The sequence below is a fragment of the Nyctibius grandis genome, chromosome 7, assembly GCF_013368605.1.
Source record: "Nyctibius grandis isolate bNycGra1 chromosome 7, bNycGra1.pri, whole genome shotgun sequence".
Taxonomy (NCBI): Eukaryota; Metazoa; Chordata; class Aves; order Nyctibiiformes; family Nyctibiidae; genus Nyctibius; species Nyctibius grandis.
The window spans coordinates 43,484,165-44,531,219 of record NC_090664.1 but is presented as its reverse complement, the minus strand read 5'-3'; the positions used below and the strand labels follow the sequence as shown (position 1 = coordinate 44,531,219).

Sequence of the window (1,047,055 nt, the reverse complement as noted above, 5' to 3'; positions counted from 1 at the left end):
TTTTTTGATAAACTGCTAGCAATGCAAGAAAAATACACATTCAGTTGGCTTACATATAGAAACAGAAATGGCACACCCTTAAAAAGGCAAATATTGAACAATATTGTAAAAAGTAAAAGCTTTGTAAATTGTTTTTTTTTTCCCAAATGTATATTGGGTATTGTAGGACTGTTAGTATTTAGTTATGTTTCCTTTCCTAAACTACTTTAAGGTGGAAGTAAGACTGAGTGACTGTATGAGTAGTCTAAGAGCAAATTACTGATCCTTTTATTCTTATATTTCACCACTGTCTATCACAGGAACCTCTGAAAATTGAGAGATTGCCAGCTGAAAGGTTTAAGAAGGCTCATGTAGCTTAATGTGAATATTATGTGTAGTAGATGAGGGCAGGGCTGTGGATGTAGTCTGTCTAGACTTCAGTAAGGCATTCGACACTGTCTCCCACAGCATCTTCCTAGACAAACTGGCTGCCTGGGGTTTGGATGGGTGGACTCATCAATGGGTTAAAAACTAGCTGGATGACCGAGCCCAGAGAGTGGTGGTGAATGGGGCAAAGTCCAACTGGCGGCCGGTCGCTAGCGGTGTTCCCCAGGGCTCAGTTCTGGGGCCGGTGCTGTTCTATATCTTTATAGATGACCTAGACGTAGGGGTTGAGTGCACCCTCAGCAAATTTGCAGATGACACCAAGCTGGGTGGGAGTGTCGATCTGCTGGAGGGTAGGAAGGCCCTACAGAGGGATCTGGACAGGTTAGATAGATGGGCCGAGACCAATGGCATGAGGTTCAACAAGAACAAGTGCCGGGTCTTACACTTTGGCCCCATGCAGCGCTACAGGCTGGGGGAAGAGTGGTTAGAAAGTGGCCTGGCGGAAAGACACCTGGGGGTGCTGATCGACAGCCGGCTAAACATGAGCCAGCAGTGTGCCCAGGTGGCCAAGAAGGCCAATGGCATCCTGGTCTCTATTAGGAATAGTGTAGCCAGCCAGTCTAGGGAAGTGATCGTCCCTCTGTACTCGGCACTGGTGAGGCCGCACCTTGAATACTGTGTCCAGTTCTGGGCCCCACACTTCAAGAAAGATGTTGAGGTGTTGGAGCGAGTCCAGAGGAGGGCGACCAAGCTGGTGAAGGGTCTGGAGGGTCTGACCTACGAGGAACGGCTGAGGGAGCTGGGGTTGTTTAGCCTGGAGAAGTGGAGGCTTGGATTTGACCTTATTGCAGTCTACAACTACCTGAAGGGAGGTTGTAGTGAAGTGGGAGTCGGCCTCTTCTCCCGGGCAACTAGCGATAGGACAAGAGGGCACAGCCTCAAGCTTCGCCAGGGGAGGTTCAGGTTGGACATTAGGAAGCATTTCTTCTCAGAAAGGGTCATTAGACATTGGAACGGGCTGCCCAGGGAGATGGTGGAGTCACCATCTCTGGATGTGTTTAAGAAAAGACTGGACATGGTACTTAGTGCCATGGTCTAGTTGACATGGTGGTGTCAGGGCAATGGTTGGACTCGATGATCCCAGAGGTCTCTTCCAACCTGGTTGATTCTGTGATTCTGTGATCCTGTACCACAGGAATGTGCACACCACAAGCTGTTTGCTGTTGTACGATTGTGCTTTGCAAAAGATTTATCCCGTAAAGCAAGGCAAGCCAATGCAATAATGTGGCAGGCAGGCACTAATGCAGATATTGAGAAACTACCTCACCCAAAGGTGAATGACATCAACCATTCAGATAATGCAGTAAAAGACAAACGCATATAAAGATCTCATATTCATTGAAAAATACGCAATGAAAATAAGAAAAAAATAGTAAGAAGAATTTGCATTTGGTTAACAGCCTGGCTGTAGACTAGATTTTCTAGCATGTGTAGGTTGTTTTCAATGACGAAGCAGATTTTTTTGTTGTTGGTGGTAGATGGTTGTAAATGACAGTGAAGAGCAAGAACAAAGAATAAAAAATGAAAAGCAAAAGCAACTGAATAAATGGAGCTCACTAGCTGCAAAGTAGAGGTGTCTGGGAGCTATAAAGAGAAGGAAGAGATAGAAGTGAAAAATAATTAAATGGAACAGTATTCAATGTAACAGGAGATTATCAGGCTATTCACAGTGCAGTTTATGTGACAGAGCTTTTGTATTTCTTCCATGTCAAGAGCTGTTAGTTCTTAATCTACCAGTAACACACGTAAAGGCTAAAGCGACATGTTTTTCCTGAAGAGGAAATCTCTTTTATCAAATGCTAGCTCAATTAACCTATCTCCTTGATGATGCTATTTTGCCAGCTGGCTTATTTATGAACTGTTTTTTTCTCATTCTATTAATCTACCACTTTTGCACATTACAGGAGGTTTCAGTCGCCATTAAGGATGAAGAATGTGTTTTACTGAACTATTTAAGAGACAAAAATATATATTTATAAAATAATTTCTCAAAAAAACACAAGGAAACTGTCAGTGGAATGATGTCTACTTTAATTTGGAAAATGCTGTTTTAGAAATGGGCACTAGGTGTTTCCTATTTATCATATTTCAGTGAAGACGTATATTACTTGCTCTTTTTTCTTTTTTTTTTTTCCTGGAAACAACAGCTCTGCAAATTCAACCTTGTCTCAGAGCTAAGTTGTATTGTCTAAGATTGATCATCACTAAGGGTTGTGCAGTCACCGAGTTCAAATGTTTTTCTTCCATCTGTGTGTATTTATTTATACGTACCCCTCCCCGCCGCCCCAAGATGTCAAAGAGCAGTATGCTGGAGCTGACATTTTTTAGTATAGTGGTAGAACCACTCAAGATTTATGTGACTATTTTCTCCAAAACGTTGCGCCTAGCAAACAAAAGAAGCAGACTTCTTCTCTCACAGTATCTGTTGAGCAATACTTTTTCATTGTGTTACAAGCATCTCCTTGCGAGGATTATTTTAATACGATTTTACTATGGTGCACATGATCTTTTATCAACAATAGTCATACTGCTAAAAAAGGGGGTTGAATCACTATCTGAAGGCAATTACACATTTCTGAATTAAAGGGGAAGGAGAGGAGTTTAGAATAATATTGGCCTGGTCGTAGTGTTTTGTTTGGTTCACTGCTGATAGTGTAAACAAATGTATTTCTTAATCATGAATGGGTAGAGGTAAAATTTACTCTGGAACTTGCTGACTTTCCTTCCATTGCGTATGGTGCCCTCACGTGGCTCCTGCATTTTCCTAATGCAGCTGACAGAGATGATAGATCATGTTTTAACAGTTCTGTGTACTCAGATCTGTTACTGCACTTTCGTAACACATACATAATATCTTTGGGATTTTATGCATATAAGCTAAAGCATGAAAACTACAAACAATAGCTTATTTACTATACTAAACTTCAGGGGTAGTTTTATATTCAAAATAAAACCCTGAAAGGAAAATCCCAATACTCAATTCAAACCCAGCCAGGTAATGACTCAGCCAGGACTCCTCCATTTTCACCAAGTCAGAAAAAAAGTCACAGAAGATCTTCATTAGAAGCTCTTTTATTCTTTTTCCAAGTTTGCTTAGATTAGCAATGTGATAAACAGGAACACTGAAACCTCTTAAATGCCAGATTACTTGTTTGTTAGTAAATTGTTACATCTAATTCCACCCAGCCTGTAACAAGTAAATACCTGAGCTGTCTGCATTTGGTACACTCACTGCACAGGAAGGACATACAGTGTCATTATGGATCAAATGAGAGCTCTGAAAGTTTTACTATTTTGATACCTCACATATAAAGCTATTTTATATCTGAGAAGTCCTCTAAGTAGAATAATTTATATTCAGAGTTACTGCGTTATAAAAGTTTTGCAACTCATTGGTCTTAAAATACAAGTTCTAAATACACAATTTTACGTGTCAATGTTACAAAACAATTTTTTTAGCAATAATTTTTTTGGCAAAAGAAATAGGAAAGAAAAATTATCTGGGGTAGCTCATACATACAGATAATTTAATTGCTTAGCTATAATGACAAGAAAACAAGTTGGTGCCCCTTTTTAATAATGAAGGAAAAAATTATATTTGTGAATTTTTTTCCAAGCAATCTCAGGTCCTGGGGAAGGACAGAACAAATCTGGGAGTTGAACTAAGCAGCTGATGGCTAACTGATAAATGTTGTTTGGGAGAGCTCAGCTCCTGTTTATTTTCCTGTTTCATGAACAAAAAGATGTAGATTTTGTTAGTCTTCATGTAGGTTGTGCAAGTTCAAACGCTTAAACTGCTGTTTTTTCTATATTCAGCAGTGCCGTCTAGTGGACGTGATGGCAGTGAGCATCCATTGCTTATAAAGAATTAAAGGTGCTTAAGCAGATAAAATAATCATACATTTAAAACTCTTCATAAACTTAAAAAAATGAAAGCTACAAGCATAATACTTTATCACTGTGGATTTTTATAATCACAAAAGTTACGCTCAATTTTGTACATCACCACATGAAAGACAAACAGCCACAATAAAAGTCTAGATTACAAATAGCTGTAATGAAATAAAGGTTCATTCCTGCTTTCATTTATCTTATTTTTAGAAAAAAATATTATTTTAAAATTATTTTAATATTATCTGCACCAAAAATGCAGACTAACTTGTTTAATGAGAATTTAATATAACGTGAATATAACATGAATAATCCAGTATAAACCTTGTGCACAAACTAAAGTATGTGGTTGCAAGGCAAGGAGAGACAGGTAACTTGCTCAGAATATAGCAAATATTCTCTTTTTCTACATGAAAAAGACTAAAAGATCTGTTACTGTAAAAATGGGATTTGAAATCAGAGGCAAAAAGAGCAGATAGTAACATGGGAGGCATCTGCAAATGAAATGGTGGTGGTGAGGAATGTGGACTATTTACTGCCAGTTCAGATTGCAGTCTGTAAAACAGCTTTTAAATAAAGCAGCAGGTCACATCGTGGCGTATTTCATATAGTGTTTGTATTATCATGGGCCTGTGGGATTCCTAATTTTGGACCACAATAATAGTGTGTTAGATGTAGCATAAACATAAGGAAAACAGACAGCTCCTGCCAAAAGAATTTATTATATAAGAGAAAACAAGTTAATACAAACAGGCAAACGGAAGTATCAGGTTAGAGAAAACAAATGCATATAAACACCAGGGGGATTTCAGGAAATACTGCAAAACTGGTTAGAATGGTGAACAGACTTGATAGCAGGTGTAATCATAGAAACATTAAATTTGTATACATGGTGTAGCAAAGTTTTAAGGTGGCATATGCATGTACTACAAATCAACCTGTGTAGCTTACTACTGTAATCAAGAATTGATAAAGAATTAATAGGAATTCACTGAGAAGAAGTTGACTTGTCCATAGAACCATCCTACAAAAACTTTGAGAGTTTCTGTGTTACCCATCTGTGACTCCACTAGCTACAACTGCCAAAAGATAACACTGAGCCCAGGTTAAGCAGGACTCAAGTAGGTCTGGACCTTTGCTGTCATCAAGAAATGTGGCAAGACATGACTGAACACTCCATTAATTGATAAAGCTTTGTCAAATGGCAACTTTCTTAGCTGGTATTCTTGGGCATGTCTGCCCAGCAGGCTTGATTCACCTGATCAACATCTGGAGCAGCCCCACTGCAGAGTTAACACTGAATTAAACTCACTGATGCATAAATCATGTATCCACTCATGCGAAGCACTGGCGCAGACACACAAGTTTTAGTCTTGTTCTGAGCGGATACATTAAAATTGTTTCTTAATGGACTGTAGGAGAAGCTCTGTTCTTTTGGATATGCAGGCTGCCCTGTGGGAGTGACGGGATGGCTTTCGCAGCACACGCAGCAGAGCTCACAGCAGGCTCATCTCAGACTCCTGCAATAGCCCACTGTGTATTTTCAGGTGGTAATTCTCTGGCTAGTCTTGACAAAGAAACTTGATGGAAAAGGTATCCAGATTTTACAAAGTTTTGGGATTTAGAAATTTTTATTTCCTAAATACACTTAAATCTGAGAACAATTTTTAAATATCTTACATGACAAACAATAACGAATGTTCATGCTCTTCTTCCTAATTGTGTTTCCCTAATCATGGCTCCCCAGCTGCAGTCTTCCAGAAAAGAGTTTGCGGAAGAAGTAAGGACTTGGTACCTAACATAAAGTTTGTGGAAACTGTGAATATTCATCATCTCAGAAAATCAGCACATGATTCTCCCATGCTGAACACCCAAAATTATTAGATTTTAAAATACCTTCCTTCCTGTATCTATGTTTCCAGTTTGCAGCAGTTAACTCGGGACAATACTTCCTCATATGACAGAAATTTAGAAAACACATGCTGTATAAAGTTTGGGTAGTGTACAGATGAAGATGCTTTTCATTAACTGCCATCTAACTTGTGGTATCTAATATGATCCTGTACAATTAATACATTTGCACAGCATGATTAAATAGCATAATTTAATTGTGCCAGCATATATCTTAACTTCCAATACTTCAATTTTACAAGCTTGTTGCTAATGCTACCACTAGAAAGGAACCATCAGTCCTACAAAAAGGAGGGACTGCCACAGATACAATGTAGCACTTGCAGAAAATAACAAGCAATTAAAAGCTGAAAGTTACAACCCCCCAGCAAACAGAAGAGAGTTAAACCAGCAAAATAGAAAAAGAGGTAGGTTAAGGTTGAATATAGAGAAAGATGAAATGGTGTTTAAAATGTCTAGAATGAGTTAATAGAACTAATTTTAAAAATCGGAGAAAATTATTAAGGCTTAATGAAAAGGTTGTAAGCACTGGAAATGAAATGGGCAAGGGCTTGGTTTGAAAACAGGAAAAGGAATTATTTTTATTTCAGTTTTGAGTAATTTGAACAATGGAGAGCGTTCCGAAATAAATCTGTTTTCCAGAAAACTATGTCTCTGTAGATATTTATACTGTATGCTCTAAATGGATCCTTTTTTTTTAGTTTTAACAAAACATAAATATTGAGGCAGAGACATTTCTGGAGAGTCTCCTTCACAAGCATAGCTTTTATGTAACACCTTTCACATCAACATGCTTTTAATTTTTCAGTGAAATGCTTGCAGAAGCATGTGTATCCTTCACATTCCATTTACCCTAGTAAATTTTTCTATGACACTTAGGCACTTCTAGAAAATCTGCCCCCAATACTTTTTAAATTTGAAATTTAAATTTTCAAAGATGAAACAGAAGATTCTGTTCCGTTTTGGCAGGAACAAAGTTGGATCAGCTACATCTAGCAGCAGGTACTAGAGGGTCCTAAATTCTGGCCAGTATTAAGAAATACATTCACAGCAGCAACCTGTCATATTGAAGGTTGATACTACACGTTTTAATTTTGGACAATTTTTTTTTACAGCTGTCCATGTGAAGACCACTGCCAAACTGAGAGCCTTAAATATTTGTATTTTTTAAAACACAGGGTCAATTAGATGTGATACTTTTTGAATATACATAGAATTAAGGTATTTTGGAGTATCATAATTATGTAAACCTGATATCTACACACAGTTTTACAAAGATACAGAAATATGCACTATGACAATCTCTTATTCAATGTACGCTACAGAGTTAGCACTCTTTTGTCTTTAGAACTTGATTGTCCATTTTCTAATGAAGTGCCTCTTTATGCAAGACATATTTAAGCTTGCTTCTGCAGAAATGAGGAACTGAACATGACTTTTAATAAAAAAGCAGCCTAAGCAATATTTTTTTCACAACCAATGATAAAAAAGACATTTCAAAATTCAAAGTCAGTGCTTTTATATATGCACATGTAGAAATATATCTCTGGCTATCATCCAGGCCTGCAGAAGTTTGTTCTGGAAGCTATGAAGAGAACTGTAAAGTAATTTTGAGTCACTTTTCAGAACACAACCTCACTGTACCAGCTGTGTATTTCCAGTGTTGCTATTTTCATTTGGAAAGGAAAAAAGGAGTATTTAAATAGCATGTAAAGGAGGATACAGGTATGAAAACTCTCTTGCATAATAAGAGCAGCTGTGTGGCATTTCCATAATTAAACAAACAAACAAACATGTGGGCTGAAATCAAACACAGGTTTCCCTCTGGCAGGAAACATACTCCAAATAACAGAAAAAAGAAATTAGAGTTATAAATGTGTTCTATTTTGAGTGATACAGCAATTATATTAGTAATTACTGTACTGAGCTTGGTACTTTTTCTGAGTGACAGTTAATTTTCTTACTATACTTCTATCCCTCACATACCTGAACTTCCTAAGAGAAAAGAAAAACAAATTGAAATAGCTAAATTTATAGTGAGCTATTTTCAAGATTTTCTGAACATGGATACCTTTTACAAAGGACACAAAAAGCAAGTAATTAAAAAGTATTTTATATAACAGTACACATGCACATAAGGGAAAAATCATAAGGAGATTATATAATAGCCTAAGGAGATTCTACTTATTTCTTTGTAATCTAGGAATTGTCTGTTAAAGGATCTCTTTAGAACAGTCTTTACCTACAGAAGGGATACAGTTAATAGAAGGCAAATACTGTCCGAATATGTAAGAATGGATGCGTTCAGAAGCATTAGAAGACGAAAAACAGATTTCCAGAGGGAAGATGCAAGGAACTGCCACAAGAAAATTCAAGTGTGGGTTTCTGTAGTGCTGCATGTGAAACTAACAGATAGTGCATTTTGAGAAGGGGAGGAGAAACAGGCTTCAGGAATCAAATGTCTTTCTCCTGCTCCTAGGAATTACAATAGGTATCACTCTGCCAAACAGCTTGCAGAGCCATGGTAAATCTATAAAAAAGTTACACTTTTGCACCTAACTTTTTATGGTTTTACATTTTTTCTGATGTACTTCAGAACCAGTCTCTCAGTCCCATAGCCTTTCTTCCTTGAAAACTGGAGACAGCTTTAGGACATAGCTGTTTCAGTCTCTGGGACAAGCCTCAGGAAACGCCCACATTCTCCTGCAAAACGGAAGGAAGCAGACTTTAGTTACTGCGAGTAAGAAATGAAAAGAGAGGGAGTTGTGAGTGCACTCTGAGCCACAAATTGCCGTTTAGTCCTGACTCTGCAGTGCAAGTCTGAAAGGCGCCTGCACAATCAGATACAGGCCATCTCTGGCATGAAAAATACGTGTGTTCAGAATACGTTAATACTTTGCTTTGTCTCCACATTGATTTTACTTGGTTATTTCGAGCTAAAAACTTTTCGTTGCCGTTTTCCTCCAAGGAGCTCCAGCAGACGATAAAGTCAGCGGCGGCCGCCTGGCCGAGGCAGCAGAAGCAGGCGGGCGGCCAGGGCCGGAGCTGGGTCCCGCTACCGGGACGGGGCCTTTTCCAATCTCGAGCAGGTGCTGGCAGTTGTTTATTCGTGGTCGGAAGTCCCTGCCGGGAGTCAGGGGCAGGCGGCCGCCCGCGCCCTCCACGCTGGGACAGAATCTCCTCACACGAACCCCTGGGAACCAAGACACTCCGCGCCCGGGAGAGGGATCCCACACAAGGCTTAGCGCCTGCGGAGCCGCATAGGGGGTGGAGGGGCGGCCTATGCGGCTGCGCCCTGCCGCTTCGCTGCCCCCCACGACTCCATTTCGGGCCGCACAGTGCCCGGGCCGCACAGTGCCCCGGCCTCGCCGCTCCAAGCGGGACGGCAGCGCGCATGCGCGGAACGGGATCCGTCACTAATGGAGGAGCAACGCGTGCGCGGGGGCCCAACGGGACATGCGCCATGCGGCCCCGGGCCGCCCCGCTGCGGGGAATTGCGGCCGCCCGTGCTTGCCGTAGAGTGGGCTGTACCAAGCCCCTTTCCTCAGGCGGGGGGGGGGTGGGGTCGGAAAGTGACGGTGCGCCGGGACCCGTCGGCCCCCACCCATCCTGACGCCGGTGGGTAGAGTCCGGAGGCGGCAGCGCTCGGCGCGGCGGGTGAGGAAGCGGCGCGGCGGCGGCGCGGAGGGTGCGGGGCTGCGCCGCACCCCGTCCTCGGCAGTGGCGGCGCCGGTGGAGGGGCGGGGCGCGAGGGGCGAGCGGCTTTGGTAATGGCAGCGCTGTGAGGACGAAGCGGGGCAGGGACCGCGGCCGCAGGGTAGAGAGCGAGGGAGGCCGGCGGGTGGGCGTCGCTAACTCGGGCCCCTTGCCGCCAGGTAACGCCCCTCGCTCGGCCCGGCCAGGAGCGCCGCCGGGCTGAGGGGAGGGAACCCCGCACTCGAGGGGGAGGCGGCGGTCCCCGTCCCCGCGCGCTGTAGGCGGCCGGGTGCGTGTGGGGGCGCCGAGGCTCTGCCTCCCCGCCCAGGCGGGAGCGCCTCCCGGCCCCTGCCCGCCGCCCCGCGAGGTTGGGCCCGCCCCGACCACCCGTCCCTCGGCGGTGTGTGTGCGGTAGCGCCCTCCCCCCGCGGGGCGCCGCCGGCGGGGCGCGGGCCGGGTCCTGCCCCGGCGCCTGCTCTTGCCCGGCGGGGCGGGCGTGGTGCGGGTCCCCCGGCGGGGCTGGTCACCTCCGCGCTGCGGCCTCAGCCCGTTTCGCTTTTGTTTTGGTGAGGGCAGGCGAGGAGCGCCCGTCCCCTGCCGGCGGCCTGCCGGAGGGGCCGTGGGGAGCGGGGTCCCCCCGCCGCTGCCGGGCGAGGGCGCGGGGGGTGGCGGCAGGCCACGCTGTGCCCGTGTTTGACGCGGGTACGCCTGCCCTCGGCTGTCCACCCACCACTAGCTTGTAATATTATTTCTTGGGGTAGTTGAATAGGTTGGAAATTTGGGGAATGTTTTGATGCTGGCCAAAACCCCTACAATTATTTATGTCAACAAATACATTCACTATGACAGTGGAATGTTTTAAAGAATGAGGAGATGAAAGCAACATCCTTTCGTTATCCTCGTGTGTAAATAAGTTTCGACAATATCTGTTTACCTTAGGGCTTGTCAAACAGGTATGGTTTCCCACCCCATGAATAGTATAAACCCTAGGGTAGGTATTCTGCTCTACTGTGATTTTTACCGTGGAGATTACTTGCATCAGTAGAAGACATTTAATACTCTAAGCTGGTGAGCTTGCGCATTGCAGACGCTGAAACACAGCAAATCCCCAAAACCCCCAGCGTCTTACAGAAAAAGTTATGCTGTATTTGTTAATATGTCTATAAAACAAGTTTAAATTCATATTGATGTGAAAGCTGTAAGAGAATGCTAAATAAGTCAGCTCTATCTTAAACTATTTAACTCCAGAATACCTTTGTGAGTATGTGGATGCATGGTGCTTTACATATTATTAGGTTTTGGTGATACTAAACACAGTATTACTGATTCTGTGTGATGTATTGTGGGGAGGACTTTTTCTTCACCCTTTCTTCCTCTCCTCAGTTTTGCTTATCTGTGTAGGAATGGGGCTTTTATCTCGGAGGTACCAAGTGTGTTTCAGAGAGAGCAACCTATAACATAAGACTCAACTAAGTATAACTTCATTACCACAAGAACTTCTTAGGATTCTTAACATTTTGTGGTCCGTGATTATTTTTTATTGGGGTCAGCTGAAAATACTCTGGTGTTTTCCTTAAGAATAATATTAGAACTGTTCCCCCTTTCCTCCCTCTCCTGGAAGTGAGCTCTACTGTTGTTTACTTCTACTGAGGTTCATGTTTCTTTGAAACATACATCGGTTTGTGTTTTTCAACTTACTTTCTTTGATGGATATCTATTTGTTTTGTCAGTTCTCACTGATTTTCTGTGTAGTAGGCTGCTATTGACATACAGGGATTGAAGATTTTTTCCATTTCCAAAAGTGGTAATAACCATGTTGCAAATACAAAAACTTAAATGTTTCTACTGAAAATATTTATGCACCACTTACTGAGCTTTAGTTTTTCTTTAAAGAAGCTTCCTGTTCATAACACCTAGGATAATACCACTTCCTCGATATTACTTAGTTTCTACTCAGTTTCTTTATGAAATCAAAACAAATGTGGGTTGGGTAATACATTGATTACATTTGAAAAGGAAACTGTTGTGTTGCAGGTAGAGGAGAACAACCCTCTGCGGTTCCTGAATTCACAGCAGTTAAGGAGCTTGGTTTGTTAGTCAGGGTGGTGGTTTGCTTGCATGCAGTGTAAAAGTTGCATCTGATTTGTTTTTCTCTTAAATTGGCAAGCTATATATCCTGGAGTTTGAGAGACCTAATCTGCCTGAGAAAAATTCAGAGCCATTAGCGGTTAAGGCAGTAATCTGGTTGCTAAATAGTTTTTTAGCGTGACAGTTGATTCTTTGCCTTATAGAGGCACCTTTTGTGCTAAAAGTCTGTTTGTCACTAGCTTTCTTTTTTCCTATCTGACCTTGAAAATTTGGGAAGACAAGTTAAGTCACTTGTCCATCTATTTAAAATGGAAGTAGAAGTATTCTTTCCACTTTTTGTTTTAGTCTTACAATGCAGTGTTTCTGAGCAGGAACTAGACTTGCTTTGTGCATGAAATGTCACACATCAGGTCCTTTCTAGATTAGGTGCGTAGGACAGAGACAAATAAAAGAAAGAAGAGGCCTTCACAGTTCTGTCTCTTTTTTTTTAAATTACCTTACTTTTTTCATAGTTTTATTTCAGTAATTTAATGTTTATATTTCGATAAATCTCTTTCAGTATTTTTGATTTGAAATTACTAACACAGCTTCTGTATTTTCAAGCCATGTCGTATTTGAAAGAATTCACTATTTGTTGTGCTGCACAGTGCAATAAGCTACACAAGCTCTGCGTAATGCTCTCTGTTTAAATATGTTTTCTTTTTGTCATCCTGATCAAAGCTCTTAGGTTTTGTGGCTTTTTAAATATAACACCAAAAATGTCTCATGAAAGCTTGAGGTGAACATAGGCTACAAACTGAGAGTAGTAATTTCATATACTCTAGTAATATGTTCAGTGTGTTCCTGCCCAAAATTTTCTCAGATATAACTTGATAAAAGTGAACAAACAAAAATTTACAGGAAAGTTGTTTTCTTCATATGGCACTGTGAAATGGGCAGCTTGGTAAGGTGATGAACTTCATGAGGCACGAGGCTTTTAGATAAATTGGTGTTATGTTATAGGCTACTCATGCAACATTAATGTTCCATCATGTTAAAAATAAGGGCTTGTGCGCTTGATTTTGGAGGGTGGGGAAGCAGGGGTGGGTGTTCTTCATATTTCTGTATCATGGTGGTACACCAACATATAAAGTTTAAATTGAAAAATTCAAAGGAAATGTATTTTTTTTAAATGATTGTGCAATGTTCTCTGACATGTTTAATTCTTCTACAGATTAACACTAAAGCCCCACAATGTCTTTGAAACCACGAGTAGTTGACTTTGATGAAACATGGAACAAACTTCTAACAACAATTAAAGCTGTTGTTATGTTGGATTATGTTGAAAGAGCAACGTGGAATGATCGCTTCTCGTATCCTTTAAGTAAAAATATGACTTAATGTGTTTGTATGATGTGTTTAGCATGGAGTGGGCCTGCATTATGTAACAATTCCAGTGGTCTTGATCAGAAGCTTGTTGTAAGTTTGTATCTGTTATTAAGCCTGTGGGTCAGTGGATATGTTGAAAGGGATGGGAAATTCTGCATATTTGGGAAATATTCCATGTAAAAATCATCATGGTAATAAAAAATAAACCAGTCTGGGTTTTACTCACTTGTAGTAGCTCTGATACTTAGCTTATGCTATAGCTGTTCACAGAAGTACATTCATTGAATTTCCCCTATTCTGATAATGAGTTTTTCTTGTATGCTTAGGTGTGTGTGTAGCAGGGGAAACACCTAAGACAGAGAATGCATATCTTTAAATTTGGGGGTGTGGGGAGTGGTGAGGTGGTTCTAATTAAAGAGGTGTCACTCTTCTTTGCACTTCTAAGTGTACTGATGACTATTATATTAGATATTTCTATAGCAAGGGTTTATAAAAAAGCCTTCTTCCTTTCCCTCCACTGATATTGCCTCTCTCTTCCTGGCAGTTAAGCTATGTTTAAAAACAAGTAGTCTTTCTAGCTGTGCTCGTATGGTCTTGCTGTTGAAGTCACAGCTGTACATATATTGTTGTAGTGAAAGGTTTGCATTTTACATGTAAAATGGACTTGTAATTTTTTACAAGATTTAAGTTTTAGTAAAATTCTTCTTTTAAAAGAAGTGTAACTATTCAAACCAGTTATATTATGCCCTGTGTCTAGGCATTCATTAGCCATTACAGTGTGGTGAATAATTAGAGAATTTTAGGAGGCTTTTCAGGTGTTCTGCAGCAATTTGACTGAGTTTGGTTTAATTATAGGGAGGAAAAATGGTTTAGACTTATTTATTGATTTGTTAATTTTTCTGGGTGAAAAAAGAAGCTCCTGAGAAGATTCTTATACGTAGATTTTTACAACGTAAGTTTATTCTGCGTGCAGGAGCTGGACTCTAAAGTCTTGTATCTTTCTGAACATGTTACCATTTCTCAGAATTACTGTCCCACCTGCTTGTGTTTTGAGTGTGTGCATGTGTATAAATACATAAAAGAAAAATCTAGTTCCTATTAGTCCATGTGGAGCCTTGTTCTATGGTGCAATAATCTTTAAGGAGCTCTTTCATTTTAAAACTTTGTAATTAATTTCTGGGGGCATGACTCTTCACTTTGTCTTGGAGTCAAGTTCAAGTTACTCCAAAATTTGCAGACTTTTTGAATTAATTAATTGTGCACTTATGTGCTGACAAGTTGTGCTATAATCATTCTTTCTAAGCAGTTTTTGAGAATTGCTTATTTCAGTATTCAACAAGTGGTTAACTTCTGTAGCTTAAAGCTCTAAATATTTAAACAAGGGCATCTAAAATAGTTTTAAATCTAAAATAATAATTGAATGAAATGTTGCATTGATTCCTCTTGTCACACTGTTTCGCTTAGAACTTCTTATGTGGAGGCCTTGTGCACAAGTCTGCTGTTGATCCTCTTTTGGGATTTACTGCAGTTGATGGAATATCAGAAAGGGAATGCATATGAGTAGCAGACTCAGGAAGCAGTCTTGGAAGAATCATTTGGCATGTAATTCTTAAGACTTTACTTATTATCATCTCTTAATTATGTTCCTTGGAAAGTGGCACTATTAGTGCCTAATTAGGCTCAGGCAAGAGCCTTTTGGCTTATTCACTATGGCTGAATGGCCTGAGGAGCTTGTGTGACTTGTAACTTCTAGTTTAAATGTTGATTGTTTAGTATTTCTGCTACCTTTAACCAAACTCTCTATTTTAATACAAACTGCTCACTGAGTATTCAACTTGGTGAAACTGGTAGTTCTATACAGCTGGTGTGAAAGCATTTTCCAGGTTTTAAATATATAAAGAAAACTAAAGTATTAATGATATATTTTAGGAAGATGTGGCATTTAAAAAATGCATCTTCTTGTTCTTTGTTAGCTTTTTATTCTTTGTGAAATTCGAGTCATTGTTTCTAAATATCTACAGGGATTTTAAAGGAAATGTCATATTAACTCTGTTTTTCTTGCTGCTTAATAAGCACAATAAAAAGGTGACAAATGATTTGAACTGTGTTAATGAAATCCATACGGGTTATTTCATTGATTTTAGTACCACCTGATCTTTGTAGTCGATAGTCAAAACAATGATGTGGAAACATAAGATACAGCAAAGAATCATGATTTCAATCTGCAGCAGTGTATTCTAAGAAGTGTTTGCTTTCTCTTCTGCTGCTTGAGACAGCTGAGATCAAATGGTGTATGCAGACTAATAGTATTTTATGGGTGAGGGGCTTGTACTGTGCGTATTTCACTTTAGAAGTAATTTTTGCCTCACTACTTCACCAGAACTTGTTCGTCTTGAATATAGTGTGTTCTTTGTAACTCTAATGGTAATTTTATTGTTAAACATAGCTTATTTTTAAATATAGCTTATATCTCAAACTTGAAATACTAGAATGGCAATGAGGTGGGAACCACAACTGTATAAGAGTTAAAATCTCCCAGAAAAGATCACTTGAAAGACCATATGTCACTTTATTTAAACTGTGAGTCATCTTGAGCCACCTTTGACCTCTAGATTTTCTTTCAGGTTCTCTGCAGAAAGAAATATTTCTGGAGTTCCTTTAGTGTCTGGTAAATGAGTGACAGTTAGTTCTCTCTATTTGAGATATTATTTACAATAATTTGGTTGTTATGAATGCTTTGTATAACTTTTAAGACTTTGCTTCTATCTATTCGGTAGGCTAGGGAGTGCTCTTTAAATTGAGAGGCTGATCAAGCTTGATTAGAGAGTGGTAGTTCATCTGTACTTTGGTAACTACCTTTTAGCAGTAGAACTTTTTTTGCACGGGTAGATCAGGATCTTCCTGTTGTTGTCTTGAGTTTTCTACCAACCAAATAAATAGGATGAATAGTACCCAGGAAGGAAGGTAGTCGTACTGCAAACAGAATTACTTTAAAAGTGTGCAACGTGGTCACCTATTTGTTTCCATTTTTCTGCGTGTTTGTTCTCCCTCCTCTAATCCCCCATTTTACAAGGATCCTATAGTGAACTAGAAACTCATAATCATGTGTCTGTAACATAAGAACCGACCTGAAGAGAAGGAAGAGTAAATAAAGTTAATATGATCATAATTATATAATAATGTATATATTAGGAATAGTGTAGCCAGCCGGTCTAGGGAAGTGATAGTCCCTCTGTACTCGGCACTAGTGAGGCCGCACCTTGAGTACTGTGTCCAGTTCTGGGCCCCGCACTTCAAGAAAGATGTTGAGGTGTTGGAGCGAGTCCAGAGGAGGGCGACCAAGCTGGTGAAGGGTCTGGAGGGTCTGACCTACAAGGAACGGCTGAAGGAGCTGGGGTTGTTTAGCCTGGAGAAGAGGAGGCTCAGAGGTGACCTTATTGCAGTCTACAACTACCTGAAGGTTGTAGTGAAGTGGGAGTTGGCCTCTTCTCCCGGGCAACTAGCGATAGGACAAGAGGACACAGCCTCAAGCTTCACCAGGGGAGGTTCAGGTTGGACATTAGGAAGAATTTCTTTTCAGAAAGGGTTATTAGACATTGGAATGGGCTGCCCAGGAGGGAGGTGGTGGAGTCACCATCTCTGGATGTGTTTAAGAAAAGACTGGACATGGCACTTAGTGCCATGGTCTAGTTGACATGGTGGTGTCAGGGCAATGGTTGGACTCGATGATCCCAGAGGACTCTTCCAACCTGGTTGATTCTGTGTGATTCTGTGTATGATTCTTTCTGACTGTGAGTCCTCAAGTCCTATGAGTTTTGATACTGTTACAGAGGAAGACCAACAATCACAGAAATTTTCCAAAAGCTCTACTTCGGTCTTCTAGAGAAGATCTATGCAAAACCTTCTGTTAATATATGGTCTTAACTAGATTCTTTTTTAACCCTCAGGACAATATTTCTGAGCTTTTATGGCCTTGGATACAGTATTTTCTTGTTGATGTGGGGTTTTTTTTCCTTAGTGTGGAATTGCTTCAGTTTCCCATTGCTGGGTTCCTTTCCCGTTCCCCTCAAATAGCAAATACTGGAGCACTTAAATTGCACGAGGCTTTTGATGTTCTCAACACAGTGAAGGCCCCTAAGCAGCAGTCTGGCATCAGCTTCCTTTGACCTTTCTCACCATGCAAATCTATGTGCTGAACTGGAAGCAGAGATGACTTTTGCCATTAAAGATAAATTATTAAATAGTAAAGGCTTCTTCCTAGTCTTCTAAGGGACAGCAGCACAGAAAAAAATGTGCTTTAAGTTTATGGAGTAAAATACCAGTGATGATTAATGATTCATCTCCCCCCAAAGGTGATGGTGTTTTGTTTTGTTTTGTTTTTTTTTTTGTTGAGAGTCGCAACATTTTGAACACTACAGTTAAATTTAGATTCTGGACTGAAAACTGTAGTTAGATGAATAAGCTAGTACAAATTGAGCGAGTGTGAACTTTCTGTAGCAAAGCTACTCTCTAATGTGTTTTTGAGGCTCCATAACTCCTTTTTGTAGAAATCCAGAGAAACTTAGCAAGTAGAATGTGGTGTTGATTTTTATCATTTGGCTGATACAGGCAAACATGTGAGGTGCCTGTGGAAGTTCTTCTGTGATTAAGCTGTTTGATTTCAGCAGGCACACAAACTGAGTGTCATATGTCAAGGAAGAATACTAGATTCAGCTTTCTTCATTTGCAAGAAAATTTGACTGTTCTCTAGAATAAGGTAAAGACGTATTTGGAAGATGTGCATTTTCACAAAGGAGTACAGATACTATTTTTGTTCTTAAATAGGTTTATTACAACTAAGAAACTTGTTTACAACAGTAATGGTCATCTGGACTCCTAACTGAAGCCTAGGGCACAGAGGCTAGATAAATTCAGAGAGATTTGTTTGCTGCTTTCGTCACATAAGCTGCCGTTATATTTTCTTGTGCTGTTGTGGTGAAGGCTGCATGTTTGCTCTAACTTCAAAGTAAGTCATTCTCGTAGCAGAGATCCATAACAGTTCTGGTGATTCATATGGTGTAGTTGTATATCTAAATAGGAAAGTCATGTCCCCTTTGCTTGTGAGTAGCTTACAAAGATTTCTGATTCTGGAGTTTACTTTCTCTCTGCATAGTGAAGAGGCTTGTGATCTGTATGATACTGAGGATGCGTTCGACTGCAGACTGTCCTTAGACTGACAAAATTCATTTGAAGGGGGGAATGTGTAAAAACCAATTGTTCTTTACAATCCGTTTAAGAAAACCTTTCATTCTTCACTGCTAATTTAATAGTTTGTTTTGATATATTACTGTTCATAACTGTAAGGTGGTGTAATGTAATGCTAGCTACTGTTACAAAGCAGTGAATATTGCCTGTTTTCTTGGGGTTTCCATTTAATGCTTCTTGCCATTCTGAGGAGAATTCTGATAAAGATGATCTATATGAATGAAACAGCTGTACTTGAGATTAGACTCTGATTAGGCACTCCGAGATTCCAGTTGCCAAATAAAGTCTTTTTCCTTTTAGTTATCTTACATCAGTGTCTTCTCTGTTTTGAGTACTGCTTCTATGTAAAAAATGAAACATGCTTTTAGGAAAACCTGTGTGATCAAAGGTTGATGCTGTTCTGTAGACTAAGCAGGTGACTTGTCAACTGTCCTTATGTCTTCTACCACGTTTTAGACAGGCATGTGCTTTTTTTTAGGTAGACTAGAGGAAAGCAGACCTCTTGTCTTCTCTTAATTAAAGAGCTTACCTTAAAAAGTAATCTATACTAAATCATTATTTCTAGCATGGCTAGTTTTATAAAATGCCTAGACTTAGCAGATAAGCTTGACGTTAAGTAAATTTTTGCAGAACTAGCTTATTTCCCCACAGTTGTTCACCTGAAGCTTGACTTAATCCTTGCTTGACTTTTCTGAAAGTAAAGTTCTTAATCATAAATTCTTTTCCTGACAAAGTATCAAGTGACTTTCTTTAAACTTGATACAAACCTTACAAACCAAAAGTGTAGCTCTGCAAGATACTTCCGGGACAAAACCACCTTAAGGGGTTTAACTCTTTGCTCCTGCCCATTTAAGTGAGCAAGTTATAACTGTTATAACTGGCTGTGATCTGAACAGGATTACTGAAATTGTAATTATGGTTACAAATAAAAGTTTTTGAATCTACACCACCATTGTGATGACTTAATTTCCAAAGTACCACAAAATTTTTTTACCTCTGGAGTTTGGGGGGAATATGCAGGGGCAGTAAATTGTTTTGGACTTGGAGGAGGAGAACTTGAAGTCAGCTTCATGTTTGCTCTGCTCCATACCTGGCTAATCACATTCTTAACCTATTTAGTGCTTCTTTCCATTATCTGAAGAGTCTCAATTTCACATTGGCTGCAGATACAGAGGAAGAGTTTTGGATGAAAGCTGATTTTGCACTTTGAGATAATCATGTATTATTCATAGATGGCAAATAAGGAGTAGAAGCCATGTCAATGGGGGGCTACCAGAAGTTCCAGGATCTTAACTCTAACATTCCCTCACCTTCCACTGCTTAAAATTTATTATTGACGCTGAAAACTTAAGTTCTTCACAAATCAGGACATGCACTAATTTCAGAATATGATCCATTTTATCTTCTGTACTTGAGTGTAAAAAAAACCCCCCAAAAAACAAAGAAAAAAACCCAACAAAACCAAAAAACTAAAATGCATGTGTGTGAGGAAAAAAGGGTTCTGTAAATCTTAAATTTTGTTGATAAGCTTTCATGCTTTAAGCAGATACAAACCTTGACTCTGAGTCCAGAGACATTTATGCTTTGTGTGTGGCCTATCCTGAACCTCTTGGAGAGAGACTTTATACTGAGACTAAAATTTTTTTGGAAAATCATGTACGCCATTTGCACAAGGTAACCTATAGAGTTACTGATGTAGGTATTGTTTGTCCTTTTTTTACTTTAAGGAGGGCTTTTGTTTGTTTTGTGTGTATGAAGGTATGCAGATTTTGAGACTGAATCACAGATGACAGAGTTCCAGAGACAGAATATTTCTATCTGATATATGCAACACATTTATCACACAACACAATGTAAACAAATATCTGTCTATATGCAATATGAAAGAAAGAACTTTCTTTTTAAGCCAAGAATTATAATTTATATAAAATATTCGTTGTTGGCTTAAAAAGTAAGCTCGCTCTTTTCTGTTGAATGCTTGTAAGGAAACAAGTTACAGAAACGTCTTCATTTTCCAAATGTGCTGTAGTTTGTCCTTAGCCTTCTGTTACAGCATAAAAGTGTCTACTCTAGTGTTTTGGAAACTGATTGTATATACTAAAGAAAACTTCAGAAATATGTAGGAAATAAAGTAACAATAATGCTTGGGGGGGTGGAAGTAATGACAAATTATGTATTATGACAAATAACAATACCTGTATACCTATATAGCTGTGAATTAGCTTCTGTCTCATCAGCTAAGACACCTAATTTCAACAGAATCATGGTTCATCATTTTGAATATATAGGATAGATGAACTATGTCTACTTGTATTTCAGGAAAAAGAGAAGTAGATTTAAATAAGATGTCTACGTGTCTTTGGTATCTGTAAAGGGAATGAAGAATTGCAAATTCTGGGTAGTACTGCTAAATAGCTTGATGCTATTTTTTGAGCTTAGGTACCTGTGTATTTGACAAGATAGGCTGGTTATCTTAATGGGTAGTTCTACTGGTTGCAGAGAGGATACCTCTGACGCTTTTGTAGACTAAGTCAGTTCACTGAACTGGCAGATAACTTGGCCAGAAAAGTTCTTCCTCATTCATTTAGTGAGCTGAATGAGCTCACTTAAGTTAATCAGGCAGGTGCCAGCACAGTAGAAGCTGTGGGAAGTAGCAGAAAGCATGCATCTGGTTTTTAAATTGGCTATCTACCATTTGTCTTTGAAATAATGTTGGAAAACCTTTGCAAAATTCGTACTGCAGAGGAAAGCACGCTCAATTCTGTTTTGTCTACTAGCTTTCCTCTTTTACATTACTTTTGCATGGGCTTCTTTGCTGCTTGAGCCACAGTTCAAAATTACATGCTGTAGAGAGAATTATAGTTGAATTCCTGCGATCTCATCCTCCTTCACAAATCATGCTGATTTGGTTAAATTGTTGAACTTATTCCTTTGAAGTATGAATATATTTTGAGAAGTTCAGTACATCAGCAACTTCACAGATGATAATTCACTTAAATTCTGAAAGATTTGAGCCTAGATTTACAGAACTTAATATGTGTTTAAGTTTACACTTATCTGCGCTTTGTTAAACTTGTTTTATTCCAGGATTCTTGGTAAATATAAGGGCTTCTCTAACCAGTAAGGCATACTGATTTTGAGCAGTTATAGTTAGGTAACTCCTTCAGTATGCATGTGGCTGCATGAATTTAAAATTGATCTGTGTCAGTGAGGGAATAGTTATGCGAGTTATCCCACCAGTATTATGTGAGAATATGAACCATGCTTACTCAAGCAAGTTCTTCTCTAAAAATGAGTAGAAAATAATACATTAGAGAGATTGTTCTTTTTAAATGCAAAATAAAACAACTTCAGGTATTGTAGCTGGCTTACTAAAACTTCGTAGTATGAAGATTTATTAGTTTTCTGGTCATTGCAACAATATTATTGTTAGACCAGTTAAAGCTTAGGTGTGGTCTTAATTTTGAATCTATGATTGTTATTCCAAAATGATAACCCTGTTGTAAATTTCTATGTATGTATGCTATGTTCATACTAATTTTGGCAGCGTGTGTGTGTGTGTCTTCCTTCACAGAGAGTTCTGGAAGCTGAAGAACAAGTACTGGTTATGTATCACAGATACTGGGAGGAGTATAGCAAAGGGGCAGACTATATGGACTGTTTATACAGGTAAGCTTTGCAAATGAATAGTTAAACTTTTGAAACGATTACAGTGATCTGCAGCTTAAGTCTAAGAATGTTGCTTAAAGAGAGCAATAGCTGAATATGCCCCAGGTCAGTTTTGGAGAGAATATAGTTATGGTAGCAGAACATGAGAAGAAAGGAATAATGCTCCAACAGGTTTTTCTGTGCAATGTCTCTTGCCACTGAAGTAATTATCTAAGATTATTCCAACTATTTGTTCATTACTAATATATCCTACCTCTGTTGTTTCTGGTGTTGCAGTGCCAAATATGTTGGTGCTAATCAGCCCTGCAGTGAAGTAGCTCATAATCCTAGGTGTTCTACAAGAATAGCATTGTAATGAAGTGTCTGGTTGAACCAGCATGGTTTGTTTCGAAGCTTAGCCATGTACCTTGGCAAAAAAACAGCTCTCCCTTCTAGAAGAGCTTTTCACACAAGGTTATGTGCTCTTTGGGTCCTTTCTTTTCAGGTGAATTTTTGAACTGTAGGGATTGGAGAGGAAGTGAAAATTTCTCCTTGTTTCTTTTCTGAGAACTTAAGAAACTAGTAGACTGTATACAGGCAATAAATTTTACAGGTTTTTTCAGTAGATTACAGCCAAGTCTACAAATAAAAATGCAACTAACCCCTGTTGTTTTTGTACTTTTACTGTTTCCTGAATTGCAATTGCGTTTCGTTGCTACTAGTGATAGCTTAAGCATATAAAACTCACCAATTCATGAGTTGCTAGGTTTATAACTATATTGAGATGGCTTTGGATTTACTAGGTTTTGGATTTTAATTCCATTCTGACTGTAGGTTGAACATTCTAGTGTCCATTATGCATGCAATACCCAGCAGATAGATATAATTATGAGGCACTATTAATATTATACTTCTTTGATGGTGTGATGTGAGGATTTACAAAGCATTTCAAGACCTTTACTATTACGTTAGGAGATGTATGTGTGATCTTGTAGAATCTATTAAATTATTGGTAGCAGACTGGGAACAAATGTGATGGAGTCCATGCTGAGCTTGCAAACTTTAGTTCCAGAATGTGTCACTGACTTAACTGGAGAGTTGATACGGGGTGGGGGAGGGCGGGAAATCCTATTTGTATATATGAATCTCACCGATTCTGCTTTGTGTAACAGTTTTTGTGAGTGCTTGAGTGCTTCTGGTCCTAAACCAACAAATTAAAATACTTCTCCAGCAGTGTGAACCTTATTTTTTTTGTTTTATTTTTAAACAGGCTAGGGTATTTTTTTCCAGACAGTTGTTATGCACAGGAACCAACCTGTACATATTTATATACGCTCAGTAGGGCAGTATTCGTATATCAATGAAGCCAAGTTCTTAAACTCCGAAGTTATTTATTTTATGCCACCTCTGCCCATTCTAACTCTTCTTCCTGCTTTGCATATGGTGTTTTGGCTCAGAAAATGTACTTGTTAGGTGTTCTGTTGGAAATAATTTTACCTCAAAGTTATATCTTCTTTTTTTTTCTCTGAGTTTTGTCATATACTATCTTTCAAAAGTCTCTAAAGGGTTTGACTTTGTGAAAGTATGATTTTTCTCTTCAATAATAAAACATATATTGTAATGGGAACTAAAAGACCCTCACACATTAAGGCAAGAAAGAATTCTGTGCTTCATTAGTAGAGTCATAATGACTGTCATGCATTGGCAGCACTTCATTAAGTGTTATGTAACTTTTTTGGGTTTTTTGGGAGAACTTTTTGGGTGAAAGTAGTTCTGAAGACCATAAGAAAAGTTGGAGTTCTGTTCTTACTTGCGCGCCTGCTCTCCAAAAAGTACCATAAATTAGTTGACTTTGTTGTATCCCAGTATCTAATTTGTATACTTCTTCCAGCAATGAAAACTAATTAATCTTTACAGCTAGTAATCTTAATGTTATTATTAAATAGATTCCTTTAAAATTTAAACAGGCTTACATCTCTGCTTCTTAATCCTTCTACCCAGATAGGTAATATTTGAAATACTGAAATGTGACACTTCACTTTTGAGCAAAATTTATAAAATGCAAGACCGATCATGTGACTTCAGTCAAATGTTTTCTTTCTTTGGTGTTGGTTTTGTTTTTTTTTTTTCCACCCAACCCTCTGGGTGCATTTTGCTAGGAAAACAAATTTGGATTCCGTTTGAAAACTAAAATCCCATACATGTGATACATGCTGGACTAAACCAAGGTGATAAAACTAATGGAATAAGGAACACTTGATGTTGAATAAACTTCTTCAGTTGTTGTTTTCGTTAGTTCTGATGATAAACATAATAGATAAAAACTATGCTGGACATTAGGGCTTATCAGTGTCTTGGTGCTGTAAGTGTTTTCATAGGTAATCATACTTGTAAAAAAATCTGTTTTGTGTGCCTTTATTTGAAGTAACTGGACAGTTTTCTTATCCAGCAAATTAAATTAATTTAATTTTTTTTAAAAAAACAGCTGAAGTTTTAAAATCTATTCATAATGAAATCCTGAAAACTAAACACACCTAGTGCAGCTTTTGCTTTGTTCCATTTTGTCTTTTTTTTAAAATACTTGTAATAATACCAGCATATTAATGTATAGTAATTTTTAGTTCTTTAGTCTAATCTTAGTTCTCTTTCTTTTTGTGCTTTCATGTGAAACATCTTCCCTCCCTTTCAGGACTAAACTTCAGCCAGTTTTGTCATGATAGGAGTAATTTGTATTCTGATTCTAAACATAAGATCACAGTAACCTGTAACACAATTCAAACTGATATTAGTTCTAGTCTCCTCATTTTTTAAGTGTTAAGAAGCTGCTGCTCTTAATCTTGCTTACTAATTTTGTAACTTAATAAATATTGGAAAGATTTAAACAAACAAGTTCCATCAACATTTGAAACCTAACACTAATGATATTTTTCCGTTGAAATTTCTTCCACTAGAAAATCTGCCTTCATTTTAGGCTGTAGCATTTGGTAGCCCTGGGAGGTTTACTTCCACATCAGATATTTATTATTGGTGTCATTGTTTTGTTACAGCTGATGGATTCATAAAATTTTAGTATCTGCAGCACTTTGTCTTAATGAAATGGCTTTCATTTATTAGTTAATCTTCTAATTGTGGTAGATGACTTTAACCCTATTTTACAGATCTGTAAACCAGTGACTGTTTCCTCTGTGCTTAAAAGTGAATCAGAACAGATACTGGGTTATGAAAATTTCCAGTGCTGAGCTCTTGTATGTGTACACTACTAGACACATTAAAGCATTCTCCTTATATAAAGTACAGTGCTTCTGCTGCTTTTAGTATATAGCTCTTTTGGGGTCACCATTGCATGTTTTCATTGAAACATTAAAAAAAAAAAAGTACATGTGAATGAACCTCTGAAGGTCATCCGTTTCAACTTTACGCTCAGAGTAGGGCAAGCTTCAAAGTTAAACCAGATTGCTTAAGGTTTTGTTGAGTCAAATTCTGAGCTCCTTCAAGGACAGAGATTTTGCTGCCTTTGTGAGCGGCCGGTTTTAGTGCTTGATTACTCTCATTCTAAAAAATTTTCCTATTTGTATGTTTGGAATTTGTCATGCTGCAGCTTGTGTCCATTGCTTGTCTTTTCTCTGTGCTCCTCTGAGAAGAGTTTGTCTTCAGCTTATGTATGTGTCATGCTCTTCACCCTGGCTATTTCAGTGAGCTTTTGCTGGAGACTTTTCCATTTGTCCAGATCTCTTGTATTTGGGTACTCAAAACTGGTCATAATATTCCAGGTACGTCCTCACAAGTGCTGAGGAAACAATCACCTCCCTCAATTTGCTGGTACACTCTTGCTGATGCAGCCAGGGAGGTGGCCGGTTCACTGTCAGCTCTGCAAGACAAAACTGCTAACTTAGTGTCGACCCATGAGGAACACTGTTCATAACTGGTCCCTGGATAGGTTTAGCACTGCTGACCATATGAATGTACATGGAAATTATTGAAAACATTAATAAAATTGGTGATTCCTATTATACAGAGACATACCCATTTATAACTTTGTCATGTGGTTGTGCATGCATTCTGTAGCTTGCAAAGCAATTTCATTGTGCAAGTGGTAGGCTGAAGAAAATCTTAAAAAACAAACTCAATGCTTCTGAAAATTATATTAGTTAGTCCGAGCTAATTAGTTACCTTTTTTTTTTTAAATTGCCTCCTATACATCAGAAGAGTCAATGATATTGCCACATAGGGTCTTCATCCATTTCTCTGTGAGCGCTTGCAGTGGCCTGTGAAAATCATTAGCAGGGTTCTCTCAGTGCAAATTTCTGAAAGCAATTTCCTCAGCACTTGGTCAGGTTTATTCCTGTATATTGTTCTGCTAGACTTGCGTGCTGTTTTGGGGATCAGTATAGGAGTTTGACGGGGGAGGGAAGGAGAAAAAGAGTGGCTACTTGAAAGTTTCTTCATCATCTTTGGAGAGCTTTCAGAGGAGGAAAAAATCTGAATAGAGGGCCTCTACCCTTTTTCCTTAAAAAAGTATGGTACTTCTAGAAATATATATAATTACATGTGTTGTTTTGTGGTGTCATGTCATGGATGGATAAAGACTTAAAGGAGGTAAATTCTTTTGGCTTTATCATGGAGAATATAAGAAAATAACTGGGAGCTGACTTGAGACAGGTATGCTCGTAGGTTTATTACGTTCAAGCTAAGTTTCACAATGTCTGTTTTGCCAATGCTAATATTTGTTTCTTATCCAGGAGTACGTAATTCAAACTACTAAAGCCACATAAAACATTGAAAGAAAAAATAGACATCTAATCCTTCTGAGAAGGCTTTGCAAAGTCTGTCCTTCCGAGGACACTGTGGGCTATTGAGATGTGGAAACATTGCTTTGGGAATGTGGTCACTGTGTCTAGAATAATAGTCTGTGGTTAGAGTGTTGTCCTTGGTTGATCTGAAAGTACCAAATACATGAAAGTTACCAGGTAACCTGTCCCAATAATTAGCTACCCTTCTAATTGTGAAATTATTTTTTGTAGTGGTTTCTTTTTGCTAAATTGCTTGTAAAAGAGCTTATCCTTTTATTTTGCTGAATTATCAAGTCCTTTAGATCTGAAAAAATTTACCCACAAAAATATTCATGTACCAGACATTGTTAATTTAGATGGAATGCTGTCTTTCAGTATTCCACTGTAAAGTAGGTATTTGTTTTGAATGAATTTTATAACACTCTTCTAAATTCCAAACTTTTTAACTTTGTTCTGGAGTGGAAGCCTGGTGAGTGTGTTTTGAGGTTTGGGTACCAAAAGATATATTGCTTTGCTAATACCATGAAAGGAAACAAACCTCAATTTTCTCATCTTGTTTGCTATTTCCCCATCAGAAAGTAAAGCATAAGCCTGCACAGGTGCGCTTTGAAGTAATTGGGCCTGAGCTGTGTGATCAGATATTTCAAATTTTCACTTGAAAGTTTTATCTCAATAGTAGCAAGAGTTTGTGGGTAATTTCTGGTGTTATCAATTCATGCCCAATCCTTGTCTCCACAGTAAGTTACAGATTAATCTTATGGATTGTCTTCTAAAAATAAGAAATACAGATAAAGTATTTGAAGTAGTTATTCACTTTGGTTTATCACTTCAGTGGAGAAATTGATTTGAGATTATACTGTTTGCACATCCTTCGCAGTTATTTGCTTGTGCTTGGTTCTGGAAGCTGATGGTAAAAGTAGGGGAAGGGGAGAGGAAATGTGGGCAGTTTTGTTTTTGAGGCAGAGTGTGGTGATGCTCTTCCCATGAGTGGTTCTGCCTGCCTGCTTCTTGCCACCCCCTTTTTGCTTGAATGAGGTAGGTCTTTGCAGGGGTACCTGATCTAGGTTAAACTTGTTAATTTACTTAATTTACATTAGTTTTAAGATGGATCAGTTGCCTGATCTGGATTTGGAGGAGGCATGTACTGCTGGAAGAGAGAGGGTGTGAATGAGGAGAGCATAGGGCTTTTCTTTTTAGCAAGCTTAAGAGGGAAAAGCAGAATGGCAGCTGCTGCCTTTGTTCACGTGGCGGGGGGAAATATCAACGAGGAGCATGCTTGCTTGAGGCTTGTGTTCCAGCTATTCTGGATGTCCACACGAGTTTTATATGAAATGGTGGGTCTGTAGCCTTCGACATAGACTTGCATTTACATTTTATGATGGTTATTGATGGTAGCAGAGCGGTTTCCAGTACTCTGTAAGACTGTGGAGTCTGAAAGTAGGTCAGGCCACTGTATTCCAGATTGTCACTGCTGCACTATCACAAATCTTCCTTCTTTGGACTCTGTCCTAAATTCTTTCAAGTTCACAGGTTTCTATAGTGTGTTTCTCCTTTTCTTCTTAGCTTGTCATTTTGCCTTCCTGCCCAGGGTGTTCAGACATCACTAGTCTGGTGCAGCCTCCAAACCCTTAATCTCTTAAAGCACTTCAGTAACCTAGCTCTCTTCAGCATGTGAAACTGGGCATCTCAAAACTGCTAGTTGGATCGGAATGTAAAAAAAAAAAAAATTCTCAGTTGCCTCATTTAAGCACTAACATAACAAATATTATAAGTGTAATCATGAAAAATATTAGAAATTTTTTCCCAGTTATATGGGAAAGAGAAGGAGAAAGATTCAGTTTAAAAATGTTACAGTATTTCATTTAAGGGAATACTGAGAACTAAGAGGGACATTTATCAGGTCTTACACAGAAATGATTTTCTGTTCTTTATAAATAAACTATGCATACAATAGTAAGTACTACATACCAAATAAAAAAAAATCATTTATAACATTTCTTCTTTATAACTGTCACTTAAAATAATTTCTACAAATTCTTATCTTTAGAATTTGTAATACAGCTGTTTACTAGTTATCATGACCTGAGTGAGGGATCATAACTGACAAAAATTAGCCCTGTAAAAATTGACACTATTTTTGTGTTTGTCTTGAGAGAAATGCAAAATAATAAACAGTACAGGTAGAAGAAAATACATTTTACTTAAAAATATCTACTACTCAGGAACATTTTTCTCTCATTAAAAATAAATGAACTACTATCACTCTAATACTAGTCAACTGCTCAGAATTTAGCAGTTATTTTGTGTGTACATGTATGAGTAATAAAGCAGTGTATGTTGAAAAGTTAGATTCTTAAACAAGTATGTTGCACACCAAGAAAATGCTGACAGTGATATATCAGGCTACTGTTTGATATCTCAATTACTAACGCTACTGTTTTAATATGATGTAAGGTCTTTTAAATTGAAGTAATTTGTATTTTAAGAATTTCCTACAGATAGCAATGGCATTGGTTAAAAGAGCTCATCTTTTGTGATGTGGAAGACATTCCACAATTCCAAACATTTAAAAAAAAAAAAGCTTAACTTTTGCCTGTTTTGATTAAAATATCTTTATTTCTATAGGTACCTCAACACACAGTTTATTAAGAAGAACAAATTGACTGAAGCTGATCTTCAGTATGGTTACGGAGGGGTGGATATGAATGAACCATTGATGGAAATAGGAGAGGTAGGTATCTCTGGAAGTGGGAGTGGATGTAAACTGTATGCAGAAGCACCACAAGTTCAGCTTTTTCCTCTTAAATTTTGACTTTTCTGTATCACAGAACTTGAATAGTTAAATACAGTAGAAGATGTAAGCACTGAATCCTTTGCAAAATGAGATTACAGTTTTGATGTAGAAAAATATAGTGACCTGGGGCAGGGGAGGGGGAAAGCAAATACGAAAACTATTGGAGAACTTCAGTTTAAAATGTCGTAATAGGTACCATTTTGCAAAAAAAACTTTGGCTTATTAAGTGACTCTGCTATCTAGAAAATATTTTGAAGCAGTAGTACTTTTGTTTTCGGAAACCCTTGAAATATTACTTCTAGGCTTCTATTTCTTAATGTCACAAAGTGTAGCAGCTTTTTTTGAGCTTAGTCTTCTGTATATCTTATTTTCATAATGCACCCTGGTTTGTACTTCTATTGTAGCAACTTGGATAGAGATTTTGAAAGAAAAAGTACACTATTTGTACACAAAAGTATCATGTAGGGAGGGCTTATCTTTAAAAAAAAAAGTAATGTGGGGTAAGCACAAGGGTGTTGACACACTAATGTAAGTTGGAGAGGCTGAGAGTATTTTTTAAATACCTATAAAATGAAAAAAATTGTCAGCAGTAGGACTACGTTCTGAGATACCACTGTGCACTTCAGCTGTGCAGAAGTGAAGTATACATAATTTCTGTCCCTTCATGGCTGAAATATAAGAAAGTAAAATGAAAAGACAATTTTACAGTAAAAAAAACAAGTCTTTCAGATTTTCAAAACAGTGTTTCAGTATGTCTTTAAGAAGATTTTGAAAACACCTTTTCAATCTGAATCAGAACAAACCCACAATCCTGAATACAGTTGAGTAGAAACATTTGTTTTGAATGCTTGTCTGTGTGTTTGCTTTGTGTCTATAAGTGTACACACTGCTAGCTGGAGAATTAATTTTGTTCTATCATTGTCTGTAGTGGTGTATTGTTTTTTTTCCTTTCCTCTCTACATTTGCCTTTTTCTGGAAAAGGGAAGTGAACGCTGCTTCTCTCTTGGTTTGGAAAGCTAGAGAAAACACGCTTTTTTTTCTCTTAATGTCAGAACTTGACCTGTAAGTGATTACTGTTCTGGCTCTTTGATTTCATTGTATTAAGTAGGAGACCTCTGCTGACTTTAGTTAAGAGTAAGAAGAGATTGTGATGCAAGAAGAAGCATCTTCTGTGCTTCTGACCCAGCTACCCAGCTGATGAAGATGGCACTGCCAGTTGAATTGAAAACCTCTGACAGGTTGGGGGTGGGCTGAAAAGAACAGCAGAAACATAATATACTTTAAGTCAAGGCAACTCAGGAAAAGAAGTTCTTGTCTTGTCTACCTGTGCTGTCTCCAAGGCTTGCTAATCAGTGGCATCTGTAAAGGCCTATCAGAGCTTGGAAGTGCACGTTGCTGCACTGTTTGTGGTATCTTGAAAATGGCATAAATGTTACTCCTTATTTCCCCAGACTGAGATTTAGCCATTTGTTCCCATGATTGTCAGAGGTAGTCCTTAGCTCTGTGTGAATGACTCTTAGTTCATCTGCTTTAGGGGCTTGGAATAGGTCTGGGCTTGTTCTTGGGGCTGGGTGATGCTGATGTATTAGTGAATTCTCTCCCCATTTCAGTGTGCTACTCCATTCTGAGGTATCACCCAAAGGATGGTAGTGGCAATTTTGGTCCATAGCTTTCTACCTTAGGATATGTTTACCAAAGGAGGACAAACAGCAGCTTTTTTGAGTATTCTGTTTTCCTCATGTATATGGAATCATAAGCAGGGTGGAAGGACAATGGTGCACACTTATCTTCAGGCTTCCCAGCAGTTGTTCCTAGGATGGTATATCCCTAGCTCATCATTTGGGCAGGTTATGGGGATGGTCAAGATTCTTAAACTGTAGCTGGCAGCCCTTGGTTTTTGATGAAGATGTTCAGATGATGATGTGTGCAATTCTACTAATGAGTTTTTCATGATCTCACTCCTCAAGACTCCTTCCATTTCTCTTTACCAAATACTGTCTTTGTAATCTGTAGTAGTACGAGTTAAGTTTTGGATCTTGAGCCAGTAAAGTTAATCTCCGTTCATTACTGGTGTAGGATTAGTTTTATGGCAGTTACTCCTTTTCCCTGAAAAGGACTGGAGACTTGAGTTCTGCACTCAAGTAGTTTAATGCATTGAATTGCAGCACTGTTTTTGGTGCATTCATTGCCTCAGAAATAAAAGTAGTTCACATTTCTTGACCTATAAGGCACTCACCACGTTCATCAAGTCTTTGTTTTGAAAGCATTTTCTCTTTCATTATGGTTCCTGTTTAGGATTCTATCTTTTATGCTTTGGGTTGCACTATGGGCTTTGACAAAAGTCTTTATTTCAGTTGTTCATCGCTTTAGAATGGAAGGAATTATCATTTATCCCTTTTTAGGTGACTGAGATGATCTGTACTTTATCTACACAAGAGCAAACTTGCTTTTTTTATATGTAGTTCTCTTCAGTCTCAGCATGAAGTTACAGAAATAATGCCCAGTATTTGTAGAAGCAGAATGGTACTCTCTATATACTGAAGTTTCTGTCCCAGCATGACTCCTGTGTGCTAATGAAACTTTGGGAGCTTTTCAGTAATCTTAAACGAGTACGTGCTTGCTTAGTTCTTCTGGGGTGTGTAACAGTAGGTACATACAAGAGACTGGAGGTGCGTATATGATGTGCATGGGCATGGCTTCAAACAGTTTATCATCCCAATAAGCGTTCCAGACATTCAGTAATTGTTGTACTAGGAAAAATACAGGATGAGATCAGCTGATGAAAGTTGTCTGCCAGTGCTTGCATGAGATTTTTTTTTTCCTGTGCGTACATTATGAATGCATAGTGAAGGAACTGCTTTTCTGAGTTGAGCTCCTGTCACCAATTTCAGACTTCTGAGTTTTCAATGACTCTGTGGGAGCAGTGAGCCAGCAAGTAGTTTAAGATGTGCCTTCTGGTTTTTTGCCTCATCATGGGGCAACAAATTCTGGAAAATGGAGGAAACTGCCACGTTCTGTATTGTCAGAGAAGTAAGATCAGTCCCTCTCTTCACAGAGAAAAATGTCTCTTGAACTAATACATGAAGTTGCTGGATTGACCTGTCTGTAGTTTACTTGACAAGAAAATTGCAGCAGGCAACTTGAAGCTGTTTCAGATTGGTAGATCATATGTGAGAGGGAGCATGCTAGAGGCTGCATTTCAGAGACCACATTGCAGAATAGAGTTACCTGAGGTCATCCCCTACACCTCATAGTCACAAAACATGTCAGTCTTCTTTTTTTTTTTTTTTTTTTTTCCCCCTCTTCCGGAAGTAACTTCTTGCAGCATTGTCTGCTGGATGAGTCCCTGATGTCTTAGGGAAACTGTTTTCCTCTAACTGTTCTACTACTACTCTCTACAAGGCAAGACAGTGAAAATCAGTGCTAAGACAACTTTGATTTCAAAACATTATCTTTTGATTTATAAGCAAACCTTTACCTCTTCTTTGAACCTGCTTATGATGCAGCTGTGTCCGCTTTACCTCCCAGACCTCTGCACCCTGTATTACAGCATAGGTGCTGGATAGCTATGACAGACAGAGCAGCTTCATTTGTCTGCTCTTTAAAAGAAAGATCTATTTCATGAAGTGGATCAGATCGGATACCTAGTCAACAGCTAGATGCCTACTTTTGGTTAAGACATACCTGGTAAATATTTTAATTTTCACAGCTAAGGACCTGTTAGTTGTGTCAAAGCTTTCTTAGCAGCAGTATTCCCTCTTTCCTCGCTGTTTTTGGGCATTTCATTTTTTCCCCAGTCTAGTACTCACTGGTAGGTGTTTTTAGAGGTCTCAAATTCCACCCTATATGAGGGATCACATTATCCCCTTTGGGCTTTAAATCTGTTTTTGACTTACATGTAAGATCTCCTTTGAACGATTGCAGTTGTGTTTTTAAAAATGGTGTGTTTTGGGAGCAAATACTTCACCCACAAGAGTTTGAGATATTTGAGTCCATTTGACTGATCCCTATAATGATGTATCAGGAATAGGGTGACCTATCCCTAATATGTAGATTATTTGAATTCCATTTAAGTCAAATATTAGCTTGCCAGTGACTTTGCTTAAGCTGTATGCTTCATAGTTTGGAGATGTTCTCTGTGTGTTGGGAATAAGGGTTCTGTATCTTTGACTCTGACAAATTGGCCAAGAGACATTCCCTTTTGTCAGCTGAGGCTTATTTTGTTATAATTTTTAAAAATACTAGTGTCTGTACACATTCAAACACTTCGGGTAGAAAGGCATGTTACTTACCTGTTACTGGGCAGGTGGGGTTTTTTATACGTACACTTAAAACTTGCCCTCGTAACCAATTTGCGTATGGTCCTTGTATGCATTTGAGAATCCTTGATAGAGCGGAACCAAGGAATAAATCAGTCCCACTAGAAGTGTGGGAAGCATGCATTCAGACACTGCCTGACTAGAAATTTGATATCTAACACTGCTCATGTACAGATCTGTGTGATCTTCATCCAAATGCAGTCAGATGTTCTAGAAGAAAAATGATAAAATAATATATTAATATATTGACAGTTAGGGGAAGGGACAGGTAGAAGAATTTTAAAAGGAGAAAGAAGAGGGTATCTAACAATTTTTAAAATCCTGAATGGGGAATTGCATCATCTTTGGTTTTGTTTCAGGGTTTTTTTTTTAATTTTTTATTGATGTAAACTTGTATTGTGTCCTGACAGCTAGCTCTTGATATGTGGAGAAAATTAATGATTGAGCCACTGCAGGCCATCCTTATTCGGATGCTCCTCCGAGAAATAAAAAAGTGAGTGCTTGATTATTTTTTGCTTTTACACAATGTGGGGGTATTGCACTTTTTTACTTTGAGAAGTCTGGGGATTTGACCAATTTCTTTTATGTTTTTTTTTGACGCTGGCTTCTTATCTGATGATGATGTTCTATCAGCTTTTCTCATTGTAGCTGCGTACTTGTGGTTTGTGTGTGTAGAAAAAGACTCTGAAAAGAAAATAGTTAATTCACTGTAACCCAAAGGCAGTCATCTTTTCCATTTCAGAAACCCTTCTTATCAATGGGATTGGGGAGTAGTTAGGATAATTCTACAGGTCCCATGGGATGCCCTTTGCCTTTTTCTCCACCTGATACTGACTGTTTATGGCTTCTGTGCTGTCAGTGAACATAAGGATCAGGACTTATGCAAGGATTTGCCAAAGCCAGAAAAGCTAGGTTGCTTTGCATGGGACCCAAAACAATCCTTGCTTATCTGCCAGGAATACTAAGCTTCTGGGTTTCTATTGTTCAGATGAGTGACTTCACTTGACGTTCTTGGTGCTTCAGTTGAATGAAATGGAAATAATTATTTTTTTGCACTTAAAGGGAATTTATTATTTTATTTCTGAATGTCTGTTACTTTTAAACAAAGACCTTGGTAGTTACAGAACTTGGGCCTTTTAAAGTTTTGATTTAAAAACTTTATGCTGTTTAACTCCTAAAGGATCTTTTTATTTATTAATAAGCAAATTGTGAAATATACTGCAGACCTTGCATGTAGTTGTAAGTTCCATCGGTTTCTACGGTTTTACTACTGTTTAGGATAGCTCTGGAGTTCCCTAATGACTGGGGGTTTTTTTAAGTGATTGTGATGCCTGACTTGGTGACCAGGCTAGTGTAGGTGAACTGAAAGATTGAGGTAATTTGATTGAGGTGCCTTGGACATGCGCTTGGTCAGCCAAAAAGCTGTATTTATAAGGTATTAAAAACTGATTTTAATATTACAATTTTATTTTTCCTTCCTGAATTAAATTTTTGATGACTAAGTAACTGACATGGTGTCCCTCTCAGATGGTATTTCTGAAGCCAGGAAGTATTTATCTGATTTCAATTGTTGAACCATGCTTCCTTTGTAACCAGTGCTAATACTGCTTTATCCATATGTTTACTATAACAATTTATTTTTACTAAATGAAGATTCCCTAAATCATGGTGAAGAAAATTCTGCTTTGTTACATTAAGCACAGTGACACTGAAGACTCGTGTTAGTCAGTCTGTATATTTCATTGGTGGGTGGGAGGGGAAATTTGTGTTAAAATCTTTTTCAACAGACATCTGATGCCTCTTAAAAGTAATGGTATATATTTGCCTTGAGGCTGACTGCAGACCTCACAAGGGTATTTAGGTCAAGACTGTCACTGCCTGCATGGGGCATTAGATCTTGAGACTGTATCAAGTTGACATTATTTGTTATTAAACCATTTGGAAAGTTTTAAATAAAACTTGAGTCATTGTCTCTAATGGTTGGGTCTGTATTTTTTTTCCCCTCTGTTGTTAAGGATTCTTCTATGTGATCTCAAAGAAGTTAATTCAACTCTGTTTCTCAAACTATACATCTAACAGTTATTTAGTTTGTTCTAGTCACTTTGTGATCTGCCTATCATATAATGAACTATATAAGAGAGAACTTCTTATTGCTCTTCTTCCTGGTATCATGAAATGTAGGGCATGCTCTGGGTGTTCTGAGGATGTGACTACAGGCTTGTTGCTGTTCTTTGCTATCATTCCAGTGGTCAATAGTTTGTAAGAGGCAATTTTAGAGACTTTGCTGCAAGCAGCTGTTAAATGTCTTTTAGTATTGAGTTCAGCAATTCAGGGATTAAACAATGTCTTTGAAGAAACGGATATCAATAAGTTACTTCTGTCAGAGGTACAAGAATATGCATGGGACATTTATTACCTAAAAAATTTAATAAAATGACTAATACACGTATATACTTAGAAATCTCTCTATTAGATGCCTTCTTAAGTGTGTGCATGGTTCAATTTATTAAAATATTTTACCAAAAAATTAAAATTTGAATAGATAGGACAGTTGAACGTCTTATAACCAGAAGATATTGCATAGTATACAACACTATGCAGAGTTGATAACCAATATTGTAGTCAACTGGTTGCACATAAAAGTATGTTTATTACTGAACTGGAAAAGGTAAGGGGAGCAGAGCCACAAGTTTTGCTTTCAGGTTTCATTTTATCATTTTATGTATTTAACTGGAACTTTAAAAAAGCTTCTGAATAAAATCTTGAGCACATCTACTTTTTAGAAGCTATACACTTGTGCAATACACTGTACATTAACAATAAACTTTTTTTGGCATGTGAAAAATAAAGAAATACAAGTAGTGACTTGTGGTTCAGCTGAACAGGATGACTAAACTGATCTAAGATTTTGATGCCAAAAAGGAGCAGGCTGTGCTCTGCTACCTTTCTCTTGCTGAATTTGGTGCTCATCTAGCCCCTTAGTGAACCAACTCAACCGCTAACGTGACAGAAAACCATCTTGGCTAATATTTCTCCAGATTGGCATGATGAGTCAGTTCACCAAAGAATTAGATGAGTGCCAAAGCAAAGCAAGAGAGATAGAGAGGCCTGTGACTGAGCAAAAGGGAGTGGGATTAGCCCCCCTGAACAGCAGAGAATTGTTAAATCACTTAAGCCTGTCTTGTCTGACTGCACTCCTCTTAATATAGAGTTCTGAATAACACACTTTCTTCCCCCTCCCTCTAGCCCAAGCTCTTCTCCTACAAGGCAAGCTGAATATCAACTTACGCATTTTTGTTTCAACACAACAGGAAGCCGACAAGATCTCAATTGTGGAGAAAATTCATCTATGAAATTCTTAAACAGAAATAATTTGGAAATTATTCAGGTGCTATCTCAAATGACAGTGTGATTAGTACAGACTAACCAGGAGAGGCTTCTCTACTAAAGATAACTAACACTTCCTAACTAACTGAACCTATTCCTGTCTAAGCTGATACATTATTTATACCATTTGTTTGAAAGGAAAGCTATTGGAAGTTAATAACTTTTTTAAAAGTGTTCGAAACAGGCTCTTCTAGTTCACCATGAATTCTGTAGTTAATTGGTCTGGATAGGCCATTGGTCTGACACAGCAGCGCACTTATTTTGAATGGTGGAATCTTCTTTTAATGAATACAGCATTTATTATTGTACCTTAAACTTTAAATATATTCTATGTAGTACACTGTTCGATACATGTTAAACTTCCACTGTTAAGCTTTAGTCTTAAGATAGGAACAAGATGGAGTTAATATAAAACAGCACAACATCCTTGAGTTTGTGTTTTGTAGTTTTCTCAATTTCTTTTGAAAAAAGATTGTGTTTTAGCGCTTCACACCTTTTTGTCCAGATTCCCCACCAAACATCATTGTATCCCTCTGCCCTCCCAAGGTGTCCTGTGACATCCCTGCTTGAAACTCTGTGGCAGCTGCACTGTATCTGTATGCATCCATATTGCTTGCTGACTACTGCTGAGAAGGAAAATATAAACTTAACAGACTTCCACCTTGGTGGGGTCACCGATTTCTCTCATTTTAGTTTGGTAGATACTCTTATTACTACAACTTTCATGAAAATCACCCTTGAAACTTCTGTAACTTCTGAAACTTGTTGTCAAGTTTTGTTGAAACTATCCATTTGCATTACAGATTCTTGGGAGCAGAGTGCCATTGGTGTAAATAAAAACCTGAAGATACTGCCAAAGTGAAATGAATGATAGTTTTGTGACATATGCTGTTTATCTTGGAAATAGTGTAGCTTTTCAGATAGGTTCATAACACAGTTCTGTCAATAAATTTCGTGATAACTTTGCTGTAAATGTGTAATACCCACTGAGGAAACCTATGTTAAGCTACTAAAAATTCTGTGAGTGTTGGGGAAAAAATGGGGAGTGTGGGCATCTGTTTAAAAAAAGAAAAAGTTTACATGATCCTGGCAGTTGTTCCAACTTGTCATTTGATTGGCAACCACACCCTCAGTACCTCTGTCTTCAGAAGTGGATTTAAATTGTTTCTCTTTATTGTGTACTACCAGCTACCCGAAAGGCAGGCAAGGCCAGTTCCACGTTATGTTCCTTTTCGTTTGTTGCCTTCCTGCCGTCCGGCCTCTGCTTCAAAAGCCTGTCTCCTCCCTTGCAGCTCTCCCATGGAGCATCTGCCTCCTGTACTTTTACAGCTTTTTCCTAATGCTACATTGACCTTTGAATCCCCTGGGCCTGACCTTTGCTGCCCCCTCTCGTCCGGCGTCTGTGTGGCCTGAGGCCTGTGAAGTAGCTGTGAACCGAGCAGAAGGGAGCTGGGTCTTCATCTGTAATTACAATAATGCTCATTGTGTTTGTGTCATCAGTATCTTTCCAGGTCCAGAACCCCGTGTGCTAGAGGCGGACTGGCCTGTCTCGTGACAGAGCCCTGCTTTGTAATATGCTTTACTTTTGGTTATGTAGCTTCCTGCACTCCATGACATGGTGCTATGTTCACAGGCTGCATGATCCTGCAGCTTACCGTGGTCCTGGGCCCCTCCAGGGTGGAGCTGGGTCCAGGCCCTGGTCTGGTATTACACTGCTTCCCTTCTGTGACATGCTGCTGCCTCTGCCACCATATAACCAGGCCCAGTAGAGGGATGTTTGCAAAAGTGCAGGGTGTAATCACATGTACCCAAACCCGGCTTTATTCTGTTGGTTCAGCTACTACAACCAGAGGAAACCTTCCTGTCCCCCAAGGGAAAAAAAAAAAATCAGACCATCCCTGCTAGAGCAGTTACCCATTAGGTCAGCTTGTTTGTAACGGGTGACCAAGCTGCGTAAACCATACAGTGACTACTTGTAATCTGTGAGAGTTAGTTCTTTCCCCCCATCATGAGCTTGAGTTTTCAGATCTTGGGACACAGTAATATTTAAAAGCAATTACACATAAGTAACAGTGTTCTGAACACGTGCGTATGGTCTGGTGTATATAAGATGACTGCTGGCGTGGCTGTCCTGGTAAACCTCCCTAGCTCATGGGCATCCTCTGGAGTCTTTATCAATTCTAAACCAAAATTAGTGAAATGAGAAAAATTATTTCTCCCCCATTCTACCCCAGCCTGGATGGGTATATGGTGATATCTGGGTTTGAAGTATTTTTGCTGACTTTACTTTTTCTTTATTTTCTTTTTAATTTTTTTTAAATCATTCATGTAAATGACTCTCCTATACCAACATAAGTTTCTAACAGAGAACTCATTTTGTCTTTTCAGTGCAGTCTAGGTAAAGTAAAAGTTCTTATTCTGTATACATGTATATATGTGTACATATGTATTTAAAAAAGGAAAAACTTTGAAATTACAACTGCTGATGCTTAAGTGTGACTATGCTTTTATAAATCATATTTTAGTCCTATTTAATACCTTAGGAGTTAAGGAATATTTTACTTCTTTGTAAAGTGTATGTGAAAGGTGGTCTTTTTTAGAACAGTTTGTGTTTCAAGAAAGTTTGCTGCTCTGAGTGTGGGTCTGTTATTTCCAATCTTTGCAAAGGAGTGAATACTAATATTTTTAGCTTGCAAAACACTTGTTTTAATTACCTTTTTTTTTAACTGAATGGGGCAAAAGGTGATATTTTCTTCATTTGAACTCGCTCGTTTGAAGCTAAGAACTTGACTGGAAAACGTAAAGTTTTCCTTTTCCAATGTATGATTAAAAATTGTGACGATGCGCCAAGTATGTTATTTGTTCCACTTGATGTCTATGTGTTGAATAATGGATATTCAGAAAAGGAAATAACATGCCTCTTGGTGGGACATTGGCAAAAACGATTTTTTTTTTGGCAGGGCCAGGAGTGTGAAGATAATCTATTTGATACAGACTACAGATGCAAGATGGAACTTATTGTAACTGTTAAAGTACTTGCTTTAGAGTACGTAATTTGGAATACTTATATCCTTAGCAAACGCTTGGAAATTTCATGACCTGCAAATGCTTTTCAATAGTTTATGAATTATCATCTCAACAATTTAAATATATAGGAAAGAAAGACGAGTGCATTTTTATTTTAAGATGAATCTTCTTCAGTTTTGCTAATCTAAACAGAGGGATTTACTGGAAAATGTTTTCATCCAATATTATTTCATTCGACTATCAGATGAGTTACACTAGATACCTACGTTCTCATGAGTGTTTGCTTTGCCTATTTCAGTGATCGCTGTGGAGAAGACCCAAACCAGAAAGTAATCCATGGGGTTATTAACTCCTTTGTTCATGTTGAACAGTATAAGAAAAAATTCCCCCTAAAGGTAGATACACATTTCTGATTTATGTTTTTAAGTTTGAACGTTAATCTAGTGCCTGTATTGTTTGTCCTTTAAAAAAAATTCTCTGTTTTAGTTTTATCAGGAAATTTTTGAGTGTCCTTTTCTGAATGAAACAGGGGAGTATTATAAACAAGAAGCTTCAAATTTATTGCAAGAGTCAAATTGCTCACAATACATGGAGAAGGTAAGAGATTGTTCTGTACACATGCAATACTAAAATCTAGTATTACCAATTTACTGATAATAGTAATATGTTTTCCTGTACAGTTCCCATAGTTGTTCTTTGTTGTATGCTTTCATGCAGCTTAAACTATGTTTTTTGCTGGCATGGTTAATCTGAATATAAATTACAAATGTTGCCTATGGAGGGACTGTCAGCTTCAAAATATTTCACCAAAACATGTATCAGGTTGATCAGTATTGCTTCCTCACTTCCTTCTTTTCCTTCTGTTTGTAGTAGCATAAGAGGAGAGTTTTAGCAATATGATGATTAGAGAAGACTATATGGTAGAGTTGTTACAGAGCCTTGTTAAAAATTGCATTTTCTGAGGTGGATTTTCTTTTGTTTTGCTTCATGGTGTATGTAGTCAGGTTGTGGTTACATTACTTGTAATTCTTATATCTTGCTTGAGAAAGCAAAGATTAATACAAGACTAGGAGTCAGTCCTCGGTGCTATGCTGTCCACACTAACAAGAGAGAAGAGTTGAGGAGAAGGCTGTGAGATTGCTTTTAACCATAAGGAGCATAAGCTAATGGTTGCACACCTGAGGTGAAATTAAGGGACAGGCTAGGACTTCAATTAAACCAAAAGAAATGCAGATTCATTTTGTCTATCATGAGCAGTCTGCAGCTGCACTACTTTCCCGAGGCTCCCCTCATATTCACTGAATGTAAATACTTTTATGTCAGTATTAATATGACTTATTTTATGATAATGCCTATTTCTTTCATTGAAGTTTTAAAGAGACTTTTTATTAATAGCTCAGGTGTACACCTATACCTTTTGAGCAAATGTTTACAGAATCACAGAATCACAGAATCACAGAATGTCAGGGATTGGAAGGGACCTCGAAAGATCATCTAGTCCAATCCCCCTGCCGGGGCAGGATTGCCTAGACCATATCACACAGGAACGCATCCAGGCGGGTTTTGAATGTCTCCAGAGAAGGAGACTCCACAACCTCTCTGGGCAGCCTGTTCCAGTGTTCAGTCACCCTTACAGTAAAGAAGTTTTTCCTCAAATTTAAGTGGAACCTCCTGTGTTCCAGCTTGCACCCATTGCCCCTTGTCCTATCAAGGGATGTCACTGAGAAGAGCCTGGCTCCATCCTCATGACACTTGCCCTTTACATATTTATAAACATTAATGAGGTCACCCCTCAGTCTCCTCTTCTCTAAGCTAAAGAGACCCAGCTCCCTCAGCCTCTCCTCATAAGGGAGATGTTCCACTCCCTTAATCATCTTCGTGGCTCTGCGCTGGACTCTCTCTAGCAGTTCCCTGTCCTTCTTGAACTGAGGGGCCCAGAACTGGACACAATACTCCAGATGCGGCCTCACCAGGGCAGAGTAGAGGGGGAGGAGAACCTCTCTCGACCTGCTGACCACACCCCTTCTAATACACCCCAGGATGCCATTGGCCTTCTTGGCCACAAGGGCACACTGCTGGCTCATGGTCATCCTGTTGTCCACTAGGACCCCCAGGTCCCTTTCCCCTACGCTGGTCTCCAACAGCTCTGTCCCCAACTTGTACTGGTACATGGGGTTGTTCTTGCCCAGATGCAGGACTCTACACTTGCCCTTGTTATATTTCATTAAATTTCTCCCCGCCCAACTCTCCAGCCTGTCCAGGTCTCTCTGAATGGCTGCGCAGCCTTCCGTTGTGTCAGCCACTCCTCCCAGTTTTGTGTCATCAGCGAACTTGCTGACAGCGCACTCTAATCCCTCATCCAAGTCATTAATGAATATATTGAATAGAACTGGTCCCAGAACCGACCCTTGCGGAACTCCGCTAGACACAGACCTCCAACTGGACTCTGTCCCATTGACCACCACTCTCTGGCTTCTTTCCTTCAGCCAGTTCACAATCCACCTCACTACCCGATCATCCAGACCACACTTCCCCAGTTTAGCTGCGAGGATGCTGTGGGAGACCGTGTCAAACGCTTTACTGAAATCGAGATAGACCACATCCACAGCTTTACCATCATCTATCCACCGGGTTACATCCTCATAAAAGGCTATCAAGTTGGTTGAGCAAGACTTCCCGTTGGTGAAGCCATGCTGAGTGCCCCTAATGATCCCCCTATCCTTGATGTGCCTAGAGACAGCACCAAGAACAAGTTGCTCCATCACCTTTCCAGGGATGGAGGTGAGGCTGACTGGTCTATAGTTCCCCGGGTCCTCCTTCCTGCCCTTTTTGAAGACTGGAGTGACATTCGCTTTCCTCCAGTCCTCAGGCACCTCTCCTGTTGCCCATGACTTAGCAAAGATGATGGAGAGTGGCCTAGCAATGACTTCCGCCAGCTCCCTCAGCACCCGCGGGTGCATCCCATCAGGGCCCATGGATTTATGGACATCCAGGTTGCTTAATTGGTCCCTGACCCAGCCCTCATCAACCAAGACAGAGTCCTCCTCTATCTTGACTTCTTCTGAGGCCGCAGGGGTCCAGGGCTCCTCAGGACAGCCTCCAACAGTATAGACAGAGGCAAAGAAGGCATTCAGTAACTCCGCCTTCTTTTTATCCTCTGTCTCCAGGACCCCCACCTCATTCATCAGTGGGCCTACATTGCCTCTAGTGTTGGCTTTACCTGCAATGTATTTGAAGAAGCCCTTTCTGTTGTCCTTGACCTCTCTTGCAAGGTTTAATTCCAAGGAGGCCTTAGCTTTCCTACTTGCCTCCCTACATCCTCTGACAACAGACTTATATTCCTCCCAAGTGGCCAGCCCCACCTTCCATGATCTGTACACCCTCTTCTTCCACTTGAGTTTGCCCAGCAGTTCCCTGTTCAACCATGCAGGTCTCCTGGTACCTTTCCTTGACTTCCTACCTGTTGGGATGCTCTGATCTTGAGCTCGGAAGAAGCAGTCCTTGAACGCTAACCAACTATCTTGGGCCCCCTTACCTTCTAGTACCCTGTCCCATGGGATTTCCCCTAGCAATTTCTTGAAAAGGCCAAAGTTGGCCCTCCTGAAGTTCAGGGTTGTGATTCTGCTAGCTATTCTGTTCCTGCCCCATGAGATCCTGAACTCTACCATCTCATGGTCACTACAACCAAGGCTGCCCTCAACCTTCACCTCTTCAACCAGACCCTCCTTGTTAGTGAGGATAAGATCCAGCAAAGCTCCTCTCCTAGTTGGCTCATCCACCATTTGCATCAGAAAGTTATCATCAATGCACTGGAGGAACCTCCTGGACTGGGGATGGCTGGCTGAGTAGGCCTCCCAGCAAATATCAGGGTAGTTGAAATCCCCCAGGACAACCAGGCCCTGTAATTGCGAGACTGCTCTCAGCTGCCTGTAGAAGGCCTCATCACCCTCCTCATCCTGATCCAGTGGCCTGTAATAGACACCCACAACAGTATCACCCCTGCCAGCCTGCCCCTTAATTCGCACCCACAAACTCTCAACTCGCTCCTGATCTGCCTCTGGACAGAACTCAATACATTCTAGCTGCTCACTCACATAAAGGGCAACTCCACCACCTCTCCTTAGCGGCCTGTCTTTCCTGAACAGGACATAGCCATCCATGACCACATTCCAGTCATGCGAGGCGTCCCACCAAGTCTCTGTAATTGCCACTAGATCATAGTAGATCATTGTTTACATACAAGCAGATGGGCTTGGAACAGAAAAGTGATTCTTATAGTCATATGATTAGGTATTGTGGTAAAACTTTCTCAGAAGGAATAAGTGTGGTAGGAGAAATTGGGGAAGATTGGTCACAAAGTTGAAGAGAAGAAGCAATTTTGAGAAGAGAACTATTGAGTCCTATTAGACATCTAGTAGTGACTGAGCCCAGTCAGTACTCAGAGTAGAAGATTATATTAATTCAGTAATGGTCTGATTCAAAAGAGAAAATCTAATTTTTCAGCATCCCGGACAAGTTCTTCTTTAACTTTGTTACCTATTTGTAACATTCTACATGCCTACATTCTATATACATATACTGTTGTATATTCATGGTTCTATATTGGTTGTTAGTATTTCATCAGCTCTCAGTTTTAAAACTTGTCTGTAGGTTTTAGGTAGATTAAAAGATGAAGAAATGCGGTGTCGGAAATACTTGCATCCCAGCTCATATGGCAAAGTGATTCATGAATGCCAACAAAGAATGGTAGCTGATCACTTGCAGTTTCTACATGCAGAATGTCACAATATTATCAGACAAGAGAAAAGAAATGGTAAGTCTTAATGGTCACAAAAAGCATGAAGTGTTTTTTGTTTTATTCATTTAGCATTACAATTTACTATCTTTATTCAATGACCTTCTATGCGCTTAAGCATTTTCAACTAATATATGTTACTTATCTATAAAGCCCAATTAAACCCTGAATGACATTTTTCTTTTACCATCTAAGTCATTATCATTCTTCCAAATATATAGTCAAAACCTTCTTTTTACTATTAACAACCCTTTCGGCCAGTGCTCTTTCTCTTTCCTTGTCTTAGTCGGCTTAAAAACACACTGAAGTCCTCTGTCCTGTAGAACTGATCACATTTTATGCTTGTGTTTTCATTTGTAAACCAATGGCTCTGTCTTTACAGATTTCTTCATCATCATTTGACAGGTCAGGATTATAAAATATTTTGGCTTCTCTTCATAGCCACTTTTTATTGTCCTGAATCTTTTATGACCTCTCTTCCCAAATCCTTTTTACAGAAGCAGATGCTCTTATAGTTATATTCCCTGCCTGACTAAAAAAATTATGCTTCCTGATGACTACATGCCTCTTACCCTTGAAGGAATGCTTATTCTTGCATGGAAGATGGTATCTATTATGTGAAACAAATTATTTTTCACAGTCAAACTTAAATTATATCTAATAATAGGGTTCAGTTTGCAGAGAATTTTGCAAAATGGATCAGAGCTTGGATCCTTTTTTTGGGGGCGGGGGTGGAAATCATAAAAATAGCAGCTGCTTATTTGCAGCTTTTCTAACCTGAGAAAAATTTCAAGCCACCATTGGAGGAAAACAAAAAGTCAAGAAGATACCTAAACTGATTTTAGTCAGCTGTTGCTAAGGGAGATTTGGGGAGACCAAGGATTAAAATAAACTGGCACAATACTTTTCCACTCTAGCCCACCTCTCCTCTTGGAGTCTCTACTAAATAAGTGGTATTGAAAGAGTGAGGTAGTAACAATGGCAGTGCTCAGTGAATACTGGTATTAGCCCTACTGTTTCCTTTTTTTTCTTTTGTCGGTGATCCAGTGTATGTTAATTTTTTTTTTCAAAGCAGTTGGTCTTGTTTCAGTCTTTGAAAAGTTCTGTGTGAAGTTATGATACTAAATTAAGTGTTGATTTTTAGTGTTTCTAAGCATATTCTATAAAAATGTATCTCTGTTACAGACATGGCAAATATGTATACTCTACTTCGTGCTGTGTCAAGTGGTTTACCTCATATGATTCAGGAACTACAAAACCATATCCATGATGAGGGCCTTAGAGCAACCAGCAATCTTTCTCAGGAAAATGTGAGTTTCCTCAGGCAGCTGGAATTACCTATTTGATTAGCATTCCTGATGAAATGTTTACACTTTTCTTTTTAGTCTATTCTGATTTTTTAATTTTGTCTATATGAAATTGGTTTGGAACATTATGGATAAATTGTAACTTCTAATCAGCACGCTTAGCTGTGCGACACATAACTATCCTGAGAGTTGATTGTTGTGATCTAACCAGAAACAACTACAGCTAGATATTTCTCATTGTTGTTTGTTTAATGCTGTCATGGCAAGTAGGTCCTTTTGTTCCGTGTATGCTTTTTTTCCCTGAATTTCTCTTAAGTCAGTGGCATTTGCTGTTCTGGTGCATTAGGAACCAATGATTCCATTTAGTTTAATTGTATGTTATTTGTAAAGCCCTGACATCCTGTCCTGATTTCAGTGTGGTATTTTTCACTAATAGCTTTGTAGACTCATATTTTCATGTAATTTCTGAAAATACTGTAGCTTAATTATTTTACAGTAAAGTGTGTTAAACTTTTTTCAATTCATATATATTTAAATTACGCAATTCCATTTTGGTCCTCTAGCATTGCTCTTCAGAAACAAACAAACAAACTTTCATTTGCCACTATTTGTCCATGCATACATCTTGCTGTCTAGGCCTGTGCTCACTTAAGGATGGTGACTTCAGCCATCCAGTGTTTCTGTCTATAATAATACATAGATACGAACTATTGTAAATTCACTCTTCTTATTGACTGCACAGGAGTGCTTACTCTTCCGTAACTCTTGTGTGCATAATGAAAATGGCCTGAAGACTTTGGTAGTATAGTTTGCTTTCAAATTATTTGTAAGTTTACTGAGCTTATTCTTTCAAACTAATAGTGTCTACACAGGGAAATAAATGAATGCAGAGCCATGAGGGTGATGAAAATTCATAACGTTATGTAGATAAACTCAAAATGTGAAATAATTACGCCACTGTGTGGATAAAGTACTTTGTCACCAAAACATTTTTAGTGTGTGACCTGAGAATGCACTTGGGGAGCCGTGTGATGCAGCCAGTGCATTGCACACTCCTGCATTGTTGCCTGCCAGCTTGTCTGTGTAGGGACTCCTCTAATTCATATTAGTCATTTCTGTACAAAGTGTTATGCTGAAATATGGCACACTACATTTGATTGGGACCTGTCCTACACAGGAAAATTCAAAAGGTTTATCCAATTTTCTGTCTCTGAAGTCAGTGTGTAGAAGAAGCAGCAGTTTACTTATTTCAGTAGGTTTTATGACTTGATTGCTCTATTTACATGTTAGCATTAATGATTTTTGAAGGGGGTGATAAAGGATTTTAGGATATGATGGAAAAGATTAGACAGCATGAGAGCAATGTAGACTCAAATCTATGTTTCATAGCAGGACTGTAAATGTAGCCATAGTCGTCTTATTTCCAAAACATGCTCGAGCACAGTAGTATGAGTACAACATGCAGAATCAATCCTCTCAAAGACTTAATCACTATGATTTTAACTTTTATCAAAAACCATAATTAGGAAAAAATGTACAGCTAATGTAAATATGTTTGTGTGTAGATAATACTACTTTTCTCAGTAACTTGCTTTCTGTTTTTCTACCTTTTTCTAGATGCCAACTCAGTTTGTGGAGTCAGTTTTGGAAGTACATAGTAAATTTGTTCAACTCATCAACACTGTTTTGAATGGTGATCAACACTTTATGAGTGCCCTTGACAAGGTAACTTTTACTTATGAAGTAAAAAAAAGCATTGGAAAACAAAATGTGGGACCGTCTCTCAGGCTTACCAAAATTCTTCAGGGCTCAGGGCATCAACACATGTTCAAAGGTAGAGTTCTTATGCAGTTTTTCTCGTTCAGAAATGCAATGGAAAAAAAGGCAATCCAATGTTAGGGGAAAAGAGATGTACAAAGGGAACTACTTTAATACTTAGTTTTTTGTGAAAGACTGACCTCTCTTTTCATCATAAATCAAAACACAAAAATGGAGCTGACCCATTTAATTAAGTTTAAACACAGATAATAAACAGACAAATTGTGGGTTTTGGGGAGGTTTATGAACTCTTACATGCATTTGAACTTGAATTTGCTTGCTGCCATAATGTTTAAACTCTGAATGCTGATAGTATTACTTACATAAAAGCTTTGTTTAGATTTTTCAAGTTGGCTACAAAGAATATCTGGGAACTTACTTCCATCACTGTCACAATAGCTGACTTTTTCCAGGAGAGAACTGCACTTGAGGTTAAATCTGCCTGTTTAGGGAAAGAAGCTTGCTACTCTTTGTCTTTGAAATGCATAGCCATTAAGGTATTTAAGATAACAGTTCTAATTGTTATAAATTTTAATAATAATAATAATAGATTAGAACTAACTTTATCATTATTTTTATCACTGTTATTATTAAATTCTGCAAAACATGCCTGAGCTTTTGAGGGATTGAGTGGCTCCTCCTCAAAAAAGTAGTAGTTTTATCTAATCCATTTGTTAATTTCCCACTCTTTCCCATATATCCTTGTACCTTTTTCCTAGAGAGTGCACCTACTACTTTCCTGTCTATAATTTCCTGTCGTAGGATGCTTGCATACATTTCATTGCTCTTTTGTGCTGTTTACATGAATCGCAGTTTGTAGTTAGGGTCATAGTCTAAGCTTTGATAGTTTTCAGCCACGGTTAATCAGGAAAGACATAGTGATGAAAATACCAGTAATACTATCAATAGTAGTTACCCATCTGTATTTGTGATATTGAGAAAATAATTGTTCAGTATTTTAAAACAAACGCTTATTTCAGTACCCTAATACATTTCTGTCTCAATTGCAATTAATGTCATGTACCAGAAGGTGGAGTAATATGAGACTGACAACTTCATTTGCTGGTGCATAGGCAATGTACTTTTACCATCAATTCTTCACTTCAGTGATCTTTATTACAATAAATATTTAAGAGCTTAATCTGCTGTCAGTTTTTCATTGTGAATATCAAAACTGCTATTGGTGCCTCCAGTATTATTGCAAAAGAGTGTTTTAAGCTTCAAAGAGTTTCATATTTGTTGTCAAGTCATGCATTCCTTTTTCACAGGGATTCTAAGGGCCTGTTATCAAATATTAGAATGTCAAGGCATTGTACAAATGTTGCTTGTCAGTCCTTTATAATAATAACAATAATAATGTTTTCCTTCCATAGAAGGAACTATAATTCCTAGGAACTATGGCCATGCAATATTTTTTGTTCCGTATTAGTTTAAAATGTTAATTTAGATGTGATATGTCTAATCTTGATGATTCTGGTATTTGTTTACAATTTCCGATTCTAAACTGCTGTTATCTCCTTCCTTTTCTTTTCCTCATATTCAGGTTTTCTTCTTTTGTACTGCACTGCTTTGAATTTCCATTTTCAACAGTATTTTTTTTCTCCTCTTTAGTCTATCACAAAATGCACCAACCAAAAGATCTTTCCTTCCTTACTGTTGTGAGCACACCATGTATGTTTTTCATCTCAAGATACATGGTGTTGATGTAAGCTGCTGTTGATGTGCTGCTGCTCCAATCTGCCTTATCTGCAATTATTCCTCAGTTTCTTTCCATACTTACTTTTGGACTATACATATTGCTGTATACCAAAATCTTCATACGTTTTCACTTAAGTTTCTAATCAGAACTTAATTTGTTCTCCTGCTTTCTGCAATTAACTTCTGTTCCTCTTCCAATTTCCTTAAATCTCAACTTAAAAATGTTCAACACACAAGTTCTCACAGAGCAGTAATTCAAACCCTTTTATTCATTGTTTCTTTTTCGATCCCCTTTTGTGTAGTTCGGTTTTATAGAGTCTTGGATGGTCTTTGCCCTGAACATTTTTTTGATATCTTCAAATTTCAGAAAAAGTTTTAAGTTATTTACATTTTTTCTCTTTGCTCTATGTTCCTATGTAGGCTTTGACATCAGTAGTTAACTATAGGGAGCCCAAGTCCATCTGCAAAGCACCTGAGTTGGTAAGTGAAATATATTATTGTAGAAAGTAATAATACTTTTTTGTAACTGTCAAATGAGTTGGTATAGGGTCCATCACAAGAATATCCATTTCTCATGCGAAGTCAGCCTCAGGTATGTATTTCAGCAGTAATAAATAACTTAACCTGCACACACGTTTTGTGGGTGTGCAAAACTGGTGTAGTTGTAATTTTTGATATAGAATTTGTATTTTCTGTGGATGTGGTACGTATCGTTTTCCTATGAGTACAGTCCTTGTAATAGAAGACGAGACTACAGACTATGACTTCTTTCATGCTTTAACTTTTGTGTAGAAGTTTGGAATACCTTGGCATACATTTGTTCTCAAGCTTGACAAGTAGGTTTGGATTTGTTTTTTCTTTTTTTAACTTGAGCTGGCCAAGTACTGTGACAACTTGTTGAAGAAATCAGCAAAAGGAATGACAGAGAATGAAGTAGAAGACAAACTTACAAGTTTCATTACTGTTTTCAAATACATTGATGACAAAGATGTATTCCAAAAGGTAACTTTTGATGTTGAATAAATGCTAAAATGTTGCATTTAAAGTATACTTAAAAAATGTGGTTATGCTTTTAAAAATCCTCATATCTGATTTTTTTATGCAGTTCTATGCCAGAATGTTGGCAAAAAGATTAATTCATGGTTTGTCTATGTCTATGGATTCTGAAGAAGCCATGATTAATAAACTAAAGGTAATGTGATATTCTTCTAATGCAGAATAAACCACCATAGGAGTATGTAATGTTGAGGGGGAGCAGCAGAGGGTGCCAGAGATAACTTAGCAATCAGCAGAACCTGTTTCCAGTAGCTGAAAGGAAAAACTAACTTCTCTGTACTCTGTGGAAGATGTATGGCCAAGTATCACTTAGGCATTCAAGATTTTTACGAGGTTTTGGGTAGTTTTATTAAGTGTGTTCAAATAATCATATTTACATTATAAAAGTACCAAGGACTTTCTATTAAACTAGCTCTGTCTTTCAATTTTATAAAATAACATTGTTCATGTAAATCAACATGTACAAAGTGAAACTAAGATAAATGCGATCATTTTCTTTTATAATGTTTGTTTTCTGTTGTAACTAGTGTTCTCTGTAAATATTATAACAACACTTCTGCTGACCAGTTTTTCGTATTTTGGTAGTGAATGTGCATAATTTGTATAAGTAGTACTGTTTTCACTGTGAAACCTGTTACATATTTCTTCACAGCAAGCCTGTGGTTATGAATTTACCAGCAAGCTCCATCGGATGTATACAGACATGAGTGTTAGTGCTGATCTCAACAATAAATTCAACAACTTTATCAAAAACCAGGACACGATTATAGATTTGGGAATTAGTTTTCAGATATATGTTCTACAGGTACTAATGTATGTTTATTGCTATTGAGTTGTTTGTGTTTAATTTCTATGTTTTTATAACAAGTGAACAATTTTTCTAACTCTGAATACTTCTTGTGTGGAAACTGACACCTTGTGATCATTGTGGAATAATTTATTGTCCTAGTTTTTAATTTTAAAATTAACCTGCTAACACTAAACAATAGTGATGTAAAATGCCTTGTGTTCTTGAATTAATAAGTCAGTGGGGCATGTGTAATGAGTAGCGAGCAGTAAAGCTTCTGGTCTAAATTGAATGTCTTATGGCATAATATACATTATAGATCTGTTTATTAGTGTTATTTTTTTCTTAATGTGTATATTGGATGAAAATGTTAATAATTTTGTTTTTCCTGATACCTTTAGGCTGGTGCATGGCCTCTAACTCAGGCTCCTTCTTCTACATTTGCAATTCCTCAGGAACTGGAAAAAAGTGTACAGATGGTAGGTTAGTAGGAGGCTTCTTGTAAACATGTGGAAAATGTAAAATAACTGCAAATAAAAGATGATCCCTCTAACAGAGGAAAACGTGAGCTGCTTCATTTTGTTTGTAAATCATGGCTATCCTGTTTCCAGTCCATATGAAATTTTGACATACTGAATTTATGTATGTATTTGCATAGCTTTTCTTTATTTTTCACATCTCTCTTCTACACTTCATGATTGAGAGGGATACTAATAAATACAGTCAGATGAACTGGGTTGATTCTTAGCTTTAAAAACAATTCCTAATATTTAGATAAAAGAAGATTTTGTTTCTAATATTAAATCTGACCAGATTTAATAGCAGATTAAAATATAAATACAGCTTTCTTGTCCCGTATTTCATAGGAGCATTCAAAATCAAGCTTCATGCAAACTTCTTTAAAGCTAATTTTGCAAATTCTCAAAGCAGTAAAGGTTTTACTTAGGCCAAATATTCTCTTTTTATGTGATTATTTCCGCTTTGTAGAGGTGGAATATTTTATTATTTCTGCTTATATTATTGTGTTCTAAATGTTATCTGTACAATGTTTGTGTTAAAATACAGAATATGTGTGTTTTTAATGGTGAAGTACATTTTAGGCAATTAATATGCCCAAATACACTTTGCTAAAGTGTGTTTAATGGTGGAGTGCATTTTAGGCAATAAAACTTTCATGTTATTGGACATAACAGTTTTTTTAAGCAGTTTTTATACCTTAAATTGCTATCTGATCTAAATTATAATGGCAAATGTCTGTTTCTGCGGTGAAGGAGCTTTTTCATTTATTACTCTTAAGTATTAGAACTATTTATTCTGCTTTTATTTCAGCTATATTAAATGGCACTTGGTTTTAGCAATACAGTTGTTTCCAACCCATACTATGGGAGCCACAGAAGGTGACTGATGACATTTAGCCATTCTTTGTGGGCTTCAAATAGTATTGTCAGTTGTGCCTCAGTTTGAAAATTTTTACTGACTTGTGTATCAGAAGCAGCTCAGAGTCTGGGTTGCTTGCCTAACTTCACTGTTTTGCCAGTTCAAAGGAGCAAACTTGTTCACGTGTCACCTAGCTAGAATTAGTGCTCTAAATTATATTCATAATCCCCTGAGGGAACAGAACATGACCTTGGGGAGTCTTTGAAAAATTGACAATGTCTGTCTTTACTGTCAAATTTGATCATTCGACCCATGAAAAGAGAGTTCTCTCAGATTCTGGCCAGGATTTAGAAAGAAAAAAACCATTTTGCAGTTGCACCCCAAGGTATAGGAGTACCTCTGTTACTGGGCAAACTGTGTAGCAGCTTTTTCAGGCTCTGAGACTGCTGGAGTTTCCTGTAAATATATATTTATTTAAATAGTATACAAATACTGGTTGTCATACTGTTTAAGCTTGCGGGTGGAGAAAGACCTGATGCTTAAAGAGGTCAAAAGTCTCCCTTTTGGTGTTTTCCTTCGACGTTAATCAGAGTTGCCGGACCAAATCAGAGTCAGCCAAATTGATGTGTACACAGCGCTGGCTACATGAGGCGTAGGGAGGTTTGATCCCATTTTAAGGAAGGGTTCTTTGAATCTGCTTAAGTTTTTCTCATTACCAGAAAGTAGTTAGATCTTAAATTAGGATCAGTCTGCAAGCCACACTTTCTTGTTTCTTTCAGATAGGAAGTATGAGAGTAAAAGTTCTGAATTTTTTTCTCTTAAAAAAAAGAAAAAAAAAAAAACCAGCTTAAATACTAAAATTAAGGTTTAGCAGGAACTTGCCAATATATGCAGTCTGATTTGTTCCTTTTGGCTGTAGGGCTAATACATAGGATTAAGGTTAGATTTATATTTTAATTTTTCTGTTGGATTTTCAGCTAAATTTCAGTTATTTTCAGAGGACATCCAAGAGAATGCCATAGCTACTAAAGTGCTACTAAAAATCTGTATTTTTCTATTTCTCCTTACAAGCAAAATGATCAGACTCTTATTACATATGTTAAAGCAAAATCTTGGTTTTTACAAGCCTTGCCATAAACTTCCGCTTTAATCTTTGGAGAAATTCTTCTTTTCCTTCCTGTCAGAGTAACTTTTCTGTATCAGTTTAGCCCACAAAATAAGTAAGCTGGAAGCCATGTCCTCAAAAAGGATTTTTAAGCATTCTGGAATATCTTTAATTGTTCTTCAAAATTCAGTGCTTCCTTTTGTTTCCTAGGGCTTTTTCTTATTCTCTCTCCATTGCTTGCTAGTTTCCAGGAATGTCAGGATTGATGGATTATATTTAATGTAAGATGTTTTTGCTGCTTCTCTGTAAATTTGATTTTTCTTATCACAGTCTACAGGCCATTTATGCCCTTCCTTCTCTTATTCTCTGTTGGTGAAAATGACATTTAAATGTACATAAATAGAGCTTTGAAAGAATCTTCTAGGGATTGTGTTCCTAGAGTCTTCTGGAAAGTGGTCTCATTTACAGTAGCCAGAGTTGTGCACTACAGTGCCAGAATTCAAACTGCATAGCTAATTTTCACTTGCACAAAACAAAAAAACTTTGTTTCTTAAAGAAGAGAGGAATGTTAAAGTTGTTTTTAAGGCCTTTTCTTATTTAGAGGTATTTTTTTCATGTTCCTGTTCTGCTATATATTTGTGTGTCTTTGTATAATTTAAGGAAAAAATGCCTTTCAGAGTAATTCACAGAATCACAGAATCAACCAGGTTGGAAGAGACCTCAGGGATCATTGAGTCCAACCGTTGCCCTGACACCACCCTGTCAACTAGACCATGGCACTAAGTGCCATGTCCAGTCTTTTCTTAAACACATCCAGAGATGGTGACTCCACCACCTCCCTGGGCAGCCCATTCCAATGTCTAATAACCCTTTCTGTAAAGAAATTCTTCCTAAAGTCCAACCTCAACCTCCCCTGGCGAAGCTTGAGGCTGTGTCCTCTTGTCCTATCGCTAGCTGCCCGGGAGAAGAGGCCGACTCCCACTTCACTACAACCTCCCTTCAGGTAGTTGTAGACTGCAATAAGGTCACCTCGGAGCCTCCTCTTCTCCAGGCTAAACAACCCCAGCTCCCTCAGCCATTCCTCATCGGTCAGACCCTCCAGACCCTTCACCAGCTTGGTCGCCCTCCTCTGGACTCGCTCCAACACCTCAACATCTTTCTTGAAGTGCGGGGCCCAGAACTGGACGCAGTATTCAAGGTGCGGCCTCACCAGTGCCGAGTACAGAGGGACTATCACTTCCCTAGACCGTCTGGCTACACTGTTCCTAATAGAGGCCAGGATGCCATTGGCCTTCTTTCCGCCGGGCCGCTTTCTAACCACTCTTCCCCCAGCCTGTAGCGCTGCATGGGATTGTTGTGGCCGAAGTGTAAGACCCGGCACTTGTTCTTGTTGAACCTCATGCCATTGGTCTCGACCCATCTATCTAACCTGTCCAGATCCCTCTGTAGGGCCTTCCTACCCTCCAGCAGATCGACACTCCCACCCAGCTTGGTGTCATCTGCAAATTTGCTGAGGGTGCACTCAATCCCTATGTCTAGATCATCTATAAAGATATTGAACAGCACCGGCCCCAGAACTGAGCCCTGGGGAACACCGCTAGTGACTGGCTGCCAGTTGGACTTTGCCCCATTCACCACCACTCTCTGGGCTCAGCCATCCAGCCAGTTTTTAACCCATCGAAGAGTCCACCCATCCAAGCCCCGGGCAGCCAGTTTGTCTAGGAGGATGCTGTGGGAGACAGTGTCAAATGCCTTACTGAAGTCTAGATAGACTACATCTACAGCCCTGCCCTCATCTACTAAGCGGGTCACTTGGTCATAGAAGGAGACCAGGTTGGTCAAGCAGGACCTGCCTTTCATGAATCCATGTTGGCTGGCCCTGATGCCCCGATTGTCCTGCATGTGCCGTGTAATGGCACTCAGGATGATCTGTTCCATCACCTTGCCTGGCACCGAGGTCAGGCTGACAGGCCTATAGTTCCCTGGATTGTAGCACTTCTCATAATGACAAGAAATTAATGTAAAAATAAAAACAAAGGGGAGAAATTAACATTTCTACTAATGCTAGTTTTGCACACAAAATTTTTAAAATACTAATTTTGAGGGGATGCTTCAATTTTTGGGTGTCAGCACAACTTTGAAATGTTACTTCCTAAATCATAAATGTGTGTGTCTTTGAAAATAGGTTTTGGAAAGTTTCACCAGAAATTCAAGGATCTGTAGTCACTTCTTGATTCTGAGCTGTTTGCAAGCTGTGTAGTTGTGTTTAGCCTGAAACCCAAAAACTATGCCCACTTTCAAGCTTGCTCTTTTGGAATTCCCCCTAAAAATATGTTTGGGAATATAAGATGAGATTTGTCATGAAAGTCAATGTGTAGCTGACTGTGGGAAATACCTGTTAACTAAAAGTTTGTTTTTTGAAGGATGTTAAGAACGATTTGTTAAAAAACAAAATCAATAAAATGGATTTTCTGAATTGATTTTAAATAGGATATCAAAGCCATGGAATACAGAATGATTTCAGCAAGGTGAAAAAAAATACACTTGTTTTTGTATGGAATTGGAAGGAACAGAGTAATAAAACTTAACAAGATTGATTGCTAAAACCTCTTAGAAATTCTTTTAAATTCGGGAGACTTGGTACTTCTTTAGAACACTGTTTAACTACAGTATTTTATGCTTTGAGAGTACAAATGTGTCAACAATCTTTTTGATTTAGTCATCAAGTGATATGTTAATATGTTCAAGTAGTTCAGTAAAAGACTGATGTTCAGTCAGTACCCATCTTCTAAAGGAAAATATTGTCGTGAATTCATCTGCAGTGTTTGCATCCAATATGGTGAAAATAAAACCAATATTTCGTCATTGGAGTGGTAATGTGATAATAAACTATTGTAAGTAGTTGTATGTGTGACTAATTGAAGTTCATTTTGTTTTGCAGTTTGAATTATTTTACAGTCAGCATTTTAGTGGAAGGAAGCTTACTTGGTTACATTATCTTTGTACAGGTAAAAATACGTGCTTTGCTAAACTTGTGCTCTGTACAACTGACAATTATTTGTTAGAAGTCCTTTTCAAATGACAACAGACTTTGGAGTTGGAACATTATGTTGCATATAAAGTCAACTGACTTATTTTGTATTATAAATTCATTTAATATTTGCTGCTTAGTATTTCCAAAATTTGTTTTGTAAACTTGCATATATTATCTGTGATTTATTAAATCCAAGTAAAACTAGAGTTGTACATTCTTAACTACAAAACGGCACTGCAGAACTGCTGAGTTAATAACAATTGCCCCAGAATTGTTTCTGTAGTGTCACATGCCTCTTAGCTGAATATTAAATAATTTTAAGAATGCATATTATACTATTTTACTCAGATATGTAAGTATCTAAGTAAATACATATATATTTACTTACATTTGTATTTACTATATAGAAATATATGTTTAAAAACATCTTAGAAGAGATATATAAAATTGTAGCTTAGCTTAGTAAGTATCAGTCAATCATATTTTATTTCAAGTGCTTTCAGTATCAGTCTTTAATAACTGAGCACCATAACATATTACATAGAGGTGAAAACCAGACTAGCATACAACAATATAATGTAATGAAAATTTAGTTCTGATAATAGAAGGCTGCCGTTAACTCTCACTCACCTTCACACAGAAAATCTAAATCTGCTTTCAGGCAGATTTCTTCAGTGCTTTTTTTCTTTTCCTTTTTTTTTTTTTTTTTTAAATTCCAGGGGAATTTAAACAATATAAGAATATTGCGAAAAAAATTTTATGGACAAGCCTTTTGTTTTTACATCTTTTGGAACAACTTTCCTATAATCACTATTCTGTGATTCTGTGTAAGCTATTACTAATTGAAGTTTATGCATTGCAATGTGTTGAGGCTATTTGGAATTTCCTTTTTTTATTACTATAAATTATATTGCATTATTCAAATTCAACACTAGGTTTCCTTTTTTCTTGGAAACGCTATTGTTCTAGTATTCATAGTTAATGTGAGGGTTTTTTGTTGCAGACCACATTCTGTATGTGTAGATTCACAACATCAGTTTTCATCTTCCCATACCAAGTGTTAAATGCATACTTAGGTGTGAACTGAATGTCTGGAAATGTACGAGGAGCTCTAGTAGTTAGGCTTTGGATGACTTTTCAGCACATTCCATCAGTGTATAAAATACTATTTGTATTGTTACAGGCGAAGTAAAAATGAATTATTTGTGCAAACCTTACGTAGCCATGGTCACAACATACCAAATGTCAGTGTTGCTTGCCTTCAACAACAGTGAAACTGTCAGTTACAAGGAGCTTCAGGATAGTACACAAATGAATGAGAAGGAACTGACAAAAACCATCAAATCCTTACTTGATGTCAAAATGATCAACCATGACTCAGACAAGGTATGCAGTAATGATATTAATAAGTTTCATGTTTTCAGTCTTGTGATTCTAATATTTGTTGAGGGCTTTCTTTGATATAAAAGAGTCCACTCTTTGTTCCAACTCCTGTTGGAGTGGAATACTCTTTAAATGCACCACTTTCAAAGTTGTACTGAATCATGGGAAGGAGCCCGAGTAGTAAACCAAAGAGTCTTACAGAGATCCTAAAAAAAAAAAATTGTGGGATTAAGAGACTGAAAGTAAAAGCATCCATGTTCTTCCTTGTTGATAGATTACAGGAGGAGGAAGGAGGAAAGAGAGCAAGGAGGGCTTGTGTGAGAGGATTTTTGCAGCAATTTGCCAAACTCTGTCATTCCATGAGTTTCATGGTATTCCAGTAATATCTGAACCCTCTGGTTAAGGCAATGGTTGATACAGGTTTTATTTCTGACTCTGCCTCGTACTTTTACGTGAAACCATTTATCCTTTTTCCCATACAGCAAAGGGCGCAGATTTCTGTTGTGTAAGAAACACTACAGAAGTGCCTGTGCATACCATACAAACTTTAGTGTGTGCTTCCAGCTAGCCCAGAAAGCCCATTATTCAGACAGTATCAGGCATAAGAAACTGAGATAAGCTGTTCACTTCACTTACGAGAAGAAATCTAAAGCTGCTCTGATAGCTGCTCTTTTTTTTTAACCAGAAAAATATTAGAAAATGTAAAGTGAGATCACAAGTAAGATCTGATGCTTGGCTGAAGTATAAGACATGCTTCCAATATCTAGAAATGAGCTCAGGTTGGAACAGTGGCTGGGAAGATGTGTGTTAAACCATGGGTGAAATTTAACTCTGGGAGCTATTACAGAAAACAGTGAGATTTTTCATAATCTTAGAAAGTTGCCCATTATTTAAAGGATTTACACATATTTATGTCTGTTGTATAAGGTTTGCCCAGTTTCTTTAAGCATATGTCATTGAAGAGTGAACAATATAGCTTTCCAACCCTTTTACCTTTTAATGTTTACCACTGCATTTTCTGGTTCTTTAACTTCCAGGCTATTGCATTCAAACATCTCTGCTAATTCTGTTTTCTTTGCGTCCCATCCAGCAATGTGAAAGCAGATCTGTAGACAGTCTATCAGCTTACTTATTGAATAAGCTAGTGGCTTAAGGAGTGAAATTAAATACGCTAACTTCTCTTTACTAATATCTGAGCCACACAGAAAAGTACAGTGTATTAAATGTATTAAATTAAGTGTAGTTTGCTTTTGTTTGTTCGTTCTTTGGGGGGGGGAAGAAACTTTTGACAAGATCTTTATTGGTTCATTGGAATCATGCTTTTTGAGCTCATGCACAACACACAATTTATTTTGATTTGTACTCAACCATGTAAGCAAAATAATTCTAAAATTTAATGTTAGCTTATTTTTTTTAAAGGTGTTGATTTTTGCCCTTTCATGTTAAATTTTCTATACTATGCCTGGATATTTTAAAATATTATAATAAAGAATATTTGTTGCAGAATATAAAATTAGAATGAGTATTGTTTTGAGTATATATTTAGATAAATATTGCCTGTGTTTACTAAAGTATTTTCACTTGAGGCAACCATGGTTTGGCAAGATTCCAAAGTCTAAGAAGCCCAGTAACTTTATTCTTCTGGAAATTGGTAATAATTGTACAGACTCTTGCCTGGAAACTGCAAAGACTGGTCAGGTCATCCTGTTAGTTGAATGTAAAGGTGTTTGGACTGCAGGGAGTAGTTACCATTTATTGAAAGAAATGGACTTCTATGTGTGGAAAAGAATTGAGACTCTGACAGGAAAAAATTAGAAAAGTACGGATAGGTGTGGAACTGTAGAAGTTGCAGCTTAACTGTTTCTGCTATAACATAACAATGTTTAGATGTTTTCCCTTAAGTTCTGGAAGGCAACATTAATAATAGTTGTGAAAGCAACAGCTCGCTCTATTGAGGTTCTGCCATAAATAAATGCAAATCCTACTTTCTTTGCAGAGAGAAAATGAGTTTAAATGGAGAGTGTTTGCAACTGAGATAAGCTGTCGAAGTATTAAAACAGAAATTGCTTTAATCATATAGACTTGTTAATGATATTCATGTATGTCAGAGTTCTTTTAGAAAACACTATAGACTTGATTTTTAGGTTAGTTAAACTGTAGCTTAAAAAAATTGACCTGGTTCAAGTGGCATTTTAGAACTTCCAACTACAAATCTGCTGAAATTGTATGTATGCAAGCCCCTAACTGTGATTTTTTTCAATGTAAATTGTTCTAATTTTCTGATTCCATTTCTGATTTTTAAAAAAAGATTCTTTATTGTAGGAAGATGTAGAGGCAGAGTCTACATTTTCATTAAATATGAACTTCAGCAGTAAACGAACGAAATTTAAAATTACTACATCAATGCAGAAAGACACGCCACAGGCAAGTATTCTTTGGTGTTTTTAGCTTGAACAGCTTAGGAAGCTTATTTTTCCAAAAGCAAATTTATTGCATTAGTTTTGTGTAAGCGGATGTAAGAGTCCCTGTGTAAGATTTATATCACCATAAAGAAATTGTTTAAGTTTAAAGCTTAAGCACTGCAAATTTTTTTGTACTTAAATTATAGGAAAGAGGAGATGGAATAGGGAATAAGAAAGAAGAAAAATATAAACAAGAGCTATTCCTCTTGTACCAAATGGGATTGACTTTTAGCTTGTCTTACCTAATGAGACTTCTTTGGTGGTGGTGTTTGTAAAAGCATCTTATTCCAGGAACAGCAGAACCGATCAGCTCTGGTTTCCTATGGTTTTGTGTATTTCATCAACTAAAATTAACTCCAGTGTTGATGATCCCTGTTCACTCTGTATCTCCTAAAACATAGGATTTAGTACAAGAGACGTACGTGTTGCCAAACTCAGTACATGACATAAATTCTGCCTGCCTTTCTCCCTAGCAAAAACACTGGTTTGGATGTCTCTCCTCCCTTCCTGCTGACTTTCATGAAACCTGGTATTGATTTATGGAAGTACTTTGCCTGGAATTGAACTTCACCTAGATTTTTGTAGTAATTGACCACTTCTAATAAAATAAAAAGTATAGATTCAAGGTACTTTTATATGAAGCGTTTATTGATCTTACTATATTTTAAGCATTACTGTTCTTCCTTTATCACAGGAGATGGAGCAGACGAGAAGTGCTGTAGATGAAGACAGAAAAATGTATCTTCAAGCTGCTATAGTCCGTATCATGAAAGCACGTAAAGTGTTGCGACATAATGCGCTTATTCAGGAGGTAAGATAAAATTGTCATCTTAAGCATAATTTGATGAAAATCTTCAGGATAGTTGGGTAAAACATCTGACCACAAAACTCTCCCATGTCAAAACTAATACTTCAGTGAAATTAGTGAGAATTTCATTGGAGTTTACTTAGAACTGCAGTACTGGAGCACTAGATGTGATCCCTCCATCTTGTAAATGTGTGTTAGCAACAAAGCATTAAGTGCCTCTGTACTTACTCTTCCCTGTTGGCTGGTTCTATGCTGACAGATGTCATATCCTATAAGAATCATTGCCAGAGCTATAGGTTCAGTTGAAAACCTGAGTATGGATATTCTAGGTATGGAATTTCCACAGAATCACCTAGCCAATTTTGGGCTCTAATCATAGAGTTGGATTTTATTCTAATTCATGGCTTAAATTTTAAACTTGTCTGAGTATGTAGACATGCACATCTTAATCTCCCTTTTCCATTAAGTGGAACAGTTGTCTGGATTTTTTAGATTCTAGATTCATGATCTGTGAACTGTCACAGACTAGCTGGGAAGGAAGTGCAATTTCTTTTGGTTTTCTCCCACTTTCCCATCTGTGCTAGTTGCCTGCCTAATTGTATTTCTTATTCCAAACTAACCTTTGCTTCTACGAACCAGTTCCCAGTTTTAGTTTCCTTAGCCTTCAAAGGCATTCATTCTTTAGTATAATTCATTCTTGTGTTTCCTGACCCTTGTTGGATAGCCTCAGAGTGGACTGCTGGGAGAAGGAATAAAGATTCCTGCTTTATTTGTACCATTTTGAGCATGGAGGTAGAGAGGCATTCAGTCATTTAGAGATCTGCTATGTGCTTTCTGTCTTGTGGTGATGGAGGAAACAGTTTACTGCACCCACCACTTAATTTTTAGTTCCTAAAAAAAAAAAAAAAAAAAAAAAAAAAAAAAGCAGCTACAGAGAGCTTGTAAGCCCAGAACTTGCAATGTGAGACATCTTAAAGGTTTTGGATATTCAAATAGTGCTCATACACAAATAGTCTGAAAGCAAGCTTAATTTAAGAAATCTGATTTTGAATATCTAAAAGATGAGTCAGCGTAGGTCCTGATTATTCTCAAAATCTTTGGTTATTTGGTTTCCTGTTACTTAAATCATCCATGCAATTATGATGAAATCCTGTAAGAATTTACAGTTAAAACTAGAAAATGGAAGGCAAGCCCTGTTTCATCTTTGAAAATACTTTTTTCTCTCTACTCTCAAATTCTTAGAAAAAGTTTTTGAAGTGTACTTTGCTTGAGACCAATTTATAAGAGTGGAATAGATTACAAATTTTCATGTTTCAGAAATGAAAAATCCTTTCTGGTTGCTTCTCCCTTTGTTTAACTCAGAAGGCACTATCTGACATGCCTCTGCATTTTGCTTTTGCAGTACTCTTGCAGGATAGTACAGTCTAACATCAGGAGCTTTTTCACGTTTTGCAAGAAAGGTGGATATTTTGATTGCTACTCAGTTAAAAACTAAGTAGAGAATGAAGCTGGTGTTCCATTTATCTATCACCAGCCACATGCACCAGTATTGTTTTTTTAACTTAGCTTTTAACTAAATTTATGACACTTTTGAAAAATCATATCTTTAATCATTTAGTCTTTACTTCTCCATTTTGAATACTACTTATATCCTGGGTGGATTAGAGCATTTAAAATGGAAGGCTAAGCTAAATAATTGATATCTATGCTGCAGTGTAGTGTGGGGACCTGATGTAGCCTTAAACGAGCGATTGTGAAACCTCAAGCTATAAGGTGCTGCCTCAGCTAAACTGTTACAGTGACCTGAGCTAGATTCTTTAAAATGTTAAGTGTCTTTACAGTCTGTGATATAGATGTACTCTTAGGCACTTCAGAAATTATTGCCAGGTTTTAGAGCACATTGTGGGGAGACAGGTCTTTCTGTGCTTAATGCTTAAATACAAAGATGAAAATCTCAAGTTAGGTGGAAATTTTACCTAGTTATGTCTACATTGAGCTCAGTAACTTCTTTTGCTTTGTGTTGTATGAGTAAGGCCAAAGTGCCAGATGGTTCTGAGTTGAACATGCTCAGCTTTCTCGCTAGACTGACCTTTATTAAAAAATGAATAACCATCACTTCTATTAAACCTGTAGAGTATGCATAACTAACTTCTTGGCTGTCCAGCTTCCTTTTTTTTTCCCTGCTAACCTTGAAGTACGATTTGATTTACTGCCAAGAGTCTTTATTTCTTAAAACATTCATTTGTGATATTGTTACTATGGTGACATATATACTTAGTTCTTGTTACTTCTATTGTGATGTTTATTTACTTATTAAAAATATATTCACTTAAAATGTCTAGTCTGACTTCTTGATGAGTAAGAATGAATCTTTTCAAAAGAAGTGTGTTTGCTATGAATGGTTAATATTTTCTTACCTCATGAGTATTTTTTTTCTGAGATATAAGGGCAGGATTATACTGTTGTTAGAGATATGATTGAAAGACTCCTAGCCTTAATGTAGTTAGCTCTGATGCTAACAGACTACAGCACCACATATTTCATTTAGGGTGAGGTGTCCAATAGGCCTGTATATATCAGCATGTGGTCTTTGCTGAATTGTTGATTGTGTTAGATATACCCTGATAGTTTTACTTCTAGCTCCATGCTGCAGTCGCTTGCAGGATGAGGTAGCTTTTCCCTTAAAATGAGTAAGGTCAGCAGGAGTAGTGGAGGGGAAATGCAGTCATTCACAGAAAATTTTTTGTTCTGACCATCAAATATTTCTGTCCATCCTTTTTATTTGTATTAACTTTGATAAAACAAAACCAAAACACCCCTACCAGTACAAAATTCTGTCTTTTGTTCTCTCTGTCCTAAGTAAATACATTAAGTATTGATGGTGACAATCAGTTTGAGTATAGGGCTGAAGTGAGGTGAGATCTGAGCAGATTTATTAGCTTGTTAGCACCAAGTTTCTTTTCATTTGTACTGCTGTGGAACATACCAGACCCTTGGCTGTTAGCCCAACAAAACTCGTTCTTTTGAGCTTTTTGTTTGCTTTGCTGGGTGAGTTCTACCTGGTGAGTTCTGTTGGCTCACAGAGGGCTCCAGCAAGTTCTAGAACTGGGACAAAGCCAGCCATGAAAAGTTGTAAAGAAAACAGGAAATTCAGCTGAAATAAAAATCACTTGCTTTACAGAACAAATGAGAAGCTACAGGCAAAATATATTGTGACACTTAGTAGTAAGAGCTTTTGTATACCTCGCTTACCATTGCTAGGAAGTAGAGAGGAGAAGGTAATAGTAATTTTCTTTGCTACAGGTTGGCCACAAGAGTAAAATGTGAAAAATTTTCCGAGTTAATAGATACGCATATTCTGTTACTATACACCATTTCTTCCTCTTCTCTACAAGAGAATGGGCAAAACTGAGAACTATTAAGAGGCAGCTAAAGTTTTGCATGCAGCTGCAGTTTCTTCCACAAGGCATATATAGATTAGGGTTTACAATAAATAATTTTTTACTGTATGTATTACAAAGTTCCAGTATAGCCAGGTGGAACTCACCAAATCGTAGGGCTATCTTCAGTGACTGAAGAAAGAGAGGTTCATCTTCATTATCTCAAATTTTATAGGAAAGGATGTGAGTGGTAGGGGGACTCCATTTACAACTTCCAGGCAGCTGAGCAGTTCGAGCTCCTTCCAGGACCAGGTATACAGCGCTACATGGGCTGGAACTTAGAACACAACAAATCCACTCCTATCCTGGCAGCTGCAACAGCAATGAAGTAGTGTAACTTTACAAAATGATTACTACATGGACTGTGTCTTTTGTGATGAAAAGCGCCATCTAGGGCTTTTCAGCAAATTTCCTGAAAAATAAGTATTCTTTTTTTCTTGCAAATTTGATTGTCTAGTGCAGTAGAATCTCTGAGGATAGGTTGCATTTTTAATATATTTAAACTGTGCTATTAAAGAATGAATAGGGTCTTATAACATTATAGTCAGATTTTTTTTTGTGATTTGCTATGTACCTGTTTACATGTCTTCTGAACGTGTCTTTTTAATGCGATAAAGAAAACACAGGTTTCACAAATCTTTATTAAATGAAAATGTCTTCTCTATCTTTTTATGATAACAAAAGTGGTGATGGATGAGAAGAAAATTGTGATCAGCTTTAGAGGTAGTTTTGAAAAATACAATCAAGTGAAATTTAACCATTCAGAATTGTATAAACTATTATGAAAACTAAGATTAACACATTCTTCAGGCATTTAATTTCCAAGTAAGACTGGTGTAACTCGAACAGAATTTGGGAACCCATAAACGAAATATTCCAGAACAATGAAAGTACATAAACAGGAGTAAAAGGGACCTAGTCTAGGAAGAGAAGTCAGTTAGCAGAGCCAGTATGGAAAGGCACATTTGGTTTTACAAAATTTTCACTTTGCTTAAACTGTGATAATAATAAAGGAAGAAATGTGTTAATATTAGATTAATTTTTAACCTGAATATTTATTAGTACTGTGACAAATTAAGCAAGCAAGAGGACTGAGAAGATCTGGTTAATATGCAGGCAAACTAACCAATGAGCTGAGCAGTCAGTTTAAGTGTCCTGACACTAATGTATAGAGGTGCTTTGTTGACTGTCATAAATGAACTATTCCAGGTTTATTTAATCCTGTCTTTAAAAGAAAAATATACTGAATTTGCCTTAACGCCCTTAGCGAATATTTCTGTAGCATTTATAACTGCTGTAAATAAAAATAACACAAAAAATTTCTTTCTCTTGCAGGTAATTAGTCAATCAAGAGCTAGGTTTAACCCAAGTATCAGCATGATTAAGAAGTGTATTGAAGTTCTGATAGACAAACAGTACATAGAGCGAAGCCAAGCCTCTGCAGACGAATACAGTTATGTAGCATGATGTTGCTATCCTGCAGGTATGATGTAAGGAGATCATTGCTGTCACTGTTTGGTGTGCTCCTGTGGGAAGAGGCAGGCCTGTGCCTCCATAATTGGTCACTTGGCAGCCCCTGTTTTTCTGCTGTTTACAACATCACCAGTGCCATGTCATGAGCGTTAATGAAAATGCCTATAGATATTTCAAGCTCATGTCATTATGACATTTCTTAAAACTTTACTAAAAGAATGAGTGAAGTATTGCTGAAATGTGGAAAATTGGTTGGGTACCATGCTTTTTTTTTTTTTCCTCCCCTTTCACGTTTGCAGTTGATGTTTTTTAATGTATCTTAAGACAAAGTAAAAAAAAAAAAAACAACAAAACACCAAAAAAAACCCCAAACAACCTAAATATTGTAATATGACAGATAACCTAATAATTGTATCTACATTAAAATGTAAAATGACGAACATGATACTGCTGCTTGTCAAATAAAAAAATAAAGTTATATAATGTGTCTTGAATGATTGTAGAAATGGATATAGCATTAATGTCTGTAAATATTATTCAGACCTGGAAGAGTAAAAATAATGTTATGTGTTTGGGTTTTGGATAACCTCGGAAGTAAATCTGGCGTAAGAACTAATTTATATAAAACTGAATACCAGGTATGTTATGTTTGATGTGATTATAAAAAAAATATTTATGGTTAAGTGCACATCTTGTTTTCTTGAGATTAGGCTAAGTTACATTCTTAGTGCTTGAAGGCCTACTCTGGGTCTGTTAATCTCACACTGTAGGAATATGTTACAAGAGAAAATAAACAGATGTTTGAGGGGATTGAAGTAGTGTAGTTCACAAAGAGTAAGGAATGGTTTTCATGAACGTCAAAGATACAGTTCAGTGGCTTGTGAAACCACCCTGTTAATGGGAAAGAATATAGCAGACTGGTAACTGGAAAATGTTGTTTCACTAATGCATTGGGTAGAAGCAGTACATGGATAGGTACCTATGTTTGTTTCCACATGAGTACATACTGTCTTTTTCTTGTTTTCCCTCCTAACTCATGTGGTTGTATTTATCATATTTTGTTTTCCTCTGCCCCAATCAGATTTCTAGCTATTTGGGCAGGACAAGAAATCCATGAGCTATTTAATGTCCTGGTTGTTCATCAGGGATGGCATGCTGACTGTTCACTCTTACATAAGCAAAGTATAATTTTAAAAGGTACTAACTCCACCACTGGAATTAAGTGGAGTTTAAGAGCGTTAAGTGTGTGAACACACTGAATGTCTGCTGTGGAAAACAGCTTCCTCATGGCTACGCCTGCAATTATTGACAGGATAAATATTAAGTTAACTTTAAATGTTCTATTTTTGCCAAATTTTATTTGTGTGCATATAAAACATATATATGTAGATATATATAATTTGCAATATTTTGGGGGATTGTGTGATATTTCATCACCTACTAAAAGTCCATAGATCAACAATTAATTTTAAAGGAAAAAAACCTTTTAGGGGGAGCTTTTTCCTTCTTTTTTCTTTTTCTAGTTCTTTGCTATATGGAAGATTTCTCTCTGACTTTCACATTGTTGCTGTCTCTTATTTCTTAGGTGGCATCGCATTCATATCATCTGGAGGGTATAGCAAACTTTCTATATAGTTAACTAGGAAATGCATCAAGAAGTGGTAATAGGTTTTCCTTGTGTGGATTTTGCTGAGGATGAATAAAGGACAATAAATAATGAAGGGCATTAAACAGTTCTTCCATCTTTATGGTATTTTATCCCACTGCACTAAGATCTAGATTTTTAAAATTAAGAAGTGGGTTTTTTAACTGATTGTAATATGGTGCAGTAGTTTGTTTTCTAAAGTCGTAGTTCAGAGTTGTATGTGTGTGTTGGGAGACAGCACAGGTGCTTATACTGTCACTAAGTGTAGTAAACAGGAGACACATTAGCATAGATTTTGGCTGGGGTGACTTTTAATCTCTTTCAGTGTGAAACATTTCTGTGCTTTGTAAAAAGTAATTCATTACTTCTTATGACAAAAAATAGAACAGAGGGAATATTCTATGACACAACAGAAAAAATATTGCCTGAACATGGAATCATCAGATCCTTTCTCCAGAAAACAAACTAACAGTGACACCAAAACTTCTGGAAACAAATGTGTTTTATTTTGTAACTAGTGTATGAGTCAACAGATTTTAAGCTTGTTCATTCATAAAAGGGTTAATAAAAGCTTTATTTAAATACAGATTGCAGTAGCAAAATTTTAAGACTGAGTTTGAAAAAGCCTTAACAAATTTATTTTCAGAATCACTTCATAGACGAAGCAAAAACTTTACTGCTCTAGCCCAAACGTGTAAGGTTTTAGCATTACCTTATCTCTGAATTTTTGCATACCTAAAACATCAAAAGTAATTTTTGTTTTTTCGATAAGCATGTTGCTGAGTTGAGACATGTTTAGTGAGTTAAAAACATTCATATATTTCAGTGCAGTTGGCATCCCTAGACAATGTCTTTCATAATTATACACAAACTCAGTCTTTTCAGTGCCTCTTGGGAAATATGCCTATAGCTGGGAAACATTTTGAATTCTACTTTATAACTCACACCTTTTCCCTAAGGAAAAAAATAGTACAAAGATTCATCCCTCTGTAGCTGGGTTAGGTCACTGAAGTCATTGTTGGCACACAGTGATGCAGCTTACAGAGTAGTGCTACAACCTGGCAACTCAATACATCTGGCAAGTGTCATTTCAAAATACAAAGTGCTCGTGGCTCTTAACTAAAGAGGCAAATTATAAAAGGATAAGACATCCAAAAATGTGATGTATTTTTATTTTTTCACTAGAAGAAACTGATATAATTATAAAGATTTTTTTTTTAATTTGTTATAAGCCTTTTAACATGTATGACCTGCTGGTTTATTAGAAGCCATACAGCTGTGTCTGGAAACATAATGATTTCATTCATCTCATACGTTTCTAATATCAAAATGCATTTTACCTCTAGTACTGAGTGTTACTGATAATTCTTACCTAACTGAAAATGTAACTCTTACTGGCTAACTGGAATGTATTTCTATGATGTTTTGATTTGTCTTCAGATTGATTATCTTATTCTAGGAAAGAAAAATGCGTATCTGTATTTCAATGTGTTCATAAATACACTGTTGCTGGAGCTATGAAAGGTACTTAAATAACATGAGAAACCGTTTTCAAAGCGGAGAGTATCATTACTTTTTAAGAAACCTTTCAATGAGTATGTCACTTTTCCAAATAAGGAGCAGAGTACTCCAAATAAGGAGTAGAAATTGGTTAAAGGAGAATTACATTTTATAAGCTGGTATCTTTCAGCTATGCTTAGAAAGCCATTTCTTATCCTCAAAAAAGGTGATTTTAAAAGCAAGTCTTTCAACATAGTATTGATTCTTGAGCGGAATAAATTCTTTGTACCCTAGGGCCAAATATGTTGGGAGTGTCCACGCTTTACAAATATGGTATGTACCTAAAGTTAATTAATCTAAGGTATTACAATCTATGAAAACATATTCTGCAGAAGCAATTGTTCTTGCACTGAGAATTTTCTCTTATTACAAATCTGAAGTTACCCTGACTTGCTTACGGTAAGTTGTACTGCACTTCCTAGCTGATAACAAAACCGAGTTTTTGCAAGTTGTCAGGCAAAAGAGGAGGAAGAATCAAAACACTGGGTATAATAACCTTAAAACAATGCAGAACTTTGCTAAACACAAGTTTGTGTGTGTGTGGTTTTAAAGAGGGAGGGTGAGCAAGTATGATAGTAAAAGTAACCAGGTGCGTGTAGCTTGGATGTGCATTTCTTATTGTCTCCATTCTGTGGAATTCACAATTGCATCAACAAGGGAAGAAAATAACAGCCAGCAAAAGGAAAGAGGTAGATGAGGGTGCTTGCCAGTTGGCCTCCCTTTTAGAAGTACTGGAGTTGTATTTTTGTGTTCTTTATCTTTGAATCATTTAAACAGGTATATGTTAATGAACAAGTTTACTATTTAGTTCAGTATTGATGATTGCTTGTCACGCGTTTGAGGAAGAAGTGTGCTAGAGTATTCAAAGCAGCAATGCATTTGACATAGCCGTGTGTTGGTGCTGCTCCCATCAACTGTCCCAGGAGCATACAGCACAAGACTTGAAAGCTCCCATAGTCTCCCCAGTAAGTCCAGTCTTGCATATGCATCTGGAAGTAAAGGAGTCTTCTAAGCCTGAGAAGTAGTACGAAGCAAGTCAAAAGGTATTGTTAGTCACTTCTAAAACAGTTCTAGTAGTTTAGGGAATTACTTGCACCATTCATTTCTACACCCTCTTTATGAACCCTGTCACTGACAGCTATCTGGTGATTTAAGCAAAACTGAAATGCTCTCTGGTTGCTTTGGAGTAATGAACAGCTTGTGTTAGCACTGGTAATAAGTTCCTCCTGCTCAGCTGGGTAAAGTAATGGGTGTGTGCATTATTAGTCTGCTACAATATCAAGTGAAAACGTAAGCCACTGGTGCACTTGCTGTATATGAACCCTTTCTAGAGCTTCTGGACTAGTCAGAAACCTCCTCTGGTATTTTATACTGAGAAGGGTTACACTAACTGTGTGTGTCCTATTCCACTGAGATAAATAAAATCATATGCTGCTGTTTCTATAAATATTGCTCTCCTAATCTTCTTGGATGTAGTATTGTATACCAGGAACAGAAAATCATGTATTTCAGGGCTACAGAAAGTAAAGTAGGATGGATGAAACACTTCCCAATGTCTGTATTGGGCCAGGCATCAGTTCTTTCAGTCTGACTCTTATCCAACCAAACATTTGATCTATTAGTGTTTACAGGAGCAATGGATACATAAGAGGATTGTTAGGTGTGTTTTGCTCTAAAGAAGGCCTTGTTCTCAGCATAATCATAGAATGGTATATGCTGTAATTATCACCTTTTGGAAGCTGGTGGTTCTGATATGTGTCAAACTGTCCTTTTCCAGCAGCTGTGAACAGTAGCAGTGTAGTTGCCAACAGTTATCAAAGAGGAGTGGTTTGAGGACAGTTTTGAAACTTGGCAGGTCGCTGTTTCCTGTCTTTTAGTGTTGGTTGTATCATCTATAACTTACTAGGTATATGCAATAAAAAGTGTAACGCTTCTCAGGTAGTTTTTCACATTATGTTGAACAGTTTCAGTTCAGTTTCATAAGACATATCTGGGATGTTTTCTTAAAAACTCTGCACAGGGGTCCATTTTCCTTTCTCCTTTCCAGCCACCAGCTTAATAGCTGGCTTAATAGCATGGTTGTTAAAACTTGAGTTTGAGAGAATAAAAAAGTCTCTGAAACTCATGATATTATAGAATCATAGAATCGTTTTGGTTGGAAAGTACCTTTAAGATCATCAAGTCCAACCGTTAACCTATCACTACCAAGTCCACCACTAAACCATGTCCCTAAGCACCACATCTACTCGTCTTTTAAATACCTCCAGGGATGGTGACTCCACCACTTCCCTGGGCAGCCTGTTCCACTGCTTGATTACCCTTGTGGTGAAGAAATTTTTCCTGATATCAAATCTAAATCTCCCCTGGCACAACTTGAGATCATTTCCTCTCGTCCTATCACTTGTTACCTGGGAGAAGAGACTAACATCCTCCTCGCTACAACCTTTCAGATAGTTGTGGAGAGCGATAAGGTCTCCCCTCAGCCTCCTTTTCTCCAGACTAAGCACCCCCAGTTCCCTCAGCCACTCCTAAAACTTGTTCTCTAGACCCTTCACCAGCTTCGTTGCCCTTCTTTGGACTGTAACGTAGTCATCTGTGTGACTCTTATGTAGTCATCTGTATATTTGAAGCCAGTTCTGAGTGTTCTATGGGATTTGTTTTACACAATGCCAGGCATTTGGCTTCTTCAGAGTGGTGAGATACATGGAGTGAGGTGCTGCCTAGAACTGATCAAGAGAAAACTCTGGAAGGGTATGAACAGTCTACTGACTCTTATGCTTCAGAAGTTGATCTAGTGTGTCTGTGTGCACAGGATCTAGCACATCATGTGTTCTCTTCAGGGTTTTGTTCTGTTTTAAAGAAGGCATAAGCACTGATGCCAGTGGGCATTCAAGAAACAGGAGGCCTGGCTTTTTGATGAGTCTCTCTTGCATTCTTTCCTTGACCAGGAGAGTGCCCCAGTCTTAACCAGTAAGGCAAGCAAGGCCTATTACCTCTCTTGGATGTGTACAAACTTAAATTGGCTTGAAGGTGAATCAGTCAACAGGGATGAACTTTTACCTGCTTCCCAAGGTGCTTTGTGTATTTTTCATTGCAATATTCCAGGGACTAAAAAACAGTAATTGGGACAACGGATCTGTAACTTAGTTCTGAAGGTATTCCTGTGGGAGCTGGGGCTGTGGGTGTGGGTTCCAGTCAGTGGATTGGTACACTACGGATGAGCCATCTGCTTCTCAGTGCAGAAGGAAAGCAGCAGCGGCCAGAACTCTGTATGCAAACTTCATCCTCTGTGTTTGTTGTTGTCCATAATAGACTTAAATGATAGCTAGTAATCTAGTTACTGGTAATGAATGAGTGTGTGCACATTTAAGTTTAGGGGCTGTCTCACCATCTGGGGACTTGGAAAGACTTGGAAATTAGGCTTTCAGAATTACTGTTTTGGATTTGCACATATGTTCTCCCTGACTGCCATCTGAAGCCATGGAAGTGAGTCATGAGTCTCACCTGTAGCCTCGTCTCAGCGATTCCAGGTGAAATTCTCTCTTGCCTTCCCCCAAGTGGGTGTCTGCTGCCACATGTTTTAGTGTACTGGTAATGGTGTATCTAAGCCTTACTGTAGCCACAAATGGAAGGGAATAGATGTACACCCACAAAACACGCACTGCTGAAAATCTGAGTCATGGCTGTGAATCAGAGATGTGCCCGTTGCAGCTGGTGAAAGAGATTTGGGAAGATGTAACATTCCTGTTGAGAACAACAGGAGTCTCATTTTGGAAGCCTTCCATCTGTGTGAAAGTAGGCTCTAGCCTTAGGAAACCTCTATCCATTGAGAAGACCCCACAAATTAATACCTGACATCCATTTTTGAGTAAAGTAATGGAGAAATTACACTAGCTGCTCCTCAGCCCTCTTTCCTCAAGGCAGTAGCCTTGCCTATTTTGGATGTCCTCCCTCTTTTCAGAGTGCTGGGCATTTAATTTTTAACAATGTGTGTTTTAAAAGGCATGTATATAGTTTGACAGACAGGATGGAAGAGAAACGGAGCTTGTGTCACTGAGTGAGTCTGGTGTTAACTTAGTGGGAAGGGGCGACTGGGGATGTGTACTCAGGTCCTGAGCGACTGCTGGGCATTTAATTTTTAACAATGTGTGTTTTAAAAGGCATGTATATAGTTTGACAGACAGGATGGAAGAGAAACGGAGCTTGTGTCACTGAGTGAGTCTGGTGTTAACTTAGTGGGAAGGGGCGACTGGGGATGTGTACTCAGGTCCTGAGCGACAGCCTGGCAGCTGGGCAAAAGAACGGGGTTTTGCATGTTGACTGATAGACCCTCTTTATTCTTTCCCACACCCAGGCACAACCTTTGAAATGCAGAGTTGACAGGCAGAGCTGGAATATCTGCTCCTTCCCTTCCTGGTGCAGCTCCCGTGAGCATAAGGGCTACGTGTCCGGACAAGCCAGGCTTTGCCAACCGGCCCATAGGGAAAGGCAGTGCCATCGCCCCACTGGTAGGGGAGGAAGCGTTGGGGAGTGAGGCGGGAGGAAGGCGTGCTGCTGGAGGCAGCGTGCAGCAGCTCTGGGGATTCACCGTGGTGATCTGTGCGGACTTAGTTCTAATATAGGGACAAAGATCTTAAACTGTAGGTACAAAAATGCCAAGAAGTGTGGGATGAAGCTCTTAATAGTGTATTATCTGAGGTGGCTCAGGAAACTGTAGGTTATATGGGTCATATGCAATGGCAAAGGTGAAAATATGGCAGATAAAATAGCTGCTTTGCTTTTGCCTTCTTTTAGTTGGTTTATAAGTCCTTTTGTAAAATAAAATACAGCCTTTTGAAAAATACATATTCAAGAAGTTTATTTTAGAGGGGGTTTTGTGGGATGTTTAATTCATGCATCCTGCTGATACAGGCTCTGGGCTTTGCATCTTCCAGAATTTCCTTCCATGTTATCCAAAGTGACCATCGTGCTTTTCCACATCTGTAACAGTGGCTGGTTGGCTGAGCTCCAGACGCTGTAAAGTTGTTTCTCTTTGCAGGGGCTGTTTTTGCCCTTCTCATTGCATGGAGCTTTTCTTTCTTGCCATACCCTTTTGGGGTTTGTTACCTAGCTGTCTGTTTTGTGTGTGGCAATTACACATACTGCCTTAAACTCTTTTTTTTAAAAAAAAATTGCTGCTTATGAATGTACATCACAAGTTTCTACTTCAATGTCTGCTTTTGTAACAAGCAGTTTGGACTAGCCTTCCTTAGAATGTTTTTGTTATTGTCATACTCATGAGAGCTCTGGGATATTTAAATGAGGTTTTCTTCAGGCATTTGTCATTGGTCATTTCTGATAGAGGGCTGTTTTGAACATCAATTATAAAACTAAAAAAATCACATCAAATCCTGCCCATGCAGACTAGAGCTTTGGTACCGCTCCTACTGAGCACTGCAAACTGTCAGTGCCTCACATGCTAGAGAGGAATACTTTGAAACTTTCTGTTGTCCTTAGAAATCCTTCGGGGGTTATTTTGTTTATTTTTGTGTCTGTAAGATGTGGCCCCTTAAAATGCTTGTGAAAACTATCACGTAGCTACATACTAGCTAGAGTATGGGCAACATAAATGCAAACTCCTTTTCAGATCATCATCTGTAGTGATGGAGGAAGCAACTGTGACACAACAACTTCGTATGTATCCTCTGCTGAGGCTACAAAGAATTACAGCATTTATGTTCAATAACAACTGCTCTAAAATCACTATTTGTAGGAGAAGTTGCAGCATGGAAGGGAGAGATCCTTCCACTCTCTTGGTTTCACACAATGGGATTATTAATTTCTTCACTCTACAGAGTTGTTTGCTGATTGGGAAAATTTGGGGAGGATGGCAGAATGGTATCAAACCTGCCTGGGGCAGTTACTGTCAGCAGCCTGTTCTCATCTTTGCTGATGGTGCTGGTATAATGTGATTCCCCTGCTAGCTCTGCAGCAGCGTTACTCTCTTGATTTAATTGCAGCTGTGTGGAAAGGTGGGTGCTTTCCTTAGAATGTATTGTTATAGCAGAATCTCTGCTGTTACTAGAGACTTTCCAGGCCTAGTGACTGTGGGGAGAGCAGTGTGACAATACATTCTGCTAGAAAGGTCAAATATTGGGAAGACAAATATGAAGAGATTAAAATATATCGCTTCTCCTTTGTTAGTATGAAGGTATTTTGGGTGCATGAGCCTGTTCTTACAGCCGAGCCCCACTGCAGCCTTCTGCCAGCAGAGGTAGCTCCGGCAGCTGGCCTGGGCAGGAGGAGCCTTGCTCTGTGCTGGCTCTCTCCTCCCTGTCCTCACCAGGTCCTCTGTTCCTTGCTTCTGGCTGCTGGGATCCAGCTGGTCCCAAAGCCAGTTTCCCACAGCAGCAGCCATCTCTTCTTCTCAACAGTGTGTTTGGGGAGAGGAAATATCCTTCACTGTGGAGTCAGTATTTAGGAGATGCTTTAGCAAGGTGAGCTGTCTGTGGGGTCTGGCAAGGAGAACAGGGGAGCTTAGAGGACACAGGACAGAAACAGAAGGAAACTTGTGCACACATGCCTGGGAGCTGGGAAGAGGGTCCAGCTGGTGCTGTGCTCTTCTGATTTTGGGGGGGAGATTGACAGGACCCTGCTGGGATGCATTTCTGTGGAGACAGCTGCAACCTTTTAGCAAATTTAGGTGGGAGGGTAAAAAGGGGAAGATGTTTTGTATCCTTATTAAATGCCTTCTCTGAGCAAGGATACCATGGGTTGCAGAAAAATGTACCTTGCTTTTCTACTACAGTCCTCCTGGGTGGAGGCAACCACTGTTCTCTCAGGAACAGGAGCCTTGGGGAGCACTGCAGATTTTGAAAGGTATTGATCATTCTCTTGCCAAGACAAAGAGGGAGAGAGAAGGGCTGGGAAGCAGGATGGGTGTGAAGCTGTTACCGTAGAAGGGCTCTAGAAAGGCGGGGAAAGATACAGTTTGGGGATTTAAGGGTGTGTGACATAGAGGAACAGACAGATGCAGAGCTGGCAGTACAGAAATACTTGCTGTATTTTGATGTGTGGTGCCTCAATTTTGCCTGGGATGGGAGAAAATCCTAAGCTACAGTTCCTCAGATGGGCAGTTTGTGAGCACAGGTACAGGTAATAAATGAGAAACTTTGTGTTTGATTCCCCATAACTTACTGCTCTCCTAATATCCTCTCTCCTTGAGTTCCTGTCAGCTGCTTCCTCAACCCCAAACCTTCTCCCTTTGAGTTTTGAATGGAGCATCTGATGGTATGAGCTTTTAAAGCCTTGTTGAAAATAAAGGGCTTCTCAGTTGGGGATGGTGCATGTGAGTGAAATGTGGGATCTAAACTTGATTTGGGGATGAAGCTAGAAATAGTGAAAGCAATGAGAGTTCCAGGTGCAGATACCCACCTTTCTTTCCAAACCTTTTGAAATGGGTTAGTGGTGCTGTATGTGAGTCCCAAGTGGGCATGAGAGAATGAGAGAAGCCCCAAAGCAGAGGAACAGCCTGGGAATGGAGCCAGGGAATCTGTTCCTGTCTTACCATTGGAAACAGGCTACGATGAATTGTCATGGAGGGAGGAAAATGTGACAGTAGAAAACAGATATAATAAGTCCGGTCATCAGGAGGGTAGTGCTGCACTTCTTGATGCCTCCTTATTGTTTTGAGGTTTGTCTCTGAAATCTGTTTGCTTTTTCTTTAGTGTCTTTATGTGTTTGGGTTTTTTTCAAATTTTTGTGGCAGAAGCAAATATTAAGAAAGAATTTTTTTAGATGACTGGATCTAGTAATCTGGTTGGAATACTTAGGACAGCCTCATGGTGAGAAAATTTAAAGGTTTTAGCCGTTTACATTACAGAGTACTTGTTTTCATAGATTCATCTGCATTTTCAGCACACTAGCTGAAATAGTTTTCAGCATTTGGAATATCAGCATGGTAAAGCATATTTACCAATATCTATACAAAAATCAACTTAGCCACAAAGTTCCTCCTTGTGTGAAGGGGATTTTGAGTGTGGTTAGGCACGTGCCTCTTTGGTGGCATTGCGAGCCTTTTGCGTGTAGAGTTCAACTTTCAGGTAGGACATCAGCTATATATTTTGCAAACTTGTTTTGTTTTTGCTAAGGAGAGGAAATAGCCTTTAATGCTGTCTGATAATATCTGAGTTCATAGAACATCAATCCTTGAGATCTGAAGTAGAAAATGAGTTACAACTTTTGAAATTAAGTATGAAATCCATTTAGTCAAGATGCCCGTTTTTCAAACTCAATAAAAAATCCTATCTCTATTTCTTCAAAATACTAAAGAGCATAGTCCAGTTAGGGTAAAGTTCAGATATTGCTGAGAGGTTCTGGGGTGGCCTGTGGCCAGTTTTTTTAGGTAACAGCGATTATTGTCAGAACATTATTAATTATGGTTTTTGACTGTGGATTGCACTTTTCTTTAAACTTTACTTATTTGTACTTGGATTTTGTACTTTTCCACCATTATTGTGCATGAATGAGATGCAAAATCTGGAGTCTGTGTTCTGATTGAGTAAGGTCAAAAATGCACACATTCATTTGCTTTCCCTGAAAAGTAGTTTTTAAAAAGATATTCTATAAGGATGCTAACTTTCCAGTAAAATGCTCTCAGCATGATGCAGTAACCTTAGTAAGAAATACTTTATGCCTATTCTATGGAAGCTGCTGTACTGTGCTGCTGGGAATTTAAGATACATGAGTATGGAAGGAGAACCAAGAAGGGATCCTGGTTTGGTGGGCTGGTCACTCGTGTAGAAGGGCAGAGGCCTGGATGCCTGCTTTGCTTCCCAGGTGATGTCTTTTGCTCCACTTGAAAGTCCTTGAAGAAATCCAGGAATGTGTTGTGGAACAAAGCAATCTGGGTACAGACCCGTGGTGGTCAGTGCTGTGGAGACGTGTCTGGGAGGAGAAGCCAAGACTTGCCCCAGGTAGCCAAGAAATGGGAGTGTGCTTTCTGCCTGGCCTGGTGGGGTCTTGAACTCCTCTGTGCTTGGCAGCATGGCTTCAGCAACAGAAGGAGAGAGCTTGCTCCCAGATTAACCTTTTGCTAGGTGATAAGAGTGTGCCCCTAAGAGGCTGGTTTGAGTTACCTCAGGCTCAGTGTAGGGAACTGAGCCTGGGTCTTCTCCTTCCTGGGTGTATGTTCTAGCCACCAGGCTATTAAGTAAAAGGGGTAGGTCAGAAAGCTACTGGCTTCCTTTGGCTCTATTTTAAAAGGAAATATCTGCCATCAGTGCACTTCATAGGGTGCCTAATCTTGTGTGCTCTGAAAACACCCTTCAGACTGAGCCCCTCAGGGGGGACCTGAGCAGATTCTGGAGCCTGTTCTGGCTGCATTGCTGAGCTGTTCAGCCCTGCTGAGACTGGGGCAGTTCTGGACATGCACAGAGGTGAGACACCACCTATGTGAAACGTCTCAAAATCAAAAAAATAAGGTGCCTCTGTATGAGCTTTCAGGATCACAATTTTTGTCACTATTGGATTTAGTTTGATGATATGGCACAATATGTTCATTTTGAATAAACCTTGGCCTAATAAAGTCAATCCACATCTCTGTGAGAAGCAGAGATGTTTTTTTTTTCTTGATAACATGCAGCAAAGGTCTTGAACAAATTTTCATGGGCAACCCCAAGGTTGGATTAGTGCCTTCATTCAGTCGGAGTGTGCAAAATACAAACCCTAGACAGAGCTAAACTACAAAGCGGAGGAGGTTTTGACAATGCCAAACAGAGTGAAAACACTAAGGGAAAAATATCTGAAATCCTCTTATATGATTATCAAAACAGAAACACACACACACACACATCAAACCAGCAAAGTCTTAGACTGGGGTGGTGCAGGAAACTGGCAAGAGAACAGCCTGTTCTAGTTGGATGCTTTGTTTGATGTTAGTTGGAAGCTGTAAAAAAGCAAATATTTCAGGACTCCTTGTAGGTCTCTGTGCATGACCTGACCAGGATTGCACTGGCCACTTTCTCCTTCCCACAGCACCGCTGGTCCCAGCTACCTGGCAGCTCCTTGCCCTACCCCTCTCTAGTCACACCTTCTCTCTTTCCTCCCTTCAGATTCTTAAGAAACTTCATGCTAGTCTCTTCTTCCCAACCCTCTTCTGTGGAACTTCTCAGCCTTTCTACCCAAATACACTTCTTCATCTACAGTTGCACCCATGTTTGTGCTACGAATTTCCTTGAATCATCTTACTCTCTCGTGCATCTTGTTTGCTTGCACTGGCCTGTGCGTGCCTGCATTTAGCACTACTGAAAGACAATGGTGCGTCTTCGCTAGCGTCTAGTCTGTGCTAGCATTAATGCCAACTTTCAGAAACAGATTAAAAAAAAAACCTTAAGGAGTGCAACTTCACCTTCTGGCTTCTTTCTTTGTGGAGGCTTGGTTAAGTGAGAGGGGGCATGATTTCATGCCACTGAGCAGTCTGAGCAATCCAGGCTTTGAGCAAGAGTTAGGCCCAGAGCGAGTCACCTTGGACTCTCCTTGAACACTGCAAAAATGCAACAAAACAAGGACTTGGAAGTTGTAACAAACAGATAAGAGAAACAGGAAAAGGGGAGGGGGTGCTCATCGCTCTGTGTATCTAAATTTATAGACCAATCATATATGCTACTAGTACGCGTGGACAGCAAGGCTTTACCAATGGAAACGCGGGCTTTGGTGAGTGATCAGCGTGCTCTCTGCTTAGAGTCTATATATATCCTGTACGTGTAACCATTAAACGAAGAACTTCCATACTCATATTGAGATTGTGTCGTTACTCCGGAACCGTCGCCCAGCACCCGTGAGCCGCGCCTTCGACCTTCCCCTTTTCTTCATTTCTTCAGTAGTTATTCAATGGTACCTGCATCCCTTTTCAGCAAAAACAATAACAGTAATAACAGGAGGTCCCCCAGTAGGAGACCAGATTGCTGAAGTTATATGAAGCTGTCTGACAATATGTGGTGGGACAGCATAGCTTACATTTCAGGCTGATCCAATCAGTGTTAACCTCCTTTCCATTGCCATGTATGGAACCTTACAGGTGAGGAATGACTTTAATTATGGATAAATTGCATCTAGTTCAGGGGGCTGAGGCCAGTGATTATACTCAGAAGACGTAATGAAATAAACATGCATAAAATTGCATGAGAAAATGAAAACCTGTGTGAGAGGAGCTAAAGGGAAACTAGAATGAAGCTGAATGGCAGAATGAATACCCTTAGATTTGCCAGGCCAGGTTCATATGCATTCACTTTCACAAAAGGAAACACATAAGTAGATGAGAGAATTTGGCCTACAGGCATTAATCCAAAAACTTATTAGGCAAATCACAGAGATTTGGTAAGGAAAATCTACGAGATACTGCAATATGAATGACTGTGTTCTGCTGGGTACCTGCTAGTGTCTTGGAGCATAGTAGCAATTCCTGAGTGTCTTTACTTCTCAGGATATTTCCATCCACAGAAAGAAGCTGTGGTGGCTGCCCTGGCAGCTGGAGAAGGTGACAATGAGTGAGTATCAGCTGCCAGCATGCAAAAAAACCCAGAAAACGAGTGTGTTAGTTCTTGCTGTGGATGAAGACTCCATGATGGTACCTGAACTCATCCTGTGTATGGAGTTACTGGTAACATACCATTAACGTGAGCTGAAGTTCTCTCCCTGGCGTAGCTGTTGGTAGGATTTCCTGCCTGTGGTGCAGCCATGCCTGGGAAGGTTTTCTCCCTTGGTGCCCAGCATGGCTCTGCTGCGATGGCTGTCAGCTGCAGTAATGTAAGAGGTTGGCACCTGAGCCCAAAGCAACTTGATAGAAGAACTGTGGGGCTGTAGATCATCTCTTCCAGTGTGTGCTGGTTTCAAGGGATATGCTTTGATTTAAAAATATTTGAAGGATGAATATAAGCAAGAGGGGAGACAATCTAGGGGCATAAAAAAGCTACAATAAGGGATGGCTGGGTGAACCTAAAGGAATTTAAAGCTGAATATGAGGAAAACCTCCCTTACCATTATTTCTAACGAACTATGCAACAGCATCCCAACGTTTTGGGATACTTAAAATTAGAATATAACAATAAGAAATACAACTCAGACGGGCATTTGGCAAGTGCAGAGTTTGGTGAACTAGAAGACCTCTACCATTTCTGATTTGTTTTGATTGAGATGCTGGAGGCAAACATCCACAGAGCTCCGAGGCTCTTTTTTCTTTGTCCTTCACAGAAACGAAATACAAGATCAAAAAGAAATTAGATTATTTGTTTTAAATAAAATTACACTTGTTTGTTTCTCTCTAAATGAGCTGCAGAATGGTTGCAGTTGGTTTATAGCACTCAATGATTTTCTGAATATCTACTGAAAGCAAAGACCTTCTGGTTTAATGCTGTAGGTTTAGTTTTACTGAGTAGGCAGTTTATAATCATAAGCAGTTTTGCATTTAATAACAAACTTGGAAATGTGTAGGAATTGTTACAATTTGTATTGGTTGAATTAATGTATCCTTTTATCTGGATAAAATTTCCATTATTTTAACAGCATATATAATCATTTTTTGATGTTAAGAGATGTCTAACTTTAGAAGTCTACAGTGTAAAAGTTTGTGCCTGAGCTATTCATCTTCTGTTCTTATATAGTCAATAGCAAAAAGGAGGTACTCTGTGGTTTCTGAGCTATTCTGGCTTCTTTCAGAGAAGAAATACTCCAAAGATGATATTGACTCTGTTGACTGGATTTCTACCAACTGTGAGAGGAATTCTGAGTTATTTGGTTTTATCTAGATACCTAAATTTACATAGATGAATCCTGTGCTAGGAACTTGGCCATGACAAATGCTATGAGGGGGAACCAAGGCTGGGCCCAAATCTTGTCAGGAAAAAATCCTGCTATTTCTCTGTTCTGAATTCATAGATTCACAGAATGGTTTGGGTTGAAAGGGACCTTAAAAATCATCTAGTTCCAACCCCCGTGCCACAGGCAGGGACACCTTTCCACTACACCAGGTTGCTCTAAGCCCCATCCAACCTGGCCTTGAACACTGCCAGGGATGGGGCATCCACAGCTTCTCTGGGCAACCTGTTCCAGTGTCTCACCACCCTCACAGTAAAGAATTTCTTCCTAAGATCTAATCTAAATCTACCCCCTTTCAGTTTAAAACCGTTCCCCCTCGTCCTATTGCTATATTCCCTTGTAAAAAGTCCCTCTCCAGCTTTCCTGTAGGCCCTCTCAGGTACTGGAAGGCTGCTAGAAGCCTCAGAGCCTTCTCTAGGCTGAACAACCCCAACTCTCTCAGCCTGTTCTCATAGGGAAGGTGCTTCAGCCCCCTGATAGTTTTTGGGAATGTTTGAACAAGAACCAGGAGCAGCTGTGGGAAATCAGTTACTCAGGATGCTGTAAGAAGAGGGGGCTTATTGTGGTTGACTTCAGTCATGGAGGTTGGATGTCTAGGAAGAGGACGTGGAGCTGACAGACAGAACCTGTTCCTCATAGGCCTAAAGTTGGTAATACTTCATGCAGCTCAGACTGCTGGTGCCTCAATTACTGCAAGATAAAGCTCTACTCTTTGAGCTAATGGAATAATGCAATTAGGATGAGGCAGTGCTGATAAACTCTTATCCTTTAAAGGGCTGATTGTTAAAGAAAAAGCAACACCCGCCATGCCAGACGCAGTGTAGCCACACTTCGACAATCTGCTCGACCAAGCTTTGCTGTGGCAGTGGGCCACCATATCATACCTGCCTGCAGCTCAGGAGTGGGAAGGAGTTTTGCAGACAGAAATTAGGGAAGAGGTGGGAGCAGAGGACAACGTGGTAAAGGTCATAGCCGTGCCTGGTGCGGAAATGACAAGTAGGGGTTATGTTCGCTGCCTCTTTTCGTACAAAAGCTATGGGGCATAAAATGAAGCTAGCAGGAGCCAGGCTAAAAACAATAAATAATAAAATGATGTGGATTTTTATAGTATGGGTAATTGAGTGGTTAGACTCCTTGCCTAAAGGATGTTGTGACTGCTAAAAGTGTGTGTGGCTCAGGAGGAGACTGGGCAAGTTCATGGAAATCTGTTAAGGGCTGCTAATGCCAGAGAGGCCCTACCCAGCCCAAGACGTCCCTGAAAATGGCTGGAGACAGGAAGAATACTGGCAGAAGTACATGTTCTTGCACTGTTCTTATACTCTGATCTGGTCTAATGCTTAATGAGACAAGATACTGGGTTAGATGCACCTTAGTGCTGCCTTTTGCAACCATTTTAAGTGTTCTTTCACCTCCAGAAAACTATTTCATCTTCCTTAAGTCGGCAGCTTTTATTCCAGAACAACCTTGCATGTTCATCGTAGCATGGAACACTATTACAACATGACAGGAAAAGAAAACATGGTGTTTGTTTTGTTGACTTCACTCATATTTATTTTTAAAATGAGATATTCATCTCAGGGGAACAAAACTCATGGAAAAAAAAAACCTTATTCATGCCAAAGCACTTCTGGGAGATCTGTTTTTGTACTTCAGAAGATGCAAAAGTAAATTTAACTTGCTGAGGTCAGAATTTCTTCCTGCTTTCCAGAATAAGCTATAAAGAGCTGATTCTGTTTCTTTTAAAATTATTTAAAATTATCTCAGAAGACTTTTGGTGTTTAATAATTATGAGTTTGTCCTAAAAGCTGATGAGCAGCAACTCCAAGAGTGCACTGGCTTTGCTTATCATGCCTTGAGTTAAAGGCATATAATGTGCAAGACCTTCATTGTGGAAAGTGCAAAGAATAACAATGGGTATAATAATTTCAATAAATATTTTATTTATAGTTGTTACTTTAAGACGATAGAAAAATATTTGAACGTGTACATTTAAAGTTCTTCAATTTTCTGAGTGTATTTTTTTTAACCTTTGGGTGACGTCAGAGATGCCAGTAATCATGAAGAAGCGCAGGTAGCTGAACAACTGAAAGTAAACAAAGGTTCTTTGCTTTTATGATCAGCAGCTCTAGATACAGGGGCTGATGCAAATCTGCCATGGGTATAGGATCTAATTAGGAAAGTTGTTACCTAGAGGCACTTCTTACTTTTCTGTTCCCATCCAAAGGGAAGTTCACTTGTATGGTGCATTTTACTCTTATATGTTCTGATGAGAGGAACTGTACTTCTCTCTCCCTTTCATGTCAACCTGGATCAATGACCATGAGGCAGGTGAGAGCGAACCTGATGCCCAACTGACCAGCCTTGTATCTGCCAAAAGCAACATGAGCATCGACAGCCTTCAGCTTTCTGTCCTGCCTCTGGGACTTTTGCTGCTGTCTCCCATGAGGAAAAGAGAGTGGTGGAGCGTAGAGGTAGCCGTAGATTCATGGAAAGTGAGGGCTGATAGTATGGCTAGAGCACATTGCCCAGGCTGAAGGAAGACTGTCAAATCAGTATTGTTAATCTGCTTTCACTACAGAAAGAGCTGGGTGAAAGATCTGGTTTTAATATTTCTGTATATGCTGTGTAATTGTTATGATGCAACTACAATTTTATGATCCCAGGCAACTGTTCCAAAAACTGTTTCTGAATGTCCAGATTTAAACCCGTGTTATAGAGGTGTTGGGTACTTCCAGAAAGCACTGCAGTCCCTGGGATGTGGTTTTTTTTGGACATACAAATGCTCTAAAAAGTACAAAATTCACTGACAAGTGAGATGCTCAGAATCTCTGGTCAGGAATCTAAAAATTAGTGTACTCTCAGCAGTTTTGGCCTTCATCTTCCTCTGCTTCATGTACTTGCTGTGAAATGGGCTCATGGTATCAGCTCAACTCAGGGTTATTGCAAATAAAAGCACTTGGATGCTGTAGCAAAATTTTAATTAAAATTTTCATAAATAAATGACTAATATTGCACCTGGTGCAAAGGCTGGGTAGTACACTATAAGTAAGGTTTGGGACTATGCAGTGAATAGCTATTTAGTGAGTCAATAAGCATTCAATGCACCACGAATCCAGTGACAAAAGAACCATGTGGTTGTGCAATCTCAGCTCTACCCGCGTTTCTTTTTTTTGTGATGGTACAGCTACATTTTCTTTAGTCTGTCACCTGTACAGAATGAAGTTTGTATGGGCAATTGAAAAAGGCATGGCCTGCCTTTTCCGTGGGCATGTATACGCAGAGGGCTTTGGTCAGTGAAGCTTTTAGGGATTTTAAATACCTCTTTAACATGATCGATGGTGCTTGTACCATTGCAATGGTAATGCATTGCTTTTAGCAGCAAGGGGAGCTGTATAAATGCTTAGGCAGTGTAAGTATGATCCAAATCAGAAAGAAAGAAACCACATGAAACCAACCCAAACATCCTCGAAGAGTGCGATGAGCCTGTGTTCTTGGTGGCAGCAGGTCATAACATACCAATGATAAATGATACCTTGAGAAATTACCCACTATGTAAGAAAGGGATCAGAAGACTGTGTGTCTTAAACTGTTATGTTGTTACCTGCTAGCACTTCTCTGTGCTTACTCACACAGGTAATGTTATATTACTCAGTCTGGAAGTTGAGGAAGGAGAAGCAAAGACATCTGCAAAACCAAACTGCTGTTGTGGAGAGCAAACGTTTATTTCTCTTTCCTCTTGGAGAACAATTTCTGCCTGGTCAGAAGTAGACGCCCAGATTAGCAGTGAATGTGTAGGGTGATCTGATTAATCTTCAGAGTAAAACGCCTTCAGTGTGCGTGCAGAAAGCCAAGGTGAAAATTGAGGCTAGTTCCCCGCAATGCTGTGCTGGCGTGTGTCTCAGAACCAGCCTGTGCTGGCAGGACCCTGCTGTCGAGAACCAAGAGCCACTTCCGGTACTGCTTCTTCTCCAGTGTCCTTCCAGCAGCAATGTAAAACCCCCAGATGATGAGGGGTGAGAAGTTTATGCAGATTGTAAATCCAGGTCTGCATGTGTAAAGCTCCTATTTGTGTTATTTGCTCTTGCACAGTACTCAGTTTGTAAGTACTGAGCCAATTGTCTATAGATTCCTGAAATTAGCTTTTGAGAAGATCTGACTCGTATTTTTCTGTCAAAAATAGGCATGAGGCATAGTTTAAGCCAGCTGAGTATATTACTCCAAGGATTAGTTTTGAATTAATCCAAATTTTTGAAGAAGGAAAAAAATCACCCTTTTTTTTCAAACTGACCCTTCAGCAACAGCAATTTGAATCAATACACTAGAATGTTTCTATTAATCTTCATAATTTTTGGACTGCTATTTTTCCTGATTTTGAAGCAGCAGTCAATGAGACCTGTTGTCAATGCAATGTATACTATAGACCTCACTTCATACACTCTTCCTCTTTTTGAGGTACATGGGGAGGAGCATGGACCTGATACCCAGAGATTTAACAGATGCCATGATAGCCTTGTGAGACCTGCCTGTATCCTGCAGAGCTCTTACTTTCTCACAGACTTTGTTATTCCTCATACAATTACCTCAGACAAGTTGACATAACAAAAAGGGATTTAAGTCCAAGAAATGAGATTGCTCGGTCCACTGAACCCTCGCTTTAATTCCTCCTCACCACCCACCCCCTACTTTTGTGCCTCATTTTCTCATTTTGCTGCTCAGGCCAACAGGCTGAACTTCAAGCTCAAATGAAAACAAAAAAAAACCCAAACACCCCATGAGCTGAGCATTCCTAAAAAAAACCTCACAAATCTGCTTAAGCAGGCCCCTAAAATCTCAGCAGGATTATCACTGAGATGTCAGGTGTTTCCTTAGGCTGAAGTGATGCAACCTGGTCCAGGTATGTTGGGCTTTTCCAATCTGTATCTTGCAGTCGAGTGCATTTCTATCTGAAGTGCATCCTGCTCACTGACTGGTGAAGCACATCACTCACCAACACAACTTTGGCACCGGGAAGCATCTGGGACCAACACTTCAGAGCCAGTTTTGCTTAGCAGAGTCTGATATTTCATTCTTTGGGAAAGGTGGTGAGTGTTGTCTGACTTTGTACAAGGGAAAACAAGCTGAATTCAAAGGCAAACCAAGATGTTCTCTGTGTTTAAAAAACAAAACAATACAAAAACAACCCCCAAAAGCACTACAGTAAACAAACTAGAAAAATTTACAGCAGATAAGGCATAGTAGGGCAACCCTCATGTGGGAGATCAGACCTCTTTGATATAGTCAGACAAACAAACTGTAGGGTAGGGAGTGCAGGGTTAGTGATTACTCAAAAATATTTAGTATTTGAATTCTCTCTGCTAATGTCATTCTGCTTATGCATCACTGTGAAGCCTCAGAAGTCGTAAAATGATTTTATACCAAACACAAAAGGAAAGCAGAGGGTGCTGTAATTCACCTGCTCCCACTGTAGTCATGCTGCGGGAGATAATCTGGAATCCCTCAGCAGAGACCCTGAAGCTTGCAGTCCAACTGATGATCTTGATACCCTGCAAAGGATCATTTAAAATATTAAAATTTAAAGATTTGTGATTAATTTGAAGGCAAGCACAGTTGTCAGCTGGATCACTTATTTTCACATAATTTGTATCACATTGTCATTTTTTCCAGGTCTGCTGTGCTGCTGTGTGTGGGTAACCAAAAGCTGCCGTGCAGCAGTTGCTGTAGTGCAGGGTATGGCTTAAGGGAAGCTGTCGGGTTTGGAACCTGGACTGCTGGGGGGGACAGTCAGTAGCTCGAAGCTGTGCTTCGTAGCCGGCAGCTTCTCTTTAAACCCAAGGGCCGTGCAGTATTGCATACTTAGTGTTATCCGGCAGTAACAGACAAAACCCCAGGGAGGTGATGTTGCAGGCTGAGGCTGATTTATGCGCTTCAGGATCTTCCCAACCTGCTCTGAATGATCAACAGTGAAATAGTGAATAATTCTGATATACATTAGTGTTTTTAGGTTTCAGGATAAGTAGTAAACAAATATGCAGGTGCATGCCTCTTTTGCTCCAGATTATGTACAAATGTAGGAATATTTTTGATGGATATATACAAAGTTCATATTAAAAAAAACCATCCACAGCTGTGGTTTACGCTACAACCCATGGGCATATTGTGGAATCTCGTCCGTTGTTGGAATCTCTTCATGACGCAGTCCTACTCTGGTTTCCAACTGAGGTGCTGAAGTAACAGTCAATGTAAAAGCAGTCAGAAGGACCAGTTCCTGACTGCCTCATTGTCGTCTTTCTTTTCCCTGTGCTAATCATGGCTTTCACTAATCATCTTTTTATCAGTTACCCCCCAAGTTCTCCCTCTGGCTTCTCTTAATGTCTTACTACTGCTGAGATCCGAGAGTCAAAACTGAGCTGCTGTTGTTGTTATCACTACTGTCAAATCTGTTATGGGCATCTGCAAGCTAGGACTGATCTATAAGTCTTCTGTTCCTCTAGAAGGTGTACACCAATCACGCATTAATTAATTTTATGAATATTTACAAGTTTCCTCCTCTTCTTTGTGCCCAAACTACCAAAATCCTGAGCATCCTGTCTTAATTCTTATAACCTTCCTCCCCTCAAGATGGAGTTATGTATGACTGCTAAGCTAGTCTTACATCTGTTCAGCACCGAAATGCCTGCCTGCTCCCACCCTATTTCCTTCTCCTCCCTTGCCCCATTCTGCCGCCTGCCAGCCCCTGAGTTCAGCCTGGCAGAAAGCTCTCTGCTTCTTATTGCTGGATTAGTTTTCTGCCTTTTTAGTGACTTGAGTGTTCTGATGGTGGGGTCCAACAAGCACCGCAGCCAATGCAAAGCAAGAGGCAGCAGCAAGGAATAGGGATGTGAGAAACTGGATGAATATTTTCAACACTGAGGGTTATGAGCCCAGCTAGAACTCTGCCATTGAACTTTACCTTTAAGCCTCCATCAACTTAATGAAGCCCTTGCGCAGCCCTTACGGTGCATAGTTTCTACAGCTTGTTTCCTTGCCTGACACTTTGGGCATATTCCTTCTCGATGGTGTCTCCCTCATTTGAGCATATGAAGTTTAAGCTTCTTGTCTGAACCTAGAACGCCCTTCAGAGTTCTGCTCCTCTCTGTTATCTTCTCCTGTCTTAACCCATAACCTTCACTTTTCCAGTGATACTTTCATTTTCCACCCACTTGTGTTTTTTTTATTTTATTCAGATAGAGAGAAGTGTGTATTTATATATATATAAACACATTTGTTTCATATTTGCCTCTATATGCAAAGATCCCTCCCCTAGTTCATCAGCAAGATGAGAACTCTCTCCCCAGAATATGGGTCTTTGTATGGAAACAATGAGTAACAACAATGTAGGACAAATGAAAGAAGTTACTACTTGTGATTTATATGAGGAAGGAGAGTAATGTTTATTTGGTTTAAATACTCAGTGACTCTCCTCAAATCTCTTTTATCTTAAAATGTCAGCTTTGTGCAACAGGGACTAAGTGTCACATGTATTTGTAGGGCCCATTACACAGTAGGGACGTAATTATGATGATTGTACCCTAACAGAAATATTTCATAACAAGAAATGTAATTGAAGCAAGTCAAATAAAATAACATCTGTCTTCAGTGCTTGGAAGCAGAAAATAATTTTTTACAGGGTTTTTTGAAGTTCTGCGTTTCTGAAATGTTGTTTTGCATTTTCTTGGTTTTCATGACTAACCTAAGTAGCAGCAGCCTGTGCTGGCAGCAGCGGAGGCATTCCCATCAGACACGTTTTCAAAATAGAACTGCTACAGGAATTCCAGCTGTCACCCTACTCACGGCGTGGCCTTTGCTGGTGGTGCTCTGGAGGGTATCTTTAGTTTTCCATTTCAAGAGAGGTGGTGGTTGTCAAAGAAACCCCTAACCGATGTCTTTTTCCATTGCTTGTAATATAAAATACATTTTTTTCAGTGCGTATCACAGGTTGAAGCCACAAGTGGTTGTCGGGAAACTTAAGATGACCACAAAGAGTTTGAAAAGGAGCACTACAGGTACAGAAGGGAAGACGGGCAGCATTCAGAGAAATTCAGATTCGATCTGGCCTTCATGACATAGCACAGCAGCAGAAATATGGGCAGAAGATGAAGTCTGAAAACTTCCATTAGTAGAGCTCATCTCCAAGGCTGTTGGTACTTCTGGGAAGGGCCTATGTCATCTCAATAGGTTGGCTAAATTTCATGGCTGTCTTTCCTATATCTAAGTGTAATATAGCATACTCTATCTAGCAGTTGGGGTCTTTTGTATGGCTTTCAGCAGGTCATACATACCAGGAGTGTGTGTAGGGTAAAATATTTCAAAACATTGGCTTGTTTCCCTGAACAAGGTGGGAGTATGTTATTAGACCAACTGATGTAAAACATGGTCAAGTTTTCCAGTATGCAAGCATTTTAGCAAGTCTGATGCAGATATCACTGGAAGCCATTTCTCCCAGGCTGCTGATACATTTTTCCCAGCAGCAAAACAGAACTAGGACTGTTTCACCCTTCCAGAGCTACTCACTCCTCACCCCATCCCTGAATTCACTATTCCCTCAGAATGGGACTGTACTGTAAAACAAGTGAAGTTCTGCAGGTCATTTTGAAGTAACCAAACAAAAGAGAAAGTAATCTGTAATTATGTTAATTAATTAGCCCAGTTGTGGGAGATGTAATGTTAACCGAGAGATTTCAGGAGGACCAGAGGTGACAGATTGAGACAGAGAAAGCATTTGCAGAACAGGGTCAAGTCAGCAAGAGAACATGTTGACAGAATTGTAATGAGCATAAAACCAATGTCTCTACTTATTCTGTACTATTTAATACTAAATAGTATAATAATAATAATAATTAATCCTAAATATTTTGTAAATATTCCTTGAGGATTGGGATTGAGATGTGAGAGGGAATTATTGTTTTGCAATGTTAAATGATAACTGTGCTTTTTTATTAATAATTCTTGTGAGTTCACTCCAGTATGTGGTGGTTGGCAGGTTTCACCTTCAACTTTGATAGCTGAAGAATTAAGAACATTTCTTGTATTTCTTCTGCCAAGATCTGGCTGTATTCAGTGCTCCACTCTTCTTTTTTTTTTTTTTAACCTGACAAGTTTGAAAGACTGAGAAGTTGCGTGAAAGCTGTGAGATTGACTGCTAGAGAAAGACTTGTCAAGGATGACTTTCTTCCCTAATAGACTGTAATTCTTTTCCATGCGGATGCCAGTTTGAGGCAATATGTGACAAAGAGAAGTGTCTTGTTAATGGGAGTTTTCTTATTGTGTGTGATGTTTGCTAGAGAATAAGCCTAATTATTTGTTGCATTTCTCATGCTCTGACATGAAGGTAGCATTTGTGTCTCTCAGCTTTAGTGATATTTAAGCCAAAGTGCCAGTGTAAGAATACATTAAGGGTAGAAACCAAAGTTTATCATCATTTGTCTTCTTCAAGATCCATTGCTTCCTCCATTTCTACTCACTCCGAGTCAGCAGCTATCTAAAACGTGTCTAAGATTGAGAGCTTCACAGCTGTGCAAACTCTGCAGCAAACAACCATTTAAGGTGGCCAGAAAGGAAAGCTACTTCACGAATGGAGGCTTTTTTCAGATTTTAAAAAAGTCATATTTAAAATTCTTTTGACTCTGCGTCATAGCAAGAGCAGCTGTCACCACATCTGACTAGGAGCCTGAAGGATTAGAAGGAAAAAACTTTGTTCACTTCAGAAAGGAAAGTTGTTATAGCGGTTTTAAGCCATTGTGTCTAATGGTGGGAGCTCTGTCTAATTCCTCCTTATCCTCCCTTGAGCTTTATGTCATCCCCAGCTCTTGCCCTATGTACAAAATTTTCTGCCTTTATGGTTTTCTCACTTTTATGGAGATATATTTGTTTTTCTAAAATGCTGTCTCCCGGCACTTATTTACAAAGCTCTAACCCTGTCTGCCTTCAGAGCTTCATTAAAAATTACAACCCATCCCTGGCTGACCCTTCCCCTACCCTGCGCTGCTGTGTCTCTGCACTGTGAATGCCTCGGGGCGAGGATCCCTTCCACAGAGCAGGACCCGCTCATCTCAACCTGAGTGAGTCCAGGACAAAGAGAAACAATTTGCAGTAATAATCATAGTGCACAGAAAGTCACTGTGTTAAATATGTGGCATGTGTATCCTTTCAAAGGAGTTTTTAAATGTCATTAAGTAAAATGTATTCATACAGGATGCATATTGCTAGTAAAAGTGTGTCTTGCATCACAAAAGAAAGCCATAGCAGCTCAAGTAAATGGTTAAATCATTGTAGAGCAGTAAGAAATATGTGTATCATTATGAAAAACATATTAAAGCAAACTACCTGCCTAGATTCAATCCTTATGCCTTTTTAAGGCATGTAGGAAGAGTAGCAATGAAACTCCTTAGTTTTCAACTTCCAGAAAATAGCAAGTTAGAAAGAGAAAATACTAAGTACATACAAGATAAGGAATTACAGGCTCGAGAGGGAGAACGTCTGATTCTGCATCGCTGGGTGTGATGCTGTTGTCTTGGTTTGGTTCTTGTGAGTTAGCCATGATAATCTGTATTTCCTTCCACGTATTTTGCTAATAATGCTGATGGGTTTATACTGGGGATGAATTTCAGTGACTGCATAGGAAGAATGGTTCCTTGACATTTTCTTGTGAAGCTTTAGCAAAAATGTTTTTAAGTTGAAACTTGCAGCTCAGACACCACTGCTATTTCTGCTGCTGAAGTCAGATAGTGAAACTGGATTTATAAGAGTGGACCATATTCAAAAGTGAATCCGTTTTAATTGTTAAGCAAAATAAAATGCCAAACCTAAAGAATTCAGACACACACTACAAGTATGTAGTGATCTTAAGATTCAGAATTGTCTTTTACTGCTGTAGTAACAAGATATTAACATTAATAACATTGACAGTTAATAGTCTCGTTAATAGTAGCACAATATGTTAATGCTTAAAAATATTTATGGATTAAATCTTCCAATAGTTGACTAGCAATTTGGGCTCTGTACTTTTTTTCATCCTGTATTTAATAATACACATATATATTTAAAATCAGTACTTTCATGTTGTACCATGTTATTGACATTTTCTTTTGTCCGAGTTGTTGATTACTAAAGATGTGGACACGTAGTCAACTAGAGGTCGTAGATGTGTCTCACCTCATCAAATCTAACAGACCCTGTGGAACGACGCTGGTGAACACGCCAAAAGCAGGAAAACTGCTAACAGAGATTTAAGATGGACTCCCTGCCAATGCAAAGGCGTATTGTAGGCTCAGCAAGGTCTTCCAGGACAGAAACACTTAAATGCTTGATCTGCTCATCCGTCTCAGTGAACCGTTGTGCTCCACTTCACCTGTCCATGGTTGACTGAATTCACTGTAAAACGATGGCCAGAGCCAGCGAGCAGAGACCGGGGAGTCCAGAGGAGGCAGCGGCAGCGCCTGCCTCAACACGGACACGCAATGTAACTGTTCTTGCTCCACCAGGTCTTTCTGACACAGCTTATAGGATTACAGTCACTAGAGGCAGGGAAGCTCTTCTGATAGATCAACAAATGTCTACTTTTTTATTTCAATGGCAAGCCATAACAATGCTTTATTTAACAATCAAGACATAAGTATCGTGTAACAAACCAATCAGCAAGTATGCTTTAGCATCTCATCTACATCTACAGGGGCATTTAAAAGTTCTTTGGTTTTTTGTTTTTAACCTTTGAAGGAGGTCTTGTGCTGCTCTCCAAGCTGCAGCCGGGCCTGTCAAAACAGCAGGCAGCGGTCGAACTCGTGCTGGCAAGGCCTTGCAAGCGATTTTCTTGCTGTTGGCGTGTTCACCAGCATCGTTCCACAGGGTCTGTTTCTGGAATGCAAGAAGACGACGGTGCTTATTCACCACTGGAGAGTATATTCGTAACACAGACGAAGGGAGCAGCTGGTGCTTGCCTAGGTGCCTGTATAATTTATTGGTGAGGGAGCGGCAGTGAAAAGCAAGTTTCATGCAGAAGATGTGTTTCATAGAGTCCATATGTGTCTGCAACACTTCCTTTAGGAAAATATTTCTATCCACCTGCAGTCATAGAAAATTGTCTTAATGTCAAATTGCTATAGGTTTGCGTGTTGATTTTAACCAAATAGTGCATTGTTCTCCAGGATTAATAAAAAGGATTGTGCTGAGATATATAGGGATCAGTACCGAGTATTCTTGCGTGTAATGGTGACATGGGGCTGGCTTATCAGCAGCACTGAGAACCAGAGCTACCTCCACCCTCTCTTCAGCTATGTCTTTCAGAGAAGGTGTGTAGAACCTAACAGAGATGCTTTGTGTAGCTGGGGTCACCTGGAACTGGTGACCTTGGATCTGCATTAGTATTTTGTAACAGAAGTGATATCTTGGTAACAAAGCATGAGTTCTTTGCAATGAAAGCAAAGCATGGGAGTGATTATGCGTTTAATTATTTTATTTCAAGAAAAAGTGCTCTCTGGACATACCTACTCAGACTTTTTTGTAAACTGTAGTAAGCTGCCAATTGCATTTGAAGCATTTCCCGAGAGCCGGGCAGCTCCTTACAAAACAGTGAGGTTACACAGATATGTAAAAAAAAAAAAAAGACCAAACAAAATTTATGCTTACTGTCCCTGTGATTGATTTGATTCCGGTAACCACGTCCTGGGAGCAGAGTTTTGTGATTCTTACCGGTGGGTAATCCATACGTTCTCAGAGCAGCACTTTCATCCTGAACTGCAAGCATTGGTGAAGTAACTTTGAGGGATGTGCTGGTTTTGGCTGGGATAGAGTTAATTTTCTCCATAGTAGCTAGTATGGGGCTATGTTTTGGATTGGTGCTGGAAACAGTGTTGATAATGCAGATATGTTTTCGTGACTGCTGAGCAGCACTTACACAGAGTCAAGGCCTTTTCTGCTCCTCACACCACCCCACCAGCGAGGAGGCTGGGGGTGCACAAGTGGTTGGGAAGGGACACAGCTGGGACACCTGACCCCAACTGACCAAAGGGATAGCCCACACCATATGACATCATGCTCAGCATATAAAGCTGGGGGTAGAAGAAAGAAGGGGGGGACGTTCGGAGTAATGGCATTTGTCTTTCCAAGTAACTGTTAGGTGTGATGGAGCCCTGCTTTCCTGGGGATGGCTGAACACCTGCCTGCCCATGGGAAGTAGTGAATGAATTCCTTGTTTTGCTTTGTTGGTGGACTTGGCTTTTGCTTTACTTATTAAACCGTCTTTATCTCAACCCATGAGTTTTCTCACTTTTACTTTTCCAATTCTCTCCCCCATCCCACCAGGGGGGGAGTGAGCGAGCGGCTGCCTGGGGCTGAGCTGCTGGCTGGGGTTAAACCACGACAAGGGGGTGAAACCTAAAGCAGTGCACATACACTGTGTAATTTCTAATTACATATTTTAGCGTCTTTGGGGAATCTTCAAGCAGATTCATTCACAAATAATTAGGAAAGACAAAATACATTCCCTACCTGTGAAAGTTACTGGACTTGCTGTTTACAAATTTATCACTGTATAGCTACCAGTTATATCTAATGTAGTATATACACTCAATGGGCAGTGCCAAGATACTGTAGAAATGACTTAATGATTCTTCATGGTAAACAAACACCTGAAAAAAGAGATATTAGAGAAGGAAATATAGGTACTTTGGATTGGAGTTGAAATGAGATCAAGTTAATGGAAAGAAATAAAAGCTTAAATCATAAGACTACAAATTATTGCTCAATTGAGCTAACTGAAAGAATAAAATCTTAGAAGCGGAAATGTTTGTGTGTGTCACTGTTTTTTTTATATGATAAATGGAAATATGTCATCTGGCGGCGATGTGTAAGGGGTGAGGTGGATGGGGAGGGGGTTTCACCAGCAGACAAGCATGGACAGGAGACAAGGTCAGGCAGCTGCAGTAGCGGGGCATGGAAGAATAGCGCAGCACTCTGGGAATAATGCAAGTTTTTTGAAGGGTGGCTTTTACTCAAGGGTTGCTCATCTGGAAGAAGGGCCTATGGGATTAATTTCTCTGTGCTGCTGCTTTATGGGGGAAAAAAAAAACCCAAACCCAACAATCATTAACCACTAAGTTATTATGTATGTGAAACTGAGAAATCTGTCAGCTCTAGTGGAGTTCTCCAGACTTACACTAATGTTGCTGTGCTCACAGTCTGGCTGCATACCTGTCTAAACTTATGTGAATTAATCAAAAATTTTGTTCCAGATTGTATTTATTGGTGATGCTTTTACTGCTATATGGAATATTGTTTTTTATTTCCCAGTGGGGGAGGTCTGCCTAATTTATTTAGCAGCCTGTTCAGTGCATAGTCAACATTCAGGTTCTTAGTTTTTCCTTTTATTGGAAATGAAAGTAATATAAGCTACATATATTTGAGATACTGTTTTTTATTTATGGAATTAATAGCTAAAACTATATTCTCTGGAAGACACTAGGAATGAAACCACAGGAGGAGGTTCCTGTTCAGAGCCTCGGTACTCCTCCTCCCAGCCCTCTGGTCAATATGGACTTTTGTTGCCTTCTTTCTGTGCTAAGTTAAGAGCATTTATCTTGTTTCATTCTGGCTTTTCTGCTGCCTTTTTTGCTTTTCCCAGAACATCTCCACAAAGCCATAATCCTCATCTCCCTTCTACAGCGTTCCTCACCACCAGCTACATCGTTAAATTTCCACCCAGCGCAACACCGGCCTGAGGCAGCAGTTTTTCTCATTTTGTCTAGTTTGTTCCTAAAAGAAATTTGGCAATTTCTTATTTTTATCCTGAATGAAGACTGCTATACTGCCCATCCTCTGCTTCAGTAAGGTTTCTTTAAACTTTCACAGTATTAACAAAATATTGAGATTTTTTTTAAGGAGATCCTGAGAAACTTTTTGGTCAGTGATCATCAGGTACCTTGTGTATATATACATGCAACCCCAAACCCTCCCTAGCCGAGTCTCTCAGGCAATACCTTCCCCCGCCACACAGTCTCCTTTGCTCAAGGTGTTGGAGAGCCAGGTCCGGGCAAAGGGGAGCTGGGTGGCAGAAAGCAGCTTTGGCAAACCCCCCGTCAGTGGCTGGGTGCTCCGTCCCAGCCTTGGTTACGTGGGCTGACACAGCATCCACTGAAGCTATTTTTATTGCTTTTAAACAAGTAGTACTTGTGCTTGTTAGTCCACTCTGGATTCCTTCCAGTGTCAGCTGTTGCTACTGGTCATAAGTAGATGGGAATATCATAAAGACATAATCCTGCACGATTCAGAGGAGTGTTCCACTGGAAAAACAGCAAAAGATTGTTTGTCTTCACCCCTAAGGACTCCTCCATGCATTTGATCATGTGCCAGCAGCAGCTCTCTGTTGTGTGGCTGTGAAAGGAACGCATGATGTCTTGGTCCATTTTGGAAGTGTGCGGCTGCATAGCAAAAACAGGAGGCAAAACATCCGACTTTACAGGAAAAATAAGAAAAGTAATAAGAAAAAGGAGGAACACAGAAAACTGAGGGATGAAGGAATCTTTTTACTTGCACTGTTCCTCTTAGAAGTTCGTCAGAGTACGATTTACAGCAAACAGTGCAGTAAGACTGACAAATAATAGTGACAGAGGAAAAATTAAGTCTTACTGTATAAGACAGAGGGGGAAAAATAATCTTTTAGAAGGACTCAAGGTGAGATGGGGTATTAAAATTATGATGGAAATCCTTTCCTAATATTAAAAACTTGCAAAGGAAACGCTTTTTCAGAAAGCCTGTTTGCTGTCATGGAAAAGAGGCAGTAGAGAAGCCAATGATACATGAGAAAGAGCAAGAAAGAAAACCCAGCTGGTCAAAGAAACCACCCCACCAACTGTAACAAGAAATGTGTACACACAGCATCCTCCTTTAGAAACAAATCCCCCCAGAGGTAGAATTTGCCATTAGATTCAGAAGAGGTTTAGTTTCAGTCTGGTTTTAAAACTTCTATGTACAAGTTGTTTATGTTTGGCGAGGGTCTGTCAGAGGCTTTATATGTGCGCAATGTTATAAGAGATTAGGCAGAGTCAGCTCAGGAGACAGGAGCTGCTTCATTTCATGCTTTCATTTCTTTAGTTAGTGAGATAATTTCAGTATCTTTTTTTCATGCAATAGGCAGGCAGTTCCTCGCAATCATATCTGATCAGAGCAAATTTCATTTTTTGTGTTCCAAAGCAGACAAATGATGTTGAAAAAGTAAATCTTTCTAGTAAGTTTGCAGTAAGTCTCTAAGGTTTAAAGATCTCATTGAAATTTATTTATGTTAGGTTCACTGAACTTTAAGCCCTTCAGCTTTTTTCTGAAATGGCTCAGGAAAGCAGATGGGCAGAGGCTGGGATCTGCTCTAGCAAGGCTCCAGCCCCTCCACGTGCAGCCAGAGACATCCCTTAACCCCACCTTGCAGAGGGGACACTGAGAGAACATTGCGGGATCCTGGGGGAAAACTCTCCAGCGGAGGTGGCGTGAAGAGTAAGAGTGGCTCTGGGTGGGCAGGCAACAGCACACAGCTGCATCGCCTGCCACAAAGGCTTTTGAATAAAATCGGGGGAGGCAAGGGCAGCGGCTAGAGCCAGAGAGACTCGGGCTTCATGAGGAGATAATGGCTGTGGGGAGGAAGAGGAGTTGAGCAGCCAGGTGCCAACTGGAGCCACAGGGGCAAAGGAGGGGACACAGGGTGTCCCCCTTGCCCCAGGAGCTGAGCCCTGCTCTGAGACAGCAGTTCGGGTAAGGCCGAGCATTTGTCACAGCATCTGGTGGCAGTGAGGCTGTCATCACCTCGCTGCTGGGTGTTAGCTGACAGACAGCCTTGCTCCTACAAAGAAAATCAAGGGGGTTGGGAAGTTTGAGTTGTATTCCCACTTTACGGTAGTTCTTTTAATTACTGTGACCTGCAGTAAGCCACTGCATTTCTAGAAATGTGCCATCACCGACCAACACACGGTTATAAACTGGCCCAATTCCTGTATTTGTTTACCTCTATGAGATTGACCGTATTTTTTGAATGAGAGACATTCGTGATCTCTACAGGCTAAACTTTAGTGCTCTGAGACATAAACACAAACTTTGTCAAAGGACTGAATAAAAAACTAGCCAAGGATTTCACCTCCTGGGCCCTGAAGCAGAAGGTCACTGGGCTGATACTTGGTACGAGATGTCTATGCCCAGTGTTAGCTGTGAGGTTTGCATGTGTAAATAATACAGTAACTATGCCCCAGGGATCTTTTTTTTCTACGGTATTCCCGTGTTTTACGAACACCAATCCAGGCTCTTTGGTTGCTTTGATGGACTAAAGAAAATGAGCCCAACAACACAGTTAGGTGATGAAAATGACAGTGGATGGGCTAATTCAGAACAGCCTGAAGGTTTTACTCTGTGCTAGAAGGTCCTTTTTATCCTCAAGCACTGGGAGATCTGGAAACACAGAAATATGTAATATTACATCAGTCAGATAAATATTTAATGTGGTGCTGGAAGCTGGGAAGAAATACCATGTGGAGATTCACACTAAAAATACTCTCTCTTCTGTAGTCTTTCCCAAAAACATCTGCTGCTAGTTCTGGAGTTATGATAGTGAGCTGGATGGATATTGGTTCTTGACACAGTATGGCTGGTTTTATGTTCTTATACATATGTATTGGCTTAGCCTTGCTTGTTACAGCAGTATATTTCCAAATTGCTTATGAAGAAAAAAATGAGGAATGAGCAAAATGTGTGGACTGGAGGACAACAAGCGTCCAGTATAAAAGTGCTATTTAAACATTAACGGAAAGGATGTGTGCCACACAATAATGAATTAAACTGGGTAGTCAAAGGTACTTTTTGACCATGAAATACTATTTTATTCTTTATTGCATTTGAACCTAGTTGCTGATATGTGTTTTTATCTTGTAGCTTGGGCCATGCTCTGCTTTCAGGTTCCTGGTATGAACCTGGTAAACGAGTATTGGGATTGCAATGCAGATTTTGAGATGTTGCTGTTAGGAACAGAATTGGGCCCTGAGTTAGTTTTGAATTAGCCAGTTTAGAACTAATAACATCAGGAGGTTTTCAGTGAAGAAAACATACTAGATCACAGCCATGAATGAAATTCAGCTGATGAGAAAGATGCTCAGTTTAGTCATGAATTTTAAATACAGAAACATGAAAAACTGTCAGCATGTACATTTATCTGTGCTATTTATTTATGCCAGTTCCATACATTTTTATTATTTTATTAAAGAAAAAAATGCAAACTTCTGTTAAGGCTTGCTAATTATCATGATGACCACTTTTTCAGCATTTCCTGTGTACTGTTTATTTTCCCAGGCAAAAAAAAGTATAAAGAGGGCAGAATTTATCTGCAGCGATATCACTCAACACACACATTAAACCATTTCCTCTACTACAATATAGCTGATTTATTTTTCCACAAAGCTGATTCATTTGGTTCTGGAAAGCTCATCTCTGGGAAGGATGTCCTGTAGGAATTTGGCTCTTAGGGACTGTTGATCCTTTGCTACCTGCTGCTCCTGCCCCAGTGCAGGAGAGGGAGCAGAGCTACTCAGAGCTGTTCAGAGGAGACGCCCTCCCAGGACACTGCTCCTGAGCACCTTTTGGGTTTATAGCACTGTGAGCGGCTCCCGGAGCACAAAGGGAAAAGGCAATTCAGAAAATAACCTCAAGATTAGAGTGATATGAGTGATACTCACACCACCTTTCCAGCCTCCGACTTACACTCTCCGCTTTTGCTACGCCCAGCAAACTGGCCCACTGTTATGCTTTGGAAAAAGCGTTATTACAAGTTGAGGCAGGTTAGTTTAGGCAACACTCGCTTTAAGAAGTCACTGCCTTCAGACGCCCACGCACACACCTACTTCTTTGTCCGTCAATAATTATATGTACATTAAGTTATTCTGAATCCTAATTATGACATGAATTTGATAAATTTGAATGAAATTGTGTGTGGATATTATATTTGGAAATGTTTTGGTTTTTTTTTAAGTTTAAAAACAAACCTGAGAGAGGCTGATTTCACTGATAGATTATTTCTGCAGTTCTCTTTTTCAGACACCTGTTGTGTCTTCTTGTAACACACACGGGATAGGAGCTGTTTCCCCGGAGTCTGGAAGGCTCCCAGTGCAGTGGCACTGCTAATCTTGATCAGACCCTGTTGGCACTAATGTCTGCAGAGCAGGAGGTGGCCAAGGTAAGGACTGGGAAGAAAGCAAGGCACTTTATGAACCCTTCCTGTCTTGTGTGCCAGCCATGCCCATGAGACCCAGGGCCTCCCCATCACCTCTTCTCATTTCTTCTACCTCAATAGTCCCCCCAAATGAGAGATATTCCATGTACTGCAAACTTGTCACAATACTTTGATGGTTAGTCTCACACTGTGGAGAAGGTTATCCTGTTCTTACTGATAATGGAAGAATATTCTCTGTCTTCCCTTTAATTCACACTGAGAAGGAGGCATTTTTCAACCTAATAACTTAAATGAAAAGGCAGTGATCCTGGAGCTTACAGCACTTAAAATATAGCTCTGGCTCTGCCGGTGACTCACTCCTTGGCCCTAAATACCCCCCGGACTCCAGCTTCCTCCTCTGTCAAAAGGGGAGATGAATACTTACTTGTGTTTAACTGCGGTGATGATGCAAGACTTAATTAGCTATGTCTGCAGAGAGCTCTGAAAATGTGGAAATGTCACTGCTCTTGATCATCTTGAATAGCTGATGGCTTGGCTTGTCAATGTATTACTGTCGGGTCCCCTCTTCAGAAGTGAACGGGACACATGAAATCCCTGTGTTTGTTTTTCTGCCTTGGCTGGCCTCAGCGCACAGCTGAAGCTTGGTCAAGGCTTTAGATGTCTAAGTAGGTGGACAGAAACTCGGTGGTTTCAGAAGGGAGGATCACATCCCACCTGCTCCTGGTCACGGCAGTTCCAGGTTTCCTCTGGGGCCACATTAGAGAAGGTGCTACAAGCGGCTGCCTCCTTAGCCTCTGGTTACATCTGCCTGCTCTACAACTACATTTTCTCATCTTCTGTTTTGTTAACACGACAGCTCATTGGTGGAGGCTATTAAGAAATTATGGCTCCTCTGGCAGGGCTCCGCAGCAGCTGTACCAGCAGAGAGCTGCCTAAACTTATAAAAACAAATCAGAGAGGAATGTCATCAGAGAAGAAAATCTTCCGTGCCATTGGCCAGGATCTTTTGAAGTATGAGTTTTTCAAACCTTTGTTTTTGAAATTATGCTGCTCACACAATGTCTGTGGGTGTGGCTTGTTCTGAGCTCCCTCTTCCTTGGGCATGAGCAACCCTTGGGGAAAACCCTTGCTCAGGACCGGAGGGTTAGACAGGCTGTGGAAGGAGGAGGACTCACTTCCCTGAGTTTGTCCTGCCATGCTGCAGTCCAGTTTCATACACACAGGCTGTAAAATGGTTCTCGCTGAACTAATAGGCCCAAACATGGTCGGTTCTTCCTATAGATTTACAGGAAGGAAGGAGCTAGAAATCTGAGTTTTGGAGGCAGACGTAGACCTTGGCATTCCTTCATACCTCCATTATACAAGAGCATATGTACCATTGTTATTAGCTCGTATTTCACACAGCCTATACATTTCCCGTGCAGTATATATATGCAGTTCATACATTGCCCACAGCTTTAGTGTTGTTCATTAGCACAAGGTTAAAGTCAGGCTCATTTGCAGAACAAGTGGAGTAAGTCTGTGCAAGTTACAGAGGCTTTCAGTAGGTTTAAGTTTGTGGTCCATGGACCTCTGAGGTGCTATCACTAAGAAGCAGCAAGTAAAAAACAAGCCATTTATTGTCAATGGGCTTCAAATTTTTATGGAAGGGTCAAAAGATCCATTTATACTTTTTTAGGGGCCTGCATACTGAGAAGGATTGAAACCACTGAACAGAAGTTATCCTTAAGAAAGGTAAATGAACTGTGGGTATCACACTATCAAGCACAGATGGTCCACAAAGAGAAACGCCCAAGCAAGATGAAACAGTTACAACCTAAAATTAATCTTTCTGTAGTTAAGCTCATGTAATTTTGTGGTCATTGAATTACAGAACACAAAGAAATGAGGAAAATGCCTGGGGACAAAGCACAGTTTTGGTGATAAGCGATTTGGGACTAATAATAAAAAAAAAAAGGTTAGCATGCCCACCTAAATATAGGTTGAGAAAATTAAATTTATTGCCTGTTACATACATTTTGACAAAGTTAAAAGTGCATACACATAATTAGCTGTCTTGGAGGTTTTATTTAAGTGACAATAATGAGACCTGCTATTTTGTAGCTTTCCTTTTAAGTTGTGTCAGCATGTCTGTACTTGAAAAATGTTAACAGTTTAGTTGAAAAATCTTGCTACGATTGGCCAACTTTTTGTAGGTTGTAACCTGATACCCAGTTTGAACATCTAGATAAATATTAACCACACTCAGGTAGTAAATCAATATTGTTTTGGGTTTGTTTTTTTTTTTCACTCTGTGACTAGCCTGCCACAGGTAAGTCACTCGACCCTTCTTACCCATCTTTAAAATATACCTTCTCTCAACAGTTCACAAACTGAAAACTTTATATGGTGACCTGACAATTCCTCCAAGGCACAGTGCTACATGGCACGCATGAACATCCATCTCCCGGGTGCTGGGAAAGAGCAGAACAGTTTTTCTTTCACAGAACAAATCATCATTACTCAATTTTATTTTTACAAGACTGCAATACCGTTGCTGCTGCCTCTCTTCCCTCCTCCCCAGCAGGCTGCCATTTATCTTTACTTTGCTGAAAATTAACTTTCCATTTCTACCTTCCCTGTATCGCCTCGATACTCTGCGGCTGCCCCGGCTCCCTGCTCTGAGCTCACTCGCAGGCACTGGTTGTGGTGGGCGGTCGTATTATTTCAAGCTCCTCAAGCTGGAAAACTTTGCCAGAGTGAATCACTTTGCTTTCTTATTACTGCAGTTAGATGCAAGCTGAAACTTGCCATTCGCAAGGGAACTTTCATTTTGTTGCCCGCATTGTTTCTTTGCCCTTGGCTTCCAGAGCTGAGGTTTTTTTTTTTCTCTTCTGCCAGCTTTGCTTGGATCCAAAAATGGGCTGAGTGAAGTAGTTACTTGTCTTTTAAACTAACCTGAAATCTGCCTGAATTCAGGTTACTGCTTAGGATATTTACTCTTTGCACAGTTATCTATATTTTAAACTTGCTGGACTCTTCTGGTCGACATGAACAGTCAAGTTCAGTGCTGTGGGTTATTCCATGGTCTGATGAGAAACTGGTGATGAAATCAGGTGTGTCTGTGGTACAGTCCTGTTTATTTATAATCAAAGCCTTGTTTTCCATTAGTACAGGGTAGATCTTAAGCAGCAGCAGTTTCTCAGATCTAAATCCTATTTGAGGCTCACTCAAGCCTATTTGTGAGGCTTTTTCTCAGGGTCATACATTTTTATGTCCTTCTATCACTTGTTCTCTCAGCTTCATGAACTGCCCATCTCTCTGTTAGACACATCAGACATCACAAAATAATGCTAAGGAAACTAATCCTTTTATACAGGTCTCTGTTTTGGGTGGTGACATGCGTAACGGAAGATACTTGTCTCAAAGTGGAGTCGCAGCTCCTCTTCGTATTCAGCCCACTTGATTACAGATGTTAACATGGTCAGATGAGAAATCATTGCAGTGCCAGGGAGAGATGGGAGCAGGCAGGTAGGAGAGACAAGGGAAGACAAAAATCTGTGTTCACATTGCTTTTGACAGAAGAGTTTTGGCCAGAGAGACAGACATCAAGAGGAAGAAGAAAACTGGTCCTATCAGCCTCAGGGATCATTGTTGTTCTCTGGATTGCAGGAGAAAAGGGAGATACTTGACATAATAGATTGGGATTTTGGGTAGGGAGGCGTTCTGCGGTGTCTTCTCAAGGAGAGCTGTGCTTTACCAGGTCTCTTTCAGCATCAGGTGAGAATAAAAGAGAGAAAAGCTTCTATAAAATGATTGTTGAGAAAGTCTGCACTGGTGGAAGTTGGAAGCGTGGATGGGATTGGGCAGCTCCTGGAGCAAAGTTCTGGACTCCGGAGGAATGTCTGCCCCCAGGGAGGGCAGGACTGCCTGGATCTGTTAGTTACTCCTTGGTAGGCAGTGTAACCCTCAGAGCAGATAATCAAATATGAATATGAGCCTGACCATCATGACTTATGACACTGAGCCAAATTTTCCTGCAGTGTGAAGGCAGATCAGGCTCACAATAGATCCATTCCATTCCACTCTAGACACTAAAGCTCAGATGGAAATGCTGTGTTACTCTTCAAGCTGTCTTATAAGTCAAGGATATTGGACCGAAGGCTTTATCCTGGACACGCCTTTACTGAAAATGTTGACCAACCTTGTCTGCTATGACTGATGAAACCAGTAGCTCTGAAATGTCTTATATTTTCACATAAGAAAAGCTTTGACTGACAATCTCAAATAGAGCCAACGGCTGGGTGGTGGTGTTTGACCAGTGGAAGCCACAGAGCACAATAACAATATATTCTCCTTCTGCCCTTAAACAAAGCCCACAGAGTTCAACGGAATAAAAATATACTGCATTTCATGTATTTGTTTTAGGATTTTACTAGAACTGTTAAAATATTGCCAAGAAATAAATAGTGTTTTAAATAACTGTCATGTCTCTGGTTAGTAAGATAACACAATATGCATTTTTTTCTAAGCATTTCCAGAGTCCATAAATACTAAAAAATGTGTATGCATCTCTGAGGGATACAGCACAGGACTGTTCAGAGCTGTGTGTGTTTGTGCAGTGCTCTCCAATAACAAATTAATGGCTTCTCTGGTTTGATGCATAAGAAAGCTTGTTAATTTGCTTAGCTGTGGTACCAAAGATATATTGAATAATTTTGCATACATGGAAGAGCTGACTCCACAGCAGAATAGGCAGACACCGGCAAAATGACACTGTTAATCCTTCTGCCTATACAGTACCTGTTATGTAAGGAGAAAGCTTTGCCTAGTCATTAGTGCTGCAAAACAAGCGTGCTAACAACTACTAAATCAAAACTCTCTAGTCAAACCAGCAATGGTGTTTTACACTGAGTTAGCGTAGGTATAAAGCACTATACAAGTAAAATCTAGAGCAACATCTTCCATGTCTGATAAGTCTGGCACCTTTCACCGCCACTAAAATTACCTCCAGCCTCCCACGCACTAAGACAATAGTTCCACTAGTGCCAGTGGGAAAAGGTCTCCTGATGATGCTGACAACTGCAGCCGAGTTTATCCTTCAGTATTTACAGAGACAAGGGTCAAATACTGCCTGCTCCCACCTGTGCGGCCTCAGGGAAAGCCCTTGCTCAGCCCATGCATTTGGATATTCGGTTTCATGTCCCTTCTGTGGGCACTGTGATTGAAGGGGAGCTTTACTTTTCTTTAGTGGCTGAAGAAATCTGAGACCAAGGGGGACTGTGGCTTGCTGCAGGGATGGTTCTTTCTCAGCTCTGGTGATTAGTTGCAAGAAACATTTTGAGAGGAGAAAACTGCCAGAGGAGAAAAAGGCTGCATTAAAGGAGATGAACAGAAAGAGAAATCATGATAAGGATGGGAAGACAGAGAAGCAATATGAGTGAAAAGCTCCTTCAAGGGCTTTATGTACACCGCTCTCTCATCCCTCGGTTGGGCATGTGTTTGCCTTTGCATTAGGCCTGAAAAGATTTTTTTAGTAAGCAGCTGTGAATTATTGAAGATATCATGGATCAGTATATGCAAAGAGGAGACGCAAAAATAGAAAAAGAAGGGAATATCAATATCACATAAGCAATTCAGTAAATCTGAAAAAAATTCAAAGGGAATAGACGAAATTAAGATCTGATGAAACAGAGAAACATGCCACTAGAAAAGTTAGAAAAAGCCATCATATCCTAAAAGCTTGAGACACTAAAAAAGGCAAGGAAGTATATTCTTTGTAGAAGAATTAAGAAATACAAGAAGATGCTATGAATACAAAACTGTCCTGTAAAGATGGGCAGAATATATACAACTTTTCTATGACGAAATGCAGGAATCCACAGTTGCAGTCACCACAAGAGAACAAGTTCAGCTAATTGTTCTGTGCCAAACAGAGTGCCTGGAAATACAGAAGAAGAGTGAGATCTACACATGGTGGCTGTTTCTTGTGTGAAAAAACCTTAACTAGGTGCATCAGTAGAAAAGCCTGAACTAAAGTGGAGAGGATGAGATCAAACTGAAATTTCTCAGAAATAAATCACTCCCTGCACATAGCTTTCTGGGGAGGCTGTTTATTTACTAGGCTGCCAAAATGATACTGGCTGAGCAGTGGGCCTTGTGGTAGGCATACAATTCAAAGCAAATATTGGGAGGTTAAGTATGACATAAATGGCATAGAATCATAGAATAATTTAGGTTGGAAAGGACCTTTAAGATCATCGAGTCCAACCATAAACCTAACACTGCCAAGTCCCACTAAATCATGTCCCAAAGTGCTGCATATACTTATCATCTTTTAAATACCTCCAGGGATGGTGACTCCACCACTTCCTTGGGCAGCCTGTTCCAATGCTTGATAACCCTTTCCGTGAAGAAATTTTTCCTAATATCCAATCTAAACCGCCCCTGGCACAACTTGAGGCTCACACATAACGCAACTCATACATAACGTATGAGTAGTCACGTTGGCTATCTTACCCTTATGATTTTGTCCATGCACATATACAGGTACTCAAATTAACCAGTTTGCTGCAAATTTTAAAACTTACGTGACTGAGCTAAATGTATTCAGTTCATTTTTTTTTGTTTAAAAAAATATCAAATTATGCGGTCAATCTGTATCATAAACGTTTTGCCAATGTTTTGATACTTCCTAGGTGCTCCAAGCACAGGTAAGGATCTTAGTGTGTGAAAACATGCAGAGATAGTCCCTTCCTCGAATGAGTACACTGTAAGAACATTTAAGCCCCTGACAGAACATTGCTAATAGAAAAAAAGAAATTAAATTATCCAAATTCTTTGCTTACAATCATTCACTCAGAAAAAAATAGAGCAAACCTCAGAGAACAGACAAAGGCAGAGGTCAAGAATAGACCAACAAAATATGCTAAAAGTTCCTAATGTATGTAAACCAGGCTGAGATCTACAGATGGGAGGTGGTGAGAGTTTATTATTTCAGAAAATTTGGATAGATAGTTTTGGATAGATGACTCTCAAGCATTTTTAACAATTTCTCTTTCACCTGAACTGTGCAGTTGAAAGTTGTGTGGAAAGCTCCAGCCTGAACAGAGTCTGTGTAATGGCTCTCGGTATCACTGAAATGAGCAGGGCTGAATATCAAAGCTATTAATCTCAGAAGACAAAAACAGACAGCCCTCATAGATAGGAGGGTGACTCACAAAACAGGCAGCCCAAAGCTGTAACCAGCGACTGCTGTCTGTCCTGCTGCGGACAAGGACAACTCAACAACATGAAAAGAAGCTCTTGCTACAGTTTATGGGCCAGTATTTTGAAGTACTTTGGCCATTTCATGTTGCCTTTGGACACCATGATGTAAACTGCAGTGATTCAGAGTGTGTCATCTGGCCATTTGCGACATGAGGTCAGCAACCTCCAGGAGCGAGGTGGAGAAAACCCTTGAGCAGGGTAAACTGTTTCTTTCCAGCTTTGATGTACCCGTGTCCATCGCAGCTGCACTTCGCAACACTAAGAGCTGGAAAACATGGACTCCGTCCATGTCCCTGCTCGGTGGTTTTACACTTTAAAATCTGTTCCAGGTGGAAAAAGTATAGAGAAAGCAGCATTCAGTGCAGTCTCATTTCAAGCTGTGAGCTGGAGTAGGTATTGGATTCTGTAAGAAAAAAATCAGAAAACTTCAGCGGCGTATTGATAAATCTTGCAAGGATGAAAATGCATTGGCAAAACCATGTGCCAAATCAATCACCTCTATCTACTATGCTATCAGTTTAACAGGTTAGCAAGAAATTGTTTTCCCTTATAGAAAACAGTTGTTTGACCCTGGTAGATTTTAATTATCGAACTCTTGCAACAGCCTATCTGTAATTAAAGTCTTTGTCAGCTTCCCTAGATTTCAGGTGAGGTTGTGCATTTGTAGTTTCTGTGGTGTCGCTAAGACAGCCAATTTTTCATTCCTTGAAAGTGGTTATAATTTCTTCAGTTATAACACACACGCATACCAATATTCCATGTTCTATTTCTACTGTCTGTCTGTATTAAACAATATCCTGTACTAGTGATTCACTGCACTTAAAACTCATTAACTTGCAATATAATTTAAGTTCTGAATAACTTATTAGTAAGAAGTGGGGTTTTTTTGTTGTTTTCTTTTCCAAGAGAGAAGATAAACTGTAGAACATATTACTGAGACATATATAATGCACATTTACCTCCGTATGAGGGAATAGCTACTAAACCCAGGATAAACTGAAATCCTAGAACAGATGTCATGATGGATGTAACTGAAGTATCAGCTGGATTAATGTGGAGCCACAGTGTGAACTTCTGGCAAATTAGAAGGCTCCTGAGTTGGTAATTCCCTGGCAGCAGGAAGATCGGTAGGGCTAATCTTGTCTGTCTGATCTATCTGTTTTGGTTTGGCTGCATGAGTTAATCTGCTCTAAATTCTGCTCTCAAATGTGAAGACACAGCCCCTGCAGAAAGCAGCAGGACCTGTGCTCAGGTGTGGTCCTGAAGAAGACCATTCTGTAATTTTAATGTGGAAGAAATCCTGCTTTTAAAATACGCTGCTAAGCATTTCCTTGAGTCCTGGAATGTCAGTTGCTGAAGGGCCTGTGTAGAGGATGTCTGTCTTTTTGCTCAGAGAAACAAGATGAGACCTGAGTGAAGACTTTTTTTGGCACTGAGCAGTGGCTCTCAAGCTGCTCTGCTGCTGCTCTCCACAGAGACGCTCCTGCGGTGTGTTGTAGTCCGTGCATTAGTGTAGTCAACAACAGATTAAAAACCAAAAGGTGATCTTATCAAGTGATTTTGTTGCCACTGATTTCAGCTCTTCTTGCCTGTTGCACCTTGACAGACTTGATGTCCTACCTGTGCCAAGGCTAGTTGGTCAGCTTTGTATTGGAGAAGACAACTTGGTTTTGATTACGGAGTTTAAATCTTTGCAGACCAACTTAAGCTGTTTGGCTTGTTCTGTGAAGAATTAAAACATCCTTATGCTGTAAAACACTGCACTGAATTTTGGAAAACTTACTCATTTACTGTCATCATCTTTTCAGTCTTGAATAAAACAGATTACTGGCAGTATGTGACAGTCTGTCATGTATTTTAGCTCATGGGGATTCTCCTATTTCATTTGAGTCTTCCTTTTACTGATTTCAGCAGCTGCAAATACTTTTAAGGAAAACAAGAGGAAAAGAAGGCAATAAAAGGACATGAGATGAAAGGAGAAGTGGGATTGGGTAGGAAAAGAGAATAAAGTGGAGAAAGAGGAGGAGAAGAAAGATTTTGAGGTTCATAAAGGAACACAGGAGAAAGCAAAGAGTGAAACAGATCACATGTCACCTCTTTCTGATTATTTTTTCATATTTCACCTTCTCTAAGTAAGCCAAGAATGATCTTAAAAGCAGAGTCCGAATTTCAGCTGTCTGCTTTTGTCCCCTTCCTCTTTAAAGGGAGTTACAGATGCTCAGAAGTACTCATGTCTGGTCATAGCGCGTATCCGGAATTTTTTGGAAGTTGTCAGAGTAGTTTTGCAGTAGCAGTGAAGGTGACCGTGTGTATCCTGGTCACACTCCCTACAAGGATTCATGTAATTCATTCCCTGCTGGTCCTTCATGCTTTGACACTTGTCTACTGGCCTGTGCACTAGAAAAGGCGTTCTGCAGGTGCTATGGGACTTTGCTCGGGAGCAAATATTTATGCAGGAGCGACAGATAGATAGTGTGTGTTTTCAGCATGAGCAGCAGGTGTGCATTTAACTCCGTGTGTAACAGGGATAAACGTGTTCCAAGTGCATGTCTGTATTTATATCCCTCTAAATTTCTGTGCAAATTGGAAAGTCTCTGCTGCAATATCCTTACCCCATGCAGTCCTCCCTTTTACCATCGACACAGGAAGAAGCTGAGCAAAGGATATATTTCCCTTCATGCTCTACCAATATTTGCCTGCAATCATCAAAATAACTTGTTGTCGAAAGCCATGGCACTATCCCATTCCCTTTCAGACCAACAAGGATGAGAACAGGGTGAGAAATTAAACAGGGATCCCTAAAGAGGAACACCAGCTGAGAAATATATTCTTAATATGTTTATAAACCACACGAATCATTTGTATGGTGGAATATAAGTACTGTCATGTTTTGATAGGTCTTTTGACTGACACACCCCGTGGGTGTTCCTCTTCATGTCACAGGAAGGTATTTTTTCAGGAATGCTCATCAATAGATAAAACCTGATTGTGGAAAGTAATCTGGCAGAGCTTCTCTGCAGCAAGTGAGTTCCTCTGACAGCATCTGAACTAGTTCCAGGTCTGGCAAGTACTGGACAAATAGAGCCCAGTACTGTAGCTCTGTGTTGATACTGTTTATTCATTATTTGAGTAGGGTAGGTAAGGCCCTAGGGCCTGATACAAATCCCACAGAAGTCAGTGAAAAGGGTCCACAAGCCTTTTTAGTCTTTGGAATCCTGTATTCTGTGTTTAAGAGTTTGGAAATCTGTGCCAGGAGCTTCATCAATAACTGAAAGGCTGGAAGAAAAAGAGCAAATTTCTGGACAGGCAGAAGGAAGGAAAGGAGAACAAAAACATCCAATAAATTCTCAGCAGAGACAAAATGTCTCCAAGTACCTTTTGTAGATGAAGATTGAAAATATCAGTAACCTCTGATATTTTTAGGAAAGCAACAAGTTTCTAAAAGCCTTAAGACGAAATTAAAATGAACATCCTAGGGTCTTAAAATAATTAATTCTACAAGTAACCTGTAGTTCAGTCTTCTATAAATTAATCACATTCACCTTGATTTATTGTGGTGGTCATAAATCCCTTAAGTTCTACTATTTTTAACACTTTATTTTTACAGTTTTTAATGATAATTGCTGGTAATTGAAAAGTTGCTAAAAACTTAATTTTACTCATGATATGTTTATATGTTTGTGTTCAATATTATAGGGATAGGCAGCAATGACTCCTCTACTTAGATTATCTAGTATTTTCCGTGCTGGAAAATATTGTGATTATCTTTTGATTTGATAGTTGTTGGGAAACTCTGATGACTGAATGTCTGGAGCTGCCCTTTGAAATTGGTCAGGGATAAAATTCCAGATCTCTAAAAGTGCTTTTTCTTTGTCCTGTGAAATTCTGTTGGGATTTTCTGGTCTCAGCTGCTGACATTCACTATTCCCCTTCTTCCTTTTCCTTTCCTCTGGAAAGCTTGCTGAGACTGTAACTGATGGTGGACTTTGGGGATAACTGGGCTCATATTCCCAAAGCAAACGCATCGGTCACACTAGCGCGGCTGGAGTCTGCAGAACAGCTTCAGTGGAAGGGCATGAGAGAAGGTGGCAGATCATTCTCCTCCCAGCACAATCCCTGTGGTGGCTCTTGGTCACTGCCGGCTCAGAGCTGCAGACTCTCCATGGCCCTAAAGGCAAATAAAGAATGGCCAGCTCTAACGTCTGACTTAGATACATGTTTGCAGTAGGAGGATGTTCAGATCTTTACCTGTATTGTTATGTGAATATAATTCTATTTAGCCCTTAGCATAAATAGAGTATGTGGTAGGAGAGCCAGGGCTGGTAAAGCTAGTTGCTTGAATGTTTTCCTGACGACAGTTCATAGCTCTGGGTATAGGTCCGTAGCACCCTTAGCATCCACAAAAACTATTCAGATATCTCCCGGCAATGCCCCCTTCTGTGCTCTGGACACCCCCAGTATCTTCACTCCTTCTGTATAGGTCATGTTTTTCACTTCTTAGACCTTGAACGATCCTGCTTCCTTTCCTGTGGATTATCTCCAAGTGCCCACACCAAAAAGTGACTCAATATCCTAGCTCAGGCCTTCCCAGTTCTCAGCACCATGAAGCCATTACTTGATATTACTTAGAGAAAGCACTGCCATTTAAACAGTTTGATGAGGGCTGAAAAGCACTAGAGAATTATTAAGAAAACTATTAAAACCCCTTAAAGATAATTCTTTTAAAAAGTAGCGTAAGACCAAAATAGATACAGACAAAAAAGTAGTAAATTCACCTATACTCATTCTTTAACCCTAACCACATTTTCGCTACCTGAAGTTGCTTGAGGCACAGGTTGGAGCCCCTGGAAAGGTCAACAGTCTCGTGGCTTTTCCTCAAAATCATGGATTCTTCTTTGCTACAATTCCTTCATTCTATTATACCACAAAGTAAGTTCTTCTCTTCCCAGATTTTTTGCGTCTGCATCTCCTAAGTCTGACATTAACACCTGCGTGACTCTATAATTACTTTTTAATGATCTGAGGACTTTTCATTCCCCAAATCCCAGCCTCTTTTGAGAAGTCACAGAAAATATTTTTTTATCCAGCCTCATTTTTTTTCCAGGCCAGAGCTACCCACAATTACTTAATAAGCTTTAATGATGATTGCCTCATTCGTAAAACAGATGTTAGGAACTATTGCCTTGCTCCTTCGTGGAAGTACCATGAGTAAGTATGTAGGAAAACATCTCAAAAATATAATGGCAGAGAAGTCAACCCACTCCTTTAGTTAAAATGTTATCCATAGAAAGATCTCAAATAGTCATAGGCATGTTTGATTTGATAAGATTAGAGACTCAGAGTAAAATGTAAATTATTTAGAATTTTAAAAGTCAGGTTTTTAAAGGTACGAAAAACAAGTTAAGGCTTTATCTAATAACTGAGCAGGAGGAGAGGTACAGCAGGTTGGTTTCTTAAATCATCAAACCCTAGTAGTGTTTAGTATATTCCCTAAGTCATTTTTGCAAATGGCACTTTGAACTCACATCAGGTGCAAGAGTTTAATTTTTTTGTCTTCTTCATATAACTTAGCTACCCCATTTTTTTTAACTTTGACTTCTACATGATTTTGATAAATTTTTTTTAACTTTACTTCTTTGAGGAATAGCATTGCTCTTCAGTTTGACACCAGTCTTTCCACAGTTCTGAATTAACTCTACTTGGCTTAAGGAAACATCTATATTTAAGATTGCGTGAACTTCAAAGATACCATACATTGAATCAGTGTATTCTTGTCAGACCAGGGAATATCTGTGAACAGACTATTAAACCTGAACATATACAGAATTATTCCAGAAAAATTCTTCCATCTAGAGTATAAAGGCAGGATAAACTGTGATAGTGGAAATCAGCAATGCTTCACTGCCTGAATAGTTTTAACATTCAGATAAAATTGACTTTTGGTCATCTGCATTATGTTGCAAGATTTTCACTCCTTGCATGTTTGTAGTGTCTTTGCAGGGGATTTCAACCTGGTGGCCATTTTGAACAGAACTAGAATATTAATTATTAGTAATCGCAAACTCTGATTATCTCCATCTCATGCTCCATCTCCTACTTCTTTCTGCCAGACAGCTAATTGCCTCTTCATGGAAATCTTCCAACAATGTACCAGTTAACAAATGAATTGTCAGGTTCTATGGTGTATTAGCCCAGAAAAACTCAACATCCAGAACCATATATATGCCACCCATATTGCAACATGGTGTCCTCTCATTAAGTACATGGAAAGTAGTTGTAAGTTTTCTAAACTAGCAAGTCTTGCCAATTTTTCTCCTGATTAGTATAATCCTTTTCTCATAATCTCTTATAATAATGTTTTATACTTCATTTATCTTACATAATTAGATCTTGGACAATCTCACAGGCTTGTTACTTTTGTTTGGTAAAGCTCATTCTTCCTTCTAAAACAGCAACAAACACTGTACTCGGTAAATTGTATCCAAAATGTTTTCAGAATGATGTACGTGTAACTTGGGTGTGTGTATCTAGTGGGAAAGAAATTAAAATCTCGGAGGTCCTTGTTCCTGTTAGTACTATCACAATTCATGCACGAGTCTAAGTTTTGGCCTTAAATCACATCCCATGATAAACCTGTTTTCTTTGTACTTCACTACTGAAGTTTCCCATTTTACACATTTAATAGAAAAACTGTCAATATTTCTTTCTAAACTGTTTTATGTTTTTTTTTTCCAGTACACTGTTAGAACAGCTGGGAAAACTGCCAAGAAACTTGCTAAAGACAGTAAGAGCAGGAATTAAATCACAGAAAAACATGAAAAACCTGTAGCAGGGTCTGAACAGTGAAATAATTACTGTCAACCAGCAACTGTATCTAATAATACGTTTTATAGCAGTGTGGTAAAGTTCCTGATATGCAACATTGTGTTTCAGCAGAGAAATGCAAATGACAACTGAAGATAATGTTGAACATTACAAAGTCTATGCCACTGTAAAATTGCTTGTTAAAGACAGTCTTGGAAGAGTCTCTGTTGACCTCACATTTTTACAGCTGTTTCTGCAAGTTTCTCAGGTGATGTCTATTAAACCAAGGATTTATACCTCTTCCATCCTCTCAGTATGTTCCCAGCAGCTCTTATGATCACCTAGAAAGTACAGAAACAGCAGGTTAGTGGAAATTTTCAACATTTGCCAACAGTAAATTTGATGAGCTACACTCATAACAATGATGTGGAGTGTGCTCAGTTATCTCAGTTATGAGCTGTAAACTGTTTACCCCAGTTGTTTTTATTTCTGCCTTTCTAAACTCCTGCATGCTGCCTTTCTATTCCACCCAAGTGAATACTGGGGATATGATAAAATATTATAATATGTCAGGTATGCTTGTTTCCTGCTTTAAAAGAGATGCACTTTTTCTCATAGAATTCAGATCCTCACCTATATTATTACTTCAGATAACTCAGGCAGGTAATGGCAATAAAATTAATATCTAAGCTTAGAATTAGGTCAACTGGTGGACTCTTTCATCTTTGATCTTGTGAGTGTCCCAAAGCTTTCCAAAACTGTAATGAGTGGAAGAAAACTCTATGGATTTCAGTGAAATGAGACCAGACACTCATGGGGCCAAACTAATATAATCTGACCCCTCCATTTTCTTCACTGGAAACCGCTAACCAGGACGCAAAGGGTTAGGGATGCCATTCTCACCTGTGACCGAACTGGGCAATAATTTCACCTTTGATGTTTTAAGAATATCATTAATTCTGCTCCTTAAGTGTATACCTACTAAACCACAGATAGCTTTGCCATTTTTACCAGGTTTGATGTTCATAAAGTTACTAATACTATTGCTATGGGAACAGTTGCCGGGAAGAGAGCACCAGAGGAGACATGCTGAGGTGCCCTGTGTAGTGGTAGAAGGCTGTTGATGTTACTTGAATTTCGTGTCTCCAGTACCATGTATAAGTTCAGGAGAAAAAAAAAAAAGCTTTTCTTTTTTTTTCCCCTGCCTTCCTGTCCTCAAAACTCTGCCTTCACTCTGCTGTTAACTTGAATTGTTTCACCATTTCTACCCAAAAGAAATACGTTGTCAGGCCACACTGAATCTCTAGTGAACTGTGCAACTCCATTGTTCTCAGTGAAATCCATGAAAAAATGTCAGTGGTATCTGTGACACCCTTTGACTTCTGACGGCTTTGAGTAGAAGATTGCTCAGCAGTTCCATGGACGCTGATGCTACTGGTGATGCACCAGTTTTCGCTGTGTTGGTTCTGTTGCATTAACAGACACCCAAAGGACTACGAAGACCATCTGATTTAGTCTGTGTACGGTGGCCTTCCCCAAACATCAGGAGAAACCTTCTGTTTCCAACAGCACAAATTCTTTCTGGGTCAATGTCTTTCCCCGTACTCACGTACTTGAGGGAGGGCGGCAGCAGGCAGCGCCCCGAGAAGGAGCAGCGAACAGTGCCCGTCCGTCCCCCGAGTGCACCAACCGGGTGCGAGGGCCGAGGGTTTTGCGGGGCTCCTTGCGACGGGTCGGCCGCAGCTCCGCAGCCAGGGGCCCCGGCAGGGAAGAGCGAGGCGGAGGCCGCCGCACACCCCGGGGCTCGCTCCGGGGACCCAACCCCCCGCCCCGCTCCGTCCAAGCGCCGGGCGGGTCTTGCTGCCGCCGGGTGCCAAGCCCCGGCCGCCCGGCCCGCTCCCCGGCAGGGACCGTCGTCTCCCCCCCGCCCCGTGAGCGCAGCCCGGCGCCCCGCGGAGCCGGCCGGCTGCCCCCGCCCTGCTGCACCGCCCCGCGCCTCCGGAGAGGGGAGGCAGCGCCGCCACCGCCCCGCCCGCCGCCGCTGCGCGCCGGGGCAGGCGCCGAGCAGGTGGCCGCAGGCAGCGGGCAGCGCCGCGGCATGTGATGTGAGCGGCCCCCGGCTCGCCGCTCGGCCGCGCTCCCCCGGGAAGGCAGCACCGGCCCCTTTGCCTTGCGCTGCCCTCCCCTCGCCGGGCCGCCCGCGGAGGCAGGGCGCTCGCAGCGGCAGCCCGGCAGCGGCCGGGGTCTGAACGCCGCGCCCCGCCGGAGGGCGGCCGTGGCGGAGGGCGGAGAGGAGGAGGAGGAGGAGGAAGGCTGCGCGGGGCTGGAGGGACGCGGGAGTCCCCCGGCCGCGCAGGATGAAAGTCACCGTGTGCTTCGGGAGGACGCGGGTGGTCGTGCCCTGCGGGGACGGGAACATGAAAGTTTTCAGCTTGATCCAGCAGGCAGTGACCCGGTACAAGAAAGCGATCGCCAAGGTGAGGGGCGCGGGGAGCGGCGCCCGCGATCAATATGGCGCTTCCCGGAGCGGGGAGGGAAGCGAGGGGGAAAGTCCGGGCTGCCCCGCCGAGGCGGCGGGAGCGGGGCCGGGGCCGGGGGCGGCCGGCGGCAGCGCAGCCCTCCGGGGAGCGTGTGCCCGGCGCCGGCGAGGGGAGCAGGGAGGGCGGCGGAGCGGGGGGGGAGCGACCCCTCCGCGGCGGCCAGCGCGGCCACACCGCAACTCCCCGCGGCCGCGGGCGCTTGGCGGGCCTCGGCCCTTTGTTCGCTGGTGCCTGGCGGCGATGTGGCGGCCACGGGGTGTCGGGGCAGGGGACGCCCGAGCCTGGCAGGGAAAGGGGCGCGGGGGCCGGCGATGCCGGGTCTGCGCGGAGGTGAGCGGCGGGGCCGAGGCGCCGGGAGCCGGGCGGGAGTCGCCGCGGAGGGTTGGAAATCCAGCCCCAGGCTTCCCGGCCCTCCAGGCCCGGCGGGGAGGGCGGTGGGAGGGGAGCCCGCCGCAGGGGCGTCCGGCGGCGCCCCGCGGGCTGCCCGCCCCCCGCGCCGGTCGGGGGTCCGGGGGGGGCCCGCAGAGGTGCGGCCGCCCTCTGTGCCTCCGCACTTGTCCCGCTCCCCGGGGGCTGTGAGGGGAAGGCTCCGCGTGTGCGGGAGTCGTGTGCGGTGCCCCGGGGCGCAGGGAGCCCCGGCCCGCGGCGGGGCTGATCCCGGGTGCCGCCTGCGCCGGCCTCCCTCAGCCCCATGTTGAAATCCCTGGCTGCGGGTGTGCAGGCGGTTGCACACTTGGCTTTCCCTACATAGGCGACTTGTTGGGCTTTGTGTTTTTTCTTTCCTCTTTTTTTTTCCTGTACTTTCTTCTTGTTGCTGCAAACTTCTTTTTAATCAGCTGGTTTGTTGGGACAATGTGACCGTCGTTGGCTGAGAACTTGAGCAGAGCCCTTCCCCTTTGCTCTCCCTGATCCATCCTAGCAGTGAAGTGCGCTTTTTTCCCTTAGGCCTTCTGACATACTTTACACTTCTGAACCTGGAAGTTTTGTTTTGGCAAATGCTGGCTCTCGGGCTCTCTGAAACCTGCACTGGAAGGAATACTGTGAACAGTATATTGATTGGTTTGAAGTGATTCCCAAGAAAATTTTTAAATCAGTTTTCTCAGAATTCCAGTTGCTGGGGAGAGAAAAGTAACTGATGTTCCCATCACCTCCCCACTTGATTCCTGAAGAACATGGTTTTGGAGAGGACAAATGCATTGTCTCTGTATTTTTATTATTCCTCTCATAACACAGTTGTGATTCTGGCTGGAAAAAGAGTAAAATGATTCACTAGGATATGGCCGTGACTGCATGGCAGCCGTTACTTATATATGGCAGATAACGCATATGGGAATCTACCTGCACGTAGGAGACAGTGGCCGAAAGTACCTTTCTGGTTAAGGTAAACCAGTGGACTGTAAAGTGTGTCCCTTGTGGGAGCACTGAATGCTTCATCGGGCCATTCAGCTGAGAAGTGTTGGCAGAATTCATTTGTCAGTGTTACAATGTTGATAAAATTAATTCTTTTGAAGTATTGTGTTCCAAAACTGTGGCCCTGAGTAACTCGTGTGCCACTGAACTGAGTCCTGGTTTCCAGCTGTTAAATGGCATTAAGGGGTGGCAGTTGCATTCGGCAGTACAACGTTAAGCCTGGCAGTGGTTGCAGTAGTGAATGCAATAGTGAGCATGGGAGAAACATACGCCGGTCACAGGGAAAAGGTTACATGATTGCAAGTGGTGTGGGTTTGTTCAGGAAAGAAGTGGTCCACCTGCGGGAACATGACAAAATCGAAATGTAACTCTTCTTCAAATATGCCAACCTAGTTACTAAAAAGACAGTTTTCAGAGGAGCAGCCAGACTTTGACTGGCCCCTGGTCCCCAAAGCTCCCCATCCTGCGTTTAAATTGGTATGGTGGCTTTATTTATTAGTATTTAAATGGTGGTTATGCTAGATGCCGCTGGTGTGGACTTGAGGTAGCTGTAATTACTGAGATTGTTACTATTATATGTAAATACTGTGGTTGAAAACACAGTAGCAGAGTCCATAGGCTTTCTCTGAGTGTTTTACACAGTCACTGTCAAACCTGACTTTTAAATTCGCTGAAGATTTTCTGTGGTAATGTTTAGGTAGGAAGGAGGTCGTTCCTCAGTAAATGTATAGTGGTGTTTGCTGTGCTCGGCATAGAGTAACATAGTAATTTGTCAGAATTTCATAGATGACTGCCTTTTTATAGCAGTTAGGTGGTTTCTTTCTATGCTAGTGTAGCAAATGAGCAAATCTTCACTTCAGAAAGAGAGAAGAGAGGGGGAAAAGTAATTCCTTAGTTGAGCGGATGAAAGTATGTGTGCACATTGAACGTACAAGCTGGCAGCTGGTATCAAGCTGACACTGAGATTACTCCACCACCACTGTGCTGTTATGGAAAAAAGCGTATCTGGTGGAAAATTATTCAAAATATTTGAATTAAGTTTATGGCTTTCATACTTACAGGAAAACCAGCATTTCTCATCCTGCAAAAACATGTCTGCTGTATGTGGCAGTTCCTTCAGGAGAACTCCTTGAAGCCTCGGAGAACTGAGTTGTCAGCCCTTCTCAGATTACCTCTCGCTTTGTCATGGTTTCCAGGCTGTGATTAGCAATAAACTATCTGCAGGGCTAGCGCTTCTGACATACCTGTGCAATCGTGGTGAGGCAGCTTCAAAATTTGACCTTGGCTTGAATTTTTCTGACTTGGTATTATTTAGGTTGAATAGACATGGTGAGAATGGAAAAAATAGTTAAGGAAAATAATCCACATAATAGTAAGATTCTCTTCTCTGTAAAATTTTAAGACTTAAAAAGCATACGGATAACACACCTAGTTACTGCAGTTAGTTCTGGATGCAGCTGTCTTTGATTAGGATTCGTAAATCTCAAAAAATTCATTGTGATTTAACACTGCTGTCAATACTAAATCTTTAGGTGTGGAATATGTTAATAAAGTGACAAGAAGTGCTTGAAGGTTGGTCTGTGTAGAGTGTATAGGGAATCTTTCTGTTCCTTTGCTTTTATTTCAAAAGAAGCTTTGTGTCTGAAATGTGATCCATTTTTCTGCGAGTTGTGTATGTGGTGAATGAACAAGTGAATGATAAGAGATGTTTGGAAAGTCCACCTTGTCCACGGCAACTGGAGTCAGCAAAAATTGATCACGCTTCCCGAAACCTTGTTTGCATAGTGGCACACTAATGATGCTCGGTTTGTGTGGCCAGACTGGCGCAGCCTCTGACACGATTTCTGAGTGAGTGTTAAACAAGTACAGTTTGGGCAGGGGACAGCTGGCCTGAGAAATGGTAGGTGCGTTTTCAAACGCTACTGATCATGGGCTGTGCAGGTTTTGTGTTGATGTGGTTCTGCTCATGGCTTATTAGCAATTAATGAGATGATAAAAAAGTGCTGGTGAGAAGGTAAGAGGGATTTTGAGGGGAGGAAGTCAGCCACACCTGACTGGCTTAGTGTTAATGGCAAGAGATGATGGGCTGCTGCAAAAGGGAGCAGGCAGGCAGGCAGTTGAGATGAAACATGTTTATCAAATGGTTGACTATAACCCAGTCTTAAAATGTGGAAAACTTTCATAAAAATGATGTGTCAAGTAACCTTTTATCAAAAAGAATTGGTTGTGCATCCTGTACCTTTGGTTTGATCTGGTTGTAGCCAGAGACCTTTCTGAATTTTTTTTGGTGGCTTTTGGCTGTCACCATAATCTTTGTGTGCTTCAGGTTTTTTTGAGATATCGCAAGCATTTCACCTTTTAGCTTCTTTTTCTTGCAAATATAAATAAGCATGCATAGGCAATGGGTAGGTCTAATATTTTCTTAATTTTTAGCGTTACTATGTTGTCTTTGAGTGATGTAAATGAGCACGGCAAGCGAGAATATGAAATAGGAAATCATAGATTTACAAGAGTTGTTCAATCTCATGTTTAATCGCTACAGGGATTGTTTGGTCTCTATGATAGTTCAGTCTGATGTCCTGCATATCACAGGCTTGTAGAGATGTTCCTAGACCTTGTATATAACCCTGATTTTCTAGTTAAAATAAGTAAATTAATGATTTTCCTGCTGAATCAAAAAGAATTTAGGAGGACTCTTTTGAGACACCTTTCCCCTCCCCAAACGCTGTGTGAGATGAAGCGTTTGGGAGTTTGTGATGTTGTATGGAACAATGCTTGAATTGTTAATTTAAAAACTGCAGTATGTTAATATTTGTGAAAAGAAATTGTAATCTGTTCTTTGATAGCGTTTGAAGGCAGCTGCTGATAAGAGACCAGAACACAAGGAAAGCTGGCTGTGTGAGCAAAGGGAACAGGTGTCAAATGACCATATTCTCACTTAATTTGTGCATAGGAAGCTTAGGCCACCCAGAGTTTAAAGCTCCAGCGCTTTGGTAGGTCTGACATTCATTGGCAGGGAAGTGTGAGAGGGAAAGGTTGTAGTCTCAGTGAATGTGTGAAGCTTTTTTTTTTTTTTTTTCTTCCTCTTTTTTTATTTTTCCCAGTGCCGGCTAACTGGGATTTCTCAGATTATTTGCTTAAAAGTCAGCTCCCAGACAGCAGGTTGTCTTCCAGGTACACAACGGCGACTTTGGTACTTTTTATGTTCTGCAGAGCAAACAGTTTCACAGTTGCTTGTGAGTGTGTGACTGGGGCATCATTTATAGGTCCTAATACACAGGGGTGGGTCGGTATGAAAATCTGCTGATTTTACTTGGGTTTTGTATTGGTCTCAGCATTCTCCACTCAAGTCTGGCCGCTGGGTTTTGGGCACAGGCTTAGCTGGTTCCACCACAGTGCCCATGCAGAGACCCCTTCAGAATTGTAATGAAAACACTCATGGGTGATAGTGGCTAAATTTAGCATAAAAAAGATTTTAAATTTTTTTTTAGAATTAGATTTAATTTTGATATCTGTGTAAATCTTGAGCCTGTTTTAAGTAGAAAGAAGTCTTATAGACTGTTTTCAGAATGTGCAGGAACCTTCTCCACCCCAAAAAGGAACCATAAACCCAAAAAATCCCTCTCACCCCTGCTGCTTAGTTGACTGTTGGTTTACTTCTAGCTGACACCACCAGGATGAAGTCTCTGGGCTCTGTATTTAGTATGGGTTGGGTAGTATTTCAATGATTTACCTGAGGTCAGCCAGGAGAGCCCAGTTTCCGTGGGGCTGCTGGTGCTTTTCTGAAGCCAGCTCTTGACCTCTTTGCTGATGTTGAGCTCCCAACTGTGGCAGTGGCATTCTGCTGCAGCTTGAGTGCTATGAACAGCAGTGGAGAGCTGCTAATTTGAGAAAGAAAAGTACTGAAATGGGTCACGGTCGCTTCATGTTTAGAAAGCTGCTGCGTGATCCTGCAGGTTTTGGAGTTGATGCTGGAAACACAAGGCTACATCTTGCGTATAGCAACTTAATTCCCTCCACTCATTACAGAAAACTTCCTTTTAACCACTTCTCGCCAGCTCCCTCTGTGTTTTCAGCCGAATGAGTATTTTCCCATCATTGTCCTCACCTGTGAGCATGGGCGACTCTCACATATTGCACGAGAAGTTGCAGGGTGCAGGTAGGAAGGAACCTTTGGATTGAGTGTGTCAGTGGCCGCAGAGCTCCCTTGAACGGGGACTTCACTGTTCAGCAGTACGGTTCCCGAGGGGACCTGTGGCTCAGGAGGTGAGGAGCTGCACAAGCTGTACCGTACCCCGGGCAGGGCTTTGCCGTAGCTTCTCTCTGCCAGGACTTGCCTGTGTTCAGCCATCCATGGTACGAAGGAGGAGGCTTGCCTTCGGGACACCCGAGAGCCATGCTGGGGCTGTACCCCTGTTACCTGAGCAAGAAGGGTAAATGCTTTTTGAATTATTCAAAGCTAATACAGAGAAAGACTGAATTCTGTAACACTTATTAAGAGGGACATAAGAAGTGGACAACATGCAAGCCCTTCAACTTTGAAGGTGTTTTCAGTGAAGGGTATGTGTGGTACTGCCGTGGTTTGCTGATGCACGCAGTACCTATCTTTAGCTGGATGGGATACATCATTGCTTTCGGTTTGGCGTTCTGTGGTTTCTCTGTATTTCAACGTTACTTAACAGTGATCAAAGTGAAGCGTGTGTTTGTGGAAGAGTGGCTTGAGAGTGATTTCCCTTTGAGCAAAGGCAATGTTTGGCCACTGTGAGCAGTTCCTGTAGCTCTGAGGGGACGACTGCGGAGGAGCCTGTGAAAGCGCTCAGCGTGTCAGGAGAACAGGTCCTGGAGGCAATTTGGGGTTTAGGGAGTTGCCACCCTTCTCCTGGGTGATAGCCTTCCACCAGTGGAAAACCGTCTGATTCTCATAGCTTTCTACACTTTAACTTTGGTTATAACGGTCGCAGATGTTTTAGTTCTGTTATAAAAACACCACTGGAAGTAACACTTTCTCAGTTGTACCAAACTATGACATCTTTTGGTCGTGGCACATTTAATCTGGTAAAATAAGATGGAGTAAATGGGGGAGAAATGCTGGTGATGTTAGTTATACAGAATATGGTTCATGTAGCTTTAAAACAATTTCCTGGTTCTTCAAAGGAAAACAAACCTTTTCATCCAAATATAAATTGAATGGATAAAACATGCAACAATGCTGAACCAATGCTTATGTATATTGAAAATAAAGTGGAATTCTTCTAACATCAATCCAGAGTATAGCACAGATGTTCTCACTCAGAAATATTTTGTGACCAGCAAGAAAATAAAAAGTGGAGCAAAAAGTATTAAAAAATTCTGCAAGATAGTTTAGGACATCTGTGCTTCACCCCCCCCCCCCCCCCCCCTCCTTTTTAATATACATAATAGATTTTCCTTGTTTCTTTGAGGTCATTTTACTGTAATGCTCAGCAAGTCTGGTACTGGAAGACAGATAGAAAAAAAACACCCGAAAACCAAACTGCCTTTGAGCTAAGTTACGTAATCCAGTGGTGCTGTTTAAAAAAAATGAGAAAGAAAAAAAGAATACAGCAGCACAGATGTATGTAATGCTTGTCAAAATGACTAATGTTACTAGTGAAAGAGAAAAGAGTCAAATTCTAAATTGAGGAAAAAAATTTAAATTAACACTGAACGTCAGGGTCTTTTTGTTTTTGAAATAATCACATTAATTTTACTTGTTACAATACTTTAGCAATGTCAGATTTTTTCCTACTGGTAGCCTTAGTTGTTTTCTCAAATTGGTTCCAGATAGTTGTTAAATCAGAAGTAGTTTTAATAACTATTTTGTTGCAGTATTTGCTATTGTTCTTTTTTAATCAGGTAGCAGGTACATGACAGTAACTTATTTCCTACTTCAGTTTCTTATTGTAAAGGGATACACATTAATCACCTATTTAGTCCCAAACAAAAGGAGAAACGTATCCCTACTAAAAGCTCTTGGCATAGATTCCACACGCTACATCTCAGAGCTGCGATCTCCAGTGGAGGGGAAGAGCAATAAAGGCCAAGTGTGTTTCTGTGCGAGGGGGTGCGACTTTTGCTGCCCAGGAGCAGAGATGAGCATCCCGTGGAGGTGGGCCCTGGGATGCTGCCGTGTTCCTCCCAGGCACCACGCTCTGGTGCTGGAGCAGCTGGCTGGTGTTGCCTCCTGGATCGATGTGTCTCCAGCTCATCAGGACTTTTATGGTAAAAGAAACAGGGCTGTCAGAAGGGAAATGACCGTGTGGAGAAGCGTGGTCTTCTGTAGGGGAGGAAAAAAGGATGGGATGTCCTTGGAGACTGGCAAAAGGAAACACTTTTTGGGATAATGATAAATGGATGTAACTCCTAGTGCCTTTTCTTTCACATGAGAGGGAAACAGGAGTTTGCATGGAAGCAAGACAGTAACGGAGTAAATTAGGTACTGACAAATATAATGAGCTGAAGATGGGAAGAAACTGGTTAACTTGGTGCCCTGGAGGTAGGTCATCAGTTTAGGAAGAGGATGAAAAGTTGACCTCAGTGGTACAACAGCTGTCAGCCAAAAGGCTTTGTTTTTAAAAAGAAACCTGTGAAATTTATTGTAGGAAACTTCCCTTTTTGGGCAATAAGCTCAGTGAAAGCAGTGGATCTCTGATTTGGTAGGGAAAATAGACGCTATTTCGGAAAAGCGTTGTCACATTTTTGGATGTACTTTCCACATTCTCTCATGCTCAGCCTGCTGCTGATGCAGCGAAATTTTGAATCCTTTGCAGGAGGAGCGAGCTGGTACATCGTTAGCAGTTTTCTTTTTAAGTGGCCACATTTATAGGATTTTTGTTCCGGGTATGCATGTCTTTACAGACTCAGAATGGCAATTTAAAATGTTTTTGGTGTTCATGTTGTATTACTAATAGGAGGAAAAAAGTTACATGGGTATAAAATGTTTTAAATGGAGATAGGACTTTTGGGAGTGCCTGTATGTTTGCGTGCGCACACACTTAGGTGTTTTCATTTGTTTGAAGAACTGTAGCCACACTTACTAAATGAAAAAGTAGTTTCACCTTACCCCGTTTTTTTTGTATGTGCTTTCAAAGTTGTTGAGTTACTCTATCTTCCCCCTAGGCGAAGGCCACATAATGTTTTTTTCTTGTCTATTAAATGTCAGAAGCAATATCCTACTTGTGAGAAACTTGCAGAGATACACCTCTTTGTGCATATAATGAGAAGAACGACTTTGTTGCAAGTTCTCGGAGTCCTTCTGAACAGGAAGGAGCAGGAGCAGAATTTCATGAAATACAGAAAAATTACTTCTAGGGATGCTGGAGTGTCTGTGAGACCAAGTAGCCTGAAAGTTTTGTTGCAATAACAACTTAAATGACAGTTAAAAAAAAAAAAAAAAAAAAGAAGAAATTGGAAGCTTCAGAACCTTTAGCTTCTTTAATAAACCGCTAAGTGGAATAACGAGGCTTGATTTAATTTGGTCTCTCCAAGAACCTGTTGTACCAAACGTTATTTGCATTTTTTTAAGTGTGCATTTGTTTGTGCTGTCAGTTTTTTCCCCTCTGCCTTCCTGTGAAGACTGCTTGCCTGCAGCTGCAAGCATTAGGAAGGCGGCCAGCTACCAAGTACCAAAAGAAGAAGAATTTAGGCATCTGAGCTGTGGTGGCTGGGCTGTGGTGGCCAGGCTGTGGTGGCCAGCTCTTCCTGGTGAATGAGCCTCTGGCTCGGCACCACGTGCAAGAAGACGAAGAGGGAAAGGATTTTACCCCCCCCTTGAATTTGACTCCGTCTTTTGCCAGTACCAGGCTGCTGGAAGACTGCTACCCTGAAGTGTTAGGCTTTGCTGAAAGCTAAAAAATATTGTGCAATTGTAATAATTGAGCCAGTTGGAGAGTAGTGATCTCCATACATCTCACTTTCTCTACTAGATGGTTCTGCCTTTTATTATAGAGGGATGAGCACTGGGAAAGAGGGGTAATGCTGCTGCTTTCTGAGGGAGACAAGAGGGGCCTGGCCTGGCCATGGACATGGCTCTCCCGGGCTGAGCTGCTGCTTCCGCAGGGCTCCTGCGACGTGTGTGTGAGGGGGCTTGGTGCTCAGGCGGCAGCTTGGGCTTGGGTCAAGGTGAGGGTCTGTCTGAGTTAATAGTTTATTGCTCACGAAGATGCTGCTTCTGTTGCTGTGCTGTAGGTCCGAGACGGCTGGGGACAGGGTAAAGGAAAAGCCTGAGCACAAGAGACAACACGGCTGTCCTCACTCAGTCAAAGAGTCCTGTCTTCTGGGCATGGTACAAGTTCAGAGCATTGTTTACAAATCCTATATTGAACATTTTTTTTCTGGCATTAAGAATACTAATTTGAGAAGATAGGTTTCATGTTTTCTGCCCTCACTGAGTTTCCTTAGCAGCAGCTTTTATTGCTTTTTCTAGTTTTTCTTCAAATGAAAAATAGCACAAATAAATGTGGTCTGTAATAATTCTGGAAAACTTGAAGTCTGAACCAAAAAATTGCAAGAAAAAGCGGACTGGGTGAAATAACAGCTTTTAAATTTGGAATTGTCTGTTAGTGTAGGCTCTGGGTTGTAAAACAGCCAGTGAACATGGTTTTAAATGTCTGTGAGTGTATGCAAAATATTTGTATGTTTAAGTGCTGCTATTTGTTTAAAGAGAAAACATTCTATATTTTCTAGACATACATTACCTGGTCTAAAAAGAAAATGTTATGCTCTGTATGTAAAACAGCGTATTTAACTTGTGGTTATATTAGGCAATGGAGTAGTCTCACCCCGTGGCCAGCAGTCACTCAAGAACATAATGCTTTGGTAAACTAAAACCAGATGTTAATAGGCATGAAATGTTATTGTAATCAATGTCTTATAAATCTCTCCTTTATTAGTATAGTTGTTTGAAGTTAATTCCTGGTGACCCTTTTGTTGCTTTGACGTTGCCACAAAACAGCTATTGTTAGCTTGTAGCCCCCCTGCTAAATTGAAAGCCACAGATAATGAGTACTCAGTGTTGTATCTTTTGGGGTTTATAAAATATTTAGCTGAAAAGGCTCCTGGTCCTCACCCTGTCTCTGTGGAGGTAAGAAGTTTCCTTTGTTGGTGGAATTCCCTAACTGGGGAATGGGAGCTAGCTTGCACGAAAAGCTAATTTGTGCCTAGTTAAATATTCTTTTGATATATGAATATGAAGTAATTAGCTTGGATGTACTGCTGTTTACTTTTTAGGATTTGGAGAAGTCTAAACAAGCTGCTGAAGGGAACTGTATCATAAATCTACTTCTGAAATATTTTTTGAGGATTATATATTTCAGACTGAGATTAAATCTGCTTTTTGTGGTGTTATTTTTCTGGTGGCCATTGACTGGTGGGAGAAGTGCAGAGCTAAGTGGTTAAGGAAAGGTTTGGGCAGTGGTCTGGTGTCTTCCTGTGGGCTGTATGGGGTGATCAGGTAGACCCATGTGGGAATCTCCTTTCTAAAAATGCTCTCAAGGTGGCCGTGTAATTGCTTACGCATGGACGCTACTCTTCTGACTTAAAAAAAAATTGTAGTTCGATATTTACTGTAGCCATCTGCTGTATTTAAAATAGGAAATGGTCTGTTTTGTTCTAATTCATAATTCAGTACTTGCTTGGTCTCATAGTGGAATAAAATAAAAAAGGGATTTTTTTTTTGTTTGTTTTGTTTGAAAGTTGTTAAACTATTTTGAATCTGTAAATCATAATAGCTAATTTTGTAAAATGTATGTCCTGTTTTATGGGTGGTCTGTGTTTCCCTTTATTAGACCATGTATTATGTCTGTGATTACATAGTGTGTAAAGACTGCTCTAACTCTAGCTGCCTTCACAAGTTGCTTCTGAGTCACTGTGCCAGCATTTTGTTGCCTTCTGAAAGGCTTTTGTTTCCAAAGGTTGGTGGATGCCAAAGACATTGTGAATAGAGATCCATTTTAAGACACATTGAGTACACATTTCTTCTTGATCACTTTTGGAGATTAAAGTTGTGTGTGATACTAAATAAAAAAATAGTTTTTCTGTAATTAATTAATTTAATGTTTTAGAAGGATACCATTTTTCATCCTTCATGTCGCTTTTTCAAAAAAGTGTGGTGTTACTTTCCGAACTCAAGTGCAGAGTGTAATAATTCACTTTGTGTTTTGCGTTACTCTGCAGTGTAAAGCTGCAAGCTGAGACAGGGAGCAGAGATCTGAAATCAGGTTATAATAAACAGCCCTTTGCAGCCTGCCTTTCACCTGATGTGCCACTCGGAAAGCTGGCCGTAGGTGAAGACCACAGGGCTTCAGATGTGTAAACTGTGCCCTGATGCAATAAATAGGAGGGTCTGTTCTTTGCAGTTGCAAATTGTGCCTTTTTCAGCATCAACAGCAAATGGGAGTCAGCCCAGCGCGGCTCACCTGCCTGCTTGGCAGCGTGTGGGGAGCGGTAATATCAAACACTTGAGCTCAAAGATGCTGAGATTTATCTATTTTAACTTTCTAGCTCCCCTCTGCCTCCCTCTGAATAAGTAGGCCTACAAATCCAACATGGTGTGTAAAAACAAAGTTGTGAAGTCCTCCCCCCCTCCTCTTGCATCTTTCTATATAGTTTGTTCTTCAGACCAGATCGTCACCCCTGCTGCCAGCCTCCTTCAGAGAGCAGATTGCAGCCTTGCAGTTAAGTGCTCCTAACATCTGTTGGTGATACGCCAGCAGCAGGACAAGGCTTTTAGCTTCGATTGGCTCTGCTGTTTTGGGAATGTTGTTAAACTGAGAAGGGAGAAACAAAATATCAGAGTAATTTTTAAATAAATGTAAAGTAAATATGCAGAAGGGAAAAGAAATAAAATTTACCACTTCCATTTTTTTTAAAACATGGATTTTAATGCATGTTATGCTCAGTATAGGAGAACTCCACTAATTAAAACTAGATCTGTGTTTTATTACTTCTTAGGCCACTTTAATGGTGATGATGCTATTTAGCAAGCTCTTCGTATCACTTTTCAAGTCATTTTTATAGCTGTGTAGTAGCATAGGACCTGTCAGTTTGGGAAGCCTTTGGAAATCAGCTAATGATATCCCCTCGAAATTCAAATATTTAAAAGCATGGAGACTTTTCCTCTTTGTGTCTTTACTTACACTGTTGCCCTGGTCATTGCCGTGGACTTGAATTTCTAGAGCTGTATCCAGACTCGCCGCTGCTGAGCTGTGCTTGCTGTGTGCCATACAGGCACCAGCTCTGTTGCCTCAAGGTGAGCAGAGGCTCTGATTTGCAACGTGGTTGGACTGCCATGGCGTATTCCTCTCTAGTAGATTAATGTTTTTTATAGCTTGCTTTCATTATAGGATGACCTACTAAAAATTGCCTTCATTTTTAACATGGAGGTAAGATTATGCATACAGGTTGTACGAGTTGTTAGTAAAGACCAAATGTTTTGTGTCCCTGCACAGTTAAAAGATTCACTAACTCAACTGCAATTCAGAAATCAGAGTGTCTTCAGAGAAGTTTAATGTGACTTCAGTAACATATTGTAAAAAATTAATGAGAGATACTTTTTTTGTGACAACTGTTCCTTACTCTGCTTTAACGAATTTCCAAGTGCACAGGAACCTGGGGTATGGAAAGAGGTGTATGTAGAAATGAATAGGGGAGACTATAAATGCTGTGGTTAGGATGTAAGAAAATGGTTGCAGTGTCTTTTGATTCCTTTCAGAAGCGTTGTCTGAAGCCTGTGGTGAAGATACAGGAAATATCTAGTTAGTTTTCTTCACTGATGCTGTGATTTGAGAAGGGAAATGCATCTGTCAATGTCCTGCTTTTTCAGGTGTGAAACAGGGGCACAGAGTAGGAATAGGCTCCTTTTAATCCCTGCTCTCCCAACGCAGCCCCATGTTAACTGGGAAGCCCTGTAGGGTTATTCCAAATACAGATGATGGAGAACGGGAGCGCTCACCTGGAAGCAGCGTCTTGTATTCTTGGGGCTCCTTCTCTGCGAGGACCTCGTTAACTGCGTTTCACAACAGCACGATGTTAATTGCAGCAAGTGGGTACTTGCATAAAGTCCTTCTGTGGTTTTTTCTCTGCATCTTTGTTTTACCTTAGGAAAGAGAAATGTACTTTGCTGTACCCGTCATCTGTGCTGCAGCAAAGCTGTGATGCACCCATCAGTTATAACAGCATGCAACACCCAAACGGGGAGCAAGGGGATGGCTCTCCAGTGCCTTCTCCTCTTAATTTGGTAGTTTCCTTCTGTGCTTCACCACCCACTCCCCTCTAAAAACAAATCTGCAAACAAATGTCATAGCGTGAATTTGGCAAGTACATCATTGTCCCCATGGAGCACATGGAGTAGGGAGGCACGGGAGGTCACTGGCTGGTCCAGGACCACACAAGCAGTTCCGCACCGAGCTAGAAATAAAGTGCCAACCTGCTGACTCCTTAACCGCAAGGCTATCTTTCCCCTCTAGTAAGGATGTGGTAAAATATCGCCATATTTAAACCTTCTGCTCCCCTGTAGCTCAGCCTCTGTATGAAAAGACATGCCACGCTTCGCCAAGCTGAAAAGGGAATATTTTGCGGTAATTGGCTGTTGAAAAGAAAGTCTCTTCCTCTTATAAAAGTGTGGACCCCATCATGTTAAACTGCTTGATAATTTCTGTTTCTTACATAATTTTTTTCAGTTTACTCATACTGTGGTTGAAACTTTTATATAGTAATCTGTATTTGGCAGTAAGGATGTTGACTCCAATATTGTGTGCTTGTTTAAATGTTTATAACAGAATGAAAGCAGAGGAAATGCTTATGTTTGACTTTAGTATAGCTATCTAAAGTGATTTATGGACAGTGATTTTTTTTTTTTTTAAAGCTAAGTGATACACTGAAACCAGAAGGAGATCTATCAGTGATATATTTGGCTTAAATATGAGAAAATGAGAGAAGGGAGAATATTGATCCATGATAGTGGAATTTAAATCTGGTGGTTGGTGGGTTTTTTTTTCCCTCATTAAAGTGCTGTAATTTTCTTCTAGTACAGAAGTGTTGTAAGTAAGATGGTCATGGGCAAAAAATATCTGAGGTAGTCAGTAAGTGCTCTAATAGTGTTCAGCTGACGCTGGTAAGAAAGGGTTGTTTGCCTGCGTACATGTTCACTTTAGATTGATGGGGTTAATTGCCTTGGTCTCAACTTTGCTTGTAGACTACTGTGCTACCGATGCTGATTTAAAAGGAACTCAATCTACCAAAACTTTTTAATCCCTTCTGCATGCAGTGCTGAAGAAAGCATGTTTTCCCCTTGTAGATGTAAGCTTTTGTGATTATAATGTCATATTCAGGATCTCTATATTAGGGATAAGGAAACATGTAGAGCTGCAGTAGGGCTGCAGAGAGCAAACGGGAGTGCTTGCTGTAGTACATATTAAATAATAATAATAATAATACTAAGCCCTGAAAATTGGGATATTGCAAATTATAATTCCACCCTAACCCAGCTTTTTAAAATGACTAGTTTGAGTTTAGTGAGTGGTGATTTATTCTTTTGTGTTTTAAAAAACATGCTACAGCACAACTGCAGTTTATTAATACCGCTTTTGTTGAAGCCTTCAGGTTCTATTAACAGCTGTCATAGTCGTCGTGTTATCTCCAGCATTTTGCAGAAGTGCAGCTGGTGGACTATGCAAGTGGAAGCTTTTGCTAAATAATTTTAGATGACATTATAACCATTGTTCATCTTTTGCCTCTAGCCTTCATATTTTCAAGTGACTCGGTAAGCCTTTGACAAACACGTTGTTATTAGGCATGAGGACATACAATGCAAAGTAATTTCTTGAAACTGGGTAGCCTGAGAGATTTCAGTGAAACCTAGTAACAAATATCTCTAATGATTTACATGCATTATTTTGTGTCTCTTCCTTGTGACATATCCTTCTTATTCTAGACATCTCTCTTCATTAGAAAGCCCCTGAGAAAATAAAAGCTGCTTGCATTTAGATTTAAGCATCCCGAAGTTAACGGTACTGATGCTTTGCTTCCTTTGCTGCCTTTGGAAACAGCTATCTCTGGCCTCTTCAAGGACATCGCTGTTCCTGGCTTTTTCATTAAAATTAATTCTGTTCTATTGGTTTCTAACCTCTACTATTTTTTCTGGTGTGGTTTCAGATTCTTGCAATTGATTGTTGCACGACAATGTCCCCTTCCCTCGTATGCACTATATGCACATCAAAGGCTCTGCTTTAGAAGGTTTCCTGCTCCTCAGGCATTACTGAGCTACATAATGATGCTATGGAAAGAAATTGTTGAGATAGTACCACCTCAGTTGTGGTCATTGCCTCATCTACTGTGTCCTGCAGTAGAGGAAAGGAGGAGATGGTCTGCAAGTGCTTATAAATGGTGTATAAACTTCTCTTCCTTTACTCTGCCACATATATATATTAAAAATATATAAATATATATTTATATATGTATATTTTTAGGCTGTCTTTGGCTGTCTTTTAGGCTGTCTTTGAGCTTCTTTTTTGCTGTCTTAAACTCAGGCTATTCCGTATACCAGAACAGTAATCAAGGAATTCTGTACTGCCCTATTAATCTTGCATACTGATTACATGAGCTATTCCTTAAGGCATGCAATAACAAAACAAAAGGGGTGGCTGGTGTGCAGGAGTGATTACAGCAACGTGCTTTCTGCCCAGGCTCTGTCATGCTTTTACGTGCCACGCTGTTCTCATACGCCTGAACTCACTGTGTGAGGAGGATGCAGATGGACAAATTTTTCAGCTACCAGCAGTACTGTCATGGGAATCCTGCAAATGCTACTGAGTCAGGAGTTTTAACAAAAAGTTGAGTTTTATTGAAAGCAATTGTACTGCAGTGCACGGTGATGAATGAATATGTGGTGGTAGGACTCTGCCAGTTCAGATGTTGCTTCTTTTCTGTTTGCCCTGTAGTGTGTAAGTGGGATATGTTTCCAAATGGGACTGTTCTTATAATGATTTAAAAGGATATTTCTGTGTCTGTCTATCCCAGGATATATTTGTATTGAATTTGTACACCATTGAATAACTTTAAATTCATGTGTGTGTTTTTTGACAGCTAGTGAAACTCTTTTTCATGTAAGCACTTTTACTAATCTTAAGAGGATGTCTAGTCAGCATTTCACAGAATCACAGAATCACACAGAATCACAGAATGTTAGGGATTGGAAGGGACCTCGAAAGATCATCTAGTCCAATCCCCCTTGCCGGAGCAGGATTACCTAGACCATATCACACAGGAACGCGTCCAGGCGGGTTTTGAATGTCTCCAGAGAAGGAGACTCCACAACCTCTGTGGGCAGCCTGTTCCAGTGTTCGGTCACCTTCACCGTAAAGAAGTTTTTCCTCATATTTATGTGGAACCTTCTGTGTTCCAGCTTGCACCCATTGGCCCTTGTCCTGTCAAGGGATGTCACTGAGAAGAGCCTGGCTCCATCTTCATGACACTTGCCCTTTACATATTTATAAACATTAATGAGGTCACCCCTCAGTCTCCTCTTCTCTAAGCTAAAGAGACCCAGCTCCCTCAGCCTCTCCTCATAAGGGAGATGTTCCACCCCCTTAATCATCTTTGTGGCTCTGCGCTGGACTCTTTCAGCAGCAAGAGACAGAAAATGCATTGGATGAGCTCATTGCCAAACAAGCTGGATATAGAAATCAGTATTAGGGGAAAAAAACCCCAAATGGTCAATGTGAAGGAGGGGAAATAATTTAGTTAAAACATAAGTAGGTAATGGTCTGTATTATACAACTATATATTTTTCACTGAAGTACAAAGCCTATAAAATCAGATATGTTCACTGATTTACAGGTTGCTCAAACATGACTGTGATCTGAGTCAACTGAACTTCTTTCATAAGAGAAAGCTGCATATCCTGAGGATCAGAAACACTGAAGGACACTTCTTTGAATCTTATGTTTCCAGATGGAGAGGGAAATGTTCTCATTTTTTCTCCCTCTTTTTTTTTTTTCTGTCTTTTCTTTTCCTTTTTTTTTTTTACCCTGGAATTGATTGTAGCGGTAGAGCTAACAAGGGTAGACTGTCTGCTTTCACAAACCAAGCACACTTCCATACAATTGTGCTATTTGCTTGCTGCTTTATCAGTCCAGGGCAAGCTGTTCAATCTATTTTTTACAGCACCTCCTTTTTATTACACTTGCACAGAGCACGAGCTTGGTTGTTAACATTCAGTTGGACTGTGTACAAAAAAATAAATAGGAGTCATCCCAGCTCTGTCGGCCATTGAAATACCTTATCTGCTTTTCTGTTTTAAAAAGCCAATTTGCATTTTTCCCCATAGTTCATGTGCAAAGAATAAAAACTTTGCAAACATCCTTCAGTTCATGCTGTATGAACGAATTGAGAAAATAGTCTTCTACGTGTCTGGAATTTGATATTTACATATCAAATCTGAAAGGTAGAGCATCTGAAAGAGAAAACAAACCCACTTTAGAGTCTTGGGATGAGCATATGTGGGACCAGTCCCCTACAGGAGAATGATTGCTCTGTTGTGCCGTGTTATGTCACATTTGATTAGAAACTTGGTAGAAATCAGTAGAATTGTGTCTGGGCAGAGGGATCTGCCAGTCAAGCTGTCAAATTCTGGAACTAAACTCTTAACGGTACACATTTAGCATTATGTGATTTGCAGTTTCTTCAGGCAGCAGCCCTGCAGTTGGATTCACATCATGTCATGAAATCTGTGCAGTGCAACTCCCCACCATGAGCAGAGGTGGCCTTGATCCCAGGGGTGAACCTGTGCACTTCCCAGTTCCGAGCAAGGCTGGTGCTTTAGGTGTGGCTGAATCGCTGGAGCTTACTGGTGTGCAGGGAGAGCAGGCAACAGGGGTGGGAAGGAGAGACAGAAGGATGTATTTGTACTAAGCCTTTACATGGACTGTCTGTGTCTGTAAGCCTGCTGTTTGGAGGTGGTGAATGTCACTGATGTCACTTGCTTGGCCCACTCTCCAGTAATACCCGTGGAGGGAGGTGCTATGTGGGCGATTGTGACATCCAAGCCAGAGGGGACCTTATGCTTTGTTAGCCTGACTGTGCGTCATTACCCTTCCTGGAGTCCCTGTGCGGTGACATGCCTGAGTGAGCAACAGCCCCTTCTGGTTGCTGGTCAAAGAAGTTCTCTAGAGATGGCTGTGTGGTGGTTTGAAGGACCTCTACTGAAGTTGAAGCCAATGCATTTCTAGGTAAATGCCCTGGTGAGTGATTTTCTTGCTACTGAGAATGTGCAGTGTATTTCTAGTCTGTTCTCAGCCTTGTATTAGGTCTTATGTTGAAGACAGCATGGTGGGTCTTTGGTCTTCAGGAGTGGATTCTGTTTGAACTTTTTTGGTGGCCCTGGAGGTCGCCATGAATCAAAATTCTTCTGTGCCTGTGGATACCTGCAGGTTCTGTGATGAAGTTCATCCTTCCTCTTCTGGATAAATAGTTTAGACCAAGTATCATCAATATGGAAAATTGAAGAGAAAAGGGTAGCAGTAAGAGACTACATTTGATCTTGCAATGGGGCTTCTCTTCAGACGCAGTCTGACTATCTTTGTTTGGGCTCTGGATAATCACAGGATTGAATTTCATTGGATTTCAGTTACAGGAACAGAGTCCATAATTAAGGAGTAAAGTAAATAGTCCTGAGGGTCAGGTTACTGAAGTTTTGAGGAGTTACTGAAGTGACTCTGCTTAATTTTTGTTCAAAGGTTGAACTTATATGCACTTCTATTAGTTTTTTTTTTTTTAAATTGTCACTCTTGTACTTGCACACACATACAAAGGCCCTACTGAAGTAGAGTTTTGTTGCTGTCTTATCCAGGAAGAATTTGGGTTTTGTTCTCAAAAATCCCCAAAGTTTCTAGAATGTGTTTGGCGTGGCCAACTGAAACATGTATAATGCTTTCCTGTGATGGAGAGACTCCATAAGAGTGCTGTTCGTCTTCAGGGTGGAGGAGTGTGACTCATGGAAATGCTCAGTTATTCAGAAGTCTGGCTGCTCCACTGTAATAGGTTGGGTTGAGCATGCAGTTTGGTTTTGGGGTGGATTGATGCTACTGGCATCAGCTGCTGTGGATAGTCTGCTTCCCCTCATGGGTGAGGGTTGAGCTTTCAGCGTTCCTGCTGGTCCAGGTGATGTCATCCCTGTGAGGGGGCTGCTCTTCAGTTGCTGATGAATTGCATGAGTATAAGGATCCACAGGACAGCTACCTCCTTTCCAGAGAAAGAAATCTACAATGATGTAAACCTGTAATTTTCTTCTAAATTTTATTTTCTGCAGTTATCCTGAATCACTCTTCATGTCCATGAGCAATGCACATGCTTTCTGCAGTGTCTCTGCCTTTGCAGCTTTATGCCTACAAATGTTAAAACTCTTTGAGAGAAGCCCGTTCACTGGTGAATGGACTCAGCGATTCAGATAGCTGTTTGCAAGGGCAAGAGAAAAACCAGAAATCTGAGCATGATTTTGTGGTGTTTGGCAATCAGCTTTCACAGAAGAAATGAAGCTTTTTCAGCATTCACAAGCATTGGTGTCTCCAGGCTCTCACAAATGTGCAACACTTGCTGCTTTAGCAATATGTGCCTCTTGAGCAAGTGGGATGGGGAACGGAGCCAGCTGGCCCTGTGTTTGGGATGAGAGATCTAAGAAATCACAGGTCTTGTAACTCAACATGCTCAAGAGTCAGTGCAATGGTTACTTTAGCACATTTATCCATCACATATTTTAGATTTCAGATCACGAGCAGTGACTTGTTAAGATTTGCATTCGCATAGCCTTGTGTGTTATTGACAGTTGTCCTTCAGTACTGACAGTCTCGAGAAACACATACCGTATCACATTGCCTGGAAGCCACCTCAGATACACAAGTTGCCCTCACTCATTTGCTGCACAGAAGTGCTGTAGTAATTGTCATAGAATGAGCTTTGAGATATTTGACTGTAATCAAGTACTGGCATATCTCATGCTCTTTACTGGATATATATTCCCCCCCACCCCAATATATGATTTAGGTTAAAAATTGTCCATTTGCAGCAGTAAACATGGTTCTGAAGACTAAGCAAAATATTCATTTTAATACAGGATATCTTATGTTTCCTGGACAGAGTCTTGTTAGAGAACATCCAGACTCTTCCTGCTATTGCTATTTCACAAAACTGATATTCATCCCCCAAAAAGTCAGTATATTTTAATAACCTTAATAATAAAAAAACCCCAAACTTTACTATCTTGTGATGCTTAGTATCTCTTTTTATTTAATGAAATGATGCCAGACACCTAGTGAGCACTCCGAACTTATGTAATGCAAAATGTGAATCATTGTGAAAGAAACCAAACCCAGTATCATTGCTGAGGGGAAATGCGCTGCTGGTTAAAGGTGTATCTTTGCAATTGGAAGCCAACAATAAATGAAATAGCGAATCACCTAGCATGATAAATGAGTCAGGCAGCCAGCCCTGTTCAGGTGAGGGAGTGCGTGTGTGGACTCTGAGCACAACAGGGCTGTGTTGAAGCTGCAGGCATGTGATGAGAGAATATGCTGAACTTAATCACACCGAGGTGGGAGTGTGTACCAAGATGTCCGTGAGAAGGAGCAAAATGGTCACATTGCCTCCAACAGGGAGAGTAAAGATGTTGAATTTTTCATTGAAAAGGCTTGTACTTGTCAGGTTTTAGCCATAGGGAGTGTTTGCCACTAGTAGGTCTAACGTTGGAGTGTGTGAGAGCTGCTACACATCACTAGAGATGTGCACGCTGCCATCACCAAAATCCTTACCCTTGTTTTTGTTTCATATTCCATACTGAGAATTAAAACCCAGTTTGGAAGAGTTACCCAGGTTGGTCTGTGTAACTGTCAGCTTCTCTTGAGTCGTTTAAGATACTTTTGTAGCACAGTTTCTTACATTAAATGCTGTTGCTGTACACAGGGACTCTGCACAAAGCTCTAATTGCAGCTCTTTTTCTTATTGATGTTACAAATCGCTATCCTCATGCTGAGATACCTTATCTTCACCTCCCTCACCCCAGCTAAGTTTAATATATAGAGCAGGGTTCATATAACCTAACTGTTGATCTACAAGGTTGATCTCTACAGCTGGTCTGGGCACCACAGGCTCTGCTTAGAGGCGGTGCAGAGAAATACATCACTTTAAGATGTGATTAATCTTGTCTTGGAGTAGCCATGTGAAATAGCTCGGTGTTTATGGTTGGGAACTGGCTGCAGCATGCCTGCAATTACTAGGCACACACACTTCCAGTGCAGACTGTCCACGTTGCTCCAGTGGATCCCATCCGTTACATAAGTCCTCTTGTCACTGGTCCCCTTTTACACCAGCGTGTGGTCTTGCTGAGTGGCTGCTTGTTACGTGTAAAAGCAATGCATGGAAAAAAACCCAAGCTACCTCCCCAAAAACCTCTGCTGCTAGCTCATTGTGTGCACTTTTTCCTTACTTTGGATGAAAATGTTTGCGCCTTGTAGGATGGTGTGAGGGCCAGACGATGTCTGTATGAGATTGTACTTCTCCGCTCATTGCTGAAGTACAGATCTCTCTGTACTCTAGGGAGTACTCAACTCCATGGAGCTGAACCATGCTGAGAAAAGCTTCTTTGCGTCTGTTCTTGGGAGGAAGGATGAGTACTTCCCAGCTCCCCCCACTTTAGGCATTTACTCTTATTTCATCAATAATTTGACTTTTTTTTTTTTAAGGTCAGCTACTTATTAATCAAAATGTTTAGAAAAATCAAACATATATTTTTCTGAATAAGCTCAGATACACTTTCCAAACTCAACAGGTATTAGTTCAGGTTTACAAAAGGAGCACAATAACCTGTTCAAATCTATCATCTGATTTTTTTTCTATTTGCTACTTCCTAGTTGGATAAAACTTAACACTGACTGTTACAAATGATAGAGGAAATAATTTAAAATTACTTATTTCAACCAAATAATGCATTGAACTGAAACGTTTCAAGATCTGCATCCCTGCTCTTTCCACAACTTTGAAACCAGATAGCTAAGTGGTGACAGAATAGAGGCAAATGGGTTTTACACATGCCTTACTCTTACATATGAGATGTGATGAATAAATATTGAGGGCCCTGGAAAAAAAGTGGCAAGAGGAGTACCAGGGTTGTATAACCACTTCTGTGTAGTGAAAAGTGGTGTCAATCAGATACATAGGCATGTTGCAGCAGATCTAGAAGCTGTTTGAAAAGAAATCAGGGCAATTGTTCCTTCTAATGTAAACATTTTGTAACTCTAATTAAAAGGTATAAGAAGAAAACAGTTGTTCTTGCAAGTAGGGAGTTGTTATATAGTGTGTTGGGGGAAACAAACTGTATTGTTTTGCAATATATAATGTAATTTAAAAAATAAACTTGTTCTTAATGGAATGCCCTTATGGATGTAGTCGGTGTCAGTAACCCTAATCTGCAGACAACCTGTTACAAAGAGAAGCAGGTCTGTAAAGTTGCACGCTGTTACTTGCACTGTTTTGGAGTAAAGTTGAAGCTAATGGCTTGGCAGTATTGGTAAATTTGGTAGTAAAACTTTTTACTATAAGAGTTTAAGAAGGAAATCTTTCATTATATCTGTAATGTCTTGGCATGAATACTATTACACAGAGTCAAGTTGTCACCGTAGGTTGAATTCAAAAGTACTGGGAGGTAAAATATTCATTTGCAGTCTTGAAGTGTAATGTTCCAGGTTCAGGATGGAAGGCATCGGGAGTTTTGTACCACTGCTAGTGTTATCTTGAACTGAGATTTTGTGGATCCCTATTGTTATAATATTTTATTGCTTGACATTGCTCAGCAAAATACTGAGAATTGTTTCAGGGCTGCGAACCTATCCCTTTCCGAGTCTGCAGTTTACCCCCGAAACAAAATTTTAACTGCCAGAGCTGTATTGTGTTGAAGTTACTGAAGTTACAGAGTCTGGAAGATGAAAATAGATTTCTGTGGTTGCTTTGCAAGTCATGTCTTCATTTATGTAAGCAATGAAAAACCTACTGCAATTTGGTGCTCATTAACCTAGTGATCATAAAATCCTTTTAGAAAGCCTTTTTTTTTTTAAATTAAGAAAATCCCCACAAACCCCACCTTCTTTCTCAAGACTGGGTACTGGTATGCCTATCAGGGAACTTTCTCTTTGGTTCTGCACTGCTTCTCACCATAATCCTTCGTAATCCCCCCCTATGTATCGCTGGTTGTTGTTATTTTTTTTTTTTTTTTTTTTTTTTTCCAGGTGGGTCTTACCAGTGTTTTGTCCATACAGGATTTAGGTGTGTGTTTGTCTGTTGGTTAGCAGATGAAGCGTGTTCGCTGGGGTGGGCACTGAGCACTTGGGAACACAGCCGATATTTTAAAGCAATTCTGCTCCTCAGTGCAGACAGTCCCTGTGATCTTTACCTTTCTTCCTCAATTTCCATTTGGCTTTGTAATCCTACTCTGTCCTGGTGAACACTGATGTTTATAGTGGCAAGTACTGAAATTAATTTATAGTATTGTTACTATAGTTGGTGAATACATACATGAATTACTGAAGTTCATGTGTGGTGTTGTTACTGTGAAGCCAGAGGAGCTGCTTACATGATGCTGACAGCATGGGTTTTTGATTTCAGAGCTGTTTGTGTCCTTAAAAAAGATGTTTCATAGCTGCTAGATCTTGTTTCTGTGGATCCGTCAAATAAAAGTGCCGAAGTAAAGGTGACAGATCTGAATTTACAGCATTTTCCTCTGGGTAGTGTGAACAAGTACAAAGTACCATTAATGGCAATTACTGCAAAACAGTAAATCTGGATGTAGGGAGTCAGTGACCAAGTGCCAGAGAACCCGTTGGTATGGTTAAATGCCATTGAAGGGTGAAAGATGCTTTGCCATCTGCAGCGACCTGTGAAGCAGTCTGGATGGCGTGTTGGGTATTCAGGACGAAAACCAAGCACCTTGCCTGTGCACAAAACTTGCCTGGTCAGGCCTTGCTAGCGTGAAAGTTCACACCAGGTAAATCCTAAAATTCTGAGTTTAATACTTACTTCCCTGAAGTTTTTCTCAGATTATTCACTTCAGACATTTGCACAAATCTGCGGTTCTTGGAACTCTCGCTGTGCCAGCGTTGCCAGGCCAATACAAGTGGGCTTTGAATGTCTTGAAGTTAATAGTGGTTTGAAATGAAGCATTCAAATTAGCAACTCCCAGCCTTAAAACAGACTGCTCTAAAATCTTTTATGTTCTGCATGGTGGATGTTCAACATAGAATTTATTATGAATTATTTAGGATGTCTCTGCTCATTAGGTGCTGGTGTCAGAGTGAAAGGAATACTACTATCTAGCATTGTAAAAATATATACCAGTATCAATGCTGGCCAGAGGAAGGAATTCTTTCTTCCACGGAAAATTTATTAGGTGTATCTCTTTCAATTACACTGCATTCAGATGTTGCTTATTTTACTGTAAGTTAAAAGATTATGGGGGGAAAAAACGATGTGGGGAAACTAAAAAACTGTTAGGAGGAACTGCATACTTCATCAGGGACGTTGGTGTACATTTGCCTGCCATGATCGTATGCTTTGGCTTTTTCATTTCCACCATTTCCTCTTAATTTGGAGTGATTCTCTGCCCTCTAAGCCCTCTAGCCTGGGTTTTGAACTGTGGTTTAAGAACATGTATAAGAACTGCCATTACTTTGTAAAATGGAGTATACTTTAAGAACTGGTAGGTAGCTGGGGTGGGGGATCCTCCAACTTTTAGGGTTTTGGGTTTTTTTTTTTGGATGCCATCACTAGCGGTGATATCAATATCAGGTCCAGACTATGCATTTGTCATCCTAAGGGTGTTTTTCATCTTAAAATGTGAAATGTGTTGATTTTCGCCTGCATTGGGAGCCTATTGCAGGTCGAGATGCTGACTCTCATACAAGTAGCAGTGCTTCCTGCGGCGGGCGGCAAGGAAGGCACAGACTCTGAGATCGAGGATGCAAGGGCCTGAAGCCGAAAGGCCTAAGGCCTCTTATTGTTATGCTACTACCCTATTTAACTGCTACAATGCAGGAGCCAGACTAGGCAGTTCAAGATAACATCAACATTCACACGCTAAGCACTCATCACCCATCCTGGGAAGAGCCCACAGTGTCCTGGGCTCAAAACATCAACAACCATTCCTGTTTTCAGCTCTGTGTTCAGAACTGACCTTCAACACATGTTTACTTGTTACATGCCTCAAAGGGCCCTGTGAACTGGTCGCAGCTCCTTTATTTTAAAAGCAAGCAAAAACTATTCTCAGTGCAGTGTTCCCAAGCAAATCTTATGCTCCCTAAGTAAAGCACAGCTCTTTGCAGGCTGAGGGTCTTCCACAGCTTCCCTCCTCGGTACAAAGGCAATGGGGAGGGAGGCTGTGCATGGCTCTCCCCACGAGGCTTCAGGGACATTGCTTGAGGAGAGGACAGAGTCTTCTGCTGAGAATGTGTTGGAGCCAAAATGGAGAAGGGTTTTTTTTTGGGGTGAGGTGAGCAAGTGGTCGCTCTAGGAGAAGCTTAGGAAGATGTCAGCAGCAGCAGGAATGGAGAAGAACCTGACGAGCAAGTAGCATAGCTCCCAAATGGAGAAGGGTAGGATGATGTAGCCAGAGGCAGGCAATAATAAGGCCAAGAAGGATAATCATCCCTCCAGTAACGCCTGCGCTGAACAGGGAAGAAGGTTCAGTTATGGCCCTGGCAGCAACACTTTGAAGTGGACCAGAAACTCCTGTAGCCTTTGGACAAAATTTATGAGAAAAAAAAGTTGTGAAATTTTCTTTTATTTTTTTTTTTTCTTAAAAGTTCATTGGACAGGGCTGGGGGAGGGGAAGGGAGAGCAGTCTGCCTGCAAGGAGCAGGACCAAGGAAGTATTTGTGCTGTGTATGAAAAAAAGACAGCAACCAGGAAGGGAAATGTTTGAAAATTGCAAGTTTGTGTGTAATCATGGGAGAGCTGGAGGAAAGCAAAAATTGCCTGAGTGTACACCAGGGTGGCTTGGAGTTAAAGTCAACATACGGTCAATTTAATGTCCTCCTTGAGCTTGTGAAGGGGTTAACCATGCTGATGCTGCCATCACTGTGGATAACTCAAAAAAACACCCAACCCAGAAAGCCAACTCCCACTAAGACAGACTGTCATTCCCTGCAGCCAGCTTTTTGTTTCATTTGATTCATGTTCTAGTAGTTAGGGTATTAATAACACCAAATGCATGCAGGCAACATCTTTCCGTCTTTAAATACTTGCACACTTTTTCCCATTCCCCTGTTTAATAGGAATGCTTGATATTCACATTCCTCTTTCTAAACAAAGGGAAAACCAGGGCAGCAGGATGTTGGGACTCTTATTTCAAGTACTGTGCAACTACAGATCCCAGTGAAATCAATAGGAGGAATACGTAGAGGTTTTTCCAAGTCTGAGCTGTGAGTTATTAATCTATAATTATTTTAAGAAACGTTGGATCTGGAGTAAAAATTTCTGCGCTTTGGCCATCGTTGTCTTTTATCTCTCTGCAGCACAGAAGCTAGTTGGTCTTCCACCTCCCTCCCCCAATCATTTATGCTCGTGCCTACTCCTTTATAAATTATTGGCATGTTTTCTAGTTATTTCTTTGATGACAACAAAAAGAAGCTTGTATCTCATTTCAGTGGACAGTGATTTCCTTGGGCTGAGTATCTCATTGCTTTTGCATTGCTGCATTGTCGTGGCTTCCATGATCTGTGCTTCCTGCTTTGTAAATCTATTTTAAAAATAAAAGTAAAATCATTAAGGACAGAGACAAAATGTTTTGTTCTGCTACAGGCATTATGTTATCTGAATGATACAGCCAAGAACAGCAGGAGAAGGATTGGAGGTATCTGCTTGTAAGGAAGGAGCAGAAGGGTTAAAAATAGGACTGGTTTAAAGGATAATAAATAGGATGAATCACAGAATCACAGAATGTTAAGGATTGGAAGGGACCTCGAAAGATCATCTAGTCCAATCCCCCTGCCGGAGCAGGATTACCTAGACCATATCACACAGGAACGCGTCCAGGCAGGTTTTGAATGTCTCCAGAGAAGGAGACTCCACAACCTCTGTGGGCAGCCTGTTCCAGTGTTCGGTCACCCTCACCGTAAAGAAGTTTTTCCTCATATTTATGTGGAACGTCCTGTGTTCCAGCTTGCACCCATTGGCCCTTGTCCTGTCAAGGGATGTCACTGAGAAGAGCCTGACTCCATCCTCATGACACTTGCCCTTTACATATTTATAAACATTAATGAGGTCACCCCTCAGTCTCCTCTAAGCTAAAGAGACCCAGCTCCCTCAGCCTCTCCTCATAAGGGAGATGTTCCACTCCCTTAATCATCTTCGTGGCTCTGCGCTGGACTCTCTCTAGCAGTTCCCTGTCCTTCTTGAACTGAGGGGCCCAGAACTGGACACAGTATTCCAGATGCAGCCTCACCAGGGCAGAGTAGAGGGGGAGGAGAACCTCTCTTGACCTGCTAACCACACCCCTTCTAATACACCTCAGGATGCCACTGGCCTTCTTGGCCACAAGGGCACACTGCTGGCTCATGGTCATCCTGTTGTCCACTAGGACCCCCAGGTCCCTTTCCCCTACGCTGCTCTCCAACAGGTCTGCCCCCAACTTGTACTGGTACATGGGGTTGTTCTTGCCCAGATGCAGGACTCTACACTTGCCCTTGTTATATTTCATTAAGTTTCTCCCCGCCCAACGCTCCAGCCTGTCCAGGTCTCTCTGAATGGCTGCGCAGCCTTCCGTTGTGTCAGCCATTCCTCCCAGTTTTGTGTCATCAGTGAACTTGCTGACAGTGCACTCTATTCCCTCATCCAAGTCATTAATGAATATATTGGATAGAACTGGTCCCAGTACCGACCCTTGCGGGACTCCGCTAGACACAGGCCTCCAACTGGACTCTGTCCCATTGACCACCACTCTCTGGCTTCTTTCCTTCAGCCAGTTCACAATCCACCTCACTACCCGATCATCCAGACCACACTTCCTCATAATCGGTGAATATAATCAGTGAGGTAGAAGATGGGCATGTCTGCCTTGGGGAGGGGATGCCCTTACAATGATGATAGCAAACTGATTACAAGCCTTGATTTTGAGTGGTGGTGGTGCTTTTACTGAAGTTTAGTTAAGTCAGCACGCACCCTTGGTTTTGCTGTTGAGCTACTGTAGTAGGGAGGGATGGGCTGGAGCCTCAGTGTTAAGCAAGACAGGGAGAGTGAGGTAAAGGAGGAACAGAAAGACCTGAGCTAAGTGAATCTGCTCATCTTCAGTTGTCTTTGTGCTGCGTCAGGTTGTGGAAGTCCTGCTCTATTTGAGAGAGACACTGTTTTTCTTAATAGTGTAACCAAACTTCTACACAGACTCTAGAGCGGTAAGTGGTAGGGTACATACATATTGATATTTTTTATCTTTAACTGAGAGTTCTGAGCTCTGTCCTATATGAGCTGAACTCTGTCCCTGACTAAGGATATGTGGAGGAGGAGGATGAGACAGTGAGATGTGCGACTGCAGAAACCAGAGTCTTCTACTGGGGTTTGTTTATGCTGCTGCCTGCCAACCACAACAAATGACACCAAAATGGGTCATTGCTGGTCTGCAAATAGGTTCCGCTGTGGTGGAAAAATCTGCTGTTTTTCCTGGTGGGTTTGTACCCATCTCTGCAGCTGATGACTAGTAGTGTGTCTGCCCCTTTCAAAGGGAAGAAATAAGGTTTCCTTGTGTTGCCCCATTGAAATGCATACACAGTGTCTGGGAGGTGGAGGCTCTCCACATCCTGTCCTGGTACTATCATGCTTTGCTTTCCTCTCGATTGCTCAGGCATTTATTAACTTTATTTATTTATTTATTTATTTATTTATTATCAGAGGTATTTAAGTGTGAACAAGTCCATTAAGTTTCACTGTTACTTTTTTTTGGAGGCAGTCTCATTATTTATCTAGTCACCTGCAGGGTTTTCTGCTGTTGATGAAAAATTTCAAATTCAAGATCTTGCTAGCAAGGTATTTTGATATAATATCAATTGTTGTTCTAAAAGGGAAAAAGACTCTACTGGTGTGACTTTGTTCTTTTTCCAATGAAATTGGTAATTCTGTAGTAACCTCAGGCTAGGGGGAGATTGCTATTTCAGCCACTGAAAAACTTCAGGAGACACTTCGGAAAATAAACAAAAATTAGTAAATCCTTTCCACAGAGTTAATAAGGTTTGTTTTACCAAAAGTTTTATTGTGTGTCAAGATTTGTGTTAATTTCAGAAGCCCATTTAAATCCTGATGAGGCAGATAATGACATCATTAAAGTTACCTTTGCATGTGTTTCATTGCTTTGTTAGGGGTGCATTGGTTGAGAGGCCTGTGCCCGCCACCTTGTGCTTCCTACCATAGCACCGCTGGTTTCTGTTAACCGCCAGGCTTGCCCTAGTCCTGAAACAGGTGACAAAGGAAGCTTTAGTGACTGACAAAGAACTGTATTGCAAAGTAGATGCTTGTAGAGGTTCAAATTTACTGAGGAAAATCGGTTAAGTGGTGCATAGTCTTCTCTGGGGTCCTCTGCACCTGCAGTAGGTCTTTCCTTTGGCGGTGACCCTTCTGGCTTCACTGGGCACAGTGTGCTGGTCAGTCATGGTCCCTGCAGTGCCTTCCATTTTGCCCTATCCCTCCTGTCCCTGCTCCAGCATCCCAAGCTGGGCATACTGGTTGTTGGAAGGCTGTGTTTGCAGGTGCGTTTGATGTTTGTGGTGCTGGGAGCAGCTCCTCGCACGGCTGTGCTGCTGTGTCATGTGCAGCACTTAAGAGTATGCGTATTTGTGGCAGGTGGTATAGGTGCCCATTTGAAGTTTATAATGTGTTGTGAGCATCACTTGTGCTTTTTCACTGGTACTGTATCTGCTTAGTAAACATATCCATTTAGTTTACACTATTTGTAAGAATGCCTAATATTGGAAGCTTTTGTAAGCTTATGGAAGGCACAGGATTTCATGAAAAAATACTTTTTTTTTTTGTGATGTTTTACTTATACTGTAAAATTCTTCTCATTTGAGGTTATAAAAGTGAGAGTATTGCTCCAGATTTTCCAGTAGCAGTATTCCCATAAGATGCTGTAACAACAGAAGGCACTAAGCATCCTACCTGTTTCATTAGAACAGAGTTCTCTGGAGTTCTTAAGAGGCAATTCTTACTATATTTATACAGCATTATAGTAAATGTACTTTGAAATGAAAAGCAGGTATTCCCAAGTCTACTGCTCAAGTACTGTTCTTGCAGAGAAATTATGTTTTTCTCCTAAATCTTCTGATACTTCAGGATAGCTGTGAAGTTAAAATAATAATAACAGGTTAAAAAAAGCACAACAAAAGCAAAACCAAAAAACCCCAAGCGTGTATTTGCCTATACCGTCTTCCACTCCCTTAGCTCCCACTGTACTCATACTTTATTTTTCCCCTCTCAAATAAAGGAGGCATGTTCTTTCCAGAAAAGGTGAGGGAGACTTGCCCGTATTTTTTCTTCCAGGTTTTAAAAATATGAACATCTTTCAGTCTAAATCAATGAAAAAAAATACAATAATGAAAAAGCAAATTGTTTGCATGTACTTAAGTTTGCTAGCAAGTGAATAGTATGTTTTTAATGGAGGCAGGAATTTGCAGAAAATGGAAGAGACTGCAGAAGTACGTGGCTGTTGCAGAGTCCTTTTTACAACGTATCATAGAGGTTTCCTGGCACCAGTTCTGAACAGTCGGTCTGCATTTCAGAGCGAGCTTTCTTAAAGCTCTATGCTGGAGATGAATGATACACTGGCTAGCACAAATGTGCACTGAGAGACACCGGGAAGGGAAGCCTGAGCCCACTTAAGTGGAATGCACATCATTGATTCCTGCAAGAAGAATTGATTAATCATAAGCATTCAAAAAAAAACCAACCAACAACAAAAAAGCTGAGCTTGTTTAAAATACAAGCTAGTACAACCCAAACTGAGTCAGGATGCAGTACAAGGCCCATAAATGTAACTGTATGATATGTGGATGCACCAGACTTTTAATCAAAGGAATAATTTTATCCTAAAAAAGCACCTGTGGGGAACAGAAGGAAATTGGAAGAACAGAGGTAGCACTTTACTGTTGCCCATCTTTATATTTCCTTTACTCGTCCTTGCTGCTATACTTCAAGTACGTTGTAGATATAAGAAACAAAATGAGATACCCAGGCTGGTTATTTAAAAAATTTGTTTTTAAAAAAAAAAAAAAAAAAAAAAAAGTCTGCAGGAGTTTTTAAGACCAGACACCCATAACGCCAGAAGCCAAAGCACAGGCTGGGTGCTTGTGCATGTGTTTGTGTGGAGGGGAGCAGTGCGTTGGCCCCGCTGGGTTTCTTGTTCTTTTTGAGTGACCGGACTGCAATGAAATCTGTAAAATACTGCTGAAGGCAAAACCCAGTTTGCTATAAAAATATGATTTTCTTTGTCTTACCCAGTGAGCTCAGCTAACTGAGGAAGCTAGCTTACATTAATTTTGGGTTTTGTCATTTTTGTCGTGGTTTCATATTACATGGTGTAGCAGCTACATTCTTGGCTATGGAACAGCTTTCTACACTGTTCAGCAGTACCTGCATTTTAACGCAGCTCCAGCTAACCTTTATTATTTTGAAGACTCCAATAAATCAGGTATTTTTTTGGTAAGCATTTTCAAAATGTAATTAGCTTTAAAACTTGTGTACGCAGCAAAAGCCACATTAATAATACTGTAAGAGTTGGAGCAAAGCAGACAAAGTATTTTGTTTGCTTTGTCCACGTATTCACTTCCCATCATTGCGGAGTACTTGCTTAATTTCCTCTGAAATCTTAATTTGATGGAGCCTGTCATTTGACTGTTGATTTTTGCTGCTTTCTGACACCTTTATAAAAAAAATTCCCCTCCAGTGATGTGTGCTACAAACCCCTCTGTTTTTTGGGGGACAAATGCACTGCTTTCTAGAAGTGGCTATTTCTGATTTTGTTATATTTTATTTCAATATTTAAGATGTTGCCATATCAACAAAGCAAGTTACCAGAGCAGCTTAGTGTTCTCCTGCAAGATTTCTTGCAAAATATGTAGGGTGGTGTGGGTTTTTGTTTTTTTTTTTTTGCGTAAGGCGCATTTGCCAGATGATCAAGGCTTCATAAGAGCCAGACAGCATTTGAAGGACTGTGTGAAGTGACACAGATGCTGGAGCTCCTTGGGTACGTACGTGGCGAATGCCAAAAGGCTGCTGCATGTGTGAATGGCTTGGGCATGTGGCATTGGCAGGAGAGGGAACATTGGATCTCGGGTGGTTGGGGGATGCTTCGCCTGAAGTATCATTGAAATAAATGGGTGCACATGATTGCTGGATGAACTTCCCCAACCCACAGTAATGATATATAAGGAGCTGGTGTGGATGTGTATTCATGCTACAAGCCTCAACAGTGCATTTTATTGGGAATGACTCCTGTTGTTCTCTAATAAGCAGCAGGGATGCAGTGTGTCAAAATGGCTGCTCAGCAGCAATGTAGTATTTGGGCAGTATATTTCTGAGTATATGGAGTAGTGTTTGTGGCCTGCTTATCAATGGTCACCTGGTTTATGGTGGCTGCAGCATACAGGTTTTTTCCTCCCCCAGAGCAGGTAGTATGCATCCGTGATTTCTGCTGTAGTACCTTTCCTTTGGTGTACGTGGTGGTACTCCTTGCTTGGCAGAGGGCTTGCAAAACCGTGCATAACTTAAGACTTTTTTTTTTTTTTTTTAATAGGAGAGGGGAGGAAGTTAGGAAGGATCTTTGTTGCCCTTTACCACCTACAGTGAATTTGTCCGCTGAGCCTCCTGTACTTGCTTACTTGTATGTTCTGTGGTGGTTCTGTGGCAAACAGAGGAGGCCTCCCTCCGTGCTTTGTTTTCGTCACCCTCAGTCCCAGGATTCTGGCTCTGGTGAGAGGAATAGCAGTTACCTTCCAGCTTGTTTAATGGTGCTTGTATTGCTAGGGGCTGCCGGGTCACCAGCACCCCCAGGGGTAAGTTGCGTTGCCTGTGGGTCAGCGTTAGGCATATGGACAGCCACATCCCGTCCGGTGGATCTCTGGGTGTGATTTGAGCCTTGCTGATGCCGTGCTGTCCTGAGGGGAATGTGCTTCCCAGTCTGGCCTGGCCTGGCTGGCCTGGGCACCTCCACTTCCCCTCCATCCCCTCTGGCTTGGGGCAGCCCTGTCGCTGCTCCTGATCTCTGTGCTTATGGTCATCTGTGCCGCCCGCACCAGGAGGCCAGGCTTCTGTGGGTGATGAGGCATAAATAAATGAGAAGGATCTGGACAGGTTAGGTAGATGGGCTGAGACCAACGGCATGAGGTTCAACAAGAACAACTGCCGGGTCTTACACTTCAGCCACAATGACCCCATGCAGCGCTACAGGCTGGGGGAAGAATGGTTAGAAAGCGGCCCGGCGGAAAGAGACCTGGGGGTGCTGATTGACAGCCGGCTAAACATGAGTCAGCAGTGTGCCCAGGTGGCCAAGAAGGCCGATGGCATCCTGGCCTCTATTAAGAATAGTGTAGCCAGCCAGTCTAGGGAAGTGATCGTCCCTCTGTACTCGGCACTGGTGAGGCCGCACCTTGAATACTGTGTCCAGTTCTGGGCCCCGCACTTCAAGAAAGATGTTGAGGTGTTGGAGCGAGTCCAGAGGAGGGTGACCAAGCTGGTGAAGGGTCTGGAGGGTCTGACCGTATGAGGAATGGATGAGGGAGCTGAGGCTGTTTAGCCTGGAGAAGAGGAGGCTCAAAGGTGACCTTATTGCAGTCTACAACTACCTGAAGGGAGGTTGTAGTGAAGTGGAAGTCGGCCTCTTCTCCCAGGCAACTAGTGATAGGACAAGAGGACATAGCCTCAAGCTTTGCCAGGGGAGGTTCAGGTTGGACATTAGGAAGAATTTCTTCTCAGAAAGGGTCATTAGACATTGGAAGGGGCTGCCCAGGGAGGTGGTGGAGTCCACCATCTCTGGATGTGTTTAAGAAAAGACTGGACATGGCACTTAGTGCCATGGTCTAGTTGACATGGTGGTGTCCAATGGTTGGACTCGATGATCCCAGAGGTCTCTTCCAACCTGATTGATTCTGTGATTCAGTGACCCCAAGGATGTAAGCATTAGCATTTTGTTTTGAAGACTGCACAGGTAAATACTACGTTCTTAAGTGTGTCTTGGTTTTCCTGCTTTCAAAAGCAGCTGGAAGAAGTCTGTATCCTGAATTACAAAATAATTCTAGTCTAGATTTTATTTTTTTTGAAAACAAAACATTTTCCGGTATTAATTCAACCACAGTAATCAAAACACTTTTGTCAGCATAAACAGGAACAGAATAAGCAACAAAAATGTATATAAAGAAAAATGAATGGGTGGGTGGCTCAGACCTTTGTAGTGATGGTTTTCCAGGGGCAGGCAGTACTGTTGTGCTGGGGAACATCATATATGACCTCCAGTTGTTTCTGTCAGGCATGTTGTAGCTGACCAAAACTTCTGGTAATAATACTACACTGAAGTTCTCTAATTTATCCCTGCTCTCCCTGAAGTCATGTGTGATATGTCTGAGAGTTTCCTTTTAGTTGTCCTCTGATGTAAACCGAGTGTGCTCTCAATTGATGAAGGGAGGAGTCATAAAAACTAATGAACTGACTGTTATATAGACATCTTATGTATAATGACACCCTTTCATTACTTATTCATATGTGGCAACCGCCCTGTTTTCACAGCACAGTACCTGCTTTATAGCAAGATGACTATTTTCCTCTTTACTTATCCCATGGGTTAGGAATCAAATGTATTTCTGAACTTTGTTTATTTACTTTACTTCCTGAGTTCTTCTTGTGTACTTTTGCAAATGTTTTGTTAACATTGACCCATTGTAAAGACATAGTATGGAAGAACTTCACTAGAATAAAACATCACAGAATCACAGAATCACAGAATGTTAAGGATTGGAAGGGACCTCGAAAGATCATCTAGTCCAATCCCCCTGCCGGAGCAGGATTACCTAGACCATATCACACAGGAACGCGTCCAGGCAGGTTTTGAATGTCTCCAGAGAAGGAGACTCCACAACCTCTGTGGGCAGCCTGTTCCAGTGTTCGGTCACCCTCACCGTAAAGAAGTTTTTCCTCATATTTATGTGGAACGTCCTGTGTTCCAGCTTGCACCCATTGCCCCTTGTCCTGTCAAGGGATGTCACTGAGAAGAGCCTGACTCCATCCTCATGACACTTGCCGTTTACATATTTATAAACATTAATGAGGTCACCCCTCAGTCTCCTCTTCTCTAAGCTAAAGAGACCCAGCTCCCTCAGCCTCTCCTCATAAGGGAGATGTTCCACTCCCTTAATCATCTTCGTGGCTCTGCGCTGGACTCTCTCTAGCAGTTCCCTGTCCTTCTTGAACTGAGGGGCCCAGAACTGGACACAATATTCCAGATGCGGCCTCACCAGGGCAGAGTAGAGGGGGAGGAGAACCTCTCTTGACCTGCTAACCACACCCCTTCTAATACACCTCAGGATGCCACTGGCCTTCTTGGCCACAAGGGCACACTGCTGGCTCATGGTCATCCTGTTGTCCACTAGGACCCCCAGGTCCCTTTCCCCTACGCTGCTCTCCAACAGGTCTGCCCCCAACTTGTACTCATACATGGGGTTGTTCTTGCCCAAATGCAGGACTCTACACTTGCCCTTGTTATATTTCATTAAGTTTCTCCCCGCCCAACTCTCCAGCCTGTCCAGGTCTCTCTGAATGGCTGCGCAGCCTTCCGTTGTGTCAGCCATTCCTCCCAGTTTTGTGTCATCAGCGAACTTGCTGACAGTGCACTCTAATCCCTCATCCAAGTCATTAATGAATATATTGGATAGTACTGGTCCCAGTACCGACCCTTGCGGGACTCCACTAGACACAGGCCTCCAACTGGACTCTGTCCCATTGACCACCACTCTCTGGCTTCTTTCCTTCAGCCAGTTCACAATCCACCTCACTACCCGATCATCCAGACCACGCTTCCTCAGTTTAGCTGCGAGGATGCTGTGGGAGACCGTGTCAAACGCTTTACTGAAATCGAGATAGACCACATCCACTGCTTTACCATCATCTATCCACCGGGTAACATCCTCATAAAAGGCTATCAAGTTGGTTAAGCATGACTTCCCGTTGGTGAAGCCATGCTGAGTGCCCCTAATGATCCCCCTATCCTTGATGTGCCTAGAGACAGCACCAAGAACAAGTTGTTCCATCACCTTTTCGGGGATGGAGGTGAGGCTGACCGGTCTGTAGTTACCCGGGTCCTCCTTCTTGCCCTTTTTGAAGACTGGAGTGACATTCGCTTTCCTCCAGTCCTCAGGCACCTCTCCCGTTGCCCATGACTTAGCAAAGATGATGGAGAGTGGCCTAGCAATGACTTCCGCCAGCTCCCTCAGCACCCGCGGGTGCATCCCATCAGGGCCCATGGATTTATGGACGTCCAGGTTGCTTAATTGGTCCCTGACCCAGCCCTCATCAACCAAGACAGATTCCTCCTCTATCCTGACTTCTTCTGAGGCCTCAGGGGTCCGGGGCTCCTCAGGACAGCCTCCAGCAGTATAGACAGAGGCAAAGAAGGCATTCAGTAACTCTGCCTTCTTCTTATCCTCTCTCTCCAGGGCCCCCACCTCATTCATCAGTGGGCCTACATTGCCTCTAGTGTTGGTTTTACCTGCAATGTATTTGAAGAAGCCCTTTCTGTTGTCCTTGATCTCTCTTGCAAGGTTTAATTCCAAGGAGGCCTTAGCTTTCCTAGTTGCCTCCCTACATCCTCCGACAACAGACTTATATTCCTCCCAAGTGGCCAGCCCCTCCTTCCATGATCTGTACACCCTCTTCTTCCACTTGAGTTTGCCCAGCAGTTCCCTGTTTAACCATGCAGGTCTCCTGGTACCCTTCCTTGACTTTCTAGCTGCTGGGATGCTCTGATCTTGAGCTCGGAAGAAGCAGTCCTTGAATGCTAACCAACTATCTTGGGCCCCCTTACCTTCTAGTACCCTGTCCCATGGGATTTCCCCTAGCAATTGCTTGAAAAGGCCAAAGTTGGCCCTACTGAAGTCCAGGGTTGTAATTCTGCTAGCTATTCTGTTCCTGCCAAGGAACAAACTGCATAGAGGACCAAAACATGGTCCTCTATGCCAAGTTAAAATGCTTTCTGAGGGTGAGCAAGAAAAACAATGCACATGTGCTAGATACATGTCTTGGCAGAAGACAAGGGCTTTTTATAGTATATCTACCATCACTGCCTGAGCCTGGCAAAACATTCCTGTACTGTATGTATATGTCTTTTCAGGCAAATAGTAAAGAGAGTTTAATGTGGCGTTCAAGCACAGGCTGAATCTCTCTGGAGTTCGGGGCACTTTCTCCTGACTTCAGTGCCATTTGAGCCAGACCGATTACGTGGTTGCACATTTATCTTGGCCTTTCAGGGTAGTCTCTCTTGGATTTGGTCTGTAATCAAAAGAAAGTGTAAGAAGCAGAAGTTCTGAGTAACCTTTCCCTGATCCCCTTTTGCCTTTAGGATTTGAAACAGGGGAGACTTATGTAGACAGAAATATTCTAAAGCTAAATACAAGTTAATTGCACAAAACCCTAGGCTTATCTCCTCTGTGTCTGAGCCGCACTAAGACACAGTGAAAATTTGAGCTGTGAGTTGTAGTCAAAAGACAAACTATATTTTTCAGAGTTCAGCTGAAATGACGACGAGTTTTTCTTTTAAAGGGTGGAGATCTGTTAGTACTGACAAATTCTATTAGTGTTTTTTTCCGCTTCCTTTTTTTTGTTTTTTTTTTCTTTTTCCTGTGATACTTCTGTGCTCTGCTTAGAGCTGCTTCTGCACATCTTCAAAAGATGGCTGAGCATCACCCACTGAACTGCATCCTCTGCCCTCCCTCCTGCTAGCCCTGACTAACCTGTGATCTCATCCCTGTAATTTAGACTCTTAAGGCTTCTTGGCGTGGGACAAAACCCCTGAGTCTCTGAAGGGACTGCAATGGCACTGTTTTGTGTAATTTCCCCAAACTCTTTTGCTGCTGGTTAGAGTATACTAGTGTTTATTTCTGGTCTGAAGCTGTCTTTTATTTTCTTCTTTTGGCTTCAGAGGCAGCCAGGAGAGCAAAGGAAGAGAGGCAAGGGCGGGGGGGAGCCCTTTTCCCGTGCAATGCAAGCAGTGTAACAGGCACGAAAGCTGTACTTCAGCCTCATCATAGAAGTGGAAAGTGTTTCTCATTTCATTGAGCTTGCACCAAAATAGGCTGGATAGTTCCCCGGATCCTCCTTCTGGCCCTTCTTGTAGACAGGCATCACATTTGCTAACTTCCAGTCAACTGGCACCTCCCCGGTTAGCCAGGACTGCTGGTAAATGATGGAAAGTGGCGTGGTGAGCACTTCCGCCAGCTCCCTCAGTACCCTTGGGTGGATCCCATCCAACCCCACAGACTCGTGTGTGTCTATGTGGTGTAGCAGGTCACTATTTCCCCTGGGATTATGGGGGCTTCATTCTGCTTCCCATCCCTGTCTTCTGGCTCAGGGGGCTGGGTACCTGGAGAACAAGTGGTCTTACTACTAAAGACTGAGGCAAAGAAGGCATTAAGCACCTCAGCCTTTTCCTCTTCCTTTGTCACTGTGTTTCCCCCCGCATCCAATAAAGGATGGAGATTCTTCTTGGCCATCCTTTTGTTGCTAGTGGATTTATAGAAACATTTTTTATAGCCTTTTACAGCAGTGGCCAGATTAAGTTCTAGTTGGCTTTGGCCCTTCTGATTTTCTCCCTGCGTAGCCTCAGGACATCCGTGTAGTCCTCCTGAGTGGCCTGCCCCTTCTTCCAAAGCTCATAAACTCTCTTTTTTCCTGAGTTCCAGCCAAAGCTCTCTGTTCAGCCAGGCCGGTCTTCTTCCCTGCTGGCTCATCTTTCGGCACATGGGAATGGCCTGCTCCTGTGCCTTTAAGACTTTCTTCTTGAAGAGTGTCCAGCCCCCCTGGACCCCTTTGCCCTTCAGGACTGCCTCCCAAGGGACTCTCTCAACCAGGCTCCTAAACAGGCCAAAGTCTTCCCTCCGGAAGTCCAAGGTAGCAGTTCTGCTGACCCCCTTCCTTACTTCCCCAAGAATCAAAAGCTCTGTGATCGCTATGCCCAAGATGGCCTCCAAACATCACATCACCCACGAGTCCTTCTCTGCTCACAAACAAGAGGTCCAGAGGCGCGCCTTACCTAGTTGTCTCACTCACCAGCTGTGTCAGGAAGTTATCTCTCACACACTCCAGGAACCTCCTAGACTGTTTCCTCTCTGCTGTATTGTGTTTCCATCAGACATCTGGTAAGTTGAAGTCCCCCACAAGAACTAGTGATTGTGAGACTTCTCCCAGCTGCTTATAGAATATTTCGTTTGCCTCTTCATCCTGGTTGGGTGGTCTATAACAGATTCCCACCATGATATCTGCCTTGTTGGCCTTCCCCCTGATTCTTACCCTGTCATCACCATCCTCAAGCTCTAGACAATCAAAACACTCCCTAACACACAGGGCCACCCCACTGCCTCTCCTACCTTAACTATCCCTTCTGAAGAGTTTATAGCCATCCATTATCTCCTGGTTTCGTGGGGATAAAATTTATGGAATCAAGTTTCTGTTACATTTTGTTTCAGTTTGTGGCCAGCTGTGGTGTGGTGATCAAGGCCATTAGCAGTGAAAGCCAGGGCAGCTGACCCAGGCTGGCCCACAGGTATACTCTGTAACATTAATGTCAGGTTCACTATAAAAGGGAAAGCTTGCTGGGGAAGGGTGGGGGTCTTTTTGCTCTACTCTCTTCTCCCCTCCCTCTTTCTCCTTCTTAACAATTGCTACCCCTGGAGCGACTTGCCACCACTCTGTGGGCTAAGTATAATTTTTTGTGTTTTGTATTAGCGTTGATATTGGTTTTCTTATTTTATTAAATCTGTTTCAATTTCAACCCATGAGTCTCCCTGCTTTTCCCAGTTCCCTTTCTTGGTTGGAGAAGGGATGTTGGGTGATAGAACAACTGCTTATTGTTTGGCCCTGGGTGCAGGCTAGACGAAGACATGTTGCAACACTCCAGTTGTGCTAGTCATCCCACCATGTTTCCGTGATGGGTGTAGCAGGCAACTATGTCATAGTTTTCCTGCTGCACAATGGCTTCCAGCTCCTCCTGTTTGCTGCCCGTGCTGCGTGCATTGGTGTAGATGCACTTCAGGTGGGTTATTGATCACACCACCTTTTTGGGGGAGAAGCCCTAATTCCCATGTGACTATTCTGAGGCACTTCCATGGTTTCTAACACATCAATAACCCTTGTATCTTTGCTGCCACATGGATCTCCATCCCCTACCTCCACTGAGATGGCACACCGAAGGACCTCACTAGCACATCGTCCCTCAAACATTGGCATGCTGCCCCCAGGCTTATCTCTAGTGAGCCTGGTTTTATCCCTTTTCCCCTTAAAATCTAGTTTAAAGCTGTTTCAATGAGCCCTGCTAACTCCTGTGCAAAGCTGAGGGTGGAGGAGGAGGAGATCTCACTGAGCTTCGTCACTGCACCGCCACAGGCAGCATTGCCAGCACTGTGTGTGCTGCTGCTCAACTGCAGTTCAGCTGCCTGCGCTCCTCTGGAGCTGAGCTGGGGGTGCCCTGTGCACACCGCCTTAAGTCTGTTTCAGTTAAGCATTTTCATTAAGTACCTATAGCCTCACTTGTTTTTGATGAGCAGAAAAACGTGAGCTCAAAGTAAAGCTTTGCATCTAAATGTCTTTGGATTTTGAGGTGTGACAATCATAAGCAGAAGTAGTTGGGATTTTTTTAATCCTTTTCAATGATGATGGTGGTGTGAATCAAAATGCAGGCATCTTGTCAGTTGTGACCCAGGTCCAAATACTGCATCCTGAATATCTCTGTACAGAGTAATACATGCATAGTTAGTTATGGAACTATTTCTGATGTCTGTCAATGGTATATTAGTCTTAATTGTTTCAGTGTAACGTTAGTCTTTTGAATGCATGTGAGTATGAAATGATAAGCACAAATTTATTTGTTGTTGTTTGTTTGACGTTTGGAAGAGTAGCTATTTTGAAGATGTCTTTTTTTCTTGTGAACGTTGAAAGAGGTGTGTAGCTTATGAAAGGCCATGTGGTGGACTACTAAAAATTTCAAGCAAGTCTTTTTAAATTTCTTTGATATGTCTTTAAATCAGTCATCCAGGTAAGACTGATTTAAAATTCAAAGTATAAGAATTTTTATTTGATTTACTGTGTATGAGGATATAAATTATCACTTTAAAACATCAGCGTGCTAAAGTCTAATTGATTTGTTTCATTTTACGGTATATGGTATGTTCTGAATTAACAGCATAAACATGTCTGCTTTTACTCTTCTTTACAGACCAGTGCAGAGAACAGCTTGAATAGACTTAATATGTCCTATTGGATTGTGCAACAAGATTGTACTTCTCATAGGAAGCATGAAAAAATCCAGAGTTTGAGAGAATGTGTATTTCCCCCCCCCCCCACCCCCATCTTTATAATTTAGGAGAATGTTTGACTATCACAGTATTATGTTGGGTCTCATCTGATGTAGATACTCAGTCTGAAAAGAATGTTTTGTATAAGCTTGAGAGGTCTGAAGGTTTTGAGTCCAAGGCAGTTTAAAATTTTTTTTTTTTTTTTGCTAAAGCTAAGTAAATTTTGAAACAACCATGGTTTTAAATAATAGAACTAGATAGGGAACAAATTTTATGTTGTGTGAAAATAAGTAAGGGTTTATTTTTTTTTTTTTTGCAGCATTTCAATGAGAGGGGTAGCTTCCTAAAATGCATGAGGGCTGTTTCAGAGAGGGAGTCTCTGCAGGGCAGGATGCTCAGCGTGGAGGTGGGAGGGCAGGCAGCAAGGCCGGACTCTGCTGGGTGCTCCTGCACCTCTTTCAGCCCCGATGTCGAATGTTCAGTCACTGACACTGGTGTCTCTTCTAGAAAAATCTTCCTATCAAATGAAAGCTTTGCCAAAACTGACATTTTTACTTCGAGTTTGGTTTTCAAGAAGCGTGCATTTAAGAAAACTTTCTCCTAAGTGTGAGGATTCCTGGTATCTCTAAGCCGTCTAAAATATTTCTCTTCTTTCAAATGGCAAAGTTTTGCTTTATTACTAATCTTTGTGTTGTACTTTTTCTTTCTAGACAGAAAGGGAACTGCATTCCTAGCGTAGCAACCTGCAAGCTATGTAAAAGAACAGTGAAATGAAATCAGCCTTTTAGAAAATAGGAAGGGTAGAAGAGGTACGAGTCATCCAGCAAAGTAAAGTGTTATTAGGACTGAATTTTACTGTTCAGTGCAAAACCTCCTGATGAAATCCAGGCATGTGAACTTGGAACAGAAGTTTGGCCTGGCCGAGGGTGTTACTGTGAGTCAGTGTCTGATTCACAACTGCCGGGAGAGTGTAACCCTTCCTCCTGCATTACCGTGTGTGCTGTGTTTTTGTCCCCCCACCTACTCCATGGTCATGGGTTCTATTACATCTGCTCGTATAAACAGTCTGGTTTTTAAACTGAGGACTAAATTAACAGGTTTCTTACCTCTCCCTTTTGTTCAGCACTGATGCATAAAAATCCAGCAAAACTTTGTTTTCCTCCCCCCTTTCCCTTTAATTTTGAAGGGGTACGGGGCTGTGAATTGGAAACACTGCCTACTTGGGAGACAGCAAAGGCCCCCGGCCAGCTTTATCTGTAGTTTGCAGCTGGTAGATCTTGCTCTGTGTCTTACCAAAGTAAGAAAGTTTGTGACCTCTCCATATCTGAACAGCTTCGCTATATATAGACTAGGATCTTCGCTGGGAACTCTGGCAGCAGCCTGTCTGGGACAGCCATGGAGCAACTCCGTCCCCAGGTGATGATTTAGGTGTCGGGTGTAACTGACCTGTGTGTACGGTTGGCTTGTCCCAACCGCTGTACGCGATTGTGAGTTACTTGCCTGTAGGAAAAAGCGCGTAAAAACAGCTGTAAGACTTTCTGCTGAGTTGGAGAATGCTCCACTAGAAAGCAAGGCCCCCGTACCTGGAAAATGAAAATGCATATTCAGACTCTTGAAAATTATTTTCTTTCTCTTAATATTTTCAATTGTGTAAGCATACATGGTATTTTTTTTCCCCTAGTGAATCGAAATAGAGCATGACAGAAATCAGAGAATCTAAATTTCTTGTGGCAGATTTCTTCTTTAAGAACAATATTCTTTGCTTTAAAAAATAAGAACTGGAGAGTGGGTTTTATATATACAAGGTTGTTATTTTGATACTTCCAAGCTTCTGTCAGTCCAGGCATCTCGCTATTTAAAAAAGTGTGAGGAATTTTTTTTTAATATATTTTTATCCCAGTTATTGAAACTTTCATTGTATTTTTAACACTGCTGTTGCTATTAATGTAGAAGAGAAGAGACATAACAAATGCCTGTTGGTTGCTAGGGGAAAACTTGCAAAGTTATATTAATTAATTTGAAGTGTTTTGCAAAAATACATGGATGAAGGCTGTGGTTAGGTGAAATGGTTTAAAACTTTGATTAGCTTGATGCAGTACTGGCTGGGGAGCTGTTAGGGTGTGCTATCTAAAGCATATGCTGAGACAGCCAAAAACATGCCATATTTTAATCTATTTCTATTCAGAAAGCTCTTTTATTTTTGCTCTACCACGTGTTACAGAAAAACAAGCAGTTTTCTTTTCCTCTTCAGTGGAGCCTAAGACACCATCTTAATGTACGTAACAGCAGCATTGGTATGCACTGATCATTCATAGTTAGCAAGAGACCGTAGCACCTTCTTCTAGCTGCATTTTGGTAATGCACCAACTGGGCAGATCCCAGGTGAATAATACAAACAGGTTTTCTGAACAAAAATTTGTATAGTTTCTAAGAACCTGGGCTTTTTTTACAGCTCATTAGACAGGGTTTGCTGCTTGTTCTTCTTAGTCTCAAATATATTGTATTTGTTTTAAAGGAGTTAGTTACAGAAAATAAAAGTTGCAATACTTTAAAAAAATACTGCTTTTCTGTGAACATATGAGCTGCACATAAATGAATAATAAGGTTTTTTTTTCTAATTGTTTTTTTTTTAACCAATCCTATGTGAAACTTATTTTTTCCATTAGTTATGAAGAATTCTCAAATTGTGTATATATATGTATGCATATATATAATATAATTATGCTGTTCCATTGAAAACATTTTCAATTAAGTCAGTTTCTCAAAGCACATGAAGAACTGGAGGTTTCAAACTCAGGTTTGACCAAGTAGAGGATACTCTCTTAATTTGTCTAGCAGAAGAGAAGAAAGATAATTACTTGGGTTTTACAGGCCTTGAAGGTATAATTCTAGGTGGAATATTACGGTGCGTTTGAGTATATTTCTGACATTGTTACCCTGCATGCAATTGCAGCCGTTTCTCTGCATCTTCTACCAAGGCTGACTTTGCTACAAAGATGGAAATTTCTAATTTAGACCACATTACAAGTTATGACTGAGAACACCAAAGTGTCATATCATTCTTGTATTAATGAAAACTTGTAGAGATACAAATTGCGGTGCCCTGAGCTGGAAAAATCAAGCAGTTTTTACAAATTCCTATATGATATACTTACAGCTCAGTTGAGAAGACTTAAAGGTTTACCTTTTGTTCAAAATAGGGCTTGGCATTGCTTCACTGGTTTTAATGGTTATTTTTTGTTGCTTGCTTTTCTGGTCAAGAAGACTAGCTGGTTTTGCTTCTCTCTTAATCAAGTCTCCTGCTTTAATTTTGACGAGTGCAGACATGCTGTTAGAGATTTAAGCAATTTTGAAAGATGTGTAATGGGTTAGAGTTCAGTGTGCTGCTGTTAGCTGCTCCCTATCGCTGGAGGTGACAAGGGCGAAGATAACTAAGGGGGTAAAAGGAGGTTTTTAATGCTAACTCCCATCTTCCTGTGTTAGTGGATTCATTTTCAGGGCTTGGCAACCTTTGCTTATGTTGATGGGCACTAATACAGCTAGGTCTGTGAAGGTATCGCAGTGTCAAGTTGGAAGGAATACTGGTGTAGTAAATGGAAGGGGCACACTCTTAAATCAGTTTTTCCCAATAGTTGTCATCTATGTTTGCTTTAACAACTTGAAAATGCTCTCTGTTTCTGCTGCTGGACAGGTATGGAAGTGATGGTGAGCCAAAAGTAAATGTGGATGATGGAGGAGAAGAGTGGGTTTTGAGAAGCTGGAGGAAGAAGGAAGGTTGTGCTGCCCTGTACCTGGCAGCTGTGGGGTGCAGGTGATTTTTGGTATTTATGCCAAATTCTGGAACTGGAAATGAGATTGAGGGAGGAGTTTGAAAATGAGGAGAGTCACTGGTAAGGTGAGGGTTCAGGGCAAGGAGAGGAGTTAGCGCTTTCCTGTTATCGGCTTTCTTCACTACTAAAGAGTGTGGGAGTGGGATTCTGGTTTCTTCTGGTTAAACTGGGGCTAGCCTCAGGCTTACACCAGACCTGAGCTTAGTTATTGGTTTAGAAGAGAGGATTATTGCGCATTTGTGAGGAGGAACCGTAACTGATGACCTCTGAACAAAACATGGGTGCAAACTGAAATAGCAGGAGAAGTAAAACGCGGAGTTGGTAGCACTCAGCATCAGTTCTGTCTTTATTTTCCTGGTGAGATCTCCAGCCTGCTATGGTACTAATTGCATTTCATCTTAAACATGGTAATACCCTGCAGCATGGTCAGGCAGTAGGAGTACAGCCACGGTAAAGCTAAGGTTACCTTAGAGACAATTTTTTAAAAAAAGTCTTTATCTTTAGAAGTTATGAATCCATTTGGAAACAAAACAAATAATCCTTGAGATTACTACTTCTAGGAGTTTGGTTTTAAGGTATTTTCCTTCCTTCACCCTAATGGGGAGTGCTGCATTGCAGTTCCTGCTCTGGATTAGCAGTGATCAGCACCCTGAATTCAAAGAGATTGACAGATCTGTTTTATTTAACCTTATAAAATAATCATGATTATAATAGTTGAATTTATATAGTGATTGCTCTCAAAGTTTCAAATGCTAGGCGTCTTTAGAAATGAGTGACTACACATTTGAATCAGTACCACAAAAAGGTATTGGAATTACACTGCTTAAAAAGATTGGGCAGTTTGGGAAAGTAATAGCTAAATATTGTTGTTAAAAATTGTTCCCCAGAGATGAAAATAAGGCCTGTTTTGGTTAAATATCTTGAAAAATATTTAGCAGATAAATTAAGTCACTACTGTGATTATTTCCACATTGCTTTTGCAGATGTTAACTGGAAACCAATTTTGCTTGGTGTGTTGGACCCAGAGGCCCGTGCGTGTGTGTGCACAGGCGTATGTTAAACAGAGATACTGTTCCACCGGTGTCTGATCCTTAGGGGTGAGATGGTGGCGTGGTGGTGTGCGGGGGCCCTCCGGCCTCATGTCAGCATACTTAGTCAATGTAGAAAGCTTTTTGTATGGGCTGTAATGTGCACGTAGATGTGGAGAATGAAGGAAGGGAATATAGTTGTAGTCTTGGAAGCAGTTTTATTGGACACACTGGAAACTCCTGAAGCTTTCAGTCCCCCACTCACTATTAGCAGGATTTCCCTGCAACACACATCAGTAGAAATGCTCCACGTTTCTGTTCTGGGTCCAAGGACCCAGTGTTGGTCTGTAGGGGTTTTTCAGCATGTGTTAGTTTGTCACTCCTTTGTTTGTGCCATATACCAGCTTGATCCAACAGACATAGGTGATACATTGCGTCTCCTATAAACTAGACAGGGAGTTACTGTGTAGGCAGCAGGCGGTGCCCAAGAACCTGCTGCTCTTGTGTGCTGCTGTGCTGTGGCTCAGGGAGCGTGGGGGGTCTCCTCTGACATGCACCCTGCTTACAGCTACTGCACAGAGGCAGGGAGAGCTTGTGGGTGCCTCTGTGCATGGCTGACCAGGTGGCAGGGGAAAGTAAGGTTTCTGGGATGCTAAAAGTCTAAATGCTATCAGAAATGTAAGATATCATAGCTGACCTAAATCGAGATAAACTTTCCTGTGATTCACATAACTTGTGCATTCCTTCCACATGGTTCAGCAAAGCTGTTTATGTTGCAAAGTCCTCCTCCCCAAGCCTTGACTTTGAAGCTCCCGGAGGAATAATACAGTCATCAGAACAGACAGTGGCATTTCATATTTTTTATTAACCTCATAGTTTACGGGGTGTCGGAAATGTGAGGCACTGTATATAACAATGTTTTTGCAACTCTCCCTGTATATTAATCATTGTTTAGAGTTCACGTACTACAAGATTAATTGACTGTGCCCACTAGGAGCATATATCAAAATTGGTTGTTTCCATCTTCATGGCGCTTGATATTAATGGCCCCCAGATGGAAATCTTATTTCCAGTACATTTCTGAAATAAATTAAGCTCTTTATCTCATGTTGGATGTCGCTAGGGTAGACAACTGTATTTCTATTCTCCTAAATCTTCCCTTGAAACATTTTGCCAGGCTCACAATTTTTTGTGTTTAATCAGCACAGAACAGTCATACACATATCAGTCTACAACATGTATGTCTGTATGTAGAGACAGATACATGTGGATGGTTATTCCAGTAAAATCCATTACTCAAGTCTAAATCAAGTACTTAATTTGAAGAGCTATCATAATGGCTGAAAAAAGCAATGAACACTTAAATCCAAGCAATGCTGTAATGGTGGGTGGAGGTAAGAGATAAGCTCTTGGAAGAAACAGAAAGCACTTCTCTCTTTCATCAAATTCAGTCATGGTTCAGTTGTCGAGCTGCAATCCGAAGATGTTCTTCATTTCTTAAGCATCATTGTCCAAATTTTGATGCCACTGCATAGAAAATTGTGCACCATTATAGCCAGTGCATTTCTCTTACATATTCATGAGCTCGCGACTTGATTACTGTAATTCATCTGTCATCTGGAGTTAACACTAATAATTACAAATCGTAATCAATAAACTATTTTGTTGCATTGCAGTCTACAACTACCTGAAGGGAGGTTGTAGTGGTGTGGGAGTTGGCCTCTTCTCCCTGGCAACTAGCGATAGGACAAGAGGACACAGCCTCAAGCTTCGCCAGGGGAGGTTGAGGTTGGACATTAGGAAGAATTTCTTCTCAGAAAGGGTCATTAGACATTGGAATGGGCTGCCCAGGGAGGTGGTGGAGTCACCATCTCTGGATGTGTTTAAGAAAAGACTGGACATGGCACTTAGTGCCATGGTCTAGTCGACATGGTGGTGTCAGGGCAATGGTTGGACTCGATGATCCCAGAGGTCTCTTCCAACTTGATGGATTCTGTGATTCTGTGATTATTTGTTGTATTTAAATGCAGATATATGGAGTAATCTCTGTGTTACAGCAAAATACTCTGAAAAGGACACATTTTTCTTACCTTACTTGTGGATTTAGCACACTTGGCATTTGTGGCAGTGCTTGGATAGAGATCTAGGATTTTCCTACAGAGGAATAAATCCCATGTAAAAGTTTTATTTTGCAGTTTGGGCAGGACAGCATTATTCAGTGCTCACAGCATGGACATGAAGAATTTTAGAGATACAGTGTCTCTCCATTGAATATATTTTTCTCAAATAGCTTCTTGTTTTCCCCTAGAAAACAGACCTTAACTGTGCACAGCATAAACAAACAGTAGTCATGGTAAAAATGTGTTAATCTTTCACAGCCATATAGAAAGCTTTATCCTTCATTTATTAATTCTCAGAGTTGGTTGCCACATGCATCCTAGTGGCAGCATAAAAGAACTTTTCCTTTTTTTGTGTGTGCCTGACTTGATGCTAATAGCAGAGTCCAGGCATTGGCAGGGTGCTCAGGAGTCTGGAGCTGCCCTTTGGTGGTGGCACCTCCTGGTGGTTAGAGGGCTGTGTGCTGCGGGGAAATGTCACTGAAGTCATCAGTCTTGACAATGAGCAAGGTTTTCAACGCAGTATTTTTAGAGCAGGCCATCAGAAGCCATGTGAAATGTAGCCAGGACCCATACTCAGTCCTGCACCCAGGGAAGGAGGAGCCCCGTACAGTGACACAGGCTGGGGCTGGAGCTGTCCTGGGGCTGGGGGCAGCGAGTGGGCAGGAGCCAGCCCTGCACCCTGGCAGCAGGCAGCATCCTGTGCTGGGTCAGCAGGGCACGGCCAGGAGATGGAGGAAGGGATCATCCCCCTCTGCTCAGCGTGCGTTGGTCTGTGTCCAGTTCTGGGATGTCCTGAAGTCACTTCCAATCTGAATTATTCCATGATGTTAGGTTACCGGGGCATATGGAAGTGATGTGCTATTTAATAGATACTGGAAATCTGCAGCACGTAGGAAAGTTGATTTAAATTAATTAGTGCTATGATTTCTCATGGATTGGTGTAGATTGCTTCTAGGTAAAGTGGATGAGTTAAAAAAAAAAAAATCCAGACTTCCATGATCCATGGAGGTAACTCATTAATAGGAAGAACTTACATATTCTAAGACACAGTATTTTGTCTAGAAAATTTTAGGATAGGAAAACAGGAAAAGTACCTGTAGGCTACCTCAGGAGTACTTCTCAGACTACTTTCCTTACAAATTTAGGAAATCACCATTTCTTTCCAGAAGAGTGAAAGATTCATATATATTTTTGAAAGTTTATGCAAACTGCATAGTGGTTAACAGCCAAAGTAAATTTACGATTTTAATAGCAGCCTTTTGCTGTTTAAAGCAAGATCCAGTAGTTCCTTGATGCTTTTTTGTACACCAGTAGTAATGCAGCAGAACTCAATATGTAGTAGTGTTCCAATGGTTTACTGATCATATTATTTCAATTTAGTGGGTTTTAGGAGACATTTAATTGCTGAAGTGGACTAATAATTGGCTCATAGTTTTTTGGCTATCAAACTTATATGCTGAGGACTGAAATGGACAGTGTAATGTGATAAATTTTTAAGTAAACCACTGTTACTTTTGAAAGTGGACATGCAGGACACATGCAAAAGTTAACATTGCTTTCCCCTTTGGAAACACTGTTTCCAGCATTTCAGTGTCTCAGGAAGAGTGATATTGGTCAGATGTTCAGATTTTGCCTTGGATGGATTTCTGCTAAGTTAAAGCCCTTTTAGCGAGGCTGGGAAACTATTGGTGAATGTAAAAATGGAACACAACGCTTCAATGATCAGACGTGCGTGTTTTTCTCTTTTTCATGACTGGTTCGTATCTGGGATCAGCGTGTACCTCTTGGTAGAAGACATTGTATATGCATTTCTATGTTTGAAAAAACTGGATCCCTGACCAAGCCCTCTTCTAAAGGCACGATTTGTAACCTTCCTGGGTGTGTATCCCTATTTCTTGGTAATAAGAAATACCAAGAAATTAACTTTAGTGTGATACATCACCAGTCTAAAAAGCAGTTTTACAGGTTAGGAAACAAAAAGATGAAAGGCACGAGCTTATTTTCTACTATACAGCATTCAGCTGTTTTCTGTAGTCCTCTGTAGCCCTGTTTTTCTTGACTTCATGGGACACAGGGCAAGGTGAAGCAAACATGCTCTAGAATTGGTATGCGGGACTGCAGATGGAGTACGATCAGGAATGGAAAAGGTAACTGTCCCTTCAAGTGATCACCTGGTAACTTAAGAGGTGTTACAGGTATCAGTTGCTTTCTGAGGTCTACTGGGCTGTTTTCATTAATGTTATGTATTTTGCCAGCTTGTGCCCTTGGAGAGACAGTGAATGTACTTGCATTGTATCATTGCTGCCAACTGTCCGTGGTGCAGTATCAACATACCTGAGAGAGTGCAATGGTCTTTGAAGCCAATTTTCCCCTGTTGCTGCTGTCCTGTGTTACACAGCACATCTTTGTGCCTGAAATTCAAGCAGCCAGGCGACAGGAAGGAGATGCAATTCAAACACAGGGACTTGTTCTTGCCAGCTTGTCGGACTGTGGAACGTAACTGGGATCCAGCTGACATTGTGGGCGTTCGTGGCTTTCCTTTGGCACCTGGCTGCTTGTTTTGACGGTTACTGCTGCAGCACAGAGCTAGACAGGGAAATGAATGAATTCACTGGCAAATTTTCAGATATATTAGTTTTTTATTAACCATTATTTTCCTTTCAGCTTGTGTTAACATGCCCAAGTGCCACATGCTGCTGAACAGACAAGTCCGGTACACACCCCAGCATGATGATTTAGTTGGTTTTGATCTGTGTGTACTCTGTGCCACAAAGGCTTTTTCTGTTCTCAGAATACTTAAAACAGTGAAGATAGCCACACACATGGCCATGTAATCTTAAATTTCAGCTGGTTTTAAGCAGAAACTAAAAATATATACTTACTTTCCCTTTATCTCCTCACCTATAAATGAGAAGTTATATTGTCACACTTGGATCTGCTTGTGCACTTTCACTCGTCTTGGTGGCGAGTCCATTTTCCTTTGAGAATTACACAGAAATACCTGTGCACGACTGTCCAGTTGACAGTGTTTTTAAAAACTCATTTAAGGATCTATGTACTGAAAAAGATCTTAAAACAAAAAGCTATAAATTATATCTAAATTTAAATCATTTCAGTTTTAGAAAGATAATCTCTGATAGGCACAGAGAGCCTTGATGAGCTCAGCTTGGCAAAGCCAATCTATTTCCCCAGATACTGCTCGGTAGTAAGAAATACTCTTCCTATTTTGGCCTGAACAGATTAGAAAAGATCTGTGTGTGTAGGGGAAAAATCTGGTTTACTTGATTTCACGATGTGTTGGAAATTGTAGTGGCACCTACGGTTGGTCTGCACCCTGCTGAAAGCTGCAGTTGGGAAAGCTGAGTTGTTGCAGTCAAAGGTAAGAAGTACAGATGCGTCTGGGGGAGTGCCTGCTGTCCTCCCCCCATAGTGCTCTCTGGGGGGCCTTCAAGCCAAACGAAAGAAATCACCCCCCCACATCACACCCCCAGCTACGTAATTGTAGCCATGCAGATGAAGAATTCTTTTTGGTGCTTGGGAACATCCTCCTGGTGGGCAGGTGAAACTGAATCCCAGCAGTGGGCATACTTGGTAGACATGAAGCGTGGTAAGGCGGGCTGTTTAGGAGCCTTATTTTCAGCTTTGTCTTAAATGGATAGCTGCTTCTGACTACGGAGTTTGTGGCACTCTCTTCTTGTGCAGCATGGACAAAATATTTCACAGAATAATCTTATTTATTGTAACTTCTCACATTAAATATTTCTGTACATTTTTGGAAAGGGTACATTTACAAAAACCAAGACACCTATTTGAACTAAAGGATAAAAAATCTTCCTATGCCATTTAATAAGAACACACTGCAGTTTCCATTCCTAATTCTAGATATTGTTTTCCACATATGGTCCTTGTTTCCATTATGTGGGAACATAAAATGGTTAGCTACAGAATATTGAATGATGTTACTTAAACTAAGGGTTTTCTCAGTTTTTCCTTTGTGCTTTTTAGAAGTCATGTTGTATGGAATAAACAGAATGTGAATGGCTGCATTCTTACTGCCTTTGTAATGTGCTCTTGCTTCCACTCTCAGTGCTGGTGTTCACTTAGCAAATATTTATCTTCCATTATAGAGGACTTTGGAGCAGAAAATGTAGTGCTCATGAGTTTAAATTTTAAGTACCTTTATAATCATAGTCAAGTAGAATAGTTAAATGAGTGTTACACAGGAAACAGGAGATCTGACTTGCTGAGACTTGAGCTGAGTGATGCAATATTTAAATGAAGATATTATAAATCAGGTTTAGCATTACTTCTATCCTTGTATTCAATGAAGTGAACTTGCTAGTTCTTCTGCATGAACTAGTGACAAAGGCATCTATACACCTTTTACAAAATAATTGTGCATTGCTAATTTACACATTGGTGGAGCAGTGTTAGCTAATGAGTTTTCTATCAAAGCGTGTTTTTATATCTCTAAATGCATTGCAGATTTGGAGAGTGCAGTAGCCTTTTACACAATCATAACAGTGAGAGAATATAAATGTGGCTTTGTTTTGTTGACAAAATGTGAAAATCTAATTGCAATATACACATTCAGATTTTGAAATAACAGCAAAGTGTCCAACTTTGGGATGTTTTCTTAAACCTGAACAGCTCTGAAACAGGTTTCTTGAAAAGCTTCCAGGTAATTTTAAAAATTGTTTAGTATTTTTTTCATCTTTACAGAAACTGACTTTTGTGGACTTGATGTATTTTGCACGTTTCTTGTTCTATGACTAGAAGACATTTTCCTTTTCACTGGTGTAAGGACCCTTTTGCACATGCCCTGAGCAGACCGCCTCTCTGTGGGTTAGTGTTGGAGCCAGGCCCTCATTTGTGCAATCTCACTTGAAAGACCTGCACTGCCACCGGGAGAAGGTGACCCCAGAGGTGTTTTGGGTGTCCTGAAGGAGCAATTGGACCAGTTTATCCCCCAGATGAAGTTGTGTAAACCCCAGTAAACTCTGGTAATTGCTGTTTTCCACTTTATGATGCAGTAAATGGTCTAAGCCAAAACAGTATTTTTGTCTGCTTCAGAAAATGCTTGAAGACGGTATTACTGCTATTGCATAGGGAATTATGAGTATCTGTTCACTGGCTGCGATGGAGAAATGCAACTTGACCAAGCTGTGAATACAGGTACCCTTGTAATGTTGATGTAGTAGTGCTTGAATTCAAATCAGTATTAAGTTTGGTCCGATTTCTTTTGTATTTAGCAAACACTGCATACGAGCTGACTCTTGTACAACATGTGTTCGCTGTAGAGAGAACACAGAACAGGAATTTACGTGTGAAAATGTATGCAGTTTGGGTTTTTCCCTGTTGTTTGCTTGGTTAATACATAGAATTAGTTGTTAAAATTTCGAACCATAAATAACTGTGGATTTTCTTAACTAGTAAAATCACTAGCTTCAATGATTTTTGTTGTTGTTGTTGTTGTTTGGGTTTTTTGATTTTTTGTTTTTTAATATGGTGTAACTATTCTCTACAAAATGTGAATACTCCCCTTCCCCCTAGACCTCTCTTCCCTCCCAAGCCTCCCCCATCAAATTCTTGATTTATGTGAAACCTGTAATAGAGTAAAAGGGCCTCAAGAGAAGGACTGCTCTGTGAAGTTTGCAGAGGACTTTAATGAAAAGTTTCATTGTTATTTCATATTTACTTACCAAATCCTGCCAGAGTAAAGTCTTGCCAAACTAGTTTTATATATTTCTTGTCTGGTCTTGTCAATGTATTGTTTTCTATCAGGACCTTGTCTGACAGGAAAAGCGACCAGAGCAGTTCAGGCAATGGCACAACGAATAGGTGACGCAGGAAAAATGAAGTCTATCTAAAACTTCTTATGCAATATCAAGAAACTTTTAAAGGAACTAATTAGCAAAAGTGATGCAGCTTATATATCAAAGCTATTTTTAATGTAGATTGTACATACTTAAATAGCACAATAGTGCTTTAGAAGTGGGCGTTTCTACTATTGATTCTGTAATCGTGCGTGTTTTCTTGCATTTGCCTTGGAGGTGGAAAATACTTGTGGTGGGAAGGAAAAAAAATAAGGATACGGGAATATAGAAGTTGTAGTTTTAGTTTGGGTGTTGATGGATGTAGTCAAGTCACTGAGCCAGTATTGCAATTACCTGTTTTTAATGTTTCCATTTTTCAGTAAGAAGATTAAGTGATGCAAACAAAAATGGTGAAGTGTGTCACATATGAGGGATCAGATTCTCTTAAAGCCCAAACTAGTTATTCCATTTCTGATTTTGCAGTGAAGCCTGGCTTATGGTTCAATTCTGCTTTGGCTTTGAGATGGAGTAATTAGCAGAGAAAACCTGAACCAAGTCCTTTAGGAGTGCAAGATGCTTCCTATCTCGTCAGTTTGGTTGTGTCTTCAAAGCCTGGATCTTCCCACCTGTGTTTTGGTTTCTGGTGTAGATACAAGAGGCAGAGGAGATTTTTGTAATGCGCTGGAGAAAAAGGAAGGATCCTCTTCCCTTTTAGTTTGAGAGCAGAGTTTACAAAGGCACCTCTTCAGGGGACTTCCCTTTAGAAATTGTGTGTTAAGGAACTTAAAAGGATTTCTGGCTTTTTCCAGCCCTGTCTGTAAGTGTTAGTGGAGTATTCAAACTTAACAAAAAGTTTAGCCTAGTATTTGCATTACGTACCTTTTTACAGCGAAAATTTCTGTAATATGTAGCTATGTGTGCACCTCTGTATGCATGACATGAATAACATAGTAGTATTTTTATTTATTCCTGAATTTTTATTTTTAAAAAAAAAATGGATGCTTAATCATCTCCTATAATGTGCTACAACAGTAAGTGCAGTTTGGGGAAAAGCCATATACTAGGAAAATCAGTTAATTATATAATAAATACTTGCTTAGAAGAAATGTAAGGTAATGATATTTAATACTTAGAGAAGTTAGAGGAAAAATATCTGTAATTTAATTTCTGAAATGACTAGCCTAATGACTGTAAAATGTAATTCTGAAATCTGGTCATCTGATGATGATGATATACAGCAGTATTTAAGGTGCATGTACTTATCTAAACAATGAAGTAAGTTTCATGGTTATCAGATTTCTCATAAATCTTTGACCTATGCATTTGTATCACATGCAAATAAACCCAGTTCTAGGATATTAAAAACAAAATTAATATCCCTTGATGTTCTTTCATGCAGCATGCTGTCCAAGATTTCATGCAGCATGTCCTCTCAAGATTTAAAAACACGTATGGATTTAGAGGAATTCTGGTGGTCCCATTTCTTCTTCCATCCTTTAAGAAATCAAATTATTTGCAAGTTCTTTAAGGGTGGAGAGGGTTTTGTTTTGGTGGTGTTTTTTCGGGGGTTTCTTTTTGAGTTTGTTTGGGTGAGGTTTTTTTGTTTGGTTCAGGTTTGGTTTTGGGGTCTTTTTTTTTTTTTTTTTTTTGACTTCTATACACTGATACCTGAAAAGACTTGGATGCTAATTGCTATTTTTAGGAAGCCAGGCACTTTGCAAGATGTTGCAAGTTCGAAGGTCCTCAAATTAGTCACTTTCTGCAGTCGTGCCTGCTCAGTGAAAAGCAAAGAAGCTCTGTTACTGCTAGACACTTAACAACAGCCTGGGGCATTGGCAGTGTTGCGGGGGAATATTTGAGAAGCAGGAAAAGGTTATGTATCATGTTCAGGTTGTGTGTTTATAGTACAACTTTCCCCTGTTAGAAAACAAACCTTAAGTATAAGCACGCTGAATACTACACGGCACTCAGGTCATGTAACAATACATAGAAGACACTTTGTGGACGCAACCTTATTCTATCGGTTATGGTTTCCTTTTTTGTCAAAAGTAATAATGAAGACTATAAAGCCAGTCTTCCCAGTTACTGGTAGACACATGTATACCCACAAAACCACACACACATATATATGCATATATTTACTCATATATATGTGCATATATGTATGTGGGTGTATATGTATCTTCTTTTAATTAAAACGTGGAAAGTGTTCTTTGTATAAGATTTAGATATCCCATCTACCAACTCTACCAAAGCAGAGGTAGAAAGCTCTTTGTTATAATTTAAATATTGGTTTGTACCCTTTATAGCTGTCCTATGAAAACAACCCTACTTTACAGCTGTCCTGTAACGTTTTGTGCCCGTTGACTGCTGTCTGATAAACTTTATTTTGAGGATGATGTATTTTCCTTTTATATAGTGTATATATTTGGTAACATTGGGAATGCTGTTCCCCTGCGTGTCAGCAATGGGACTGTGGCTCATGCAGAGCTGATAGAAGTGGGAAGAGTATGTATCTAATCTAGGGTGATTTAAAAAAAGAACTTTGGCTTTACATCTCAGTTTACATTTATTTACAGGAATATGACCTAAATGGATCTTTTAATGTCGAGCATCTGTAGGACTGCAATGTTAACTATATGGTGGAATAACCTTTTTCTGTTCGCATGTGATATCTGATATTATTTTTTTCTCCTTTTATGCAGGATCCAAACTACTGGATACAAGTACATCGACTGGAGCATGGGGATGGTGGGATCTTAGATCTTGATGACATTCTTTGTGATGTAGCCGATGACAAAGACCGTGTAAGTACAAACAGCTACGAAAGCAGCTCAGCACGCGCTGTGTGCCATCATATCAGCGTTCTGTGTTGCCTGCACGTGTCCAAAAGTGGGAGTCAATACAAAGGTTTTAGGTTTTTTTATAGTTTGATTGACAGATGTGAGAAGTCTGTTACTTTACTGTTATGTTTTTCAAAAAGTACTGAAAGTACTGAAAGTATTGAAAGAATAGGTTTTACATCCTTTTTGGTTCTCTAAAAGTTCGAGTAAGAAAAGGAGGTTGCAAGAATAAGAAAAACTCATACAGTGAAACTAATGCAAAAAAAAGAATCTGCAAATTAAGATTTTAGCTTCATGTTATCAGTTGAATATGTGAAAATACATGCTGTTTTTAAATTGTGGAGGGTTGGTGGATTGTTTTTCGAAAATCTTTTTGGGAGGAATTGCTGGTTACACAGAACTTGAGAAAATAATTATACGCTGCTGAGTCTTGAGTCCTTTTAGTCTTTTTTTTTAAGTAGAGATTTAGATCGCAGTCAGCTAAGAGGTTTTTTGTTATTGGCTGTTTGTTTGAGGTTATAGATACTTGTGTCTTTGAATTACGTGTTCAAAAAGGGTAAGGTAAGAAACACTGTGGCAAACCGTAAAGTTGTATGTAAATATGCCACTTTTCTCTGCAAAGCCGCATGTGTTTGCTGAAGCTCTTGAGAGCGTCCGAGGCTGATACAGACTTCAGCTGGGAAATGTGTTTCAGGACCCTGCTCCCTTCACAGACAGGATCCTTAATTGCCTCTGTTGGAAGCAACAGGCAGTCTGAAGGCTCCTTGAAAACTGGCCAAATGATGACTCTTAGGCTAATTTTTCAGAAATAAATACTTTGCCTGCAGTTATTTCTTGTGACAAAATGTAATTGACATGGTTATTTCAATTGGGATTTTATAAAGAAAAATTATGTGAGGAGTCTTGGGACATTGAGACTCCTTGCTGTCTGAAATGTTGGGATTACTTAAGCTGTATAGAGTAACAGTGCTGAGTTTTCAGGAATTTCTTCCATAAAAATAGTGCCTAGCTAAGATTTCACGAAAGCTAATTAAAACCTCTAGTTAGTTATCTCATATTGAAGTGCTCAGTTGCATGATTGGTTTAGCTTTTGCTTACAGGCCTCAAGGAGGCTGGTGCAAATTGTCACTATATATGTATATATATGTACACACACACACACACATATATATGTGCACACACATGTATATGTGTATGTGTGTATATATATATATTTTTTTTAAACTTATTTGAATCATGCACTTCTTAGCTCCTCACATGCTCCTCCCTTCAGAAGAAGTTTGAATTCCGGTGACTTCAAGACCTCATTCTTTGGCTGTTACCTTGGCTTGCCGCCTTCAAGTGGGGTAATTCCTCACAGTGAAACTCTGTGGGTGTTTTTATATGTGTGACTAATAGATGAAAAACTCTGGCTGCAACTGAAACAGGCAAAGTCATTATTACAATATTGTTTTTGTGTATAGATGGACAAGATACCTAGTAATTAGTAGTGTTTATTTCTGCATTTGCCAAGCTCGTATCCTCTGATTCTGTGAATCTGGCACGTCTGTACTGATAGAACTTACCAGTCAAATTTGCTTTTTTTTAAAGGACCTTGTAGCAGTGATTAGGAAGGTGCAATGCAAACATGTACTGTGCCCTACTGCTTTATATCCTTGAATTAATCATTCTCACTTGACCTTCACATTTGATTCTTTTCAAACATTTCAGTCATTAGTCATTGTTTTTCAGTTTCCCGTCTTATATTTTACAGCTAACCTTCCTGGTTCCCTTTAGTTTTGAAATGTTGACTTTTCATTTGATGCTTCCTCCATAGCAAGTATATCAACTAGTTCTGTGTTAGTAGAACATGATAGAGGTCTCACTAATGCAAAGTTCTGAATATACATCCAGTTAGTGATATGCTTAAGTGTGTATATATATAAAAATATCTTGTTAAAACGTATTTAAACAGATGATGTCTAAACATTTAATTAAATTATTACGGAGGTCTGTAAGATTAGTTAGGCTCAAAATTAAACAGTAGCATATATCTTTTTTAAATTGAGACAAAAATATCTAGGATATTGCAAAACTGAACGCATTAATACCTTTTTGTTCATTTTCACAAGGAAGTTCTTTACATTCTTGAAGACAAGTCATTGTGCTATTCACTACCTATCATCTGTACTTTTGAAAATCAGTTTGCTCTTATCATGGTTCTTTAGATGTAAGGATCATTCCCACAGTGATAAATGTAATTTTTGTCTTTTTTATGTTGCTTTTATGCCATAAATATTTGTTCTGTGTCATATAAGCACAATACAGAATGCGAAGCAGCTAAGGACCAGCTTGTCCTCTTGATTAATTTATTGCTCTGTATAGTCAACTATATCAGTAAAATAAAACTCTTAAGTAATGTGAAGAATATATTTACTCCTATTCCACTGTCTCCATGGAGAAAATGTTCTATCCTATAACAAATACAAAGACCCTTAGAGACAGCAGCTGTTCTGAATGGAATATCTTTGTGATGGTGTCCTTCACATCAAAAACCAGCATGGTAGGCTGACTTTATTTAGCTTCTTCAGTCCCTATTTTGGTATTCTCTTGTCACTTACTAAAACAGAATGGATGAGTAAGGGTTAACCAGTTGCTCTGGAATAATTTGTGATGTTCAATGTTGTTTCCCCTTAAAAAAAAGGAGAAGAACATGAAACAAACTACATGGAAAAATTGATTTTGCTAAGCTGTTTGTTCCTTTCTGAAACAGCTTTTCTTAAGCCCTTTAACATAGTTCATTGAGAAAGTGTGTAATGCATTCTAACTTAGCTGGCATGCAACTTTGACATTCATGTTACACAATATCACTACACATGAAGTTGCTGATGAGAACTTGGTTAATGCAGTTAATGATAATAACAGTATTAAACCAAAATTAATAAATTCTCATTTGGATAATTTTTTTCTTGGAAAACTTTTTTGTGATTGATTGATTGAAGCGCAAATTTTGTCCAGGTTTTATTATGGAAAGATAGCTTTCAACAGAAATATATCGATGTTTTTTATATTTATCTGTCTCTCTGTATACATGAATACAAATGGATTGTCTTGTCTGTGTTGTTTTTGAAAAATATTTTGCTACAAGAAACAAGAATCCGTGTTCAACTAGTGGCATCCATTCCAGTCTGAAGTATGAGCATGTTTGGTACTGTTTGAGGAAACTCCTTGAAAAGCTTGGGCAGATGAATATCCAACATCTCTTTTCCAGAAATAATGGAGAAATAAGACCTTTTAACTTGCTTTTAGTCAACTGCATAACCTATTTTCATTATTTTAAACATATAGGTTTCTTGTGCATTTAGTGATTAGAACAATATTTTGAAGATAGGTTAACAAACTGATTTGTTTAGATTTCTGTTACTTGTAAAAGTAGCCCTTCATTTTAAGGCTCTCAGAAAACATATGTCGACTTGACAAGTTTCCAGCTTGATGATAACATTCTCGATGACCTCAGTTCAGTTCTTAGTAGGCAGACATTCTCAACAGCAAAAAAATCCCAACCAACTGAACAAAAAAAACCCCAATAGTCCTCAGCCATGATTTCTCCTGGCAGGCTGAAGCACATAGACACTTCAGTGATCCTCATACTTTGGGTGTAATATGAAAGTACTTATTCAGGGATCTCATAGGCCCTTGTTTATCCATGGAAAAAAATATTCAGGAAATTGTTGCGTAATCTCCCATTTTAGAAGTATATGTATGAACATAACTTGCTCCCAGTTGAATTCTCACTGAAATAGTCACTTGTGTTTTGCACAATTTAAAAAAAATATTTAATGTGCAATTTTATGTATTTTTTTTCCTGCATAGTAATGCTCAGGCTGTTCCTCAGTGAAAAGCTTTGGAGATCAAAATGTCTATATTTGGTGTAGCTACATTTCTGAAAAATTAGAGGCTTTCCTTCCCAAGAGAACAACAAGGATCTGCCATTAACACCCACTGGTTTTGGTGAGCAGTTGGGCAAATAGAGCTTGTTTGAAACAATGTAGGGTAGGAACCTCATGGCAATTATTCATAAATTCATTTGCCCGAATGTGTTAGGTGTTTGGTAGCTTTGGATTAGCAACCTGTAAAAGTGAAAGCATCGGCATCTTATAATTTCCTTCATCACTGTCCTAATAAATTCAACACACTAATTCTCAGAAATAAGCACTGTATTTTGGTGTATGCTTAGAGTTACAGGCTGGGTTTTATTCACTAAACTAAGGAACGGGCTTTCTTTGCTTGATTTACCTTTTTCAAATATTCAGTCAGGTCTTCACTCTGTATAATTCATACTTACACTCACTGAGTGCAGAGATAAAAACCAGAGGAATATGGTTTGGTATTGTCTGGAGTGAAGTTTCACGCTTTACCGCAGTGTTTGTGTGCGTGGTGTTATTATCCGGCCAAGGTGATGTTGGTGCTTACTGCTGGTTAGACGTACTTCGAACCTCCCAGAAAGATGCACAAAAAGTTGCTGTTTGGAGTGGAATACTGTTGTTGAGAATGGGATGGAGATTCATTTCATAGATCTGTGCTGAAATGGAGTTTGTAAACATTCATGATCTGAGAGTTAACTATGTTAAGTAATCCAATTGCTGCTGAAATGCAGTGAGATCAATTGCACTTCATTTGCATCCACTTTTAGAGACCTACAGAGACTCTTAATATTATTATGAATTTAATGCCTCCTTGCTTTAGAGAAAGTCTTTGAGCAGTTTCTTCACATAATATGAAGGCATATTATGAGCTTTTCCCAGCATAGTGGAAAGGAAATGAACTTTTGTTTTTTCTGTTAAACATATGGTCAATTCTAAATAATACTGTTGTTTTGTTTACTTCCTCTTGGAAAGCGCTGTTGAGTTAGAGAGGCATGTGATACACAAAATGTGGGTTTGGAAAGGATGACTGTATTTTGTTTGTAACAAATGTTAACTTGAAACCAACACAAAAATAAGTATTTTGAGCAAATGCACTGTCATGTTAAGGTTAAAGGCTAGCTAGGGACTGGAGAGCTGTGATTACAATATCTCACTGCTATTGATTTTTGTTCTGTCACTCTTATTTTTAGGGACAGTTGTGCAAGACCCCAGTTCTATAGTAAATTCTGAGTAGCCCAGTGACAACATGATGCTGATAGAAAGAATGAGATTTTGGTAACCTTGTGTCTGTTCATTCTCTCCAAAATGTTAAAGAGCTTTTGAACTTGAAGTTGCACAGACAAACTTGTGTTATCTTTAGATTTCCATCAGCACATAATCAGAATACTCAAAGGAGTGTTGTTTGTTCTAAATTTGGGTGTCTCTCTACCTCATTTAAGCAAACTTACAGCTGAATTTACATTTGAATTCTCTTTGACTCTGCAGCTTAAGAATTTAACCCTAAAACCATTAAAGGAGAAGAACAGCAACTTTTTGTTGTACTTCTAAAGTTTGTTTCTCTCATTAACAGATTAAAACCCTGGAGTGAATGAAGAACATCTAGGTTCAGTGCAGCAAATCTGACAGCAAAACTTAAAAATGCCAAAAAATTACTCAAAAATGTGATTTTTAGTATTTACAATACCATGACTGGTGTGCCCTTCTTCCTTTTTCCTCAAAACTTTTCCATCAAATTAAATTTCAGCTACTTCCATGTTTATCTCTGCCACAGTGTGCAGCTTTTTTCTTCTTATTCTGTGACTGCCTTCTGTGTATCCCAGGAAAACAGGATGACCTTGATACAATTTGTTGTTACTCATAAGTGACTTGGCAAAACACATTTTGAGCATAAGGCATTCTTTTCTTGTAACAGCTTAAAATAACTACTTGAGCCACTGAGCTTGGGAAAGTATTGATTCTGGGAAAGAAACCCTTCGTATAACAATTCCATGATTATTTTCTGTTAAAAAATTCAAAAACTTCATTTTAACAATGAGATCTTGATGTCATCTAGTATTCTGTGGTGTTTTTAATTTTAATTATATTTTTAGAGATTGACAATTTGATACTAACTGAAGTTCTGACTAATTGGTAAAACCAGAAAGTTTCTGTTTTAACCAGGTTCTCTTGCATTAACACTATTGACTCATTATTACTGGGATGGCCACATGAATTTTAGGTCTGTCTTGCTGATGGATTTAAAGTAAAAAATCAAAGCTTTTAAGGAGTCTTTATTCCCAGCTGCTATATAATGAAGACATATGTGGAAATAACATATTCCAAATATAAATATTATCTCCTATTAAAGAATGGAATTAAAATGCTTGTAGTATTTCTAATAAACTAAGTTTTAACTTCACAATGTTTATGGATGAGACTAAAATCCACGGAAGTGAAGAAATACAGGGCATAATATATTAATATTGAAACACGTGCATTTTCCAATCACTAAGAGATATTAGATGTAACTAAATGTTGTCTCCCATCTGTAGCTCTTAGTTTTTCATCTCTTTCAGCACTGTTCTCCAAATTATTAATCTCATCATCATTTACTTTTTCTAGCTCTCTGAAGACAGCATTTTCGTTCATGATTGTTGTTTATTTTGGGATAAATTGCAATATCCCAATTCCTTTCCTGTGTTACTGAAGTAGTTGTATCAATGCACTAAGAATTCCCAGGTAGGAGAGGAGTGACGTTTGTAAATTTGTAAATTAGTTTCCATGGAGATCTGAAGAGCTGCAGGTAAATCTGACTTCTGAAATTTGAATAATTTGGTAAACACTGTTCTCTTGGGAATAGCAGGCCCATGCATGAATATGATATACTGGAGAAGACCACGACAGTGTTGTGAAGAAAGTCATGCCTCACAAACCTTCCCATATTCTCAGCAGAAAGACAGACCTGAGCAACAATGACTGGGTTAGTACAGTCAAAAACCCCACAAACTTACCATGGGATAAGGGGAAGGATCTTATGGATACGCAACTGATTGGAAGACTGAAAATAGAGCATGTGTTGTTCATATATTTGCAGTTGTTCTGAAAAAAGGGAAGAGGGATTTGAATACTGGAATGACAAATTCCATTGTTGTGTGTGAAACTGAACGTTGATGGTAAATGCTGGTTATGAAGGGTTGCAGAAGCATCCTGTGATACAGAGGGAGTAGACAATAACATGGGGGATGGAATATTTTGGCAAATGTGATGTGCTTTCAGAGAAGAGACTCTTTTAATTGAATGCACAAAATAATGAGTTCTGGGCTAGCTATTACATTTGGGAAAATGTTTTTGATTTTGTAATAGACCTCTGGAAACACTTTACACTGCAAGGTACAGCTCTGTGAGACATAATAACCCCTTCTACGACGGGGTTACAGCGCTGATGGATAGGGGAGGAGCAACTGATGTCATCTGCCTGAACTTGTGCAAAGCATTTGACACTGTCCCGCATGACATCCTTGTCTCTAAATTGGTGAGACACGGACTTGATGGATGGACCACTCGGTGGATAAGGAATTGGCTGGATGGTCGCACTCAAAGAGTTACGTCCAACGGCTTGATGTCCAAGTGGACACTAGTGACGAGTGGCGTCCCTCAGGGGTTGGCGTTGGGGCCAGTCCTGTTTAACATCTTTGTCGGTGACATGGACACTGGGATCGAGTGCGCCCTCAGCAAGTCTGCCGACGCCACCAAGCTGTGTGGTGCGGTCGACATGCTGGAGGGAAGGGATGCCATCCAGAGGGACCTTGACAGGCTTGAGAGCTGGGCCTGTGCGAAACGCATGAAGTTCAACAAGGCCAAGTGCAAGGTCCTGCCTGTGGGTCGGGGCAATCCCAAGCACAAATACAGGGTGGGAGGAGAATGGATTGAGAGCAGCCCTGAGGAGAAGGACTTGGGGGTGATGGTTGAGGAGAAGCTCAGCATGAGCCGGCAATGTGTGCTTGCAGCCCAGAAGGCCAACCGTATCCTGTGCTGCATCAAAAGCAGCGTGGCCAGCAGGTCAAGGGAGGTGATTCTGCCCCTCTACTCTGCTCTCGTGAGACCCCACCTGGAGTACTGCATCCAGCTCTGGGGTCCCCAACATAAGAAGGACATGGAGCTGTTGGAATGAGTCCAGAGGAGGGCCACGAAGATGATGAGAGGGCTGGATCACCTCTCCCATGAAGACAGGCTGAGAGAGTTGGGGCTGTTCAGCCTGGAGAAGAGAAGGCTCCGGGGAGACCTCATAGCAGCCTTCCAGTACCTGAGGGGAGCCTACAGGAAAGCAGGAGAGGGGCTTTTTACAAGGGCATGCAGTGATACGACAAGGGGTAATGGTTTTAAACTGAAAGAGGGTAGATTTAGATTAGATATTAGGAAGGAATTCTTTACTGTGAAGGTAGTGAGACCCTGGAACAGGTTGCCCAGAGAAATTGGGGATGCCCCCTCTGTGGCAGTGTTCAAGGCCAGATTGGATGAGGCTTTGAGCAACCTGGTCTAGTGGAAAGGTGTCCCTGCCCATGGCAGGGGTTTGGAACTAGATGATCTTTAAGGTCCCTTCCAACTGAAACCATTCTATGATTCTATGATAATAAGATCTAAGAAGGCTTCCAGCAGCTTGCCCTTGTGTCTGCCTCTCCCCCATGTTATCATCCCCATCCTGCTGCTTACCTTGTGCAGGCTGCAGCACTCTTTGGACCCTGTCTCTTGGCAGATTTATTCACTAAAATGGCAGAAGACTACTCCTTGCAAAAAAAAAAATCCTGAATATTTTTCTGCAATTTCATGAGCATTGTCAGTTCACCAAAGGATCTGGGAAGCTGAGGAGGAAGGGCAGAGGACTTCATTGCTGGAAGTGGTTGGGGTGTGAAGGAAGAAGTGAGAGGAGGGAGAGTGGGAAGATGAGCAGGCTGAGACCTTACCTTTTAGTTCAGCAAGGCTGCCGGTGGCCATGGAGCTGCCAGAGTGGTCCCTGTGGTAAAACAAGGGGTAGAGAAGGGAGTGGGTGATGGGATCTTGCTGCTGTACGTGCTGGTGGTGAGCCCTCTGCTTCCTCCAGCCACAAACCAAGCAACCAAAAAAGATTTTGTAGAAATAGCACAAGCACAGAACAATGCCAACATTGATTCCAGGTATAGATTAAAGGCTTCTCTACCAGCAGTCTCTAAATGTACCAGGACTCTCAGCCTTGAAAAGAGGATGGAAGAAGCAAACTGTAGATGACTGTAAAATCAGAGGTGACACTGAGGAATCATTCTTTTTCTTTTTCAGTGCAACATCTGGGGGCATCAAATGAAACTGAAGTTTCTTTAGCAAAGCAAATACTACCTTTTGTTTTCAAATTTGATGTTTTGAGTGCTGGGGATTCTTCTATTTAGGGCAACTGTGAATTAATACAATCCAGACCTTTTTATGTATCCTTAAAGATTATAAGGGTCTCTGTCCTGTTCCTTTTTCTTTGTAATTTACTTTCTCTCATTCAGAAATCCTTTCATTATCTCTGCTCATTCTTGTTACATTTCTTGCACCTGTTTTAGGTCTAATGTGTTTTTTATTGCAGTGAAATGATCAGAATTGTACCTGGTATTTGATACAAAATCAGATGCATTATAGTGGATTTTTAAAGTTTATTTGTGCCTTTGTCAGTCTTAATTGCTAATATTTATTTTAGTGCAAATAAGCATGATTGGAGTATGTAATAAGAATAGCTATGTACAAAAGGCTTTCACACATTCCTTGACCTTAATTTTTTATGATATATCAGAATACTTGTGATTTTTATCAAATGGTACAGATGCTTCAAGAAGTTTCGAAGGACATATTTTTTTCTTGAGATGTTGTGATTTAAAAGCATGCATAATGCTGAATTATCTGCTTATTTTTACTCTTCAAAAAGATGATGCTTGTAAATCATGAGAACTGGCAATTTAAGTAGGGTCTCAATTTGTGAGAAGGAGTCTCTAAACTTTGATGAAAACCACGGAGTGTTGAAATGATGATAGTCTCACAGTGTCTAATATTAGTAACACTGAAGGTCAATATGTGGCTATGGGTGATGACTGCTACAGTATTATAAACCCATAAAAATATATAATAAAGGATTTTTTCTATGTCCTGTAATAATTACAAATTTACTACTTAGATGTAGTTGTAGATAATATGAAGCAGTGCTTTATAATTCTTCACAGTGTAAATCTCCGCAGAAATCTTCAGTGAATTTAGAATTAGGCCATTATAGCTAATAAATTCATGATATTCTGATAGCTTTTCATTAATTTTAGCAATATCACTTTGTCCTAGAGGTATATTATTCATCCTACAACAAAGGAAGAAATTGCAGAAAAGGTTGGTTATGGGAATTCATTAACACTACCCTCTTACTCCTTGATATCGGCAGGTCTTAAAAGAAATACTGTTCCAGCTTCACAGATATTTCCTAACAGAGGTGATGAGACTCATACACTAGAGGACTGACCCATATTACAGCTTAATTATAGTAATGGATAATCCTGCAAGTATAAATTATTCACGGTTGTTTTGTACGCGAAGTAGTGCCATGAATAAATTAAGGAAAAGTTTCTGGAAATGACCCTGGACAATGGGATATGCTTGTCAAAAGATAGTTTTCCTCTTTGTCTTTTAACCCAGATTTAAATCTGACAGCGTTAGGTTTGCAGGCACATTCCCATATGCACAGCTTTGTGCTTTGGGTATGTTTTGCTTAATGGAAATCAATAGCAGCAAGTCCTGGGGCTCTACACCCTTGTAGTGTTCCTTGACTAATACGTTATGCAAGGGGAACATTCCTACCTAAACACAGTCCTGGTACAGAAGTTGCAATCTCAGCTGTCTGATAAGATTCCCACACTGTCACTAGGATGAGAGTTCATTAGTGTTATGCTCTTATCCATTGATACCAACAGGTCTTAAGAGAGTGCTGTAACTTCATAGTTATTTCCCAGGAAGGATGGTAAGATTCATACATAGGCTTGGACTTTATTTTCCAGCTGGCTTAGTAGATAAAGTACCTCATAAGTTTGTAGTGTGAATAGTCTTTCTGACAAAGAGAGAAAAGGGAATATTTGAATTAGGTTAAAACAAGGCCCCTAATGAATGAGGCAGCTACGTCATGCTAAAGGTTCCTTCAGCAAGTGCCTTGCATCCAAAAGGAAGAAAATAATACTGTCTTTTTTGGGCAGCTTTCACCAGTCTGACTTTTCAGATACCTTCCCAGCAGTAGCTCAGAAAGGAAGGAGTTAAGAAGATGCTTTGAACCCGAAGTCTTCTGCTTCATCCCCACACCCTGTTGGTGTACTTCCACACCCTCTTGGTGTGCAGGGAGCTACCTTCCGTTCACCTTTAGCGTGCTCAGCAGGATAGTCACTACATTTTTCAGATTAGCATCACTGCTGAAGCCTGTTTGAGTTTATACAGCAAGGAGTTCTGCCTGCTCCTCGGTGACATACAACATTGCAGGACCATTGGCTTTTTTCATTTGTACAACCTGTTGGAAGAACTGAAATTGTTCTTAGATGGGCTCCGTTCCTTGTGGGTTGCTCTGCTTCCTATAGGATTGAAGACTCTTCTCTGGAAGCTTGCTGGAAGCTTGATGGTACTGAGTTTCTATTTTCTTGGGACACCGTTTGCTTGAAGGTAACCATACTTTGGTGGATGAAATGGCAGACACGCCTAAGAGGAAAATTACAAAGAAGTCGTCGTCTTTTTCATATGATCGCCGGAGAGATTCAGTGAAAGTTAGGAGACAGTCCAAGTCTCTTAGCTTTAAGTCAGCTACACTGGGTGCTCAAAAAAGGCAGACACAGAAAAAGCAGGTTTGTATTTGGATATTTCTCAAAAAAATATCCTTTCTTCCTAAATTCTTAAAGAGATTGTAAAACTTGCTGTGTTAATACGAAGCAGAAAACAATTTGCTGATTTGCAATCTGTATGTGAGTACGTATGTGTATACATACAAGCTTGTGTGCAGGTAAAGCTGGATGTTTTTGCTATAGTATCTCTTAAGAGCTAGTTAAACTTGTGGTGTTAATTTTATTGCAAGAAAAGTCTCCATCTTTGCTGCTTTTAAGACGTGATTTCTGATTTCTGTTTTGTCTCAGGGAGTTGCTCCTATAGTATAATATGTACTGTGAGCTTTTGGTAGTGTGTTGTCTGTTGTGCTGAAAAACATGACGGCTACTGAAACTTTTGAAATTACTATCCAGATTACAACTATTTCACTGTTCTTCGTTATTTTTTTTTTCCCATGTTGAAATGTACCAGACTGAGAGCTTTAGGGAGTGAAATATTTTACTTATTCCAGAACAGGTAATGCAAGTGAGCAGCAGCACCTGTTCTGGTGGGACCAGTTCTTAGGGTTAGAGGGCAGCTTAATGCCTTGGCAGTGCTGCGCTGCCATTGTGAAAGGCTTTCATACACAGGTCTTTATCTTTTGTAGTTGAGATCTAATTAAATGAAATTTCTCCAAAGAGAAGATGTAGTGTGCGCTGTAGTAAAAGGAATAAAAACAAATGAGTCAGTTCATGAAATGTCTTTGTATACTGATCTCCAATTTAATCTAATACGAAAGGAGCACAGGATCACTATCAGCCATCTCTCGCTCTGCATTTGTGTGCACAGGGTGCCTTTTTGAAGGGTTTAAAGGACCTTTCCAGCAAATTTTTAATTAGCTGTGTAGAACATAAAGTATTTTAATACTTTGCAAATAATGTTTCCACAAATACTTTAAAATAGACTAGGTTTTCATTAGTAGTATAAGTGAATTTCTCACAAGCAAGTAGTTTTCAGGCCCTGACCACCACATCTGCCTCTAAATTTTGAGGGCAATATATCCGTTCAGATTTAAGAGAATTTAAATTGTTATGTCCAGTGTAAACTTTGGTATTAACTTAAAAACACAATGAATTTTATGTGTGTGGGTTCGTATTTGTTTTTATTGCTATTTATATTGTTCTTGAAAGCTTAAAATGTCTATTTAAATAGCAAAATGTTGACTAGTAGAGTATTAGGGTATTCCAGCTTTAGTGTGCTGCTTCAGTGTTATAGTCATAGCTGAAGCCCCTTTGTTTGAATTGAAGTTCCAGAAGCTTTAAATGAGGAAATATTTTTGGAAATCAGGAACACCTTCAAAAGGGCATGAAGCTCTGACTGTTTTTTCCCCTCTGTCATCAGATGTAATTTGAGAAGTAAAAATCATAAATCTAAATTTAGAGAAGTAAAAATAATAAATTAAATTTTACAGAGATGTAAAATAACAAATGACAGCTGTGAGCATTCGTGTTTGTTGGATCTTTTGGGGAAATGGAAAGGCTACTCAAATTAATTTAATAATTTCATTTGTAGGTGCAAATCAGTGAGTACCCCAGTATTTTAGTTTTCCCAGACCTTAAGGTTCTTGAGGCTTCTCATCTTTTGGATAGCTGCCATGGTTACTGTGTGACCTCTAGTGGTTAACAAAAATATGCTCAAATACCAAATTCAAGCTGATGCTTGAAATAGTCCCGAATGTGTATTCTTATTGGTTTAATTATTTAGTCCTCTAAATTCTATTTTAATTGAAAAGAAAAAAAAATCAGCTGCTTCAACTTAATCTTTTATGATGCCACTTCCAGAAAAATTGTTTTGCTAAAATCGTTATTCACATGGATGTGTGTCTGAATTGCAGTACTCAGATGCAGAATTATAGGAGTAGTTTTAAGAAACTTTTACTACTTTGGCTTGGTTACAATATGTTAGTGGGTGAAACAGCTGAAATGAAGCACTCTAGACAAAGCCCTGTTTTGATCAACATGTATTGGATAGATCTGAAGACGGGCTTTTCTGCCTCAAGAATGTACTTTTTTCCTCTCTAAATGCTCCAGTTAGCTGTAAAAAAAAGTTAATTTTTCCTACAAGCTTGGACTTGTTTCAATCTTTAGATCATTATAAGTAAATGAGACAAAACCATCCGTACCTCCTCCCTGCTCCCGCCAACCCTGCAACAGCAACTACTGCTATGCGTGTTGGCAATGCTATTGAACACAAACCATGACTGCTTTTGTTACTGTCGAACTTTTAAATTGCTGAAGAAAATTATAGGTTTGAATTTATCAGAATCTGATCAGTTTTTAACTGCCAGACCTAAACTCTGCTGAATACAGTGTAACTTCTGTGATTACGCAGGCTCTTTCCAGGCCTGAGTTATCAAGTGAGCAGTAGTTCAGTTACTGCAGCAGGAGAAATGTTACTTAAAAATTCCTTTTTTTGTTGCTTGAGTCTCTTTCTTCTTTTTTTCTCCCCTCATTTTTTTAAAACATTTTTTTAATGGATGTTTGACATCTGAGAATATTTAAAACTGTGCTTTGGTCTTTGCTCTTTTAGGAGACAATAGTAGACTTTGCTGCTCACAATATATGTGGTTTTACTTGGGGAGTTCCCTGGAGGAAAAAGACTCTGCCTCTACTTATAGGCAGGCAAACCAAAATTAGCTTTCTAAATGTTTTGGTAGATTGAGATCAATCAAAGTCTGTTAAAATCATAATACTCTACAAAATCCTTGCTTCCTTGACCTTTATATCGCTGACCTCAGTTTTTTTTTTTTTGCAGAGTTTGATGTCTTTTTTTCCTTTTTTTCGTGGTAAAATTTCCATTTTGATTTTTTTTTTTAATAAAACATTAAGATTTTTAAATCACTGGTAAAATGAGAATCTGAGAACATTTTAAAAAGGTGTTTATCACAGTTTCTGAGTTACAATGATATGTCTGTATTTAAGGGAAATTGTTGCACTTCTCTTGCTTTTCTGTTTTTTTTTTTTTTTAGCTTAGCTAATTTATTAGAAATTGAAAATCATAAAGTGTTTAAACCCAACAATTTCAAATATGCCTTCTAATGTAAAAATGAACCTCTTCTAAGATAATCTTCCCACTACTACAGATCACTTTTTTTTTTTATTCTGTTGGTTTCCCTAGACCTATCTGTTCTGAGGTAGAAAATCTGATGATGATTACTTTCACTGGCTGCTGATATTGTTGTATTAGTTGATCTGGATGGAAAACCACATTATAGAAATATGTAGGCTGTAACTTCTCAGGTGTACGAGTATTATGCAACATAATGTATGAAAAGGTTGGTAGTTTTAGGAGAAGTTGCCTCTTTTCATGTTTTGAATGAAGAACAAATATAGTTACATGAAGTAAAACCTATAAATAAGTTTTAAGAAAATTTGAGATGAAGATCCTTATGTGCAAGGGAAAATAAAAAAGAGACCCCGTGCTATTTTTAGCTGTTTTGTGAGAGCCTCTCAAGTCCTATTTCTCTCTGTCATCACCAGCTGACTGATTACCATGACATGAGCTGGGGCCTTAGTGGATTAATTAAGATCTGAAACTGTTTTCCCAATAACTACTTATGTTTTGGATACAAAGTTTTGGAACTTGGCAGGATTTCAGCCTTATACAAGAGTATAAAGAGCTTGCATAGACTGCAGATTCATGGTTTGTTCCTATATATTCCTATTTTTTTTTTTCAATGGAGTGCTATAGAATTGAGCTGAATAACTTTTTTTTTTCCTTTTCTTTTCTTTTGAACTCTCTAATTCTGGAACCGTGTGGGATGCACTGTCTGCTATCCCAGACGCAGAACAATATGTACAAAGAGGGTGTTGTTAGAAAACCTCCAAATCCCTGTGTTTAAATATGACTCGGTTAATAGGAGTGCTCCAGATCCCTTATTAGGAGCATCTGAGAGCAGACAAAGGCCTAAGAGATACACTTTTTGCTTTCTTATTAGAAGGAAACATTGGATAGAAAAACGGTACTGGGAAGGCTGAGGATGTGAGGGAAGGGGGCTGCTCAGAGAGAGCAATGGTTTGACACATTAAAATCTGTGGTAAGGAACATATATGTGTCAGGTGCAGTGCTACTGGTGTGTGACAGGTCTGGTGAGCAAAACCCATAGCACCAACGCCAGCAAAGCAAATTATTTGTAATCTATCAAGATACCTAAGCAGTAAAGAAAAATTAGGGATGAGAGGAATCTCAACTAATTTTCAAACATTATTTGAAAACCATGGTCTATGATTGCTTTTCGTCTATTGATTTTTCTTCCTATCTTTTGCAAGAGCTTGTTTTGAAGTCCCTTGGGAATCTTGAATGTCTTCTCTGGGGAGAAGGAAGTCAGCTTTAAGTGTAAGCCCTCAGGATTTGTTGTGAAAATCTGATCCTGTTTCTTTTAAAATGAAACCAGACAAGCATGTAAAGAGTAAAAGCATGTGATGTGGGTAACGGAGCACTGGGAGATAAAGAGTGTGTAGGTTCCTCTGGCAGTTGGGTGTTAGAAGAAACTTGGCCTATCAAAACTCATTCACCCTGGAGCACGGCCAGCCGTTAACCGTAGTGGTTAGCTATTATTATTAAAACTGTGATCATAGCAGGGTGAGGTGGGTCGTAGCTGGTGAAGTAGGCCGACCTTGAGTTAAACGCAAAGTAAAATCAGAGCAGAGTGGTGTGATAGTGAGAGACTTGAGTTCCTGCTTTCCTTTTCTTACTGAGGCTTGTTTGTGGAGATTGTGGGAGATGTGTGCATTAGAGTGCTTCCTACAGTAGTGTGAATCATCATGCCTTGGTGGCATTCGCTGCGATGGTGTTGGTTAATGCCCTCCTCTGTGCTGATTTCCAGCGCGCTGAGAGAGAAGTCGCCCTCTCCCAGAGGCAGCAGGTTCCTTCCCTTGGCGCCTTGTCCTGGTGGTTAATATGTCATTATGTACAGTCATACCATCTCAGGAAATGTTTTGTTGTGATGTTGAAATAACAGCACGTTGCCAGGAGCTTTTCAAATTTAATTGGTGATTTCTTTAATGCAAGCAAAATATTAGGCTTTATTTTGACAATTTTACAAGTTCATCTGATCTGAATTGAGCTGTTATTTTTAATTCTGCCTAAGTAATTGTTGTTATAGCTCATGTAAGAGTTAACACAATGAACCACACTTTTGGATTCCTAAAGGTGTGGCTTCATGATGGATTTTAGCTGATCTAAGGCCGTGGTGCTGTGAAAGGGGGTGGCCTTGTGCTTGCCCTGGCCATGGCTGTGCTTCCCACCTCTCCCTGGTGCCGGCACTAGGAGTTGTTTGTTGCGCCAAGTGGGGTCAGCATGCTGATCAGCCTGAAAACTGACCCTGCCAAAAAAAAAGGACAGTGGTCATGGAAGAAGGGGTAGAGACAAAGGTCTCTGCTGCAAGGAGCAGTCTGGAGGCCGGGAGCGGCTTCTCTGTCGACAGAGCTGTGGATGTTATGGCAGAGCATGAGTCTCCCTTGGCAAGGCTGGGTGGGAATGGCCTTCAGGGCTCCAACCCTGCCAGCGCAGGGAGCGAAGTGGCAGATTGGGCGTCTGATTTGGCAGTGCACAATGGCACCCGATGCAGAGCGTGAAGGAGGTGCAAAGGAAGGCAGGTCCTCGATCTTGCTTGTGCACACAAAGGGCTGGTGGTGACCCACAAAAGACTGGGTTAAGCTTGGCCAAATGCAGTGTGCTGAGCTGATAGGTTCTGTGTGTATTCACCAGACTTCTCACAGCTGGAAATATCCGCTCTGCCTTGGTTGATGCTTTTGGTCTGCTGTCGAAATGTAGGCATGCACCTAGGAGAGCGAGAAATGAGAGAGGCACAGAACTGCAGAATGATTGAGGCTGGAAAAGGGACCTCTGGAGTCACCTAGTCTAATTCTCTGCTCCAAACACGGCCAGTTTGCCCAGGATCTGTCCAGCCTGGATCTGAGCATCTCCAGGGATGGAGATTGCACAGGTGCCTCACTGGGCACCTGTTTCAGTGTTTGCTGCCAGAGTGAAAAAGTGTTTCCAAAGCCAAATCCGAATTCCCGGTGTTGTAACTAGGGTCAATGTTGCTTCTCCTCCCACTACCAGTCACCTCCCAGAAGATCCCAGCTCTGTTTTCTCTCTACCCTCCCACTAGGCTATAAAAGACAACAACAAGCTTCTCTTTTAGCCTCGTCTTGAAACCGAACAAGCCCAGCTCTCTTGGTGTCTCCTCGAATGTCCTGTGGTCTAGCCTCCACCACGCGGGTGGCCGTCGCTGGCCATGCCAGCTACGCTCATGCTGTCCCAACCCGGTCTGCAGGCAGCTGCCTTCACCATGAGGGCACACTCCTGACTCGCCTTCCGAGTGCTGTCCAGGAGGGATCTGCCTGTCCTTTTCTGCAAACCCGCTCAGCACCCAGCTGGCACCCAGCCAGTCCTGCTGCACACTGATTGGTCATGCAAAATTCTTGGTGGCATTCCGTGATTATCAAGGAAGCAGCATGCTTTTTTTAATAAAATCCCTGCCTGACTTCTACTGTCTTTTGTATATATTTTTCTTGCTGCTTATTTGCTATTTGTGCAGGATTATATCCCCAAAATGAGGGTGATGCATTTCAAGAGACGCTGTTATCAGCTGCAATAAAGCCTTTCTAAGTTTAGCCATTCTGTTCCAATTAAGGCAGAAAAAACACAACAAATACAAAGTAGGTGGGGGAAAAAGAAAGAAAAAAAAAAAAAGGAATGATTAAAGTAATGATTTCTGGACATACTGGTAACACTCCATTTCAAAATGCTGTGATATTCTCAGCACTTTAGCAGAAACCAAAAACTACTGTTTTAGTACCCTTCAGTACTTGAAAGTACCTTTTAAGTGCTCTGCCACTGTTTTTGTGGAATGCTGACACTTCTGTGGCTTAAAACTTACATTATTTTGTGCTATATAAGCAATATTTTGACATGTATTTTGAAGAGTTACTGTAGATCTGAGTGCATGGTCTTTGCTTTCATTTTAATACTGTTAGCAAAAGTCATGATTTAATGTTACAGAATTTGCTGATTGAAAATGATTTTACCTCTTTTCCAACTAACGAGTTTGTCACCTTTGTAGTAGCAACAAAGTTTTGTCCCCTGTTATTCTGTGTGAGAGTGAGTGAACATTTTGCTTTACAGGAGGTTGATTTTAATGTTTCTTGACAAAAAGGATGGAAAATTAATTTTAGTTATCTAAAAATATGTCCCCTGGCTCAAAGTATAGTTCTCAGATAGAAAGCAAGCAATGATTTGCTTTCTCAGCAATTTCTGTCACTTGAAGCGTGACTTGATCATGGAGGTAATAGCACATGGGGAAAATCCAGTGGGAACTGTCTGATTTCATATGTGTTTCAGTTCAAGCACTTACGTTGATTTGTGGACTGTAATTTTCACTGACAGTATTAGCAGCCTTCAGAAGAACAGCCTCTGACAGATGACATCCATCTAACCAGCTGCTGCCTAATCTGACTTCAGGCTGCTGATTGCATTATCTGACTCATTTGAAATACAGTAAATATTAATGACTGTTCATCTGTTATTTAAAATACATAGAAAGTAGAGAGACAGAGATGGTCACATTTCACGCTTCCGCTGTAACTCGCTTCTTGTCATCTGTTGTGATAGTATCAACTTTCCTGACTGACAGCTTTTCTTCTTAGGTAGTTTCTTTGGGAAAACTCAATGTTGTTTTCATTTTCTTTTTTTCTCCCACAGCCTTTATTACTCTAGTTTTCAGTATGGTCAGAAAGTGTGAGATGTCTCATGTGGTGAAAGTTTAAAACTGAAAAATCAAGATCTTACTTTCATTGTCAATCTTATGAAAATTACCTTTCCAATGGATTAGGTGTAAGCAAGAAATTATTAATAAAGTTAAGAAAATAACAAAAATAGTATATTACAGATTTATATTCAAGCAGAGCCAGAACTTCTTGTAGGAATATGATGGTTTCAAAAACCTTTCATTGAGCAGTTTCTGAAGCAGAGGACAGAATTTATGACCAAAAGTTGGAAAGAAGTTAAAGAAGTGCAGAACAGGATGGTGGTTATGGTTCTTCCTAATGATCAGAAAAAAATTTGCACAGGGGTTTGAACTTATGTCTGCCATATGCCATATGTATTAAAATAGATGGTTAGAAAGCTTACTATAAACTTAAAAACTCTTCACTTATTTCTGTGTTGATCATCTTTAAGATGAGTTACGGAAAGTTGTCATAGTACAGTTTTCTACTTCATCTGTTAACGCTTAAAAAAAGCCCACAAAACAAAATCCCCACAAAACCAAAGAAACGCCACACAATTGTTTCCTGTTTCCTGAAAAGAAAACCCAAGAAAACTGAGGTAGCAGTGACTCTGCCATTTATTTGGCTTTCATTGCTTTCATTCTGGTTTTATTGAGAGCAAGATCAAACATGAAATGTCATAACTTTGTGCTTGTGAGAACTTCAGTGTCCCACAGTCTGTCACTCTTGAAGTCAATTTGTTCATTAAGGACTGTTCTCATTTTTAAAACATTGTGAACTTAAAACATTCCTATTAAACTTTTCTACAGTCCTTGCTTTACTGAATAACCTTCTCTTCCTCTAGTAGTACTTTGGCATGTTAAGGAAGACTACATTGATTTCTTAGTTTTGAATATTAAGTCATTCTTGTTGCACATTTTTCATCAAAAATAGCTGTCATAAATCTGTCAACTGTCAGAAATAGAAGTCAGCTTTGAAAACTTTTAAATATTGCAATGCATTTTCATTAAAACAAGCTGTCAGCAGAGAACATACTTCTTTTCTTGACACCGTCATACTGCATTGATGAATGACTCCGGGCAGCGGTGTTTCACTTTATGGCATCAGTCGAGTACAATCCCAGCGTTGCGGAGGCAGGACTGAGCCATCCGTCTCTTCCCTATGAGCCTGCTGTACCTGTTGGCGTGGTGGGCAGGCGATGGAGCCCTGACACTGGCACTTGCTCGTGGACATGGATAGATTTGCTTTGGAGGAAACAGTTGCAGAGTGTCAGTGTAGTAGTTCCTTGTCTTCTTAGAATGACGATGATTTCCTGAATCATTAAAAATGTTGATGCTTGCTGTTATAAAGCAATTCACTGAGCTATTTAGTACTGTGCATGTAAAAATATGTTCACTTACTGAACTATAATGAATTAATTTTTCTTCCTTCTTCCACACTCTGTCAGAAGTCAGGTAGGCTGAACATAGACACTTACTCTGATGCAGATGAATTAAATATCTTGAGCATTGACTTTGACTTAATGTCTTGGAGTCAGATGACCTTTTAGTATATAGATACCTGAACAGCTACATTTGAATTACAGAACAGGGAATTAAACTTTTTTTTTTCCTTCCCTGTCATACATCTTAAAAGAATACTAGCTAACATCTACTAATTAGTAAAACCTCAAGACTTTAGTCTTTCCAGATGGTGGAAGATTTACTGTGAGGGTGGTGAGACACTGGCAGAAGTTGCCCAGAGAAGCTGTGGATGCCCCCTCCCTGGCAGTGTTCAAGGCCATGTTGGATGGGGCTTTGAGCAACCTGGTCTAGTGGAAAGGTGTCCTTGCCCATGGCAGGGGTGTTGGAACTAGATGATCTTTAAGGTCCCTTCCAACCCAAACCATTCTATGATTCTATGATTCTATGAAGTGGTGGTGTAGTAAGCAAATAAACTCTACTGTAAACTATTTCATACTTTGAGTATGTAGCTATCCATGTTGTTTAAATAGCTTGCAAGTTGAAGGTTTGTGACTGTAGGTCTTCAGGGTATTTCTGTCTAGCCCTTTGCCTCTTGGTTCTCTGGTCTTCATTCAGATACTCAGTCTTTTGAGTGGCCATTAAATGCAAAAGAGTGGGGGGTATTTGCTAATAATTTAAAGGATTATTCTGTAAAGATGTTATGGAGCCAGTGTATGATGCTTAGTGGTGCAAAGATCAGGATGACTATCTTGATGTACCTGTTCATCCCTTTCCCCACGCCTTTTCTTTTTATGGCTGATAGAAAGCAACTATATTTTAATCTGCCAAAATAAAAAAAATAGGCTGTTATGTGTACGCTCACTTTACTTTTATCAGGAGGAAAGGTGCTTGACTAGCCCCTCTGAAGGTTTATATTTATCTTATGGAAAGGACAATGCTTTCTTCAGATTTCTGTAGGACCTCTAAGATACCGTATGGATATTGAATCCAGGTTAAATAAATATTTGGAACTGCTCTTACCTGTTCTTAATAGTTTCCTAATGTAATGACCTGGTGATATGGAGCCCAGATAGGCTACTTTTAAATCACTCCTGAAGTTGATAGATACGTATGGATGTACTCGGTGAATTTATGTGTTGGTAACTTTGCAGAGATTAACACATTTATCTTTTGCTGCTTTTTAGTAAATACTTCATTATTCTCATATCCTGAAATTGAAAACCTGTTGCAGATTTGGACCCAGCTTGTCTTAACACTCGTCCTGTTTAGATCAGTGTTTGAGTTGGACTCATAAAATGTAGCAGCTGTATCTCATGCTTTGATCAACCAAAAAAAAACCCCTTTAGATTTATGGCTTTTGTTTCAAGCTTCTCTGTTATAGTCCTAAAATTGTACCTTAGGAATCATAATCTGAAGAAAAAAATGTTCCTTTTAAAAAATACTAATATCAATTTCTAAAATGGAGCTTGAATTTTAAAGTAATTTTTTCTTTCAGTTTGGTTTCAAGTTTCTTTCTGTCACTACTTATTTTCTTAATTCTACTGCTAGGAAAGCTGGTTTTACAGAGAGACTGAAGTGAAAAGGCATATGGCTTTTTATTGCTGTTGCGGGAATTGTTCTTGGAGCCATGACAAAATTAGTAAGGGGGGAAAAAAAAATCAATAGGGTTTTTTTGTTGGTTTTACCTTCTGCTTCATTATGTGTTTAGTTCAGTAGATAAATCAACAGCAACATCTGTAACACAGTGAATTAATTTAACGGAAGAAGTTTGGGAGCAGTAAATTAGTGACATAGCAACAAGCTTCAGTGTAAGCAGAGTTAAGGCAGTACCTTTCAAAATATTTTTTTTTTTAATAAAACCTTTTAAGATGATAGATGATTAAAGAAATTAAGAAATAATTTCTAGGTTTTTAAAAAAAGAGAATTCCAGTATAGGATATAAGCATAATTTACAGAAATCCCCGTGATCTAACTGCAGTGAGCTGTAGATACTTTACAAGTCCAAACATAATTTTTATTCAGTTTGGAAGGTAAATCTCATCTATGTAGAAGCAGTTATATTTAATTATGATATTCTGTTTAGCAGAAATAGACACTGTGTGGAAGAAAACGAGTAAATGAAACCTCAGATTTTTTCAAAGAGCAGCAGACCAGTGTTCAACGGGAGAGTACGTGCATATAGTAGCCTGGTTTGTTCAACATACAGGAGCCTGGCTTGTTCAATAAATCCCTTTTTGAAAAAGAAAGGAGAGCAATTTTCAGAGTGAAGCATGAGTCAGGAGTATTCGAAGGAGACAGGACAGACAGATTTTTCTCCTGGAAGTCAGTGGAACAGCCAGAGGACCTCTGGGGAAAAGTGGTGTTTCACCCCTTCTGGGGCTGGCTGTGTTTTGACGCTGTCGCAAGCATCCTGTGTGACTGTGGGCAAGTCTGTTTTGGTGAGATTGTTGGTATGACACACATCGGTAATGAGGAGAAGGAATGTGGTACAGCCAGATCCGATTTTGTTATACGACTGTGTGTAAGCAGGAGCGGGGTCTGAGTTGGCAGGGAACAAACATGAAGGAAGGCTTTCCAGTTGATTGGCCCTCTTATGTGCTGATGTTTTTATGAATCTGATCTTGTGGGGAGGGGTTGACATATTTTCTATCTCATAAGATAAGATGTGTTTGTTAATATAAGCAATATTTCACAAATCTGTTGGGGTTCCTCTGGTGGGATTAGGATGATCCATTTGATATTGCTTGCTTGGATTTCTGAGAGGTGTTTGACAAGGTCTGTCTCTAAAAGCTCTAAAGAAGACTTAACAGCCATGGTAAAGAGAGAATGTTTGTCTGTGGATAAAGAAAAAAAATTCAAAAGTAGGAAATAGAGGGGAAAGGTAAATACCAAGATTTTATTGTCAACAGTAGAAGGTCACCAGCAGATTTTTTCCGAGATGACTGCTTGAGACTTGTGCTCTTAAACAGAACTATAAATGAGCTATAGAGGGAAGCAGGAGAGAGCAAAACTGAGGGATGATCCTAAGCTGTTTAGAGTGGTAGAGACTGGGTCTGCCACGGTCTTTCATGTTTGATCCTCAGAAGATTGAGTGATGTGCCTTACAATGATAGATGAAACTGAGTTCAGTTAAATGTTGAGAGTTTGTAGGGTTTTTTCTCCCCTTTCCAATTTTATGTATGAATTAATAAGCTTTGGGATAGCCATTACAGCTAAGGACTGAAATCTTGTGCTTACAGTTGATAGCTTAACAAAAATATCTCTGTGCTCAGTAGCATAGGATGGTATCGCTTTTTTTTTTTTAACATCACAGGTTGATGTTTCGTAATGCTGACTTCTTTGTGTAGATTTTCTGTAGAAAAAAATATTTCATTTGCTAATGGTACATCAGATACATTTAACTTCCTGTATCAGCATCAATAGATGAATATGTAGATTATATGTTTTATCTTTAAAAATGTAAATTTTACTTTCTACGTTTCTAAGATTGTGCTACTGAACTGGCTATAAATAGGGATTTTAAATGCTAGAGTAAAGATATTACTTGTTTGTGGATTTACAGTATAGGACAATATTCATCATACTTTTATTGACTAATTTATATACTACTTTTTAATTTATATCAATATTTGCAATGGTGTGAATTTTTTCATAACAATTAAAATATTTTTTCTAATTGTATTGCAATCATAATTGTTATTGATAAGATGGAGAGATGTTCCTACTGTTTAGTGATGTAGCAGCATGGAAATGTATTCACTGAGTGTAAGTATGAGCACTTGTTTGTATTCTGTCTATAACCTGATAGGTCGAGTACTTCTTTACCTAGGGTATTTATAGTGAGGACTAAATGAATAATAGAAGAGGACTACAGTAATTCAATTTTATTTTCTTAAAACCTAAAAAGATCTGAAATAGGCTAGGGAATGTTATTGGAGTGACTGCACTGGCGATCCAATGCGAAGTACCTCCCTGTTCTTACTGTCCATTCTGAGCCCAGCGTTTGTAATATGCCTCATTTGTAGTAGTCAAAACAATTCTTAATATTAATAATTACAAAAATTCTCTTAAAACCTTTTCAGATAGCCTGTTTTGCCTTGTCCAGGCACTCGCAAATGGACGGTAACACGTCAGTCTGAGATGTCCCTCCCTGAAGACCAGCTGTAGCTAGCGTGAGGCTCCTCTCCCTGCGCTCTGGTGACAGGTTTTGGCTGTGAATCACCCCAGAGGAGCAGCCACAATTCGGCCTCCCTGACACCTGCTTTGGTGGAACCACTCTCCGGTGGTTGACCACCGAGGGAGCGTACGCAGATTAGCTAGCGGAGCTAAAGTTAGCTTCTGCAAAAGCCTCTGCAGCTGTTTCCAGATGCTGTTGAAGATCCAATTTAAAGAAGTGTCTTGGGTGTCTAAATGCCTAAATCCCTTGACTTTGACAGAGTCCAGACATCTTACCCAGTGCTGCAAACGTGTTTCTCAGAAATGATTAAATTGTAAGAGCATGCTTGTTATCTGTGTGGCTGGTTCCCTCACACCGCTTCCTGGTAGTGAGCCTGGCCTCAGCGTGCTGTCCCGGATGCTCCTCTTGCCTTTGTCCCTGTTGGCAAAGGAGCCTGAGAAGCCCATGCAAAGCGGGGGGTGGAATAAAACAGTTTTCATTAACAGCATGCAATTAAGTGGGGGGTGATGCAGGTCCTGGATTAGGGCTCCTGTCGCTCTGGGCCTTTTCTGTTGGCTCTCCAGTCAGGTTGCCTGTGTTTTGTTTTGCTTGAGTTCAGGCCAAAATAAAATAGTACCCAGCTGCCCTCGTTGGTATTTAATCTCCTTTGGTGCTTCAATGTGTACGTGTTCCAGGATCGGATTCCTCCGGTTTGTCTTGTCAAATAAACGTCAGCGTTTAACGAGGTTAGCTGGGTAAGAGCATTAGCTGAATTACCTGCTTCTCCGTGTTAACAGTACGGCAGTTCGCATGGGCAGTGCCGAAGCTGTCGCAGGAACCACTCAATTCAACTGGGAAAATGATATTTTCCATTGAGTGGGTACAGCTATGTTGGAACTTGAGGGTGTTGAACTGCTTAGGTTAAATATTTCACTAAATCTACTGAACTTATTTAAATAAAAATTGTTGGAATGAATCATTGCTTCAGATGTTTTTAACAGCAACTGAAATGGGTACATGAAAAAAGTAAAGTGAAGAATACAGCAAATTTACAAATTCTGAAAGGGATGCCAGTTTATGTTACTCTTTGCCCTTTAAAGTTTTAATGATGGCATATTTTTATGTGGAGTTAATGAGCCCTGAAAAGAAATCAGAATTAAAATTTAAGGTCATACTTATTTTTATTTTTGCTTTCAATAAACATTGGGAACTAATATAGTTTTTAATTCCATTTCTATGTTTTTGAAGAAGATGGTGCAAAGTTAAGTGGCATAGGGATTTATCTCAAAATAGGCACTTATAGTGTATTTTTTTTTCTCTTTTTATGTTTCAGTATTTGCCCTTTTCAGGGAAGATACATAGCTGTGGTTTCTTACGCTTTGGTAAATTTTATACTGTAGGAATCTGATGTGGAGTTCACTGCATACCATGCATTAAATGCTTTTGTGCAGATAGTTTGCTTTTCAGCATAAAACATTAAGTGCTTTGAGATCTGTTACCGAAAGATTCTGTGCGGGCACAAAATACTGATAAGACAGTAAGATTTGATTTGTTATGGCGCTGATTATTACACATTACAGTAGCACTTAGCAAAATCTCCCTCGTTCCCATTTGTTTCAAAAGAAATCTCTTGTTGATAAAAATAGCTTTTATTTGAAGTACAGAGTTTTACACAGTTCTTAGCACTGGTTTTGTGGTAAATATTAACTGATAAGTCATAATTTGATCTTTTATGTTTAGTGCATTCATTCATTTGAGGAATGTTAGCTAAAACTGGGATCCTGCCATTGCAGGGGCATGCCTGCTCTAACAGTGCAAGCCCGAGGAACAGATCCTGGCTGCTTGTTTATGTCTGTATACACACACAGGAGAATGTTGCATCTTATTTGAGTAGAGAGCGCTTCAGTTCTGCTAGTGTTTGTGAGAGGTTCCTTGTACAAAATTCACCTGCAACTGTATGTTGGTTGAGTTAGGAACTATACCTGTGATGTTAACATGCCAACTTTTTTTGTTAGTATTGCAAAAGACAATGTAATTTTTGCAAGATCTTGGGCATTATTTTCTGATGCTTTGGGGTTTAATCAACAGGTAACACGTACAAATTGTATGAAAATTAGGGTGGTTTATATTTTTAGACAAGCCTAAAAGTTCTTTGTAAAAGCCCCTTTTCCGCAGCATATGTACTTCGGCTAGGCGAGCGTAAGCTCAGCGCTCTCACAACTGTTCTGTGGTAGCTGGTTTGAAACCTGAGCATGTGGAGGCTGCCCGGGAGCCGCCGTCCGTGCGGTGGAGAGCTGCCCCGGCCCTCTCAGACTTCTGCGGCCCAGAGTTGTTCATAATGGATATTCTCTTTCTGTTCTCAGCATGTGTGTGACTAATGGGAGAAACTATTTGAGAATGAACTACGGACAGGTACAGGTCATCATAGCCAGGTGCTTAATTATTGTCATTACGAAGCATTTGGAAATTCCTGGTGTGCAGTTTTAGAAACATAACAGTAACTGAATCCCTTTGGATTTTGATGGATTTGTCCATTGTATTAAGGATGATTAAAATGATTAGATGCACAGTGGTGATGCATTAATTTTCTGAAGATCTTTATCAAGAAGAGGTAATAATTATAGTCTAGTTGATATGTTATACACATCATACTCCTTTTAGCTGATTTTTTTTTTTCTGCAACTGTGCCAGTTTTTAATCAACATACTTGAAAACAACTATGAAAACTTGTGCATCTATAATTATATCCTCAGTAGCAATATTGTTACACTTTCAAAAAGATATTTATCATGCAAAAAGGGCCTAGAATTAGGGTCAGTTATAATCATCCTCCATAAAATACTGGGGTTACATGTGAAGCACGTGGCGTTCCTTTTTATCGGGGAAAAAAGAAGCAGCCGAGATGAAAATAAACTTTTCTGGGTGGACTCAGGGCTTTTTTTATGAAATGAATTGGAGTGAACGAGGTGCTTTCCACAGAGGTACAACCAGAATAACCCACTCGTTGCTCTCTATGAATGCATTGAGCACAGAAAACATTCATTTTTCCATCTCATTTTTAAAAACACGTCCTTCCTTGCGGCAGCTTATTTGCCGTTCTGTTCTCTTTCATGTTTCAGAGTACTCTGTAAGAACATGGAGACACTAGCTACCTCTTGTGTTCAGTCTCTTTAATTACACTTATGAGCTTTTCCTGATTCCCACCACCCTCTCCCCCAAAGGCTGATTGTTAGATTTCAAATAATTTTCTGAAAGATTAAAATTGGTAGCAGCAGAGTGTTGCTATTATGCAGAAAGACAGATGAAATAATATTTCTACCTGTGTGTCTTTTAGTGAGATATATAATTTTTTTGAAACACTCTAGTTATGGAAGAGCTGGTCTTTATTTTGCGTTGATGAAAATTAGTAAATGTTAAGGAAATAAAAGATCTGAATTCACTAACTTTTTTTTTTACTTTCTATTAAAATGTTGCAAAATCTGTAACGTATTTAGAGATACATATGTTACCATAAATTAAGATGGATAAAATAACCGTAGGTGCAGTTTTATGGCATGAATTTTTTAATGTTTGTTCAATAGATAATAAAAAGTGTATTGCAAATGCAAACAGATGACTGTGACTGTTGGATCTTTTTTTCCCAGGCATTTTGGAAATCTATCTGTTATATTTAAACTATGTTTAGGGAGAATCTGACCTGCTAATTTGTAATACTAGCGTATCTGTTTTGTCTTAAAGGATTTAAATATGATTGACTTCTGTAGAAGGAACACATATTATAATGGTACAAGCTTTTACAACGTATTATAGTATAATTTAAGCTATTGAAATCAGATTGTTACTTGGAAATGCAAAGTTCTATTCTCTGTTTAGGAAGATGCTGTTACAGGGTGGGGCTCTTCCACCTTCTTGATTTGTGGACTCCTAGACATTTTCCAGTGGAGACTCGGTACTCTCTATTAATTGCTGAATTGCTCCTCCACTAATTCCAACCATTGGAGATGTATCACATGTATGAATCTGTTTTGAATCTGAAACTAAGAAGAAAAGCATTAGAATTTTTATAATTTTTTGGGGGCAAAGACTACTAATTCTGAATGATTTGGGGTGATAACAGTATCACTGCAAAGGTAATTCCGTAGCGTGTTTATCTCATTAATCAGCCAGTTTAAAAAGAAAAAATACTGATTTATTCCTAAATTAGTTGACTGCAGAACAGCAAGGTACAGGAGCATGACTGGCATCAAGTGCAAATTCGTTGCTTGGATTCTAACATTGTACTTGGTGCAAACGAGAAAAGCTGCAGACTTGTAAAAGTTTAAAATTAAGTATCTGTGAGTATGGTGGTGTGACATAGTACTTCCCTGCAACTATACAGTAACAAATCACAGAAAGAGGGAAACGTTCTGACGTTTGTGTAAGTGATGTGTTTGGGGATTTCTGTTCAGCTTTTGTTCATGCACATGTGCATAAACATGAAGATAGGCTCTCTGTAACTCAGCTGTTTTCAGTGGATATCTAATATCAGCTGTAAGTGGGAATGCAAAATATTAACTGTGCAGGAAATGCCACAAATATAGGGACTTTTGAGTGCTTGACTTCAGACTCCTCCATAACATTTCAATATTTTTGAACACAGTAGTTCTTGTTTGTATATGAGATGGACTTCTTAGATGATAAAAGCTGTCCTTATCAATCATTTGATTCCCCTTTTATCCTGGAATTTCTTTTTGCTCTTGGATGCTTTTGCTTTCTTGTTATTGACAGGTAGCTGAAGATTTTTCATTCGCTTAGTAGTTTAGTTGAGCCCTGAAATGTTTTTTTATCTACCATGTAGCAGAAATGTAGTGCAAAGTATTTCTGATGCATCTTCTTTTTCTGTACATTTTAAAATATCAGAGATGCTTGTAGAGAGACACAAGGAATAGTTTGTTTTCTATTTCAATAAGTTGTGTTCCATTAAGCACAATATTTACTTTTGAGGGATCTCCCTTCTAAAGCTGTATTTCTTAAAGCATTTTATGGATTTCACAGATTTGTACCATCATGCAGACTTGTATATATTTCACATCACCGTGGAATATGCTTTTTAAGCATTATTATTTTTCTACATATAAATACACTCCTCTTCCTTATGTTAGTGAACCCAGATGCCATTCTTAGGGAGTTTTGATTTTCAAATATATGCATTTTCAAATTTTTATTCACAGTGAATGGTTTACACTCAGACATGGTTAGGTGTTTGTTTAAATATACTATGCTGCAGCCTTAGTGGTTTTCTTCATTTAAGAAATTCACTCAGGTTTTATTTTGCTATATTAAGTGTCTTGGTCTGAAATTAAGTGAGTGAAGTGGGTGGCTGCTGCGTGCACGTGGCTCTGGTATGGAGGCTCCTGGCCAAGCCTTGGAGACAGCATTTATGCTTCTATGAATCTAGCTGTCCCCAGCAAATGCTGCTCATCTCAAAGCAATATCTTTCCCTGGAAGACAGTGCTTTTACTGCTGGCCAAGTAGGTAAAGTCACTTTGAGGGGGGAAAATGCATTTCACCCTTGTTTTATATATTTAGGAAGCTACTTTTCTTGCTTCCCCCACTTTAAACTGTTTCATCTAATTCAGGATATTTCAAGTTATTATTCTAGACAGTCACTTAAATAAAAATGAACAATTTAAAATACATCATTAAAAAGTATGTTGTGCCCAAAATGGAGTCAATGATGTGTCCCACAGGACCAGAAAATGAACCTTACAATATTATGGACAATTTAAAATGAGCAAATTTAATTATGGCAGGAGCATGCAATTACTGAATGAGGTATGAGACATAGGAAATGTTCCCATCTAAATAATGACCAGAATGTGCTTGTTCTAATAATATTCCATAACACATTTAGGGCCCTAGGATTACAACAGTTTCAGGTTATTAGAAGACAATGATAATAGTGTGTTTTATTACCAAATTACTACCATACTCTCTGAGGTATGAAGTGATATTAATGGCCATTCTCAATAAGGAACAACGTTTTGCAACATCAGTAGCATTTAACCATATTAAAATATGTTGTGCTGTGCAGTAAAGCCCTGGGGTACAGAGATGAAAACTAAAGAGTTTAATTTTGAAATGCAATTGGGAAATTATTTGGACATTCAAAAAAGCATTAGGGTAAAAAAACATTAATGAATTACGTTTTTAAACTATTTGCAATAAATGAAAAGATGCATGTATATTACCTGGTTGTAATTTTAGTTTATAAAAATGTTAAAATCAGTGCATGACCTACATTGTTTAGTATGCTATATAAAACTGCAGTTTTCTAAGTGTCTGTTAAATCTAGAAATGAACCAATAAAAGAGAAAATTAGTACATATATGTAAATGAATGCTGGCTGGAATGCATATTAAAAATATTTTTCAGAATGGAGGCATCTTTATAGAATAGGTGACAAGATAACATTCACTTACTCTAGTCATGTATTCTTTTAATGAGGAGCTCTGTGTTCATACAATTTACCAACAGCCATTCTTTACAGATTTGTCTCCCTCTTTTACTGTAAATATTGCAATATTTGTTTTGCCAAGGTCAGATGCTCAGACTTGGTGGCATTATTGTCATTGATCTAATCAACTGTAACTCTCATACCATCTGGTTAAGTTATTATGTTAATTCCAAGTAAATAAGCTAATTCCAGTCACTCAGAACTGCCAAAGACAGGAAATTTTATGATGTCAAAATACGCCTCTGAAGCTAAATAAACCCTCTGTACATATTGTATGTTATAGAATGTTGTAAAAATCTAAAGATGCATTTTCCTGTGGGAGTATCACTTCTATTCGTTCAAAACAAGTCTTAGTTTTATTTAGAGCCATAAAAATATGGAAATCTTATTGTGGTTTTATAGTCACTGTAAAATACCATAAAATATTTGTAAGTTACCATCTTGCTGTTGAGTCAGCAATTGAAGAATTGCATATGATATACATACTAATTGTATATGATATCATTTTATATTATACAAGTATTGTTAATGGGCGCAATAGGATACATTAAGGATTGGTTTGCAGCCACAACCATGTATTTAATGTCAGATGTGGAAGTATCAGAATTGCAAAGCTTGCCACAGGTCTGTACAGAAATAATGGGAGGAACTTGCGATCTGTTGACTTAGAGCCTTAGTTCTCCTTAAAGATATGAAATTTAAATCTATCCTTTAATTCTGTGCTAGATCATGGGAGCTTCAGTTCTGCTCTCCCTTAACGTTCAAAGATCCTGATTTGAGTGCTGGAAAGTCAAGAGGTTACCTTTTAAAAATCCTTGGGATTTGTTTAAAGTGAATGTTGGTCATGAGAGTATCATTCTTGTGATACTGCATGAGAACATGTCTTCGAAAATTGAAGCATTTGGGGTTTAAGCAAAAACCTGTGTTATGAAACTGTGGATTAAAATCACAAGAGTTGGGTGAAATTTTAAAGACTGAAAAAACTGAAATTTTAGTTAGGACTCCAGCGAGACCCGGTTCAGCTCTGATTTGATGTGTATCCTTTTTTTTTTTTTGCCGTAATTTTTGAAATGTGTTGGTCTGTGGCTCTTCTGCAACTTGGGACTACTCTGGCCATCGCTCTATTGCTTATCTCAAAATTATTCTAGTATTTAAGATTAAAATAAAAAGTTTCATTCTAGTCATAAAAAGAAACTTTGTTAGACTATACCAGATAATAAAGTCCAGAGTCACATGAGTCCTCATGGCTTAGAGCTGTAGGGCACAGAAGAGGTGGTGGCTGGTAGCTTTGATATTTTAGCGTGGCCTTGGGAGCTGTTGTGTCTAAATAAACGGAGTGATTTGAAAGTCTCCCTGGGAAGGATTAGTGTTTGGTGGCACAATATGCAAATTCCTTGCTTGGTAACATGGTGTGTAATGCAATTTGAGAGGGAGTTTTAACTAGTCCGCTTTTATGCATATAAACTTAAAAGCAATAGAGAGACTTAAATATTAAGCTATTTCTGTTCTCATGGTTTAATATGGTGTATTTGACTGGATATTGTTTAAATAAAATCAAGGTGGCATATGGAGGTGCACATTTGGATGAAATAGCTCTTGTAAGCACCAGTAAAAACTTGTTACTGGTAAACATTGATAAATCCAAAATATGTGTAGTTTTCTGGTGGCAGAAACTAGCAAGTGAGCTCTTCCTTCCCATTCTATACTTAGAAGTGCAGTGTCCTGCCATGCCATACACAGGGAGGAGGTGTGTGCCGTCTTCTTGCCAGCTGAGGGGCCGTGCTCAGCCGGGAACACTCCCCAGTGGGGGTGTTCTGGTTTTTGATGTCCTATAATGGCACAAGGACATTTCTGAGCTGTGATGATTGTGGAGTGTAGAGTACTGTTTGTTTTGTAAACTAGCAACTGATGGCAAAATAGTCAATGCATGCTATGTTTTTCTTCATTAGTGGAAGGAAATGGCTTATAAGATTGGTATCAAGTTTGGTTTATCATTTTGTAGTGATTTGTCAAATAAGAGTATTAATTGTCATTTAGGAATGCTCTGTGAATGCACAGGCAGTTATGTATACATATGTATTTGTGTATATGTATTTATATATCCATGTTTATATAGACATTTGTAATGTATTCACTAGGACAGATCCGCTCTGTGTTTCTGTGCATTCTAGCGTTACTTAAACTCTCTTGCTCTGTTGTGTCTTCAAACTCTTGCATTTTCCAAGGGTCTAAATCCATCAGTGGTTCAGGTGCAGATTTCTAAAGGAGAATATTGTCAATTTGAAAATCACATTTAAATTTAAAAGATTGTAAGTGTGTAAATAATGAAAAGCATTAAAAATTATTTAAGCTAGAAGACTATTTTTAATGCATTTAGTTTGGCTGGCTTTGAATAAAATGCATCATGTCTCTATGTGCACATTCTTCTCCATATTGTGTAAAAAAGAGGTGTAGTAACAAAGCCACTGTTTATTGAAAACAAAACAGTTGAACCGTATCTCATCTGTGTGAGGCAGGGATGAAGGTAGTTGATCGAGTCTAGACCTTTCTAAGGGTTTTTATGATGATCCCCCTCTTTAAGAGGGAGCCGCAGTAACTTCACAGGAGAGACTTTTTTTTTAACTTCATGCAAAGAGGAACCACTTTTTCTGTATTCCTGTATCGGCTGAGTGCACTGAGTGCCCTCCTGTGTTCTTTCCGGGTCCTGGAGAAAATGCTCTAGGATATTGCGGATTTGGCCAGAGAGTCCCAGCTATTTACTTTCTAACAGGAAACGAAAGATGAGGGACTTAAATCTGTGTAGAAAAAAGGAGCCTGCCAGGAGGAGAAGATGGTTGCTGTGTCTAGTGACAGGAAGAAAATGGGAGCTATAGAGGGAAAAGGGGCTGAAGTGTTATTACTCCTTCCCAACCTCAGAAACAGAGACCAGAAGCAATTTGAAGAGTTCTTAATTTTTTTGGACTTGTTCTTTTTATCCCTTGCCCCCGGACAGACAGAGCTGTGGCTTGGAGTTGTGGCTGGGCTTTCTCCCACATAACAGACAGTGTGGGAGACTGTGTAGGGAGAAGGTGGGAGAGGTAACCCACTTCCCACAGTCACTGCCGTGCACTGCGGAGCCCTGGCTGATGCCAGGACACACAGGGCAGCTCTCTGCTCAAGGTCACAGCTGGAGAGAAGCAGCGGTCCAGTGTTGGTGAGGCTGGTCTGGAAAACTAATACCTATCTAGAAAAAGGATTTTGAGAAATGGAAATATTTGCTATAGTCTTAAAAGCATGCCAGATAGAGATTTCTGAATTTTCTCATTTACAAAATCTAAGCATTCTTAGTTGTACTGCAGCCAGTGCTGCTCTCACCACAGTCGTTTTTTAGACCCTGGGAGCACAAGCAGCCCTGTTGTTGTTTAATTTACTGGAATAAGTGTAATTCTTTAGTGAATAGTTTAAATTACTAGGTGTAGCCAATAGCACTAAATAGCTCACAAAGTGACATATAAAGCTTTGGTCCAAAGCTTATCTGTTTGGTTTGGGTTATCAGAAGATTCCTCCTGGTATTCTGCATAAAATTTTATCTGTTTAATATCAAATAGAGCTCTGGGTTTTGTAGCTTAAACGGTGACATTCTTTTCGAAATTCTGCTTGTGCAGCTGATGTGCAAGTGCGGGGTCTGGCAACGTAGCCCCATTTTCAGGCTGTGTGGAAGATGCACTGACTGTTCAGCAGAGGTCACTGTCAGTTTGTGGTTGGGACATTTTAATGCTACTTATCAAAACGTAGTAATGAAAATATTAATATTATGACTAGGAAATTCTTGTGCCCGCATTAGCTTTGAAATGAAACACAATGAGTTTTAAGAAAGTTCTTTTTTTTTGTGGAAGTAGAAAGTGGAGGTGATTATAGGATTTCAAGGAAACTTGAATAGCCTTGTGAAATGTGGCATATACCCAGAATTTCATCATCTTTAGTATTACTTATCAAGTTTTATCCAAATGGTAACTTCTATAGAAGTACCTCCTCGTCCTTCCAAAATGTGTCACTCCTCCCTTCCCCCAAAAGCCAGGTATGTCAGTGCTCTTCCCTAGCACAAATGCTTACCCCTTCCCAGAGTCCACTTGTCCTGCACTTAAAGGCCACAAAATGAAGTCAAAAAGGAAGGTGACTTTCCTGTTTGTTTTGTTCCTTGCTAAAGGCAGCATTGAAATCTTTCTCCTTCATGATTCAGTGACTGGATTAGTTTCTAAATGTATCGCATTTGCTGTTCTAAAAGCAACGTTGATCCTCTGCAACTACTTTTTGGGTGAAACCAAAGCTATTCTTCCAGGGACAATTAAGAATCCACGTTGTGGACTACTTTCGTAGTAGTCATCTTGCAGAGCGGTGATGCACGCTCCTGGACGTGCAATATTGTGATCTCTCCAGTAAAGGGGACAGCTGCAAATGAACAGCACGCTGTTCTCCCCATCTATATTAGTCCTATCTGTTATTCTCATAACTGAATCTGATGCAACAGTTTCAGTTCTCTGGCGTTACTGTCTTATCCCAACTGTTTGCCCCCCCTGGATCCCTCATGGTGCTGCGTATATTTGCCACAAGCCATGTATTTTCTAACAAAGATGACATCTGTGAGCTCCAGCTATTTTCCAAACTCTGTACTTTTTGTCTTGTTCCCTTCATCATTGCAGTAAGCTGCTTAAGCTGCATGACAGCAAAATAACATTTTGCTGCTGTTTTCCCCCTGGACTGTGTACCTCTTACCCTGCCGTTGTGTTGGGGGGATCAGTAGCAGTCCTCATCATCTGCTGTTTGAGGATGGCTATTTTCAAAGAAACTAAACCAGCCATAGAGCTTCTGAGAAATGCTGGTTTAAAGCTTTTTGTTTTCCTGCTACCAATTACCAATTACAGCCATGAAAAATAGTCCTTTGGAGAAATCTCAAAAGTCACCCTTCTAAAGACAACTTCCGATTTTGATTAACCAGGAAGTTAATGAGGCTTTCCAGCCTTTTGGATTTTTCACTTGATCTTAGTTCTTCAAGGGCTTGTGTAATCTTATTACGGGAATAGTGCCAACAGATGTTTGCAATTTTGCATCCCCTGCAGATCTATCACTGCATGGGCATGGGAGACTCTGGAAGTTGATTAGTGGAAAAAAGCAGGTGGAGTTAGATCGTTGGTAGGTGTTGGGATGGAACAAGAAGGAGCTTCGATTTCATTCAGGAAAATATAGGAAGGAGGAGATTTAAGTAAGGGCATTGCATGGTGGAAATTACATTTGTGAAGTTTACACTAGGTGTCTTTTGTTAGACCAGCAAGTGGAGCCTTGTGCAAACATATATTCTCATTTTCTGCTGTCCCTTTGTCAGTTTGCAAATGGTTTTTGTGGTTGCACTGAGGTGAGACTGAGGTGAAGTAAACTGGAAATCCAGCATGGTGAACCTTGCAATAAATCATGCATATATTTGTTACTTTGGAAACGACCAATTTTGGCAGCTGCCAAACTGTATTGTTAATTACGTGCCTCTGTATGGTCCTGTGTCTTTTCAGTTGTATTCCAGTTCAGTTGTGATTCATGCTACCATGTTTTGAAAACCTGAAAACCTCCCCAGAGTGCAGTGGGGCTGGAAGGACACATAGTGGTCAATGGCATTTGTGTTTTCCTCCTCCATGCCATGGTGAAGTCATTTGAGTATGCCTCACTCCCAAAGAAGCATCTGGGACAAACGTGGGTGGTGAAGGGGTCGGTCTGCCCCACAGGACAAAGAATTGTGGCTCTGGCTTAGGCAAGGACTTGGGAATCCAGGCGCAACCTGCAGTTACAAGCAACCTGCTATGGATGGGGCCCTGATGGCAGGATGGGAGGTTGTAGCCAGCAAAGTTGGAGATGCAAGTCTCAAGCTCCCTCCCCTGTTGAAGGAAACAGGTACCGAAAGGCAGGTGTGTACAGCTATGATCAGAGCAGGAGTACTGATGCTTCAAAATACGGGTTTGGAAAACACACTGTCAGTGTGAAGTTGATCTTCTCTTTGTTCTTTTCTCTGCAGGATAATGAGGCCAAGTCAAATAAGCCAAAGTATAATAGAGTACTGGGTGAAAGATGTGTGTAAAATTTGTAGTCAGAATTCCAAATATATGCAGCAGACTGTAGTTTTTTTCCCTCCAATGTTTCTTCTCTGCAGCTGTAATTTCTATAAACTGTTATGTCCCATATGAATATTGCATGCTCCCTTCCAGTTGCATCTTCTGAAGATGAACTGTACTAATTAGGCTAACATTAAGATAGTAACTACACACAAGTCAGTAAGAGCAAATTTTTAATGCTAGACTGCACCTTATCACAAATTTCCCCTTTAATAGGATACAAAATATCCTTTCTGAGTTGTCAGCTTTAAATATTCATGATTGTTTCTGTAAAGATGAGGTGATTGAAGTAATGGGTTTATGGAGTCTGCATGGATAGAGTTTATGGACTTTTTGCGTTGATTACATACAAGGGTTTGCTATCCGTAACAGGTTAGTATGTCCACGAAGTGTCATTCTGTGGTGGGCCCATGCTGAAGTATTCTTTATTTCGTAATGTTTTGGGGGTTGCTGTGCAGATGCAGTTTGGGATTTCTGGCATAGGTATTTCTGAAGTAAGTAACTGCTGCTAAGCAGTTACAAACAGCTGATCTTCCTCCTAGTAAACTGACACAAATTGCAGGGCTTACGGCTTCTTTCTGTTAAAGAATTTGGTGCCTGTTGGATTGTCTTGTTGTCTTCAGAACTGAAAGATTTTGGTCTGGCTGTCATGATATTTTTTTTTTTTTAAAATCACTCCACCCTCCCCAAACACAAAGCAAATGTCGGTATCGCCTCCAAGAGTGGTTTTGTGCATGGTGGAGAAAAGTGTGCGTACATAATGGGCTGCCTTAGGGATCTTGAAAATGAAATGGCAAGTGCTTTTTCATTAAAGACCCATAGTTCTCTGTTCAAAACTTAAAATAAAAGGGCATAAGGATTGGAAACAGGCAGCAGCTCATCGTACAGTCTGAGCAATGCTCACCTGCCTGGCACAAGGGGCTCATGCAGAGATGCTCCTTTCAGCCTTTGTCAGCAAGTTGAACATTTTCAAATAGTACAACGGAAATTGTCAACTCATCCTCAACTTGGTGATACAACTTCTTGTATCAGTTTTCTGGTCTGATTCACGAATTTGGTAAACAAAAGAGAACCCCTCACTTGTGCTGTATTTATGGAAAGTGGCGATGGTGTTGGGTTTTTCCCAGTGAGGCTGATGAGAGATCATATTAGTTTAAACTCTTCATGCTAAGGTGTGGATGAGAATGTTGTGTCAGGAATATGATTTTAACACCTACTGTTGGGAAAATGAATTGAAAATGTTTAATACATGACACTGGTGGTAAACAGCATTCTGCTTGTTAGAACTAGCACCTATTGTGTGTCTATTAGATACATACAAGATATGAATGATTTTTATAGAAAACCAGCTTGTTACTATCTTATTGAAATAACAATCAAGAAAAACTTTGAAATTCAGCAATAGCTGTGTACTTCAAAACACAGTCCTATGATTATCCAAATAGGTGAATCCTCGTCCAAAGCTCTGGTCCTGCAGGGACCTCAACTGTGTTGCTTGCAGTCTTTTAACACCAGTAAGGCAGAGAGCAGCTTCAGAGTTTCTCAGACTTCGTCAAAATTCACGTCGTCGGCACGCTTCACAGGGAGATGTGCAGTGGCTTCCAGCTGCTCCTGTTCTCACTGGTACATGAAAAGCTGTTCCTAATCCCCCTCTTCACATCCTCTCTGTCTCCCTGTAGGGAGAAATTCATTATTATTGTTACATGTTTATTCTCACTTTGCTTAAAAATAGATTATGAAGGGTAAAAATGAAAACCAAAGAGAGAACCTGACAACCCCAAGTATTCAGTGTCCAGGTGCTGCCCAGGATTCAGCTGAATTGCAATTGGAAAAGGTGATGTAGCACCTTTCAAAGGAGGGAGACCTCCACGTGCTTGCTTCCTTGTTTCCCCCCTCTACCAAACTGAATGTTTCTTTCAAAATAGCACTTTTTGTGGCCTGTGATATGCAAAATATTGAAACGGTGATGAGTAGTGAAATAAATCTTTCATTTTATTTTTACTTTGATTAGTTGTTGACATTTTGTCTCTTTGTGACCCCCCACATTTTAATAGTTAGTATGCAAAAGGATAGGGTACATGAGATCTATGCAAACCTTCAGGTTTCTTCCCAGCAATAACCTTGCTTAAGGAGAAATATTGACCAGTTCTTAGTACAAGTAAAAGGGAGGCTCCTCTGGAGTCCTGCTCCTATACCTCGGGTCAGGTTGGTTTTGGTTCTTTGCAGATTATGTTCCATGCTGGTGATACCACTAAGTGCTTTCAACACTGTTTCAAATGTAGATACTGAACTGGTGAGCAAGTTAAGCTCCAAGCAATTGCATATACTGCTTTTATAATCAAGTATTGCTTTTGTTGCTGCTGGTTTGGAAGTGTGTCTTTGTGTATTTATATGTGTATACAAGGATTTTGGAGCAGTTTTCAAGCAATGCTTCAGCTTGTGTTTTGTAGACAATTACGATTTTTTCTGAAATAGTCTTCTAAAAGAAGTTTTGGACGTAGCAAGTAGTTAGCTAATTTGGACAGAACTGGGATTTTTTTTTTTTGTGCAAATTGGGTGTGTGAAAACTCGGCTTCTCAGCTCAGAGTGTCACTAATCCAATTTGTTGATTTAAAATATAAGATTGCTTGACTGCAAATTTAATCTGGGCAAGGTCACTGGGAAAATTTGTAGTCAGCTAAGCTGAGCAAAGGAGGAATGTCTTTGTGCAGAGCACAGGCTCTGTCTGCTGAAATTAATTTTCTCAGTGGAGAAGGCAGCAGTTTTATTTCTTTATTTCTCTTTTCTCACTTTCTCTTCTGAGGTTTGTTACATTACTGCATGTATCTTGAAGCTTTTAAAACCATCATAACAGAAAAGTGGAGAGTCTTCTAAAAACCTCATACTGTACAAGGAAAACTGGCTGATATTACTGAGTGATTAATGTGCAATTAAAATTAAGATAATAAATAGCTCAGTATCTAGGCTGGCTTGGGCCATGGTAGTATACTATGGCTGCGTTCTCTGAAAAAACAACAAAATCCTCTTTCAGAAAGAATCTTTCTCTGAGAAGGCTAGACAATTTATAAAAGTGTCTGTCACTCTACAAAATGTACATACTCTTGGTGTGTTTGGTAGTACTAAATGGATTTGCTTTTAAATGAACTAGCATATTTGCAGCCAACTTTATTTGTCCTCCTGCTGGCTTCTGTAATCAAACGTCTTAAGTATGACTGTATAGCATCATAAACTTTTTGACAGTAATGAGTTGATTACTGCATCTCCTCTGGCACCTAGGGTCTTGAAGCTGTCAGTTACATTACTGTTAGACCATCTACCCTAGGCTTGGTGGGACCCACGTCTGTGAACCTTCAGCAGAAAGTGGAGGTTCATGTTCCTCCTTTGATTCTGCTGAGACGCAGCAGGAGCCACATGTCCTATGGCATCTCCTCCAGGCTGGGAAACACATAAACCAGGAGTGATACAACATTTTGGAGGTGTTTACAAAAATAACTAAAGAGCATAATTCAACATAAGGACTGAATTAGTGGAGATGAGAGCTGAGCAGATGGCTTAATATTAAGATTTATGAGTCACCTGAGATGCTGAACATTAAATACATACATATTTCTACATATTCTTAGGGATCTGCAAGTTTTTCTTTCCTCTGGTACCCTTATTTGGTGCCATCTGGCCTTTTGTGATATGTATTTTTAGAGTAACCCGATCAGGTAATAAAGTATTTTTGTTATAGGTTTACAACTGGAGAGCTAATGAAAGGTCAGCTGATCACTGTAGAAGCTCCTTTCATTTGTGTTACTACTGCTCTTTAGGAAATTCCTACCTCTGTTAAACCCTTGGCTAGCAGAAGAAATCCTATAAGGACTTACCTGCTTCCATGCAGAGATAGCCGGCCTCAGTGCTGATCCTGGGTGTTTGAACTAACCTGGACATCAAGGATCAGATCTGCAAATCACACTCCAAAACTCATGACCTTCCTTCACTCCTAAATGCCAATTTAGCTTCCGAAGTGTCAGGCCATCCTTTTTTTTCAACTATAAGATTTATTAATAACTTTCTGCTTTATATTTATAGCTTCCATTTTTAGAAAACATTAAATTGAGTTTAACAGAATCTTAATTTATCAGAAAAATTATTAGTTTTCTGGATGTGGTTTTTTACTTCTTTTTTTTTTCCATGTCATGGCTTGTTTATTTTGAACAGGGTGTGGATATGTTTTCATTTCACTTGGCTGTGTGCCTTTCCCACCCAGCTACATGAACAAGAGGGAACATCTTTGGCGAAAATAATGGAGCAGCAAAATTCCGCCCTTGGGAAAAGGTTAGCTATTCTTTTAAGAATGTGAGAAAACCAGCAGGTTTTGCCTTAAGGTACCAGGATGAAAACTGATATCTTTGCACGGGATCTTTCATTAACACATGGAAGAACACAGAGAAGACATGGGAAGATGTACGGCAAAGCCCTACTACTTAGAGAGAATATCACCTTTTCTTTACTAGGGGTTTGGGACATTTTGTATCTTCCTTATGTATATTCACCTGGAGTTTTCTAGCTGATACTGAATGGTGTTTCTGTTTTTCTAAAAGTCACCTTTCCTTTTTACTACCTTTGTTCAGAAGCACTGACATCACTAATAAAATTATTTCAGTCTGGTATAGTTTAAATTGAAAAATTATTGATCATAGAATCATAGAATGTTAGGGGTTGGAAGGGACCTCTGGAGATCATCGAATCCAACCTCCCTGCCAGAGCAGGACCAAGCTAGGGCAGGTTACACAGGAACACATCCAGACGGGTCTTGAAAGTCTTCAGAGAAGGAGACTCCACAACCTCTCTGGGGAGCTTGTTCCAGTGCTCTGTAACCCTTACAGTAAAGTTCTTCCTCATGTTGAGGTTGAACTTTCTGTGCTCTAGCTTGCATTCATTACCCCTTGCCCTATTGCAGGGCACAAGTGAAAAGAGGTTGCCCCTTTCCTCTTGACACTTAGCCCTCATATATTTATACACATTAATCAGATCCCCTCTCAGTCTTCTCTTCTCCAGACTAAAAAGCCCCAGGTCTCTCAACCTTTCCTCATCAGGCAGGTGTTCCAGTCACTTAATCATCCTCATAGCCCTCCGTTGGACTCTCTCCAGTAGATCTCTGTCCCTCTTGAACTGGGGAGCCCAGAACTGAACGCAATACTCCAGGGGAGGTCTCACCAGGGTAGAGTAGAGGAGGAGGAGGACCTCCCTCGATCTGCTGGACACACTCTTCTTAATGCACCCCAGGATACCATTGGCCTTCTTGGCCACAAGGGCACATTGCTGTCCCATGGATAACTTGTTGTCCACCAGGACTCCAACGTCCTTCTCCATGGAGCTGCTCTCTAGCAGATCACCTCCTAACCTGTACTGGTGAATTTTATTACTCCTTCCCAGGTGCAGGACTCTGCACTTATCCTTGTTGAACCTCATTAGGTTCCTCTTTGCCCAGCTCTCCAGTCTGTCCAAATCGTGCTGAATGGCCGCTCAGCCTTCAAGTGTATCAGCCAAACCTCCCAGCTTCGTATCATCAGCAAACTTGCTGAGAAGACACTCTGTCCCTTCATCAAGGTCGTTGATGAAGATGTTGAACAGGACTGGACCCAGCACTGATCCTTGGGGGACTCCACTAGTTACAGATCTCCAGCTGGACTTGGCACCATTGATTACCACTCTTTGGGCTCTATTGTGTAGCCAGTTCTTAATCCATCTCACTGTCTGTTCTTCTACTTCATACTTCCTGAGTTTGCTCACGAGGATGTCATGGGAAACTGTGTCAAACGCCTTGCTAAGGTCAAGGTAGACTACATCCACTGGTCTCCCTGCATCTACCCATTCAGTCACGACATCATAGAATGCTATCAGGTTAGTCAAGCATGATTTCCCCTTGGTAAATCCATGCTGACTACTCCTGATAACCTTCTTCTCTTCCATGTGCTTAGAGATGACCTCCAGAATGAGCCGCTCCATCATTTTTCCAGGGATGGAGGTGAGGCTGAGTGGTCTGTAGTTTGCTGGATCTTTCTTCTTGCCTTTCTTGAAGACTGGAGTGACATTGGCTTTCCTGCAGTCCTCAGGCACCTCTCCTGTTTGCCACGATCTTGCGAAAATGATGGAGAAGGGTAGAGCAACAACATCAGCCAGTTCTCTCAACACTCTTGGGTGCATCTCATCGGGGCCCATGGACTTCTGTGTATTCAATTTCCGTAACTGATCACTCACCCAGTCTTCACTGACTAGTGGAGAGTCTTCCCTCCTCCAGGCTTCCTCTGCTACATCCAGGGTCTGAAGATCACAAGGGCTGGTCTTAGAATTAAAGACCAAAGCAAAGAAGGTATTCAGTACCTCTGCCTTCTCTGCATCCTTGGTTATCAGGGCTGCCGCCTCATTCAGCAGAGGGCCCACACTTTCCCTGTTCTTCCTTTTGCTACTGATATATTTGAAGAAGCCCTTTTTGTTCTCTTTTACTTCCTTTGCCAGTTTTAGTTCTGAGAGGGCTTTGGCCTTTCTTGTTGCCTTCCTACACGTCCTGACAACTTCCCTATAGTTCTCCCAAGTGACAAGACCCTTCTTCTACGAACTGTGAATTTCTTTCTTCCATGAGATTTCCTTCAGAAGCTCCTTACTCATCCATGCAGGTCTCATAGCACGTCTACCTGATTTTTTACTCAAGGTAACGCACCTATCTTGGGCTTGGAGGAAGTGGTATTTAAAAACTGACCAACTTTCTTGGGCTCCTTTGCCCTCCAGAGTCTTAGCCCATGGGATTTCTGCAAGTAGATCTTTGAAGAGTACAAAGTTGGCCCTGTGGAAGTCCAGCGTTGTAATCCTACTTATTGTCCTACTTCTTCCTTGTAAAATACTAAACTCCAGCACGTCGTGATCACTGTCACCAAGGCTGCTCCCAACCTTAATGTCCCCAACTAGTCCTTCTTTATTCGTTAATACAAGGTCCAGCAGTGCACCTCTTCTCGTTGGTTCCTCCACTACCTGCATTAAGAAGTTATCATCAATGCACTGCAAGAGCCTTTTTGACTGAACATGTCTAGCTGTGTGAGCTTCCCAACAAATATCAGGGTGATTAAAGTCACCCGTGAGTACCAAGGAGTGTGTTCTAGAGGCTACCTCCAGTTGTCTGTAGAAGGCCTCATCAACATCTTCTTCTTGGTTTGGTGGTCTATAGTCGACCCCCACAACTTTTTCACTCCCCCTTGCATGTCCCTTAATTCTTACCCACAAGCTTTCAACCTGTTCTACCTCCCACCCTGGACAGAACTCAATATATTTCAGTTGCTCTCACACATAAAGAGCAACACTACCGCCTCGCCTTGTTGGTCTGTCTTTCCTAAATAGTACATAGACATCCATGACAACATTCCAGTCATGGGAGCTGTCCCACCATGTTTCAGTGATCGCAACTATATCATAGTCATGCAATCTAAGGCGGATCTCCAGCTCCTCCTGTTTATTTCCCATACTTTGAGCATTGGCATATAAGCACTTTAGAGAGGGAGTTAAGCCACCAGCTTCACTTTTGCTATCTGACCATTCCTGACCACTTCCTTGGTTACTAACTTATTAGTGAGCCCTGTGTCATTATTGCCCCATGTACCACCATTATCCACCTCGAGTAGGACAGTAGTCTGAAGGCTCTCCTTAGGCTCATCTCCAGTGAGCCTAGTTTTATCCCCTTCCCCCCTCGAGCCTAGTTTAAAACCCTTTCAACGAGGCCAGAGGCCTGCACAGCTGCGTGTTTGTGCAGGAGCTTGGTCTGAGTTCCCACATTCTTCCTCATTGTGGCTCTTGGCTGTGTTGTGACCATGTTCTTCTGTCTGGCCGGGAGGGAACCAACCACTGTTTGCTGCTTCCCACACGCGCTGCTCACGTGTCCCTTCAGGCTGCTGTTCCTCCTCTCCCCTCACCCATGCTGGCCGATCTCTTAGAGCAATCCAACTCACCTTGTGCACTGGCAGAGACTCAGCGCCCTACCCAAGGAGCTGCAAACAGCAGCTCAGCTGTAACTGCCCAATGAGCTGCAAACGGCTGTGCCCCCCCACCTCCCCGGGGCACACACAATCACCATTTGCTCGCCCTGTGGGCAGTGACTAGTCACTCCTGGATCAGTACTGTATATATCTGAGGAGGTGTATAAACAACATGTATTGGAATAGCTTCTTATTTTCATATTTCAAGAATAAACAGAGGAAATAATTCAATTATGAAGGATCAGAGAAGCTTTAGTCTTGATCAGAGGGTGCAATGGTTTATGCCATTAACTAATTCTTGATGGTAGTCAGCACCAGATACCTGACTTGAATTTGCCACAGATCTGCTGTGGCAGCTGGAGGATCCCAAGGGATAACATGCGGCAGCTCCATAGAAGCTAAAATGTAGTTTGCAACGAGATGGGCAGCAGCAGGTTAGTAACATGGGGAGCAGCATAAGAGGAATATGAGCAGCAGTCACGCATGCTGCATTCTGGAGCAACATGGGTTTTTAGCAGTGTGGATCAAATTAATATTAAAGTTAGTGCTTCTGTTGAAAAGTTTCTATTTGGCTGCACTCTTTTACAAAAAGCGTGTAAGACAAGGAGGTCTTGTCTGTGGGTGTTTGCAGATCTTGAATTCAAGTTTGATGTGAAGAAAACTTTTTCTTTCTAAACATCCATTGTGAAATTTTTTAGTTTAGCAAACTGGGAGCAGTGGTAGTAGCAGTTGTATTAGTCCTAAGTGCCTGAGCGTGTGTGCTTTCTGTAAAGCTGCTTAACAGATAGTGCAGAGAACTGCTCTCACGCTGTCTCTGACAATATCACATACTTCTACTGTAATTTTTACATTGGTTTACAGTTTGTTGATTGGAGATTTTGTAGGCTGCGCTAGTGGGAAATCCCAGTAAGTGCAGAAATGGTAGCTTGACTGCTAGGAAAAAGAAACCTTTTGTATCATTACAGAGGTCAGTGAGCTTTGTGAAAAAGTATGAAGTGGCTGCTTTCTGGAGAGTGTATTTTTTGTAATATTTAAGATATACTGGCTGTGATACAGTCCCAGAAGAGTACAATATTCTGATGTTCTAATGTCACTGTTCATAGTCAAGCTCTGTCATTATCATTTATAGGGCGCAGTCAATGAGATCAGCACTTTACAGAAATGAAGTTCCTGGTCAGAGGAGTTTTCATTCTAATTATGTAATTAACATGAATTAATTTATTAACTTGCAGATGTATGAGGATTAGCAAATTGATAAAAAGCTCAAAAACGATTAAACTCTTCTATACTGTGGTTTCTTTTTTTGTATGCACAAACCTGGACTATTCCATCTAATGAAACAGTTGTTTCACTGCCAGAATTTATATTTACACACTGAGTTTCCTATGTGGATAAAACTGTTCTTCATGGTGGGATGCAAGTCGAAAAAGTTCTAAAAATGAAGCAAAGCTAAATGACACACTGTGACTGGATAAATTTATAAAAATGGAAGTTCAGGGAATGTACGTAATGTATAATGCATGTATTGGTAAAACATTTAACATCTGTTTTATATTACTGGCAGTGACACCACTACAGTAGTTTCTCAAGGAACTTGAAATTGCTAACACAGTTACACAGCTTTAAGTTACCAGGCTGCCTGGGACTTAATTCTGGCTTTATTGAACATCTGTGGAGTAATTGTTTTTTTTTTTGTGATTTTTAATTCTTTCACTATTTCCTTATAGTTGGGTTTTTTTTCCTTGCCTGGTGACAGTTGTAGTTAGCTGCCTAATTGCAGAGTCATTGCAAATCTTCCTTCTTCAGAGGCTTGCTAATAGCAGTCATTGATTAACGAGAAGCCCTGTTAAGGTGTAATTATATAAGCACTGAAATGTTTCTTTTCATTTCATGGTCAGTGGCTCTTGCTGACCCCACTGATTAGATCAGAAATGCAGAAAGGTCCTACTGGAAGTTCTGAGGTTCAGCTAAGGGCAGGAAAGAAGACACTTTTTTTATTGTCAGGCCATGTTAAAAAATAATACAGAATTTTATTGATGCATTTCACATCTAGGATATAGATTGTTCTTGGGGAAAATATTGCTCACAAAGGTAATTTGGAACATAGGCACAAAAGAATATAGATCATTCAATATTTATTCTCTGGTTTCAACAACAGGTATTCCTATTTATCTTTCATAATACACGATGTATACGTATAGATGTGTATATACACCTGAAAACTTCAGACTTTGGCAAAATTAGTCTTTCATTGTTTGTTTGCCTCCTTCACACAGTCTCATAAGTCTCTACCTGCATGTGTAAATAAGCCAGTGCTTGTGTAGAATGTTAATAATTACAAAATATGATTAAATTAATAATTAAGTAACAAAATTAAACACTCCTGATGAAGCAATGCTAGAATTAAAGCTCTATATGTACGTTTTTAATTTCCATATGGTAGTTTCTAAGTCTTTTTCCTCCTTGGGTGTAATTTCTTGTGGCTGTGAAATGCAAACTGGAAACCACGTTTGGCTTCAGCTGATTATTGAGAGTTTAGTTCTGTTGCCCAAAGCTCTGGTAATGTCATAATGCATAGAAGTAGGGTATTTCCCTCAGTCTCAGTTTGCATGCAGGTAAGCAGGAGATAATCCAAATATTTAACAAAATGTAACAAATAAGAGGAATGTTTTCAGTTATTGACTATGGGAGAACATGAGTGTTGGCTGGTGAAGACTTTTCTGCCCCTTTCTACTGAATTATGTTTCACTTGCTCCCTTCCAGCATCTTCCATCTTCTCTTGCTTTAGTCTTAGTTCTTTTATCTGTATAGTTCCAGTTCCTCGTTCTTCTTGCCCAGGACCTTTTATTACCCAGTCCTGGTCTCTGCCCTCCCTTCTTCTCCTTTGAAAAGATTTCTTTCTTTTATCTGCCTTGCTGTCATGAGCATCAATTAGAGCCATTATTAGTAGAAGTGTCTGCTGTGCTTGGCGTAAGAGGCAAATAAAATGAACATGCCCCTAACAAACTGATGATCCTTAGGGGAAAGTTTATAATCTAAATTAAACAAGGTACTAAAACTTGCTGTTCTCTATAAAGAATCAATTTCTATAGGTTCCTTCAGTGCAGGTGGTTTACGGCAGCTAGCTGATGATAGTATTTTTGCTTGTGTTCATTTAAACCAGAGGATTTATTCTGAAATATTTAACTGTTTCAAACTTGATTTTTCGAAAAAACATAAAAATCAAAAACCCTGCAAGATGAATGTGTTTGGTTTTCATTGCTTTTCTGAAGCCAAAGTCAAATGTGTTCAGGTTAGCTGGTTCCCGTGTTGCCATCCTGTCTAAACTTTCTTCCGGACTAGAAAAATGGTATCTGATAACCGCTGTGGAGACAAAACAGAAACATAAAGATCATATGTTGTGTAATCATCCTGATGACTCTGAGCAGTACTATGCTGCAGGTTTCACTAATCAAGATTAATTGTGGTCTAGGCTACGTGAACTGCCATGTAGAGTGGATTGTAATTAAATAAAAATATAATTATTTTAACATTGTGCCACTAATATGTATTTACAATAGGTAGTACTTTTGAAAAGACTCTTATTCCCTGCAGTGATTAGGAAGCTGAGTTATATTTTCTAACTGCACAGATGTTGTTAAAAGCTCGTATTTCAGGCCATAAAGACTTATTATGTTTGAGGTTGTACAGCAATAGAAAAATGGTTTGTGCATCTGTCTGTTGTGTGAGACATTAAAACTAAAAAAATCTGGAACAGTAGAGATTTAAGGAAAACCTAACTTGTGTGTATATGTCTTTTAAGTATGTGGTAGGTAATTTATAGTAGGGTATTGCTAACAAAAAGAAAATGCTTTGACAGGTCTTTACAACTCATAGGAAGAAAATATTTAATACAGTGCGTAATAAGAGGATCGCCCCTGTTTCAGCTTTCTCAGTGTGAGTTGACAGGTCATAACTTGACTTCTTTCACATGGTATCTTTGAATTTTTACCTAGAATGGATTGTACAAATGCTTCTCTTTGAGGCTTAATGAACCAAAAAGTTTTGCAGTATGTATACTTAAGTTGTTTTGTGTAGGGACCTATATTCCAGAATATTCTGTTGTGTATTCTGACAACTAGAAATGTAATAAACTTCAATATTTCTTCTTTTAATGAGGAAAAAGGAGTGCATACTTGGCAATCATACAAAATCATAAAAAACTTAAGCATGTGAGTGGAATTCTGCCCATGTGCAGAATGTTTTTTTGGGTGACTTTTCTCTCTGCTACTACTGTTTCTGACCCTTGACCATTGCTTTTATTAGATATTGCTTTGTTGGGTGTCTGCACTTCCCTCGGACATAACGGAGTATACCTCAGAAGATCTTTAAATATGCTGGTGGGGTGGGTGCTCCACTAGCGAGGGCTCTGCTGCCCCGCGGCTTCCTGCCAGGGCAGGATCTTACTTAAAGAAAGCAGTTTATTGACCTTGTGAGGGTTCGGCAGGAGCCATGCTGGGGTTGGGAGTGTATCAAACACTTGCAGGGAGATTGTATTGACGTTGGGGGGAAAAGCCGCGGTGTCATGAATAGAGCCATCTTGTGTGCTCGGCTGAGATTTTATCTGTGAGCACCAGATCCAGTGGGCTTTTTCTAAATGTGATTTTCTTTTAGAAGATGTGCTTGTTAAAACCGAAGGAAATTAAATTCAAATGTGCTCTCAGATAATATTGAGTCAAGCAAATAAATGTGTCCTGGTTTGGCCTAAACCAGACCGATTTTCCTTTCAGTGATTTTTACTTTCAGCTAAGTCTCCTCTAAATAACTGCACTTTCTGAAACTAACTGCGTGTTTTTGCAGACAGTGTCTGCTTCCAGGACTGATAACGCTCGAAGTTTGTAGTTATCGCTGAGGCACCGGTAGGGATGTTGTGCAGTAAGGCTCTTGCTGTACTTTTTTCTTAGAGAAACCAAGGTCACCGCTGAATTCCTCACTGCTTACAAGTGAAAAGCCGAAGGGGGGTCGCAGCTGCAGCGGGGAGCAGACAGGGCAGGTGACCCAAAATTGACCAACGAGGGTATTCCATCCCATACACGTCATTCTCGGTATAAAGCGGGGGGATCACGAGGGTCTCTCCCCTCTTGCTCGCTCTTGCTTTTTCTGCTATGGCTGGTGTCCAAGGAGGACTCCGACTGTTTTCCTGCTGCCCCCGATTCTGATCTGCATCCCTGAATCCAGCTCTCGACCGTCGCTAGGCCCAGCCTGGGCCTTCCCGGAGCCTGCCCTGCAGTGCTGGTGGTGACGTTGCCGACATCGGGGGAGCTCGATCTTGGTTTTGTATATATATTTGTATATATTTGATTATTCCAATATTATTATTATACTCTTTTTCATTATTATAGGTTTATTAAAACTGTTTTAACTTTCCAACCCGTAAGTCTCTCTCCCTTTTCCCTTTCCCTTTCCCTTTGGGTGGGGGGGGAGGGTTAACAGAGAGCGTCTGCTGCAGGTTTAATCGCCAGCCCAGCTTTAAACCGTGACAAAATGGATAAAAGCAAGGAAACTCTGACTAGCAGTGTCAGGGGTCTTCGCCCATCCATCACAGGCTGGCCTGGCTGCTGCAGGTGCGGTGCCTTTTGCGTGGCCTGCAGGATCAGGTCCTGCTCTGTTGTCTCCAGGCCTACGTTACTCGCCGTGCAAGCTTTAACTGAGTGACCCATGAGCAAAAACTTCTGGTTCTTCAGCTTGGAGGTAGCATTTTTGAGCTCGATTCTCAACAGTTCCTCCCAGTGCCGCCAGCCCAGTGGGCAGCACTCGAGTGTGGATGCAGGGTGACTCCCGAGCCCTCTGTAAACACCCTCTGTTTGCAGCATCCCACGGGCCACAATACATCGCCATTGCTCTGTCATTTGAGTCTAAGCAATGAAAATATATTTTCTTAATAAATTATCTCAGAAAATATTATTTTTTTTACAAAAGCATCATCATAATTAAAAACTACAAACCATATGGATTTTTTTTTAAACAATCGTATTAAGAAAGACCGTATATTTTTGTCTTTCTCAGGGCTAGAGACAGATAACAGAAACACACTTAAAATGGATCATTTTAATTTGTTTCATGCCCATATGACAAAGTAAGTAACATGCTGTGTGTCAGACAGTACTGTACCTGCCACGTGTCCCAGCTCTTCTCCTTGGGAGCGAGTAGCTTCACATGACCTCTGAAAGTGGTTGAAATGATCTTATTTTGTGGCTGACTGAAGGAGAACAGTTGCTATAAGTTGCTTGTGCTTCAAACGCTTCAGTGTCGGTAGCAGAGCTCTAACTAGGGGCAAATTTTTTTTTTTCCCCGTTCCTGAACTGCTGAGTGTTCTGAGGGAGGCTGAAGTACAAGATGGAAACAAAAAATCATCTCTGTGGTTAAAAACATCATTTGTTCAACCTACAACCACACAGTATCAGAAAAATTGTCTTTTCTAAGTAAATGTGCAATGAATATTATTTATCCAACCGTGGAAAATGAGGCACTGTTACTTTCCCGGCTAAATATAATTAAAACATATGTTGTTAAGCCTTAGCAGCTTTAGTTTCACCCAAATTAATGAGACTGTGAACTTTATAACCATAGTTTAGTATTATCTGACACTTAGGTCCTTCTATGGCTTCTCTTTCTTATGTAAAGGGGGATGGCTTTGGAGGATACCCCCAAATGATGGGCAGTTCATGTGCTCGTGTGTACTCCTGCCGTCTTCTTCTTTTTTAAAGAAGACTTCCACACTTTTCTGTATCCATAAAATAGGTGGTTTCCTACCTGTAGACACAGTTCAGTAAAGAACTTGGACAGGGAACAGTTACATTCATTTCATTGTGACTATTTAAACTGAAATTTAACCTTGAGTATTAAATGCTTTGCTGAGTCTGGGTTTGAGTGGGATGAGATGATTGCAATAGGAAATGGTTCCTTCTTGGCACTTTCCCAGGTACCACTTTAGAGGTGTTGCTAATGTTGTGTGTGGTTAGTTGTTGAGGATTGTGAAAAGGGAAGGAGTAAAGCCACCTTATCAGAAGATAAAACACTTTTTTTTTTCCATTTTCTCCTCACTAAAGAAGACCGGATAGTTGAGAGATGTGTCTCAAACTCTTCTTAGCTCTACCTTATGTAAATTTTGGATTGTCAGGAAGTTACGGTATTACCAGTCAAAATAATAATTTGACCAAGGACTCATTATATATTATTACTGAATTGTGGGGGGAAAGAAAAAAAAATAATTGTTTTCCAGCATCCTGTTACAACCTTTGAGTTACTGCTGTTTTTCATACATCTGTTTAACTTTTTGGCATTACAAATGTCTCTATTCCACTTCCTTTTTATAAAATTGGATGGAAAAGAACTTATCATTTCCTTACTCCTTATTTTTAAATATGTTTCATGAATTTTTTTTAAATTTTGCCTTGTATTTGAACTTACATTGTCTGTTTCCTTTGGGGCTTTTGAAACTCTAAGGAAATCCTTGTTATTGCAAGAAGAGCCTTAACTGAGCTATACAAATGTGTGTACAATGAAACCTCTTTTATATCATTCTGTTCCTACATATATTATATAGTTTCCCCTTCATCTTTAAATAGGTGATAATGGTGCCTATATGACATGTACATATATATTTTGTACATATATATACACACATAGACATCTGTGTTCTAGCTTACGCTACTGTCTCTTAAATTCTTACATGAACTGTCAGTCTTCTTGTTCCCTGGAAGCTGGTTTTCTTTTAATGCTGAAGTCTTTCGAGGAGGTACAGTAAAATGAGATTACAGTTAGATTTCCACTAAGTAATCTATATGGACTGACTATTGCTGAAGGCACTTTTATTTCCTGAACAAAAGAAATGTGACTTTTTCTGCTTGGGTTTATTACTTTAAAATTAATGTGACTAGTGTAAATCAGAAAGGCTTAGTATGCCAAATGCAGTGCAGCTATTTAATACTTAGATGAGACATACCGGAACAAATGGCAACAAGGCATTGTACAAAAGCAATCGTAATGCTGAAACCAAAAGTCTGTGTTGTCTGTTGATTAGGCTTTGATTTTTCTGACCAGAAGAGATATTCTGGGCTTCAGAGATGGTTATTATTTATTAAAAAGCTCATATGTGATCTGAAAGGGAGTCTCTATTTCAATCGTGACTTGATTTTTTACTGTCGCCGTCAGAGATGCTCTGCAACTTGCTATCAATTCTCTGATGTAGAAAATGGGCTAAGGACGTACGTGAAGAAACCTTGTAAATTCAAAGACGTAATCTGCAATAAGCACTTCAGCCTAATCCTAGAGGACTGAAAAAAAGAGGCCAAATCCACAACATTACATATTAGGAGAAAAAATTATGGTTTTCGTAATAAAAATGCTTTCTGGGAATTGTTCCCATTAAATTAAGCTTAAACAATTGAAGTTGGAGTTTCTGTAGAACAGGCTACCAAAGGGGATTGGAGGAGGTCGGGTTTTAACAACAGCTCTATTGTCCAGATGTTTTTTTAGGCTGGACACAACTGGCCAGTTTTAGCAGTCCAGGGCATCAGTTGTGGAGAGTGGATGCTGGAAGGGCTGGTTTAGGGCTGAAACACACTGACTCACGCTGCTTTTTCCTACCGAGCGGCTCTGAAAGAACAGATGTGCTGGAACAAGGGTAGGAAGGAAAGTGGGCTGGCAGTCTGGATATATGTTTGACTAGGGAAGGAAACTGGGTAATGGAGGAAGAAAAAAGACATGAAGGAAGGCAGCAGTGGAAGTAAACAATAATAAAATGTTAAAAGAAATGAATCTTGGCTTTCTCACAGGGCCATGAGGAAGAGCAGCAATAGAGTAATTTTACAAAAACTTTTGTTTGCCAAAGGTGTTATTTTTCTCTCCTCCCCTTTCTCTATTTAGAGTGATAACCTTATTCAAACTAGCCAATTTGGATGAAAATGATCGTTTTTGAATCTTTGGCTTACCTATTAGTTTTCCTGTAATGGAAAACAAACAGACAAACTCTCAGATTCCTGCTACTGCAGGTCTTTTAAGCCCTCTACAACTACAGAAAATGGTAGACTTTTTTCTTATCTGAATTGTTTATAAGGGGATGGCTCTTAGCCAAGGAGTCGGTGAACGAAGCAGTGAATCACAAAGACTTGTTTTTACTAGTAATCCTTTTATCAATACATTTTTGACAATGGTCTGGTTGAACAGGAATATATAGTTGCATCAAGCGCATTTTGGATACAGAGTTCTTGATCTGGAGAGGGCTTGGTATTCAGAAGGAATCTTGTAGCATACCTCGTCTGTTTCTTTTTTTTGAGTTGTGATCTGTAATGCTGGCACTTGACAAAGGCAAAAGAGATGCTTCCTTCCATGTTTAGTAGAGGTCTTTTTAAAAAAAAAGTCTTGTAGCAAAACCCTAGCACTTATTTGATTAAAATATAATTCACAGCTGACTAAACCATTTCAACCAGATCTCTCTCGGATTAGAAAATGCGAAGAAATGAAAGTCCAACTTTTCTCACCACCTTGTGATAGCAATTAGTCAAACTGGCTGTTAATTAACACAGTCAAACCTCACTTTATTGGTACTATTTACTCTACCCAGTTCCCCCATAAGCTTTCTTAAGTAGTCCTTCAGAGAAGGAATTTTAGAAGTAGGAAGACCAACTCAGCTGTAGTGCTGTTTTAAAGGGGAAGATGATTTCCATGATTATTCTCTCTCCTATTTGATTTTTATTTTCTAACAAGGTCTTTTACACTATATGCACTTATGCACTTTTGTTGAGAACAATTTACTTTTTCTTTAGAGAAGTGACAAGATTTAATCTCTAATTCCATTGAGGGGAGAAAAAGTTAATAGACATTTTACTGAAAACCCAGCACAACTAAAAATAATGGCAGTTTTAGGCAAACACAAAGCTGAACAAAGCCCGTTCTGTACTTCCATGTGAAGAAATCCTTCTGTGGGGAGAGAAAATGAACATAAAAATTTACTACTGATTTTGAAGAGATATTTATATACAGGTAATATAGACACAAGTTGGTCGTGTGAGAAATGATAAAAATCTTCTAGATATGGCTTTATTTTGTTTCTTTTTCTTCAGGAAAAATATTGACAGGTAATTTTGGGATAATACATAATTTATTGCTACAGAAAATTCAATTTTCTTTTTGAAGCAGAGAAGGAAGAAAGCATTTTTAATTTAAACAAAATATACTTTTTCCTTCTTAGCAATAGTCTTATCCATCAGCTTTACCACAATATCATGTTTTCTCTCTTTATATGCATTATGCATATACATTTATCTATATTTGCCTTAAATGAACTAGTTAGTAGTCTGTTTAGTTATAAAGATGGATCCTCCGTAATGTATTCTAATGTTCGGGCATCAGCCATCACTTGCATCATCGTTAGATGCTTTACTGAGGCTTATAGCAAATGATGGTTAGCTCTTTGGAGATGTCTTGTTCCTCTTCAGGTGGCTTTCTTCAGAGTTTATAGATCTTAGTGTTTTTTTAATCTTGTGATATAGGATCACTTATCTTATTATTTTTGCATGTTTAAATTTTTCCTCTTTCCTCCAAGTAAACTCCACTGGTTGTGACACCTGACTACTTATTGTGCTCTCTCTGTGCTGGTCATGTTACCATCCACTGTACAGCTTAGTGTATTTAAATACAACTTTTAGGGAAGGTCAAATGAAGATACTAGAGATCAGAAGATGTAGATATTGTTCTGATCTTTGCTTTATTGCCTTCTTTGTCAGTCAGTTACCATGACTGTCCCCAAGCCTGGGGTACTGATACCTCACTTCTTCTCTATTAAAATGCTACTTTTTCACCTTGTTGTAGCAGATGCCTGGCAGAAAGGTCTGACATTCTCTTCTGTGCAACCTTACTCTTGAATGGGGAACATTAACGGGAATAGTCACACTGTTTGACTTAATTGTTTTTATTCTTATATTGGGAGTATGAGTACATAGTAAAGGGAGAACACTGCCTAGGAGTGCTCTGAGTCACCTTGTCTGAAAGTTCATCTGACAGCAGAGGGAGCCTTGGTTCAGGCACCTGAATTAAACACGTACATTTCACTTATGCTGATACCAATTACAAGTGAATTTTTCGCTGGCACAGGTGTATTGGAACTGTTATGGAGTTACTGGCAATACCTTGTGTCGACCACCGAATATTGAGCCTGCTAGCTTGCAGACTTAATTACAAATCCATGGTTTACTTTTGCAATCTGTTGTGCTCAACAGTGCTGGGACTGGCGATAACTCTATCAGTTTTTACTTGGTCACTAACACGATACCAGCATTAAATTCTAAATGGCAGCTTCTGTGTTTGCTGTCAGTGCTATCTCTGATAAAACATTAATCATTTCAAGGTTCCATTCAAACCCATTGATAGAAATTGCGAAACGTAATTTAGCTTTGGGAATAGAATTAATGTTTTCTAATAGCTCTAAGCTTTTCTGTGATTTATTGGTTCCACTGCTTGAGGGTTTTTATAATCTAAATTGGTGATTACAGATGATACACAACATTGTGTATCGTAAATAGGAATTATGTGTCTGGTGAAAATGATAATGGGTTTTTGTACTTTGTATGTATATTAGTACATTCAGTAGTATATTAAAGGCTATTTTAGAATCATAAGATAATTTTGCCCACATATAGATCTTCCCAGTTCATTCAGTCAGTAAATCTGCTGCTATTTACCAGTTTTCATCTAATTTGATAAATATATATTGCATCAGAACAGTGTAAAATTAAAGGTACACCTGTGGAATCTCATTATCTTTAAGCTCTCCTTTACAGCATGCTTCCTATTTTTTGCTTGTTTTTGAGGAGGCAATTAAGACTATAATACTATGATTTCTGAGGGAATTTTAGTCCAATGATTGATTGATGATGAATGTATCTAACGGTTATGTCTGGGAGGATTATTTTTGCATAGCCAAGTCCACCCTTGGAAGATACCTTTGTAAACATGGAGAAGATAAAGCGAACATCTTTGTGGACAATGGAAGTTTTATATACTGTTGACATTTAACCCCAGCCAGCAGCTCAGCCCCACACAGCCGCTTGCTCACTCCCCCCCCGGTGGGATAGGGGAGAGAATCAGAAGAGTAAAAGTGAGAAAACTCGTGGGTTGAGATACAGGCAGTTTAATAGGTAAAGCAAAAGTCACATGCACAAGCAAAGCAAAACAAGGAATTCATTCACTACTTCCCATCGTCAGGCAGGTGTTCAGCCCCGGGAAAGCAGGGCTCCATCACGTGTAACGGTGACTTGGGAAGACAAACACCATCGCTCTGAATGTCCCTCCCTTCCTTCTTCTTCCCCCAGCTTTATGAGCATGATGTCGTATGGTGTGGGATATCCCTTTGGTCAGGTGGGGTCAGGTGTCCCAGCTGTGTCCCCTCCCAAGCCCTTATGCACCCCCAGCCTCCTCACTGGTAGGGTGGTGTGAGAAGCAGAAAAGGCCTTGACTTTGTGTAAGTGCTGCTCAGCAGTAATGAAAACATCCCTGTATTATCAACACTGTTTCCAGCACAAATCCAAAACATAGCCCCATACTAGCTACAACAGAGAAAATCAACTCCATCCCAGCCAAACCAGCACATATACTTTTCTTAAAGTTTTAGCATGTGCTGTTATTTTTCTTTCCTGACCCAAATTTCCGCCCTAGAGTGTAGATGAACAGTATTGGGCTGCTCTTTCTGTCATCAATGGATTGCTAGGCTTCAATGATCATTCTCAACAATGAGTGGTTTTGAAAGGCTCTTGCTGTCATAGAAATTTAAAATCTCTCATGATAAAACAAAATCATAGAATCATAGAATGGTTTGGGTTGGAAAGGACCTTCAACGATCATCTAGTCCAATGCCCCTGCTATGGACAGGAACAGCTTTCACTAGATCAGGTTGCTCAAAGCCTCATTGAACCCAGCTTTGAACACTTCCAATGATGGGGCATCCACAACTTCTGTTGCCCCAAAGATGAGGTATCCATAACTTCTCTGAAAGTAAGCGTGATTGCTTTGGGAAGTTTTCTGGAACAACTGGGTTGAAATTCTTCTGTAAATTCTTCCTCTAAACCTCCATTCATTTATTTAAATTTAAGTCTTAGGATGAACAACAGTTAAAATACCCGAGATATTGCTTGTTTTTCCTTTTGTTCTTCATAATGTGAAGATATGCAATAAAAGTAAGTGTCAAATTTAAGTAGAGTTAATGATATAGTTATTTTTGATAGAAACGAGTTATGCTGTGAAACAAGATATTTCTTATCAAACAGTGCAAATTGGTGTGTATTTCTTATTTATGGTGTATACATCTAATTATAGAGAAACTCACTTTAGACAAGGCTTTCATTGAAACAAGGAAGTCATTTATTACATTCCTCTTAGAATTTGTAAGGCACTCAGCTTTCATGGTGATGACCATTTATTATTATTTTTATTACATAAATACTTAGATAAAGAGAAATGGGTGCCAGCAGTGAATTGAATAAAATCTCCAATTGATCAATAACTCGATTTGGTTTAGAATTTCTTTAGAAAATATAGTGGTATTAATCAGGAGAGAACGCTTCAAGTATAAAATTTGATTTTCTTAGCGGAAAATCAGTTTGCTTTATCAAAATCTTAAGGTCTCTTTCCCCCTTTCTCTCCCCATCATACAATTCTTCTTTTGCAGTAAGGCTAAATCAGATTTGTCTGAAGCAGTAATTGGTGATTATCTCCTAACTGCAAGATATAGTTGAGCCTCTTTGGTTAATTCTATCTTGCTTGCCATCTATAGTGAGTCAGAGCAAGGCAAGGAAAAGAGAGGACTTGAAATGTGATTTCTAATGTCATTTTTCCTATGAGGTGTAATTATGTCCAAGAGCTCTGCAAATTGTGGAGAGATTGTCAATTGGACCTTGGCAAAGAGACGTGAAATGGTTGGGGTGGAGAATGACTTCCTGGCTCAGCGTAACTGCACGTTTCTGTGGCACAGCAGGAGGGATCCCAGGTTGTGTGCTTTTAGTGTGGAAAAGTAGAAAACCTTGTGGAAAAGTTTTTATTGTTTTGTAAGCTTTCTTGTGTGCTCTTGCATAACGTGTTCATTATTTGGACTAATGAAGTGTTACAAGATGAAATTTGCCTAATGGAAAAAATCCCTAATTTATTCTATATAGAAATTTAAAATGAGAAGTGAGGATTATTTGTGCTTATGCAATGTTTTACATTCTCTTAAAAGCCTGGGTTTTGCTTCACACTTGGGGAAGTGTTTATGTACACCAAAAACTTTCATTATTATTATTACCATCATCATCATCATTTTACTGAGTAGTCTAATGAAAGTTATCTCTCACTTCAAATCGTGACTTGCTTGTTTTATTCATGCTTCTTAACATCACTTTGTCAAAGATGACACAGTTTCTGTAGAAGTCTCTTCTGAGAGATGCTGAGAACCTTTCAAGTGACCTCTGTTGGAGCCAAGAGGATGATTTATAATTTTGTTAACAAAGTCTTCTTCTAGAGACAGCTTCATTAGATGTTTTATGGCAAAAGACATGTTTTAGAAGTCCAGTCACTAGTTTGTTCTTTCACTCTTATGTACCAGGAAACCTCACTGCACCCTTAGTGCCAGGTTCATGGCTCCTTGGCTGGAGTCACTATGACTGTCAGAGCAATCCCATGCAGTGTGGGAAGAGAACAGCAAAATGGTAATGAGATTGTGATTTCACAGTTTATGAATTCATTATGTATCGTCTACCTAGTCTGTATTGCTTTCAATTTTGGAGAGTAGATCAAGATGATAACTTACATATCAATCTCTAGGTAATGTTGCATAAAACTAACAACTGTAAAGGAATATTTCAATAAATTACTGATTTATGCCTTGTGTTCTTATATTTTTTACAGTATTTTGATTTACTCTTTAGTGATACTGTGGTGGAAGGAAGATTTTTTTAATGTGAATAAGTCTTTCATATATAATTTTGTTAATAAAAATATATATGTAAGCTTCTCCCAGAGCTTTCCCATTTTCAATTTGCCATACATTTGAAATGATGTTTTCATATTCTTACATCAGCAGAATGCTTTGTTGTCCTACATATTGGTGTACAAAATATACTGAAAATCTCTGCTACCTGGTAAAAATCTATTAGCTGTTCCAAAAAAGCAGCTTGACAGTATTAGGACTGTACCTCTTATGTTTGTATGGTACAGTAGACTGAATTTTCAGGCCATGGCAAATCTTGTGTATGTAAAATTCATTTTTAGCTACTTTGTTGGCGGTATTTAAATCCTTTCTCTTAAGATGTCAGTTGAGCAAAAGCAAAACCTCTAATAAAGCTGTAGCATAACATCTGTGATTTCCACAAGGCTTGTGCTTCATGTGTTTGGTGCATTGCCTACGAGTGCCTGGGATGCAGCCAGACTCAAAGACTCTAGGTCTGCAAGGTTAACAGACACATTCACATTATCAAGGTTATATTAAACAGAAAACGCTTAAGGGAGGTTGTGGGGAAAAAACCTGTATTTTTGCCTTGGAAAAATGTCAGAGACATTTATTAAAATAAAATCACAATTTAATTTGTTAATAATTGTTATTAACATTTTAAAACTAAATAACTTTATATTAATTTTTTTCCCCTGTTCTTGAGATCAGCCAATATATAGTTAAATGTGTGATATAATGGAGATCCTTACACCTCTAAGAACTTAAGCAATTTTTGCACATACAATTGTGCTCAGTACTTATATTACTAAGTTTACATTAGCCTTCACTAAAGTCATCATATAGTAACTACTGAATTATGGTCAAAACTTCACAAGTAAAACACCAATGCAAAATAGTTTTTAACAAGGATTTGCTGCTGGGGTTTTTTTGGCTGAGGAGCAGGTTATGCCAACAGTTACAAGAGGATTCATTAACTATTGTTGTCCATTCCTAAAATATGAAAGGTGTAACTGAACAAAGGATACAGGAACAGTGCATGCAAGATGGGTGCTTGCTTTAGCAGGTACTTTAATGTCATAATTGTCTGAATTATATTTGGGAACAAAGATGGTTAAAGCTAAATACATAGAGGTTAACATCTCAATCTATTCACACTTTCCCCTCATGGTGAAGATCTTGCTTTTAGCCACGTATTTGGTGGTGGCGAGTAACCGTCAGCTCGTTGCACAGGATGGTACAGCAGTGTGAGCACCGACCTGATGCGTGAGATTCTCTGACTAGTGCTTGCACCTAATGAGCTCTGGCCAACCCTGTGCACCACCGTGTTGTGGCATAGGAATGAAAAATGAGTCGGTGTGTATTCCTTAATTTTCATATTCTTCTCTTGTACTTCTTGCTTTCTATAGTTGGCATTAAGATTTCAGATTCCTTTTTTAGAAAGTGCTTTAATTACTGATGTTTTAGAATTTGTTCTCATTTTGTCTTGGACAAATTGCAGTAGTAGAGAGGAGGCTGTAACTTACGTACAGTTAAACACAGAGATTTTGTCCTTAAAAGACAAAATGTTAATAATCGATACATCTTGTTTAGACCAAGGCTATCATGATTTTTTCTGATTTCCAGTAAGCAGGAAACTGTCAAAGCTTGCTTTATTTTCTGGAAAAATATTCTCTTTCTCAGAAGACTTTTTTAGTGCCTAGGCAATATAATTAACATTCTTCTAAAGAATGGGGCTTTGTTTTGTTGAATTGTTAATTGAGTAGTTGTACTGAGAACCATACAACATATGGTAAAAAGAAGCATGGCTGCTTTTTGTTTTTTTCACTTACATATTTCTTAGGTACTAGACAAAATTCGGAGTGGATGAACAAGGAATAGGAGGCAAATTTCTGACCTGTTACTGTACCTTGTAGTTCCTGCAAGTCTGTCAAAATGAAATTTCTGAAAATGAGTAGCCATTATATAACTTCAAGCTAATTTTTGGGGTAGAATAGCAGTATGCTACTTTCAGCATTTCCATTTCCAATACTATTGTGTGATGTTGCATAATGCATCTGGCTGGTGAGGTCAAAGCAACTAATTTTCTGCTGATGGGGGTTATGGGTTGGCTATTCAGAAGTGATAACAGGATTAAAGTAAGTCATCTGGCCAAGAAGTATTGCCATCTCTAGTTGTGTGTTTGCAGATTTTGGGAATGGATATGTTCATGGATATTTTGTGCTGCAGAAGAGATGCATATGAAAAAAATAATTACTTGATTTGGTTGTTTGAAATCTATGTACTTATTTCTTACATAGTTACTGAAGATATGCTTAAATTTAATTGTTTGAATTTTAAGTTTAATGTGATACAAGTTTAAGTATTTTTGTAATTGTGATTTCTTTATGTTTCATTCAGAAATCAATCATGAGATGCCTTTTTTTTGGGGGCTAGTCATTAGTATTCACAGCTCTACCAGACTGCAGTTCAAACTCTTCACTTGTTGTCACAGAAGATGATGGAGCAAGGTTGCTTAGAAACACTTAGCCACACTCGCAATGGGAGATACCAATCTGTTCTGTGTATTCACCTGCACACGCAGGGGGGAAAATTGAGTTTCTCTACTGATTATGTTAATTCATTGCAAGTTTGTTTTAGCAGTAGTATGCTTAAACATACATAAACATGCATTTTCTTTCATTAGATATAGTGAGAAAATGGAGAGTAAAATATTGACTCTTTTTAAAATAGTGATTTCAGAGTATGAGAGGTCTAATTTGTGTGTATGCACTCCAAAATGAAAGTTTTACTGTTGTGGGCTGAGTTAATCAAGGAATTGTATTTTATGAACAAGTTGCATAAATTGGAGATTATTTCATGATCTATTTAAAATAATTTTTGTAAGTTCCTAGCTTTAGTCTTCAGTTCAAGAAAATACATCTGTTTGACTATGAACAGCAATTACATTTTTCCCTAATCTAGTGAAATTCTTGATCTTTTTAAGACTGGCCTAAAAATAATCCAAGTCACTCAAGTTATACAATTTTTGATCTTTTCAACTATGAGTGACTTGGCCTATTTTTAGTCCAGCTGTAATTGTACACTAATGTGCTGGAAAAGATAAATGTAGCTTTTTGTCACCCTAACTTCTAAGCACTCCAATTATTACACTTATTAAATATGCTGGAAATGCATATATTTCCTCCTGTGAGTCTGGAATAGACTTTAGTATCTTTTCAAGAGACCAAAATATTTCATATCACTGAGCTCCTACCACTCTCCGTAACACACAAGCTGTTGTATGGTGGGTCGTTGACATGTGACCCTGCTTTATCTTCCTGACTTTATGCTGAACTCATCCTCTTACATCCCAAAGAGCAAGAAAACAGGTCAAAAGTAAAAGCTGCACAACAAAGTGCTTCTGTAAAGCTATAAAATGCTTATGGCTAGTTTATACAATAAAACAAAAGAAAATAATTCCTATAACTTTAGCGGTGTCAGTCTAGTAACAGACCAATAAAATGGCAATTGTGAATAAGCAGGAAATAATTTAGTTCTCACTTTAGTTTTCACTATGATTTTAATAACAATCAGAATCAAGTAATATAATATATCAAAGCATATTACATGTTGCTAATGAGTGAATTATTCTGATGCATGTAGACTTGCATATTTTTAAACTGTATCCTTGTCTGAATTTGTTGCATGCTTAAAGTAATTGAATCTGGATATTCACATAAAAAACAGATATTGGGGGAAAAAAACCAAAACAAAACAACCCCCAAAACACAACAATAACTTAATATGGAATACATCCTTTGGAGTTGTTACTGGAAAATGTTTGGCAAAGCTTGTTTTTTTTATTTATTATGAACATAGCATAGAACTAAAGAGGAAATGGTATCTCTAGTACTTTAAGGTGCCACCATTGTCTTCTGTAGCTTCCATTTAGATTAGGTGTGGGTCACAAGAAGAAATGAAGATACTGGAACTGTGGTCCTTGTCTTTTTGCATTTCTGTTTTTTTCCCCTACATGGTACTCTCACAAACCCTTTCATATTTTTGTGTTGAACACTACTTCCGATTGTGAAACAGGGTTTGTTATAGTCTTCTTAGTTTGACTATACATTTATTTCCTAGTCTGTACAGTTGGTTTCCCTTCCCTTCTCTTGCCACCATCTGGTCCTTGTTGCAGCAGGTGGCTGTGTATTTTGAACACAGCTATGGACCAGGTGTGCTTAGTCTTCACAGCTGTCTCAATGGCCAAGATATGCCAACATTTGTATTCTGCAGATATCTGGGCAATTTTCAGTCCCTTAGTTTCTTATTAGGAAATAATATTTAGAAAAATATATGTTTATAATGCTATGAAGTCAAAACACTATCAAGTCAACCAGATAACTTGGAATGGCAAGGAGCCAACGCTTTCCTGAACGAAACAGCATGGAGAAGAGAGGCTGCAGGAAGGCCGGTAGGATGTAATCCTGTGATAAGAATAGATGAGCCTATTACAGTGGCAAAGTAAAACGTGCATTCTTAGTTATACCTTTATGGTGAAATTAAGGTATTTGTAGCAGGCAAGGGGTATATATGCTTGGTCAGTAAAAACAGCTCATCTATTGAGTTGTAATTCACTTGCCTGCAGTAGTAGTGTGAATGTGCCCATAGCTAATGTGGTTCTCTCTGTGGCTGGTGAGAAATGTTTGAGGGAAAATGTAAGATTTCTTTTTTTCGCTCTTTAATTTTGCAAATGTGCAAGTATCTTTGTGCTTAGCAGCACACGTTTCTTTACAACAGAGTTTTGATTAGTTCCCTGCTTATCAGTTCAGCTGACTCCTTGCTACTTGGTGGGCTACTTTGGATTCAGAGATGCAAAGTTTTTCAGTGTTTGTAGTGCTTTGACCCTCCCAGAGCAGGAGGGCAATTGCATTTTGGAAAAGAAATAAGAACTAAAAATAATAGTAATTATTTCTTAATAGTATTGCTTAATATCAAGTATTTGTTCCAAATTAAAATGGAGCTAAATTGCAAGTTACTGATGTTCTCTGCAGAAAGGAGACCTTAACCTGGCTGTTAAAAGGAAGGGTGTTTTATAGCTGTTAAGTATCTTGAGATAAATTCCTATGTCTTTTCCAGTAGAGAACTATTTTAAGTTGTTCGCATTGTGTATGAAAACAATCCAGGATTAAAACCATCCCTGTCACTAACACTAATAAAAAATCACTTAAAGTTGTGTTCTGAATGAGATCCCAGCAGAAAATACAAAACCTCCCACATGGATTAATAAGAGGAAGTCTCAAGGGAGAGTCTGTGCGTCAGGTAAGGCACCGACACAGGGAAGCAGAACCAAAACTATTCTCAAGAGTAAAACGAGAGGGAAGCAAGTTGAAAACTCTCTCATTTTCTTCTGAGTTTGTCTGTTTGTCTCTGTTTCTTTCTTCTGGTTCTGAGATGAATCCCACCATTTCCCTACAGCAAGAGCAAGAGCATTTTGTAAGCGTGGAGTGTGCTGCCCAAACCTGTGCCCGCTACCTTCAGGCTGCGATGCAGAGCATTGTCTTTTTGTGGTGTTTGCCATGAGCTGTTGGCATCATTTTAGAGTATTTGACACCGGATCATGAGATCCGGTATTGCAGGTTGATTGTTTGGATGGTAGGGGAAGGATGGGGTTGACATGCTGTATTGATGAAAATGGAGTTGGCTGTTACAGATTAGAGGTCCCTCTTGTTTATTTGCTAGCTAAGATGCAAGTAAAGTTGCAGAGTGACCCGTGAATAATGACTACTCTTCTCACCTCCCTTTACTCATCCTGATGACCTTTTGAATTCATATTTCATAGCTCTAGGGTTAAGTATCTTGCTCACCTCTTCTGACCTCCCTTACTGCTAGCCCTCAAAAAAAAATCCCTAAGATGTCCAACACTAGGTACAGAATTTAGTTCTTAGTGTGACAGTGGGTGATAATGGAGCTGCAGGAGCATTTTTAATATACTTGAACAAGATTTTGCTCTGCATTTGGTTTTCCTTGGTCTCAGTTTTTAAAAGTTAATACTTTGTGGACATATGTATGTAGCTTCTCATGACTAGAATGCTCACGTATAGTAAAGGCGTAATTTAATGCTAATGCTGACTTCTGGAGTGGTTTTAGTAAAGATAATTTGGGGGCTTTTTCTTGTACTAAAATCAGAATGTGGGAATTTTTAGAGTCATGATTTTTGTGAGTTCCTCTGGAAGGTGGATGGGAGGTGGTACATGGGGGAGGGTTCTGTGTCAGTGTGTTATAAACAAGAAGAAGGGTCCATTAGAGCTCAAGAAACACTTTGCAGTAGGAAATTTGTGTATAGAGACTATGTTTCTCTCTGCTGCAGAGCAGAAATCAAAGGAATCAGTATTTAAGGTGGAAAGATTTTAAGGTCTTAAAAAAATTTTGGAAAGTTTTAACAGATTTTAATGAATGTTTCCCATGCAGAGATTTTAAAACTAGAAGAATCATAGAATCATAGAATTGTTTTAGTTGGAAAGGACCTTTAAGAGAAAACATTATAATGTTTAAATCGAGGGTGCTTTATATTTTTAGGCGGAGATATTCACTGTCTTGAGCCCCCAAATCTTGTGTTTGTGCTAGAGAACCTCCCATTATCATGTGCACAGTAATACCATCTTTTTTCTTTTTCTCTAATGCATGAGTTAGTTCACAAATGGAGCTTGTTTTAAATGCGCTAATTTGGTGTCATTATCAGTCAATATACCAGTCTGAAGTAGCTTGTGTATCGGTGATATTTGGGAGCTTTTGCTCTAATGAAGGCTGTGGTCTATGCCTCTGTGTAAAACACGTACATTTTTTACTGCCAAAGAGAGTTATTTAATTCACTTTGTGTTTTGTGACATTTTTACACGTTGTGTTTGAGGAAAACCATTCTTTGTTTCTAAAACAATACGTTGTTCCTGTTTTTTTGCAATGTTATAGTGAATATATTTTTTTTTCTTATCCTACGGAGAGTGGTAAACCTCTGAAGTTTGCTGAAAAATTCCTTATGACATGGAAAAGGAATAGTAACTTGTACATTTCCCCCTTGTATACATTTTTCATTATAAGGAAGATTTATGATTGGTGATATGACCCTGTGAGTGGAGGCGCTTGCTGCAGAGCATGATTTCAGCACCTAAAGCAGTAGGAATGGTTGGAATGCATGTTTTGCATTTTGATTTCCATCCTGTAACATTGACCTTTAGTTTCTCTTCATTTTTGTCATGTTTGCCTTTCTTTGTACTTAATGGGTATCAGTGTTTCTTTTTCTTCATATTGATAACGGAGTTCAGTAACTTCTGTCTTTGTTCACTGGGAGAGTTAGATGCTTTAAACCTTGATTAAATGCCATGTTAGATGTTGAATTATTATTAATAAACCCACTGCTCTAAAATCATGCTTAAATCTTGGTGTATTCTCTGTGTTCCTCTGGTACCGTTGACTGTATTCGGTATGCATTTCTGGTGCTGCTTTGATTGCACAGAGTGAAATGGAAAACATTGTGAAAAGAGGGAATATTGATTTTTCTTCTACTTAAGCAACGGTTTTCCAAGTGACAGAGCTCAATTATATTATACTGGTTATAGGACTATTTAACATATGCCTTTTTAGTGAAGTGATTCTGTCCAGTAATGTCCTATATCTTAATTAAACCAATATTGTGAGGGAAGTTGGATAAAACATGTGTTTGAAAATGTAAATGTCAAGAATATTGTACCAAGGCTTATCTGTTAAATACTGCGAGGGTACGGCCTGGATGAGGCTGCTAGGAGTAGTAACAATTTTTCAGCCTTCTCTTCTTACTCTGTTGCTGTGTAATTAGGTCATGACGTTGTCCATTTGATAACTACTGGAAAGTGCAAATTAGAGTAAGTTGGAAGTGAATGTATGAACGTGGTATTTAAATATTTAATTACTGAGTTGGAGTAGGTGCTTCGCATGAGGTCAGCCTGTAGGCCTCTTGAAGAAGCGTTGTCAGAAAAATTCCACTTGATGTTAAGAAAAATGCTGAGAGAGAAGTGTCTTTTGAATGGCAAAGACAGCTCAGTCACTTAAAGGAATTAAATGCACTTTTTAAAATAGGTGAGAAGCTGGCAATGTGTAGTGCAGGCATGGTTTGCCTTTATGTAGAGTTTGTGCTCTGTATGTACTTACATTATATTTTGAGCTATCCTGACCTTGCGTTGTGTGGGCATATGGGTCTGTGCGTGTTTGCAGGGAATCACAGATTCACCCAAGCAGTAAGTAATGATACATTCATTGTCTGTTTGGGAAGCACTGTATAGATTTATTTATGTGGGTCGCAGTTTCTGTATTGATCTAAAATCATTGCAAATAAAAATAAAATTGAAATTAATGGTAATAGGATCTCATTAACCTTGTGTTTCTACATTGATTTATACATGTTAAAAGCTCCAACAGGCAGTTTGGGTCTTTTGCTTCCAGCTCTTCCTTTCCTTCCCTCATCCCTAGGTAGCCATCACTACTACCAGTGCAAGGTACTTTAAATGTACACACAGAGCGGAACTGTCACTGCTTTTAACTGTATCTACAATGCAGACATATGTCTCTATAGTGGGAAATATTTTCATAGTTTGCGAAGAATATTATTTTTCAGTTTGCATGTTTCTGCTTCCATTAAATAATGAAAATGGTTCTGAGTTTTAAAAACTGATTAGGGCAGTACTTCATGCTAAAGGTACCATAGGGGTGGTTTACAACTTCTTTCAGAAATATTTTCAAATTAGATAAGCATATAATGGTATGGTGTGCTATACTAGTATAGTGTGACAGTGCAATAGAAGTAGCGTACATCTTCCACAGCAGCAGAGTTTTGTATTCCACTTGTTTTTTCCTTCCTTAGCATAGACCATTTGAACAATTCTTAAATGTAGAATATGAAATATTTAAATTTCTTTGAAGTTAGCAGAAGAAAGCAACTTCTTTATAGTTGAGCAATCAAGATAAAAACATGACATGCTTTGTTTGAGGGATAAGTAAGTGGCTGTCCTGTTATCTCAGAGCTTCTGTGTTGTTTTGCAGGATGTGACCTTTTGGTTCTGCGAGCACGTGATAAGGGTACCTGTAGCAGTGATTCTTTCTTAAAATAATGCGTGGAGACTAGGGAGAAGAACAAAAACCAAAGGCTTCACCTTGCAAAGTTTGATGGTATTTACCTTCACGATAGCAGTACTTGATTGATGGTGTACGTGTGTGTGCCATGGCTGCCAAATGCTGATGCATTTCTCTTTCGGCTACTGCACAGGTTTGACACAGTTCAGACTTGTAAGGTTTTTATTCATCTGGATTGGTGAAAACTGTCAGCTGGGGGAAGCTTGTTGAGTGATCAGGTGGTCTGAGTGTAAACCTTCTGTTTTGGAAAAAGGTTAAAACAACAAACAAAAGCCACCCCACCTTACTACATGAAGTTATTTGAGATCTTTCAAGAAGTTCTGTTCTATTCTACATGAAAACAGAAGAGCGTTTCCAAGCAGGTTAAAAATAGGAACCAGCAGGACTGTCCTACCTCAGAAAGATTAATTAAGACCCCTGGAATTTTTGATCTCTTCATGATCTTTCTTGAGTTCCTTTTTTTTTTTTTTTTTTTTTGCCAACTTAAGGCTCCTAAAAATAAAGGCAGAAGATAATGTAGCTCTGTGAGATTATTGCTGTTTTATGATCATTATTCTAAGAAAATGCACCAAGATTTTTGCCCCTTCCTTATCCTAGGATATGAAGATATGTACTTTTTGTATTAAAAGTGTGATTAAGATCTATTTTAAGTATTTTTCTCTTACTTAATAAATGTAACTGAATGTCTTATAAACACAGTTTCAATTTTCACAAAAAGGAGAAGATATAACCCAATTTAATTTACAACCAAGATTTTTTTCTTTTTTCAACAGAGTACCATCAATACTGACATTATAAGAGCATATGCTTCCCGTATAGCTATATAAGCCACTGTGGATGGAGTAGGGTTGCTTATGCTCTAACAACTTTATGATTTATAACCTGCTTTGCTGTCTTCCAGTTAACGGAACATCTTCTCCTAAGAAAGATTTCCACTGATGTCTTGCTACTCCACATGCACTTTGCACTGAAGATGCAGGTCTGTGGAGGAAATATTTCTACATGGACATGTTACGTGAAAGAAGTGTACAAAAAGTAACCTTTTAGTCTGTGGACTGACATGGTGCTGTCCCATATGAAGCAGAGGCCCCAACTCTGTTGACCTTTTTGCATGTCAGGAGATACCTATGCTAGGTGTCCTATTGAACTTAGATGAATTTTCTGCACACATAGAATTGTACATGCCCACATACATTGGTAGTTTTTGCCTACTTTCTTGTGAGAGTAATACATTGTATGGCTGAGTCTTCTTCTCAAGAGGGAGTAATTTTCAAATTTTGAACTGGACGTTGGGTTCTGATAAGCCAATACTCCCACCAAAATTGAAATCTGAAAGATGTGTCTTCTGTAGCTTGCTGGCAGCAGTGGTGGTCTTTGTTATCTAAAAGCTCCTTTAACACTTATGCCTTGATAACTGAAGGCAAGAAATATTATTACCGCCTTACTTTGTTAATCTTTTCCAACAAAAACTTTCTGTTTTGTTGTAGTTGCCAATCTTGACTAGACCCTTCTTGCCCATATCCTGATGAGTTAATGTCATGAGGAGTCCAGCAATCACTGTTTCTGGGGGAAAAAGGGTGGTGTGTGGCCTGGAAGGTTATGGGGAGTGAGGCAAGGACACGGTGGGAAGGGTGTGGGTCCATATGTGTCCCTGTTGGTGTAGGAGGGGGAGAGGTTTTGGGCTGCATATGGAGAGCTGGAATGAGTCAGGAGAAACAGCAGAGAGTTGCTTGATATGTTTTTCTTGGATGTATTTCTTCTCATCTGCAATTTTTGTTTCTCCTGAACATTACTGAGGATACTGGACTTGCATTTCTGAAAATATTGCAGTGTTTGTTGGGCATTTAAATTACAGTAGTTTACTTTTAGTCTTAACATTAATGAAATTTTCTCCCTAAGGAGAATTTGGATAGTGAGAGTAAAGCACTAGTAAAGCTGAAACTCACATCTCTGTTGATATATGGGGATTAACATTCTGTCTGGAAAATTATAAAACCATAATCTATTATAAAGAGCTTGAGGGACGTGATTTAGACTTAGCTATTCAAGAAAATTCAGACTTATGGTAGAAACAGTGTTCAGCCATACTGTGTTCTGTATACAGTGTGACAATTAAAGTAAAAAATTGGTCTCGGTCCATGAGCTGTTGGGCAGTAGGCCCTAATGTTGGCGTTAGCTCCTATATATAAATATTCCTGTCTTGGCTGTACATGGACTTTAACTGGGACATGTTTGGTCATTGTTTAGTCATCACTCAAGTGTGGAAACAAGCGAGTTTGAACACAACATAGAACACTTGTTAGGGCGAACTAGAAATGTGCCAAAGCCTCGTGGCTGACAGTATCAGGAAGGCAGTTGTTTCAGCTGCCATTCACTGGTGATCTTGTTGAAAAATTATGTAGAGAGTGTTTCCAAATCAGTGTATGGTCTTCGGGAGATGCCAGTGATTGGGGAACTTGTACCCTTGCTTTTTGTCTGGTAGTCATTTTGTATTATATGACTGCATATTAGTAGAAATAGCGTTTTTTATTTTTCAGGCAGAGTGCTGGCATTTGGGATAACCATGTCCCACGGTCAGTCTTCATCTCTGTGGTACTGTTCTCAGTCAGACAAACGCCTGACTTACCTGTGTCTTACTTCTCTGTTTTATGAAACCTGGGTGATACCTTCTACCCACAAAAAATGCCACCAGGCTGAATCAGTCTGTTTGCAATGCACTGTTCAGGCTTATGGACTGAGAGTGTCCTGGGAGCGTGAAGTGTACAAACTGGCGCTGTGCTGCCAGCTCTTAATTATTTGTACCACATATTAACAGTATTTTACGTACAAAACCATCTTTGCATACATATGGCCAATAGAAGAGTTTGTTTCTGAAAAACAGCTTAGCCGTTACTGCTAGTTGCTGATTCTGACCTGGGAAGTCTTGTCCAGGCCCAAATTAGAGTTTCTTTAGGCTTGTTTGTGCCTGTGACATCATTTATGCAGGCTGTAGGCTTCACTATAATGCCAAGTATGAAACAGCATCTTGCTAAGAATTATTTTTGCACAGCTAATTATAACATTTGAAGTAAAAAAAATTTTGTATACATTTTCAGTGTACTCTTCTTCAAAGTTTAACATCTGTTAAATTTCATTTTATACACGTATCAGCCCTGGCAGTAAATACTTTCTTAAACTATATTAATGCAACTTCTGAAAAATTCTTTTTTTTTTTTCTTTTTCTTTTTTTTCTTTTCCCCTGTTCATATGATGTTTATATTTTGATGATGATGTCAGGCACTTTTTCATCTCTTTACAAACTTCTGCTGGATGGGAAATCTGAAGAACTGTTTGGAGACATGTTGTACTTTCTTCTGGTTAATATGACCCAAGAAACACTATTTATTCCTCACAGATCTTAAAAGAGGCCTTATAAATTATTTGTCAAATACCTCTCTGTTAACCTTCTTGAAAGGTTCACTTCTTGAAATTAGCAGTGAATAAAATATATTGTCTTGGAGATAATGACTCAAATTCCTCTGTACTTCTTTTGATGCACTTTGTAGGTATCCTATGAAATGGGAATTTTGCAGGCATTGCAAGCAGCTTGAAGATTGAAATGTTTGCACAGGATAAGAAATGTGAGGACCAAATTTCTGACATGCTGGGGCAAGTGGTGTTGGTGGTTTGTTTTTCAAACTGTGGTTTTAGGAATGTGAAAAGTGATGTCCCCACTGAATAAAATGTAGGACTGGAATCGAGGAATTCAAATTTCTGTTCTAGCTTTTACAGATTTCCTGAGTCACTTGCATAGGCTTTTAGTCTTAATAGCCTGTTACAGGCACTATCTTCCATCACAAAACATTGGGTTGCCTTGGAATGCTAGATAATATAATTTGGACATTTGTGTGGAGATGCAAACATACTATCCAATAATTTTATATTAAAGCTTATCTGTCCAAGAGAGTAGGTTGATGGAACAGATATCTTAGTGGCTTCTCAGTCTCTGCCTAGCTTTCTGTCAATAGCAATTCACATCTGTGTCTCATTAATACTGGGGTGAAGTTGCAGAGTTACACTAGTGTGACAGCAGTTACAATTATTGGGGAGCAAACATCACTGTATTTTAGATATTTTCATTTATAAGTTGAGTTGCAGTGGGTTCTGCCAGGGTTTGCGATGGTATGTTATTCTTTGAAAATCAGGAGAAGACTAGTAAATGGTTGTTTAAACAAAAAAAGCGATAATGCAAGCACAAATATCGAGTTGCAGGGCTTTTCTATACTAGCATTTTTTCTTGGTCTTTTAGAACATTTTTCCACTTTCCTTGATTTGCAGAGACCTTTGGAGTGTCCTAGTGAAAATGCAGACCTCTTGGCAGTGAATTTACACATGTCAACACTGCTTAATTTTCATAGTTCCTTTTTGCAGGCATGTTTAGGAGTGGTTCACAGACCACCAGGTGGTCCAGGGCTGGAGGTGAAAGCCCATTGCTTTAGACAGTTTTTCTCAAGTACTTGAGTGTTTCTGTAGAGAAAGGGGTATGTGAAAGGAGAAAATAGGGTGCTGTCTTAGTATGTTGTTATGAGATGATCAGCATACACATCTATGTCAAGTCCAAGGATTTTAAAAAGTGTTTGATCATTATAGTATTGAAAAGGTCATAATATAGCAGTGTGCAAACCTGTAGCAAATCTTGTGCTCATGCCAAAATGTATTGCTGCAGATTTCCAAATACTAGATTTATTATTAGAGAAGGTGGACTTAGAATGAACTCTGAAAGATGCCTTACGGGAGGAAGCCAAATACTTGAGGACTTTCAGAAGCACAGGAGGAAGCTAGTCTTCTGCCACACACACAAAGTTCAAAGTCCTGTTCTTGAAGATGTTATGTTCTTTTGACTGTATTATTTTGTACATTATTGACAGAGAGCCTAGAATGGAATTTATTGATAGAAAAAATATAAATTTCTTTCATAAATTCACTATAGCATTTTTCATGAATGCGCCAGTGTTTGACACTTGCAGAATTTGTTTTCCTTCAATTTTTGACTAAAAAAAGTAAATCTGGCAGTAGGATTGAGTATACCTAGTAACATGTTGGAAGCATGTCATCCACATCCTATTTTCTCCTTTTTGGTACCTTAAAATAAAAAATGATCATGCACAATTTACATGAAAGTGATATCAGAAATGGAGTAATTAAAGGCTTTTTATTCAATTTTTATTCCAGGAAAATGATTGGGGTCCAATAAATAGCCAGCAGGGAGAATTATAATGGAGGAGTGAGTAGAAGTATCACATTTAATTCTTTATGCGTAGCATATTCTAAACTATTTCTTTCTTGAGTGCCCCTGAGGTTGATGTTTGCTGACCTTAACTGGCTAGTAGGCAAAAACTCTGAGTGGTTAACAGGCTGTGGACCACATCGTATTTGGCTGTATTTGTCAGCTTCAGTTTTAACTTCTTAACCTATGCTCTGAAGATCTTTTGAAGGTCTCTTGAACTGTGCATTGCTACAAACTGTGTCTTGGGAAGCATAATGAGAATTACATGTTGTCATCTTGCATAGATTGAGGATAATTACATGCTACTTTCCTACAGATATGGAAGTTTTCTGGAGTCTTTCCATCTCCCTTGCACCCTATGGTGTATTTGTTGTTTGGCAATTGCGGATTTCAACCTTTGTTTTACAGCTCTCGGCATATTTTTTTTCTTTGTAGAGAAGCCATAGAACCATTGGTTTAATAAAAACATTTTCAATAATTATACACACCAATGCACTTCCTTTTATTGTGATACTAATGATACATAACCCCTACTGGATTTGTCAGTCCCAGTCAACCATAAATATAAACTGAGGAGCTGTGATTTTTAGCAGAACTTTTTGAAATATGAGCAAACTGAAAAATGACTGTTATTACAAATCATACTTCTCTGCAGAATTGGTATAAAACCCTACTTAAATCTAATATATAAAATCACATTGTGGATCATATGTGAACATTTCTAAATGGTATCCACGTCTGTTGTGTGTTTCTACTAGTGACATTTACTTCAGAAGTGCTTTTTTGTTGTTCATATGTGCACTTTTAGTTTCAGTAAGTGAGCAAGGTCAAATTACATTGCTGTTCTGGGAGTCATTTTTTTAAATCGTTTATCTGCATTTTTTGGTGGATGAGTAAGAAAATCTATTAAAGTATAGAATAACAGTTTAAAGTGAAGAGTGCAGTTCTTCTGTTAGGTGCCATAGGAAGCATATTCTTCCTGTAAAAGGCACCTGCTAGGTATGTTGAGAGACTGTACTCATTCCTTTGTCGAGCCATTTTCTGTCACAGCTATACTGTGTTGGTGCCATATAATGAGCAGCAATCCTGTACTTCTCCCTCTTATACTAAACCGAAATACAACATGAACATGATTGGTGTGGGGGTTTTATTGCTGCGTTATTCCTTTTAGATCTTGGTCCATTGGAAGCAGTCAAGCATTAACCAGGCAATGGGACATGACAAAATTGTTGGCTTCTCCCAAGGATTTGGACATTTTTAATCTTGCTTTGGAATTGCCATAGTTATATGTTTTCCATAAATATAGAACAACAGTCTTAACGTACTTGAGAGAAAAACCTTTTGTGTGGGTGACTGAAGTTATTGCTTATGTAAGGCCTCCAGACATTATCTTCTGGAGATCATGATTTGCACCAACATTGGAAGGTGTCTGGACCAGTAACCCCCCATCACGGTATGTTGAAGCCACCTGCCCACCTATTGCAATCTGTTCCTGCTGTTAGGTCGTGGGTTTGAAGACAACTAGGTTTCTCTTACTTGACTCTCCCCGGCATACTTCGCAGCACAGGGACTTGTTTGTGGTCCCGACAGTTTTGCGGATGTGCAGCCTGTTTGCTGCTGCTGTCATCACTGTAGGAAACTGAGATGAGGGAGCACTGGGTAATCCAGTAGTTGCAAGAGACATCGTAGTTGTTTTGTTGAGGAGGATGAACAGAATAGATACTCCCTGTGCTAATGCATCACTTCCTAAGGTCTAATGTTAATGCAGCTCATTAAAAATAAAATACACGTTTATGTTAGTGGAAGACTGATGAGGGATGGGGATGATGTGTCCAGAAGCCTGTCTTTTCTCAGAATGTTTGAATTGGCCTGTTAAGTATTTTACCTTCATCTATAAACTTTGTTTCTTTAAATTTTCATGAATTAAATACTCTCACACTATGGAGTGTATTTTCCTGGTTTCTTTGGTTTGTCAGGAAGCATTTGTGTCAACTCTTATGTTTCTCATAAGAGAAACATAAGATCAATTTACTTTTAGGGAAAATCGTTTGGGCCAGAGGTAAGCAAGTGGGAGAAAAGTTTAATTTGGTGAGCTTTGATGAATATTGTATTGCTGTTTATGGCCTGAAGCAAACATCATTCAACTTAATAAGTCTCATTCAAGTGTATCAAGTGGGATATGGTTCAGTTTCCGGTTTTGTTCTTTTAGAGATACACGAGTTCAATGTGTCAAATTACATCTAAATTTAGGGCAACACTCCTTGAATAAAAAGTATTTTTTTCCTTTGGACTTTCAAATGTTTCATGGTTATCTTGCATTTGTCCACTTTTCTTTTGCATTTTGTATAATATGCTGCTGTCACTCTGGATTACTTGTCAATTTTCTATTATTAAATCACTACGCTGAGATAAAAATCTATTCTTTAACTGAAAGATATTTCTATCTCTGATACTTGTTTTGTATTTTCATGCAGCCCATGTTTTAAGATGAAAGAATAGTTGCTTTTTACCATATTAAAAAAAGACCTAATAATACCAGAATAGGTTATGGGTGGTGGTGTTAGTAATTGGCAAATAACATTTCAACAGATACAAGAGTATCTGTGAATTGTGAAATAAAACACTTTCTTTTTAACAAAATCACTGGACATATTATTTCCAGGGAGAGGGAGCAATAAAAAGTGGATGGGGAAGGTGTATTAATAACTTATGAAAAGTCATCCTTCATAGAAAAACATTACTTTTATTCTGTATCACAATCAATACATCAGATTTGTGTTTGCAGACATTTTATTCTTGCCATTTTGTCCTGTGTTTATCTGACAGCTGAAATCCTTCATCTCGGAAGGATGGATGCATGCAGAAGGACCCTGTGACTACTCTGCATCTATGGGATTTCCATTTGACTTGCTTGCAGTGGAATACTGAAAGCTTTTTCGACATTTTTCTTGAAGTTCCTGACTCTGTTTATCTGTCATAAGACAGTTTTGCTTGTTTTCTTGCAGATCTGCAAAAGACAATTTGACTCGCTAGGGGATAGTATGCCTAGAAAAATCAGGGGATTTGAAGAAGTTCCTTGTTTTTTAGGTAATCTTACGCTTGTAAAAGGCAAAAAAACTTACCTGAGAAAGAAAATAGACTGAGTTAAAATTTCCAATTCAGTGGAAGATGGTGAAACAACAGGAGAAAAACTGTGTTCTTTGCTGTTAGCTGAAAGTTTTCATCAAAGTTGATTTTCTTTAGCCAAAGTAGATTAGTTGTTCATTTATACAGAAACTTAAAATAGCTGAATTTATTTTGAAATTTCCTCTTAAAAATGTGTGCAGGGGACTTCTCTAAACATATGGATATTCCTGGTTGTTTCTTACCTTTAAGAATAGGATGGATGCTTACCTGGAGTAGGATGGATGCTTAGATTCTCGTTAACTTTCTCTGTAAAGTGGAAACAGTAAAATAAAAACAAAAGCAAATTATTTTTCTAGAGCAAGTGTGTCACACAAAGAGCTATTCAGAAACTCCTGTTGAGCTTTAAGTGGACTCCTGTGTCAAATCTGAGCAATGAAGTGCTTGACTACAGATGAAGGTTCATCTGTTTTCTCCAGGTAAATGAAGCCATTTGTATGTTTTATTACTTTAGGATTAAAATATCAAATTGTTCTGTTTGGGGAGGGGCGGGGGGCAGATATTTCATGCTCAAAATTGAGAGATTCTAGGATATGAAATACACAAACGGTCTGTTTTCAGAATATTTTTTTGCTTATCTGAACAATTGCTACAAATTGAGCGGCCTTTGTGTAAATTGTAACCACCTTTTTATTTTTTATTTTGCCCTTCTCTGTCCCTTCTCTCTCATTTCAAAGTCTTTCCTATAATACAGAAACAAACTCACATACTGGCTTATGCATGTAATGCAAACTACTTTAACTTTTGCCATAAGGGTGTATGCAGCAAGTATTTCTTCAGTGTCACAGAAAACTGAAAAAAAAGCAGAATGGATGTTCTTGCTTTGGTTATCACTCCTGCCTGGTGTCACGGCTGCTACTGGCATTGACAAAATCTGCAGCAGGGTACATGTGGCTACTCGTGGGGTTGGAAAGAAGTAGATTGCAGGGACTAACACCACTCAGATCTCAACATGGAGGAAGAATACCAAGGAAATGTTGGGGCTTGGTGTAGTTGAAGACCTGTGCTCATTTGCCATACCTGGAAGATGAATAGTGACAAGGACAGTATTGAAACCCTTAAAGTTCACTGTCTGTCACATCCATGTCTCTCGTGCCGAGAGAGAGAGAGGAAAGAAATAGAATACTATGTTTTTTTCCAGGTTGGTACCTTAATGGGTAGGGAATGATTTGGGGGAATTGCAGGGCAGAAATAGGTTATTGTTAAGATGTCACCCTCATGTTGCTCCACCTGTACTGAAAAACTTGTCCTGCAGATGTAAGAAAATTATTCAGGCCTTCCTGTGCATCCCTATAGTGGTGTTTGCCTTAAACAGACACAGATTTCCATTGCTGCATGGCTTTCAGTGGGACTGTTGTTTTTATGGAGATTACTCTACACTTCCGGCAAAGCTAGGAGGATTATTTTACTACTGCACCTTCATTTTTTGAAGATTTCAAGGGTCCTTTTCAGTTCAAGTTTTCAAAACTGCTTTATATGTAGACTTTCATAGTCTAGTTTTGCATCTATTTGACCTTCTACACAACTATTTCCTGAAAGGATAAGTACGTAGTATTTAGCTTCTGGTTGAAGAAACTTGTCATTGTCTGTATTTTTTTTAAGGAAAATTTTCCTTAGCATTTCAGAAAGGAAGGAGTATGTAAGAGGCGTCCCTCGTCCTGGGAGCTGCAGAAATGAGTTGTTGCAAGGAGTGTATGATGCTATCAGTTCCTTGCTCTGAAATAGCTAGAAGTCTCTGGTGGGGTTCAGTGCTGGGTGACCACATGCTCTTGCTGCTCCTGCGGCCTCCGTGCACCCGTGGGAGCTGCATAGGCTGACACAGTCTGCGCTCCATGGAGATGCTAGTATCTTCAAATTGGTCTTGCAAATAGAGGTAGCCTGTAGGGAAATGCAGGGCGGTCTTCCTGCTGGTCTGCTAAAGGGCCACAGGCTTTTCAGAAATGTTAATGGCGTCATTCCTTGCAGAGCTTTCTGAAGCCTGAAGACCTTTTTGAAACCAAACCCTTTCTCATATTTCAGGTGAGGAACTTACTGGTGCTGATTCATTTACTTCACCATTAGACTGGGTGCATTGATCACCTCCCTGTCCTGAGGGCGTGAGTGGGAAGCTAGGGAGCACCTAGGTACAGGGACCTCGCCTCAGCTGGAGGTGCAGCTTGGTGGTGAGTGGGGGTCACCATCTGCACAGAGGCTTCTCTTTGATACAAACCAATGCCTGCTCTCATACCCTGATATTTTTAATTAGAACTACTTTTAAGTATAATATTCTTCTGGTGGGAGGGACAAAAGAGGGTATTTTATTAGGTTACGGCATAAAAGTGCCATCTATCATGCTGCTCCGCTAAGATAGAATTATGGAATTTTTAATTTTCCTGTGTCTGGCCTGTCTTCTAAAGCACAGTTTAGTTTTATAGACCCTTTTCTTGGTCACGTGGAGACTCTGGGTGGAATGAGCGTTCTTTGTAAACATAAAATAGATTTGAAACAAGTCAGTTTATTAATTGTACATTGGTATATGTGAGGTCACCCTGATTATAGTCTGAACCGGTAATAACCTTACTCGTCTTGCTTTTTTGCTTTTATCTGTAAGGTTTGGGGGAAAAAACATGAATTGTAACTGATTGTGAAAATAAGTTTTGCTGTCTTTGCATGCAGTTCTACCTTTGAATCCGTTCTCCTTCAGTGTATGCTTTCATGCAGTGGCACTGTTTGCAATTACCACTTTTTTTTGGGCTGGATGTTGCTTCTCCAGGTTCTTAAGCTGTCCCTCTCTCTTCGTCCAAGAAACCTGCAGTGGAGGAGGATAGCATAGCTCTGAGCATGCCAGTCCCATGCGAGAAGCATATGACTTCACCTGGGGGTATGAGGAGGTCTGGGAATAAATGTCTTCCTTATCCCCCCGCCGCCCCTAGTACTTTAGGACCCGAGGCTATGTTGTGGGACGATTTCTGAACAGTAGGAGAGGTAGGTGCATAATGTAGAAGCAAAACCATTGTGTCTTATTGTGAAATCTCTTTAACTGAATCTTTCAAAAATATTTTTAGGAATCCTTGAGTAACATTTATGTTTCCTAAAGAGCTAACTGCATTTTAAAAAATATTATGAATGTGTAATTTCTAGGTAGTATTGGGGAAATATTCTTAACATCATTACTGACGGGCTTTTGAGATCCAGTTTATGTTTCCTTAATTTGATTTGGATTTTCTTGACTTGGCTCATTAAAGTCCCTGAGAGAGATTTACATCAAAATTAATTATATCAATGGTTGAATTGCTTAAGTAACTTGGAGAACTCAGTTTCAAATGGGTTGTAAGATGCTGTTTAGATAGTATGCTTATGCTTCATAAAATGAGACGATATAAACCCTATAGATTCTCATCCAAGATGGCTTTCACAGAAGTAATGGGCTCTGACAAGGGCCATGGAAATTACTATTGTACATTTTCTTTGTAATTGTCTTTTTGTAAATTTAGTTACTGAGTATTGGAAATTGTAAAAAAACCTGTAAGTACTGTAATAAAAATTTAATAGTCACTCAATAGTTCTGTGGAAGGGGATAATTTTTATGAAAAGAAAAAAATCAAAACTTAATGGAACAAATAGTGGTATTTCACCTTACCATGAAAGAACTGTTCAGAAAAGCTAATTCAAGTTCTGCTTTTCCAGTAGACTTAAAAATGTGTATATATCAGAACTAATACAGTTAAGTGAGAATTTCAGTTTCCAAGACTGTGTTGTTGTGGTAGGAAAAGAAACAATTTCTTTTTTTTTTTTTTTTCCCCAATGCCTTTGGTTACTTTTAGAGGACATTTCTTGTACATTTTTCACTTACAATCACCATAAAGCCATAAATTTGTGGTTTGGGATTCTTATTCGATTCCTATCTCTCCCCCCTCCTTTTTGTGGCAATGTAGACCTATTAAAAGAACAATTCTAATATATATGATGAAGTACCTGATTTGAAAGTCATGATGCAATTACAATACCAGAACTTCTGGGTTTTATAGAAAGACTCCTAATCGTGTCATAGAAAGTGACCATGTAAACCTTATTTGCAAAGTACTTTGATATATCTAAAAGGTTTCAAAATCTTATTTAGTTCTTTTTTTTTTTTTTTTTTTTTCCAGAAAGGAGTATAAATATATAATATGATTTAACATAATGAAAACCAGAATCACTTAGAAAACAGAACATAACAGTGTTGTGCTCCTGCTGTTTTATTTTTACTCTAAACAGTTAAGGGCTTAAAAACTATTTATCACTTTGCAGATAAGGAGAAAATACTTGATGATCCTACCATTGCGTGACTGCAAAATTTACATCCTCACAGGAGGAGGTGCCTCCCTTCCTCCGAACGTTCCTTGAAGTGAGGAGGAACCCACCAAAGTTCAGAGCAGCTCTTTATTATTTTTGTCAGTGTTTCTACTGTTCACTGAGACTTTTCGGAAAGACCAAGACACTGTTCTTGGAGAGGGAGCGAAGTGAATGCGTTGCAAGTGACCTGCGTTCTGGAGGTGACCAGACCTCTGAAAGAAACCTGTGTAGTTTGTCTGTATTGTGAGAAAATGAGGTTGGGTATGAATTCTCTTGCGTTGTTACAGAACCAGAACTGACTATATTAAAACGCGAATATTGTGAACTTGTAAGAAGTTCCTTCAAATGACTGTTACACCTGGCTGACGATACCAGTTCTCATGCTGTCAGAAGCTGTTGTCCAGGATTCTTTCAGAGTTTCTGTAACCAGAAGGGCACCAATGCCGTTTTAAAAATTGCTTTATTGGTATAAATAAATAGTCTTTAAATTTGAAAATAAATAGAGCGAAGTCTTTAGAACTAAATAGGGCTCTTAAGTTTATTCCTGAAGTTATCACACATGCTGGATGTCCAGGCTCATTTGGAACATATTTTGAGGTTTGTATGGATCAGCTTAATACAGATTGTTGTGGAAAAAATAGAGGAAAAACTTGTTAGGTTTTGTTATTGGGAAGTTTTGCTTTGAAATGCACTGCTTGAAAAGAACAGCTCTGATCAGGTCTGAACAAATGGCACAAATAGCACAAAATCCAAGAGTCTGGATTTAGATAATTTTCAAAATATTTGTATAAAATATTTGTATTATAAATGTATATTTAGTTTTGGCTTAAAGAGTCCAAACACAAAGATAGTGTGCGTACAAAGATAGTGTGCGTGGCTTAGGATGTCCCTGAGCTGCAAGTCACAAGAGAATGGAGATAAGGAAGTATTTTTGCTCTGTTCTTTTGGCATCTGCTGTTGAAGGTTGTTAGAGGCACAATACTGGGATGGATGGATCCACTACAGCTGTGTCTGTTTTTTGTGGGGGGTGTTTTGTGTATTTGTTTGGTTTGGGGTTTTTTTAAATTTATTTAGTAAAGCCTGGTTTTCTAGAAACATTCGAGAATTGCTTTTCCACATGGATCTAAGTGTATCTTTAATGTACATAGAAGGTATCAGTGGACTTATCTGCTCAAATGTCAAAATGGCTTGCTGCTGAATGCTATTACATAGTTGATTTGTTTTAGTGCCATTTTTATGTGCATGCTCTCTAGGGATGTGATTTCATCATCAAGCAGTATTGGTCCCTCTGGATGACTTTAGAAAGCAAGGATGCTCAGAGAAACCCTTTGGAGACAACTGTAATTTTGGCAGCTACTGACTGTGCCAGGCGCTGCCTGGCACCAGTCCCTGGGAGCCGGTTACAGTGAGATTGGCCCCAGACCATACTGGATGCTCTCCACCTCTAAAGTTGTAAGAAGTACAATTTTTAGTGCTCTTCCTTCTCCCACTAGTGTTCTGGGAGGGATGAGATCTCATTGGTCTTCAATTTTGACCTTTTACCACCACCTGAGTGTGCAGGAAAAATATTCTGATTCTATATTTTCCAATTATTATGCGGAGTAGATTGTGCTAATTGTAGGTGAACCTGGTTAAAGGTTCAAATAATCTTTGTATATGAACATGTCAGCCGTGGTGGTGGTGGTTGTTGTTGGCTTTTTTTTAAACTGCTGCAGGAAAGAGATTTGAAAGGTGGCTGCTTTTGTTTAGTGCTTCTAGGTTTATCTGTCATATCACAAATCTTACTTGCTGTGAATTTACTGTGCACTGAAATGACATTACCTTGTTGATTTAATATGTATAATTTAAGATATAAAATTTAATCTTTTTCTAAGGAAAAAATAATTACTTACTCATTAATCAGTATTTTGATTAAAAAAATCATATCCTGCATCTCCTTAATGGAATAGTTAAGATATTTCAACACAGCAAAAAAACCCAACAACCCAAACCTAATTCAAGAAGCAAAAGAGAATAACCTAATTTTCCCACAAAAGCCCAGGAAAGTAGGGGAAATATTTTTTCTTGCCTTTCCCATTTCTAGCTTGTCTTCTGAACATCAGGCTAATAACTTCTTGCCATGTTCAGAATATTTCATTTGAGTTCTGACAGTAAAAATTGTTTTAATTTGGCTGTCAGGGGCCCTGTGAGATGGACAGATAATGTGTTCATTCTCTGTCCAGTGGGAAGAGAATACCTTAACTGTCTAAAATGATGTGAAAAGAATGAGAGCTAGTTAAGCTGATTTTAGGGAAAATAAAAGCAATGTATTATTTCCAGTGGTACCTTGCAAATTGTTGGTTAGATGGGCACTAGTAATTCCTTGGGGGCTATAGAAAACAAGCCAAACCAAACACAACCATGTCTTTTTGTGAACACAGACGTCTGCTTGTTCTGGAGCTGTCATCACTTGAGATGCTTCCCTGTTTCCTTTACTTTGAGACGTTTGAACCTTTCTCCATCCATGTTATAGGAGTATTAAACTGTAATGAAAAGTCTGCAGTGAAGTTAGCTTTAACAGGGAAATACACATTCTGGGACATCTGGTGTAGAAAAGCTGGCTGATTCAAGCCCAATGTGGCGTGCATCTGCGTAGGCATCCTGAGCCTGTTTAGCGTGCTGCAAACTCTGAGGAGCCTGACTTGGGGATGAGGAGTAATTCATCCTGAGAGTCCAGGAGTATCTGGCATATGTGTGGAGGCGTGCAGAGACTCGAGCAGTTATGTTTCAAGGGATGTGGCTACATCTCCGTCATGGGCGCAGCACTGTAGCAGTAAGGCAGACGTGTCCTTCTCAGCGCTCACTGGGTTGTGGCACGTGGGGGATGCAGTCTGTGTTTGTCTGCTCTTGATTTTTCTTTTGTTTTCTCATTGTCCAGTTCCAGAATGTCAGAATATGTTCCTGATTTCTTGCCTGATGGCAATGGCATGGGGAAAGTAATTGCTGCCCATATATGTTGCTTTGCTTCTTGTCACTCTCAGCTGCCTGAATTCTCCTCCTCAGTCACCTAATTAGCCTAATACTTTTGACTATAAGTCTTTAATGGAAAATAGCCTGTGCATGGGATTTCAAAGTGCTTGAAAAGATTCATATTTCACAAGAACAAAGTAGATGGATCATTAATAATGGATGGACAGATCTGGAATCCTAAACAGTCACCTGCTTTTGCAGTCCCTTATGTCTCCCAAAGGCCTGTGGTGGCAGCTCTGCCCTAGTTAAGATAAGAAGTTCTTTCCTGGCTGATTGTCAGAGCGTAACGGGGATACTGAGAGGGGGTATTCCCTGAGGAAGGCAGAGTTATACTTGGTTGCATTACTAGGTTTTGTCTAAAATGACCTGCAAATGAAAACTGGACTGTGCTCTTTGTAAATGGCTGGGAGGGGCAGTTTCAGCCAAGAGTAGCAGAGGGCTCCCTGGCTAAAAATCAAATAATCAATTTATTCTCTGCTTGGGGACAATTTCAGGGAGACTTATTATTTTCAGCTTTTGTCTAGACTGCATATCATTCCTGGGGGTTAGTATCTCTGCGGGTCACTCTAGGACCTGCAGGGGCTCAGGGGTTACGGTTACATATGTCATGTACATGGTTTTGGGGATTATGAGTACTTTTAACAGGAATTTTTTCTAGCTTGCTTTCAGTGTTTTAATTAAAATGATGCTGTAGCTTTTTACGTAGTCTTCTGTGTGACACCAATAAACACTTGACTGCCTGCGTGACTAATGCAGCTGGACACTTGTCAAGATAATCTGAGATCTTTTCATGTATACAAGAGTAAAGACGTCCAACCATCCAAATTTTTGTCTGTAGCCTGTTCCTTTCTTACTTGAGCACAGTCAACTCTCGTTAGGTTGCGGAACCAAAGATGTGAAAATGACCTATCGTGTTACTTTGATGCAGTTTGAACTACTGCTTCAAAATAAAAATTGGATCATAGAATGCATGGTGTTATGAGCACTTCATAACCTTTTGTTTCTTGCTTTCAGATTAGATTTAAAACATTAGCCTTGGTCCGGAAAGATACTGGTGGACGCTGTATTAACAGCTGTGTAGGTCTTGTAAATTACATTTTTGTAGCCTTTTAGTCAATTGTTCCTTGATTTAGGCCACGTGGTTAAGATGAACGCATGGCATGTAATGTTGCTATGGTTGTTCTTCTTTGAACATGTGTTCTGTAGATTTAATGTTACTTATATGTTGTAAATGATATTTGATGGCAGTTCTCATTTGTTAACATTTAATAGTTTAATAATTGGAAGTACAGCTCTTTAGTGGAATTTTACAGTGTTGTTTTTTTATCTGCTCCTCTCCATTTCTCAAATACCTCTGCAGTTGAGTAACACAGATGGGTATTTATGTTGCCTAATTTTAGGCATCTGATTCGTGCTAAGGTTAAGATGGTATCCCCATGTCTGTACAGCTAGTGGAAAAGAGCTACACCCTCCAGAGAGCCATTCAGCATGGAGCACGCTGAATTCCCCGCCGGTATGCAGAGACCGGCTTCTCAAAACAAGAATCTAAGACTGATGTCTGAAATTAAGCAATGCTTCTCCAGGAAAAAATAATACTGGAAGATGAAGTTCAGTCGAATTTTTTATGGTTTAATCTTAAGGTCAATTTGCAAAGTTAAGTCTGCTGCATGACAGGATCTTAATGGAACACGCTGAATGTGTAGAAGCCTGTGTTTGGTGCACAGGTTGTAGGAAGTATGTCTGGCTGCTGAATAGGTGCCAAGCAATTTAGTACTTGGTGCTCCTTGCTGGCTAGCTGTTCTGCTAACAGTTTTACAAAATCACAGACTTTGAAATATCAGAAAAACATGTTACAGAATATATGTGACATGCTACTACTTTAGGTTTAGCTGGCATCGATAACTGGGTTCTGGCAGGAGTGAATGATGTGTCTTGGTGAAGCAGTATAGCCCGAATATAGTCACAACTTATATCTTTAAAGCATATGAAACCTTTTAGTTTGTAACCACCAGTAATCGGTGCCTATTGCAGGTAAATGACTTAACACAGAAAGTACAATTTTACGCATAGTCTCCATTTTATTTTTTGATGAATCAGACCTTGACAAAGAGGTAGGAGCAGGAGCTTACAAAGGACCTCCATTTACCAACAGTAGCCTTGGTCATATGTCCTACAGGTAGCCCTCCTCTCTTTCTCCTCCTGCTGTGCCCCTGCCTGTGCTGTTCTTGACCATTTCTCCCTTCTTTGGCTTTGAAAGCAGCATGTGATGCTGGAATTGGCAAATAAATCGCTGCACAGTGGAAACGTGTGAATCTGCTGCCCTTCCTCTCTGCACGTGGAATTTTAATTGTTATTGAGGTTAGTTTGGAAAGACAGCTGTGTGGTTGGCAGCCTGGGCTGGGGGGACATGCAGCCCCTCTTCTCTCTGCCTGTTGGTTCCTCTTTACACACTGCTGCGTGCCTCTGCCAGGCTGAAGGAGCATTTGCTCTGGCATGTAGCGGGAACTGCAGTTTTTCGTGCATGATTTCTGAGGGAATTTAGTAAAATTCCAGTTTGGACTGAGCTTTGACACCCGTGGCCGCATGGTACCATTAGCTGGGGCAAGCGCCCGTGGGTGTCCTGGTACAAGCACAGCAGCAGGACAGGTTTCCATTTCTTGTTTGAATTTTTAGGCAGTCCCACAAGTGCACCTTTGAGGACTAATCTCCTTTTCTCCTGCATTAGTTATTCCGGAATGATGTATAAAATGGAACTATTACATATTTGAAACTTGGGGATTTATCATTTGGAGTTTTAAGGGACTTAGCATAGGATTTGAACCTCAAATACTCTTGACAAACTAGCAGCATTTGAAATTTTGATTTAGATCAGCTTAAGGACAAAATGCTTTATCAGTGATCTGTAAATTGCATTAGCTACAACTCAAAACACTGAAAAACTTCATTTTCAGCCGTTTGCCACTTCTTATAAGGAATTTCATCATATGATAGTGAGGCCATTGCCTGGTCCTCTGTTAACATCATACAGCAACAGGCCAGTGCTTTCAAAAGTGTGTGCCCAAAGTTAGGTCTAAACAAAGCGTATTTCAGTACCTTGTGGTGGTTTCTCTTTTAATGGAAGATGTTACAGCCATTGTGTGTGTCTGAAACTTGGGTCGCTTTTAATAAGCCTAGTCTTTACACCAGCCAAGTCAACAGTGTTTTACATTGTAGACAATAAGAATATGTAATGAAATATAAAAGTTGATTTCCTCAAATCATTTTAATATTTTCTGTTATGTAAACACTTAAAGCTGTGTATCTGAAGCTAGTTAGCACCACTGTTTTCCACAGAACGACGTATGGTATTTTACTAGTGCCCCAGTGTATACAAAAAGGTGAATTTCAGATTATTAAAGATGTCAGTGATGGATGGAAGAGGAAAAAATGGAGGAAAATTGCTGATCTTCTGTTATCTACCCTCCTCACTGACCGTGTGGTCTGTAACACTGGCATGTAGCTGGGGCAGTTGGCCAGCAGCGATCAGCAGTGGTGCTGCCCGTGCCCCACTGCCTGACTGTGCTGCCTGGAGAGGAGAGGCTGGTCCACACGCTGCGGATTGGTAAACTGGTGGTGCTGGAGTTTCCTGATGAGGAGGCTTCCCCTCCTTCCCTCTACTTCTGGCAGGCTGCTCTTTTGCTGTTATCCGTGCGCGTCTGCTCCGCCAGACGGGCGCACGTCCTGCACGTCGCCCCTCTCCCACCCTGTCACTGTGCGCTTTGCATTTTTACGTTATATCCCATTTTGCTCTGTGTTCTCCCCAGGACGTTCGAGGTTCCCATCTCAGGAATTCCTGCCAAGTTCTGATCCCAGCATCTGTTCCTGACATTATCCAGATGCTCTAATTTTGAGGTCTTTAAAGACGTGACTTTTCTGATCCCGTGCTTCTCTGAAACCCAAGTGACCTGAAGCACAGATACGATTGTGAAAGTGTTAATCCAATGATTAAACAGTAGTAAAGTCATTCTGGAAATGACACTTTTGACCACAAGAGTTTTTGTAGTTGCTGGTATGTGCTGAAGGTAAATTAATTCATTCTGCCCAGGATAAAGTTACTTTTGTGTAGCTGTGGCTAGATGGAGCTGTCAGAATGCGTAAGGCAGTTTGATTTATGTGCAAAGGCTACACGTGTTAGACTTTCCTGGTATGTGCTATTCATTTTACCTACTTACGGGGTTCAGCATTGATGCCCTTTTACTGTTTTAGCATAGATGATATAATATTTGGTAATTATTCTGGAAAGTGGAGAAATCATTTGGGATAAAACAATTAGGCACAGAGACTGTGAAATAAGGTTTGCTTTCAGTGAGGGGCAAGATTATCTTAACGCAAGGACATTTGAAAGAGTAATGAATGCATAAATGTTTCTGATTAAATGTGTATTTTTTTTTTTTTATTTATGTGGGCAGAGTTGTTTTAAAAAGTGAATGGTCCCCAGTGAGGCACGTAATTTAAAAGTGGTCTTGCACATCAGAAAAGGTGACTCCTAATGAAAAATATAAAAACTATTGTCTTTAGAAGCTGTGCTCTCTCTCTCATTTTCAGTCTTTGCTTTTTAATATTAATTACTAGGGTGTTTTAATTAAAAAAAGATCTTGGAGGTATTATCTGCTTCCTCTGTTTAGTCCTTTTAAATGTTAATCACTTTTGACAGCATAATTTACCCAGCTACCTGTGGTAGCCCTACTCAATACATCTGCTTTGTGTGGCATTAAACCACAAACTGCAGCCCAAAAAGGCTTTCCAAAAGTTCATACAATTGCGAAGATTAAGTCTGGCAGGAGAAATACAAAGAAAAAAGAATGAAATGAAGACATAATGTGACAGTGGGTCAAGATGGCTAGAGCTTCCCAAGAAATGGTTCTTACGCTAGAGGTAACCAGACCAAGTTCACTTCTGTTCCTGCTAGAAGACATTTAGAGAGGAGTTGACAGTAAGAGGCGAGAGTGGCGGTAGCCTTGGAGCCTATGGAGAGTTTCCATCAAGCAGGATTGTGAAGTGTGCATAGAAGAACACTTAAAAAGAGAGAAAAGAAAAAAAAAAATCTTAACCCACCCCCAAACTTTAAGAAAACCAAAGAACCTTAACCTCCCCAGTGGCCTTAATACTCTCCGTGGTATTAATAGAATCCCCTCTCGCCTTCCCACCCTCCATCCCCAACTGTTTTCCTCTTCCCTCCAGAGCTGGCCATGCTTGTCCCTTGCCAGGCAAAGCAAAGGAAGCATCCTCAACCTGCCTTCAGCTGTGGCTGTGGTTATGTTTTGCTGAAAATATTTTGAAGCTGGAAATATTTTAAAGCAAAATACTAACTTTTCTTTGTGCTGGGCCCTCAGAGAGTTTCATTCTTTTTATTTTTTAAGGGTGTTTGAAAGGGAATGTTGGGTTCTGAAAGATTTGGGTTTTTGTGAGTATAATAGCAAAAATTAAAGGGAACTATAAATGAATCAGAACACAATTACTTCAGTGAGCAGTACTCAAAAGGTTGTATTTGTTTGTAGGTTTAAAATAAATAATCTTTTGCTGCACGAGTCAGCTTGTTTTGTGTGAAGTTTCTGAATGGAGCCTTTGGTAATCAGATTCCACACACGCTTTAACCTTGTGCAAAATTTAATGAAAAATAGAGTTACTACTGAATGTACTGTTTTGCCAGCTCAACAAAAGATGTTAAGTTCTGCATATTTTTGCATAATAAAGATAAGTGTTGACAGAGTAATGATCCATTTGGTACAGATAAAATCATGAATGATTTTAATAACCTTACAACAATATTTGAATTCACTATGAAATATAATATAGACACTTCAAACAGAGACAGGCCTGCTGCCCTGGTGTGGAGTGCCAGCAACTTATGACCTTAATTTTTCTAGGAAAGAAAGGAGGAGAAACAAAGAGGCTAGATCAGCCCAGAGGAGATGGGGAGGAATCAGGGCATCTACAGGATGGAAGGGATTTGTTTGGAGGTTTTCAGTGCAGTACTTGTCCACAGGTTGAAGCTGATGGGTTTTGGCGATGCTTGTATCTCCTTCCCCAGGCTGGGTGACATTTAGATTATGTGTTGGAAAATACATTCATGAATATGGGGTGAGTCATGGTAAAATGTAAGAATGATAGTGTGTTCCTGAGTTTGGTAGCTGGAAATGATTGTGCATACAAATGTAATTTCTCTTTTGAGTGTTTCTTCTTTAAAAAGGTTTTTTTTGGATTCAGCTAGGTGATGTAGGTGCATCAGTCCCAGTTTCCACAGTGATTTAGGGAATTAATTTTCAAAATGGGTTCTGAAAATAAGGCTGGAGTCTTTGAAACTTTCACACTAAATGATTTAGGAGTATAATTCCATCAAAAGTCCCTATTTATGTTCCTGTCTCTTTGGTTATAATGCTCAAGTGCTGCATCCCTACGTAAAGAGAGAGCACTGTAAGGTGGTGGGGTCTTCTGCACCACCTAGTCTGGAATCATGGACTGAAGCAAATTATCATTAGAGTGATATCAGAGATCTCCTTTGCTATTCAGTCCTGCATTTCACAGAAACAAAAGCACTTGACTTCTGGTGAATGTGTTTTGAAGATGGATGTGATGATATTAACCAGCTAGTTTCCCTCTGAGGTCCTCCCTCCTTACTCTTCACTTCTTCCTGCTGCTTTTTTTTTTTCTGTTTTTGTATTTTTTCATAAGCATTTAGAGGTCAGATTTGAAAAATCACCAGGCAGCTTTTAACAGCAGAGTTTCAAAAATATCTTGGCACCTGATATCTAATGATTTTATGGGAAGAAAATAAGTAAGATGCCTTTCTCAAACCATATCTGCCAAATTATTGTTGAAAATGTGGGTCCAGACTGTTTTGAAAATGGTTTTGGCATTGGGAGCCTCAATGTTAGTGAAAGTCCCTGGGGCTCAGTTACTACGTCGTTTAACTTGGTATTTTGTGGGAAGTAAACACAGGCCCTGTGTCCTCCTACCAGATTACTGTGTATGGTAGATGATATCCATCTGGTTGTGGATGCACCAGGCTATTTTTCCTTCATACAGAGATGACTATAATCCTCTTGGTTGTAGAAAATCTCAAGGTATTTAGGAAGAACTCTGTAGTATGGCAGTTTTGGGATCCTCTCCCTTTCTAGACTGTCAGATGTTATCTAATGGGTGTCTTTTGCTTAAGACCAGAGCTCCTTATCTAGCATAGGTTCATGTAATAATTCTGATGAGTCAAGTCCCCAGTGCCTGGGGGTTGCCACAGGAGGGGATAACCTCCATGGATCTCCCGGTACGTGTCGCTTGCCATCAGCCCGGCGCTATTGGACCACTACCTTTTATTCTTTGTTTTATAAGGATAGTCCTAGCGGACTGTAAGGTAAGTTGCGTTGTTTTCACTATTGTTACATTTTAAAATAATATAAAGTGTTAGTCATGAGGGAACAATCAGTTGTTTGCATTTAAGATTTTTTTTGAGCCTTATTTAAAGAAGAGGAGGCATGAATTATTGCCTAATGTGCTGATTATTTTTGTCATTATACACAAAATGAAGGATAGTGTTATTTTTGTTTTAAAATGCCAGAGGTAAATGTGTGTCTCTGACGATTTTTAATATTGAATAATGAAGTTAGTTAAAAAAACATCTCTGTCTTGTTGTTTTTAAGACCTCTGAAAAGTTTCTTGGGGGGAAAAAAGAAAGTGTTATACAAAAGGCAAAAGGTACACAGAGTTTTACCTTTTGAACAGACCTTGATGTTGTTTTAAAATAAGCCTAATTTAACAGGTATTGTATTGCACACCGAAGATAATTTAGGCTAATGTCAAGGACAAGTGTTATCTATTCCTTTGTTGTAGTGAGGTATTGAAATAATGAGTGGAACAGAAGGGAATCAGAAAATGTTTGAAGTTTTTCATCTGTGTCTCTAGATGGGTATTTTTAATCACATTCTCCTGGCTTTTGCATGCAAATTACACTGAACAGCACACACTATATAAAATGAAGAGCTGTATTTTACAAAATCTATTTTCTTGGAGTTTAATAAGCTTGCAAAGATTGGCCTGTGCTTCAACTAACTAGGTACCTTTTTGTACTTCAGCTGAAATTAAAATCTTAGATTTTAAATGCTGGTGTTTTGATCCTGTAACAGAGGAATGGAAAGCGTGGTCTTTTTTGGAGGTTTCTGAAACCGTTTTTTTTCTTGGTACTCAAGGGCTGCAGCTCCCAACGACAGATGAGACAACTGTTAAGATTTAATACGTCTTTATTTCAGCAGTATATCTTACTGTGTGACACTAGGCCCTCTAATAACCCCCATGTCTGGATTACTTACTGCATAGCGTCACTGCTTAACTGCTGACCTCTGTGGCAGAAATAAAATACCAAATTCCCGTATGGTCCAGGCTGTTGACTTGGAAATCTGCTGACCTGCAGAGTCATCCCATACCTGCAAGCTCAGCTGCAAGGAGAACAATCAGGGTATCTTTTTGAGCCTTCTCCTCTTAGAAAAGGAAGCAGACTTGTAGTGCACTCTGACAATGTAAAATTGCTTCCAAAGTAATATTAACAACATTGTCCTCAGTGTGGTTCGCATATATTCATTTGTGCTGAGGGATCAAAAATGGAGGAGATGAAATTGGCTTATTCACATGCTCAGATGTGTCCCTGCTACTTTCCAAGCATAGCATTCTCTCTTCTGATACCATGCTTTTTTTACATAGCTCTTTAAAGCCGGGATAGATATATTTTTTCTTATTTCTTTTCAAACTGAGCTAAGGAGATACCGTGGTAAATCATATATTGTGGTAATTTTGCAGAGTATGTCCTTAGCCTTGAACAAGAGGGCTGTTTTTACAAAGGGATTTTGGAAGAAATCTTTTCAGTATAAATTGAGGATTTAAGGAAATAACAGGGTAGCATTATACTCTATATGCTTTCAAAGGAAGAATCAGTGAAGAAACAACCCATTACAAAAATCCCATGACAAAAAACCTATGATTGAAAAACTTTCTAATTTAGGACAGAGATATTTTCCCCAACTGTTGCCATAGCCCAAACGAGCATAGAATTAAGTATTTTGGTACCTGCTGCGTGGAGGGACTGTAGCAACTGAGGAAAGCAAACTTCTCTCTAAGTGTAATATCTTCATTTTTGCTGAGAAGCATCAAAAAAAAAAAAGATTGTTTAAAAGAAATGAGGATGTTATTCTCTGTTCTCACGCTCTCATTTTAGCAGTAGTTTTGTGTTTAGTTGCAAACTCTGGAATTTCTTACACTATAATCTTAATCAAACCACTTTTGCAGTGAGATGTGTCTGCAGCGTTTCTGGTTTTCGGATTTTGCACGGCTGCCCCCATCCTCCCAGAGCTCAGAGTGCAGCGATGGCACTGCCCACTCTTTCGCCAGGGCTTCACTTAACAGCTGCGGGTGCCGGTGCTGATTAATGCATTCAGTCATTAACTCCACTGGGAAGGCTGGGATCAGTAGCTACTTCATACTGCTTGTGGAGCCTTCCTTAGCATGGTTAAAGTTAATGGCAGAAATGCAGCATTCAGGAGCATGCATTAACGTAACAAACTGGACCTTCTACCTGTTCCTGGCCCTGGTGAGTATGCCCTAACAAAAAAAACACCCACCTACTGGCATCTGTGTCCTTCTCGTCATGTCTGTCACCTTCATGAAATGTAGACTGCTGCTACTTTGCTTTCTACCAGCAATGCCTTCTGGCCACGTAGGACAGGGTTGCTTGGTTGTCTGTCTGTAGGAGATGACAGATGTGGATTTTTTTTTGGCCATGGAAGTTAGCTGGTGATGAAGTCCAAGATCCAGCTCTGGTGTTGGACTTGCTGTGTCCATGCAGTAGGTTTGGCCAGGTGAGGAAGTCAGCAGGACTTCGTAGGATAATCAGTTTGTATGTTCTCTGTATGTACTTGTGTCTGTCAGTGCACATGTGTGGGCTGGTGGCTCGAGTCTTGTTCAGTACATTACGCAGAAGCAGTATGTCTGGTGTATTCAAGATCTGAGGTCATGAAAAAGCAAATCCAGCCAACCTGACAGGCAGCTCAGCAGCAGCTACCTCTAACAGCCCTGGTAATACTTTTAACACTGCTCAGTTATTGTCTTAGTTCTTGGTCTGACTTAACCCATGGAGGTCAAGCAGAGAACAATTCAGGCAGAATATAGACAAATTACATTCCAGGGTGCCATAGTCTGTTGCTCAGTCATAGAGGGGAAAAGGGAGAAAAAGTCTTTTAAATATATGTAATATTAAAATAATATGTTTTAAATTTTTAAAAATATTTAATAGTCTGGGAACTTACAGGGTAGTACCTAAAACTGCATTTAATTCCTACTGGGAGAAGATTAGATTGCAATTTGATATTGGTTCTAGAATTTCTCAGATCAAAGTGCTGTAGAAAATGAATAATCAAAAGCAATGTTTTAATAAAAAGCTTTTATATTTATTTCAGAATAGTTTCTTAGATTTAAAGAATCATGAAAGCAGAAGATTTTTAAACTATCTGTAAAATTAAAGCGTCCTTTGAATCAATAGATGAGTTCTGATCTTGCAAATATGGTTTAATGCAGTATGTTATGTTGAGCTTCGAAACTGAAGGGTGTTTACTTAGCAAATTTGAGAATGACTTTCAATGAGGCCTATGATGTATTTTCCAGCAGTGGTTGTTTTCTATCATGGGGTTTTGAGGGGGCAGATTATGTTCACCAAAGGCAAATGCGGAGTCCTGCATATGGGCTGGAATAACCCCACGCAGCAGTATGGGCTGAGGGCTCACTGCCTGGGTAGGAACAGACCTGGTGGACAACCCAATGACCGTGAGTCAGCAGTAAGCCCTTGTGATACAGACGACCGACTCCATCCTGGGCTGTATTGGCAAGCCCCTAGCCAGCAGGTTGAGAGAAGTGGCTATTTCTTTCTGCTTCTGGAGTATTTTGGCCTCATCAGTACAAGCAAGACATTACCATGATGGCTCAGCCAGAGGCCACCAGGGTGAGTTAGGGGGCTGGAGACCATCCCAGGGAAAGGGAGGCCTTCAGGGGTGCTATACGGCCGTGCGGTTGCCTAAGGCACAGCATTCTTCATGTAGCTGCTCTCTATCAGGTATGGAGAAGATGGAACCAGACTTTTCTCTGAGGTGCACAGGAGTAGTGCGAGGGATGACAGACACAAGTTGCAACAAGGGAAGTTTCGACTTGATATAGGAAAAAAAGGTTATTAAAACCAAGAGTGGTCAAACACTAGGAGAGACTGTCTAGAGAGGCTGTGGAATCTCCATCCTTGGGGTTATTCAAAACCTGACTAGATGTGGCCCCGAGCAACCTCATCTCGCTGACCCTGGTTTGAACAGGGACTTGACTAGATGATCTTCAGAGGTCCCTTCCAGATCAGGTTATTCTATGATTCTATATGAGCTTACACTTACGTACAATCCCCAGAAGATCTAATAAAGTGTTAATTTGTTAGTGGAATATGACCCTTGAAATCACAGAATCACAGCATCACGGAATGTTAGGAATGGAAGGGACCTCGAAAGATCATCTAGTCCAATCCCCCTGCCAGAGCAGGATTACCTAGATCATGTCACACAGGAACGCGTCCAGGCGGGTTTTGAATGTCTCCAGAGAAAGAGACTCCACAGCCTCTCTGGACCTCTGTACCTGTTCCAGTGTTCAGTTACCCTCACTGTAAAGAAGTTTTTCCTCATATTTATGTGGAACCTCCTGTGTTCCAGCTTGCACCCGTTGCCCCTTGTCCTGTCAATGGATGTCACTGAGAAGAGCCTGACTCCATCCTCATGACACTTGCCCTTTACATATTTATAAACATTAATGAGGTCACCCCTCAGTCTCCTCTTCTCTAAGCTAAAGAGACCCAGCTCCCTCAGCCTCTCCTCATAAGGGAGATGTTCCACTCCCTTAATCATCTTTGTGGCTCTGTGCTGGACTCTCTCTAGCAGTTCCCTGTCCTTCTTGAACCAAGGGGCCCAGAACTGGACACAGTATTCCAGATGCGGCCTCACCAGGGCAGAGTAGAGGGGGAGGAGAACCTCTCTTGACCTGCTAACCACACCCCTTCTAATACATCTCAGGATGCCATTGGCCTTCTTGGCCACAAGGGCACACTGCTGGCTCATGGTCATCCTGTTGTCCACTAGGACCCCCAGGTCCCTTTCCCCTACGCTGCTCTCCAACAGGTCTGCCCCCAACTTGTACTGGTACATGGGGTTGTTCTTGCCCAGATGCAGGACTCTACACTTGCCCTTGTTATGTTTCATTAAATTTCTCCCCACCCAACTCTCCAGCCTGTCCAGGTCTCTCTGAATGGCAGCACAGCCTTCTGGTGTGTCAGCCACTCCTCCCAGTTTTGTGTCATCAGCGAACTTGCTGACAGTGCACTCTATTCCCTCATCCAAGTCATTAATGAATATATTGAATAGTACTGGTCCCAGTACTGACCCCTGAGGGACTCCACTAGACACAGGCCTCCAACTAGACTCTGTCCCATTGACCACCACTCTCTGGCTTCTTTCCTTTGTCCTTCTTATTTATCCAAAAGCAATAATGCAGTAAAGTTATTACGAGAATATCAGTTGTTTGGCTCCCCTCTACCTATAGTACTTTGAAAAGTTGTTATGAAAAACTAGTTCTGGATTCATGACTGAAGATGATTAAATAGGACAGGTAAAGATTTTCTTGAAATTATAAAAGTTTGTTGTTTGTGTTACAGTTTGTCTAAAATTGAAAGTGCACTGGCCCTTCTTCTCCTTTTAAAAAAGCTGGGTGATCTGTAAGTCTGTTGAGGGGACACTCAGGTTGCACATACAGCACAGAATGCCTCTTAGATGCTGTTATTTTTGCTCATTGATATTTTTTCTTTATGACTGTGGGCACTAGTGCATTATTTGTGAAAATGTCCATCTTTTTCTGTATTTCCTTTTACTAGTTCATTGAAACAGTAGTTATATTTAAATGGGTTTTTAATGAGCCATGTAGAAAAGTGAATCTCAAGGAGTAATAAGTATTTGTGTCTGCCAGGGGGCTATTAAAGTCAGTTCAGTCATCAGAAAGCTAAAAAAATTGATTTCATATTTAGTTTCTTTCTATCTAAATAATAATTGGTTACTTCCTTGCTAATTATTTTCCTGAATTTATGTTTTTTTCCTCTGATACTCATCTGTTCATTCCCAAGCAACTTGTATTTCAGGATGTTTTGGAGTCTGAGGTGCCATTAGCTGAAATTTGATTCACTGCTGGGCTTTATTAAACAAGTACTCTTTAGTTTTGCATTGTAACAGGGACTGAATAACACACAGACTGCTTTGGGTACACATGGATTTTGCCAGCCCTGAAGAGCTGCTATAGAAATCTGCTCATATTCTCTTGCGCATATTCTTTGGTTGTGCTCACTGCAGAGGAAGTGTGTAGTCAGTTCTGTGGCTTCCTTGCAGGTTCACTGTACAGGCTTGCTTAAGACTGGTAAAGGTTTTTGCTGAGGAAAGGATGCCAGTGAACGTCGTGTTTAAATTTTCTGCCAGCCTCCTCTGTGTCTTCTTTCCAGATACTTGCTGCACACGTCTGAAAGTGTATGGCAGTGCTCTGAGAGCGACTGAAATCTATCACATCAGCAGATCAGGTGGCTGCCAGAAAGTGCGTGCAGACAGAGACCTATACATTGGGACTGCATGACGGGGCTGGGCTTAACCCTCTGGTATCAGGTTTTAAAGGAAATGCTTGAAGTAGCTATTTTAGGTGGAGATATATTGATAAGGCTAATTTATATTTTAGAATCTCATTTGGACCATCAAAATCTCTCTCTTCAAGGACCAAAGTCTTCTGTGAAAAAGTTATTTAGTGCAGTTATTAAGCATAAACTGAGAATCAGAATCCTTGCCAGCGTGGGCACCTCACCAGAGGCAGGTGTTCAGCTGCTCCTTCACTTGGAGCTGCCTCAGAAAGGTTATGCTCTGTGTTCTGCTGAAAGCAGAAAAATAATCACTTGTGTGAAAGGCAGTTTTGTACATGAATGGCCGGCCTGCAGGAGAAGATGTGCAGTATAAATGCCAGCAGACCATAGCAGCTGTGAAAGGGAAGACCACATCTGGAAGTCGTTGTATGGGCCAGGAGGGGAAGTGCAGGGTTCAGCCAGGGGAATCGAGACACTTCTGGTTGCTCAACAGATCAACTACGGGGTAATTGGTTACTGAACAGCAGAACAAATTGGGAATGTCCTTGTATGAAATTATCTGATGTGTGTCCTTATGGTGAGAAGAAACCAGGTATTTAAAATGGCTTCTAATCATTAAAAAAGAGAAGTTATTTCAGTTTCACTCTGTGTTAAAAAGAGTGGACAAGAAGTGCAGAGGACGTGAAAACCAGAGGATGAGAAGAGCAGAGGATGTGAAGACCAGAGGCTCACTTGCTGTCTTTCTAGCATGAGAATAGAGGTGTAATCCTAACTGATGTTAATCTGAAATCATTACTGGTGCCTACACATGAGGCAGTATCAGATTCATCAATAAATATTACAGAAGAATTAACAAATTTTGGACAGATACTTAGGAAAATGCAAAATTCAAGTGATCTTTTTGACAATTTTACTTGTCATAGCGGGGGATAAAATACAGCAAATGTTTCTAGCTTTATGAGTTTCTGTGAAGTGGGGGGTTTCTGGGTTTATGTTTTGTGCTGGAGAGAGATGACCTTATGGCACCATTTGATAGTGATGAATTATTTTATATGGTCTTAGTACTTAATGAAAATGTAAACAACTATTGCTGGTGAGAATAGTTTTTTTTAATCCAGTTAATTAACATTCAAGTACTAAATTAGTCTATTAATTAGACTGTATATGTGTTTACTAATTTTTAATTACCTTAGAATAGACAGAAATTGTAATAATTAACGTTGGAATGAACACTGCTGCTGCTCTGTCAATATTAAAATAAATCAGTCTTCTTGCTTTTTATGTATTTAAGTAAATATAACCTGGTTAATATGATATGTTGAGTCCCAGACAGAGCAATAGAGAAGCTCATCATGGTATGTCTTTCAGAATGAACTAAAGGTTGGAGCGTAATTAATTCTGTACCACATGGTGTTGTGGGAAGTCAGACAGATGTGCTGTAGAGGGCTGAACGCAGTGATCTGCTGGAATGCCTTCCTACTATCCCAAAGCCAAAGATGTCTCAGTAAAACTTTTTTTCGATATATCAGGCTGTAGAATCATTTCTTTGTAAGCCATTTGCTTGATGAAGCTAGTATATTTAGCAAAAAGAATTAAATTTTGTTGCTCCCTCTTCTTTTTCTGTTTGCTGTAGAAAGAGTCTTTATCAGTCAAAAGAGAAGAGCGCCAAGTTAGTAACTGGGTTTTAAACTGTACTTCTATATTTTTTTTTTTTCCTTCGGAGGATGATGGTAGCAATAAAAAAAACACCTCTTAAAATATGCCAAGGATCAGAAGTATGCTTTTTACCACTGGGATAATTGTTGAGTTTTACTGCGGTTCTTCGTATTTTTTAAAATATTGCTGTTGGTCAAACACTGAATGTTGTTGCTTTTTTTTAAAAAATAATGTCTTTTGTTGATAATTCATATAAGATTACTTATACTTTTTGCTCTGGAGTTTAAAAAGTAGGAGTATTTTAGTTTATGTATATTGACCTTTCGAAGGTTTACTCTAATTCTGTTGCTGAAATGGAATGAATCTTTCCAAAAGTTGTGATCTGAACAAAGATGCTGTCTTTATATTTGAAAGTGCTACTGAATATTTGAAACTTCGTTTTTCTTGAAAAACTAGTATATGCTTACACTGGGGACCAAATTCTTATCTTGTTCAAACTGATGATTCTTCCTGTGCCAGCTTACATTGGTGAAGAATGTGGATCTGTATTGAAACCTCCTTTCTGTTGCTTTTGCCATATTATAATTAGAAATGTAAACATACCAGTCTAAATTAAGCCTATCATTTATTAAATTTGTTTTGGGAAGACAAAGTGGTTTGTTGCTACTTGACTTTTTTTCCCATTTCCAGATTTTGAGTTCATTGATTGAAAAATGCAAATAGTGTGTCCTGTTACCGCTGGTGATTAAAACTGCTGTAACCTATTTTACCATACTTTCGCATCTTTGATGCATTCAAGTTCAGGTCCCATGGAATGGGGGGTGGATATAACTTATTATTATAACTACTACTATTACTGTTTATTAATTATTATTATTATTATTGACATGATATTTGGTCTTCGGCTGTGGGGTTGTCTTTTTTTTAAAAAACAGATTCAAACAAGCTTAATTGCTCCAATTTTCACTGTATTTTGGTGAAGATCTTTTAAAGAGCTAATATTGATCTAATATTGGACAGCTAAGCTATTTTCTTCTTTCTTCATGTGTTGTTACGGTTTGTTCAGCCCTTCTGCTGATCCCTTCTGCAAAGAATGGATGGTATCATGAGTTTCTCAGGTCACTGCAAGTGATGAGATCTTGAACTGAAGGACAGAGAACAGGAGGCACAGCTCATGTCAGGTATTGGAAGTAGTCATAGAGTGATATGGGAAAGGAATTCGTGGTTTCTTGCGTTTGAAAACCGACACTGGGCATGGTTATGGTAATTTCAATCATTTATTTCTTATTTAAAAAAAAAAAAAGTGTCAACATGGAAACAGTCTCCCTAACGTAAAGATGCTGTTTTTTTCCAGAAAAGACAGTCATCTTAGTTTTTTACTCTCTTTGTAAATCTGGTATTTAAAACCTAGCAAAACACCATAGGTTTACCACTGACTTTAAGGCTGATAAAAGCTGGTCTAGTAATCTGTGTTCCCACGCTTTTCCAAATTAAAAACATCTCTCTGGCCTTTAAACATGACCGGCATCTCACTGACAGGCCATTTTTTCCTTGCATAAAGCACTGTTTATTGCTGTGGATTCCTGCTGCAAAAGGATTCTTTGTAGGTCCCGTGACCTACTTGTGTGGCTTTCTTCTAAGTAGCCGTAAGGTGCCTCTTACAATGTTTTTTGTTTTGTTTCTTGTTCCTGCAAAGATGGCAGCCGAGGTGTGATTTTTGGGCCTCTGGAGGTACAGAAGTGTGTAATTCCTTTCCTTGAAGAATTTCCATTGTTTAACATGTGTTGGAGAAATCAGAAATGAATGCTTGATATCAGAATACAGTGGAAGACGTTTTGGCTGTCCTTGTTTCTCGTGAGCTCACCGTCATCCGCAGAGTGGCATACCAACCTCTGGAAATCAAGATCCAATGCTATCTGTTCACATTAAGTCTTCCAGTCCCAAAGACTTTGTAGCTCACTATGAGGAATGAATGTACCTTTGTAACGCTGTTTTACAGCGAACTTCCTAACCTGCGTAGCAGAGCTGCTGCAAACCTGGGTTGAATTACAAGCTGCTACTGTAGAGTAAAATGTAACGCTAATTAGATTAGGAGAAGACTAACGGGTTTTGTTTCTTCATGTTGTATGCAAAAATGTTACAACTTGGTATGCTTTTTTATGGAACTGAAGCCTTTTGAATGTTTGATGCTGTCAAAACGGCGAATACCTGCAAAAATTACATAAGATAAAAAGCTAAGCTTGAAATGAAAAACATTCGTTTTTAGATGTTCTGAAGTCATAAGTTGTAGACTGTCTGGAATAGGCAAAAAGTTGGAGGCAACTTATAGGACAACATATATATAGAGAGATTTATATCCACATATCTTTTTACATATATATAAAATATATATTGCAGCAGCATACATTGAGTAATATTTTTCAATCAGCCTCAAAGGAACAGAATGTCATTTGGGGATTTATCTTGATACAAAGGAGAAAAAGATTTGACTTTTCATGCCTAGAATTCTTAAATGCATCATGTTTTGTTCTTAATACCTTACATATCTTCACTTGTGGATTAATTAATTTTCAGTTGCTGGTGATTGGTAATTAGCTTGTTATGAAACAGATAGTAAAAGTGTTATGAGTAAAGTGTGTTTCTTTTGAGAAATATGCTCAAATTTATGTAAGCATTGGTATTTCACAATGTACTAGAAAGTTAAATTTCCAATATTATTAAGCTACTGATGTTTTAGGTGTTGTCACGTCTCTTTTGTTGCTCTCTTGTGTGTAGATTTCTCAAGCATAAAATAATGAATTGTATGTTCAAAACATGTTCTAGCTGTCTGCAGCTGCAGCCTGGTTTTCCTTCTGCTCCCTACCTTTCAAGTAGAGAGAGCATGGACTTTTCACTGGAGAGAGCATGGACTTTTTACCCATTACCAGTTCATCTTTCTGTTTTGTGAATGCCACAGCCTAAATTTGCATTAAGTTCAGAATTATTGGCAGAAGTTCTCTACTCTCTGGAATTTCAAAACTACTGGTTAGAAAAAGTTAATGCCTGAAAGTACTTTCAAAAGCGGAATTCCCAAATGGTTTCCACTTGGGCTTACAGTTGTGGTTTTCAATTTTTTTTACTGATGTTTGTGTAAGTTAAATTTGAGTAAAGGGACTAATATTAAAATCTGTAGGATGAGATGATGTCAAATTCACTTAAAAAAAAAAAAAAAGAAAAAAGAAAAGAGAAAATGACCTCTCTGATTCCTTTAGGTTATAACAAGCTTTAAGTGTTGTTCTAACAAAATAAACAATTTGCAGAGATCAGCGTAGGTTTAAGTTGATTTGCTCCATTTACCCTACCGATTGGAACAGAAGAATGTAATGCTTTCTTGGAAATGTCTTTCAAATATTACGTTATAGATTAATTTATAGGCTGCAGAATGCTGTTATCCATTAAACTTCTTTACCCATCTTGAAAATTAAGTTCTAAAATTAAATGTGTATAAGAGTTGGCCTTTTCGCTTTCAGTAGGTCACTGAAGATAAATTGGGGTAAATTATTTGTTTCAAATAAAAGCATTCATTTACAGTGGAAAAATAAGTCTCAGATTTACCAAAAAACACTGTGCCGTTCTTCCTATTTCCCTTGCAATGGTGAACACAGATTTAGTAAATCTTTATTGAATTACTGACTTGGATAAGTTTCAAATTGGGCTTGAGTTCTTAGGCTTGTCTTGGAGAAGTTGACTGCAAACAAATACAGAAGTATCTCCAAAAACTTGATCAAATAAATTTTGCAAGGGAAGCCCACAACTTAAATCGTATTAGTAGAGGATAGATTAATAGAGAATAGATTAATACATGATAACTTGTAGTGATCATAACACTTTAGTGTGGCTTCATATTTTGCCTGTAGCTTTCAATAAGAAATTAACATAATTTCTTATTGTATGTTTTTATTCCATAAAAATGTGGTTTTGCTCATGATTTGACTTTGTAGTAATGGTGCACACAGAGGTATCGAAACACAGGTGGTACATTCCAGTGCACAGGCATCGAATGGCACTCAGTTTTCTGTATTGCAGGGTAAGATGAAGTGGTTTGCCAGGGAAGGTGTGACCCTTCCTTTCCTGACCTGGTCCTGGTCACTCTGGGGCTCGCAGTGATGGGTTTCATGTCCAGTCAGAGCTGTTGACCCTTTGTACTGTCCAATTTATGTCTGCCTTTCCTTGGGCTGATGATGTTGTGATCTAGGCATTGATCTGAGTCTCTGCTGATAGACGTTTCTTGCTCTTTGGTGGGAAGAAATGATGAAATGCTGATCTACAATGGCACTTTGATGTTGCTGAAAGTTTTTTTTAACAGTAGATTAAATTGTCATTTGCAGCTCGTAGCTGTGTTTGATGAGCAAGATCCACACCATGGAGGTGATGGCACCAGCGCCAGCTCGACAGGCACACAGAGCCCGGAGATTTTTGGCAGTGAGCTTGGCTCCAACGCAGCGTCGGCCTTTCAGCCTTACCAAGCAACAAGTGAAATTGAAGTCACCCCTTCAGTTCTTCGTGCAAGTAAGTAAATGTTCTCAGTATCTCAATATGTTTCATCTTAATTTACGAGGATGCCAAATGCTGTTATCCATTCATGCTGCTGGGAATATGATTCATTATCTGTCCTATCGAAAGCTGATCAAAACTGAGAAACTGCGTAAATGCTGGTTGCATGCAAGTAAACAAACCTTTCTGTTTTAATAAATTATTTATAAACTGCTTTTAGGAGCAATAAACTCTTTCTGTGTTGCCAGTTTAAAATTGTCCTCACACTGAAAATGACAGCAAAGTTTCCAAATGCAGTTGCTGCAAGGTGTAATTTTCAGTTTGGCAGTTTTATTCAATTTAATGAAGAAAAGGGTAAAATGAAACTAAAGACAGGAGCGCTTTCTACTGAACCTGTCAATGTTGCTAGGTATGCTTGCCACCTTTCTGTAGAAACACCTGCTGATAGGTGCATTTACTGTGTTCCAAAAAACCACTTCTTTAAAAAACAGAAACCAAAGCCAGGAACATCCCTTTATTTTGTTTATTTCAAAATGGGGAAGATTTGTTGCAAAACCATGATGTGGGAATTATATATCACAGTTCTTGCTCAGGCAGGAACTTTGAATATTTCAGCTTATTAAGAAGAAAAATCACCAAAGGAATTTTACTGTGCAATTTTCATTGTTGTTATAAGTGTCATGCAAACAAGACAACGATGGATAAAGCATTGTGCCCCTCTTACTTGTAGTATCTATCATTTTGTTCACTGAACTTTTGAAGTAGTGACTTTGTTCCAGAAAATTCTTGGCAGAAGTCAGTATCAGTCAGTCCTTTGATATTCTACAGATACAGCGTTTTAAACAACTATTTGTAATTCCCAAGAAATTACTTTTCTGTAGGTGTTCTTTTCATAGATAAAATCTGTGTTTAAGTAATCAGGTAAAATGCAAATGGAAAAGTTACAACTCTCTGTTAAGTTTGAGGGGTTTTGTACCAGAGTGTTTTCTGTAAAACTGAGGGAAAATTTAACAATTAGCTTATATAGACTTGAATGTGTATGTTTTAAAGCTATAACTATGCTTCATTATAACCCAGAATTAAATTAGGGAAAGAATTAATGGCAGAATAAGGAAGTATCCTAGAATTCCAGGACCCTTCTGTTTTGCTGTCACTAGGGTATGCCACTGCTAAATGCATATCTCATTTCCATGCATAAGCCAAAAAGCTGTCCTCCTGGGTTCTCAGCTTGGGGGGGAATTAGAGCAGGCAGATACGTACACATTTTCTCTTTAGTGTGATTATCTGGTGTATTATACAGTACATTGATGTTAGTGCATCAAAATCATATAGCGCAGATAAAATTCAGTGATATATTGGACAGCTCACTTATCTTCGGTGTCATTCCGGAAAATACATGGAATACTTAGCTAGTTCACTGATTGCTAAAATGACCAAAAAGTGCTTTCAGACCCTACGATACAAAGGTCTATAGGAATGCAGAAGACTCTTAAAACTCTTGGTAAGAATTATAGCTCTTTTGACACTTTTTATTAAAGCATGCAAAAATAAAAAAAAAATAAAGCAAAAACAATTTGTCATATGTTATCACAAATCAGAGATATTCTCCTATCTAGCTAATTCCTTTTTTTTTGTATGTTGACAATTAGATATATTTTGTTTCTTAATGTTCCAAACCACAGGCTTAGAATCCCAGCCCAGCAACATTATCCCATATTAAACATACCTATTTCAAGAATTTCATTTAAATATACATTGAAAATGGAAATAATATCCCTATTGTATTTCCTTTATAACTTGTGATGTGAAGCATAGCATACAAATGGTATTCTCAGTATTTCAAATAATTATCTTCTTACTGTGTAAGTTCTATTCAGCAAATAAAAGCCATCCAGTTTTGTGGTAGACGCAGATCCTGATTATTACATGTTGACAAGGTCATATATCTATTAATTGGATTGGAGATGGGATACAAAATTGCTGTAATTATTGTAATTTTCTAGCTAATTGCAGGGTTGGCGGTGAATATTTTACATCTAACAAATGAAAAACAGTATTCCGTCTGAAATTGGTTTATAGCATTTTAGACATTTTGTTTTACATCTCTGGTGCTTTTTGCTCGCAAGCTGGGCTCTGGTTCTCAGCAGTTTGCTCACAGAAGCGTAGCTTTGTGCCGTTCTGCTACCGCTCACCTGCACCTGAGGGGTACGGAGTGGTCCCCCTTCGGAGGCAGCATCTCAGCGTGTTAGGCTGGGCCTTAACGGCCTGCTGAGATTTTCGCCGCTTTGTTCTGGTTGCCATGCTACCCCTTTTGTTTGTTTATAGATCACACCATTGCTCCTCTCCCAGCGAGGGAAAGGTTAGCTAGATCAGGTCCAGCTGGAAAAGTAATATTCATCTGGATTCCTTCTTTTCTCATGCACAAACACAGCCTGTACTTTGCACATGGGGGGGTGGTGTCAAATTGAATCTTTCCATCTAAATGTGGAAACAAAAATGAGGCTGGCCCATGCCCCCAGTGATGTTTTGCAATGTGAAAACACAATTCATCGATACAAGCAGTTGATTTATTTATGTTTCTTATCTAGCTCTTTCTCTTTTACTGCTTCTCTGTTACTCAAGTTAAACTTCCTCTTGTTGTATTTCATCAGATGAGCTGCGGGGTTTTTTTCTAAGCATACAGTAGACAAGACGTTGTTTTGTGCGTGCCTGCGTGCTTTCTGAGAAGAGGCTGGAAGCTCGCTGCAGAAGATTGTTAAAGCGGACTGATGTTTATTCCCTGCTGAAATATAAACTGGAGGCGCAGGTGAAAATTGCCAAACCTAATGAGCAATTTGGCAGATAAGACAGGATGTCAGGCAGTGACAGTTCAGCAGCGAGTGCACTGCCTGTGAACCAAGTTCTTTGTCTCACAGTGCTGTATTTAAATATTGTGGATAAAATCCCTTTCCAGCTACATGAGATATTGTGAAAAGGGTCATCTCTTTGTCTAATTTTTCTTTTATTTAGCTCTGTTAAATAACCAAGGGTGGTCTTAGTTCTTGGTCTTGGTGTGATTATATGTTACAAGTCTCTCTGAATGTTTCAGTTACAGTTAAAAAGCATTTTTAATATATATAGTATTGTTTGGAAAATATATTAAGAGAGATTTAGAGGACTGTTGATTTGTTGTTGTTGTGTTGGTTTTTGGTTTTTTTTTTTTTTTCCCTGGCTCAAAGTAGAGGAGAGCAAGGGGGCTGGGAGATCTTCTTTCTTTCTTTCTTTAGCTGTCTAATGGGATAGTATCAAGAAGATGGAGCCAGACTCTTCTCACATGGGCACGTAATTGCTGGAGGCAACAAAACACAAATTGAAACAAGGAGAATGCCAGTTAGATATTAGGAAAACAATTTTCACCTCAAGAACAAAACAGGCTGTTCAGAGAAGTTGTGGCAACTCCATCCTTGGAGATGGACAGAACTTGACTGAACATGGCCCTTGGCATCTTGATCTAGCTGGTCCTATTTTGTGTGAGGGGTTGGACCAAATAACCTCCAGAGATCGCATCCAGCCTCCAAAGTTACCGTGTAATTCTGTGACTTCAAATATAATTAATAAAATTAAAGCGTTTGCTTCTTGAAGCTGTTATTTGTAAAAACAAACGATGTTCGTATTTAGCAGACAGTTGTGCAAGCATATTGTGCATGTGCAGCTTCCCAGCATGGTTTAGTGTTGTACTAGTTTGTGCCAGTGTGGCACAGATCAGCTGACTGCGCCCTTGACAAGACTGCTGCTTTTATTCTCAGGATGTTTTTGGTAGGTGCATCAGTTCCTTAAAAAATGAGATATGGGGTAATTGTAAGGTTCTCCTAAAGGCTGGATGGTGAGCATCTCCCCAAAATGCTGGCCACAGGAGTCTAAGAAGTCAGTAAGAGCTAGCTGGAAATGGTGCACTCCAGTGAAGTATTTGCTGAAGGGATCTGTATCATATATTTTAGTAGGACTCTTGGCATCGGTTTCATATTCTGGTCGCAGAAGCAGACAATGGAAAAAGAAAAAAGGTCTAGATGAGAATATTATGAAGCAAGTGCACGGCTGGCTGTGAAGATGTACTAAAAGTGCAGAGGAGCAAAGAACTTGCTGCAGCTTCTCGACCTTGTTTACCCAGCAGCACGGCTGTTGCTGTAAGGTTCCCTCTGTACATGTGTGTTCTTACCCTTTGATAAGCACAAGTTTATTCCTCACAGGTAAGAGCGTGCATGCAGACTGTCACTGGGAAGTCATTGACATATTGAAGTTCATGACCTTGCTTGCCTTTGAATTTGTGGATCTCTGTGCTTTCTGAGTAGTTTTTAGTAGTTGACTGGCAAAACAGTAGGACATACTGAGTGTATGCTCTGAGGGCTTTCTTAGGTTAAGGACTGTTCAGTATTTTAATAAATCTTAACTGGAATATAGAGTATTGCATAAAAAACTAAGATGGAGTTTCAAGCACTTTGAATGTCAAGTTTTAAATTCAGCATTCACTTCATAAACTGTTTTGAAATCAGTTAAATGTGCACCGTCACTGCATCTAGAAAGAAAAAAGTAATTTGCAAGGCAATACTAGTGAACAGCTAAATAAACAGTACTGTGAGAAGGATCTGGATATTATAGGACATTATTATAGTGCATCTGGGCATTACACTCTTCCATCAAAGGATAAAAGGCAAATAATGTTGTGGGCTCACTGAAGTAGTTGGGAGCAGGGAGACTTAAGCTGGAGTGACCAGTTGTGGTGTCAGACTTGGAGAAATTGTAAACAAGTCGGAGAGCGCTGAAAGAGAGCAAAAAGAGTAAGATGCTTTGGAGACTATGACCAAACATTGGAAGTAGTAGTTTATTTACTTAAGAAAAGATAAAAACTGATAGGGTCCAAGTCTGCAAATGTATTATTTTTTTCTCGTTCTCCACGTCTACTAAGAGAAGGGCAGTTGGCATCTCCTGGGGAAAAGCCATTTTTGGTAACCTATAGGCCTAAAAAACATGTTTACACCTCATAGAAGAAGCAAGTCTTTGTGGGAATGGTTCCGAGGTGCGTTCTGTGGGCTGCTGAGCGCTGCCCTGCGCTGTGCTCTAAGATAGGAAGGCAACTGGCTGGTGGTGGCAGAGCTGGATTGTTCCTGGCGAAGCAATCAGGTTGCTTTGTGACCACGGGTGAGCTACTCCTTGCATCCATTGTAAATATGTGTGTGTCTTTTCTTAGCATCTCACAATTTGAGTGTTCAAAAAATCCAATACTAAGCAAACCAGTTGAAGGTGTGAGTGCCTAAATAAGTGTGTGAATTTCAAGTACTTTAAAATTGCTATTTTAAATATGGCGCTTCACTGATTTGATACAAGTATTTATCTAGAGTCCCAAATGCATATTCTGAGAATTAGTTAATATTTCATAGTGCCTTTGTTTAAAGGATTGGAGCACTGCATGTTAGTATGTTGGCAAAAAACTGCAGAGGTGAGTTCATATTTGTTCTGGTTTCAAAAATGATCATGGTTTCAGCAGTCTTTCCCACATGTGGACGTTAGAAACTTTTTCATTCTTGTTTGTATCTCTTGGACTCCTTAATCAGTTGCGAGTCAGCTTTATGTATGGAAATAAAGTCATTTTCAAGTGTCGAAGAGCTAAGGAAGCAAGAGATTAGAAGAGGGTGAAAGAGAAAGATGGGTTCATCAAAAAGCAGATATTTGGAACGTTATCAGATGGAGTTATCTTTAGGATTAAATAGCTGCTTACAAAATGTAGAGAAAGTCATCCACATATATAACGAAAGATTATGGTTTTACAGGCAATGCTTGCTAAAGTCAGTGGGAGTTTTTCCACTAGCTACACCGAGCTTTGGGTCAGGTCAGCTTTCCATGGTGAGTCTCCTTGGTCAGGAACCTTTATTGGTGACCAGCCGGTGTTCAGGTGCAGTTCCAGGAATGAATTCAAAAAGATTTCCTAACCATCATTCCCACCTTTACTTCCTTGTCAGGTTCTCAGATGTTTCCTTTACCGTGTTGGATAATATAAAAAGAACCTCGAACTGAGGCTTGCACCGAGCTGTTGGCAGCTGAATAAGGAAGATTTCTCATGCACTGGAGTTTGAGGAGAAGATTTAGCAAAGTCTGTTTCCTCACCTTCTGTTGCTCTCGCCATTCAGGAATTCTTATCGCATTTACCCCTGTAGCTTTATCAAGGATGTGATTGTTTCAAAGCCAGAGTTATTGAATCAAAAAACCAGTACCAGGTGCTGCTTTCTTCCATGAGGCTAAATTTGTTCTTTCTGCAGCACAGCTCTGACTTGAGTGATCTCTAGTTGGTGTTTTCTCCAAACATAGTGCTCTTCTGTTAATCTGGGATTCCTGAGCAGTTTAAAAACCATGTGTTTTTGATGAGGCCGTGACACATTTGTAAAAACAAATGGATTTTAAACTGCTTAAGTTTCTAAATTAACCTTTAATATCTTCAATCTTCTCAGTATACCATCAAGCATAATACTGTAGCTTCTAGTAGGATTAAAAAATCCCTGAAACCAATAAAGTAAAGAATTTTAGAACTTACTGGATTCTCTAGAGGAAACCTAAGTAATCACAGGGCATTTCAAGATGTCATTCCATATGGTGAGGGCTTCTATCTTTGAGTACCGAGTAATAAAAATATGGTATTGTATCTGATACCTGTTGGTATTTCGTACCATAGCTACAGAATGTAGTGCAAGAGAGATAATAAGGAAGGGTTAGGAAGACGTGAAGTGTTGAATTTGAATAGTTTAAGAAGTCAGGTTTGGTTATTAGTCTAAATTTGACATCTTAAATAGATTTAATGATCATTTGAACAAGAAGCTATTACGGAAATCACAGCTGTATTCTGAGACTGTATCGATATGCATGTGTGGTGGGTTGGTGTTACTGGGTTTTATCTTCCCCTTCATTAAATGAAAGGTAACTTTTTCCTTGAGGGAACTGTATTTTTATGTATACAAATATGTTATGCCATTTTATCCAATCAAACGTTACAGAGTAGCTGCAAAAGTCCGTTCTATTGTGGCATCATGGGTTTAATCCCATTGTGATAAAACTGTTTGTTTATTGAAAGTTTGTCATCACACATGTATCAATAAGTGTAATAACTCTTTCTATAGATGATTTCTTGATTACTCCTCTATTTCTTGTTATTTCATTGTAAGCAGACGAGAAGGAGGACAATGAAGATGAACATGAATCTGAAGTGAGTAGGGAATGCTTTGTCACAGTACAGGCAACCACCCTGTGAATTTTTTTTACTTTATGGAGGCATGTGTACATAATACACTTTTTTTATCCGACAGTTTCTAAAAACCTCATGCAGTATTTATAGGTTCTTATTCTGAAATGTGATAAACAGTATGCTTCAAGGCATCCTTAATATCCAGAACTACCAGTCTGTGAGAGTAACTGGTATTCTGGTTACATTTTGCTTTGCTTTGAGCCAACAGCGTTGGTCTCTGAGGGGGTGGACTACTGACATAAATTACTTGCAGACAATTTGCTAACAGGAGAGGATGCACATTTTGTCAAATGTACTTGATTATTCACTCGGTCCTAAGTGGGATGATCTTACGGGAAGGGTGTTGTGATGCTGGGGGCTCTGTGCCATGCTGTCTGCAAGGCCACACTGTGTTCAATGCAGCAGCTAGTGCATTCTGCCCCCCAACCCCCAACAAGCATGTGCCTATTTTTGACCACAAGCCCAAGGCTGTAAGATATTATACTTAAAGTATATCCTTAATTAGGCTGAACTTGTACTTCAGTGAGAGCATTGTTTCTTGCTTTTGTTCTTAATTCACAAGAGGTCTTCTTGCTCCCTTCTTTATTGCATTTGCAGCACGTGAACTCACATACTCTTTTTTCAGATGGGGATAGGTTTTGGAGATAGAGCATCTCTTTTGGTGATTACTGGGAAAAAGTTGCTTTAAATTCTGTGTCTTTTGACATGTTCTTTTGAGGGGGATGAAACAGGGACAGATGGCTGCTAGTTGTATAGGCTTGTTTTTTAGTTTGTTTTTTATTTACTCTCCTATGCGCTGAAAAGAACTGAAAGATGATACAGAAATAAAGAAGTGGATGAGAAATAACTTTCCATTAATTTATTGCCTTATTTCATACTTTTAAAAAGATAAAATTTGTTCTTTCTCCCACTCATCTCTTGTTGTAAATCTTAAATGAATTGTGTAAGATGAGCTCCATCTTCAGAAATGTTGTGGGTTCATGTTAGGGGCAGATTAAGCATTTAGGGTGAGAAGCAAGCACATATATTTAGAAGAACTTTTCTCCAGAGAGAAATAGCAGTGGATGCCGTGGAGGTGATGAGCCCTGTTTGAGCCCGTGATCCTGGTCTGAGCGGAGATGAGGCACGAGCCCACCGCCTACTCTCCTGCTGGCACAGCTCGGCTTGGCTCAGTGTGGCTCAGGATCCCTGACTGGTCTGCAGGCAAAGCCCCCTCATCTCCCCCTCTGTGACACTGTGGGGGCAGATGGGGTCCCCCTTTGCGTCACTGCGGCCACCTCGCTAAGGTTGCTTTTACCACCCAGGCTGATACCAGAGCTCAGCTGGTCGGGATTGGAGGTGGATGTGAACTCGGGCTGTGTTCCAGATCTGTGTTTCTTGCCTCTGTTATGGATTTAGGTAATTAATTCTGTCAACATTTTTGGATTTATAGAGACTGGAAGTGATTGTATATGTTGGAAGGGAGTTGGGGACCATCTGGGCTTACAAACAAAAGCAAAAAGTGTTACTTAGGTTAAGATAAAATATTTATGCTACTACTTACATACTTACAGTAAAGGGCTGTACAAAGGCAGCAATACCAAGCTATTGGGTCGGGGACTAGGCTTCTCAAAGGAAACTTTGATCAACCATTAAAACCTTATCCCGAGGGGCTAGATTTGATTCAGCTCCCTGTACAGCGCAGTTTGCAACTGAAAGTAAAAATTGGGACTCTTTTGACAATTGCTGGGCAACAGCTGATTCAAAGCGGGCACAGTGGATGAGGTTAATATCAACAGAATTCAGGTTCTGCATCTGAGCTAAATACTTGAGACAGCCTGGTTTCTCATTCCTGGAGAGGAGTGGACATCTTTAGGGTGAGTTCATCTGACCGGTCTTACAGCTTATTTCAGGATGAGATGGAGTACAACAATGTGTCCTTGTGGCCAAGAAGGCCAGTGGTGTCCTGGGGTGCATTGGGAAGAGTGTGGCCATCAGGTCAAGGGAGTGTCTCACAGAATCACAGAATCAACCAGGTTGGAAGAGACCTCAGGGATCATCGAGTCCAACCGTTGCCTTGACACCACCCTGTCAACTAGACCATGGCACTAAGTGCCATGTCCAGTCTTTTCTTAAACACATCCAGAGATGGTGACTCCACCACCTCCCTGGGCAGTCCATTCCAATGTCTAATAACCCTTTCAGAAAAGAAATTCTTCGTAATGTCCAACCTGAACCTCCCCTGGCGAAGCTTGGGGCTGTGTCCTCTTGTCCTATCGCTAGTTGCCCGGGAGAAGAGGCCAGCTCCCACTTCACTACAACCTCCCTTCAGGTAGTTGTAGACTGCAGTAGTCTCCTCCCCCTCTACACTGCCCTAGTGAGGCCACACATGGAGTAACTGTGTGCAGTTCTGGGCCCCCCAGTTCAAGACAAGGAACTACTGGAGAGAGTCCAGTGGAGGGTTACAAAGATGGCAAGAGGACTGGAGCATCTCTCCTACAAGGAGAGGCTGAGGGAGTTGGATCTGTTTAGCCCGAAGAAGAGAAGACTGAGGGGGGATCTTATCAATACTTACAAATTACTCCCGCCAGGGGAGGTTCAGGTTAGACATTAGGAAGCATTTCTTCTCAGAAAGGGTCATTAGACATCGGAACGGGCTGCCCAGGGAGGTGGTGGAGTCACCATCTCTGGATGTGTTTAAGAAAAGACTGGAAATGGCACTTAGTGCCATGGTCTAGTTGACATGGTGGTGTCAGGGCAATAGTTGGACTTGATGATCCTAGAGGTCTCTTCCAACCTGATTGATTCTGTGATTCTGTGAGTATGGCCTAGACTAGCTGCACTGGCTGATTTCCATTGGTGAGAGAGAAGCAGAGGTGAGCAGTTGTGAAACAGATGCCAGTGGATCCCATTCTGCCTGTGATTTACCTCACACTGTAAAAGTAAATTTCTATTTGAAAAATTTTTTTTTTTTTTTAATTAAGTAGGATATTGCCTTTGTTGCCTTAAAAATGGTCATTTGTATATTTGGAAGAAGTGGCCTTGGCCAATGGCTTCTCAATTTGACCCACAGAGCAATTTTGCATGGCCTCAGGAAGTTTCTACACAGCCATAATTATGCTTGGGAAGTATATTTGGGTCATAGACAGTATGTCATGAATGCAGATAGCCCCATGGTAGCTTTGTTCATAGTAAAATTGGGTTTGAGAAACTTCCATGAAATTGTATGGTTAAACCAACAGTGTCATCTGCCTTGGGTCTGACACTGGTATGTAGTCACTTTATGCAGTACTGCTCCCAAATGGGTAAACCTCTGCAAAGAGGCAGCTGTACTTTTTCTTGCCACGCGTTCTCAGACCTTGAAGCGTAACAGGTCATGCCACATGGCACTGAAAAAACAGCCTAAATCTGGGGGAACAAGCATGATGTGGAGTTAACGAGCACTGAAGGACTTGAGCTGTCTTTACTGCTCTTTGCAGTCGAGTGCCTCTGTACCCCATTCCCTCGCGCACCGTGCAGCGCCTGGGTGTTATGGCCATCCTGCCCTTACCACTCCTCAGGGTATCCCGGCTCCCTGTGGGCTTGGAAGAGGAAAGCTCTGTGTATACGTGCCCTGCCTCTGAATGAGGGACTGGGGAAAGGAGCCAGCCCTCTAATACAGGCAATTAAAGTAAATGCCTTGACAGGTTTTCAGAGAAAATAATGGTGGGCAACAACTACCAAGACTGTTTAAAATGAAATAACTAACTTTTGAAGCAATTCTAGCAGTTCATTTTTAGTGGATTATAAAAGAATAAAATTATGTTCATCAGTTTCTGATAAGTTAGGGAATGAAGAGACACACATGCCTTGTTAACCAGACCTATATGATATACAAATTAATGTTTCCATGATTTTTGGTAAGTCCTCTTTTGATCTCTCTGCTTTTGGGCTTTTTGGAATCAAAACCTCAGAAATATTTTCTGCATCTGAAGGCTTTCTCCACCAAATATAAAAAGGACATTAGCTTCTTCTATTCCAACTCATGTTAAGCTCTGATGTTTAAGACCATTATATGACAGAGGGATTTTAGGTCAAGCACTGCCTGACTTTCAGGATGATTTCCATCTGAAGGGTCTTGCATAGTGAAGTCTCTTCATGTTTTATTTAAAATTTTAGATGGGCTCTTGACTCATGGAAAAATAAATAAAAATGAAGGGCTTACTAGGAGTGCCACAGTGAAAAAATTATGGAACTGCTTTTTCAAATGAACTGCATGACATTTATCCGTGAGAAATATCCATTAAGTGAGTGAATAAAGTTACTGCTCTAGTTTGACACAGTAGGCAATATTTCTGTGAGTATTGTACATGCGGGTGATTTACCTCTACCTCTGTTTTAAGTTCACCTTTAAAGTAATAAAACATAAGTGGACCAAGTCTTCTTGTAATCCTGCTTTCTCATAGCCCTTTGCTATGTTGTTCAAAAGGTAACATTGCAGTGAAATAAGTATTTTCCCTTTGTCCACCCATAAGGGTAAGGAGAAATCTGTTTGCAGTTATTTCTGGTAGTGGCATAGTACGTCTAGTTTGTACTTCGGCAGTGATCAGGGGTGCCGCATGTGTAGCTGAAGGCTTGGGGAGAGGGTCTCTGCCAGACTGTCGGCTCCGTGGTGAGAAGGGTTGTCTCCGGGAGCTGGAGGAACAAAAGCAGCCATATGTAAGCTCTAAAGGAGGGGAAGAGGAGAAAACTGAACTGTTTAAAAACCTAACCCCCAAAAAGTGAAGGGTGAAAAAGCCTCAGTGAAACTGCAGCTGCAAATATGTATAGATGTTCATTACAGCTTGGTTTGCGTATTTCTTGTGTTAGCTGAAGAGTTTATCCTAAATTGTGTGTGTGTCTGTTGGCAGTTCATCTATGCAGTACTACGTTGTGGTGGCAGCAAATCCAGAAAGCCCATGGAAGTTGAGAATACCAAAAAAGTGCACGTGTGAACTGTGTCCTCGGTGGCTCCGGGAGCGAGCAGTCGCACTGCTGAGGGTGCAGGCAGCGGGTTTGCCGTAGGGGCAGCAGGGCGGCCATGCCCGGGAGCGTGCCCCAGGCTGCGGGAGGGGAGCGGTGCTCAGGGCAGCGGGCGCTATGCCGAGGCCGGACCCTGCAGTCTTCTCGTTGCGGCACGTGGCCGCCCAGGTACGTGCCCAGCAGGATGAGCTTGAGGAGGAGCACGGCGTGTGCATGTGCTAAACTCATTTGTGCTTTTGTATTAGAATTTCTTTGAAGTTCTCAATGGCTGTGAGTTGGGGGTAGTATTGTAATACTGATGTTTGTGCTGTTTACCTGGCGTGACTGCTGGTGTATAAGCAAGCTTCTAGGAGTCTTACTTCAACCTGCATTTTACTAGAATGATTTTGTGGATGGAATTCTTTGCATGGGATTACTATTACGGGCTGAACTGAATATTAAATTACTTCTCAAACCCTCAAGGCAGTACATCAACTTCAGATGTACAGAGCAATTTGTGCTGTGCTGTATGCGCCATGTACCGGCTTCAGTTTCTGAATTCTCCCAGGGCTAGGATTTTGCTCCATTCATTTTCATTTTTCTTTTACAAAGTTGGAACATTTTACTGAGGGTGAAAAATATTTTTAATGAAGTATTTTAATTTGTTCTCATGTTATGGGCTTGTATTTCCTACTCCCCTCATCCAGGTTTCACCAGATGTTTTAAATATTTTCTGAGTATGCATGTGCTTTCAAGGTTTTTCTGCAAATCCAACCGTGTTTAACAGGCACTGAGTCCTTGTGAATCAACGTTGTGTTTTTCTCTACTTCATGCCTCACAGATCTGGCAGATGTCTTGAGTTCTAGGACAAGAGATTTTCAGTGTTTTTCATATAAAAGCAGATAAGATCAGTACATGGTTAGAATTTCCTTGGAAAGGAATAGTTTCAGACCTCTGTGGGAGGAAGGCATTTCATTGACCACATGTTTTGTAGAATTTAGTAAGTTTAGTAAGTAGTTAAATCCAATAATGCATCTTATGCTGTATCAAAAGTGATGGCTTTTGTAAGGAAAGCTGTACTTGTGGTTTTTCTTCACTTTTCCTCCTTTTTTTTTTAAAAAAAAAAAACTTAAGAGAGTGGCATATGTAACATGTAAAGAAAATATGGTGTTTGCTTGATATTACCTTGGGAAAAGTTCTTGATCTTAAAGTCATAGTTTTAGCAAGATGGATGATAATTTTCACTCATGGATACATGTGCTTAATTCAGAGTTTAATTTTCACCTTGACCAGTCAAATTAAATGCATTTGTTTCATTTTGGCCATTAATATTTTCTTACTTTTTTCACTTGCACTGCAATGTAAATTGTTTGATCTGTTTCCTTACTTGATTTTTTTCCCTACTGTTTTTTTCTGTCTTTTACTTTAAGACACCTGAAGGGCTATTTTTAACAATGAAAAGTGAGGAAATGTCAAAGGTAGGGCTGCTGATTAAGGTTCTTTGTGTGCTCTGTGCTTTCTGTCTGTAGTTACCAAGCTGCAGAACATGAGATGCTCAGCATGTGTGATAGGGACGAGGCTTTAACTCGAGAGGAGATTAGCTGGTGACTTGATGCTCCTTCCTTCTGTTTCCATTTGCTGACTTCCAGACTGAGAACCCGGTGCAGCTGGGTTAACTTGATGCGTCATGGAAATTTTAGAAAGGAGACGATCACTTCATATCAGCCCGTGATTAGAAACAGAGGGAGAAAGGAAAAGAGAAGGCATGAAGAATTAAAGAACAAAGCAGCATGGATCAGAAAAGGGAAAAAGAAAAAAAAGGAGGAGCTAGTGGCAGGGCATGCTTACCTCCCTGGGGACAAATAAAAATACATAACTGTTTCCTTGATGTTACTTTGCCATATAAACAATTACTCTAGGAGCCATGTAAATGATGTATGATTATGAGAGAGAAGTGAGTAGGTTTCTGCTGCCCTCCCTCTCTCCCTTTCTTTCTCTTTGCTAAACTATCTGTAGAATCTGAGACCTGGTCCATGCCAGAATCAGCACAAAAAAAGTTAAAGACATGAAAAGGAAGGATAATCCCATGATTACACTTTTGTTATTTCTCAAGTGTTAATCACAAAATGAAAAATGGAATTGTGTGTAATCTTAGATTTGTATAAGTGCATGATGACATTTTCAATTACCTTTCATGAAGCACAAACTGTGGATGTCTCAGATGTAGAAGACATTCACTGAATTGCAGAGCTTTAAAAATGACAGTCCTGGGGCTTTGATGGATTCTCTGTCTCCTGAAGTCTTGAAATGACAGTCAATATTTTTCTGTATTTCCAACAGAAGTTAAAAGACTAAATGCAGACATTATTGCATGGTGTACCTGGACTTATGTAGGTGTTTGACAGGATGATCACAGGGTGTCTTCAGGATTTGAGTTATGAGGCTTGTTTGAAGTCTTGTAGTGCTGCAGGGTGTGTAGTGAATGATTCTTCGCATACTTGGACTTGTGCTTTTTTTATTTAGCATTCTTCTGTATTTGTTTTCTTAACATTTTATTTTTTGGTGCAGTTTTTCCAGCTGCACTCTTTCTCCCTGTTTACAGTGTCCATTCCAGATGATTCTGTAGTCTTCTCATCGCATCTGCCGTAGCCTATCTTTCTCTCTCACTATACTGCTGTAATACCCTTTTCTCCTTCAAACCCTTCAGCAACCTGGTTTCTCGTTCATCCATACCCTCTTTTGTTTGTAGGTGGAGAGTGTGGGATTTTGGTGTTTTTTTTTTAACCCACCTCTTGATTTTTAAGAAAATTCTGCATTAACGTTTTACACATTCTTGGTCCTTTAACAGAAACTGATCTGTTTTGGCTCAGCTGAAAAATAGACATCTTGAGCCCTGTTCTTCCAGAGTGTTGCTCCTCTTTACCATACTTCATGGCTAACTGCTGGCATAGCTGTACTACAAAAAAAACTCCTGAGACTGTATTTTGCAACAATGGCTTCAAGTGTGGGCTCACTTAATGAGTAGGAAAAAACAGCTTATATCTCTGGCTGTATTAGGGGCTTCCTGCTGTTGTGGCGTGACTGCTTATTGTTGAACCTTCAATGCAGAAGACAGTTTACCTTACAGATTTTTTTTTTTTTGAAAGCAGAGTAGGTTAAAGATGTAAGCCGCCACATAAATGCTGAGTATGATTACAAAATGCAAAAATGATGGTGATATAAAATTCTGTGAGGCAAGCTGTGCAAGAATGCCTGTGGGCCTAGGTTTTTATCCCGTTGCTTTTACAGCAAGAGACTAAAAATGCTTATGCAATATTAATTCAGGATATACAGCAAATTGGCATATGGAAACATTCAGTTTTCTTCATAATTGTTCTCCATTCACTTGGCCAATTATCAGTAATTTCAGGGAATTAGAGATGCTCCTCTTAGAAGTTTCTAGTGAACTCTTTAGAATTGTCAAACAATAACAAACCTGCCACTTACACAGCAATTTTCCCTCTCTCTGTCCTCACACTAATGTTAGATCACTGTTTGGAAAGGCTGGACAAGCAAACAGCCATGTAGTAAATCAGTAGGAAATTTTTTTCAGCCTCACGCTCCTGAGTGAATTTTGATCCAAGAATTTTTTGTGTGTGTTTTATTCATGCAAAGACATTTATCCTCCAGTTTAGGTCCAGGGAGTTTGTTTTTTCTTGGTAGCAAGATCTGCAAAAGTGTATTTTGTTGAAGAACTTAATACTATATTTTTGTCCAATAAGCTTGTATTTCTTTAGTCATCTCCAGGTGAGTCCCACAAGAATGTAATTCAAAGCATGTGATGTCCAGGTCTTCCCTTTTCCTGTGCTGTAAAGTGAAAAGGGAAACAAAATTGTTAAAACCCCTCAGGAATGGGGTTGTGAAGTGGCATTCACTGAAAAGGTGGCTTTCTGTCCTCTCTGGCTGCATCACAGGACTTCCTAAAGCACAGAGTGTGCACGGGGACAAGAGCTGCAAACCTTCTGTGGTCAGAAAGGGGTGTGGAGAGGGTCTGTTTGATGGCGATGTCCGCAGCAATGTGATTCAGTGACCCGGTGGGTTATGGTATATACCTACCTATAGGTTGTGGATGTGCTGAGCAGTAGCATATCTCTGCCTCTCCCTGTCTCCTGGCTTTAGTGGGCCAAAGAGACCCAATGTCCCAGTGATGTCCCTGTGCCAACCAGGAGTGAGGAGTGTGGACATCTGAACGAGTGCAGGCTTAGGTGATTTTGACTGCTGTTCCTCTCAATGTAGCTGCTTCCCAGCCCTGCTGAGGTGCTGCTGGTGAAGAGGAGCAGCAAAGCTCACAGAGGTGTACAACTGCTTTTCTCTCCAGCTGTGTGGAAACAGCAAAAATGACTACACTTGATCAGTGCTTTTAGTCCATTAGTCATATTTGAGATAACCCAATTGCTTCTGAGGAATGTGTGAGCAACCTTGCTTTACGCAAACGGTTTTGGTAATCTCAGAAAAAGCAAATATACCTGTTTAGTTTATTTTAATATGTCCTACATTAGAATTGCCATAATAATCACATAGAAAATACAATGATGCTTAGATTTCAAGAACCGATAAAACCTGGGGGAGGTGAGTGAGGGGTGCTTAATGGTGAGCGTGGAACGGGGAGCGGCTCAACCTGCCCTCCTGTCCAGCAGCAAAATGTTTTGCAAGACCTGCGTCCAGGAGTTGTTCCTCCACAAGTGGCCTTTCCTTTTACTGGCTTTTGCGTGATAAAGAACAGCCCCTCTCTCAGAAAAGTTCTGTTGTGGAGAGGAGGGGACATCCTCCGTTAGTAAGATTCAGGCTTGATTTCCCACATGTGCTCCGACTTGACTCCTTTTAAAATTTTTTGAGGAGGTCTGCGTTTTGCATATGTGTTGCCTGACCAATGGATGAGTTTTCTCTGCTCCTAAATTTGAACTTCGAGTCTAAGAGAAAGGGTGTTAAACGTCCTTTGTAAGTATTTTCAAATGCTTTAAAAAAGACATAAATCCAAGCCCATGTGAGACACAAAAGTGAACTATGTGATGAATGAATAACTTTTAAAACAGTTTTACAAATTCCAGAGAAGAAACACAAAGTAATGAATTTGTTCTCAGAAAGCTGTTTAGTTTCAGAAACATTTAGGAAATATTTTCAGTGTTTATGTGAATGGTATGGAAGATAATGTTTCAGTTTCTGTACAGACAAGATCCCAGCTGAAACTAGTGCGTGTGTGTATGAATACAAATTTACTTTTGTTCTGGGGTGACGTTAAAAAACATCTGCATGAGGGTTCGCTGTTTTAAATAGCTAGTTTATTTGTAGTGATGAGTAAGTATCTTAGATATTATTTAATGCGGTAGATATTTTGACATCTCATATGAAATATTAAATATACTAGCTCTCATGTAGTTGTTCAAATACTCTGCCTTCAGAGATTATATAAATGTAGGTAAATAAACAATACTAAGCTATTTTTCTGCTTTCCGATTTTACATGAAATTTAAGATAGCTTTTATTAAACAGTAAAGTAGTTTTTAGACAGAGGCACCATGTTTAATGTAAAAAAAGTTTAGTTTGGCAAAATATGTGTGACCAATTTCTTGGATTTAACGTTCAGATTTTGAACTAAGCACTTCAAAAAACAGAGGCGGTTTCCTACTAGAAGCACATTGACTGCTTGATGCACACTGCAGAGAAGGTGATCTGTGAGAGCCTGTGGATGTTCTACTCGCAGTCATTTGTACATCTTCCCTATGTTTATTCTGTGAATGTCCAGGTGCTGTGTACAAACCTCATAAGGATGCATGGATTGAAAAATCAATATGCTAGGGAAGTCTTAAAACCAGAAAGCTTTCTAAATTCTAACGTAAGATAAGAATGGTAATGCTAAGGCTTGTTCCCTAAAATCCATTGCTGTCAGGTGAGAAATAACTCCATCAGTACAGGAGATGGCTCTCTTCTCCTGTGGCTGTCTTTTAATGGTTATGCCAGATAACTTTCTTCCTTTTGGGGAATGGAAAATATCTGAATTGCATTTCACAGAGCCTCTGTGGAGAACTTAAGTTAAAAAATATTATTAGAGTGAATTTTATTTTTGGTTGTAGCAGAAGCATCTTACAGATATGCAGCTACAAGCTGGATAGGGGAAGCTCGTGGATGCAGAGGATTGGTCGCCATAGTGCTCTTACAGCTGTCCTTTACCTCCTGACTGTAGCATCGATGTGCAGCTTGGGCACTCATCTGGAAAGGTAGGTTCTCCCTTGCATCTCCATGTTGACAGTTGGATGGATAGTGACCCTTCCATGTTCCTGCTTTACTCCTTCATATATTTTCTCGTTGACTGAGGTTGTTAGCCTTGACACTGCAGCAGCTGTGTCTGGGTGCGTGTCACTCGGTGAAGTGAGTACTCTGTCCGTCAGCCCACATGAAGGCAGCTCTTGCCATGGCCTCACATGGATTAGAGGAACTGTAGTTCCTTTGTTTCCCCAGTTTCTCTTCTGTCCATTCTCTGTAGATGTTTTGCCACCTTGTTATCTTTCTGCAGGGAGGCCTTGGAGAGAGTGAGGTGTATGTAGTAGTAGCATGAGGCACTTAACTGCATTCAGGTGCCGAAGGAGACATTCAGTTGCCAGATCAGTTGTAACAGCCTTTTTTCTTCTGCTCTGTGGAAAATGCATTCTGTTGGAATGGCTTCGCAGACTACTCTTGTCCAACAGACTACTTGCAAAGCTTTTCCTGGGTATCCTGTCCTGGGCTATTGATTTTCCTTTGAAGCTGTTGGGATTCCTCTTGTTCAAGCAACAGCCTCCAATTATTCATGTTAGTGGAAGAGGACCAAGTAATATACACTGTTTGTCCTCTCCTTTTCTCATTTCAGTGTATCAATACATTTTGCACTGCAGAACAATAAATACCATATTAATCTCCTTTGAAGAATGAAACTGAATGAAAACTCCTTAATAGTATATATAAAATTGACAGTAATCATAATATCTTAAACAATATTAATAATTTTGTAAAATAAAATGTGTCCACCTCATGTTCCCTTTCTGCGTGCAGGTATTTCAAATTGTTGTAGCACATTCTAGGATGAGATAAGGAGGGAGGCTTGTGGTCTGGAGACAGCTTGGAAAAGTTAGCTGCTGGGAACCTGACAAATTCTGGCACGAAGTATATACCATAGTATTCCAATAAATATCTTCTGTTAGTTCTGCCTAAAGCTGTTTCTCCACTAAGAAAGATGATCTTCCATCTCTGGGCTAGAACCAATCACAAATTATAATGAAATTTGCAACTGCAAGCATGAAAAGTCATTGATCCAAAAATCCGTGAACTGTCTTTCATGTAGTGAGATTTCTTTTTGAACTTCAGCTGAGGTTCTTTCTATTTGCTTATTCTTGGTTTTGAACTTTTAAGGATAAATTTTGACTCTCTTCAGCCTTGGCAATGTGAAATAAAAAATGAAGTGAGAGGTATGTAATTAAACATGCAGTGTAACCACATGTTTCTGGAGTTGTAAAAGGGAAGAGAGGAAAAAAAAGGGGGGTGGGGAAGAGAAGAAGAAAAGAAGAAAAAAGAAAAGAAGAAAAATAGATGTTGCCAAAGTTTCTCCAAGGTGTAGAAAATTTTCTACATTTCCAGAAGAGAACAATTCAGGCTCCCTGTTGTTGTAAGGGACTTTGTAAAGTACATGTAAAGATAGACAGGAATGCTCAACTTTGCAGGTTTAAGCAGCAGCTAGGTCTCCTACTACTCATTAGGTGTGGTTTTCAAAAAGAAGGAAATATAGCTTACTATTATAATATGTTTCTAGTAAAGAAGAATTAAAGATGTCTGTTGATAGACAGAGAGAGAGCAGCAGATGGTCTGTTTTATTGTCCCACTGTGGGCATTGTCTGAACAGTTTAACTAACAACTTCCAATGTAGTCTAAATTGCCTTACTCCCTGTTTGGCTACTGGGAACACTGGAGCTTTCTGCAGAAAGTGATCTTTAACCTTGAGAGTCAATGAGAAGATTTCAGCATGTTGTACTGATAGCTGGAGCTTCTTATTCCCCACTCATGTAATTGGGAAGAGCTTGTTTGGATGCCATTAGGTTTGTGTAATTCCCAAACTTCGCAGCTTCCCAGACTGTTTTCCAACCTACCTTCAATGAAAGGTCAGTCACAGTGTCTCGTCTTTTTGGAGAGAGCCGCACCATCTGCCCTCCCATGTCGTGGGCATGGCAGCAGCCATGCATCGCCTGTGGGTGAGGAGGGTTGGTGGCATTTCATCTCGTCACTTAAACAGGCAGATACTTGATTTGTCTTTGGGGATTCAGCTTGATACTTGTAGCTGAATGACAGAAAATAGTATTATTGAGATCTTCATGCTCTGTGCTCTGCCTTTGAGCTGTATTAGTCCCTGCGTGCAGAAGAGCCTTCTGCTAAAAATTGTCCATCTGAGCACATGGGGTGGCATGACATGGCCTTTTCCTAGTTCTGCTTGAGATCTTTTACTCTTCTTGGTCATCATCAGCAGATATGAGCTCAGCAAAATGTTAACTCTCAGAGATTTGATAACATATTAAATGAGAGTGTTTCATGAATGTACCAACATGTTTCTAATAATCCTAGTAAATGTTTCTGTCATGGAAACAAGAACAAGTGCCATTAAAATTGCAGAAGCTGTTAGTCGTTTTTAATAGTTGTTCAGGACTATGTTCACTCTTATTATAGATGTTAGTTGTAATTTTTTTTTTTTGCAATGTCGGAAACTCAGTAACGTACAGGAGAGTCTGTTGCTTCCCACATGTTCTTTTTTTCTTAAAATTTTGTGCATATAGCTGTGAAGATGCATGCACAGATAACTTCTAAGCAAAAGAAACACCTTTAAATGATTGTAGCCAAGTTTTCTTGGTTGTCATAACTGTTATGCTTCAGTTAAAAATCTGTCTAAATAATTTCTGTAATAAGCTATGTGGATTTTGGGTAATGCAGGTTCAGGTGCTAATATCCCAAAATCGTTGCCTTCTCCAGCTTGGCAGTGGCCTGCGAGCTGAATGCGAGCAATCATTTTTATATATCAGAAAAACCCCATCTGGGTTTATGACGATTCCTGTACTTCTCCACAGTGGAGTGAAGCTGGAGCCGGCCATGCTCGCCCAGCCTGCAGGGAGGAGAGGCCAGGTGCCTAGTGCCTGCTCCACGGTGAGGAGGTTCTGCTCCACAGAAATGGGAGGTACACCAGATTAACAGCCAAACACTTTCAAAGATGGAGTACTCATCTGATGACTGGCAAAGAAACAGCTCTTCCTTCACTGTTTCAAACATAAATGAGGTAAACAACTGTCATACATAACTTGTTCACAGTTCACGTAATTAAGATACTGATAGCATCCCGCTGTTGTCCATTATTTACCATATGCTGTCTAAACACTGGACTATTCGGTGATGGTTCTGTTGTGGTGTCTTTACTAATCCAGAAGTTTGGTTGTTTTTTTCCCCCTCTGAACCCCAGTAGAAATGCCATAGGTTTCCATTTCATTGCTGTTTGCCCAGGAAGTGGCTGGTGGATAGAGTTTCCTTCACCAGGCAGGAACCGAAGAAGTGATGCTGGCAGGCAGCACAGGGGCTCCACAGCCCTCTGGGGCAGTGCAGCCCATTACCTTGTTGAAAAGGCAATTAGCACCGTAATTAATGAGCCAGTGGATGCAGCATTAGATTCTGATGGAGAGTAGGGAAAGAGAGAGACTCCTGTACCAACTTTGTAAGGACTTACCTGTAACAAGAAGTCCCTCGCTAATTGCAGCATACCTGCTGAATTGCAATTAAGTGGGTTTATCTCTTTGGTATCTGGATATGAACCACATAGGAATTCCCACCTCACATATGAGGTGATGTAGTGATGCACGAGGCTGTGTCGGCAACAGATGTTGATAGAGAGTTGATTCTAGTATAAGTCAGAAATGGATATAGACTGACAAGAACAAGTAGTTCAGAACAAGTAGTTCTGAACCCCTAAGATCTGGTACTGCAGAGTAATGACACTTCTGCCCTTCCTTTTTCCTCATATAAAGGCACAGTGGTGGCCTAGGGACCAGAAGGAGGTCACAACATTGGCAGGTTTTCTCCAGCTCAAATTCACTGATGAAAGAACCGTAACGTGTATTATACATGTTATATCATTCCCAGTTCTTCCCAACTGAGCTCTTCAAGTTACAATCTAAATCCTGTTGTTGCATCTATATTTCTTCCCTTCTGTCCATGAAAAAGTTGCAAACTTCTTCCTCTAAGTGAGCCTTTCTGACTCTACCCAAAGCATTTAGACCATAAATAATATACAGTTTTCACATCACTGCGTTATGTTCACTAACAGGAGCAATTTTACCATTTAGTTTTAAGGGATTTCTCAAAGTTGTGGTAAGAAAAATATCTGCCAACTTCTTCCCTCTGTCTCAGAGGGGTGAAGCCTTATCAACTCAAAGCAGCTAGAAGTTTGCTCCTCTCAGTGCAAACCCTTGCATGCACTGCAAAAGTACTCATGAATGCAGATACAAAATACAATGGCTTTGTTATAATATAACTAAATATCAGTCTTATTAGCAAGGCATGATCTTTGATGCAAGCAGAAAAATTCAGCAGTAGCAAAGTTGATGATGCTTCTACTGTCACACAAGTGTTTGAAGAATGAGCGAGATGCTATTTTGCAAAAAATTTGTAACATCTGGGGGACTAGAAGTGCATTTTTCCTAGATTTGTGGCAATAGTGATGTCCTGGTTTGGCCCAAACCAGGCCAATTAGTCTTAGAGAAACCAAGGTCACTGCTAAATTCCTCACTGCTTACGAGTGAAGAGCCAAAGGGGGGTCGCAGCTGCAGGGGGGAGCAGACAGGGCAGGTGACCCAAGATTGACCAACGAGGTATTCCATCCCACACACGTCATTCTCACTTTCCTATTTATCACTAACCCACTGCCTCCTGGAGGTGGGGCCCAGGAGGGAGGGGCCCTCCTGTCTCCCACTGATTGGTACCAGCTTTGCCAATTTTCCAGTTAAAAGCCTGCAGGTGTGATGGCAGGGAGAGCTATTGCATTTTGCCCTCTGCTCGTGCTGGGGGGAGCTACTGCATTTTCCCCTCTGCCTGTGCTGGGGGAGCAACTCTGCCTGAGGAGGATTTCCAAGCTCTCAGTCTTGGCTTTGTATATATTTGTATATATTTGATTATTTCTATTATTATTGTTATTATACTCTTTTTCATTATTATAGTTTATTAAAACTGTTTTAACTTTCCAACCCATAAGTCTCTCTCCCTTTTCCCTTTCCCTTTCCCTTAGGGGTGGGGGGAGAGGGTTAACAGAGAGCATCTGCCACCTGGTTAATAGCTAGCCCAGCTTTAAACCGTGACAAGTGAGAAAATAGGTAAAGAGGTAATCCAGCATTTTTTAAGGAAATCCGTGAAGAATGTGCCCAAAAAACTGAAACTACAGCTCATTAAAACATACTGAAACATAATTTTTTGACAGAGACGAGTAGAACATTTGTAAGATCTGACATTTTTGTCTTTTCTTTTGGCATGCAAAGATATTTGCATTTTAGAAAAAAGCCCAGAGAAAGGAGATGGAGAGGGTGTAGGCAATTAAATTTTAATTTCAGTTTTAAAGATCTTTCTCTAATTAGCTTTAAAAGTCAGTGTCTAAGTAAATTGAGTTTAAAGGTGCAATCATCTTTTTCCTCCTGGATCTGAATATTCAAAAGTAAGAAGAAAGAATATTAGAGAAATAGAAGGAAGATTGTTATTTTAAAGTCCTTTCAAGATAAGGATTTAACATTACGTCATTATTAAAATATAACTGTGGCAGGTTGATGTTTTCTTATTTTTGAATTTCAAAGTCATTGAGCAGTTATAGTTGGGAAAATGGAAAACTTAGTTTCTATTAAAAGAAATAGAAAATAATACTAAGAAGGTAGGTACTTTTCTTCTTTCTGTTTCTTTGTAATAAGACTTTTTTTGGTGACTTTATTGCGTTCTTTTCACTACCGTCCATTCTTCCAGAGATGTTCTTACTTTTCTATGAGTTGTTTTTGATCGTAGGCGTGTTAATATAGTCGTATATTTCTTAAAGGTATGCTAGCATGCAGTGGGGTTTTGTTTGTACATTTTACACAGCCAAGTGTATTTTTTCTTAAATTTATGTGATGGTTAGGGACATATGCACACCTGTCAGATTCTGCAGGCTGAGTGTAAGAGTCCCACGACCTGCCTCGTTCATCTGCCATCTGCTAGACCACGTCATGCATTTTTAGTGCCGTGGTATGGCCTCTGCCCCACTCCTGATGTGGCTGCCTGTCAGATCTCCAACTGTATGGGGCAGTGGTATAAGGAAAACAGAATAATTGTGATTTTTCATTATTTTAATGTGCAAATGCTTATAAATGTGCGATTTTAAAGCTAAAGAAATAAGAAAGCAGTGAACAGTATTTGATAACATTGAAAATATGTCTGTGAGGAAGTACATAAGCTGTTGTTTGAAGATGAATAGCTAGAAGAATAACTTAAAACAGTTGGGTTTGGTACATGAAGTGTATTTATAAATATCTGAATTGTGTGTGAAGTTTATTTTTTTCTTTGTAAGAGGAATGGCAGTCTTGTTATTTAACCAGGAGTTCTGAATGTAGAGAGGATTCATTTTAGAAGTTGACGCTTTTAAGCATAAACATATTGCAAGTAGGAGAAATGCTAATTATCTAAACTATATACTCTTAACCTTTCTTCTAATTCTGAAAGGCAGGAGCCATGAACACTAGATAGTTGGCATTTGTAGGTGAATGATGCACAATTGATATAATATTTGGAAATGTTTAGGGTATTTGACAGAAATTCAGTGTCTTGAAATTCGAGGTTAATGTGAGCATAAACACTTCAGTGTGGTTTGAAAATCAGCATAGAAATCTTAAAAGTTGGAGGCAATCTTAGCCTAGAGATTGTTGTCCAGTAGGGTGTCATGAGGATTCCTGTTAGTTTTGGTTTTATTTAACATCTTTAAATCTGGGAGAAGCAGTACTATCAATAGTATATTAATTAAATTTCCAGATGTTAATAAACTAGGAAAGGAGAATAATATGAATGGAGGAAAGATAAATAACCCAACAGAGATGTAGTACACATACTGGAAAAATACGATTTAATTCAGCCTGAATAAATAGAAGCTAATGTATAAGAATATTGATCTAAACCAAACATATACTTTAATTAACAAGACAAAGATGTTAAAGTGAGGCTGTACAAAAGTTTTAGGATTTCTGTGGTTGTTCTGTAATGATACCATGACAATAAAATACCCAAATGTGTTTATTGTTGACTATGTATTAGTGTCAAAGTTAAAAAAAAGACAGGGAGGATACTCCTTGTCAGACAGCACTGAGGGTATTTCATAAGAGAAATGCACTATACTGTGTGTCTTCTGAACAAGTTAAGAGCAGAATAATATTTACAAAAATGAACAGCAATAGAGAATTAAGAGAGGCAGAGGTGAAGTTATGTGCTGCGTGGCACTGTTTAGGGGAGAAATGCTATAGTTGTCTATGACACCTGAAAGGAAAGATAGTTTTGCAAGTAAAGGGGACAGAACTAATAACAGGAGGATAAACTTGGGGAAAATAATAAAAATTAAAAAAAAAAAAATTTCTGAAGTTTTTGACCAAGTCGAGTGTATTCACTTTGGGAAATGCTGCAAATTCTTTTTTTAAATAATCGTTACTTAAAAGTGGAATGGATTCTAGGGGAGAGAAAATTACTGCTCTGGGCCATCAAGAGAGATTTGGTGGTGTATATATATCTTCTTTCACTGCTGTCATGTCCAAAAGTATGTTTCTGAAAAGATCTGCAACTGGTGGTACCTTTGCAGTGCTCCTGTTTCACATCCCTCCCAGCAGCCATTTCCATATACCATGCCTGAGTTTGCATCTGCAGGACGGATGATGCAGTTGTCTGGGGAGTAGTTCTTCACCTCTTGGAATTGCTTATGTTTTTAATATTTTTCTTTTCTAATTCAAGATGCCTACATTTGAATTGTACTGTTTTGTTAATCTTGTAGAGAAGTGCTGGCTATGTTAGCTGTTGCTAGGGTTTAATGCAGTTTGTAGATAAGTTCACAATCAGCTGTTTTTTGTCTCCAACTGCTTTTCTTCTATCTGAAGAGAAAAAGCTTTGAAAACCTGCATTGTAGTCCAGTTTGCAACAGCCTCAGTTGTCTTTAGAAGTTACCATCATCTTGTCTCTAGAGGTTTGCAAGAATGAAAGTTGAACCAATTTGGGGATTTGAGTTTTTGAAGGTCATGTTTGACTCTCGCTGTGTCCAGCTGAGTGGAACGAGGAGCTGAACTGAACCTATTGGCATTGGAACTGGAGTTTGGGGAGCTGTGCTGGAGTGTGAAACTCAAGGCTAATCTAAATATTTTTAAAAGCTATTTCAGTTAAATATAGACAAAGTCTTAGCTTGTAGTTTCAAGTACTTTAAGCTGAAAGAATCAGTCCTGCTTTTGTAAGCCCCAGGATGACCCTGCTTCATCCTTCCTCTTGGCCTCCAGATGAGGATTTGAGTGGTACGATGAGCTGGATAGGCGATACAAGCAGTAAAACTGTTGAGTCTCTATCTCCCATCCCCAGACTGGTGTTTGGGCGCTGAGGCAGGCTCTCTGTATGGATTGTGTATACAACACAACTCAACAGACAGATATATATCTACAGGCTCACTTTCAGAAACTCCGAGCAACTTCCTTGTGGAAAACTACTCTTTCTCACAGAGTTTTTTGGTTTTACTGAATCATCATTTTCCCAGAGAAGATTCTTGAGTGTGGAAGGGCTGGAGGAAGTTCTGTTCAGGTCTACTGATCAGTCATGGGCCTGGTGGTCTGTGTGAGATGGCCAGAAACGACTGTAAGATATTTTTCATTTCTATGCCTTAAATTCACTGCACACCAAACTCTGCAAGCTGCAGTGCACTGACGAGCTGAAACATCAGTTGAAATCTTCAGAGTAAACTTGTCTTGGCTATGCTATATAAATATAGTGTGGTATTTTTCTAATCATGCCCTCCAAGCTGACATCTGAGAGGAAATTGGGATGGGAAGGTATATATTAGCTCTGTTCTGAGATCACCATCCTTTGTGCCGAATGCCTGCATGCAGGATGACATATTCAGCTTTATGGATGAAATTTGCCAGATCCTCCAATGCTTTTGCTCGTGAGCATATTTGAAAATCAGAGCGGGTGATGACCCTTTTAAAATAGAAATGGAATTGCTGGCAGGAAGGAAAGGTACAACTCTGTGTTCTTAACATTTAAAGATGGTTATAAAATGTATATTGGCTGTTTTTATAATTTAAAGTGAAACTGCTGTTGCTTTTAATAAAATGAGACTTCCAGTCAGAATTTCATGGTTATGAATGTGAGCATTTTGTTATCCAGCTTGGATTTATCCTACAAATAACCATTTTCTAGCAGAACTGTGGCTATATACATAACTTAATGGGATTCTCTGTCACACATAATTCTTTCTGAAGTTATAATATTGGACTCATTGCTGAATACTTCAAGTCCTTGAATGTGGCTCAAGAACTGAGTTAGTGGTAACTTTCATGATTTTTAATTTAATTTTTCCTTAATTCTTAGACTTTTAAAACTTCCTGTAATTCCTTATTAGATTTACTGTTTCAAGTGCTTATTTAAAAGGCACCTTAGCTGCAGAAGCAAATCAATATTTACAGTGCATTAGTGCCACAGAGAATTTGAAGCCTTGTGATTAGAGTTCATTGCTGTTTTATCCACTCTTCAAAGAAACCACAGACTTCAAACAGTATCAGCCATCATCCTGAAATCAGTGACATTGCATCGGTCCCATGCATACTTAATCTTGTGGTTTAATTATTAAGTTCCTTTCCTTTGATTTTCCTTTTAATATTTCAAAGTATATCCTCTTCAAATCTATAAATTCAGATAAACCAGAAGATTGTTACCAACAATATACTGGTAGAAAAATCTGTTCAATGTATTCTTTTTTGTTATTTTAATGGAGACTATCAAAAACAAGTTAGAGTGGTCTCTCGGAACGGAATTGGGAGGTAGGAATGCAGGAGATTATATTTACAACTTGTGGTTACTATAGTCTGAATAAGATTTAATTCTTGGATTAATACCTGGAGCGGTATTGACCGTTGCCAAGCAGCATACACTAGAACTAGCTCCATGTGCTTGTCCCATTCCAGCAATAAAAAAAAAAAATACCATATGTTTAAATTTCTAGTTTAACTGGGAAATACATAGATCCAACACACTTGAATTATTGTCTTTTATAATTCACTTTATTGTGAGGTTGGTTAGTAATACAAATCACTTTTCCTCATGTATGGAATAATTTTCATAAGGAGAGAATAGAATTGATCGCGTTGTATCTTTGTATTGACATAATACTTTTTGTTTTTTAAAGATTTGGAGAAGTGTTCAATAAGTGTCTGAAAATACCTCAATAACTAACATTACTAAATGAAGGGGGTCATATTAAATGTGGCTCGTCAACGAATAGATTTGTAGAGAAACTTCTCATGTTAATGTTTTCTCTGGAGCATATTAATACTTGGGAATTCCATTGCATAATTAACTTCCTGTATTGTGAAAAGTCTCCCCTGCGTACTGGGGTGCAAACTGTCAGGTTTTCGCTACAAAGCAAAAGGCAAGGCAGGGATAATTGCTCGCTTGCCTCCAGAAGTTCTGCCTTGAGTTCCAGTTTCTTCCTTTCTTTCTTTGTTGGCAATGCGACGTCTCTTCTTCCAGAAGTTCACCCAACTGAACTGTTGTTTTGTCAAGCAATTTGAAGAAAAAGTGTAAAAATACAAGAACATTTTGCTATCCCCATGCTTATATATAGATGTACGAGCATAAGGAGCAAGTGAACTCATGTTTGAACATTGTAATTCTCTGTTGTAGGGTGGGTAGCGAAGGCAAACAGGATGGTATGTGCGGGCTGCTGCTTGGAACAGATATAGATTGATATTTTTCTTAAGTGGCACTACATACTACAGAGCCACTCGCTTGCTCAGGCTAATCTAATAAATGAGAGTGTGTGTTCAGGGCTACGCCAGCGGCACAGGCACTGCTGTTAATGGGTCGCTTCATTCCGCGTTGTGGAGCCGTGGCTGGGCCTGCAGCTGTGCCACCTCTGTGGCAGAGATCGATCTCTCGGGGGTTGGCGGTGTTGCTTGTATTGTGTTTGCCGTCTGGGGGGAGAGGGGAGGCTGCACCTTCAGCTGCTTCATGCAGCTTGAAGCAGTTGAAGACAAGGCAATCAAAGAAAAGCCCTCTATTATGAGTTTATGAATATATACTCAGTAATCAAAATTGAAGTAGAGTTAATTCAGACCATAAATACTTTTCTGCATAATTAAAGTGATCTTTCCTGAAATATTATTCTAATTACTTCTAGTTCTGCTATACACACATATATGTGTATATACATATGTATGTGTATAAATATGTGTATACATTTTTATAAAAGAAAGCATTTTATTTGCTGGAAATTAACTCTTGTGAATACCTTTGTTATGAAAATGAAAAAAAAAAGACTTTTCAAAGGAAAGAGAAGTAGTATAATTGTGGGGAAAAAACATTATTTCTTTGTTATTCTTGTTTACCAGAACGAGCATGAAATAGAGTGACTGTTTTGGTGTTTGGTCGTGTAACACTTGTGCATATCTCAGCAGCACGAGCTCTAGTTGATAAAAAAAAAAAATCTCACACGTTGTCTTTGGGTGGCATGACTTACTGTATTTCTCATGTCTTCATAATGCCATGCAAAATAAGATTTTTTTATTTTAGTATTATTATACGTAGCATTAACATAAAGATATTGTAAAGCTTAAGGCCAGTCATTTAACAAACTCCTGTCACTGATTTTTTCCTGCTGGTATTGTGAGATATGGACCTTCAGCTTCCTCGGGAGCTGTTTCATCAGAGCATTAAAACATAGCACTGGTTTTCATTCTGAGCTGTGGCCCAGCGTGCCTTTCCCATTGACTCTGCTGCTTACGTGCCATAGCTTTCACCTTTTCCTTTGCCACTTTGCATTCAAGGTTCCCAATGCAGCAGTAAAGAGAAATACAACTGGTAAATCATATCCCCTCCCTTCTGATTCTGAGTGGGAGCGCGCTAAGAGGTCGCAAATTCGGGCGATGAAACTTCTGTTTGGGGAAGGAGGTGATAGATATGTGGATATTTGTTGTAGGATAATAAATGAAATTGGAAAAAATTAAGTTTTATTTCAAGAAAAACTAACTTTAATGTGCCATCAAAGTTTCCAGAACGGATTTGACCTCTACATATATATAAAAAAACCAACCTATCTCTTTCCAATCAGTCTACCTGCTTGCTTCATCATTTATTAGTAATGAAATATTTTTCTCCTGTCAGTCATGCCAGCTGGAAGGCTAAGGGAATCAGGGTAAATCAGCACAAATCTTGGTTCAGCTGTCAGGAGGAGGCAAAGGAAGAATGCAGAATAGAAAACAGTCACTTCCATAAGTTTTGAGAAAGAAATGGAGAGTATGTTTTAGAAGGTGAGGAAGCTGCCTTTCGCTGCAGAGAGGCTGGTGTGCGGCTTCTGGCAAGCGTGTTGTGCTGGCAGTGCCCATGCTGCAGCCGTGCCAGCGGGGTGGGGAACATGTCGTCCTAGTCTGTCCCTTACTTTGTCACCAGGCTGTTGAATTTAGGCCTTTGGCTACTTGCTCTTTAAAATACCTGTAAGTCACCTTAGCCTCTTCGTTGTTCAACCTTATGTTGTTTTTTTTTATTTTACACAACAACGGACAGATAGTAGCGATGATGTGTTCGTACTTGTAAAACCAACAAGCTGTGCTAGGTTCAAAGGGTTTGCTTTTGCCGTCGTTTTCTCCTCATGTGGCCAAGCAGCAAGGCTGTGATTTTGAGGAAACAGACCTTGTCCTTGGAGGAGCTATGCTGATGTCAATAACTCCTTACTCTGTGAAATCACATTTGGTCAAAACCAGTCATCCAGAACGTAGAAAAATATTTTTCCTATGTGAAAAACATTTTAAATCTAGTCAGTGTTTGTTTACTGTCTGTTTTATTCTTCAGATATGCCTCTTCATGTCCGACGTAGTAGTGACCCTGCACTGATTGGCCTCTCAACCTCTGTAAGTGACACAAATTTTTCTTCAGAAGAGCCTTCACGGAAAAACCCTACAAGGTGGTCCACAACAGCAGGCTTTCTCAAGCAGAACACCTCTGGCGTACCCACTGCTCATGAAAGAAAGGTATATTTCTTTCCCCCTCTTTATCCAATAGATGACAAGTGTGCGTGAATCTTGAATTGTTGTCACTTGCTCCTTGTTTAAACTTGTGTTTTCTGACCTTGTCCACCAAACCCGACCACTAGCAGAGGAGTGTTTGAGCCGCATGCGTGTCCTGCCCTTTGGAGGCTCTTGGTGATGCCCACAGCAGGGGCTCTAAAAACTTGATTTTCGCCATTAGCTGTAGTTGAAGCTCTGATTACTCATTACTCAGGAAAGCAGGGCCTAAAGGCTGTCACACGTTTTCTTTGAATGCAAATAGGCCGTGTCTATAATGATTTTTACTGATCTCCGCAGAAGTCCTGATGTCAATGGATAATCTGCATGCCCAGGGCTGGTCTGTTCTGTCTTTCTGACACAACCTTGCTCGTTTTTGCTTTTTGAGGCACTAGCCAAGTAATACAAAACACAAATTGCCAACGCTGTCTCTCCTTGATAACATTCTTAAAACTAAAACAGTGAAATGTAGAGTGAGTATTTTTTTCCTTCATTTTTTCAATATGATTTCAGCATCTCTACATGAATTGCATTATTAGCTAGAGAAGTCAGCAGGAAGCTCTCTTCTCAGTGCATTATTGAAAAAAAATTGGAAGAAATATTCGCTTTTGTACAGCCCCTGGCATTGCCCATAATTGTGATGGCAACTTGCAGACAAACTTAAAAGGAAAAGCATATATATATTTTCCAATAGAAATGAGTAATTTTTAAAGAATGTTGTACTTCCAGTTACCATTCTGACTGCACAGCACAAAATCCTGTTGGAAAATATGCAGCTTATTATAGTTATTCTATTTTTTCTTTATTATTATTATTATTATTGATTCTGTGTAGTATAAATGCAAACTAAGACTTTGCAGCCAGAACTCCCACACCCCAGATAAAGAAGTCTTTACATGCTGCTAATGAACTGAACTATCTTTGGTGGGCTTTTGGTTGTTTCAAAAGCATCTATAAAAGCACAGCGCCTACAGGCATTGAGGTCCACGTTCACAGAATCACAGAATGTTAGGGATTGGAAGGGACCTCGAAAGATCATCTAGTCCAATCCTCCTGCTGACGTTCTTACAGAGGTGTCAGTTTAACATGGTATCGTTAGGTCTCTGCTTGATCGGGATTTCAGGTAGGTAATGGTATATTTTCTGTCACTTGTACTGGTGTGGCACAGAAGTGCATGTTGTTTTGAAAAATATCTTTCATACTGTTCTGATTTGGACAAGAAAAATGATAATTAATCCATTGGAAGTGTTAACATTTTCTGTTAATTTTTCTGAAATCATAATGAGACTGCACTTCATTACTCTACAAGCATACGTATGGAGGGCCATACATAGCATAATCAGATTTCTTTGAGTGTCTGAAGTTAGCAGAAATTGGAGAGAATTGAACAGCAGATTATCTTTCACACTCATCTTCTTGCATCATTAGTTGTTCAGCATGTACTTACTCTTGATTTTCATGAAAATGTTTCATGTTTACTGGAGCATGGTGACCAAACTGGAAAGGAATGCGTGTGATTTCATGTAGTGATGGGAAGCAAAGCACAAGAGAACATTAAATCAAGATCAGAAAGAACTAATGTAGGTTACTTAGTACAATAGATACTGATAATTTCTTTTACCTTTTTTGCACACTCTGTACATCAGTCCTTTGAACAGAGCAGATCACTGAGTGCACTATTTTTAATAGATAAGATGCAGTGAACAACTGGAATTAAATAATTGCTTGTGCAACGTATGTTATGAATTAATCGCAAGTTCGTTTGTGCTAGACTGTTTTTTTCTGTTTTCAGCATCTTGATTTCTTCATGTAAACCCAGATTTTGTAGTGAATCTTGTTTCTCTTAGGAATGGGTATTAAGAATTCTCTTTTCCTTTCCCACTATTAGCAACAATTTCATTTGCAGTATTATTCTTAAAGGTGCTCTTTTGAAGTCTCTGTCACCAGTCACTTACCAAAGTACTAACACTGAATTTTTATAAATGTATTTTGGTTATTTGAACTATAACAAGTCCTCACTACTTTTCTTACGTTCGGTTGTTTTCTTCAGCTACTCAGATAACAAAAAGAGATGGCTGTGCTTTGTTCCAGACTGTTTTGTTGATTATAGATGACACAGACATTTCAAGCAAAGCACTGAGAACAATCTTAATTTTCTGCTCAGTGCATTGGGCTTGAGCGCCCATATATCTTTTGTGGGCGGTTGGCACTACGTAATGTTTTCACTGCAGTTCTCCCTCTTGACAGCACAAGAACATATGTTCTTGGGCTGAGATTTGCAGCACAGTTGTAGATTAGCAGCTTTGCCCCAGCAGTATCTTGCAGAAACAAGAAAAGGTTTCTGGGAGAGTTGCCAAAAGCTTCATCCACCTACTGACTCTAAGAAGTGACATTACTTTCAGCCCATCACCTCTAAAGAGAAATAATTGACAGGTAGTAACCCTGTCCAATTTTTGGAGGAATTAGCAGAGGGAAACTGCATGTACCTGGCAGAAGGGATTTGTTTCTCGGGGGCAAGTGAGAGAAGACTCCTTATTGGTGTTTGTTTCATTTTGGGTAAGAAGAGTTGAATGGCAGGAAAATGGGCAGATGCCCAAGCTGAGATGAAGTGAAGGGGTGGGAGTGCTGCCATGCGCCAAAGGCTGTGAGGAGCCAGGACATATGCCAGTAGTTCTGGGCAAACAGAAAGGGAAAAGGGCACTGCGGAATAGGAAAAATGTGGGATGTTTGAAGGATCTTCTTGGAGAAACTGTAGTGCAACCTGTAGTTATTAGGGTAGATGAAGCAGGACATCAGGCTCTCCTGGGTCCTTACGGAAAGAAAAGAATGACCAGAGAGGGACAGAGTTTGGTTTGGAGGGGCCTGAGTGGGTCCTGCGAAGATTTGAATGTGTGTTGAACTTGAGATGCATTTCTACTGCAGTAAGTAGGATGTTTTGGTATGAAACCCTTGCAATAAACTGAACATGCCCTCTCATCCATTTTTCATATCATTTCATTGTAAAGAAACATCATATTTATTATCAGGATATCACGATACACTCCGTGTTTACTTAGAATTGGAATCTCGATCATTTCTGGTTTCTCTGTTGTTCACTTGTAAGAGCAACTTGAAACCAGATGTTCTGTCTCCCAAAGTACTTATTTATTTGAAGAATAATCATTATTACTGATTATTTACAAGTTATTGTAGTGTTGGTAACTGTGCTCAGGTAATTCCTGGCCTCGTCCTTCTGTATCCTTCCCATGAGTGGTCTCAGCCAAGTGATTAGGTCTTCTCATCTGTGCAAGTATTCACAAAATTGGCTCATGATTATCAGCAGCTTTAGTAGGTAAATTCACTTCTCAGGATTTTTTTTAAACTGAATATTAAAATCACTTTCATATACTTTTTTGTGTGAGAGAGACATATCTGTACTACCTAGTGACTCATAGCTTGACTTTATCCTGTCTCTTGCTTCCTTGAGCCATTCTAATGAAACAAGAAGAAATCTCTTAGTAAAAATATCTTCTCAAAGGCCTGCAGTAATACCTGATTTGCAAGCTGTAATTTTATTTGAATTGTGTTGAACTGTACAGCTGAACAGATTGTATGCAGCTGAAGCATATCATGTGTGCTTTTTTCCACTGCAGTAAAATGGTTTTTGATATTGTTTTCTGAGTAACTGTTAATTTGAATCACATCTTTAATAATTCAGTATCAAAGCCTATTGGCTTAACTAGCTGCCCTTAATAGGTATGAGCTGCATTAATGAGAATATAAATGCAACAACCAGATATGTTGCATCTTATAATGACTGTGAATTAATTATCCCATATATTTTCAGTGTATTTTTTTAAATTAGCATCTCCATTTGTGGTGAGGAATTGCATATCATTGCAAATTAGTTATCTGCTTTGATCCTACTGCTCTGGAAGATGCAAGGCTTATCTAGTTAACCTGCCTTGCTTAATGCAGGGATATACCATGGCTAACTGGCTTATGAAACATTTCCCACTGTGACTTTTCTGAATTTGATTCATATATTTTTGCATCAGAGATAACAGCATTGGTACAGCAGAAAGAAGTGAAAATGTACAGTAAGAAGGAGAGCTCAAGAAAGAGCAATGAGACAGAGAAATGATTGTGCATGGGCTTCTGCGCACTCTTGCTCCTGGGTTCACCCACCTGGAGCAAAGCAAATGGCATGCAACGTGCTCTGTGGGGCGGATCAGCAACAGCAAACACATAGCTGAGTGTACTTGGCACATAATTTTTTCAAGCTTTTTTTTTTTTTTTTGCCTTTTCCATTTAGTCAACAGCTAAGATTTTTGCTTGTTTGTTTTTAAATGGGTTTGCTTATGTATGTATTTTGAGGTTGAAAATAGCCATGCCTTGTTGGAATAATTACTATTAGGATGTGCTTTCTTCCTACTTGGAAACCTAACCTGTTTGGGCTCTGTGAGCTGCAGAGAAAGAATTTGAAACCATATAGGAGTGATCTAAGTCTCATCTAGTGTCAAATCCCTTGCCTGTAACACATTGTGTTTCCCACATCTCTTCTTGCAGGTATTTTTGCTGTTCCTATGAGTTGAGGCTGATAAGTACAAATTTTCAGATTGTGGGATTGTAGGTTTTTTTTTTTATTTATGTGAAAATTGCAATGCTTTCTATTCCTCTTTGTAAACAGAATAAAAAAAAATATTTATCTAATGAAGTATGTCTAGATAGGAGAAAAGCATGCATGCATTGTATGAAAAGCTTCAACAATAATGGTATGTCAGTGTCGAAATCAGATTTAAAGTGAAAATTAGTTTCATTTAGCTTTGAGTCTTTTTAAACACAGCTTAGTGAAGTTTGCTTTCTCACTGTCACCTAAGACATGGTATTTCAATAGATTTTAACTATAATTCACAGGATTGAAGAGGCCTGTATTAGAACTGTGTGTGTTAGTGTCATTTTATAGCCAGGGAGTCTGAATTGCAGAGTGTAAATCGATTGACTAGGGAAGACTGTGGACTAAGAGACTGGGCATCATTCTGGGAACAAGAGACCGAAGTGCTGCTGATGGTTCTTGAGAACCTTTGTCTCTGGTTTGTACTCCTGCAGAAGGGAGGTAGCGTGTACCAGATGAACAATTTGGTAAAGCGCTGTAATACAACAGAATCAGCTAAGGAGAAATACAGGGTAAATGCAAAGGGCCTGGCATCTCTGTCATGATAGTTTTTATACCCCTGCATAACGAATGCAGCTTTCTGCTTTCAAAATAAAAATACAATGTTTTAAGCAAAAGTTCTGAAGGATTCGATAGCCATGGATATTTCTTCACCCAGGTTTATTTGAGCAGGGCTTTTCTCTTTTCAATGAGTCAGTAACATTTTTTTCTCATTTCAGATGTGATTCACGTAGACTGAGAGGATGGGAGAATGAGAGTGAGTTATCCACAGATGATGAAATAGGAGAGAGATTAATGAAAATTCAAAAAAGAAAAGTTACATGCATCAGTTTTCTTTCTTTGTGATAGTAACTCATTGCTGGCAGCTTGTCACATGATGATGAAACAGAGGAATTGTACCCAAACAGAGTGCGATATAAAATAAACATAGTATGTGTATTTTCGTCCTGGGTAGTATGTAAAATTCATGACTTTCACAGAATCATAGAACAGCTGAGGTTGGAAGGTACCTCTGGAGATCGTCTAGTCCAACTTTTCTGGTCAAAGCAGGCTCAACTAGAGCAGGTTACTCAAGTCTGTGTCCAGTCGGGTTTTGAGTATATACATCTCCAAGGATGGAGGCTGCACCACCTCTCTGGGCAACCTCTTTCAGAATTCAATCACCCTTATAGTAAGAAAGTTGTTTCTTATGTTTTAATAGAATAAGTTGTATTTCTTTATGTGCCCATTGCCTCTTGTGCTTTCACTGGATACCACGAAGAAGAGACTGCCTGTCTTTAGCAGAGCAGCTAGTGATATTGTAGTGCAATAAAAAATAAAATCTCTGTGAAAGAACTCAGAATTCCTGACTTTCAAAATGAAAAAAACAAATACAGTAATGAGAGACACAAAATGAAAAATCCTTGCCTAGTGCACAGAGAGGTACTAGCCAACGTGCATCACTTGATGCTGTGCAATTCTGTTTGCTGAGTACTGTGTACACGGGCAGGATTCAACTGTTTGCATCCAAAAGTCAGTCATGACCAGATGTGTTAAGAAGCAGAGAAAAAGCCAACAACAAAAACAACAAATCCACAGTGGAGGTGTGATTTTCTCCATCTGTTTTGTTGTTTTACCTCTTTTTGCTCTGAGTCATCCATTTGTGGAAGCCTATCTATCCAATTTCTTCTCTGTCCCCCAAAAGAGACAAATTATTAGTGCAAGATAGGGCTATCTGAGAGCTGTTGAGTTTTTTTTCCACTTCTGCTCTGAGGCTGAGCAAGTCTGTTGATCACTCTCAATCTCTGTTCTTCATCAGCAGTGTAGGAAGAATGTGTATTTTTCTCCCAGTGCTGTGCTACTCCATCTCTCTTTCTGTGTGATGGGTGAGCAATGTCTGGATGAGCAATGTGTGGTCCATAGGTGCGGTAACACGATGCTGCATCAGGAGCTGGGAGTGCCAAGGAGGGTCTGGATGAGTGAGCCTCTTGGGTCTTTTCACTTCAGTAAATGCGGTGTACAGCACCTCTCTCCGAGAGACAATGAAAGCTATACTGAAAACAGAAAGCTCTCAAGTACGTAGTATAGGATAATGTCAGTTGTAATGAATGGCTGATTTTTCCTCTGCCATTCGTCTAAGTGAATGTGTACTTTGCAAATACCCATATTTAAATGTTCATCTCTGTTTCTTTTTATTTTTTGCGTTCTTGCAGCTCTTGCTGGATTTGAGGGTGAAAAACTCTGGGCCTAAAAGAGTAGGTTGATAAAAGATTGAATGAGTTTTTAAAAAAAAGAAAAAAAAAAAAGAAAAGTTCAATGTTCAGGTTTAGTGATTTTATTTTTTTTCAAGTTTAGAAACACAGATATATTTTCATTGGCAATAGTTGGATCTGGGTTTTGACCTGCTTTTGTCTATTTAGTTGTAACCTACAACCATGCATTTACAGTATATACTTGTGGTTCAAGAGTTTCTGCAGATTCATATATTTGTCTGTCTTGTTTTCATATTATCAAGGTTGTGTATTGGTGCAAAACAGGTTTGGATTTTGGCTGAATGGGTAGCTAGCAAGAAAATAAGTTTAAAGTGCAGTCCAGGTTGCAGGCTGTGCTTCCCTACAGTGTTCTGACATGAGCCTGCATGGTTTAAACAGTGATTATTTCAGCCTTTTTTTCTCTATTTGTTGTATTTTTAAATGAACTTATGTCATCTTGCAATGAATACTAGTTGCTCAAGAAGACGAGGAAAGACAATCAGGCAAAGTAGGCTCAGAATAAAGTTCAGACCCATATGTGGAACTAATCTGTACAAAGGAGTAGTATGGCTGGGGAGGAGATGGTAAGCTTCAATTAGTGGGGAAATTCAGCTCCAGTAAATACAGGATTTCAAACCAGGAATGCCTAGTCACCTTCTGGGCTTATTTCTGTCATCGCTAAATTTGGGGCTGAAGCAGATGTCACTTGGCCTAGTTTTGTTTCGCAGCCCGACAGAAAGGGGATGGTCATTCTGTGTTCCCACACAGTTTTATTGTCTCTTTATAAATGAGCTCTTCAGCTCCTGTATACAGATGTCCAACTTAAGAACATTGCCTGCCGAGCACATGAAGTACAAGAAATCTGGACAAAAGCTAAACCCATAAGATAGAGAATGATGGGAGGCTGTTCAGTGTGAGAAAGGCCCATGAGGCTGCAAGGAATCGAAGGTGACGGTGCTGCTGTAAACTCAGATAAAAGAGAAACACGCTGCTACAAGCCACCCATCTGGTACCTATTTGGGCCTTTCCCCACGAGATTTCAGGATTTAGAGGGATTCTGGCCAAGGTCTGAAACGAATCTGCAGGTCGGGTGGGGTGATGGATGCTTTGCTGGGAGCCTTGCGGAGTCCCTGTACGTATTGTTAAATATGGAGGAGGGTGGTGGGGTCGGTAAGGGCTGGCAGAGGGGAGGAGCGGCTGGCTGGCAGTGTGCGAAGGCGCAGCTGCTTGCCACAGGTTTGGGGCATCGCCTTCATGCTTCTGATCTTAAATCACCGCTCTTCTCCATGCTTGTCAATGGAATGAAGAAAGAGAGGGGAAAAAAAGTTTAGTTAGTCTGAGAAGACAGAATGGCTACCTCATCCCCCAGCCTCCTTTCTTCGTTTCAGGACTGCAGGTGCAAGTTTCTAAACATACAAACAGCCAGTTGCACCATTTTAGAGGTGTGGCCACCTGAAAGCATCTCCCTGACACTTAAAAGGATACTGCTGGTGGTTTATAAGATATTCTTCATTTCAAGATCTAAATAGAAGATCCTTGTGAAGTTTCTTGTACCCCATTTTTTCCTGTTTCCCTTAGCTCCCCAAATATATTTAATATTATCATTCTATTTGTTAAATCCTATATTCAGAGCATACTTTTGAAATTAATTCATTATCAGATTTTTCCTCTCCTGCAATTTAATTTCTTGGCTCTCCCAAGGAATCAAATGAAGGGCTGTTGACATTTAAAATAAACAAACAACTTTGCAAATGTTGCTTCATCTAAATCCAAATTGGCATAAAGCATTGTATAAATTTGGGTACAAAAGCAAATATCTGGTGAAAATGGCAGGATTGTGCATAATTATATTATTGCATTTAAACAGGTAGCCATCCAGATTCATATATAGCTGGATATACATAGAAACTCTTTAGAAGCCTTTAAAGTGGCACAGAAAAAGACAATATTTCACTTTAAGTTAACTGGTTCATTTATTTTTCTTTAAAATGAAACTATGGAAAGCCATGTCTTTTTAGTTAAGAAGCTTACAGAAAGACAGAAATACAGAATATCAACTGCCGTATGTTATTGGGGTTGTTTTGCATTATCTCTTGTGAGGTTTTATTGTGAGATTAATAAGTAAAGAGTAAATGGAAGAAGCAGCTTCTTTCCTGTCCCTCAGTCTGCGAAATAACAATATACAGTGCATGGTAATTTATGGCTTTGCATGTGTACGTGCAGAGATCATGACATTTTTGATTTTTCTGTTGAAAACAAGATCAACAGAATGTTTTGGATAGGCAGTCTCAAGTTTTCTAATTTACTCTTAATTTAGCCCATATGCTTTGACATTAACTATTTACATATAACACCACAGGCACAGAAAACTGTCCATTCATCACGGCCCCTGGTTATTGCTTTTTTTTAAGGTCAGGCCTTACTTGCCAATCAAAGGATAACATGGAATATATGAATTGGAATTGGACAACTCTGGAAATTTCTGAGCGTGAGGTGATAGAACTTAAGCAGAACACTGGCTTTTCTATTGCCTTTTTCCTCGTTGACACCTAATGAGCTATTGTCAATACATAATACATTAATTCCATTCACGGAGCTGTTGAGAGGGTCATTTCTGAAGATGAGTCTCTGAAAACAACAGAATGACTACAGAGTGGTCATTCTTCTCATTTATTTTCATCAGAAATAGGACATGCAAGTTCTTTATTAGACTATTAGATTTGCATCTTCTGCATCCTAAGACAGTTTTTACTAGTTGCTGGAAAAGACCCACGTTCCAGGTCAGAGCTGAGAGGAGGCACAAAGCTGTGATAATTCTTTAATGTGGGAGTCCTCTTTTACTTTACTCCTTGGAGAATGGCCTAAGATCAAAGGTTCCTGATACTGGGTGACTGGAACCAGTTCCTTCTTACATGCGTTAGATGACTGGGCTGTATCTGGATTATTGTAGCTCCTGGGGTCATGTTCTTCAATACACCTCAAAACAAAGCAAGCTTTGAAACTAAGCTGTGGAATGATAAAATAAACCAAATCTACTGAGAGGAAAAGGAAGCTCACCCAAGCAGTAGTGTCAGATTCTTAAGAGATATGGATATTTATAAAGAGTGACTGCTACAATTATTTTCAAGGAAAACTGTTGAAATTTGGTAGAATTTGTTGTTAAAAACCTGCTGATGAATAGAGAGAACAGCTCCAAATCTGACCTCTGTGTAAGATAGTTTTTTCTTTTTAAGGGGAATTTCTGTTTGTTCAGTACTTCTATTGGGTTAATTAATTTCCCATATGTCATGTATTTTCCCTATAAAATAGACATTATTTGTGCAGCCGCCTTTTTTTCTTTTTGAGAATTGGGGATGCAGTTGTTCTCATTTATTTGTCTAAAGCTTAGTCAAAAAAACCCCGCAAAAAACTAATCAAACAAAAAACTCCAGGAATCTTTTTACTAGACCTTCAGTCAGCATGGAAATGGGTATATGTGTATATTACTGCATTTATAAGCAGATGTTTGCATCAGACAGGAGGGGTATTTGCATAAAATATATGAATGTTTTGTTAATTACAGCTTTTAGCATCCTGTCTGAGAGTGACACCAAACTGTTCAAGTTCTAACATGGGCGTACTAGAGCATAAAAAGAAAGAAGAGCAGCCTTTATAATGATTCAACAACAATAAATACACTTGTAGACATGACCTTGCCCAAAGTCTGTTGAATGAAATTATAACCTCAAAAGATTAAACGAAGTCTCATCTCTTAGCATGGAAAAATCCTATCTCAATCTGAGGCGATCACAAGGAATCGAATGCAAGCGAATGAGAAGCCTTTCTCAAAGTGCACAGTGTACAAGAAAAAAGAATGGATAGCAAAAAAAATTCCATGCCCAAAATGATTTCTCTTAGTGAAGATCCTAAACAAGAGGTGGGCAATTTGCTGTGGAAAAAATTAAAGTGAAAACTTAGTTTACATTTTTGGATCTCCTTCCAGGGAATTACGTTGAAGAGGTCTTCAATCTCTTTTACTCCTGTTGTATTGCTATCTAGTATTAAAAAAAACCACACCGAAATTTTCCACGCTTTATATTAGCCATACAGGAGATTGAAACAAAGGGAAAAACCCAACTCCTTCACTATTTGGAAAGTGGCCTAGTGGTAAATGAGGTAACAGACAGTGGAACTGTCACTGTACTGTGTGGAGGACATTCTTGTTGGGTTAGTGATGCTGGGAGTCTGTAGGGGTACAACTGCAGGTTAAAATCACGAATTTATGCACCGACAGTTGGTAATTGAAGTACACAGATCATGCTAATGCATTATTTCGTCTACAAGCTGCAGAGTCTTCGATGAGGAGCTTGTTATATATTGCAAATCATCTGAAATTAAAAGTATAGCAAGATTGCTTCATTTTTCCTGTTGCCTTTCACCCAACCCTGCAGCAAAGCCCTGCAGGGACACCACGCTGAACTAAATCTTAAGGTGTTAGATTATGTGTCCTCATTAAAAATACTGCAAAATGCTGTGAAGTGTAGTGGTAATATTGTGACTTGGCAGTTTTAGTGTTATATTGATCAATTTCTATTTCAAATATGATAAGGCTGACATGGCCCATGGTCCCCAAAGATGTTTGGGAAAGAAACTTTTTTTTGAAAAAAATTAGAGCATTTAATTGTAGCTGATGATGCGTGTCAGCCCCGGTCCCAGGAGGGCTTACAGCTGCAGCTCTCGAAGAAATAAGAATTCCCTGTGTGACCCTGATGGCTTCTGTACCATGAAATCTTTTTCTTTATGGTTTTGAAGTTAAAAGTGACATGTGCCTTTTCCAGTTGGATGTTGGGAGCATGTGTGCTATTGCTAGATCACACTGAATAGAAGTAAAGCTTTCTGGGTTAACATTTGCATATTTAAAAAAAGTAAAACCAATATATATCTATTTTAAACAGCAAACAACATTCCAGCTGGTTCAGTAAATCCTGATGTCTAAGCTGCAGCGATGTGTTTTTCACCTCCACCTTTATGGTTTATCACCACTGCTCTCTTTGAATTAGATCTGGCAGTAGCAGTAATGGAGATCCCTGCATAGATGGGCTTCCAGGTAGCCAGCAGCACCTTAGGGTTTTGCTGTGTAGCTGTCTGCGAGAAGGACCACAACCATCAGTGTTAAAAGTGCTGGTCTCTCTGCTCCTGGTCTAGCTTAGTGCTTGCCCCAGGGCTGTCACGTGTGGGGTACAGAGATAGCTGTTTGCCAAAAAGCAGTGACAAAGGAAGGAGTAGGGGACTTGTCTATGGCCGGTTGTTTTTCCCATGTTTCATTGCTAACAGCAACATGACTTTGTGTGTGATTGCAATATGGGTGAGGTATTATGCTCCACTCTGATAACAGTGCTATTTCGAGCCTCTGAGAAGCACTGATAACACAAGAAGTTACAGGGACCACATGTCTCTACCATTCCAGCTTTTACTTCTGCTGTCAGAAAAATTGCTGAATAACTTTGACGCCTTCTGTATAAAATGAACTGGTACGGGTCTTAGCAGGAGAAAGGCAGTCTTCTACAGAAATGGCTACAGCAAAAATATTTCAGTAGATGGCATGAATATACTCTTCTGGTCAGCACAGCCAGTATTAGGAGTAAACTTGCAGAATTCTTGACGTTAGAATAGATGCACCAAGCACAGGCCTAACTGAACTCTTTTAGCTTAGAAAATTTCACTTATATTACGTGCTGTGGCATTTAAGACTTTTTACAGTGTGAAGTTCCAATATAAGATCTAAGCAATAAGACTGTCCTGCATGATTCAGATAAGAGACTTCGCACTGGAGTGATTGAAGGACATCACGTCCCTTGATGAACTTTTCTTTCTTGCTTGCTCTTGCAAAAAACTCCTGTGCACGGGTAATGGATGCTGTGTGGAGAGAGATTTTTGCGTAGCATAGATAAAAATGTCTTTTTAAAAAGTTTATATTGAAGATTGTAAGCATGAATCAATAAAAAATGGAATTATCTATAAAGTACAGAAATACAGAAAACATCTCTTTACATAGGAAGAAATTTCTGTTCATTCAGACTAGGTGATGGTCTGTCAGATAGCGAGTTATTGTTAGATGACAATAGCTCATGTACCAACTGTATGGAGGTTTTTGTGGATAAAATGATCTTTCATTATTTCTTTGTCAGATTTTGATTTTGTTGTCATACCTTTCCACTGCTTTCAACAGGAGGAATTGTTGTTTTGGTGTATAGGAACTGTGCCACCTCTGTCACCAGAAGAAGAGAATTGGATAAGAGAAGCAACAGGAAAAAATCAATTCGTACACACCGTTCCCTGGCTTTTATGGCTCTACTAAGGGACAGTTGTACAAAGCAGTGACTGACTTCCACTGTCCCTTTCTAAGCAAGAGACAGAGCAAGTATCTAGTTTGCTGTGTGGTTAACCACAGTGGAAAACTGGATTTTTTTTAGTTGCTGAAAGACTCAAAATTCTTACTCGTTTGTGGCAGGGTAAACTAATTTATGATGGTGATTTGTTAGGCTGATTACTTGTGCAGACATATTTTTACAAGGTTTTCTTGTGCTGGTTGTATTCAAACTTTAATGTCTAGAAATGGAAGACTTATTTTATACTACAAAGTCTCTTTCAAGAAAAGAAACTGTCATTAAGAAAGCTTAAGTTTGGTATGTCTGGCAACAGACTGCTCTTGCACAGGAAGCTTTTCAAAACTGTGCCACGTATCACAGTTAGAGACACCTGAATTTCCTAGCAAAGCCTGTCAGACATTTACAAGAAATAAAGTTGTGAAGGATAATTGTAAGGGAATGATGCTACAGTCCATATTCTAGAATATTGGACTAATACTGCGCCTGGCCGAAGAAATATCAATACAGTAAATAGGGAAAGGAAATACTCATGCTGATGGAATGAATCACAGAATCACAGAATGTTAGGGATTGGAAGGGACCTCGAAAGATCATCTAGTCCAATCCCCCTGCCGGGGCAGGATTGCCTAGACCATATCACACAGGAACGTGTCCAGGCGGGTTTTGAATGTCTCCAGAGAAGGAGACTCCACAACCTCTCTGGGCAGCCTGTTCCAGTGTTCAGTCACCCTTACAGTAAAGAAGTTTTTCCTCAAATTTAAGTGGAACCTCCTGTGCTCCAGCTTGCACCCATTGCCCCTTGTCCTGTCAAGGGATGTCACTGAGAAGAGCCTGGCTCCATCCTCATGACACTTGCCCTTTACATATTTATAAACATTAATGAGGTCACCCCTCAGTCTCCTCTTCTCCAAGCTAAAGAGACCCAGCTCCCTCAGCCTCTCCTCATAAGGGAGATGTTCCACTCCCTTAATCATCTTCGTGGCTCTGCGCTGGACTCTCTCTAGCAGTTCCCTGTCCTCCTTGAACTGAGGGGCCCAGAACTGGACACAATACTCCAGATGCGGCCTCACCAGGGCAGAGTAGAGGGGGAGGAGAACCTCTCTCGACCTGCTGACCACACCCCTTCTAATCCACCCCAGGATGCCATTGGCCTTCTTGGCCACAAGGGCACACTGCTGGCTCATGGTCATCCTGTTGTCCACTAGGACCCCCAGGTCCCTTTCCCCTACGCTGGTCTCCAACAGGTCTGTCCCCAACTTGTACTGGTACATGGGGTTGTTCTTGCCCAGATGCAGGACTCTACACTTGCCCTTGTTATATTTCATTAAATTTCTCCCCGCCCAACTCTCCAGCCTGTCCAGGTCTCTCTGAATGGCTGCGCAGCCTTCCGGCGCATCAGCCACTCCTCCCAGTTTTGTGTCATCAGCGAACTTGCTGACAGCGCACTCTAATCCCTCATCCAAGTCATTAATGAATATATTGAATAGAACTGGTCCCAGAACCGACCCTTGCGGAACTCCGCTAGACACAGACCTCCAACTGGACTCTGTCCCGCTGACCACTACTCTCTGGCTTCTTTCCTTCAGCCAGTTCACAATCCACCTCACTACCCGATCATCCAGACCACACTTCCCCAGTTTAGCTGCGAGGATGCTGTGGGAGACCGTGTCAAACGCTTTACTGAAATCGAGATAGACCACATCCACAGCTTTACCATCATCTATCCACCGGGTAACATCCTCATAAAAGGCTATCAAGTTGGTTGAGCAAGACTTCCCGTTGGTGAAGCCATGCTGAGTGCCCCTAATGATCCCCCTATCCTTGATGTGCCTAGAGACAGCACCAAGAACAAGTTGCTCCATCACCTTTCCGGGGATGGAGGTGAGGCTGACCGGTCTATAGTTCCCCGGGTCCTCCTTCCTGCCCTTTTTGAAGACTGGAGTGACATTCGCTTTCCTCCAGTCCTCAGGCACCTCTCCCGTTGCCCATGACTTAGCAAAGATGATGGAGAGTGGCCTAGCAATGACTTCCGCCAGCTCCCTCAGCACCCGCGGGTGCATCCCATCAGGGCCCATGGATTTATGGATGTCCAGGTTGCTTAATTGGTCCCTGACCCAGCCCTCATCAACCAAGACAGATTCCTCCTCTATCCTGACTTCTTCTGAGGCCTCAGGGGTCCGGGGCTCCTCAGGACAGCCTCCAACAGTATAGACAGAGGCAAAGAAGGCATTCAGTAACTCCGCCTTCTTTTTATCCTCTGTCTCCAGGGCCCCCACCTCATTCATCAGTGGGCCTACATTGCCTCTAGTGTTGGCTTTACCTGCAATGTATTTGAAGAAGCCCTTTCTGTTGTCCTTGACCTCTCTTGCAAGGTTTAATTCCAAGGAGGCCTTAGCTTTCCTAGTTGCCTCCCTACATCCTCTGACAACAGACTTATATTCCTCCCAAGTGGCCAGCCCCTCCTTCCACGATCTGTACACCCTCTTCTTCCACTTGAGTTTGCCCAGCAGTTCCCTGTTCAACCATGCAGGTCTCCTGGTACCCTTCCTTCTCTTCCTACCTGTTGGGATGCTCTGATCTTGAGCTCGGAAGAAGCAGTCCTTGAATGCTAACCAACTATCTTGGGCCCCCTTACCTTCTAGTACCCTGTCCCATGGGATTTCCCCTAGCAATTGCTTGAAAAGGCCAAAGTTGGCCCTCCTGAAGTCCAAGGTTGTGATTCTGCTAACTATTCTGTTCCTGACACATGAGATCCTGAACTCTACCATCTCATGGTCGCTACAACCAAGGCTGCCCTCAACCTTCACCTCTTCAACCAGACCCTCCTTGTTAGTGAGGATCAGATCCAGCAGCGCTCCTCTCCTAGTTGGCTCATCCACCATTTGCATCAGAAAGTTATCATCAACGCACTAGAGGAACCTCCTGGACTGGGGATGGCTGGCTGAGTAGGCCTCCCAGCAAATATCAGGGTAGTTGAAATCCCCCACAACAACCAGGCCCTGTAATTGCGAGACTGCTCTCAGCTGCCTGTAGAAGGCCTCATCACCCTCCTCATCCTGATAATGAAGTATCGATTGAAGAAAGGGTCAAAAATCTGCTGTATGCTATAAATAATAAAAAAATAGTTTTTAGCTGTGAATGTGCACTGGTGTTTGTTTACTTTTTTAGAGATTTTTGAGATTCATAAAAGCGGTAGTATTGCTAAATATGTAGGACTACAATCCTATTTTATTTGCTAAGAATTGACTATAAGGAAAGTAGATACTCTCTCTAAATTATCTGATTTGGCATGAGGGTAGAAAAACATTGACTGGAAAAAATACTTTGCTCCTGAAGGAAGGATACTTACAGTGTATTTATGATCCTCTTTTGAAAAGCTAAGCAGAATTTCAGTTCCATATATTATATCAGTTGGAGGGAACTAACCTATCTAAGCTATCAGTAATTCATTGACTTTGGTCTAAGGGTATCTCGCATCATTAAGGATCTGCCTCTGTGTTTTTTTCTGGCTTTTAGTGATCAGAATGGGTAAGGACTAGTCATCTTTAGAAGCTGAAGAATTTGTACAGCTTGTGGGAAAGATGTGAAGACAAACTCATCAATTAAAAAGAAAAAAGCTTTTTTTTTAATCGGTCTCAATGGGATAAATGTATCTCCATCAGCACAATCTCTACCTGCTGCTATTTTACAAATGTGACTGTATTTGTGTACCTTCAGGCAAACCAAGCAAAGCATTATAATGTGGACTAAGAATTCAAGTTTTGAACTCTCTAGTATGTTATTCTGGTCTAAAGGACAGTACCTGGAGCAATGAGACAGCTTTGATTATAAAATTGATAACATACAGAGACCTGTGAAAATGACATAGTGGCCTTTGCTGTCACTGGATAGACTGTTGACAGAATCACAGAATGGTTGGGTTGGAAGGGACCTCTGGAGATCATCTAGTCCAACCCCATGCCAAAGCAGGTTCCCCTAGAGGACATTGCACAAGGTCGCATCCAGGCTTTTGCATAGTATGTTTGCTTTTCATGAGCATGAAACTAAGGAGCCTGATGCTCTGAAAGCCTTGCTCGGTGTGTACCTGGGAAGTTCGTGTACTAGAGGTTTGAGGTTGGAAAAGTAGTGAAGCATAAGTGGGTGCAGGAGCTACAAACCTAGTGAGGGCTTTGGTTGGGCTTCACTGGTGTTAAGGAAGGGGAGCTCTTGCAATTGAATGGCTGGGCAATTGCGTTGTCCTTGGGTCCAGTTGGACCTGTGTTCTCCTTTGTCAGTCTTCCTTTTGTACGCGTTTAATAACCAGCTGCATTGTTCATGTGCAAGGACTGGTTGTTTTTTATAAGACACTTTTTTGTTTCTTTTAAACTAGAAAGATGAAAACTACAGAAGCCTACCACGAGATACTAGTAGCTGGTCTAACCAGTTTCAGAGAGACAATGCTCGTTCATCGTTAAGTGCCAGTCATCCCATGGTGGACAAGTGGCTGGAGAGGCAAGAACAGGTAATATATATGTGTGTATATATATATTACTTTATCAATCTAATCTTTATGCTACTCCGAGCTATTCCGAAGAAGTATATTCTTATGTGATATTGGCTCTCTAAGCATGATAAAAGCACCAGCAGTATGCTGAGTAAATTTGTATGGGATTCCTTCTGCTTCCGAAAAACCTACATTAAGACTGAAATGGAGAGCTGCAAATTATTTAATTTTTGAGTCATAAACACATTTATATACTATGTGGAGTGTTGCTGTTCTTCACAACTGATACCAACGGGGTTCTTTTCATTAGAGAGTATTATTTTGGTAAACATTTTGCTGTTGAAAGCTAATAATATTACTACAGAATAACCAAATGTGGGTCAGTTCTGGCATTGCACTTTTAAATGCTTGTTATTCTTAACATTGTAAAATATATTAATTATAAATTTGAAAACTGTTATATTTATTTAGTGTACATTTATACTGCTTTTGATCTTGGTTTTTTTTGAGACACTAAATAATTCCAACTTGGGTTTTTTATTAATGAGCTGGTAGTCATAAAGGTTTAAAGGTCTTAAATTAAAATTACTTAGCAATCACTTTATGTATTTGTATGTGTCTGAAATTTTCCAAGAAGTGTCTTCAAATGTGTAATGAAAATGCATCTTTACTGTAGAGACTGGAAATATAACAGGAAGCCCATACATAGAATAGTGCAGATGTAGGATTATTACCTCATTTTTCTTCTTTGTACAATATGACATGAAAACATTGAGTTTTTGCATTAAACATAAATGTACAAATTTTGTATTTTACAGCAATAGGGCATAAAACCAGAATTTGCTTTATACAGAGGAGCTTCAAAATGAAATTTTCCCTTTGACGCAGTGCAAGCTTCTTACACTGTTCCTTGTGAATGGAGGGGAAGGTTTAGAGTCCAACATTGGGCTGGTGTCCTGGGTCTGGTCTCCTTCACCTACAAATCCCATACAGATATTTGCAGTCCAGCATTGCCAAATCCTAGGATATTCCAAACATTCTTTATTCAACCCTATTCTTGGTTAAAAAGGAGCTTAAATAATATCACAGAGTATAAAAACCTAGAAAAACCCAAATGTGAGCTATTACCTATTTTTGTATCTTGTAATTAGCTGCAGAATCTTTTAAAATTATATGTTTTATTAAAAAGTCACTGTCTTTGGTCCTTGTATATTTTCCTCTGCACATTTAATGATAGTGGTAGTTCTGTTATTATTTTCCTCTCAAAACATGAAGAGTTAGCGTGGATGAGTGTAGCTGCTGTCTCTGTATCTTCCTCTAATCGGTGCCCAGATTTGAAGGCATATCCTGTGACGGTTCTGCTTGTTTGATGTATTAGAGGCATATTTTCATGCGTCATTAGATTTTCTCCGTGGCAGTTAATGAAAACTGTTGTCTCAGCAAAAGAAGTTGGATTAGGAATCTTAATAGGGATCATCTTACAAAATGTTGGGTACATAAATATTTTAATATGTGATGTTTTATATTAAGTTTTGTGCTGATTTTGGTCTTTGAACAGCTTAACTAGTTCAATTTATTCACCAATTAGGTAAATAATTGGGCACTAGTGGTAGTCTGGAAGTGTATTTGTTATGTGAGTTAACTGGTTGAAGTCTGAAATTGCAAATATCATGTTTCTTCTGAGCAAGTTTTCTGCTTTTTGTTTTTGTTTGTTTGTGGTTGTGTTTTTTGGGGAAGAGAGAGGGGGTTTGTTTGTTAAATGTCTTAATGAATCTACATGTACCTGGAAGACCAGGATCCTTTTGTGATTTCATGTCAGCAGGATAATTAGTTGGGCTGAAACCTGTTTAACAGGGTGTGCACAGGAGAAGAAAGCCTGTAGTGAGAGTGGGATGCAGCACAGCTCTGCCGAGAGAAGGAGGGAAAGGCCTGGCAGGGGATGGAGTAGCTGCAGACAGAGATATTCTTCCATTCTTTTTTGGGGTTTTAAACTCAAATATATTTTTCAGTATCCTCTGTGGGCTTTTCTTTTCCACTGGTTAAGCCTTTCACTTCTGTGAAGAAGAAACTCGAGCGACGAGGTTGCCGTCTGTATAATCAATTAATTTAGCAACTTCCAGCCCTGTTCTGTGTACTGCACACAGCTGCGGAGGGGCTGGAGTGGGGCTGCACACCCTTGCCAGGGACGCACAGAACGAGTAGCAGACAGTGGGTCTGGCACCAAGGGGAAGGCAGGGACAGAGCCAAGAAACCTCGAGGGTAGAACCCATTACAGGTACCGGGGTAATAATAGTCCTGGTCTAACCTGCCTTTATGGCTCTTTAGAGGAGATAGTAGTAAACACTGGATTCATCTTGCAGACTCCAGAGGCTCGTTGTTGGAGGAAGGCTCTTCTGGCTTGGATTGAGTTACTTCTCTCAAAGCTTACCTCACCTCTTCCTTTTGAATATCAGTCGAAAAAATTTTTCAGGATGATCTTTGTCAGCTTCTAGAATACATGAACATTCACTGGAATTGCGCTTTGAGGAAGGAAGGTGTGATGTGCCAAAGAAGTGCAATTATTTTTCTGTGAACAGCACCTCATTTCCCATGAGCAGAACTATGGAGCAAACCGTGATTCTGCAGCATCACAGCCTGTTCGGCCGATGAAACTGACAGAGACCTTTTTTCTAGCAAATCATTATAAGCTGCTGTAGCAGGGACTAATAAGGGCACAGAATTAGATATGTTCAAGTAGTTGTAAGAGAAATAGTTCTGTAAACTTGTCTAGGTTTTAGCACCTAAAAATGAGGAATACATGAAGCCTGTTGAAATTCCTGGAAGTAATTGCTTTTGCTCCTATCTATTGTGCTTAACTAGGGCTCTGCTAAATTAGAGTGATACATCAGAGAAATGGAAAAGATTAATTCTGCTTTCGGAGTCCTTTAAGGTATTCTGGTTGTATATGCTGGTTAGTTATATCTACCTAAGGATTGTTCCCAGTTAGTTCCAGAGCCCTCTGATTGTCCACAGGGCAAATTATTTGTGTATTTCTGAGAAAGTTTTGATATTTCTCAAGCCCATGAAATAAGTTATGTGAAACTGTTTGTATCAAAGAATCATTTCAACACTGTAAAGCCAAAAATCCAAATACAGTTTCAGAATACAGTTAGAAAGTTAAGGATTGTATTTTTTACTCTTTCTATCAATTATTTCATTAATTCTCTCTTACAGATTGTCAAGTACTAGGAACAAAATTTGCAACTTTTACTTTAATTCTGAAATATCTTAATAAAATAAAAACTTGGTTTTTGTACCTTGCCCTTCACAGCACTTTCTTTTCCCTCCAGAGCAGCCAAACTTTGAGAAATAGTTGAAAAAATCTTATTTCCTCTGAGATTTAGTGCATATATATGGTTAATGTCACTTTTATTTGAGAAATTTTTTCCCCTCTGTTCACCTCAAGACTTGCTCAGGCCCTGATCAGATCTGGACTCATGCTGTTTTCATACCAGGAGACATGAAAAGGGAACGTATGAAAGAGTTTAAAACTGTTCACCAATTCCTTAAGTTTAAGTACAGAGAAAACTTCTCTTGGGTGGTCATTTCAGTTTCATTAGTCAGGTATTGAAACTGGCAGCAATCACGACACTTTGAACTGAAATAGTATATTCCTTGCCCTGCTGGAGAGGCCTGTTTTGCAGAAGGATTAAGAGGACCCAGCTGTGCTGTGCACTGGGGAAGGGGTGTGAGAGCAGCAGGAGAGGGAAATTCTAATGCTGACCTGCATAATTATGAAGCGGTTGATCAGAGTTGTGAATACAATGAGATTGGTTCTATTAAAATGATATGCAAATATATATACTATTGGATATAGATTTGTATTTGTCAGTGCATGAAAGCAAGGTAGGAGATGGAGTAAAATTTCATGGTTATTACTGAAGAACAGGTCTGATTCCTAAAGTCTCAGTAGCTTTTTAGTAACTAGGAAAAACTAGAGATAAAATCAAGTCAAATGTATTCTGAAATGGGAAGAGACGTTGGTTACTATTGCTGTCTTCTTGAGCAGAAATATGCTTTATGGAACACTTCCCCTAAGTTATTCTTGTTCATGACATCTGTCCATAATAATCTCATACAGTTTATCTGGTTCCTTTTTCAACGAGATCAGATGTGCAAGTAGCATATGGTCTTACATCTTCAGCTGTAGAATACCTGCCTTCAGCTTGTATTTTCAGCAAAATAAGGCCTGCTTTTAATATGATTAAATATACTCTCTTAAACCATTTGGATGCTATAAATAAGTGCATTTCAGCACTGTCAGTTGAAAAAAAAAATCAGAGCTTCAGAGGTAAGTTGGTGAATTTAAACCACTAATTTCCACTGGATTCTTACACTCCAGCTTACCTATGTTGTCAAATATTTCCTTTAACAACAAAAACCCTCCTTCTGTTTTATGCCTTAACATAAGAATAGAAGGCAGAAATGCAGCTCATTTATTTTGTTTAGTTCTGAATGTTTCATAGTGGTGTAGCTAATGTATATAAATATTTTTATTTTCAGGAGTGTACCTCTTTTGTGTTTCTCCTTGTCTGACAGGGGTATTTTGGCTTTTGTTTCTAGGTTTTGTTATGACTGTAAGTACAGTGGAAAGGTCTGCAACTTCTGTGTTTTGTGGCCTGGAGATGGGGAGGCTTGAGGGTTGGAGGCTCTTCTTATCTCAAACTCCTCACATGTAGAGGTTGAAACTGCAGTAAAAATTGTTGTCATTAGTAAGGAGTTGTGCTTTAAGGTTTGGAAAAAGGATTAGCTAGGCTTCAGTTGGAGGAATAATTATTAACTGGTTATCCATTACTCTGTACAGCGCCAAGATAGAGTCTCATTGCTTTTCTCCTTATCTGAGTACAGGCACTTTATAATTTGTCTCTTGTGATAACAACCTTTATGAACATAGAACCATGACAGCGTGTAAATTATAAAATACAAAGATGGTTTTAATATTTGTCATATTCCTTATAAAGAATTTCTGTCACAAAGATACAGATATGCATATGTTCGAAGCTCTAGGCCTAATGCACAGGCCTGTCTCTTTTTGAGGGGGTCTCCAGTGGATTTTCCTGTACGACAGGCAGAGAGTGTATGGGTGAAGCCAGGAAGCTATCCAGGGATGGTGAAACCAGGCAGGACTACTCTGAGGCTGACCATGGGAGGAAAAAAATGTTACCAGCGAGTGAATAAGACCATGGCTCATGCAGTTCGCTTGTTTCTGCAGGTAGAGCTATGGGATGCTGATGAGAAAGGCATGGCTTGGCACTTAGTATTAAATAATTGGCCATAGCTATGACTATGGGCAGGTAGAAGCAGTGACTAGTGCATTGGTAGAGGATTCACTTAAGGTTTCTGTTAGTCAAAGAGCTGATCAGAAGAACTCAAGATGCCCCTGGAAGAGTTCAAAGTCTCCCCAATCCCATATCCACTTGCAAAATCAGCTTTTTTACTACTTGAAATGGGGGTTCTTGGCCGTGTGATCACACTGGCTTCCGCTTGATGGGGTTGTCAACACCCTGAGTGCTACAGCTGTTTCTTCTTGCTTTTGTACTATGAAGAAGGTGAAAAGCTTGATTTGGCCCTGTCACGGTTTAAAGCTGGGCTGGCTATTAACCAGGTGGCAGATGCTCTCTGTTAACCCTCTCCCCCACCCCTAAGGGAAAGGGAAAGGGAAAAGGGAGAGAGACTTATGGGTTGGAAAGTTAAAACAGTTTTAATAAACTATAATAATGAAAAAGAGTATAATAACAATAATAATAGAAATAATCAAATATATACAAATATATACAAAGCCACGACTGAGAGCTTGGAAATCCTTCTCAGACAGAGTTGCTCCCCCCAGCACAGGCAGAGGGGAAAATGCAGTAGCTCCCCCCAGCACGGGCAGAGGGCAAAATGCATAGCTCTCTGCCATCACACCTGCAGGCTTTTAACTGGAAACTGGCAAAGCTGGTACCAATCAGTGGAGACAGGAGGGCCCCTCCTCCTGGGCCCCACCTCCAGGAGGCAGTGGGTTAGTGATAAATAGAAAAGTGAGAATGACATGTATGGGATGGAATACCTCGTTGGTCAATCTTGGGTCACCTGCCCTGTCTGCTCCTCCCTGCAGGTGCGAGCCCCCTTTGGCTCTTCACTCATAAGCAGTGAGGAATTTAGCAGTGACCTTGGTTTCTCTAAGACTAATTGGCCTGGTTTGGGCCAAACCAGGACAGGCCCAAGGATACTTTCTCTTAGCTGCTGCTGCTGCGGGTATTTAGGTATTGACTGCTGCCTTTATTTCTGTATATTGGCAAGATGTTAACTCCTTCAGCTCAGAAACTCAAATGCTCAAATAAAGTGTAAGATATAAAGTGCTGGCTTGACCCTCCACTCAGCAGGAAGAGGGACAGTTATGTCTCAGGAAGGGCAGTGGTTACATCTAGCTCAGAGCCAGCCAAATGCCCTGTCTGGCTCTCAGAAGTGCACCTTGACATCTTGGAGCCATTATTAAACACAGGTGTAATAATATTTTTCATTTTTCTTTTCTTTTTCTTTGACTAATCACACCTTTGGAATATTTTTTTATATATAATTTGGTCAAAATTATTAAATAATTTCTAATAGCCTTTGATTTCCCCAAAGAGTGTCGTGGTATTTGGTATCACTGATCTATATGTGACCACAATTAAGTGATTATTCTGTACACTGGTTTCAGTGCTCTCCCTGTGTTGCATTTATTATTATTATATTAGAAAAAATACTAGGTATAGTGAGATCCAAAATAAGAAACCTGTATTTAGGTGTTTATAATGTGAGTACCTACATAAAAACATCCAAACTCCTTTTAGGTAGTACTGGAGTCTAGGTCTTCATCGAGTTGAGGCATGCGTGCGGTCAGCTGGGTCCCTTCCAGGCTGGACCCTGCTGAGCTGCTTCCAGCAGTGGTGGGTGTTGAGGTTCCCAGTTCCCATAGACACATCTTCATCTGAGAGACTTGCTGGAGCTGGTTCTGTGTTACATGTCAGAATGCTTAAAAACGGGCATGGGAGGGTAAAACAAGCTCTTGCGATGGGCATGTAAGTTCTCTATTTCTGTATTTATGATTTCTGCTTTTTAAGGTTAAAATCTTTACCACGTTTTTCTGCAGTGAGAATCAGAATCAAAGGCCTTTTGTAGGTTTAAATGTGACTTTGAACTTAACTGGCTTCAGATGCAGATTTCTAAATCTAAACTTCATTTCCATAATTAAAAACCATTTGACTTTTAGGTTCTAACTTGATCTATTTCCGATTTTTATGTAGACTCTAATTCCTACACCCCAGAAGAGTTCTCGTGTCTTCTGAATTCAGAAGAATCTCTGTATTCTTCTGTATAAAGCTTTGATATGAATACACTAATATACATGTTTATTAAATATTCTCTAAATGTGTGTGTATAACCGCAGAAACAGAGAGCAGAAGCCTGAAAGAAAGGTTTATCTGTGTGCTGAATGCGTCAGTATGTACAGAGACAGAATCAGATTTCAGACGACAGTATGTATTAGTTTTAAGAAAATATTAACATGGAATTTAGAAGTCTCTACACTTTTATGCAAAATGGACATTTGTGGACATGACCTTAATTGTGTATTTTGGAAAGAGATTCTTCTTATTTGCTTTGGAGTCATGAACAAATTTGAAGTTGTTTTTCAGTGCTGAGGGTTTCAGTTTATATAAGGTAGGAGGTTGGAATAAACAGCTTTATTGCTTGAGGACAGCTGTAGTGGTGATGCTTTTATAAACAATGTTTCATGCTGGCATCTATCTTGTTCTCCTTTGAAAAATAATCTGTCATTTCATACAGTGTATTAAATAGGTGAGACAGTTCAGGGGATGCAGTCTACTTTCAGTTATATGCTGCTGTGTAGACATGAATTCAGTGGCAGAATGTAGCTCTACATGTGGAGAGGTGATTATAGTCCACAATTTAAAAAAAATACAGAAGTCAATTTTACAAAAGAACTCATGGGTTTTAAGTGTTATAGAAAAAATATGCTTCATGTTCAGATGTATAACCTCACACTCAAACACTCTCACTCTCATAGATATATGTACACATTCACATAAGTATGCAGATGGACTGGACTGAAATTTAGAGAATCGTAGAACAGCCCAGGTTCTGTCCAATCTCTGTCCAATCCCATCTTGAAAACCTCCAGTGCTGGAAACTCTACCACATCCCTGGGGAGGTTGTTTCTGTGACTAGTTGCTCTCACTGTAAAAAAAATTATTTCATATATCAAGATGTAACCCCTCCTGGTGGAACTTGTACCTGTAGCCCCTTGTCTTCTCCATGTGGCTCCTTGTAAAGAGACAGCCTCTGTCCTTTTTGTAGCCACTCTTTAAGTAATGGAATACTGTCCCTTCTGAGCCTTCTCTTCTCCAGGGAGAAAAGACCTAACTCATTCAGTTGTTCCTCACAGGACAGGTTTTCCAGCCCTTTGATCATCTTTGTGGCCCTCCTTTGGACCCTCTTCAGCCTGTCTGTGTCTTTCATGAATTGCGGGGACCAGAACTGGACATGGTACTTCAGGTGCAACCTGACAAGTGCTAGTATCTGCTAGAAGACCTACTGTGTTCTGCAGAACCTTTCTGAAGAGTGTTGGCATGCATGAAGGGTATTTTCAGACTTGCTAGTAGACATACACTGCTGTTTTCCTGCATTTTGGGACCAAACTATTTAAATAATCATGTTGTTACGGTAGTTAATGGTAATAAATCTATGGTACCAGAGGTAGAAGTAATATTCTCTTGAACTACATGGAGATGCTGTCAGAAGCTTTAAATAAATTATTGCTGTTAGTTTTCTGTCAATTTTCTAAATATTTTGCAAAACAGTGTTGTCTCTGGCTTTTTTGACTGCTCTTTGTCCATGGTAGCAGGTCAGATAAGGACATCTTAAAATCCCTTACTGGGCCTGGAAAAGTGTTTCATCTGAAGGATGTCTCAGGTCTTCCTTTTTTTCGTAAAGAACTTGTTTTCTTTCTTCATGCTGTGAAAGAGGTTTGTCTTCTCATATGTTTACTTTTTAGTCCAGGCATATATAATATATCCTGAAGAGTTGTTTATAATAGAAATGCTTTTGCTATTTTCATAATGTGCTTGTTGCTGCCACTGTGCCGTGTCCTCAAAAGCCCCGGCGGGAATGTGGTATGGGTTAGTACCGCGCAGCCCTGCTCGAGGCAGTGATGGCTGCGTAGGTCCTGCGGGCCCCATGCAGCCCTGCCTGCGTGGGTGAGAGCACGGGAAGCACGGGGGCAAGGCGGCCCCGTGACGGCAGAGCGAGCAATACTGAGCAGGAGCCGCAATTATGGCATGCCAAAGTAATGCAGAAGTGAAATACATTAGTAAAATTAAAATTTGTCCTCATTCCCTCGGTGGGTAATACAGTTAATGAAAATAGATCTGACCAAATTAAGATAATTTATTTCATTAGTTTACAGCACTGTAAAACTTTCCAGGGCAGTCCAGCCCTTCTGTATAAACCTGAAGGAGATGCAGTTCCACTATTCACTTCAAAGACCACAAGGGTTAAGAGTTTTAAATGTATTAAAGCAATTCTGTTAATTGTGTCTATAGAGGATTCTCTCTCGCCCTTGGTAAAGTATTCTTAATTTAAAATTCACATTATGCTTGTTCTTCATTCTAGCCTTTTAAGCAAAGCATAGATATATAAGTGATTACTTGTATCTTTGAGGCTTAAAAAGAAATTCTGCATTTTTGTTTCAGAAGGTGGTACTAGTAGTACATGGTATTGGTATTTTACCTGTTTTTCCTTCCCTTTTGTGTTGTTCTCATTTTCTCTGCTCTACCTTTCTCTTCTTCCTGCACACCTGCTTTGTGTTCTACAATACAGATTTCTACAGGACAGCAATCAATTCCTTGGAAAGAGAGAGATGACATCTCTGAATCCCAGCTCCCCACATCCCTTCTCTATTCTATTTTCTAGAGTCTTGATGATGTCTTTTTTTTATATTCTGTCTGAAAGACACCATGCAAAATCAGAAAGTTATCCCAAATACTGTTTTTTTCATTGTTCCTTTCAAATTATAAGAAAACCCAAGATGGAGAATTTGCTTGGTTTTGTTGCCAAGCCAAACTTCTATAATTCTGCATTAGAAGTCAGTCTGGCCTTAGCTTAAGCCTCACATTAACTTAATTTGCAGTTAACTTAATTTGCATTTTAGAATTTACTTGACTTGATATGGAAAAAGAAGTGCCCTTTTTTTTTTTAATAGTCTGGTTTTCTTCCTGGTACATTTTTTCTTCTAAATGGCTAATGTTACTTGTTTAAAAGAAATATTTATATTATTAATATGTAAGGGAAGTTGTAGTTCTTCCTACAGTAAAATAGAGAAACTTATCCAGACAGGAACATGGATGTGAGGGCTCCTCACTTTTCACTGTAATTTTTAGGCTCAGGTAAATCACTGCTGAGTCATGCGAGTCAGTTAATTCCAAACAGAACAGAAATAAAGCCAGGGTGGTTATGTTAGGCAAGGGGAAATGACAGATTTTATCTGACTGGGAGATTTATCTCATTTACTGAATAACAGCAGGATGATTTTTATACTTTTTTCTTTATATGAATTATTAATTATGAGAAAGATGCTTTCAGAAAAGGGCCGAGTTTGTCCTGTCTGTTGTGGAAGCGATTGTTAATTTATCTTCCATTGGTGGAAATAGGAAAGGCGCTTATTCTTTAAAATCCTGTGTGGACAGGTCACTTTAATGACATGGTTGCACTTTGCAAAGGGGAATGGGACTGTGTAACTTGGAGTTAATAATTGAGTTATGTGGAAGTAATTTGTCTGGGTTTTTGTTTTATTTTGGGTTTTAAATTTAATCTCGATTTTATTGCTTAAGTATGAGCATTTCATTATTGAATGTAGTGCTCTCTGGCTGTATTAAGTGGCTACTGTAATTTATAGGATACTTTGAGAAATGTCATGATTCTTCATGAAGTGACACAGCAAGATTTAGTGAGTGCAGCAACTGAGTGAATGGAATTACGTAATATGACCTAGTTGATGCTATATAACATAAGATTTAAATTTATTTCATCAGTATAAGTGGAAGAGAAAAGAAGATAATAGGCCAGCCTTGCCAATTCATTCACTGGCTGATTTGAAAATAAGTCCATTTGAAATTTATCTTGAAACTACTTGGAGTTGCATATGAAATGGTCAACTTTGATCATTTCCAGGGCTGGGGAGGGGGCGAGGAGGGAGAACAGGAATTCAGTTGCTTAGGAAATCAGGATGTACAAAAAAGTTATTTACTTTTGTATGCGTCACATGCAAGACAGAAGAAACAACAATCCCTCTCTTCTTTTTAAATTTATTTTATTTGAACTAATTTAATAAATAGTTAAAAAGTGTTTTCATAAGACCCAGCAACTAACTGCCAACTGCCTTGTGGTACTCATAAGGGCTTTTGCTGAATCCCTGTGCCAGAGAAAGAAAACTGATTTGTAACTGATGCAGTTACTCTGGTTGAGGTGAGTTCCCTGCTCAGGATACACAGAATTAAAACAAATAGAGCACAACTAGTGTTTCCATGAGGAAGCAATGGATTGGAAACATGTGAAGCACTAAAAATATTCATGAACCGAAGACTTTCTGTAATGTGCTGCTGTAAATATTTTACTTTTGATATAAATATTCCTTTCAAGTTTTGATCTCTTGTATGTGATATTTTAAGAATAAAAATTGTTGCCCAGATTCCATATTAAGGTATCACTCACTTTCATGCCAGCTGTATGTGATTACTTTAACTTCACTTGGATTGAAAATTTTTATGCTGCTTTTTCCAGCCCAGAAATGACTATTTATGAATTTGAGCAAAATCAGTTGGCTATTATTATTTTAGCATATTTGCCATTTAAGATATTGTTTGTTTTCACAGTTTAAAAATTAATATTAAGGGCAGCATACATACACAACTATTTCCAAAACAAAAAAAACCCCAAACAAAATATCCTTTAGACTGTAATTGCAAACATTTTTACAGACTGTGGAATAAACACCCGAGGAGTGAGGGTATCCAGTATGAACAAAACCTCTGGCTCTCTTCGTATTTCTTCAGAATATTAGGCAGGAAGCCAGTGTTCAATCACTTTGTATCAAAACTTAATTTCCTCTTCCTTTTGGATACACTCATTTGTCTTCAAAAATCTTTACTTTCCTAATGTGTAGGAATTCATGATTGCTTATAATTTCAACTCATTTAACCAAAGCACAGACTAAATTAAATGTCCCAAAAGAAAGCGGTCGTATCTGTGAGCTTCTCTATTTAAAATTATTGAAAGTTACATTGAGTATTCTATCATACCATTTTTATTTATCTTGATTTTCTAGGCAATAATTGTTACCACAAAGCACAGATTTCATAAAGCAAGCCTGTCAGTATTCTTGTAGTTACACTTTGTCACTATAAGTAGCTTTCTCTTCGTGAAGACTCTTTTAACTCATCCTCTCATCAAAACTGATGGATTTTGATGGTGATTTGAAGGTCGGTAAAACTGATCTTTGTGCAAAAGAAGTGTTTTATAATATACTTCAGTAGGATAGTGTGTATCGCAGCATTCTGGGTAGGTGAAATTAATGGGGCTCAAGGACTCTGCCATTTTCTCCCTAAATTAACAAATGTCAGTCGTACTAAAAAGCTGAAGATTAGGTAGGAGGCACTTCAGCTCCGTACTGGTGTGTCTGGGGACAGCAGAAAGTACTGGGATGTAGACTGGGAAACGTGTAGATAAAAACAAAAGAAGTTATTATGTCTGGATCTATGTGAAATTCTTATCTCATTGCAATGCAATTCCCTGATGATTTTTTTCATTTTACAGCTACATGTGCATGTAAATATAAAAAGAGGCACAGCTGAAGAGAAGTTGTGCCCTCTCATGCCGGGCCTCTGAGGGTTTGAGTGCGCTGGTGTCAGGCACGCCTGGACTTGTCTTACCCTAAAGCCAAACCTCAGAAACCTGGGGTGAATTCAGAGCAGCGTTTGCATCTGCAGCGTGCAGCTGGGACTGTGTTTCAAGATGGTGGGAGTCATTTTGAAACTGCCCCCCGGGCTGTTTCAGCAGGGCAAACAGTAGCTGCTGGAGCTCTGTGGGCTCGTGCTAGCTGGAAGCTGACGGGTGTCCTGGTGAGAAGCGATACTGTTCTGGGTCATCTGAATTTGGAGCCTCTACAGAAGGCAAAATTTATTTGATTCATGATAGCATCTTTCTGTTTATGAGTTAACATACAGCAGACTTTCCTGTTCATTTTTGTAGTTCAGCATTCTTACTGCTCATCCATCTATACATTAAATGAGGTACACGTTCATACTCATTTATATACTAGAAATACAAAACACTTCATTAACTGCCCTCTTTTAGGAGCAGTATTTTAAAGTGCTGTCATTGACGACACACACACACATATACAAATGTATCCATATATAACTTGTAAAACTTACTTTATGACAAATGTTTTTCTTGTAACTGTGTTTTTAAATACATTCATGTTGTGGGGTTCTCAGTCACCTTCCTGGTATTATGATGACCCTGATAACTTCAGTAACTGTTTTAGAGGAGAAAGTGCCTAGTGTAAACTTTTACATACTAAAAGAGGTAGTAAAGAAGTATCATTTTGTTGTCTTTGAATTTGACTTTGTTTTTTAGCCCAAAAATGCAGTAGCCTTTACAGTTCTGTATCTACAGCTAGCCTGAAATTATGATGATGGCACAAGATGCTGGGTTTGTTCAATCATGTGTAGCAGTATCAATTTAATTCATTTAACAATCAGGAAAATTAGTCTTAAGTAATGCGTTTTAAAAGTGTTACTAATAATTCTTCATTACAAATTCTGGTCTTAAGAAGGTCTTTCAGGAAAGGCTGAACTTTAAGCATATAGGCACTACACATCAGTTTCTCAATTTTCACATCTTGGATTATTTTTCTTCCCCTATTTTAATACCAATACTCTGAACTGGGATAGCTTTTAGGTAATTGTGGTGACTGAAATCAAGGAGACCCTAAATAAGATTGGAGGTCAGCAAAGCTATTAGCGTGACAAAGTTTAACACCACGGAATCTGGGAAGCACAGTCTCGCTTCCATCCGGAGAGAGAAGCTTGAATATTGTTTCCAGAAGGAATGTTTCAGAAATGCTCAAATAACCAGTTCATACTCAGTCCTGTAGTATTATAAATCTGTAAATGGATTCTGTAAGTCACCTCTCTTATCTCATTTCCACAGTTAAAATTTTTTTTTTTTTTTGCTGAAGACATTAATTTCACAGTGTTGGATAGTTTAATTTTCTTCCCTTCTATTTTAGTAGACTGGCAGTGCAGATATCACCGTGTCTGACATGCCAGTTTTTCTCTGTACAATACGGTGTATTTTGTGGCTCTAGTGCAGCAGTAGACTAGCCCAGAAATCACAATCTGGGATTATTGTCTTTGTGTATCCTCAAGGTGTAATATTTTAAAGTCGCTGCATCTGTTGGTACTTAAGAGCATGATTTTTACTTTTTATTTTTGCCAGTTTTTACCATCTGTGTGTCTGTTTTTTGGCTCCTTGTTTTAATTTTTCAGTTTAATTTCTCAGTTGCACTGGGATTTCTTTCTCTTTCTCACACATGCTCTTTTTGACTCATCCATGAAGTTACATTAAAACAAAAATTATTTATGGCAGTTGCATAGTAAAATTCTTGGCCTTCACAATTTGGATTTTTTAATGATATCTTTTTATCGAGTCTCTTCTAGTAAATGCACGTCATTTTGGGAAGTGAAATAGCTTTTATTACACTTTGTTTAAGTTTTAAAAAATTAGTTTGGATTGAAGCATTTTGGCGGGAAAAGCTAGCTTGGTCACATTAAACACATTCTAGTCTTTCATACTCATTTAGTTTTTAATGCCCAAGAGGGAATAATTTTCTTGAGAAATCTGTTTTATAATCATAAACAGACATAATTCAGTAATTTTCTCATGAAACATTGGCTGAAGTTTTGGCACTGATTACTTGAAACTCGCACAAGCAGGAACATTTCTGTTTAAATTCCAAGAAAAATATTAATGAAATATATTAAAATAGAAACAAAATATACATACAGTGTGTTACAGACTGTTTTCAATGAAAAGGATGTATCTTCATCAATTGAGTAAATGTCTCATGAATTCAGGCATGTTCTAGCATTTCAAGAATGTTCTGATAGTACTTGAGTCATTTTCTCTGCTTATCCCTGAGAAGTTTTTTACAAAAAATTACATTATATGAATAAATTTTTAATGTATGAGGGTAACTGTATAGCACATCTATCCAATATTTTGCTTCTGTATGTGTTTGTGAATATTGAAAACTCCACTGCTGCTCTGATCTTCTCGACATATGTATTTTGCTTATCACTTAAAATATGCGTTCCTTAAGGTCGAATTTAATGACTTTTTAAAAAGCAAGCTGGTTTATTTTTAGTCTCTTTCAACTATTTTGTAACTGAGGATTTTAAAGTTTATTTTTACCTTCTGGTGTACTTGCTTGCTCATAGTTGATTTTCAAACCAGAATATGGACCTGCTTCCTTTTTGATCTTTTTTTTTTTTTTTTTTTTTCTAGTTTCTAATGAATATTTTGCATTGTGCTGCACAAAACAATGAGTAAGAGTTACATTAAAACACCAGCACTAGCAGGTAAACACATGTTCCTTTTGGAATATGTGGCTCTCATAACCTATAGCACTCTCTGCGTGAGCTGCTTTGAATTATTTTTCTTAACAATGCTGTAGACTATCAAAAGACCAAAAGAAATGCTTTGTTCACTTGAGAAATCATTATTTGAAAGGAAGCATTGCTGTGAAATTCTGAGGAGCAGAATTAGTCATCTTCTCTCTATATATGCGTATAGTTTTTTCTAAATATGGTCTGTAACCATTTTTTACAATATTATGAAACAGGGAGAGTGTGGTGGTTTTTTACTGAGTGAATTGAGCTTTCATTCCCACTCGATTCCCGTTGTTTTTTGCTGAAGACTTTTGTTTTGGAGGAAAAGGAGTGTTAGTGCCTTGTTTTAGATTCTCAGTTGTCATTAAAAAAACTTAGTAGGGTTTTCCAGTTTTACTAACAGAGACTCAAACATACCCTATTTTAGTGGTAGTGGGAACAATTTAAACTCCATTTTTCAAAATATGAGTTCCAAAATTTTCCCTGGCTCTAAAGATTTTGTTACTGCCAGGTTTAACTTCCCGATTTCCTGACAAATATTCTGTTACTGTAAGTAAAGGGGAAAGCTGAGTGAGCAAACCAGTACACGTTCTCCAGTGTACTGTGAGATGTGCACTTCGTTACACCACTGTAATAAGAGCCATGGAGGAATGGAATTGATTTAGAGTTGATAATATGTGAAGAAGACACTGCTGATAATTTGTTTTCCTGTGACTTGAATCTTAAAAAGTTGTATGTTTTCAGTTGGGAGTATAAATTAAGAATAAAAAGTAGGATGCTTTCACTACTGTGGTTAGTTGTCTATAGGGCTACTTAGAAAGTGCCAGCGAAAGCGATTGCCTCTGCTGTCTTTTTTTCTTGCTTTCCACATGGAAAACAAGTTGGTCTCATATTCTCATGAGAAGGACCTGTAATAGCATGTGAGCAGAAGCATGCATGCATTGGTCTTTCCATAGTGTTGGTTTACTTTGGGCTGAGAGAATTCCAGCAGTAGTAAGAGAAGAGGATTCGAAGTGCAATGATGAGAGCAATCCATCCATTTCCAGGAGCATCCCCTCTGAACTGGAGCCTTGCTCCTACCTTGAATCTGAACTGACTGGGTAAGTCTAAGGATAACCCATATTTGAATGCCAGGCACTCAGTTGCGCTGTACTGTGTGTTTTAAAAGGCTTGTGGGAAGCTACATGTAAACTTTCATGTCAGATAGTTTCCCAGCTGGCTGGTACATTGAATTCATTGAGAATAGGAAGGGCTGGTTCAATTCATTTCCATCCCTTACATCACAGTCATTTTCTGCAGCGACGCATAAGGATTGATTACCATAGCAACAGTGTTTTAGCTTGTACTGCTGTGAATGTGGTTAATGATAATAGAATTATCTAGTCATTTTAAATCCTGTTATATTATTAGGTCATCTGAACCATCCTCTTGCTATGTATGGAGTTATTCCCTGTAGCCTATCTTGTAGTTCTTTGTCCATGCTGCTTTTACATGTGTTGAGCAGTGGGGATTCTGCTTCTTCCCTTGGGAAACTTTCACAATCTGATATATCACCCCATTAAGGATTGTCTTCTGATATTTAGCATCATTTCACCTCCTTTCTCCCAGCTACATGGATTTGTACCACATAGAAGTTCTGTTCTAATCTTCTTCCATATCAAGCATTTGCAATTAATCCTTCTACTTTACCTGCATCAGAATATAACAGCTCAGTATTTGTGCGTTTCAGGATTTTCTTACAGGGAAAAGCAGGTTTCTAAACCCATCATCTCTTCTCCTGCTTGACTACCTCATTTTGATAGGAAAGTGCCTAGTACTCAAATACTATTTAGATGACCTGAACTGCATAGACAAAAAGCTTCCAACTTTCCAGTGCTTAAACATGTTTGCTTCAGTATATGCACCACTAGCTTGCAGGTTCTTCTGTGTGCATGTGTGCCCTGCGCCATTTGATCTCTACGGTAGCGTGTGGTCTCTTAAAGCACAGGAGATGCTCCTCAACCCTTGCCACAAGTCAGCAGAAGTAACCTCTCTGTCTGCCCTTCTTGTATGACCAGTCTCAGTGTGGATGGACATAGCTACCTCTGCTATCCTCCACATACACAGGTTTCATGCTTTTATCCTCGCTTGTGATTTCTATGTTTCTAAATCCTTTCTACCTACATTGCTTTTCCACCATGAAGAAAAAGAATTTCCAGTCATGTCCAAAGAGACATACAGTGGAAATGCTCTGCTTCAGGCATTGCACAACCTGTGCTACATGTAGGTTGGCTAGACCAGGAATTCATTTAAAACAGGTAAAATAAAGTACTTTTCTATATAGTGAGGCCATGGGTTACCTGCAGATGTATTACGTCGTCATACTCTGTGTCTGCTTTCTCAAAAGTTGTTGTGGATTTGGTAAATAAGACACGAGAGTATTGTTGTCTTTCCAGTAATCTCTTGTTCTCACTGCTACTTATGCTTTTTGACTAATTTTCTTCATTAATATTTGATGTCGTACAGTTGCCCATTTCTTTTTTTTATTCATCTACAGTATAAGTAAGTACATACTACATTAATATTCATCCATACTACCCCAAGAGGGCAGAAGACTGGGAATTGCCATTTGAAATTACTTTCAGAGCTAAATTTGCTACAAAAATATTTGATGCTGCAGTAAAAAACAGGTATATTAAATCTACCTCAGTATTATCATCGACTAATTCTTTAATTTGTGGTGATTTTCGCTGGGTTTTTTTGAGAGGTGGTGCTACTTTTTCCAAGATTCTTCCCTTTGAGGCTTAGACTAGATTGCATTTCTGAGAATGCATTATCTTACATTTATTCAAGTTTCAATTTCCTCAGTCACCAGGCTTCTCAGTCCACCAGTGTGATATATATATATCTGGAAAGTCTCACAAAGCTCATTGATCATGTTTTAAAAGATTGTTTTAAACCTAAGTTGTATTTCACTGGCAACTTTCATCACTATATTTTTAACTTGCTCTTCCAGGCAATTAATTGTTTAGGTAACATTATCTTGCTGTCAGTCCCTTAGGAAAGTATTAGCTTTTCCGTTTTAGAGATTGTTTTAATGTTCTTTTTTTTTTCTGTTCATGTATACACTCTCGTTCTTTTTCTCTGTTCGTTACTGCCTTCAACCTGGTTATATGTAAGGAGAGAAAGGCAAGTACATTTCATTGATTTTAAGGATTCCTCTTGCCTACACGGTCTAGAATATATGTGTGCAAGATATTTCTTTAAGTTTTGTTATTTGTTTGTTTGTTTTTTTAATTAAATCAAACTGCAGAAAGGCTATAACTATTAATGTTAAGGAACTATTCTGAGCCTGTAAGTAGGTGAGGATAGACCACAAAAAAAAGAGTGGGGAACCTGCTGATTTTACTAAATGAAAACTCGCTCGTTTTAAACGCAACTGTCTGTTTCTCCCCATATTTTCTTCAAATCACATGTGCGAACACCATGAGCTTTATTAATTTCAATGAGAAATCCCAACTTTTGTCAAAGATTTTTCTTCTATTTTTTTTTTTTTAAACTGGCCTTGCCTTTATACTTAATTGTTTCTTAATTATAAGATACAGTGACCTTTATCTTATTTCAAAGGTTCACTCTCTAGTCTCTTCAAGATTTGATTTCTGTGATGACAAAGCAGATGATTTTCTCCTTTCCATACAGTCAGGAGTATTGGTAGGCCAATATTGTCCTTTCTCAGATTTGCTGACATTTGAGGAAGCACAAAACACACTCCAGTCCTAATGACATCAAACCTAACTTTCCAAGGATGAGAGAAAAGCCTGTTGGTGAATTACTTGAGTTCTCTAATACAGTGACTCTTACACTGTCCTCTGAAATAGCCAGAGCTGGCCATAACAAGATACTAGAATAGCCCAGCTGGTTAGTCTGAAACTCGATGTATATTCTGTGAAACTGGAAAGTGGAAGTGCCCAAAGATCCTGCCCAGGGATGCAGTGGAAGAAGTGCTCAGTGCAGTTTGATTTCTAAAGTTGCTTATTTCTGAAACCCCAGCATTTGCTTGTTCTTCAGGTTTCTTCAAGTTTTCCTTTCATAGTTTGAGGAAAAAGCTTTAGAATGGTAGGATAATAGTGCTTGCTTTCCCCTGGTTTCCTAAATGTAGTTTTTTTCCAGTTTCAGAAAATAGGTATGAAGAGTTAAAGCAAAATAAACATTTCTTCAAGGAGGCCTTAGACTGGACTAGCTTCATTGGCTGGCTTGTCTAGGATTTGAGTGTGGTTTATGGGAAATTGATAACAAGTTCCTGTACATTTGGAAACCTTCAACTCAGCTTTAGCTAGTTTATAACTGATGAAGTGGCAACTAAGAAAACCTTACGTCAAAATTGGAATGTTTAAAAGTGGTGTTTAACAGTGTCTTACCTCATTTTAGTTCTAATTGACACAAGTTTGTTCTGGTTCCTTATCAAATTTTCTTCCCAAAAATGCTATTGTTGACCTTAAAGGCACATGGAGGACAGGGAGGTGCTTCGAGACAGCCAGCACGGCTTCACCAAGGGCAAGTCCTGCCTGACCAACCTAATAGCCTTCTATGATGGAGTGACTACATCAGTGGACAAGGGAAGAGCTACGGATGTCATCTATCTGGACTTCTGTAAGGCCTTTGACGTGGTCCCCCACAACATCCTTCTCTCTAAATTGGAGAGATAAGGGTTTGATGGGTGGACTGTTTGGTGGATGAGGAATCAGTTGGATGGTTGCATTCAGAGGGTAGTGATCTACGGCTCAATGTCCAGATGGAGATCGGTGACAAGTGGTGTCCTTCAGGGGTATGTACTGGGACTAGTACTGTTTAATATCATCATCAATGATGTGGACAGTGGGATCGAGTGCACCCTCCGCAAATCTGCAGATGACACCAAGCTGAGTGGTGCGGTTGACGCCTGTTGGGATGGGATGCCATCCAGAGGGACCTGGACAAACTCGAGAAGTGGATCCGTTGGAATCTCATGAGGTTCAACAAGGCCAAGTGCAAGAGGGTAGATTTAGACTGGATATAAGGAAGACGTTTTTTACGATGAGGGTGGTGAAACACTGGAACAGGTTGCCCAAAGAGGTGGTGGATGCCCCATACCTGGAAACATTCAAGGTCAGGTTGGACAGGGATCTGAGCAACCTGATCTAGTTGAAGATGTCCCTGCCGACTGCAGGGGGGTTGGACTAGATGTCTTTTAAAGGTCCCTTCCAACCAAAACTGTTCTATGATTCTATGATTAAAAGAGTATTTATGTAGACATCTACGTATAAAGTACTATGACTTTTTGATGAAGAGAGGCACTTTGGCACATGCCTCTCTAATGTATATATGACTTCTATGCTTTCAGCTTTTTTTTTGGGTCAGATGGATGAAGAAGAATTCAACCACAAAACGTGTGGTTTTTTTTCTTTCTGTTTATGCATCTTAGCTTTTACTGAACTCAGGAAATAGCACTTAAAAGCATTGTTGTGCCTCTGTCTTAATTTTATCTCATCTAAGGAAGATGGTGGAATTTGAGTAATTTGTGTGAAGTTGTTTAGGTAACTATTTATGTCGTGACAAATGAAGTTCTGCTGTAGATTAGAAATTGGCAGAGAGAAAAACAAATTATAGAAAATAGGTCAGCAGTATTCAAGGGCAAGAGGGATTTATTCCTGGAAAGCATGCTCGTTTTGAAAGAGAGGGAGTGCTGAAATGGCAACTTTAGTGAACAAGACACAATTATTTAGATTAGTTGAAAATAGGTAGGGTTTTGAAAGGAGGCAATAGAAGAGGGATGAGGTTGGACATAGAGCAGTGCAAGTTACTGAATGTAGAAAAGAATGCTGGAGCTGTATGCGAAACTGCGGATGAACAGTATCCTTTCAAACAACAGTCTGAAGCCACAGTGTTAGAGACATTTTAAGTCATCTCTGCTGCTGAAAGAAGCAGTCTTGGCCATGCTTTGCTTCTTCCCTTGTGCCTCCCTAAGCTTTTATGAGACTGTTAATTAGACTGAACTGGACCAGCCTGGGAAACTTAAACAATTAAAATTGTTTTTATTAAACACTAATTTTAATTTAGATATTTTACATAATGGTACAAATGCTTGAATAAGCAGAAAGGCGAAGGTGGACAGAGGGGATCCAGTGATGAACATAACCATCTGGGGAGGGGAAAAGATGGGACTGCCTCTTTCAACAGACCGCATCTGTGGTTTGAGCTGGCCTTGAAGGATAATGAAACTCCAGGCTGAGATGTTATTATGGGCAACACAATGGAAATACAGTTGCTTGGAAATACTGCTCCTCCATTACATGTGCTGAATTCAGTCCCTACTGTTCTGACTTGGGGTGGAAAAAGAAGGGAAAGAATCAGTAAGTGAAATAAAGTCTCTATCTGAGAATAAGCTTTAAAAAATCAGTTATATTGAAAAGCTGGTACCTGTTCTGGTGCAATAAATGAGTTATTTTTTTAAATGCCTTCCTTTTGTGTAACTTGCAGTTAATTTGCAGAGTGCTTCTGGAACTGTGGTTCTAGCACTTGCGTGATGTCCTACACTTCATTCCTCAGTACATTTTAGACAGAATATCTTCTTTGATGTCCATGGATAGCTTAATGAGGTGGTGGTGATGATGCAGTTTGGCTGTTGATCATGTTTCATCACGTGTTGTGTCAGAGTCCTGCGTGACAGTGAGCGGTGTGCACGTGGTGGTGCGGGCTCGGGACCAAACTGCTCCAAGGGAATTGGTGCTTTCCCCGGCCTCTCTCCAGCCACCAACCTCCAGAGGCGATGGGCCTAGGGTGCTGTCTGCTGCCCTGAGTCTTAATGTTTTTGATGTTTTCAGGAATTTGCTTAGTGCTATTTTATTTTTAAAGTGTCATTTTAGATTCTGTCCTTTTTGGTTCACTTCAGGAATACACGTGCACATTTTACATTTTTCTGAAAGTAAGGCTTTGGCTATCTCGGAGAGATCACCTGAAACTGAAAGCATCTAAGGCTGGAGTTGAACCTCAAAAATATGGAAAGAAATCTTCTATGCCTCAGTGTCCTCAAATAAAGAAAGAATTTGGAGAATAACTTTTAATCTTCTTCCTGAGGGTGCAGTGAAACTAAAGCCGTTATTGTCCATGAAGTGCTTTTGCCATACTGTGCTGGAGGGCACTACAGAAGTACTGAGTACTATTTATTTTAAATTTGATTTAATACTTTTGATTAAAAAATTAATAAAATTGTCATAGACCAGATTGTAACCCTGTAGGCACTTGGAATAGAGGATTCGTAAATGAAGCATTTACTGAGAAGTTCAAAATTGTTTTTCATGTTGACTTCAGCAAAACAAATTGAGCAAAGTACAATGAAAAATAGAATAGCATTTTCTGTTATTAAAATGGTGAATTTGTTTGGTCCCTAAGGTGAAATCCATGTTGTGCAAAAGACCAAAAAGAAAATGCTACGGCATAGCAGGGAAACTCATTTGAAGCAATTTTAGTGGAGTTTCTCAGTGAAGGATGAGGTGAAAAGCAAAAAGTGGCACGCAACTGTGCAATTCGAAAAGAGAGAAGTAAAAGAGAAAACTGCAAAATGGTAAAATCTCATCACTCAAACTTTGCACAGGAGCAGAGAGAAGGCTTGAGTGCCTCGTGCCTCTGCAGAGAGGCCGGGTGCCCCACATCGCCATCCCGGTGCCAGGGCCCCCTTGAAGATCTTTGTCGCCTGGAACTTGGGGCCAGAACTTTACCTGGTTTTGCTCCTTTAAGGGAGAAAAAGCCGAAATGGGAAGAATTAACTTTAAGCTATGCAAGTTAGAGATCCCTTAGCTCGGGTTTGTTTGACCATCTACACAGTGTGTAACACAAAAGACCTTTAAAATGAATACATAGGTATTTTTTCCTTACAGCAGTAGGAATTTAAACAAAAAAGTCATAAATTGAAGCTATGTGTTAGCAAACCCTAGCAAATGAAAACCGAAGATAAATCACTGTCTAAATGAGAGGAAACCCATCTTTAAGCAAGATGATAAAATAGTGTAATTATGTTTTTCTAGTTCTTTAAGCAAAATTAACAAGGTGAATTTTAGTAACAAAACCCCCAAACCTTTGAAAGTTATGTTTCCTAAATGAGATTAAATTCAAAGTTAAAGAATACATGCTAACTTTAATCTTCCACCAACACAGGGACTTTTACATTATTGGAAAACAGATATTTTAATTAAATATTTAAAAAGCCAAGGCTTTAGTAAGCTTTCTGATGTCATCTCTAAACAGTCCTGGGCCATGCCGAGAAAAATATCTGAAATTGAATTTTGTTATTAAGATGCCTGTGCGAGTAAAATGATGTTTTGTGTGATGGAGAACAGAGTGCTATACTTTTAGCTTGCTTCTAAATTGACTGTTACATTCAGTACTCGAGGGGATCGAACTGTTCTGTACTTGGCTGAAAGTAGTGAAATCCTTTCGTGCTGATACAGATCTGCAAATCAAGCAACAAGGGACTATTTCAGATTAAAAAAGAAAAAGAAATGAATAAGGATAAAAGAGCTATGAGACCTGTTTGAAAATTGCCTAATGACAAATTCAAGTTGCTAAATAAGAAATGCTTTTTGTATCTTTAAAAAAAAAAAAATCCTCAGAAGGATGAAAATCAGAGTCTTTGAAAAGGTGAGAAGAATAATAATATATTCAGGAGCGTTACAGGGAAAACGTGAAGTGATTTATGCAGAATTTTCTCCTTTCCTTTGTCTCGATATCAAGGGGAAACTATGTGACTCATCTATAATATATCTCTGCAGAAGCCTTTCAGATCTCTAAACTTATAGGTGGAGGCATGTACGTTTGGTTTTCTGCAGGGGAAAAAAGTGTGTGTCCCAATTCCATGTATCCATTGTCATTTCTTCGGCTTTTAAAAATCACACAGGACTTAATGACTTCTTTTTTTTTAATGTCTATATACAGAATAAGCTAACTTGCCAGATTAAAGGAAAAAGTATTTAAAATTCAGTTGTTCTACATTATTTACAAGCAGGTGAACTCAGTGTGGTTCGACTTATAGGAGAACTAATGAATGTGCCTAACTTGACCTACTTTAGATTATTCAACGGAAAAAAGACGCTGTAGTTGTACCACTGCTGTGTAATTTGTTTTTACTTACTTTAAGAACAAAATAATGTCTTTGTTTTCGTGACCTTCTAAATATATATGTATATTTAGAAGCATATATATATATATATATATACACACACAAACACACATATAGCTCCTGGATGCCATAGTAATGCTCCATGTTAGAAGTATATTGTGGGTATTTTTTTCCTTCCATAAACATCACTTCTCCATATGAAATGAATGTTAGTTTTTTGTTCTTTGCTGGTCGTGAAATCCCAGATCCGTATAGCCTGGAATTGTGGAGTAGGAAGAATTCAAGGTCTTAAAGAAAACTAGACTTAATTTTGTAAAAATCACTTCAGTTGTGAAATAATTCAAGTAAAGCATCTTCTGCCAATGCAGGGGCAATTTTCTCTCTATATGTGGATATTACATGAGTTAACGAGGGATGGTGGTGGTACATATAGATGCATATGTATATATCATGTGTTAATATGATGAAAGAGAAAATAAATGGGATATGAAGTCATCCACTAGAAGTGTGTTTGTTACATGGCAAGTGCCACACTCATATTGGCTCGCCATGTGGGAATGTCTCCGTAATTGAGGTAATTCCTGCATTATTCAAGGGACATGATGAAAGAGCCTGCACAAAACCAGGCCTGGCCTTTGGGCTAAACTTTCCAGGGGAATTTGATTATACATTGACCTATAATTGTAGCCTTGTGTCAAATAAAGCTGATAACTATTTCCATTTAAAATATTTCCCATGACTCTGTCTTCAAAGTATGACTGTGAATCTGTGTTTAATATGAGCCCTCATATTTGTTCGACGCTGGCAGATTCTGGTGGTCTATATGTCAGTCTGTGAATCATATGACAAGAGTATAAAATTTCAGAGATTTGAACATGGAAATAGTGTGCAGATAAGCCTTATTTAAAACAAACAAAGAGCATAGACTTTTGCCTGTGAAACAGATATGTTTTGAATCCTGAGGAAAAGCAGAGAGCAGAATAAAAACAGTAACTAGGTAGTTGCACAAAATGAATCCTTTTTTTTTTTTTTTTAAGGCAACAATCTATTTGAGGTAATTTGATATGGTTGTACGTAGATGTATGAGATAAGTACTTCTCTTTGTAATACAATGGCCACCTCTATAATTTGTTATTGATCAGATCTTCAGAGAGCTCTTTAGATGCACTGATTAATACTGGAAGTGTGGCAATCCATGCTTTATATATTTCAAATATTTAGCACATTAGAAGTTAGTATTTTCTTGTTGCGTCTAATTTTTTGATTGACTTTCTCTCATCACATTGCTTTTGAAAAACTCATTTTAGTGGACTCCCGAACAGGCAGCACTGGGATTCTCTGTCCGGTCACACCAAACCTTTTCTGACTGTTCCCGTTGGCCGTGGTTGGTTTTGCTTATAGGTCGCTCTGTAAGTGAACTGTCTCACAAATTCATTATGTGATGAAATGTTTGGAGTTTTGTAATCCTTCAGATACTTTGCGTCTAATAAAATGTTTAAAAAATAGGTTATGGACTGCAAGTGTTACCAGGTGATAAGAAAAGGAAGAGATGAAGCTCATCTTGTATCTTTGAGCAAGAAGAGGCGTTTTGTGGTTCAGCATCCTAAGCTGCTGCTGAGACAATTAAGATCTATTTTAATATTACTGCTTTTCAAAGTGTCATATCCAAGTGTTTTATCTTTATTCGTCTTTGCAAACATGGAGTTTTATCCCCAACATATCAACAGAGAAATGCACTTTTAAGTGACTTTTGCCACTATTGTATAGCAAGTCAGTATAGGAATTAAGAAAGGACTGAATGTTGTCTTAATCTTAAGTCTTTCTTTGATATGAAAAATAGATCATTAAGGTGTTATCAGGTCCAATTTGGAAACAATTTACCCATTTTTCAATGAACAGAAATTTAGAGCACTGAATTATCATCATTATAATATTTCACAGAATCACAGAATCACAGGATGTTAGGGATTGGAAGGGACCTCGAAAGATCATCTAGTCCAATCCCCCTGCTGGAGCAGGATTGCCTAGACCATATCACACAGGAACGCGTCCAGGCGGGTTTTGAATGTCTCCAGAGAAGGAGACTCCACAACCTCTCTGGGCAGCCTGTTCCAGTGTTCGGTCACCCTCACCGTAAAGAAGTTTTTCCTCATATTTATGTGGAACCTCCTGTGTTCCAGCTTGCATCCATTGCCCCTTGTCCTGTCAAGGGATGTCACTGAGAAGAGCCTGGCTCCATCCTCATGACACTTGCCCTTTATATATTTATAAACATTAATGAGGTCACCCTTCAGTCTCCTCTTCTCTAAGCTAAAGAGACCCAGCTCCCTCAGCCTCTCCTCATAAGGGAGATGTTCCACCCCCTTAATCATCTTCGTGGCTCTGCGCTGGACTCTCTCTAGCAGTTCCCTGTTCTTCTTGAACTGAGGGGCCCAGAACTGGACACAGTATTCCAGATGCGGCCTCACCAGGGCAGAGTAGAGGGGGAGGAGAACCTCTCTTGACCTGCTAACCCCACCCCTTCTAATCCACCCCAGGATGCCATTGGCCTTCTTGGCCACAAGGGCACACTGCTGGCTCATGGTCATCCTGTTGTCCACTAGGACCCCCAGGTCCCTTTCCCCTACGCTGCTCTCCAACAGCAGTGTTGAGTGCCCCTCCACATGCTGAGTGCCCCTAATGATCCCCCTATCCTTGATGTGCCTAGAGACAGCACCAAGAACAAGTTGTTCCATCATCTTTCCGGGGATGGAGGTGAGGCTGACCGGTCTATAGTTACCCGGGTCCTCCTTCTTGCCCTTTTTGAAGACTGGAGTGACATTCGCTTTCCTCCAGTCCTCAGGCACCTCTCCCGTTGCCCACGACTTAGCAAAGATGATGGAGAGTGGCCTAGCAATGACTTCCGCCAGCTCCCTCAGCACCCGCGGGTGCATCCCATCAGGGCCCATGGATTTATGGATGTCCAGGTTGCTTAATTGGTCCCTGACCCAGCCCTCATCTACCAAGACAGATTCCTCCTCTATCCTGACTTCTTCTGAGGCCTCAGGGGTCCGGGGCTCCTCAGGACAGCCTCCAGCAGTATAGACAGAGGCAAAGAAGGCGTTCAGTAACTCCGCCTTCTTTTTATCCTCTGTCTCCAGGACCCCCACCTCATTCATCAGTGGGCCTACATTGCCTCTAGCGTTGGTTTTACCTGCAATGTATTTGAAGAAGCCCTTTCTGTTGTCCTTAAACATATTTTCTCATATGCTGTACGTATTATGGTGGTGCATATTATTTGTGGACTTAGAGCTGTTGCAAAATGGCTGATGATGAAATAGTTGTTGTGCTACAATGACACTTGAGTCTTCCTTAAAATGTGCCTTAAATATGATCTGGTGGGAACAGCTACATATTTTCTGTTATCCATTTGATATTTGCCATCTGTAGAAGAACCTTGATGTATGGATTTGTTATGGTAGCTATCAGTTTACAGCACACCTCCTCCTTCTGCCTGCCACCTTGGACTGTAAGTAGTCCCAGAGAAGTCACTGACATGGTCTGGAATAGGATGCCCTCAGCCTGGGGAAAAAAAATGTTGTAGTTTTCACGCAGACAGCAAATACAGTCTATGAAATATGATTACAATACACATTGTGAAATGCTTGAGAATCAGCATTGCTTTAGACATTACTGTGGTTTTCTTTCTCTATCAGATCCCATTTTATGTCATTTCCCTTGTATGGGTTTGCCGAGTTGCTTAAATAGTTGCAGGTTTTTTTCTGTGGGGTTTTTTTTTTTCTTTTCTCAATATTCTTTCTCTGCTGGTAGGCATAGACCATTTGGCCACATTAATTAACAAGCATGTTCGATCAACAGCAAAAAAACCCCTTTGAGTTTTAATGCAATTCATGCTGTTTGTCGGCAAGCTATCATTGTAAGGTCATGTCTGAGGTTTTCTTTACTGTGAAGAAGCAGAACCAGCAAAATGTCTCAAGTTAAATTCACTAGCAAGAAAAGCTTTTGTCTAACCTACTAAAACTCTTAAAAGGCTCTTGTACTTTTCAGTGCTGTCTCCAGTGCCTACTGTAAAAAAAAATTAACTGCAGCATCATCTAGTAAAAAGCTTTTTTTAGTGGAAGCTCTGTTAAATGACCAAGCAGGATTTGTGTTGTGCTCCTGCTGATAGCCTGGCTAGCTGTGTGACAGAGGTGTGTGCCACCAAAACATTACAGGATATATGTGTGTGATTTCAGTGACATATCACAGGTTGTTGAGCCCCTAAAGACTATGGACTTCAGTAAATCTCTAAACTAATACGTGTTACAAAATAATTGAGGTACTACAGGGCTTGTCCAGTTTTTATTAGTATTACAAGGCTATAAAAATATGTTTTAAGGAGAGTTATTAGTCATGAAAAAATGGTAGTCAAAACTGAATGCAGTGTCGTATAGGTTTGTCAAAGCAAGGTTGTATCAAATTATATTCATTGGCTGTCTGGCGTTCTGCTTTTTGGACAATAGGAAATCAAATACATCTCCCTTTAAATCTGTAAAAACATTTCCTTTCAAGGCGCTTCACAACAGAAATAGTGCTGTCATGAAGACAACCAGTTTGAAGGCTCAGCTTGATCAGTTTATTAAACGGGAAATAAGAAATGATTGCCTGTGATAGCAGGGGATGAATTTGATATTCATCAGAGACCTGGGAAATCCCTTCCATTCTGTGCTCCTCTGTGTCTGTGTGATATCTATTCACTGATCTGACTGAGCAAGGCAAATTTCATTTTAGAGTGGTGAAGCATATAGAAACTGTATGAATATTGCCACTTCCAATTGTGTGATAACTATCCTGCACAAGGATGTGAATAATATAGGGATAACTGAGATGTAAGGAGAATATTAACTCATATATATATATAAAATTTTTAAATTGTTTCTTGTGGTTTTTTTGTTTAGGTGGATGATGATTTAGTGTAGGGTTTCTCTCATGCCTCTTCCCCTGGGTTACTGATAACAGCAGTTCACCTAGTATAGGACTGATGTGGGTTACACAAAGGTCTTACCTAATTATTTGTGCCTGTATATGTTTGTGTTCAAGAGAGACAAACCCTTTCTTTTTTTTTTTATTCAATAACTTTTGTTTTTTTCCCCATGTGATCTTTGTAACTGCTGTTCAGATTTGATTGAATGGGCATTCTCTGGAGATTTGGCTGGTTAATCAAGAAGTGAGAACATTAGCACAAAAGCCTGATGCTGGTATGTTTGTGCTAGTTAAGACACAGGAAATAGGTCCCTTAGGAGCAGTTTCCTATCAAGTCTGATCATACAGAGAGAAAACCTACTTTATGTTGCAAGGACCAAACAAACCTTTATAAAACACGGCTGGCAAGAGGCTAATAGCAAATATGGTCTCTTCTTCCATAATAATTACAGAGAAGTGCAAGAGAATGAAAGGGAAAGATGCAGTGAAGGGCATATTTTAATAACAAAAGCATTATTTTTGTTGTGTCCCAGCTGAGGAAAAAAATACTGATGTGCCGTCTTACAGGAGCTTTTCTTTACTTGATGATGTGTCCTTCCCTATGTTAAAATCTAAAGTACCTCTTGGAAGTTATATACTGTTCCTTTCTGTTTGGTATTTACTCACTTATTATGCTAAAATTTAAAAAATTAAACGCTAGAAAACAAACAAGTGTGAATTCTCCTTCCAAAACATAGAGGCTGTTTATTGACAGGCTTTTATTTGCAGGGGGGTGTATGTCTGATATACTTATCATATTTTGCTCACACTGGTAGCTCTGCCTGTTTACCATGATGGTTGCAATTGCTTGCCCTTTCAAGACCCTGCTTTCTGTTGCTAGTGCTAGTAGAAATGCTGAAAGTGTTGTATAATGAGAACATCTACTCTGTGCAAAAATACGTTGCAGGCTAGTAAAAATACAAAACAGGTTTAATTAAGTTTTAAAAGATGATTCGTTTGTATAGCTCTTGCGTACCCGTGTCAGCTTGTCTTTCTGCTGAGGCTGGATCTCTTGTTCAGTTAACAACTTCACAGGTCAGAAAAAAATTTGGTTTGTGTACAACATGAACAGATTTACTACAATTTACAGCTAAATTTCCCAGACTTCCGCTTTTCACTGAATACATTACATCTCGGAGTAGCTGAGCGTGCTTTCCCGGGTGAGGGCACCGCGGTGCGGCTGAGCTGGCTGCGATGCTGGCTTGCGCCTGCTGCGGGATGGGGCCGGACGTGAATGCTGAGCACCGGTACCCTGGCTGACCTGGCCTTCTGTAATCTCCTTCCCAGCACTCAATAAGGTGGAGGATTAAGCTCTCTAAATTGAGCGTAAGTTAACAGCTAAGTCAGGGCTGGAAGGCACAGGTTTGGGAGAGGGGGCCTGTAATTGGTGTTGGACATGCAGGTGCAGGAGACACAAGAGGAATGGATATAACACTGCAGATTGCAGAAGTGAATGAGGAAAACGTGCAGAAGGGAGGTTCGTTGTGAAAACATAGCACAGCTCCATGCACACATGTATCGTGATAACTTTTACTTACAGCTTCCCTTTCTTTAATGTTAATTTGGATTTATTCAGTGCACAAGAAATTTGCTGTTTATGTAAGTGACCAGTCAGTTTTTTTCTCTTGTGTTGGTCAGTGTTGCCGACCTTGCCATGGAGTGATCAAGTCATTTGAAAGCAGAGTTACTCTCTTTCATACAGCTATTATCACTAAAATACCCAATCACTTTCTGGAAATTAATGAAATAATTATTATATCCCTCTGAATTGAAAAAAACCCAAACTACCAAAACACCTTTACTCCTGTTTTTTTCAGTTATTGGTAGAATGGAGATGTTGCTTTCAAATTTGAGAGATGGGATTAAATGTTCAGAGAAGACAGATTTATACAGAACTCTTACGTGCCTTCAGAGCCCTTTTCCCATTGTGTCGGGCTGAAGTAGATTGTCATCAGCACTTACTCGAACCAGGCACCTAGAAATAAAGACTGCACAAGTGAAATGTGTAGGAATTTAAGTGACTGAAGTAACTTTCTTCAGACTCTCTGGCTGCTATTGAGTTTTCTGCAGGTAATAGTCTAAAGAAGATAAGGGAACATGAAGAAGTTCTGCTTATGTTTTTGGGGAGTTGGTTACAAGTGTATCGAACAGCAGAGATGAGTGGGAAAGCGCTGCTTTGAAGATGAAGTAGTGACTGGTAGTAATTGTGGATTAATCAGAGGCAGGAGCTGATGTTTTGGTAATGAAAGATAAAATTTCGAGTAATATAGGGAAGGCATGGCAGGTTTTGAGCTTTGGAAATGAAACAAGGCAGTTTCCACTCAGAAATAATCTGAGAAAATGTAATTAAAGGGTCTGTTTGGGTTCATATATATTGAATAAGGTTCTGTTGGCAAGCGTAATGCTAACATTTCTTAAATCTGAGGATTTTGTAATCTTAAAAGGTGATGGGGAAATTTTCTTTAAAAATACAAAACAAATTGGCAACTTTTCATATGTATTTTATTAACACTGTGCAGGTGAACTGTGAAATGGACCTTTCTATATGCAGAGCTGCTAGCATTAATAGTCCATTTTGAGCAGCTAAGAGTTTTTGTGTTGTTAATTTTATTACAGAACTTCAGGCAATAATGAAAAAGAGTTGTTGGGTTTTTTGGTTTTGGGTTTGATTTTTTTTTAGAACAATGGCTTGACTTGCTTTGGCACCTACATAAACTTTTTTTTAAATAGTGATAATTTTGTACATATTCAGTTAAAAGTAAGAATGACTCTTTGAAATCCCTAATTCTCTTAAAGTAACTAAGAGAAATTTTAAGAACTTTGCTTTCTTTTTGATGCCATTATATTGTATTTAGGCTATAAGTAGCCTAAATACAGGACAGATGGCATATGTGCTTTATGGGCAGTTACAGCCGTGTCTGGTGGCACAGCGGGGTCCGGGGGAGAAGCCCCGGCTGAGTTGTCTCAGCAAAAGGGAATCGGGGGAATTTTACACTGAAAGCATCAGGGTATGTAGAAGTACACTGAAAGAGGTCCTTTAAATTTTCCTCTGTGCTGTGAAAATGAAATGATCTTTTAATTACTTCATTTCAATTTTGGAAAAAAAATGGCTCTACATTAAAAGCTCTATCTTTTGATATAGCAGGAATCTGTGTTTTTATAGAGAGAAAAGAAACCTTACAAGTTTGGGAGTATGCTCAAATCAGTTATTTCTGAGAAATGTCTGCAATAATATTCATCTGGCTTCTTGGAAACTTGCTTGGTCTTCTAAATGTCCTTTTCCTTGGTTTACCTCATGATAGCTCATCAGGTGGAATTTGGCTTTCACAAGAAAACTACTTTCCAAATAAAGAAATAATTGCTTGATGCAGAGATTTTCACAGTTAGTTACTTTTCTTAGTAAATCAGAATTTTAAGTCAAATCCCTCTGCAGGTGTCCAATTTTTCTCTCTGTTCACTTCAATGTAAATCAAAATCTGTGTTATTTTGAGAAGAAAAGAGAGCCTGATTACTGTAATATTAAAGATTTTTAAAAGGATACATCATACATCTGTTGATTATGGCAGTAGTGCTTTCGTTAGGGTTGTGATTCCTCCTCTAAGCACCTATTTACAGGCACATGCATGTTTTTGATACAGAGCTGTCTGCTGTCCGGGAAAAGCCAGACAGAGGCATGTGGGAGCTGCTGTTTCTTAATTGCTTGGATAACTGACAGTGAGTCTGGTTCCAAAACTTGCTGTGTTTATAATTCTCGGTACAAAAGGCACAAAAAGTAAATGCGATGGTGCCAGATAGCATCTATTTTACATAGCTTTTGGGTTGTAGTTTCTGATATGTTATATCCTAATATTAGAGGATAAGTTATAGGCAGGAGGCAGGAAAGTTGGCTGCTGCTCCTTCCCTTGGCAGAATAAACCTCTGGACCATCAGGTGGGACAAAAAGAAAGAAAGAAAGAGGGATGTGCAACAGGTGGAAAGGCTTAAGTGTGAGCTGACATTAAGAGGCTCTGGGAATGAGAGCAAAGATACTATCAGGGCTTGGGAAGTGGTGGACAGAAGGCTTTCCACAAGGATTTAGCTGGAGTTGTGCGTGGCGAGCTGTATCTCAGGGGGATGCTGAAAGTGGGTCTGTTGAGAGGGTGTCTGAAGGACCACTGCCAAGACTGAGTGGGGCAAGGGGAGTTTTGTTTGCAAACAGACATTTTAAGCTAGTCAAGGGAAACACTTACAGGGCTGAAGCATGGTAAAGTGTAGGACCAAAGTGGTACTAGATGAATGATGCTAATGTTGTACATACATAGATGTCTGCTAAAATGATACAGCATAAACCCAGACATTTTTTTGTTAGCAGAGTCATATCTACTGATAGGGAGAATATTATTTCAGTCTCTTCCTACATGCGTATATACTTACCGTAGATTTGCTTGAAAAGACCATACATGGAAAATTGCCAAAAATGTTGTGTTAACAAAGTAACATTCATTTGTGATGCCCTTTTAACATAGCTGAGATTCAAAACTGTGTTTCATCAGGAACTCTGATTTTAGACTTGCGGATAATAGCTTCAGTGCAATATAAATACTTACGTAGTTTGCTACAATCACCAGTGTCTCTAACTTCAAAACAAGAAACCCATGGCAACAGTGAGCTGCAAGATGCTGTATGAAACAAGGTGGAACGCTTCTTTTCAATGTGAAACAACAAATGTTCTGATTTTCCTATATATATACCTTTTTGCATGTAGCTTCAGAATTGTCATGGAGATTTGAATATTTATTTATTTTTAACCTTTATTCAGTGGTACATACAGAACTTCAGCTGAAATTAGTAAATATAGAAATGTAAACACTAGCTTATGTCATATTTATGAATTATATGGATTATCCTCTATATTGGGTTTATAAGCAACTTTTGCTATATGGAAAATATTTTATTTTGAGTTCTTGTTTACATTCATAATGCAGTTCTAGGCAGGTTCAAGACGCTGGTTAACCTTTGAAATGTGTTACTTGCCTAGTGCTTAACAGAGATAGATGACAAAGAAGGGCATATTAAAGCCTCTCAAAACACAGAATCATCAGTCTTCAAGGAGCTCAGCTTCATGCAGCACGCTGCTATCCGGGATGCACAAGGCATATCTACAGCCCGTGGAAGCTTGATGCATCCAGCCTCATGCTTTTGCAGATTCTCGGTGTAAATGTCAATTGGACGTTACCAACTGCCACTGCCTGCTTTTAACATCTCTTCAATAATTTAAATACATTGTCTGACTCTGCTGAACTCAACCTATCACTTATTATTTTACTGACTTGATGGCTCTAGCTCTAGAATCTAAATCTGTTTGATGCTTACTGTCACACTTTATAATATTTTCTGTTTGGTCACACGGGTAATTAAAAGTATAAGCTTCTAATGAGTAACATAGGTATAAGAATGATTTTAGATCTTCTTACTGGTAGTCATGGAATTACCTTGATCTAAATTTGGAAGTACAGCATTCACAACTTTGACATTAAAATTATACATTTGGTGAATAACGTAAGTACTTTTTGGAAGGTCAAATTAAAAATAAAATCAATTGGTTAGCATTAGAGCCTCACGTAACTCTTTGATGTCAGCCTTTTCTGGCATGCTATTAGTAAAGGCCTGTGATAAAATGTTTAAAGAGGTACTTTATGGAATTATACAAGCTGCATTTTTCTTGTACTGTTTTTAACTCTTTGCAAATGAGCCTGATTGAACTATTTTATTTGTTCAGTTGAGTCCCTAGTAACCTGCCCAGAGAGAGCTCGGAAGGAGTTTGCCCAAATGTGCCTGACCAGCAGCTGATTTTGTGCTTTTACTTGGGTACCTTTATAAAAAATGCTGGCTGTGGTAGCTTCTGTAACATTGCTTTTACAACTGTAGTAAAATTAAGATATAAAACCGACTAAACTATAAGTACCATTACAAAAATGCATAAAGTGACAAAAACCATTTTATAACACTTTCAGAGAGCAACAGAAAAGATTTTTGTAGATGTGGAAGCACACATTTCCACTGCGTATGTGGTTACCCCAACAACCTGAAAATGGTAAAATGGCATTATTAAAATGACATAACCTATTAAACTTAGGTTTAAATTATTTTTTTATTATTTTTGTAATATCTAGGATGAAGATCAGACAGAAGAGGACAACAGCAGAGTTGAGCCTGTTGGACATGCAGACACTGGTTTGGAGAATGCTACCAGTTTTTCCCTGGAGTAAGTTACTGGCAGAAAACATTGTTTTAATGATGAGTCTTGAGACTGAACATAGACTAGCAAAAAACTCAGAATAATATGAGTGATACTGCTCTTAAGAAAGTGGGGCAGTCTTTTTTAGGTCATGTGTCATTTTGGTTTTTAACAATTTACTTCATGGACCTTTTAAAAGCAGATTTTAAACAGTTTAAAAAGTCTGTGCTGAAGATGAACATTGGAAACTTGTCATTTGTAAGTGCTGATGCTACAGTAGAATTTCTGCCTCAAAGCAGATGCTTATTTAACGGAACTCTGAAAACTTGACAGAAGGAATAGGATCAGTGCTAGCACAAATAAACCAACAGGCAAGAATTTCAAAGAGGAAAAATCTTAATTCCTGTCACCAGTTCACAGTCTACGGGGGACACGTGCATGGAGGTCACATAAGTTGTGTGGTCAAAAACCTCATACTTTGTGAATGGATCAAAACTGATGTTGTTTAGGACTAGGAAGCTCCTCCTAATTTTTAAAAAAAAATTGGTAAAGGATATTTTATTTCATCATGAAATACAGCAAGCTTGACCTGTTGCATTTCATTGAAAAGAGCTGATCCATACCTCACTATGGAATTAATGAGAAAATATTGCCTCTACCCTTAAATTAAACCTTTTAAATTGATTAAACTTAAATTTTAAATAAAAATAAATTTTTATTTCTGAATTAAATTATGAATTAGGTGCAGAGGGTTTAAATGTTATGTAAAGATCATGGTGACATCTATTAGGCAATACATGCTGAGTTTTACTCCGTTCCATTTACAAAATCTGTTACATTGTAAATTCCAAATGCTGTTTGCTAAATACAGTTTGCAGAACTTCTGTCAAATTTAATGCTTCTTGGTGTTGCTTTTAAGTAACTTACTGACTTTTAGTCATATGTGGCTTCATTCTTTTCTGTTTTGATATCACACTTCTTTGTATGTTTGTTTGAAGTAGTTGGCCCAAACTTCTGAGAAAATCAGGAAGCAAAATTGAAACAATCTCTCTTAGGAAGGGATCATTTCCTTTTGTTTTCTGCTTTACAGAGTTTAACATTTGAATTTGGATGGATTTTTTTGAAGGAAAAGTATAAGAAAAATGAGTGCCTAGATCTTAAATGTGTATTTTGGGAAAAAAAGAAAGTTACTGACTCAAGCAGTAGAATAAGTTAAACAGTGTAGGCTGGATATGAAAACTCACTTTTTTTTTTTTTTTTTTTAATTTAAGCTGTGTTTCCATTTATGACAGTTCCAGGTGAATTACACTGATTTTCACTTGTTCTCTTCCTCAGCCCTCAATTTTCTTTTAAGCTAATAGGAAAGTAGGAAAAAAAAAAGTGATCATGGGAGCCATAGGCATACCAATAGCAAAAGATGCCTTTTAGAGTACCTTTTGGAGGTGGAAGGTGTTGCTTGATTCCTGTGAGCTGCTTTGCACACTAGTTAATAAAAACTTAGCCTTAATGTACAGTGAGAATGAAATTAAGTTAGCCTGTACAGAAACTGGGACAGGGAACATTACCAAATGCTGTAATGCTGTCAGTGTTAAAACTGGTCCAGGTCTGAAGAATAACACATTTTTGGCTAATGTCTCTCGGCTTTCCTGTTGTTGCAATACTTTCTTGAGGTAAACAGTGGCAACAGGAATAGAGACCTTCCATTTGTGTTGTTTAAATAAATAAGTTAAAAAAATCAGACACCAGTTGAGGCATGCAACAAATGTAAAGGCTACCTTAAAAATATATTAAAAAAATTAATAGGGAAGAAATGTAAACCAAACTGTAACACAGGAATTTTGCTGACTTCCTAACAATATGTGGTCTGCTTATTCTCAGACTCCAGATTAAGCACGGCAAGCTTTCATGATGGGCCACCATATGATCAAGAGCTTATTGAAGGAAGTAGAAAATCTTTTATTGCTATCATAGGGCATTGGTCTTGCTCTTTGCTCAATTTCTAGATTAAATTTGATTTGTACGCTTATGAGAAACAAGCTTCTCAAAGATCTGTGTATATATACGTAGTGCCAGGAAATATTGAAAAAGTATGTAATACTAGAGAGAGGCATAAGCCACAAATTTAGATTATGGCTTTTGTTCAAATCTCTCACTTCCAGATTTACTGAGAGGTTTGGCCTTCATGTATTATTTTCTCATTTGAGTATTTCTAACTCTTTATGGTTTATGGGCTATATTCCACCTTTCCAGATGTGGGAATGTTTCAAATGCATCACTAGATTTGGTCCAAATCTATTTTTTTTGGAATTTTTGCATGTGTCTTTCTGAACCTGTACTTTCCTCTTTCACTTTTTCCCTCCCTACAGCAAAAAAGTATAATTGAAAACTAGATGCATAGTTGCTTCAGGAGGATGTCTGGTTGGTTTTGAATGTTATCATTAAATATTACTTTGGAAACTGCCTAGTAAGGAGATATAGATACAGCAATCTTCCACTAAAAGAAAGGGAATTACAATGAAACAAATTAATGTGTTTCAAAACTAGAAGGATTTAACAAACTAAAAATTTAATAATTCTCGTTTGATTAAGGGGTAGTGTCACGGTTTAAAGCTGGGCTGGCGATTAAACCTGCAGCAGACGCTCTCTGTTAACCCTCCCCCCCCACCCAAAGGGAAAGGGAAAGGGAAAAGGGAGAGAGACTTACGGGTTGGAAAGTTAAAACAGTTTTAATAAACCTATAATAATGAAAAAGAGTATAATAATAATATTGGAATAATCAAATATATACAAATATATATACAAAACCAAGATCGAGCTCCCCCGATGTCGGCAACGTCACCACCGGCACTGCAGGGCAGGCTCCGGGAAGGCCCAGGCTGGGCCTAGCGACGGTCGAGAGCTGGATTCAGGGATGCAGATCAGAATCGGGGGCAGCAGGAAAACAGTCGGAGTCCTCCTTGGACACCAGCCATAGCAGAAAAAGCCAGAGCGAGCAAGAGAGGAGAGACCCTCGTGATCCCCCCGCTTTATACCGAGAATGACGTGTATGGGATGGAATACCCTCGTTGGTCAATTTTGGGTCACCTGCCCTGTCTGCTCCCCCCTGCAGCTGCGACCCCCCCTTCAGCTTTTCACTTGTAAGCAGTGAGGAATCCAGCGGTGACCTTGGTTTCTCTAAGAAAAAAGTACAGCAAGAGCCTTACTGCACAACATCCCTACCGGTGCCTCAGCGATAACTACAAACTTCGAGCGTTATCAGTCCTGGAAGCAGACACTGTCTGCAAAAACATGCAGTTAGTTTCAGAAAGTGCAGTTATTTAGAGGAGACTTAGCTGAAAGTAAAAATCACTGAAAGGAAAATCGGCCTGGTTTAGGCCAAACCAGGACAGGTAGTTATGTGAAAGCCAGTGTTAAGGCCTAGAGTGGGCTTTCTCTAAGATAAAAGAATAAAGCATGCTTAGTGCTATGATCAGCTTTTAGGCTTCTGAGGAAAAATTGTGTGTGGTATTTAAGCTATTTCTGCTCAATGGTCCAAACAGTTAACTTAAATTTAACTTTAGAATAAGGAAGAAGCAAAGTCATATGCATGTGATGATGATGATACCTATTTTAATGTAGGAAACTAAGTTTACAAAAAATATCGGTTTTTGTTTGTTTTATTAATTGAACTATCTTTGATGATTGATCTCCTTTCATGCCATCAGATTAATCTTCAGGTATGTAGCATTCAACAATGCTTTCATCACCATGGCTTGATTTCTGGAATGGTTTTGTTTTTCTGTATATGTTTGTGTGGGGTTTTCGGCTCCTTCACGGTACACGTTCATATTCCCTCATTCGTCATTGTCTCACAGTGATATGGTAAAGCTCGTCGAAGTCTCCAATGACGGCGGGCCTTTGGGAATCCATGTAGTGCCTTTCAGTGCCCGAGGCGGAAGGTAACGTATTGTGTAGGATTTTAATTGAGTTATAACTTGCTGTGTTTTATCTTAGTTAATTTTTGTATTGTGTGCCTTTGCCTTCTGTAGAATATTGTATGTTTTTCAAAAGGCAGTCTCACTGATTAAGAAAGGAAGAAATGCAAGTTTACTGACTCTATACTTGGAATGGAGTCTATAATGGAAAGGCTCTGCTTAAAAGGAGTTAGAACTGTGGGGTTTTAATACAGTTCTGTTGTAATCTCATGGGAAACTGAAGTATAAAGACATTTCCTTTTGGTCTCTTAAACATAATCTGCTGATTTAATTCAGGTAGATATTTATGCAACATTTCCTTGATGACTGTTTACAACCACAAGTTCCCAAATAACAGCAGGAGTCTAAGCCAGAGGCATCCTACGCCTGCGCTGGATAGGAGTGGAAGAGAAAACAATCATCACACTTTTGATATTTGGTGTTGTCCCATCTGTTGGGGTTAAAACGAAGTAGCAGAACCAGTTGAAACATTCTGGTTTTGGGGATCTGTTTTATTATATGACAGGCTGGAAATCCTGAAGTTGGATTGTTTATAAAAAAAAGTGTAAAGAAAGTCCTTTACATTAAAAAATACGATGTGGGGATTATATTAGTAAACAGAATGCATTATGTCTACTGCTTACTTTGCTAAAGTAGAGTTTTAGCATTTGGGGTCATTAGCATCATCTCAGAAAAATAGCTTAACTTTTGTAAGTAATTGGTGGTGGATTTGAAACTTTTAAGTATGTTGGAAAATGATAGCTCTTCAGGAATATATGCAGATTTTATTTTGGTGATGCATATTCTAAGTATACACTGTATTTTCCCTCTTTAAGGAAAAGGGTAACAAATACATATTTTAAAAAGTAATCTTTGACTACACGTGAAGGGATGTTATGTTCTGACATGTCTGTCGACCCAGCAGCTATTTCAGTTTAGTAATTAAGAGGAAAACTAACGTGCTATACATATATATATCTCAAATACTAATATCCTCTTTTCAGAAATGATAATTATATTTTTCCTTCTTTACCAAACACCTTCACAGGATTTTAAACACAGTATAAGCGCTTTATTTGCAGTTGTTACTTTAAACCAAATGCTTTCATAGCCATACTGACATATATGATGAGAAAATGTAATTTTTTTACATTTAAGGCTACTTGTATTAAGAACAAACTTCTGTAAAGTGGTAAATTCTTCTCTTCATAATCTGAAATTTAGTAAATTCAGTGTGGGCAGGGAAAGGGCATGAATGAATGGTACTTCAAACATAAGCTCAGAAGTAAATCCCATAAAGTTGGAAATGGTTGAGATGTTCACACAATTATCTGGGATTTAGACAGTGTGAAGGCCAAGAAAATGACCGGTTTAAGAATGTTGGCTGCCTACTAAGTACTTGTTTAATAAAATTGATGTGAGAAATGTATATTTTGGCATTTTGAATAAGAATTTTAACTTATAGTAGGATTCACTTCCAGGATGTTAATGTGGTTGTCAAGTCTGAGGTGAAGCTTAGACTGTTTATACATAATGAGAGCATATAAAATGAAAATGCTGTAAACACAGAAATAAAATATATCACTTTTTTTTAAGGGTGCTAGCTAGGTCAAGAGCTACGAAGGACTTTTAGCTCTTTTTTTTTTTGTCCTGAATTTGGGATTATATGATAAAGTTTCATTGCAGGAAAGCTAATTTTAAATATAGGTGTTTAGAATCAGGACATACTTGAAAATCAAATTCTGTTACAAGGGAAATAATCTTCATATTATAATTTATCTACTTTTTCTTCGTAATACTAGAACTCCCCTATTGAAAAATGGATGGTATGTGCAATTGCTGTTTGAGGTTTTTTGAGACCCCCAAAATAATCTGCTGGAGAAGAGAGATATTGGTCCATGTCTTGAAAGTATGGAGTGAGCAGTGTAGAGAGGACCGTGGATATTTTCAAAACATTTCTCCCATGCTCTCTGTATTGTAGTGGAAGAAAAGCAGAGTTCATTGCGTGGTATTGAACAGAGTTCATGGGCAACGGGAGAGGTGCCTGAGGACTGGAGGAAAGCGAATGTCACTCCAGTCTTCAAACAGGGCAAGAAGGAGGACCCGGGTAACTATAGACCGGTCAGCCTCACCTCCATCCCCGGAAAGGTGATGGAACAACTTGTTCTTGATGCTGTCTCTAGGCACATCAAGGATAGGGGGATCATTAGGGGCACTCAGCATGGCTTCACCAAGGGGAAGTCATGCTCAACCAACTTGATAGCCTTTTATGAGGATGTTACCCGGTGGATAGATGATGGTAAAGCTGTGGATGTGGTCTATCTCGATTTCAGTAAAGCGTTTGACACGGTCTCCCACAGCATCCTCGCAGCTAAACTGAGGAAGTGTGGTCTGGATGATCGGGTAGTGAGGTGGATTGTGAACTGGCTGAAGGAAAGAAGCCAGAGAGTGGTGGTCAATGGGACAGAGTCCAGTTGGAGGCCTGTATCTAGCGGAGTCCCTCAAGGGTCAGTACTGGGACCAGTACTATTCAATATATTCATTAATGACTTGGATGAGGGAATAGAGTGCACTGTCAGCAAGTTCGCTGATGACACAAAACTGGGAGGAGTGGCTGATGCGCCGGAAGGCTGCGCAGCCATTCAGAGAGACCTGTACAGGCTGGAGAGTTGGGCGGGGAGCAACTTAATGAAATATAACAAGGGCAAGTGTAGAGTCCTGCATCTGGGCAAGAACAACCCCATGTACCAGTACAAGTTGGGGGCAGAGCTGTTGGAGAGCAGCGTAGGGGAAAGGGACCTGGGGGTCCTAATGGACAGCAGGATGACCATGAGCCAGTAGTGTGCCCTTGTGGCCAAGAAGGCCAATGGCATCCTGGGGTGTATTAGAAGGGGTGTGGTTAGCAGGTCGAGAGAGGTTCTCCTCCCCCTCTACTCTGCCCTGGTGAGGCCGCATCTGGAGTATTGTGTCCAGTTCTGGGCCCCTCAGTTCAAGAAGGACAGGGAACTGCTAGAGAGAGTCCAGCGCAGAGCCACGAAGATGATTAAGGGAGTGGAACATCTCCCTTATGAGGAGAGGCTGAGGGAGCTGGGTCTCTTTAGCTTAGAGAAGAGGAGACTGAGGGGTGACCTCATTAATGTTTATAAATATGTAAAGGGCAAGTGTCATGAGGATGGAGCCAGGCTCTTCTCAGTGACATCCCTTGACAGGACAAGGGGCAATGGATGCAAGCTGGAACACAGGAGGTTCCACTTAAATTTGAGGAAAAACTTCTTTATGGTGAGGGTGACCGAACACTGGAACAGGCTGCCCAGAGAGGTTGTGGAGTCTCCTTCTCTGGAGACATTCAAAACCCGCCTGGACGCGTTCCTGTGTGATATGGTCTAGGCAATCCTGCTCCAGCAGGGGGATTGGACTAGATGATCTTTCGAGGTCCCTTCCAATCCCTAACATTCTGTGATTCTGTGATTCTGTGATTTATTTTAAGCACTTGTGTTGTACTGCTGCTCTACTGTCAGCTGTGCCCACTCTTCTGTGTGCTTTCAGTGAGAACAAAGACTTTTTCTCCAGCTGCCTGCAGTGTGGGCAGGGAAAAGAATGCACCCAACTTCAGTTTTGGAGCACTTGGCGGGGTGGGGGGGAGTGTTTTTTGGTTTACTTTCTTCTGGTTCCCCAGCTCTTTTGAGCAGATAAGATACACTTGGTTCTCCTTTTGCTAGATTCAGAGGGAGAGCAGATGCTTGGCAGGGATCCTCTTCTGCCTACTTGTTTCTCACTCTAGCATGTGTCTGCTCTTTGTTTCTTCTCTGGCTGCAAAGCTCCATGCTACAGTGAACTAACTTACTTGAGCAGGGGATCTGCTCAGTAGAAACCTAAATATACAAAACCAAACATAGGACTCAGTAAAGACTTTGAGGGCCATCCAGAAAGAAAAGATCTGATGTATCATATTGCTTGGTTCATTGGCCCACCGTTGTTTTATATTTGCTTGGTGTTCGATTCCAGTTATGCTGTGTTTTCAATTATTTGTCTTCCAGGTCCTTTCTTTTGCTTTTGAAAATGTTACTCAAGAGGCAATGGTTATTAAATCAATAATTTTAAAAAGTGAAAAAGTGTACAAATATACTAATACAATTCTCCCTTTTTTCCCCTATGCGATAAGCAGGGGCCTTCTCCTACCAGAAAATCCTCCGTCCCCTAAAGCAAACACCCCAAACCTCTAAAAATGATATGTCAGAACTATGTCCTTTATTTATATTGAGGAAATATTTGACTTTTTCACGGACTTTTGAGGGTTTGGCGTAAGAATCTGTCTTCAGTGTTTGCTTTTGATCTTGAACAAAATCTGTAAAGATCTCTGCCTCGTCTGTATAGATGCTACTAATTATTTCTGTTTCTAATAAAACTGAGACCTTTTTTTTTTTAATGAAAAAAAAAGAAAAATCTCTCCGTAATTCTCAGGGAAAAGTACTATTGATTCGTACAGACAGGGTCAAACTTTCTGCTATGGATATGTTTCCTTATTATCCTTCTGTTTTTACCTCTAGAGGTCTGACAGTACTTTATTGGCCTTTTTGATCATATACTTTGGGTTTGTTCACCTTATCAAAAGGGAGAAGGGATATACATGTTCATCACCTTATGGTTGTGACGTTTTTCAAGGTAAAAGTTTTGTTTGCCAAACTGCTTGCACATTTTTGCAGTGGTGTAGGTACACTGCTAAGCAGAATACGAGGCACGAAAATGAAAGCAGAAAGAAGGACAAAATAGAAAGTGAACAGGAAAGTGTTTAGATAAGAGTAGAGCAAAGGGGAAATGAATGAGAGGAAAGCCTAAAAGGAAAGAAAATTCTAAATCTGTGCAAAATTGCCTTTAGCACCAATCCCTCCTTCTTTATTAGATGCTCAGAGAGGAGAGCAAGCACTCAGTCCCTTAAGAACAGCATTTGAGCAGTCCTGGCTAATGGGGGATGTTATGTTGCTGCATAAATGGGGTTGCATCAAGTTCTCTGCAAGCTTAATAGTTATTTTAGCATAATTTACCATTATATGGCATCTTCTGCTTTTAAGATTCTTTGAAACCTTCTCAAACTCTGTACCCTGGCTGCTCTTCCGAAATCCTGCCATGTCCATCTTTGGAAGCAGATTCAACTGACGCAATGAATATATGAGATAGCATCAGGAATCTCTGTGAATAATGATATGGAAGTTATAGTCCCATAGTCCCAAGACTACTGTAAAGGCTACTTAGTAAAACAGAACAGAAAAGGATTTGGATATTAATCTGAAAACCTCATAAAGAACATCCATTAATAAGTATCAGACATGTTAGTTAGATGCAGAGCAGTATGTAGGGCTCTGCCAGCTGTTCTTCCTATTGAAGCACGCCACAAAATCCATGATAAACCATACATCTAAAACCTGGCAGCTAAAAATATTTAATCTATGTTTTTATGTTACATATCCTAAATGTCTTAAAAATATTAAGGAAGTCTCAGAAGAATGGGAAAAATAAGGAACTGAATGTTACTGCTTTTTCTCAGTTTAAAGGACAAATTTGACAGATTTTATTAAAGAAATGAAAAACCTCAAAGGAAGGTAGGCATTGATGTATACATAATCCCCATACTAGAAATTTGTTTATACGTTTTTCTGTTCTGTAGTTCTTTTATTTTTTTTGCTTTTAGTGGAAGTGCCCTTCATTTTCTAGAGTTTGTAAATCACTTCATATTTCACTGTAAAAGTTTAGTCTTTTACTCAAGATACAAAGAAAACTAGTGTAATATCTAATGACCATTGTCTGTACTGAGAGACCTTAATACTGCCTTCAAGGTGCCTCTCTAATGACCATATTCTGTTTGATCATCTAGGAGGTATGTGTTATCTGCTTCTTGATTTATTCCCCTCCTGCATTTCCAGGCTTTTAAGTCTCAAAGGTAGCCATGGTTTTCAAAAACATATGCGTTGGGAAAAGATTCCCTGTGGTGTGAAGTACCGTTCCCTCACTCTTTTAGCTGAATTCAAGGCTTTCTTTGTCTGATCTCAGCCTTTAAAAAGTTATATAAACTTAATTTGAAGTATTATTCAAGCTAAAATGCTGAGGAGTAGTTACCAAAGATTAGAAATTGGTTCCGGACTTCAGGCGTGAAAGCTGGTAAAGTTATTTTAACGCCTCCGCAGTGGTGCCATGACGTCAATGTTGTGCAAAGGAGTTTATGTCCAATTTAGCATTGATCAGCCACGATAATTTAACTTGAACAAACAAGCTGATTTGCCTGCTCTGACTTCCAAATCTCAGGAAATTTATACCATGTTTTATGTTCCTGTAGAACTCAGAGAACTTTCATTGTGTGAAACTGCTACACATCAGCTTTTCAATCAGTCATTATTTTTGCCCCTTAATCTAGTTTTTGCCATTTCATGTTAGTGACTTTACATAAACATCTAAATTGGTTATTTTCTGTTCTGTCTGATTTGATTATATTACAGTTAGCTTGGAGGTAATAGGTAAATAACTTCAGTGTGTACGTACAATGGGTGGTGATGGCCAAATCATATTCTAGATGCTCAATGTAATATTTTTATTACTCTCATAGTATTTACACTGTCAGTTTTTATTAAGACAAATTATCATCCTTTCCATACAGCTGGATGGCATGTGGGGAGTTCACAATTTGAAAGAACTGCCCAGAGAAACTCAGGCAATTTTAGATGTTGATAAAACATTTGCTGCTTATTTCTAGTTTTACCATTGGTTGTAATTTATACTGAGAACTGAAATGTTAACACATGTAGCTGAGTCTATTTTAATTGTATAATTAGAGTAATGAACCTTGTGGAAATACAGTGGTGCAAATGCTAATATAATCTAAGCTGTTTACATTCCCAGTTAGGTATTTAAAACAAAGATTGAGCTCTGTGCTTTGATACTGTTTACCTTCTGTCCCCATGTCAGCTAAGGTTAGTCTAAAACACTGCAGGTACCAAATTTCCGTTTGTAATTACTGATTCGACAGAGTTGTAGACTTGCAGAGTATTTTGCAGAGTTCGCACAATATTTAATCTCATTCTTGAAGAAGTTACTGTTTGAAATGTTTGTAATGAAAGATTTTATGTTAGAAAATGTGTGGACTTACTTTATCTGGACTAGATTAAGCAAATTCAAATGCACCCATGTATTTGTATGCTACATGGTTGTGTTTAAACAAATATATATACTGACTTTTGTATTTTTTGCTAGATTAGTTTATGTTTTTCTAATGTAGGAAACGTAATATTGAAATTGTAATGGAGCTACATCTCCACTTATCAGGATTAATGGTGGTGGCATACGGCAGGGAAAAAAAATCCAATTAGTTTTTAGGTTATTGCATATTTGCAATATCAGGTCTACTCTGTTTATCTCCAGTTGCTGCAACAACAAACATGAATTCCCATAATGCCTTTTTTTAGAGTCATATTCTTACATCTAACCATAATATGCTGAAGAAATACTGTAGGAAATTGACAGGCTTTTGTTACTAAAATTTTCAGGAACATACATTTTTTGCAAGTTCTGGGAGAGTTTACTCTGCCATACAGAACCGCGTTCAGGTTGCTGTTTCTGGAACTGTGTCAAAAGGGATCTTTTGCTCCATGCGTTTGTATACAAAATTAAATAAATTAAAAGGCACTGTGAGGACCCTGGTTTCAAATTTGACTCAGGCTGTTCATCCAGCCTTAAATCTGTTTTCAGTGACTTTAGCTTTATATGCCTTGGTTAACCTAGCTCTAACATTTGTTAAAAAGCAAAATCCTCGTGAGCACCATATGTTGTGTCTGAGATGAGCAATTTTGCATTAGTAGAACTTGTAGCCTTTGTTTAATGAGATTATTTGCAATTTTGACTGGTAGTTTATTTATGTGTTACATTATTTTACCATAGGTTAGGATCAGTAATATTTTTACTAGATTTGAGAGCTTAGGTGAAGTAAATATAAGAAATGACAAACCATGCATAAAGATGCATCTTGCATTAATAAGTTAATATAACTTCAGAATGTGAAACAGTAGAAAGCAGCATTTCAAGAATAATGCTATGCAAAAACCATTGATAGACCAATTACTTTGTAGTCACAAGTACGTGGAGACATTGGGATGAAATAATTTTGTATAGTGTACTATCATAGTATTAACTTGGAGTGTTGTACCTTGTGTAGAATGTTTTGACATACAGCATATTGATATTTTGATATTTGTTGTATTTAACCATATAAACAAAACACCTGTGGCAGTTAACTGTTTATGCTGTCGTGCAAACATTGCATGCACATCCAAATTCTGAATTGTCTTTGGGCATTACAGAGGAGCACACCTGCATCGAAGTGCTGTTGGACATTAAGTGAAGGAAAAGAAAGAGTAGACACAATCCTTTCCTCTCCTTCTCAAATATTTTGCTGGTTTTCTCTTAAATGTAGCATTCCCAATTTTATATTTGCTTGCTTATCTCTTCCCCATTTAGAGATATCCTCTTCAGTAACTTCACTTTGGGACACAAAGACAAATTCGACAACTCACAAGTAAAAAGTCACAAACTTGTTTTCTAACCATCAGTTTTATATGAATCAAAACTATAACTCTGAGAAAAATAATGTAGTGAAGGCATACAAGTATTTTTCCTTTTTATCATTAACATTCATAACTTATTTTAGTGCTTTCTGCAACTAACAAACAATCTATAAAACGTTTTTTTAATAATTATCAGTTTTAAAAATCTGAGGTGTTCAAAACTTATTTTAGTGAACAGAGGGAGAAAGGGATTGAATCACTATTTTTAAAATTTGTTTTGTTTTACTTCCTGTGACAACATACCTTCATAATTATCAGCAAATTTTAGTGCAATAAATGGAGCACAACGTGGTCATTAAGTTAGTGTGCGGCTGTTGTGGACTTTTAGAATTTTTTGTCATGCAAACTATTAGAGGATTGTGGGAAAGGCAAACAGAAACCCACCTAAAATAGCTAGATAATACAGGGTGTTTCACTACCTTGGTGATCAGAAAAAAAAAAGGAAGAATTGTTTTTGCTTTGAGAAAATTGGGTTTGCTTTTTTTTTTTTAATTTTCCTTTTTAATGGGAGGTGCTGGGTGGTTGGAAGGAATTTACAGAAGGTGGAACTTTCCAAACCTAAAGAATGTCAGAATGGGATGGGGAGGGATAGGACTAGATACACACTAGTACTGATTGTGTTTTTCAAGATTTTTTTTTCTTTTTTTCTGAAATGCATGTATTGTAGAGAAATGATACTTTAGCTTTATGGAATCTTTCTGGTCCTTGTGCTCACCAGTGTTATTGCAAAGAGACAGATTACTATTTGCAGCAGCTGAGCTAAAATCAAGCCCAGTCACAGTTAGCATCAATGACTGCACCCAGGTGGTCCCTCGGGAGCCAAATGAGGGTGGAGAAGGTTTGGCTTTGATGGACAGGTCAAAGGTGCAATACGTTGGGTGTTTGCAAAATACTGCATATCAGCTGGAAACAGAGTAGTATCACTTCAGTGTTAATGTCTGACTCAGACTTCATTTGATGATTTGTGTTGTCAAAATGCTTTATGTTGTTTTTCTCCTCACAGTCTGTTTACATGTATAGATCCTTTCAACATCATATCTTAATGTCTCTAGGTGGTTCCAAAATGGAAATGCTACTAGGATCATTTCTCTTACTCCTTCATCTGCGTTGTAGGAGAAAACGTATGACCGTTCTGTAAAATAGATGTCTTATTTGCATATGTTGATGATAAATTGGTAAATGAAGAATTAAAAGTGGAAGAAATAAAGTTAATTTTGCTTTTCTGACCCATTTGATGAAGTGCTCAAGTACATATGTAACTTTTGAGTGCATGAGGAGTCCTTTTAAGCATCATTGACTGCTCATTTACCTTGAGGTATGTGTGAACTGAAGTGCTGTGATCACTGAAAGTTTTGTGCTAAAAGACATATGTGGTCTTGCAATCCCTGCCACACAACCAAGTATTTTTCGCGCCATGCCTTGAAATGACTTTTGAAGACGTAATGCTGTTGACTTGGCTGATGTGAATTTGACCCACTGATACATCCTGTGGGATTTCAATGTAAAGCTGATCTTCTTTAAAAAAAATCAAATACAGTGTCGATGCAAGAATAATCCTGAAGATTGAATCCTTCTTCAAACCTAGAGTTCAGGTATAGAAACATCATTGACTTTTCACATTTTCCCACCATTACCTCAGAAATCCACTCTTCAGGATTCATTTCATAATTTCAGGTTGAATATTTGTTTACTTTTTCTGTCTAAGAATGTCCTTAAGATGACACTGTGCGTAAGCACTAGACAGAGGTGACCAACTCATTGCACAGAGGATATCAAATGGTAGTTGTCTTCAGTCATTACTGAACCAATAAATTTAATATACTGAATTAAAAATGGTATATAAGTTTTTGATTTCTTCTTTGCTGTTTAGTAAAAAAAGTTAAGGTTTAAAAATAAAAGCATTTAGTTCACGTGAAGTCCCTGAATCCTCTGTCCATCCCTTCATTATAGGCTGCTTATTATGTGAGGTAACCCCATGTTTCACTTGCACAGAAGCAGTAGTGATGGCTGTGGTATTCTTGGCTAATTCAGAAATTCAAATTTTAAGTTGAAGAACTTGTTCAGCTTCAGTTAACTAGCAGAAAAGATGCCAGCTCTCAGATGTGTGGTGTGGTGCTTCTTAGAGCTTTTACTGCTCAGAAATCTAGGCCTTTTGCAAGAATGGACGTGCTATCATCACACTGCCTGTTTGTTATTGCTTTTAAACGACATGCTTGATTCACCTAGGCTTTTTGTTTCATGGATAAGGTAATGCTTATAAATTATTTGAAACTGTAGTATCCTACTTAAAGGTAAAGGTGGTTTAAAATTTAGTTTCTATAGTGATTCTGAGAAAAATATTTAATCAGTAGGATTTTCTATGCTGCAAATTGTTTGAACAGTAATCATTTGTAATCTTAATGTTCCAGAACCCTGGGGCTGCTGGTAAAGCGATTGGAGAAGGGTGGAAAAGCTGAACAAGAAAACCTTTTCCGTGAGAATGATTGTATTGTCAGGATTAATGATGGAGACCTTCGGAATAGGAGATTTGAACAGTAAGTGTACTTACCACATGTTACATTGCATTATTTAATCTTTAACACTGCGCCTTGCAGTGACTTTGGGAAAGTAATTAAAAATTGCCTAAGCTTGCCTTTCTAATAAAGAAAAGATACACTATAAAGGGACATTAGTGGTTTTTAATTAGCCAAACTACAAAAAATTCGGGATAATTATTGTCATTAGACTGTATGCACTTCTCATTTGATTGCATTTGCACATTATGGGTTTTTTCTTCTTGCATTGATAAACTGTTTATCATGAAATTACCATATGACTTTTGCTCTTATACTTTCAATGCATCATGTTCAATATAAGTGGACAGCATGGAGACTTTATTTTTAACATTTTAAAAGTACTTGTGGTTTTGTATGTGTGAGAACTAAAGGTACTATATGCAGAATCTTCCTGGAGAAGTCTGAGAGATCATAAATATTTGCTCAGTGGATGCCTGGACTTGGTAGAATCCCAAAATAGTGAATCAGAAAGACTTTTAAAAGTAAAATCAGGTTGTAGGTCACACACAGATAATTGAAAGAGAAAGGAGAAAAGAGATATGCAGAAAATGAGTGATATCAAAGATCATAATATTGTTCTGAAAACCCTAACACGTTGAGGGCCAAAGGAATATAATTTATTCTGATTGTCCTATACTTAATATACATTTGAAATGTGTTTCTTATTTCTTTGACTCTAACCTGGATTGGAACACGACCCTGTACCTTATGGCTGAAAGCAGCTTGTCTCTACTTGTTCTATAGTTCTGAATCACAACTTGTTAAGTCTGTGAAGAGACTTGTTGACTTTGTGTACTTTGGATCATGAACTAGAGCCCAGTGTCTGTCTGTGCAGGATTAAGCACTTTTTTTCCTATTTCTTAATGTTATATTCTGAAAGACTACTAACTTACAAAAAGTAAAGTGTAAACTAGACTTTTTGCAAGACTGCATATACTCTCAGCAGATTCTGGAAATACATAGTCTTTGTATAAAGTGTAATTTCCATTCTAATAATTCTGGTGTCACTGTGGTTATTTTTATCACAATTATCACAGTTAACAAGGTTCAAAACAAAAGGACGCTGCAGTCCTGCCATAGAACTGTCTGCATTTCAAGACTGTCGTTAAAATTTTTTCTTTTCCGAATCCAGTATTTGGTATGTTAGTTGTTAAGCATATTTAGCCATTGTGTTGCCCTAAGGCGATAAACCTTAGCAAAAAGACCAAGTAGACTAGTGAACAGATTCAAGTTTTATGGTTTATGGTTGAGTGCAATGTGTCTGTCAGCTCATGTTGCTTAATTAACATTAGTAATTATGCTTATAATGTCTTGCAGTCTGCCAGTCCTAATTTGCTAATTTTCTGTTCGTTTTGAAACCTAGAGCACAGCATATGTTTCGCCAAGCCATGCGTACGCCGTTCATTTGGTTCCACGTGGTCCCTGCGGCAAATAAAGAGCAGTATGAACAATTGTCCCAAAGCGAGAAGAACACGTACTACTCCAGCCGGTTCAGCCCCGATTCCCCGTATGCTGACGGCAAAAGTATTAACAATTCTGGACTTCACACGTTACAAAGAATGTCTCGAGCGGGTAACCAGTCCGATCAGACAGACTCCTACTCGCAGCTACCTCATACTGTGAATTCATTAGGGAAACCACCCTCGGGCCTGGTACCATCACCTCAGAAAGTTCTCACCTCCACTGCAAACAGTGGGTATAGCACCAAAAGGATAGGGAAGAGGCTCAGTATACAGCTGAGAAAAGGTAAGGCACTAGCACTCTCCTTATATAGCATGAGGTGTGTGCGTAGCGTGTGTACTTATGTCCAGTGCCATTGTATTGGGCAGGACAGCTTGCAGTAGCATGGAGGATGTGATGGGTTGATTTTTGAAGCTAAGGGCGCTGAGTTGTCCCTGATAGCACACCAGGAGCCCAGCTGTGCATTCGGTGTGTGCAGCTTGTTTGTGAAAGGCCGTTTTGAAGAGTGCTTTAACATAGTTTTCTGTCTTCCAGCTAACAGAGAAGTGCAGTAAGTGCTACAAATTCTGTTGGCCAAGACACAGGGAGTGGTGAAGTATTTAATATAAAAAAATAAGCTAAAATGGCCCATATTCTCTACTTTACAGTTATCATGACTTTTCAAATGGAGTAAGTGTGGTTTTGCCGTTAGATTTTAAGAGTGTGTTGGATCCAGTTGGTAAACTGGACTTTCTAATTTCCAGCTAAAGCTTTTCTTTATCCCACCAGGATGTGAAAGTCTTTGTTGAAATGGTTGAGGTGTAATGTGATATTTCCTATCTTGGCCCTTATGCTAATATAATTTGAATGGGGGTGAGACACTATTTAAGGGCAGAGGAGAAAGCGGTGCGTGCTTATCTCAACATCTGTGTTATATGTGCACATGCAGATGCATTGGTACATCCGTGGAATTTTTATGATGTGTTAAATGTCCTAAGTGAAAAAATTTGGTATTTTTGTGTAGTTACCATCTAGATGCTTTTAAGATAGCTTAAAGTATAATAAAATGACATTTAGATGCAAGTATTTCTTAGCTCTTGGAAGATGATTTTTTTAAAGGATTATACATGCTGTAAGCTTTGTGGTATTGAAATGAGCATGTTTAAGGTTAGATATAATCTGATCTCTAGCAGCAAGAATAGGGTTTACATTACACAGCAAAAAGTTTACCCGTGTGACAATATTCTTTGTGAACTCAAAGTACGTTTCCCTTAGGATATTGTATGTGCTTAGTGTTAATAATTTTTAATAATTATTTTTTTTTATCAAGTTATTGAAGGCAGTGCATTGAATGGTAGAGATTTTACAGTTTCACGAGTACCAGGCTACTTGTCACATTATCATTATGCTTTCCTTTCTATGAACTTCACATGAACCACCACATTGCTTCTTTCTGGTTGCTGAGTTTTAAGCTCTACAAACTTGGATGACATAAGGCTGAGCTGACAGTTTGCTTCTGTTGTTGATGCTCCTTCAAGAAGATCTTTAGGCCATCAGCTCAGATCATCCTGCTTCGAAAAACTTGTTATTGACTGACTAAGGAATCACTGTGCTTACAGATATGCTCTCAGTCACTACAGTGATTTTTACCTATTTTTTGTGTCTGCGGAAGCCTGGAGAAGTATCACTTGGACATTACATAAAAAAATTCTTAGCAAGGAGTGGAAATATACATTTCATATAATTTAAAAACACCAACAAATGAATATAGAATATGGGAACGCAATATTTTTACGTGAAACAAATGTGGCGTTAGAGCTGCTCATACGAGAATATAATTTTGATGTGTTATGGGGTCTTTGACTGTGATGTGAGGTTACATTTTGGTCATCTTGCACTGGATACTGTTTCATAAATACTGTCCCCATTTCTATAATGTACTTTAGGCTTTCTGGCATCAATATATTAGATGGGTTTGGAGTGATGGAGATGCCTGCTACCTGTTGATAAGATCCTTTAACATCTAGTTGACACCAGAGAAGTGTGATGGGTCTTACACTAGTAAAAGCTTTGAAATCTGTATCTAGAATATATTTCAGAAGTTTAGAGGGGATATTTGTTCCTAACAGTTTGCTTATGTGAGAATACTACTTGTGAAGAAATGGCACCTAGCTCAGATTATAGCAGACAGAAGCTATTTAGTGTACTGTATATTACGCATGGTGCTAATTAAAAAAAAAATGTGCCTAAGGAAGGATACCTTTTTATTGTTGCTGTCTTTCATTTGTTAATATCCACTGTAGAAAGAGGCATGTCCTCCCATTTTGGCTGTCATTTGATCACACTGAGAACATACATGTGGAGCAACAAATGAAGCAAAACACTTAAGGATGCCCCCAAGTAGTTTGTTATAAATATGAGTGCAAGAGGGATGTTGATTGGCTTTGATTATTTCTGATGAAGGATGTTGTAATAATACAGGCTTTATAGATATTTAGCAAATGTGGTTTTTTTGTAGCTAACAGGCAGCAGTTATTTCACCAATTACCATCATTAAATTAAAAACTCCTTGTGGGGTGCATTAAGGCATACAAGTATGTAAGACTTCATCTTGAAATTCGCTTTTGATTTAGCCTGTGCATTCTGCTTCATGATGTAGTATATGAGAGTGGACCCTTTTTCAATACAGACAGACCTTCTTTATTACAGCTGTGTTTCTATATATTGCATGAGCTTTATTTTATAGAATGACATGGTAAGATAACCCTACAGTACATGCTTCTGTAATTATGATTTCTTAATATTTATTGCTGTTTTGGCATTTTAAAATAACCTGAACTTTCATAGGATTTAGCTGTTTAATAAAGTCAGAAGAGAAGGTCAGTCATATGTTTCAGTCAATGCAGATTGTTTGTTGGCTTTTCTAAATGAAAATGGATATCTGTTTATCTTTCCTTAAAGGTCAGAGCCTGAACTTTTAGCATATAGATGTAGGGGTTATTGCTGATATTCTAATGCCATTAAGGTTGTATAACAGTATAGCTTAATAGCTCACACAAATTAAAATAGTGCAAGATATGACGGTGAGCCTATATTTATATATATTTTGGTGTAAGCTGATACACGGTAAGTATAAATAAATAAAAATAGATCCTTACAGCTAATATATAGAGAAAATAAGACCGCTGATATAATACCCAGAGTGTTGGGACAAATTTTGACCTCATATACACCAGGACAATTCCAGAGTGTTTTTTTCTTTGACTGCAAGGGTTCGAGCCAATGCAATTGAGAGAAATTTAGTCCAGCACTTACAAATAATAAATAACCAATTATACAACAAATGATTCTAAGGCTTATTCTTTGAGCACTGAGTAACTCACAGCATTTAGCCTGATACTTGCTAAAGCATCCAAAAGACTGCTTTTCAGCTGGACATAGTATTACTCAGATTTCATATATACTTGTTTTGACACTGCTGTACTAAGACAAACCTGAAGTATTCAGTCTTTAAATTAGCTTCATTTTACTTGGTTGCCCTTAAATATAAAGCTTATTGCATCGGATTATTTCTATCTATAACTACATATTTTTCTGGCTAAATTAAGTATATAATTCTTGAGGTAAAATGTCAAAATTGAGCTCTTGTTTTTTAAGTTGGTCCTAGTTCCACCAAATATTTTGCTTTTTTTGTCTGAAGTATTCAGTGCATCAGGACTTCAGTCCACATCTCCCCACTTCCAGAGAGCGACTTAACTACCAGCCGTGGGAGTTGGGATCATCTCTTCCTTTTTGGCCCAAAGAATTTTTCTCTCTTGTAAAACAGTATAACTTCAAGACAAAGAAATGAGTGACACAACTGCAGGGTACGTTACAGCAGGAAAGCTGTAGGAATCACCAAGTCCATCACAGAAAGGGCATAGCAGCCATGTCTTAGGAGATGGTTGAGAGGCTGGAGGCACCTTTGTACAGTGCATCAGAGAAAAACGGTTAAATTGTAGAAGTGAGAAGAATTACGAGACTTGTTCCTTTTCAGAGTTTCTTGTTGGATTCCTGTTTGGCTTGCTGGCCCTTCTGTGGTTAATAATGCTCCATCTTACATACAGAGCTGAGCTTAAACACCGCAAGTCACACGAGGTCACTGGGCATTCAGTGTTCTGGCGCAGTGACACTCAGCCCTGCCGCACCCAAGTTCCTTTCTGCAAGAAGTCATTAGAGACACAAATAAGATGCCATGGATAGTTTGAGAGAAGATAATTTAAAATGGCATCATATTTGCTATAGAGTAAAGCACATATATAGATGATTACTTGTTTTACTGGGGTTTATATAGCAAAGCATACAAGACAGGACCCTGAACTTGTCTGTAAGATATCCTGCATCATGTATCTGTAGTGTACAGATTTACATGCATTTTTCATCATACTCCCCTGTTTTTCCACACAGTTTCTTGAGCCAGACTTTTGAACTGACATTTTAAATTTTTATTTAAAATTTCTTTTGAAGTGATATGTTCTCTTAGACTGATTTTAGACTTCCTGTTCAGATGCAGCAGGGGTGTTTGTCACTTTTGAAATGAAGCATGTAGATTTCTAAATTACTTAAGTGACCTTGAGAAATGAGATTCAAAAGTGAAGCAAATAATTTTGGGCATTATTAGCCACTGAAGACAAGTAAACTACATCGTTTCATCTTTCAATTTTTTAAAAACACTTCAGATAACTATTTATTAGCAGGTTGTAGCAAAAAAAGGGAAGAAAGTTTCTGTTAGGTTGATCAAAGATCTTCTTGAGAGGTCCGAGCTTTGCTTGGAGAAAAAATGTTGTTTCAACTACATAAAAATGGGCATGCAATTAATTTGTCTTGATTGTGCATGTGGCTGCAGAAATGTTATAGACAGCTGAGCAGTCAGCCTTTTGAGCAGTCATTTGCACATACAGTTACCCTGACTACACATGCACAAATTCTGAAAACGTGGGACTTAAAGTAGGAGCAGTAAAATAACTTTTCAAGAAGTATCTAAAATGGTCTTGGTTAGTTTAGTGAAGCCCCTGACAATAAGAAGAATATATTTGCTGTTCAGCTCTTGCACGAGGTCCAGTCCTTAATAAAAACTGCTTTCTAGCATAAAACAGTGGGATAATTATTTCAGCAATCACCCATCTGTACATGGTTCTCAAGAAAGAGTCTACTGCGAAAAAGCAAGAACTTGAAATGCTTGGAAGGAGAGTGTCTGCTCTGATTATTGTCAGAGAGTGTTTGGCCCTCCTGCTTAGTTTTATTGTAATGTTAATTCTCACCTTATTCTGGATCATTTTATAATCTAGTACTTCCATTAAGTGAAGGTGCTTTATTTTGTAATTTTTGTGACTTAGTGTCACAAACTGTTTATATGTGTAACCAACCTCCCTTATTGTTTTAGGAAAGGGAGAGTTTGTTCTTTGGCTTTTATGAAGAATCTACACTTTTCCTTACTAATCCTTTATTCCATCTGAGGACTGTTCACTACATGGATTTTCCATATTTAGGTTGTTCTGAAATGTTCTCTGCTTCTCTTGCATAAGTACCAACAAATGTGGTGCCCAGTTGCCTTCTTATCAAATGTTTTCCATTGTTTCAGCAGTGAGATTTTTTTTGTCTTTTAAATTTAGGGAGATCTGTACTGAAGTACCTGAGAACTCATCTGCATTTTCTTAAATTAGAGGAGAAAGAAGAGCATGATTTACTTCTAGCTCTGCTTGCAGTCCTGAGAGGGAAGATAACTGTAAGAGAAGTATCGTATGAAGTCGACAGTGTAGGTCCTTCAGGTGTTCATTATTGAGCCCCTGAACTAATGTCCTTTTGAGAGCGACATGAAGGTACTAGAAGCAGTGCAGAGGTGATGATTGCTTTTTGTCTCATGTTCTGGCAGTGTTTCTACCCAGCAGCACATTTTGCGGTTGAGAATTTAGACCTGCAGTTGGTGCTGGATGAGAAGCACACAATTTTTCGTGCAGAAGAGCCTTAGAAAGACAGAAATGTTATGCCAGACACACTCTTCCCACAGTCAAGAACATAATCCTAGCATTAGTGAGAAATGAAGCACTTCTTCCCTGGGAGATAACAGGAAACCTCGCCACCTCTAGAAGGATTTAATAATTTTTTTAGCATCCTGTCAGTTTATGATCAGGCTAATTCCAAATAAGATGATGATGTTCATTTTTAATATATATTTAATTAAATTACATGAAAGTCGTCCCCCCCGCCTTAATGCTGCTAGAACTTTTTTCCTCCAAAACAGCAACTGAAGCATCAAATCTGCCCCTCTTCTGTTTGTACAACATAATTCTTTTCCTACTGTAACCGCCCTTTTTATTCACCTAAAACTACTTTGTCTTAAGCTCAGAGCTGGCTGAGCTCTTGAGGGTTACACGGCCTTAGAAGGCGTGTTCAGCATCACATTCTAGAGAAAAGGGAAGCTCTAACTTGTCGAAAGAGCTGCTGTTTTATCAAAGAAGCCTAAGAATTTGAATTACACAAATTAGTGGGTAATTTTTAAATGTTATTATCACTCAGGGTAATTTGATCACTGTCAGAGATGACAGCTATAGAGGGAGGAAGACGTTTTCTATCCTCTCTTTAAAATCTATAGAGATTAAGTTGAATATAGCTCAAATAATCTAGACTTTGCAAAGTAAAGCTCCTTACTTTGGGTAGGATGACTCCTGTGTTTTCAAAAAGATGCAAATTCCTTCTGTTTTCTACTTGTGTTCTGATTCTGCCTGTATGTGTTTCCAGTTTCTCCCATATTATTATTATAAATCAATCAGAGAAGCCTACAGTATGTTTGCACAGTTCCCTCATTATTATATTTCAATTTTACACCCTCAGAACTGAAAACATTTTAGCAGCAGGAAGATATTAAGATCTTATATGCATTTCTGTCAACAGGAGAACTGAAATGTGTAGAGATAACTAAATAGTTATGTGTATAAAAGGAGAAAAAAGAAAAAAAATTTTCAAATCAATCCAGTCACAGAAGGCATATTTTTTTTTAGCCTTGGTCCAATGTATCCATTTATTTCCCAGTCTTGTGAACTTCTACTTTATATATAAGAAGCATAGGAGTTTATGAAGCTGTATTATACAGCTAAGGGCAACTATTGTGCATGAATAGTAAAATGAAGCAGAGAAAAAGGTAAAAGGAAAATGACACCCAAAAGCTGCCTCATGCAAAGCTGTCCAGAGCAGCATAGCAAAACATAGCGCAGTTGAGGCCCCTTCTTTCCACAGAAACAAGTAATTACAATTTTCTTCTGCTAATATCTGGGCTCAGTGTGGATTTGTGGCATTCTGCTGGCTTTGGTAAAGGCTTTCTGGAGATTTGACAGCAGAAAATGCCACAGTCCAAATTTATATCCTGTGTGCATTTGTAATGTGAACATTTCAACTTCTGTTTTTTTTCTGGGGGGGTTTAAAGTGGAGTGTGTGAACCAGACATCTGTAACGACGCCGTAATCAGGCTATGGGGATTAAGCTTATTAATAATGAAATATTGTCTTGGGTGTGCAGTCATGTTCTGATATTACTTTAGAAATTTTAGCAGACAAAACCTGTACTCAAAGGGCAGTATTCAACAGAGATCCTTAAAATAAGAAAAAGATAAATTCCACAAAAAGCTGAGATGTGACTTAAAAAAACTTTGTACTTATACAGATCATCTTCACATGTTTCAAGGAGCTAAAGAGCTCTATGAACGTTTGAAGCATCCTTAAGATTGTGAGGTCTCCAAAGTAAAATATGAATGTTGTGAGATCTAATTTTTTTTCATCTCTGTGTAATAGCACTGATAAATTTTATATCAGCCTGAAACTGGATGAAGACTTTCGAATTCAAATGTCAGTTTTTCAGCTATCTCGAATGCTGCAGAAGGAAGGGAGGTTGTCTCATGCTAGTTAGCCTGGAGGAATTGATCCAAATTTCCTGAACAATATGAGCTGCATGCACTTGCTGTGTATCCATGAGGACTTACATATGTTCAAGATGATGATTTTAAAAGGTTATGTCACCCTCAGTCCTGTCATCTGTGTCAGTTTACTTCTTAACATGGTTACCAACTTGATAATAAAATATATTGTACTAAATTTTAATCAAATGTAATTGTGCAGATTTTGGAAATCTGTATGTAGACTCCTGTTGACTATATTGGACTCCTGCTTCCTTTTCGCTTGTGAATATTAACCTGCTCAGTAAAAAAGTAGACTTATGAAATGAACACGGGGAACAGTAAGACAGAAATTAATTCAGGCTTTAACCTTGTGGTGGGTTGACCTTGGCTAGACACCAGGTACCCACCAGGCCTCTTCATCACTCACCCTCCTCAGCTAGACAGGGGAGAGAAAATATAACGAAAAGCTCACTGGTCAAGATAAGGACAGGGAGATCACTCACCAATTACCGTCATGGGTAAAACAGTTTCGACTCGGGGAAATTAATTTAATTTATCCAATCAAATCAGAGTAAGGTAATGAAAAACAAAACCAAATCTTAAAACACCTTTCCCCGCACCCGTCCCTTCTTCCTGGGCTCGTCTTTACTCCTGAATTCTCTACCTCCTTCCCCCGAGCGGCACAGGGGGACAGGGAATGGGGGTTGTGGTCGGTTCATCCCATGTTGTCTCTGCTGCTCCTTCCTCCTCACACTTCCTCCGCTCCAGCATGGGGTCCCACCCACGCGGAGAAAGTCCTCCACGAACTTCTCCAACGTGGGTCCTTCCCATGGGCTGCAGCTCTTCATGAACTGCTCCAGCGTAGGTCCTTTCCAGAGGGTGCAGTCCTTCAGGAACAGACTGCTCCAGCATGGGTCCCCCATGGGATCACAAGTCCTGCCAGCAAACATGCTCCAGTGTGGGCTTTTCTTCACGGGGTCACAGCCTCCTTCAGATGCATCCACCTGCACTGGCGTGGGGTTCTCCATGGGCTGCAGGTGGACAGCCTGCCTCACCATGGTCTTCGCTGAGGGCTGCAGGGGAACCTCTGCTCTGGTGCCTGGAGCACCATCTCCCCCTCCTTCTTCACTGACCTTGGTGTCTGCAGAGTTGTTTCTCTCACATGTTCTCACTCCTCTCCTCCAGCTGCTGTTGCGCAGCAGTTTTTTCGTGTTCTTAAATAAGTTATCCCAGACGCGCTACCACTGTTGCTGGTGGGCTTGGCCTTGGCCATCAGCAGGTCCATCTTGGAGCTGGCTGGTGTTGGCTCTATTGGACATGGGGGAAGCTTCTAGCAGCTTCTCACACAAGCCACCTTTATAGCACCCCTGCTACCAAAACCTTGCCACTCAAACGCAATACAAACCTCAAATGATTCTGTAGTTGTGTGTCTTTCACATAGGTTGTGTTTGGCTTCTCAGGGCTCATAGCTGAGGACTGTTGCATAAAAGTTCGACTTCTCTCTGTCCCTGTGATTTTATACAAAGGGGTGTGTTGTGCAGCTTTTAGGGACCCTACCTGATATTGCTGAGTCCTAACTGTAGGTTGCCTTTGTAGGTCAGATTAAATGTAGGTTGGGCATGTGTCCGCCTAGCTAGTGAACTTGAACTGTAGACATATTTTGACAACTTCTGAGATGTTTCAAATGGAAGTTGTAGATGCTGACACTCTGTCAGGGATGCTCCCCGCTGAATGGCTGTCTGCGTTTCATGCTAGATTAAGTGTCCTGGATAGACTTGTTGTGCAATGTTGGGGGGGGTGGGGGTGGGTTTCAACATAGAGTTTCAAAGGCTGTTGGTAAGACTGGACAGATTGCATCAGAGAGGATCACACATGAGCTTTCTGCGTAGTCAGAAAAGCTTCTGTTTGTCCTCTCGACTTGTGAATCCCAAAGCTGGTGGGGTCCTAAGGTACGCTTCCATAACCAGTTGTGGGCATAATTTCTCTGAAATAATGAGCAAATCTCATTTGCCATATTGACTGGGCCCCTTCTCTGGATTTCTCCAGGTCATCTTAAATGTCTCTGTTTTGCTTCAGTCAGTCTTAGCCAAGTGTAATCGGTCACCTGGATGCACAGCGGGACCTCAGAAGTGGCAGCCTGGCTCTGCTCCCTGCCTGCATGACAGAAGGTGGGGTGGAACCCAGCAAGAGCTGGGGTGAAGCCCCGGGGCAGAGGAGCTGTTGATGGAAAACAGCTTGAGGTCCCTTGGAGCAGAAGAAATGAGACCAATGAGCTCCGGTTCTGTCTGTCACCTGCCGGTGTCCATAAGCAAGCTGACAAAGCCCCGTGGCCAGCAGGGTCGGCCGACTGACTTTGCTGAAAGAGTTGCAGAAGAGAAAGCAAGGATCATTGACGAGATCCAGATTGACAAGGGGGAAGACAGTGATAGGGTCTCAGCTATGCTTTGTTCTGATTTCTTGTCACTCAGCTCATCTGAAATAGAAAGTTGGAAATATGGCAATGACTTGGAAATCATCAGAACAGCAAGTCGTGAGGAGGGCCTCCTGAGCCACCTGTGCCAAGGCTCAGTGCTGCAGCTATAGTGTTCCTATATATGCCTTTTTTTTTCTATTTTTTCCATGCAGTAATTCTTACATCTTATATATGTATTTTCCTGGATTATATCAGAGGTATACATAAATTCTGCTGGTTAAAAATAATATGTATTAGAAAATGTGCATTTTAACGAGTAATATTCTGCATTCTTTACGCAGGTACAGAAGGCTTGGGATTTAGCATTACTTCAAGAGATGTCCCAATTGGTGGCTCTGCTCCAATTTATGTGAAAAACATCCTTCCGAGAGGTGCAGCTATTCAAGATGGGAGACTAAAAGCTGGAGACCGATTAATTGAGGTGATGAAATGTTGTATGTTGTTTGTCTGTGTTTTGGTATGAGCCCATGCACTAGTTCATTTCCAAAGGCTCTTAGTAGTTTATGTTATAGGAAAATGTTTCCCTCTTCTTTTTTTTTCCTTTTTTTTTTCTTTCTATTTTTTTTTTTTTTTTTTTTTCCCAGGTAACAGACCAAGGGCTATGCATTTTCAGTATGTAACGGTTTTAAGAGCTGGACCCAGGCATACTATGAAAACATGAGTTTATGTGTCCTTATGTGAATATAGGGTCATAGTGTTGCATTGCTGTTTAGGAATAAGTTGAAGCAAAGCGATTGTTACCTAATAAGTGGCATTAAATCAGCATGGAGTGACAGACCAGAAATTATTGAAGATGTTGCCAAGTATGGAAGATAATACCCTGAAAAGGCTCGGTGAATTAACTGAAAGGAACAATATAAGAGGAGGGTAGTGCTACAGAGAATCAAGGCCACTTCCCTCCTGAAGGGAGGATGTCCTCAAGGGAATTAAATTTCTCTTAGATAGGCGCCCAGCAGAGATCTTCCTGCAAATCTAGCTGGAGTGATGTAAAATGTTACCACCCCCAGGTCTTCATTACCGTCCCTAAGCCAAATGACACTGGAGTTACAGCTGAGAGTGTAACTGCCTCTCAGTGCCCTAACTTTGCTTTACTGCAAAATTGGCAAAGTCAGCTTGAGTTGTTGCTGGAGGATAGCCCTCTGTAATTGCTGTAATTCAGTCACCAAGTAACCCAGGTGACTTGGGTCAAAGGGGACTGAGAAGCGTTTAAGACGACAGCTATGGCATCTCAACTGTGTGAGCTATGATCTCTTACGAGGGGAAGGAAAAAGATGGTTTGCTGATCTCGTCTGAGCACCCTTGTTTAACGGCATTAGTTACCCTTGCATTTCCACAATGTTTCTGTACAGGCAAGCCTGAGAATACGCTTTCTCTGGCTTCTTCCTTACTCAAGTTAGCTCATACAGTGGGACATTTGCCTGCATGTATTCCATACCTGTCTATCGTGGTAAGTAGCATGTGGAGGCCAAGGAGCTGGACTGCTGAACAAAGGCAAAATAAGGAGCAACTACCCCAAAGTTATTTGGGGGAAAAAATTATATTCTACTTTTGACACAATTTGTTGTGCAAGATGTATTTAGAAAACACGTATAACACCGAGGCATGTGGAAACAGGACCAGTTTTGGATCATACATTGATTTTGCCAAAGGATTTTTATGCAGAAATTCTTGTTAAAAATACTGGTAAATGGGATTAGTTGGCTTTAGAGTGTACTGGAGTATACTGTTGCTGCTGAAAAGGAGGGAAATATAGCTGTCTTGCTTGTTATTTGTATTCATATGCAAAGAACGCATGTTTAATTAGTTCTATTAAGTGGAAGCTGTACTGAGCCATTAAGTAGATTGCTTCAGTGAGGTTTTTTTAATACCGTCCCATATCATTCACATGACTTTTCAGTATGAATTTCTGTGGGTTTTCCTGTTTTGGAGTCTTATCAATTTCTAATATTTCCTTTGTCACAGGTAAATGGAGTTGATTTAACAGGCAAAACTCAAGAAGAAGTTGTGTCCTTGCTGCGAAGCACTAAGATGGGAGGGACCGTCAGCCTTCTGATTTTTCGACAAGAAGAAACATTCCATCCAAGGGAACTGGTGCGTAAAATAGAGAGCAACTAAGAGATTTAGATGAGTATGAGCAAATGATTTGATCTTGTCCCCTGCTAGTAAACATGCACGGCCAGCAATGAATATAAGAAAAAGAAAAAAAGCGATTTTGCTTTATTTAGAACATTTTACATGAATGTTTTTTATTCTCTTTGAGATCTGCTATTGGAATGAAATATTTGTTGATAATGTATAATTGAGAGTTTTATTTTGAGTGAAAATGTTTTATTATAGAAGAAGCTATTGGATGGACTTTATTTGGATGCATACAGACAAGTAGATTATTTCATATCTTTCATATGGACAAATCTATGTTTGAAAGCCTACCATTTGTCCCACTACCTGCTCACTAAAATATTTTAGAGCATATAATATTATGCCAAAACAGGATATGTAAATACCTTTCTATCAAAAAGTGGAATATATAAGAAATAGTAGCCTTTTTTGAAGATAAATGCAATCTCTGTGGAATGGAAACCCTGCAGTTATTAATTTAGCAGGGCAATTCAGAAAATGTTTCTGAGGAATTTACATGAAATGGAAATAAAATGATGTTTCATACTGTACCTGCTCCACTTGCATAGTGTATACAGATATTTCTCTGATAATTATTCAAGATAATTTCTGTTATGAAAAGGTAGACTGTGAATGTAACAGTCTTACTTTGTTCCATATTCGATTAAACTGCTGAAGTTATTTATTATTTGTATTATTGTAGCTATATATAACTCTAAAAATAACTTATTTGGCTGCATTATCATGAGAGGATAAACAAATATAAGTGACAAATATAAGTCTGATGAATTGATTGCTTAATTTTTCCTTTGGATTTGTGTTATTTTTAATACAAAGAGAATGATTTTTTGTTTGGCCATTTCAAGACATTTAACATTAGCCTTTTACTTTTCAATACTACAATTAAACCTAGGAAGTCAAAGTGGCAGGGACAGTGGCAAATGAACCACACTTTTACCTTAATATTCTTGGAATATGACTTCAGGTACTGAAGTGAAAGTTGTTGTAAAATGAAGAGAAATGAACAATTTGAAATCATATTATGCCCTACCTTATTACTGGAACTCTGAAAGCAATCTGTTTATAAGTTCCTATGATGTAATTTTCACAGTATTGCTATCATACATAAAGGTGGATGAAAATGCTTTTTAAGTTTTCTAAATAAACTTAGAAGTAAGAAAATGACTTAATTTTGTGTATATTGTTTCTATAGTAAAATGAGGAAGTTATAATGCATAATTTAACACGATATTTTGTTGAATTAATTGTAAACAAAGATATGATGTGAGATTTAGTATGATGTGAGATATGATACAGAGATTTAATAGTAATACTTGATGTAGTTTTAAAAATAACAGCAAATCAGCCCCATTAAATGAGTTCAACCTCAGTAGCCTCCCGGCTGCTGCTCAGGCGATACTCTCTCAGCTATTTTGGCAAACACCAGCACAGGGAAGCCAGGTCTCATCATATCTGTATCACGTAGTAGGCGTGCTCTGCACTGCGTAGCGGGAGATCTGATCTGAGCTGGTGTACGTTTCTGTACCTCCATTTGAACAAATGATATTGTGAGGATCTGACAGTACATGTGCGTGATGATCCTTTGTTGCATAAGGATGTGTTTATTTGCATTCTGACATGAAGAACTGTTAGGTGTGCTCTGCTGACAGCTGTCAAAGAGCAGGAGCAGAATTGCTGGGGAAGGTGTTGAGCTAAAACCCATCATAAGGGCTGTTCTTTCTTCTCTGGTAAGAAATAATCCTAAAAGAAAAAAAAAAGTCTTTTAAACCAGCTCCTCTCATTGACTTTTACTAGCTTTATGTACAAAAAAAAAAAAAAAAGAAAACTAATACTGAAGGAGGGAGGGGAATGATCTGAAATCATGTCAGTTCGTCTTTTTCACATGCGAACCTTCTTTGGCCATTTAGGAACAATTTGTCTTTGCATCCTTCCCCTATTTCTGTCATACTTTCTACACTTGTATGCTTAAAACATTAACTGAACGAGATACGTCTCAGAAACTGTATGAGGAGCACTCAGTATTAAAACCATTTTATATTTGTCAATGTTTGTACAGATAGTAATCCCAATAAAAGAGGTGTGTGGATTTTATGCTTTGGGTTATGGCTTGTTGAATGACTTTTGAAAAGTTAGTTATCCTTGGCTTTCTTTATAAGTAAAATGAAGATAATAAACTTTCAGGAGAATTGTGAAGTTTAATATCTTTGATGTAAGTTGCCATTATGGTCTGGAAGGGACCTACGAAAATGTGTAGTTGTATCTAAAACTTACGGGAACTTAAGCTGAGCCCATTTAGGTTAGTATGGGATTTTTGTAGCTTGTGTGGTCAGGTTAGGGGGTATGTGTGTGATGGAGAGCCAGTGCAGCAGATCACGGCAAAAGTGAGTAAAATGTGGAAGCAGGGAATAAAATCAAATTGGCAGGAGTTAACTTTTCTAACCAGTGCGTTCTGGAAGAACGTTTATGTTTCTCCAGAATACTGGGCATTTTATTGCTTCCAGAGTTGCCTAATGCCAGGTAATATATTAGGGCTTGTCCACATCAGTGTGAGAGGTAGATGGTCTCTTAAAAATCTTCCCTCCCTGCTCCCTTCCTATATGAAAGGGGTGAGGATTACTCTGGTTAAGAATAGTGCCTGTTCTACTGTGGTTACCTCCCATAACCAAACATAACTTGCTGTGAAGGATTTTCTTAGAGCCTGCTACTGACTATGTGAATCCACTGAAGGACTGACATGGATGATTTAGCTTTTGAGTGAAATTCTCAGTATCAGCAGAGGCTGGCTGGCAGAGTTAGTCTCCTGTACCCTACAAGTTAATGTGCCCATTGGTACATGTAGATCCTTTACATGGTCCTGGTAGTTGGCTTCTTCATTGTTTTTTGTCTTATTGGTTGTTGGCTGCAGGTTAAAGCTAACTGCATGTTTGTGTTACTACTTTGCTACTATGTTTTTGTGCTTAATCATTTGAACCTCCTGCAAAACAGCCCAAAGCAAAAACATCCGGTAAACCCTGGCATTTTATTTTGGCCCAGCTGAGTGGAAAGAAATAGCTGGTTAGCCCGAAAATGATCATCTATCCAGCAGCAAGGTGGCTCCTCGGTGCTCAGAGGTTTTTAATATGGGTGGACATGGGCTTGGAAGAGTAATAGTTCCTTACATGTGTTTCCAGAATTGGTTGGGGTATGCAGAAGGTTTTCCAATGATGTATGTTTGCCTTATGTGTCCTGAGACACAGGTGAGGAATGCAAGGTGCAGGGGGGTCCCATCTGTGGTGGACTGAAAGCACCCTCCTGTCCTGGGACATCCAGTGCTGGTTCATCCAAACATACTCAGAAAGGGAACCTCTTGTTAAAAAAAGAATGGATTTTTTAAAAAATAGGTACTTGTTTAAAATATTTGGAAGGGTTCATCTGGACTGCTGAGGTCATTCTTTGAAAACTTCAAAGCAGAAGGGAAAGACCAGGGAGAACATCCCTGAATGAGAACATTCCACCAGCCAGAAAATGGTGCAAGCAGCTGTGATCCTTCCTTGGCCAGATAGCCACCTCCCTTGTAGCTATATAAAGTCAGGTGCACTGGCCTGAGATTGCTGGAGCTTATTTTTGTTCACCTCTCATTTAGTGTTTGTTTAGACAAATTTGAATCAGGGAGCGTGACAAACACCCTTCATTTTTCCATTGCCATTTCACGTCAGAATTAGAGCTCTTTGTTTATCCTCCTGCTGATAGATAGTATATGTCGTATGTAGTCGTGTTCTTATTTATTTTTTTTACTTCCTTTAGAATGCAGAACAAAGCCAGTCACAAATTCCAAAGGAAACGGTAAGAGCTTTGTCTTTTCCATACTGGAAGACTCCCAAATGTTTTTAAATTGATATGGCACTTCTCCATCAAAGTTTCACAGATCCTCCTTTCACCCTATATACTGTAGATGGCTCTCTCTAGCTTTACATTTTAAATGCATTATTAAATGTAATTTCAAATACTGTTTGAATATTATATAAAATTCAGTTATTATATACATTCAAGTGCTATTTGAAATTACATCTTTTATACGCAACCAAAGGCCTAAAGTTTGAATGATAAGACTAGACTGTTAGTTTGGGTTACTTGTTGAAACTAATTGTTTAAATCAAGATTATATGACTGAAACCTGAGATACAAACTCAGAAATTAGGCAGTTTGAATTTAAGTCTCAGTTGTATCCCCATAGCAAACCACTGTTTGTTAGTTATTTTTAAGAATTTATAGGGAAGTCCTATCAAGTTTAACCCATTGAAGGCTGTAACAGGTTTGTGTGTGATATGTCAGTGAGGCTGTGTATTGAGGTTGTATACGGTTTATATACCTCATTTTAGTCAATGGAACAGAGTCAGTGTTAATACACGTTATACTAATATATATAAAAACTTTTTTGAAAATAAAAGGTTTATTTTATGAAATATTAACAGAGGATGTAACAATAATATATTACCCTAAAGGTATACTGTATCTTAGTTAAAACATACTTCAAGAAACTCCATTTGATTAGGTACCTATTTCAAAATTAAATAATGAATTAAGTTACGGAGAAATTAAGGGGATTCGTGCTGGGATTTGAAATTAGTTAGCTGCTGAAATACAGAAAAAGCTTGTCTAGGTGATTCAGAATGCCTTACCAGCAATGGTGAGATGGTGTCTGGGATAAAAAGAAAGTCAAGACTAGGTAAAGAGACATAAGAGCCATCTCAGTGAAATAGTCTAGGGTACTTTGGTTGATACTATTAATGTTTCAGGACAGCGGGACGTAACTGCTAAAATCGGCATTTGGGTTGAATGTAGCAATATTCACTTTTATCCCTCTGTCTTTTGATGTCCTTCTAGTCTGAAAGTCAACTGCATAAGGGCTCTGCAAAATCGTGGGCGTTAGCATTGTTTCAGACATGCCTCGCAATATCTTTTTAGTATATCTTATCAGTGCGTGTATGTTTTTATCTTCATAGTTTCTTACTACATACTGCTGATATGTAAAGAGATCAAAGATCAAAGCCCAGAAGGGTATTTCTCCGTGTAATTGAATACAATTGAAAATAACTTGTGGATGCAGCCTTATAAAAGTGTCCTGGCTTTAGGAGTTGAAATTCTGCCCCAAAAACTCGTCAAGATTAGACAGCTTGCCTAGAGGGTGTTTATATAAAGCGATTGCTCATGTGTTGCAAAGTTAAGGTTTTGTACTAAATTCCATGGTGAAATCTTTTCTCTACGATTTTTCTGATCAACTTCCTGACTTTATCCAAGAGAAGACCAAAAGAAAATAAGAATCTCTCCTTTGTTCTCTGTAGATGTGAGCTCAAAATTGCTTGTTAACCAGGGGATTATGCAAGAGGGACAGGGAGTGTATGAACAGCTAGGGATTTTTGAAAAAAAAAAACAACGGGAAAGCCCTAGCCAGCCTTAGAAATGAGGAAGTGAATTGGGAAACACGTGGAGACATACTTGGTTAGTGAGGGAATGAAGCCAGAAACTGGTCAATACAAAAATGGTTTTTTGTGTAATGTCTTGGGTTTCTCTTTCATTATGGGGTGGGATTTTTTTTGTTATTTATTTGAAGGCTCAAAGCAACAGTGATCAATAGTAGGAACAATAGGTCTCTTTAAATTTGCCTACTCCTGGGTGGGAACAAAAAATGGACTAAATGTGAAAGGTGTCGGTGGGTATTTATACTGCACAATGCTTTTGCCCTTGCCTCCCTTCTTCCAATGTACTTTGCTCTGGATAAGTGTGATACTCCAGTTCTACAGAACCAGTTTTCCTCAGCTGCACATTAATAATACAGCCACACACTTTTTTTTATATTATTATTTTTGAAAGTATTTTTCATTGCTTTCCTTTATTCTCCTTGGTTCTGCCTCAATCCCTATTTATTCCTCCTCTGTCTATTTTTCAGGTCTTTGAGATTTGTAATCTTGCAGTTTCTGTTTCTGTGCCTGCTCTGATCTTTGTGCTGTTAGTTGTGAGGTTTTAGTCACCAAGTGTCAAGGACTTGATAGTAGAAAGAAAAGCAAAAAAAAAACATCAAAAAAAAAGCATGATGAAAGCAGTGAAGCTATAGAAATGAGAGAGAGGTGAAATACAGCTGTGTTTAATTTAAAGACAAAATGGTTGTGGGGTTTTTATGTTGTTATTTCTTTGTGGGGAAATAGAAGAAAAATGCACCTTTGAAATTAAAAAAGAGAAAACCCTTGAAAATGGAAGGCCTGAAATAAAATTTATATGTAGACCCCAAAATATAAAGCGTAATTTATCAACACATTATTAACACTCAGGGGTTACATTCATGTAACTGTTACTTTGAAATGTTTTACGCTAATATTGTGGCACTTGGATGCAGAAGTTAGAGTCTTCACAGACGTAATAAAATAAAACCTTGAAAATTAGTTTTTTCTTAATTTGTTTGTGACCTGAAATCCTTGAGAGTGTTATTTCTTACTACCCATATAGGAAAGCATATGACTTCATATTTTGCACACCATAACAAAATACAGATTCTAATATTCTCATTCTTGAACTTCCATATGAGGAGTTTTGGTAACTTGCTAAACTCGCAGAATTTAAGCTTTGCTCTCCAGTTATCCATAAGAAATGCAAACTGCTAATGCAGCTTCAGGTTCTATCCAGTAACTGTGCCCTGGTGAAAACAGTACTGCCGTTTTTACCTCCTGTTTTGCTGACGAACGGAACAGGCGCTCTCTTTACTCCTGAAGCAAGAAAATCTCCTGCGTCTCGGTTGAAAGATTGTTTCACTCAGCCCCGAGTTTGTGCCATTTGTGTAGCTGATGACAACATGGAACAGATGCACCTATTTCTGAATATGGTGATTGTTTGGAATGTAAGAGATTGACCGTAATATGAAAACTAGTAATTTATCATTATTACATTTCTGTTTCTAAGCATAATTATCTTAATCTTGTTACAGAGCATTGAAATGAACTGTTAATTATGCATGTAAAACATCTGCCAATTAATTTTTCCTTATACTCTTTGAAAGTCAATAGTGTTTCAGTAATATTTTGCTTTTACAATTGTCATTTACTGTTTGTTTTCTGAATTCAGAACCAGCAAGTTAACTTTCACGTAAGCATAATGCTAGAAAAATAATAATTATCATATAAGTAGGTATTTTCTAGGGAGTGTTGTCTATGGGTAAAAAGAGATTCAAAGTTAGGATTCAGGATTTCATTTCATGATTGTTGCACTCAGCAGGATGGGAAAGCTTCAGTTTTCTGTTCTCATTTGTTTTTCTGTCAAATTGCTGTAAGTGAGCAGAACGTTAGGAATTGTAGTGAGTGCAGCATTCCTAATAGTGACATAACAAGAGCGGCTGGTGTGTTGGAACAATACATAAATGTTTAGCAGCCCTGATAGAAATTGCAAATGGGATTGCTTTTTATTTTCTTCTGAACTCGCACATCTGGTACTCCTGTTATTATCTAAATTTCGTTTTGATCACCGTGTTTTTTCAGAATCCAAGGATAATGTCATGGCTAAACCTGTCAGCATTTTTGGGTGCAACTGCTGTTCTTGCATAGACTTTTCTGTTTGATTCTGAGTAAATGAGCTAGCTACACTTTTTATGCAAGATTTCATCACCTGTGGGAATGGGATGATACCACAGTGGTCATTTTGTAAGAACTAATGCGTAATTATTTTTGTTCATGTTTTGTTTGCAACTCTTTGTGTTATGAATATGAGACAGATACTAGCAAATGCCTAGGAAGACATAATTTATATTGATTAATGGATGGAAAATTATCAGAGCTTAATCTTGGGGAAAAAAGCACTGTCAGTGTTGAGCTTTAAGATGGTGGTGTTTTGAGTGCGTGTTTGTTTTTTACTTTTGGTGAAAAGCTGTTTGTAGTACTTCAAGGTATGTAGTCACTGGGTACGTATCCGTAGCTGTTTTTCAAAAGCTGTAAGCCCCCACCACTTCATATTTAGCACTAACATACAACTTCAGCTTTTATAGCAGCTTTGTATCATTCAGTTGATGTAAGTCTTCCTTCCCACAGAACCTTCTTTGGAGAACGGTTTAGAGCTTCGTCAATTTCCATTGCTGGAATAGGTGATCCAAATGTCTAAAAGTTGAGCCAAGATCGTACAGTGACTAATATCAGCCTACACCAACAGCTGTGCTGATATCATTAGATACAGAATCATTTTATTGAAAGAGGAGAGGTTTGACTGATGATTAAGCTGATGCTGTTATTTCCTCCATGGTGTTTAGGAATACTGCAAATAACTGGTGCTGATTATTTTTATACCTTTTTATCTTCTAATAGTATGAGGCACAATGGTGATTACAATGTTTTAAAAGCCTTTTTTAGTGCTATTTTGAGTAGTTTCAGATTATATTTTTAATAAAGTTGTGACATAAGAAACAGATCACTGGCCATATGAAAGAAAGAGGTAGTGAATGTGTGATCTTCTGCAGGATATTGGTGTGTTTGCAGTCTTTTACTATAGGAGGTACTCTAGCATTGAATAGCATGTTCTGAGGCATTAATGAGTAGAGCTGAGACATTAATTCCTAGTGAATAATTAATACAACAGTTGAGTGACCGTGTTTATGAATGTTCTTTGAGTAGTCTGAATTTCCTGGAACGTTCAGTGATGATCCACATTAAGTTCTGTGTAACGCTGTGGTTGGGACTGACCCTCAGGCTTATAGTTTTGAGTCTGTCATCTGCATGTGATCTGCCTCGGCTGCACTGTGGTACACGCAAGCTGGCTCCATATGGCACTGCGGGGCAGTTTTAGCTGTTCTCTCAAAGCTTGCATTGATAACGCTTGCTGGACAATTGCCAGTTACATGGAAGGCAATGTACGTGTCTCTCCATTGAGGTTCTGTAACAGGGTTGCCTCAGTGCCACCGTTGCAGAGTCATCCTGAAGCTGCACTGGTGTGCGCATCATTGTTGATCATTATTATGCTGTTTCCTACATACTGACCTTATGTTATTTTGGATAACAAGAGTCAACTGTGTAAGGCATTTACAATCTAAACAACAGATATAGGGTGTGAGACTGAAAGGGGCCTCCAGGTCCTTTAGTTGGTTATCTGCTAGCACAGGCAATAGGGTCATCAGATTCTTTCAAACAGTTCTCCTAATTTGGGTGAGTGAAAAGTTCACATTCTTGCTTAAAATTCCTATTTAAACCTCTGAAAACTCACTGGTTGTGTGAAAAGCTTGTTTTACTGCACTATTGGCTTTAGACTTTCGGTGTTCATTCTTCCTTGCTATTAAATCCAGGGAAAACAGTGAGGTGAAGTGGTTTGCCACAGTTGCCTGAAAGTCTACAGCAGAAGTAGGGGTAAGAAACAGGTCAGTCCCAGTGTCCCATGTGGGCATTGCCTCACGTGGAACATGTTTCTTGCCATGGACTTCTACAAAGGCATTATTGCCCTTTCAACTTTGTTTTGCTGTCTGGCTTCCCCAGACACTGTCTATCTGTTTCTTTAGTCTTTCAGGTCTTGTACATCCAATAGGCCAGTGAGAGAAGTATAAGGATTTTGAGAGAGCCATGTCATTAGTGTGTGGGGCATTGAAGTTTTTCTTGAAGAAGGTATAGTGCAGAGAGCTGTAGCTTTATAGGCTTCTTTGGCAGAGCAGACACCTGCTGTTTATCTGATCCCTTGGTTTTCACTTCTTTAGGATAAGCATCTTGTAAAGAAATGGGGTTAGCATTACAATCACGTATTTGTTTCAGAACATACAGTAGGAGCACAAAGTTTGAGTAGGAACAACAGTTTGGAACAGGGTATGTTGGCCTGAATAAAGTACAGTCATTATGGTAACAGCAACAGACTAGGCCCTGTGGGAAGTTCCAAGATGCATAACCAACAAGATATTTTTAGCGGTCTGGTCGGTTGATTTGAAATGTAGAATCTTAACTGTTTAAACCAGTTTCTGTGACAGCCCAGATCAAAGTGTTAGCATTAGGGAGAATAATGTTAGCATAGACAAGCAATGGCCTTCTTATAGAGATAAATAACAAACATGTGAATGTACTTAAGCATAGGCTTTTGCAAAGCTTTGATTTTCATACTAAATGAAAATCATATGCTAGAATTTTTGCTCTTGGAAAACATTTAATTTTTTCCTAAACCATTTTTTAACCCATCAAAAACATTAAACTAAAGTCATTTTTGAATGTGGAACATGTTTTTTAATATTAAATTAAATCCTTAAAATGGACATAACTGAAAATGTAATGGGCCTGTTTTGTGGTATTTTCATGAGCTAGCATTTCTGTGTATAAATACGTACCAAAGTTAATCACATATAATATGAAAAAGCTTTTCCTTGATGGGATTAAAATTAAAGCAGACTACATTTCCCATAAAATCTCAGAATTCAGATGTAGTTTTTGATATTTAGCAGCTGCTGTTTGATTTGAACAAGAATGCGGTCTTTGCCAGATGTGATATATTAACTTAGCTAATGTGAATAATTAGTCTCAGTGTATATGTGCAAATAAGATTCATTAGTTTTTATGTAACATATGGGAGATATTAAAATACTTAAACTAGGAAGAGTTAGAAAAAGAAAGCATAAGAATTTTATTTAGTTGACTTAAGCCCTATATCATTGTATAACTAGGTAAGTAGACACTTTAGGCCCTTATAACCTGTAACGTGACACATGATTGATTAAAAAAAAAGATAAAAGGCTTTGTTGTATTTCAGGAGGAAACCAAGTTGGAGTGTGCATGTCACTATTTGATCAGTAGGCAGGCTTTTCTCTGCCAGAGGTCCAGTTTTAAATCGGATTGAGCTGCTGTAGTTATATTTATCTTTAATTCCTACCCACGGCAGGATGCATCAGCTCTCAGTTATTCCTCCTCAGGAGAGGCCTTTACTGAAGTTGGAGGTGTGTTCCAGGCCACCTACATTGCTCTGTTTTCAGTACCTCCAGCAGTAATACATCTACATTTTTATAAGTACTAAACATCACCCCCCACGAAACAGTTGTTGACCACGGATGCTGTTTTGCTTCCTTAGAGCTGCTTGATTTACGTGTTCTACATTTGTGTATGTGATGGCATATGATAAAAGTGAGAGTCATCATCTTTTGATGTATCTCAGTTTAGAAGGTAGTCTGATATGACAGCAATGTCACCCACATAACTTGAAGGACAGAACAATTTGAGTCATCTCTCATGTCAAGAAAGTTTTTACACAATAGCTAAGTGAAATCTGCTCTCTCGTGTGTATCCTGCATGCTTTAAAATAAGAACTCTGTTATAGTAATACTGAGACAAATTTTACTGGCTTTGCAATGTATAGGAGTTATGATTTCTTAGTATCACAGGTGCTTTGTGAGAAAGAATAATGAATTATATATTAAAATCTTCTAAAGATTGAACATATCCTGGAAAAGGGTGTGACATTAGGTTGGAATTCCCCATTGGAACCAAGTGACTAAACCTGGGATTTTGCAATTTCCAGTCCTTTTACAGCCTGCACTTCCTAGACCTGGTGAGCTCTTACGTCCGTGGGACTTCAAACTTACCTTTCAAGAATTTGAGATTTTCCATCTGGGCAAATTCAAAAGAGAGAAGACACATTTGTGAGGCAAAGGGTTGATAGGTTAACAAAATAATAATTAAACAGAGGCTACCAGGCTTTGGGCTGTAATGTTAGAAGGCTGGACACAAGAGGAGTTGGGGGCAGGTAAAGTGAGTAGTGTAGATGGGGTCATGGGAGGCATTAGGTAGGGTTTGTGCTACAGTTACATAATTTATCACATGAATTTCATCACTGTGGTATATATAAGGGTGTGTTTGTATAGGTACATGCGCATACAGGAGCCCTGTAAGTGTTTTCATATACATGTTTTCATAGACATAACGTGGGAAATATAGGTTACCCTTTAAGAGTGGGGATGTAGAGCTTTATTAATTGCTTCTGTGAAAGGAAACAGGAGCGCATTGCATTTTTACTGAGAGTCCCATGATTAAGTTCTTTCTTTTCTCTATACGTAGTCACAAAGTAACTTGCAGACAGGTTTCAGTGACTTAATAGCTGCTGAGAAGACAGCATGGCTAAGCTTGCAAGAGAATGAACTTCGCTGGAGAGAATGCAGCCAGATTTGTAGCTGCAGCGAGCCGCTTCGGAAACTTGTCCCAGCTTGATTGAAAATTGCTTCCCCCATTAGGTGGGAGGAGGTTTTTCTTTACTGTTAGGTTTCTTTTTTCACCCATCTCATGCTGCTTACTCACCGGCTGAACCCTGATGAGATTTTATACAGGGAAGAAGTCCCAAGCAAGAAATTTTTTCATAGTATGTAAAACATAAAAGGATAAGGAGGAGATGCTGTTACTAATATGATGAGATAAACTTATTGCACTCTTAGTGTCAAGGTCCATTTTACCATTGTTTATAAAATTAAATCGGGTTGTATGATCAGATCAGAAACCAATGTTATGTAGAAGAGAAAAATAATTTCCCCCTTCTTTATCTTATGGCTTTTTAAAATCGCTGTATATATCAAAGCACTGCTGTAAGATTGCTCTTGTCAGGAAGTTTATCTTTAAGTTTACAATATATTTATGTTGTATTTAAAAAGTGAAAAGCTTATCTCAAATGTCATTTAGCACAAATTGATGCTAAATATGAATTTGAAGCAAAAAAAAATTACCTACATATTTTATCACCAATCGAATTTTTATTACAAATTACATACTTGAGCAGCTTCATTCATCCAGCTGAAGCCATTTCAGATGACCTTTTCCTCAGCACACTCTGAACAGAATATTGTTCTGCTGTTAATTGTTTTGGACATAGCATGTGAAAAATCTTAAGGGAGTTGAATTTTGTTGTTCAGGGTTTACGGTACATAATTTTGCTTGCTTGTTTACTACTGGCCTGTCAAAGTCTATGAAGGAATAAATTTTTCCCACAGATCAACTAATCATGAAAATAGTGTTGAGGTGTTTGATTGATGTAGCGAAGCTGTTAATTTAGAGTGTATCAAGATCAAATGGAAGTTATTGCAATTAGGAAGTGATTGTGTTCTCAGTTTAAATTTTTAAATGCTGCATTTTAGATTTTTGTGCATTTTTATGTTGTCTCATGGATGTATAGGGAATTTCTGTGGTTTGTTACATTTAGATACTTAATGTTCAACACAACTTCAGCACAAATTTTACTTTTTAATAATAGCTGATTTTTAATTGATTGGGGAGAGTCACTGTACATGTAACGTTTCTGTACTCTAGAGGTCTTTAGGGAACAAAGGATTCAGCCAATCTGAGGTTTTGTTGGATTTCTTGTTTGTTTAGCTTTGTTTTTACAACTTTGATTCAAAATATTATGATATCAGGCTAAAATCTTCCTGCTTATTTCTCTGAGAATGGCTCCTCTATGACATGCTTAGAGGTTCCTGATCAGTATATAGTTCTGTTCCAAGGTTTGTAAGTATGAAGTTGTTTTCAGTATATCATATATAGTAAGACCTTCTTTGGTACCATGGTGTGGCACAAATATTAGAGTTGCTACTTTCGTATCCGGTCCTTGAACCTTAATGGTTCAGTTATTCTTGAAAGCCACATTTTTCTCCTAAGTATTCATAGAATCGTAGAAGGGTTTGGGTTGAAGGGACCTTAAAGATTCCAACCCCCCTGCCACAGGCAGGGACACCTTCCACTAGACCAGGTTGCTCAAAGCCCCATCCAGCCTGGCCTTGAACACTGCCAAGGAGGGGGCATCCACAATTTCTCTGGGCAGCCTGTTCCAGTGTCTCACCACCCTCACAGTAAAGAACTGCTTCCTAACATCTAATCTAAATCTACCCTCTTTCAGTTTAAAACCATTCCCCCTCATCCTATCACTAGACTCTCTGATAAAGGGTGCCTCCCCATCTTTCCTGTAGGCCCCCTTCAGGTACTGGAAGGCTGCTATGAGGTCTCCCCAGAGCCTTCTCTTCTCCATGCTGAAGAGCCCCAACTCTCTCAGCCTGTCTTCATAGGAGAGGTGCTCCAGCTCTCTCATCATCTTCATGGCCCTCCTCTGGACTCGCTCCAGCCAGTCAATGTCCTTCTTATGCTGGTGCCCCCAGAGCTGGACACAGTACTGCAGGTATCTGTCCTGCTGGCCCCACTTCTTTCGGTGCAGAAGATCAGAAAATGCAGACTCTTAGAAAAAATTGTGTTATATAAAAAATAAATGTTTGTTCTATCTGTCTCTTTTTAAAATCTACATTCAAGCATATGGTACTGATGGATGACACACAGATTCTAGAGGACAAAAGGCTTCTCATGTTCCTAAAATTGTGGACACAGGTATGGTGGTGAAACAAGCTGGCTTAGCTGAAGAAAGCTGTGAATACCCAATGAAGTCCCTAAAGCAATTTAGCCTTAGCCCAGTAATGGTAATTTTTTCTTAGGACGAGTTGAGACATTTTCTAATGGCTTCAATACTTCTGTTCCAGTGCTGAGACTGCTATTTCTCCTTTTTTTTCACATGCATGATCTACTCATTCATGTGCAGCTGCTAAGGAGAAGTTTGTTCCAGTTTTAGGCCTTAAGTATCACCTCCACACTCAGGTGTCTATAGCTCAATATTAGCATTAGATCTTTTCCTTATTTAAAACAGTAGAAAACAAGCAAGCAGAAGATTCACATTAAGAATAGTGGTGAACTGATAATGCAGCTCTTTGGTCTTGCTGAAGAGAAGTAGCGTAGAGGCCATTAGCCAAATCCTTGGGGGATACTTACTGAGATGCTCTCTCCAATTGACCCTTTGGCATATAGAAGTGCACCCGATGAAGTGAGGCTGCACAGGGAAGCAGTTTAGTTCTCTGCCCTGGAACAGAGATGGCTGTGGCTGAAGTTCTGGCCTATTTTTTAGAACATTAGAAAATACCGGGGGAGGGGAGGAATTGATTGTAAATTTATGGTAACTGTAGTAAAGAAAAATCCAGTAGGCTTATGTGCTTCCTTGAATTACCCATACATCCTACCTTGGCTTTATCTCCCTTTTGGCTTGCAAGCTTTTGTTCCTACTATTTATTAAGGAATATGAAAGTGATCAGTGTTACACAAACTAAAAGGGTAACGTGCATCTACCTCAGATTGTTTTATTCTGCAGCCACCTGACAAAAGATGCACCTCAAATGTATCCTGTAACTAGTGCTTTTGTGACCGAAACAGGAAAATTAGGGTTGCAATTTTCCCAAAATTTGGGAAATATATTTTTAGATCCAGTTTTTTTTTCCACGGACACAACGCACCTTTCCAATCCTGACAGCTAGCACAGATCATGCTGATTTGCATGGCCAAGAGATGTATTTGAATAATGGCATTCAACAAGTGAACCAGCTTAGCTGTGGCACTTGGATAGAGGGTGGTCTTTTTTTTTTTTTTAATTGATGAAGCATTATGCTTTGTTACAAACAAAAGATGGTTAGAGACAAGCAAATAGTGTCTAATGCAAGGGAAAGGGCTGGTGAACACATTAAGGTTCATGCTTTTAACCAAGTGGGAAAAGATAGCGTTCCTGTTTCACTTCCCTTGGCTGTTCTGGTTCTCTCAGCAGTCTCACTGCCTTCCCATTTGACATTTTTGCATTGGATTTCTAGGTCAATGGTGACACAACTAGCATGTTTGTGCCCAAACTGATCATCTCAGTCTGCTGTACTCCACATGGCTTTCACATCCATCTTTGCCCTAGTCTGTGTTTGGATTTCAGAAAAGCCTGTCAGCTTTGCATTTCCTCAGGTCTTAAGAAACAGGGACAGCTCAGCAGGCACATGTTAACTTCTCATGTGTTTTGTCCTGTCCAAACATCTGAGAGTAGGACAAAAATAGGAGGAGCGAGCTTTGTGAATAGATTGAGAGTGACGTGGGAAAGTTTGTATAAAATCAGTGTCAGTAAGGGAAGTGACGCATTTGCTAAGGTTATGAAAAAACTTGGCCAGATTAATTCTTCCAGAGAAGAACTTTCAACTGTTGGACATTACTGTGCACTTTCTGGTGCATGTTCTCTTACTTTTTCTCTTTGACATGGGTGAGAAAAAAACAGCACGGTTGGGTTCACGAGCATCTTTCTGGAGGCCAGACACTGGGCCCACAGCAGAGAATTGCCTCTAAAGGCATGACTTTTTTCTTTAATTGATAAGTGGTTATAAGCATTTCGTTATAACTAAAAGATGGTCAGAGACAAGTGGACAGTGTCTACTGCAAGGGACAGAGCTTGTCAACAGCTCGTCCCCCCCGTTCCTCCTTTCAGCAGCAGCCTCTTGTGTGTAAGCACTGCTCCTCAGGGCCTGACCATTTTCTTTCCTGGGTGCTGTGCCCATGCCTGCTGTCCCCACAAGTGCCACCACTGTCTGGGGACACCCCAGGGCCCCTGCTCCCAGCCTGCCATCACCCCGAGCTCAGCAGGAGGCGAAGTGACCGGCCAGTCTCCTGCGCATCCTCCTCCTCCGGCTTGCGGATGTGTGGAAGTGTGTCCCTGAGCAGCTCCTTGCCAGGGACACTGGCAGGCCTGTGACTATAATTCCTGGTGTTCAAAACGTGGGATTGTTCCAGCCAGGCTAAAACTCGGTGTGGAGGGCAGCAAAGAACCAAAGATGTGGGTAAGAGGATGGAGGTGAAGGGCAGAGCTGGGAAAGAGGAAAACAGGCACTCAGAGCTGGATTTGATGCTAAGCCTGGCAATAGCAGAGAGATGTGCCACTGCAGGTCTCAGCTGTGTAATTTTCTGTTTTTCCTAACACAACTAATTTTGAACAAAATGAGGTGAATGAGTAATTTCTGAATTTAATTTTCTTGCACTTAGTTTCTCCCCATGACTGCAAAGCTACCATAGATGATGATGATATTTTAAAAATTCTGTACGTTTGCAAGTAAGAAAATATTTCTAAAACAGCTCTCTTTTGGGTAATGAAATAGCAGCTTACGTGTGAGTTGGTATTAATGGCATATTCACTAATGACTCACGATTCAATTATTTTACTAGACAGAGAAGCACTTAGACACAAACATATTTCTGAATCGAGGCATCAGCTGGAGGTGATTGAAAATACACTGTTTGCGCAAGATTCTTCAAATAATTACTGTGGAAAATATTGTGGCATTGTAGTTAAACCAGGTTTTTTAATGCTAATAGCTGAGGGAAGGAGAATTCCAAAGAGAAATGCTCTTCTATAATCCCACGTTAATCTTCCTGACAGAAAGCAGAAGAAGAGGAGCTGTCCTCACACCTGATGGCACTAGGGAATTCCCTGACATTTGAAGTTCCGCTGAATGACTCTGGATCAGCTGGACTTGGTGTGAGCGTCAAAGGTAACCGGTCAAAAGAAAACCATGCCGATTTAGGAATCTTCGTCAAGTCCATTATTAACGGTGGAGCAGCATCCAAGGTGAGAGGGAACATCTGTGTACCTTTGTCTTCCTCAGTTTTCCATAATAAGGCTGTTTTGAAAACAACCACAGATTCCAGAAGAATGAGATTTCTCTGTAACTAGCTTTTTCCAATTACACCGTCAGAGTTAACATTTAGATTTCTACTCAGATCCACACGTTTGCATGGCCCAGGATTTAAACAGCCTTTACAGCTTCTCGGGAAGGATACGAGCAATCTCTGGTACCGTTCAAATAGTATGCTGTTTGTGCAAACAGGTTATGATAATAGCTGGCAGTTCAAATCTATAATTGGAATAGACATTTCCTACAATGGCTGCAATGGAAGCTGTTATACCAGTATTCATTTGGCCATAAACTATTAGGACTAAGCATAGTTGTTTGATTATTTTTCTTTTGTTTTTTCCCTCTCTTCAGCAAACTGAACTTCTTTTGTGTGTGTTTTATGTAACTAACTATAATCTTTCCTTTTCCAGGATGGGAGGCTTCGAGTCAACGATCAACTAATAGCGGTAAATGGAGAATCATTATTGGGCAAAACAAATCAAGATGCTATGGAAACTTTAAGGAGGTCCATGTCCACTGAAGGAAACAAACGGGGAATGATTCAGCTTATTGTGGCAAGGCGAATAAGTAAATGCAATGAGGTAATACACTTTTGTATCAGAACTGGGAGTTTTCACTTATAAGGTATTTGTGTTTTAGGAGATGTCATGTTTCCTCTGAGACCTGGCAAATAATATTTGAGAAGCTAAAGAAAGAGAGAATTACAAAATGATCTGAATTTCAGTGTTAGACATGTGAACCTTATTACCGATCAATAAAGTTTTTCTTTTGAGCATTTTCATCAATGAATAACAGGAAACACTGAATAAAACTATATTGATTTTGTAATTGGATCCCACTGTTTACATGATTTTTGTTCTTTGGAGTTTTTTATGTAGGTCTATTGAGTCTTTCATTTGTAGACTTAGTGTTAACTGACTTGCTGCTTTGTCACTTTCAGTTTTTTTAATTAAGAGTAGAGCTCTTAAATGTTATTATTATATTTTATCTAAGCAATTAAAAGTTCCAGGTAAAAATTCTGTAAAACTTAATGCAAATAATTCTGTTATTGTGGATTTTAAATATCTTGTGTCTTGGCCTTCATTGCAGGGAAGTATGACACACTGAATTCAGGGTGAAGTGGTGACTCCTTTTCTGATATTATTTGCAGTTTCTGTCTCCTCCACTGGAGTGTTAATGTGTTGATGTTTTGAAACATTTTCATGATTTCTAATAGTTTATCTTCTAGATTAATGAAAACAATGCCATATAGTAGAAATATGTGGGCATATGATGCTGAGAAGGACTGCAGATGCTGTGGAAAACTGAATTAGACCTCAAAATGATTTTGACAAATTGGAGAAATGCACTGAGTTAAATAGGGCACAGTTGAATGGAGGGTGAGGGAAGCATCTGTTCTTAAGACATCTAAAAGTCATTCTTTCATTCTTGTTAACACTGGTAAGATCTTATCAGAAATGTTATTTCTTGAGCGTCATGCTTCAAAAATGATGTGCACAAATTGGTTGAGTACTGCTGATCTAGCCTGGGGCGAAAGGGAATGGTTTATTTTTTAATGCATAAAATTGATCTTTAAAAAATTCCAGTTCACAGCATATTATAAAATCATGTTTGAAAAGACACTAGTCTCTCTAAAAGTATTAAGCTCCTCTTGATTAACTGCTTATACACAGTTTTAATACACATACACACGTTTATCGATACACACTGCTAGAAAGCCAGCTTGGGTGCACACAGCTTCTCACTTGGTGTTAAAGGAATCCTGATGTTTTTATATTTGGTGATGTCCTGTTCTAGCCATAATTCTGAACTTGGACTCCAGAGAGCACAGACTGTCCTTTGGAGACTGTTTATTATTCCTATGCAATTTCAGGTGTATTTTATATGTTACTACATGGAAAAGGTGAAATACTTTAGACTATTCCTGCGTTTGATATATATATATATATTTTTTTTTCCCAAAAAGGGTATGAAAGATGTTCACTCTTCTCTTAGTGGAAGTCGTCTAGAACAAACGCACCAAGGCAGTGTTTGTAAACATGATGGAGCAAATCCAGCAATGATGAGCCAAAGAGATTTTTCCATAAATCCAATAGATATTTTTGCCCACTCAAGTTAAGAATAGTTTGGTGCCCTACATCAGCTTAACATTCACTAATTATTTTGCAGGAAATCACATGGCAAAAATGGCACAGCTCAGTCTACAGTATATGTGCTCCAAGATTAAAGAACTAGTGTTAGAACCAAATTTAGATACACTAAAATGTATCTGTAGAGAGAGCAGGATGGGCCTACTTTACCCTTTTCTTTGTGGATTTTCCCAGCTCCTTAATAAGCTAGTGAGATGAGCTGTAATAATTTGGGAAAGTGATGATTTGCAATTATTGGTGTAGTGATCATCTTTGCAAAATAATTTTTGTAACTATTTTTTCTCAGGAATTCTTGCTTTTATCACATTCATCCAAAGGAAATAACGATGTCAATACTGTTTGCGTATTTTAATATGATGAAAGCACAACTTGCATGGACATAAAGCTATTTACCTACTGAGCTGGCAGGATTCAAGAAGCTGGTTTTCTGAAAGTCTTGCAATGTCCAGACTTCAATGAGATGAAAAGTGAAGAGAAATTTTTTTTTTCTTGGCATTTTGCAATTAAACCCCACTTCCTTGTTTAAGAATTGGATGGATTTAAACTTTAGTTATTATTAATCAGATGTAATATTGATAAGTTATGATAATATTATTTATGTATCATGTAGACATGGCACTTAGGGATACGGTTTAGTGTTGGACTTGTCAGTGTTAGATTTACGGTTGGACTCGATGAGCTTAAGGGTCTTTTCCAACCTAAATGTTGCTATGATTTTATGACTACCATATATGGGTATGGTATTCGGTCACCTTAGCCCCTAACTAATGGATATGTGGACTGAGACCCAGCTGGAGAGCAGCACAGCATGACTGAGCATCGCAGTGATGTTTACTTCCCCACGGAGCATCAGATATTGGCCATATCTGGCAGCCTCAGCTATGTAATGCTGCATTCAGGAACTTTGATTACTTAGACATGCTGGCACACAAGCTGTCCCCTTAGAATATTCCTGTAGCTGCCACCAGCCTAGTATACAGTCTCAGCAAAGATTTTTAGTATTAGAACAAAAAATAAATGACATCTGACTGGCAGCAAATTCAGGAGCTTACAGATTAGAAGTAAAAGCATCAGAAGGGCAGACCCTGTCTTGGTAAATCACCTCTTTTACCAGCATGTCCCTCAGAAATGGGGTTTTACTGTTTTTTCTTAAAGACAAAAAGAAATGTTTACCTTTTGAGAAAGTATTTCCCTGGTGTTTTCTATGCTTTTCTCTCTCTTTTAGTTCTCCAAAGGTGTCACCATAAAATAATAGCAGCAACAAAAAAGATCCTGTTCAACTGATTCTTTTCTGTGTTGATTCAACATTGTATGTGCCCACTTTATGGACAGAAATATGGCTTACACTCTTGTTAGCCTTGCAGAACTACAGTTAAGTGGAACGAGCTCGATTTTATTCCCTTTTATGCATTGCCAACAGCAGTGTTCATTCCACCCCACTCCAGTGGCATGGTCAGTCCTGCACCGTGGCGCGAGGTCAGGACTTTGTGCCCTGGGATTTCCCACCGTGCTGCAGAGTGGCCGCAAGTGTCAGGGAAGGGGAACCTGTACAAGGATGATAATGCCAGTGCAAAAAAGAATTATGCTCAATGTCTGGGTGATAAAAACATTTGCTCTCTGGCTGTTAAAAAACCAACAGCAAAAAGAACAAAAAAAACAAGCCTTTTTTTCCCTCCTCTGGCTTCAAGTCCAGTAATCATTTTGCATTTGCAAAATTCAACTGAGTTCTTTCGAGATAGATAGGCAACCCAGTCTGCTTTTTTCTTCAATAAAACTGAGTTTTAATTGGATTTTAAGAAAGTTAGTAGTATGAATACTGTTATTTTGTTTTTAATATTCATTTCCATAATCAGCCCTAAGAATTGCATGGGGGGAAGAATTCATTTGACAGAACGGTTCTACAGAGTGCCATTTCTCTGTGTTTCGATTCAGACCAGAAACTTCACGCGCATTTTGTATTTTGGTTGCTGTCTAGAAGAGAGGACGGCTCAACCCCTGGTGTCATGGATTTAGAGAGGCAGGGACAGTTTCCTCCGATCTGCTGCAGAGGATCTGTTTCTTTGTCAGAAAGCTTTCTTAGGCTTCAGAAGTCAAAGTCTACTCAACTGGAACATGAAACTGTTTCAAAACTTCATGAAGTGACCTCTGATGCTCCTTTTTCATGCCAGTATTATTCTCATACAGCTTCGCCAGTTCTCATGTTATAGACTAAGCCTCCGAAGCAATTATAGTAACAACAAAAGTGTACGTGAACACCGTTAGAGTATTATCTTGTCTTCAGAGAGGTAGTGAGGAGATCATTTACATCATCAGCTCTTGCATAACTGTAAACTCAAAAGAGACTACAAACTTCCCAGAAGGTGAAAAGCGTTTTTATGCAGTTGTGGTTTTACTGAACTGAAGAGTAGCCTGTAGAAAGAATTTTCATTGACTCACCAGGAGATAGAGTATAGTCCATCCAGGTTTTCAAGTGAATTATCTTGTAGTAAATATTGATATAAGCATGGAGTGAGTGGTAGTTATGAATGAACTCCAAGCCAAAACTGTGTATGGAAGTTTTTCTCCTGTTTGCCTTACATCTACAGAGAGTACAGTAACATAGTTAAATTTGTAAGCTGCACTGTTACAAACCTTGCAAAGCTTTGTTTAATATCTCAGCTGCTCCAAACAAAATCACACAGTGAATATTTGATGGATGCTGTTAGATTACTGTAACAAAAACATTTAGTTTAGGATTTGGATGTATCTAAGGTTCCCTCCTCCTCTTTAAACAAGTTAAATATGCTGTTCAAATCTATGTTTTCAACTTTCAGCCTTGCCCTCTGTGATCAGCATTGTGTATTGATTCTTCAACTTTCCTTTGTATGCACAGAAAGACTTTTAAGGTACATTTCCAAAGTTGTGCAGACAGTGGCAAAAATGGGAAGAATAACAGTAGTAGTGACTTGATATTCATGTACAGCCAACGTTTAACACCCCCGTTTAACACCCCCTGTTTTCAGTAGACATGGCCATCAGCTTTTTGGATCTTTAACTAAGGGTTGACATTTATTTAATTACCAAGGAGCCTAAGATTTACAGAGAAACACTTGAGCTCCTTGCACTGTGTTTTGTTAATTAGTGATATTATTACGATTAGCCTGTATGGGCAAACAGCTGTTGGCTGTTATGGCTGGACCATACACAGCACTTAGGCATGGCTGTCAGGCCGATCCGTGCAGCTGGGCGGGCAGTATGTGCTGATTCACAGGAAATAAAGGTAATTGTTGCTTTTGGAATCCTGCTCTTTTCAGTCCTGCAACCTGGACAGCTTAGAGGCACAGACTGCTCATCTGCACTCCGTTCATGTCACATGCAGGCGGCACTTGTCTGTCATTAAGAGAGAGGGCATCACCCTTTTACTCAAAATGAGAGGTTCCAAGGGGTTTTTTCTATCTCTGTTTTTTGACAGAATTAATGTCTTGCTAAACCTGCCTGAAAAAAAGGTTTGCAAATGATTTGCAGATCCGCAGATTTCTTTCTGCATGCCTGTTCATTTTTGCTCCAGTTACTGAGTTGAAAACGGAGCATAGCGTGAAGTGGAGAGAGTGTCATGAATCCAGACCATGTAAGGACCTCATCAGCTGTTTAAATAAATTGACTGGTAGACGTATCAGTGAGAGAGACTTTTCAAATGAGTGTTATAAGAGACATTATAACACATTATAAAAGAAAGCAAACAAGAAAACATCTATTTTTTTTTCTGGTAGGTGTGGAAGCGTAAAAGATTCAGCATCATTTTTTCCTGCATGCATTACCAAATTACCTACTTTGAAATAGATATGACAGGTTTGTTTTTTTAATTTTCTTGCTAGATTAGTTTTGTGACGACCTTCTGGAGTTCATTTAACTATCAAAAAGACTTTAGTATCTTCTCCAATCATGATGATTTCACTGTTCACTCCCTTCTCCAAGTCATTGATAAAGCTGCTCATCAGCCTAAGCTGTTCCCAGCCCTGATCCCCGGGGGGAACCTACAGCTGACTCTTCTCCACCCTGAAGACTGATCTTTGTTTCCAATCCTTTAGCCAGATTTCAATCCAGAAAGTGGAAACTTGGTGGCACAACTCCTTGGTGGCAGAACTCAAGAAGGAGGTGGAAAAGTTAAGGAGCACTAGAGCATCCCAGGAAGAGACTGGTGGGCGGTGCTGTTCCCTGCCTGCCCTGAGGAAAACAGGCCTAATGCTCCCCAGGAAGTGGAGGATCCTCTTCCTCCTCCACAAGGAGCAGGAGGAGACCTAGGTGATAGGGGGGAATGGAGGCAGGTCCCTGCTCGAGGTGGTAGGCGAAGCCCATCACGGCCTTCCTCCTCTCCCCACGTCCCCCTGCAGAACAGGTATGAGGCGCTGGAACCTGAGCGTCTTCCTGAGCGTCAGGAAGACACGAATCTAGGTGGAGGACCTTCTAAGGGACTACTTAAACAGAAGCAACCAACTAGGAGGGTTGCATCCAGCTCCAAAAAGGAGAAAAGAAAAGTAATTGTAGGCGACTCCCTGCTAAGGGGAATGGAGGGCCCCATATGCAGGCCAGACACAACTCACAGGGAAGTCTGCTGCCTCCCTGGGGCTCGGATAAGGGATGTAGCCAGGAGGCTTCCTGAACTGGTGGGGCCCTCTGACTACTACCCTCTATTAGTATTCCAGGGGGTAGGGATGAGATTGAAGGGAGAAGTCCCAGGGCAATCAAAACGGACTTCAGGGCCCTGGGGCGTTTGGTGAAGGGGGTAGGTGCACAGGTTATATTCTCTTCAATTCCTTCGGTGTTAGGTGAAAATAGGGAAAGGACTATGAAAATACAACAGATTAATATGTGGCTAAGAGACTGGTGCCATAGGTGGGATTGTGGGTTCTTTGACCACGGGGTGTCTTTCATGGCACCGGACCTGCTTATGCCAGATTGGGAACACCTGAGTCAGAAGGGGAAAAGGGTTATGGCCCAGAAGCTGGCAGGGCTGATCAAGAGGTCTTTAAACTAGGTTCGATGGGGGAGGGGGATAAGATCAGGGCAACCACAAATGAACCTAGGGGCGACAGACAGCCCTGCGTTGGGGGCAAGACCGTTAACACAGCTGAAGTGCATTTACACCAATGCACCCAGTATGGGCAACAAACAGGAAGAGCTGGAAGCCACTGTACAGCAGGAAGGTTATGATATGGTTGCCATCACAGAAACGTGGTGGGATGACTCTCATGACTGGAGTGCTGCTATGGATGGCTATAAGCTCTTTAAGAGGGACAGGCGAAGCAGGAGAGGCGGTGGGGTAGTGCTGTATGTTAGGGAGTGCTTTGACTGCGTGGAAATTGAGGAAGATGATGAGGATGACAAGCTTGAATGTCTATGGGTAAAGATCAGGGGGAAGGTTGGCAGGGTGGACATTATGGTGGGAGTTCCACCTGACTGGAGAAGTTCCAGCTGACTGGAAATTAGCAAATGTAACGCCCATCTACAAGAAGGGCCGGAAGGATGATCCAGGGAACTATAGGCCTGTCAGCCTGACCTTGGTGCCAGGCAAGGTGATGGAACAGATCATCCTGAGTGCCATTACACGGCACATGCAGGACAATCGGGGCATTGGGGCCAGCCAACATGGATTCATGAAAGGCAGGTCCTGCTTGACCAATTTGGTCTCCTTCTATGACAAAGTGACCTGCTTAGTAGATGAGGGCAGGGCTGTGGATGTAGTCTATCTTGACTTCAGTAAGGCATTTGACACTGTCTCCCACAGCATCCTCCTAGACAAACTGGCTGCCCGGGGCTTGGATGGGTGGACTCTTTGATGGGTTAAAAACTGGCTGGATGGCTGAGCCCAGAGAGTGGTGGTGAATGGGGCAAAGTCCAACTGGCGGCCAGTCACTAGCGGTGTTCCCCAGGGCTCAGTTCTGGGGCCGGTGCTGTTCAATATCTTTATAGATGATCTAAATGTAGGGATTGAGTGCACCCTCAGCAAATTTGCAGATGACCGCCAAGCTGGGTGGGAGTGTCGATCTGCTGGAGGATGGGAAGGCCCTACAGAGGGATCTGGACAGGTTAGATAGATGGGCCGAGACCAACAGCATGAGGTTCAACAAGAACAAGTGCCGGGTCTTACACTTGGGCCACAACAACCCCATGCAGTGCTACAGGCTGGGGGAGGAGTGGTTAGAAAGCAGCCTGGGGGAAAGAGACCTGGGGGTGCTGATCGAGAGCCGGCTAAACATGAGCCAGCAGTGTGCCCAGATGGCCAAGAAGGCCAATGGCATCCTGGCCTCTATTAGGAATAGTGTAGCCAGCCGGTCCAGGGAAGTGATCGTCCCTCTGTACTTGGCACTGGTGAGGCCGCACCTTGAGTACTGTGTCCAGTTCTGGGCCCCGCACTTCAAGAAAGATGTTGAGGTGTTGTAGCGAGTCCAGAGGAGGGTGACCAAGCTGGTGAAGGGTCTGGAGGGTCTGACCTATGAGGAACGGCTGAGGGAGCTGGGGTTGTTTAGCCTGGAGAAGAGGAGGCTCAGAGGTGACCTTATTGCAGTCTACAACTACCTGAAGGGAGGCTGTAGTGAAGTGGGAGTTGGCCTCTTCTCCCAGGCAACTAGCGATAGGACAAGAGGACATAGCCTCAAGCTTCGCCAGGGGAGGTTCAAGTTAGACATTAGGAAGAATTTCTTTACAGAAAGGGTCATTAGACATTGGAACAGGCTGCTCAGGGAGGTGGTGGAGTCACCATCTCTGGATGTGTTTAAAAAAGACTGGACATGACACTTAGTGCCATGGTCTAGTTGACATGGTGGTGTCAGGGCAATGGTTGGACTCGATGATCCCAGAGGTCTCTTCCAACTTGATTGATTCTGTGTGATTCTGTAACTTCGTCCAGTCCTATGAAAACTTATTTTCTTTAACGCCTTTGATATGAAGCCTCGGTAAAGGCTTTCTGAAAATGCAAATATGTGGCGTCCGATTCATTGCCTGAGAGCTCAGAGAGCTTACTGGCACCTCTGTGCAACTCCAGCATCCCAGTGAGGCAGGATTTCCCCAGGGCTGTCTGCCTTCCCCATGGACCCATGTCCATCATGCTCAGTGATCTTACTCTTTATTGTAGATGCCACCGTTTTATCCAGAAGGACATCAGACGCCTGGTCTGTAGTTCCCAAGATGCCCTCTAGATATATAGGCAACCACCAGCCCTCTGGCACCATGGCCATTTGTAACAGTATGTTGAACATTTTGGCTAGCAAGTATGCAGTTTCATGGTTGAGTTCTTTCAGGGCTTTTGGGAGAATGCCTTCCAACCTGGGTGACATTGTTAACTTCTCAACCTACACATTTAGTCTAACGCTCCTGGTGTATTTTCTTCTGGCTGACCTCACTCCTCTACTTATTTGCTGCAAAGAATGGGGTCAGGTGTGGAAATCTCCCTCAGTGTCTTCAACAGTAAAGACTGAAGCAAAGAAATCATTGAGCTTCCCTACTGCACACTTGTCCCTCAGTAACATTTCCACTCTTGCCATCAAGGGGTCCAACTGATTTGCTACCTTCCTATGTCTGATGTCCTTAGTGAACATTTTACCTTCAGTTTGAGCATCCTCTGGAGGGTGCTGCTAAATTCTTCCTTCTTTCTCTCAATTTACTTGGGCCATATTGGTGAAGGTTGTTTTAATTGTGGCACATTTTACCTAAGCTTCTAAACCAGGACTTGTTAGTAGTCTCCTTTTAGGCCTTTGGTGGTCTTTTTGGTGCATGATTTTCAGTGTACATATGTAAACTCCTAATAGTAAACATCCCAAGAAATATTTTTAAAAATTAGTTGTTGGGAAAGTATGTATGTGGTTTTCTACTTTGTATATCTTGTGTCTTCTGCTATGCCCTTCTGCCTGTCCGCCTTTATTTTGACTTACTTTTTTCTCCTTTATCTGTTTTCTATCATTGATATCAACTTACAAGCTCCATCTTGGCCCAGGTTCCTCCCCATACTCCATAACCTACCATCTAACCATGTTTTGCAAAGCTGTGTGGGCATTCCAAAAGCATTTTTTGTCTTCTGCTTGCCTTTTAACATCATTGTCAGAACAAGAATGCAGTATTTCTTAGAAACACTGTCCTAATTTTACAGTTACTAGTGCATGATTGTGCATATAAGTCAAACCAGACTCTTTTACTAGCTATTTACCTACATTTTCGGATCTTGCAAAGTCTGTCCCTAAAGCAGGATCTCAACTTGGGTGGTAACAGAAAATCATATTTAATGCTGGTAGTAGTATTGTTAAAGTATCTCTGTTGAAAAGGGAAGCTGAAGCATTTTGGACATCTTAGCCACAGTACACAGATAAGAAAGGAAAAAGAAAGCCTGGAAAAAATTCTGTGTGACAGAAAGAGCTTCAGTACCCTGGATGCAGTGTAATATATAGCACATTTGTATACTGGCTTCTTTAAAATCCATAATGTTTGCATGCCAGTATTTGGATAATTTACTTTCTGAAGAAAAAAGGGAGTCTGATTATTGTTTCTTTTAAAAAAAAAGTTTGTTTATGCTTTGCATATTTTGGCAATGTTCTTGTGCATAAACTTTTTTCATATTTATGTGCGTAACTTCAGATAGAATGGATGGTGGTGTTTAACTAAAAAGGACCACATTAGTTGTCCTTTTTATCATCCAGATAAGCAGCAGCTGGGCTAGTTAGTACAGACAGTGCTTTAGCAAACAGCTGGTTCTTATCTGAATGACAAAGGACCAGGGTAGAGACCTTATTTATTAAAATAAATAATTTTTATTTCAAGAGAATGGAGAGAAAATAAGCTACAAGCAATCTGTAGCATGTGACAGCTTATTGCATTTTTACGAATATGATCATTTATTATAGATCAGTGCTAGGACCCAAAGAGGGAACTCTCTCTTTTCAGACTGGAGAAGAGAAGGCTCAGGGGGATCTTACCAATCTTGGGGGGAATAAAGAAGACCAATCCAGACTCTTCTCAGGGCTGCCCAGTGCCAGGAGAAGGAGCAACAGGCACAAACTGAAATATAAGAAATTCCTGTAAACATAAGAAAAAAATTTTATTCTGAGAGGGTGATCAACCACCGGCACAGGTTGCCCAGGGAGGTTGTGGAGTCTCTGTCCTTGGAGTTATTCAAAACCCAACTGGACAAGGCACTGGGCAACCTGGTCTTGCTGACCTTGCTTTGAGCAAGAGTTGTACTAGATGATCTCCAGTGGTTCCGTCCAACCTCAAACCATCCGTGACCCTGAACTATCGTACCAAGAAGTGCTCCTGCTAGGGGCAGCTGTTGATAAGAAGTATAGGGGCCGGTTGCTGCCTAGATTGCTTTCCTTGCCAGGCCTTTAATGAAGGTCAGGAATTCGTACATCTTTGTTTGTATTACCTACTCTTTATCAGTTAATCAAATTAAATTATACTGAGGAGCACTGATATTGGCTAAGGGAAGGAACCAGAATGTGTAATTCAAGCTATTTATTAGAAATGCATCAGGAAGAAAAAGTCTTTATTTGAACTGCAATCTTGCTTTGGACTGTCAGTCTCTTCGTCTTGCCCACAGCACAGTTTCCAAATTCAGTGTGTTTTTTCTTACACAGACTTTCTGTTAACAGTGTAAGGAAAAGACATTTTTTTTGTGAAAGTCAGTTGTGTAATTCCTGTCTAATTTTTGCTATTATATAAACGGCGTTGTATCTTTTGTAAAATATTTGTGTAGTTGGCTGTTGATGCCTTTGTTTAAACCCATCTTTTGAGATGCTAATTAGAAATGGAAAAAGTTTTCCCCATGAAAATGATAAAATACGTGATTCACTTTACAAAACACAGCCATCTAAACACAGCGCTCTTGCTATTTCTTTTATTTACCCTCTACTTTACTGCTTTACCAGCAGTGAATTTCTGTGTATTTCTCTGATTCAGAGCTTTCTTCTTGTCAGTATCTTTCTGAAAAATCTCTTGAGACATTCCTACAAATGAGTTTGAAAGTTGATGGGTTGTCACATAGAGAAGGACTGTGCGAGACGGCTCACTAAATGCTGGACACTTGTTACATAAAGTCATCAATATAGCACTGGGAGAATAAATCCCAAAGCACTTTGATATTTTCACACCTTATTTAAGGGCAGTGAAATAAAGGTTAGTTTATCATTTAATGCCTGTATCATGCAAGTTTAAGCTCTCAAGCAGTCTGATGTTGCTGTGCTTTTTTTTGTTACAGTGTTTCAGAATTTAACATTTCTATTCTTTTTGAATTTGCCTGAGATTCCTTTATAACAGAGGCTACAAATATTGTTTAATTTACTTTTCAGTAAAGCTGTCAGTTGTAATCTGCAATTTAAAGAAAACAATAAAACAAATCCTCGTTTCACAATTTAAACCTTATTGAGTCTAATTCACTTGCACTGCAAGTTTATTATTCTCCTGCAGCTTGACGTGCCTCCAATTGTAATTGTGTTGACCCTCCGATGCAGTAAATCTCCCCAGTGCTTATCAAACTGGGAGAGATAAGTCTACAATTTGGAACTTCATTAAATGTCTCATTTATATTAAACAGATGATGGCTTTGAACAGAAATAATAATTTTAACAGGCTCTGCGACCTCCCAATCATGGTCTCCTCGACTTTGTAATGTGGCATTTTGCAAATCTCCACCCCTTCATGTACTGGGCATTACGCCAGCGCCCAAGTGTCAGAAGTCGTTAGTCCATTGGGCTGACTTCAAAGCCTCTGCTGTGGAGGCTGCAGCCACGTGCTTTGTAGCCCTTGAAGCAGATTTTAAAAAATCTTTCGTAGTGTACATTTCTTAGTCATCTGGGGATTGTGGGTAGAGTGTTTAATAATGGGCAGCTGTTTAAAGAAGAAAAAACAACCAACAAACATGTCGCTTGTTATTGTAATTCCTGAAACTGTGAACTACTCCTTTCAGGCTCATTTGGAGACCAGTCCTTGGAATAAGTGTTCCCAGTGGCTTCAAAGAGTTTGCAGCATGCGCAATGTCTTGCAGTATCTGGTCTCTGCTGTATTTCAAAACATACAAAATATATGCTGTTGGATTTGTGTAATACATTGCTCTTAAGTTTTGACAGTACACTTCAATATGAAGGGGTGTGTTGGTGAAAACAGCTAATGCTTTGATGTGTGAGTTCATATGATTACCCTGCAAAATGCATCTATTTTTTAATATTTGTTTCTTTTTTTAATAGAGCTGGATGCAGTTCGTGCTGTTTAGATGAATTGGTTTAATGGTCTTGGTGAAGCTCCTTTGGTAGCATTACCGAGTACCAGCAGGGTGCTAGAGCTCAGGTGAACTGAGATCTTTAGGGACAGGAATGGTGTGAGGGCTGGGTGATGGCGTGGGGAGTCTGTATCTCTGCGGTGAGTGGCAGGGTGCTGAAAATTTGGCATCCAAGCTGACAGCAAGTGCCTGGGTGCTTGTTCTCCTCTCTCCCAGGGGCTGCGCTGGCAGCAGCAGAGCTGCCCATGGCTAATGGGGCAGCTAAACCCAGCTGGACAATATCAAATAGTTTAGACAATATCAAATAGTTTTCTTTCTTTGCCTTGCGCAGGCACTGCTTTCTACTGAGCTCTGATTCTCTGGGGCTTAGTGAGGATTTTTTTTTCCTCTCTTTTTGAAAATTCTGAGGCGTATGCAGGAAACAAGGGGTGACCAGCTTCTGCTAACGAAGGCTGACCTGGGAAGTCACTCAGGGGAGCCTTCTGACGGAAGGCAGCTGGGGCAGGGAGGCAGCCATACATGCAGTCTTCTCCCCTGTGCATGTGGCAAAGCAGCCTGTCTCCATTGCTTCTTCCACCACCTACTTCATCTGCCTCTTAATGCCCCTGGGAAGTCTGCCTGGAGTCATGGGCTGAGGGGGCACCTCAGGTCTTGCCAGTTCTGTTTTTTGTGGCTCTGCCTGGACGCAGTGCCGGGGTCAGGGAAGCTTCCAGACTGAATGAAGCACTTGAGGGCTCTGTATCCTGCAGCCAGGAAAGGCAGAGCAAAGAACTCATCCTAAATAGGGAAAAAAAAAAAAGAAACATGTTAATGTGAAGCCCAACTTCTTTTTTTTCCTTTGTCTCCTAACTACAAAACGTTTGAGTGTTTATGTACTGGTTACTAATAAGTCTGGTGGGGTTTTCTTAGGGTTTCCATGATGATTGCATCTGAAAGCAAGTTGCACCACTTCAAAAAGGGCCAGCAGCCCAATTCCAAGTGGAGCTCCTGCTCCGTGCTCCTGACAGGAGCCTTGTTCTGACAGGCTGTCAGTGTGGGAACGATGGCCCAGCTGTCTGCCTGATAGTGCTGAAAAAAGCCAAAACTGTCTGTTTAAGAAATTATCTAACAAAGAGACACCAAAATGCAATGTTTTTTTCCACCAATTTTCTCCTGAAGGATTGGAAATTTGACAGGGCGCCATGGGAGGTGCAGTGTTAAGAGGCTTAGAAAGTTGGTCATTAAGCAGAGCTGTCATTGCAAATTATATTTTTCCAGGGTGAGAAGTTCTAGCTCATTGTGTGCCCAGACAGGTCTAGGCCTTAGGCAAGTTGTTACAGTTGCCCCATGCTGCTAAAAGGACCCTGGGTGCTAATTTTCCTCTCTCTGTGCAGTTGGAGTCACCTGGGAGCCCCTCTGGGCCCGAGCTGCCTATAGAGAGTCTGCTGGATGAGCGGGAACGGAGGATTTCCCACTCCCTCTACGGCGGGATCGAGGGTCTCAGTGAGTCGCCCACGAGGAACGCGGCGCTGAGTAGGATAATGGGTGAGTCAAATCAGCTTTGCTAATCAGGATATGTTTTTATTCCTCTCTCTGATGCATCAAAGGGTGATTCATTTATTATATATGTGGGAATTAGGGAACGTGGAGGTTGCACTTACCAACTTAAAACATGCCTTAAATTTTTTCCACGCAAGCTTTCTGGATAGTTAATGTGAGGAAAAAAGTCAATAAATGGAATTATAAAGTGAATTTTGTATCCCATGGCAGGTAATAGAACAAATAACAGGAGCATTTAACATGTTTTTTTCAGTGTCTGAACTGGGACAATAAATTACTGGTTGGTCTAGTCTCCGTGTTGCGTCTTCATTCCCGTAAAAGTCAGTGACTGATGGGAATTTATAATTAATTTCAGCATTTCTTCTCCTCTCTGTTTCAGTCATACTAAAGTACAAAAATAAATAAGGCAATCTTGCATCCATTTATGCTTATTAGGGCATTTCATTAATTTGTTTGAATTTTTGCTTTGCAGGACACCAATTTTAAAACCTCATAACTAATTTTAAGCATCCCTTGTGTAGATTCTGTGCCGTACCATCTATATGGCCCCAGTGGATAATGAGGTTATTAGCAGTTGCTCTGCAGCAATTCAGCTTCCGAGGTACAGAGCTAGGTAATAAAGACTTGCCTTGCCACCGGAGTGGTCGGATTTACTGACTAGGATGGGATTAGTTTGAAAGGATTTTCAAATTTAAACACAAAAAGCAGCTTGATGAAAATAGCACCTGACAGAAGACGCGACAATTGCTTGCTTGAGTTGCAAGTTTTAAACATGAGACATGGCCATTAAATCTGGGACTTTTTTTAGTGTGCTTGACAGTCACAGAATATATTAGAAGATGCTGCTATAAACTTGATATGAAGCAAAGTTGAACTTAGTTTTTAATTCCTCAAGATTCATTTTCAGCCTTAGAAAATGAGAGTCCACCACTTAGGCTTTTTCCAGTAACAGTTTGTATGTATATTTCACTCTGTTTTGGGGTTGTTAGGGTGGTTTTTTACTTTTTTGTATTTTTTGGTTTGCTTTTTCTTTGTGGTAGTAGAAAAACACTGTTGTTAAACTCTCTGAAAATCCACAGATTTACTATTTAAGATATTTCGTCAGTTAAGTATTTTGTCTTTTTTTTGTGCATTTGGGCAACAATAGTTAGAAATAAATCATAATCTGTTTTATTGCATTACATTTCGTGCAGCTCAGAAGAAAAATTATATTCCCAAGAATCAAGGAAGTATGAAACCTTTTCACTCGAAGTCATGTTCTCTTAAAGAGAACAATTTAGAAAAACTATTTATTTGTTGACAAATTTAAGGAGCGATAAAATAATTTGAAGTCTTTAGCACTACTCTCCCATAGAAGGGGCTAGTTCTTGTGGTGTCAAGGCTTTAGATAAAACATTTGCAAAGCACTACCTTCTGCTTTTTCCATCAGTATTGCAGAGGATTTACACATAGAGCTCATAGAAGCATTAACGAGTTATTGCTTAAACACCTTGTCCAGTGATGGGAGAAGAAACCCTGAGAGAGTCTGTGTGCATGTGTGTCAGCAATGCAGTTTATTTCCACATCAAAAGAACACAGGACTTGCCATGCCAAATCGAACTAGTGGTTGATCAGCCTGGTATCATCCCTTTAGCAGTAGCCAGTAACTGACGTTTCAACAAAAGAAAAAAAATTTTTCCAAAGCTCTTAAAATCTAGTACTTTTGGATACCTCTGCAATGTAGACACAGGGAAAAAAAATCCATCCTGCATTTTGTAAGTGTTTTATAACCTGAAGCTGATGTTTTGATTTCCTCTGAATAATTGTTTTTCTGTATTGTTTTCAGAAACCAGGTACTATGTAGAAAATTGGTTGGTTGTGACTTAAATCCATTGATTGCTTTAGTTGGAAGCACATGGAAAATCAAATTGTGCCTGAACCTCATAGTAAAGGTGACCTTTACTATGTTACTTTCAGCGTAACTGAAAAGTGGTCTTGCTGGGACTGGGTCATTCCTTCTGCGATCACGGCAGCTTCACAGAGCTGTCATGTTTAAACCCAGTTTTTAAGTAGCAGTCAGTTTTCTAATATGCTAAGTTTTCTGAATGAATCAGTACCACTAGGTTAAAACTGCAGTGTTTACAATGTTTTGTGATATTTTTGCATGCATGTTTTCTTGCAGTGCCATACAACGGAGGTATTATTACCTGTTGGGAGAGATAGGGTCTGTTGCTCGTTTCAGAGCAGCTAACGTTTGTAAGACTCAATCATTTATTACGCAGTTGAATTCCTGTCCTATTAGCATTGATAATGAGAAAAAACTCAGAACTTTTTTTATCTTCTTGAGAATGTAGATGTGATGTTACATGACTCTTGAGAGTTTTCCTCCCCTCTTGAAAATTGGCCTAAAAACGAGAATTAGTCCTAAGAACAACCTGGCTGAGGAAGACCAGAGGTCTGTACCCTCCTGTGCCGGTCCTGACCATGAAAAAAAGCCCAAAGGTGTGCTTTATGCAGGGCTGATTCCCTTGAGTGCTCTCCCCATATCGAGGAGCCCTCTGACTTACAGGCTCTCTGAATCACCTGATGTCCTTTTTTTTACCCCTCAATGGATTTAACTAAACTTTTAGTACTCTTGGCACCTTGTGGTGAGAAGGTCGCGATTTGATTTCATGTGTGAAGGAGTAGGTCTTTCTGCTTCTTTTGCTATTGGATAAAACTGATGGATTTTGAGTTTTCTTCCTTCTTAAGTTAGACTATTCAAAAGCGATAATCTCAAGGTCTGGAAAATGCCTGCTCTTTTCAGTCATTGCTTAAATTTGGAACAAAACCTTAAAGAGAGTTTTGTTTCTTTTCAGTACAGCTAATGTAATTTTCTGTGTTTAAGAAAAAAAGGTGTTTAAGACAATTTCCTTACTCTTTCAATCCATAACTGACAGCAAGAACTGGTTGTCAGAGCCTTGCTGTGAGAGTGGGAATGAAATACCAATTTTAGAACATGATTTAAATTACGTAAAATAATGTTTGCTTATTGCAAAAGGCTACATGAATCTTTTAATGTTTCTGACAATTCTTACGTTGATCTACTTTTCTAGATGATTATTGCTATTATAGGTTTCCGTACGCTTTTTCACTTGATAATATTTCACTGAAAATTTCTGATGGAAAGGAGATACCACTTTCTGTATTCAGGGAATGATATTTTTGTTTTGATGAGATGTTTTTTTATTTATACAAATTGAGTCTTCTCTTCTAAGAATTAGATGACTATAATAAACCCTTATGTTTAGTTATTTATTTTTAATATTTTCAGATTGCATGTTCTTAGTACATTCAAAATAACAACTGTGTTATGCTGGTTTGCTTGGCTCTATGATTAAAAATTCAAGCTTCTTCTGATACACCGTTCTTGTATATTATCCATTATGCTCCTGAGTTTTGCAATACGCAAATACATAGCTGCTGTCTGTATAAATTATTCTTATTCAACAAACAGCTTAGTACAAAGTCCTCTTTCATCTCTTTCTTCTAGTTGCTGATTTTTTTTTTATGAACGCGGTGGGTTTTATTGCTAACGGTGACTAAACAGAAGTTATTTATCAGGCGGTACACAGCAATAGCTTGCACTGAATCTGCTTTTCATCCTGAAAGATCCCCCAGAACTTCGTAAAATTAGATAGTTCCTACACAACAGGAAATACTTTGTTCTCTACATAAATAATTGCTATCTTAAGGATAGAATCAGGAGGAAGCACTACTGAAAAAAAATTTAGCTAGAGATGTAGAGTGTGTGTGTCAGTGAAATTAAAATAACCCTTTATAAGCAGAAAGCAGTTCCCCGGCCAGGAATCTCATCAGAACCTTGTGGTCTGCTACAATAATCTTGACAGATCTGAGCACTCTCTTGGGATCCAAAGTCTGGATATAGTGGAGACATTTTTGTCCTTAAATGTTCCCCACATATGCATTCCCAATCCCACCTCTATTTAGCTTGGGAAATTAGATGATGTGAGTATCTATGGGAAATTTTGCCAAAACTCAGTATATTGCTAGGGACAAATATGCTGTTAGTGAAAAATAAATAAATGAAGATATGGGGAAATTCTAATTTCTCATTGCACAATTCTCTGTATACATCCTGTAGGAAGTCTCATCACTATTAGTATCATCATCAACACTACTTTTTTTATTATTATTTCTCTTATTTATTACTCTATTTATTACTTCGGTTAATACTTCATTATTCATCACAGAGTAGCTGTTGCTGATTTCTTGGTCAGGCAGGTTAGGAATCACTTGCTATGTATGGGCAAGAAAGGCCCTCTACTTGCGGAAGAGACTTGAAGTGTACCGTTGGTCTGAATCTCATGATATCAAAATGCTTATGAGAGTCACTCATAAAGTCGTACTTGGTTTTGAACATATTGTAAGGGTGTTCAACAGATTTCTTAGACCTTCCTTTCAAGAGAAAGAAACAGCAAAAGCACAAGAACCAAACCAGAGACAGTACCATGAGAATGCAGTGTAGTATGGGAGCCAAGTCATTACAGCAAACAGATTAACCAAACTTCAGGGATTTTTAAGATTTAAAAGGACCTGGAGTAGTCGGGTTCTTCATGAGTAAGCCTGTTGTTCATTTTATGTACTGTGTATGCTCAGGGCTTTTTTGGAGCGCTTTATGTTGGTGGTGTAATTCAGGTCCAAACTATTTTCTGGTCTATTATAGGTCTATACTATTACAGGTTTGAGGTGTTGCTATTTGGCATATTTTTCCTTCTAAGCTGAAAGTCCTCATAGACCTGGAGACCAGCCTTTTGGTACTGGAGCTCTGAGACTTCTTTTTCAGCACAGACAGATGGGAACACTTCTTACCCCATGGTTTGGTATTATCCTCAGGCTACACTTGTTTAGATTGGTAACTTGTTCAGGAAATTTGAGCCTCATTGTCCTGAGATGAGACACTTGAAAGGGAGAATGTTTTCCCTTCCTTATTACACCATCCAAAATACTACATACTATTACAGATTACCTTGCTGAAGTTGAATTAATATATGCAAAACTGGACTTGAAGTGTGTTCAGAGTCTAAATTTTATAGCACTTTTCTAGCCCGAGGGAAAATTATTGTCTTGGAGAGGTTTGTAGACAGCTCGAGCAATGTCTTAGATTTGTAGATCAGTCAAATATACGGATGATTACTAGGTTTGAAGTTTCTTTGATGTTTCCTTGTAATGTTTCTCATAACACGTGCAGAGTTGCTTTCTCCAAGGGTATTTTCTGTCCACTTCAGCTGAGCTCTCTACAAAGGATGTATTGCGTCCCTCGTTGAGGTCTGTCTAACCATCTGCTGGAGGTGAAGCCTTTCACCTGCTTTTAGCTCCATCGGCAGTGAAAAGCATAGGCACGTCAGATGAGTTTTCTCCTTAATTCCAAAGCAACTATTAAAATGTCAGTCTTCACCCTTGTCAGATATAAAGAAGGGCAGTGAAAAGTTAAAAATGTTTCTGAATTACTGTAGCCTCTCAAATAGGAAGTTCAATCTGCCGAATGCCATAAGGTTATACCTTTTCACAATCAATTCTTTGGAGACGTTATTAACTACAGAGTTAACAGTCTTGTAGACATTATGTTTGGAAAGAAGTACATTACCAGGCTAAACATTAACCTGTCCATCAAAGAAGCTATTACTGGGCAAAGAATCAGCTGTTATGCAAACTGAACACATTCATTTCAGCTTGACAGTGATGAGACGTTCACTATGCAGCACCTTTTTCTTCCAGCCACTTCTTCAGCCTTCTTCAGTGGCTGAATAATTGCATGCAAAGGTAGAGATGGTAACTCAAACCTTTCCAGAAAAGAAGAAAAAATTATTTTCCCCTAATTCTACACAATTTTTCCATATCTGTAGGAAAAATAAAGTGTGAAAATATTTGATGTGTCCGTAGAAGCAGTTTATGTTATGGAAATATAAGGTTTGCTATATATTATTACTGCGGTGCATGATAGTTTTAGAATAATTTACAGTTTGCTGTCAGATTAACGGTTGATGAAGCTAGTGCTTTTCTTCTCACGAGATGTGACAATTTTACTAATTGTTTTAGTAAGATAATGCATTTCCAGGAATAAAATTCATGGAATGTCATGATCGCTCATTAGAAATGATGTTACATGTAGTGAGAGTTAGGACCAAACATTTTAGATGACTGATCTTTTTAAGTCGAGCGTCAATATGCAGGAGGAAAAAATATTTTTAAAGATATTCTCTCATATAAAAAATTATGTGAGCTGATATGAAAGAATCACACTTAATAATTAACCATTGCCTCAGATAACTAAATTATTTTCATCCAGATTTGCAAATCTTTATTTTCCTTAGAGGAAGTTTTATCTTAGTGTTTCTAGATACTGAAAAAACCTCTGTTTATTCCAAGTTAAAATTTTAAATGGTGGCAATTCTATATTTCTACTGCCATGTAAATAATATTATATAACCCCCATCTGCCCAACTCTGTATCTCATGCACGTACCATGAAAAACAGATTTATTCAGTTTACACCATAGTTACGTTACAAAGCATTGCAATGAAAATATTCCTTGTGATATTCTTTATAGCTTTTTGGTCTGTTTTGGTGGCATAGAGTTTTCTATAGGTTTAAAATTTGCTTCTGCTTTTTATACCGCAGTTTGAAAACTGTTACACAATCTTATGCATTGAAGTGATTACTGGAGAATATAATTATGTGTATATATTTATCCCTGTAAAAGCAGCAGTGGTAGTGGGTTTATAATATTTATATGCACATTAAAACTGTTATTTACTTGGAGACAGTGTTTTACTAGTTTGTAAGAATCCTCTAAGTATAATCTTTTAACTGCTACTCTCAGAAATTAACGCAATGAAGTCTGCTACTGAACAAAGAATAATGTTGCATCTTTATTATGTCTCTTTCATGTACGTGATGGCTCTAGCTTAAGCATTTTTACAACAGTGTTAAAACCCATTTGAATTTTTTGGTAATAGAATTAGGTATTTTTTTCCCCAAATTTTGCATGTGTGCCTCCAGATTTTTTTTAAAGGAGAGAATGAAAATTTGGAATTTTTTAGCTTTAGTCATGAGTTCTCATCACCTTTCACAATTCTTGCCTTTGCAGAGGCATTATTAAAGGGTTCCAAGTTCCCAATAGCAGTCAAACAAGTTTCAAATTTCATGAGGGCAAGATTGATCAGGAGAAGTGATGAGCTCTTTTAGTCCCCATTGAACTCGTTCTTCGTTTCTACCAAACGACTTGATGCAAGAGAAGATACTGTCCTCTGGGACAGGTGCTTTGCAGTGGTTCCCAGTGCCAGAACCTGAGACAATGGGCACAGACAGAAACACAGGATGTTCCTTCTCAACATCAGGAAACACTTTTTCACTGTGAGGGTGACTGAGCACTGGCACAGGGAGCCCAGGGATGTGGTGGAGTAGAAATTTCAAAAGCCATTTCGTCAGGGTCCTGGCCAACTGGCTGTAGGTGTCCCTTCTTGAGCAGGGGAGGTTGGACCAGATGAGAGGTCCCTTCCAATCTCAAGCTTTCTGTCATTCTGTGATCTTCTTCCAGTAGGCCGCAGATACAACAGGTGAATATTACTTTTCAAACCTCTGCATAGGAAGATGCATATAAAGTGAGACATAGTTAATTTTATTATCTGTGTTGTGTCACTCTTATCAGTAGCATTGCAGTTTGACGTGACATTTTATCAACTGTGATTATATATTATTCAAGGCACTCTCTGCCATTATTTAGTTTTTGTTTTTTTTCTCCTTTTTATTGTTCAGGTAAATATCAGCTGTCTCCAACAGTGAACATGCCTCAAGATGACACTGTCATTATTGAAGATGACAGGCTGTCGGTACTCCCTCCTCATCTCTCTGACCAGTCGTCATCCAGTTCCCACGATGATGTTGGGTTTGGCACTGTTGATGCTGGTGGATGGGCTAAGGCTGCAATTAATGAGTCGACAGACTGGTAAGAGCATGATTTAGTGAAAGGAAAAGAGAGATGACTGCAGTTACATCTTTAATTTCTGGCTACTGCTAATATTAATATTTTTTTTTCATCACATTTAGATTTCACTGTTTTCAAACTGGTGGTTGTCCCTGTTTCAGGAAGGAAGTCTGTACAGATAATTTGTTAGACTTTCTACTTCTGGTTGCAATTTTGTGCTCTGTCAAAAGCACGTTTGTGGAAATTTTACTAATTGTTATTAAGATCAAATCAGCATATAGCTGTGATAATTTGGTGATTTAGTATTAATTTAGTTGCCAGCTGAGCTAGCTTTTGGAAAAAAAACTTTGCAAAATATAAAGACTTGAGTTTATGAAAGATGAAAGAATAAATCCAATTGGAAATTTTAATTTATAAACCTCACTGTAAATATTTCTAAGTCTATAAAACAAAGATTTTATTTTTATATTCCAGTATATATCTAGGAGCCTTTCAATACTTCTGTATACTTTCTTGATTTTCCTAATAATGTACAGTAATTTTAAAATCTGCTTAGAGGTCAAGGCAGCTCTTTGTTTTGCCCTAGTGTTAATGCTTGTGCAACAAGAATTAGTTAAGATTTCTTTATTATGAGTGAAGAAATACCTTTCACATCATTATATGATTTGTAACTATCATGCAAAGTCAGTGTACTGTAATAGTTCTACATCTAAAAATATGGAAAGTAATAGTTCCACATTTAAAACTGTGGACAGTAACTTTATATGTCAACTCTATACTAAAATAATTTCTGTGAATCTTAGTTGACTCTCTAATTACTTTTATACATTTTAATGTAAGTGTCTTAATGAGAAATGCATTGAGTTCCACTATTGACTTGCTTAGGTTCCTGGCAAAGAAAAGCTGTTTATTGCTTAGCTAGTACAATTAATACAGATCTAAGATTTAATTTACAAGTCCTATAATTATCTATAGTAATGGCAAAATAAAAGCCCACCCCTGTACACTGCCACTTCTTGAAGCTAGATAATTACCACAAATGGTGTGAAATACATGAATTTTCTTATTTTTCTTGTCTCTTGAGCCTGTATGAATGTGTCAGCAATATCTTAATAAAACAGCAATAGTACCTGCCAGCTGATATGTACCTGTCAGCTTCTTCTTTGCTTGTATTAGTTTACTTCATCTTATGTCCAGAAACTGGATTCTGTATTTTAGGCACTGTTTTAATGATTGTATAAGAAGGTAATTTTTTTCATCCTCATTTGAGTTTTTTTTAATGTTGCAGCTCTTCTCTTGGACAAGTCATACCTGTAATTTGGGCCCTTGAAAAGTCCATCTGTCTTTTGTAAAAGCTTTTATTGCTGAGAATCTGAGACATTTAAATAGAATAGTACTCAAGGGTGCACATAATAGCTTATTGCTGAGGGAATTTTTTTAGCCAAATAAGAACAAAACCCTACAGCATGAAGTAAGAGCCCATTTGAAACCTGCAGATGCTTTTACATTTACTTCTGCAGCGTATCTTACTATTCATATACTTCTTCAAAAATGAAAGTAACAGTAAAGAAAATAGGGATTAGATATTGTGGAACTGATCATGCTCAAGACCTTTAAATGTGTGTCTTTATGAGAAATTGTAAAGGTCTTCAGATACAATTGCACTTGAAAGAGTAGATCCGTGCAGCACCTTACTATCTAATGTATTCTATTTGTAAAAAAGTAAATAGCAGTAGAATTAGGTTGTTGCATTAATTTCCTGCTGCTAATGGATGAAGGAAGACTTGTAAAACGAAGGTGCATTGTATGATTTGGCTGGAAGGCACAAAGGGTAAAACTAAGAATATGGATGAAGGGTTATCCAAACAAGAATGGCAGCTGTTCTGAATCATAGAAGAAAATGTAAGCTTTTCCAGTCTCACAATATCTCCCTAATCCTTGATGAAAATGTTATGAAAACAAAGGGGCAATAAGACAGGATTAATAAGTGGAATTTTAATAACATTGAGGGTCAGAAGACGGTTACATTCTTTTAAGGATCAGCTGTCATTCCAGAAATCTTATTTGTTAAGTATGCTAGAATATAGTAAATTGCATTTGGCAATCCTTAATGACTTGCACTAAATTCACCTTCTGTCTTTTATTACTGTAGTTGAAAAATATTAAAATGAGCCATTTTTAGGGTCATTAGTTCCTCCTCTGTGTTCATTGGCTTTTCCAGTGACGGATCTTCATGGGGGCTTTTGAATACTTTTAGGCAATGTACATGCATTCAAACTCCTGTGATCTGCTCTTTCCTTAATTACTAAAACACGCCTTTGGGTGTCTAATAATAGAAATAAACCAGGACATGAAAACTGATAGCTCTAGATAGGGCTCAGATATTTGTACTGCAAAAATGTATGAAATGTCATGATGTCAGAGAACAAGTAATTTTTGGTGCTAAGTAGCACCTTTATTATGAAGGATACTCTGCAAACATGGAATAATAATCCCCCTAAGTGTGTGTGGAAGGTAGGTGTGATAAGGGCAGATAAGGGAAGCAGAGCGAAAGCCCCTAAAGGTGGTGTCAGTGGAAACACTGGGATCCAGGCTCCAGAATTCCCAGTTGGCTGATGCCGTGTCCAGACACCACTGCTCTCTCCAGGACCTGTGGTGCCCTTTTTGAGTTTTATTTAACTTTGGAGTTTTAGTCTGTTCTTAGGACTTCAAGTTGAATATATACGTGCATGCTGTGTTTACATGAAAATGATATTCAGCTTTATTAGAAGCTTGATATATAGAGATCAAAGCAAGCTCATATGAAAAAAGGAGCATACAGCCAAAACAAATAGTTTTAGAAATTCATCCTTTTTGAATAAAGTGTCATAGGGTACATTTTGTTCAGCAAGATGAAGCCAGTCATCTTTAACTAACGTGAGCTGTGTTAACAGATGTTGCTAGAGAAAATTCTCACTTAGTAAAACCACATTTTTCTGGCCTTCAGAGACAGGGCTGACTAGCAGTGAGCCAGAAACTCCTGTGTGGCCTTGGGAAAGTCATTTATGATCTGATTATGAAAGGTGTTGAAACCCTGTAAGTTCAGTTGAGTCACTCGGAGGATGTTTTCAGACTTAGGTGGTTCTTATTCAGCTACGTGTTTCGCTGCTGTGAATGTTAGAAGTGTATATTGGCCTTGTCTGTTTTATCTTTCTATCATGTGGAGATAATTTTTTCCTTATTTTGTGGGAGTGAATGTGAGGACTAAATAGTTATTTTTGAGTTCGGGTTCTGATTCTTCAGAGCTTTTAAGCATATGCTTCAAAACGTTGCTAAATTGTGCAGACATCTCTGAAATAGTTGCAGTAATTAAATGTAAAACGTTGTGAGCCTGAGCCAGAAACGTTAAAGTCAAAAGGCACTTGACATTGACTTTATTCATAGAAGCTCTGATCCTGCTATCACTTAAGTATTATATGCTTGTCACATGCACATATCTTATTATTTGTAAATCTACCACTACTAGACCGAATTTCTTCTAGGCTGCCTGGTAATGCGGATAGTGATTTTCATCCTTTATAGTACTCCATGCCTTTGGATACTTTTTCTTACCTCTCATCACTGTTGTGCCTAATACCCAGGTGTTTCTTGATCAAAGATGCTTCTATAAATTACAGTACATGGGTACATAAACATGTTCACATTACGTAATTTCAAAGTGGAAGTCGGTTTCTGCAGTCATTGGCTCTTTGCCTGTTTCTCGCTAGGTATGAGATGTGTATTATACCTACCCCTTAAAATATAAAATAATTCTTTTGAAACCTATTAATGAATAGTAACAAGTATGTATACAATATTTTGAATGGCATTTAGTCTATTTAGATATCTCAGTGACAAAATATTTAGCTTTTTTATGTTGAAGTACAACAACAATCAAAGAGGGGATTTTGAGGGATCTTCTTCCTATTGGATAGATAATGGTGCAAAATAGTAATTTTTTCAGTATTTTGTGCTTTTGACTTCTTTTTTGTGCCAGCTGAAGTAGAAGTCCAAGTTCTTTGGGCTTACCTTCAGGCTCTTTTTAATACTCTCCCCTTTAGGGAGAGTGTTAAAGTAGGAAGACCTTTGTGTGAATTTCCTTTCATATTGTTTATTAGCAGTAAGCAATCTTGCTATTTTTTTGTTGTTTTTTTTGTTGTTTTTAACATGCCTTGTGGCCATTGTGACCCATTGAAAGCCTAGGGTTTAGCTTGCGCACCAAATTTTGCCTGCATTCCTGCAGTCATGCTTCTACCAACTGTTGACCAATATGAATAAATCTATCTTCAGCATGCTTCTCGTGAAGCGTGGTGAAATGCTGATCACTGCTTGCTGAAGACCTGACTCTCTCAGCTGATATCATGCGAGAAACCTGCAGAAGAGACCAAAACTGAGTCCAGTTACCTCCGGTTCCCATTGAGTGGTGGAACCATTGTGGCAAATGCTTCTCTGTAGGGAAGTAATGAGTAAAAATATGTTTGTCGTCATAGCCAGGTTAAAACCAAGAGATGCTGCGAGAAATTTGCAAGTGATTTCACATGTGGAGAGAAATGTTAATGCAAAGTCTTTAAATGAAGAAATTTATTAAAGGTCTGTGGACTTCAGACAGGACAGATTCTACTTATGGTTTACTGAAAACATTTTGTGATGAAGGAAAATCTGATAATTTGCTATTAACAGAATATATTTGTTACTCATGAAGAAAATGGAACTGTTTTATTCTCCCTCAAATTATTCCTGTGTTGGGGCTGTATATTCTGGTAGTATATGTATAGTACACCAAATATGTACTTCTTTCATTAAAACTCCTAAGTGAAATTCTTGATACTTTTTAACTGGAATTGCTCGATGAAGTAAAACAAATCCATCATGTGTGTAACTGACTACTTGCAGCGGTTTATTTAAAAATGTGTACTTTATTGCTGGTAGAAGTCACGTGCTAAATAAATGCTTTTCTCTGCAGAGTGAAAGGATGCGTGGTCTTGATAAATGTTCGCATGATTTTTTTCCCTTCCTACAGCACTCTTAGTCCAGATGTTGATCCAGTACTTGCCTTCCAGCGAGAGGGTTTTGGACGCCAGAGCATGTCAGAAAAGCGTACAAAGCAATTTTCAGATGCCAGTCAGTTGGAGTTTGTTAAAACACGAAAATCCAAAAGCATGGATCTAGGTAGTGAGTGATATTTTTTCAATTATTTTATTTGAACCTGATTTTCATGTTGTAAGTATATAGATTGTGTAATTCCAAACACATCGTTTACATGCAGTACTACTGCACATAATGTCTACTGGTGGGAAGTAAAGTATTCTTAATATGAATGGCCAAGTGGCCTGTGTATTGTTTGTACCACTTGTAAATGTCCATGCATTTAAATATCGTAGCTCTCTGGATATATGATTATATATAAACATAAAAGGTGCTTATTAAAATGGAGGTGAAAAGTGCGTTTACCAATCCACATGGAATAACTGCGTGAAACTGTACCACACTGTGGTTCTGGGTAGACAGAATTATTCTCAGTTCATGATTATAATGCAATTAGCCTTAAAGATCCTTCGTAGTCTCTCATTTTGTAGATGGATTTTGATTAAGATATTGAAGATGCAAGTATTTTTTTGAAGAGTTCATTCAGAATTTGAAAATAGGGCTAGTCTGACATCTGGTTGAGCCTCAAGTTTTAATATTGATATCAGAAGCAGCGGCTAAGACAGGCGCTCTACTATAACTGGTAAAACAATTGAGAATAAGTAATCACTAACAAGCCCATCTATTTTTCTGCCATTGAATTTAGATTCTGAAGTGCAGAATCTAGTAACCTTAAACAGTGCGTTTTGATTATTTAAACACACATAATTCCCTACTCAGAATAATAAAGTTTAATACGATTCGCTCCTTTACAATAATTGTGAATATCTTAACTACAATCCCTAATTCACCAAGTTCCTCAGGGGACAGTAAGGTTGGTGGCATTGACTTGTCTTGCCTAGTTGTGATGTGCTAACGTGTAAATAACATAATGTACGTGCCTGTGATGTGAACATGACTGACATTGCATGAAGGTTACTAGTTCGCTGCCATTTCTACCCAGAATGTTTGCTTACTGTTGCAGTTTATTTGCATGAAGTATGACATTGCCAAGGTTCCCTAACTTGAAAAAACAATATGCAAAACAGAAGGAATGTTGGATGCATGTGGGGCATGGGCACTAACTGGGCTAACCATTATACATTTACCTTTTAACAGTAGCTGACGAGACTAAGCTCAGTACAATGGATGACCAGAAAACAGGTAAGAATTGACAGTAAGGCTGTTGCTATAGAAACGTTGGTCAAAGCAGCTTACCACAATTACAGAACTGCCAGTCAAATTGCATGAAAACATGAATATTCCAGTACTTGCATGGCTGCTTTCTGTTGTTGTGAATAATCAAGTCGTACAGAAAAATAAAATTCTCTATGGAGATGAGTATCTAGGGGAGTATATTCAAACAGGTCATACGTGTGCCTGTAGGTAGACACCTGTTTCTACACTTTGAACTCATACATATTCACAGTTGTTTGGATTTTTTGTCCTTTCAAAAAAATCTTGGAAAATCTCCTCCTAGCATTAAACTCTAACGTACGAATAGATGATGTAGAAGAGTCAAATGTTTGGCTATTACAGTGCTAACACAGTGCTTGCAATTAATTATTTTAATTAGAAAACTGCTACCTTTGCCTTAAGTGGTCATCAGATACATGTTGTGAGTTGAGCTGAAGATTATTAGTGCAAGTTGATTTGCCTTTGGAGCTGAAACCTGACCATCGTAACAGAACAAAAGAATATGTAAACAGAATCTTTTCCACATACCATCGATTGTAACGTTTCACACAATGATAATAAGAAATAGCTTTCAAAGCATATTTTTTATTAGTTATTAAAATAATGCACCAGCTGCAATTATGAACCTTTATGATTTATTAATATAAATTAGCTTTTGACCTTTGGAATGCTATTTTAATTAGGCTAAATCCAGAGGACACCATAACACTACTTAGCTCTAATTAGGAACAATTCACCTTTTTAACCTGAAAATATTATTTATTTTAGCATGATTTGGGGAGTAGGGCATTCCATGCAGATTTTACAATTAATAATTCACAACTGCATCTCTGTTTAACCACACTTTACAACATGAGTAGGAATACTGAAAAGCTGTAAGTAATCAAGTGATAAAATTATAATTTTTATTAAAACAGCTAAAATTTCTAGCTCTTAAAATGTTTCAGAATATGGCCACAGACTTGCAGCTTTCCAAACTGAGAATGAGTACACAAAATTAAAATTAAAATGTATGCGTGTTTTGAAGGATTAAAGCCATCAGAGTGTGAATGTATGAATTGTGTTAATGGTTATAGTAAGAATCAGTGCTTAGGAACTGCTTTCACCCCTGAGCATTATTCACATAAAAAGAGTTACAGATCACACTCAAAATTATTGTAAATTATTTTTCATTTTCTTATTAGCCTGTCTGTTGGAATGGGATGTGATTAGACTGATGTAAAACCTGTGTGTAGTTTTTCTCTCTGTATAACACCTGGATTAAATTCAAAAAAAGACACAAGTCAGAAAACTTGGGTGAAAGAGCATGACCGTATCCATCTGGACTAAGCAGTTACATATTTTGTGCGCAGCAAACTTAGTGGCTGGAAAAAAGGAAAAACACCTTTTACTGTACTTTTATTTTATGTTGTGTGCTTTTAACCAGGTTTTGTATATAAACACTGGATTTCTCCCATTACCGAAGATGGATGTGGTTGCTAAACAAACCACTTACTGTAGTTTGGCTTAAAAATCATCTGGTTCTAAGAAAAAAATGCTTCAAATGTGTGGTGAACTATGTTTTAATGAACTCTAGAAGCCAGAAAACTTCAGAATGTATTTACTTTAGAAAAAATAAAAACAAACTCTGTTACAGTCAAAGTTGGTCTTAATAGTATTGGCTGAAAAGGAGAGTGTAGAACTCACCAGCCCTCGTTACAATAATAGATTTTTAATTATTTTTCTTTCTATAGTTCACTTGAAGTGCCTAATCCTTGCAGTGTTTACAGTTCATCCTAGAGGTTAGAAGTATATTCAGTAGCAATTGAGCATGGCTCATTTATTGAGTCCCAGGCATACTATAGTTCCAGCTGGTTATTTTTCCACATACATGTTGTGAAAATGAAAAAGAAAAAAAAAATCACAGAAAAATGTATTTAAATTGTTTCTTAATTTATTTTTACACAGTGCTTTTTAAATAAAATGTTTTATGAAATGGAACCAAAACTAAACTGTTTTTAATGCTGTTGCTTGCTTTATTCCTCCCCATCCTCCCCAGCCAAAATGTCACCCTTTTTTTTGTATGAATTGAGCTAGAATAGAAGAATTTATCAATTCTAATGGAGTAGAGTTAGTAAATAAATAGACTCACTGCTGATGTCTTTTAAGAAAGTGTTTAGACAGCAGACTTTGTACCTTTGCAAAGCTGTTTTAGTCAAATAGAGGAAAGTTTTTGACATAAACTGCTGGTAGCATTTAACCTCAGAGTTAATAAAAATAATGTTGCAGAAAGAAACAGAATTGTAATTTAAAATCATTTAAAAGAAATGGCTGATGAAAAATTTACTTTATTGCCTTTAAAAATAGTCACGGAAGGAAACACTGGAGGAAACCTCATATATCCTTTGACACCATGCTTTTTGCCTTTGCAAACCGCCCAAGCGGCTTTGTGGCAGTGTATAAACACTTCACATGAGAGAAGTGGAAGCACAATGAGTCGTTAAGCAGCGTCAGCACAAGGGAAAAACAAAGGGCTTGGAGCAGGGAACAGCATAGGCTTAATGTGATCTATGTGTATTAAGTGTTGCGTTGGATCTGTGTGTGCTGTGAAGTTATGTGGCGGGGGCTGTCTGAGCTGAGCCGATGCACACAACGCCGGCGCAGTCGTGCATGAGCAGAGGGTGGTTGCGTGGTCTGGAGTGTAAGGCTTGGCTGTTGTTCCCAAGGGCTGGCCACCTGGGGATGTAGGGAGCCGTGGTGCATGTGTGATGGGCAGGGTCTATGCTTGGTGGGTGATGTGAGCATCCTACAAAAGCCTTGAGAGGTGGATAGGGGTGCGTGGCATGTAGAGTAGAGCTGCAGGGCTGAGCATGTGAGCGGAGCTTGCAGGGAGGCTGTGCACGTGGTGGCAGTCATGGTAGGAGAACTGCTGTGCTACGGAGGGATAAATCTACCTCAAAGGATATTTGTTAAGAAAATTGTAAGAAAGGAAAATTTTGATAAACTTCAAATTTAAAAAACGATAAAAGAGTCCCTTTCATCCCTCAGTCATATAAAGATGCTTTGGGTAGATGTGTCTTTTTCTCTTCTTTTTTCTACTTTAAATTCTGGTGTCAAAGTAGAAGTAGAACTCGTTCTGAGCAGATAGCATTTCTGATGATTACCACCAGCGCTGTAAAGGCTGGAGGAAAATGCTGACATTTTTGTATTTAGAAAACAAGGTTTTGATGTGACTCATAAATTTTAAATAGAATCCATCTTAAAGGAAGTTTGCTGTTTCTCACTGGATTATGGGTAAACAACTCACTTTCTGGCTGGTGAATTCTAGTAATAAATTCTGAACTCAGTTTACAGGGAGGCTTAACTATATATTTTGAAAATATTAGACTTGCTATGAAGTGGCCATAGAAGATAGCGAAGGTATTAAAATATACATAGCTTTCTGAACACAGTGCTTAAATAGCTTGCGAAAGGACATTCCCCTCTTTCAAATTCTGCAACTTGTCCACGTTTGTGTTCGTGGCCACCCAAGTTCAATAAATATTCCTATCATTTCTGTAATCCATTATTGGCTTTACAATACTCAAGGAACATTAGGTCATATCCCATCTAGCTTTTCCTTCGGGAAAGTGCAACTTACATAAATACAGCTCTCACAGAGATCTGTCCTGGGTGGCAGGAAATGGAATTTTTTTAATGTCCTTTCTGAACATAAATGGGCACATAAATGCCTTCTTTATAATCACTGTTTACAAAAAGAGCCACTCAGTAATTAGGAAAAGATATATGAGCATTTCATTTAGCAGGTTGCAAAGCAGAATCTGGAATAAGGAAGTTTACAGTAAGTTGCCATGTAAGAGGATACCCTTTCCGTTTGTATATGAAATCGAATCTGTCAAACAGCTGTTTTATATATGATTGTCCCATTTCCTCTTTTTTTCCTTCAAAGTGTTGCATTCATTTTTCCTGTCTCATGGACTGTTTTTAACAAAATACAATCTCGAAAAGTAAAAAGCAAAATAAAATGTCATTTCTTGTGTCCTGCAGGCGTTAGGAGAGGAATAGCAGATTTTGGCGTATGGACAGTTTTATAGGGCGCTGTCTAAATTGAAGTTCTTTTACTTGGTAGAGAGAGTGCTCTGTAAAAATACTTGCCTTAGACTTCAGCTCATGTTCAGAAGTTGGGTGAACCTAAACTGCAGTTTGTTTGCACAGCTGGGAAGCCATCAAACCCCCCTTGTCCCAGCTGGTTGCTCTTGTTCACCCCAGCAGCTGCACTGTGCCCCCAACCGTCCCCATGACCCTCAGCCCTCCAACAAGTATGGGCTATGAGTAAGGGTGGCTTCTTCTAGGGGATGTGAGTTCACCAAGATAAAATTTCTCATGTGTTGGGGTGGGTTTATTTCAGGCCGAGGGTCCAAGCAGCAGGACTCCGGACCGCTGGGGGAACCAACCTGCAGGAGTTGTGTAGAGCTGTGAAAGAGGATTTTTGTTTTATTTCTATTTACAAGTTCATCTTATCAGTAGGGCAGCTGAAGGGGAATAGTTTTGACAGCTGCTGTTTGAATTTATTTGATCTGAGGGAATTCAGTTTAACTTAATTGCTCACACTTTTAATAGCTGAATGGAAAATGAAAGCGTTTACTGCCTTGCTCCATCTCATACCAAGTTAGCAAACAACATGGAGACGTCCCTGTTAGCAAACAACGTCCCTGACAAAGGGTTAAGAAAGAGTTGCCGGTTCAGACACAAATCTGTTTCACCAGTATTTGTGGGTGATTGAGTCTGATGAAGGAATGTTTTCTTCACTGTCTTTCTCTGATTCTTACAGCCATCCCCTGGATAAGACCTTATTGCAGTCTACAACTACCTGAAGGAAGGTTGTAGTGAAGTGGGAGTCGGCCTCTTCTCCCAGGCAACTAGTGATAGGGCAAGAGGACATAGCCTCAAGCTTCGCCAGGGGAGGTTCAGGTTGGACATTAGGAAGAATTTCTTCTCAAAAAGGTTTATTAGACATTGGAATGGGCTGCCCAGGGAGGTGGTGGAGTCACCATCTCTGGATGTGTTTAAAAAAAGACTGGACATGGCACTTAGTGCCATGGTCTAGTTGACATGGTGGTGTCAGGGCAATGGTTGGACTTGATGATCCCAGAGGTCTCTTCCAACCTGATTGATTCTGTGATTCTGTGAGACGACTTGCCATGCTGCTATTCTGCATCCCTTCTGTAGATCCAGCAACCCCATTCCTCCCCATCCAATACTGAATAGTGAAATAAACTGTTTTTAGTAGAGTAGTAGCAGTGTTCCCCAATGGAAGGTAACTTCACATATGTTTGTTAAAGAACGGTGACAGATACTGTCTCTCTTCACCCTCCTAATATCTACCAGAATAGGGATCAACTCCACAGCTTTGTATTATTCTAAGATAAATACTTTAAAAAGATAATTTTCCTTTATCGCATTATTCACACCAGGCCTTGCTTACAAATGTATTGTTCATTGCTTTGGTATTCCTGAGGTTTCACTTCTTGGCTCTGTCTCTCAGTGCTGGCCAGCTTTGAAATTTGTCTTTCTGTGCCTCTGTCAGATGAGGATAGTGACACCAACAGAGTAACAACCCACCACCTGGAACAGCCATGGTGCCACAACACTGTTTTGCTCCCTTTGTGTAGAGAAAAAGTGAGTTTCAATATCATAGGCGAGGGCTCTGGTCTCGTAACTTCAGGAAATGTAGCTATGATGGTGATGATGATGATGTCCCACCTCATCTTTCCCTCCAGCCACAAATGCTATGGAAAATCTGACCAAGACTATACTGCACTTTTCAATAAAATAACTTCAACTAGATGCAGTGATATTTTCCCCCTGAAAGATCTCTCCCAGTTTTAACAGTATGAGATCTAATTGTGCAATTGTCAGCTGATTTGCACTGTGAACGTGTGTATTTAAAAACAGAGGCTAGACATTTAGTCCACAAACCAGAGAAGAAAAGTCTGGATGGGGAAAGGCTTTTGCAGAACACTGTCTGGGGCTCTCATGGCACACCTCCAGACATGCTGCAGCGGTAAGAGCTGCCCTCAGCCCCAGCTGTAGTGCTGCCCAAACATCAACCTGGTGACTGCCAGGAATGCGTTTCTTTTTCCCGCTGGATAACTGGTATTGCCTGGCTAATTGTGTCCTTTCCACAGGTTATTTTTAAACAACTTCATAAAATCCCAGGAAGTCAACTGATATTTCTGAGAAGCATTTCATTATGAAATTGTTAGCAATTTGATGCAAATCTTTAAAACTCGATTAAAAGCAAACAGTGTGTTCCTTGAAGCCAGAAGTCAGGCTGCTTTGCAAGACTGTTACTCTAAACACAATAGGATTCATGCCCATAATCTACTCTCTGTTCATCAGTTGCTAGTACAGCTGAAATATTCTGCTCAAAACAAAAATAATTAATAGTTTTGTTTGATGCTGCTAGATATGTATCTCTGCTTTTTTATGAGCTATGTTTTTAAAGCCCCATGATTATTTTATCATTCAAGTTGTTAAAATAATAGTAATGGATGTTGGTCTCTCTTCACTGATTTGAAAAGCCAGGCATTGCTAACGTTGTCGGTTTCATTGACTGTGACTTGACGTACTCATTCATTTCTGAGACCAACAAATCTGCAGAGAATTCCCTACAGATTATTGAGAGATGATGTGAATAATGTTAAGTGTGTCCCCAAAGACTTTAAGGATGGATATGCATAATCAAGCATGCAGTTCTCAATACTAATTACCTTTTTTTTTCTCCCCTGAATCACTAAGGTTCCCCAACCAGAGATGTGGGGCCTTCGTTAGGTCTGAAGAAATCCAGCTCATTAGAAAGTCTGCAGACAGCTGTTGCTGAGGTGACTCTGAACGGTGATATTCCCTTCCACCGCCCGCGCCCACGAATTATCCGAGGTCGAGGCTGCAATGAAAGCTTCAGAGCTGCCATAGACAAATCGTATGATAAACCGGTAGCAGATGACGATGATGAAGGCATGGAAACTTGTAAGTAAACTATTGCCGTACACAAAGAATGCTAACAACGTAGGTTAATTCCTTTAGAAAGCGATTAAAAGGAGTAGAAGATAATTTTAGGATTTTAAAAGAATAGAACTAACTTCATCAATTTTTTTTCAGGCTTTTTCTCTTCATATGCATTAACAGACTGCAACACTCTGCAGCTTCCTTCCTTTCTAAAATGAGGAAATAAGATTATTAGGAATGTGTTTACCTAAATTACTATGAAAATTTTCTGTAAGACAGCTAATTAATTTACTGATGTAAATTAGAAAAAAATTATGCAGAAAGACCAAAAAAACGCTGAATTTGTGTTACAGAAATATGTTCATCTGACTTTGAAAGAGTACATTTGTAGTGTCTGGGGGAAAAAAAGAAGTCACTGTCCTTTAATTAGAGTGAATAAGGCTGGCAGCTCTAATAAAATATAAAGTTAATGATCAGCTATTACCCACCCTAATGGGCATTCATTTACATTTTCAGTTCTTTAACCCGAAGTATGACCCAACATGTGGAGAATGTCATTAACATAAAAGAATCACTTCAAAGCTAACCTTATCATTATTGAACTATGTAAGAATCGGCTGGTAAAATGACAACTTGTATTGAATGAAAATACTATGAATGGCAAATTACCTCAATCAGGGGTTGTATTAAAATCATTGAATTTTTAACCTTCATGTTGTATTACTTTCAACTTGTCACACACCAGCAGAATTTTTTTTTAATCAACCTGCAGCTAGTTAGAAGTTTATGAATGAAGATGATGGTGGGAAGGCTGAAGTAGTAAAATATTTAGCCTGAATGCTAACAGAAAAGACTTGAGATCTTTTTACTCTCTTCTATTTTTAAAATTTTTTAATTTCAGAAAATCTGTTTCATAAGCATCATTCCCTGATATTCTTTTATAAGCTACTTGTGTAATCATAGTTTTATTTTTTTAAAACTCTTTGCTTTTTTGAAAAACATCTGCCTGTTTCTAGAAGTGTTCTGAGACTGAAAGGGAGGTCATATTGCCAGTCACTTTTCTCAGAAGTAGTTACGGACAGAATTAATTCTGCTTCGCTTTTCCAGCACCTAGGAATTTCACGCAGCAGTGAGGCTGAATGCTGATCTGGTGCTGCTGGCTGTCAGTCTACTTCTGGCCAGTAGAAGAATAGGTGTGAGAAAAAGTGTAGTGATCCTGATCATTCTCCCAGAGTGCATGCCTATGGGCTTTTGGGACGTAAGACCATGTTTTTCTAAAAGGCCTTGTTCGGTGTGAGCCCACTGATAGTAATATCCTGTTTTGAGGCATCATTTATCCAAGGCTTATCCAGAAGTTACAGATGGTTTAACTTCATTTGGTCAAAAATACAGCAAAACCGCTGTCATGAAATGCTTTCTAGGTGAGTATAGGTTTATGAGATTACTGTAAGGGGTTTTGAGCTTGCTGATGCAATGCGTAGAGAGTAGCAAGGAAGTATTTGGTGGCCTTTGTATCCTTTGCATGAGAGTAGCAGAAATCAGCCAAAGTCTTCTGGCTGCAATCAAAATGCCATGGGGTGAGCGTTTGCCCTCATCTCTCTGTACGGATGAAGTCGTCTAGCACTGGTGGGCCAAGAGCCATCTCAGTGTCATGGGAGAGCAAGAATAAGGCTGTTCTCAAATCTCACGTGGTAAAGAAGGGCTGAGCAAAGCATGACCAAGCTATGTGCATAGAACTGCGTGTTCTGTTGAGTTGTGTTTTAATAGCTTCCATGTATTATAATAAAACATCCAAGAAGTATTCCAGAAATTTGCAGTACCAGGTTAATGGAAGCAGATGAATAGCAAAGCAAATATAGTAAGTTAGTTGGACAGGTTTCAGTCCCTGAGGTCTTCTTCTCACGGTAGCTGTGGGACCTTAAGAGCTGGCCCAGCCATGTGTTGCCTGGGAGCAGCACAAAATGCTAGGTCCTCAGATCTGTCTTTCTGAAAACGTGTATCTGTGTTAAAACTGAAAGCACTGCAGTCTGCTTCACTTTGTGTAAATTATATGTGGCCTCAGGTTCCAGAGAATTTACCAAATGGTGTCTTCGGCTGGACAAAGCCTGGGTACATACGAATATGTAGAAGTTAATTTAACAATCTGGTCCTAACGTAACTAATGCCTCACTGCTGCCATAATGACATTGCCTAAGTTTTTTTAAATTGCATTTAATTATTCCATAATTGTTTGAAATTAAAATGTGGCTTTGTCTCATTATAAACCCAGGCAAACATGTTGGTGGTCAGTTTGCTGATGCCCTTGAGGTTGGATCCATTTGTCTTACTTGAATTTTTTCCCCTTTCTACTCCAAGTGTTTCAGTGCTGAGAGTGCTTCTTTCTTCCAGACAGTCACCCTCTTTGGAGTAGCAAATAATAGCACTGCAATATATTATATAGAAGAATTCTTAACATGTCATCACCCCATATACAAAAGCTATAAAAATACAGGTAGCATATGTGGCAAAGGGGCTGACTCTTTTCTGAATGTACTTGCTGTCCTTGGAACAATGTGCTATTAAATTACTAAATGTAGGTTGAACATCAGATAGTAGTGACCAGTTCTGGGGTAACATTTTAAAGTATTTGAGAAGATGTGTGTGAGTTTTAATGGCTGTAAAGAAGTAACATTTGTGGAAAGGTGTGGGTGTTCAGCTTTTACAGATCAGTTTTCCAGCTTTTTTTTTTTCCCCTTAATACAGGAAATAGCTGACTGGAACCAACATGTTTATCTTTAGTGTCTTGAATGAGAACAAGGCATTTGGATTGGAAGAGATCAACAAAGCTTTCTAATCTTTTGCTGAATCTTAATTGCTAGAATCTAGGGCTGTATTAAATATCACAATAAGAGGCCTAGAAGCTTCGTGGCAAAATAGCTTCACATTAAGTAGCTTTGATTCCTCATGTGCATCTTTTCCATTTTATGGCCTAATTAGGAGAATAGCTTCATAATACCTGTTTGCGTAGTTCCCCACCATACAGTGTGGTTCATGAAATGAAACTAGTTTTCAGGTTTAATTGATGTTTAAAGTATACTCCAATTTAATTTTTTGGCTTCAGCATCCTGAATGGAGAGGCAGGAGGTTACCAGAAAGGAAGGAAATAACAGCACCAAACCAAATACATTCTGTGTTCTGCAGTAACATAGTGTCATTACTGCAACTTAACAAAAATTAGTAATTTCATTTGTGGGCTGGGCTTGAATTTTAATTGAACAGCATGTGCTTTTCTTCTAAACACTAGTAATTAGGTGTATGTCAATTGCAGAACGACTGTGCTGCATAAAAGTGAAACAAGTTTCTTTATGTTGAGTCCTTTTAAGAAAACTGGAAATCTATTTACTCCAGTAGAGACTCCAGCGCTTACTCCAGGAGAACAGGCATCCTAGTTCACAGGGCTCAGTCTAAGCTACGGAATTAATTGCAGCAAATTATGTATGATAGACAAATATTTATTGCAGCACAAGTGTGGAAAGGAGGCAATATTATCTCCATAGAATATGCAAAATAGATAATAAGAGGAAGCATTGTTATGACATGTTATTCAGCAACTCAGCATAGCACAGTACACTGAATACATATTTAGGATTAATTTAATATATTGTTATATGAATATGAACGAAAGGTCAAAATTTATTCATCTTTAAAGGTCTAGCAACGAAGTACCAAGTAAACATTTGACTTCAGAATTTGTCACAAATTTAATGCATTTTTTTCCTGATTATATTCGTTTGCAAGTACGAACTTTTAAATATCTAGTTGGTTTTAACTGGAACAGATTGTAGCTATAAATTAACATGCAAAAAATTAGCATCTCTATTCGAAAGTGGTTTTCCACTGCTCTTTTAATAATAACTAAATATCATCCCAGACATTGATTAAGAAACAGTGTGGCCAAAAAAAGTACAAGTACAGCTAGTGCAGAGCATGTATAGGAAAAGCCTATTAATTCTCTAAAATACAATTATATGAGTATTAAAACTGTGCCTACAGTTGAGAAGCTGTATCATCTGCTTAACTCATAGCGGTCATGAAGACAAGTTAACATGAAATGCTGAGACCTGCCCTTTTTTATTTTTCCTTTTTTTTTTTTTTTTCCTGGTGGTTTGTACTTCAGAGTACTAGTTGAGATTCAGAAATAGTTATTACTATTGAGATTTATCTGACATAGTATGTTTTTCTTGAAATATGTTTATGTGATCTTCCAGGGTTGGAGAATATTTATAGAAATCTTGTGATACTCAGTGAATAAGTACTAGATCTATTGGACAGGTCTGTGTATTGTAATATTAATGAATAAACAGTATTTTGCAGGCAAGTATCTGAGAGAGAGAAGAGATTATATCGCATGGCTTTCAGTCAATGATTTGTAGACTTTTCATGTTCCATGAATTACTTGTAAGGTGAATATGAATGATAGCTAAGGAAAGCAAGTTTATATTCTACAGTAGTCTGTGTATGAGAAATTTCTAAAGAATTAGACACTTCTATTAGCTGTAGAAGAGTCACTGAGGTCTAGAAACAGTAATATTAGTAGGAATAATAATAAGACATAGTAAACATATGCTAAACTAAAAAATGATTCTTTTTTCCTTCTATAAGCCATAGCCTTTTCCAAATCTTACTGAGTACAAAAAAAAAGTTTCTTTTCCATAAACTGTGTATATATAAAGCAAAACTATATTTTTCAACTTCTACTGCCAAAAGTTGTTTGGAACCTTTGTATTCTGTAGAGCTACAGGAGACAGCACAAAGTATACATCTGTGATCCTACTGCTGCTTTGTGCTGTCTGTTGGACAATTGGGAGATGGTGTAGCCCTACTTATAATGTGATGATATAAAATGTTAGAGCACCTGGAAGGTCACAGTTTAACCAGCCCTGCAGTGTAATTTTTGGACTTGACTTTAAGTTAAGTCAAAATGGTTGCAGGATTCTGACCCATGAGTTAGAATTGTTTTGTTTCTTTCTCACTGAGATACTGGGGGAGTCTTCAGCTTTTCAATGGATTGGTTTTTTTGGTCGTTTTTCTTTCAAATTTTCTGAAATACGTGTGCTCTGTTAAATCTAACCTTGGGTACACATCAGGATTCTCGGACTCTTGGTCTTGGATTAGAAACAGAGAAGGAAAATGTTATCTGCACTTAAAGGATTTTACTTGTTCCACTGGACGGAATCTCCCCACCCAAACGTCCCAGGGTGCCCCATCTCAAACAAGAATAAAACCAAGAATAAAAATCATGGTGCATGATGTGCTTTACACTGCTCCAGGAAATGAAGTAATGTGGCAAAACCATTATGTTACTTGCAGCAGAAGAAAAAGTCTGTTAAGGCTTCTATTGAGGGTTAACAGTCCTTAACAACTTTCCTATTTTTATGAGAGTATTACTAAGAATTTACTGACAGGGCATGCTGCACTGCTGTTATTTATTCTTGCAGGTATTTCTAAAGCTCTCCTCAACTGATTTAGTTACTGAAGCAAAATGGGCCAATTAGCATCACTTTGATAGCCCTCTTTATTAATCCATACATTATTCAGAGTACCCACAAAGCACAAATCAGGCTTTGCAGAGTGTTCTGCAAAGATTAATTCCTTGCTTTTAGGAGTTTAATAGTACAAATGAACATTCCAGGAAACCCCCACATGAGCAGATACTGATTTTGAAAAAAAAGATGAGCATTTTGTTGTTGTGCATATATCCTGCTTCAAAATATGTTATGCAATATACCAAAAAGCTTGTCCTTGTTGTTTGTTCTTATCCCACTGATGTTTCGTAATGTTCTTTCAGTGGAGGAAGACACAGAGGAGAGCTCAAGATCTGGTAGAGAATCTGTGTCCACAGCAAGTGACCAGCCATCCCACTCACTGGAGAGACAGATGAATGGAAGCCAAGATAAAGGCGACAGAAAAAAGGCTGGAAAGGAAAAGAAGAAAGATCGCGATAAAGAGAAGGATAAAATTAAGGCAAAGAAAGGAATGCTGAAAGGCTTAGGAGACATGTTCAGGTAGGTGCTTTGCAATCAAATGTAGAGAGAACTATAAAAAGAAGTTTCATCTTTTAGTTATTAATTTATATTGTGACTGTTGAGGGCATATTTTACTATACAAATACAGGATGTATATAGGCTGATCTCTCAATTTTTTGAGGCTATGAGTGGTGTCATGAAAGGGAAGCGGCTCAGAATGGAAGAGAAGGAGATGGCTGTCAGGCTAAAGGGGCTGCGAAGGAAAAAATGGTTTTAAACAACAAACTGCTTGGTTTTGGAAATAGTCTTTGGTGATGTCTAAGTAGCGTACATATTCTTTGACAGGTCAAACAATTTCGGGTTTTTTCTTTTTCTTAAACTGTGCTGTTCCTAGTACTGCACACAAAACTTGTGTTTTACTAAATGAGTGTTTTTCTTTCCTTTACTATTAAGACTGTTTGGTATCATGGAGGCATGATGTGCAAGAGATGAATCAGTTTGAGGCTGAAAAACAGCATGCTCCTCTCAAGGAAAACAGGATCTAAATAAGGTTGTGTGCTCTGAGAACCCACAGTCTGGAGAAAGGGTCAGTGAAAGGCCTGATTTTCACCAATCACTGAGTTTTTTTGAAAGGAGTCATCTCTCCAGCAGACATAAGTGATCTAAAAGGAGGAGACTGCTGAGGGACGCCCTGCTGTTCTGAGTAAATGGTGAAACATGACAAACACCTTTGATCACTTGTGGGAAGGGGTGAGAGCACAAGAAAAGCAGTCCTTCTTTTAGCTAGCTACAGTAAATAAATATATTTCCAAGAAAAAACAATATTAAGGCAGTGTTTGTTTAATTTTGGATATGCAGTGATTCATTATTTAATTTTGAAGTGAGATGCCAGTAGTATTTTAAAGATTTGTTAGCAATGATTCTGCTCTGAAAACATGTAAGTGGAGCTTCAGTTAACTTTCATCCTGTTACCTTCTTTATCCTGTAAAACATTAATTAAACTTAAGTTGTAACTGCGTAGGTTCTTGAGAGTTGTTCTGTATCTGTGAATTGTATTACAAAAGTAGTTAATAGAAAAACTAGTTAATTAGAAAGTATTAGTTAATTAGGTAAAAAAGTAGTTAGTTAGAATATATTAGTTAGAAAATGGGTTTAGAAAACACAAAATAATATCAGGTTGTCAGACAGCATATGCCACAGAACACCAAAAGAATCATAGGAGATAGTCCCCTATGTCAGGTAGGAGGAGAGGACTTCAGCCTGGTCCCCTGTGAGTCCCACGGGATGCCCTCATCTTCTGGGTCTTTGCCTGCCTAAATTCAAGTCTGGAGCAGAGAGTTGCACCCCACGCTGGGGGAGGGTGTAAGGTTAGAGGTGCAAAATGCCGACACTGGTTATATTCTGCAGTCTTTGTCATTTTTATGCAGCAGAAATTACAGGTAAAATTGGGGCAAATTATAGATAATAAATTCTATGAGCTTAAAGTAGCTTATTGGGTACTGTGAGTGTTCTCTCGTGAATTCAGTTAGAAAGTGTTTACAGTGTCTGGAAAGCTTGGGCAGCTCCTTGGTCCGCAGTTTCCTCCCGTGTAACATTCCTGGTACCCAGAGGACCTGTGAGATAGCTGCTTCATTTTGCAAGCTTTGGTGTGCAGGCAGAGGGCTGACTTGCAGAGAGTCCCATCCAAAGAGAGGAGCCTTCATGTTCCAGAGAGCCGGCTCGATGCGGGGCTCATTGGCTCCTCTCTGCCCTCCAGCCTTAGAGCCTCATGTCTGATGTTCCCATGTGGCTTTGAATGCTCTAGATGGAAATGAGTGTGAAAGTGAAAATTAATACCATTTTTAATCAGGTGCTCCCAGCTAAAGAGGAAGTAACCTTGTCTGTATGTTCGCTATAACTCTTCTGAAATCTTTCATCTGGAAACAACAGTAATTTGACTGATAGGAAGATCTGATGATAGCTTTGTTGTTTGCTCTTCATAACAGTCAACGTTTCCTTGAGTTATTTTTTTTCCTCACTACCATTTCTGAGTTATTTTTTCCATCACTACCGTTTCTGAGTGAACTTTACTTTTCAGTTTCCTCTTAATTAACGTGGGAGCAGTGCTATCCGGATGTGGTGGAATCCTCCTGGATCTGTAAATTAGCTTGCACTTTGTCAGCCCACCCAAGAGAGGTGCTCCTGGCAAGCAGAAAAATGCTGATTGAAGGAATTAAGCATTATGCCTCGTTTCCACTCGGTGCTTGATTTGCTTTGTTGACAGGCTTCTCAATAGTGTTTGAGAGATGGGCTTTATTATGTCTGCAAGATAAGCTACTACTTCTGCCTATAACATGCTTTGTTTTCCTGTTCATCTGACATATATCATAGATATCAAGTAATCACTGAAAAAGTTATGCAATAGAAAATAATGATGGCAGTATCATTTAAAATTCAAGCCATGATCAAAGCATAATTGGATGTTTTTGTTCTGTGCAACAGTGTGGTTTTTTTGTAGTTCTTTCTCTTTTCTCCTTTTTTACTTTTTTCTTCCTTTTCAGTGCTCTTATCTTAAAATAACCTTTCTTCATTAGGCTGTATGGGCAAGAACACTTGCGGGATGAAATTACTGTTAACTGACACTTTATTCCAATGTCTGTATTTAGCCAAGGGGCTTTTTATTGCATATATGCAAACTGGCAGCTCATATAGTGGAGTCTATGTGATGTATAAAAATAAGTCTCCTTGCCTTCAGTTAAAATCTTAGGATTTGCTACTGGGATCTTCATTAAACTATAGTGTGAGATGGAAACTCCCACTAGAGAATCCTAGGTTACATATATCCTTCAGCATCTAGTCATCATTTCCAAGAAATCCCTGGATGATTCAGATAGCAGGTTAAAATCATAAGTAAATCTTTCATGCACTTCTATTGTTTTACTGCTTGTATCAAACATAGTGAAGAGGATTGACGTAACCGTGAAGGAGAACTGTAAAATGCAGGGTGTAGCCTGCCTGGCTCTGACACACACAACTGCCGTTATTTCCAGGGGAACTTTGCTGACATTGGGCTGTAGACAGTCTGAAAGTTCACCCTTCTCACCATGAAATAAATCTGTCTGAGCATGTGTGTATTTCTTTTTTCAAGTTGACATTTCAGGGCAGAACAGAGTAATTTATTTAAATTTGTCATTTGGCTGAGAATTCTCTTTCTCTTCACAGACAAATATAGGGCAAAAGGTAACCTAGAGGAGTGTTGAAGAAAAATATTGGTCTGTTGGAGGAGGTGCAGGTGCTGCAGAGCTTTGCTTACATCTGAATATATTTGTTTTACCTGAATAGTTTCATCATTCCTGTCCTTCTTATCCCTTCAGGAGGTTCATGCGCCATGTCCTGTGGCTTTAATCCCATACCAGGGAGAGGTGGTGAAGTTCCTTCTTCTCCATTGCTGGCATTTAGGGGGTGCCTGGATGGCCACTGCCAGCTGAGTAAATAGTTTTTGGAAAGCTGATAAGAAGTTCTGCTGGTTTCTGTGTTTCACTACTAAGGCAGCTTCAATGAATGTATGTTTTGCCATCAGAAGATTATAAAAATCTGTATGCTTTTTCAAGTGCAGTCTAAAATGTGTTTACTCATTTCTGAGCCTGATTTTGTTTATTTTTAAGTAGAGACTTTGCTTCTTGATAAAAATCAACCTGACAAAAACAATCAGTTGATAAATAAGTCATTTTAGTGCTACCTTAAGAAAGAGGCTTCACAGTTTCAAACAGTGCATCTGTAATTAGTGCAGGTAGGGGTGCCTTAATTTGATGGGCTTCTATGTTGTGCAATTCTTTGATATTCATCTCCTGGGAGAGAAAATTGTATATGCCACCTTCTTTCCCCTCCTCCTGCCCCTGTCATGTACAGGGTATTTTCACTTATGGAAGTGGGTGCCCTCAGGATGTAAGATAGGGAGATTTGAGATTGTTCTTATTTGCAGGTATTGGGTGATGATGAAATGACACTCTGCTGTGGTGCAGCTGGTCATTTACAATCCCTGTAGTTCATTCATGCTTATTCCCGGTGTACAAGCTTGGATATAGTTTCTAGATGGGTGACTGGACTGGTGAACTAATAGGTGATAGGCAAATGAGGTGGTAGCTCCACATCTTTCTCCAGCTTCCTCAAGCCATATATAATTTTCCTCTATGGTCATCCCTGAACCATGGTTCTGTAATACAGTGGCATTACTGTTATTTTGCCGATTTTGGGGGGAATTTATCTTGTTTGCAAGGAAGTAGACAGCCACATTCTTACTGGGGAGTTTGTGTAGGAGAAATCTCATTGGAGAGCTTTGTGATAGAAAAATTATGCCCAGCAAGTGGTCAGTCTCAGGAAAGGATGTATCTGAGGAACAACATCTTTAGAAGAAACTAACTACCAAGATGTTGAGAATAAGGAGGGATAATAAGCAGCTTTGGGTTTCCAAAGGGACGAAAGAAATAGGGAGGCCAAGTTATCTAGTCATGTCTTACTGGAAAGATTGGAGGGACAGTCACTGCCTGATAATAAAAACCTGCTGAAACAAGTAGACATCGATATGATCAGGTAAAAATGGATTTGCACATACAAATGGTATGTCTGAGTTTACGTGGGGAACTACTGAGCAGAACAAAAGATAAGGGATGTACACATTGTGTCTTAACCTTGAGTTTAAGCAAGAAAATATCTCCATTGGTTTTGAAGGTTGCTTATGAAATGGTTGTAATGTAATTTGAAGCAACAGTGGATATGTATGCTATATGAAATAACTAAATTTTCTACTGTAGGAATTAATACCTCAGTCCCACTTAAACATAACTTTTCAATGGGGAACATAAGCACTGTGTGTTGAAGTTCACGGAACAAGACAGTATGCTTAAAAGTAATCGTGCATATGTGTTTTTAGTACTGGAGGTTGTGTATTTCAAGATCTGGCCTGTAATGTTGATGGAAATGTAAAGCCATAACGTATGGTAACTGATCCTTAATTCTTCTCTTAACTATGGTAGCAGACAGGTGGGTAAATCAGAGCACTGGATAGCCAATACAAAAGTAATATTCCCAGATTACCATTAAAATCTAATCCTAATTAGATTTAATTACATTTAAAATGATTACTGGGAGCTTTGCAGTGTTGTATCTTCCAGTTCTGAGAGAGGAAATAGATAATTTAGTTTTCAACCTTGTTTAGCTGAAATCAGATATACTGTTGTCTTTTTTTTTTTCCTACACACAGCTGCTTCCAAGGTGCACTGGACATGTCCAGATTCATAAACATATAATTTTAGCTTTGAATTACACATTTCAACCACATTAGCCATCTGAGACCTCTGACTGGGCATTTGGGAGAATAACCTGCGTGGATTACTGTTGCTTGTTACATGAGTTCCTTGTATTGCCTACCCTGGTTTTCATTTAAGTTCTCATCGTAATGTCTGTGAGGAGATGAAAAGCAAATCACAAGGGTTATACCATTGATTTAGTAATTACCTTCTTTCTCTTTAATTTAATAACAACTTTCAGACTTTTAGGCAGGCACATGACAAAAATGTATCTGAGTTGTGTAAAATACTGTTGAATTATACCTTAATCAACAGGACTGGCAAATACCTCAAATTTGATAAAATAAAATCTGTAGTCTGATTTTCATCATTCAGTAGCTTAAGAAGCAGCAATAATGGCATTTTCCTTGGAAGCATGACTAACAGGACTTCGTATTGGTGAATGACACTTACTGATGTATAGACTTAATAGAAAACATGGGAATGAGCTCCGAAAGTTGGAATTTTTTTTTTCTTTAGTGCTCTGCTCATGGCACAAAACACCATAAATCTTGAGCCTTAGAACACAGAGGAGGAGGTTATTGCTTGAACACCTGTTGGTTGTGTCATTTCAAACTTGGAAGCTCATTGTTCACACACTGAATCATGCCTGGGTTTGCTAATGAGAACGTTTTGCCGACAGCTTGCGGTGCTTGTGCTGAGACTTTCATCAGAAATGCTGAGCTGGGTCTTTGCTCAGGTAAATGGAATCGGGAGCCATTTGTGCTCTGGTTTTTGCCTGCTACTACCATGAGCCAGCTGGCATGACTATCAGTTCACATCTGCTTCCCCTCTTCTGCCACCAGCTAGAAAATGTGTGACCCATTACAATACTAGATGGAGGGTCTTCTTTTCAAGCTTCAGAGGAGGAGCACAGTCCTCGTCCTGGCTGCAAGTTGGATGCTGTTGATGGCACCTTCTTGTCCTGCGCTGTTCTGGGCTACTTTGTCCTGATCCGTTTTCAAAGTTTCATCCGGCCACTGGGACGCACAGAATCAGAAAAGCCTTTCAAATGAAGTCAGCCATGCAGCAAATTGTAGTCTTTGATACAGACAATTACCCAGGACTCTTATAAATGTCTTTCAAAGCATTTTCATATTCTTCACTTCCTTCTTTCCAATTAAAAGTAAATAAGGGACTGAAAGAGATAAGCACGACTGAAAATAGCTTTTCTTTTTTGGAAAGGCAAACCATGCTCCTTCCTTCCTCTACACACTTTTTCTCCTTCCTCTTTTCTTCTGCTTGGTGGAATCAGTTGCTTTGAGGAAATGTGTGTTTCATTGCCTGCAGCCCCAAAAACACCCGTTTTTGACTAAGATGTCATTGGGGGTAGGAGGCAGTAGAATGGCAAATTCGTGTTTCTGAACCAAACAACTTCACATAATCTGTCAGGGGTTTAAGGAACGTGGCTTCATTAAGTGGTTAGTAAACTCTGTGACTTTTAAACGAAACACAGAGAGCAGCGGTATGCGATTGTGCGAGGGAGATTTGAAGTGAGAGATTAACATAATCGTAGGTGGCTTCCTAGTTTGTCATTCTGACAGAAAGCAGGGCTTTGCTCTATGTATTCTTAACACTGGATTTTCGCAGAGTAAATCTTGAACTTGTAGTTCTGATGGGGGTATGTCGTATAGTGGTTTGTTTTTTTTTTTTTAATTTGACTAGAATCAGGGCTTTTGTTTCTAACATCTAGAAATAAGCATAAGGATGACCTGTTACTAGAGACGAGTTCATAGTGGCTGCTAACATATTCTCCCGGTATTCTTCCTTTGCTTGTCAGCGGGTTTAAATAGAGAACCTTTGACACCTACAGCACCATCTCTGCCTGCAAAGCAAGCAAGGGAGGCAGGCGGCGTGACAGCTGAGCCCTCCGCCATCCTGGCCTGCGTTCGGCGGCGCTTCCCTTCCAGGCCTGCCAGATGAATATAGAACACAAGTGTCAGGGATGACACCTACTTTATAATCTCTGCAAAGCAAGCCTTTTCAGAGAATTTGTTGACAGTTCAGAGATTCAAAGTCAATTTCAGTTTTAGCTCGTATGGAAATAGGATATTTTTCCTCCACCTGATGTGATAATTGAAGACTAACTAGGCAGTGTGCTATTCCCTAACAAAGTATGGTAAATAAATAGTCTTGAGATGTGAGGGATCTGTTAGATGAAAAGCTCTATTAATGACATTTGTTTCATTATCCATTGGAAATGTTCTTTGGAGATTTAATTTGCTACTGATAGCACCTGTACATTGGTATATATTACGGATGATGTAGATTATGTTCTTAAAGCAGAGTCTTCTCTGAAAATCCTTTTTAAAAACAGGAATAGGAATGTGGTCTTAGTTGAAAATTAATACAACTTAATATATTTTTATAGATGAAGATGACATAGGCTATTAAGTCATAGTTACTTGAGGTACTGAAGTTGGCAGCTGCAGGACAGCTGATCCTTTTCTAAAAGGCAAAGCTCCAACTTACTACTGCGTTTCACTTCTCGGGAGCAATGATCTGTGTTCGCAGAGCGTTGACATGCCGATGCCTCCTGTTAGGATTTCCGTGCGTTGTCCTGTTGTGCAGAGAAATAGTCATTAAAGACAGAGTTATAAAACACTTCAGTGAAAATGGCAAAATGGGTATCAACCAGTATGATTTCTAGAATAGACTATAATGAAATAGAAATAGTCTGTGAGCCCCTGCGTTTCCCTGAATGTAGGAAGAAAATAGTGGGTGTAAGGATCCAGAAGGCTTATTTAGGCTTTGAAGTTGTTGTTTAGGAAGAAAATAAGAGGAACAAAGATTTTGTAGAAAGAATAAGAAAGAAGGAAGTCTTAGAAACACAATGCCAGCAGGGTATGCAAGTAGTATTTCTCCCACTTTGAATCCATTGATGACTTCTTGTGGAGGGACAAAAAGATAGATAGCATTAGGAGGAACTGAGCAGATACTGAAAATACTGCACTCCTAGAGTGATTCAGGCAGGAAGAGATCTCTGCTTGGTTCGACTCCTACTTGCAGCAGCCCAGCTTCATTTCATCAGCTTGCTGAGTGTCACGCCCAGTTGAGTTTCAAATACCTTCAAGGAAAGAAACTCAACAGCCTCTGTTGGCAGCCTGTTCCAGTGCTTAACCACTCTCCTAGTGAAAAGTATTTGTCCTCAGTAAGAGGAGATAGGAACAAGATACATTGAATAATCACTGGTACAAAAAAATCTGAATCCATTCACATCTACTTATCCTTCTCATGAAGCAAAAACATGTGGAGGTACAAAAAGTTGGTAATCCAAAAAGTTTAAATTTTAAAGCAATTTTGTGATGTGTGATTACTCTCAGGGACTTACTGCCCCCACTGCTCCTTGAACACCAAGCATATAGGAAATAGTGTGGCTAAGCATGAATTTATCATGGTGAGCCACCCAGTGTGAGCTAAGTGATAAGGAAGAAGTTACCTGTAAAAAGGTTGCTTTTACTGTGCTTCCAAGCATCTTACTCTAAATTGTCTTGAACTGGCATCTAGTAGGATACCAAGCTTGACTGGCTGATATGATACTTAGTAGCATCTGACATGATCCACTGAGCAAGAAAAGGTGATTGTTTTCTTTGGAATTGAGGAAGAAGCAGTCTACAGAAATCTTCCTTTCTGCTATTTCATGCCACACCAGAAAATGTCACCTGGTTTTCAATTAAAACCATAAAATTTGTGTTGTATTAATGTTGATACTTTTCATTTTCATTTCAAAGTACAGATATCAAGTAAAACCTCAGGCATTTGTAGTTCAGCCAGTCACAAAGAAGGAAGTTTATATTACTTTTCGAGGGGAGAAAGTATTATTTTTAATGCCTTCCATGTTTGGTAGAATCTCTAGAGTTTAATGTAAGAACATAAGCATACAGTAGCACAGAGCTGAATGAACCCAGTAAGTCCCTGTACCCCAATATTTTGTCTCTGACAGTGGTCAGTAGTAGCTGCCAAGGGTGGGGGTACCAGAACAGGGTAACCGTATAGCAGTTCTTCCCAGATGTGTCTTCCAGGCTTTCAATGATCTGCAGCTCAAGGATTTCTTCAGATGGTGCCTTAGTGTTGAAGTGTGAAATAATGGTGTTTATATTCTGTTCTTAGAAATTTGTCCAGTTACTGACAATTTAATTTATATTTACCTAATTCCAAAATACTAACAAAATTTGTAGTATATCATATACAAAAATGTCTTTTAGAGGTTGTATAGAATGACTTTTTTATCAATGAGCTGCTTTTACATTACAAGTGCGAAGACCTGATTGCACTGCACTGCAGTCGATCTGACTCATTAGGTCAGTATTTTATGGCACTCAGGTAAGCATGTTTGCAAAGTAGCAGTAAACCTTTTTGATGTGCAATAACATTTCAGTAGTTAATGTAGTGTTCCACTGCATATTAACTTCCACTGCATCTGTGCAAACTTGCAATAAGGAGTACAAGAAAAGGCTGTAGATGTTTGTAAAACAGACCCTGCTGGGATGCATTCACTTCATGAACTAGTTTTACAGTGTTTGAGACAGCTGCTGATGCAATTAACAGTAAATTTTGAAATGTTTGCTTCTGCAGAAGATTAATTCATAGTTTCTACATATGTTAACACTTTTCTCAGGACTTTTTTCATGTCAGTCTTGTAGCTCCTAGTCCTAAAAGGAAAAAGAACATAGCATGCTTTTGTGAAACTACTTGGTGGTCTTAACTAATTTCCACAAATATGATAGCATACTACTGATATGGCTGTTTTAAAGGGTTTGTGTAATATGTTGAAAGCATGTTGGTAATGCTGTATTGGTAGAGAAATTCTCTGCTAGAAATAACTAGTTCAGTAGACACATTTAACTTCATAGACCTGGCTTTGTCAATGGAATCTGCAGAAAGTTAGTCCTTATGTTGTTGTTGCTTGCAATATAGAAATCTCCGGGAGTTTGGCAAGTTGCTTAAGCTTTCAAGGGGAACTGTTTTCTCATTTTAAAAATGGGATAGTACCTTGTCCATGCTAGTGTCTCCAAGGGCTTTGATGTCCTCTGGTGTTTCCTGTGTTGTAGAAATACAAAATATTTGTATGCTAGAAATGTGAGCTATCTGCGGCTTCCTGATGCCGCTGTTGACTTTAGTTTGAAAGTGGATGGATGACTGAAAGTGTATGTAGATTTACTTTTTTTCTGCTGTGCTGTTATAGGTAGTACTTAGTAAGAAAATGTCTAATCAGAAGCAAAGTTTATGGATTAGCTCTGAAGTTCTGAAAAAGAGGATTTAATAACAAAAATGCATCTAGAATCTTAGCTGTATCAGCATTTTTGAGTCCCACAATAATGGACGTAGTATATTTTTATACCGATTGCAAGTGCTTCTAGCTTATTCAACACCAGGTGTGCCAGCAGTATTTAGAATGTGAGCTGTATTGCTATTACACATTTCAACAGCAACATACCACAAATAAATCTCAAATATTTCACTGTGTTATTATAGATGCTATCTTTGTCTTTAACCGGTAGTGCTAAAATCCTGAAATTCAGAGCACAACATGCTGCCACAAGCAGGAGTTTCAGGTGTAGTGTTACAGTTAAAGTATTTCTTTTCTCTGATGTTGCTGAGCAGGTAATGATACCAACAGTATCATCATCTGTAACTGTTAGGAGTCCTGATATCATCTGTGGGGCTCCAAATACTTTGCTAATTCTGTTTGCCTTTTATAACTGTGAAAGTAAGAAAATTGCTTGTGTAAGATAAATAAAATGTGAAGACTCAGTGTCATTTTCATCAGTATTTTTTAAAAGATTTATTTTAGGCTATATATTCAGAAGAAATGTTAATGGCAATGATAATTGCTGTATACTGTGTGCAGCACCGAGCATGAGCAGAGCTGACCTCATTTGGAGAACTCTCAGGATCCAGATATCTTTGGTGTTAAGATTGGGTTTATTTTAAACATCATCTGTCTGGTTTTCTAAATAAAGATAGGCCTTGTCACTCACTCCTTATAGGGCCTGAGCATGTACGAATCAGTACAAAAATGCCAGGTTGTATGGGGCTGGTCCTGGTCTGAGATCTGAAGCTCAACATGAGCTGGCAATGTGCGCTTGCAGCCCAGAAGGGCAACCATAGCCTGGGCTGCATCAAAAGCAGCGTGGCCAGCAGGTCGAGGAAGGTGATTCTGCCCCTCTACTCCGCTCTTGTGAGACCCCACCTGCAGTACTGCGTCCAGCTCTGGGGGCCCCAACATAAGAAGGACATGGAGCTGTTGGAAAGAGTCCAGAGGAGGACCACGAAGATGATCAGAGGGCTGGAGCACCTCTCCTATGAAGACAGGCTGAGAGAGTTGGTGCTTTTCAGCCTGGAGAAGAGAAAGCTCCAGGGACACCTCATAGCAGTCTTCCAGTACCTGAAGGGGGCCTCCAGGAAAGCAGGAGAAGGGCTTTTTACAAGGGCAAGTAGTGACAGGACGAGGGGGAATGGTTTTAAACTGAAAGAGGGCAGATTTAGATTAGATATTAGGAAGAAATTGTTGATTTTGAGGATAGTGAGACACTGGAACAGGTTGCCCAAAGAAGTTGTGGCTGCCCCTTCCCTGGCAGTGTTTAAGGCCAGATTAGATGAGGCCTTGAGCAACCTGGTCTAGTGGAAAGTTGTTCCAACCCAAACCATTCTATGATTCTATGATCTTCTCTGCTAGGAGCTTATTCACACGGTGGCTGGAACAAAAAAAGCCTTGCCACCCCACACCTCTTCCCTTTAAGTACACCAGTGCGAGTCCTGGTTTGTACACTTTTTCAATCTGAAATAAATCTCTGCTCCCAGCTTGGCCCTGAAATAATCAGTGGTGTAAATCACAACTGATATAGTTATTTCAACTGGAGTTACCATGAAAACAGCTCAAGCTCTGAGCACTGGCAGCTGCAGGATGCAGGGCGTCTCCAGGGCCCCAGGTAGCTCTGGGCAAGCCCCTGCGCCAGCTGCTGTGGGAACGTGCTGCCAAACTGACTTCCCAGCCATGATCCACCTGAGTCTTGTTGCAGCCACTCCAGAGATGGTTTGTTCCGATGGTGCTGCTGCAGTGCAAAGTCTCGCTCTTCTTTTTGCACCCAGAAGATGCTGCGTATGTAAACTAAATTTTCATGCCGCAGGGCAGAATATCAGCTGATAGAACAGACAGAGGTGTGTGAAGCCAGCAGTGGCATGCTAATGTGTACTACCCAGAGGCTTGGCTCAGTCTGGGTCCTGTGCCTTAGCCCTGTCTTTGTTGCAAACTTTCAAAATAGTGTACTAAAAGTGTATAACAGTGTTATTTTTTGCCCTCTGTTTTTATGACAATGTAGATTCAAGGCTATTCAATGTAGCTTAATTTAGTCGTGTTCTAGAGCACCTTGTAAAAGTACCCTATTGGCATTATTTAATTTTATTTTTAATTAAAGCTTATTGTTTGTCCCCAACGAGACTTAGGTGGCACTGTGGAACCCAGAATGGGACAGAAGACCCTAAACTGTAACCTATGCCACCAGCACTCTGGTGCTGCAGCTCAGTGAGGGCAATTGCTGTCCAGTGTTGTAGGTGTCCTCTGAGAAGAGAATGGCAGCTGCACGCTTGTCTGGGTTTTAAGGATATTTCGGTTAGACTTGTCCCACAGGTCCTACAGTGTTGTCTGTTGTCCTCTGCTGGAAATCATCTGTGCTTTCCCTACCTCCACTAAGTGTAAATATGTGAATGAGGATAAAGATATAGAGACATCGCTTATTGCTTAATTTACCCTACAGAGGTTATTTTCTAGGAGATGTGTATCAACAAAGATTTTCAGTAATTGACAGAAAAAGTGCTGACTGACGTATTAACATTTCTAGGTAATGAGATCTGTAGGGAAGTTTTAATCTTTGGAAGGTTCCGGATGAACTGCCAGTAGCTTGATTAACTTTTTGTGTGTCTGTGTTAACCTTTGATGATTTTATACAGTGTAATTGCAAGGCTGCAAGACTAAGTTGTTGGAATAATGTTACTGCAATTTCCTGGTCTAACTGGCTGCTGTATTACATTTGTGTCCTCGTTTCTCTGCCTGTTGCACGTGCTTAGTGAGCATCTGCAGTGATTTTCATGTTGTAGCTCATGTTTACATGAGGCATGCCGTGCTCATATATATGCAAGTGAGCGTTTCAGTTGTAAAATGGAGTTATGAAGACTCTTTGTATTACTGAAGGTGGTGGGGTTTTTTTCCTTTTCTGCCACAGAAGTGTTGAAGCAAATTTCTCTGGCACCTTTTCTTTTTTCTTGGGTTTTTTTCCTTCTCTTGAGTGCCAGTAAAATGGGTGTGTTTTTATGTTTCATTAGCATTTCTTATAAGGTCTGCCTTTAGACCAGTACCCATTTTCTAAATTGTACTTCTGTAGGGTTGGAAAAAATCATGCTAACCAGATGTAGTATTTGTCTCTGGCCTGGCAAAGTGTTAGATTTAACAAAAGAACCTAATAGAAATGTTCAAATTGACCCTTCTCATCATTTGGACTTCTTGGAGCTCAATCAATCTCTCATTATTATCAGAGTTATTCACGCAGAGGCAGAAGTGCTAGTATTTCTCATAATCAGCCCTTGAGCCAGATGTAATTTGCCATTTTGAAGCATTGTATTTTGAAACAATAATGCATTAAAATGAACAGAGCAGGAATTAGAAGTATAGTTGTCAAGCGAATACATTGAAGAGTAGCCGTGGCTTAAACACTCTCTCCAGGTGCTCTTAGTGGACAGTGGTAGTTAGAGGCACACAATGTAATATTATTAATAACCTAAATTGGTCCACAATTTCTAAACTAATCTGTGGAGTGGGACAAATGCAACAACAGAAGTGTGCCCATCTCGCTGCGTGGTTGCAGGGCAGCAGTTGTCAGGAGGGGAGCATGGGGGTGAGGTTTTGTGACCTGCTCAGGACGGTGTGAGCAAGAGATGGTTGGCTGAACTTGGTACCCAGCATACTGGGAAGCAGTGTTTTACCCTGACTCAGAAAAGAAAAATTGCTTACGTTCTAGAAGAATAAATGCATTTTACTTTAGACTCAAAAATAGTCAGGCAGCTGTTAATAGTAGGCTGCTGTTGATGCTTAGAATTTGGGAGTTTTTTTATATCCCTTTGTATGGTATTATGTATTGCAAAGTAGAGGGTTGTATGTCTGCTTTTATGTATGTAGTCTGTGAAAGACGAGTTGACATACTGGAGGCCTTCACTCAAACTTTTTCAGGAGCCTGCTCTTTACTTTGTAACTTTATTTTTTTGCAATTTGTATTTACAGTTTTTCAGTTACTGTTTAACGTCTTACTGCCCAGTACTGAATTACCTAACAGGGCACTGCAGTCTTGATGGGCAAATTCTGTCTGAGAGCAGGGACAGAAGCATTTGTAAGTACATTAAATGACAGTAATGAAAGAATATGTTGCCCATTAGGATTACATTATCTATTAGAAGACTGAATTAGCTTGGCCGTGTCACATGTATGAGCTACTTTCTTCATTGACAAATAGCACACAGTGTATCAAATTTAATCTTGGGGCAAGTAACTTTGTGGTCAATAACCACTCTCTTTTTTTGAATACGTGCACAACATTAAAGAGTTTTTGCCACACAAGCAAACTTAAAAATGCTTAGACTGTTATGAAACTTCTATTAAAATGTCATGTACTGTTTCTGTGCTTGCTCCCATCACTGATGATTGCTAACATAGTTGTATCTAAGCAGAAGCTTTCTTTTTTTATTCCTGATTCCTTCAGGGATGCTGCAATCCGCAATTTAACAAGTTTTGGTGACCACCATGAAAATGAGTTATTTATGGTGACTTTTAGTACATTGCGGTATTGTTTACTGAGTTGATTCGGCCATATGACAGAAGATTCTCTTGTCTGTTTGCTGACTTGCTGCTGTCTTTCAAATATTATCATTGTAAAATTATCCCCACTTCCTTTGACCTTCTCAGCTTGTTTTTAAACTCCAGTAGTTTGGATTAGTTGTTAGGTTTTTTCCTTATTTCTTGTGATTAATTAATTAATTAATTTATTAGAGCCATCAATGATCTCAGCTAGCTTTAGGCAATCATGAAAGGCAATGCAAGAAGATTATCTTCTGTTCAGGAATTTGCAAACAGATGGTCTCACCATAAAAGAAATCTGTTTTTAAAAGTTTCATCATTTTATGCTGGAAGTAAATATTACAAATGCGTAAGTTGTGAAAAGAGAGCGACTTGGTGTGAATAATATTCTGCTTGTTGTGTCATGCCTTTCAGGAAATGTTATCAAAACTGTTTATGAAAATAATTGAATGAAACCTCATGACATGTCTCTTGGTTTGGCATCATGCTTACTTCTATGAAGCTGGGATACTGATTCACAAAGACAGGCAGCTTAAGCTCCAGTGGCTGGAAACAGTTACCAATCCTGTGTGTTGTTTCCACTTCTTTCCAGGAAGTTGTTGTGGGAATCACTGGTGATGTTGCAGGTGAAGTGTTGCAATTTATGTGCCATACTCGCTGTTGTCTTTGAGTAGCCTTAGTTTGGCAGGATGTACTAGAATCTCCACCTGAATGGTGCTGAAAAATGTTTTTTAGTGGTTGGAAAGTGAGGCAGAGGATGTTGGCAGAAAATGTGTGAATACATTATAGAAGACCTTCATGTGCTTTACAGTACTCATGCACAGGGTGGCAATTTCAGAGAGGGCTGATAATTTGGAGTGATAACCGCTTTAGTTCTACTGGTTTAAATTTCTGTGTTCGTGACTGAGCATGTGAGTTTCTCTATTGCTTGAAGGCAAACTTTATTGCTCTGAAAAGGAACAAGTGTTCCTCTCCAGAGGTATTCTCCATTTTCATGAGTTACCTGTGTCCTTTTGTAATTCCTCTTTCTTGGTTTGGGACACCAGAATTCTCCAGGGACCTTCGTGGCAGGGGTCTTCTGCTGAACATAGCCCAGAAGGATTGCTGCTTTATCAGTTTTAACATAGACAAGGAAACCCTTGGAAAATGAGAAGTTATAAACACCCATTTTAACTGTGCCCACAAGATCCTACATGAAGGTACCTTACTCCTGCTGCCCGTACATCAGTGCTCCTATGTTGTCTCAGGACTATGCTGCTGCTGAGTCAGTCCAGCAGTCGTTCCACTCCCTCCTGACAAGTAGAATTTGTTCTACTAATTTGATCAGATGTGATAACTGTCTATTTCTAGAAATCCATTGCAAATATGTAAATGTTTGCTCTTAGAAGCCTATTTTTGAAGATAGCACTTGCACAATTTTGCTTTGAAAGGAAGGCTTGTAAACCCTCAAGTCATCACTAAGCAGGGTGATTTTTTTGTATGTGCTACGTTGAATCCTTGTTTATGCTTATTACATTTTATTTTAGGAACAGCATGGTTTTGTGTGTCACAATAATCTTTTGCAATATAAATCTTATGATTTTGCTGATACAGCAGGGTGAAAAAGATTACAGAAATCATTGCAAAATCCTTTGAGTAGTGTTAAGTTGTGTGTGTGTGTGAACACTGTGTGCTACTATGGGGAAAAGAGCATGCCTTGATGACAGAAAGCACTGGTAGAATAGCTCAAGACACTTTGTTAATTTTTAGTGATGGTCTTTTTTCTATTAAGGAACATAATGCTACTGAACTTCTGCCTCAATCAATTTTTGTGTTTTTTCATTAATCAACTAATGTGTTTCTTCTATAGCTCTTTATTCTAATGAAATACGTGGATGATTTGGCAGATGACAATGATCTCATCAGTAACGCATCAGAGTAAAATCCATTTAGCAGATTATATGTATATTATTTTTTATATCGAGGTTGCTGATATATATTGTTTTATACTGAAACTACTTTTGAGATAAGTTGTAAATGTGGAATTTCTGTTGCTACCACCCATACATACTCCTTTCTTCATTTGTTCTGTCTATATATTTATTTATGCAAAATCATTTACATGTTATTTATGTCTAGATGTGTATTTTATATACATGTCACATATTTTATATATATGGCACCATGTTGTAGCTTGAGCTTCTTCTTTAAATGTTCTGCTACAGTCTTCTCTGTTGTGTCTCGCACTGTTTAGTTGCTCTGATGTGTTGTCTCAAAGCTACTGAAGGCACTTGCTAGTCAGTGCTTCTCTGTTGAGTGCAGTAGGCTTTGGATTAGGCCACCTTCTAGCTGGTGACAGTCATTCAAGCAAGTAAGCTTGAAAGTAAGCCAGCTAGGGACTGACAGAGAGATTTGGGTATACATTTTAGTTTGATTAGATTATCCCGAGTTCACGGGATTTCCTATTTGAGGGTCAAGCTTCGGGCATATAGGTCTGCGTTCTTGTCTTTTTATTAATAATAATGTGACAAAGTAGTATCACAGGGTCTGAGGATGGTCCTTTCCTGTGATGTGACTTGGCTGTTATATTCTAGAGATCATACTTTTAAAATATGGTCCTCTTACCTTTTTTTAATTTCTTCACTTATTGTGATTGCTGTTGTCTGCATTTGAGGATTAAGTCTGTGGATCTGTGAATATGACTTTGAGCATTTACAGTTATCTTGAAACTTTCTCTAACCCTTAATATAAAAGGAGAATTAAGAAGCTATAAATTAAGTAGAACCCTGGAGTATCTTGGCAATTAGAGTGAACAAGATTTCAGCTGCTGTCTTTCATCAGTTTCTCACACTCTTGGATAGACAGGGTATTTTTAATTTACAACATGTATTTCAATTAGTCATAGAAGTTTTTTCTCCAAGCTTTTGCTTATGCAGTTACAGAATAAAATTAAACTACTTTTTAGCTTTTATAACAGGGTTTAGGTGAGAGAGCTACTGAATAAACTAGCTGTTAAGTGAGGTAGTGTTCCTGTATTTGTAAATATTGTTACTATTGTAGAGATTATTCTATAAACATACAGGTACGTGTCCTCAAAGAAGTATTAAGCTACATGTGTGAACGAATATGTTTATGAACAAAATGGTAATTTTTTAAAAATTATTTGGGATTTAGAGGGAAATGTGCATTTTCCTTTTGCTCTTTATTTTCCACCATGAGTAATAACATTCTGTGCTCTGTTAAGAATTCAGACTGGGGAAGTGATGGCCACAGGTCAGCGTTGTGCTGCTATGGCTGCAGGTGCTCCACAGTATCTGGTATAGCTAAAGCTTTAGCATCAGAACTTTTTCGGTCATGAATATGTTAATTTTGTGAGGCAGTAGTGTACGCAATTTTGCTGCACATCATGGGGCAGCTTGTGCCTGTGTATTGGTATCTTGTGCACTGATTTAGGTAGGGCTTTTATAGCTCACAGTCAAATTGTTTGCACTGAACTTAGCAAATGACAGGAGCCTGGAATTAGATTCCCAGGACTGGTTGTACATCAGTGTCACGGGTGCTCCATTTCTGCAGTGTTTTGTTTTTAAATTCTGACAGTAGTTATTACCTTTGTTTTTAAAGGCTGTCCTCCTTTTCACTGATGCAAGGAGCACTGATGGTGCACAGACCCTGAGAGGTGGAGTTCTCATGTCTGCCTCAGAAGGGAAGTTGTCATTTCGTTTGCATTTGTAAGAACTGCAACAAGTATCCCAGCAGCCAGCCTCACAGCAATGAGAATGAGACCATCACAGGTTCAGACAAGTGCCTGAAAATCTCCAGGTGCTTCAGGCACTCGCCAGCCAGCTGTGTGCAGCAGAGAACAGCTCCTGCGGCTGAGAAGCGAGCAGCAAGGGCTGGGATCAAGTCGCTTGGCAGTACCCTCGAGGCCCTGTCCTTGCAGAAGTCTAGAGTCTCTCTGACACAGGACAAATGGATGGTGATTGCTATTTTGCAAGGAAGATGTCGTTAACAATTGCACTTTGGGAGTTTCCAGCCTTAGGTTGTTATCATTAAGTGAACAATCTCTTCAATGGGGGAAGTTATTATGCAGATGTGCCAGGACATTCAATGTATGCATTATGGAAGAAATAGTATTGGAAGCAGTAAGATTCAAAAGTTGCCATGGGTCATGTATGGGACATATGTCCTAATTCCATCTTCCCTTCTTTTTGAGTACCTGAGCAGTAAAGAAGTAAGCTTCACAATGATGCAAATGCTGGTGGGTTGGGGAAGGTGTCACACACATTAATGTTTGTAGGGCAAGTCAGGGACTGTACCACTGTCACATTTAAGAAGGTGAAACTTTTGCAAAGGTAAACCAGATCTTTTCCCTGGGCTGATGCATTCAAATTGGAGTGTTTTAAATACTGAGAGTAATTCTGGGGACCTGACCCAAGCTTTGCTTCTTTTGACTCATGGGCCACTGGAGAGCAGCAGGGAAGGGTTTTACTGCTGTCTGTGAAGATGGTGCAGGGTGGCTGTAGGATGTGCATATGGTATTTTAAAAGGATATTGCATAGGCTACTTGAATTTCAGTGGTCTCAGTACTCTTATTTTTATTTCTAAGTGTCCTATTTTACTTAATATTCATGAATCAGTGTAGGAAACATCTACCTGATGAAACTGGAAGGACTCATGGTGTTGAATAGCTTGACAGCAGTCTAGTCACCACGGTACATAGGGCTGTACAGTTGAGGGAGTGTTTAATAGCTCACTTTAATGGTGTGCGTTAGTATTGCTGTATGTTGCTCTTCTGTAGTTAAACTTGGCTAGAATGTGAATGTTAAATAATTTATAAATGCCTGTTATAAATTTGGTGGAGAGGATGCTGATTTGGACTGTGGGTTTCATTATGACTATAAATCGTACGTCACGGAGCAAACACTTTTAATAGAAATAAATAGCAAGTACACTTAGTTTTAGTGAGAGTAATCTTACCAAAACCTTTGAATGATGTTTGGAGTGGGGAATGTTGACTGCTTCTGCAGAAATGAAAGGTGGGGGGTATACCTCTGTGTGTATACATATTTATCCACATTGCAGTTCTTTTAAACACCTTTCTCAAGTGGTTGGTGGCACCTGGAAAATGTTTTTCCTTTGTTTGTCTGTTACTTCTGTTATTGTAGGCTGAAGCTTAACAGAGTTGCTGTTAGACTTGCAATGTTGGTGGAAAAGAGAAATCTTGAACTTGTAAATATTTTTGCACAGGGGTCTTGCTAAAAGTATGCAGACTTGTTCAGAGCCAGGCTCCTGTAGGGCTGTGTGTTTCCAAACTGTTCTGCAGCTCCTTGACTTATGGGTGTCATGGAGATACTATCTGTGCAGGTGATGCTGTTAAAAACACGAGGCCACAATCAGGGAGGGGGGGAGGACAACGTTGATTATTCCGGGTTGGAGTGTAGGGACAGTGCAGTTAACATTGCTGAACTTGTTACAGGCAGTGGTGATTATGGCAGATATATCACTCTGCGGCTGACAAAGTCCAGAGAACGCAACTTTGCAAGACCACCATGGTTCATACTCTGACAGGCTGTCCACTGCTGGGATGGTCACGGAGCTTGTCAGAGATGAGCACTGGAAAGTCTCCAGTCAGAGAGGGGACAATATGGCCACCCTTTGAAATGCCTGGGAAAGGACCAGAGATGTCTTCTGGAGACTTCATCAGGCCTCTCCCCGAGGGCAGAAGGGACGTTCATTCCCAGGTGATAGGAAGAAGACCCTGAAAGAGAAGAAAAGAAGGGTTGTTGTCACAGCTTGCTCATGAGTCAAAGGAAATGGAACCCTCCTGCTGCTCCAAGCACTGCCTGTGCAGTAAACCCAGCCCTGCCTCTGCTGAAGCGCAGCACGAGCATGGTTTGTTCTGGACTCGGGCGGTTGGATCTGGAAACTCAAACCATCAGTTTTTGCTAGGTTTGCGTTATATGTTAACGTTAGAAGTACTCTCCCCACAATCATGCAGCCTGAACAGACATTTACTAGATTGCTTACAAGGCTTGTTAGAAATTTCCTGTGTACTTTATTTTTTTTAATAAGGTATTGATTTCAATATATTTCTGTTCATACTCGCAATGAATTGATTTATGGTGGTAGAAATTCTGTTTTGCTGCCAAAACCTGATGGGTACTAACTAATTCAATTTTATCTTTTTTTTAAATTTTATTTTAACCACTAGTTCTTTTTCAAAAATAAACTGGCTGCTCTAGAATTTGGTTCCTTTGCTTTGCCTGACATTTTGAATGGGTCAAGAAAGGGCAGGAGACAGAAGCAAACGTGGGCATCCCAGAGGTGCTCTGCCACAGTGCCACATATGTTGTGTGTCTGCTCACAGCTCTGCATGTTCTGTCACTCAGACCCCTGCCACCCCTGGCACTCTCTGTGTATCAGGGTGAAATGGCTCAGTTCCACTGTTTTTCTACCAAAGCTCCTCTCTTGACTAGAGGATTTAGGGCTATTTTAAATTAACTGTTCTCTTTCGTCTGATGTACGACATCCAGAACTTGGTCTGAATCCCTTGTGTCATATGTGTAAATGTTTTGTATAATGGTTTTGACTACTCTCTAATAAAGAGGTGGATGTTTTAAAAGATACAGGCTGATGTTTCTAGTCAGTGAATTTAAGTATATCAGTTTTACATATAACATATTATAAAATCAGAAACTTTATATAGTATTTTATGTTTCTTAACCCTATCATGTCCTCTGGCTTTCCCTGTTCAGATGATTATTAATGAGCAATTTTAGTTTTCATATGCCTGAATTACTTTGGAAATGAGCAATCTGGGAACTGTGGAGAACAGCCATGCCCTTCAAAGCTTGTGTACACATTCCTACACTGTACTTTTGTGGTGGTGTTTTTTCTAAACTGCTGCCCTAAGAGCCAGAAACATGGTTACACAGTATAATAATATCTCTTGACTGAGTGGTCAGAAATTAATCTTTCTTCAGGATCACCATGTGGTACATCTTCAGCCCACACAATGGCTTTGTACTAGAATCAACGAGAACAAAAGGGAAAGTATTATCAATGCCTGTTGGACTCTAAATATTTTAAACAGCTTACATTGATGGATCAGAAGAAAGTTTTAAGAACTCTGTGTTTTATTCACTATTTGTGAGCATTTGGAGTGTCCTGTCCCGCCATTGCTGGACTTGGCACGTTTCAGTGCTTTCATTTCACTTTTGATGTGAACCTGAGTGTGAAGTGCCACAAGTGTCAGTCTGCTCTCATCTGAGCGCTTGATTTAAATAAAGTAAAATTCTTGCTGCTTTTGGTATGATAAATGATCCCACATTTAATAGGTATGTATTATAATAAGACATTGTTTAATAGATGTGTTATCCCTTCTGCCTTAAATAGAAGATTATCACCTAAACTTTAGATGTATTTAGGGGCTCTATTTAAGTGTTTCTTTAGTTCACTCTATACAAAAATCATTCCTTTCAGAATAGGTCTGAAATATCTAAGAAATACACACAATTTTGTCGTAATAAAACTGAATATCTCAGATGTCAGATTGTGCTCTCCCTCAAAGTCTAAAAGAAAACAGTGGAATGTGCAAATATGGAAGAAGCCTAAAATACTTGAAATGTAGCCGGTAGAGGGGAAGAGGAGACGTGAGGAGGGCAAACACTGGATTGACAGCATCCTGCTCTGTCTGGAACAGCCCAGACAGCTCCATCCCTCCGCTCACCCTCCTTGCAGTGGAACGTCCTTGGGGGAAAAGAGTCACGAGTAATAAAGTTTAAAAAAAACTTGGTGCTGAAAAATAATAAATTTCTATTTTTTGATGGCACCCACTGTGTGGTGAAACTACTCTTGTGGGGCGGGTGCGGGGGATGGTACTGTGCTCTGGGCAGTTGTCAGACATACAACGTGGTGTCTCTTGCAGTTCATACATGAAAGCCTTCACTTAATGTAAATTTGAGTTGCATTCTTTGGCAGTGATAATGTTGAGTCATTTCTAAAACATTGTTTGGCCGTGTATTTAAGAATAGTGACCCCAAAATCCTGGCAGAAAAAAAGGAATGTGGTCCTATTATTTTTGTTTTGTTTTGTTCTGTTCTTTAGTGAGGAATTCCATAAACTTTTAAGAGGAGTGAAATAAAACTATAATAAAAAACTCTATGCAAAAAAAAACCACACGAAAGCAGCCTGAAAATATTAAAAATGGAGATTCTCAGGTCTTTGCTCTTTCCCTTCCTGGTTTCCAAGCAGCCTTTCTTGGAGGATTCTGTCATAGGAAAAGGAAAATACAGTTTTGTTCATTTCACAAGTTAGATTCTTTTTTTGTGTGTTATTAACAGGTTTGGCAAACATCGCAAAGATGACAAGAGTGAGAAAACTGGTAAAATAAAAGTGCAGGAAGCTCTTACTTCAGAAGAGGAGAGAATACGAATGAAGCAAGAACAGGAGAGGTAGACTTCAGTATTTGCTTAAACATACACAGAGAGAGTTTGTTTTTTAAATTAAATAACTGAAGTTTAGTTTTCACTGGTGAAATTTCCCAAATGTTGATATGTTTATATACTTTAAGTAACAAGACAAAGCTGGACTTATTTTGGACATTAGTATCAACAGCTTCTTTGGCTGCGTTAAGCACCTTTTATAGACCCAGAGCTCCTTTCCTTATTGAGGAGACTGGAATAATAATATGAAATGTTTTCTCTATACTTTCTATAACTGATTTTATTGACATTTTCAAAAAACAAATATTTATATAGAATGAAGTATGTTTTGTATTTTTCTTCGAAGTCTTGCATATCTAGTTTTTTCATTGATATATTTAGAAAAAAACTAAAAATTATACTTATCAGTATACTTGTCACTGGAGTTCAGTCTATTTATGTGTCATGCAGCCTGTTTATGGGATGATATGTATATTAAACTGCTAATTGTAAAAATGAGTGGTGAGTACCTCTATTTTTCCTTGTCAGCTTCCCTTAACATCAAAAACCTGTATAATATATATGTCATATGCTTTTCTCAATATTTCAAATCTACTTTTCATCCTGTCTCTTGTAGCCCTAGGTATTTGGGGCTTACCTCTGGTGTCTGTTATATCAATTTAGTCAAAATCTTGGAAAGCTTAGGTTGTAAATTAACTAGTAGTTGGGGATGCATGTGGAGAGAAGACCTCTTTGAGTAGACAACACTTCAGTAAGGAGACAAACTTCAATGGGTTACAAAGTTTGAATGCTAAGTGGTAAATCGAATCAGATACATTTAGCAGTGAAAGTGAACTATGAATTGGAATGATTTATCTAAAAATTATGCTATAGCTCAGCCATAAATTGAGGATTGATGAAGGAACTATGGAGGGAAATTTTGTTGTCCTTGTACAGGAGGTATGACTAGTTAGTCCTAATGATCCCTTTGACCATCACCTCTATGCACCTTTGTCTTCTGCAGGTAAGGAAAGAAATTATAAATGATGGCTTCATCACTCTTAACAGCTCACTGGAATAGCAGAGCTGCAGTAACTCCTGTGTAGTCTCCTCAGTTAAAGCTAAAATAGTTTGCTTTCAGTTATTTTAGGGTTGAGTGATTTACTTTGCAGTTAAGGCAGGCTAGGAGTACACATTTATTAGTTACTGAAGATCAGCAGTAACTTGTTAAACTGCAGAAACTTTATCATTTCTGACCATCTGTTTGGATTACGTTATGGGAGATTTTTTACTCTTTAACAGATATACTAGCATAAATTGATGTAAAAATTTATTCATGTCTTTCTCCATCCATTCTGAAGTAGAGGGCTGCTGGAACACAGTGCTTGGTTGTTTTTTAGTTGTCTGATTGTTTTTTATTTTCTCTTCTTTAACAAAGGTGAAGCATGGTCATTAAATTTGTTTCTGTTTTTAAGAGTAATGTGCTTTCAGATTAAATGGTAAAGGGGAATACTGGAACTGAAGGAATTAAGTGACTTTGGATACGAGGGTGTTTGTGCATGGGCCCATGAGGGTCCTTTTATGCATGGGCAGACCAGCCACTTTGTGGATAAACTCATGCCAGGGATGCAGAGCCATTGAAAGCTGCCTCGTCACCCCAGCCAGCTCAGGGCTGGGGGAAGGTTAGCCACACGTGCACAGCGCTGATCCCTGGCTTAACACGCTCTGTTGGATCCAAACTTGCATGGAGGATTTCTATAGTAAATTTAGGTCCCCAGAAAATCAGCCATATGCATTTATTCAAAGAAGAAAGACTTGAGGTTTGAGTTAGTAACATTCCAAGACTTGAGGTCTGAGTTAGTAACATTCCCTCTCTCTTCATTCTCTCCCTCTCTCTGTCTCTCTCTGTCTCTCTCAGTAAGAATGGTGAGAGTATAGACTGTCCATGTGGTGATGTAAGAGAGGTTGCAATAGTCACGCTGGGTACCAAGGTAGAATTATGAAATTATTTGTATAGCCTCCAATGCATGGAGCAAATTCCTAATCCCTGTCCACCAAGTTATGCTAACCAATTTGAATCTTTACTGGAATCTCACTCCTCGTGTGTCTCAAAAACAATTTTATGTGTTCACTGAAACTGCAGAAAATGCATGTGCCAGAACTTCATAACAGCTTGATGTTATCGTAACATGGGTCCTCCTCCTCCCGTTACTCTCTTTCCCTAACTGTGTATTCGCTTTCCTTTGTGTTATGTCTATACGAGAATGCAAGTTCTTTGCGGTAGAGGCATGTACAACTAATAAAAGACAATAAAATAGCAACCAAATGTGTGAGGCGCTTCCTTATGTTTCTGAAAAATTCAAATGTTGATTTGGTCCATAAAGACTAAATATTTTTGCAGTTAGATTGCAGAGAGTTTCCTTTTGATCCTGTAAAATAATGATGTTAGATACATGCTATTAATGAAGTACTCTTGCAAATTAACTGAACAATCCCTCAAAATGCTTACTAGGAGACAGAGTGAAATATTACTGTCAGTGTTGGCTCATAATGGCTGCTATTTTAACTTTGTTTTCAGTGTTTTTTTTCCTCCTTGATATTTTAGCAGTACAATTCACTTGCTCTGTTTTACTTGGTATTTGATACTATATACCTCTATAATGATGCAATACTTTGGGGAGGTAGGTTGGATTTAATGAATTTACTATGTATGAGAGGCTAGGAGCAAAAAACCTTAGGGGGTCAGAGAACAAGTGAACGGTCCATTAAAAAATCAATCATGCCACAACTTTATAGAATTATTATGCCTTGACTCGATAATTTTAATAGTATTGTGCTTACAGTAGTATTTTCTTTAAAATCTTAAAAGTAGTGTTCATATTGATTATGAGACAAATAAGCGAATTAATGTTCTTCAATTTACCATGTTTGAAATGAATAAAATTACCTTTTATAAACATGTTATTAATAATAATTCCTTTTTAAGGAGCATATCTCTTAAGCTGTATATGGTGTGTGTTTACTGACAATCTTAAAGTAATTTTGAACAGAAAATGAAATTATCTAGTTGAAAATACAGGCAGCTTTCAATAAAATAGACTACTGGAACAATTAGGAGCAACATCTGAGGACACTCACCAATCTTACCAAAATTGCTGTAAAACACTTGCTATTTGTAAAATCTCCAAATGTTGGATTAATGGTTCATCCAAGGTCATAGGACATCACCCCCCATGTCACTATTCTTTAACACTGGTTTACTCCAAAAAAAGAAGTCTGCTTGCATTATCCTTAAGTACCTGCCATGCACCGATCTGAAAATCCAGATGGGTTCTGGTGTGCTGTTAGAAAAGGTGCTTCTCCCTGGCAGTGGCTCCAATCAAAACCTTAAGGCAAAACTAAGCAATAGGTTTGCTGAACTTGGCCTTGTGTCTCCTAAGAAAGAGACTATACTGCAGAGTCTTGAGGAAGTCGAATAAGACCTGAGTTCAATTTGCTCTGTTCCTGTGTCACAGCTGGTTTATGTATGTGCTAACTTGGAGCCCCTCTTTGCCATGCTGTCATCCTGTCCATCACTGGACTACTAAAACTGGGTACCACTGAGATGCTGCATTCACTCAGATAGACTGAAAAAACAGCATCGGACCCTTCTTGGTTTTGTTATAGAAGGTCCTCTATCAGTTTCAGAGTCTCCTGGTGCACCTGTGGTTGGCCCGTCTTCCTAAGAATGATGTCTTGGATTTTACAGATTGGAGATGCATGGGATCTCTTGAGCTTTCACAGACACTTCAAATTCCTATAGTTTCACACAGGCGTTTCTATATAGGATAGATTTAAAACTAGATTTTGAATCTTTTGTCAGTCACCAAGAGGAATTACTGTTACAACCCAGTTAGTTTTCATATGGATGGTCACCTTCAGCTATACTATTGGACCTAAGCCTTTGGAAGCTCACAGACCTTTCCACTTTAGAAACTCTCTACATCTGGGCTTCAAGGGCCTTCCAGGATAGGGTTTTCTCAGTACGTAGCCAATGTGTCCATCGGTGTCCTGAAACCTAATTGTCCTGAAACGTTTTCTGACTTCTTCAAGACCCTGTAGTATAGAAGGGTCTCCCCTTTCTTAGAAGATGTGGAGACAGAACTGTTCAGAAAACCTACTTCTTTTGTCTTCTGTTTTTTATTGGTGGCCCTTGCTGGAGAGAGACATCCCTCTAACAGCAGGTTCTGATACCTTAATCTGTCCCTCTTTTACCCTTGGATTTTTCCTTGGATTTCTTTTTTGTTGTTTTTGGTTTTTTTTTTCCCCTGCAGCTCTGTGTTCATTACAAAAGAAATCTTCAACAAATCCAAAACCTTTGTCTGTGTTCTGCCCTTCTTCAGCTTGGGTGCGTGCCGTTCTTGACACCTGCCTGGAAAGGCCATGCGTGCTGACCCTGTCTTCAGCCTTGGACTGACTTCCTCTAGCAAACCAAGTGCTCCCCAACCCAAAAAGCTTTACTCTTTGTACCCGGGTAGTAGATAACGGAGGAATGAAATAAACATACTTCTTTGCGAAGTTTTCAACAAATTCAGCTGTATCCAGCATAGTTCACAGCTAGATAATGCTTAAAAGATGGAAGTTGCAATTCTAATGTAATCTCATGATTCAGAGTATGTGATCCCAGCTATGGGCGAATAGTGCGTATGCTTTAATCTGCCTCTAGAGGCACTTCCTCCTCTTGACAGAAGAGAGAGGATATTTTCTCTGTTTGATTAATACACTGACTTACGAGCTTTACTAATGTTCTGTAAATCTCTGGGTTACCATAACAGTATTTTAATCTTAGTATTGTATTCTTCCTCAAATTCTACTGAAATGGATGCAAAATCAGGTGCTTAAACACCTGTGTTGTGGGGATCAGTGTTGAGGAGATAAGGAGAAACCTTTTGGAAGAGAATTAAAGAGCTGTGCTGGTAGAAATGCTATGGCAGAGGCTCCAGAAATGCTGGGAGGATGATGGAGCAGTCAGATGGGGGCTTTTGGAGCCAGGGGCTTCCTTTGCTCTGAAAAAGCAGCCGTACAATTCCAGTCTCTGCTATCTTGTTGGAGGAAGATTAACACACAGCAAAGCAATACCCCACTTTGTACGTGCATATGTATAGCTACCATCTGGAAAAGAAACCTGCTGCTTTGCTTGTTTCCCCTCTTTCTATTTTGGAAAACATAACCTTTTGTTCCTTTAGGCTACAAAGGGAATTAAATTTGCATAATTCCGCTGGTACTGTTATCCATGCCTGTGCAAATGTCACCAGTGCTGGCACCGGCCGTGCCGTGGGACCGGGAGGGGGAGCTCCCGACACGGCTGTGGCGCGGCCGCTGCGGGCTGCCGGGCTGCCCTGGGCCGCGCTCCCCGAAGGGGCCGTGGGGCCCGCATGATGCTCCGGGCTGGGAACCTCCCAGGGCTTTGTACGGCAGTGACTCTTAACGCCTTGCTATCAGCTGGGGGAAAACTTTACTCCTAATGGGGACTGGGAAGATGCTTTGCGTGGTTGGAGATAGGAGGCGATGCTGTTGTGGCTGCTGGAGTACGGGTAACTCCCAGAAAGAGTGGGAGAGGTGACCGAGGATCTTGGTCTTACAGAGATGCTGCCTGGGAGAGATGGATCAGGCATTTGTCTCTGTCTTGGCAGATCTGCTGCTACTTTTGGAGATCAGTCAATAGGCTGACAGCATTTTTTGCGTGAATGTAAACAAGGCTACGATTTCAGTGGGTGTTGTTCACGTGATGAGATATCCTAAATTTAGAATGAAACATTCTGTCTGTTCATTAGTAGTTAAAATAACACTGGTATTTTTTTTCCTGAAGGATTTGGTCATTCCATAAAATGTTTCCTGTATTATATGTTTCCTAAGGGTATAAGGGTCTTTATCTCCAACATATAATAAACTTCTCTTCATCTTTCTCTAGTACCATTAAAGCCACAAGCCCTTTGTTGTAAAAGTATACTAATGAATAGAAATGTTACAACAAGAACAGAAGTCTTGTGTTTTCCCTTCATCATGCATCATCCGTTTTAATTAGACGAAGGGGTGGTGAGTACTGTGACAAGAGTCTGGAATTAAAATCATTAATTGATGTCAAGCTGACGAGAGACTGCTAACATGAATTTACTGACAGCAGGAAAGAAATTAACCTTATTACTTTATTTAGTACATTGGGACTATTTATTATATTTTTCTATGCAAGTTCAGTGTGTTCCATTAATGATGATAGAGAAAGACAAATAATTAATAAAACCTACATAAAGTTTTATTACCTTCTATCAATGATGTTTACATGAAAACCACATCAATAACTTACACAAAACAAACCCACAACATCCTTCTAATCAATGTAACTCATCAAAACCATTATAGAAATATTTTTGATATTTTAAATGAGTATAACATGCTATGCTCTTTAGCCAAGTAGAATTGAGAAAGTGATCTGATTTAAAACCATGCCTTATTTTCTTAATGTCAGTGTTGCAAAAAGCGAAACATTTTTTCTCCAACAATGACATTGATTGGAATAACTGTCTGTTTTGATCATCATCGGAAGGTCAGCCTAACAAAGATGAGTTTTAATGTTAAGCATCTTTATTCTTTAGATGAAAGGGTAGAACAGTGTCTTACAAAATGACAGCAGCATCCTATAGATAATTTGTGACCGAAAGGTCATAATAAAAGAATAGAAGGGAGGTCATCCTGTAGTAAAGGCCATCTGGAACTGTTAAAAGTATCAGATGGAGTAGGGGGCTGAACAGCAGGACACTCTTGGTGTCTTTCCAGATTTCCCAGAGAGACCATAATATTTTTATTGGAAAAGCCCAACTTTTTTCCCCTTAAGCAAAATATTTTCATCAAGCAGTTTCATCTTACTTTTAGGAAAAAAAAGACAACATACTGTGATAAGGAGAGGATTTTTGTTTCTTACGTAGCCTAAGTGTTATTTGTGTCTTTAAAAGAACGCAAAGATTCGGCCTTAGTTTTGCTGCTGTTGTATTTTGATGCCACTTAACAGCTTTCACAAGAACTATTACCTCTAAATCCATTATTACCGCAAACATTCAGAATACAAATATTTTCTAAAGTGACTTGTGTAAAATCTTTTCTGATAAAACTTCCACTCCCTTTCCGTCCCATAAGAGAGAAGAGAAAAAATTCCTCTGTGAATCAGAAAATCAGGGCAATGTGTTTCTCATTCTCTCTTATTTTGAGATGGGGTCTGCTTGTCAAGGGCTATTCCAGTTTCACTGAGATTTGTAGCAGTGTTTTTGGCGGTGTTTTTTTACATAATGGATGAAGGTGCAGGATGTGAAAACAAATCAATGGCAGTAATTTTTGTAAGAGAAAATGAAGCATGAGAATATTGAGCTTCGGAAAAACATTTCAGACCAGTTCCACTTCATAAGAATACTGACTTCGGGAGATACGTAAATTGAAGCTTTTGTGAAATAATAGTTGCTGAGGTAGTTTTTTAAACAAAGCTCTTCACATTCTCTAGCTACATATTATAAGTATAGAGATTTTTAAGACATCAAGCAAAAAGGATATTTTCCTTATTATTCCTCTACAGTGATTCAAGACATTGTACTGGGCAAGGTCTCACCAAGTCCCTTGCAATACATTTAAAAATATAATTTACGTGGTCTTTATAATATTATGAGTTACAAATTTGGTTAAGGTGTCTTGTAGATCATGAGTTCAGCGCTCTCCTAGAAATTTCAGTTCTAAGTAAGAGCACTAATACGTTGTGTTTCACTTTAGAATGCCAAGAACTTCAGGATAAGGCAGCAGTGTGTCCTCTGATGTCCTGTGAACTATGCTGTTAGTGGTGGAGTTGCTGTAGCAAATACTTATTTGAGAATTAAAAAAGCTGTACCATAATTACTAACTTACTGAACTTATCGTTACTGAGTTGAACAGAACTGAAAACCCATCAGATTTTCCAGACTGCACTACAGTAGTCTAACAGTAGGATAAAGCACTAAACCCACTCTTTTTTTCTAATTCTTAGACACAGCAGCAAGTATTTGACTAACCAGAAAGACACCTGATGATACAATCACGACAGGCAGACAGGTCCCCCCTCCACACCACAGCTGGAATTTTTATTTTATAACCAGTTACTAGAACAAACCTTTTAATGGGTTACCTGGCTCAGTTTCTGGCCATGCTGCAGATTTATGCTCTCACTCAGGACTGTGACCCAGCAAGGTTTTGGAAGTGAATCCTGAGAGGTGTTGTGGGTGCTAATTTGTGGGTCCTGAGCAAAGATACTGGTTTATAAGCTATATTCTCTCTTGGTGGTTTTTTTTTTCTTTTCCTTTTCTTTCAACTTCAGTGTAAGAGATTCACATAATCCCTTGCTTTGGTGTGAGGTTTTTCACTGTATTTTTTTGTCACTTCAGACTGTTTCATTTTCCAACTTCAGGATTAGCCTACTTTATACATAGTACTTTAGAAACACAGTATAATGGCCCTGCAATAGAGCTAGAGGCAGAATTTTATACCCACTTTTGTTACTGGGCTTCAGCTAGAGGAGTGTAGATGCTGGATAGGCTCAGCTCAACCGACTGATGACAGTATTGTAGCTGGACCTCAAGTTACTGCCTGCAGTATCTGGGAATGACTGATCTGATGTATGGTATGATATACAGTACCATTTGATATGTGGTATGCCTGTGTCATTTGTTTCTTGCATATACGGAAACAGCTGCTCCTTAGACATCTAACTGCAGAATTCAGATGTTACCCACCAGTGCTGCTTTCTGGCATTGTTTGCCAGTTGGCGGGGGGAAAAAAAATTAGGAGAAGGAATGGTCCAAGAAAGCCTGCATGAGAGAGGAAACCAGTGCTCTTAAAGTGAGGAGAGGTGGAAGCAGGAGCTCTCCCAAGTCGTGTTTCAGCAATGGCTGAATCACGATCTTCTTCCTTTCTACTTCAGTCCAGCAAAAGAGCTACATAGGAGATTAGAGCTAAATTAATCTAATGATCAGGGGTCTGTTGTCATAGGTGTAAAAATCAGCTTTTCTGGCCAGTTTTGTAATGCAAAAGAAAAACTGAATTCCATTTTGCTTACAGACAGCAATGATGTTCTTTGACGCAACGTGGTTCCCAGCAGGACAACTGTCCCAGTTGCCCGTCTGGGTGATCCTCCACTGCTGGGGTCACTGACCCTTGGATCAGACATGAAAATAAGGAAAGAAAATTTCAGTCATGGCAGTGTTTCTTTTGGAAACGGGAGGACCTATACTGCCAATGTACCTGATATATTCACCTTTGGTTGAAACATATCATTTAAAAAAACACAGCAGACCTACCCTCCACCCTGAAATGCTGCAGACTGTTAACTGCAAAGTAGTCTAAAAGCTCCATTGAAATGTAAGTAAGGTGGTAATTTACAGATTTTTTTTTTTTTGTTTAAATCAAAATAAGCAAGGATTTTCACTTGTTTACTCCAAGATCCAAGAAGGCAAGTTTGAGATACTCTGCTGGGGAGACGTGTCTTCACTTTGGAAAGACAAAGGATGAATCAAGAAGGTCAGGGGATAAGGAAAGGTAGAGGTGAAATACATGAGACATTCCACCAGGTTCAAGGAAATTATTCTAATGTCTCCTTTAGTTTCATCATTGTCACTTGGTTTCAAATTGGTATTTGCACTTCACCTGCTTGTATGCATAATATTTACTTTCCTGCATTTTTTCATTTTTTTACATCTTCATTTGTATTTTGCTGCATACTTTAATAGCCTTCTTTAATATAACTCCTTATAGAAATGAGCATGTTGTTCTCTTGTTAATGTATTAGGGCACTTACAGTAATCACCTTATCACCTTTATCCTTTCCCCTTGTATTTTTTTTAACTACAACCCTCCTGGGTTGTAGCTCGTTAAAGGTTTTTGAAATTCTCTTGCATCTCTTATGCATGTGGGATTTGAGGAGGGGGGAACTTCAGAGAGACAGTAAGTACTATCACATATTCTAATTGGCAAATAGGCTGTGATTGTTGAAGGAGAAAGAAAATTAAGGCTGTCTGATTGTGTAGATGCATTTCTTTAATTTCGAGGTGGTTGGCAGCTTTTTTTTTCCTTTTTATATATAGTCCCTGTTCTGTTTCTCTGTTGTTCTAGAACCAATATGTAGGAAATATATGTGTGTAAAATTGTATGTAGCTGCAGAATTATAGATCTAGAAGAGAGATCATGTCACTTTTCCAAGGTAGGATCTCCTGGCTATTCCATTCCTGCAAGATGTTTGTTTCATCCCGGTTTTTTTTTTTTCAGTTTACAATGACATAGACTCTACAACTTCCCATGGCAATCTTTTCCGCCACCTTTTCTTTAGAACTTTCACCTGCCCATAGTATCTAGTCTCAGTTATTCTTGTTGCAGTTTAAATACCTAGTACTTGCATTACAGATGGAAAACATTATCCTTTTTCTCCTTATGTATCCAGAGACTGCTGTTATGTCTCCACTCTGTCTTTTTCTTTTCCCCAGTAGTTTGACATTGCTGACTCATGAGTATCTGTCATCCAGTAGAACTTCCAGATCCATTCCCAAAAAAGCAACTCACAGATTTTTCCCCTACTTTTAATTGGTATGCTTAATTCTTCTAACTATGTAAATTACCTTCCAGTTGCTGTTATTGAAGTTAATTCTAGTTTTGAAGTCTACTCTATTTTTCAAGAACATTTGAAATGTTAATCCTTTCCTCCAAAGTTCCTTCATTTGGGTTTTCTGCAGGTTCAATAGTGTCCTAAATAATAATGAAAAACCTGAGTAAATTCGAGAGAGATCCATGTAGAAAATGTCTCAATCCATCCATCTAGCGTGACTGTGAAGTGCTGAGATCTACTCTCTAGATACTCTGTAGGAATTGCCTAGTTCAACCTTTTGCATCCATCCCGTTGCTGTTTTTCTTAGCCTGGGACATACTGTTTGTCCTCTGTTCACAAGGCCATTTACTGGGTTGTAGAAGGAAAACAGACTGACATGACTACCTCTTTCCTTGATAAATCTATGGTGGATACCGCTCATCCCAGTATCTTCTCTTGTGCTTACCAGTAGTTTGTTTCAAAGGAGATTGAAGTTAAACTGATGAGTCTGTAATTCTCCTCCTCCAAGGGATGTTTGAGTTTTTCCAGTTTTTCAGTACTTCAGCTGTCCTCAACAGATTCTCCGGTTACTGAAAAGGGTCTGAGACTGGCTCAGACAGTTGTGTGTGTCAGATGTAGTTCAGCTAGCTTAACTAGCCTAACTAGCTTAACCAGGTTCTAGCTACTTCTTTTGCTGGTAGATCAGAAATCTTCTTGTTATTGGTGGCAGTATCAATTTGTGCTGGCCACCTGCTTGCAATCAACCATTTTAGTGAAGACAGATGCAAAGAAAAAAAAAAAAAACATTAAGCCTTAGGTCTCCTCAGCATCATCTGTCAATACTGTTCCCTCAGTACTGAGCAGGGGAGCAACCTTTTCTTTGCTCTTCCTTTTACTGCTAATGCAATTACACAATGATTTATTGTTATCTTTAAAGCTCCCTGCTACTTTTATTTCACATTATGCCTTGGCCTTTCTGATTTTGCCCCTGTGTGCTTGTGCTTATCCATAGGAAACTGACCACGTTTTGTATGTGTTTCTTCATGTGTCTGAGATCAGAGGACAGTCATATTTTAGCCAGCTGACCACACATGTATGTACACAGGAGATAAGGCAGAACTGTTAATTTTTTTCTTTTAATAACTTGAAAACATTGGTCTCCAGCCTTCCAATTTAAAAATTATATTTACATAGCAGTATTTGCTGACTTTTTTAAAAAAATATGCTAAAATTTTGAATTAAATGGGGGGCCAAATGAGGAAGAGGAGATGTCTGTCTTGTTTACAAGCTACCAGTGTTGCTGCCCATGATTATCCATTGCCCACAGTGATCCTTTAGAATGATTTTCCCAGGAAAGCAGATGGCTTTGCTGGATGGTTATAACTGTGATAACTGACTAGCTCTAATTATGATAAGAAAAGCTAAGTGTCATATGCCAGTTCAGAGGGAAATCACAATAATGCCTATAATCAAGGTACCCTCATTAGAAGAGTAGTTGTCAGAAAAATTCTGCTTGGATCCAGACAAAGGTCAAAGAAAAATACAAGAGAGGACAAACTCCCATATTGACTTGATTGCTAAAAATTAGAAAAAGGGCCATTAAAGCCCTGAAGGCGGTTGAGGAGAGGGGGAGGAGGAACAGCAAGACCTGGCTTAGTCGCTGGCGTGCTGTGCCTGCAAGGTATTTTTCACTAGCAAAGGAGGAGGGGACAAATCTGACAAGATTTGGCTACTGGCCAATGCACCTCCTGACCTCTTTATTAGAAACGATATCTGGCAAAAATTGGACTGAATGTGTTCATCCCATCTGACTAACTTAAACAAGCTGACTGGCTTTATAAACGTGTCGTCGTTTTCCTCTGTTTTCAATCCATCATCCCGACGCATGCCAGTCTGATGGCAGAAGAGCTGAGAACTGGCAGTGGTGAATGGCTTGTCATTTAGCTTCTGTCCTTACACGATGCTGTTTCTATCCTTAATAAACATTGTCAGCCGTCTCACATATGTGGAACTGCAAGCATTCAATACTGATTTTGTAAATGAGTGAGCCTCGGTGGAAAAGACAAGGTTGTGGATTATCACTTGGGCAATAGCTGAATCCTGGCAGCAACAGGAGGATTAATTGAATTGACCAAGCAATTGCACACCAGAAGCATCAGCCAACTTTGTTTCTGCTCTTAGGGGACGACATTGCTGCCATTGCAATGGCAAATGTAATGTACTAGCCATGAATATCCCTCCCATGCTGTGTTCATCAATTAAGATAAGTAGGTGATTTTTTGCTAGGATCTAATTCACTAATATGAAAAAATCCCACGATAGGGACTGAAGCTTCCAGGGGATTAGGAATATATTTATAATTTTACTCCAAGCACTACATGAAATTAGGGTCAATTTCTCTTTTGCCAACTTTGCTTATTTGCTTTTACTCACAACAGCTCTGCCAACACCACAGATTTGAGTTTTCCATTGCTGGAAAAAGTTAAAGTTTAGTTCAGACAGAACTGCCGTAAACATTTGGTTCAGAGTGGGATTTGGCTCACAAACTAATATGATCAATTTGGTATCTACATTTGAGCTACATGGCGAAATGCCCTTTGTGGTCAAGGGAGATGTACTCGACAGAGTAGGTACAGCCTGGAGAAGGGTTTTGCTTCACCTTAAAATGGCCACGTTTCTGCTGTCCAGCTGAAGTGCTCTCTAGCCCTTGTGGGCAGCAGCCTGATATGACTGAATCTTGACCAACTCTTCTGCAAGCCCAAAACATATGTCAACAGCTAAATTTAGGTGTCTAAAATGGTAGCTGCCTTCATCTGAAAACTGAATCCCACTCACGGGGTTTTTAAGAAGGGAACGATTTGGCTGCTGTTTGCTGGAGACAGCAGAGCATAAGCTTCTCCCTTACTTTTGTGACCACAATTTCACGTGCATAGGAATTGCTACACAATGGGTACGTCCATCATTACTGGATTAGCTTGCAATGAAAAGCTCTTCTAACAACTGCAGAAAGTTCTGCAACTAGCAATATTGCCATTTGAAGCACTTATCATTAGCTTTTGAATTGAATGGCACACAAATGCATGAGGATAGCTTATACTTTACTGAATGTTATAATTTGAGTCTCAAAAGCACGACAGTACGTTGTTGACATTTTCAGTATTAACACTTCAGCAAGAAGGGTTTAGAAACTTCTTGGGATAGCTTTTGTATTGTTAAAAGTTCAGTTTCATTTAAACACTGCAAAATTGATTAGCAGTTTTTGCAAAATTCTTTGGAGATGAAAAGAGTTATGTAAATACTAAGCATTGTTATTATTGTTAAACCCACACAAAATCTGCAGGAAGGCCATAAATCCTCAAAATTAGCTGATCTGAAATTTCAGACATATGCATTTTTATTGTGCCATGTCATGAAGGAATACAATTCGGTGAAGACAGCTTAATACACATTGTGAAACCAAAGCTGGTCAAACACTTCTCCAGATACTGGATTTCAATAGCGGGAGCATTGCTGATTAGGGCTGAAGTACAGAGCAAATTCCAGGTTCTCGTCTGTGCTGCACAGTGTGTTTACATAATCGTTTTAATCTTCCCCACAATAGTCTGCACTGGCATTTCCAGTTTCTATACTTAATGCAGTATATGCTTACAAATAATTTAGGCCATATCATGCATATTCACACATGTGCACAAGGAGGGGGGGTCAACATAAAGAATAATATCACATTAAATTCAGGTTCTTATGCAAAAATACATTCAGAGTTAAAAACTATTATAATTGCAAAAAGAATAGTGGAATATTCAGCTGATAGCTGCTATTCTTTTTAAGAATGTAGCTATATATTTTTCCCTGGTCATTTGGTTCCTCTGAGTTTGGAAACATAGTGTTTAAGTAGAGTATATCCTGAAGAAAGCAAAAACAAAGCTGTATTTTAAACAACATTCAAAAATGTGTTAAGTAATCAGAATACCTATACTTTTGTCATGTGAAAGTGATAGGATTTGCACAGTGTTTTAAACTTAAAGCACAAAAAATGATTAAAAAATCAGAACATTTTAGGTGTCAGTGTAGTCAGACACCTTACAGGTTTCACTTTAGGGTTTTCCTTTGTTAAATGTTACTGCAAGTGGGTACTGGGTACTTTGGTTATAATTAACAGGAAGATTTATAATGCATTTAGGCTGATTTTTAATACTACAAATGTGTATTAACAGACTGTATTAGCAATTGTAGGAAATATTCTAAAGATTTTCCTGGTGGATATGAACATAATTACTTGCATAACACTTCAACAATCAGTTCTCTCCCACTTGAACAGGAATAAGTATCCCTCATTGAACCATGCATGGGAAAATCTTGATGTTCTTGCTGCAAGTGGTGCTGCATCCAAACATATTAAATAGCTGATAAGCAGATACATGAGAAAAGTTGGTTAACGTGAAACAGAGGACACTCATGTCTGCACCTGTGGAGAGCGATGTGTTATTAATGGTCAAAAGTTAGATAAGTTCCCAGGCATGTCTCATCGTAGCAAGTGTGACACTGAGGCTAATATCACCAGTTATTGCCAGGTAATTCTGTTTTGCAAGCACTTCAGATAACAAAGTTTTCTTCTGAGCGAATTACTCAATGCCACATTATTGCTCTACTGCCAGATTTCATACACTGAAATTTTGGTTATCTAAAATACGTGGAATTTTTTTGCTCAAATTGGTGTCAGCCAGTGTTCCAGTATGTGATGATACATTGTCCGTTGAAATTAAAATTTAATCTACCAATAACTAACAAATTTCTGATTTCCATTGGTTTTCCCATTTAGAGGACAGATATCAATAGACAAATGCATTCCTCCACAGGGCAATTAATACAGGCTACAAATTGGAAGTGAAATCTGCAGCGAGAGAAAGCCACAACGGCAGGTCATTTTCAGGCCTGTTTTTCCTTCTGCATAGATACCTTCCAAGTGATTAAGGTTGTAACATTTCTGAACTGCAGTTTTGGAGTATAGGACAGTGTAAAAAATATATTTTTATTTTGAAAATAGGCATGTAGAAACTGTTTAAGTTTGAAATGGGTTTTGAATTTAAACCTGAGTCCTTCTTCACTGTAAATTAAACAAAAACCAAAAAACTATTCTGGTTTGATGTTGCTGACATTGTGGAGGATCATGCTGTCAGCTGAATACCGTTAGAGTTTTCTTTTCCATTTTCCCTATTATAATAAAAAATAATCAATAAAAAAATTAATTTTGTATTTGCAAAATTGCAAAATAAAAAAAATATATTGTTTAAGTCAAATTTTCTCAGATTTCTTCTATTTGCCTTTTTTTTTTTTTTTTTGGTATGGTGGTTTTTCTTTCCGCTGTGACTGAATATGAAGGAGAGTTGCGGTGTACAAGTCAGGAGTAGGGGACATGAAAAGTAGATTTAGGCTGAGGTATAACTCAGGGCATGTAAATGAGTCACTGAACCATCAATGTAGATCGCACTGGCTGTTGAAGGGAGTTCAACCGGTCAGTTGTATCCAATATCCTTGGTGAATACTTGTGAGATTTTGGGGGAAAATAGGTCTGCCTATCCATGCCATCCTCCTATTCCGTTCTTTTTTTACAATGATCTTTGTTAGCATAGAAAGAACAATTTGCTTGGGACTCAGTCTGATGAAGACACTTAAGTTTAGATGTTCATATACCAGCTCAGGGCTGGATTCACGTGCTTGAACACAGTCATCTTGGTCATTTGAGTTATCACAGTCTCTGAGATGTCAGCATGGGACTGGCAGATGTGACAAGGACCCACAGGAGTCCTTCTTGCCCATCACTGGAAGGTCCAGCAGCATGACCTGGGGACGTCAGGTGGCCATAGCTGCCTATGTTTGAGCAGCTGAATCAAGGATGGCTATGCCAGCTCCCAAGGAAGACCTAAACAGCAGCATCAAAAGTGTCTATAGAGTGACTCTTTTCACACTAGGACACACCAACTGGCATGGCGGCTGCATTACTCTGGAGTCTGCTGACGTATGGCTCCCTGGACTGTGACGGGAGCCTGCACACACAGCTGGCATGACCTCAGCTGCTGCGGGCGCCTAAGTTCCGATGTCGTTAACTGCAGCCTGGATCCGACCTTTGTGTATCCCCTTTTCTTTTTGCAAAGACTAATCTTGAATGGGGTTAATTTTTAAATTTCCAAAAATGTCAGTGTTACCTAAATTTAAGGCTTTTCTGTTTTCAAAAGAGGCAAGGTTTACTTTCAAAAGTAGCCTACTTTGAGTAGGCTGCTCTTGTTAAAAGTCAGTGAACAAGCTGTCTTTGGAAATGGCATGTAACAGGGGTGCTCAGAGCTGTAGTCTGAATGGACGGATGCTGTCACACTGTGTAGCCATGGCTGTATTACATGAAAAAGAAGCACATTTTACTAATGGAAGGGAGGAGACAGCTGAGTGCTTCATTTTGCAATGATGACAGAGCATTAAATTGGTCTGGTGAGACAGTGTTGGAGAGGAAGGTATTTTTTTCAGTTCGCTGTGCATGTGTGTGTGATACATGAAATTTTCTAAAATGCTGAAGAAGCTTTGAAGCCCAGATCAAATTTTAGTAATAGCTTTGTGTGCTTTTGAAAATATGTCCTGTGCTCCATTTGTGTTTGTCAGATTCCTAAATGTCATCTGTTTTTATCTGTTTAGCAACAGCTAAACAAGTACACCTAGATACAAAACCCCAGTGCAGCATCACCTTTAGTTTGTAACTTTAACATAAGGCACATGTTGTCAATTTCTGAGAAGAAACTGCCTACTTTTGAGAGGTGCCAGATTCAGTTTGTTTACATTTTAAACAAAACGGGCACATTTTAAATGATTCATACAAGAACCTACTTCTGCTGTTTACTGCATGCATGCATGCATGCATATATATCATAGAATCATGGAGTTGTTACAGTTGGAAAAGACCTTTAAGATCATCAAGTCCAACCCTAAACCTAACACTGCCAACTCCCATTAAACCATGTCCTTAAGTGCCATGTCTACATGTCTTTAAATACCTCCAGGAATGGTGACTCAACCGCTTACCTGCACAGCCTGTTCCAATGTTTGATAACCCTTTCAGTGAAGAAATTTTTCCTAATTTTTCCTAATATTCAGTGTAAATATGTGTGTGTTCTATTCTTACAAAGTTTTTAAATTCTGAAAGAAGTATGATTTTTGTGGTATTGGGCCAAGAAAGTACATTAAAATTCCTCTCTAAAAACAGGCATTAGAACCATTAAATCTGTTAGATTTTGATGGAGTACGGTATGATGTGAATGTTGTCAGACCATTCTCAGACAGGTCAGGGAATAGCACAGGCATCCTAAGATGCATAAAATGACAGGTAAACTCTGTTTACCAACAACTGTGGCTAGTCATTATTTAACTTAATAATGGAAGAAAAGACAGTGGATAATCAAAATTCTTCCTTAAAGACCAGTGTTGATTGTAGCATTGCTTCAATCTAGACTTCAATATCCAAGGTAAACCTGAGACTACATGACAAACTGAAACTGGAAACACTTCAGTGGTTTTCATTAAGATGGGCTGCCTAAAGTGTCTGCTAACTGCTGCTTTCAAATGATTGGGGGGGGGGGAAATTAGTTTCAGCTTTCTTTTAATTTTTCAGAATTCAAGCAAAAACTCGAGAATTTCGAGAGAAACAAGCTCGTGAACGTGACTATGCAGAGATACAGGATTTTAACCGGACGTTTGGCTGTGATGGGGACCCAATGTACGCTGGGATTGCTTCCTATGACTCTTCTTCAAACAGCGGCACGATAACGCTGAACACCCGACCACAGAGCCCGAGGGATGCGCAGACAGTGGAAGCCTTGTACGCCCAAGTGAAGAAACCACGGAATTCAAAGTCTTCACCTGTAGACAGGTAGGCACCAGGCATCAATAAATACACTCTTTCAAAATCCGCCCTTGTAATGCTGTTGTCATGGGAGATGATTGTACATCAATTGGAAGTCAGAACTGCATTTTTATTAATGGCTTTTTAAAAGCCTTTTTGTAGAAAACTGTTGAGCTCACACAAATCAAACTGTAACAGAAGGGGCCATGAAAGTTCTTTTCTCCAGTGCAACTGCTTTTCTTCACATTCTTTGGATGCTTTGGAATTTTGGAGTCACAGTTTAGTATCATTCAAATTAAATTCAAACTTATAATGTCATCTGGTTTATTTATCAGACTGTAACTGATGTTGTTGTGGAATACAACATTTCCAACCTATTCACAACAGTTACAAAATCTCTGGAAAGTTCTTGTTATTAAAGCAAAAGTGGGTTAAAGCTTACCTGGACTCTAGTCCTACTGTAGTCCTGAACTTCAGTCTAACAGGTGAGCTTTTTGATTAAATGTAGAACAAGAGAGTAAGCTCCAAGCTTGACTCATGAGTTTCTTTCTCTTCTAGGGCTGCAGCTTATGTTTTATACTCTTTCTGTGGTTACATTATCTGAACTGTGTCATGCTTAGGTTTATGCTGAAATTGGGCAAAATTCTGATTTCTGTTGAAGCAGTTTTGAGTTCATTTGAAAACTTGAATCTAAAACAGGCATGTAAACTAACATAAAGTAGAAATAACCAAAGGCAAAATTCACAGCTTTTTTGTACTTTAACAATGAAAATACATATGTTTTCTTGGCTTACATTTATGATCCTGTAGTTCTGCATTTTCTCAGCTTTACAAAAACTAACACAAAAATCCTAGTGCAGGAGGTATTGTTAACTCATTCAGAGGTTATTAGTTTAGCTTATAGTAAACACGTTCGTTATTTTGTTTTCTACCCTATTCTTTCCAGAAGAAAAAAACTGGACTTTGAGTTAAATCAGCAAAGCAGTGTCTTTGGTTACAGTGTTTGTGATCTGTACAGCTCTGCACGAGGCCTGGCGTTCATCTTGCATATTCTGTTCTAGGTGGTAACAGAGTTATTTGCATTCGGTCTTAAGGAAAGTAGCTGTCGTGCAAAGTTCAGCTAATTGTCTAAAACTCTTTTTTAAGTGAGGACTGAGATTGGTGTATTTAACCCTCTGCTACATCTGTTTTGAAAACTTCCTTTCAATAATATTGGTAAAAATATATCCTCTAACATGATAAATAAGGAGATTTCAGATGCGTTGTCAAATGCATAAATTTTTACTAAAATTCAGTAGCGCAGCTGCCTTTTTATTTTCTGAGTTGCGTTATTCTGCTGTATTGCACTGTGTAAAAGGTCTACTTTTCATATTAAATAAACAGAATTTATATATTGTGAATACGTACATTATTTCAGTGAAGGAAGCAAAATCATTTTAAAAGATGACAGTTTCATGTGTGCCCTTGACATTTGATACTCTGTAGCCTTATATTGACTGGCGCTGCTGTGCCCAGGTGCCTGACATTTCAGCAGTTTTGTGCCTTTAGAAATCAAGATAGCTTGGTTGGATACGGCTGCCACGTGGTGACTCTCACGCTGTTTTTGTTAGACCAAAGGCAGTGTTTCATGCCTGAGTTGAATGGCATCAATGTCACATCAACAAAAAAAAATGTTCTTTGATGCAAACCTGGCACGGTGAAATATAAGACCTGCATGACCTAGCTAACTCTGCGTGATTGCTGATAAAAGAGCCGGGAGAGAGTGAGTAAAACTGAAGATAACGGAGTACTGGGGGAATCTGATGTTAATCATAAGGGTAGGACTGAAGAGCTATGTGGGAGTTCTGCACGTTCAGGCTGCTCCTGGCACACAGAGGGCCCCGTCTCTCACAGCTGGGTCACGCTGTGACAAAAGGAAAGACCCCGCGCACACAATGGGCTTGAGCAGATGGAAAAAATGCAAGTCAGGGACTAGAACTGGGGCAAGAAGGGCCGCTCCCACTCCCGTGATAAAGGGAGGACACATTTGGCAAGATACACCTGGAAAGAAATAGGCAATTCAGATGGAAAAATATTGTTGTTTGCTATAAATGTGCTCTGAAGTCCCTTTTCGGGGGTCTGAGGCATGAAGATGTCTAGTATATGGGGGTTTCTTCCCTTTTTCCTCACACCTTTATTAGCAGCAAACTGCACAGCTGGTGAATCCCACCCGCCTCTGGGAGACCTTTTGGGGAACGTTGCAGCATCTTGTGCAATCTCAGGCTCAAATTTAACTCTCCCAGAAGTCAGGTCTGTACCTTGAGCCCACCACTCAGAGAGTGTGTCTCTTGCTTTGGGCACGGAGGAGATATAACAGCTGTGAGGGAGCAGCTTTCAGTCTTCCTTGAGGTGTGTGAAGGACGTCTGGGAGGTTGATCTCGTGTAATGTTCAGCAGGAGAGCCTGGATCGCAGGTGAGCTATCTTCCCAAGGTTGCTCTGTGTTTTACAGGCTTTATCTTAGATGTATTACGAAAGTATCATCTGAGCATCATTTTAAGAAATAGTTGTGGCTGTGTAGGCCTGAGGTGTTTTTTACTTGGGTTGTCTCCCCGTCTGTAGGATACCTGGCTCCTCACCCCATCTGCATTGCAACTTGTTTCTTGCTGTCCGTTTCCGGCAGTGAGACCTTCCCCCTTCACTTGGCACCTCCCTTGATGCCCCTTTTCACACCAAGCATCCAAGTGCCTCTTCATGAGGCTCTTCTCCGGGTAGCTCTCTTTTCTGCAGTCTGATTTATCCTAATAATGCAAGAACTTTGAGGAGAAATGGTGGGTTGCAGTTCTGCATCCTTAAAATACTGTTTATGTTAGCGTTCACCTGCGGTGAGCCTTATTTTCCCTGTGTTTTATCCCTTTGTCCTGCCATCCTTTCCTTTCTTCTGAACGTCTCGGAGGTTACCTAAATAAATGGAAACAGTCACTTTCAGCCTCTGTGGATGGGAAGGGAAATCACTCACAGCACGTTACCCTTGCGCTGAACTGACAGGAGCTGGTAATGGCCAGGCTGCCTCAAATCTCTAGCACGTTCACATTAAAAGCAGCATTGTTTATATGGGAAATGTTATTTCTATTTCAGTTTGGTGGTTAGTGCCAAACAAAATTTGACATTTAAGTGTGTCCAAAAGGTTATTTAAAAGTCTATTACAAAGAAGCCTATAACAAAATGTCCCATAATAGTTTGCATACCATTGCTGAACACTTATGACAGATTTTTCCTGAACTTGCAAGAGAATTACTGCTCCTGTGTGTGAGGCCTTGTCAGGGTTTGTTTTTCTTTAATATTCCTTCAACTTCTCTCTTATTTTCATCAACACATGCCACCAACTGATGTAAGTTTAACTGTGTCATAGCATATGAATGATAGCAAAGTGGAGGACAAGTATGTAAACTGCTCATCAGAATAATGGACAATTTTATTTTATTTTCTGCAAGTTTAAGGAAATTATGAGGACAACTATTCTAGTGCTTCACCAATTGATGGTACCATCAAGCTGTCAGGCAGAGGTCCCCTAAGTTATTGTATAACCTAACTTGAAACCAGTGTTAAAAACAGACCTGTTTCTTCATTCTCTTTCTTGGATGTATTTTATATTTGCATGTATCCAAAGCACTGCAGTTGCAGACAGGTAGTACAAACCAGTAAGAAGAACATGGTTATTCCTTAAATAGTTTGTCCATCCATTTCTTTAAATTAGAAAGTGGATTTTATAATGCCAAAATACAGCAAAGGAGAAAAAGATGTTAACTTAATCCTTGGAGACTCGCACACCAGTATGTGTGTGACATTGCTTTAGCCATCTTACAAACAATGGCAATTAAAAATAACCCTACAAATACTAAATTTTTCTCAAAAATATCCTTACAGGACTTGAAGCCATTTTAGAATTGCTTTAATGCAGATTTTGTAGGGTCGGAGTTAAATCATTGATCGATATTGGGAGGGTTTGGGTGGGTGCTGTTCGTTTGGTTTGATTGTTCAGTGATAGTTATTATCTGTTAAACAGGTAGTTGGAATATGGGAGGTTCTTTATTTTGGGCTTCTTATGTGATCCATGCATACTAGTAGGTCCTGTGAATCTTGAAATGTATTTTAAATTCCAGTTACATTAGTGATAGCAAACCTCTCCAGCAGCACTAAAAAAAGTTGAATTCTGTTCATGATCCTAGAGAATTGAAGCAGATTCTCTTTCTTAACAGAATAGGAGTTTGTTGCTCAGAAGAAATGAAGCTCTAGCAATAACTAACTAAATAAAATACGTTGAGGGTGATTGATGGTCAGTATAGCTGCATATACATCAGCTGCCCTTGCGACATTAGCTCCACCCTGTGTATTGATAGCTTACAGAGACAGGCTGCTAAGAAGTTTTTCACTTCTTTTAGGCATTAACGGAGCGAAATCAAGGTGGAATGTATAATCTGTGTTTATTTTACGGTTCAGGAAAGAAGTGTCTCGAGAACTGTGTTCTTGTGGATAAAGCTTTTAGCTTAGCTGAAAAATGTTTCTAGTATGTTTTGCATCATGCAGAAGAGAAGCTGCACTACTGATCAATAGTGTTTGTCACGTAGGTGACAATGATGCTCTACAATGGGGGTTTATAGCGATCACCTGACATCCATAGCTGAGCAGTATGTAGAAAGACAACTCGTAATGGACGTTTGCTGGCTGTCACTGTGTAATCATTCCACACCAAGAGTGCATTGTCCTGAAATATAATTGAAATAAAATGGGCACTGTGCTGCTGTAAATCTAAATAGCTTGAAAATACTAGGCTAGACTCCCACAGCTTGCTGAGGACATTTTAATGGAAACATAAATACCATAATCATATGCTTTTTGCATGCATTTTGCCGTTAAAAAGAAAAAATGTTCATTTTAGAAGGGAGACCTTTATGAACTGGTTTCTTTTCTATCAGAAGTGGAATCAAGTTATTACAAAGGAATATGTGGGAACTGAAAATAACCCCACTAGCTTTAACTGTCTTCTGTTCGCTGCGAAGAGGCAAGATGCTGTTTTTAAGGTTAGGCCACATAATTTGCTTGCTGCTTTTCCAGAAAGAAAGGTAGAACATTCTATTTAGATGTTAACTTTTATTCTCTCAGTAGTATCTTTGTGGTTAAATTGGCATGAGGGTAATGAATCCTGGGAACTGGAAAGAAACACTCTAATATAATATAGGAATGTGTTAAAAAGTGAAATACGCAGACTCTGCCTTTTTTGTGTATGAAAATAACTCTTAGCAATAGCGGAATGGGTCATGAAAACTATGAAATACTATATTGCCATGCCTGGGTAAATATTTGTTAAAAAAACAAGGCGCTTGTGCAGCTATATTAAACTTCTTTATTAGTATTGTCAGTCACAGGAGTGTTCTTAAGTCTGTGGGATCCTTTATGCATAGGAATCTGAGCTTACTGCCAGGCCCACCAGAGATGGAGATGGGAGTTATTACTCAGGGTGATGCATCCTTGTAAATGCTAGGATATTTCTTGTTTCTTAAATGAAGAAGTTTTTTTGATGGATCTGGAAGTTGGCTTGAAGAGCATTTTCATGAAGGGAAAGGCCACGGCACTGTAAACCATCTAACCAATGACATTTAAAACCTGCAGAGCTGAGCAGAAGGCTAACAACCTAGGCTGAGTAAGATTATGAGTAAGCTCTTCCCTCCTACCTCTGTTTACTTCTGTTTGCTGATGTGGAAGTGTTTGCCTACACTTGGATCCTTTGTTCTTCATTGTTTATCACCCTCGGCCGTGCCACCAGGGGAAGGTACCACTCCTGTGGGTAAATACACTGTAAATACTTGATTAGGTTGCAAGCATTTCAGAGCAGGGACCTGTTTGTTATTCAAGCTCTCTAAACAATCAGTAATGTTTCAGAAATGAATAGTAATAGGTTTTGAATACTTATCTTCCAGTGAGTGTCACCCTTTTGTGCCATAATGAAGCTTGATTCCTGTGAGAATCTGGCTTCTGGAAAGACTTTCCTGGCCTAGAAAATGGCACATATGCTATTATGGGATAATCAGACAGACTTTCCAAGACAACCCAGTGGAGAGCAGTGGGTTAATGAACTATTTGCAGTTCTCTAATGTGTAAAACTGAAAATAATACTTGGAAGTCATTGTGGTATTTTTCCTCCTCTATCTGTGATAACCCAGAGAAGGATTAGTTAGAGCCTCTGTGAGACTCTTCATGGGGTTTAATTTCACTTTAGCACTAACACATTGGGGTTTTTTGTTCCTCTACCCTTCATGCTATAAGCCAGTAATCCTTCCCCCCACGACTGCCTAAAAATTAGCTTGGTCTCTCATAGACCCACGTATTTGGAACCCAATAGACACTATTAGCATTGGCATTTTATTATCTTACTTTGGTTGTTTTCTTTTGTTCTTCCATCTTGATAGAATATAGGACAAGTTTTAATATAAATTCATGAGGATTTATGTAGGCTCCCTATTGTGAAACTATGCAATTGCACTCCCTGTTTGGGTTACCACTTTGGTGGAATAAATGGCAGACTTACAGTGAACTCTATTCAGGTCTCCCATTTTAATTACTTGAAAGTCCTGGTTTCTTTCTGAATAGATACCAAGCGCTGATACTGTTGTGAGAACCACGTCTTTCTCCGTTTACCACAGCCGCAGCCTCACTTAAACCCTGGTGGTTTTGCTTCCTCTCTCCTCCAGTCGGCTTGCCATGTAATCTGAAGTGTGACAGCTATTTGTTTGTTTTTACAAAAGCAGCCCGAGTTAGTACATCTACAAATGGTTGCAGTGGGAAAATGCACAGATAAGAGAGAGATGAACTTCCCGCTCCGGGTTACAAAACGAGGGGGTGAAGTGGGGCCCACGTGTACGTGCCCTTAGTGCCCCTGTTCTGAGCGATTGCTAACGAGCTCCCTTTGCTGGAAATTAAGAGTATCCATTTAGGTTTGTGATTTTCAGTTCTTTAAGTTCAATTCTTTTTCATTGGTATATTAGGGCGGTTTGCACGCACATGTAGATCAGTTGGGCGTTTTGTTGCTTGGACAGAAAAAGAGAACAATGTTTACATTTTTTCAGCTAGTAGAAGGCAACATTTAGTTAAAAAAAAAGAAGGAAAAAAGAAAAAAGAAAACTTCAATTATAAATTCTAGTATGAAACAAAACATGATGTGAAAACTAGAAAAGGCAATGAATGTCTCAGGCATCGAATGGTTATTGTATGGCCTGAGATTGCAGTCCAAAAAACCATCTGTGTGTGTAACATGCACATCTTTATTTCCCACTCATGCCATCAATACAATTTGGAGTTCTTCATCCTGAGAAAATTATGGGGAATATTTGAGTACACAAAGCTGAAAAAGCAAAGGCTGCCTCATTCATTAAATGAAGTGCTTTGATCCTACCAGTATAAACTGTTAAAATCTGTTCTTTGCTAGTCCTGCTAACCAAAATTTGGATTGCGAGCTGATGTTATGCAGCACTTGAACACCATAATTTAATCAGTTTAATTTGTTGTTGCTGTTGAATGTGGCCCTTTCTAAATAGAACACAAATTTATGATTCTTCTATCTTTTGTGTTCCTCCAGTCAACCCATCTGTTCCTCTTTGGTGAAGGATTCAGGTTTCTTCTCTCCAAGCATTTGAAGAGCTGGAGGTTTTGCATTTTAGAGTTGTCTGATTATAGAGAGGGGTTGACAGGCAGAGCTTGGAGGGAGTGCTGTATGTTCACTGAATCCTGTCTCTCCACTTGGTAAAACTAAATACACAATTTGAAGTTAGATCTTTAAATTAATGTAGGTTAATGGATGAAAAGTAAAATAAAAATTAATTTTTTACTTACGTTCTTCTAATGTTGGAGAGTTTTGGAGGGTTTTTTTGTTCTATTACTTTTTTTTATGAATGATATCTCCTTCACCAATGAGACAAACTATATTTAACTACATTGTTTATCCTTATGGCCAGTCTTGTTTGTTTATGTATGTGACTTAAAAAGCATCCTGCTTGTGGTTGAAGTAGTTTGTCACTGGCGGAAGTGATGGAATCTAATTGTGTGGAGGAATCCTCTGCAGTAAATTTTAGGAAGAAAAATAACATCACTACATATATGTTGCAGGGGGGGTGGTTAATTCCTTTTAACATCTTGTAAACTCATTGAATGAGTGCTTATGAAACACACTACATAGGCAACCCTGGAAATTGAGGAATTGGTGAAAGACTTCATTTTGTTCTTGGTTGGAAATTTGAAATTAAATGCTTTTCCACTCATCACTCAGAAAACAGTGTATATTACTGGAGCATTATACTTCGTAGCATACTGTTAAAGAATTGCTTTATGAGGTGTTTGAAATCTTGTTCCTTAAGGCTCAAACACTATCATGTGAGATATTAAAAGATTTCTTGCATGACCTATTTTATATGATTATGTATTTCTGAAAAATGTTGTTCTAACATCAGACTTATTTACTTGCCATGATGTTTTTTTCATTCCTTAAAATATGAGTGACATTTAAATAGCTTTTCAATCTGATGCATTCATAGAAGTATTTCTTACATGATGGATATATGAAATGTTATTACAGTAAATAGATCACATATTTGTAATGGATAGGTAATTTCATCTGCCCGGAGTTTAGGCAATGATATAACATATAAGACTTAATTTGTGAAAGAAAAAGCAAAGGAGCAGATTTTGCTTCATTTTGATTTTTGTGTATAGTTTTGTAACAATAGCGTGTGGCACGCCTGAGTTGCATCACATTCTATAATGAAACGTCTTCCGTGTGCAACAATTCAGTCTTGATTACAGCCTTCCCTCATTCCTAGGTTTCCCTTTAAAAGAAAGCACAGTACAAACTGAGATGAAAAGAGAACGCAGAATTACTACCACCAACGTTTAAACAAGCAATTGGAATCTGTACAACTTCAAGGGATATGAGAACTAATGTCCCTCACACTTCTCATTTCTACTTATCTTTGGGAAGGAAATTTATTTGCAGGAGACACTGCAGTACCCACAGGCCTCCTAGGCAGTAGGAGTAATTGTCCTAAAAGCGCTCTGACCTGACAAACAAAGGAGACAGAAAATAGTAACATTGGTCTTTATTTCCTGAGACATATTTCATGGCTCGTTAATAGTTGTAGTATGTATTACTGGGTATTGTATGCTGCAGAGGAAACAAGCAGAAGCTGCATGTCATTACTATGTAATTGTATTAGTAGATGTAGTGTAAAAAAAAACAAGAGGAAAAGGAAAAAGAAAGAGAAGGTTTAGCTATGTATTATTTTGTACATAATCTTAAACTGTACTGTGTCTGCTTGCTTAAGATAAACTCTATGCGTATTTGCTAAAATGTTGTCAAATAGAAACCCACCCGTTTCTAAGGATTGCTAAATGCCCATCAAGGAATGGAGGGATGCATTGAAGCTATTTTAATTAGCAAAGTGTGATTTAAAGGTTGCTAAAATCAAAAAGAGCTTATTCATTTTTCATCAATAATGATTTTCCTTAATATTTCATCAAAACCTGCTGATTTGGAGACCACCTTCTGGGCTTTGATTCATTATGACTGCAGACATAATTTAATTTTTCCCCCTTTCCTCATTTTGTGATATGCTCTTTCATCTCTGAGACATTGTTAAGATGTTTCTAACATTCACAGATTACTAATTGATCCAACTTTTTTAAAACTGTACTTAAGACAGAGGCTTCTTTTCTGTGGAAGCAATTTTCCACACATTTGCTTTTACTAATGATTTTTTCTGTCTTTGTATCTGATGAAGTATAAATTCTCAAATAGACATATTAAAAGTTGAGAACATGTGTGGTTTTATATATGACAAGTGAGGCAAAAATATTAGAGAGATGATAGAGGGAAGTTAAGAGAGTTGGTACAGTCAGTAAGATTGCACAGTCACTAAGTTAGTACTTTACAGTTCATCTGTAACTTGGAATTAAAACAGTGCAGTAAGTAATGTTTTTTTATCTAAATCTTTGGGGAATCATGAAGAAAAGCAATTATGGGAATTTATGCAAAGGCATTTTGTGAAAGGATTTACAATTAAAAGAAATTGCTCCTTTCACTTTAGTAAGGCTGTTTGTCTAAGTGTTGTCTACATTATCATACTACGGTAATTTCTAGTCCCAAAATGCATTTGTGTTACTATTTTAAATTGAGATTCATAACCTATTTCTTCTTGGAAGGTTTCCCTGTAGAGTAGTATCCAGGAAACTTTCCATTCAGGTACCGTGTTAAAACCACCAATGGTTGGTTGCTCAGCACCAGCCGAACGTAATGGGTTGAAGCAGTCCAAGTGCCATGGACTGTACCCTGCTCCTTTTCTGGAGGTGGCTGGAGAACAGTCACAAGCATTTTCCTTTGCTCGTCTCTCACTCGTGAAAAGCATGTCACACTTGGTGGATGCAGTCGATGCCCATTCTGTGCACGCACTGTGATTTAGGGCAGGACCATCTTTTTCTTTTCTTATTTGTAGTGATTTTACTCAATCCAGTCTAATTAGAATTTCAAAAATTGTCATCTAAGTCTTGCTTAGATGGTCAGAGCTAAATCGTTGTTTCTTCTCTTAAGCCACATTGAACAGGTCATGCAGATTGAATTCCATTAGCTTTCATTAGTTGCACTATTCTAATGTAGTTAAGATTGCTGCAGCTTAAGATGTCAGAATTTAACAGGAAAATAGGTAAAACTGAGACAGCATTCAGTGTTAGGAATATTCCTACTTTATTGGAGCTTATGTTTATGCTTTTTAATATTCCTTCTCAGATTCCTCCATCGTCTATGTAGCATGCCATATGTGAGTGTGTGCCCACATTCAGTAGAGCACATACACACGTGCAGAATAAGATGCAGACACATGAAAGTGTTTAGCTGTGGCAAAATTTTTATGTGTGTGTGTTTTTTTGTCTGTCTGTATATATACGTATAAAAAATCTTCTCTAAAAATTCCCCTGCTCCAGAGGAAGTGACCTCCAGAGCTCATCTAGTCCAACCTCCTGCTCAGAGCAGTTTTGATCTGGTCAGGTTGCTCAGGGCTGCAATTGTATCCTGAATATCTCTGAGGATGGAGATTTCATCCAGCTCCCTGGGTGCTTGTTTCAGTATCTGACCAGCTTCATGCTATCTAAAAACAAACAAACAAACAAACAAAAAAAAAAAAAAAGAAAAAAGTTTCTCATATCAGAATTTCCTGTGCTCTAGTTTGTGTCCATTTCCTCTCATCCTATTACTGTGCAACTCTGAGAAGTCTTGTGTGTGTTAAAAAAAATAATAAAATTAATCACTTTCTGTAAGATTTGGAACATGAAACAACAGAATCAAATTTTTCAGGCATCAAAAGAAAATTTTAAAATAATGCGTATTACCTTACAAAATAATACTTCATTGTTCAATGAACTTTTCCTAGAATGATTGTCAAAGCTGGATTTTCTTCTTAAGTCATCTATTGTATTTCCATTTTTCAGAGTTACGCTTAGATACACAGCTTGTTTCTCACAAATTATTTTGAATATATATGTTATCTTTTTCTCTACTACACTATTCAAAACTTGACGAAAAAGTTTGAGGACAAAGTATAACTCTTCATTCCTCTTGAAATACAGGAAACTGCCTGTTCTCCTTTATTTCACAGGTTTTGTATTGTGAGTACAACATTCAGCTCCACCAAAAATAACGCATCTGAAAGTACTTTTAAAAAATGACTCAAAGGTGTGTGTGCTGTTAGATTACATATGCTCCTTATATGTACTTAGCTCTTGCTTTTCAGTTGTCTCATTCTGCCAGTGCAGAATTGTGTTGTTCTCCTGCGTGGGCAGGATTGCTGCCTCATGGGACCTACTGCTGTGACAGCCTCTCTTCTTCTGCTAAAGGATGTTCAGTATTTCTCTTTTAACACTGAGGTCCTGCAGCTCATCTGCACAATTTTCTGGACAAAAAGAGATCATAACTCCTGGAGAAATTATACTGTGTTGGCAGGGAATTGTGAAACAAAGGCTTCCAAGCATTTCTCAAAGCCCTGCTCACCTACATTTGTTCATGAGCTAAAATTTGCAGATGGTGAAGGCTGTGGCATTGCAGGAACTGAGCCTCAGGAGACGCAGATGCCTCCTGCAGAGCTGAAGGGCTGCACTGGAGGAGAGGGAGAGAGGAAATGAAGGAACTCTCCTGCGGAGATCAGGAACGCTGCAGGACGGTGATCGGGGAGGGGAAGCTGCCTGCTGAGCTTGCTGTGGCGAAGGGGAGCCAGCTGTCCTCACCCTCAGAAAAAAAAAAAAAATCAACCACCCTCCTCATAAGCACAGGTGAGGCATAGGATGGTCTATGCACGATTGTCTTTCATCTAGGTACTGTCTTTGCAAGGATCCTAAAGAATTTCATAACCTTTAATGGGGACTTGTAGTCAATATAAAGACCGTTCCACTCCACGGCTGATCCCCTCACCGCTCCCTGCAGTGACAAGCAACCACCTGCGCAGTGAAACACCGCTGCTGTTTAATTGCATATAAATCAGGGCTGGGGAGTGGAGACAAGCCAGGCAAGTCTGGAAGGAGAATCTAAGTGAGAAAGGTAATTACCTGAGCTGGAACATGGCCAGGGCACCAAGGTTAACACCTGTACGCTTGTGAGAAGTGCCTGGTGATATTCTTCCAGAAACCGTTTTCTACTGAGTTATAGAAAAGACCTTGTTAGTCACTTGGTCTGGCTCCCTCCATACACAGAATTGATTCCTACTGTGGTTTGGTCCATCACTCGTGTAGTGCACATTCAGTCACTTTGAAATGGGGTTTGTCCACCAGCTTTATGTGGAGAGAGAGCCTACTCTTTTCCTTTAATAGCTTGGCTGAGAGGACAATTGCCTGGTATTTAACCTAGATTTTTATTTTATAACCTCCATATTCTCTTGAATGTACTAGTGTCTAGGGCAGAACGACATAGAGTGTCTGAAATTCCCAGTACCTATCTGAGGGTGTCCCTTGAGATCCTAAGGAAAGAGGAAAAAATTATTTTGATGTGTGTTTCTCAGTCACAAAACAGGGTAAATCAGCTGCTGCTGAGACCTCTGTTGTGGTGTTTAGACTGCTGCAAAGCCAAAAGCTAGTTAATATATCGCCACATCACACCACAGAAGAAACAAACCCTTACCATCTTCCTTTCCTTCTCTATTTGGAGACAAATGCAAAATCTCTCCTTTTGTGAGCTTAGCTTAATCATATTTTTCATATTTCGCCCTCTTAGTTCATTACTCCATCTTCAGTCAATTTATGTTCTCTGTGCAGAGCACAGGAGTACAATCTGAAGCAACTCAACAGTCACATCCTCCAGCATCCTGCCTGAGCTACTCAAACCTGCTCTTCACTGAGGAGATGTGGAGAGCAGAGCTGCATGCTCCCCCCAGTCACATAAGAACTCTGAAAAGTATTTTTCAATTTATTTCTCAGTAAGATATTTATCTCATCTTAAGATCCCCCATACTTTCGTCTGAAGATGTCTGGCTCTTGAATACCTATCTCTCTAGTAGTAGGAGAAATAAATTTGGTTTTGCTCATTCCTACATATGAAAAACATGAAAAAATGAGTGTTTTTCATTTGTAAGAAACCTACAGCATTTCACAAGGTTGTGCACAGTTTGTCCTAATTTCCTATTATGCCTGTCAGTATTAGCTGAGCAGCTCTTCAGAGGAGGTATGCAGGACATTGTGTCTATTTGCTCATGTCAGACCGAATGTGGACATCTAGAAGGAAAACTTTCTTTCCTACAGGCTGAGCTAAGTCTTGGTAGCTGCGGCCGCAATATTTGTATTCCTTACAGACAGGCACTGAAAAAGACTTCTGCACGTTCAGCAGTTGGTTACACAATCTATACACATTTAAGCTAGGCAGTTTAAGATCTGATTTTTATTTTTTGTTGCTATTACTTTCTACGGTTGATAGCATAGCGAACATTAATATTTCACTGGCATTTATTATAAAAGAGAATTATATTGTAATATTAGAGGGAGAGGTTGAAACTTGCATGTGATTTTAAACTTCACTGTGTACCCAGACTGACAAATTGTGCTAGCGTACAGGAAATAAAAGGAACTAAGAGAAGTTTAAAATCACATGAGCAGCGGAAGGCAATTTTATACAGTAAATAAATAAGATATTAGGAAGGATGACATGAGGGAAGCGGTTGATGTGAGAGGAACATGTCAAAATAAGAGGAAATGAAAGTTAGAAGCATCAGGCTGAGGACTAAAGAGTGAGAATGAGGTTGTGCGACTGAGGCAAAAAGAGCTCCCAGACTGGGACTTGGAGATGACAAAGAGTGAGGATGAAGGTAGTTATAGGGAGAAAAGAAAGGTAATTACATTTCAGCAGTCCCTAATCTATGTCAGAAAGCTCCTTGGCCATGATATAATTCACACACAATTCACCAGAATACAACAAATTACATTCAACTGTAATACTTTTTCCCCCCTGTATGAGCTTTCCTCCAGGATTCACCTGAGATTAGGCAGAGACATCTGAGTTTGTTCGTTCCCTCCCTGCCACTTCAGCAGTACTGCAGATAGATACAAAAACAAAGCCTTGACTGCTGTATCCCATCATCTAAATTCAGCTGCTCTTCCCTTTGGTATTACATCAGAACAATTTAAAGAGGCATGAAACAGCAGGAGCCACAATGTAGGTGTTTAGGTTTTCGCTGCTCGGTCACATTACTATCTTGCTGTATCTGCAAGGGCGTTGCAAACTTGATTAAAAAAATTAATGATGAGAAACAAAGGGATGAGCAAAGAGAACAAAAGAAAAAAGTGAAGAGAGCGTGGAAGAAGTTTATTGCATGCAAGTCATTCAGTTATCCCTTAGAGCCCAAATCCCTTGTCTAATTGCCTAAGTTGATCCTTCAGGACTGAACAGATTAAATGAAATAGCAGGGCTGGTGGAAAGCAGCCTATGGGAGGCATTTTGTGAACAGGCTTGCATGAACAGCAGAATAGAGTTTCTATTTGCTTTTGTTTGTCTGGGCCTTCTGTTATCAAAAGAGAAATGAAAAATATGAGGGCTTTTGTTGAGAAAATAGTCCCTTCGGCTCAGAGTTGAGGCACTGAGGGGTGCTGGAAAACCTATCCTGATGCTTTTTATGCTGTGCTAGTCTGTATGGTATATCTCTCTTTGGGATCATAAACTCTGACTTTACACTATATTAAGTTCATTTGAAAAACTGAGGGAAAAGAAAAACTTCTTTAAAATATCTCACTGCAAAATCACTAGACACTGGAGAATGTCAGGATTGAGCTGGCGTTAAAACGAGAGCAAGCTGCAGCCCACATCGTTGTCTCATAGCAATCACGTGTGCCAAACTCACAATGGAGGAAAGACAACTGTCAAGCTTAATGTATCTTAAAGGACTTCTGTTAAATACATTCCTCTGCACATGCACCAGATAAGGAAGAGTCCCATCTAATAGTCTAATATCTCATTCTGTCATGCAAAATATCTCCTGCAATTATCCCCTTCTAGATAACATCAAACCCCCCTGCCTCCAACATTTGCGGGGGGGAGAATATTAGGAAGGTAAAGAAAACAAGAATCTCCTGTAAAAGAGGGGAAAGCAGATGAAATCAATCTTCTTCCAGTCTTGTTTCCTGTTGGCCAAAACCTTCAGTTTTGCCCAGTACTCTGCCCTGTGAAAGAGGACTTTCAGGATGTAAACAAATCCTCAAGCAGTGATGCTATCTTACTTTTATTTATATAATGCCATAGAGTGTGGTGCAGCACTGTATAGAGTTCATAATAAGATCAGGTCGTCTCCCATAAAAGTGTTGCAGTTGTTATGTCAAATGTTAAGATGTAAGACAGCATTAGAAGGAAAAGAGGCTACAGAAATGTTAGGTAGTTCATTTGGACGTCCTCAGGTGACATCCAGCTAAGAAATTAATTTCCAGAGAGAAACCTGCAGCAGAATGGAAATATGTGAATTAGACAGAGCTTAGCAAGGAGGACAGAAAAAGAAATGCTTTCTAAGCAGTCCTAAACCTGACTTATACCTGCTTACGCCTTACCTACTTATACCTCAAATTTTGGTTAAGAGTAATAGTTTTAAAATTCCTATTCAGTTTTTACATCAAAACCTTTTCCAAGCCTGTTCTGTGGTGAACACTGAAATGATTCATGCAGTCAGACCTTTCTGACTGAATAATTGATACATTTTGACAGGCTGAATGTACAATGGATTACATTTGCTTCTCAATATATATATGATGATTAACGTAACTAGGTCTTATGTGTGCTCATCAAGGGGAGAAAATGCCCCAAAGAGAATATTATTTGATGGTTTGATGAACTGAACTTTGATACTGCACTTAGTCTGTTGATAGCATTAAGATAGTCATGATGGTTTATGGATCTAACTGTCAAATTATAAAATTTCACTGAGTTAGAGAGAAAACTTGGTGAAATGTAGAGAATTTAAAGAAATGCTATTGACATGTTTAGATCCAAAATTCCTCTTTCTAAATTCTAGTCTTAGCTCCTGAAGGATGAATGGATGTCTCTGAAATGCTCTGATTTAATGTGGTTCCATCAGATCTAAATCTGTCGGGATGTGTCCTAGCCAAAGCCACAAAGGCTCCACAAAAAATAATTCAAAGCTTTAAAAAGGAGCTTATTCTTGCCTAAATTAGAAAGCCAAGCTATCTATATAGACAAAGGAGAGAACTAATATCCTCAGGAGGGCAATTCAGAGCATCCAAGTGAGATAGCTTTAGGCAGAGTTGTAAATGCTCCCTACCCATACGTATTAATCCTGCCCTGAGGTCATTTAGTTACCAAGTTGATATGAACTCATTAAGTCTGAAGTCAACCAAGCTTCCTCTCTGTGCATGGTGCAAATGGAAGTCCATTCGTGAAGACTTGGCCATTCGTAGCTCTCTAGGGATTGTCTGTTTTGCTCTTATGATGTTGTATACCCTGATGTCATAGTGAATGAGCATCGCTTTTGCGTCTAGCTTTACAGTATCAGAATGAGGTGTGGAAATGGTGAGATTCTCGTAAAATGGAGGCACTGAGGAGGATGTTCACACACAGCATAGGTGTTAAGAGAGAGAAATCCATATATAGTGCATAGATAGGGATATCACAGGATCACAGAATCACAGAATCAACCAGGTTGGAAGAGACCTCTGGGATCATCGAGTCCAACCGTTGCCCTGACACCACCCTGTCAACTAGACCATGGCACTAAGTGCCATGTCCAGTCTTTTCTTAAACACATCCAGAGATGGTGACTCCACCACCTCCCTGGGCAGCCCATTCCAATGTCTAATGACCCTTTCTGTAAAGAAATTCTTCCTGATGGCTATTTAAATATCGCCACAGGGTAAATCAAAGCACTCTAGGAATAGGTCTTTCTCTAATGTCTGTGCAGGAAATCTGGTTTTCATAACACACGCACTGAAAAGTAGATGTGAATATCCTGTGAAAGGCAAATGCAATGCCTAAATGTGAATGTTCGGAGCAGCTTTGGATGTCCTAAAGCATGCAAACCCAGCCTCGAGCTCCAGTCAAGGAGGAGGTGGGGCTGTTGTAGGTCCTTTTCATATCTGCCATTCCTGTGGAAATAAGTCTTTGGGTAACTAAAATGACACTTAGATTTCCATGTATAGGCCTCTGAGTTGCTGATGCTCACCAAGTGACTTTTAGCTACAATTACAGTAGTCTGCAGTGGAAAGTTAAACCTGATTCGTCTACATGTAAGATCAGGATTAAAACCACTGTGCTTGCCTGTCCTTTCCTGTTGGTTAGATCATTCTCTGTCCTTATTCCTGTGCATAAGATGGCAAAGTATTACATCTGAATATGACAGTGTCTGGATGGCTACTGTGTACTCTCAAATACTCAAATGCACTTAAGTGTTACAGCATTTAAATATGTGTAAATGCTAGATGTTTGTATGTCAAACAAATACTATCTAAAAGATTTCATTTAGAGGAATTTAATCATCAGGTATTTGGACCTTTCATTTGCCTCTCTCTCTTCATTATTTGGAAAGGGAACTTAGATTCATAACTGCCCTCATAAGCTGATTTCTGGGGCAGGAATATATGCAAGAAGAAAAGCAGTGAAGATTCAGCTTGTTGAATCTGGCCAGTTTTAGGATGTTTCTGGGCTTGTATTCTTCTGGAGACTCAGGAATCATTAACTAAACACTACCTGTTTCACTGAATTCAAAGCTTATTTTTTCTTTTAAGGTGACTTAAATGCATAAATGTCTGTTATATCTTACCAGCTACTTCTTTTTGATGGCTATTTAAATATCACAGAGCCATAGATCCGATTACCAAATTGGTGATTAACTGGGGTTTGTTTTGTTTTGTTTTTAAGAGAGGTATTGTTTCCATATTGTACTATAAATGTTGATACGCTTCAGTGAAAATAATGGCTTAATTGTTGAGTAATGTCTATTTGTAGCTTCTGAGTAAACTCTGATGGGCAGTCTTTAGTTACTCAAACTTGAATTTGAAAAATGAAAAGTTGTTTACAGACATTTCCTCAGCAATTTCAGTTGCATGTGGTAGCCCTAATTTGTGGCTGAACCTCTGAATGGCTGCTAGAGAAGAATTTACCTTTCAAGGACAAAATAGCAATTGTATGCAGTCATCTACTTCTACATGTTCCATTAATACCATTTACTCAAGCAAGGTGAGAACCTGTTTTATAAAGTATTTTGAGAATCTGTAAGACCATAAGAATTTTTGCTTTATGTAGACAATATAGTGTATAATAGATTGGGGGAAGACATTGTTCAGAGAATAATTTGAAACAGCATATAAGAATTCTGATATCTCAGCAACTGTAATATTGCTAAACAACTCATGGCGTAATGTTGTCAATCCTTTAAAATGAAACAAGAGATTATTTTAAGATTTGTAATGGCATTTTATTCACTTGATTATTATAGTTGGCTCTATAAGTAACACATTTTAAATGTTTTATGTTAGCAATGCCAGCATAACAAAGGACTTAACATGCGCAAAATGCAAATAGACTTTGTTTTACTTCATATGCAATAATTATTAATGAAAAATTGGTTCATAAATGGTTTTCAAAAGGATACACATCTTTTCAAGAGCTGGTCTTTGCTACTATCAAACTCTGAGATCCACTCTGATATGATGTAATAGGTTTCTCAAAAGAAGTAAATAATCTGTTCTCTCTGTTAGTGGTGCATGGAGCAAAAATCTTAGATTTACAGTGGAAGTTAAAAAGGTATTTTTGTCTAGTGATAAGGAGGATGAAGCAGTGGAAACAGATTGCCTGTAGAGGTTATGGATTTCTCTAACATCAGAAATCTTTATGGTCAGGTGAGGCTGGCATAACCAGGTATAGCTGATTCTCCTCAGAAGACTTTCAGGTCCCTTCCAGCTCTACTCTTCAGCAAGGGAAAACCATTTGAATTCACTGAGCAATTTTGTGTTGACTGTTACATGGTATTGTATAGACTCCCTGATGAAAAGTTACTGATTTTACTTTTTTTTTTGCAAGCACATTATTATTTTTCTGCTAGTAATGTAGGATTAGGTGATTTTTTTAGGAATATTCATCCCAGTAAAATAATTTTTTTGTATCATGCTAACATATTTACATACTAAGTTTTGGAGAATGTTTTGCTAGGGCTAAGAGGAAAGGAAAAGAAAAGAAGAGCTATTAGAGGTGATAGCATTTATTGCAAGGACCCTTTGTGCTAAATAGTTCAAAATGGAGTAAATAATCTTGCCCTTAACGTAAACTCAATATGTTATAGGAAGTTGCAACTTCAGAGATAATGCTCTGAAAATTTGTAAAGAAGTAACCTTGCCAGAGAGGCAAATGTTTAGGTTTTTTATGTCTGAAAAATAAAAGCTGTAACTACTATGTTTAGACTGCTGTTAAAATAAATATTTTTTAAATAATTATATTGCTTTGAGTTCTTTAAGAAACAGCTCATTATTACTGCAGTGGTCTTCAGGGTGCTTTTAATCAGAAAATCATCTAAATTGGTAGACTGGTTGGCAGCTAATAGACTTCAAGCTCTGGATGAATTATTTTGTGCTCATACAAGTAATAGGCATATTAAGTCTGAGCATTTCATCATCAAATCTCTAATACAAATGAAATACATTGAATAGTGATTCTTAGCACTTGCAAAGTGCTTTACTGCTCTGAAGCATTGCATAGACAATTGTCATTGAAACTTTGTGAGGGCTAAGTTGTTATCTCTGCTTCAAGACAAAATATCAACCCAGCTGAAGGGGTCTGTAATGCAAATTGCATTGACTGGAAGTGTGTGTCAGAGAGGTTTCTTTATACGCTTATACTCTTCCCTGGATATTTGTTGTTGGTCACTCTTAGAAGACATGGAGCAGATGCACCTTTTCTGTGATCCAGTCCAACTGCTTTTGTTTCTTCTAAGGTAGAAAAACTAAGTCAGAACAAAAACAAAACAAAAAAAAAGCATAAATAAGAAGTCTATATTTTTGTGAACTTAATTGCATAAACAATTTACTGGCTTCTGGAGTCCACTTGCAGGCACTTTGCAAAGCAAATAAGAATCATCCAATTATCTGTAAACAAACACTGAGGAAGGCACCTGAGCTTTGCTTATAGAAAATCAAAATCTAATTAATACATTCAAAGGGATCTACAGTGTAATTTAACTCGTCCTAAAGGAAATGTCTAAGTAGGTCAACTAAGTATGTCCTAACAGTCATCTTTACGTTAATTGACTAAGATGAATAACACAGATATAGATCTCTTTATTTTATTAGGTGAATCCCCACTCTGGCTCCAGATCCTCATGAAGTTGCCATTCAAATCTGTGACAATATGCCCTTTACTGACAGTAGTGAAATACAGTGCCCTAAATCTGCATGTAGTTACCATGCAAGTACCCAAATTTTATTTTGGGGGGTGGTAGACGCCGTTTTTGTTTTACCATTTCCACCACTAATGAAGATAGGTGGTAGAAGATGAAGATGGGCTTTGGCGTTGGCTCTGAGGACTACCGCTTCCAGCAGCCATAGTAAAAGTTGCCACCACTGTCAAGCTGTCTACTATTTTTTAGCACCTCACCTACTGCTTAGTGTAGCACAGTTTAGGGCTGTGGAGGGGAATGGGAATTATGTAACTTGTATACTAAATTTTTCTGTCCAGATGTTGTTTGCCACAGTTTTCTGACTGCTCCATATTAAACTTCTCTAGCCTCATTTTCAACTGCTTTCACCCCTTGACTATGTACTATCCTACTTCAGAGAAATATTCTCAAGTCAAATATGCGAAAAGCAGGGCATTCAAAAATATAAACCACATTTGAGTCTTTTTTCCCCTAAATTGGCTGTCAGAATGTTTCATGGAGGCTATGCTGGGAACCCAGTGCTGTCCACCGCCCCACGTGCAAAGGGTAGCTTTGAGCTGGGTGTGTTGCTGTTCCTGTGTGTTGCTTTCAGATTGCACTGAAAGATCATATTGTCACGCACATATTTTGTAGGAGAGCATAATTGGTTTGTGCTGGTTTAGATTAAATTACATTCCATCAGTGCTCTAGATTTTATGATCACCAAAAGAAACATTCAATTCACCTGCCATTTAATCTCCCCTCTTCCTCCTCTCCTGTTCAAGACTGAGAACAAATGTTGAATAAAATTATTTTAAACCCACACATTTGAGACATATTAAACTTGATCTTTCTTGTCCTAGGATGTTTGAAGTTGTCTGCTTTGTCAATTATCAACACCCTGGCTTCTGCTGGACTTTGTTCACCACTCTTCTGTTTCATTATAGAAAAGTAAATTAGAATTGTGTGTTCAGCATGTATTTTCTCTCTTTTTATGCCATCTTTCTGAGAAATGTGAGCGTAATGTTTTTAAGTATTCAGATTTTTAATATTTAACCAAAAATTTGTCTTTAGAACGCAGTTACGAGATATATTTGCTTATGGAACTCCACAACGTCTCTTCAATAAAATACAGCTTATACCCTAATTACCTTCTCTCAATATCTATCTATTAGATTTCTCATATGTTTATTTACTGCTTAAGAATCATTTTAGCATTTGCTTTGTTTTTGTTTTTTAAATAATGGATCTAACAGCAGGCAATGTTATTTTTCTTTTTCCTTCATGAGCTTTGCGCATCCACCCACTTCCTTTTTGCCATGATGAATTTCCTTTGTAGTTGATTATAGTAATTTTCTGGTTTGACATCTCTCAGGCTCTGCCTACTAAATCAGTATCATCTTTCAGTGATTTTGTTGTTGTGGTGAACTTTTTTTCCCCATTTAAAGAATACTTTAGAATAAACCCAAGTGAAGATTTTTTATGATGTGTCAATTTACTTGTTCTTCATATGCCTGTTTCTCAGTCAAATCTAAATCAATTGTTGTCTAAAGGTTTCTCATTTTCTACTCTTATAAATTGCTATGGTCCAATTTTTGTTTCCCAGGTTGGCATTTATCTTTGTCGTGTAGCTGTCCAGATTTTGAAGTATACAAATACCATAGACCTCTGATGTTCCTTCATTAAATGTATTTGAGGTGTTGACCGGATTACGGAACTCATCAATTCCCTCTTAAGACACAAAATGCATCTCAAGTTCTGTGGAAGAGGGGAAAAAAAAAATCTTTGTTTGCTTACTCATCTGGGAAACTACAATCTGTTGCGAAAGCCACTTATCATGAGATTTGATTAGAAATCAGCAAAGACAGCTGCTGAAAAACATAGTGAGAAAAATTGTATCCTATTAGAGAAGAGTTCCTTTGACTTTGGAAAAGCAGAGGGACATCACCAAGAGAATATGAATATGCATTTCTTTTAATACGTAGATGGCCATGGATGTAGTTATTCTAGCTTGCAGTGTGTGTTGTTGTTGTTACAGTGTCACTCTCTCTCTCAAGACTTCTTTATGACCTGAGAGTCCTTTTTTCTTTAAATTTAATTTTAATTATTTGTCTTGCATCCATATGTGTAGGCTTTTAGTATATCAAATTTTGTAAAATGTACCCATGAATGCATGTGCCTTTAGCTGAGTGATCACCGGTTTGCTAGCATAAAGTCTTCCCAAGAGAAGGAAGGGGCAATTCTGTACTATTTTAAAAGTGTATAGTTAGTTGCTGCACTTCTGTATGTGTTTGTCCTTGCCATTCTGGCTAGCTTTGCCTTCTCAAAACAAACCCTCAACAGCAAAACATTAATTCAGAATTTCAGAAACTTTACTGAAAAAGCTCATTGTCCTATGACTGCAGCAATTTTGGAGGTTCCCTTGGTTTTGCAGTTTTTCCAACTTGCTGAAGGATTTTGTATACAGAGATATCAGTGTTGTTAAGAAAGTGAACCTGAGGATATCACCACTGATGTTAATATCTCTGTATAGAACCAGTTCCCATTCCCAGAGCTCTAATGCTCTTCTGTAAACAACTGAGCTGGTGTGGTGTTTCACAGCCACCAAAAAAGAGAAGCATTTTGTTGCCCTGCAAGCTTCCTCCATTTCTGATGGTCTGACCTTCTCCCAGTGCCAGCTCAGGAATCAGAGGGCCATTCACTGAACCAGATCTGCTCACTGACTGCACAGAAAACGATCTTTTCTACCCAGGTTAATTTTCTGCTGAGCTAGTGGCATCACTAGTCTCATGAAGAGCCTGGTAATTACCAGAGCTCGAGTTAGGTGAACATGTTGTTAGGTTGTGAGCATGGAAGTGGAATAGGGAAGAAGTGGCCATGGAAGGGGCATGACCAGGTAATTCTGAACACTTGGATTCCATCATCCTTTTTTGTGAACCGACAGCCTAGTGCGAATTCATGTCATGCTGTGCCTTTCCCACTTTTAACCTAGAAAGATATAAAGAGCTTCAAAGTCAGGAGTCAGACCTGTCTTCCTTCTGTCTTGTTTCCGTGATATCTGTATTTATTTTGTTATGTTAATAGCTGGCCATTAAGTAAAATACAGGGTAGTCCGTACTTAGGGCAACATTTTCCAATTTACATGCTTAAATTTGGTCTGCCATCCATTTTCTGTAATCCAGTAAGAGTTATTTTCAATGATATAATACCCATGATTTTGAAACATGTATTTGTACCCATGATTTTGAAACTTGTATTTGGGGTTTTCTGCACTGAATTAACCCATTTTGGTTTTGGTGCCTAAGAGGAGGTCTCAGCATTGGAAAAAGTTGACCATATGGTATGCAAATATTGCTAGACCAAGATTAATAGGCATGGGCATGTGTTTATCCTAGGAACCAACATCAGGTGTTTTTAGCATTTGTGAAAGTGGATGACCTGAAAAGAGAAAATGAAGATGGCATGAGAAGAAAAACTGTAATAACTAATCACAAATCTTCTTCCAATATTGCAAGTACCTGATACAATGTGACAGCAGTAAAATGAAAATACTAGGATCAGCTTTGACAGAATGACTAGAAGAGAGCTGTGAAAGGGATAAAGAGGTTATTGATACTCCAGACCAAGAAGGGCAGCCTGAGCAATGTCAGTTACCCCAATGGGAAACGATATAAAGGGAAGCTTTTGGGCTCCTGAACCTGAGTTGCTCAGGTAGAGCAGATGCTTTTAGTTCCTCAGTTGGCATCTGCTCAGAATTGGCAGTGTCCATGGTGTAGATGCACAATACCAATACTAAGTGGATGTAATTGACGTGTTTTTCTTCTTTTATTGTAATTGCTTGATGTCCTTTACTCTTCTGTTTGAAGTGACATTGTTTAGAGCAGAGCAGCAGTAGCTCAAATTCCATTTTTAATTTGAAAGCAATGGGATTAAGCTACCTGCCAAGAATTCAGTGGTCAGAGTCTCAACATTTACAACAGTTTATTTTACAGGATTAGACAGATTTCTTTTTCATCTCTAGTGGTTGAAACAATTAAGCACATTCCTTGCATTAACAGAAAAAACACTGACTGAAGAGAGTGTTTAAGTAACTCTCAGTCTCTTTCATGTTATCCTTTACTTTTGTAGTTAGGAGGTTATGATCCACTTTATAAAGAAACATTTTTTTCAAAAATTATAATAATTTCTTATAAAATTGTATTTCTATTCCAATTTGTGCTCTGCATTGCAATGTTGTTGGCAAAAACAAACATAAAATACATTTCTTGTATGGTAGTGAACAGAATGGTATATGGGACCCTGCAACACAGCCATGAATGCAATGCCAATGTATTTTGAGGATAAGACATAGTGTATCAGCTACAACTGTGAGTCAGGGGTTCTCTCACTCCAGATAGTAAGCTTGTCAAACAATATCAAGAGCTTTTGGAGAGGAAAAGATGCTGAGAAATGGAGCAGTATATGTATCACTTTGGGTCCCCACATCCTACCACTTGACCTTCCCTGTGTTCAGAGAATGCTCAGTGAGAGCTGAATTAGCCTTTTTTTTTAATGCCTTTGCCTAGACATCTCTACTGTTTGAACTTTGATTTAACATGCATATTGCAGAAGCACCATGTAGGTCAGGCCCCACTGTGCTGGGTGTAACTGTATAGCAAATAACTAATCTTGACTTTTTGCTGCCTATAGTTACAGTACAGATGTTGCCAATGGATGAGACAAACAGAAGCAAGAGTAGAGCCAGAATAAAAGAGATGGAAAAATATGAGATAGTTACATTTTTTAACAAAGTTCACTTTAACAGAAGATTGTAATATTGTACTTTGTACCGAAGTATGTGTGTATATAAATAGGGATTATACGTGTTTTGTAATTATGGGGTGTGATTATGTGATGCATTTTGTTCCTTACAAGGACATATTAGGCGTTAGATAATTATACAGCAATGATACAAAATCTGACATTAAAATTAGTGCTTTGAGATTTATACCTTTTTTTAAAAAAAGGCCTTAAAGTGTAAGGCTTTCAGGTATGCACAGTGTTTACTGACTTGTTAGGCATTAAGATGTTATTGTGCCCCTTCCTGAATCTGCTCATTTATAAACCTTAACCCTTTAAAACATTCTGTTCAGCTCGTTACTGTAACAAGCTGTGACACTTAAACAAAACAAAGATAAAATTCTCATATGAACAACGGATCACAAAAAATGTTTTCTTTCGTCCTCGCTTCTGACCATCTGTTTAAAAAAGTCAGAGGAAGCCAGTCTGTAATCTGTGGTTAAGATTTTAAAATCACATGCATTTTTTGTGACACATATGTGTGCAGTGCTGTAATAGTTTGTATTAGCCCTAAGGGTTGGGTGATTTGACCTTCACATCTGTCAGATATACCCAGTCCTCTCACCAAAAAAAAAAGGGGGCTTTTTTTCTGTTTGAATCTCACATATGTGCATATGATTTCACTTCCCTTAAAACTACCTTCCCCTTGTATATTATGTATTTTAACTGCTGTTTTTTTTAAACCATTCACATATATTTTAGTGTTATTTTCTGATGTGATAAAACTGTTACATATATTGTATATGCATATTCTTTTCTTTTTGACTAACTTTGGTCTGAGAAGTAGTATTTTCACGCTGATTCCTCAATGCCTTCAGCAGGTAGTCTTCAAACCTAGAGTGATGCTTTAACTGGTAGCTTCTAGATGGAGGTTGATCAGATCTCATGCAAAAATTTCTTATGAAAACCTGAAGCATGCAGCAAGGAGGAGAGAAAATTGTTGTTATACAAAACTAGGCTGCAATACATATATAAAAAAAAATGTGAGAGGCTTGTATTAGTTTCTGTGACAGATGAAGGTTGTCTCTGCAGAATTGTTCTCCATAGCATCATCACCAGGGTAACTTTAACCAACCTAACGTTAAATGCCTCAAATAACGGAATATCCATGCTCATCCTAGGAAAATTTTTCCATACTAAAACGCAGGTGAGCCTTCCGATTTTTTTCTGAAGTTGACTGTATCTGGCTTATTTTATAAGTCAGCGTAAATACCTGCAAAGCTGCACCAAGCCCAGCAGAGTTATTTGACCTCTGAACTGTACATTCTGTTCAGTTCAGCCTTTTACTATTTAGGGAGCATTGTTTTCAACTTACTTTATAGAGACAGAGGGAGAGGGAAAGATGTCCATAAATACACTAGGCATATTCCATGCAGTCTGAAGACAGTGTCTTGACCCTAGAGAACATTCACTTAAAATCTCTATTTTTAACTGTTCCTTTAGCCAATTCCTTTTCAAGAATACTTGGTTTCTCTGATTTAGGTGTTTGTATAAATTTTATTGATGGACTGCAGTGGCACAGAAATCATTGGGTAGTTGTTGGCTTTTTTATATACAATCATAGATAAAATAAGTACATTAAATCTTAGGACAAATCTAAGAAATTTCAAGAAGCGAATGCATTAAAAGAAATAAACTGATTCAATGGTGCTGTGATTTATATATCACCAGTGGGAGGTGGCATGTTTAATAGCATGTAGAAGCATAAGGCTTTTATTGTCAGTTGTAGTATTTGAAGTGTGTTTTTGCTTTCTAAATTTGCAATCCATAGCTATAGCAACAAATAAATATAGCAGTCACATTTACAAGACAGTTCTTGTGTTTTACATCTGCTATAAAAGGTATGTTTTAAAATAATTCTCAGAAGATAGATTATAGCAGTTTTACATTAGGGTTAGCTTCCTCATAGGTCCTGAGTGAGAAGGTGCAGCTTTTTCTGTTTACTGAAATGAAACACTAATTTTTCTAGACCTGGCGTTAATGCTATGAATTGCATTAGGAATTAGATTTTCAAAGTATACGTGTGATTGTATTTGAAAATACTCTGTTCTTTTTTTTATATCAATTACCTCAGAAATTCCATGGTTAACTACAGTTTGCCACAGTTATAAAGTAGGAGCTCCTATTTATTGGTCAAGTACTATTTTTATGTTTGAACAAAACACCTATTGTTTTGCTTTGCTTATCAACAAGCACTACTGTTTTCAGCTGAGGTTACATTTAATAATTAGGTTTTCTCAGGCCAAGAAGTCAACTATATCTTTAATGAGTTCAGTGACATCACTAGGGCTGCTTATGCTCCTCAGCAATAGTCTGCTTTGTGTGAGCAGATCACATTAGCTTTAAGAGCAGTAGCGCAGATGCCAAGGTCAGGGCATTGGGAAGTAAGAGATTTTTGAGTAAAATAAAGACCTAAAACTATCCAAGGCAAGGGAACAATGAACTGCTGTTTAGCAATATGGTAGCAGCTCTCTTAAGAAGTAATTTTTTTTTCATGTTTAAGTGTTTCTTAAGCGTTCACTCTCCCTGTGAACGTTGGGTGAGGAGCAAGGAGGATCCTGAAGGTCTGGGCTAGGAGTGGTAAAAAGGAAAAAATATGCTGATGCCATGGCAGTACTGTCCTTTCTGCCATTTTTTATGTTTGAGCACTCTAAACATGGTGGCATCTTTATCTATAAAGTGACTCTCATAATCAATTGGAAATTTGCAGGAGGAGAATTGAGGGGAGATTATTTTTTTTATTACCTGGTTGAGAAAACCTACTTTTTGCAGTTGATCTGTGATTTGACATTGATATACAGAAGTATAATACAAAAAGACTATTACTTTACCTCTACTCTAAAGGTGAAATTGGCAGATTCTCACCCATTCCTACCTCAGAATATTCCTTTAAATTGTGTACAGAGGAAGAATGGCACCTGCTTCTCGCCTTGAGTCAGAGAGAAGACTAGGAGAGGACAGAATTAGTACAAAGAAAATGGAAAGAAAGGCAGTGAAACAAGTCACTTATTGAAGAGAGTGAGAGCCAGTAATGGATGTTACAACAGGTAGAGAAGATGGGAGAAAATGCTGACGGAAATAGTTTGAACTGGAAATAGCCTTCAACTGAAACCATAGGGAGAAGTGGTGGAATAATACGCAGGCATTTGTATGAGATTTAAAAATTGCACATCCCATCAGGCTGAGTAACATTCATCCATGTGTTACGTACTGTTGGAAATGTTAAATTTTTTCACACCGTTTGCCAGCTTGCTCCCATAGATTCAAAATGCAGCCTCTACTGGTTGTGTTAGAACTAGCTGAGGAATAAACGTGCCCAATTACTGAAATATGTCAGACAAAAAAGATTCCATATGTAGAATGAGTGGAAGGGGAAGATTGCTTTTCCCTCAAGGGAACTGGCAACAATAACAGTATAAAGTTAACTGCATGCATGTGTTCCAAGTGATTTAAAACTTAAAACGTCATATCACATTTTTTATGTGATGATTTTATCTCATTGCCAGGGCAAGGTACCTTCTCTGCTGGGATGTAGGGCTATGAAAGCACTTAAACCCACAGCAAGACCTACCAGCTTGGAAGCTCCTTAATGACTAATACCTAAAAAACAAGGTGCCTAAAGTGAGGAGGACGCTTCGTGTTTAATTTAGGATTCCTTGGGTGCCCTGAGCTCTGCTTCTGTGCGTGACCAAAACCGAGCTAATCCAAGTAGCTTGACATTTCTCTGCCTACTCCCATCTGTGTGCATGGAGCGGAGCACAGCGAGCGTGTACTGACTCTGCTGGAGGCCTCGCACAATGTGTCATGGTGGCTGCTGAAACAAAGAGGAGCCAAACTCATCATCTAACACCAGAATGGGTACAGCAGCTTTTAGCAAATGAAAGGCAGGAATTCGCTTCTCACCTTTCTGCGCCACATTTCTCCCTTTGTCACAACTGTGCCACTGTAGAGCAAAAAATGCCCTGGGCCAGAGGAAAAGACTGTGACTCTTTTTCTGAAGGTTATAGCATCTTGCTGAAGATTCCTGTCTGTTTATGCCCTTGCCGTTCTTTTTTCTGTCCAGTGACTCTTTTAATGCATATTGTATAAACAGATCTCCAAATAATTTAAACTATATCTTTTATTACATAAGTCCTAATTCTACAAAGCAACGGGGCGGCAGAACTGAAATGATTTCTTCTGTCATGTAATGTCATACTCACTTTTTCAGATGCCTCTGCCTTGTATATTTAGAGAAACAGCTGCTTTCTAGGGAATGGGTTGGAAGGCTGAGGAGGAAAATGTTTTCCTCTAAGCAGGTTTATAGAAGCTACTTTGCTGTGATTGATTGTGAGAATCTAAGTGTCTGAACACCAAAACAAAGGCAGGAAGAAATAGGTGAGGGAAAAGGAAGACAAACAGATCTGAGAAAACAAATTGTTCAATAAATACAAGCCATAAGAGCTCCTTCATTCTGTATGCAGCTTGCTCAGTTTTCCATGAGAAAATCTTGCCACACTGCTTTCCAGTAGGAAATGGCAATATAGATTTTCATTCTGCAGAGAAAAGTAAGAGTGCTAGATCGAGTACGGTACAAATGCCGACAGGTGGCTGTCTTCTAGCTCAGAGCTTTGATTGTCCCAGTCACTGTCTTCAGCCACTGCTCCCGGGTTAGTGCCCTCTGTCCATCACAGAAGCTCATGCCTTCCCATGCAGAGTTTGCCATCAGTGCTTTCCACTCCTGCTGAGATGATGCTTTTCTTCTGTATGAAACATAAAATACAATCAGTACCTTAAATACTAAATAAAAGAAAACAAGCATCTTTGAGACCTTCTCCTCATGAAGAAGTCTCTCTTGATTAGCATTATTGACCCAAATATGGTTCAGGTAGTCACTTCAGTCATTCTCCATGAGCTCTTTGGGTGCTTTCCTGAAGCTTGCCATGCATGAAGGTTTTCCTGCTTGGCATCCCTTCCAGCCAGCCAGAGCTCTCTATGCTCTGTCGCTGACCTTGTTCCTCAGAGAAGCACCGCACACATCACATGCCATGGGATTAGGAAGGAGCTATTTCTGTGCTTTTAGCTCTTAATATAGTATCCCAAATACTCAATTTAGAACTGTAATGATCGGCTTACAGGACATCTTGTTGGTGCTGTTGTATTCACATAATATGTCAATGAGATAAATAAGGAGCTGGCCCAGGCCCAGCAGACAGTGCTGCTGTTTAATGAGAGCTCAGTGCTTCTCTGTAACTTCATATCTCTGTAATGAATGTGTTATCAGACTTTGATGTTAAATAGTGTAGTATTAGCACCATAGGCTTTCCTCAGGGCCTGCTCATGGCTCAGGCTGATGTTTTAACTCCAATCTAGGAATTCCACTGCTGGAGAAACAAACCTCTTACCGCTGTGACATATGTGCAGTAACTTTGTGCCAACCTAGCAGACCGTAAATGTGCAGCAGCTATGAAATCTGATGAAAACTGAAATGCATCAGTTTACTTGGTTTATTCTGTTTGGAGTATCAGGAGCTCAGATCTTGAAAACTTGGTGATGGATCATCCTATACTCTGCTGCTGAAAAGCAACATTAAGAAAATTGTTGTTTGCCAACTTTTCAGAAATACACTGTCAAATAAACCCATATCTTAGATAAGATAGACATTGCATTAAAAACCTCACAAAAATGTAAATTAATATTTGGCTTCCTTCTAGATAAAGTTAATTCCTTAAAGGTATATCTTTTCCCTCAGAAGCATTCACTATAGGTTTTTATTAGACCCCTTGATCATGGTTTTCCACATGTCCTCCCTTTATGTTTCCAACTGCCCAGATAGTGGGGTCTCTCTGGTGAATGATCTGGTGCTGAGTGTGATGGATAATCTCAGCAAACCTGTGAACTGTACAGGTTTGAGCTGGGAGAAGTTCAAATTTGTCCCGACTAGCTGTGTGTCATGACACTTTATGCCTGCATATAATGCACCAAATGCAGTTATGCGATGGAGGAGAATAACAAAGAAGTTTTGAAGGTTGCAAATGGGTTTTATGAGTGAGAAACATCCTTTTTGTTGCTTCCAAAGATGAAAGTGCTCAATTTTCACACACATGGAAAAAAAAAAAAGACTGTAAGATGTTTTAAATGTAAAAACTGCATAATGTGACTTCTTGTCATATCTGTGGTTCCCTTGTGGATGAAAATTTTAATCAGATGGTTTTGTACTTTAAAGATTTTTCATTTGATTTACAACTTGTAGGATTGGAATAGCAGTAAGCAATCAGGGAGAATGCCATGAAGAGGACAAAAGGAAGGTGAAACACAGCGTTAATAATTTAGTTTCAATAACCTTAAAAGGTTTACCAGTCACTTTTAACCTTGTATCAGAAAAGAGAAAAACACAAAAAGCAAGCTACTGCAGTGAATCATAAAAATGTTTCTTTTAATTTGTTACTCATTTATCTAAGTCCAGATAGAAAGCAACTGATGCATTTGTTAAACAAAAGGGTCAAAAAGACAACTACCCGTCAATTTGACTTAGTCCTTTTGGAAGGACTGCCTGCAGTTTCTTCTGGGTCAGTGAAGTCATGAAGTAATGGCAATTGTAGCTGTGAAAAAGTAGAAGTGTTATTAGTATTTCAGACTAGCCAAAGCAACATTTTAAGCATGCAATAGGGTTTTCAGAAGTGCTTAAGAAGGTTAGGCATCTAAATGTTATTGATCTCAGTGGGAATTAGATACCAACTCAAAGCTTCACATACTTTATAAAAAGTGGTAAGCACCTATGATGTTCAGGTTTCTTGCCTTCTGTCTTGCAGGGTCTGAATCTGTGTCTGGTCTCTTATAAGCCAGGGTAATACAAAAAGTGGCATCTTCAAGATGGTGGTGTGAGAGTTTTAAAAAAGGAGTCTAGTTTGGTTCTTGTTAGGAAGGATCAGGACGTCATATAAATTCATGTGGCGTTTGAATACATAGCTCCTAAACTGAATAGTTATGCTCCGGTATTCTGAACATGTACATTTAAATTTTGCTGCAAATGAGCTACATGTATTTCAAATTTTGGTACAATACTTTGAAATCATCTTTGTAACTCTCTGTCTTCATGGTATTAGGCAGTTCGTACAACACTGTTGAAACTGAAATTATTCCTAAGTAAAGGAAATAAATGCCTGAGATTAGAGGTAGGGAACCCAGACTTGAGGATCTGCTACGATCTAGTTTCATAGAAATGGTCTAACACTTAAATGTTCAGATACCTGGGCTGTGTCATGGATTATGAATTATTTTTGTATGCATGTACCAAATACAGCATAATGATAATATTGTGTCAATTATAAGGTTCTCCATATTTTTATACATCAAACCTTAAATGCCCATTTGTATATCTTCTGTGCAGCTCTTCGTTATACAGCCAGGTTTTAAAACCTTAGAACGTTAATTACTTCACTCAAAACTGCGAGATGTGCTCTCTTTTTAAGTAGGCTTGTTATCATTTGACACCAAGATTCTGTACTTGCTTTTGTTTTGCAATTTTGTGTTAGAGTTGAAAAGATTTTGAGCTCCCAGTATACTTTTTTTGTTACAGATCAGAGGGAGTAATCATTTATTTGCGTGGCAGAAATTACCAGTGACTTCACTTGTAGGTATAAAACAAATGCATGTGAAAACAGAGTCCCTCCTCCAAAGAGATTACTTCTTCATTTGTATTGAAAAGCATCATGTAAGTTCAGAAAAATAGTAAGGAGCACATGCATGATGATTATATCATTTTCACTGTTGCCCAACCTGATGATTGTAAAGAATCAGTTGTTTTTTTTTTTAAATATATGAGCTAGTAAAATGGATTATTGCCAGCTTGTGGCATTGTTGATTGGCTAATTACTGTTTACTGATATACCAGAATTGTTTCTGTGAGAAGTTGAATGAAAAGTGAGAGCAGAAAATTCACTGTTTAATCCAGAGAATGGACAGGTTGCCTTAAAATGAGGTTGAAATTACAGGCACTGAAACCTCCTCAAATGAAGATCTCTGTGAGGGGGTCACCAGGCTTCGAAATGTGTTCATGTTCTTAGCTGCTCTTTGGTATGAGTATTTTGCTGAGATAGGAAATATGCTTGTTCTAATAGTGGTTTATGAGGGATTAGAGTAAGGTCTTTCTGATTTGTTTGCATTTTAATGGGAATGTAATTTCTTAGTCTTACATCCATGTAAAACCCCCACCACTGTCAGATTTGTCGGGATATACATTAGTTTAAAAGGAATGGTAGTTAATTAGCATTTGGAATATACTACGTCTTTGAAAATATGGACTGGGGGTGGGATGTCTGAAACCAAAACAGACTGTCACACCATAAGTTTATATTTGAAGTGAACTAATTGAACTAAATTAGTGCTTTTTGTATTCATAGATAGTCTGTCTCCTCTGATTTTTATTATTTTTACTAAATTGCTCCTTATTAGAAATGGCTGCAGTTGAGTCCATGAATTGTTGACAAAATAATCTCTTCAGCTCTGCCTTTGATTATTCATGATATGCTGTTGATCTTTGAATAATGTTCTATAGTTTCAGCTTTTAGAGCAAAAGAGTAAAACTTTTATAAACAGAAAGAAGGGAAGTTTGAAGATATTTTAGGCCAGCTATGCAAACTCTTTCCATTTAAGTCTTTGTCCAAGAGAATTTTGTTCACAGTAAATGAACAAATAAGCCCATAGATATCAAGTTGAATTTTTTTAGATTTTACTCCAGGGATCATCTGTGGATACTTTTTTTGCAAGATTTCCTCATCTGAGGTATGCAGTGTGTTGTAAGACTTCCAGTAGTAAGCAACTTGCTTGTTAAGTAATACACAAGTATCTAAATTATAATTGTGTCTTTACTATTTCTTAATCTTAGCCTCAGTTGTATTGTTCCTGGAATCTTTGCTAAATTTATTTCCAAGGCACTAACGCATGGGAGCGGTCCCATGATTTCAAGCTGAAGGTTTGATGTGGGCTTTTGTAACATTTTATTTATAGAGTTCATTTATTGACTTTTCTGTAACGCTCAGCACTGTAGTGTGTCTGAACACCTTCCAGACACTAACGCATTGAGCATCTCAGCACTGCCGTGCAGTTAGGGAAGTTTTATTTTGTGGATGGGGAGTTGAAACACTTAAAAACTGGCCGGCACAAGCACACTGGCACTTTGTGGCCGACTTGAGGAAAGAACCTGCATCGTCTAATTCCCACTCCAGCACCTTGAGTGAAACACCATCTTTCCTCTCTAAACAAGTTTGCACTTGTTTTCCAGTAACAAATAGACTGTCAAAGTAGTTTAAAGGTCTGGCATGGTTGGAAGCCACCAACTGTGATTCCAAAGTTAACCAGGAGCTTAAATTTTCTCTTTCCTGGCAGTGGCCGCTGCCCCTTGAGTTGCATGGCACCATAAAACCCTCGGGATGCACCACGACTTCATTGTAGTTCAGGTGAAACTGAAAACACTGAACATTTTGGGACATGGAACAGGCAACAATGAACTGTGAATTTTTTGTATATATGTATATATGTATGTCTATATTTTTGCTGTGAAATCATCGATAACACTGTGACAGCCACATGGCTGGAGGGGGCTCACGGGACAATGTGGAGCCCAGCCCGTGTTGTGGCTGTGACAGGAGTGCTGCCGTCTGCCCAGGCACTTCTCTGAGGCTTCTCCATGGTCAGCTCTGACATTTGGGGCAAAGCTCTGCATTTCTGGGGATTTTTTCCTTCAAAAGGGAACATAAGTGTGCTGTCAATGCAGTAGGAAGATGAGAAAAATGTCATCAGTTTAATTTCTTCCCTCTTGCTTTCTGAAGGAGAGCCTATGTCAGGATTTCTTATTACCAGATCTTAATTTATTGTCAGAGATTGTATTATGCCAGCCAAGATACCGAAGTTACTTGCAAAGAAACATGTAATTGTTATGTGTGTAAAAAAAAAAAAAAAGAGGAAAAAAAGAGGAGGGAGCAGCGTAAGTGCCAAAAAAGAACTGTTTCTATGTGGGAATATCATCAGAGTGGAGGAGGGGATGTTGGGAAAAGTATTCTGATCTTCAAAGTTTATTTTAGTTTGGTACATCTGTACAAATGCAATTTACCTTTAAGAGTAATTGGCTGTAGTGTTAAGCTCCCTGTCCACCGTGAGGAAATCACTGTTATAGCTTTCATATGGGAAGGAATGCAGGAGTGCTTTGTTTACATAGCTACCATTTATAAAACATTTAAAGCAGCTATTCTGCTGAATAAACATTCAAGAGCCTGAAGGATAAGCATATCGCTTAAACTTCTTAAGACTAAACTTTCCCAACCATTTCCTGCCAGAGGGACCTAGCAGTAAAATTGCAAACTCTGTGCTCCGAGATGAGATAGGCAGAATTAGATTAAGCAGCTTACTGTTGACATGTCTATTGATCTGGGTTCAGCGCCGTTTCCTGTCTCTGCTAGCAGTTAGATTGCTGTATACAATAACACAGTGGCCTGGTTTATGTGAAATTGGGGGACTCCGAGCATCAATTACTGCAGGAAGGCAGTGGCACTGGGAGATAAGGTTAAGCCGCTCACAGTGTTTAAGGCTGCTGAAACCCAAGCAACATATTTGCTGTCTAAATTGCCGCTTATAAATTTCACAGCGTTCCGTTTATGTTGTTGATTTTTTTTCTCCCTCTCCAAAGAGAGATCATCCTGTATTATTCTCTGCAGGTAGCAGTTAGGTTCTCATTATAAACACGCATTGTTCGTTAGTCTTCTCTCCCAATCAGCCCTTTGTTAAAAGTTCCTAAGCATCACCTGGATATTTGAATAGAAAATAGTTAGACAGGAGGGAGAAAGGCATGAAATGTTATAGAAACTACCCATAACAAACTAACAAAATTTTCACGGTCGTATTGATTCTGGTACTGCATTAAAGGAATTCTTTCATTTTTTTTTCCTTGCTATCTGGGAGCACAGCACTGAGCAACAGCAGCAAAGAGGAAAGAAATCTGATCCCCTTGAATTTCTCATTTAGTCTTCTGTTTTCTTCATAAGCAGTTCTCTCTTATGCCATGTTACTTTTTTATCTTTCTCAGAGACTGTTAACAGAATCAGTTGAAAGCAAAATGATGCTTTTCACGTTTAAAGCAGCCTGGAGAGAATTGTTTCGGGGATCTGCTTCTGATGAACTCAGCCTCATTTTTTTTTTTTCCTCTGGAAGAGGGTCACGCTGAAGAGTTTTTCTCTAGGGGGTACCTTTTAAGCCACTTTACAGGTGGCTATCTCAGTTTTATGCCACACGCATTGCCGTTGTCTTAAATTCAACCTTCAAAAAGAAATTCAGTATTCCCATAGAAGTATTAGCAAAGTTGAGTCAGTTCTGGCATTGCAGTGGGAGATCTGTGCTGTGAAGCTGATGAAAGGAAATATTTTAATAGTGACATTTGAGTTCGTTTATCATGACATTTTAGGGACTTGGTGGTACATATTTTTATCTTTGAACAATCTCTCAGCAGTCTACTGCCGTTAAAGTGGGGGAGGGCACTCCTTCCACACAGAGCACAATGCTATAAAAGTCCAAAATGATACAGCAGCCGCCTGTGATGAACAGAAGTAGGAGTTCTAACTGGTATGCGACAAAAATGAAATTAAGTCTCCTTTTATTAATTTAATTTTTAAATAGCTTGACGTGCTGTAATTAACATTGCCCTATGCTAAAATTACAACAACATCTGAGTTTCTGTATATTGGCTCGTACCTTGGTGCTATAACTGAATATAGCTAGCAGAACATATTTCAAATATGTGGTAGCATTTCACCGGCATGGTTTTAAGTTTTATTTTAATGAGTTGCTGATTGATGTTATTGTTGGCTTTTGTATAAGGGGCACTAAAGTATTACCAGCGGGTGGGCACTAATAAATACTTTATGTTGCTTGAGATTTTAACTGTTAATACAGAACCTACTCCAATTATTGCAAGGATGCTGAACCCACGAAGTCCGATGTCACTGAGATTTATAATTCCATCCTCATCTAATGCTATTGTGCAGGTACATGTGTGATCTTTATGGGGAGTATCCACTTTCAGATGCTGCACTGCCTCATCACAATAGGATTCTGTCATTTAATGATTTAAATTACATCCTTTTATTTTGTTAACTCCTTTAATAAGTGTTTTAAACTGCCACCTTCTGCTCTTTCTTTCTTGCACCTTCTCCCTCCTGCAGAGTCTCCTTGCAGGCTTGCTAATTCTTCAGGGTTTTCCTGACACCTTTCTGTCCGTCAGTCTTGTACAGTTAATCAAGGGAACGAGTGAGCATGCAGGGGTTAGCCTGGAGCGGGATTAATTGGGTTTGTTTGACTTAATTGTGACCATTGTTATAGGGGAAACAAGCACATAGTGCAGGAGGCCTGTGCTGCTGATTGCTTGAGAGGCTCAGCTTGTGATACGACATACAATATGGTGTACAACTCCAGAGTGGCTTATAGTTGTTAGGAAACAGTTCTTACGTTTTTAGCCTACAAAGGCATGAAAGTAATAGCTTTAAAGTAGATATCACCCTGGGAAGAAAAATAAAGGTCAAATGAATAATACCTAAAGCAGTTTTGGACTGCTAAAATTGTATTAGAAGTGAATCAGTTGAAGCACATATATATTTAACTATGAGCACTCTCTAGCATATCTGTACATCCTCTGGCATAGCCGTATAGTAAGAAAGGACTACAAGAAAGTGATGGGGAGCTGCACAAATCAGTGTCTGAAGACATCAAAACCCCATGTGTCTTTAAGGACCAGCACAACTTTATCATAGAGTACCATTGATTGTAATTTGGCTCTTTTTCCACAAAAGTTCAGAAAAGTGTATACCATGTTTAAATGCTGAATTCACTGAAAGCAAACTCACGTTACATGCAGAATAGTTCCATTTTTTTTTTTACTTTGATTAAAAACCAAGCTAAGAATATGGAGATTCAGATGAAATAAATCTTTTTGTTGTTGACTTGTACATGCTTAAGTGACTACAGACCTTGCTCTAGCTCTGCAGTTGGGTCTCTTTGATGGTGTTGATATTATAAAATGAACTCTTACAAAGTAAAACATAAAATAAGACATATCCAACCATTAAAATCCAGCAAAAAGCCATATAAACCCCACACAAATTAGAAAAGAATAGAAATGGTTCTGCAGGTGCTGTCAGATGGGCTGTTAGCCAGTTGTGTATCAATAGAAAACTACCAGTTCAGCCTTATAGACCACAATTTTATGCCACGTTTTTTTACATAGTTCTAAGTTCGCTGGTGTCTGTGTAGGATCCAGAAGCCACAACATCTTCAGCTATATATGAAGTACCTGTACTAATGTGATAAATAGTTCACATACGCCGTGCAGTTAATGCACTTTCTCTTTTCTTATCAGAAGTATCGACACTGTTATAATATCAGGATAATAGTAAGAAAAAAAATCCCATGACATTATTATTTTCCATTATTTAACATTGTTTACCTAGCTCAGTATGAAGGGAATTAAATCTTTTTGAGGTTTTACAGATGACAAACTCCCAAATGGTATCAGGGCTCTCAGCATTCGAAGGAATGTATTGTAAAAAGGTAAACACTACTTTAGTAAATCACTGAATTTTATCAAATTCATTCAAAAATTAATTTATAATTTCCTAAATAATGACAGGAAACACCCCTAAAATTATTTACATTTTCTTCTTGTTGGTTTCGTGTGACCACAGCTTTAAATTGAAATAAAACCTTTGTCTTCCTCCTCAGTTAGGATATCTCCCATATGTTTTGATAGATCACTGTTTCATTGTATGTAAGATTTAAAATCCAGTGGCCATTTTCCCAGTCTTAAATAAACATTATATTTTATTTAATCTATTTTTTTTAAACCTATATTCAGGACATTCTGCAGCTTTTAAGCTGTATCAAAATAATTTTTAGCTATTTTTTTTTTGAGTTGTAACTAAATTGTTTCTCAAGAGGACAGTTTGCTGTTTTCAAAGTATTCTGACATACATGGAAGGATAGCACATATGACAGTCCTGTTCATGCTAACTTCGCACCTGGAGTAATTTACAATTTCACTTCTTCATTGATAAACCATTATCTGTACAGTTTTTATAACTACAGGGTTTTGTACTTTGCTGTGGAGGAGTAGCACTAAGTTCATTGCAAGCTATTTCCCTGATTTCTCCTTAATGCACCATGATCTTTCCCGGGATGGTGTTTCTTTGTAGCAAGGTGAAGAGGAAGAAAAATAAGAGTTTCCCCTTTCCAACTGATTGATCAATGTTTTGTTTTAAACGTAGTATTACCTTTTTAATGCAGTTATTAAAGACATAATTTCTGTATTCCTTTGTTCTACTGAATTCCCCAATACTCTGGAACATACCATAACTTCAGTCGAAAGCTTATAATGTAGAAATTACAAGTAGAATTAAGTGCAGTCTGTAATCATGACACTGTCCTTTCAAGTAATACTGTTGGTAATGTTCATTACAATACAGTAATAACAATTACAGTAATTGTTTATTAATTTGTTCTCCTAAGTGTATTTTAGCATTTTCATCTTTAAAGGATGACCTACAGGAGGAGGAGGAGTTTTTCAAACCATATACTAAGAATGAAAAAATCTTTTATTTATAGATAATTCATTTTATTCTTAAAAGTTAAATAAAATTCTATGAATAAAAATGAGATAAGCTGTAAGAAAACTTTTTGGTTCTTGTTTTTTCCTGAGGAAGACTTATTTTGGTAAAATGTTCTCAGGAAGATCTGCAAGCTGGATTGCACAAGCAGTTATAAAGTGAGACTCAATGAGGAAATAAAAGAGCTTTGCGTTTACTGATTCCTCACCCAAACCATATGTTTCAACATGCATGGGGTTTGTTTTGCTATTTCAGGGTGGAGAAGCAGTAAAAGTAAATGTTCACATATACACACACAGCAGACTCTAAATTCATCTCTTTCTGAACATAAATTTTCTGTCTTCCAAGTAGGAATGGAAGGTTCCCCGTGATGTGGCAGAAGCCACAGCGCATAAGGCACCATCATACGCTGGATAGACAGACGTTGTCAATAGGTCAGACTTCTCCATGCTCAATTGGAAAAGCTATTAAGCAGTGACTGCAGGGCAGCGTTTTTGCTTTTTCCATGTCTTGGCTTGTTTATGTTAAATCAGACTGCAGGAGGTCTGCTGCGTTCCTCTGGCAGTTATTGCAAGGCTTGCTGTGGCAAATTCTATTTATGATACTTTCTGTATCCTAGGTGCAGTGAATCTTGGCAGACAATCTGGAAAATTTCCCATCTTTGTACTTGCAGAATATAATATCTCAGTAATTGTGTGACTGTGGTGACTCACTGCGAAGGTCCTAAGTTCAACTACCACAGTAGCCAAAAGATCTAGATACACTTTAATTGCTGGCATGACATTTGAAGTATTTGCTTGGCCACTGGACGTAAAATATTAACTTGAATCTCCTGTTTTGGCTATAGTATATTCAAATTGAAGACAAAATTCAGGAGCGGCATTTCAGAGGTAGGATAATGGCTTCTGCCCAGCTTTTTTTTTTTTACCAATGCAATGCTCATGTCTGTTAAGAGGAGATAATCTTACATGTGTGTATTTTGCTACTGCAGCTATTCTCGCTGATGTGTGCACTGTCAATCATGCGATTATCCTACACAAATAACATATTGGTGATTACGGAGATCTAGGATTCCATTATGGTTCTGCACAAGTGTAAATATGTTCTCAAAAATCATTTATCTGTTCACTAAATGTCATTGTTTATTCCATCGTTAAGTCTCACTTTAAAACTGGTGACCAACTTTTCATTATGCAAAAGTATATCTTCCTTATAAAACCAGAGACCGTTACAGCTTTAGGGGAACCTATTTCATATTCCCTTATAGAATCTCATCTAAGAACAAATGCAGTTTATTTACAAAGTGAGTAAAACTAAGTGACAGTAAATGGTTGAGCTATGCTGAATAGCCTTCTTCTGGGGGTTTTAGTCTTCTGCTCCTTTTGTTTTTAAAAGCTGTGTTTCATGGTTAGGCAGGGGGAAATTAGTCTGCCTAGTTATAAAACAATCCAAGTTGGGACCTTAAGACCCTATAACCTAAGAGAGAATTAGGATTATATAGACGGCCATCAATAGGCCAGTGCTCGTATGACTGCTGGGTGAATAATAAGACTTCTGTGGGGTTTTTAGTGTCTTGGCTTTATGCTAGGCTTCTGATGTGGTTTGATAGATGTGTAGAGCTAGAGGATCCATGGGATAATTGGCACAACACCCCCAGATCTCTGGGAGGTTGCCCGGAGCATCTGCCCATAAGGCATGGCCCTCAAACTGAGAGCCTCAGCTCTGGCAATGCCATGGACTTATTTGCCACCTTGCCATTAGCTTCAATGCAATGACAGAGCACACAGGTCCGCTTGGTTGCTCTGTGGAGGTTGCAACAGCATGGACTAACTATTTCCTGGCACCTCTCTTTTTTTTGTGCCATATCGTGTTTCCAAATTCTCATGCAGTTTCACGTGTCTGTCATTGGCATGGAAGAGTTGACAGCTGCTACGTGATGGCAAGGCAAATGTATCCTTGCCTTCTTGCAGTCCTCCTACTTGTGACTCACATAGTTTTTCTAAAGGAGAGTAAAAGGACTTTAAGGACAAAGATTTTCTTTCGGCACTTTGGGAGGCTTTTTGTTTCTCATGATAAGAACCATCAGAATAGTACATTTTGCAGTAGGGGACATACCTGCTTTTTAAGGCCGATACCTATGGAGTACCATAATTAATGTGTGAGTCTGAAAGTGGTAAGAAGACAAAAGAAGTAAAAGAGAGCTCAGTCTTGTAGTATCCAGCTGCTGACACTGGTGACTTCAGTAACGAATGCCTGTCATGCCAGAAATGCGAACAGCATGTGGATGGGGTTTGTTTCCATTGTAAAGAGATAGCATACTTAATTAATTTCATGAGGCCTCTAGGCTGCTGTTGACAAAATGTGCTTACACCACAAAGTTAGGTTGCGGGTTAAGGCTAGGGTTAGGGAAGGTTTGAAGCACTGATCCCTAGACTCAAATTACTTTTAACGTTTTCTTTAATGATACAGATACAATAGTTTTGCTTAATTACACTTTGCTGTCTCAAGCAATCTTTCCCTTGAGTCACTGAAAGTTTTATTACTCCTTAATCTGATTATGAAAATTAATGGACTTGTACTCTTTTAATTTGCAAGAGTAAAATCTCCTTTTTTAAAATTTCAATGAGATTAAAAGTATACAGTAGAGGAGAATTGTGAGTTTGAAAGTCTAAAATCTTGCAGCGTGAGGTGTTATAATATAAAGAGAGTTAACCTATGAGCAGTCTCTGAGGAATGAGAAGCTGTTGGCCATCTTAATTCTGAGAATAGGTATAATTTAGTACCAGCTAATTCGAGATATAGCTGGTGGCCAGAAGGAGTGTGGCTGCATATGAAAATCATAGCTTTAAAAGACTAAGAAGATATGCTGAATGTAGGTGTGAAATTACCAAGATTTGAACACATTTTAACATCATCTAAGAAATAATCCACAGATAACTCAGGCCCTAACAACAGTAGCAGAAACACTTAAATTAGTACATGCATGTGCCACTATTTCTTCATTAACAAGTCCGTACTTCCCCCTCCTAACCTGCCAAGGATTAGGGCCTATAAAATTAGTAAAATATAAATTCAGAGAAGAGCCAGAGCATATCAGGATGGTGATTCACCTTGCTAGGAAATTAAATTATCTTAGGGAAAAAAAAAAGAAAAAATATATTTTGCATCTGTATACATCAAAAATATTGCTGGTTTGTTTTTTTTTTTTTAAACCTAGTAGGTGAAAAAAAGTGCCATTTCTGAGAAGTACCATTCAATACTTATGGAGATATTCAAAGCAACTTCCTAAGTAAAATAACAAACATTCAAGATTTTTTTTACTGAAATAATATTTTCATTTAAAGTCAAAATGATGGATTTCCTTGCTACCTTTTTTCAGCTTTTCCTGCAAATTGTATGCAAATGAATGCAAATAAGCAATCCTCACTACTAAGTTGCTTAGAAGTGTAAAAATGCATAAAATTAAGATGCTCAGAGCTGTGCATCTTAATTATATAGAGAATGTTTAAATTTAAATTAGATATTTCAGCTAAAAGTGTTATTGTTTCAGGTTATAAAATGTTTTTTGTGCGTTACAGAGAAAGTACATAGAAATTTTCTTATCTTCTGAAGACCTGCTAGTTTATGTGGGAGTTGGTCCTGTGTCAACCAACCTAAAAAGAAAAAAAAAAAAAAAGAAAAATCTAGGAAATAACTAAAAGGTCAGTGCTGCCATTTTGAACATCTTCCACCAACATGTGGACTAAGTTTCACCAGATTTTGTGACCTGTCGTCTGTCTGTCTGTCTGTCTATTCAATGCTTCTGCAGTGAATAAACCTGAAACCTAGTGGAAAAGAAACCATGAAAACCAGAACCATGGAAATTTTCTTTTTAGTTCAGACCTGCTGAAAACCTGGCACTACAGCCAGCAGACTCCCCACACGACTCTAATGGTGCTATACATCATGAGAAAGGAAAATTCTCTTTGATTTTCAATAAGATACGAGGCTTGAGTAATGCCTGTGGTGCCGTAGGGAATTAACGATCTCAATGCTATTTATAACCATGCAAACGAAATTGTAATTTTTTTGTAGAATTACCAGAGTTTTATTGTGCTGCTTAGAAAAATTCAGCAAGGAGGACTCATTAGCGTGTAAAACGGAGTTAATTTATACTGAGTATCCCCCGTCTTTGAATAAGTGGCTCTATGTAAATCATCTATTCTGATCATTAGTTTAGGCTGTTTGCATTTCCTTTGCTGCATGAGCTTAAGTAGGAAATACTAACTAAACTTCCTTGGCAAAAGTGCCCCCTCATGCCTCATACTTGATGGGGAAAACATTTGCTCTTCTTGCAGACCTCCCATGTAATTGAAGGGTGAGAGCTGTATTATGCGCTTGAAACACCTAGTGGTAATTGGGATTTAAAACAAATTTCCACAGCTCTAGAAACAGGAAACCAATGTATCTCTAGAAAGCCATTCGATGAGCACTTCTGAAATATTGGGAAAAGCGTACTGAATCTTTCAATGGTTGATTCCATCATGACTGATCTTACAGATTTTTGAAGTAATTGATGGTATTGCTTTAGTTCAGCCCGTTAGTGCAAATAATTATTAATCAATGTGCACTCAGCTCTTACTTTAGAAGATAATTTTAACACATGATTTATTCTGAACATTTTAATTGAGCTACCTTTACAAGGAGAAAATCAATTGGCTAGTGGTCTAAAGCACTTTAATTATCTGAAGAGCTATGTTCTTTCTTAGGCTTTTTTTTTCAGGCTTTTTTTCCATACATCATCCCATTGTGATAAAGGTCTTCTGCTGGGCACTACTTTGCTATCCTTGGAAATACACTAATTCTCTGTTTCAGGTTATATTGTCTTAGAAGCTTTCAGTTCAATACTGCAAACATACTAGGATTAAACCCCAACTTTGGAAATTAAATAATATGCAAAATTGAGAAAAATAGAGCTTTTTTCCACATGAGAAAACAGTTGGGGTGTTTTTTTTGAATGTGTCAGCACATTTATAATTTCTTTGGATGTTTGCTCATTCATAGCAAGCATAGCAGTGGAAAATTACAGTTAATTTGAAAGGATAACGTGATGCTAGAACTTAGACAGAGGTTTGAAACATTATAGGACAAAAGGTGAAATAATTAATTCATTTGCAGTGGATATTAAATTCCTGAAATATGCATTACTGTCTCATTATATTTATATTTACATGCTTTAATATGCCTGTAAATATTATTGTGAGTCTGAAGCGGCATTTGTGCAGTGTCCATGAACATGTCAATACAGCCTTTCAAAGTAATTTGCACTTGGGCTGAGGCATGAGGTTATGGAGCCATCTCTCATCATGAAAAATCATTAGAATAAAGAGTGTGATGTAATTTCACTCATGTTCCTTATATGTTTTGTTTCAACTACAGCAGTACAAACTCTTCTCTCAGATGCCCTTGATAGGCTTAACAGGGAAACATGAAAAGAATTCTGTGCCCAAATAGATCAAATGCCTGTGGATTCACACCAAAATAAGACTTCAGCCTGCAGAGAGTCCTGTGGCTACACTTTGGGATGTAGGGTGTGATGCTCTGGAAGTACATGGGTAAGAGTTTCTGTCTATAATTAACAAAAGGACCTCACGTTCTTGAAATGGCCTGGATTTAATGTTTGGCTTAATATACATTCTTTATTGATTTCTTGTATTTTTCCCAAATTAGACAGTGAATGTATAATCATAAACATGCGGGTTTCTATTTAATGAGATTATAGTCATTATTATTTCTGAGTTCTCATGGGTTTCCACAGTGCTACAAGAGATGAATCAGTTTTTCCTTTGGAATAGTATAGGAAATATTTATGAATTTTCATCTACATGAAGAGCTGTATATCTTCAAGGTAGGAAAATTCAGATTTTAGGACTGTATTTTACTGGAAGCATTCATTAAGAAGATTCCTTAGAGGATGTTAGTAATGTACTTGTAAGATTTTTAAAGAGTCAAATAATAAAGAGACAGCACTACAGTCTGAGGACCCAATTACAGAAACACTTGTACATATGTTTATTTTTAAGTCATTAAGTACTGTGCATATGGAAAACGTCATGTCCTTAATTTCTGAGCCTTGATCTTCAAATGTAAGTGTTGTAGAAACAGGGCTTTTGAACCTTATCCTATTAGGTGCCAAGTGCCTTATTTGCTGTCTGAGCTAGTGGGAGATCTGCCTGCTAGATAGCTTATAGCAGATAACTGTTATCCAGACAATTAGCAAGGAAGGAGTGGTTTTGCTTTAGGGTGTAAAAAATACATTTTACTTGATGTTAATTCCTACAGCTGACTAAAAGACTGGCTCTGAATGACCTCCCAGAGGATGTCTTGGAAGGAAGTGTTATGGTGGTGTGTGTTTTCCTGCTAGGAGGCTGTGACTGATGACCATACTTTAAGTTCTGTTTTAGATGAGAGAGATAGAAGCAATAACAATGTGAATATTAGAATAAATCTTTGTTCATTTCAAGTGGGTGATTAAGGTTTGTTAGTGGCTTGATTCGTGATCAAGGTTCCTATAGGAGCAAGAGAGGGGTCAGTCTTTACGTATATTTGCTGCTCTTGCTTGGTGTCTGAGAGTCTGTGTGCTATCCCCCCTCCTTCTGCAGAAATAACAGTTCTTTTGTTTTCCTCTGTGACGATGCTTGTAATCTGAACTTTCACCGTAGTATATCTAGCTAAAGTTATTAACAACAATCCCGACCTGGTTTAAATCAACTGGATTTTTTTCCATTCAATTCAGTTAATGGCCTTTCTATTTTTACTCAATATCCTTTTTGAAGAACAGCTTTTAAAAACCTGGAATTGGAAAGAGCGCTGTATCCTCTCCTTTATGAGAAAACATAGATGAAGAAGATGTGTTCATATAACCAATCAATAGTGTTTTAACTTGGCTGTTTTAACTGTACCTATTTTTGGAGGTGATTATCTCCGTCACCAGATAGTCTGTCTAATGAGTACAGTAAAGGTGATCTCTCTTAGCTTATTTAGTTCAACTTCCAACAGAAGTGAACTGTTCAGGAAGTGTATTTAGAAAAGTCTATTTTTAAAGAGTTCTAACGCTAGAACAAAGGACAGGAGATCAGGATGATATGCTGGCAGGACTGCCACATGCAGAAGTACAATAGCGAGCACCTCTGACTGTGGAGGAACTGTCGAAGCACTGTAAAATCTAGTTGGTATGTGTGAAAGATCAAGCAGGTTAACTCCTGGGATTTTTTCTATCAAGATACTTTCTTCCTTCCATTCTGTTGCCTGCTGTCTTCAGAGCACAGTGGCATTGAGGCTCTGCGGATTTAAAACATCTGTCTTTCCATCTCAAGTGTACTACAGAAGGATAGCTCTCAAATTTAGCAGTCATAAAAGTTTTAGCTGACATGTCAGGCTGCCTTTGTTTTTACGAATTTTTACCCTTGTTGAGGCTGCAGGCTAGGTAGGTATGCCAATATTTTCTATGATGTGACCCTATTACTAATTTTTTTAAAGGAATCTTTGTAGCCATTATTATGGAATCCAGATCCAACTAATTAAGTCAGGATTAGGGACCTAAGTTATTTTGTATTGCCCAATTTAGTGTTTTCATCAGTGTTTGAATTCTGTTCTTGAGATGCATGAAAACAATGGCAGGCTTGGTATTGTTGTAAGGAAAGAGATCATAGTGTTATATTAAAATGAAGTTAGATTACTTTTATTAATTTTAAAAAGTTGATAATGTGCTTCTAGAAACCATTAGAATTCTCATATTGCAATGAATTTGATGGATTTGGCTCATTGGGTACAAATACACTTATATCGTATGAAGAAGTGTGCATTAAAACCAGGTCTCAAGAATAAATGATAAAAGTTTATGTTTTCAGGTTATACAAGGCAAATATAATTAGAATGTCTTTATTGGTGATCACTTTTCAAAGCTTTCAGGTTTGAACTCACATAAAAATGTATAAATTTATGAGCTATGTCATGTTAGTATAGGATAACTAGCTAGAAGATAAATCTGTACGTAATACAAATCTGTCTGAGTTGATGATGTTGGATATAATTTATATAGAAAGTCTAGTTTCATTGTGAGAAAAAGAGCAGTTTTATGTGGCAGCTTTAGAGGTAGGCATGGCTATTAATCCTCAATCATTGTGTATATTCTCAGGGTTTTTTTTGTATTTTGCACCTTATTTAGTATTTGAGGATTTTTTTATTTTATTTTATGCTTATTCACAGCAAAAGTGTGGTGTTGTGCTAAAGTCTGGCCACATTCAATACAGGCAAGTTTCTGGGGGGCAGGTCTCAGATCTTTGTTTAGATCTGAGATGTTGTCTGGTGATGTTGAAAAAGGAGAAAGGAGCTCACTATGTCTGGTGATCATATAGTATAAAAGCAGTTATAGATGACTCCTTCATGTTCCATTTTGGGAGTACAGGACCAGGGACTCATGGCTTATTTCAGAAGATGTCTTCTTGTCCTTTATTAACTGGATGTAACATGCACCAGTCTCATAACTGATTAGCATGATATACTATTCATAAACAACATGCAATTAGCATATGCTAATAATAAGCAATATTCAGCTGAAATGTCAGTGTCCAAGCAGCTTAGACAACATCTGTTTGAGCAAGACATGCAATACACATTATATCCCTGTTTTACAGAACACAACCAAAATCTTTGGTTAACCAAAGTTTGCTTATATCCCCCAGGGTTGTACAGCATACAGACACTAGTCAGCTTAGCTGAGCATAGTCCCTGTAAAGCTGGCATTTTCGAAGCCAGCTGGCATCTTTCTGCTGTATTCTGGGATTGAGAACATGAAACGCAGCCTGTTTGGAAGGAGAAGAGTCCAGTGAGCTTTGAAAAGCAGAGAAAATCTTTTCCTTTCTGATAAAATAAATGAGATTTTAGCCGAAGGTTTTGATGATCCCTCAAGACATTTGACTAATCATGAAGATGGAGGTGTAGAAATGTGTCACTATGGCATATCTACAGCTCTCTCTATATATATGACGCATGTATATGTTTCCATATAAATACTGATATGTGGGAGAAAATAACACAAGAAACTAAGAATACATTTCTAAATATAATATTCTGCCAGAATATTAAGTCACTTTTTCAAGAAGACCATAAGCTTCTTTGCACTGATAATTTATTTAAAAAATTTGATAACTCTGCTCCATGTTTGTGGTCCTGTGCGAAATGCCCTTTTTTCATAGGGCCTGATTTTAAATACCAGCTTTCATTTCTGATTTAAGTCCTTCCTCTCTACTGGTCAATGTCCAAGGTATTTTTTGTTTGTTCTTATTGCTCATGCTATGTTTCTACAGAGTGATAGCTATTCTGCAGTCAATAAAACAATTTCTTTTATTACCAAGCTCATCTTTCCCACTCTTTCCTTGACTTGAAGAACAAATTTTCTTCATTGTATTAGAGAGAATATTTTCTGACAGCTTTTGAGTACAGATCATTAAAAAATTACCGGTTTGAAATGTTGACTTTTGTCTCTTTCTTTGTCTCCTGCTATCTCAAAAATAGCTTATCACATCTTTCAACTTTCTAAATAATTAAATCTCCTGAAAACTCATGCATATTCTGTGTTGGATAGAACAGGTTGTAATTAAGCAGAGTTATTAATGATTCTGTTGTTGATAAATTTGGGCCCAACTCTGCTCTTGCAGATATCAGTTGACTTTATTGGTCTGATCTTTCTCCATAGAGATTACTGTTACAAAACTGGAGTAGCAGAATAGAAAACTGTACCAGAGTCATGTCTTTGCTATATGAATAGTAGAAGATTTATGGTATTTTTAAGTGCCCACTTCTTTACATTTAACAACTCCTGTTCTTTAAATGATGAGATAGACAAGTGCTTTGTTGTCACTTAACAATTGTCAGCTGATTTATAAAATTAATTATATTTACTCTTTTGGAATAAACCAGGAACATTGTACACTCTGGAGTCCATCCAAGTCCAAGCCATGCTAACACTTAAGACCAAAGTTCTGTTTAGGAACTGTCTCTGTTTAGCAAAGTATATTTTAGGGTGTTTTATCACAACTATCAGAATGAAAAAGGAGCCTCACCATTTCCTAGCTGCGTTCTTAATAGTAAGCTCTTAATAATCTATTTCCAAGTAAACCTGGTGCATTTTGTTGTTTTCAGCTGTATCAGTCAGCTACCTAAAACTCCAAGATATTTGCATTTTAAACTAGGTTATTTTTGTTCTCCTTCTCACATACCTATCATTCCTTCACTTGATTTGTCTGTATGATGACCTTCCTGGTCCATAGTTGAAATTACTGGGTGGTGTTTTCCTGTGACTGTTGCAGTGATGGTATTTTGTAAAAGAGCACTGGTGCTAATTTTTCCTTCAGTGACATCCCTCAGTTATCTCTCACAGTTTTAAGAGGATGTAACCCAACCCAAAACACTTCACAAGAGCTTTGCCTGTTACCCTATTTGAGCCTGAAAGGATGCTCCCCTAACAGACCGGAGATGTAAGAAATTACAAAGGTTTCAGCCCCTCGTATTTACATTTTTACAGTTTGTCTTTCTGACAACGTAGATCTAGGCTACAAAACAGAACTATTTTATTCTGTTTGGAAGGAGAGATATTATGCAGTAGAAATGTGAGCTGTGATTAGAAGTGAGCACTTACTGTGTAGATTAAAAAGGTAAGCGGAGCTTCATTGTAACGCTTGGGGCAATTCTTTCATCCTTAACTTTCAGTATTGAACACCGATACACAAGTTAGTCTTCCCTTGCTGTTGACTTCATAGAGAGAAATGGTCTGAATTTTACTTCCCAAAAACCCTGTTTTCCCCTCTGTTAAGGGCAGCCTGCTAAGGAACCTGAATTGCCTGACCCGAGTCACATACATGTTTCCTCTCCTGCATCACGGTCTCCATATCCTGAGGCAGTAAAAATAGTGTCAGGGTAGCTCAGGTCAGTAATGTAAGTGCTCTGGCTGTATCGCTGTGAGGGCAGAGAGACGCTATCAAAGCACCTCTGATGTTCAGTTGAAAAGACTGACTTCCCACAATTTTAGAGGGATCTTGTTGATCATGACATGCTATGAAGGAGGGAAGAGCTGGATTGCAGTGCCTGGTGTCAGTTTAATTGCCCACCAGACTGAAACTTGCAGAGAATAAATGAACGGGAGAGGAAAGGTCAGGATCAGAGGAGGAGAAGGAGAGACTGTGGAAGCGTCTAATCGTTTTACCTAAATTAAAATCCATCTGGTACTTTTAATTTTTTGAAATGCATTAGACAAAAAGGGGTCCGTTTTTACTCTCATGAATTTTATTTTTCTGCTACAGTGACCCATAGGCTTGTATTCAATTATTCATAATGACGTATCAGTAGCTGTGGAGGGTTCAGATCTAATATGCTAATGGCAGTATTGTATCAGCATATGAACTTAAAAATGAGCTGGAATGAAAAATTTTAAAGTAATGTTTTAGTCTCTTCTCTCTATTAACCCTTAATAGCTCTAACTCTTCTGTGCTAATGTAGTTTTTCTAAGGAATAATTGAATATGAGTTTTTAGAGGTTCATTCTTTCCGTAGATGCCTTATAAGATTCTCAGACACAAATTCATAAAAATGGCAAAATATTTCCATTAAAAGATTGCATGTAAACATTGCAAGTCCACGTCCTGTCTTCTGTGAGCAGCACAGTAGATATCTTTCTGATTCCCAATGTGTTTTGCAGTGAATCAAGACATAGTAAACCAGGGCAATTCAGACCCCATCCTCAACTCCTTGTTCATATTCCCTATGGGGAAATTCCCCTTTGTGTTTCTCTGAGCATTGCATCTCAGATGTGTTCCACTTTTAAACAAGGATTTGGCCCTGATATCTTTTTGATGTAACTTCTTACAGTACTATCAATGCTCGTCATCCCAAGATCATGAGGGTGCTTAAAGAAGTCTTGAGATTAAAATTTTTCTGTTCTTTTGACTGACTTTATTGATTCTTGAGCCTTTAGAGATTTAGTGGCTTATGTTTGCAGGTTTTTCTGCACCAGCCATGTGAGTAGGTCCTACTTTAAAGGAGAAAAAATAGATTTTTGAGCAGCAGAACTGAAAATCTTTTGTCCTATAGATTTTTGTCATGTATTTTCTAAACTCTTTGTCCCCTGTAAGATACCATGAGCTCCCTTCCTATTACGTTCCTAGCAGAAAAGAGGCAGCAATTGTACAAAGTTCAGCATGTCTAAAGCTACACACATGCCGAGTAGCCAGGACAGATACATCGGTCAACCAGCTGGCAGCTCCACAACAGTGTCTCAGGGCTGAGTTATGATCACATTTCCAATGGAGTGGCCAGCCATTTCAGCTTCTGTCCTCGACCCAGAGAGTGATTTGTATAAAACTCTTAGGAACTTCATTATTTTTGAGACTTTTATCCCTAATTTTAACTTAAATCAGCCTGCAAGTTCAAAAGTTATTAGAAAGCTCTTCATAGATTGAAATACAGACCAGTGTGATCATAAAAGCTTCCTTTCTTAGAAAACTAGATTAAAAATGTAAGGGATGTGTAGCTCGCATCAGTTGGCGCTTTAGGAAAATACATAAATGTCATAAGACTAGGGATTAAATCATGAGACTTGGATAACAGAACTGTTATGTGCTGCTCATAAACTGATCTAATTTCTCAGATATAAAATGTGTGAGTGGGCTGCGCAGTTTTGAGAACAGTTTTCCTATTTACCATGGCAGACTATTGGCAGGAGGAAGAAAAACTGCGTATTACATAGGCATGATAAAACTATAGCAACTAAATGGAAGCTGAGGTGGAAACCTCAGACAGAGGGCTTTCATTAGGAGAATAACAGCCTCTGTTCTCCACTAGCATTGCTAATCACTTCCTATTGGTGATTTTATAGCCACAGAAAACTCTGTGAATTTAATTGCTGGAAGTTACCTTTTTATTTCTTTTAACAGCATCTAAAATTCATGCTCAGGGACACCAATCAATCAGGAAACAAATCTCTGCCTTGATTTAGCCATTGCAGGTGGTTTAAAGAAAATTTAATTCTTTCCCACTTGGCCATGTGCAACACCTTTGTCCTCTTGATGAGGTCAAAGTCAAAGTCTCCTCTGAGCTCACTGTCAGTGCTGCTGTAGTTGACTGTCCAGCCTGGGGTGTTAAAAGTTGTGCAGGTGGCAAGCTTTGCCCCTGAGACAAAGCACATCACCTCTGTGCCTATTATTTTGCCTGAAAATACGTAAATGAACCTTTCCCAGAAGTGGCAGCAATAAACAATCGTACCACTTCTAGTGTCAGCAATTTTAAATGCTAATTGTACATGTTAATGGATAAACATGGGGGCTCTTCTAACAAGAACATAATTTATCCTTTTTTTTTTCCTTTATCATCATGCCCACAGTGCTCTAATCATTAGGTTTACTGCATGTCTATTGTGTGGTAACTTTATAGTATTTCTACTGTGCATTTCTACACTAATGTGCAACTTCGCAATACCTTCCTCAGTTTTCTGCTTGTTTCATCCTGAACATGTGTAATGCCATTTGTCAAGTGATTTAATAGCACCCCTTGACCTTAAAAATAAAACAAAGCTAGCTCAGTGTAAAAAAACATGAAAAACTTTAAAAATGGCCTCTACTGCACCTTCTCCCCCTCAATCCAAGAGCTATCAGACAGCATCATTCATTACTCACTGTTCCTGAAGTAAATGAAATGATGTGGTGCAAGTCTCCTTATTTATAATAACATTTGGTTTATATCATGAAGGATTTAATTTTTGGTAAAGAGATGTTATTAAAGAAAGGTACAAAGAGAGTGATCTGTTACAATACTGAATTATCTATGATATACCGACTGTTAGCCAGAAACACTGACTTCTTAGTCCATTGCAAGCACCTGTACCAATATTTTTATGAAGGGTGTTCTTTATCACTGAACTAACTGAGATCACATTTACATTAGTGCTTAAATTCAGTGGAAGAAAACAATGTGGCATGAATATGACAGATGTACCATAAGAACTTAAACACCTGTTTTCTGTTTAGTAATTTAAGAGATTTGGAAAGCACAAGCACAATGCAGACCTAGTGCACATGTGATGAATATAATTTCTCTTTAAGATTCTCACTCATCACATAAAAGTGATTGTTTTAAATGTTTTTTTGTAATATTGCAACTTCTATTTTCTGCTATTGTGAAACTGATAGTTGTTAGTAATGTCTTTTAACATTTGGACAATTCGTCTATCATGTAGAGTGAAATATTGCAGTGCTTGAATGCTCAGCTTTCCCAGCTCGGTAATTTGCGTAGGGCGGCTGCTCTATCCACTCTTCAAAGGGGAAATTCTTTAGACCTATTTGCAAGTGTGAATCCGGAGTGGTGTCTCATAGTGCATCATTTTAAGAAGCAATACTCTGCTGTGTGTGCCTAAGTGGCTTTTGCTTAGCATCTGAGGGACCCTAGAGTAAAACTTGCTCAATTTTTTTTGTTCTTCAATTACAATGCCACCTTCACCTGCAAGACATGGTTTTTAGAAAAAAGTCTTCAAGAAGGTTACGTGGTCAAGATCAAGAAGTTGGTTCTGTCTGTCTGTGGGTCATCTTTTTGTTTTTCCAAGATTATGGTCAATAAAAAACAGAGATAAGAGTTGCTTGCAGTCAACTGTAATCCCTGAGTCCCTGAGACAGCCAAGACCATAGCCTGCTCTCCGTCCTCTCCTCTCTGCAGCATACTCCCAAAGAGGGAGGTTCAAGGGGAGTGCCAGCTGAATCAGTTTGCCTTGTCGAGGAGTCTGCCACACTGGACAAAATTTCAGTTTACTGATGTCCTTCACAAAATGGAATAGAGCTGGAGATCTGCCCCATGTCAGCTAAAAAGTTCTCCTAATTCTCAATGGCACTCCCAAGTGCTGCTTCAATTGGATAGATCTAATTGTGTGTGTACACATGTGCAGCCAAACACATACAGACTTTGAGGGAAGCAATTACTGTGCATAATGAACAAACATTTTAATGTATATTTTTTAAAGTATTCCTTTCAGCTCTGTAGTTCATTTGTTCATCTAAAATAATACATGTATTTCTTTTTGTAATGAGTGTGTACTATCATGCAAATTCCACAACTATTAGCAAATCTTTCAATCAGCAGAAAAATTTAACTCTTACTTACCTTGCTACAACTCTCAGTTGATTCATAGGTAAAGTAAATAAAGAGGGCACTTGCATAGCCAAGTGCCTCTTTGTCCAGAAATACTATAGTGCATTTATCTATCATAGTTGGGAGCTCTGGGAGTAGTCCAAACCAGCTAATTTTCAGAAGGTAAAAGTAGAGGATACATATTAGTTTACTAACTGTCATGCAGAGCTGGCTTAGGCTTGTACCTGTTGTTATAATCTTGTTTACAATTTGAGTTTAAATCTCTCACTGAGGCTGCAGGCTGAGTTGGTCCCTGGTGATGTCAGATACCGTTTGAACATAATCTCATTTGAAACACAACAGAATTAATGAATAATATTGAAATGCAGGAGATAGAATCAATAAAATGGAAGAACATGTTTTTTCTCCTATTTTTGGCATCAAAATAATTTTAGAAAAAACATTAAAATTAATTTCGGCCCCACAGCTTCTCTGTGAACTAAGGAAATATTATCCATGCTGAAGGGTTAACATGAATGATGTTTATCTCTGTGCCAAAATATGCTCCCTGTGCAAAAAAAAAAAGGTTTACTGGTCTTTTGAAATTACTTCATACTTTTCATCTGGAATTTCTTCATCAATTCCTCTTTGCCTGTTCAAGTTAGTATTTCTCATCCATCTAACTTCAATTTAAGGTTTCAGCTGAGAGGAAAAATAACCATATATTGCAAATTATTCCAGAGGTTAATCACTCTTATTGTGATAATATATACTGTTCTATTAATAGACATCCATTTGAAAGTATGGTGACAAGAACTGCAAATTACTTTCTTTTAATGTTATCAATGTCACATGCAGATATGTTTGACTTTTCCAATCCTACATTGCACATCCAGGTGCAAGAATTCACAAAATACACAAGTTATGAGGGCCACTGTGCTATAGTAAGAATTTATTTTCTGTTGGTTATTTATTAGGACTGCTAAGATATTTTTAGTTATCACTGCTGTCCACAATTTTGTTCTGAGGTATTTAGGTTTTCAAAGGTATCTTGAGTCTGCTGCTCAGTCCTGTTGGCTCTTTATAATGCACGTCTTTACAATATCACCAAAGATATTCCCATTAGGTGTTGGTTCCTCATTTACAATTTCTTTTTCAGATTCTCACTGTTCTTCAACGTGTTTAATATATGTCATGTTGATTTTGTGCAATGTTACTTTTTCATCAGAGATAATAGCGAGAGATATTTATACAGAAATTAAAGCAAGTATTTTCAAAAGTTATCTTTATCTACTGAATTTGTAATATCATCACAAAATGATATGAAATTTCCTAAGGAGACCTGTTTTCTATTAAACAGTGTTGATTGGTATTAATCATGCTACCACTCAATCCAACTGATTGCCTCTTTTAACATTATTTTCACAATTTTTCCTTACAGTTATGTCATGTTGAGATGATCCCTCTTACTTCCTGGAAATCTTGACACATTGTCTTTTTTCTAGATTTTAGAATTTCTTCTGTGTTACAGTAGATATTATACTTCATTGTCGAAGGAAATCCTCAAACCATTCTGTAGAAATTATAAAACACAAGGAATCTGGTCTTGCAGATTTGAAAACAATTGATTATAGATGTTTGTTCTTTAGTAGTCTCCTTATATAGTATTGAATTGACAATGATTTTTCTCCCCTAATATAAGAAAAAACATTAATTTACAGTATTACCAATCATTTCTACCTACTAAGGGACATGGAGATATTTTCTATTTCATATATGTAGATATATGAAAGTCATATGGAAATATTTGCCACTTCATATATGTAACAAACAGACGTGTCTGTTACATTCTTTAAAACAAAAATGAAATGAAATGATCACAGAATTCTCTTTTCTGTGCTTCCGTGTATTTGGGATGTGGGGGAAATTAGTATGAGCTATTTAGCCCACAGTAGAAAGCCATGAGTGTGCGTTGTGAACTTTAAAATTAATGCTACCTCGTCATAATTTTTCTGTATTTAGTATCAACCATTAATGCAAAATTGATCCAAATAGTTATTACTTCATATCTTTAATAAAACTATACGAACATCAAGAAAATGTTTCACATGAATTTTTAAACTGTGCAGCTGAGTGTTTGGTATTTCAAAACATATGTTCCTTATATCTTGGGTATAGTTGGGTTTATTTTATTTTAAAATCCATTCGAGTATATAGGTCTGCTTTTCTGCTTCCTTACATCATCTTTAAAATTTTATTTTGACATTGGCAAACTGAATATATTAACGCCAACAAAATTCTCATGCTGTGTTGAGAAGTTTTTTAGTAGCCCAGGCAACTGTATGCCAAGAGCTTGAAATGCTGGAGGCTCTATTTTTCTATTGAGCAGGGACACTATTTGAAAAATTAGAGCATAATTATTGCTTAGTTTTAAATAACAGTCTAACACATTTGAAGCTTGCATCATAAATTCGATTTACTTTCTGTAACAAAATGACCAATATGAAATTTTCTTCTTGCCTGCGTTAGAAAAGAGTAAGTCATCTAATACTTGCTTACTTTGAAGAGCTATCTGGATTTTGAAAAGATAACACTTCCAGATTGCTTGGTTTGAAATAAAGGGTGGTATGGTCTTGCAGTGTTGAAAAAACAGTCAAGGGAATACTAATACTTCTATTGTTCCTGGGTTTGTTACTTAAAAGAGAATCATATTCATGCTTTGCAACATTTTGCCAATTTTCTTGAGGCTTTTTGCAGCATGCATTGATTGTTGCTACTAATTGGAAAAGTAATTGAAACACGCCTGCCTCTTGTGTTTTACAGCCATGCATTGTCATTAGCAAAAGCTATGACCTCTGATCCCAACAGCTCTCAGGGGTCAAAATATATTATTATATTGGAGCGCAGTATTTCATAACAAAGGCCACAGCAGTAGTATAGCTGAAACATTTTGGTTTTGTTTTTCTAGTGAAAAGAGTAGCTTATCAAGGAAAAGAATGACCTGCTAACTATATTTATCTTACACTTTGAGTAACTGCTGGCAAAATACAGAGTCCTGAGATGTGCTATGTAAATATTTTATGAAGGAAGCTTCTCCAGCAGAGATGTTAATAATTTAAAATATGATGTACTACATACTGAGTTTTAGGCATAGACATTTAGTAATAAATTTGTATTTTGTATGAAAGCCTAGTAAATGACTCCCTTGCCACATATTTTGTGTTACAATTGTGTTTGCATGCCTTCCTTCATAAATTATGCCTATGTATATACATGTCACTATAAACTTGGCTTTTTAAACCAGACATGATTCCAGGGTTCATTTAGAAAATATTATAGGTCACACCTAAGAAAGATGTAGCCTCCAAGTCAAGAGTGATTGCCTCCAAGAAGCCAATATTTTGTTGGAGTTTTACATTTATTTTGTTTTTCTTTCTGAAGCTTCCTATGCAGCTAATAGGGTGGTTCAAGGACATCAGAAGAACAGTCCCTCAGAAATGCAACTATTTTTTAAACCAGGTTTTAGTCTGTTAAGCATGGCTGCAGCGAGAGTAGCATTCATCTTTGACTCAGTAGCCACTTAGTTAGAAAAGTTGGCCTGGAAATATGAGACCTACTTTGTAGATGCTTTTCTGTCCGCATCCCAGTCTAGGCACATAACGACTCTGGATTGAGCTTTAAATGAACTTTGTTTAGAAAACTAATTTACGATATTTTGCATACTACTTGAACACTTCAGATTGTTTCAGAATAATGTTGTGGTGATAAATATTCACATTATATTTCCAGTTTTCACAGGATTCACGCTGGGGAAACAAAGTAGACAGACCATACAACAGTAAATCAGTGCAAGAATGGGTTTATAAATGTGTCAGTCAAAATATCTTTTAATTCTTCAGGTTTAAAATTTTATTTGCCAATTCCGCTGTTTGTATTGCACTCTTATCTTTTTGTCCTTAGTTGCACTTGCTTTTTTATTATCCCATGTTTTTTTAATAGGAAATTAAATCTCTGCTCTATGTAGACTTAACCAGAGAGAGCATCCAGAACAAGCAGCTGTGTCCCAGTATGTCAGAATAGGTTTGCTATTTCATACTTGTATGGTATTTATGGCTGTAATATAATAAAATATTTAAAGTTCAGATTATATCTCTTCTGTGCTAAAATTCAGAACATTTTCTGTCAGGTAGGAGTATTACATCTCAGCATTAACTCTGTCTCTCTGCATCAGATAATGCTCCCTATTTGTATTTGCTAATGAGTGCAGACATTCATATTTTAGTACCTGATGGGGATGTAAGAGACAGAATATAGATTTTTTTGCCCTAAATTAGAAAATTATCTGAACGGATGGTTGATTAATAATCATTCTAAATTAAAGTGCTTTCATAAGCTACCATACAGAACCTCACTTTTAAAAAATCAATCTTTCAAAGCTGTCACTTTTGTCATTTCTTAAGCATTTGTTGAGGAGGAAAGAGAATATTTGTCCTAATTCTGAGCTCCCTAAGCTGTGCCAAGAAATAGGGAAAAAAAAAAAAGTCATCCTGCTAATGCACTGTATTGCAACAGAGATTAAATTGATCAGTCTGCTTAGGTATTTCCAGTGTGTCCCTTGCTGTAATATCTAGGCTCTGTATTGATGTGCTGTACAGTGCACTAATAGGTAATAGAAAATACTTGAAAAGCTAGCAATATATCTAATTCCACAAATGACTTTTACCATGGCGGATTATTGAAATCATAAGCCTGGTGCTTGAAAGGGCTGAGACTTTGGTGAAATACTAAGAAGAAAGGTGGAGCAAATTTCCTAACTTGCGTTAGCCTTTTTTGAGGACATGATGGCTCTGAGCCTGCCCAGGGAACTTTCCCACAGATGTTTATTGCAGGACTGGGACTGAGACAGAGGGTGAGAGACAGTAATTTATAAGTACTGATCCTGGATCTGTCATCTCCTCTCTGAGTGGTTTTAACACAGAATTCTGCCGCAATTTCCTCTTCTTAATGAGCCAGCAAGGATGAATCAGTTAATGTTTGAACATATCTACGAAAATGTTACAGGCTGTTCTTGTTTGACTTTCATTAAGCTTTTATTTTAATCTAAGAAGACAAGTCAAATACAAAAGATATGCAATGTACTTCATATTTTGGCCAAAGCCTATTTAGAATACTGTACATGGATATCTTAAAAAAAAAAAAAAAAAGGAAAGGGAGAGGGAGAGAAACTGGATAAAACCTTAAGTGCATTTACTGAGCTCATGTCTCCTGGTATGGCTGACCTGGAATACTTAATGCTGAAGCTTCTTGCAACGAGTCTGATCCTGGGTCTTGCACAATGCCCAGCACACACAGGGGTAGGAATTTTTAGTTTTGCCACAGGTGAACTTCCTGTCATAATGGATGTGTTCAATAAGCTCTAGTTATTGAATTTACACACAAAGTCTCAGTTCTGAGAGTAATTCAAGGAGTTTTGGACATTGAGACCCAACAAATGCCATTTTTGACCTCTTAATAAATTATAAATACATGACCCAGGGGCTCAGAGCGTTGGCGCATTGTGTTTCCTCTCCCTTGAAAACAGGGAGGCAGACTTGGGGAAGGAGCGCTCGGCTGGGCAGTGTTGTTCTTTGTTACTTTCTTCCGCTATAGTTTCTTTTATTGCCTTTGGACATGCTGTAAACAAACAACAATCTCTGTCCTCTGTCGCATTAACTTGCAGGCTGCTCAGCAGTCCTCAAAGTCTCACAAAGGTCGTAACATTTCTTTAATCATATTTAGCTTACTTTTCCTGTGGCTGCCTAGTTTCCATGCTATTGTGTCAAAAAAAAAAGCGTGTGATATTAACCTTTGGTATTTGATTTGTTGGTATCCCCAAGAGGAAGTTGAAAGCAGACAAGATCACAGTTTGTTGATTGTGTTTGTTGTTCTGAATTTATGTTGTATTTAATTAATCCCATGCTTCATGTCATCCATTAGTCACCTGAAAGGGCCAGAAATATTTTGACTTTGCAAGGCAGGTGGTTGGGGAACAGGCCCTTCGTCTGAAGTTTCAGAGCTTAGTCACATCTTGGGAAGTGCTGATGCTTCTCACTGCACTGAAAAACACTGCTTGTGCACTTCACACTTTTAAACTCAAGGTTGAGCTGGACATGCCTTTTGAAGTCAGGACACATTTTCCTAAGGTCGTATTGGTAGAGGCCTGTATATGAAGGGTAAGGGTTTGTTTTCTTTATAATGTGAAATGTAGTCCTTAAAGAACCCATCTAGGCATTTCATGTAGCCTAAGTCTTGGTGATGCCTGTAGTCTCTCTTCGTGATACAATGAGTTTCTTATGCTTTTATTGTCTTTCATACTGAGATTTTTAGTTTTTTTCTTAGAGTATTTTGTAACTTTTCAGCTGTTCCTGGCAAGAGGGTGGAAAACGAGGGCTCTTCTGAAGTGCAGCCTTGTTAAGCCTGAGGCTACAGGGAGCAGGAACCGGTGGATTTTGCTGACCTTCCAGTCCTGCACTGTAGTGAGACGTTCACCTCTGAAAAGGCAAAACTACCTTTATGAACCTACTGCGTTTTCATACTAAAACCAAAGGGATGCTGTATTTCCGCGTATAAAGGTTATGATCTCAGAGGTCAAACTTTTGTTATTTCACTGTGTACTCAGAACTTGAATGAAAAACTTTCTATTAGCCCTCCACTCCCCAAGATTTATTTCCTCCAGTGACTTTTCCTTCTCTGCACACTTGTGTGATTTCTCCAGGCTTTCTTCTCATTCTCATGTGGTTTTGCCTCCTCTCTACATCTGCCTTCACTTGTCTGTGTCTGGTCCTCCCTCAGTTAAAACCTTCCTAGTCTCATTCTTGTACTGTGGGAGTCCTTCCTGTATTTTGGCATATACACGTTCAACATTGGTCGAAGTCCCCTTATATCCAGTAGAAAGAGAGAAGTCTCTCTAGAGGCCATGTTCTCTGCAATCCTTAGGTTTCTAAGGTAAGTTTTACAGCTATCATTCATTGTCTCTGTATACTGATTTCTCTCCCTAGATTAAAAACTGGCAAGCTTTCACTAGACATTTAACTTTAGATGACTAAAATTTGTGTGATATGATCCTCACCATTATTATTTAGACTTTCCATTGCCCCTTTGAAGGTCTTTGTTTCATTACAGATTTTCTAAACCCATTCTTCTTTCCATCTTTTTCCAGTGTTTTCTCCCGTAATACTGTCACGTTTTTATTATCCTATTCTCTTTTTCCCTTTAGATTTGTGCATAAATACTTCATCAGCCTTTAAATCTCCTGACATCTCCATAAACATATGTTTGTTCCTCTTTCTCCCCCCTCAAAGTTCCCTTAGCTCTCCTCTAATTTAAATTTGCTCTTCCAAAAATTGCTTTCTCCCACATGAGTTCTCCACACTCTTCTTCATTTTTTTTCCTAGCTGATCTGTAGAAGAAAATAAGAACTGAGAGGCAGAGATGTCTTGGATAATGTCTTTCCTACTTGTACACCAGCAAAAACATGATCGAGGAGTGCTCAGTCTGTTTTCACTGCTGTGCTCTCCTCCTCCCCATTCCCTTTCGCCAGTATCCTACAACACTGCTAGGAATTTCCCAGCTCCATTGACTTTCTTCCTGCAGAAGGCAGGTGGTCAGATGCCATGGAAGGCAAAAATATGGATCTAACCCATGAACAGCAGATGTGTGTATTGGGCTGCAGTAATAGCCTAAACCCCCTAGAAATCTTTTCCCTTTACTCAGAAACAGTTAGTTATTTCATACTGTTGTCATTAACATTTGCCTCCTGCAGTGGCTTATTATTGTTTAAAGTCTCTGACACATAAAACCAAAGTCTTTATTTGAGAGGGAGTAAGCAGGGGAAAAAATATACATTCCATCCAGCAAATCTGCTCTGTTACCATATGTTCTTACTCGGCACCTTCTTTTCCTGACTTTAAACACCATTGTAGCAGCAGCCGCACCACCACCTGCCTCTCCCAGGTTTCCCACGAGCACTCTCAATCGGTTCTGCCTCACCCCCTCTCCACCTGAGCTGCCCTTAGCTTGCTGCTGGAGAGTGAGGGGGAAGGCGTAGCGTTTCTTTCTTGTTTCTCATCTCCCTTACATGCGTTTTACTTGTACAAAACTCTCACCTTGTTGGAACAGAGGAGTGAAAAGTCCTTGTGAAGGGCTCATATCTTAAACAAGTTTCTTCTTTTAAATTCTGCTTACCAGACATCGGCCTCATGGTGCTCCGTGCCATCTAAGATGAGGGTTGTAGTAATTTAATAGTAACACTCTCCTTTTACCAACTTGGTCAATAACTGAATGATATGAAGGGTCAAGGTTTACAAACCAGTGAACTCTGCTGTTGGATACTGTTGTTCTCCTACTTGCTTTTCCCATTGAAAAGTAATTGCTTTGAGCACCAGAAATGATTACAGAAGATTACACCTTTTAAAGCAGCCTCAGGATCTCGTTCTGAGGAAGAACGCAGTCTATAAAATGTTGTATGCCTCGCCCAGCAATTACTCACTCTGTTGTAGTTAATTTCAGAAAGCATGAGTTGCCCATTATTTCTGAAGAGGTTTTTTTTTTTTGACCAGACGTACTGAAAGTGGATGCTTTTCCAACAGATTTTCATACAGCTTCCACATAGTTCTACAAATGAGAAATAAAATATTTCTCACGTTCTTTTTTAGAATTTAAACTTTAATTCTTTTATGGTAAAATTTGTTGATGAACAAAGTTTAGTAAACCATTGGAACTGCCTAAAATATAAGTTTTTATTTTGCCATATTAAAAATATTTCTTTGTGAAGATGCAAGTGCAAGTGCAGGTCAGGCAATTCAATTCACAATTAAATATTTTAATTTGTTAAAGAATTTTTTTTTCATGTTAATATCACCATGTAGCATTGATATTGTCTTTTGTGGCAACTCATTGCTGGATGTTGTCTGTCATGAGGCAATGTATTCTTACTTCTGGTTCAATTTTTGTGGTGTACATCATGGAATACCTACCTCCTTTCAGTGAAAAAATCCAACTTGTATTGAAGAATAGCCGCATAAAGCACTTCAATTGCAGTCCATGAGAGCCCGTAGCAATTCGTGAGAGCACAGGTGTTTGTTGAAGTGATCCCAAATGGAACATGTACAGTTCAGGTGAACTGAAACAAACGTTTTTATTTAATGAATAGTGAAGTACTTAATTTTGGTAGATAATTTTAGAACAATATTTGTCAGCATTTCCGCATCACAGTTTTTTCCATAGCTGCTTCTTTCATGGACGAATTTGGTGTTTTCACTTTTCACCCCAATCTGAATTTTGTACCCCACAGAAATTCCATTTTTTATCTGATTTTAGAAATCAGTAACCTCTTGTGCTTATTTCAGAGGCAGGAAATATATTGAAAGCACTATCTTTAGGAAAATGGTACATTCATCTGTCTGTGTAAGCCTCAATATACTGTATTATTAATACAATGTAATTTTAACTTGATTGGATTATGCAAAAGAAATTCCCTTAAATTGTTAAAAACAATATAATTGAGGTTGGATGAAGAGGCTGTGGTACTGTAATGCAGAGTATTCTGCCCTCTTGCATGCCCACATGAGGACGTAAAGAAGAAAGAGTTTCTCTTATTCTCTTCCACGCGTTGCTCCTGTTTGTACCGCTGTGGGGTGGCGGTGACCGGCTCTCACAGAATCACTGTGTTCCTCAGGGAAATGGGCCTGATTTGGGATGTCCTGGGGTATGTTCAGTCATACGTGCTAGAAACCACAAGACATTCGTTGCTGTTTGCTTCTCGGACCTGTCTGAGGAAGTCTGACCTCAGGGCTTGTGGCAAAGCAGGAATTTGAGAGCGTGTAGATTATTTGCTAGATATGCTCGTTTAGATAAGAGACACCACTGAATATTTCTGGATGGAATTAGAATAGTTGTGATGATATTTGTTTTACCATTGGAAGTGGTCGGTCTGTCTTTCATGGAATATTAAGGGGAAAAGACAATCAGTCAATTTTAAAAGCATGTATATTTGGACAGTAAAAAGACACAGCACAGTCAGATCCAGGGTACTAGGAGAACAACAAAATTAAATCGCAGCTAACTATAAGGGACCATTGTGTTAACAGTAGAAAAAAGCAGTGTCTGAAATAAATTTAGGAATAGGAAATTCTAGGATGGCTGAATATCTGAACAGTCAAGCACAGTGTGAGCAAATAACTTGGTGTTCTACACATAAAAGCCTGATTTTATTTTAAAATCAGTGCAATGTTTGTTCAAGACTTTCAACTGTCTTCCCATGTTGTAGGTGGGTGTGCATATGCTCGCACATGTATGGCATTGTGCATTTCCTACATAATTGTTGAGATCATCCCATTTGTTGGATCTGTAACCCCACACTCCAACATAATGAAAGGGGAGGAGTAATGCTTGAGTCTGTAGAGGGATGTGGGGGGACACGAAAAGAAGTTTATTCCTCTACTCGTAAAAATAAACCTACCTAAGCTCAACAGCTTTTCCGTAATAGGTATTATTAGGAACTGACTGACTAGCAATACTATCCACTTATATCTGGCATTCAATTTCTCAAAGATATAGCTTTTTCATTACCTTTAAAAAAAAAAAAAAAAAGCCTTGTCCACTGCAGCACCAGATGGCATGGATCTAAAAAGTGCCCATACCCAGAATAACAGAGAGCTATAAGAGATACCTTTAAGTGTAGCCAGTGTCTTATAGAATAAATCAGTTTTCAATTAATACATAGAAGCAAAAGACAGATGGACAAAAAGTGACTAGAATAGTGTGTACCACAATGACCATGAAATCTAGAATAACATTGACTGGCAGCAGCTGAGATCTGATTTATCTAGTAAGGGGTATTAAACAGATGCTTGCAGAAATTGGGGGGACAATGATTCCTGATTACGGAAAGAAGCAGCAAAATACCTGCTGCTTTTCTCCCAGTTCCCTTATGGAAAAGGGAAGAAGCAGGCAGAATTTGTAAAAGGTGACAGCTCGTGTGCAGTCTAATCCTGCTGGTTTACCACTGAGGATAATTTTAATTTCCAGCTGCCAATGGCATTTACTATTCTGTATATAAAATCACCCTTGACTGCTGATGAGCTTTATTCTATTACTTGCTGGATACTCCCAACTCCTGTTGACTGCCAGGGGCACTGGGGACACTGCAGCCGTGAAAAAGCGCTCCTCAAAACTTGGAAATGAAGGGGTCTGAGTGCTGGTTCCTTTACACTGCTTGAAGTCAACTCCTAGCTAGGTTGGTTACCTGGGAAACAGCTGTCAGTACAGTGGAAAGGAATCTTTTTAGTGTGGTGGACAGGTGATGGTTTTAAAAAAAAAAGGAGAAACAACAAAGAAACCCTGCCATTGCTCCATAATTTAGCTTTTTATGTGTATCATTAAAGAAACAGGAGGTAGGGTGTGCTTCTTAAGAAGTTTGTTAAGAATAAATTATTCCCCGAACTAAATAGTTCTGGATAATAATGGAACTGCAGAAATGGTTTAATTTATGGGAAGGGTCTTTTTATAAGGGATTTAAATTTCAATAGTAACTCAAAGTTTGTTTATAACAGCAATACTGAAAATAACATAATTTTTGCCAGTTATTTTCAATTTGTATGCTGCAATTATACCATAATATTTAAGTTCTTGACAGTTTTTATCTTCAGGATTCTTCCAGAAGAATTAGTCTCTAAAGCACTCATCTAATGAAGGTAAATATTGTTGGATATTTCAGATAGTGATTCCTAAAGCTACAGCAGAGACAGGTTAAGAATAGCTTTTCCAAAGCTGTCAGACTTAAGAATTCCCAGCTTCTGCTTTGTGCTCAGATTCACTGACCTGTGTCACATCTGAAAGACAAAAGCAGAAGAGACAGTGAAATGAAAAAGCTGGTTGTCTTGGAACCAGTTATCATGCGTTTCTGATGACCTAGTGATGATGGCACTATCGAAGCTCCAGTTGTTACCTGTATTGCTGTGCAGTTTCCCTCTTTTCAGAGGGGGTTTCGTGCTGCTGTTTTGGCAAAGAAAGATAACCACATCACTCTAAACTATATAAAATATGTGTATAAAGTATGTGCCTGTCTTCCCAGTTCATAAACTTCTCTTTTAATTCTTGTTAATATTTCAGTTTGAGATGAACTCTGAATATCTCCCCACCAATTTGTCTTCCTTATACCACCAAGCATGCTTCCATAGTTTCATTGCAGACTTACTTCCTTAGGTTCCTTTTCTACCTTAACCCTGGCTTCCTTAAGGCTGCCAGAGAAAGTAAGTACCCCCTTCTACTGATGTACAGTGGGCACAGGACACTGTAAGGACCAATTTCCACTGAAAAATCCAGACTCCTGCCTTTTCCTCTGCCCCTTGTCACGTGTCCCTGCTAGTGCTAGTGCTCACAGAGGGATCAGGGAGCTGATCTTCCTGAAAGCAAATCCTGTAGAAAAAGATAATAGAAAAGAAAGAAAAAATAAGGTTTTTCATTCAGCTCCTTGATTTGGATAGCCGTGTGACTTCATGAGTGCTTTGTGGCTCAAAGGTTGAGATAGGAAGTTTCAGCTGCGGAGGGCAGAATTCTCCACAGCAGCCAGCACTTACATCAGTTCAAACCAAGTGTGAAACACACTGTAGTTGTCTTCGACTTTTCTGAGAATCCTAGCCTAAAAAAGTAATGCAGTTATTTTACAACAATAATCTCCCAGTCATTGAATTTATTCCTCTAACTAAAGATTTAAGAAATTACTCTTCCCAGGTGTTACCGATAGTGAAATTCCAATTAACTGATGTGAGCATCACATCAGTTAGCTGATAGGTGTACGCGTAAAGGAAGACATGGTATAAATGTATTAAAATGCAGGAAGAGTTTCAGGTATTGTATAACGTATATGTGTGTATTCATGAGTAAATGTGACAAAATTTGGCATGAAACAGCTTTGAGCTATTAAATAAAAAGGAAATCCTCTAGGAGTTTCCAAAGTAAAAGCAAATAACATGTTTGTACCTCCACATATCATGAAATTCTGATTTTTTTTCCAGAACTTTCTTTTGGAAAACTCCATTTACTCTGACTGGTACTAGTTGTTTAGTCCATCAACTGGAAAATTATCATCTCAATTAGCCATGTATCCTTGTTTCAAGATCTAATATTTCCGAAGCTTCCAAGATTAGAAAAGGTATCATATACCATTAGTCTGGAACACCACTGCTCCATAATGCTCAGTTTTCATTGCTAGTCTTGCTGAGTGATATCCTCAAAACCATAATCCTTAGCTTAAGTTAAATATATTTGTCCTGTAGGGAAGATAGGAAGGAAGGAGAAATATCCTGAAAGCTATTTGAAGGCAACTAAAGTTAGCCGAGAGCAGGTGATGAGAGGAAATGATGCTAGATGAACATGGTTTATTTCATGAGTTCATACTTTATGGTTCTAGAAATAAAGGTGCTTATCCTGAACACCATGTATATGGTTTTACTTTTGAATTTTTTTAAGCAATCTGATGACAACATTATTGCCTCCATTAGCCTTTGTGTGAAAAAAAATTAAGCCTGCCTAAAGGAACTAGGCCGTATCTATTCCAGCAGAAGGAGAAGCCAAATTTAGCACAGAGGTGTCTGTGAGTAAAATGACGTGGCATGAAAAGGTTTCTCCACAGATGAGGAAAATTTCACATGACTGTAAGTATACACTTATGTTAATTAAGAACACATCTAGGGTTGGAGAGGCTTGAGAAATGGATATTACAGTACAGAATATAGATGATCCCTCCTAAATATGTTGTGCCTGTAACTGCATATTACTATATGCTCCACACTATACTTAGCAAGTCTGTCTGTCAGAAAGCTCTAATTGCTTTATGTGTGAGAACATTAAGCTGCAATAAATTTATATACACAGCTGTTCCATTACTGTGGAACAAGTTTTATCTCCTAATAAATTGATGTTTCTTTTTAGTGTCAACTCAAACCAAAATTTACACCCAAGAAAGTGAACCTTAACATCACATAATTAGTTCAGTGACACCAGTGGTAATAGAGGGTACGCATTGTACATCTCTTAAACGTATTGATGGAAAAAAGTTTTGACTTCTGTTAATTGTTTCTTGAAAGCTTAATTGTGATTAAGAGCAGCTTTAATTGGAAAAGGAAAAAGAATCATGACCTTTAAACATAGACTGCAAATAGCACATCTGCATTTACAAGGAGTTGCACCATAACGGAAAAAGCTAAAAGCCTTCTTTAAAATTGGGGGGATAGGGGGAAGGCATTGTGGTTCTGTATGGAGTCACGTTTAGGTTAATGGAACAGAAGCTTAGACTGCCCTGGACTTTTGATTAATATTTAATTAATCTTCTGTTAGAAGACTCTGATTTGAATTAAACTGGGTACTAATAAAGGAACCAATTCACCAAAGAGTTCACATAAATTTGACCTGCCATTATGAGGATTTAAATTAAAATGGCCAAAGTTTTGTTTTCTGCTCATTTTATGCCTGCTCTACATCAAGTGCAAGTAATTTACTAGGAGTGATAGAGCTGGGAAAAATGTGACCTGAATTGGGCACTAGTAATAGAGCCATATCTGTAATATAAGACATGCCATTTGGTTTATTTTAAATAAGTACCATGAGCTAATGAGTTGTATTGTTCTCTCAATACAGCCTTTTACAGCCCTTGCAAAAGAAGCAATTACCTGTACGCAACAAGGGGAAGTATAGTTGCTTATATGTAATCGGATAACTGGATTTGTGTCTCTGTCTTTGGTTGTCTTGGGTTCAGCTGAAAGGAGAATGAAAGCAGGGGGCCTTATGTGAGTCTTGAGACTGTTGTTATTTTATTTGTGCCAAAGGCTTAAAATGATCATTTGGTTAAAAAAAGTCCCCAGAATGGTTTTGGGGAGCTTCCTATGCTTCTCAGAATGACAATAAAAACTGCTGTCTCAGACTGCTCTGACTTCCTTGACTCCCCTTTCCATCATGTACAGGGGTGGCTAGAGTCAGTATTACCTACTGCAAAGACAGGGAGGGGCTTGAAGGGGCTTTTGCAGGATTCTCCTCGTAACTCTCCTGACAGACATTTAGCATCTACTTGACCTCAACAGAGGAAAAATGAGTTTGTAGTTATTTCACTCACAGTTTTTTCTGCCAGCTATTTTCACAGTGATTGTAGGTGCCATCACCATCTTGCATGCTACTTAGCTGGTCACCTAGTGAACGTCTTTGACGTGGCCCTCTCCATAAGTTTGGATGACATCTAAGTCCCACAGAATTTCTCTAAGTATCATTTATAAGGTGATTTTTCTCATTTGGATGCTCTGACTTTAGAAGTCTGCTCTGATACCTAATTCATCTTGTTTTAGATGTCTCCAGTGTAGTCCTGTGTAGCTCAGCTCCCTTTGCAGTCAGCGGAGATGTGGGCACTGAGCTGACCACCTACTGCATGCATTTGTTGTGGGGAACAGGACCATTCTGCTAATGTGTGTGTACTCCATTATGCAAGAGCAAAACTATTCTTAAACTGTAAAATCTTTGGTTAAGGACTGGTTGTAGGCAGTCTGTGCAGTGTCTACTGCAGATAGGGTCCTGCTATTTGAGTAGTGCTTAATGATGCAGAAATCTGGGAAAAATAATAAAAAGTAAATAGCAAAAGGGCAGCAAAATCAGATCTTTGTGGGTCCTGCTTCCTAAGGATATTTATCATTCTTGTCTTACATAGCCTCTAATTCCTGGTTTTGGTTTCCCTGGAAAGCAAATTACTGTGCAGCTCAAATGGGAAAATTCATGGGAATTGAACTTTACCTGAGTTAGCAGCACAGCAATATAAACTGCTCTCTGGAAACCATGTCTTGCCTTAGTTCATTTTGAAAATTCCCATAGATACTCTGGAGTTTCTGTTACCTTTTGTAGAGGAGAAGTCATTTTTGGAGAAGGCTAATGCTTACAGAAGTGATGTGCAATGTCTTATACATCTGTCCTCTTTACAGCATCATGGCAGTCACAGGTGACAAAAAATACAATGTGACCTGTTACAATATGACACTTGAATTACAGAGACAATACTACACTATGAGTTTATTTCAGAGATTAATCATAAATACCAGTGCAGTTTTGTGTTGACGTTTCATTAGTCTGTCACTTAACAGCTTATCGCATTAATAAGGCTCATTGTATTGGAAAAGATTTTTTAAAAATTAATTGCAATTCTTATTTTTAAGGTAATTGAAGAAGATACACTGAGCTTTTAAACTCAAGGGGTAGAAAAAATTGTTTTAATTTTTTTTTTAATAAATACATTTGTTAAAAATAACATAGTCTTCTATATAGACATCTCAGACAGTTCGGCCTATTTGGTTTCTTGGATAGTGAAGAATGGTCAATGTCAGTAGAAACAAGTCTATAATTTGCATTAAATGGAACTGGCTCTGCAGTATTGCTTATGTTAACAGCTGCAGTTACTTGCTTGTAATATTTCATCTCATCTTTTGGGAGCATGAAAGAGCATTTTGTAGGTATGTATCAAACTCTTCAGGTCAGCTGGGTTCGTAGCTATGCAGGCTCACAGTTCTGTAGCTTCATTTTCTTCTGCTGGCAGGAGTTCCTCTTTGCTGGAAATACCCAAAGGAAACCCTTAAAGAAGATGTGGAGAGCATTAGAATATCAGGCTAGAACTTAGCCTCCTGTCATTCGTTTAATAATTATACATTTTCTGATGTTATAACAATTCATTCCTTTTACTGGTGTGTAGTTATGTATGAACTTTCGATGGACTTATTAGCTGTTTCCCTGGAATATAAATTGCTGCCATCAGTTGTTTGAAAAATTCCATTTTCATCTCAATGTAATTCTGTTGTTCCAGCAATGCCTTCAGAGTCCTGAAATAAGAGAAAAAGGGAAAATATCTTAAATAATGAGTAATGATGGCAAACTTTTGTTTTGGGGGGTTGTTTTTCATAGACATTTGTTTACTGTATAGATCAAACGCTTAGTGTGTCCTTTGACAAGTGCAGTCCATTAAATGCTTTATTCATGAACTGGGATCAAGGGATTGTCTCTGTTCTAGCCTGCTCTCTGAAATAAGATAATACAAGCAATTTCTATTAAGTATTATGCTTTAGGAGAACGGGGGGGAAAAGAAGAAATTCTTTAATCTCTTTGATCAGATTTGAATGGCAGAGAAATCTTATGCATTAAAGTTTAAAATTAGAGATTTTATCAGCAATCATTTTAGTAAGTAGAACTTGGGCTGCTGTACTGAATAAATACACTTCTTTCAGTGCGTGTAATGTGTTTATTTCCCTGGAGTTGCTCTTTAATTCATTGTAGAGAAAAAATGAAGTACTACTAAATAACAAAAAAAAGAAACTGAGTAATATTGCTGTAAGTGGACATGTTCAAATTAGTATGACATGCATCTTTCTGGTAGCCCAGGGATAACTTAATGGATCATTTCTATAGCAATTTGTTTCAGAATCAGTCCCTGAATTTCATACTGGTAACAAGAAGCTTAGAGCTCAAAATTATTCCTTATTTCTTCCCCTAAAACCTTTTCAAAACTCTTGGTCAGATCTTTAGATGCCCATAAACTCTCAAACCTCAGTTGGATTCAATGGGTCTAGACAGGTTTGCGCTAGTTAAGGCTGAAGCCCAGCGTTGCCTTTTAGAGCACTGTGGGAACTGGCATTGCTGTTCTTTAGTTAGAATCACATATGTAGCAATTTCCATTTCAGTGAAGCTTACGAATTAGAAATCTCACTTTTTTAACAGCATTCAGGAAATAATTACTGGTTTCTATAGAGGGTCTCATGAAGCGAGCACACGTCAGACACTCCAACGGCAACAGAGGGTTCTGGTTTGTGGCAGTGATTTTGCTGCTGGGCCTCCTGCCTAAAGTGTCTGAAATAGAATTAGAGTACAATTTATTAACTTTATTACCATGCTCTAGAAGAAAAAGCATTTTCATGTTTTTATGATCTGACTGAGCATCTGTACCATGTGACTAATCTGTTGTATTTTGGGATATCTGGCCAGTACAAGTTTGAACAGCAGTAATGCGTGCTGCACAGCCATGCTTAACATCTTCAAAACTTTTTTTTAGCACTTTCCACTTGGACTGAAATCTTCCTAATTAAAGATGTCAGAATAAAGTAGTATCTCAGAAATCCAACTGAAACTAGGTAATGATGACAAAACAAAGTGATATCAGTTTGGATATATTTTAACATGATGTCAAAACACATTGTCATCAAAATCCCCAGAGACACCATTATGGTGTCAAAATGAAACATTATCAGCCTAAGACTACAAGAATAACAACATGAAATAATACCATTGTAACTTTGTAATGTAATGCCAATATCATGCAAAATAAATTTGACGTAGTAAGTGGAATTACTTATTATACGTATTTCATTTCTTTCTGTTTACTAAAAAGCATATGGCAATTATGTTACTCAAGAAAATCCTATAGCATTTGCATAGCATTTGCTGAAGTAATGTGAAAGATGAGATACAAATTAGCCATACCGAGGAGATCTTAACTACAGAAGCTGTTATGTTGCAATCCTTGGCTTATCTCAGGCATGGCTATACAAGTCCATATGTTTCAGAAACTAAAAATCTTGGGGTTTTTTTTTTTCAATAAAGGAGAATTGCAAACAGTAATATAGTGTATTCTGTAAAGAACCGTTAAAATTATGGTAAAGTAAATGAGGACTGGTCATTTATACAGGGTCTCAAATACCACTTCTTAAAGAAGGCTATTGACCATTTGCGGATATGTGAACGCAAACACAGAGAGGCTGAGTGACTTAGACAATTTTATTCTAATTCATTTTTCTGCCTAAGGATTAAAATCTTGGGTTATACTGCCATGCCAATTGACCATCACCTTCTACCAGGCATTCCTAGTACTAGATTTTCTTAGAATGATTATTTTTTCACCTATCTTGAGCCCAAGTTAGCCATCTAGAGCGGGATTCATCTGCCCTAATATAGTTGTCTAAAGCTACCCATCTAAGCTTGAGCTTGTCCCTCGACTCTTCTTTGTCAATGAAGAAAAGTAATGAGCTCTTGAGGGTCAGTAATTGCATGCTAAGACAGGTGCTGTGAATTGCCCTCTGGAGTAACTTATTTCTCTGTATTTCCCTCAGAAAGATTCTAGATGGGTAGTTTTAACTACATGCTTGCCTTTTAGATGATTAAAATTGGTGGAGAAAAATCCCGCCTTACCTTCTCCTGGTAGATAAATTAGCTTTCCTATAGCCTTTATCAGGCTAATTGCCTGGGTAAACCCCTGAAGTGGTGTTACAAGTAAATAATGTATTTCTTCTGCAGCAAGAGAAATACAGAATTTTGGGTATCTGAAATCTTCACTTGGGTTGAGTCTAAGCAGCCCAACAATAATAAATGTTAGAATTCAGGATTTCTAATCCAGTGTTTCAAAACATAGCAAAACTCTCAGCAATTACTGAGCATCCTGCGCAGTACATCTGTAAAAGTATTCCTGAGGAAATGTTCTTGTCTGTCCTTGCCTGGAATCGATTTTTTTTTAATATAACTGTCATTTTATGGCGATTTCTAGTTTTAAAGTTAATCAAGACAATGTGGTGATAAAGCATGATTAAAACATCTATTTATTAAAATCTTCATCTTTACAATAAAATGCTGAAAGGATTTGTCCAGTAATCAGTTGTTTTGCAAAATATCCTATTGAGATTTTTTTAAATCTCCATATGCAAATAATATTTAATTAAAAAACTTAATTAGCTTTTGTGCTAATCAGTATAAATCTTAATGATCAACTTCATAAGAAGGCAACATCCATGTGAATTTAGGCACCAATTCAAGTAATCAGTCTTAGCTTTGATTTTTGTTTTTTCTTCGTTGAGTCATATGTGTGCACAGGCACTAAGTGATGAAACGCTAAAACAGTAAGCTCAGATTTAAAGTTTTATTTAGAGGTTGCAGATTATTTAGTGCCAAAAATAAAACAGTGATTCCACATTTCTCTGTTTTTTATATAGAATTTCTGATCTACTACTGATGCTCCTAGCAGAGGGGGTCTCCCTAAGTTTCAGATTTTGGAAACCATGTGAAGCTTTGACCTAGCCTTCGTATCCTTAGGCTTTGTTTGTTTGTTTTTAATGGACAACTTCTCATTTTGCACTTGGAAATTAGCCTATAGTTAGAGTAAAATATAACATAAAATCAATCAAAATATTATTTGGAGATTTATAATGCAATAGCCCCTCTGTCAAAGAACAAAAATAAATACTATAATTACGTTAGCATCTGGTAAGGACTGTGGGAGCCGTGTGAACTTTGCGTAATGTATTAGCTTTTTAAATGTTCAGGCATTTTAAAGAGATGTCTGTCTATATATCACTGTTTGTCTAGTGATGTACTGCTTGATACTGTAGTTTTATTTGTAGTTTAAAATAAGATGTCATTTTTTGTGAGGGCAATTGTTCACAATAGTCAGAAATGTTCTGTTGTGTTTTGCTAGCTGCAACACCCTGATACCTGTTTCCTAAGCATTTTCTGTGGTTAAAGAGAAATAAAACAACATAAAATATTTTTTGGAACACTGGGATCATCGAGTCCAACCATTGCCCTGACACCACCATGTCAACTAGATCATGGCACTAAGTGCCATGTCAGTCTTTTCTTAAACACATCCAGAGATGGTGACTCCACCACAGAGCTAAATGCCACCATTTACAAACATCACAGAATCACAGAATCACAGAACGTTAGGGATTGGAAGGGACCTCGAAAGATCATCTAGTCCAATCCCCCTGCCGGGGCAGGATTGCCTAGACCATATCACACAGGAACGCGTCCAGGCGGGTTTTGAATGTCTCCAGAGAAGGAGACTCCACAACCTCTCTGGGCAGCCTGTTCCAGTGTTCGGTCACCCTCACCGTAAAGAAGTTTTTCCTCATATTTAAGTGGAACCTCCTGTGTTCCAGCTTGCACCCATTGCCCCTTGTCCTGTCAAGGGGTGTCACTGAGAAGAGCCTGGCTCCATCCTCTTGACACTTGCCCTTTACATATTTATAAACATTAATGAGGTCACCCCTCAGTCTCCTCTTCTCCAAGCTAAAGAGACCCAGCTCCCTCAGCCTCTCCTCATAAGGGACATGGTGTCATGGTGCATTATTTGAATATAATATTACTCACTCACTTTGATGATTCCTTCAAATCAAATGGTACAATCAGGATTTTTTTTTCTGTTTTTTTTTTACGTCTCTAGACTCCTCCCATGAGAAGACACAGGGACTTTTTCTCCACTCTTGTGTTGGCTAGAGTTGGGCTCTGAAGGAGATTTTTATACTGTAAAATATAGTGTCACCACAGCGCAGCAGCTGAGTCATGTAAGGTGTGCTAGAGTGCGCTGGGTTATACCTACCTAACAACATTCACACTGCCAACACAGGAGGTGTTGGCTATGGACAGATGTTCCTTTTTGCGAATATCCGCCGTGCTTTAAGACGTGACTGCTCTCTAGCTGCTTGTTGCTTTCCCTCTGCTGAAGATTTCTGCCCCCACATCTCATCCAGCGAGGAGGTGAGAGGGAGCTCTCCCTAAATAGCTTCCAGCAAAGCAGCTGGATTAGCTTAAACAGAGACAAAGGCTGACATGGCCTGAAGCCCACTAGGGATCTCTCCCATGATCCCTTCTGCTGGCATGGGAATGGCCAGCTAGGTCCAGGAGAGGATTTCTTCTCTGTCATTTTTGTTAAATGTATTAATGTGCCAGGCAATCCTCGTGTTGACATAAAATAGCCTGTGATGCCTGATTGTGGATGTTCATCAGACCTAACAGCACTGGAGCCATCATTGTCTATTCCAGTTAGGATAGGAAGATACTTAGAAGGTCAGAGCCTGCTCCTCCCTGCCTGCCTTTGAAGTAATTTTGTATTTCATTTAAAATCAAAAATGCAAATTTCTTCTTTGCTTGATCATCAGTATTTTTATTTTCCTTTTCCATGATTTGTTAAACCTTTGTATGTGTATTTCTGCCATTTCCTTAACACCTTCAAAAGAAATTCACAGTTAGATGTCATGAATTTTCTTTTAGGTTACATGTGATGGTCTCCTTTTTTCCTTTTTTTTTTTTTAACTTGGAAAATGCAATACCCTTTGACAATGGCTGTAACAAGTTGTGTGTGGCTGAATATTGGCTTGGCTTCTATCTGCAAAATCTAACAGCTCCAAAGTAAGGCTTAGACTGCGTGATAACCCAGTAGCTGAGTATCTGTTTTCAGATGTTTATAGCAAGCTCCTAAAATCTCTGCTTTTCTTTTTAGTAGAAGAATTCCCCTGAAAAGTAAGACTGGATTTCTGTCTCCGGTGTGCAGGCTCTGACAGGCTAATAAGGAAGAGTGATGGTGGCAATAAAAAGGGTCTTGGGTGCATTCTTCAGATTTCACTGGTTGTAAAATGATAGCCCTGCTACAGAAGGGCCGCTGAGGGACTTGAAGTGAAATCTAGTCTGAAGAGTTTGAAGAGACTGTTGTGGTGAAGTGACCTCCCTATCAGCTCCAGCTCTCTGCGTTGTTTATGGCCATCCCATCAGAAGCAAGTGCTGAATTAAAAGCATATGAGATTATCTTTCTAACCCAGAGAACACAGATGTATGGTTTTGAGTTTTAATTAATTACTATGTTGAAATTGGTGTGAGATGATCAACAAGTCACAATGTCAAAATTTGGAATTTGTCACAGAATCACAGAATCAACCAGGTTGGAAGAGACCTCTGGGATCATCGAGTCCAACCGTTGCCCTGACACCACCATGTCAACTAGACCATGGCACTAAGTGCCATGTCCAGTCTTTTCTTGAACACATCCAGAGATGGTGACTCCACCACCTCTCTGGGCAGCCCATTCCAATGTCTAATAACCCTTTCTGAGAAGAAATTCTTCCTAATGTCCAACCTGAACCTCCCCTGGTGAAGCTTGAGGCTATGTCCTCTTGTCTATCGCTAGTTGCCCAGGAGAAGAGGCCAACTCCCACTTCACTACAACCTCCCTTCAGGTAGTTGTAGACTGCAATAAGGTCACCTCTGAGCCTCCTCTTCTCCAGGCTAAACAACCCCAGCTCCCTCAGCCGTTCCTCGTAGGACAGACCCTCCAGACCCTTCACCAGCTTGGTCGCCCTCCTCTGGACTCACTCCAACATTTAATTTCATTCACTGAAGAAAGTGAATGCAATTTGGGACTTGCGTAACTTCTTTGTGGTGTTGGAGTTGATGACTACCACTGTGATGGTAAGCTGGGAATAATACTTCCTGATGAGCTGATTTCACATGCGTACATATTGACATAAATCCTAGGTTTTAAATCCTTGTTTTGATGAAATTAATATGCTGAAGTGTGTAGGTATATGTACAGGTAACATGTCAGATCTTGCCTGTCACATTAAGCCAATCCCTGAATTTAGCTGCCTTTAAAAACCACAGACTTTAAAGGATATACAGTGCTCTGTGCTCATTTAGCAAATATGAAATGGCAAGAGAGAAGGATTTTTATAACCTTGTGAACAGTAGAAATAAGCCAAGACTGAAAGAGATCTGGGGGCAAACAAGTCAGATAGGATATATACCCTTCAGTATGCAAGAAGCTGCCCTTGTTAGAAACTAACTTTGCATGCATAATTAATTTGAGCAGCACATTCCGTTTCTTACGTCTAGAAGGGAAATTGAATTCAGGTGTTCGGTGAACATATGGGGGATTTGTTGTGAATTTATGACCTGTGGTTTGAGTGTAAAACCCCAAGACACTAGCTGATAAAACTTAATGAAGCTTGTGCAGAGAAGCTATTTTTATTTGCAGTTTTGTAATTGATACATTTTCCTTTTCTTTACACCTCTGCCCCACCTTTTAATGCCTTATTCCTAATAAATTCTTTGACAGTTAAGAAAAACAGAAGTAGTGTAGGATAAATCTTTCTATGCCTCCTTCCATGTTACAACTGCACCGTTACAAGTACATTTGTAGTCTAACAAGTTTGATCTCTTGCTCAGCTGATTTTTTTTCTCAAACTGACTGTAGTAATTCTGTAATCATGGAACAGCCCTTTTATATGATGCCGGCCATGGTTGCTCCTGTTTGTGTACCATGCCCATATGTGTTAATATCCATGTGTTCATGGAAAATGTGTTCCCTGGTGTCTCAGAGAGGGACCGTATGTAGGGCACACTGAAAGGAGAGGACCAGCCAAATCACTTAAACTGATTTAAGTTTGAGGACTGGTATTCAGATGTCAAAAAATAAACCATAAAACAATATAATAGGAAAAGACCCAGCTGCTCTGCCAAGCTGGTGGCAGGAAGGAGACAGTGCAAACCCTGTCACTGCTCAGCCATCATCAACCCCACGGTGTGTGGGCACAGTCATCTGTGTCACTGACAATTAACAAATCTGTTTAAAGTGAACAGACCAGCAGACCGTGCATTGGAGTATGGTGCTAACTTTAAGCCTGGTAAAGGGCATACTTTCATTTTATTTTACGTTCATTGCTTTTTGCAGCAACTTGACAGTTTCTGCTTATCCACCCTCAAGGGCCGTCCAAAACAGACAAATCCATCTGCTTGGAGTAAGCACCGTGGCGAGAGGGTACTTGAGTTCCACTAAATGTAGCAGAAGCTTTTATATTAGATTATCACTGTTCTGCTTTCTGTTGGGCTGTTCTCATCATGCTCAAGCCGTGAACGAAGGGGCCAATTTTGTAGATACTCAACTAGTTCTGAACTTTGACAAGGACGTGCGCTGCCAACTAAGGCATGGCCAAAAGAGCAAGGACATTGTTAATCCACAATGGGATGAACTAAACTCTTTTTCTGCTCATCTTTTCCTATAGACACAGGTAGATTCAAATTCAGCTCTTGATTTTTAATATGACATGAATAATCCGTCCAAATGGAAAGGAATTTATTTTATACAAATAGGTGATAGTTATTTGCCAGCTTGAAGTAAATAAGAACCCATCTGTGTTTTATAACTGCTATCCAGAGATCTAAGCAGCCGGTCAGAGCAGTGAGTCCCTGGCAGCTCCAATCTATGTTAAAAGATTTCAAGGTGTAAAGAACACTGTTTGTTTACTAACCTTTTGGTTATTCTAGTCATGTTGCAACTGCCTAGTGATGGTGTTAAGACCTTTTTCCATGCTTTTTCAGGCCAATAAATTTTTTTCCAAAGCTTTAGTCATCCCTGTTCAGTAGCATGTTTCTATCTACTTTATTACACTGAAAATCTGTCTGTTTTGAAAGGATTACAATTCTGTACATCAGTGCATGACATCACACTGAGACATTGCTTAATGATCTGAGACTCTGATGGTCATTGCTGTGGCTGCTTGTTTCTGGAAATACGTGACAGCTCTAGCCTATCTAAGCCTTGCTTACAGTCGCAGTTTTAGCCCATGCTGGCAGTTGTGTGTTTTAAAGCAGCACTCACAAAATAGCTGATTGTGAAATGTGCCATCTGCAGATGGAAGGCAATGGGGTGCAAGGAAGACCAGCCACTTTGCAACCCAAGTTAACTTTGGCCCTAAAAGCCTTTCCTTGATTTTTATTTCTTTTAAGAACATTTAATAATGAGAGCACTTTGATAGAACATCACTTGCATCCAATGCTAGGAGGTGCTAATCATCTTCCGTAAGTTCACAGCCATCCTGTTATTGAGTAGGCAAAAGGGAAGGCTGTCTGGGCCAGCTGTGGTTGCTGTAGACAGCTGTCATTCCAGTTTTGCTTAAAAAGTTTAAAAATAGCATAGGTCAAATCTTCAATACATTTTGGATGGATTTCAAGTTGAACTCCTTCCTTCCTGCTGGTAGTCTTGAATTCTTTGAGGTGAATTTACCTTCAGATTCTCAGCTCGTTTGAATGAAAAACTCAAACAAAACATGGTACATTTAATTAAACTTTTGGGGACTTGCACCATATAATGATTATCCAATAAGTCAAAATTCATTTTGCTTTAGACTGGATACCATGGGACAGGGTACTAGAAGGTAAGGGGGCCCAAGATAGTTGGTTAGCATTCAAGGACTGCTTCTTCCCAGCTCAAGATCAGAGCATCCCAGCAAGTAGGAAGTCAAGGAAGGGTACCAGGAGACCTGCATGGTTAAGCAGGGAACTGCTGGGCAAACTCAAGTGGAAGAAGAGGGTGTACAGATCATGGAAGGAGGGGCTGGCCACTTGGGAGGAATATAAGTCTGTTGTCAGAGGATGTAGGGAGGCAACTAGGAAAGCTAAGGCCTCCTTGGAATTAAACCTTGCAAGAGAGATCAAGGACAACAGAAAGGGCTTCTTCAAATACATTGCAGGTAAAGCCAACACTAGAGGCAATGTAGGCCCACTGATGAATGAGGTGGGGGCCCTGGAGACAGAGGATAAAAAGAAGGCGGCGTTACTGAATGCCTTCTTTGCCTCTGTCTATACTGCTGGAGGCTGTCCTGAGGAGTCCCGGACCCCTGAGGCCTCAGAAGAAGTCAGGATAGAGGAGGAATCTGTCTTGGTAGATGAGGGCTGGTCAGGGACCAATTAACAACCTGGATGTCCATAAATCCATGGGCCCTGATGGGATTCACCTGCGGGTGCTGAGGGAGCTGGCAGAAGTCATTGCTAGGCCACTCTCCATCATCTTTGCTAAGTCGTGGGCAACGGGAGAGGTGCCTGAGGACTGGAGGAAAGCGAATGTCACTCCAGTCTTCAAAAAGGGCAAGAAGGAGGACCTGGGTAACTATAGACCGGTCAGCCTCGCCTCCATCCCCGGAAAGGTGATGGAACAGCTTGTCCTTGGTGCTGTCTCTAGGCACATCAAGGATAGGGGCATCATTAGGGGCACTCAGCATGGCTTCACCAACGGGAAGTCATGCTTAACCAACTTGATAGCCTTTTATGAGGACGTAACCCGGTGGATAGATGATGGTAAAGCTGTGGATGTGGTCTATCTCGATTTCAGTAAAGCGTTTGACACGGTCTCCCACAGCATCCTCGCAGCTAAACTGAGGAAATGTGGTCTGGATGATCGGGTAGTGAGGTGGATTGTGAACTGGCTGAAGGAAAGAGGCCAGAGAGTGGTGGTCAACGGGACAGAGTCCAGTTGGAGGCCTGTGTCTATCAGAGTCCCTCAAGGGTCAGTACTGGGACCAGCCCTATTCAATATATTCATTAATGACTTGGATGAGGGAATAGAGTGCACTGTCAGCAAGTTCGCTGATGACACAAAACTGGGAGGAGTGGCTGAGATGCCGGAAGGCTGCGCAGCCATTCAGAGAGACCTGGACAGGCTGGAGAGTTGGGCAGGGAGAAATTTAATGAAATATAACAAGGGCAAGTGTAGAGTCCTGCATCTGGGCAAGAACAACCCCATGTACCAGTACAAGTTGGGGGCAGACCTGCTGGAGACCAGCGTAGGGGAAAGGGACCTGGGGGTCCTAGTGGACAACAGGATGAGCATGAGCCAGCAGTGTGCCCTTGTGGCCAAGAAGGCCAATGGCATCCTGGGGTGTATTAGAAGGGGTGTGGTTAGCAGGTCGAGAGAGGTTCTCCTCCCCCTCTACTCTGCCCTGGTGAGGCCACATCTGGAATATTGCGTCCAGTTCTGGGCCCCTCAGTTCAAGAAGGACAGGGAACTGCTAGAGAGAGTCCAGCGCAGAGCCACGAAGATGATTAAGGGAGTGGAACATCTCCCTTATGAGGAGAGGCTGAGGGTACTGGATCTCTTTAGCTTAGAGAAGAGGAGACTGAAGGGTGACCTCATTAATGTTTATAAATATGTAAAGGGCAAGTGTCATGAGGATGGAGCCAGGCTCTTCTCAGTGACATCCCTTGACAGGACAAGGGGCAATGGGTGCAAGCTGGAACACAGGAGGTTCCACATAAATATGAGGAAAAACTTCTTTACGGTGAGGGTGACCGAACACTGGAACAGGCTGCCCAGAGAGGTTGTGGAGTCTCCTTCTCTGGAGACATTCAAAACCCGCCTGGACGCGTTCCTGTGTGATATGGTCTAGGCAATCCTGCTCCAGCAGGGGGATTGGACTAGATGATCTTTCGAGGTCCCTTCCAATCCCTAACATTCTGTGATTCTGTGATTCTGTGAATCTGTTTAGATGTATCCCAAGGGATAATGATGTGACTTACGTAAAGAGTTGTAGATAAAACAGAATATCTCAAGACCCAAAAAGGAATTAAGTTTGCACTTTTGACTCCAAAAATTTTGTGTCAGTCTTTCATTGTGATTGTGATTTTTTCATTTCCCTCCTTCTGAAAGTAGTAATTGTTGGCTGGGGGCTGAATGAGCTATCAAGTCAGTGTACCGAGTGTTCCCTGAGTGCAGTGGGAGTGCAGTAGGAGACATAAAAAACATAGCAGAAAAGCACTGATGATAAAGTTAACTGGATGAAGAGGCATGAAAAGAAATGGCAGACAGCATGGCAGGCCAGGATGGAGACGTGCAGGCCTTCACTGGTGGGAAGCTGAATAATTTAACCTAGAGAATCAGAACAAGATTGAGAGGAAAATGGAAGCGAAAGGCAGCCAACGTGAGATATAGTCTAAGCCCTCAAATAACATTTTCTTGAAAGTATCTTAGCCCCTTCTTAGCTGCCTGCCTTTTCCCTTTTCCTCTTCTAAATCAAAATGTTTAATTTTTTAATTATTATTATAAAACCACTGACTTGACCTCACTTTCTGCGTCTCACAGACTTTTTGAGCACAAAGAAACTTGATTAGATACAGAAGTGGTTTTGTCTTTAGCTCTTTCTTTTCACAAAATCACAGAATCAGCCAGGTTGGAAGAGACCTCTGGGATCATCGAGTCCAACCTTTGACCTAACACCACTGTGTCAACTAGACCATGGCACTAAGTGCCACATCTAGTCTTTTCTTAAACACCTTCAGGGACAGTGACTCCCTGGGTAGCCCATTCCAATGCCTAATAACCCTTTCTGTGAAGAAATTTTTCCTAATGTCTAACCTGAACCTCCCCTGGCGCAGCTTGAGACTATGTCCTCTAGTCCTGTTGCTAGTTGCCTGGGAGAAGAGGCCGACCCCCACCCCACTACAACCTCCTTTCAGGTAGTTGTAGAGAGCGATAAGGTCTCCCTTGAGCCTCCTTCTCTCCAGGCTAAACAATCCCAGTTCCCCCAGCCACTCCTCATAGGACATACCCTCTAGACCCTTCTCCATCTTTGTTGCCCTCCTCTGGACTGTTGTGAAATAGTCCTTTTTTATAATTCACTTCTTTTGCAATTTTCTAAATTTGGGTCATATCCCTTGCTTTTCAGATAAAATAGAAATACTGTTAAAAGATTTATCTTCTCTGCCATTGTCAAACCTTTTAATAACTTCAAATAACTTAAATCAGTTTGACTTCTTTTTTCTTTTCTTTTTTTTTTTTTTGTCATTAGAATAAGTTCTTCTTAGGTCTGGAGACAAATTAATCATAAATCTCAGAATCCTCCTTGTCTCGTTGTTCCATCTGCAGTTGTAAAGGGTGTCAAATTCGTGCATTTGCTGTTCAGGAGGAGACATATGTTTTGGCTTCATGGCATGGACACTATGCATTTGCTTGCTATTCCTCTGTTGATGTAATTTTTTTAATGAATAACAATCACAAAATGTGCAGAAGTCATCAGATCTGTAATAACCCTTCCAATAGCCCATTTTGAGGCTGGTAGAGTGTGTCTATTCCATATAATGCACAGAGTTTAGTGCAGTACTTTTGAGGTTTACCTTCTCTTTTTCTCTGCCATTGGATAAGTGCTCCAGTGTCACTTTTGCACTGTGATCCCTTACAGGTTGAAACAACCTTGATGAAGGAAGGCTGATTATTTACTGATCATCTTGAGTACTTCAAGATGTCTATGTATGGTGCTTTCCTAGGAATTTTGCACTGAAGTTCAATGGCATTTGTCTTTCAAACGTATGTTCTTATACCTGAAATAGTAATACTTAAAGTATTTTGCTACATTTAAGTGCAATTTCGCTTACAGAAAACACTGTCTGTGTAGAAAGTATTGGACTACTTGTTTGTTAGATTAACAATACAAGTTTTAAAAATCAACAGACCATTTAAAAGTGTTTTGTATGTCTTGTACTGGATTTTGATGATTGCATTTAAAATGTGCAGTGTATAGCAATGCGTGGGAAAAAAACAAATCATTGTATAGTAAAGCTGGGCAGAATTTGACAATAAGGAATAAATTTACATAACATAAAACTGCAAATAGAGATAAGCTGTTCCAGAAAATTAAGTTGAATTAAGGAAATAGAAATAGCAACACACCTACAATGAAGTGGAAATTTTGAAAATGCCACAATGTTTCATTTTCACCTGTTCTAAATAAAGCTTTCTTTTAATTGTACTTTACAAAATGGCAATTTGAACATAGAAGTTGACCTACCCTACAAATAAAGCATTTCTTAAAGCTCCCATTTGCAAAGAAAATTGAAAGAAAACACTTACCTAAATTCCTTCCTTTTCTTTGCCTTTGGTTTCAAAGAAAAGAAAAAAAAAGCAAACCTCTTCAAAAATTAGCCTTTGCTAGAACCATGCTAATTTTTCTGTTTGGCCAAGCAAGCACTGATAAACTCCATTTAATAGCGCTGAAAAGAGTGGGAGGTAACGTCTCAGACACCTATGGCCTCCAATCCACTGCAACTACCATTCCCAAAAGACATGGAAAACAGTCACAAATGGACTCCAGAATCGTCTCTTTTCGTATGAGAGAAGACGTGGGATATAAATTCACTGTGTTTTATTGTACCCTGTGTCCAAGAACAGGAATCTATGGAATTGCTTTCTGTTGTCTCCCTGCAGATTTCTCTTTTGAAACAAAGTAATAGCTGACAATTCCTCATCAGCTCTTTTGAAACAAACAATAAAATGCAGGGTTTAAGAAGGCCATAATAAGAGATTAAAATGCTTCTGGTTAGTCTTGATATAACATATTTGTTTGTCAGGCTTCCTGTGATTCCCACATTAGCATGTTTGAAATACGGTGGGGGTTGTAGGGGTCAGGTGTGAAGCGCACAGCTGGAAAAACAGCAACGAGATTAATAAATATCCACTTGCCCTCTACACCGTGAAATAAGCCATTCCTGTGCACATTTCATTATGGTTTCACATAAACTTGCACTATGGAGTGCGGATTACCTGCGATTCGAGGACCTGGGTGCGCTGGTACCTAGCGGTACTCTAGGGCTGAGCCCTCCCCAGCCCCCCACCGGTGTCTGCTGCCCGAATGCTCTCCTGAGTATGGCACTGACAAATGGATTGCCTTTTACTGGGCCCCAAGCCTTTTAATGCTTTCAGACTGATCAGTTTAAAAGACTTGTTAAAAACAGAACTAAGGGATGACAGACTCTTATTGATTGGGGAGAATAATCAAATTGTATATAGGTAGGGCCTTCAGACTTTGTTATGAATTTGATGTGAATAAAGATCTGACAGTACTAAAGTTTATTGATTGGGAAAAAGTATCTTTCATGTTTATTCAGTAGCAGAGATCATTAGGACTTTTCTCTTAATTTCCCTTTATGTTAAGTCTGACACTAGCACATGCATTGCTCTTCATTTCTAGGAGTAATGTAGACTGAAAAGGTGCCAGCGACTTTTGATGATTTTTAGGAATAGCCTCATTCGTCTTATCCTTACACTATCTGAAGCTTCCTTATAAATCAAACATCATTAATCATCTTTTAAAAAATAAAGACCTTTGTGCTAAATGCTTGGAAATTATTTTTAAGTCTGTACTCCTGCACTGTAGTAGCAGTCCCTTGTTAAGAGATTACAGTCACAGATGGCAGTTCCTAAGTATATTGATAATGTCCATCCTCCCTCTTTTAGCAACAGATCAACCCCTAACAATCATGACCGGATACAGCGCCTGAGACAAGAGTTTCAGCAAGCAAAGCAAGATGAGGATGTGGAAGACAGGAGACGTACTTACAGTTTTGAGCAGCCGTGGGTAAGTGTATGGAGTCTGTCAAATCTGGAAAGGTTCCCTAACTCCCACTGTCCCTGGGCTCATGGGGAGCAAAGCGATAGGGATGCAGGGTCCTCCTCTGCCTCCAGACTTCTGCCCTTTCTGTTATCCCCATTTTTAGTTCACTGGTGTTTATTTAATTTTTAAATTTCTTCAGCCATCTGTCCTGTGTGAATATAGCATTATTTGCTCTGTGTTTAGACCCTTGACTCTCTGAGTTACTACTTGGATTTTTTTTGCCTCAAAGGCTACATCAATTATTTTGAAATTTTGTAGGAAAACCGGTATAAAACACATACTAATGACAAATAATTTAGAAAGCACATGCAACCTTGCAAATGGCACTTCCTCTGAAGCAATATCACTGTGTTTAGTTCTTTTCCTTAAGAGGAAGAGCTGTCTATTTTCACAGTAAAAAAGGAGAGATATGTGTAATAGCATGCTTCACAATAGTACCCCTTTGCCTCTTATATTAGCCAAGACGATTCTGTCTCGAGATATATGTCCTAATTGATCATTTAAATCCTGTTCAATCTGATCTAGCAATGTGATACAATTATGTAAATCTTGTCTTGTTTAACATAATTGAATGAATCAGTGTTGCTTTTTAATCAATTACATGTCCTAAATTAGGATCCTTTAAATATGAGACAAATATTTTGTTGTATTTTTGTTTAAAATTCCACAATAAAGACAGTGAACAATTTGCTTGCATTCCCAAAAAAATGGGAGCTATATGATGACAGCAGTAGAATCTCTCATAGCTTCCTCCAAAGCAGGTGTAGGCAATGGGTTATTGTTACTTAGCATTACTATGCACGTGAGACTGAGGTGGAAATAGCTGAAGGCCAGCATCTGTGTGTGCGAAGTCACTGAGAACAACCTAGGTAACATCGTAATGTATATGACATCTTTGGATGCCTGTTGTGGTGGATATAGATTATTTTTTTACTTTTGTTGAGTCTTTGTGCCCTTGTCCGTCTTAAAGTCACCAATTTGAACCTGTGGCATTTTTGACATACAGCATGAAGAGGAACAAAGGTAAATGTATCCCTAAATGACCTAACACTGCTTAACATACTGTATCAGGATATAGGCTTATCTGTTCCTCTGTTAGAAAACCTCTAACCTTCTCTGAAATTGAACAAATAAAATAAACATTTTTTTATGACCAGATGTTTTTGATTTGATGTGGCGACGATAATGTGATAGCTCATCACAGTTATAGTGTAGCAGTTTTTGGGTGAAAGGAGCTGCGTGTAGGAGGTACTTTCCATTATGCATATCGACTGCTGTTTAATCTCCAAATGAGAGATTTGAGCAGCATTCTTGGGAAAACTGTGTATGAGAAAAACTTGCGCTCTTGAAGACTTGGGAACTTAACTACTGAAGGTCATGGGCCAGATTGTTGTATATCTAAATGCCATAGCAACTTTAGACAGGCAACTTTGCTTTTATTATAGTTTCTTGCAATGAGCGAGGAGGGAATTATTTGGATGACAGGCTGATTACCTTAGGAATGGAATAATTTCCTAAATTGTGGGTCAGAACATTGACCTTTCCTTTTTTTTCTTATTCAAACAAATGGGATCTCTCTGTTTACTCCCCTTCTACAGATCATGCAAATGAGCTCCAAGTGACTTATTCAGCTTAATGTATTAATATTAATTCTGAAGCTTACTGTTGCTTTTCTGGGAACTGCTCTGTTGTTAAATACATAGGTGACCAAATGTTTTATTTTAGATATGTACTTTTTAAAAAAAATTGGCCCAGGGTATTTTTTGAATTATAATTTTTTTTTCTATCGTGTACTCCAGCCTTTTAAGATCCCAATGCTTGGAAAGGATAAAGCAATGATCTCATCCATTTCAGCAGTTCACAGTCATTTCAGTGCTAAGGAACCATAACCCTCTCTCTTAAGGAGTGTGCATTACTTTAACATATTAGTATAAAATGATGGACTTTGTTAAGACCCTCTCGAAACAGATCCAGATGTATTATTATATACCAGTGACACAAAAAAATGCAAAAGTGGTTTATAATGCATATGCAGGAAAATAGATACATTCATCAACGTCTTTTCAGTCTTCTCCATCTGTAAGCTGTTGGTTACAAACCACAGCAGTGAAAAGTGCACCTGTACGTGGACCATTGTTGAAAAGTGTGTTTTCACCTGAGGGAGATGGCTTGTGCAGCCTGCATAAACAAAAGGCTTTACAGCCAGAGAAGCCTCTGAGCCACATGACAGTAGCCAACTGTGACCTGGTTTGGATGGAGAGAAAAAAGGCCCATCCACGGAGAAGTGTGTGCTGTGAGGTGATAAGTAGTTTGCATTTCTCATTAACAAGATGACTTGAGGGTTGAGGATAGGGAACAAAGTACTGATGTGATGTGGGACTATTGGTTACTTTAAGAAAGTGTAAATGAACACAAAGTTTGCGGTGTAAGTAATGGATACTGACGGAAATCTGGCAGCTCTGAGGATATTCAGAGGAGCTCAATAGCTCAGAAATTTGCTAATATATTATCAAAATGATCCTGTGAACGTCACCAACTCCAATCCATCCCAGACTATTAATGGTCTGTGACACAGGAGTCCAGTTACCCGTGACAAATACCTTCAGTCTCCTCCACGGGTTGGAGGCAGATCTCCGTACCACAGAGCACTACATCATGCTGGCTCTGAGCGATACCCGTGGCAGAAAGACCAGCGCCTGACCCCATCCCTTTCTGGCTGTTCCCATCAGGTGAAGGTTATTTCTCTGTAGATGAGCAATGCGACAGAGCTGGACTCCTTGCCCGGCTGTGTTTGCCCTGCCAGTAAACAAAATACTTGACTGCCTGCAAGTACCCATACAGCATCAGGCGGCTTAACAGACACAAAAAGTGATAGCGCTGGAATGAGATGACACCGTCTGTTAAGTAGCGTAACATTTCTGCTCACAGCCATTTGAATGACACACTGTTAAGGTTTAGTAACTGTCGCAACATCTCAGAAACCCACTAGTTCCACAATTGTGTCAAAACTTTATGGAAAAAAAAATTGCATTTGTTTATTTTAGGATAACTTCCTCAGGGATCATAATTTTTTTTCTCTTTCCCTCTCTTCTTTTTTCTCTTTTGTGTTTCAGAAAACAAGGTACAAGGGGGTTTCAAGGGCAATACCATATGCCTGATGTTACATAAGAAAAAAAAAAGAAAAAGAATATAAAATATGATTAATTCATTTTAATCTTGCTGGTGTTAATTCCAGTCAGAGTTTGCAGAAATGTATCTGGGCATGTAGAATTGCATGGAATCACAGTGTGTCTGCTAATATTTAAGGCCCTTGCTGTTGCTATGACATTTTTATCCCAATGCAGGATTCTTCAGGGCTGATTTTTCTGTTTGATACCAAAGTTGAGTCTCTGGTTTTTGTTCTTTTTTTGGGTAGTATTGAGTCTGCTGAGGTTTATCCTTGCTTGCACCAGTCCTGGGATTTGGGGAATTTTGGTTGTAATTTATTCCATGTCTTGTATTTTTTCCTAGTCACATCTTAATTAACAGATCCCTACCTTCAATAAACAAAATATAGCATTATAACCTCAAATGTCATGGGAGGGAACAATGCAATTTAAAAATAGGGCATATTAAATCCATTGAAAACACTACAACTGCTTGCCAGTTGTGCTTGTAGAAGTACACCGACAATTGAAAAAACTCACAAAGATGCAGAAGGGACAAGAGTTGGTGTTATTTCCTAATCTTTAATTAAAAAAATCAGTGCTAAAAATGAAAAGTGGCAAATTCCATTCAGAAATACATTCTTCTCCAGTCATCCTGGATCTGTTTGGATGGTGGGAGAAAATTGGCATCGAGAGAGCCAGCTCCACTTTAAATATTTAGGAGTCAAATAAAAAGTTTTTTTTTTCTTAAGATAACAGCTAACTGGGTCAAAATAAATATACTACCTGACTCATCTCAGTAAAAGTTTTAATTACATGCACAAATTTGTGAAAGGTAAATAACTGCATGATTTTCATAGAGGAAAGACTCCAAAGGTGCTAATAACACACTTAAGCATGGCTTAATAGATAAATGCTCAGAAAATTTAGGGACTATGCTTGTTTTTTCTTCTGTGTGTTAGTGTGTAGATCTTGTCTCTAAGACAGATGGAAAGAAAAAAGAATTCTTTTTTATCTGTATATCTTTTTATCTGTGTATCTTTTATGGTACTCATTTCTTATCTCTGTATTCAAGTCCTCGACCTATGCAAAGACATAACGCATTCTAAATAATCTAAAATTCTTTAGAAAAACAAAAGCCTAATTTTTATTGCTGTAATTTCCACTGTAACGTATTTTACCTGGAAAAATGAATAACAGGCTATATTCAAAACAAACATTTTAAAGTTTATATCAGTCTGTAAATTATATAGAATTACTCAACATATTAATGAGAAAGAAAAGTAGTATATTAAAACTTTCTATTATGAATCCATGTCAGGAGTGTCCTTCAGGTTATTTTATTCAAGATATTAGGCAATATCTAATGGAGTATTGCAGTAGACAAAGGAGCTAAATTGCTGTTTCTCCTACCCCAATCTCTTTCAGAGAGGAAACCAAAGTTACGCAGGGCAGCCTCTCCACAGGTACTTTCTCTTCAGTTGTGTGGTTAATATCTATTCTGTGTCAAACCTGGGAAGGATTTCATGAAATACCAGTGATTTCTTGCCAAGATTTACTGACTTTAAAATTTCCTGGTTTTAACTTTTTTCCCCCACTAGTTTCAATCTACTAATTTATGTGAAACAGAAAATGAGGATAGATTATTTTTAAAAGAAAATAAATAATTTCGCTTTGTAAACAAACATATTAATAGCTCACAGGCATGCAGTGCATGTAAATACCCCAGACAGCATTTCAGGGCTCTCTGAGTGGTTTGTTTCTACCTTACGGAAGATTTTCTTTCTGCTGCTGCTATACACACAATGGAAATCTTAGTCCCACACCACACCATGCAGCTTCCTACACATACACCATAGAATGATACATGACGAGATGGGATTTTCTTATTATATGGTGTTTGAATTAATACACGGACCTGTTGGCAATTTTTAAAAGAAATATTGCTGTATGTTCTGTTCACCATAGCAACATAAACAAAAAGATGGAAGTAAAAATAGTTTTCAGTGACAACTCCCAGAACCATTGAATGTTTTTTATCTTTCTGAATTTTGATATACACAGTTACTGGATTATCTGTCATCTGTGCCAAGTGCATTTACACATAAAGCAGGCAAGGTCGTTTAATCTTATCTATTTCTAATTAGTGGTGAACTATAAGGACCATGGACTTTTTTGGGGCCTTGTGTCTACCAACTTCCCAGGTGAACTTGAAACTTCTTGGTTAAACACTGAGCTTAATCTGGTAAAAAAATAGCACATTTATTTTAATATTAAATAATGGTCTTTTTTTAATAACTGGGAAAATACTACGGGACTTGTTCCTTTAGTAATATGCCTATTAACTATTTCTTTGTCAGCACAAAGGAGTTGTGTAAGTTTGAGTAAGCAATTCTCTCAGCCTCTCCCTATGGCAGTAGGCTGTGAGATAGATGTGTCACCTCAACTGGTGGATCTCCTGTCACCTGAACTGGTTGGATCTCCCTGAAAACCCAGTTTCCTGGATCACCCCCATATCTCCTCTCTCTAATTCTGTGGCAACTTTGATTTATGACAAGCCTGAAGGGTCCATTCTGCCACCACACTGAGCTACACTCCATGGGCAAAAATGCCACTCTGCAGGGAAAGAAACTGTGTGGTCAGCCACTGGGTTAGCTAGGAAAGAGAGGAGGGACCTTTATCCCTAAAATAATGCTGCCCTTTACTGCTGATAGCGGTCAGTGTAACATGAGCCATGGGGGAACATTCCCTGTGAAATGAAAAAATGTTGTTTGCATGAAGTGAGAAATCTGTAGAAACTTTTAACTTTGCAGCCTTGATTTTAGACTAATGCCTCTTTAAGAAGAGAGCTGTGTAATTTCATATATCTTAAAGCACAATTTTACATGCCGAATATTGTTTCACAATGCTGAATGCAATAACTATCATTGCCACTTAAAGGTGTTGTGGAAGACATACATGAACATACATTTATTTGTATAATGCAGCCTTGGTAGTTATTGTGGCCTTGACCGCATTCTGATTTAAAAGGTCAGTGCTTGTCATACATCTCATTGCAAACAAGGCGAGAGTTCTTATCAATCTGTACTGTGAAGACCGAGCTTTTGCCAGATTTGTTGGATGATTTCAGGTTGTTATAATTGTACTTAGCCTTGTGTTGATACCAGTGTTAAGATTACTGTGTTATGTGTATTCCTTACACATGTTTTTTTGTTGCTGTTGAAAGATGTGAAAATAGTTCAACTTCTTTTTTTACTACCTCCATTTTGTGCTGACCTAAATGGGGTATGCATGTATATAGATGTGTGTTTTTGTATATATTTTATATAGATATATATGTATAAAAGTATATTTTGGGGATTGAGACAAAATTACCAATTAGCTTTTGAAGACTGAAGTTACTTTTGATTTTTTTTGATTTAGATACTTTAATCGAAAGCATATTGAAAAGGTAAATCACTGTATGGAAATTTGCATTTTTCTGAACAAGTTAAGGATCCAAAAAGGAATCTGTTAAGTCTGTATATCTTCATAACCTTACATCAAGGGCATTCACTGTGGTATCGCTGAGGTTTTTAAGGAAAAGATTTGAAAGACAGGCCTTTTCATTAATAAGATGGTTGAATGTACCTGTCTCTGTGTATATATGCTATGTTACGGCATATGTGATTACATGCAGACGGAGTATTTTTATGTCTCATTGCCATGTTTTTGAACACTTGAAATCAGATAGCAGATTCGATTATATGAATAGCTTACTGTAGATGTGAACAACATGCAGACAGGACTCTAAATAAGCATCCTGTTCAGATTAGTTAAGTATTGCAGATCCACTTAATTTAACAGGGCATACAGGTACTCATACTTTCAGAAAAACAGATAATGGATTTTAGATGTTTGCCTTTAGGCCCATCAAATTACAAATCTTGTCCTTTAGATGAAATTCTTTGTGAACTGCTGAGAATCCAAACCTGACTCCTCAGATCCGATCATTCTGGGCACGCATTACAGCAGGCAGACAGCTGTGATAGCCCCTGCCTCTATTTAACCATTGGTTCCTGTGTGCATTAAAAAAAAAGTCGCTGAAGCTACATTTTGATCTTAGTCCATTCGTAGTCCATTAGCACTTTCAAAGCCTTTGTCTCTTAAGCTCAATTCTAGCTCCACCTGTTTGATAATTCAGCCATTCCCCATACTGTAAAATGCTTTAATATGTTATATTTACAGTGAACTGAAAAAAGTGAAACTATGTTTTCAAATAAAGAGAAGCAATTCTGATTTCACGTCTTATCTGTGATAACTACTTTCTCACGTATGACATAACTGTAGCTTTCCAACTATATGCAAGCTTTCCAACATTGTTAAAGTGGAACGCACGAAATGAGGAGATTGACTCTAAAATCTTAATTTAAATGTTTTTATTCCTTATGGAGAAGTTGAGATAGGAACCTCTAAGTTTCCCCCTGGTTCTCTGTAAGCTGCTTATAGCCACACTGGAGAGAATTCACAAATAAATCTTGTGATTTTCAGGTAATCACTCGCTTCCATAAGCTGAGCCCTTCAATAAAATACCAAATGTCAGAAGACTCCCAATAAAGTCAAGAAAGTTAGAAATGTTGACATATGCAATAACTGAAACTCCTCTGTATGTGTTGCCCTTATTTAATATAGTAGGAAATCTCCATGGGGGTTGTTGGTTTGGACATACATATGTACAACTTATTCATCTCTTAAGAAAATTTCCCACAAGGCTGACACACAATTCTGTTTTCTCAACTTGTTGTTTCATCATACCATTCCTAAAGCATTTTTTCATTAGAAGTACCATGTTACTGAGTAAATCTGTTCTGAAGTAGACATCAGTGTTGCGTTAAGGCTCCTCTTCAACAAGTCCTCCATTACTCAGTCTATGCTTTCACATTCTGATACTTTTGTACAATAATCTTGTAACAGGAAAGGCAGTTGTTCACCACGTTGTATCTATCTGTTAAATTCTGAGCTGAGACTGATGCTGTCTCAGAAGTGTATTGTTATTGAAAATGAAGTTTCTAAAAGTTGTACACATGTTTCAAATTTGTTGTGTTTTTGGCTACCTACAGGTACTTGACTATATAGTAAGACAAAGGAGAAGTTTATGTCACGAATGACAACTCTCTAGTTCCCAAAATTTCTCGTCATTGTATGAAGTTTTCAAAAGCCTTTTATCTTGCAGATATTTATCAGACATTATGATATCTTTCTGATGCAGAAATTATAATGGCAAAAAAACGGGAGAGATGTTCGTTTTGAGGGAAGGCACAGATAAAAAGGCAAAAAAGTTCTTTAACAAAAGCAAGTCTGAGACAAGCTGTTTCAGTCCCAGGCCCAGACAAGTGGTTTTGCTCCCTAACCTCCCAGTGATTAGACTTACGTGTTTTGAATAGACCTGGTAGTTTTAAGGAGATGAAGTAATGTTCTGTTTCTTTGTTAGGTAAAACCTTATTATTAAAACAACAAGAAAAACCCATAACATTCTTTGACTTTTTTTGCACCCTATTTTGCAACTTGAAATCACAAAGTCTGAATAAAGTAGTAATGTGAAATGAAAAGTGGTATCCCTACAAAAGTAAACGTTTTCATAATCCAAAGATCTTGACTGGTAATGCTCTCTGTTCCCAGAAAGGCCATCCATTTTTCACGTGCTCTTAGTATTGGCCTCAAAGTTTCAGATTGTCACCTCATTAAGATGTTATCTAAAAATCCTTCTCAGAGATACAGGATTCCCCATTGCACACAAGAGACATGCTAAATTTATCTACTTGATCATATCAAATGAGCAAATGTTCCCCTGTCTCCCAGAAAAGCAAGCAGTGCATGTCTGGCCCAACAGCAAAATAGGATGATCCACTAAGGGAGAGCATTGCTTGAGCGTACTGGTGAGATTCAAAGAGCTGCTATGCTCCCTCCTCCCTCAGATCCTCAGTGGGGTGTAAAACTTAGCATTACCATGGCTAAGCTAACTTACAGTGTCTGAAGATCTGTTCCACTGACTTAATTTACATTTCAGTGTTACTATAAAAGCATAACCCATTCTGTACCAGTATTTTCCTGGTACATTTCAGAAATGATAGGTCAGCAACAGAATCTGTAGCACAGGCCACTGTTATGGGTCAAAATTTCACTGAATTATTATGAAAGAGCTACCTGAACTGCATGTTGAAACAAATACAACTGTATATGTACAACAGCAATTTAAATGATAGCTCTTTTGTGGGTATTTTTCTGCTTTACTTAAGACTTTTTCGTTTTCATTTTGTAGCCAAGCACCAAGACGTACTCACAGAGTGGCAGACACTCGGTATCAGTAGAGGTTCAAATGCAGCGGCAGCGGCAAGAAGAAAGAGAGAGTTTCCAACAAGCTCAGCGGCAGTACAGCTCATTACCCAGGTACAGTAGCTGTCTGAAGCTATTCAGTGTATATGAGCCTGGAGCTAATTTCATTTGTGGAAGGAAAATGTTGTACTTAGTGCAGACACTTTTGTTTAGCATTGATATAAGGTGGAATGTATTCATTGTGGAAGAGGCATAAAATTTCTTAAGTGAGAGCATGTGGTAGCTGTTTATTTTAGGAGAATTACTTCAGAGCTGATTTCAGTGGGATTTGACAACACTCAGGACCCAACAGAATTGAGACATTAGAACAAAGCTATACTTTGTGGGACACCATCCAGTTTAATTTTCTGCAATTACAAAAGTCTCCTGAGCATGACATGGGTTGTCCCCTTTTGACATGTCAGACGATTTTTTTTCTGTTGCTTAATTCCTTACTGGGTAAAAAATCTATCTTTGTAAAGTTAATACAGAGGAAAAAATAAAAGGAAAAAAAAAATCTCAAGACCTCAAACAAACAAATACGGAACTGAGAAACTCTATCGGAAAAATCAGCATTTAAGTTCCCAGTATATACATTTCTTCTAAGTTACTGTGTCATTAGCAATGGAAAGCTGAAAATTAGTACACTTTTTGTCTAAACAAATCTGTATTTTTAAAAAAACTTAGATAGTTTAAAATGAGCTGTTTGGGCAAATTGTCTTTTACTTGATATTTAGCTTTAAGAATTATTAAAAGTTTACCTAATTTGTATTGTAAATGAAGTACCATAGTTAGGCATTATGCAAAGAGTCTTTGCATTTTCAAGTATCAGTGGCAATGGTTGAATGGAGAATCCTTTACACCGAAGGGTGGTGTCAAATTCGCTTCCAAAAAGGTTGTATTATTTTTTGTGCCCCATGTGGAAATGGTGCAGAAAAAAAAAAGTTGTGTCAATGTACGTTTTACCAAGTATCTCATAACTCTTTTTTTTGGAAACAAACAGAAGCTTCATTATCAAAGTTATCTGATCATGAACTCTTATCCTACCAACACCTTTGAAGAGAAAACAGATCTCTCAGGTTTTCGTGTGCTATGACACCTTTCAGTGTAGAATTTTTCTGCTAAGTTTGGAATGTGGGAAAGGAAAATGTAAAGTTACTGTGTTTTCTTAGATTGTTAGTTTGTCATTTTGAAAATCTTTGTATTCCTTTTGCTTCTTATCTCTAACTTCCTTCTGAAGTGACCACACCTATTAATGCCATATTGTTTTTGCTGAGAAACTCTCTTTCGGTTTTGCTCGCCCCAGCAATGCACAGATTAAATGGAAGAGCACGGATGCTAGTGTTGCTTTTAAATTGGGGGGATGTTATTTTTAGTTTTAAAACTATGATTCTTAAAACTCGCTTCCCCTGTTCTGCTCAATCACTGGTAGCATTTAAAAGTTGGAAGTCAGTTGTAATGCAGTTCCAGTGGCAGAAATTAATAACTGTAAGGAGAAAATTAATCTACAAGAAATTTGGAAGATAATGCTTTGGGTCATAGAAATGCTTGTTTTGAAGAGTGACGGAGAACTTCACTCAATGTGGTTTTCAACATGAGAAATCACTAGCAAGCTAGCAATGCATGTTACTGAGTAAATAATGATAATTTAATGACTTTGAGCACTCTGGGTATTTGAGCTGTGCTGAGAACAGACAGAATTTCAGGACCTTGGGCTAAAGTTGAGTGCTGTAAATACCACGATACTCCTATAACAAGCTGAGACATCCAGTTCTTAAGCTTTACAAACTGCTCAGAACTCTGTGATTGATCTTTAAAGAAATCTTACTCTTACTCTGAAACTTAGGTCCCAAGCTTAATGTTGTAACTGTGGCTTTGTAATGATTAAAGTTTGTGCACTGGCTTCATTCTTGAGCTTTGTTGCTTTTCACCTTGTATAGTCTATAGGAGCCTCCTTTTTTTCCCTTTGTACATTCACATCATTGGTACTGAAGGCAAATAAACTCTTGAGTCAATTTTAAAGGATCTTCCCAGAGAGACAGGGAAAGTGGGCCAATTAATTTTGAACAAGTACCAGAAAGCAGCCAGTAAATTAAATCGGTTCAACTAGTCATCCTCTTGCCCCATGTGAAACAGTAAAAGCAATGTTTAACTCCAAGTTAATTTTCTAGTACTTAAAATTTATCTTGCTTTAGATCAGAAACCTGACAGTTTCGTAGCCTAGAGAGGTTCGTTCAATTTGCTCTTGTTCCAGGGAGTGATAAAACATGGCTCAGAAACATCGCTTCTTTGGCGAAGTTGGATATGCAAATACCAAGAACAGCTATAAAAATTTGCATGAGAATTTACGTTATGCTGTAATAATTTGCATTCATCCTGAATAACAATTTTCATCCAGAGGTCTCAAAGTCTATTATGAAATAAGGTGAATATGGTCATTTTCAAATTATACGTCTGGAAGGAAGATTGCAAAAACATTAGGTGACTTTTTACTTTTACTAATGGTAGAAAAATTATCCGTGACTCCTGTCTCTCCACTGCATATTTGTTGGATGAAGCCACACTGAGTCATGTGTGTTGACATGAAAAACCAAGCCACAGAGAAACAACTAAATGATTTTCTTGTTGATTAATGTTGCAATATATTTTGTTTTATTGCTCGAGTCTCATACACTAATTTTAATCTCAAAGTGGGTATCTCCTTTGCTGCAGCACAAAATTGTTTTACTTCATCATCAACAATCTTATTTTATATTCATAAAAGCATCTAGCAGCTTGATAGTAAATTAAAGCTATTTCAAAACCATAATCTGTCTTCAAAATAATGTGATGATTTATTTTGAAAAGAGAGAAGAATTTGTAATTCCTATATGTATTTGATTTATTTATCTACCCCATGGATCCAAAAAATGATCAAGAAAGGTTATCTCTGCCTTTTCTTTTATGAAAGCTATAGCAAACTGGGAAACAGTCCTGATAGCATGAAATTCCTTAGTTCTGGAAATGGGAGGAAGAAACACTTATCTGTTTAACTACCTATCAATAATGAGCTTTATCTTCTGACTTGTGCAGCGTTAGAGCAAGTGTTTTAGAGATCTGCCTGTTGCATTTTTAATGAAGTGTGAGTCTAGATTCAAATCTTTCATGAATGACTTTACAAGTGCTGGCTGTTATCTGGTTTCTTAGGAAGCACAGCATTGTGTATGGCCTTTCCTGGTCTGCAACTGAATTGTAGCACTTTTTTCTTAAGAACATGATGATTGTTGTAGCTCTGGATGGGTTTTCACAGCTTATTCCTCCTGGAGAGGCCTAGAAATATAGTTCAACTCTATAGGAAGTGTTCTCCCAACAAAAGAGGCAAGATGCCTCTTTGGGGCAGAAAAGAACATGACTTCTGGAGAATGCTGTAGCTGGGGGAAACCTGATGGCATTGCAGAAGCACCCTTCTTTCCAGGGACTGTTGTCAATAACAGTAAAAGGGGAACCAGAACATTTGTCTTAAAAGCCTCTTCCATTTTTCTTTCCAGGCAAAGCAGAAAAAATGCCAGTTCTGTATCTCAAGACTCCTGGGAGCAGAGCTATTCCCCTGGTGAAGGGTTCCAGACTGCGAAGGAAAATCCCAGATATTCCAGCTACCAGGGATCGAGGAATGGCTATATGGGGGGACATGGCTTCAATGCCAGGGTAATGTTAGAAACACAAGAACTGCTCCGTCAAGAGCAGAGGCGGAAAGAACAACAACTGAAAAAAAAAACTTCTTCTGAAGGACCTAGCAACTATGACTCATATAAGAAAATTCAGGACCCTAATTATACCCCTCCTAAAGGTCCTTTCAGACAAGATGTACCACCTTCACCATCTCAGGTAGCCAGGCTGAACAGATTGCAAACACCAGAAAAGGGAAGACCATTTTATTCTTGAGGTGAAGAAAATGAAGATCAACTTATCATGCAATAATGAACATTTTCATATAAAGACTTGTATTTTGAAATCTTTTTAAACTGATGGTACTAAGGAATATATCCATTGTCTGTTTCAGTGCCTTTAAAAATACGGGCAAAGCATTGGTGGGCTTTATGTCTCTGCCATTCTGTCTCAAGTGTTGAGTTCATGGAAGGATGTTCCACCATTTGACAATCATAGCGCAAGTGAGCAATGCCACCCCTGCATACCAAGTCCCGTAGCCCAGTCCAGTAGTTGTCAATGGCTTATTACTAGGATTTGTTGTAATGTGTTTTACTTTGCAGTGACTTATTACACCAACATGCAGCTTTGTGGCATAAAATTAATGAATTTGAGGTTGAAGGAAGCATTGACATGTCCTTTTTTATTTATCTCGGGTCAGGAGGAGGGTTACATATCACTCTTGAGTGGATAAGGCTTAGCTCTACTCTGGATCACTGTCGCGGTTCTAAGATGTTTTATGGTGAAGTCATTACCAGACTTTGTTGATCAATATTTAAGTGTCTATTTGCTGAAAAACTATCCTTCTCCTATTATGCACATATGCACTCTTTTTCTCTCTCTCTCCCCACTCTGAGCTTATTAAAAAAGCCTTTATCCTGACTCATGAGGAAAACAATATTAAGCTTTCAGTTATCCTGACAATCCTGTTACAATTGCCTTATAATCTTAATACGCAGTCCATTACAAATGAAATAACTGGAGAGAGACTATTTATACAGTCACAGCCAAGCCCTTGATAAGTATATTTTACTATTTTATTAAAGATGGGAAATTATGAACAAACATGCAACTGAGTTCTGCTTTGCTTTACTTCTAAATGAATTTGGTCATATGACAACTGTGTTTAGGAAGAGAACTAGGGAGGGTATCATCCCATGGTCATCTGATGCACAGTTGTCTTTGGGCAAATTTTGGAGATAGCTTAAAGCAGGAGCAGAAGAAATCAAAGCTTTTCTTTGAATCAAAAAACTGAAATGAAAACAATTTCTTCTTTTTACAGTTTGTGAAGCTTTGTGGACATTTGAATTGTGCTTCCGTATACTGTCTTGTTGCATCGTGATGCTACATTAAAAATAAAACTTTAAGTATATGAATGAGAGATAAGTGGAGACAAACTGTTACACATCATCCTGAAAGCATGTCAGTATCCAAAAATAACTAAAGCAAAAAAGATTGCTCTAGCAGTGAGTAATATTTGAATGTGCATATAGGACATGAGAATTTCTTTTGCAGCAGCTGTTTTTATGTTTGTTGGTCTGAACTTCATGTATTGTAAAAAAATATATCTGGGTTGCTGAAGTGCCTGCAAATCCTGATGTGAAAAGGCTTGAGAATGGATCTCAGCATATCGTGTACAAAAAGGAAAGAGAGAAAGCAAGAAAGAAAAATCATGTATTGCGTGATTTAAAAAAACGCCTATTTTTTTTTACTGGCACATTTTATTTTTGCGCCAACTTGTTTCTAGAATATATGTGAAATATCAGCACACATATCTGTGTCTTTTATGCCTGTTTGTTAACGGTTTTTGTTGTTAATAATGTACTCCATGTTTAAAAGTTGTTACTAGCGTAAGCACAGTGACATTGGATGACAATAGCTCTTTTATGCAGAATTTACAAAACTGTAAAACGGCTTTCCGTGTACATATGAAATTTAGAATAAAAGGCTGTTTCCATCCTTGTCTTGGTATTGCCTGTAGACCCTTATGAGAACTGTTGCAGACATTGAGTTTCAAAAATATTTAACAGATGTTATTTTATCCTATTCCTAATGGTTTGCATGTGTCTTTCTGTGAGCACTTATAAACATCGGCACAAAAAGAAAAAAAAAAAAAGAAAATATTTACATCCCAGTTGAACACCTGAAGACTATCCTCAGAGGGAAAAAACCCTCAGTCTAACGTCTTATGTTATTTTAAGCCATACCTGTGACATTTAAAAGGTACATTCTTAAGACTAACCTTTGTGGCAAAAATCTTTCAGCCTGTAGCATGGAGTCCTCTCCCTGAAGAGAGTGCCAGCAGGAGGAGGGCACCCGCTGTGCTCTCGCCAAATCCAGGCACGTGTGAGGAAGCCCCCTCTGCTCTGAGTGTGTGTTTTGGGCTCTGATGGGAGCCCTTCACAGGAATGATGACATGGTGAAAAACAGGAGAAGGCAGATTTAAGAATAAAGCAATATTTACAGTGCCAGTGATACTCTGTTTTCCCCATTAGTATTGGAGCTGTGTCTGGTTTTAGCCCTCTTGCTTTCACTTCTCCTCATATGCATGACATCAGGCTGTTGCCATGACAATAATAGTGTCAAATTATTCACTGTGACTTTACTATGGGACCTCAAGGCGAAGAGTAGCAGGAGCTCCAAGATGGACAGGCAGCTTTTGGTGCCCAAATAAACTAAAGGCATGATTTTGCAGAAGACCTGGGTTGTAGTGGCTTGCAGTTGCGAGTGGGGAAATAATGGCATTTGCAGTTTTGCAGGCCTTGCTGTCTCATCTCCTGACTGCATTCCCAGATTACATAGTTTGATGTTTCTATGGAATTATTTGGACAGGCAAATAATTGCAAGCACTAAAAAATGCATCCACAGGAATGGAAAACAGGTTGAAGCCCTTTTCAAAATAAGGTTTTTCATAAACTGTTTTAGGAAAAAGGGCATATGTTTGGAAAAGTATGAAGTATGGGATGTTTTACTTGTGAGCATGGCATATGTTAAAGTTTACTCTTCTATGAAACTCCTCTTCAAGGTGTTAACAATTTGCCATAATTAGATGTGTTCATGAAAGAGGGCAGATGTTCTCTTTGGGCCATGTCTGTGTTACGTTAGCAAAGAATAAGGTCTTTTTCTGGCTTCGTCATCCTGTCTTCTTCCTGACATAGTGTAGACAAGATTTCTAATATTAACTCCCATAAGTTGCAAAGGGTGATAAGGAAGTGGGAGGGAGACGTTTTAATAGAAAATGACCTTTAATTCTGCATAGTGAATAGATTCAAGAGTTAATTGGGCTAACTACGTTACTGCAGTAATTTGTTTGTGGATGAATTACCATTATGAGATTAACTCTGTAACATTAGTGTATTTAAGAATGGTCACAGGACAGGCTGTAAGGGAGCTTACAACATCGAGGAGTGGGTGTAAAGCTTGCACATTTTTCTTTGTTGAAACCCTAAAAAAACCATCTGCAAAGCCTGCTGGTATTTTATCAAAATAATTTGTTAATGTTATTGAAATTCTGTGAGAAAGTTTAATATTACTAATGCAGAAGACTGCTGCCTTTCTAAAAAAGCCTACTTCCCCTCTTCTTCTAGGGCCTCCTTGGAAACAAGAGTGCAGCCCTAGTGAGTTATTGCATGGGCCAGATAGTTTAATATATGTCTTTGAGAACTCTGCCATCAAAAACAGCAAAAAATGGCGCAGAGCCCAGCTGAACATGGTTGGAAAGTACAATTGCCATTTGTTGCTGCCAAACAGCAGGAAGAACAACAAAACAAAATTTAAACCCATCATGACTGTAGATATATGGCCTGCCTTTCAAAGCTGTGCTGAAGTTTCGCTCACGTTCTCGCTGTTTATGAGTGTCTGTAACATTACATTTATCTGTGCTGGGTATGTTGGGAAGGGAAGGGAAGAAGCCTCAGCCAGACAAGGAAAAGATGCACCAGATTAGCAGTGTTGGCTAAACACAGGATATTCTTGAGTAATTCAAACCTTTGAACTTGCATTGTTGAGACTTAAAGTGAATTTGGCGATTGCGTGTCCTGGCTTGCAGGTCTATTTTCAAAATATTTCCTAATTCTGTTTGTTGTGCCTGACTGTTTCTACATCTTTCTCTCCTGAGTCCTCAGTCTAGTTCATAGCAATTGTGTGGAATCTGTCAAGAATGCAAACGCAGAAAAAACTCATCTATTTTTTATACTGCTGTTGTGCCACCACACCCCAGCCTTCCAGACTCAGTTTAAAGTTCAGCCCCAACTTGGCAGAGGAAGAGTGAGAGTCAGAAATCCAGGATGGGGGACTGACTTCGTGAAAATAGTGTTTGTGTGTGCATGTCTGAAGGGGGGGAGCACAGATTGGATTAATTTGCCTTTAGTTCATGTCCAGCTTGAAACCCTCTTCAAAAAATCTTGTAGCATTTCTTCAGAGTTTTTTGCATCTGTGCAGAAACCAGCTGATGATTTGGTGTGCATGGTTATTGTTTCATGCCCTCTTGTACATCTCTTCTATTTTGTGTCGTCATCACACTCTCCTTTTTACATCTGCTGATTAATTCTGTTGCATTTATTTGTTTCTCTAAATGACATGCAATTCATTCATATCCTAGGCTGCTTCTTGCCAGTGATTGATATTTCTCTCCTAGCTTTGCAAACTTATTTTAATATTTTTCTGTCCTTGGGAGTAGGGTTATCTTTTAACTATACTTTAATCACATTTTAAAATTTGAGACTGGAAGCTTGAGTTGGGATTACAAAAAAGCAGACTAAAGGATATGGCTTTTATTTCTATTCTGTGTGCAACACACACTTCCCAGGCAGTTGTAGGGACTTTACAGAGTATTGTCTGAATGAGATGAAGAAAAACATCAAGCCCAGGAGCTCTGGAGAAAAAAAAAAAAAAGGTTGAGGGAAGTTTTGAAAATATTTATGCCCACCACATGCTGTCTAATGTGAAAAAAAATAATAGTTCGTTAGAAGTGTCACTCTCTGTCTGAATGGCTGATGGTTTCAGAGCTCAGACAGACTTGACTGTGGTTTAAAGACGGGCGGATGGAAGAGGAAGCTACATGTGCCCTTCCAAAGGATGCCAGGACCCTCTTCCCTTGCAGCTTGGCTCCTGAAATACTGTTTTCAGCTGCACATCTTACAGCAACCAAGGTCTGAAATGCGCTTACATTCACACATTGAGCTGAAAACTGCAGTGGCATCTGTCAGAGAGGGAGGGATGACAGCTGTGGGTGATAATATCTGCAGTTACCTGATTTTTAATCCGCTTGTTTGTTGGAGTAGTCTTTGTCTTAGGAAAATAAGGAAAGAAATTAAGAGTGAGGAAGAGGAGTAAAATTGTGAGCAGAAGGGTTCTTCACTTCCCTTCCACTATTGTCACCATTACAGTCACCAGTAGTTACTTGCCTTTTTTTCCCCTTTATGCCCCAAAGGCATAAAAAAGGGATAAACTGGCTGGCAGTGACCTCAATGCAATACTCATCACCCTCCTAGAGATTCACTCTACTATGTAGCCCGTAGGACATGAATTAACAACTCAACAAGTAAAACAACATTACTGTCCTTCCGTTATTTCCTCTGTGGGTTTCCCTGGGATGTGTTTAGATTGTCAGTCCTTGGGACTCAGGACCGTGTTTAGTTTTTATCCTATACAGAACAGAATACTATTGTTGGCAGTAAAAGCTAGTAAATATCTTGGGGTTTTTTTTCAGTGTGAAAGGAACTTTTTTAAAGTTGGTTTATATGGATTTTTGCAACAGGTGCATGACTGTCCCATTTTAGGTGTATTCCTAGTCCCAGCAGTATTCCCATTTGTGAGTACAGAGAGTATTGCTGGAAGCAGTAGTAGCTGAGGACTTGCTACCTTTGGCAGTTAAAATGATCTCTTCGTTTAACTAAGAGGCTACTTCTTTAAAGATTTGTAGAGGGAGAGAGAGATCTCTTCTTCTTGGAAATAAGAAATACATACCCACGGCCACTGTTTAAAGCTAAAGAACTATCTAGAGGAATTTTAAGAGATTTCAAGGAGCTACAGCCTTTTGCGAGGAGCCCAGAACAGTTATCACCTTCATGTTCAGCAAGCTGGAGAAGACATTAGTTTTCACTGCTCCACTGATAAAATTCTTATTCCCACTTAGAACTTGCTGAAGTCTGAGACCCCGTTCTGGGTACCCATCACATTTTATATCTTCCTTAGGGGCAAGCACAAAGCTTTGTGATACTTCACCTGTAGCCAGGCTATTAAAAGCCAGCAGACTCTTAGGAACAGGAGTGTCTTTGCCTAAAATTTTGTGTCTAATGATGATGTATGTTTTGTTTCATTCTTCCAACCATCTGTTGGTTCCTGTCGATGTCACGCATCTTCCCCAGTTTTCTCAGTGTATGGTACATTCAGGTTTTGCTCTGTGGTCCAGCCCAAACTGCAAGAAACATATTCATAAATGTTTATAAATAATATTATTGATAATTTATTCTTACCTGATCCATTGTTTTCTGGGCTATGGGCTATAAAGGAAGGCAAATTTATGCTAGAGGAACTCCTTTTTCATTGGCAGATTAATTTTACATCTAAGAAGTCTTTTCTCACTTTGACTTCTGAAACTAATCAACTGCAGCATAGCATGGACTGGAAATGGCAATGTCTTGTTTTAGTGCTTCGTTGATGGTTTGCAAAAGTCTATTTTATAATCTGGACTGAGTTAATTGTAATTTTGCACATATTATTCCTTACTTTGAGAACTGTATAAAATCATATTAAAAATAAAAGCCATTAAATTATGCAACCTGTTGCTGCCCAAAAGCTCAGTTAATACTACAGCCAGCAGAGTAGAAATAATTTGTGTTTGAATATCCCATTCGTTTAAAAAAATAATGCACAGAAATTTTTATGAACAGTCATATACAGAATTTTACAATTGTTCATTCTTGTTTTTCAAAGTCAGTCTGCATGAATAATTTTCTCATCTTTATGCATAAATTTTCCACATTTTTGTTGAGTAAAATATTACTAATCGAATTTCCTATTAAAAAACTCATTTCCAGCATTGGAGACCTAAAAGGTGCTACCAAGCATTTAGTCTTCAATTTACATACAGCAAACCCTGTAATCTGATGGGGGATTTCACACAAGGATGTCTGCATGCAATTACATGGGCAAAGAAAAAATTTCATCCAAGGCTCTTCTCTACAATAATTTCATGTGTTGGTCTCCCATTGAGAGTTCTCCTATTGTTAAATTGCTTATTGATGTGGACTTAAGAGTAGAAAAATCTACACAATGTTGTCATACTAGGTTTTCAGTGCTGTTTGCAACTCTTTTTTCTTTTTATTAATACTTTGGGTTTGTTAGAAAGGGACAAAGTAAACATATTGGAATCATTCATTTGAGTTAACACTCTATGACAAGAAAACATTAAGCATGCTCCAGATGAAGCACCGGTTATGAAAGACAGAAGGATAATCCTAACATTACAACTCAAGTAAATTATTTTTCAGATATATATTCCAGCATTGCATGAAGCTGTACCAATTCTTAATCTTGGCATAATAATATGCACTTTTAAATGATGCCAGAAATCATCATTACAACAGAGAAAGGATTCACTGTTTGTGTTTATTAATGGGGGAATGTTGGAAGAGTATTTGATATTAAATGTCACAGTCGACAGTGATTGGAGCTAAACAACTGTAAAACTGATTGAGAAGATTTGGGCAGATAAATACAAATGGCAAGCAGATCTCTACACACTGCCATGGTGGAAACACACCCTGATGTTATGCCTCTGGCACTGCAGAACAAGTGCAACTTTGTGAACCTGGTGCAGCCCCTTTGGAAAGCTGTTGAGTGAAGGTGGAGGGTGCAAAGCCATGGTAACCATGAGACTGAAGCACATTTGCTCCTTCTGCATAAAGGGAAACATTTCTACCTTAGCTGTCCCATGTCTTTCTCACTTTTGAAAACTTGCAGAACTTAGCTGTGTCTACCCATAGGTAGACAACTGAGCTGTTTTTTTTCTTAATTGCGGAAGGGTGGATATAAAATTCTGCCCCATCACACTGTGCCAACATGACCGTCGTAGTTGCTCCTCAGAAACTTTGACTCAAAGCTGGTAATTCACTGTCCTTGAAGGCAAGGACGCCTTTCCTCCAAACAGAAGGTGGGAGGAAAGCACGGCAGGGAACTATCCTGCCTTGCCTGTATGGTAGGCTACCATTACCACAGAAGAAGAAGTTGCAATAATGTTAATGTAACTTAACTGTTATATTTCTCTTGAATTACATGGTATGTTGTGAATTTCACAGTAACGTCCTCTGCTGCAGAACGTTTGAGATGGAGGACTCAGGCTGGGAAGGAGTGTCTGGAAATCTGACTTGGTGCTCTGCAGATCTTAAAAAAAAAAGAAAAGAAAAGAAAAAAGGTATGTTACAGAGCAGCTGATCTATCTCCTACTTATACCACATGTGTTCTCCCAGTCCACACTAGATCATAAATGAAATGTGGTTAAGGGTTTATCTCTCTATAAATACCATGTATATTTATTAAATGGTGAGTGATTTGCATTATTGTGACATTTGATCAGTGGTATTCAGATCCAGCTGGTAAAGTTTCAGCAAGGAGCCGGCAGAGCAGCAACAGTCCTTCTATTGTCTTGAGTTGGCGTTGTGAGGCAGCAGTGAAAGCAATACAGTCAGTGATACAGTAATCTAATACAGAATACAGGCTGCTTCTTTTGTTAAACATCTCCCCCTAAAAATGCTGGCAAGTACATATTGTTTCCTTATCGTTTTTTCCTCTTGAGAGATTTCAATTCCATTTACCCCACGGGCCCAAATCCTTCCTGAACACATGAGTTAGACAGCAAGGAGGATTACTAGAAATAGTGCAGACAATGACCAAAAGCCGTCTTGCGTGCCTTTTCTTTCCAGCCAGCCACTCACCTTTCATTATCAAGGGGATGAATACCATATCTGACTGCATAATCAAAATCTAGTGACCCGTCAGAGCAGGCAGTAAAATAAAGCTCTCTTGCTGTTTCCCTTTGACTAGGCTTCAGTTCTGGAACCCTTTTAACCCAGATTTTCTGATGTATTGTAACTTGTAGGCATTTAAGTGTGCAGCCACTGAGCTGATATGTTTTAGATTGTGTCCTTATATATGGTATATTTAGTGTCACAATTTCTGGTAAAATCGAAGCACTCTAATGCCAAAGTAATAGTCTTTAATTAAAAGAGCTACTGCAAAGAACAGTTAAAGCATATTGAACAATAGAAATCCCTGACCAGTTTTTCCAGCAATTTTTCTGCCTGTGATGTTTGCCAGCACATTCCTGATGAATGTCTAAGGTAAAAACGAATGCTCATGTGGATCTTGAATGCCATTCAACATATGGAAAGAACTGCTTACTTTTCTTTAAATACAGTCCCACATAGACACCAATGAAAAAGAAAAACTTTTTTTTTCCTTTTTTTTTCTGCTAATTCATTACAGTGCACTTAGTGGATTAATGCTGGGCAAAAGTTCAGAGAAGGTCATACAAGATGCCAAAGGGGCATATTCTCCTGTTGCAAAGTCTAAACCTAAACTCTGTCCCTTAGAGCCAACTCTAGATTTTGTACAGAATGGGGGAGAGCTTATTTTAAAATGTTTTTCCACACAGCATGTTTCCCTTGTTCCCTCTTAGCTCAGTCAAAAAAAGTATCACAGCTCTACACAGGTGTAATACTCCTTTTTGTAGATCGGTGAGGGAAAACAGAAGGGCTGGTTTCATATCTGCAGAATAAATGTGCTACCAAAGGGGGTCGCAGAGCAGGTGCCCTGGTAAGACCCACACATCTCTATTGTCTATTTGTCTCTGGGGTTAGAAAGTCGGCAAATTTCTATGAGGAGTCCTCTCAAGATCTTCTCAGAAGATTGCAGTACAGGACCCCTCCATAGTCACTCCAGATTTCCGTTTTTCAAACTAAGTAGTAGCTAATGTGCTGACCTATTTTAAAAAAAAATTTTCTGCATTTTTAGAGAGAACAACTCAGGAAGAACTTCTGGGTTCCCTTTATTTTTTTCTTTTCTCTCCTTTCACAAAGATGTTGGGTTCGTTCCCTATCCAACCATTTTGCACAAAGAGGATGAAAAATGATTCCTTTTGTAACACAGTTGCTGAGGGTCCAAAAGTGAGAAATGCCATTTGTCCCATTTATTAGCAAAATGTGAACATTACAGAAGTCAGCCTATGGGCGTGGTACCAAACTCAGCAGCGAGCAGCACACTGCCTGATTGTATTGTATTAACACTAGACCTAGATCTGTCTAAAAGCACTTGACAAACTGTGTCTTGGCATCAGGCTCTGGAGTCTTTTGTTACCATTTATTTATCTTTGAACTGAATGAAAATTTAAATTTTTAATACTGATAGCTTTCTAATTGGCTGATTCTTTGTGTATTTTAGATTAGGCTGTGCTCCTAGTCAAGTAGGCTTTTATAGACAAGATCTTCACAGCCAGAGATGCATCTCTACTTAGTGTGCAAAAGTAATATTTCCTAGACATCTATTTTGTGTGACAGAAAAGTATCATAACCTAGTGGAAGATATTAATTTTTAATATTTTATTTCAAATTTTAAGGTGTGCAGTTGCTGTATAATGAAAAATACTTGGAAGCAAGCATTTTGGGGGGAATGTACATGAATCAAAAGGATGCTTATTTTGTATTTTCATTTCTTATGATCTTCAGAAAATGCTGACTGCAGTCATCAATATTGGCAACAGTCCTTTTTCACAGAACCCTTGAAGTATTGCAATATCTCATTGCCCACAACAGCCAACCAGGCTTTTAATAAATTAATCCTGAATGTACAGATAGATTCGGAGAGATTCTGAGGTCAGAAGAGACCGCTATAATAATCTAGTATATTACCTAACTTCCTTTTTAACACCGACTGTAGAATTTCGCTCAATACTTCCTGCATCAAACCCAGTAACTTGTGGCTGAAATAAAGAAAATCTTTCAGAAAGACATCCAGCTTATATTTAAGATGATAAGGGATGGAGAATTCACCACATCCTTTGGCAATGTCCTTAGTTTTTAATTGCTTGCACTGATAAAAATTTATGTTATTGTCAGCCTGAAGTCTTCTAACTTCATCTTTGATGATCTTGCTGTGCCTTTTTGTTTGCTCAGTTAAAAGCAATATCACATAGACGTAATTTTACACACTGAGCATACCATGCCTCAGTAAGACCTGGGTGCCAAATAAGATACATTAGTCTTGAGTCTCAGAAATTCTGAGCATGGAAAACCCAGATCATACAAGAGGAGGGAGGGAGAGAGGAAGGGTGAAGCCCAGAACGATGTTATGTACTGAACTTCATCTGCAAACTGGACATGGTCAACAATAGAGACCAGTTTTGAAAACCTGGCCTGCAAATACCACAACTCAAAGTCAGAAATACATTGTCAAGACAGTGCCTGCTGTCAGGTTAACATTCTCTTGATGCTTCAATATCTCCTTTTTAATATTTTTTGATGTTTCTGTAACTAAAACCAGGTTTGTTTTGCAAAGAGATCGTTTGCAGACTAATAGCCAGTGCTGTGACCTAGAGATAATTCTTAATGCTACTTCTGTCTGATATAAAATCATGATCCATTGTCACCTTGAACCTACCATCCTCTCTTTAATCTTATCCTCCCTGTTGAAGAGAGGCATTCTCATATCCTTTTGTAGTCAAATTGTAGGATCTGACTGAAGCTGTTTTCAAAGAAAGGAATGTATTTGATAACTGAAAATTTAAATTTTTTTTGAAAAGCTAAGATAAATATTTTATATTCTAATAGATTTTTATTTTTGTATTGAAGACAAAAAGGAGAGCAAGAACTTCAGCTTCAAGATAAAAGTCTGTTGAGAAAGCCTAAACCAAAACCAGTACTCCAAATCCATTTTTTCCTTTTCTTTACTGACATTTTTTTTCTCAATTTCTTCCTTTAAACACAGAGGGATATTTGCCATTGCAGAGATAAAACCGTGAGCAACATAGAGTTCAGTCGTGCCAGGGAGAGAATATGATACTTTATATGAACATGTCAAGGTAATGTCAATTAAAAAAAAAAAAAGATAAAAAAAGAGGCACAGAGTGACTTTTTAAATCTTTCACACAGATCTTATCTATTCATAACCTGAATCAAAGCAACTCTGATTGCTCTATCAAGTGTAATATGTAATTAAGGCAATTCAGTCCTAAGGTTTGGGGTTATCGCAGTTCTATTGATTTGAGTTGCTGATTGTCTTAGTGAAAGAACTGGTTGGGAATTTTTTGACAGAGAGGTTTTCATCTTGAAAAAAACAGTCTGTCAAAAGGAAAATTTTTTAGTGAGGACAAAGCCTGCAGAATAATCAATAGCTCAGGAGTCACAGCACTCACAAGAGCGTGGTGGTGCAAGTCCCTGCTCTCAGCCGAGGCAATGCCTGACCCACTGGGCTGCTGACTAGCTGAGACTGTGTCAGGCACTCTCTCCTCTTGTCTTAATGTAAATTGTATAGCAATAAGTGCCCTAACTACTGGGCTGTATATTCAGTCCCTCTGTCTCCCTGGCTGGTTTTGATTTGGCACTCACAGGAGTGAGAAAGGTTTGAAATGCTAAGGAAGCAGCCTCCTACGCTGCACATCTTAGCTCTGAGATTTTTGTGAACTGGCCTGCCCTGAAGTTTGACCTCTGCAGTCTTTTTCAAATGCTCATTATACCAGAGACCTGGAGCATCATGTATGCACAACACAAATTTCAGCATTTGTGTAACACTCACGAGACTGAAGGAGCTGTGCATATGCTTGCACTTCTCTGTACTCGTAACCACTTTCACCAATCGGGGTGTGAGCAACACACATGTTTAATGGTGAGGTTGCAGATGTTTTAAGGAAGGGACTGTGCTTGTCTATACATATGCAGACCGCACTTAAAGCTGCACATTAGCAGGATACAGTTAGGCTGAAAGGTGTTAGTGGCTGCCAACAGGGATGTCATGGCTCCAAAGAAAATAACAATCCTCATTAAAAATAATGGGTGTGCCAAGTAATCGGCCAGGCTCAACGAACAAAGCAATCAAGCCCCTTTATGAGGTAAAAGCAGCTGGTGGCTGAGGAAATACCAACGTCACTTGGATGTAGCTTTATGACACAGGAGCGCCGGCAGCAAGGAGCTGAAGGAGCTTGTTCCTTTCTGCCCTCCCTCCCTCCAGCCTCTTGCCCACACACTGCTGCCCCTCAGCACCGGCTGCTTACAGTGCCCACGCACTGCTGCCCGCACACCGGCTCTGCTGTGAGCTCAGGTGAACTTAAACGGGGTAAAAAAAGAGGTGTTAGCAATGACTGGGTAGGATAGGGTCTCCCAAAGCTGTGGCTGCTACCAAACCCCCACCAACTGAAATAACATTGAAACTACAACCGTATTTTATTCCATTAATTTATTTTTTTAACCTTTTTAATGACTTAATATGATTTTTTTCATTGTGAATAAAAATTAATAAAATAATGCAGTTTCTGTATTATCTTTAGCATAAGAATTTAGTGCCTTATAACACATTTTACTGAATATAAGACTGAGAAATAGGAACTCATAAATTCCTATCCCAGCCATGCTGCTTGCTAGGATGTGTGTCTTTAACATGTGCACTCCACTCAGGGTGGGATGTATGTTATCTAACTTCAGCTGTCTAAAAGTTAAGTGTCTAGGATAAGTTACTCATATCAACATATTCCTGAGTCAGCTGAGGGGGAACCACCTACACAAAGAACTCCTGCCTATCCTAAAAAAGGGTTCAAAACCAGGTGCTGAACCTGGCCCCAGCCTTAAAGAAAGCCTAGATGATTGGCAGCTGGTTTTAGAGTACTGAAGTTAGGTGTGATGAATTCTACCCTTTTAAAATCAAAATCTTGTCCCACTGAAATTTAAACGAAGACTCCTGCATATTTCAATAGGATGAGGATGTGTCCTTTGCATTTCTCTTCCAGAGAATTTCTTTCTTATATTTTAAAAAGAAAGCATACTAAAGTCCCTGAGACCTCAGATCCAGCTGAATACCTCCTTCCATGTCCCATGGCAGGGTACACTGGGAAGTGCCACAGTGGGTAGCATTAAGTGGGAGAAAAAAAACAACTCACCTTGCTTTTTGGTAAATCTGTTCCCGATCCTTATCTACCTGACAAATCTGGTGCTTTGGAAATATAATTTATATTCATAAAATGCTTCTAAGGTGGAAGACATGAAAGGCTCTCTGTTTATTAATAACAAACACTTAAAAATTGAGCACTGGACACTTAGTCCTAATCATATATGTTACTGCTATGTTATGGAGGAGATGAGAAATCAAACTTAACTAAACTAATCACCAACCTGACAAACCATGCAGCCCCAATCACAGAAATTACACAATTCCAGCAGGGAGCAGTCTTTTTTTAAAAAAAAAACATTAAATAAAAGCTTTTGTTCAAAAAAAAATATATTAAAATGCACACCATCTTCTTTAAACTCACAATAGCAAGGCGATTCAGTGTCTGAAAAGCTCTCCTTAACTCATCCCATTGTGCCACATAGATGGAAAACCTATTTGCATCTAATAAAACAACGCATGCCAATAGAAATCTCATCTCTATTGGCAAGTTGTGTAATTCTTTATAGCTATATACTACATACAGATGCTTTGTCAAGGGATATCTTCCTTCAAGAGTACTGCTTGAGGAAGCCTGTATTGATTGCAGTTATAGATCAGACCATGGCAATCACTAAAGACAGGGAAACATTTTGATTCTGCATTGTACAGGCTCCATCTTGCCTCTAAAAACAAACCAAAAAAGCCATCTATTTTTACTGTCTGTATATTTTTAGCAGTGCATCATAAAAAAAAATAAAAGAGATTAAATGGGCTATTAAGGAAGCTAACCAGTACGTCCTGCAGACATTTCCAGTCTTCGCGTGAGACATTCAACAATTAAGATAGTACAAGGATGGTCCAGCCCAAAATTCCAATAAATAACTGCAGATCAAGACACTGATTGCCATTAGACATTGTCATTCCCTCAGCCCTTGCTAATGACTCTTTGGCTATGCTGGGTAATCAGCAGCCCGGCTGCCACTTCAGAGCAGAGCAAGAAATCTGCAAGTGCACTTGTGGCTGTTGCTTCACTGCATACACAGTTGCCTTTTTGTTCTCAGAGCCTGTGACTAGACACAAGTCAGACTAATTTGTCTTAATTCAGTTTAGTTAGATAGGGGCAGCTTGTAGGTGGGCTTATATTTAACATTAAGCAAATCAATTTAGCATGAGCTTGTGGCTTTACAGGCACATCTTAAATCGAAATAAGTAGTTTTGTGCCAAAAGAAAGCCCATGCTGTGGCTTATTCTGGCACACCCAGATCAAATTCAATATACCCGTGTAAAGTCACAGTTGGAGATATTTGTAATCATCTCTTAAGTTTTAGGCGGTATTTAAGGTATTTAGTAGTTTTTTAACCTAAAACTTCAAATTTCAGTATACAGGTAGAACAGGATTTGCCATCAAGGAGATCTTTGGGGAACTGGTATTTAATCTTAACAGAAACGCTCAAAGAAATCATCTGATCATCTGTAGACATTTCCTATCATCTGTTTCATCCTCATTCAAGCCTACTCCATTGATGATTTATTCAATAACTTGCATGCATTCATTGATGACAATGAATTTCATGCACACAATTTCATTAACTTTGCCTGATGCTTTTCTTTTTCAGTAGTATAATTAGCATAACTTGTTTAAAAGCTATCAACCCGACACTTTTGAGTTATTTACCTTGAATGAGTATGCAGCTGACACAAGACAGTTTTGGTCTAACTTGCAAGCTTTGCAACAAAAAAAGCCCTGGTCAAGGTTAGTATTCCCAACCTTGAGAGAACATAGCCATTGAAACAACTGTAGGAGGAAAACAAAACTGGAGTTGTTATCTTCTTTACTTAGAGAAAGACTGGCTGAGAAAATGTGAGTATCACAGATTTGAGTTTTGCCCATATAGCATGAAATAGGAGGTGTTTGACTTAGACAAGTTACATCTTCAAACAGAAGCAATAATGTTAAAGAAAATTTTTCTGTGGGCAGCTTTCATATTTTGAGAAAGCTTGAGTTCTGCTCTGTCTTTCAGAAAATGACAGTCTGCTATAAGAAAAATAGAATTTTACAAATAATCACAGAGTATTCTGGGTACAGTTTATTAGCTTGATCTTTCTTATTTAACTGATGTTTGCTGTGAAAATACAATTCAGCCAAGCAGAAGGGGGAAAAGTGTGTTCTGCCACATTAATTTTGCTTGTAAAAGCACATAAATGGCCATGTGATAGTTCCACAGGTTAATTTCGTATCCCTGAGAGAGGCTCAGTCTAGTCTTTTTCCTCGTTAAAATTTCACATTCATAAATAAAATTGAGTTTTCATGCTTTGCTAGACAGTCAAGATTCAATGAAAGACAGCTACTACTGCTTGTCTTGACCGCTCTGCCTTCCTTTTCCCTTGGGCATCTTTTAGGCAAGGTGAAATATTGTGTCCCTGTGGCTTGAAACCCCATTCTCTAAAATATGATAGAGGAATGCATTTCAGCTACAAAGATGATTGTGGTGCTGTGTTCCAGAAAAAAACACAAATAGCAGCACAGAATCACAAAGGAACAGATCCAACATAATTTGACACAAACTAAAATCTTTCAATTCACTTCAACAGGCTTTAATCGGAGTGGTACTGCCTTATATCCTAGTTTTGTTTTGAAGTATCCTTTACACTTAGAGATGAGAACTAAACTCTTCTCCCCCTCCTCCATGTTTATGATCCAAGCTTTTGTAATAGTAGCGTTTTCCTGAAACGCCTGCAGAATACCAATGAAATGTTTCTTCCCATAGTGACACATACAATCATCCTCAAGTGGGAGGAAAGGTATTTCTAATATCCTACTAGACTCTCTCTTTAGCTCACTAGGTTCCTTCGTCTGTGTCTTATGGCTTATTACCAAATGCTGTGAGAACACAAGGAACACCTACACCTCTACTAGAAACACAAACTGAATGGCTTAAAACACATAGTCTTTCAATGACCGACTCACAAATTTTCACTCAGAGAATTCGGACTTTATTGTGTCTACGCTGTTCTGCCAAATTGTAGTCGACAAAGTGACATGGTAGATAAATTTAGATGAAGGTGTTTACTGGTGGACAAGCCAATAAAAAGTCATGGCTCAAGTGTTTTGAACTCCTGGACCTTTTCCCAACTTCATTTACTTTTTAAATGCACAGCATGGCAAAGTTACCCAGCAGACAGCCCAGTTGTATATGGGACTCTGTAATGCATGTTTATTTTTAAGCATTTCTAATGCTGTTACTCTGATAGCAGTCAGGGTTTCTGGAAATAATCAGTGAATCCCAAGTCAGAACAAAAGTGCTAATGTGGTACCAAGTTCCTGAGTAAATAAACAATTGCTAAACAAAATGTTTTCAACAGCATTGTATGTCTGTGTCAACATTGTGTTTCCTCCGTGAGTCATCTGGTCAGCAACACTCCAGCTACATAGACGAGGTCATCCACTTCATACAGCTCTATGCTGAAGACTGAAGTTTTGTTACAGAATATACCACTCAGAGTTTCCTGTGAGCTGCAGGAGTTGCGTTTTTTTGGCAGGATTAGAGACAAAAATCAGAAGGTAAGAAAATCCTGATGGGCATATTTGAGAGGGAAAAAAAGACATGAAACAAATGCTGTTTGTGCCAGTCTCAGTGGCCATTAGCTAGTAAGAGATAGAAGAACATGTTTGTTTTTTATCACCCAACCATATAGATATAGAATTTTAATACATGGGAATGATGCCTCAGATACTTCTTATACCTTATATTTTAATAAGAAATAATTTGTGGGGAGTGTGTGAAGACATCCTCACAAGTACTCATTTGTTTATTTCAAATATCCATCACTTCAGTAAAAAACACTGATTTCATACGTGTTGAGAACTGGATCCAGAAACAGGAGGTACCTACTTTTTAGCTCAGATATGACAGAGTAGCCATTCTCCTGAGATTTTTTTGATCCAATGTGGGAAACCTCACAGAACTCCTTGATTTTATGTGATTGCTACTAATTAAAAGATGTACAAAGCTTACAATAATCAGTTCATCTGATAGGATTTTTGCCAAGGCAGTTTGAAAGAGCTTGCAAGAATTTTGCAATCTGTATGTTGGTCCTGATTCAGCTTGAACCTGAACTCTGGGGTTTGCTTTTTAATGTTCCCTCTACCCATGGCTTAGTTAAGCTTCTTAACTCTTGTTGCAGTGCTTTTCAGAGCCCAAGCTGAGATGTTCAGCCTTTTTCTAATACAAATATGGTAAATCTCTCCTCTGCCATCATAATGTAAGATTCTCGGATGAATCACTTCAAAAGTTTCAAACTAATAACTTATTATTTTTCACCAATATAACACGTAGGTGGATAACATTCCATTACTGCTGACTGTAATCACCTTCAGCCTCAATTCAACATCCCAAGTTTTGGCTTGATGAAGTATTTGTCGCTTCTATTTCATCCTCTCATGACAGAGATAACTTTGTTTTAATTCAAACTGTCACACTCTGGAGTTCAGGAAGGACATGAAACTGTCAAGTAATAATTCCTCCTCAATCTTGTGCGTAGTTAACACTGCTAATATGCAGAACCATTAGTATGTTGGCATGATTTTAACTTAATCATTTGCAGCGGCCCAAGCTTTACTGAGATATGTTAAAGTCGACCTGGATAAGCATTGCCCATATTTACATGCTTTACTTTGCTTTCAGTGCTTAACGAAAGACACATTCAGTCTTGCAACTTTTCCTACATCTTTGTAACTTTATTTTAAATGAGTTTCATCAGTGATTTGAACACTTCATAAGAGCAAATGCACATTTTTTTTCAAGGAAATAACCTTTTGGAAAGTAATCTAGCCCTAAACAGGGCCTTTGTGTGGGTAGTCATCTCTGGGTGTTTGAGATTACCATGCTAGTATACTTAGTCATGCAAATAAACAAAAAAAAAGCCTACATTAGCAAATTAAACAGATAATCAAAAGCTAAATAACACCTGAAGGAAAGGATGACACATAAATAATAACTGTTTTTATGGCCCTACCTTTCCAGCTCTCTTTGTCTTTAGTAGGATAATATTTGATACCTCATTCCCTGATTCCTTCTCCAAGTGGAAGTATCAAGAAGGATAACATTCACCCTGACAGTTAAAACTTCGGAGACAGGGAAGAAGCATTGTCTTTTTAACAGTTAAATACTTGACACGTTTGTACTATAAAGGAGCTAAATGTAAGGCCTCCAAGGCCTTTGTCCTGTTGAAGATGAAATTGAGTTTCTATCTACGTCTTCTATTAGATGATCACATCACTCTGCTTTAGCAGGATGGGATTATTGGTGTAGTATATCCATCCACCCAACTACTTATCCTCTCTGTCTTCTTTTTATCCTTTGAATCACTGCTTTTTTTTGTTCTATAGCATAAGTCAGTAGCAAGATTCAGCACTAATTCACTTTCTTATTACTTGAATGTCTTTGCTTGAAATGCATGACACCTGCCATCTCTGTACCTTTACTAACGATGACTAAACACAGCCACAGGGCAGTTTTGTGGTTGATGAGTCAATTTATCAACAGGAGTAAATGACACACTCTTGTTCATGAGTAAGCCCTTGTAAACAAACAGTCAGAGCGAGCACTTCAGAGATGATGACATTTTTTGGGCTGAGGACTGCAATTTGGTGTATGTTACCCAATTCCTCCATAATGTGGCTACAAACATTATATAGTTTCTATGCTTATTTGCAGAGCATCTGCTTGTATTTCTGAAACCCTTTAACCTGAACTGGACCCCTCTTGGAAATCTTGATCTTCTCTCCTCACTTTCCCTCATTATGTTTGTAGCCTGCCTACAACAGCAACATTTTAAAAGCAATTATTTTACTTTCAAGCTCACAACCCAAGAGCAAACTAATAGTCACTAACTCATAGCTTGACTGAATTCAAGTTGTTTCCATGAGTTCAGTTTAACACAGAATTCATGAGATAATAAGCTTTCCTTGTGGGAAATCAGACCAAGGTCATAATCACTTTTCTCTCAACAACCTTTCAAGGTGACCTGAGGTCCTGCGCTGAGGGGTTATTTTCAGTTTGTCATTCCTGAGCTTTTTGGCACAATTATTTGGTTTCCCACTTTCTCACTGGCTCCCATGGCTTTTGCCATATCACCCGTACTTATGTGGTGCCCTTATGCGGACCAGCGGTTACTGCCCGCTATTTGTTTCTTTCATTGTTTCCTGTGGTTTTTTTTTTCAGAGTTGTAGCAACAACTAGGAGATCCTCTTCAAAACTGCTAAGTCTTTGACAAAATATCAACAATAACACATTTGCTTAGTCTTTTCAATTTCTGTACGTTCTGAACCACAGTTCCTGTTTCTCCTGACTGCAAGTATTTGGATTCTGTGACACACTGGAGCCTGCAAAAGCTTCCTCCAATAGCATTCTTGAGCTCCCATAGCGTTAAATAGGACCTCCTAGTCAAGACTAATATTCACTCTGCTTCATGCGCATCATGAGGTGCTAGGGAAAAAAAAAACCCTCTGAATATTTCAGAATTAAGCTGAGGTCTGATATGAGTGACTATTGTGCCCAAAATGTCATTCTTTGCAACGTTTGTCTTTAATTTAAAAAACACTTCTGGCTATCACTTTGAACTGATCCCAGGTATAGGAGAAGGTAATTCTCTCCCTCCAGACTAGGTAGAAGGCATGTGTCTTTCTCGATTGTTAAAATTCAGAAGTTAGGAATTCTTGTAAAAGCCAGAATTCATTTATTTGATGTTTCTAACACATCTTTTTCCGTGTAAGAATGTATTTTTTTTTCATTTCCCTTTCTGGTGTCACAAAGTCATTAGTATTTACTCATGAAAAAGTATTTAGCAAAGATTAAGTCTCTGGAATTCATGGAGGATCTGGTTATGAGGGATCAAATTTAATATCAATGAGATTAAAATTTTACCAAGAACTGATTCTAGCTATTTCTGCTCTAGTTTTGTAAAAGAAAGAAGATGAAAGGCCAAATTCTCAACTGGTATAGATTGGCATTGCTTCATAGAATGAAATGGAGGTGCATTTTGATGAACACCAGCTGAATATCTGGCTTTGAGATCATCAAAGCTAGCATGTATTAAGCCTATGTGGTTATTGGCCACACACTTCCCGCTCTGATGTGCTGATGTGAATACATTAAATATCCTCTTGGGAAATTAACTATTCATATTATTGGGAGACATTAATCATTACAATATAAGCAATTTCCTTGATGGAAGTACCAATAAAATAGGAAAAAAAAGAAAGAGTTTGGGAAGTGGAAGGTGTACTAAGAATCTAATGCAGTGTGTTCCAGAGTTTCTCCAAGTGGGAAGTATGCTTAGTTGGATCAGTATATTTGCCTTACTTGGGAGTGATGGGTGTGCACTTTACTCTATGAATTAGTTTTCAGGAGTGTGTCTGAAAGCAAAGCTGGCTGAAATCAAACTTGTGTTTCACAGCACCAGAAATCTACGTGTACATTATCGTATTCAATATGAGAACAGAAGTAGATGAATCCTCAATGGTTAATGCCCTTGCAGGACTGTGAGTCTGAGATTCAAATATATTAAAAACTTTAGTGGCCTCCATAAGGGAAAATGAATGGCAAGTGAGAAAAATGGAAAATAAAATGGGTGTATTTGTTTTTGCTGTTCTTCCTTTTATTTATTACATTTTTATTTCCTGCTCAGATAATCAAAAGAAAACTATATATAGTTTAGAGAAAACTTTATGACAAAAGGGACTTGATTTGAGGTTGTCTTTATTACCAGCAGCTTTTTAAAAGTAGCCTTGAATATCATGAACTGATATTATGAAAGAATCTGAAACAGTGCAGAGGAAAGACATTTGCTTATTGCTGTCCGTGGGGAAATGACTTGTTATTTGTTTTATTATTTTATTTGTTTTATTTTTCATGTAATTATATTGGTTTCCTGCTATCAGCTAAGGAGTGAGCTGTAGGTTCCTATATTGCAGTGAGAATCCAGAATAGCTTCAAGAGAACGCTGGGTAAACTGATAATTCAACAATTTCCTGTTGTTTCTTCCTGCAACTGATGTATTTTAAGAAAAAAATAAAAGAAAAAAAATGTCTTTATACTATTAGCTAAGTCCTAGGGAGCAGTGTGAAGCATGGTCACATGTGTCTATGTGCAGTCATTGGATGGTTCAGTCACCTTTATTCCTTTCTCTCCAAAAGCTGGTTACATATTCAAGTTAAGAGTGGTGGAATTCATGTAGGAAACATTTCTACGGGAACTATGAATGACTCAGCTCTGCTCTTACTAAACTCAAGTTATACATGATACCACTGTTTCTTGTGTGTTTTGGGTTTTTCTCACTGATAGAGGCAGTATTTTGAAAGAAGAGTTTACACAGTCACTAAAACCCATGAGCCAATGTATTCCCCAAACTAAAATTTACTGGCCTGTGCTGATGTGCTCCCCTAGCCCTTTCTAAAATGGTGGTTTATGAGAATAGAACCACTTTTTCCCTCTGAGAGAGTTAAATCTATTTTGAAAGCCCTAACAGGTTCTAGCTATTTATAGCAGATTTATTCTGCAGCAAATGCACCTTTTCATGTAGCTCTAATAATTAATTTGGTAGACTTTGGAAGAATAAAAGACCTATTAAATTATTGTCCTAGAGACCAAAACATTTAACCTGTAAGTCATATGGTAATTGTCAGGGACTGTGTTTGCAGGCACGGTGAAGGAAGAATTCCTTTAGGAAAAACTGAGATTTTAATTATTGACTTCTAGGAAGACATGATTAAGAAGGGCTTCTCATCCTCAGTTATCAAATCCCAAGTGTCTGCTCCTGCATCTACTGTTTCTTAAGTAAAATCCCCAAACTTCCTTCCAGTTCTCAGAGTACCCTCATTAAATCAACTGTAGTTAAACCTTCAGTACATTAGAACTTGTTAGCGAAATGTAGATGTAACACTTGATTACCTTTCTAAAGCTGATGACATGAATTGATTTTTAGAGATTGGTCAGCCCTGCCACCACCAGCGAGCCACTTTCTCCCCACCCCCAATTTTCCCAAGCACAGGAGTTAACCCATGCATTTAACAGGCTTGCAGTAAACAAGCTCTTCTGCTCGTAAGTAATTGCTGAAGTTTTTGCTCAGAATAAGAAAGCCTCACGAGTTCTGTAGTCCATTGATTCTGTATGTCTTGTATTATCTTCAGAAAAGTCTCACTACCAGGCAAAAATGTTGTAGATCATCACAGCAGGAGACTTTGAGCTGTTTAGCACTGTGTATTTGGATTTAGGACTATACTTTAACTTTTATGAGGCCAAGAGGAGTTACACCACTGCTATTTCCACCACAATAATGACAGACAAAAAACCTAACCACACTGTCTAAAAACTGATTGTAATGGACTGGATGCATTTCAGTGTTAAGTTTTGGTTCTATAATATCCGTTTAGATAATTCTTGTTTTCTTTTGGTCAATACACATATGATTTCTATAATTTAAAGCATATAGTAATTTATCAAGAGTAAAAAACAAAAAATATGTCCTAAAATAATCATTTTACTGAATCATGATCTGCCTTAGATCAATTCTGTGATAGTCTGCCTTGGCTATCTAACAGATGAATAATATGAATGCTTAAATCAAAGTACTGTCTTCTACTTTAGCACAAGTTAAAACTGTATCCACTTCGCAGAATTTAATGTTGGTGTTGTATTCCTTCCATTGGCTGTTCTTCTAGCCATTGTAGAATATTATTGTTAAGTAAGAGGGAGTAGAGAATTATCTCTCTATTCCTTATTGGTTGCAGGGTTAATTATCACTTAATTGGTCACTATTATCAATTAATTGGTCACTAACAAGATCTTACATAGCTTAACTCATCCTTTCAACACGATTTTTTGATTGTTTATTCACAGGTGGTTTTCTTTGGTTGTCTTCCAAGCTTTTTCATTTGTCTCATATGTAGGTTACAAATGTTTTATATGGCTTATATGCATTCACACAGTACATTGGAATTAAACCTTGCAAGAGAGGTCAAGGACAACAGAAAGGGCTTCTTCAAATACATTGCAGGTAAAGCCAACACTAGAGGCAATGTAGGCCCACTGATGAATGAGGTGGGGGTCCTGGAGACAGAGGATAAAAAGAAGGCGGAGTTACTGAATGCCTTCTTTGCCTCTGTCTATACTGCTGGAGGCTGTCCTGAGGACCCCTGGACCCCTGCGGCCTCAGAAGAAGTCAAGATAGAGGAGGACTCTGTCTTGGTTGATGAGGGCTGGGTCAGGGACCAATTAAGCAATCTGGATGTCCATAAATCCATGGGCCCTGATGGGATGCACCCGCAGGTGCTGAGGGAGCTGGCGGAAGTCATTGCTAGGCCACTCTTCATCATCTTTGCTAAGTCGTGGGCAACGGGAGAGGTGCCTGAGGACTGGAGGAAAGCGAATGTCACTCCAGTCTTCAAAAAGGGCAGGAAGGAGGGTTAACTATAATGGACGGGTAACTATAGACCGGTCAGCCTCACCTCCATCCCCGGAAAGGTGATGGAACAACTTGTCCTTGGTGCTGTCTCTAGGCACATCAAGGATAGGGGCATCATTAGGGGCACTCAGCATGGCTTCACCAACAGGAAGTCTTGCTCAACCAGCTTGATAGCCTTTTATGAGGATGTTACCCGGTGGATAGATGATGGTAAAGCTGTGGATGTGGTCTATCTCGATTTCAGTAAAGCGTTTGACACGGTCTCCCACAGCATCCTCGCAGCTAAACTGAGGAAGTGTGGTCTGGATGATCGGGTAGTGAGGTGGATTGTAAACTGGCTGAAGGAAAGAAGCCAGAGAGTAGTGGTCAGCGGGACAGAGTCCAGTTGGAGGTCTGTGTCTAGCGGAGTTCCGCAAGGGTCGGTTCTGGGACCAGTTCTATTCAATATATTCATTAATGACTTGGATGAGGGATTAGAGTGCGCTGTCAGCAAGTTCGCTGATGACACAAAACTGGGAGGAGTGGCTGACACACCGGAAGGCTGCGCAGCCATTCAGAGAGACCTGGACAGGCTGGAGAGTTGGGCAGGGAGAAATTTAATGAAATATAACAAGGGCAAGTGTAGAGTCCTGCATCTGGGCAAGAACAACCCCATGTACCAGTACAAGTTGGGGACAGAGCTGTTGGAGAGCAGCGTAGGGGAAAGGGACCTGGGGGTCCTAGTGGACAACAGGATGACCATGAGCCAGCAGTGTGCCCTTGTGGCCAAGAAGGCCAATGGCATCCTGGGGTGTATTAGAAGGGGTGTGGTCAGCAGGTCGAGAGAGGTTCTCCTCCCCCTCTACTCTGCCCTGGTGAGGCCGCATCTGGAGTATTGTGTCCAGTTCTGGGCCCCTCAGTTCAAGAAGGACAGGGAACTGCTAGAGAGACTCCAGCGCAGAGCCACGAAGATGATTAAGGGAGTGGAACATCTCCCTTATGAGGAGAGGCTGAGGGAGCTGGGTCTCTTTAGCTTAGAGAAGAGGAGACTGAGGGGTGACCTCATTAATGTTTATAAATATGTAAAGGGCAAGTGTCAAGAGGATGGAGCCAGGCTCTTCTCAGTGACATCCCTTGACAGGACAAGGGGCAATGGGTGCAAGCTGGAACACAGGAGGTTCCACTTAAATTTGAGGAAAAACTTCTTTACTGTAAGGGTGACTGAACACTGGAACAGGCTGCCCAGAGAGGTTGTGGAGTCTCCTTCTCTGGAGACATTCAAAACCCGCCTGGACGCGTTCCTGTGTGATATGGTCTAGGCAATCCTGCCCCGGCAGGGGGATTGGACTAGATGATCTTTCGAGGTCCCTTCCAATCCCTAACATTCTGTGATTCTGTGATTCTGTGTGATACCCATGGCAATGAAGATTCATTACAAATCTAATGATTTCTGAATCAACCGTCCAATTTCTATGCTGAAGTTAGAGTTGCAAAATCTTATTTGCAGTTTATGTCATTGTAAAAGCTTCATATCACAGAATCACAGAATCACAGAATCAATCAGGTTGGAAGAGACCTCTGGGATCATCAAGTCCAACCATTGCCCTGACACCACCATGTCAACTAGACCATGGCACTAAGTGTCATGTCCAGTCTTTTCTTAAACACATCCAGAGACGGTGACTCCATCACCTCCCTGGACAGCGCATTCCAATGTCTAATGACCCTTTCTGAGAAGAAATGCTTCCTAATGTCTAACCTGAACCTCCTCTGGTGAATCTTGAGGCTATGTCCTCTTGTCCTATTGTTAGTTGCCTGGGAGAAGAGGCCGACTCCCACTCCACTACAACCTCCCTTCAGGGGAGACTGCAACTTCAGTTGTAGACTGCAATAAGGTCACCTCTGAGCCTCCTCTTCTCCAGGCTAAACAACCCCAGCTCCCTCAGCCGTTCCTCATAGGTCAGACCCTTCAGACCCTTCACCAGCTTGGTCGCTCTCCTCTGGACTCGCTCCAACACCTCAACATCTTTCTTGAAGTGCGGGGCCCAGAACTGGACACAGTACTCAAGGTGCGGCCTCACCAGTGCCGAGTACAGAGGGACAATCACTTCCCTGGACCGGCTGGCTACACTATTCCTAATAGAGGCCAGGATGCCATTGGCCTTCTTGGCCACCTGGGCACACTGCTGGCTCATGTTTAGCCGGCTGTCGATCAGCACCCCCAATCTCTTTCTACCGGGCCGTTTTCTAACCACTCTTCCCCCAGCCTGTAGCACTGCATGGGGTTGTTGTGGCCCAAGTGTAAGACCCGGCACTTGTTCTTGTTGAACCTCATGCCGTTGGTCTCGGCCCATCTATCTATCTAACCTGTCCAGATCCCTCTGTAGGGCCTTCCTACCCTCCAGCAGATCGACACTCCCACCCAGCTTGGTGTCATCTGCAAATTTACTGAGGGTGCACTCAATCCCTACATTTAGATCATCTATAAAGATATTGAACAGCACCGGCCCCAGAACTGAGCCCTGGGGGACACCGCTAGTGACCAGCCACCAGTTAGACTTTGCCCCATTCACCACCACTCTCTGGGCTCGGCTATCCAGCCAGTTTTTAACCCATCAAAGAGTCCACCCATCCAAGCCCTGGGCAGCCAGTTTGTCTAGGAGGATCCATGGGAGACAGTGTCGAATGCCTTACTGAAGTCTAGATAGACTACATCCACAGCCCTGCCCTCATCTACTAAGCAGGTCACTTGGTCATAGAAGGAGGCCAGGTTGGTCAAACAGGACCTGCCTTTCATGAATCCATGTTGGCTGGCCCCAATGCCCCCATTGTCCTGCATGTGCCGTGTAATGGCACTCAGGATGATCTGTTCCATCACCTTGCCCGGCACCGAGGTCAGGCTGACAGGCCTGTAGTTCCCTGGATCATCCTTCCGGCCCTTCTTGTAGATGGGCATTACATTTGCTAATTTCCAGTCAGCTGGAACTTCTCCAGTTAACCAGGACTGCCGGTAGATTATGAGAGTGGTTTGGCAAGTTCATTTGCCAGTTCCTTCATGACTCTGGGATGAATCCCATCGGGGCCCATAGCCTTGTGGGTGTCCAGCTGGCACAGCAGGTCACTAACTGTCTCCTCGTGGATTACGGGGGGTTCACACTGCCCCCCATCCCTAACTTCAGGCTCTGGGGACCTTGAATTATCTGCTAAAGAAGGGATGCACTTAACTATCACAATTTTTTTTCTGATAAGCACATTTCATTCTAGGGAATTCTCAACTTATATTCATACAGGAATTTTCTTCACTGACTCTTGAAATTCAGTGCTGAAAGAGAATTGTAATTATTCCACTTTGACCAACAATGTCTGGAAACATCCCTTTCTCTAATAAAAAGCGTCATGGCTCTCTACTGTCAGTGAACTGCAAACACAACTCCACTTTATGGAAGATCTTGCCTATGAAATATTCTGTCGTAAGCTTCATAGAGTACATTTTGTCTCACTTGGAAGAGTAAGAGTAGGGTTACTAGTCTCTGCCAGTTTTGAACCTACAGTTCAAGGGAGTCTAGGTTTTTCAAACCTAGCTCAGAGCGCTAGGACAGCTTCTCCAGTTTTTAAAGTGTCAGCTTAATGAATCACTCATCACAAAATAGTTGCTTCTGACATTTCAGCCAAAGCCCTGCTGCTTTTGTAGGAGCCTATATGCTTTTATCTCGCACATTGGTCTGAGTTGCAAAAATGTTCCAGTTTATCACATACTGTTCTGTACTGTCGCTTAGAAATATGCTTCTGCTTGCTGAGTGAATACTGATAAGATACCTTGAGACTGTGATAAAAATGGGGCAAAGAGAAGATATCTTTCAAATTTGATAAATAAAGTCTTTAAAACAGTGATAAAAGACTTCTGAGAGTCCATTATTGAGAATGAATTCTCAGAGGCGTACATGAAGTTTGGGGCTTATTGTTTGGTCATGCTCTTTCAAAGGTTTAGGGCTTTTACTCTGTGTTTCTAAGAAAAACCTCTTTGAAGGTCATGTTTGAATTCAAAGCTGTACTTATTGTCTGTTTTTCCATGCTATCTAGATTACTGTTGCATATCGCATTTGGGAGCCCAATAGCTCCTGAAGGTAATATTTTCTAATTCCACTTATCCTACCCTCTGGTGTAGCATTTGTCAGTGCAGGTTTGTGTCTGCAGGTGTTGATAAGGTAGAAAAAGCTACCTGACTAACACTATTATACTGCTTAATTTTTCCTAGGTAGCTTGAAACGATTATCACTGCTGGACTATAGTCATGTACTAAAAGATAGCATGCCCTCCTGCTGCTGTACCACCCTCAGCACTTTAAAGCAGTGGTAGTTGTGCAGATTACCTGGCAGTGAGAAATCGTACTGTGGTGGAGAGTGGGTGGAGGGAAGAGAGTGGGAAGGAGGGCAAGGGGGAGGAGCTGCTTTTCACTGCTGGTGTTATTCTTGTACTGAAGGCTGTGGCTCTTTGTTCAGGTGTCTGAGTGGGCAATTAATCTCTTGCTGTTAGAAAGCAGCACTGAACATAACCACTAAACTACTGATGGTAATAGTGGTCATAGAAAAAGAAGGGAACACTAAAAATGAGCCATAAAACCCTCAGCAGTTGACTTTACTCTGTGATACATTAAATTCTCCACCTGCTATCCCCAGCAAGTGTAATGTGTGGGTCTCCCAACCCTGAGAGGACATCTGGGCAGGTGGAGAGGGTCATCCCTGTGGGACCTGCCAGGCATGCAGGGTGCCTGGCTGCGCTTCCTGGGGCTCATGTGCCTCTACACCATCTCAACCTGAAAATTATTTTTGTTCCATAGATATTTTACTTTGAGTGTAAAAAAAAAAAATAAAAGCACCCCACTGAACCAGGAAGGGAAACAACCAGCCCTTTGATTGCCACGTGATCTTCACCTGGCACTTCTATGAGGGATTAAAAAAATTAACAGTGTGCTCAAATCATAACAGAACAGGAGACGTGCTCAGGAGCCTCTCTTGGCTGTACAGACAGCTCAGCTCCACCGCCTCCACTGCAGCTCTCTGTGCCTTCCTCAGCAGAGCATCAGGCCAGTTGCAGGCATAAATACAACTTGGCATGTCTGACCAGACCTGCCTTTCAACACCTTCTGTGTGACAAAATGTTCCTCCTTTCTGTTTGTGTAACAGAAACAAGCTCACTAAAACACATTTAGCTCTAATGGAGATAGTTTACTGCAGTCTTTCAAATCCCTTTTTTCCTCAGGCTCAGTAATAACATAGCACATAGGTAATAAGCACATTGGAAAAAGAGCATGTTTCTACATCATAGAAGAAAAGTTTCTGTAATTTCAGCACTCTTTTTTTTCCCTATTTTTGTTTTGTTTTGTTTTGTTTTTTTTTACTTCCCTACTCTCTCAACTTCAGGAGATGATGCAAGATATTCTTATCCATTTACTCTGCATACTATCATGATGACCAGTGTAGAAGCACATAGGTTGGTAGCTAGCCCGGCCTATGTGGGTTGTCAGTCTGCGCCATGAGAATCCAGTATTTCAGTCAGCCATGTGAGTATGAAGAGGTTTCTTACTCCAACATTTTCTAACAGATATCTAAAATGTTATCCCTGGATGCATGCAAAATACATGTTTGTAAGGATAAATAAATGGATAGCGTTTCTATAAGGGCTCTATAACATTTTTAGCAGTCAATTTCTGTATGTTGGACTAATTCTTTTTGCCTTAGTAACCATAAGAGGATAAAAATACATTAATAATATTCTGGCCTGACCAGGATCCTATGAAGATTCATTAGATAATGTGTGAAAGTAATGGAGAACTCTTTTCTGTGACTCCCTTACTCTAGTTTTGGAGCACGAACTAATCCTTAGTGAGCTTGTTCTCAAAACCTCCTTACAGTTTGGGTATTATTTTTCTCATATACATGCCTAAATTCCAATTAAATGGAGATTTAATCACACTTCAGTGGCTCAGTGCCTAAACAGAGGCATCCAGTACATGTCATCAGACATATGAGACATTGCTATAGATGTGGCACCTGTGTGAGACCTGTTACGCCTTTGGAGCAACATCTAGGGACTAGAGTGGGCACCCACAAAAGGTGCTAGACATCTCTGTGAGAGCAGTTCAACTGAAATCTCAAGGAAAAATTCAAACTGCTCTCTAACACTCGGCATAAAGCCTGAAAGTGCCTGGGGTCACTAAATATATGTACTCGGGAGCCAAAAAAATTTCCTCGAGCACTGTAGCAGAGCCTTCTGCACCTCATCAGAAGCCCTGGCAAGAGAAGTGAAGCACCATGCTTAAGCAACCCTGCAATCTGCACAGGGTTTGAATGACAAGCGAGACCTTAAAAACTAGTCGTGTTGGTCTCCTGTTACACTCTCTTGAATAATCAAATAATTTCTCAGAATGGCTTGAGTGGCTGGCTCCCCTGAGCATGAGGACAGTTTCCACAATTTCCATGACCCAAAAGATTGTCCTTAATATCGTAACCAAACTAGGGCATATTCTGTTGTGCACAGCCCAAAGCTGGCCAATGCCAGAGTACTCATGCAGTGGAGCAGGGGGACTCGTGCAATAATCCTTGGCCATTCTGAGAGGATCTGACCCCATCCCAAGGGAATGCACCATCAAGCTCAAGTCAAGACTATGAAGGGCCTGTTCCCCCATTAGTTCTGGTTGTCATGACATCAGTGATGCAAGATTAATTGGACCAGAGAAAAAGCAAAAGAAGATAAGTAATGTACTCTGTTGCTGCAGCAATGTAAGGATCCTACACAAAGGAGGAAATGTCAGTTTGTAACCCATCTGCAGTGTCTGCTTTTGCATGTATCACTGGACAAAAATGTATATGCTGTGTTGTGAACAGAGACCAGAAACCAGGACTCAGTGTATTTTCCAGAGCCATCTCACTTACATACAGCTTCAGGCATCTTGGGTCTGTAATGGTTTTGGATTCATGAATTTTACATTACAGTGTCAGCAAAGGGGAGTGATTGGGAGGGGCTAGAGGGACCTTTGGCAAGAAGTTAGCATAATTAAAGTTTCACCTATGTTTGAAGGTCTTCTGGAAAGAAAGTGGCATGAAGCTGGCTTTTGAACAGGTGGAATATTTTTGACGGACCGAATCAAACCATGGGCCATAGGCTGGACATTCTTGCTCTAGCATGTGGTAGAAGAGAAGCTGACACCTTGCCTTCTTGAAATTTCAGAAAATATCTACACTCAAAATAAGCACAATGGTTTTGATCTCTTACAGACAGAGATATGACTGGGAACCCTTGAGATAGGTGCTTGGTCAGGCACTTGCAGTGCCCAGCTTTCTTGTTGGCTTTAGGCTTCCTGCTTGACATCATGCTGCATCCAGGACAATCCTCCCTGGTTCCTAATGAGGACAGATGGTTCTTTGAAGATCTGTCTGATTGCTGGAGAGTTCACATGAGAAAATTAGGCTTTTTCTACTTTGTGGAATTTATCTCACCATCTTTATACTCCTTCTGAAACAGGACATTTAACTATCCTACCTGTCCTGAGATCCAGTGCTTGAAGGGGGAGGTATGAATATGGACTTAAGTCTCTCAAGGCTATATCAGAAGTACATGGACAGGAACTGGAGCTACATCTGCTAAGCTTGGGTCCTGTCCTGAGGATCTGGCAACCCACAGCTTTACTATTTAACTTCAGCTATGAATACAACTTTCCTTTTTTTTCAGCTATGATGCTTTTTTATGATGGCAGCTGTAATTGTAATTATTAGTTCTGAACTGAAATGGACATGGAAGAAGGAAATGCTGTTGCTTTTATTACCCACAATATTTATTGTCCTAGATTTCTTTTCAGGTAATTTAGGGTGAGTATTTTTGTTTCATTTTGCTTTTTAAAATTTCCTTTTTGCTAGTACCACTTAAATTTTATTTTTAAATCTTCTTTTGGTAGCTCATCATTAAGTTTATGGTTAATGATGAAGATTTCTAGAGTCCTGCTACTTCATTAGAATATCCAACATTTACACTCCTTATAATAGGCACAAATATAAATAGAAGGTGTGTTCATTTAAGCAAGACCTGGTAATTATTTTCATAGCAATCATCACAATAATGAACAGTTGATTAAATTATTGATCTTTCAGGATAAACAATACATTAAAAAGATGTGGAACTAGGTATCTAAAGCTGATGGAGAAACTGTTTTTACATTAGTGCAAGATTTGACCCATGAATATAATATGCCCCATCTGCTGAAATAATGTTTGTGTACATACCACCCTTCTCCCCAACATTTTTTCATCAGAAACAAGGAAATGATCATTACTTTATGGCTATTCTAAAACCAGAATGATAGTTTGCTTCTACCTGGTATGGCCATTATTAATACATGCCTTGTATTTTAGCAAAAGCTGTATTTCATAAGATTGAAGGTCCATTTATTCCAAACATTCTTGGCAACATGGAGAAAGCTCAAAGTGCATTGTTTTCATTTCTGACAGAAAACTGTGTGTGACATATGGTTTTTTAATGTATTGAACATATGTAGTACCTGCTCTATTGCAAAATGTACAAAATTAATTGTGTATAGCTGTTCATTCAAATTCAGAACTGATGCATGGGCAAAACATATGCACTTAATCTATCAATATAAGCCATTAAGATTAACCTATCCTGTACCTCATTCTCAGTGTAAAGAGGTTTTCTGCTGTGATAAGGTAGGTGCATTATCATGCAGTACTACTCTGGCTCACAGAAAATGTAATAGTGACTCAAATAATGGCAGCTTCTATGCCTATACTTCATGAATTTCCACTGTATTTTTACTGCAAATCCATGTAAATCTATACTTTATTCCCCCTGCATGAATTTAGGCTGATAGGGTAAACCACTATTGCCATGGCAATAATAGCAATCAGGGAGTGAAGGTTGTGCCTTGGTGCTTTAGGCCAGCCACAATAAGAAGAGTATTTCTCCACTCATTCAAACTATTCAGTTTTGAGCCTTTCTAAAATGCTTTTAGAATCATTTGAGATACAAAATGGTCTACTTCTTCAATAAAGAACTCTAGTTGGCGTAAGTTCTGATCACTGGCTTAAACTATTACTTTTTTTTGTCGTGATTGCCATGTTTGATAAACTGAACATCTGATGATATGTTTGTCCCTTCTGCACCCACAAAATCTGCTGATAATTTCAAATATTCCTTCACCTTCTGAAGCTTGCTTAGAAAAAGTTTAACTTGCACTAGGGGTTGGAATATAAAAGTAAATTGAAGCATTGATTTCCCCATTTCGTCACCTCTAGAGAACAATTCATAAAGCATGGAAGTTCTAACTAGTCAATCAATAGTTGCTACTTAAATCAGAGACACTGTAGATAGCCTGTTGTTATTAAAAGTGTTCTTCAGAAGATGATAATAAATGAAAAGAGAGAAACCAATTCAACCTCTGAGTGGAGTTCAAGATTGACACATTGAGGGAAGTAAAGCATTACTTGCAATTCATCCTTTTTCCCACAGGCAAATGGGAAAAGCATATTTCCCTAAAGACTTCCCAGCTCTTAAGAGCAAGGATGACCTGAAACACCAAAATGTTTTGTGAAAACTTCCTGACTACAGAATGGCAGAAAGGTCTCTGTCAGATCCCTGGCAGATTGCTTGAACCCCTGAGTTCCCAAGCCCAGTCCAGAGGTCTGGGTCCTGTACTGAAGCCTGCTCCTGAATCAGACACCCTGATGTTCCTGCAGCAGAGGAGAGGCCTGAAAGCCTCAAGACCTAACAGACCTGTCTGAACAGTCTGAGCTGTGAGTCTCCAAGCAACATCAAAGCCCAGCAGTTGGAGTGTTTGGTGCTCCTGCATGATTTTTGGAGCAGACTGAGGACATGTGGGAGTCGGGAGCAGCCATTTCAGGAAAGCAAGACAAGGTTTTAATTTCTCTGGAAAACTTTAAAGACTGTTATTTCATTCTGGATGAAATGCAGGGGTTGGAGTTTTAGTTTTAAAAAAATTCATAGGGAATGGGAATTTTAAGCTTTGAACATTTCAGCTGTAAAAGATGTCACAATACTCAAGCAAATGGTGCAGCTGACAAATGTGGTCCTCCATGGGATGGCAATGAAGGAAACTAAAATTACAGCACAAGATGCAGTTCTGTGTGGTCTCTTTCTGAAGCTGAACTTTAGAGTTGTGAGTAAAGCACACTTCCAATTAAGTTGATTAGGCCTATTGGAAATCAGGTTATTTTCCACACCGGTTATAAGGATGTACTTCTTGGTATTAGTTGAGGACCTGTGTACATAAACAACAGCGGAGTGGGTAAGGTGTGTCTTGCTGCCTTTCAGCTGACAGTATTTGAGTTGCGTGGGCACACGAGCTAGGTCACAAGCAGCAGGGGCCATGGTGGGCAGCTGTGCAGGCAGAGGCAGGAGGGCCCACCATGGGACAACTTGCCCTGAGGCAAACGGTGGAGGAACGCCACTTTGCAGCAAAATTTAACTATTGCATGCATAAATTAACCATTTATCCATCAAAGCAGCACATAGTGAACATGCTCAAACGTATACGATAAAAAAATCTAGCAGCTACTGGGGGCTGGAGTCACACTCTTGGTGGGGGCACTCAACACTAAAACCAGGGTCAGGGACACTCTCATGGGACCACAGCCCGTAGGTGACCCACAATGGGGCAGGGATATGCAGAAATTGTTTTGCATTCACAGCAGGACACTGTGAAATAAGGATGTGCACTCAGGGGGTTTCCCTTAGGTCTAAAATACACTGCAGACCTACGCCCCTCCTTACTCTGCAGTAACGCAACCGTGTGCTGGGATACCTGTGCCCCAACTGGGAACAGGCCACTTTTCATTGCAGTCATGCCTTTGTCACTAGGGTGAACTTTTCTCATACTGTTCCATCAGGAAGAGCTGAGAAGTGAGGAGCCTGTGTCTGTGCAAAAAGACTGTCATTTAAATTCACCACCCAGTAATGTTTGAACAAATGAAGCTGGGCTTGCCGCCTCTTCGTTCTTTAATAAAGGGGAAAAAACCTCTGTTAACCCATGGACAGCAAACTGCAAAATGAGATTTAGTGTTTAAAGATATTCCTACAATTATTAGTAGATGTAGAGACCTCCGGCTATATCAGTACCTGGACATCAGTGGTAGGGTCAGGGCTGTGCTGCTTATCCTGCTTAAGAAAATGCTCTTTTTAGCTAATAAAGTTTTCTGAATCTGTGATTCTTCCTCTATTGTTCATCTTGGTGCTCTTCTGTTACATTTAAACTATATTAGATTTACAGTGAGATGCCATCAAGATGACATCCAGTGACCTATTTGCATTGGCTATCTCTCACACGCTGATGTAATGGTGCATGACCTATTAGCAAGACATTCAAAAACGCAAGATTGATTGGGCTAAGTGTTAATTGTTCTATTAAAGGGGAAAAGAAATGCCCCACACCCTCCTTCTCTTAACCTCAAGTTTGACCCTGATACTATCTGTCACAACTCAACATATCCTTCCTACTTCCACACCTGTACAATTAACCCTAAATAATTACAATCTCTAATGGACCCAACATGTCAGGTTAAAATCAGATTCTCCAAAGAGATTTGATAAAGTGGGTTGAGGTAATTCTGTTTCAAAGTGGCAAATGAAACATATATTACTATTAGAAGATATGAGATGATGCTGAACATTTATAAGGCCCCTCTGAGAGACATGGGGATAATATGTCACCAGCAATAAGGGCAGTGTGGTGACACTTTTGATGTGAAAAACATCTTTTAAAATATGAATGTGAGACAGAATAATTGCCTAGCTTACAAATCTGACGTATTAGCCCTGGATTGAGAGTCCTGTGAGAAGGGTTTGCCCTGAAAGTGGGTTACATTTACAATACTCCCAAATTTCTCCTCCACTGGGTAGATAAACACCAAGTGTGTGGTTCTGCTCAGTAAAATACTGAAACCAATGTCAGAAACAGTAGCAATGTTATGAGGCACAATGAGTGAAAACCAGGCAGCTTGCAAAGTGAGAAGTGACAGTCTGCGATTTTTAATTCATGACTATCTGCTTTTCCTGAGTGTTGGTAGTTGTCATGCTAAGCCTTACAAAATGTGTACGGGATAATAAACAACAACCCAACTGATTAAATTCAGCAGTGGTACTAGGAATAGCATGGGAGGCCCTGAGCTGGTAGCCATCTAAACCTCACATTCTTCCCAAATTAAGCAAGAGATTTCCAGAAAATTGGTCATAGTCAGTCTGAGTCTAAGTATTCATGTCAAACAGGAGATTCGTTCTATTACAAAATGCAACTGTTTGCATGGCATCCTTCTCTGGATGAGCTTGGTGACTTTGCCGACCAACAGTGGTCTATTCACAGGCACTAAATCCAATGGAATTACATTCTCTGAAAACAGTGCAAGGCTCCATGGAAGAACAGAAGATACCAAAGATGAGTAATGGGGAATCAATAAGTGGTTGTTGGGAGAGCTGACATCAAAAATTAACATATAGCTAGAGTTCACATTGTATGAATTCAATCTCCTCTGCAGTAATTCCCTCTTTCCTGAATTTGAGTAATTTAAGGCTTTCACAGAACGTCTCCCAGAACTACAATATCACTTGGTAAAGGGCAGATGTAGGCACCTGTCAGCCACTCTTAACAAGAAAGAATAACTAGTGGATTCATTCAGCTCCTAAATTACTCACTTGAATATCATGCTTGTTAATAGATGTCAAAAATTCTCACAGATTCAACCGTATTCTTGACCACATAAAAGAAGCCTGGCATTAATGGTCATCTGTGTGCATCAGCTTCCTTTGAAATAGCTTCAACATAGACTAAAATACCTCTGTGTGAACCTACACAATAGGGTACAACAGAAATACAAGTGATTATTTGAAGAGACCATTTCCCCCAGAGTATCATGAACTTTACCTTTAAAATTGTATCCAATTTGCTAAATTTTTCATGGGAAACAGATTTGAGAACATGAGTAATATTTGACTTTGCCGTATGTATGATAGTGTTGGTTTGTAACAGTGGCTAGCGTGTGTCCTTTGTTAAATTGAATAGCCAAGGTCTAAGTCTTAAAAAAAAGTCCAGTGTAGATGAAATGTTTAGAGGGTTGCTTTAACTCATTGACTTCATTCAGGATGTGAAGGCGTGTATCTGCTCAAAGAAGCAGCTCCAGGAGTCCAGTCTAAGTCCCTGCTGCAACAGTGCAACAGGGAAAAGAATTTTTCAGGAGAATAAAACTTTAAATGTGCTAAAAGGACTCAGGAATATGAATCCCACTGTCTATCAGTGGCACAGTTTCTTAAACACTCCATGACCCAATTTGCAGAAGTGTTTAGAATTCTAAAATTTAGATAAACACCTGCCATTTCAAAAAACATCCGTTCTACTGCCACTGAAATCTGCATCTTTAAGTGAAGAATTACCTTTGAAAACATGTCTGAAGTTGCTTTAGAAAGGATTACACTCTTGCCAGTTAGACATTTTCAAAACTTTATCATAAAAGCCAGGAAAGCAAGCCTCCCCATTCCTCCCCAACTTCTCCCAAAAATTAAAGGAAAATAAAATATTATCCCTAAGCTCTTTAAACTCAATAATTAAAAACACATTGCATTCAGATCAAGTTTAAATGTGACTTTTTTAAGTTGACATTGTCTCTTTAAGGTAAGTACCTTCAAATGGAACAACTGCCAATTTATAGAAATTTTAATACTTAACAACCTTGACAGTGCCTCTTTGATTAGCCTGTAAAAATGAAGTTGCTTTTGATAGGAAATTTCATTCACTTATTTAAAGTTTCTACATATTATCCTGGACAATCTGAATATCAGCATTCTGTCATTGGAAAAATTTGGTAGTACATGCAATTTTGCACCAAAATGTAACCACGAGAAACGAAGATCTAAGTTGTCTTCTTTCTTTGGCTGTTCTAAAAGATGCTTAGATCCAAGTAAGGGTGTTTTTTTTTGTGCTAGACACAGCAAAAAATAAATAGAATACTAAATGTCATATTCAGGTTGAATCACACATGATGACCTCTTGCAAGAAGGGAAGAATTCAATCGGCTTAAGGACATAAAAGTAATTTTATTATTTCAGAATCATGTGTTTCATTAGTTCCCCTAATTCTAGCCAAATTTAACCAGGTGAGAAAGTTACTGCAGATGAACCATCACAAGTAGTTAGCCATAATTTGGTCAAAATGAATTAACTGTAATTATAGAGGGAGGATATAAGAGTGGGATAAGCTGTTGAGATCAGATGTCTTTAACAAGTAAAGAGATGGCTGACGGACACAAAGAGATGATGTCTGATGTTAGAATAAATCCAAGGACCATGTCCTGCCTTCACTGAAGTCTTCTCTTTTCACCACAGTCACATTTAATGCCTAAAATCCGATCTTTTTGTTGGCTTAGCTGCCCAGAAGCTACCTTAGGGAAATTATGACCTTGTCAGGACCAGGGAAGTGAATGCTGAGTGACTGAGAGAGGACAGGATTTTTAGTCTGACATTTTGGGTTTTGGCTTGCTGCTGCTTTACTGACTTCATTGGTGAAATAACTGCCTCACTTGACCAAGTGGCAGCAGTTTGCAGGCTAGGCTCAAGCCCTGTTAAAAGAACATAGTGGAATATTATAGAAGCATGGCTGGGACTGATACAATAAGGGTATTTCCTTCTGCTCTTAGATCTCTTGCACTGCTCTCCCCACTATATTATTTTTTAAAAATCAAAATCAGAGCTTTGAGCAGAGTTTCAGCACCCTTAAAGAGAGGAGACATTATCTCCCTGAAGTGTGTGAAGGGTTTTGACAAAGCTACTACTCTTCGTATGTGTTAGGATGAAAATCTCATATCTGTTGCTGTTAACCCAGCATCTTCTATTTTCTCCTTCCATTTTCGGAGAGCTGTTTCTATGTTCTGAGCAATTACTACAGTCTTTTTTGCCCTTACTCTCCCACTTTTCTACTCTATTTATTCCTTCTTGTCCCCTCTTTCTTTGCTGACTCCCTCCTCTCTGTGATTTTCTGCCCTTGTTGTACTCTCCCTGTCCCATGGCTGTGTGCATGACTGGCATCACTGCCAGTTCTGCTGGGGGGCCAAGGAGCAACAGAGGGAGAGGAGGGATGTTTGACCTGGAGCTACAGCTGGGGTTGTGTCTCTCTATGGGTAAGTTACATCTCTTTAACTTGCACAGGGAACCACCAGAGAATGCAAGTGAGGAAGAAGAGAAATATTGAAGATATTGAACCTCAACGGCATGAGGTTTAACAAGAACAAGTGCTGGGTCTTACACTTGGGCCACAACAACCCCATGCAGTGCTACAGTCTGGGGGAAGAGTGGTTAGAAAGCGGCCTGGCGGAAAGAGACTTGGGGGTGCTGATTGATGGCCGGCTAAACATGAGCCAGCAGTGTGCCCAGGTGGCCAAGAAGGACAATGGCATCCTGGCCACTATTAGGAATAATGTAGCCAGCGGGTCCAGGGAAGTGATCCTCCCTCTGTACTCGGCACTGGTGAGGCCGCACCTTGAATACTGTGTCCAGTTCTGGGCCCCGCACTTCAAGAAAGATGTTGAGGTGTTGGAGCGAGTCCAGAAGAGGGCGACCAGGCTGGTGAAGGGTCTGGAGGGTCTGACCTACAAGGAACGGCTGAGGGAGCTGGGGTTGTTTAGCCTGGAGAAGAGGAGGCTCAGAGGTGACCTTATTGCAGTCTACAACTACCTGAAGGGAGGTTGTAGTGGAGTGGGAGTTGGCCTCTTCTCCCAGGCAACTAACAATAGGACAAGAGGACATAGCCTCAAGATTCACCAGAGGAGGTTCAGGTTAGACATTAGGAAGCATTTCTTCTCAGAAAGGGTCATTAGACATTGGAATGGGCTGTCCAGGGAGGTGATGGAGTCACCATCTCTGGATGTGTTTAAGAAAAGACTGGACATGACACTTAGTGCCATGGTCTAGTTGACATGGTGGTGTCAGGGCAATGGTTGGACTTGATGATCCCAGAGGTCTCTTCCAACCTGAATGATTCTGTAAGATAAAGTTATGGGCTACAGGATTGGTTTTGCAGTTGTCAGTATGTCAATGGCTTGAAATGCAGCAAAGTTTAATAAAGATAGTGATTAATGGCAACAACAACAAAAAAAGATGGGCTCCAATCCCTAATAGATGTGAAGCATCCTCATGAAAGTCTCTTCTAGGCTCCTGACCTGAGCTCAAAGCTTGTTGGTAGAACAGAGGAGGTGTTATAATAGGTTATAAGTGCTAGAACTAATATTATTGATAAGACTGATCTGCTGATCCTTATTTAGCATTGTTCATACAAGATCTGATTTTTGAAGTTCAGTATGTTATTTTCAAATACTTTTCTGCAATTTGGACTTAAAGGGTTACTTTTCTCATGATTGGCAATATGTCAAATTCAGAAGTGTTTTGATCAGCTATTACTGTTTTATTGCTTATCCAATAGTAGCTTAAGCTATGTTAAAACTGAAAATGCATAATTTAAAATGAAAGAAAGGATATTTCCTTAGGAAAGCTTTTAATGGAAGCATTGGTATTATCAGTTCCACAGGGTCCTTTTCCAAAATATTATGAATGAGTGAAAACAATGAATTATATTAGAGGCCTGACTGAAATGTTAAGTATAATTTTTGCTGCCATGAACACTAAAAAATGAAACTGTGCACTTGTCTGCCTAGAATATATAGCTCTTTTCTGAATAATATTTTCATGGGGAATACAGGTAGCAACAGTCACAGTGCAAATTCAGTCTCACATTTTTAAAATTGCCTTACGACTGCAGTAATTTAAAATGACGATTTTACACTGGGCAAAATAAAGCATATTTAGCTTTTTAATGAGCATGTATTGTTTAATTTGGATTGAAAGAAGCTAAAGTGAGAGTACAAAAAACTTCTTAAGTCCCCTATGAAGGCAACTGGAATTTCAAACTGAAACAAATCATTAAAAATAAAGATGAAAATAACGGTCCACATGTAAAGCCCTGGTGAAGAGAGTTAACTGTGCATTCAGCTGAGCACATTTATCCTGCTCTGCTGAGACAGACTGGTAGGGTAGAAGATTTTCAGCATTTGTTCATTTAAAGATAAGGATAACTCTGTGCACAGAGCACCACAAACAGAATGCAAAGAGACTTCCTTCAAAGTCTGCTCAAGTCGGTAAACAGACTTCTTCAGCTTTATAAGAATTCTTGCCCATCCTCTTGTAATTCCACAGGCAAACTCTGCCAAGGCAGCTACTTCTAATTTCTGTTAAATGAATGATGTCTTATTCAGCTCAGACTGATAAATAATTCTCTCAACTATGGGTCTGAACTTGCTATCTCACAGAGACTCTGGTGCGTTTGGTATAAGAATCAACATTATGACTCATCTGAATTATGTTACAGCAAAAACCTCATTTGGTTGATACAGATTTTTTCCTATCAAAATGAAAGACAGAGTAGCTCTTCTTCTGATTTCTCTCTCTCCCTCTGTCATTCATTTTCTGGTGCATATTTTTAATACAGAAACTGATTTTCTGAGAATGATATGTTTTCCTAGGGCTCAAAAAGTGACAGACGACCTTACATGTCTTTCATTATTTCCTTTACAGACTTTTTTATTCAAATATTGTTTCAAAACATGTGCTCACAAAATAAACATACCAATATCAATACTTACTATTAAGGCAATCATTTCAGTTGTAAGGAAAATCAGGTTCAGGATCTGAGAAAACAAAGTGGAATATATTCTTTTTGCCTGTAGCTTTGGGAGCTTGGAAAGTCCTATTACCCTAAGAATTAAATTGGCTTACTCTAATGCATACAGATGGCAATGCCTTGTGCTAGGTACAGCTGCCATTTTTTTTTTGTCCTCAAAGGAGAGAGGGGAAAGTCTAGTCTGTCCACCTGCAACAAACAATAAGTTTTCATAACATAAAGGTGAGTTTGAGGGATATTCTGCATAGTCCTGTATGCATGCTTTGAGACATCTTTTTGTGCATTCAATATTATTTTCAACAAAGTTATTCTGGAAATGACATTTCTTGGGAGGAAAACAGAATTAAAATGTAATGCGTGCTGAAATGTTAAAGAAGTAGCTGCTGAACCCTGTGGTCAACAAATAATATTTGCAAAGAAACACAGCAAAATTATGTTTTGGAACACATCTATTCATAATATAAAAAGGGGATCACTATAGTCTTTATTAGACAATCTTTGAGAAGCCTAATACATCAAAAGAGGAATTTTCATTTCAGTTCATTGACTATTCATGCAAATACATTTCTAACTTGTTTTTTTTGTGCATGACAGTCAGTGATTTTGCTTAAATTGCTATTTTCCACTCTCAAGGCAAACTCAGCATCATTTTCAAGCTCAACGTTGACTGTAAAAACTGCTTATGAATAAAAAATTCCAGCTTTCAACTCTGATACTCACAACCTTTGTTTCCAGTGAAAATGTGTAAGCTAAAGTAAATACTCCAAGGATGCTCATTGATAGCACAAGTTTCACAATACCTGTGAATAGCTTCTGACAAAACTGCACAGCCAACTGAAATTCCTGTGATGTGTCTCTCAATTTTGATGATATAAACAATTGTCATCCTGTTAGGTGAATTGGTGAGTGTGCCTGAGGTGAAGGTACTTGTTCTTAAAAAATGTAAGTTACGTAAGTAGGTTATAAACTACAGTAAGATGCTGGTCACATAAAATATTGAACTATTCCAAATAGAAACTGACTTTATAACTTGTACATATATTGCCTAATTTACATGAAACTTGTACAACCCTTATACAATAAGGGAGCGACCTTACCCTGGCTCCATTCATGTAGGATAAACATGGATGGTGGTTTCTTCTTTAGAAAACTTTGGAGTCATTTGATACATATGATTCACTGGAAGAAAAACAACCTAAACAGAAATAGCAAAGACTTTGCTAAAAAAAATTAAGTCTTTGCATGTTAAATGACGACACATACCGTTTTCTTTAACATGCAATGAATGCTAAAAGGAGTCCCAAATCATGAATTGTCTGAGCTGTGGCATTCACAGTTTTTCTGTCTAGATAAAGTTGGGTCAAAGTCCAGTACTCAGAGAGAGGACTTTGGGGGACAAAATGTAAAAGGAACATTTTATTGTCATTGGACCTAGGGAACAGGAGTCCTGAAGATCGCATTTCTTAGGATTGTAAGAAAGAGACTTCTTTCAACAATCCGTTGCCAGTCAAATTTGAAAACAACTTTGTATACTTTTTCCTGCCTTTTTAAGTACATACTCAGACTTCCTCCATGTTGTGAATGAATAAACCAACCCCCAAACAAAGGTTACCGTCTTCTCTTAAATCCTTCTGGTCCCTTGACATTTCTGACTGATGGAAATTGGATGTAGAGGCAAGGCAAACTACTCTGGCTAAACGTTTCTGAAGAGGATGATGGTCTGCTGCCGCATAAATCCTGTGTGCTGTCAGATCCCTGGAGCATTCTTTGTTCTGGCCTTGGAGAGATTTCTTGTTAACCCACGTGATAGTAAGAAGAAAACTGCAGTTGATTCTGTCAGAACATCACACTAAATGAACAAAATTATGATTCTCACTACATGTACATCCAAACTTCATTTTCAGAGCTCCCCCCAGTTCTAGCTCAGTTAGAACAGGCTCCAGAACAAAGAGAAATCACCTTTTAATTATGCAAATGTTCTTTTCAGAGAAAACTATCAGCGTAATTTCCTTGAATATATATAATTTTTCCCTGCAGAGTATTGCAAACGGGGAGAAACGTAGGACAGATGGGAAAGAGGAAAAGGTGATGAAAGTAATAGAAATATTGTGCAATAATTCTTCTAAATCTTTCTTTCCTGATGTACTGTGTTGTAATCATGCACAACTCATGCCACTTAACGCTTGAAACTGCAAGCAGTAGAGATTAAACAATAAGCAGTTATTGAGGAAGTAAAGAGGGGGGTGATAAAGCTTGCTGATGGGACTGTTATTCAGGGTAGTAGAAATGACAGCCAACATGGGTAAAGTATTGTAAAAAGACCTTACGATACCGAATGATTAGACAATAAAATGGTATGTGAATTTAATATAGTTGATTTAATGTGCACAGGAAAAAAATTCTAACTTCACCTATAAAATGATGAGCTCTGAGCTGATGAGGAATTTAGGAATGAAATTGTGCAGTTATAACAGACAGTTCTGTGAAAACATCAGTTCAGTGTTCATTAGTAGCCAAAAAAACAAACGAAGTGTTAAGAAATGCTAGGAAAAAGAAAACAAAACACAAAATATTACACTACTGTATAAATTCATTATTTATCTGCATCTTGAATAATATGGGCAATCCCGTCTCCCCCATTTAAGTTTTAACTAAGTAACCAGTCCAAATAACTCTTTGGACTGGAATAAAGCCACCTGAGATGGGCTATGAAAAATGTGTGTAAAACCATGAGAGGCATAGAGAAGGTAAGCAGGATCTCTTGCAGCACAAGAACTAGGAGATCGGCTATACCTACAAGCTAGTAGTTGAAAAGTTCAATATAAAAGAGGAGAAGGTCCCCATGGCATGTAAGTAAGCTCTGGAATTTCTTGCCACAGGATATTGCAGATGCTAAAAGTTTATGGAGTTCAAAAAGCAACTACAAAAATACAGTGTGAGGGCTAATAAGTTCAAAGACATCATCCTTAGCTAAGGAAGTTGTGTGTTGTAAATCACTGGATTGTATTTTGGGCAAATACCACTTTGTGCTTGCCTTGTTGTTACAGTGCTAAAGAAAAGATACTGAGCCTAGACGGACCAGCAATCTGGCCCAGCACAGGTGTTTTTGTGTTCTCTTATGACAAATGAGGGTTACCAAAGAGGAAAGGATGAAACCCAACTGTACTGAAACAAAAAATCTCCACTGTCTTCAGCAGGAGTGTGAAACAAACACCATTCAAAGGCTCTTTTTCCAAAAAGACCTCATTCATATATATATATATATATATTTGCAACTGAAGTGTATACATGGTGTAATTACAGATTTACACATAGATTTCAAACTCTCCTTGGATTCATTACATTACAGAGATGGAGGGGAAGTGTGAAAGTCTGACATTGAGGTACTTGATTCAGTGGCTTAAACTCAGGATTACAAACTTAACAACAACTTTGCTTCTATTTTTGGTGGAGCCAGGACCATGGGTGTGAGACATGGTCAGGTCAGTTAATTGAAATATTTGCAATAGCAGCTGGGATATTGATTCGGTTTGTCTGAGAACAAAGACATTTGTGGAGGTATGTATCTGTAACTATAGTTTATCGCTTCTATTTTGTCCATAGGATGCTATCTGCTTTATTTCCTGACATTAATTTACTACACCTCAGTGAATCTAAGATATGAGGGGTTTTTTCTGACATTTTAGCAAGTAAAATGTGATTCTGAGAACTCTGAGAAAAATCATGACCTAACTGTTCCCAGCATAATGATAATAATGATACCATTTACAGGGAAAATTGCTTTAAATTGGTTAGAAAACACATTAAAAGACACCTTACCAAAGTGAGGGAAGAAAACTCAGGGTACATTTTCATAGTTAACTTTGGTTAAATAGGCTAATGAATGTTCTCCGCGTGGCAGCCAAGATTGCCATGTGGCTGCAATCGCTGCTGGGAGAAAAAGCTGCTTGTTTTTCCCTTTCATTTTTTTCTTGGATTCTGTGCCTGGCTTTATATGGATCCTGTGCATGGTGTCAACAAATTAAAAAATGATTTGTCTGATGCCTAAGAAATAGAGCTCCTAATATGGTGCCATGTGTCTGGCCTACTCAGAAGGTGGATTTGCATTTACTTCACAGATTTTTGCATGCTGTTTTCCGTGTTTGAGCAGAGTTAGAGCGCAGCATCCCCATAATCCATCTCAGCAGATATTGGGTTCTGCACAACAAAGATCTGGGGTGAGATTAAAACCTTGTAGTACCCAGAGTACCCAGCCCTGCCTCAAGCTGGTTGCTGCACAGAAGTTAAGCTTGAAGCAGGCTAAGAGGTGCACGAATCTGTCATAATTGTAGGAGCATCTGTGCCAAAACTTTTGTTTTCAGCACTAAAGGAGTGACTTTCCCTACTTTCAAACTTTTAGGCATGAGATTTATACTTTGCTTTGTTCCTTGTAGATGCCTGTTTACAGTCCAAAGTCCTTCCAAAATGGTGAGTTTTACTTAGAAAGGTTGTCAGAGAAATAACTGCTCAGCTCTTTTCCCTTGCCTCCTTCTTGGAGCCCTGCAGGAACACTTCAGTCATGTTTTCATGACTTTTTTTCTGTAATTGCCAATGATGATAACTTTTTTTTTAGGAAAAAAGAATCTAGTCTTTATAATCAACTGACAGCAGGAGCTGGGGTTTCCGAAAAAGCATCAGAGACAGTGAGATTCATGATAAAAATCTGCCTCAGGAGAGCTGCTTTTATCTTTTACTCACTCCATCTTTTTCCTTGCTTACAGGTTGCAGCAGTGGAGCCCTGAATAAGCCTCAAATAATATTAAAAAAAAAAAATACTTTGAATCTGACCCATCATCACTGCAAATAATACTATTGGGATGGCAGCAGTTTGTCTGTTCTTGCTGCAGCGCTTTCAGATAGCAGCAGTTTGTCTATTCTTGCTGCAGAGTTGTCAGACTTGAGCTGTCCTGCAATAGGAGCTACACATGGTGTAAAGCAGACTTTGGTCTGAAACTACAGGGGCTGTAATTAAACTTAATTGAAACCATGTCTGTGAGACAGAGGGATAAATATCTTTAGGAGCATCACCACAGCTGTATCTCTTCCAAGTAAAGATGGCACTAGCGAGGGGAAAATAAAACCCAATACCAGATAATATGGGTAAGCTAACGCTGTATAATGTGCCAGATTGTACTGCAGGAAGAATGTATGGGATAGCTATAAAGCTATTGGGGTTTTTTTGTAACTCTAAAAAGCTATAAGTATGAATAGTAATTTTAAATATATATATTTCCTTGATGTTGGTTCTTTACAGATTATTTCACTATATTTTTATTGCTGATGTCTAGCCACAGGGAGAAGATGATTAAGCGGTCTAATTTTTCCTTATCTCTTATTTTCACTGCTTGACCTTCCTGTTTGAGTGTATTGGGTATTTCCAACTGCGTTTCTATTATGAAATCCAGATTGTCTTCTGGAAGTATGTTGTTTTTGATGAACTACAAGAGAAACAGGTGGGTTTCTGATAACAACATGCCTGAGTTCCTGCCAGCTCTTTTTATGGGCTGCTAGGGGCTTCAAAGCAACCATGTTATGCAGAACCTGCCATTCTGAGAAACTCTGTCATACCAGTGCCCTGGGGCTAGATTTCCTGCGAGTCTGCAGACTCCCTGCCATACACGCATGAACCACAAGATCCTTGGATCAGTTTTTCAGGTGGGATCTGAAGTCTTTAGGCTCATCTTCCTTTTCAGCTGAGGTTCTTCAGTCTGCAGTAGCTCCTAACCCAGAGCAGGCATCCCAGGAGCCCCAGGAGTACCACCTCCTCATCAGTGGTGATCTCCCACGCTAGACTGACAGTCAACAGTCAAGCTCAGAGCCATTGTGTTGCCCAGCAGACCTTTTGATATTGTTGCAGCCAGAGGGAAAAGATGAAACTGGGAGTAACAGAGAGGTTCTAGCAAGCTGCTCCTCTGCAGCAAGGAGCCTGTAGCCCTGAGGACTTTTGCTCCTGGCTCTGCAACACTGAGTCTGGCAGCCTTGGAGGTCCTCCTCCGAGCCGGCAATCTCACGGCTTCAGATCCATTGCTGTGAGAGAGCAGGGAGCGGTTTTCCGAACTCAACTGTAAATGCCAGCACCTCCTGCGGTGAAAGGAGCTGTGCCAGGTACCTCACAGCTTGTGTTTCTTCCAAATGGTGTCGTGGGTGTCTCAGATGGTACTGGCCACATATGGTGTAGAACTTCACCCCAGTTTTTCACAACAAAATATTTTGATTCTCTCAAGTGGGATTTTACTACAATTAATTTTCAAGTGAAGTTTCTACTTTCTACTTACTGTTTCATTCTGAAATGAAAGGCCGTATTTCCCAGAATTTCAAAAGTCTCTGTGAAATAGAAATGCTTCCTTTAGAACAGGTCATCACTGGCTTTTGAAGAGAAGGAACCTGGATCCCTTCTGACTCCTTCAAACTTCTGCTGATGGAATCTCCTTCTTGGCTTCTCCCAAAGTGCCCCTCAGAATACTGGTGCTCATATAGACTGTCTCATATTCTGTTAATCTAGTTCCTTGTCTAAGACACTTCACAAATTACTGTAATATTGCCATTTTCATTCAGAAATATTCAATCTAATTACGCTAACCCTGCAGCATTGGTTTCACTGATAAGATCAGCTTCTATCTGATCCATTTGAATTTTTTTCCTTCAAATAAAATCCCAGGCTGTCTCTTCAGAATGAAACTCTCACCAGTCCAGTCGTCTCTTAGTTGTCCCCTCACCAATCACTTCCACCTTGTTGTTGCTCACTCCTATTGTTTATCATCTTTTCTTGTAATTATCCTATAATGTACATTTATATAATGGACATAAGGTCTCCAGTTGTGTAAATATTTGGTTTATTTAGATACAAGTCATAACTCCTGCTTTTTCCTTCTTGCTATTTGTTTGTGTCATACTTGTGTTGCTTCTAGGAGTAATTAGACTTCAAGTTTTTCAGGACAGAGAATACATTTTCTGGGTTGACACAGTGGGTCCCAATATTGACCAAGACCAGAAGGCATTGCTATAACATAAATAAATAATTATATCTCTAAAAATCTTTTCATCACCTTAATGGCTATGTGATCTCTGTGTATTTTTGTGATTGCAGTAAGTAGTTGTAGAAAGCATCGTGATAACGTAAATAGAAGCATGGCACGGTAATGTAAAATTAATGAGCTAGATGGTAATCTTTTTAGGCAAGTCGTGTTCTGTAATACAGCACACCCTCTCAATTAGTCTGTTCTCAGGAGCCAAGGAATCAGCGTATTGTGTGTGAAGTGCACAGTAAAATTGACTGCGCTACTCGGGAAGATCAGTGTAGCTGATAGTCAAAGTGCAATAAACTCATAAGGAATGTAATCTTATAGTGAAGAGCATTATAGAGGCAATTCATGGTACTTTCATGTTTATGTTTTTAATGTCCCACAGGTATTTGTTAGTAAAGGGAAGGAGACTTCAGTGGCTTTTGTTATGAAAACCAAAGTAAGGAAGCTGGCTGATGTCTTCTGAAAGCCTGCGCTCTGCCAAACCACTGATCAAGTCATTAATGAAAGGTATGACTAGCAGAGGGTGTGAAGATCTGTTTCATACTCTCCATGGCAATTATCTTTCAAATCACTAGGGTTAAGATTCAGACTTTGTTACCTAGCGCAATTGATATCTGAATCACTCCCTAATAAACACTATGAAGCATGATATCAAGTAGAAAAGGGATGTGATGTGCAGTCATGGCAACTGGCCTCCCACTAGACTTCTATCAGTGCAAAAAGGCTGGAGAGAAAGTTTCCTTGGTGGAGGAAAACCTGGGATTTGTGCAACTCTGACAAGGAGTGAAATGATGCTGCCTTATCTGATACTTGCTGAACACCAAGGAGAATTTCTTTCAGTTTTACATCTGTCGTCATTTTTGCCTGTGTATTGTACGCTCTGAACAACGTGGCCACGCACACATATATCACCAGCACAGAGGAGCTACAAGCTGATGTAGAAAACTCACTGCAGTAGCAGTGATACAAAGGATATATTTGATGCTATAGTTCATTCGGAGAAACTTCCGATTTCTTTAATGAGCTCCATGAGAATTTGATTAAAGATTGTCAGATTGGGTTCGTTATTTCTGATGAAGGGATAAGGAAGAAATTCATTAATGGAACAATTTCTGGAGCCTAGGACTTAAATCTGGTTTACATCATGAGAGAGATTCATTTGGTCTCAAACTATAGCTCAGTGGACATTAATCTATATTACAGTTCCACAACCAGTGAAAGTAGAAATTTGTGTCTGGGATTAGAAGACTGACAATATAGCTAGTCACAGGTCAAACAATTTTCAGAAAATTTTGACCAGATGTTGATTTCCTGAAGTTTTAAACCTAAAATAATAACGTCAGTTTGGAAAGAAGGTGGATTGTCCTGTGGTTTGTTTTATAAACCAACTTTAAATATGTCCTGATTGTTTTGAATGCTTGGGAAAAGGCACCCTAAGTTACAGAAAGGAGAGGCTGATGTTGACTGTAAAGGAAGGTGAAACTTATCTCATATTTTAAACCATCGCATACTAAGATCTCATTCTAACTCTTACAGAAGCACCATCTGCACAAAGTCAAAATAGTAATCATGTCAGAACAATGTTAAAGACATTTCAACCCATATTTTTAATTCCTTGTCTTCAAACTGTTAAAAGAAAAAATACATGCTCTGTTTGAAAATTGCCAGAAGGGCCAAAATAATGTTTTATGTTTTCCCTCATGTTCTTTTACAATTTTTTTTTGTTCTGTTTTCTCTTGCATGAGTTGATTAACTCAAAACCTTGTGCGTCTACACTGATGAAATACAATTTACGGTGGATACATTACTTGGAGAATATCCAGTACTGGCCATTCAGGAATGCTTTCATTCATTTCAAATAGCAGGCATCCCTTTACACCATAAGCAATTGTAGTCTACAGTGTTAATGGTGTCTATATTAATAAAGTTTATTTTATGAAAAAGCTACTGGGCTGTGATTTATTTTATTCATTAGCAGTTTTATGGAGTCTCTTTTCATTCAGGTCTTCAGGAGCAGATAAACAAAGGAGTTATTGATTATATATGGAAAATTTTCTGACAGCTTCAATTAGAAAAATCCTCCTTTGTTCAAACGGCAAATCATATTCCTGGAAAATATCCTACCTCTTTGGGTTTTGTCTGAAAGTTAATTTATCAGTTGGCATACCACTGGGTCCAAACCTGCTTTTACTGAAGTAAGTGGGAATTTTGCCATTGGCTTCAACAGGAGCAGGTGCACGCCCCTAATGAGGTGTGTAATGGAAACAGTGTACACAAAAAAAATGGACACAGTCAGCATGAGAAACACTGGAGAAGAAGAAGGACTTCTCAGAATCCCAGAGCATGTGAACAATGTGTTGCAGTGACATCTAAGCATTGACAAGAAAAGTGAAGAGATCAAGTGGAAGAATAGAACTAGACAAGAAGATATTGTCACACTGAAACAATTCACCTCGTGCTTGCAAAAGTTTATAAAAACCTTGAATAGGGAGGGAAAGGGCATCATGATAAATGAGAGCACCTAAGCCACATTAGATCAGCTGATAACACAGTCATCTGCCAAAATCCCTGAAGACCTTGAAGCACTGATGAGAGAATTAATCTTGAAGAGTACAGCTTGAGCAATTAGGATAGGAAGAGCTGAGTTGTCCCCAGTGAAACTTGACCCCTAGCCTTCACCTGTATCAAGGGTGACCCAAACCTTTGATGAAGTGTGAAAAAAAAGGCAAAGGAAGTTTTTTCACCTCATTATTTCCCATTTCATTCACTGTATCCAATATAGTGTGCAGTGGATAATCTCAGACTGGCATCAACTAAAATAGCACCAGAACAGCAAGACACTATGACTTTATCAGCCAGTATTGCATCCACAGTAATTAGCCCTGCTTCTCAGCAGTGAGGAAGGGCATGTTAATGAGGCCGAGTGCAGTGTTGTGTTAATCCCGTGGAATCGATTCTGTGAACCAAGCGAGGCACTTGCTTTGTGCTGGTCTGCTCCATGGAGAAGTGTCAGATCCCATGGTGTTAACTGGGGTGTCTCCAGCATAGTGAGGTCTAGCACACAGCAAGGTTGATGCATGTATATCCTAGGCAATGCACATGCCAGGATGCTGCAGGAGAAGTTGTGCTTGAAGGAGCTCCATGGTATCTCATGATCAGGAGGAGGGACAAAGTAGGAAAAGGAAGACTGTGGGCACCTTCATGCTGCAATCTTACTGCAAATTATGTGTTTTAGCCTCAGGTGACATACCTTATGCAGAAGACAGGGGAAAAGAGGTGTAGAGGCTGGCTAGTACTCTACTGTTTCTCCTGTAGATCAGCACAAAGTTTATTTCCCAGTTGTGATGAAAGGACAAGGCTTGTCTTGCCAGAAGCTAATGACTCATGTGATAAGTGCAAGGACTACTCACGTCCTGAGTCCCTGGCTGTCTGAGGCAAGAGTGGGTGTTTGCACTGCCAGAGCCAGGCTGTGCCTCATGTGGAAAAATGGAGGTGTTCTGTGGTCTGGGCTTGGAAGGGTTTTTTTCATACATTTGATGGTGGTTTCTTTTTTTTTTTCCCAAATGTGGCTCTAAGTCTGGAAGGAATCCTAGAGGGGCATCTTTGTTGGACATAACTACTGTTTTCCTATCCACTTTGAGTGTTTTATCTTGGCCACAAATTGAAGCACGCATAATGAGGAAAGGAACATCACTCATTATTTGTCTTCTTGATTGGCAGAGCTGCATAGGTGAAGGCAGATGTAGATCTCTTGGGATGCTGCAGCTATTGTGGAAGGAAATTCTTCCAGTCAGACTTTCGAATGAGATCTGGGAGATGAATGTAATTTGTCTCTAGTTTTATTTTTAGTGATTTCACTTTTCTGGCTCAAGTATTTCATTTCCTTTTATTGTCAAGATTTATTACCAGCACAATTGTGAAGTGCAGCCAGTTCCAGTCCTCCAACTCCTTCTTCCTAAACTTAATTTTTGTCAATGGAACAGTTTCCTGTAAAACATCTAATTGTTGGCTTGTTGGCAGATTACATCCAAGAGCTTTTTTAAAACTGACTAAGGACAACACCAATTAAATGGCTGGTGCCAAGTCCTTAGCTGCTGATGGAATAAATGAGAATTTCAGTTGTTTCAGAGCTCACTGCATTTTTGGACAGTGAACACTTAAGAACATTAAGTTCCTGGTTCCTTGCTACAGTATTGGTATTTGTATTTCTATTTCTATAGCTCCATCCTTTGACATCTTTAATACACTTATTAACACAACTTTCCTGTTGGGCAGAAAATGCTGTTATCATTATTTTGCAAATGGGAAACCACAACCTCCAGAAACTATAGCCAAGTTTACATTAGAAAGTACCTTCCCAAGAGGGGACAGTAAGTTATACAGGAGTGCTTTTTGTGGCAAAATTTATACTGGGTCCACCAAGAGATAGGCTAGACTGAAAAAAGGGAAGTCCATGCTGTATTTTTGCATCTATACAAGGAGATTTTCTTCACAACAAATCCTTGGAGGAAATCATATTTCTAACTCTCTAGCCAAAATGGCTTGCCCATGCTATGGTATCTGGGATGGAGAACAAGGCAGATCTGACGTGAGAATCCCTGGAGGTGAGCCCTTTGCCCCGTAGCCCTGCTGAACTAGGACTTCCCTTGTCGCAGGCAAAAACTGCTGCAAAAACAATTACTACAAGCATTTTTCTCGAGATCAGGGACTTCCAGTGAGTAATATTTGGGTCCAAAATACTGATAGGAATATTTTTGTCTTCCTCTTCACAAAGACAGCATTTCCAGGACCTCTATATTTGGGTTTCTATTAGCTGTCACATGCTGCTTCTGTACATATTCTTTGAAAGTAGGAAACACACCGCACTATGATTAAGAGTAGGCTGTGATGAACATCTTAAGTCCAGACAAACAAGAGTTTTTCTGTAATGGACAAACAAGTCACATGCTTTAAACTATACCTTAGGGGGAGGTTCAGCTCCTCACCTATGTGTAAAATTCATTGCTCAAACTTGTATTTAACCTGAACTTTAAATTATTCTCTACTCTAAAGGAAAGGAATAAAGAATCAAAATATAAAGGAAAACATACGGGTTTTACTTTATTTGTGAGTTATGTCAAAATATAAGATTTTGTGGGTTGTTTTCTTTGTTTATGTATGGAATGTCATCTAATTCTTTGATGAAAGCTAATTTTCCTTTTGACTTATTCTCTCCCCTCCAAAATACAAACAAAAAGGTTAAGAAGTGACGTTTCACTTCTATGTTCCTGAGTTTGCTTAAAAGTCATGATGGAGCTGCCAGGATGATGAGTCATTAGTTGTCAATAAAGTAACTATTGATCATAATCTTTCAAAATTAATCCTTCATATATGTGTAAAAACAGAATATGCTGTGAACTGCAGAACAGAATTAATTACTTTGTCCCTGAGGGAAGAGCAGATAATTACCAAATAACATTTCTATCAAAGCTGTAGCTAAGTCCAGAGTGTTATGTGAGGCAAATTCCATACTCCTACAAAATGAATAAACTTGTCAGTACTTTCACATAAATTAAATCTTGTAACATTTCAGTAAAAATCCTATTAGGAATGTCCTCATTTTTATAATTAATTTGAACTTCTTTAAGGGCAAAGTAAAAATAGACGTTGGAAAGAGTAAACATATATTCAGAAATCTTGTGCTCTCCTGTGGATATTTTTAACAGATTGGTTTTACGGTGTTGTTTTAAGGATTCTTTGATCACTTGTTGATCAATATAGTTTTAAAAACTTTCATATTGCTGAGGTCCGTACTAGAATGGTTGAAATACACATTTTGGAAAGAAGTATTGTAGTGAAAAGATAATTCATGCTTTGCACTAATTCCCTCCTATATATTGACTTAAGTTACAGCTTTGAGAGAAGGAGATGCTTGAAGCTCTCATTGTTTTATATACCATCCTATGATCAAAGAACAGGGGAGATTTTGCAGTTAACGTTTTGCAGGACATCTGAACTATTTTAGTGAAACTTACACTACACTCCAGAATTCAGTGAGGATGACTTCTGTCCGTGGACAAATACTGCTCTGGGAATCATTTGTGCTAAGCCGATTCTCTGTTTTAGAATGCAGAACTTTCTACTAGAAGAGGTTGAATTATTTGTTGGAAATAAACCACCCAGCAAATGTAGCTTTTTTGTCTTGCTTGCAAGTTAAGATCTGATTCTGGATTCCATGAATGTATTTGTTATTCAGAAGCCTTTTCCAATAAAATGAAATATTCTACTATGCAAACTTTCTGCTGGCTGTTTGTGGTACAAGACCGGTACCTCCATAGTGCATGGCATAATTACTGCCTAACTATAACTCACTGAACAGGGGTGTGAACGCACTTCCCAATACACTTACCTCAATATGTCTAAATTATGGGAAGTCAGACCCCTTGTCAAAAAAAGGAAACTTCACTCACAACTTCACAATATGACCTTTCCTTTAAGTGCTTTAATGAACAGTGAAATCACCAACAATGCAAACATCTGAAGTGGTATTTGCTTGGCATTTGAATGACCACCTCAGGGCTAGGTTACAAGCACACATCTTTTGTCTTAACTAATGCAGACTTCTTCAGCTACACCTCCCCACTGCCTCAGCTGGTGAGGCTTTGTGGTGAACAGGCTGAAAATGCATCTAGAGGAGAAGATAATAGGACAGTTGAGCTGGCCTATTTCCTTCCTGCTGCTGCAAGAGGGAGATGTTATTTCCCAGCCCTCTGCCCTGTTCCCCCTGCTTCTGGCTCCTGAGCCTCATCTGTGCCCTGTGCATGCCTCCCTCCCTCCTCCCCAGCTTGCAACAACTCTGGCACCCACTGGGCTCTTCACTGAGATGATTTTACTCACAAAGTCCCCACAAAACTACTGGTTTTCTTTGGCCAACTTAATTTTCTGCTTGGTTACTGAGGTGCATCAGTGCTTACAAGAGCCTGTTGAGTGTCAGCGCTGGTGCCAGAGTGAGAAGAACATGAACTCCTCTTTTAGGCAGTAGTGAGTTCCCTAATATGACAGTTCACTTACCATACTGGTCTAAATAGTGAACTTACATTTGTATGACTAGAAAGACTCTTTTATCACACACCTAACAAGGAAGATCATTAAATACATGATTGCCCATGTAACTGATACCTTCTGAGAAGGAAAGTATATTAGAAATAATATTCATAGAGAAAAGTGGCCATACTCATAAGCATACTACAAGGAGAAAGGCTTAATTCCCAGTTTTCAGAGCCTTCCTCCTTCCTGAACCAGAGGACTGTAAGCACCCTGCAAGGGCCTTTCAGTCTCTGGGCCATGGCAATGCTGTCCTTTACAGGTCCGGAAAACGACCTGGGGAAGTTAAGGTGTGAGGGGACCAAGCACTCTATGAGTGTGATGTAATTAGATTAACAGCTAAAGGGAATAGATCTGCAAAGGAGAAGAACATCCACAGGCACAATTAAAGGTGTAGAAATCTCAGACTCCTGGAATGGATAGATACCATGGACATGACAGACTTCTAAATAGGGACTACAGTTTCATAAGGTCAATTGCCTGCTCTCCTTTACAAGGGAAGAAGAAAGTGGGAGGAGAACACCAAGGCTTTGGTCACTGAAATGCTCTGAAGCATTCAACACTGATGCAGTTCCAGGCAGAGGTGGATTTTATTTGTTATATATTGCCTAGAGCAAGGAAGTGCAGAAAAGTCTTTGGACTTTGACAAACCTATTTACTGTGGCATTGGTTTGTACAATATCTGGCAAAAATACTGGAGCTGGAATCACGGTCTCAGGACTTGGGAGGTTTCCCACTCAAGAGTTATGAAACTGTCGGGAGAAAAACACAGACTGAAGAAAACAGAGCATGGGAGAATGAGTAGACCAGAAGGATATTTCCAGAATATCTTTTGCAGGTCTATGGGAACAGGCTCTGCTTTTGCTCCAACACGATTGTAAGCTTTGAGGATGTGGCTAGTCCAGTGCTGAAGCCAAGAAAATATATTGTGCTATAAAAAAGACAGTAGCAGCAGCAGCTGTCTTGGAGTGCAGATAGTGTGAGTTCATATCTGTTCTCAAGAGACTGCAGAACAGGACCATGGGAGCACTAACAGTATCTCTATGGTGTCAGCAGAGACTTAGATCTGAATGTGCTTTCCTGTGTGTGTACCGGAGAGGCAAACTCTCATGTTGGAAGGAGAAAGAGGATCTAGGAGATGAAGTTTGGCCCAATATTTTGAGAGCTCAGAGAAGCTGAAGGAAGAGAAACATCTTTTTGGTCTCTGGACTTGACCCCTATCCTAGAAAAGAGTTATTTTTCTGTACATGCAGCCTTGGTGCAGAGGGCTCCAGAGGAATGAGAAAGGTCTAGCAGCTATTTCCATTGCCTGGATCAGAAGCTGGGATGTGATGTTAAATAAGAATGATGGGTTCTGGACGGGTTAGGGGAAGGAAGGGAGCCGGCAAAAGGTGGCTTTCTCTCTTTCATTCTTGTCTTCTGGGTGCCAGACTGAGCAAAACAAGAAAAAGCACTGCCTGCCCAGCTGAACAGGGATGATTCCTGGGAGAAGAAAGGGCAGAGGTTGCAGGAGTTTGCTGGAGGCAATTTTCACAGTCAGTTCAGGAACCAGTCAGTTCAGGAACTGCCTCCAGCACAGCTCTGCAGTGAGATTTTGTTGTGCAGCCACTCTGTTTATAGAAAAGTATTCTTTTTCTATGAACAGCTTGGCAGGTATTTCTTCTGGGGGTTAGTATGGTTGTTTAGCCATAATACATGGTAGGGTAACATAACCTAACCTAAGGCTATTGAGTTTTGTAACAACAGATATGTTTTAGACATCCACATCTTAGACATATCCTCTGAAAGCTGCAGAAATGGTCAGATGTTGCAGAGTGCAGCATTGGACTCTCAGGCCACTGTTTGGTCCAAGCTCAACCAAGAGTATATGGGACAGTTAATTTTGGCTGGGATTTTTGGCAGTGAAATACTTGTTTACTCAGTAGTGTAGTTGCAGCTAGGAAGATGATTGAAAGCACTTTAGGCAACAAAACATACTGTTTAGGAATCTTATGTATCCCAGATGGAATGGTGGATATTGAGCAAGCAGATCCTGGTGGCCTCCCTCTGTTCTTTCTCAGGATATTTGTATACAGCAGATTACAGTCAAATATCATGTGAGAGATATTTGTAGCCAGGATCTGTAAGCCAGGAATGTGTGGACATGAGAATCTTAAGGGAATAAGGAAGGAAATAATTTCATGTTGAAGGAGAAGACTGGGAATCAGACAAATTTGCAAAAAATCTTGAAGAGAAAAACAATGGCATTCTTCTCTGCAGTATCTGAACAGTGTAATGGAAAGCATATGGAGGGGGAATTGAAAAACACAGAATTTTGTGAGACCCACTAAGCCAGAGGGATCAAGCCACTGAGCTTCGAAAGCAAGGAAGAAGGTGGTGAACCTAGGCTTTAGCTAAATATGAAGCCAATTTCCTTCCTCATCTTAGAGCCCTGATCAATATTTCTGTTCCACTGGCAGGATCATTGGTCTGGCTGATCCATAAAGACTGTGCTGGTATGCTGAGGACACTTTAGGACTATAATAGCAATGTGTTTTAAGATAAACCAACTCAATGTTCTGAAACCATTTCTTGCAGTACCACAGAACTGACAGGATCAAGACTCCTGTGCGTGACTGACAGAGATCCTGCAGTTATGTTGCTGGTGAAGGACACAACTTCCCTTGGGGCAAATAGTTGACAGAGAATTATGTTTTCAGGTTTACTGAGCCCCTCTGTAGGGTTTTCGATTATGTCTTTGGTAACGGCATCTCACCTTGAGTTTCTATTACAATATAACAACAGTTGATGTGACTTAGAACCACTTTTTTGCTTTGCTTATACTCATAAAGAGTGAGATTTTCATGCACTCAGACACAATGAGACTTTATTTGCACATTTGACCAGAAAGTATTGTCAAGCTCAGAGAGAATAAACACAATTATTCATACTCTGCTTCAACTGTCATTTGGAAAATCTCTACCTTATTCTTAACTAATAAATTAATTGAACAAAATTATTATTTTTATTGGCCAGTTTGCAAATGGCAGATATGAATGTTCCCACTATATAAAGTTTTAGCCATACAGTGGAGAACATAAACAAATGCCATCAGCCTCAGGTGATCATTCCTACTGTATAAATAATATTATGATGAATTCACTGGGTGCGTTATCTCTAATGAATAATTCAGCCACTTGCAGCTATAATGAAGAATGTAATGGAAACTCATCTACTGAACATGTATTTTGGAGTGTCCGTTACAACACCCTAGGCAAAATTTTACCAATCAGGTTTTATATCTCTGGGCTTTCTTTCATGTCATGGAATCTTCAGTATTTATTTATATGAGGAAGACGGAAACAGTAATGTTTGATTTTTTTTCCTCAATGTACATTACTCTGCTTCATTTACCTTGACAGTGTAGCATTGTGAAGAATGATACATTTGAAATATTAAACATTTTGCTAGATACCTGGTCTGGCAGTCCCTCTCTGTGCTGGACTAATTCACTTTGATGTCCATGTGATTTTTGCACACAAAATAATTACATGATCAGGCCCTAAATTTTTAACAATTTGTTATACCAATAACAGAAAAACCACACTGAGATAATTGACCTTGACTCTTACCATGTATAACATCCAAGATGGTTAAATCTATTCCCTTGCAATAGCAACAAGGACTGATACTTGAGCGGATGCTGGAAGCAAAGTGATTACAACACCAAATGTGAGCTGTGAGTCGGTTAATAACACGCAACTTATGATAGGAAAGGCATGCTTGTCTTATTAATTATTTATATTTGGAATGTGCTTATAATATTCTAGCAGAGTCAAGGTTTGTAGGGAGATATAATTGGGAATCAGTTGGACTACTAAATGACATACCAAAATGAATTTTAATTAGATTAGAAAAACATTCCAGAGAAGTCATTGTATAAAAGAGAAAAATGAATAAACACACAGCATCTCAATTGTTCTTTTTCACAATATTATGTTGATCATAGAGACTAAGTAGCTATTAGTATCTGTGTAGTAAGCTGCTGCTTCTGCACAGAGGTAAATCTAACATTCCCCAGGTCTGAGGGCGGCCCTTTGCGACCATAGCCTTGGTGAGTTGTAATACAAATTAGAATCCCGAGCTATGTTGGAGTGGTCCAATTGTTCTGGAAAAAAAAAATGTCTATGCCGAAAAATGAAGGAGAGAAAAAGCTGAAAGTCGATTTTTTTTGCTAGTACCATGGAAAGCGTTACGAAGTCCACTCCTGCTCATAATGACATTCCAAAGCGGTGTAGGAAACGTGTGCTGGCTTCACACTGTCAATCACTGTTTAGAAATGTCACCAATATAATTGTACGCTGGAAGTGCTCAGTGTGCGGACCTCTGCGCTCTAATTGGATCTACTGATTTCAGCTAAATCTTGTCCTGTCAGCAGCATCAGCAGTAGGTAGGATGTTGAAGCTCTAATGAATCCAGTAATAACTTCAAATTGCCAACCTGGATTATTTAATTTTTTTTCCTGGTGAAAATACTTGTGCTTTCCTGGGGAAAAAATATCTTGAATTAGTTCTTAAATAACTATGGTGAATTTACTGACCAAGCAGGTGGGACACATGCATTTTATATATGTATGTGTATCTGTACGGATCCTTCAGTAGAGAAAAATAAAATTAGGAGAATGATGTCCAGATAAGCTGGACTAGAAGAATATAATTTCATACTTTGGTCTAGCAAGCATAGAAATGATTATGGAAAAAAACCTTTTTTATGAGAAATAGGGATGAGGAAGCCAGAAATCTGTACAGCAACCTCCTATATTGTATCAATAGCTGCTTTTGTGAGGCAGGGGCAGTGCTGCTGTTTCAACTCCTGAGTTCTTACCCTGGTTGTCTAAGGAAATGAGATGTACACAACAGTGCTACTCGTCTGTGTCCATCTGTCTGTCTGCTCATGTCTTCCCCCAGGATTTTTAGAAACCGTGAAGAAAGTTTAGCATATTTGACAAAGGATTAAATGTCTCACAGATATCAAATGCATACAAATTTTATGTTTACCAATGTAGAAAGATCCTATTCAGGAGAGAATTCAGTCCCCACTGTCCTGGTCAGCCTGTTCACAGCTATGCCATGTCAGCCAGAAATCTATCCTGCCTGTCTGGGCTCCTGGCCACAGAGGGGGTTGGTGACAGCAAATGAGTATGAAGCCCTTCATATCAATCCATCCATCCCGTGCCTGGTGGCAAGGTCTGGCAAAGGCCCCTTAGTGGTAACAGGTAATGTCTCAGGCTGTTGTAGTGGGAGTGACAAAGGCAAATCCCCACTTTGCAAGGTGCTGGGACATGGAAGGCATCTGCAGCTAGTGCAGGGACATGGTATGGAAGTATTGGGAGATACTAAACTAGTGGTTTGGGCTGGTATATGTGGGGAAGATTTAGGGATGTGCACATGGGGGATTAGGAAGAAATGTAGAGTTACTGGTGATGCTGGAGAACATAGAATACATATCCAAAGGCAACAAGCCTTCACTAGGTCTGCAACACATGGAACAGTTGGGTTTGGTTTGGTTTTTTTTAGATCTGACTCATTTCTTCCTTGATGTGTCTGTGCTGAAATGACACTGCCTTAATATATAAGGCAGCAGGAGCTCTCACTCAAATACAGCATGAACACTTGCAAGAACACCTGAAAGTATGTTCTTGTGAACTAAAAGATGTTTTTCACAAATATGATGCATCTTTTTATTATCCAACTACATAAGTGTATATTGTATCATAAAGCTAACGAGGTTTACACAACTCGTAACTACAATATAATCATGGCTTCCTTGTCCTAGGAGCTGAGCATATATTTCCAAAAAATATATGCTCTGTCTGAAGTCATAAGTCTCAGCTATTTTTGCCCCAGCTATTATGCATTCATAACAAAATCAATGAACTAGAACTTTTAAGGCATTGACTTTGTCCTTTGATAAATTATGGACCTTATACTGTATTGCATACCGAGTAGTAATTTGCATGATCATTCTGACCTATAGTATTTTTCTACCCTGCCCTCTCTTTGTGCTGTTAAAAACAATAGTAATAATTGTAAAGTAATAGCAAATCCTGCCTTGTATTTATAAGTCCAGTTTTCCCAGTTTAAGATTTTCTGGTTTGACACATTTTCATGACAGGTTACAGCTTTGCTTGGTGATTATGTCATTATTAAGATTTGGTTTTCTGATATCCTCATGAGATATTCTTTTTCTTTAGTGTAGCCCCAGCTATATCTTCATTTACTACTTTCAATATTTGTTCTCCCTTCTGAGTGCTTCCTATATTCAAATGCCAACACATGTCATTTTCCTATGGTCGGAAACAGTCTGAATTTGGTCCCCTCTGGCCACATTGAAGAAGACCTGTTTGATAGGATTTTAAAACAGAGATAAGCATGTATTTCCTAGGCACTGGAGAAGAAGAAGGAAGGTTTTGTATGTGCTTGGCTGACTGAGCTCTCCCGAAGTGATTGTTTGAATACATCTGTGATTCAGTTGTACTGCTAATAGCATGCTAAGACACTGAGAGTCCAGGGTAGAATGTTTCAATTATTGCTTCACACCAAATGAATGAATATTGGGCAGATACCACATTCTCCTACGTCATAATTTACCCAGATTTAAATATGACTTCATTCAGACTCTCAATTCCTTCAGCTTGTTTTCTTTCAGTTCTCTTTGATTTGCCCACATCCTCCTGATGCTGAAGTATCCAAAAGAGAACAGAGGAAAGTGATTGCAGAAGCAAGATAAACTTGAAATATAGGAAGCTGTGGTTGAATTATTTTATGTGTAAGCTGGGTTGAAAACTGCAAGCACAGTACAGAAAGAATGTATTCAGATTTTGGCTTGCAAGAAAAGGAAGCAACTCATATGAAAAATGACCACAAAAGGAAATGGGTAGCTGAAGAACAGGAGGACGTAAGCCTGCCACCTGCCTCCTTTGGAATGAAGTAGCTGGTGTATGCATGTTTTGCTTGGATTCATTTCAGTCCAGCTTTCTGGACTTCTGCTTTCCTTAGTCTTGGCTCCTTTCATGGTGGGATCTCCCCAAAGATCCATTATTATTTTGCTTCAGGTAAAGTTAGTTGCCTTATACTGCTGTATCAGCCAGAGCTGCACTCGTGTGTGCAAATGTTGCATAAATTATGAAGAGGGGAAAAGAGAAGGAGAAAAAAAATCCATTAGCAACACTTAGATTGTAAGTGTCTGATAACTGTTTTAATAACCGTACATTTGTCTTAAGGATCAAAGACTCTAAAGGCAAGTATGTGGATTTGCAGCTTGTTTTCATTGCTTTGTATATCTGTAGGTAGAGAAACAAAAATAAACATAGATAACACCAAATGGAATGAGTGACGGGAAAGCTAAACTGCTTAGCCCCTTTGAGGTGTTTTATCCAGCTAGCAAAGTTCTGCTAGCGATATGCAGTAAATGGTAAAGAAGTGGTATTATTTAATTAGCTAACATTTGTAATGTAAATGTTGATAAATTAGTTAATGGGCTGGATTCCTTCCCTGCAGAGGGCTGCTGAAAGGGACAGTCTTTGGAGGAAAGGAGAGATTGCAGCATAAGGTGCCCGCAGCTTCCCTTGTGCCTTCGCTGGAGATACAGAGGACAGCTAAGATGAGAGCAGCGCTGGCTGCGGGAAGAGCAAACAAGGACCAGCCTTATCTGGTGCTATGCTCTACTGCTGTTGTCAGTTTTCTCATTGATTTACCTTGGTGGGAACTTCAAGGAAAATGTGGAGGGAAAGTGGAGGAAAAGCTTCCTCGAGGTGTGTGCAAGGTTTAAGCATGTAGCCTCCCACTGAAGGTGTGTCAGGATTTAAGAAGTGCAAAAAATACATCAAGAATTGAATGTTGTGAGTGTATGACAAGGTTCTTCACATCAGAGAGGTTTGAACATAAAATGCTTCGCCAGACATGGTCGACGTCTTAGCTGGGAACCTTGCTGGCTAGATAATGGGGACAGGGAGGTAAGGCCAAAGGCAAGATCTTATTACAGCTGTGTCAGAAAACCAAACCAAAACAGAAGCTAGGACTATGTGAATGGTGACTCCCGTATCTGTAGTCTGAATGGCTGTCTGTATTTAGGGGTCATAAAAATGTCTCAGTTGATTTCTTCTGCTGTGCTATAGCAAAATTTCCACTTTAGAGCAAAATGTATTTCTGCAGGTGCCTCGTACAAAATGCAAGTGTTAAAACAGAAAAGCTAGGCCAACACTGCAACAGAGGAATGTTTGGGAAATATTAACTGGAACATTCATTGCTAATTTTTCTAGGGTCAGATTTTCAGCATTGAGTTCTCTTCTTGCAGATAAAATTTCATGACTGTAATAATTACAAACACATTTTTCATATAAGCAGTCATGGTGTTTTCATTCAAGTTTTAGAAGATAAATACTAATATTTACAGATGCAAATCAAAGGTCAAACCTAGAAGTATCTTTACTAGACTTTCAGGTCTACATCATTTTTGCAAAAAGTTGAACTCCAGGACATTTACTTGTCCCATTTAAGTAGTGACAAAAATTCTCAGTATTTTCACAGCAACAAGGGCAGGAAAGAGCCGATAAATTATTTTCTAACTAAAACTAGCAATTATTTGAATATAGAGATCTAAGTTGGACAAATATGAGAACATTTTCATGAAGAGATATTTTCCCCAAATACATTTTATTTTTGCAAGATTTTTGGCTTGCAAGCTTGCCTCAAAAGGTTTGTACTAACTTTACTTCAGTGTTCTTCCTTTAGGCTTATTCCCAGGGACTCACCTGTTCTTTGCCAATGATTAATCCAAGACTTTTCAGTGCCCCTCATACACAGAGGAACAACTACTGCTCTGTGTCTCCTATATATACATCTTTCTTGCTGAGGAATGATTATCTACCTCTTTTATACATGTCCCATACCACGATGACGTTGTTTGTACCTGACAGTGAACAGACAAGCATGGCAGTAACAATTGTTTTGAATAGCTGATTGCTCAGGAAAGCTCTCTATAACTGGGGATACTGTAATAACTTTTTGCCCCAAGTTCAGAGTCCCTGCTAAAGGTTGGCACCTTCAGCAAGTGACGTGAATTCACTGTACTGAGCACAGAACCGTGTGCCTTTTCTCTTCTCATAACTCCGTTTTAACAAGGGTTACATTTCTCCTACATGTTATGCCCTAAAGCTGCAGATGCAGCTTGTCTGCCATTCAGACGATTACAAAGCCCCAAGCTGCTTGCCCAGGGCAGCTGGCCATGGGTGCAAGGCTGTGCCGCAGGAAGGGCTAAGCTGCTGCTGCTCTCCTTCCTTGCCTTGCTGCTTTGGCTAGCGCTTTTCTCTGCCCTCCTGTCAGCCGCTTTTACCCGTGGACAGTGAGCAGTTCTCTGCCTCCTCAGCACTCACCTGCCACTTCTTGAGTTCACAAATGATTACTCAAGCTCTGGAAAAACCCAAAGTGGCTGCTGAGTTTTAATTCGAGTGTTCGCAGGTAGCTGGCAATTAGCAACACCCTGCCTACCCCTGCCTGTATAAAGACAATGAGAACTAGCACTCCTTCTGCTTGATTATGATTGCTGAGAAAGGCTGGCTAAAGAGTGTCCGAGCTGTTCCCTCCCTCTCCCTTGCCCAGCTGGCTCTATAATCATAAGCCCTTTCCACTCAGCCTATAAAATAGCAGTTAGCTGAAGAGCAGAGGTCGAAAAATGACAGTCACTTTCATAACCATATGGCAACCACATTCACTGGGTAGCTGTGAAGGGCTGTGATGTTGCCATACACCTTTAATTTTTCTGTTATAATGTGGACAAGCCCAGGTACAAATTTAGCTTAAGCCATAAGCATGTTTGAGTATTATTTCCTCTGTCTCAGGTCACATTGCGCAGTAGGAAGATGTAGATGTATTCCTGCTTGTAAAGCAGTGTTGTGAGTCCCTGCAGAAAGGAGATGAAACTGATCTAAGACAAGATTCTGATATTCTAGGTGTAGAAGGAGCCATCAGAAAACTTTCCTCTATACTATCTGTTTACTTTTAAGTAATACGCAGTATAGTATAAACAGTAAGAAAAAAAATGCATAAAACAAGGAGGAAAGGTCTCCTCCACCTCACTCTCCCCTGGACACTTAGTCCTGCTCCTTGCCTCTTGTTGACACTAGCACCTGTGTGGTGGCAAGGTGAGCCTGGATCAAACTCATTGAGCCAAAAGACAAATAACTCCACAAATAAAGTTAGTTTTGGGATAGTTACATGCTCGTGTGGATGGGTGCATGGGACGGGGAAGGAATACTGGGGACAAGGGACAAGTGCTGGGACCATACCCTGGCCTCTCACACTGGACATGAGAAGCTGGTGATTACACATGAGAAGCAGGCACTAGGCTGGGAGTCATGGTATTTTTTAAGTAATCTTCTGTATTGCAGTCATCAATTAGTTATCATGTAGCTGATACATTTCAGAAGAGATGTTTTCCAGAAGATGATATTTATCCTTATGTGGGCATTCAAAGCTAGTGTAATTAGTAAACAAAATGTTTACTTGAACAGAAGCAATAGGCTGAACGTAGTATTGCTTTTTAAAAAAAAAGTATGAAGATCTACTTTGCAGTAGAAAACTATATCGTTGTGGTTAAACCATTCACACTACTTGTGATTAGGGGAAGAAAAAATACTTGTCTATCCCTCAACCTGAACTAAACACTTGAGGTTTTGGCAAAGTCAGTGGTTAGCTGGAAGCACAGAGATGCATATGCAGAGATTCTCACGCTGATCTGTGCAGCGTACATGGTTTGAGAGGTTTCAGGGAAAAAAAAAGTTTCAAAATTCTTTCTGGTTAAACATGACTAACAATGAGGTAATGGTGGCTCAGAAACATGTTGTAGTTAAGGTTGCACTCTAGAGACTGTGGTTAGCTTCCCAGGCTCTGCAATTGGGCCAAGAAAAGTAATTACAGTGATTAATAATAATGTTTGATTTGCCAGTCACACAGTCCATTCCTCAGAGCTGGTTGGTCTGGGGAAGGGGAAGGTAAATTGTAGGAAGGAAATTAGAGCAACAAAGTACAGTTCTTGCAGTGTATAATCCAAGCACTCCTGGAGCCAGTTCAGCCTGGCATCAGCTATTTTTATACAGCTGTATACTACCGCTATGGTTTTGTGTTGTACAGCAGGAGTTAATTTATGTATCTGTATATTACTGCTATGGAATTGTGCAGTACAGTATGGGATAATTCACGTACTCTATACTACAGCTGTGGTATTGTGCTATACAGAGGTAGGCTGCTTCGTGTCACTGAACATCACACAGATGATGCTGTGCTTTGTAGACGAGCTATGTTATAGGTTTGGACTCTACAGCAAGGATAACATTTTGAATTTCTGAGGATGAACAGCTATGAGTACCTCACATTTCTGATGGGGATTTACTGGGAATGCAGCAGTAGCCAGCGATGCATAACAGGGCTCGAAAAGGGAGCTTTGGCTGCAGCAATAATCATAAAACCTTAATAACATCCCATCGTGTACTTCTTGCCCTTCCTTGCCTTGGGTGTGACCGTGGGGAAGGTGGGGTGGGCAGGAGGACAGCAGCGGTGCTGCTGGGGTCTGCCATGGCAGAGCCGGGGGGAAAAAGACAAAAACCAAATCCCTTGGCAAAGTTGGGCTTCCTGATTACAGGAGTCCCTTGGTGGCACCACAATGAAGACGAGTTGCCATGGAAACTGTTGCAAAAGATTTAAGGTATCGAGGAAACCCGATTGTGAGAGAATGGGTGGAAATAAGAGAATTAAATTAATGTAGAATGATGTTTTTGTTTCATTCCATAAGTCATGGTAGAAACCTTACATTCACAAACATCCAATTAAGAAAGAAGTTATAGTGAAATCTGCAAGCCCTGTTTCAGAGAAGCATGATTGCTCTATAATTAAAGGAAAATAAATAGTGTTTTACTATCCAAAATGAAAATCCAGTGGTGCAGACTGTTATTCTTCACTTTCCCACTGCAGAATCTGCTGAGTTTTTTTGACATTTTGAGGCAGACGGGCCACAGTGACCCCCTGGGATGTACTCACAGGTGCAGTGGCTTCCAGCCATGGAGTGGCCAAATGAATTTCAGATATTTGAGAGAGGAAGGGAACACTTAACTCCTCATTCCCTTTTGTCACATGCTGGCCAGGCTCCTGGACCAGCTAAGCTGCGTTCATTTGCAAGTTGTGAGAACAGAATGGCAAAGGTCAGCAGTTTATTCTGCCTGGGCTGGGCACTGCCTATGCCAGTTCTTGGCATAAAGCAAAGCAGGCTTCAGGCTGCTTTACAGTGCTGAGAAATAACTAGCACAGCTGGCTTAGGCAACTGGGAAGAAGGGGGACATGGAGGTCATGACCACTCCTCCCACTCCTGGTAATGCCCCAGGGACAACCAGGGCCTTGGCATCTGGACCCTACAAAGGGAACTAAAGCCGAGTAACCAGTTAAAGCTTTTATGCAGTGCCAGAACAACACAGAGCTGCACGGTTGGACTGGAGAATCCTACCCACTGACTCCTGTCCTTTGCACCAGCACTTTGATGTGCCACCGTCAGCAAGGGATTCACCTCTTAAAGATAGATTTCTGGCATTGTATGAAATTAATTACACTGTTTTCACCCTGCTGGCTATGGGAATATTTTCTGGGAAAAGTGGAGGTTATACTTCGTTAGTGCAAGCACCAAACCCTGTGTCAAGAAAAAGCAATGAAGTGTTTTGCAATAACACACGACACTCGAAGAAGGACAGAGTAAGTGCGTGCAGAGGTTCTTTCTTGATTTGGAATAGATGTCTTGGACAGGCTGTGTCATTAGGGCTGTCTTGCTCAGCTCAGAGTCTCTGAAAAAATGACACTGAAACATCTGAAAGACACAGCTCCCCCATCTCCTCCTTAGAGTGAGTTGTATCCATGCATCTGTATAACTGGTCAAAGCCAGGGAGCTGAGATTTTGTCCAATAGATCTTCATTCACTTTAAGCACCTGTCCATTGACTAGTCACAATCCAGTTTTATGTAAATACAGTTCCAATTGCTGAAACAGTGCTACTTTTAAATGAAGACGCCTAGGGAGATAACAGAACCGTCAAGTTGTCTTGCCATCAATCAGGAAATACAGAGCTGTACTTTGTTTTTATTGAACTTATGGGATGACCAATGCCTGCCTTTTCCATTTGCTTAAGGCATTGCCTGAGCCGACAGAAACTCACACCAGAGAAGACTAACACAGTCCTTCCTGATTCATTTTTATTACTGAACCCCAAAACTTTTGTCCAGACAGAGTGTCCTGCACTGCACTGCACTAACCCTTGTGTCTTCACAAAAAAAGGCCCAAGTCACTGCCACAAAGTGTTTATGGTATCAATACCGTAGCAGCAGGTGGTAGGTGATTAAACTTCATGAGTGTGTCACTGAATGACAAAAGTGTTGGTTGTTCCACATCAGGTCCAAAAGGTTGCGTGTTGAAGATGGCTTTGACACTGCAGCTGCCTTCTTTTCGTTTACAACTGTCACATAAAAACTGTGACAGTGGGTGATATTTGTCTTGGTTTTGCAAGATCCCAGACCTGATTACTGCATGGTGCTTTCCCTATGATACCTCTAAGAGCCCTTTGGAAACTTGAGTTGGTGCAGATTATTGTTTTAGATGCTGTGAGTAGAAATGCCCTGATACTGGGATGATGAACATAGAATAAAACCCCAGATAAAGAAAATAACTAACACAGCAGACACAAACAGCTTGTACTGGTTTCCTGTTAGCATCTGGCTTCAAGTCAAGCTGCTGAAGATAGCTCTCTGAAGTCCTGCATGGCTGGAGTCCCGCTCTGCTGTGACTGCCTCAGCCTCGTGGTAACAATTTTGCAGTGATATTAAAAGCCAGCTGAGCTATCTGTGCTGGTATCCTGTTGCTGAGGGGCAGCCAGGCAGGGTGGAGATCTTGTGGTCTATATCTTCTGTATTCAGCAAGACGACAAGATTGTTTTCAGGTCTGGCATCCAATTCAGCTTTCCTCCTCAGGCTTTGTCAAGAAGGGGTTTTGGCATTTAGTTTGTCGTCTTGGTGGGTTATATGCTGGCCCTGATCAATAGCATGACATGTAGTGTTTGTCACTACTGCACATGGATCTGAGCCTTGTACAGATCAGGAAATAAATAAAGTACAATGGAATGAATCCCATAAAAGAGTGTTTTTCTTTTTTCATTCTAGCAGACAAGGGGAATGTATGGAAAAGAAGAGAAACACTTTCAGCTCTTGTAATTATTTAAAATTATATCTCAATGTGAATCTCTGTTAAGAATATACACAGTGCTGTAGTTTTTCTTTCTTCTGTCTTTTCCCACCCTGTTGTGCTGTACACTTTATTATTGCTGTCACATCTGCTCTCTGTTCCAATATGACTGCTATCCCCAAAGTTTATTCTACATGGCAACATCCTGTAATATTGACCTACTCTAATAACAGGAAATTTATTTTAAACTGCATAATGCCTGCTCCATACTAATCTGTTTCTTTTCCAAAAAAATGTTTGACATGAAAATCTACTAATATTGACCAATGCCTTATTGGTTTCCACAAAACTTCATATCTTCTGAAGTTCACAGTGTTCACTAATTTGAGACAACAACCAGACATTTTTTCTTTCCTCTTCTGGTCAATAAATGCTAAATAATAAATATCAGCGAACAATATCAAATCAGTCAAACATCAAAGGTCAATGCTCAACAGTCACAGTCATTTTGGAAGCAACTTTATTCTCTTCATTTCAACCAGCAGCTGAAAGAAAGAAGTTAACCCCTGATGTGCACAGATCATGCTCTAAAATGGTTTGTGACTCTCACTATTCTGACACTCCAGAATGAGTTAATTTTTTTCTAACTGCATGCCTGTTTCCTCTTTCTTTACCTAGCCGTGCCTTTGCGACATCACTTTGGGATCAATGACACTGTTATCCAGTGGGTGATAAGACATCAGTGTTGATTTTTCTGTCTGTGGGAAGCAAGAAAACCCATCATGTCAGATGCTTCTTCAAAGGGCCCAGTAAGTTTGCATTTGCTACATCTGCTGGAATATCTAATGAATAGGTGTAAGCCTTTTGGGTTTGCTAACACAAAGAACTAATACATCTTAGACCATATTTTAATACCCTTAAGCCTGAAGGGTCACATTATCAACTCTCTGTTCTATCAAAGTATTTTCAATACTATCTTTTTTTGACTCCCTTTAAACATGGTTTGACAGCACTTCTTCCAGGTCCATTTTATATTCTGTATTGACAGCCTCAAGGATATTGTGTGCATTTCTGTCTTAATGAGGTTGAGTTCTGTATCTACTACCAAGCTATTTTCTCCCAGATAAATTATCATGTCTGCTTCTGTCAATGCATCTAAAGTAATGCACACATGAGACCACCAGCTGATTTCCACCAGTCTGTCTCTCTTCCCCCTGTATCACAGCACTCTGTACTGCATAACTAGCCCCTAGAGCTTCCCCCGTCACCACTCTGACACTGATCACCTTTATGCTTCATGGTTTTCCCGTTTAGAACTTTAGTGGGGCCTCATGCACTCAGACTGGTTTGCAGGAAGGAAAACTTGCTCTGTGTGTTAGGCCGTCTGAGAATTCAAACAAAATATAAAGCAAAATTTAGCAAAACTTCAACATAGCTTTCCTTCCTAGTTTGGTTAAGCCCTTCTTCAGATAAAATGCTCACAAAGCTGTCATTGATTCTGACAGGAAGGATGTGCTTAACACTTCACATCATTGGTTCTTTCCCATGTTAGCATTTGACTTCGACAACATTTAATGAAATGCCTAAGTAGTCATGTCTTAATACTAGAACTGAGACAGATTAGAGTGTAAAGCCATTGATTTTTGTACCTGGTGCCAAAATAACCTGGGAGTGAGAACATTACTACCAGTTATATTTACTAAAATGTGTATGTTGTCCATATGTCTGATGGGCCACTGTACTGTTTTAAAGTGTTTTGAGTCATTAAAATAAATCAGTTACAAGATGGTTCATTGTGTTTCCAAATCTCTAGATAGATAGTGACTTTATTTGATTTTTGCCTAATTAAACTTCTAGATAGATGACACATGTCTCTTCCAATTCTTTGATGTATTTGTTTTTGAAATGCTAGTTGTATTTATGGAATCCCTATTGGGGAGTGGATATGGCTGAAGCCGCTCTGCCTGCGTAATGATGAGCTGCAGCCTGTCCCTCCATGCTACCACAGTGACAACTGGAAATCAGTGCACCAAATCCTTCACACTTCCATGGACACAAGGAATATTGTTAGGCATACTGGTCTTTACATAAGCTGTGTCACCGTTTTTCTCTTTTCCTCCTCTCTGGCTAGGCAGGATTACAAGTGTGTTAAAAGCAAAAAAAAAAAAACAAAAACCAAACAACTCGGTCTGTTCCCCAAAAGCATGGCTAATTTCTTTGTTGTAAAATACCTTCCTTTTTACTTCTGTTCCATGTTTCAACATTTTTGCTATGTGTAATAAATATAAAAGACATAAACATATCAGAACACTGTGGTTTGTATCCATGTCAGCATACACACCTGCTCACCCAAAAGAAGAACATCTGTATACATGAAGACCCTGCAAACGACAGAAAAAAAAAGAACAAAATGCAAAATTTCAGACTTCTGTAAAGAGTTAGAAACTGTACAAGTCCTGCCATGTGGACTGCTCTAGTAATGTCCTACTCAATTTCCTTAGAATTATTTTCCAGATAAGGAAACGCCTTTGATATTTTTTTTTAAAAAAAATTATACCAGTTCAACACACTTTTGCAATGAAAGACAAATTGGCTGACTTCTAGAGAAAGGCCTCTCCTGCTGGAATCACCACAATATTTACATAAAAGTAAAGATTGCACCTGTTTGATCACTGGTTTACACCCTTTTTAAGTAACACAGCAGTTTTCTTCTCAGATCTGGTTCCAGCATTCAAAATCTTTGCAAAGACAGCTGAATACCGGGGTCAGATGCAGTGAGGTGGAGCTTCCCACTTTCTGGCATGAGGGTGTTTCTGCATTTTTATAATGAGCACACCGAAACTTGTAAAAAGTAATTTACGAACTTGGATAAGCGTCTGTACTTGAAGCAAAAACAGTTGGTGTGATTATGGACAGTAATGAAGAAGGTGACAGGATGCTCTTGAGTTTCCACTGAAAACATGTAAAAGATGAATACAAAACAAAACTTGAAAAAGAACTTTCCTTGACATTTGCATTGTCAAAACTATACTGACATTTACTTGGTACATCCAGCACCTTTGCCTAGGCCTGTGTCTGGGGTATATTTTGCTAACAAGGGTGACCTAGTCTTAAAAGTAACTACACTCATAACTCTCCCTCGACCAGTAGTTGACCCACTTAAAAAATATCAAGGAAATGTATCTGAGAAAGAACTATGGATTCCAAAGAAAAATAATGTATTGTAAGAAAAGTAGCAATAAAGAGGTGGAGGAAATGGAGGTAACAGCACCAAATTAGGATCATAGAAGAGTTTGGGTTGGAAGGGAGCTCCGGAGGTCATCTGTCCCACCTTCCCACTCAAAGCAGATAGCAGAGAGTATCCAGCTACAGATTAAGCAGACTGAAGTTCACTTGCAAAGCAAAAATTTTAAGAGGAAGTATTTTTGTACAGTAAGCTTCTTGCCTTCTCTTTATCTGAGCCATAATGAGGTACACAAGGTGCAAAAAATCCTCTCTGTGATACTGCTCAATGCCTAGAACACAGCATTAAACAACCCTCTGTATCAGCTGCTTTTCCTTGCAATTACTGCTTCCCATCCTAGCTCCTGCTCCCTGCAAAGACTAACTTACCGACTCTGCTGAAGTCACATAAGTGCTGATAATACCCAGAATTTGGCCTGCACTTTATCAGCAGCCCTCAAATCTCATTACCAGGTGGGTAGGCATCATTATCTCTTTATCCCATTGGGAATAACAGTGTGAAGAGAAGTTCCTTGCTGAAGGTCGTACAGCAGGTCACTGGAAGAGTCTGAAAGTAGAATTATGGTCAGTTGTATCCTCATCACAAACACTCACATACTGATAAAGCCACTGGCATTGCACCCATGCAGTTATCAGGACCATTAAGTGAACCTCCTTGCAATGGGGATGGGAGGGCTAGTGACTAACAACAGTCAAAGTTACCTGTCTAGAAAGATGCTCTTTGTCCTGAAAGATAAGAACCAAGCTAATGTTTACCTTATGCTTAAAATTCAGGCTTTTCTAGTGATTCATGTTGATGTCACATTTTACTTTTTGTTGTGTAGTGGGCCCATGCAAAATATTTCTTCTCCCTTAGAAAAATCAAATGAGTACAAGACATCTAAAGCTGGCAGTGTTGCTAAAGCCAGTACATGTATCCTGAACTAAAATGAGCATTTCATGTGTACCCACTGTGGAAGACTCACGATGATAGTAAGAGGGCTACTGAGTCTTATCTCTGCTATGACACATTGCCAGTGACCTAGCAAAATCTGGTAATTTTTTGCTACCATTTCCATTGGTGAGTTTGTTTCATTTCTTTGTCATCCCTCTGTAGGATCAGACAGATCTTTCTGTTTAACTATGCAATTATTTTATTCGTTGACTCTTCTTTGTTTCTTTCCCAGGAGACATCTATATTCATTAGATCTCTAAGTCTTTTTCTTAGCTATGAAATACAAGATATAATCCCTCAATTTATTCCAGTTTAGGAAAGAAAATCAACAGAAGAAGGCCCAGGATATGTCATAAGATTTATTTCCACTTCTGTATTTTAGACAACAGATGATCCATTTGTAAAGCAGTGATCTGTGTCCAAGACTGGACTTCCTGACAAATGGACATACAAGGCAAAGATACACATTCTGAATATGATTTCTGATTACCTATGACAGGTACCTAAGGGTGTCTGTCTCTTTTATAGTTTGAGAATCTTTGTATGGCTCTTTACATCAAAAATAAAGTCCTGCTGAATAGAACTGAACCAATAAACTTCAGGGATGAAATGAACTCCTGATTGTTGCCAAGAAAAACAGATTGATGCTTGGTTATGTTATTAATATTGAGAAAAAGCTTCAGAGTAAGTAAGGAATTACTGTTTCAAATATATGCGAGCAGTTTTGAAAGTAAGTGGAAGAGTTGAGAGTAGTAGAAGAGAGGCAACTAGAAAAAGAATAGAGGACATTTTTTTTTAATTCAAGCTGGTTAAAATAAATTTAAATGTCCTATTCCTAGTGTAGTGTCTAAGATAAGCTACAGATATTCACTGTTGCCAAGAAGGTGAAGGTACAGTGAAAACACCACTGGGGGAATTAATTTCAACCTGCTATTCTTCAGTGTATATATTGTTCACAGTATAATTCTGTTACCAGATACTACACTGAAATGGAGCAGACAGAGCCAATTGGAGCATGGGGATCTTGAACAGATACTCACAATAGCACATTCATTTTCAGTCACTATACAATATGCAAATATATTTACTGTGATTTGAAATTGACCTTAAAACTTATCATCTACATGCCACAGTTCCTGTATGGTGAATACTGTTCTCAGTTTTCCTGCCAGTTTGACAATAAAGCATCTCATCATAAAAGTTTCACAAATATAGAATTCAGTCAGCAGTATCCTGAGAATTTTTTTCCTTGCTATTTCAGAATTAGCCTTATTTCAGGCTAATAATTACATGGGGCTTGTGATGTTCCTCATCTCAGGATATAGCAATGACTTAATAAATAGAAACGCTTCCTTTTTCTGTTTTATAGAAAAAGAGCTATTTGAGTGGACAAATGTGATTCCTCAGATGCCATCTGATGTACATAGTGTTTGGCCATAGTGGGGCAGAAGTAAACAGAACTCTATTTCACCAGCTCTTTGGTTTCTGGTGAGATACAGTAAGGGACAAAGATGGAGAGATCTGTTGCCATAGGCCATGGGGTGATAGCAGAGTCAGTGCCTGAAACAGTCAGTACTGGATGCGAATGCTTCGGGGAACAGTAGTGGAGGGGCTGCCCTAATTTAGCCAGGTAAGTTGTTCTGGTGCATGGCCATAATACAATCCTCTGCAGAAGCACAGGCTATGTGGGTCAGTGCTAAAGGACAGGGCTACACCTCTTTACCTCTGGTCTTCTGTATGGATGACTAGAGTAGAAGCAACATGATGATGGATTTCCTGCTCTGATGCTCCTTCCTGTCCTGTCCCTAAAATAATTTTGTTTCAATCCAGCAGTACTAATGGGAGTAATAAAGGAGATGAAAATGGCACCAAGCCATGCAGCCAAGACACTCCCTGACCGTGGTGAGAGCTGGAGATGGGATCAGCTTGATCATGCATCTACTGAGTACCATTGTCCTTCTCTGCCTCTTCCCTCGTCACTGAGTACAAACAGTTGTTGAAGAAACATGGGCAATGGGTAAAAGGTGCCTTTTACAGAATGTGGGCATTTCCCTGTTTTGTAGGGGCCTGACAATCTGGAAGTGCCTCTGCTCATTTTACCCACAGTCTTTTCTTCACATTTTGAATTTTTAATCTGAGAAGTTCTGCTTGACACGGAGAACTTTTTAATGGCCAAGATAAATACTGTTCTATTAAGAAAAGCTATTCTGTGGAACTATGAAACCTACTCCGCTTACCGGGAGGCTCAGTTAGGGCTAATAGGAATGGAGATTTAAATTAACTAAGGCGTTTGTAAGTTGAGATCTAGCCAACATTTCTGGAAAATTAGAAATCAAGAAAATAAGGCCAGCTATCCAAATAATCTTATCACAGCTATTTAATTTACTAAGCATACTTGCATTGTGTTTATAGTGTGGTGTATTGTATTTTATAGGGGCTTGGAATATTGTCTTTTGGTAGAAAGGAAGTTCTTAAACAATTGTCCTTTTACATCTGTCAGCTCAAGGCTATTCAGATTTATACTAGTGGAAGCTGAACCTTTCAACTATTTCCTCACATTCATCTGTCTTATCCCTCCCACGACAGACAGAGTCCTCCAAAACAAATCTGGGACTTCTTTAAATGACAGGTTACTATATGCAATTGTAAACTCCCCACATTGTACCCAATACAAATAAATAGATTAGATGTTCTCTGATTATAAGAAACCTTGTCAGAAAAATGCTGTTACACGTTTCTCTTATTCTAGATACTCTTAGGCACCAAAATGATGATGTATTACACATTTTGAATAGACTAGTTTGTGCCTAATATAGAACCCACTTGAACACTGTAGTTTTGAAAGTTTGATTCAGGCTGATAATAAATGACTTCATATTCCACTAATCAGAGATTGTGGGAAAGGGGGAGAGAAAAAGAAGACACAAGCTAATGAAGAGTGAAAATAGAGAGACTGAAAAATGAAGGGAAGCAGGTTCATCCATCCTTATTACTTACACAAATGTTAAAATAGTATAGGAGTAACTCTTGAAATGCAGACCAAAAAAAATTGGTTTCTGGCGTCTCTCAGCTCTGCAGAAACATTCCTGATAATTTGTACTTCACAGAGGAAATCATAGCCACATATGTCATTTTGAGAAATTCAGACTTCTGAGATTTGAAAAGTTCCTCTATTTTTCCAGTAAAATACTTTAAAATAAAAGGGAGTAAATCAAGAATAAAAGACTTGACTTCACTGGAGTTTATCTGGATTTAAATTCTTGTAATTGAAAACCTTGTTGGTGAAAAGCCACTAGATGTTACACATACTTGTTCCAAAATGCAAGAGGGCTGATTGGTTATCTTCACAACCTGAGTAATGAGACCATTTCTTGCATTTTTCAGGGAACAAATAGTTTTGTATGAGTTTTTCTTTCATTTATTTCAAGTAACAAAGAACAAATGCTGAAAATGGCAGAAAGGAGAAACAGCAGTGAGGCTCTGGCAACAGCAACACATTTAGTGGTTCTATTAATAAACTAATCAAGGCCAAAACATGGGCACAGGCACTGGCCTGAGATAGCGTGGCCCCTTCTCCGTTAGCGTGCTCTGCCAGGCACGGCGTGGGCCAGGGACGGATCCTGACACTCAGCAGGGTCAAGGCCAACTTGTTTTGTGGGGTAAAAGAGTTTAGCTGTGTGAGTTTAGCTGGGTCATGCTACATGCCATGAAGCTCGGAGAACCGGCCACGGCTTGTTTTGTTTACTATTATAGAAGTGGTCAGTGAAGTTACGCAGAGGTTATGGGAGGGAAATGAAGTACAGCCACTTTGGGAAGGGAGCAGTGGTTGGCAACAACTCTTTCCCCATATCAGTAAACACCTGGAAACCATTTGATGAAGGAATGAAGAAGGTTCAGGCCAGTTCTCACTTTCATTAATTGGTGGGGGTTTTTTTTTTTCCTCCTCTCTTTAGGTGTGAACACAACAGGCTAAAAGAAACCCTGCTGTCACTGCAGTTTTCTTGGGGATAGGTGTGAAGTCTAAAACAGGCATGCTGTACCTAGCGCAGAGAAGCAACAGCCTGAAATCCCAGTCTATACAAGAAGAAGGATGACCTGGCAGTTGAGGGATTTCTGCACTGATCCAAGAGTTGGTAAAATGCAATTTTGTGGGGCAGACACTTTCCACAGGTCTCTTACACACCCACATCTGAGGGGTGGATGTACCTGTCGCACACACTGGGATGTTAACACCCAGAACACCCTGTGAGAAAAATGCAAAGGAAATCCAGATATGGTGGCCTTGACTCCCTTCCTCACAGTCCGCCCATACCAGCCCTGCTGTGGCTTTCTGCCCTGCTCCTTCCCCAGCCCCCTTATATCCTCACTTAGCCTAACTCCATCAACCAAGAAACAAACACCCACCGGAGGCTGTGGCATCCCTGGTGAGCACCCTCCCACCCTCCATCCCACCCTTCCCTTCTGTGTCAGTGGGATTTCTTCAGTTTGTAACTCTTTGGGGCAGGAACCGCTCGTCTGCATACGGCTCTAACGGACACTGTTCTTGGCCGACCTCAAGGCACAATCAGAATAAATGTGAATAACAATAGTGACAAACAACATCGACATTAGTAATTACAATAATAATTATTATTGTTATTATTATACAGTCAACCAGAATGACTTGGTAATTATTTGCATAATTTGTATATATAATTTGCATGAGCAGAATAAAAGACTGTTCCCATACCCAGAGACAAAACATTATATGTTTTGTTCCCTGTATGTGCCAAGGATTCCCACTGATGTCAGTGGCAGATTTTTTTCCTTACTTATTCTTGAAACCAATTGCTCTGATGACAGAAGTCAGCTGGAGTCCCAACAATATGTGGTTTCATCCAGTGGGGTGCTGAAGGTACTTTGCTACCTTCATCTCCAATTAAGCTCATTACAGATGAAGGTACTCAGCACTTTTTAGAAGCTTCTCATGACGTGCAGGATTGAGCCCCTCAATACAGCTGTCTTTGGGCTCTGACTATGCAAAGCTGAGCAGAGATTTTTTTCTTCTTCTTCATTTTAATTGTCTATTTACAAAACAGATTCCAGCAGCTCAAGAGCATTTATGGCCTAATGGAGAAAGCCGCAGTGGGTGGCTTTTTGGCTCTCCAAGAGTTAGAGCCTCATCAGTGGCAGAGGGAAGAAAGTATGGATTACACACACAAGGCAGGGCAACGAGCACAGGGGAAGCAGGGGCGACTTAGGGAGGTGTTTGCAGAGTGCTCTTCCAAAGAGCCTGGCAATGCCTCCAAGCTGCCAGGCTCAGGAGGACAAATATTGTTTTTCAATTTTGCACAAAGAGTAGACTTTGAGAGGCACCAAATGTCTGCGGCAGTGTGTGTTGTCATTTCAAGGGTGTAGTTTCTTGGGCTTCTTGCATAGTTTTTTAGTTCGGAAGCTCTTGCAGGCTGTGCCTGGGTCTCTATGTGAGGGGTGTAGCTGCTGGCACATGGCGTTGGGGCTCTTTGCTTCAAAGGCAGCATGAAAATTATGTTATATGGGATGGCAGGGCAGAAACGTCAGGTTGCCACAGATGAGCCCTTCCAGGCTTAGGATTTTCAGTTTAATGCTGTGCTAAATTTTCATATGCTGAGACAGTTTGACTTTTCTTGCAAACAAAGATTTAGTCTGAGGGCTTAACGATCGTAGTGCAAACTCTCCAATGCCCAGAAAGCTCAGGGCCCCTCTCTGCCCCTCCGTCAGCCCTGCCTGGGCTGGGAGCGGGGCTCTGCACGCACTCGCTACCGGCACTGCCCTGCTGCTGTATGTTACCTTCCTCCTGCCGGGAAGCCCGATGGAGCCAGATGAACACACTGTGTAAACCCTCTTCATCTGTCTCAATACCAGCCGGGTTAGATTATACTGCAGGCAAAGGCATGTTTTCAATGTTTACTTTCTTGTCGAGTAGTCAGCACTCCCTTTTGCTTCTGGAACTGCTCTGGCTCTGCGGCTGGAGTGGAGTGTAACAGAGGACAGGCTGCAATCGCTGCTATCTAAACACGTTATTAAATATGGGCATGTCAGATCTTACAGAGATCTGGCCTTCCTGCACTTGTTTAACAGCACTGGGCGAGTCAGAGCTTGCTTCTACTCCACGCAAATGAATCTGCACCAAGGTGGGATTTCAGTGCTTAAGTCTGAAAACTGACTGAAAAGATAATTTGTTGTGTGATACTAATTTGTCTTTTGTCTCTGTAAAACTGGCTGGCTTACCTTGACTGTGAGGACCCTTCACAGACCCTCGGAAAAGCTACCTCGAGTTAATGATCTGTGACCATGAACTAAAACATGGTGACTTTTCTGATGGTAAACCTAGATCTACTCACAGTGCCTGTATTTTGTATTTATTTTATGGCCACAATAAGGATGATTTTGGTTTGGTTTTCTTTTGTGCCGGCAAACCTTTTAACCCAGCAATTCAGTCACCTCAATAATCTGTTTTCTTAGCTACTATGCCTTATAAACCAGCAACTCTACACACCGTCAGCTGCAGGGTTAGGTTTGTTTTCACAAAGATGACATTACTACCACTGTTCTCACAACTCCTTCCCTTGGGGAACATCTGGCTGTGTACCTTGAACCATTTGTTCCACTCCAGATTTTATTTTTGAATATTGATAGATGACCTGGGAGGGAAGACATTTTTGAACCATAATTCACAACACTTAGATAACAATGTATGCCCAAGGGAAGAAGATTTTTGTCTCTTACCTGTAAGTTCAAAATGCTGATTGAGATTTAGTGGAAGACAAAGGTAAGTAACCTGTACACTATCTATGGGAAAACAAGAAATCTTATAGATTGTTCCCCATTTCTCATCTTTGATACAGGAGATCTACATCTCCTGTATATTCTCATATACACAGAGGTTACTCCCAAAGCCATATCTTTTTCTTTTTCTTGTAGCTGAAAAAATAACTTAGTGCCTTTAAGTCAGAAAATAATCTGTTCCCCAAGTTTTCCTCAAAGTAAATCTCCATTTTTCTGTTGCTCTTCTGGTAATAGCTTCATCTTTAAGAGTTAATTTTCACCGTACTGTTATTTCCAGATTACCAAAACTGATGCCAAAACTCACTCATAATGGATGCCGACATAATATTGGTTTTGCGTTATACAACATCAGGATCGGGATGTTGTTACATTATTAGATTTACTGTGTGAAAGAAGTATCTGTGTTTGAGGGACCAGTTTGGAGGAGAGAGAGAAGGCAGGCTTTGTGTTCTACATTGAAATACTAATCCTTGTGTGTAACCTTGGTTTTTTGCACCTGCACAAAGCTAAAAGCATTTACATGTCTAGCTATTATACCTGATTGCTGGCTAATTATGCATGTGAGATGGGAGATGGGGGAGGGGGGAAAATAGATCTAAAAATATTTTTTTTCCTTGGTGTTTTAGATAAACTGAGGTATTTCCCATATAAAAACCTTTACAATAAGAGACACTTGGCAAGGAAGTAAGAGGTATGGCATATGAATACCATTACAAATACCATTTTCTAGCCATGGCATCTGAACATAAGTGAAAACATGTTAAATATTCTTCCAGCCAAATTTCAAAGCCAATTAGTCTTGATTTTTGTCTTCAAACATTCGTTAAGGGCTGGAAAATAAAATGCATGCATGTTTCAATACCAAATGTATAGCAGGTTGTTTTGTTCATGTCTTTGTTGAGAAGGACTGTTTGCTCTAGGGCTGTGTGGTTGCAAAACTCCTTGTCCTCACTCACAACAACAGTGTATGGAGCACAGATGATTTGCTGTCCTCAACACTGTAAATCACAGCTGCATTGAAGATATGTACTAGAGGTAGAGGAAGAGGGAAGATAGAAAAGATTGTCTTAGGGCTCCTGTATTTTTCCTAGTGTAGAGAGGATAAAAAAAAAGGAAGACATGAGAAAGGAACTTTGTTCAGTAATGGAGTACGCATTCGTGAGAGCTGACTAAATGCTCTCAAATATGCTCATTTTGTCTGGCATTATGTGGAAGACATTTTCAGGGGTGCCAGGTTACTAAGTCCTCAAATCCATTTACTGTGACCTGGAAGAGTTGTTGATTTCCATTTCAATAGTTATTAGGGTTTTTTCTTTAGTCATCAGCGAAGCTTGAAATAAATACATTTTATTAGAGTTGGCAAGTCTGAGAACAGATGTGAGATCTCCCATAATCTAAAGGCAGGGAACCCATGGGACAGCAGTGTTCAGGACGAAGGGCTGTTTTCTTCCAGAAAGCATTGGCTGTGGAAATTCTCAAAGTGTGTGAGGTCTGCACACATTACAGTTATGCAAAAAGAGAACTGAAAGGTATTTTATCCAGTTTGGGTGCTTGTCGTTTTATTCTGTTAATACACAGTGAGCTATAATATATTCACTTGTTTGTGATGCCTAGCCCAGATTGCACAGACATTTTACAGTATTAGACCCCAAAACCCAGACCCATAAATCACAGAGAACATCTGTTATTCCCCTGTGGAAAGGGTCTTAAAAGAGTGTCTTCTGAGCATCTCTGTTGTATGTCATTTATTACAAGTGGGCCCTCAGCCTGGAACAAAAGAGACCTCCTACATCCTCTTCCCCAGGCAGCAATTAACTGATCTCATCTTCCCACACCCTTCATCAGCCCCCACAATCAATTATCCCAATCAGCCCTTCTAAGAAGAAAACTGGGCAAATAGGTGGACCATTATTCTCAATAGTTTTGGTCACTCAGAAAAAAAGTTCAATACAACAGGGTACTTATGCAACAGTGGCTGCAATTGTGGAGAAATTTGTGAAAGGGTATATGACCGCAAAGTTCATCACAATATTTTCCATGTTTTTTTCCTGAATACATGTTTGTATACATGTGCCTGTGTGTGCAATAAAATTTCACAGATCTTTTGAGGTCTTTCCAATTTACTGGATAGAGCTTATCCAAGTAGCAGTAATTCTATATACCTGTTGCTAGCCTCTCAAAAAAATCTCATTAGGATCATATAGCTCCTAATTATTGTCAGAATAAGAATGTGGGCATAGAGGCTGACATCAGCCCACGGGGTTAAATAGTAATGTGGTAGAGGGCAGCAGAACATGGTTAAGCACAGCACAAGTGCTTTTGATCCCTGGACAGTCGTGGGCCACAGTGATGAGTACGTAAACTCTCTGTCAGTCAGGTGGGAGAAGCAATTAAGCTCCTCCCTGGAAGAAGACAACTGAAACAATAGATGCTACTGTCCAAATCACTGTCCTTGGGGCAGGCCTTGACTAAAGGAGAAGAAGAGGAGATTTCCTGAATGGGAAATAAACATTGCTTTGATTATGTGAGTACAGAAGGAGAAGATGAACAGAAGGTAGCCTAGAGAAAACAGGAAGATCACTGACTATCGTGGTGTCACGGTGGTCTTGGGAGAAAGCAAGAAGAGAAACAAGGCCTTTGGACACGTAACTGGCAGTACCTGGGTTTGAACTTCTGGACAAGAGAGCATTTATATCAGCCTTAGGAAAAATCAAAAGAGAAAAAAGAATATGCAAAAGTGAAAAAAGTTGATTCTTTTCATCAGTGGTATTACAACAAAAGTATTACTGAGGTCTAAAGTACTAAAAAATATATGATAGATGCATGAATGAAAATATTAAAGAATATTCTCCAGATATTAATTAGAGAAACCATTCCCATATATTTTATATGTTTCCTTTCTCTTTTCTGTGCAAATGTCAACTTACAATTAATTTAAGCCATATGAAACTCTGCTGTATCAATGGAGCTGCATGTGGGTATAAGAGTTCACGTGCATGTGAAAAACAGAAAACTGGTACCACATTGAGTACAGTATGCACATACACACCTTTGATTCATACCACGGGTTGTGCCTCAGATCTCTGAGAACTAATGCAAAAATAATGTGTCCAGCTTTGTAACATTTTCCAGTCTCTCAATCTATTAGTAAAGTAACAAGTTTACTGACTGCATCCTTCTTGGCTGGCTTAAATGACTTCTATATTCAAAATGTCCTTTCTCAGCTTCCACTGTGAAATATGGGAAATCAGAAAAGTAGCTGTTTCTAGTCCGGTTGTTTCAAAGTCCTTTCTGAAACCTGTACCCTGCCGAATCAATGGCAAAACTCCAACACACCTAAGTGGAGCCAAGATTTTATTGATGATCTGGAATAAAGGAGTGATTTTTCCAGTCTTTCACAATAAATATATTAATCTGCAGCTTATTTATGCACTACAAAATATTTAGAGATCTTGGTATTCTTTTACTGGCAGTATTTTGCCATTATACTTAGTATTCTGCCAATTGCCTAGAGATGAGCCCCAAAAGTACATCAAAATATCAGGCCTAATAATAGCAGAACCTGCAAAACTTACTCCAGCTAAGGAAGATGACACTGGTTTTGTAACTATAGTCTCAATATACTGGAACATTTTTACTATGAACAAGCCTATTTTTGTGCTTTATTTGAACTGAAAGTCTAACAGAAATAGGACCCCAAAATGAGAAGTTGTCACTGCAGTTGCATGGTCACTTTGTAAAATCTTAGTATTTTGAGTTGATTCACTAAAGCTTCGTTAAATATATTCTACTGCATTTGTTAAGTTGCATTATTATTACTTCTGCTGTTGACAATATTAAGTGATCTCCACTTTGAAGAAAGCATCCAGCTCTTATTTCCAAAGCACTCAATTACACAGCAGATAAGTATTATTACCCCATTTTATAGACATGGAAACAAAGGGGACAAAGCATCTTTCTTCAAGGACAAGAGCCCACGTGTTTTGTGTCTTAGTCTAGTCTGCTATGCAGTAGGCCATACAACTTCCAGCTGGGTGCTGGTGATTAGGTGTTTTTATAGCAAGCTCTCTGTAATTCTTACTTTTTCCTAAGGTAAAGGATTGGTGCATGGCTATAATGTCTATAAAATGCTAAAGCTGTTAAAACAGAGTTTTTGTTGTAAGTCATCCAATTTGCAGTTGGGAAATGGTAAAATTTGCTTAAATTAAAAACATATGTTGTGCTGGAAAGTAGGTAAGGGAATTGCCACCTTTGTGTGTTTGAGTCTCATGCCTTTTTTGCAATTTACACAGTAATAAACCTAACTAATGAAGATATTTTAGCCATTTTAGGTCATTTTGTTTGGTGATATAAGAGTCTTCATGCTAGAGCTGAACAGGAAACATTTTGCATGTCTTGTAAAAGCTTTCATGATTTCAAAACTGTTCCTGTTCAAAATCAAGATGAACCTAGAGGATAGTAAAAACGCAGTGCAAAAGAAGCTCCTCACACATCTCAGGTCAGCATAAGCAAAAGGCCAGGTACTCCTTCAGGATATGGGATGCTCAGCTTAGAGCAGGTGGTACTTTCTGATTTTCACCAGAAATTCCATGCTTTATAACTGGTATAAACATTTTAAGGAAAAAAAATTATTTTCAATGAATTGGTTTTCCTTTATTAAAAAAATGTGTTTGAAAATTTCTGTCAAACACTTCTTTACATTTTCAGCAAACATACTGTGGCTGAGATATGTCTCATAAGAGACTTTGGGCTGATTTTCTTGCTCTCTCCACTCAGAAATGGGCATGTTTTTTGATATTTATTTTATGAATCACAACCAGCCACCCTTAAAGTGTGGATTAAAAATGTGCTGTGAGAAAAGCCTGTGAAAATGTAACACAACTTTTCCATTGCTGTCCTTCCCCTTTCTTCTTTCTCTGCCACTATCTCACTGTACTTGTTAAATGTCTTTAAAGTGAGGGTTTTGCATTTACTTTCAAAGCAATGTGTCCTAGGTATTTTATTTTGCTTGGCTGTATTTTAAATTTTTATTTTAAAACTTCACACTCACCTTCCAGAATTTCTTCTTGTCATCTTTTCCTCTTTCTTACTATCTTTGACTGTCATGCCCTTCAGGACGGGAAATGGCTGCAGGCCAAAAGTCAGAGAGCAATCATAAAAAGCTATCAAAGGATGAGTAAAAGATGACTAAATATGATAGTGTTGTCTTCTGAAAGCTTAATGACAGCACCTACCTGCCTCTACTAGCTATAGGCAAGGATATCTTTGGGAGTGTTAAAAGGACAAAATTGTATACTCTATTCAATCAGACACATGACTGACTGAGTGATCACTAATTAAATAACATCCGATAAATACAAAAATATTCGTTGAAATTTTATAGAGATAAAAACACTACTACCAGCACGAAAGGCCTCAAGAATTGACGGAGACTTTACTTTGAATATGAAATAATGGCAGGAAGAAGAAATGAATTTATATTCCTCCTCCCAGCCTACTTGACACCGCCAAAAGTGATGACATACCCTCTGCTGATGTGATTAGCTAGCAAAAGTAGTGCAGCATCTGTCCCCTGATATTCCTTTGCTACTTCAACTTGTAGTTCCATCTTGCTTTGTATTCTCTCTGCTTTCTACAAGAAAGCATCACTTGACCATGAATAAAATAAAGTCAAATAATATTCTCATAAACCATCAGTGATGATCACATTTTAATTTCCTTGAAGTTGACTTGATGTTTATTGTCTGATTTTCTTCTCCATTTCTTCTAGCCAGTACAATCTGGCATTTCTTATGTCAAAGAACATAACATTAATAAAAACCTTACACTGAACCATTGTCCTTTCTCATTATTTGAGCTGCTTTCCAAAGACTGCTCTTTACCAGTAAGGATGGGCCAAACACCATGCACATGAAGGAAAATACTATGAACTTTAATGCATACCCATGATCTTTGGTTCTCCGGCTGAGGGAGGACAAGAACTGGAGAGAAGACCTGACTAGTGTAAAGGTATGGATGAGCTTATACAAATTTATTTTTTTTCACAAAATAATTCTTCACTCATAATGCTAGAAACTTTACACTGTTGAACAAATACTATGACAGGAAACATTTGAAGTACACTAGTAATCACCTTCTCTCATTGCCCAAGAGTTTAAACAAGCCTCTATTAAAGTGAACCCATTTGCTGAACAAAAGTTGCTACTTTATCTTTTTGTGCATTGTTCTCATTTTATTGTTATCACTGTTATTGCCATTATAATTAGTCCCATTGCTTCTGCTGTTGTGCCACAGTCATGATAAAAATCAGATGCTCTTCAGGAATTCCTGTTGTAAGAAGAAAACTTTTGCAATTCAACCTCAGAAGGGTCCCCTTTCTCCTTCTACTGAGCTTTTACTCCCACACATATTTCAGATCCATAACTCAAGGACACCCCTGAACTTTTACAGCCAAATGTCACAGCCTTAGCAACAAAGGTTAAAACTGATAGATCACAATGGATAAGAATATCGGGGTATTATGCATCTCTGTTTCACATATCTTCAAGTAAAATATTATTGATGCTTATGCCATGCCATCTTCCTTGTTACATATTTGTACATTGCCTAAACCACTGGATTTCTAATCAATGCTTAAGACATCTGGATGACAACAACAACACAATAACGTTCTTACACTATCTTTGATGGTCAAATGCCAGACATATTCCTTTTAAAGCTACCAAGCAGTATATTAAAATTTGTTTGGTCAACTGCTGGAGTGCAAAGTGTATAGATGATTTACTTGACTAGAAAAAAAATTGCACTGCAGAACTGCCTCTTCCAGATATAAATCACTACAATTTGCTTTTACATTCAGGATCTGGTGAGGCAGAAATAACCATATAACAGTATTACGCCATAACAATGTCTATGGAACAAACCAGTGTCTTAACACACTCATGCTTGCCTTAAGAGGCCAATGTATGGGTCTAGTAATGTTATGAGCTTAATATAGTTAGTCTTTTCATAAACTAACTATATTGTATTCACCATGTTGGGGAACATTTTGACATGACCTCATGCTGGAAGCAGCTGCTTGATTAGAGTGATTTCTGGAAGAAGTTTGTCTGTGTTCTGCTTCAATACATTCCTTTTTTTTTTTCATCATTATGCTAGAGGTGTGCTTCAGTTGCAAAGACCAGATCTGTATTCAAACTTCTTCAAAGTTGGGGATGGTTTGACGTCTAAGGGCAAATGAAGGTTCTGTACAAAATAAGGTTGCAGGCGAAGGCACATAGCAATTACTATGAGATGCAGGATGAGAGTTCCTTGAAAAACATTGATGCTCTTATTCTTTACTTTGTTTATGGCTCTAGGGATGAGTTTCAAGAGGCAAAAGAGTGGAAACAGGCCAGGATATGTCTCTGTTGGGCAGTCTGCTGCCCCAGATGTTCTTCCAGAGCTCTTTGTTTATATATGCCCATGTCTGATTTTCTGCCACGGTAAAAAAAATATTCCCAGAGAAAGCAAATATTCTCGTAGTCTCTGGAGGCAAAATCAATGCAGTGCATCAGACTGCGGCTCTGAAGTCCCAGTGCAGGCTGGAGAATGAGCTTGAAGCAGAATAGGTACACGGACCGGATGAGAGGTCAAACATCCATGAATACTGATGGCTGCAGCTCTTGCTGCTGACACTGAAGGAGAGTGACAGGTTCATGGCAAGATGAAGTGGCACTGACTGGAAAGGGCCTGAGAAGGCTGTGCAGAGCTCTTAGCAGTTGGAAGGACCCCTGGGGAAGAAGAAGAAGTCCTGAAGGGAATACTGAGACAGGCACAAACAAGATAATAAAGGACGCAGGATATTATGTACTACTAGATAAATCTTACTGTGATTCTGGCTTTATCTGTCTGCTAATTAACATCCCTGGCATGTGCAAACTTAGCTGCTTTTACTCAGTCTCATATTAGCAACATAAGGAACCTGGGCAGCTTGGCCTCTTTTTCCCTCTTTAGTGCTATACGTTAAAGGTTGTTATCAAAGAAGAGTTGAGGTTGGAAGGGACCTCTGGAAGTCATCTCATCCAACCCCCTTGATCAAGCAGGACCACCTATAACCAGTTGCCCAGGACCACATCCAGGTGGCTTTTGAATATCTCCATGGATGGAGACTCCACAATCTCTCTGGGCAACCTGTAACAGTGCTCTGTCACCCTCACAGTGAAAAAGTGTTTTCTGATGTTCAGAGGGAACCTCTTGTGTTTCAGTTTGTGCCTGTTGCCTCTGGTCCTGTCACTGGGTGCCAATAGAAAGAGCTTGTCTCTGTCTTCCTTGTACTATCCCTTCAGGTGTTTCTATACATTAATAAGATGTCCCCTGAGCCTTGTCTTCTCCAGGCTAAACAGTCCCAGTCCCCCAGCCTTTTCTCATAGGAGAGAAGTTCCAGTCCTTTAACCATCTTAGTGTCTCTTCTTTCTCTCCAATATGTCCATGTCTCTCGTGTACTGGGGAGCCCAGAACTGGACACAATGCTCCAGCTATGGCCTCACCAGTATTGAACAAAGAGGAAGGATCATCTTCCTCAACCTGCTGGCCATACTTTGTCTAATGCAGCCTGGGATGCCATTAGTTGCCTTTGCACAAGAGCACATTGCTGGCTCATGCTGTCTTGCTGGTTGTTATGCTAAAGACTCATTTCAGACATAAGCTCCATCAGTGTCTTCTTACTAGCCACCAGCTAGACCACATCATCAGACATTGCCACCTGATTGGTCAGGAGAAGCTCTGTTCCCCAGAAGGTTCCCCTGATGTTTCTGGAGAGACATGCTCAGCTCTGCCACACTGACAGGCATGGCAGAAAGTGCTGCCTTTGCCAGGGTTTGAGCTCAGGGCTGAGGCTGTGCTTCCAGATGGGACTGTTTGGACCTCCTGGGTTGTGGACAGAGAGCCCCATTTCACACCGCCTGCTCAGCCGGGCCCCAGGTATGGCAGAGCAGAACAGCTTCCTCTGTTCGTGGCAGGGAGGCTTGTGAAGATCCTCATTTTCTGCACAAGCTGGCTCATGGGTTTTATGTATGATTTGCACATTAGTCATGCTCTTTCGGTATTGGTACCTGAGAATGGGATTAGCTGCAGTCCCCCATCAAAAGCTCACACTGAGCTCACTCTAAAATAGTTCCACATGGCACAACATAGCCCCAAGTGACAAAGCATGCATTATTTTCCTCTCCCAGAGTTTCTGGAACAAGCCATAGTGAATGATGTGTCACAAATTAAGAACAACTTCATTTTTATCCTGATGGAATTCCAGGAAGCTAACTCCAGTGCCCTCACGCTGACTGAAAACGCGTGACGTGTCCTAATAGCTACAAGCAGGACAAGACAAGTATGTAAAAGGGACATCCAATTAGTTGTTCCAGAAGCAGCTAAAGTGTTGTTACATAAACGGCGTGTTTCTGACAGGTTTGAAGGTATCTAATGATTTATAATCCTAGAAGAATTTTGATGTATTCAGTCTAGAAAGGCTGTGAAGTTTATGAGACAGGTCATTTTAAGTTTCTTTAGTGAGGCTTATTGGAATCTAAACTAAATTCAAGAGAAGGCCATGTTACCGGGCATCTTAGCCTTTAAACAAGCTCCTGTTGTTGGGGTAGGACAATATCTCCAAGTTCAAGCTGTTTCAGCTGCATCTTTCAGTCCTGGAAAAAAGTGGAAATAAACATCTTAAATATGACTGTATAGTTGTTCTAATTCATGTTTTTGAATAATTGCAATTTATTATCTATGTGCAGTGCAGCACCTATGCAAGCTTACTCAGGGAGCAGGACCCCACTATTCTCAGCAAGCTGCAGTTGGATCTCGTTCTGTCTGCATGCGTCAGGCAAAACGTGTTTGCGTTTGAGCAATTTACACAGTGTATTAAGGTGAATGCGAAGATACATCATTCTTCTGATCAACAACATTTGGAACCTTCCTACTGAATTCTGCTATTGTGGCTCTTAGATTTCCAGCTACATGTGTTCACTACAAGTCTTTCTTGAAATACGGGATTTCTAATTGTGCCTAGCAGCCCAATTTGAGTGCCAATCAGATTCTTAAAACATGTGACTCAGGAGAGATTTTTTCCCAGTGCAGCAGAAGTATCAGATATTCCTGGGGTGGTGAGGGGAACTGAGAGGAAACCAGGAAAAGCAGTGTTTGGAAATGAAAATCAACCCAGTGGCCAAAAACTTTTTCCAAACGTCTTAAATCATTTAATCTGGAAAGCTGCACCAGACAGATGAATAATATGTTATATCACACTATTTTCTTGTCTTTTTGAAAGCAGCTAATAGGAACAGTTAGGGTTCTTAAAACAAAATTTACGTATGCAAATTTTCATACAGAGGGAGGCACCTTACGTGTTGTGATACAAAAGAGTGTAATTACACCAAAACATTTCAGACACTTAAATGTCAGGTCTAGGAGGTGCTAAATGCAGTTAATAATACAATAATGTTTTCTGAAGGAAAAAAGAATGTAAAAGGTAAAAGAAAAAATAATTACCTAACATAAAAATAAGGCTTAGGTTTTAGCAGCTGCTTTACATCTTCAAACCATTGCTAAATTATTAACTAATTGATACCAGATCGTCCACACACTAGCTCAGTGCAGAGTCGTAGGGAGGATGCCAGCAGAGTGCTGTTGTTGGCTGGGTAGGTAGATGAATGTTGCAATGTGAGTGGCAGGAAGTAGCAGTATTACCATATACAGCACAGTACCAGGCCCTCTGAGTACTGGTTCTAGCAGTAGTAACCTTGCCTTTGAAAGAATATAATTGCTCTTATGGGGTTGCCTTACATGGAAACCAAAATGATACCAAGCTTTAATAATTAAATTATGCAGCAAGTCAGAGGAGGATGGATTTGTTCTCAATAGAACACAAGAGACTACTTGCTTTGGTGACCTAATTGCTGCAGTTTTTTAAAAAAAAGTGATTATGATAGCTGATTAAAAGGAGCCAGGGAGCTTATTCACATTTGCCAAGAGCACACAGCAAATCAAGCTTTATGACTTGAAATGAACTCGGTGCTTTGTCCAGATTAAATTAAGAAAGGAGGTCACCAAAGTGAGGAGTTCAGAAGAGCACTTGAGACTGGAAGTATGAGAAATGAACAGCAGAAATGAAATGAGAAAGGTGTAAGGGAGACAGAAGCCATTTTCTGCTCCTACCATTCATTTTCTTCAGAGGTTAGTGAGCAAAAAGAGGGGAAACTTATTCTGGAGCAAGAAACCACAATAACCCATCCCATAAAACTGCATTAAAAATATCATCATGAAAGTGGGCAGTGATGGGAAATCTTTGGCACACGTCTAACTGGTACTATGTAGGACTGCTGCTGTGCCCAGACAACATCAGGGGAGCCCATTGTGTTGTCTACTTGAAGGAAACGTGCCACAAAAACTAAAACAAATTAGAGGATTCTGACACTACAGGCAAACAGCAGCTTCTCTATAATATATATAGGCTTTCAGGCCCTCACAGTACATTCTGTGTTTATAAAGAAAAAGTGGTAAAAAACATTAACGGTGAAGTCCACAAAGGAGATTGCAGTGCAACATTGCAGGCTGTTGAGTTCTGGCAGCCTCAGCCTTCCTCCCACTGCATATGCAAGATCTCTTCACCTGAAATAGGGAACTTAGGTATGTACAGGTTGGATTCCTTTGTCTGAGGTCCAAGCCTGCACGAGGCACTCCTGTTTCTTCAGCTGTCAAGAGAACAAATTCCTCTGAGATCTCTTAGATGTAGCCCTTCAGGAGATGATTTGCTATTTAGATGTCCTTTCTCCCTGTTCACTGTGAGTGAGTTTAGGGTGATGGAAAAACAGACTACTCATTTTCAATTTCCCAGGTTAGGACATGTGACTTGCAAGAAGTGGCCTCACCAGCTCTGTTTTGCAGAGCTAGGAACGTATTGCAATTAGAAAACAGGAGAGAGAGAAGCAGGTGAAAGCTCTTACCCTTTAATGTGACCAATGCATGGCTACCCTAAGGATTCATGACAAGAAATCTTCCCTTGGCATTGGGGTCCTACACCTCTTCACTTCTGTGTCCACCTGGATGTCAGCTGGGTGGCACAACACAGGGGCAGAGGAAGCCCCTGCTCACAGTGGAGCTGCGGAGAGGCAATCAGCTGCGAGACAGGAGAGGTGGACAGGTTATAAGATGCTGTTCCAGCTCTTCCCAACTAGTTTACATTCTTCTGGCACAGTAAACTCCAGTATTTCAAGTTACCCTTCCAGGGCCAGTGGGGGATAGAGGATTTAGCTTAGAGCATGTTGTGTCTTGCTTCTCTCAACCCACATGAGGGATGCTAAAAATCTCTTCCACAATTATATACATATGCCACTGCCAGGATACTTGCCCATTGCCATTAAATAACGTTGCTATGATTCCTGCTATGTGGAAAATGTCTCAAAAGCAGATTTAATGGCATGCAAATACCAGCTGGCCAGGTTAACAGTCCCCAGTGCAAGAATACATTTGGAAACATGAGTGTATCAGTGCTTGGTACTTAGAGAGTGGAGAATCACATGAAGATCCTGACAGACTCCTCCTCTTCTTCACACTTAACAGGCCATGAATGTTGCTCTGGTGCTCTGCACTGAAGGTTTGCTCTGAAATGCAGTCTTGTTAAACATTTTTCATGGACCTGAACCTCAGTTAAGTTTTTCAAAGGTGTCTATGGGAGTGAGCTGTTTCCCAAAGATGTGTAGTAGAAGATGTTCTTTGTACATCCCCGTAAGGGCAATTTATGGCAGCTGCTTAAAAATGCTATTGAAACTTAATCAAATAGGCAACTTGCTGTGTTAAAAAATACATAAAGGAACCATGACATCTTTAACGAGGCTTTTCCATTGGTTTGTATGACTTCTGTTACTTTGTGAAATATGCCCTGTCCATTACAAATTCTTTTATTGAGGGAGGGAATCTTGGCCAGGGCCTCAAGGTTATTACTCACTGTATTCAAAGGGTACTTGGGGGATCTTTAATTTCCAACTGTAGAGCTGGCAGAAGAATAGTAGGTTTAACGTTTCCTCTGAAGGATGACACCTCTAAAAGTGTCACACGCTGCTTGTTACTGTAGTGCGCTGGACGAGAGCCAAAGTCCCAGTATGGGACTTGAACCCACAAGTAGTTGGCTGTGAGACAGACATGCTACCCACAGAGTCACAATAACACCTAGTAGCATCTTAATTTAACAGACCACTTTTTTCAATGCAGTCTCTTGTCTTGCATTTTTATGGCCTGGATCACTGAAAGTTTATTTTTCAATTCAGCATGCATTTATGGAGAATGACACTCTGCTTTCCTTTCCTGTATTGCTGTTGGCAACTATGAACAACATAGCCTTCAATAGTTATGTCCATTTAAAAGTAAACGAAAATCAAACATTTTATCACCAGTTCCTCTAAGCTCCTTTAAAAGTTACGGCAAGAAAAAAATCTAACTTGCATAAAAAATAATCTGGGGAAACATCTGAGTCCACAAAAGGCCACTGCAGCCACAAACAGTCATACCTTTTTCAGATGTTTTGATAGATGTAAAAACAGAAGACATCCAAAGCCAAAATTTTCTAAACCAAAAGATTTCCTTTGCACTTGCAATTGAATATTAGCATTGAGACACCCTATAAATGTGTCATTAGCACTTTCTGAAAATCAGGTCTCTTTAAGGTACCTCAAACTGAGCCCAAAATAACAGGAGCCAAAACCACCAGTTACTTTCTGGCATTTAAACTGGGGAATGTGAGTCCTGCTATAATGTGTCTCAGTGTTTGGATTTGCAGCAACCAGGTGATGGACCTGCAAAAATGGAGACAAAAAGCATAAACTGGGGTACCACTGTGTAACACTCAGGCTGCTGCAGCCCTTGTGTGAGTGCTGACCTGATGTTCCTCCACATCATTTGTTACTGGTTAATGAAGCCTCCTTCTGAAGCACAGCAAGTCTTTCAACACAGGCGTTTACCACTTATTTCTAGAAGTGCAGTAATTTGGGTCCCCAGACATCTTTGTGGCTGCTTGGTGAGAACACAGTGTCAAAACCTGCCATTCAGGCTGGAAAAAACATAGCATGGGGTGAGGCAGGAGGCAGAGGGGTGCAAGGGGGAAGGGGAGGACGGGTCTGAGTTGGGGGGGGTGAGTGCATCCGATGGAAGACAAAGATGGGCAACACTGGAAACACTTGGGGTAGAGCTCCCTCATTCTGGCACAAAACTCCAGCACTTCTGCCAGTGATGGTACCAGTGGTCCTGGCAGGGGCTCTTTGTGTGTTTTATTTTCTTGGCTCTTGGTCTGCAAAAGGTTGAGGACTCCTTGCCTAAGCACAGATCCAGATTTGCAGGTGCCTGGGAACAGAGCTGAAGGAGCACTGACCCAAGCCCTCCCAGGCCTGCTGCTCCTCTTGCTTAAATGAGCTTCCCTGTATTCGAGTGTTTGCATAATCCAGGATTAAACTGTGAAAGCTTTACAACGTGTTTGCCCTCCAGATATGAAAGTTTATTTTTGACCATAGCTAATAAATAGTTAATACTCATATTTGATTAAAAGAAACCTTTACTAAGAAAAAAACAAACCCAAAGCAAAACTCATAAACTCCTTAAATATCAGAGAGATTTTAAAAAAATAAATATATATAAATAAAACATTAGTGCACTCAAGGGAAAATAATATCATTTTGATCTCAGTTAGAAAATATATTTGTCAGCACTTAAAGAAAAATATGAGCTGTTCTGTCAGGTAACTAATGGGATTTTTATGATTGGTGAAGATGATACAACTTCAAAAGCAGCACCACTAATTTATCTGTTCATTTGAATGCATCAGTTTGAATACAACGTGTTCCTCACTGCAAGATGAAGTTGGTGGGATTTTTAGCTAGGAGGAATTTCTCTACGGGACTCTCAGGCCCTGACTGGACACCAGTTCTCAGGTAACCTTTCAGCAGCATCAAAGACTCCCTGGCCTTGGGGACATCCCTGTGGCCTCCAAAGCTCTAGGCAGGCATGGACCTCTTCTCTGTAGCTCCAGCTAAGATCTTGGGTCATTTTCCCTAACGTAGGCATAAAAAATTACATGATCTAATTATCATAGATACCTTTCAAAGGGAAGGGGAAGAAGAGCCACCTCAAGAAGAAGACTCGTATCATTCCTGGATCCCCAAGATCTGAGACATCCTAGACAGCAAAGCCAAGTCCGATGAATCACTGTCTGACAGTGCCTATTTTTCTTCAGTGACTACAAAGACGGCACAAGGTCACTAGCACTGACCCAGATAGCTAACTTTTCAATATTTGAAGTTAGATGATCTAGCCTATGGTCAGTATGAAGTATTTGAAACCACATTTCTGAGAAGAGCAACTTTATCTTTTCAAACACAGTTTACACTCTCTCTCTTTTCTTGACTTATTCTAGTCATTAAAAGCTGTCGCAACAGCAATGTCGTCAAGGTTGATCTACAAAGTCAAAAAACAGAGGAGGAAATTTTTTTAGAGATGAAAAACCATGTGTGGTGTTTGCCTTATGGTTGTCTTGTGGTTGAAATCTGATCTGCACTATTGATAAGACCATTAATTACTACAAATAATTAAGAAATATTTTCAGAATTCTAATTCCCTCATTCTTCCCATAACAGTTTTGATGATCCATCACAACTTTGCATATGCTCAGCCGCAGAGTGGAGTCCCTATCCAAGATGTGATCAGTACATCTGTCTATCTCAGACATCTAATTAAGAAGTACATTTGCCAGCAAATTTCATTATTGAGAAGTCACTCAGAGATTCATATAACTGTTACAAGCAAAAAAGAAAAGTAATCAAGGAATTAACTGTTGGACAAATATTTACTTATGAGCCTATTAACTAGTAAGCTAGCAGTTTAAAAGTAATTCTCACAGCTTCAATATGAAAGCTATTGAATGGCAATGTGTCTATTTTAATTCCATTTTGAAGGGGTTATGATGCTACCAGTTCCCAGAAGCTCCATTCATTTGATATTTTTCGAAAATCTTAGTTTGGGATTAGAAGAAAATTTCATCTCTAATTTGGAAAACAACGGGAGGAGTAAAGAAGCAAGTACTGAAATCAGGAGTAGCATCCCAAGAATACTAAATTATAGAACTTAAATTAAAAAAGCTCAAAAGTCATTTTCAGTATAATAGTTTATAAGCAGTTTCTAGAATATGAAGGATGAGCTGGTAACCTGAATATTTTTGGGCACCTGGGGCTGTCAATTCTTCAAAGAAAAATAAATAATGAACAAGAAGGGTGTATTAAACAGGGACAAGCTGCTTTACAGGAATATGCAGGTAAGGTGTATGTAGTAAACGTGCTTCATTGTTACTGATATTTGCAGTTACAAAGTTAAATGGCTTTGAGAGCCTTCTCCTCAGTTCCAAGGCATACATTGCAAGTCATAGAAAAAGGAAACACTTCCGATAAATCACAGTGTCACAAAAAGTGTAAAAATGACTGCATTTTAGCCTACAGTGAAAAGAGTATAGTTAATGCATTAAGTATGAAATCTGTTAAATTCAGAATTTTTCATTTCAACAGCTCTCAGGACACGTGAAGTTTTATTGTTTGTCTTTAGAGAGACAAAATGGCCATGGGCCTAGATTGTTAATTGAGTAATTTTCACTACCATTCCTTTATCATGGCATTCAGGTTTGTAGATTATATAATTATGTTCATTGGAAAGCACGTTTTAACATCTGGGAGTCATTTGAAAGAATGTAATCAACTTTGTCCTTTTTTTTGGAGAGTATCTTCTGTTAATATTTAACCCATAACTGATTGCGTGATTTACCAATTTAACCCTGACCAGCTTGTGAAATTTATCATCTTTGACTGTTACTACACAAATCTATCACAGTAACAGAACTTTGTTGCAGTTCTGTCTGTATACAATGCTTTTCTTGTCTATGGCAGGCTGCTGCGTTCATGCCGCTCTGCTGTGTTAGCAGAACTAACACCGTGAACAGGAATTTCCTAAATGTGGTAGAACCTCTTCAGGGTGAAGGTTATTTTTTAATTGTAAAAATCTCTTCCTTTTCAACGGTGGGCCAAATCCTGACATCCATCCTTACTTTCTACATCAACTCTTATGTTTTCAGTCTTCACTCTATCTAATACATGGTATTATATAGTATAATGTAACTCAGAGGAACCTTAAAAGTTGATCAGATAATACTAAAAGAATGCAAAGGTGATTATAAATACACACATCACAATACTCCTGGGTTATTATCCCTGGATTTTGTGGCCTATCACAGCTTCCCAGATTTTGCAGGACTGATGCCCAAACAACTTTCAGTTATTTTTCAAGACTACGGTAGACCAAAACCAAGTCTCATAGAAATCAGTGTCAGCTTTGTCTTACCCTCACTTTCCTTAGCCTCCCTTCTTTGAGTGAACCATGAGGTTGAAGACGGGCAGGGGAAAAAGGCCAGAAAGAACAATATAACAATAGAAAGGGTGATATACGTCTTTTAAATAAGGTCTAGGAAAGGTCAAATAGTAAAGAGGTGAGAAAACAATAACAAAATAAAAGAGCAGGTGCAAGTGAGAGGTATTAAATCAGAGATGAAATCAAATTGGGGAACAAATCAAACGATAGAGTCTAGACAGAAGAAAAGGTTGCAGGCCCTAAAAGTGCTGGGAGAGAGAATATGTCAGTGAAGACAAGACAAATCAGGATTTGCACACTTGTAGTGAAGGAGTGCCCAGTGGAGCACATCTTATGGGGGGGGAGGTGCAGGGGGAAAATTTATCTTCTGTGTGTGTAGTGAGTATGCAGAAATGAGATCAAAATCAATTTGTTGCTTGATTCAGAAGGAACAGTTCTGATTGCTTAAATATTGAGTCTCGTCATGATAGAGGAGAGCAACATCCTCCTCCGAGACAGAGACCCGGTACTGATAATAATACCAAATGTTCATGCCTGAACAGCAAAGGGGGAAGTTGAGGGAGTTCCCCAGACATAAATCATCCCATAGTTAAGCAGAAATTGAGTCTCCCTTCCTGCCACGCTAATACCACAGGCACTCTGGGGTATGATTTAATCCCTTTTGACCCCAAACTTTTGTAAAGATAAATTTCTGCACATTTTTTGAGAGATCTCGTTCACTTGAAGGTAAGAGCCTCAGTGGTTGCACACACGGAAGATGGATGGTTTGGCTGTTGTCTGCTCCACAGAGCAGTTACGCTGTAACCATGCGTATTATGCCCCTGTAATTGCATCCATCATACCTCCTGTAAAAATAAACAAATGGATTCCCAAACTCACTTAAAACTAGATAAACCTCTGTTCTTTGGTAATGTGACAGATACTTATTGCCTGTGAGTAGCCCATAACAGATAGGAAGGACAAGGATTAGGGTGGATTTGTAAACCATAAATTGTAGAAATCCACTCAGAGTCTCCAAGCCAGACTCTTCCCTTAACTTTGCTTGAGATATGCCAAGGATAAATCTGTCCTTCTGTTGAAACTCAGTGAAACATTGTGCAGTCTCCTTTTACTTTGTCAGTCATTTATGTGCTATAAAAGCTAGAGCTTCAGCAAATCTTAGTTAGCTTGGTAATTTTTTGCTCTCAATTTGTAGAAGGATGAAATGCTGCATTTTCTTTGTCTCTGCTTTACTGTATAAACATGTACCAGATGAAATTCATTAGAAATAAGTGAAAATGCTGTGGAAACCTGATTTTATCCATGTTGGTTTTGCAAAAGCTGAAAATAAAATTGTTTCTTCAAAAAAAAAAAATATAGATATATAAAAAGAATTCAAACTTCTGCTTGTTTTGCTTTTGCCTACAATAACTAAAAGTGCAAAATAATTAATCAAAACTAACCAAACCAAAAAAAAAAAACCAAACAACCAAAAAACCCCAGAGGATTAACTAACACTCTAAACATGAAATTACTACATGGGTACACTAATTCAACTTTAAAGCAGCTGTGACACTATTCATCCTAATTTACTTGGCACATGTGGGTTTTGAATGCGATGCCTGGTGACCAGGGGCAAGCCAGTGGTTTGAGCATCGCTTTGTGTTGGGGCTATCCTGGCTATATCTGCTAAATCCAACTGGAGTGTGTGCAGGAGCAGATGTGATGCTTGCTGTGGCATACCCAGAGGGTAGTAAGCTCTAATTGCACTATCTTAGCACGTCACTGGTGCCCAGGTGGTGCTCTGATCTTTCAGAATTTATCTCTGAATGAGGAAGTCCGCACAGGAGTTGAAAGCAATTTAGGTCACAGAGAAATGTTCATCGCAGGCAGCTCTGACAACTAAAGATGATCACTCCCTCAGCTGTTTGCTGCTGCTCATCTGGTAAACAAAAGGTTTGAGTCCACTTCTAAGTTCAGTCCAAAGTCACTCAGGGGTTAAGGCATTGCAGGTTCACTAGAGCTTTACATCCTGCACAACCTTGCAGTAAGTAGCACAAAAGACCAAAAGCACTTTTTAAACTTGAAAACTAGGTTTTATTTAAGTAAAAGCTGAATAAAAAAACTTACCATGGAGGAAGTCTAGAATGAAATGTAGTAAAGCGAGCGTTTGTAAATGCTCTTCCTCCTGCATTGTGTCCTGGCAAGACAGGGCTGCTCTGAACTTCAGCAACTCAGCAATGTTCCGCGTTGTGACAGAATTTACAGTCTCTTTTGGTTACTACACCAAAAATCTTTCTTTCTTTAGTCTCTCTTAAACCTGTGTTCCCTGCACTTCTCAATGGTCTCTCAGTACTTCAGGCTCTGTCCTCCCTTGCTAGGTCCCTCATGCTCATCCTGCACTCCAGAATCGTCCCTTTTCCTACGCCCCACCATGTTCTGTTGTTTCCCCAGAGGGCAGGGTCTCTCTCTTCTTCAAGGTTCCTTCTGACCCAGGCTTCTACTGTACTCCTCTCTGAAAGAAACCTCGCACGCATTAACATATGGTCCCCATGAAGAACGGTAGTCATCACAGTAAGCTCACATCACTGAGGGGGGCAGCAATAAGTTCTTCCCACCGACTATGGTCCAGTGGTAGCCTGACTCAGCTTCAAGCCCCAATTACAATCCATCTTTAATACTTGTTGCCTTTCAGGAGCTCAGCTCCTGTCTGTGCACCCACCTCTTTGGGAACTTTCCTGCTCCTCTCCACTTGCATCTCCACGGCCTGGGGATATCTTCACCCTCCAGTTTAGGGTCAGGCCTGGAAACCCTTGGTTTTGTGCTTCTTGAATCAGATGGTCTGGGAAGGATAACATGTTCCTGAAGGTGAGACAACCCATCTCATCTTCATTCAGATGGGTTAGACAGCCTTCACATCACACTTTCCCTGGGCAGGATGGTTATTACTGACCACCAGCTGAGAGCCATTGGAAGCTGAAGCATCTTCACTGCTACCTCCAGAAGTGGATCTCTGTGGCTTTGGCCAATCTGTATCTAATTTTCCTGCATGTGTCCCTGTAAAGCAGCACTGCTTTGGTTAATCAGTATCTAATTTTTCTGTATGTATCCCTGTAAACAAGCTTGTGTTTGAGTTTAACAACATCCTTAGCAGTGATGAGCATATAATATAGCAGAGGGAAACACAACAGAATGGTGACAGGAGCAGAAGAAAGACACCTGGAAAATACGACACATGCTTTCACCACTTTCTGACTTTAAAATGGGACAGGCAGGAGTATATATATCTAATGGGACTAGAGAAGGATAAGTCAAACTACTAAGATAAAGACAGAAATGGAACAAATGGCAAAGATGTCATATGGATAGGGCAGTGTGAGGGCACTAAGAGAAATAAAGGATTGGAAAGGATGCTGTTCCTCCTCAGATCTAAAGTGGTCGCAACCAAGAGCAGATTTAGTGACTAAATGGCCAGAAGCAACAACATCTTTTCCCTTTTTTCTACATTTTATGGTCTCTGTGACAATAGTTTATTCTTCTAAGTCACAGAAACTTGGGCTTACATCCGTCCCTGTTCCAGGAAGGCAAAACATAAATGAATAATGATGCTTTCCAGAAGTAGAGTGTCAGTGCAGATCTGAAATGGATCCAGCTTCTTGAGGAAAATATCTAACAATTCACTTAGGTTTGAATCCTTGATGTTACATTGCTTTGAGTTGATAGTTTAACAACAAATAGTTATTTCTTCTTGTGGAAATGTTAATGAGTACAGATCATTTCACACAAAGGGGTTACTCTCCTTTGTTTGTCATTCCTTTCTTGTGAAACACTTAACATCATTATTTGGAAAAATCTCAGCTATGTGCTGAATTTGAATAGGAGGAAGGAGTGTTGTGACAGCTAGCAGGGGACATAGCAAGGTGCCTAGTGTGGTTGTTTTATTGTATGTTGCTCCTTTTGATTCTTCTACAGAGTTCTGTACAAAGCTGCTGCAGATTGAATAATGCATCTTGAGTACATTAAATGTATCCTGCGTATTCAACACTGAAAATAAATATCAGATTCTCATACTATTGTGTATTGTTCCATAAATTTGGCCCATTTTGTGGCATTTCCCTAGCATGGCTTGTCTTTTCTCTCTTTTGCCATTTAGCATTTTATTTGCCTCTTTTCTTTCTTTTTAATTTTAAGATATTACTGTCATCCCAGTATTATTCAAATGGAAATAGGACTTCTTGCAAATTCCCCAGGTGAGCTCTGAAATAAATGGAATATAGTTGCTGTTGTCTGATATTTACTTGGATTTGAAACTTCATATCATTCACACCGTAACAGACTGTATTTTAGAATCAGGAGGCCAAATCCATGGTTGGCACAACTCCACTGAACTCACTAGAGTTGAACTGCTTTATTAAGTTGCCTTGTGAACCTAGATATTGTAAGTGGATGTGCTGTAGTCCTTGGAGTGGAAATATCAATGCCTTTCAATATAGCACAACTTTAAATATAACACGAAACTTCTTTAATTCCTCTAGGGGCACTATGTTAGTTACATTAATAAGTGGGGAGGATATTTTCTCCAATATGCTTCATTAGTCTATGCTGGTAGAGAGGCTGTTCTATCAGTCTATTTCAATCGTAAAATCGGAAGCATCTCTATGACATAACCACTTTATGAGGGTATTTGAAAGTGGAACTGTACTTCTGGGAATGAGATCATATCATAGACATGGACCAGTGTGGTTATTTCATTGCTGGAAATACTTGGGAGAAATTACTTCTGAGAACTACTTTGCCATTTTAAATGTGTTTCTGTGCTGCATATCCCACCCACCTCTAAGTTCCAGCCTGGCCTTCAGCTACTTGGACTCTCCTCCTTCCCCTCCCCTCAGCCAATGCTAGCTTTAGCTCACACTTCTCTTTGATTTTCCAGTTCCCAAATGAAAACTATTTCCCCATGTACCACTGTATACACATATGTTCACCAGTCTACCACCAAGGTCTCTCATTTCAGGTCTCAAACTCATGCTCATCTGTCATCACCATCTCCCACTTCTGCCTATATTAGCTATGTCTGTACCAGTGAATAAGACTCAAGTGCTCATCCACAGATGTTGATATTGTTTCATTACCAGGCTGTTTCCGCCATGCCAGCCACCACTCTTGCAGGTGAGGATTTAGGGAAAATCATGGAATGGAGACAGTTCCCAGTGGGCAACAAGGGTCAAACAACAGTTTCAAGGAGGATAGAGTTCTGCTATGTCCACACAAGCTGCCATGTGTCCCTTGCTCTACTGACCTGCTTGATATATTAGCAGAGATGTAGCCGATTTGTAAATTCTAGAGGGTCTGATTACAATGTTCCTGTTCTGATCGAGAAACGATGACCTGGACTGGGACTACCCCATAAGTAACCATGTGTATATGCTGAGATGAGAACCAGGATCTCATTTCTGTTGTAGGCTGCACATGCTATGATGATCATGGCGTTCCTCAGGGGCTGGTATTGGGACCAATGCTGTTTAATATCTTTGTCAGCAACATGGACAGTGGGATTGAGTGTGCCCTCAGCAAGATTGCTGATGACACCAAGCTGTGCAGTGCGGTCGACACACTGGAGGGAACGGATGTCATCCAGAGGGACCTTGACAGGCTCAAGAGGTGGGCCTGTGTGAACTGCATGAAGTTCAACAAGGCCAAGTGCAAGGGCACAAATACAGGTTGGGCAGAGAATGGGTTGAGAGTAGCCCTGAGGAGAAGGACTTGGGGGTGATGGTTGAGAAGCAGCTCAACATGAGCCAGCAATGTGCACTTGCAGCCCAGAAGGCCAACCGTGTCCTGAGCTGCATCAAAAGCAGAGTGGCCAGCAGGTCGAGGGAGGTGATTCTGCCCCTCTATTCTGCTCTCTTGAGACCCCACCTGCAGTACTGCGTCCAGTTCTGGTGCCCCCAACATAAGAAGGACATGGAGATGTTGGAATGAGTCCAGAGGAGGGCCACAAAGATGATCAGAGGGCTGGAGCACTTCTCCTATGAAGACAGGCTGAGAGAGTTGGGATTGTTCAGCCTGGAGAAGAGAAGCCTCTGGGGAGACCTAGCAGCCTTCCAGTACCTGAAGGGGGCCTACAGGAAAGCAGGAGAGGGACTTTTTACAAGGGCATGTAGTGATAGGATGAGGGAGAATGGTTTTAAACTGAAAGGGGGTAGATTTAGAATAGATATCAGAAAGAAATTCTTTCCTGTGAGGGTGGTGAGACACTGGAACAGGTTGCCCAGAGAAGTTGTGGCTGCCTCCTCCCTGGCAGTGTTCAAGGCCAGGTTGGACGGGGCCTTGAGCAACCTGGTCTAGTGGAAAGGTGTCCCTGCCCATGGCAGGGGGATTGGAACTAGATGGTCTTTAAGGTCCCTTCCAACCCAAACCGTTCTATGATTCTATGATGAAGGACTGCCTTTTTCCCTGTTTCTAGTACAATGTTAATCAAATGAGTACCAATATAATACATGATAACAAGTAATTCTATTTTTAACTCCTAATTAAAATTACATTTCACCTTTGGAAGAAAGGTTATTCTTTGATGTTGTTTATTCTGGCTTTCTCACACACTCTTACTGTATATTAAACTATAACTCCAGGTGATGAATATCCAGAAGTTTATGGATTTTAGAAAATAAGTTTTTCATTAGAAGGAAGAAATCACAGCTCAGTTTATAAAAATATTCTGGATATTTATTTCTAGCAGTAACTAAAGCCAAATCATAAATTGAGTTGTAAAAGTTCTGTTTGGATGAGTCAATTTTTTAGGAAAATCTCTGCATTGTTCATATCTGTGCATACCTGGATTTCTCTGGATGTGTCCTAGGAATCAGACAGAGAAAACACCTGTGCCAAAAAACAAAGACAAATAAATATTTAAAATTATGTAGTTTTTACATCTTGATGATATAGCTATAAACCTTGATTAATATCCATACAGCTAACAGCACCCATTCTTTAAACAAGCAAGAAACCCTAGATTATTACACAGGAACATCTGTCCATACCCCCACTTACCCCCTCACTTATACAGACTATAAGAGGGCTACTCCATGTGGAAGACTAGCTAATGATAATAGTAACTATTCAGTTACTGATCTTTAAAAAATACTCTTACCCTCGTGTAAGTTATTTGTTCGTGTGGACTGCTAGCAGTTCTTTGTATGTGTGTTTCTTGGCTGGTTTGCTGCCATGTAAAGCAAGTCTTACTCATTTATTCAACAATCTGTGCAAATTTAACATCATTCGGTTAATGATTTCCCTGCCATATTCAGAGACAATTGTATTTAACTACAAACCTCATTTTAATATCCTATTTAAAAGTCTAATCAAACCATTACTATTTTGCCTTTTATTTGTTGTATCTTTGTGTGTTGTCTTGGAGATTTTGATGTTGCTTCCTTCCAGTTCTATTGATATTTGTAACATGGACAGCATGTTTCTAGAGGCATAAAAGAGTGGAGAAGTGCTCTCTGATGGGATACAGCTCAGGTTACGAAAGGTCTAAGGAGGACACTTCACTCCTATAAGATGAAGATGCTCTATTAATGACAATGTTAAAAGAAAACAAGCAGCTAAAACTGGAATACATGTTGTGGCAATCATGTTCATGGAATTAGCCATGGAACTTCAGGTTCGAAGAAATGAATACTAAACCCAAAGTCAGCTCTTTGAAGATTTCAGAAAGAATAAATATGTTAACATCTGCAAATGATCCCTTCTAGCAGCAAGAAACATACATAGATTAATAATAAAAAATAGTGAGTCAACATGCATTCTCAATAAAGCAGTTTGTATTGTAAGATATTAACACACCTCTTGCAAAACAGGTCTAGCCTTTGGTGGGTACTGGGATGGGGTACTGATTGGCAAACTTCTGCTATAAAAATATAGTAGGATCTGGTGCAGGATTTCCTAAATTCTGAAACCCAAGAGCATAATCATCTCACATGTGATGGGACCCATTTATAAACAACATGGTTCTGGTGCTATAAAAAAAAATGCCAGGTTTTGCCCAGTCTAATCACAAAATGAGAGATGAGTACAGAAAAGAGTGATTTTTACTAGTTTCATTTCTTTTCAGTGTTGTAGCAGCAATCATGGGAAAAAAAAAAACCAGGAAGATGTAAGCAAACTACTTCGGTAGGGCTGTATTCTCTTTATTAGTGGGATGGTCCAACAGCCATGTTTTACCTCTGTAACGGGAGCAAGGCATCCATTTTGTCATGCACAGATTGAGTAATGGTACTGCCATATTTTCTTTCCAAATTAGAGGAAATGTCACTCAATGCTCATATTTAAAATGAGAAGGAAAAAAAACCATTCCCTTCATGCAGCTTAACAGAAAAAAAAAGAAAAGTTAAATCTGTTAAATATCCACTGACATTTGTACGAACTTAAAGCAAAGCATGCATCACATCTTGGATTACCACAGTTCATATATCATATCAGGTAACATATACCGATTTTTAGACTGAAATATTTCGAGTTTCTGTGTGGTAAACAATTTCACTGATCTGTTTATTAAGCAGAAGACCTGGGGAAGGCTCCTGTGGCCATGTAGCCAGGACACAAAGATGTCCTGTGTGCAGCCCATAGGCCTACTGAAGCGTCTCACAGTAAGCACAAGGGTAGGGGGAAATATACTGTATCTATATGTGCATACCCGCAAAGACAGAGGATTCATCCTCCTATAGGAATCTCAGAAATTATTTAGCCATCTGCTCTGCAGATCACTCAGTCCAAATATAAACAGTTTGGACAGCACATAAAGGAGATGTCTCTTGTTTTCTCTCGCACACACATTCAAAACTAATCTTGAATTTGAGGTCTTTCATTCAAAGTTATAGTCCAGGCTATACTGGGAACTGACATAAAGCATTACCTATAAAAGTGATTAAAGTGTTGGTATTTGCATGTACTTCTGAGCAGCTGGTCTATATTTGATGTATATTTCTGTTCCTGGTTCCATTATAGAAAGGGACAGTACAGAATGAGCTAACTGGTAGAAATCTCTGAGGATGTTCTTTAGCAGAGTTTTCTTTCTTCTCTGCCTGCACGGAGAAAACTCTGGCGTGCTTGAACCTGCTGTGCTTATGGCTGCTTTCGTCAGTGCTGGAATCTGCCGGGCATTTTGTAGGCACGCAGGAATATCCCAGGGAAACCAGGTTTCTCCGTCTGCTGTTGTTGGCTGTCCTGGCAGTAACACTGGCTTCAGGTCCTGCAGAGCATTTGAGCTCTGTTTGCGTTTTAGAAAAACATACCTGATTACCTTCTAAAAGTCTAAACACTTCACTTTCAAATATTTTTCCCACCACCTATTGTCTGATCCTTCAAAGTGCTGAGCACTGTCAGATGTCACAGGGCTTTAGCTGGACAATTAAGCCTTTGCAGTGCTCCTGCTGTGTGCCACCACTGGAGTTGGAGGCCGAACAGCTTTGTCCAGATAGACTTATCCTTCCACAGTGAGAAAATAAAATATTCACAGTAGATTATGTTGGCTGTCTGTCTGAGTTGCTTTAACACATCCAAATAACTGTCCTATTTTTCATGCAAGCCAGCAGCCTTCCTGAGTTTCATTACCTGTATCAATCTTAACACTATTTAAATAAAAAGGAAGAGCTTTAAAACGTGAGAGAACAAGTCTAGATATTTTCCCATGGGGCATCTCTGAGCACAATAGTATCTTCGCTTCAATATTTTTTCTGCATCTCTTTCAAGCTAACCACATCCAGACTGTGGACATGCCAGGAAATGCCATTCTGGGACTAATTTACTGGTACTGAAAATGTTATTTCCAGAACTGTCACTTTCCAAGGGAATTTGAGTATCCACATGTATTTCAATTGTGAGGATCCATTTTCTGACATTTGGGATCCATCTGCACTACAGTCTAGCTGGAACCAAACGGGCCCCATCCATCTGTAATCTCCCTGAAACTGTCCAGGACTGTAAAGGAAATTGCACTATGACCCGCACTGGAACCACTGTTGGTGTTGGCTGGTACAGTTCAATGCTTTGTGTGGAAAGGGGTTTAAATGAGATCATTTCATTACCCTTTTGGTAAATTCCATTGGGAAACAGCTGGAGGCAATGATTTCATTGCCTTATTATTAGTTATATTATAGGACACAATAGAAGCAGAAAAGAATAGGGATTGTGTCAGAATTTTATGTAAAATTGTTCTCTCCTGCCCAGGCATCAGCACTGGGTCAACAAAATACTGATCAGACCTGAATCCCACAGGCAGGCTAAAAATGGAAGGACGCATGAAATGGGGCTCCACACGGGCTGTTCTTGGCTTGGTATTTTCATTAACAGATGATGGAATAGAGATTATACAGATGATAGAAACCCAGAAGGGACTGCAAGAATATTTGCTGCAGGGCAGCCCTTGAGTGCAAACCAGTCTTGACAAGCTGGAGGCCAGTGTGGTTTTCTTCTGGTGGAAGTACTGGGTAGTACACCTAGGCAGAGCTAATCATCTGCACAATACATAATGTAGACCAGGCAGTTCCGTAGAGCGGGAGATTACAGTGGATCAGCATGTGAACATAAGTCAATAGTTTCAGTCTATTGTCCCATGTTCTCCTTCTTTACAAGGATATACAAGCAAGCATAGCTGGAAAGACAGCTGAAGCTGTCTTTCTGCTCCACACAGCCCCATTTGGACTCAGCAGCAGACTTGTCAATCTGGGGCACTTTGGGAAGGGTGATGAGCAAAAGGAGAGAGTCCAGAGGAAAGGAACTGAGAATGATCAGAGATCTAGAAAATCCAGCTGGTAGGGTTGACTGAAGGAACAGATGATATGTAATGTGAATAAGAGATAATGGAGGGGAAAACACAGTAAGAGACACCTGGGCATGTAAAATGCTAGTGTTGTAAGAAATTAATATAGTCTTGTGCTTTGGACTTGAAGTAATAGGTTGAATTACTACAAGGAATAATGGGACTAGACATTTGGAAAAACTCTCAAATTGTACACACAGAAAAGAAAAAGGTAGTCTGATGAGGCAGTGAAATGTCCAGCTAACAGCTTCAGATAGGACATAATTAGAACTGATCTTGCTTTGGGAGTCTCCAACTTTCTGATCCTTCCAAGTTGGAGTAACATGGCCACGGTCTCAGCAACATTCCCGAATAATAGCTTTCCTGCAGTGAAACTGCAACCAATCAGTATGCTTCAGGTCCAGTCTGAAACCTCTTGAAAAGAAACAAAGAATATCTGAAGTGAATTAAGATTTCACAAAGAGGATGATCTTCCAAGAACAAAGAAACTGTGATCAATGGGAGCTCAAGTTGTTATTTATTTAAGAATGATGAGATCGTCTCCGGCACTGCAGAGGTAGAAGGGAAGAGTGGCATCTTCCTTTCTTACAGCTTATGTTTCCATACTTAACCAAGACCCAGATGTACTTCTTTTGCTGAGAAAATCCAATGACTTTTTGAGCCTATAAAAATAGAGGAATTGGCTAGACACTTTCCAGAGCTGACTTCCTGTAAGACGCAATGTCCGCTAAGCCAAAATTCTCCTTTGTTGTACAAAACCCATAGTAGATTAGTGCTTGTCTTGATCTCAGTCTTATTTGGGATGGGTCAGCTGTACATCTTCTGGGATGTGTTCTGGCCCTGAAGATTAGTCAAAGCACATCCTGTAAGGAAAATAACTTCCCTACCAAGCAAGACAAAATAACCCAGCCAAACAAAAAAAAACTTCACAACAATCTTCAAATAACTTCCTCAGGGAAGAAAGAAAAGGCTCCATAAACATGCCTTTCTGCATGTTCCTGAAAGTCAACAGTTTTCGTTGGTCAGGTGAAGGTGTGTGATCTGGTAAGTCAGGCAAACTGGAGCTACGTTGCCATGGTGGTATTTGGACCAAGTGACAGTACAAGCTGTTTTGGAGTGCACTGGAGACACTGGATCTGCCTCCTTCAGAGTTGAAAGAAAAATTTCTATTGTCATGCAGAGATACTTAGTCAGGTTCTTTTTGGGCAAAGAATTAAATGACACATTTTACTTTGGTCTGAAAGAGCCAGGAACTACTTGAGGACCCTTCTCCCAAAAGAGGAAAATAATCCCAAATAAATAATTCATGCCCCTTATTGAACTCTATAGGTAATGAATGACAGTCAGTGCCTTACAAATGGAACTTGCAAGAGGAAATTATTCTTACAATCCTCTAATGCTTCTCCTTTGTAGGGTTGCTGATTTGCTTAGATTTGTCATTCGCATATTTCCAGCCCCTCAACTCTTCTGTGAATTGCCGCCTCTTTGCCCACAGCTGGCCATCCACCTCTCTCTAAGCTCTGTGAAAAAATTTGCTCTCCCACAAGTACACTGTTTTGGTTTTTGTATAGGCAGTAATAAGTGTTGAGTGTAAAAGACTCTTTGATAATTTAATTCGCTTTGTTGAATTATGATTCTGCATGCACCATTAGTTCAATCACAAACCAGCTACAATAAGAATTAGGTCTGTTTTGCAACATGAAGCAGACGAGGCTGTTCAGTGGAGCAGTCAAGGGTGTTTAATGTTACATTTGTTGTTGACTTTGAAAACAAACACATGTGCACTGATGTACAGCAATCTGAAAGTCCCATGCAGATGTAACAGCAGTGGCATCTCAGGGATCCTGGGCTTGTGTTCAGAGATGGAAGTGACAGAGAGGCAGTGATGCTGAGCGAGAGCCTCACATAGTTGTGCAAGTTGTGCCATGCAGGAGCTGCAGGAAAAGTGGTTTTCCCCAAATTCATAGGAAATCAAAGGACTCAAAAGTGAAAAATAGGAGCTTCCATCATGAGGAGGTGATGTCTGAGGAGCAGTGGGTTTAGACACAGAGTGTAAGCAAGAGCCCTTTAGAAGGAACGTCACTCATCTCAATACAGGCTTGAAAGTTTGAGAGAGGAAACTTCATGTCACTGGGTTACATTTGGTATTGAATTCTGATCAGCTCTCCCTTCTAATAATATTTACCTTGACCTTAGCAGGGCAATTTGTGTCAGAGAGGTAATCTCAACTTCTCCCTCATCACTTTCTCCCTCGTCACTCTTTCACGCCACATTTTAACACTTACTCATGAGAGGTTGGCTGGGAAACCAGAACCAAACACCACCTAACTGTGGCTGAGTGCCAGCCTACAGCTACGGTCCAGTGCATATATTGCTTAAGAACCTCTCCAGTATTTATTTTGGAGAGGATCATCATGATATTTTCAAAATTAAGTAGTAAAGTATTTAGCATACCCTCTTCAACTTTCCTCTTGGAGCCAGAATTTTCAAAAGGAAGTCCCCAGTCAGAAAAGTGTTCTTGGCAGGGAAATTACTTGTAACCCCTAATAAGTTGTTCATTTATGCTGTAAAGGCCCAGGCTGGTCAAGAGGGAAAGTCAACAGCTTTATCCTTGAACAGCACTGTGTGACATGGAGAGGGGTGAGAATTCAGTGATGACAGCTCGGAGTTCTCTCAGCACTCCCCTTATGACAGAAACGGTGCGAAGCCATTTTGGCCTGTAAGAAAAGGCAAAGTTGCCCCACTTGGTAACCTATGACAACACTACAAAATGAAAATATTTGCCATTTACGTATGACTGGGGACAGTAAAAGGATTTTTCAGTAATAAATTTTACATCTTTTTTGTTTTGCTAATTAATGATAAAGCAGACAGAGTAAATTTCTTTTTCCCTCAGTTCAAGAAGGACAGGGAACTGCTAGAGAGAGTCCAGCGCAGAGCCACAGAGATGATTGAGGGAGTGGAACATCTCCCTTATGAGGAGAGGCTGAGGGAGCTGGGTCTCTTTAGCTTGGAGAAGAGGAGACTGAGGGGTGACCTCATTAATGTTTATAAATATGTAAAGGGCAAGTGTCATGAGGATGGAGCCAGGCTCTTCTCAGTGACATCCCTTGACAGGACAAGGGGCAACGGTGCAAGCTGGAACACAGGAGGTCCCACATAAATATGAGGAAAAACTTCTTTACGGTGAGGGTAACTGAACACTGGAACAGGCTGCCCAGAGAGGTTGTGGAGTCTCTTTCTCTGGAGACATTCAAAACGCGCCTGGATGCGTTCCTCTGTGACATGACCTAGGTAATCCTTCTCTGGCAGGGGGATTGGACTAGATGATCTTTCGAGGTCCCTTCCAATCCCTAACATTCTGTGATTCTGTGTGATTCTGTGTGTATTGAGAAGCAAGAATTTAGTTCATTGCTTGACATACCTTTTCTTAAATTAAATAAGAAAATATCTCACTACCTTAAAGTCTAGTGAGCTGGCAAATCCTTGTACTTTCCTGCTTTTTCTGCAGTGCAGCTTATAGACTTGAGCTGCTTCATCCAGCACATTTGCCACCTGCAAAGGACCTGTTCCAAAATCTATTGAAATGCATACAAGATCTTCAGATTAGGCCCCAACTATTAAACAAATATTAATTGAACATATTCTTTTTGTTCAAGATAATGACCTGTTTCCTGTCACAGGCTTTTGTAACCATCAGATCTCTTGTTGTTTTCTAATATTTAGATTACAATGGCAGCTCAAGGTCCTGGCCAGATGACTGCTGCCTTGTGCTAGCCTCTACCTGTGCACACACACCAAAAAGGCAGTCCCTGCCCCAAAGAGCTTATTACCAATGCCATTATGACAGAAGTTTCTTATTGACGTGTTTTGATATTGTAAACTTCCATTACACTAAGGCGGTAATAAACCTATGATTCCCATACTATTTATGGATTGGTTCATTACATTTTTTAAAAAGCAATATAAATGTCTGAAGTCCTATAAATACATCAGCATTGCTGCTTATCTTCCTTGTTAAACCGGCAGTTTTGTAACCTTAAGACACTGCAGCTGTGTAATCTTTCACATCTATCTGGCACAAGAACTGTGTTTTTTTTCTCTCCCCTGTTCCATGTATGAAAAAGGTGCTTTGATACACTGCTTGTAAACAAAGTACACCTGCTACTGATTGCAAATGTATTGGCTTATCCATAGAAACGCTGGGCTGTAAGGCAAGATAGGAATTTCCACAGTCATTTGGCATTCTGATCTTTAATAAAAACTAGCTGTATAACAACAGAAAAAAAATCCTGTTTTCAGCCATGAATCAAAATCTCTGTCATGCTGGAAGTCCATTGGCAAATCCTTGAGAATGAGACGCTTTAAAATATTCAGAGTTTTCAAACACTGATGCATACAAAGACAAAAATTCTACTCCACATATCCTCTGATGTTGCTACATTTGTCGTGTCTCAGAAGCGAGAAGACAGTGGAGTTCCTACTCTGAATGATGACATCTATGGTTTCTGTTATCTTTTGCAGGGATACACTTGGTTTTTCTGCTGGACTTATGCTGTATGGCTGTGGTTATGAACAGCTGCAGTGAGGCTGGTGGCAGAAGTAATGAGAGTTCGTTTTTACAGCTCAGTAGCTGTTTATTTTTTCTCTTCAGAAGTTTAGTTTTCACTTAAAATAACAAAAGCAAACCCCAATTCCTTTTAGTTACAAGCAACTTTATGAGCTGCATGTCAGGAAAGAACTGTTACACTAGGCTAAATAAGTAAGGAGTCACTTCAGAAAAGCCATCAAACTCTCACTGCCATGAGGGTAACACACCCGAGATTGGAACCTGGCCCAGGGAGTGCTCAGTACGTGGGGAGATCCACCAGGTTGGCCTGAAAAGCTGCCCCTCAGAAGAACCTGGGCGGCTGGCTACAAATTACTAATGATTCCTCAAAAATTTAAGGAGCTGCAGTCCTCTGTACAAGCACCGCTTTCTGTCAAAACCATATGAATCTCATCAGGATGGACGTCAGCTAAACCCATTTTGAAGAGCAGCACTGTTGGCTGCAAACCGTTGATAACTGACCTCTTGGAAACTGAAGGCAGTGCCTTACACATGCACAGATCCTGTCCCAGCTGTGGGAGTCAAATCTTGTGGGTTCCCTTTGAGGGGCAGGGAGGTAAGGAGGGGAGAAGGAGATGGTAAAGAAAGAAGAATTTAAATGTGTAATGTGTTCCAGAGTTGACACTGGTTCTCATTATCTGCTATGTTTCATGCCTGACTTTTCTTCTGAGATGTTTGATTTGTATCATCATAGTTAATTCTGTAGGCCACAGTATGCTTTGGCATCTTTGCTGGTTTAGGAGCCCAAGCAGTGCATTCTTCTTCTGTCTGCTTTCAGCAAGAAAAATCTTTCCTTTTCTACAAAGTCTGTACTTCATCAGTAATAAAAAATGTCACTTTTGCTGTGCTAAACTTAGGAGTTTTACTCTCAAAACCCTATTTTTTTTTCTGTAAATCCATTAAATGTCCTCACCTTACTGCCTTACCTTAAAGTGAATTACATCCACTGGTCATTTCATCCCACTGCCTACCTTGGAGGGAGATGAAAGCTTTGAAATGTGCTGTGTGTTCATTCTGTAAGGAGGAATGTACAGGACACCTGGGTGACTGTGGACTAAGCAGAGAGAGGGTCACTGTGCTGGGGGACACTGTGCTGATCTCCAGGAGTCAGAGGCCAACCCTGATCCACGTAGCAAGAACTTCTCAGTTTCACACAGGGAGGGAGATGGAGGGAGAAGGAGGGAGGGGGTAGATGATGCCTGGGTCTTGCCTGGGTGTGGACTTATGCTGCAGCCAGGATGTGACTCTGAGCTCAGGAGTGCACCTGGACACTCAAATTTGATAACAACTCCAGGGTTAATGCCCTTTTCTCTTCACACTATGATATGTGGTTGTCTTCCTTTTGCTGAAATAACCTGCCTGTGCTCACTCTGAGTTGGACCCCCTGTCCCTGGGAAGGCTAAGCAGTGAAGGTTGAGGGCAGCCTTGGTTGTAGTGACCATGAGATGGTGGAGTTCAGGATCTCATGTGGCAGGAACAAAATATCAAGCAAAATCACAACCCTGGACTTCAGTAGGGCCAACTTTGGCCTTTTCAAGCAATTGCTAGGGGAAATCCCATGGGACAGGGTACTAGAAGGTAAGGGGGCCCAAGATAGTTGGTTAGCATTCAAGGACTGCTTCTTCCGAGCTCAAGATCAGAGCATCCCAACAGTCAGGAAGTCAAGAAAGGGTACCAGGAGACCTGCATGGTTAAACAGGGAACTGCTGGGCAAACTCAAGTGGAAGAAGAGAGTTTACAGATCATGGAAGGAGGGGCTGGCCACTTGGGAGGAATATAAGTCTGTTGTCAGAGGATGTAGGGAGGCAACTAGGAAAGCTAAGGCCTCCTTGGAATTAAACCTTGCAAGAGAGGTCAAGGACAACAGAAAGGGCTTCTTCAAATCCATTGCAGGTAAAGCCAACACTAGAGGCAATGTAGGCCCACTGATGAATGAGGTGGGTGCCCTGGAGACAGAGGATAAGAAGAAGGCGGAGTTACTGAATGCCTTCTTTGCCTCTGTCTATACTGTTGGAGGCTGTCCTGAGGAGCCCTGGACCCTTGAGGCCCCAGAGGAAGTCAGGATAGAGGAGGAGTTTGTCTTGGTTGATGGGGGCTGGGTCAGGGACCAATTAAGCAATCTGGACATCCATAAATCCATGGGTCCTGATGGGATGCACCCGCAGGTGCTGAGGGAGCTGGCAGAAGTCATTGCTAAGCCACTCTCCATCATCTTTGCTAAGTTGTGGGCAACGGGAGAGGTGCCTGAGGACTGGAGGAAAGCGAATGTCACTCCAGTCTTCAAAAAGGGCAAGAAGGAGGACCTGGGTAACTACAGACTGGTCAGCCTCACCTCCATTCCTGGAAAGGTAATGGAACAACTTGTCCTTGGTGCTGTCTCTAGGCATATCAAGGATAAGAGTATCATTAGGGGCACTCAGCATGGTTTCACTAAGGGGAAGTCATGCTTAACCAACTTGATAGCCTTTTATGAGGACATAACCCGGTGGATAGATGACGGTAAAGCTGTGGATGTGGTCTATCTTGATTTCAGTAAAGCGTTTGACACAGTCTTCCACAGCATCCTCGCAGCTAAACTGAGGAAATGTGGTCTGGATGATCGGGTAGTGAAGTGGATTGTGAACTGGCTGAAGGAAAGAAGACAGAGTGGTGTTCAGTGGGACAGAGTCCAGTTGGAGGCCTGTGTCTAGTGGAGTCCCTCAAGGGTCAGTGCTGGGACCAGTACTATTCAATATATTCATTAATGACTTGGATGAGGTAATAGAGTGCACTGTCAGCAAGTTCGCTGATGACACCAAAGTGGGAGGAGTGGCTGACACACCAGAAGGCTGTACTGCCATTCCGAGAGACCTAGACAGGCTGGAGAGTTGGGCGGGGAGAAATTTAATGAAATATAACAAGGGCAAGTGTAGAGTCCTGCATCTGGGCAAGAACAACCCCATGTACCAGTAAAAGTTGGGGACAGACCTGTTGGAGAGCAGCGTAGGGGAAAGGGACCTGGGGGTCCTAGCGGACAGCAGGATGACCATGAGCCAGCAGTGTGCCCTTGTGGCCAAGAAGGCCAATGGCATCCTGGGGTGTATTAGAAGGGGTGTGGTTAGCAGGTCAAGAGAGGTTCTCCTCCCCCTCTACTCTGCCCTGGTGAGGCCACATCTGGAACATTGTGTCCAGTTCTGGGCCCCTCAGTTCAAGAAGGACAGGGAACTGCTAGAGAGACTCCAGCGCAGAGCCATGAAGATGATTAAGGGAGTGGAACATCTCCTTTATGACGAGAGTCTGAGGGTACTGGCTCTCTTTAGCTTGGAGAAGAGGAGACTGAGGGGTGACCTCATTAATATTTATAAATATGTAAAGGGCAAGTGTCATGAGGATGGAGCCAGGCTCTTCTCAGTGACATCCATTGACAGGACAAGGGGCAATGGGTGCAAGCTGGAACACAGGAGGTTCCACATAAATATGAGGAAAAACTTCTTTACGGTGAGGGTAACTGAACACTGGAACAGGCTGCCCAGAGAGGTTGTGGAGTCTCTTTCTCTGGAGACATTCAAAACCCGCCTGGATGCGTTCCTGTGTGATATGATCTAGGTAATCCTTCTCCGGCAGGGGGATTGGACTAGATGATCTTTCGAGGTCCCTTCCAATCCCTAACATTCTGTGATTCTGTAACATTCTGTAATCCATGCGTTGATGACTCTCTGCATAAAGAGCCTCTCTTTAAAACAGAAAGAGGAAAAGTTTACCATGGCTAACTTGGATCTTGGAATAGCAGGTGGAAATTTAATTGGAAGATGTAAGCTGCTTACTACTAATTTGCATGATTACAAGATTTTGTAATTGCCCTGTAAAAGTTAATTTGACATCGGATTCAGTGAAACTCAACTGTGTTAGCATGATATTGATGTGTGTATGAGATTTGCTGTTGTTGTTTGCTATGTTCCCTGCTGAAAGACCAAAGGAGAGATTTGAGGGGGTTATTTTTAAATATATACACGCACACACACAGAGGTGAATCTCATTGTAATGACCCCTGCGGGGCCTGGATAAATGCATGTTGCATCAAGCAGTTCACTGAAGCAGGAGTTGGTAATTTGTTCCTTCAAAGTAATGAGGAAATATCTGGTTTGAACTGAACATCGATACCTAGTAATTTTTATGAAGATTACCTGATTGATTAACATTTAACCTGTGTTTTAAAAAGAAAAATGTTTAAGAAATTAAAATGTACACTTACAGGCTAAATATAGCTTGCACTGAGGAAAGTGAGAAAAAAACCAAGATTTTGTGTTTAGGTCAACCTTGTGTTAGTGTTTGCTCTAATACAGCTAATTGGGAAGGAATAATTGCTTTTGTTATCGGGTGTGCATAAAAGGGAGTCTGAAGCAGAGCTCAGCCTGGTGCCATTTGACTTTGTATGTGTTTGCGTATCTGCCTGTCTCCTCACATTGCATAATCATGTCTTGCAGGCTGCAATGTATGAAAGGTTTATTCTGTGCAGTGCAGGTCCCTGTCAGAGGTTTCAGGGCAAGACTTCACAAGCGAGGAGCCGTGCTGTGCTGTGGAGAGGGATTAGCTCGAGTCTCCGATGCCGCATGGGGGCCTGGGGCCGCTGGCTGGGGGGTGGGTGTCAGCGTGCCTGCCAGCCCCTCGGCGGGACCGCCAGATCTGGCGCTCCACAGACAGCCCGGAGGATGCCTCTAAGGCAAAACAAGTGCCCTTGAAAAGCTGAGAGAAATGCCAGATTTGCCACCTTCTTCCTTTTTCCCTCCCTGTAAGCTGGCAGCCCACAGTGGGTCACTGCACTGCTGCAGATGGGTGTCAAGGGCAGAAATAAGCCAAGAGAGGAAAGGTGTAGCATGGGTTGTGCTAAAATGCCTGACTCCCATCGTATATCAACACCAGCAGAGAACAAACTACGCTTGACCGAGTCAGTAAGGTACACAAGCACATACCCCGCTAAAAGCACAGTAATGGAGCTGCTGATCTTATACACTTAAATTAGTAACACGGTGATGTGTCTCAGTGGGCTAAGACTCAATGTTGCTGAACACAAACACACACACACATCCATATTGGTTTTTAGCAGGTAATAGTTGATTTCTGAATTCTTTTTTTCCTCTCCCCCCTTTCTCTCCCTCCTTTCTTGTATTCCATCGTGTTTGGGGGAAAGAAATAAGGGGAAGGTTGCACATGATGTTTGTAAATGTGATATCCAAGTTAGCGTCACTGAGCATCTACCATGCATGGGCGGATGTCTGTACGTTGGTCTGCAGGGCATGAAGGAGGCACCTAAAGACAAAAGTACCAGGAGTGTTTCATCTGTTCTCTGGCAATGGGTGAAGTCCCCACCAAAAGTGTGGCAGGTCAGGATGGCAGGCCTGGAAAATTCCCCTTGCAACTGTGTTTTGTATGTGTTAGTGGGAAGGAAGTTGGAAGATTCAGAATAAATTACTACTGGGATGAAAGCACAGGGAAATATATGACAAAGATTTAAATACTGCATTATAGTCCTTAGACAAATTCTTTTAAGTTGAGAGCATGGGAATGCTTTTCTAATGGGATGCTGAAAGATGTGTAGATAAAGAAACAATTAGGAAGGAAATTGGAAATCTGGAGATCTGAACCTATCTTTTACTCAAATGCTTTAAAGTCATTCAGGTGTTCACAACTATTTAAATCCTTCACTTGTTTTATGTGCCTCAAACAAAGCAATGAAGCAGCACTGTCATAAAGAGCCCGGCCCTGCTCCAGCTGAAATTCGTCTGACATAGACAAAAAAACCAAAACAAAACCCCCAGAAGCCCAACAATGCCATTTCATGTGCAACATTGTATCTACTCAATGAGAGGAAATGTAAGCATGCATCAGAGCAAAGTACTCTTAAAAGCTCATTTGGATGGTATGTTTTTTACCTAGAGGGGAAACTACTGTATATGCATAACTCAGACGAATATTTACAATATCCAGGAATAGGTACCAGAGGGGGGGAAAAAACATGCCTCAAATATAATCATCTTCCGAATGGTCCAAAAACAAATTGTTCTCGCTACTGTTGCTGAGCAACAGTCCCACGGTGGGGTTCAGCCTGTGCAAATGTACGGTGGGATAGTCCAACCTACCCAGAGAGTGAGAAATCAGAGTACGCGAGAGGCGGCGGAGGGGGCCTGGCGTGGCCGAGTTCCACTTCCCAGCAGTTGTGACGCCCCTAAGTACATATTTTCACCATTCTCCTGACCTTTTGCTGCCTCCCTGCTCTCTTAAAAGGCTTAAAATAAATAGCGAAGCAAGACCGGTACCAGAGAGCAATGGGACTCTGGCTGTTGTTGTAGCGGGCCAGTTTGTATCTAGGACATTCTCTGTGAAGTAAAGCATTAGCACTTCTTCTGAGGTGTTCAAAGGCATGAAACTCTGGGGAGGGAGAGGGAAAAGCAAATAACAAGTCTACTAGACGATTCATGATATTTAAAAGCAGTGCCCCTCTGTGACTTCAGCTCTGAAGACCACATGTGTTCTCATTAGGTGGTAACACAGTAAAAATCCACTGTCTAAAGGGACAATAATCCGCTATATTTTGAAATAAAAATTCTGGAATGCTTAATCATCTGACACACTATTATGTCAGTTTTCTTTCATTTCCTTCAGCAGATTATTCTTTAAACAATTTAGAGACACAGAAAGAAAAAGGAAAGCACAAAAAATGCATGTTTAAATCATGTTAATAGAATGTTCTGGAGTTAAAAAAAAAAAATAAAATAACCAAAAAGTGATTTGTGGCTGATGGGATGGCTTGAGAGAGCTCACTATACTGAGGTGTGGAAAATGGTACATCAGAATAGAGATATTTCAAATGTATGTATGACAGACCTGGGAATTTAGTACTTGGTTGATTTTGCTGTGATTTTTCATAATGCAGTCTAAAGCTGGCAGTCCTCTGGGAGGAGGAGTAAATCTGGGCTTGCCCTGGTTTTCATAATCAATACATTCTATAACACTTTTTATTTTAGCTATTTTTTATGAACTGACATGCTAGATCATTATTTTTCTACATAACTTTGCCACCAACATGGTATTTGTAGTGTGAAACAAACTCTACATAGCTTTCATTTGATATCCCTAAAATTATTATTCTACATGAAACTCTAATTGAAAATATGATCTTTTCAGCTGAGGTATCAATGGACAGGTTGACCCTTTACAGAAAAAGGCTTATGGGGAATGAAAGAAGTATAAGAGTAAAATGGACTGCTGCAGACTCAAAATGTCTTATTCCAGCTTTGAAAGGTGGTACCTTGTTCTTAGTGACAAACCAGCACTAAGTGTCTGTATCCCAGTCCCCAATCTGCCAGGGTTGTTCTGACCGTCTGTGTGGACACATTTCAAAACCCTCACAGATGGATCTCACCTTAATATTGGACCAAACTGAGCCCTTAATGTAAACAATCTTAACCTTTCACATGCTCCAAATCAAGTTTTCATTCCTGCTGGGGGGAAGGAAAAAACCCCAAAGCCAGAGAGAATAATCCCCTATGATCCACTTCCTTGGTTCAAAAGGAAAACTTCCTTCCAACAATACTAGAGAATAAAGTTTTCCTGCTTGTTAAACTGACTGCCAAGCTGCTGCTTTTGGGGCACCAGTTTAATAGAGTTCCTCACACACACAACAGGCTAGGTGGGAAATCACAGAAGAGCACAGAGGAAACTCTCACAGTATATTTCCCCCCTATTATTTGTCAGGCTATTTTGAAATTAGGAAATCATATGGAAGCAGCAGGAGGATTCCTAGCCTTGCACTATTTCCTTCCCCTGTGATCATGAAGTTTTATTGCTGCATGAGCCCTGTTGCCTACTGTTTCAGAGAAGCTCAGCAAGAGGTAAGGTTTTTCTAAGTGTGGGTGGTCATGTCCGTGTATTCAGCAGAAGCAATAGGGCTATTCAGCTTGAAAAAAAAGGCAGCTCAAGATGAAGTCTGGAAGAATAATTTTCAAAGAGAAAATAATGAAGAACTAACAAAAGCACATGGGGAATTCATTCTTTTATTTTTTTTTTCCCCTGTCAGTAATTGTCGCTGAAGAGGCTGGCACTGAAATGACATCATTAAGTCAAGTTATCTCACTCATACACTTCTGGGGAAAATTGAATGAAATGAAAGGAAATTTCCCCAGAACTCAGCCTGTTGCATTGGAAAGTTCTTCTACTGGTGAAAAACAGTCTTACATACAGAAAGACATCCTGCTTGGTGATGCAGGCAAACCTATAGCCCATAATACATTCTTCAATTGTTGGAGGGATAGATTTGGAGTTTCTAATATTTTAGTATTATTTGTATGTACAGATATTCACATTCACGTCCATCTTTATGACTACATTAACATTATCTGTGTCAAAGCATGTTGCTCATTTTTCAGAAGATGTGTACAAAGGAGTTTCCTGTAAGGCAATTTCATCAAAACAAGACCCTAAACTTTGCTTTTAAGCAAACAGTGCATAATATTTCTAGGAAAAAAATGTTGACTACTGAACAACATACTGCTCCTAAATAAGCAGCAAAGGAATTTTGGCACAAACCATGCAGAGTATAATGTTGACCCATAGGGAAAATCTTTCCAGAACTTCATATGATTGGAGAAAGATTAATTTTTTTGAGTTGGTGATTAACTGAATTGTTCCATACAGATAATATTCCTCAGTCTCTCCTATAGGTATATCACGGAAAGGCATAATGGCAGAATTTGTTCTTTTTTTTCCTTACTATATATGATATCCCCACAAGCGGTTCAGGGATACATGCTATAGCATGCCATAGCACAAGAGAGTGTTAGGATACAATCTCTGTTCTGAACTTTCAAGTAACCTCTCTGAAGATCGTGAGGAAAGGAGCACCTACCAATACAATGCTACACTTGACTAATTTTTTCCTGGGGCTATTTAACCAAAATTCAACTAGCAAAAGAAGAAAACACTCTTATTTTCACATATATATATGTATTTATTTGCTTGTTAACTGTAGTTATGGGAAGTTGCTACAAGTAGACGCGTATTTTAAAGCAGACAACTATTATGTAGTCTAAAATATTATATCTGACATCCTAGTTTTCAGAACACTCAACAAATAATCTGCAGAAAGCCTGGAGCTTTAGTCAGGGAATGCAGTTAATGTTGGAAGGACAAATCTGGGAAATAATGGCATGGAAGACTAGCTATTTTGTAACAGAGCAACATATTTATTACAAAAGTTATACTAGTAACTTCACAACCAAAGGCAAATTTCTCTCTCCGGAGCACCTGGATGCTACAAGCTTTTGTTTTAGTCTTGGTCCTCACTTCCTCCCCTCATGCTGATTTTCAGCCTGCTGTGGGAGACGAGTGGTGTTGCAGTGTTCTTGAAAGCAGAAAAAAATCTACTCCTCTGATTTGAATTTACAAAGCAAAATGCTCTCCTTTTCAAGCTCTTCTCTGTGCTTTGTGTACCTTCATATGGTTAGAACTGGACTAATTTATTTTCTACACTTTCTCTTATCTCTTCTTATTCTGGGGCTGTCACATCTCTTGCTCAGACAGGCATGGGAAGGGAGAACTCATCATTGCGTTTAGATGGTATTAGAGGAAATATTTGGCCAAATCTATTGCTCTGCATCATACCTATCTTCATGATTCATGAGCTTCTCATTGCTTTTCCTCCATGGCCAGGTAGGGACGGAGCTCTGGAGCTGCAGCTGATTTGCCTTGTTACTTAGAATAATTGTCTGCTAACAGAGGAGCCCAAATTGCTTCTTTTTTTGTAGGTGAAATCTCTCTCACACACCCCTGCCCCCACTCTGAGCCCTCCAAAGGAGGATACTGTTGCTGTTTCCTACCACACTGCAAATTAGCTTCTCCTTTAAATAAGATTTTAGGTTGAGATCTCCCCTTTTGTGCTTTAAGCCACATTTTCCCCATCTCTGGACACAGGGGACATATCAGACCAGGAGAGGGCAAAGCCAGAGGAGCCAGTAATCTCGGTGACTTTTGGCTGGTAGAAAATGTCACTGTGCAACCTTTTTGGAGGTTCAGCCCAGAGCACAGGGCAGCCTGTGCCCTGGCTGCAGCATTTCAGGAGTGACTGCAAGACACAGCCTCTGCAGCACAGCCATTACCCAGGCACAGCGGAGAAGTGAGCCCGTGTACATGGGATGCATACAAAATGCTTATTGTCTTTCTGTCAGAAGCATCACCAAATAGTCTCACTTTCCCCAAACAAAAGCAGATATGGATTACAGAGCTGGCAAGAAAAACAAATATCAACCCTGTTTTAAGTGAAAACACTGCCAGATGCCATGAGTAACACAGAGAACTAGCGTCAGACAGATACTGGGTGAAAGCAGCTTAATAGTTTTAATAGAGGTTTTCTTACCTCTGTCTGTTTATGAGAGCAGTTAAGCTAAAAAAGCCTTCCCCTCCTTTCCTTTCTTTACGGAGCAATGCATACTCTGTGCTGAGTACCTTGGTGTAAGGACTTTGCATTCTGTCAACTTCATGTAGTAATCTAAATATCACTGAGTAGGTTGGGGTTTGGGCCAGTCTTAACGAGATAATATCTCATAAGGGATTGATCCCAGATACATTTAAGGGGGCTTGCAGCTAGTGTTTTGCAATACACTGCAGATCCTGCAGCCTGGTAAAAGAAACAGAAAATTAGCAAGACATATGAAGAAATGCAGAATGCAGACTCTTAGTCCCCAAGATATTTCATGCTCTGTGGATTGCAGACTCTTGTACCAGGCTTATGCAGTCATTTATTTTTTTGTCTGCCAAGCCTGGGTGACATCATTTGACAGGCAGTATGCTTACTTATCTGTTTTTGCAAAGTAATGCTTTTGCACAATTTTCTTCATTATAAGCTCTGAACAAGTGAGGTGCAACGTTCCACTTAAATAGCTTTTGCGTTCAAACAGCAGCATCACAAAGCCAGGTTGTATGAGAAAATACAATAAGAAATATAATTTTAAAAGCACTACTGCAGAAGCAGGGCAAAATGTATTTCCTTAAATGTTATTTATCCTTTTCAAATAGTTCAATTTGTGCCACGACAGGAATGAAATGTATTCCATGGTACAAAATTGTTTCCTAGGAATGAAAAAGTGATTGACACCTAAGTTTGAATTATTGTGAATATGTGGAAAAAATGGAATTTTACACATTGACAAAGCCGATAAGAGATTTGAAAGGCATGTTTATATTGGGAGAATTTTAGTACAGAACTGCGTAGTTTTTAAAAGCAAAATGGTCTTCATGCAACAGGCTCTAGTTGTGAACGAAATGCCATTCAATAAGAAGGAACTGATTTAACAGCTCAGTTATTGATGATGCTGAGTCAGGAGTCTGTGGATTTAAAGTCTCCATTTACTTCACCACTGGAAGTAGGGAATCAGTCGTAATACACAAACCAAAGATTCCTGATAAACCTGCACTGGAAATGATGCATTTCTGATTATGACGAGATTTTTGTTAGACAAAGGATGAGCCAAGTACTGAAACCCTTCCTCAGCTATAATTCCTTGCTTAGCCAGGCCAGTAGTGCTTCAATCCAGTCAAGCTTTTACTGACAAAAGAACCATTGTCTTCCCCACACTCCTCCCAGTCCTGGCACCTCTGGGAGATCTGTATTCTTCTCCCCAGGGCTGGGCACTCCAGATCTGTTCACTCATCCATGTCTTTAACGAACACCTCTGCAGTGGAAGTAGAACATGGGTAGGTAGAATAAAATAACTGAATAGCAGAGAGTACTGCCACTAGTTTTCTCTAATACAAATTTAAACTACTTTATGTAACGGATGTAAGAAACTCTGTTCTCCAACAGAAACATCCAAAGGAAAACCAGGAGCTCACATCGGCAGAGCATTGTTTGGCCAGAAGATTGCCCTTTTACATTTACAGCTCTTGGGCTGAATTATGTATTCCCATTGCCTGTATTATTTGGACACTATGAAACAAATTATTCTATTCTATCTCTCTCCAGAAAAAAAAAGGCATAAACCTTCATAGTGGGAGAGAAAATATTTCCCCCCCCTTAGATTTTTACTGGATCATTCCAACCAAAATGATTCTATGATTCTGTGATTCTTGATCAACCTTTTTACACAATTACTTTACCTTCCAACCTTTACAGTACTGTACAATTTTCAAGAATAAAGTGACCATTAGGAGGCATTAGCCAAGAAGTAAGACCTCTAATTACTTCTTCGAGTAAGCAATAAACGAAAGCGGCTGAGTTTCCGGAGGGTCAGCACCTTTGCAGTCATTTTCAATAGACCTTTGCTACCCTTGCCTACTTTTATACCAGATGAAGTGGAACACTAAATGAAATGCACTTTTAGCAGCATTAATCCTGCTGTTTTACTTTATTCTTTAAAGAAAAACTTATTTGATGTCCCTGCAGCCTCACTCTCACCCTATGAAGAAGCATTGAGGGTGTAGACTTGTTACTGTAAAATATCTTTTGCATGTGCAATAAAACCTGGATGTCCATATGGCCTCCAAATGGTCCATGCCCAAGTGAGAAACAATGGGGTTCTGTTGTTTCTTAGATAAAAGAGTATAAAAGACAGTCTGACTCATAGAGATAGGTCTGGTTTCTTTTACATTTAAGTGTATGCAGTTTTTTGACTCAGTGGGAGAGTAACTGGATGCTGTTATATTCAGGGTAAATAATGTCCCACCTACTTCAGTATGACTTGATTTGTTGTACCACTGTCTGTTATGTGTCAGTTTTGGAGGGGAAGGCAATATTCCCCCAAGAAGGTGCACCACTCTGTTCCCGACAGACCCTGCACAACCAAAGGGGCATTCAGAACGCATGGCGCTTCAAACCAGGCAGCATCTCTAATACACTGGATGCTCTGCATCTTGGCTGCTTTATTACCAATACATATATTTGTGCTATGTACTGCTTGCTTTGTTACCTATCCATTGCTTGCCTTGGTACCTATCCATTGGTTGCCTTGGTAAATTAGATGGAATTTTTTTAAAGCATCTATATTCATGTACAACATGTGGGTGATGTTTTGCCCTTCTTCTTCATATAAGTGTGGTCTATCCCGATAACAGCAAGTCTTTTGGGAATATTATAGGATTAGAAGCTCCAGAAAACTGATAGTGAAGTACTTATCATGAGGAATAAATGAATCAGAGCAATTTTCTTTCATTTTTACTTTCAGGCAGATGATTTTGTAGGACAAGGCTTTTTAACTGGGTGTCTCAGTGTTGTGAGATAAACACAAATTTTGTTTCTCTGCATAAAGAGAATATATCACAGAAAAGATGGTAGAGTGCAGTAATACTGTCCATTATATAGATATATCTTTCTAGCTCACACTGATTCTCTGTATCAGCTAGGGGTTTTAACACAAATGAAAGCATATTAGCCTCAGAGGCAATCCAGTCAGGAGTACATGTTCCCTAATTAGCACTTTGATGTAGTTTTGTCCAGGTAACATACATAGCTTTAATCATATCAAGCCACTGTCTGTGATGGTCAGCAAATCCCTGGGTCATCTTTTCATCTTACAGTCTGATGTCTCAAAGATAAATCCCTACAAAGACTTTCTTTTAATACCTGCTTACTAGCAGGTGCATTATGGGAGGCTCACCTTGATCCCTAAGATGCAGAAATTGCTTGGAACAAAGACCAAATAATAATGTAAAATCTTCTCCCAAATGTATCTATTTCTCTGATCTTTTCTGGCTTATCAGCAAGTTTGCTGACAGAAAAAGTGGATTTTTATTTAGAAAGAGTGGTAGTAGGCCAGGCGCCTACTTCTTCCAAATGTCTGTCAAAAGCAAAAATATTATAAATTCATAAATTATAAAATCATATATACCCACTAGGGAATTTGCTCTTTCTGGTTTTATCTGTCATAGGGAAGTTACACAACCCAAAGTGTTCCATTTATTTTGGTATTATAAATAATCAAATGCAGTTTGTGACTCCATGGTTCATGCTGTATTCAGACTGGCTCAGAAGATGCTGGAAGGGAACAAGCTGGGTCTGTACCCGAGTTTTGGTAAGGACTGGGACTCCCCAGCTGCTCCCTTTTGCATTGCACAGGACACTGTCTGGTTTCTGAGACCTCTCTGCAAGCCCATGGGAAGGCTTGGTTTCACTGGACTGGCTGTGGTGAGCACTGTGGATGGGCGTTCATACTGCAGGAGAGATCTGTTGGCTTGGAATTACTATCAAGATTTGGGAAAGCAAAACTGATCGTGGAGTATCAGCTAAAGGATTTGAATCCAAAAGGTTTCGATGCAAAGAAGAAATGCAGGGTGTTAGTGAAAGGTTGAATATTTTTAGTAAGAATCTGTTCTGACAAATGTGGTCAATGGTTTGCTTTTCACAGTTCAGTTAACATTTATTTCAAGACTGAGAGGAAAACACTATGGAAATTTCCAACCCACTCAGACACTGTGGGCTCAGGAAATTCTGCTAGGACCAAAAAATCATGAAATCTGTGTAGCAGGGTCTTTCTCTTTAGAAGCAGCAAGTGAGGGAGTGTGCATGCATTTACCCTCCTAGCCTGCCTTACCCTCGGCCAGCAAATCAAATGACAAGGCATTAATGGAGCAGCAACTTTGGAGGCAGTTGGCCACAGACTTCAAGAGTCATCCAAGTGCGATGTGTGTCAGAGGTGGCCCAGAAGGTCCTGTTCAGAGAGGGCAATTACCCAGAGGGGACTGTAAGACCAGAGAAATGCCAGCGAACAGGTAGTGGAGCAAAAAGGGGCTGGCTTGGTCTGGGCTGCACTCAGGCATCTGCAGAGGAAGGGAGGCGAGGGACATGGCTGCTTCTGTGACAGAGGGGGCCTGGAGAGGGGAGAGCCTCCAGCAGTCGAGGGAGGAAGGAGTGAGACAACTTAATGGCTGTGACAAATGAGCAACAACCGCAGATCACACAGAGAGGAAAAGAAAGAGGAACACTGAGGGTTGCCGGGGCAGTGAGCTCCCGAAGTGGCCACAGGCAGCTGCCCCAGCCCCGGCACCATGGAGCAACCGGCAAAGGGGCACAAATGAGAGAGCTAATTGGTGGCTGCTGGAAGGAAAAGCTGTGTGACAGAAAAGTCACTCTCCACATGGGGTCCGATCCAGCACTTGCTGCAGTCAGCACAAAGATCCCTGTTCATCTCTGCAGGCTCCCAGTAGGCCCTGCAGAGCATGAGGACAACTGTGAAGGAAAGGAGCCACACAGGCGTGTGGCTGACCCCCTTCAGGGGTTAGAGGTGTACCCCTGTAACTGTCCCTGCCTTATAAATACATGTCAAACTACTTTTTTAAACTGTCTATGCTTCTTGTCCCTGTCATTTCCCTTGATCTGTTAGGTGATTCATTCCCCATGCAGAGAAGTCCTGCCTGGCCCTGCTGGCGCCTGCCCTCCTCAGATGTCCATGCCTCCCTGCCCTCGCCCGTCTCACCAGCTCCGAGAGCCTCATATCATTTCTCCTTTCTTTTCCCCTTAGGATTGCACGCACCGCAACAAGGCCTCCTTTTAATCTTCTATCCTCAGCCATACAAACCTGGATTTCATCTCCAGTCCCTGGATAATCAAGATATTTCAACAGCTGTCAGTTTCTGGCAGAGGCCTATTCTACTGTTTTTTTTCAACAACATATTTTTCATAGCTGCTTAGAAATATGCAATATTTTGTCATAAAACCAGCCTCATTTGCAGGATTTGAATTATTTTTTCCTGCTTTACAGTTACCTTTCTCTATCTTACAGTTTAGAGATTTTTTTCCCCACTTTCTTGCTGCTGTTCAGCACTTTTGGTTATGATGTTAGAGCTTTATCTGCCACTAACCCCATATACTGCACTTCTGTAATGTCTTGTAATGTGTGACTATTGAGTGAAGAGTCTCTCTTCTTTCTTTTTGTTACCAGACTCATTATCTTACATATTTTGAAACTTATAAGCTACTTATCTATATCCAGCTCCTAGACCGTATATTCCAAATTTTGTTGCCCTCCTTCATTTTGACTGCCCCTTCACTTTATATCATCAACGAATGTAATCCACTTACTGCATCTTCTTTCTTCCAGGTCATTGATATATAAAGTGAAAAAATTGATCCTCACACTAATCCTTGTGTCTCTCTTTTAGTCACATCCTTACATGTTAAACTGTTAGCATTCATGGTTACCTCTTAAAAAAATATTCGAGCTAGTTCATAGCTTATTGAAATCAATATCCCAAGAAGGCCGAGACTGCAAATACAGAGAAACAGGATAGGAAGAAGTAGTGGTACCTAATAGCCATTGGTTTTTCCCCATGGGGCAAGAGTCGAACAGGGGTCTTCAGCCCTCCTGCAGCTGCAGGAACTTCCCCAGCCAGGGGCAAACTACCCATGGGGCACAGGGGCTGATGTGAGATGTGCTCTGGGACCACCAGCAGCCGCTGCCAGGCTTGTGTCACCTTGGTGAGTCCCAACATGAATGGCCCCATGAGCAATTCCCTCCTTTCTAATGTTCTTGATCATGTTTTGAGGCTCCTGGAGGTCTAAAGCTTTCTTATCTCCGTCTCTGTGATGTGAGAGAGGAGTCTTTGTAGTTTCTAAAGGAAAGCTGTCATAGGCAGGTGTTAAAAGGGGATTTCTTTTGCATCCCTTCACTCCCCAAAATCAGACATATAACACAAAGAACCTGACTTTTCTATGTAAAAATCTAGTTAAGCAGAATGTATGGATTCCTGTTATCAGATATTTTTATCCATCCTGAAAAAATCCCATCAGTGGATTGTTAAGCACAAGCTTGCTTTTGTGAATTCATGCTGACTTTTCATAATTATAACATAATTTCCCCAAGCCTGACTCTGGCTAGTATTTAAATTTTTTCCTACTGCTGCAGTCAATCAATGCAGGTGTCTCTTCTTCAGAGGCTTTCTAGCCACCTTTCCAGAGAAGAAAGATAGCCTGTCTAGTACACTGGGCTGGGACTCAGGAGACCTGGCTTTAAACCCTGGCTCAGATGCAGACTTCCTGTGTGAATTTAGGAAATGGACCTAACCTACTATATGTGCTAGTACCATGTTTCTGAGCAGAGGTAATAATTTCCTGTCATTCAGGAATCCTGCACAGATCAGTATGAGGCACTGAGATGCATGAAAAAATAACTATTAAATGATTGACATCATGATATGGAGTTTCTTTATCAAATGATCTTTGTTGAAGATATAACTCCTCAAAGGTGGTAGACAACTACAACAGGAATTAAACATCTAAACAAATACTTTTGAGGCACTAGGCCCAAGTTTACATCATCAGACTGGCTTTAGCACTGGGTCCAGCCTCTTCAAACAGAACTGGCTGAGTAACAAACACTGTGGTAGCTCCATTATAACTGAAGATGTCTTTGCAGAGACATGTCTGGGGCCACAGCATCTGAGCTGAACAGGGGGCTGCTGGCCACACTCTGTTGGGGTGCGGTTCCCACACCCCCTTGGGGCTGGCTCCCGCTCCCTCCCCATTGGCCTCTTGAGGAGGAGGGAGCAAGTGCCTTTCCCTTTCAAGCTGAGGACTCACACTACCTCCCTGGCTGGTTTTCAGAAAGTTGCACAATACTGGGGTAACAAAAAGGTTCTGGTTGTAGAAGGAAAAAAGGCAAAAAAAGAAAAAGACCTCATGCCTGCTGTTGTATCACATTCACTCATCCACTCACCCCACAGCTAACATTCCTTTAGCAGGACACCCTGTCTCCAGCTTCTGACTGAAAAAAAACCCCAGAAAATAACTAGATTCCTGCACTAGCAATGCATAACATTATTGTGTCTATTTTGCAGATGGGCTAGCTGAATTGAGGTAAAACTGTGACTTTTTCAGAGGACACCTGAAAGTGCTCTGTGCTGAGAATCCTGGATTTTGTCTCTCTTCTCCAACTAAAAATTTCAACATGTACAACCAGAAGAGAATTTGTCAGGCGTAGGCATCATACCTTCCTTATCAGCATTGGCTAGCACAGTATATGTTTCTGATCCTATAACGGAGGAGCAGCTGCAAACTCCTCATCCTCATCCCCTATCTCAGTTGCATTCAACCCTGCATGCACTGTATGGTACGCAAGAAGTTTCCTTTGTTTTATTCCATTTTTATTTTAATGTCACAATTGTGATTTATATATCCTGCAAACCAGCTCCTAAGAGACCAGGCTTTTTACGGAAACATATGAAGGTGTTGTTCATCAAACAAACGGGTTAGGAAATTATTTGGGTGCTGAAGAACAAAGAATTAGTCTGGCTACCATGACAGACATTCTGAATGGGAACAATTTACCATGGAGGGCTGTGACTTGGCAAGGGGGATAATGATAAGCGTTAGGATCAATTTTGTTCACTTTCTGTACCAATGAAGAAATAAAGAAGCAGTAAGTGGATTCATTTGCTGTTCAGTTGTGAAGTGGTGGCATTCAGGACGAATGAGGAGGGCAAAGAAGTTCAGGCTGAAATGATGAGGAGCCAGGGGAAGAATGACAACTTAAAAAATTCCAAATAATGTAAGTTTTTTGGATGGAAACAAAAATAAAAGCAAAGTAGATTTGCTATGCATTTAGAAGTCATAAATGATGAAATGGATGCATACAATACGCTTGCATCACAGGTGCTGCCATTATGGATGTACATTATAAATCTGCAGGGCACTAAAGTGATTACTCTTTCCCCCATGTCTCTGAATGCTGTATTTTTCCAGCATGCTGGATCCCATCTGGCCTCGAAGTTCTGTCATTCTTCAGATGTTTCAATTTCTTGATTACCTGTCAGGTTATGACCCTCATTGTTTTTCTTTTTTAATATCTCTTCCTCCTCACTTGGAAGATGTCCATGTGTTTCTGACATGTGCCACCCAACCCCCTCCATGAGCCCCATGACAAAGCACTAATTAATGTGTTTATTTCAATAGTGTCCTCACCTCCTTTCAGGAAAAGACCCAGGTTTTCTCTCAGAGCACCCATACTAATCTTATTTCTTATGTTTGTGCTCTTGCATAGTTTACCATAACTGTCTACAGGTTTTTCATTGAGAAAGAATGGCCTTTGAATCCAGAAGGATTGTTCTTCAAGGTCACAGCTGAACATGTTATGCAGAAACTATTTCCACTGTACTCCTTTAATGGATAAGATTTTTTTTTAGTTCCACTGTCAACCAGGACCATATTCCATCCCTTGATCTTCCTATGAGGCTCTGAATACCTTCAATATCCATTCATTCTAAAAGCAAAGGCAAGACTGATTATTTTGAAAAGTAAATGCTTTCATGTTACTGGAAAAATCCAATCACAAATTTTAAATCTGGATCCTTATTTCCAGCTTCCTTCCCACATTCTTCTCATTTTAATGGCTTAATAGCGTAAGAAACATATGAGGAAAATTTTGCCCTAAGTAAATACACAGCAGGTGTGAAATTTTGATCTGGACTTGCATGCTAATCCTTGGTCCCTTCTGATGACAAAGGATCATTCAGAATCCAAGGTTTAATTAGGATTGTACCTATTGGTTTTGTGTTGCTTTCTGTGACCACAACCACCATAAGTACTTGGTTCTTTGTGTAGAATCCAAAGATCAAATGGGACTTCTGTTGCTGCTGGGGCAGGGATGGGAGCCTTTCAGTGGAGTTCAAAACAGCCAGATGCTGGGTGAGGGCTTACCCAAGAAAGCCAACAAAAAGGGCAAAGGAAAGACAGTAGGACTCTGGTGTGTAGTAGCCAAGTCTAGTCAGAACTAAATGAACTTTTGTATCACCAAGAGAGTCATTCTTCTTCCTTTTTTTTCTCCCCTCTGGTCTAGCTGAATCTTAATTTCATCCTATCTCAATCTTAACAGATGACATCAGTGCCTCTATATTATGTAGAGAACATGGTTCTTCCAATGTGTGATCAGTACCTGGCAATGAGATCACTCCCTTTTAGAATCTAGTTGGGGAATGCTTAATTGCACACCTTGAATGAGTTTAAGCATGGTCTAAGTGACAGACTGATATGATGGCCAAGGTAGAAGGGGTTGCGAACACCTGCAAAACCTTTGTCTCGTAGGGATCTTTATTGGCACAAATGCAAGCACATAACACATTTTGAGAATCACATTTTTGGACTTAGATGCCCAAGCTCCACTGAAACCACCCTTTGGCTATTTGATGCCCAAGCTCCACTGAAACCACCCTTTGTCTATTTAAGTAATTTGGGAGGATTTGGGATGAATATTATTTGTACAGCTGAAGACCTAGTGTTGTCTAATACTATGAAGATTATAACGTATACATATATGAGCAATAAAGCTCACTTTCACTGTGCTTGTTTCCACCTCTTCCACTGCAGTGATGTTTTTCTTGATTCTTATCCTTCAATTATGTCATTAATACATAAAATTGTATTTTAAATTAAAATCATTTGAATCTTTTCATAATTAAGGGGTTTAAAGCAGCAGATGAAAGTGGGAGAGAGATGTCAGCTTTTTAGGAAATTAAAGAATTTACTTCATTTGTAAATGACCATGGTGCTTATAGAAGTAGCCCCTGTATTAAAGTATTAGCATTATAAGCAAGCGCAGGTTACAGTGCCCTGGAAGTGAACTTGGACTGCAGCAGGGTCATGTTTGAATGAGAGTTAGTTTTGGCCAAAATTGTGCCCTCAGAGGATTACATGTTCCTCTCAAGAGGCCAATCCAGACAAAGATTAAATCCACACATTGAAATGATGGTTCAGTTTGGATTGTTCAGGAGTTTGAGGGTTTTGGAAAAGATACAACCATTTACTTTATTCAATCCACATTTTATTTGATAGTCTGATTGTCAAGCAGTAGTTACAAGAGAAACAGGGCTGATGAGCAGTTGCTTGATGAGCAGTAGGCTTCGGACTGCGTGCTTTAAGCGGGGATAATTTGGGAATACTGATATTTCTTTTGGCTGAAGCCTACAATAATGAAGTGTACAGGATACTGTTTTAGTTATCTCATTATCTTACAACCCCAAGCAACCTTTTGACATATTATATTGATTAAAGCAAGAGAAAGTTGGGCATTTCAGCATAATTTATGTAAACTCAAACCAATAATTAGAACTGTTAATTAGCTATTGGTATCTGATTTTATAATAATCTAGGAACTAAGATAACAGAAAAAACACATACAAGTCTTGTTTGATAATAAGGAGTTGGTTTCACTAGCCTAGCAGTGATCATTAATTTTGCTGTGTTTTAATTTAGTGTTTGTGTTAATATATTCCGGCATGTCTGAGGATATGAAAGTAACACCTGGTGTGCTCTGTGCAAATGTTTCTCTGCTTCAGGAGAAAAGCCAAAGGGGACATGCAGCTAAACCTAGAGCATCATTATAGACAGTCTGGTGGGGATAAATGCCCATACTATCTAAGGCTAAAAAAAAGCAAATGAAAATTTAAGGTTCTGTTTATATATTTGTGTATATGTAAAGAGAATGCAGGCGGTAGTGCAGAAAGAGCATTTATGCTGAGGAGTTTTTTTGGTGTCTATTTGAATGGTACAAGGGGTTGTACATGCAGGTTTTTGTTTATATTTACATTCAGTCTATGTTTGCAATTTCTTAGTGGAGGCAGTAAGCCCAATTAAAAGAAAAACCTTCTGTGCTCAGAGTTTTAATTTTGCTGATATCTCAAGACTGTCAAAGGTAGATATTCTGCCTAGATTTGAGCGTGCCAGCACTTGAGCTTCCTTCAGCTAGAATGAAAATAAAGACACTTCACTGTCTTTTATTTCCTCTGCTTCAAAACAGTCTCTTCTCTCCCTGTGAACAATGCTCATCTCCTTATGCAGAACTGAGATCTGGTAACTCACATAGTTAGCTTATTACATAAAAAAAAAAGGCTCCAAGAATAACAGGCAGGGCCACTGACCCCAAGACACAAAACCAGAACATTGTTCACACCAAGCCAAGCTGCTGGATTGCTGGAGAAATGTGGCTGAAACTCAGCCAACTTTAGCAAAGACAGAAGTATCTACTTTTTAATTTCAGTACATAAATACATCAATGTCCTTTGAAGATAGCTTTTATTCTATTATGCCTTTTCAAGGAAGGTTGGTAGCTGAATCAGACCCTTTATCAGATGGCATTTCCCACTGGTACAATACCTACAGATCAAAACAAAATTAATCTGGCTCTATCGTTCACTTTATTAAACTCATCTTTAAAACGGGAAACTGGAGCCTACCTTTATGTGACAGAAAACCAGAAAGATTTGTTCAGACCTCCCATATATCTTACACTTAATATGTGAAAGCATCTTCTTTCTTATGTCCACCCACCCCATGTGCTTCCCATGCTTTTTTACTTATATACATTATTATGCACCCTTACAAGCACTTCTAGCATTTTTAATACATGGAAACTGGAGCTTATTACTTCCGGTATATCTATACATTAGCATAGTATCTCTGGCTCAACAAGATGTGGCAGAGCTTCAGCAGGAATCTTCTAGCCCATGAGGTGAATGTAATGGCCAGGGAAGCTGAAGGGTTAGCTACATCAGCTAATTCACTCACTGACAGATGCATTTTTGGAGCTGTACTGGAAGAAAATGAAAATCCTACTCTCTAACAAGCCTTCCTGGAGGCAGTATGAGAAAATGATTACATGCACCATAAGCCCATGAAATCTCAAATCTCAGCTTTGGGCTGTTTAGACCTGGGATTTTGACTCATGCCTACTTCTATTTAAAACCTGAAAATCTAAGATGACTTTGGCCTGTGGCAGGAATGCCTTCTGCTTCTTGAATGGCAGCTTTTCAAAATGGATTAAAGGATGGTCCTGTCTTACGATTTACTCCCATAACCCAGTCTGTCTATTTGGAAGAACCCCCTTGTACCCACACCCCCGCCAACTCCCATACAAAGCTAGTCAAAAGAGAAAGAATGTGACAATGGCTACAAAAAAATGAGATTAATTGTCTGTCTTGACCAGTTAGCACGTCACCAACAATGGCCAATGTTGATGGCCAACAGAGGTGAAAAACGTGAGTATATAGCGACACTTCCCTAATATATTTTTCTGCTCTCCAGCAATCTGTATGTCGGGGCACTCCTGAACCAAAGGAGTTCTCTTCCTTTTTGATGGGCCTTGATGTTGCCTACTAAACATTTTTCTAAAAACTTTTTTAAGCCCAGAAACATCTGTCATCCACAACAGCCTGTGACTCCACATTCCATAGTTTAACTATGTGCTATAAGAAGGATCTGATCTCGCTGTGCTCATGCAATAACAAGTCGCTTTGTGCATACACCAAAAGTCAGACTCTTGATCTCCTGCAAATGTGAGGAGTGCAAAGAGCCCTGATCATTCTTAAGACACCCTGGTTAGGGGACTGGTTTGGTGAAGAATTCATAGCCATCATTGTTGCTGCAGAAGGCTTTTTGAGAAACTAATGGTTAAAAGAAGGGAGCCTTATTGGGATACTCAGCTGATTATCAGCCAGGTTACAATTGCAGATGGATAACAGTGTTACAAATTCACATGATGCTAAAGCAGAAATATTCCTTCGGGCATCTCTTTCTCTGTACCTACAGCCTAGCCAGGGCTTCATAAGGTTCAGAGGGTATGGGCACATGAAACCTTGTTAGAAGGCCCCTACCGACACATGTTTGAGTTCAAGTGGCTCTGGTGGAGGCATATGGAGGGCAATAAGGGAGAGACAGCTGCTCCTGCTCCTTCATGGTGTCCTCATGTTAGTCAGCACCACAGCAACATGCCTGGGGAGAGTGTCGTAACTTCAGAGGCTCATTTCCCCTACTAACTCATTTCCCCAAAGCCATTTCTAACCCACGCAGACTCTGCAGAGTCTGGGCCAGGAAATGCTACACAACCCCTGAAGAAATACAGTAGTGGCATTTGGAAAGATTGTGGTTAATTTCCACAGTCACAACTTCCAATGTTTGAATTTCAGCTGCTGGGTCAGTGCTCAAGTTTTTCTACAGGGCAAACACAGGCTCATCTCAACTTTTAGGTTCAACAGATGGTGTTCAAGATGCTGCACACAGGCTCATAAAATGATGGACACATTTTGAATTGTCTATATCTGTGTGCATGAGATGTTACATTTTGGACTGTATTCAGTGCCCTGGTTCTAAGGGGCAGGATGGGAGGAGAGAGCTACTATAGAATAACTCCTTCTCTATAGCTCCATGCACCTTTGCACCAACAATCATTGCCTGGATCACTCGGTGGCATCTCACCAAACAGTCAGCAACCCACAAAATTGTAAGAACTGTAATATAACAACCTTACTCTGGGAAAGCACAAGTCCATCATTGTAATTATGAGTTGGTCCATGTGCACTCCGCTCTATCGTCAGTTGTGTGAGACCTGAATGCTATGAATGCATCACATTTTTTTTGTGGGGAAAAAAAAAGGCTTCCCATGAATGCTTGTGGAGGAGGAGTACAAAGAAGGTATTTAGTGCAATTGGATATATTTTCATTCCACTAAAAAGTGTGTGCATTTTTATACCTTGCAGTATTTGTTCAGCATTGGAAACAGCCAATCAAACCACAAATTTTGCTTTATTTTAAAAAGTGCAGCCAAAGCCATAAAGCCAAACAAGGTAGAATTACAAGTAAACCAACCAGTTTCTCTCTTCTGCTAAGGACCTTTGCAGCAAGCTGTTTTACAGTACCTATTTTTCCTCATAACTGTATCCTTTTTCTCCAGGTGATCATTTTAAGCTTTAGAAACCACAGAAGTCATCCTAAAGCCATTTTTCCTGAAGGGAGTGCTTAAATGGAAAAGAATCCTCTTCTCTTGATTTAGAGTGTGTGAAATGCTATCCTGATCCTACCAGGCTGAAAGCTGCAGTTCTCATTCTTTCCCAAAATTCTTGCATCTGCAAAGAAACCCATTGAATGCAAAAGGCAGTGCATGAGCTTAGCAGCATGCCCATGTGTTTTACATTATTAGAAAGGGCCTAAGAAGCCATTTTCCTTGCACTTTCCAGAGAAACCTCCGTTTTATTAAAGACCACTTAATCTGTTGGTGTGAAAATTACAACCAATTGAAAATCCACCCAGAATCTTGAGACAATCCCAAATCAAGCATTTTCAGTCACTGAATATTTTCAGTTACTTTAAAAGATTTTTTTTCCTCCAAGTATAATGCCCTGCCCCGTCTCCTGGTTCCTTCCCATAAAACAATTCAGGATCGCCAGTATACCACAAGTGAGCCTGTGCTTCAAGTATTTCTGGCCTAGTGGGAAGTAGTAAATATGATGAGAGAGAAAAATTGTTCCTGGGAGATTTTCAACCTAATTTTGTAGACTTAAGATATCTGATTGTCCTGGGAACTCTGTGCTTGCAGCTACCATTAATTTCAGTAGCAGGTGTCTAAATATTTCTCATGCCCAGAGGTTCACATATTTGTAGGAGGATGTAGATAAGGTTTGGATAAGCATATAGCAATTCTCAGGTTAAACAAAGCAGAACTTCTTGCCTCTTGCTGTTCACCTATTGCTACTTATTGTGGGATATTAAATATGCAGGTGACGAGGATGTGCCAAGCTGATTTGAGAAAAAATCAGAGGATGGATTCCATTTCCAAAACCACAATACCCTCTCTATAGGATGTGGGGTGCAATTTGTAAACTCTCTTTAGTGGATGCACTGAAATTTCTTCATTCAGCTTCTTAAATTTTAGGAGGGGAAAAAAAGGGAACAAAGGTCATTGACCTCATCGTCTGTTTTCAGAGATTTGTTCTTTTAATCTAAGCCATTTTTCTCCTTCCCTCACCCCTTTTTGGTCCCTGTAGGGAGAGGTATGCCCTATCCCATGATAAGCTTGCTGTGATTCAGAAGAAAGGAAGCCCACAAGTCTCAAAAAGTACATGACTCACGATTCCAAAGAGACCTCTTGCTACTAATGTAGCACAGTGATTTTAAAACAACTACAGTGGGTAGGATGGTGGCATAAGTTTTCTCTGAAAGTTCAATTGCTGCTTTGCTGGTGACACACACACACAAAAAAAAAAAAAAAAAAAAGGAAATTTGCTTAGTTTGCAGGTGATGACTTCCACTGAGCAAATAGTTGTGAAGTGACGAATTATCATGCCTTAGCCCTGCTGCAAGGAGATGCACACACGTGTCATTTCCCCAGTGCCCTCAGGGTCAGGGAGAGCCATCCCCACAGCTGGCTGCAGCCTTGCTCAGACATGCAACCTGTGGATTGTGCATCCAAGTCAGGGAAATGGTGTTTAGCTGCAGCTGCAGCGCAGCAGACATTCAATCTGAGATGACTATATTTAACCTAAGGAGTTGTCAGTGACAGTCTGTCTGAGTGGGACGATGAGGTCTTTTTTTGCTTTCTCTCCAGCAGCGAAGAACACGTGATACTCACGTCCATCTCCTCTATGATTTGTTCAGTTACAGCCCTTGGCATGCCAGGACTAAAGGGGATGTCCTTAACATTTCTGAGAGCAAAACATTACAGCTTCTTTCCTACCGAGGATTAAAATTGAAGCTTCAAAATTTGATACATAAAGTGAGCATTACAGCCCTGTCTATATACCCAGATAAATCCAAGGGGACCTTGGTCATGTTGCAGCCATTTATTTCTGACGTGTTAAATGATCTGAGAAGGATTTTTTTAAATTGACTTTGTTTCCTTTCTAGTTAGTTAGTTGTTTTCCTTATATCACTTAAGAAAGTCTTAAGAAGGACTATCATTAAAATACACTTTCTAACAATATTGAAGTTGGTAAGGGGAGGTAGTGTGAGAAGATGGTTTTGATAGATGCAAAGCTAATATTTCTATGTCTTTGTATTTAGAAAAAAATAATAATCCCTTGCAGCTTGTCTGAGAGCTGGTTATGTAATGGCCACATTATGACCCTTTGTTTTGATTTTTTTTTTCTGGTGATTTTCTTTCTTTTTTAGCTTCTAAAAATTAATGATGCATATTAGTGATATATTAATGCATAGCCAGATAAGCCAATTGGAATGTTAAAATAGGATAATGCTGATGAGGTAAAATGTTTCAAAAAGATACATTATTTTAGTATTTGTGGTTTTGATCTGGATCTGGGATAGTGTCTCTCCAGATTCCTTTTTTATCTGTTCATTGCCTGACTTGCCTTCCCACTTCATTAAGACATTCTTTAATTTGCATCAAGTAACTAGAATCAGGCATTAAGGATCATCTAATAAAGGTATCTTAAGAGTTTGGCAGTTCATGTTCTTGCCCATAAGTCTTACATTGTCAATTTTCTCTGAACTCCATGAGATAACTGTGAGATATTACTTAGTTTAAAATAAACAGAAAATCATAACATGGGCCATGCTTCTGTGACTCTGAAAGACATGGAAGTGATTTTTGTGCTTTTCTGATATAAAAATGTTCTTCTGATTTATTAGATTTTCTTGCCCTTTAACTTCAGATGTATCTTGAATGTCAAGCTTGATTTTTTTTGTGTTTTAGTCATGTGCGTTCATTTAGTGAGCTCAAATAATTTTCCTGCTTTTCTGGTTAAATTGCACCTTTTTAAAAGGTGTCCTTTAGACAAATAGCAGTCTCTGTTAACAAGAACCAAAATTTTACAGACAGACTAGTATATTTTTTCTCAGAAATTTGATTGCCGTGCTCCTGACTTCTTCTGAGTTAGATTTTTAGAATTTTTAAAGAGGAAGTGTAGATACTGATAGTATATATGAGCTTGTTTTTTTGTAATGTTCTTATGATTAGTAGATGGATTACGAGTTGAAATCAATTGTTCCTATGGCAGGTTTTGAGCTGTAGTGTTTTTACCCTGTGGCTAGATCTGTTGCAGATATTCTGTTCCACATTTGAGAGTAAAAAAAAAACCAACATAATTTCCCTCTATGAAGGATTAGTGAGAACGAGTGAGCTTTCAAATACCAAATTTGTGGTTTTGATACAAGATACAAAATGGCTAAGGGATACAAAATTAAGAGTAAGCAAGTAACGAATGTTTTCATTAGCCTGAAATGTTATTCTGATTTCATTTTACTTTGCTGAAAATAAGTAATAGTGGTGGCTGTGACCTTACAAACAATAGCAATAGTGATCTGGAGTCCCCTTTGAAGAAGGATCCCTGGATGATGCCCATCTGCTGAAGCCCCCACAGACTTGGCTCTGCTGGCTGGACCACTGCAGTGATTTGTCTACATTCCCAGCACATCAAAAATCACAGTGGTATAAAACGTTGAATTGAGAAACACCAGGTAAATGAGAACAGGCTGAGGGTAGGGCAAGAACAGTTTGTTTTTATAGGGCAGATGAAGGAAATCTTTATTTCTAAATGGTATTATATTCTTTCAGCTATTTCTGCCTATAGAAGTTTTAGTTCCTTGCCTCATTCCCTTGTCCTACCCCATAAACAGGATCTTTCACAAGACAGTATGTTCCACAATGCATATAGGTCACTTTTTTGAGGCAATATTGACATCAGATTGACATGGCTACTGTATGTTTCTGAAAAAATAAATCCTTGGCTTTGCAATGCATGCAGTAGTTTACTATTGTCATCAAGAACAACAGAAATATAAATCTGTGTTTGAATTAAATCCCACAAATGCTATGGTTCTTTGACAGTAGTTTCTGTATTTTTCTGAGGGTTGTAATTTTCAAGTTAGATTAAATATCAGTATTTTTGAATGTATTTCAAAAATAATATATATACAGCCATTGATAAGGAAAGCAGCAATGAATCCTGGCACTAGAACCACTGGCACTACATTCATGCTTTTGCTGTACAATGTGTTACACCTCTCAGAAACACTCAGTTCTGCCCAAGGACAGTGCAGCAAAGAATTAAAATTCAAGCGCTAGAGGCAGTCATTTTCTTTCCTTCTGAATAAATGAAGGAAACAGAAAAAGAGGAAGAATACAGAAAACAAAGCAATGGATGAATCTGCCAGGATTCATACTAAATATTGCCATGTTTCATCAATGCAGGTTTAAGTAATGGTTTACTGTTTGAAAATCGTAATGGGTATGAAAATGTATGATACAATATTCTAGTGCAGACCAGCAATTACTATTGGCTTCACTGGGATTGCAGATTGCGAGTCAGGGTGGAAGCTGGCCCAGACTCCTCCTATTAAACATGCAAATGCATATGGGGAACTTGTTATATATGGGAGCTACCTCGCATACACACACTAAGAAAACATAGATTTGCTAGTTTTTAGCCTTTGCATCACATTTGAACAATAAATGCAATTTGTTAAGAATTTTCTAAAAGAAAAAGAGAAGAGAAACAACTTGTTTACAATAAATGCAAGACACAAGGAAACCCATGTGAGGATGTACAACCAAAGCAGAACGAATAAATCCATAGGTGCAGTGTCCTGCAAGGAAAGCAGAGTCAGCTGAAAGGCGACATCACACAAGGGCTAAATCATTTCTCCCCACCCATGTGTGGGGACGCAAGAGGAGGGATGAGCAGCGAGAGCCGCCAGGGCAGCTGTGCAGGAGGGAGGCAACAGCCATCTCCCTGCACCCTGGCCATGGGGAAGGGGTTGGGGAAAGCATCCCAAAGATGAAGGCAGGATTGCTGGAGAGGAGCAGGGGAGGCAGAGCTGGTGTGGCTGCCCCTCGGTACCCCTGTGCCTTGCCCATGCCCTGCAGCTGGGGTGCCACAGCTTTGGCAGGAGGGTCCCGTGTTCCCCTCCCTGAAAGTTCCTCTGTCTCCTACGAGGCATGACTGGGTCTCAACTGTCCTGAGGCAGTGGTGTTTTCCTTGAAAAACACATCTTTATTGCTTTACAAATTCATTATAACAAGGGACTCGTGTTCAGACTGAAGGACACACTTATTATCGTCCTGTGGTTTTCAATTAATAAGTTCACAGCTAACAGTTTTTAAGTACAGTGAATCATGCAAATTTCCATATCACAGCAGCTAATTTATTTGGTTGTTGGGGAATAACAAGCACCACATGAATCTGTTTTGAAATGAATTCCAAGAAAGGCAGATGATTTTGGTCTGAGTCATGGGAGGAGGGAGCAGGAGGGACCGGTGGGGTAATGTAATGAAGCCTCTGCTCAGTGCAGGGTGTCTAATGTGGGGTATGAACGTGAAATGAGCAGCAGCACAGATCTAATATCCAGGGGACTGATCCTGAAGCCCAGCCCTCGCTAACTGGGGGATTTCTGGCCAGAACTAACATGACTGTATCTCCAGGTCAGAATGATAAAATCCAGGTGCTTTCTGTATATGATTGCCAATGACTTCATTCTGTCTTCCACGTACAGTTCCAGCTTTTGTTCCCCAGGCAGTTTTCACTGCTGGTTGCAAACACAAGGATCATTAAGTTACAAGCTGGATTTATTTACCGTTTGCAGCTAGATCTGAGAATAGCTGTCTGTTATACCAGATTTTAATTTCAAGCCTGTCTGATAGGTATATAAGATGTGTTCTTACCTGTTTTTGCAACTTCATACAATTATGCCTTGGATTCGGTTCTGCCTGTAAGAGCCATAACAGAGCTCAGAGGAAGGCTCAGGCAAAAAATGGCACAGCAGAGTGCTGTGCCAGAGGTTTCCAGGACATTGGAATGTTGTGACTTGAGGCGTTGCTGCTGCAGAGCTCAGGCATGAGCACAACACCCACAGATATCTCTGCAGAAAATACGTTAGGCTGTGGCCATCGCTAGATGTTTGCTGGACTCCAGTAGTGCCAAGGCCCTGCTCTGTGAGGATGAATTTCACTTATTATTCATATTGATAATCTGATATTTGCTGGGAGGCCTACTCAGCCAGCCATCCTCAGTCCAGGAGGTTCCTCCAGTGCATTGATGATAACTTTCTGATGCAAATGGTGGATGAGCCAACTAGGAGAGGAGCGCTGCTGGATCTTATTCTCAGTAACAAGGAGGGTCTGGTTGAAGCGGTGAAGGTTGAGGGCAGCCTTGGTTGTAGCGACCATGAGATGGTAGAGTTCAGGATCTCATGTGTCAGGAACAGAATAGCTAGCAGAATCACAACCCTGGACTTCAGGAGGGCCAACTTTGGCCTTTTCAAGCAATTGCTAGGGGAAATCCCATGGGACAGGGTACTAGAAGGTAAGGGGGCCCAAGATAGTTGGTTAGCATTCAAGGACTGCTTCTTCCGAGCTCAAGATCAGAGCATCCCAGCAGGTAGGAAGTCAAGGAAGGGTACCAGGAGACCTGCATGGTTAAACAGGGAACTGCTGGGCAAACTCAAGTGGAAGAAGAGGGTGTACAGATCATGGAAGGAGGGGCTGGCCACTTGGGAGGAATATAAGTCTGTTGTCAGAGGATGTAGGGAGGCAACTAGGAAAGCTAAGGCCTCCTTGGAATTAAACCTTGCAAGAGAGGTCAAGGACAACAGAAAGGGCTTCTTCAAATACATTGCAGGTAAAGGCAACACTAGAGGCAATGTAGGCCCACTGATGAATGAGGTGGGGGCCCTGGAGGCAGACGATAAAAAGAAGGCGGAGTTACTGAATGCCTTCTTTGCCTCTGTCTATACTGTTGGAGGCTGTCCTGAGGAGTCCCGGGCCCCTGAGGCCCCAGAAGAAGTCAGGATAGAGGAGGAATCTGTCTTGGTAGATGAGGGCTGGGTCAGGGACCAATTAAGCAATCTGGATGTCCATAAATCCATGGGCCCTGATGGGATGCACCCACGGGTGCTGAGGGAGCTGGCGGAAGTCATTGCTAGGCCACTCTCCATCATCTTTGCTAAGTCGTGGGCAACGGGAGAGGTGCCTGAGGACTGGAGGAAAGCGAATGTCACTCCAGTCTTCAAAAAGGGCAAGAAGGAGGACCTGGGTAACTATAGACCGGTCAGCCTCACCTCCATCCCCGAAAAGGTGATGGAACAACTTGTCCTTGGTGCTGTCTCTAGGCACATCAAGGATAGGGGGATCATTAGGGACACTCAGCATGGCTTCACCAAGGGGAAGTCATGCTTAACCAACTTGATAGCCTTTTATGAGGACATAACCCGGTGGATAGATGATGGTAAAGCTGTGGATGTGGTCTATCTTGATTTCAGTAAAGCGTTTGACACGGTCTCCCACAGCATCCTCGCAGCTAAACTGAGGAAGTGTGGTCTGGATGATCGGGTAGTGAGGTGGATTGTGAAGTGGCTGAAGGAAAGAAGCCAGAGAGTGGTGGTCAATGGGACTGAGTCTAGTTGGAGGTCTGTGTCTAGCGGAGTCCCTCAAGGGTCGGTACTGGGACCAGTTCTATTCAATATATTCATTAATGACTTGGATGAGGGATTAGAGTGCGCTGTCAGCAAGTTCGCTGATGACACCAAAGTGGGAGGAGTGGCTGACACACCGGAAGGCTGCACAGCCATTCAGAGAGACCTGGACAGGCTGGAGAGTTGGGCGGGGAGAAATTTAATGAAATATAATAAGGGCAAGTGTAGAGTCCTGCATCTGGGCAAGAACAACCCCATGTACCAGTACAAGTTGGGGACAGAGCTGTTGGAGAGCAGCGTAGGGGAAAGGGACCTGGGGGTCCTAGTGGACAACAGGATGACCATGAGCCAGCAGTGTGCCCTTGTGGCCAAGAAGGCCAATGGCATCCTGGGGTGTATTAGAAGGGGTGTGGTTAGCAGGTCGAGAGAGGTTCTCCTCCCCCTCTACTCTGCCCTGGTGAGGCCGCATCTGGAATATTGTGTCCAGTTCTGGGCCCCTCAGTTCAAGAAGGACAGGGAACTGCTAGAGAGAGTCCAGCGCAGAGCCACAAAGATAACTGAGTAGAACATCTCCCTTATGAGGAGAGGCTGAGGGAGCTGGGTCTCTTTAGCTTAGAGAAGAGGAGACTGAGGGGTGACCTCATTAATGTTTATAAATATGTAAAGGGCAAGTGTCATGAGGATGGAGCCAGGCTCTTCTCAGTGACATCCCTTGACAGGACAAGGGGCAACAGGTGCAAGCTGGAACACAGGAGGTTCCATATAAATATGAGGAAAAACTTCTTTACGGTGAGGGTGACCGAACACTGGAACAGGCTGCCCAGAGAGGTTGTGGAGTCTCCTTCTCTGGAGACATTCAAAACCCGCCTGGACGCATTCCTGTGTGATATGATCTAGGGAATCCTGCTCTGGCAGGGGGATTGGACTAGATAATCTTTCGAGGTCCCTTCCAATCCCTAACATTCTGTGATTCTGTGATTCTGTGTGAAACGTCAAAAGCAAGGGGGGTGGTTCTGTATCAGAATCACCCTTCCTGCAGGTGCCAAGTCACTGACTCATCTTTCTGAAGCCTCTTCCAAGTAACCTTTCTTTTTTTTTTTTTCGGTCAGGCTGAGATATAGGCTAAACAAGTCTGTAACCTGTGCACTTTGGCTGCTTTATAAGACGGAACTAGTCTGCCTATTTGTAGTCATCTGTGCAAATGATAGCCCCTAAATGCTTACACAATGAGGTTATAATTTAAACTACAATTTAAATGTAAAAGTGACAGGAGGCCTAAGCAGGCTATCCAAGGGAGAGACTGAATGATGTTCTTGATGTTTGAAAGGAGACGAAAGAGTCACTGATATGGAGAAGCCTATTCAAGTTAATGGCAGCGGAAGAGGAAATGGTTCCTGCAACACGAGAGATGAAAGTGGAAGAAGGAAACACTTATGGAGCTGTGAGAAGGAATTTGGCTGGTTGTGAATGAAGAAGAAAAGATGCCGGGAAGAAATAGCATTGTGAAAGCAGCAAGGGCGGAAAGATTATGAACACTTTTTTAATAGGGAAATAGACCACTGGTCAGAAATAGGCAGGAACTTAACCAGAGTGTGATGGCACTGAAAAATTTCCCAACGTCTCTCTTCATGCAGGATGGATATCCACATCTAGTGCTGGGATTTAATGAAAAACATATTAAACTGAATATCTGCTCTCACTGTCCTACATGTGTATTTTTTTCATGTTTTTCATTTTGTTTAACCATACAGAATAGGGAAAAGGCATAGTTCCTGCAATTCAAGGAACCTGACTTGAATTTGATGGTTCTTTTTACAACCCATAAAACTCATATGGTTAATAAAGAGCATTTCTGACTGTTCACATTAAGATCGTTCTGACTGCTTCCCACATATTCAGCCCATCTGTCTTCTTCTGAATATGTACTGCTCTTCAGCAGTGAAAAAAACCCCAACAGAAATAGGTAACAAAAATTGAAACTATTTAAGCATCAGAAGACAGGAAAATACTTAAACAGTGTCTTTAGAACTGGTTTACATTTTTCTGATTGACAGAATATAACTCAAACGTCCCAGTGTTTTTGCTCAGTAAAAATGAAGGCAGAGCATCATGGCAGACAGAATCTAGACTATTCCAAAAACTAACATCAAAATTATTTTTTCACGTTGAGAGTAACTAGTAATTCACAAGCACGGAGTTGCTATAGCATCACTTGCAGCAGGAAAGTCTGTTCCTTTAAAATGGAGAGGATCTCTCAACCACTCCTCAACTTGAATGATGTTTCTCCAACATAATTTCACATTTTTAATAAGAAATAAATAGGTAGCAGGAAAAATATATTTGTTGTGACTTAGGCGATCCCCATGTAGTACACTGAGTTCAAATTCTGGCCACAAACACGTTTAATACGTAAATAGTTCTGTTTGTAGTCAAAGCCTTCAGAAACTCCGCTTATGGGAGAAAACAAACCCTACAAGTTACAGCGTTCAGGCAGACACACTGAAGTCAGGGGAGATACCTTCTTTGTCAAGGTGGACTTTGAATCTTGGTCTTACCATAAACAAAAATTATACACTGAAGAGTTTCTTAAATACGAACTGGCTCTCAGGGGAAAGGAGACCATGAAAAAGAGGATCAAAAAGAGAGAAGGGGAATGAAACATCCATAAATGAGAAAGGAGAAAAAAGAAAAGACACACACTGGAATTGATTTAGAGGATAAATAAAGGTAAAGGGAATGTTTAATGCAGGGGAGAAGAAAAAGACAGAAAAAGAGACAAAGGGAGAATGACAGGGAGAAACAGTGGGAAAAAAAATCACAATAATAGAAAAATAGAGGCTTAAAATAAGAGTGAATACTGGGAATGTTGAAAAGATAGACAGAAACAATGTTAAGAGGGAAAGAGGAGAAAGACTGGCATGAGGCCTCGGTGGCACTGTGAGGAGGGAGGCTTGAAAGAAGCCTCAGCTAAACAACAGAGGGATGCGAGACAGAGGCGCGAGAGGGGCAGCACAGATTAAATGAGAACCAAATGTAACCGGAACAAAGGCTCTGAGAAGCGGGCAATGAAAGCATGTTAACAAGGAAATGTTTGCTGTGTGTGTGTGCATGTGTGCATGTGTGTTTTCACATAGTGGAGAAGATTTTGTCTTTCCCCCACCCAACAAAAACCCCACAGCAACCCAAAACAGCTCAGTCTCAAAATCAAAAGCCAAGACCACTCAATGTCATTCAGGACTTCAGTTATTATCTGTTTTTTTTCTTCCTTCTGTATCTCAATTTTCAAACAAGCACCTCTGCAGTTCCTGCCCCTCCTTCAAATCCATTTAAAAAATCCTCTCTTGCTGTGATGGCTGCAAAAGATGTGACAACTGGCAGGCTGCTGCTGTGCTGAAGCTAGTGTTTGTCGTGCTGACCAGTTTTCTTGCTGTTTCCTTGTAATTCCTCGATAGCTCTTTGTACCTGCTTATTGTCTTTTCTCTTGGAAAGGAAGCACTTTAGGATGGGGCTGTATCTATCTGTGCTTGTGCAGCAGCCAGTGAAGAGGAATATTAGCAGAGATTCTCCCGTGATTGCTATAACTCACTTTTGAAAACTTCTGCCTGTGTCTGAGGGATTCAAAATTGGCCTTTTTCTTGGTTGAAAGGAAGTATTTAGCTGCAACACTGCATTCCTGTTTACACATACTACATCAGAGCTCACTGAAAAACCTCAAGACCTGAAGGGAGGTTATAGCAGCACCTACACAGACTGACGGCTGTAGCTCCTGTTATGCTGGTGAAGCAGGAGTGGCCAGGGCCGTGTGGCACAGGCTTCTCATGCCAACACTTCAGGCTCCCTGCTCACTTTCCCATGACCCACCTTGGCAGGTGCGTGTGCATGGTCCCTCAGGGTGTGTTTGTGTTGGCCCAGTCACCCACAGAGCACAGCAAGAGCCAAGAGATATTGGGGAAGAGAAGAAAAAGTGCTCAGGTTTGTTCAGTGCATGGAGAAGTAGTAAATCCTGCTCCCTTTGTGTCCATGCTCCTGTGAAGGGTGCAGAGTGCAGGAGGGCTTCCCTGGACATGGATCAGCTCTGTCTGCAGAGGGGTGGATTTAACACCCTGATGTCCTCTCAGACTTGGGTGGCTGCCCACTGTCACACAGCATCAACCTGCTCTACCCTAACCACCATTTTGTCACCCCCTCAGCTTTCTACACCAATGTCTCTCCATCAGTCATCTCCTTGCCTGGTGCCTGGGTCAGCAGATACACCATGACCATATGACAGCGATGCATCTGTACTGTGCAGTCATCTGATGGGAAAGGCGGCTGTTGGTCCAGCTGGGGAATGAGTCCCTCGAGGGACCTTCTCTAAGCCACAGCCTCAGCTGTAACTTAGTGCGTCCTTCCCCTGGCTTTATGAACCTGTGTGTGGTGAAGTTGCTCAGTTCTCTTCTGCAAAATAGCACAGAAATACAGTAATACCTACCACTACCTCCTGCTCAGACAAGTGGTACAAGAGAGCACCAAAATCTGTGTGCAGAAGTATGGGATAATTGAAGATGTTCCTTAAATATTGACTGTCACTGATACTTTGTGTAGATTTTTCTTTTTCAAAAAAGAGCTGAGAATCGAAGAGTTCACTTGGGACAAGAAAGGGAACATGGGAGAGTAAAAAAATGCAATTATTTACAGTGTAACTGAGCAGGTTTTTTACATGGAATGTGATAGAAGCAACAGAAATCTATCAGTTGCTAAACTGATAGAACAACTTCCTCATTCTTGGTTAGATTTTTATTTTAATATTCTTTTGTACCATGACCAGGGAAAACAAACTCTTGAACTACTAGGTGCAACATATGAGGCAAAGTGAGTGCTGTGAGTACCATACAGTGTTGCAAGGAGCTGGTGTTCCTGAAGGTACTGCTCAGGTACCTTTCAATGCACAGATTGAAATAGGCTCAGGTTGTGAAGTTCGGATCAAAAATTGTAAAGAATTCCAAGCTTCCCTAAACCTATTTGTGGATACATTACTGGGAGGTTGCAAGGATGAAGTTCTGCAAGTGGATCTGAATTTCCCAAAGGCCTAAGTTGTGCTTTCGTGGCAAGAAATCCACATTATTGAGTTTTTAAACAAATGATCATTAATGATGAACTTAATGATCATTGACATTGTTCTTGTTGAAGAGCCAGGGAAATGTCACCCAGTGCAATCCTTGCTGCTAAGGGGTTAAACACTTTCTTGGCTAAGGCTGCTTGTTGACCTAGCTGAAAGAGCAAAAAGCTATAGGTCAGTGAGTGAGATTGTCATTCCTTTAGAAGAACTGCCCAGACAGCCCAGGAAGATTACAGTAAGTGTGTAGAGACTAAGCTAGGAATTTGAGACTAGGGAGTACTGATTTCAGTTCTTTTATGTGCAGACTTTGGGCTGATATCCAAGGAGTTGCATCAGCATAAACTATTCCAGTAACAGAGGACACAATGCTAAGGCTCACCTAGCCCAGGGGCTTGAGCACCACCGTACCTCAGACTGCTGACACTTGGACAAAGAACTGGCAGAAGAAAAGATAGATTGGTCTGTTCGGATAAGTGGAGTCATTGCTAAATGATTATGAGTGGCAAAAGGGGATCAAGGGAAGAAGCTGTTACTAATAATCTTTAGATTTCTCTCCGTGAGACTTTTTCTTGTTCTCCAGCTATGAGAGAAGAGCAGGTGGTGAAGGAAATGTTGAACATACATTCACAGAAATAGTGTTAAATTTCGTCCATACACAGGGTAGGAGGTTGTATGAAAAAGATGAACTTTGGCAAATGCAGGGCAAGATCTTACTGTTGGCCTGTTAACAAGGTTTGTAGCCTTGGAACAACAGCAACAGAGAGAGTCCTCAGTCCACTATTTCTCTGGGTGGAGCTGTAAAAGAACAAAGAAAATGCAGATACTTGACAGTTGTTGACAGTAGAGATTGGAGCTGATATAACTAGAGCTATATAATTTACCAAGAGGAATATCTCCAACTTAGCATTCTGAGTGTCTGGCAACGCCAGGCAGTCAATGGCAGCCAAGTTTACAACTGACAGCCAGTGTTTTCTTTTAACAATATTTTAATAACCTAGCTGTTTGAGATTGCAAGTACCCAGCACCCTGTGTCAGCTGGCTGGCACCTGTTCTCACTTGACAATGTGACCATGAATAGCACCATGTTCAGCTACAGCCACACTTCACCTTTTGGAATTAAATAGTGGGAAATACCAACAATGAATTCATCAGCAGAGATTTGGGTAAGAGGAGAGATGAGTGGCTGTGCATTGGTTCAAAACTCAAGTCACAGATGGAGATGGGTAAGGCAGAGGCCTGAATCTGAAAGCAACTCCTTAAAGTTCTCCTGGATAAAGCAGAAGATGGGGTGCAAAGCACTAAGTAGAAGTCTGGTGGGAAATCTTTCTGGAGAAAACCACCTGGGGGCAGATTTCTTTCAAATGCGGTCTTGAAAATCACTGAAATTAAAGGAGCCTGCCATAGCCATAGTGTGTTGTCTTTAATGCACTGAGACAAAGACCATCTCCCCTCTGTGCTGACCTTTGCTCCAGTGCAATTACCTCTCCAGCTGATTGTACAAGCCTCTTCCTCACAACTGGGAGCTATTTTCATAGACCTCATTGTTTTAGACAGTTTTAGAAGTGATGGTCTATTTCTAATGCAAGAGAGCCCTAACAGTGGCTTCCCTGCTAATGGACTGTAATTACAGGACTGATCCCACATCCCTGGCAATGTGAACCCTTCTGCGTTTTCTAAGACAACAACAGCAGCATAAATCAGCGGTCTGCCACAACAAGCTTCAGAGGATTCAGGGTGAACAGACCTTGGTACATACACAGTAAGGCTTGCTAAATGGGGACAACACACACCTGATTAGCATAGTATCATTAACTTATCTCCATGGACATGTGAAGGATTGTCCTTGTACTGTACTTCATTTAACAGCTGGCAAGAAACTGATCATTTTCAAAATGGGTCTTTACACTTGAGAGTGGCCCTATCTGTGTTAGAGGCAACAGCAGGAGCTGCAGAAGACGTAGAACAGATGTTGAACAAGATTCTCCCCTTGAGGAAGAATGATCTCTTTCTTCCATGAAGATACGGCACTGACATGTTATTGGATAGGAGCAGGGAAACTATCACAGCATGGACATTGACTCTACAGTCTCTCATGAATAAAGTGTCTGCAAAATCATGTTAATAAAGAGAAACCCTTGTCTGTGGAGAGGATGCCTTTCAGTATATTCATGAAAAAAGATAGCTACTTCATATTTTTATATTTGAAAGTGAGACATCTGTTATGTCACATTAACAAAACTAAAGTTCCAAAGAATAATAGATCTGATTCTTCTCACCCTATATGTTTTGGCAGGAACTGTTAAACCTGTTGCATGAAAGCCTTGGTCCTTGTCTCAGCAATTTTTCAGCTATGCCTATGCCTGGCCATACAACCAATTGATGTGAGTTCTGACCCTGGCAGACAGACTTGGCCTCCTGGCTTGACTTCAGACCTGCCTCATCACTACAGACTTCTCTGGCAATCTTCACTCTAGGCTGAAGCCAGCTCCTGTCCCTGGACCTGCCCTGCTCATGCTGCTGGGGGCTATGGGGCTGTGCTGGTCAGACCTGTGCCCTGCCTGCTTTGTTGCTGTGCTCAGTTCCTGGCTCATCTTCCCTTACCAAGCAGTCCACTCCTTTTGTCTGCATGATCAGTTGTTTGTGTCCAGCAAAGACACCTAGATCATCTAACTCTCATTTCATTGATAGTAGTGACATGACAGAGGTAAACATGGTGGGGTCCCATAGAAGCTTATGCAGAATACAAATATGTGTCCTTGACAGTCAGCCCCCCCTACTCAGCAACTTAGATGGATCCAACAGCATCCAGTGTACCAAGAGTCTTTGTCAGATTCAACTGTTCTGAATGTCCTAGAGGATAACCTCTAATTTAACAACAGAAAAGTGTTTACCTCTTATGAATCAAGAATCTGTGTACACTGTCACATCAAACTGGTGAGTTAGAGCAGTGGTTCAATTAAACTCTGAGGGAAATGATCAAGTGATTTATCTGACCCTATTGCTGTGATGAGAAGATGTTGCTGCTTATTAACAGCGAGAGTAGTTTCATCAGGTTTTTCTCTTTTTGGCGTCCTATATGGTCCACATCCAACAACAAAATGTTGCCTGAGGGGACAGGAAAACACCACCCCTGCCACCATGAAATATACCCAGCAACTAAAAGGTTGGCTAAGAACTTCATGTGACTTTGCACAACATGGTGTCCATTGGGTCCAGACAGAGTAAGAACAAACAGATAGAAAAGGAGCCAGATGAAGAAAATGTGAGTCTGGGACTGAGTCTTGGTGTTAGTGTCCAGCTGGCCTCATTATTAGCCAGATGGCAGGTTCAATATCAAGTCTTTGGAAGGGTCAGCCCAGGAAATTACAAGATCTGCCAACTGGATTTGGGAAAAGAGAAGAAAAAAAATGAAAGAAAGAAAAAAGCCAGATCTATCATGTCCATCTGCTGGGCAGATGGACAGCCAGAGAAAGGTTTCTCATAGTCTCTTGTAAGTATGATCCAGGACTGGAGCTAAATGATAATTCCTCAGAGTACAAATGATACTAAGAAGATATACAATTCTTGCACAATACAAAGCAATAACTTGTTTTGTAAACATGTTTGAGGCAATCTTTTTCTAGTTCTATTGGATTAAATATCTCTTCTCTTCTAGTACTTGTTCCCATACTCCCATTTGGATGTCTGATCTGCTTTGTGAGGGCACATGAGGAGTGTCAAAAGAAGAACCATAGAAATGTGGAAGATGGGCACCATTTGTTACAAAGCATTTGGCACAGTCTCATTGATCTTAATCCCAATCCGGATCACCCAGGAAAGTTCTGCAGTGGCATCCCCAAGATGTGCCTTTGAACTAATTTGTTACCCATGCTGTGCATAGGAAAAGCATGATACATGTCCTTAAAACTAACCGAAGCTTTTGGCAGGTATCCGTTCCTGAAATTGTCCTCTGAAAAGACTTCCTTTTTCAAACAGTAGGTCTCTGAATTTAGGGCTGTTGTTGTCCGTTCTGCAAAATACAGCAGCAACATTTCAATGAAAAGTCTTACAACCTCACAGAGATTACATGAGACTTCAGATAACTGGGCAAATTGGAAACATCATCTGGAGAAGACATTCCTTTTGCAATTCTTCAAAATTTTCCTCTAAGCAGTAGATTCCTCAAATACATGACTAGAGGAAAGGCAGCTATAATACCAGCAGTACCAGCAACACCAGCTAGGACCATAAAATCATTGCAGACTTGCCATTCAAGACTGCCAAGTTTTTGTGACCAAGTGAGAATTATGGTCCTTCTATTACATGATATTTTATGCTGATCCTGTCGCACCTTTTGCAGAACTAACCTGGCACAGCTTTTACTTGTGGATAAGTCCCAATGTGTTTTGCACAAAGGTTTATTATATTGAGCTTTTGAGTCTTTAGATGGCCCCTTAACAATCTAGACTGTCTTACATAGGTTAGTACTGTTACAGGAACATGAGGAAAAAGGAATATCTAAAGTCATATTCGAGCCCCAAGGTCCAATGTGGTAATGAAGGTTACCTCCAATGTTCAAAGGTCCATCAAGACTCTGAAATACTTTTTTTAACAGTAATGTTTTATCTACCTTACATAATAGCTTGGAAATTATGATACAGTACCACGCTTGTGATGATAATTTTATTTCATAGTGAAGTATTGCCCTGGGTGACAGAGGGTATTTGCACCCTTTCTTTTATTCAGGATAGGGTTGTGGGGAACTGAGAATCAATCAGGAAATTAGGTTCTAATACATATGTCTGACCTGAACTAAAGTACTGATGTGGATGTACCTGTAGCCAATTGATACAGCACAGCTCATGTCTACCTAACCCCGCTCTCTAACTCCCAGGCAGGGCAACTATATCTAAACTGTGAACTGGGGACAGTCTCTAGCCCATGCTGGTCCCTGAGCCGTGTCCACTACTTGTCTGGAAAAGTATTGGATTGCCTGTTCCAAGACATGTCACGCACCTTGTTAATGGTTTTGCAGTACGGATAGTGGTGTGCTAGTGTTTGGGACATGACCTGACCGTACCCAGTTTACTGGCATAGTTGTAGCCACAGAGTCCCAGGAAAGGGTTAGGGGGATGAGAACAGGAGGATGAAAACCAGATTCAATTACCAGCTCCAGTAGATGTACTGCTGAAGCCTACATAGACAAGTGGTTTATATTTCATGGGGCTAGAGACTGTTTAATCCATAGATTATGGTCATTCTAGATTTGGCACCAGAGAGTAGAAAGAATAATTTTGGCAGAGATCTAGAATAATAACTGGAAATTTGAGTAGGAAAGTAATGGAGAGCCCATGGCAAACCTCTTGCTCTCCTCTACTCTTCCTGAGCTCCAAGAGGGGAAAAGCTGATGAAGACAGACTCTGAATGATATACTCAGTACTCACTTAAAGCTGTTTTCTCATCTGCACTTCATACTGCTGCATCTGCACTGCACAAAGCATATGTTACGTGCACACTGCTGGTATGCACTTGCAAAACACCCAAAGGTCAAAAACCTAACAAGAAGGAGATGGGGGGAAAAACCCAGCTTGAGAAGGAAACAGTGATGAACTGAGTTTTAAAATAATCAGTGAAGTAAGCACAAAATTTTTACAAGAGTCCTGTAGGCATCATAGATATTGTGTTGCAGCTTTACACATTTTTTTCCAGATTAACTATGATTTCTTGAGATTTCTGAGAACTTTTGGGTCTGTCAGAAAGTGACAAAGTGGGGACAGTGTCTGGAATTTGGCATGTCATGTAGTCTGCAACAGAATTTCTCAGCAAGGACAAGACATACATGGGTTGATGTGTGAGCATCACGGCAAGCTGAGGTAGACGTCAACCAGATTACAAAAAGCCAAGAGCTGGGGCTGTGCCTCCTGTACAGGGGAAGAGTTGCAGACTTTTAGACAAATGCAGCATTTCTAGTAAGTGAACTGCAAAGGGTTCTCCCACGGCTTGAGTCAGCAAGAGCTATGTTAACTTGTCTCATCCAGAAGAAATTTTCATCATTCTTAGCTTAGTATATGCAGTTGACTCAGTGCAATCCTTCAGGAGGCAATATTTATCTAGGCAATATCTTAGTGTCAGTAGGCAAAGCAGTAACACAGCAGCACCCGTGTAATTGAAGCTGCAGCATGCCATTGCATGTAATGAAAGCAGCTCTATACAAGGTTACCAAATCTGCGGAAGCGAGACCCATGTGAGATGTTGCGGCCATTAACTTTCTTTGTCTTTATCCTTTTCATTATGTTTGAGAGCTTGGTTTCAGGCTAGCAGCCTGCAGTAGCAGGCAACAAAGACAAGGTTTTGCTGAGATGCAATCCCCAGAGAGAAAATGTGTGACAAAATTATACTCACTGGGTAATGTCCTGTTTATAGCTTGTGGTTGGGAATGGCCTTATCTATGTTCCTTTATACACTGAGAGTGTGATTAAAGCCTCATTTTCATTTCCTTTTGTACCTTACTGTTATCATCCTGATAATTTCAGTGTCCTTAATCAATGTTTGCAAGAATAAACAATGCTATGCTAATAACAGTGTTGTTCCACAAACATTTCCTAAGTCATGCAATGTTACCACAAGGAAGGTAAATATTAGATTGTCCCATTTTTAGAGACAGAAAAATGGAAGACAAGACTGGTGAAGGGAAGAAGAGAAGTGAGTGGTCTGTGATAATATTAGTCTGTGTCAGACTGGAGATTCCCAGCTGTCCTGTATTTAAGCACCAGACAGTTCTTTGTCTCAGATTTTGCAGCTCTGCATAAAAATCTCCTATGTGAATTAGTCTATAGAATTTAACATGAAGAAAAGAAAAAAAAAACAATAAAAACCAAACCAAAAAAACCAAAACCAAACCCAAAATACAAAACACCCAACTTAAGGAAAGATTTACACTTATTCAATGAAGGACAATTGTTTCTGTAACAGGGCAGTGGATGACTAGAGAAAGGGATACACAAGTTACCACTCATTACCTGTTCCACAAGGAAAAAGCAAAGATGATGAACAAGCTTGTTAACAGATATGACACCCCAAGCAACCATGAAGCACTTGCTGAAACAGTTGGGATTTTAGTGCCAAACATCTTGATCTTATCACTATCACATTACATGGCTAAATAATACAGAAGTGAACGTGATGTGCTCTCTCCAGCGACAATGTTATCCCATAAATGGAAAAGTCTGGAAGATGGAATGTGCTATATAAGCATAAAATATAGATGTAGGCCTTAATTTCCCCTAAAATCAATGAGCCTGGCTTGTGCTTTGCACTCGCATAGCACATTCCATCTTTCCTATGTTATTGCCTCACCAGTTAGAAAAATTAAAAAGCCAAGATAGGGGCAGCAGATGCAACATCCAACAAGCAACACACAGAGTCCAGGACTTGAAGAAAACCATGCATGGTTTTAATAAAAGGATAAATAATAGCAACTTTAAAAGCCCAATACAATTGCATCATCTTTATTTCATATTCTTCCAGTTTGCTTATTGTTCAAGCATCATGGCACTCCAGTCAAATCCTTTGAGTTCGTATACCCTAGGTAGAAGTTTACTCTGAGTGCAGATCTCAACTTAAGAAGCTTGGTGAGAGATCTAATTTTGACCAACTATATGGTTATGATGAGGCTGTTCTGCTGAGCTGCTGGGACTGCTCCGGCTAAGCCCAGGCAGGTTTGGTGACTAGCAGGGTTCGTGCTCATGTTCACGTGCTGGGTGCGTTGGATATGGGCAGGGCTGGACATGTCCGGTGAAATCCAATAGCAGGGAGTCTGGACTCAATTCAGTCACTGTGTAGCCCCGCTGAAGCCAGTTGGTAACGCAGTTAAAACCAACAATCAGGAAGGAAAAAACATAACCATGGCGCTTTTTTCTGGTTACCATTTCATTCTTCTGATAGAGCAAACACGGCCAAGAGATCAGAGTGTCTCAGCTGGTGTCTGAGATCTAGACGCATGGGCCTAGTGGAGAGGCAGTACTAGTTCTATGTTCACCTGAACTTCTGTTTAGAGATCCTTGTATCAATCAGAGGTGTTTTCCTTAACTTCTAGAGATCCTGGGGGGTATGTGGTTGTAATGAAAGATGAGATAATGTTGGGCCTAAACTACAAACCCAGTATTTTTTGTGTGGATGTTTCTGAAAAAAATATTATTAAAATCTGTGTGAAAATGAAAATTATCTCTATACATCCTGAGTCTGGTCAGAATTAGGATCTAGCCGGTTGGAAGATATTTAGATGTTATTTTAACTTGGTGACCCACAAGAACTATCAGAAAGCCTGTTCTCACAAGAAAAAGATCATGTAAATATTGCAGATAATTGAAGAGTGGAGACTTCATGGAGCAAAACAACTCCTGATTCAAAGCTCTGTTAAGACAAAACTCTCCTTGGCCTCTCAGAACTTTGAATAAGCTTGAAAGCAGATCATGGATATCTTATTACTTCAAATACTTTATTTTCTGCATAAATCCAGCCTACAATGTCAATAAAGGAAAGAGACCTAATTATTATCTGGGAAATGACTGCCTGATGCACTGGGGAGAAATGCCACACATTCTTCCTGTTCTTTTCTACTTTGATTCTTAGGAGACAAAATATTTGGTTTCATTTTTCTTTTAGTAGATAATATGTCAACATTAGCTGATACAAGACTGTCACCCGCTTACTCTTTATAAGTAAATTATTACAAGTTCACTGCTTAATCTTGCTGATTGGCAAGTCTAAGAAATAGATATCTGTAAAGAGAGCTGAGCTGTTAATCAGTGCACCAGCATCAAATTAGAAAATGTTCTCTGTCATGCAGATGACTGGCTGGCTAAAGCAAATAAGACAGAAGTCCAAGAAGCTGCTGTACCTGTCTCTGTGAAGTGAGCAAACTCTTTCATGTCAAGTATTCCATGCAACAAAATCCAGGCAGAACACCCAGGGAAACCAGACAAGAAAGGCAGATGTTTGAACTGACTTCTACTCACTACAATTTGATTGACACATTGGTTGGCTTTGCTTAGTTGCTGAGGAGACCTGCACGTGAAGTGGGACTTTTCCCAAGAATTGCAAGGCCACCTGTGACTTTAACCCTTCCTTCCTCCTGCAAGTTAAATGGTACCATGGGAATTCCTGTACTGGAATGCTGGTATGTCTGATCCCTCTGCTTAAGTTCAGGGAAATGGTATTAAATGGGTTAGAGATTGAGCTCATACAGTAAATCACAAGCAAGAGGTTCTTGAATTATTTCCTATAAATATTTACCAGTCAATTCCCCATATCCCTCCTTGAGTTCTGTAGCTGGTCAGTAACTTGCCAATTTGGGTTGCTGTTGCTGGCCCAGCAGCCTGCAATATATTGACAGATATGTGGGATTTGGAATAGTTTTACTAAATTATGTCTAAAGAGAATAAAACATTGCAGACTGCTTTCTAGCTGAGACATTCCTAAAAGAATATTCTCATATTCAGAGAATTGGTAATTCAAGAATAACCGGATAGGAAATTGCCCAATCAATGTAGTTTGATGTTTACATATAATTTCACAATATGCTATTATGCTAACCACTTGATTGGCATATATTTATATTGTCGTCGTTTCCAAGCACTCAGGAAATGCGGACCCAAGGAAGGAGTGATTTCTTTGGGAGATGAAATAGTTGTCAAATACAAAGAATATTGATTGCTGCTCCACTTTGCTTACCCATTTCTGCTGTCCTTAACAAGAGAGATGAAATGGCAAAGCCCAGTGCAGCTGACAGGTCAGAGATGAAGAACAACATTTTCTGAATCCAAGGAAGTTCAATGCCTTTGTACTTATGTTTTTTTGACTGAAGTGCTTCCAAAACCAGTTGCAAAAACTCTCAGCCTTAACCTGCTTCCCACAGCACCGTACAGCTTGGAGCTGAGCCTATGCTGACTCTGGTAGGTCTGCACTTGTCTTTAGCTTCCGTTAAGCCTGTGCGATTGTGCTAGCTCCTCACAAAGGAAGGGTTTTCACTCCAAATAAACAAACAAACATTTCATATTGGTCCTTGCTTATCACGATTAGTCCTGTCCTTATAAATAACATTAATAGTTCAACAGCTTTTGTTCTTTTGCCTCACTACCACTTAGTCAGTTTCCATCAATCACATGCTGAAATAAATCTCTGATAGAATCAAATTAAGTGCTCTGTGAACAGTTTACATCACTTCCCAAGCTTGGTCCCTGAACAAGGACTCTCCAGTGCCTATTGAATATTTACTGCATGCTACCCACTGCACAATACACTCTACTGCTCTTATCCAGAATCCCCAACCTTAATGAGTCTTTTAGCATGTGGAAAGGAGAGGTTTATAAATAACTACACTATCAGAAAACACCCTCGAGCACTTCCTTTTACAGTATTTACTAACAGCTTTTCTATGTTATTTTTTATTATTTATCTTGAGATTAAAATCAGACTTTATTGTGTCATGTTCAATATTCTATGGAAAAATATATATAACACAGCTTGTCTCACCAACTGTCATTCACAAATTACCTGCAAGATGCAAAGCAAAGTGACATGTGGACCAGAAAGTCATTATATGCTATGATAGATCCAATTGTGTCTGTCCCTAATGTATTCTTATATAAATTCTGCCCTTAAGGTTACTCCCACGAAAAGCAACATTCAAGAAGCTAGTCCGTATGCTGGAAATGGCTGCATGGGCACACCTCTCAACATGTGGTTCCTGGTCTTTGTCCCTGAATTCAAAGTAAGCCCTACAGAGCAACTCTTTGCAGAATTTTGTGATAATTTGGAAAAGAGAATATCTCTGAATATATTCAGAATAAATGGATCTGAATGAGGCATAAGTAAGCTTATCTAGAAGTGTTGCACCACTCTCCTTCTGCCTTTGATTATGAGCAGGACTTGGTGTTAAAGATCCCGTCCTTGCCAAAAACTAAGGAACTGTCCATCATTCCAGAATAAATCCAAAACTGATTTAGAACAACGGCTTATATCCTGCAGTCCCTGTTGCTCCCCAGTTATGAAACCTAGACAATAAAGACATCCGTTGGGGAAGAGTTGCTGTCATTGTTGATGAATTTGCCTGTTTGTATTTTTGAATTAATTATTGAAGTAGTAAGAAACCTGCTTAGGTTTAGAATGAACACTCGTATTTGCTTGTATCATGAACAATATTAAATAATGTTAAATAGAAAACAGTCTCTTCTTCCGTTCTTCTAGCAGCATATACCTGTGGATTTGTGTGTATATCTGTATTGGGTTTCTGTGGCAAAGTTTTGGTAGTGAGGAGGCTGCAGGGGTGGCTTCTGTGAGAAGACACCAGAAGCTGCCCCTGTGTCAGACAGAGCCAGCTCCAGATGCATCTAAGGCAGACCTGCTGCTGGCCAAAGCTGAGTCCATCAGTGATGTTGGTATCACCTCTGTGATAACATATTTAAGAAGGAATAAAAAACACTGCACAACAGCTGGGAGAGAGGAGTGAGAATATGTGAGAAAAACAGCTATGCAAACACCAAGATCAGTGAAGAACGTCAGGGAGGAGGTGCTGCAGGCCCCAGAGTAGAGATTCCTCTGCAGCCCGTGGAGAAGACCGTGATGATGCAGGTTGTCCCCATGCAGTCCATGGAAGTCCATGGCAGAGCAGATATCCAACCTGCAGCCTGTGCAGGACCCCACACCAGAGCAGGCAGATATATCCTGAAGGAAGCTTACAGAGAGCCTGAGCAGGAGCAGGCTCCTGGCAGGAACTGCAGCCCATGGAGAGGAGCCCATGCAGAGCATGTTTTCGGGCAGGACCTGACCTCACAGGGGACCCACACTGGAGCAATCGGTTCCTGAAAGACTGTACCCCATGGAAAGGATCCATGCTGGAGCTGTTCTTGAAGAACTGCAGCCTGTGGGTTGGAATCATGTGGGTTCCGACCTACATTGGAGCAGTTTGTGAACGACTCTATCCCATGAGAGGGGCCCCACAATGGAGCAGGGAAGAGCATGAGGAGGAAAGAGCAGCAGAGATGAAACATTATGAACTCACAGCAACTTCCACTCCCCATCACCCTGCTTCGCTCAGGAGGAGGATGCAAAAGAGTTGGGAGTGAAGTTGAGCCTGGGAAGAAGGGAGGGGTAGGAGAAGAAAGGAAGCTTCAGAGGGCTGGAGCACCTCTCCTGTGAAGAGAGGCTGGAAGAGTTGGGGCTTTTCAGCCTGGAGAAGGGAAGGCTCTGGGGAGACCTTCTAGCAGCCTTCCAGTACCTGAAGGGGGCCTACAGGAAAGCAGGAGAAGGGTTTTTTACAAGGGCAAGTAGTGACAGGATGAGGGGGAATAGTTTTAAACTGAAAGAGGGGAGATTTAGATTAGATATTAGGAAGAAATTCTTTCCTGTGAGGGTGGTGAGACACTGGAACAGGTTGCTCAGAGAAGCTGTGGCTGCTCCCTCCCTGGTAGTGTTTAAGGTCAAGTTGGATGAGGCTTTGAGCAACCTGGTCTAGTGGAAAGGTGTCCCTGTGTAGGTAGATTAGGGTACGGCGACCGGAAAATCTCGGGCTGTAACGGAAGGTGGGCGTGGCGAAAGGAGCAGGATGTGTCATTATCATGCAAGTTCGTATGGGACAAGACAACTATATAAGGTTGTTGCGCAGTTAAATAAACCCCATTTGTTGCATCCTCACCTTGGTGTCAGTGCTCAATGGCCCTGGGGTGCGGATAGCCTCAGGCCAGCCAGCAACCGAACGGAGCTTGCTGCAGACAAGCGGCAACAAGTGGTGACCCCGACGTGATTGCTGGACTGGCGGACCGCAGGCGGTCGGAGTGGGTTCGCGAGCCATGGAAACCTTGATAAAGGTGATTTCGTTACTGGGCGGGGAATTTAAGATTTCTGTGAAATCGAAAGACGTAGCCCAGTGTGTGGACTGTCTCGTTAAAGGGCGGGGCGGTGGCAGGACCGGCTGATTGTTTACAGCCGAATACCTGGGAGCGGTGCTCGATGCAGCTCGCTGAGCGAGCTATGGCAGCGGGTTCTGCCAAAGAATTAAAAACATGGGGAGTTATCTTGTGGCTGCTACGGACTGCGCGGGAGGACTGGGCGACATGGGATGCGGCTCGGACGTGTTTACATGGGGTCTACCCTGACCAAGACAGAAGTGGCAGTGGTGAAACTCCTCCAACATATACTCTCTGAGAGACGAATTAAATATGACAAAGCTGCGTTAAAGCAGTTACTGTTTTGGGCAAAAGATAAAGGACATTTTACAACCTTTAATGATGTCTTTGAAGTGCCTTTATGGGAGAAGATTGGTGACTCTCTCTGGAATGCGGTGTCAAGTGGTGATAAGGAAGCCTTTAAATTGTCTGCTACATGGAGGCTGGTTAGTGAAGTGTTAAAAGGAATAAAAGCAGAGAGAGAAGTCACACATACAGCTTTTATGGCTTTAGGACCACAGGCGCCTACTACCCCCTCACTGTTTGCGGGACCAACACCTCCCACGGCCCCGGTGGCTGTACCAGTGGCAGCTCCTTTATCACCGTGGGTACGGACGGCTCCGAAAAAAGCTGAGGAGCGGGGAGCGAGAAAAATAGATACAGATCCATTAGAACCGGTAGTGCGCCCTAAAACACGAACTCGATTTGGACTAATTGATTCAGACGCAAAACAGGAGACTTGGCCGAAACCCCCTCCGAAATCCCCTCCCTCTCATTGATCTCTCTACGGATGAGGCTGAGCAGGAGGACAAGAAGGAGGGTAAACATGCTTTGTACCCACCTTTACCGGATTCGCCATTTACGGAGTCAGCAGTACCAGAATCACAAGGACTTAAAGGACTGTTACCATCACGAAATGGACACGAACTTGACATGACAGAGCTTGGTAGACGACCGGAAGAATTAAAGACGGAATTGCAGCAGCATCGTTCAGCCAACGCCTCGGGACACGTGACTATGTCTCCCCCAAAACCCCCCTCTGTGTTCGGGACAAGTATTAGGGCCACCTCAACCTCCTTTACAACTCCTTACTCCACCTTTAGATCAGGGCGGGGGGGGAGGTTTGCATCCATCTGGTAATGTGGGAGGTGAGGGAGAGGGTCAGCGTCCGCCCGCGTATACAGGGGAAGGGGGGGGAGGTGAGGGAGGAGTGAAATGGAAAGGGGTCATTCGAGATGCGTTATTAGAAGGAGTTATAATTCCACAAGCATATCCGGTGATTGTGGGTGCGGGTCCTGAGGGAAGAAATATTTGGCAACTGTTAGATTGGAAAATTGTAAAAGAAGCATTACCACTATAGTTAGCGAAAGACAACACAGGTGAGGACTGCAGAAAAGTTGTTGCAGGGATGGCAAATAGTAATGCCACCTTAACTGAGCTAATGGATGCTTGTGAGAAAGTAGGAACCACCACATTTCAGATGGAGCATTTAGCAAAAACTTTTGCGGCGGCAATTAAGGTAGTTCATCGTTGTTATACATGCGAACAGGAAGGTCACTTTAAGAAAAACTGCCTTAAGAAGTTGAAGCTGAGTGGGAGAGATAACTCTGTTTTGATGTGTCATTGCTGTGGGAAGCTAGGGCATTTTGTGAAGCTGTGCAGATCTCAGTATAATGCTCAAGGTCAGCTGATAACAACCAGCTGCAGAATACAGGGAAACTGGAGAAAGAACGCGAGGGGGGGAACTGTATGCTGACACAAATGAATCTTCCCAACCTGTTCCAGGCCTATGCAGTTAACTCGCAGCCCAAACCTCAGGGAGCGCAGGACTGGTGTTTCCACACGGGGTTAACCTGTGAGGCTGCCAAGCCTTGGACCTGTGGCAAACAGGGATAATGCTAATGCTGATTGTCAAAAGATCATTGAAGCTTTACCTGAAAAAACAGATTTGAATGCTATGATAAAGGCATGTGCAAAAGTGGGTACTGTGGAACATAAGGCTCAAGTTATGGCTGCGGCCGTACTTGGGGCTTACGTGGTCACAATTGCAGTCTCTATTCCAATTGTTAGCAGGGGACACAACTTTAACAGCACCACGACACACTACTTCAGAGGTACAGCAACTGATTATAGAAATAGAAAGCAGGCTACATTCCAAATTTGTACATCGTATTGATTTGAATCAGGAAATACAAATTATCACTTTGTTTGATAGGCAAATTCTGTATGCAATAATTGGTCAATGGAATTCAGAATGATCAGATTCGTTACAGAGCTATTGGCACAGATTATTCATCAAAGGACGGATGCGATGTCGGGAGCTTGTGGCCAGAGATCCTGCATCACTAACCGTTCCTATTGCAGCTCAATATTTTGAGTGGTGTATGGCTAATAGCTTTGCTTTGCAAACAGCTATGGAGAATTTCTCGGGACAGGTTGTTTACCACTTGCCCTCCCATCCTGTTATAAAATTGAGTGCAGAACTTCCAATTGCCCCAGGAGTGTTGTGCGCAGACACTCCTGTGGATGGAACTACCATTTTTACGGATGGATCTGGGAACACAGGCAAGGCGGGCCTTGTCTGGTATTCTGATGGCAAGTGGGAATCTATGGTAGTACAACAAAAGGGTTCACCTCAGGTGGTAGAATTACGAGCTGTATTAAAAATATTTCAGAATTTTCCCATTCCCTTTAATTTGATTACTGATTCAGCATATGTAGCTGGCATTATAAAGCAATTGGATAGATCTGTTATAGAGCATATATGTAATCAGTGTGTTTTTGAATTGCTGCGAGCTCTGTGGCAAGAAATTCAAATCCGAACTGCATTGTTTTATGTTTTATATGTAAGAAATCATACTAATTTGCCTGGGTTTATTGCAGAAGGCAATGCTCGAGTAGACTCTTTGGTTTCTGACCTTACAAATTCTACTGCAATGACTGTGCAGGTGCCGAACATTAAACAGCAAATCATAGAATGGTTTTTTCCACCTTTTCATCCTAAAACAACAACTTAAGACTGATAATGGACCAGCATACTGTTCACAGATTTTTCGTCAATTTTGTCAACTATGGGGTATTACACATGTCACCGGGATTCCTCATTCGCCTACGGGTCAGGCGATTGTGGAACGTGCTCATAGTACATTGAAACAGCTTCTGCAAAAACAAAAAGGGGGAGAGGTGACTGAACCTTCTGAGAGACTTGCAAAAGCTGTTTATGTACTTAACCATTTAACTTTAGCAGGAGATAAGGAGCGACCCCCAATTGTAATACATTGGGAGGCAGTTTGACAGGGAGCAAGCTATATGAAAAACAAAGGCGAAGTGTGGTATAGGGAACCAGGTACTAACAAATGGTTGGGACCAGGGGAACTATTACTAATGGGTTGAGGTTATGCTTCTGTCTCTACAGGCGCAGGAGTACGGTGGATTGTCTCTAAAAGGATGATTAGCCACATTATTAGAGGGAATAGTTTATATAGTTGTGATTATAATTATCATAGGGATCTGCGTGGGTTGTGTTGAGGCAATCATTGAGAATAGTATATGCAAGTAGTGAGATAATAAATCTAACTACTTCCAAAGGGGGAAATTGATACCGGATGGTTTAGCAACGGTTTAGCAAGAGTAGGCCCCAGCGTAGGCTCTAAAAGGCCTGATCTGTGTTACCTTTAAACAGAATCAGCTTTCCTGTCAGTAATTTTCCTTTCAGCTAGAATAACAGAGAATAACAGTATGTTCTGAAGTAAACTGCATGTTTTGTAGATAGAGTCTGCTTATGGGAATGTTTATAATAGGCATTATCCTACTTGTGTTACCCTGTTTGTTTGCATGTTTGCAGAAAACTGTGCAACGAATGGTCAATACAACCTTTGTGGCTCAACAACAGAGAGCAGGATTTATGGGTAACCAAGGCTGGGATTCTCTGACTGGGCTCTGCGAGACACAGGGAACCAGGTTTAAGTAAGAAACAAAAACACAGAATTAAGATTCTTGGGGAGGGGGAAGGATTCCCAGACGTAATTCCAACCAATCAACTACCAATCTCACATTTTACATCGCCCTCTTTATTCTTTAAATCATTTTGCCCGGGGAGACCAAGAGCGTGCCCCAATTGAGCGACATTGGGGTCCAGAGGTGCCAGAAGTGGGCCCCCCCAGTCAAGGTTCGGTTCCCTGGGGCAGCGGAGTGGGAAACAGGTTGGGAGCTGCTACATCACGGGAGGGGGTATGCCGCCATCAAACGGGATGATGTTATACAGTGGGTCCCTACACGCTGTTTGCGCCCTGATTTAAAACAAAATCCTAACCCGAAGTAATACGTACACTGTCCGAGCTTTACGTTTTGCAGGAGTACCTGTGGGGGAAGCCGAAACAGCACCAGCCTCGACCTTCAGACGTGAGGAGTCATGACAGTACAGAGAGTCTGGTAAAGCGGCGGGGCGCCAAGAAAGATGAGGAACGGCAGCCGTTGCTGAGTGAAACAAAAGCTTTAAACAATGCGCTCATGATTAGCTTGCTTTTGCTTTGCATCTCAGGAGTTGCAGGGGAATCTTACTGGAGAACCTGGGCTCGGGATGTTGTATCCGCCAGCTACGCTTACGCTTTGACGCAAGGCTCCAGAATCAGCGATACGCTTTACTTCGCATGACTTGAAGCATGGGGAGGGGGAAATGTAGGTAGATTAGGGTACGGCGACCGGAAAATCTCGGGCTGTAACGGAAGGTGGGCGTGGCGAAAGGAGCAGGATGTGTCATTATCGTGCAAGTTCGTATGGGACAAGACGACTATATAAGGTTGTTGCGCAGTTAAATAAACCCCATTTGTTGCATCCTCACCTTGGTGTCAGTGCTCAATGGCCCTGGGGTGCGGATAGCCCCAGGCCAGCCAGCAATCGAACGGAGCTTGCTGCAGACAAGCGGCAACACCCTGCCTGTGACAGGGGAGTTGGAACTAGGTGATCTTTAAGGTCCCTTCCAACCCAAACCATTCTATGATTCTATTATTCTATGACTCTAAGATGTTTTTAGATTTGTTCTTATTTCTCATTATCCTACTCTGTTTAATTGGCAATAAATTAAACTAATTTCCCTAATTCAAATCTGTTTTGCCTGTGATGGTAATTGGCAAGTGATCTGCCAGTCCTTATCTTCATCCAGTCTTGACCCAATCTTGACCCATGAGCTTTTCGTCATAATTTTCTCCCGCTGTCCTGTTGAGAAGGGGGAGTGATAGAGCCAAGGTCAACCCACTACAAAATCTGAATGTATCTGCTCATTTCAGGGGTAAAAAAATCTGCTGCTTCTTGTTATATGCATAAATTTCTCTTCCTTTTATTCCTTTTCCACAGGTTTTCATTAGATCAGAAGTGGGAAGAATGACTATAGATTTATAGAATCCTGGTTATATACTTTCGATGTTGTAGATGATATATGGCATTTGTGGTGTAAAACTCCTAACCATTCTCAGATTAATTGATTTTTTTTTTTCTTCTATTGCAAATAATGATCATAATAGCAAGAAATATGAAGGTTATAAATGGAAATCTTTCTCTTTATAAATAGAGCCCTTGGCTTCTTGCAAAATTTGAAATGAAAATCTGTGGTGGCTATAGTAGAATTCTGTACAAATGCATCTTCTATTTGTTTTTCAATTCTGTGAAGAAATATTGCACATATTAAAACATTTTCTGTGGAAAGAGGAAACCTTGAAGTGGATTTTTTTCTAGGAATTTCCAGGAAGAACCTGGATGTAGAATTTTTATTTTTGATATAAAATGAAGAGGTTTCATGGCCTTCCATTTCAGAAGCTTCCTCTACAAGTCACCCTTACTCTTCTCAGAAAATTACTTGATGTTAATATGTAAAAGGATTTAGTTATTCACTTTTACAACACATTTTCAGGGAAATGGATTCATTTAAAAACAGGTACATTTTGTGAAGAAACTCTAGCTTTAAACTTTCTACACATATAAGGATTCTTAAGGTTTTGTACAAATAAGGATTTTTAATGTAGTTTTATGTTTACTTGGTATCATCCTGCACAGTTCTACCTGATAATTTGCCAAAACGAATTTCTAGATGAATTTTCCTTGATACAATGTACTGCCATGTATGTGTGATTCAGGTGTGTCTCTTTACTGTGCAGCATATCTTGCTACTTCACAGGCATGTCACTACCTTCACATCACTGCTTTTTCACAGTCAGGCCCAGAAAACCTATAAATGATGAAGAAGATAGGATGGTGGCACAAACTTTTAAAGGAAGTTAGAGACTGTGATGAAGGTGGATCTAAAAGTTAACAAATTCCTTCTGTCAAACCCACTTGCATCACTGAAGAACATATGCCTTGCTATTCCTCTGCAACTGCACTAAAGCCCACTAAGATGTCAATTCAAAATCATGGGAAGGTCCTTATTCATCCCAATAGCTCTGAAGAAGCTATTGATTATTTTTTTGTAAATAATAAGCCCAGTTGCAGGAGAACCATAAAACATCATGTTGCTTCTTCCAAAAGTACTACCTTGTAGTGTCAGCAGCTTTGGTTTTATTTAATTTTGTGATTGAAGTTTTTATTGATTTCCCTGCAGTGCAGAATATATCAATATCTTTGGTTTCAAAGGACCATTCAGTAGCACAGAAATAGAGAAGGACTCAACATAGAAGCAGATGCTTTATTTCAAATTTATGAAACCTCCATAGTGAACCCCATGAGCATGCTGCCAGCAATACCTTTCAGTTGTTCAACTCAGCCTCTTTTGTCAAAACAAGTCCCTTCAGTGCCTCCCAGTTCACACATTTGTTTTTTTTAGCTAGAAAAATGCTTGTTTAGGAGTCAGTCAGAACTAACATTATTATATAGAAAGCTTTTAAGCCATCAAGTGACTTCCATTAAAAGTTACTGTAAATCATGTGTGCTTATTCCTTCTCTGCCATTGGCAGGCTATGGCACGCTGCCTGGGAGAGGAGGAGAGAGGTCCTTCCATCAGAGCCTATGAGGACAGGTATGCTTCACACTTCTGAAGAATTATAGCCTCCCTGGGTTCAGCGTGGATGATGAAACCAAAGCCCTTGTCACTGGCAGACACACCTGCGTCTTCTATGATGTCTAGAAAGACATGGACCTGTTGGAGTGGGTCCAGAGGAGGGCCACAAAAATGATCAGAGTGCTGGAACATCTTTCCTTTGAAGAAAGGCTGAGAGAGTTGAGATTTTTCAGCCTGGAGAAGAGAAGACTCCGGGGACACCTTATTGCAGCCTGTCAATACTTAATGGAGCTCGTAAGAAAGACGGAGAGAGGCTTTTTACTGGGGCCTGTAGTGATAGGATAAGGGGTAACAGTTTTAAAGTAAAAGAGGATAAATTTAGGTTAGATATAAGGAAGAAATTCTTTATTATGAGAGCGGTGATACACTGGATCAGGTTGCCCAGAGAAGCTGTGGATGCCCCATCCCTGGAAGTGTTCAAGGTCAGCTTGGATGGAGCTTTGAGCAGCCTGATATAGTGAAAGATGTCCCTGCTCGTGGTGGGCAGGGGTTGGAATTAAATGATCTTTAAAGGTCCCTTCCGATCCAAACTATTCTGTGATTCTATATTCTATAAACCCATAATACAGATTCAGTTGGTTTGTGGTTACAGGACTTCAAACAAAGCTGCTCATCCAACATGTTTTTCCCCTAGGGTTGTTGTGTAGTAGCACATTTCAACAACAAACGTATTGGCAGCCTTACATGGGGAAATCGTTACAGCCCACTCATCCCTGAGTGCATGTTCGTAATTTCTGGTGTGTCATGAGAAGACCAGGCCGTGTAGGATTGGTATTAATAAACAACGTAGGCAGAAAACCCTTTCACAGAAAATACAGCCCGAATCCCCTAGAGTACTTGAAATCTTTTTTGGAGTAAACAGAGAAAGAGACGAAGAAGAAATTCAATTCACAAAAGGAATCTCCAGATAAAAATGGAGCAGAATTTACCTGAATGCACGTGTTAGTTTATTCGTGTGTTTTTTTTCAGACAGGAAGGAGGTTGCCTAATAGCATCTTTGACAAGCCCTTGTTGGATCAGCTCCTGTTTCCACTTTAGAGAGAGATTCCACATCTAATTGGTTTGTAAAGGGTTAATCAATTATTAATAATGTCTGAACATATAATAGGTGCAAGGCTCTATGCCACAGCTGGATATAAGCATGCCGGTATGAGGTACTCTTGTTAGTGATGAACCATGGACAAGGGCAACCTGTTGACCCATTGGACTACTTACACCCTTCTTAAACATGTATGAACGTGTTAGCAAACCTTTGAATGCATTTGTAAGTAAATCCTTAGTAGAAAAAGTAATCCTTTTTCCTTTCATTTTATCAATCCATTGCTTTTAAACATTAAAATGGCATCACAGCATAAGACCAGGTCGCAAAGGCATAAGTGCAAAAACAGAGTGGGATACTGAGTGTTTGCAGAGGGGCCTAAACAAGTGTGCTGTGTCCAGCACCGGGAGAGCAGGCGGGGTGAGATGGCTTCTCCTCAGTAAAAACAATATGCCAAAAGAATTCAATAAACACAGATGAGCTTCATTTTTGCTACAAGGGTGGCCATTCCTCTTGACCCTATGAGCCACGTGTCTAGATCTTTGTGTGGCTGAGAGCCATGAGACACACACCTCAGAGACTCTAAAGGAAAGGGACCTCCAGGAGAGTTTCAGAGGCAGCAAACACTAACTGCTCCCCAGGGCCTCGCTGTCACAGCCAAGGCTGGGGTGGTCTACAGTGGCTGCTCTGCTCAGTTCCCCGGTGACCCCCCCTCAATGGCAATTTCAGCCACTTTGCCTGTCACTGCCAGGGCTTCGCCTTGCACAGAAGAGTACAACTCCCACACCGTCTTGCCTGCACAGCCCCATCGCCCTGTTTTTCCCAGGTTTAACCCCAGTACAGGAGCCACATTTCAGCTGCTTCCAAGCCTTGAGTCACTGTTATTCTACAAGAACAAAAAGGAAAAATAAATTGGAGAAAGGGAAAAGTGTGCTTACTTTGCTAACCGTAACTGTTATCTCATGTCATCTTTGCCAGTTTGTCTCATCTCTCTATTTCTTATTGTGTGCAGATTAGGTGATTTCTTGTGCAGGAATACTGTTTTCACAATGTGGTCACTGAAATTCCTAAACAATGGATAAAAAAACTAACATACATCCTTGTATCTAAATGAATCTGGCAGGGAGCCACATACACCTAACTGACCAATGCCCCAATCCTCTAGTTTTGGCAAAACTGTTAAACTCCTTGGGAATTTTTCCTCGGATGTTGTGAGGTACTATTCCTATTATGGCTTTTACACTGGGTTTGTTCCATGCTCAGTTCATGTTCAAACCACCAATGACTAGTTAATAATATTATTATTCGGGTCTTAAAACAGCATGTTTTAGTGCACAGATACATGGTTTCTTTTTAAGCATGGACAGAATCAATCCTGCCAGGCTTCATTTCAGATATCTTAACCCCACAAAAACCTCACCACTCTTCACTGGAACACCACAAAACCCCCTAACAAGCAGACAGGGAAACATTTGTTCCTCCTTTCCACTTCCAGAGCTTCTGATCATTCAGGACCCACCATAAATATTTCCTGGCTAACTTTGCCTTACACATGAACCGTGCTTTGGCGGTTTTTTCCCCCTTCCCTTTTTTCCCTTTTTTACAAGCATCGTTGCAATTTGTCAGCAAGCAACTTGGGTCAATCTCACAAATAGTTTAGTTAACAGCTTATGAAATGAAATGATGTAAGGGACCACTCCAAACAGGGTCAATTTAAACAGCCTGCCAAGTCTGTAACCTCAAGGGACTTGGATTGGGTTGAGGGGAGGCACCAAGCAGTGTGGGCTTGCAAAGTTTGCTGCCAGGTGGGCTACAGATGTTCAGCTTCAGTCCACTTGCATGGCATTCACCTAGGGAGATGTTAATGCGGTCCTATGCACGTAGAAAATTAGCATGCGTATACACATTCACCCTGCAAAGGCCCCTCTCTGGCTCTGTTTTCTGAAGCGCTAAGGTTTATAGGTAGAGTAAAATGGCTTCATAGGAAGCTGCAGAGCTGTTTGTATCAGCCCTGAGTTTGAATTCGTTTAGTCAGCTATCTCAGAAAAACAAAAACACAGCATCCCTTACTATAGATGGAAGCTGTATTTCACGGCACATGCAGCTGTGGTCACTGTCTTGCAGCTGTTAAACGAAGAAACACCATGAGAACACTTGGTCTAGTTTCAAAAGACCTAAAAACACTGGCCAAGAAAAATGGTACATCCCGGTGCTGCTTGGCCATTTGCCAAGACAAAGAAACTTGTAGATTTCTAGGGACAAGAGGCCATGTGAAAGGAATTTTCCTCCTTTCAAAGGCACATCAAAATATACCAGAGGGTTTATTTATTTATTTATTTTGTGTGTGCTCTTGGCAAAGGTCTGATTGATCACTAATGCAGTATCAGCATTAACCTCGCATGACTTAAAGAACAACCGAGAAAACAAGGCAAAGGGGGATATTTTAAAACTGTAGGTCTGAGGGGTAATATAGAAGTTAAAGGTGGAATTATTTCACACAAAGAATAACAAGTAGATGGATAAGAGTCCCAAAAAGGCAATTAAAGAGAAAAGTTTATAGGGAGGAAAGGATTATTCTGTGGCAAAGCCTCAAGAAAAAAAGCTATTTTTTGACTCGAGCTCAGACATTGGCATGGACATGCCCACAGAGCAAAACGCTGTGCGGTGTAGCAGAGGTTCACAGGTTCTCCCTGCAAGACCTACCTCAAATCCCAAAAATTATAGATGCAATTCTCTGCTAATGGCCAATATTAATTCGGAGGTGACAGTGCTCCGCATAGGGCTTTCCTTACTACCTGAGCTAATGCATATGTCCCCCCAAGGAGCTGCAACTACAACCTCCTTTCACTACCTGCAAAAGAGGGACAATTCCAGTGCATCTTATTTGCATCAGGAACGATCACATGCATATCAAGAAACTGTCTTTAGAGTCAACTGAAAATTTCATTAGAAATGCAGCACAAAATAGTAAGCTTTCTCATCGCTTTTGTTTGTCTGCTTCTCCAGAAGGATGAAGAGAGATGTTTAAAAAGCCAAGCAGAGGGATACAGGACACCCAAAAAGAGATCAGGTCCTTTGGGAATAATTCTATTTTCTTCATTCTAAAGCATCTTCTGCATTTAGCTGTGCACAACATCTGGCTTGGGCCAGCTCCTGGGCTTGTTTATGTACTGGAGACTGAGAGCCAAACTCTCCTGACAAGAAATGAGTGAGACTGCAAAGAGTATTTTGAGAATACAAGAGAATCTCTTAAGTTTTGGTAACCATGTTAGTTTATTGGTTTGTTTGTTTAATGTTGATAGTATATTAAAGGTCAAAGGTACATTAGATGTTAGGGGAAATAAATATGCTGGTGAACAGATAAATGCTATGGTACCCCCAGTAATTAACAGGGTCCATATGTACATTTTGTTCCTAACAGAACAACCTTTTTTTTTTCTCCAGTCTGAAAAGACAAATCCCTTTTCTGCTAAATCTACATGCAGGGTTTATGAACCAAACCTTGCCACCCTTTCTCAAGGGAGATTCCCACTGAGCTCAGGGGGAGTTTCCTCTGAATAAGACTTTGGCCTATTATTTTGGCCTTCTTTACCTTGCTCTTGAAAATCCCTTTTAGCATAAGGCTCCACAAAATTCAGTGCTGGAGTCACCCCATACTGACCACACTTCTGTGCGCAGAGGACATACTCCCAGGCCTTTTTGCCTGGTTCTCGGAAATAATATTTCCATTTCCACTCAATTTTCTTGCTCACATTCCTCTGTGTGTACAAAGTTAATGGAGGAAGTTAAACTTCCTGTATGCATTAGTCTGAAATAGCATCCAAGGCCTGGAAGAAGTGGTTGTATTATGGACTTAGTCCAAAGCTCTAGGAAGTCGAGGGAAAGATTCTTGTGACATCACCAGCTTTAGGATTATAGTCCATTTTCAACAGAGAATTTGAGAAAGATATTCATCCTGCTCTTAGTACACTAGCCAGATAGCCTTTGCCAAGAATGTCCCACAGATCTTTGGTAGAAGACAGAGGTTAAAATCAAAGCCATCAGAACACATGGTTAACTGCATTGGATCTCATATTAAATATGCTTAGAAATCACCATCAGGAGATTACTATGGATGCAAAATGCTATTTGGAATTAAAGCCAAATGCTGATTAAAGGAAGCTGCATACTTCCTGCAGTGACCCCTCCCACAAACATATCGTGCATTTGCAGCATTCCCTTTGTGCTCCAGCAATCCTCTGTGGCTACATCGTTATCCCATTCAAAGTGTTCATCCACGATGCTGAAAAATCAGGACCAGTTGACAGTCTCATTTGCTCCCCAGGATTCCCCAGAGCACAAGTGAGTAGAGCTGGGATTCCAACCTTCAGCTGTGGGCCCTCCAGAGCCCTCATAAGCATGGCTCTGAACTTGTCTTGGAGAGATTATTCAACATCTGAATTTATAAAAATAATTTGAAGAGTCAAAATCAATATGACACTGAACATTTCTAGGAAGGAAATTTTAGTATTGTCATTAACCCCAACCTTCAGAGACACTTAAAGATTTTTTATAAAACCCTTCAGAAATGTCATGTTCTGGGAAGAACTTCAGAAAGGTAAGCCCATGGGTTTTGGATGGCATTCTTTGGTTAACCAAGGAACAAATCACAGCCCTCACCAGAAACATCATTGGAGCCCATGCTGAGGCTGAGTGTTAATTCCCTTCCTTGCCTCTTCCCTGTGAGCAGTTGCATCAGAAAAGCCACTGGGACAACTGGCTTCAGGGTCTGGGAGGGGAAATGAGGGGGTGAGCCATGACTCCTGCATCGAGATTTTCTTTGAAGGGCTGCCAGTCTAGGATCTTTCACCAGTAATAACACTTGTTTCCTAAAAAAATCCAAAGGCAATAAATTGCAGGGAGTACAAGGTATTTTATGCTTTGTGGTGTGATGATCAAAAGATGTAATCATTCCGTTTCACGTCTTTGCAGACAGTTGTTACTCTGGGTAAGTTACAGGCAGCTTTTGTTTCCCTTGAATGCTGAAACTTTATCTTCTTGTTAAAGGATGGTCTGTGGGTGAGTGAACAAGGCAAAGAAGAAGAGGCTCTTCGCCTTTCTGGCTCCCCTTTCTGACTTGTTCAGGATCCAGCCTCAGGTTCTCCAGTGGGAATACTGACACTGAAAGCAACACTGGGAAATAGAAAGAACAGAGGTAAAAATGCCAGGTGCCTTTCTGGTTAGTATTTACAGCATCCACTCGAGAAATTTTGCTGGAATATCGCAAGGGTTTAGGATGAGACACAGCTCTGAGTTCTTCAGAAAACAACAAATATTTGTAAAGCATTTGTGCAATGGAGCTCTGGCTCCATTACTGGACTACCAGGGCAGTTCTCCAAATCCTATGTCCTGATGGACACTCTGGCTTAACAGTCACCATAAAGGAGGCTAGAGGTTTTTTCTTAATCTGAAATTATCAGAAGTCTTTAATTTCAGGGTGCTTTGTTCTGATTTTGATGTTGTTCTGTGTTTCTAGATTCCATCTGGTACCTGAAATGAAAATGTTGTGAGAAGAAATTCTGGTAGTACAGATGAGATGGCAAAGAACAAAGGTAGATCCCAAGAAAAAAGCCAGACACATCTTAGACTGACATCTAATCTTCATTAGATTATTAGTATTTCTTTGAAAGTTTCTACATTGCACCTCAGGAAATAATTCCTGCATTTTGTTCTTTAAATGCAAAAGCCATTGGATAAACTGAATCTTAAAATAAAAAAAAAAAAAAGAAAAAGAGAAAAAAAGATGTATTTGTAACACAACATCAAACAATTTTTCTATTGGCACACCTTCATAATGGTTTCTTTATGCAAACTTTATAGCCTTCACACCGTTTCCTGATTCTGCTGTTTCCAGTACATTTATTTCAATGAAAGCAGCTGTAAACCTTTTAAACAATCCTGAATATTGGTCCTTATTCTCGTGCTTTAGGATGTGCAGTTATACAGACAGCTTGCATAAACTGATAGTGGATAGCATAAATGGAGCATCCTCCTCTTCAAGGTACGCCATATGCAAGCCTTGCATAAATACATACTGTTTATGGTACACTTTAATGCTTCTTTTTATTACCTACAGAGCTCTTTTTTTATGTTGTTATATAGATGAAGAACAAAACAAGAGCACTGGGTAAATTGCTTTGAACAAATAAGAACTGATCAGATCCTTTACCCAGACCTTGAAATGAATAAAAACTAAATCATTTTACATGTTTACATAAAAGAGCTCATGTTCTTCTACTTTCTGGTTCAATCCAGTCCTGTGAAGATTAATCTGTCGGTATACCAATCCACTCACAACCCAGCAATACTGCAGCCTTCCAGGAGTCTCTATTGTGGCAGGATTTCTAGCCTAGTTTCTACTCCATATGTTCTAAATTTGCAGGCGTTTCTTTGGACCTCCAGATCTCAAGATATGAACAGAAGTAATCTGAGCTTTGGGCAAAATTGGCTGCTGAATCTCACACTATGGCTTGAGTCCCATCTCTAGGTTTGAGGCTTGTTTGTCATCAAACCAGAATAGCGATAATATCATACAAAATGTTCTTCAACTTCTATCTCAGCAGTTTCAGTACCATAATATTTGTATAATAGCAAAATTTACCTTGCTTTCTTGTCTTCTCTATGTCTTCAAAGCATGTGCAGGATTTATCATTATCATTATTCTTCTTTGGTATTTTATCTGTCTCCCCATCTTTGAGGTTTTTTTGCTGGGAATGAGAAAGTGAAGCAGATGCAACAAGTTTTGTTTCTGACTTTGAAAGTTATGAGATCCGCAATCACACTCACCTTTTTCAGAAGAGAACATTGTAATCTTTGGCCATATGTTAAGAGGATTCTGTGACTTGCTGAACTTTAACAGAAATGTCAGCTTCCCTAATCAAAGTATGTGTCAGGGTTGCTCTTTCAAATGCTGGAGATACCATCTCAAACACTTCGTTTATAGTGTCAGAATGCTGAAAAGATTTGCTTAAGTTTGCTAAGGCCATTGAGAATCATATCCTTAATGTTGTGGGGTTGGTATTGTCCTATCTGTCTTAGTAACCTTATCTCTTAGCAAAGTAGCTAGATGACAAAGATATTTTTTCTAAGGATCTTTAACCTCTTGTGTTGCATGTAAACTGTGCAGAGAGAGCTTGCAATAAAGTAAATTAAAAGATGTGGTTTCTCTTACCATTTACACAGGCATTAGTCTAATATTGCCAAATTCTACCACTGTGAAAGGGCTATTCTGAATAACTGCAAAAAAAAGATTGGAAACATATCAGGGTGGAGGTTTTATAGCTTTTTTCCTCTAAAAAGTGAACACTGGAGCTATCCCAGAGTCTCTTTGCATGATGAAGTTTAGCTCTACTAGCCAGCCCCTGGCAGTAGGATGCTAGCAGCAGACATAGTCTCAGTTCCACATCCCATATAAAATGTCCTGAGCTATGCTCAGAATACAAGCTGAAGAAGTTTTAGAACAGTGTATTTAAGGGCATGATGGTGTTTTCCCTCAGGATTTTCTCTTTTTATTGAAATCAGTGTGTGTGAAGGCTGCTCAGATTCTTAACAATTTCCTTTTGAAATTATGAGTTTGCATACTGAAAGCAGTTTTACATACCTCTTCCTTTTGATTCACATGGGAAAGATATTCACTAAACTATTTTATTTCTTTTTGTCATGGGAGAGAGAGCTGCTGCATCCACCTATACTTATGTTTTTGTTAACTCTTTTCAAAAATCCAAGCTGAACTTAGATCTTGCACCTTTCAGGAAGAGATCTAAATTAAATACAGGTGAATTTCACCTGACCAAAGAACATAAGATTGGATTTTAAGATTTTAATGGAAATGTAACCCTGTTCTTTGAGGGAGATTTTTCCCACTCAGGACTAAAAGAGAACTACAGTTTGCTAAGCACTTTTAAACAGAAGTATCTTTATCCGAACCTTCACCTGTTACAGAATTATGCCAGTTCCATTAAAACTGACACTAAGGAAATGTAAAACATTTCAATAACTTATCTTCAACACTGCTCTTTCTTTTACATGTTTGGATTGTGGATTATAACATTTGTAGAAACAAAATAAAAATGTCTTTATAATAGTGGTTATGTGTAGCATTTCGAACAAACCATAAGAATTGTTAATGTTTTGCAATATGCAAAGCCAAATCTAAAAGGCTTTATTAAAAATATCATTCTGGAAAGGTTTTTCATTCTTGGGTCCACTTTGCCATAACCTTACCAAGCTCCTGAAGGAGGCAATGGCCCTGGCCTGTTCATAACAGACCAAAGATTCTCCAGGACATTTCTACACAGCAGTCACTGAGGTCCATATAAGCACGGATGGGCCAACTCCTGGAAGATTAATAGCCAGGATATTTACTCAGCACACTGCAACACTACCCAGCACATCCAGTGTAAAGATTCCTCACATACTCTAGCAGAGATTGCAGTGTCATCAGGCCAGGTAAGGACCCGACTGGATGTGCTTCTGAGCTTCCTGGTTTTGATCTCCAAAGGTGCCTTCCCACCTTAGCCAATTCTGTGATTCTGCAATATATCATTACTCCTCCTCTCTTTTCCCCTGGCTCTTCAAATATTTAAGTACTTCACCTCATTTCATGAAGCAAATTAATCCAGTATCATCATGTAAAATTGCCAGCTACCCCTCCCAGGGCAACTCCCCCTCCTCTCCATTCTTCGCTGCCCTTGGCTTGTAACAAAGGAGCCCTGACAGACCTGTTTTTTCCCCCTGCCTTCCTTGACAGTAGCACCTCCCTCCATATCACCCCGATGACGTGAAGAATGACAGCTGTTTCCCAGTCTGCTGTGCTTCAAAACACACGGCCGGGGTGAATGGGGGAATGGCTGGAGCTGTCTGAGCGCACCGACATTCCGGCTGCCACTGCTCTTTCAGACAGTCCTTTTTCAGATAGTGTAGTGAGGAATAAATTGGGTCCTGGATGAATGCTCAATAGGAGGAGGGTGTAAGGAACTGTCCCTCTCTCAGTGGTGCTTTCGTATGGCCCTCATTTCGATTGCCGAATCCATTCAAAGTTTATCTTTGCCCTGTGGTACTAGTAAGCAAGGCTGGCAATTCCCTCAGTCTGGCAGCCTCACTTCGCTGCCCTTTTCTTGGATGTGAGCGTTTCCTGTTAAAAGGATTCCATTTAATACCCTGCAAATTATCTGGGGTGGTGCAGAGCGATTTATTTTGTAAGCCTTATGCTGTGGATTGAAATTGCTTTTCCTCATCTCGGTGCGTGGCAGAGGTCAGCGCAGCCCCCCTCCCCAGGCTGTGTGTGGGGGTTGCAGCGGCCACTGCAGCACTAAGCCATGGCGCCACGGGCTCTGCTGGCACCCCGATGCAGACTGTGTTTGCCAGCGGGTAAACCTCATCCTGGCTCCTTCCAGGGGGCAGGGGGCAAAAAGACCAAGGAGACTTTACACACATAAGCAGCTGTTTGAAGAGGCTCAGCTCTCGAATGAAAGGAAGGTTTCAGTTTGCTTAACCCTGTCTGAGGGAGAGAAAAGGCTGGACCTGCTCTTCTCACTTGGGGTTCATGCCCAGAAAGATGCCCAAGTCGCAGTCCTGGGTGCAGGAGCAATTAAAGGTCCTGGCGCTGACCCTAGGTGTTTGTCTAGACCAAATGAAGGTAGAACAAAGTCACACAGGGAGATAGTGGTCACATATGCTTCATCCAGCCTGTTTTATAAACTAAAAAATATCGAATCTGGAGGAAAGGAATCCCTAAACTTCCTGTTTTTCCTAAAGCAAAGCTGCCTCAGAGTCATCTTAAATTAGAAAGAGGATACAAAAGAGCCGACTCATTTGTTTGATATAGTTTAGCAAAGAACTCCACCTCAAAATGCACAACTCAACATTTTCTTTCGTGACTAAATACTTGCCAGCAAAGGAAAGGAAGTTTAAAACTATATGAAAGAACTCTCTTTTCTCCTTTCCCTGCCCATTTGCTTCCCTGCCACTATTTATCTTTATGTGAATAACCAGAAGTCCCAGCCACAATTATACCCCATAGCATAGATATAATTCAAACAGACATTAAGATTCATCCAGCAGAATGCATTCCCAAATTATTTATCAGCATTTAGAAGAGGATTTGGTATGGATATGAATAATGAGAGCAGCTTATAATAGCTAAAATAAATCTGTCCGGACAGAAAACTTCATGCTTCGTGGTTTAGGTCAATCTCTAATTTCTAGGGATTAGTGTGAATCTTTCATAAGCGTAGATTATGCTACCGCTTCTTCCTCTGGAGTATCTTTTACTGTCTTCTGAAGATCTGCTCTTAGTCACTGCCAGAGGGAAGGTACTGCATTTGATGTGTTTGATTCCATAAGGCAGTTCTCACTTCTTGATGATTTATATTCAAAACAGGCCAGAAAGGTTAAGAATGGGAGAAATAAAGTGATACCATTCTTACTTTAGCAATGAACACTTGGATACTTCTGTGGCCTTTTTCAAGGACATTTAAAGAATTTGTGGCAAAGTCAGACCTCTTCATTATCTTATCCACAAGAACAACCGTATTCTTGACCAGTATTTTTCTTTTGATGGAACAGGATCCTTGGCTATATTTTTTTTCCAGAATGAAAATTACAAAAAAGACAACTTATCTTGAGACTTCAAGAATTCATAAGAGTTTGATTTTCACTTGGGATGCAGTAAAGTTGGCTCACTTGTTACTGATATCACTTCCAGAATGTGAAGAACCATTTAAGCAACTCGTTTAAAACCACAAAAGTTATGGAATCTGAGATTCATGTAATGGGCACAAGAGATATGGAGTGCTGAGGAATAAAAATATGTTTGTGACTAATTCATTAGAGAAACTCCTCATGGAAGATGTAGTTGATCATGATTTCCCAGTAGGGTTGTGAAAATTAGTATCTGCCTGGGTTATATCTACCCTGTAAATGAAAAGAGCTCAAGAGCAATGTTAGCTTCAGCCTTGCTTTTAGGAATGAGTAAACTGGAGAGGGGGTGGGGGAGTGGGGGGGTCTGAATAGCATAGCTTGCTTTAACCCTAGATCTTTCTCAGTGTTTCTGATCTTCAGGTAAAATTTGGACATAATTCCACATTGTCTGGGACAAAGGTATCTGCCCACAGATTCATCACAGCAGGGAAATAAATTCCACACTACCCATTTTATTAAGATGGGCTCACTATCACACTGAGTATTTGTTTTTGTTTTTACAAATTAAAGTAACATTTTTTAATCTTTTTTTTCCTCTGGTTGTTGTGTCATTTTAAATGACCTCTCTTGTCTTAGCTTTCTCATGTAGTTAACACAACTAATCTGGGAATTTCTGGGCCTAAAGCGCTCTCATAACAGGACATGATAGTACAATCCAAGTTGTACCAGGTATCCAGAATGAGAATATTTTTTCCATTTTAAGACCCAAGAATAAAGACGAGCCCAGAGGAACGAAAGATCTCATCTCTCTGCTTTTTATCTGAACGGGGTTTAAAGGTGAAGTCGCCACAATATTCTTGTAACAACTGAGCTACATAATGAATGTCTCATAGAAGGAGGGGTAAATACTTCCAAATAGTTGATAAATTTTAGTTTACAATAGAAATTATAAATTTGTATTTGAAAACAGGAAAAAAATTGCTACACAATTTGTTCCACAGCTCTTTTCTGTCTACTTCAAGCACGGGACATGGTCTATTCAAGCTTATTGTCATGCAAAACCAGATGGAGTTTGATAGAAGGAAAACCTCGAAGTAGAGGAGGCTTCCAGCCCCTCCAATGTGTGAGAAAGGATGATCAAGGAGCTTCCACCTTGCACAATCTGCATGTTTGTCAGCGAAACAAAGGCAAGGAAGTGCATTTCCCCTCCCTAAATATGCATCGCACCAGCCTTGAGGTTTCAAAAACAATTTAAATTCCTTTCCTTCTGGTCTTACTGTTGTATAGAGTGGCTGAAGGCTGCTCTGCAGCTGCCATTTACACTGCCTTACATGCTCAGGAGTTACTGAAGGGTCTATCTGGTTTAGTTCTTCAGCTAGTGTTTTACCAGGGTTAAGGGCTCGCTGGTATTTTCCAAATTATATACAGGAGATCTATTCACAAATAATGAAGTACCTGTAAAGTGACAGATGCACAGGTGCAACAGCTTTTACTTGCTGAGCTTGTATATCCTGAGCTGAGGGTCAAACACGTGGGTCTGTTACAAGCTTATCCCTTTTCTCTGCTTTAAACCTCACAGCAAAATGACTTGAAAATTTCAGGGGCAATATAAACAAATCAGACTGACAGAATTGGAGAAAAGGAGTTTAAGAGGAGCCTGTCATCACAACCTGCTCCCTTTTCTAACCTGGCAGCAATTCCCTCTGTGTTCCTGCCGTTCTCCTCTGCGTTTCCCTTCCAACCCTCATTTCCCTATGGAGCTCCCTCAGCCCATACGATTTTGAACATCTGCTGGCACTGAACTCCTGCAACTCTCAATCTGTTTCCCCTTGGCTTCCTTCTTCCTTCCAGTTCATCTTTCTTATTTTTGTCTTTGTGAGAATTCCCTCCTCCTTCTCTCTGTCTCCCTGCTGCTATCACCATTTTCATCCCTCCTCCTTCTGGGTGACACCAGACTGGCTCTCACTGGTGAGGAGACCTGTGTGAGTGAGTTCGCCTCCGAGGCAGCCTCATCTGTCTACTAACTTGCTGCCACCCAAGGGTCAGTCCTCCTCTTCTCCTTCAGGCTACCACATCGCTCTGCTTCCCCTTTGCTTGTTCTAGTGTTCGCTTGACCTGAAATAAGCTGGCTGCACAACCTTGAAAGTGGTGGGAAACTAACCCAGCAGAAAGCAGTGATTAGTTTTCTGCCCGTTCAGTGAGTTAAATTGGCTGACTGAAGTAGGAAGCTGCTGAAGGAGAAGGTTTAGTTTTCTTGCCATCTGTACCTGTAGTCCATAGTGGCAGGGTAATATTGTAGAGGAAGAACTGGGTATACAGATGAGAGGGGAGGTAAAGGAAAAAAGTACATGGATTTGGAGGAACCACTGATCCTGCATCACCTTAAGCTTGACCAAATCTGTTCCACCATGTGGGACATATTCCATAGATTGAGAAATACTGTGATCTTGTACACATAGGGCAAGATACATTGCTGCCTCAAAGCAAGCCTTCCCGCAGGAGAGTGCAGTTGCTCCTGCTTATTCCTACAAACAAGTCTGAACAGGCTGAATATAAGCCCAGGAGCATTACAGCAATCCAGGCCCTCTGTCTGCAGGAACGAAGAGAGGACTTGGGTTCCTCCCTCTTCAGCTGAGGGTTCTTGATATGTAATTTTGTGCTTCATCTCACCAAAAGGCCACATAAACATAAATATCCATGTTAATTACATTATAATTCAGCCTTAAAGAGGAAGAAGCTGAGACTGCAGAGGTTAGGTGACATGAGTCTACAAAGGGAACAGTCTGAGACCAGCCCCTGTCCCCACTATTTGTCAAGAACCAGAATTTTAACTCCTTAGTTGGGAGAAATGCTATTAAAGTCAGCAGGGTCTAATGGCTTAAGCATAAAGATTAGTTTGACTTTAAGCTCTTTCAATAACTCTCTGAGTAGCGTCAGATAAGTAATTTACTTCTCTAATGTAAAACAATAATGGACAACAGTAGTCTGACAGGCACATCATTCTTAATCCAGTACAAATTGGAAACCTAATGCTGGGAAAAATTAAGCATGGGAAATAGAAATTAATAGATAAGAATAGGGGAGTAATTTTAGAAAAGCATATACAGAGTAGTATAAGAGGGGTCTGGGGAAGTCAAATGTACATCTGCCCCCGGGACACTTTTCAGTTCTGTTGTCCTCCTATACATTTCCTGCACAGAAGAACAAGCTTTTAAGTGACCCGTAAATATGTAACATATTGATTTTCTTCCTACTTCTAATAGTGGAATTAGACTAAGATATTCCTGATTCATTCAGTGTAAATGAGAGGAATTCAGCCCTGTTAGCTATCTGACCTGAAAAAAATTGTGCATGTTTGTCATGGTTTAACCCCAGCCGGCAACTAAACACCACACAGCCACTCTCTCACCCCCCACCCCCTCAGAGGGATGGGGAAGAGAATTGGGAAAAAAAAGTAAAACTCATGCTTTGAGATAAAGATAGTTTATTGGGACAGAAAAGGAAGGGAAAATTAATAATAATAATAAAATATACAAAACAAGTGATGCACAATACAATTGCTCACTACCACGATGCCCAGCCAATCCCCAAGCCACAGTGTCCCCCAGCCAACTCCCCCCAGTTTATATAGTGGACATGATGTCATATGGTATGGATTACCCCTTTGGCTCATTTTGGTCAGCTGTCCTTGCTGTGTCCCCTCCCAGCTCCTTGTGCACTCCCAGACTCAGCTGGCAGGGCAGTATGAGAAGCTGAAAAGTCCTTGACTTAGTATAAACACTGCTTAGCAACAACTAAAACAGTTTGGACTGTTTGGCAACAGCCAAAACATTAGTATGCTATCAACACTATTCTCATCCTAAATGCAAAACACGGCACTATACCAGCTACCAGGACGAAAATTAGCTTTATTTCAGCCGAAACCAGGACAATGTTTCCAAAGGAGTTGTCTGCCTTATATTCCTTATGTCGTGTAATACCTTGTTGTACCAACAGACATTGTCGACAACAATGACAAGCATACACAAGATACATTGTTAGTGTTAAGTAGTTGTGCCTAATTCCCTTTTTTTCCCTTGATATTTTGGACGAATCTTTTGTAGTCATATTTTTCCTTTCCTGTATGTCTGTAGTTGATAAATTATTTCTGTTCACTTTAATCCATTTTTTATTATTCTTCCAGATCTTTTTATTTTTCTGGTGTTGCTGAAAATAAATCTTTTCAGGAGCTCAGCAGTATATTCAGAGGGATGCTTTGAAGAGTATGGGTGCTTCTAGGAGTTAATGAGTTAGAAAATAAGGAAATAGTGGTTTGAAATTAGTTAATTGTCTTAACTTAAAAAAAATGTATTAATGAATGCTGTTAGCTAAATTGTCATGTATTGGTTTTGACATATTCCTCACTTGAGTTTTCATGCTGTCTCTTTGTTTCTATGCTGAGTGCATCAGTGGTGTCCTAATGCACCATGGATCTGTAGCCCCCTTTCCTATGGAAACAAGGCTTCTGCAGTCAGGTCTTGGGCTTGTATTCCTCTAAATTTTGAACCTAATGACTGATTTTGACAGAGAGATAGAAGTCCTAAAGATAACCAAGTTCCTACAAGCTTCAATAAAACAAGCTACCACATACAGAAAGATCTTCTAAGTGACTTGACTGAAGAAAAGGAACATTATATATGCACGTGTGGTCACACTTCCAAGCAGAAGAGAGACCATACAAAAATATATATAAGATAGAAATAAGCTTTAGTCAAATCTCCTTAAAAACCAAAATCAATCCACTGAGAAACATAAATCATAGCAAATGAGACTTCATTAATTCTAGGGCTCACCAAGATAATTGTTTTCTTGTGCCAGCTCAACATATTCTCATTTTGTTTCCTTAAATGACCTTACATCTACACCCAGTATATTTTTGTTATAGTTTGTTCTCAAAGCAGATCCTCTGGCAGCTGCACTTTTTCCCAGGCTCCTGCTGGTTTCACCTCTACTGCATTTCCAAGTATTTATTTTGCTTACAATGAATCAAGCTCTATCTAGATTTTAATAGACTGGTAAGTCAACTGAATCAGCACTGTGTCCATGAATAGGACCTATGCCTACATCTGTATTAGTAAATTAAGCATGCCCAGGAACAGTTGCTGGCACTAAGGCAAGCTGATGCAGAACGGCCTGCATCTGTACTATTGAATTAGCTTACTCTCCAGAACAAGGTGGCTGAATGCAAACTGCCTATGGAGAAGGACTCCTTCCCCATGCTGTTCCTGGGAATTGCTTGGCAGTGTGTTAGCTGGGGTGTTTGTTCCCTTGCCAAAAACATGCCAGGCATCATCCTAACAATTTCATAGTATAAATAATCAATGTCCCCTGGCCCTGCCTAATTAACCGTATAACATGAAAATCCTACATCCTTATCTATGGGCAGTTTGTGCATGTCCATCTCTGCTTCCAGTGTGCCAATTCACTGCTCATTTGAGTTGCGCATAGCCTGTAAGCTGAGCATATGAGCTGAGCATGCCTAACCTGCCCAATTTTAAAAATAATAAGCTCAGACCTCCTATTTAAATGAGTTCAGATTGTTTTGACCAAAACAGAGAAGCTGCATCCCATATGATCATCTCATCTGAAGGCTATAAGGGACAGGATTTCTGATAGGAAGGCTGAGGAAGCAGGGCAAACCAAGGAAGACGTGAATAAAACTGATCCCACACAGTCCTGAAGATCTGAGTTCTCAGTAGTCATCCTTTTTTTCTCGTAAAAGTGTAAATTTCAGTGCAGTGATTTTAATATAAGGCCAACAGGTTCTGAATTGTTTCTGCAATTTATTATACATCCTAATTTCTCTTTGGTCTCAATCAGAACTCTTATTATTTACTGGGAAGCTCTGTTTAGATTTGTTGTTTTCTAACCTAAGCCAGGTTTCCTTTCTCCATTCCTTCCTTCCCTGTACTCCTTCCCACAATACAAAATACATAACTAACTAATCCTTACACTCCTTTTAAAAGCCACACTCCAGAAAAGCACCTAACCACACGCTAATCTCAAGTGAAGAGGCTACTCGTATGCTTGAAGTTGTGCAAGTACTTAAGTGTTTTTGTAGATCAAAGTCTGGGTTTACTGATGTGTATCTGAAGATCAGAGGCTGATCCATTACTCCAGAACACCTTGGAAACAGGTTTTTTGTTTGCTCCTTCTTCTCTGTTTGCATTCCTCTGAAACTTTGGTAATGAAGGGAACTATTTCTTTTTTCATTACTAATGTTCTCAACTGGAAAGCAGAAATCCTGGTTTTAGTAGTGCATTATTCTGTCTCAAAAGGAAGAAGGAGAGGAAAGAATGGAAATTTTTTATGAATATAATATACTTTGAATTAAGATACAAGGCTACTTTATCAAGGTACAGTTGTAAAAGGGACCTGTTGACATGAAAGGAATTAGAAAGGAGGCTCATGGCATTGCAGTGCCTGTGCCTGGATCAGGGCTTCCATGCTTCCAGGCATCTTTTCTCAGGGCCTTTCTTCTCAGTAACAAAAGCTACGCACTCCTGAAGCTCATCGAGCAGAGCTCAGTTCAGGGAAGATTTTTTTTTCTTTTTATTAATTTGTTTCCATAAATTCTTGTTTAATTTATTCACATTAGAAGTACTTTATGTGCTTTAAATACTAAGTTGCCTTTAATTTTATTCTTCAAAACCTCAGTTAATTAAAAAGAAAACTCAACTACAAAGCAAGGAATTATTTCACAATCACTCAAACCGATATCTCTCCTCTCTTCTGTGAACAGCAACTCACAGAAAGAAGTAAAACTGGCTGATCTGTGGGAGAGGTGAAAGCAAGAGAATCTGCTCCCTTAGAGCCTTGCCTCTTACCTGGACACTGTTGGAAGTCCTCAATTAATAAACCCTGGGACCAAAATTTTCCACGAAGCTTGGAGCCAGAGCAAACCCTCCTTGTAAACCTTCTGACTTCCCTGTTGGAAATCCACTGGGGAATTAATGAGAATGTACCCCTGGAACACTGTAGAAGAATGTCCCTATCTCTTCCCCAACTCCTCAGGAGGGGACATTCATTTCAGACCAGGATGCCTTCTCTAGATTGATGCTGATGGTTAAACGTCTTAAAGTGGGCTTCATAGTACTAATCTGCAAGTGATCTATTAATCTTCCTCTTCCTGGCCCTCTTCCTCCAGTGGCCACTTTCATTATGTATGCTAAGGCTCATGCCAGTCTGCTGGGAACACGGCAGCATCATTCGTCCAAAAGGGAAAAAAAAAATTAATCCTTTTCAAGATGTCTTCATCCTGGTTCTTTGCTCTTGGTAGGTGACTGTCCTCTCTGTCCTACAGATCTGCTCTTGTGTTTAGCTTGTGACTTCTTCTTAGCACAGTGACTGCCATTTACCAGACTGTCATAACGCCCACAATTCTTGATGGCATCTGCATTTGCACAGATGTTGTATTTGAGAACAGGATGGTTCTGCCTACACTGGGATCTAGGCACTGCCAGATAAGAGAGCCAGGGCTTCGTCCTCTAAAAGGCCACCCATGCTGTAGGTCTCTTGGTAAGGTCTTAGTGCAGAGACGGGCAGGCAGGCAGCATAGATGCTCTTGATCCTTGGAGAGGACCTTGCTTGCTTGTGGTAAAAGAACAGCTTGTGGTAAAAGAACAGATTTCAGGCATACTGAAATCATCCCTTAAAGCTTGCAAGATCTTTTTCAATAAGTGGGGAAAAAGTCTTTAGATCAAGATACCTGATGTATGATGCCTTAGCCTATGAGGCAAAACGCTTAACGAAATGAAGGTCAAAAGAGCGTCGAGGAAGAAAGCTCAAGGAGAAACAATTAGCACTTTCCAGTCATCAAAACCGAACATGTGCAACCATAGCTGTTCATCACAGTTGAATCTATTCTCACACAAGAAAATACATGGGTGGTGAAAGTAAATAGCTGCATTACCTTAAGTGCCTCGTGATTATCCTTAATTATGAAGAACAACCTTATTACTGTTGTTATTACTATGAGGCCTGTTAGACATAACACTGGCTTCAGAAGGATTTTAATTAGGCCTTAAAGTGTCCGATACTAATATGGCACTGGTCTATACTTTCCATCTCTATTTTCTCACACTTTCTTTAGTTCTGTTTTACCATAGCAAAAATATCGCTATTCTAGCAGAAGGCATTTCATCTCTCAATTTCAAACTCTGCTTTTGCTCAATCACTACAAAAATTTTATTGTGTCTTAGTTTGGCTTTTCATTTCCACAGTGTTTGCAACAGTCTACATATAAGACCCTGACAGATATAAACAGTTTCTATAAGAGCAAAGATCTCTCCCTAACATCATTATGCTAATACTTTGTGAGCATAGCACCTATGGGAATTTCATGTTGTCAGGGTTTTTTCTAAAAGGCATGTGTTAAGCCAGTGTATAATATACACTGTCTCTGCTGCAACATTAACCACAGGAGAGAAAAAAATTTAATCCAACTTGCAGAGCAATTATTCAAAACTAAATAGAACAGTCACTTTCAGTAGAGATAAGAACAAACCAAAACTCTGGTGCAAACCTAATTCCTGACATTTTATTTCACTCCCTACCTTTCTTTTTCATCACTTCGCACGCCTAATTAGAGTAAATCTGGTCAGGTTGCCCCTTTTCCTCCGCAGAATCTGGTTTCTTTGTTATGACAGACTTTGCCAAGAGACATTAAATGACCTTCTGTAATGGGCTTGGAACACCTTAATTACATGTCCTAGGTCCAATTTTCCTTGTGTACAACTGCCCACACTTCCAGTCTTCCTGAAGGTGATCCAAGTTACAAGTCCACTACTCCTTCAAAAGGAATTCCAGGAGTTAAAACTCAGGGTCTCATTTATGATGCAAAATCTCTGATTGCAATGCAACTTGCCGGCTTCCTGAGGGTGTAGTCCACCTCTTTCATAACGGGGATTCTATGTCATAGAGTATTTTATTGGGGATGTAAGCACTTTAATAAAAAAAGGATTGATTTTGCAACTGGCACAAGACTCTAATGATTGAAAATAATGTATTGATTTTTTTTTTAAATTAAAGCCATCTTTCTATTCATAATGGAAGGTCCTGCCCTTCTTGAGATTTATCACCATAGGCCTTGGGTGAAGCTTGCAATTTTGCTTTTACACAGTGAACATAAGGGAAGGAATGGACTATTAAGATGGATGGCTTTTTTATTTTATTTATTTAAATCAGGTTAACGTTAGCTTTTTATGTAGACAGAGAAGTGTGGGCGAGAAAGTCTGGGGAATTAGGTGGGAATAGATGTGTCCAAAGAAGTAGAAGCCTGGACTCTGTATCCTGCTGTACCCAGCGTACAACAGGACTTGAAAGTAGTCCTTCAAGTCCATTAAGATTGAGACTTCAGGCTTTCACCTGCCTGCCCACAGTTGTGAATGCCAGACTGGAAAGGCATAAACATGAAACAAGTCACGCTGTTCCAGTGACCTGACTGTGTGTTTGAATGCACAAGAAAGAAGGAGGCAAAGCACTGAAATGCAGGTGTCTTATATTGTTACAAATGTAGACTTGACCCCTCCAAGGCAAATTTGCAAAGTTACACTGGTTTTAGGGGTTTCTCTGGGCTAATGGGTTCACATGTCCAAGGCATGAATCTTCTAGGACAAGTTCCCCAGCTGTGATCATGTTTTTTGGCCCAGAATAATCCACAAGGAGATGGTGTCCCTTTGCCACTCTTCATCATTATTGTTGATGTATAGCATTGCTTTTTTTTAAGCCAGCATTTATTATTATTATTATTCCATTTCCCGTTGCTTAATTTGTCAATTTACAAGACATACTGCTAGCAACAAGTGGTTTTAATTTTTAAAATATATAAATTAAAAAATCACTATATATTAACATGCCATCCCCAACAAGTGGTGGTACTAAAACCACCGCTAACCTGTCTCTAGCTGATGATTAAATAAAGGGACAAAATAATAACCTGCCTAAAAATAATAACCTGCAATGCAGCAGCAAGAGTCACATGTGCAATGTGCACTGAAGGAGCTCCGTTCCTCCCTGCAAGCGGTATCACATTGCGTCTAGGAGACAGGAAACCACCTATGGGAAGAGGAATCTGTCTTTCTGGTTCAGGAACAGCGGTTTCAAGTTTGTCCAGCCTATCTATGTTAAGAGGATGCTTTCCTTTATTCTGCATGCTGGTACAACTACGTAAAGTTACTTTATTTCTGACACTTGATATAATCTGCATGGCGAGCACCCTGTGCCCAAATGCTAAAAGCACTGAGACTTAAACCTTCTGGAGCAGAGTGCATGGGCCAGATTTTCCCTGTGGTGTAGAGTAGCTCCGCTGAATCAGGGAATGAATAAAAGTCAGTTACTGGACAGCAAAGGTCTCAGGGTACCTTGTGGTTGTTTCTGTTCCAATTGTACTCACAGTCACTGTGCCAACAACCCACAGAGATGTCCTATTTGTATTCTTGCCTATCAATAACTTCAAGGCTTGATCCAAAGTTCACTAAAGCCCATGGAAATCTTTCTGTTGGTTTCAATGGTGTTTGGCTCTCACAGTGTTTGTGTAAATCAGAAAAGTTCAACCTGCACTCTGCAGGTCACATGCGGGTTGCTAGGATAATTTATCTACTTCATGGCCTGCCCCAAACCTCCTTCTTCCCCTGGGAAAATGTTCCCTCCCCATCATGTGATGGTGATTTAGAAAGAGGGCAGCCAGGAGCAGGCAGGCTGGATTATTGCAGAGGAAGATGTGTCTGCCTGGCTTCCCACTTTTTTTTGTGAATGTCTGGTTCCTACCTGTATTATTCTACTCTACAATGTGTGCAGAGTCAGTCAAGTAAGCATGAGCATATTAAAACCATGCATGTAGCAGCAAGCCCACAGGAGCCCTGTGAATAGCCTCTGCTCCACAGATCAAGGTATATTCCCCTCGCTGCTGGAGGAGTTGGGTCCCACATGATCACAGTCATAATATCATGTACCCAGACACCGTAGAGACAGTGTGCTGGGTTAGTCTGCGGTCAGAGGGAAGGAGGTGTGTAGCTTTTGCTACTCTTGCTGTAACCGACTTTCCATTCTTTCATAATGTAAAATTTTCCCTGGGTTCCAGCCCAAGCTTTTCAGGAGGCAAAACCACTTGCTGAATGTCATGAAGAAAGCAAGTTGCTATGCTAAAATGCTGGCAGGAGTTCAAACCCAGCAGAAAGTTGAGAGCAGTATGAAAACGCAACACAAAAAAATCGTGTGAGCAGCACTTTTTGTCTGCTGCAAATAGTCAGTGTGCATTTGGGCAACTTTTTTCTATTATACAACAAAATGTTTTTTAAGAAAAGGAGAAGGAAAGTTAAAGAGCATTTTCTTAAAGGGAGACCACCTGGTATGAACATAGCCATGGTTGTTAGCTTTGGCAGTAATTAAGAGGGGGCAGTTATTCAGCAGCCTCGGCTTGTTGGCAGTCTCTGCTTGGTGCCTATTGCTCTGGTGTTCATAATCACTGACCAAGGACACGCAGTAGGAAAATTAAGGGTTTGAATGGGTTTGGAAAGGACTGACCTGTTTTGCTGTCTCTGGAGTGCTTCTTTCTAACAAAGATACCCTGAGTCTGCTTAACCCTGCAAAGTGCAGTTTACAGATGCTTCCAACAAATGAGGGGTATTAGCTCAGTTAAATTAATTAAGGCAATGTTAACATGCACAGACTGCTTCTGAGGCTTGGCTAACTAACTCAAAGCGAGCTCCTCCGTTTTATGCAGCTTAGACACACTTTGCAGGGCTGCGTGGGACTTCGTCACTGTCACACACGGAGCACTTCTTCTGTCTTCCAGTGCTAACACTTGCTGTCTTGTGCCAACACTAGCTAGTCCCTCTATAAAAACACTCAGTTGCACATTTTGTAGCTTCTGTAAGCCATGTTCTTGGCTTAGTCTCCAGAGGCTGCAGTCTTCCCTGTCTCTCCCCTGACGTGTCAACCTCCTGTTGATTTTTACTTCTCCAGTTGCCTGCAATGCCTCCTTCTTGCTCCTTCATGTCAGGGAGTTGCAGTTTCCTTCCTCTTTATGCTATTTTCTCCCCCGATTAGGGAACTTGTAGGGTCCCAATTCATACTTTCTTCTGGACTCCCCCATCCCCTCTTCATGCAGCTGTTTTGACTGCATTTGCCTCAGTTATATTTCTCGTGGTCTTTCTTCCCCCATATCAGATTTTCATTTTGACCCTGGTTCTCCCTCTTCTTTTCCTGCTCCCTGGCATAGTTTCCTTCATGTTTTTAGGTCAAAAGATACCCAAATCAAACCTTGACATTCTGGCCAGGCACTAGTTATCCAGTCATCACAAAAGGGAGCATTTATTTGACCTTAAATTGCTGAGAGGTTTAGTTTCTTCAAATGAGTTTTTTCTTTTAATCAGGGGTGTGTGGCTAACCAGAGAGACATCATCCAGTCCCAGGGGGTCTGTCAAGGTGGACAACATCGCAAATAACTGAATTCTGAGCACAGCAGTCACCCAGATGCTGAATAAGAACATTCTTGGATGTGCAGCTATAAGTTTTGCACGCCCAGTAAATACAAATTCTTTTCTGCAGCTCATCTTCTTTTGCTGTGGTTGGCAAAAGGACCCTTGAATCTCTTTCCCTACTTCCTTCTCCTGTGGAGTATCTGTGAGGCAGGTCTCAAAGTTTTAGTGATGCTTTAATGGAAACAAAATAACCAGCCCGTGTAATGGACAGTTTCCTGGCAGATTCCCTTTTCTTAAAAGTACTATCTGAGTTTAATGAGTTGAAACGCACAAGTATAATTAGCAAAAAGCTTACGATACTACTCTCTGAACTGAACTGAATTTAATTTACATCTGAAAAATTACATTTACATGTTGAAGCAAATGTTTGCCTTTATTATAAAGTATTCATCTCTTCTTATATTCCAGGCCTTAGTGAGGCAAAAGTTTACTCATTAAGCTTTGCGATACTAGGACATCTGACTTGACTTGGCTTGAAAACTGAATTTGTGAAATGTGATCCCTGAACATATCATAAAAGGACTTAAGTTCCTCTAATGGAAAAAATATTATCAGCTTTTAAAATGTATATGTGCTTAAGCCTTAAAGGAATGCTGTGTAGTATCAGCACAGTAACCCGCAAGTTCACCAGAAAAAAGGACTTACAGTAATTAAGCTGTGGACTGTGTTTGAATGAGGTTGGGTTTTTCGTTGTGGAGTTTTTAATTTGTTTATTTTTTTTTATTTCTTTCAGATTAATTTCTAAGCTTATTGCTATGGAAGGCTCTGTTGCTTTCAGAGAATCACAGAATCACAGAATGTCAGGGATTGGAAGGGACCTCGAAAGATCATCTAGTCCAATCCCCCTGCCGGAGCAGGATTGCCTAGATCATATCACACAGGAACGCATCCAGGCGGGTTTTGAATGTCTCCAGAGAAGGAGACTCCACAACCTCTCTGGGCAGCCTGTTCCAGTGTTCGGTCACCCTCACCGTAAAGAAGTTTTTCCTCATATTTATGTGGAACCTCCTGTGTTCCAGCTTGCACCCATTGCCCCTTGTCCTGTCAATGGATGTCACTGAGAAGAGCCTGGCTCCATCCTCATGACACTTGCCCTCACATATTTAAAAACTGTAATGAGGTCACCCCTCAGTCTCCTCTTCTCCAAGTTAAAGAGACCCAGCTCCCTCAGCCTCTCCTCATAAGGGAGATCTTCCACCCCCTTAATCATCTTCGTGGCTCTGCGCTGGACTCTCTCTAGCAGTTCCCTGTCCTTCTTGAACTAAGGAGCCCAGAACTGGACACAATATTCCAGATGCAGCCTCACCAGGGCAGAGTAGAGGGGGAGGAGAACCTCTCTTGACCTGCTAACCACACCCCTTCTAATACACCCCAGGATGCCATTGGCCTTCTTGGCCACAAGGGCACATTGCTGGCTCATGGTCATCCTGCTGTCCACTAGGACCCCCAGGTCCCTTTCCCCTACGCTGCTCTCCAACAGGTCTGCCCCCAACTTGTACTCATACATGGGGTTGTTCTTGCCCAGATGCAGGACTCTACACTTGCCCTTGTTATATTTCATTAAATTCCTCCCCGCCCAACTCTCCAGCCTGTCTAGGTCTCTCTGAATGGCTGCGCAGCCTTCCGGTGCGTCAGCCACTCCTCCCAGTTTTGTGTCATCAGCGAACTTGCTGACAGTGCACTCTATTCCCTCATCCAAGTCATTAATGAATATATTGAATAGAACTGGTCCCAGTACCGACCCTTGAGGGACTCCGCTAGACACAGGCCTCCAACTGGACTCTGTCCCATTGACCACCACTCTCTGGCTTCTTTCCTTCAGCCAGTTCACAATCCACCTCACTACCCGATCATCCAGACCACACTTCCTCAGTTTAGCTGCGAGGATGCTGTGGGAGACCGTGTCAAACGCTTTACTGAAATCGAGATAGACCACATCCACAGCTTTACCATCATCTATCCACCGGGTTACGTCCTCATAAAAGGCTATCAAGTTGGTTAAGCATGACTTCCCCTTGGTGAAGCCATGCTGAGTGCCCCTAATGATCCCCCTGTCCTTGATGTGCCTAGAGACAGCACCAAGAACAAGTTGTTCCATCACCTTTTCGGGGATGGAGGTGAGGCTGACCGGTCTATAGTTAGCCGGGTCCTCCTTCTTGCCCTTTTTGAAGGCTGGAGTGACATTCGCTTTCCTCCAGTCCCCAGACACCTCTCCCGTTACCCACGACTTAGCAAAGATGATGGAGAGTGGCTTAGCAATGACTTCCGCCAGCTCCCTCAGCACCCGCGGGTGCATCCCATCAGGCCCATGGATTTATGGACGTCCAGATTGCTTAATTGGTCCCTGACCCAACCCTCATCTACCAAGACAGATTCCTCCTCTATCCTGACTTCTTCTGGGGCCTCAGGGGTCCAGGGCTCCTCAGGACAGCCTCCAGCAGTATAGACAGAGGCAAAGAAGGCATTCAGTAACTCCGCCTTCTTTTTATCGTCTGCCTCCAGGGCCCCCACCTCATTCATCAGTGGGCCTACATTGCCTCTAGTGTTGCCTTTACCTGCAATGTATTTGAAGAAGCCCTTTCTGTTGTCCTTGACCTCTCTTGCAAGGTTTAATTCCAAGGAGGCCTTAGCTTTCCTAGTTGCCTCCCTACATCCTCTGATAACAGACTTATATTCCTCCCAAGTGGCCAGCCCCTCCTTCCATGATCTGTACACCCTCTTCTTCCACTTGAGTTTGCCCAGCAGTTCCCTGTTTAACCATGCAGGTCTCCTGGTACCCTTCCTTGACTTCCTACCTGCTGGGATGCTCTGATCTCGAGCTCGGAAGAAGCAGTCCTTGAATGCTAACCAACTATCTTGGGCCCCCTTACCTTCTAGTACCCTGTCCCATGGGATTTCCCCTAGCAATTGCTTGAAAAGGCCAAAGTTGGCCCTCCTGAAGTCCAAGGTTGTGATTCTGCTAGCTATTCTGTTCCTGACACATGAGATCCTGAACTCTACCATCTCATGGTCACTACAACCAAGGCTGCCCTCAACCTTCACCTCTTCAACCAGACCCTCCTTGTTACTGAGAATAAGATCCAGCAGCGCTCCTCTCCTAGTTGGCTCATCCACCATTTGCATCAGAAAGTTATCATCAATGCACTGGAGGAACCTCCTGGACTGAGGATGGCTGGCTGAGTAGGCCTCCCAGCAAATATCAGGGTAGTTGAAATCCCCCACAACAACCAGGCCCTGTAATTGCGAGACTGCTCTCAGCTGCCTGTAGAATGCCTCATCACCCTCCTCATCCTGATCCGCTGGCCTGTAATAGACACCCACAACAGTATCACCCCTGCCAGCCTGCCCCTTAATTCGCACCCACAAACTCTCAACTCGCTCCTGATCCGCCCCTGGACAGAACTCAATACATTCTAGCTGCTCACTCACATAAAGAGCAACTCCACCACCTCTCCTTAGCGGCCTGTCTTTCCTTAACAAGACATAGCCATCCATGACCACATTCCAGTCATGCGAGGTGTCCCACCAAGTCTCTGTAATTGCCACTAGATCATAACCCCCCGACCGAACACGGATTTCTAACTCCTCTTGTTTATTCCCCATGCTGCGTGCATTGGTGTACAGGCATTTCAGGGAGCGAGCTGAGCACACCGATTTCACCCCAGAATGAAATGAATGCTTTAAATACATTCATTTCATTCTGTTACTATGGTCTCTATTGAGAGATTTTGTAAATTATATCTATATAAGACACAGGACAGTTTGTCTTCCTACGGCATCTCCTAATATATAGGTATTGCAGTTGGCCAAGAACATCGTGCTTTACAGATCTGAGTACCTTGGGCAGAAATTCTCCTTCGCCAGCCAGAAGTCATGAAACCTAAGGCAGAAATCAGCAGGAGGAGACCGGGCACCTGACTGTCTGCAGTTTTAATCTTCAGAGGCCATTAACGTAAATAAAGGCCCCTTCTGTTCTGTTCTGGACTTGGAGAGAAAATTCAGCAACAGTTGGGGACTTTCTCTGAAGCAGCAAGAAGCCAACTATTCATCAGAACATGAAGTGTTGGAAAGCCATAGATGGCAATATCCTGCAGTCACAGGTGCAAGGGCTAAAGTTAGACCAAGTAGAGGAAGATGGAAGAGGTGAGAAAAACATCACCGTGTGAGCAGCGGAACGGCTCACAGTGCAGGCTGTTGGAGAAGGATGCACTGAACAGGTTCTCTGCCGTCCTGCCCACACTCCTGTATCAATATTTTTGGAGAGAAACTGCTTCTTGAGAAAACCAATTAGAGAGAACTGAGTGCAAAAGCAGTATAGTTATGCAGTTACAGGCTGTGCAAACGCAACCAGAAGACAGGTTTTACTCTCAGATATTCCAATTTGGTCCTTCTTTGGCAAACAGCAGAAAATTGTGATCTAAGCTGAGTGTAAAGACTGTATTCTGACTCTGACTTTTTCTCTAGCCAAAGCTGTAAATGCAGTCTTACAGCTTCTTCTTACATCCTCGCATCCTCGCATCCTCGCAGCTAAACTGAGGAAGTGTGGTCTGGATGATCGGGTAGTGAGGTGGATTGTGAACTGGCTGAAGGAAAGAAGCCAGAGAGTGGTGGTCAATGGGACAGAGTCCAGTTGGAGGCCTGTGTCTAGCGGAGTCCCTCAAGGGTCGGTACTGGGACCAGTTCTATTCAATATATTCATTAATGACTTGGATGAGGGAATAGAGTGCACTGTCAGCAAGTTCGCTGATGACACAAAACTGGGAGGAGTGGCTGACACACCGGAAGGCTGTGCTGCCATTCAGAGAGACCTAGACAGGCTGGAGAGTTGGGCGGGGAGGAATTTAATGAAATATAATAAGGGCAAGTGTAGAGTCCTGCATCTGGGCAAGAACAACCCCATGTATGAGTACAAGTTGGGGACAGAGCTGTTGGAGAGCAGCGTAGGGGAAAGGGACCTGGGGGTCCTAGTGGACAGCAGGATGACCATGAGCCAGCAATGTGCCCTTGTGGCCAAGAAAGCCAATGGCATCCTGGGGTGTATTAGAAGGGGTGTGGTTAGCAGGTCGAGAGAGGTTCTCCTCCCCCTCTACTCTGCCCTGGTGAGGCCGCATCTGGAATATTGTGTCCAGTTCTGGGCCCCTCAGTTCAAGAAGGACAGGGAACTGCTAGAGAGAGTCCAGCGCAGAGCCACAAAGATAATTAAGGGAGTGGAAGATCTCCCTTATGAGGAGAGGCTGAGGGAGCTGGGTCTCTTTAACTTGGAGAAGAGGAGACTGAGGGGTGACCTCATTACAGTTTTTAAATATGTAAAGGGCAAGTGTCATGAGGATGGAGCCAGGCTCTTCTCAGTGACATCCATTGACAGGACAAGGGGCAATGGGTGCAAGCTGGAACACAGAAGGTTCCACATAAATATGAGGAAAAACTTCTTTACGGTGAGGGTAACTGAACACTGGAACAGGCTGCTCAGAGAGGTTGTGGAGTCTCCTTCTCTGGAGACATTCAAAACCCGCCTGGATGCGTTCCTGTGTGATATGATCTACGTAATCCTGCTCCGGCAGGGGGATTGGACTAGATGATCTTTCGAGGTCCCTTCCAATCCCTAACATTCTGTGATTCTGTGATTCTGTGATACAGCAAATGGGCTACCGGACCTCACAGCTTGCCTGGCCATATTTCTTGCTGTCTCTGAGTATTCAGAGCTAGGACAGAGTCTCTGTCCTCTTCCTGAGTGTCATGGGTAGAAATATCAATATGCAGGTTCATGATTTCAAATTTAATAGTAGTTAGAAGCCCCAAACAAGAATCATTAAAATGTCAAACCAGGTACTCTACAAGGTACCTAGTGTTTGTCTCTGGTAATATTAGGCAAGGTAAAAGGAAGGTATTATGGTTTGTAGGAATATCTCTGAGTATTTCCATGCTGCAACACACCTAGAGGCATGCCAGGTGCCTATAGACTAGCCGGGCGCCTATAGACTAGCCAGGCTGAGGACAGCTGGCAGTGGCTGCAGCAGCAGGAGCACAGGGCCACCTCTCAGACTGGACTCTAATGAGTAAAGGCACTAGAGCTCATTTAGAATTTCATCCAGATATGTCTGCAGGACCTGCAGCAACTTTAAAGTTGCCTCAGTATATGCCTGGAGCAAGTCCACACTGTATTACGTAGCTAAAACTGCAAAATCCAGGTCCAAATGAAAGCCGATTTTACCTGTGATGGGTGAAGGTGCTGTGACTTCTGTCGGTGTCCATGGGATTTGCTTGGCTGTGTCAATGGCTGACCAGGCCTGTGAATGTTCATACATTAAATTGTCTCCTTTGATCATTACATCTATATGAAAACCGACTGGGAAGAAGCCTCCAGACTCTCACTCCGTGGTTCCACATGGCTCTCATTTCAGACCCAGGAATACGTTTGCAAGTTTTTCAAGCTTCCCAGCCCTGTCGAAATGGAAGAGAAGCACACTGGCCCAGTGTGTTCAGTCACAGACATGCACAGTGCCCCAGGATGCCGAGGAAAGTCATTTGGGTGCAAGAAGGAAGGATAGAGCCCTCGCGCCTTCTTTTCTCTCACACCCACACACCTGCTCATGTGCATAAGGACGAAGCTCTGATCCCATGCCTGTGGCTACCCTGCTTCCGCTCGAATCATGCCACCCACAAAGTAAGTAAGCTTTAAAACTTGGCGTTAAGAAAAACAGAAGTAGATTTTCCTGCTGGTAAATTAATCTACCAAGGCAAACCCATCCCTGATAACATGAAACTTCAACAAGCTCTTGCATTGAGATGCCCTAATTTGAACAAGGGAAAGTTTGCAGAGAACTCAAACCTGGCTTTTCACTCAGAGATAAGGCTATATACCTCTCTGCCTGCAAGCCCACGGGTATTTAAAGAAAAACCACAAAACAAAACAGAATGTCTTCACATACTTAAATGAATTAAAATGAACCTGGTCTAGATGAAACAATTCAATTCCTTAACTGAGTTTCTAAAGGGTGAGTTCCACTACAAAAGAAACTTATTAAAGAATAATGAAGACTGTCAAAACCCATATGCTTAAAAGATAGCAAATAACAAAGTAAGGCTTTTAGTCATCCTGACTGGACAAGTTAAGGTCAGAAAGAAACAACACACCCAGCACCATGGCAATGGGCTTTTCATGCTTCTTGTCTTCAGCAATTGCTTTTTTAGAAAGAAGTCTTGCTTTTCTTTGGTCATATGTTCTCTTCTGTTAATCGCTGTCTTTACCCTGACCCTCTGAAATAGAAATTCTCTTTTATGCAATATTTTTACTTGAAGTGGTGTGTTTCTTTTTTCATTGTTTTTTTAACTGAAGCTATGTTTCCCTCACTTGGAAGCACTGACAACAGAATGAAAGAATAACATATTCTAAGCCATTGGTGAAATGCTTTTTCAAACAACTATATGTTGGATTGATCCTGGGGCTGTCATTATTTTCCGGACATTCGTTTATACTGAATCAGCTAATAAGTCAGATCCTATGTCATGTTAAACATTTTTTGCTTGTTTATTTTCCCTGCATTAATAGCCATATTGTAATTGTACACAGTGCCCTGAGCAAAATTTAATTCACTGGTGCTGACTTACAACTGTAGAACATGTTCTGATGGGGATAGCTGTTGAAGAAAAAAACACTTTAAAAGCGTATGCAGGCGTAAAGAACTGATCAGTTGATGTCTAGTTTTTCTGGTGTGGGAACGAAGTAGTTGTTAATTATTTTATGTTTGTTGCTATTGTTGATTCCTTAGCATATTCTCTTTTCTTCTTTATAAGTAGGCAAATGATCAATGGTGCTGTTTCATCTTAAATACTGTTTGACAGCCTCAGGGTTAACAGAAATCTCACTGCAAAATGTTCATAAACTTATGGTGACAAGAGCAGAGGTTTGGAGTACTGTGCTCGGTCATATAAGAATGCATCTGAAATTGAACTTAGAAGCCAATAGTATCTGAACAATCAACACTGCATATGTTAAACTTTTTTAAATAAAGCATGTGGTTCTCCAATGTGACCCTGATGTGTAAACAAGAGGTAATTAATGAAGGCATTGGTGCAATTTCATGGAACATGAACTTCCCCTTCCAAAATCTTAGTAACGAAAATCAAAGTATATTTTGTTATTTTTGATGCCTATAGAATTTTAAGAAAAAAAAGTCTCAAGTTACAGAGCCAGGATTTGATGGCCAGAGGATGCTGGAGGGAGTATAAGGAAAGGTTCTCAATAAGAGGTAACGCTAATTCCTGTCCCTAGGAATAACATGATGAAGTGGTTCTGCAGCTTGTGACATCCATTTCTACTACTCTCTTTTTCCAACTCTTTTACAGCAGCCAAGCAAATAATAAAATACTTTTATCCTTACCTTAGTATTCTATGTAGAAACTAGTAAACAGAATGTATTGTTCACAATGAGAAGCTCTTCTAAAACAAAAAAGTTTTGTTTGAGTCTGACTCTGACACAGCTGAAGATTTTTTATATAAACCTCATGCATAATAAAAAAAGCATATTTAACATAGGCCATCTGTAATTTCTGTGACAGTAGTGAGCTACATAATTGTTTTGAAAATATACATCATTCATTATATATGAATACTTATATAACCAAAAAATGACATCACATAAATCATTTCAACAAAAGGGACCAGCCCAGTTTTGACCCTAGTGAGTGTGTGAGGTCCTCATTTCCAAAATATGAAGTATATTTTAAAATAACCAAATGAATATATTAAATGTTGTATAAAGCTGATTTAGTGTTGCATACTTAGGGTGACAGAAGTTTTTAACTTTACTTTCCAGTTGTCTTACCCTAAAAGCTTGCGAGGCATCCTGCCATAAAAAAATCTTTAGAAAAACGGAAAAGAAGGGAAAAGAATGAAAAAGGCTAAGGGTGGGGGAGAGAGTGAAACGGAGAGAAGAAGGGAACAAGAAGGAAGGAGGGAAGGAAGGAAAGGAGGGACAGATATAGACAAAACTTGTGCCTCAGTACCTAGAAACATATTTCACTTGTACCATCATTATCAAACAAGGGTTCCTAAGTTTTATTCTACATAATAATCTCTTCCTGCAAATTTGAGTCCCAAAACTAATTGTTAAGCATCACAGGTAAAACTGACAAGCCCGTGCAGTGATCTGTAGCATCTACTTAGTCTGTGTCATTTGAAAGTCAAATTGTGCTTGTGAAGCAGGACACCCATTTGAAGGTCTCATGAGTACAGTTTAATCTCCCTTTGTTGATAGTCTTGTGGTAGCTACCTTGCCTGCTTTAATCTTATTTGTCTCAAATTTTTCTGCTGAAAAGCTAACAGAAATTTATTTGAATTTTGTTTGGTTTTCCCAAATATAATTGCTGTTTCTAATAGCATTTGTAAACTTTATCACTGGACATGATTGAGATTTGGAAATCCACCTTTAATGGGATTTTGAGATCTTGATTGGTTTTCATTTCAAATCAGAAGAAGAGCAAATGTTCTGCAAAACAGAATTCCAAAATAATTGTACTCTGAAAAAAATAGAATTTTACTTTATTTTAATATTCTTTGACTATATTTACTTAGTTTATAGTGTTATAGTATAGCATATCGCCCGCACCACGGGCGATTTAAACGCACCACCCCCTGTTGATTGGGTGATAAAGAGCCTCCTGGAGGGCAGGGAGAGTCAGCAGTGACTGGGTGTGTCCCAGGGCAGGGGAGGCCACAGCTGTTTGCAGCTCGTTGGGGGGAGGGCGCTGACTCCCTCCCAGTGCACAAGGTGAGGAAGGTGCCAAGGAGCTGTGAACCAGGGGTGTCACCAGCAGGTATTTCCCAGCTCAGTGAAAGAACAATGGTATCTACCTGGCAGAAGAAGACCAAAATGGATGTGGGAACCCAGACAGAGCTCCCACGGAAGGAGGCGATGGTGCAGGTCGCAGGCTGCAGGGAATGCTTCAGCGTTTCTGTGGTGACAGGGGGCTGTGTGCGCTGTGAGCAGGTAGATGATCTGCTCGGCCGAGCGGCACAGCTGCAAAGCCAGGTTGAAAGGCTTCAAGCTGAAGTAGAAAGGCTTAGGAGCATTCAGGAGGCTGAAATGGAGATAGACTGGTGGAGCCAGGCTCTGCCTTCCCTGCAACAAAAATGGGAGCACCTGCCGGAGAGCTCCCAGGATCGAGGGACCCCTGTTCTCTGCCCCTCTCAGGTGGAAAACAATAACCTAGAGGAGAACAATAACCTAGAGGAGAGGAGTGAGTGGAGGCAAGTCTACGGCCGTGGCAAAAGGCGAGTGTCCTCCTTGCCTACCTTGCCTTCACAGGTGCCTCTGAGCAATAGATATGAAGCCCTAGTGGAATACAGACGGTCCAATGGGGATGTGGTGGAGAGGCAACCTATATCAGAGGTCCCACCACAGTCAGAAAAACCTGACAGGCGTATAGCTACCTCCTCCACAAGGAAGAAGAGAAGAGTTTTAGTGGTTGGAGACTCCTTCCTAAAGGGATCTGAGGGCCCAATATGCAGAGCTGACCCCCATCACAGGGACGTCTGCAGCCTGCCTGGAGCCCGAATCAGGGATATCACCAGGAAACTCCCCAACCTGGTGAAGGCCACAGACTACTACCCCCTGCTGATCTTCCAGACAGGTGGGGAAGAAGCTGCATCCCGTAGTCTGAGGGGGATGAAGAAAGACTACAAGGCCCTAGGACGGCTGGTGAAAGAGTCTGGAGCACAAGTTGTTTTCTCCTCCCTTCTTCCATTTTCAGGTGATGATGTGGGATGGAATGGTAGGATTCTCTCTATTAATGCCTGGCTACGAGACTGGTGCTACAGGCAGGGCTTTGGGTTCTTTGATAATGGCTGGTTTTATAAGACACCAGGCGTGACGGTAATACATGGGAAAGGTTTATGTCGTAGGGGCAAAAGGGTTCTGGGACAGGAATTAGCAGGGCTCATTCGGAGAGCTTTAAACTAGATTCGAAGGGGGATGGGGTAGTAGCTGGGCTTGCACCACTGGGGCAACGCTCTAGTGTTGAGGCAGACCAGGAGGCCTCCCATCCCCCTGGGGTGAAATCGGTGTGCTCAGCTCGCTCCCTGAAATGCCTGTACACCAATGCACGCAGCATGGGGAATAAACAAGAGGAGTTAGAAATCCGTGTTCGGTCAGGGGGCTATGATCTAGTGGCAATTACAGAGACTTGGTGGGACACCTCGCATGACTGGAATGTGGTCATGGATGGCTATGTCTTGTTAAGGAAAGACAGGCCGCTAAGGAGAGGTGGTGGAGTTGCTCTTTATGTGAGTGAGCAGCTAGAATGTATTGAGTTCTGTCCAGGGGCGGATCAGGAGCGAGTTGAGAGTTTGTGGGTGCGAATTAAGGGGCAGGCTGGCAGGGGTGATACTGTTGTGGGTGTCTATTACAGGCCAGCGGATCAGGATGAGGAGGGTGATGAGGCCTTCTACAGGCAGCTGAGAGCAGTCTCGCAATTACAGGGCCTGGTTGTTGTGGGGGATTTCAACTACCCTGATATTTGCTGGGAGGCCTACTCAGCCAGCCATCCTCAGTCCAGGAGGTTCCTCCAGTGCATTGATGATAACTTTCTGATGCAAATGGTGGATGAGCCAACTAGGAGAGGAGCGCTGCTGGATCTTATTCTCAGTAACAAGGAGGGTCTGGTTGAAGAGGTGAAGGTTGAGGGCAGCCTTGGTTGTAGTGACCATGAGATGGTAGAGTTCAGGATCTCATGTGTCAGGAACAGAATAGCTAGCAGAATCACAACCTTGGACTTCAGGAGGGCCAACTTTGGCCTTTTCAAGCAATTGCTAGGGGAAATCCCATGGGACAGGGTACTAGAAGGTAAGGGGGCCCAAGATAGTTGGTTAGCATTCAAGGACTGCTTCTTCCGAGCTCGAGATCAGAGCATCCCAGCAGGTAGGAAGTCAAGGAAGGGTACCAGGAGACCTGCATGGTTAAACAGGGAACTGCTGGGCAAACTCAAGTGGAAGAAGAGGGTGTACAGATCATGGAAGGAGGGGCTGGCCACTTGGGAGGAATATAAGTCTGTTATCAGAGGATGTAGGGAGGCAACTAGGAAAGCTAAGGCCTCCTTGGAATTAAACCTTGCAAGAGAGGTCAAGGACAACAGAAAGGGCTTCTTCAAATACATTGCAGGTAAAGGCAACACTAGAGGCAATGTAGGCCCACTGATGAATGAGGTGGGGGCCCTGGAGGCAGACGATAAAAAGAAGGCGGAGTTACTGAATGCCTTCTTTGCCTCTGTCTATACTGCTGGAGGCTGTCCTGAGGAGCCCCGGGCCCCTGAGGCCCCAGAAGAAGTCAGGATAGAGGAGGAATCTGTCTTGGTAGATGAGGGCTGGGTCAGGGACCAGTTAAGCAATCTGGACGTCCATAAATCCATGGGCCTGATGGGATGCACCCGCGGGTGCTGAGGGAGCTGGCGGAAGTCATTGCTAGGCCACTCTCCATCATCTTTGCTAAGTCGTGGGCAACGGGAGAGGTGCCTGAGGACTGGAGGAAAGCGAATGTCACTCCAGTCTTCAAAAAGGGCAAGAAGGAGGACCCGGCTAACTATAGACCGGTCAGCCTCACCTCCATCCCCGAAAAGGTGATGGAACAACTTGTTCTTGGTGCTGTCTCTAGGCACTTCAAGGACAGGGGGATCATTAGGGGCACTCAGCATGGCTTCACCAAGGGGAAGTCATGCTTAACCAACTTGATAGCCTTTTATGAGGACGTAACCCGGTGGATAGATGATGGTAAAGCTGTGGATGTGGTCTATCTCGATTTCAGTAAAGCGTTTGACACGGTCTCCCACAGCATCCTCGCAGCTAAACTGAGGAAGTGTGGTCTGGATGATCGGGTAGTGAGGTGGATTGTGAAGTGGCTGAAGGAAAGAAGCCAGAGAGTGGTGGTCAATGGGACAGAGTCCAGTTGGAGGCCTGTGTCTAGCGGAGTCCCTCAAGGGTCGGTACTGGGACCAGTTCTATTCAATATATTCATTAATGACTTGGATGAGGGAATAGAGTGCACTGTCAGCAAGTTCGCTGATGACACAAAACTGGGAGGAGTGGCTGACACACCGGAAGGCTGCGCAGCCATTCAGAGAGACCTGGACAGGCTGGAGAGTTGGGCGGGGAGAAATTTAATGAAATATAATAAGGGCAAGTGTAGAGTCCTGCATCTGGGCAAGAACAACCCCATGTATGAGTACAAGTTGGGGACAGAGCTGTTGGAGAGCAGCGTAGGGGAAAGGGACCTGGGGGTCCTAGTGGACAGCAGGATGACCATGAGCCAGCAGTGTGCCCTTGTGGCCAAGAAGGCCAATGGCATCCTGGGGTGTATTAGAAGGGGTGTGGTTAGTAGGTCAAGAGAGGTTCTCCTCCCCCTCTACTCTGCCCTGGTGAGGCTGCATCTGGAATATTGTGTCCAGTTCTGGGCCCCTCAGTTCAAGAAGGACAGGGAACTGCTAGAGAGAGTCCAGCGCAGAGCCACGAAGATGATTAAGGGGGTGGAAGATCTCCCTTATGAGGAGAGGCTGAGGGAGCTGGGTCTCTTTAGCTTGGAGAAGAGGAGACTGAGGGGTGACCTCATTACAGTTTTTAAATATGTGAGGGCAAGTGTCATGAGAATGGAGCCAGGCTCTTCTCAGTGACATCCATTGACAGGACAAGGGGCAATGGGTGCAAGCTGGAACACAGGAGGTTCCACATAAATATGAGGAAAAACTTCTTTACGGTGAGGGTGACCGAACACTGGAACAGGCTGCTCAGAGAGGTTGTGGAGTCTCCTTCTCTGGAGACATTCAAAACCCGCCTGGACGCGTTCCTGTGTGATATGGTCTAGGCAATCCTGCTCCGGCAGGGGGATTGGACTAGATGATCTTTCGAGGTCCCTTCCAATCCCTAATATTCTGTGATTCTGTGATTCTGTGATCATCATTTCTTAATATGTTATTTTAAAAATAAGTAAGAGCTGTGCTCTCATTCATTATACTTAAACATCTTTTGCAGATTAGAATCTCTGGTTTATCTTATAATGACATGGCTGACAAAAAGAAGTTTCATTTAGAGTATAAGGCAAATAGTATACAAATTAAAGATATGATTATATTTTCAAAACGTTTTTGGCTACATATTTTAATATTAATAAAAGTACTGTTATTCTAATTCTTACCTTGAATAACTTATCTGCTAGACTAGAGTGTGTGTTGTAATGAAATCTTGAGTGTCAAATACTTGTGTTACAACACACGAGTGACACTGTGCTCCTAAAAGGTGATATATTTCAATTAGAACCAATTAATGTCTGTTTGTAGTTTTTTTTTAAATTATGAGAAATGAAGTCTTTTGCTCTGTTTTCATATGATGTACCATAATTCTACACTGCTACACTAACATTTCATGTAAAATTGTAACCAATAAAAATGAAGACAAGGGAAAATCATGTAGAACTCATGATGACCTGACAGGGTGGTTTGCATGCCCATAGAACGGTGGTAGCTACCAAAATCGTGCTTCATCATCATTCACTTTGTTTACGTGTCTGCATAAGTGGCTGGACAACCTTGGTCTTTTCAATGTAATGCATACGTGAAGACACCCAAGTATGAAAAACTATGATCAGCACTAAAAAGAATCAATAAAAGGGAAATCGCAATTGGTAAACCTATGTATCAGGTGCATGTAGGCACTTACATTTAGCTTAGACATGAGCAGCAGTCATCAAACGAGGAAGAGCCTTTCCGAAATCTCAGTCGAAATTGGAACAAAACATTATGTAATTCTGAAACTTTTAAGTGTTTTAGCACTTAGACTTTCTGGCCAAGCACAGAAGGTAGGCATGCCAGCAGGCTGTGAAGAAGGCTTTCCCTGCAGTATTTATGACGGCAACTAGAGAGGAAAACATTTTCATGCAAGATTATCATCTGAGTTTTGCAAACTCAAACACCTAAACTCATCCAAAGTTTGAGCCTGATGTGTCTGCACAAAAAATAGAAACCTCAGTAGCAGAAAGATACATTATCTATAACCTGGCAAAAAGAAGTCACTTTCCATGGGATCTCTCAATATTCATTTGTTATTTCTTTCTTTGTTTACTGCACTGCTGTAGATCATTTCTCTTGTTCTGCCTCACATTGTTCTTGGTTAGTGGCACTTGCCTGAAATTAGTTTCTAATTGGGATAAAAGAACTGCATGTATTCATGGTGCCTGGGCAGTTGTTTTTGGCTTCCAGTAAAAAGCAGTGAACAAGCAGATTCTGGTGGCTGCTGACAGCTGTGTCACATAGGCTTGTGTTATCAGGGCAAACACATGTAAATGATATGAATAAATAACACACAAATGTTTATAAATTGAGTGAATTTAACTTTATCAGATTATCTCCAAGCTAGTTTTAGACCAAATTTAGTGGCACTAAATCCTTTAGCAAGTACCACAGAGTAATACTTCCTATTAGCACAGTGAAAGTATGGCACCTTTTTTTTTACCTTTCCACATGATACTTACAGAGCAGGAATTTCTGGTTCATGACAAAGCAAGGGCAGAAATCAATGTGCGCCAGCCATTCTAGGTGTGTATTCATGGGATCAGTTCACCATCCCATCCTGCCAACAAGCTCACCAAACACAATACATACAGAGGTATGTTCTTATTTTCTGGCCAAAAACATTGCTGGTTTTGGCTTTCAGATGTTGGCATCTACAAAATACTATACAAAGAAACATCTAATGTGAACTATAAATCATAGTGGGTTTTAAACAATGGCTCGATTAGCCTGGATACCAAGAATGGATTGGGAAATTGGAGACAGAATCCTTCACTCTTTTTTCCTTTTTTTTTTTTTGTATTAGAAATACATTGCAAAAGAAAGATTCATCCAGAGCAAGTGATCCCAGTCCCCTGTGTCCGAAACAGAAATCACTGCAAGTAGAAACCAGACATACTTAGAAAACGCTCAAGGTCTAAGCTAATATCCCCATGGCCTATACCTCCACTGAAGTATGGTGAACGCTTACACTTATCTAGGTGGTATCCACTCTTAAAACTCTCCATCATGTTTCCGCAAAATTACTTAACACCACTGAGATGGATTTCCAAATTATACAACATTCTTTTTAGACCTGACATTTACACTGTGACACCTTCAACTGAGCTCTAAGTTGGCAACGTATAGTGTTGTTGCATAGTGATAGTCTTGTTTAACTAGACAGTTTACTTGACAATTTCCACTTTCTGCTTCTGCTGGGTTTTATTTATGTCAAATTGTTAGTTGCCCTTTAATATGTTAAAATGCCATTTTATTGCTTCTGCTGAATATTTTTTTATCCATAGTCCTATAGTGGCTAAATTCATTTGTACAGTTAATACCATTGATTCAATTACACTCTGAATGAACATTGCATATTGAATTCTAGCCTTCTTTTTTGTTTAATATACATGGGAACTAACCAAGTAGGATTTTGATGTAAATCAAGAACTAAAATATTAGAGCTTTCTAAATATTTTTACCTCCCAAAATCCTTGGAGATTCACTAAAGATGTAAAGCTTGTAGCAGAATTGAGTTACAGTAAGATTCAAAGCTGAATCCAAAACAAGTATGAGTTTAAATTCAAATCAACAAAACTTCCTTTAAGTCCTTAGTAGAAAAATATTGCATGGTCACTTTATTTTTTTAATAAAGATTTTGGATTCTGGTAGTTGGTAGTCATTGCAGTAGCTGTTTCCTTTGCATATTAAAAATGTGTTTCACCTCTAGCTAATATTTCCTGGCCTTTGGTCTTTTCTTATTGGGAGTTCACCTGCCAAATTTGAGAATAGTTCTAAGATAGACTCTCCCTTTTAAACCAAGCTACCTCTTAACTTTTTACTTGATCAACAGAACAGACTGTTCTTTCTGGATTTGAAACCAATCCAACACAGTATCTGTTCACATAATGTCTTGCCTATGGACTGGAGCCTGGTTTGTTCTCTGTCTCCTATGAAATTAGGAGGAATGCAGATATTAACATGCTGTGCTTTGCACAGCCTTCTTCCTTCCTCATTTCTTTTCCTGTTTACTTGCTTTCTGCTTTTACAAAATTCTGATTACACCTGCTTTGAGAATAATGGTGTCATTGGTTGTTACTTCTGAGAGGGCTTTTTCTTACCAGAAGTACAGTTTGGTGCTTAAATGACCCTGGGAGCTAATCACTTCTTCCCCACTGGGCCTTAGCTTTGGAACAAAGTAATTCTGGGAAAAAGATCTGGCAGATGAAATTATTTTCTTTCTTTCTCTGGCATATTGTCAAGATACATCTACCTGTGACAAAAGCACCAAACAAAAGTCTTAAAGTCTGCTAGAGTAAAGTTTCTTTCTTGCTGTTTGGCTTCCTAAGGATTATGCACAATTACATGTTCATTTATGTGTTCAGAGATTAAGAAAATATTTGTAGTCTTCACACCTGAGGAAAATATTACAAATAAATGATCTCTCTCAGAATAATCTGTATTTGACAATTTTTGCTCAGGACATCTTAGTAGATATAAAGAAAATCAGACCTTGGGAGAAGCCTGGTACACCCTGCAATATGTTATTAGATAAAAATTAGATAATTATTGTTTTCTTGAAACAACTCATTTGTTGGCTGCACTGAGGCACAGATATGATTTCTGCACAATACCACGGTGTATCAACGAGGAGGACATAATCATTGCATTCTTGTGGAGCACCTGTGAGGGAGTTCTGTGCCCAAATCATGTAGGCACAGCCCTTGTGCCTGAAGCCCTGAGCCTGCAGTGCAAGCATCAGTGGATCCTGTCTTCTGTTTCTACATTCATTGATAACAACAATCCTTATTAACAGCCTGGAAAAAACAGACATTCCTGAAAAGTATGTGTGTTATATTAACCATATTGAAGTAAAATGCTGTTATGGAAACATCAGAACTTTGGGTTACGTTAAGTCACGAATATCAGTGCACTTGCATATGCCTCAAAGTAGAGATTTCACTCCAGCTAAAAAGCAGGGTGTAACAGAGGTAGCAGATGTTTAATGGCTGCACCATTGACAATGCGTTTAACTGTTATTAATATTTATAATTCAGTAATGATAACCATGGCTCCAAAGTGCACTAAATGCACTATTGTTATTGCTTTAAGTTAAACCTCTGTCTCAGTTAATTGGCTATGTGTCCCACTCCTGTGTAGCCCATATGGCAAGGCCAGGAAATAATAATATTGTTATACTGGAAAAAAATGAGTGACTGCACTCAAGTGACTCTTTGGTCTCCAGACAATTATTGAACTGACTTAAGCAATGGTCATGCTAAATAACCATCGCTCAGCCTTAAGGAAAGAAGTAATTAAACTACATTTAGTGAGATTCCTAGAAACAACAGAAGCCATTGCCCAAGGCAGTGGCTTAATCAAAAGCTGCTACCTGTGGCCTGAGAGGCTGACTGGTTATAACCGCAAGGATATAAGGCTGGCATGGCAAGCTATGGACAGGTATTGTAGCAGCAGAAGTGAGCATAAAGCCATCAGAGTGAGAGAAGTAGTCATGGGTATGGCCAAAGAAAATGGAGAAAACATTGTTTTGTCATGGAACTCAGCAGAAAGAAAGGCTGGAGATTTCTTAGCAGTAGCTAGTGAGCTCCAGGAGAAACCCTGTGATGTGTTGTCTTTCAAAATGAAGAATATAGATACACCAAAGAACATGCCCAAGAAGTTTTCCTTGCCTTTCTCCTTGAAACAGAAAGCAAGGCTACTGGCATTTGACTGAGTGGTTGTGACAAAAGGAGTAACAATCATGCAACTTTGATCTTATACAATCCTTTTAACTGATAGTCTTAAACTAATCAACAGATAATGACAGCAGTACTGTACTTCACACTTATGTATAAATTATTTTTTTTAATGTTTCTATCTTTAGTTAGGCTCCATGCATTTCTTTCATATAGTTAGAAAAAACATTTTTCTCCCACACAAGATCGGATCTGACCAAACACAGACAAGGACCCAAACATTGGATGAGGGCATGAAATAGCAGACTGCAGTTTTGCATATGTCTATGTTACATGTAAAGCATCCAGTTATATTTAGCACAAAGAGACCCTTTCACTCACCTCCTGGGTATCTCAACAGAGGAGACTGAGTTTGCTCAAGCTATCAGTTTCCCTTACCAAGGTTTTATCCTTACCCCTGCACATATTTCCAGATATGCACTGGTCCTAGCCATCACTTGATGTCCCAAAGCCTATTTCCATGTCCGTTACATTTGTGGGCTGGACTTGGCATGTCTTACTTCACTGGAAACTTTTGGTTTTGGGAGTGCCATTGCCCTTATTCTGCATAAAAATGAATGCTAGCTGCTAATTCTGCAATAAAGAAAAAAAAAAGAAGAGGAAAAAACTGAAAAGGACAATGTTATATCTTCCACAGCGCTTGTTTCTTGGCCTTTGCAAATACCAATGACAGGATGTCCTGACTACTTTTGCTGACTGATCCCATTAGGAAATAGGTTAGATGGTAGCTGCTTCCTGCAGGTCTGGCTGTCTGATTCCCAGATGGACTCAAAGGGCTTATAAGCCCAAGTCCTTTCCTGTCTTTGCCCAGTCTGCTTTTGTCCGAGAATCCCAGCCCTTGAGGAGTTGTGTGTGCATGAGGGAGTTAGAGGCAGTGATGCAGAGGGATGCACAAGAGGTGGAGGGGCAGTCCTTGCCTGTGCTGCTGTGCTGCATCTGGACCGAACAAAACATCATCCTGGACACTGGGTCAAGGCACCAAGCACGTTGACATTCTGGATTCAAGCCATGGAGAATTGTTAGATAACTAACTAACCATCACTGTTTTTTCTTTATAACTAACTTTTCTCCTTCAAAACAAGTACTGGTAGCATTAATAATCAGTTAGTTATTAAATCTCGCTGTACCAGGGTGTATTTATAAATATGTGACAACTTCATATCTAAAGACATAAAGAAGAAATTAACAGCAATCCAGACATGTTTAATATTTTAATTAAAAATAATCAAGACATTAAAAACAAAACACAAGAAGTCAAAAAAACCCCAAGAAATTAGAAACAATATTAAAACAGGTTGTTAGTTGAAAATCTTCTTTCATGAAGCTCCTGCAATCTGGAACTGTTTTCTTCTACCTCATCAAATCTCAATTTGAAACACGTTCCCTGTCCCTGCTCATTTCCTCTATTCCATTTTGGTCTATACTAAGAAGTCATGTCCTATTATTGGTTGAAGTGTGTCATGTACTAGGTTCATACATTCGTACTTTAAGAATATATTTAGAATATTGGTGGAAAATAATAATGAATCACATTTACACATTCATAAATGAAGATAAATGCACTCTTTCCAGTATGTTCAACATTTCTTTACCCACAGAAGTCCTGACTCTTGAATGTTATGCTAATAAAATTGAGAGTATAATTGCTGATATTTCTGACTTTTATTACTCATAGTTCCAGGATCTTCTGGAATCTGCCAGGTATTCAGGGAAATGTTAAAGTCCTAAAAGTTACATGAATTATGTATTTCTTGTATGAAATTTCAGACGATCCAGTATTTGTTATACCCTATTTGCTATTCATCATTTGCTATTCATTATACTTGTATTTATAAGTTTCAGTTACCAATCAGGGAGTGCAGACAATAGTATGTGATTTGGTTGACCAGTCAAACACTTCAAAGAGTGAATAGATGACACTAACAATTTGAGAACAAAAAAATAGGCTGAAATCTGTTCATATAAAACTGTTCTGTGAATACTTACAAATAACAAATGTGTTTGTGGAAATCAGGATTGTTTCCAGAATGATTCATGAACTGCAAAACAGCCAAATTAGCAACAAACACTATTTACAATGGATAATTCAATCAGTCATAGATAAAAGAGAATTCAGCAGAATTTGTGATTCTCTTCTCAGGAAATGTCAAGTAGCGTTTTCTTTCTCTGTTCCACCATTAAAGTTGACTGGAAAACATGCTCTTTTCTTGCAAACTTCAGTTGGTATGAGATGCTAAGCAATGCTTTTAATCTTAACAGCATTTTGCGAACTGTTGTCCTCCATTTTTTGAGTCCCCAGGTATTTCTTAGTCACATTGATTGGCAATAACCTGAGGCATGACCGCATTTATTCAACCTGAAATTGCATGCCTGTTTAAGTATCTAAATAATCAATCAATTTTGATACTTAACTTTAGAAAGCTGGCTTAACTACTTTTGGGCAGCCCCAGAAAGACGGCGTCAGGACTGTATCCTCTCCCCTTTCAATGTTTGTAGATTATCTGTGAGAGCCACAAAAAGACCAAAGAAGTTCATGACTGCTCCTTGTCTGTTCAGGCAGTCAGACTAGTGGTATAACCATGGTCCGGTGGGATGACTGATGGCTGAGCTGTATTGCATAGATACAAACTATTTTATAGATTTGGCAACTCTTTTTTAATAATATTCTAACACAGGGAGCGACTGACTTTGCCTACATTTAGCCATGCCAGGGGCTACTCAGTCATCTGGGTTTCTTCAATGGAAAGAGGGAAAATTAATCTCGACTAAGTTGTTTCAGACAGGAGAGATGACTGACAGTGGTAGGAGACTGGATGATGAGCCTTTAGCAGAAACATGAGGGGGGTTCATAGGGTGGTGTTAGAAACCCCCAGTATCCCATGTGACCTCCAAAGGCATCTCCAGAAAGCTGTGGCTCTCTCCTAGGTCCTCTGCCATACCTGCACTGGTGTCCTGCATACCTTGAGTTGCAAAAAATTGCATTAAATTGCACTAGATGTCTCTACACAGGCAAGTGAATTGCTCTAACTTTTACATTACATATGAAGCATTTTATCATTGTTATTGAATAACCACTCTTAAATGTCTGTTCTTATTTGTGTTTTGGTCAGATACTCAATTCCACTTAGATTTCATGTTCTATATTTCCCTTGTTTTTATCTAAAACCTGCAACACATCTTAGGAAATGTTAGAGATTGTATTTAGCTCTTAATGTACTATAACAAATAACCCAGAATAATATAAAAAGATCACAGAGTATGAGATGCTGAATTTTCTTCATTTGCTTTAATGACATTCGCACTGTTGCCTCTTTATGTGTGTGCACCACACGCTTAAAGGCCAGGAAGAGAGACTGACAGGAAAGTCAGGAGAAAATGCATTTGCAGCCTGTACAAGAGCTGTGAATCAAACTCATGGTCCCACCCTGGCTCCCTGCCTGCTTCATCGTCTTTGGAGTGCAGGAAAAACAAGGATGTGAGACTACCCGTCTCCCACCTGCCACAGCTTTTGGGACATGCAAGTTATGGGAGACACTCAGGTTACTTCTTGCTCCTCCTCTCTCACCTATTGAGTGTTTCTTGTTTTCCTCGCCGGCTCCCTGTGCCATGCTGCAATGCAATCGGCAGTAAAGCAGCCATGCAAAGTGGGGAAAAGTGTCACAACGAGCTGATTGATCAAATATTTCTCAGTTTATTCATATACTGTGTACAGCACCTACTTCCATTTCCTCATAAACTACTCCATCATCACTTTTATACATGGCATCAAGTTGCAAAAGCTGTATTGTTCTGCTTCTTAAAATGTGAGAATGGTTTCTTCTGCTACCCACAGTTTAGGTACATACGATTATAAGAAAAATCTGCTGTGTATTTCTAAATGTTCTCTTTGATGTGTATAACCATATTTGTTAAGTAACAAACCCATGAAAATAGAAGGCAACAGAATGAAGTACATCAGGACAATACTGAAAAATTGTTCATTTTAGATTACAGCACTTGTCACAATGAAATCTCATCTTGAAATTCACATTTACGTTGTTTATTTATTATTTTAGTCCTAGGAGGCTTTAATCTTCAGTCCTGGAAATGAAGATGAATTTGATGTCAGTGGTTTGCTCACCTACTTTATGGTTTGTTTTCTTTTTTTAATATATCTGTGGTCTATATCCTAACCATGCAGCTATCTTTTTTTCTCTCTTTTTTTTTTTTTTTTGTAACAGAAATATGTTGCTGTTTTACAAGCCTCAAAGGTTTTTTTTTTTCCAGATTAATTAAAAAAGGCTTACCATGCTTGTACTAGAAAAAAACAAATGGAATGATTCTGTAAGTAGAGTCATTCATTTACATCAGAGCTTGAAACTAGTGGGGCTACTCAAGTACGTCAAGTTACATAAGTAAAGCACAGTTTGGATGGTAAAATAGACTATTACAGCTAATCAAATGTTAAAACTGGGAGTCCAAGAATGACCTTAGGTTACTGAATCTGGCAAGATGCTTTTACCCACCTTGAGTTGAAAAGTGTCACAGAGGAAAGCCTGAATGTTCACTGGAGAAACTCTTTAAAATAGAAGCATCATAATGTCTCTGAGTCACAGAGCTTTACAGAATGCAAAGAGGTCACAGCATGGTCATCCCCTTGAGGAAATCTGAGTAATATAAAAATTTTCTGCCCTCTGACTTGACTGCATGGGTGGCTGAGCTATTTTACCACTCAGGAAGTCTTGAACAGCAAAAATGCTGATCAGAGCACAAAAGTTGCAGTACTATTTTCCTTCCCCATTCAGTTTCTTTCACGTTTATTTTGATATTGGGGGTTTAAAATTGCATAGAATGATTTGGCTGATTATTTTTTCCCAAAATGTCCTGGAAATAAAATCCTATAAGACTTATAAAACAGAAAAGTTTTTACTTTAAAAAAAAAGTATGTGAGGGAAGCAGAAGGTAAATTAAATTTTAGAGAAAGGAAAGAAAATAGAAAATGACATATCTCAGCCATATGTAGGAAGACATGAGTGCTCACACATGTACATTCTTTGTCAGTGTAAAAATAATATCTGAATATATGCAAACAGATCAACTCACATAGACATTTGTATAGTCGTACAGGGATACTAGCACAGGCATACTTTTTCCATTCCTTGTTCGTCATGTGAAATTGTATATAATCCAGCACACACCATATCATTCATTGTTTTAGTTAGAAAACTTGTAGTCTAGCATCACCATTTTTTAATCATTTCCACAGTTTATTTCTGCCAGAATATAGTGGTTTTGAGAATAATACAGAAAGGATCTTACTGGTCAATTGGGGATAGTGTATTTCCTGAAAGCGATCATATTTTATTTTAGTTAGAGTCCTTTTTCATCTCAGTGCATTCCCAAACTTATCAACTAATCTCTTGAAGTATGAAATTCTTTGTAGGTGTGTTTAAGAATGAAGTAAAATACTTAAAAGTGATAAATTCATTAAGAGTTCCTCAGCAAAACACAGCTATAGATACACTCTAATACCTAATTATCTTCTGGCTCCTATTCACACATTTATACATGCTAAAGGTAGAGTGTGGAAAAACTTTGCTGAACTGGTTCCTTGGTTAGGCTTCTTCCCATCTACCCCTATACAGGTTATATCTTGCCATTAAGATAAGATTTTGGGTATAAGGACTATCTCTTGACTCTGTATTTGTATGACAGCCTGCACAGTGACTACTGCAAAACACAGCAAAAGTGAAAATTCCTACTCACAAGACCATAGTTAGTTGAACGCAAAAACAGCTGTTCTGGCTTAGGCCACCAGTCCCTCTAGCTGAGTATCTCATGTCCAACGGTATCCACAGGTAAAAATCCAAAGAAGAGCAAGCATATGTAATGCTTTTCATATTCAGACTGAAACTATTTTCAGCTCAAGGATTTCCTCATCTTGATGAGATTTTCCTATTTAATAATCTCCAGAGGGAGATTCTTGCAAGTATTTGTCCAGCTGCCTATTGATATCATGCCAATTTTATGCACAATACCCTCTGGCAAGCTCTCACACAGGTCTGTCACCCGCCACATGGAGAATCACCCTCTTTAGTTCGTTCTGAACCTGGCCCTTAGGTGTACACCTGATGGCCCCAGTTTTCATTTCTGGCAAAGAAACTCAGCTGTCAATCTTCATGTCACCTATAATCGTACCAAGCTCTACCAAAACCTCCCTAAGATTCTTTTCCAGGCTGAGGAGCTCCAGCCTATGCAGTTGCTGTTTGTGCAGAAATCATTTCAGAAAAAAAAAAAAAGGATCATCCTTGTTGCCCTTCTCTGGGCCTTTTCAAATCCTAATACACTTCAGAAACCATTTTATAACTAGACTTGGGACTGCTTTTCCTTACGTGCATCACTTTACATATATCTACATTGCATTTCATCTATCATTTTATTGTCCAGTCACTCAGTCTTTGGACTACTTCACAGTCTGCCCTTGTCCTACATGTCTGAATAACTTTGTATCATCAGCATATTTTCTTACCTTACTGCCTGCTTCCTTTTTCAGGTCATTTTTGACATTTCTCTCTGAAGCAGTGCTGGTTTAACCAGCTTGTACTCGCTGCACACCCTCAGCATGGCTGGAATAGCTGTCCGTGACCTGGACTGGGGGGACACGGTGACCTGGATTGGGAAAGTGACCTGCAGGTTTTTTGCTGGGCTATTTTTAAACAGGGAGGCAGGAAGAGCATAAGCTGATACTGCTGTCAAACATGGAAGCTTATTCTTCCACTGCCCCAATGGTGAGGTGAATGAGCAAGTTTAACCTTGAAATCATTGACTTTGACTGCAACACACACATTTAAACCTTTATGGCCACTGTACGTAGTGTCCCAGCTGACAAAGGATAGGTAACAGAAGAACAGGTATGTGTATTCTTACTTCGATTAAACAGTCATGTGTATATCATAAGAGATTCCAGCTTAAAAAAACAAAAGGCAGGAGACTAACTGGACTCTAAAAATGTTAACCTGAGGAAGAAGATAGAAGAAATGTGGATCAAAATGAATATGGGTTGGAGTATGTCACTAAACTTTAGGCATCTTAATGTAGACACCTAAGCTCTTCATTCCAATCTCCCTTTAGCCACTAAAGATGAATATTTTTAGGAAGAAATCCATACAAACTCTTGCATGTCTACATTAGAATGGATTCCAATGACCATATTGATTACCTCACCACTGACTGTAAAAAAGCTTGGGACAATTAGTTCAGAAGTAGACATCTTCTGATGTTCTGAACCCCACCTTATGTCTTTCCACCTTGCTTGTTTCTAAAAAAAAGTTAAATAATTTATAAGCTGATAGCCCATGCATGGTACTAAAGTTAACCCCATGGTTAAACCTTTCAGCAATTTCACAGGATGACTCCCTAGGTCATCTCAGTCATCCTAGGACATCCAACATAGACATCACAGATGATATCTGCAATTTCTCTTCACTTACCACACTTATCCCAAGATATTTCCTGAAAATTCTGCTGAGCATTTCTAGCATGAGCTATTTACATACTCCAAGCTTCAAAAAACAAAATATCTACTTCAAAATGTCTACAGAAATCTCAATGGCAGCCGTTTACCCACAGCTATGTGAGTAGTAGAGCCACTTGAAAACAGTGACCAAAACTGTTTAGTAATAAAGAAAAATATAAGGTTTTTTTTTTCATTTCCTCCCTTATTCAAAATCAATAAGTGAAAGCTTTAAGAGAGTTACAAACTACTGAAAACAAAGGACTGGAATAGAAAACATTATACAAAATTAATTATAGTGATCGCTGTTGCCCTGATTGTGATTTACAACACATATCTCTCCTTGCAGTAAGAAAGACATAAAACAGGATATGAAATCAGTTTTTCTCTGTATGTTTTCCTGAGTACCAGATTTCTAAAAATTCCCTGACTGTGACCAGTTTCCTCCTGTGTCACAATAACATTGCAGGTAGCTTTACATCCCGATGTGAAAAGCATTAGATAGCACTAGTGTGTCAAAATATAAAGTTAGCTAGCCTTCCTTAAGGCAAGCAAAGGAAGCAGAATAGGATGCTGTAAAGTGGGACAACCTTAAAGCTGTGAGACATCTGGCTACCCTGTACAAGATGGAATCAAGCAGCTGCTGAACTGCCACAGGAATGCTCCACAAAGGCGCACAGGAATTGTTGTTCCAGATCAAACTAATGGTACCAGTACCAGATGCTTCAGAGGAAGACGTAAAACTTCTATAATAGGCAATTATGCAATAACATGTTGGTGAGGGAAGTTTCTCCTTTAAGTCTCAGACATTTAGCGTATGATTTATATCCTGAAGAATGTGGATTGATTTATGTCCTGGAGAAACCAGAGTCATCCTTATAATTCATATAATGGCTAATCCTTTCTTTTGAAACATCTACATTCTTTTTCTGGTAGTTGTGCATTATTAGGAACCAAATATGTAGAAACACTGCAACCAACCGAAACTCAAGGAAGAATGTAGAAGGGAAATGTAATGATGTAAATTAGAACAGAGACAAGAGGCCAGGAATAATCTCAAAAAAATGTGACACACATGTTTTCTCTTTTAACCACATGATAGCATTAAGAATGGCAGAAATGCAGCTAACAAAGCACAGGTCTAGGCATCCAGGTGTGAGGCTGTGCGAATGGGGGAGGTGGGAATGAGCACTGCCAGTTGGCTAGATGAGGCCCCCATTCCTTCCCTGTGTCAGAGCTGCTAACAGCCACCCCACCACAGAGGAGAAGCACCAACAAAGAGGCTCTCAAATCCAGTTTTCTTAGTTCTTAAAATATATAACTAATTCTATGATTAAAGTATACCCTTAAATCCCATTCTTCTCAGAGATGGAGATTGCATACTCTCGTCACGTGCCATGTAGTCTAGTATTACATTTGGACAGCTTGTATTCCAAATTTTGACCAGGCCTTGAGCTGCTACTGAGAGCTCTTAAATGATGGACTAAGCCGGTAGAGTTGTGTCATTGAGATGGCTTCTCTAAAGAGGGCATGAAACCCCATTGTTCAGGGTTGCTACAGTAGACTGAGCAATTTTTTTCTCTCCCAGAGCATGAGCATGTACTCTAAACTATTTATGTTAAGAAAATGTATGCCAGGATCTGAATGTTTGTGAGGGGTATGACATGACAGGCACACATGCTACAGCTGTGTACATCCTGCTGCTGCCAGAGACTGTATTTCATTTTGAACTATTTAAAGGAGTAGTTTAAGTTTTATGGCAACCCACAAAATGCACCAGCATATAAACACATCCTCATCTGAGAGGGGGATTTTGGTCCATGCTACCACTTTTGAGCCAGCACAAAATAGTAAAGATGCAAATGGCAGATATCCATTTAAACATAAGCAGGTTGATTAGTTAAGTCACCCTAGTGTTTCTTAGATTATAAAGCTGTAAGGAACCACTTTGCTAATCTAATCCAATCTTTCTGAAAGGCATCCTGTTCTGAGTTATGGATTTCCAGGGACTGAGATTTCACCATAATCCTTGTTAAATTGTTCCAGAGGTTAATCATTTTCTTTATAAAACTAATGCCTTTAAATCTGAATTTTTCCAGCTTCAGTGTCCATCTACTGTATCTTGTTATGTCTTTGTCTGTTGAACTGAAGAACCCCTAATTATCAAATGTATTTTCTCTATGGAGACACTTATAAACTGTGATTATGTCATCTCTTAACCTTTCCTTTGATAAACTAAACAGATTGAACTCATTGAATTTGCAATCCTTGTTTTCTTGTCCTTTAACCATTCTTGTATGTCTCCCCCAAATTGCTCTTCTCCCCTCCCCAGTTTGCAGATCACTTCATAAGATGGTGAATGCCAGAACTGGACCCATCTATGTAGTCATAGCCATACAGATACAAAATATAAAGAAGACATAACAGCCCAACTCCTCTGCACTCTTCCAAGGATCACAAAAGCCATATTTGTTCAGTTATGATTCCCTGTTTACATTTTGAGACCTACCAGTTAGTCAGTTCTAATAAACTCAGTGTGTGCTGTGTTGATTTTTAGTCGTTACAATTTCTTAAAGAAATGTTTGCTGGGCACTCAGATGATTGCCTGACATAGATCTATGTATATTGTATCAGTGCTATTTACCTTTATTAACCCAGTTTATAATCCCATCAGAGAAAGACGTCTAGTTGGTTTTACAAGAACTATTTTCATAAACTCATGTTGATTGACATTTAATATATTATGTTCTTTTGGAAGTTGCAGTTTCCCAATTGATATCATTTCATAAGGAATTATTCCGTCAGTTGCTGAAAGACTATGTTCTGTCCCTGTGGAAATTCTGTGGGTCGTTTTGTATTAAGTTGATTCTAAGTTATATTAGACCTATCTTAGACTTTTGTCATGTGTTATAATGCAACTATCACTGTGAAGAGGCTGCCTTACATAAGTGAAATGACTGGGCTAAGAGTGCAAACACTTCACTACAAATTAAACTAAGCAGGTAGTCATAGAGAGGACTTAAGCTCACAGAAAATCAGTCTTCCCATGTAAGAAAAACTCATCGATCTACAGCCTGCATGAGTGTGTTTATTTTAAAAATGTTAAATATATTATGATAACATAGGTCAGTGTATAAAAGGATGCATTAAACCTGAAACACTTAGGTTTATCCAAAGTCTATGTCCCGGTGATAATACTATACTAGTAGATAAAGAAAATTTCCATCATTTATTATAAAACACTTTACCCCCAAAACCTCATAAAGGCAACAGAAATAATAATCAGTATTCCAGACCCAAACTGCAGTGGACAGAAGTGTAGTAACATGAAATGTTATCAAAATGACCAAAGTTCACGTAGACTAGGTTTGGAAAATGGTAGTGGACTCTAGGGCACGACAACTTAGACCATATGATTAAATTCGGAATAAATTGATGTCAAGTTACTACCTAGGTGTTCTGTAATCCTAAGATTAGGTCAATAAGAGCATTGCACTTTAGGCCATTGTAGCATCTAGTCTTTAAGATATGCATCCAGGTTTACTATATACCCAAAGCATTGAGATGGATAATCCTATACAAAATTTTACCTAAACCAACATGGTCTACTGAACTAAAGTTTCTTAAATTAGATAGTAAGAAATGACAATAAAAACATCAGTTCCACATCCTCCCTCTTTGATCCCCAGGGTCTGGGCACACATTTCTCCCACTGCTGAGCTGATTTCTCACTGAAAGCTAGGTAAAAAAAAAGTTTCTATAATGGGTTCTTTTAAAAACCAGCTGAGGAAGGAAAAGTTATTATCCTTCACCCCTGTTTTCCAGAACTTCCAGGGTCTGTGACATCTAGAATATAGGGTTCTAGGTTCAATTCCCTTCTCTGTCTAATAAATTTAAGCCCTGTTTTCCTGACTCCCTAAGGCACCATAGTTATTAAGAAAAGCTTTACAGGGCTTGTGGAGGGTTGGTCTTGTTCCCATATACTGAAGTTCTTCCACTTTATGTGACCCATTTAAACAAGGAAATGGAAAAGAGAAAGATAACTCTAAATCCCAGGGTTTAAATCACTCACAGGAATGTGTAATAGTAAAACATTGTAATAAATGAGAGAGTTCCCTAGCCCAACCTCTGTTACTTGGTACTTGCTTTCTCTCTTTCTCAGTGAATGTTTAAGTTGGATATATAAACCAGCAATGCCTCAGAATGGAAGAATGAGCATGTCCACACCTTCCCACTGAGGTTAGTGGTAAAGACACATTCCAGGAGACAGAAGCTGAAGGCTCAAATCCGCCTAGACCTAGGAAGAAGCTGAACTTCTGTCCTGGATTGGCGTTCTACCCATTGATGAAAAAAGTCATTTGCTGCATTCCTGGTTCCTGGCTTTATTAGAGGAAGATCAACTGCTAGGTTTGCTCTAGAAGGCACCAATCCTTGTAGGAGAATGCGTGTGAGTTATGGTAAGATTTAGGCCAGGGAAAGGTCTTGAACTGGTTTGCAAGTCTTCCTATAGCAGGAATTTAAGACAACCGGGGAGGATTAATCTCGCCAAAATTGAGTTGACTAACATGTAACATGTTTAGTCTAAGTTGTCTAGGTTCACTTTGTAATGGATGTGAAGAAATAGATTCTGTGAGAGAGCAAGTCACTTCAGGTATCATACAAATGACACCTTGCACACATACCTGTTTTGCTCCAGTGATGGTAGAAGGAAGCTAAACAGTCCACTCAGATTAGACACCTCATTTTTAAAGGCTCAATTAAGGCAAAATGAACCCTACTCTTGAAATCATAGATATACTTCAGGTCTAACAGACAACTACTGAAAGAGTTGTGGAGCTAATTTGTGGATCTGAGTACCTGAGATGACCAATCACATCTAATACTGCTGGTTATGGTCCAATCTTTTATGGTTGGGCTGAAGAAAACAAATATCTCGCTTATTTCTTTTTCGCAAATTAAAAATCATCCCTTTGGAATTCTCCTTGCAAGTCCGGCAGTATATATGAAATGTGGCTCCTATTTTCTGTCACACATGGCTTCCCTGTCCTTTTCCCTTTGACTGCACCAGCATAACCCCATGAAAACCTTATTTTCAGGGTTTAACTCCACCGATGAGGTGTGCTTATTTATGCCAGACCCAACGTACCTTACTAAGCTCCAATTCAGTTATCAACACAGCTGACCCAAAGCTGACCTGAAGGCATAAGATAAGGTCCATAACTACCTGGCTAAAAGCAATCAGAATTTCTTTGTATTAAAGATAGACACTAATTAACTGAATTTTCTGTATCCTTGTCTTATCTCAGTGATCATCAGAAATGCATCGACTCTGACTGCTGGCCACTGACTGGTAAATTGATTCCTTTCCTGGCTTGTGATGAGTGACCGCAGAGAGTGACTGCACAGATGAGAGATATCTGGAATTTCCGTTCTCCATGTCTTCTGAGTTCTGAGAGAACCTATGATTATTTCTTTTTCTGAGTGGAGAGGGATAAAACTGAAATGAACATTTTTGATATTATAGAAACGGAATTTTCTATTTAATAAATTATTCTGACAAAACATCCCCAAATAAAGTCTATTTCTTTAATTCAAGAGACCGTATTTTGTTCTCTAATAATGACACAGTGTGGCCAATACTGTCAAAAGGGTAAAACCTGGAGCAGAAAGGACTCATACACATATTGCACCATGTTGTTGGGATTTGTTCTGAGATGGTAAAAACGTATCTGAGATGTCTACGGTAGCGCTTGTATCATTGCTCTCAACAGTTACAAGACTGTCTAGTAAATACCATACATGCATGGCCAGAGTTAGTGATAAAGAGAAATAAATAGAGTGGCATCAGCTGCTGGGAAACCTGAAAGATTCTTTCAGCACTTTTGTGTTTCTAAGCATCATTGCCAAGGCTTATAATTATACACATTACATACTTGCACCTGGGTTAATGGCATAACCAGGTCTGACAGCAAAGCCAAAATTGTCATGTGGCATAAACTTGGTTGCAAATCACAGATACCCTGAATCAAATAGTTTCAAGAACTTTCTTTGCAAACTATCCAGGAGCTTAGCTTGATCCCCATCATCCTTTCAGTATGTTATAGCTAAAAAATGAAAAATGCAGAGCTTGAAATGAAATGTACAGAGAACTGATTCAGCTGTCATTTTCTGATACTGAAAAAATCAGATACAGTACATAGGAAATGCTTCATCTTCTTTCTTCCACCCCTTATTTCAATTTTTAAGGAAAGAAATCACATTTTCCTATATACAGAAAAAGGACGACTCATTTTCCAACTAAAACAAATATTTTTCTTAAACCAGCTCTTATTTTCCCAAATATTTGACAAGAGCAGACTGAACAGTTCTGAAGAAGTTTAGTCAGCTGTGCAGATTGACTTTTGAAGTGTAAAATAAACCTTTACTTAACAGATGTCAAGAATATGACTTTGTGAGATAATGACAGGTTTTGTAATAGGTTGGTGGTGCTTCTTTCTAAGTGGAATGAATGAAGTTTTAGTGCCAATTCTTTAAAAAAAATGACAACATGATTATTAACAATTGACTGGAATCAGGAAAGAAGAATCAACAACAAAATTGACTGTACTTTTTTATGTGTTTGGAAGGCACAAATTGCTCACTAGATTGCACAGAAGTACAATTATCTTTAATGGGTACACTCTTTCTTCATTTGGGAGCTGCAATGGAACTGAAATCCAGTGCCCAGGAAGACAACCTTAGACCTAGTCTTGAGACATCAGCCAAAGCTGACCTCCTCTTTAGCCTCATCTTCCTCCACAGGACCTGGATATCCTGATTCCACACTAATTTGATGACAATTTCAAGAGATGACTCATCCTGCATCCAGTCAAAAACAGTTCACTGCCCCACCAGTTCACAACTTCCTCTTTTGGGGAGAGAAAGAGGGATCCACTATAAGAATCATAGCTTCTACCATCTTCCCAGGAAACAGGGCTACTCCTGCTCTCAGTGCCGTCAACAGCACGAGAAGCACACTTAACACACCCTCTAAATATTTCACACAGAGCCTACCCTTTGTAGAGCAAAATACCAGCAGTGAAGGCTTGGAAAAGTTGATGCACCTGAGGTGAGTGGCATTAACTTTCCCTGCTGGCTGAACCCCTAGGTATTTGGTATAGATTCCAGCAAACTTTCTCACCCTCCAAAAATAGCCCTGTGGACTGTCACAGTGCCGTCTGGTTGGCTGCAATTGTTCTGTACTGTCAGACGGAGTCTATCATCCTGAGCTGGAAACAGAAATGTGAGCTTATTGCAGGATTTGGAGAAAAGATGAGGGAACTTTTATCTCTGGTGGCGCCACACTGAACTTGTTTGACAGCAATCAGGAGCTGCTCTAGGCAGACCTGAGAGCATGAGTTTTCACAGAGGCTGGGTCCCCATTAGAAGGGAGTACTAACATGGACATGTGTACTGACTGTTCTCTTATTTGCTGGCCTTGTGCCTGAGAGCCAGACCTGCTTCTATATATATCAAAATCTTTGAAGTCCCTTGGGAACAGCTATCTTTTGCCAGTGAAACCACATGTTGCTCATCCCCCTGTCAGTGTTATATTGCCAGCTCCTGGCCCTGCCAGCTAGCACACTGCTCAGGCCAACAGTGGAGAGGATGGCCAGCCATCCCCACCTGCCTCTTGGGTCACCCAGGGACCAGTGCTCACCACCTCTCCTGCTTTCTCATCAGCATCCTTCAGACTGACCCCTCCAGTACTTCTCCTGCTACTCCAGCTCATCTCCATTTCTGCCCATTTTTGTTTGGGATTGTCTTCTACCTGTCAGCTCCTCACTGCTTTGTTGAAATGACATATTTTCTTTCCTCTCATCTTCTATTTACTGCAATTTTCTCTGCTATTTCTCAGATTCCCCTTCCAACCTTCAGGTTCCCATGAATCCTCTGCAAGTTTTATAGCTCTCCTCCAAACATTACTTCACCTTTCCTTCAATCCTATAAAGACACACTTGACAGTCCTCTCCTCTCTGTTGCTCCTGATTTCCCAGTCTACTATATCCCTGAATATTCTGCGCATGGATGGGAGGAGAAGAGGGATGAGGTAGAACTACCCAAAACCCTTGTACATGGGTACAAATGCCATTGCAATTCTGAGATTTGAGAGGCCAGGTTATTAAAAAGTGACCATTAATATCCAGGTCAAGTGTTATTTCAAAGCATCTCCTTCCCTCCCTCTCTGAATTGCTGTATTTACTTTCCAACAGAAGCTGATGAAGAAAAAGAAAATACTTTGCTCTGCATAGGGAATTAATGCAGCAGGCCTGCAGTGGCGCTTCTGGAGCCCTCCTCATCTACAGTGAAAATCTGTGTAAGTCCCCTGTAAATACACACCCTCAGCATTTCTGCTAAATGCGTGCTATTTACACAATGGCCCATTACAACAGCCCATCTGCCAACCCTCTTTCATGGCCACAGGTGGAGGATGAAAAATTCTTTTGAACAGAGCACTGAGGGTCTTTGGAGGAAAGCTTGTTTGCCGCTGCATAGCCCGGCCTCCCACAGAGCCAAGATCTGCAACCTTCTGGGGCTCCCAGCCACGGCTGGCCTTTAGTCAAACAGTGCCCAGAGCAAGCCAGAATTTCATGCCTTTCCAAAACGCTAATTGATTGGGGATAAACATTAACCTAGAATTTCAGTTGTGCACTCTAGTCTTAAGCATGCTGGACAGCCGCCCAGCTAACTCACCCCTCAGGCTAACCCTACTTCAAGGGTCTTTGCATAAGACTCAGAAGGTCTCGGAAGTTTAGTTCATTTTATGGTACAGACAACTACAAAGCATCGAAACATTTTTATTTTTAAGAGCTTCCCTTTAATTCAGAAAATGATTGTGAAAATATGGTGGACAGAAACAGGGCATGTCCCAAGCTGTCAAGATGGACTCCTTGGTTCAGACATCAGAGCAGTGAACCAGCACCTCAGCCTAGATTGCAAACTGAAGCCAAGCAATTATTTAGATCACATGCACACTTACAGTGACAGATAATCCACCCGTTCCCTGAACTCTGAGAGACATCTTGCCCTTCCAAAAATGTCATCACAGGTTCTCAGCAGATCTGGCAAAGAGTATGTGCGGTTTGAATACCACTGGCCAGAGTTCAACACCGAGCATGTAAGTCCTGGGCTCTCACCCCATCACTAGTGTGGGAATAAAGTTTCTAAGAGGTGGCTAGAAATCAAAGAAAGAATGACAGAGATTTTTCTGACACTCTAAAACTATTTACTGAGAGTTGTAATGTTGCTACCCTCCTTATTTTTTTTCCAGAATGATTCAATTACACAATTAAAAAAGAAACAACCCACACTGACATGCAATTCAAGCTGAAAAAAGCCAGCATGCAGCAGACTGTCCTTAAAGCCAGGTTGCCCCTTGCCTTGGCCATATGGAATGTATTGTATAATTTTTTCTGTTAGCTTTTTCTTTTTTTCTCTCGTTCTGCTCATGTCAACATTTGTTTATAATTCTGCAACATCCTTGCTCATCCCTTTTTTTTTTTCCTTTTTCTTTTTTTATTGGAAATTATTCTTTCTGAGCCTTCTACCCCTGTTTCATCCTGGTAGAACATGAAACCAGTAACACTGAAGTAAAACTTTTGAACCCAAAGTGTTTGAGTTAGTTCAAAATTAGGTAAAACCACCCAAACACCAAACGTCCTCCTTATGTTGAAAGAAGAAATGGGAAGATAAGACATGAAGAAAGCCGTGCGGATAAACCTCTCATTCTCTGCAGCATCACCAGCTGAGGACATGTCCACACCTTCTAGTGCAATACAATACCACACCTTTGGCTGTTGCCCAAAACCACTGTAGGTAAAAGCACCCTGACACTGACATCCTTGCTCATGTCCTGGAGGCAGAAGAACTATGTTTACGTAGCACAGGGCCCTGAGAAAATAACTCTGCCTCTCAGCATGGCTAATTATCAAAGGTACAACATTATCTTGAAACCAGATGAGAAGCTGACTTGGGAATATCTATAGTATGCTTTATGGTACAATATAGATATGCCAAATCAAAGCTACTGTTGAGTACAATCCTTCCTGTGAATGCTACTCCCACAAATGTCAGTCAGAATCATATTTCTCACATGAAGTGTCCAATGACAGCAAGTGTTTGGGAGTGTGCTGCCTTCCAACTTTTAAGTCTTTTATGTATTTAAGATGTATAGCTGTCAAAAATAGAAGTTTTTCCATTATTCTTTGTCCTTTCAATCTTTTATTTTGCAACTAGGCATATTCTCTCCCATCTGCTTTCTCTCTTACTGATAGTTAAGTTTTCTGCCTGTGGTGCATAAATGCAAAGTAATGGGTTATGTGGGCAGGGATGGAGGGTCCATTAGACAACAGAAGTTCTATGAAAACACATAGTCCTGAAATATTCACTTTCATCAACCTAATCGCCCTGTCAGAGTCCTAGCTAGCCTGTCATTGGCCCATTTCAAGGTCCAGGAGTGTTGAGATCTGAGCAGTTGGAGAGAAAAGTGTTAGAAAATCTGCCCCAGTAATATCTCATAGGGGACATAACAGCAGATCCATGTGCTTTTCCCAGCAGATTTCCCTCTGTAAGTTTTCTCAAATGAAAGAGTTACAGCTCATAGAAAATATGTCCTGGCTATTTCATATGGTCTTGGCTATGGATCAGTTCTAACTATACATACAATTTTGTCTGGGTGCTGCTCAAAGTAGGCTGGTGAGCTGTGGTAAGAACACTGCAATTCTTTTATTCTGGGTCTGCAGTGTCTGCCTGTCTTATTTGTAGCTGATGGCTAAATTTCTATCTGATACAATTGCTGAAATAGCCTTGAAATGGGAACTGCCTGTAACTGATGTAGTGATGTCTACCAGCATTTGCAGAATCTAAATGACAAGCTCCAAACACTAGCCTCATCTGGAGCAGCATGTCCAGTTCTGTTTATCCCTGTTCCAAAAAGATGTATTAAAATTGGTACAGGCCAGGAAAATTACTCCCAGTTTGGCATAGAGAAGAGATTTCATTTTAGAAGAGACTGAGAACAAGACTAAGTGAGAGGATAGAGACAGACTTAAGCTCTGCTTAGAGTATAATAGCCAGATCATGGCACTCCAATACCACAGGTGGGTCACATCTGGCCTATTCAGAGCACAACAAGGATGATCTTGTTTTGTCTGTATCCACACACAGATGCATGTGGCTTGTTTAGCCTAAGAAAGCAGAAGGTGTGTTTACATCAGTGTTTTGATTCAGATCAATTTTGAAGCAAATCTCCTCATCTGATTGCTTCACCTTGCACAATGGTTTTAGAGCGCATCAGATGGATTCCTTTCAGATTAAATTAATCTGGAACATGCGATAAAAGTTCATCTGGTGAGCTCCAGCCATTAATGGGAGTTCAATCCATGGGATCAGACTCAACCAAGCAGAGTAGGTAAAATCCCCAAAGTGTTTGTAATGTGGATGTGGACTCCTCAGCACTAAGTTTCATTCTACAGATATGATCATATGAAACCATGCTTCTTGCTAATGTGAACACAGGTAAATAATATGTCTACTTGCTGAGAAGCAAACTAAGAGAGCCCATGTTGAGCATCACTGCCCAGCTAGATTGTTTCAAAGACTCCCTCTTTAAAATTAGCTCAAGCATTTTCACTCTGTTCTGTTAACAACAGTGACTGCAGTGAAGAAATTTAAAAGAACCATCAGAGTTATGAAGTTCTGGATCATCTTTTTAGCAAGACCAAAAAAGTATAAGGATCTTTTAAAAGGTTTTAACTTTATGGAAAAGATTGCACGATCTGACTGCCTGTGTTAAAAAGGGGATGGAGAAGACTTCATCTTCCCAGGAGGTTTCTCCCACTTCTGCCTACTTAGGAGGTGTCACTTGCTACATTTACTTCAATATGTACCAGCAAAGAACTAAAAAATAGTATTACAAATAGCAGTGAAACAAGAAAGGATTTATTTGAAATAGAACTTCGACTTTTTCCCCTCCCTGTAGTAATCACCAAGAAGCCAAGACAAGGTCTCTAGCACCATGCAGGAAAAACCTGGGTCAAAAAGCCCTGAAGAACTATCACACCTGACTAAGAGAAATGAAGTTTGGAAAACCCAAGAAATGCATCTTTGTTCTTAGACCTAAACTGAATTCAAGGGAACTCAGAAAAAATATAGGACTGTATGTGGAATGTCTTTGGAATACAGATAATTATTGTCACATGTAGGTGGACCTTCTTTCACAGACAATGGGCTCATTTCCTTTTTCAATCAATCAGGAGAGCGGCATAAGGGAGTTTCTTATGACCCCCTAATTCTTTGCCCTTGTTTACAAACAAAATTAAAGCAGCTTGAAGGCTGCCATAAATTTTATGAACTGGTTCTCAGCTGATTCCCAGGGGGTCATATCCTTTGTGGCTTGTCAAAATGTACTCAGCTCTGGCACTTCTGTAATCACTGGAGCATACAGAGTCTGGTCGGTACCTATGCCTAGCAAGAAAATTAGTGCTAGTGCCCAGGTCCTTCAGCCTTAACAGATCTTTACCTCTCCCAGGTACATGCCCTGGGCTGTTGCCAAAGGGAAAAAGACCTGATGCTGTGACAAGTGCCTGTCAGGGACCCACCCAGGAGGAACATACTTATTGCATTTTCTTAGGCTAAAGTGGCAGAAATTCAATTCTGGCCCTTTCACCGTTCACCTTAAAACCTTTGTTACATTACACTTGCTACACAGGGAATTTTGCAGAAAGAACCAAGTACAGAGACACCTCTGAACAGTCAGTTTCCCAACAGCAATGGAAAAATCTCTGAGGTATGCATAAGACATGTGGTTTCATGATTAGTGAGCAGGACAAAGAGGTCAGGAACTCTGGGCTTCTCATCTCTCTCACTGGCTTCCTCTGTGTCCTTGGGAATGTCACTTAAACTTCTGTGCCTCGGGACCCACATCTCTGAAATGGAGATCATGAAACCTACCTACTTGTTGTGATCTGATCATATTTGTAAAGTCGCTTCACATCCTCAAATGGCAGGACTTTACGGGTCCTAAGAACCATTAGTGTGGGCCCAGTCATATACAAAGTAAATAGTTAGAGTTCCACTATAACAGTTATTTAAGGAAAGTGCGAGTGTAAGTCTAATGTAAGTCATGTTCAAGAAACACACTTTCTTAGTCCTATTATTCATTTCCCACTTGGCATTCAAAATATTTAGAGACTAAATATTTTTAACACTTGTGTATGTTTTTTCTTGTGACTGAGGATGCAGTAGTTCATAAAAGTTGGACAAGTTTTAAATAAGCAAAGTAAAAACCCATGAACTTTGGAAATGTGAGCACAAATTAATATATTCTTTAAGGGAGGAATTTTTTTTTTACTTACTGGCTGTGCTTGTGATGAATTTAAAATAGCATGACAACTCATTTTTCAAGAAATGAGGAACTCCAGAAATATCAGTATGATTGTTACTTAATTCAGTACATTTTTTTAAATAGCGTTGTTTTGAACAACCTTCTTAAAGTGAATGACACTAAAGGATATATCAATAATAGTCTTAGGGAATTACATCAAGCACTGTGTGTTCACTCTGCCTGCTGTGTCTGCCCATCTCTTTCAGTGCCACAGCTGTTTAGTGTTTGTTCATAATCAGAATGTCTATACGATTCCAACAAGAAGCAGTAAATCAAGTATCATAATCAGAGTTATCTTGAAAGTCTAGCAGCAGTTGCCAAACCCTCTGAATGATCTGCTAGCCAGAGTTTATCCTCCATGTATGAAGGTCAAAGATTGACATTAGGTCAAATGATGGATATTCAGATCATGTCCAAACCGGAGTAGATATGGAGAGATCTGAGACTGAAACCAAGACGCAGCTGGTTCCAGGACTGGTATTTTGGGACAGGCCTGTAAAACATTCTGGGTAAATTTTAATTTCACAGAGGTATAATCTGTGCAAGCAACAGTTTGAGAAGAATTTAAGCCAACACACAGATATTCAAATATAACTGTCGTTTCATATGCACTTAAAGTTAGGAACAGTCAGAACTCATGCCAACAAAAGTGACCTTGCACCTACCACTGCATGCTACCTGTTCCTGCCTTTATGTCACTATTTATTTAAAAGACGTAATGCTTAGGGACATGATTTAGTCATGGAGTTGGCAGTGCTAGTTTAACAGTTGGACTTGATCTTAAAGGGCTTTTCCAACAAAAACGATTCTATGTTTCTGTGATTCTATGATTCTATGATTTCTATGATCAAGTTCATAAGAGAGTTCACATGAATGGTTTTGCCAGCATTACAGAAAGAGCAGTGGGGGGATAGCAATGAACAGCAGATGCAGAAGGATGCTGGGACCTTTTAGTGACATCACTGACTCGTGTCACTGTAAAGTTGCAGCCTATGTCTGCAGCAGGAAAAAAACCTGTTTTCATGAAGGTGTAGTTTGTGTGACTTGTATGACTACAAGACTCTTATCTTTTTATCTGTTCCTGTACGGTTTGTGACCATGGTGAAAATCAGCAATGAACTTCCAGCAATCAGATGACTTGATGACAACTTACAGTTTTCAATGTGATTTTCATGAGGGCTTTTTTTCTTGGAAAGAGCAGGAAGAAAAATAGACTTTCTTTTACTTTTTTGAAATCAGAGGAGGTTTCAGTTGTATTGACCTGGTAGAAATCTCATATGCAAGACAAAGTCAATTTTCCATTTCAGATATTCTTGTGGAAATTCAGCTATTCTTTACAGCAGCTGAATTAGACTTGGAAAATGTGTTCTTTCTAGTTTGAATTCAACCCAAAGCTAAACCACAGGGAAAGCTGAGGTCCAGAACTTGGACTAAAATCCCACTAAAAGGGCACAAGTGCCATTGCTGAGGAATTTCTTCTACAAGTCACATTTGGTTACACCTCAGTAAAATGCCAGATCAAATGCCTTCCAGTCACTGTGCAAGTTAGATTCAAAACAATATTCTGGTCACTTTGAGGTAAGGACAAGTAAGACAAGTTAGGGAAGAGTGTGCAGACCAGTCACGGGTCACATACTGAGAGCAAATCCCACACACTCTGTTCCCAAAATATACACAGGCAAACAGACCTCTTCCATCTCCACAGCACCCCAAAGCCACTCTTCTGTTCTGTGACCAGGTGCCAGACCCAGCTGGACAGATGAATCTACTGTCATCTCTGCTCGAACAAGAGTGGGATAGATGAGCAGAGAAGGTGAATTTCTCAGCTAAGCCCAGCACCACACATGTGGCTGACCACTTGTCCTGGTTTGGCCCAAACCAGGCCAATTAGTCTTAGAGAAACCAAGGTCACTGCTAAATTCCTCACTGCTTATGAGTGAGGAGCCGAAAGGGGGTCGTACCTGCAGGGAGGAGCAGACAGGGCAGGTGACCCAAGATTGACCAACAAGGTATTCCATCCCATACACGTCATTCTCACTTTCCTATTTATCACTAACCCACTGCCTCCTGGAGGTGGGGCCCAGGAGGGAGGGGCCCTCCTGTCTCCCACTGATTGGTACCAGCTTTGCCAATTTTCCAGTTAAAAGCCTGCAGGTGTGATGGCAGGGAGAGCTATTGCATTTTGCCCTCTGCCCGTGCTGGGGGGAGCTACTGCATTTTTCCCTCTGCTTGTGCTGGGGGGAGCAACTCTGTCTGAGGAGGATTTCCAAGCTCTCAGTCTTGGTTTCGTATATATTTGTATATATTCATATATATTTGTATATATTTGATTATTCCAATATTATTATTACACTCTTTTTCATTATTATAGTTTATTAAAACTGTTTTAACTTTCCAACCCATAAGTCTCTCTCCCTTTTCCCTTTCCCTTTCCCTTAGCGGGGGGGGGAGAGGGTTAACAGAGAGCATCTGCCACCTGGTTAATAGCTGGCCCAGCTTTAAACCGTGACAGATTTATTGGTGCCCAACGTGGGGCTCGAGAGAAGCTCCAACAGGTTGCTCTGATAAGTTGAATCCCGGCTCTGGCAGGAGGAGACACAGAGAGCTCAGCTGAGAGAGTAACAGATTTCTTCCTTTGAGATTTACAAGGGGTTGGAAAGTTAAAACAGATAGTGAAGATGGTGATGTCATTTTTGAATGCTGTGTTATCTCATCTTTTTATGGAGTTTCTTTCACAGTTGAGTATTGCAATGATGCCTTACCTGCCGTGGGCACTGTGTTATTGCTTGCTTCTTATGAATGTTTACATGCAGTTTAGCAGTGGGCGCTGGTCGAAATGTATTGTTTTGGTATGGGGTTTGATACTGATTTATGCTGTGATAAACTGGGCAGTTAATATTCCGATCTCTTATCTCTATGACACAATGATGGGCAGCTTTAATCGCGAATCAGTAGCAGCAACTTCATCTGCACGCTCCAGGCGTCCTTTAGCTGATTCTGTTAATGATTACGCTTCCAGTTTTACTTTGGGAAATAGTACCTTCTCCTTTTCTGCCAAGCTGATTCCACTAGATTTTGCAAAATTAGGATGGTGCTGTCTAGGTGGCATGTTTTTATTTTTGTTTGTCCTGAATGTGTTTCTGATGTGGGATAAGATTAAATATCGGTGCAGGGACAGTTGTAGGTGTTATGCAGCCACCTCAGATCCTACAGTGTGTACTGCTGCTACAGCCACTAAACCCACTGAAGCCTCAGCAGCCTGTACCACAGCTGCTACACCCCCCAAGATGGCCACTGCAGCTACTCAGACTCTCAGCACTCCCACGACAGCCACTGCATCTACTCAGACCCCAGCATCTATCGAATCTGTACCAATTGCTCCTGTAACCAGGAAGAAATACCAAAAGAAATCAGCTCGTGAAGAGAAGGATGATGACTCGGAGCTTTCTAAGGCAGAGCCATCATATGACCCAGGTGAGGGCCCTTCTCAGGCAGAGTTAGGGCCTGACACAGATGGGGGTTTCCTCAATTGTCCTTTTAAAGCAGACCCATCACAGAAGAAAGGTCCTTCTAAAGCAGAACTATCACAGGAGGAGGACTCAGAGGTAGAGATAACCTACCACTCCTTATCCCTGAAGGACCTGAGAAATATAAGGAAAGACTTCAGCCGTTATGACGGTGAACCTATTATTACCTGGTTGCTCCGATGCTGGGATAATGGGGCAGACAGCATGCAATTGGATGGCAGAGAAGCCAGACAGCTGGGATCCCTGTCCAGAGATGGTGGTATTGATAAGGCGCTCGCAAGAAAGTCAAACGCTATCAGTCTCTGGAGGCGACTCTTGTCAGCTGTAAAGAGCAGGTATCCCTATAAAGATGATGTTATGAGCCACCTGAGCAAATGGACCACTATAGAAAAAGGTATTAACTACCTTAGAGAACTAGCTGTGCAAGAGATCATTTATAGACACCCACGGGACATTGTAGATCCTGTAGATCCTGATGAAGTGGAATGCAACCGATCCATGTTCCGGAAGGTTGTGAAGAATGCTCCACTGACATATACCCATACATTGTCAATATTAGTATGGGGAGAAGATGATATGGCACATTCTACTGTGGGCGAAATGGCTAACTGTATGCGACAGTATGAAGATAGTATTTCTTCCCCACTGCAGGCACGCATCTCGGCTGTGGAAAAACTGACTAAGGAGAACAAGGACTCATTTAAACAACTGTCAGACAAACTGTCCAGGATCGAGAATAAACTTGACTCTCTACCTACGCAGGCGCGCGTTGCAGATGTTAAGAGAAAACATTCTCCTACAGGACCAGCTCAAAGGAAACGGAACACATCACGAGGTATCCTGTGGTTTGCCCTGCGTGGTTATGGGAAGGACATGAGCAGATGGCATGGACAACCTACCAGTACCCTACAGGCACGAGTACGTGAGTTGCAAGCTAAAAGAAATACCAGAGAGAATTTTTCTAGAAGGATGGCTGCTCCAGTTACCAGTGAGCAGGACCGCAGCCAGGGTAGATGGGCCTCAAATTCCTTTTTCCCAAGTGTGAATAGGAGAAATGAAGGTCCAGTCCCTGTGAGCAGCACGAATCCATTTCTTAATTAGGGGGGCCCTGCCTCCAGCCAGGTGGAGGAGAGGGACAACCGAGTTTATTGGACTGTGTGGATTCGATGGCCTGGCACATTAAAACCACAAAGGTATCGAGCCCTGGTAGACACTGGTGCACAGTGCATCCTAATGCCATCGGATCATAAAGGGGCAGAATCTATCAGTATTTCAGGAGTAACAGGAGGATCTCAAGTGTTATCTGTATTGGAGGCCGAAGTGAGCCTAACTAAAAACGAATGGAAAAAGCACCCCATTGTGACTGGCCCAGATGCTCTGTGCATCCTTGGCATAGACTACCTCAAGAGAGGGTATTTCAAGGACCCAAAAAGGTATAGATGGGCCTTTGGTATAGCAGCTGTAGAGACTGAGGACATTAAACAGCTGTCTACCTTGCCTGGCCTCTCAGAAGATCCTTCTGTTGTGGGGTTGCTGAAGGTTGAAGAACAACAGGTGCCAATTGCTACTACCACGGTGCACCGACGACAATATCGTACCAATCGAGACTCCCTGATCCCCATTCATAAACTGATTAGACAATTAGAAAATCAAGGAGTGATTGGCAAGACTCGCTCACCCTTTAATAGTCCTATATGGCCAGTGTGAAAGTCTGATGGAGAATGGAGATTAACTGTGGACTATCGTGGCCTAAATGAAGTTACGCCACCGCTGAGTGCTGCTGTGCCAGACATGCTAGAACTTCAATACGAACTGGAGTCAAAGGCAGCCAAGTGGTACGCCACCATAGACATTGCTAATGCATTTTTCTCTATTCCCTTGGCACCAAAGTGCAGGCCACAGTTTGCTTTTACCTGGAGAGGTATCCAGTATACCTGGAATCGACTGCCCCAGGGGTGGAAACACAGTCCTACTATTTGCCATGGACTGATCCAGACTGCAATAGAAAAGGGTGGAGCTCCAGAACATTTGCAATACATTGATGACATCATTGTGTGGGGTGATACAGCAGCAGAAGTTTTTGACAAAGGGGAGAAAATCATCCAAATGCTTCTGAAAGCTGGTTTTGCCATAAAAAGAAGCAAGGTCAAGGGACCTGCCCGGGAGATCCAGTTTTTAGGGATTAAATGGCAAGATGGGCGTCGCCAGATCCTGATAGAGGTGATCAACAAAATAACAGCTATGTCCCCACCTACTAACAAAAAGGAAACACAAGCCTTCTTAGGCGTTGTGGGTTTCTGGAGAATGCATATTCCAGATTACAGCCAGATTGTACGCCCTCTTTATCAAGTGACCAGAAAGAAGAATGATTTTCAGTGGGGCCCTGAACAACGACAGGCTTTTGAACAGATTAAACAAGAGATTGTGCATGCAGTAGCCCTTGGACCAGTCCGTATGGGACAAGATGTTAAAAATGTGCTCTACACCGCAGCTGGGGACAATGGTCCTACCTGGAGCCTCTGGCAGAAAGTACCAGGGGAGACTCGAGGTCGACCCCCAGGATTTTGGAGTCGAGCATACAAGGGCTCCGAGGCCAATTACACCCCAACTGAAAAAGAGATACTGGCAGCATATGAAGGAGTTAGAGCTGCTTCAGAGGTAATTGGTACTGAAGCACAGCTTCTCCTGGCACCTCGATTACCAGTACTAGGCTGGATGTTCAAGGGTAAAGTTCCCACTACCCATCATGCAACTGATGCTACATGGAGTAAATGGATTGCATTAATTACACAGCGGGCTCGAATAGGAAACCCTAATCGCCCAGGAATCTTAGAAGTGATCATGGACTGGCCAGAAGGCAAAGACTTCGGAATGCCACCAGAAAAGGAGGTGACACGTGCTGAAGAAGCCCCACCATATAATGAACTACCAGAGGATGAGAAGCAGTATGTCCTGTTCACCGATGGATCCTGCCGTCTTGTAGGAAAGCATCGGAAGTGGAAAGCTGCTGTATGGAGTCCTATACGACGAGTCACAGAAGCCACAGAAGGACAAGGTGAATCAAGTCAATTTGCAGAGGTAAAAGCCATCCAGCTGGCTCTAGACATTGCTGAACGAGAAAAGTGGCCAAGGCTGTATCTTTATACTGACTCATGGATGGTAGCAAATGCCTTGTGGGGGTGGTTAAAGCAGTGGAAGCGAAGCAACTGGCAGTGTAAAGGTAAACCTATTTGGGCTGCTGAATTGTGGCAAGATATTGCTGCTCAGCTAGAGAAACTAGTCGTGAAGGTACGTCATGTAGATGCTCACGTACCTAAAAGTCGGGCAACTGAGGAAGATCGAAACAACCAACAAGCGGATCAAGCTGCTAAAGTGTTCCAAATAGATTTGGACTGGGAACATAAAGGTGAACTGTTTTTAGCTCAGTGGGCTCATGACACTTCAGGTCATCAAGGGAGAGATGCAACATACAGATGGGCTCGTGACCGAGGGGTGGACTTAACCATGGACTCTATTGCACAGGTTATCCATGATTGTGAAACATGCGCCGCAATTAAGCAAGCCAAACGGTTAAAACCTTTGTGGTATGGGGGGCGGTGGTTGAAATATAAATATGGGGAGGCCTGGCAAATTGACTATATCACACTCCCTCAAACCCACCAGGGTAAACGCTATGTGCTTACCATGGTGGAGGCGACCACCGGATGGTTGGAAACATACTCTGTGCCCCATGCCACTGCCCGGAACACTATTCTGGGCCTTGAAAAGCAAATCTTGTGGCGACACGGCACGTCAGAGAGAATTGAGTCGGACAACGGGACTCATTTCAAAAACAGTCTCATAGACAACTGGGCCAAAGAGCATGGCATCGAATGGGTATATCACATCCCCTATCATGCACCAGCCTCTGGGAAAGTTGAACGGTATAATGGGCTGTTAAAAACTACCCTGAAAGCAATGGGGAGTGGAACCTTTAAAAACTGGGATAAATATTTGGCACAAGCTACCTGGTTAGTTAACACCAGGGGATCTATCAATCGAGCTGGCCCTGCTCAGTCAGACCTTCTACATACAGTAGAAGGAGATAAAGTCCCTGTGGTGCATGAAAGGAATCTATTGGGAAAAACTGTCTGGGTTCTTCCTGCAACGGGCAAAGGTAAACCCATTCGTGGGATTGCTTTTGCTCAGGGACCTGGATGTACTTGGTGGGTGATGTTGCAAGATGGTGAAGTCCGATGTGTCCCTGAAGGTGATCTGATTCTGGGTGAGACTACTTAAGTCTGAACTGTATGTTGTTGCTGCATAAGTGTCTTTCAGGTTAAGACAGTGGTGATGAGACCGGAACTAGCTTCATCAAGTGGCGTCCAGTAACCTCCTCGAGTCTGACATCTTTAACCTGCAACCCGTGGGCACGAACCATGACGAAAGAGAGACTGCTAGCCAGAGAGACTGCTGAGAGACTGCTAGCCAGATGGAAACCCACAATCCTGAACTAAATGAACTTGATGAACTTTTTGCATAAAGATGAATCATAAACTCGTGATCTGTGTATATATATTTGAAAATGAAAAGGTAGTGGTGATCTGAGTATGATGTGAATGGTATGGAATAAGGGGTGGAATGTCCTGGTTTGGCCCAAACCAGGCCAATTAGTCTTAGAGAAACCAAGGTCACTGCTAAATTCCTCACTGCTTATGAGTGAGGAGCCGAAAGGGGGTCGTACCTGCAGGGAGGAGCAGACAGGGCAGGTGACCCAAGATTGACCAACAAGGTATTCCATCCCATACACGTCATTCTCACTTTCCTATTTATCACTAACCCACTGCCTCCTGGAGGTGGGGCCCAGGAGGGAGGGGCCCTCCTGTCTCCCACTGATTGGTACCAGCTTTGCCAATTTTCCAGTTAAAAGCCTGCAGGTGTGATGGCAGGGAGAGCTATTGCATTTTGCCCTCTGCCCGTGCTGGGGGGAGCTACTGCATTTTCCCCTCTGCTTGTGCTGGGGGGAGCAACTCTGTCTGAGGAGGATTTCCAAGCTCTCAGTCTTGGTTTCGTATATATTTGTATATATTTGATTATTTCCATTATTATTGTTATTATACTTTTTTTTTATTATTATAGTTTATTAAAACTGTTTTAACTTTCCAACCCATAAGTCTCTCTCCCTTTTCCCTTTCCCTTTCCCTTTCCCTTAGCGGGGGGGGGGAGAGGGTTAACAGAGAGCATCTGCCACCTGGTTAATAGCTGGCCCAGCTTTAAACCGTGACACCACTCAACAAGACTTGAAGCTCTACAGCTCACCCACTGGAGAATGAAATCCTACAGAGTTCTGTCTTAGAGTCCTCGTCTCATGAATGTGTCTGCAACAGGCACTAAGTATTGCCCAAAGTGAGGCAACCCAGCTGAGACAGAGCCAAGGAGATATTCATGGAGAACCACTGATTTTTCTGGAAAAGTGCAGACTCTGTACTTCCCTGCTTGCTATGAGGCTGTGAAAGGGATGGTGCCACCTCAGGCATGGTCACTGCTTAGGATGTCCCTTGAGCAGCCTTCTGCGGCTCCCAGTGTCTCTTCCTTCATTTTTCAGACACACTTGATATAGTTGTTGTCCATGCAGACACATTCTCCTCTTTTTGTTAGTGACATTTGTGAAATCCCCTCAAGGGATTTTAGTGTATTCATTCAGGTTTTATGAACAGGCTTTGAAGCAGAAAACCTGCTGTTGGATATCCATGCTCAGTCACACTTTGATAACCAGTCACTTAGATAGTTAAAATATAACTTCTTTGAGACAGGTTTCCTCCCACTTGGGCAATTACTACAAAAAGAGTTTGCAGACAGGGCCATCTCACAACAGAGCCCTTCTTCCTGCTTCTCTGTCCTATGGCTTCATAAATCTCTGCTGGTGACATCATAATCTGTTGCTGTGGGAATCCTGCTGGTATCACAAACAGGGGATTACGACCTCAAAGTAGGAGCAAACAGAAAGAAGAGACTGGTTCTGTGAGAAACAAAACATCCTCAGGGAAGATGAATAGATCATCCTCCCAGACCTTTCAAGATCAGGCTTACCCACGTCCTGGAAACCTGAGATCAGATTCCAGATTGCTGTGTCTTAGTAACCTCATCTGGAGTGTCAAGAACCTACTGAAGACTCCCTTCACATCCCCCCAAAAAAGCTGGATAGGAATGCAAGGCAGATAAGCTTTTAGAACAAGTTCTTAGGCAAAACATAGAAAATGATCTCTTTTGGGATGACAGTGTAAAACACATTCCTACCAGATAGGGTAAACTAGCTATAATCAAATATGCATATAAACTGAGCTTATATAAAGAAAATTCAGTTCAGCCTCTATCATCTGCCCATTTAATGACTTTATTTTCATAATTTCATCTTTGAAGAACATGCCATAAGATTTTGACCATATCACTGTAGACACCTATGAGAAGGGCCTCCTATGGGAACAGCTGCAGAAGATACTCTGAACGGGGCACTTAGATCTGAGCAGCTCAGGGACCCAGTGGGTTACAGGCAGGTGTCAACAGTATCATGTTCCTTATATTTGCTTCAGTAAGAGGAAGGAGAGTGCTTCAAGATGTCCAGTGCACCCATGCTATGGCTGACTGAGACTCTTGAGAGTCACTGCAGCTTTGGAGCTGACATCAGGGCTCTCAGGAGTACTGCAGCTGGAAAAGAAGCAGGGGTTTGGTGCTCTCCTTCATAATTTTCACACAGCGCTCTTCCAGTGTTTATCCTTTACTACTAATCTATTCGAATAGAATTTGAAGGATATGCAAGATCAGTAAAGGCATATGCAAATATAACTTTTTTCTTGTAGGTCATTGCCATAGAAACTATTGCTACAGGATCTAGAGAGACATGGCCAGATCATCAGGGCACACAAAAGAGGGTCTCAGCCTCTTGGGTCCAGTAACATTAACACTTAAGAAGGTTTACTCCATTTTTTTAGACAAATTATTTATGTTCTTTTTCTTAATTTTCCTACCTGCTACATGGGAATAAAAATCCCAGTTCATCTAACTGGAGTCCTAGGAGGAAGCCGCATTTTTTGTGGACAAGCACTGAAGAAGACAACGCAAGTGCTTTTGGAAGTGACTTTTCAATGAGGTTCAATCTCTGTTCCAGACTCAGGCCTACGGAGTCTTTGCACACTCCCAGCCTATGAACATTCCCCTGTTTGTGTCTCAGGGCAATAACAGAGTGTCACCCAGCAGACCCTTACTCTTCACTAAGTGCTGGATCTGACTAGAGCCATTCTTCAATACTCTATTGTATCCTACATCATGTGCAATATTTCTGCACCACAGGTAGCACGTGGGGGAAGGTCCCTGGAATTGCTCTTGCAACAATGCTACTCTCAACTGTCCGTGATGTTACCCCAGGCCCCCTCTAGGCTCAGCTTGTCTATTTAGTAAAATTAAAAATATGTTCCTTCAAAACAGACCATTCTAGCTGAGGGTGTAGTTTCTCAGTGAGCAATCTTAGACCACACTGTAGCCTAAATCAGTGTTTCCCCCACGCCTCCTGCCTTGTGATCTTCATGCGTCTCTTGTGCTGGCAGTAGCAATTGTAGAGCTTCACAGCATAGAAGACTGATCTCTTTTTTTCTGTATATTTTTCAAATAAATCAGCTTGTTCATATGGTTGATGATATGACAGCTAGCACTGCCCCAAGGGAAGGGAATGTGTGGTCAGGGGCACGGGGGAAGAACTGAACTGTGGCTTTTGGCAGAAGTCCACGTTCAGACTGGGCTAAACTGTTGAGGAAATTGTTCCCTTACCTACCTATTTTGTCATCGCCCTCTTGCCTTCTTTTACCATCAGTCTCGTTCCTCTGGGTAGGTACTGAAGGACTCCACTTAAATTTTGTTTCATTACCGTTGCTTCCCAAATTTTCCTGGGCAGGTGAACATACAGGTAATATGGAAGTCTATATTACATCTTGAGAGAGTACTGGAGTGGAGGGTACTTGGGAAGGCTGAAATAGTTGTTGAAAGCTATTTGCTGTCTGGTTTCTAGGAGACAGCATGACTCATTGCATCTTTCCTTGTAGTCTGCACCTCTCAACCATTTATCAGCTAACACGCTTGATCAAGACTGATAAAAAATCTTTTAGAAAAATTATAGAGAGCTGCACTATAGAATGGGAACATTAAAGTATGGAAATAAAATGATTGCTGAAGATAAGGTCTGCTCCACCACCGTTGAAGAATGTAGGCTCACATTCATCCTGAGGGATTTATTGGTGGAACTCCCACTAGTGCAAGTAATAAATGCATGCATAAATCCCTTTGTATCTTGACAATTTTCCTCTAACCATGCTTTGACCACGCTTCACAGTCAGCAGTCTTTCTGTGTGGGGGTGTGTGCGTGTCTTTAAATTATTATTGCCATTATTTCATTCAGCACTACCTAAATATATCAAAACTAGAAAAGAGTCTTAATTTTAGTTGAAAAGTATCATTTGCATATGCACACCATTATAAGAACAATAAATAACAGTAGCAGGAATAGCAACAGTAATGGTCCAGAACATGATTTCAGAATCACAAAAAAGCAAATGTGGATTTGGTGCAGTAATCATAAATAAATAATAACTGACAATTAACACATTGATTTTCAAGTTCTGAAAGGAAAATGACACTAGTGTGATAACGCTGTTTTCTGCAGCTCATTTAGAATAAAAGTGTAAATGGCATATATGACATTTCACAACTGTATATCCCCAGAGATTAGAATGCAGGAAGGAAGGCAGAGACATCATATATAGGTTACAAAGGGAAGTTCAGCTACTGCTGTAGAATGTACAGATTAGGTCTTATAAAAACAGCACTCTGAATGCCTTTTCTGACAAGCAAGAAAATGTTGTCAAACATTTGATTCATCAAATGTTATCTTCACTATACAAGAAAAGTATTCTAAGCCCTGACAAAGCCCAGGAAGCAAAAAATGAAATAAAATAGAACAATTTTGCTGCTCATCCAGAAAAAAAATAAATAAAAATGACCACTGAAAATGAGAAAATTCACTTTTAAGCAAATATAGGGCTTCTATTTTGAGGTTGATGAGGTAAAAGGCTCCGTTCATGTTGAATTTTACAAGGCACAGCTGAAGAATATGGGTGACTTTTTCCACAGCATGTTCTCACTTTAGAACGGTAAACCTTGTTTTAAATGATTTAGATGCCTATAAGTAACATGTTCAGGATGGATACGATTAAAGTCGTGGATGTGCACCAGAGAGTGTAGTTTCAGATCAAACAGATCTCCTCCTGAACCCAGGTGGAATCCAGGTAAGGGGTTTCGTATAAATGAAAAAAACAAAGAACAAAACTCTGGCTGAGGTTACTGCTTTCAGCAGACCGCTCCACCTCGAGTGCATGGGCAGCTGCTCTCCTTGTAAATCAGGGCTCGACACTGCGGTGTTGCTAAGCAAACTGGAACGAGAGGCGGCTTCCTCACGACCACGGGTTCCACTGTGCCACGGACATGCACCAGACTCCGAAGGGGAGCAGCCGTCCGCGCAGGGCAGCCTGGCAGAGAGCCGGTGGCAGTGGCAGCCTGGTCTGACCCGTGCCCTCCGCGCTTGGACCTGCCGCCTGTGACTCACGGTGAAGCTTGGCCTTCTTTCCCAAATGTGTTTTTCTTTCACTACAAAGGCTGGAAAATGAAATGCTTTATCCAGCTCAAAACTTTACAGTTTTGTTTTGGTAGAATTTCTACATGCATGCACACAAAGGGTACATGAAAGTATTTTTAAAATATGTGTCAATTTAACCAGCAAAATGACTATACCAATTAACCATGCAGCCTGCCTCCTAAATGCCTCTGCCGCTTTACTGGTGAGTCTTAGGTTTACCTTGGATATTTTCAATTTAAATTATTTTAAATGAATACATGACCTGTTTTGCTGGCCATAGCTTAAATTCCTGTGTGTCTCTATCAAGACTATTTATTGCAATGGCACAAAGCGGGGGGAAAAAAAAAGGTTGGCACCCGGGTGATCTGTTCTCCACCAGCATGTGGGAGAAACAGGTTCTATTCCAACCCTCTTGTTCCCCAGGCTGTCATGGGCACCGAGTGCTGCAGAGACAGCAGCAGCAGCTTCTCCAGCTGATTAACCAGAGACAGTGACAGACTTTAACAGGGGTGCTACCCAGCACTCCAGAGCCAGAAGAATAGTTTCCTCAAAATAGAAGCAGATGGGTCTGTGCAAAACGATGGGACTTTGGAATTCAAAAAAGGGTGTTAGTGGGGAGGGAAAGAGGGAATTGTGTATCTCAAGTTAAAAGGAATATGTACACTCTGTCTCTTACTATCTTTTCCAGCATGAAGATAAGGAGGTCAGGCTGTGCTAAAATAAAACAAGCTGTGGTAAAACGTGATTTTAAAATATGTTGAAATCTTTAACAGCAACAGTAAAAGATATTTACAGAAGTACCATGTTATAGATCATTTATACAGGGATAATTATCTGGTAATAAATCTAAATAGGAACAAATATGTTTTTTCTTTCATATTTTGGACAAGTCAAGTGAAATGTGTGGAAAACAGAGAAATATCCTGTTTACAAATCAGGTCCGAGTATGGAGCTGAATTTGAAATTTGTCACTGAGATTTCCTGAGTTTGAAAGGCATTTGCTGGTGTAAGGATCAAACTCTGAAGACAGCAAGCCTGAGTCTCCACCAACTTTTACACCAGGGTAATGCCTCATACCTCAGTGAAATTTCTCTAGATTTATGCTCTGGTAGCTGAAAACAGGATTATCCTCAAAGGACGGCTTCCCGTTTGCTGTAAAAAAGCCCTAAGGATTGGACCTTAATTTGTTAATCTGATCCCAGTGTAGCAAATCTGCATCCTAAGGGCATGTTGCAGGGCTTTAGGGTTGTTTTACACTGCTCTGAGACGGAAGTCACTTGTTCCCCCATTATATCACAGGCACGCTGTAGTGTCCTCCAAAACACTGAAAATTACACTTATCATAGGATTCAGCTCATCTTTGGTTACAGATCTCTAAAAGTTCACCCTATATTAAAAAATAACACAGGACCAGACCCATTTTCCAACCCTGAGCTAACTTTTTCACATCCACATGATTAAATTCTCTCAGCCCCCAAAGCAAACCGAGTGCACTTAATACGCTTATTGAGGATGTGTCAGGCCCATGCTGAGCCCTGAACTGTGTGTGGTCACTGACTGGAAGAGTGCTGGGATGCCACTAACAGGACTCGCAATTTGACCATATGGATGGTCATGCACCAGTGCGCAGGGCTGTGTGATAACCTGGCTCAGTTTAGTAGTGTAAAAATAGTCTTAGTGTCTAAGCCTGTCTGCTGCCTCTTAAACGCCCTTCTTAGATAAATTGACACCTACTGCCCATTTCTCCTCACTGGATTTAGAAAACTTCTATGGTGACTAACTCAGACCTAGACTTTAACTTTCTCATGCCTAAAGTGAAGTGAAGCGTCTGCTAACTAGAGCATTTCAGGTACACCATGTACATGAATGAGGAAAGAAAAAGGAGGGCAGATTTCTTACTGCATGTACCTGGTAAAGCTGAATCTTTGTGTAAAGAAATAAAGAGTGAAAATGAGTCAGTCTCTGCCACATGTAGATCGATGTAGAAGCAAGCACTCTGAGCCAGGCGAGATGCTGACACCATGCTTTTTTCCTGTCTGCTCTGTAAGCAGTATAAACAGTAATAGACATTGTATCATTCTAAATTACCTTGTCAAATGTAATGCTGATTTTAGACTTGGTTTGAGCCTCCTAGCTACCATGGAGCAGAGAATATTTACTCTCATCTTACAAGATTTTACCTGGCGAGACAGAGCGAACAGCAGTCAATACCATTAGTGTGAGCAAGACCCTTCTGCACTCCCAGCAATTCTTCAGGGCATTGTCTCTGCAGAGCCAGGGGTGATCTCAGAATCAAGTGGAAAAACAGAGTAATGGGCATGTCAGTGCAGCCTGACTAATCATCAGTCAAGTTAGAGTTTGGGGGACACAGAGACACTTATCCTAATGTAAGGAAAGTAAGCCCCCCACTTACTGCCCTTGTTACCTAATGCTTGACATGGCCTCAGTACTCACTTAGACCTGGCAGAGACCCAGAGAGAGATGCTGATATTCAAAGCTGCAGTTGCTGATTCTTTGAGTGTCCCTTGATGCATCTGATTAAAGCAAATGATCGATAATAAACTTTGAGAAAAACTAGTGTGGGGATGTTATGGATGACAGCCCATGAATAAATAACTCTGATAATGGTATTTGTCTTACTATAAAGCTCATTCATAATTTAGCAAGAATAATGCCCATTAAAGAACACCTAGAATGATCACTGCCAAAATAAAGAGTTAATTGGTTTCTGTCTTCTGGGAACTCTCTCATAATAAGTTCAGTATGGAAAACTGGCTACGAACTCTATATAATGATTATAAAAGTATTTACTCTCTAGGTTACCTCCTCTTCATTTAGTCTTTCTTCAGCCCTTTTTGGACGTCTGCTTTTGATACATGTTCTCTAACTTGGAAAGGAAAAAACATTGAGAGAGGTCCCATCTCTTTTTCACAAAAATAAGGAAGAATTTGACCCAGTCTCCACTGATGTCATCAGAAACTGATTTGGGTCCCAAAGTAAATATCATGGGACCCTTAAAGTAAATATTGGTCCTTATTAAGCAAATAAGTGTTGCTGTATGCTAAATTTAGAGGAAGAAATAACCCAGTTATGTCGGAGGAGTTACATACTTTAATAAAATGTAGCCTGAATATTCATACCGTACAGTTATGTAACGCCTATAAAATGTTTCCTGCCCCACCACCACAAAAACGGTTTGCAGATGTCTTTTAATCGAGAAATACTGTCTGTCTAAGGCAAGGGGAGAACACCAATACCAGAGCCTTGCTCTAACAAAATACAAGTGGTTTGTATTTTCACATAAGGATTGTGCATATGCACTGGCACATCTGTTCACTACGCGGTCCCACAGCCTGGAATGGATAACACTGACTTCAGGGATTAATGCCAACCTCACCTGAATAACACTTGTACTCTAACAGTCTTTACAGCACTAAAATGGGATATGGTCCTTTAGACATCATGTCAAAATACAAAGTACCATCCCATCCTGCCCTCACTGGGTGATCACCTATTTTTAATTAACATCTTCTATTTAACAAGTATAGTATGATGGTGATGGAGCCAGAGTTTTTCAGAAGCCTCCTGGAACAATAATCCATGTGGAAAATTATAGTGTCCCGTAGTGCTTCACATCTACTTCAACTATATTAAACACTACATAAAAAAATCCGAATTCCAGACGTTCTCTCTAGATATTGTAAGTATGCTATGCCAGTATTTATGAGATCAAAAACATGCCAAGGCTTTAAATCCATGATTCTAAATAGAAACTTCAGATTTCATGGAAGAGTGAGCTCTCAGTGAGCTGCTCCCCTCCCCTGAACATGCCACAGCCTCAACCTTGAATGTGACCACAAATGTCACCACTGTCACTTCTCTTGAATCAAAATACAGAAAAGCAGGAGGGTATATAACAGTGCACTCCAGAGGTCTGCTTTTAGAGACCAAGCAGTTCAGGTATTGAAATCCAGTGACTTCCTACAGATCAGCTCACCTGATGCCTCTGCACCCAGACCCTGGCAGTGTCTCTTCTGCCTCTCATGCATGTGGGTCAGCATCAGGAAACAGCCACTGCTAATTTCCACTTTTTTAGCAATCAGGGCAGTAGGAGAAACAGTTTCAGAGGCCTGAAGGAAGAGGCCAGGGAGATGTCTGAGAGGGGAGGGGAGGCAGCCCAGCTCCCCTCAGGCACTAGTAACAAGGTTTACCAAGATCTCAAAATTAACTCCCAGGGTTTGCACTGCTATCGCCTTGCACTATCATCCCTTACATTGCTGAAATTTGCACCTCTCCTTCCAGGCCATTCTATAGAATCATAGAGTCATAGAATGGTTTGGGTTGGAAGGCACCTTGAAGATCATCTAGTTCCAACCCCTCTGCCACGGGCAGGAACATCTTTCAGTAGATCAGGTTGCTCAAGGCCCCATCCAGCCTGGCCTTGAACACTGCCACAAAGGGGGCATTTCAATCTCTTTTACCTGCTTAGGTTTGTAGGAGTGCAAAGAGTAGGGGGCTGATATGCCAGCACAGATAGATGGAGAAAAAGAGGAGCTAGGGCAGAAGGTGAAAGCTGTTTCTCCTGGAAGGAGAAGTGTTCCCGTGGTTCTGCCCTCCTGGACAGAGGTACCTCAGGACAGGAAATCACCTGGCACAATGTGAGAGGAACCATCGCAGGGCAACTGCATGCACACACACACACAGGGACAGACACATGTAGCTATTCTGGGGGGAAATTATGCAGATTGGAGCCCCCTGAGCTCAGACAGTTTTACCTCAGGCCAAGGGGCTATGTCATGTGCGCAGTTTTCTGATGATTTTTCTTCTCCCCAGGGGCAGATGGGGTTTTCCTGGAATAATACACGTGCACTTCTGTGTGCGGAATTACCCTTTTCTCCTGTGGCTGTCTAGAGTGAATTGTGGAGGACTGGAGCACGCTAATGCGGAGAGCTTGCAGTGCGTATACCGTATGAGCTGTACCGGGGAGATTTTAGTCTTCAAGGACAGCAGCCCAACATACTTAATGAACACTGTTACCTTCTATTATTTCCTGTAAGAGAAAGTGGAGAGAGATGATTCACTAAGGAAATCTGCATAATCAGAGTCCATCATTTCCTACAGAGGAGAACTTCACAGACAAATCAGAACACTTTCCACCACCCTTTTAGCAATTCTTCTCAAGTAGCTGTTAGCTTCTCCACCTCTGGGAAGGGAGAAGGGAGAGCTAAAGCTAAAGAAATCTTCACCAGAACTGCTTCTCCCGTGCTGCAACTGCCACTGCTCCCCCAGCTTTCTAACTCCACATATTTTCTGCTTAGGAAATGTTCAGTTCGATATCATTTTCTCTTATGATGTGTGGTCTTTATGTCAATTTATAAATCATATACTAAGCCCAAACTGAATTTTAGTCTGGCATCTCAGGAACAGTATGGCGGTCTGTTGAGGCCTGCTCTTTGCCAGGATCTGCCTGACGCCATGGGAATGGCACAGACTGGTGTCGGATCAGTCCTTCAGAACAACAGTCTCAAATTCCAGCTTTGGCCAGCTTCATATTTTGCTCTTCCTCTTTCCCAGCAGACACAGCGATCACTGTGTGATGTTTGTGTGGAAGGCATTATCCAGCCAGTGGTCACCAAGTAAGGAAGAGGGAGGGAAAGGGGATGATGAAGAGTTCAAAATGGTGAGGAAAATATGTTAGAAATGTACAATCATAATTTTTATATTTCATATTACTTTACCAGAAGTTAGTGGCATACATTTCTTAGCACTAAAATAATTTCTAGATAGACCTCTAGTACGAGGTAGAATTCACTGCTACCAAAAATGAGAGGTCCCACTCTACTCCATCCTTCCCAGCTCTGAAACCCTACCTCCTATTTAGGGCTAGCTATGGTGTATGTTTGGACAGGTCTTCTCCCTTCCCTGTGCTGGTTTAACTCACTGCTCAGGCAGAAAACTAACTCAAGGAGGGTGGAGAAAGGGAAGGGAGAAGGTAGGGTTTCTGTTGGATCAGTGAGTTAAAGGAGCCCAGGGACACATCTGGAAAATGACAGAGCAAGTGTAAAGGAGAAAGTAGGGCCTTAGGGCTAGGAACAGAGGAGGGGAAGAGAATGGAGACAAGATCAACATTTCAATAGCAGCGAACTATTTTACAGTCTCAATTGCTCTTAGGACAGGACTCTCTTTTGTATCAGCATGAAAGTAGGTAATACCAGTCTAAGGCAACTATAAGTTAGGGTATCATCACAGTGTGTTTGCTTTTAAAACCATTTAAAAATCACCTATAAGCAAAGGTTTGTGGGGGGAGACATAAAGCGTGCAAATCAGGCCTGAGTTTGCCTTCATTCAGTGTCTCTGAGCAGCTTAGAAGCACCAGGGCTGGAATGCCTCTCTGGAGGATGTGTGCTGGTGTGCTGTGCCTTCAAAACTTTTTCTAAGGTTTTTCTCAGTTGGGTGTTTGCATTTATGTCTTATTCTCTTATTCTGCTATTGTTTTTCTTACTCTGCAAACTGATATAAGAGGCTTGGAACTTGGATTGCTTGGTATGTTTAATATAGTTTTTTACTTTTTTATGGGCTTTTTAAATAAATTATATGACAAGTGAACAACATAAAAATCTTCAAAAGAAAATCCTCAGAATATTACACTTTATGTAGAGTCGATCAAATTAGGATATCAAACAGATTTTCTAAGTGTTCTTGTGACAACAGATGATCATAATCTCAACTTTCTGTTAAAGCACATGGACTGTATACTTTCCAGTTTGCTTTTCTTTTGTTACTCTCTTTTGATTGCTAACATATGGAATTATTTTGTCTTCAATGTTCATCCACCTTTCTCTGATTAGTCACTCAATATACTATCCAAAGAATCATTTCGCACAGCTCCGCACTCAAGTCCAGCAAAAGTGGGAAGTTTCATAAATTATGTGAGAAAGCCTTTCTGTGTAAGGCTCTAAGACTTGATCAGACTGGATAAGTTTTTTATACAGTCATAAGCACCTCATTTTTTGCGCTAAGCCTTCAAAAGTTAGAAATCAGGTCCTCTGCATTCCACCTTTAAAATGAGGATAATCACTCTCATCTCCACAGTAGCTGGAAACCTTAAAGTTATATCTAAAACCTGTGCTTCATCTAAAGACAGACTGAAATGTTTGTGCTTTTTTTTCTTCCAGTTACTGCTTTGTAGATCAATAGTGTACTTTTCCTAAACGGTAGTGTACTTTGTAAATCAGGGTCCTCTTTTGGGCAATCATAAACAGTCAGCTTATGTTAGCTATTTTTGTGATGTGATTAGTTTATTACAAAGTATTCACCAGCCCACATCTGTGGGGAGGAGTGGATTGCAAACAGGGACAACAAACGGCAGTCTGCCACTCACAGAGACCATAGACCTCACTGCTTTGCCCAAAAAAGCAACTGCCTGAGATTTCTTATCTATCTCTTCTAAAGCTTCACACTAAATCGAAAACCTCGACAAGAACTTCCTGTCCCCCCTTGTAAAAGCCCCTCACCTAAAAGCTGCTGGAATCTTGTAGCCTTCAAAGCTGAGATCTGAATATCAGCTCCCTCCTTGTGCCACTTTGCAATACAAAGGAAACTCTGAGCCTTAATTGCCAAACAAAAGAGAATGTCTTAACCTACACAGTCCCTTTAATTAGGGCCTGCATGAGTATACATCAGTGACCTTTAATGGCAGGCCATTAGCACCTTTAAACATTACACCGATTGGTTTAGAGTCTGTGTAGAGAGAAGGTTTTCCATATTAAAGGTCACTTTAATCTAAGGGAAAGGATAATAAGATCCATTGCCTGGAAACAACAGTCTGCAGAATTTTGTACCTGCTCATCTCACATTGAAGACACCTTGCCACTGAAATGCCTTGCTCAAGGCTGGTCTCTCTTGGAAGCTAAAGCCCCTTAGTGTTGACAAAATTAATCCAGGAAAGAGTGGAAAATAGAAGGAAAGGAGTGTAAACTGTAGAGGGATATATGTCTGGCCTCAGGACTGTTTATGACTCAGTTAACAGACTTCAGCTGAATCACCGTAACTGGCTTTCCCCTGGGGCTCCATTACACTATATGGGCTGGATCCTTTCTCCAGCCCTTTGCCCAGTGGTACCACCACAAGTGCTTGTGGGGCTGCAGAAAGAACTGAGCAAAGGAAACAATTCTGAGGGAAAAAAAAATCAACAAAAAAAAAACAGTCTAGACTTCTTCTCAGTTGGATCAAACTGAATTCATTCATTGATCTGCTTCATGGCGAGACCCCATCAACCACAGAACCCACGGAAGCAGGAAGCGGGCCCGTGCAGTACAGGGTGAGGAATAAGTGCTGCGGGATAAAGTGTTGCAGTATTGCTGCCAATTTAACTTTGTCTGCTAGAGGATTTCCATCATCCACAGCTTTCCAGTGAGAAACCCCCTCTGTTCATTGACAAACTCTAGTAAGCATTAGCTTCCATGTTCCTGGTGACCATGACTGTTACGGTGATGTTTTCTCAGGCCTTTGACTAGGAAGTTGTTTTATGGTCCATTTAAAGGGAAGTGATCTGAAACAAAAAACGGTGTGAATAAATTCTACAATGCCATAGTAGCAAACTTACTCCTGGTAGGATCAGGAATAAATTTGCCACTTTAAAATGTAGTATTTTGTATTACACTTATACATGGGCCACTTATAATTCACCTAATGAGTCCTATGATAATATCCCCACCACTTTGCACCCTTTCAGGACAGGCCTATCTGGTCACCTTCTGGTCTCTACCACTGTGATGTCCCAGAGACTCGCTGTCATTTCCTACATTATAGTCTGGCACAGAAGCACATTTTCCATCTCCATAGACATTCCAGTGGTGGAGACTCTGTGATCCCACCTATGCCTTTACCCCTCTGATCACTGTGATTCTCCCATCTATCCCCACAGGGTGCTTCATAAAGATTTTCAAACTGAGTGCTTAGGAAAAAAGCAAAGGCCTAGCAGGCCTGAAAACATGGAGCTTGAAAAGCCTATTGCACTCCAGGTAGATGCTAGAAGCCCTTGGGCAAGAACTTCAAGGAGTTCAGAGGTGGCTAAGAGATACTAATCATCATTCCAGTGCTGAAGATGCCACAACCACTTTCAAACAGGAAGCTGGTACAGTCTGCAAAGGCATCACCTCAAGTCATATTTTGCTGCAGATTCTGCACCTGAGTTGGATAAGACTGGGAAAAACAGGGTATGGGGATCCTCAGAAACCAGGACTCTTCACCAGCCAGGAGCCTTTTCAGCATCCTGACCCTGCACAACATTAGATGCTCCTTCCAGCCAACATGCAAACAGCTGGTGCCACTTATACTATTGTGGCCAGATGTGAGAAAATGTTCCTTTACCTTCCTTTTGCTTCTTATTTTCTTTTCCCCTGGTCTCCTCCTCACAGAGAGGCTGTCGGCCAAACCCGCATACAAAACTCTTCTCCCTTCTCCCAGACTTGTTATCTGGCTCAGGCAGACACCCAAGTCCCTTCAGACTCCAACGTTTTCAGTATGCATGCCAGGAACCAGCCATGCTTCGTGCCCTCCTTCTCCTCCCAGCCTCACCCTGACTCCCCCAGGCTGCTAAACTCTAAAACAGAGTTTTCAGTTATCCAGAGCCCAATTGTTTACCATAGCAATACCCACCAGGGTTCCTGGAGGAGTCATGACGATGACACCAACCTTCTTATTTACTACCGTAAACACTGGAGACAGCAAACATAGGCCAGTGCCTGAACGCACATGTGCTGCTGACCCTTACCCTGCCAAAGCCCAAAATAACTTTCTTAGGAGAATAAAAAACACAGTTAGTCACCAGCCCCTGCAGATAAGCGTTTGTAATCTGACAGTGCTGGGTCATGTTTGCTTGGGAGATAAGTTGGCGACTGAGGCACAGGAAGTACTCTGGCCAAGCTGTAATGCTTGTGAGGATGCCTGGCCTGTCCCCAGTTCCTGAATTAGCAACATCCCTTTTTCAGCTCTAGTGGCACCAGTCTAACTAATGCAGGGTAAATCTTTGCAAAGATGCCCTTTTGACACACCGACTGAGGACATAGCGTTTATAATAGGAATTATCTGTGGTCCTATGCAACAACAAATCACCTGTATGATGCTGGTACGATCAGCCTGCCTACATCACCTCTGTTAAGGATCCATCACCACCTGGAAAGTCTCCCTTCTCTTCCTCCCATGCAAAAGCATCATTCACAAAGCAGTGTGCATCCCGTGCTGAGAAATGTCTGAGGCCTCAAGGTGTCTATGCAGAACACCAGCTATTATGGCAGAAAAGAACTCCCAGGCATCACGTCTCTCAAGATATATTTGTGAATATGAGAAACTAGAAATTATTGGGAGATCAAGAACTTCACTCACAAGCCACTGAAAGAGGACAGGAAAATATCTGCTTGTTACACTTACCTTTCAGACTTGGCAACTCAAAGCATGTTGGTGATTACAGCTACAGTGCACCTTGCTAACCTTGAGCCAAATAGGAACAGTGTCCATCAAGAGCTTGTAGACTTCCAACATCACAACTTTTATTTTCCAGAAAGATCTAATGGGTTTTCACCACAGATAACTGCAAGGCTTAGAGAGGAAGCATGGGTCTCTGCATTTTCATTAGCTGAGCTCATTCAGCTGACCATAGTAAGGTATATAGAGAGGCCTAAGAAGATGCTCTACATCCAATTAGAGGGTAAAATTGCAGGGTAAAAAAAAAATATGTATTTTACACTGTGTTATGAAGAAAGATTTAGCAGTCCTATCTTCGATAAATAAAATGTCCTCACCTTGACTACAATGTCTTTAGATCATTTCAGCCATATACAATGGTGTACTATACCATTGGTGAGACCACAGCTTCTCTATTGCAGGCAAGGACAATAGCAGCCCCTGGCTGTCTCACTTCTAAACATGTTTGAATAATTGTTTTTTCAGCATTCAGGGTCTTGGTGCTTGCAGTAGGTGAAGAGGGTTTTCCTCTCCTTGCATCCACCACTGAAATATCCCAAAGCCCAACTAGCTGGAACTAGTGCTATTCTGTATTTGAGCTAAATTGTACCCACCTCTCTTTGTTTTTGAATGTGCATTTAAATCCTTCCTTTTGTATTTGTGTTACACCTGTGTTTTAAAGCCCTGCCTAAGTATTCATTGTCTGGTTTTGTCCTAGACAAGAGTACTTTTCATGTGATTCAGAAGGTTTATTGCTCATTTCACCCAGTACCTACAGAAATCAATTGGTGAATGGGGTTTCCATGCAGTGGCCTGTCCATGTGTGGCAGACAGACTGAATGTACTTGGATTGCTGGCAATCAAAGGAGCTGGCCTACAGCAGACACAAATTTCACATGGGGAAAGATCAATAATTAAAAATTACTATTAACAAGGGAGGTAGAATAACAAAAGACATCCACAACCAGTAGAGAGGCGTGACATCTTTATAATTTATTGGCCAGTTTTCTGGCAGGCAAAGACTACTTTTGTTTTTATGATTACCCTCATTTCATAACAGGAAGCATCATGGCTTTCAGAAAGATTGTGCTGCTTGGCAGATGTTGCCAGCCAGTCTGTGGGGCTTTGGCCTTAACTCTGTACAAAGGAGCTCTTCTGAACCATGATGATCACCACCACTGTCAGTGACTGCCAGGAGGATTTCTCTGCTAAATCCAGATGTTTATCGTGACTGTTACCCAGGTTGCGCTTAATAGTGGGTATCTGGTTAATATATCTAGTTCTCATGACAGCCTGGGGTGAGCAGTATAGCTGCAGATGTCTGCTCTGTGGCTAACTAAGGTTAAGTGACATGCATCTGAACTTGGTTGTTTGCAGTATAATCTCTTCCAACAAATTCACCTATATTTTCTTCATCCTGAACAGACCAGAGAGAGTATCAGTGCAAGCCATCTTCATTAAGTGTCTGTTTACATTCCCATCTTTGGAGAGATTGCTATAATCCTCCCAGAAAAGGATGCAAATGTCTGGTAAATTGAGTGTTTCAGAAATTTCCATCTTGGCTCCTTCATCTTGGAGATTTCTGATTAGCCACCTCCAAATATCCTGTAAAAACTGAGGAAAATATCCCGTATTGCAGTGAAACAGATAAGGCACAATTCGTGGGAACCTTTCCTTCAACTTGAACAGATTTTAGTTCGCAGCCAATGCTTTCAAATGGAACTGCAACTGGACAGCTGTCCATTTCCATGACAATTTCTAGTCTGGGACATGACTGGAAAGGATCTTAGATCTTAGATATTTGATTTAGTGGGTAACTACTGCTTTGACTGATTTGGCTATTTGAACTCGCCAGATGCAAATTTGGACATTTCGGAAAGCACCTGCTGTCTCCAGGGATATTTGTGAAAATGAGGTGCTGTCTCTCTTGAGGCTTATCTTGGCAAACAAAACTCAGTAAACCAAAGCCAAATATTGCAAAACGTCTCCTACTTTTTTACATATCTGCTTTAAAAAAAAATAATAAATGTCTGTGAGAACAAATAGATCCTAATTAAGTTAAATCAAGTGAAGGGTACAGAGAGAGAAAGGGAGAGAAGAATATTTCAAACAAGCTATTTTTGGTTTTGCCCTCACAAAACTCTCTTTCTTTCTCTCTGTTTATATGGTTGGGCTCAGCCTCAGCTAAAACAGCTGATTCCAATAAAGAAGTACTGGCAGCTTTCAGACCTGCTTTCCCCCTTGAATCTAAGAGAAAAACAGAAAAGAGTTTGCAAACTTTTCCAAGTGGACCTGGAGGGGCTCACTTTCTAGAATTTGAATGCCTGGCAAAAGAACTCATGCTAATTGTAACATCTCAATGCTCTCAGCTTCCCAAACCCTTTCCTGGCCTTTCCCCAGAGCAGGAGAAGGAATGTGCAAGACTCCTATTGCCAGGGAATGGTAAACTCAGGAGCCCTCATTTCTTCCCTTTCTCCAGCTGAACCCACACCTGCCTTGGACAGGTCCATCCATAACAGCTGTGAAATGCATGTTTTATCCTTGTAGCTTGGAATTGCTATGATGTGAGACCACAGCAAATTGAAAGCCTGTATCCTGCTAAGACAATTTGTCAGTCTTCATTTGTAGCAAGCTGTGTGGCAATGCCACTGTTAGTTAAAGGGTCAGTATGACTTTCATTTCAGATTACCTGTTCTTTTTGAGGGCCTCTATGCATTCCCACTTGTGGGATATAGAATTCCTTTTGCAACAAGCCACAGATCTGCCTTAAAAAACTAAGCCCATAACAGAGTGCTTAAGAATGCGTGCAAGGATGAAATGATTACCTGCTCCTTCTTAGGGACTCTATCTTCCCAATGGCTGCATCGCTGCAGCAAAGAGCAGCTGGAAATCTGCTGTATATTTTCAGACTAAATCTTTCCTTTGCTTAGGCAGACTGATTATGAGAAAATAGCTAAATGTTTTTGGCTCCTTAAATATTCTCCATAACAATCCATTATAAAGGACATTTTTTTTGAATCTGGCCAAACAGCACATGGGTTCATTGTGAGAGGAGCATGAAGGATCCTGCACTATATATGTCTCTGGAAAGCTGGGTACAACAGGGATACAATACGATTCTGGGAACAGATGAGCATCCCCCCAGGGACTCTGGTTTGGTCCAGGACTGAGATGTCCCGAGGAAGAATTACACAGCTGGCCTCACTTCCTTTTCCTAATGCATCTGTAATATATCATCCAGTGCAATCCCTTGCATGTCATGATGTACCCGTATGCCAAGAGAATCAGCAACTGCCCAGCTAGGGCTGCTTTTTGCAGTCCTTTCTGTACAGCAGAATAGCAGAAGCCACAACCTGACCCAGAAATCTTATTTTGTAAACGAGACTATTATTCAAGCAAGAATTTTACAGTGTTTTCAATAATCATTTTTTTACTATTATTTTCATTTAAATACTATGCCTTCTATCAAGACCTAGTAGTTTATTTCTCATGTTCTGTTTCCCCTCTGAACATTATTTTCTGTCCATTTATTTCTCAAGTTTCCTCATTTTTTTCTTGTTTCCATATGTGTAATGGCTTACTTACACGTTTAATGAAAATGACAAAAAAAGCATGGAAAATTAATATATAGAAAATAATGTTTCAGCTACCATCTCAGAGGGGAAATGGAGAAATCAAATAAAATGGCATTACCTTCTGGGCCCTGATAATGAGTCTATAACTTCGTGAGTATTCTTCACGTTTTTTGCTGTTCCTACCTTCTGATATTTGTTTGTAATTTGTGTCCTGGACTCCTAATACATTATTCAAACAATGAGTATCTCCTAATTTCCACTATCTTCTCTGATAACCTTGAGCCTCCTTTTATCTCAAAAACTAAGCAAATGAGCCTGTTTTATTTTTATATGCTGTTTGCTGAGCCTCAGCTAAGCTTCAGGCTTTAAATACTCAGACTTACTGGAACCATAGGTTTGAATACAAGCAGGTTAATTTTTCCAACGTGTGAAACTGAAGTGCAACAGAGTTGTTCAAGAAATAAATAATTTCTGAAAAACACCGTCAAAATGACAGGCTTTGCATGGGCACCTTAAAATCAGGTTTTCTTAGAGGCTTTCTCGTCTCAGACAAGATAGGTAAGTTCTGAAGACAGAACCCTTCACAAACCGTAATCTTCCACTGGCACGCTCATTCACAGAATCACAGAATCACAGAATCAACACGGTTGGAAGAGACCTCAGGGATCATCGAGTCCAACCGTTGCCCTGACACCACCCTGTCAACTAGACCATGGCACTAAGTGCCATGTCCAGTCTTTTCTTAAACACATTTTTTATTAGAGCTCAGAAGATAAAGTGTGGATCTGCATGGATTTCTGCTGCATCAGTACAGCACAAAGAAAAAAGCAGTTTCTCAAGGGAGAAATTAAGCCAGTTAGTATATTTTAAATCCAAACCAACACTCTAAACTCCACCCAAAAATCAATAAGCAACCAACACAGATCACTGGGTACCCAAAATATAATCATCTCAACATTCCTCCAGTGAACACCTGGAATCCTTTTCCCTGCACCAACAAAATTATTCCAACATATTTAAAAGCAGAGTTCACATAAATCATCGTAGTGTGGATTTGCACCTACGCACGAAGATTGCACCTTCTTGTTTGCATACAAAGGTAAGAAAACTATTCCAGCTACTTCTAAGACAATCATGGAATAACTGAGAATCAAATTAGACTATACACTGCCAAAACAAAAAACAAATGGCTGACAAAAACCTGCAGTCCAACAGAAAGGTACATTCCTCAAAATAATTCCAGGTTGTTTTATTTTTATCTGGTTTGGGCATAGTGACAGGATGCCAAACTGGCTACAGTGGGATTGGGTCTAGACCATTGTTTTATAGGGAAATCCTCAAAGAAGAGCAAAGACAAAACAATGAACATTTATTGGGGAAAAAAAAATAGTAATGCAACTTTTCAAATAGGGAAAACAAAGTAATCAAGGACAAATGCATAGGACTGGTTTTTATACACAACCTCTTTCCTCATCCGCTACATCCTTGCTTCCAGGCAACTCCTTTACTATGAAGTAGCACCAAACACTTGCCTGTACCCTCTGGGTCCTAGGAAAGACTTTTTTCATCATCTCTAAGGCCTGTCTGGCTTCTCTCAGCACCATGCCACAAGCCTTCAGCTCCCTGTTCCTTTGCCGGGTTCATCCTGCACTTTCTCCATCCCATTGTGTCCAAATGCACTCATAGATCTGATGAGGAGGAATCACCTCCCCTTTCCCCAAGCCCCACATGACCCAGCCGCTCTCTTAAGGGAAGATATACATAATTGTAAAGATACCAGTAAAGCAAATGCCATCCAACACGAGCCTCAGTTACCTTTCATATATCCATATGGCAAAACCAGACAGACACAGGAACAAGGATTTAACTGTGCCAGCTCGAACAGAGAAAAGATAAAGCTAATGTGTGTCTATTCACCTAATCAGGTGTTCATACCAGCACCTTCAGTAGCTTGTTTTCAAGCTGAGCAAGAGAAATAGAGCAGGATAAACTCTTGCAAAAGAGTAGTCCTCAGAGGAGAGAAACCAACTGTCTGACATGACTCATGAGGACTTTATCCGGGTAAAGAAAAAGAGCAGACCAGTGCACACCACTTAGGTTTATAAGTATTTTAACACTATCCCATGAATAGCCAAATGGGTATGCATAACTGTTGTGACGTCATCCATCGGTAGAGGAAAAGTCATCTGCCACCTAAACAAAGTCACTCTTCACATCGTGCCCTGACAGGAAGCTTTAATTATTTATATATATGTATATTACATATGTATATGTGAGTATATACACAGATAAAACCTGTATTTTTTGTCTCACTGTGACCTTGTCAATAAGCTTCATAAAAAATGAAAGAGCTAACAAAAAACAAAGCTGGCCAACCTGCCCACCCATGTCTCATTATCACAAGCCATATCACTGCTGTTTTAAGCAAAGCTGCTGGCCTGGGCTCTTGAAGTAACTATTTCATTTACACAGGACCTTGTGCCTCCTGCTAGGTTTAACAGCTGTGAAACTCATGTTTTCAGCCTCCAAGTCATGGCCCAAATGTCACCAATCTCTTCACTACTACACAGAGCATTACAAGGACAAAAAACTAAGCAGAAATATTATAGCATTTCTGCTGGGAAGATATTGCACTAGCTCCACAGAAACGATGTCCATTTGAAAGCAGTCTGATTTTTCTCATAAGTATCTCACATCAGTCATGGAGTAGAGCCAGCTAGGATTTTCCTCCTAGATATCTGTAACCAAAAGCAACTGAGGGATTTGGTAAATCCTATGGGCAAGAAATCTCATCCTTGCTTCCAATGTTATGGTGTTATTAGTGTTTTTACCACACTTTTGCTGTGGTCAGGTAGCTTTTGTTTGACAAGCCTCCAGTGAGGGCTCTGCCTGCTTTCTGGGCCTCTGGAACTGCTCTGGATGATCCCAATCAATGTGATCTCCAAGGGCAAAGTCATGGAGAGGGATATCTTGGAGTCAGCTCCAGGACTAAATCCATCAATAGAGTGTCTATGGGAGGATAAGTTATCTTCCTCAGAATCCAAGCATGAGTTTCATCTGTCTTTTAGAACAAGCCATCAAAACAGGAATCCAGTGCTGATGGTATAGCCATAACCAAATTTCTGATTAGCAGCCCAAAGGGAAAAATATGCCAGTGTCCAAACCTGATCTTAGGTCAAACAACTCGAAGATTCTTCAGACTCCAAACAACAGCTACCTCACACCATCAGCTGCCAGAAAGCCCTACACCAGAGTGAAGAAATGAAACAGAAATCTTCCCAACTCATTTCCCCTTTCTCCTGTGGCTCCCCTTCTCCAGAGACTGAACAAGTCTCTAGCCACCTGTCAAGTCATGCCTCACCTCCTGTACTCTTGGCATCTTGGTTTTTTCTTCCTACATGTCACTTGTGTGCCAGCAGAGCTGGCCACCCAACAACTTCTGCAGTGAGTCATCCCTCTGAAAAATACTGCATAAGATCCCCAGCTCTTCCAACCATTTTAAAAAGCCCTTCAAAAGTTTTTATAATTGGTGGTATTTTTTTAAAAGTCATGAATTTATTTTGTCTGTTGCTAATCTGCAAAGAAGGTTAAAACCCCTGTGAATATATACACTGCTGAAAGTTCTATTGCTGGTGTATGTTTAAGTTATCACAAAGACCCATGAGAGGGGAAAGTGTCTCAACTTCTAATTGCAAAAGCAAAAGTCTTCAGAAGGGGAGCAGCAGAGAAGATCAAGGAATTTGGCGCTGTATATGTTCTAGAAACAAATTATTTTCATTTCTTTCAAGGGTGAATAAAAAAGAAATATTAAAGGGGAGAAAAAAAACTTTTACAATAACTTTAGAGGTTATACCTCATCCTGATGTTTCAGTAATCAAATACTTTATCAAGCAAAAAGAGATTTTAATTTGCTATTTTAAAATCTCCGCAGCTGGAAATAGTCTAATCTCTAAAGGAAGGAGTGCCAGATGCATAGGACAAGAACAGTAAAAGCTCCAGCCCAGCAGTCTTCCTCTTATCTTCACTGGTAAGAGGAAATGAATGAGTCAGCAGATCAGAGAGGGAGAAATGGAGTGTGTTGCTCCAGTAGTTCTAAAACATATGAACCCAAAAAAATGTCTGAGTTATCAGGCAAACTTTTAATGTTAATAAAGAAATCTGTTGGAAGTCAATGGAAGGATTTCAAGTTTGGCAGCCTAATAAGCCAGAGTGTCTTTGGATCTTGGTTTAGTAATAATACCTAGTGCTCACATAGCAGTTTTCATCATTTGATCAGAAAGTACTTTACCAAGGAGTTCAGTATTTTTACTGCTATTAAACTGAAGTAAAAATTAATCTACAAAAATAAGCTAATCTTTTTTGATAAGATATTTCAAGAGCGACAGGACAGTGCCACGTGATCTAGAATAAAAGAAAAAACATAAATGACTTTCCATATTTGCCTTTGATTGATTAGATTGCACTGTTCTTGCAAGGATAAGCATGTTAACTAGGACTGTAATGTGTTTCTTAAATGGCAGCAAACTGTCAAATACTGTAAGATTAATTTAGTGTTGAAAAAATGTTTAAAAAGAAAAACATTCAAGGAGAGAAGTAGCCAAACCCTGTTTAAAGTAAAATTCCAAATGTTTCAGAAATTTTTAGATAAATATTCCATACATTAAAGGGTCAATTCCATTTCTTTTAACCATCAGTCTGATTATAAAGCTCAAATCTCACAAACTCTCACAAGATTGCAAATATTAGTTGCTTTCACACAATCTGGAATGTTCTTAAAATACAAGTCTCTTTCAAAGTACTTTGGTATTTTCACTTGTGGTGAATAACACACATAATGTGTTAATTAAAAAAAATTTTTCCACCTTGGATTAAAGACACTGACTACACATCAAGCCTGCTAGGAGAGTTGAATTTTTAAACCCCTTTCTATTTATTTAACTTTGCATGGGTAGAATCTATGCAATACATTTCTGATGACCTGTATATCATAGGTACATAGAATGAACCCAAATAAGGGCTCTTATCATTTTCCCATTTCCTCACAGTAAATGGCTTGGGAGACTCTTACTAGTAGACCAACTATGACAATCTAGACATGGTATGAGGTACTTTCCATTCTTAATTTCATATTTTAAATGTCACTCTCTACAAGAAAAAAAAAAATACAGAAGATAAAAAATTAATAGTCCCAATTTAAAAGGTGGCTTCATGAGGCATGCAGAATTTTTAGCTTTCTTTGGTAGCCTGAAAGAAGCTGAAATTAGACACCAATAGTTTTCATTTTGCTGTGACCTGGTTAGAGAAGTGTGGCTCTAAAGTTGCTTTTTCTGAGGAGCTCATGTACACATGAGAGGAGACATCCCAGACCCTTTTGTTACACAACCAGGCCTCAGAGATGTAGGGTGAAATTCTCCTGCTCTGCAAAGGTCTACCAGGCAAAAGCCACCAGCTTTTCCAGGACAGTTTTTTCAAGTGCACGTAGAGGAATCTGTTACCTACAAAAATAAGAGTATTTATACCTCAGCTTGTTTCAACCTTTTGTCCAAGATGTGATTGTGATCACAGTAGTATGCACTGTGATTGCATTGACGTCGTGCTCTCTGAGCGTGGATTCCTGTCTAGTTTCACTGGAATCACACTGAGCAGATACGTTTCCTTTTCATAATGAAAATATGTAGGCCCACTGCCTCCACAGTGCTCACCAGGCACTAAGGGTGGCTGTCACAGAGAGAGGATGCTGCCTCCCCACACCCCCTATTCCTTTCTTTGCTGCACTTGCTTGACTTTCACTCTCACTGGCAAAGTCAAACGTGGAAATTGTAGACCCATTAAGAGATTATTCCTAAATTCATAGTCTGAGAGTCATCAATAAGCACGCCTGGAGAACCATTTGAAAATAGCAGCTCCTGGACATGCCATCGCCAGTAGCTAATTCTCATTCAAATGAAACAATGTGAATGAGACTCTTGGCTGCTTTATTACGAGTAGAATCGCTCAGGCATGGCCTTCAGCTTTGATCTAAAATGAGCTTTCTCTAACTGAATGGCTTGCTTTAGCAGGGTAAACAGTGACCACCTGCTATTCTTTGAGCTGCAACCAAAGCACAAGGAGCACTCTTTTATTTTAACTAGCTTGCAGCCTGAGTTGCATATCCCCATGGATATTAATCAACAAATGTAGAGCTGTAGTCCTATCAAAAAATGCAACATTTTAAATTTATTTTCATAAAGTACACGGTCAAAGTGAATATTAATCTTTAACAGAATGAAAATATGTCATTTCCTTGTGGGAATTAAAAAGTAGACATAATCTACAACTGACTTATAAAGTAGACAATAAGGCAGTCAGCTTTATCCAGGAATAAGATATTTGGCATTTTAGAGGAGTATTTTCTATGAATTATTCGAAACACAGACAGAACTATGCCTCGGCTGTGAAATTATTTCCTGGCATTCGTCAAAGCTCTTTTCCACTAATTAACTAAATATCTTCAATCAGTGATTTCTGTGTTTATTTATTAAATAGACCACAATACATTGCAAGCCACATTGCCAAGTTGTCTTTTATTTTAAAGAAATAATATTTAGAAATCAAATCCAGAATTAGAATACGTGCCTCTGAATTTCAGGGTGCCATTCAGGTATTAGTAGGAACTACTTATCTTAGTATTTATATCTTACTCTTTTTCTACCTGTGGTGGGATTCCAACTCTGGAATTTGGTATATGCTCTCTTATATGATCTCTATATTTACATGAACACATGTAAACATGAAATTTATTTACAAAACATGACATTTAAGTGCCTTGTACAATTATTTGATTGGTCAGTGCTTTTGTATAGTTTGGTCTTCAAGTGAAATAGGCAGGAAAGTTTAAGAGCATCTGTATTTCCTGTAAAGAAAGAGAACATCAGTCCTGACATGTACTAGGGCGACTCTTTTTAACTTTAATTGTATTATGCAAATATAAAACTGGAGTCGTAGCACCAGTTACTTTTCTTCATTTTAATTATAATTTAGGTGGAATGATTGATTCAGGATTTGCTAAAGAGATGAAATGTTTATGAGTTGTTATGTATTAAGAGAATACTTAAAAAGTTCAGAATGCTGCACAGAAATATGCACTCCTGCATAGAAAATACTATGTCCTTTTTGACAAATAATATCCACTTTTTGGGTAAAGACAAAGCTACTGTTCAACAAGGCACAATGCTGCTACACAGCAGAATAAGAAAACTGGGGTCCCAACTCTCCCTTCTATGAACAAAACCCTGCTTTTATGCCCCTTTTGTGCTGCCTATTTGCCTCCATCTAAATAAGGCTCAGGCCCAGATATTCACAGCGCTCCGCTGCTGTGGGACTTCTGGTGGGAATTAGGCTGGAGAATGTGACTTTTTCTCAGGGTAGTAACATTAACCACATTTTCTCTGTCTCTCTTTGTTTTGTATACATGGTTGAGAAAGTAAATGTAGGTGTCAGGGATCTGTGGCCTACCTGGAGAGGGGCTGGGGGCCGCAGGGGCTCCCTGGGGCAGGCAGGGAAGGATCTCTCAGCCGGGGCCTATCCCACCACCCCATCCAAGGAGCAGGACAGCCTCCCTGGGGATGGAGATGGCCAAGGTTGGGCAGGACATCGGCCCGTGGTGGCTCCCTGGGGCCAGAGGCCAGGCAGGGCACAGCTGTGGCAGGGCTTGAGATAGCATCCCATGGCCACGGCAGGGACTGACGGCCCTAGGCTCAGCTGAGGTGAGGCCAGGGGAGAAGACGCTAAGGCCTGTGGCAGCCCTCAGGGCTCTGATGATGCAGAAGATTGTTGTTACAGAAAACAAAGGGATTTAAAATTACAATTGTGTTGTCAGTTGTCTTTAGAACAAATATTTCTAGTTGGAGCATCAGCAGAAAGGAGAAGGGGAGGTAAAAGTCTTGACTACGAAAGGGCCAGTGCTCTGCTTTTTGTCAGCTGTAAGACAGAGAGGAGCATTTCCAGGCATCCCATTCCAGAGGTGGAAGTCACAGACTAGAGACACTGTCATGTGCTGACTGTCTTCAACCAGAATTTGGAGACACACTTGGGAAAATAGGTAAAGAACTTTAGTGCACAATAGATAGTACACACCTTCAAGCTGAGGAATGACTGAGTATGCAGGAATTTTTCAAAAGCAAGGGCATACCTATCTCAGTTGAATATGCACATTTCCATCATTATGTAGTGGTATTAACTAATAATCAGCTTCTGTTCCACTATACCTTATTTCTTTAAATAAGCAGGATACTTTTCCAACTTTTGGGTAGGTAAACGGAAGTGCTCCAGATAGCTTTACTCCTTTTCAAAAAATTATGTAAATTGGTCAAATTAAAGAGAGAAACTTTTTTCCACAAATCTTGTTTTGCTCAATCTTCTATTTACATTTTTCACTATCATGGAGTATTAAGTTGATGCATTCAGAGAACTACCCACAATGATCATATCTCATAAAAATATGTTTATAACCCATGACTGGAGCAAAGCTTACTTTTTTGTCCACACTTCCCTGCTTTCAATGACATTGAGTTTTATATTGAGATGTTGAGTTATTCTCTAGTTGTTCGTGACTGTGAGATCCTTTTGTAGCTCTTCAGAGTCAACTTCAAAACAGACTATGCCAAAAATGTCTATATGATGTAGAGACTTAACAGTGACTGACAACACATTCATCCTCATTTTCAGATCCAGACTGTGCTGAACTTACATATATCCCAGTACTGATCTTAAGAAGATTTTGCAAATTTTTAGGTACCTTACCCTTCTCCATTTCTCCATTGTATAAACATGTCATTTGTTTCTAACCTTCTTTGATCACCCATTAATCCATAAGAAAAATTCCTCTGTTATCCCATGAGTGCTTAGTTTCTTTAAAAGAGATTTTGTCAAATGCTTTTTGAAAATCTGCACACATTATATCCTTTGGATCAGCCATATCCACACGCTCATTATTCTTTTCTCAACTATAATAAAACTATGGCTTTCTTCAAAAGCCTATTCCCAAATATGTCATATTCCTCACTGCATTACTAAGTTTATTCGTTATCAAGTTTTTTCATTTCTACTGTTTTGTGGAAGTCAGATTGACTAATTCATTTTTTCCCAGGATCATGAGTGGAGCTTTTCTTCAAAGTCTGATGCCATGTTTCCCATCTGCTTTCCTCTGACAATAAGACAGAAGTAAACAATAATCACAAGTGTCAATTAGCAGTTCAACAATTTTACATTTACTTTTTTTTAGAATTCTAGAGACAATGCTACTAAGTTCTAGTGATTTGTTACACTTAAGTGTATTACTTTATTTGAAAAGTCTTTCATTGATGCATCAGTCTGAAACATTTCCTCAAGCTCATTCCCTTTAAAGAATGACTGTGATATGGGGATGGCTCGTTCAGCCTTTCTGCTGAATATTACACAAATATTCCTATTATTTCTTAACCATACCTTGAAACTAAACCAGCTTTCTTATTCTGGCAGGTTTGAATAAGAAGCAGCTTCTGTATCACTAAAGATTAGTGGGATGTTTTTCATGATTTTGGTTTTAACTTGTCCTTCCTAGCCTTTCCCAGACATCATTTCCCCTTTTTGGCTTTGAGACACATTCCAGAATTTACCCATATACTTGTACTTTCTTTTTCCTTTACTCTAGCTTTCTCCTTTATTTTTAAATTAATTCCCTTTTTAAAACATTCCCTTTACTTGCCTTTTTTAAACTTCCACATTACTTAGAAATTTAAGAGATATGATAGAGTTCTTTCTCTCTCACATGTGGAATTTGAATATAAACAATTTTCTCCAAGACAAAGGAGATCCTTTATGGCTTTTACCTGAGCAGAGAACACACTGGCAACAGGTTTATTCTTTATGTCTCCAGGTATGAATGGGGTACCTTTAAACAAGGCTTTAATACATTTATGGAAATGAATTGACAGTGGGTGGCCTTAAAATCTCGCTAACAAAACTCAAATCTCTGAGCTGGAACTTAAGGGTCAAGCCACTTCTAATGTCACATGATTGTTAGCTTTAAGAGAGAGGCACCTTACTCATTCCTAATTTTCCCATTCACCTAAGCCTACTTAAATAATCAGGTTTTTACAGCTTTCTGTATAATTTACAGCCTGATAGTTCACATGTGATAAAACTGTAGAATTAATATAACTAACAGATATAATGGATTCTCTGATTAATAGATTCCCTATATCTCTGGGAATGTTTAGCAGGTAGCACATAATATACTGCTTTTTAATTAGCACCTACTGAGAGAGAATTTTTTCCATTTCAGATTATTATGGTTATTATTCATATCATTTTTGAGGATGAAAACTTCAAAAAAGGTTGAGCAATCTTGTTTTGGAGGAACCATAATATTACCAGAGTGTCCCTGTTTTTTTCTGGTTCTTCTACTAGCTCTTGTCTCTGTCATACATCTCTCTTAAGGGAGATTGTCCTCATCCCACAAAGATTTTCTACTCCGCCTGTGAGCACTAATCTATGTCCTTTTATCATATCTTTGACTTTGTCTTTGACCTTGCAACCAGTTTTGTCTATTAGTGGAATTCTAAATTTAATAAGCATTTTGGCTGACTCATGTAGGTTCTTCCCAGCCTCTTTTGAGGCTTCTCTCTTACCCTTAACCGCATACCCTTCAGACAAACCCCACTGAGCTTCTTATTTTTGTCCCACCAAACTGTTTGTGCAACAGTAAGAGATATTGCAAAGTCTGCATAATAACACTGAACCTGTGTATATTTTGCCCTAGATCACTAAGTGCATATGACATTGGACATCAGCAGCCAGTCAAGAGCTGATTCCCTTTTTGGCTAAGGCCCTGCAACAGAGGGGTCGAATATCAAGAGAAATGGCTGGGGTGGGCGGTAAGTCAATTGTGGGAGGTAGAGTCAGAAAATATTTCTTACCAGGGCAGTTATAGAAGCTGGAGGTTAAAATTTCTACTTCAACTTTCGCTTTTGATTTTTCCAAACTAATTTGTCCCTCCCTAATTAATACTAAGAAATAGTCATGAGCAACATTACAGTGCCACCACTTAAGATAATGCTAGTATCCCCTCAATACACATCTATAAAAATTCACTCTCCATCCGGAGGTGCTTAGCCTTTTGTCCTGCAAAATAGAACATTTGCAACTCTGACAGCCTAAGGGTTGAGCTTAATTTGCATAAAGATTTAAATACATTTACATACACTTGTCCTGCAAATAAACAGTAAAACCCAGTACTTGTTATTAAGACAATTGAAAATAGCAGGCGAAGGTTGTATTTAATGATAAAAGAAAGAAGACAGGACGGAGACAAAGTTATGCTGCCTATAAACCTTATACAATGTTCTTTCACTGAATATTTTATTTACAAATGAATTCTGGCTACTCTGAGGATGATTCCATAAGGAACATCCATTATTCCATTCCAGATCAAATAATTTATGGCTTACAATGAACCAAAATGTACCTGGTATGTTACTAGAGGTTGATGGATTTTCAGTACTATTCACCAATTCTATATATAGTTCTTTAAGTGATCATTCCTTCCAGGAAAATACAACAAACAAACAAACAAACAAGCAAATAAACAGAAAAAAAGCAAAGGCATGAAAAAAATAAACAAGTTGCCTTTTTAATTTTATTATCTCTTTCTTTTTTTCCCTCTCTTACCTTCTTCCTTCTGTCTCATTTTCACTCCTTTATTTGAAACAGCTCTTACACAGTTGTTGCAATTTCAGCATGAGAATATGTTTACATTCCTGGGTAACCACAAGAATAGTGAGAAGAGAAAACAGCATATCAGAAAAGCAAAGCTCATTATAACAGCCTGTAGTGAGAGCTGACAGGACCATGACCTAAGAGCTGCATGTGAATGACTCTTCTGAACACAGTTTTTTTCTCCCTACAGAGAAATGCCACTTTCCAGAAAGATGCCCACAAAACAGATTTGGACTGGAGCTTAGTCTGCAAACAACAGGTCCAAAGAAATGTGCACTGGTGCCTTATGAGCTTTGTGATAGAAATGTAATAAAGATGGATAATGCAATACAGTGTCCCCATAACCCACTGCTTTATTCGTTTGATGATCCCTTAACACAGGTGAAGGTGTTGACATCCTAAGGGAATCCTGGAGTCGCTTTGAAGAAGGTTGGTTATGCTTGATGGTCAGTGGTTGATGCTTGCTATAGCATAGATATCCTTGTCAGATAAGTCTGTTTCTGCAAGATTTGGGGTGGACCACTCAGACTGTTCCCCAAAAATAGGGATGTGACCTGCTTTTCCAGTGGCACAGTTTTTCTTACCATTTTCCACAGATTTCCTCATGGGAAAAGGCAGTCAAAAAAGCACCGTGCCTTCAAGCTTCATGTTCTTAGCACTGCCTTTTTTTTGCTTTACATTCATTTTTAAGATACAGCAGTGTATTTACTTCCATGTAGGTAAATACATCTGTAAGGTGTCAGCACAATATATCTGTACAGTGCTGCCAAGATGCTCATAATAACAGTATTGGTTTATCTGTCTCAGCCTATGAATTGAGTCATAGTCTTTATTGTCTTTAGATGATAAATGGCCTCTTCCATAAATATTGCTTTCATTACATCAAGAATCCAAGCCTTAAGCCATAACATTGACATTGTCGTACAGAAGAAATCTATTCCACTTTTAGTAAGCAACAAAGTTAGCGATTTTGTTGGTGGGACTAATTAATTTTTTGTTATATTTATGTTGCAACTGATGTATCATGATCTGGAGATAATTGCTGGAGCCGGTCAGTTTTATTTAATGTTCAAGACAGTCAAGGGCATCCAGAGATCAAGACTGGTATTCATTTTGTTTTGTGTAGGTAGAAATCTAAGTAAGGCAAATTTTCTTCTATCAATGTAAACCTGGAGTAATTCCACTGAAACCAACAGAGTCAGATTTGTATAAGCACAATAAAGGCAAAATCAACCTCATAATTTCTTCATTTATATTCCCAATGCCATGCTATGAACTGGAAAAAGATAGATGGGCATCTGTTTTCCTTGGTGGTAGCTGACAGCATCTTCAACAAGCGCGTGCATCTCCATGAACATTTCCATACTTCAGGTAAAAAAATGTCCATACTAGCACTGGAACATGAAATTGGCACAGTGTGGTAAGTTATCTTTCTAAAATATTTCACCTTTTTAATAGTCACAAAGGTTTTGCAAGGAAAAAGTTACAATTTTTCAGAAATTTTGTTAGTGTTTTTTTGAAGTTTTTTTTCAATCTACATTTTGGCAGACACAGGAACTGTTCAAATGCACATATACCCTTTCTTTCCACCTGGAAATTTTGCTCAAGTGAAATTTGAGGACTGTGTACACAATCAGATTAGAAACAAGATTTCTCAATGTCTAACAATCAAGTCAGAGCAACAACAGAGCAGTATGGAAAACCTGGCTACGCCCACAGCACATATGGAGATCAAGAGGGCGGCACATGCATAGTAAGAATGGCCCATCCAGATAACACTGCATGTCTTGCAAACGTACAGGCTAGTTGTGAGAGCACATGAGCATAAATCACACAGATCAGCTGCTGCCAGGTCCTGCTGGGCTTGTGTACTTCGTCCTGTCTGAGAAAACCTGGAAAACTATATGCCAGCCAGTCCTTATCTGCATTCCCCTTGCCAAGCAAAGCAATGGACTCTCACCAGGGACTCATCCTCTCTTTCTTTCTAATACAAAGCACAGGCAGTTCCCACTAGGGGTACAACCTTTTGCATCTGAATTCTCAGAGACTGGAGCACAAGGTGTGGGAGACTCTGTTCAGCACCTTTATCAGACGGAGATTGTTCAGGCTCCTATTTCTCACTTCCCAGAAGGGTGTCCTAACCATAAAACTAGAAACGAGGAGCCTCTGAGCTCTTAATGCAACAGCTATGCTGTAGCTGTGTTAAAGCAAGCCCACATCTGTCTCCATGAACAGCAACCACTGCGATCAGACTGTTCAGCGCAGTTTGACAAGGTGCCCAGATCTTAAGATTTAGATTTACAAATGCCTTCTCAGGATTTCTGTGCTTCTGAGATATCTCTAGGCATCCAGGCATCCTGCTCCAGCTGACATGGCTGCTTGTGTGCATGTGTCAGCCTTGTATGTCTGCACAACTTACCCTGTTCTGGAGAGTGAGATGGGGTCTGGTATTGAATATGCATCAGGGACACATGGATCTGAGCCCATGGCAATCTTCACAGGAGTCCTGTGGAGCAGACAGAGAGGCTGTCAGGCTGACACAGCCGAGTGCCTTGCATATTATAATCTGTTTCTTCCAGTCTCCAGCTGCCTCTGTTACTGACGGTGTTTGCCACTGGGGTTTAGATTTGTGACCAACTCCCCCTATCCTACCCCACCTTGGTCTTCAAACCTGTATTTATGCAGTTAGTTTAGTAAAACTGTATTACAACACCGTTGCACCTCACACTTTCACCAGTCTTTTATGTCTGTAATAGTTTAACCAGGGCCCATAACATTTTTTAAATGACTTGAGGCAAATGTGGTAAGTACTTAAACAATAGACTCCATCAGTTCCAGAGAAGCTGTTTTATTCTACTAAGTCAATTATCAGTGGTTTCAAAAGTCCCTAAATAAGTAGTTGTCTGACAGATCATAATGGCTCCTCCTGTTATTCCATGCCAACTCATATACTGCTGCAGAATAATTTGACTTACTCTTTTGTTTAGGATTTGAAAAACAATCATGTTGAAAGGAAACAGAGGAAAAATTATAAGAATAATGGAATAAGAAAACAAAAGCAATTCTGGGAAAAATAAACTTCCTACTCTAAATATTGCTGGGATCTCTTAGCAGTGTATTTTGCCATATGAGCAATGGATTTACCAAAGCTCTCAGTTCTCTGGCAATCACATTAGCGTGCCACAGTTGCATTGGCTGAAATCATCTGCCCCTTATCCCCATCAGGCTGGTGTTCACTGCCAGCCCCTTTCACAACTGATGCTGAGCCTTGGGGAAACCACCTGGCTGCCTGTGCTGTAAAGGAAAAACTTCACTTCTTGGATCTCTTTTATGCCAAAAGCATTGAGACTGGATGTAACACTGCCAAAAAAAAAAAAAAGTTGCAGTTTCATTAATGGACTCCCTTCAGGTGTGCTGTATCCTTTCACTTTCCATAATTGCTTTAGGGACCGAGCTTTGCTGAGTACTCACAGAGGCCAGACTTCAGGTCAGATGTGTAAATGACTGTGGTGCTTGATTGTCCAAGGTTAACTTGTCCAGTCAAGGAAAGAAAGCAATACTACAAGATCAGTTGTGACTATCCAAACCAGGCAGCATATGCATTAGGAAAATCCTGTATGATCACTTGCCAGACGTTCCTTGGATAACGTCTGCAAAGCTACAGGATCCCCACGGATGTCATGGACTACGGACAGGCAGACAGTCTCTGAGATAACAGCAACCAGAGCTGTCAGCAGCTTCAGGGATCAGCACCAAGGGAGGGAAATGCTGAGCAGTGCTAAGGCTCTTTGTAGCTTATAGCAGCAGTAAACCGAATAAACTAAAGTCGCTGAAGTGTTTTCATGTACTCTTCCAGATACAGGAAATTTCACCAATAACAGATGGAGACGCTGATTACACGCATAGCCAAGGCCGAATTTTAAGCTGTGAAGAAGCCACTGATTCCCACCTGTAGCAAGAAGAGATAGAAGAGTGGGGGGTTTCCCATCCTTTGACCATCCAAAGTATCTGGGACTAATGTGTAAGAGAAACTTAGTCACTTAATGAACTGAGGCACATACTGTGTTTTGGCTCCTTATCCGAATCATCAGTCCCTTTCAGCCAGCGTTATTTCAGTCCTGCCTGTTATCCAGTTTGAGCATACACAATCAGTACCTGCATGTAGTGTGAAAACGTTGTGGTAGGATTAGTGCACAATGAGATATTCATTTGGGTGAGGATCACTGTGCTTCCAAATACTGTTTGTGTGGACTTCTACTATCTGCCTTTTAGTCCTCAAGCACCTGCTAATTCCATAAATTTAGAGGTGGTATAGTAACTACTATAAAGGAAATTATAAAATAAACTGAGATGGACATGTGGAGACCCCTTTCCAAGCAGAAATCCATTTACAGTGGAATGATAAAAGGAAAAAAATAAGTGCAAAACATAACCACAACTCTTCAAGGAATAATTTAAGCTGGCTTTACTTGTGCTTTTTGCTGCGCAGAGAAAAGCAGCCAAAAATTGGGCCTAGTGTTTTTGTTTTAGTTACACTTAATATGAAGTTCACTATTTGCCTTCATACCATAAACATTTTCAGAAGAGCCTTTCCCTCTCTGTGCATGATTTATATTCCTACTGTCCCATGCTTGGTTGATTTCCATACACAAATCCAAACATTTCTAGCAACTCCTAGGTCATTTTGTGGAGTTCTTGAAAAAACATGCATTTATGGGTTTGCTTTCTTTGTCCTCATAAATTTTCTCTCTTTCTGTGTATATTGTGATAGGGGAAAACTGAAGGAAATAATGTCTCCTTCATTAGAATTCGAAAACAATGTTTCTTTGATGCTTTGCTCATTATTTTTATAAATAGCCATAAAATTTCTTTATCCATAATTTAACAGATCACTATGTTTATTTCCCTGTACTTTTTTTTCCCTGCAAACTGTAGATAAGGAGTCACTCATATGTGGCATAAAGTTCTTTTTTAAAAAAATTAGTCATGGTGAGTAGTAGTTGGAATCTTTCAAACTTCTGGCTATTCAGCTACTAGATGACTGAGATGCAGAATTAAAAATTCATAAGAAATATCAAAAACCTTTGGCAGACTGGGAAAACCAAAGGAGTACAAAGTTGTATTATCTCAGGCACAACGAGATGAGAAACAGTGGCATCTCCCAAATGAGAGGTTTTAAAAGGTTTAGCCAATTGTACTCAGTGAACATTGCTTTTTCTTAAGGCAAAATTATCTGAGATAGTTTGGGAACACTGCCTAGGGTTACTTTTCAGGGAGAAAAAAAAAAAAGGGCAGATTTTATATAGTATTACTGTTGTTGTTTTAAATACATTTGACCACAGGCTATTGAAGCAGATGATAATGGGTTTTTTTAGCATGAACATGTTTTCCATGCATAATAAGTAACGATCAAAAATGCAGAAAAAAGGAGTCGTCCAGTGATACGAGACTATTTGTGGGTTTTCTTACTGTAATGGGAAATTGACTTTTATTACTTCTCTGAATTTGTATTAAGGAAGATTATTTTTATCTACTTGGCTGTTGCAGTCCAAGTAACCTCTATGTGAGAGGCTGCGCTAATGATCTCCACACAGATCTCAAAACATCTCTCTCTGGAAGAATAAGTTGAATTTACCTTGGAGATATCTGAGACACCTCTCCTAATTTTTTTTCCACGCACTTGCCAGCCACACTGAGTTGTATGTAGTCTATGAGAACTGTTGTCCATTGGTAACTAAACAGGCTAACAGATGCCCTCCTATCTTTTTGACAAGACTTGAAACATAGCTTTTATTCTAAGATGAAAAATGCTTCCTGGGAGAACATTTGAACCACTAGCAGGAGACCAGGAGACTTTCTATGTTTTCTGAAACTTTTTCTTTCAATCATTGGGGTGCCTTTCATGGAAAGGTGTTGAAAACCTCAGAGTTATGTCTCATGAAACTAATCTCAAGAAATTGCTAGGGGAAATCCCATGGGACAGGGTACTAGAAGGTAAGGGGGCCCAAGATAGTTGGTTAGCATTCAAGGACTGCTTCTTCCGAGCTCAAGATCAGAGCATCCCAGCAAGTAGGAAGTCAAGGAAGGGTACCAGGAAACCTGCATGGTTAAACAGGGAACTGCTGGGCAAACTCAAGTGGAAGAAGAGGGTGTACAGATCATGGAAGGAGAGGCTGGCCACTTGGGAGGAAGATAAGTCTGTTGTCAGAGGATGTAGGGAGGCAACTAGGAAAGCTAAGGCCTCCTTGGAATTAAACCTTGCAAGAGAGGTCAAGGACAACAGAAAGGGCTTCTTCAAATACATTGCAGGTAAAGCCAACACTAGAGGCAATGTAGGCCCACTGATGAATGAGGTGGGGGCCCTGGAGACAGACGATAAAAAGAAGGCGGAGTTACTGAATGCCTTCTTTGCCTCTGTCTATACTGCTGGAGGCTGTCCTGAGGAGCCCTGGACCCCTGAGGCCCCAGAAGAAGTCAGGATAGAGGAGGAATCTGTCTTGGTAGATGAGGGCTGGGTCAGGGACCAATTAAGCAATCTGGACGTCCATAAATCCATGGGCCCTGATGGGATGCACCCACGGGTGCTGAGGGAGCTGGCGGAAGTCATTGCTAGGCCACTCTCCATCATCTTTGCTAAGTTGTGGGCAACGGGAGAGGTGCCTGAGGACTGGAGGAAAGCAAATGTCACTCCAGTCTTCAAAAAGGGCAAGAAGGAGGACCCGGGTAACTATAGACCGGTCAGCCTCACCTCCATCCCCGGAAAGGTGATGGAACAACTTGTTCTTGGTGCTGTCTCTAGGCACATCAAGGATAGCGGGATCATTAGGGGCAAAAGCGTTTGACACGGTCTCCCACAGCATCCTCGCAGCTAAACTGAGGAAGTGTGGTCTGGATGATCGGGTAGTGAGGTGGATTGTGAACTGGCTGAAGGAAAGAAGCCAGAGAGTGGTGGTCAATGGGACAGAGTCCAGTTGGAGGTCTGTGTCTAGCGGAGTCCCTCAAGGGTCGGTACTGGGACCAGTACTATTCAATATATTCATTAATGACTTGGATGAGGGAATAGAGTGCACTGTCAGCAAGTTCGCTGATGACACAAAACTGGGAGGAGTGGCTGACACACCGGAAGGCTGCGCAGCCATTCAGAGAGACCTAGACAGGCTGGAGAGTTGGGAGGGGAGGAATTTAATGAAATATAACAAGGGCAAGTGTAGAGTCCTGCATCTGGGCAAGAACAACCCCATGTATGAGTACAAGTTGGGGGCAGACCTGTTGGAGAGCAGCGTAGGGGAAAGGGACCTGGGGGTCCTAGTGGACAGCAGGATGACCATGAGCCAGCAGTATGCCCTTGTGGCCAAGAAGGCCAATGGCATCCTGGGGTGTATTAGAAGGGGTGTGGTTAGCAGGTCAAGAGAGGTTCTCCTCCCCCTCTACTCTGCCCTGGTGAGGCCGCATCAGGTCCAGTATTTTAAGAGCATGAACCCTCTTCTCTCTGTATCATCATTTACCTCTCGTGCTTGTCTCTCCCTCCTTGTGCTGCTCAGCATACATTCGCTGGGCAGCTGCAGAAAAGATGAAATGGCCATTCATGTCCTTGCCTAGGGGGCAGAATTTATTAGATGCTGAACCTCAGAAGGCTTGATTCTCTCAAGACAGTTCAAGACACAGGGCCAGATTTTCAAGAAATGGGTTTTATAGGCCGGACTACACAAGAGCAGTGTTTAGGCAGGCAATGTGGGAGGAACACAGAAGCAGCGTCTCTCACCTCCTGCAGCTGGGTGCATGATATTTCTGTATGCAAACCAATGTTTTAGAGTTCCTGTGGCTAGAAGTCTGTTGTCTGAAGTCTATTATCTGTATGGGCACATCATCTGCTTGCAAATATACCAGGCAGGATGGAGAAAAATGTGACCCTAAACTAATGTTCAAATTTAGATTAATATTTCCCCAAGCACTATTTCCATTAGTGCTGATACAGGAATGCATAGATCATAAATTGTCCTTTCAGGCTGTGACAATTCTAAATTTAGTGCCAGTGTTAATTAAGCAAGAGAAAATTAGGCAATGCAACAGATTTGGGGAGCAGGCAGTGGAATGGGAGAGCTGGGCCATCATTTTGAGGACATTGGATGGTAATAATTTAGTGCACAAACAATCATAAGGGTAGATCTGAATATTTCAGTGCTTTTAATAATTTCTAGCATTTAAGAAAAGCAGATTATTTTTGAATTATTTCAATTCCACATGAGTAGAGAATAATCTTGATTTACCCGTCTCCCAACCTTTTCTGTGTTGACAGAGAGAGTTCATTTGTTACTCTGACATACTTGCTAATTACTACACCCATATGTACATACTGCACATTTTAGTGACTACTGTATGAGAGAGATTTCATCAGGGTTAATAAATGTCAAAAATCTTACGTAAACATTTTCTTCTCTTTTCTTTCATATAGTAGAGGAGTCTGCTTAATAAACCCAAAATCAGCATAAGGTCACAATGTGTTTGGCTTTAAAACTGAAGTTAGGGTAAGTAATTACAAAGGGTCCACTGTGTTCCTTATTTAGTTGCATATAACACAGAACTGAATGGGATGATTAATAATCATGTTCTACACTGAAAGAATGTAATTTATAATAGTTTATGTAAATACAGCAGAAGTATTGGTTGTTCATTTACCATTGCGATGTTAGCACGTATGGGAATTCTAGCACTTTTAGAAAGTAACAAAGCCAAGATCCTCACAGGAGTTCTGTGCTTAAATACCTTTAAGAATGTGGACCCAAGGTACTAAAATAGCTTAGCATTATTGAAAGTTTAGTTAAAATTAGACAGAATACTGGCATGTGTAGCAATGTTTGCTAAGAAGTCTGGGTTATACTGAGCTGTGTTGGCAGTGGAGGAAGATGAGAGAGAATTAAAAGCTTTTACAAGATCACTGAACTAAAAAAAGAGCAAAATAAATAAAAATTAATCATTGGCATAGCATACAGTACATTTTTAAAATGAAAATAATTCAGAATCCAGTACAGGATGTTCTTTTAATTAATTAATTAATGTCAAAATTTCAGTATAAATTATGCTGACTTTTTTTTCATCAGCATGATCTATGAGAAGCCTGGGAAAAAATGAATTTTCTCCAGCTTTGCCTGTAGCCCATGGTGCACTCTCGTGACAGTAGTGAATTGGTACTTACCTGCAGCCTTTGATCACCAATGAAATCAACAGTAATGTTTCTAATAGTAAGCTAGGTCATGAATTGAAAGCACATCAGATGATGGATACATCTCTCTCACCTTCTGCATGGATGCTCTTATTACACACAGGTTCACTGAAGCTAGAAAGATTTTGGCTCCTAAGTATCTCAGTGAATCCAGCAGTTAGAGAGCACTACATGCAAGGTAGCTATCATCTTTTGAAAGAGGAGTAAGACTTGCTTCACTATGCCCTTATGAAGACCTGGTGCTAAATAGAAAGTATTCTATAATTTTCACTTTGGAATACAACATGGTTAGTCTTTTATGAAGATGATCAGGTCCTGGGTCGTACTATGCTTTAAATTCATTACACCTTTTATTGTTGTTCATAGAGGTTCATGTTCAAGAAAAATAGCAGGTTTAAATCTATTTGGCTTTGAGTTCCTATTAAACTCCTAAACGTGGTGCATAAATAGTGTGCTAAACAGGGTTACGTTCTTGAATGAAAAGCCCTTGTTAACTAATTGACCAGGTAATTAATGGAAAGTGCTCATATTCCATACCGCAAAGGCTGGATCATGCACCGCCATGGTCAGTGGGAGTTCTGCCACTGACTTCAGTGGGAGCGCAAAACGAGGCTGTTTTATTCCTCATTCAGTTTGGTTAATAAGATTTGTGCTGCGGGCCCTTTTCACCAAAATGCTGGCAGGCTTATTATAGTATTACTGGAAACTAGACCCTATACAAATTACTAAGGCCTTTTGTATTTTAATGTCTTTTTTGTAATGATATTCAGTCCTTCAGGGCAGCTGCCTAAGAGAGACATTTGTCAACTTCACTTTGTTTTTAGGACAGATGAGCCAGAGCCAAAATCATAGACCTAAATAACTTGAAACTCCAGAGGAGTCTGAATCCAGATTTGAGCCTTGCGATTTGAGGCCCTCGCTAATTAGTGGGTCCAAATTTCAGCCTCTCAGTGTGTGCCATGCATTAACCAAGATCCGCGCTTGTGCTCTCAAAGGGGCTCAACATTTGCTGCCGGCATCATCAGTGCAGTAACCCAGCACTAAGAATACCAAAACCAGTAGAGCAGAGTCGAAGCAAAAGGCTCCCTAGCACAGCATCCTGGCTCTGACACTGTCCTATAGTCGTTGCCTATAAAAGAGCACAGAAAGAGGGCAAGCACGTAGTGACACTTCCCCGGCACAGCCTCCCGATCTTCAGCAGCACACTGAGGTGGAGTCTTTGTGTTGGCAAAGAGAATTTTCTTTGTTAGCACCAGCCACTCCTTTCTGAATTATCTATCACTGTTCCTGCTCCTCTTTCTCCTGAGGCAAAGAGTTAGAAGGGAGAGCTTGTGAAATCCCAGTGCTGCTATATATGCATGTGAGAGAGCTGAGAACTGCAGGTCTGAAATATGGGTCATGGGGAAGAATGCAGAGTGGCAGAGGAATGGCTGCAGAAAGTCTGTGCTTGGAAAGACTTGGATCCTGGGCTCTAGGATACCCATGATAGCTTTTTGCAAAAGTTCAGCTATATCCAGTTATAAAATGGCTGGAGTTAAATCAGTACGGCATTCTTGCTTAGATAAAACCATAATTTATAAATGCAATTCTGCATTTTTAGGATAAATCACCCGCACACAGACCAAAAAGTAGTGACAGTAAGGGCAAAGTGTTCGAAATGTTGTCTGTGAAATGCATGTGCAAAACTAATCAACTTATAGATGGCATTTGTCCATATCCCCCATGTGACGCACTGAGAATCTCTCTGGTATTGTAGAATGCAAATGCTTTGAAAAGAAATTGCCCAAGGGATTGGATGTCTTTCCTTTACATTGTTTTTAAAAGGAAGAGTTTCTCTCACTGTGTTTATTTGCTGTTAAGATACTGTTACGCTAGCACCATCACAGCCTGTTTCTCACTGCAGTATCCCATAAATTAGATTGTTGCAGGGAGTATTAAGAATGTGCGTACGCTGCCTGACTAGAGCAATTTTATCTGAATAATATTTCATGACCTTTCTTGCAACAAGGTCCTGACTAGAAAAGCATAAATTTACCAGGCATCCTGGCTGTACTGAAAGATTGTAATTACCGTTCTATTTTATCAGTATTAGTAGAGAGAGTTCCTGCCCTGACATCTCCTCTCCAAACACGAATGAAAAGTTTGGAAGCTGTATGACTCAAGTAATGAAGTACATTAAATCCAGGTACCTGTTTCAAATCCAAGAATTGTGGAAATGATGGAAGAGCCATCGTCATCAAGATGACTTTCCAACAGGCTTAATGAGATGGTTTTGTGGCCTCAGTCCAATTCTTAATGGACAAGAGTCCACATTACAAAAAGCAACACACAACTGGCAGTAATTGATACTCTTTTGGCACTCAACAGAGGAGCGAAGTATTGAATGAGCATGAAGAATGAACTAACCTTTCACCTCCCTCCTGTTCCAGGTCAGGGATGAGACATCTGATAGAGCCACATAGGAAGCTTGGGCTGCTGCTCTCTGTGCCACTCTGTGCCATACCCGAACAAAGGACTTCTTTCTTAACAAGCATCGGGCTGACACTTTTTGTGAACTCTAAATTTATGTGAAAAATTTGGAGGCTTTGGAAGTTAGTGTTTAACCTCAGGATTCTGCCTGAAGAGTATAAGCTACTGCTCCACATAAAGCTGTGTCTTCCTGATTGCCCTGTGCATTAAAAACTATTACACTAATTTCCTGTTATACATATGCATATATAATGTGTATGTACATGCGTAGCAGGAGTAAATGTATTAGTTATTTATGTATGTGTATACATAATAGGAGAAGTAATGCCTTTGGGTAAGATTGGCTAATGCTCATGTATAAGAACGTACTTTCAATTACTTATACAGTTTGCCAAAATTTAACTGTTACAGCTTAAATTTTCCATGGCGGGTGTCTGTCTGTAACTGAGTGGGTTTAGGAAAGTTTTCACTAAAATGGCTCAGATAACTCCAAGAACATAGTAAAAATACATCATTTTAGTCATGTTAAGAATGTTTGCAACCATCATGTTCAGAGACTCTAGCATGTCTGAGCTTTGGAGTTAAAGTTTGAAACTCCATAAAAAAATTGCTTTGATGTCGACTTATCTTCCGCCACTCTTGTGGAAATCTGATCCAGCTGTAATCTCCTATAAAACTAAATTCTCATGCACTCATGTTCTGTTAAAATGTAAATTCTCCAAATCCTCTATTTGCAGTAAGCATGCTGTCTCTTATACAACTGTGACATCTTGGGCACAGTGTATATATGCCTTCTTTGTGGAGAATACCCACATATATATATATATAAAAATATATAGTCCAAGGCCGCTCACAACATCATTCATACACATTGCATAAATCAGGCATGGTAGCGCTATAGATCCATCTATCAGTAGTATTAGATTTCAGCTCTTCTCAAGGACAATATAGATTATTTTAGCTACAGCAGTGAGGACAGAATCACTTGCAACAAGGATCAAGAAGCACCTGCATCATGGATCAGTGTGCTTAAGTCTATTCTCAAGACTTCTCTTCATCTCACAGCGAACCTATAAGGTATCAAATACCTAGTGTCTTAAAGAGGACATGCCCAAAGACAGCTGGGGGCTGCCCTGATTAGTCTGTATGACTACAGCAGCCGACTGCTTTGACCTTTGCTAAGCCCTTTGGGTGGACTGGATATTGCTCACAGGGTGCTTTACAAACAAGTTTAAGGAACAGAATAGTAAAAAGGATGAGCAGTTAATGTAGAGAAGGGTCATTAACTTCTGAAGGATTCAAAAGTGAGAAAGTGCTTGAATTAGCATTGTCCTTTCAAGAATCCCAGTGTGAGGGAGCGAGGTAGAAATCTACACTTTTGTAAGCGCTGAAAATGAGAACTAGAAGCCGAAGTATCTCAATGGACGTTCACCCTCTGATCACGATATAAACACACAGGAGGAAGTGTAATGATTTTGTTGGTGATAAAGATTTGAGTAGTGGGTGTTAAAAGCAAAAGGCTTAGAGACATCACAAAGGGAACTGGGTCAGCTTAAAAAAACATCAACATCTAATTCCTCTTCTGTGAGCTTTCTGAATCCAGTACATTAAATAACATGAGGACCAAATGGAAAAAATAAGTTTAGCACATGTAACCAAAGTTCTGTTTAAATGCATACTCAGAAAAAGGACAAATTCAGGTTATACAGTGACTTGAATTCTAGTATTTCCTCACTTTTGAGTCCTTGTCTCTTTTAAAAGGGTTGGACAAGATGACCTCCAGAGGTCCCTTCCAACCTCAACCATTCTGTAACCCTAATGTTCCCTTAATATAGTTCTTGGTATAATAGAGATATGTGTTTAATCTCTAGATGGCCCCCCAAAAAGGGCCATCTAGAGAGTCTATATACAAAACCTAATGTTTTCTTTCCTTTCTGTGCCATAATTTGAATTTCTTTTGTTATGCAAGCTAACCCTCAGGTTGCAAGCACTTTCCCACTTTGACAGCCAAATGAATATGATGAAAGGACACCTGTAGGCATATACAGAAGCCAAGAACATGCTATACATCTATTACTTATTTAGTTTTCTTCTTTAGATCTTGTTTATCAAGAAAAAAAAACACAACAGGTAGAAACAGGAAAAAAACTTCATCTGCTATATAGCTGCAGTAAGAAAAAGCAGAGAAAAGAACTAATTTTGTTACCTTGGCAAATAAAATAAGAATGTTCTCCACTCTGCAGTCTGTACAAAATAAGTCCCACAGGAATTATGCAAGCACATTCTCATTATGATAGTTATGATTTAGATTGCATTACAAAAGTAAAAACAATCATTCAAACAGGCTTGGGTGCAGTGATTTGGAAAGCAGCTGCCACTCTGCCAAATAGAAAAACAGAGTGAAGGGGTGGGGGCAAGGGAAGAAATAAATCCTGCCAAAGTGAACTCATGCAAAGGTGAAGCCAAAATGCCCAGAGGTACAGATTAAATGCTCTTACGAATGTCCCAAATGTGTGTAAGCAAACTGTCCAAATAAGGTTTTAAACTGAGAGCTCAGGCTTCTGCCGGAAACACCCAGAAACACATGGATTAGATATTGTTTGAAGAAAAGGATTCTGGTTTGATTGTCTTGAATGAGCATTTGAAAATCACATATCTTCTGACCAGAGCACATTTTAATGCAATAGAAATGTTTCCAGGCTTTTTCAGTAACTGAAAATCAGCCCTTTAGTAATTCTACAATACAAGAGGTAGAGTACCACAGAACTTGCTTCCTTTTAGTTCCAGTTGTTCTCCATCTGGGTTTTTTTAATTCTATGTCTGTAATGGCCATTTTAAAAAATGGAATCATTCAGATAATTCTTTATTGGTCCCTGACTTTAATGAAAAATTCACAGAAGAAAAAAGTTCTTATCTTAAACATAGCTGCTGGCTTCCGATATCTCATTTTTCTCTCACCATAATCCCAGTGTTCAAAGTAGGTATTGTATTTATCATCTTTGTATGGAGCTGAATTTCACTTCACTTTTCTTTATGGTCTTATCACATCGTTTACAAACACTTTATCTCTGCAACTGAAAATAAATTAAATCCTGGGCTTTCGATGAAATGCCATGATGAAATGGATGGTCCAAAAATCTATATTTAGGTGACTGACTCCTGTTTGTAGAAGACATGATAAGTGTTTCATGCATATAAACTGAAGGATGATGGATTTAATGATCATAGTCTAACAGGGAAATGTTATTTTGGAATAATTAAGTGTTCTGTCATTTGCAAGTCTAAATAGTCCGTTGTTAGTTTGTGCTTTTGTCTGTCAACAAACCATTCCATTTTCTGAGGGTTATTTATCATTAAAACAATTGATGCAATGGAAACACACCACCAGTATATGTTGTTAACAACACATTTTGTGAGGCCTTGATTTGGATCCATATTTCAAGGATAGTTAATTAATGTATGTTTCTGTCTTACAGATGAAATATACAACAAGAGACATTGAAGGATTGGAGGTAGCTTTCTCATTTGAAGTGTTACATGTGAATTGTATTTGTTGTCCTTCCTAGAAATATTTTCAAAGTTAAAAATATCTTGGTTTTAAGGCTCACATGCACAAGCAGTTTACACTGGGGTGTACTGCCCAGCTTCCAGCTGTTGCTCCAAAAGGATGGAAGTATCTGCAGATCATGATTTGTATCTGCTGGCTTTTATAGCTGTCCTGGACACCTCAGATGGTACCTCAAATGGACGTCTCTATTTAGACAGGATAATCTTATCATGAGGAATCCCTAAGTGGGAAGTACAGTGTGCCTATACTATTTTACAATTTTTAATGTCTGCATCAACAACTGCAATCAAGACAGTTACAGTATTCTGATTTCCCCTGTTGTGCACACACAATTTTTATTGACTCTGTACAGAACTGAATATGAGTGCCTTTTTTCTTGACACTCAATAGTAAAGCAAATAATAAGAAATATCAGCATTAGAAAGTAATATGAAAAATAGAATTATTTTCACCAAAAAATCAGTGGCTAAACATTTGGTTGGGTGAGAATAGCGTCACACCAGTTTCTATAATTTGCCAGATATGGAAGAGTTTTATCACAGCTCCGAGAAGAAGCAACAGTTTCTCCTTTTTACTGGCCAGTTAATTACCTTTGCCATGAATCTCTACTTGCTGCATTCATACATTCACAAGACTTGTGAGACCTGCTAGCCAAGTAGAAATCTCAGCATACACAAGTGTGGAAGCAGTGAAAGAGATATATCCAGTCATCAATGATTTGCCCTGGGCTGTGGGCAGAAGAGAAGTACTGAAAGTATTCCTATAGGTCTCGAGCCAGGATCAATGGTTTAGATCTTGACAAAACTGGCTGATATGTTGTGGCATATGTATTTAAGTCTCAAAAGTCTTTAGAGATTCTTCTAGCACTTTTCCCCATGAAAGAGTCTTCTGCGTCACTGCCTTCCAGGTCATTTTCTTAATCCTGGGTGTAAACAGTAAAGAATGTCTTCAGCAGACACTTGAGAAAAGGAAAAGGGGAGTCAAGGGGGAAGCACGTCTACTCCAAGAGAACTTTGAATAGAGGAGTATTGAAGGGACTGGGGTTTTTTCTTTTTTAAGAATAAACCTTTTTTGGAGTTTTTGTACTGATGGACTTTTTCCTAGTCCTAAAATATACTAACCCTGATATTAATCGTAAGTCTTGATTTAATAAATGGATGGAATTTATCAGGCCTATATTACATTTTGTTTCTTAAAAAGCATTTTGTCACGATTTTTTTAATTGTTCCACAAATGTGTGTAAGATTAGCAATTATTTAGATGCATTGTACTGACGAGACAAACACCCTGGAGCTTCAGCACTGCTTTCAGTACATAATTTTGTTAAAATATAATTCTTCATTTATCTTTTTTGCCATAATATCCATTCCTCATTAATATCAATTCTTTATTTATGGGAATAATCTATTCAATTCTATGCTCTATAGCCTAATTACCTAACAAAGATAAACTTTGTTCCTTTTGGAGCAGACTTCCCTGAGAGCCTGGATTTTAACTCTATAAAGCCAGACAGTTCTACAGAAATCAGACATGCTTGAGAGGGCATCACCCTGTACTCAGAGCCATTATCTTGAAATTAAAGCGGGTGAGAGAGTCTGCTCCAATTGTCACCAAGCACAGTTCCTTAATGACAATAGCGTAGGATAAAGAACCAACGAGGCAACTTCTGATCTGCCCCCTCAGCCCACACTGGTTATGCTGAGGCTGCTTCCTGGATACACAGGGACCTGAGCAGAAGCAGATTGCTGCCAGGCATTGCTCAGCATCTTGATTGTTCCAGATTACGGGCCTTTGTGCCCATCTCCCAGCCAATAGAAGAAATTGCCACTTGCAAGGGAAAAATAATTTCTAGTCCCTCAAGCAAAAACTAGTGAAGTATTGCTATTATTTCACTCATTGTTAGTACTCCAGGACCAATCACAACTTAGTTAACGTAAACAAGGCCCAAAACAGCCCTGATGACCTCAGTCTGTACAGATATGAGCCTGTAAACATCGAGGCAAACAAATAACCTTTGAGTTCCATTAGTCACAGAAATTATGAAGCTGATTGCTCAAGCACTTTCAGAATCAGACGTTTTGCTGGTAGTCTCCTCTAAATATAGCATAAAGAGTAAGTCTGGAGGAGTGATTTCAGTATTAAGTCTATTTTTTCATTCCTAAAACAGTGAAAGGCTTACCAGCAAATGCATTAAAATTATTTTCATGGCACACAGTGAATACTTTGAGTATATCAAGTCAAGGTTTCAGTTAAATATGTTCATATGGTGTAAAGCTTAGCAATTTATTAGAGAATTTTTACCTAATTTGATGTAATTGATGTTAAAGCCTTTTTTCCTTTGCCTAAATATGCTGTTTGTGTATTCCTTTTAAATGAGGAAAAGTGGGCTGGCTATTAAACCTGCGGCAGATGTTCTCTGTTATCCCCCCCCTCCCCCCAGAGGGAAAGGGAAAGGGAAAAGGGAGAGAGACTTCTGGGTTGGAAAATTAAAACAGTTTTAATAAACTATAATAATGAAAAAGAGTATAATAACAATAATAGAAATAATCAAATATATACAAATATATATACAAAACCAAGATTGAGCTCCCCTGAAGTCAGCCACGTCACCACCGGCACTGCAGGGCAGGCTCCGGGAAGGCCCAGGCTGGGCCTAGCGACGGTCGAGAGCTGGATTCAGGAACGCACAGATTGGGATCGGGGGCAGCAGGAAAACAGACGGAGTCCTCCTTGGACACCAGCCATAGCAGAAAGAGAGAGAGACCCTCGTGATCCCCCCGCTTTATACTGAGAATGACGTGTATGGGATGGAATACCCTCGTTGGTCAATTTTGGGTCACCTGCCCTGTCCGCTCCCCCCTGCAGCTGCGACCCCCCTTCGGCTCTTCACTCGTAAGCAGTGAGGAATTCAGCAGTGACCTTGGTTTCTCTCAAGAACAAGTACAGCAAGAGCCTTTCTGCACAACATCCCTACCGGTGCCTCAGTGATAACTACAAACTTCGAACGTTATCAGTCCTGGAAGCAGACACTGTCTGCGAAAACATGCAGTTAGTTTCAGAAAGTGCAGTTACTTAGAGGAGACTTAGCTGAAAGTAAAAATCACTGAAAGGAAAATCGGCCTGGTTTAGGCCAAACCAGGACACCTATAAGATACATAAAGTAATCCATCACTTCTCTTCAGCAATGACAGGGACTTAGAAGAAGTATTTCTTCTGGTTTTTGTTACCACACTCCAAAAAGAGCTGTGGACTAATTGCAGAAAGCCCTGAGGAAAGCAACGAAAACAATCATCAGAGTTGCAGAAAATCAGAAAATCTATCAGGAACAATTGACAGAAGAGGGGATGTACAGCCTAAAGCAGAGAAGACTGAGATGCAACACAATAACAAGCTTCAGGTGAAAGTGAAAAGGAGACTAAAGCTACATGCAAGTAAACAATGTTGTAGTGATACACAAAACAGGGAAATGCAACAGATTTCTTGGGGATAATGTATAGTATCACTGGACTTCTTGGAGGAGAAAACACCTGCCAGGAATGGCAAGTTCAGTCAATGAGGTCTTCAGGCAGGGACAGAGTAAACTTCACACTGCTTTGTAGTGCTACAATTCTACAGCTCTGTGATTAAAGATGTTACACAAATGTAAATTGCTTTTACTGTCCCTTATCAGGTAGATAAAATTAGTGGAGATATAGGCATCATTTGTACATGGAATCTGTAAAAAAAGTCCCATGCACTATTCAGTTGCTATGCCAGGATCCTGCCTATCACTGAAAAGATATACTGTGGCTAAAGAGTATCCAGAAAAACATAGCAATTTTATGTCAGTAGCTTAGAAAGTAGGGCAAAATATTCTGCTACTTCCACCTCGGCAAGGACAGATGGAGATGCACTCTATCCATGCAGGCATGAGCAGAATAGAAGTGACCTGAAGCAGAAGGCCTGTTCAGACTGTCTGGCTGTGAGGTCCTGGTGAAATAACAGTTCATTTCTTATTTAACTCCTTATCTCCAAAATGTTTTCGAGGCCTCAAGTATTAGTCAGGTAAAGATCAGAGCATATCTTTAAAGGGTGAGCAGATGGGCACATCTGTTTGTTTGACAGGAAAACTTATGTGTTGCTTGACCCGGCAAACATTTCTTGGTGCAGTGGAGGAATTGCACAAAATATCTCAGCCAGTAACTGAAAAGCGTCCTCCAGAAATAGCTCAATAATTGGGACATGATGGTACATAGCCCACAACAAAATGAGTTTGATAGTTCTAGCTCAGTTGAAGAAACATTGTTCAGCTTGATAACTCTGAAATTAGCTGTGCTACCTGTGCTAAATGACTCTGTCTTGCTGTGTTACTCAGGAGAGCTGTTCCAGTATTTTTTTTTCTTTTCAGTGGAACAAGTTGTATGAGAATACACTATGACGGAAGCAAACCAGAGCCAACATCTTCAGAAGGGTATTCTGCCCATCAGGAATTTTCTGTCTGTTCCTTCTCTCTGTCTCTGATGACAATTTTAGCAGATAATTGGGCACCTTTCTTGCCAAAATGATACTGCAGAAGTTAGCTCTTACTGACTCAGGCCTAGCAACGTGCCTCCAGTCTTAGCTTTCAGAATCATATTACAAAGTTAGTTTCAATCTAAGTCTCAATTAAAAAAAAAAAATCGATTCCTAGCCATCATAGTTCCAAAAGAGAGATTTCTGTCTCGTATCTAACACTTACCGTGAGATCTGCTGATAGCCTCAATATCAGCAGCATCATTGCCTAGCATCAGGCACTGGCACAGAAGAGGAAGATATCTAGCCCTGTATCCATCAGAAGAGATAATCTTTATCCTCTTTCACAAAGACATCCTTGAGCTAGTACTGGCCAATCTAGTATAACACAGGTCTGATTTCTGTCGGAAATATTAGCTCTAGTCCTAAAAGCTGTATAATTACATTAGCGTTGTTCCATGCCTGAGGTAATAAGCTCTGCCTTGCAGCTGCGTGACCAGCTGAAGCTCAGCACTGCTACAACTGCTGCACCCAAATTGGTACCTGGCACTAGCTCAGCAATAAAAACCTCACCAAGAAGAGTTTTTACAGTTTTCTGTTGGTGCCACATTTTGACCGACAAAAGAAACAAACTGGGTTTTTGGAAGTCCAGAATACCCAACCCTCCCTGTAAAATCAGTAGAAATTTTAGTATTGCTGAAAATCAGATCCACTGCCCATATCATGAGGGCATCTGGAATGCTAGTCACACAAGTCTTGCTTACTCACAACGCTGTCTCCAGATATTTTTACAAAATCTACATTCTCAGCAATAAAATATGTGTTGCTATGGGGCATCTGTTTATGTTTTTATGTGAACTGATAATTACACTGGAGTTCCTTCTGTCTGTAAAAATGGTTGAAGTTTCAGTGAGCCTACAAACAATTATCAGTTTAATGTAAGAATACTCCTGACTTTATATGAGAAAAAAAAATAAATGGGATAAATTAGTACAAAAAGTTATCCAGGCAATTGCAAGTATGAATCATATGTTTGGCACGTGTGACAAAATACAGTTTTGTCCTTTTATAACCTTGTAAGCTCAGCTCTCCTCTGAGCTCAGAAGCCATTTTACTATATTCACCTGTCAGCTTTCAGACGTCATAGCAAACTATCCTAGGCTGGGTGGATCTCAGCCTGTGTTTTTCTGAGCAACAAATGTCAGGCAATTGTTAGAAATATGACATCATTCAAAACAGATAGGTAGATAGGTAGATTTTATATGTTTGAGACAATTCTATTATGACATTCCCAAACCTCAAATGCTGAAGAAATACAATACTTACTATGAATAAAAGAGCAAAAAGAAAGTAAGGTAAAACAAACTGTAGTTACACTTAACTCACACAGTGCAAACATTAACCCTGTGAGGCAAAATCCACAGGAACAGAGTCTCCTACAGTCCAGCTTCTTAATTTGCATTTGATCTTTTTGCCCCAAAGACACCCCAGCACTACCATAGCCACTGGTACAGATGCTATTTGTTAACTGTCCCATCGCTTACATTCCTTTGGTGAACCCAGTCATACTTCCTCATATGAAATTTGTCTGTCTCCACTAGCTCACCCCTCAAAGGCATTTACACAGAAGCTCTCTGAAAACGCTACCAACAGTCTTACAGTTATATGAGCAATTTGTGATCCTGGATTTTTAGCCCTGTGTCACGGAAAGTCCCTCTGAAACTGAAAAAGGGTAATGCCTTTTCTTCAGAGATGGCTTCCACATTATATTTCCATCTGTCCTGGGTTCCTGCCTTAAAAAAAATCATGGGTTTACAACCTACTTATTCTGGTTAGGTGTTTCAATTTCTGTCCAGTTCATTTCCCCTTTAACAAAGATAGGGTTCATGTTTTCTTACAGCTTCCCAATTTTGTTCTGTTCTGTGTCCGATGTAATTACTGGCAGATTAATGCCCATCTGTCACAGTTCCACACTCTTCATTTTTAGTGAAAATATTCTGTACTTACTCTTCTGGGTGTTACAACCTGAAAAGAACCAAATCCAAATCTGTAATAATAACATTGCCAGAATTAGATAGATATCAATGACAAGTCAAGGAAGTATTACATATGCATATACATATGTGCTTTGAAACACCATGGTTGGGCAAAGTAAATTACCAGTGGCTCTAGGATAACAGTGTGTGTAACAGAAAGCAACCACAAAGCTGGGGAGCAAAGACCTTGGAAATACAGGAAGAGGAGGGGGCCAGAGACCCAGCAGACAGACACATGGGTGGTCATTGATAGAGACGTGTGTAGCAGCCTAATGAAGCTGCCCATAACAGATAGCATAGGTAGAGTGTCTTCAAGATCTGTTTGTAAGACAGCCACAAAAGCAGTTGGTTGCCTTTATCCTGCACTTCCAAATCAGGTGTGCAGAACATATGGGTCAGATCCTATCCTGAGCTCCTGTCTTAGTGCTGTGGTAGTAGCACAATAGTACTTAACATTATGGATATACTGTCTTACTACCTGTCCTGGTTTGGCCCAAACCAGGCCAATTAGTCTTAGAGAAACCAAGGTCACTGCTAAATTCCTCACTGCTTACGAGTGAAGAGCCAAAGGGGGGTCGCAGCTGCAGGGGGGAGCAGACAGGGCAGGTGACCCAAGATTGACCAACAAGGTATTCCATCCCATACACGTCATTCTCACTTTCCTATTTATCACTAACCCACTGCCTCCTGGAGGTGGGGCCCAGGAGGGAGGGGCCCTCCTGTCTCCCACTGATTGGTACCAGCTTTGCCAATTTTCCAGTTAAAAGCCTGCAGGTGTGATGGCAGGGAGAGCTATTGCATTTTGCCCTCTGCCCGTGCTGGGTGGAGCTACTGCATTTTCCCCTCTGCCTGTGCTGGGGGAAGGTACTGCGTTTTCCCCTCTGCTTGTGCTGGGGGGAGCAACTCTGCCTGAGGAGGATTTCCAAGCTCTTGATCTTGGTTTTGTACATATTTGTATATATTTGGTTATTTCTATTATTATTGTTATTATACTCTTTTTCATTATTATAGTTTATTAAAACTGTTTTAACTTTTCAACCCATAAGTCTCTCTCCCTTTTCCCTTTCCCTTTCCCTTAGCGGGGGGGGGGAGAGGGTTAACAGAGAGCATCTGCCACCTGGTTAATAGCTAGCCCAGCTTTAAACCGTGACACTACCATAAACATAACTGTGTTTTGGTACCTGATTGTGCATGACTGATCTGGTTACCTGCTTTTGAGGGCTGGCTGTTAATTCTTCAGGCAGCAATTGATGGAGGATGTAAGCAATCTAAGAAATTGAGTACTATTGAAGATCTACCATGAGGAAGGAAACATCGTCTATCTTGCTTTTCTAATCTAGCTGCAATTCAGCCTCAACTGCCTAAGTACCTAACTGAAACATTTGTCTTTTCACCTTCAGCATTTGGTAATAACAGTCTTAAGTATCCAAACAGCCTGTGTAATCAGGAATCAGTTAGCCAAGAGGCAGTAACCAGACCTGTAACAGAAAAAGTTGACAACGGATTGAACAGATCACAAACTTTGTCTCGTCATCTCTAGGACATGGGAAAATGAATTTTCAACTAGAATCACGGATCTCACAATGGGGTCCAAATCCATGGACAGAGAATATTTTCCATGGGTCATTAGAAAATGCAGAATAAATCCTTGCTGTCTAAGTGTTAACATGAAATAATAAATTCAGTTACAAGAATCCAATGAGTTCAAAAGATGAGCCATTTGGGTATTGCAGTGTACAGGAGAAGAAACCAGAGGTAGGATAGAAGACACTGAAAATAAAACCAAAGAAGCCAATGAAATAAAAAAATGGGATAAAAGAATCCAAAAAAAGTAGAATAAAAGAAGCTGAAGATTAAACAGAGGAAGATTAAATAAAGTTAGAACCAAGGCCCAGAAGATGAACTATGGGAGTCAAAACAGAAGGTTGAAGAAAGGTAATGTAACACAAAAGGATTCTGAGCAGCAGAAATGCTGAGATTTCTAGAAAAAGAAACATAATATAGAAAAAAAAGAGTAACCAATCCCCATAAGAGGAATCAAGAGCTAAACCAAAAATTAAGTGAAACCCAGGCTACTTTTCAAGTTGCACTGGAAGATAAAAAGAGGAATCAGAGGAGAAATCTGATCATATGCTGTGTTACCAGGAGATATGATAATTTTAAAATATTTTTTAAAATACCAACTTTAAAAAATAAGCATCAAAAATAGGTATTGTAACAGCTGAACAAGTGAGGAATAACTTAACTGTAACGGACATGTCTGGTATGAGCCAAATTTTGTAGGACTTAATGAGACTCCACAAGAGCATAATACACTCTTCATTAAGAAGAGAAAGCAAATTAATAACATTAAAACAAGCACAAAAACCTGTAAAACTAGCGATCTCTAAATTAATTTCCAAACCAAGGACAAAGGAACAAGCCACTCTTGAAACAGAATTGGACAACAATCATGTTTGAACAACCAGAAAGGGCTTAGGATCCTTAAACAGGAAAAAAGTACAAATCAGCTAGTAGCACTAGCTACTAGTGCTAGTACAGGCAGGGCTATACAGTGAAGATCAAACTTTAATTGATCAAGCAGTCCCAACAAAGTTTAGCTGGGTTTTACTTACTCAAAAATGCAAAGTAATCGAAAAGGTAAAAGTGTATTAAGGAAGGGAACTTGACAGGTCTAACAGTTCATTTAAGGTGCTGGTGAACTGTTGGTAAGTTGTTTCATGCTGCAGAACAAAGAGCAAATTTAAATGGCCAAGGGATATACACATGAAAAGAAACTATTGGGGACTACAGCCAGGCTGGTGACTGAGAACACTGGGGAATATTTATAAATAGGGTTTCAAACTAGCCGTATATGAAGGGCTAAACCAAGCTGAGGAGATGACTAAGGCCAGTAAATCCAGCAACCATGAAATTGGAGAATTTTGTAGATATTATTTGAAGAGCTGAAGAAATTTTACAAGAAGGATGTGAGAGTTAGAAGCCTGCCAGGCTAATAAGGGTAGCTAATAAGGGGGTGGAAAAAAACCTATTCAAGCGGTAACCTTCTCTAACTAATGACTAAAGGGTCAGAAAAAATTCACAGGTAAACAGAATCATGGATAAGAACGTAACAGAAACAACTGTGTATCCAGCAACAAGGGTGAAAATGTTAGCCTGGTCCTAAGAGATACTGCAGACAAAAGCACAGGATGGCAAGAGAATTGGGAAAGGAATAGAGTGAGGAATTAAATGATTGATTACTGTTCTTGAAGGGATGTGAAATCCATGGAGAGAAACTTACATGTTTGAAGCCACCATGGAAAGCTGAAAGGTTTTTCAAATTTAGAGTAAAGAGTTGCATACCACACAAATCAACTTAAATATTCCTTTGAACGCAAATTTTTGAATTGTCAGCTGGAACATCTCTTGCACTAAACCTATGCAGACAATGGATTTAAAAATATGAGTAGAATGGAAAGATGGAGACCTAAGTACTTTATTGAGAAGTGTATGGGTAGTGAGTGGGATATTAAATAGTATAGATCTCAGACCCGTATCTAATGTATTTGCATTTATCATTGATGGGCAATAACATGATGAAAGCATTCCTACAGGGAAATGGAAGTTTACACATTTTAGAATGTAATGAAGGAGACCCATGTTCTTTCTAACACTCACTTCATTAGTTTCAAGTGTTACAAAACCAGCAGAAGAATCCATCTGGATTATTACCTAGTCTGTGTGATGTGCTGGTATGCAATGCTTGTTACAAAATATAATTTTCCAAGGCTTAAAAGTAGTGAAAATGCAGAAATGTCTGCTTTGGTAAGTTTTATTTCAGAAGGTTGCACACCCTTACATGCATCCTAACAGCATTATGATTGGGCAAGCGGACAGTTTGTGTAGTGTTATATTAGAAATATTTTAAAATAAGTATGTATAAGTTAATGTTCTCACATTTGTCTTAAGAAAATACTAAGAAATGGTAGAGGCCATAAATTCCCTAACTGGGGCGATATACTGATAATCAAAACACTACAAATCTCTGTGATATGCAAGCATGTACAATTTAGTAGAAAGATTCTTTCGTTTTCAAGGAGCTAATCAAGTAGCTTTAGAGATGTCCAACAATTTTTCTCCTGCTTCAGGAAAACAGCAGCAAATACCCATGACCATGAAGAATCACTCAATGCAAAAGTTATCTTTTTCAGTCTGGAAAAAGCATGCACTTTATGTACTTTGTCATGTGGTATCTTGGCAGTTAGACCACACTTTGTAATTGAAAACCAACTTTATCCAAAGACGTTTGGTGCTCTGTGTACTCAGTCAGACAGATTCAAGTGCATATCAAACATACAATTCTGCCATTACAGTAATTGAAAATAACACACAGGCTTTACACGGGTTTAAAACTACTCCAACAGGGCCAACGGATGGAAGAAATTATGGAAAAAATCTTATACCTACATCTACAGTGAACTATTCTATAAGAGAATTCCAGCAAAATTAAAAGAATATTGAACAAATCCAGCAAAATGTCACGACGTGGGCATCACAACTTGAAACAATATATGATGATTTTTATGGGATTATATATTTTACAGTTCCATAGCATCTAATTATTACATGTATTATTTCATCCACTTATTGTATTGTTAATAATACAAGCTGGGATCCTGCTATGTATCATTATAATATTTAAGTGTTTGTCAAAAATATTTGCATATTACAACAAGACTATTTGCAAATAATTATCAAAAAGTTAGTATCTGATGAGGCAAGATCAAAGCATTCAAAATACACTGTCTAGCCAGCAGGCACATAGCAATAACCAGCCAACGCAGGTCAGGGAGTGTACGGTTTTGCCTATTGAATCATAAGACCACAGTTATCCGAATATAACCCTGTAAATGAAGAGATTGTTTTGTTCAGGTTGTAACCTGAACAGAAACAAATTCAAACCGCTTGATATTGCAATAATAAGATAAATACCTACAAATAATTAAAATAATATGTTGTATAGGTGTACATTTTGAAACACCGTGGTTGGGCAGAGCAAATTCCTGGTGGCTCTAGGATAAGGACATAGGTAGCAGAAATCAATCACAAGGCTTCATCAGAGACCCCAAGAAAACTGGGGAGAAGAGACCTTGAAAGTACACGAAGAGGAGGGGGCCAGAGACCCAGCAGGCAGACAATGAGGCCGCTCATTGATACAGATGTGTAACAGCGTAATGAAGCTGCCGTAACAAGTAGCATATGTGGGGTGTTTTTAAGGTGTATTTATTATAAGACTGCCACAAAAGCAACTGGTTGCCCTTAACCTGTGCTTCAGAGTCATGCATGCTCACTACATATGTAAGCACTGTCTGCGTAGTGCCTTTAAAGGGACCTGTGTTCTCGTGTTTGGTCTGATGTTCTGTTAATTGTATTTGGCTGATCTGGTTGTATGCTTTTGAGGACTGGCTGTTAAATTTAGATGAACGGTAGATGACTGGTTGAGGAGGTAGATTAAAACTCTGCTTTTTTGTCCTTTGTCTTTGAAGTTTGCAATTTTTGAGGCTGTGTAGGTCAAGAAATTCAGAGTTCTAAGTATGAATGTTAACTTCAGAAGGTTGGTCACCTCAAGACAAGGATGGACTTGAAGGGTTCAGAGGGCAATACAAATGAACACACACTGTTTTAGTTGTGGTGAGGCCATTGGCTTTGGCACTATTCATTTAAGAGTCATTTGTCATCTGTGTTAGGAACACTGTGTTGCTGAAGCATTTAATGTGATTGCAGGGATGTTTTAAAACAATTCCTAATATGAAACGAAATCAAAGAAGCTTGTGGAGTTCTTCAGCAGAGAGAAATCCCTACTGAGTTGTATAGAAGTGTGTTATAAATTAATATGGAGTGTCTGAGCTGTGACCAAACGTCCATTGCTAGCCAACTTTATTTTGTGGTGGATCAATCTTTTTTCTTCCAAAGCTCAACATTCGTAAATTGTTCTGGAAAACATCAAAGTTATTTGAAAAGGTCTATAGCGGTATAAATTTCTCTATGCAAAATGGCTATTTAACAAGATTGCCTCCTTGAACTTTTCACATGATTGTGACAGCCACTTTCATTTACTAATGAAAGTTTTATAGCAGATTTTCCCACTACTCCCACATCTCTGTTTACTATTATTTTATGGAGAATACTTTACAAATTGTGTCTCTGAAACAAAGGAAGAGACATTTGGTGACACTCCCAGACTGCTGTGTGGCTTGTTAGCCGGGTTGCCCAAGAGACAGCATGCAGGAGAACCCCAATCACATGGTCTGCAAGATTGGGCTGTACCTAATGAGCCCATCTACATGGGGGTTAATTCAACAGTCATTATGGTCATTGCTGAGAAGCTCCTTTTGTGTTAGCCCTGCTTAGATTCAAATTAGGAAGAACAGAAGGTTCATGAGGAATTGTTCCTCATTATTCAAGGTGCAGACAGCAAAAGGATGGCATGTGTGTAGTTAGGTTTTACAGTGACAGTGACCATTTAAGTGAAAAAGGAAGAGAGAAGATTAAGGAGTAAGTGGTTAGGAAGGCATCTGAGGTTTCATATACCCAACATCCATCATACTGTACCTGGATTAGTTTTGGAACTGATCAGGAACTGACTATTTTCTCAGCTCAACATATATAGAAAGCATTCACTTGGTATTTTAGGAAACATCTCATGTATTCCATCTGGAGAATCCCTGGGTAATTTTACGTTAAATGGTTGAATTCCCTCAGGGCAAGAAGTAAAGATTTTTTCAATTGCTTGATGAGGAAGAAGAGAGTAGAAAGGAGGAAAAAATATCTGGAGAAAAGAAGAGACAGCTAAGTGTAGAGTAGCATATAGAGAAGAGGAAAAGAAGTGTGAGTAACAGAAGTGAAGGAACAACTTATTTATCTCTTATTTTTTCCAAGTTATATGTCTTTTTGAAGTCTCTGTTGCAAAAGACAAACCTTGAGTTTGCCTGATTTGCCATTTTTCATTTTGTGAAGGTTCATATTTTTTTTTCAGAGAAAGACAGTAATATTTCTCTTAACAACTAAAGATTTTTTTCTCCAACAAGTTCTAAGTGTGAATTAAAATAAAATTGTGAAATGCTCTGACTTTGTACTTTGGTGAAAAGTCTCATTTTTACAGGCGAGCACCTTCTTTCTGAGCAGTTAAAAAAAAGATATTTAGAAATACCTTTTTTATTTTTTTACGAGAAAAAATAGCTTTTGTTCTCAGTGAAGTTCCAAAACTTCACAGAAACTTTATTTTTTTATATCAGTCCAAAAGAATATTTTGCATATTCCTAAATGTGACATGATGAACAGTTCTCAGCTTTGGAGGCTGGGTAATCCTTCTGAACTAGGGTCATCCCAGGTCAATGCACTATACTCAGCAGTGACAGTGTGAAGCTTATGATGAATCATTTCTACACATGGGATAAAGGCATTAGACTGCATTTTTCTTCCAGATGCACTCATTAAATTACACAAAAGTTAGTGGGGAAAAAATCAGTCTTGAGACACACAGAATGTCATGGCTGTAATTGAGATGGCTTGTGCTTACTTTAAGATTGAATTTGATATAGTGATTGTACATTGTTGGCTGAAAAGTGTTTTGATTCTGACTGTGTGGTTTCATAGCAGCAACCTTCACTTTAATGCCTACTGGCATCACTGTAATTAAATTTAATTCATGAAAGAAAGATAATTTTAAAAACCTTTAATTTCTTTTTGTTTCAATACAAATGCTAACATTGAAAATTTTAAGCACATAATATGCACAGCAGGAGCCAAGCAACTAAATATGCAGTCCTACCTCCAGACCTCTTAAATTGCCTACTGTTGATGTACGTCATCTACATCAAAAGGACAGAATTCCGGCAGAGTATGTCCTCATTCGTTACTGTGGCAAGTGAGGAAATGCACAATCAGATTACGATTACACTGTATAAATACAAAGGATCAGAATCGGACCTCAAAGACATATATTCCAGACTTCTCAAAAAAAGAGTTCCTAAATGTTATGCAAAATAATATGTGGCATTTAATCTTCGAAGAGATGTAAAGGAAATGTCTTCTACTGTACACATTTAGAGGGAAAAGTCTTTTGTTCATCACATTGGACAGAACTTTTATCCTTAAACTGTCAAGATAATAAAGACATCAGCATACATTTAAATTCCTTCCCTCGAAATATGGTAAATGATGTATGCAAAAGAAAACTAGAGCACAGGAGAAATTTCTTTATACAGGGTTTGTACCATGCAAGAAAGTGAATGTAAAAGCATAGGTGTGGTTTTTTAAGTTAATGCTAATGCATGATGAGGTCAAGTGGCAAGCAAATCCACCAAGCTACAGGCTTTTTTTTTTAATAAGAAAAATCTTTTTTTGAGATAGATTATTCTTTTTTCTTTGCTTTTGCTTATATTGATGGACTGTGAAGGTCAAGAAGAGATTGATCCACAGAGGCCAGAAAAGTTAGAAGTAATTTAATTAGAGTTGTCCAAATCTGAAATATCTTCTAATCCGATTATATACTTATTTCTTGAGGGAGAGTGTGTGGATATCTATATTTGCCATAGAAAGACACTTTTTTGTGATCTAAAAGAAATCTGTTATCAGCTCTTTTTTTAAGAAGCAGAATAAGTCAAGGAAAAAAAATTCCGTGAGCATTTTTCCAGGGTTAAACAATAGAATATGTTTATATTAGTTTATATTTCAAATTAACTGTATGTATGTGTGAATATGTATGTGTGTGCATTTGTGTACATTATATCTACATTACTTAAAATAGTCTTGTTGAGTCCAAGCAAGTGGAGACACTGTTGGTTAGATGTGCCATGTGGGGATCTGTTTTAGTGCTGTGCTACCTGCCTTGTGTAGCTGGTGTGATTCATCACAATGAAGGACACACAATGGGACATTTAAAGAGATGTGATTTTGTCTAACTGTCCTAATATTAGACAGATAAAATGCTTTCTGTGAAGAGGAAGACTGTCATCCATCAAAGATTTTTAATCCTGGCTTTGCCATGGTCATCCTTTTAGGGTTTTAAGTGTATAAAATGTACATTAACTGTAAGTACAAAAAATGAGGTGACTCTTAACAACTGTGAAAGCAAATGAGGCATCATGCGAAGGTTAATACGCTGCAAATGAGAGCAGAGAGGCTGGAAAGCAAATTGTAGTATCCACTGAAGGGCAGCACAACCTGCCTCATAGAGCCCTGAGCTGCAGAGAAAGGTCTTCTTCCCACTGCCCCAAACCAGCAATGCTACAGAGAGGTTTCTAAGGATGCATCTCATTCTCAGATAGGCAAGTATTGCAGCCCTTCCTAGCATAGTAGAACAGGATTTGCCTGAAAAGTGCTCAGTAGAAACCTTGGGGTAAAGTAGATTTGGGTGTACAGAAAGCACAGGAGTGTAGGTGAATCCCTTCCTCTCCCTGTGTCTATTTGTAGCACCAAAACAGAAACAATGGGGGGTTTTAAGACACTGAGTTAGATTTTTTAAAATGTCCCTCCCTTTCATTTCTTGAATCCAGAGCCAGAAATGGCAGCGCTGCAATCCTGTGAGAAAGACCATTCTCTCACTCCTGGGAAATACCATCGTTATCTCTATAAAGTTTGTTGCTGTGGGATTTGGAGATGTTTTGCTGACTGCAGAGATGTGGATGTTCTTCAGATAAGGAACTGAAAGTTTATCCTATCACCAGATGCAAATCTCCACTCTAAGGTCCACCCATTAAGATTAGACTGTTGAATTATATTGAAGTATAACTATTGTACAAATCTGGCAGGGTCTCCTTGACATGGGTGTTTGCAACAGTGCTTTCAAAGATTTATAAATATGAATGGACTGGTGATGTTAGCCAACATGATTAAGATGCTCCCCAGATCAATGCTACCACTGAGTTGCCCACAAGTGGCACAGAAATTATTTTATTTTGGTAAATAAAATATCTGAGATAAAAAGCCCTGTGCACTGAGTCCTGCGCCTCTTGAGCTTTTACTTTTTTACCTCAGATGAGGAACTGATACAAACAGCAATTAAGAGCTTACTTTAAGCGAGAACTTAAGTTCCATGTGCTCAAGTGCTTTGCCAAGTAGGAATGAGGTTACTCATATACTTAAAGCTTTGTCTTGCTATTAGACAAAGAATTCAAAATTTGAAATTTATATCCATGCAAATCCCATCCTCATATAACAGTTTTGCAAATCAAGAAATGTGCTGTGCTTTTTGGAGATGCTGCATCCTGGAAAATAGAGAATATATTCTTCTGTCTCACTGGTTATTTCACAGTATTGGGCAGACCATGCATTCCTAATGAAAAATATGCTGGTGTGATGGCAACTGGTCTTACCTTGAATGTTTTCCTGGATAGTGAATTTTTTCTAAGCTGCTAATAATATGGTTCACTCTCCCAGAGGGGTAAAAAATACTTTCCTAGGAGCTGTTTTAGTCCATGCTGAATGAGGGCTCTAAGAACAACCCCAGTGAGAAGTCACATGAAAGCTTTTTTAGTAAAGAAGAAAAAAAAAAAAAGGCTGGCCTAAAAGAGTTTACACAGCCGTGAGTGATAAAATACAGCAGCCATGGCAACCCACTCTCCAGTATTCTGATAATGCATCAGAAATTAGGCTATTAGAATTATTAATTCACATTAGTGGCTATTAAAATTACTACCTGCAGATTCACAGCCTGAAAATCCTTTTCTATTTCTAAGAGAAGGTTCAATTGCAGAAGGAACCTTTTTGCTAAATAGGTGCACTGTATTGTGTGCTAGACATTATGGGAAGTCCGACAGATAATAAAGCTCACATTGAGCTTTATGTAGCTGCTTTGTAATGCAAGGGTAGCAGATATAATACTTTATTCTTTTAATGATGGCAAAGAAGCAATACAGCCCCAATAGCAGTAACAATAACTGGACTCTTACTGGTTCCCTGGAAGCTAATACTAGAAATCCAACTTACTGTAGGGTATTTCATTAAATAGCAAGTGACATACAAAATATTCTACTTTGGTAGGTAATAAACAAAGCCAACAGAAATCAACAGAAAAACTGAGCCAGCCCCATAGAAAGGTTTTGTAGAGATGCTGTGGTGAGACTCGGGGAGTCCTGTAGAGATTTGGCTTCATCCTTTCCATCTCCCATTAGCTTAACTCAAAATGCAATTGCATGCTGTTTTAAGTAAAAGAAGAAACACTATTACACCAAGGCCACAGCGTGAAATAATCAGGAGGAACAGCAACATGGCAGAGAAAGAACATTTTATTTATGGAAATGAGCAGAAAAAGGAACACACAGGCTAGAAGCAGCCAAATAGGTACCAGTAAAAATAACAAACAAGCAAAGAACAAGAGCTTGGATCATAACCAGTTTTTAGGAATGCACATCACAGTCTATCTCCTTTAAGATCCCATGTACCAAAAATGGATATGACATCCAGTGTTCTTTCTAAAAATTGTCGTTCTCAGAAAGGGAAGAGGAAAACAACGGTGACTGCAAAATGAAATTTAGCACATCCCCACAAGCTAGACACAGCAAATGATGTAGGCATATACAATGGGGCTTGAGTAGCCTTTACACTGAATGCTATTCTGAATTCTCTCCCCGTGGTTGCTACCTAACTCAGGAACAGCCTGAATTCCTTAGGGACTTTATTTTTTTTACAAAGTTCTCTCTCTGCCTACAGACATTTCTTTCTACATATCCTTTTTTTATTTCCTGCAAAACTCTTATCAGTAATGCCAACAGGCACCTGGAAGTAGCCATTTATCCACCTAAGCTTCCTTTGGAGCATGGGATCAGGCTCTCAACAAAGAGACACTCCTCTTTTCAAACATGGTGGAAATTGCTTTTCTACCAAATAAAAAGGTGGTAATACTTAAGGTCATGAATTAGAAGACCTGGGTTTGTTTAATTCCTGGGGATGTTCAGACTGACAAACACTGGATGTCCAGATGGCAGTCTCCCTAACACTCTTGAGGCTTGCCTAGAAAAGTTTGTTCAGTTTAGCTATGCTACCAAAAAAAAACTCTACCAGGCGTGCACTTATTAATGTTCAGAAGGTGAATGTAGAAATTTGGTTTAGTTCAGTTTGGCCAGCAAAATCAAAGAAATATGAGCTCATTGGGCATGCCAGAAAATGTTACCAATGGTCCTCACAAGAGATGACCAAGTAACAAAAATATTTGTCAGTGACCTTATTCGTAAAACTTGCAAGGATGACAATTCTGTGCTATCAGTACCCTGCTTTTTTCCCATTTTTCCTCAGGCATTCAGACAAACGTTGGTGGATATGGTATTATTCATACAGATAACAGTATCCATGACCAACCAAAGGGCTTCATGCGTGAACAAAGGTATTTGTTGTTTCTTTTTCACTATGTGCCATTCATCAGCTCAAGTTCATGTCAGCAGTATGACTCATGTGCTTCTGTTTAGCACGTGCTTAATGCTCAGCTGAGTGAAGCAAAGCCCGCTGTGGTCTGCAGAGCCCAGCTTGCCAACGGAGGGGGGAGAGGAGAACGGCTCGCACTCCATGGACAGCTGCTACACAAGTGACTAGCTGAACTGCCACGGAGGATGTCCCACACTGTTCCACGCGATGGGGAGTGCTCTCCCAAGTACCCTCAGATACAGCCATGTTCTCTCACAAAAGTGTCAGGGAAATATTTTTGCCTAAGAACTTGCTGTCTCATAAAAAATGAAAGGTCTGGCAGAAGTGGTTTGGTTTTGACAACGTTGTGACAAGAGTCCTGACCAGGTCTCATAGACCTACCTGCCCTCCAAGTTTCTGTTGGCAATCTCCTTAGTTTCCTGCCATTGCAGCTGCCCAGCTTCTCCACAGCCACTGTGGGGCATGGAGAGCCTCAGCATGACCCCGCAGGAGCAGGGCCCATCACCAAATATATTTTCTTTCCTCCTTTTGAAAAATCTTAATTTTTTTTTGTTTTTTCAAATTGCAGCTGGAAAAAAATTTAAAATATTAAAATCTTCTACAAGGCAAAATCACTTTTCTCTGTACAGCTTCTGTGTAATGGACTAATGAGCAGTTATTTTTCCCTGCATCAGGAGATTTTTAGGAAGCATTTAAAGCAAGAGACAAACAAAACTTCGCAGGGATTGGCTGGGGAGATAATGTGAATCAGAACAGGCAGTAGAAAATGATACAGAGTCAAGAGTAGGCAAAAAACATAAGTGGAGACCCCAAAAAGCAGGACGAAGGGAGCAGAGGAAATAGTGGAGGTGATAAAGCATTTCCCTTTTCCTTCTCACACACCATGAGTACATTTGCAGAGATCATCAGTGTGACATGATGAGCCCCCTAAAAATGCACCAAAGCACATATCCCAGAAAGCAGCCCTTTACTGGAAGAAGAGGAACAGTCAAAGTATCCAAATACATTATTATTCCTTACAAATATGTCCACAGTTTAAAGAAAAGAGTCCAGTTTTATAGTAAAATTTAGATGGATAAATGCTGAAGGATACATGATGAAATTCTTCAGTGGGTTGAGGGAGACCAACTCAACAAATGCACAGGTTGTTCCAGCCATGACTCCTGGGAGATGATGTTCCCTATGCCCCACACATCGCCACTCCAGAGCAGCTCTATGGAGGGAGCAAGCGCTTCCACAGTAAAACAGGCTTTCCCTGGGAAACTATTTCTGCTAATAGTATCATCTGACAACAGTTAAAAACCATTTGCTTCTTTCTATTTTAACATTTTCTGTGTGTTTTCCTTCAGATCATCCTCTTTTAAGTCACCACAAAGGCGCAGCTTCCATACATTGCCCATTGACTAAATGACTGCTGCTACTTTTAGTCATTTTGATTTTAACTTAATCTCATATTAAAATCTAAATGAGCGATGATTTCAATTTCTTCTTGGAGGCTGGAAGGAACAGCAATGTGGGACTGTACCAGCTGCAGCTTTAGAGCTTTATTTGGAAGGCAACAAGGACACACTTTATTTCCTTATGGATCTCAAAGGCCTGGCCTAATTAGTACTTATTAGAAAACAAATTAGAAATGCATTTTATTTCTCCATATGGTGAAAGCAGGAACTACAGTAAAGGGATAGGATATCAGAAGAGCTGAGACAGTGATTTGCAATGCATAATTTATTTGACTAATTTTGCCTTTTCTTCTACGCCTATGCATTGTCTATGAGCAGGTAACAACTTCCCTGAATGTATCCATTATTCAAAACAATTTGTCAAATAATTTTTGCTATGTAGCTCATCTGTGAACAATTCATTGCATGTATTTGATCACTATTACTCAAAATTGCAGTGCCAAAAAATAATAGATATGCAAGTGACCTGATAATAGAATAAAGAACTAACTGTTCATTACGCCTTGAGTATGGAGTACTTTCCCTCAGAAACAGGAACACTGATCACTTTGGTGATCTCCTTCTGATACTGTTCAGCAACAGGATGACTCCAGCACTAGCACCTGCAGAACACCACCACATAGATGGCTATGTCCTGGTGATGTTTGAGGTAGAGCATCTCAAATTCACAGCTCTTACCTCTCTTTCCTGAGTAGGACATAGTGGCCACCAAGACAAAGCCATGCTTCTCAGCTCAAATCCTGACCTCTAACCTTAAGACTGATTAAAGTATTGAAAGGTGTTGTTTCCCACATGCCCAAAGTTCAGGTTTTTAATTTCTGAGTAGACTACTATTCAATAGGCTTTTATACGAACTGTTTCTAGTAACCTGCCAACGACATTTGTTGTGAAAGTTGCGTTATATGGAAGTCAGTATTGCCAATGTGCTAGGTGTGCCTTCAGCATGCCCACCTACAAAACAAGGTGCCTTAGGGGAGCAAGGGCAGAAATGCCAAATTTGTTCATCCCAAACCATTTCTCCCATTTGTCTGCTCTGGGCAATTTAAAACTGAGAAAATTATGCACAGATAGACATGAATAGAAGTAATTATGTCTATATGTATGCTGACCATGCAATTGCATGAACAATTGATTCCAGATATGCCTTTTATAGCCCCTACACCTGGCTGACTCTAAACTGTCATCTTTAGACCCCAGTACATGGAGGGCACATGTAGCCTAGTCCCATTAGTAAGACATCTAAATCCTTTGGAAACAACCATGTAGCCTTCACACTACTAAGTTCTCCAAGAAAAGGCATTCTATACATCTACTGGTAGAAAGAAAAGTAAAAAGAATCTATGTAAGCATGACAATTTGGGGGAATTGATTTTACCTCTGGATTAAATGTTTTTGTTCGCTATTTGTAAAACCCAGTCAGACATAATCTATTTTATTCCACTGAGAGGAAAAGGATAGGAGTTGTGTATCTTCCTTAAAATGTTTTTTGGCTAGAAAATGCTTCTAATTTGTATGATGCATTACTCCATCGATGTTATAGAACTACATGTTTAATTTATACAAACTGTAAGTATGCATGGAACATATGTAGTTTTTCAAATTATGAAAGACTTCTTGACTTCTTCTTTTTCTCTGTTAATTTCCTTTACCGACAGCACAGAGCTCACCTTTCAACCACCTCTTTTAACAGCACTTTGCTAATCTATATGTAGTTTATAAACTCTTTTCTCTCTTTGAAAATGTTTTCTCCAATATATTCCACATTCAGAGCTGTATTTCAAAGTGCCACTTTAATCCTTTTTATCTTTCTGATAACTTAGAGTATTGGTCGTTACTTGGTTATTCTGGTCACATTTCACTGTTCTTCACTAAAATCTCAATAGAGAAAGAATGCCTCAGGCAAAGTGGACTCTGAACTTTTATGTCATCAAAATCTTGATGCAAGTATATTGAATACAGCCTGCACAGCTTAACCTAAAATCATAAGAAACACATTCACATTATAAAGTTTGCACCAGCACACAAATAGAAGCTTTTGTGAAAAAGAAATTTCATTTCTCAGTGTTATTTCTTATGACCCTGGGTACCTACTAAATCTAACAATAAAAAAAGTTTGAAAATGTTTATATAAAATCCAAGAATGGCAATTCAGAGAAGATAGCAATAAGAACTTCCTGCTCCCTCCTATACAAACCATAATGCTTTTTACTGTCCATAAACTATTACATGATTTGGCTTTCTACAATTACAAAGCTAGGGCATTGTCTTCGTGTGCCACATTTGAATACTTACAGGTCATGATGACACCATAAAAGATAATGTGCATACTCTTTTTTAAATACCATTACTACTCCAAGGAAGTAGTGCTTATCATAAAATTGTGTTTAAATTAAATAGAGATATTAGCATGAGTTAAAGTGTTCTTTTCTCTTTTTCTTTTAATACTTCATCTCTCAGGGATCATCAGAAAACTACTTGTTCTCTAAAACAGCCATTTCTGACATAAGTACTTTGGCTCATACTTTTCACATATATCCCCATATCATTATTACATTAAAACACAGTTTTTGTAGAGGATTTTGTCTTCTTCACTTCACCTTCTGCATTACTTATCAGACCTGCTGCTCGCTTTTGGTACAGACCAATTTCTCACAGCTTAATACTCAAATTATTATCTTAAAATTCCTAAAATGCAGTTCCACCATGGCTTAGCCTCTTTTGCTGCTTTTAAAATCACTACTTATTAATGTTAATCATGTTAGAATGCTGGGTTTTCTTAACCAGTATAAGAGCTTAAGTTTTTAATCTGAGTCTTTTTTTTCCCTCACAAATTTCCAGAAAATTGCTAGGATTAAAATACCATAAAGATTTCCTTTCAACCCATGTGAGCCTGTAACCCAGATTGCTTAGAAGAGAATCTTTTATCCCGTTCAAAGGACAGACCGATGTAAAGCACCATCCGTAGTATGTGTGTGTCCACTCCATCAGTATATCTGCACATCTTGCATGCTGTGGCTAATAAAAAAGTGAGAACTGAGAGAATTTTGTTATAAGAAGCTATTTCTTCCCTTCACCTTCATCCTGTATCTATGTCATCACCCGTCTTTTACACACATTTTAAGTGTCACCCTAGGTGAAATATATAAGGCTTTTAAGCTGTACGGACTCTGAAGTGTAGTGAAAGCTGGGTTTCCATTCAGAAGAATAAAGGTACCTCTACAGGGGAAGCCAAGCCAACCCCCTTCATTGCAATTAATTACCTGGGGGAAAAGATATGGACAATGAACCCTTCATCCTCACTACACTCCAAGACAAGCAGTGACTCTACCTGTGGTCACACAGCTGGTACTGGAAGAGCTAAATGTGATCTCTTCTCTGGTAATATGTCAGCCAGTTTAAGCAGCAGTTTTGAAGTTTGAGGAAGGACTTCATTCTGCAACTTGAATTTTGGAACCAAGTTGAGCACAAATGCATTAGATCAGATATCCCTGATTCCTCATAAGAACTAAAGATAGCATCTTTGCAAAATTATGTAGCCATTGGTCATCTATAAAAATGCATGTTTCAGTACTTGCAATTCTGTTGGTATCACATTGGTCCACAATCTCCTTTCTAAGGGTCTTCAAGAAGGAAGATAAGGATAGATAAACCAGTCTGGAACCTTAATCTGTCTTTCATCCTTTTTTTCAGGTTAATTTGAGTTAGGAGAATAGCACAGAGACTGTTCTAGTCTCACTGATTGCCAGTTTCACCTTAGCAATGGGCAAAATCTCAGATGTCCCTTTTAATTTCTCAGATCAATCAGCAGACTTTGACACCCGTGGTCCTTGGTTGTGATAAACAGCATAGCTTTTATGCTATCACACACTTGAATGATTTTGTTCTTTGCTCTCCAAATGTCAACTCCAGTTCCCACTGAACTCAACTGCAAAACTGCTTTAGGCTTCAACTAAAACAGGTTTGGGCCCCAGGAGATGAAAGAAAGTGATTTTGATCAATTGCTCATTTGCCCAAAGAACACTTTCACACAGGTTCTGCCAGGCTGTATTTTAGTGCCCCTCCTCTATGTGATGCTGAGAGAGATAATAATACAATTTGGGCTGTTGTGCTATCAAGATGCAGATGACATGCAGCTCTATGCCTCATTTTCATCAAACCCAGATGGTGCAGCATCTTTGCTTTGCCTGTGCCTGGCAGAGATTAATACTTAGATAAGGGCAAGCCGACAGAAGCTTAATTTGGACAAGACGGAGGAGGTGCTATTGTGTAAGGGAAAACAGGCATGATCTTACTTCTTTTCCACTTCCCATTTGGGAGGATTTCAACCTGGAGTGCGTTTGTATTCCTATTGCTATTTGAAATTGCAGGTGGCTTTGAGGGTCCAAGACAGCATTTCATATCTGCTTCAGTTAGACATCGATCACATTTCTTCTTGGCTTTGGACAGTGCCACCTCCAATCCATGCCTTTGTAAATTCTAGATTTAATTATTGTGATGTGCTCTATATGGGGCTACAGACAAGGACCAACTGGAAACAATAGTGCATGTTGAAACCAGCTGCTTGCCTGGCTGTCAATGGGAGCCACTGAGCACACACTAGATAGCTTCTCTGGCAAAAATTATGTCTCCCTCTCCACCAAAGGGACGGTTCCCTCCCTATTGAATCTGTCTCCTATGCTGAATCAGTGTTAAATGACCTGGGTCCTATCTTCTTGAGAAAACATCTCCTGCCAAGTAAAGTCTCAAAGCAATTTCTGATAATATAATGTTAGAGCTCTAGAATTAAACAAATAGGAGGCAGTAGCAATGCTTTTAAAACAAACAGCTCTCAGCTTCAAAATTGGCTTCCCCAACTACTCCAACAGAGCTCAAATGTGCTAAGCTTGGCAGAGTAAATAACCCTTCACTTTTCCCTACTTTGGATTATCACCACACTTATCACAAAGGACTGGTTTGGGAATCTCATAGTAATTGCATCTGTATTAATGAGCTTTTTAGCATCATCATTAATATTTCACTAGAGTCATGGGCTCCCCATGAAATTACACTAAATTGACACCAAGAACTCGATCTAAACAGCCTTGAACTTTGGATTCTTATTTTAAAGATTCCATCCATGACCCATTGCTCCTCAAAATGTGTAGTTCAGATAAGCACTCCCAGGATTCAATATTTTTCTGACCTGCCTCTTGGGTCAGCAAAAGTGGTTTGGAAAGCTCAAGAGAGTAGCCTTATTTATTACATTTCAGCACTTCTTTTTCTAGTTCTAGCTAAAACCAGGACCTACAAAGAGGAATTCTTAGGACATTTAAAAACTCCTTTTGAATTCTGAAATTACTTTATGTTTAGTCCTAAAATGGGAAAAGCCTGCTACTTCTTATTGCAGACAAATCATCCATTACAAGGGACAGCTTAAGTAGGATACCACAGTCAGAAGTTATACTACTATGTATTTAATGCAGAATACTGAAAAATCTTTTCTTTTAGACAAATTTTGTTATCTGTATCCATGTCAGATAAAGCAATTCTCCATCAGCAGTGAAACTGCCAAAATGGTGTAAGATACTGAGGACTAAGCTACAGCTTTATGAGAGTAACAGTGGCAGAATATGTTTTTTATGATAACAGAGCGAGAATCTAATTCCTTCCTCCATTGCTCCAGCTGACCAGTTCAGACCTTGTTATCTGAATACAATATCTCTGTCTCAAATATTCTGAGTAAATGGGATTTAGATGTAATTTGTAATTCTTGGAAGGGAAAATATTTCATTATTTCCTATACAGACTACATATACCAATAATAATTTAAATTCCTAAAGTTATGCAGCTGCTTGGATGGAAAAAGGAGACATTTCGATTCCTTGGTCTCTACTTCACTTAATTGGATTTTACTGAGTATTTTAAATTGGCTAAAACTTTTGATCAACTGCACATCCACCATCACTTCCAAGAGCTTTCACAACACTACAGACCTAAATATCTATCTGACAGACATATTGTTGAATCTACTAACAGTTCCTTACTAAGATATTTTCATCAAAAATGTAAAACCTTATGAAAAATTCAAATGTTTTGATTCAGTTGAGGCCCTCAGCTAGAATAATGTCATCTCATGTCTATACGGCATGGTGTTGTTTTTATTTGGGGGCTTTTAATGCTACAGTGTTAGTGATTTCAAAGGTTCTAGCTCCTTTTTAAGAGATAACTGCACTATTCTTGATTTTGATCTGTCACCACCTTGCCACAGTAAGATATTCCAGGTTTCTTGTTTTGAGTAAATGTATTTTTTTTATCATTGCAGCTTGATAAAACAGAAGCCCATTTTGAACAATAAAGCATAAGTAATGTATTTCTATTTTTATATGTTTTCTTGGATATGATTGCAATTTATGAGAAAAACCACTATAATTATGAATGCAAATGATTTCACAGTTACTGCAACAGATTTTGTTTATATATGTTAAACTATGCTGAGAAAGAGCCGGCTTTGATCTGGGAAACTCATTAATGTCTTTGCAAAACAGCAATCAGAACATGGTGTACAGCAGCAATAGTGACCACGGTTCACCAGGATGTGACTCAAAACACACCAACTTTGAAATTCAGACAGCTTCTTGTGTCAGCACACAGAGGTGGATCACAGGGAAACTAGTAAGACTTTTTTAATTACATTGTTTAAAAATTGTGTTTCTAGTCTGATATTAATAACACTGTAATTTATTAAAGCAATAGAACTACAATTTCTACCAAGGAAAGGCAGAAGCTTCAGTGAAGACCGACGGTGCATGTCCATACCCTGTGAAATTAAGAAGGGCGGGTGTGCAAGCTTGAGCATTCGTCCCTTGACGTCCACTCTGCATTCTCCTTTGCAGTGGTTTGGACTATTCCCCTTACGTCTCTTCATGATGAAGCTTGGATTCATCCTGGGGTTAGGTCCCACCAAGGAGCAGTAAGGATAAGGCCATACCACGTTTAGCTATCTCCATCTGTCACCATCCTCCAACATTAACCCAGAAGACCTCATACTCTCACATGCAACCCAAAATATTCACACAACACTCCGGGGCATGTGTATACTCTCCACATCACACTTATTAAAATCCCACTCCTGAGGCTGTAAGGCAGTTTCCTCATTAGCAGCCTGGCCTATGGACCCAGTCCTGACGACAAGCGTTGTTAACACCATGTCAATAAATGTCTGAGGAACACTGTGGAGCCAGCCTCGGCCTCACAGAGAGAGCAACCCTCCTTTCAGCATGCAAATAGAAAGCCCAGGAGGGGAGGGCCAGCCAGATGCCCCAAATGAAATGTCAGGATGTTGCACCATCCACAGGCCATACTGGTAGCACCACACAAGTTCAAAAAACAACAAAGTTATTCTGAGAGAGAGTATCCCAAAGGCAATGTCCAAAAGACACTCCTTGCCTTCACCTTGCCCAGTTGTCATGTCCCACCTGGGGGAGAGGGATAAATTTGGTAAGAGATGAGCTCCCTTGCTTCCTAGCCGATCCTCAGAATTTAGAGGGGCTAGGGGCGGCTGGGCTAATCTCTTAATAGGGGAGTCAAATGTTGGGGGAGTGACTCAGATTCGCAGATCCCCGGGTGTAGATTAAGGTGAAACAACACTCAAGGTCCGTCTACAAATCACAGCTTTAATAAACAGTTACTACAAAGCAAAACACATTATATGTATTGGCACATGTCCACTCAAGCTATATGATTTAACACCAACTCAGGGTAGGCTTTGCGTTAACTAGCAGCTTAGAAAAACTAAAAAGAGGATAAGAGGTAGAGAGGAAAGAAAGGCAGGGGAGAGAAGGGGGGGAGAGAGAGATCATCAGTCTGGGTTCCAGCGCTGGTCCAGCCAACGGGGACATCACGGGTCTGTAGGAGTGCTCATCCAGAAGTTTCTCCACTGGTGGCACTTGTCTTCCCCTTTTTATTATTATCCTTCAATATGGACCACCTCTTATTCAAATTAGAGTCTCGCTTGCTATGCAAATTAGCACACATGCTCAGTCTATCCTTCTTTTGAGTCGGTGGGCGTATTGAGTTGGTGGTCAATGGGTTAATGGTCGTGATCTCCCCCTGCCAGAATTACCTTTCCCCCGGTTACTGCAGATTTTTGCTGAGTCATCCATCTGTTTGCAGGCTACTCCTCTTATCTCGTGTAACATATGAGTGTTTGAGACATTCCTTGGACAGGCTCAGGGGATCTCCACCCCCTGTTTCCTTATAGAGTTTTGCCTCCTGTTGTTGTTCATACCTTTCTGAGAAAACTGGTTTTTGGGGGGGGTTACAAGTTAGCCTTGGTGTTTAGACTGTTTTGAAGTCCAGTTGGTCTCCTACACCAGTTTCCTGATATCTATCCACGTGCCAGTGTTTAACTCATTCATATTTGGCCCGGGTGAGCTTAGAAAGATCTAGCTATGCCTTACACAAGGCATAGGAAATATCTGTGGGTGATCCAGCATACGAGGGCAAGATGGGCACCACACTGGACAGGCTCAAGACCTGGAAGAGGTTGGCACAGAAGGGTCGTCTCCCACTGCCTTCAGTGTTTTCCCAGGGCTCACTATCACACAAATGGACTTCTACTGTGTGGTGGAAACATATACATGCCCCTCTTACAGCAAATGTGAGATCCACTCTTGGATGTGGTGGGGGAGCAGACTGGCACAACAATATGGAGTGGTGCCCCTCTAGCTAGCCAGAGCAGTTGGAAGCCCTATGCACCCTGACCTGGCAACACAGAGAAATCTGTGCTATCACCTAGTAGCTGAATAATAGGAATTTGGATGGGAGAGGCATGATGAATCTTTTGCATGTCCTCATGTTCAAAACCCTCCCAGAAACCCTGCCTGGAGCATCTGCAGGGTCTGATTCCCAGGTATCAGCACAGGGACTGCTCTTCACACTGGAGAGCTGAGCAATAGGTTGTAGTACATATGGTAACCCTTCACTTTGATTCCTTCCTCGACACCAAAAACATATTCCACAAAAAAGTAGCCCTTCATTTTGGTTAACTCTTACTTCGATAGTTTTCCATTTGCTGGACAGCACCAGATTTTGCAAAGATGTAGTAATTGTCTGTGCAGCTCCTGAAACTATGTCTATGCTAGTTGATGAAAACGGTCAGGGTCTGTGCTCTGCCCTGACGGCAACTAACTCAGCCTCGTTTACTCAGGACAGCTTTGTCCAGCCTTCCCATGGGGAATGTTCCCTGGCCCATGCTAACTCCCAAACCTCATCCAAGCATTGCCTGCAAGGACTAGCTTACACTGACCAAAAACTTACTGAAATCATGCTGGCAACTATCAGTGGTGCTCAGGTCCACACCACACCCTAATTAGTTTATCAGTCTAACTATGGCCTGTTTAATTCACTAAAATATGAAGCTATTTCAAGTTGATATAAGTAGGGATTGGAATTACTGTAGGTTACAGAGCAACACTTTTTCTTTGTTCTATACTTTAGAAAAATAAACTTTTCTTTGGACTCAAAAATAGGTTGACAACAAAATTTTCCTAATCCGTTTTAATATATATTAAGTTGAATTTCATGAAGACAAAATTTCCCATAGGGCACAGGCAAGCAGCAGAGTCTCCCAGAAAAACTGACTTATTTCAATCATTTATTGGGTAAATCTTCTGATTAGTTGCCAAGGAAATGTTTCTTTTCAATGTTCGTAATACCTTACTCTTCAATGAGAGGCGATTATAGCTGGCAGCATTCTCGTTCTGGGGCAGTAGGTCAATAGGTTAATATCTTGGCTAAAGGACCTGAGTGTGCTTCACTTGGCGACATCACAGCATGCTGCCAGAATGCAGCAGCAGATGATAATAGTGAGCTTAACTTCCCCGGTAATGCTCCTCTTTGCCAAGGGAAGAACTACACAAGAATATTCCCAGCCTCCTTTAAATACCTGCTACTGTCCTTCTGCTGGGTTTTAACATCTACATGCAGTCTTGCCACCATGTCTAGAGATATTAAACTTTTAAGCTACATTTTTATTTTTGAAAGCAGTCAGTGCACAAAATGTCCACATTTCATCTGCAAAACTGTGGGCCTTTGGCAGGATGAGCACCAGCTCACCTCTGGTCTCCTTTAGCAATAAAAAAAGATGAGATTTAAAAGCAAAAATTTTTTGTCAGCACTGTTTCATCACGAGCTTATTTTTTTCTCCAAGTACCACATTTACATAATTAAGAACCATTCATACACTTTGTTTTTAAAATTTAATTCACCTTGAGCTCTGCAAAACAGAGTGTCTATACTTTACTTGAATGGAGACTTGGAGAGATTCTGAATATACTGATGAATGCAAAATGTATTACGTTTATACTGATTACACCAGGATCATATATGTATGCCACAAAATTATCATGTAAGACAAAAATCAAGGCAGTAAATATAAAAGAGGCATTTTCAATAAATCCAGGAAGTTCCCATCATTCTCAAAAATTATATTTTAATTATATTTAGGGAGTGATACTGCGCATGTCAAAAAATCAATTTCATTAATTTTCTAACATTTCATCCAGATACTGTATCAAAAAGGTCTGGCAGCCCTTTTCTAATTATGGGTAATTGAGTGAAAGAACATTTGAATTTATATTAACATGTGAACTTTCTGCATGAAGGATACAGAGCTTTCCAGCAAGATGCTCGGTGTTTTACTAAGGAGATGGAAAAATATCAGCTCCTATTCCATGTTGTATGACAGCTCAGGTTACTCAGACTTTTATGAGATTGCGCAGTATCTTGCAGGCTTAATTTGAACTGGGGTTCTTGGTCATTGGTCACAGCATGGTATTTTCTGCCTAGCTGAAATGATCTTCATTCCAGTCAATAAAAACCAGGCACCTTTTGGATTCACTACATGCAGTTGCCAAGATGTTTAAGTGGGCTTTGACCTTTTTCCAGTCTATATGTGGTACCTATTTTTTGTCTGTTTATTACTCATTAAGACCTTCGTGATGGAAGAATTTGCCCCAAAGGAGGAGAAAATAATTGAAGGTTTTATGATATGCTATGGCATGATGAACAAGCCATGAAGGAAATCTCAAAAGCAACATAACATATAAATGTCAGGTAATTTCCATTCAAACACAAATCTCACCAGAATAAATCAATGACTGTTACTAACCAGAATCTGAAACAATCTTAAGGAACAAAGGTGTGAATAAGATTATAACTACAGGGATGAAAAAGTTGATAATATCATGTTTATAAATTCTGCAGTCGTGACAAAGAAGCTTCAACACAGTAAAGCCAACGGAGCAGCTGAGAACAAAAAAGCAATGTCTCCAGATACATTTCGAAAAACATTGAATTTCATTTTTTTTCACAGCAAACAAGATGTTCTCTGGCAAATGATATAAATCCTTTGTCAAGTCTGTCCAGATGGCCTTTGCGAACAAAATACTGCACATAACAGTGACATACTTGTTGGACAGATAACTTACAGATTTGGAAACAGCCTGTTGGAGAGCTTCTTCATTAAACTAATAATGCTTCTGGTTATTTGGTTACAAGAAGCCAAGGGCCTAGTGACAATTTCACAAAAAGGAAAGTTTTAGCTGCTATGACAACCTGGACAACTGTGTTTCTCTTCATGACAACTTGTCTGAATTATATAAAATCATGAACCCACAACGAAAACTAGATTCCAGAAAGGTCTCTAAGAAATATAAAACCATACTTGGGAGATTACAAGAAATCTACCACAATGATTGTGTTATCCTTTTCATGAAATAAGATTGAGAAAATTGTGAGATGTGCTGAAAACTGCTTTGGTTACTGCTTAGAAGCTTCTTTAGAAAACAGGTTTTTTTTCATGAAGTAGGTAAAAAATATTAAGTCAACTTTCCTCAAAACAGGAGTTCTTCAGTTGACTTTATTGGCAACTAAATGGTCCCAATACAGGTCAAAATGCAGTAGAAAAGACAGGAGGGAGAAAAAAAGACAAACACAACAAATTTCCAAGAAAGGTGAGGCCTTTTAAAACATAATTTCCTATTCAGTCTGTCCCTGTTCAGGTTCTCTTTTACTTTCTTTTTCTTTTACTAGTAATATACTAGGGAGTCTGAAAGTCCAATCACCCCCGTTGGGTTTCTCTGACATCCCTCTACTACACCCTACAAATTCAGTTTTTAAAAGATTGCCCATCCATATTCCATAGCCAAAATGTCTTTCTGTTTTAACTGCATCTTCTTGATAAAGTAACAAAACAAAATATTACTCTGTGGGGTTTTTTTCAAAGCAATTTTACGAGAGACAACATTTCAAAGCAATTTTTCTACTGACACAGCAACAAGGAGAAAATACTGAAAGAAATCAACATTCTGAAAACGAACCCATTATATCAGACCAGTTATATTTCTTATTTTCCGCTTTCAAGCCCCAGTATGAAATGAAATTTACCCATGTAGAGTCTAAGAGCTCCTTCCAGATCTCAGTCCATATTCTTAAGGTGCAAGACCAACAACAGCAAACATATAAACTAATTATATTTAATTTATTTGTATAATACTCCTATCGTTATATGTAATCACCTGAATAAAGATCTGTGTGTTAGGGGTTGTTTCCATCTCCTCCAATGAAGCCATCCGACTGGAGGTAATCCATTGCCTAAGAGTTAATCCCTTTGAATACGATTCCCTGAATTTCTAGTTAATCCACTATAGTCTACAAATGGGTTCTCCATTTCATGTACAACATCAAAGTATGCCAATGTAAATGTTCTCTAGTTAATAAATAACCCAAACAAACATTTAGCTGAAAAGCCATTTAACATCAGCTGTAATAAGTGACAAAGAAAATTATGATAGAGAACATCTCTTGAAGAAGATGAGAGATGACTGAGAAAGGGAATCTGATCTGTAATGAATGCAGTACAACTGCTTGTTTACAGTGATTGCTGCATTGTAGCTAAAGGGGGTGCATGACAACCATGCAGTGTCACTGTGACAGCTTCTATTTCCCTAATAACGTCACACCTTTCCTAGTATTATTCTATCAGATGTAACATGTATAAAGTAGTGCATATAATTTTCAATAATATGATATAATCATATGGGCCTTTACAGATGAATAGATTACATGACCAGGACGCTAATTTCCCAGCCAAAAACAGAGCCAGACAAGACATACAAAGATACATCTAACACTATTTTCACCTACTTCTTAATAATTATAGACCTTCAGTCTGGCAAAGCCTTACTTTGAAAGGAACTGCTATTTTGGCTTTTTGTGGCTGTTATCTTAGTGTAAACAGAGACACTGATATACCCATTGTGCAACTAAATGGAAACAACTGAAGCTGATAAAAACAAGTTTATAATCTAAGGGTCCATTATCACCACACAGGGCCTGCTTTTCTCCTTTGAAGTCAGTGGGATTTTGTCATTGCCATCAATGGAAACATAATCAGATTCTTAGTCCATATGGGTGGATTTGCTATGTATTTCTTCCTTCGTCACAGAAACAGCTACTTCAGAACCCCTCGAGCTGATCAGGCATTATTAAGGACAGTGCCGTAAATCATATGCTGTATATGTCGCCCACTTCCTATTTCAGATAAAAAGCAGATTACACTGAGAATATAGAATATTACTGAAGAAAAGAAGATGAGTGGGGCAATCTGAAAGAACATGGTGACCATGCTTAGATTTTGGCACCTGTACCAATGCAAGCAGAAGAGGAATTAGGCCTAGGAGAGACCTGACGAGCTTGTTGTCAAATTGGAAATGGGAGTAGAATGATACGTGTAATGATTTGCCTTTGACACAGACGAAAACATTTGACTTTTGATAATCAGCTAATAAAGCCTTGGGCTGTGGTAATTTGTCGGAGTGGAATGTGTTTAGACAGGATGATGAACATGTTTTGATAAGGCATTTGTGAGATGGCACAGTTGTGATTCCAAGGAGTTTGGTAAGATATTTGTAAAGTCACCCTAACCCTAACAATGCAGGGAGTGTGAAGATGATGTGAATGCAAAGGAATCTGATCTCTAACCAATAGCATATAGGATCTGAGTGTATTTTGCAATACATGGCCATATGTAAATTTAAATAATGTATAAATCAGATGGCATGGTTTATAAAAATACATATATTTGCAGTAGTTCTTTGGAGAAGGGTAAAATGTGCAGTGAAAGAAGACAGATCATTTAGATGCATGTGGCTGTGTGTGGAAAAGAGGTGTAACGTGAGAGGACAGGGTAAAAAAGCATTGGGTGTGAGAGACTGAGTAGGAGGATAAAAGATGTAGGAGATAAAAGGATTGAGAGAGGAGAGATATAGACAAGGGAAAATTTATGTCTGATCTTAAAGATAAGGGTAAATAGCTTTGCTTCAGTACAGTAAGCAATAGGAAGCCAAGCAGTGATTCATATGGCCAAAGCAACAGGAGAAGAGACAACACAGAAGCGTAATTTTGGGGAGATTCTTGGGGAAGATAAGGGAAAGAAAAGGAAAACATTAGAGAGAAGGTTGTTAACGAGCACAAAACTATATATGAAGATATTAGTAGGTACTAGTCATAAAGAAAATATATTTCTATTTTCCACTAAATATTGGTAGGAAGTCTCCATTTTCAGGCATTTAATATGGATAGGTTTGATTTGTTGTGTTTCTTTTTCAAAATAATACCAAATAAAGGTGTCTTCAGCCATGGATTAATCATTTGCCAAACTTAGTTTTTAATTGAATGCATTACTGTGCTATATGAGTGCATAAAGGAGTAAATATCAAAGTTGCTCTGTTCTGCTATTGTTAAAATGGGAAAAGTGTTTTTTCCTTTGGAATTTTAAGTTTTATATTACATGATTTAGCCCAAGGCAAATGTTTTTTACAGCTGAATTATAAAGTTCTTGAGAAACAGGTTTATAGCAGAAGTGCAGACAGTCTTCAAAAAAGCGTTATAAGCACCAAGTCAAATTACGAAGCAAAGATGGGCCTGCACCCAAACCCCAAAGCTAGCCACTCCATTAACTTTTACGTACACTGGATTCTGATTCAGTCTTTCTTTGTAACACTAACTCATCCTTGCCATAAAATCCCATTACTGATGTGAAAATGGAGAGCTGAACAAACACGTAAGCAGTTGCAGGATCAGGGCCTAAAATACCATGACTAAAATGTGAGAAGTGGATTATAAAAAGAGACTTCTGAATCTTTCATTTGATGCAGGTTTATATTCAAGATGATTAAACACTTTCAGATAAATATATGTAAACCAAGGATAGAATGTCTTCACTCATCATTTCAAGGCAATTCATACATGGAAGAAACCTGCATCTATATTTGTGAACTAGAGAGAAAAAGATGGGTAGAAAAACTAGATTAATGCCATTCATGTTATGATAGGAAAGGATGTTAATGTACCAGACGCTGTTGTATTTCCTAGGCCTTGAGAATTCAACAGTAAAAAAAAAAGTCCCAGTGTGAAATCCAAAATGCCTACGGAGTGCTGAGGGAGGGCAGAAATCATCTTCCATAGACCATGTTAGCCACAACAGAGGCCATTCCTGTTCAGCTGTCTTTGCAGCCTGGTGCACATCTCTCCCTGTGCAAGAGGAGGAAGCACCAATATTTGAGACATGAGCATGTTGAAATCAGCCTTGGTACACGGATTGGTGGTTACAAGGTAGGCTGAGGGGATAAAAGCGACCTTAATCATTAGTCTTACAATTTGTCACATTGTACCATCTTCACTAATGTACATGTTCTGTCTGCATTTAAGTGTTTAATTTTTCTTTCACAGAATGGGATTTCTTTAAAATACACTAGCTACTAACACACTGCACCTGCAACTGCAGAAAGGGACTTGTTAATCGGATAGGAAAAGAAATGGAAAAAAACACTACAGTTTGGTTTGTTCGTTGGCTGGTTGGTTGGTTTGGAGCATCTTTACAGCATACAACTGGGAATGAGCATTTCTCCTCTGCAGATCCGTAGAAATTACCTGACAGACAGTGGTAATCGCAAAGCAAGAGAACCGTTGTTGTCATGCACTAAGTGTAATTTTTGACATAGACTCTCACTGGGTATCTGCTTACTACTTTTCACTTACAGAATTAATCTTGGCTTCTGAGGCTGAGTTTTTAAAACAAGCATGTATGTATACAGCTCTGCAACCCCTCAGTAAACTACCATCAGCAGGTAATTTCTGTTTTCAAAAATAGATGTACTTTATCTTAAAACCTATATTGTCTCTCAGTCAGTCGCAGACTATGATGTGCTTCAGGACAGAACCAATTTATCTCAAGGACTGTCCAGCAGCATGAGAGTTTTAATAATCAGAAAGCACTGTTAACTCTCCCCTTCCCCCTTATTCTGGGAACTTCTCTAAAAGAAAAAAAATAAAGGGGGCTTAATGTTCTACCCATAAAATATACATCCCAATCAATCAAGGAAATGCAGAAGTATTGCATATGATGATTCAGAGACTGCCTAAAGATGGGGAAATGAGACTGAACCCAATAACTCAGTCTGACTAGTTCCAGCCTGCCTGGTTTCCAGCCTGCCTGCAGACACAGGCACGGGCAGGAGCAGGGACAAGGGCAGGGGCAGAGACAGAAGCTATGGAAGGAAAGAATGAAGTGTACCGAGAGTGTAACAGGATCAAACTGCACTTTAGTGCACAATATCACAGAACTGGAATCACAGAAGAGAAGGGGAACGTCTGGCAAAAACTCAGAAAGTAATGATGAGAGAGGGTGCAGTATGAAACCGGCAGACAGATTTCCTACAGACTTAATCTCCAGACTTCAGCTGACCTTAAAGTGAGGGCTTCAAAAGGGCAGCGAGGGAGAGTGAGAGTGGAAGGCTCAGACCCAGGGCTGGAGACAAAGGGATGGAGGAGGCTGAATCTGTGTACGATTTCTGAACACAGATGTAACACATTTGTAGTTAATCCATATGGCTGCAGACTTACAACTATGTTTGAAAACTGTTTCAAACATAGTTACATCTTCAGAGTGGACAGGGATTTGCTGCTGCGGCTGCACTTGGAGGATGACCCTGCCCCCAGCAAAGCCCAGCTCTTTTCCCTCTGCATCCTTCAGAAAGACTCATTGTGGAGCAGATCCTCTAACGGGCCTTTTTCCTGATGAAGCGTTAACAGAGTTTGCCTCAGCTGTGCACCAGTAACAAATTGTTTTCAAACTCTGCTCTCGGAGATGAGAGTGGCTGACATCCACCGCCTGCCTCAGATCATTTTCCTAGCGCAGACCCATCTTTGGGGACCATTTAACACTGTGTTTCAGCTTTCAGCTTTAGAGCTCTTCCTCTAACCCCTACCCCGGCGACTGGATTGCCTCCACACAGGGGGAGCTCAAAGCGCTCCACGTAAAAGAAGCAGTCGCGTTCAGCTGCGTAATCACTCCCCTGGTGCAGAGGCAGCCTGTAAGGCAGGGCAATGGGGCAAGGAAGGGACAGGCCCCATAGCTGGTGAGCACCAGACTGTGCAGCCAAAGCAGCAGGATTCAGAGCCCACTATGTCCCCGCTTTGTGCCTGTCCCCTGGTGCCAGGGCAGGGGGAGGATTGCTCAGAAGGAGAGACACAGTCCCCAGTGGGGATTTCATGCCGCATAGCCTCCATGGGGAGCAGAGCTGGCCCCGGGGGATGCCAGAAGCTCCTCAAGAGGCTTAATGAGAGAGAAACAGACTGGGGGGGGGCAAAGAAGCAAGAGAAGCTGAGAGAAGCGAGAATGACAGCCAGTGTGGGCAAGAAGGGGCATGGGAAGAGGGTCGGGAGAGAGAGGGTGCAGGAAGGCCCCTCAGAGATGCGGAAATGCAAAGGGGACAAGGGCAGTGGGTCCGGGTGAGCCTGCCAGCTAGGGGTCCCCTCATGGGGGGTCCCCACAGCTCAGCCCACACCAGCATGGCCAGCAGCCTCTAGGATCACAGGGGATGGTAGTGTCCCACTGGGGGAGGGCAGAGACTCTGAGGGACATGCATGGGGCCGGGTGCTTGGCTGCGCACTCGCACGAAACAAAAAGAGTGGGTTTGGGGCGCGGGGTGGGGGAAAGGTGGCAGAGGGGGAGGGGACGGGGCAGGGTGCCCGTGGCCGCGGGGCACCGCGGAGGGAGCGAGTCGGGAGGTGGGCAGCGGTGCGTGTGTGTGGCGGCGTGTGGGGCCGGGGCGACGGGGGCGGGCAGGGCCGAGCAGGGCACAGCAGGGCACGGCAGGGCAGGGCAGGGCAGGGCACGGCACGGCAGGGCAGGGTATGGCAGGGCTGCGCGGGGGCGGCGGGGCGCAGGCGGGTGCCTCCGCCTGGATCGGCTCTACCTGCCGTGGCGGGGGAGGCCGCCTCTCGTCCCCCTTCTCTCCCCCTCCGCGTGCCCCCCGAGCCAGCCCCCGCCCCGGCTGGGTGTCAGAGCTGGGGCTTGCCGTGTTTGTTTGTTGGTTCTTCCGCGCTGCCGATGTCTTGGGGGGCTGAGGAGGTGGAGGAGGAGGAGGGCGGGGAGGGGGAGGGGACTGGGGCTTGGGAGACGGCGGCTCCTCGGCCTCTCTTATTGCCGCTGAGTTGCGCTCCTCTTCCTCAGGCTGCGAGCAGGAGCCGCCCGGGCGCTTCCCTCTTCCCCGACCGGCCGGGAGTCCCTGCAGCGGCAGCGCGCCCGCTCGCCTCCCGCCGGGGCAGGTGAGTGCGGGGCGCCGGGCACCGCCGGGCATCACCGGGCACCGCCGGGGCACCGCCGGGCACCGCCGCCCCGGCCGGGCATTGCCGGGCACTGTCGGGCACCGCGGCCGCGCCGCAGCGGGAGAGCGGGGCAGGCGGGCGGGACGCAGTTTGCCAAACTCCAGCGCCGGCTGGTCCCCGCTCACGGCCGCTTTCCCTTCCTTCTCTCCGCAGAACACCCCCGCCCCGTCTCCCGGAGCCCGCCCCGGCAGAGCGCTCTCGAGGTGCCAGCAGCCGCGAGGATTTTTGTCTGTCTTGTTTGTGTGTTTGTTGGTTTTTCCTTTTTTTTTCCCCCCTCGTTTTCATTCGGCTTTCTAGTCTCGCTGGGAATGGCAGGGGCAGCGGCGCCTGGAGAAGGAACAAGTGTGGGGAAAGGGAGAGGGAGCCGGAGCTGAATGACAGGATGCGGGCGACTTGAGGCACAGAAAGAAGCCAGCCTCCCTCTGCCCCCGGGACTGCCCTTGCGGACCCTGCTTTCTGCTCCTGACTCCGGCTGGAGGATTTAAGACCAAGAGTTGTGCGTGGAGGGCATTTGTGGTTTTTTTTTTCCTCCTCCTTTCCCTGCTGTCGGAAGGAAAAATGGATTGGGGACTTCTCCTGCACTGTGCAGCCCTCACCTTCACCCTCGCCAGGGCTCTGCGAAGCGGTAGGTGTCACGGGGGGCGCCGGGGCTCAGCCTGGGTGGGCAGCTGCGGGGCTGGACTGGGGGCTGCCAGAGCGGGGGCGGGCGATGGGGCGCGGCGGGCGATGGGGCCGGCACCGACCCAGCCCGGCTAGGGGGAACTTTCTGCCGGAGGAGGGAGGCGGCGCGGTCCTCGCCTGAGGATCGCCCGCCCTGGCGTGGCCTTCCGACTTTATTTTCCGCTCTTGTGGGTTGCTGTATAAAGCAGGCTGCTCGTTCTCACTAGGTCAGGACAGCCAATTATCTTACTAGTGTTTCCTCCCATAGGCAATTAAATAAGTCTCGCCTTCAATATCTGAAAGGTAATCAACACTTTAGAGGAAAGGCTTTCTATCCCCCCCACTTTCTTTTTCCAAAGCGTAAGATTTCAGATTATCATGCCTTTTACTAGCTGTGTGTGTACCTGCTGGTAGTCTTCAAACGGAGAGCTCTCTAGACTACCCCTTTCCCAAGTCTGCAGTTTACGTGCAACTTGCACAGTGCCAAGAGAGAAGCTGAGCTGCTCTGTGAAGGCTCCAGACTCCCTTCCAAGAGAGAAATCCCGTAGCAAATGACTGAGGTAGCTAGTGTACTATCAGGCAGCCCTTGAAAACACAACTAATTAAAAGCAGCGTGCTCCTCCCTCCTCGAACAATGCCAGGGCACCGTGAGTATATCACTGCACGATGCATTTTTAAAGATGGTCTAATTGTGGGACTGCTTGACGTTTAGCTCTCATACATGAAACAGCTCATGCGAGTTTTCCTTTCCCGACAAATCCTGAGCAATTATTATTAACTAATTATCAAATATTTACTTTTGCCTGACTGGGTTTTCAATCAAAGTAATTAAACGAAGAGAGTACCCTCCACTTACGCTGGTATATTGGTTTAATAAGGGACCACAAGTGGAGTGTCATGGAAGAGGGAGTATTAAAATCGTGTGTTTTATGATGGAAGTTAATCTCTTTCCCAATAGGTTTTAAGGAGGCTGCTTAATTTAATCAGGACGAGCTGCCTCCTCCAGCGCCGTGGCGCAGGAGCAAAGGCACTGGAGGCGCATGCCAAGCCCGGCTTGGGGATGCTCCGAGAGGTGCACTTTGCTCACTCCCCAGCCCAGGTGAGGGGTGCAGGCAGCCGCCTCACTGGTTCCCACACAAACTAGGACTGCCCCTAGTCCTGCACCCTCTGAAGGGTGGGAGGGGGGCACCCGGTGCTCTTGTTGATTATTTCTCCCCATTAAAAGAAGGGGAGTAGGGCAGGTTGCTGGGCAGAAGCCTCCACCATGAGCAGTTAATGTGGTAGCCCTGAGGGAGTCACCAAGGCCATTAACCTCCTCCGTAACCTACCAGACCTACTAATGCCACCTTCACCTACATGCACTACTAGTGTCCACTAAATTAATTCATTAACCTTGTTTAGAACTAATGGTCCAAAGTCATTAGAAACTCCTCTTCTAATCAAGTGTGAGAGAGATTGCACAGAGCCAGAGAGTCTAGCAGACCGCATTATCTTATTACACTGTCACTTTCCCAGAAGTCGCAGATTAAGGAGCGCTGGTGGTAGTGAGTCCACCTCATCGTCCTCTGAAGTGACTCTGTCAAGTGACTAGAAGCAGCACTGCTTTATTTCAGGCATTTAACAGATGCCAGACTCTGCCATGTTGTTTGCAGGGCTGGAGTGGGCTTAATGAGACAGGATCACTTTCCGAGTGTGCTTACACAGGGAGGAAAAGGCAAGATTCCCTGAGAGCCCCAGAGAGTGGATTAGCAAAATCACCAGTTACAGCTTTTGAGCTTTGAGCTGCAACGCCTTTTTTTCTGGTCGGAGGAAAACAGCCTGTTTCGCAAAGGCAAAGCGGATATAAATAATAAGATAGCCTTTCCCAGCAACATGCTTAGCAATATGTGGGTTTTGACCATACAGCTGAGTATGTATCATCCTCTTTCCTCCTAATTTATGGCAAATAATTTCTATAAAGAATGTAGCTTTATGCATTTTTGATATGCACTTCCTCATTCATTTCCACTTGACCTGTTTTTCCTACAATAAAATCCCATACATTTATAAATTCATGTCGAGAGCAAGGAATGCCATTTTGCTTTCACAGGCAATGTGTTATATGCAGCACTGCAGCCTGTATATACCATTATTGGGATGTAGTGACAGATAGTCTTGCTTTTTAGTGTGGACATTCTTCATGTCTGTAGTTTACAGTCATATTTTATTGCTCTAAATTAAACAATCAATGTGTGGAGAAAGTTTTTCCTCCCTGAAGGTCTACAGAAAGAAATCCATAGTAGTAAAAAAGTGATAACACGAACCTGCACTGGACAGTGAAGTGAGTGACCATGTAGATTGGATTTGTTGTCCTTTTTTATTTTCATATAAACCTTAAAATGCAACCCTGACAATGCTGGCCAAAGGAGCAAGATGCAGCATAGCACATATCACAGTCACACTTGGTGGATCTGGAAACTTTTGCAACTATTTTGCTATTAGAAATAAATCCTTGTTGTTGTTGGGGGGAGGAAGGGACAGAGGGAAGGGGAAAGGATGTTGTTCTGCTCCATTACTTTGATGCAGCCTCCAAGCATGAACAAACTTCCTTGAGGAATAAATAGTGGATGATTTCTGCTTCACTGAAACCACTTTGTTCTCTGCTAGCCTGGGTTTGAAGAGCACAGATAGTTTCAACCTGCCTAGATTTATGGACTGATAAAACAAAGGGCGGGTCTGCTGCGAATGAGCTTGGATCCACCAAGACAATCCCAGTGGTCAGTGACACAGGCCAGGCTTATCCCATAGCTGGGCAGGGGGTCAAATGGCATCCTTTTAGCTCTCCGCCCAGCTTTCCTTAAAACTTCATAATTAAGAAGATTATACTTTTTGGAGACAATGGTGTCTTGGACACCCTTCTGAGCCAACACTAACACTGTTGTGAGGATGCAAGGTTTTAACACTGTAAGGGGCATTGTTTGCTCGGGGCAGGGGTTTTTTTAAAAGGTTACTGTTTAGAAATGGGTATCTTCTGCTACCCGCTGCCTGTCACCCTGCTGGACTTCAGGATGGGCACGGAGAGGCAGGCCTCTTCCCTTGGGTAAAATGTAGCAGAGATGCCTTCGCGTTAAAGGCATAAAGATGCAGCAAAAGTTTGCTTGAAGAAGGCTGCACACACACATACAGACACACACCCCCCACCCGGCATTCCCACGGCGGGCAGCCGGTTCGCGGCTGTGGGCTGAAACCGGGTGCTTGCGGGGGGGGGGGCTGGGAAAAGCCACTCGCTCTGCTTCCCCTGCAGATAAGTGCGGCGACACGATCAAGATTGTAAACCCCGGGTACCTCACCTCTCCCGGCTACCCGCAGTCCTACCACCCCAGCCAGAAATGCGAGTGGCTGATCCAGGCCCCCGAGCCCTACCAGAGGATCATGATCAACTTCAACCCCCACTTCGACCTCGAGGACCGCGACTGCAAGTAAGTGCGGCCGCGCGCTGCGGAGCGCCACGGCGCCACCTGCCGGCCCGCCGCCGCAGCTACGCGCACGCGGACCCCCCGCCGCGCTGCGCTCCGCGGGGCTCCGCGCCCCGCACCGCCCCGCCGCCACCGGGGCTGCTCCCCGTCGCTGCCGAGAGGCTGCGGCCGGTGGTTGCTGTGGCAAGGCACAGGAGGCGCTCGGCGGAGCATCCTTCGGGGCAGGGGAGGAGCGGGGGGAGTTTGAAAAGGTCTTTGCAACTTTTTGAGCTTTATGAAGTGTATTTGAGTTCCGCCTGCCTGATGCGAGAGGCAAGTGGGTGGTGGCGATGATGATGCGCGCTGTGGGGGTGCGATAGGGTGAGGCAGCGTTGCGTGTTTGTTGGCCTGCTTGCTTTTTTTGAGTAAGTCTCTAGAGTTTTAAAAAACAGTTCCCTTTCATTTTGTATCCCCACAGCTACAAACAGCCTATGGCAGAAACAGGCAATTTATAAACTGCCAAATCCTCTTAACGCAGAGTTAGTCTGGGATTTACTCTCATCCATTAAGGGGCAGTGGACTGCAGGACTGACAGTCATATTTCCCCCTTTCTCCCCTTGCTGCTGATTTATAGCCAGTACCTCTTCTTTCCCCTCCTCCTGTTCTACAGTAGTGCCCTGAAAGGAGGAAGGGGACAGCTGAGGCTCCCTTTGCTCCCCTGTGCTGGCGTTCCCTTTGAGCATCTATTTCCAAGAATGAGAAGGGGAGTCAGAGCCTCCCAGAAGCTGTTGTCCACTTTTCCCCAAATCTGTAAACCACATAGCTTGCACAAGGCAACACATGGTCTGGTCATTCCTCTCTTGAACATGCCCTCTAAATTCAGCCTACTTGTTTCATGAAGAAAGTATTTTAGTGATTCATTACTTAAAAATTTCTTGAGTATCATGGTTTTTTCATCCCCTGCTGACAACTGCAAGAGAGAGTTACTGTTCATTAATGCTACCAGTCAAGGTTTTCTCTGCATGTCAGAAAGAGATTAAACTCAATAGCCATTGGTGTCTGGCATTTCATGGGAGTATTCGAGATTTTACAGGATTTGGTTCTATAAAATGATGCTCAGCATCATCAGGAGTGGTTGTAACAGACCATGAGGTTAGAGTGCTGGACTTAGAGAAAGGGAGCAACTGTAATTGAGCACTTAATTTTTACCGTGCATGTCTGTGTTCCTGTTACTTAATAAATTGATTACTTAGATCACAATTATTGATTTCACTTAAAATGAAATTCTCTAATGATGCAGTGTGGTGCTTCATTGCTTTTTTGTTGTTTTTTTTTTTTGTAATCTCTTATATGTCAGCATTTCGGTACCACAGTTGAATGATAATGCAGGAAAGCCCTATGCTCATAAAACTAAACTGACTCTTTGTTACAATGAGTTTTTGCTGTGGTTTTGGAGCTGCAGCTCGTATTCACACCATATGTTCACATGCTGACTTCCCATTCTTTAATTTTTAATTTGTTGTACTCAGGCAATTATTCACTTCCCTGTGTCTTCTTGGTACAGGTTTTGCTTTTGTTCTGTGGGACCATGTTAGTGCTTTAAAATGTTTCTCTCTCTCTTTGTCTCTTAGATAGAGATTAGGAAATTAAATCAAGGATATTTCAGTGTCAAATCCATTTTGTTCCTTGCTAGAATACGTGTTTTTCCAACGCTGAAAAACCAACATGGTCTTTGACAGCAGTAAAGTGGTGTGCAGCATACAATTAGTTGAAGAACAAGTAATCTTTGTGGCATAGTGTTGTGCTAAACAGAGCTAGGCTGAGCTGAACTAGGTCCAGGGAAGGGACTGAATCCCTCCCTCCATTTCTCTCTTCTCAATATTCTTTGTCCACTCTCCCTCCCTGCATTATTTCTTCCTCTGAAAGGGGGCCCAGCACAGTAATGAGACAGTAGAGGGTGGAAGGAAATCTCTGAACAGGGTTGTTTGCATTGTCTTTGCAGGATGTGATCGTGATGACTTTACCGTTATTTGGTCTATGCTGAAATGCTAATTGTCTAGGCTATGCTAAATTACTCAGCTGCTACTTCACTTATATTTAAAATTGCTCTTTTTAACTTGAGGGGGATTGTATTTGTGCCAAAAAACTTAGGACCAGAATAATAGAAAATTATTTCAGCAACAGGAATTTGTCAACAATCTCTATGGTTTGAAATTTCAGTGTCTACTTACGAAATTCACATTCCTTGTACCAAATATTGGGTACAACAGGAGATCAATGCTATACAACATATCACAAGATTTTTTGGTTTTGCAATGAAGTACATTTTGATTTCCTAATATACTTTGTTTATTAGCAACTCAGTCTGCAATCTAGAAATGTGCAATTTAGGTTACGCTCTAGTTTATTGAAAGGTTTAGCACTGGAAATTAATAAGCACTTAAATATGAAATGCAGATAGAAAATGAGAGATAGGGGAATTCATGTCTGGGAACAAAAAATGCCCCATACAATTAGAGCAGGCCAGAGGAGAAGATTAGCTTGCTGGCCTCTCTCCCAAAATCCTCTTTATAATGCTGTTCATTGCATCTTAGACCTTAGTTAGCATTGAAAACAACTTTAATAACAAGGACCTCCTGAGCCCAGGGAGGGAAACAATGTGACTTTGGAAAGGTTACCTTCTTGTTCTGTAGTGCCAACAAGAAAATCAAGAGACCTTATTTAACTTTTTGAAATATTACTCTATATAGAGGGCTAGATGTCTTGAAATGTAAAACTGGTGAAAGGTTGATTCTCTGAGAAGAATCAAAAGCAGCAAATTTAAGCTTTAGCTGTACTGAAGCTGTTCCCAGTTAGTCTCTTTGTAAATTAGGGTTTGGAATTAATTTTAAAAGTATGCCCTTGATTTACCTACTTTTATGCTATGCTTTAATGAATAGGTATTTCTCAAATGACTCCTAATAAAATTCATATATGTATGATTTTCTGACGATCAGAACCATTTGAGTTGTTTTAAATTTCAAGCAAACATGGTGAAAATTCCTGTTTCTCTGGAGGCATTCCAAAGGACTCAACTTTCACAGTTTTGAAGAATAAAGATACGCAAATAGTTAAAGCTATGTTCACACAAGCTAGGTTCATCTAATAAAACATCTTCCAGCCAGAACTACTGAAGCAGCATAATGGAAATACTGGGTCTCAACAGGAAGTATACAATCATGTCAACCACAGATTGTTATCAAGAACATACATAATGAAAAAATACACAGCTTCTTTTTAACTTTTAACTTTAATGATTGTTATGCCTCCTTGTCAAGAGGCCAAGAAACAGAAATTATGGTTGTACTTTAAGTGAAAAGTAGTTTCTATTTGCCTTTTTGCCTTTTCTCAAGCAAGCCCAAATAACAGCCATGCATTTTTGGAGTCAGGAACACGGTTAAAATGAATAGAAGACATGAAACATATGGCTACGTATTAGTTAAAATGCTCCAGTGTTTGTTGCATGTGGTAAATGCTTTTCAGCACTTAGTGCAAGCTGTACAAGTCTCGTGTTGCTGAAGTATCCTACTGTGTAAATGTAGCCATCTTGGATCTAGTAAAACTTTATACCTAGATAATAAACAAGAATGTCACTGATACAGTACTTTGAATTTATGGAACTTTTCCGGTTTCCCAGCAATGCACGCTATCAGCATGATAATTTATAATGGTTTGTGACAAATGTTGCTGAGCAAAGAGGTATGTGGTTACATTCAGATCAGATGTCATTATCTAGGGAGCAATAAAAATTTCACAGACACTAGGTTAAAAACATTAAGAAAATGAATGTGAAGCTTCAGAAGAAAAGGGCTTAAGAAAGGTGGAGGGTTGGGTAGAGAAAGCCCAATAGTGGTTTCCCTACTGACAAATTATTGACTTTGTTGCCAGACTTGACTGTATTGTTTTACAAGGTTTTCATAGATATACCACACAGCACAATTGTTTTATTGGCCATCATTTATAGATGTAGAGAATAAATATCATCCTTGCTTGACAATTACAGAGTGTATACACAATGCTGTCAAATCACTTGGAATGGAAAAATTGCCCATTTTGGAAACATTCAAGCTGTTGAAGGAGAGATGTCATAGATAATTATTCTTTATATTGCATTTGCCAGGGATTAGTTACACTGATGAGATTAGAGCTGTATAGAAATTGCAGTCAGTTACAGAATACAGAGCAAAAAATACCTATGTTTGTTTATATAGAAGAAAACAGCTCCTCTAGATCCTTCAGTAAGGAAGAAAGCACAGCTATCCAGACCTACAGAGTGAAACTGTTGCCCCACAGAACTCCTATAGACCTTAATGATGTTAGAAATTCATCCATCCATTTTATTTCTAAATAGTGTCAATGGATTTATGCTATAAATCTGTAGGTATAACAAACTGAGGCTGGTAAAATAAACACGAGCAAGGCAAGCCATGGCTCAGCCTTTCTTTAGTTTCTGCAAAGTTTAAGCTTTCATTTACTTTTGTCTAAATCCTGGTTCCTATTCTTCCGTGCAGCGAGGTCTGCTTTGTGCAGACTTTGTGCCTCGTGTTTGTCTTGTGCAAGGGAGGTTTGAGCCCTTTGGGTTGAGCTGATGGGAGTAAGAGCGCACATGTCCTAGCTGCCCGTCTAGAAGAGAACCGCCTGTAAGGGACATCGCTGGGCTGCCGGTCAAGCCTTGCCTGTCAGAAGGGTCCTGTCAACAACTGCATGTAATAGTTGCTTTCTGGCTGCCCAGAGGTGCGGCTAGAGCCTGGCTCCAGCCTTACCTGCCCTGAACTGCTCCCACAAACTGCACCAAGAACCTCTCAGGTGTAATGGAGGGTCTGAGCCCAATGCAGCCCCGTTATCATTGGAAACAATGGGGATTTTTCCCTCCACTTCCACAGACCTGTCTCCACTTCCACAGAGCTGTCTCCTGTTACTTTTTAAGGCTGTGAGGAAGGGTGCAGCACAGGCCGTGTGGGACTGGTTTACGACTGTACCAGTCATTTTGATGGCACATATCAGTCAGAGCTTCCTAATTCCCTCTCCCTCCGTGGCTGCTGAGCGCGGCAGGCAGTGAGGTGACTGCAGCCAACAACGTGGGGTGGGCAGCACAACTAGCAAAGGAGCAGATTCATTCAGGCCCGTGAAAGGCAGGGACCATATTTGCCTGTGGTTGAGCAGAGAAGTCTGAAGAAGCCAAGGCTTCTGAGCTTTCAAACAGAAATTTTAATGGTTTTAGGGGCCAGGCCACGCTCCTCTGGTCATTCGTGTCGGGCATTTAGCAATGTGCCTCAGGACAAGGCATCCAAGAGAGGTGGGAATGCCCCCTCCGCACTGCTGAGGGCAGCTGGAGGAGCGCCCACGCGCTCCTGTTTGCTCCAATTTGAATTAACTGAATCACCCGGCCCGAACACCTTGTGCCACCCCACCGTGTCCTTCACTTCAGGAGGCCGTCAAAGGCCTGAACGTCTCTCTTTCGGAGCCAGGCTCGACACAGCCATGAGCGGACATGGGGCCCAGCACTGACCCACTGGGAAAGCCATACCCGGGCTGAAAGGGCAGCTTCTCCACCCCCTTCTCTCTCAAAAATCTGTCCCTCAAGAGCTGTTTGGTGTTACTGAGAGCTTATTTGGGAGTACTAAAGGGATGAAGTGCACCATCCTTCATGCTGTCCCCAAAACAAGAAACAAGTATTTTTGGCATCGTTTAGGATGAGTCATTGCAGTGGTTTTGTGATATCTCATGTTCCTGGGTGCACTTTGAGGGCATTTCTCTACTTTAAAAGCACACGAAAGGCTTTCTCGGGGAGCGTGCTGCTAGACTCCAGACAGGCCTGCTGGTGACCACTGCCATTTGATACCCTTTGGAAGGCTGCAGTAAACAGTGCCAAGGAAAGGAGTCAGCCCAGAGCCTGCGCAGGATCAGGGAAGCAAAAAACACTTGTTGGAGTAGACACAGAGCATGTTACCACACAGACACACACACACAAATAATACTTTTTTTTAACTTAAAGGTTCTGGATCATGAAAATATGTACAAGTACATGCTCTTTGCTACAGGATTCAGCATGTATTTGCACACAAGTATCAGATACAAGTATCTAAAGATAATGCTGTTATTTTGTTGTGCTTTAGAGACTAAACAAGAGTTGGAAGAAGCTGGAAATTATATTGTTTTTCTCATTACACAGTGTAATAAACCAACTCTTTTGTTGTTTATCCAAGCAGTTAATTCTTGTGAAGGTCTCTATTGTCAAACTGTTTAACAATTCTTTCTTTTAGAGTAGCGGTTTGGGTTTGAGTTTTCTCAGGAAAAGGTATTATAGGGAAACCATGACCAAACTGCCTTGTCATAGCTAGAGAGTCTGTGCTGGCCTGCATTCAGGGCTGAGGTGTTGGATGCAGAGCCTGGTTTTGCATTGTGTGTGTATAGGTGCATTCCCTGGCACAGCAGAGTCTTGACTTGGGTCTCTGTACAGTAGTACATTAAAATTATAACAATCATGTACAGGTGTTTCTATTAATCCAGACAGTTAAGTGAACTGTAGGGAGAATTCTGTCTTGATGTGCTATAACCAGCTGCCCTTCAGACAGGAGAAAACTTGAGGGTCAAATACGGATTCCCATGAGCCTAATCCTTCATCCTTTCTGTGGACAGAGATAGACAAATTCAGAATAGAGCCTGAGTCCTTTCTAAACTGAAACCCAGAGTCACTGGCATTAGCCCCATGAAACACTCAATATGTTTTCAGTCAACCCCACCCTGCTCTCCTCTCCACCTCCCTCTCCTGTGCTAATGTAATTAAAACAAAAACCTATGTGTTGCTGAATATTAGTTTCTTAATTATAGCTTATTGAAAGCTATAACATTGGATCATAACTTGATAATTATGATATAGGGATTTTTATACAGCTGATGGAAAATCAAATTCAGTTATTTTCTTTTGTAGTATTTCCAAATAATGAAATTATGTCTGAAAACAGGATATACGTGCACTCACACGTGTATGTCTAGACTTCTATATCGCACAGAACTATGGGATATAGGCATATGTGTTACATGCACTTCTTTAAGACTGTGCATATACACACACATTAATGCATATAGTATAGATTTCTTAGTTTATGTAGAAGTTCCTAAAGTAAATCTACTAATTAAAGCGCTAATACCCATCTTAAGGCTGATAATTAGGTATAAAGAGAAAAAGGACAGGATTAGTGTTCAGATCATGTTCCAAATGCCTCTTAATTGGGTGTTTGTAATCAATCCTGATTGCAAGAGGCAGTGGTTTGGCAGAATAAAGAATGAAAAAGGCTTAGCACTACTATTTTCCTGTTAGTTGACTTGGCTGTCGTATTTAGGTCAGGATCCAGTGTCAAACAAGGTAATTTTGTCAGCCTTAGCGATCCTCATAAAACATATAAAAATCTTTTCTAATGATACTTTTTCAAGCAAAAAACTCTCTCAAGCTAGAGAGTTATTTTTATCCAGAATTTAAAAAAGTGTTTTCAAGTGAACCACAGAAAAGACTTTGTACTCCTGGCCTCCATCCACCACTGACTTCTGAAACCAGGTCTGAGTTCACTGTGGGTCTTTCATTGCATTGACCTTGGCACTTTTCTCACCAAGCCACAGTTTTCCATCACAAAACCACACAGCTTGGTATAATGATTATTTCTTTATCCCAAATAACCAAACAATTTTTTAAACAGGGTGACAGATTTCCCTTTTGCACTGTGGGAAGCAAGCACCTGGCCGTTTCCAAATAGAGTTTTAATGAACTTCCTGAAGGAGATTTGAGAGAAGTTTAATAAGTCACCTGCCAACTTTTTGGGAGCATAGGTCATTTGCTTTTCTGTAGGAATTCACAAAAATGTAAAAAAAAAACCCTTCCCAAGTCCTAAACTTCCATGGAGGAAAATGATTTTCATGGGCAATATCAAAGGTTTTTAAAAACGTAACCTCAAAAAATCAAATTTCTGATTGTTTCTCACACATAAGTTACAGTGAAACTCTGTGATCCACATAGCTGGTTATGAATTATGTGAGCTTTATAATAATTCATTTAAACAGGAAAGGATTGTGCATATTTAGACTCATCTTGCATGTTAATAGCATTACAAGTATTTTACGTAATGCTATAAAATGAAGAATTTAGATGGCTCAAAAGGACCATTGAGAAAATATCTCCATATGTGGAAGAGACACTCATTTGATGTGGTGATTTCTTCCAGAAGAAACTATGCACATCCCAGAAGCACAATAACCAGCTGTTGTACAGGAGAAACTGGGCAGTTGCCTACTGCCTTCCAAGCTGATGTGGAGCTGCAGTAGCCACATGCCCCATGCCTCCCCTAAATACAGACAGGCCGAGCCTCACACTGAATGAGAGCTGGGGTTAATCCCTCTCTTACACTCCCAGCAGCTTGGGCTCCATTGCAGATCTGCACTGTGGGCTGCTCCATACCCCTATGTGAAGACACAGCCCATCAGAGCTGTGGGATGGGAGGGGGGTCGGAGGACCCCAATGCAGGGGGAGCATGCACTGCTCTCATATCTCAGCCCTGTGCTGGGGGCGTGCCTCACCGCTTTTCTTGTTGGAAAAGAAGATACAGATAGTCCTCTTTCTTTTTTTTTACAACACTCCTTCTTAAATTGGAAGTTGGTAACCTAGAGGAAAATAGAGAGACCTGTTCACAACCGTGTGATTATTCTGCCTCAAGCTTTGAGAAATGCTCCCTCACAGCCAAAGTTTTGCTCATCTTATTCACATAAATAGTCCCGATGAAGTCAATTAAAACAACAGACTCACTTGCACCAGGCTAATAGCTAGGACGTACATTTATGGCACTACGCAAATTGTTACTTTTTATAACAATGGATTTCAGATGCTTGCGGAGTAATTTACAATACAGTAGAAAATTCAGCTTCATTCTTTTTTGTCCCCTCAATTCATAAATCACCATTATCACTTCTTCTCCAGAATCTTAGCTCATAATAGTGAAGGTTTGGGACAATTTGCTAAGTGCATCGGTAAGAATCAAAGTTCGCCTTGTTGTAGGATCTTGTGCCAATCTGTCATTAAGCTAGACAACTTCTACCGACTTTCCTCTGATGTATTCATCTGTAACAAGGGAAGCAGATCAGCAATTTAGAAAAGCTTTAGCTTGATCACCATACAGAAACGTAGGCTATGCTGCCTATTTCCATAGCGATCACTCCACTTTGCCAGATGCAAAATGAGAGGCTTACATCCCTCATGCTAAAAACCCTTCTTAGAGGAAATCCTAGGCTGTTGCTCCATTTGAGTAGCTTTAGCTAAGTCTGGAAAAATATGCAAAGGTAGCTCTTAAATAAAAGCTCTGTTTTTCTGTTTCACAGCCATCTCCATAATCTGTTTTGGAGACAGAGGCATAAGATGTATTAACATGGCAGGCATATGTTCTGATTGCTGAGTGTTTTTTGACATTCCCGCAAAACCCCTGAGACTTTGTGTCACAATTCTATAAACTTTATCTATTCGTATATTCATATCTGGGCTTAAATCCAAAACTTCTTTACATGCATTTACAGCAGACAATTTAAGTTCATCTCCTCGTATTTCAGACAGCAAGCAGTTAAAGCAGGTACGCATTTTAACCACTCTATATAGTCTAACGTTCTAATGCAATTCAAAAGCTTTCTGTTGTGTTTTAGTATCACATACACTGTATAATGTAGGTCTATAAAATAGATACAGGACCACATTGAGCTGCGAAGCAAGTGAAGACAACTCCACTGATGCCAATAGTGTTGCACCTGCTAATAGCTCAAACACAGAATACCACAAGCATATCGTATTATGTTCCTTACTGGTTTCCATTTTCATTTATCCTCCACAGCTATACTAGATGATGGCCTTCAAACAGTATAATAGTCTTCTTTATCTCATTCCTCTGACATCATTTTCAAGTTCCTTATTACTCTTGAACAGTGTAGCTAACAGTGCCCAAATTGCTTCTCATTCTTCCCATCATAGCATGTCATTATTCAAGAAACCAGTGCTCTTCAGCCTTTCCCACACAAATAGCTCTCCCCCAAACTAGACTTAAAACTTACTTCCAAGAGCCAGTCTCACATTTCCCAGGCAATTAGGCTCCTTCTACTGGCTATTACATTTTTACTTTGCACATTTTTACACTTTTTAATTAACTGTACCTGTGTACTCCTTGAGACTTGAATCTTTGTCTTCTAAAGCCTAGTCTTCATACACTGACTTTTTGTACTGATTTAATAATTTCAATTAAGGTTTTCTTTGTGTATAGTTAAAACAATTCAGCACGCACTGGGGGATGCATGTGTTCTAGTATAAAGATGTCTTATGTCAGTACTTTTGCAGAAATAAACCTTGCTAGTGTCAGCAGTTTGTAGCATGGACTGTACTGCTTTATCTATAATGGTTTCTAAACTGGTATAGCTAAAGCGGCTGTAAAAACAATGTATAGACCTACTTCTGTGTTACACAACTAGTCGCAAATGCAAATTAATTAGATTGCCTTACTAATTGCAAGTTGCAACTTGCAATATAGATATATATATATATATGTGTGTGCGTATTGGGGGATTTGACTCACTGACACATCCATTTTCTCACAGCTTTTACTCTTCGAACAAAAGCTTAGCCAAAGTGTCTAAGCTAGCAGTTCCCCTGCCTGCTGTAACTTACATTTTCCCGGAAGGTTTTTTTTGAACTTGCCTCACTAGTAAGGTTTTTTTTAAACTTGCCTCACTAGGCAGCTAGATAAATTACTGTCTTGTGACCTTCAAGCACCTTGCTTACTCCATGGAAATTGTCCATATGCACACTCTCACCCCATGATATTCCATATGACATGCAAGGTATTTTATCCCTTTTCTTAGTTATTTCTCACCCCACCCCCAACATTACAAAGTAAAAACATGCTCATAGGTGTAACCACAGCTCAGCTGATGCTCTGAAATCAAACTCTGAGTTCTCTGAAAATAAACATCTGATCACCGGGTAACTCTTGCATGTTCCCATATGCTCAGCATAGAAAGGAAAATATATCTTTCCTTGCCACATCCCAGCTTCAGCTCTTTCTTGTCTGAAAAATATTAGATAATTTTGATTTAAATATGTAAAGAAAGGAAGCTGTTTTTCATGGGCCGTATTCTTAATTTGTCCAAAGATCATTCTACTGCAGTTAGTGGAGCACCAGTGATTTATATCAGCTGAGTGAGGAGCTGACTCTCCATTTCTAGAGTTCCCTAGAAATTCTCAGAATAAAGGCCAGTATTGTAGCTGAAACTCCATTAACTCAGAGTGAAGTCAGTTAAAGTTTTGCCATTCTGCAAGATCATACTTCAATACTCATGCAGAATCGGTAGGAGCTTCTTAAAAGTAAGTGGACTAAAGACCAAAGTCCTTCTGTCATGTGTACAAACCTTTCTTTCCACTAACAGCTTTAAAGAAGCACACAGGATTAAGTGCTAGGGCACTGTGGCTGTTTAGGGTGCTAACGCTCTTATACTGCTTGATCTTGGGCCAGTCAATCATTATCTTTGTGCCTCAGTTTCCTTACAGAGAATAATATTTCTTTGGTTTGCAAATATCTGAGGATACACTTACTAGTGTTTGTGAAGTCCTTAGAGACTGCTGGGTGGAAATGTAGTGCAGTATAATAGTTATTTGCCATTGTTTTGTATTTGTTCATCTTCTAACTTTTAATTTTTTTTTAACAATATACTGGTGTGTGAAAATGCATGTGGCAATCTTTTGACTTTCAGAGAAAAGTGTTATCCAAACAAAAATAAAGAATAGGACTCATGCTCACAAGAGAGACATTATCCATGATGAGAAGAATCTGTAACAGACATGGCACTAACTCAAAACTGAGCACCAGACAGCATCCCAATGCAAGCAATTTCAAACGTGTGCATATTGCCAGTACAAAACCAGGCCATGCTGCAAACTCAGCATCCCCAAGGAGTAGTGAACCTAGCAGCAGCAATGCTAATGGCTGTCTTTTCATGTGCATGGAGGGAAAGCAGCACTTTAGAGCCGCCTTGGGCAGCTGTTAAGTTGTTCATTCTTAACTTACTTCTATAAAGCTGTTATTAGGTGGAAGCAGATGACACAAAGATTCTGGGCCTGCTCTGTCTGCTCTGAGGGGAGCATTCCCCATCCTTGTACATAGGGTGAAATTCTGGCTTCCTTCAAGTCAACAGCAAAATTTCTCCCCAGTCTTGCTTGGATGGAAAAAAATTATTTTAGGCTCCAGAAAAATCTTTTTTGAAAAGCACTTTTCTGGTACCAGCGTTTCTTGTAGAATTTTTCTCAGTTTGGACATTACATTCCTTCCAGTGCACATAGTGCATGTAGGGGAGCAAAGAGGCCCATAAGTTTTCAAATGCATTTGTACTGCCAGAATAATGATGAAATAAAAAATAACACAACAATTTTCTGTTGTTAGAGTACATGTAATGCATGAAGGACTGTGCTAGGTCATCTACCTTGTTTTTTAACTTCCTTTCGGAACATTTCAGGCTGTTTTGTGGTTTGCTTGTTCCACCTGATGCCTCGTCTTTCCCTGTCTCCTCTCTATAGGTGACATGACTCTCCCGAGTAAAACACAGTAGTTTTCTTTCTCAATATTGTCCACGTCAAGTTTTGGACATTGTAAGTCAGGCCTCAAAAAATTGTGAAACTTCATAAAAACCCTTGTATCTCAAAAACTACTGTTGTTTTCTCTTTCATTTTCCATCTAGCATATTTTGGGGGATTTCCTCTGTGATAATAATAGGCAGAAAATTCCTCCACCTTAAATGAGAGATTTGGCAATACCATGATATCAGCAGCTGATGCTTTAAAACATGTGACCAAATTTCATGATACTCATGATACAAATAGTGAGAGTTGGCAATGTTGGATTCTTGCTAAATTTCCAACTTCCTGATGTTATTTCTGTTCTCAGTCACAGCCCTGAAACTCCCACTCAAGTGATAGACTTATAGAAGTAGAATCAAAAGGAAATGAAAGTATTAATTTATATTGATTTGACTGCTTGGCTATGTTTCTTCACCCCTCATTGCATGATCAAACTTACAGAAAGCAAAATTCATCCCAGCAAAAAAAAACCCCTCTGAGTTCAGCACCCTTTTCTCTGAGTACTCATAAAATAGCGTTAGGAGTCCTATCGTTATGGAGGCTAAATGTTTGCTTGGCTTCAAAGCCAACTTACACCAATGAGAAGAAAATTGATTGAAAGCCATTAAACACAAGGACATGACTTTTAGTCAGGAAGACCCTGATCTGCAAATTGCTGGCATATTTGGGACAAAGATCACACTGGCTGCTGCAGAATCCTTACACTGTCCCACTGCTATGCCCTGGCAGACGTGCTGGAGAAAAACGAGGTGGACTGACACAGAAAAAACTTCCTTATGCCATGTTCTTTTACATATTGTGCAGGCTTATGTTTTAAGGGGATTTTTCTCTTTCAAACATTACACAAAAATACTGTGCAAAATAGCTAACATCATTGACATTAAGGGTCCCATCCTCCACCTAACTCTGCCATTTTTATGTCTGCATGTTTCTAGTGAAGTCCATGAAGTTGTGACTGACTGCTTTGTATTTGCTTTGTGGTTTGGATCCTTCCCTGCTGCAGTTAGAGTAACTGCAGTGGGTCTAATCTGACGTGCACAAGCTGAGAAGTGGCCACATAGCTTTAAACTCAGGAGCTGTTCTGAGGACAAAACTAATTTTCAAAACATTTTTATAAACTCAAGGAAATCTTAATGTCTTTATTCTGTTGTTACTTTAAAATAATAATCCCAAACTGGCCTTGGAGCTATTACTCAGTGAGCACTGGCCCCTTGGAAGGTTTCAATTTGTCAAGTTTAGCCATTTTTTGAACGCACAGAGGAAGTCATTAAGGCACATCAGGCTGCTGATTGCTATTAAACTCTGCAGAGAGTTCTGTGTAAAAATCAATGCCATAACAGGGCTACAAGAATCTAAGAGGCAGGAAAAGCATTACTTTACCCTCTGGTAACTCAAAAATGGATTAATAGATTTTGTGAAACCTCAAAAAAATATCACCTATGAGCTAGGAGCCAAATGTAAACCTCTGTGACAAAATAATACAGCTCAGAAAGCTCCAAGCGTGTGAAAATGGGATTATAATAGAACTGTCACTGCTGTAACCTCAACTGTATGTTTCTGTGCCAGACAAATCTCACACATCTGCACTTATACACATGCACGTGCTTAGTTTTTGTGTCCCAAGGAACACCTTTTCTGCTGTATTGCCACTAAGGAACCTGGAGGGAAAATGCGTTTCTAGTAAAGTATGATCTTACATAGCTTTTGCCAGAAAAGTACTACAAGGATTTTCCAGATTAGTTCAGTCCCAGCATCAGCGAACATGTTACTTAGATAGCTGGTGGGTTTTGCTTGTGTGGGAACTGCACTGAAAAATGCAATACAGTTTGTTACTAATTTAAGACTTTTGTAGAAAAAATATTTTTCATGGGAAAAACTAGTTTAAATCATATTAGGAAGTTTTATTGTAAACATGCAGTATATAAACCAGGCAAAGTCTGGCTCTGAGGCCGATTGCCATGGAATGGCTTGAATTCAAACTGTTTAGTTCTCTTCCCCCAGAAAGCAGAGTGGGTGACATTAAATTCAATGTTTGGCATGAATTTCGTTCAATTTTTGATGATAAAATGTTGAAACATCTTCTTAATTTGATTATTTTTCTTTGATTCTTATATGAAAATAAAATTTTGTTGAGCTGTATTAAGTTTGCTTCGTTCTGTCATAGAACCATTTGGGTTGGAAGGGACCTCAGGAAATGATCTTGTCCAACTTACTACTCAAAGGAATTGCATTTTATATAATGCAAAAGCCAAAATGAAGCAATCCATGTAAAACCAAATGTTTCCATAAAACCAAAGAAGACCTTGTTAGGATGTTTCAGAACCTTTATTTCATGGCCTATCCCAGCCTTTCTGCTCAAGTAAATAATAGTTTCTCACCAGCTTTCCTTATTCATTTTAACATTTTAGATTTCATGCTTTTATTGAAAAGAAAGTTCCCTTCTGTTTTTACATTTTAAAATACATGGAAATACCATGTAGGGTTGACCCATCCTAGGAGGAGGGCTGAGGGACAGGGCCACAAGCATGTCCCTGCATGGTGGCTGCAGGGCCCTGCTGGGTCATGGTCTGATGTCTCAACTAAGCCCAGAAAAGACCTTTTTAAAGAAAGAGTGTGAGGATGAGCCATGTCAGCATCAGGGCTCAGGGCAGACAGGACTTAGGACCAAAATAGCCAGCTTTGATCCAGGTGGAGGTAAGTTTTGCCCAAACCTCACCAAGGCTGCAGGTGTCTGACAGTTTCCTCCCTGTCCTGGGGAGCCACCATTATGCATCCCCCGGAGTCCATGGCGAGAGCACGCAGTCGTGGCCGCAGCCAGCACAGCAAACCCTCCCAGAGCATCCAGGCCCAAGACTGAGACCTGGAGAAATGATAAAAAATAGACTTTCTGTTAAGGACTGTATGAAGCACATGCAATGAAAAAGTTCTGAACGTGTAAGTTGTTAAAGCCTGTTTTAGTGCGTATGGTCTGGATTGGCTGCGTCGAGGGGGCAGATTGCGGACCCTTTCCCCAGCATGGCACTGAGGATGGAGGCTCCTACACTCTCATTATAGTAGGGGAAAATCCACTTTTCTTGCATGGATAATTTGGAAGTTATGAATCAGCCTGTTGTTTTTATTTCAGTGGAGTACAGACAAGAGTTGTGTAAAATGAGGCTGCTGCCTCTCTGTCAGACAGCTGTAGTTTTTTACCCTGCAGCCTCTTTTAATGTGCATTCTTGGCAAATTCTGAAGAGAAGCAGTCACAACTGTGCGTTCAGACGTTAGAGCAGATCTCATACCCTAGTCATTGAGACAGGGACTTCACTCGTGCATCGCCCTGTGTTTGATGCAGCCATTAAGCATCCTGACCCAGTAACCAGAATACTGAACTGGTGTCTGAGTTAAAAGGCACTGTAAAAATATGCTCTTGAATCATCTATTTTTGCACAGAGATTAATATTTTCTTGCAGTGTATCTACTTTTCCCAGGTGTTAAGTAGACCATTTGCTGTCTGCGGGTTTTCAGGGTTTTTTAAAGTAGGTGTTAAAAGCTATTCCAGCCTAACTCTACAGGGTTTTAAGGCATGAGAGACAGTTATCTGCAGAAAAATGCCCACCTCTCTGAAATAATTAGCAATTATCTGCCAAAAAAGCTTCTGAACCAACTACAGTAAGAAAAACACTTTTCATCTTCGGCTTTTTGTGTCTCCCTCTTTCCCCCTCCTCTTCGCCTCCCTCCCACCTTTCCCCTAGCATTTTCCGAGTAGCCTTTGCCAAAGGAAACACTGATGAAAGTAACTTTCAGTGGCTGAGCAATTCTCTCTGTCACCTCCTCTTGTCCACCTTCTAGATTGCAACAGGTATCTGCCTTTGTACATACCATGTCAGAGTCCAGCAGAGACATTTTATGTTCATTGTTTCTCCAAAATAAATAAAAGCAGCACAGACGATGCGAACTGGCTGTAAACATCCCATTGCTAATAATGGAGCTATGTTGGTAATTGCTAATAATGATGCAGTGTTTCAGCATGGGAACGCTGTTCTAGCTGTAATGTGGATCTGGCCTGAATAAAGTGACACAGATGGTAACATTATTGCATATTTCTTTGGAGTGGAAGTTGAAATTTTACTGTGGGAAAAAAAACATTCCTATATTTCCTTCCAGTTATTTCTTTAATATTAGCAGCACTTGCATGCTTGATCTGTGAACTGTGTCAGTGCCACCTAAGGAACTTGAAGAGGAGTCTGCAGAGTGAGGAGAAGCAATTCTTTCCACTTAGCCAAGGAAGCACTTACTTAGATGCTGTTTGACAGAATTGCATTTGCCTCCCTTGGCAGGGATGACCCATTTTGATCACACACAACAGCCAAACAATAAACAGCCAATTTTCAGTAAATCAGACTTTAAACATCTCTGTAGCTGCTATCTGAAAGACTGGTTCTGGAGTCCACTCTCGTGAACCAGAGCTCCCACATCTATACCTCAGTCATCCGGGAGTGCTTCGTCGCCTTTTTTGCAGGCTGCAAACAGCAGGAACACGTGCTTTGTGGGCCAGCTCCTGGGTTTCAGCTTCCTTTGATGTGCACAAAGTACGTGCTCCTCTGGGAGTGCCCGGCATCCTCCATGCTTACGTGCACAACCACTTCAGCGCCCTAGTGAACCAAAACCAGTGGAAGCGCACACTGCTACTTTGGCCTGACTGCAACATGTTTCCTTTGAAAGGTGTTTGTAAAGCTGTGGCAGCATGTCAAAGATAAGAGAGGCAGGAATTAGTTGTATTTGCCAAGCTCCCGCCTTTGTTGCCTCTGTCCGCAAGAGCAGCTACCCTCACTTTTGAACTCTCTGAACTTGCTGTATGTTCATCCACAAAAAACGCTAGCTCACCCAGACCTAGAGTGTCAGGGCCAGAGTTGTCCTTCCTGTAAGATTAGGTCACAGCATTAGATCAAAGTCCTACTATGCCATTTTACACCACGTGGGTGCAACAGCCAGACAAGTTTCAAGTTCCAAGCACAGGTATCTAGTAACTGTATGATGCACACATGAAAGTTAGAGCCAGAAACCAAACTTACAAGCTAAATTTCATCTTTTTCCCCAACATTAGACCTTACTTATCCACTCTTATAACTGCATTCCCAATTTAAATTTCAGAAGATCGCTGCTAATGTCTAAAACTTTCCTGCCTTTCTTTTGCAATTTTCTATCTTCATCTGGCAATTCAAAACTGAGCTTAATAATGCCCTTTTAAACTGTTGAGAAAGAGTGATCCACCAAAGAGGCTTCTTCCTGACAAAAGAAGTGCTGCACAGTATTAATTACCATGTGGAGGGCACGTGTAGCAAAAAGGAGTGTTGGCATGTGTGTAGGAAATAAACACAGTGTATTTGCTGCAGAGTTGCCGTGCAGCTGGGAGTGCAAGGCATGAGCAGGAGTGATAAGCAAGTGCCATTTAGAAGTGATTATGAGAAAAATAGTGAGAAAGTGCAGAAAGAGCACCTAATATCACCTAATTCATCCTTCCAAAAGCTGTATGTCTCCTCTAAACTGGATATCTGGGCTTCTCTTGTGGCTTATGGGGAGGAAGATACCTCCAGCAAATACACATCTCACCTTAAGACTGATCACCAGGATAAATCATTCTTTCAGGGTGCCTTTATCTCTCTCCCCAGACTACCACGGAATAACTTGCTCAGAGTATCTCCCTAGGTTTTAGACAACTACTGTAAGGTGAAATAAATTCCACCCAAAGTCCTCGGAAATGGCAGCCCAAAATGGACAGGAAAGCTGGCAGGCTTAGATAGCTGCAGAAGCTCATTTCTGTCATGGTGGACACAGAGCTGATTGACATGTTTGGTATAGTATTGCCTATGTCAATGAGGTAAAAAAACCCTTGCAACTGTTCAGAAATTGTTTGCCATGTCACAGGCTTAATGCACAACAAGCTGTATAATCAGGCTACAAGTGAAAATTAAAACGGAAAATAAGCACAAGACCTTTATGTGCGTATTACCTTACCGCGTAAAATTGTGTTTGCTTGGGCAGTGTTACCTGTGGCTTGGCTCAAAGCCTTTCTGAATCTCGGTGGGGCAGGCTGACAGACCTGCGCTCGCGGGTCTGTGGCATTCGAAGTCACTCCCGCAGAGCACATGCACTGCAGGCGCACACTGGTCTGCAGTTAGAGATCTTCTGTAGCAAAGAAGATACTTGATAGGACATAAGGATATAAGCAACATCCCTGAAGTGGAAGGGAAAGGAAAATACTGGAGTACAAGCGCACACAGCATAGACTGCCTAATTAAGCAAATGCTATTCATTCACTTGAGCTTCCTCATTCTTCTCTCAGCACGCATTCAGCCCTGTTTAACATATGCTTGAACCCTGCTTAATTTAATGTAGCCAACAGGTGCTTACAATTAGGCACATGCTTAGTAACGTGACTGAATTAAGGCCTAAATATTCCTGCTTCCACACATGAACAAGACTGTTTCTATTAAGATGGAGCATTGCACGCTAGGATTTGTAATCGCTGCAGACCATACTGCATGGACGATGAGGCACTATGAAATGCTTCTGTTCAGAAGACTGTGCACATGCATTCATTTAAGTCTGAGCTCAAAACTTTTTCTTAATCAGGGTCAAAGAAATGACTGTGTCTTAGACCAAGTTATGAAGCCCAAATCGTGAAGTTCCTGTTGCTGCAAAAGTCCCACAGACTTGAAACGTGCAAATCAGATGCGGTTCATAGACTCCTGGCAGATTGTCAGGGCAGTGTCCTTAAGTTTCCGTTGTTTTGCTAAATCGTAGTAAGTCATTCTGTAGTTCAAAATTCAGGGAAAAAACTGCATTTTCACTTACAATCTGATTTGTTGTCTCTACCTTATGTAACTAAAATAGGGTAGACTTAAGCAGCAATAGGTTAAGTAGTAATGACGCCAGCATTTTCTTTTGCTGAGGCTTTAGCCAAGCTAAGGATGCAATGCTAATCTAAAGTTGTTCCTCTTTTTCCTTAAATAATATTTTTAATGAGCAAGAAGCGGATGCCAGAATGGCCTTTTGATCAGCTAAAAACAACAGTGTCTCTAAGGGAATCTTTCCTGTTTATTGTATGCTGCTGCTTTTGAAAAATGCTAGCCTACAGTAGAAATAGGCTCCTTAACATACAAGAAGCAGGGCAAAACAGGATGAGGCCAAACTGGAACTGTATATCACAGGAACTCAGAAAGGCAGAAAGTAACAAAAGAACTAGAAATTCTTGATTAAAAATATAATTGTGCCAGCTTGTGCAAGAGAAGAATGACTCTCAAATGTCAGCCTTTGTGCCTGTTCATAATGAAAAAGCTATTAAACCATACATACTCTTCTTAATTCCATTTTTCATGGCAAGTCATTTAGGGTCCACAACTATTCTGTCCACTAAAATCTAAAGTCTTTTTTCAGCAGTATATTCAAACAGTAGATTAAAAGGAGTGCTAACTAGAGCCATGCCAGCCAGGACTGCTGCACAGTAGTTTAAAATGTGTCGGAGATTCTGTTATAAGCCCCTACTTTCAAGGATTTAAATATCAGCTATAAAATTCACTCCCAGGATAAAAGTCAGCCAAGGAGTGAATATTTAAATCTAATTTGTTAAAATAAAAAGACATAATTTTTGTAGTTTAGAAGTTTTATGTGTAAAAAGGAATAAGATCTTCAAACATTTTTTGCAGACCTGTAACTGAAAAGTAACTCGATTTCAAAAATTAACTCAATAAGAAATTAACTCTTAAAGCAGTCAATGGCTTTGTTACTTCAGAATATTAGTTATAGCAGAGGTAGTCACAAACAAGTTACCAAGTTTTAAAACCATTGCTGCACAGTCAAGCTTGGTCCAGCTCTGTATTGCTAGTGGAAAAACTCCGTTTTCTTCAGTGATAATTAGATCAAATGCTAACTTCCTCATCAGAAAGTTAGATTCTGGAAGAGAAAGAGCTCAGTTTTGCAATCACAATGCTTGGTAAAATGCTCACCTATAATGTCAGTAAAGTTGCCTCCAAAGACAGGAAGACAAATGTTGTTCTGGTGTCACTGTGGGTGCTTTAGCCTTCTCCAGCATTTTGGTCAGAGTGTCAGTGCTCCTGATCCCAGGCTGTGGGATGGTGTTGCTTCCAGACTGAAGCTGGTAATAACATGTTTTATAATTATAGGCACATGCCAACAGAAAAGCTATAGAATTAATTGTCATTACCAGATGGTTCAATGTTTTGGGGAGGAAGATGTTAGCAGAGAATTCTGCAGCAGCTTCTGTGAGTCCTACCCAGCAGGTGATATTTATGGACTGTTTACAAGATTTTCACATATGACATTCTAAAGAGGTTTGTAACTTTTATACTCTGCCATTCGGTTTATTTTACAAAAATCCCACTCCAAAGGTCAGCTATGTTCTGTCTGTCTCAGCAATTCCAGGCCTAGGGAAAAATACTGAACAAAGTCTCAGCATGGAGTAGTTAAACAAATGTGCTTTTAAACATGGTAGAGATGGTTTTGTGTCTTGTTCTCATATATCTTAGACCCTGTGTCTCTTGGCTTTAGGCATCATTTAAATGAGAGCACTGTTTAGCACCTCTTTCACATTCAGATGATATATTTGTGTTCTTTTGTGTGGAAATGTCTGTATGTTTTCAACAGTGCTCAGTTCATGTTAAAGCAGACAGGAACAAACCAAAGAGACAAAGATTATGTCAAAGTGGGTGAATAATACTGAAATGATCATGATGCATCTATTCTTCTTTTCAAAATCTTCAGAAGAAACCCTCCTTTCCTCTTCCAGCTTCCAAGCAGCACAAGGAAGCTCATTTCAAACCTTCCAGGCTGACACGCTGCTCTTGATGTTGGGTTTCCATCTCTGAGCCTCCTCCTCTCCTCCATCTGGTTCAGGCACAGAGGCCAAACCCAGTACTGACTTCCCTCCTTACCTGACAGCAAAACAGAATACTTTCTCTTTTTCTTATTACATCTTATCCATATACCTGCTAAGTAACAAATTGCAGATGAAATTCAAGTAATGCAAATGCCACTACTCTCATCTGGTCAATTCATTTTGTGAGTGAAAAACATGCTTGCACACAGGGAAGCCACAGATCAGCTTTTTGATTTGTATCCTAAACGTCACTGTAGCTGGGAGGTATTAGTACCTCAAAGTTATATTTGCTGTAGAAGACTGGTGATAAAATTTCAACAATTGATTGAATAGTTGAATCTCTGATTCACAAAAGCAACATGATTACAGGGCAACTATTATTTATACAATGTCTGATTTGTTATATATGTGTATAATCAATTGCAAATTATGTGCTTTTCAAAAATCTGCTGTAGTTTATTGTAAGTCTATTAGAGGATATCTAATATCCAGTAAGAAATGATGTGTAAGAAATCCATCACCTCTTTTCTGGCAGGAGGGCCTTGTAATTCAAACAGAGGCTGTCTGTCTTCTTTGTTGTATCGACCCTTTGGATTTGAGGATCTGAGGCTTTCTGCTGAACCATCATGAAAATACCTTCATGGTATAATAAGCCTCTTCTCTGACCAAGAGGACAAAGCAGCTATACAGTATGCAAAAATGGGCACAGCTGTAAAACAGGCATTAGTTCAAAGTCATGAAATAGTGCTGTTAGACAAATAGCAAAATCCATGCTTTCAAGTCAAAATCACAAAATTGTTATTTTCATCAGCTGGTAATATCACAAGCACTATTTCTTTTAGGAATACTACCCGGAATTCTTTTAGGAATACTTAGGAGTTTGATGTGCAAACTTTGGAGGCGGGATGTGCGGTTGCTCGTAGCATGCATAGGGAGGTTTGTGACTTACGCAAGTTTTGTCAAACCACCACAATTTGTGAATTCCACATTCTTCACTGGAGGAAGAACACTTGAAACCGCATCTCAGCTGCAAGGTATAAAAGCAGCTATTAAATATACCTACTGCTACACGTTTATAGGTGTACTAAGGAGGACTTGCCTTGGGCTAGGCCTCAGCGGGTTAAATTGCACCCACTTACATTAATAGAGCCGTGTCAGTTTTCAACTTTGACAGAGCTGGAACAGCAGGACAGGACACATGCAGGTCCTGAAAGCAGGACCAGAAGAGCTCTGTGAGAAGGACTTGAACGTATTTTCAAATTGCAGATTTCAAATTACTCTTTAAGAGCTGAGATTCTTCAATCAGTAACACCTTTTCTCCTCCTGAGAATATTTGGCTCTAGCAGCAGAACCCGCATACTGCCATGCCCTCCGCTATCAAAGTCTGCAGAGTTTCACAAAATAACAGAGAGGAGAGTGCAATTGCAGAGGGTAGGTTTTTTGGGTTCCCTGTTGTGTAAGGTGTCTGCCATGGTCCTGTGCACAGGACGACTGCTGCACTGCTCCCTTGGAGCTCCTGGTCTCAGCTGCGTGGCAGTCTGTCATGGGAGCATTTTTCCCTTTTCTTTTCTTCTCAGCCTGGGAAAAGTTCTATTATCTCTATGAGAATTTAACTTATGCAGAGACCGTGGGATCAGGACCGTGGCTTACTCTGTTACACCTAATTAACCCTGGGAATTCATTTCCACAACACAGAACTAGGCCAAGAACATAGGTAGCTTTGCAAAAGAAAATGAAGGATTTGCAATGAAGACATGGAATATCCACAATTACATTTCATATGATACAAAATAATTAAGGGATATAAGCCATAATGGTTCATGGCACAATCCAAGATCTAACAGATGGGGATACAATGAAATTTCCCCATGGGAAAGTGATTTTGTAATTGTAGAGGTGGGTGTATTCCATTTACTTCTGTATTTATTTTAGCTGTGTATTTATATTTGTATAAACATTAAGGAAAAGCATCAATCTATAACCTCTGGGTATTTTTACCATTTCTTTAAAATACAGAAGTAATTGCTGCATACTTCTTAAAGAATAAAAGGGAAAAAAAATTAAACCCTCCGTTTTTCCCCACCCACACATTTCTCTTCACTTCATATATCCCAGGCCTCAGATTGCCCCTCCCTCTGCAAAAGCCTGGGAAAAGATTCACAAGCACATGTGAAAAATAATAGTTTCACATGGCTGTAGTAGGTTCACATCCTTATTATGTAAATGAGTGGTTTTGGTTTAGGCGTCTCTTTTGTGGTTTTTGTGCAGATGCTTAAATACTTAAACATAGTGGGCCAAATTGTTCCTACTGGAATTTCACTGGCTTTGGCTAAACTGCACCAGGAATCGAAATAGGCCATCGAACCAAAATCTACTTTTGCATTTAATGAAATAGCCAAATGGGTAATGGGATTGCTGCAGAGTAGCAGAGAGGAAGAAGCAGCCATGAACAGATTTCTCTTTGTCTGTTCAGTAATTAATGAAGTACCTGGTGAACGATAGATCTGAGAAACCTCACTTTGCTCCTGGGATCTGCACTTCCTCTAGACAGGTAAGCACAGAGCCGTGTGTGCTGGAGACTGATTAATTAGCCCAAGCCAGTTGTAAAATCTTTAGGAAACAAGTGGTGTCTGTTTTCTTTTGCACAGGATGCCAAGAGATGTATTTAAAGTGTGAGAGTCAAAGGTCAGTTTGACATCATGTACTCTAAGAAAGGCCCCTCGCTTGGATCCCTGTTTCATGTTAGAAATACTGTCTGTGAGCTGCAAAGCTGTTGTACTTGATAAGGGAAGGAGTGGGATTAATCTGCAGCAAGGAAAATTCAGGTTAAATATTATGAAAAATGTTGTAACTGTGAGATCACTTAAGCAAAGTAGCAGGCTGTCAAGGGAGACAGTCAAGGCTAGAAGTGACACTTTTCTATCAGAGATGGTTTGGAGAATAATATTAAGCATTTCTCTTGGAACAGAGGGAGGGGCACCAGGCTCTGCTAGAGGTCTCTGCCAAACCAAATGCACCTACGAATTTCACAGGCACGCTGGGAGTTAATGCCCATGTACTGATAAAATGGAGCTCTCTGAAAGGACTTTACCAGCCTCCTCTCAGCTTGTTACATATTCTAAATGTAAATTGAACACAAATACTTTGAGCTGTTCGCCACAAAGCAGTTTACAATCTCCTACGCTAAATCTGACCCACTGGAAATTTAAGGAGCCGTAGTAATGGTTCATAGAATTCTTTCAAAACTAATTGGGTTACAACAGTAAAAAAGTGTGCTCCAATCCCTATGATTTCTTATGCCTGTTTCATATTTATTTTCACAAGTTTCATGTTATAGTTTAATATTTCTAAGTTTTTCAGCAATCTCTTCCTCTATCAAAGCTAATGAATGCATTAACATTGCATTCAGTGAGAAAATGCATAAGCTAGATGTGTGGCTGAAGTTCTAAATGTTCTGCTAATGTTTTTATCTTCAGATTGTTCAGGCTTATCCGCTTGCACTGAACCAGCAATAATAACATGTCTTTCCTTCTGTCTTTGCTCTGGGAAGATAAAATTTGTCATTTCCTAGCATTATATCCAAGTGCAGCAAATTGAAAAACAAATACATTACCTCTACGTTATTTTAGGAGTGCGGTGTGTGTTAAATTCATTTTCAAAATCAGATTACAGGAGGTTAAATCTCAGTCCCCAGTTTGTGTGGACAAAATTGGTAAATCGTCTTAACAAAGGGCCAAAGAATTATTGCCTTGATAATAGCAGAAAATTTGAACTTGGCAGTTTTATAGATTGGCCTGTGTCTAAACAGCTTTAGTAAAGATTGTTCTCCACCATCTCCAGTGGAGTAGCGCTTCAGAAAAGCAAACATTCATTTTGCCCACTAGTAGGGGTTTTGGCAAAGTAAAGGGGAGCATAGGCAACACAAAATTTAATCCATAGCTTTCCATCTATTGCACCCTACAGAGCCACAACCCAGGGAACGAGAAGAAAGAGATCAAAAGGCTTTAAAAATGTCAGGCAACAGGATCTTATTTAAATTATTAGGTGAGATGCCCTCTTGTTTTTAAGAATAGCAAAACATATCACGTAGCCTGTTTTCTTCTCTTCCTTTTATGCTGTTTTTGACAGGCTGGTGCAAATTGCATGTAGAAATTGTACTTCTGCTTTCCAGCATCACTTTGGACAACATTTGAAAACATGTTTTTGTAAAATAATATTCAAAGTTATTTGAACCATGTAGAAGCTGGAGGATTTGTAACAGGTTTAGTATTGACTGAAATAAAACTAATTTGACAAAAAACCAGAAACCTGCCTCAGGTGAGGCTGATAAGCACTTAGGGAATATAAGAAGGCTTATCTGTAATTCTGTTAAGTGATTCAACTTTAAGAATTGCACATTTCTAATTCACATACATATGCTAAAAGGTTTTTTTGCATTTCCAACAATTGAAATCATTAAAACCATATAAGAAGAGATTTTTTCCTTGTTATTTATGTTGGCTTTATTGCAGAAAGATAGATATTGTCCCACCCTGGTGTCATACTGCAAAACAGTAAAACCTTTCTCCCAAGCTCTGTGTGCAACCTCTATGCTGCTAAATCCTTTTTCACATGAGTAGTCTCACTGACATCGACAAAAGCAGGGCTGTACAGTCTAATGCTTAAAGTATGTCTTGTACATATCAATTCTTGATACTGTTGGTTTTATCTCAGATTTTGTAAGGTGAAGCATATGGCCTGAATGAGACTGGCTGAATATTAAACTTCTCTTACTGAGTAATTCATGTTTATAAATGATATGAGTAGTGGATAGTACTGATTTAATAAAGCACAAATTAGCCAAAACTGATGTACTTAAAATGAAAGAAATACAAATAAAAGGTCATCAATATACACATGATTAATGATCACACTTAAAAGCAGTTTTCACCATGCCTCCTAATCATGGATTTTCATGTCTGTGTGTCTCAGGTTTGGGCTAAAATGAGGGAAAAGATGATCTCTGCACCATTCTGCCTTACTTATGTTAATGCCTTTGGGATTCTTTTACAGAATAACACAGATATTGCAGATTAAGGAAAACACGATGGGCTATTTTCAGAATTCAATTAATATGAAACCATTTTCACTTACCTTATAGCAACTCCCTGATTTTCTTCTCACAAAGTGCATTGGCTTAATGTAGACGGGCAGGGGATTGCAAAATTGAAGTAAGCATGACTTGAATCCTTAAGGATAAAGAGCATCAGGAGACAAAATGTGTTGGAGGGCAGCAAGCTTAAGTTCTGGGTGTAAAGGGCACTGGTCATACTGGATGAAAGGCATTTCACATTCAGAATGACTTGCCATAGTGAAGTGTTTGCTAATATGCTCGCTTCCTCTCACGTTGCCCCAGGTATCTAAGACAGTTCCTACATGGCAAACAGGGAGAGTCATTTATAACGTGACAGACTCATGCTAAGGCTGGCAGGGAATATCGTTAACCTCACAAGTCTTGATGTGACTGAAGAGGCTCGAAATCTGTATGGGAGACAAGTCTGAAAATTAACAGCCTCATTAATCAAATCATAATGTTTTGACAACTTCATGGTGTTTGTGTAATCTATCCTGTATACAATTTGGCTAAGGCTTTTATGCAACAAGACATTTTTTGAAATAACTTTATGTAAAAGACTCCACCCCATGGTACAATTACTGGATTGTATGCCGATTATCAAGGGTGAAAAAGCATAATCAGCTGAGATTCAAATAGAAAACCCTGCCAGGATTATGAAGGACATAACATATCTCTCTCTTTCCTCTTCTGTTTTACCGACTGAAGTATAATCAACATCATCATTTATAAAGTCTGGGGGAAAGGTGGCCAGCCTCTCACACCTGAGCTCAGGTACAGGAAATACCCCTCTTCAGACAGGACATCTCCATTTAGCCCACACCCAGGGCTAAACAATAACCAGTTGTTCTATCACCCAATGTCCCCTCCCCAAATGAGAAAGGGAATTGGGATAAGGAAGGAGACTCGTGGATTGAAATTTAAACAGATGTAATAAGAAAACCAATATCAATAATAATAGAAAAGATACAAAATTATACTTAGCCCATAGAGTGGTGGCAAGTCCCTCTAGGGATAGTAACCATTGAGGAGGAGAACAGAGCAAAGAGGCCCCTCAGCCCCAGCAAGCTTTCCAATTTATAGTGAACCTGACATCAATGTTATAGAAATACACCTGTGGGCCAGCCTACACTGCTAATGGCCTTGATCACCACACCACAGCTGGCCACAAACTGAAACAAAATGTAACAGAAAATTGATTCTATAATTTTATCCCCACGAACCAGGACAATATCCTTTGAATCCATTTGCCCGATATGTTTAGTCAAGAGTGAAACAAGTGGGGATAACCTGCTGGGGCACCCCGCCACGACACAACAGAGCGTGTCCCTCAGATAACCAGTTCTCCAGAGCAGCAGGATGCTCAGCACAGGGTAATTCAGAGTAATTCTGGGTCCCTCAGATGTCAGACAATCATTTTCTTAAATTCTCTTCTAAAAAAAAAAGACAAGAATTTCTTAAAAACATACTCTCCCTCAAATCCTTTGTTCTTCAGACTCCTTGTAAGTACCCGTCTTAAGGAGCTTATGGATACACAGTAGCCTCTTTCCACACCTAGGGATTTATGCAGAAGGCTTATTAATACTTTTGAGTATTAATTGAGTAAATCCCTGCACATCTAGACAAGTCTACATCCATGAGTATTTCTGGGTTATAAAAAAATGTTATTGCTTGTTATAATGTGCTTAGTAGAACGAGGTTTGATGTAGTGGCAAGAGCAGCAAAATGCTATATTTCACTATGAACATTTTGAAATGGAGGCTCACGAAAAATACATGGTATTTTAAGTCTCTTTGTCCTTCTTGTTCATTGTTCATCTGCAAAGGTAAAAATTTTAAATCAAAGCTAAGAGGGTTAGGAGGAAGAATGCAGAGCTGTCAACTAAATATATCTATTTACAAAAGACATATTAAATCACAAAGTTAATGACAGTGTTAGTAGTATTGTAGCCATCTCAGTTCATCCAATGCCTTCAAACTCTTTCAGGGAAATATCAATATCTGATTTTCCAGACTGAGAAACTGAGGCACAGGGAAGTTAGCTGGTACTTGGCTTCACTGAATAACGACAGCACAGGAACAGAGCCTGTGCTTTCAGCCTTCCAGTCCAGTCTGTGCCCAGTTTCACCCATGATCTCCCTTCTCCCTGAACAACCTAAACCCCATTGTACTGAGGGCCATCTAGGCTCACATTTGCTTGCATTTGAGGCATGAAATCTCAACTCTAAATTTAATCTCATGGCTTTACAGCCGTGTTAGCTACTGTGTGAGCAGTACAGAGCTGTAATGACATGGAAAGTTTACAGGTGACTCAACAGGCAACCCCTGGGCAGCATCGCAGTCCTGCCCAATTCCCTTCCAACACTCCTGCCTTCCCAGCCAGTGGCTCTCACAAAAGCAGAATGATTCCCAGCTTCCAACCTGCCGCCTGTTGGACATCTGCATCCGCGCTGCAGTCAAAGATGTGACTGCGACATCCATAATGGTGCCAAACCCTTACCCAGTTAGTGGCAAAGCTGTGGCGGCATAGGTTTTATTGTCCCTGGTGGGAACATTTAGCACTGAACATAGTCTATGACATTAGTACCTCAGCCAGTTAAATAAAAGTAGTTCAGACATGTGTCCCTGCATTGTAGTCACATCTCCAAATGCAAGAATAGCAATTTTTGATAGAATTTCTCACTGCTCTGAGCAGCACCATTAATAAGCAATACTGTTATTTTCCCAGAGCATAATGCTGCATAGAAACCTTTCTCAGGTTCTTTCCAGCTGATATATCCTTTTGTTGCCGGCATGAGAGGCTCTTACACGATCCTTATCCCTATGGGAAAAAAAGAGACAATCCTTCATCAGTTCCTCTTTTATCCCTCTGCTTGTCCTGATTTTTGTGAATTCCCATGTGGAATTTTCATGGGGGAAGGGTAAAAGGTTTGAAATATTTCTCAAAGTTGTCTGGCTGGTGTAGTTCCTACATTAGACATGTGGCAATCATGCAAGGGCACTTCATGGTATCTGTTTGAGGAGAAACGTGCAGTAACTGAGGAAAAGCTGAAACACGGGCTGTTATATGCCAAATATGTGAAAATTCAATTCACTGGAGCTGTGTCAGGAATCTGTTCGTCTGAACATGTGTTGGTACTGTGCGTCAGGCAGGATTTTGCCTCTCCAATAGTCTGTTAGTCTCTTAACATCCCTTTGTTCAGAGAGAGAGAAAGAAGGACTGCCTTTACAGTGCTCGTGAGACCAAATTCAGGTTAAAGCTAATGAGGAATGTGTATGTGTAATTTGTTAAAGTGTTTTTCTGCATGTTTCAGGAAAGAGAGGGGATTATTACCATTTCACCCCTGTAATAAAAAACAGGATCCTGTATCTTGGAAATGTTTACAATGTAACAAAATGAGGTTATGTTACGTTGTAAAATTTTAAAGGAGACTGCGTGCTGACACCTATGCTCAACGGCATGAAACATGTGAGCAGTTCAAACAGGAAGGGTTTGTATTTAAAAGTTATGAAAATAATGTTTCAATTTGAGAAAAACAAGTGCTTTTGACAAAAAGCTTGAGATTCCCCCAACTACAGATGCTCCCCCTGCCAGGTACCAACTGTTTTATTCAGAGTAGGCAATGAACACAGTGCGTGTATCATCTGGCTCAGAGCTGGGTGTGATGCTGGTTATTTGAGTATCTTAGCACTGAGAGAGCAAAGCTGCAGGCTTCCCTTTCGTTAACACGCTACAAGTGACAGAGCCTGGCTGTACTGCTGGCGGAGGGAGGACAGCTCCAGAAGTACATGTTGCGACCTGCCGCGCACCCCGGGAGCTGCACCACCTCCGAGACACCATGGGGAAGGTTTGCAACAGGAAGATGGAGACTATGCTGCCAAAAGGAGTCCCTGATTCCTTCTGTCCAAGCCAGACATCTCTGTGAGCCAGCTTAGGGGGCTCGAAGTGAGGAAAGGGATGGGGCATTATCTCATTTCCTTCCCAGACTTCCTACTACTGTTGTGGGCAATTTATACCTTTAAGAATGCAAAAGGTAAACAAACCTTGTTCTCCCTAGTGTGCGAAAGCCTGTCTTTTGCATTATTAAACCGCAAAGGAAAGCATGGTGTTATCTTGCTCAGATTCTCTGCACGTACAAGAAAGTCCAGCCCAAATACATTTCACGGCTTGTCTGTCTGGGTTAGTGTGCTGCTTGCCGTGAGTGAAGGAGAGGAACGAATCAATGCTTAGTACCACACAGTCTTATACAGATTGTTTTGTGTGCTTATCACTACTAAGTAGACAAACAGAAGTAAAAGCAGTAATAGATACCTGACTACAAGTGTAAATGAAACAAAAGCCATCAAATGAGGATTTTATCCATTTAATTGCAGAGTAGGTGTTTTCATCAGCTGTGTAATCGTTCATTGCCTTTCAGGGCTTATTTATTGTAATTGATTAATGAAGACTTTGAGCACCACTTTCTTAAGGGTAACAAAAGGAAAGAAGTTGCAACACCATTTGTGTTTGTAATTCATTGAGTTACTACAGGTCCCCTTGATATTTCAGGTAATACATTATTACAGCTCTGTCCATTTCCCTGAGTAGAAAGCAAGGACAGAAGCCTGACCCATGAAATGCAGAAGACAAATCAACATCATTATCCCATGCTTTCTCAGACCCAGTAACAGCCCTTTCCTGAAGACTGTTTTTCTGGATCACAGCTGTTGAAGCAGCCAGGACAAGGATGGGAGAGTGTGGTTCTAGGAGAACATTACTGCTGACCTCAAAACCAGCAATTTCTGCGTGAGGGTGTTAGTCCTGACTTAGGTTTTGCACTGCCCTGATTCCAAAGACAGGGCTTGTCTCACAGACATGTGGCTCCAAACAAGATTTAGCCTTCACTGAGTATAGGTCGAAATGCTCAGCAGATTTAAGAGAGTGTATCTCAAGAAGTTACACTGATGAGGGAGGAAAAGGAAGTGGAAAGAAGACAAACTCAGTCCCATCTAATGAATACTTCCTTGACATTTGTGCAGCTCCCGCTGGGGATTTGAGCTGGCACGCATGTATGCAGTATGGTCCCAATTACTTAAGCCCACGAGCTGTGTATGTGTTTGTGTTTTGTGTATGTTCATTACCCTACTTGCTTTCACAAGTAAGTATTTAGTACCAGAAGAAAACTATGCAAAATTCTTTAGCAGACGCTTGTGAATTCTGGCAAGTTTTCAACTTCATTTTCCATTTTAAAATAGCGTAGGCCGATGCCCCTCTGATGCAACTCCACTAAGCTCTGTAAATTTGTACCAGGGATGATGCTGATCTGCTGTGCACTTTTTCCTTCCTGTAAGTCATTACCACATGCCTCTCTTTCTAAGACATTTTTATGAGAGGTGGATCACTGGGGTGGGTTTTTTTTGTATGGCTGGTTTGCCCCATGCTCCAGCTGTAACAATGCAGCTTCACTAGGCGCTGGGTCATATGGCTGACCTCAGCTAACAAGCTGTTCCTGTTTTTAGGCTACTGGGAATGTTTATTGGTCACTGTTTTCCTCCATTCTAAACACAGTTATTTCTCAAGACCCATATAAATCATAACGTCACAAACTCATAAAAACTGTGACATTCCCTGTGATACAGGATACAAATGAACTAACTTCAGGCTTAGCAGCTTTAAACGTCTATGTTCTATTTCATCATAATATAAATACATTCACTGAAGTTATATATACTTTTTAGTTCAGTGATACACACAATAAAATGGTAATAAAATTTCTCAATGGGACAAACTTTTATATACTGATGTTTCAAATTGGTACAGTTAACTGTGAGCTCTATTACAAAAACAATGTACTGTAACTCTGTACTAAACTGAGTTTAACAGAAATAGTGATCTGTTTGCAATAAATTTTAAGTATTCACGTACTTTATAAAAAATGATGCTGAGGATGCTATTGAATTTCCTAATGTAGATTTCAAGAGCAGAAACTCACGGGGAGGTCTGTACGAACTGGATTGACACAGTGGTGTGTGCAAAACCCAGCTACACCTATAAGGAAACACACTAAGTTATCAATAGATGATTTATTCGTAATGTCTGTACTGAAACTGGACAACAAATTAATAGAAAAGTATTGGTAGCAATTACTATAGTTAAATTTGCATAGAGGTTTCCACTCTGCTTCCCTGTTCTCTTTTGCTTTAGTTGTTTTGAAATGCACATCTTCCAGGCTGAAAGTTTCCCAGGCTGCTCCTCTGCTTGAAAATGAACTTTGGAAGAGAGAGCTAAAATTATTTGAGTCTTTTTTTGTACAAACAGTATAAAAATATACACACAGAGACATGCACACATACGTGCATACACATCCTCGTTGCAAAACAGAAGAACCGTGGGACTTTTTCAGTCAGCTTTTCAACCACACTTTCTAAGATCAGAAGGCTGAAATTTGAAAGCACTGTCCATGAGTAAATGTTCCTTGCACTGCTCTTGTGAAATATCGTTTAGATTTCACAAAGCCAGGGCTTCTTTAAAGTTGCCTGCTATGTGTATTACTCATGCTGCTTAAGGGTTGTTTGTTGAAGTGGCAATGTACACAACCAAATGATTTTGTGCTGAGATAACGGCCCGCCAGGAAACATGCAGACATTGTGAGTGGGCTGATCTCTGAACTACAAATGCTTTTTATTCAGATTTGTGTGCCTCCTGTGCCAGAGAGCACTTCTAGATGCTGTGGCCAGGCACTTTGTCTGTTCAAGTTTATATTATATGAAAGAAGTAAGGAGACGTGGTTTTCATCTTTAAGTGTTCAACAGACTGCCAAAGGTCTTCTCGGCATTATGACAATATTTAGCTAATAATGCCACGCATTTCACACACTTTCCGTTTTCAATCCAGAAAAGTTTTGAAAGTTTTGATCTCCTTTATGTAATTCAAAATCTTTTTTCTTTGGTGATAGCTTAAGAGAGTCTGCACCCCCTTCCTCCCCTAAAAAAACACAGGAACAGCTCTAATACTTGTACATGATTAAACACTGGCAAGTCAAAAGTTTCAACAACAAAGCCGTATTTTTTCCAATAACTCCACTTGTTTGTACGTATGCCTAGTTGTGTGGCTACATACAGGTTTTAGATACAGTCTCAGCAAAAATCAATCCACTCATATACATGTGTCACACTTTCAGGCAAGGAAGACCCACGGAAATCATTTATATCAATACAGATGAGGTACGTGAGGACACTAATCCCACAGTGGGTTTTCCACTTGGCCAACGGTCTGCCCAAAGGGAATGTGGTACAGAAATCAGAACAAAGGGAACAACACTGAGAAATATTGAGTTCTGAGTGCCTAATGCCGCATCCTTAATACTCTCTTAATATAGTTCCTAACTGGAAATAAATGAAAATACCCATCATTTCACTGCATTTACAGAGCTTCAGGACATGGTTGCCATGGAAGAAAATTGCCATAACTTGTGTTCTAAAGCTGATAAGTATGTCTGCAATTTCCTTTCTCCTTTAGCCTCTTTTAGTTTCATTAATTATGAGTGTTGCTCAGAGAGGTTGTAGACAGCCCACAAGGGACAAATATTTGAGTTTCAAAAGCATGGAACTTATTTTATGTTCTGAACTTTCACAGTTTCTGTGAAAAGCTAACATCTACCTAATACTTTTAAAAGTCAAGTTCCTAAGGTTATGATTAATATACCACATAGATCCCAACAGGATAATTACAAATTAATCAGCAGTTCAAAACTCCCAAATGGAGTACTATAAGGTTGCCATCGCTTTAAAGCATTCCTTTCCTACTTTCATGGAAAGAAAAAGAAATCACAAACGATTCGGATCTTCATTTGATACAAGTCTTTCTCTGTTCTTTAGGCATTCGAGGAAGCAAACCTGAAGCTTCTGTAACTTACCAATTAAGCAGGCTTTTTAGTGAATTCATCAGTACTTGCTAACAGCACTAATCCAACCACAGATTGTAAAACTAGTTAAACACATGAAAACAACGTTTAATGGATATAGAGGCATAGAGATAGTGTTTGACTCCTTGCAGCAGTGTGAATGTGTATATATGCATGAGTCTCTGTATGCACATAATTTGGTCTAATTCTACAGAAATCACACAAATGTATTTGCGGGACTATGTGAGACTTTGCAGCCCCCTCTTCCGGTCGTTCTATGGCTTAAGAAAACTTTAAAGTTTTGAGCCTCTTTGAAACTCACAGAAACCGTTAGGAATCTTTCCGTTATTTCAGGAGGAGCTAGACTGGGCTTCTATATTTAAAACACAGTATCTGGCTATCTAGGCTTTGTTCCTTGCTGTTTGCAAAATTTCTGGGAGATTGTTGGCACTCAGTCTCTCTCTTCTGTCTTCACATATGTAAAATGAGAATGACAACTCTACCTCAGAGGAATGTTGCAAAGCTTCACTTATAAACAGATTGGCATACTTGGATGAAGTTGCTCAACTAACGAGAAGTTTTCTGATTGATGCGTGTCTCTTGGGAGGTCATAAAAACAAAAACAAAACCAAAACTGTATAATTGAGGTTTTGGAAATAATTTTTTTGGCTTACAAGAGGCTACTCTTATGCAAGATGACTGCTTGTGCCATCTTTTTTCTCTCTCTTATCACCTAGAATATCTTTCCAGATCTAACCATGTCAAATTAGTGGCTAAATACCAAACTAAGCCAAGGCATAACCCTCACACCTGAAATGTCCATGTAAAAGACTTTAAAGCTTGAAGTACAGTGAGTAACAAGAAAAATACTTTTTTTTTAAAAATTGTTTTTTCCATTTTCTTAAGCCCTTAGCTGGCTCAGTGTAGATAAAGTGACTATGAAACAACAGTAAAAATTAGACTGCATTTTACTTTGTGAAGAACACTGGAAAGTTGGCTAGAGGTTAAGATTTTGCAGTGAAACAGGGAGGTGAACAAGTTGTAAATTACTCTAATATCTTCCAGATGGCATATTTTACTTGAGATCGGAGTTTAGAATAATTAGAGGCATGTGAATTTCCTATAAATACTGAACTTCACCAGTTTGACACTAGAAAGCTCCTTCGTCTCTGAAGTCTTCAAACTGCTAAGTGTTTCTTTTCCCCCCACTTAAAGTGGAAGTCATGGATTTGTAAATTTGTCTTACTTGACAGACAGAAACCTTTTTCCATGAAAAGAAAGCATTTTTCTGTGCCAGAAAGTTATGAACTGAAGTTCCTCTCTGAAGAGGTTTAAAATTGAATGTTTCTTCCCAGAAGAGGTTTTCATTTTTATATACTGGGATCATTATATTATAATTTATTACACTATGTGGCAAGCAGTGAAATCAGCAGAGTTTGCCCTAATGTCAAGATCAAATCTTTTCATTGGTAAAATGCTTTTTGCAGATAGATAGGCTGAAGACCTTAGCAGATGAATTTTTGCTTTTACGTCCCCATGGACATTGCAATACTAAAATGACAAAACCTGGTCCACAACCTCTGATTCTTCTTCATTTTCTGCATGACATTGTTACATTCACTCCCAGAGTGAATCCTGGTGTTTACATTTCTGTTGAAGAATTTTCCAGGTTTTATTTGGTGTAAGTAGAATAGAACTAAGTAAATACATGGTAAAATGTTCTATCACCACTTGCACCCTCTTTAGCCATATATCAGTGTAAACTGGCTTAGATCCGTTGACATAAAGGGGCTAATCTCATTTGCAGCAGCTAAAGATCTGTCTGCTGTTCTCAGCGGAGCCGTATAGATAAAAGTGAAGATATAATCTTGATTATTTAGTTCAGATCTTCAGTTCTGCCAGTCCTAGGTATTCAGAAGGCATGAGCCAAACAACCAGAAGCATGTGATAAGATGAAGGATAATCAGATTTTAAAATGGTAGTGATTATTTTTATTACTTCTGAGTTTTGAACTTTTATTTGTTAAGGTATGTTGTATTTCAGATTCCTCTGTTCTGCAGAGAATTAAAAGCTTAATTTTAAAATGAAAAGGTAAATCCCAAAGCGTCAGATGATTCCAGAAACCAGTGTAACTCAAAAACTGTTGCTAACTTTAGTTGCAATCAAACGGTTACAGTGGGTAACTGTAGATCTTCATCAATGTCTTTGTTACATCTTTTCTCTTTTTCACTACAGCATTGTCTTGTACTAAAATAGACCCTCACTAGTTCATTCTTAATGGAGACCCACTGTCAGTTAATGGCATTAGTAAATTACTGAACAGTGGCCAAATCCCGGTGGCCTTATTCCCAGAAATCTCTTAGGTTGACAGGACCTTTGTATGAGTAACTTCAGTGAATTTTGGCCCTGGGTGAAGACCATAGAAACACCAGCCCACAAAAGACCAACTGAAACAAAGGCCCCCCCAAACTGACAGGGATTTCAGTAAATTACAAATTGTTAATTGATTGCAAATTGCTTATTTAAATATCCAGCACTTTAGAGAACTGTGGGATTCAGACCATATGCTGTCTCCCTTAGGGGATTTCATCCGCACCGTGAATCCAGTACAAGTAAAACCAGTTTAAAAGCCTCCTGCCATTGGCACTCGCTCCCCTTTCTCACAGAGTTTACACTGCCTGGCTGGTGCTAATTCAACTGCATGCATGTCCACACTCGGAGAAATGATCTGTTGGGTTTTCTAATGGATGAAAGAAAGAAAGAAAAGGAGAGAGAAAGAGAGAAAGAATTTTAAAAAAAGGTCACTTCATTCATCCTGTCAAAGACATGTCCACACCAAGAGTTGACTTGGTGGGATGGAGAAAGACTTCTGCACTGGGAATACTGCAGTATGTGATGGGAGCAAGCAGACAGGCAGGAATTCACCACGCAGGACCCCATGGCACCATGCACACTGGGAAGGGGCTAAAAAAGAAAAAAACCCTTGTGGTTCCCTGCAGTTCCCATGCTTCCCGGTGCACAGGGAGTACCCCTGCCCTGCTTAGGACTGGTGGCTGGCTGCAGACACAGCTGTCATCCAGGATCCTTCAAGGGTCACATGCTGCTTTCACCTCCATCAAGGTGTGTTTTGAGGCCCATGCGTGAGGAGCTATATCCCCTCCATGCAGATACCTGCACTGAGCTGCCAGGAAAGGCTGTCATGTCTCCACAGGAAGGGGCTGCCCCTCCAACACCCGTTAGACAGGTCACCTTGCCACTGTGGGGCACAGGAGGCCCCGGAGAGCAGTCAGACTGCACCGAGGTTCGGATGGAGAGCAACCCGACAGACGCTGAGGTTACAGGCAGAAAAACAGCCCATTTGGGGCTGTGCTTAATTTTTTATTTTTAACAGCATGTACTTCTTTTTCTTGTTGCTAATAAACTGGGATTAAGGTTGGTGTCCCTCGAGTGCCTGTAGTCTTTAAGCTTTTAGCTCTGGAATACAGATTGCCTTGTGCCACAAGCACCGCAGTAAATCCCACACCGCTAACCCTCAGTCACTAATGGGGCACAAATCCATGGTGCAGAACAACTTGAAACTCTTTATTTAGATTTCCTCTTGCAATGCCTTCTGTTCAGCTAAAATGGAGCCTTGCGAGGAATAAAAAAAAATTTTTATAAAATAAAGGCAAAAGAAAGATACATACCAAGAAGCAAATTCTCAGAACCAAAGATAGCCTGACCAGGGGGAATAATTCGTGTCAGGGAGAGATTTAGCAGCTTGGTGGAAGTGGAATCAGTGATAAAAGCAAAAGAGAGGTAGAAAATCTTTTCATTCTAACAGGTTAATAACCAAAATACTCATAACCACCCTATAGATTCATATCATAGTAGGCTGCAGAAAAATATGGCATATTCAGATGTAAATTATAGTTGTATATGCTTCACTGATTGTTTCATAAGGTAAAATGGCAGATATTTAGATTTCAGCTGCGTTCTGCATATGTCTTGGGAAGGAATTTTTTTTAGGCAAAAGGCATAAGATCTCACTGCCCTAATAATAGGAAAATGTGTAGAAGTGGAGCGGAGCTTGGCAGAGCGGCTGGCTTCAGCAGCAGACAGGGCTTTCCAGCACTTTCACTTTACTTTCTGCAGTACAAGGTGCTATGGTGCACTTCAGGGGTCGCCAGCATGTTCAGAACTGAAACCAGACATAAGCACTGTTATCGCCTACTAGAAACTGGAAACAGAAAATTCGCTAAAATCTGTATTCTGCAGCTGTTTATGTTTTTCATTGCTCAGTGCTCATTTTATAGGTATTGCTTGGCCTTTTCCTCGAACTCATAACTTACACTTTCCAAAAAAAGAGCAAGTTTTTGCAATTCCTTCAAGAATTTGTAGAGGAATTCTAGATTCCTTCATCTTTCCAATGGGAATCTGTCCCAGACATTGTTTTACTGAACCATAAAATTAGGACCATCTAGTAATGGCATGCTCAGGCACTGGCTGGGAAGAGCAGGGGGAGTGTGCAAGCTCTGCAGTGAGCTTCAGCAGGCTCCCACCCAAGAGCCACAAGCGGTCCTTGCACGCCTGAGGGTGCAAACAGAAAGCAAATAAAAAAGGGATACCCAGAAAGACCCAGACAAGCAAAAAGGGAATGTTTTTTGCGTAGTGGCTGCATGAACATATCCACTGATTAACCCCTCTTCTGGGCAAGCATCTCCTATTTTCGCACATGAACTCATGCTCTAGTCTTTCACCTGAAATGACACTCAATGGTTAGCGCCATGTTTATATTTACGTCTCTGTGCCATAAACCCTAAAGGACTATAACATTACAAGAAATATTTGCCACACCATTGGCAGCAGTAACTGAGCAAAGAATTGCCAAGTGGGAAATCCAAATTTGCAAACTCAGTAGTCTGGGCTGCGCGCCAAGACTGTCTGGGCGCTGCAGAGGTGACACGTTCAGTCTCCTCACAGGGATGCCAATGTGCCAACTGCATCCCTGGCACAGCATCTTCTCCTGACAAACTTATGGAGAAGAACTGCTACCAAGTCCAGAGGGAGATGCAAGCTGCTTTCTGAGCTTCCTTTGGCAGCAACTCCATTTTCAAGTTGTGAGTGTACTTTCTCCTATTTACAAGAACAGTTGTTTGTGATACACTATGGTCTCTGATTGATAGGATTTTGAAAAGTGCAAAAATGACAGCAGGACATTGGTTTCCAAGTATAAATTAGTAAAATACAGAGTAATTTCATTTCCCTAAGAAAAAAAACATACACATACTCACTTACAGCTGCCCAGATATCAGATGTTGCTGCCAGTGTGGGAGAATCCAAATCCTTTTGTTAGCTGCCAAGTGAAAGACATGATCCTTAGAATATGAAGGTTGTAGGGCTGATCTCCAAAGTTTCCCCTTTTCAAATCATGCTTCATACCTATTGTCTTACAGCTAAACTTCTTTTTTGTCTGCCAGTAATTTTTCAAAGCAAAAGAAGAAAATTGAAAAATCCTCCAGTCTTCCACAGGGCTGCATGACCTATAACTTGCAAAATCCTTTAGAAGACAGCCTTTTAGTAACCAAATTGTGTCACTGACAATTGCACAGCAGCCAGAAAGAGCACTGTAAGTTACAATTCTGTCACTATAAGGGACAATGGAAAGGTGCGGGCAGGCTATCACTATAAAGGAGGAAACCTAGCAGAGTGATAGAATTTAATTTGAATATTTTTTGCCATATTTACGTTATATAATAGCTAAATTGGTACTTACAGGTTAATTATTTTTTTGGCTGTATACGAAAGACAGCCTACAGAAGATTGTTTTTCAGGTCTAGCAGAATAAAAATATTAAATTAAAACCTTTTGGGGTTTCTTTTCTTCTTTATACATGAAGTAAAAAAGCATGTAAAATTTGCTTAGCATTTTTAGTTAAATTATTTCATATCGTTTAATAATTCAGAAATAGGGTTCTTCTTGATTTTCATTTGAAAAATTATCTACTGTTAAGGCTTGAGCAATGAGTGGTGCCTGAGACACTGGTGAAATAGTGTCATCATGGAGAGAAGAGCAAAGACTGTCACTCAGATGCTGTAGTTTTATGTGGTTACTCTTTCTCTTTAACGAGCAGTTAATTATTTGGAGAAACATTGTCTTGTTAAAAATTCTGAACATTCATTTTTTCCCTAAAGTATAAAAACTAGCAGCCTGCATTCTTAAGTACTTCCAATAGGTTTTGCAGGGAACCCAGAGCTAGTATTCTTAAGGATATTTCTACAGGAAAAAAAAAAACAAAACACCAAACTCAAAGAAAAACAATTCTGAGGTCTTTTTACAACTCTCCTCCCAACTTTCAAATCCAATTTAAAAAAAAATGCAGGCTACTTGAAGTATCTGTAAAATTATCTCAGAAACAAACATTTCCGCTTTGTATTTTCACCAGTCTGAAATGGGACAGTGAAGCCAACTAGCTGAGCAACTGCTACTAGAAATATCAAATACATAAGAGGAAATGCAGTTAACACAATATTTCACATATGTTAATGCTTAAAGTTCCATCAGTGTCAGCTTTATTTTCTACTTGATATACACCAAAGCTGGCACACAATTTTAACTGATGAGGTAATGTCATTTTCAATTTAAGGAGCCTTAAGCCGTCCACTTTAACTAGTGATATCATCCTTGCAGTTGTCTCACAGGGCTTCATGTAAACATAAGTAATGTGCCCTGGATGGTTCGGAGTAGAGATGTTAAAAATGACATTGGTCATCATGAAGACATTTTTTTTCCTTTGATCTCTTTAAAACCGTCAGATACACTTTATTGTCCTGTCATTTTTAGCTCTTCCTTGTATATTAATATACTCAGAACATTTCCATGAACATAACAGTAGAATAAAGGTCTAAACAAATTAATGGCAACATTTTAATGTCAGTCGTAGTAGGATAATGAAAAGTAAATGAGATTGTCTGGCTAACAGCAACTTGTTAAATAAAACGGCAGCATGGCCGAGACACAAAGGCGCAGGGGCAGAGAAAAGCCTTTCGCCGCAGTCCGAAAGAGGCCCAGAGCACAGCCCAGGCTCCAAATGCCACCACCTTTTAGGAAAAGATTAAACTGATTCTACAAATTGTGTCTGCTCCTCCTTCACCTCCGGGCTCGAGTGAAATCATCTGCTAATAAAATGTAAAACCAGACCTGTCTCCGCACCTGCAGCTTCGGCATCTCTGTGACTTTTATTCTCATTTGTATTCTCTCGCTGGCTCAGTGCACCAAGCTGCTGGGCTCCTCTCAGCCCTCCAACACCAAATCCATCAGACCAGGCCCTACACATTGGCATCTCTGGTGACAGGGCTGAGGAACCCTAACGTGACTGTTGCTCCCAGGCAAACTTTTACCACCAATCATTATTGCGTATTATGTACCTTTTCTTATCAAGTCCTTAGGAATCAAGCAAGTAAACCATGGGAGGATTTACTCCAACATGTTCAGTAATCACATACTGCACAAGAAAGAATATTATAATGTGCACTTCTTGATTCAAATACCTAATCAAAGATGATTTGCAATGAAACAAGTTTTGTCTGAGAAAAACCAAGTGCTGTGACTGCTGTGTGGATTTTGTGATTCGCTCCAAACTATTTGTCCAGCTAACAAGGAAGATAACAGATTTTTCTACACTGATCTGAAACATGGTGGAGTTCTGAACAAAATCTAATGTTTAGAGATTTATTTATTATTCTGTGGACATATGTTTGAAGGACAGCATATGGAAATCAAAGCATTGTTCATAAAGAGCTCCAGCCAAAATGACATTTTTGAATTCATAACAGAACTCACAGTTTGAAAAGAATGCTATGCATTATGTATTGATAACAACACTACACAGACAAAGGAACACAATTTAATAGTACAGAATTGTGCTCATGAGATTTCCTTTTTTTTTTTTGTTAATTGGTTACTTTAGCTGACATTGTCTGCAAGCATAATGGACACCATTCTTCCTAATAGTTCCTTGTTGCCAGATGATGTCTACAGACATAATGTAGTCCATTTTAATTATTTCATTTTACTTACATCTTTCAGCATAATGCATTTTGCAAGCAAGCTAGCATTTTTCTTGATTATCTATGTTGTGTTATGGTTTCTAAATTAATTAGGTCTCCTTCTTTCCTGGAAGTTAAAAGTTTCTTCCTTCCATTTATCTACCAGGTATGATTATGTTGAAGTGATTGATGGAGATAATGCTGAAGGACGCTTATGGGGAAAGTACTGTGGAAAAATTGCTCCCCCTCCTTTAGTGTCTTCGGGACCATATCTTTTTATTAAATTTGTTTCCGACTATGAGACACACGGAGCAGGATTTTCTATCCGTTACGAAGTTTTCAAAAGAGGTGAGAAACAATTCATTGTTATATAGCTCATAACCTGTGTTTTTTGCTTTCATCAAAAAGTTCACCATAATTCCTTGGGATGTGGGGAGCACACAAAAAACTTGAAAGAGAAAATTGTATTACCCTTGTCATTCCAGGGTGGGGCTTGTGTTCAATGGGTGTAAATCATTATGAATCCAATGGGTCAGCTGCATCTGAGGACTGACTCCTTTGGGTGTAATGTGATAGTCTTCATCAGCTGTTTGTTTCGACCTTCTTAAAACCATTAACTTTCTTCCTTTTTTTTTCTTCTTTTTTTTTTTTTTGGTGATAATTGCTGTATGATTTACAATGTTACTGACTTAACAGCACTGTAACATTCTGAGTCCCTGACTTATTTTGGTTAGTGTTTTGCTCTGCATTCCCAAGAGATGGCTGTGGGCTCGGGAAGGACCAGAGTACACATGGGCAGCAGATGATGTTGCTGTTGCTTTCACAAATCGTGTTTTGAGGGGTAAAGGCGAGAAGAAGCTCACGCTGTTCACAGGCATGTCCTGCTGGATGCTTGTGCCAGGAGTTCAGTGCCAGTGAGCACAGATGAAAGCTCAGAGACCCAAACAGTCCAGGATTAACCAGACCTATAGACAGTACCTCTTTGATAACTCTCTTTCAGAGTCAATAGCTAGAAGGGGAGTAAGATGGGTCTTTTTGGCATACAACTTCCCTATAGCTGGATGGAGATAAATAATATATTCCATGCTCAGAGAACAGAGGATCAAAACTCTTAATATACAGAAAGAAAATAAGTTTAACTTTATAGAAAAAAAATATTGACTTCAACACCAATGTTTAGGGTCATATTCATAAAAGCAGCTCAAAACTCCAAATTTCCAGTACACACCACTCTCAGACAGTGCCCCATTTTCAGAACCAGTTCAAGTCCCTTTTACACACCTAAACCAGAGCCAGATTTTCAGCTGTGTTCAGCACACACGCGTGGTGGCAGCTGTACTGTTAATGAGGAGAAGCACAGTAGTGAAGTCTCTTTTCTATTGCATGCTATTGCTGCTCTGCACAGTGCTAATTGGGGCCGCAGACCTCTTGTTCACCATCTTCCCTGTCTGTAAATCCACTCTTGGCTCCCAGAAATTCTTTTGGTGACCTTCAGGGTCACATTTTTTGAAAGAACTCAGCATCCAAATGACACCAAGCTTTCCTGAGAAAATATCTCTATTTATTTTGGTGTCTTTAGGAGGCTAAACTCTTGAAACTGTGTCCTGAAGTTTTTTAGTGCTTATATATACAGCACCATCTTTTGCAAAGAACAAGACTGAAACACAAGAACAAATGAAAGAATGACCTGTGAAGCAATCTATTTTAGCAACTGAGTGTTTTCAAGAAGAGAGCTTTTATTTATTTCTTAATAGTGTAGTGGCAACTCAGAGCTCTGACAGCAACGTTGTGTTTATTTCCTTGTGTGGTCATTTACATCTCTCAGTGTTACACATTAACCATGTTAAGATGGCATTATGAATGTGATTTTACACACACAGAAGTCAGGAAACTCAAAATTATGGCTCCCAGAGCAACTTTAACTCTAGTTCATTCCATATAAACTGTATATTAAGGCAGGAAAGTTATCACCAGGTTCAGTGTTAGAAATGCTGTGTGTACACAAAGGATACAAGTTATAGTTGCTGTGGGAACACAGCCCTTTTTAACGTCTGAGTTAATGCATATATGCTATTCCAAATTTACATTTTAATTTCTGTGCCAAATAAAGCTGACCAGTTTACCCTGTTATGCAGGTGAAGCTCAGTTGCTCACACCAGACTAATATACTTCATTTTAGCATATTCACAACTTAGCTCATCATTTCCCAGGTATGAGAAGTATTAAAATGATCCCAAGCCCAAGGTCCTGTGGTGCTGAGCTGAAAGCTGAGCTGCATTTCAGCACACAGTATATTTTTGCCCATTATTCTGTGAGAGCATCCTTAGTTTTTGAAAAGAAAAACTGCATTATGCTACCTGTGTCCTAAGCTGATTTCTAAATCTAATGCTTAAAATGCCACATGCCATGGAAATTTTAAGGAGAGACCAGCACACATAATGACCGTGATAAACGTAGTATGGGCTTTGAGAGTAGGAGCTGCTTTTACTTCTCATCCAACTCCTTAACCAGAAAGATACTGAAGAAGTTGAATTCCAGACTAAAACATGAAACCTATATTGCCCAATGTTTAGCCCATCTGAAATGTCCATCATTTTGGCTCCAGCAGCCAGCCTATCTTAGGATGGATGAGTAGTCTGTTTACTAGAGGAGCATCTACACAGTTCACATTCAACATTCCTAACTTTAGTCGACTAAATTTATGGTGTAAACTGAAAGAAAAGGCAGTGTCAACCAGGAAGGCAAATGATTTTCTGGCTCAGTGACACCTACAGAAAGCAAGTGAAATTATCTCCAGTATCATCTCTCTCCCTTTTTTTGCTCTCTCTTTTCCCTCCTCTCTCTTTTTCCTTCAGCTCATCTCTCTTCCTTTATTTCATACACATGCACACATGTAGTTTCTCCACCTCAGAAGTGTCAGTTCTGTCTGGTCTCTGCTAGAACCTTTTCTGCCATTTTTCCGTGAGGTTTGCCCCATGGAGTTCCTCATAACCTCAGTGCTGATTTAATTCCTGGAGTTTCTTCACAGTGTCAATAAAGGGTCCAAATATGTGGAAGGCATTTTAGTGAGGCAGCTCTTCTGAAAACAGTTTTTGTTTCTTGCACCAGATTGACTTGAACATGTTTAAAATAAAGCAAGCTGGTATTGAGATACCATGTGTGAGTGTAAGGAGCCTGACGATCGTGCACTCACAAAGCCAGGCTCTGGCTGTATTTAATAAAGCAATAATAATCCTGGCTTACATTTTATATTGCATCTTTTATTGGATTCCAAGAGGAGTACAAAACGCTTTATGCTATGAATGGCATAGCAAAGCTATTTTATCCTGGAACAGCAGCTACTGGTGGGAGTGAGGAGCAACAACCAGAATACAACCCTCCCATACATGACAAGGAGACAAGGGAATGACAGGGAGAGAAGAGAAATATCCGACTAATGTGTAAGGGAGCGATTTAATTATAGGCAAAATGTAATTTCCCAAATTGGAATGGGTCAGGTTATATAAGCATTAATATCTGCATCTTCTAAAATATGCCATGAGGTGCTCTGAATATTGATGTGATAGTTCAAGCATTTACTATCAGTGTCTGTTGAAGGACGAAAATACCTGAACTGACTAACTTCGTTCAGATCTCTCTCTTGCATGCTGAATTTAGCTGGGAGGTGGCCAGATCTGTGGAGGGTAATATGTTTGGCACATTTACAAGGAAAACATTTTCTATGGTGAAATAAGAGTATTCATATATGCAACAAGCCAGACTGTTTTCCTTCAATGATCTGTGTTAAGCATTGGAAATCCTCTAAGGCTCCTGACTACAGTCTCTAAGGATGCTGAGCATCCTCATCCAAATTGAAACCTCACACACACTCATCCTCCAGCACAACCTGTTGCAACCAAACTCCGTTGCCTGTGTCCTGCCTATACTCCATGTCCGAAGATCTTCATCTGAGTCATCTTACCCAGACTCCCCAGGTCAGCTGCTACCCACCGATGGCCGAAATCCTGTAAATCACTTTCCATTAAATTGAGAGTGTCAAAAGCCAGAGAGAGAGGGGTACCTGTGCTGACCCTGTGGAGGATGTGTGGGCAGTGCCTGCGGCTGGCTCTGAGCACACCTGCAGATGTGGGATCCATGGAGAGGATTCCTGAGGGACCTAAATAAAGGAGAAATGCAATCTGTCAACAAGAGAGGGACTCCAGTGTTAGTCCCCTGTATTCACAAAGGCAAATCCAGTGATCTGGCCTTTTATACCCTCGCATCTTTACTGCCACTTTCCTGCTCTACCACGAGCACTCTTTGGAGCATCCCATTATGCCATGGTGGGGACATTGGGGAAAGCTGGTGTGTCAACATTGACATTAGGTGACTTCTAGCAACACTGCCTGTAATCACACAGTTTATCATGCCTGCACTAACAGCAACATTTTACTGGTGCACCTGTGTCAACACCACTCAGAATGAGTCACTCACCCTTGGTACATGTACGAATTACCTTTCACATTTAGTTTGTCAAGGAGGCATAGGTCACATCTGGCAGAGTTACTGAGTCAGTGCTTCAGGAATCTGAAACCACTACTCCCTCTACTGAATTCACTCACCCGCTTTTGTAAAAAATTCTATTTCACCAATAAAAGCCTGTCAGCTGTAAGATTTAAAGATTTGAGCTTGAAGGGGCTATAATTATTTCTCTAGGGCTCTGTCGAGATTTCTGCAGCTTACACTTTTATTGTTCCCACATGACTTTGTATTTGTCATAATTTTTTCTAGAGCTGGTACAAGTTTTCATATTGTTCCATACAAATTGAAAATTGGAGATCAGACAGTATATGCGAATTGCACTTTAAAACCTGACTATCAATAATAGGAACAAGCTGGCTGAATGATTAATAAAGTGATTAAAATGAGGTGTTTCATAGAAAAGCCACCTTTGCTGCTGGAGAGACAATACGACCTAATTTGTTTTCCAGCTAACTGTTTTGCTTAGTAGCATAGTGTTAACCCAGGCGATTTTTCTCTTTCTCTTACAGGACCTGAATGTTCCAGAAACTTTACTTCGTCAAGTGGAGTGATAAAGTCCCCTGGATTCCCTGAAAAATATCCCAATAGCCTTGAATGCACTTATATTATCTTTGCACCAAAGATGTCAGAGATTATACTGGAATTTGAAAGCTTTGAGCTAGAACCTGATTCAAATACTCCAGGGGGAGCATTCTGTCGCTATGACAGATTGGAAATCTGGGATGGATTCCCTGACGGTAAGAGAAAAATGGACTGTGATATGCATAACCATTACTCCGTATTGGGCTGCAGAAGGCATATTCTCATTTTTTTAAATGTCATAGTAGAGAGGTCCCTGCTTGATTTATGTGAAATGAGTTGAATTAAAGAGAAATGGAGAAAATGCTCCATAAATTCATTCAGTAAAGCATATCACAGTGTGAATGATTTTTTTTTTTATGAAATATGTTTATTTTTGAACAGTTGGCTTGGGGGAAACCTCTATTTTTAGAGGGAATATGTGATGGCCTCCTATGCTAAAATAAATTAAATATGAAGCCTTATAATGGGTCCCCAAACTTTCACAGCTAACACATGAATATTGCCCAGAAATTTCCAACAACTTGCACAAACTGGACTTCGGTTACTAACCCTCCAGCTTGTGGAGGAACTGGGTTACAGACTAGCTGTCAAAGCAGAGAATTGCTTTGCCAGAGAAAAAGTGGTTTCCATACAATTGAAATCATAGTGCCTAAATGATTACCCAGGTCAGTAAACAATCATTGAGTTATTCATTCAGGTGGCTTTGGTGATTGGGCACTGCAGGGTTCCTCCCTTAGAGTGCTCTCCCTTAAAGCAATATAAGCAAATCCAAAGGTTTTGCCTTAATTTGTTAATTTATAATCTCTGATTAGCTGGGCATGTGTGTCAGGGTGGATGTGTTGGGTACCCTTCTGGAACTTACTTTTCTGCTATCTCAGTAATTTTCCACTTAGTTGTTGACCACACTTGACTTGTGCAAATTCACTAAGTGCACAGCTACATATCAGCTAAGCATAGAGCCGGTGAGCCCCCATTTCACTCTATACCCAATCTCATAACCCTGTTTTACTGAGACTGATGAACAAAATAGCTGCATTATTTCTCTATTTTTTTTTCATATGTGGCAGTGGGTCTGCAAAATCCAAGTCCCCTCTAGGTAGCCATATACTGGTTCTCCAAGGACCTCAGCTCGATAGGCTGTAGCTCCAGCCTAAAAGCTGAACGCCTAACATTAAGGATGCCCAAATGCCTATACAAATTGTGCAAACAGCTATGTAAAACTGATTGTGATGCCCTTTTCACTGTTTCTATGTATGGCATAAGCTGATAAAGAGAATCATCTTGAAGCTGTCCTTTTTCTTCTTAATTTTGTAACTTGCAGCAAAATTCAATGACTGAAGATTTATGTTGCTTGTGTTGGGCACTAATTACAGCTATTTCAGTTTTCCACTGGTGTGATAACCCATATTAATAGATATTTTCTTTGCTTTTATGAACACCAGTGGCAGTTTCTACAAATTGCTAATCCTACATTAATATTTCATTTGAATGAAAACATATAACTTAAGGAACATATTTTAATAACACATTTAAACTTGCCTGTTTTCCCAGATAAATCCCCAACATAATTTTAATTAAAGCTTTTATTGATGCTGCAATAAGTAGGTATGTGCTTTTTAACGTATATTTGTTTTTCCTTTTTATTTTATGCTTAATGGGTTTATCATGGCTCTTTTCAATCCACTCCAATAAATAGTGATGAAAGAGCCATAACAGTGGCTGAAAGACTATTTGGTATTTAATGCCTCAGTTAGGAAAACAGTATTGTAACACTACAATAATGATGTCTGGAACATTTAATAATAGGTTTATTTGTATATAGGCCAAATCTGTCCAAGCTGAATTCCTGTAGAACTTGCATTTAAACTGACATGTGAAAAGATGATCCAATCAATCAATTTATGTGTAATATTGCCAAAAAGAAATGCATTATTGTTGGTGTCAGAGGGTTTCAAAGCGGTAATTTCCTGGTTCAAGAAAGTGACAGAGCCATACTGAAGAGCAATTAACAACAGGCATTATGAGCCTTCCAATTCCCTCACAAACTGTCTATACCCAAAATGATCCTGACATCCAATAAGGGTGTTTACATGTTTTTGTAAATATTCAACTGAATTTGTAGAAAGAAAGAAATGTTTCCTTAGACACTAACTGTTGGAGATTAGGATGGTTGTAGGGAAATGTTTGTTGCATCATTTCACTGTCGGACGATCCTTAGCCAGCAGTCAGTCTCTCTTGTTTAACTTAACACTACAAAGGCAGAGAGGATGTGATTGCTTCTCTATAAATGCACCACAGGATGAATCCCTAGGAGGGAGAAGAACTATTTCAACTAAAGAGCAAAGCTGATGGAGGAAACCACTGGTATGACCTGGCCATAAACTGAAGATAGAAATTAGAAGTTTCTAGATATCAAAAAGATTATCCAGATAATCTTGCCAAAAAAAAAAAAAAGAGAAAGGAAGGCAAAATAAATCTAATTTGCATGCCCATGGAAGTAGTAAATTTCTAAAAAATATTAGTATGGTTGCCCTTGATGAAGGGAGGCTCATCCAGGGTGAGTCTTTCAGACATTTGTCTGTTTCCCTTTAGTCCATGAAAAAATTTTCTGAAGCTACATCTACACTATTAACTAAAATAGGGCCAAGGCATGGTTATGTGTACTTCTTAATTGCTGGCATACTCCCTTGCACAATTTTAGCCCATGTCAGTTTGCACTTTCCCAAGCAATTCCTAAGCACAGTTTGGAGGGCAGCAAAAGCTGAGGGTCATTCCCAACAGGCACGTTGGACATAGCCATCCTGCTTCAGAGGGAAGAGCCCTATGGGAGTGAGATGTGTCACACCGTTAGTCTGGTCCCTGGAACAGTCTCTGGACACTGGCTGCAGATCCGGAGGGTGGTCCCTGGCCTGCTCCATTTAGTGGTAGAGACATAGTCATAAGAAAGGAAGATATTCTGCTTTGCTGTAGTGCATTGCTGCTCGCATGCCCAGTTGTGTTAGAGGTTAAAGCCCCCATTGCACTACACTGATACAAACATGAAGTAGAAGGATTTTTTAAATGTTTGGAAAAAATGTATATCCTTCAGTTCGAACCCCTGCTTCACAGCAACACAGCTGTGGTGTGCCAGGATGATAGCAGTATTTTAATAGGACACAGAGAACAGTTTGATAGAAAATAGTTGTGGCCATAACCAGGGCAGAATTAGATGGACAGCCCCCTGAACACGCTGCTCTCACCCAGCTCTGGAAACCAGGCGTCAATGTTTGAGCCAGACACTGTAAATGCCCCCAGTTCTCGGCACCCCACTCTGATCTGTTGCAGACATCTACTGTAGGGCAGTTAATGAACCTCTAGAGGTGCTTATCTCATTGACTGTACTGGGAGTTATGGGTCACTAGCTCAGACATAAACTTCACATACCTAAGTTAGAGCAGATGAAACCCAACATAAGTGGAAAATGTTTTCACTGTAGAATTTGATCTGCTACAGTCACTAGATATCAGCAGAAAATGAATTTGCTGTTTTCTACAGTTGTGATTTTTTTTCTTTCCTCCCCCACAAAAGCCAAAAAAAAAATGTGCTTTTAAAAAAATTTTCACAATGATGTTTAAAAGGATATGTCAAAATCAGTATGCTTCCATTTACATTTTGCTTATATGTAATTGCCATTTTGCTGATGGAAAACAATTTTCTGTTAGATGGTTTGCCAGCAACTGTAACAGTCATTCACAAAAATGTTAGTCCTGAAATGCTCTGTCACAGTCACTGAGTCCTCAGCCTACCTGGCTGTCCTTTTAGTGGATGGAATCCAGCAAGTGCTGAGTACTTGCATCTTGATTCTGCAAAACATGTGCTTATCTTTGAAGCATGTGAGCAGTTAGATTGACTTCAAAAGGAATTCACTGAGGACACTTACAAGTCTGAAGTTAAACACTAGTGTAAGTGTTTGGCTGGTTCAGGAGGGGAATGGTAGGCATTCAGGAATGCCTCAAACTGGCATTTTGTTTCTGCATAACTGCATGCCAAGGGAACCCTTTGGTCTCTTATTTAAAACAAAGCAGTAAGTGAAACAAAACCTGATGGAGAATATTCGGGAACTACAGGTGCATGTTGCAAATATTGTGCAGAAAAGGTACCATGGTTTGAAGGAGACAACAGGTGGAGTTAGAGCAGGAGAGTGAGTAGATCACAGAATAGAAATATATGATTTTGCATGAATAAACTAGACACCAAAAATGTCTTTGCCCAAGGCACAAATATACCTCAGCCAGCCTCAGCCAAGAACAGTCCGTTGATGACTTTGAAGAAAAATAGCCCACTCAAAACCAGGACTAGCTTAAGTGATGAATTACACATATTCATCATGCTGCTCTCTTTGAAGCTCTATAGACTGTCTGCTAGGGGTTCAAAGGTAATTTAAAGAAGTTTACATATGGTTTGAGAACCACAGGCTAAGCATTGCTGCTTCAGTCAATACCACAAGAGCTTCCACTGAATTACAGAGCAAAACATAATGCTTTATTTCAGTCATTAACATCAGTGCAATTGAAGGTTGCTATTAATCTAGGTGTGTTTCTCCCCTGTTGTGGTTGCTTTCTATACTCTTGTGAGAAGCTATTAAGACATAAGACTACACAAGCTCAGAGCAAGTGACTACTGGACTGTGAGGACGAGATTAATTTTTCAGTTCTTTTCTCTTTAGCATCCTAAATTGTGTGCAAATGTTTTGTCAATAACAATCACACTGCTGTGAAAATACTGTTCACAGCACACCAGCACCGTTTTAAAGACTGGCTTTAAAATTCAGTATAATGGCTAGTTAATGTAACACTTATTTCAAGATTTTAGAAGCCTGATAGACCATTTTTCCTTACTAGTGTGTGTTCATTGGGTTTTTTAAACTGAATTTCAAAAGCTAAGATTTCAACCGGGTGGGCAAATATGTATCTCAATAAGTCTCAAAATTTCCTGATACAGATACTCTTTCGCCAGAAGGGCAAACTGTGGAAAACAAAAGAATTAATAATGATAAGGGTTCTGTTTAGTCTTAAACCACCTGCTGTATTCTATACGTTCCACACTCAGATCCTGTAAACCTTCAAACATAAGTATTAAGAATAATCAAGGATTTATTCAAGTTCTAAAATTAGACTCTGCATTTTGGGAAAAGCTTGCAAAACAGATTTCTTAGTTGCCCCTCCATGTTTTAACCTGAAAGTTACTTAGTTTTCCACTATATCATACTATGCCAGTGGAAAGAGGAGCCAAGGTCCCAGAAATAGCTACAGCATGGCCCATCAAGTGAAGTAGCTGGCTCACTGAAATGCCTCTGTTCTGTGGGTAATGTAGAAGTGTCCTTGAGTGAGGACATTTCCAAGTGACTCATGTTGGGAGTAAGCCTTCCTGGGAGTTGCTGACAAAGTAACATGATGGTCTACAGGTAGAGGCTGCAAAGAGCTTTCTGGGCTTAATGACTTTTCAGCACCTGCCACCCTAAAATTCCCATTTGGAACTGTATATGGTCTATTATGAAAGCCCGTCTTCGTTTGTAAGGAAGGGTCAGGAAGACGGTAAAAAAAAGCAGTAGCATAGTCTACCTAAGTACACAGCGATATCATCCCCTGAATGACTGCTCAGATGGTGTTCCCCACACAGCATTTATTTGATGTGGTGACACCTGAAACGTTTGATAATTCATTGTCATTCAAAAGTTTTCACTATTTGAATGGAAAAAAGGAGAACTTTATGTTAGCTATTTATGTAAGAAGAATAAGAATGTCTATTTCATCCTGTTCTGCTCAGATCAATACCATATTATCTCAGTAGGGTAAGGTTTACATGTTGTACAAAAAAATTCAATACCTTTTTATGCCATATTCTGCAAGTTTTTGGCTCTTGGATCTACATAGCTAGCAAAGGGAAGAGTACTGTGGTAGCAGGGCCAATCTGTAGAAGACTGAAATGCAGAATCACTAAATATGTCTCAAAAATTATAAACCAGTGAGTCATTGGGAATCTTAAAGCCCGTCTGCTTTAAACAAAGTTGTCTTCTGTTTGTCATTTCAAAGAGGCTTCTCTACAGGAAATGGGAGGAGGGAGGCTCAGAGTGCCATAACATGGTGGCCTTATCCTCCTTATTTTCTTGCAGTTCAGAGCAATATCAGCAGCTATAATGTTGAAAGGCCATCATGGGAAAGAGCAGAATTAGAGGTGTTTACACAGAGAAAATGCAAAAGACAGAAAAAAAACCCCACACAAAACCCAAACCTGCAGCAATTGGAGTGGGGGCATTATTTTGTGTTTTTAAAAAACCACTAATAGTCTAAAAAAAATTTCTCACTCCAAATAATAAAACTGAAAAGCTTTAATGATTTCTAGGACAAGGAAGAATTCAACTCATATGCTCTATAGAGTGTTTCATTCTGTCAATACTACATTGAACAACCCTGGTGGAAAAGGGCTGAACTGGCAGGTATTTTAAATGCCATGGGATTGCCAAGGCAACTGAAGACTAACTATGGCTAGAATATGGATAGAAAAGCACGTGCTGGCAGCAAGAGCTGTAACATCTGAGTTCCCTCTTTCTGGCAACTCGAGGGCCTTACAGAAATGTGTAGCTTACATAATAAAGTTATTCCAAGCTGGAACTGTTTTGCTTGTTGGAAAATGCCAATAAATTATATAAAATTATGTTAGCTGAGGATTTTCTTTGAACTGTGAATAATTAGGACATATAAACATTTTATATTTTAAACTGAAAGTGAAATGGACTTATTAGAGAAATGACAAGGTGTTAACTTAAGCCTGGAAAACCAGTCGTATAAGCATTAGAATGACGTCTTATGATTATTTTCATGATTGACTCCATGGATGGGTTTTAGCATTATCTTCTCTTATTGTTTGTAAGCACAGTTGTACCACTATTCAACAGCCTAGGGACCTATCTGTAGGGAACGCTCAAGTGCTAGAATGCCACATATGTTGGTTGTGAATTGAGTAGTTTAATTAAGGAAAAAGATTATCTCACTGCACAGGAAATACAGAAAAATATCAGGAACTGGTTTATACATTATTGACACTGAGAGAGATCATAGAATCATAGAATCGTTTTGGTTGGAAAAGACCTTTAAGATCATCAAGTCCAACCGTTGACCTAGCACTGTGAAGTCCGCCACTAAACCATATCCCTAAGTACCACATCTGCATGTCTTTTAAATACCTCCAGGGATGGTGACTCCACCACTTCCATGGGCAGTCTGTTCCAATGCCTGACAATCCTTTCAGTGAAGACATTTTTCCTAATAGCATCGTGTATGCATGTGTGTTCTGTGACATGGAGATACACTTAAGAAATCCTTGCTCTTTTGAAAGGATTAAGATTTTCCTCTTGAATTCTTTTACAGTATTCTTTAATATTGAGTATATGGGCAAAAAATCCGTGAGAATGTGCTGAAAGCCTAAATAGGAGGGGATAAAGAGTCATTGGTCATAGCCTCAATATGAGTGCAAAAATGTTTTTCTAAGTTTGCTGTAAAATTAGCCGATTATCTGCAGTATTGAGCATAAATCCTGGAAGGTGCTGCTTGAACTCCTATTCCCAGAGCATTTTGTAGACTGGGTGGGCAAATCAGGCCATTCAGATGTCCTTGTCATAGATAGGTTCTTCAATCGCACTTTGGAAAATACTTTTGTTGTTTTGAACATGCAATTTTGTACATTGTTGCCCTCTCTGCCCACTTCAAAGGACACTTTTTGAAATCCTGGTTCTTTACATTTTCAGAGTTTTATGGAGTGCTGTCTGGAACATTTTAGAAGATTACTGGGTTAGGATAAGCAATTTATTGTTCACCGCTAAGTTATGGATGAGATTGTGATTTTGAACTGTTGTAGAGGTTCATGATTTCCTGCCGAGGGACTCTCTTTAGGAGGCTATTGTAGTGGCATCCATTGTTGTAGTAGAACTGGTAGTTTACTATTATATCCTGTCTCTTTGCAGTTGGCCCGCACATAGGGCGCTACTGTGGACAGAACAACCCAGGACGTGTCCGGTCTTCAACAGGGATTCTTTCAATGGTATTTTACACTGACAGTGCAATAGCAAAAGAGGGATTCTCAGCAAACTACAGCGTGTCGCAGAGCAGTGTATCAGAAGGTCAGTATTTATCTATCCTGCAGAGCTTCTTGGAAAATATTCTCTGTTATGTCTTCTTGCACACCAGGTGTTGCATGAAACTTTAAAGAAACTTTAAATAAATAAGATAGTAGGGAAGGGCTGGTTCTGTTTTTCTTTTTTCTTTTTTTTTTTTTTAAAGAACAGCTGCCCTTTGAAAAGCAGTGCAAGAAGCAGAATTCTCCTAACAGTTTTATTCCACAGTATTGCCAGGAAGTTGGGATAATTATTGTGAAAAACTGTGCTAACCAAGGAAACACAGGAATGCAGAGCAATTGAACACTTGCATTAAAACAATGAAACATGAACAATGAACACGTTATCCAAAGCCTTCTTTTATTACATGGAATAAGCTTTGATGATCGATTTCTTGAGTAAAAAGAACCCATTTAATATATGTGCTCTTGTTAAACCATTTCATAAGCTGTCTAAGCTTTGTTCTCTGCCTCATTTTTTTTTCCCAGTTGCCTCATTTTCATGCTTACCCTTTGGACAGAGAATGAGACAAAGTGAGTGAGATGCAGGAAAATAACAGGCTGTGTTATACCATGTCCTTGCAGATTTCCTTGCTTTGCTCAATGATAAAACACACACTTTAAAATCAGATTCTCTCTCCTTTCTGCGACTTACTGAGTTTTGAGCAGATTCACCCAGATTTGATGTACTTGTTTAGTCAAAGAAGGAACAAAAGAAAAATGAGTGAACTGAAATTATCCCTGTTACTTCCCACTGCCCCTCTGCCCCTTACCTCTTTAATAGCTTTCTTGTATGTCCATAGCCAGGAAGAGGAAATGGGACATATCCAGCCTCTACCCTCCTCTGCCTCTCTCAGATTGCACCTCCAGCTAGTTTGGCTTCTCCTTGTGTAGGTGCTGCTTCTACCCCTTCCTTAGCTAGCACAGGCAACTTGGGTCCCCATGTCCACCTCCTCCACAGTCATGCTCCCTGGGCTGTAGAGGCATCATCACACTGGAGCCAGAATTAATAATATCTGCTATGCTGGGATGCCTTCAGCTCTTAAACACAGGGTAACAGAACAGGAGAAGTTAGTGTGTGTGAAAACTCTTTTGGATTATAAGAGGAAACATTTTCTATGATGCAGGCTTAGACAGAGGAGTGATTCCTCTCGCTTAATTTCAGCCACCCTTGCTCTTTGTATTGTCAATACAGAGAGGGTCACTTCCAGAGGACAACTCAGCCTGCTTATCTCAGACACGTGAATGTCCCTAGGAGGTACTTGTCCCTCTCAGTAGACTACAGGAAAAGCCCACATGTCTAGATCAAACTAGACACTTACTTTTTATATATTTTAATATCACTCCCACCTACCATGTCTTGCATTCTTTGTAGTGGCTTATGGCTCTCCTTCTGATTCCCAGCAGAAGTTAATTTACTTTGAGTCTTACCCTAACGTAGTTCAGCTTCAGTACTTCACCCAAGGCCCCTAATCCATTGAAGAAGCACAGAAATGGGGGAAAGGGTGGTATGCCATGGGAAATGCAGTTTGGCAATAAGCTTGATAATTCAATTAGGGGGCACCCTAATTACAACTCCTATAAGGTACACCAATAGCATTTCTGAATAGAAGTTTTTGGATCCCAGATAAAAGATTTAAACATCTTTTTTCAGAATAGTTTAATTTTCATTGAAAAATTGGAACTTTGCTTATTAAAAGCTAATTTTTCCAAGTCACAGGTTTTGAAACCTTCAGCTCAGCACCTACCCCTCTGTTAGGGATACATCATCTCCAGAGAAGGTGTGATAAAAAGGAGTTTTTTACCTTAAACTACTAATGAAGGAATGAATTATATTTGTATACTATGAAGTCCCTGAACAGAAGCATAGGCACATGTTATTTTCTCCTGCCCTTCTGATGGGGTTGGTAAACTTCTGACAGGGGGTTGCATGAGCATCTGGGTGCAAGGATCCACCTAAAGCCACCAGCCTCTCTTGTTTGATGGAGGTTGGAGCCTTTGTTTTTGGAGAGTCAGAGAAGAATTTAGTCTCCATGCCCTATCAGCCTTTGAACTCACTATAGTGACTAGGGTGTCAATTGATTCTAAATTATCTAGGTAATTTTTGTGTCAACAAAAAGAGATTGGATGGAGAAGATCAACTCATTTAAAATACAGCACGTTACAGAAGAGGTGGTAATTCCTTTAGGTCAATAATCTTCTGGCCTGGATTCAAATTTTGTTGATCTATTTCCTTCCAGTGTCCAGGATCCAAAGAGAATGTTAATAATATTTTTAAAACATGTTATACTTTTTATACTGGAGTAAATAGTTTTAAAATAAAATTATTTTATACAGTCATCTGCTTGTCTTTCCTGGCTTTGTGCATAATTATGAGTTGAACATACATTGTTTTATATTATCCTACCCTAGAAAAGAGAATTCTATTGTTCTATATTGAAATGGCTACAATACTGGGCTAAAAGTATTCATATAGCATTATTACTGCAGGAATTGCCATGGCAACTTGAATGACAGTATTAAGAATGACACCATAAGCCCAATACTGCCTCACTTAAAGTTGTTAAAGAATTCAAAGTCACAGAAAAATAAATTCTTTAGATATTCATATTCAAAGCAGGAAAATGTTCTCATTGTTCAAAGTTTAAATCAAAAAGCTGACCATAATGATGATGGTAATTTATTTTCCTTCAGATTTCCAGTGCATGGAACCACTAGGTATGGAGTCAGGAGAAATTCACTCTGATCAAATCACCGTCTCCTCCCAGTACAGCGCTATCTGGTCTTCAGAAAGGTCCCGGCTAAATTACCCTGAGAATGGATGGACGCCAGGGGAAGATTCTATCAGAGAATGGATACAGGTAGAAAGATAATGTTTTAAAGATATTATTAATAATACTTGGTGGAGTTTATTGAATGTGGAGAATACAAAAGAAAGAAAAAAAATAACACAGTAAGTACTTCTACATAATCTAAGAAACATTGCAAGTGAATAGCTCACATTCCCTACTAGACACACAAAAAAAGACTGATTCCCAAAGGTATAAAAAAAAGAAAAGGTCAGGAAGATTAATTCTTCTGCTTCCCACGTCTATTGTTTTTTCAGTCTTCTGGGCACAAATAACAGAGATTTTGGTTTAGTAGAAAAGTCAATATTAGTTTAACATGCACTTAAAGTGGAATGTCCCAGTAAGCTGAGCATGTGCTATGTCTCTAGCTGATTACAGTTAAGCATTAATACAGCATGGTGTTTTCATGCACTCAGATTTCACCTCAGAAGACCTATGTCCCTTCCAGAATATGTTACTTACTAAATGAGTTTAGCGATCTCTGTCTAGTGGCTATTCTGCCATGTCCCTAAACACAACATTCATTACCAAGGTTGGCCGCCTTGGCTTTGCTCTGTTAATAGAGGAGAAATCCTGCAAACATTTGACCCCACGAAGAGACTCCTTCAGTTCACTTAGTCTACTTAGGCTTGTTGTTTGCTATTTGTCATCAGGTCCATAGCTTAATGCCGCATGATTCCTGAACAGGTAAAAATTATTCATATGAATTACTGTATACAAATAATCTATACTAGCAGGCAAATATTGATACCATTAGGTGAAAAAAAACACTGATTTGTCTGAATTGTAGGTTGACTTACACTTCTTAGTTGTGACCTAGATTCTATTTCTGTTGGCAAAAGCTAAGAGAAAGGCTTGAGTGTATTAGATCAATATTACTAATATTGAAAACTTGTTCATATATTTGAAGCATTCCTCCTACTTCTGTTGTTTTCTATAGGAAATTACTAACTGACATATAAATACAATGCCTTATTAGCCGTCCATACAAATGTTCACATTGGTGTTTCCTGTGAGGTTTGCTGTCTGCAAGAAAGCTTAAAAACATGTTGAGTAGTCGTTAGTAAAGGGAAGAAAGAAGGGGAAATCTTTCATTTCTGATCCTTTGCACACAATGGGACTCTCAGGTGTCCTGCTTAGGGGCCCCTACATATCCTGAGCCCTTGGCAACCTGGTAATCGTGTATGATGGACCTAATCAGCCTTCAGAGTGGCAAAAAAAACCCCTGGTGATCCTTTTTTTCTTGCTTAGGAATAAACGTTAAAATCTCCCCAGCCTTATCTAAGTGCGAGACTTGTTACTAATCATTGCCACTTGCAATCCATGGAATGCACATGCAAAAAGAGTGGAATGCATCAGAATCAAATTCCATGTGTTTCATCTGGTCGGAGGGCCGCCACTTTTCCTTTATTTCCTTCTTTTCTACTGTCACTTATGCATTTATGACTGGATAATCAAAACAAGAGAGCTAGTCAAATCTCATTCATGTGTTCCGTGTGCTTATTAACTTTATTAAGTTATGATAACTACGTACATATATAGAGAGCTTAATCCTTTCACTTAGAACTAGATCTTTCTGAGAAAAGGTTTCAAAGGAATTTTTTTAACCATTAACTTTTTTAATAACAAATACGTAAGAAAAATCTAAGCTACTCTGGGGTGTATGCTTAAAACAGCTCAGGGTACCTCAGGCCTCCTGCCCATTAATTTCTCAGCCTCCCTTGCCTTCTGACATTAACCAGGGTGCTTAGGGGCTGAAACAACCACCGAGCATAATTTTTAGCAGCTTTACACTGCCTCCAGCTACCACACCAGCCAAGAAGTTGGTGGTTATTTGTATGCTGTACTGCTCATGCCACCTCTTTCACCTACTTTGGAAGAGGCAGCGTGAACTATTTCCCCAAGCAGTCTCACCCTAGGGCATCTCCTCCACTGGCCAGGGCCCATGTGGAGGGACCAGCACCCCCAAGGCAGACTTCATGACAGAGCAACTAGGCTGTAGCAGCCTTCGCTGCAGAGCTGGGTCTTGTTTGCAAGACTGAGCCTACAAAGTCTTGCTTGAATAGGCGTGCTTTACGTGCATTGCAGAAGAACTGTTAATCATTTCTACCACTCAACCTATGTAGCAGAAGCAACCAAGCTAGTTTGGAGATCAAGTATGCCATCCCCTGGCTTTTCACAAGGTACAATGGTTTCATTGGAGAGGGACTTTTTACAAGGGCATGTAGTGATAGGATGAGGAGGAATGGTTTTAAACTGAGAGAGGGTAGATTTAAATTAGATATTAGGAAGACATTCTTTACTGTGAGAGCGGTGAGACACTGGAACAAGTTGCCCAGAGAAGCTGTGGATGCCCCGTCCCTGGCGGTGTTCAAGGCCAGGTTGGATGGGTCTTTGAGCAACCTGGTCTAGTGGAAAGGTGTCCCTGCCTGGGGCAGCGGGGCTGGAACTAGATGATCTTTAAGGTGCCTTCCAACCCAAACCATTCTATTATTCTATGAACTTATCTTTGGTTCCACTTGTGTCAGGAGGATATTTATTCTTATACTTATTATGGTTTAATTAAATACTAACATTGCTAATTCAAACTTCTAAATGTGTTCTAAATACTTTCCTGTTAAACTTAATTGACAATCCTGAGATGGGTGCTAAGCGCTTCAGACCATCAGGCATGTCAATAACAGGATCCTTGCACATGTGAGCTACCATTTACAAAGGCTTGATGCCATTGGCAGTAAGCACATGTTGCGAGTTTGTATCTGGATAAAATATTGAAATCCCATGTTTCCTCTGTATAAATATACCCAGGAACAGATGTTCATCTCCATAAGAGCTTACAGACAAACAACCAAGGACATGCAACTAATAAAATACTCTGAAATTACCCATTGAAAAAAATCGTAATATTTTATAAAAGGAGGAAGACGTATAGGAAGGACTAAGGTCACTTTGTTCTGTTTTGCTCTGTATGCTATTGTAAACTAGTCATTTATGTGAAGTATTTGCTTTTGTGGAGTACAGCATAAATGATTTTTTGTTGCACCGTGCAAGAACTCTAGAAAATATTCAACAGCAAAAAACAGTCTGAAGGATATATCAATGCTGAACTTGGAACTTGAATTTCTGCCTATATGCCCTTGTCTGAAAGACAAAGATTTTGCCTATATCAGTATTCATTAATCTTTTCACGATTGCAGGTTTCCATACCTGCACACACACTGCAGCTGGTTAAGTAGTGATATCTGCCTTCAAACTGCTAATATGCATATGCAACTAGGGCATATATATGAGATATGTACAATCATACATGGGCAAAGCAGCTTGAAAATTCAGCTTCAAATACTTATTTCCTTAGTGTATCATTTTTTTTTATAGGGGAAATATTATAGTTCTCCTTTCCCTTCCTTTTACCCCTCCTTTCAAGGTTAATGTTTTTGCTAAGACAAAAGAAACAGAAAACCTCAGTTAAGTATCAGCAAAGGGAGACTGGTATCTATAGAGGACATCTAGAGGGCATGCGATATGATTGTCTCCTTTGAGGTGTTGACGTCTTTCAGACCATTTCACTGAAAAGAATGAGGAAAATAGTGTTGGCTTGTTTTTAGTAACGGATTTGCATGAATTCCGTCTGTGGTCATGGAACCTATTATTTGGTGGAAGAACTAGACTGTGTCTTTGTGGCTGACAAGGTACTAACTCCTGAGTTCATCTGAATGCTGCCTGCTTACCAGGCTCTGCTGAGTGAAAGGTGCCTGTCCATTCCTTTCCTCATTTGTTTTGAAATAAATGTCAAAGCTCAGATTCAAAATATCCATAACGCAGTCACACCATAAGTCTGCACAGTACTTTCTCCATTTTATTTTTACCCTCAAACACACTTTTGAAAATTGATGGACTAACTTGAGATTTGGAGTGACTCCATAATCAGAAACAGAGTCACTCCAGATTGATTTCTTCTTTAAAAACACATTAATAAAGTCTGTGGCTTTTCTAATATCAATGGAATAAAGATATGCAGCAGGCAAAGGCTGCCGAAAATAAGCATGAAGTTAGTTTATTGTCATATGGGATGTTATTAGCTCCTCCACCTTAAGCTCAGCCTACTTGGTTTTTTTACACTTACGTTTCACACACTTGACTGTCCTTCAGTGTGAAACAGCATAATTTAAAATAAAAAATAAAAACAGCCTTTTAATTTAATCAAGAGCAGGCAACTGACATTGCAACATAAGTCATTGTCCCTCATTAACGTATCCTTTCACAGGAAAAATAGTATAGTGTTTCCATTTCTGTAATCTGAACAACAAACATGTTAATAGGTATCAATTACCAGCCAGTTTCAGTTCCTAGAACCAGTAAGAAGGCCAGCGTGAGGGTTTCACATCTGGATTTAGTGAAACTGTTCCTTTCTGTGGTATTTAAAATTTAAAGAACTCCTGTTATTGTGCAATTGGGAATCCTAGGGGAGTACAATGTTAATGAAATCCATAACGTCCAGGGATTTTATGATTGCATTTTCAAGGCATTCCTTCAAAAGGGTTGACTGATTTCTGCCATGGCAGCAGTAATTGTGTTTTTACAGAGTAGACTTAATATTTGCATTTAGGAACAGCAGTTATGTTTACACTCATCTGAAAAAGTAACAAGAGAAATCTTTATATTTAGGGAATTTTTTGCATCTTATTTTTGAAGCCTTTGAGCAGGAGCCATGGGCTGCTGTGCATGGCAAGCCCTTGCGCCTCAGGGACGCCCCAATGGGTGGTGGCCAGCAGCCCCCCAGGGCAGCGCAGGAGTGGGGGAGTTCCCGGAGGAGCGCCTGGCCAGATAGGTGCCATCAGCTAAAGACACTTGAGACCCACGTGTGTGTGGTTTTGAAGAGAGACTTATTGCCTATTACCAGGGTCACTGGGAACCTGTGCTGTCATCAATCCTCATAATGGTGTAGGTTTTCAAACCCGAAAGGAGCAACACCTTCTGAGTACTTTTACCACAGAATCTGTATGTTTTCTATCAAAATGTTTCTTCTAATGCATATAACACAAATCTTTACACTCCTGCCAAGCTGGATGATAGTTTCTGGGTGGCACAATTTTTCTCTCATCCTGTAACACTGGGCGAGACCTCCAGCTTTCCCAGAAAGCAAAGCATGTTTGTTAATAACACAAGATCTTCAGTTCGTATTATGGCTGGGGTTGGACAGAACCATAAATCCAGCTTTAAGAATCCTAGTATCAGATCAAAACTTTTCAGCCATAAACCAAAAAGCACTACTCTAGTATAAACACACTCTGCCAGTTCAAATTTGTTCAGAAAAGGTTAACAGGGGTTTAACATAAATAGACATTATACTCTGGATTGGGTATTATCCGTCATTTGCAGCTGACATAAGGCCATATGCTAAGATGAACTCCCTATTGTGTGTCCTGGCTAATATGACATAAATGGCTAATCCAGCCCAAATTTGTACTGCTGGGCTTTTCAGCAGGGCACAGATCTGGTATTGCGTGGAAACGGCTGGAGGCAGAGGTTGGCACCGGGAGCAGGTCTAGTCGCTTGCTCTGGCCTCTACCTGCCCGTCTCCACCTCACCCCCCACCCATCCCTTTGGCACCTTCGACTCTTGCAGAGTAATTCTCTAGACATCTAGACCGGTCAGCCCTAGGAATATCAGCTGATATGCTGCAAAATTCTCCCTCTGCATCTTGCAGCATTTAGGGATCTGGAGAAAGGCCAGAGAGAGCTAAGAATATGCCTCCTCAAAAAGCAACCTGGGAGATCCCCTACGCCTTCACTGATTGAAATATCAGTTGTTTATCTAACACTAACTCTCCCATGAAAGGAAAATATACGTCCATTGATTTAAAACACTTCTATGTATACACTACTTCACCAGAATGAGAGGGAACTCTGAGGTGGAATTTTTCTTCCACATTTGTCTTCATTCCTTCACATTTGCCACAACCTACGTTCTTCATTATTTGCTCCTTTGTAAGTGAAACCCGGAAGCGTGCATCGCTGATGTAAACTGGTATATAGATTAGTACAGATTTATTCCTGTAGCCCTTCTGAAAATAATTGCAGTTTATCATTTGGTGTCTCGACCTTTCATCTGTGTCATAGCTTATTTCCTTATCAGGTATTCACTTTAAAAATATAGTCAGTATTTATATATGCTGCTGCACCGCACATTTGTTTCATTAACAGGCTTATTCTTACATCAGGCAGCTGTTTAGGTTGACTTTACCAAGCAAACTTATCTAAATGTTTCACGAGAAAGCCCAAGGAAGTGCAAGTCAACAATGCCTGTTATTTTTATTCTTATTATTTCTGTTCCTTTTGGAGTTTGATATTGCAGTGAAGTGCATCATATTACTGCATAGAATAACATGAAACCTGGGAAACCTCAGCCTCCCAGTTCTCCCAGCCTTTGAAGGACTGCCTGAGAGCAGAAGTTCAGAGGCTTTGTGGCAGGGCTTGCCCATCATTAGGGAGCACACTGACATGAAAGCACAAAAACTGTCAGTCCTTTGTCTTCTCTACCACTTTAGGATACGAGTCATGTATTTGGTTCATGTCATTTTACAGTTCATAACTGCACTCCAGAAATTACAAAAAGCAGAGTTATCTTTGTGTGGAAATGTGTTACAGCTATCTTACAGTCTTAACATACTTTGCACATGGGCAAAAAATGACAAAAGAATATTCCTTTCTGGAAATCACAGCCAGTACAGCCTGTGATACAGTGCAGAACGTGGGTTAATTGACCCAGCAGGATACATTCGTACCTTTATTTACTGTGACATGGGAATAAATGGTAGAGTTTCACAAAGGCAAGTACTGAAATTAGACAAGAGGGAGAGGGAGAAATAAAAGGGCCCTACAAAGTATGAAGGTTTTTTTGATTATTCAAAGTGCTTTAAGAGCTATTTTAGTACCAGAAAGTTCCCAGCCATAGATTTATCACTCTGGGGAGGCTGAAGGGATGCTCAGAGAACTGTGCAAAACCATTGTCAGCCTTATTGCTCCACAAGTGCAGGTGCAAAATACAGTTTAGAAGAAAATCCTCTGTACTTCCCTCTGACATGTTTCAGCATCAGTCCTAATACAGAGGGGAGTCCTGCATGGCTTCGAGCAATCCTGCGTGCAACATATGGAGGAACAGCAGAAGCAGAGCCCTTTTGAGCCTCCACTACCAGCCTAATCATTATAATAGTTTCAGTTCTTTCGGGGGATCCATTATGCAGAGATCTGAGTAGTTTGTATATAACTCTGTAATTACCTATGTATCCACTTCCCAGTCCAGCACTACATCCCCTCAATGGCTGCAAGACAGATGGCCCTTTAGAGCTGAGATAGCGAATTAAAAATGTGTCCAGCAAAAGCACTGATTCAGCAACTACTAAAACATTTTTGTAAATCTATCTATCTCACTTTCACTAGTTGGTTCCAGGAGGGAAAGAAATTAAAACCTATAAATATGGTTTTAAACTAAACACTGCAGGGTTTTTTTTAATCACATCTTTTTCTTCTACTTTCTTTCACAGAAATTAAAGCCACTTAAAAAACTCTGTATGTACAATTCTTCTCTCTCTTTTTTTTTTCCGTTCACCAGGTTCACGTTTGGCTTGACTCAAAACTTTTGTTATTGTTTGCTGTTTTTTAAACTGCCTTCAAGCCAAAAAAAATCAGTTGTTTGTGTCATTCTGCTTGGTAGGGGAGCTCTCTCCCAGATGGCTTGCAGACCCCGTGGGGGCTGAGGCAGCCTTGCCCACCCAGGTACCAGGCACTGCAACACATCTGCTCCACCGCAGCCAGGACTTTCTGCAGATGTGAAGGAAAGTATCTCAAAAGGAGATTTTTCTGAGTCCAGCAGAAATAAATTAATCTACAAGACTAGGCAAGTGTCAAACTGCAGGTGAGGTAGAGCTCAAGGCTAGAACTTAAGTGACTAAGAGTAGTGGCTAGAAACACAGCCTTGGGTAGGAGTGCACAGCTGAGGCATGTTATAATAAGCAGAGTTGCTACTGAGCTAAAGGTCTCTGTTCTCATGGGGCCGACCCTGGGTTGGAGATGATAGGTGTACTGCTGAGTGCTTTGCAGAAGCGATTGTGCATTTTTATTCACTCTTTCACACCTGCACAGTAGTATGAAGCTGAAGAGTTCATGAGTCCTATGGGCCCTTCCCCATCCCAGCATCCATGCTCCAGATTTTCTGTTGCTGAGCTATTATTTGCCTCCCCTGTCCTTGTGTCATCCTGCTTTTCTGTCCCAGTTTAATTCAGTTCGGCCCATTAGGTGACATTTTCACAGCAGTAGCAAAATAGGTAAAGTGGAAGGATAAATGAGATTTCTTCCAAGTGGTAAATACCTGCCCTTCAGAAAGCAATTTGTCTTCTCATCATGAAAACAGAAAAAAAAAGGAACAAAGAAGAAGTGTATTTCATAAGGGAAATACTTCCATTTTTGCTTTACCTCTAATGTTTTCATTCAAGGCTTTAAAAAACTCTTTAAAAAGGCACCAGAGTAAACTTCATAGCTGTCTGACAAACAAAACCTGCTAGCAGATAAAACACAGTTGACCAAACATTAAGCTGAAGTTCAGTTCCTCTGTTTTCAGGAACAACTGGCTGCTCATCAGAGAAGCACTGTTTACACCTAACTTCCACCAGCCACTGTACCTACGTAGTCTGGTCTTTCTCTTCATTGCAGCCTCCTCTGTTGAACACTTTGGGTCAAACTCATTTCTGGTGTTGATCCTCTGAAGCTGCTGAAAAGATCGATTTGTCCTATCACATATAAAACCAGGGTGTATTTTAACGGGTCATATTTAGGTTATAGATTACCGTACTATAGACTAAGGTGGCTTTCAGTATTAACAGAGGCAGGAGCAGGTTTTCCATTGCAAATCCTATTAAATTCAAGCTATGCACTGAAGGGCTGACATAGCACAGAATAATTTTAAAATGTTCTTGCCAGGCCATAAAAATTAACTGTCCATAGGAGTGTTCCCCCCTTTCATGATATGCTTAACTAAGAAAATACATCCTGTGTTTGTTTTAAAAAACCACAGCCCTTAAAAATCAATGGCTTTCCTCTTTATATAGCTGGAGATAGAACAACTTTCAGAGAGGCCGGGGGGAGTACACAAACAGGCACATATATGTGTGCATTTCCTCAGACCTATGAGGGACATACCAAGAAAAAAGCAAAATGATCTTTGCATGTATAGTCTTTGTCTCTCATTTTCCCCATACATTTACAGTGCCCTCACCACACCATCTAAGTGCAGCTACCTGACATTTTTCTTGAAGTCAGCAGAAACTCATACTTTAAAAAAGCAGTGACTTGCTTGATGACCCAGTAGTAAATTAAAATCATCATACACAATGTGTACGAAATAGAAAATCGAATTTTGGTGCAACAAAACTGACAGTTCCATTTAACAGAGAACAAATGAATGCAGACTCCTGTGGATGACTGACTGATTTAAAGAGACTGTGACTATTTTCCAAGATGAGAAAGTGATCACAAGAAAATAGATTTCTATGTGACACAGGTTATACACCTATTCCAATTGCCAGTGAAATTAGGCTTAAAAAGTATTAAATCTTAGACATGGGCACTTTTTCCCCATTTTGTTGCTATTTTTTATAGAAAACCCAAAGCCTGAACTTTCAAAAATATCTAAGTGTAGCAAATTCCAGTGATTTCAGTGGAACTCTCTCTGAACACAGTGACTGCACAGTTAGATCTGTCTACACCAACAAGGTGTGCTGTCTGAAACAGTAGATGTTTAATTCTGCATAGTATATCATACCCTCACTTACCAGCTTCCTACCCAATTAGCAAAGGTATGCTGCGAAACTGTGTGTTTACACATGTGTAATATTGTACTTACATTCAAAATACCAAAATGTATTCTAAATCAAGCCCTTCTGCCTGTACCCTCTGCTTTTAACAGGACAGCAGCTGGCAAAAAAAAAATGCTACAAGAGAACTTTATAGACAAAATTCAGTGTTTTCCACCCAAAGCCCTGTTATTCACATGTGAACCAGTCTGATAGAGAAGCTTTGGATTACTTGTTTCCCATTTATGCATTAGTTGCTCAGTACACTTAGGGGAAAAAAAGTCCTACAATTATGTCCTCTCAGAAAAGAGTGGTTCTGCAAGTATTGCTATAGAGTTTCCCTTTTCTATAGTTTCTAACACAAATTGGGGAAGGTTACATTCAAACTGCACTACATAGTTGTCTTCATTCCAGATCAGAGGATTAAGCTCAGGTTTAAAATTAAATGTAAATTACAAATAAGTATTCAGAAAATGTTAATTAAAAGTATTACGTTCCTGACTCATTTATTGCTCAGCAAGGGTTCCTAAGTATCTCAGCTGGAGAAAGGGGCCATTCACATTCCTCCTTTTTTGACCAAGTCATTGTACATGTCTTAGGTTATCCATTTGCAGGTTAATGTAGTGCTGAAGCAAAGGTTTTCATTTTAAAGAAGTAATATTTCACAGCAAGATATGGTCCTGCAAGATGTAAAACAATCTTTTTCTAAAGCACTGGGAGTTAATCAGCCTTTCTCTTCATTGCTACAGAGAGAGTTCAAATGGCATAAGATGCTGATTACTTAGGTCCCAGAGTCTATAGAAATCCCGATATGATTACATTTTCCTCCCTTTGTTATCAGAGTTTATTGTATCTTGGTGTTCAGGTTTTAAGTAGTTTTCAAGTAAAAAAACAAATTAAGAAGGTATTTTCTGCATCTTCTGAATAACGATCGTGTTACATCAGAGCACCACATGAATGCCTAAGGTGGAGCTTGCGAATGAATAGCAGCAGTATCGTTCCCTATCACTGCATGTGCACTGGACGCATTTCATACAGTACAGTGAGCCCATTCCAGGGGAGCACTGCATTGCCCTTGCTTTAAACCAAATTCCTTCAAAGACTCACACTAAAAATATCACACAGAGCTAATGTGTACCAGTGGCAGTGCTTCTCCCAGCCCACTCGCAGCATTTCTCTTTCACATTTGATCTTTATAGTTTCCATACTGGAGCGATTTGGTTTGCTGAATTCTGGAAATGTCTCAAGTTGAAATGCTAGTGTATTAACCTGCTGTACTGAGTCTCTTTTGTTTCTCTTTACCAGAGTGCTGCTTGCCAATTTTTACAACTACAGCAGATTTTACTATTCAAACAGAACCAGATGGAACACCAGTTCAAAGAACATGTCAGAATTAAATATTTCTTTTTTAATTAGTTGCTTCTGATTTATGCAAAAAAAAATTAACATAAGAGTGGGAGAATGTGCCATGAATCCAGATGCAACACAGCCCACACAAGCATTATCTTTTCTCTGTCAGAGACACAGAGGCCTTTTATTTCATTTTTTCTTGTCTTTTCTTTTTTCCTTTTTGTTTCTGAATTTAATTTTTCTTACACTTTCTGCACCTTTTCCTCCTTGAACTAGCCCCATAATGATGACTGAGGTTCTGTTATGTTCATCAGTCATACTTTTTCACCAATATCTTAAGTTTTCTCTTGTAGAAACTGGCTGATCTGCCTCTAAAAAAAAATTACTGTACTCAATACTGCAATCCCAGCATCAGTATCTCAGTGTGATAGCATCCTTTGAGTCTATTCTTTGTTTTCAGTTGAGGGAATCGTTACACTTAGTTTTTTTCTGCTGCAGAAAAGGATTTGGGCAGAAGGTGAAGATTGTGAGGAATATGTCAACTGCTAAAGAAAGTTCATTCCCTTTTTGCTGCCAAGCATTCCTACTTCTTTGGCATGAATGTTTGCTCATCTTCTCTTTCATGCTTCCCCATTTTTGCCAACTCACATAAGCATCAGTTCAGTAAAGCATACTGACTGAGGACAGTTGTTAGACACAGACTAGAAGTTGAGCGTGTGATTAGCTACTTTCTCTTCTGGGGCTTTTGGGATGTTGCTGTCAAGGTCAATGAAAAAGGTTTCAGTGACTCAGAAGAGCTCTTACTAACAGCAATATTTTCTCCTCTCTTTATTGAGCTGCCACAAATATCACTGAGAATTTTGCACAAAGATCTGAGATGGTTTACAGCCTTAACTATTTTCACTTAAACCCAGGATGAATATTTACACCCTGTCATTAATCAAGGAGTTGTGCTCTTGTAATGACTACTCATTTCAAGGATGAAGACTGTTGGAAGTAATTTTCCAACCAAATTAATTAGACTATTTTCAGAATTTCTACCAGAGCCTGTGCCATTTTTACTTAGCAATATAATCTTCTTTACTTAAAGCTCAATAAATAAAGGAATTAAGTGATAGTTGTATATACATCATGGGAGAGCATGATTGGTCAAATCAACAGCAACATCTAATAAAAAAGATCAACTCTTGTTTAATTAAATATTTGACAGAAGAACAGTGAAGCATCACAACAGTTAATCTGACTCAGAGTATGCTGCCTAGATAGTATGCTATCTAGGGAAATGACACAGTTCTCTAAAAATATTTACTTTGGTATTTTGTGTCAAGTGATGGATTATACAGCTTTTCAAGTGACAAGAGATGCCCACAACAAAAAGCTTCCTGTTGTTAATCAAACTCCAGCACTTTGTCCTTTATTTTCTCAGGCTGTTGAACATACCTACAGTAGGAGTGTTAAAAGCTGGTAAAACTGCTCCCTTGCTACAGTTCCCTCAATGACTGTATTTTATTTAGCAAGGCAGATTTTCATTCTGAAAATAAGGTCTTCCAGTCTATGACATGGTTATGTATGACAACAGGAAGCAACAATATTAATTTCAAATCGTGTATGTTGTGTGTTGTTCTTTACCCAGCAGTTTGCAAAGATTTGCTACATGATACATTGTGCAGAGCTAAATGTTCTTTTTCCTTCTCTTTAACTGGTCTCTGATAAAATGTGTATGCCAACCCTTGCATATCTATGTTTTAAAAATGTGTCACCCACCCACATCTTTTGGAGACAGTGAGACAGCAATAAAAATACTTTTCCTGGATGCTAAAAGATATTGCAGAATAAATAGAGAGGAAGTAATTCATATGTAGAAACAGCATCTTGGAATATACTCTCACAGAAAACAAATTTATTTTAGAAGTAGGAACAACTGGGGCTTTTATGTGAACATTTCTCTCCTGGAAAAAAATACACACTTGAGATGTTCCTCATTTCTTGTAAGTTAGAGGCCCATTCCTATAGGCAAGTCTGCTCCCAGTCTTGTACTTACCAGTAAAGGCAGTCACATTGCAACACAGGCAATTATCAAAGGCTGTGGTTTTGGCTAAAAGGCCCTATGGCATCATTTTCCAAGAGAGATATGCTTTTTAATCTCAATGAAAGTGAACAAAATTTGAAAAAAGAACGAGCAACATACTGCAGTTAGTCAAAGCTGAAACTCTGGTCATGGAAATGAAATGTCAAGATTTCAGGTTTGGAGACAGCTGCCTGTCTCAGATCACAGCCACACAGCACGCAATAACTTAAAAAATCACTTGCATCCTCTAAACTAAATACCAGATATTTTGTTTATCATATGTGCAGAAAGTTAAATCTCAAATAATTGCAAGGAAATGCATTTGATGTTCATCTTCATAAGTTCTGTATTTCATCACCACCTCTGCCCACAGTTCATTTTAATGTGAAACACAGGTTTTTGAAACAAAAAGGACAAGAAGGCCGAAACAAAAAGCTAGTTGTTAAAGATTTGTATTACTATCTCAGCTGGAGGAGACTGGATCTGAGAAAAATGGGTTACCCTTGGTCATGTTAACACTTGGAGACCTCCGTGAAGAGGACGTACTAAGCTGACTGGAAATTACACAGACAGTTGGACTATATAAGCATAAGCCTCCAAAAAGCATAAGAATTCCTATCATCTGTTTAGTGACACAGCTGTACTAGAGCTACTGCCCTCTGCAATGATGCCTCTGAATAACATGGTACAGAAGAGCTGTGTCTTACCACAGCTACATTTTGGTACCTTCAGGTTCCAATTGTTAGTAGTAGTTTATATGATTGAATTTCAACTCTGAGCAGTCCCTGTGACATCTAGAATGTGTATGTTATGCACAATTTTGCATTTTAGAGAAAGCGAAGTTTCAAAAGACATTGGAAAGAAAACAAAATACATCACAAAGTGACTAATGAAGGTGAGCTTAACAGCCCCTTAATGTGTGTCATGAAGTTTCCAAGGTAGTCTTCTACATAATTTATTTCTGTCATCTTAAAGAAGAAGATTGGTACATTTAGAGCTTGATTTACAGGCGTACTCAGGCACCACAGAGGGGTGCTCAGCGTTGCAATTCTGTTTTTATGCACCTGGAGAGGAGCAGTTCCTCTCCAGAGGCCACTGCAGAGAACTATCAAAAAGGGAGAAAAATGCCTTAAGCTCTACCTCTCTCCTGGACCTCTGCACTGACACAGAGTTAGTACTAAAAATTCCAACCCTACCGCTTCTCTGCTGGTTGGTCCCACTTTTCTTGTTTGCACTGCTGCTTTCTCACAAAACACTGATGGAGAAAGGTTATTCTTTTTTCCTCTCTCAGCTTGTGAGCAGACACCCCCTGTCATGTGGCAGGTCTGGGGTTACAGCTTGCTTTTGCAAGGGGTTTAAAGCTGTGGCACGCAGCTGAACACTCGAGCCATCAGTCTCCCAGCACTCCAGGAGAGGACTGCTGTTGACATAGCTCCATTTTTCAAGAAGTACATAAAGATTTGCTGATCCAGAGAGAGCACATCTATGCGAAGAGATGTTCTCCCTAACAACAAGAGATGCCTCCCTCCTCCTGTACTGTCTTACACAGTTACTGGAGCCAGGAGCGCTAATGAGGTTGCCTCTTCCCTACCTATAGGCAATAAATTAGAGGTCTTCTCTGAGTCTCTCTTTCTCCCAGTGAGCTGTTAACTTCTGTCAGGAGAATTTCTGCCTGCCCTTTGAATTCTGCCAAGCTTTAGGCATGAAGGTAGATGTCTATATCCTTTGTGTGTTTAGGACTTAGTTCTGGGCAGTGGGGGAGATGCTGTAGGATATCCAGTGCCACAGGAGTTAAGGGGGTGTATTGAATACCAGCATTTAGGACCAAGCAAAATTTGGGGGCTTGAAGTTCTTTGATGGGACAAGCCTGAGTTGCCTGAACGGTCAGTGACTGGTAGCTGTAATTGTTAGCTCAGGCATCAGCTAATCAAACCTTTCCCTAAACCCCTGATGTTAGATTTTAGCTTCGCTTCAAATACCTAGAACTCTTGTAATAGGCCATTGCTTGACTTTATTCACAGTGAAGTACTTACTGTATATTAAAAAGCCCCCACTAAAATAATTTCAAATCAGTTGGAATGGTACAGGCTTGGGACCCTAATCATTTCAAAACTGAAGAGCTGTTTCAAATTGTAAGAGAAGCAGATCATTTAAATAACTTAGCTCTGCACTCCCTCAGACTTCCAGATTTTCAAGTGCACTTCAGCCTGGAAGTGAATGTGGTATTGGACATAACTCAGTGCAGCACACTTTACAATCAGCAGAGTATAGTTTGGAGAGCATTTGAAGTTAAGCTGAGATTGCTCAGCGCAGTGATCCCCAGATTCCCCCATTAACTTTCAGATTGCAACAATCTAACATCTGAGACTCTCCAGTTACTTTAAATCACTTGATTGTTTTTGTAAGGTGGTGCTGGGATTTTTTTTCTTTTTTTAAGACTGAATTTTTTTATCACGACAAAACAAAATATTGCAGTATCTCACCCCAAAAGACAAGGGCTAAAATGTTACATATAGACTTTACCAGACTTAAAAACTGGGGCAGGGGCAGGGACTTTGCCCTGAAAGCTAGTTCTATCATCTGTCACACACAAGGCTGCTATTCTTGTGTTGGAAGACTTCAAAAGGCCTGGCATATGACATGGACATTGAGAGAGCAGCCAGTCTGTCCTCAACAGCACTTCCTTCAGCCTTTTGAGAGAGAATGCAGAGCGTGCTGATTTAACTGCTCTAGTGCCTTTGGATATATGACATACAGCCAGGAAAAAGGATGCCTGTGGGACACAGGGGACGTATATTCTGCATCCTGCGTACTTTGGAAATAATGAAAAAGCCTGAGACATTCATGGGACATTCACTTGAGAAGGGTTAATTCAACCTATTGTTATCCTACTAAAGTCTGGAAAACTTAAGTTTAGGGGAATAAATTACTCTGATTAATATATTGTGAATAGTGTCATTTTATATTGAAATTAAATTGCTTTAAGAAACAAAGAGAAGGTTCTAGCTGCACAGAAAGAGGGTGATGAATTTGATTTTAATTGGTTTGTTGTTATGACTAAAGAAAGGCTGTAAGGAGATGGCAGGTGTTTCACAGAATCACAGAATCACAGAATCAACCAGGTTGGAAGAGACCTCAGGGATCATCGAGTCCAACCGTTGCCCTGACACCACTCTGTCAACTAGACCATGGCACTAAGTGCCATGTCCAGTCTTTTCTTAAACACATCCAGAGATGGTGACTCCACCACCTCCCTGGGCAGTCCATTCCAATGTCTAATAACCCTTTCTGTAAAGAAATTCTTCCTAATGTCCAACCTGAACCTCCCCTGGCGAAGCTTGAGGCTGTGTCTTCTTGTCCTATCGCTAGTTGCCCGGGAGAAGAAGCTGACTTCCACTTCACTACAACCTCCCTTCAGGTAGTTGTAGACTGCAATAAGGTCACCTCTGAGCCTCCTCTTCTCCAGACTAAACAACCCCAGCTCCCTCAGCCGTTCCTCATAGGTCAGACCCTCCAGACCTCCAGAGCAGCTTGGTCACCCTCCTCTGGACTCTCTCCAACACCTCAACATCTTTCTTGAAGTGCGGTTTCAAAGCCGTGGTCAGCAACCTGGCTGTGAGAAAGCCTTTTGCCTAGTTTCAGCCATTTGGCATGTGGACTTGTGCACCAGGACAAAGGTTTCTTTTGCCAGCAGGACTGACTTGAGTAGCCACACTCCTGCACCCTACGTCATCCTCCCAACTACGCCGATACATCTTCTGTGATGCCACATGATGAACTAGATGAGGAAACAGATCTGGATGGCAAATAAATAACTGGGGGAGGGAAAGGTTAACCTAAATCACTTGTCCATTTCATTGCAATGTAACTTCATGAGAGGAGAAATACAGAGAATGAGTGAAGAAGAGAAAAGGCCTCTAACACATATTCATCTGTGCACCATAGCACTCATTTCTCCAGCCAGTTCAAAATGTCATTATGTTCTAATGAGTAGAGTTCACTACATTTGACAATTGGAACAGAATTATTGCACTTGTGTTAATGCTTTTTTCTGTTTTCTTCAACTACATCATATGGTACAAGCAACTCATTTGCCTTTTTCCCAACAAAATCACACAGTGATTCTTGATTATCTTGTGACTAACTAATATGCCAAGGGATTCTTTTCTCCTCTTCTGTTTGCAAGTGATGAGCTCCTGGGTTTTAGCAGAATTCTTGTTATCATTCCCTAAGTGCACAACTTTGATATTGTACTATCAAATTTCATCCCATTTCTAATATTCCAGCCCTCAGGGTCATTTAGTTCTCACTGCATGACTCTCCTCTGTATTGACAATGCCTTGCAGTTCTGTGTCCTCAGTGAATTTCATTAACATCTATTCAAGGTAGTTAATGAAAGTATTAAGATTGTTCACCAGACTGGTCCTTGAGGAACTTCTCTAGTAACTTCTTTGCAGTCTGGTGGTTTCCACTTGCACTTATGGGGTCTCTGGTTCCACCCTCGTAGAGGAAAGATAATTCTCTGGCATGTGAATAACCCTCCTGGCTAATCAGGCAAATGTTCCCTTCTCTTGTGATGACATTGTTTACAAAAGAGGAGATTATGGCTATGTTATTATCAACAATATGCTGCAATTTCCTTTATGTAAAATATTATATCTGTAAAACATGGTGGGGGGGAGAGGGGCTGTCACTTCTGCATTTCTGTTATGCTCTGAACTGATTGTCCTCATGTCCCAATTCATTCCTTGCCACAGGTAGATCTAGGCCTTCTCCGCTTTGTTTCTGGAATTGGGACCCAAGGAGCCATCTCAAAAGAAACAAAGAAAGAATATTACCTGAAAACGTACCGCGTAGATGTCAGCTCCAATGGAGAGGACTGGATTACACTGAAGGAGGCAAACAAGCCTGTTGTAAGTCTTCTCTCTTTTACCTCTCTTCGGCCAAGAAATAAGCTGTTGAACTGTTTGGTTACTGTAAGTTGTTAAAAAAAGTGGAATAAGGTATCACAGGTTTAATCAGCATGATCAGGGTTAACAATATCCCAACTCCAAAAGATAACTATTTTCTCAGTAGTAATGGGACACAGAAATTGTTTCTCCAAAGCCTAGAGCAGCTTGAAAAGGGTGCAAGGTGCTGCCCTGCATGTTTTGCTCATAATTTGAGTTGTTTGGGTCTTTTCCCTGGAGTGTGCTGCTGTTTCACAGTTTGCCAGACATTTTCTGTGTGACCTTGAGAAAAACATTATGGGGGACATTTTAAAAAAATATGTAGGTCTCTTATTTTCAGCGGAGCTCTGGATATGCAGTGTGTCAGCACCTCAGCTCCCTGTGCATAGCCATGCTGTCTTGCAGGAGTGCTAGCAAGTCATTAGTAGTTTGTTAGACTTCCAAGCATCTCAGTGATGGGGGTCATGCAGACAGATAATTAGGCACATCTTTCCATCCTTATAGATTTTTATCACCTTTCCATTTATCAGTGGATTTGTTCTCTGTGACCCCCCAATGAAACAGCTTTAGATACTCGTAAGAAAAATCTTCATTATCCGCTACCATGAGCGTAAAGCTCATTACTGAGAAGTCACTTCTGCTCCAACTCTCACATGAATAGTCGCAGTGAGGCTGTGCCTGCTTTCCCACCTCGCTCGGGATGTGCCAAGGAGCAGCATCCCCAGAGGCTGTCAGGGGCTGATGCAACTGGAAAGGTTTTGTGGTACCTCCCTTCAAAATAGCTTTTTTATGACCCTTCTGTGAGGACCCAGAAGAGCTATGTAATATTAAACTCTATCAGTCTAACCATATCTAGCTCTAAATATTTGGTTAGTGCTTTGTCCCTGATTCATCTGTAAGTGCTATGCCAAGTCCACTACATTTATCTAATCAAAACTGTAGCAGTGTTTAACACATACATCTTTCTTCTTCGAAGCACTCTGTAAAACAATAAAAAATGAATCCTGAAAGCTTCTCTTTGACAGGTATTATCCTGGTTTTTCAGAGAAGGAACTTTAGAAGGTCAAATGCCACAATGTGGGCACTGTGTAATGATGTATAAAGGTACAATAACTGACTTGCCCAAAGTCACAAGAGGAGCCAACGCTGTGGCTGGTATGAGACACAGGGTTTCCTGGCTCTGGTTCCTGTAATCCTGAACAAATGCCTCTTTCAAAATCAGACCATGCCTGATTTTCATTACCAGCTTCAATTTGTAAACTCTCCAAGAGTGTATTTTACATGAGTTTCTATTGTACATCTTGCCCGTAATTATTAAGAACAGTCCCTAAACCTGTCTTATTTGTTCAAAGGGTTTATAAAAAAAACCCAGGTGTCTAAAATGGCAATATTTTGCTGTTGATCAGGACAAGAAAAAACTACTACTATCTTTATTCAAATGAAACGTTAAGGAGACTTGGCTACTGAAGGAACAACAAAAGCAGGCAGCCGCAGATCTCTTCAAGGCAGCCTCACACAAGTGTTGCACTAACCACGCATAAAGAATTGTGTACTTTTGAGGAAAGACACATTTCCTCTGTCAGATGCAGACCTTGAGAAAACTACAGCAGGTTCTCCCAGAGAAAAAAAGTTGCTGAAAAGAAGTGTAGCTCCATTTAAAATCTCTTGCTGGATATGAAACTCCTGTATTAAATTTCTTGAGTTATAACTGAGCCTGATGAGTTGATAGCTGTGTGCTGCTGGCCTCCGCTCCAAATTGGTGCAGTTATTGCACATAATAAACAGGAAAGTAGACAGTGTGTGTAAGAAATGGGAGAATCTCCCATAAAAGGAGAAGGGGTTTGTATCCATGGAAAACAACAGGAAATTGGTTCTCCTCTACATGAGGAAGAAGCAGGAAACTGAATCACCTTCTTTGGACTAGAACATTGCAATGTTTCATCTCTGCTAGGAAGGAGTGCGTCTGCAGGATCCTCAACATGAAAGCACACCACAATCCTGTCCCTTCTTGTGGAAGTCTCATTGTTCATCTAATTTGACTGTGAGCCTCAGGGGACAGAGAAAATCTTAGAGCCTGCTATATAGATTTTAAATAGACTTCCATCTCAGTATGCAAGGAGAAAGAAAGCCTGAGCACTTCTTAAAAAGGATTTAAAAATGGAAGGTTAATGAAGTAAGGTTTGCACTATACACTCTCAAAAAGTCTTAAGACCAAGGACAGCAAAATAATATATGTTTTTATCCTAACTCTATAGAGGATTTTTACGTGGTCTAATTGAAATCCACTTTTAATTTGGGCTTGAGGTTCTGTAGTTTTTTGCATCATTCTACGAGTGTACGAGGAATAAAACTGCCCTAATTGGGCATTGAGGGATTCTTCCATTATTCCTGCATATAGATCTGGGCATTAGGAACACCTCAAACTAGGCAGGGAGCGGACAGACCCTTGTTGCACTCAGGTGAGCTCCTGCTCTCGAAATGGCCCTGAGCTCTCCTGGTCTGCTCTGCAGCTTTATGGCGTGTTATGGGACTCTTCAGGTGGCAAGTATTTTTTAGTATCATAACCTTACATCTTCTCTTTTCCTCCCCAAGGAAAGATTATCTGTCTGCAAAAATTGTGTTAAGAGTTCAATGAAACAGTTCCCCATGCAAGTCTTGTGCCTCACCCCCCCGCAAAATAACTCTGGTTAGACCTTGTATCATGACTATCTGTAAAACACAGAATTATAAAGACCATTGAAGAGAGAGCCTAACAAATATATACTTTTTCTTTCCACACAAAGGTGTTTCAAGGGAATAGCAATCCCACTGATGTTGTTTACAGACCTTTTGCCAAGCCAGTTCTAACACGGTTTGTGCGAATTAGACCTGTGTCTTGGGAAAACGGAGTGTCACTGAGATTTGAAGTTTATGGCTGCAAGATAACAGGTAGGTCTTGGGAAGGATTTTAAAATCAAGGGAATTTCTGGTGCCTATGCTGTGGGTTTTATTTTTATGAGTGAAATGGATATTCACTATTTCCACTGTGGTCTGAATGCAGAAATGTAAAAAAAAAAAAAACAAAAAACCAGGAAGAAAATAAAACCCAACAGGCCACTCTCCATCATCTTTGCTAAGTCGTGGGCAACGGGAGAGGTGCCTGAGGACTGGAGGAAAGCGAATGTCACTCCAGTCTTCAAACAGGGCAAGAAGGAGGACCCGGCTAACTATAGACCGGTCAGCCTCACCTCTATCCCCAGAAAGGTGATGGAACAACTTGTTCTTGGTGCTGTCTCTAGGCACATCAAGGATAAGGGGATCATTAGGGGCACTCAACATGGCTTCACCAAGGGGAAGTCATGCTTAACCAACTTGATAGCCTTTTATGAGGACATAACCTGGTGGATAGATGATGGTAAAGCTGTGGATGTGGTCTATCTTGATTTCAGTAAAGTGTTTGACACTGTCTCCCACAGCATCCTCACAGCTAAACTGAGGAAGTGTGGTCTGGATGATCGGGTAGTGAGGTGGATTGTGAAGTGGCTGAAGGAAAGAAGCCAGAGAGTGGTGGTCAATGGGACAGAGTCCAGTTGGAGGTCTGTGTCTAGCGGAGTCCCTCAAGGGTCGGTACTGGGACCAGTACTATTCAATATATTCATTAATGACTTGGATGAGGGAATAGAGTGCACTGTCAGCAAGTTCGCTAATGACACAAAACTGGGAGGAGTGGCTGACACACGGGAAGGCTGCGCAGCCATTCAGAGGGACCTAGACAGGCTGGAGAGTTGGGAGGGGAGAAACTTAATGAAATATAACAAGGGCAAGTGTAGAGTCCTGCATCTGGGCAAGAACAACCCCATGTACCAGTACAAGTTGGGGGCAGAGCTGTTGGAGACCAGCGTAGGGGAAAGGGACCTGGGGGTCCTAGTGGACAACAGGATGACCATGAGCCAGCAGTGTGCCCTTGTGGCCAAGAAGGCCAATGGCATCCTGGGGTGTATTAGAAGGGGTGTGGTCAGCAGGTCAAGAGAGGTTCTCCTCCCCCTCTACTCTGCCCTGGTGAGGCCGCATCTGGAATATTGTGTCCAATTCTGGGCCCCTCGGTTCAAGAAGGACAGGGAACTGCTAGAGAGACTCCAGCGCAGAGCCATGAAGATGATTAAGGGAGTGGAACATCTCCCTTATGAGGAGAGGCTGAGGGAGCTGGGTCTCTTTAGCTTGGAGAAGAGGAGACTGAGGGGTGACCTCATTAATGTTTATAAATATGTAAAGGGCAAGTGTCATGAGGATGGAGCCAGGCTCTTCTCAGTGACATCCCTTGACAGGACAAGGGGCAATGGGTGCAAGCTGGAACACAGGAGGTTCCACATAAATATGAGGAAAAACTTCTTTACGGTGAGGGTGACCGAACACTGGAACAGGCTGCCCAGAGAGGTTGTGGAGTCTCCTTCTCTGGAGACATTCAAAACCCGCCTGGATGCGTTCCTGTGTGATATGGTCTAGGCAATCCTGGTCCGGCAGGGGGTTGGACTAGATGATCTTTCGAGGTCCCCTCCAATCCCTAACATTCTGTGATTCTGTGATTCTGTGAACCCAAAAATCCAGTGTTATCAGAATGTTGTTCTGGTGTTAGCTTTTAGGTGTTCAATTTTAAGAAGTGAAAAAAACATTAAGGTTTTATTACTTTTCTTGCAATTATTTTACAGCTTCATGCAAAATACCTGAGATACAAAGATATTTTGCAAATTCCTGTCTTGTTTTTCCTTCCTAACCCTCCAGGCCCTCTTGCTCATGCCTGCTATTTGTAGATAGCTCTCAACAGGTTTCCCAAGGAACAAACACACTTAACTACGTTTAAAAGCATTGCAAGGTACAAACACTTAGATCTGAAGCCTGTTCAAGCAACTAGACATATATAGTCAGGTTCCTACTAGTGATCAGTAAGGGAATGTAACTCCTTTATATCACACAGTTAACTGTCCAAAGTGCTTTCTGAAGTAACAGCAAAAGGCATTCATTATCATCAAAGTACTATCTTGAAAAAAAAAAAAAACACAGACACAAGCAGGAATTTTTTTAGAAGTCCTTTTTTCCTAGTTTTAGGATTTCTAGAACTCCTACAAAATGGAGACATTTTTATATGTAAAGTAAAAATACAAGTTCTAGATTAAAGAAAATGTTAATGATTTAATATTTTTTACAAAGTTGATTTTTCTAAAAAAATCTAGTGCCATTTTATAGCACTTAATACAGTTCATTAGCACTAATTTTTAATAGTTCCAGGGGTATTTTTTTTCCCTTAAGGTGTTTCCTTAGTCTTGAAAATGTTTCTTAGGACTGGTTTCCATATAGCAGGAAAATAAGACTACTGATTACTACGTTATAGAATTCCAGGTCATTCTATGAAATCTTTTCAGATTAGATACAGGTAATATCAGAAAAACTGCTGTTACTTTCTGTATTGGAAACCTTCATTCCCTGGTAGCAGCTTTTCCTGCTTCTACTTTATATTTATCTAGGACCATAAAAGAAGCAACTATTTAGCTTCTGTGTCATTTGAAAAAGCCTGAGAGACCAAAGAAATACAATAGGAAATTCTCAAGTACAGCAATAAATTATGTTTTACCGAATGTATAAAAGATTTCTATTTCCAATGTCACCAAAATTAAGTAATCTGCAACCAGGTTTTGGCTAATATTGGAAGTTTTCTCTAGGGATGTATTCATAAATTCGGATGTGACCCTGCACTCTTTGCCTTAGCAAGAAGAATAGAAAACAAGAATAGAATAGGATTTTCTGATCCTTTTGGTTTTCATCAAGCCAGAAATACTTGTGGTATTTTGGTACTTCCTGTCAAAACTAGGATGTGCAAGTTTGAACAACTTTAAATTATATACAAATCCAAAGAGATTATTTTGGATATAAGAAAAAAATAAGTAATTGCTTATGATAGTTGAATTGACTGATGTGTCCTGTTTCTGTTTTGGTGCTTGTTCAGATTAACTATTTATGTGGGTTTTTTCTCTGTAGATTATCCTTGCTCTGGGATGCTGGGTATGGTGTCTGGGCTCATTCCTGACTCTCAGATTACTGCATCTACTCAAGTTGATCGAAACTGGATCCCAGAAAATGCTCGCCTCATAACAAGCCGTTCAGGTTGGGCGCTGCCACCAACTAGTCATCCATATACAAATGAATGGCTTCAAATAGACCTTGGTGAAGAAAAAAAAGTGAGGGGCATAATTGTCCAAGGAGGCAAGCACCGAGAAAACAAAGTATTCATGAAAAAATTCAAAATTGGCTACAGCAACAATGGTTCAGACTGGAAAATGATCATGGATTCCAGCAAGAAAAAGATAAAGGTAAGGAGGAAAGCTCTGCACTAAAAAAAAAGTTGCATTAAAAAAAAGTTTGCATTAAACTTCTACACATCTATCGCTGATCTTCAAAAAGGCACATAGCTGGGATGAAGCCAAGCAAGAGGACTCCTATGGCAGCTGCCCTGAAGGGATGCTGTAGGAATCATCCCATGCCTGAGGGCAGGAGCTGGCCTTAGGACGTTCGACTCTGCAGCAAAGGTGTTTTCTATTCAACAGCAAGTTCAGACTTGATTTCTGACAAGGGTGGGGTGCCTCTGTGGTCCCTAGGTTACTGCAAAATCCCATGCCATGGTAATATGCAACACTGCCAAAAAAAGTAGAGTTTCCTCTGCAGTTTTTCCACTGACAGTGAACTAACTTATTTGAGACACTGAATTACTTTTCCTTTGCTTCTTTTTTGTCTGAGCTGTAGAGCAAGAACAGTGTTATTTAACTCAATGGGGTACCTGTTGGATTCCTGAACTGCCTGCAGGCTTCTTCGAGAGCTTCACAGGCTCTCATAATGGTCTCATCCAAGTCCCACTGAAAGAAAGTGGTGGAGGTTTTGACGTGTTATCCCATCCTAAGTGAAAAGTACTATCGTACTATCACAAGTGAAGCATCTTGGAGGTTGCTTGGGAGAAAAGGGCAACTGGTTCATAGGTCCAAGAAGAACTTGCAAGGCATTTACAGAGGAGGGCCAAATGAATTGCTGGGTTAGACGTCAAGGAAAAGAAAATAAGTGTGGCCCAGAAAGGTTTCTGGGAATGTACCTATTTTGGTTTGTCTTTGAATGTAGGCTTTTCAGGACGTGACTGTTTAGCTTATTTACACCAAATCCCATTCATTAGGTCTTCTGTCCCATTTTGTTATCATAGCTCACAACGTGCATTTTTGCTTCGAGAGGCATAACCCCTTTTTAGTCCTCCTACCCTGTTATTGAGGAAAACAGTGGGCATGCAGTCCTGTTCAGGAACTGGTGCTGCGGTACTGGGATGATCACAGAATCACAGAATCACAGAATGTTAGGGATTGGAAGGGACCTCGAAAGATCATCTAGTCCAATCCCCCTGCCGGACCAGGATTGCCTAGACCGTATCACACAGGAACGCATCCAGGCGGGTTTTGAATGTCTCCAGAGAAGGAGACTCCACAACCTCTCTGGGCAGCCTGTTCCAGTGTTCGGTCACCCTCACCGTAAAGAAGTTTTTCCTCATATTTAAGTGGAACCTCCTGTGTTCCAGCTTGCACCCATTGCCCCTTGTCCTGTCAAGGGATGTCACTGAGAAGAGCCTGGCTCCATCCTCATGACACTTGCCCTTTACATATTTATAAACATTAATGAGGTCACCCCTCAGTCTCCTCTTCTCCAAGCTAAAGAGACCCAGCTCCCTCAGCCTCTCCTCATAAGGGAGATGTTCCACCCCCTTAATCATCTTCGTGGCTCTGCGCTGGACTCTCTCTAGCAGTTCCCTGTCCTTCTTGAACCGAGGGGCCCAGAACTGGACACAACACTCCAGATGCGGCCTCACCAGGGCAGAGTAGAGGGGGAGATGAACCTCTCTCGACCTGCTGACCACACCCCTTCTAATACACCCCAGGATGCCATTGGCCTTCTTGGCCACAAGGGCACACTGCTGGCTCATGGTCATCCTGTTGTCCACTAGGACCCCCAGGTCCCTTTCCCCTACGCTGGTCTCCAACAGCTCTGCCCCCAACTTGTACTGGTACATGGGGTTGTTCTTGCCCAGATGCAGGACTCTACACTTGCCCTTGTTATATTTCATTAAGTTTCTCCCCGCCCAACTCTCCAGCCTGTCTAGGTCCCTCTGAATGGCTGCGCAGCCTTCCCGTGTGTCAGCCAGTCCTCCCAGTTTTGTGTCATCAGCGAACTTGCTGACAGTGCACTCTAATCCCTCATCCAAGTCATTAATGAATATATTGAATAGAACTGGTCCCAGTACCGACCCTTGAGGGACTCCGCTAGACACAGACCTCCAACTGGACTCTGTCCCATTGACCACCACTCTCTGGCTTCTTTCCTTCAGCCAGTTCACAATCCTCCTCACTACCCGATCATCCAGACCACACTTCCCCAGTTTAGCTGCGAGGATGCTGTGGGAGACAGTGTCAAACGCTTTACTGAAATCGAGATAGACCACATCCACAGCTTTACCATCATCTATCTACTGGGTAACATCCTCATAAATCCTCATGATCAGGGAATCATATATCAAAAATGTGCCCTCAAAAGGCAAATCGGTGTGGTATTTGGCAGATGGGAATCCTGCGAGTTGCTCAATATCTCAGCTGTGTTAGTCTGAAAATTAGATGTAAAAGCTGTTTTGCTATATAGACTCATCCATTGGACAAACCTGTGTTTCCTTAAAGGAAAAGCTGAGTGGGCCCATGGATGCAGCTTTTCCAGGCACATTTGGTAAATATTGGACTTCATTCTCTCCTGTTTTAATCTCACTGAATATGTCTTCATTTTCTCACTTCTCATCACTTTTCATCATTTGTTTTGGGGATTAAAACTAAATGAATTCAGCCTTTGCAGTCAGCTCCTTTCTCTTGTTACCATGAGTTTTGACTTCATCATAAAGTGTGAAGAGAGTGTAAATCAACAATGGGATCTAACCATTTTCTTTCTAAAATAGATGTTGTTTTGACATATACTTCTACACTGTGGCTCAACGAGGGAAAAAAATAATGCCATATGCTTTCAAAGCAGCACGCCGTCTGCTGCATGGCTTTCTGTTTTCTAATACAAGCACTTGCCATCATTGTCAGAAGTTAGCAGTTTGACAAGAAAACTAGTGTGCTAACTAATGCACTGAGCCCACCCTCGGCTTTCATCACTACCAGAAATTAACTTTCAAGATTAATGGAATGGAGAGGCCTGGAATTCAAATCTCTCGTGGCATAATTATAATCCTTCCCAAAAATTCAAGACATTTAATAAACTTTCTTCCAAAGCACAAGTTTTCTTTAAAGAGAAGCAGAGCAATCCTATGATTTGAGAGTATGAGAGATTTAAAATGTTAATACTGGAATGTAGTATTTTTAAATGTAAGTGGAGCTGGATGGGACAGCATGCTATAATAAGTCACAGCAGGAATGTGGATTAGAAACAGCCCTGTTATATGAAATGAAACACATCGTTTCACTTGGTTAAAGTCTTGACTTTCAATAAACAAACAACTGCATTTTAGGAAAGGAAAGAGCAATGACAAGCTAAACATAACAACAGAATATGTCCAAAGGATGAAACATCACCTCGTTTCTCAACATGATCTTGTCATCCATGCCTGCAGCTCCTTTCACTAAGACTACCATAACTCTTTCCTCTATGGCTGACTCAATTTCTGCTATTTTTGAATGTGCAGAAAGTTTCCCCCTTTAGCATAGGTCAAGCACTCAAAGGAGCGAACATCACTCAAATCCTCAAACAACCATGCAGAATCCCATTTTCATTTCAAGATACAATTTATATTCTTCTCCATAGCTTACTCAAGCTTACTCCATAAAGTCATCTTTCTCTTTCATACTTCTTTCCTCCTTCCACTTACCTACTGATGACTTTTTTTGGTTTTTTTATACCTCCTCTCATCATTTCAGGTACAAGAAACTTCTGACTATCCTGCCATTTGGAACAACCTTTTTAAATTTTTCTGCCATGTTTATTTTGATTTTAAAAGATATTAGGAAGAATTTTTTTTCCTCTCACCAGTTTAGGTTCTCTTTTGTTTAGCTATTATTTATTATAACTTATCTTTGTAACAAAGTAAAGCAATTTGTGTCATAGCCTGTATAAAAGACACTCACAAAGTGAAGTTTTACTGTATACTGCTCTCTCCTCCCCCACAAAGAACATCAGTACGTGTTTTAAATGAACAGTCAAAATTGAATCACAGGCAGCTCTGCACTACAAAGGACAATGATTCAATATAATTATGATTCAATATAATTCTAGATGCCTATTGAATTCTAATGTCTATGTGTCAGTACTCCAGTACTGATGTCTTTTATAAAACAGTTTTCATTATTATATGTTGCTATTAAGACTACTATTAAAAAGGAAGCAAGGATTCCTCAGATATATGTGTCTGTCTACTTTTTAGACATAAAATGGCATTCATTCTGTCTTATATGGTAGGTAGCTTCTCTGATCATTTGCACTATATTGCTATTCAAATATAATAATATGTAATTGCATGTTAATTAGATCTGACAGGCTATCTACATGTGAGTTCTTGACAACTGTCTTCCAAGTGCTCACAGAACACCAGGTCAACCAGTGCCCCCTGAAGCCACCTTGGAGGTACAATCTCCCCTAGGAAATAGGAGCAGAAGCATTAATGTTGAAATTATTTTTTTTCCTTCAGTTGGTCATAGTCTCCCATCATTATTGGCTTTTGTGACTGGCACTCTGACCAATGGCCAGAAGGGTTTGTGGACCATTGGTTCATAATGCAGAGGTGTACAGTAAAAAGAAGCAAGGCTTTTAGGACAACACTGAAAATATAAGCAACAGTCAGTTTTACCTATGCTGGTTTTGTGCCTTGGGAAATACAGTCAGCTTTTCCCATGGCTTCTGTTTTATCTGCCCCCATATCAATAGGAGGAGTTCATTGCAGGGTGGGTTTTGTTCTTATCCAAAATGAGGGATATGTGGTGGTTTCTTCCTGAAGAAGGCTTCAGGCTTCACAGTTGTGAGTTGGAAATATCTTATAAATAGAGCTTCTAATCCCAAATTTGAAGTCCAAAGAAGATGGTTTTTAATATTTTGCCATTTAACTAATTCATAGAAAAGTTGAAAATACTTTTTGCTTTTACTTCATTGTTATATACATTTTCATAATTTGTACTTTAGAATATTCTCTACATGATATTCTGAAGTAATTTTTTACCATAAAATAGGGTAAAAATAACTCCTTTTGCCTATCTTGGGTTATAAACTCTTCATGGCAAGGACTGCTTCTTTGTACAGTTAATTCATTCTAAAGACCAATCATCTCCATGGAGGCACCCGAGGTGTTGTATAAATACAAATTATAATTTGTTCTATATGCAAAAGATCGCTGATGAGAGAAGCTGATGGTATCAAACAAATGCCATTGAGAGCTGCATTATGACTGAAGAACCCAGAGTGCAACTCAGAGAAGAGATTTTTGTCTGAAATGTGCATTTGCTGACCTGCCTTGCCCATTAGATTATATTGCAGTTTTGTCAGGAAGCAGCTTTCTTCTCTCTTTCTTTTTATTCTTATTCAATACAGGCTCACTGGAAGTACTCTTGCAGCTACTGTTCCTGGAGTTTAATTTATGCCTTTTGGAATAACTACAACTTGTGAAACTCTGTCACTGGGGGAAATCAGATTGAAATTTTCTCTTGAATAGTTGGATTATTATTGTAACCACTTAAAAAGTGACAGGATCTTCACCTCAGCCCATTTTTTTTTCCTTGAGAAGCGTTGAAAATGTCACCCAGTTAAACCCCAGATCAGAGTGTCATTTAAAAACATGTCTCATTAAACACTCAGCTCTTGTTATGACCCTGATGGATTGGTTGCTATTGAGTTTATGAAAAATGAAATGCATTACTTTTCCGAGAAGCTTTAACTATATATTTTCCATTCTCATTTAGGACAGGAATGCCTGACACTTATTAAGTGGTTAGAATCTGGCCTACTGCTGACCTAATTCAAAGACTAGAGAATGAAGGGAAAGAGTGTTGAAAATAGTGCTTTTTTTTTTTTTTTTAACAAGTACCATTTGTCATACTTTGCAGACTTTTGAAGGCAACACCAACTACGACACACCGGAACTGCGGACTTTTGAACCTGTATCGACGAGATTCATCCGCGTCTACCCTGAGAGAGCCACACATGGAGGACTGGGGCTGCGAATGGAGCTGCTGGGCTGTGAACTCGAAGGTAATTGCTCTGCTAGAGATGAATGCCCTTTATTATTTTCATAAATACATTCTCCACTTGGACTACTGCTGAACACTGCTGTGTCTGTACAGGCAGCACATCGGACTCTCACTTCCGTGACTGCCGTTAGTGCTGTTTCTTGGCCTAATCAGTTCCTTCTCTGCAGACATTTGAATATGCCCAAGGCAAAAATATTATTCTTTCTCCCATTCCTTTGTTGAATCACAGTGATATTCTCCACATGGTTTTCTGTTCCCTTAAGCAGCCCTATGATTATACTTTCGAGAAGCACAGAGCTATTAGGACAGAATGAATACAGGAACTTATATTTTATGTTACCATGGTACAACCCTGGAAGAGATGTTTTCTGAGAATGCAGAGGGAGCTTTGGACTAAATATAGCAATTATGTCACTTGCTCCTTCAAAGGACGTGAAAGTCACACCAGACACTATGATGGGCAATGATTACTTGGCTGGACAGGCTCTGCGCTGTTCCTTTTTTGGAGGGCAGAGGGGGCCTCTTTGTTCCTTAACAAGCTTTAATTTTGCAAGAGTATGTAAGAGACGAAAGACCAAGAAAAGCAAAGTTTAGACGTTTATCCTTGGACTGTGACATAAAGTCAGACTTTGATTCTTGTTATATAAGCAGTACTTATTTAACTTCATAGATAACTACAGATAACACTATGTGAATGTCACTATTTTATCTGATGGATGATGGTATACTGGCGTGTCTTATAAACCGCACAGCTTAACAATACACAGAATAACAAACCATGTTATTCAGGATTCCATATGATACCTCGTACAGAAGTAGCTGAACAGGCTCCCAAGATGAATGGAACCGACTGCTCTGCCTCCATTTCTTTCTCACCATTTCTCCCCCAAGGCGGAAGAGTGGGAGGCATTAGTTGTGAGAACTGATGAGTTCTGTGTTGTTTTTCAGGGCTGGCCAGATTGAATAAGTGTGCTTTTTACTTGGCCCGGAAAGTGGGGAGGTTGGAAATACTTCTTAGTTCCTGCAGGAAGTCCTCATTTCCTGTGGGAATACTTAGTTCCTGCAGACTATTGTGCTACTTGCTCAGAAAAAAGAAAACCCAGCACCTGCCTTATGTAAAATCACAACCTGTGGGCCAAGTCCTTCAGCTGCAGGGCTTCTGTAGCCACCCAGGCATCAAGAAGTGATTCCATGAGCCACCTTACAAGGACACATTGCTTAGTGGGATGGAGGAGCCAAAAAAGGAGACTGACCAGGCAAAATGGCTTTGCTTTTAGGCGAATTGCAGCAGCAAGTATCATTTTTCCCCAGGACACATCTACTTGCATTTGTCTTCCTGCTATGGTGTACTTTTGAAGGGTGCTCAACTGTAGGTCAGCCATGGACAGGTGAGGTCAATTCCCATTTACCTGTGGAAGAAGCATAATAAGAAAACTTTGTTGTATAACTGTATCTTAAGGAGGGAGTTGAATGAAGAGAAGTCACTTGAGATTTACTGATCAGGAAAGGAGTTGAGATGAGAAAAGAAGCATTGAGGTAGGCACAGACAGGAGTAGAAACCAGCTCTCCAGCAGTAATGAGCAAGGGTAAGCTTTGTGTGCTCAAAGCATCCCAGGGGGCTTACATGAAACAATGGCAGAGATGTAGGTAAGCTTGAGGCTATACAGGGGCACAAAGATCAAGATAAGAAACTTAACTTGATGTAGAAAGCTAGAGGGAGCTCCCAGAGGGATTTTTAGAGATGTGGGGAACAGAGGCTCTGCATAATTCATAATAGGTACAGAATTGTTTCTTTAACTAGGGCTAGATTGTACCTGTAAATAATAGGTTGGGGTCCTATAGAACCCTATTTCATCCCAGAATATAGCTACTTCAGGAAGTACCATCCCTCCTGACATTTTCAGACCAAGATGTCAGTGTATAAGATCTTCTGTGGCCAGCAAGCTCTGGGGGCAGTAGAAGAGCAAAGAAGAATCCAAGAAAGGGATGCATTATAGCATAGCTTATAATGAGAGTAAAACATTGTTAATGAAAATAACAGTAGGTGAGAACAGACAAAAACCTGGATTGCATTCCCGGAGTGGTTATCTTAAGCCAGAGAACTATACTTGCAGCATAAAACATAAACCTAGACATAACGCCAAGTATCTGTATTCTGATTTTCCAGATGTGGTATGTTTTGCAGATACTGGGGTGTAGATATATTTTCTGGTACCTTGCACAAATTTCAAGCTTTTAACTGTAATAAGAAAGGTCAGAATTTTGCTGGTTATACAGCAGCTACCGGAAAGTCATCACCAATGAGAAGCAGGCAGGTGGCCGGGAGGGATGACTGACATCACTGATGTCTTATTTATAACTTCAACAAAAACAAAAGAAACTCCTTCTAGATCTCCTCATTGAGCACAAAGTGATTCTACATCACACTGCCTTCCTGCCACTGTTACCAGGACTCTGCTCAGACATTTCCTCTCTTACATGTGCTCTGCAGAGAGGTTTCTTCAGCAATGTGGTGGGTGCTGGAGAATTGCCACCTTGAGCATGCACCTCTCCTGCTCCTCTGTAGGGGTCCACTCACAGGCACTTTGGCCAGCAATAAAATTATGGGTTTTCTACCCCACCCCAAGCCTGTTCTGCCTTGCCAGGCTTTCAGTCTTCATTGGTTGAAACAACAAACACTCATCAGCCAGTGAACACAGTCTGGGGTTTTGCTGCCCAACTCCGCTCAGGCTTGAGCTCAGATACAGCAGAGTGCCTTGGCGCAAGGAGGCAGAACAGATATGTCCCATTGCAAAGAAATACTAACTAACCTGCAAAGTAGAGTTACTCTTTTCCTCAGATACAACACATGAAGACAACATACAGTGCTCATCAAAATGTTACTGCCAATTGCATGCTGATTCTCCAGCACAAGTTTTAACTGAACGACTGGATTTTGTTTCAGCTCCTACTGTTGTCCCCACCATTTCCGAAGGCAAACCCGTGGATGAGTGTGATGATGACCAGGCAAACTGTCACAGTGGCACAGGTGATGACTACCAACTGACAGGTGCAGAAACCATCCTCATTCCATTGCAGCTTCATTGTAGCTCATATCCATCACCAGTTACCAGCTAAATGTTTGCACTGATTAAATCACTCAACATAAATGGACATTGGTATGCAGTTTGTATTGTCAGTGCTGTCAAAACATAGGCATCTGCCTTTTACATACGACAATACTTTTGATTGTTTTCTCAGCTATGTAATTTTTGAAGCAAATAATAGTGACTAGCTGGAAGAGAGAGCAATTTTTTTGAGGAGGAATTGTGTCTAATCAAATGTCCTAATCAAACTTTCTCTTATGAAGAAAAAAGCTGGACAAACCTTTTGAGGTTTATTGTCTGAGATTGAAGAAGTCAAAATGAAATATTGTTTAGGTTCAAGATACGTATATGCTTCCATACCTAAAATTTAGTATAGGACTCAAATCTCAGCCCCAAACCTTTCCCAGACAGAAACAAAGCAGATTTGTTTCATCAAAGCATATTCACACATTTATCACCAGAAATATTTCCATGAGCTTCCCCACCAACACTGCATTACAGCCACAGAGGGACTGATGTTCTCCAAGTTACCATCACTAGCAGAAAAGTAAGAGGGAGAGATATAACACAGTCTGCGTCTGGAACGGAGGGAGCTTGCTAGTTTTCATATTCTCCCACTTTTGCACAGAAACACTGTCCTTCTGAGAGAGCTGACACTACCCCACTACTTTTTTGATCCCTTCTTGGAGGTCACTTGCTCCACAAAGCTCTGGGCCTGTCTGATGAGATCTTCCTTTAGCAGATCTGTACATCTACATTAATTTAGCTTGGTTTTGGACACAGCAACACAAGTTATTTCATCACTGCTCCCTGGTGTGCTTATCTAATAAAAGTTTATTGCTTCTTACATCCTTGATATAAAATAGCATTAAAATCTGGCAAGAGCTGTCCAAGAGGACATTGGGAAACCTTAGGTAAGAGATTGGCTTTTTGGAAGCAGCCAAGTAGAACATCTGACAGCAGATACAAATGGAAGTGCTGTTTCAGCATCAAACCCTTTCTGAGCTTTGCCAGCGTCTCCTGTAAATGCATGTTGCAAATCATAAATTGAAAAACAATTCTTGAGTGGAAAAGACACTGCACGGTCAGACACTGTCACTGCTTTTCAAATCAGTGTCCCAGATGAATCTTATTCTTTTTGAAAACAGCTGTGCAGGCAGTCTGATAAAATAGTCTGTATTGGGTTAAGGTAGCTCAGAAAGCTTTCAGTGTTACTAAACATTGTAATTTATTTATTTTTCTGAAAGGAAAGAGCCAGGTCAGGAAACACTGAGGTTTCCTGCAAAGCCCTACACTGAGGGCTGGGTTGTAAAGTCCAACAGGTAGAGACATATTTCACATAGATGGAGGCTGTGTGAGGGGAAGGAGATGGATCTATGCAAGCACCTTCCCTGTTCACTCACAGTCTCTGCACCTCAGGGAGCTCAGGACTGCATCCCACATGTCCCTTAGGGAAAGCTTATTGAGCAGAAGAAACACCCTCTGGCCATTTTTGCAGGGTGTGCTTAGGGAGCAGTTTATAGCCTCTAAGACAAGGGAACAGCCAGCAGCCTTCCTGAGCACCATCTCTTTTGGGAAACTGAACCTATTTCAGTACTAAAATTGAAAATTACTACATTGCCCTTCTACAAAAGTGCAGACACTGAGCACAATTTATTACTATACCACTTAGAAAGCCTGAGCAGTGCATGTGCAGTTTTTCTGGATGCTGTAGAAACATTGCACTGTACATATGATGTTACTTATAATGCTAAAATGCACAGAAGTGATTTTACTAATAATTTCATTGTAAACATTCTTTTCTTCCTCCAAAATGCATAGAAGGAAAGTATGTAAATCTCATGGCCCATTAAGGATAGAAGGGCAGTGCAGGGGGGATTTCGTCAGTGCCTTACCCTCTTGTATCCACTACCAATGCCAGTGTGGCACCCTCATTCTCGTGTGTGTGACAGAGTCACTTCCCTGATGATAGCACTTGCACATATGTGAGTATCACAATGAAGCCTCCCTTGCAATTAACTGTAATTGTGCTGTAGGCCAGATTCCTCCCTGCTCTAGTTGGACCCCATACAGAGCTACTCTATTTGCGTGGCTTATAGCATTTCCCATCAGATCATTCTCACAAACATAAAGCTGATATAGCTTGGGCATTCACTCTCATTGGAAGTCATCAGAGCCTTCCTTCCTATAATGCTTTAGGCATTTGCTTGCTGGAGAAAAGAAAAGCCATTGACTGGTAATCAGCACCCCACTGCGCATTTATAATTGTGCTAATTTACTTTTTTGTTTCCTTTATCAATATGAGGCTTGCTTTAAAAAGTCAAGTATTTCAAAAATACTGTTAGTGAGCTTAGGAGAGGGTCATGACCCCACTCACCTCTTGTTCATCTGCTTGAAGAAGAAGACAAAGGGGAAGTCCTTAATTCCTTCTGCTCTTTGAGATAGAAGTGAAACCTGCCTTAGACTATAGCCTAAAGTCAGGCAATTCCCATGCACCTCTCTTGTGAGCTGGTCTCACAACACAGCTATGAAACAATGCACAGGGAGGACCCAGCATGGCAGGAGCTGGAGGACCTCACATCCCTGCTATGAGAAACATGTCATGGGTGAATGCACGAACTGGTGACTGTTAGGAGGTGGTACAGAGATCAGTGGCTGACTTCTCATGTGATTTGGAGCAAATCAGTGTCTATAAAACAAGGACGGCCACAGGGACATGGTGAGGATTGATTACTTGGTGTTTGCAAGGACTCCAAAGATATACAGCTTTATTTAATGATGAGTTCCTGTTTTCTTTTTTGATAAAGGAAACCAGATCTTTAATGTCATATTTTCATGCTTGAGCTCACACACTCAGTTACCTACATGTCTAATAAAAGATGGTAATATTTCAGATTTATATATAGGATATTCCTAATGACTGCTGTGTCCTTTGTTGTGTCCCATGTATCATGATATGCATAATTTCTTTTCCAGGTGGTACTACAGTGCTGAATACAGAAAAGCCAACAGTAATAGACAACACATTACAACCAGGTAAAAAAAAAAAAGATTTTTTATTGTTAAAAACATAATAAATTCCATACCCAAATTTCATGCCAGAGAGAAAATAATGAATTGCAGCACTTCCTGACTTCCCATTCCCTAAAAGTCTCTGAAGTAAAGAAGCATCTGGTCTCTCAGCTCTGTACAGTAAATATTTTATTCCTTTCATCCACATGTAGACACAGCAGAGAACAAGATTTCCTTCTGCATCAGCAAATGCCAAATGCTGACAAAATTAAACTAACTTAATCACACAGTGCACTCTGTTTAAATGTGGCATGTCAGTGACACAAAGTGTGTTTGCAAACTCCAGGAAAACAAAAACAGAGCCACACAGGCCCATTCACTATTTATAGCCATGGTTTTACAAAACTAAGACAAGTAAAGTTTGCCAGTTTCCTCCACCAGGGAGCTGGCAGTTTTACAATATTGTTTTCTAGAAAGTTTTCTCAAAATGGGGTTACACAAATTGCTACCATGAACTTGAAAAGGGAAAAACAAGTTGTCACTGGCAGCAGGTCCTTTTTACTTAATCAATACAATAACTAGCAGCTTTTAAAATCCTTAGTTTGCTGCTTCCACAGCTTTCATACCATTTTTTAATATCCTGTGCAATTTACTGGGAGTGGGGGAGAGGATAGACTTGGGCAGAAAACACAAACTCCAAAAACTATGAGCACTAGTTTAAAATCCTTTGCATTAATAATTGTGGAGCCGTAAAGAAGTCAGTTTTCAGTTACTCCCATTTCCTCCATTAAAGTACAGTCAGGCACAGTCTTGCAAGTGATTTATTAACAGGGTGGGTAAGTGTTTATCGTTGTTTCCTCAACCATGTGACACAATCTGCTCTTGCTTCAAGTTAAAAAAAAAAAGGGACTAATAATGTAAAAGTTTCCTAAAGGACGCTGATGTTGTCAACCTGATTAAGAGATAGAACTGCCTTATCTCAGATGTTGTTCCCACTCTCAGCCTCTGCGTTCTGATATTGCAGAGGCAAATGCTTTTACTCCCCTCAAAATTTGTCCCCAGGGTCATTCAGTTGACTTAGTCAGCTTACACTATTTCTAGCTCTGCCCTGTTTTATGAGCAGAGGGAGACTGTGGATTACTGGTGCAGTGAGAAACACAATGGCAGGCTGTCCTGCCTTCACGGTACGCCTCTCCACACCTCCATACTGTTCTTCCACAGCCAGTTACTAAAGGGCTGGAGGGCTGCTGGTGATCCCACAGTTCGGAAAGGGCTGGGGGATGCAAAGGAAGGAAGGATGCTGTGCAGCGGTTTTAGAGTAAAACATTTTAATTTTTGTCTCAAATGATCTTGTAGCTTTCTATTTTACTGAAATGAAGGATTTTTTACAGTTTTAAAAACTGTCTTCTTACATTTAAACAAACTGCAAACTCATAAAGTGCCTCTGTGCAATGCAGTTTTCCTCCCTCTTCCCCAGTGCCAGTTGCGTTAGCAGGTTGTGTTCAATCCCCTTGGCTTGGGTGGGACTCTCCAGCAACAGACTGAGTGTTTCTGCCAGAGATTAAGATATGCTCTTGTTCTCTCCTTACTTCCCTCCTGCACCACCTTCGCTTACTCTGTGATGAGCCAAGTTTTTTCTCTACTAAAGGAGTTTCTGAGGTTCCCTTCAGAGCATGCCAATGCTACTTCCCTGCATTGTGCTGGTAGGAGCTGTTTCCTTCCGGGGAATAACGGACAAGTTCACATCCCAAACTCCAGGCTCCCACATGGCAGCACATTACAAAGATCATAGATAGAGATCAGTCAGATGCAAATAATTAAGAATCAGTTTTCCAGAATCTCCAGTTTAAGACACAAAGGTTTCCAGCTGCTTCATAATCCCTCACTGAAAACCAGCCAGAAAACTCCCAAAAAGGGGAAGATAGAAGTTCCCCTCAACATGGGGAAACCCCTCCTGGCATGAAGATGGTGTAAGCATTTCCTTCTGCTGAAGGGGCACGACTGGACCTGGCTGGCACGATGAAGCACATCAGAGCGAGGGGCCATGCAGCAGGGAGCAAGAGCCTGCTACAGCAGCCATGAATAGTGTAGTTTAAACTGGCCTTGAAGTTCCAGAGCTGCTCAGCGCCCCCCTGGCCCTCAGCTGGCTGAGGATCAGTGCACTCTCCAGCTCTTTCAGCTGGTCTCAAGCTGAACAAGGTATGAATTTAGCACACCAAGGACTGAGACTTCAGCTTCAGCCTTAATTCCCTCTAAGGGCTGGTTTACCTTAAGATGCTAATACACCTTGAGGTAAATGGTGAGCTCTGAGCCAAAGAGCTGTTGCAGATCAGGATGCAGGCTCCAGCGGGTAACCCTGCATGAGCTAAACTGCACCAGTACTGGCCACAGCAGCTTGTGCCACAGTGTTTGGGGACAGAGATTAACCAGCCCTCTCAGTAGCAGCACCTGCCGTGGCACAGGTACTTCTGCAATAGGTGCTAACGCCATGTATTGCTGTCCTCCTGCCTTCATTCAAGCCTGCAAACACTCCTAATCTTGTTATCCCAGACTAACATACTTGTGTGTGTCAAAGCCTGAGATGATCCTATTCCAACCAGCTTTCATAGGCTATGGAAACAGTTAAGAGTAAATAGCTGGAAAGCCTCCATGTATAAACAAGCTTCCCATCAAGGAGACTTTTACAGTTCATTTCAAGGGGACTGAATTGTAAGAAAATAAGAAAAGAATCATAATTTCAAGGTGCAAAAATGTTTAAAGTTTTGGATTTTTTTTAAGACAGTATCTACTTTCCTCCTCAAAAAGATGCCTTTAACAAATCTGTCTGTCAAGGTAAATACCTTTCAGGCCTCAGTCCTAAGTCTCACCAACATCTAGTCTTTTTGAATGCATCTTTTTCAATTCCAAAGGCCTATTTGAAATGCTTGACTCTTAGCTATTTACATACAGAGCAAGCTGTTCATTTACATTATGTGCTCTCAGCTGTGTAAGCTCAGTCCTTTGTAAAGCAGTCTGTTCAAGAAGTAAAGTATCTTGGTTTTCGCACATGTAATAGCTATTAAGAAATCCAGAGGTTAAAATCTATGCTAAGAAATCGTTTAAAGGTAGAATAGGTCTGATTGTTATTTACGGTGGGACAGCTTTTCATCAACAAAGGGATATTAAAGCAGTTAAATTATCATTTACTATCATTTAAGGTAATTGTGTGCTGCCAGCATAAGTGGTATAAAAAGGTGAAATGAAAATATAAATCAGACCCAATATACTACTTTGAAGTGGTCCAAATTATGTTTGTAATTTCCCATTTTAATGATGATTTACCCTTTGGCAAGAGCATCCTAGAGAGAATTTTCGTAGCATCTTTAATGCCATCATGCTCCTTCTTGCCTCTTGGAGGAGTTATAAAAATATGTCAAAGTCTGTGGGCCACAAAAGATTAATAGACTTGCAAGAAACTCACTCAACTAGATTTTCAAATGACTTTCTTGTTCGTATGCAGTAATGGTTCCAGCTGTGAGCAAGCTGTGGTCAAGAAGTACAGCTGTTGGTTATTCTTTGAGAGGATAAATGTGTTTTAATTCAGTATCACGTACCCTACATTTTGAAAAAGGCATATGGGATTTCATCACACCTCCGTCTCAGATTCTCATCTGAACCGCTGCTATTTGGTTACATAATAGCTGGTTTTCTTCATCCTCTGGGTACACACAAACCCGGAGATCATGTATTGGCAGAATTATCCTAGCATGGGAATGGGCCAGTGCTGCAGAAGCAGCCCACCAAATTCTGCTCATCCCTACTTTCGTTCCTTCCACCAGAGTTGCCAAGCTATAGTTCAAGGACAAAGACGACAGATTGCCTGTAGCTTACTGTGAGCTACTGTATCAGCTCCCTGGGACCTTTAATAGAAGTGTTGAACTATTCTGTCTTTTACTGGGGCAGATCCATTGCCCAGATGACTAATGAACCTATCCAGATGCTACAAGTGTCCGTTATTAATTGGCTAGCAGGTCTATTTTTTCTTTTTATGGGTCCCTGGGAGAAGCATTGGAAGAGACATAAGAATAGACAATAAGAGATGACATGTTTAAGGAGCCTATAAAATAAGAGCACTCTGAAATGCCTTGCCTTTGACCTTCAATCCCATTGCTGTGATTGTCTAAGGAATATATTAACACAATCACTTTAAGAAAACAATAGGAACCTAGCAAGAAATAGCTAACTGAGAGCGGGTTGCTGGTCAAATTCTGCTTAATTTCGGGGGATTCTCATTACCTTCTGCATGGAAAAGTAGTTCGTTTTACACCATGCTGTCTGTGAGTCCAAAGCCAAGGAACACAGGCATAGCCAAAGCATATCAGACCTAGGCTCTTATCCAATTTCCTGCACTATATATTTCAAATGAAAGTGTAAGAAATTCTTTATTAGATAGTGCTGTGAAATTTAGCTCTGCTTTGAAACGCTGCTTCTAATCCCAACATTCAGAGCTGGCTTCAGACCATGAAGAGAATGGCTTTTGTCACTCCCTGCACTTTAGAATTAACAATGAAATTCTGGATATTTTCCTTATCCATTTCAGTGTCCAGTTCTCTTTGAATTACGTTCAGCCTTAACAGCATTTGAGGCAAGCACATATCGCTCACATTGTACGAGAATTTTTTTCCTTTGATCTGCATTGGACTTCACTGGATAGCTCACACTACTCAGGCTATGAAATGGAGAAAACAGAATATTGTAATCTTCCTTCTCTGGATTCTTCACCCATTTACATACTTCTTCTGTATCTTCTGCTATTTATTTTTATTCACAGTTGAACAATACCAGTCCTTTCAATCTCTTTGTGCTATGTGCTCATTTATGCCGTGTGTTATCTTCAGACTGATGTGATCTATCTACCACTGTTCTCCTTTATTGTGGTTTGAATACCACACAGGCTATCACTAGCTTTGCATGATATAATCCTTTGGGATTAATAAGATTAATTTTGTTTTACATTTTCTAAGACCTTTTCTACAGTTCTGTTTCATGGCTCTGATGTCAAAGCCATGCAATATAGCTCTTCCTAGGCCTCCTTGACAATGAAAGGCTATTTTTCACAAACTTAAAACCCTTTAACTCATTTCAATGTCACTCTGTTTCTTTAAAAACTCCCCTTGATTTTCAGATGTCCCCTTTTGGGCAAGATGTCTTTGATCGTGGCCCCATTGTCTAGGAAAAAAAAAAACATATACTGAAGAAAGAAACATAATGGATTGCCTTTCTGCACTCATGTGCGCACAGGCTGATTTTGTGTCTTCAACGTTTTGAGCCCAAAGAGAGATTATTCACCATGATCTGCCCCTTTCCTAGAAAGGGCTAGGGTCCTCCAGGAAACATGTTTTCTCCACATTGAATTCCTGTGCCAGACATTATCTGTTTAATTCATTTGTTCCCAGCTAGGATGCCGTATTCGTGAGAATGTGGAGCAGACCCCTCTGGAGGCCAGCGGGAGGGAGGGGGAGGCAGGCGGGTTGAGGCAGATGAAGGAAGGAGCAAAGAATGAGGGCTTAGTGTGGAGGGATGCCACAGCATAGGCGAGGTACTGACAGGCAGAGGAGAGGGGCAGGAGCTGCCGTACGCTCAGACCTCTCTGAAGACAGAAAGAAGTTTTCTAGGGGCCAGAGAGGGCACAGTGGCTGCAATGCAGGAATACAGGGAGTTGAGTTAAAACTGTCTGGGAGCAAGGACCCACCAAACAAGGACACAGCAGGAAAGGAGAGAGTGATAGACGAACCCTTTTTATATCCATTCTGTCTCAACCTACTCACCTGAGGTTTTCTTTGTGCTGATAAAATGTTTATTCTAGTTTACTTTCCATTAAAATCTGGGTTGTGAGTTCAAAAGCCTTTCCAGTCTTCCCTGGGCAGCTCACTACATGGAGGAGGTCTTTGCCTCTTCAGACTGGAACAACTCCACCTCAAAGGCCTGGCCAGCCACAGGTCCCAACACACTTCCTATTTTTCTCCATATTTTCCCACAATAAACAAAACACATTCTAGGGGTTGCATTATCTTTCCTGTTTTTTTTTTTTAATAATGGGCAAGAAAGCAAAAGAACACAATTCTTCCCCCAGAGCTGATATTGATGGGAGAGCAGAGTCCTTTGTTCTTAGTTCATACTTGCACAAAGCATCTCATTAAAGTAAACCTAAGTTATTCCTTTAATAAGGTGTGAGTCATGCCTGAGAAAAGACTTCAGGATTTGGTCACATTGCTGTGGGAAGGGTATTGCTCTACTGGGAGTTGTCATTACTCAAGGTGAGGTAAATGCTCATACCAATGGGGTAGGAACCGAAAGCCCAAAAGATTTCAAACTGCTTCTGAAAACAAGAAATGCAAGGTATTTATATGCTATCTTTGTATAATCTTTCCATTCAAATTCCAAATTCTGTTGAAGAAAATAAGCTACTATGTATTAAACCTTTGGGCAGAATTGAAGAGAAGCTGAAAACAAGATATGATCTCATCCTGACCATAATACCAGACTTCCCTTGTTTTACGTGGAGCTTGTTTTGAAGCTTATTTTGAGTTCATTTGGCAATCAGCCACATTTGTCCCTTTTCCGTCTCAATTTGTCCATTTCAATGCTGCCATCTTGTGGGCCTACTTAACTGTCTTGAAGATGCTGAAATAAGTTCCTTACTGAAGCCACGTACCATACATTTCACCAGAAATCCTTTCCTGCCAAGGGCATTCCATTACTGTTTCTGCCCTTTCTTTTTTTTGTCCAAATCTTATTGTGAGTTGCTGCAAGACATTGCACAGTTATGGTACAAATAGATATTAACAACCAGCAAATATATCTGATAAGTAAGCCAGAGCTTTCTTTTTGAGTCCTATATGTTACAGCTAATGTGGGGAAATCAGGAGAATGAATCTAACCACAAAAAAAACCCAAAATATGGGTCATAAAGAAACAAGAAACAACCACATCGTTTACTAGAAACAGTCATTCTTCATCTGTTTCCCAGCAGGGCTATTCTTGCTATGGCTTCTCAGAGTTTAAAGTAGGACGACTCTGTTAATGGTCAAATGCATACATTTGGTTTTGAAGTACAAAATCTGAATTGTGCAATTAATAATCACATTTCATCCCTCCTTTTCCCTCTTTCCCTGCAGAGCTGCCACTATACAACTTCAACTGTGCCTTTGGCTGGGGATCCCAAAAGACTTTGTGCCACTGGGAGCACGACAACCAGTTGGATTTAAAGTGGGCAATCCTGACCAGCAAAACTGGGCCAATTCAAGACCACACAGGTAATCATGAGTTCATGATTTAGCCATTTTACATGGGAAGAGATTGTTCTGTTTAATACCAACACGTCTTCCAAAACCAGAGGAGAGTGAATTATACCTAAGATATGTAGAGTCACAAAGATGATTCTCTAGGCAACCTAACCTGTTACGTGTAGTCACAACTGACCATAATTGTCCTTTCTGTTGGACAATAAAGATCATTTATTGTCAGGAATTGAAGATATTCCCTTCTCCTGACTTGCGTTTGGATAACCACCATCTGGGGTAGAATAAAATCTGAATCACCAAATATTCAGCAAATATCACTTACTAAGTGATAAGAGTCGTGAACAAACCTCACATCATTCTTGTTTGTAGTTACAGGGGCTGCCCACCACAGAAAGGTGTTGTCAGTGAAACTTCCCAGATGAATGTGTTTCCATGCCCTCCTCCTCTCCAGCAGGAGTTGGAGATTATAGCCATCCCTTTGCTCACACACCGTTTTTCCAGAAATATCACCCTGGAAAACTGATTGGTTGGTTTTGAAGTATCTAACTCATGGCTCTGCATAATTAGGCAATAAATATGCTGCTGGCTAGTGGAGAAGGGAGGGCGCCGTGAGACCTGCACAGCCTCTTGCTTTAGTGTTCTCTCTTGAATTCGTACAGATTAATCAAATATGTTGAGATGAATCTCCCTTCCCACTTCTGCAACCCCTTTGCCTAATGAGAATGACAAGGAAATTAGACAAAATTGGACTTTTAAAATTCTGAGACACTTTCAATTGAATCTTAAGACAAGTACAATAGTTTCAAGGAAAAAAAACCCAACTTATAATACTTTGACTATAGATGGCATTGTACAAATAAATGACATCAAATTAACTAAATGCAGTTAGCTGAAGTGAAGGCTGTAATGGTGGAAAAATTGATGTAAAGTGAAACGGCTCAGTAGGATCTGACATTGAAAGGAGGTTAAAAGCTATGTTAGCCAGGGACTGACAAAATCTAAAAGGCATGCATAAGTAAAGCTCTAATTAAGACAATGAAGACAGAGTTCCTGACCCAGCACTGCAATAATATTCTGGAAATGAGAGCTATCTGCACTTTGCCACCAAGGATTATAGAAAGACTGAACCTATCTTCAATCAAGAGATGAAGAAATTATATTCTTCAAATGAGATTTTGTTGTTTCCACTGGGCCCTGCTAGTGCAGAAGACTTATTTGTTCCATTAGCTATATCTTCAGTAGCTAGGAGTCTTACAGGCAGCCCCTTTTGCTCCTTACTGCACTAACTTTCAGTATTTTCCAAAATTTTCCTTCAACTCTAAGGGCACCTTCACCTGCCAGGTTTGCCATTCACCTGCCAGCAGGTACAGAATGAATGGGGTGGGTGTGAACACAGACCATGAGCAGTCTGAATGGCACTGCCATCCCAAACAAGCCTCTCAGTGTCACCACTACACAGCAAGGCTATCCCATATATTGTGAGAACCGCAAAGGGCAATTCCTAGGCATGTCTTGCCCTCAGCTGCACTTGTATAAAGCTGAAGAAAATCATCAGAAGTGTTCTTCAACAGCAGTTGCTTAAGACAGTAGGATATGCTGTATGTCACTTCAAATTATACATGTTATGATTAAATCTGGCCAGAGTTAGGTCTTCCAACTGAGACAGCCATCTAATGCTATGATTATTTTTCTTTTTTCCTCCCTTTGGATTCCCTGTCACCATTCTTTGATGAGATTTGCACATGTTGTGCTGCCCTCTGCACAGAAGCAAAGTTGGAAAGAATATATAGGCACAAGCACTGCTGCTGAAAAAGCTGGACAAGATGCTACTGCAGTAAGATAGAAAAAAGGGGAGGAGGGGAAGCCTAAATTTTTTTGGCAATTTAATATCATCTTTCCCTATAAAATTCTTTCAAAGACCAGATACTTCCACATGCATATTGGCCAGGAAACCTCTGACTGCCCACAGAAAAATTCAAATAAAAGAAAGCACCTTGTCTCCTGTTAGAAGAAATATTTCTGTTTCTCTTTTATTAGGCCCACTCCTTCCCATCACTGAGTCACACACTCATTTTTGTTCCTGGTTCACCTTTTACTACCCTGTTCTTCTTACACTTCCCAAAGCGGCAATGCTCATCTTCCCTTCTTCATGGGTGCAGGACTATACCATTACAACCCAGCAAGTCTCAATTACACATTATTTCAAATGAAATTCAAGAATATCATGTATAAGCAAAGACCAATGCTGATAAAACATCACCCTTCGAAAACATCTTATTTCACCCCTTTTTACTTTTCTTTTGTTTAAGCATTGGTATAAACAGAGATACATATACTTATTTCAGCATTTGAGAAATAGTATTTCTTATTATTACTTTTCTCCTTCCTACTTTCAGAATAACTTTATACCAATGTTAGTAAATGCTATCTTCATCCTTTTCTATGAGTACATCACACATGCAATCTGTTCTTGCATACACCAGGATGAACTTCACATTTTTCCACCATAATTCTCTGCAAAGAAGCTGTTCAAAAGCTGACTGGAATGGATGCCTGGCTGGTGTAAATCAGAAGCACTTCTCTGTAGTCAGTATCTTACTTAGCAATTTTCTGTTACCAAACTAATCACACTCCTACGTGCTTCTCTCCCAGTGTGATTAAGCAAGTAATTTTCCAAATTAAGGGTATTAGATATTCAGATTTCAACGTGTATAAATCCATTATGCTCTTCAGAAAATACCAGCCATAATCTTACTCTTTCAGGAAGGGGCTCACAAATATACAGAGCCCAATATATTATTGCCAAAGTCAAGGGAATAACTCTGGCACCATTTGTGACAATCATAGAATCATAGAATCATAGAATGTTAGGGGTTGGAAGGGACCTCTGGAGATCATCGAGTCCAACCCCCCTGCCAGAGCAGGACCAATCTAGGGCAGTTTACACAGGAACGCATCCAGATGGGTCTTGAAAGTCTTCAGAGAAGGAGACTCCACAGCCTCTCTGGGGAGCCTGTTCCAGTGCTCTGTAACCCTTACAGTAAAGAAGTTCTTCCTCATGTTGAGGTTGAACTTCCTGTGCTCTAGCTTGCATCCATTGCCCCTTGTCCTATCGCAGGGCACAAGTGAAAAGAGGTTGCCCCTTTCCTCTTGACACCCAGCCCTCATATATTTATACACATTAATCAGATCCCCTCTCAGTCTTCTCTTCTCCAGACTAAAAAGCCCCAGGTCTCTCAACCTTTCCTCATAAGGCAGGTGTTCCAGTCCCTTCATCATCCTCGTAGCCCTCCATTGGACTCTCTCCAGTAGATCTCTGTCCCTCTTGAACTGGGGAGCCCAGAACTGAATGCAATACTCCAGGGGAGGTCTCACCAGGGTAGAGTAGAGGGGGAGGAGGACCTCCCTCAATCTGCTGGACACACTCTTCTTAATGCACCCCAGGATACCATTGGCCTTCTTGGCCACAAGGGCACATTGCTGTCCCATGGATAACTTGTTGTCCACCAGGACTCCAAGGTCCTTCTCCACAGAGCTGCTCTCTAGCAGATCGCCTCCTAACCTGTACTGGTGCATTTTATTACTCCTTCCCAGGTGCAGGGCTCTGCACTTATCCTTGTTGAACCTCATTAGGTTCCTCTTTGACCAGCTCTCCAGTCTGTCCAAATCACACTGAATGGCCACACAGCCTTCAAGTGTATCAGCCAAACCTCCCAGCTTCATATCATCAGCAAACTTGCTGAGAAGACACTCTGTCCCTTCATCAAGGTTGTTGAATGAAGTTGTTGAAAATGCCTTGTGTGTGCCACGTAGTGAACGTGTTGTTACAGTTCACTCTCAGCACAAAGCATCCCAATGAACATCAAAGGAGACTGCCAGAAGAAATAAACTCCTTAGAGCACAGCATCTTTCCTAGAGCTCCCAGATCAACACCCTCTGACTCTCTCAGTTGTGAGGCTTGACCCATCAGCATGGAAAGAAAGCAAAATGCTTAGGGGTGGCTGGGACTTCTTAAGTAAACAAAGAAAATGAAAGCTGGTGGCTGTTCCTAACGCAGTCCTTCTGTCACAGTAGGAGATGGCAATTTCATTTACTCGCAAGCTGACGAAAGCCAGAAAGGGAAAGTCGCCCGACTGCTGAGCCCCGTGATTTACTCGCAGAACTCTGCCCACTGCATGACTTTCTGGTACCACATGTCCGGCGCACACGTCGGCACCCTGAAGATCAAACTGCGGTACCAAAAGCCGGACGAATACGACCAGGTGCTGTGGACCCTGAGCGGGCACCAGGCAAACTGCTGGAAGGAAGGTCGCGTTCTTCTTCACAAGTCTGTGAAACACTATCAGGTGAGCTTGGCTGCTCGTCGCTGAGCTAACAGAGCTGAGGCCAGTAAGACATAGCTGGTCATGTTTTATACACAGTAGCAGAAAATGTCACTGAAGGATTTATGTAGAGAGTATTATACCTACAGATGAGGTGCTGTTGCTGTGACAGTAATATTTCATGATGTCTCAGATGACAGTGATACAAGGAATTTGTTATCAAAGGCCAAATAAATAGTTTAGAAGTCATTCCTCACCTGTCACAAAACTGCATCTTTGCCACAGTTTTGCTGCTGCTGTAAAAGTCTTTAATGAAGTTATGACATTATATAAATTCACATTTGCATATATAAGTTCATAAAGGCATGCAGCAGAGATTGGCAGGCCACAATCAAAGTACATGTAGATGTGGCATCACGAAAAGTGAAGATGTTTGTTAACAACTAAATAAGATACTCTGAATGTTGCAATTGTGTATTAACAGGAAAACAATGTGAACATTATCTTATTTTGCCAGGTGGTTATTGAGGGAGAAATTGGAAAAGGAACTGGAGGAATTGCTGTGGATGATATTAAAATCGACAATCATGTAGCACAAGAGGATTGCCGAAGTAAGTATGAATAGCAAGAACATATAGAAATCTCATCGAAAACATTATTTATTTGGTTTTGATAGCAGTTTTTATCTGTGAGAAAGGGATAGAATAATTATTGACTACATAGGAAGTTTTGCACTGACTATCAAGAAGTTTTGCACTGAAAACATCCTGATCTGACCCATAGCTTTATTCATAGGAAGTGCCACTGGTGTCACCTCAGTCCCACAGCAACTGCAGTCTTCTGGTTCAGCACTGGCATCCTACTGACATGGGTCACAGCATGTTCACATTCTCATAGCTTTCCCTATATTTTAGATCGCCGCCCTCTTTAAATTTCTCTGCTTTCCTAATGCTCTTCCCTGTTTTAACTAATGCTCAAAATCCAGTTTTATTTCTTCACCCTTTTTAGATTGCTTACTACCAAGCCTACTTGAATTCTGTTTTGAAGGACCATATCAAACCCTGTCCTTCGTGATGGAGATAAAGCAATGTCTTTTATGTAGGAGAGGGAATAGAACTGAGAACCCTCAACATTAGGAATATAAACTTATGCCATGCATGTTGGCAACACAACTGAGAGCAATAATAGGGGGTGTTCCTCACCTTTTGTAGCTAATATCGTTTTGAGGGTAACATGACAGACTTCAGCTACATGGTAATTTCACTGCAGGATGAGAAAGTTGTACTATCTCTTTCTATCACACAGTCGATATCCTGGGGTTCATCATATGCCACCAGAGTGACAGTTACCAGGAAAGAGAGGCAGGACTCACTGCTTGGTCCTCCTGCAGTGTCCTCGGTGCCAAGAAGGGTGCTGGGACCACAGTGATGGTATTTGCCTGACTCCAAAATGAGAGAGAAAAGTAACTTATTTCCTACCTCCACACGTTTTGGTTGTTCAAACCCAATGCTGAGCAAAGATTTTGGCCTGTGGGAGCTAAAGCCAAAAGCTCAGTCTGAAGCCCAAACACAAGTGGTCTCGCTACAGTCAGTGAAATTGTTCTTGTGATTAACTGTGCCTACACTGATGAAGTGTTATGGAATTGGGCTCCAAAATTGTAAATACAATGAATGAGATGCTAATTCATCACACTGATTTCTCTTTCCCAGTCATGGAAAACCCCTGCTGATAACTAAAACTGTGCCAAGACTGGGCGGAGAGGATTTTTTAAATCTTTCTTTTTTTCTCCATTAATTTTCAGAGCCCATCATAATAAAGTTCTGTCAAGCTGACATAATGATGCTCTGATGCAGGAAAATCTGCTATACCATTATTGCCAGCATGATAGTCAATCGGTGTTTGTAACCCTAATAATCAATGTCTATTCTCTTTACTTCATTAGAATCAACTGATGTGGAGAATGAAATAGATGAAGAAGATGACCCAGAAAGTAATCAAACAGGTAAAAATTGTTATTGCTAAAAAGGAATTAATTTTAAAGTGTATTTTCATGTGAATTTGTATTCTATTTATTTATAGATTAGTTCTCTAACTGCATATTGCATTAAGGTTCTTTGATTTATCTAGATCAGATGATAAGAAGGCTTACATTTATTTGAAGGATGTAATAGTTTTATTCATAGAATCATATTCTTCTGTGTCATATAATTTATGGACTTTGTATTATTTATACTGATCTCAAACCTCCCAAATTTTGTATACATAGTTACATTGTACACGTACATATGCATGCACACTATAGCTCCTTAATACTTCGTTATCTAGAAGATTTGTCCACAGCTGAAAAACCAGCTATCATTGTATCTTACAATTTATGATTCGTGCAGTGTCTAGGTAATTAGGCTCAAAACTCTTCAGGCTAATTATTTCACAGACCTGGCTGAAAATGTCATCTTATGACCAGTCTCCCAAAGCATTATCGTTTTCAATGATGATAGCTGTAAACGGATCATTAAATGGATAATTGTCATATTGTCCCAATAATAAAACATACTTGCATTTTTCAGGCAATGAGCTTAATTTTTTTCTGTTGCGGTCAATGGGATTGCTATCATTGATTTCAGTGAAAGCAGGGTTTGTCCAAAAATACATTTTGTCTTCTCCTGCAACAATTGGCAGAGTTTTCAAGCTTATTGGATCTCTCTCATAAATTGAAAGGGTAGAGGGAAAATGTTATGATACCCAGTGAGTATTTTACACAAGGAGGCAGAGCGCTCTTCTGGGTCAGTTCTGTCACTATTTCATTTCAAGGTCCAATCCTGAAGTCAGTGAAGTGGAGATGGATGCAAAATGGCTGGAGATTATGAACCGATGTCTAAGGCTATAAACATTCACACTGAGCTGAATAAGATTTATTTAACATTTTTGGGCTAAATACTGCAAGCTGGCAAAATATAATCAAAAGGTCTGCTTATTCATTCCCAAGACTCCTACTCAATCCAAGGCAGAATCAGACCCCCACTAACATGCAGCAGCTTCAAGGGCTGGAGAAGAGTATGAAAAAAATCAACAAGTATTTGGGCCACATTATAGTTTTCAGCTATTTATGACTACCTCCAAGAAGCTAGGTTTTCAAGTTATGTAGCAATTTATGTCAAAAACTTGATGTCCTTTCTCCAGATTTCCAACTCATCAAGTTCTAACTAGAACCAGTTCTGAAAATTTTGCAATTCTTTACTCCGTTTCAGGGTTTACACCTCCGTACCATACAGGTGAGGACTACGATGATAACATCTCCAGGAAACCAGGCAACGTCCTGAAGACCCTAGATCCTATCCTTATTACCATCATAGCCATGAGTGCACTCGGGGTGCTTTTAGGAGCCATCTGTGGAGTTGTCCTGTACTGTGCCTGTTGGCACAATGGGATGTCAGAGAGGAACTTATCTGCACTGGAGAATTACAATTTTGAACTGGTCGATGGTGTAAAACTGAAAAAAGATAAACTAAACACACAGAATTCATACTCGGAGGCATGAAGGTATAAAGCAACTGGAGAAATTTCAGAGAATCGGGATGGAAGGACATAGCTCGGTCGTGCTGGGGAACTGTTGATCTTCTTTTACTGTACAGGCTGAAAAGTGCATTGATGACACTGAGCCAAGCTTTTCTCAGGAGCTTCAATGAGTGTGTAACCAATAAACATGGACAACAATCTGTGTTAACAATCTGAATCATGTACAGTCTGCTTTTTCTGTTGGTTTTATTTGAAATAATCAAATGCTGGTGTTGAGACCAAGTATGATTGACTTATAGTTCATTTTGTCTTTCTTTCTCTCCCTCTCTTTTGTTTTCCGTTAATGGATAATTTTGTTTTTACTGTGCAAAATCCAAGATGCTGTCACAAAATGTATTCAGTGGGGTCCTTTGGATGGACATGCTGTCTGTAGCTCAGTTCCCAGAAAATATTGGAGTAACAGCAATTTAGTGGACTCCTGCACCTGTATTTGTGTATAATTGCTCGTGTTGTGCATAGGCAAAGAAGGGTTAGGATGTTTTTGAAAGTACTGCTGCATCAGTACTGATATAGTGTGTCAGCTCTGTTTACGAAGCAATACAGTCAAATTTTATTGATGTTTTTCAGTGTTGTACTAAATTTTGTGCTTGTGAACTCCATAAAAGAGTATGTGCCATCATCAGACACAACTGGTAACCGAGTGTACTGCCTAAAAACTAAACAAAAAAGTCCTTGGCACTGGCTAGTGTATGTCCTCTCAAGTGCCTTTTTGTTTGTACTGCTTCTCATTGTGTTAACAATAACTAGAGCTCTGCTTCTCTGCAGTTATGCCCTTGTCTTCAATCATGTTCTGATGGCTCACTGACTAAAAGAAAAGCATATTTTAGTGTAAGAAAGTAGCCTCAGCAAGACAAGGGCTAATCAGATTTGACAACCTGGCTCGATTGTTCTGCTTTCTGTATTTCAGATTCATTCTCTTGACCCTTTTGTATAAAGCTGCAATATCTCCTTTTATTGTTCTTTCATATAGAATGTATTTTCAAATGTAACATCTCTCTCCCTTTCTCTCCTCTTTCTCTCTCTCTTTCTCTCTCTGAGTAGATTGCATAAGCATTTGCCATTGCCAAGGAAAGAAAACTGCAGCTTTAACTTGCTGGTAATGGCAAAGGATTTTATTAGATTTTGTGTTAAAAAATAAGGGAAAATTCTTAACTTTACCCTCCAAAGTCGAACTTTGGGTTTCTTCTTAACAGCATAAAGTGACAGTATCTTTTTTCCTGAAGTCATGAAACATGTCTTTTATCCTGAACAGCTTGCCTGTTAATTACACCAGGGAAAATGACTCCCTTACTGAAAAGATTGCCTTTAAAATGAGAAACTTTCATCCTCCTGCCCTTGCCTGAACCCAGAGTTCTATTCTCCCAGTAAATGTGTATTTTCATGCTAATCAATGCTAATTGGGCTTACACACAGGTACTGAAGGCAGAATAAAATCCCACAGTGTATGTAGGGTATGCTCTTACCATCCTGTTATATCCAATTGGCATTTCAAACCAGGAGGTTTTTGCTTGACCAGAAGTGCAGACAGTGGCAGATACAGTGAGCTGGGTAGTGTAAGCTGTCAGAAAAATGTGTTCGACAATTACGTGGCAATTTTTTAATATTTTAGGACAAATATTATTGGACGGATAATATCCAACAGCCTATGCAGCTGGTCCAACAGAGTGAAAATAAACAAGATTTTGTTGCCCTCAGGGGTCCATAGGAAGAGGTGAAGGACCAGACGGATCACTCCCCACCTGCAGGTGCGAGGGGAGCCCCTGGGTTTTCTGCAGGGACCCGCACACAGCGCAGCCATAACTGGGGAGGCAGTGGAAGAAGGCAGCTTTAACCTTCCCCTGGGTATCTACCAACCAGCAGGTAAAACCAGTGCAAACATGGGGAAAGGAACGTCCTGCAAAGTGCTGAACTCATGCTTTTCCTCACTGAATTCCCTGAGTAGAGTCAGGGAAGCAATTGTGACTTTCTGAGTTACTCTTTTCCAAAATTGCTTTTGTAGTAAAGCAATGAAGTATCCTGTCCAGGACCAGGACTAAAGAAAGAAGGGCTAATTCAGCCTTGAATTACTAGAGCAACAGAATCCACCCCTATTTATCAATTAAATGTTTTGAAGTATATAATTTCACAAATACGAATCATAAATCAGAAAAACGTGTAGAAAATCCACCAGTAACCTGGAAATTGGAGAAAAGGGAGGGAGACTGGAGGTAAAAATGTGAGTTTGGAAATTGAAAATATTTTAAAGGAAGACCTAATAGAAAAAACAGTGGACAGTTGCTACTTCAAAGGAGTCCTGAAGGCAGAGACTATAGTGAATTTTCAAACACCCATTTAGATGCCAAAATTGGAAGAGTTATCTCCCCAGGCTGTAGGCCCTGGGTCCTCCACAAGGTAAGACAGAGCACCTAAAGCCTAAAAGTTAATCCATGAAATGTCCCAAGTGACAAACTCACTTTGGCAGAGACAGAATTTTCATTTGTGTCCAACAGTGCAATTTGACCGTAATGATATTGCAGCAGCTAGTTAATTAACCCAAAGAAAAAATGAATTTTTCAAAACTGTTTTCAGCACACCACCACCATGTGATTCAGGTGTTAGGGTCTGTTCTCCTTAGCTGAAAAAAACTTCTAGTCCACTAACCTGACTGTGAGTTACATGCATATATTGCCTTGAAGAGAAAATCCCATTGGGGAGCCCAAGCCCAAAACCTTTTGAAATATTCCCATGGATATTCTGGACCAGCTTTTGGTCTTGATCTATTTGAACAGTAAGGCTGGTGGTTGGTGGTTTTTTTCTTCTTTTAACATACTGAGAATAGTGAACATAAAAAGAAATAGATCTCCTTTGTGGTCTTCAGACCTTACTATGATAATGAAGATCTAGCACTGAAGATTTGATTTCTCTGAAGGTAATGGAATGAAAGTTGCCCTTCAATAAAGGAAAAATGATACTGCAACTTTACATTGAAAAGTATCTTGCACTGATAAATATATTTAAAAAATTATATGTTTATAAAGTTATTAATTTGTAAAGGCAGTGTTACAAAATGTTCAGTTTATATTGTTTTAGATTGTTTCATAATTTTTAAAGTGTAAAATAACATATTTTTTCTTTATTGAAAAACTATAAAAATCTTCTGTAGTAAAATGATTTCATTTTACTGGTATATTATTGCTTCATGTTTTGTACCATTATAAAACTTTGTGCAAATTTTTTTTACAGAAATTTTTATTTTCTATGACAATATGACACTTGTAAATTGTTTCAAAATGAACAGTGAAGCCTTAACTTTAAATGACATTTGTATTCTCAGACACTGAGTAGCATAAAAAAAATCACATAGAATTGAACTGTAACTTAAATTTCCAAACTATGACTACTACATTCCAAAGAAACAGTTGAATTAAACATTTTCATAAAATATCCCATACCTTATGTATTTTATTATACTAAAATGGATTAGTTTTATTAAATGGCTGGTTTTATTTAGCATCTTGCAACAAGCACAATGTTTTAATTATGGTTACATTTGTTGGTACGCAACTCCAACGAACAGACACCTTGGTGAGACCGTTCATGGTTTAGGGTGGAGCGATTCACCCTCTGCCTGCCCAATTCTCTCTCCCTGCTGGAAGGCACTACCACTACATGCCTAACTTTTAGCCAAACAGCAGGGATTTAAGAGGACAAATTTGCTACCACTGCTCTTAGGTTGTAATTCACCTCGCTACTGTGGGAAGCCCAAGCCGCACACCCTACATAGGTCATACACACCCCTTGTGGCTTGCTGTTGGGGGGGGGTGAGTTTTACCAGGGACTAATGTCCATTTTTGACAAGCTGCTCCATTAAGTGTCTGCTCCAGTACTAAGGTTTGTACTGATGAGCTCCCTGCAAATTTCCACTGAAGTCACCAGAACTTACCTAAGCATGGCCAAATCTCCCAATGCAGAGCACAAGTTGCTGACAGGAGCAAATGCTGCAAGGGCAGTCCATTGGGCTTAATTCGGCATTCAACTGGGTGCTGAACTCATCTGTGGAACATAAGATCATGGGTAGGGAGCCCTTCAAGAAATTTACATCCAGACCAGAAGTTCTAGATTGCACATCTCCTGTTTTATGCAATACTTACCTATTTGTTTCTTTTTAATACTGAGCAGTCTGCACATTAAAGTTTGTCAAATCCTTTCTTTATGTTGCGCACATGAACAATGCACATACTGTCAGTATGTCATTATGTTGAGTACTCATGGGTAAACATTTTACTTCAGCTACTTTACTACTCCTAGGAAAAATATTGTACTTATTACCACATATTTGACGATTGTTACACTTGAAGAGAAAGCATCAC

The 1,047,055-nt window shown here is 39.8% G+C and overlaps 3 protein-coding genes and 1 long non-coding RNA gene across 13 annotated transcripts; 3 read left to right on the top strand and 1 right to left on the bottom strand.

Annotated features, from left to right (window-relative positions):
- The first annotated feature begins 9,732 nt into the window (after positions 1 to 9,732).
- CUL2 (cullin 2) lies at positions 9,733 to 68,466 on the top strand. Of its 6 annotated transcripts, none has more exons than XM_068404534.1 (21): positions 9,733 to 9,885; positions 13,226 to 13,364; positions 20,196 to 20,298; positions 22,199 to 22,293; positions 29,688 to 29,793; positions 34,586 to 34,668; positions 40,888 to 40,984; positions 41,076 to 41,186; positions 45,240 to 45,402; positions 46,570 to 46,694; positions 48,309 to 48,416; positions 50,628 to 50,687; positions 51,081 to 51,209; positions 51,313 to 51,399; positions 51,916 to 52,068; positions 52,452 to 52,529; positions 57,474 to 57,540; positions 58,750 to 58,952; positions 61,272 to 61,373; positions 62,106 to 62,222; positions 66,995 to 68,466. In XM_068404534.1, exons 2-21 carry the CDS (start codon positions 13,246 to 13,248, stop codon positions 67,124 to 67,126), a joined length of 2,238 nt encoding a protein of 745 aa, XP_068260635.1. In that variant the 5' UTR covers positions 9,733 to 9,885; positions 13,226 to 13,245; the 3' UTR covers positions 67,127 to 68,466. The 6 variants fall into 6 exon arrangements, with proteins under 6 accessions (XP_068260635.1, XP_068260639.1, XP_068260636.1 ...); XM_068404538.1 differs by having other exon boundaries at positions 9,734 to 9,846; XM_068404535.1 differs by lacking the exon at positions 9,733 to 9,885 and adding an exon at positions 9,933 to 9,995.
- Positions 68,467 to 118,715: 50,249 nt separating this feature from the next.
- Positions 118,716 to 601,065, top strand: PARD3 (par-3 family cell polarity regulator). The gene is given in 27 exon segments (XM_068405039.1): positions 118,716 to 118,946; positions 176,499 to 176,600; positions 281,999 to 282,179; positions 313,522 to 313,700; positions 331,356 to 331,487; positions 367,505 to 367,596; positions 371,424 to 371,507; positions 382,537 to 382,662; positions 384,047 to 384,429; positions 394,805 to 394,944; positions 396,486 to 396,614; positions 400,446 to 400,484; positions 413,877 to 413,892; positions 413,895 to 413,926; positions 413,928 to 414,065; positions 414,543 to 414,713; positions 428,895 to 429,045; positions 436,858 to 437,047; positions 442,065 to 442,213; positions 443,288 to 443,332; positions 450,146 to 450,373; positions 456,180 to 456,396; positions 479,847 to 479,957; positions 498,203 to 498,460; positions 585,811 to 585,931; positions 595,412 to 595,539; positions 598,992 to 601,065. Coding segments are annotated over 27 exon segments (4,056 nt in total). The 5' UTR covers positions 118,716 to 118,826; the 3' UTR covers positions 599,386 to 601,065.
- A 216,530-nt stretch (positions 601,066 to 817,595) lies between these two features.
- On the bottom strand, positions 817,596 to 820,567 carry LOC137665960 (uncharacterized). The gene is made up of 2 exons (XR_011048567.1): positions 820,433 to 820,567; positions 817,596 to 818,004 (listed from the first exon to the last, which is right to left on the bottom strand). It is a non-coding gene; the product is annotated as an uncharacterized lncRNA (long non-coding RNA).
- A 107,431-nt stretch (positions 820,568 to 927,998) lies between these two features.
- NRP1 (neuropilin 1) lies at positions 927,999 to 1,045,811 on the top strand. Of its 5 annotated transcripts, none has more exons than XM_068404473.1 (18): positions 927,999 to 928,096; positions 928,310 to 928,781; positions 932,100 to 932,274; positions 975,005 to 975,186; positions 979,869 to 980,096; positions 987,941 to 988,096; positions 990,784 to 990,950; positions 1,008,961 to 1,009,116; positions 1,011,936 to 1,012,080; positions 1,015,162 to 1,015,493; positions 1,021,284 to 1,021,428; positions 1,024,372 to 1,024,455; positions 1,027,490 to 1,027,549; positions 1,034,683 to 1,034,820; positions 1,038,883 to 1,039,154; positions 1,039,648 to 1,039,741; positions 1,041,073 to 1,041,132; positions 1,042,379 to 1,045,811. In XM_068404473.1, exons 2-18 carry the CDS (start codon positions 928,715 to 928,717, stop codon positions 1,042,666 to 1,042,668), a joined length of 2,751 nt encoding a protein of 916 aa, XP_068260574.1. In that variant the 5' UTR covers positions 927,999 to 928,096; positions 928,310 to 928,714; the 3' UTR covers positions 1,042,669 to 1,045,811. The 5 variants fall into 5 exon arrangements, with proteins under 5 accessions (XP_068260574.1, XP_068260573.1, XP_068260572.1 ...); XM_068404472.1 differs by having other exon boundaries at positions 1,038,880 to 1,039,154; XM_068404471.1 differs by having other exon boundaries at positions 1,024,372 to 1,024,476.
- Positions 1,045,812 to 1,047,055: the final 1,244 nt, after the last annotated feature.

Coding starts and splice junctions, on each gene's coding strand:
- NRP1 (XM_068404470.1), top strand. CDS start 928,715: ATGGATTGGGGACTTCTCCTGCACTGTGCAGCCCTCACCTTCACCCTC. Junction 1,009,117..1,011,935: donor AGGAGGCAAACAAGCCTGTT/GTAAGTCTTCTC, acceptor TTCCACACAAAG/GTGTTTCAAGGGAATAGCAA. Junction 1,024,477..1,027,489: donor TGATGACTACCAACTGACAG/GTGCAGAAACCA, acceptor TTTCTTTTCCAG/GTGGTACTACAGTGCTGAAT.
- CUL2 (XM_068404534.1), top strand. CDS start 13,246: ATGTCTTTGAAACCACGAGTAGTTGACTTTGATGAAACATGGAACAAA. Junction 40,985..41,075: donor AGAAAAAATTCCCCCTAAAG/GTAGATACACAT, acceptor TCTCTGTTTTAG/TTTTATCAGGAAATTTTTGA. Junction 45,403..46,569: donor CAGACAAGAGAAAAGAAATG/GTAAGTCTTAAT, acceptor TCTCTGTTACAG/ACATGGCAAATATGTATACT.